At 42.8% G+C, this 1103962-nt stretch overlaps 9 protein-coding genes, 1 long non-coding RNA gene and 1 other non-coding gene across 32 annotated transcripts in view; 7 read left to right on the plus strand and 4 right to left on the minus strand.

Moving 5' to 3' along the window:
* Window positions 1-28908, plus strand: part of LOC141107766 (uncharacterized) — a 70115-nt gene extending 41207 nt beyond the window's left edge. The window contains exons 7-14 of the mRNA XM_073598705.1: window positions 15887-16003; window positions 19469-19543; window positions 19623-19710; window positions 19793-19869; window positions 19940-20102; window positions 21028-21136; window positions 21784-21910; window positions 27099-28908. Coding sequence (XP_073454806.1) covers window positions 15887-16003; window positions 19469-19543; window positions 19623-19710; window positions 19793-19869; window positions 19940-20102; window positions 21028-21136; window positions 21784-21910; window positions 27099-28030 — 1688 coding nt within the window. The 3' untranslated portion in view covers window positions 28031-28908. The remainder of the gene's footprint in view (window positions 1-15886; window positions 16004-19468; window positions 19544-19622; window positions 19711-19792; window positions 19870-19939; window positions 20103-21027; window positions 21137-21783; window positions 21911-27098) is intronic.
* Window positions 28909-34191: 5283 nt separating this feature from the next.
* Window positions 34192-336428, plus strand: RYR1 (ryanodine receptor 1). Of its 13 annotated transcripts, XM_073598712.1 has the most exons (109): window positions 34193-34413; window positions 100569-100688; window positions 104652-104756; window positions 110544-110564; window positions 114305-114379; window positions 115948-116026; window positions 119648-119760; window positions 120026-120125; window positions 121941-122037; window positions 122127-122201; window positions 123269-123425; window positions 128799-128963; window positions 129366-129487; window positions 129675-129861; window positions 130030-130165; window positions 133835-133930; window positions 135438-135556; window positions 137262-137395; window positions 138126-138367; window positions 139747-139939; window positions 140022-140238; window positions 140515-140619; window positions 145727-145830; window positions 146981-147064; window positions 152983-153142; window positions 159042-159189; window positions 164882-165090; window positions 165521-165695; window positions 167765-167973; window positions 169323-169681; window positions 170828-170957; window positions 172677-172837; window positions 178704-178869; window positions 182044-182130; window positions 182237-182463; window positions 183455-184319; window positions 186744-186944; window positions 187901-188009; window positions 189940-190089; window positions 197225-197498; window positions 198748-198862; window positions 199373-199505; window positions 199594-199688; window positions 202198-202333; window positions 202464-202650; window positions 204622-204733; window positions 205498-205618; window positions 205799-205968; window positions 209443-209663; window positions 220819-220909; window positions 221822-221962; window positions 226207-226370; window positions 227001-227079; window positions 227189-227278; window positions 227503-227646; window positions 227769-227849; window positions 231717-231792; window positions 232255-232378; window positions 232646-232761; window positions 239207-239274; window positions 239789-239910; window positions 240515-240564; window positions 240771-240831; window positions 246125-246363; window positions 246695-246776; window positions 246891-247021; window positions 247866-248186; window positions 248477-248717; window positions 252093-252180; window positions 253469-253561; window positions 255561-255575; window positions 264206-264376; window positions 266782-266841; window positions 275183-275317; window positions 276030-276142; window positions 277299-277395; window positions 278275-278381; window positions 278483-278534; window positions 279929-279994; window positions 288689-288788; window positions 288919-288998; window positions 290661-290737; window positions 291267-291340; window positions 293442-293459; window positions 295113-295193; window positions 296544-296632; window positions 296739-296867; window positions 297111-297215; window positions 299790-299819; window positions 303927-303956; window positions 304485-304566; window positions 306537-306672; window positions 306766-307477; window positions 309406-309876; window positions 310020-310111; window positions 311778-311964; window positions 312091-312177; window positions 319768-320001; window positions 320865-320995; window positions 325877-325919; window positions 326016-326146; window positions 330051-330111; window positions 330509-330655; window positions 330870-331004; window positions 331136-331292; window positions 332290-332354; window positions 334085-334185; window positions 334335-334386; window positions 334528-336428. In XM_073598712.1, the coding sequence occupies exons 1-109, from the start codon at window positions 34366-34368 to the stop codon at window positions 334621-334623; spliced, it is 15165 nt and encodes a 5054-aa protein (XP_073454813.1). In that variant the 5' UTR covers window positions 34193-34365; the 3' UTR covers window positions 334624-336428. The 13 variants fall into 13 exon arrangements, with proteins under 13 accessions (XP_073454815.1, XP_073454814.1, XP_073454821.1 ...); XM_073598714.1 differs by lacking the exon at window positions 293442-293459 and having other exon boundaries at window positions 34192-34413; XM_073598713.1 differs by lacking the exon at window positions 255561-255575 and having other exon boundaries at window positions 34192-34413.
* Window positions 333085-686219, minus strand: MAP4K1 (mitogen-activated protein kinase kinase kinase kinase 1). 5 transcript variants are annotated; one of them, XM_073598728.1, is made up of 32 exons: window positions 686092-686219; window positions 562954-563079; window positions 448414-448471; window positions 419243-419333; window positions 418322-418386; window positions 417953-418008; window positions 416641-416688; window positions 411266-411308; window positions 409113-409185; window positions 408599-408730; window positions 403957-404019; window positions 401819-401900; window positions 400518-400634; window positions 398953-399028; window positions 398820-398869; window positions 392143-392195; window positions 388758-388814; window positions 382119-382185; window positions 381869-382037; window positions 379948-380030; window positions 375385-375469; window positions 375228-375304; window positions 374937-374997; window positions 374751-374853; window positions 361571-361629; window positions 358505-358608; window positions 356184-356361; window positions 352379-352447; window positions 343244-343333; window positions 342022-342092; window positions 341010-341059; window positions 333085-340165 (listed from the first exon to the last, which is right to left on the minus strand). In XM_073598728.1, exons 2-32 carry the CDS (start codon window positions 563002-563004, stop codon window positions 340063-340065), a joined length of 2484 nt encoding a protein of 827 aa, XP_073454829.1. In that variant the 5' UTR covers window positions 563005-563079; window positions 686092-686219; the 3' UTR covers window positions 333085-340062. The 5 variants fall into 5 exon arrangements, with proteins under 5 accessions (XP_073454829.1, XP_073454828.1, XP_073454831.1 ...); XM_073598727.1 differs by having other exon boundaries at window positions 562921-563079; XM_073598730.1 differs by lacking the exon at window positions 686092-686219 and adding an exon at window positions 527398-527714 and having other exon boundaries at window positions 562921-563022.
* Window positions 653371-726378, plus strand: TSPAN15 (tetraspanin 15). The gene is made up of 8 exons (XM_073598732.1): window positions 653371-654194; window positions 694662-694847; window positions 701847-701921; window positions 704199-704294; window positions 705004-705120; window positions 709217-709267; window positions 711489-711605; window positions 719537-726378. Exons 1-8 carry the CDS (start codon window positions 654108-654110, stop codon window positions 719693-719695), a joined length of 888 nt encoding a protein of 295 aa, XP_073454833.1. The 5' UTR covers window positions 653371-654107; the 3' UTR covers window positions 719696-726378.
* Window positions 725132-734758, minus strand: LOC141107774 (uncharacterized). Of its 2 annotated transcripts, XR_012235963.1 has the most exons (3): window positions 734259-734758; window positions 727867-728072; window positions 725132-726750 (listed from the first exon to the last, which is right to left on the minus strand). It is a non-coding gene; the product is annotated as an uncharacterized lncRNA (long non-coding RNA). The 2 variants fall into 2 exon arrangements; XR_012235962.1 differs by lacking the exon at window positions 725132-726750 and having other exon boundaries at window positions 727630-728072.
* Window positions 734759-734813: 55 nt separating this feature from the next.
* EIF3K (eukaryotic translation initiation factor 3 subunit K) lies at window positions 734814-752870 on the plus strand. The gene is made up of 8 exons (XM_073598731.1): window positions 734814-734966; window positions 738245-738343; window positions 742135-742255; window positions 744032-744106; window positions 746622-746688; window positions 747669-747746; window positions 748886-749011; window positions 752761-752870. The coding sequence occupies exons 1-8, from the start codon at window positions 734818-734820 to the stop codon at window positions 752790-752792; spliced, it is 747 nt and encodes a 248-aa protein (XP_073454832.1). The 5' UTR covers window positions 734814-734817; the 3' UTR covers window positions 752793-752870.
* A 16470-nt stretch (window positions 752871-769340) lies between these two features.
* Window positions 769341-834818, plus strand: CLIP3 (CAP-Gly domain containing linker protein 3). Of its 4 annotated transcripts, XM_073598735.1 has the most exons (16): window positions 769341-769591; window positions 793367-793457; window positions 795127-795275; window positions 796122-796261; window positions 798902-798995; window positions 801040-801099; window positions 810810-810971; window positions 812566-812684; window positions 814965-815201; window positions 817398-817533; window positions 823236-823364; window positions 823489-823623; window positions 823733-823856; window positions 825921-825985; window positions 828805-828877; window positions 831075-834818. In XM_073598735.1, the coding sequence occupies exons 3-16, from the start codon at window positions 795140-795142 to the stop codon at window positions 831127-831129; spliced, it is 1665 nt and encodes a 554-aa protein (XP_073454836.1). In that variant the 5' UTR covers window positions 769341-769591; window positions 793367-793457; window positions 795127-795139; the 3' UTR covers window positions 831130-834818. The 4 variants fall into 4 exon arrangements, 3 of the variants coding, with proteins under 3 accessions (XP_073454836.1, XP_073454835.1, XP_073454837.1); XR_012235964.1 differs by lacking the exon at window positions 793367-793457 and having other exon boundaries at window positions 825921-825989; XM_073598734.1 differs by lacking the exon at window positions 793367-793457.
* Window positions 782952-783058, minus strand: LOC141109123 (U6 spliceosomal RNA). The gene has a single exon (XR_012236139.1). It is a non-coding gene; the product is annotated as a U6 spliceosomal RNA (small nuclear RNA).
* Window positions 834819-839671: 4853 nt separating the features above from the next.
* ALKBH6 (alkB homolog 6) lies at window positions 839672-868495 on the plus strand. The gene is made up of 7 exons (XM_073597914.1): window positions 839672-839738; window positions 851660-851716; window positions 855048-855116; window positions 856026-856086; window positions 859859-860010; window positions 862013-862129; window positions 868037-868495. The coding sequence occupies exons 1-7, from the start codon at window positions 839727-839729 to the stop codon at window positions 868301-868303; spliced, it is 735 nt and encodes a 244-aa protein (XP_073454015.1). The 5' UTR covers window positions 839672-839726; the 3' UTR covers window positions 868304-868495.
* Window positions 868496-880252: 11757 nt separating this feature from the next.
* Window positions 880253-979763, plus strand: LOC141107776 (uncharacterized). Of its 2 annotated transcripts, none has more exons than XM_073598738.1 (12): window positions 880253-880362; window positions 936435-937460; window positions 946626-946776; window positions 946876-947061; window positions 947157-947294; window positions 950575-950769; window positions 951695-951902; window positions 959394-959602; window positions 961226-961286; window positions 966757-966932; window positions 968906-968964; window positions 970113-979763. In XM_073598738.1, exons 2-12 carry the CDS (start codon window positions 936883-936885, stop codon window positions 970324-970326), a joined length of 2175 nt encoding a protein of 724 aa, XP_073454839.1. In that variant the 5' UTR covers window positions 880253-880362; window positions 936435-936882; the 3' UTR covers window positions 970327-979763. The 2 variants fall into 2 exon arrangements, with proteins under 2 accessions (XP_073454839.1, XP_073454838.1); XM_073598737.1 differs by lacking the exon at window positions 880253-880362 and adding an exon at window positions 927762-927866.
* A 17651-nt stretch (window positions 979764-997414) lies between these two features.
* Window positions 997415-1034037, minus strand: LOC141107777 (galectin-4-like). Its single transcript, XM_073598739.1, has 10 exons — window positions 1033885-1034037; window positions 1031825-1031913; window positions 1028866-1029073; window positions 1026907-1027026; window positions 1019866-1019901; window positions 1019738-1019776; window positions 1015001-1015027; window positions 1010621-1010709; window positions 1006401-1006566; window positions 997415-997696 (listed from the first exon to the last, which is right to left on the minus strand). The coding sequence occupies exons 1-10, from the start codon at window positions 1033927-1033929 to the stop codon at window positions 997550-997552; spliced, it is 966 nt and encodes a 321-aa protein (XP_073454840.1). The 5' UTR covers window positions 1033930-1034037; the 3' UTR covers window positions 997415-997549.
* Between the last annotated feature and the right edge of the window lie 69925 nt (window positions 1034038-1103962).

Here is a 1103962-nt window from a genome sequence, read left to right on the forward strand (position 1 = left end):
GAGAATGAAGGTAAACATAGAATTAAAAATGAAGATAAAAGTACCTATAGAAATAAATAAAAAAAAAATTACCTTCATACTCATTTCTATTTTTTATTATTTTAATTTTTCTATAGGTACTTTTATCTTTATTTTTAATTCTATGTTTACCTTCATTCTCATTTTATCCTTAACCCTACTCTGTGCCACTTTTTTACACCCTACGGGCCAAAGGGCTTGAGTAATCAGCGATGGTTGATGGGTATTTAGACCGTTTTACTGGGTAATATCTGGCTTTGCTCTCTTACTAAGTTTATCCTCTGGTGAGTGGGAGCACACAAGTCACCTGTCAAGATTCTGTTATATATTATATATTAATGGTACAAATTTATCTCACGCTACTATACTTACCCCGGTCTGTGTATTAACTGATTTTATTTAGGGTCTGGGCTACCAGGTAATTGGAGGTATGCCAGCTAATTGTTGAGCCAGGTTCAATAAGAAACTATTTGTATTTGCTGCCTTTTGGACTAGGCGATCTATTTTTTTTTTTTATTTCTATTATTCTATCTCTATAGGTACTTTTTTCCTTTATTCGTAACTCTATGTTTACCTTAACCCTACTCTGTGTCACTTTTTACATCTTACGGGCCAAAGGGCTTGAGTAATCAGTAATGGTTGATGGGCATTTAGACAGTTTTACAGGGTAATATCTGGCTTTGCTCTCTTACTAAGTTTATCCTTAAGATTTTATCCTTAGCCACTAGGGGGATTCTGGAGCAATTAGATTAGATAGTAATGGTACAAATGTATCTTATACTGCTATATTTACCCCGGTCTCTGTATTAACTGATTTGTGTTTATGAAGTTTATAGTGTTATTAAGGGAGAGCGGGTGTATTATCTACCTTCACCTGAAACCATATTTGGTCCCCCCCTAGATGGGCACCTATTTAACATCGTTATGCGATGTATGGGGTTCCTGGTTCCCAGTATTAGCTGGGCGGGTCGGTGTTAAGTGGGCGGGGTTACAAGCCGCTCTCCCTTATAAAATGCGTGACGTGTAGTGGTAAGATATTGCCGCTGAAGACGTCTATGACGAAACGTGTACGGCGTCGCTACGCACATCACGTGACTTCCAGGAAGCTGAGCGAGTGGGTGGAACGCAACCAGAGTGCATGCTGTCCACCTACAGCTCGGTTGCCTATGCATTATACTGGCAAGTGCAGCCCCTATGGGACTAGGCATTACGCTGCATGAACTGCATTTTATGTCTGTTTGCTTTTATACATTTTTTTAAAATAATCTTTTAATAAACGGAAGTTTAGGAGTTTTTTTCTTCTCCTGCCAGCGCACCGCTTCAGTGTGAAAGCCCTCAGGCTTTCACACTGAACAAACAGCAGCGGCTGTTTTGGGTCGGTTTGCAGGCGGTATTTTTAGCGCAATAACGCCTGCAAACCGCCCCAGTGTGAAGGGCTCTTACACACTCACCTTTATGGAAAGTGTTTTGTTATAATTTATTCCACAATAACACTGTCTTTTAATACTTAGCCACTATAGAGTGATTTGGTAGAGCACTATTTGACATATAGCTAGCGCCACTCGCCCCTTCACATCTTCTTTCTTTCTATATTCTGAAGCCCTCTTACGGGGGTTTTTTTGGGGAGGCTGCAACCTTCACACACGTCCTAAACGCAGACCTTCCTAATTAATTTATTTACTATAACAGTCTTTGCGTACCTAGACGATCTATTGCTAATAGACCAGTTGGTGGCTCGTTTGGATCAAAGACTGCGCCTTACAACCAGTTACCTGTAAAGTCTGGGTTGGATTCTCAACCTAGAGAAGTCTTCCTTAAAACAGCTAAAAAGGCTGGAGTACTTGGGTCTGATCATAGACATAGCCCAGAAAAAGGTGTTCTTGCCTCAGGCAAAGATCAACTCCATAAGAGAGCTAGTGTGGATGGTCAGGTCAAAAGGAGATCCCTCCATTCACCCTTGCTTGAGGTTAGGAAAGATGGTGGCTTCATTCGAAGCGGTTCCCTATGCCCAGTTCCATTCGAAACTGTTGCAAAACAGTATCCTGTCTGCTTGGAACAAAACGATTCAAGCTGTAGACTTGCGAATGCGTCTGTCCCCAAGGGTTTCCCAAAGCCTCAGTTGGTGGTTACTAACCCAGAATCTGCTGAAAGGAAGATACTTCAGACCAGTTATCTGGAAAGTGGTAACGACAGATTCCAGCCTTTTAGGCTGGGGAGCAGTACTAGAGAAGACAACTGTCCAGGGACAGTGGTCAAGAACCAAAAGAGCCTTGCCCATCAACATCCTAGAGATTCAGGCAGTGCGCCTGGCTCTGAAGGCCTGGACTTTCAGGTTACGGGATTGTCCTGTTAGGATCCAATCCACAATCTGACAATGCCACAGCTGTGGCTTATATCAATCACCAAGGGGGCACCAAGAGTCTCGCAGCGCAGACAGAGGTGAACCATATTCTAACTTGGGCAGAAAGAAATGTTCCGTGCCTATCGGCAGTCTTCATTCCGGAAGTAGAGAATTGGCAGGTGGACTACTTAAGTCGCCAGCAGTTATTCCCGGGGGATGGTCCCTTCACCCCAACATCTTTCGGACTGTTTGCCAAAAGTGGGGGACTCTGGATGTAGATCTTCTGGCATCCAGATCCAACATGAAGTTAATTAACTTTGTGTCCGGGATGAGGGATCCACTCGCATGCGGAACAGATGCGTTGGTGACCTCGTGGGATCAGTTTTCACTGATTTATGCATTCCCCCCTATTCAGTTGCTGCCACGACTTCTTTGCAGGATCAAGCTGGAAAGAAAGCCGGTAATTCTGGTAACCTCAGCGTGGCCCAGAAGGTCCTGGTATGCAGAGATCATAAAGATGGTGGTGGAGGATCCACGGTCCCTTCCACTACGGCTAGACCTACTTTCACAGGGGCAGATATTCCATCCTACCTTATGAACGCTAAATTTAATGGCTTGGATGTTGAAACCCACATTTTGAAAAAAAACGTGGGCTTTCCGGGTCAGTTATCTCTACCTTGATTTAATGCAAGGAAGCCAGCTTCCAGAACTATATATTACAGAGTCTGGAGGGATTGTTTCCTGGTGTGAATCCAAGGGTTGGCACCCTCTGAGGTATATCATAGGCAGAATTCTTGCCTTTCTACAATTAGGGGTAGAGATGATGTTGGCCTTGAGTACTATTAAGGGCCAAGTCTCAGTTTTATCAGTCTTTTTTTCAAAGACCGCTTGCTACACATTCCTTAGTCCGGGGTTTTATGCAAGGGGTGATGCGGCTTAATCCGCCAGTCAGCCCTCGTTTGAACCCTTGGGACTTGGGACTTTGTGACTTAAACTTAGTTTTGTCAGTGTTACAAAAACAAAAAAAGCCATTTGAACCGATACAGCACATTCCCTTAGTCCTACTGACAAGGAAGTTAGTATTTTTGGTTGCTATATCCTCAGCAAGGAGGGTTTCGGAATTGGCTGCTCTTTCTTGTAAAGTGCCATACTTGATTATTCATGAGGACAGAGTGGTGTTACGCCCTTGTCCAGATTTTTTGCCAAAAGTGGTCTCCGGTTTCCACCTGAATCAAGATATTGTCCTGCCATTGTTTTTTCCAAAACCACGTTCCAGGGAAGAGAAGTCACTACATTGTCTTGATGTGGTGAGAGCGGTCAAAGTCTATTTAAAGACGACTGCTCAGATTCGGAAGACTGATGTCTTATTTGTACTGCTAGAGGGACCTAAGAAAGGACAGGCAGCGTCGAAATCCACTGTCGCTAACTGGATTCGGCAGGTTATAATTCAGACTTATGATTTTAAGGGGTAAGATTCCACCTATTCAAGTCAAGGCGCACTCTACCAGGGCAGTTAGTGCTTCTTGGGCAGTGGGTCACCAGGCCTCCATGGCTCAAATCTGTAAGGACGCAACCTGGTTTTCAGTACATACATTCACCAAGTTTTATTAGGTGGATGTAAGAAGGCATGAGGATATCGCCTTTGGGCACAGTGTGCTGCAGGCAGAAGTATAGGTCCCCAAGTCTGGGGGTGCCCTACGAGTTGTGTCTCCCTCCCCTCAAATAGCATTACTATGGGACATCCCACATAGTGATTAATATGGTGCTCTGGGTCCCATGATGTACGATAAAGAAAATAGGATTTTTATAACAGCTTACCTGTAAAATTCTTTTCTTGGGAGTACATCATGGGACACAGAGGTCCCTCCCCTCTTTTGGGGTTTAGGTATATTGCTTTGCTACAAAAACTGAGGTACTCCTGGTAGGAGGGGTTATATAGGGAGTGAACTTCCTGTATTGGTTATACCAGTGTCCATCACCTGAAGGTGCCTATATACCCACATAGTGATTACTATGGTGCTCTGTGTCCCATGATGTACTCCAAGAAAAGGATTTTACAGGTAAGCTGTTATAAAAATCCTATTTTTTGCCACAAGAAACAAAGTACATGAGGGTCTGGGTATATTTGGGGATTTTGACAACGGCTCATTGAGAAGGGCAGCTCTGGGGTTCTTTACTATATTTGCATGTGTCACGGAATAGATCAGCGTATGAACTCTCACCCAGAACTGGCGAACCTTCACACAGGTCCACCAGGTACGAAACATCAAGCTGGGCTAACCACAGCCCCTGAAAACACAAGGAGGCCTGGATACCTGGGTCTGTTCTAATGCCAAGATAGAAGTTCATTAGCCTCATTCTTTTGCATTTTCTTCACAGAAAGAAAGCAAAAAGTACACAAAGGGAAAAGATACAAAGAACACTACAGGGTCTATGTATAAGGCAGGGAATGTGACTTTTACAAACATTCTCTGGTGGAGAACCATTCAGCTCCACATGTTTTCAATGGGAGTGACTGATTCTCCACCAGTGAATGTGTTTGTTTTTTTTTTTGAAAGTCACATTCTTCATTTATAAATAGACCCCTTTAAAGTGGAAAAAAAACCTAAGTCTAGTTATTAAAAAGATGTTCCCTCCCCCCTCCTACCTATCCTGCCTAATCTGTATAAAAAAAGATGTGTGCACTTGCCTATTTTTAATCTGCTCCAGTCCACTTATGTGATCCTGCAGCTCAGGCTCAGGAAGCGCTCGGCAATGACTGGAAAATCCAGGAGCCGAGATGACACCCATAGACTCCCATAGCCCAGCTCTCCCTCCTCTCCCCTGCAGCAGCCGCTCACAGACACAGGAGAATTTGAGCTGTGGGATCACGTGACCGGATTGGTTAAACCCACAACAGTAAAATCAGTCTGTATATGCAACCTAGCGCGCTTGTTATACTCACTGTGGAACTTAAGGGGTTAATCCTCTGCATTGTGTAGAAAAAAAAAGCTGTTTTATCCTGTATGCACAGATCCTCCCCTCCCTGCTATGTCTAGCTTGGGAAAGCCAGCTAACACACAGTCAATAGCCAACCTGCACATGCTAACTTGTGTCTTTTATGCTGGAGGTAACAGTTTCTTGTTCTCAGAGATAGCCAGGTCACATGATATCACACGTGTGGGCGTGTATACAGACTGCAGTGAGAAAATCTCCACCTCCCTGAACTCTCAGCAATGGAGAAACTGTGCAGTTTATCACTGACCGTGGTATACAGGTCATCCAAAAAGGTATATAGTGGCAATATTTTATTGTAAAAAGATGATTTATAAGCTGCGGGGGGGGGGGGGGGGGGTGAACTATTTTCAACTTACTGGGTTTAGTAACACTTGAATGAAACTGTTACCTAAATTTACCTCCAAGAAAAAAAAATTGGATGAATAAATTATTTTTTACCAAATGTTTCTCAAACAGCTTCAAAAGTAAAAAATGTATTTCTTCACTTTGGTGAGTCAATGATATGTAACAAGTGTTCTGGACAGGAGTTTTCATGATTGAAGTGTGAATTCTAATGTTTGATCCACTAAAAAAAAAAACAAAAAAAAAAAAAAAACAGATCCACTTTACCGTTTTGATTTTAGCAAGTCTTCTGGGTTGTATAAACAGTTTAAACAGGCATGGTCTATGCTGCACTGCATTTAGAAAATGTAATATATTTGTGTTATATTTACTATAATAAATTTTGTGTTGATGGAACAGAAGCCGATGTTCTTTCCCCTCCCAGATGCTGTATAGTGTTCCCTCCTGTGTCCTTTAATGGTGTTTTATCGTAGAGCTCAGCAGGAAAGGCCTATGGGAAAATAGAGAAGTGGGAATGCTGTCAATATTAACAGATAATGCTATGAAAGCTCAGAGCCTGCTTTCCATGTTCTCCAACTAGGAGAATATCTCTTGGAAAACTAATGCTGGCCATACACCTATTGAATGTCACCAGGAAATGGCCGAAATTCAAGCCGCAGTACTTTCCTCCCTTTTCAGAGAAGCGATTGTCCATTGTCACAGGGGACATCTTTGCAGGGCTTCATCCAGGTTTCGTATCGTTGGCCATCATTATTAGCTGGCTCAGGATGACTTAAAGCAGATCTTCACTGCATCTGAGCACCACAAACCAAAAAACACTATTTCATTCATTTTTATGTAGCACGACCCCCCTGAGAACTGCTTTCCAACCCACCTGACACTTTGCACCACCTTAAAATAATAACTCTGTGCAGTTATATTCTATTAACGTTTACTGGAACAATTCCAAGAGGGTATTGTTACACAGAGAAGGCAATAGATCTACTGAGCTTTGGGTAACAGTCCTAACTCAGCAGAGGAATTCCACTAAAATAATACAAGTCAAGATAATTTGTAGATAACAGTAGATTATATGTACAAACGAATACTACTTGAACCTGACCTGAAAGGATAAGCAAAGGTTAAGTATTTATACTGGCAAACTTCTAAAGGGGAAATATTGGAGAAGGGCATTGAGGCCACTAGGTGGGCCTCAGGGACTTTTAACGGTGCTTAAGTCAATGATATACCGAACGTATCATAAAATAATATTTTATTAGACACTCTCATTAAAAGGAAACAGACATTAATAAAAGACAATATACAGAACAGAAAAAAAGGGGAGGATAACCCTTTGATACAGAAGTTAATACCACTTTCTCAACATGTTTCGCTTTCATAAGCTTCTTCAGGAGATATATTTGTGATATTAGAGTCAACTATGGAAGAATAGAGAAAATATATCTGTAAACAATACATGTACATGTCTGCTTATACATCATACAATCATGATATCTAAATATGAGCAATGTACAAAAATGAATAAAATATATATATATAATAGATAGATCTACATATGTGTAAACATCATATATTCAAATGAAAATATACAATAGGAAAAAAAAAAAAACAAACAGCCACATTTCATGTGTATGATCATCATTAAGCTTGAAAGAGCTTACCTGTAGAGAGAAATATATAATTAAAAGGCAGACTTGTGTAATGGCAAATGCTTCCTCCTCAGCTCCCACCTCACTATAAATGCATGCAGAGAGGGATAAAATCCCTAAAGCATGAGAATTCTTCAAAGAGAGAAAAATTGAGAACGGTAAGTCTAAATGGATAAGATAAATTTAATTGAAGTGCACTTATCAGTAGCATTGTGTATGAAGATAAAAAAATCAAAAATCAATCGAAAAATACCTCTAATAGAATCAATCAAGGGTAACAAGAGGCTACATCCAAAAGATGGTAGATTGCAAAATTGCTGAAAAAATATAAAAGACGGTTCTTGTATTGCAGAGGAGTCGCAGTCAAAGAAGGGGGCAGTATACGTCCATACACAGCTGATGGATAAGCTGGACCTGGAGGTATTGCTGCAAACTCTCACAAAGAGCCTGAAGAATATAAACATAATAGGAGGATGTCTCTGAGTATCATCTATACTGGAATGCATAATTGTTACAAAAGGCAAACGAACATGGATGCAAGGACTTACTGTAATGATCAAGATCTCTATTCAACAAAATTGCCCGTCAGGAGGATCCCTCTGCCCCACGTATCAAGCAGGAAATGACAGAAGTTGGCGGGGAAACAAAAGCCCCGCTTTTAAACCTCTCCAGCGTGACGACGTCTGACTCATCGTCACGCTGCGGACCGAAAAAGACACCTGCGCATGCGCACGTATCCGATTTCCATTTACAGAGCAGCGTAAGTGACGTCGGGTACTACAAACGGACCCGCGGCCATCTTAGAAAATCCTATGCCCTGAATTTGATAATAAGAAGGCTCACAGGGCTCAAAAGGGAAAAAATTAAGTTGTGTTTGGTATATACACTGACGCAATCAAAGTCAATAGTCTCTGATGTGGCGTGGCTGTCACACGGCCCTGTTTGGGGATTTTATTGCCCTGATACTTTGCATTAAAGGAGCCCAAAGATACTCACAGAGATTATATAATATAATGAATGCCGTGTGTATGAATAAATCGAAAACAAAAAGAGCAGCACTCGGTGTCCAAAAAACGGGCAACGAAGCAATCAAAACATTGATTAGGAAATGATTGACTAAGTGCCCGGGGTGTCCATACATGCCAAAGAATATAGAGGAAAGGAGACCAAGGACGAAGCATAAGCTCATACCACATTCAATAACAGAAATTATGATAATCAAACAAATTAATCCATCAATCAATACATAAATAATTTGTAATTTATATGAGTGGAAAAAAAAAAAAAAAAACACGGAGGTTCTCCAAAAACAGGCCAAAACTTCGAAATAATAAATTTATCTTCCATCCCCCTTAGTGCTGATCAACTCTCTGTCTTGGAATTAGGATTGACCTTCTGTCCAACACAGAGAGTTGATCACTTTGAACTTATCAAAGATCTTAACTTATTTGCTCGCAAGTTAATGCTTCGCATCATTTTTGACAAATCTGTACAATCTAATATAACACCACCTCAACCCACAGTGGAAAACATCACACTGAATGAAATCAAAGCAATGGAAGAGCTCATGGAGCTCTGGGACGAGGGTCATATAGACGAGACTGACCTTTTGGAGGCCCAGACTCTTGATCAGGATGGTGTTCCTGGCCATGGGTCCAGTGCTTCCTATCCAGTTGTGCCTTTTACCCCTAAGGAGTACAAACCAAAATCTAAAACCTTCCCCACACCACAAGGCAATCCCAACGTGTGGGCATTTGTCCATCAGGTCACTGAGGACATTTGTAGGACTAAATGGAAGGGCATAAAACAATCAAATCTTACAAGCCAACAAAAACTGGCTTTAAAGTCACTACAGTTGGACTCCCGTCTGGTGGTTAAACCATCAGATAAAGGAGGCAATTTAGTAGTGATGACAACCGAACAATATGAATCTATGGTCTTGCGTCTCTTACAAAATCGAGACTGGTATAGGAAAGTCTCAGAGACACATGTTACCAACATGACCATAGGTTATAGAAAGTTGATTGGGACCGCATACAATAGGGCCCTAATCACAAAATCGACATGGGAGTTCCTCAATGTGCCCTGTCCTCGGATTCCCACACTGTATGCCCTCCCCAAGGTTCATAAGGATTTAAACAACCCCCCTGGCAGACCGATCGTGTCCGGAAACGGGTCCCTTACGGAAAATGCCAGTCAACTAATAGATGAATTTCTTAGACCACATGTGGAGGGTTTGACATCCCACTTACAAGACACCAGTGAACTTCTCAGAGTTTTGGATGGTCTGACTATCCCAAAGGGAGCATGGCTTGTGGCCTTGGATGTGGAGGCCCTCTACAACTCCATCCCCCATGATTTGGGGGTGGCAGTTGTAGAGGGCTTCATTTCTCGAGATGGGGATGTCCCTGATACCTACAGGAGCTTCATTTTGGACCTCCTGAGGTTTATCCTCATGAACAACATTTTTCTGTTTGCTCGCTACCACTACCTCCAGGTGCAGGGGGTCGCTATGGGGACCAGATGTGCCCCCACCTATGCGAACCTGTACCTGGGGGAGTGGGAGCAGAGTCTTTTCTTCAGGGAAGATTTGGAAAATTTGACGAAAAACATATCAATATGGAAACGATATATTGATGATGTTTTCCTAATTTGGACTGGAAGTAGAGAAGACCTCTCGTCCTTTTTTGAGGGCCTGAAAATTAATTCTTATAATTTAACCTTCACCATGGAAGCAAGCCAAACGACCTTAACTTTCCTGGATGTTACTCTTTTCATCAACCCAGATAGAACCATTGGAACCACTCTTTTTCGAAAAGCATCAGCAGGAAATTCACTCCTGCATGCTACCAGCTCCCACCCCCAACCACTCATAAATAATGTTCCCTATGGACAGTATCTAAGACTAAGGAGAAATTGCAGTGAGAATATTCATTTCGAATCCGAGGCCAGGGCACTGAGGGAACGTCTCAAGGCACGGGGCTACAGCAATAAATGTCTAAAAAGAGCCTATCTTAGAGCGAAAAGAAGCCAACGTAATCAACTAATCTATAGGCCCACAAAATCAAAATTGGTCCCTGGCCTTAGAATGATTACCACCTTCTCTGGACAACATCGGCAAATGCGGGAGCTGCTGCAAAAGCACTGGTATTTGCTGATGGGAGACCCTAGGGTGTCCAAACATCTCAAACACTACCCTGAGATTACTTTCCGTCGATCTCGATCAATTAAAGACCACATAGTCCATAGTCATCATGCCCCACCACCTATAACGCATACTAAAAATAAAGGCACCAGACCCTGCCACAAATGTGACTTTTGCAGATATATCTATGCATCTCGCAATATCACTCTTCCCAATGGTCAGTTATACAACCCCAAGTTCCTAGCTACATGCCAATCCATAGGCGTAGTTTATATAATGATATGTGAGTGCAATGCATATTATGTGGGGAAAACCAAACGCCCCTTTTTCCATCGGATTAGAGACCATGTCTCTTTAGTTTGTAAAAAAAAGATGGAGACCCCTATAAGTCGACATATGGGCCTCCATCACCAATTTGATGATCGGATGATGCACTTTTATGTCTTGGAACATGTCCCCCCAAATGAAAGAGGGGGGAATTATGATAAAATCTTGTTACAACGCGAAACCAAGTGGATTGTCACCCTCAATGCTTTGAAACATCCAGGCTTAAATGATACCTTGAGTTACAAACCTTTTTTATAATATCCCTTTTTTTTTTTTTTCCACTCATATAAATTACAAATTATTTATGTATTGATTGATGGATTAATTTGTTTGATTATCATAATTTCTGTTATTGAATGTGGTATGAGCTTATGCTTCGTCCTTGGTCTCCTTTCCTCTATATTCTTTGGCATGTACGGACACCCCGGGCACTTAGTCAATCATTTCCTAATCAATGTTTTGATTGCTTCGTTGCCCGTTTTTTGGACACCGAGTGCTGCTCTTTTTGTTTTCGATTTATTCATACACACGGCATTCATTATATTATATAATCTCTGTGAGTATCTTTGGGCTCCTTTAATGCAAAGTATCAGGGCAATAAAATCCCCAAACAGGGCCGTGTGACAGCCACGCCACATCAGAGACTATTGACTTTGATTGCGTCAGTGTATATACCAAACACAACTCAATTTTTTCCTTTTTGAGCCCTGTGAGCCTTCTTATTATCAAATTCAGGGCATAGGATTTTCTAAGATGGCCACGGGTCCGTTTGTAGTACCCGACGTCACTTACGCTGCTCTGTAAATGGAAATCGGATACGTGCGCATGCGCAGGTGTCTTTTTCGGTCCGCAGCGTGACGATGAGTCAGACGTCGTCACGCTGGAGAGGTTTAAAAGCGGGGCTTTTGTTTCCCCGCCAACTTCTGTCATTTCCTGCTTGATACGTGGGGCAGAGGGATCCTCCTGACGGGCAATTTTGTTGAATAGAGATCTTGATCATTACAGTAAGTCCTTGCATCCATGTTCGTTTGCCTTTTGTAACAATTATGCATTCCAGTATAGATGATACTCAGAGACATCCTCCTATTATGTTTATATTCTTCAGGCTCTTTGTGAGAGTTTGCAGCAATACCTCCAGGTCCAGCTTATCCATCAGCTGTGTATGGACGTATACTGCCCCCTTCTTTGACTGCGACTCCTCTGCAATACAAGAACCGTCTTTTATATTTTTTCAGCAATTTTGCAATCTACCATCTTTTGGATGTAGCCTCTTGTTACCCTTGATTGATTCTATTAGAGGTATTTTTCGATTGATTTTTGATTTTTTTATCTTCATACACAATGCTACTGATAAGTGCACTTCAATTAAATTTATCTTATCCATTTAGACTAACCGTTCTCAATTTTTCTCTCTTTGAAGAATTCTCATGCTTTAGGGATTTTATCCCTCTCTGCATGCATTTATAGTGAGGTGGGAGCTGAGGAGGAAGCATTTGCCATTACACAAGTCTGCCTTTTAATTATATATTTCTCTCTACAGGTAAGCTCTTTCAAGCTTAATGATGATCATACACATGAAATGTGGCTGTTTGTTTTTGTTTTTTTTTTTTTTTTTTCCTATTGTATATTTTCATTTGAATATATGATGTTTACACATATGTAGATCTATCTATTATATATATATATTTTGTTCATTTTTTTCATTTTTGTACATTGCTCATATTTAGATATCATGATTGTATGATGTATAAGCAGACATGTACATGTATTGTTTACAGATATATTTTCTCTATTCTTCCATAGTTGACTCTAATATCACAAATATATCTCCTGAAGAAGCTTATGAAAGCGAAACATGTTGAGAAAGTGGTATTAACTTCTGTATCAAAGGGTTATCCTCCCCTTTTTTTCTGTTCTGTATATTGTCTTTTATTAATGTCTGTTTCCTTTTAATGAGAGTGTCTAATAAAATATTATTTTATGATACGTTCGGTATATCATTGACTTAAGCACCGTTAAAAGTCCCTGAGGCCCACCTAGTGGCCTCAATGCCCTTCTCCAATATTTAAAGTTATTATTTGGGATGTGGTGCTTCTGAATCTTCCTCTCATTCCGAATTTTCTTATTCTAAAGGGGAAACCCAGGCCAGCCTATTAACCTTTAATCCTAATAAGAGACCAGGCTTAATAGTATTGGTATGAGGGCCCTTTAAGCAGTAATGACAGCAATACCCTATTGCAGGCCTCATGGTCTTCGGCATTCGGAGATCATTAACTATATCCAATAAGGTGCAGTAACAAGACAATGTGATTTCTTGAAATGGAAGAAGCTTAAGATGTCTATGTACAGTGTTCAAAAGTAGGTGCAGTAAAGTATTCCCAAGGTAAAGCTGTCTGTACACAGTGTCCCAGTGAAGTAATAAGGAAAGGTTTGCAAAGGTGGGCAATTGCCCTCTCACCAATGACCAGGCCGATTCAATGCCTTCTGGACAGCGGCTCCCGGAGTGAGGTGGTGCTGGATGGGTGTCTGACGAACAACAAGCATTGCTAGGCCCTTCTTATCTGGGTTGGAATGTTGTACCCCATGTGGTAGGCCGCGACCTCGCTCTCCATGCACGGAGAGGTCTGTCACACGTCAGGCCCAGGAGGAAGAGAGTGTTGGGTGGGTCTCTGGCTTCTTTTATAGCTCCTCTCAGCAATCTCCCTGATGGTAGCAAAGATCCCTGGGATATGTGGTCCAGGTGTATAGTCATGCGGAGCAATTGCCGTTCTGAGGAACTACTAACCCCACAATCCCTTTAGTTTGACTCACAAATATGATGTCAGTTAGTAATACTGGGCACTAGAGAGACATGTGATGCATAGAAATACCAGAGGATCACTCTACTTTGCAATTGTAGTCCACATTGCTACATTTAATATTAAAAGCATACACCCTCATCCATCCATGTCTCCATGGTTTATTTTGTTGATTAAATCATTTTGAAAAACACCCCCTTATTTCAGGCCATAGCCATCTTGAATAAGGGCAAACAAATCATGCAGCATTTACTTCCTGGAATCCATGTGTCCTTAGCTCGAGTATGCAGGTGTTCCATCAGATTAGGCGACCCGTCAGAATTGGTAATGGAAATGACGTTCCGTCACCGCCATCTTGCTACACCCCGCACTCCTCCACAGTAAGGATACAGTGAGAAGGGGACAAGGGGACATCTTGTTATACCCACCGCAGTTTTGCATTTCACAGTAATTCTTAACAGTAAACGGAGCTTATAAAGGATTTAGAAATCGAGGATTTAGAAATAAAGAATTTAGAAATCGAACGGACTGTTTAGATGTTGAATTTTAAAAGCAACGGCAAACCTGACGATCTCACAGGTTTGCTGATCTGACAGAACACCGCTGCCTTTATAATTAAACATGTAAACTGTCCGATATATTTGTAAATACTGTATTTCCCCATATATGCTCCGTTTACTGTTAAAAATAACTGTGAAATGCTAAACTCCGGTGGGTGTAACAAGATGTCCACTTGCCCCTTCATGGTGTATCCTTACTGTAGAGGAGTGCAGGGTGTAGCAAGATGGTGGTGACGGAATGTCGCCAATTCTGACGGGTCGCCATATCTGACGGAACACAGGCAGGGTGTGCTTTGCTTGGCTGAGAAAACCCCTCCCCCTCTTCCCCACCCTTCTGAAGATTCCTGGGATGTATAATATAATTTGCCTAGGCAAGAAACCAGAAAGTAACTGGAGAAATGTTAAAAAGAGTTTAAAACAAGTAAATATGATATACTTTCCTCTCTATTTACTAATGCTAGCAGCATAAGGATTAAAAATACTCAATGTTGATTGGGAGAGTGAAGTTCCTCCTTTAACTCCTTGCATGGGAGTTAATTCATTCCAGCATTAAGGAATGCTGAGATTGCACGGTAAGCTGTATAAACATGGCTCTCTAAAGATTGTGCAATCTTTAGAGACTTGCTAGCAGAAACGTTAATATGTTTTGCAATAAAAGCCTTCTGCTTTTAAAGTAAAAACTTCAGAATACTAAGGAGAACACCAGGGATAAAGAAAAACGGCCTTGCGTGGGGCTTTCCCTGTACTGCAAACGGTAAATGCTCATTGCTAGGGGGCTACAAAAGGCACTTTTACTTACCTGGTCCTCTGCTCCCACAGGCTCCTGTTGTGCTGTAAGACTGGTCCCCAAAGTCTCTTCTCACTTATGCTCCACTGTTTGCAAGTCCACTAACGTTGTCATCATCAAATCCAATGTAGAGCCTATAGCCCTGGATTGGATGAGGGGACACAGAGAGACAGTCCACTGCCAGAGCGTAGTGGAGTAGAAGAGAGCGCCAGCTGGCAGGGGAATGGATTGGGTAACCTAAATTGCTTTTCCTGGTTCCCTAGACCTAAGCAAGCACTTACCCGTCATAGTTTGGGTATAGCCCAGATGCAAGAAAGGATTTTTTATTTTCCTGAAGATGATCTTTAAAGTGGTTTCCTTTACATTCTCTGCATTAAGGTAAAAAAACCTCCAGTAGTTGTTCCTCCCATCCCGCTCCCCTCCCTAAATACTTACCGGAGTCCCAGATTGATTCAGCGCTGTGCCCACCTGCAACAGTGCTGGTCCTCTGTCTCCCCTCTCAGAGGCTCAGACAGCTGTGAAAGCCATTGCTCCTGCTGCTGTCGATCAAATGCTTTGAGGAGGGAGCAGGGGGTGGAGCTAAGCTGTACTGTGTATGTCAATAGATGCACACAGCCCAGCTTGGGAGCAAGCCCACAGAAGCAGGGGTGTACCGAGAAGAGGAGAAGCCAAGAGTGTCAGTGGGGGACACCAGGTTCGGGCCTTTTGCACATTGCACAGAGCAGGTAAGTAGAACATGTTTGTTATTTTAAAAACATATATTTGCCTTTACAATCACTTTAAGGTATTAGACAAAATGCAGTAACACTGGCACCAGTAATATGTTTCAATAATTTGCATATTGGCCTTTTCCATAAAGTTCAAAGCAGACTTAAATCTCCCTTTCATGATGGTTTCTTCATGGGTCTTTTTCTTTTGGCAGGGCAGGTTCCTTCATTTATCTTGGAGAAAACCTCTCTTCCCTCTGATGTGGGTGAAGAAGACTCAGTCAGCCAGAACCTCGAAGGTCTTCGCAGGAGACGCAGGCGCAGTATGAGCGGTATTGATGACCACAGTTTAAAGCGGTAGTAAACCACAGTTGACAAAAAATAAAAAAATCCCCAGAAAGGCAAAGCATAATGTCCTAGTATGCATTGCATACTAGGACATTATGAGAGGCTTTCTCCAAAACGAAGCCCTCCAGCTCTGCGCTGTCACTGCTGAGGGCTTCCATCTTCCCTCCGTCTTCCTTCTGGGTTCATGGCCTCCGGCCAAATGAGTGTCCAGGGGCGCAATGATATCACTCCTGTGCATGCGCACGGGAGCTGCCGTTTGCTGAGGCTCTGAAGGTCCGGCACTGTATGCTAGACCTTTAGGGCGAATGTGTCGGTAACGTCACCGTCAGGTTTAGGATATATTCACAGTACCTACAGGTAAGCCTTATTATAGGCTTACCTGTAGGTACAAGTGGTAGAACAGAGTTTACTACCACTTTAAATGTGTCTTCATTAGCTTTTCCATTAGAAAGTCATTCTGGTTTCAATCTGATGCAGTTTAAAAAAACTTTGAACCCCCAAAATGCATTGCAATTTTATGGTATTGGTGTCTGAATAAAATTAAATCCTAAACCAGTGTTTCTCAACTCCAGACCTCAAGGCGCCCCAACAGGTCATGTTTTCAGGATTTCCCTCAGATGAAAAGGCTGTGGTAATTACTAAGGCAGTGAAACTGATCAAATCACCTGTGCAAAATAATGGAAATCCTGAAAACATAAACCGGTTGGGGCGACTTGAGGACTGGAGTTGAGGAACACTGTCCTAAACGTATGTTCTGCTTTTGACGCTTTACTCCTTGCACCCCCAGTCCCTTCTTGAGCAAACAGCTGATCCTTCTGTTCTGGGAGAGCTGCCTAAGGATGACCATTCCCTTCACACTGCTGAGGCTTCATGTACACTGGGCATTTAGCCCATATGTGTCAAATCCCATGCTCACGAGGCACAGGTGCTGCATTCAGCCCCACTGCCAGCAGCCTGTCAAAATCTCACAGGCTAAGAAACTGCTCAGTTGAGTGTAGTGTGCTGCAGTCCCTGGCACGGGCTCACCATCGTTTGTGCGCAAGGAAAAGGAAGGCGTGGCTGCAAACTGACTCCGGACTTGACCCAAACCTTTTTCTCCAATCAAGTGCTTAATCATAACATACCTTATTATCATTAAACACTTGACTGTGTGAGATGTGTCAACAGCTCATTTGTCCTGTTACTGAATACTCTAACATTCGAGAAATTAAGAGTTTTGGATTACGTCCGGTGGCAGTGTGCGGCCATACCTAACTTTTTTCCTTAAAACCTCACCGGCTAAAATACACGGTGCACCTAATGGGACTGATTTTTAGAGCGGAATGCATTCAGGGACATATGCCTGGAACGTAGGAAATCTGGGCATGTGTCCCTAAACTCATAGGGCCCTTGTGATGGAACCGTCCTACACTCCGCTTGAGTGCTTCCATCAGTATACTGCTCTCCAGTCTGAACATGGAGATCAGATATTATAGCTGCTAATTGCAACCAAAAACTAGACGTGACTCGTTTGGCTGCAAAACTGGAACTTTTGTTGAACAAACTCACACAAAATATATACCCCACAGGAGGACACCCCCCCCCCCCCCTTCTGATCATATTACCCTAACAATACAAGCTGCACACAGGAATAAAATTAATGCAACCGACATATACTATAAACATTACGTTGATTAGCCACCTGGATGACTCGGAGGCCTCTTTCCAGGTCAGATGTTCTGGCATTGAGCTCACAAAGTACAATACACCTTAATAAAAGTATTAAAAAAATCCCTACAGTAGTTTGCTAGCTGACAATAGGTGTGTTAGTTAGCCCAATTAACACTACAAACCGTGATCTTATCCTACCTCACACTTGTAGACAACAGGACACCCAGGGCTTTCCAGATCTCATTAACCAGCTTTCTTTTCACATACATCTGTCCACTGTCCTAAGCTGGCAGAGACCATCATGGCCTCCCTAATAATGTCTTTTTGCATTACATAACAGGACATCCTCCTAAATGCTTGCAGCTCCCTCAAATGCCAGGGCCCATAGTCGGTAGGCAAGAGGCTAGCATTCAGTCCCCTCCAAAAGCCTCTGTCCCAGGTGAGTCTGACACAGCCCTAAGCATGAATACCACTGGGTACTGTGTCAAGCCACAACCAGATGCCGCTAAAATATATACAGTATTGGTGAAAATTTAGGTGAGACCCTGTCTTCAGCTATCTCTGTTATGCACACATTTGTCATATAATCTCTAACAAAAGTAACTTGCATGTCAGACTAGCGATCCTGCTCGCCAAACACAAATTATCCCTAAAAGACATTTCAACCCCATGTAAGACCTCATCTACAGAAGTACAGCTAATACTCATTCCAATCCTCAAGCCTGCCCTCCCTGGGTCATTTTATCTGTGCTGTTAAAAAGAATGGTGTTTGCAGTATCTGAAGGACATGTAGCTGTAGCAGGTCTTAACTATGGCTCCTGCTTGGGAATAGCGATTGCTTTGAATCTGCCTCAGCATATTTAAATGCATGAGCATTAAATATGCTTTACTCATATGTATAAGGCCTAAATGTCTACTTGAAGGGTGACAACTATGAACATGCTGTTGTAAAGCTTGTTTCTTGCAAGTTTCCATCTGCCTTGAGGTCACAGGAGCGGAGATGTGCCTGGAATTTTTTTTCAGTGTCGCATATCTGTCTTGGATGGATTAGCCTGTAGACAGGTGCAGTCTACTTTTTCCCCTGCAGCTATTCAGCAGTGGCACTGCAGCTGGAGAGGAAGTCAAAAGGAATATGGTTTGTCTATAGTTTCCTGGGTCACCGGAAAAGCGATCCAATTGGATGCTGTCACTCCATGTAACTCAAGCAGCCATCTTCGGTCAGGCAGAGCCTATTTAAGGCCCTGGCTCCCAGGCTTGGCGTGCATTTTACGAGTGGACAGAGTAGGGAAAGGAACCCCGTCTGTTAGGGACAGTACTAGCATTGGGGAAAGGTTCCTGATGAGGAGGGAAAGCATAGGGTCACATTTCTTCTGGACACCTTCCCGATTGGGCATGAGACAGGTCGCATTCTGTCCCCTCTCAACAGACATTGTCAATCCAGCTGGAATCTGCTTCTTTTACGTTGATGGAAACCGGGCTTGTTGTAAACTGTTACTGCATTACTTCAATACAAGTCTTCAGTTGCACCTGCCTGTTTGAGTTATTGCCTCCGTACCACCCCTACAAGCCATTTAAATGTCCTGACTTATTGGCTCCTGGACAAATAGCAAAAGGCCCCACTGTCCTTTGGAGTGACTTGGCTACCCAAGTAATATTTCTTTCCCTGCTCCCAAGTGTAATTCTGACCTCTGTTGAATACCTTGTTAATACCAGTATATTTTCTGCCACCTTTACTTGATCAAGTAGTAATTATTCAAAATGATGATAATTTTTAATTTGTTCTAAAAAATGTTTTTTAGGAATGGTCAATGACGCTTTAAACAAACTGAAGTCTGGTCTAGGTCCCTCAAGCTTTAGTACAGATCGAGCATCGGGTAAGAGAATGATTTGTAATTTTAACTGAGTCGTCTGGACCTCAAGATTTAGCTGCTGACCAGCGTCTGAATTTGTTAGATGAAATAGAATTGCCACAGAGGAGCAAAACCAAGCGGAAAGCATCTGAGGACTCTGGTTGTGGAGAACTTTGTACACCCAAGAAACGGTAACAGCAATTTTGCTGGTTTCTGTTCCATGTTGTTGAGGGTTTCACAAGCAGAGAAGCATGAACATGTTTATTGTTTTAGCAAATCAATAATTGCCGATGATCATCTAAACGATGAAGAAGTTAAAGAACCAAGCACATCCCAGTCTCCATTGCCAGGTAGTTAGCAGAAAGTTTAACGGTACTGGTCTCTAGCTGTCATTTTTAATTCTTGTGACTTGCTTTTCAGATGACGCAGGAGGTGGAGAAGAGGTGTTTTCTGACTTCTTGGTGAGTCCTCGTAACTTTTTGGAGCTCAATTCAGAATCCCCTGCTGTTCCATCAACTCCCGATTCCTCCTCTCGTGGACAGAAAGGCAGAAAAAAGCGAAGAAACAGCAAACGCATAAAAAGGTAATGCTAGATGGAGGTTTAAATCTCATGACTAGACTTTGCAGGATATTTTTGACCATGCTACTGTTATAAGTATTGGAAACGCATGATCTGTTGATTTTATGCTGCTGTGTTTACCTGTGGCAGTAATTACCTCTGCTTTTGTAAGAGATATATTTTAGTTCAGGACTCTTCTAGGTAAGTGTTTTCCTTACTATTCCCTACCAAGTCTTTTAAAGCATTAGTTATGGTGTGAATTAAGGGTACACAGTGAATATATTTTGCATTCAAACAGTCTATCCTGGAAATTCTTCTTATGCCTAAATCTCTTCCACTCTAAACCTACTGCAGCCTTGCCCACACATGCACACTGAGGCAAAAGGTAGGTTGCATAACCCAGAACCATGTGAAAAGAGGGTGCAGTCTCACTTAGAAAAACTTTTGAGAAGCCTGATGACTCTAGGTCAGTGGTCACCAACCTTTCGGACCTCATGGACCACTAAGATCACAATTTTGAATCCCGCAGACCACTAACATGAATTTTATATGCCTTATACACACAAAGCTACGGCTCCCTGCCCCCCTCCCCTGGATTACACTGCTGCCTTATACACACAATGCTCTGGCTCTCTGACCCCCCCGCCCCGCACTCTGCTTCCCACTGCTGCCTTACACAGATTCATCATTGCATCTCCCCTACTTATCCAGCCACATGCTCAAGCAATATGCTCCCTCCCACACTCTGTTATTAGTGCTGCCATTGAAGTCCCCCCTACTCTCTCCTGTACTCCCGGCGCATCCCTCTGAGTTCACAGGCGCTGGAACTATGGTGGAGGCATCAGGTATCAATGCGCCATGACAGTATTGACTGTCTTTACTAGAATACTCTTGCCTTTGCCCATTGCCTGCAGTTGCTCCTGTTTTCTCCATCCTTTTCTCACAATAGGCAGACAGGCCAGCTCTCAATTTCTCCTGCTCAACTGGACAGAAAGGAGAAGGTTCGCAATTCACTGAGACTCTTTTATCGGGCACGAGCAACCAAACCGCCACAGCCGGTGAGCTTATGCTATGATTTGTTTGGGACGGTTATTGTTTCCACTACCTTCTGTCAACTGTAATTAGAACTTTTCCTTTTTTGTTTGGTGTGTAAACTCATGCTAAAGACATAAGACAGTAGGTACAGGAGATTGTTATAGAAGGATACTCCGATTGTAATTTAGGTTAGATTATAGGAAAGGGATTCCATTTTAAAACCAGCTCTCCAATGAGGGTTGGCCATGAGCCGTCATCAATCTCAAATTCACTGATGTGCAGGAAGGAAAGAGCCAATGGGGGAGATTTACTAAACCTTGGGCATGCAGAATCTGATGCAGCTGTGCATAGTGACCAATCAGCTTCTAGGTTTTATTGTCAAAGTTTAATTGAACAAGCTGAAGTTAGAAGCTGATTGATGTAGCTGTGCATAGTAACCAGATTCTGTGTGCACCAGTTTTTGTAAATCTCCCACAATGTGTATTGAGGGGTCCAAAGAGTCCCCTACTTCAGGGCTTGGATGAAACCTCTTGCAGGATGGAAACAAACTGCACACGTTTGTGCATATTGGTCTTGAAGGAAGTTTCAGTAGCACATAATAAAATATCTTGATACAAATATATTCCTTACTTCATCATCAATGGCTTTTCCACTTCCATTTCTTATTCAGACTACAGAATGTAAAACCCTGGAGCAGACTGGGTGGAATTTGATGAAAAAGATGGTTGCAGACGCTTTGGATGGACCTTTCTTCAATGGGAGAGATTTTCGAGTGAGTCTGAAAACTTCAAGCAGTGGTAGGTTACCCAGAGTTTTCATTGAATAGTTTGAAAATGTAGGGATCCATAATTTTAACCTGTGGAAAACATTCCAATTTATTATTTACTAGCAATGTAACTGACCCAATTCTTTTTAATAACCGATGAACAATATAGGGGTTTACAGTTTATCACCATTTGTGGTTAAATCCCATCATGTCAATCACAGCTAGGGATGAGCTTCGAGTTCGAGTCGAACTCATGTTCGACTCGAACATTGGCTGTTCGCAAGTTCACCGAACAGCGAACAATTTGGGGTGTTCGCGGCAAATTCGAATGCTGCGGAACACCCTTTAAAAGTCTATGGGAGAAATCAAAAGTGCTAATTTTAAAGGCTAATATGCAAGTTATTGTCATAAAAAGTGTTTGGGGACCTGGGTCCTGCCCCAGGGGACATGGATCAATGCAAAAAAAAGTTTTAAAAACGGCCGTTTTTTCAGGAGCAGTGATTTTAATAATGCTTAAAGTCAATCAATAAAAGTGTAATATCCCTTTAAATTTCGTACCTGGGGGTGTCTATAGTGTGCCTGTAAAGGGGCGCATGTTTCCTGTGTTTAGAACAGTCTGACAGCAAAATGACATTTTGAAGGAAAAAACTCATTTAAAACTACTCGCGGCTATTGCATTGCCGACAATACACATAGAAGTTCATTGATAAAAACGGCATGGGAATTCCCCAAAGGGGAACCCCGAACCAAAATTAAAAAAAAAAAAATGACGTGGGAGTCCCCCTAAATTCCATACCAGGCCCTTCAGGTCTGGTATGGATATTAAGGGGAACCCCGGCCAAAATTTAAAAAAAAAATGACGTGGGGTTCCCCCTAAATTCCATACCAGACCCTTCAGGTCTGGTATGGATTTTAAGGGAAACCCCGCGCCAAAAAAAAAAAAAAAAAACGGCGTGGGGTCCCCCCAAAAATCCATACCAGACCCTTATCCGAGCACGCAACCTGGCAGGCCGCAGGAAAAGAGGGGGGGACGAGAGTGCGGCCCCCCCTCCCTCCTGAACCGTACCAGGCCACATGCCCTCAACATTGGGAGGGTGCTTTGGGGTAGCCCCCCAAAACACCTTGTCCCCATGTTGATGAGGACAAGGGCCTCATCCCCACAACCCTGGCCGGTGGTTGTGGGGGTCTGCGGGCGGAGGGCTTATCGGAATCTGGAAGCCCCCTCTAACAAGGTGACCCCCAGATCCCGGCCCCCCCCCCGTGTGAAATGGTAAGGGGGTACATAAGTACCCCTACCATTTCACGAAAAAAGTGTCAAAAATGTTAAAAATGACAAGAGACAGTTTTTGACAATTCCTTTATTTAAATGCTTCTTCTTTCTTCTATCTTCCTTCATCTTCTGGTTCTTCTGGTTCTTCCTCCGGCGTTCTCGTCCAGCATCTCCTCCGCGGCGTCTTCTATCTTCTTCTCCTCGGGCCGCTCCGCACCCATGGCATGGGGGGGGAGGCTCCCGCTCTTCTCTTCTTCTTTTCTTCTCTTCTTCTCTTCTTCTTTTCTTCTTTTCTTCTCCGGGCTGCTCCGCAATCCATGCTGGCATGGAGGGAGGCTCCCGCTGTGTGACGGCGCTCCTCGTCTGACAGTTCTTAAATAACGGGGGGGGGCGGGGCCACCCGGTGACCCCGCCCCCCTCTGACGCACGGTGACTTGACGGGACTTCCCTGTGACGTCACGGGGAATGCCACAGGGAAGTCCCGTCAAGTCACCGTGCGTCAGAGGGGGGCGGGGTCACCGGGTGGCCCCGCCCCCCCCCTTATTTAAGAACTGTCAGACGAGGAGCGCCGTCACACAGCGGGAGCCTCCCTCCATGCCAGCATGGATTGCGGAGCGGCCCGGAGAAGAAAATGAAGAAGAGAAGAAGAGAAGAAAAGAAGAAGAGAAGAGCGGGAGCCTCCCCCCCATGCCATGGGTGCGGAGCGGCCCGAGGAGAAGAAGACAGAAGACGCCGCGGAGGAGATGCTGGACGAGAACGCCGGAGGAAGAACCAGAAGAGCCAGAAGAACCAGAAGATGAAGGAAGATAGAAGAAAGAAGAAGCATTTAAATAAAGGAATTGTCAAAAACTGTCTCTTGTCATTTTTAACATTTTTGACACTTTCTTCGTGAAATGGTAGGGGTACTTATGTACCCCCTTACCATTTCACACAGGGGGGGGGGCCGGGATCTGGGGGTCACCTTGTTAAAGGGGGCTTCCAGATTCCGATAAGCCCCCCGCCCGCAGACCCCCACAACCACCGGCCAGGGTTGTGGGGATGAGGCCCTTGTCCTCATCAACATGGGGACAAGGTGTTTTGGGGGGCTACCCCAAAGCACCCTCCCAATGTTGAGGGCATGTGGCCTGGTACGGTTCAGGAGGGAGGGGGGGCCGCACTCTCGTCCCCCCCTCTTTTCCTGCGGCCTGCCAGGTTGCGTGCTCGGATAAGGGTCTGGTATGGATTTTTGGGGGGACCCCACGCCGTTTTTTTTTTTTTTTTTGGCGCGGGGTTCCCCTTAAAATCCATACCAGACCTGAAGGGTCTGGTATGGAATTTAGGGGGAACCCCACGTCATTTTTTTTTTTAATTTTGGCCGGGGTTCCCCTTAATATCCATACCAGACCTGAAGGGCCTGGTATGGAATTTAGGAGGACTCCCACGTCATTTTTTTTTTTTTTAATTTTGGTTCGGGGTTCCCCTTTGGGGAATTCCCATGCCGTTTTTATCAATGAACTTCTATGTGTATTGTCGGCAATGCAATAGCCGCGAGTAGTTTTAAATGAGTTTTTTTCCTTCAAAATGTCATTTTGCTGTCAGACTGTTCTAAACACAGGAAACATGCGCCCCTTTACAGGCATACTATAGACACCCCCCAGGTACGAAATTTAAAGGGATATTACACTTTTATTGTTTGACTTTAAGCATTATTAAAATCACTGCTCCTGAAAAAACGGCCGTTTTAAAATTTTTTTTTGCATTGATCCATGTCCCCTGGGGCAGGACCCAGGTCCCCAAACACTTTTTATGACAATAACTTTCATATAAGCCTTTAAAATTAGCACTTTTGATTATTCATGTTCGTGTCCCATAGACTTTAACGGTGTTCGCATGTTCGAACAAACTTTTTTCCTGTTCGCATGTTCTGGTGCGAACCGAACAGGGGGGTGTTCGGCTCATCCCTAATCACAGCAATCCCCCAGGCATGGTATAAATGAACCTGTGGCCAGGCTCTAAACAATTATGTATTTACATATTCTTAGTAAAAATTTAGTGAGCTTTAAAGCCCTCAGTAATATCAGAATCTGCAGGTACTGTGGAGTCATTCATCCTTTAACCACTAAAGTGCTCAATTCTGCCTGCTGCTGCCTCCCAGCAGTAATTCAGCAGCCTCTTAGCCTTCTATTCTCCAATGTAAACCTAGAAAAACTGCTGTGGGAAAGGGAAATCTGCTGAGAAAAGGACTTGAAAAGCTTCGGTGCTTCTGCTATAAACTGAGGATGAATGGATTAATTGCTCCTCCATGCTTACAGCTACTGAAGTTGTTAATGTAGTGCTACTCCCATAGGAGCCTCGGGAATTACTTGTCCAGGTCTTCCCAACTTCAGCCCCGCACCAAGGCACACAACAGGCTCATTCACTTCTTCTCCAAACACCAGACTAGGGTGTTAAAGTCCCTTTAACAAGTAAAGTATTTGGACAGAGCTCTTCAGGACACCAGCCAGTGTCCACCCACAGCAGACTATAACTAGGCACCAGAGGTGTAACTAGAGCACAAGGTCTCCAAGATCCAGCAATGTCTGTACTCCAAAGGCCCAAGGACAGATGGATGCCTCCTTCCAATCTTCCAAGCAATGCCGTCCAGTACAACCAGACAGATCTGTGGCAGACTTAGTCAGCTTAATCTAAGCACCTGGGTCACTGCATTCCTCCCTCAGGTTGCCCACCTGAGGCCTCCACATGGCAGCCTGTGCCTGAGAGGGCAGCGTGCCCCTTTCAAGCTGGACTCCTCCAATCTTGGACAAAACACAGAGCTCTGTGTGCTCTAAGAACAAATACAGTCTCCCAGCCCACCTTCACAGCCTGGCTCTCTGGGATAGGCCAAGGCTGTATCAATATTCATACTGCTATCTGCATACCTCCACATCTATCATCCAGAAACTTCTCAAGTTGCCTCAATACAGAGGGAGCTAGATCATAGATCATAGAACATTGATCAGGCCTAACTAAACAATTGCAGCTCACTACAGTATAGTAAGCCAAACTATGCTTTTACCTAGACCAACACTACAGCCACACTGCCTACAGTTTGGCAACTAAATTTACCTATCAAAAAAAACCCACCATCACTTGCCTAACTATCTTAGTACCTGCCTAGGACGGTGCTAAATCAAGAATATGTTAATACTTGAATGTCCGGTGCCTGGCCACAGATTCTCTTGAAAACCCATTATATACTAGATGATTTTCTCTTTCTTTATTCTCTTCTCTTCTCTTCTCTCCTCTCTCCTCTCTCCTCTCTCCTCTCTCCTCTCTCCTCTCTCCTCTCTCCTCTCTCCTCTTCTCTCTTCTCTCTTCTCTCTTCTCTCTCTTCTCTCTTCTCTCTTCTCTCCTCTCTCTTCTCTCCCTATTCCCTCCACCAGCTAAAGAAGAGTTTCGCCCCCCCCCCCCCACCAAAGGGTTAAGTCAGTAGCTGCTGGCTTTTAATATTATGTTCTTGAAAACCTCACAGCACCCTGCCTCAGTACTCTTCTCAACGGCCCTCAACTCTGATGCAAGCAGTGGGCTACTCTTGGGAGGAGTATTGCAGGTGTTAAAGTTCCTAAGTAGGCTGCATTTGCAAGCTGACCACCCTAGGTAATGCCCACATGTGATATGGAGACTACATGATTGAAAGATCTGGAATTCAATGAAAGGGGCAGGCCAAGCACAATAAGGCTGGGAAGGAAAGAGCTAGAGGATGAAGGGCATCCTACAGCAAGGAAATGAGACAGGCTCCATCTGATTTGCCAGGACTTCTGAAGCACGTTGTGAGAAGCTTTCAGCATGCAGAGTAAGCAGTTTTAGCACAAGAGAGGTACCTTTCAAGACTGAAGATAAGTCAGAAGTTTAACTTTGCCACTTTCTTTATGCAAATCAAAAACAAAATCTGGCTTCTGATACTTTTTTTTTTTTTCTCCCATTGTTGCAGTTGATACCCCAGGTAATGAGGGTTCTTCTCTTGAACCTCCAACATCTCCTTCACTGAGGTCCTCTCCTTCCTTAAAGTCGCTGGCCCTTGGCAATGAGTTGGATGCAACAAGTGCAGGGAAGAAACGCAGAACATTGCGTCGTTCACTAAGCATGCCAGAGAAGGTGGGTGAATGTGTTCAAACTGATGGACATCAAGAAACATTCCTTGAGAACGGTTTGACTATGAATAAGGAAAGCCGAAGCCAAGATGATGGGCTGAATTTCTCTGCAGGAAATGCATATATGCAGGTGTTTGACAGCGACCCTTTGAAAGACTGTTTGGACACAGGTGATCCTCAAGTCAACAGTCAGGTCTCTCTGGATGAATTGGGCTCTTGTCAGTCCGTTCCGACCTTCAGAAGGTCTAATGGTCACATGTCCCAGTACCGAAGTGTAAGAAAATTGGTCCTTAGCTTTCCTTGGACATCTAGCATTCCAGATCTGGATCCTCAGCAAAAAGACTGGGAAAAGCTGGCCACCCACACCATCAGGCGTAAAGGGGCAAGACGATTTGGGCGCTCAATGAGTCAGGAATGTGGCCTGAGGACAAATGGAGACCAGATTGGATTTAAAATATCAGACGATACTGGCAGTGGCAACTCAAAACTTCTAAATGCACGGAACCGAAAAGTCTTTGTTAGCCGTAAAAATATTACTCTGAGCAACTGGGGCCAGCGTAGCCTGGAGGCGAGGCGCCAAGTGTCCCTCGAGGATAACCCAAGCGATACCGAGAGGCAGTTCTCAGAGGCGCTTCTGAATCTAGATAATGAAACTTTCATTTTCAAGGACATGGTTGAGGAGGAAAGACAATATTACAGTTCTCCAAAATGTTCAATGATTGGTTCTAGACTGGAACCTATAAGTGACACCGCGGATCTACAAGGTCAATAAAAATAGTGGTTGGTATACTCTGAGGTCACTGGTTGGATATCTTGCCATGGATTCCCCGGCATGACTGAGTACATCACTACACTGCTGTCAGTATAGGTTCAATGGTAGCTTAACCAGGTGTACCATCCTTGTAACCAGGCTGGGCACTGCAAATACTTTTTAAACAATTTTCAGCTTTTAGCTTTAACTTATCACATTAGAAAGTTACAGAGTTCATATTTCATCTTTTCGGTGGTATTTCTAGGATATGTATGTATTGTGATTTTAAAAATCTAGTTGTCAATATAGATGGTAATGTGTTTTAAAAACAGTTTGTTCAGCGCAGCCAATAGGTTACTACACAGACGTTCCATTAAAGCTAAATCCCAGCAATGATGTTAATTTTGTACTTACATTGGCCCAACTTGGATCAATGCAATGATTTATATCTCATACCTGAGGATCTACCAGGGAAGCTGTAGCCGGTGCTACTACAATGATTGCTGGAATCCTACAGTCTTGTGTCACCATCCACAGATCGTCTTGTATGTTTTCCATTAAATACAAGACATTCTCTGATTGGACAAGGTGGAGAGGAGGGGCGGTGTCATCACATTCTCCACCTTGTCCAATCTGTCAATTGGGGCAGTGCCAAGCGAGCCACCCCCTATGGTCAGGAATAAGAGAGTAGATGGCTGCACACTCCGTGGGGATGTTGGTTTCTTTATTGGTGAATGTCAAATGGTGCAAAATAAAAACATCACAGCACAAAGGAGGCCAGATGTTGATGCGTTTCACACTTAGCGCTTATTCATAATTCATACTACTCCTTGGCCGTGATATATCGGCATTGTGCACACACACCTCGAGCTGTATTTACTCTTGTTGGACTACCCCCCGGGGTCAGCATGCGTGGGGGGGGGGGGGGGGGGGGCGCTCGGCACAGGACCTGGAAGATCATGGCTATCATGGCTGTAGTAGTGCCAACTACCTCAATGATTGTCTACTTTCCCAGCAACCCTTCAGGTATGAGCTTAGTTTTAAGCAATTAAAGTCAAGATTTATAATAATATTTAACAATTTAAAAAGGAAGTAGCGTGAGGCTCGCGCAATCTCACATTGCATTATACTAGCTAAAAGCTAACTGAAATTTTCAAAGACAAGTATCCTTTCATGCAACTGAAACAATTGGGTGTTAAATCGATACTATAGCACACAAAAAAAAATGTGATTTGTTGTAACCCATAACCAACTGAATACCCGCATTCCCTAGCATTCATTTTTGAAAGCTTGGTTGTGTTGATTACCAGAGTATTGAATTTTTATGCTAAACCCAAATAAGGTGCATTAATCACTCCGCTTTAAGGTCACGGGTGATGTTCTGCATTCCCAAATTGTGAGCAACCAGTTTTGCTTTGAATGTGTAAAGTTTTAAAGTTAGGGAGTTTATAAAGTGTGTATCGTTTTGTGTTGTTAAATCTGTTTTCACTTTGTTTTAAATGTCTATTTCATATTTGTGTTTTTAAATCTTATGTATTTTAAGTACTGTGCGGTTTTGCTAATACTTTCAATGTAATCAACGAACAATAAATATTTCCTTTTGTTCTTCCTTCTTCTCTTTTTTTTTTTCCCCTTACATCTGAATTAATTTTTATGACCCTCCCTTTATTTTTTTTATTTTTTTTATTTTTTTTTTTAGAAGTACCCTTTGAGATCTGAAAATCTAACCCCATCTCATTTTTTTTTCAGTTTAGGATACAGTGGGGAAGTGTTAGAGAAACCTTTCCCAACCTTTTCAACATGGAGGAATTCAAAATATCTTGGTGCTCCAGTGTGGTGGTCAGAGGGAAGCATGTTGGTGATCAGTGGGAAGAATGCCCCCATACATTGGTCATCAGTGGGAAGGCCCCTTACATTGGTGGAGAGTGGGAAGAATGATCCTCTTATTGGTGGTCATTGGGGAGACTACCCCTTATGTTGGTGGTCATTGGGGAGAATGCCCCTTACATTGATCATTGGGGAGAATGCCCTTTACATTGGTGGTCATTGGGGAGAATACCCTTTACATTGGTGGTCATTGGGGAGAATGCCCTTTTACATTGGTGGTCATTGGGGAGAATGCCTTTTACATTGGTGGTCATTGGGGAGAATTCCCTTTACATTGGTGGTCATTGGGGAGAATTCCCTTTACATTGGTGGTCCTTGGGGAGAATGCCCTTTACATTGGTGGTCCTTGGGGAGAATGCCCTTTACATTGGTGGTCCTTGGGGAGAATGCCCTTTACATTGGTGGTCATTGGGGAGAATGTCCTTTACATTGGGGGTTATTGGGGAGCATACACCTTACATTGGTGGAGAGTGGGGAGAATGCCCCTTACGTTGGTGGTCAGTGAGAAGAATGCCCCTTACGTTGGTGGTCAGTGGGAAGAATGCCCCTTAGGTTGGTGGTCAGTGGGAAGAATGCCCCTTAGGTTGGTGGTCAGTGGGAAGAATGCCCCTTAGGTTGGTGGTCAGTGTGGAAGAATGTCCCTTAGGTTGGTGGTCAGTGTGGAAGAATGTCCCTTAGGTTGGTGGTCAGTGTGGAAGAATGTCCCTTAGGTTGGTGGTCAGTGGGAAGAATGTCCCTTAGGTTGGTGGTCAGTGGGAAGAATGTCCCTTAGGTTGGTGGTCAGTGGGAAGAATGTCCCTTAGGTTGGTGGTCAGTGGGAAGAATGTCCCTTAGGTTGGTGGTCAGTGGGAAGAATGACCCTTAGGTTGGTGGTCAGTGGGAAGAATGCTCCTTAGGTTGGTGGTCAGTGGGAAGAATGCTCCTTAGGTTGGTGGTCAGTGGGAAGAATGCTCCTTAGGTTGGTGGTCAGTGGGAAGAATGCTCCTTAGGTTGGTGGTCAGTGGGAAGAATGCTCCTTAGGTTGGTGGTCAGTGGGAAGAATGTCCCCTTCATGATAGTTAAACATAATTAGTGATTAGTGTCATTGTTTTAATTTTTCAGCGGCAAAAATTGCTTATTTCTCCAAAGAACCCCTGGCAACTTCTGGAGGAACTCTACGGTTCCATGAAACCCTTGTATAAACGTTTAAGGCAGCCAGGAATCCAGCATTTTTAGGAGGAGGATCAGAAAAGGCAAGCCTGTATTTTTCCTCCTCCTTGTAACCTTTATGACTCTGACAAATGTTAGGTACAAGTAATTAATTGGAGACCTAGTGCCTGATGTATGTATATACTCTCATATGTTGGGTCAGAATGACAGCCAGGCAACTGGTATTTTCAGAAGCTGAGATCAGAAAAGGGCAGCCAACATTTTTCTCTTGGTACACGTTTCCCTTAGTAAGATGTAGAGCCTTGGTAAAGTGTACTAAACTACAGCAGCCGTTAAAATATTTTTTTTGTATATTTCTATGCTGGCAGAAGTGGTTAAAGCTGGCCATACACTGATCAAACTTTGGCTGGTTTAGCAGGAATCAGCTGAATTTCAATCAGCGGGTGGCCTGTCTAATTTGATACAAATATAATGGATTGTTAAAATTTGTCCTCATAATACATAGTTTTGCTAATATGATAAGATTGTATAGTGTATGGCCAACTTAAGGCTTGACCATACACTATACAACCTGATTGTACAATCTTCTTTAGATCTATCATCAATTTGTGTAGTGCAGGGGCCTGTCTTATTTAATACTCCTTACGTGGATTGTTTAGGCTCACCTATTGTATACTTGCCTTCTTCCCAGTGCTGTGGTGTCCTGGAGCTTCCGAGTATCGATCTCTGTCTGTTTTCATTGGCCGGGCTGAGATGACATCACTCTAGCACATGTGCAGAAGTTCATTCATCTCAGCACTGCCAAAATTGTACACTGAGCTGTGCGTGTGCAGTTTAACGTACAGTGCAGAAAGGCGGGTCAGAATACTATAATGCAGACCCTGTGCATTTCCTAAACGTGTGACAAAACACACAATTGTGCGTTTTTGCTAAGCTTTTTCTTACACTGATAATGGCACCCCAAGCGCGAAAAGCGAGCATTTGTTTTGCAGTGCAACAATGCGCTACAAATGGGCAAAAATGCCCCTATGCTCCACGACCGAAAAGTTTCTGGAACTACTTTGGGGCGTCTGTGGTGTCTAGGTGTGATGTGCAGTAATGCGTGAAAAACACGCAAAAAACACCAATTGGAATGCATTTTCTCGCTGTGCTCGAGTGTGAATGGGGCTGAAGAGACACAGTACGTGTCCGCATGGAAGAAAACCATCTGGCTTTCAAGAAAAAAACTCAAGACCTACCTTTTCTAGTGAAGCTTGACAACACAACGCATCAGCGCCTTGAGGCGATTCAGTTCGCATTTGCAGCGCTTTACAAATCATTCATTCATTCATTCTGCAATAAAAATCCTGCCTGTTTGCAAACTTTTTTTTTTTTTTGTATTCAAGTCCTATTTTAGCTTTGTCCTCATATTCCATTGTTTTAGTAATGCTGGATCTGGACATACACTATACAATCTGATTGTACAATCTCATTTTTATAGTTACCAAAATTGTGTGATAGGGTTTGTATCCAATTGGGCAGGCTCTTGTGAGAGGGTGCAGTGTGTGGTCACCTTTTTAAAAGGAGATTATTCAAGCCAATTGTACAGTGTGTGTGGTGCCATTCACACCTCAGCACTTTTGTAGCTCGAAGCTCCAAAACGGAAGAGGAGAAAAAAAATCACGCCTGAAGCTCCCAAAAGTTCTGGAGCTTTTTTTGTAGCTCGAATTTGGTAGATTGGTGCATCTGTAAAACGTTTTTTGTTCCAAAGAAATGCATTGAATTGCTTGGTTCAAGCGGTTTTAAGGGTTTTAGCTTGTTGTGTTGCATGTTTCTTTGCTCAAATGGAATATATAAATAAAAATAAATGAATCAATAATACATAAATACCTTTTTAATAATAAAAATAAAATAACGCTAATATTAACCCCCAACCACTAACCTTAATAATCCTAATATTATCCCCTAACCTGAATATTAACCACTAACCCTAATATTAACCCCAATAATTGTAATATTAACCCATAACCTTTATTTTAACCCATAATACCCCTAACCCTAATATTAACCCCTAACCCTAATAGTATCCCCTAACCTTATTATTAAACCCTAACCGCTAACCCTAATATTAACCCCTAACCCTAATGTTGACCCCTAATTACCCCTAACCTTGATATTAACCCCTAACCCTAATAATTGTAATATTAACCCATAACCTTAATATTAACCTATAATACCCCTAACCCTAATATTAACCCCTAACCCTAATAATTTAATATTAACTCATAACCTTAATATTAACCCATAATACCCCTAATATTAACTCCTAACCACTAACACTAATATTAACCAATAATCTTAAAAACCCTAATATTAACCGCTACCTTAATATTAACCCCTTACCCCTAACCCTAATATTATCCCCAAACCCTTGCCCCAATTACCCCTAACCTTGATATTAACCACTAACCCTGATCTTAATATTAACCCCCAACTCTATTAACCCCTAACCCTAATATTACCCACTAACCCTAATATTAATATTACCCCCTAACCTTAATATTAACCCCTAACCACTATCCTGAATAACCCTAAGCCTAATATTAACCCATAACAAAAATAAGTAAATAATAAACAATTAGCCCCTAACCATAACCTTTAACCCCAAACTCTAACACTTAACCCCTTACAAGAAAAATAAAATGATAAAAGTGAATTATGGGGCTGAAAATTATAGCAACAAATGATGAAATGGATTGTACAATCAGATTGTATAGTGGATGGTCAGCTTTCAAGGTCGTTGTGTAGAGTACCGTAACCCATTTGATTCGTTTTTAGCACTGAAATCTGATTGCTGACTGCTCTGCTTGGAATTCCTGCCTTTTTGCTGTATTTTAAACAAAGCCGACAGTTTTTTTTATTTCCATTTAACTTCTATTTCTCCCGCAGGACTTTTCCTAATGAATTCTTCCTCTCCCCATAAATTACCTATAATCATCTCTGCCACTTCGCAGATTTTAGCTTCTGTGTTTTGCACTTGCAGCTGTATTCCCCCCCCCCCTCCCTTTTTTTATTGCATCCCCCCCCCCCAGACAATTTGGCTGGTTCTAACCCAGCTCCCACCAATCACAGAGCAGAGGAGGGGTACACCAGGAGAGGCTGTCAGTATCTGCCTTGGTCTGTGCTTGTGCCATCTCTCCGCACAGAGAGAGGGGAGTACACACAACCTCTCTCTCTCCCCCTTCAAACCGCACGGATTACCGTTCGCTCAACGACCACCCGAGCCGGCCAACCTCGGGGACCATCCTGTAGCAGAGAAGGACGGTACCTAGAGCATCATCATGGCTGAAGGAGGAGAGGGCGAGGACGAAATCCAGTTCCTCAGGACGGTAAGTGCGATGAGACCCTCTCCCCCTTTTTTCTGTATTTCTGGAAATGTTTTTTTGGGGTGAAGAAACGACTTTATCCTTCTTTGGATGGCTTCCTAATTCCCGTAGGATCTTCTCCATGAAAGGGTTCCTTTTCTATGGTTTAAGTTGATATCTCCAGGATTGGAGAGGTTAACTCAGCGGAGGAAGACGATATGGCTTAGGCACCTGTTGGACGCCCATCACCGCTGTGACAGGCTGTAGAGGCATTGGGGGGGGGGGGGTGAGGGGTCTCCGGGGAATGTGTGACTGACAGGGACCGAAAGGGAAACATAGCTGGGGGGTGAGTCTCCTAAACTACTTTAAGGAACAGAGGTAGAAGGGGGGGGGGGGTGTCCATGTCGTGTAGCACTCACAGAGTTAAATATCACCGCATATCCAGCTGGCTCTGGCATCTCCCTGTAATGACACCTAAAAAAAAAAAACTAAAATAGATTGCTAGCTTTTGGTCCTATAACTTAATATTTAGTCATTATCCTTTTATTATAGATTGTCAGCTCTTTGGACATTGATCAGATCGTCTCATATATTTCATGCTGCCCATTGCCTCACTATGCCACTTTCTAAGTTTATTGGAATATCTTGCAAAAATCTAAAAGCATTCTTTTTTAAATTGTTTATTACATACAGATATTTTCATGTAAATTGAAAATAAAAACGATTACATTGTATGGAGATCAGACCACTTTTTTTTTTTTTTTTTTAAAGCATTTTTGCCCTAGAAAACAAACTAAGCTGACAGCAAAGAGTAAAAAAAAATATTATAATTTAGTCATAGATTGGATTTTTCTTTTCCTACCAGAATGCCATTTTTGTTCCTTCTTTTTTGAATGATTTTTTTTTTTTTTTTCTAATGAACAATTTTCATTACTTCTAATTATTATTATTATTATTTTTATCAATCTCAATGTTTAATTATTACTATTATTATTACTAGTATTGTTAATGAAAATACTTATAAAAATGTTGTTAATAATAATAATTTTGTTTAAAAAAAAAAAAAATGTATTCTAGCACCAACAGGTAATCAAATTGGTAACCATTATCTTTCCCCATGTGGTGCAACTTAAAAGTGGTATTAAACCCAAAAAACAGAAACGTAATATTTTGCAGCTTACAATTCTTAGATGTGATGGCCGTGTTTTAGTCTTAATAGTAGTTGAGGTTGAAAAAGACACAAGTCCATCAAGTCCAACCTAAGGCCCCTTTCACATGTGCGGACCGTTCAGATCCGCCTGTCAGTTTTTTCAGGCGGATCTGAACGGTCGCTCCATACATCTCCGATCCGCTCCGCAAAATCCAGACGGATGGAAGTCCTATCTTCTATCCGTCTATCGGATCAGATGAAAACAGACAGGCGGTCCGTAATCATCCGATCTCCCCCCCCCCCCCCATATAGGAGAATCGAGATCTGACCGGTCCGTCCTTGCACAGTGTCCAGAGACAGACTTGTCCTTCGGCGGTTCAACGCAGCGATCCCCCGCTGAGCAAGCAGATGGCTAAATACGGATCCGCAGGTCTGAAAGGGGCCTAAGTGTGTGATTATATGTCAGTATTACATTGTATATCCCTGTATGTTGCGGTCGTTCAGGTGCTTATCTAATAGTTTCTTGAAACTATTCATGCTCCTCGCTGAGACCACCGCCTGTGGAAGGGAATTCCACATCCTTGCCACTCTTACAGTAAAGAACCCTCTACGTAGTTTAAGATTAAACCTCTTTTCTTCTAATTGTAAAGAGTGGCCACGAGTCTTGTTAAACTCCCTTCCGCAAAAAAGTTTTATCCCTATTGTGGCGTCACCAGTATGGTGACCCCAAAGTCTTTCCTTTATTTTCACCTCCTTCCTAGTGAATGGTTGGCTGTGCAGTGGGGGGAGTGTCAGGACAAGTCTGATCATTGGAGGAGAGCAGGCTGAGTTCCCAGCATAGCTAGATTCTAGAACTTACCATGGTGTGTTCTCCTGCTCAGTGTGGTCAGTTTTTAATAGGAAAGCAAGGGGACTAGCAGGATCACCAGGGATTTCACTAATTTACTATCAGATATATCATTTCCTCAAAATCAGTCTATTAAAAACCGAACTTATCATTTTTCCTCCCCCATATGCCCCTTCCCCTGATCACTCTGTCAAAATTGATGGCACAACTATAAGCCCATCCCCACATGCCAAGGTTCTAGGTGTAGTCCTGGACTTTCCTTCAAGCACCACGTCCAATCACTGTCCAAATCCTGCCGCCTCAACCTCCGCAACATCTCCAAAATACGCCCCTTTCTAACCAATGACACAACAAAGCTCTTAATTCACTCGCTGTTCATCTCTCGCCTCGACTACTGCAAATGCCTTCTCATTGGTTTACCTCTACATAGTCTATCACCTCTTCAATCCATCATGAATGCTGCTGCCAGACTCATCCACCTTACCAATCGCTCTGTGTCCGCCACTCCTCTCTGTCAATCCCTCCACTGGCTTTCGGTCGGCCAAAGAATTAAATTCAAAATATTAACTACTTGCAAAGCCATCCACAATTTCGCCCCCAGCTACATCGCTAGCCTAGTCTCTAAATACCAACCTAATCGTTCTCTTCATTCCTCTCAAGACCTTCTTCTCTCTAGCTCCCTCGTCACCTCCTCCCATGCTCGCCTCCAGGACTTTTCCAGAGCCTCTCCAATCCTATGGAATGCCTTACCCCAATCTGTCCGCTTATCTCCTACTCTATTAGCTCTTAGACGATCACTGAAAACCCTTCTCTTCAGAGAAGCCTACCTTACCCACACCTAACAACTGTATTTTCATTTTGTCCATCAGCTCATCCCCCACAGTTATTAACTTTTTGTTTCCACTTGACCCTCCCTTCTAGATTGTAAGCTCTAATAAGCAGGGCCCTCTGATCCCTCCTGTACTGTGTTGTAACTGTACTGTCTGCCCTCATATTGTAAAGTGCTGCGCAAACTGTTGGCGCTATATAAATCCTGAATAATAATAATAATTTCACACAAAGGAAGCAATACAAAGAGAACAGGAGACTTTCCCATACAAGTAGATGGTGCAGCAGTGTTGGGGTAACAAACGGTTTAACACTGACGGGTGCTTACAATGGTCAGCTTTTATTTATGTACAATCTTTATTCCAAATGGAAACTGATGCTGTAATTACCTAAAATGTTAGCTGGTGTTCAGGTTTGTTAGTCAAGTCCATCTAAATCTGCTTGTACATCTAACACTTTCCTCTCCCCAGACTGACAATGCTGCTGTCCAAAAGTCTCTCCATTGCTTCTCCATCCAGCGTGGGGGAACCGTAAGACAGGAAGTGGTACTGGCCAGATCATCAGGTGGGGAAAAAAAAAGTAAAAAAAAAAAAAAAAAAAGCCTAAAATTAGAAAACATAATTGATTAAAAGCTGACCATTGTAAGCACCCCTGTCAATGGTAAATAGTTTGCCTTAACCCTCTAACTGCTACTTTTGCTGGACAGCTTGGTCTGTTAAGGAAAGTTGAAAAATAAGACTTGATGACCAGCCCATCAGGTGAAAACTGCCTGAAAAGAAAACTAATACAGCCAATAAATCTAATGATTGGTAAGCTGCAATATATAACATTTTGGTTTGGGGTTTATTATTGCTATAAATAGTACGGAGTAGGGTTCTTTAATGTGGTTGTGGAAATGGAGTGTGGGAGAGATTCTAAATAAATATTTTTTATTGCATTTTGCTTTTATATGTGTTGCATTCTTTAAAAAAAAAAGTCTCCTATATGGGTTTGTGCTTTATCTAATTTTATTGTATGATGTTGGGATTGTAGAATGATAATAGATCTCTTGAGTCAGGAATATAGGACAGACAAGTGCTTTAAGTACTGTCTATTTACATCAGTCCCTGCCCACAAGGAGCTTACAATCTAATGTCCCTAACTCGCCTTCATTCATACATATACTAGGGCCAATATACACAGGAGCCAATTAACTTACCAGCACATCTTTGGAGCGTCAGAAAATTAAAAAGATGTTCTTAAAATGACACAATTACTAGTAGTGTATGGCCAGTTTATGTGTGTTATTATATGTGGTGCTCAGCACAATGATCCTACTAACAAATGTCCAACTTTTAATGACTGTGTACATGACTTTTATTATACAGGGTGTCCCAAATGTCTCCATACATAGGGGAGATGGGAAATTGTAGCTAAATGTGCCTTTTATTTACTAAATATTAATTACAACATTTTACAAAATTATTTACAGAATATATTTTAAATAATAATTGAAAATATAAAATATAACATGATTTTGTTAAATTTTCCTATTTTAGATTATATTTTTAATTCTTTTTTTAAATGTAATATTTTGTAAAAGTTTATAATGAAAATATTTTGGGTACGTTTATCTACAGTTTCAAATTTTCCCTACATATGGCGACTTTTAGGACACCCTGTAAAACATGTAATATTGTGTGCGGCCTTTTGGAACTTTCTGGCAGGGTCGGGACAAGGGGTGGGTAGGGGAGGCGGCTGCCCTAGGCACAGTGGTTTACTGCATGGATGGGGGGCGCCAACAAGCTCATTCTGATCCACGTTTTGACAAGCAGATGACTGCTGGAGGTAGCATCCCCTAAGTTTGCACATAATTTAAGGGGGGCAGTTTGGCTTCCTTGCGCCGGGCGCTGGAAGATCTTGTCCCAGCACTGCTTTCTGAATAACAAATCCGATATCTATGTGTGTGGTTGGATGTCTTTGGGTGCGGTGTATATATAAGTGGTTTCCATGGTACATTCCAGAATCATCTGTAAATTAAATTACATTTATAACACCTTAGCAGCAGCCGTGCAATCAGAGCAGCTTGCTGGTGTGAATGCATCCTAAAGCCTAGTACACACAGATCAACTGTCAAGCGACATCGGCCGGTTCAATAAAAACCGTCCGGCATTCGGCCTGTGTACATGGCAGCCGGTCTGACAAAAGCCAGACGTCTGACCAGCTTCTGTTGGAGGAGCATGCTGAAAATGCAGCAGCCGACCGGCTCCCTATCGGCGTTCAGCCAATGGTTGAGAGCGCCGATCAGAGTGTTCTGGCGGGTGGGGCGGTTGGGGGCATCCCCCTGTCAGAACACAATAGAACAGTAGTGGAGATCTCTGTACTAACATCGGATTGTTAGTACAGTGGCTCCGACCTGTGCTGTCAGTTTTTTTTCCTTGAACGAAAAAAAAACTAGTAGTGTTTAAAGAATTTAAAAAAAAAAATAAAAAAAATAACAAACCTGTCATACTTGCCTCCTCTGTGCAGTTGGTTTTGCACAGAGCAGCCCAGATCCTCCTCTTTTCAGGTCCCTCTTTGCTGCTCCTGGTCCCTCCCTCCTATCGAGTGCTCCCACAGTCAGCAGCTTCCTATGGGGGCACTGGAGCCGAGTCACAGCTCCGTGTGTCCGTGTGTCCATTCAGATACGGAGCCCCGGCCTGCCCCCTCTCTCCCATGATGACTGGCTGATTGACTTTGACAGCTGTGGGAGCCAATGGCGCCGCTGCTGTGTCTCAGCCAATCAGGAGTCTCCCGGAGGGCTTAGAAATTCGTGGACACTGCTGGAGAGAGTACTTAGGGGGGTGCTGGGGAGGCTGCTACATACAAAAGGATTTTCATCTTGATGCATAGAATGCATTAAGATAATCCTTCTGATTTACAACTCCTTTTAAAGCCTGTTTCACATTTGTGTGACCTGGAAGTCGTGAGACTTTTCCCGCAATTTTTTTCCCACGATTTTGCCGTGACTTTTACACGACTTGAAGCAATGCCTGTGTAATCTTAAGGTCTATGGACCTCAAGACGCATCAAAGTCAGACCAAAGTAAAGCAGGGGCTACTTTGAAGTCGCACAGATATGAATGGTACTCATTGGAAATCATGGAGTTACGACTTGTCATGCGACTTTGCAGTCCCAAGTTGCACAAGTGTGAAAGAGGCCTAAAGCTGCATTGTTAATGGCACATCAAACCCATGAGGCTGAAAAAGGTGCCTGAGCTACCTTGCCATGCATAGGGCAGCCCACTAAAATGAATAGTCTGCCCTATGTGTGTAGTGTAACAGTGCGCAAAAAAGTGCATTAGTGTGATGCCCGATATTGCGCATTATAGTGTGAATGGGGCCCAAATGTTGCGTTTTAATATTTTGTTCACAAATCTACTTTAAAGAATTTACATGGGACTTTTTAAAAAAATTTGTATTAGTGATCAATAATGTTTGTATTATGTGATTAACATTTAAGGAAGGTGTAAAAATCTGTATTTGCCTGAGATGAGTGACTGATTTAACATAAAGAAGTCGTATCTTATGTACAGAGAGCGCCAAATTATTCTAAATGTGATATTATGGTCTATACAATGTACCTTCGTTATTAACATGTGACATTAAGGCCTCTTTCACGCATGGTGGGCTTCACTGGCAGTGCTGGGACAAGATCATCCAGTGCCCAGGTCAGAGATGCCAAATGGCGCCCCCCTCCCCTCATTATGTGCAAGCTTAGGAAGAGGATGACGAGGGAGAGCACAGCCCGCACCTCCTCTCAACTCCCCCTTTTTTTTTTTCCCTCTCCTCGCTGCTTCCAGTGCTGGGCTGACTGAAGTAGTGATGCCACTATCACTACTCCTGTTAGCCTTATAGTAGAAGGTACTTGCGGAGCCCCCATCGCTACAATACACACTGCGCCCAGGACAGCCGCCCCTTCTGCCCACCTCTTGCTCCGGCCCTGTTTGTGGGAGTCCACCTGCTCAGTCGGGAATCTGTCCGCTGATCCCCGCAAAGCAGGCGGATGACTGGTCCTGTGTCTGCTCCGCGTATGCAGAAGGGACATAGACGCAGCCCGCTCTCCTCTATGGGTGAATATGGGTGACTGCCTGTCCATTTACACCTGACTGCCATCTGATCTGATCCGCCAGATGGATGGGGAACAGATCCCGTCTATCTGTTTTTAGCGGATAGGATTGAATTGGATGTCAGCGGGTGTAAACGTACACATGTCTGTTTACACCCGCCGCTTCATAGAGGAGCCTGGAGGGTCCGATCGGGTCTGCCTGAAAAACTGATCAGATCGGTCTACTAGTGTGAAAGGGGCCTAAATCTTGCTGGCATGTCTTCTAAAATAGTTAAAGTGAATCTAAACCCCAAATCAATAATATATTGACGGTTACTAATCATTTGACATTGTGGCATCATTTGTTTTTCTTTTTTAGGCTTTTTTTCCTCTTCTTTTTTTTTTTTTTTTTTCACCTGGTGATCTGGCCAGTAATACACCTCCTGTCTTAGAGTGTCTCCACTCTGGATAGAGAAGCAATGGAGACACCTTTGGACAGCAGCGTTGTCAGTCTGGGGGGAAGAGAAGTGTTAGACCCCATACACACTGTACAACTTTTGTTGTCAGATTTCCTTTAGATTTACCAAAACCATGTAGTGCAAGAGCCTGTCTAATTGCATACAAATTAAAACTCTTATGCTCTGTACACACGATCGGACATTGATCGGACATTCCGACAACAAAATCCATGGATTTTTTCCGACGGATGTTGGCTCAAACTTGTCTTGCATACACACAGTCGCACAAAGTTGTCGGAAAATCTGATCGTTCTGAACGCGGTGACGTAAAACACGTACGTCGGGACTATAAACATGGCAGTAGCCAATAGCTTTCATTTCTTAATTTATTCTGAGCATGCATGGCACTTTGTGCGTCGGATTTGTGTACACACGATCGGAATTTCCGACAACGCATTTTGTTGTCGGAAAATTTTATATCCTGCTCTCAAACTTTGTGTTTCGGAAATTCCTATGGAAAATGAGTGATGGAGCCCACACACGATCGGAAATTCCGACAACAAGGTCCTATCACACATTTCCCATCGGAAAATCCGACCGTGTGTACAGGACATCAAGGTTTGATCTCATGTTATATGGCTTTGGTAAATCTGAAGGGAAAAATCTACAGAAAATTGTATAGTGTGTATCTAACTTTAGACTAGCAGATTTAGATGGACTTAACTAACAAAACAACAAACCGCACATCTGCGTCCATGGGCAGCAGAGGTTTTTGCTACCGAGAGCATGCTCGCTGCACAGTGACTGAGCTGTCAAAGACAGCTCACGGTCTCTAGTAATAAACAGGAGTCAGCAGGACTGACTCATATTCATGTGACCACTGTGACAGCCAATCAGTGTTCACATGATTAGGCCGATCCTTCTGCCCCCCTGGGTGTAATAACGAAGTTAAAGGGATGCTGGGACCGAGCAAGATGGGGTTAAAGGAAGTTGAAAAATAACAGACCTACTGGCCAGATCACCAGGTGGAAGGAAAGAAAAAAAAAAAAAAAAACGAATGCAGCCACTACATCTATGAATTTTTAAGCTGCAATATGTAACATTTTTTATTTTTGGGTTTAATACCTCTTTAAGCTCCTCACCCCAGATTCATCTTGAATAGCTTTGTCAGACAAAATTAAATAGTTTTCACCTCCCACATCCTGGAGAGAAATAAAAATAAGATTTTCTCACAGGATAAATTTTCTTCCAGCTGAAGCAATTAAAGAACACTGTGTTAAATGAGCATTCACCCTTCTCCAGGCCTTGTGAAATGACGATGATGGAACATCATTGTTAGAAATTCTGGAACTAAGCTGGAGGAAGTGGAAATGTATACTTTTTACTGAATGATGTATTATGTATCATACATAATTGCTGTGACTGGATGAGGACAACGTTGTAGACTTCTCTATAAAACATTGTATCTGTCTTCAGATAGCACGTTGTAGCACTGCAGTCCTAGGTCTCAGCCCCCGGTCACACCGGTGCGACTTGTCATGCGATTTGATGGTTTCAAAGTTGCACGCTATTGTCTGCGATGGAAGCGATGAAATCATCTCCTTTTGGAGTTGCACCTATTTTGAAAGTAGTTCTTACGCTATTTTTTTTTTGCAAGTTTAGGTAAGAAAGGAATGTACGGATTCCCCCATCCACACAATCGAGGCAGATAGAGGAATCCTTCCCACTGCTGGGACATTGTATTCTGACAGCAGGGAACTTTCCAACAAGCCCATTCAGTAGTTGGATCAACTTCTTTGGAGCGGGAGCGACCACATATGGATCAAAATTCAGCCAGATCTATCCATGGCCAGCTTTAAAGAGAAATTGTGAAAGCTGTGCCAAAAAAAAAAAAAAAAAAAGCAGTCAGAGGGCAAAGACCTAATTGCCAGGACTCCCTGCTGTTGATCTTTTTCTATTACTTACTTGGCATCACTAGCATAGCGCTGGAGGGGGAACGCAGCCAGGGCGCAACATTTAGAGGGGCACAGAAATTAGTCCAGCGCCGTCCCGAGTGTGCTGAGTCTGACGCCCTAGCCGACCACATGCTTACAGCAGAGCGGCCAGCCAATATCCCCATGCCATTATGTCGGGGTTATAGGCTGGCCGCTCTACTGTGACGGAATAGTAAGGGTTCCTCATTATTCACAGCCTTGGCTTCTGATTGGCTGCCTACAGCCTTTTATTATTGGTTGAATCTGAAACTAGGGTAGTCAAAGAGCTATCTCAGACTCCTCCTGTAATAAAAGGCTGCGGGCAGCCAATCAGAGCCCAAGGCTGTGAATAATGAGGAACCCTTAAAGTGGTGGTAAACCTTTATTTTCATTTAAAAAAAAAAATGAAAAAAACATGCCTATACTGTGGTGGTTTTACACAGAGCAGCCCTGATCCTCTTCTTCTGGGGTCCACCGCTGGTGCTCCAGGCCCCTCCTCTTCATCGGGTGTCCCCACGGAAAGCCACTTTACTTTAACTCTGGCTGTAATTTGGATGCAATTTACGCAAATCAGAGACTCCGGCTGTGAGAGGAACCCTTTGCGTTTTCATGACCACAGCATGTATGCAGCAGCAGAGCAGGCATAACAATCCCTGGGCCCCCATTTATAGGTAAGGACCACCTGTATAATATATATTCCTTCCTAAGTATATTCATGAAATAATAATAATAAATATATAGTTAGTCTTTTGGTTCTCTCACCATATTAATACAACTCCACACTGATTGTTTCGACACAACTGAACACGAGCCCAACTGGCCACCTTAAGATGGTACTATGTGCACTACTCTACTATTGGGCACTATATTGCTCCTACGATTTTACATGTAATTTCATATCATTCCATATGTCACCAAAATGTTTTTACATAATCTTATTTTTTGTAAAAAATCATATTTCTTGTTTCACTTGCAAAGTGTTCGTAAACCTGCTGAATATGTGGAGATGACTGTGTGATGCATTTTCACTCTTAATAAAGTGTACTAGTATTAGATGCATTTTACTTTAATTACATCGGTATTTTCTTAAAAAAACAATACATGTGTTTAGGGAATAAGGAGCTGAATATTGTACTAATGGAAGGGATTGCTCACAGCCAGTGGCGGCCACCCCCACTCTCCTACCACCCCTTCTATCACAATAGATATATTCATGCATTGCATGAATATATGGCCCCCGCTGATTGTGGAAAAAAAAAACAAAGAAAAAAAAAATGAAAGGTTTTCAATCGCTTTATAGATCTGTTGCAAGATACGTCATTTGTTTTCATATTGAATGGGATGCTTCAGGCAGTGCACAGCAACATGGCTCAATACATGAAGACACAAAACTTGTGGCGCAAAATGTTTTAGCGTGAACAGGCCTCTAAGTAAAAAGTGGAGCGTGGCCGTAGCACGTGCCATAATTCCCCCTTTTCCAGAGATGTGTGCTGTGCTCTCCCCTGGCACGCCACAGCCACCAGTGCCATCTTTATTGAAGCTGCTGGTGGCTTCCTTTTTCAGCCATGGGGCAGCCAGGGATAATACAACTATTGTGCATGCTCAATGAAGTTGCACCAACCTGGCACCATAGGCTTAATTGTTCTCCATTGAACAGAAACTAGGTCAGCAGCTACAATTACTGTAGCTGCTAACTTTTATTAAAAGGACACTTACCTGTCCAGGGATCCAGCGCTGTCCTTATCTGGGCTGGTTCTTCGCCAGTCTTCGGATCCCCAGCGCCACCATGCTCACTGTGGAAAACTGGTGTGACTCCTTGCGGCTTCACAGCAGGTTTCCCACAAAGCATACACGAGCCGCGCTGCAATGTGAATGGTCCCACAGCCTTCTTGGACCTGTGATGTGTCCCAATAGGCTGCAGTGGGCAAAACACTGCTTAGATCGCCTAGGTGATCTGGGCAAAAGTGGGAGCAGGTACCCACTCCCCATAAAAAAAAAGATCCAAAAGTTGAAGAGGGGGTTGAGGAGGAAGAAAAGCGGAACTTCCCTTTTTAGGGGTGAAGTCCCACTTTAAAGTGACCATAATCGATTATCCTTATTCTCCAAAAACAATCCATATGCATCCACTAAGTTATGGCCCTGTAATCTATATTTTGTGAATTGTTTCTTGTGTTTTTCTACCTACTTGTCACATTTTCCATTACCTACCAAACCTCCCCTTCTCTCCTTCACTTTTGTTTGTTCAGAATGAGTAGTGCACGTTAGTTTTGGTCTTCTGTACTGCTCTATGCACAACTACACATCTCTGTCCACCTGCTCTATGTGTGGTGTTTTGCAGTGATCTTTATTGTGAATGGCACCCCACTGCATTGTGCATTTTACAGTAAAGCTTATTGCACCACAACATATATACTGCTCTAGAGCAGATTCTTTTGGAAAGGTACTTGAAAATAAGCCACTTTAAATAAAAAAAAGTAATATCTGGGTAAGTGCATTTTTTTTCACATGTCTATAATGGAATGCCTTACCCCCTGGGATTTGAGAAATAGTACCAATCACGGGTCTATATTTTGGTTCAGCAATGGCAAAGTGTGAACTTTCATTTAAGGAGGCGGCTATGAAAAATGTCTTGTATCCAGAAGCAGTTTCTCCTTTTTAGAGAGGCTTGTTAGTATACAGTGGGGACAGAAAGTATTCAGACCCCCTTAAATTTTTCACTCTTTGTTATATTGCAGCCATTTGCTAAAATCATTTAAGTTCATTTTTTTTCTCATTAATGTACACACAGCACCCCATATTGACAGAAAAACACAGAATTGACATTTTTGCAGATTTATTAAAAAAGAAAAACTGAAATATCACATGGTCCTAAGTATTCAGACCCTTTGCCCAGTATTTAGTAGAAGGACCCTTTTGATCTAATACAGCCATGAGTCTTTTTGGGAAAGATGCAACAAGTTTTTCACACCTGAATTTGGGGATCCTCTGCCATTCCTCTTTGCAGATCCTCTCCAGTTCTGTCAGGTTGGATGGTAAACGTTGGTGGACAGCCATTTTTAGGTCTCTCCAGAGATGCTCAATTGGGTTTAAGTCAGGGCTCTGGCTGGGCCATTCAAGAACAGTCATGGAGTTGTGAAGCCACTCCTTCGTTATTTTAGCTGTGTGCTTAGGCTCATTGTCTTGTTGGAAGGTAAACCTTCGGCCCAGTCTGAGGTCCTGAGCACTGGAGAAGGTTTTCGTCCAGGATATCCCTGTACTTGGCCGCATTCATCTTTCCCTCGATTGCAACCAGTCGTCCTGTCCCTCCAGCTGAAAAACACCCCCACAGCATGATGCTGCCACTACCATGCTTCACTGTTGGGATTGTATTGGACAGGTAATAAGCAGTGCCTGGTTTTCTCCACACATACCGCTTAGAATTAAGGCCAAAAAGTTCTATCTTGGTCTCATTAGACCAAAGAATATTATTTCTCACCATCTTGGAGTCCTTCGGGTGTTTTTTTTAGCAAACTCCATGCAGGCTTTCATGTGCCTTGCACTGAGGAGAGGCTTCGGTTGGGCCACTCTGCCATAAACTGGTGGAGGGCTGCAGTGATGGTTGACTCTCTACAACTTACTCCCATCTCCCGACTGCATCTCTGCAGCTCAGCCACAGTGATCTTTGGGTTCTTCTTTACCTCTCTCACCAAGGCTCTTCTCCCCCGATAGCTCAGTTTGGCCGGACAGCCAGCTCTAGGAAGGGTTCTGGTCGTCCCAAACATCATCCATTTAAGGATTATGGAGGCCACTGTGCTTTTAGGAACCTTAAGTGCAGTAGAAAATTTTTTGTAACCTTGGCCAGATCTGTGCCTTGCCACAATTCTGTCTCTGAGCTCTTCAGGCAGTTCCTTTTGACCTCATGATTCTCATTTGCTCTGACATGCACTGTGAGCTGTAAGGTCTTATATAGACAGGTGTGTGGCTTTCCTAATCAAGTCCAATCAGTATAATCAAACACAGCTGGACTCAAATGAAGGTGTAGAACCATCTCAAGGATGATCAGAAGAAATGGACAGCACCTGAGTTAAATATATGAGTGTCACAGCAAAGGGTCTGAATACTTAGGACCATGTGATATTTCAGTTTTTCTTTTTTAATAAATCTGCAAAAATGTCAACAATTCTGTGTTTTTCTGTCAATATGGGGTGCTGTGTGTACATTAATGAGGAAAAAATGAACTTAAATGATTTTAGCAAATGGCTGCAATATAACAAAGAGTGAAAAATTTAAGGGGGTCTTAATAATTTCCGTCCCCACTGTATGTCACACCGAAATTTGGATTTAGGGTGAGACCATTTAAGAAGATAAATGATATCCAGCAAACCCAACTACTACTTTTGTTGATGTCTAACACCCTGATGCTTATTTATGTTATGCAGTGAGCAATGCCCAATATCTCCATGCTTGTAAAACAACCCTTTACTTTTACATCGCTTCACACGATTTAAAACTGCATGAATAAAAATAGATGAAGTGCTGCTTTATAGACTTGAAGTGGCCAGTCTAGTACTAAATGCAACTCTCCCTGGGTAGCAGTTCCAGTGTTAATACCTGACCCACATTACCTGTTTCGGAATCCAGCATTCTCTCATGATAAAGTGTCAGAATTATTCCTTCCATTCTCCCTGGATAGCCTGGAGCAATCTTTATTCTGCCCAGAAGGTCTGTCTTGCACTTGGCCCATTTTATTTGCATTTGTTCGAATCTTGGCCAGTTCAGCAGGGACCGACCGAGATTTGAACCATGTATGGGCAGGCTGAATGTACCCAAGATGATTGATCGATCAACTTGGGTACGACCAGCCTGCCGGATTTTACATGCGGTTATTGCTAGTGGCTTCTATAGTTCCATAGCTCCCAATTGTCCCTAATTTTGTGGCATTGTCCCTGATTTGGAACAAAGTCCCTCTTTCCTCCTAATTTGTCCCTCAATTTGGTCTGCTCTATAAAGTTGTGTATAAAATGCACTATTTATCTTTCAAAAAGTGTTAAACAGTGCTAAACCTTTCATCCGATTTAAAATTTTCTGGTAAATTTCAAAAGCCAGTATAAAGGAATAGTAGAGGTTAAAAAAAAAAGCACTTGTGGGTTTAACATTTTTTTGGTAGAACTCTTTTAAGGTGGGCGTGGCAGGGGGTGTGTCCTATGTTTGCATACTTTTGCTACTAGGTGTCCTTCATTCCTAGTGCAAAAAGTTAGGAGGTATGTAGTTCTCCCTGCATAGACGGCATCTCCACCCCCCCTATCCCCTGGTGGAAAACAATGGCTTTGTGTGAGGGATTCACCTGTCAACACTGTCTGTGTTTATGGGGGAATCTTGTAGTCCCAGGAAAAAAAATCGTTCTGTCATGGACCAGCCTTATTTGTGATTTCTCTCCACAGATGATGGAGAGTGTAGGCAGGTTTTTGGGGGCCTGTTCTGATGCCTGGAGGAGGATCTGTGACCTTAATGGGTTTTTGTTCCTCTACCTAAGAGAACTCCTGTTACAAGAGCCCCTACAAAGTGCTTGGTGGACAGCTTTGGTTGGTCCCTATGGATTAGGGTCCACCTGCCTTCATCAGTAGGTGGACTAGAGTGCCCTGCCCCTGTAGAGAAGCTTTCTGCCCTGGGGAGAACTAAGGCTATTGAGGACCTTTCTCTTCGGGGGAGAGTCAAACCAACATTGTGCACTTTACTGTGTGCTGTGATTTTTTTTTTTTTTTTTTTTTTTTTTTTTTCACACAAGGGTTTTTTTCTGGATGCGCACACTATGAAGCTGAAAAAAAGCAAAAACTTCCATTCTCTCATTCTGCTGTAGAAATGTAAAATAGTTAAAGGGTTTATATGGGCAACACGACATTTCCTGCAAACAACCTGTGATTGATGGGCCCTCCAACATGTGCTGCATCAGTATGTCTCTTCTCCCAGAGGGACCATCTTATGAAGGGACTGCCTTGGAGCCAAAGGGGTGTACCCCAAAGTTTAAACGTGTGTGTGTGTGTGTATATATATATATATATATATATATATATATATATATATATATATATATATATATGTATGTGTGTGTGTGTATATATATATATATATATATATATATATATATATATATATATATATATATATGCACTGGACATGAATGAACAAGAAGCACTCTGCTGAGTGGTTTCCTGTTCATTCGCAAACTGAAGCATAGAAAACGATTTGCTATGCTACAGTTATGAATGAACATAGTGAATGGGCCCCTTCCCCCTGCTCTCCATTATTAAACTTCCCTCCGCAACAGCCGGTGGAAGAGGAGAGGGTGGAAACCGGCAGCACTGCTGTGGGGGGTCCTGCACAGCAGGGGAAATCTGTGCCGTATGGTGTGATTAGGTTGTGCCCAGGCATACCCCAATGTGTATATTTTGTCATTTGTGAGATAATAAGAGGAAGAATCTGGTTGGTATGGTTAACTAAATAGATAGGTTTTTCTTTTAGATACTTTTAAAAGTGTCTACGTCAATATACTAAAGTTTCCTAGCAGGCATTCATGTTGTCCCTTTCCTAATTTATAGCTGGTCATAGTTGAAATAGTACATCAGGGATATGCAGCTAGCGGACCTCCAGCTGTTGCAGAACTACAAGTCCTATGAGGCATAGCAAGACTCTGACAGCCACAAGCATGACACCCAGAGGCAGAGGCATGATGGGACTTATAGTTTTGCAACAGCTGGAGGTCGATATGCACTAATTGCATATCGCTGTAGTACATCATACATCAACCAGAAAATGCAATAATTAATTTTTTTTTTACTAGATTGACAGTTTGATAAAAACCTTATTTATTGAAAAGGATCAATCAAATTCAACCAAACCGATATGCCTCTTTTGTGTCAAGTGAGTGTTTAACCACTTGCTTACTGGGCACCTAAACCCCCCTTCCTGCCCAGACCAATTTTCAGCTTTTAGCTCTGTCACTCTTTGAACGACAATTGTGCGGTCATACAACACTGTACCCAAATGGAATTTTTATCATTTTTTCCCCACAAATAGAGCTTTCTTTTGGTGGTATTTGATCCCCTCTGGGTTTTTTATTTTTTGTTAAACTAAAAAAGACCGAAATTAAAAAAAAAAAAAACGTTTTATATTTTGTTAATACATTTTTCAAACAGGTAATTTTTCTCCTTCATTGATGTACGCTGATGAGGCTGCATTAATGGGCATTGATAGGTGGTACTGAAGGGCACTAATAGGTGGCACTGGGTGTCAGTGATGGGCACTGATTGACACTGATAGGTGGCACTGATTGGCACCACTGGTGGGCATTGATAGGTGGCACTCATGAGCATTGATAGGTGGCACTGTGTGGGTACTGGCAGGTGGCACTGTGGGCACTGGAAGACGGTATTGGTGGGCACAGATGAGGCGGCTTTGCCTCTTCCTCTTCGGGACCGATATCCCTTGCACTGAAGCCGGTGATTGGCTGTCAGCGTGAGGAGAAGAAAAAAACAATTACTGATCCTCTGTTTACATCACGTGATCAGCTGTCATTGGCTGACAGCCAATCACGTGGTAAGGGGTCGGGATCGGCCCCTTACGCCGATCTGTGATCACTTGAGTCTCCTTGACTCGGTGATCACAGCGCGGGGCGCATGCAAAGAGGAGGACGTCATTCAGCTATAGCGCGGATCTGAAGGAGTTAAAATCATTGAATTTTAGACGTGTTCATTGTTCCATGCATGGCCAGCATTAAACCTTTCTATAATGAGTACACACAAGTAGATTCATCCCTGCCTATTGTATATGTTCTTGTTGTGCCCCAGGGTCTCGGAGTCAGGCCCAGGTCCAGGTATTAATGCCAGGCCCCTGTTTACAATCCATCATGCTGTCAGCAGAAAAGGAGACGTTTCACCTGGTCTATAAAAAGAACGAGTGAAGCCTAAGAGAAAAGGAGTGAAGATGTGGCCTAAATTATTTTCAGCGCATAGAAGAAACAAAAAAAAAGAGCTTCCCTAGGACCCACTGTAGATCTGCCTATAGCAGAGTTCAGCACAGGTGTCCGCTAAGCTACAGTAAATGAATGCTGTATATAAATTAAGATTTCCAACAATGATTAAAAACCCTGAAGCATCTTCAGTATCTTCGCATGTAGCTACAGTCTTACATATTAGAAAATTGTCTTATTTCTACCACTTGTGAATGTCGTATGAAGTTTGAATTAACAGGTTGCTTTTAATTGCAAGCAATATAAAAAAAATGCAGGGATACGTGAAAATCCAGAAACTTTTCCTGTAGCCATGTAAAACCTAGGTGCCAGATGCTTTGCTTTGTGCACTGGTCCAAATCATTTGGTGGAGGGGGGATTATGGTGTGGGGTTGTTTTTCAGGGGTTAGGCTTGGCCCCTTAGTTCCAGTGAAGAGAACTCTTAAGGTGTCAGCATACCAAGACATTTTGGGCAATTTCATGCTCCCAATTTTGTGGGAACAGTTTGGGGATGGCTCCTTTCTGCTCCAACATGACTGCACACCAGTGCACAAAGCAAGGTCCATAAAGACATGGATGAGTGAATTTGGGGTGGAGGAACTTGACTGGCCTGCACAGAGTCCTGACCTCAACCCGATAGAACACCTTTGGGATGAATTAGAGCAGAGAATGTGAGCCAAGCCTTCTTGTCCAACATCCGTGCCTGACTTCACAAATGCACTTCTGGAAGAGTGGTCAAACATTCCCATATACACACTTCTAAACCTTGTGGACAGCCTTCCCCGAAGCGTTGAAGTTGTTATAGCTGCAAAGGGTGGGCCAACTCAATATTGAACCCTACGGACTAACACTGGGATGCTATTAAAGTTCATGTGCTTATAAAGGCAGGTGTCCCAATATTTTTTTCAATATAGTAGTGTACTTGCACATTATAGCAATAACACCGTAGAAGCATTAAAGTTTGACTTTAAAGCAGGGATATGCAATTAGCGGACCTCCAGCTGTTGCAAAACTACAACTCCCATCATTCCTCTGCCCCTGGGTGTAATGCTTGTGGCTGTCAGAGTCTTGCTATGCCTCATGGGACTTGTAGTTCTGCAACAGCTGGAGGTCTGCTAATTGCTTATCCCTGCTTTAAAGTATAACTAAAGGCAAAACCTCTCTATTTGTCCCGCTTTACCATTATCATTAAAAGTAAAAGAAAATCCCAATTTTTGGGTTGTCCCCAGAAAAGTAAAAGAGGGGAAATCTTTCAATGGGGACACTGGTTCTATAACCCTCCCTTACTCTATCAAAAAAAAAGTTTTGCCTATTGTTCCACTTTAACAACTTTTGCGTTGTCTGTCACATAGGGAGGGCATTGTTTTTCAGTTGACTGACACCTAGACTTACATTGTAAACATTATTAATGACTGCAAATTACAATGTGCATCTAGAGAAGAAAATATAACTGCCACCAAATACATAAACAATTTCAAGCTATACTTAGAAACAAGATATTGAAAATATTACCATACATTGGTAAGATTTACTTTTTCATAACAACAAATAATACCAAACACAAATATTGGATATCAGTCCTGTTTGTTTTTATTTTTTACAAATTTTCTTATGAATCCTCAGGAACACCAAGTGAATATTACAAAATCAAATCCCTTTATTGATAAAATGGGGGAAAAAAAAACAAGTGAGGCCGGAACGCTAGTCATGTGAAAGTCTGAGATGCGGAAAGGTTACTATGGCAACGTCTTAGAACGTAACATGGTTCCTCGGCTGCGGAGAGTTTGAGACAGAACCGTTTTTTAGTGAATATTTGATTATCAGACGGGGGGGGGGGGGGTGAATCTCCTCCTGTCTGCACTCTAGTCATGGACCTTTTTCTGATGTGCACAGCACAATGACATTTGTTTTAATATTATTTTTAGATTTTATTATGTTAACATAAATATAGATATCTAAAAAAAAAATGTTTAATATATATTTTTTTTAATTTTATTTTATATACTCCTTCTCCTGCTTCCCTCTCCCAGGGTGGCCTTCACTGCACTCACTCCCCTAGGCCTAATGGACGCAAGGGAGGTGGAGTGGGATTCCTCCTATCCCCCCAAAGCACCTTCCAGGATATTCACTCCCCTCCCTCTTTCCCTCTCATCATTTGAAGCTCACTGTATACGTCTATTCTCTCCAACTTCCCTAAGAATTGCTGTGATCTACCGGCCCCCTGGACCATTATCGACTTTCCTTGATGAGTTTTCTGCCTGGCTACCCTACTTTCTCTCTTCGGAAATTCCCACAATCCTTCTCTGTAATTTCAGCATCCCTGCTAATACAAACACTCCTGCTACTTCTAAACTTCTTAGTCTAACCTCTTCATTTGACCTGAAGCAATGGGTACAGGCTTCTACTCTGATGGCAACACCCTTGACCTTGTATTCTCCTACCTATGCACTCCATGCAACTTCTCAAACAATCCTTTTCCTCTCTCCGACCATCACCTTATTAGTCTCTCTCTCTCCTCTCCTCTCCTCTCCTCTCCTCTCCTCTCCTCTCCTCTCCTCTCCTCTCCTCTCCTCTCCTCTCCTCTCCTCTCCTCTCCTCTCCTCTCCTCTCCTCTCCTCTCCTCTCCTCTCCTCTCCTCTCCTCTCCTCTCCTCTCCTCTCCTCTCCTCTCCTCTCCTCTCCTCTCCTCTCCTCTCCTCTCCTCTCCTCTCCTCTCCTCTCCTCTCCTCTCCTCTCCTCTCCTCTCCTCTCCTCTCCTCTCCTCTCCTCTCCTCTCCTCTTCTCTATTCTGCTACTGACCACCTCTATGACAAAATCTCTCCCCTGTCCTGCCCCAACCAAGCCACTTCCATCTACAATAAATACCTGTCCTCGACCCTGGACAAGCTCGCTCCCCTCACTACACGTAGAATCAGGCCTTGACCCCTACAACTCTGGCAAACAGATGATACTAAAATTCTCAAAAAACGTAGTCACGCTCTTGAGTGCCTGTGGCACAAGACTAAGTCTCTCAAAGACTTCAACCAATACAAATCTGCCCTCCAAAAATACTATTCTTTCCTCCACACTGCCAAGCAGACCTATTTTACAACTCTTAACACCTTCTCATCCAGTCCCCGTAAACTCTTCTCTACCTTCAACTCTCTACTTTGTCCTCCACCCACTGACTCACTCACTGCCCAGGAGATCGCTAATCACTTCAAAAACAAGATTGATACAATCCGTGATGAAATCTCCACTCTACAGGTATCTCCCCCAGTTAAGACCCCATGTCAACAGGTACAATTGACACTCCCCTTATTCAAATCTGCTACTACAGACGAAGTTGCTAAACTCCTTTCTAACGCCCACCTAACCACCTGCTCCTTGGACCCTATTCCCTCTCAAATACTACCCTCTCACTCTATCCTACACTCTCTAACCCACATCTTCAATCTCTCCCTCACCTCTGGCATTTTCCCCAATGCTCTAAAACATGCACTGGTCACCCCCATACTTAAAAAGCCGTCCTTGGACCCTACCAAGCTTAACAACCTACGCCCTATCTCCTTGCTCCCCTTTTCCTCTAAACTCCTTGAATGCCTGGTTTACAACCAACTGAGTGACCACCTGATTAAGAATAACCTTCTTGATCCCCTTCAATCTGGATTTCGCCCTCGAAACTCCACAGAAACTGCTCTTTTAAAACTCACAAATGACCTACTAACTGCAAAAACCAACGGACGCTATTCTGTACTCCTACTTCTGGACCTTTCAGCTGCCTTTGACACGGTTGACCACCCCCTCCTCCTCAAAAAACTTTACTCCCTTGGTCTCCGTGACTGTGCTCTTCAGTGGCTCTCATCCTACCTATCCCAATGCACCTTCAGTGTCACAATTCTACCAATTCTACTTCCTCCACTTCTCTTCCCTTCTCCATGGGGGTCCCCCAAGGTTCTGTTCTTGGACCTCTTATTTTCAATCTACACCTCTTTCCTGGGTCAGCTGATAGCCTCTCACGGCTTTCAATATAATTTCTATGCTGACGATACACAAATCTATCTCTCCACCCCTCAACTCAGTCCATCAGTCTCCTCACGCATCACTAACTTACTAACAGCCATATCTGTATGGATATCACACCACTTCCTCAAACTCAACTTTGTACAAAACCAAGCTTATAATATTTCCTTCCCCACGTGCCTCTTGCCCCTGACTTATCTGTCAAAAGCAATGGCACAACAATCCACCCGTCCCCATATGTCAGGGTACTAGGTGTTATCCTGGACTCTGAACTCTCCTTTCGGCCCCACATCCAATCACTTTCCAAAGCTTGCTGCCTCAACCTCTGCAACATCTCTAAACTGTGTCCCTTTCTAACCAATGAAACCACAAAGCTCCTGATTGACTCCCTGGTTATCTCTCACCTTGACTACTGCAACTCCCACCTCATTGGCTTACCTTTAAATAGACTTTCCCCCCTTCAGTCCATCATGAATGCTGCTGCCAGTCTCATCCACCTTACAAACCGCACAGTGTCTGCTACCCCTCTCTGCCAATCCCTCCATTGGCTGCCACTTGCCCAACGAATTAAATTCAAAATACTAACAATAATTTACAAAGCCACCCACAACTCTGCCCCCAGCTACATCACTAGCCTAGTCTCAAAATACCAACCTAATCGCCCTCTTCGTTCCTCCCAAGAACTCCTGCTCTCTAGCTCCCTCATCACCTCCTCCCATATCTCCAGGACTTCTCCCGAGCCTCGCCCATCCTCTGGAATTAGCCACCCCAATCTGTGAGACTGTCTCCAAATGTATCCACTTTTAGGCGATTCCTTCTCAGAGAAGCCTATCCTGCCTCCATCTAACAACTGCACTATTTTCTCCATTAGCTCATCCCCCACAGCTATTACCGTTTTGTATAATTTGACCCTCCCTCCTAGGTTGTAAGCTCTAACGAGCAGGACCCCCTGATTCCCCCCTGTATTGAATTGTATTGTAATTGTACTGTCTGCCCCAATGTAAAGTGCTGCGTAAACTGACAGCGCTATATAAATACTGTATAATAATGATGTTTGATAATTTTATTCTGCAAGGCATTGTCTACATTCCAGGGTTAGCGATGAAGCAGGTGTATACTTTTGTGGATGCAATAAGCCATTTTTAATTTATGATAATCTGATGTCCCATGCTTGTATAACAGGAAAAAATAAATATATATACTGACTATTATTTTGAAGTCCTACTTTATTATTCAAAGGTGAGGGAAGTGACGTAGCTGAACAAATGGTTAAATACATAATAGGGTTGCTACCCTTTGGTATATGAAAATGCACAAAGCAGGGTCGAGGTAGGAATTGGCAGGGTGCCAAGTGAAAAATATGGTTGGTCCAAGGTAGGTGTGGCTACCTACCTGATTTAACATTTAGTATATGAATTATGTGTAATGATGATAAAAAAGGATATTTTTTTCAATTGCAACTCGACTAAATTGAGTATTTTTTTACCTTGAGTTCAGTTTTACAGTGTTTGTACTGCTCCTGACAGTCTGCTATAGAGGAACCCCTCCCCCTGGAGTTTCTTTCTCTATCCTCATTTTAGACCTCCATAAAAAGATCATCATATTGGAATTTTAATAATAGACTTTAAATATGTTTGTCTACCTTGTAGAGTTATTGCTGACTCTTGAGTTTATTTCCCAAAACAAGTGTAAAGAGGAGGTACGGTCATATGTAGGCATGTTTTATAAAAAAAAAAAAATTACATAGTAATTCGCCTAATGAAAGTACATGTACATTATTTTTGTTCGAATAGGACAAAAAAAACTATTTCTTGTGCTGGTGGGATGTTTCTCATTGATTTAAAATGGAATTGCTGCGTTTGGCCCGCTAGATGGTGCTAAGTGTCCAAGAAATTTCCTTTTATTACCTAGCACCATCCAGTGGCCGAATGTGGTATTTTCTGTTTTAACTCAATTGAAAACATTCAACCAGCACAGAAAATAGCCTAATAACATTTGTGTTTTGCCACATTCGCACAGAACCAATGTACATGCACTTTCACTGGAGGAATTGCTATGCATATTTTTTTTTTTTTTTTTTTTATAAATGCAACCGATAGTAACTAGTTGCAGTTTATTTTAACCTGCACCATAAAGAACTTTTAGATACATTGGTTATCACTTTTCTTTTGTTATGTGTTTGTGTGCTGTACTACCCAATCATTTTATAGTATGCATGTTCATTGTTGGGCTGAAAGACTGCTCCCCAAAAAGCATGGCTGTGTTACCTCTTGAATAGAGGGCGATCGTGCTTTGCCAAGTCTAGGCTCATAAATCATCTTTGCTTCCTGTCATCCTGTCACACTATAAAATCATTTCACAAAAAAAATTCAATGAGCTCTTGGCAGGACTCTGATGACTTCCACATGAAGATGATGTAGAAGTCACGAGTTCTGTAATTGAAAGACACTGGCATAAAAGGCTTCTGTCTTTTTTTTTTTTTTTTTTTTTACACTGCCCTATCAGAAATGATGAAAAATATGATTGGAGGACTGGTAAATATGTTTTTATGAACAATACAATACAAAATTCAAGCCTGATGGGTAGCAGGTTTGAAATGTGGTTTAAAATCTATTTCCATTTAAATAAAAGCAGAAGTCTCCGCTGCAAATGTTTGCAAATATTTGCGTGGAAGCACCCCATTACACACAGGGTGCACTGCATGGACCACTCTAATCTATCGGAGGTACGCTAATCAACAGTATGAGAGTACAATTTATAGCAATGAATTAAATGACTGGCTTGTCTGCTAGGTACACTGTCTTGAAAGTATAGCAACACATATGAAATTCAGCCTTACAATGGGCACCTGAAGAGTTTCTTGTGTATCTAAAATACAACATAAAGAGGTAATGGCAAAGGAGAGAGCACATGAGTTGGGTTATTCCCAACAAACGAACAGCACAAAAATTCCTCCCCCTTTAACCTCCCTGGTGGTATGATTATTTCGGATTTTAGGTGCTGAAAGCGGTACAATTATTTTGCATGGAAATTTGGCGTTTTATATTGTAGGTCTGTAAATCTTAACAATAACACACTTAAATCTGTCCAAAACAGAGTCTAGTAGATATCCCGGGTATGATAAAGTTTGAAACACAAAAACATAAATTATAATATAATAAATAAAAATAAATAATTAAAAAAAATTTAAAAAAATAGTAATAAAATAAATTTCCCCACAATTCACTATCGCTCAATTCTGCAAGTGATTCTAATTTACTATCGCTGTTTTCTAGCTGGTCTAAAGCCACTTTTGACGTAAAGGGACACTTTTTGGTTGCTATGGACAATCTCCAGTTTCCAGGCAGAAAGAACAGTGTATATCATGTAAAACTGCATGCAGGGCATGATCCAGAGCACTGGGGACAAAAGGGATGTGAAATCATTTCATACAGTACTGTAATCTGTAAGATTACAGTACTGTATGTGTTATGATTGTGACATTTTTTTGAATTTGCCGCCAGGCTCCGCCCCCGTGCGTCGCGCCGCTCGCAGGGAACGGAGCCTGGCACGGAGAGGCTTCGGAGGAGGACGGAGCCCTCGGACACTGCGGGGGACATCGCAGGATCCCGGGGACAAGGTAAGTAACGCCGCCCCAGGATCCTGCAATGCGATCCCGAGTGTGGCTCGGGGTTACCGCTAATGGTACTGAATTTTAACCCCGAGCCACACTCGGGAAAACCGCCAGGGAGGCTACAAGAGAAGTATGGGAATGTTTTTTTTTTTTTTTGGAATCATACTTAGTTGGATGCTGCAGCTCTAACACTGAGAACCGAGCGATCTAACACTGCTGATCTCTCAGTTCTCACAGCTCCCTGAGCAGAGCACTGCTGACTGTCAGTCACAGCTCTCTGCTCTGCCCCCTCCCTCTGAGCTGTGGAGGGGCAGGAGCGTCCAGCTCGCTGAGAGGCTGAGCCGGGTGCTGGACCAGGCATGTGGGTGGCAGTGGCAGCCCGTCCATAGAGGGCGCATGGGCGCCGGCCCCCTGATCTACATACAGGGAGCCAGACCATGGATTTCAATGGGGGGGGGGTTATTTTTGGAGCACGTGATTAGAGCCAGAGGCTTTAATAGGCTGTGTTTTGAAGACTATTAAGCCTATTTTGTAAGATATTGAATTAATATTTGCTATTTTCACACTAATTCTCCTCCCCGCCAATCAGTTTCCCGATTTGCCAAAATGTCAGGCGATCTTTTTGGACGCCTAGCGCATAGGAGGAAAAGAGTGAAGACGCATGGCAGAAGCTGCTGGAGGAGCAGACACCGGGACCATTGCTCACACCTTGCCACCTAGATGGGTCCCGCCCGTCGTGCTGGAGGGGACACCGCAGCAGCTGCCTGCACCCCGCCACCTAGATGGGGTAAGGACTGACCAGACGGGGGGGGGGTTCGCTAGTGCCATGCCGCTGGCCACGCGCTGGGGGGGTGTTAGTGCCAAGCTGCCGGTCCTTTCATAACATGTTACACTATGAATATGGGTGTAACGTTATGAAAGGTGAACTTATTCTTTAGGGCTCGCTCATGTGTGTGGCAGTCTTTGCCACCCCTCTTTAAAAAAAAAAAAAAAAAAAAAAAGCGGTCTGCAGTGGATTGCTTTTCTGAGGAGTTTGACAGGCAATGTGGAGAGGATATATTGCCTGTTTTAACTCTCAAAATGCTCACCCACTGTCCCAAAAAATGTGTGCATTGCATATGGTTTCTGGGCGGTTGTGGCACAGGTCCATTCACTTAAGTGTATTGCATTTGGCGGTGGTAGTGCCCGCCAAATGCAACATGCCATTTTGTGTACAGCCCTGTTTAGCTGTATGCCCTTATTTTTATTCAGGTAGGTGGTCAGGGGGCAGTAAAACCACAACTCAACCATCTGATTTTACTGCCCTCTGGCTGCCCGTGTGAAAAGAGCTCCAATCAATGCTTATGATCAGACCCTGAACACAAACATTTGCTCTTGCTTTCAGTAGTGTGGAGAGGGGTCTTATTGCTGTATCCCTCTTGGGGTGGTTCTCCCCCACTTCCTGTTTTGGTCACCGACATAAGAAAATGAGGGACCACAGAGAACAATACAGTTCACCACTCTGTCCAAAATGTAAAAAACGTTTTTCCTTTAAAATGAAAAACATATTGCAATGCCACTTTTGACCTACAGGCGATGAGGGGAGCCACTAAACACAGCAATGCCCATACTTTAGTAAAAAGCATTTATATACTGTACTTTGCCAACGGTAAAACACAATAAATCTGTGTTATTGTTGGCAGACACTAGGAGATATATTTCTATAAAGAAAATAAAATTGTAGAGCTATTCATTCAGTGAAACTGCATGTACATTTGTTCTGTGGAAATGGGGGCAAAATAAAATGTTAGGCTCTTTTCTCTGCAGGTCAAAGGTTATTCATACAAAAGAAATTCAAAAGAACCAGGACACTACTGTATTATGGCCAATAGATGGAATTGATGATCATAGGAAATAAATACTTTATTACTAATATGATTGTCTGCTCCATCTAGTAACCATAATGTAGTATTTTTTTCAAATAACAGTTTTTTTTATTGGTCATAGCAACAGGTAAATGGACATGAATCAAGCACAGTAGTGTCAAAGCATTATTTTAATGAAAGAAATTCAAAGTGACACTAAACTTTTAAAAAGAAAAATAAATATAAATATATATATATATATATATATATATTAATATATGGTAAACGTTCCGCGCTACCCCCAACTGTGATAAACCAATGTGAAATTTAAATTAGTGAAAATCTATTTTAAAAGTGCATAAAAAACACACAAAATCGCAAATATATGAAACATAAATAATCCTAAGGGTCGGTTCACACTGAGGCAGCACGACTTACAGCGCGACTGCCTCAGGCGACTCAGCGGCGACTTGCAAAACGACTTCTGTATAGAAGTCAATGCAAGTCGCCCCCAAAGTTGTACAGGAACCTTTTTCTAAGTCGGAGCGATTAGAATGGTTCCATTGCAGAGAACGGAACGCTACTTGTCAGGCGAGGTTGCCTGACAAGTCGTCCCAGTGTGAACCGAGGCTAAGTGCTGCAACTAAAAAACCTTGAACATGAGGTTTTATACAGTATAAAGAAAAAAGTTCAGTGCGCTACTCACATATATACTGTATTGGCATATAACACGCACCTTTTCACCCTGAAAATCGGGTGCAAATACCGTGTGCGTGTTATGTGCTGATACTTCAATTTTAGCTGCCTCAGAAGGGACAGGGAGGATGGCGGGACGAGCGCCGTCAAGTTTACATACAGTGAGAATCTCCTGTTTACTTGGCGGCCTCTGTAATAGGAAGTCCCGTCTCCTGGGACACCATTGGACCACTGTTCTGTCTATCATAGGAGATTCTCACTGTATGTAATCTGTCGGCGCTCGTCTCACCCCCCTCCATGTCCCTTTAAGGCTGCAGATGGGCATCGATCAGGCTGCACTGATGGCAATAGTGAGGCTGCTGCATTGAGGCAATGGTGAGGCTGCAGATGGGCATTGATCAGGCTGCCTTGATGGCAATGGGGAGGCTGCAGATGGGCACTGACCCTTATTTTGCTTAAAATGAATGTGCGTGTTATACTCCAATAAATACGGTACATATTCGATTCAAGTATGCATTCTTAACTTAGAAAAGTCCCTTCTATTTTTCTCATCCTCCTCCAAATCTCCAAATTCCTTGTTTCTTCTGCAGATCTGACTTCCTGTTAGAGGGGGGGCTACATTTATTCTCCATGATCCCACTATAAGTAGGAGCGTAGCCACCCTCTCTTGCGAGGTGGAACAGGGATCGGATAGAGAAATGCACATGACAGCAACTAACATGCACTGCTCGCGGCAAACAAAAGGAGTTAAGGGGATAAAGGAGAGGTTGGGAAGCTCACAAAGGACATCAGTAAGAAGCAATTTCATGAAATATAGATTACAGAATCAGTAGTGGATATGTAAGAATCATTTTTGGCGAATAAGGATATATTGTAGATTAGTGTCATTTTAAGCTGAAGTTTATCAAAAAAAAAAAATTCCCTACAACTTTAGTCACATCACCTGTAACAAAGTATGTCCCAAGTTGTTCAGGCAGCTGGATCCCTGAAGAAATCTTCACTGTGGGGATGCCCCGTCCTCTTCCTGTCACCGACCTTCTGCAATGGTTAACAGCTACATGTGTTTAGGGAAACAGCAGTACAGATGATCCAATATGGACACGCCCCCTCCTTCCTCCTCCTCCTCCATTGAGAAAAGTTCTTTCATTGATTACAATGCTTGTAACACAATCTGTGAATGGGGAGAGAATCCTGTTACTGATCAGATCTCCCCTATTCACAGATTGTGTTACAAGCATTGTAATCGGTGAAATAACTTTTCTCAATTGAAGAGTAAGGAGGGGGCGTGTCTTCATCTGATCATCTGTACTGCTGTTCTGTCTAAAGTCCCAAAGCTGTTAGCCATTGCAGCGCTGGAATTTTAGAACAGTGAGAGGACAGGGAATCCCTGTAGTGCAGATTTTATTCAGGATCCAGCTGAAAGTGCACTTGCAGTTCACTTGGAAGTGCAGTCGTTGTAGATCTGAGGGAAAGATCTGAAATGAGGGGAAGCTCTGCTGATTTTATCATCCAATCACGTGCAAGCTAAAATGCTGTTTTTTATTTTCCTTGCATGTCCCCCTCGGATCTACAGCGACTGCACTTCCAAGTGCACTGCAAAGTGGATTTGCCTTTAGTAAATAACCCCCAATGCATCGAAACCCCAAATTCTTGAAAATAACGGGTGGACCAGGTTTAGTGTGAGAAGCTTATGTGCATGGTGATGACACCCACTCGGATCACATTTTTTCAGACAACCTTTGGCCATACATGTCCACTTATAAAGAGGAAGGGACTGGTTGATCAGATCACTCTTAACTTTTGTAGGTTCTGGATTTTCCAGCACAACAGCGGTGCCTTTTTTTGCATAGGATAAGGTTTAGTAGTGGTTTTTTTTTTTGGGCTGCTCCCATCTCTTCCCCTTGAGAAATCCCTCTAAAAATGTTAAAGGAGTGGAAATATTTGATAATTACAGTGGAACTTTGGATTATGAGCATAATCCGTTCCAGGAGAATGCTTGTAATCCAAAGCACTCACATATCAAAGCGAGTTTCCCCATAGAAATCAATGGAAACGAAGATAATTAGTTCCGCATTGACTTCTATTGCATGCAATACCGCATGTGACCAGAGGTGGGGGGGGTCGCCGGATAGCTTCGGAAATACTCGGGGACAGCTCGGCTGAACTCGGAAAGGCTCGGGAACGGAGTATTTTCGAGTGTTTCAGAGTATTTCTGAGTATTTCCGAACCGTTCCGAGTGCCACCTGCACTTTTGGCCAAATGTGGTACTGCACACCCCATTAGCTTGAATTCTGCTTGTTTTGCGAGACAACAATCCCAAAACGAGTCAGAATTAAAAAAAAAAAAGTTGCTCGTCTTTCAAAACGCTCATTAACCGCGTTACTCGTTAACCAAGGTTCCACTGTATAGCTTTTCAGAAATGTACTCTGTGACCTCAGTGCCTTCATCACAAAAAAAAAAAACTGCCTATGTATCCCTATAGAATTGTTGCCTCTGTAGCCACGTAACAGTGAGGTATCGCTCTGTTGTTGGCCCTAATACTGCTGATTCTCAATCGCTAGTAATAGGAGTAACGTTGTGCCTCATTTATAAAGGGAGCGATTCCATAGGCCCAAACTCAATGTCCTCATCAGGGCCGTCTTAACGCATGGGCACCCCTGGGAACTGCCCAAGGGCCCCAAGTGCTTGGGGTCCCGATGATAATCTTGCAGTAGGATCTGCCACTGTAGACTGTCTGGAGATGTAACAGCAGTGTCACTCACTACTCCTGTCGCCATCTCCCTGTTAGGGGCCCATGATGCTATTAAGATGACCCTGGTCCTCATGCACACAGAAGGTAAAAGGTTAAAAATATGCTGCATGTAAAATTCTGGCCATTTTACTCTGCCATTCAAGTACCCGCCTGTCATTGGCATGTACCTGCACGTGTGTGTGACATGTTTCCCAAATGCAAAACTTACGTGCTCCGGAAATACACTGTGTGGGTAAACACTAAGTAGAGAAAAATGCCCAGAATTTTACACCCACATACACTATATTACCTAAAGTATCGGGATGCTTGCTGCTATACGCACATGAACTTTAATGGCATCCAAGTCTTAGTCTGTAGGGTTTAATATTGAGTTGGCCCACACTCTCCAGCTATAACAGCTTCAACTCTTCTGGGAAGGCTGTCCACAAGGTTTAGGAGTGTGTCTATGGGAATGTTTGACCATTCTTCCAGGAGTCCATTTTTTAGGTCAGGCACTGATGTTGGATGAGAAGGCCTTGCAGTCTCCGCTCTAATTTACCCCAAAGGTGTTCTATCGGGTTGAGGTCAGGACTGTGTGCAGGCCAGTCAAATTCCTCCACCCCAAACTCGCTCATCCATGTCTTTATGGACCTTGCTTTGTGCACTGGTCCAAATCATTTGGTGGAGGGCGGATTATGGTATGGGGTTATTTGTTTTCAGTGGTTGGGCTTGGCCCCTTAGTTCCAGTGAAGGGAACTCTTAAGGCGTCAGGATACCAAGGACAATTCATGCTCCCAACTTTGTGGGAACAGTTTGGGGATGGCCCCTTCCAACATGACTGCACACCAGAACCACAAAGCAAGGTCCATAGAGACATGGATAAGTGAGTTTGGGGTGGAGGAACTTGGCTGACCTCAACCCGATAGAACACCTTTCAGATGAATAGAGCAGGGACTGTGATCCAGGTCTTCTCGTCCAACATCAGTGCCTGACATTGTGGACAGCCTTCCCAGAAAATCTGAAGCTGTTATAGCTGCAAAGGGTGGGCCAACTCAGTATTGATCCCTTCGGACTAAGACTTGTTATAGACCACCCAATGTTAATGAGGAGGTGGAGACTCAGCTCCTTGGACAGATGGAAAGGGCTGCAAGGGCTGGGACGGTGATATTAATGGGGGATTTTAACTACCCGGAAATTGACTGGAGTAATGGCACTGCTGGAACAGTTAAAGGGCAAACATTTATAAACCTATTACAGGACAATTTTATGGTCCAGTTTATTGAGGCCCCCAACTAGGAATGATGCTCTGTTGGACCTGGTATCTCAAACCATGCAAAGTTTATTACTAATGTTCATATAAAGCAACATCTTGGTAGCAGTGACCATAACATGATTTCATTTGATGTTAGCTGTAAGCAAAAAACACATATGGGAAAGATAAAAACACTTAACTTTAAGAGAGCAAATTTTCCAAGGATGAGGGCTGCTCTCCAAGACTTAGATTGGGAGGGAATATTGGCATCAATGGACACAGAACAGAAATGGGAATTCTTCAAAAAGACTGTGAACTCACTGCAAAGTATATTCCTTTGGGCAATAAGTTTAAAAGGCTAAAAATAAAACCTATGTGGCTCACGGCCAAAGTTCAAAGAGCTATAAACAATAAGAAAAGAGCTTTTAAAAAATATAAAAATGAAGGAACGCTATATTTTCGTGTAAATGTTAAAAAGAATATAACAGAATGTGTGTTAAAAAAAAAAAAAAAAAAAAAAAAAAAAATCAAGGATGCAAAAATTCAAAACGAACAACAGATTGCAAAAGATAGGACAAACCCTAAAAAAATTATTCAAATAAATTTATAGTAAAAAGGTTAGGTCTGAGCATGTAGGCCTTTTACAAAATAATCTAGAGTGGGTGACTGGGGACAAAGAGAAGGCAAATGTATTAAATCCATTCTTCAGTTTTGTGTATACCAGGGAGCATGGGGGGTGCTCATGTCCATAATGGGGGTGGTAGTGACACAGCCCCAAATGATCCACAGTGACTCAAAAGGGATATGGTCCAGAACTATTTAGACAGAGTAAAGCTGGATAAAGCACCTGGACCAGATGGCATCCACTCATGGATCCTAAAAGAATTGAGCTCTGTCATTTCAAAGCCATTGTATCTAGTTTTTAGGGACTCCTTAATGACGGGAATAGTACCACTGGATTGGCGTAGGGCCAATGTGGTGCCTATATTTAAAAAGGGAACAAAGTCTTTACCAATTAACTATAGACCTGTTATTTTAACTTCTATAGTTGGGAAGATACTGGAGAGTTCAATAAAAGACCACATAGACGAGTTCTTGCTGGAAAAAAATATTTTAAGCAACAGACCGTATGGATTCATGAAAGACAGAAGTTGTCAAACCTGATTTTCGTTTCAACCTGACTGTAAGACTGGGATGCAATTAAAGTTCATGTGCATGTATAAGCAGTCGTCCCAATACTTTTTACAATATAGTATATTTTTAGCCTCACTCTCCATGTGCTCGAGGCCAATCATTGAGTTCCCGAGTTACAAACTGCTAAAAAAAATTAGTCCGTTAGCTATTCCCTAGAAGGTTACTAAGAATTTCTTAATGAGAAACCACTTAAAAAAAGGCCATTGACATCAGTCTAAGAAATATGAAACAATAAGGTTAATTTATTAAAACTAGAGCAAAGAATAATGGAATTGCTTATAGCAGCCAATCAGAATTTGCCGGCCTGGTTTTTTGACATCTGAAGCAAAAGAGTAACTGATCCATACAGGAACAAGTTAATCTTGTTTCAGATCTACCGCAAAACCTTGCTTGTTCAGTTCAGCCAGAGAATGAAAGCTAAAACCTGATTGGTTGGCATGGGCAGGGGCTCTATTTTTTATTTTTTTGCTTTGCTTCATTTTTCATAAACCAATCTAGTGTTATGGATCGGGTAAATTAACACGGCTGATCTGTCTCAAGACACGTCAGTGGGTGTGATGTATGCGGGCTTGCAGTGCTGGCTGTGTGGCCATTTGCCTATGAAGTGTGTGTGTGGGGATTGCAGGAATGCTCGGTATTTGCTGAGTGCAGGTCACAGTAAAACCAGGAACAGGTGCAGACCTAAAATATCCCAGTGGCCTGTGGAGGGGGAGAGGGGTGCAGGGCCAGGGACGGGCACGGTCTACTATAATCGGAGCGAAAACAGGGATGTACATGCTATTTTATATTTTGTTTCTATCATTAATGATAAATACAGGAAATTCCTAAAAATAAGCTGGCCATAGATGGCTTAGTTTTCTTTCACTCAGCACATGGACTAAAAAAGACCAAATTAATTGATTCCCCCATCCACGCTATCTCCGACCACTCTCGGAATGTCCACTGCTGGCTATTGTATTCAGAAGGTGAGACACCTGTGGCTGCCTGAACACTATGACGCTGCCGAACTGTGATTGGATATGATAGGGTGCTGTCACTGTCCAGCCAACAACTTTCCATCTGGCTCAGTTGATTTTTAAAGTAGCACCACCCACTACTCACATTTCAGCTGATTCAAAAAATTTGAAATCCAAAATTTGATCCATCTATGGCCAGCCCTAATCCAAGAAATGCATGAACCCTATAAAATGTTGGTGATCTGACACCCTAGGGTAGGGCAGTGTTTGGTTTTTATATGTAGCAAGCTGTTAACTTCTTGAACCTTTATATACAGTGCATGTTTGGATCTTGTTGGTGGACATTGCCATAGACCTTCCTATGCTGTCGTTAGAGGCAGGTTATGCAGTTAGCTCATTTATGGTTAAATTGTATACCAAAATATTCATATCTGTAGGATCTCTTGTTAGCCTGTCACATATGCCTTTGGTGGAGACTACAGGCGATTAGGCTGACCCACATTGCTCTGCCCTTCTAGAGCAATAATTTACACCTGACAATGTAGGGAGTACACGTAGACAGGAATTGTCTGAAAGTGGCTACAAGAGATCAGCAGCATTGAGCTGCAACAAAGAATGAATAAAGGTAGAAACTGTATTTTAGTGAAAACCACCGTTGCAATTGTCTGATACACAGTGCATTAACAAACTAAATTCTATCTAAGTATGTTTTAGGTCTAATTTAAGATCCAATTGTAATAAATTAGTGTGAAGGCTTGGAGCAGCCTTTCTCATCCAGGGTTCCATAAAAACCATGTGGTTCCACCATATGTTGCTAAGGGTTGCTTCAGAAGAGAGCTCTGGTGGATTGATCTCCTGGCTACACTGATCACCAATATGAGGGGTGATGTCTATACTGTTTACCAATAAGAGGGGTCAGTTCTATACTGACCACCATTGTGTAGGGGGATTTTACAATGGTCACTGATGTATGGGGTCACTTTTACACTGACCAAAAAGTGTGAGGGGTATCTTCTACACTTATCACCAATGTAAGGGATTGCTTGTACACTGATCACAATGCATGGGTGTCACTTTTGCACTGACCAACAATGTGAGGGGTGTCTTCTATACTTCTCAAAAATATAAGTGACCACTTCTGCACTGTTCACCAATGTAAGAGTCCCTTCTACACTGATCACTAATGTAAGGGTCACTTCTTCACTGATCACCAATGTAAGGGTCACTTCTACACTGATCACCAATGTAAAGGCTCACTTCTACACTGATCACCAATGTAAGGGTCACTTCTACACTGATCACCAATGTAAAGGCTCACTTCTACACTGATCACCAATGTAAGGGTCACTTCTTCACTGATCACCAATGTAAGGGATCACCTCTGCTATGATCATCAATGTGAAAGGTCACTTTTACACTGATCACCAATGTAAGGCTCACTTCTACACTGATCACAATTGTAAAGGCTCACTTCTACACTGATCACCAATGTAAGGGTCACTTCTACACTGATCCCCGATATAAGGGATCACCTCCACTATGATCTTTAATGTGAAAGGTCACTTTTACACTGATCACCAACGTAAGGTGTCACTTTTTTTTTTTTTTTTTTTTTTATTGGGAAAAAAAACAACTTTATTGAGATGTAAACATGGTATACATAGGTACATTCAACATAAATGTATAGTATTGTACATAGCATATGTTTAATAAACTTATTTATACAATAACAATTTTATTGTTTTTATTTCCGCTCAATAGAGTGGATCAATTAGGTACATGTCTCGCCTTCCTCCATCCATCTATCCCACACTCTAGAGTATTTTTGCGTACATCCTCTATGGGTATAGATCATTTTCCTATATGAAAGGGTATCATTAATTTCCTTTTTCCAGATCTGAGGTGTAGGGGGCAACGTCTGCATCCAAGATCTGGCTATCACTTTTCGTGCTATGAATAAGGTTTCATACATGAATATGGCTTGGTAAGGGGTCACTTCTACACTGATCAGCAATGTAAAAGGTCACCTCTACCACAATGACCACTAATATAAGGGTCACTATAATTTTCACTGTCTGGCTCTCTTTTTGGACTAGAATATTCATTTTGTTTCATGATTATTAAAGGGTTAGTTGAACCCTTTTAAGTTGAATAATTCCCTTGCTATAGGTGTAGGCCATTTACGTACTGTACCTCATGATGCTTGGCATGAATACTTACAGGATGTTGGTAGGACATTGCTTAGTGAGGCCTATCATTACTGCTCACCTCCAGCATCACAGGAGTGACCCTTTTCTCTGATTCAAACCCCCTCACATGCTCTTGCTCTTTCTCTTCCCTGATTCAGTAACTTTGAGCTCCAGTGTTTGAGAGCTCCCTCCTGTGATGGTGGAGGTGAGCAGTAATGACTAGGCCTCACTTGGCAACATCCTAGCAATGTCCTGGAAGTATTCACATCAGGCTTAATGAATTATATAAAAGGCCTACACCTATAATCAACTTTGGTAAAAGCTGCGCAGTTTGTTTTTAACCTACAGATGCCTCTTATCTGCATAGGCAGGTTTTAGGTGAAGGTAAACCATACCTTTTAGGTAGACTCCATTCTTTATTCATCTATTTTAAAGTTTCTACAACCTGCTGTTCACATTAATGTTCCTTTTTAACTGTAAATCTAAAAATTTTAGTGTAGGTTCACTGAACCCAGAAAACTATTTCAAGGTATCCACCGTGGTAAAATGTTTGAGAGAGGCTGCTTTATAATATGGAATGATTAGAACCTGCTTATTTATTGCTATCTACATACCTATTAAGAGGATTTGCCCTCACTTGCTGTCCTGTACAGTATTGTCACTAGGACAGGAATTGTAGGGAAGTCTCCAGCAGGGACTCAGATGGTGGTTCTGTCCAAAACATTAAGAAAAATGTGTTTGCCTGATTCACACATCTAGGCTATAGTGGGGATGAACTATCCCAGATGGCTGTGTGGGGCTTTGGGTTGTTCATCCCGTCTATCTCTGCCCTTGGTTCTATCTGTATGCAATCTCTGGGAGCCCTGGTATGTGATGAGAAATTGACATGCTATATAGACTGACTTTGTATTTTTGATACGTATTTTTTCTAATTATGATTATATTTTTTCATATAGTTGAACTGTAGCACTTTAATACTTCCTGAAGAAGCCAATGTGGTGAAACATGTAGCAGACAAAAGTGCGCTTGGCACTCGGTAGAATATAAAAGCATATTGTTCAGATGTATACATGTTTATTACTTATTGTCTCTTGATTTTTATACTTGCCTTTTCTGGTGGCCCTAAATGGCACCTGTAAAATCCCATCCTATCTTTGTCAAAACTAGATTGTTAGAAAAAGTTGACTACTGATATGGGTAATGATTCACTTTGCATCAATATTTTACCAAAGAAGATTTTTTTTTTGGGGTGTATTTGGGGTAGTTTTGTTTGTTTCCTTTATGTTATATATATTTACTTTTTTTGTGCATCTGGCCAGTATTTCTGTAATGACACAATATTTTATTTAACCGCTTCTGGACCGTTATATACTGCAGTGTATATAGTATATGTAGTATATACTGTGTTATATACTACAGATATACTACGGCAGGATGGCCCTCCTGCGCCAAATCATATACCTGTATGGGTTTTCGTGCACGGGGCCTGGGGCGCGCCTCGCCGCTGACCAACTCCCGCTGTGATTGGACACAGCAGGACCCGCCGATTTTTCTGATGAGAGGCAGAATGGCGGTCTTCCTATGTAAACAAGGCAGACCGTGGTTCTGCCAGAGGGGGAAGATGGAGATCTTGTGTTTCTACTGAGCAGAAACACAGATCTCTGTCTTCCCCCAGAAAGCACACCCTAGGGACACACTTAACCCTTTGATCAACCCCTTTGCTGCCAGTGTCAGTACAGTAACAGAGTTTTTTTTTTTTTTTTTTTTTTAGCGCTGATCACTGTATTGGTGTCACTGGTTCCCAAAAAGGGTCAAAAGTGTCAGGTGTCCGATTTGTCTGCTGCAATGTTGCAGTCTCTCTAAAAATCGCTGATTGCTGCCATTACTAGTAAAAAAAAAAAAAAAAGTATAATATTATATATCTTATAGTTTGTAGACGCTATCATTTTTGCGCAAACCAATTAATATACGCTTATTGGGATTTTTTTTTACCACTCATATGTAGCAGAACTCATATTAGCCTAAATTGATGAATAAATTCGATTTTTTTTTTTTACATTTTTTTTATTGGGTATGTTTTATAGCATAAAGTAAAAAATATTGTTTTGTTTTCAAAATCTGTCAAAGTCTGTCTTTTTTTGTTTATAGCGCAAAAATTAAAAAATGGCTGAGGTGATTGAATACCACCAAAAAATAGCTCTATCTGTGGGGGAAAAAGGACATCAATTTTATTTGGATATAGCATTGCACGACTGTGCAATTGTCAGTTAAAGTAACGCAGTGCCATATCGCAAAAAATGGCCTGGTCATGAAGGAGGGTAAACCTTCCGGGGCTGAAGTGGACTTATTTTTTACTGTCTGTTTTTTTTTTTTTTTTACTTTATGTAAAAAATAATAATGAAGTTAACAAGGGGCTGTTTTTTTTAGCACAAGAACAGGTAACCTGGAGCCATTTAAAGCTGATTACACCTTTAAAAACCACCAAAGCCTTCTTAATTTGACATTATGTGCGCTTTCCTTCTGAGTTTCTATTCACAGACACAAGGCATAACATATGTTCCCATCAGTGTATTGTCAATAAGTAAGTTATGTAAGTTCACAAAGCTGCAGTAACAATGCTTCATCCCTGGGATGCTAGCAATTTTGGAGCTTTTCATCAGCTTTCAACTACATCAATTTTCCACCTGTATGTTTATTGCCCAGTTTTAACAAAAAAAAACTAGAGTTTCCATAGTATTTTTGATTATTTGGTTGCCCAGAACTGTAGAATGATTGAAACTGTGGGTGGCAGATTACTCAGATTAAGAGGTAAATGCAAAGCTCCAAAACTGGAAGAAAATTGCCAATATATATCCCTTGTAATCTTGGGTACAGGAAGGTGTATTGGGCAGAATGGCTCAGTATACACCAGTGTTCACTTCTCAGTCTTTGTTACTTCTCGCCTACCAACATTTTGCCTGTAATCTCTAGCCTTCCCCGGACACTGCCCATTTTTTTTTTCTTTTTATCTGCTAAATACTGACACCTAGTATATGGGGTTGTTGAATATCCCATTTTTAAGTCCTGGGCATTAATATGGGACTGGCCACTTTCTTCCAGCTATTAAAAGTCTCTACTCTTCTGGGAGGGCTTTTCTTAGTATTTAAGAGTACGTCTTCTAGGTGATTTTGCTACGTTTTGCATTTTACAGCGGCTGGCAGTCGAAACGTTCCTATCCTGAACACGATTCTTCCAAGTTCAGGAGAGAATGAGATTGAACCTCCCCTAACCGCAGCAGCTCCTAAACTCTGCTAAAAGCTTGTGTGTACATTGACACATTTGGAATTGAGTTTAGGAGCTTTGGCAAAAAAAAAAAAAACACCAAAAGCTCCTAAACTCAAGTTTAGGAGCTGCTAGTGTACATGAAGCCTTAAAGACAAACTTCATCAAAAGCTGGCCAGGATGCATCTATGACACAGTGGTGTTTCTGATCATATGAATGAGATTAGATAATGCAGACTTGGGCTAGATTTATATCTCTATACCAGAGAGATTTAATGGTCTGTATAGCTTTAAGCTGGCCATACTTGGATCGAATCAGTTCAGTTTTGTTTCGTTCAGCCGGCTGGCTGAACGAAAAAAACAAAGCAATGTATGGGCAGCTTTAGACTTATGACTGAGCATCAAATTATGTGCTCAAGGCTTTAGCCATAGTGAAGTCACTGAACATGAGAATGGAAGGGCTCACTCATGGTCAAATACAATAATACTTAGCAATCAAGCAAGAATAATCTTTCACTGATTTGGCTTTATTTAAAATTGCATTGTTTACACCCTTTTGCATATGATCCCTGCTATTTGCACCAGTACGTTTTAATTAAACCCTTTGGTTTCACCTGACACATCAATCTCCAATGCTTTGACAATAACTTCAGATATGGAAAAATGTGCCTTACCCATTTTCTTATACTCCTTATGCCTGATTTCTGGTCCCAATTCACTGGGGAAAGAAGCAATTGCATATATTGCCAAAGCAGAGAGAAAATACAAAGAATTTTGGATAGTTAGAAGATGAAGCTGGTACGGCAAACAGGCAGAAGGAACAAGGATGTAGCTTTAGCTCCAACTGTACTGATTTGGAGGGACTGTCTCTCTTTTGGAACAAAGTCCCTCTTTCCCCTTGTCCTCTTAAAATGTCCCTTTTTTTTATCCAATGTAGACCTCTAACTCTAAATCTTACTAAATCATACTAAATCTTTCATCCAACTTCTAATTTACTGTATTTCTTACTTTCAAAGGCCAGTATAAAAGAAAATGATTAAAAAAAAACACAAAAGCACTTGTGGGTTTAACCAATCATTTTTTTTGTGCATGCATTCTCCATATAACTGGGGTGTGATAGATGTAGCTAAATCTTTCTGGGTCCCAGCAAAAAATGTTGAACCTCCAAGCTTTGTTTCATTATTGCCTGCCTAATACATTTAAAAAAACAAAAAAAAAACAAAACAAAAAAAAATTGAGGCTTGTAATCAATAAATAACCCTAAGTGGTCCCTGGATTCAGGCAGTGGGGGGTGAGGAGAAGGTGTTTTGTTCTAGGTTAGGACTTTACCCTCACAAGGCCATAACTACATCCATTGGTGGAAGCAGAATTGTACTGAGCTAAAGTTCTAATCATTTAGCCTCCTCAATGTTTTCTGGTATTATTAGATTTAGAATGCACAGGACTTTGTTTCCGCTAGAAATGGTGGAACTCAGATCCACCACCTCTGGCTCAGGCCTTCTGCTCCCTTTTCACCACTATCACTTTCTAAACACAAAAGTCCGGCTAAATCAGTGACAGCTTATCTCCCAATAGCTCCCACAGATCTGATCTGAGCGGTTCCCACAGAGTGCAGGGTGGGAACAAGGCATATGAAGGTGCCCAGGGTGCAGTGCAGATTCCAAAACCTCTACTGTATGATCTCCCTGCTAGTGATAGAGGCAGAGCCACCTACAGTGTGTGGGGAGGTGCTAGAGCTGGCTGGGTGCTTGAACTTAATACAGCAACACAAGTAAGACATGGTGGAAGATGGTGGAGCTTCTAAGGAGGGAGGGGGAAGATGAGGGCAGTGGAAGGGGGGTTGCATGCAGAGACCGAGCTGAAGAGGGGTGAAAGTGAGATGTGGATAGGGGGTGCAGAGTTAAGCAGCTGTGGAAGAAGGCGAAGTGCACCCCTGAACTCTGCACTCTGTATGCAGAGCACCCCTTAACTCTGAACAATGTATGTAGCACACCCTTGAACTCTGCACTCTGTGTGTAAACCCCCTCCCCCAACTCAACACTCTGTACGCAATGCACTCCTTGTATTTAATGCAAATTTAAGACCCTTCTACTGTAAGTGAAATTTGATATGGTTTGGAGGGTGTGTGTGGGGGCGAGGGGGGTTTTGGAGGGTTGTGGTTCAGTTCCTGCACCTATTTTCTGAGCAAAAAAGCCCTGAAAATGCATATACATGTATTTTCCCAATTCCTAAATTCTTGAGCCTGATTGGTTGCTCCCTGTAGCATCAATGACAGCATTTGTAAATGTGTTGACTCACCGTATAGTGGAGTGCATGTGTTCATGTGATATGAGATTGACCATGTTATAGAAGTGTATAAATATAATCCTGCTTAGACAGCAGTACAGACCTGATTCATTTTGGAGAGTCATATGGGGAATCACTTTGTAAAACAGCATGCAGCAGCATATCTGCATTACTGTGACCAGTTTATTGTTTGGAATATGCTGTTATTGTAATATATTTATGGCTTTCCTATGTCATTTTTGTATAATGGGAAAATTAAGTGTTAAAATGAGTTTGCAAATGATATAGAGAACAAGCCTCCAAAGAGTGGAAGATGCAGACACCTAGAAGTGCTCAGATGCTAGGTATAAAGTGCAGGCCTAAAAAAACAAACATGAGGCGGGCGCCTCTATCTAGGTGTAGCGATTTATTAAAAAGAATAAAAGACAATAAAAATGCACTCGCTAGTTAAAAGTAGATCATGGCTTCTCATAAACCCATATAGACCTCCATAGGATCACCATGAGGTGGCAGAGCTCAGCAGGAAAGCATCTGGCTAAAGTAAAGTTCTTGGCGGAAGTACAGCTGTCATGCTTCAGCCTGGAACATAAGCAACAGTAGCTTTCAGAAGTAGCAAGATGGTTGTGGCTCCAAACCGCACCTCTCTTTGCTGGGTGATGGTGACAGGAAGTGGAGGGGTGTGGCTACATGTTTCAGGGCAGACAGGAACACCCATTTATTAAACCATAGGTTGGGTTCTAGACAGCGCATAGCTTGTTAATTTTCTTTGGTATCATAAAGTGTAGGCCTCTGTGCGCCCAAGTATTTCGGTATACAGCCCAGGCACCTAGAGGTGCCCAAATGCCAGATATACAGTAATGCCCCGTACACACGGTCGGATTTTCCGACGGAAAATGTGTGATAGGACCTTGTTGTCGGAAATTCCGACCATGTGTAGGCTCCATCACACATTTTCCATCGGATTTTCCGACACACAAAGTTTGAGAGCAGGCTATAAAATTTTCCGACAACAAAATCCGTTGTCGGAAATTCCGATCGTGTGTACACAAATCCGACGGACAAAATGCCACGCAATGCTCAGAATAAATAAAGAGATTAAAGCTATTGGCTACTGCCCCGTTTATAGTCCCGACGTACGTGTTTTACATCACCGCGTTCAGAATGATCGCATTTTCCGACAACTTTGTGTGACCGTGTGTATGCAAGACAAGTTTGAGCCAACATCCGTTGGAAAAAATCCTAGGATTTTGTTGTCGGAATGTCCAATCAATGTCCGACCGTGTGTACGGGGCATTAGGGTTGCAACCTCATCCCTTTAAACCTGAACACACATTAATTACACAGGTTCTATGGCTGATTAAGGTGGTACAGGCAGTCCCCGACTTACGAACGCCCGACTTACGAACGGCCTCAATGCCGGCTGCTTGTGCTCCACGCTGGTCCTGGATACCTCCGAGCAGCTATCTTGTCACATTCCACACTGCAGTACTTCATGTACTGTATGGCCAGAAGAGCCCCAGAAGAGCCCGGAACATCCCACATCTCTCCACAGGCAGAAGTAACACTTACAAGCATTGATCCGACTTACAAACAGATTTCACTTACGAACAAACCTACGGTACAGTCCTTAACGTGTTCGTAACTCGGGGACTTCCTGTAATTAAACTCACTTGGTGCCTTATCTGCATTAAATTAGCCTCAGAACCTGTGTAATTCATATGTGTTCGGGCTTAAAGGGATGAGGTGGCAACCATATATACAGTGCAGGCACCTAGAGGTGCCCAAGTACCGGGTTTTTCTCAACAAACCAAGCTCCAATCTCAGTAGTGTCAGCGCTTACCTACTTTCTACTGCTCCCGTTCATTTATATTGGTCAGTAAGGAAGCCCATCATAGTAATTTGCAAATAGGAAAGTTCAGGTGTGGAAAGTGGCAAGCACTGTCACTTCTCTAGGTACCTGCTAGTAGGTTTGTGCGTTTTTTTTTTTTTTTTTTTTTTCATGACAGTGTAACTTTTCAACCACTTAAAGGGGTTGTAAAGGTAAAATTATTTTTTTTTAAAAATAACAAACATGTTATACTTACCTTCACTGTGCAGCTCGTTCTGCACAGAGTGGCCCCGAACCTGGTCTTCTGGGGTCCCTCGGCGGCTGTTTCAGCTCCTCCCCGCAAGCATTCACCACCTTAATGCGAGCTCCCTCGCATGGTGGTGAGTGCTTGCAGGCGCGCTCCCGTGATACAGCCGGCGGCTATAGCCGCTCGCTGTATCACTCGGTCCCGCCCCCCGGCGCGCCGCGTCATCGGATGTGATTGACAGCAGCGCGAGCCAATGGCTGCGCTGCTTTCAATCCATCCACTGCAGCCAATCAGCGACCAGGCTGAGCTGCAGTGGAGATGACGAGAACGAGCAGCGAAGATTCGAGGCATCAGGTAAGTAAAACGGGGGGGGCTGGGGGCGGCGGTATTGTCAAAAGTTTTTTCACCTTAATGCATAGAATGCATTAAGGTGAAAAAATGTTTACCTTTACAACCCCTTTAAGCCCCAGACCATTTGGCTGCCCAAAGACCAGAGCACTTTTTGCGATTTTGCACTGTGTCGCTTTAACTGACAATTGCACGGTCGTGCGACGTAGCTCCCAAACAAAATTGACGTCCTTTTTTCCCCAAAAATAGAGCTTTCTTTTGGTGATATTTGATCACCTCTGTGGTTTTTATTTTTTGCGCTATAAACAAAAAATAGCGACAATTTTGAAAAAAATGCATTATTTTTTACTTTTTGCTATAATATCCCCAAAAAATATATAAAAAAACATTTTTTTTCCTCAGTTTAGGCAGATACGTATTCTTCTACATATTTTTGGTTAAAAAAATCGCAATAAGCGTTTATTGATTCATGTGCGCCAAAGTTATAGCGTCTACAAAATAGGGGATAGTTTTATGGCAATTTTATTAATCTTTTTTTTTTTACTAGTAATGGCGGCGATCAGCAATTTTTTTTTTTTTTTATTGTGACTGCAACATTATGGCGGACAGATCGGACACTTTTGGTGCGATTTTGGGACCATTCACATTTATACAGCGATCAGTGCAATTAAAAATGCATTGATTACTGTGTAAATGTGACTGGTAGTGAAGGGGTTAACCCCTAGGTGGCGCTGTAGGGGTTAAGTGTGTCCTAGGGAGTGATTCTAACTGGGGAGGGGGGGGGGACTATGTGTGACGCGACACTGATCACCGCTCCCAATTACAGGAAGCTGTGATCAGTGACAGTGTATTTAGGCAGAACAGGGAAATGCTTGTTTACATCAGCATTTCCCCGTTCTCCCTCTCCGTGAGATGATCGCGGGTATCCCCACGGACATCGAGTCCGTGGGACCCGCAATCACACTCACGCAAACCACTTCTTAAAGGGCAACATACAGGTACGTTAATTTGCCTGTACGCGCCCTTCTGCCGACGTATATCGGAGTGAGCCGGTTGGCAAGCGGTTAAAGCACAACTAAAACCTAGCATATAACAGAGCAAAGAACTAGTGACTAAGGTGGCACCAACGCGGCTATTTTTTATCAGCGAGTACTGATACTTTATGGTGCGATTTGTGTCAATACAAAATAAATGGGCACAAATCGCACTGCAAAGATTCGCATGCATTTTGAACAGGAATGTGGTGCGATTCCTGTCCAAATCGCATGCGTGTAGAAAGGGAAAAGCACCATCTAGTGGGCAATTTATGAAAAATGTTAGAACTCACATTAAGCACAGCTCAAGTGCAAAATCTGCATAGGTGTCCCGGTCCTGCGTATAATAGCAAAATACGGCCCATAGAGGTGCTCACAGGGCTGGAGGAGATGTAGCGGCGGTCCGCCCCCAAGCTGACATCACTTCCGCCCTATACCCGCGGGGACACCAAACTTCTCCAACAGCCCTGTGAGCACCTCCAGAGGCCATGATTTGCCAGCATAGGTGTCCGCGGGACCGGGTCACCTTTGCAGATCTTGCATTTGACTAGATATGTACTAAATGCGAGTTAAATTTTTTTTTCAATAAACTTTTCCCTTTCTACACGCACATGAGCAGTGGGGGAAATCGCATGCGATTTGGACAGGAATCACACCGCATTCCTGTTCAAATTGCATGTGATTCTTTACAGTGTGATTTGCACCTATTCATTTTGTATTGACACACATCTCACTGCAAAGTTTCGGTATCGGGAGCGTTTGCGCGAGTACTGATACTCGCACAAATGCTTGGTATCAGCATCGGTATCGGTGCATCCCTACTGGTGATCATTATTGCACTATGATCTCTGTAGAATCAGATGATATTTTCCTATTATTGATTTACCTGACCTTGTTCCATTCTGCTTCTATATGGAGGCAGCCATCCTGTTAGAGAAGCGAGGGCTTTGCTTCCTCATGTCAGAACTGCCCCTCTGATGATTGGTGATCTGATGACTGGTGTAGTAATGATCAAGAAGAAGAAGTGCAGAAGCATAGAATGTATGAAACAGAAGCAGGGAAATCCTTGCACTGCAGGCCCTCAGGTACAGCTTGCTTTTCAGCAAGAACAGTGAGCATCACAGTAGTGACCACAGCTGGTTTTCCGGCATGTCCATTTGTCAGAAGTTGGTTTTGAGACTTCTGTAGAACAGACGGGTCGAAAGTTTCAGCCAATTTTTGTCCCATGTGTACAAAGCTTAACATTGTTTGGAACAGATTTTTTTTTTCTAGGAAAGTCACATATTTCGGTATTTATCCCCTCAGGAAGACTGAACATTGTATGGAACAACTTACCACTGACACCTGGGCTGTTCCAAAACCTCCATTTAAACTACTCCGCCAAAAAATGGTCTACATTTTCCTGCTTCTAAAGATAACACTCTGCTACCACGTGTATTATAATTATCCTTTCTTCTAGGAATTCCATTGACACGCTCATGATTGAGTCTAGAACTTTATACATAATGGGAGCTCATATGGTTACATGGGATTTTATGCTTTTAAATTGAGTTAACGTTATTTAAATTGTGTCCACATCAGTACCAATCATCCTCCAATTGTCTTTTCTTCAGTGCAGAGTTCAAAATGAAACAATAATTCTGGTTGGTCGCTGTTTTTTCTTTTTTTTTCATGTTTTTTCATACATAGACACATAAAGAACCTTATGCAGGAGACCCTCCTCCCCATTCCATGGAGGTCTTAAGCTAATTCCAGAAAAAGCAGCTTCTGCATTATGGAGTGCTTATTTAAACCACATGTTTTAACCACTTAGGGACTGCCCTATAGCAGATATACTGCTACAGGACGGCCCTCCTGTGCAGAATCACTTATATATACTGTATATGATTCTGCACTTCCACCTAGGGGGCGCGCGGGCCACTTCTGCTGTGATTATTCACAGCAGAAGCTGATCTGCGGGTTCCGGGCAATGGATGTTCACTGGCACCCGCTGATCATCGGTCAGAGAGACAGAATGTAAACGAGGCAGAGCTCTCTTCTGACAGGAGGGGGAGTGTTGGCAAAGCAGGAAATAAAATCCATCACTTACCTTAATAAAAACACTAGGCACGTGGTTAACGATTTGATTGCCCTTGATATTTAACCCCTTCCCAGCCAGTGTTAGTACAGTGACAGTGCATATTTTTAGCACTGATCACTGCATTAGTGTGACTGGTTCCCACAAAGTGTCAGTTCATGTCCAATTGTAGGCCGCAATATCGCAGTCCCGCTATAAGTTGCTGACCGCAGCCATTATTAATATAAAACAGTAAATTAATAAAAATTAGTGTATATATATCATAGTTCGTAGATGCTATACCTTTTGCGCAAACCAATCAATATACGTTTATTGGGATTTTTTTTTACCAAAAACATGTAGCAGAATACATATTGGCTTAAATTAATGTAGAAATTAGGTTTTTTTCAATTTTTTTATCGGGTATGTTTTATAGCAGAAAGTAACAAATATTTGTGCTTTTTTTTTTTTTTTTTTTTTTTTAAATGTTCAGTCTTTTTTTGTTTATAGCGCAAGAAATAAAAAATATCTGCACAAGCTGTACACACTAGTGCCGGTGCATGGGCACTAATACATACCTGTGGGTGTACCATACTTGTGGGATATACAGGATCCATTTGCACGCTGTCTTAGAGGAGAGGGGACCAGCCAGTGGATTATTATTATGCCGGTTTGAACACTTATAATCTAGTGGTCCATACTTTAGGGTAAGAGGCAGAGGCGTAGCTTAAAGCTTGTGGGCTCCGATGCAAAAGTTGACCTGAGGCCCCCCCACTACCACCTGCCACCTCGCGCCAAGATACTCCAAGTGGCTAAACAGTTATTTCAGATCTTTTTTACATATTGAGGGGATAATTGAAAAGAATTGGAAAGGTATGTCAAAATGTGGACAGTTTCTCCAAAATCTTTTGAATACCCTAGTGCAGGGGTAGACAAATTTTTGAGAGGTGCAGTTCTACCTGAACATGAAAGAGATCAAAGATCATTGGGGTTCAGTGCCTTTTTTAAGACATTATCCAGCAAGCCCTAACTAAACAGTAAGGAAAACTTTAAAAAATATAAATGTGTCAGAAGAGCAGTGGGTGGTGTCAGTAGAGCAGTGGACGGTGTCAGTAGAGCAGTGGACGGTGTCAGAAGAGCAGTGGACGGTGTCAGTAGAGCAGTGGACGGTGTCAGTAGAGCAGTGGACGGTGTCAGTAGAGCAGTGGACGGTGTCAGTAGAGCAGTGGACGGTGTCAGTAGAGCAGTGGATGGTCGTGTCAGAAGAGCAGTGGATGGTGTCAGAAGAGCAGTGGAAGGTGTCAGAAGAGCAGTGGAAGGTGTCAGAAGAGCAGTGGAAAGTGTCAGTAGAGCAGTGGAAGGTGGCAGTAGAGCAGTGGATGGTGTCAGTCAGTAGAGCCGTGGATGGTGTCAGTCAGTAGAGCAGTGGATGGTCACAGTAGAGCAGTGGATGGTGGCAGTACAGCAGTGGAAGGTGGCAGTAGGGCAGTGGATAAAGAGAATACGATTACTTATGCGCTAACTAATATGACAAAAAACAGCCAATGGCAACACTATAATGTGTCCCCACACTTACTAAAAATAAAAAGTGTGGCGCTATCCCTAATTCAATAAAACAAAGTGTAAAAATACATAACACAAAAAGACCTATTGGGTACTAAATCAAAACCCCAGTGCTGCAAGAGGTTCAGATGAATGTACAAATAAGCAAATAATGTAAGGAACATCAATAACAGAGATCATTAATACTCTACTGGTTATTACAACTAAAAACACCAGTGCTGAACATAACTAAAAGTGTGCAAACAAAGTGGAATAAATAGATAAAAAGGAAAAATACCATATATACAGATCAAATTCATCAATGAAGTTCAATTGAATGTGCAAATAAATAAGACATAAAAATCAATAGTACCCTGTTGGATATTGCAACCAAAAGCACCAGTGCTGCAAATATTAAAAATTGTGCAAACAAAGCAAGATAATTCCACACGCAGATAAAGTTCATTAACGCGGTAGCAATATCCAAATGAGATGACCCTGCTGGGTATTGTAACCAAATGCACCAGTGCTGTAAGAAATCAAAATATGTGCAAATATGGAGAATAGGTAAACCAAATAAATTTCATAGGATAATAAAGTTCATCAATAAAGTGTCCTTTTTTGTGTTTCACATCCCACATCAATGTGTCCAAGTAAATAAATAAATCAAACACATCCCAGTGGTGATAGACGTGCATATATGAAGAAATCCTTAAGTGATGGTGTGATCACTCCGTGTGTGCTAACAGCTCACTTCACATCAAGACCCTTCCTTTTTTACAGCACTGGTGCTTTTGGTTGCAATATCCAGTAGGGTACTATTGATTTTTATGTTTTATATATTTATTTGTTATTTGGACATTCACTTGAACTTTATTGATGAATTTGATCTGTATATGGAATTTTTCCTTTTTTATCTATTTATTCCACTTTGTTTGCACCTTTTTAATTATGTACAACACTGGTGATTTTAGTTGTTGGCCTCATTCACACGAGGTGGATCCGCTGCCACGGAGTCCGCCAGCTCAGTGAGAGATCTCTCCGTTGATCTCCGCTGAGCCAGCAGATGACAGGTCCCTCTCTGCTCACTGAGCGGGGAGGGGCTTGTCGAGCACCACTGCTTCCTATGGAGAGATCGGACGAAAATGGACAGCATGTCCGTTTTCATCAGATCTCACCCGATTCGACAGAGACGGATGCGAACGTAGGTCCACCAAAGAAACTGACAGGCGAACCTGTACGGTCTATCCGTGTGAAAGGGGCTTAATATCCAGTAGGGTATTATTGATCTCTGTTATTGATGTTCCTTATGTTTATTTGCTTATTTGTACATTCATCTGAACCTCTTGTAGCACAGAATTAGGGAAAGCCACACAGTCACTACAAGTCCCAGCATGTCCAGGACTCACCCCTCCTCCATGTTGGTTTCCTGTCACTTCCTCACATATAGGATGTTCCCAGTACAGCGGGAGATGAGAGAAGTCTCAGTCCCACTCAATGTAGAAGCCCCCCCAGCCATGTCAGTGTCCTGGACTTTAGAATGCTCGAACTTCCTCCGGCATCTGACCTCTTGCTGAGCATGCTTGCAGTATCACCATCTCCTAATGGCTCCAGCTTAAAAGCTCATATCCTCAGCCGGGCCCTGCCATGAGTGAGGACAGGTGAAGGGGGGCGGGAGGCAATGAGAGATAAGTGTGCACGGACTTGTAGTGAGAGATATAAGGGGTGGAGGGGGCAGAACCAGCTCACAGAGCAGCAGGGACAGGGAGAACACTCACGCTGCTTGGAGGCGGCCGAGATGCGGCGTTCTGTGGAAGAAAATGGAGAGCTGATGTCCCGCCCATTCAACTCAGCGGCCCAGTTCCACCTGACCCCGGAGGGGAGTGGTCTGTCACATATTATTCCTCACATAAAGGTTTCTCAAGTAACCCCCCACACAGGCACAGCGGCATAAAACCTGATGTGACAGGGACCCAGCATGGGCCACCCTGAAGCAGGGGCCGGGTCACTGTGGCAACCCCTGTGATCCCTGACGCTACGCCCATGGTAAGAGGCCCGGTGTGTTGGTGCTTGGTGGAGGATTTACTACTATTCACCTGTGGTTTGTCTGGTCATACACCTTGGGTGACCCCTAAGATATATGGACTCTTTATGAACTTTATCTGCTGTTTACACACTAGTGTCTGAGGACACTTATGAACTTCTGTGTTTTATCTGTCTTTTAGCGCTGCATATTTTTTCTTTTTACAATTGATTTATGACCTGTCTAGTTATTGAGGAATGTTTTAAATGAACGTTTTCGCACCTGAAGCCCAACCTTAAAGTGCAAGTTCATCTTTATAATATTTTGTACAAAGAGTGACAAAATATGTATATGAGTGCTTGGAATTTAATCTGCTCAGCCAGTAAACTGTATGATTTAATGCTGAATTTTCCTGCTTTTATCTAGGGCTAATTTGGCATAACAGTCTACGCTACGACAGACAATAGGTGTTTCACCATTTCATGTGTTTACCAGACTATACTTATGGTGTAGTTATGGGAGCAAGTATCCCCATTGGAAGGTTTTGCCTTAATTCATGTTCTGGTGAAAACCCCAAATTTTGGATTTACCCCTATTTTAATTCCCAGTGACATTGGTGATCAGGACAGTTGGGAACAATGAATCCCCCTAACAAGAACACAGACATCAATATAAGTCTAACAGTGGTTCTAACTCAACCACTGGGAAAGCCGTCAGAGCCGACAGCCAATCGCAGGAGGAGGAGGCGGCATTCTCCAACACGCAGCCGCACATATACACACCCAGGCCCTGGGCAAAGAGTGTGCGGGAGGGACGGTTGCCCTAGGCACTGTGGTATCATAAAAGAAACCTGAAGGTTAACACTGCGCTAGAGAAAAATTTAATTGAGTTTTGAAAACATGAAGAAAAGTATAGAAAAGCTGCCAGCACCAATAAGTCCAATACTAAACTCAAATGAATTAAAATAAAATAAAAATGCAGCGCTAATGGAATGATATAAAAAATATAAATCCAAAAAGAGTGATGGTGAAAAAAATTTAAATAAATAAAAACTAAAGCAACTAGCACACCAAAAATGACTAAGGGTGATAGCCCAACTGATTCTAACACAACAGACACAGAAATGTTATGTTAAAAAATGAAGATGAGAGTAGTGGTTAAAAAAAATTCTCACATAGAAAACTAAGGCAGATATCACAAAAAATTCCTTAAATTGAATGTAAATTAAAAATAAGTAAAGTTATGAATAGTGAAAAAAATGACACAAACCAATCACTGAAAAAAAGAATAAACAAAAAAATCCCAATTACAAATAGTGCAAAAAATAGTTCCGATTTTGCAAAAGAAATTCCAACCAGCAAAAAAGTCCATATATAATGTGAAAGTGATGCTCCAAAAGGAAATGTAGTGAAAAGAAAGTCCAACATCCAAGATAGTTCACACCCAAGTGAGAATTGAGGCTCCTTACCAACTATAGATGACCACCGTAAAGGTAGTCTCACCAGGCACTTGGGAAATTCAGGTCTCCCACTAACCTATACCGACATCTGCAGTTGAAGCTGAGATCATGGTATTCAGAAAACAAAAACAAAGAATGCTCCCATAGTGTAATAGTTCATACAAGGTCATTTAATAAGCTGAATAAATTGCACTTTCATCCTTTGAAAGCGTAACAACAGTGGTGTATCAAAGATGGAGATCGCGGCGTCTCCACAAGCTTCCTCCCGCTTACTGTGTTGTCCCATCAATCTCTTAAGTAAAAACATAATGACGTCACTGTCACAGGCTCCACTGTGGTATCATGTGATGTGGGGGGGGGATTTGTATTGGAAGGGGGAATTTTTGGGGCGGCAGGGGGGTAAGTATTGTTTTAGGAGGGGAAGTTGAGGGGGAGCTAAGAGTAATGAATCAGGGGGATTTGTGTTGGGAAGGGGAAAGAAGATTTATGCTAGGAGGGGGGATTTGGGGGAAATTTGTGCAGGGAGGGGTATTTGAAGTAGGGGGCAAAAGATGTGTACTAGGAGGGACATTTTAGGGGTAGAGGATTTGTGCTAGGAGGGGTGAATATTTTTTTGGGGGGGTAAAGACTTGTGCTGAGGGAGGAGGTATTTCAGCAGGGGGTCAGATTTGTATTGGGAAGAGGGGGGATTTATGCTTAGGAGGTAAGCATGCAGATTTGTTTTTGTGAGGGGATGTTTGCTAACACATAATGCTCCTACATCTTTGGGGAGGGGGGGCGCAGTTTGGCATGTTTGCCCTGGGCTCTAGATGACCATGTCCCACAATTGTACACACCACTTGCATATGTGCCGCTGCGGGTGGGAAATGCCTCTGCTGTCTATTATTGGCTGTCGACTTTGACCGCTTCCCAGTGGGATAGCTCAAGTGAGTTCTAGTCCGAACCCACCCAAGTTTTTATTTTTTCCTTTTATTTCTATGTTAACTGCCTTGATTGACACTTTTTCTTATAGCTAAATAGCTGAAACTCGAAACACACACACACTCCACCCCTTCCCCAGCCTGTTCAACAGGGCCATATGGAAAGTCAATTAGTGAGAGAAGGTCACAAAAGGCTACTGCTGTGCTCTATCCTTAGAAACCCCAGAATAGTCTGCAAAACCAGTGTCATGGGTGTGCCTTGTTTAAAATATTATACAGTATGTAAATTTTTCCAGTGTAGGTTTGAATCTGATTTACTTCTACTGTATATGCCAGCAGACAGTTTATCCTTCAGGCAGTTTGATAAATTATGTTGTGTCTATGTGAATGTTTTTGTAAGCCAAAACCTGACAGCATTACTATCAGCAGACTTTAAATATGTTGGATGGACAAAGTAATGCACTGTTAGAACAGGATAAGTAATGACTTAAATGTGTCATGATTATCAGGAGAACTGGACTAGAATTCTATCACTACTGAGTGCTAACATAAGTGCTGACAGCTAATGCAGACATAACAATGAGTAGTGATATGCTTGTGAATGGTGATATGCCAGTATAATGTACGGGATTAGTTGTAATCCTCATTATACTCATGCTGCCACTGTAGCCTTTGTCCCTGCCTCAGCTCCCTTCTGGCCATTCTTGCTTTCTGCAGCAAATGATGACTTGAGATGCTTAAAGGGTAACTCCACTTTCGTGGGAAAAAAATTGCAAATAAAGAAAAAATAATAAAGTACATATAATTGTAACACTAATCATATTGTAATTAATTATTATTAAAAATTACCTTTTCTTTTCAATCTGCAGCCACTGTAATTTTCTGAGAATGCATTGCAATATGGCTACCTGGAGTTGTTCTGTACACAGAGTGTGTAAAGAACGCCCCCAAGAAACATAATTTCCTGATTGTGTGATTGGCTCATCAATTTTCCCAGAAGTCTGCCTAAGATACAAGTCAGATTTCAGGCTTCCATCTAAGGCCCCTTTCACATTTATACGACTTCAAAGTCGCGCGATTTTACCACGATTTCGCAGTGGCTATTTTGCCGTGATTTTACCGCGATTTTGGAGCAGTACTACTTTGTACGACTTTGCCACAACTTTGGAATTAACAAATGAAAACATACAGTAGTTGGTATGAATCATGAGGGGGAACTCCACGCCAAATTTTAACTAAAAAACGGGCGTAGGTTCCCCCCCAGGGGCATACCAGGCCCTTAGGTCTGGAATGGATCTTAAGGGGAACCCCCTACGCCGAAAAATCGTCGTGGGGTCCCCCCCAAAATCCATACCAAAACCTTATCAGAGCACGCAGCCCGGCCGGTCAGGAATGGGGGTGGGGACGAGAGAGCGCCCCCCCCCCCCCTCCTGGACCGTACCAGGCCACATGCCCTCAACATGGGGGGGTGGGTGCTTTGGGGCATGGGGGGGCGCCCTGCGGGCCCCCCCCACCCCAAAGCACATTGTCCCCATGTTGATGAGGACAAGGGCCTCTTCCCGACAACCCTGGCCGTTGGTTGTCGGGTCTGCGGGCGGCTTATCGGAATCCGGAAGCCCCCTTTAATAAAGGGGCCCCCAGATCCCGGCCCCCCACCCTTTGTGAATGAGTATGGGGTACATCGTAACCCCTACCCATTCACATAGGGAAAAAAGTGTCAATAAAAAAACACACTACACAGGTTTTTAAAGTAATTTATTAGACAGCTCCGGGGTCTTCTTCCGACCTCGGGGGTCTCTCCGGCATCTCCTCCCGGTGTCCTGATCTTCTGCCGGCTCCTCCGCTATCTTCTGCAGCTCTATTGCTAGCGGTGGCCCGGACTTCTGCCTTTGCGGGCGGGGGGCTTATCGGAATCCGGGAGCCCCCTTTAATAAGGGGGCTCCCGGTGGCCCGGACTTCTGCCTTCTTCTTTTCTTCCAATGTTGACACGACGCTCTCTCCAGCTGGAATGCTCCCTGAGCGCTCCGCAATGGACTTATATAGGCGGTGACCCCGCCCCCTTATGAGGTCACTGTCCCGGGGCATGCTGGGACTGTGCCGTCATAAGGGGGCGTGGTCAACATCACCCAGTGACCACGCCCGCTTATGACGGCACAGTCCCAGCATGCCCTGGGACAGTGGCCTCATAAGGGGGCGGGGTCATCGCCTATTTAAGTCCATTGCGGAGTGCTCAGAGAGCATTCCAGACGGAGAGAGCGTCGTGTCAACATTGGAAGGAAAGAAGGCGGCAGAAGGCAGAAGTCCGGGCCACCGCTAGCAATAGAGCTGCAGAAGATAGCGGAGGAGCCGGCAGAAGATCAGGACACCGGGAGGAGACGCCAGAGAGACCCCCGAAGTCGGAAGAAGACCCCGGAGCTGTCTAATAAATTACTTTAAAAACCTGTGTAGTGTGTTTTTTTTATTGACACTTTTTTCCCTATGTGAATGGGTAGGGGTACGATGTACCCCATACTCATTCACAAAGGGTGGGGGGCCGGATTTGGGGGCCCCTTTATTAAAGGGGGCTCCCGGATTCCGAAAAGCTGCCCGCAGACCCAACAACCAACGGCCAGGGTTGTCGGGAAGAGGCCCTTGTCATCATCAACATGGGGACAAGGTGCTTTGGGGTGGGGGGGCCCGTAGGGTGCCCCCCATGCCCCAAAGCGCTCACCCCCTCATGTTGAGAGCATGCGGCCTGGTACGGTCCAGGGGGGGGGGGGGCGCTCGTCCCCACCCCCATTCCTGATCGGCCGGGCTGCGTGCTCGGATAAGGGTCTGGTATGGATTTTGGGGGGGACCCCACGCCGATTTTTCAGCGTAGGGGGTTCCCCTTAAGATCCATACCAGACCTAAGGGCCTGGGTATGCCCCTGGGGGGGAACCCACGCCCGTTTTTTCATTTAAAACTTGGCGCGGCGTTCCCCTTCATGGTTCATACCAGACAGCTGTCAGCACTGCCTGTCGCTCATCGCGAAAGGAAAAAAATGTTTTCCTTTCCCGATCAGCGAGCCAGGCTTGTGCTTACAAAGTCGTACTGAAATCGTGTCTATATTATTCAGGCACGATTTGCATGCTACTTGAGGGTTTAACATTGAGGTCTATGGAGTACAACTCGCATAGAAGTTGGACCAAAGTAGTGCAGGGACTACTTTGAAGTCGGCACAACCTAAAGTCGTGCCAATATGAATGGTAGTCATTGAAAATCATGGAGAATGACTTGTCATACGATTTTGCAGTAATAAGTGTGAAAGGGGCCTAAAGGGATGCAGGCCCAGCAGATTTCCTCATTAGTCCCCTGTAGCTGCACACCTGACAGTTAATTATGAAACCACTCCCATTAGACCCGCTCAGTACAGAGGCACAGACAAACACACATGGATTTCTTCAGAATAACAAAAAGTAGGAATCTGCGACAAAGGGTGTTATAATCCTTGCAATGTACATAGATCACCCAGAGGGGAATGTTTTTTTTCTCAACAAAAGTGGAGTTACGCTTTAAGTAATAAGTTAAATTACTTTTTCATTTCAAAATAAATGGCAAAAGGGCCATGAAACGGATGATAAACCTGAAGTAAACTTTTGTATAGCTACCATGGACGCATAGATTTCAATCAGGTTTTTTTTTTGAAGCACGTGAATAGAGCCAGAGACTCTAATAGACTTCAAAAAAGGGTGGGCTCGGTGCAGAGAGCACTGCGTCCCGAACCCACCCAGTTGTGTAATGATTGGCTGAAAGGAGAGGCGTCCCTCCTAGGAGGAGGAGGGAGGAGACGCACAGTGGAGAAGCCGCCGCCCCTTTGCGCTGGACGAAAGCGCTGCCCGCGCCATAGATGCGGTAAGGTAAGTGTCGGGATCGTAACCGAATTCCCGGGGGGGGGGGGTGCAGATGACCCGACCAACCAGGGGGGCTGGTGTCTGTGGGGTTCACTGTGTGCCGCCCCCCCAAATTGGCATTGGTGGCTACTAATTTTCTTATACGCTGATCATTACTGAAAGCCAGGAAGACTTTCAAGGACAGGCTCCTCAAAATGTGTGCTATATATTGGAAATTTGGGGCATTTGTTAAATATAGAAACATAGAAAAGTTATGTCAGAAAAAGACAGAGTAGACCAAGTCTGCCCATTTTTTTTAAATGTATTTAATTTTTTTTTTGTCTGAGTATAGCTCTATGTTTGTCCCAAGCATGTTTAACCCTCCTGGCAGTATTCTCAAATGTGGCTCAGGGTTAAATTTCAGCACCATTAGCGGCAACCCCGAGCCAGGGAGGCTACAGGTATTTACTATTGACTGTCTTACTACCTCTGCTGGTAGTTTATTCCAAGCATTAACTACCCTTATGGTGACTGACTTCCACTGACTTCCAAAGTGCCAATGTTTCAAGTTTCTTCCCTTACTTCTTCTTCCTTTCCTTCTCTTTTCCTTTCTTCTCTCGTTTCATTTTCTCCTCTTTTTCTCCCCTATTTCTAATGGGGCGTACACACGGTCGGACTTTCTGGAAAGCTAGGCCAGACGTTCTTGCCGCCAGACTTCCGGCGGACTACCGCCGGACTTTCTGAACGGCCAGACTTGCCTACACACGGCCGGACTTTCCGGAATCCGGTCTTCCCGACGGACTTCCGCCGGACTTTCAGAATGAACGGACTTTCCCACACACGGACAAGTCTGTTCATTTTGAACGTGACTCGGGTACGACGGAACTAGAAAAGGAATTCAATCTCGCCGCTTTTTTTGGCGAGATTGAAACCTTGCGAGCCCCGTCGAAGGCATCCCAGGCCCTTAGGTCTGGTATGGAACTTTAAGGGGAACCCCCTACGCCGAAAAACCGGCGTGGGGTCCCCCCAAAATCCATACCAGACCCCGATCCGAGCACGCAGCCCGGCCGGTCAGGAAAGGGGTGAGGACGAGCGAGCGCCCCCCCCTCCCCTCCTGAACCATACCAGGCCACATGCCCTCAACATGGGGGGTGCTTTGGGGGAGGGGGCGCCTTGCGGTGCCCCCCCACCACAAAGCACCTTGTCCCCATGTTGATGAGGACAAGGGCCTCTTCCCGACAACCCTGGCCGTTGGTTGTCGGGGTCTGCGGGCGGGGGGCTTATCGGAATCCGGGAGCCCCCTATAATAAGAGGGCCCCCAGATCCCGGCCCCCCCACCCTATGTGAATGAGTATGGGGTACATGGTACCCCTACCCATTCACCTAGGGAAAAAGTGTAAATAATAAAACACAACACAGGTTTTTAAAATATTTTATTAAACAGCTCCGGGGGGGGGGATCTTGCTCCAGCTTCGGGGGGTCCCTCCGGTTCCTCTTCTCCCGGCGTCCGGTTGGTTCTTCGGCCGGCCCCTCCGCTGTCTTCAGGTAGCTCTATTGCCAGCGGAGGTCCGGGCTTCTGGGCTTCTGGGCTTCTCTTCCCCAGATGTTGACACGACGCTCTCTCCGGCTGGACTGGTCTCTGAGGGCTCCGTTGTGACTTATATAGGCAGAGACCCCGCCCCCATATGATGTCACAGTCCCTGGGCATGCTGGGACTGTGACGTTTTAGGGGCGTGGTCAACCACGGGGGCGTGCCCAGGGACTGTGACATCATATAGGGGCGGGGTCTCCGCCTATATAAGTCACAACGGAGCCCTCAGAGACCAGTCCAGCCGGAGAGAGCGTCGTGTCAACATCTGGGGAAGAGAAGCCCAGAAGCCCAGAAGCCCGGACCTCCGCTGGCAATAGAGCTACCTGAAGACAGCGGAGGGGCCGGCCGAAGAACTAACCGGACGCCGGGAGAAGAGGAACCGGAGGGACCCCCGAAGCCGGAGCAAGATCCCCCCCACGGAGCTGTTTAATAAAATATTTTAAAAACCTGTGTTGTGTTTTATTATTTACACTTTTTCCCTAGGTAAATGGGTAGGGGTACCATGTACCCCATACTCATTCACATAGGGTGGGGGGGCCGGGATCTGGGGGCCCTCTTATTATAGGGGGCTCCCGGATTCCGATAAGCCCCCCGCCCGCAGACCCCGACAACCAACGGCCAGGGTTGTCGGGAAGAGGCCCTTGTCCTCATCAACATGGGGACAAGGTGCTTTGTGGTGGGGGGGCACCGCAAGGCGCCCCCTCCCCCAAAGCACCCCCCATGTTGAGGGCATGCAGCCTGGTACGGTTCAGGAGGAGGGGGGTGCTCGCTCGTCCCCACCCCCTTTCCTGACCGGCCGGGCTGCGTGCTCGGATCGGGGTCTGGTATGGATTTTGGGGGGACCCCCACGCCGGTTTTTCGGTGTAGGGGGTTCCCCTTAAAGTTCCATACCAGACCTAAGGGCCTGGGATGCCCCCCGCGCTCGCCGCAATGGAAAAATTTGTTTTTCCTATTACAGCGAGCGCGAGATGCAGTAACCTGCTCCTCCGTCGTATCTGGTCCGTCGGACCAGCATACAGACGAACGGGCTTTCCGTCAGGAACTGAGTCCGGCGGAGTTACGACGTAAGATTTGAAGCAAGTTTCAAATCTAAAGTACGTCGGATTTCCGGACAAAACGGTCCGATGGAGACCACACACGGTCGGATTGTCCGCCGGATTTGGTCCGGCGGCGTCCGTCGGACTTTTGCATGTGAAAAGTCCGACCGTGTGTACGCCCCATTACCTCTTATTTAGGTCCTCATTTCTCTCCCCTCCCCCCTTTTCTTTCCTTTCCTCTCTTTTCCCTTTCCCTGTTGCTTTCCTTTCCTCTTTGCTTTCCTGTCCTTTCCCTTTACTTAATTAATCAAAAATGCAACAGCGCTAGTTTCTATACCAGGGGTAGGCAACCCCCGGCACTGGTGCCGCAAGCGTCACTCGAAGCCTCTTTTGCTGGCACTTGACTCCCTCCTCATCAGCAGAGCAGCGCAGGGAAGTGTCAGTGAGACACTAATGCATTCCAATTTCAGAATTCCCCACCCTGCACTGAGGGGAAGGCACTGTGCCCCCACACAAAGATGAGAAACATTGTTTGGTTCTCTAACTTTGCTGTAGCTGCGATCGTCAGCTTTTGTGATGGGAAAGAGAATGGGTGCAGTTCTGCGGGGGGGGGGGGGGGGGGGTGCAGTTCTGCGGGGGGGGGGGGGGGGTCCCTGTTTCCAAGAGGAGGAGGACTGTCATTGGCCACTGCTACAGCCAATCACAGTCCTGCTAGCTCACACCCAACTTTTCCTGTGGAGCAGAGTGCCGCACTTTTTCTCAGCTGCGGGGGCTCAACTTATGATCCTGCACACAGGCCCACTGCTTTCAGAAAATGCCCCTGACCTGAGCTCAACATTGCGCATCCATTCCAGATGCTTGTATGTGACATCACATACATCACATACATCACATACAGTGGCGGCTGGTACTCAAAATTATAAAAAAAAATAAAAATACTGAAACCCCTCCCCATCAATTGCAACCTCATTGTGCCCATTAAATGCAGCCACTGTGCCCATCAATTGCAGCCATTGTGTCCATCATATGCAGCCACGTGTGCCCATCATATGCAGCCACTTTTGCCCATCATATGCAGCCACTTGTGCCCATCAAATGCAGCCACTTGTGCCCATCATATGCAGCCATTGTGCTCATCAAACGCAGCCACCGTGCCCATCAAATGCAGCCACTTGTGCCCATCATATGCAGCCACTTGTGCCCATCAAATGCAGCCACTTATGCCCATCAAATGCAGCAACTTGTGCCCATCATATGCAGCCATTGTGCTCATCAAACGCAGCCACCGTGCCCATCAAATGCAGTCACTTGTGCCCGTCAAATGCAGCCACTTGTGCCGATCAATGCAGCCACTTGTGCCCGTCATATGCAGCCATTGTGCCCATAAAATGAAGCCACTTGTGTCCGTCAAATGCAGCCACTTGTGCCCGTCAAATGCAGCCACTTGTTCCCAGTATATGCAGCCACTTGTGCCCAGTATATGCAGCCACTTGTGCCCATCATATGCAGCCACTGTGCCCACCGACCCCCCCCCCCACTCGCAAGGCTTGTGGCTCTGGCAGCACCCCCAACCCCCCTGTGCGCGGCTCTGACAGACCCCCTGGCTGGCACTTGCCGCCAGGCAGCAGCTCCTCTTAGTGCACCAGAGTGGCAGCGACCCCTTCTCCAGCGTGTGTATCCTCCAATAGGGTGGCCTGGCGCTTTGGCCAATCAGGAAACAGGTCTGACGCCCTGCCTCCTGATTGGTGGGGAGGAAGGTTAGTGTGAAAATAGCGAAAATTAATTCGCTATCGTCACACAATTGGGCGGGATCAGGGCGCACTCTCTGCGCCCCGAGCCCACCCTATTTTGAAGCCTTTTAGAGCCTCTGGCTCTAATCAGGTGCTTCAAAAAGTACCACCCCCTCCATAGGAATCCATGAGTCCGGTGTCCTGAAAGGGGCCGGGCACATGGATGGGGGGGCTGACACCCGTGTGCTCACAATGCACGGGCCGCCACTGATTACATACATCACAGACATCACATACAAGCACGCGGCCTGGATGCGAGAGTTGGATCAGCAGGATGAGTGTGACAGGACAGGTAGATGTGTTACATCTCTGCTTTCTTTCACTATTCTGCATATCACGCATATCATAGATGAGAAGAGGGTACAGCGGTGAAGTAGATGAGTAGGGGGGTACAGCAGTGGGGAAAATGAGCAGAAGGGGTTCAGAGGTGGGACAGAAGAGCAGGAGGTACAGCGGTGGGGCAGATATGCAGGGAGGTACAGTGGTGGAAGAGATGAGAAGGGGCTTCAGCAGTGGGACAGAAGAACAGGGGGTACGGTGATGGGGCAGATGAGCAGGGGGTTCAGTGTTGGGGCAGATGAGAAGGGGGTTCAGTGATGGGACAGAAAACCAGGGGGGGTAGAGCAGTGGGGCAGATGTGAAAGGAGGTGTATTGGTGGGACAGATGAGCAGGGGGAACAGAGGTGAAGCAGAAGAGTAGGGGTTACAGAGGTGAGACAGATGTGCAGGAGGTACATTGGTGGGGCAGATGAGAAAGCGGGTTACAGTGGTGGGGCAGATGAGTTCAGTGTTAGGACAGATGAGAAGGTGATTCAGTAGTGAGACAGAAGAGCATGGATTTACGTCGGTGGAGCAGATGTGCAGGGAGGTACAGTGGTGGGACAGATGAGCAGCGGGGTTACAGTGGTGGGACAGAAGAGAAAGGTGGTACATCAGGGGGGCAGATGTGCAGGAGGTACAGAAGTGGGAGGGGTGAGAAGAAGGATTCAGCGGTGGGACAGAAAAGCAGAGGGTTACAGTGGTGAAACAGATTAGCAGGGGGGACAGTGATCGGAGGTGTGAAGGTGAATGAGTTGGGGCTGATCTAAAGCGTGAGAGTGCAGGATGGTAATTTCTCACTACTACTCAAGTAGTTTACAGCATTTACTTTTTTCGTGACAGAGTGTGAAGTTGACATTTTTTTGTAATAAAATTGGCACTCTCAATTTCTTTGAAAATATTTTTTGGCACACTTTACTCAAATGGTTGCCTACCCCTGTTCAATACTAATCCTACAATACTGTAGGATCCTACACTAATTTCTACAATACTGTGTTTTACTAAATGTAATACATCAATTCAAACAATAAATATAAATGTTACAAATATTGTGCCTTGCTAAAGTATTCACCCCCTTGGCTTTTTAGCTATTTTGTTACATTACAGCCTTTAGTTCGAAGTTTATTTAATCTGATTTATATGTGATGGATCAGAATACAATAGTCTAAGTTGGTGAAGTAAAATTAGAAAAATATATACATAAAACTATTTTTCAGAAATAAAAAACTGATAATTGGCATGTGCGTATGTATTCACCCCCTTTGTTATAAAGCCCATAAAAAGATCTGGTGCAACCAATTACCTTCAGAAGTCACATAATTAGTGAAATGATGTCCACCTATGTGCAATCTAAGTATCACATGATCTGTCATTACATATACACACCTTTTTGAAAGGCCCCAGAGGCTGCAACACCTAAGCAAGAGGCACCACTAACCAAATACTGCCACGAAGACCAAGGAACTCTCCAAACAAGTAAGGGACAATGTTGTTGAGAAGTACAAGTCAGGGTTAGGTTATAAAAAGAATATCCAAATCTTTGATGATCCCTAGGAGCACCATCAAATCTATCATAACCAAATGTAAAGAACATGGCACAACAGCAAACCTGCCAAGAGACGGCCGCACACCAAAACTCACGGACCGGGCAAGGAGGGCATTAATCAGAGAGGCAGCACAGAGACCTAAGGTAACCCTGGAGGAGCTGCAGAGTTCCACAGCAGAGACTGGAGTATCTGTACATAGGACAACAATAAGCCATACGCTCCATAGAGTTGGGCTTTATGGCAGAGTGGCCAGAAGAAAGCCATTACTTTCAGCAAAAAACAAAATGGCATGTTTTGAGTTTGCAAAAAGGCATGTGGGAGACTCCCAAAATGTATGGAGGAAGGTACTTTGGTCTGATGAGACTAAAATTGAACTTTTTGGCCATCAAAGAAAACGCTATGTCTGGCCCAAACCCAACACATCACATCACCCAAAGAACACCATCCCCACAGTGAAACATGGTGGTGGCAGCATCATGCTGTGGGGATGTTTTTCAGCAGTCGGGACTGGGAAACTGGTCAAAGTTGAGGGAAAGATGGATGGTGCTAAATACAGGGATATTCTTGAGCAAAACCTGTACCACTCTGTGTGTGATTTGAGGTTAGGACGGAGGTTCACCTTCCAGCAGGACAATGACCCCAAACACACTGCTAAAGCAACACTTGAGTGGTTTAAGGGGAAACATGTAAATGTGTTGGAATGGCCTAATCAAAGCCCAGACGTCAATCCAATAGAAAATCTGTGGTCAGACTTAAAGATTGCTGTTCACAAGCGCAAACCATCCAACTTGAAGGAGCTGGAGCAGTTTTGCAAGGAGGAATGGGAAAAAATCCCAGTGGTAAGATGTGGCAAGCTCATAGAGACTTATCTAAAGCGACTTGGAGCTGTGATAGCCGCAAAAGGTGGCTCTACAAAGTATTGACTTTAGGGGGGGTGAATAGGTATGCACATTGACCTTTTGTGTTATTTTGTCCTATTTGTTGTTTGCTTCACAATAAAAAAAACATCTTCAAAGTTGTGGGCATGTTCTGTAAATTAAATGATACAAATTCTCAAATAATCCATGTTAATTCCAGGTTGTGAGGCAACAAGACACGAAAAATGCCAAGGGGGGTGAATACTTTTGCAAGGCACTGTACTTATATTGTTAGTGTAACAAACTAAGTGCTAAGTGCAAATAAAGAACAAAGTGCTGAGTACAGATAAAAAAGTGGCGTGTTATCCATATTCATAAATAAAATATTTCCAAAGCTGTGTCCAAAAATCCTTTTTTTTTTCAAAAATCGAGTGTCCAAAAATTATTCCTTTATAAGGTGCCAAGTGCCGGACCACAGCTAATATCTTACATTAACTTTTTACTTCAGTGCACCACCAAAGTGATCACCGCCACCATTTGCTCCGAAAAACTCACCTACAACAACATTTCTGGTATCTTTAAAAACTAGCAATAAAGCGCATGGATTCAAAAATGGCTTCTCCTGCTTCTCTTCTCCTCTCGCAGCCGCATTTTTTAATAACCACGGGACCAGCCTCCAACATACCACTCATAGAGGAAGAACCAGCACAGTGTAAAACCGCCAATTTATTTATAAAACCAACATTACACCAAGCACAATTGCATGTAAAGTGTTCCAGCCGAACGGCTGCAGTCACTACTTATGATCTGGCACCATATGGAGGAATAATTATTGGGCACTTAATTTAAAAATATATACTTTTGGACACAGCTTTGTTATTATTTTATTTATTTATGAACTTGGATATCACATGTCACTTTGTTTTTCATCTGCACTTTGTTGGTTACACTGTAACAAAATATGTATTTGCAACCTATTTATTGTTTAAATTGATGTATTACATTGTGAAACACATAGTATTGTAGAAATTAGTGTAGTATCCTCTACTATAGTATTGTAGGATTAATATAGAAACCAGCGCTGTTCCATTTTTGATAAATTACTTTTTGGGTGAGTTTCTCACTTTAGGAATAGCTGCTGGACCTGTTTTTGGGATTCTATGGCACAGTTCATTTATTCTTCACTCTTTCTTTCCTTGGATCTTCATTTCCTTTCTTCTTTCCTTTCCTCTTCCCTTTCTCATCTTTTTTTTTTCTTACCTCTTCCTTTAATACCCCTTCCTCTCTATTCCTTTTATCTTTCTTTTCTCTAATTCCCTCTTCCCTTCTTTTCTCTTTCCTTACCTCTTCCTTTAGTTCTCCTTCCTTTTCATTGCTTTCGTTTTTAATTTCCTTCCCCCTTTCCCTTCCCTTCTCTTCCCTTACCCTTCCTTCCATTCAACCTTCCCCTTGCTTCCCTTCCCCTTTCTCACTGTATCCTTCCCTCTCTTTTTTTATCTTTCCCTTTCTTTTCTTTCTTCTTTCTTACTTTAACTCTCCCTTTCCTTTTATCTCCCCTTTGCCTTGATTTCTTTTAGTGTTTCCTTTTTTTCTGCCTTTCTTTTTGCTTCCCTTTCCTCTCCTCTTCCTTTCCCCTTCTATATTTTCTTTAAATTCCATTTCTTGTGAAATATGATTCAGTGAGAAATATAAGAGTTGCATTTGTAGACTGATTCTGAAGATGAGTGGTCCAGGGCTGTGTCCTTATTCTTTTTTCTTCATGATGACACACTGACATGGAACATGTATTTGCATATTGGCTATTTGGACCCCAGTATGCAAGGTCAGCTCCCACATTTCCCTCCTGAAAGATTACCTTTTATAAAGAGATGTAGAGTTGAAAATATACATTTACTAGCTTGTGGTGGGTAGTGTAAGACAATGTTTCTCAACTCCAGTCCTCAAGTACCCCCAACAGGTCATGTTTTCAGGATTTCCCTCAGATGAAACGGCCGTGGTAATTACTAAAACAGTAAAACTGATCAAATCAAGTGCAAAATAATGGAAAGCCTGAAAACATGACTTGTTGGGGGTACTTGAGGACAGGAGTTGAGAAACATTGGCATAAGGGACATGTGCATTGTGCAGTCTTCTTGAAACTCCTTAGGCAATAAAAGGTATTGCCAGAAAGCTACATCCTTATTTTCTGCTGATTTGTTAAAACTGTATAACACGCTACCAACTGCAACCAACAGTGTAGAAACTCAGTGATGAGCCTGGTGTAGGGGCACCACTCAAAGCACCATCTCTAGTCTGATGGTGGGCTTAGCTGTTTGTTTACAGTGGACCATTTATTGATAAAGGATGTCATCATGTTGCAAATTCAACTCCTTATATAATTTCTGTTTGTGTCTAATTTAATAGGAGGATGTGGTTGTCCTACAATGCAGTGCTACAATTCGAAAAGAAAACCTTAAGATGTGCATGGGAGTCGAAGGCTTCGGCAATCGCCTCTGCTACCTGGAATCAACGTCTAATGCTCAGGTAACATTAATATCCAATAACTACAATGGTTAAAGAAAACTTATTTAACTCTTGTTGCTGTCAATGCTGTTTTTATTGTTTTTCGTACACATGTTTAAAAAATACTTTTAGGCCTGAAAACTAAGTAAAACTCCCAACATATATTTTTGAACACAGATACTGTGAAGAATACAATAGTAGTTCCAAATTTTTATGTTGCATGATATTTGTGCAATGATTTATCAAGTGCAAATCTTCAGTAAAAAAATATTACACTAAAGTTTATTATAGGGCACAAAAATATAATATATTACCCAATTTTCTGGTAACATATAAAAGAGGATGTTGCACAGAGTAGATAGATACCCAGCATGTCAAGCTTAAAATTGTGCATGACTGTAAAACAATAACAAACTTTGGTAACCTATATTTTCCATAGGGGACAATTTAAAAATCCATAAAGGTCACTTTAAAGTTAACCAAGCACGGTGATATTTAACATGTAGTGGAAGCATGTAAGCCGCCCGACAAATGTGTTTTACATTTGTATGTATTTGGGGGCAGAGCAGGCTCCGATTTTTTTTTTTGGAGGAGGGTTTAAGTGCTTAGGTGTAACCTTATTTTATAGCACTTTGTTTTCCTCTTTTTTTATATCACATACTACACATATCACACTGGCATCCCAGTCTTAGTCCGTAGGGTTCAGTACTGAGTTGGCCCACCCTTTGCAGCTATAACAGCTTCAACTTTTCTGGGAAGGCTGTCCACAAGGTTTAGGAGTGTGTCTATGGGAATGTTTGCACTTCTTCCAAAAGCATGTTTGTGAGGTCAGGCACTGATGTGGACGAGAAGGCCTGGCTTGCAGTCTCCGCTCTAATATATCCCAAAGGTGTTCTATCAGGTTGAGGTCAGGACTCTGTGCAGGCCAGTCAAGTTCCTCCACCCAAAACTCGCTCATCCATGTCTTTATGGACCTTGCTTTGTGCACTGGTGCGCAGTCATGTTGGAACAGGAAGGGGCCATCCCCAAACTGTTCCCACAAAGTTGGGAACACGAAATTGTCCAAAATGTCTTGGTATGCTGACGCCTTAAGAGTTCCCTTCACTGAAACTGAGGGGCCAAGCCCAACCCCTGAAAAACAACCCCACACCATAATCCCCCCTCCACCAAATGACTTGAACCAGTGCACAAAGCAAGGTCCATAAAGACAGGGATAAGTGAGTTTAGGGTGGAGGAAATTGATTGGACTGCCCAGAGTCCTGACCTCAAGCCGATAGAACACCTTTGGGATGAATTAGAGTGGAGACCGCGAGCCGGGCCTTCTTGTCCAACATCAGTGCCTGACCTCACAAATGTGCTTGTTGGAGAATGGTCAAACATTCCCATAGACCCACTCCTAAACCTTGTGGACAGCCTTCCCAGAAGAGTTGAAGCTGTTATAGCTGCAAAGGGTGGGCCAACTCAATATTGAACCCTATGGACTAACACTGGGATGCCATTAAAGTTCATATGTGTGTAAAGCCCTCCCAATACTTTTGACAATATAGTGCAGGTGACAAAAAGTGTCCTATGTGATGTAATTTCTTTGTGACATGTTCTCTTTAATGAGACCTGATGTCTTCTCTACCCTCCATTAAAGCTAATAGAATGCAGATCACACTTCCTTGACCACAGCAGCCAGGGAAAATGATGCCTGGAACTGGAAGTGAAATTATACATGCCGCTTCTGGATTCTGTGCAGCTAATGGAGATCAGTGAATGGATGGTTTCCCTCACCTTCAGCTGGTGATGTCTGCCATGTGGGTGGGACAGCAGACAGGAGTGTGTAAAAAACCCCTGCTGGTACTTATGTAAGCCTTACGTTGATGGCAGCAAAAGGGTTAAAGTCCACTTTCAGGCAAAACTTATTTCTTTTTTATTTTCCAAGATTTTTATTAAGTTTTCAAGAATAAACATAGATGTTAACCATCTAATCTCAAAAGTACATTTAAGAGGATGTCTAATGGGGCTCATACCCCTGCATGAAAAGTCAGTACAGTAAGTGGATAAATCAATATACAAAAAACATAGTAACCTAATGAACAATATTGAACATCCCCCCCCACCACCACCACCACCACCACCATATGTTTTCATTATTAATACCATGGTTTATGTTAGATGTAGCATTGTCCAATCCGGGGTGTCTTCAATTGGATGAAATTTCTACAAGTTATCAGAATTAGCACAATAATTTTTTTTAACTTTAAGCTCTAATCAAATTAGTGAAATGGAGGAGGGGGATACCGTTGCCTATAATGAAACTGGAAGGGCTTAAGTAGCATTTGAATAGTGGTATGGGAACCTATAATATCTGATCTTATAATAAAGGAGATCTACAGATGGATACATTCATTTTAAACTGCTTACCCACTACCTTTAAAGTAAGCACTTTATCGAGGTGGTAGTGAGATAGTATAGACTTAAATGGTTTTGAGAACTAAGAGTGAAGAGAAATTAAATGAGAAGAGAAAAAAAAGAGGAAGAGCAGGGTAGGGACTGGGGTATAGATAAAAGGGTAGGAAGGGTAATAGGAACAGATAGAGGGAAGGCCATCTCCTCCTCTGTCGTTCGTACATTTCCATGCTAAGGTGTGCACAGGCCAGCTATGTGTTAAGCATAGACTGCTGTTTCCATATAGTGGTGCCAACAGGCCCAGATGGATCTATACTTGGTCTGCGTTTCCCTTGCCTGATGTGCAAGTTTCTCCATGCGTGCGATTCTATCTTCTTGTTTAAGCCAATCAGATATGGTTGGCAGGGACATGGAAAACCATTGTACCGGCACGCACATCTTCGCCGCATTAACTAGGTACATGGCCAGGGACCAGTGGTATACTTTGCGAGACAGAGTAGAGTAATGGAGAAGGAACTGGGCCGGGGTGAAATCTAGCGTATATATAGTGATACGGCAGATAAGTCTGTGGATTTCTTTCCAGTAAGGTTGGCTTTTAGGACAGGACCACCAGATGTGTAGGAAAGATCCTAAATCATTGTGACATCGCCAACACCTTAGAGAAATTGTGGGAGTGAATTGAAGTCTTGGGGGGGTTCTATATAAGCGTGAGTATAATTTGAATCCATTCTCCTGTACGGATACATTGACAGTACTCTTTTGGATATGTAGAAAGATTTGCTCCCATTCCTAAGTAGAGAGGTCTAGATCTAGGTCTTGTTCCCAGCGTTGACACGCTTTACTGGATTTTGGCTGATAGTCCGCAAAAGAGCATAGATATCTGATATGAGATGTCTTTGGGGTTCCTTCTGCGTGCAAATGGCTTCAAAAGGTGTAAGTCAGGGATCGTCAAGCTACGACCCTCCAGCTGTTGTGGAACTACACATCCCATGAGGCATTGTAAAACTCTGACATTCACAGACATGACTAGGCATGATGGGAATTGTAGTTGCTGAACAACTGGAGGGCCGTAGTTTGATGACCCCTGGTGTAAGTTGTCGTGACCACTCTGAGGGGAGAGAGGGGGGGCCTAAAAAGTGCCTTGGTTGCACATAGGACCAAAAGGGAAAAGAATGGCCTGTCGGCAAAACTTACTTCATATCAGAAACGGGGAAAAACTAAATCATGTTTTTGATTTGATCTGTGTTCCTTTTGGAGAGATTTACTTTTGTTTCTGTCACTGTGAGGACAAGAAGTGATTGGAAATCTCTCCCACAGGGAAACCAAAATTTTTTTTTTTTATCCAAAACAAAACAAAAAAAAATATTATCTGGAGCTAAGCTTTAAAAATTATAGTGAAATTCATGTTTTAATATATATCTAACTCTTGGCTATCTTCGCACGTTGTTGTAGATATGTTTGGGGGGGGGGGGGTTTCAGTCTTTTTGGTTGTTCTTTAATGTTTTCCTACCTTATTTCTTATTCTGTTTCTCCTTTCCACTGTCCGTTTCCTCTACATAACCACATGCCTATATTTATATCCTCTTCCAGAATGCACCTCCCGATCTTGCTATTTGCTGCTTTATTCTGGAGCAGTCTCTGTCAGTTCGAGCCCTGCAAGAAATGCTGGCAAATACAGTGGAGATGGGAAGTGAGGTATGGTTCATGAATTCCTTTGCCTGGCTTACAACTTGCATCGTGTTTGCCATCTGTTTGTTGGTTGTCATTCTTGCTTTGCTGTTGCATCATATCCTACATTTGCTCCACTGCTACCATCCCTTCAAGGAAACCTTCATGGAATTATGTTGTTCATTAAACTTATATTTTTGTATTACCAGGTTCTCTTATTACAGACATGAATTATCTTTCTTCTTTATCTTTTTATGTTTTTATGTTTTTTCTTTGTGTACTGTTTGTTCATTGCCAAGAAACTTTAGATTCTTGTAATTTTTAATCACAAATCTAGTCTGCTTGCCAAATCTCGTCAACTTTGCTTCTAAAAATGAACTAGTTTATAGATCTGATGCTACTGATGTCTACACGATGTTGTGTAAAATCTTCTGGGAAAAGTATTCTGGATTTCTGGGATCCCCCAATCCTGCAGACCAGGAATTCTCCAGCCAGTGCTGTGTCCATGCAGTGCAGAACATCGGGTTTTCTTCAAAGTGGTCGTAAACCTCTAAAATGAAGACGAACAAAGCATAGCCTCATATAATATGTACTTGCCTCAGTCCATAGCACCTAGTGTGGATCATGGTTGTTCTCTCTTTTCTCTGCAATCTGCATCTTTCCCTTCTGACAGCTTTTCCTGGCACCTGTCAAATCATGGTGACTCCCCCTCCCCTCTAACACACAGCAGGCGATTGCAATATTCAGATATAAATGTTTCCCAGTGAGGCTGTGTAGAATGTGATGTGTCTATTCCCTTCACTCAGGTGCCGATTACACTCAGCTCTCTGCTCTATGCAGTGTATGATGTCAGATCCCTGCCCCCTGCCATTTAGTAGCTGAGAAATACCATGTGCTTTGTATACTTTATATAGCTGTGGAGGAGAGAGGTCCATAAGAGGCGCAGGGGCCCCTAGTTTGCATAGTCACACACATAAAATTATTTATTTTTAAATAACTGATAATATAACTAACATTTTTAACACCTTAAAAAATGTTAGTCATATTAGCATTTATTTAAAAATCAATCGTGCTGTGTGTGTGGCTGTGCATTGTGTGGGGCGCCGGACTAATAGTTTTCTTTTAGGTCCGTCGTTTTTTACAAGCATGTGATTAGAGCCTGGGGCTCTAATTAGCTTGTCTTATGTTGTCCACGGGGCACAGAGCACTACGCCCCAAACCCTCCCACTTTGTGACTTTAGCAAATCAATATTCGCCATCGTTTTCCAGCTTCTCGTCCCAGCAGGACAGGAGGCTGAAAATTTGGAACCCGGAAAAGAAGACCGGGTTAGCACGGAAACTGCGGCCCCTGGTATCAGGGGAGCAGTGACCCTTGCAAGGCTCTGTTTGTGGGGTGAGTGCAGACCTTGAGGCGCCCCCCACCCCAACTTTTTTAACACCAGCCTCCACTATAAACAGGTACAACTTATGTGAGACAATTTGCTTCATCACTGTGTATCATCTGAGGCTAGTCACTTTAGTGGGCTTTATTATCACTGTAATGGTGACCCCACCAGCAGGTTATACTTACACTCCCTCAGCTGTCAGGAGTAGATGCCTCGTGCTTCCAGAGAGAATCTGAGAAATCCCTTGGCCTCTGTAAGCTCCAAATTGTGTCTTTGAGCCTACACAAAGCTAGCTTGCTTTACTCCAAATGTCCAAATAGAATGGCAAGGGAGGGAACGGAGGGTAAGCATAAGCAACTGTGAGTGCTATCATTAAAGCAAACCTGTTGTGTTGCTCTCCATGGACCACACTTTTATGTCCTTGCTCTGCTCACACTGCACTTTACAGGAAAAATTACATTCAAAAATGTTTTACATTTGAGAGAAGAATGTTGTACAGCAAAAAAATCACTGGCTAGAGTTTATCCTTCAGAAGAAATGCTTGGTAATTTTCTATGTATTTTCTTTATTTACTATGCTCAGGACAAAATAGTTAAAAGTTTAAATGTTTCTCTTTTTTAATTGGGTAAATATGAAATATTGATATATATTTTTTTCATATTTACTATTAACAGCCAGCACATTAAAAATTAGGCTCTTTTTTACACGTTCACCAGGATAACCTTAACTGCTTTACTGAAGCTAGCCTAGAGCTGAAAAGCTGACACCCAAATTAAACTCACGCATCAGAATGAGTCAGAGAAGTAACTCCTTTTCCTATCCTCCTCTCTCCCTGAAAATTGAAATATGAAATTTCAATGACGGAGAGACAACCACCAAGGCAGGAGATACAGATGCACTCTCTAGAAAACCCAGAATGCTCTGCAAATTCAGGAGTGGATCCTGTAGTAAAGCTGTTTTAACAAAATAATATTTTGTTTTTAAAAAGGTATAAGACATGGGTGTGAAAATGTAGTGACCGAAAGATATTCTTATTTCCCTTGAAAGAGACCAGTATAAGGAGGACAGATCTACTTATAACTAAACTTCTGCTAAGCAACCTTCGGAGGTCTCCCTTTCTCTGCTGCAGCGGCCGTCTCCATTGTTTACAGTCTGTCCAGCTATATGACATTCATTGTTCACAGGGCCGGTGTCCTTTAATTACTTGAGACTTTATGTTAAAAGCAGTGCCAGATTTAGACCTTGGGGGACCTGGGGCACTTCAAGTTCGGGGGCCCCTTAACATAGAAATTCAATTATATGACAAATAAAAAAGTGAACTGAAATGAATGATAAACTGTATTTGTTCTAAAAAAAAAATATGTTCGGTTCCGAAGAAGACCCTTGTCAATTTTTTTCTTAAATCTATTAATTGTTAGAATACACATTACACGGGTAATTGGAACTGGCAAGTCATACATCACGGTTATGCATCCCACTACAATATTTACAAAAAGTCTTTCTTCCTGCACTTAGCATCTGCAAAATCTTTAGCTTAAAGGAGTTTTAAAGGCAGAAGGTTTTTTATTTCAATGCATATGCATTAAAATTAAAAAAAACTTTTGTATGTAGCATCCTCCCCAGCACCCCCTAATTACTTACCTGAGCCCCATCTCTCTCCAGCAATGTCCATGAATGTCTAAGTCATCCAGGACACTCCTCCTGATTGGCTGAGACGCAGCAGTGGTGCCATTGGCTCCTGCAGCTGTCAATTAAAGTCAGTTAGCCCATCAGGGGAGAGGGGGGGTGGGGCCAGGTCAGGCTCCATGTACTAGACACACGGAGCTGTGACTCTGCTTGGGTGCCCCCATAGGAAGCTGCTTACTGTTGGGGCACTCGATTGGAGGGAAAGGCCAGGGCCAGCAAAGAGGGACCCGAGAAGAGAAGGATACAGTCTGCCCTGTGCAAAACCAACTGCACAGACAAGGTAAGTATAACATGTTTGTTATTTTAAAAAAACACAAAAAAAAAAAGCGAGCCTTTACAATCACTTTAAACCGGCCATAGATGGATTGAATCTCGGCGGGTTCAGCAGGGACCGGCTGAGATCCCATTGATCTATGGGCAGGCTAGTTATACCCAAGCTGACCTATTGATTAACTTGGGTACAACCAGCCTCTCAGATTTTTTAAATGCGATTATTGCTGGTGGCTTTAGCAGTAATCATTGTGTTCTGCCCATCAGAAAGGCTCCCCACTGGCAGAATACAATAGCGCAGGAAAGAAAATTGCATAATCTGTGGACTAGTACAAAATATGAAGTGCAGCACTAAATTAAACTGAAAATATAAATGACACAATGCCTACCAGCATGTGAAAAATAAAGTGCAATGATCAATATGCAATATCACTATAACTAATATGCAGCATTGAATAAGAGTGAAATTAATGAAATCAACATACAACTAACATAATACAATATAGCATATGACATACTGTAATGTGCAAACATGCAATAAACAAATGTGCAAATTGTGCAATATGGCATACCAAAGTGAACAAAAAAATACATTTTTCATATGTGACTAATATACAAATATAAAAATCTGATAAAAAAGAAAGAAAAGTTCTTGTGAACTAATGTTCAGTGAAGGAGATCCCACTAGTATTCAGTGGAGGAGAACCCACAAGAAGTGGACAGCGTTGGTCAGATGTTTGGCAGCGTGTCACTGTTACCCATCACCATAGTTTACCATCCGGTGTACATAGAGGCTTCTGGTGAGAGATGCTTGGACATCCTTCTAGCGAATCTTTGAATCCAAACAAGCGCTTTGTGACCCCCCCGAGTAAGGATGGTCGCTGGCTTTCTGGTAAGCCTTTTATCTTAACTATGGTGATGGGTGACACGCTGCCAAATATCTGACCAACGCTGTCTACTTCTTGTGAGTTCTCCTCCACTGAATACTAGTGGGATCTCCTTCACTGAACATTAGTTCATAAGAACTTTTCTTTCTTTTTTATCATATTTTTATATTTGTTTAGTCACATATAAAAAAAAAAAAATGTATTCACTTTGGTATGCCATATTGCACAATTTGCACATTTGTTTATTGCACGTTTGCACATTATACTATGTAATATGCTATATTGTATTATGTTAGTTGTACGTTGATTTTATTAATTTCACTATTATTCAATGTTGCATATTAGTTATAGTGATATTGCACATTGATCATTGCACATTGCACTTTATATTTTGTACTACTTCTTCGTGCCCAATATCTGGGTTATAGTGTTCAGCTGCTGATTCTTTAACCGAGCGCAGATATAATAATTTTTATACATATAATCTGTGGACTGCCTAACTCATCATATCATCTTGAGGACACTGCTCTCAACAGCCAGTAGGCACAGAGCACTTGGTCTTTCCTGTGTCATTGTGGTTCTCAGATAATTCTTTATCAGTGCTAATCCCTGAATGACCTTTCTCCTGAACATCTAGTGACCATCATGGCTACATTAGAGCTACATTACCACCTGGAAAGGTATCAACAATCCGTTCATCATGTAATAAAACTGTCTATTGAGATGGAGTGAAACATGACTTGAGCTTGGCAAAGACTGCAAACTGGACAATTACCTCAATGAACACAATGCTGAAGTTTTTAAAGGAAAATAAGTGTCATTTTTTTTAAAAAAGGAAGTCTGGGGCTTCCACTTGGAGGGAGGCCCAGGACTATTACCGCTTTACCCCCTTATAAATCTGGCACTGGTTAAGATTACATATCCTCAGTTCATGGCTCCCTTCAAGCCATTTATAGCTGAAGAGAATTTATTTTGACATACTGTAAACACCAGGGGAGGCCTCATCAGTGCTATGGAGGGAAGTAGGAAGCTGGGTGGACTAAAGTAATTTAGCTTATGGACAGCGGGCTTTAGCAAACGTTTATTAAATAAACCTTTTTGAACTCTGATATAATTAAACTGAGTTTGCCTCCGGCTTTTTGGGTTGCTGCTGCTCCTTGGAATGATTGTGCTGTGTATGGCACATACCTACATGTGTAGACAGCACCTAAGTATCAAAAACCTTGACCAAGCCTGATCAACTTGTCTTCGGCTATAGCAGCAATATGGCACAGGTCCATTAAGTCATATAGCCCTGCCTATCTTGCCTAGGAGAGCCATTACATCTGAACTCTAAGAGGTACCATTCACTTAATCATCATTTTGGTGGTTGGCTTACACTTGAGGTTTCTCCAGCAAGACACTAGAAAGTCTATGTATACATAGCCTGTCCTCATTTAACTTAATCAGTGCAGGATACAAAATGTCTTGTTGTCCAGATTGTCTCAGAATGTCAGATTCTATTAAGCTGTCTTGCTGAGCTGTTTGTGACCTAATATCTTCTGTGTTTTATTTTGGCTTTTTTTTTCTTTTGGTCTTCATGCTAGGCACCCAATTTGGATAAGTGGGTATGTTTTGTGGCCTTGCTCTGATCCCTCCTGTGACTTCCTGTTCCTTTTTTTTTTTTTTTTGTTTGCTGGTGGAACCTCATCACTCCATACCCAAGACAGGAACTTTCCAAGTTGTAAACTTTGTTCCTTTTTCTCCCTTTGCCTCCTGCCTCCTATGCCGCCCTATCTACTGCTGCCTAGTCTCAGTAATACATTATATCCAGTCTGCTAACTCTGGGGCTCACAATGACACTAAAATTCATGATGGAGCAAATCCTTAAGGGAGATTCAGTGACCAAGCTCCTCTTTTACACAGTGCTGAAATTCTTCTGCACTCGGATTTCAAATCAGCTGTCTTAAAATCACTCTAGAAATAGACTGGCCCCCATCGGGTGCTTCTTTTCTGAACTCAGATGTTCTTTTAATGTAAAGATTAAAGACCACTAGTTACACATAATGTTATTTATTAAGTATATAATGAAACATAAATCCACTTTTATTCATGCAGCAATAATTAGGCCAAAATATTCAGAGGGAAGTGTTGATCCTTTGGCTTTAGACTCGTAAAATGTTTTTATAGTTAAAGGATGCTATCACCCTACATGTTTAACTTCTATAATGCTGTTTCTGTGTATCATGAACCAAGGTTACAGGAAGCCTGTTTCACTTCAGTTGCTTGGCTGGAGCCTGATACATAAGCTGAAGAGTTGGAGGGGAAATTCACCTGAAGTCTAATATTTGTCAACTGCTTGATCTCAACTATCCAACTGTAGATGACCTATAACCTTTGATTGCTGCAACAATGACAATTCTTATTTCCATCCAGGTTACTTTTAATGGTAAGGTTTTAATTATTAGGGAGCTCAGTCTTAACTGTTAACAAAGATCAGTTTCTAATATTACCTATCTAAAGTAGGACCTTCCCTCGGTACCTACTTCCTTTACAAAATAAAACTTTCTCTTACTACTGAACTTTAAAGCTTCCTTAAAGTATAGGTAAAGTCAAACCTAGAGCAGCGTTGTGGATAGAATAGAGAAGGGTTAGAAACCTGTCAAGGCATGAGGCTGCAAGTGATGGAAAAGCCAAAGTTTTATGGTTGTCTGAAAACAAATGGTCGAGAACACATCTTTAGCTTGGGACATCTGTTCCAATGACAACTATCTAACTAAAGCTGGGTACACACGCATTGAAAATTGACAAGTTTAGCAGGGACCGGCCAAATTTGGATCTGTGTGTAGCCTTCCCAGTTCCACAGCAGTTGATCATTAGATTTAAAAAAAAACTGTCTGTACCCAGCTTTACTCTGTAGAGATTACCTCTTACTTTCTGTTGTGTCTCCAGCACAGGAACCAAAGGGAAATCTCCCAACTGTACACTTTGAGCCTACAGTGTCACATGTATCAATTGGTTTGAAAAAATTGGCACCAGTTTCAGCTGTAGTTTTTCAAGTCAAAAAAGGAATGTTTATTTTCTAGGTAATATATACAGTACAAGAATCTGTTTAAGACAGCAGCTGTTCAGACATTTGCAGACACAAAAATTATCCAATCCTCTTGTTTGTTAGCTGTATACAGATTTAGTGAGTGATGTGGTTCCAACAGTTGACCTTACCAACTCCATCTCCGCTGGTCTCATTGTTTTGCAGCCTGTGTGCCAAAGTCTTTACATTTGTCCTCTTCTGTTGACCTGACATCTTACAAAAACTAGGTGTTTTTTTTTCCTCCATTGACTCCTGTTTTATGATTCCTTCTCTTTCCTTCCTCCACTGCATGGTATAAACCAGACCTCCTTTCTAACAGGTGTTTACCAAGTTGCTGAAGACCTTGGAATCTCTAAATATGGACTCCAGCTTGCAGGGGGTTGGGGTGGGCAGGAAGTGCTATGCTGTGCTGAAGAATTAATAGCAATTTTCATTGTTCCAAGAAATTATTCAGAATTTGAATTTACATTGTAAACTTTACATCTAATTGGTAAAAAACTAATCAGGGTCAAAATTTTCAGATACAAAATCTGTTCTCATTGTTTAATGCAGCCAATCAGATTCTACCTTTTTTTGTGTTCTCAGCAGTGTGGAAGAATGGGTGCCTCTGGTTTGTGTTTGCATCAAAACAGTTTTTTTTCAGTCACTTTTAATCACGAGGCCCTCAATGTCTTCTGTCTTAGAGGAACAATGAGGACTGCTCCAGCTGTATGTCTGGTTTGGGGTGGCCAATATTGGCTCTGTTAAATCAAGTAATTCACTTTTGGCACGTTGGCAATGCAGGTCTTAAAGCGGACCTCTCTTTTGCCCTATATCCTATTTGTCTTGTCCTGTAAATGTTAACTCAAAGCTATGTTAACAATCTCGCTGGTAAGGAGATATAGAGTAGTAGAATGGCTAAGGCACATTTTCTGGAGAAAATGCAGCCTCAGACCCTCCAGTGTTGGTCATCTTATCAAGTCCCTAGGCATCTGGTTATGTGTTCAATGAGTAGACCACAGCTAAGAATGGTTGAATTTCCTGAAGCTTTTCAGATCAGCGCTGGAAGGAGCCTGGCACGTTCTTCTTTTCAGCAAAGGTACATGTTAAGTAAAGGTAAATAATGTTACTCATATGTGTGCCAGGCTGTCAGCGATGCTGTTAACATAGTTTTGCGTATAGGTGAGCATTAATAAAAGTTCTTCTCACCATTGAAGCACATGTTAATAAAAGCAGACATTTTCCTGAAACATCACTGTGTTACCTTGGGCTGAATTAAGTGAACAATTTTTGCTGCATCCAACCATTGGTGAGCGAGGAAGAGCACTGCAGAAAGTTGTTGGAAAATGGACAGAAGTCTTTTAGTTTGTTTCTATCTGTGATGCATCTGTCTATGATCAGCCTTAGGGCCTGACTTGATGGATTTTGTTTGCATCAGATGGATTTTGCATTGCCAATTCTTTTATAGGGATGCAAAACCTGCTTCTCAAACTTATGCCATCAACACCAGCCCAGAGCTCATCGGCACATGCCTTTAAAAGCTCACCTTACATATTCCAGTGTGATTGTACAGTCTCCCTTGGCTATACCAACAACTTCGTAGCACATTGGGCATTCATGATTGGACACAAAATTAAGCAGTTTCTTTAGATAAGCCCTTTCACTACACAGTTTTGGTAAATCCAATGTAGACTGAACAGGGTTGTATAATCACTTTGTGACGTGTACGGCCAGCCTTAGAGCAGACCTTCATTTGAACATCCTGCACTAATATTTTGAAGAGATATTGACTAATCTTAATTGATTTGCCCCTGAACCAGTTTGACTTTTTCACCCAAATTTGTTTTGATGCATGCTTAGAGAAATGCTCAAAAAGGAGAATAATCCCAAAGTAATGGTCACAGAAAATTTATTTTGCCACACTCTTTATGATTTTGTTTTTTGACCACCACCTTACTACCTGATTATTGCTAGAGATGCTTGGATTGGTCGCATGACTGACAAAATTTGGATATATGTGGCCAGTTTTCATATTAGTTGCAGTTGCACACTCTTGCATTTTGTGACTTGCAACCTACTTTGATTTGGTTTAAATTTTAGAAAGATTTTTTTATAAAGTCCAAAATAAACCTTAAGACTGTAGAGGTCTATCATATCTTTAATAAAGGAAATCTTCTAGAAAGTTGTCCAAAGCTCTTGGTTGCCAACGAGTACAGACACCCAGAGGGATGCAGGGAGGGGATGTCTATGAAATTCTATGTATTTATTGTTGTTTTCTCTTCCCCATTTGGCATGCAGTCTTCTCAAGGTGGGGGGCACCGAACTTTACTCTACGGTCATGCCATTCTTCTGAGGCACTGCCACAGTGATATGGTAAGTAGAATTATGCTTTGTAAAGATCCCTGGTAATACTGATTCAGGTAGTCAGTGTGTCAATTGGCACAGTATACACAGTGGTAAAATATATTTCATGAACCACTTATATGCCATAGCCGTATATAAATCTATCCACAAAATTCTAAAATATTGTATTACCGGACTTTACTGGCACAAAAAGGGAGTACATCATACAATAGATAAAAAATAGGTACATTTTATAGATTGTTGGTTAAAGCGGGGGTCCACCTATCTATTGTTTTTTTTTTTTGGAGTTCATTCACAAACTTTTCTTCTCATGATTATCTACTCACATGTTCTGTGTAATAAGTCCGCCTGTGTCCGATTTCGTTGTAAAAGAATAACTTATAAAATTCACCGAAGGCGGTTTCCATCTTCATTGTGGGCACTTGAAGCCCACAAGCATGTATTTCCTGGATGCGGTGAATGCTGTGCTCCCAGCATTCACCGAGATGTTGTGATGACGCTGTTGCACAATGCATGCTGGGAAGCCTGAGACTAGCTCCCAGGGGACTGTGGGAGGTCTGGGAGAGGCTAGAAACACGCCTACTCCCATGGGAGGAAAACCAGGAAGTGCAAAGAAGATTAGAAAAAAAAAGGTAATTACGGCGATTTAAATTTTTTTACACAGCATGTCAGCATCTAGGCAAGGAAGAGAATGCATAGAGATAATGTTCAAAATTTGGGTGGAACCCCGCTTTAAAAACACACAGAAGGGCCTACCATTTGACCCTAAAATCATGAAACAAAGTGTCAGTCTTCATTTTAAATAGCTGACTACATAACAGTGCTTAGCCATACTTAATAAAGAACACCGTTTTGTGAAGTACAGTAGACTGTTACATTCTGAAAATTCAGGCCATTGTAACACCCTTAGAAGTAGCAGAGCCTGCGTTGTTCAGAAAGGGTTGAAACATTGGTGAATGGGCAAGCCGGGCAATACCTAGGTAGATGTGAAATGTAGGCAAAAGGTTGAAGCGGGAGACCTAGGAACAACAGGAACTGGGGAACAGACCTGGGAAGTAATCAGAATAACTACTAGTAAATACAGGAATGGTTACTGCTCTTGTAGAAAAGCCAACATTTTCACCAGCTTTCTTGCTGGGGCCAAATGCAATTAAAAAAAATTAGGGCAGGGGCCCAGGGTAGAGAGAGACAGGTCACCAGGTAGAAAATTAGGAAAAAGCTAGAGACAGATGTAGACCAAGCTCATACAACGCATGGGTAGCAGTGTGCAGTTTGAGACACAGGTCACAAGATCAAATCATTTTAGCTTACAAGATAAATAAGGCCACTTAATTTATATAGTGCAAGTGGTCAACATTGTGGAAATAGCTATCATAACCTCTATTTAAGTGTTTCTAATGTATTAAGGCAACTATTTTCTGCCAAATAATATGTTTTACAGTTCTGTGCAAATATGAATTAATATTTGGAAATGTGGCATAAATGGCAGTAAACCGTTTAAAGATTTGATATTTTTAGGCATTTTTATTACCACAAATTGAAATTTATATACAGTGTTGTGCTCCTTCCATATCTAGTATCTGTGTTGCCTCACAACATCCCGGTCTTTGACTGATAAGTTGGCCTTTGATGTTGGCCTACAAGAGGATGCTTCAGGTAAGCTCCAATACCCACCACAAATATAGGATACTTCTTGAATGCTGCCATAATATTCAGTCTTTAAAGTCAATCTCCACTCTGGAATGGGCAGGTTCCAGATCTGCTCATTTACAAACAGAGGTACCAGGACAAGTGAATGTGCTTTGGACTACCCCTTGGTATGCTGATATCTTTCGTATGTCTGCAAATGGTACTGAGACGATGTTAGATTTCTGAGCATCATTAGTGTGACACATGGTGGTGTCACATCCCATCCACTACCACAAATGTGCCCATAGTCACTAGTCTGCTGCTGTAACCACTGTGTGCCAATGGTGCTCACAGACTCACCCTGCACAGAGATTTTTCAGTTTGCGGAACCACAATCTAAGTGCCAGCAGACTAATGGTGGCCATTCATGTTTCAATTTTCAATTTTTCGGCAGCACTAAGATACACTATATTGTCAAAAGTATTGGGACACCTGCCTTTACACGCACATGAACTTTAATGGCTTCCCAGTCTTAGTCCGTAGGGTTCAATAATGAGTTGGCCTGCCCTTTGCAGGTATAACAGCTTCAACTCTTCTGGGAAGGCTGTCCACAAGGTTTAGGAGTGTGTCTTAGGGAATGTTTTTGACCATTCTTCCAGAAGCACATTTGTTAGGTCAGGCACTGATATTGGTCCATAAAGACATGGATGAGCAAGTTTGGGGTGGAGGAACTTGTTTGGCCTGCACAAGTCCTGACCTCAACCTGATAAAATACCTTTGGGATGAATTAAAGCGGAGACTGCGAGCCAAGCAGAAGAGTTGAAGCTGTTATAGCTGCAAAGGGTGGGCCAACTCAATTTTGAATCCCACAGACTAAGACGCCATTAAAGTTCATGTGTGTGTAAAGGCAGGCGTCCCAATACTTTTGACAATATAGTATACTTTGTTCATGAATACAATCTTATTTTGATTGATCAGATTATGAGATTATATGGTGGAAACCGAAGTACGATAGAAAACGTATGCTCGTAAGTTACAATTTTTTCTATCACTTTTCTAATGATCAATCGAAATCCGCTTCCCTGTGTGTGGCATAGCAATCAAATTGGTTAACAATTATAGATTGATTATTCTGATAGTAAGAGCTTGGCTGAAATTTTTTTTTATAATTTATTGATGCGTGTATGACCATTGGACCAATCGACAATAGGACTTAAAGTGGAATTTAACCTATAAAAAAAGACAGAATGCTGACAAACAAGATTTTTTATGACAGAAGAGACCCCTTTGGTCTCTTCTCTCAAAACCCTTTTTTCCTGCCACTTTCTCCTTGAAGAAATATCAGGAGAAGACAACGCAGTGCTGGAAGAAATCACTTGCTAGGTAAGGCTGATATAATGTGCCAGTTAAAAAAAAAAAAATGTTGGCAGGGGTTAAATTCCATTTTAACCTCTTCGTGCCAGCCACATGCAAATATGCAGCCTCTCAGCGGGTGCGCCTTGGCACCAAGCAGCATTTGCATTAGTACAAATACAGCTGTCCTGAGAGCGCGCCCAATGCGTGCTCCCGACACAGTTACCCTCGGATAATGGGAAGCTTTTCAATCATGTAACTGCCGTGACAGCCAATCATGATGGTCACATGATCATAAACCCCCCGCCTTGCCTCCCCATATCCTAAACCCCTTAAAAGGCCAGGTGGCACCAGCTCCAGGAGGTTAGGTAACTCTGCAGTTATTCCCTCAGACACACAATCACTGCCACCATATATATAACATGTTTAGCAGAAACATAAACCATTCACCATGATCAGTGTTAGAAGACCGACAGTTAAGAAATGTCTGTAATGCTGTCACACAGACAGGAATGTTTCGGAAAATTACATGTGCTGTTCACAGGAATTCTTTTAATTCTGGTTTAGAGCATTAAAGATAAGCTTAACTCTTTTTTAAAGTATTGTTTTAATACAAGAAAAGAAAAATGATGTAGTAAAAAATAATACAACAGAAAAGAGACAAATATTACAACAGTAAAACAAAAGGGATTGAGACTAAAAAGTACTTAGCAAAGTCCTGGGTTTTTTGGGTTCCAGCAGAGTTTAGTCAACACGCATAGAATTGATCTGAGATTTCAGAGTCACTGGCCCTCAAGAAAAAATGACTCCTGGCAGAGTGTACTTCTTCATTATGGTAAAGGAGAGCAGTAAAGCTGCAGATACAACAGCTTTTTGTGGACCTTCTAGAGGGCGTCACTGAGCCCTCCTCACATCAAATCACAAGAACTAAGGGATGAGACACAGAAGTGCTGAAATGTTTTATTGTGCTTTATCAGCCACTCCTTTGTTGTTTCTTAATTTTACTATTATTCCTGAATCCTTATTCATAAATATTTGTTCTACCTATGTAAAGAAATAGAAAATGCTGTAATTGGGGTCCACTCATAATATGATCCCTCCCAGGCCCTACAGTGGTAAATGATGAGGCCTTTTATATACCAATGTGTTTTGTCTAGCACAGGTCATCTCAAACTGCTGCAAATACTCTAATGTACCTGTTAGTATAGGTCTAAACTTTAGCTCACATCTTTATGAATTTCTTTGGGGAATCAAATCTTCACTAAATAGAGTAACATCTGTATAAGTACATAGGAGACAGCACCTTCATGGATTAACACCTCTGCAATTTAAACAAAATAGCTAGTCCAGAATTTGGTGTTATGCTAAATTGGTGTAAACTAAACAAGTGTAACATTAGAATTTCCTGTAACCTTGCTTCAACTACCTATCAGCTTACAAATGGATTATAGTACACAGTCCTGAAGATCAGAGTTACTTCTCTTCTAAAAATTATGTTAAAATGATGTTAAAATGTGTGATGTCTTACATGCGCAGAGCCCAGTTGTCCCAGTTTTGGAAGCAAATTTCCCTATTCCACCTTCCTCCATTGATTCCCTTTTGGGGATAATGTAGATATATGTACGAAGTGCCAAAAGTTTGTTACACTTACATTTTCATCTGTAGGAAAGAGGAAGATAGCGGTGTGCTTAAATCTTTTGTAACCTTGCCCTGGGATATCTCCGGAGAGTCAGTTGGGTAGACTGGTGAAGAAGTAGCCAGGTGGGCTAGCATTTCCTGCAGTTGATAGAACTGGGATCAGTGTCTTCAAGGAAGTTGGAGGTTTTCCAGGATGCAGTTTACAATACCTTGTGCTACTTCCTAAAGGGACTGCTAGTTCATGGTCCGTAAGGGGCTTTTGCTTTTCCAAGACTGTTAGCTACCAAAAGTAGAATCAATCAGAGCTGTACAAACTAAGTAAGAGGAATCAGTTGGGCATCCCATAATTCCTATTTCCTATCCAAGTAATTACCCCCTAATAAACCATAAAACCAAATCTCAAAGACTGGTCCTTGTCTCTGGAAAAGTTGTGGAAGTTTTTAGTTGCCTAGCTGTGCAGCAGTGGGGAACCCTGTCATCTGCAACCCCTACTGGGGTAGTTCTACCCACACATTATGGGTGGTGCTATCACATGACCCTCCAAAGTAGAACTGGAGTGGGAAGATTCAGGCCAGCACATGAACACCTCCAATATCTTTGTCAGTGATTTTAAGTGAGTTCACGTAGTCTTTATCACTTTGTGTCTTTAATGAGCAGGAGAGGCCTGCTGGTGGACCATCCATCCTGCATCCAAACAGAGATCGGAAGGAGAGAAGGTGCGAATAGGTGATGATCTGATCCTGGTCAGTGTATCCTCAGAGAGATACCTGGTAAGTTCCCAGTGCTACTCCATTAACTACTTTTATGAGGTGTGTCACAATCTCTCTTCTCTTTCAATACATTTTTATTTAAACAGTATTTGTTGAATGTTTTTACCAACATGTTGGTACTTCATATGCAAGATATTTTGCAGAAGCTTTAAAAAGAATAAGCAATTAGAAAAACGTTTGGGATAGTAAAACTGTATACCAGCAGATATATATCAATACACAATTTCTCAATTTTTGAACTGCTGTTTATACTTGTCCCCTCTAGCACCTCTCCACTGCCAGTGGGGACCTTCAGGTTGATGCCTCATTCATGCAGACCCTCTGGAACATGAATCCAATTACCTCAGGCTGTGAAATTGCTGAAGGTAGGAAACTGCAACATTTGTTCCAAAAAAAAAAACACGAGTAACAGAAATTTTAAGAAAAAAAAAATCTTGTCCTCAAGGTCCAGTAATTCTAAGATCTTCCACAGGGTCCTGACAGACTCAATTCCTGGGTGGGCTTATATGCAAAAAAAATTTACCACAAGGCCATATGTTTTTACCCTATCATGGGGGTATTGCTTTTGGCCCAAAGGTTGAGTTTCTGCAGGTGCCAGTTTTAAAAATGCAGCCCTACTCCTGCTCACTGTTTCTCATTATTGGTCAGTAAAACCACTCATGATGTTTAAGAACCAAAGATGAGACAGGAAGTGCAGGAAAGGATGATCCAGCACTTGACTTTACTTTCTCAAGTTAGTGTTGCAGATCAGAACACCAGAACACTCAGGGTTCCTGGGTGGATGAAATCTGTAAAGGTAAGTTTCAGAACTGGAGGGAGTCTGGTTTGCTTTCTTCAGGTCACTTTGCCTAGTGAGAGGATTACTTTAGAGTTGTATATCTGCTGTTTTGGCCTCATGTATTTATATCCGTGATGACCGATAACTGCATTGTAGCTTAAATAAGGTTGGAGCTCCCAAACATTTAATACGGAATATTAAACTGTACACCCAGAAGTAACTTAATTGTAAATGTTGTCTAGTGGCATTTTTTTCCCCTAATGCAGATCTGCTCATCCATCCTAAAGTCCAACTCTTTTTTTTTTTGATAGAGCAGGGAAGAGATAGACTGCCTGGCTTTAATGGCAATTTCTTTTCCTATTAGGAGGATTTTCCCTCACTTTTTGTCAGAACAGTACAAACCAAAAACACTTTTTTTGTAAAGTGGAAATTTTTTTAGAACTTCTGACCTTTTTTTTTATTTCTGTCTGTGCCTTCCTGTCCTGATGTAAACCACACCCCAATTATTGTCTTATCATTACAGGAAGTTAGAAAAAAAATCTCACTATTGGGGAAACAGATATGAAAGTCTAGCAGGCAAAACCTACTAATAAAAATAAAATGTTTATTATTTAAAGTTGACCTTTACCAAAAACATACTCAGCTGGCACTGGCAGGAAAGCATACTTTACATTTTTCATGAAGGGTCTGCTTTAGCCTGTGTAGTTGAAGGTGCTTATTGTTTTTGATCCAAATAGCAGCCAGACATAATTTTTAACCCTTTGTTACTCTAGCCAAGTGGTTTCCAAACTGCGGTCTGGGGGCCGATGTGGCCCTTTGCTTGCTTTTATCTGGCCCTTGGGGCAATATTCACCGCACTGTTGCTGGGGCATTCCCCCCCCCCCACTGTTGCTGACACCTGCCATTGACACCGATAATGGGGCACTATTCCTTCCGTTGATACCAACGATGGGGCAGTATTCTTTCCACTGACACCAACAATGGGGCACTATTATTTCCACTGACACCAACAATGGGGCACTATTCCTTCCACTGACACCAATGATGGGGCATTATTTTTCCCACTGACACCATTGATATCAATGATGAGGCATTGTATACTCCCACTGACACCAGGACACTTTCTACTCCCATTGGCCACAGTCCCCCTCCCCCTTAAAGTTGTAAGGACAATAAACTGGCCCCTTGTTTAGATAGTTTGGAGACCCCTGTTTTAACCAAAACAAAAAAAACTGAGCTGGAGTTAGATTTAATGCTTCAAAAGTGTCCATGTGTGTGACTATTAGAACTATGATACAATAAACAGTACGTAGTTTTTCTTTCAATCACTTTGGAATTATATTTTTTGCAAGCATTTCTTAGTGGAGTTTTTCTCTTAAATAATATTGTTCTATTTCTACAGGATATGTAACTGGAGGAGATGTCCTCCGATTGTTCCATGGCCATATGGATGAATGTTTGACCATTTCCTCCACTGACCAAGGAGAGGAGCAACGAAGGTAAGTCACGCACTGCATGTGACAGGGAACAGATTTAATTTGGACTGTACCTAACCATCCTCTTCTTTGTCTGATTCTGCTGTCCTCAGGATTCCCCATTATGAGGGAGGGGCTGTTTGCTCTCATGCACGCTCATTGTGGAGGCTGGAACCCCTGAGAATTAGGTAATATTCATTTTCCTGAGAGTAAGCTCATTTTAACTTTAGTTGGTCAAGATTCTGAATAGTACGACAAAGAATCAGCTGCATGCAATTTTTCCTATTATGATATAAGACAATGGTTAGAAATATATTCACAGCTCGGTGTCTTGGGAGTGCTTGAGATTCAGTTTTCTGCAGGATATGTTTTGTTAAGTTACTTATAAAGAGCAGCTACTGTCACATACATGAACAAACTGTTTGAAAAGCTGAAATGCTTTTGTAATATTTGTTTCACCCTCAAAAAGATTTGTAAAGCAGTGCATAATCACTACTAATCCACTTGCTTGTGCTGTGCTATACGGTTGCACAGGATAAGGAGGTGACCACACTCATTATGCAACCTCTTTGCCATTGCACTACTGTTTTGGCCACTAAGTCACTGGTGATACCCAACCCTGAGACCTTTCTCACTGTAAGCCCACCTAAATACTTCATAAACCCTACAAATCGGATCTTACATTTAATTTATTTTATGCCAATTCCGTATCGATACCGATTCTGTAGCTCTATAATGCAAAAATTAATTTGATACATAATTGAATCCAAGTATTTTGTTCATAATTGAACTGTGCCTGTAATTATTTAACGGGTGAGTCTACCTAGAACTGATATTTTAGCTACAAGTGAAGTCTGGTGGGTTGAGTCAGCCTGTGCAACTTTATATGTTTTGGCAAATTCCAACAAGGAGATCTTCCCACCATAATTAAAGACTCTTTAATTTTTTGAAGAGTTTCCGACCATCTTGAAGTGTAGAGTGTTTCCACCCACCTTTGCATATCCCAGTTCATCCTGTTTCATTCCACATAATATTATAGTATATTCAAAATGCAAACAGGGGGGAATCCCTTATAATGGCCACAGTAGTTACTCCTATCTGGAAAATGGGTTGCAGAGAACTCATCGACAGAGTACTTGAGAGATATAGGAAGTTGTCACAAAGTTTAATTCTCCAGCATCTGCCAAAAACTAAAATATAAGTCTTGGGTCAAAGGAGCTTTTAATTACTGCATTGGTTTTGTTTTATTTTACAGCTGGAGTGGGAGCCACATGAGATGGGGAATGCCATTCCGTGCGCGTCATGTGACTACTGGCCGATATTTAGCTCGTGAGGAAGAGAGGGGCTTGGTGTTGGTTGATGCTGAGAAAGCCAACACAAAAGCCACCGCCTTCTGCTTCCGGATTTCCAAGGTACATGGCAGTTTTCAGCCAGTACACTATATGTTACTAGTATATATAGTAATTAAATACTACTGCATAGTGTGTAAGAACTCCACTATACTAGAATGTTGTACTAACTATGACATGTTAAAAACCCTTTTTCCTTTGCAATCACGATATCTGACTTGTAGTTTAAAATAGGGATCGACCAATATCGTTTTTTCAGTGCCGATACAATACCGATATTTCGGCCACCTCTCAGACCGATATTCTCTGCCGATATTCTGTACATTTAAAGGTTTTATTTTTACATTGTCCTTTTAAAAAATAATTTTTTTATCACTTTTTATCATTGCTGTCACATGGAATGCAAACATCCCTTGTGACAGTAAAAGGCAGTGACAGGTACTCTTTATGGAGGGATCGGTGGTCTATAAGACCTCAAACCCCTCCTCTGCACTCGAAAGTATTCAAAAGTCAGGATCAGCATTTTTGAATACTTTCTATTTTTTAAAACTAGTGCCTTTAAGATGCCAGTATTCCGGGAAGTGATGTCATGACATCGCTTCCAGGTTACTAGATCCAAGACCCGAACAAAGCATCGGCTTTGTTCGGGTCTTCGGCCAGCCAGCGGACATGCCGGCTGGATGCTTGGGCCTCCCGGTGGGACGAGAGAGCCAGGGCGAGCGGCAGGAGGGGAGGGAACGTCCCCTCCCGCTGCTTGTAATAACAGCTGAGCGGCTGCTGAGCCGCATCGGTTGTTATTACAATAAAGCTGACTGTCCTCTCTAAAGAATGGTATCGATGTAAACCCCCTTGAAGTAATATCGGGTACGTTTGTGACCGATACCGATACTTACAAAAAAGTGAATATCGGCCACTGATAATCGGCCGCACCGATAATCGGTCGATCCCTAGTTTAGAGCTTGAAAACTTAAAAAAAAAAAATAACATTTGTATGTGTCTAAATCCTTTTCTAGACTTGGCTGATTGACAGCACAACTTACAAAGCACTACTCGGTTATGACACACTGAGGTTGGAAATGACTTGTTGAGTCACTTTTTTTTAATACTTTCACGTTTTTCTAACCATTAATGTTATGGAGGGAGTTTTGGGGCTTTTTTTTCATATAAATGTGTGTTTTTCTTCTGAAATGTCTTTGGGCTTATGCTTGATTGATAATTTAGATGTGACTAGTGCTTGGTGGAGTGGTAATTTACCAAGATTTGGATATTCTCTCCTCTATTTCCATGATAAAATATATTGGCGTGGCGCTAGCAGTGCTATCCCTGGGACGGTGATAATAATGGGGGATTTTAACTACACGGAATTTGACTGGAGTAATGGTACTGCTGGAACAGTTAAAGGGCAAACATTTATAAACTTATTACAGGACAATTTTATGGTCCAGTTTATTGAGGCCCCCAACTAGGAATGATGCTCTGTTGGACCTGGTAATCTCAAACCATGCAGAGCTTATTACTAATGTTCATATAAAGGAACATCTGGGTAGCAGTGACCATAACATGATTTCATTTGATGTTAGCTGTAAGCAAAAAACACATACGGGAAAGATAAAAACACTTAACTCCAAGAGAGCAAATTTTCCAAAGATGAGGGCTGCTCTCCAGGACTTAGACTGGGAGGGAATATTGGCATCAATGGACAGAGAACAGAAATGGGAATTCTTCAAAAAGACTGTTTGTGAACTCACTGCAAAGTATATTCCCATGGGCAATAAGTTTAAAGACTAAAAATAAAACCTATGTGGCTCATGGTCAAAGTTAAAAAAGCTATAAACAATAAGAAAAGAGCTTTTAAAAAATATAAAAATGAAGGAACACTATAGTCGTTTAAATGTTACAAAGAATATAACAGAATGTGTAAAAAGGAAATCAAGGACGCAAAAATTCAAAACGAACGACAGATTGCAAAAGATAATAGGACAAACCCCAAAAAATTCTTCAAATATATTAATAGTAAAAAGGTCTGAGCATGTAGGCCCTTTACAAAATAATCTAGAGTGGGTGACTGGGGACAAAGAAAAGGGAAATTTATTAAATCCATTCTTCAGTTCTGTGTATACAAAGGAGCATGGGGGGAGCTCATGTCCAGAATGGGGGTGGTAGTGACACAGCCTCAAATGATCCACAATGGCTCAAAAGTGATATGGTCCAGAAATATTTAGACAGAAAAAAAGGTGAATAAAGCACCTGGACCAGATGGCATCCACCCATGGATCCTAAAAGAATTGACCTCTGTCATTTCAAAGCCATTGTATCTAATTTTTAGAGACTCACTAATGACAGGAATAGTACCACTGGATTAGCGTAGGGCCAATGTGGTGCCCATATTTAAAAAGGGAGCAAAGTCTTTACCAAGTAACTATAAACCTGTTAGTTCAACTTCTACAGTCGGGAAGATACTGGAGAGTTGAATAAAAGACCACATATATGAGTTCTTGCTGGAAAAAAATATTTTAAGCAACAGACAGCATGGATTCATAAAAGACAGAAGTCAAACAAATCTGATTTCTTTTTATGAGGAGGTAAGCAAAACCTTGGACAAAAGGGTGGCTGTGGATGTGGTATACTTGGATTTTGCAAAAGCGTTCGATACAGTTCCCCACACATGGCTAATGTGTAAGGTAAAGTTTACAGGTTTGGAAATATCAGTTTGTAAATGGATAGAAAACTGGCTAAAAGACCAAATTCAGAGAGTAGTGTTTAATAAATCTAAGGTTATAAGTGGTGTACCCCAAGGTTCAGTGTTGGGACCCATACTTTTTAATAACTTTATAAATGACATAGGGTCTGGGATTAAAAGTACCATTTCAGTCTTTGCAGATGACACCAAACTATGCAGTGGAATAACATCCTTACAGGATGTCTCCAATTTACAAGCTGACCTCAATGCATTGTCTAATTGGGCAACTATGTGGCAGATGAGGTTTAATGTTGATAAATGTAAAGTTATGCACTTGGGGGCTAAGAATATGCATGTATCAAACATAATAGGGGGACTACAACTGGGGGAGTCCATGGTCGAGAAGGATCTGGGGGTTTTGGTAGATCATAAGCTCAATAATAGCAGGCAATGACAAGCTGCAGTTTCCAAAGCGAGCAAAGTCCTTTCTTGTATTAAGAGAGGTATGGACTCCAGAGAGAGAGATATAATTTTGCCCCTGTACAAATCATTAGTAAGACCTCATCTGCAATATGCAGTTCAGTTTTGGGCACCAGTTCTCAAAAAGGATATCGGGGAACTAGAGAAAGTGCAGAGAAGGGCAACCCAACTGATAAGAGGAATGGAGGAGCTCAGCTATGAGGAAAGATTGGAGGAACTGAATTTATTACTTCTTGAGAAGAGGAGATTGGGGGGGGGGGGGGGGTAAGATCAACATGTGCAAATATATAAGGGGTCCATATAGTGAATGCTGTGTTAAATTATTCACTTTACGATCAACACGGAGGACAAGGGGCACTCTTTACGCCTAGAGGAAAAGAGATTTCATCTCCAAATATGGAAAGATTTCTTCACAGTAAGAGCTGTAAAAATGTGGTATAGACTCCCACCAGAGGTGGTTCTGGCCAGCTCAGTAGATTGCTTTAAGAAAGGCCTGGATTCTTTCCTAAATGTACATAATATAACTGGGTACTGACATTTATAGGTAAACTTGATCCAGGGAAAATCCGATTGCCTCTCTGGGATCAGGAAGGAATTTTTTCCCCCGCTGTAGCAAATTGGATCATGCCTTGCTGGGGCCTTCCTCTGGATCAACTGTGGGCATAGGATTGTGTATATGTGATTGTATGATAATATTTGTTATTTATTTATTTCTTTTTATGGTTGAACTAGATGTATTTTTTTTCAACCTGATTAACTATGTAACTATGTAAGTGCTGTAAGACCCCCCCCCCCCCCCTTAGTATCAAAAATTTCATATTACCCAATACTTTTTCGCATTCAATTATCCCTTTTACAAAGTTATCATGTAAAATCAAACTTAATAAAGTGAAGTATCTTACTATGAATACAATAAAGTGCTATATATATCCTGTGAAAAATTCTCTATGCAGATAAAAAGTGCTTGAATAAAGTGCAAGTCTATTTCTGCATCTTCTTTTGCTTTCTGTGATCACCTGTGCTCCCCTCCTGAACACCTCACTCAACGGAGCTCCTTGACCCTATATTAAAGTGGTTGTATACCCTTTTTAAAATTTCTACCTACAGGTAAGCCTATAATAAGGCTTACCTGTAGGTAAAATTAATATCTCCTAAACCTGTACGGTTTAGGAGATATTCACTTTGCATGCAGCCGCTGGCGTCAGCAGCACATGTGCTGTGAAGGCCCGGCTGAAGGTCCGGCAGACGTAATCGCGGCTCCGGCCACTCACAGCGCTAGAGCCGCGAACCCGGGAGAAATGCAGAGGGAACATGTCGGCTCCCTCGGCGTGGACTGGGATCAGATGCCGAGGCCTCGTTCTAAGGTGAGTATTTCATAATGTGCTAGTATGTGCTGCATACTAGCTCATTATCCCTTTGCCTTACAGTTTTTATTTGTTTAAAAAAAAAAAAAATTAATTTCTGTGCGGGTATACAACCGCTTTAATTGTAAGTGGGTCAGTATTTATTTTTACATTTATTTCAGGTACGTATGTAGCGCCATCCATTTACACAGCAGTTTACATATATTATACATTCACATCAGTCCCTGCCCTCAAAGTGCTTACAATCTATGGTCCCTAACTCGCATTCATACATACTAGGGCCAATTTAGAAAGGAGTCAAATAACCTACCAGCATGTCTTTGGATTGTGGGAGGAAACCCACTCAGGAACAGGGAGAACATGCAAACTCCAGGTAGGTAGTGCTGTGGTTGGGATTTGAACCGGCAACCCAAGCGCTGCTAGGCGGAAGTGCTAGCCACTTAGCCACTGGTACTTAAAGATGCATCCCTCCTCCAGCAGTACCTCCGGATTGGCTCAGCAGGACTTGTATTTCCACCTCTTCAAAAACTTTCCTAAATGCATGCATGTAAGAGAAGAAACCAGAAGGCAGCCTCCAATAGTGTAAACCTGTTTTTATTTGAGATTAAAAATAAATAAAATGCACTTCAATGTATTGCTGGTAACTCACAAGCTAAAACAAAGGTAAACACTTCCTGGAGCCCCCTCAGCTACAAAGGACCAGAAGTATGGTAGTGACACAATAAGCACTGCTATGTTTACGTGTGTTTTAGCTTGAGTTACAAGCAATACATTTATTTTAATTGTTTTTAATCTTATATCAAAATGCAGCAGACCACTTATGGGTGAACTTCCGAAATGTCAAAGGTTGCATTGTTATTTGAACAACGTCATTAGAACATGTTAACTCTTAAATCTTTTACACCATTGCAGGAAAAGTTGGATGTTGCCCCTAAGAGAGATATAGAAGGAATGGGACCAGCCGATATCAAATATGGCGAGTCAATGTGCTTTGTCCAACACGTGAATAGTGGTCTCTGGCTAACATATGCTGCTGCAGATTCCAAAGTTGCTCGACTGGGACCTTTAAAGCGCAAGGTGAGCATGAAATAACTGGATGCATTTGTCTCACCAGCTGTTTTAATAAGGGCTTATTAAAGGAAAACCTTTGCTGAAGGAAATATAGACAACTGTTAAGTTCCCTTCTGAAAATGCTAGCAATCTGGTTGTAGTGGTGATTCTTTTTTAATCACTTATCTAGGACAAGTATGTTGATCAGGCATTCTGAGTTGACTTAAGACATCATTGCTGCGTGTTTGTTTTAGATAGGTGGCTGAGAAAGTATTGAAATGAGCTAGCCAGACAACTAGCATTTCCAAAAGAAAAGGTCAGCAATGGCAGCCTCCATATTTCTTTCAGTACACATTTACTTTAAGTAGGTTGGCTTATGTAGCAGTGATTCTAAATATCTCCTTGTTAAGTTTATGTTAATTTTTTTAGGCCATTTTGCATCAAGAAGGTCATATGGATGACGCATTGTCTTTGTCTCGGTCCCAAAGAGAGGAGTCTCAGGCAGCCAGAATGATCTACAGTACAGCCGGTCTTTTCAACATATTCATTAAGTAAGTCTAATAGGGGTCAATCCAAGTGTTATCAATTTTGCATTGCTACTATGCTAAAGGAGAACCAAGGGAGGCATCAAGTATGGGAGGCATTAGAAAAGTGTTTTTGGTTATGGTCAGAATTCCCCAGGTTGGCTTAGTATACCAAGTCTTCTTACTTTATGGTGTTTCTTTGTTCATTATCCAGAGGTTTGGACAGCTTGAATGGGAAGAACAAGCCTTCAAAACCAATCTCGCTACCCTTAGACATGGTCGTTCTAACCCTGCAAGATTTAATTGGCTATTTCCAGCACCCAGAGGAGGAGCTTCAACATGAGGAAAAACAGACCAAGCTACGGTCTCTTAAAAATCGTCAGAACCTCTTCCAGGAAGAGGTGAGCATCTAGATTGTAATCAATTGTCAATCCATGTTAATTTATAATATTCTCTATTCATGTCAAAACCATACCTGACTTGGTCAATTTGTGATGTAATCTTTATTCGTATAACCTCTATCTGCTATTTTATATTTACCAAAAGTATTTTTCCTTATCCCTCTTCAGGGAATAATCTCTCAAGTCTTGGACTGTATAGACCGACTGAATGTCTATAGCACAGCTGCCCACTTTGCAGAGTTTGCTGGTGAAGAAGCAGCTGAGTCCTGGAAAGAGATTGTGAACTTGCTATATGAATTGCTTGGTATGTACCATTACCTCTAGATGGGAGATTTGCTTTACTATACAAATGCTTTCAGTAGGTCCTCTCCCATTCAGCACAAACTGTAATTTCCTGGCTTTTGAAGAACAAGTACACTTGGATTGCTAGGCTCTTAACAACCAGGGCACTTGTGTGTGCTTTGGGTATTGGACTTGCCATCTACTGCCTGTAGTGAAATGGAATTAAAGATGCTCATATCTAGGGGAGTATAGTTTAGGCACACGTGCAATTCAGCCTCTAGCTTCCAGCTGGAAATGTTTTATCCATCTGCACTTTATAGCTACAAGTTTATGGACACCTGACCGTTCACACCTATATGAGATTCTTGGATATCCCATTCCAAAACTATGGTTATTAGTTTAAAGTTAGCCTTCCCTCTCGGGGTCATAATTACCTCCACACTTCTGGGAAGGGTTTTCATAACATTTGGAAGTGTATCTGAAGGAATTTGTATATATTAAGCCAAAAGAGCATTTATAAGGTCAGGTACAGATTTTTAATGAAAAGACCTGGCTTGTAACCAGTGTTTCAATTCATCCCAAAGGTGTTTAATAGAATTAAAGTCAGGGCTCTGTGCAGGCCACTAAAGTTCCTCCTCACCTTACTTGTCATAACATATCTAATATAAATCCTGTATAATATCTATAAAGAGCTGGATTTGTGCACATTTACTAAAGCTCCTAATGACCAAATTTAAAGTTTTGATATAAAAAATGTTATTATAAAAAAAAAAAAAAAAATTCCACTGGTAGTATTAAAGTAGAATTAAACCCTCTTATCATTTTATAGCCAAGAAAATTGCCTTATTAGCCTCTGTTTGATCTCCAGTTACCATGGTACTGCACATGTGATCGGTGGTGACACCAGCTCTTTGATGGCTTGACAGGTTAGGTGGGGAGAACAATCAACTGCTTCAGTTAAGCCTAATACACATGGGCCGAATGTCAGGCGGCATCGGCTGGTTCAATAGAAACCGGCTGACATTCAGCCTGTGTGTACTGCAGCTGGTCCGACAGAAGCCGGCCATTCAGCTGGCTTCTGTCGATGCTGCATGACCGAAAAAAGTCTGTCGAACAGCTCCTGATCAGCGATCTCAGTCAATGGCTGAGAGCACTGACCGCAGTATTCTAGGGGGGGAACCGTTCCCCTGTCAGAACATAATAGCACAGCAGGGGAGATCGCTGTACTGACATTGCATAGTTAGTACAGTAGCTCCTCCTGAGCTGTCAGGTGTACTAGGCTTTATCATGTGTGGCATGTCCTGAATGTAAGTCTTTTGGGAAGCAGTTAAATCAATGAGTTTAGTTCTGCTGTAATAAATTATGTGCAACATCTATCAGTAACAACAAAGTTAAGGTTTACAGTTCTGTTTGGTCAGTATTGTTCTGTGTGTACTTCATTAAGAAAAATAAATAAATCAGGAATCACATTATGAGCAAGTTGAAAACCTCAACTATATAGTTTACTTAATATTTAAATGTTGGTTTGGTCTCGATCATGGAGCAATGATAAAAGCATTGATGAAATATAATTATGTAGCGCAGATCCATAAATGGCCTGGCTGTATGATCCCAGGTTCCATTCGCTGATAGGCACGCTGCAGCCAAGCACACGGTATTTCCCAATCAGTTAAAGGCAGAGAACAGACTGTGCATGTCTTTTTTTTTTTTTTTTGGTATGAACTTGGATAGTGTGAGGGTGAGCCTAGGGATACTCCAAAGGACAAACTAGTAGTAGAGGACACTAATACTTCAGGGTGAAGGCACCCCCTTTTGATGTGTAAACAAACGTGGAACTAAACAGGAACACCTTAACCGGAATACAGTCCTGAGGGTACTGGTAATAACGTAAATCTCCTAAAAGAGGCCAAAGGAAGTCTTTAAGTCCAGAAGGCTGGTACTCACTGTGTCCTGAATACTGTGTAGCCATCTGCAGTATCAGTCAGTTTCTGTACTCCAATTGCCTGTGTCTTGGTTCCTTAGGAAGCTTTCTGCAAATGATTCAGGAGAATAGAACAGAGGTTCCCCAACCAAACAGTAGCCAGCACCCCATAAAGATTCTTGCAGCTGCAGGTGGATTTACTAGGGATACCACAGCCCTCAAGCTTGGTCTTACTCCCCCAGGAACAAGAGACCTCAGTTCCGGGTTCCAGCCTATTTATACCCTCTCAGCCCCCTGCTTATCACTTACAACCCTGACCAGGGATTGGCTGGAAAAGCATCAATATGCAGGCAGGGATCTGTGTTCTTCCAACCCACTATTTCCCAGCTCCCTGGTAGGTGCGTACCTAGAGCATTTGGCAACCAGGGCGGATCCAATAACTGGCACCCCCTCTCACTGATCATGCCTGTACGCACTCAGCCCACCCATAAACCTGTACGCACTCAGTCCCCTCATACCTGTATGCACTCAGCGCACCCACATACCTGTATGCACTCAGCGCACCCACATACCTGTACGCACCCAGCCCACCCACACACCTGTACACACTCAGCCCACCCACACATCTGTACGCACTCAGCCCACCCACACACCTGGATGCACTCAGCCCCCTCATACCTGTATGCACTCAGCCCACCCACACACCTGTGTGCGCACTCAGCCCCCTCATACCTGGATGCACTCAGCCCCCCTCATACCTGTATGCACTCAGCACACCCACATACCTGTGTGCACACTCAGCCCCCTCATACCTGGATGCACTCAGCCCCCCTCATACCTGTACGCACTCAGCACACCCACATACCTGTGTGCACACTCAGCCCCCTCATACCTGTATGCACTCAGCACACCCACACACCTGTACGCACTCAGCCCACCCACACACCTGTGTGCACACTCAGCCCCCTCATACCTGTATGCACTCAGCCCCCCTCATACCTGTACGCACTCAGCACACCCACATACCTGTGTGCACACTCAGCCCCCTCATACCTGTATGCACTCAGCACACCCACACACCTGTACGCACTCAACCCCCTCATACCTGTATGCACTCAGCCCACCCATACACCTGTATGCACTCAGCCCATCCATAGCATTCTCGTATTCCCGTCTTCCATGTCCCATGTATTGGAAGTCATTTTTTAAATTATTGTGCTGAAGTTTATATGTATCCCTGAGACTTCAGCTTATGGTACAGTAACCAAAGCATACTTGTATTACTTTTATAGGTACAAGGAAGCCCAGGGTTTGTTTAACCATTGCCCTCAAGCCCTTCCCACTATCATGTTTGGCCACACCCCTTTTGCCACGGCGCGCTACGTCCCTCATTCTCAGGCTTAAAAGTTGGGAGGTATGGTAACCAAGCCCACAACAGTAGAGCACAGAGCAGACATAACCAAACAATTTTTGCTATTCCTGACTACAGGGAGGCTAAACACTAATTTTCACCACTAGTAGCTTAATGGGGTGCTACAGGTACAATAAATAATAGACCAATTATCACTCGCCAGAAGTCTGTTCCACATGTCTACTATCATACTGCTGCACTGCAAGGACATTTTGAGATGTTTTTCTCAACCTTTGCACACATTGCTTAGTCTTTGATCATAAAAAGGTGAGTTCACTACCAGTATGAGTAATTCATGTTCTGAACGTTTGTTCTAGATAAATATCTGTTTAAATTACATTGAGCGTTTTATCTTTCAGCGTCTCTAATAAGGGGTAATCGATCCAATTGCGCGTTGTTCTCCAACAACCTGGACTGGGTTGTAAGCAAACTGGATCGGCTGGAAGCTTCTTCAGGTGAGGGATAAGGACTTGCCATATAACATATTATTCCTCATGCAAAACAACTTTGTTTCTGGCCCTGTATCCAACATTCCACTTTGTTAGAGTAGAAATGCAGATGTGTAGTTGACTTTCTGGTTCCTATCAATAATAAAGTTTATATAACTCATTTATCAAGATATCTGGCAATAAGGTGTGTGTGTGGTATATAGTTTCCAATTGGATTTTAAGCTGGAGACTGAAAAGAAGAATCTATTGACTGCCTAAGGTCAATATGGATAGTTGAGCTGTCATACACACATAAATTAAGCCAAATGTGACACAAACTCAATGAGTTGAGAATATCCTGAATAATGTCTTGGAACATTTTAAAGCAGGGGTGCCCAACCCATGACCCGTGGAGCTCTTTGATGAGGCCCTCAACCTCAAACCAGAGAAGCACACTTCTATTTCATATGCGGGTTTGGTGCGCTTTCTGAAAGTGCACCAAAACTTTTGAATGCAGGAGTATTACAGAAACCTATGGCAAAGCACAGCTAACTCACAGGAAAGCCACAAGTGAACTGCGCTTCACCCGCAGTGCAGGTAAACCGCAGCGCATCAGTGTGAAAGCAGCCTTATAGGGGGCTCAGGACAGTAAGCGTTTGTTTTCATGTGTACTTTGGAAGGCGGTACAACCCCATAGTTGAAATGTGTTTTTACGACACATCCCCAACCACTGGCGTAGTGTCAGGGGTTGCAAATGTGACCCTGCCTCATGCTCCAGGGGAGCCATTCGGCCTCCCTGCCACATTCTGTTTTACGCTTGGACAGGAGGGGCTGTGGGGACGGAATATACAGGAACTTAACCTCTCCATTTTCTTCCTGCGACCACTAAAATCTGGCTTCTCCTCCTCTCCCTACCATCGGCATTCAGCGGTTGCAGGTGGAAAATGTTCATTATGCTATTCAAAATAAAAAATTCAAAACCAATTTAATCTATTGTGGCCACGACCAGTTACCAAATCACTTAAGTGGCCCTCATTCTTTATTGGGTTGAGCAACCCTGTTGTAAAGCATCCACAGCACCCAAGAAGGCCCCTCCTGGAATGTGAACCAGGGCATCATTTCTAAATGTGTTTCCTAGTTCTTTAAAGGGTTAATAACATAATCCTTTGACAAATTGAAATAGTTGCAGTATTAGTAATGGAGTATGTCCAGACAGAATACAATAGTTGGTCAAGTTCAGTTAAACTTCCACTTTGAGAGAACAATGAGGCAGAGGCATTGTGTAGCACTACTAATCGTAAAGTTGAGCTTGAATATGAAATTAATAATTATGGCTGCCACCATGTACACATAGTAGATGCATACCAACAAGTACAGCATTAAGTCTGCTTACTTTGACACACATATCTAGAAACATATTGAATACAGTTTCTTTTTAAGAATTTATTAAAATCCATTGGTGATGCAGAGTCATCCATTAGAATAATTGCACATGGAGTTTTTGTGTTTGATCCCAATCTTCTTTTTGTTGCAGGCATTTTGGAAGTTTTATACTGTGTATTGATTGAAAGTCCTGAAGTTCTGAATATTATAAAGAAAAATCACATCAAATCAATTATTTCTCTGCTCGATAAACATGGACGGAATCATAAGGTAACTCGGGGTTCAGTATAGTTGCCTACTTAGGGCCAATTTACCATTAGGCACAGTAGGTAACAGTAGTAATTGGCCACACATTTTTTTCCTATGATTAGTAAAAATACAGCCATCTCATATAACTTATTTGCATATTGTTACTATATACTAAGCTGGGTAAGGACTAGTAAAACCAGATAAACAAGGGGGTATTTTATTTGACCCATATAAATTTATGGGTCTACAGGCTCCACTGAGTGGAAGTCCAGTGCTGCACTTGCTCATTTAGTTTTCATTTATTAATTTCTGTATTGGTTTTGCTAAAAACAGCGCAAAGATCAACAAAATTTGGCGAGTCTGCTAAAAGGTTTTCAGTTATGTTTACCAAGAATTACGGCATGTTGCCATTAAAGGTTGTCGGCCTACAAATGTTGTGGGGCTATAGCCTCCACTGTTAGTATAAGATAGTAAAATAGTCTGTGCCAATGGTATTAAATTCCAATGAATAAATGAACAGCAGTCACTTATAACCGCTAGGGTACCACAAATCAAAATAAAATTTGTGGATGCTCTAAAAATGTTTCCAATAGGATGGGAAAGTGTAGAGTCATCTTAAAAAATTAAATGTGCATCATTATATATCCAGTATATACAAAAAAATTCTCAAATCCACATGATAAATATAAAGTGAAAAATCAATAAATAGATAGATGCATTCTATCAAAAATTATTCCTAAAATTATTACAAAATTAATGCAGAAAAGGTGTCCATAGTGTATTAAGTGAAATTCATATAGGAATACAAATAATCAAAAAGTCATCAAAACATTCATCACAAAATTCATGCAATAAAAGTGTGCATAATAAACTAAAATAAAAAAAGTCCACAATTCTCCAGTCCACCATAAAGTGCAATGTGTTGAATGCAAAACATTTTTCTTCTTCTTGAACTGTACTCCGGAGTCCCAGAGTTATAACTCTATATGTAAGTGGAAGGTGAATCCTGACAGTGGATGAGGGGACCCTACTTTTTTTGTGGTAGGGAACCCTCTTGCAGTAAGCGGATCTATTGTGATCCATTTTCCTGAACCTTTCAGCTTCATTCCAGCGCAACCAAGTTTTTTTGCTTTGCTTTTTGTTTCAATACAATTTGAACAGGGGGTTTCCCCTGCAGAAAGGCTGATTTGCCCTGTTTATATTCCTATACTGTATTTTTGTATTTTGCCAAACACTTTTAAATAATTATAAATAAACCCAAAAAAACACATCTTTAAATGTGCACAATTTGCACCCAGTGTCCACTGCCAAGGATTACTCACCCACATAAAATATAAAAGTCACCCTGACTGGTAATCACCATATACACATCCCAATCTCAAGCAGCTTTAAACACTGATGATAGTTTGTTCCCTCACTTGCTCATTTACTTTTCAATTATTAATTTCTTTGCTGGAGTTGTTTAAAACACAGTTCTGGTTAGTCTACTAAAAGGTGATTGTTTACCAAGAATGACTGCACATTGCCCTTTGTAAATGATGCTACATACCACCAGCTCCAGAGGCACATTAGTACAGCAACACAATCTGCACAAATGTTACACAGTCTTCCATGAAACTGCTACAAGCTAATAATACAAAGGTTGGTTGGGAGGGATGTAGCTGTTTGTTACTTTGTGCATCAACTAACACTTTTTTATTATTTTTTATTTTTTAATTTCCTTCAGGTTCTGGATGTCCTCTGTTCTCTCTGTGTATGTAATGGGGTAGCTGTAAGATCCAATCAGAATCTTATCACGGAGAACCTGCTACCAAGAAGAGATCTCCTTCTCCAGACCAGAATGGTCAACTATGTCACCAGGTGATTAGCTTTTTTTGGCTTTTAGAGGGATATAGACCTGCTGCTTTCGAAGTATTGTACTTACAACCTGTAATCATGCAAACTGTAAAAATTTTTTTACATTCTTCACTTACCAAAAATGACTTTTTAAGTGCACTCTCCATAAAAAGTACTGTGTATTGTATATTTTAGGAAAGCCTCCTATATCCCTGCGCAGACTTGTTTTGTTTCACCAAGGGATTGAGTGGAGTGGATGTTAATTAATATTTCAGTTTGTTACTAAGAATAACGGTTTGTTTTTCAAGCACTGTGTTCAAGTAGGATTAGCCTAATTTGTAATATTTTATACAGGATGTTTTTTAAATATGGCTGCTTTAATTGTTCATTAGTTATCACTGGTGGACGTAATTAAGTTTGCTTTGGGGAAAGGAGAGCACCATAAGTATGGAGTGGGGATATAACATAACATTATTTTAAAGCTTGTTTACTGCCCGTTAAAAATATTTAAATACAATAAAGTATGATACATTAAAGCATTATAGCCCATATTTGAGCCAAAATGTTCACTTTAAAGATTTAGCTCTTACAAACAACAATTTTGACTAGTGTAATGTTTTAGGAATTTTAAAATTTTACTCAAACAGGTGTGTAAACTAATGTGTTTCAGGTGTGTATGAAAGCTAGCATTAGAAAATAATATACTATATGCGTAGTATTTCCCTACTAATATTGCCCCTCCTTTTTATTTCAGCATGAGACCCAATATCTACTTTGGGACATGTGAAGGCTCCACTCAGTTCAAAAAGTGGTATTTTGAAGTTATTGTAGATCAGGTGGAACCCTTTGTAACTGCTGAGGCTACTCACCTTCGAGTTGGTTGGGCACTGACTGAGGGCTACAGCCCTTACCCTGGTGCAGGGGAAGGCTGGGGAGCCAATGGAGCCGGTGATGATTTGTACTCCTTCGCTTTTGATGGTCTTCATCTGTGGTCAGGTGAGTCCGAGATCACTGATCAGAAAATGGGACTGTGCTTTATAGATTTATGGTTGGATATTTTCTTAAGTCAAGATGCTGACACCTCTGTCTGCAATTATCTAATTGCTTGGAGTTCAACTTTAATTTATTCTTCAATTTCTACTGTGGTCCTAAAAGATAGTAAATATGGAACAACATTTTACTGTTCCCATTATAACTGTAATAAAAAAAAACAATAGATATGCCATAATAGTTGCCAACTGAGGAAAAAAAATCTGGAGAACAGTTTATAAATGGTATACTTTCCAAGCATGTAACTAGAATTTAAATTGAAGTGCCACATCACTGCTAAGAGGTCCAGATACAACTTTGATCCATTAAAAGTCATGAGTACAATCCAAAAAAAGTATCCAACATGTTTTGTGGGTCCAAGTGCCCCATCAGGGCTTGACTGGCAACAATGTGAAACAAGCCAGAAGTAAACTGGACCTACAATGGTATTTTTCCAGTGTAAACTGGAAAGCACAAGCACATGCCTTATCAGCAGCTTGTTTGGCAGCCACCATGGAATAAAGTTGTATCTGGACCTCTTAGCAGTGGTGCGATGTTTCAATTTCAATTCTTGTTACATTACACTAACGGAGCACCAATGAGACTGTGGGGATCCTCTGGAGTGTAGAAGCTGCCTTTCCAGGAAGCAGATCATTTACACCAACATCAATACCTTAGGATAACAAAACCAGTAAGATAAGCCTTTGGGTCCAGTGCGATCTTTCTTTTTACTGTCCTCTACTTTCCAAGCATAATTGGAAGCAATGTCTCAACATTCCATCTCCTTCCTGCAAAACACTGAGGTGCACTTTCTTTCACAGGAGGCAACCATTCCCTTCAGTGAGGAGTAAGCGGGCAAACAAATAGTAACAGTTTTTGCCATTACAGATGCTTTGTTTTAGGTTTCTTAGATGGAAGGGCTCAGGGTTCTCCTCTCAACAGGCCATATTGATGACTACTGGTATTTTTTATGTTTCTTCAGAACCTAGCTGGTGAACATCAAGAACAGCTTCTGTGGTATCCTCAGGTACTACAAGGTCCCAGTTAGACATTTGAGCTCTCAGGTCCTCTATGGCAAGTTGGTTATAGCCCAGCTCTAACTTAAACTTGATTTCAGTTTTGGAAGAGCAGGGAAGGGTTAGAACTGTTAACCCTTAATATGATCTATGTCCCCGTAGAACAAATTTCTGTTTTTTTTTTTTTACACCCATCACCATCATGGAAAGAAGTGATGGGAAATCTCCTGTATAGGGACCTGTAAATAGTTATCATTGTCCAATGACTGAAGCATCAATGTCCATGTATTGTTTATCCATCAATATTTTCTTGTATGTATTCCATAACAGGTCGGGTGTGCAGGGCTGTAGCCTCCCACAACCAACACTTGTTAACAGCTGATGATGTGGTCAGCTGCTGCCTGGATTTGACCGTACCAAGCATCTCATTTCGATTCAATGGGCATCCTGTACAGGGCATGTTTGAGAACTTTAACTTGGATGGGCTCTTCTTCCCAGTTTCAAGCTTCTCACCTGGAATTAAGTAAGGAGAAAAGCATTTTCTAACATTTTTAGCACATTATTGACTTTGCTGCCATTCTAAAGATTGTTTTTTTTGTCCTCAGAATTCGTTTCCTTCTGGGAGGTCGTCATGGTGAGTTTAAGTTCCTCCCACCTCCGGGTTACGCACCAGCCTATGAAGCACTACTGCCTCGGGATCGTATGAGGGTGGAGCCAATCAAAGAATACAAACATGATGTGGGAGATATTCGTAATCTCCTGGGGCCCACTAAATCCCTCTCCCACACCTCTTTTGTCCCCTGCCCTGTGGATACTGTGCAGGTAAGAGGGGAGAACCAAGGCAAAATATGTTATATGATAATGAAAAACATGTCTTTCAGTGATTTTTCCCAAACTGGATATCCTTTAAAACAAACTCATGTTTAGAAAGTTCTCGACACTCAAACATGGTGTCACCTGGATCAGTGTGATGACATCACCATTCTGTACCAATCATGACACCATTATTACAGAACTAAATCTTGCTGAGTCAAAACTGAACTCCTGTTTAAGAATTTTGGCATGGTTCTCACATACAATATTTATCTCCTTGTACAGATTGTCCTTCCTCCTCACTTAGAACGAATCCGTGAAAAGTTGGCGGAGAACATACATGAACTGTGGGCCCTTACTAGAATTGAACAAGGATGGACATATGGACCTGTATGTATGCCACAACACACTTATTTTTCTTTTGTTAGATTGTGACCCCTTAACCCCCCCCCCCCCCCAAAGCATTTGTAGAATGATGACAGTGAGTGTAAAAATGGTTGCATTCGTATACATGTCAACAATTTAAAGTGGTTGTGAACCTCTGAAATAAAAAATTTACAAAGCATATCGTATAGTGTGTACTTGCCTCTATCCAAAGCACCTAGTATGATTTATGTCTCCTTTCCCATTCCTCTGCTGTCTGCACCAGTTACTTCTGACTGTCTTTGCTGACACCAGACAATTCCATGAAATGCCCCTAATGTTTCCCTGTGAGACTGTGCAAAGGGTGGTGTGTCCATTCCCTCCACTCAGCTCTCACATTACACTCAGCTCTCTGCTCTATGCTGTGCGGTGTATGATATCAGATCCCCACCCCCTGCTTTCTGAAGCTCAGAAAAGCTGAGTAAATTCTGTGGACGAGAGAGGGCAGCAGATAAAAGGGTACAACTTATGAGAATTTCTTTCATCTCTGTGTATCACCTGAGGCCAGTCACTTTACTGGATATATGTAAGGGTTTACAACCACTTTAAGTCTACTACACAGAATCATTTTCTTTCAGTATGTACAGACCTTATGTTGGCCAGACATGCTTCAATTTTATTACCTAACCGATGTGTGATTCGATCAAAATTATCAAATTAGCATAAGTTCTCTTCCAATCAATTTAAACTCAATGTAGATTGAATTCAGTCAAACTTAGTCGGTTCACCAGGGTGGAAAACTATTGATCGTGTTGCATCACTCAGCAGCACTGAGATGCTTTGTTCAGGAATTTGATCATATTTTAATTGATTGAATTATTAGATTACATGGTAACAGAGATGTGACCAATAACTTATGATTGTACAAACCCAATTCCAAAAACGTTGGGACGCTGTGTAAAATCTACATAAAAACAGAATGGAATGACTTGTAAATCTCAAACTCAAATGTTTTTCACAATAGAAAGTTCTCAAATGTTAAAACTGAGAAAATGTACCATTTTAAGAAAAAAATAGGGTAATTTTGAATATGATGGCAGCAACATGTCTACAAAAACGTTGGGACAGGGCCATGCAGGGTCTAGCATTCCTTTTTCTTTTACCAACACTCTGTAAATGTCTGGGAACTGAGGAGACCAGGTTGCGGGAGGAATGTTGTCCCATTCTTGCCTGATATAGGATTCTAACTGCTTAACAGTCCTGGGTCTTTTTTGTTACATTTTTAGTTTCAAGATGTGCCAAATATTTTTTCAATTGGTGAAAGGTCTGGACTGCAGGCGGGCCATTTAAGCACCTGGATTCTTCCACATTGAATCCACACTGTTGTATGCTGTTATATGCAATATGCAGTTTAGCATTGTCCTGAAATATACAATGCCTTCTCTGAAAAAGACGATGTCTGGATGGGAGCATATTTTGCTCTAAAACCTGGATATATCTCAGCATTGATGGTGCCTTTCCAGTTGTGCAAGCTACCCATTCCATACTCTCTAATGTACCACTGTACCATCAGAAATGCAGGCTTTTGAACTGAGCACCGATAACAAGCGGGAAGGTCCCTCTCCTCTTTAGTCCGGAGGATGCGGCTCCCATGGTTGCTAAAAAGCATGTCAAATTTCAATTTATCTGACCACAAAACAGCTTTCCACTTTGCAACAGACCATTTTAAATGAGCTTTGACACAGAGAAGATGGTGGTGTTTCTGGATCATATTTAGATATGGTCTCTTCTTTGTATGATAGAGGTTTACCTTGCATTTTTGGATGGCACAGTGAACTGTTTTCACAGATAGTAATATTTGGAAGTATTCCTGAGCCCAGCAGTGATGTCAATCATAAAATTATGCCTGTTTTTATTGCAGTGCCGCCTGAGGGCCAGAGATCACTGACACCAATATTGCATTTCGGCCTTGTCCCTTACGCACAGAGATTTCTCCAAATTCTCTGAATCTTTTGATATTATGTACTGTAGTAGATGATATATTAAAATTTGTTGCCTTTTTATGTTGAGGAACATCATTCCAAAATTGTTAGACATGTTTTTATTAAAGAAAAGCAATCAAACATACACAGAATAACACAAAGCATGTTCCAGAGCATGAACATTACAATTACATATAAAAGAAGCTCACTGGCTCCAAGTATACATACCACATCCCTCACACGCTTGGTCTCCACATCGTATTCTACTCTTGAAACTAGCATTGGCACCATACATTAACGCCTTGAAGTAAAATGCAGTTCAGAATCAGTTCTACAGGAGCTAGTCCCGGGACATCTAACCACGGGGACCACAGTTTCTCAAATTTGCCCGTGCAACCTGTGAGTTGGAAAATGTATTACTCTAATCTTAACGTGTCACCCATTTGTGTAATCCACTCCTTCAGTGATGATGGTTCTGCATCCTTCCAATGCCTAAGTATAAACTTCCGGGCCTGGAATAAATCTCTACCAATAGCTTGTTTGGAAATGTCTTCAATAGGGATGTCATCCAGGATCCCCAAGAGACAGGGCTTAGGGTCAGTCGAAATGGTTACCCGGAACACTCATATATTGAGCACTCCAGACCAGTATAGGTGTAGTTTTGGGCATCTCCAGAGAAGGTATATTAGATCTCCATGATCTCTAGGGTATCTATCACACAACGGGTCTTCCCTTAGTCCCATTTTAAATAGCCTTACTGGTGTTAAATGAACCCTTTGCGTGATGTAAAGCTGAGTCATGCGTTGCGAGACACTAAGAGAGCATGCTGGCACCGCCTGCAAGACCTCCTCCCACTGTTCCTCAGCAAATCCACCCACATCACTTTCCCATCTATCAGCGGCCCTGGATGGAAATCCCTTCAAAAAAATAGTCAGAAACATATAATAGCACCTGGAAATTAACCCTTTAAAAAGTAGTTGAAAATTGGGGAAGGGGATAACTCCCATATATCTACGCCTGCTTGTGCCCTAACAGCATGTTCCAATTGCAAATAGTGGAACCACATGGATTGTGGAAGGCAAAATTTAGCCTGTAAATCTGAAAAGGGGCATAATGTTCTGTTTACAAAAATATGGGCCAGGCGTGTGACCCCATACAACTTTCATCTGGGCCCACTTTGTACTGATTGCAATTCAGCATATTATCCATTTTACTCATATTGGGCTACTGTATATCTAGTAAAACCACGTATTTCTTGCAACTGACGTGCCTTATTCCAGAACTTTTGCATAAGGAAGTGGGGAACAGTTTATTAGATTTAGCGAATATCAGCCCTTCTAGGCCCTCGGCCACATTGTCCACCCCTGTCACATAATGCAGAAGGGCCATCACAGAGTCTACTAGGTCCCCCCCCCCACCCTTGTCTTTAGGCTTCTGTAGCTGTTCTAGCCGGATTCTTGGGGGCCTAGCCTGCCAGAGGAAAGTATGAAAAATTGAATTAATTATACAAAACTGTTTGAGGGGATCTACCATTGGGGAATTGTGTAATATATACAGGCTCTGGGGCATGAAAATCATTTTGACAAGATTGACTTTTCCCACCAGTGACAGCCTAAGTTTGACCCATATCTTCATCTTAACTCGGATACGTCCCAATAATGGTGATGAATTTAGGGAAAGATAGTCTATAGGCCTGGGCGTTACATATACCCCTAAGTATTTAAACAAAGAAGCTATAGGTATATCTTGAAGGGTGGTTGCCTGAACCTCTGATATGGAATCCAGCAACATAATTGAAGATTTCCTCCAATTAACCACAAGGCCAGAGGATTTTCCAAAAACCTTAACTTCGCGTAGAGCACAATCATTTCTTGCATGTTAACGTATTTAAAACCGTAAATGGAGGCGTCAAATCGTGTCAGGGCGGCCAATGGTTCTATGGCGATTGCAAACAGGAGAGGGGACAACGGGTACCCCTATACAAAGAAAAGGACTCTGACAACCAACCCGCCTCTCTAATGGCTGCTTGGGGGGAGCTATAAAGCAACTGTACCCATCTCAGAAACGTGTCCCCAAATCCAAATTTTTGCATGGTAGCCCAGAGATACTGCCACTCAACACTATCAAATGCCTTGTGGGCATCAAGGGACAGCAGCGCCCTATCTCCAACGTTGTCCGCTCTGGCCTAGAGGTTAATAAACAACCAAAGCAAATTATGTGCAGTTTGATCAATCAGGCATAAAGCCTGATTGATCAAAGTGAATGATGGAGGAAATAACTTTGTTTAGTTAGAGCCAGTACTTTAGCTAGTATTTTTAGTTAGACGATTTTTAGATGCCACTTTTTACAGATTAGTGAACCTCTGCCCATCTTTACCTCTGAGACATTCTGACTCTCTCGGATGCTCTTTTTTATACCCAATCATTTATCAGTTACTGACCTGTTGCCAAGTAACCTAAATAGTTGAGAAATGTTCTTCCAGCTCTTCCTTGTTAGTACCACTTACTTTGCCAGCTTTTTGTTGCCCTGCCCCAACTTGTTTGAGATGTGTTGCTGCCATCAATTTCAAAATTATCTCCTTTTTTTCATAAATTGTAAATATTCTTTGTTTAAACAGTTGATATGTTTTCTATTGTGAATAAAATATGGGTTTGCGATTTGCAAATAATTGCATTGTTTTCATGTAGATTTTACACAGCGTCCCAACTTTTTTGGAAACAGGGTTGTATTTTCCAATTATTGAGCAAATTCCACTTCCTTGTGTGTGCCATATCAATCAAATGAGTTGTCAATTATAGATCAGTTATTCCTATTGAGAGAGATTGATTGGCAAATAAATCTGTCACTTATCGAAGCATATATAGCTCCCATTAAAATGACACAAGTTCTAAAAGGAGAAAATAAACAAAGAATAAATCTGCCTGATAATTTTATATGCTACGTGAATCTACACTTCTTCCCATATTCACCACTAGATGGAAGCTTAACTCCATAGCAAAATGACACTGTCTGGTAGGCCTCTAGCATAACCTGTGCCAGCAGACACTATTCATAATTGTATTAGATTAACAAAGTACATTAGATACAGTTTTGTCAATTCATCTCTGAAATCCGCTGGAAGGCCCACACACCTACACTTGTTTTTTCTACAGATTCGGGATGATAACAAGAGACTGCATCCATGTCTTCTCGATTTTCACAGTCTGCCAGAACCAGAGAGAAACTACAACCTGCTCATGTCTGGAGAGACCTTGAAGTATGTACATAGAATTTAGGAATAACAGCTGTGATTCAAAATAGACCTGTACCGAGGAAATATATATTCTTCAATTACTGATCTCCTATTTTGAAAAGGCGAGATCTCTGACTGTTGTGTTGACCCAATGCCCTTTATATTACCTAAAACATACATGCAGATTAAGACCTCAACATGCTTGCAAATCAGTGTTTCAGAAAGTGTTGAAGCCAGAGGCAGCCAGGCAACCAGCATTTTCAGAATTCATTAAACAAAATTGTTGGAACTTTATATGAGACAACGACTGCTACAGAGTTCATATGTCTCCATCCCTGAAAAAAGAGGGGAATGGGGGAATGGTGGGACTTTATATGAAGCACAACACCAGAACCAAATTAATCAATTAGTAGATACTATTTAAAGTGGTTGTACACCTTGTACAACCACTTTTACCTACAGGTAAGCCTACATTAAGGCTTAACTGTAGGTGCTTGAAATATCTCCTAAACCTCCACAATTTCGGAGATATTTATGAAAGACCCTAACGCCTATGACTACGGCGCATACGCGGATGTCATCAGCGCATGCGCACTCTAGAAGGGCACATCGTACCATTTCTAATAGGGGTCATGCCATGACTGGTGGCTCCTGCGTGCATGCGGGAGTGATGTCACAATGATGTTATTGAGATAATGGTCAGCAGACATTTACATTTAATCACCAGTCTAAGGCTGTCCATACATGGGTTGAACCATTAATATGCATGCTGATTATACCAAGTTGATCAATCAATCAACTTGAGTACAAGAAGCCTGCCGAATTCTCTTGCAATTATTGCTAGCAACTGCTATAGCCACCAGCGATAATCGCTGTCTTCTCCCGGCGGGGACGGCTTCCCCCACCTGTCCCCGCTGGGAGCAGACAATTACTCGGCAGGAGGAATTCCACTGTCAGCACTGTGTGTGTTGATGAGGAAATCATGCAAATATCTTTACTGCAATAAGTGGTTGCAAGAAAGAAATGCTCACCATGTATGGCCTGCCTAACCCTAGCCATACCCAACTTAAAGCCATCCTTTAATAATACAACATGTACGCCCTTATGATTTTATAAAGATTTAAAATTTGCTTTAATGCCCTTCCTACAATGCTGTCTTCTATCCTCTCTGCAGAACACTCTTAGCTCTGGGTTGTCATGTTGGAATGGCGGATGAAAAAGCAGAAGAAAACCTAAAAAAGATAAAACTTCCCAAAACGTAAGCCTCAGATAACTGCTCACTATAAGATCATAATGGACCTTTTGTATCTAAGCGCTGCTAATTGTAATTCAATTTCATTTGGTTTTCATACCTGCAATAAATATGTAATAACTGGATTTTTTTCTTCATGCTTACCTGTAAAATCAATTTCTTTGAGTACATCACGGGACACAGCGCAGCCATATACATTACTACCTGGGTTATGCGCCACCTATAGGTGAATGGACACTGGTAGAATAACCAAACTGGGAAGTGATTCCCTATATAACCCCTCACATACAGGAAGTACTCCAGTTTTGTAGCAAGCAATGAACTCCCTAAAAAAAAGAGGGGAGGGACCTCTGTGTCCTGTGATGTACGCAAAGAAATAGATTTTACAGGTAAGTATGAAGAAAAAATCTAATTTTCTTTCTTGTACATCACGGACACAGAGCAGCCATATACATTACTACCTGGGACTTCCCAGAGCAATAGCCTTGAGGGGAGGGAGACAAACTGTATGAAAACACCATCAGATTTATACAGCAGCCCGCAAGACACTGCAGCCAAAAGCCGACTCCTCTGCTGCCTTAACATCCACCTGATAAAATCTTATGAACGTATGTATCGAAGACCAAGTAGTGGCATTGCAAATCTGCACCACTGATGCCTGATGGCGAAAAGCCCAGGAGGTTCCAACACCCCTGGTAGAATGAGCTCTAACCCCAAAGGGAGGAGCTTTACCTTTCAGGCCATAGGCTTGAGTGATTGGCGAATCCAAAGTGAAATGGATGCCTTAGAAGCCGCTTGACCCCTCTTGGGGCCTTTCCGGCAAAACAAAAAATGCATCAGAACGTCTGATGCTTGCAGACCTTTCCAGGTAGACTCTGACCACCACATCCAAAAGGTGCAACTGCTTCTCTTATGGCGAGCCAGGCTGAGAGAAAAAAGAAGGTAGAATAATGTCATGATTTAAATTAAATTCAGAAACTACCTTAGGCAAAAAGGGCGGAACAGGATGTAGCACCACTTTATCATGGTGCAAAATCAAATACGGCTTTTTACTAGAAAGGGCCGCCAATTCGGAGACCCTTCTAGCCGAAGTAATTGCAAAAAGAAAAGCCAACTTCCGTCTCAAAATAACTAATGGAACTTCGTTGATTGGTTCAAAAGGCTGCACCTGTAGCACCGACAAAACCAAATTCAAATCCCAAGGGACAAGAGGTGATTTAACGGGAGGCAATAAGTGAGTCACTCCCTGAAGAAAAGTCCGGACCAGGGAATGTGAAGCCAAAGGCTTCTGGAAGTACATTGATAAGGCTGAAACCTGCCCTTTAATTGTTGTCAAGGCTAATCTTTTATCTAAGCCTGACGAAAGAAAAGAGAGAATTCTCTCTACCAAATATCTGCGAGGATGCCAACTTCTGGCCTCACACAACGCAATGTAAGCCTTCCAAACCCTGTGATAAACCTTCCTGGTGACCGCCTTTCTGGCATTTACCAATGTAGTTACCACTGCTTCTGAGACACCATGATCTCCTAGAACCCTGGCTTTAATAGCCACACCGTCAAATTCAGCGAGCATAAATTCAGGTGGAATATAGGAGCCTGTGACAGTAGATCGAGCCAGAGTGGAAGAGTCCAAGGCTTGCCTACTGCTAATTTCACTACCTCCGGATACCAGGCCCTCCTGGTCGAGGCCGGAGCTACCAGAATGACTAATGTCATCTCCTCTCGGATCCTGCGCATAGATGTGACAGAAGAGGAATTGGGGGGAATGCATAAATCAAAGAGAATTGAGTCCAGGGAACTACCAGAGCATCTCAATTGCAAGTGGATCTCTTGCTCTGGATACTAAATGCTGAATCTTGCAGTTGAACCTGGATGCAGGCAGGTTTACATCTGGTGTACCCCACCGCTGGCAAATCTGCATAAACACCTGTGGGTGCAGAGACCATTCTCCTGGATGTATCTGTTGACGGCTGAGATAGTCCGCTTTCCAGTTCCCTACCCCTGGAATGTGGACGGCAGACAGCACTGGCACATGCATTTCTGCCCAAGACAGTACATGATTGACCTCCATGTGAGCCAGAGGACTCCTGGTGCCGCCCTGGTGGTTGACATAGGCCACAGCCGTGGCATTGTCAGTTTGTATTCTTACCGGGTGACCTGGTAACCTTGCTGTCCAACAATTCAGCGTGAGGTGTATCGCCCGCAGCTCTAGAACATTGATGGGCAATCCTTGTTCCTTCAGAGTCCATTTCCCCTTGGCCTGTTGAACTTCCCTGACTGCGCCCCAGCCAGAAAGATGGCATCTATGGTCACTACTATCCACGATAGCAGAAGAAAAGACCTTCGTTGTACCAGATTCTGGTATATTAACCACCAGACGAGACTTCCTTGAGCCTTGGGGGTTATGACCATGCAGGAATCCAAAGCCTTCATTTTCCTGCTCCATGCAGACAGAATGTTCTGCTGCAATGCCCTGGAATGGAACTGGGCATACGGAATTGACTCGAATGAGGAAACCATCCTGCCCAGAAGACTCATGAAGAGTCGGGCGTCTCTTTCGGCTTACCTGCCGAATCTGATCCTGTAGGGCCTCGACCCTTTTTGGAGGCAAGAACACTCTTGTCTGGACTGTGTCCATGGTAAGGCCTAAGTATTCCAAACTTTAAACCAGTTTTAGGGTCGATTTCTCTGAATTTATAACCTATCCGAGATGTACCAGGAGTAGGACCGTAAAGGTCACGTTCCTTATCAAAACTTGCAGCGATTGATCCCTGAGTAGGAGATCATATAAGTTGCCTGCAATCAAAATTCCTCAAGATCTTAGAAGACCCAGTACGGGTGCTAGGATCTTTGTGAAGACCCGGGGTGCGGTTGCGAGCCCAAAAGGCAGAGCCACAAAGTGAAAGTGTTGTTCCTCTATGACAAAGCGCAAAAGCCTTTGATGATGTTAAAAAATTGGCATCCCTGATATCTATGGATGCCAGAAAATCTCCTTCTTGGAGAGAGGTCACGGCAGAGCGGATGGATTCCATTTGAAAGGGCCGCACTAAGAGATAACGGTTCAGTGCTCTTAGATCCAGAATTGGTCTTATGTCACCATTTGGCTTTGGAACTGTGAACAGATTCGAATAAAACCCTGTTCTCCTTTCGGGAACTGGGACCTCTATGATCATCCCCTGCGGCCTTAAACTGTCTAGTGCTTGGAGTAATAAGCCCTTTCTTGAAAGGTTCGTGGGAATGCTGGACCATACAAATCTTTGAGGATGGTAACAGTGTAATTACAGCCTGTACCCCTGAGACACTGTGGAGATGGCCCACCTGTCCTGAATTAGTGTTCCCCACAAACCTGCAAACTGCAGCAACCTTCCCCCCAACTGTAGGAGTGGAGGCATCCCTTCGCAAGGAAGGTTTGGTGTCAATATTAGTGGACCCATGGACCCTTTGGACCCATGGCCTCTTTTGGCCCTGGCCCTGCTGTTTACCTTTGGCAGCAGATCCCTGTTGCCGTCGGAACTGCCAAGGGCCTGAAAAACCTGAGGAATTAGTGCGTGGCACCTTTAAAGGGCCGTGTAGCTACCTTTTTCACAGGAAGGAGGGAACTATCCTCCAGATATCTTTTGGTTGTACTTATTAAGATCATCCCCAAACAAACGTTCTCCATGAAAAGGAAAACCAGCTAGCATCCTCTTACAAGGGAGCTCTGCTGACCAGCTTTTTAGCCGTAAAATTCTGGGCATATGCACAGACAAAAGAGCCATGCAGGAGATCTGCTGCATGGAGTCTTTAAGGGCATCTATAGCAAAGCAAAGAGCCTGAGGCAGATCTGCTCTATCCTGAACAGAGTCCTCCAGTCTATTGGGCCATCTAGCCTGGTTCTTCAAGGCATGACCAACCCCAATTGCTACTATTGTGGGGTGAATAGCGGAACCTGCCAGGGCAAAGGATGCCTTTTAACAAGGCTTCCAACTTCCTATCTGCAGGATCCTTAAAGACCTGTGTATTATCCACTGGACAAGTTAAGGTCTGGCTCAGGAAGGAAATCGCTGCATCCACAACTGGTACGCTCCACTTTTTGGTACAGCTTTCCTCCATAGGATATAACAGAGAGACACAAATATCCTGTCTGGGTGCTCCCAGTTGGAATATACCACCTGCTTCAAGAGTGGGTGAATAGGAAATACCTGTGTACCCTGCTGTGGTTCTAAGGTACCCAGGGAGGAACAAGGTGTTTCAGGGACCTCTACTGGAGGTAACTTAAAAGCTGTATGGACCATCTGTACAGAGAGTGGATGAGAAGCTTTTGTAATTTAGAGGCTGATATAATCTGAGCCTCTTCAGGTGCTGAATCACTTGAGGGAGATTCATCTGCTTGGATATCAATTGCCTGATCGACCATTACCTCTTCTACCTCGTCAACCCAGTCTTGCTCCAACATAGGAGGAATAGGGGAAGGGGACCTGTCACGCTTCCTGCCACTTTGTGTGACAGAAGCGATCATTCCAGCAATTTTGCCCTCTAAACCAGCCACAGCTGATGCCAGGTCCTCTTAATAATAAATACTTAGGTAGTAGTACTGGTAGTAGTCACAATGCCAGATAGACGCAGCGGCTCAGATTGCCTGGTGACATCCGGTCTTTCAGGAAAGGCTATTATAGCAGAGTTCCCTTTTAGCCTCTACAGGGGCCACTGATGGAACACATGTGCCCTTTTGCTGCAGCGCTCCCCCCCAGAACGCTTCTTTGGAAGACAAAGCTTGTTGAAGCAATGGTAACTGGCTTTGTGACAATACACAAATTCCTTAGTACCATAATTCCCCCTTGGAAGAATCTTATACAATAAACTGTTCTTCCAGCTACTGAAACATAATTAGGCTGTATCTGTCATCACCCAAAGGGACTCACATGTCACCCAGGACAGACTGCTCTGTGTCCCCTCTGCCGGCCAGCAACATCGTCGCGGGGGAAAATAGATAATAATTGGACCCTGGCTTTTCACAGGGCCACTTACCACCTCTAGTGGGCAAAAAAAGCATTGCAAGCAAAACGTGTTTTTTTTTTTTTTTTTTTTTTTTAAAAGCTTCCCACGGCTTGTGCAGCTCTGGGAAGAGATACACAGAGCAGCAAACCCATGCCCTCCAGTGGGCAAAACAAGCATAGCAAGGTAAATGTTTTTTTTTAAAAACATGGCAGCCTAAACATACATTGTTGCAGGGGAATATATAATAATTGGACCCTGGTTTTTCACAGGGCCACTTACCACTCCCGCCGCAGGTCAATAGCCTAAGCCAGAGGTCCAGCCTTCACCCATCGCGGCGGGTTCTGTCACCACGGACCTTCAAGGACTGGGTACCCTTTTAGCATGAGGGTCTACTCCCTTGGACCTGTACAGCACCCTGCAGGAATGCCTTAGCGCTGTGGTGTACAGGATTCCACTACGCAGGGTCCAGCACCCGAAGGTTGCATTACAGGCAAAACCTTGTTTTTTTAACCTTCTTTACGAGGCTCAGGTACCATTTATCTTAGCATAGTAGCTTTTTGAAATGGATCCGATCTAGAAACGCTGTCCCTCGATTCTTAAGAACCTGTGCGGGATTACAGCATGGAAGCTCACAGAGAGCTCAAAAGTGACCTTCCACCATTTTAGACACTGGCGAAAAAACTGGAGTACTTCCTGTTTGTGAGGGGTTATATAGGGGATCACTTCCTGTTTTTGGTTATCCTACCAGTGTCCATTCACCTATAGGTGGCGCATAAACCAGGTAGTAATGTATATGGCTGCTCTGTGTCCCGTGATGTACGAGAAAGAAAACGTTGCTTTATCTATCCCTTCAGACAATTTTAAAGCCAAAAGTTCAAAGTGATTATGTGTAGAGGGTTAGAATTGGTGACATGTAACCATTTATTTTTTTAAATTTCATTCCAAAGGTACATGATGTCCAATGGATATAAACCAGCTCCCCTTGATCTTTCCCATGTCAAACTGACACCAGCTCAGAACACATTGGTGGACAAACTGGCAGAGAATGGGCACAATGTGTGGGCAAGAGACCGAGTACAGCAAGGGTGGACATACAGTATAATACAGGTAAAGTGAATCTGTGGCAAGGCACATTCACATATGGACTTCCAAGTAATACATTTTGTTACCATGCAGTAAATGTGCATTAAAACAAGCCTAAAACAAACATTAATGCACAAACCGCTGGAAACCTGGGCTGCCGTTTGTGTACATTGTATATAGGTCAGCCCCGGAAGGATTTACCCTCTTAATGACCAGATCATTTTTTGCGAAACGGCCAGCGTCGTTTTAACTGACAATTGCACGGTCCTGCGTCATTGTACCCAAACAAACTTGATTTCTTTTTTTTCCCCACAAATAGAGCTGACTTTTGGTGTTATTTAATCACCTCTGCGGCTTTTAATTTTTGCTCTATAAACAAAAAAAGAGCCACAATTTTGAAAAAAAAACTATTTTTTTACTTTTTGGCATCATACATATCCAAAAAAAATTAATCTATATAAAACAACTAATTTATTCATCAGTTTAAGCCAATATATATTCTGCTACATATTTGTGGTAAAAAAAAAATCGCAATAAACTTATATTGATTTTTTGCGCAAAAGTTATAGCGTTTACAAAATAGGGGAAAGATTTAGGGGCTTTTTATTGTTTCTCTTGTTTTTACTAGTATTGGCGGTGATCTGCGATTTTTAGCGGGAAAGTTCAGCTGTCCCAAACAGGGAGCAGGCAGGCTTTTTATTGCAGAAGAGACATGTATTACATAGTAGGTGAGGTTGAAAAAAGACACAAGTCCATCAACTCCAACCTATGTGTGTGATCATATGTCAGAATTACATTGTATATCCCTGTATGTTGCGGTTGCAGGTGCTTATCTAATAGTTTTTTTAAACTATCGATGCTCCCCGCTGAGACCACCGCCTGTGGAAGGGAATTCCATATCCTTGCCGTTCTTACAGTAAAGAACCCTCTACGTAGCTTAAGGTTAAACCTCTTTTCTTCTAATTTTAATGAGTGGCCACGTGTCTTGTTAAACTCCCTTCCGCAAAAAAGTTTTATCCCTATTGTGGGGTCACCAATACGGTATTTATAAATTGAAATCATATCCCTTCTCAAGCGTCTTTTCTCCAGAGAGAATAAGTTCAGTGTTTGCAACCTTTCCTCATAACTAATATCCTCCAGACCCTATATTAGCTTTGTTGCCCTTCTTTGTACTCGCTCTATTTCCAGTACATCCTTCCTGAGGACTGGTGCGCAGAACTGCACAGCATACTCTAGGTGCGGACGGACCAGAGTCTTGTAGAGCGGGAGAATTATCGTTTTATCTCTGGAGTTGATCCCCTTTTTAATGCATGCCAATATTCTGTTTGCTATTTTAGCAGCAGCTTGGCATTGCATGCCATTGATAAGCCTATCATCTACTAGGACCCCCAGGTCCTTTTCCATCCTAGATTCCCCCAGAGGTTCTCCCCCCAGTGTATAGATTGCGTTCAAATTTTTGCCACCCAAATGCATTATTTTACATTTTTCTACATTGAACCTCATTTGCCATGTAGTTGCCCACCCCTTTAATTTGTTCAGATCTTTTTGCAAGGTTTCCACATCCTGTGGAGAAGTTATTGCCCTGCTTAGCTTAGTATCATCAGCAAATACAGAGATTGAACTGTTTACCCCATCCTCCAGGTCGTTTATGAATAAAATAAATAGGATTGGTCCCAGCACAGAACCCTGGGGAACCCTGGGGGACCCACCTCTGACCATTCCAAGTACTCCCCATTTATCACCACCCTCTGAACTCGCCCTTGTAGCCAGTTTTCAATCCATGTACTCACCCTATGGTCCATGCCAATGGACCTTACTTTGTACAGTAAACGTTTATGGGGAACTGTGTCAAATGCTTTTGCAAAATCCAGATACGCCACATCTACGGGCCTTCCTTTAACTAGATGGCAACTTACCTCCTCATAGAAGGTTATTAGATTGGTTTGGCAAGAACAGTTCTTCATGAATCCATACTGATTACTGCTAATGATACCGTTCTCGTTACTAAAATCTTGTATATAGTCCATTATCATCCCCTCCAAGAGCTTGCATACTATTGATGTTAGGCTAACTGGTCTGTAATTCCCAGGGATGTATTTTGGGCCCTTTTTTAAATATTGGTGCTACATTGGCTTTTCTCCAATCACCTAGTACCATTCCAGTCAGTAGACTGTCAGTAAAAATTAGGAACAATGGCCTGACAACTACTTGACTGAGTTCCCTATGTACCCTCGGATGCAAGCCATCTGGTCCCGGTGATTTATTAATGTTAAGTTTCCCAAGTCTAATTTTAATTCTGTCCTCTGTAACCATGGAGGTGCTTCCTGTGATGTGTCATAAGGATAAACACTGCAGTTTTGGTTACTGAAGCCCCCCCCGATTACCTTGTGAAGACTGAGGAGAAGAATAAATTCAATACCTTCGCCATCTCCCCATCCTTTGTAACCAGATGTTCTTCCTCATTCTTTATGGGGCCAATATGGCCTGTCCTCCCTGTTTTACTGTTAACATACATAAAGAATTCCTTGGGATTTTTTTTGCTCTCCTCCGCTATTTGTCTTTCGTGTTCTATCTTAGCCGCCCTAATTGCACCCTTACATTTCTTGTTGCATTCTTTATAAAGTCTGAATGCTGGTGATGATCCCTCAACCTTTTATCTTTTGAAGGCCTTCTCCTTTGCTTTTATATGCATTTTTACATTGGAGTTAAGCCATCCGGGACTTCTGTTCGCTCTTTTAAATTTATTACCCAATGGGATGCATTGGCTAATGTCCTTATTTAATATGCTCTTAAAGCTAACGCATTTCTCCTCCATGTTCTTTGTTCCTAAGATTTTATCCCAATCCATGCCTTCTAACAAGGTTCAAAGTTTAAGGAAGTTGGCTCTTTTGAAATTCAGTGTCTTTGCATTTCCCTCATGTTTCCTATTTGTGTGATTTATACTGAAGCCAATTGACCTGTGATCGCTGTTTCCTAAATTGCCCCGAATTTCCACATCTGTGATCAGGTCTGTATTTGTTGGTAATCAGTAGATCCAGTAACGCTTTATTTCTAGTTAGTGCGTCTACCATCTGAACCATGAAATTGTCCTGCAGGGCATTTAGGAACTGGCTAGCCTTAGCCAAATGTGTGGTTCCCTCCGCCCAGTCTATGTCTGGATAATTAAAATCCCCCATTTTGATAATCCCTTTATTTCTAGTTGGTGCATCTACCATTTGAACCAGGAAATTATCCTGCAAGACATTTAGGAACTGGGCTTCCTTGCTGCTAATCCAGCTTGTCATAGGAGATCCGTCTCCCCCTCCTTCCTCTGGGTAGGGGGCCTATAGCATACTCCCAGTAATATTTTCCCCTTAGCTTCATCCCTTTGGAGCTCTACCCATAAGGATTCCACCTCCTCCATAGCTCCTTTGGTGATGTCATCTCTCACATTCACTTGTACATTATTTTTGATATATAGGCATACCCCTCCCCCTTTTTACCCTCTCTATCTCCGCGATAAAGGGTATACCCTTGAATGAGAGCTGTTGAACCAGGTCTCTGAAATTCCCACAAAATCCAAATCCTCCTTGTACAACAGTATCTCTAGTTCACCCATCTTGTCCTCCAGGCTCCTGGCATTGGTGAACATGGCACATAGTTTAGACTGGTCGCATACTATCCTCTTATTGGATGTTCCGAGATTGCAACTAGGACTTGTTACTATACTTACCTTGGGTTTATGTGCTTTAGTCAACCTACCACTAATGCCCCCAATACTACCCTCTGGAATATGTTCCCCGCTGACTATCTCTACCTCTAGGCCCTCCCCCCATCGCCTAGTTTAAAAACCCCTCTAACTTTTTATGGCCATCTTAACTCCCAGCTGATCTGCACCCTCCTCATTTAGGTGCAGTCCGTCTCTTCTATAGTACTGGTGATCGACTTAGAAGTCAGCCCAGTCCTCCAGGAACCCAAACTCCTCCTTAATACACCAGCTCTTCAGTCACTTGTTTACTTCCCTAATCTTCCTCTGCCTTTCTGGTGTGGCACAATGTACCAGTAGTATTCCTGAGAATACTACCTTAGAGGTCCTTTTCCTCAATTTAGCTCCCAAGACCCAAAAAACATTCTTTAGGACACTCCATCTGCCTATGACTTTGTCATTGGTGTCGACATGCACAATGACAGCCGGGTCTTCCCCAGCCCCTCCCAGTAATCTATCCACCAGATCTGAGATGTGCCGAACCAGAGCGCCCAGTAGACAACATACAGTTCAGCGCTTCAGGTCTTTGTTACAGAGTGCCCTCTCTGTCCTTCTAAGAATTGAGTCCCCTACCACCAGAATCTGTTTTTCCTTTCCCTTCGCTTCCCCCCCACTCTCACTGGAGGAGTTCTTCCCCCGGCAGCTCCAGCAATGCTGATCCCTGACTGGTTTTACCAATGTCACTCAATGGAGCGTACTTATTAGGATGCTCCAGCCCTGGATCGGCTTCCCTGGCACTTCCCCCTCTACGCTTCCTGACTGTCACCCATCTTTCCTTGTGCCTGCACCTCTTTGTCTCCACCCGCCTCTGTGCTGGCCCCTGCCGGCACCTGCCGTGTATGCTCCTGGCCCTCCTTTAGTATGGAGGGACTTCTCAGTACTGACAATTGCTTCCCCAGATTCAGAACCTGTGCTTCCAGGGAAACAAAATTTTGCACAGCAGTATTTGCCCTTGATCGGATGATCAAGGAGCTCATACATGCCGCAAGATGTACACCAAGTCGCATCTCCACACCCACCGGGCATCGTACCTACTAATTTAATGAGGATTGGGGATTATACCCTGTCCAAATTACCTAACAACTAGCTTCCTGACACTAATACTCAACAAGACAATACACATTGTCTCTTCTGCAATAAAGATGCACTTACCTGCCTGCTGCTCACTGTCTTCTCCGGAAAGTAAACTGACACGCAGATCAGCTTACACTGCTGGCACTATCTCTGTGTGCCAGGATGACTGTCTGCTGTACATGCACAGGACTAACGTCATCCTGATGCCGGCAATGAAGATGGCACACAAGAGAAGATGCAGGTGCCGGCGATGGAAGCAAAAGTAAGTTTAGTTCCTCTGTAAGGATTGGCAAGCTGCAATATATTAATTTTTTGTCAATGGGTTTAGATATGCTTTAATTACAAAGCTAGCCTACTTGAGGAAACTTTGCAATGGTTATGCATGCACACCCCTAAACAAGACAGTAAGCATTTGTAAGAAGATGGTCCAATTCAGACATACAGCTGGTGGTCAGAATATTAAAGAATAATTGAGAGGGATCTCTAGATAAGCATTATTATTATTATTATTATACAGGATTTATATAACGCTAACAGTTTGCGCAGCTCTTTACAATGTAGAGAGGGGACAGTACAATTGCAATACAGTTCAATACAGAAGAAACAGGAGGGCCCTGCTTGTGGAGCTTACAATCTAAAGGGAGGAGAAGGTAGAACAAAAGGTGTTAGTGCAAGGGGTGATCTGATGGAGGTGGCTTGGGTACAGTTATTAGGTGGAGGTGGGGTAGGCCTCTCTGAATAAGTGAGTTTTCAGGGATCGCCTAAAGGTGGACAGAGTAGGGGCTGATCGGTTATACTGAGGCAGGGAGTTCTAGAGGATGGGAGAGAAGTCCTGGAGGCGAGCATGGGAGGAGATGACAAGGGAGCTAGAGAGCAGGAGGTTTTGGGAGGAGCAAAGAGGAGGATTTGGTCGATATCTGCAGATGAGGTTGGTGATGTAGCTGGAGGCCATGTTGTGGATGGCCTTGTATGTTGTGCTTAGTATTTTGAATTTTATACTGTGGGGTAGAGGAAGCCAGTGAAGGAATTGGCAGAGAGATGAGCATTGTTTGTTTAATTCTCTTGTATACCATTTCTGAGCTGTATGAATTTATTTTAATGCAGGACATAAAGAACAAGCGAAACCCGCGCCTTGTGCCATATGTTCTGCTGGATGAGAAGACCAAGAAAACCAACAGGGACAGCTTATGTGAAGCTGTGCGTACTCTCATGGGATATGGATACAACATTGAGCCGCCTGACCAAGAGAGCTGTAAGTACGAGGAGGTTCAATTTCACATAAAAAAACTATAAAACACATAGTTGTTAAAAAATGTTCTAAGATATCACAGGAAAACTTTGGTAAACTGAGACCCGCACAGCCATTGGTGACTCTAAGTGGGCCAAAATAGTATTTTTTTCTTTATATCTATTATATACATTGTACAAGGCAGTGCATACATGGCCATGTCAAAAAGTAAGATAGTAGCAGAGATTTGTAGCATCTGTTTATCTCTGATACCATTGCTGTTTTACATGACTACAGTTCTCTATGCACCTACAAACGTCTGGTGCATTTGGTCCCCTCCTGCTGCATTTAATAAGATAAGTAGCTGCTGAGCCTGGCAATTCTAGTTTCAAATGCTGCAAAAAGTCAATCATTCAGTGACTAAACTACAAATCACGGGAATTGTTGTCTCTCAGCCCTTTCACTAACTGCAATTCATTTTTTTTCCCTAGTAACAAAAGCACTAAAGAGAGCTTCTATAGCCTCTACAAATATCTGCTTCAGAATCCCATAAGCAACATGACCCTAAGCTGAAATGATGCAAAGGAGCTAAAAGCGGATTTGTACATGTTTTTTTTTTTTTTTTTTTCTTATCAGGAGTAAAAAAATAAATATTTTCAACTTTTTTTTTTTTTTGCCATGTAACTATGACACATTGCTTATGAATAATATACATTGTGACAATTGAACAACCCCTGTCAGTTGTGGATTGAGTGCATCTGCCGCTTAGGATTTTGCAGTTCATAAGGTAAATGGGTGGCAGTGAGAAGTTTGGAGCAGGATGCAGGGGGTTAAGCGCTGGCCACAACTTGTTCCCCACCTGGGGTATAATTTGTCTTTCCCTGGGTTAATCAGTTGTTGATGCAGAGAAAGGAGAAAAACTGGCTGTGAGTAAGGATGAACTCCGGCGTGTTCGCACACTCCACACGCAGAGCCCACCAGGAAGTCGGTACAGCGCTGCACTAATCACAGGCAGTGAGACATTTCCCGATCTCTAGAGCCACACATCGGGAAAATGTCTCACTGCCTGTGATTAGCGCAGCGCCGTGCCGACTTCCTGGCAGGCTCTGCACGTGGAGTGTGCGAACACCCCGGAGCTCATCCTTAGCTGTGAGGTATGTCTGCAGGACTGAAGCAGACCCAGTGAGGTCTATTTACTAGCCAAGACAACTGTTTGCTGGACTTTTGTTTTGGACTGTGTTTCTTACCCCTGTACCGGAATCTTTTTTTTTTTTTTTTTTTTGCTGTACACGCTGACCAATAAACACAGGCATGAATCCCTTAAATCTACAGTACATACGGCCATGGATTACTTCTCTGCGAGCTCTCCACTTGAAGCAGAACCCCACAATATTTAGCGCTACCCTGCAGGAGCTGCTGTTTTGAATCCTAGGTTCTTTGCCCTCTGTGTAGTAGCAGCCAGGCAAGCAGCATCATTCTCTCCTTTGGCTCAAATAAACAGTCTAGAGCAGGGGTATCAAACTTAATTTTATTTAGTTATGGGTGCCCTCAAAGGGTCGGATGCATCTGTAGGACCAGATGTCCAGAGCACCCCACTCCCCTTTCACATCAGATGGTCCCTTATCATCCCCTCCAAGAGCTTGCATACTATTGATGTTAGGCTAGCTGGTCTCTAATTCCCAGGGATGTATTTTGAGCCCTTTTTAAATATTGGTGCTACATTGGCTTTTCTCCAATCAGCTGGTACCATTCCAGTCAGCATACTGTCAGTAAAAATTAGCAACAATGGTCTGGCAATTACTTGATTGAGTTCCCTAAGTACCCTCGGGTGCAAGCCATCCGGTCCCGGAGATGTATTAATGTTAAGTTTCCCAAGTCTAATTTTAATTCTGTCCTCCGTTAACCATGGAGGTGCTTTCTGTGATGTGTCATGAGGATAAACACTGCAGTTTTGGTTACTGAAGCCCCACGATTGCCTCGCGAAGACTGAGGAGAAGAATAAATTCAATACGTTCGCCATCTCCCCATCTTTTGTAACCAGATGTCCTTCCTCATTCTTTATGGGGCCAATATGGTCTGTCCTCCATTTTTTACTGTTTGCATACTTAAAGAATTTTTTTTTTTTTGCTCTCCCCTCGCTATGTGTCTTTCGTGTTCCATCTTAGCCGTCCTAATTGCACCCTTACATTTCCTGTTGCATTCTTTATAAAGTCTGAATGCTGATGATGATCCCTCAACCTTGTATTTTTTGAAGGCCTTCTCCTTTGCTTTTATGTGCATTTTTACATTGGAGTTAAGCCATCCAGGACTTTTGTTCGCTCTTTTAAATGTATTATCCAATAGGATGCATTGGCTAATGGCCTTATTTAATATGCTCTTAAAGCAAACCCATCTCTCCTCCGTGTTCTTTGTTCCTAAGATTTTATCCTAATTTATGCCTTATAGCAAGGTTCATAGTTTAGGGAAGTTGGCTCTTTTGAAATTCAGTGTCTTTGTATTCCCCTTTATGTTTCCTATTTGTGTGATTTATACTGAAGCCAATTGACCTGTGATCGCTGTTTCCTAAGTTGCCCCGCATTTCACATCCGTGATCAGGTCTCTATTGTTGGTAATCAGTAGATCCAGTAACGCTTTATTTCTAGTTGGTGCGTCTACCATCTGAACCATGAAATTGACCTGCAAGACATTTGACCCATGAAATTGTCCTGAACTGGTGAGCCTTAGACGAATGCGTGGTTCCCTCCACCCAGTCTATGTCTGGATAATTAAAATCCCCCATTGTGATGACACTTCCCATCCTTGCTGCTAATCCAAATTGTGATAGGAGATCCGTAAGTGTGGCCCTTTATCCACAGTCAGGTGCACGTCCCTTTAATTCAAACTCCCACAATCCTCTGGATTCCCAGCATCCCCTGAGCTCTTGGACATGCCCAGAGGATATAAATTCCAGCTCCTCACTGTTTCCTGTGGTCAGAGAAACCCTGCCTGATGGGACAGCAGTGACTGGGAAAGTGATCTGTCACCAGGTGCTGGGTTCTTCCCCGTTAAGTCTGGTGTGCAGGCCACTAGCAGTGAGCACAAGAGCATGCAGCATCTATGTAAGCCCCAGTCACTGGAGAGGACTTTGCTACAGTCTGTTTGGAGAGGCTGCCCATGCAGTGGGGTGGCCCTATCTTCAGCCACCAGAGCCTCCTGACCAAAGACAATAGCAGCAGTGCCAGTGTGAAGCCTGTGCCAACCCGGATGCACTCAGCCATGAGCTTTCTAGGACCTTCCTTCATAAGGTGGACATATGAGAAATCTCTCTCTCTCTCTCTCTCTCTCTCTCTCTCTCTCTCTCTCTCTCTCTCTCTTTCTCTCCCTCTCCCTCTCCCGCTCTGTCTCTCTTTCCCTCTCTCTCTCCCTCTCTCTCTCCCTCTCTCCCTCTCTCTCTCTTCCCCTCTCTCCCTCTCTCCTCTCTCTCTCTCTCTCTCTCTCTCTCTCTCTCTCTCTCTCTCTCTCTCTCTCTCTCTCTCTCTCTCTCTTCCTTTCTCTCTTCCCTACTGTTCTATACTATACCCCCCTGCTCATATGATATCTCCTATGCAATGTTATGTTGACCTTCATTGTTTAGTAAAGCAGAATTTGCATATCGCCATTGGTCTGATCATTTGGCTGATACCACTACACAACATAAAGACATTCTTCACTTTTACAACTGCTTCTCAGAACAGTCCCTTAGGCGGCAGGACATGAAGTGGATAGCATTGGGACAACATAAACCATCTAGGCCAGGCAAGCGTTAACACTAGTGCCCCAGGGGCTAACAGCAGCTACAGTCACAAGGATCCCTCTTCCTCCTGTTTGTACTTGGTGTCCCTGGGCTTGGATGTCTCCCTCCAGACTCAGGCAGTCTCTTCAGTGAGCCTCAAGACTGAATCCTCTGTGAAACCCCTCTTAGCTCTTTATGAACTTGCAAAATCTTCAGCTGAACTGCCAGGAAGGGCTGGCAGCCTACTAGCTGGGAACCTCTCCTCCTGGGGTGGAAGAACACTGCTTTCTGAGGATCCAAACTATTTATGCACTCCCCAACTACTATCTGGGTACACCTCCCCAGGGATTGGCTGGAGCTACATATATATTCTGGAGGCCTATTTGACTTTCCCACCAGCTATATTCTGGAAATCTCCAAAAGACAGGGGGAAGCAATATAACTAAACTTGCAACCCAAAGCAATCAAATGCTACTCTGCTGCTTACAGGAAAGCCACATAACTAAATGTGCCTGTCTGAGAGAGCTACATCTATAATCAGTTGAAAAACGTACAAATTTAACAAAAGGAATGTGAATGTGATCCAAATTCATTATAGATTACATTATTTACATAGTTTACATGATTCATTTGGGATGGGGGAGCATCTTTTTTTACCAAACAAGTGGCAGATCGCAAATTTTACATAACAATATTTTTGGGCCAAAAAACAAAACAAAATTAGTTTTTATAAATGAATGAGTGTTCCTCCTAACATCAGGGTCCCCATTGACATCAGGGTCATCATTAGAGTCCCTTTTTAAATTGGGTCCCCGTCAGAGCTCCCCCCTACCTCAGGGTCCCCATTAGAGTGCTTCCTTCCATCATGGTCCCTTTACTAGAGACTCCCTTATTTTTGGGTCCCCATTAGAGTCCTCCCTACCACTGTAAGGTTTTACAGCATGACTAGCAGCACAGCAGGAGCTGGCAGGTGGAGCAGGTCTGGTAAGAGGAAGTTCTTTGCATTCCTAACAACCAACAGCAAGGATGATGACACATAAGCAAGGGGGGACCTGTGCTGGAGCATGTTGGGGTGGGGATGGAGCAGAATTCATAGGCGGCATCTGCTGACCTGAAACATCAATCTTGTCCACATTGAGTATATGCCTGTAGGCAGGTGCAGTCTGCTGTCTCCACTGCAGGTGGAGCTCAACCGAAGCGGCATTGCAAGGGAGGGGAAGTCATGAGGAACATGGTTCCTCTATGGTTTCCTGAGTCACTGGGGCAGCGATCCAATTGGATTTTGGCTGCCCATGTGACTCTGGTGGCCATCTTAGGAGTGGCAGAGTCTATTTAAGACCCTGGCCCCTGGGTTTGCCACACTCTATGGGAGTGTGTAGAGTATGGTAAGGTTACCCCGTCTGTTAGGGACAGTACTAGCGATAAGGAAAGGTTCCTGAGGAGGAGGGAATGCATAGAGTTGCATCTCTCTGGATACCTTCCTGTTTAGGCATGAGACGGCCAGGCTGCATTCTGTCCCCTCTCAACTGACACTGTTGGTTTGGCTGGAACCTACTTCTGCAGGTTATTGGAAACTCTGAGTGTAGCTGGCTGGGCAGCTGTCCCACTGGGTTATTGTTAACTGTTGCTGCTTTACTTTAATAAAAGTTTTCTATTTCAACTGGCTTTGTGAGTTATTTCTGCCGCACTATGCTGCACCCCATTTACATGCCACTGACCCTAGCTGCAGGCCAAGTGAGGCCCACAGGCCATAGTTTGAAGACTGCTGGTCTATATCAAGACATTTATTCTCTGTCATTCTCTACTGTAAGTTTGATTCTGATTTAGAAAATATGAATCATAAAATTCTGGCTATTAATCATATTTGTAAACATTTATTGGTTTAAAATTTGAGATTTAGAGTTAAGCATGATAGCAAGAATAACAGTGGTGTAAAACTCTAACCTGACCTCCTATCTTTCACAGCTGCCCAGGGAGGTATCACAAAGCCTCGTGCTGAGAGAATGCGCATATTCCGAGCCGAGAAGTCCTATGCAGTGAAGTCAGGGAAGTGGTACTTTGAGTTTGAAGCCGTCACCACAGGGGAGATGAGAGTTGGATGGGCTCGACCTGAAGTGCGACCAGACGTAGAGCTGGGAGCAGATGAACTGGCTTATGTGTTTAATGGCCATAGGGTGAGTATTGCCATAGTATGTGTATGACACACTTATTTAAACAACTAACAAACTTCAGGAAGGTTTGCTTGTCTATGAACATCGAGTTTCAAGCAGTGTAGAGACATGGGGGTTTATTTACTAAAGGCAAGTGCACTGCAAATGCACTTGGAAGTGCAGTCACTGTAAATCTGAAGGGGACATGCAAGGAAAATAAAAAAACAGCATTTTTGCTTGTACATGATTGGATGGTAAAATCAGCAGAGCTTCCCCTCATTTCAGATCCTCCCCTCATTTCAGATCTTCCCCTCATTTCAGATCTTCCCCTCAGATCTAAAGCGACTGCACTTCCAAGTGCACTTGTAGTGCAAAGTGAATTTGCCTTTAGTAAATCAACCCCATGGTCTTTTAAATCTACACACATATATTTATTGTTTCTGATTTTATACAGGGTCAACGCTGGCACATTGGTAGTGAACCATTTGGACGTAATTGGCAACCTGGAGATGTAGTTGGGTGTATGATCGACTTGACTGAAATGAACATCATGTTCACCCTGAATGGGGAGATGCTGATTGGTGATTCTGGTTCTGATGTTGCTTTTAAGGATATAGAAATTGGGGAAGGTGAGTTAAATCTTTCTGTGATGTTCTTGAATGTAGTTGGATCTCAATGCTTTTCATTTATAAACATGCGGGGAAACCATATTGTCATTTGTCAGACACATATTTGTGAAAAGACTACATAGGCTGCGGCAAAAAAGTTAAAGTTTAAGGATCCATTCACACCTTGGCGTTCCCTGTTGCGGCTGGAATCAACGCGAATCTGCCCGCGATTCAGAATCTGCGCAAGTTGTGGGACGCCCTTGCGATCCCCTCTATTTTGAATGGCACCAAATTGCGGTGAGATATTGTCACCCGACGAGTTGCAGTAAAAATACAGTAAAAACACGCAAACAGAATCGTGGGACGCCCGACACCAAAAAGAAGCACTTGTACTTCTTTTGGTCATCAGGCATCCTGCGATTCTGGGTGCGCATTTTTAATAGCGGGGATCGCATAGGGCCAGCAATTTGTGGCGTTTCCGAATCGCAGGCAATATCGTGGCGGTTCCGCCCGCAAAACGGAACGCCAAGGTGTGAATGGAGCCTAAAGGTTATGCTGCACCTTTATTAAAGCTGAAATACATTTTTAAAAACAACAACTATGAAAAATCTTCCAAATTATGTCATTTAGGAAAAGCGGCAAAATAGGACCCCTGTAGCCAGTAACAATAGAGCCCCCTCCAGCAACAATAGATCCCCCCCAACAATGGACCACCCAAAGCAAAATCCAACTGGCAGCAACAATAGACCCCCTGCCCCAACAGCAGATCCCCCCACAACCCCCAACATCAACAGACTCTCCAGCAACAATAGACCCCTCCCTCAACAGGAGATCTCTCCCAGAAATTACTGACCCCCCCAGCATCATAAGACCCACCCCCAGCAACAATAGGTATCCACCAGCAACAATAGAACCCCTGCAAAAATAGATCACCTCCATCTAGAATAGATCCCCCAGCAGCCAGCATCAATAGACCCTGCAGCACACCCCAGCACCCCTTGCCATTACATACAGTCAGTGCTGGAGGTGCTGGATCTGTCTACCCCCACGTTCTTGCTAAAAAAAAAGCCCTGCTGTCTAGTAAGCTAATGAGCTTTTTCATTTTCTAGTGAAAAGTCTCAGAGAATAATGACCATGAAAATCAACTTTTTATAATTTCTAGTTAGTGCAGCATTTCTCATTCTTTTTTGAGTTACATCACCCTTTAAAAGTACTCAGAATCTCAAGACACCCTAGCCTAAAAAGTAAAAAGAACATAAATGTTATTATCAGTGGGATACCCGAGCCTGGGATAATGCACGCAACTGCCTGGATGAAGTTAATTTCTCCTCAGAACCCCTCCTTTACATCAGAGGTGTTCCCTTTAGATCACAGGTGCCCCATAAATATAAAAGTGCCAGTTTACAGAATCCTCTCATCACATTAGAAAGCCCCCCCTTCTCATCAGCGTCCCCCTATACATCAGAGGCCTCCGCTAGACGTGAGAGCCCCCCATCTCAGAGTCTCCTTTTCCCATCAGAAGCCTTACAGCTCCAGTAGCTTTGCAGAAGATGGGAGATGAAGTAGATCTGGACTGAGGTGCTCTTCTGTCCTCTCCTGAATAATAGGGCAACCCTGCATGCCACCTGCCCTGGATCCAGCACCATGCATTGCCATGATGCGTGAGTGGGAAGTTGTCCTGGCCCTAGAACTTCATTGGTTGTTATAGTGCTGGCATCCAGCCTGCCAGCACCATTGCAACACATGCCTTGATCCAGGGTAAACTGTGTCCTGTGTTTTGAAGGCACCACAGTTGAGAAATGCTGTTTTAATGAATAAATCTTGTATTAGCAAGTGTTTTTATTCAGTAAAGACAGATTATTCACACACTAGTTGTGGTTGATTGGCCCTGATATTCTATAGGGACTATAAAAAAAATATATATTAATTTTGAAAATGCATTGTAAATTCCAGATGTAATTTGCACAGAAAAATGATTCATGTTTCAGTTTTCATATTTTTTCTTTGTGGGACCCTTAGTTGGAAACATGCACATTTGTGTTGTCTATACCAACAGAGCTCAGTCTGTCTTGGTCCATATTCCTTCACAGGGTTTATACCGGTTTGCAGTCTTGGAATGTCCCAAGTAGGGAGACTGAATCTTGGGCAAGATGTGGGCAGTCTGCGCTACTTTACTATCTGTGGCCTGCAAGAAGGGTTTGAGCCATTCGCTATCAACATGAAGAGAGAAATTACCACCTGGTTTAGCAAAAGCCTTCCTCAGTTTGCAAACGTGTCTGCAGATCATGGTCACATTGAGGTAGGAAAATGGTGTATGATTTTGTTAGTAAATATTTTTATTAAATGCTATTTCAATACCCAGCCCAAACAGTATGTTTAAATCACAATGGATATCCCTGGTAAACAGTAGGATTAGTCAATGTAGGTACCATAAGACCAAGTTGAAAAGTGCCAATGGGAAAATGTAGCTTGCAATCAGGTACATTTAGCCTGCTTTTGAGCTTAATTTTAGATGCTTCTGAATTTCATCTAAATGTCCTTGTGGTTGCATTGGACTTAAATTTGATCTCCTTATGACGGGTATTTGTCCTCCTTGTAAGCTGCTTTTACGTTTCCATTAACTTTTCATGTGAGATAGGCAGTTCAGAAGTGTACAAAAGCCAGTGTACTCAGACTCTCATTCTTTATTGTAGAAATGTTTAGACGTGTGATTAGTTTCATTTTGAATTAAAATTCTGACACATTTTCTTGTTATTCGGAAATTTGCATGTATCTGAATGCTAAATCACAATAGTAACCAATGTAAGTGAATCCTCCGAAATAACGAAGTGAAATTAGTCAGAAATCCCAAAATTCTAATTTGATTCAAATTTGATTTCGATCCAAATTTGGAAACTATTATGAAATGTAAAATATTGCAATTCATAGATGTGAAAAATTCGGCAGCCACATTTGAATTGAAAAAAATTAAAATTCTAATGCAGATTCGAATTTTACAAATTCAGTTAAATTTAATTCAATTCGGTTGAATTCGTAAAATTTGAATTCAATTAGAAAACGAAAAAAAACTAAATGAATTCCGAAAACGAACGTAATAAATTTAAACTAAACTAAATTTGTTAATTAACGAATTGAAATGAAATGCATTTTTTCGTTCTGCACATGTCTAGAAATTATAAAAACTTAGAGGAAACACCAAGTATTGGTTGCAGTGTTGATTGAGCTCAGACTAATCAACGAAAGTTCTACTAACACGGCAGTTTTAACTGTACCCAGGACAGTTAACCCCCCTTGGTTTGTTTGTGTAGTGCTCCAAACCATGCCCGAGAATGGTTAAGCCTATTGGGCCCAGGACAGCTTTGAAGAGGTGGTCTGGGGCACGCTTCACTTGTCCGGTACAGTTCACTTCAGTGTTATTGCCAACCGTGCCTGAGCACAAACTCTCCAGATCACTGTGGTCTGGCTGGCAGAAGAGTGGGGAGGGGGGAGTTTTGGTTCAACCATGCCCAGTGTAAGTACACCCCATCACTGGTCTCTCCATTAAGGACTGGGTGTGTTTATTTATTCATACAATAAGAGGAATTTAGAGCAGATAGTCCACTGGCATGAATACTGACTATATTTTTGTTTCAAAACCCATGTTTTCAGGTTTCAAGAATAGATGGAACAGTAGATAATCCTCCATGCCTCAAGGTGACACATAAGACTTTTGGATCTCAGAACAGCAACACTGACATGCTTTTCTTTAGGCTCAGCATGCCTGTGGAGTTCTATGAGACCTTCAAATGCACCCCAGGGGCTACACCTCTCACTCGTTCTTTTACCATAGTCGAAGAAGAAGTCCAAGATGTGGACATGGACTCTGAATTTGAAGTCCTAAAGAAATCTGCAGCCCGCAAGGAAATAGAAGCAACCAATGAGAAGGATTTAGCTAAGGAAACTCCCAAGGAACCACCAAAGCCAGAAAATGAGAAAGATACAACAACAGAAAAGACCAAAAAGAGAGGGTAAGAAATCGCAGAGTGGGAATGAGCTCCAGGTTCAGGCTAAACATGATTTCTATTTGAACTCAGCAGTTTGGTGAAGGGGTAACAAATGGGCAACAATTGGCCAGTTTGCCCACATTCTGAATGTAATATAATCATCATCGTATTTGGTCAACTGTTTGTAAACAAACCTGTTGGGAATCTGTAATTTAGTGGTGATAGTACTAACGCTGCACTACTGCCAGTATTGTTGCTGCGCTAGCACGGCAGTAGCGTTTCCACCACTAAAGGACTGATCCCTGACTGGTTTGTGTAAAAAAACAGTTGCCAGCTAGAAATCTGTAATTTAGCAGCAGGTGAAAATCATCAGTTGTGGAAGCTCATGGTTGCTGATGAATACACATCAGGGGATATTGTTTATAAAAAAACTTTTTGATGAGGTGGATGTTTTATAATTACATTTTCACTCTTTTTGAATGGGAAATAAGTGGAACTATGTACCCTATTAATTCCCCTGGGGAGGGACTGTGTCTGGGGGTCCCCTTATTCTAAATGGAGCTATCAGATTCCCTGTAAGATCCCTTATAAGGGACTCTCCCAATGTTCAAGGCATACGCAGCCTTTACAGCGAAGTGTATGGTTTTTGGGGGGTACTGCCCAGGCCAGGCCAGGAAAGAGGGGGAAGCGAGTGTAGCTATTGGAAAGGCACCTTGCAATGGGGTGCTAAATCTAAATGAACGCTGTAATCAAGCAGCATACGTTGTACTGCTGCGTAAATTCACCTGTAGGTTTAAGGCATCCCCAAATCATGTTCTTTAAAGAACTTGTTTATTTTTAATGTTGCTCTTTAAGCTGCATTAAAAAGACCCTCTCTTCTAAAGTATATATATATATATATATATATATATATATATATATATATATATATTCTTTTTATGTTTTTTTCATTTTTCCATGTCATTCATGGCAGTGTCCATTGAAAAAGGCCAGAAAGAATTAAGATTCAGCTCAAATATACTTCAGTGGGGTTTGTTCAGGGTCAGTGGACTTTTTGCTGGGTTCACCAAAACATATGTGAACCAAACTTTTCCTGCTCATTCCTAATGACCAGAAACTTTCTGTGCAAAGCTTCCTATCTCAAAGATCTTTCATTATTTTATTTTTCAGATTTCTTTTTAAACCCAAGAAACCAGCCTTCATCTCTACAACGCCTGTTGTGCCAACAATGCCACGTTTGATGAAAGAAGTAGTGCCAGATGACCGGGATGATCCTGAGATCATTAGGAACACCACAACAGTATGGAACCACATAATATTTCTATTTTTTATAGAACTTTACTAAAAGTGCATTTGTAGCCATGCACAAAAATTACAGGAAAATCAATCTTATGCATGACCGTTAGTGGTACAAGAATCTTAAAGTGGATGTAAACCTGGTGATCACACAGTATAAACTAAAGGCACAACACTAAGGTGTCCATAGTTAGAAACGTCATGCATGTGTCATTACCTTTAAAATGTTACTCCTTTCGGCTGTAGGAGCCCCGCAAAAGTCTAGATTCCGTGGGCAGGTCTCTTTGCAAGCACTCAGGGGGTGGAGTTGTGATGTCACATGACTCCCCCACCCACCTCTACACTCCCCCCTAGCCTGGCAGCGACCACCATCGATGTGCGCATGTCATCTACTTGGTGCCAGTGTTCTTTCAGAATCAGAGACACATCAGAATAGGTAATGGAACCGACATTCCCTCACAACATCCGCGATGGCCATCTTGCTACACCCCACACTCACCTGCAGTCATGCAGAGAAACTTTTTTTTTTTTCACAAATCTCTTTTTTTTTTTTTAGTTTAGCAAAAAATAAAAACCCAAGTGGTGATCAAATACTACCAAAAGAAAGCTCTATTTGTGGGAAGAAAGTACATAGTTGCATGACTGCGCAATTGTCACTACAAGTGTGACATCGCTGAAAGCTGAAAATTGCCCTGGGCAGGAAGGGGGGAATGTGCCCTGTATCAGAGTGGTTAAGCATCTTTTTTTTATTTCTTTTTTTTTTTTTTTTAAGAGGTATGTTTTCATAAATAGTGTCAGATAGACAATGTATATATGAAAAATAATTTGAAAATGTAATACATTTTTATCAGAAATTCTATCCAGTGATTGATGTTTCTTTGATTCCCTCAAAGGCTGCTATGCTGATACACATAGGACATCCATTTTATTGTAAAGTTATAGCAAATTGCCTAAATCTCACGCCTACACTTATGAGCTTGTTGGACATCCCATTCCCAAATTACCAACTATAAGCATTATTATGGAGGTGTTTAGACCTCCCACCCTCCACCCTTTGTTTGCAGCTAACTGCCTCTGCTTTTCTATAAAGGTTTCTGGAAAGGCTTTATACATCATTTTTGTAGTATGTTTGTGGAAATTTGGCTAAAAGAACATTTGAGCGATCAGAGTGAGAAGACACAGCTCACAGTCAGAGTTCCAACTCATCCCAAAGGTCTTCACTTGGGTTGAAGTCAAGCTCTTGTGCAGGCCACTCAAGTTCTTCCACATCAAACTGGTCAAACCATGTCTTTATGGAGCTGGCTTTGTGCACAGCGGCCACGTTAGACTGGATCAGAAAGGGGTCCTCCACCAAACTGTTGTCACAAGATTGGATGCACATAATAGTATAAAATATCTTTGAAGATTGTAGCGTTAACTGTGTCCTTTACTGGAAACACCTAAACATAATAATTTAGAGGAATGTCCCTACACTTTCAAGCAAATAGTGTAGGTGAGATGGTCAGGTGTCCTTAAATTTTTATCCATAAAGCATACCTCCTCATTTATAAATTGGGTTAAAAAATGCATCAGACAGAGAACTGATGATGTTGCTAGTTACTATGCAGAAATTACACACTTTGACAACATTTAAAGGTATCAGACTGCTTCTAGCCATTGTAGATTTTCCTACCGGTACAGGTCCGTGTCTAATCTTTTTTTGTATGTTCTGTTTTCTATTCAGTATTATTACTCAGTGAGGGTATTCGCTGGACAGGAGCCCACTGGAGTGTGGATTGGCTGGGTGACTCCTGACTACCATCTGTATGATATGAACTTTGACCTGAACAAAGTTCGCAATGCCACGATCACTATGGGTGATGATAAAGGAAACATCTTTAACAGGTGAGAGAACAAGATTGTGGTATTACAAGTAGAAAATAGCTGACCCTTTCAAATAAACACTATGTAGTGTATGGGTAAGGTAAAACTGGAACTTGTTGGTGGTGGAACGACTTGTGGAGAGTCCTAAATCTTCAAGCAGGTAAAGATTGGGTGGTGGGCTAGGTGTGGATAGAACTCCAGCCACCTACAGAAAAATGATCACTTTGTTAGTGCATGACATAAAACAAGGCCAACACATTTTGGGAGTTTACAGATTCCCCTTTATTTGGGCTTTGGTAGTTTTAGATCTGTCTGCCATGAGCACTGCTGATGGTGTCCCAATATGATAACAGTGTTCTGGAGTGTCTTCTGTGCATGCAGTTGTACATTGAAAAAAGAGTATGACCATTTGTTTGCAAATCATCTGACAATTACAAGATTATTTTTTTCTATTTAGAATGAGTAAGGTGAACTTCCCTTAAAGTGTTACTAAACCCACAACAGTAAAATCAGTCTGTATATGCAGCAAAGCATGCCTGTTGTACTCACTGTGGAACTTAAGGGATTAATCCTCTGCATTGTGTAAAAAGGCTGTTTTATCCTGTATGCACAGATCCTCCCCTCCCACACAATGTTTTTTACTTTTGCTATGATAAATATCCTACTTTTTTTTCAAAAAGACGAATTTTTTCCTCAATTTAGACTAATATGTATTCTTCTACATATTTTTGGTAAAAAAAAATTGCAATAAGCGTATATATCTTGCTGATATGGTACACAGATGATACGCCCCTTTCTGTGTGCCAAACACTGCGCTTATGGGGTGAGCCCCTCCCTCTGAGCAGCTGCTTAAAATCAAAAACTCATGTGATATAAAATAAATGATACACTATATAATCGCCCTCACCAATAGTGTGATCAAATAGCAGCGCTGAATACCTAAAACATACCCTAATTCAAAAAAATTTGTATATACAGTGATTGCTCAATGTGATAACTAAAAGTGATAATATTATGTGTCCATAATAAAGAACCAAACAGTGTTTCTAATGAACACTCCTCATGCAATTAATTGGTGTATAACAGCAAAAAATCAAAAAAATCAATAAAAAAGTCCAAACATAAATAGTGACATAGTAAAGTAGTAGTGACAATATCAAAATTATAATCTTCAATGATGATATCTTCCACCACACCGCTGTGAATGTGATTCCACTCCCCTTCAGCGAGCAAACTCACCAGCTTTTTTTGCCTTACACTCTCGTGTTTGGCTTGTAGGCTTTTCCCACACAGTGGGGGTAAAGTGATCACCTCCAATCAATATCCGTATGGTAAACCGCAGTATATAAGCAAATGCTCTCTCCACATGAAAGAAAGGAAAAGCGAACCAATAGTGCAGTAACGCAACACACTTTAATAAAAGTAACACTCTCCTTCACCATACAACTCACATTTTCCAATTTTCAATAACGCAAAACAGCACAGCAAAACTTGGTTATCACCAACAGCACTTCAAACGGTAACCTGGACGTATGGTGGTCACGGCGGACCCAGGTGCTCGGTGAACGTGAACACTCTCACCCGTTCCTTAGAGCCCTCCGTAGCCACTTCCCCGCTCACTCGTATGGCGCCGCCTGTCACAGCGTCCTACGTCAAGCTTCCTCGATTGCCGTATAGCCACGCCCCGACATGTTTCGTCACACCGGACTTATTCATGGGATCTTGCTGATATGGTACACAGATGATACGCCCCTTTCTGTGTGCCAAACACTGCGCTTATGGGGTGAGCCCCTCCCTCTGAGCAGCTGCTTAAAATCAAAAACTCATGTGATATAAAATAAATGATACACTATATAATCGCCCTCACCAATAGTGTGATCAAATAGCAGCGCTGAATACCTAAAACATACCCTAATTCAAAAAAATTGTATATACAGTGATTGCTCAATGTGATAACTAAAAGTGATAATATTATGTGTCCATAATAAAGAACCAAACAGTGTTTCTAATGAACACTCCTCATGCAATTAATTGGTGTATAACAGCAAAAAATCAAAAAAATCAATAAAAAAGTCCAAACATAAATAGTGACATAGTAAAGTAGTAGTGACAATATCAAAATTATAATCTTCAATGATGATATCTTCCACCACACCGCTGTGAATGTGATTCCACTCCCCTTCAGCGAGCAAACTCACCAGCTTTTTTTGCCTTACACTCTCGTGTTTGGCTTGTAGGCTTTTCCCACACAGTGGGGGTAAAGTGATCACCTCCAATCAATATCCGTATGGTAAACCGCAGTATATAAGCAAATGCTCTCTCCACATGAAAGAAAGGAAAAGCGAACCAATAGTGCAGTAACGCAACACACTTTAATAAAAGTAACACTCTCCTTCACCATACAACTCACATTTTCCAATTTTCAATAACGCAAAACAGCACAGCAAAACTTGGTTATCACCAACAGCACTTCAAACGGTAACCTGGACGTATGGTGGTCACGGCGGACCCAGGTGCTCGGTGAACGTGAACACTCTCACCCGTTCCTTAGAGCCCTCCGTAGCCACTTCCCCGCTCACTCGTATGGCGCCGCCTGTCACAGCGTCCTACGTCAAGCTTCCTCGATTGCCGTATAGCCACGCCCCTGAATAAGTCCGGTGTGACGAAACATGTCGGGGCGTGGCTATACGGCAATCGAGGAAGCTTGACGTAGGACGCTGTGACAGGCGGCGCCATACGAGTGAGCGGGGAAGTGGCTACGGAGGGCTCTAAGGAACGGGTGAGAGTGTTCACGTTCACCGAGCACCTGGGTCCGCCGTGACCACCATACGTCCAGGTTACCGTTTGAAGTGCTGTTGGTGATAACCAAGTTTTGCTGTGCTGTTTTGCGTTATTGAAAATTGGAAAATGTGAGTTGTATGGTGAAGGAGAGTGTTACTTTTATTAAAGTGTGTTGCGTTACTGCACTATTGGTTCGCTTTTCCTTTCTTTCATGTGGAGAGAGCATTTGCTTATATACTGCGGTTTACCATACGGATATTGATTGGAGGTGATCACTTTACCCCCACTGTGTGGGAAAAGCCTACAAGCCAAACACGAGAGTGTAAGGCAAAAAAAGCTGGTGAGTTTGCTCGCTGAAGGGGAGTGGAATCACATTCACAGCGGTGTGGTGGAAGATATCATCATTGAAGATTATAATTTTGATATTGTCACTACTACTTTACTATGTCACTATTTATGTTTGGACTTTTTTATTGATTTTTTTGATTTTTTGCTGTTATACACCAATTAATTGCATGAGGAGTGTTCATTAGAAACACTGTTTGGTTCTTTATTATGGACACATAATATTATCACTTTTAGTTATCACATTGAGCAATCACTGTATATACAATTTTTTTGAATTAGGGTATGTTTTAGGTATTCAGCGCTGCTATTTGATCACACTATTGGTGAGGGCGATTATATAGTGTATCATTTATTTTATATCAAATAAGCGTATATAGATTGGTTTGCACAAAAGTTATAGTGTGTACAAAATAGGGGATAGATTTATGGCATTTTTATTATTACATTTTTACTAGTAATGGCGGCGACTGCAATTTTTATCAGGACTGCAATATTGCGGCAGACAAATTGGACACTTTTGACACATTTTTGGGACCATTGACAATTATACAGCGATCAGTGCTTTAAAAATGCACTGATTACTGTATAAATGTCACTGGAAGGGTATGGGATAACACTAGGGCGATCAAAGTGTTAACTGTGTTCCCTAACTGTGTTCTAACTGTAGAGGGTATGGGGCTGTCTAGGAGGAGAAAGAGATCCATGTTAATACTTGATATGAACACACAATCTGTCTCTACTCCCCTGAAAGAACGGGGATTTGGGTGTTTACACACACAGATCCCGGTTCTTGCCCTGTCACGAGCGATCGCGGGTGCCCGGCAGACATCCCGCCTGCTGGGCACTCGCATCGGCTCCGGGCACATGCTGCGTGCGTGCCCCTAGTGGCCAAAGGGAAAAGCGACTTAAGGTAACGTCGATTTTGCCCAGCCGTGCCAACCTGCCGCAGTAAAACTGCAGCAGCTGGTCCAGAAGTGGTTAATGTAAAAAAAAGATTTATAAGCTGTGGGTATTGTGGGGGGGATGAACTATTTTCATATTAGTGGGTTTAGTAACACTTTAAGCCTAGTACAGCTTAGGTCGGAGCCGCTGTACTAACAATCTCCCATGCTGTTCTATTGTGTTTTGACTGGGGGACACTCCCCTCCCACCAGAATACTCGGTTAATGATCTTAGCCATTGGCTGAGAGCGCTGATTGGGAGACGGTCAGCAGACCTTTGTCAGTCATGGACCGGCCGCAGTACACACGGGCCGAATGTTGGCCAGTTTCTATTGAACTGGCCGATGCTGCCCGACATTCGGCCCATGTGTATGGGGCTTTGCACTGTGAACAGCTACCATAGTGGGATGGTTCTATTGCTTTCTATCTGTTGTTTTACTCTATACCTTCTGAGGTACAGTTATTCCAAAATTGTGTTGCTCAGCCTTTCAATGTATGGATTTAAAAAATATTTACAATTTTTTTATTTCATGCAAAATTGTCAAATGTTTTACCTAGTAAAGAATTTTGTTTTTCTCAGCATTAATTGCAGTAATTTTTATATGGTTTGGGGTGGAGAATTCAGCAACAACACTCAAGAGGCTCGTGTCTGAAAGGAAGACCTTGTTATTGGTTTATGACAATAAAACCTATGTTCCACTACTAAATATAGGAGAAGACTGCCAAAGCTGCTGACATTAATCACAATCCCATATTTGTAACTGAAAAAACCAAAGACAAATGTGCAGCGCTATACCAACCTTAAATACAACATAATCCAGATATAAAGTGCATGTGTGCAGTGAAAATAAAAATAACAATTATAAAGATCAATAAAATAAAATAATTTTACAAAGATGTATAAAGTTCCTTGAAATGGAGAACAGTGTCCATGCAAAAAATAGGTAAAAGGAGAAAACTTGATCCAAAAAAATGAAGTGTCCCACTTTTATGTATTCTACAGTAGTTCTTAAATTTAATCCACTCCTTAAGTGCTCAAATATAGTGCAGATATGGGTCACCACAGGTGCCCCCCCCCCCCCCCCCCAGGAGTAATCTCACCTGAAGCAGTGGACCACCACAACTAAGTGGGGTCTGTAAAAACTTTTTAGCCTCTCCAGGGCTACCATGACAACTCCAGATCTCCTCTCCACTCCTTACTCTTCGATGGCCCGTAGCAGCCAGATAATGGTTAGAGAAAAAACTGATAGTGCTTATATCGTTTAAAAAATTGTTTAATAAAAAAGATAAATGCAGGGTACTTTCATATCGCTGGTGCTTGCAGTGCACCAGTCTATTAACAGCTCAGACAAATCCGTAGTAGGAAAACCTTTCCCTCTCACACAAGCCTTGTAACCGCTCACAGGAAACAACCAGCTCCATGCTGGGTCCTGGCAACGTGATCGTCCGTGCCCCTCCCCTACGTGTGTTGACACAGGGTCATGTGTATTTTAGCAGACCTCTGTTGGTCATGGGACGGCCACAGTACACAGAATGTCGGACAGTTTCTATTGAACTGGCTGATGCTGCCCGACATTTGGCCCATGTGTATGGGGCTTTAGACTGTGAATAGCAGAGTACACCTACCATAGTGGAGAACAGTAGGATGGTGCTATTGATTTCTATCTGTTGTTTTACTCAATACATTCTGAGGCACAGTTAGTCCAAAATTGTGTTGCTCAGCCTTTCATTGTATGGATTTTAAAAATATTTTAAAAATTTTGTTTCGTGCTTAATTGTCAAATTTTTTACCTAGTAAATAATTTTGTTTTTCTCAGCATTAATCGCAGTAATTGTTATATGGTTTGGGGTGGAGAATTCAGCAACAACACTCAACAGGCTCGTGTCCGAAAGGAAGACCTTGTTGTTGGTTGCCTAATTGACCTGGCTACCGGACTCATGACATTTACAGCCAATGGGAAGGAGGTGAACACTTTCTTCCAGGTAGGTGTCATCCTGGAATTCAAGTTCTGCTAACCGTTTTTGCAGTACTTTTTTAGGGCAGACATCACCAGGAGTAGAGATCCAGGGAATATCTGATTGCCTCCTGGGGAATCTAGGAGAATTTTTTTTCTCCCACTAGAGCGAACTGAATCATGCTTTATTAGGGTTTTTTTGCCTTCCTCTGGATAAACTGTGGGTATAGGATTGCGTATATGGAGGTTTTTTATTGCTTGGAGTGGATGAACTTGTCTTTATTTCAACCTGACTAACTATGTAACTATGACATATTTAGACTTTCCTGTATAATTTTTGCTTTATATACTATTTGCAAATGCTGAAATCTTATAGTGCTTTAAATACTGTAAAAGCCTCTTAATTTATTCACCACTAGTCCAACTACATTCTGTCATGATAACTTAGATCATCAGTGGTTCTCAACCACCCAGCTGTGGCCTGCTGCTATTTTTTGTGTGTTTTTTTTTTTATTTTTCTTTATTTTGACTTGGTCCTAGGATGACAATGCTCACTAACCCATCTGGATCAAGACAACAGACGCAAGATAGGACTATGAAACCTCTCCTATTGTCTATAACAGGGGTCTTCAAACTACGGCCCTCCAGTTGTTCAGGAACTACAATTTCCATCATGCCTAGTCATGTCTGTCAATGTCAGAGCTTTACAATGCCTCATGGGACGTGTAGTCCTGCAACAGCTGGAGGGCCGTAGTTTGAGGATCTCTGCTCTATAACATAGAGGGGTTTGGTTCTGTAGTCAGGGCTGGTGCAAGGGTTTTTGACACCCTAGGCGAAACCTATTTTTGCTGCCCCCTGGCTCCACCCCCTTTGCCCAGCCCATGTATACCTCACCTTTTTAATGAAGTGCCCATCAAATGCAGCCCACCAGCGCCCATCAAATGCAGCCTCACCAGGGCCCATCAATGCAGCCTACCAGTGCCCATCGATGAATGTTTGCTTGCTTCCATTCATTTGGGAGTTGGGACACAGACACAGTCCTCCGCCGCCACTGCGCCTCTGACACTATGCGCAAATGGAGCGGCAGCTGCCTGCTGATGCTGAGACTTAGTTGCTTGCTGCAGAGAGAAGAGAGTAGGAACACCAGCGGCTGGGTGCCCTAGGCAGCAGTGCACCCTAGGCGGTTGCCTAGTTTGCCTGGTGGTAGCACCGGCCCTGTCTGTAGTTTTCAAAGCTACTTAAGAACAATGTAACATATAATAGCCAGCACAGGCAGAGAGAGCACAGGGAGATTTCTTGAAATATTAGCATTTTTTTTTTCATTTTTAAACAGATATAGCAAAATGCTTTCCCTACTATATTTAACAGAACAAAAGGGAACAAGTAAGAGAAGTTCAATGTTAAGGGTTTGGATATGCTTTAAAAATACATTTTTCTTCTGGTGCTCCAACCATGTGTTGATGGAGAACATTACCTTCTGTCTTCAGAAAATAGCTTTCCCACAGATATTCCTTATGATTAAAGAAACAAATGTCTTGACTATATTAGACCATTCAAGAATTGAGAGTTCACTGAATCCATCACAAATTTATTACAAGGAAGTACATGGAACAAATTGTCCCTTAGCCACAGAGTTTGGAATACTGATAAAGGGTACACCATACTTTAAACTGAATTCCTAACAGCTGAATATATACATGAAATACACATATGAAAGCGCTTTACCTGCCTGCAAACTGATTTTTTTTTTCTGGCCATTTTTTCTGAGATTTACACATCACTGCCAACACAGCACAGCTAGCTTTGGGAACTTTACTTTTCTATAGGGCACCTCAGTATTACATCTAAGTCGTGTCCTTTTCTAGCCTTTGACTGACCAGTAAAGGAGAAACAGCAGACCGATGAGCTCATCTCTCTGTCACTCTCCTCTCCCCTCCTGTCAGCATGTTCCTTGTTAGCACATGAGTGCTGCCGCACAACTGACTAGCTCCTTGAGCCTTCATGACTTCTCTTGTGCTTCCCCCTTGCTGGTTTGCCTTTCCACATACTATCACACTGTAGCACCCTCCAAGTGTAGGATGCTAGGTAAATTTAGTTTTTGCCTCCTTCTGTAATCAAGGGAGCAGTGATCGTCTGTCCTGGTCTTTTCAGGGTTTCACAGACTGGGAGTTTGATTGCTCCTTCCCTGCCTCCCAACTTTTGGAAGAAGCTTCCAGAGCTTAGGGAGGGAGATGCCAATAACCAGTCTGAATATTTATCGGGCACCAGCTAATCCCTGAGAGGAGTGTCCAGGAGGGGGCTGGAAAGGTGATAAATAGTCTGAAGCACTGGAGAGCTAAGTTCCAAAGCCTGAGGGGTTGCTGCCTTTAGGCAGCCCATGGACTGTGTAGCTGTTCTAGAGGCCTCATCTGTGTTAGGGCTGAGGGCCTGGATGGATCCTCTTACAATCTGAGTGCAGAACTTCACCACAAGGGATCTGGTCTGGAGAAGGTCTCATTGGCCCGTGTGCAGAGGAAGCAGGAAGGTGACAGTTGTCTTGTGAGTTGACTGGTTAGTAAAGAGCCTAAATTGATCCCTGCGACTGTGCAGTGTTCTGGAAATCGCATTGGGTACCAATAGTTGTGCAGAGGCGCAAGGTAGCCAGAAGCCAAAGAAACTTGCCTTGTGGCCCCAGTGGACTCAAAGTTAAATGATGATCCTCAGATGTGAGGGTTTAGACTGTCCAACATTCACCTTTACTTAAGGAGAAGATTGTCCTCTAATATGTGCTAATCGTTTTGGAGTATCCCAGGCCCCAACCTCTCTCCTGTTTAAATTTTTTTCAAGCAATAAATCTTAACAAGACATCCCCTAAACTGTGTTATTGGAGCCAGGGTGTATGGACTGGTGCTTGCAGGCACGACAGCCTCTGTACTTTTAGGGAAGAACCAGTTAATACTAGTGGCCCCTTCAGGGGTAGCGCTACAAAACATTTACTATTCTTCCCATACCTTTAGTATCTACTTTTCTTTTTTGTTTTAATCTTCATACATTTTGTTTCCTACATTTTGTGTAATGCTTGTGTTACAGCCCCTATATGCCCTTTCTTTGTACAACACTGTGGAAGAATTTGGTACTTAAACCAATAGTAATGACTTCTGTCAGAATTTTTAGTCTAAGCTCTTTAAGTCTGTTTCCATTTTCCCTCTTCCTATCCTGCCAGGTTGAGCCCAACACAAAACTCTTTCCAGCTGTCTTTGTTACTCCTTTGAGTCAAACCTTGTTCCAGTTTGAACTTGGAAAATTGAAGGTAGGAAAAAATAACATTTTTATAAATTTTCTGTAAACCAAGATATTTTGTATTCAATTTAATTTTATATCCTTAACCCAAAAACAATTATTTTGTCTGTTTGCAGAACATCATGCCTATCTCTGCTGCCATGTTTCGCAGTGAAAGTAAGAACCCAGTACCGCAGTGCCCACCTCGTCTGGATGTCCAGGTGCTGAAACCTGTGGTATGGAGCCGTATGCCAAATGATTTCTTAAAGGTGGAATCATCAAAGGTCAGCGACCGACATGGCTGGATGGTAGAGTGTACAGATCCATTGATGATGATGGCTCTTCATATACCTGAAGAGAATAGGTAACAACTCCGAATTGAACATACATTGCTGCAAATTTTAGATTTCTCTGCCCAGTAGTAACGGACCAGATTGCTGCTAAAACAAAATTGTTGAACCAACTTTGCATGTATCATTTATGTAACCATTTTGGAAGATGCTGTTTTGGAAGGCAGTCTGACGATTGACTGTTTTTGATTGTGACACAGAGCAAAACCTTTGCATTGCAGGATAACTGGTAAAAGTATGTCCACAGCAGAATTAACATTTTTGGGGATATATACTGCATATATAACCATTGAGCAGAAAGCACACAAATTTTGTGTGCAGTGGGTTGATGGTATTTAGGGGATACCAGTGCCAGATGGTGGAGGGTAGCAAAGAAAACAGGGAAATGTCAAAAAGGTGGCAAAGAGATGTGATTGAGAAGTAGGGAGTCACTGATAGTGAAGGTGTCATTGGTGCTAGAAATAATAGACAGGAAATCTGTTTGCTTGTTTTTATCCACTCTTCATACATTCCTTGTGGCCCTTCCCTATGATGAGTCTTATCTTGGCCAATAGGTATGCAGGGGGTGCAGAGAGGGTGGATAGTCTTAAACTCAACCAGAAAGTGTCAAAGCTTTGCTCAGTGAGAACAGGCCAGCATTTGCTCAGAGTGCAGTACTGAAAATCTACTGTAGGTACCTCTAGGTACCTGCACTTTCTGTCATTTTGACAAAAACAAAAAAGGCATAGTCACTTTAAGCTAGGTCTGGACTAGCAATCGCTGGTGTAGTTTTGTTAGTTGCTTGGCAGAACCCTGAAAGATGCGGATCCTCCGAGCGCTATATTTATGGACTGCTGTGAAGAGGAAAATTCTTAGCATTGGACAGCTGTTAAGGTTTAAGCTGCTGGAGCTTTGAACCCCCATTAAGCCTTAATTTTATTAGTCAAGTTGTAGTTCTTAAACCAACAGCAAAATAACCCCCCAAAAATGCTTAACTATTAAAGTAAATTGTTTTGTTTCTTGTAGGTGTATTGATATCCTGGAATTGTCAGAACGTTTGGATTTGCTAAAGTTTCACTATCACACCCTTAAACTGTACTGTTCAGTCTGTGCTTTAGGAAACAATCGTGTGGCTCACGCCCTGACCAGCCATGTTGATGAATCTCAGTTGCTTTATACTATTGAGAGTAATAACCTGTCAGGTCTTCTTCGGAGTGGCTTCTATGATCTTCTTATTAGCATCCACTTGGAGTCAGCCAAAAGAGGTCGTATGACCATGAACAGCGAGTTTATCGTTCCTATGACTGACCAGACAAAGAGTATCACATTGTTCCCCAATGAAAACAAAAAGCATGGACTTCCTGGTGTTGGCATGAGTACATGTCTTAGACCAGAGCTACATTTTTCCCATACTTGCTTTGTTAGCACTATCAGTGAACTTTACCAGCACAGTCCATACATCCCACTGGATATTCTCAAGACCAAGGCTATCAACATGTTGACAGAATCTGTCCAGGATGGTGGACAACACACCAGGGATCCCGTTGGAGGAAGTGTGGAATTCCAATTTGTACCAGTCCTAAAGCTCATTTCCACCCTTCTAATTATGGGTGTCTTTCAGGATGATGATGTACGACACATCTTAAAGATGATTGAACCAAATGTGTTTTCTGAGGAGGAGCCAGCAGAGGAAGGTGGAGAGGAGGGAGAAGAAAAGGAGGCTACAGAAAAAGGAGGTGAGGAGGGAGAAGTAGAGGGAGAAGGACAGGAGAAGACTGAAGACGGAGAAGAGAAAACAGTTGAAGATGGAGAGGCTGAAGCCAAAGAAGAGGAGGAGGCCCTGGAGGAAGGCTTACTGCAAATGAAGCTGCCTGAGTCTGTGAAGTTGCAGGTAGACCCTTTTTTAGTTTTATATACATTAATTTTTTGATTCATTAGCTGCTTTTGGGTATAAAGGCCAAAAGAAGCACTGTCCTGCCACTGTAGTGTTCCTCTAAATGCGAGATGTGTACAAGCTTTGGTGTATGTAGAAAATCTGCTACAGAAAAGGACACATCCTTTTAAATTCAATTCCCTTGATCTTTTTAGTGCTTGGCAGTAGAAATTGGATCTATTTATTGACAAAATGACGGTTGCCAGATGGCGCACATGCAGCTATACAATGAACTGCAAGTGTGTGTTTTTAAAGTCTCCAATGACCTGCCTGGCAAGGGCAATTTCTTTGATTCTATCTCAGAGTTGGCTCTGCATATCAGAAAGGAAAAGCATTGCATAGAAAAACAAAGTCAAGTAGAAATTGAACTGAGAGTTAGGAGGCAGAGTTGTGAGGTGCAAATAAACATTGGTTGGTACATTTAGCCCACAAACGCTCTCTTTGCATTGTGAATAAGTATAAGCAGGACTTTTAGGGAGCAGTGGTCATTATGACTGTACAAGGCTGAAACTAGGAGGGGGGGGAATGTGCCCCTGGTGAGAGGGGCGCTCCTAATCCGTGCGACCAGTGGGGAAAATTACTGGAACCTGTCTTCTGTGTGGCTCTCCCTGCAGCAGCTAAATGCTGGCATCTTCTCCTCCTTCCTTTCAGCTGCTGAAGGGCTGGTCTTTAAAATGCCAGCCATGACTGTAGAATGATGTGATTTCAAGCCTCACCTCCGTGGCGGATTAGGTGGGACGCTGCCTAAAAGGAAGAAAAGTGCACAGAAGCAAGCCTTATTAAATACTCACTTCTTGGCTCACTTTCCTGGTTGTGCCCCTCACCTAATCCGCTATTGAAGTGAGGCTTGAAATTGCCTCATTCAAACCTCACCTATGTGGAGATTGTGCAGGCCTTCACACTACAGTGAAACATGCAGCATTAAGGCCAAATGTCCGCTCCCATTCACTCACCTATAATGGGCGTTAATCAGCTATATTACCCCCCAAATAGAGAACTTCGCTTTCAGTTAGGGGCGCTGATCTGAGTCTTTGCCTCGGGTAAAAGAATGTCTAGCTTCACCACTGTGACTGTATATAAACCTAAGCAACAAAAGTTTGGAAAACACTGACCCACACAGGATCGGTTGCAATAAATTCCCCCACCAGCTGCACTGATCACCCACTCTATTCACATGTGATTTTTCCCCCCTGCTACTCGGGCCACCTGGCCGCATGGCTGCCATGCAATGTTCTCTTCCCAGCACTGCTGTCCTCATTCTGCTCCCTTCCTTTCCTTAATGAGCACAGTGAGTGATTGGTACCATAACTGATTACTGACTACTACGCTTCGGTTTGTGAATGAACAGGAAGTTTCAGAGTGCTTCCTGTTTAATGATCTCCAGTGCAGCTGAGGCTGCAGAGTAAGGGATTGGGGAAGTTGTGCCTAGTCCCTTTCTCTGTACCAAAAGTGAGACATCTGGGGTCTGTTTGGACCGTTGATATCTCACCAAAGACCCCCTCAACAGCATTTTGAATTTTTAATTTTTTTTTTACAAAATTGTAAAAAATAATTAAAAATGTAAAAAATACTAAATTAAAATAATTAAAAAAATTAATACGGGGAAAAGAGGGTCAGTGTATATGTGTAGAGAGAGTGGAACAGTGTGTACAGGGGGTGAATTTAATTTGGGTTAATTTTCCTGGTTGTGTTTATTTTTTTTCTAATCAGACTAAAAGGCCACGCCTAATACGTAGCATAATTTTGCTCCACAATTCCTGATCTCCCTTCTAGGGGCCCCGAGGCATTACTTTACTTAGGGGCCCATGATGCTATTAAGATTGCACTGATCGGAGATGAGGCTTGAAATCACTTAAATTTAATCTTCACCTACGTGGCAGATTAGAAACAGCCCAGCAGGAAAGGTTTTTAATATGCCTACCATGACTGTAGAATGAGAAGATTTCAAACCTCACCTCCGTGGCGGATTAGGTGAGGTGCTTCCTAAAAGGAAGAAGAGTGCACAGAAGCGAGCCTTATTAAAGACCCCCGTCTTGGCTCACTTTCCTGGTGGCACCCCTCTCCTAATCCGCTATGGAAGTGAGGCTTGAAATTGCCTCATTCAAACCTCACCTATGCGGTGATTGTGCAGGCCTTCACGCTACATATACAGTGAAACATGCAGCATTAAGGCCAAATGTCGGCCCCCATTCACTCACCTATAATGGGTGCCAATCAGCTATTAACCCCCAGGTAAAGAACATCCCTCTCGGGTGGGGGAGCTGATCTGAGTCTTTGCTTCGGGTAAAAGAATGTCTAGCTTCACCACTGTGACTGTATATAAATCTAAGCAACAAAACATTGGAAAACACTGCGTTAGTCAAATTTTCTCCATTTTTACAGATGTGTAACCTGCTGCAGTATTTCTGTGATCGGGAACTGCAGCATCGTGTTGAAGCCATCATTGCCTTCTCTGAGCGCCACATGGACAGCTTGCAAACCAATCAGAGGCATCGTTACAAAGAACTAATGCAAGCATTCACCATGTCTGCAGCAGAGACAGCACGGCGAACCAGAGAATTCCGTTCCCCTCCTCAAGAACAGGTGATTCCTAAAAGCTTTACCTCATTGATCTAATTGGAAACTCATATCTAAATATATAAATGTGCTCCTCCCAACACGTTTTGTCGAATGGTGATGTCATCAGAGGTTCAGGGGGGTCAAGACTCATATCTGCTTACAAAACGTCTCTCCTCCAGGGATGACATTGTTACCTTGAAAATTATAGATAGCTGCATGTTAAAATGCCAGGATCATTTTTAATAACATTAAATTTCAACCTGGATTCTGTAGCATATTTATATTATACAAATTTTATTAATAAAAGTGGAATTGTTCTTTAAATTACCTATTGGTATTTTTTGTTTCTTATGACTAGGATGGCAGTATTTTAAACATCAAGTTCATAGGGCCATTTATCTGCCATCCCCTATTATGAGAAAGCCTCACTTTTTGTTTCCCTTGCATTTGTTTGCATTAATATTTAATACTAAGGGTAATGGAGCAGAAGGATTTCCATTACATTACTGAAGCAGGAGTGTGTTTGGGATCACCCAGGAAGTGAGTTGGGGAAATTATACCTCTAGAGTCTGTAAAATGCACTATATTGTCAAAAGCATTGGGACACCTGCCTTTGCATGCACATGAATTTTAATGACAACTTGGAGGTGACCCAAGCGAAGAGCAAGACAGCTTTGTTAGTTGATGCTAGCCACTTTACCACAGGTAATTACATTGAAGCATTGACCTCAACAGGACATTTTGTATAGTTTTTATTCTGCATTTCAACAAAGTTCTAATAAGGAGAAAGAAACTCAGAAAGGACAGGCAGCATATGTTTATGTACTAGGGAATTTCACACCAGCTTTTACAATGTTGCCTGCCCTCTGTGCAGACACAGACTACAATGCAGCCTTTGGTTCTCCATATATACTACTACTTGACTCATTCCTAAGACATATTAGCCATGCCTTTCACATGTCATCTGTTGTTCTTTTCAGATTAATATGCTAGTGAATTTCAAAAATATTCCCGAGGAGGAATATCCTGTGCCAGAAGAAATCCGGGATGAGCTCATCGATTTTCACGCTGATCTACTGGCCCACTGTGGTAAGAGTCCTGAACTTATATTTCTCCTGTAACCCTTCAAAATGAATACAGAGGTTAACTGATGGTTTGGTCAAATAGCATGTGCCCATAGGCCCAGTTTATGGTAAACCATTTAAAGTTAGCTTTCAAAAATGCCTGGAGCCTTTCCAATCACATATTTATGTTGCATTTAATGTGTGTTTGGTGGTTTGTGTGTATATGTATTCAGAAATATGATCCTTTGCTCATTAATTTTGTGACTTATTTATAAGGTGTGGACACATTTTCTGTAGTCTTTTTCAAAGAGCACTTGAATCATTCAAGTGAGTCTTTGCCTAAGAGGACTTGATTTAAGCATTTCTGGTGCAAAATATATATGTTCAATGTAAAGCATAAGTTTTATATATAGTTTGAGTGTGACAGACCGCCTAGCACCCCACTTGGGTGCTCATGCCATGATACAGCTTTCTCCACTCTAAAACCAGGAACCAGATATTATAGCTGAATATTGGACCCAAGAACTAGATGACACTAGCTTAGGTGCAAACTGGGACTCACTTTAAAATCAAACAGAATATATACCACACACAATCAGTAAAGAGCTTGATCACTTTATCCTAAACCATGCAAACTGTAAACAGTAATATCATTAGCACTCTCTAAGGATCAGTCAACAGCTAACAGTGATCTAATGCACAGTAAGCTAATTAACAACTAGTCACCTAGACAAGCTTAGGTGACCCAGATCAGTACCCAACCAGACAGTTTGGTACCAGCCCCGCAGCTACAGAAAGTACATTATACATGCTGTTTAGCAGGTGTTTGTCTTTAACTGGTGTAATCTGTCCACTACAAAAGACAAAACTCATAGAAATGTTCCTGCAGTCTGAAAAAATTGAATTCATTTTTCTTCATAGATTTCTTGAGGAGGATTCTTGATAAATATTTCTGTCTCAATTGGAGAAGCTTCTCCAACACAGTCTACAGGAGGGCCACCATATTTCCTCTGACCATTAACCTGTACATGATTAATTTTACCTCTTTCCATCCACTCCAGATGGGAAGCCTTATTGTCTTTATTCAGGGAATTAATCCAAGCCTCGCTCTCAGCGTTCATCACATTGATATCCATCATTAGAGAACAATCTGCTCTCTCCATGGGATCAGGGGCTGAGCTAAGCTCTTTTCCATGCTCTGACTGGGAGAAGCAGACAGGTCTCCTCCCTGGGCCATAATCAAGGGGTAGAAGGAAAGCCCCTAGTCCCCTCCAAATGCCCCTGTCCCAGCTTGGTCTGTCACATTGAGAATGTAGTAGAGCTTAAGGGTGAAAGGGATAAGCACTTAGATGCTGTGATGCCATTTTGAGCATTGGACAGCTTCTGAAGTGTGATTTATTTTCTGCTGTATCCAGTATGTTTTGATTACAAAAAAATGTCATCAACTGAAATGCTTATACTGTGTAATTCTTATGCCCCGTACACACGGTCAGACATTGATCAGACATTCCGACAACAAAATCCTAGGATTTTTTCCGACGAATGTTGGCTCGGACTTGTCTTGCATACACACGGTCACACAAAGTTGTCGGAAAATCGTTCTGAACGTGGTGACGTAAAACATGGACGTCAGGACTATAAATGGGGCAGTAGCCAATAGCTTTCGTTTCCTAATTTATTCTGAGCATGCGTGACACTTTGTGTGTCGGATTTGTGTACACATGATCGGAATTTCTGACAACAGATTTTGTTGTCGGAAAATTTTATAGCAAGCTCTCAAACTTTGTGAGTCGGAAATTCCTATGGAAAATGTGTGATGGAGCCTACACACGGTCGGAATTTCTGACAACAAGGTCCTATCACACATTTTCCATTGGAAAATCCTATTGTGTGTACAGAGCATTATAGCGGTGTTAGGAGCTTTGGGGTTACTTTTTCAAACCTTCTTCCCTTAGGCGTCCATATGGAGGGACAAGAGGAGGAAGAACAGGAAGACACCAGCCTGGCTAGACGCCTACTCAGTTTAGTGGAGAAAATAAAGAATCTACGTGGCAAGAAGCAAGAACCAGAACCTGAGCCAGAAGAGGAGGAGGAACCTAAACCTAGTAAGTCTTTACAGTTGGTGCCTGGGCTATGGGGTTTTTACTGGCTTAACTTGTCTTGTTTGGTATAGCAGCCTACCTCTTGTAGTTAAAGTACATAAAGTAAGTATGTAATGTGTCTTCTGTAATAAACTTCCCATTTCCTTCATTGCACTCATTGACCATTTTTCTGTAAAGTATATAAACATTATGAATGAAATTAAGTTTGCTAAATCATTTTGTGACACAAATGTGGCCAGGTGCTTGGCTAAGAGTGAGAGAAACACTTACTGCAACTGCTCTCTGTAGCTGCTGCCATGTTGTGTTAAACCAAAATAAAACAGATATTTCAGCAGAAGGAGGGAGCTGCTGAGCATGAAATGTTCATTAGACTAAGGCAGCACTGCACTGTAAGAATTGTAGTCCTGAGGAGAGACTCTACTGTGTAATCAAAAGCTTTTGAACTACATTCCTTAAAGAGAAGGTTGCTGGGAGGAGGGGAAAGAGCTGCATTTTCTTAGGCGTAAAGGACACAGTTTTCCCTTGCCATGAGGGAGTCCGGAGAGTGCACATCACTGTCAAGTGTGAACCATCACTGCTGCGACCTGAGGGGATCCAGAGTGCTGAGTTCAGGGGTGCTGACAGACAAAATCACCTGGGTGCAGAGCAGAGAGTGGACTAATCACAGAGTGTGACCAGATAGTGAGCTGAAAATTACAAGGATTGGTGATCTGCTGCTGTGGGGATTTACTATCTGCTGCTAGAGAGACTTAGCCCTTTAGGAACTGACCACACAGACATCTAGTAGCCTTATTGCTGCCTGCAGGCTTGACTGGGACTATTCACATGTGCACCAATGGTACAACTGGGCCCCAACGCTAGCCAGTTGAAGAGTTAGAACTAAAGACTGCCCCTTTACAGCTGGTACTCAGAGAACTTTACCTATTGCTTGTGTTAAGTGGTACCTCTCGGGAAATTGCAGTGTGTCCTTGCCATTTTCCTAGAGTGAACTCTAAACTAGTTATATTTTTTGTTCCAAATAAGTTTTATTGAGACAAATACAAGTTAACAATGTATGGTTACTTTACAGTTACAGGGTCAAAAAGATGATGTGACATATTGAACATGTTATACAAAGTATAAGTGTACCCATGAATTAAAACATCAGACACAAGTGAACAAGAAAAAAAAAATGAAGGTAGTTGTATAGCTTTGATGTTGCTTATAGAAGTTAGTCATAGTAATGTAACTTGAGTGAGATATTAAGTCTGTTGTAGACAAGAGGTATGATACTTTTTTTTTTCTTTTCTGTCTTACTTCTGTGGGTAAGTTTATCTGATATAATTAATCCAGTATAGGATATGTCAATTAGGAGCTTCCGTGAGTAACACATACTTTGTGGAATTGATCTTATTAGGTCGTGCTTATCAATTGCCAAAGTGCAAGGTGGGGGGGGGGGGGTAAAAGAGGAGAGAGGAAAAAAGAAAAGAAAATGGGGGTGGGTAGAGGGGGGTCTAAGTTTAGATTAGGAATAATGAGTCAAGATAGAGAAATGGCGAGGTGCCTTAGTGAATTTACGTAATTTAATTTACGTTTAATATACCTTTGCATGCTAAAGGTAAGTCGAACAACTGGTCTTGTCCAAGGTCTGCTATGAACAGTTTATAATGAGTGAGTTTGAACCTGTCTTGAAGAGAGGCTGGTATTGTATTTAAGTCAATTTTAGTGTGAAGGAGCCCATCGTCTGTGAGTATTCATTGGAAGTCTGGAAGTGAATCCATGCAGCCAATGTGGTTGTGAATTTGTGGGGGGAGTCATGTGCTAGGGTAGACCAGCTATCCTGCCTAGATTGTGATGGAGTGTCGGAGTGTGTCAGCACAGAGAATCTGGCTGTGCTGAGTTAGGAGGTGGTAGGGTCGAAGAAAATGTTTTTCAGTATTGTGTGGTCTTGGGAGTTTTAGATGTCAAGGGTCAGTGATATTCGTTTGGCCCTAGTTGGTGTAGGGATAGACAAAGTGATGAGTGAGGGAGAGATTGAGGTTAGGGAAGAGCTCTTGTATTTGTGCGTCAAATGCACATTGTGAGAAAGTTAGGTTGAAAGTGATGGCGTTTGGTGGTAATAAGCGGATAGGAGGTAGGAGATACAGTATTTCCTTTGTAGTAGCCTGTTGCAAAAAAAATAAATAAATAAATAAAATGGTAAGGTGCCAAGACTGCTATAAAATGTATTTCAATGGAGATTGTGATTGCAAAGTGTAAGGTAGATTAGTATACTTTTTGTCTGGGAATTACCAGAAGGTGTTGTTTGATATCATGTAGTTTGCATTGATATCTTGATAGAAATGCTTGTGGTAATACCTTTTTCACCCCAGGTCTTATGGTGTCCACTTAGTAATAGAGGGGTAATACATTTTTCCCTCCTAACCTTGGGATGCTCACTGTGTATTAGAGAGGTATTGTATTTCTTGTAGTGTGGGTATAGATGGACTCTCAGTCTAATAGGACTTGAACAAGCATCTCATACTCACTGAGCATATAGGGCTTGTCTAGAAGTGACTGTGCAACAATACATATAAAGAACAATAAACAAGAACAAAAACTATGTAACTCTTTGGTTATACGTTTTGATATATACCTTTGACTCTCCCTTGCTTCCGTATATGTAATTTATTTTTCCCTCACATCCACATTACAAGACAAATATTCAGTGATATTTTTGAGCGTTTAGAATAGGCACATTATAAGTCACTTTGCCTGTATTGATTGGGCCTATGGTTAGGGTGCTAATGGCGTGGGATTCGGGTCCCAAGGCATATTCGGCTTATTTGTGATGCTGTGTTGGGTGCTAGGTGTATGTTTGATGGAGGGAAGAATTTTTAATAGCAAGGGAGAAGATCAGGTGAAACTTATATTTTGAACTTTTTATCTCAGATATAATCCCTCAGTCAGTGTCTATGCAATCGTTGTATAATAAACTATAAATTAGGTACATTGGAGAAGCAGGATATTCTAGGTATACACACTCGTTGGGATGGTCTGTTAAGCTTAAGGGAACTTAGCAAAATTCAAACTGTGCACTCTTACTCCGTAAACTTACCAGGTATTGTTACATTAGATAGCACTGGGAGTGTTAGACACTTACTAAAAGAAATTAATGTGGTATGTCTGACAGTATGGCATAAATTTAGGTTTTGGTTGTACCACAGATGCAGCACTGCCCATGTGATGTTCAGTGGGACAATCTTGTCCATTAGCACAGGTAGACTCCTATAGTCAGTAGTTGGGTGGTTTGACCCTGTTCCCTCTGAGTAATAAGGAGAACTAGGGCTGGGTTGTTCAGTGCAATTCTGGACAGGCCGCTGACACAGTTCCAGGCATAGGGTTGGGAGGCACAGTGGTGTAGTGGATAGCACTTTCGCCTAGCAGTAAGAAGGGTCGCTGGTTCGAATCCCAACCACGACACTACCTGCCTGGAGTTTGCATGTTCTCTCTGTGTCTGCGTGGGTTTCCCCCGGGTACTCCGGTTTCCTCCCACACTCCAAAGACATGCTGGTAGGCTAATTGGATCCTGTCTAAATTGTCCCTAGTATGTATGAATGTGAGTTAGGGACCTTAGATTGTAAGCTCCTTGAGAGTAGGGACTGATGTGAATGTACAATGTATATGTAAAGCGCTGCGTAAATTGACGGCGCTATATAGGTACCTGAAATAAATAAAAAATAAATAAATAGGGTTGTCATTGAAGCTGCATTATTTCAATAAGTGATGAGAGGGCTGAAGGTTCACACTTTGCTGTCCTCTGAGGCATGACACTGCCCTTATATAGCGAGGTATGAAAGTTTACATTCCTTCACTGAGGCAAATTGAGTATATTAAGCACATTTTTGAATCGCCCTTTATACAAGGATTTCGTCTTTTCAGAGATTGTGGGTCGAGGTGGAAAAAGCTGGATGGAAATTGGATGGTATCTAGTAGGTGTCAGAGATTGAGAGCAACTAAAACAGTGGCATTTTAGAGAGGAGCCTGAAAATGAGAAACTGTTTTACTCACGATGAATGTGTAGACGTGGTGGACTTGTAAGTCTTGTAAGACTTGTAAGTCAATCGTCAGTGAGACTTGAGGGAATAGTGAAGCAGATATTGGTGAGATTAATCTCTTCTAGCTTTCCTGTGTGCTGGTGATGCCGGGGCGCTGCCTCCGCCCGGGGAATGACAGCTTGCAGGTGGCGGAGAGGAGCTAGGAGATATGTGGTGTCTCCTTGTACCTGGTGTTGTCCCTGGAAAAGCAGGGAAACTGCTGGGAAATGTAGTTCATCCAGAAGGAAATCGATGAACTGTAACATACCTTGGACTCTAAGTGTTAGTTGGATTAGGCTATAATAGAAGAGTCAATTCTCACTGTGTATGTGAATAATGGACTAAACCATATGTCTTGACTGTTCCTAGTGTGGTCACCAGGTGGCGTGAGCGGTGCTGACCTGAGTAACTTTATTTACATTATGTGCTGATGTAAGTTTGTTGATCAATGGGAAGAAAGTGTTATTCTCTATGGAGGATAGGGCCTGCTTCCAAAAAAATTAAATAATGCAATATTCTATGTGTTTACACTGCTATGCTGTCTTCGGCTGAGGACAATCAAAACTTGTTTAATCGCATATGTATATACTGCCCCATGTTACCATAGGATAGGATGCATTTGCATTGCTGTTTGCTCTTTTTCAGGTGTTGCTGAGTTGGCGCGTCTTCCTTGGCTAAGGAGAGACAGGGATCTAACCGAACGACAACCCTAATCCTTTTTGTATCTTGTTATTACTGTATATTAATAATAATAAATATTTATTATTTATTAACTCCATACAGGTTAAGCTTTTATATTTAGTAGGAATTTTGTAAAATTTGCTGTGTTTTTATTTGCTAATAATGGTTTTAGTGTATTTTTTGCAAATATATTGGTTTGATAAACACTTGCGCAAATACTAAAAAAAGAAAAAATACTAAAAAAATCAGTAGCACCTTCTTTTTATACTGCTGATCATGTGCTTTCAGAAAATATATGGTTTGGGAAGTATTTCATAAATTCTGAAAGCTATAAGTGAAAAATAAAAAGCAAAGAAAAAATTGCAAAAATGGTCTGGCCACCTGAGTCTACAAAATGAAGCACAGAGCCTGGCAGCGAAAGTGTTAAAACTGTACATAACTATTTTTGATATTTCCTTGTCATGTGACTTTTTATCTCATGTGTCTTTCTACTGTTATACTGTTAACCCTTTCCCTGTTTCCCTACCTGTCCCAGTTTTTGCCAGGACATTTGCTCTCAGGCTTGAGGGCTGAAAAATTACTTTTTCTGCAAACTTCAAGACTTAGTTTTTTTGGACAGGGGGAGGATGTAGCACCCTGTACTTAGGCGGGGAGGATATAGCACCCTGTAGCTTAGACAGGGAGCTCCTCACAAATCTACTTGCCAGGAGTAGTTATCCTAGTTGATTGATAGAGAGCCAATGATTTCTTCCTAAGTTTGGCCTTGTTGCACTTTTCTCTTCTACCACTAGGTGGCCGGTTAATTGGTGGTAAGGATGAGCTACGGCATGTTCGCACTCTCCGCATGCTGAGCCCGCCAGGAAGTCGGCATGGGGCTGCGCTAATCAGAGGCAGTGAGACATTTCCCGATCTCTGTAGCCGCACATCGGGAAGATGTCTCACTGCCTGTGATTAGCGCAGCGCCGTGCCGACTTCCTGGCGGGCTCGGCACACGGAGTGTGCGAACACACCGGTGCTCATCCTTACTTGGTGGTACTAGATATGAGAAGGGCAACCCAAGATCAGGTTATGGGTATACGGGGTATCTCAGCCAATGGCAGGGCCCTCTGATTCCTCTTGTACCAAATTATAATGTAACTGTAATGTCTGCCCTCATGTTGTAAAGCGCTGCGCAAACTGTTGGCGCTATATAAAACCTGTATAATAATAATAATGGGCAGGGGTTTTCTTGAATCCCTTGGCCTGCTGGGAGCAACTATATATTTGGGTGGAGTCAGATGATCTAAGTTCAGTGCCACCTGGACAGCTGTCTGGGTGGACGTGTGTCGTATGCCCCAGGCTGCTAGGCCGGAGATTGGGCCAATCCCGAGGCACCTGACTGCCAGGCTGTGTGAGGGCCTATCCAGAAGTGAGAGGGTAGCGCAGGGTTGGGATTGCGGTTTGCAGTCCAACCAAAGTGATGGTTCTGTCGGCTGGAGAACCTGTCGTGGTCAGAGGTAGAAGGGAAGCTGTTGCCACTAAAGGGCCAGCCACCTTTACCAGGGACCACAGTGAATAACTAAAGCAAGTACCGGAGCAGTATTCTCACCAAACGGGCACGTTGGAGAATTGCGAAACTTCAGGCGGTGATCAAGTCAGGGACCCAACCAGCGGAGGTGATGCTTGCAGAGCAGCCTTGTGTGTCAAGACAAGGACTGAGCCCGTCAGCAGGGGTGAAGCTTGAGAAGTATCTGAAGTGCCAAGCTAGGGACCCAGCAGGGAAGCGTGGGTGATGCTTGAGGGAGACCTTGGAGGAGCTCAAGGGATTCAGAGCCAGTGAATCAGAGGGTCTAGTGAGAGACCGGGAGCTCAGTGTTGAAGAACTACAAGAGGCAGTTGTAGTGAAGCTGAAGGAACTGTTACATTTAGGTTAGGAACTGTTAAAGACTGTTGCCATAGGAGACAACATTCCTGCATGTGCAGATGTGGCACCTTGCTGGGGCCTTTCCCTGCACAGTTGTCCTCCTATTGAAGTCTCGGAGTCTGCCAATTAAATCTACAACTACTTAAGGGTGTCCTTGCCCTAACCCTCTTTCCCCCAAAAATACAAAAAGGACGGTTAAGAGAAATAAAACCTCTTTTACATCCAAGAAGTGTTTGATCCCAATGACTTTCACCATCTTTGCACCCACTATGCCTCACAACCCACTACATATTGAAGGATGTCAGCTATCTCTGGCTTGAAAAATTCTCATTAGACTGGACAAGGCCAGAGACCTTTGCTACAAAAGTGTCCTTGAAGTGTTAATATTTATGGATGGAAGATATTTACCTTCTAAAGTATACTGTGTTCTCTATATGTTAACACTGCTGTTTAAATAAACATCTTCATGGTGATGTATATTCTCTTCCTTTCCTCACAGCCACCTTGCAGGAGCTCATCTCTCACACTATGGTGCACTGGGCCCAGGAGTCTTTCATCCAGAACCCTGAGCTGGTCCGGGTGATGTTCAGTCTGCTGCACCGTCAGTATGATGGGCTAGGTGAACTTATCAGAGCGATGCCCAAAGCCTACACCATCAATGCTGTATCTGTGGAGGACACCATGAATCTTCTAGAGAGCCTTGGGCAGATTCGCTCACTGCTGATTGTGCAGATGGGTCCCGAGGAAGAGAACTTAATGATCCAGAGTATCGGGTCAGTACTGGTGCAAGTTTTATGCTGTGTTTGTATAAAAAAATAACTTGATTATAAAAGGGGTAATGCTTAACCACGCTTTGAAATAGTGATTCAATTTGCATTTCTAAAATTGTACTTATTTTTCTGGGGATGGCTTTATCATAAGGCAACATGTGCAATCACTGCTTACTTTGGTAACATTTTTTTTTTTCTCACCTAAGGTTGAGTAATACAAGAGTTGAGCTAAGCTTTCTATAGCATATAATATAGCAATTTGGTATTTTTTTCTGTTTTTTTTTTACAGATTTCTAAGTAATAGGGTACTCTTTTTCCGGACCTAATTTCTATTACTTAGGCCCCTTTCACACTGGGGCGGTGGGGGCGTCGGCGGTACAACAGCGCTATTTTTAGCGCTGCTGTACCGTCGTTCTTGTAGCTGTATTCGGCCGCTAGCGGTGCGGTTTTAACCCCCGCTGGCGGCCGAAAAAGGGTTAAAATCCCTCGTACAGCGCGGCTATAGCCGCGGTATTGCTGCGGTATAGCCGTGCTGTCCCATTGATTTCAATGGGCAGGAGCGGTTTAGGAGCGGTGAATACACCGCTCCTTAACCGCTCCAAAGAAGCAGTTTGCAGGACTTTTTTCACCGTCCTGCCAGCGCACCGCTTCAGTGTGAAAGCCCTCGGGCTTTCACACTGAACAAACAGCAGAGGCTCTTTAGGGGCGGTTTGCAGGCGGTATTTTTAGCGCAATACCACCTGCAAACCGCCTCAGTGTGAAAGGGGCCTAAAGCCTGTAGGCACCCAAATCAACAAAAATTACAATTTCATATTTTTTTTTATATTAAATTAAATGTCAAATATATCATATTATTTAGGATAACTGTATGGAGATGATAGAAAAATGTGCAGCTATGTATTCAGGAAAAAGTTGTCTTTGTGTTTGTAGTTGATGGGCATTGGCTTATTGTGCCTAATGGTAACTCCAGCCCTGACTATTGTAGCACTACATATAAAAAAGAAAGCTTCCAATAGTGCACTCAGATTCTAGCTTTGTTAGTATAATTAGCTCAACATGCTTATTGATAGAAGGGATGGAGCCTTTATGGAAGGGTTGTCGCCATCATATGTGCCTACAACTGTGCTTAGAGTGAAGATATTTACTTATGGCCTTGAAGTATCACTGTTTCCTGGTTCATTAATAGGTCTGTAACCTAGTTGTGTGTTTTAAGAAACCAGCTGACAATCTTCATTTTTTCCCCCTCATCTAGAAATATCATGAACAACAAGGTTTTCTACCAGCACCCCAACTTGATGCGAGCTCTAGGAATGCATGAGACTGTAATGGAAGTCATGGTGAACGTGCTCGGTGGAGGTGAATCCAAGGTAATTGTAGGGTCAGACTATAAAAATTGAGATGGCATTTGGTGTGCTTGGGTAACAGAAGCAACTAGGGCATAGTTAGAGGTGAAAGTTCAGTAAATCAAGAACATTCTGGAACAGCTGAGAAGTGCTAGTTTAAGTGGTTCTGCTATTGCTTATAGGTGTTCAAAAATGTTTGCCTTGTAAGTCATACCAGACCTGTCCAACTGGGAAAGGCCTTGGGCAGAACTGAAATCTGCTGCAGGGACTATACTTGCAAAATGGCATGCTTGGTTATGAAAGGATTCATTTAACAACAAAGTGCAGTTGACAGTTATGTGCTGAAGAGATACCCAATAAGTACTTAGTGTAGTAAATAAAGCTGCTCTGTGTTTGGGCTACAGCATATCAGTGGCTGTCGGTCACAACTATTTTTTAGCCTGCATTATTAAATGAAGCCCTAATTGTTTCATTCTTTATCAAGATCAAATTTCAGTAATTACTAACATCACGTGTTCCATCATTATATTTAAGGAAATCCGCTTCCCCAAAATGGTGACCAACTGCTGTAGATTCCTGTGCTACTTCTGTAGAATCAGCCGACAGAATCAAAGAGCCATGTTTGACCATCTTAGCTATTTGCTTGAAAACAGTGGTATTGGTTTGGGTAAGTTTATTTCAGTAACTGAATGTTTTCAGCACTAACATTTATTAGGTGAAGACCAGTGGCTTTCAATGTGTACTTGTTGTTGCAGGAATGAGAGGCTCTACTCCCCTTGATGTGGCTGCTGCTTCAGTGATTGACAACAATGAGCTGGCTCTAGCACTACAAGAGCAGGACCTGGAGAAGGTAATGTGGTTTCACAGCACATATGAAAATATGTCATCTTTTGTTGTTCATAGCAACCAACAATTTACCAGCTTTCATTCACTAACCTGCTGTAAATAGTAGCTGACTGAAAATGCATCAGTTCCTCTTTCCTTTGGGTCACAGACCTTCAGATGTCTTACTGATAAAATCAATGTTGATACACTTTTTTTCATCCCTAGACTCTGAACATACCAGGGATACGAGACCCATTACTATCTTTAGCTGATGTTACATTACAGTGCAGTGATTGGTTTAGTCTAGGGATGCACCAATATAATTTTTAATTTTTTTAAAATTTTTTTACACCGAGTACCGATACTTTTCTTTTAGTACTCGCCGATACCAATTACCGATACCTACCGCAACTGTTTTGTTTACACTTCAACTGTCAGCAATGGTACAAAGCATTGAAAAATTATTTACAAATGATATTAATTTTATTGTTTTTAAATTTTGTGCTTTTTCCAATGAAAAACATGTAAATTTATGTTAAAGGTGTAAAAATATTAACAAACAAAAAAAAGTTTTAATTATTAATAGTTTATAAAATAGAAGTGAACAAAAAAACAGCAGGGAAATAATTAAATGGAGGAGGAGAATAAAGAGTTAACCACTTGCCCACTACCTTCCACATATATACTGCGGCAAGGCGGCTCGGCTGCGCAAACTGACATATCTGTACATTGTTCTGTGCATGTGGTACTTCATGCAAGCGCCCGTCGCGCACCACGGGAGCTCGCCCGTGGGTCCGCCGGCCACCCACAATAGCAGTGAAGAGAGGCAGAATGGGGATCTGCCTGTGTAAACAAGGCGGATCCCCATTCTGACAGGGGAGGGGAGAGAGATCAGATATTCCTAGTGATCAGGAACAGTGATCTCTCTCTCTCTACTCCCAGTCCCCCTAACAGTTAGAAACACCTCCCTAGGGAACACTTAACACTTTGATTGCCCCCTAGTGTTAATCCCTTCCCTGCCAGTCCCATTTATACAGTGATCAGTGCATTTTTATAGCACTGATCACTGTATTGGTGTCACTGGTCACCAAAAAGTGTCACTTAGGGTCAGATTTGTCTGCCGCAATGTCGCAGTCCAACTAAAAATCACTGAACCATTACTTTTTTTAAAAAAATAAAAAGTCCCTAAATCTTTTCCCTATTTTGTAGACGCTATAACTTTTGGGCAAACCAATCAATATATGCTTATTTAAAAAAAAAAAAAAATTAACCAAAAATATGTAGCAGAATACATACTGGCCTAAACTGAGGAATAAATTCGTTTTTTTTTTTTTTAGTTTTTTGGATATGTATTATAGCAGAAAGTAAAAAATATTGGTTCTTTTTTTTTCAAAATTGTCAGTCTTTTTTTTGTTTATAGCGCAAAAAATAAAAACCATAGAGGTGATCAAATACCACCAAAAGTAAGCTCTATTTGTGGGGAAAAAAAAGGACATCAATTTTGTTTTTGTACATCGTCGAGCGACCACGCAATTGTCAGCTAAAGCGACGCAGTGCTGCATTGCAAAAAATGGCCTGGTCATTAAGGGGGTAAATCCTTCACAGGCTGAAGTGGTTAAGGCTTATTGGAGTTCATTAAGGGTTAATAAGTGGTTAAACAGAGGAACTTTAAAAAAAAAAAAATCATCTGCAGATTGAAGTTGATCACTTTGATCTGTAGATGAATAAACAGAAAGATACAAAAAGAAACAAGGTTTCTTTTTACCTTTCTGTGTCTGAGCAATGTTGTTAATAAACATTGCCCAGCTGATTTTTTATTTTTTTTTTCCACAAGCTCCAATTGCCTGGACTTTGTTTACACTTCAGCTGTCAACAGGGGAACCTCACTGATGGCTGAATGAGTCATCGATTGTTAAGGATGCGGCGGCTCTGCTCCTTAACAACCAATAATTTCTGCCTTTTTTTTTTTACATTGCAGCTGTCAGTGTGAGAATCTCGCTGAAAGAACCAAGCTTGAAAGTATCGGTTTCAGGTATCGAAGCATTTGCACGAGTACCGAAACATGTAAATGCTTAGTATTGTCACGGATACTGGTATCGGTGCAAACCTAGTTTAGTCCCTTTGCTTTGCTGGAATGTAGGAAAGGATGACATGATTCTTGGTGCCTTCAGTAATGGGGATCTGGAAGTAACCTGAGTATAGTGTGCCTGTTTGCCTATTACTATGGCAGCACATCCAGACAGGTTGTAGGAACATTAGGTGTGACAGACTCAACTGGTGTTTAGCATCTCCGAAAATCACTGTAAGTTGTGCAACGCTCTTCTACATCCAAATCTCTTGTACAAAAGCTGTATGTAGAAGGGGTGGCACTTGGATAGTCGAGGTGGACAGGGATTTATGGAGAAAGGCTCTTCCAAAAATACTCTAAACCCATTATAACTGAAAAGCAGTGTAATGCCTGCCTTCCCTACTCATGAACTGTATTCATCAGCACTATATCTGTTCTTTAAGGAACTTAAATTCCCTTTGTGTAGGTCGTGTCCTATCTGGCTGGATGTGGCTTGCAAAGTTGTCCCATGCTACTTGCCAAGGGATATCCAGACATTGGTTGGAACCCTGTTGGAGGAGAGAGGTATCTAGACTTTCTTCGTTTCGCTGTCTTTGTGAATGGTGAGTGTGAAAGGGAATCTTTCAGTGTCAAGTGTAGTGCCTAATCAAAATTAATTTTATTTCAAATGACAACATGAAAAGTGCTTGCAGTGCTCATTACGCGTGTGTCACTATTTGTGTTTGATCACAGGTGAGAGCGTAGAGGAGAATGCGAATGTGGTGGTGCGTCTTCTGATCCGACGTCCTGAGTGTTTTGGCCCTGCCCTGAGAGGTGAGGGTGGTAACGGTCTGTTGGGTGCCATTGAAGATGCTATCAAGATCTCTGAGGACCCTGCGAGGGATGGACCCACTGTCAAGAAGGACCGCCGCAGGGAACTGTGAGTGACTGTCATTTTTAAAATATGCAAAATATTCCCCTCTAGCTGCATTTATACTTGTCTCTGTTTACCGTCATAAAGTGAACATATATGCTGAATGTTTTAGGCATGCACATAAAACAGCTTATTGGCTTTTATATGAGTTACATATACATGATATACTTCCTGCTTCCTTTTAAAAGAATTATGTGCTTAGTAAAATACTTGGACTGCCCATACTGTGTTATTATTCCCTTACTGTATATAGAGTATCATAACTCCTAATTCTGTATTTTATTCTGTATACATCATTCTTAGTTGTTTTATTTGATTATTAAAACTAACAAATGATCTACTAACAGACAAAACCAATGGACACTATTCTGTACTCCTACTCCTAGACCTTTCTGCTGCCTTTGATATGGTTGACCACCCCCTCCTCTACAAAAAAAAACTCCACGCCTTTGGTCTCCGTGACTGTAGTCTTCAATGGTTCTCTTCCTACTTATCCAACCACACTTTTAGCGTTACTTACAATTCTACTTCCTCCTCTCCTCTTCCTTTCTCTGGTGGGGTTCCCCAAGGTTCTATTCTGGGACCTCTCCTATTTTCAATCTACACCACCTCCCTGGGTCAGCTAATAGCCTCCCATGGCTTCCAATACCCTCTTTACGCTGACGACACCCAAATCTATTTCTCTACCCCTCAGCTCACTCCCTCCGTCTCCTCGTGTATTAAGATATATTAGTCTGGATGTCACACCACTTCCTCAAACTCAATCTATGCAAAACTGAACTTATAATTTTTCCACCCCCACGTGCCCCCTCCTTTAATCTCTTTGTCAAAATCGATGGTGCAACTATAACCCTATCTCCGCATGCCAAGGTCCTAGGTGTAGTCCTGGACTCTGAACTCTCCTTTAAGCCTCACATACGATCACTGTCCAAATCTTGCCGCCTCAACCTCCACAAAATCTATAAAATACTTCCCTTTCTAACTACTGACACAACAAAGCTCCTAATTCACTCCCTGGTCATCTCTCTCCTCTCTCGACTCCTGCAACTCCCTTCTCGCTGGCTTATCTCTACATAGTCTATCCCCCCTTCTATCCCCCCTTCAATCCACCATTAATGCTGCTGCCAGACTCATCCACCTTACCAACCGCTCAGTATCTTCTACATCTCTCTGTCAATCCCTTTACTGGCTTCCTCTCACTCAAACAATTACATTCAAAATAATGATGACTACTTACAAAGCCATCCACAATTTAGCCCCCAGCTACATCACTAGCCTAGTCTCAAAATACCAACCTAATCATTCTCTTCGTTCCTCTCAAGACCTCCTGCTCTCTAGCTCCCTCATCACCTCCTCCCATGCTCGCCTCCAGGACTTTTCCAGAGCCTCTCCAATCCTATGGAACTCGTTACCCCAATCTGTACGATTATCTCCTACTCTATTAGCTTTTAGACAATCCCTGAATTACCTCCTCATCAAAGAAGCCTATCCTACCCACAACTGTTTGTCTATTTTCTCCATCAGCTCATCCCCCACAGTTATTACCTTTTTGTATCACTTGACCCTCCCTTCTAGATTGTAAGCTCTAACGAGCAGGGCCCTCTGAGTCCTCCTGTATTGAATTGTATTGTAACTGTACTGTCTGCCTTCATGTTGTAAAGCGCTGCTCAAACTGCTGGCACTATATAAATCCTATATAATAATAATAATAATTTCACATTTTATTTATAAAGTTACCAGCATTTTGTTGTCCTTGTTTTAATTCTTTCAGTCCTATTCAGTAAAGAGTTCTTACTGTAAAGTGCTAATTTTTTGGTACAGTAACCCATATTGACCAACCAGAATGCATCTTATTCTGGTCGCAGTTCAGTGCAGTGTTTTCTGCTGGTTAGATATGGATTACTACACTTGGGAATTAGAATTTAAGAACATTATTTTTACTGTATGTCTGTTAATCTCTTACATTTTATTTGCAAGGTATGGTGGTGAGGAACCACATGAAGAGAATCGGGTACACCTTGGTAATGCCATCATGTCTTTCTATGCGGCTCTCATTGACCTTCTGGGCCGTTGTGCTCCAGAGATGCATGTAAGTGAGAGGAGACCTTTTCCCTTTTATCCATCTCTTTACATTTTCTATTCCCAGTTTTTAAAAGGAGAAAATGAATATCCAGCAGGTCAATTTTATACACTTTAGTGATTTTATCTTGCCAGCTACTTTCTTCCCTTCTGTCTGTTCACCAAGACTGTGTGAGAGACAGACACTAATTTGACTGCTCAGCAAGAGGCAGCCAGTCCATGCTAGAGCTGTGGCGAACTGACTTAAATGGAAGGGTAGATTGTGTGTAATGGGACCAGGACTGGGCCCATATCAGTGGAGTATTTCAGCAGTGCAAGGGGGATTTTTAGAACAGGGACAGATCCACAAACCAGTGGATCTATAGTCATTATTTGAATTTAGGGCCACCACTTTAAGGCTTGATTATGTGTAGGAGTCCTCCCCACGTTCCGTTCTGAGTTATGTTTGCCATTTGATGATTGGTGCATAATAAGTTCAGCGGCTAAAGTTAATTTTACTCTATGGAAGAAGTGCTGGCAACATCTTGAACAAGATACTGTATAGGCTGAGTAGAAAAAAAAAACAAAAAACAGAATCTGTATCCACAAATCTTTAACATAGAGCAATTTATCTACTCTTTCCCTCACTTCTTTGAAATTACATTTTAGACAATGAGTTTAACCTGCTCTGTACCAGGTGGGCTACTGCACAATGCTTTTTATTAGCTTTTTAGCCATCAGAGTTTTTATCCAATTATTTTATCAAACTGTCCTTTATTCTATTGTCTTCTTCAGCTGATCCAAGCTGGCAAAGGAGAAGCTCTGAGGATAAGAGCAATCCTTCGATCTTTGGTGCCTATTGAGGATTTGGTGGGAGTTATTAGTCTTCCTCTTCAAATACCGGCATTTGGAAAGGGTAAGAGGAGCAGTCCCTGGAATTTCAGAACATTTTTCTTGTATCCTTAAAAAAAAATATGCATTAAAGTCTTGCATTGACAAGAGACTAAAGTTATTGAATCCATTAAAGACTGCAATGAGACTTGACATGTACATGTTGGCTTTTTTTTTTTGTTTTTGTTTTTTTTTTTTTATATAGATGGCAATACTATTGAGCCAAAAATGTCTGCTAGCTTTGTCCCAGACCACAAAGCTCCCATGGTGCTCTTCTTGGATCGTGTTTATGGTATTGACAATCAGGACTTCCTGCTGCAAGTTCTAGAAGTTGGGTTCTTGCCGGACATGCGGGCTGCAGCCTCTCTAGATACGGTGTGTTACTTTTCCGTCTTGGAGTAGTTATAGTCTAGATGCCCTTCATCTCTTTCTGTGACTGTTATGGATTTGACTTCTTTTTCTGGCTGAGTTTAGTGAAGTATTTGAGGAAAAGCTGTTTTTTTTTTTAAAACTCAGCTGTTGACAAAATCCTGTAGCATCTTCAGCGAAACAACAACCTTCTCTGTGTGGAAACACCTACTCCAGATGACTGAAAGAGTCATTGAGATGCAAAAAAACTTGAAACAGTATTCTATTGTGACTCCCTCTCCTTTTCTACAAAAAAATTGCAGGCACTCATATAGGGGCAGAAAGGAAGATTCCTTTGAGTAGGTCTATATGATTTATGTCATATACAGTAGACCTGACTCAAAGGAATTTTCATTTCAGCCCCTATATGGCATTATGCATAAAATAGGCTTATAATCTGCAACACCAACAAGAAAATACCATATACTAGAATCCTAGGATTTCTGGAACTTGGATAACGCTCTTCCTTCATCTCCTCATACTCTGATCTGGCAATTAATTGTTCTGGTTATTGGGTTTTCCAGAGGAGCTAATTAACATGAGCACCTACCAGTCCAAAATAATGTGTATGTATAACAGTGACCAAAGTCTTTTAAAAAAAAAATCACATACAAAGTGCTCAGTGCTCCAAGTAAACATGCCATGCAGTATGCCACACTCCCCTCTCGTATCCCCACTCACCAGAGAAAATGGACCCTCAGCTTTTCAGTCTGGGGGTCAAACACGCACGTGTTTGGTTTTGAAAATACCAGGCCTCTTTGGCTTCCATATTGAGGTCTCCAAAATCTACTCTTTAGGGCAGCTGGAATATCCATCAGGAAAATCTCTGAATAGAACGGGCATTGGAACAATAATGAGGCTCTTCTGGGTTCGCTGCGACTCGGCGTGCGTTCCAGATAGGGTGAAAGTGTGGTCTTTGGTTGCAAACCCGGAAATTACATCAACACATTTTGCCCCTCCCACAGGGCGTCATCAAGGACATGATTTCCAGTTTCACAATGCTCTGATTTATACATGAGGGCATACACCTCCCTCTCGTTTCAGCCAATAGGCTTAAATCACTTCTTATAGGTGTACTAACTTCAACTTCAGCTACTACAGCATAACTTCCTCCACCCAAATGGTATCACTTCCTGGATAAATTTTAAACAACATATCTATATCGCTTCTCTTATTACGTATACCATTCCATTGACAATCAATTAAAACACTATATTAATGCTTAAAATGATTCCAAAACATACATGCGAATACCACTTCCATATATGTGTGAATTTATTATGTATGTGTGAGTGTATAATTTATGAATGAAAATACAAATAAGGATGAAATTGAAATTTAAAAAAATACAAAAATAAACATTAGAAAATTAATAAAAATAAAGATAAATCTAAAATAAAAATAAATATGAATAAAAACAAAAAGCAAAAAAATAAAATAAAAAGAAAAGAAAAGAAAGAAAATAAAAACAAACTGAAATGAATATTAAAACATAAATGCATTTGAGTAGTTCTATGAGGTCTTAACCACTTAAGGACAGAGCCTCATTTTGAGATTTGATGTTTACAACTTAAAATCATTTTTTTTGCTAGAAAATTACTTAAAACCCCCAAACTATATATATATTTTTTCTAACACCCTAGAGAATAAAATGGTAGTCATTGCAATACTTTCTGTCACACCGTATTTGCGCAGCGGTCTTACAAGCGCACTTTTTTTGAAAAAAATCACTTTTTTTTTAAATTAAAAAATAAGACAACAGTAAAGTAAGCCCAATTTTTTTTTGATATTGTGAAAGATAATGTTACGCTGAGTAAATTTATACCCAACATGTCACGCTTTAAAATTGCGCCCGCTTGTGGAATGGCAACAAACTTTTACCCTTAAAAATCTCCATAGGTGATTTTTAAAAACATTTCTACAGGTTACCAGTTGAGTTACAGAGGATTAATGCTCTCGCTCTAATGATTGCCGCGATACCTCACATGTGTGGTGTGAACACCGTTTTCCTATGCAGGTGCTACGCAAGTATGCGTTTGCTTCTGTGCGTGAACTCGATGGAATGGGGCGCTTTAAATTTTTTTTTTCCTTCCTACTTATTTTACTTTTTATTTTGACACTGTCCTTTTTAAAAAAAAAAATTGGGTCATTCTTATTCCTATTACCAGGAATGTAAACATCCCTTGTAATAGAAAAAAAGGATGACAGGACCTCTTAAATATGAGATCTGGGGTCAAAAAGACAGATCATTTTTACAGCATAGCCATTCAAATATGTAGTGAATAGACAATGTGCACTGCCAAAAAAATTCATTTGTTTTTTTTTTTTTCGTTTTTCGGATCATTCGTTCTGATCGAAATTAGTTATTTCAAATAAATTAGTTAATTCGAAAATTCTGAAATCCGTTCTGAAATTCAGAATTCAAAAATCCAAAAATTCAAAAATGAGAAAGAGAAAATTTGAAAATCCGAAATAATAACTAACTAACAATAACTATTAAATTATAGGTATTGGAATTTCCTTTCAAATTTGGCTGTTAGTGAACGTAATGAATACGAATTATCTGAAATAATGAATGCCGCATCTAAACGAATGGGACGTAACAAACAAATAATAATAAATAATAATAATAAAAAGTTTTTTTATTACTATTAATTTGTTACCATCCATTCATTTAGATGTGGCATTCGTTATTTTGGATAATTCGTAACTTCGGATAAATTTGTAATTATTATGTTCACGAACAGCCAAATTTGAAAGGAAATTCCAATACCTATAATTTAATAGTTAGTAATAGTTGTTAGTTATTTCAGTTATTTGAATTTTCGGGTTTTCTAATTTTCGTTATTTTCGGATTTTCGTTCTTTTGAATTTTTGGATTTTTGAATTTCCGAATGTTCAAATCTTAGATTTTCAGAATTTTCTAATACTTCCGAATTAACGAATTTGTCAAATTTCGGCGAAAAACAAATTTGGAACGAAACAAATTGCACATGTCTAGTAATGAATTTGTAGCAGAATTTGGAATTTATCTCTAACAAACCTGATAGCAAAACAAGCTCTCACCCCTTGTAATCGCTAACAATTGCCAACGCAGTGCATTCTTGGTATCTAGTCCATTTTTGGTATCTAGTTAATCAAGTTAATGTGTAAACTTTTTTTAGTTTACACATTAATGCACAGTCCAGAGAAAAAAAGTTCTGGCTATTGAGCATTTTTAATGTCAAAGACTAGGAAAGAATATTTTTGTGTGTGATGCTGGCATTTCATGACTGAGAAATGATTTAAAGGAAAACTAGAGTAAAATGTACCAATATAATGGCATCCAGTCCATAATATGACTGACAGCCAGTGGTCAGAAATTGTATTGACTTTTTTTTTTTTTTGTCCTTTCATAATGTCCATCCTAATTTTTCTCGTCCTTTATTCATTAAACCTCAGGCTGCGTTTAGTACCACTGAAATGGCCCTGGCTATGAACCGATACCTTTGCTCTGCAGTCCTTCCACTGATCACCAAGTGTGCTCCTCTGTTTTCTGGTACCGAGCACCGTGCTATTATGGTGGACTCCATGTTGCATACCATTTACCGCCTGTCTCGTGGACGTTCTCTCACCAAAGCCCAGAGAGATGTCATTGAGGAATGTCTGATGGGACTCTGCAGGTAAGGCACCACATGTACATATATGCAGATATATATTTTTGGTCTGATAGCGCGAGGCGTCTGTAGAGTCGTCCAGCAGGCCACTCCAATCCTGGCAGCAGTAGCTGTCAGAGCAGATGGGAAGCTGCGACCTGGTGGTTGAGAAGCACTGGTAAAGATGCCAGTTAGGGTAAAAAATTCATACTTTAAGTTGTGAACTCACCAGCTGTTTTGTTAGAATTGTACTTCTAATGGACTTGCCGTTTATGTACCAATGTAGCCAATTTCTTTTTTTGACAGTATGTGTTGCTTGCCTGTCAGTATGTACCCTGTTTGTTTTGTCTTTGTTTTGTTGAAACTTCTTTAAAAAAAGAAAAAGGTAAGAAATGTATTATCATAGCTGCTTAAAGCTCATCAAAATGCCAAGAAGATACTTTTAAACGTGGAGGTCTGCCCACTGCTGTAAAAATTAAAAGCCAGCAGCTACACATACTGCAGCTGCTTGTTTTTAATATTGCGAGTAAGGGAACCCGTCAGTGTAGCCTGGTGCTTCACACCAGGAACCCTACTGCACATGCGCTCCACTCCTCTCCTCTCCTCTCTGCCGCTCCGCTCCTCTCCTCTCCGCTCCTCTCCTCTCTCCTAATGGCCCGGCGGCTGGGGAGGGAGGAGGAGGGAGCCCGAGAGGTGATGAAAATATCCGTGGCTGATGCTCCCGCAAGTGGGGACAACCTGTGAAAGACAGGTAATCCTGTCCCCCTCCCCCCAGAAAGGTGCCAAATATGGCACCGGAGGGGGGGAGGAATACAATCTTCTGCATAAGCTCATGGCAAAATAACTCATACTTTCTGGGCTGTGGGGGTAAAGGAGGTGAATGTAAAAGAGCACCCGATGTACAGTTAAATAAAAACGCTTTAAGAATACAGATGATAAAAAAGCCAACACGTTTCGGGGGACATAGAACTCCCCTTTCCTCAGGGCTGCTAATTGAATATAGTTGGAAAAGGATCCTGATGGGGTCTGTCTGAGACCTGAATATTGGTTTGGAGATTGTCCGACTGTCAGCTGGAGCTGGAGAGGCAGCATCTCCAAACAATGTCCGTACCGATGTTCAGGTCTCAGACAGGCCCATCAGGATCCTTTTCCAACTATATTCAATTTGCAGCCTTGAGGGAGGAGGGAGATCTATGTCCCCCCGAAATGCGTTGGCTTTATTCTATCATCTGTATTCTCAATAAAGTGTTTTTTATTCACATCAACTGTACATTGGGCGCTCTCTTGCATTCACCTCCTTTGATCACTACGGGAGTGACCACCAGGCTGCACCCTGAGGTAGCAGGCCAGGCCCACAACAGGGCTTACCATCTCCATAAAAAAACAAGCATTAATTCCTGGATGGAAACCTTGCCTATCTGCCCTTTTGACCTTTTACCCACAACCAGTGACCATAGACATGTGCACACTGAAATATTTAGTTTCGGAATTTCAATTTCGTCCGAAAAATACATTTATTTAGTTACTCCCATAATTCGTTTTTATTTATTTTGTTTCTTTAAAAAAATTTTTAAAAATCCGAAATAATTAAGGTTGAATCTGTCATAAAAGGCTTATGGTGTCTGTCGAATGTTCTAAGAAGATTCGACGGAGCAGCTAAACTGTACAACGCCACAATCGTACATTTCCGAGCGAATGTTCCACCTACAAGCTATAGTAGAATTCTAATGTTGTATGACACTAGTAATAATTATATTTATTAATTATTATTACTAGTCAAGTAGCATTAGAATTCTTCTATAGCCTATGGGCGGAGCATTAGACCATAAATGTCCGCTCGCGGCGACTGCTTTGTCGAATCTTCATGTCGAATCTTTTCTCTCTATGTCGAATAATCTTGGACTAATAGAGTTAGGTTAGGCACATTCGACCTTTTTTGCTATTGTCTCTATAATGTTGAATCTTTTCTCTTTATGTCGAATCTTTTCTCTCTATGTAGAATAATCTTGGACTAATAGAGTTAAGGTTAGGCACATTCGACCACAGGTTCGATGGACACAGACCACTATTGTCAGCGTCATGTCGAATCTCCTATCTATACCGAACTGTTGTCGCAACGAAAACGAAAATAAAGCATTTGTTTATGTAGGATATTTCGGATTCTGCACGTTCGTTATCGTTTGTTAAAACGATAACGAAAATACCCGAAATTCGGATGAAAATGCATTTGCACGAAAACGAATGCACATGTCTACCAATCACGTCAGTCCAGCGTGATCTCCACCCAAATGTGGGGGTAATGGGGATTTTTAATTACCAGAATCTTTAGTTTTCATTCTTGTAAACTTGAACACATTTTTCGTTTGAGTTTTTGAGTATCTGTTGTCATTGTGGAGTTCAAGCAGAGGAGGTATGGCACCCTTACAGCCTGCCACTTCCTCTATGACAAGGAGAGATTATAAATAAAAATAATGTAATCACAGATGGGTAAGGCTCAGTGCCAGGAAAAGGTCACCCAGCGCTCAGGACAAAGATGACAAATTGCATCCCTCCCCTAATTATTATTATTATTATTATTATACAATATTTATATAGCGCCAACAGTTTACGTAGCGCTTTACAACTTGAGGGTAGACAGTACAAATACAATACAATTTGATACAGTAGGAATCAGAGGGCCCTGCTCACTTAGAGCTTACAATCTAAGAGGGAAGGTTAAGAGATACAAGAGGTAATAGCTGTGGGTGATGTGCTGATTGAGAAGATAAATGTACAGTTGTTAGGTGGGGGCCAGATAGGCTTCTCTGAAGAGATGAGTTTTCAGGGATCGTCTGAAAGTGGATAAGGTAGGAGAAAATCGGACGGATTGGGGAAGAGCATTCCAGAGGATGGGGGAGGCTCTGGAGAAGTCCTGAAGGCGAGCATGGGATGAGGTGACAAGGGAGTTTGAGAGCAGGAGGTCTTGGGAGGAGCGAAGAGAACGATTAGGTTGGTATTTTGTGACTAGGTTAGAGATGTAGCTAGGGGCCAGGTTGTGGATGGCTTTGTAAGTTATAGTTAGTATCTTGAATTTAATTCGGTGACTGAGTGGCAGCCAATGGAGGGATTGGCAGAGGGGTGTAGCAGACGCTGAGCGGTTTGTGTGGTGGATGAGCCTGGCCGCAGCGTTCATGATGGACTGAAGTGGGGATAGCCTATTTAGAGGTAAACCAATGAGGAGGGAGTTGCAGTAGTCAAGGCGGGAGATGACCAGGGAGTGGATTAGAAGCTTTGTGGTGTCATTGGTTAGGAAGGGGCGTATCTTGGAGATGTTGCGAAGACAGAGGCGGCAAGCTTTGGATAGTGATAGAATGTGGGGTCGAAAGGTTAGTTCAGAGTCCAGGATTACACCTAGGACCTTGGCGTGGGGAGATGGGTTGATAGTTGAGCCGTTGATCTTGACAGGGAGATCAGGGGAAGTGGCACCTGAGGGAGGAAATATCATGAGCTCGGTTTTGGATAGGTTGAGTTTGAGAAAGTGATGTGACATCCAGGCTGATATGTCTGCTAATAAGTTGGTAATGCGTGAGGAGACAGATGGAGAGAGCTGGGGGGTGGAGAGATAGATTTGGGTGTCATCAGCGTAGAGATGATATTTAAAGCCGTGGGAGGCAATCAATTGACCCAGGGAGGTGGTGTAGATTGAGAAAAGGAGAGGTCCGAGAACAGAACCTTGGGGGACCCCGACGGAAAAAGGAAGAGGAGAAGAGGAAGTAGAGTTGTAAGTGACACTGAAGGAGCGGTGGGATAGGTAGGATGAGAACCAGCGAAGAGTACAGTCACGGAGACCAAAGGAGTGGAGTTTTTTGAGGAGGAGGGGGTGGTCCACTGTGTCAAAGGCAGCAGAGAGGTCCAGGAGAAGTAGTACAGAATAGTGTCCATTGGCTTTAGCCATTAGTAGGTCATTTGAGAGTTTAAGGAGAGCAGTTTCCGTGGAGTGTTGAGGGCGAAAACCGGACTGAAGGGGATCAAGAAGTTTATTCATGGTCAGATGGTCGCTTAATCGGTTGTAGACCAGTCTTTCAAGAAGTTTGGAGGAGAAGGAGAGTAAGGAGATGGGACGTAAGTTGTTGAGATTGGTGGGATCCAGTGAGGGCTTTTTTAGTATGGGGGTGACTAGCGCATGTTTTAGAGAGTTTGGGAAGATGCCACAAGAGAGGGAGAGGTTGAAAATGTGAGTTAGAGAGCGTAGAATCGAGTCAGAGGGTGAGCGTAGCATTTGCGAGGGAACAGGATCCAGGGGGCAAGTGGTTAGATGAGTGCTAGATAAAAGTTTAGCAACCTCAGTAGTAGTAGCAGGGTTGAAAGAGGGAAGTAATGATTGTATCTGTGGACATGGAGTGTTGCATGGGGGAGGTTTTTGCGCATTGGCGATCTCCTCATGAATTGTATCAATCTTAGTTTTGAAGTGATTGGCAATCTCCTGGGCAGTGAGTGAGTTGGTGGGTGGAGGCAGTGGAGGACAGAGTAGAGTGTTGAAGGTAGAGAAGAGTTGACGTGGACTGGATGAGAAGGTGTTAATGAGTGTGATAAAGTAGGTCTGTTTGGCAGTGTGAAGGCAGGAGTAGTATTTTAGGAGGGCAGATTTATATTGTGTGAAGTCTTCCTGGGTCTTAGTCTTATGCCACAGGCGCTCAAGAGCGCGGCTACGTTTTCTGAGACTTCTGGTGTCATCTGTTTGCCAGGGTTGTAGCAGTCGGGGCCTAATTCTGCGTGTAGTGAGGGGGGCCAGCTTGTCTAGGGAGGAAGACAGTGAGCTGTTGTAAGCGAAAGTAGCTAGGTTGGGACAGGACAGGGGGGAGATTTTGTCATAGAGGTGATCAGTAGCAGAGTAGAGAAGAGAAGGGTTGAGGTGGCGAAGGTTTCTGCGTGTAACTGTTAGGCGGTTGGAGGGAGAAGAGGTGGAAGACAAGGAGAGAGCAAAACTAATAAGGTGGTGATCAGAGAGTGGGAGTGGATTGTTGGAAAGGTTGCACGGAGTGCACAGATAGGAGAAGGCAAGGTCAAGGGTGTTGCCATTGGAGTGGGTAGGAGCCTGTATCCATTGCTTCAGGTCAAGCGATGAGGTTAGACTGAGAAGTTTAGAAGTAATAGTAGTGTTAGTGTTGACAGGGATGTTGAAGTCCCCAAGAATAATTGTGGGGATTTCAGAAGAGAGAAAGTAGGGTAGCCAGGCCGAGAAGTCATCAAGAAAGGCTGATACCGGTCCAGGGGGCCGGTAGATGACAGCAATTCTTAGAGAAATGGGAGAGAAAAGACGAATGCAGTGTGCCTCAAAAGAGGAGAGTATCAGAGAGGGAGGTGGGTGAAGAACCTGATAGGTGCTGCATGGAGCTAGAAGGATTCCCACTCCACCTCCCTTCCGTCCACTTGGTCTGGGGGAGTGAGTCCAGAGAAGGCCCCCATGGGAGAGGGAAGCAGGAGAAATAGTATCCGATTCATGAAGCCAGGTTTCAGTAATGGCAAGTAGGTTAAAGGAATTTGTGATGAAGAGGTCGTGGAGGGCGGTGAGTTTGTTGCAGACAGAACGTGCATTCCACAGGGCACAGGAAAAGGGGGGGCTGGTATTGGAAAGAGGAATAGAGACCAAGTTCTGTGGGTTGCGGCTCCTGCCAGAGGGTGTAGGGGGATGGGAGCAATGGGCAATGACAGATGATGGTGGCCCAGGGTTTGGGGATATGTCACCAGAGATTAGGAGAAGCAGGAGGGTGAGGGAGGTAATGTGGGACTGTGATTTATGTGAAGGGGCATGTTTCAGAGTACTGGAGGTTTTATCAGTGTATGGATGTAGAATGAGCGAGAGTTGGTAAGAGCAGTAGTAGGGGGAAGACAGAAGGCAGGGTGATATGTATAAGCAGGCGGGTGGAGAGGGGGGGTGAAGGTAAGAGAGTTTGAGGAGAGAGGTCAGGAGTGTCAGAAGTAGTGGTAGAGAGTGCATGTTACAGAGTGGAAGGAGAGCTTAAGAGAGAGACAGGGTCACCTGTAGTCTGTTAGCTGCTTTCCAGTGCAGATTGCTGTAATTGTTTGCTTCGTGCAATCGCTGAAGTGCAGAGAATGAAGTGCATATCACTTGTAGAAAGAATCACTTAGAGATAGAAGCCTTAAGGATAGAAGCCCCTGCAATGTGCACCCCCCAGCAATGTGCTGACCCCTTAAGGATGCTCAAATATATACTGTTATAGGGGTGGGGTTGAAGTTCGTTAATTAATCATGAGTGACTATAAGAGTGCCTGGCAATCAAAGTGAACTTTTTGCTTCAAAAGTCAGAATAGCAAGAGGCCAAGACAAGATCAACACATAAAACTTAGGTAAGACAGTCCAGAAAAACAAATAATGTCATGGTTGTTCGCACAGGGCAACAGATAGAGAAGGCCACATACCAGAGACACACACACACAGAGACAGCAGGCAGATTCCAATTTCAGTTAACGGTGGAAGATGTGGATGAGCTGACACATACCAGAGACACACACACACAGAGACAGCAGGCAGATTCCAATTTCAGTTAACGGTGGAAGATGTGGATAATTATATTCAAGCTTAGGGGATCCTACCCCCAGTAGTCATCCGCTTATTAAAATCACTGCACAGCTCCATATCTGTCAGTCAGGTTTTGTGTAGACCTGGAAGTGTGCAGTGATGTTGTGGGACCTTCCTGCTGTGTTCTCTGCCTCTGCTGGTCTCCTTGTTCCAGAACTAAAAATCAGAGCATGCATACCAGTCATAGTGAAACGGTGGGTTGTTTATATCTGATCATATAAACAAGTATTTAGGTATTTACTAGTTAATAAGTAGGAAAAATAGGGTGGAAAAAAACAGGTTTTGCATTTTTTTTTTACACTGGGAACATGCTTGTGTTTATGTCTTTTTACATTTTATAAGTTGCTATTTGGACTTTTTTTTCTTTTTGCTTAAAAATAGCTTAAATAATAAAATAGAACAAAAACATGAAACTATTTGTGAAGGCAGATTCACACCAGGTGTGGTAGGACTGTGTTGGCTGCTATTCCAGCCCAGTCCCACCATAAAATGCTTTGTCTCCTACCTGGCCTGTTCACTCCACTGTGTTGTGGTGGTTTGCGCTGAAAAAAGGACTGCATCCACAACTTTTTTCAGCAAAGGGCAGTGTGATGCAGTTCACACCACAGCCAATAGAACTTGCTGTCACTGTCTGATATTTCAATAAAATGTATAAAAAAAAAAAAGTTAAAATAACAGGAGTTACTGGTGCTCAGTCTGAGGCTGTAGAACTCGGTGTAAGTGGAGCTGGTATAAGTGGGAGTTAAAAAGCAGAGTTAGAGTGAACAAGTGTTGCTTTTTGTTTGCTGGGTTTGCTGGGTTGCATTTTTGGGGCTTTTCCTTTTAGTTTTTCATTTGCCTTTTTCTGTCACTTTTTAAATACCTTTTTTTTTCTTTTCTTTCTCTGGTTCCTTCAGTCTATCAATTAAGGGGGGTGGTTAATTGCTCACAGGTGCCTATTTAACTGGGTGTAGGACTCAGTCTGAGCGTGCTCAGTCTGAGGCTGTGGAACTCGGTGTAAGTGGAGCTGGTATAAGTGAGAGTTAAAAAGCAGAGTTAGAGTGAACAAGTGTTGCTTTTTGTTTGCTGGGTTGCATTTTTGGGGCTTTTCCTTTTAGTTTTTTTTTAGGAGGATTTGGATTTTGTGGGAATTTCAGAGACCTGGTTCAACAGCTCTCATGATTGGCTGGCAAACATTCAAGGATATACCCTCAAGGATAGAGAGGGTAAAAAAGGGGGAAGGGTATGCCTATATATCAAGAATAATGTACAAACGAATGTGAGAGATGACATCACTGAGGGAGCTAGAGAGGAGGTGGAATCCTTATGGGTAGAGCTCCAAAGGGATGAAGCTAAGGGGAAAATAATACTGGGAGTATGCTATAGGCCCCCTAACCTGAAGGAGGAAGTGGAGATGGATCTCCTATCACAAATTGGATTAGCAGCAAGGATGGGAAGTGTTATCATAATGGGGGATTTTAATTATCCAGACATAGACTGGGCGGAGGGAACCGCACATTCATTTAAGGCTCGCCAGTTCCTTAATGTCTTACAGGACAATTTTATGGGTCAGATGGTAGACGCACCAACTAGAAATAAAATATTACTGGATCTACTGGTTACCAACAATACAGACCTGATCACAGATGTGGAAATACGGGGCAATTTAGGTAACAGCGATCACAGGTCAATTAGTTTCAGTATAAATCACACAAATAGGAAACCTGAAGGGAACACAAAGACACTGAATTTCAAAAGAGCCAACTTCCCTAAACTACAAACCTTGCTAAAAGGCATAAATTGGGATAAAATATTAGGAACAAAGAATACGGAGGAGAGATGGGTTTGCTTTAAGAGCATATTAAATAAGGGCATTAGCCAATGTATCCCATTGGGTAATAAATTTAAAAGAGCGAACAAAAATCCCGGATGGCTTAACTCCAATGTAAAAATGCATATAAAAGCAAAGGAGAAGGCCTTCAAAAAATACAAGGTTGAGGGATCATCCTCAGCATTCAGACTTTATAAAGAATGCAATAAGAAATGTAAGGGTGCAATTAGGACGGCTAAGATAGAACATGAAAGACACATAGCGGAGGAGAGCAAAAAAAATCCCAAGAAATTCTTTAAGTATGTAAACAGTAAAAAAAGGAGGACAGACCATATTGGCCCCATAAAGAATGCGGAAGGACATCTGGTTACAAAGGATGGGGAGATGGCAAAGGTATTGAATTTATTCTTCTCCTCAGTCTTCACAAGTGAATCGGGGGGCTTCAGTAACCAAAACTGCAGTGTTTATCCTCATGACACAACACAGGAAGCACCTCCATGGTTAACAGAGGACGGAATTAAAATGAGACTTGAGAAACTTAACATTAATAAATCACCGGGACCAGATGGCTTGCATCCGAGGGTACTTAGGGAACTCAGTCAGGTGATTGCCAGACCGTTGTTCCTAATTTTTACAGACAGTCTATTGACTGGAATGGTACCAGCTGATTGGAGAAAAGCCAATGTAGCACCAATATTTAAAAAGGGTCCAAAAAACATCCCTGGGAATTATAGACCAGTTAGCCTAACATCAATAGTATGTAAACTCTTGGAGGGGATGATAAGGGACTATATACAAGATTTTAGTAATAAGAACGATATCATTAGCAGTAATCAGCATGGATTCATGAAGAATCGTTCTTGCCAAACCAATCTATTAACCTTCTATGAGGAGGTGAGTTGCCATCTAGATAAAGGAAGGCCCGTAGACGTGGTGTATCTGGATTTTGCAAAAGCATTTGACACAGTTCCCCATAAACGTTTACTGTACAAAGTAAGGTCCGTTGGCATGGATCATAGGGTGAGTACATGGATTGAAAACTGGCTACAAGGGCGTGTTCAGAGGGTGATGATAAATGGGGAGTACTCAGAATGGTCAGGGGTGGGTAGTGGGGTTCCCCAGGGTTCTGTGCTGGGACCAATCCTATTTAATTTGTTTATAAACGACCTGGAGGATGGGATAAACAGTTCAATCTCTGTATTTGCAGACGATACTAAGCTAAGCAGGGCAATAACTTCTCCGCAGGATGTGGAAACCTTGCAAAAAGACCTGAACAAATTAATGGGGTGGGCGACTACATGACAAATGAGGTTCAATGTAGAAAAATGTAAAATAATGCATTTGGGTGGCAAAAATATGAATGCAATCTATACACTGGGGGGAGAACCTCTGGGGGAATCTAGGATGGAAAAGGACCTGGGGGTCCTAGTAGATGATAGGCTCAGCAATGGCATGCAATGCCAAGCTGCTGCTAATAAAGCAAACAGAATATTGGCATGCATTAAAAGGGGATCAACTCCAGAGATAAAACGATAATTCTCCCGCTCTACAAAACTCTGGTCTGGCTGCACCTGGAGTATACTGTCCAGTTCTGGGCACCAGTCCTCAGGAGGGATGTACTGGAAATGGAGCGAGTACAAAGAAGGGCAACAAAGCTAATAAAGGGTCTGGAGGATCTTAGTTATGAGGAAAGGTTGCGAGCGCTGAACTTATTCTCTCTGGAGAAGAGACGCTTGAGAGGGGATATGATTTCAATTTACAAATACTGTACTGGTGACCCCACAATAGGGATAAAACTTTTTCGCAGAAGAGAGTTTAATAAGACTTGTGGCCACTCATTACAATTAGAAGAAAAGAGGTTTAACCTTAAACTACGTAGAGGGGTCTTTACTGTAAGAGCGGCAAGGATGTGGAATTCCCTTCCACAGGCGGTGGTCTCAGCGGGGAGCACTGATAGCTTCAAGAAACTATTAGATAATCACCTGAATGACCGCAACATACAGGGATATGTAATGTAATACTGACACATAATCACACACATAGGTTGGACTTGATGGACTTGTGTCTTTTTTCAACCTCACCTACTATGTAACTACTACTATGTAACTATGTAACTAGGAGAAAGATGCAGGTGTGGGGGAGTAAGCAAACCCCACACAGTCCTGATCTGACAACACTCATGTAAATAGAAGCCAGCAGCTGTGTGTACAGACCCACAGGAGTGCTGCACTGACGGGGGAGCTGGACGGAGAGAGACAACTCCGCCCTGCCTCCTCCTGGATCTCTCCTCTACTCATGCACACTTCAGTACTCAGCTGTGGCGGTTGTGTTGCCTCTCCCTGCCCTCCCTCCTTCCAGTGCAGCTTTTGTATTCTGTGAACACTGCTGCTGGCTTATGAATACAGGAACTCTGCACCGGTTGGAACGAGGAGCAGGAGAGCGAACACAGCCCGCAACTCCTCCTGGCTCTCCACTGTTCTCCTTGCCGCTCCCAGCGCTTGGCTGGCAGGAGTAGTGATGCTGCTGTCACTACTCTACTCATATCAGCCATGTAATCAGCATGGTGGTTCCCCATCCCTATACTATACCACTGCACCCGGGGCAGCCGTCCCTCCTGCCCACCCCATGTCCCAGCCCTGGTAAGGCTGCATTATTCTTACTGTCCAAGAGCGCAATGATACTTCTAAATTTACTTTTTAAAGTATGTTCATTTCTTTAATAGATTTTTTTTGTTCCATTGTCGGCAATTCTTTCCTAAATAAGAGTGTTGAAGTGTTGTATTTCTCTTTCTAGATTCCTCCGTCCTTCTATGTTGCAACACCTTTTAAGAAGGCTTGTCTTTGATGTGCCAATTCTAAATGAGTTCTCCAAAATGCCATTAAAGGTGAGATCTCTCTCAAAACATTTTACTGTTTTAGTTATTAAAAAAGTAATGTGGATAAATCATTAATTATGACCGTTATTATTTTTTGTATTGCTCTTTTCTGTCACATTTCCTTATAGCTCATAAGCGGCTTCTCCAGTCAAAAATAAAGCTCTGTTAATTCAGACCAGTGAGGGCAGTTAAATCAAAAATGTGTATATATACAGAAAGCATCCCTTACTTACTCTCAGTTCTGCTGGCAAACAGCAGGCCAGTCATCTGTCTCGAATGCCTACTTCATGACTTCGTTGTTGAGCCTTGAGTAGCTGAAGGCCATCTATATCCATTTGCCAACAAAACTTCTGGGAGTAATCTCCATCCACCACATGTGCTGGGCAGATGAGACGTCAGTGATGGAAACAAATGTGTGTCTAGTTTGCAACTCTTCCCTGACCGTATCTTCCCTGCAAAACCTGACATTTACGTCTCATTTTGAAAAATAGTAAAATTCTGTTTGTAATATGTCCAGAACAAAAGCAGGTAGGAAAACAAAATAAAATAAGCTAAAATATTGGATGTATATGTAGTAGACTTGATGAGTATTTTTAAAACAAACTGGATTTACATTTTTTAGCCTATGCTTATATATGCAACTCAAAAAAAGTATGTTTATCCGATCTCAAGACTAAATATATTTTTAACAGATTAATATATATTTTTGGAGGGTTTTATTTTGAGAAGGTGGGGCCAGCCCACTAACACTCTCAATCCAGTCCACCTTTCTGGAAAGCAACTGTGTTTCTAATTTAACACACAGGGTTTGAATGAAAGACTTGTCAACAAAGTCAGTCCTTTCAATTTTCCATTCAAAACTTGATTGATAGAACTGTATACCTGCTATGACTCACATGTAATTCTTTTTGATTTTTTCAGCTCCTCACTAATCACTATGAGCGTTGCTGGAAATATTATTGTCTTCCAACTGGTTGGGCCAACTATGGTGTATCATCAGAAGAAGAGCTTCATCTTACCCGGAAACTCTTCTGGGGTATATTTGAGTCTCTTGCTCACAAGGTAAAATGAAAATATTTGAAGTCTTCATTTATGTTTAACTGGTATATTCATAGCAGTTCTTTTGATGCTGTTACATAGTTACATAGTAGGTAAGGTTGAATAAACGGACGGCACAGTGGTGCAGTGGATAGCACTCTCGCCTAGCAGTAAGAAGGGTCGCTGGTTCGAATCCCGACCACGACACTACCTGCCTGGAGTTTGCATGTTCTCCCTGTGTCTACGTGGGTTTCCTCCGGGTACTCCGGTTTCCTCCCACACTCCAAAGACATGCTGGTAGGTTAATTGGATCCTATCTAAATTGGCCCTAGTATATGAATGTGAGTTAGGAACCTTAGATTGTAAGCTCCTTGAGGGTGTAGGGACTCATGTGAATGTATAATGTAGATGTAAAGCGCTGCGTAAATTGACGGCGCTATATAAGTACCTGAAATAAAAAAAAAATAAATAAATAAACACAATAGTCCATCCAGTTCAACCTGTGTAGGTGTACGTGTGTCAATGTCTATAATTTTCCATATCCCTGTATGTGAGATGCGCATCCAAGAGTCTCTTAAAAATATCCATACTCCCCACTGCCACCACCAATTGTGGAAGGGAGTTCCACATCCGTATTGCCCTGACAATGAAAACCCCCTGTGCAGTTTAAGGTTAAACCTCTTCTCCTCCAACCTCATTGTGTGGCCCGTGTCCTCTTACACTCCTTGAGACTGAATAGTTTTGTTCCTATGCTGGGATCACTATTGAGGTATTTGTAAATAGCTATCATATCTCCTCTCAAGCGTCATTTTTTAGAGCAAGAATAAATTTAGTGCTTGCAGGCGTTCCATGTATTTGAGGTCCTCCAGTCCCCTATTAGTTTCTTTGCCCTTCCTTGGACTCTCTCCAGTTCCAGCACATCCCTTCTGAGGACTGGTGACCAGAACTGGACAGAGTACTCCAGATATGATCTAACCAGAGTTTTATAAAGTGGTAGGATTATCATTTTATCTCTGGAGTATATCCCTTTTTTTATGCATGCTAATATTCTGCCGGCTTTGGTAGCAGCAGCTTGACATTGCATGCTATTGCTCAATCTGTCATCTACTAGGACCCCCAGATCTTTTTCTATCCTTGATTTCCCCAGAGCTTCTCCCACTAGTGAGTAGTTTGCATTTATGTTTTTTGCCCCCAAGTGCATTACTTTACATTTCTCCACATTAAACCTCATTTGCCATGTATTAGCCCACTCCATTTTTTTGTTCAGGTCCTTCTGTAAATTTTCTATATCCTGATGTGAAGTTATTGCCCTGCTTAATTTTGTGTCGTCCGCAAAAACTGAGATTGAGCTATTTATCCCATCCTCTATATCCTCTATGAAAAGATTGAATAGAATTGGTCCCAAGACAGAACCTTGGGGTACCCCACTTACCATTCCAGACCAGTCTGAGTACAGATTATTTATCACTCAGCACCCCGCATCACTCTCAGTACCCTTCAACACTCTCAGCACCCCGCGACACACTCAGCACTCTCAGACACTGTTCAGTGATTCAGCCATATAACCAATAATTCCTATCTTCCCCTCCAACATTAGCTTTTGCTTGTCCATGAGCTTCAGTCACTTCCACTCTACCAGCTCCCATCCTTCATCCACCACCAACCTCCATACTCTTCTTTCCACCATCAGCACCCAATCCCTAACCGGTGGCTTCACTATGTGCACGCTATATTAGAATATTGTTATAACCTAGCACAGGCCATCAGTTGTTGCTGTCACCAAATTGTTTTAAGACCAACACCTCTGTGGGTGTAAACAAACTTGTGGGATTGCCTCCTAAGTTGTCAATCGTAGATCTGTGGTTACTTCCTGTTGGGAGTAATCTGGACTAGCCCTGAGTGTTGTTCTCTCCTATGCTACCATCTCTGTATTTACCCCAGCTTTCTTTTGGATCAGCCGGCTCTCAGCCATTGACGGCTTCACTCCTCACAGCTCCTCCAGTTTCTCTCCCCTTAGTAGCTATACCTTTACAAACTTCTTCTCCGTGCAGGAACTAACTACAGCAGTAGTGGTGCAAGAAGGTTTAGGAGAAAAAGCAAGGTGGATATATATTGTGTAATACATTTAAAAAAATTTAGAGATAACCCCCGGAGGGGCTATTGGAAATATATTTGGTCCCCCTTATCTGTCCAGAGGCTGTCCACCTGGTTTTTAATAACCGACTAATTCAGGCTCAGTCTAGGGCCTTTTTTACCTTTTATTACAGATCTTAGGTAGGGAGGAGGGTTGAGGTTGCAGGATCCCCAAAGGCACTTTCTGATCTTGGAGGACAGCTTCCTGAAAAATCTTGTTCCAGCAGTATTAGGCCCTATAGTAGCAAGCAACCTCAAAATGATGCAGAAGAAATAGGGGACATCCAGTAAATCTGAGAACCTATGGCAGCAGTTACAGTCAGCCACAACTTCTGGCATCTCACCCTCAGGAAGTACTTCCACACCTACAGGCAGAAAGGGCCCCCACCTCTCCAGTCGAGCTTCAACAGGCAAGTTTTTCTTCAGCAAGTTGTCTTTCAGGCTTTCAGCCTATATCACATGCTGAGGCCTAGTAGTAGTAGGTTTCTGGAACATACACTTTCTTCCAGCAGCAGGCAGGAGCAATTAAAGGATAAGTTCACTTTTCTAAACATGTTACATGTTACACCCATATTTGGGGTGTAACATGTTAAGCATCTGCCTTCTCTCCTCCCCGTGACAGGGGGCCAGGAAAATTCTCCCTGCACCCACTGTCACAATTCAAAAAGAGCTCAGCTGTATGGGGCTCTGCCCACACGGCCCCGTCATTCATTTACAGATCCCTGTGAATCAATGAACTACAAGTACTGTCCTCCTTTGCGGCTGACGGCATGTAGATCTCAATGAACTACCAGGGTGCTGATGAGCACTCTTGGTTGTTCATTGAGCTTCCTGTCATTTAGTAACTGCCTGCCCGTATAGGAAGTACAGGTGGACAGCTACACAGACAGTCTGCAGGTGCCTGGTGCTACACTCATAATCTGCTGATCATGGGTGCAAGGCTTTACGTGCTCCTAAAAGAAAAAAATAATAAGTACATGCACATTTGTTTTACCTGCAAAAAAAAATTGCATTTATTTATTTATTTTTAAGTGAACTTATCCTTTAACCACCAGGCTTAGGGAAAGCCTGAACAGACCTGAGAAATGAATTGCAGCTCAGCTGGCAACAGCAGAGATATATACTAAATTAAAACATCCCAGTGGCGCCACATGAAAAAGAGGCTTTTTCAATACAGAGACACAGACAAATAAAAAACTGAGAGGTGTTCTAGACTTACCCTACTTTACTTAAAGAAAAGCATTTTTGTTTCAGTCTGTGTTTCTGTTGGTGATTTGCCCCCCCCCCCCCCCCCCCCATTTCCTGTATGGTAAAACATTGCCAACGAGACAGTAAGTGATGGAAAAATGTTATAAGTAAAATCATGACAAGGGTTCTAACCCTTCCTTTATCCAAAGCTAAGAAAAACAAGTTTTGGATGGCAATACACTTTACGCTAACTTTATTTCATGCAAAAACATCATCAGAACCTGTCCTAAAGGGTCAAAGCTCAACAGAGAAGCTTGAGTCCATTCATGAACGAACACACATTTGCAAGTACAAGTTCATTTTCACTTCTTTTCTTCTAGTCTAAAACTCTTTTTTTTTTTTTAAGGATATTTTTTTTTTTACAAAATGTACTAAACTATAGCAGGGGAGGTTACAGACATCAAGTATAAGGCAGTATATTTTTGTGCCACGGAATCGAGTGTCCCCGATATTCTAATATAGCACGGTTCTTCATTCCCTGTCACTGGCTCTGCCACAAAGTTGAAGACAGTTTAGAATGCAGTCTTAAGGACTTATCTACTCAAGATGACATAAAATCTATAACCTCTTCATTTGCAGACAAGCTCATAAAAAATTGTGAAAGTTGGCATTCCACGTTTTACTTTTGGAACTTGCAGATTCTCATGTGAGACCAGCTTTCTAGAGGTGACATTTATTCTTCAGTTATAATACTTTAAATCAGCCTTTCTCAACCTTTTTAACATGCAGGAACCGTTGAAATAACCCAAGTTAATTGGTTAGCCATTTTGAGTATTGTAGCTGTAATTGCATCTTTATGCTTTTTAATGTAATTATTTTTTTTTCTTAAATATAAAGACCAACATACCACTTTCTATTATTGTTACCCTTAAACAATCTTTTTGCAGAGATTTGATGCTGAGCTCTATAAGATCACCATGCCATGCTTGTGTGCCATCGCGGGGGCCATCCCACCTGACTATGTGGATGCCAGCTACTCCTCCAAGACTGACAAGAAGGCTTCTGTGGACGCTGAAGGCAATTTTGATCCCAAGCCAGTAGAAACACTAAAGTAAGATGGGCAAAAAAGTTGTTCTGAGTAGCAGAGGAGGAAGGGCTATTTAGGATACGGTTTTAGAAGATTCTATATAGTTATGATGAGGGATTGCCAAATTAGAAGTGGGTTTACACCCTGGTAAAAGATAGGTGTGGCATGGTAAAGGGTATTGTCTATTGTGACACACCTTCACATCTTTCAGCATCAGCTTCCTTTGCAGCTCTAGTCATTCAGTCACATGACATCATAGAGCCGCAAAGAAAGTCCATGCTAAAAGACTTCCTTTCCATGATGCTGTGATAGCGAGGCTTAACAGGTAGCTATATAACTTCCAGCACAATTCACTGAGTGGGTGGACCACTCTAAATTATGTCTGAATGATAAAGTAACTCCACTCAGAACTACTAACCCAACATTTCTTATTAGTACTGGCCCTGGGGTTGAATGCCCTTTTGCCCACCAACCTAGTCCTCCCCTGATACTCGATATGAGCATGCCCAATGATGCTATTGAATTCAGTGTGACAAATAATTGGGGCACCCTCTGTAGAAATGGTACACTGCTGGTTAATAATCACCTATCCAGTTTCTCTAATGTATCTCACTTGCTGTATTCAGTTATAACAATATCACTTATCTTTTACAGTGTTATCATTCCTGAAAAGTTGGATGGCTTCATCAACAAGTATGCAGAGTACACCCACGACAAATGGGCATTTGAAAAAGTAAGAAAATAGTTATTATTGCAAGGGGATCATGGTATTGTAAGATATGTGCCCTTATTAAAGCTCATTGCTACTAAGAAATCTGATTCCTTCCCTTTTACCTTGGTAGATACAGAATAATTGGTCCTATGGCGAAACAATTGACGAAGAGGCAAAAACTCATCCAATGCTACGGCCATACAAAACCTTCTCTGAAAAGGTAAGATCTATACAAAGTCCAATAAATTTATTAGGTGATGAGGGTCTTTCTAAAATAAATAAATAAATAAATAAAAAAAAAAAAAAAATATATATATATATATATATATATATATATATATATATATATATATATATATATATATATATATATATATTTAATGGTGGCATGTCATTTTTAACTGACTCATGATCTGACATTTGTGCCATGCTGTTTTCTTACAGGACAAGGAAATCTATCGCTGGCCAATCAAAGAGTCTCTGAAAGCTATGATTGCTTGGGAATGGTTGGTAGAGAAAGCCAGAGAAGGAGAGGAAGACAGAACTGAGAAGAAGACAAAAACTAGAAAAATCTCCCAGACAGCACAGGTTAGAACATATTTTGTAATCAAATATAATAATAATATTTTAATTCCCTTTCATTAACCACGTGTCTCCATCTTTTTTATATGTATTTGCTTTTAATTTTTCCATAATATTCATTATTTCAGCAAACCTATGATCCTATGGTGCAGACCTTTAGTCCAACCCCCATTGATTTGACTGGACTCACTCTGTCCCGAGAGCTGCAGGTAATGGCCTAATAGGCACATATTATATTATTTTCTTGTATTGATAAGAGTTTGTGATACACCTAGGTACATCTAAATGCAGATATTGTAAGAAGAATGAAACTGATGGTACAAGATACTTATAAGATGTAGAAGTGTGGTACATAGAAATCAGAAACGTTTATTGCTTCAGAAACGTTTGTCTTGCAGAAACAAATGCCAAGATTAAAAAAATGATTGATTAAAACAGTGATCTCCAAACTGTGACCCAGGGGCCAAATGCAGCCCTTTGCTTGCTTTTATCTGGCCCTTGAAGCACTTTTTTATTCACTGACGCCAATGAAGGGCACAATTTCTCCCAATGACACCAACAGTGGGGCACAGTTCCCACCAATGACATCAATGTTGGGGCACATTTCCTCCCAATGACAACTACAATGGGGCCCAATGACACCAATGATGGCGCAGAATTCCTCCCAATGACATAAACAACGGGGCCCAATGAGACCAATGATGGTGCATAATTCCTCCCAATGACATCAGTAATGGGGGTTTGTACACTCACACTGATGCTCTGACATTTTGTACTTCCGATGGCCACAGTCCTGCCCTCCTAAAGTCTTAAGGACAGTAAACTGGCCCTTTGTTTAGATAGTTTGGAGACCCCTGGATTAAAGCAATGAGCCATTGGAATTGTTTTACTAAAGGCAAGAAGGCTATTCCCTTTGCAGGGGAAGTTGCACTTTTCAGGGGAATTCTCCCCAGAGCTTACTGAATGAGATGAAGCTCTGCTGCCTTCCATCATCCAATCACAAGCAAAAATGTGGTCTCTTATTCCTTGCATGTGATTGGGCATTCTTTGCAAAGTGAAATGTTCCCACATTCACTAAGGTCTGAGGAACATTCACTTGCAAGGTGCAACATTCTCTGGCAAAGTAAAAGCCTAAGTGCCTTTAGTAAATTAACTCCATTGTTGAATCTTTTTTTTTTTAAATTCTTTTATTATGGCAAAGCATCTGTTACAGATCAGGTCATCTTTACATAGTAGTACCAAACTGAACAAAGGTACCAAATAGGAACTTTTCAACGGCAGACACCATGCAGCCTGGATGAGGGAGGATGAGTAGGATGAGGACGGCTTGGTCATGCACTCTACCAAGTCTTCCGCATGTTGCGGCTCAACACGGCCCGCTGCCAAGCATGTCCCACAGCCACATGCTGATGAGGATGCACCATCTCCACGACCAGCACTGTTGCCTCTAGACACAGAGCCTGCTTGCCCTCTTTTATTGGCTTGTGACTGTCTGCCTCTCCTTGTTGGCCTTCCAGACATACTAATGGCCTGCAGTGAGATGTAGCTGCACAAAGCTGGGATGTATATATATATACTGATACTGCAGCTAGCAGAATCAACTGCCTGTAATTGTCTTCAGGTAGCTTTAGGTGCACACTATGCAGAGGACACAGTACACTAACTGTAAATACTGCAGCTGCCTGTCTGTGGTACTAATAGGATCAGAAGAACACCACCAATTTTCTTCAGGTAGCTTTAGGTGCACACTGTGCAGAGTACACAGTACACTAACTGTAAATACTGCAGCTGCCTGCCTGTGGTATTAATAGTATCAGAACAACAGCACTTGTCTTCGGGTAGCTTTAGGTGCACACTGTGCAGAGGACACAGTACACTAACTTTAAATACTGCAGCTGCCTGCCTATGGTACTAATAGGCATACGAATAGAAGAACAGCCAAAAAAGTATTGCATGCTGCAAGCAGTTTTAAATTACTTTTATTCCTTTACAAATGTCATTTTGTGCAGGGACTGTTCTAAGCATGGGAAACATGGGCCACTTTACAGGCACACTATAGACACCCCCCCAGGTACAATATTTAAAGGAATATTTCACTTTTTTTTCACTTTAAGCATCATTAAAATCCCTGCTCCCGCAAAAATGGCCATTTTTAAAACTGGATTGTCGTCTTCACTTCCTGGATCATTGAGGTCTCGGAGATGCAGGACGGGAGCCGCCAATGGTAGTTGGAAAATCCTGCCAATCTGGGATGGGGACCTCCGGAGCCTCCAAGAAAGCAAAGATCTGTTAGCTGTTCAGGCCAACACAGAATGAAGGAGTCATTTCCATTTTGAACTGAGAGATGGAATAGGTGGCCCCAACGACACGTGGCCCCAGAGCGCCTGATGACTTCCAAAAATGGGCGGAGAGTCCCCCGCATCCGTAGGGTAAATCATAAGAGGTCAGGGAAGAGGTGGATGGAGACACCATCAAAGTCCACCGGGCCCTTGGCCCATGCGCAACGTAGTATTTCCTCTTTGATGTTATAAAAGTGGACCCTGGCAAGGACATCTCTGGGGAAGGAGGCACCCCCCCCCCCGCGGGGTCCCTATACTCTGTGCACCCGATCCAACTCCAATTCCTCTGTGGGTGACTTATCCAGCAGGAGGTTAAAAATGGCAGTTACTGTAGCTCTGAGATTCCCCCCAGTGGTGGCCTCTGGTATACCCCTTAGCCTATTATTGTTTTGCGATTGCAGATTTCAACATCATCAATCCACATATGTAACATGATCATGTGGCGTTGGTATTTTGTATGCGATTCCTCCAGGGCCGCCAATCTAATTTCCATTACATTTGAGGAGATCTCAACTGCTGAAATCCACGAGTCCACATTATCAATTTGCTACTTAAGATCATGTATCTCTCTAGAGAGCGTACTCACTATTGAGGCTGCCATCTCTGAAACTTCCTGCTTGTTGGGGAGAAGGGAGATGATGTTCTTCCATGCAGCTGCAGACGGCTGTTCCTGTGAGCTGGCAGTCAGCGAGGCTGAAGGAGAGTCTGCCCTGGGATCTCTGGAGATAGAATCCTGGAATCCAGATGGTCCAAAGGTTGCTGAGCCTCCGGAACCCGGAGCTGGCAGTATTTTACCTCCTCTCTTCTGCACGCTGAAGCCGGCATTAGTGTTGCACGGCAGCACCATCTTGGAATCCGAGGCCGGGACTGGAGTTGTGGAATACCGCAGGAAATATGCAGAAATATCTGGCCCTCTGTGTGGGGATGTGTCCCTGGAGCTTTATCAGTCGCTGACATGAGAAAAGCCTGAAATCGGTACACTGCAGAAGGCTCTCTATCCGATCACTGCACGGAGCTCCCTGTCTCACAACTTCACAGCGCCATGACCAAGCCATGCCCTCATTGTTGAATCTTTTATGTCTGACTTATATAGCATTAAAGTTGAGGAGTTGTCAGTGGGTTTTCTTGCTAATCTCAGAAGCCATTCCTTACAGAGCTGCTGACTTATGTGAGAGTCAGTGCCTTCATTACTGCTGGCCATGACATGCAAGCCTGGTGAAACAAGAAACTACTATTGCTAGTAGCTAGATAGTATTTAACCATTTTGAAATTACAGTAATGTGATTATTCATCTGGCCAACCCATTGCTTTGATGTATGAGCCAGTTAAAATGAGTCTGACTGGCCCATTGCTTTGAGGTATGACCCAGTTACGGAGCCATCTCTCCCTAAAAGTATCCTGGTGAGATCTCTTTGCAGAAGTTTTTGTAACTTCCAATCATAGAAAAGAATGACAGCAACAAACCAGCATGTGAAGCATAATCTTTTATTCTACTGAAATGGGGTACACACAGGACATTGCAAATTTCTGAGGCATTTCACGCTAAAGAATGGTGTCACTCTCTCAAAACTGAAGCAAAGCTGTGGAATTAATGCCAGAGTATGTGTTATCTGGTAGGGAGATTTTTCCTGTAGTGATAAAAGAAACCGTCACTTGTTCCAGTTTGCCGGTATCTGAGTGGAGATTTGCATCTTGGAATGATGTAAGCCATATTTTGCATTCTTTCTCTCACTACAGTCAATGGCTGAGCAGCTGGCTGAGAATTATCACAACACCTGGGGTCGTAAGAAGAAGGTGGAGCTTGAGACAAAAGGTAAGCACCAAACCCTTGTACTTATCACCCCTTCCTTTATCCCTGTGGACAGCAATATTGTAATATGTAATTGCCATGGGTATGATCTAATAGCCAACAAACACTTTTAACGTGAACAGTTCAATTCTGAATTTGTAGTAAAACAGTGACAATAAGGCAAAGCATTAAAATGCCTGTGTGTACCATTGAATGCTGTCTTGAACACCACGAGAACCCCAAAGCCCAGGGTCTCTGATATGCAGATATCCAATTGCCGTAACAAAGTTCAAGGCTGACCCACCCCCTACAGCCTTATTAATGTATTCAATAAGATGCTGGGTGCCAGCTCTGATTGGTTTTGTGCCTTGGTGATTTTGCATTTTTTGTTGCATGTTTATTACATCCAGTGCTTATTGTTTGTATTAGCAGTGTTAACAGTGTTCTGTATATAAATGTATCTTCTTTTATTATACATTATCACAGGAGGGGGAACTCACCCATTGCTGGTACCCTATGACACTCTGACTGCCAAAGAGAAGGCCCGTGACAGGGAAAAGGCACATGAACTGCTGAAGTTTCTTCAGCTCCAAGGTTATGCTGTAACAAGGTATGTAGCATGGACAAGTCATATGAAATATTTGTTAAGTAAAGAAAAATACAAAATTTAAAAGGTAAAGTGCCCAAAAGTGGCCTCTGAAAAATGGTAATCAGCAGATGATCCAAACATCCTGTTTCCAGTTTTTCAAGGGCCTTGTTGTAATCGCTTGTAGACTACAAAAAGTAATTTACCAATGTAATATAAGACCAAGATAATAGATGTTAAAGTGGAATCTTCAAAAAATATGTACTGACATCTCAATTCATTTTAATACAGGGGTTTGAAAGACATGGAGCTTGATACTTCATCTATTGAGAAGCGTTTCGCTTATGGATTCCTTCAGAAACTTCTGAAACTAATGGATTCAGCACAGGAGTTCATTGCTCATCTGGGTATGAGGAATTTTTTTCAGGGCCAAAGTATACAGCATATTACCAAACAAAATTCACAAGGAGGAATGTATGCAATAGGCATAATATTTCTCTTGCTTGTGGTGTCACAGATGTCTCCAGCTTGGCCATTCTTGCCTTTCTTTTGCCACCATTAGCAGATTACAGAAGAGAACTTTTAGTTTAAAATGGTCTGGTGCGCTATATTAAAATGAACCTTTAACTAAAGAATCAGATAATACAAGTATACCTTACCTAAAAACAAAAAAACTGTGCTTTGCTATTTTTGCTTTAACATCCCCTTTCCAGCAGAAATGTATTCACCTTTATATTGCTCCCCTGCCACTCTGTTTAATGCCAGGGGCTGAAGGAAGTACGGACAGTCCCTGTGTTACAAACAAGATAGGTTCTGTAGGTTTGTTCTTAAGATGAATTTGTATGTAAACTGGAACAGGTACATTTTTTAACCACTTCAGCCCCAGAAGGATTTAACCCGTTAAAGACCAGGCCATTTTTTGCCATACAGCACTGCGTCGATTTAACTGACAATTGCACGGTCGTGTGAAGCTGTACCCAAACAAACTTGATGTTCTTTTTTTCCCCACAAATAGAGCTTTCTTTTGGTGGTATTTTAGGGTTTTATTTTTTGTGCTAAAAAAAACAAAAAAACTGTCAATTTTGAAAAAAAACAAAACAATATTTTTTACTTTCTGCTATAATAGATATCCAAAAAATATATTAAAAAATACAAATATATTCATCTGTTTAGGCCAATATGTATTCTTCTACATATTTTTGGTAAACAAAAATCACAAACTTATATTGATTGGTTTGTGCAAAAGTTATAGCGTCTACAAAATAGGGGAAAGATTTAGGGACCTTTCATTTTTTTTTGCGGGACTGCGACATTTCAGCGGACAAATCTGACCTTTTGGGGACCAGGGACATTAATATGCTGCGTACACACGATCGTACATTCCGACAACTAAATCTATGGTTTTTTTCCTACGGATGTTGGCTCAAACTTGTCTTGCATACACACGGTCACACAAATCTTGTTGGAAATTCCGAACGTCAAGAACGCGGTGAGGTACAACACGTACGATGAGCCCAGAAAAATGAAGTTCAATAGCCAGTGTGGCTCTTCTGCTTGATTCCGAGCATGCGTGGCACTTTGTGCGTCGGAATTGTGTATACACGATCGGTATTTACGAGAACGGATTTAGTTGCCGGAAAATTTGAGATCCAGATCTCAAATTTTGTTTGTCGGAAATTCCGACGGAAAATGTTCGATGGAGCATACACACGGTCCGAATTTCCGGCAACAAGCTCCCATCGAACATTTCCCGTCGGAAAATCCGACCGTGTGTACGCGGCATTACAGTGATCAGTGCTAAAAAAAAATGCACTGATCAATGTATAAATGACACTGGCAGGGAAGGGATTAACACTAGGGGGCGATCAAGGGGTTAACTGTATTCCCTGTGTGTGTTCTAACTGTGTGGGGTTGGGCATGCTGGGACAACACAGTAATTGCTGTTCCTGATCACTGGGAAAAGCAGATCTGAGTTGTTCCCTGTCAGAATGGGTATCTGCCTTGTTTACAGATCCCCGTTCTGCCTCTCTGTACCAGAATCGCGGGTGGCCAGTGGACGTTGAGTCCACCGGACCCGCAGTAGTGCTCCCGCGCCCACAATACCACATGAACATGCCCACTATGCCACATGCACTGGAGCCGCCTTGCCGCAGTATATATGCTGAAGGCGGTCGGCAAGTGGTTAAGTGTAACTTCAGCCAAAAAATCTTTTTTATATTTTTTTGGATAGCATAGGGAAGGGTTAACACCCCTGTAGGGTTTGCTTTGCTGTCTGTGCCCCTGTTCAGAAGATTTCTGTTTCAATGGTTTTTATTAAATGTTTTAGTAACACAGTAGAGGATAGTTAGGTAGAGTTGCAAACAATCCTTGCTTGCTCCAAATGAGTCAGGTTAACAAATAAACAGACAGATGCGGGGCTTAACACCGAATGATGAAGACCCAGAATGCAGGTTAGTTCTAGTGTGTGTCTTCCCCAACAGATTTTAACCTGAATTTAAAGCAAGACATGAAAACCTGATCTTTCAGAAGATTTCACCTCACTTCCTGTTCCTGTGACAATTGGATTTTGAAAATTTGGGGTTGTTGTGGAAACAAGAATTGGTGATAAAACTTCAGTGGAGACACCTTTTCCCCATAATAACTCTGCTAGTGATTTTCCCTTCCTAGCAGCAGATTTCCTCTCACTTCCTGTTGTCTCCCTCTGTAAGTAGGAGTTGTATATAAGTCGGATGTTTCTAACTTGGGGACTGCCTGTACCCGAAAAGGAGGAGCATGTGAGTTTTCATGTGACAATAGTAAGCCAATCAGTCAAATTGCAGTTCGTAGTTCTTTGTAAACTGCAGCTCAGACAACTCATTGCTTACACAGAACTTTCCATAGCTGAACAGAGTTTTTTGGGGATTGAAGGGAAGGTATTAGTTTGTTTGTGGTGGTCTGTTTTAAAATCAACTTATTACTTTGCCCTATACAGTATCACTTTAGGTTAACTTTTAATGTACTTCTTAATACCATATACTTGAATCTGCTAATAGGCTAATATTTATTCATTTTATTGATCTGAGTTATCAACCAATTAAGGCTTTAACCTGTATGTATAGCCATTTTTTGCTTGTTTTGTATTGTGTATGGAGGAGTTAAATTCTGAGAATTAGTTTTTGGACGTGTTCCATTTCAAAAAAATTTGCTTCACTTCCTGTCCCAGAGATGAAATTAGAAGAAATCTTCAAAAGTTAGGGGATTATCCCCTTCCAGGCAGTTGTCCCCAGAACAGATGTCCCAATTGGAAGATTTCCCCTCTCTTTTTGTTCTGGGGACAATTTGACATTTTGGATTTCCCCTCACTTTCTGTTTTGGTGACCATGTTCATTATTACAAAAAAGGGGCGCGTTTCCCCAGTGGGGACACAGCATTACAAATGTAAGATGGTCTAACCCTTCCCAACTCTATCCAAAGCTAAGAAAACCATTTTGCCTGGAGATGTTTGTGGTTCATTGGAGGTTGTCTACATAGAGGTCAGACATGTCCTGAAAAATGTTGCTTTCCTCAATCAGAACTTGAACACTTTTTAACTAAGTTTCAGTTCTCATACCTTCCCCAAATATTTAAATATACGTATATTTTTTTATTTTGTTACTTGCATTTCTATATAAATCAGAAGATGACTGATTTCCTGTCCCCTCAACACCTCAAGGAAGCTGGTTAAATTAGGAGCCCAGACCAATCCATTAACTTTGCTATGCAAGGCACACTTCTGTGCTCTTCTGTGAAATGTTGTTGTTATTGAGCCACCAATTCAGGCCTAAATACATTTACAGTATTTTTTTTTTAAGTTAATGCTATTAGGTATAAAGAAACTTGATAGGAGAGCAATTGTCTATAAATACATTTGGTGGAATTCAATAAACACTACGGGCAGTTTTCTGGTGCTATGGTTCTTTAAAAGAGAAGTATGGGTTTTTAAAAAAATAAACATTTATACGCACCTAGGTGGATGCAGCATCGATCCGATGCTACATCCAGACATCCCGAGTCTCCTGCGAGGTGTGGGGGCAGCTCCTGGACACCCGCAAGTGCTGCCCAATATCCTGGCTGCGGGGCTGATCCTGGATGGTCCCCTGGAGGAGGAGGATACAGGGAACAGTAGGGGATGATCGATGCAGCAGGAGAGACAGCAATGAACACCAATCTCCCTGTATAGCTGACATCTGCTTCTCCTCCTCTCCCTCCCGCGGCTGTCGGCTAACAAGCTATACAGGGAGATCGGTGATCACTACTGTCCCTCCTGCTGCACCGATCATCCCTGACTGTTCCCTGTGTCCTCCTCCTCCTCCAGCCCCCCTCCGTGACCTTCTATACCCCCCAGTTCTTCTCCCCCCGTTCTTCTACGGCTCCCTTCTGTGTCCTTCAATCCCCCGCCCCCCTCCGTTCTTCTCCGGCTCCCTGTCCTCCTCCACCCTCCCTAGTCCCCCACAGCCGGCTTCCCTCCTCTCCTCTCTCCCGCCAGATGTGGGGATCTGTCAGGATGGAGAGCGGAGGGAGGGACTGGTCATTTACCAACCCCTTCCTTTTCTGAATTGGACACAGTGAGCGAGATCACTCCTGTGTCCTGTGAAAACTGAGCAGAGTGACCTGTGTGTTACTATGCTCAGTTTATGAATGGAGAGGATCTGCTGTCTCCTGTCCATTCGTCTTCAATGCTGAGAAAGGGACTGGGGAATCTGTGTCCTCAGCCTCTCTCTCTGTCTCTGCTCTTCCAGTGATCACTGGTGTGAGAGGTTTTGGAGGGAGTGGCTGGTTCAGTCTCCCAGCAGCTCAGCCAGCTGCCAGTCTAGGCATCTGGGCGCATCCGACTGAGTGATGGCTGAAGAGAAGTGCAGCCAAAATCGCTTTAGCTATAATTCTCCCTTAAAATGGTCTGTACCAAATTAAAAAATTCCTACCATCCATTTTGGTAACTTTGCCAACATGTGCGGCAGAATCAGGTAGTTCTTAAAGTATATGTGAACCTTCACCTTGTAAAACAACCATTCAGCTTAAAACATAAATGAAAGGTAAAACATTTTGTATATTCATATCAAAACAATTTTTAAAGCGGAGGTTCACTAAAAAAAAAAAATATTAAAAGCCAGCAGCTACAAATACTGCAGCTGCTGACTTTTAATACATGGACACTTACCTGTCCAGGGAGCCCACGGTGTCGGCAGCCGAAGCTGATCCGTCCTCGGTAAGGGACTAAGGAAGTGAAGCCGTGCGGCTTCACTTCCTGGTTCCCTACTGCACATGTGCGAGTCGCGCTGCGCGTCCTTTCTGGTCCCTGCTGTGTTCTGTGTCTCACAGAACACAGAGGTGGAGGAGAGCGTAGGCGCCAGAAGTGGCGTAGGTCACCGCAAGCTCCGCGGTGATCTATGCCAGGAAGTGGGCGCAAATAAATGTATTAGACAGGTATCTGCTCCCTCCTCCCCCCTGAGAGGTGCCAAATGTGACACCAGAGGGCGGGGGGGGACTCCAAAAAGTGGAAGTTCCATTTTTGGGTGGAACTCCACTTTAAATACCTTTTTGTTTTCCTGTTTTTTTAAGTGACCTCATACTGTCCTCAGCTGCATAAGGAGCTTAGAGAGCTGGAGGAGCAGAAACGGCAGCACATTGATCTTCCCAATGAATGGCTGTGCAGGAGGGGGGCATGTCGGCACAAGTCTGATCGTCGGAGGAGAGCAGCCTCAGTTTCCTAGCACAGCCAGAAAACTGACCATGCTGTGCTCTCATGCCTAGTTTAGTCAGTTATTAACAGGAAAGCAGGGGGACTTGCAGGAGCACCAGGTAGAGCACCAGGTATTTCACACAAGGAAAACAATACAAACAGAACAGAATACATTTTCATACAAGTATATACATGGTACAGAAAGCACATATCAGGATTTTGGAATGTTGGGTTAACATATTCTCTATTAGCATTACAAAATGGGGCTAATAATGCATCAACTTAAAAAAAAAAAAAAATATCTCCTGTTCATAGATAATGAAACTGTTGGTAATTAAGACTTATTCTAACTTGGCGTACAGAGACAGGCAACATGCCTATAGCTTTACACAGTGAGGCAGAGCGGCATATTTGCAGCTGCTACCCTCTGCCTGTCACTGGTTATTCAGGGCATCATCGGCTTCACAGCTGACAGTTTCCTAGCGGCCAGTCATTCTGCAGTAGGTAGAACTTGATGGGAAAGCTGAGACACTAGTTTCCCATCAGGTCTGCTCTTGCAATGTAATTGACAGCAGGCAGTGGGTGTAAGGCCGGCTGTCTATTAGCTGAGGATCTACCTAATGACTGTTGTTAATCACAAGGGGAGCAGATCTGATAGGAAACTAGTATCTCAGCTTCCCCATCAGGCTCTGCCCCCCCAATACAAAATTCCCCTCCGCTGTTCTGTCTATAAGGTGTAGCAGCACGGAGGAAGCACAGTTGCACTTAGGGTGGTGTGTCCATAATAGAAACTCTGGCTTCGGTGTGCCTGCCCCAGATTTATGTCATGCAAAAGGTACATGAGTCTGTCGCCCGAACCATCATGTGGAGGCACATGCGAGTTAGAAAAAGAGTTCTTTATGAGTTACCCTGATTAACTATTCTCTGTAAACCAGTGTTTCTGCAAATTCAGATGTGATAATCATTAGTAATTTATCAGTATACCAACATATTTCAACTGCTTTATCTTTTATGTTATTGATATTTATAACGGTTATAAGACTGTCCTTATTGTTATAGGTGTAATTTTAGCTATGATCTGTACTGCATCCATAGCTGGGATCCTCCATGTAAATTCAAAAACTCTAAACTCATGTACTCTTCTGTGTTTTTAGAGGCCGTTGTGAGCAGTGGAAGGGTAGAGAAGTCTCCACATGAAAGGGAAATCAAATTCTTTGCCAAGGTGAGATTGTGTCTTGCGTCCTGTAATTTTTCTGCTGCAAGAAGAGACAGGCTATGGTTTCTTACAAAGTAATTCTATTGCTATAATTGATTCTGGCAGACTCTGTATATTGATTAAAAAATTTGAATTCATTTGAAGCGCTAATATAAAGGGATACCACTGTTTATAATAGTGTCGCAGGATGTTCAATCAGCAAGGGTTACATTTTGGCTTTCCTTTGTATCAGCTGCTGGTTTTGGAGTTATGAGGATATGTTTTTTTTTCTCTTTTTGGTTGAACTTGGTGGACCTGTATCTATTGCAACCTGACCAATCTTGTACACTGCTATAGTATTATCTATACTGAAAATAAAATTTTTAAAAAGTTATTTTTTCCACGTGCTGATCTGTTGCACATCCTCCTTGTTCTTTACTTTTTAAATTAAAAATATGTTTCTCTTTTATTCCTCTGCTGTGAATATACGCCAAGTTTGTGATAGGGCCTACAACCAATGACACCTGTTTTCCTCCCATAGATCCTTCTTCCACTGATCAACCAGTACTTCACGAACCATTGTCTCTACTTCCTGTCCACACCAGCCAAAGTCCTGGGCAGCGGGGGTCATGCCTCTAATAAGGAGAAAGAGATGATTGCCAGGTCAGCATGGGGCAATATTACAAGTGTTATACACAACTGAGGTCATATTGGTGTATAAAATGAAAGATGCTTTGGGGTAGAAATGTAATCAATTTAGTATCTTATATAGCAATGACTAAATTTTAATAGCACTACATAAACAAAAAATAGAATAAAAGATTACATTAGGATGGATGAGCATGAGGCACCTGGATCATGAGTTTTCATGTGCTGTATTTAGGGTGTAGGTTAAGGGTTCAGTTCAGTAAAGACTTAGGGGTTAAATGTAAGGGTTTGAATGAAAATAATGCATCTATGCTGAAATGCTAGATGCTGAAATGTTTTAGACAGAATAAAAAATGTGATCTGTGTCCAATTGATGAATTTCCTTTTAAAGAGTCAGCAGTTGCATGGACAAACCAGAAAATAATAGGAATTAGCAAAGTTTTGTTATTTGATTTTGAATCACAGCAGCAAATATTAAATTGAGCTATGTGGAAGGGTCGGCTTGGCATGTCATTAGGATGCACATTTGCTGGAAGTTTCCTCTTGATTCACTAAAATTCTGTATTCTAATTCTCTTTCTCTCCATATCCTTTGTATCTGTCTTTCTTACTCTCCTCAGCCTGTTCTGTAAGATTGCTGCTCTTGTACGTCATCGCGTGTCCTTATTCGGTAAGGCGGTTTGTTGCTGTTCACACTTCTTTTTTTCTTTAACTTTTATGGCATTAACTGGTTGAAGCAGTAGACTTTCTTTGTGTTCTTTTCTCTGGAATGGTTATGTGAATTGTGGACTTTTTTGAAGAGGCTGGAAGGGTTAAGAAAGTTGATATCAAGATTTAGAATTTTGTTTAAAATTAACTTCTGCCATTTTTCCCCAGGAAATGATGCCCCTGCAGTGGTTAACTGTCTACATATCCTAGCTCGTTCTCTGGATGCCAGGTAAACACATACATATCACAGGCTTCATTTATAAAAAATGTTTCTGATGCTTATAGCAAGAAGACCACTGTCTTTTTCTCCCATGCCATTACATCAGAGGGCAGCAGTACTAAAAGCCCAGGCTGGGGTGATGACGCACCTCTAGGGAATGTGTCAATGACAGCCAGGGCTCATGGGAAGTGGACTGAACAGCACTGGCCATTATTTAACACAGAATAATAGTGCTTTCTGATGGAGACGAGACCCTTCTGTGGGTGGCAGTGCTGGATTGATGGTGAGTATTGCAGCATAAGCTGCTTTTTTTATTTTTACTCTCTCTGTGCTATTACATTTTTTTTACTGGAGTTCAGGCTTAATATCCTATAAAGGACAGCAGAACTTTAATTCACAGCTCTCTCTAAAAAAACTAGCTTCTTCTGACAAAAGCCTGGTGGTCCTCCACACCAACAATAACCCAAGTAAAACAAAAAAATGGCTTGGTTTTTGATCCACAAATAAATGGCAGCAATACTAACCGACATGACCCAGAAAGTTGAAAAGATATGGCCCGTGTGGATAGACTACTATTTTCCAGAAGACCTAGACAGGTCCCTACTGCCCACGTAGTGGGGGCCCTTATTAGATCTATCTGGGCCTGGGAACCCCCTAGAGAACTCATCTCCTGGCATCTCTACTCTTTCACTTTCAATTTCTCCTTTTTCTCTTTACTCCTTTCTTCTCCTTTTCTTTTGCCTTTCCAATGGTCTGTCTTCTAGTGCTATCCTGTGGTAGTCGCCTAAGTCTTCCAGTCCTGCCTCAATATATTCTTCTCCTGACACTATCATAAGAACCAGTGATATTCTAAACCATTGGAAAGGGACCCCCTTAGACGTACAGATGCTATAAGTAGTCATTAAGTCAGTAGGAGAAAAAGTGCCTTGTATGTTTTTACACCCCCCAGTTCGGTTCGCTCCACAACGCCGCAAACAGGCAAAAAGTTCTAGCGAAAATGCAAACCCCATTGAAGTATATGGGACCCGAACATGAAAAATCAAAAATTGCGCCCGTCCGACAGACTTTCGTCAGACTTTCGACGGACTTTTGGCAGACTTTCAACAGACTTTCTAACGACCGGACTTGCCTACACACGATCACACCAAAGTCTGACGGATTCGTACGTGATGACGTACACCGGATTAAAATAAGGAAGTTGATAGCCCGTAGCCAATAGCTGCCCTAGCGTGGGTTTTTGTCCGTCGGACTAGCATACAGACGAGCGTAGTTCTGGGTCCGGCGGAGTTACGACGTAAAGATTTGAAGCATGTTCCGAATCTAAAGTCCGTCAGATTTGCGACTGGAAAAGTCAGCTGAAGGTCCGGTGAAGCCCACACATGATCGGATTGTCCGCCGGATTTGGTCCGTCGGCGTCCGTCGGACAAGTCCGGTCGAAAAGTCCGACCGTGTGTACGCGGCATTATATGCAATTAGATGAAAATCACGCTTAGAACGATCCTTTTAATTAGTGGTGATCAATCCACTGATGACAGTCAACAGATCCTACGGGGAGGACGAGCAGATCGCTGGTCTGGTTAGGCTCTGAAGAAGAAGGTGCCAACCTTCGAAACGCGTCAGCCGGAGGCGATCTGCTCGTCCTCCCTGTAGGATCTGTTGACTGTCATCAGTGGATTGATCACCACTAATCAAAAGGATCGTTCTAAGCGTGATTTTCATCTACCTTTGTGAATAGTTTTTAATGTACATTTTAATAAACTTTTTTAAGGATAATGCACTAGGCTGGTGCGCCCTCTTTCTTTTGTTTTTCGTTGACTGCTAGGATATCCCTATCCTTGAGGGCAGCAAAGCCGAAAGCTATCGTTCATCCTGAACTTTGAACTGACGGGCCTACACATTTATGCGGAAGAGTTTTTGTTTTGTTGTATTAAACACACACATCCCTGTTCCTGTGAGGAGAGAAGAGACGGATTGTGTGTTCTTACTAGCTGGGAACAACAATCTGTCATCTCCTCTAGGCAGTCCCATCCCCCTACAGTTGGAACACGCACAAGGAAACACAGTTAACCCCTTGATCGCCACCTAGTGTTAATCCCTTCCCTGCCAGTGACATTTACACAGTAATCAGTGCATTTTTATAGCATTGATCGCTGTTTAAATGTCAGTGGTCCCAAAAATGTGTCAAAAGTGTCCGATCTGTTCGCCATAATGTCGCAGTCCTGATCACCGCCATTACCAGTAAAAAAAAAAATAATAAAAATGCCATAAATCTTTCCCCTATTTTGTAGATGCTATAACTTTTACGCAAACCAAACAATATATGCTTATTGTGATTTTTAGTACCAAAAATATGTAGAAGAATACATATTGGCCTAAACTGAGGAAAAAATTTGCTTTTTTTAAAAAAAAAAAAAATGGGGATATTTATTATAGCAAAAAGTACAAAATATTGTGTTTTTTTCAAAGGACGTCAATTTTGTTTGGGTACAGCGTCGCACGACCATGCAATTGTCAGTTAAAGCTGGTCATTGAGCAGCCAAATCTTCCGGGGTTGAAGCGATTAAAGTAAAACAATAAAAATGAAATATTCCTTTAAATATTGTGCCTGGGGGGTCCCCTTAGTCTGCCTGTAAAGTGACACATCTGTGCAATGTGTAGAACAGTGCCGCAGCAAAATGACATTTCTAAAGGAAAAAATGTAATTTAAACTTGCTTGCGGCTGTAATGTATTGCCGGCTCCCAGCCATGTAGATGAAAAATCAAGGAAAAAACAGCATAGGGTCCCCCCCCTTTCGGGTCTGGTATGGATATTAAGGGGAAGTCCAAAAATTAAAAATTGGCGTAAAGGCCCCCCAAAATCCATACCAGACCCTTATCCGAGCATGCAGCCTGGAGGTCAGAATGGGGGGGGGGGGCGAGCGGGTGCCCCCCCTTCTGAACCATACCAGGCCAGATGCCCTCAACATGGGGAGGGTACTTTGGGGTTCCCCCCTAAAGCACCTTGTCCCCATGTTGATGGGAACAAGAGCCTCTTCCCAACAACCCTGGCCATTGGTTGTTGGGGTCTGCGGACGGGGGCTTATTGGAATTTGGAAGCCCCCTTTACCAAGGGGGCCCCCAGATCCCGCCCCCCTATTTGAATGGGTATCTTGTACACCCTTACCCATTCACCAAAAAAAGTGTCAAAAAGTAAAAACCACAACAGACAGTTTTTGACAATTCCTTTATTAAAAAAGAAAAAAAAAGTGTCTTGCATTGTCCATCCATCTTCAATCACGCCAGCCGATGTACTGAAGAATAGAAAAAACGAAAAAAACTCCGCCTCCATTGGAGGCCTCCCGGCGACTGCTGTCTTCTCGCTTTGACAGCTCTTATATAGGCAAGGGCGGGACCACCCGCTGAAATAACTGGATGACCCCGCCCCTCTGATGTCAGAAGGGGCGGGATCACTCGGTTACCTCACCGTGTGGCCCCGTCCTTACCTGTCAATGCCAAGAGACAGCAGTCGCCGGGAGGCCATCAGGCGGTGCGATTGGAGATGGATGAACATCGTGGGACACTTTTACTTATTTTTTTCCTTTTTGGAAGGAAGAATTGTGAAAAACGGTCTGTTGTGGTTTTTAGTTTTTGACACTTTTTTTGGTGAATGGGTAGGGGTACAATGTACCCGATACCCATTCACATGGGGGGCCCTTTGTTAAAGGGGACTTCCAGATTCCCCGCCCGCAGACCCCAACAACCACCAGCCAGGGTTGTCGGTAAGAGGCTCTTATCCCCATCAACATGGAGTCAAGGTGCTTTGGGGGGGACCCCAAAGCACCCTCCCCATGTTGAGGGCAAGCAGACTGGTATGGTTCAGGAGGGAGGGGGTGCTCGCTCGTCCCCCCTTTTCTGGCCTGCCAGGCTGCTTGCTTGGAAAAGGGTCTGATATGGATTTTGGGGGGGGACCCCACGCTTTGTTTTTTTTTTTTTTTAATTTGGCGTGGAGTTCCCCTTAAAATCCATACTGGACCCCACGCCGTTTTTATTTTTAATTCTGTCATAGGGTTCCCTTTAACCTCAATACACTGTACTATATACTCTGCACTGCACTATATACCCTGAACTGTATTATATATACTATATGAACTGCACTATATACTCTGAACTGTATTATATATACTATACGGACTGCACTATATACTCTGCATTGTATTATATATACTATACGGACTGCACTATATAATCTGAACTGTATTATATATACTATATGAATTGCGCTATATACTCTGAACTGTATTATATGTACTATACGGACTGCACTATATACTCTGAACTAATACTGTATATTAAGGATGAGCTCCGGTGTGTTCGCACAGCCCATGTGCAGAGCCTGCCAGGAAGTCGGCGCTGCGCTAATCACAGGCAGTAAGACATTTCCCGATCTCTGCAGCCGCGCATCGGGACAATGTCTCATTGCCTGTGATTAGCACAGCACAGTGCTGACTTCCTGGCGGGCTGTGCACCTGGGCTGTGCGAACACGCCGGAGCTCATCCTTACTGTATATACTACACTAACTGCACTGTATACTCTGAACTGTATTTTATATATATATATATATATATATATATATATATATATATACTAACTGCACTATATACTCTGAACTGTATTACATATATACTACACTGACTGACTTCATACTACACTACACTACCTGCCTAATCTCCATTCATTCACTATATATGGCCGCCGTATAAGCAGCAGTCTTGTATAGTTTGGGGCGTGGACTTAGCCCCTTAGCCATAATTGGCCAAAGGCACTCTGCCTTTGACTAATCATGGCTCTCACAGCACATCGCTCTGTGATTGTCCAAAGCATGCAGGTCAGGTGCATGCTTTGGCCAATCAGCAGCCGTCAATGCACTGCGATCTCACAGTGCATTATGGGGCACTCCGCGGCGGGCGAACTTGCCGCGAGAGCCCCATATGTTCATTTGTTCTAAGAACAAACTAACACCCGATGTTCGAGTCGATCTTACATTCAACTCGAACATTGGGGCCATCCCTAGTTTTTACCTTGGTATCAATGCATTCCCCTAGCCAGCACTATTACTGTTCATCTTATCTGTGGGATTTTATACCATTTATACCTTTTCTCTGCAGGATTGTGCACTTATAACATTGTGAAACCTTGGTTTCCTGATGCCTTTATGTGCTCTTGACTTATCCTCTTCTATCATATCTTTATTACTTATTGACTTACCCTCTTCTATCAAAAACTTATTTCCCAGGCTATTGACACTTTCTTTCCTCCTGACAGGACAGTCATGAAGTCTGGCCCAGAGATAGTAAAGGCCGGTTTGCGTTCCTTCTTTGAGGGAGCATCTGAAGACATAGAAAAGATGGTTGAGAACCTAAAGCTGGGGAAAGTATCTCAATCTCGCACTCAGGTGAAGGGTGTAGCCCAGAATATCAATTACACCACCGTAGCCCTTTTACCAGTTCTTACATCACTCTTTGAGCACATTGCACAGCACCAGTTTGGAGACGATGTCATATGTAAGTTAATACTTTCCAAATATAAAGTTTATAATGAATTTATGCAGTATTGCATGTTTTTGATTAGTGAAAAAATTGACTCTCCAATCTCAGACATATATCTATAGGTGTAAAGGTAGTAAAAGCATGTACTTTGCCATCCCAATACATTCTTGTATTTTTTATGTACTTATGTGAGTACTTTGAACATGAGTGAAAATCACTTATTTAAATGTCAGTTCCCACATAGGCGCTGTATTGAATAGCATTACCATATCCCTTTTATGTTCTCTAGCTATAATGAGATATTGTCTAATTACTAATACATATTCTTTTATTTTTTTCATTTCAGTGGATGATGTACAGGTTTCCTGCTACAGAACACTGTGCAGTATCTACTCCCTGGGTACCACCAAGAACCCTTATGTTGAAAAGTAAGAACAAAAGTGTTTTATACCACTACTGGCTGCATATTGATTCACCCATGTATATGGATTGTCTTTGTAGAAAAAAAAAATCTTTACCGAACGCTTCTTGCTTATTTTTAGACAACGCCCAGCTTTGGGTGAATGTTTGGCAAGACTTGCTGCTGCCATGCCTGTGGCCTTCCTGGAACCCCACCTGAATGAATACAACATCTACTCTGTCTACACCACCAAGACTCCTCGTGAACGTGCCAGTGAGTATGAGGATATGGCAGTTATAAGATCCCATCCTAAATGGATATTTTAGTAAGGTGTGGATGCTGGTGGTTAAATCTCTCACCACCTCCTTTTATGGCGAATCTTGGAGACATAATTCTGGAGACTGCTCCTTCTAATTACCCCTCCCTTTTCTTTCCCTCCATCTTCCATTTCAATTTCTCAAAATACCATAATATTACTAAGGTTTCTTAATGTCCCTTAGGGAAACTAAAAAATAATATAATGTAATGGTTTTTTTGCCATAGTTTAAAATGTACTTGAACTTTAAGGCGGCTAAGGTAAATATTGTGCTGAAGTACAAACCTCTTTGTCATGGTTGGTTAGATATGTGTTTGTGTCCCAATTGATCCCTTTGACTATGTGGGACCCCTTGTATCCTTATCCCAGATTGTATACAGGGCCTTGACTTCTATACAAATTGAGATTAAACCACGCCCTAACCAGGGGCTATACCCTGCCCCTAATTACTCAACTGTTAAATGTCAAAGCCTCTACTGCTCACCAAGGGCCTGGCATTTGCGTAATAAATGTCAGATGGGGCTTATCTTCCAAGAGGTGCTCAGTCATGACATAACCCATTTTACAGGCCAGGTGAAGAATCCAGTAGTCACTATAGTAGAGTAAGGATCCATTTGAAGGATACTTGCAGTCACCACAATTATGCTTTTACTTCAGCGTTCGTTACCTTTTTGGCCAAGTCAGACTGATATTAACCAAATTTGTTTAGGGTGAAGTTTCCTATAATTCCATTGTTAATGAAAGCCAATATAGCTTGAACTGTACAATCAGTTGTGCCATTTAACATGCTTTCCCTTCTAGTTTTGGGTCTCCCCAACTCTGTAGAAGAAATGTGCCCAGATATCCCTGACCTGTACACCTTGACAAAAGAAATCAGCTTGCTAGCAGAGTCTGGTGCCCGTTACACAGAGATGCCACATGTCATCGAAGTAACTTTGCCCATGCTGTGCAATTATCTTCCTCGCTGGTGGGAACGAGGGCCAGAAAATATGCCAGATGAAACCACACCCTGCTGCACCACTGTTACTTCTGAACATCTGAATGCCCTCCTGGGTAACATCCTCCGTATCGTTGTCAACAATCTAGGCATAGATGAGGCCTCCTGGATGAAAAGACTTGCAGGTAATCCATAAGACTTTACAGATGCTTTAGAGAAACAAAATATGACCAAGTCATAACCAAGGGACTATGAATGAGGATTTTATATAAAATTGCCCATGCATGCACTATAGTCTAAAAATTTTGATCCAACTTACAATTTTAATATGTTAACTATATATCTAGTTTTGTGAGCCGTGAGCACAAGGGGACCTGTAAATTAAATGACAGGTAGAATAAAGATTCTTACTGGTTATAGATTAGAAGACGCAGGACTTTGTAAAGTTTTCCATATATTTTCTCTTCTCCATCAGTATTTGCACAGCCCATCGTTAGCAAGGCCAAGCCAGAGCTTCTTCGGACTCACTTTATTCCCACAATGGAGAAGCTGAAGAAACGGGCAGGGAAAGTAGTGGCTGAGGAAGAGCAACTGCGGCTGGAGGCGAAGAGCGAGTCTGAAGATTCAGAGTCTCTGATACGAGATGAGTTCTCTGTCCTCTGCAGAGACCTCTATGCCCTCTATCCTCTGCTGATCCGTTATGTAGACAATAACAGGTACAGTTATATAGGGGAAGCACAAAAATTTAGATGGGTGGAGGAATAGGATTTGAACTTGGTCTTTATAAAAAAAAAATCTATTTTTAGATTAATACATCATATGAAAATTACATAATCTATAATCATGCTTTGGAATTATTAGTTCCTTTCTAAAGATACCTAGACAAACTTTAATGTAAAAGGTGTGCCCAAAAAGCCAAGCAGAGAGCAAAGGACTAATCACAGCATTCCTATAGGCTGCCTGCAGCTATTTTTTTCCCCATTACTTATTACTATGCCTTGTTTCACACTGGGGTTAAGTTGTTAAAACAACCTGGAAGTTGATTGGTTTCTGTGCAGAACTACACTAGATTTTGCACTCTCCAGTTTTAGTAAATCAACCCCACTGTGTCTCTGTGTAGAGTCACTGGTGGTCTGATGACTGGTGGGGGAATATTCAAGAAGCAGCAGGAGAGATAGAGGAAGCACTGAGCCTTATTTAGTGAATAAGGCAGAACAAGGAGAGCTTTGCGCTGTATGTCCTCAGGTACAGCCCCCTGTGCAGCAAGTGACGACAGTGAGCATCACAGTAGATATATGACCAAATCTCACTCCATATCATACGAGATACTGGAGATATGCAGCTATTTGACTCAAGATGCAGGAGTGCATATATACAGAAAATGCACTACTATTCTTCAGGAGGAATTCAAGCCCAAAGCTACATTTCCCCAGCAGTGGCGGCTGGTAACCAATATAGCAAACTAACAGCATAACCCCCCCTCCCCGCACGGAAGATGGACGGTGGCGATCACCCCCCCCCCCTGGAGACGGATGGTGGTGATTCCCCGACACACACCCCCCACGCACCCACGGCACAAGAGACAGACGGATGACGGCAGCGGTTCGCCAAGTCCTAAATTTTCCTGGCCAACCGGGGCTTCCTGATTGGCCAGGAGGAGAATGAAGAAGATAATAGCGAAAATTTAATATTGTCACCCAAGTGCTCTGCACCTCGAGCCCATCCTTTTTTGAAGCCTATTGGAATCCATGCGTCTGGCGCCCGCATGTAGATTAGGGGGCCAGACGCATGGATGGGGGGGGGTGCCCCCTACGCCTTGCATTACAGCCCGCCACTGTTACCAGGTATTGTTTAGGCACAAATAACACTTAAATATATTCCTAAAAGTTAACAGCTTATAAAAGTTGCACTTTTTAAGTGCAGGTCTACTTTAAATAACTGAGTCTTGGTAAAACTCACAATATCTAATGTTTTATTTGTAGAAGCATTCCTTTTAAAGGGAATAGTTAACTGAAATTTTAAAAAGTGGCTTTGCCTAAAGTAAACATTGGACGAATGAGTTTTAGTTTATGAAAGGAGAAGAAACAACTAATGAGTTTGAAGCTGGGATGTGTAGTTTCACCACAGCTGGAGGGCCAAGGTTGCCTACCCCTGATTTATGCTATGGCATGCTATGGCCTGCCCTCAGAAAAAAGAGGGGTTGATTTACTAAATCGGCTATTCACTTTGTATGTTCACTTAGCTAGCAAATGACGTGTAGCTGTATTCACCTCGATCATCCATTTGTGAACCATTCATTTCTCCTGCACATAATTGGACATTCGAAGTGAACACAGCTTCATCCTTACATAGTTACATAGTTACATAGTAGGTGAGGTTGAAAAAAGACACACGTCCATCAAGTCCAACCTATGTGTGTGATTATATGTCAGTATTACATTACATATCCCTGTATGTTGCGGTCATTCAGGTGATTATCTAATAGTTTCTTGAAGCTATCAATGCTCCCCGCTGAGACCACCGCCTGTGGAAGGGAATTCCACATCCTTGCCGCTCTTACAGTAAAGAACCCTCCACGTAGTTTAAGGTTAAACCTCTTCTCTTCTAATTGTAATGAGTGGCCACGAGTCTTATTAAACTCTCTTCTGCGAAAAAGTTTTATCGCTATTGTAGGGTCACCAGTACGGTATTTGTAAATTGAAATCATATCCCCTCTCAAGCGTCTCTTCTCCAGAGAGAATAAGTTCAGCGCTCGCAACCTTTCCTCATCCTGTTTACCAAAATAGGTGAACATACATTTTACTTAGTGAGCAGTCTATTCTCTTTTACCAGATATACCCTGAAAGGTGAAAGCCGATTATGTTGTACAACAATGATACTTCTCTTTCCTCCAATTTTGATAGTGAACAAAACTAGCAACCCAGTTGCAGGACTCTTGCTGCAACATTCTGCAGGGAAGTTAACAGGTGACTGTATTTACCCTGTTGTTTTTATATTGAGACTATTAAAAAGCCAGTGTACTGAACCCTGTTTATATACTGTATATTTAATGTGGAACAGTAGGAAAAATTTTAGTAGTATTAAAATGTTTGTAAACCCTAACATTAAACTTCTCATTATCATATCAGAAAGCCATTGCTGTCTTGAGCACACTTTGTTATTTCAAGGAGTCTTCGTAGTTCTTATCCTGGACTACAGAATAAGCATGTTCTATGTTGTAGAGATGGAAGAATGGGAGGGTTTAAAGGATAATTTACTTTTAAAAAAAATTCAAATTTTTTTGCAGGTAAAAAAATATGCATTTACCATTTTTTTTTTTTGTAGAAGCCTGGAAAGCATTGCACCCACAACCGGCAAATCGCGGATGCCATGCAGGACTCGTACAGACTCTCAGTGTAAGCTGTCTGCCCATACATTGTACGGACAGGCAGTTTCACAACACAGGAAGACTCGATTAACTATTGAGCGCTCAACAGTGCCCTGGTAGTTCATTGAGAACTACATGCCGACAGCCGCAATGGCTGTTGGTACTTTTAGTTCATTGATTCACAGGCATCTGTGAATCAATGACGCAGCTGTGTGGCCGGAGTCCCGCACGGCTGTGCTCTTTTCAAATAGTGACAGCAGGTAGGGGGAGAAGATACCCAGCCTGCTTTCGCAGGGAGTGTGGGGATCAGGGAGCTGGTGCAGGATCGGGAACATGTTACACGTTCCAACCTAATAACAGGTGGAACATGTAATATGTTCCTGAAGGTAAACTTATACTTTAAGTACATTAGAAAAATACAACTTGGCAGGGCTGACACCCCTCATTATTTTGTACTTGCTTGATCGGCTTTTTATCGAGATCGGGGTTGCGCCATCATTTTACAATACGCCGGGCGGGAGGAGGTTAAAGGAATAAAACATGGGGAATAGTGCATGTTTTGCAGAGATGTGCTAAAACAAAAATACATACATACATATATACAAGTGTGTGTGTGTGTGGATATATATATATATATACATTTTACATATAATATTTATTTATTTTCGCCTGACGTACAGCATACTTTGAGCAGGTAGCCATTAAAAATGGTAAATTTTTGCAGGGCAAACTGGCTGACTGTGCCGAATTGCGATGCAGAGGAATTGTTCCGAATGGTTGGGGAGGTGTTCATCTTCTGGTCAAAATCCCATGTAAGTTATAAAGGCTCGTATATAGGGTCCTCTTCTACTAGGACTGGATAGCTGATAAAATTCTTTTACTCTGTCTACACCAGCTGTCTAGTATCATGCAGAGTGATGATTTGAATCTTGGAATACATTTCCAGCTGTTAAATATTTTTCTGTACATTTACAACTGAATCTTTGTAAACATTTGTAGGCAGATTCCAGAGAGCATGTTTTATGCCCTTACAGTCCATTTTTGCCCTTACAGTCAACTGTGTATAAATAACTTCCAATTTATAGCACAAATACAGATTAATATTGGGAGCTATCTGGTCAGCCTGCAATTGAGTGTGCAACTAATTGACCGTAAGCAATTTCAGTACAGGAGAGGAGCCTGTATAACTGTGCAAGACTGAAGGCAAGGTTGGGATTCAGCTTGAAATAAATGTGTAGACTTCTATATGGAAGATTGCTAACCAGCCTTGTGCTTTTACTTGGTTTAATTACTCTTGAAGTCCAAATTCTGAACTGAGAAGGCCCCAAATAATTAATAGTTGCCTTTTCAGTCTTTGAATTCATGCTATCGCACAATGTCTTCCAGCTACTAAGTAACCATAACAGTATCACAGAGCGCTGTAGTTTACATTCACTAAGTACAGGGTTCTCTTATGTAATATTATTGTACAAACTCCATATACACTGGTAGCCATGGGGGGGGGGGGGGGGGGGGGTCGTGGAGGCACAGTACACAGGGAGTTGAGCTTTGGTTTTACCGCCCACCTTAATCTAGCCAAACGCAACCTTTTCAAGTGAACATGTGAATCGGACAACACACTATTAAACCTTGCTGACCTCTACCTCTCCTAGTCATCCTTCGACAGAGAATGAGGGAACAGATAGAAATCTTTTATAGATATGCTTTATGATTATAAGCCCACTTATTGATATTTGTCTTTAAAAACCAAAGGTGTGCATCTCAAAGCTCATGCACATATGTGTGTGTGTGCATGTATATTTATACTGACGGTGTCAGTACAGCAGTGGACAGTGTCGGAAAGGCAGGAATTGGTGTCAGAAGGGCAGTGGATGGTGTCAGTAGTTTTTATTTTTTACAATTTTACTTTTTAATTAGTTTTATACACATTTTTTAGGAGCCCGGTTAGGGGGCTTTGGTGAAATATCAGGGGTTTAAACAGGGGGAATCTTTGCTACACAGGGTGATTTAGGGTGTGCCCCTATGTTAAAAACCATGTTCTCTGAAAAGCACACTGACCTCAGGGTAACTTTGTGATTTTTCTTTTTTGTTCTTCATCAGAACTTTAAGCGGGAGGAGCAGAACTTCGTGGTTCAAAATGAGATCAACAATATGTCTTTCCTTACTGCTGACAGTAAGAGCAAGATGTCCAAGGTTTGTATCTGTTCTTATCTGCTATCATGTTTCATACTCTTCTAATATATACAAATTCTAACACCCTTTGCTCTCTATTACTTCCTACCATTTTTATTATGTCTTCCTACTGCTTACTTTCACTTTATTTGCTACCACTGAAAACCTCTAATGTCCTAAAAGTTTATTATGTATTTTTCCACACCTTAATCTTAAAGTGGTTGTAAATCTCAGACATGAAATATGAACAAAGCATATCGTTCTAGTACACCAAGACATAAAAATGTGATGGGGGAGGAGAGCTCCAGTACCTGGCCTGTGATTGACAGCAACAGCTCGGCATTGATCCTATGTACTGTGAGGAGGGGAATGTGTCCTTTCCCTCTAATCAGGATTCAGAGCTCCCCTCACTGAAATCTGCACTGTGCGACTTCAGATCCTCGCCCCCCTGCAGCTGGAGCTGAGAAAAAAATCCTTTGATCTGTGTGTTTTCAGAACGATCTACAGAAGAAATGGCTGTAGATAAACAGGTACAACGTATGTAGGAGCATTTGTTTCAGCTCTGTGTACCACCTGATGCTAGTCACTTCACTTTGTGTATGCAAGGGGTTTTCAACCACTTTAAGTAAGAACCTTAATGTTTAAACAGATCTACTGTCGGAGACAAGGACAAGTAACACCAAATGATAAAAGTGACATCTTTGTGTCACGAATGCAAATAAAACCAGTGATTCATTTTTTTAGCTATGGCCATTAAAAGGTTAATTCACCAAAAACTCGAATTCCAGTTTTTGATAGAAGGTGGTCAGGTAATCCACCTGACTGTTTTTTTTTTAAATATCTCTCAGGGATTCTAATGGTGATATCTTTGTGTTTGAGTTCCTGGATTTGAAGACCTGCTGTGGCTTTGAGGGTTTCCTACTTTCATTTTTTGAGACTGGAGAATGCTACAGTAGGCAGGAACATCCAGAGTTCCAAGGGACAAAAAGGGAGTTATGAATTATGCCATAAAGATCTTACTGTTGGGGTAACTGGGACACATTAGAAGCTAGGGTCTGTCACAGCCACCAGGATCCACCAATACTAAAATAGATACTAAAATCTCCATCAAAGCCCCAACACCTAGACATATTAGACACCTGCTGAGAAAATGTGATGGCTGCTAGGCTTCCTATTGGCCCTTGCCAGTTGTAGCTGGTGACCTTGCTTGAGGTATAATTCTTGAGCAGCCTTTCTCAATCTTTTTACCCTGGAGGAACCCTTTCAATTGTTTTTAGGCCTTAGGGAATACCTGCTTAAGTTATATATAAACAACTCCCAAGAAAAGCAGTCACTTCCAGCGCTAAGAGGTCTTCTATGGTAAAAAGCAACAAGGACCTCAGTATTCCAGGACTAGGCAGATGCTGCCCTCCTCAGATAGGGTAATCTGATAGAATCTACAAAAACAAGACAAAATGGAAGGCACACACACCTAGCGCATTACCAAAAACATTTATTGGATCATAAAATCCGTAAAAAGTGGGTACTCACGAAGTAGCAACCCTCAATGAGCCATAAAATCACACAATGTTGAATAGTGCGGACCCTCTTCCTCAGAGCTAAGCTAACTTAAAGCTAACCCCTAGCAAGCTCTGAAAGTACCCTAGTTGAGAAAGGTTGTTCTGGAGATATTTTTAATTAACAGAAAATACTCTTCCCGAACTAGAGCAAAGGTACAGTATGTGGTTCAAAGTGTATCGCAGCATAGGCTAGTAGATGAAATAATCCAATTTTTTTTTCTATTAGCTGCAGAGAATATTCCAGTCATTTTTGTCTTTGTAGGACATGCTGTATCCTTGGTGTTACTAGCCCTTGGCACACTTTATCTTCTGACAAGATATGTGCCCAAGTATTACTCCTATATTGCTACTTTATTAAACTTGTGGATGATAAAAGTGTACCACTTGATGCAATATCCATTCTCAGATTCTAGTTACCACTATAACAAACTCTTGTGTTTCTCTTTTTGTTCCCGTGTTAGTCTGGAGACAGCCAGGTCAGCAGTCAACCTCTTCTCTTGTGGTGGGGCTGCTGTGTTGTTGCCCTCTGCCTGTGTGGATAGCATGGCTCCTTCTGTCTGTTTGTCCTCTGCTCACTTCATAAGGTGTTCTGGAATACTGTGCTATGCCAGTCACTGTTAGCATTAAGAACTATTCTATACAGCAAAGTCTCTGAATTTTCCAGTTGCAACCGGTCAGTTTCCAGATGCCAGGGTAACTGGAATTCTGATTGGTTGCTTTGGAGACACCCTTCAAATGCCCCTCTTCGGAACGTTTCACAAATGCCCCCGTTAACATTGGCTTGTATGCTCTTTACAGACTTAAAGTTTTATTATAAAATTTTAAAGACCTTATAACTGGAATTGTTAGATGAATGCTCTCTGTTGTCCATAGCACCTAATTTGTTTATTGTTCTAGGACAGATTAGATAGTAAAGGGAAGAAGCAGATTTGTTGCTGGGACAAACACACTTTGGGGTCTATTTATAAATAATTAGTTGGATGAATATCACAAGCACTCAACCAGCCATCACAAATTCTAACCATAATTTGCTTAATATGTTGATTTTCTATGATTTTCAGCTCCATCTAGTGGCCATAATGCAGTGATTTCCTGATTGGTATATTTTTGGAAAATAATGCATTGTGGCCACTAGATAGAGCTCTTGACCAGAAGAAATCAACATATTAAACAAAATATGGTCAGAATTCATGATGGTTGGGCAAAGCTTGTGACTATCGTTCAGCCATTTAAAAAAAAAAATTGTTAGACCTCTAACAGTCATAATGCTCTCTTGCTTTAATCAAGGCCTCATTTCTCTTTGCTGCCTGCAATTTCAGCTAAAATATCCACAACTCAAAATAGAAAAAAGCTTAGGGGAATTTAAGTCACAGCACTTCACTTTCTGTATATAAGCATCAAGATAACACACTTGGGCTTGTTTAATAATAGCGCAAACATAGGTTGTGTGCAGTAACCTCACGTAACTAATCAGTGGTGATTTTGTTGCAGTGTTTTTTTTTTAAGGCTACTTTATATGGCTACTGGCACACAACTGCCCTTTGCGCTATTAAAAAAAAAATATATAGTAATGGTTTACATTGTATGGAATTGACAGTTTATGCATTTTTAAAAGTCATGTATAGTGGACTATTCTTTTTCTCATCTCCCAGTTCACAAATACGTTCCACTTTTAATAATTAAATGACAGAATGGAGAAGTATGACAATTTTAAATAGCAAAGTAGTTCATTCTCTGAATGGCATTACTGGACATGATAGTTTATAAAAAAAGTGGCAGTCTAAATTTTTGTCTTTTAGTAGCCAACTATCACAGTCTATACAATCCTCTGTTTCCTTACTGTATTTTAAAAAGGTCAGACTTAAAATAGATGCTGATTAGATGTAAAATTGAACATAGCATTGATTCTTTTTACAGGTTTTGTCAGCGCTTGTTATAATGAAGAATAATTATTGTGACTTTGGAAAGTAGGATGCCAAGGGAAAGGAAAAAAAGTATTTTACTTTTATTAATTTAAAGTGCATCAATACCACATATCCTAATAGAGCAGAATAGGTGCCTTCTAGGCCCTTCTGCTTATGCAAACATCCAGATCCCCACTCTGCCTTCATCAGGGCTCTGTCAAGGATCTCATTTTGGGGTTTCCTATTTAAATGTACACTATATTACTAAAAGAATTTGGACGCCTGCCTTTACACGCACATAAACTTTTATGGCATCCCAGTCTTAGTCCGTAGGGTTCAATATTGAGTTGGCCAACCCTTTGCAACTATAACAGCTTCAAGTACAAACAAGGCCAAGGTTAAATCCAAGGGAAAAACCAATCTTAACTTACCACCAGCCCATTGAGAACCAAATAACCTGTCTAACAGTATGCGTTAAAAGCAGGGGTTTAGTCTGCACACATTTGCAAATGCATGCGTAAGCCACAGAGCCTCGTCAAGGCACCCTGGTATCTATGGATAACAGCTTTATCTCTTCGGGGAAGGCTGTCCACAAGGCTTAAGAGTGTGTCTATGGGAATGTTTGACCACTTTTCCAGAAGTGCATCTGTGAGGTCAGGCACTGATGTGGACAAGAAGGCCTGGCTCGCAGTCTCTGCTCTAATTCATCCCAAAGGTGTTCTATTGGGTTGAGGTCAGGACTCTGTGCAGGCCAGTCAAGTTCCTCCACCCCAAACTCGCTCATCCATGTCTTTATGGACCTTGCTTTGTACACTGGTCCAAATCATTTGGTGGAGGGGGAGGGATTATGGTGTAGGGTTGATTTTAGCGGTTGGGCTTGGCCCCTTAGTTCCAGTGAAGATAATTCTTAAGGTGTCAGCATACCAAGACATTTTGGACAATTTTATGCTTCCAACTTTGTAGGAACAGTTTTGGGATGGCCCCTTTCCAAAAGCAAAGCAAGTGCATAAAGACATGGATGAGTGAGTTTGGGATGGAGGAACTTGACTGGCTTGCACAGTCCTGACCTCAACCCCATAGAATACCTTTGGGATGAATTAGAGTGGAGACTGCGAGCCAGGCCTTCTCTTCCAACATCAGTGCCTGACCTCACAAATGCGCATCTGGAAGAATGGTCAAACATTCCCATAGACACACTACTATACCTTGTGGACAGCTTTCCCAGAAGAGTTGAAGCTGTTATAGCTGCAAAGGGTGGGCAACTCAATATTGAACCCTACAGACTAAGACTGGGATGTCATTAAAGTTCATGTGTGTAAAGGCAGGTCTCCCAATACTTTTGGTAATGTAGTGTATCTATTAAAGCCTAATTTCAACTTTTTATGTTACTTTAAATATCGCCACTCTGTTAGGGTATTTGTGATGCCACTTCAGTTTATACTGCGCTGACGGTGGCCATATTTCTTAGTAAGGTAAATAGTACATTTGGGCCGGCTGGGCCCAAACTATTTAAAGAAATGCGCTGTGCTGACAGAAATGGTACATGCACTTTTTTTGTGCATTGGGCAGTCCATTTAAATAGAACAGGTTGAATACTCTGGTTCAGCTCCCATTAGCTTCTGCACATTTCCCTTGTATGAGCTACTGTACGAACTTATGTACAACTTGTATGAGCTACCAGTTGGGGAAATGGTAATTGGTTTCAAATACAATATTTTGGAATTTACAAGTAATATACAATATTTCCGCAGCATAATTGGACATAAGAAATATAAATATTTTTGAGTCGGCTTCAAATCAGCCGTAAAATACAAGGGCTTATACAATCCATTAGTATCACAAATTGACCAGAGAAATATTGAGATATAATCATTTTTCCCAGGTTCCTCATATCTTTCCATTTTGGTTGGGAGTGGTAAAATTTAATGGGCTTTTAAATTAATAATTGTCAGGAAGCAATTTGTTTGTGTTGTTGTAGCAACCATTCAGATTCCAACTGTCAGGATAAACTACTAGCTGACTTTACTTGAGGTCCAGTACTTAAGGTTCAGTGTTCTTGGAGAAGTGAACGAGGCTCACATAGACAGAAGTTATTGCATGTTCTCTGCGGTCTTTTCAAAAACCGTAGCAGCTGAGTGTTTTCTGCCTGAGCAACACATGGCACGCACAATGTGTTGGCACAGAATGAGGGCACAGATGTGGGAAGAATGGGGAAGGAGGAGGGCTGCAGCCCTCGGAAATCTAGTGTTGGTGGTTTGGGGTGCTGAATTTCTTGTGCAGTTTTTATTGTCTGTCTCAGTCTGCATTACACCATCTGGCAAAGTCTACACAACAGATAGAACATCAGCCATAAAATGCAGGGAGACGTTTAAGCCGGCCATAGACGGATAGGAACCAGCTGCGATTCGAACCATGTATGGGCAGGCTGAATTTACCCAAGTAAGTTGATCGATCAACTTGGGTACAAACAGCCTCCTGGATTTTAAATGCGATTATCGCTAGAGGCTGTTATAGCCACTAGCAATAATCACTGTCCTCTCCCAGTGAGGACAGCTTCCCCAGTCCCAGCCCCCCCACCCCACCAGGAGAACACAAAGGCTCGGTGGGAGGGCTCGGTGGGAGGGCTTCCCCTGTCCCCCTTTCCCCTTTGGTTGCAGGAAAGAAATTTTCTCCATCTATGGCCGGCCTTAGGCTAGAGAAATTAGAATATACACTGAAGTAGTACATATATTAGTACATATATCTTACTCAAGATTATACCAGATATCCGGCTTTTTGGGGGTGTAAACTGTGAAGTTATCATCAGATCATCTATTGTCCTGTTCTGCCTCTGGAAGAATCAGATAACAGCATCTGTGGAGCATCCTCAAACGGAAGGTGGAGGAGAGTAAGGTCTCTAACATCCACCAGCTCTGTGATGTCGTCATTGAGGAGTGGAAGAGGACTCCAATGGCAACCTGTGATGCTCTGGTGAACTCCATGACCATGAGGGTTAAGGCAGTGCTGGAAAATTATGGTGGCCACACAAAATATTAACACTTTGGGCCCAATTTAGACATTTTCACGTAGTGGTGTACTCACTTTTGTTGTCATTAATGGCTGTGTGTTGAGTTATTTTGAGGGGACAGCAAATTTACACTGTTATTGCTGTACACTCACTACCTTACATTGTAGTAAAGTATCATTTTTCAGTGTTGTCATGTGAAAAGATGTAATAAAATATTTACAAAAATGTGAGGAGTGTACTCACTATTTGTGAGATACTGTGTGTATATATAGATCTGTATATAGCATATGCTGTATATACACTATATGTGTGTATATACTGTACAGTGGATAAAATAAGTATTGAACACGTGACCATGTCACCATTTTTCTAGGTAAATATATTTCCAAAGGTGACATTGACATGAAATTGTCACCACATGTTGGTAACAACCCATGCAATCCAGCAATCCATACAAAGAAACCAAAACAAATACATTCAGAAATTAAGTTATGTGTAATAAAATGGAATGATACAGGGGAAAGGTATTGAACACATGAAGAAAGGGAGGTGCAAAAAGGCATGGAAAGCCAAGACACCAACTGAAATCTATCAGTAATAAGAAAGCAATCCTGCCCCTTGTCAGTGCAAATTAATATCAGCTATATGTGTGTATGTATATGTGAAAGCGCTACTAATGATTGTAGACAAATGAGATATGAATGTTAACGCCTCCAATAAAATAGTTTAAGAAAAGTTTATTTAGGTTCATTGGCTCCTTAAAACCATAATATACAATCAGGGTTGGCAGGGGCTTAAAGACTCTTACATGGCCCAAAAGGAAAAAATGTATGCCGTCTGCTGAGTTTGGATTAATACATAGAGAAGTCAGCAAAACATGTCCTCACAGCTGAGAATCCCATAAACACAAAGAAGCCTTGAAACCCACACAATACCAAACTAACATGCAGACTTCAGGCAGGATTAGGGGTTTCACAATAAATTGTGTGTTATTGTTATGTTAGAACAAGCAGAGGAAGGTGCATAGGAGGCCCATCCTATGCCTCTAGTCTTGTACAAAATGACAGTGTGTGTGTTAACCCTGCCTATATCACCAAATCACTCCCTCCCTTTATGTATCCTCCTCTGTGTCTTTGATAAGTATTGTCATCTGTCTTCATGACATCAAACATCCTTGTTCATGTCATATTCAAGCTTTTCTATGTCTCCTTGCATTAACTTTGGAGTATTAGGTAGGTACTTCTCCACTAATCTGCTGGTTTGCCTATTTGTGTAACATGTAATTGTTGAGTTTATTTAGTGTGTAATAATCCTTAGCATGATGCCTTCAACATCTTCTTTTCATAACTCTTGATGTCAACTTTCACATGAAAGTGTACCCATGTCCTCTATTATACTGAAGACATCCGGGCTCATTTATAATCCTCACTGTTACTTCCTTCATCTTGGTGACTTCTTCATTTTCTTGACCTTCTCTCTTATCAGTCCCTTCTAATTTCAGTCACTTATCTTTAAAGGCCAGCTTCACCAAAAACTGATACTTCTGTTTTGGCAGAGTTATAAGCAAGTTAAATAATATGCCAGGCTTATGTGTCTAGAAGATAACCTTGTTGGATTTTCAGGCTTTGACCTGTTGTCGTAGTCAGTCTTAAGGGGGTTTGATACCTTCTCTATAAAATAGCTGTGTTAATTCAGAATCCAGGAACAAGAGTTTGTAATCATGGTAATGGCTTCAGCCTTGTGAAAGAGATGAGAACTATGGCATTGTGGTCTCTTCTGCAGAGTCCCTGAGGTATATCAGAAGCCAGTGGATGAGCCAACCATCCAGTATCAATTCAAGTCTTCAAATCAGTTTTCTCTGGACTTGGCCTATAATGTCCCCGAACTCCTGTGATCTTGTTTTCCTCCTTATATCATGCATTTTCTGACCTACTATACATATGTGCAGTTTCTTTGCTATTTCAGATTAATTCTTTACGTGCAAACTAAAACGTGCCATGTTATACTAATGTCAATATAGTTATGCTGTCACCTGTGTAACATCATCATCAACCACTGTTTAATGGTGTAGTGTTGAGGTTTTGATACCATCCCTAAAGCTCATCTTTAGTTTACCAATTAAGAGTAATGCAAGCATGTTCATTGAGGTTTAGTAACCAAACAAGTATATTCATTTAGATTCCTCCGAAGTTGTCCATTAGACTTTGCTGGAGGGACTTCACTGCAAACTGTGGGAACCTTCACTGCATTCTTTTGTGTTATACATTACACCTTTCTATATCTCTACACTAAGGGATTAATTTACTAAAACTGGAGAGTGCACAATCTGGTGCAGGTGTGCATGGTAGCCAATCGGCTTTTAACTTCAGCTTGTTCAGTTAAACGTTGACAAAAATGTCCTGATTGGTTTCTATGCAGAGCTGTACCAGCTTTTGCACTCACCAGTTTTAGTAACTCTACCCCTAAGAGTAATAAGTATAGGATAAACAGATGCTAGCTTTCCTAGTATTAAAACAATATAATAATTAGACATGTGCAATTCGTTTCGTTCCAAATTATTTTTTTCGACGAAATTTGATAAATTTGTTAATTCGGAAATATTAGAATTAATGAAAAGCCGTTTAACACATTTTTCCGAAGATTCGTAAATTTGAAAATTCGAAAATTTGAAAATTCGAAAATCCGAAAATAAGAATGAAAATCCGCCCGAAAATTCGAAAGTCCAAAATAATAACTAACTAATAATAACTATTACTAACTATTAAATTATAGGTATTGGAATTTCCTTTCAAATTTGGCTGTTAGTGAATGTAACGAATACAAATTTATCCGAAGTTACGAATTATCTGAAATAACGAATGCCACATCTAAACGAATGGTACGTAACGAATTAAAAATAATTATTAATAATAATAATAATAATAATAATAATAATAAGACCTTTTTATTACTATTATTTATTTGTTACGTTCCATTCATTTAAATGGGGCATTCGTTATTTCGGATAATTCATAACTTTGGATACATTTGTTACGTTCATAAACAGCCAGATTTGAAAGGAAATTCCAATACCTATAATTTAATAGTTATTATTAGTTATTTCAGATTTTCAAATTTACTAATTTTTAAATTTTCGAATACCACATGTAAACGAATTGAACATAACAAATTCAAATTTTTCCAAAGTTAATTTATTTGAAATAACGCATTTCAATCATAACGAATGACCCCAAAAACTAAAAAAAAAAAACAAATTGTTTGGCAATGCACATGTCTAATAATAATAGGATACAGTGCCCTATAATAACAAAAATAATGCTTGGCATATTGATATATTTAAAAATGTTTATAGAAAGTTTAGTTTGTAAAAACTCTAAATATACATCTGGTAAAACAAATATAATAACACTGGAGGAACTAATGTGAATTATGAACCAGGTGACCTAAACTCTAGGGTTTGGGTACAGAGAGCTCCAAGGAAAGATTTGGTGATACTCATAGATAACCTGATCTGACCAGTTGATCCAAGCTGAACTTTTCGGTGTTTGCATATTGTCCAGGGGAAATTGTGTTGTATGACTACATTGACTAACCTGTCATACAATGTCAGAGTGGTTATCTTCTGACTTTAGAGTTACACTAAAATACTTGATTATCATCAGATTATGGCTGACATTACATAATCTACCGCATAATCAGATCATGCATGGACACCATAAAGAGGCCTTCTTTTTATGGTCAATATCTCCCACATTGTAAATGAATGCAAGAAAGGTTAGTAACCAGTGATATCACAAATATTAAAAGGTAAAACTAGAAAAGATGTTGGACGAGCATATTTTACGTACAGGTCTGTGTTTTCTGTGTATTACAAAGGACCCCAGCACATAGGGGGGTCTCACTTGAGTGATGCTTTTTTGGGCTCTGATAGTGGCTGCAACTTTGCTCTTGGCAGACACTGTTTAGTTGGAGCAGCTGTGGATGTTTGCTGACCAGACTCTTGGCAAATTGTGGCTGATGCTGTGTGGAGGGAGAGCTCATGCCTGGTTTGGTTGTTGGCAGTCTGTTAAGATAATTGACCTGGCCTCGGGTCTGTCATTGGTTATTGCCATGTGACTGAACTGCATGTGCCATGTATGCTTAGAATTCTGATGTTTTCATGTTTAAATGGTCTACTTATTTTCCATTCCTGCAGTCTGGTGGCTCTGACCAAGAGCGCACGAAAAAGAAGCGCCGTGGAGATCGTTACTCTGTACAGACATCACTTATTGTGGCCACTCTGAAGAAGATGCTTCCGATTGGTCTCAACATGTGTTCTCCAACTGACCAGGAGCTTATTACATTGGCCAAGACACGCTATTCTCTGGTGAGTGTGGTGTATGTAGAAAAAGGGGGAGGTGAAAAATATAATTTTTAGGTATTCAAAGTACAGTGGGGACGGAAAGTATTCAGACCCCCTTAAATTTTTCACACTTTGTTATATTGCAGCCATTTGCTAAAATCATTTAAGCTCATTTTTTTTCCTCCTTAATGTACACACAGCACCCCATATTGACAGAACAAAGAATTGTTGACATTTTTGCAGTTTTATTAAAAAAGAAAAACTGAAATATCACATGGTCCTAAGTATTCGGACCCTTTGCTCAGTATTTAGTAGAAGCACCCTTTTGATCTAATACAGCCATGAGTCTTTTTGGGAAAGATGCAACAAGTTTTTCACACTTGGATTTGGGGATCCTCTGCCATTCCTCCTTGCAGATCCTCTCCAGTTCTGTCAGTTTGGATGGTAAACATTGGTGGACAGCCATTTTTAGGTCTCTGCAGAGATGCTCAATTGGGTTTAAGTCAGGGCTCTGGCTGGGCCATTCAAGAACAGTCACGGAGTTGTTGTGAAGCCACTCCTTCGTTATTTTAGCTCTGTGTGCTTGGGGTCATTGTCTTGTTGGAAGGTAAACCTTCGGCCCAGTCTGAGGTCCTGAGCACTCTGGAGAAGGTTTTCGTCCAGGATATCCCGGTACTTGGCCGCATTCATCTTTCCCTCGATTGCAACCAGTTGTCCTGTCCCTGCAGTTGAAAAACACCCCCACAGCATGATGCTGCCACCACCATGCTTCACTGTTGGGACTGTATTGGACAGGTGATGAGCAGTGCCTGGTTTTCTCCACACATACCGCTTAGAATTAAGGCCAAAAAGTTCTATCTTGGTCTCATCAGACCAAACAATCTTATTTCTCACCATCTTGGAGTCCTTCAGGTGCTTTTTAGCAAACTCCATGCGGGCTTTCATGTGTCTTGCACCGAGGAGAGGCTTCCGTCAGGCCACTCTGCCATAAAGCCCCGACTGGTGGAGGGCTGCAGTGATGGTTTACTTTCTACAACTTTCTCCCATCTCCATCTCTGGAGTTCAGCCACAGTAATCTTTGGGTTCTTCTTTACCTCTCTCACCAAAGCTCTTCTCCCCCATTAGCTCAGTTTGGCCAGATGGCCAGCTCTAGGAAGGATTCTGGTCATCCCAAACGTCTTCCATTTAAGGATTATGGAGGCCACTGTGCTCTTAGGAACCTTAAGTACAGCAGAAATTTTTTTGTAACCTTGGCCAGATCTGTGCCTTGCCACAATTCTATCTCTGAGCTCTTCAGGCAGTTCCTTTGACCTCATGATTCTCATTTGCTCTGACATGCACTGTGAGCTGTAAGGTCTTATATAGACAGGTGTGTGGCTTTCCTAATCAAGGCCAATCAGTATAATCAAACACAGCTGGACTCAAATGAAGGTGTAGAACCATCTCAAGGATGATCAGAAGAAATGGACAGCACCTGAGTTAAATATATGAGTGTCACAGCAAAAGGTCTAAATACTTAGGACCATGTGATATTTCAGTTTTTCTTTTTTAATAAATCTGCAAAAATGTCAACAATTCTGTGTTTTTCTGTCAATATGGGGTGCTGTGTGTACATTAATGAGGAAAAAAATTTACTTCAATGATTTTAACAAATGGCTGCAATATAACAAAGAGTGAAACATTTAAGGAGGTCTGAATACTTTCCGTCCCCGCTGTATGTATTTTAGCTAATGTTAATATTAGAAATTTATATACATACCCCAGAATTTCTAGATACAGCAAGCTTTGCAAATATTGTATGAGCTTCAAAGCAAGGAAAAAGCTAGGATCAAAATGCCTTGACTGGCTTTAGACTTTTTTCAAGAGTCTATCTTTTAAAGATGGCTTCTATAGATCTTTTTCATATTTAAAGCTCACTTGAAGTCGCAAAATAGGCAGTCAGACAGAGGATGTAAGACGGTCAAACAGTAAGGAAAGATAAATAAGAGGGTCACTTCCACTGGGCTTTATTCAGTTCCTGATCTGGGTTTTGGACACCTTTTAAAGATGAACTCCTGGTATGGATTTTTTTACATAGGCAACAAAGGCCAATGCTTGCATGGCATGGGCGCCATTCACAGAACACTTTTCATTACAAAGCGTTCTTGGATTAGACAATGTTCACCTCTTCCAATTAGAGAATACCTTTTATTCATTGGGAAAATGAAAAATGTTCTCTGAATGGTACCTGCACTGAACAGCAACCTCCTGTGTTCAATAAGCAGCAGGGAAGCTGGAGATCAGCTTTAAATCCCCGCCCCATGCCGTCTATCGCTCACCCAATAAAAGTTTAAAGAATAGTTATTATGCTTTTGTTCTCATATATGATACAATTTCTTGTGTCATATATGTATAATGTATCTTTTTTTTTTTTTTTTTTTTTTTTACAGAAAGACACAGATGAAGAAGTAAGAGAATTTCTAAATAACAATCTCCATCTTCAGGGAAAGGTTAGTACTTTCTGACATGCAGCCTGGATCTTTGTTTTGCAAAAACTTTTTTCACGTGTGATATCTGGAGACAAATTTCCATCACTGGAGCCAGTAGGCATACAACCTTTAGTGATACAAGCTTCTCGGCAGAACATTGAGACAATGGCGTTAATTTACTAAAAACAAATAGACTATGCACTCTGCAAGTACAGTTGTGCTAATTTTCCCCAGAGCTTTTTTTTTTTTTTTCTTGCATCTGATTGGATATACTTTACAAAGTAAAGCCTTGCCACATTTACATTTACTAAGTAAAATGAGTGGAACTGCACTTGCAAAGTGCTTAGTCTATTTGATAAATCCACTCCTATGTGCAATAAAAAGCTGATGACATGACTTTAAACCTGCTGATGGTGAGAAGAAAATGTGTGGTTGATAAATACAGGACTATTTTGTTTTTGTATAGGCCTAGCATGCCTGAAGATATATTCTGTGGTTGTCTGCTAAAAACTTGATGATTGAATTTGTGCTTGTGATTGTAGACACTATTGGTGAATCTAAATATGAAATGCCTTTTTTCTCGTAACTGCAATTACATCTGTAATAACGGTAATTACATCTGTAATAACAAAGATTGATGAAAAGTCTCACTAATTGTAGCTAGTTTAGTGTATTTGTGATTGCCCATTTTTATACCGTATAAACAAATTTAATACAATTGTTTAGCTCCAGCTATTTTGTTCTTGATGTCTCTATTAAAGGAAATGTTACATTAATAACTTCTTTTGAAATGATACATGTGTTGGAAGAACAACAGCAAAGTCGCGTATATAAAATGGAAAATGTTATACTTACCTGACGGTAATTTTCCTTTCCTGATGCATAAGCATGACAGCATACACGTATGGGTTAGGCTCCGCCCCTTGCCCAATCAGGATTGGTTATGTTATATTTAACCGAGCTTCTTTCTGAGATTTGTTTACAAGTTAAAAACGTTTTTTTTTGCTAGAAAATTATTTGGAACCCCCAAACATTATACATTTTTTTTTCTAACACCCTAGAGAATAATAATGGTGGTTGTTGCAATACTTTCTGTCACACTGTATTTGTGCAGCGGCCTTACAAGCGCACTTGTAGGTGACAAGCCTAAGGGATTAGTCCCTGTTCTAGACATCACTGATTCCATCTTAAAACACATTCCATTCGACTTAGAAGAGCTATTTGCAGTCAGTGGGTTAAGCCATAGGGCTTGACTAACCCCACAGAATAGTAGGAGTAACAGCCTGCTGCATCCATAGTGGTTGTACTGCCTCGCTGGTCACTCTAATTTCACTCATGGATCAAACGCCACAGAAAAATATTACTGGCCAAGTTTGCCTTCAACTCGTCTGCTGAGAACCAAAAAGCCTTGGCAGGCCACACCATACTCCCTAATGGTAGTGCAAACCTTCATTTCCAAATCCGTATTGCTGTTTCCATGCCTCTGCGAAGACTACTGCACCATCCGCTGGCAGACTGGCACTTCTGGCTAGTATAATGAAGATTACTTGGCTTGGCTAATTGCCTCTGCAGTAAAAGTTGAGCTTTACAGAGGGGATCTTGCATCCTCTACTAGCATGAAGACACATCTGGCCAATCTGATGAATGCTCCTTGACCTGCTGCTTTTGAGGCAGAGGTACCCTTTAAACAAACTCAGTTGTTTGATTAGCTTAGTACCTGAGCGTTAGCGACTAGAGATCCACCCAGTCAGTTTGCACTTGAGTCAACACACCTGACTTTGTGTTTACTGCTGCCTGATATGCAACTTGGCATAGCATTTTGGCGGGCACATCAGCTAACCACACTCCCCATACTGCCCAGGATGGTCCTTATTCTGATTTCCTTTAGTCTGCTCCTTCTGGCAGCACTTTGAATGTATAGCAGTTTTCTTTAGAGCCAAACAGGACCTGTCACTGTTGGAGAAACAAGTTGCCACTTTTCCTTTGGGGAGTGGTGCTGGTATTTATGGGCTGGAGAGTTTTACTTTCCATACTGCCCGTGCACTTTTTTATTTATATATATATTTTTATTTTATTTTAGGATAGCATACCTATCAGTGGCGCCCCCCCAGCAGTCACAAAAAAACCCCAAAAAACTATTTAAAAAAAGGGCCCTTAAAAAAAAAAAAAAAAAAATCGAAAAAAATGAAATTTCTTTTAAGGGCAGTGTGTTCGGGCGCTGGACACAGTGAACTATGGGAAGCGCCACGTCTATACAATCACGAGATTGCAGACGTGACGCTTCATTTGTGGGGGTTTTGAATGGGCTTGTGGCACAGTCCATTGCGCCGGAACAAATTCTGCCTGCCCGTAGTATCACTGCTGCCGGTGCTTTGTATCACTACGGTGGGCTACAAAAAGATTGCCGCCATGAGGACTAATCCCCTTGTGTTCAGTGGAGAGGGGAGGCTGATGGGGACACACATGTGAGGAGGACTCTGCTGGTGGGGACACTAATGTAAGGAGGGGCTCCGCTGATTGGGACACTGATGTAAGTTGGGGCTTCGCTGATGGGGACACTGATGTAAGGAGGGGCTCCGCTGATGGGGACACTGATGTAAGGAGGGGCTCTGCTGATGGGGACACAGATGTAAGGAGGACTCCGCTGATAGGGACACTGATGTAAGGAGGTGCTCTGCTGATGGGGACACAGATGTAAGGAAGGGCTCCGCTGATGGGGTCACAGATGTAAGGAGGGGCTCTGCTGATGGGGACACAGATGTAAGGAGGACTCCGCTCATGGGGACACAGATGTGAGGAGGACTCTGCTGATAGGGACACTGATGTAAGGAGGACTCCACTGATGGGGACACAGATGTAAGGAGGGGCTCCGCTGATAGGGACACAAATGTAAGGAGGGGCTCCGCTGATGGGGACACTGATGTAAGGAGGACTCCGCTGATGGGGTCAAAGATGTAAGGGGGGGCTCTGCTGATGGGGACACAGATGTAAGGAGGACTCCGCTGATGGGAACACAGATGTGAGGAGGATTCCGCTGATGGGGACATAGATGTGAGGAGAGACTCCACTGCTGGGGGAACCTGATGTGAGGAGGGACTCTGCTGGGGGCACCTGATGTAAGGAGGGACTCTGCTGGGGGCACCTGATGTAAAGATGGACTCCACTGGGGGGCACCTGATGTAAGGACGGACTCCGCTGGGGGCACCTGATGTAAGGACAGACTCAGCTGGGGGAAACTGATGGCATCTGGTGGCAGGTGACATGCTCAGGGCTCCCACTGATTCTGCATTATGGTGAGTTGAATGATTTCATTTTATATTACAATCTAATAATAGAAATAATGCGCTTCAATTATCCTCAAACCATAACAACCACTGAAGTGCTAACACCAGGTGTTTGGAGTATCTTTATCTGCTGATTGTTAAACTTTCTGGAATACACATATTTCTATTGTTGTGTAGGATCTGGGCCTGCTGTCCCTCCATCTCTCTCTCCCTCTCTCTCTCCCTCTCTCTCTCCCTCTCTCTCTCCCTCTCTCTTTCCCTCTCTCCCCTTCTCCCTCCCTCTCCCTCCAACCCTCTCCCTCCAACCCTCTCCCTCCATCCCACCATCCCTCCCACTCCCTCCATCCCTCCCTCCCTCTTCCTCCATCTTTCCCTCTCCCTCCCTTCATCCCTCCCTCCCTCTCCCTCCATCCCTCCCTCTCCCTCCCTTCATCCCTCCCTCCCCCTCCCTTCATCCCTCCCTCCCTCTCCCTCCATCCATCCCTCCCTCCCTCCCTCTCTCCTTCCATCCCTCCCTCCCTCTCTCCTTCCATCCCTCCCTCGCTCTCCCTCCATCCCTCCCTCGCTCTTCCTCCATCCCTCCCTCGCTCTTCCTCCATCCCTCCCTCGCTCTCCCTCCCTCTCCCTCCATCACTCGTTCATCTCAGACTCTAACCACACCCCCTTAGAGCAATGCCCCTTTAAGCCATGCCCACTATTTCATGAAACTACGCACATTTTTCGCTATGTCACGCCTACAAAGGAATCTCCCACCCCTAATTATAACAAGGGGTGTGGCTTATGAGAAGTGGGAGGGGTCAAACGGAAGGGTGGGGTCTGGCGCCCCCAATCCTAAAACTTCACCAGTCGCCACTGATACCTACCTGACCCTCACCCTATTAATTGTGGCTGGTCTCTGGGTAAGCTCATGGCTCAAGATATGAGCTGCAGGTTTGTGGTCATAATAAATACCTGGAAGTACTGGCTAGGACATAGCCTTAATACAATATCAATGACCACCCACACACCCATTTTCAGACATTGAAGCAGCAAATGGACCTATATGCTGTGAGCAAGGGTTAAACTCTTAGACAGTAGCAATTACAGATAGTAGTGTAATAAACCAATTACTTAAGGCACTGTAACTTAAGCAGAATACTGAATTTTACTCTGGCATTTAGACATAATAGGTTAATGCATATCATTAAACACATTGCACCCAAAAATGAACCTTAAACGCATAGCAGCAACACAATTCATAGCAGTATCATCCATACTGAAGCATCACTCTGTCATAAGCAGCGCAGTGAAGGTTTATTATACCTGGCAGGATCACCTACACTAGGCGACTGCCCTGTAAAGGTTAAAAACAGCAAATCCAAGCATTAGGCCAGGTTCACACTGGTACAGCACGACAGTCGTACCACTTTGGATCTGACTTTAAGTCCGACATGCTTCCGACTTCAATGAACAGGGATCCGACTTTGATCCCCGACAATACCAGGCACTGTGTCTGGTATGAATCTTTAGGGGGAACTCCACGCACAATCTAAAAAAAAAAAACAGCATAGGTTCCCTCTCCAAGAGCATACCAGGCCCTTCGGTCTGGTATGGATTTTCAGGGGAACCCCCACGCCAAAAAAATGGCGTTGGGGCCCCCCCAAAATCCATACCAAACCCTTATCTGAGCACACAGCTTGGCAGGTCAGGAAAGGGGGTGGGGGGAAAGGGCCCTTGTCCTCATCAACATGGGGACGAGGTGCTTTGGGTTGCTTTGGGGTGGGGGGGCACAGGGCCTCTGTCTGCTGTCTTCTGCCTCTGCTGGGTCTTCTCCGCTATCTATTCGCTCTTTTGCTGGGTCTTCTCAGCTGTCTTCTCCCTCTGTTCTTCTTCCGATGTTGACTTGAAGCTCTCTCCCACTCTAATGCTGGGTGTGCGGTGTGCCACTACTTATATTGGCATGGGGCAGGGTCAACGGACGCCCGCTCCCTTATGACGTCACCGCCCCATCATGTACAATGTACCCCATACTCATTCACATCGGGTGGGGTGCTGGGATCTGGGTCCCCCTTGTTAAAAGGGGCTTCCAGATTCAGGACTACAAAACTGAACATTCATACACCAATTTATTACTGTGGTTTTGTATATATGGTTTGATAGGCATCGTTTATGTTTATATGGGTTAGATGTGTAATTATTTGCTTTATATGGTCTGTCACTATGGAAATGACCATATGTTTTAGATGGGAGGATATTTTCTTTATATGATGTATCCCTATGGGAAGGCCAGATTTCTGATATTTTAACTGGTTCACAATTTTGTGGGAGTTTATGATTAGGGTGAATGCACTTTTCAGCTTTTTGATATAGCTTTACTTCACACACCCACAGTATATTTCTATAATCTTTAATAGACCTGCATACTTTGTATAGATCTATACACACCTTTTAGGTACAAGTACACTGGGGTTTATATATTTATCTTACCCATTATATTTATCAGAACTATACACATTGTGTCATATTAGGGTAGCGCCCCTATTCTTCTTTATATAATTAAAGTTTCTGCCATAACTGCCAGGAAAATTGTTCGGGATGCAAAGAAAACCCCACAAAAAACTTAAGGTGAAATACAGGACTCTCTCAAAACATGTGGTGCGGCTGCTTCAAGATGCACAATAAGGAGGCACTTGAAGAAAGATGGGCTGCATGGTCAAGTCGCCAGAAGAAAGTTATTTCTACACAAATGTCACAAAGTATCCTGCTTACAATATGCCAAACCGCACAGAGTGATGAGACCAAAATTGAGCTTTTTTGGCCACAACCATAAACGCAACATTTGGAGAGGAGTCAACAAGGCCTATGATGAAAGGTACACCATTCCTACTGTGAAACACAGAGGTTGGATCTCTGATGTTTTGGGGATGTGTGAGCTACAAAGGCACAGGAAATTTGGTCAAAATTGATGGCAAGATGAATGCAGTATGTTATAAAAAAATAATGGAGGAACATTTGCATTCATCAGCCAGGAAGCTGCGCATGGTACGTACTTGGACATTCCAACATGACAATGATCCAAAACACAAGGCCAAGTCGATCTGTCATTGACTATAGCAAAATAAAGTGAAGGTTTCCGGAGTGGCCATCTCAATCTCCTGACCTCAATATCATTGAGCCACTCTGGGGAGATCTCAAACGTGCAGTTCATGCAAGACAGCCCAAGAATTTACAGGAACTGGAGGCTTTGTGCAAAGAGGAATGGGCAGCTTTACCATCTGAGAAGATAAAGCCTCATCCACAAATACCATAAAAGACTTCAAGCTGTCATTGATGTTAAAGGGGGCAATACACGGTATTAAGAACTGGGGTATGTAAACTTTTGATCAGGGTCATTTGGGTAGTTTCTGTTGTCATGATGATTTAAAAAGAGTAAACACAGTTGATTGATAAATGGCCAAGAAATCATAAATTCTGCCACAGTATGTAAACTTATAAGCACAACTGTACATGCTTATCTATGTTGATGACATTATAACTTGTTTTGAACAAGAAGGGGATTACAATCAGATAGCTCACAAGCTGAAAGAAAAGTTTTAAATCAAAGAACTTGGGAAAATTAGCTACTATCTGGGAATCCAAATGGAGAGAGAAGAAGATGGAAGCTATCTTCTCAACCAATCTCAGAAATCTTGCAACAATTCCATATGCAAGATGCAAAGGAAGTGAAAACTCCTAGGGAACCAGGATATCAAAAGAGCAATGAAGCAGAAAACTTGCTACCCAACAATGACCTGTACAGCAGAGCAGTCAGTAAGCTGCTATATGTTGCCACTGTGACAAGACCGGGCATAGCTGGAGCAGTGGGCATACTATGCAGGAAAGTCTCAGCTCCCTGTTGGCGTGACTGGAATGCAGTGAAGAGAGTGAGGCAATACCTCAAAGGAACAATTCAGATAAAGTTACGGTTACCAGCAACATCGAATGCAAAACTCGTTGGATATGTGGATGCTGATTGGGCCGCGGACTGCACAGACTGCAAATCCACAAGTGGATTCATCTTCCAGTATGGGGAAGGAACCATAAGTTGGTCTAGTCTAAAACAAGCAACTGTTGCTCTATCTTCAACTAAAGCAGAGTACATTGCAGCAGCACACACATGTCAAGAAGTAATATGGATTCGTCAACTTTTTGTGGACATTGGGATAGACATGTCAAAACCAATTCCCATTTTTGAAGACAACCAGGGTTGTATAAAGCTTACGCAATCAGAAAGGGTCAATCCCAGGACCAAACACATCAACGTCAAGTATCACCTACTGAGGGACAATCAAGAGCAAGGTGTTATTGACATTCAATACTGCCCATCAGAGGAGATGACTGCTGATGCACTCACCAAATCTTTGTTGAAGGAACATCATAGTTATTTCCAGAAGAATATAATTTGACAAAGCACATGCTGTTGAGAAGGGGTGTTGGAAGAACAACAGCAAAGTCGCTTATAAAAACTGACAATATATATATATATGCATTATACCTTTCTAACCAGCAGGCGGCACTGCAGTGTTATAATGTGTATTCTCTGTGGTAATATAATAACAGGATGTATTGTCTGTATCTAAGTGTGTACTTGTTCCTGTTTATGATAAAGATATCCTCCATGAAAGTAAAGGTGTTCTGCTGCATGCAACAAGCTTCCAGCGCATAATAATTTCAATGCTCTGCTAATAACAAGTACCTAATAGTACCGGTGATAATTTTGACAGACTGGTGAAAGGGGGTATGATAACATATTAGGGAGTTAAGCAGTTTTACCCCACAATTACAGATAAATAGAGGAGTAAATAAGATGTAGAGATATTACTTATAGTAGTTAAATGATATTTTCCAGTTTTTGCACTATGAATAGGACAGGAGTAATCTGATTGTTTTGGGTGACATTTACCCTATATCTTGCCACCATAAAAAATGTTAGTTCTTAGGGAGGAACTGACTTCATGTACATTGATTTAAATATAAGGTGGATTCTTTACTATACAGAAAGGCCAGCACTCTTTTTTTTTTCTCTCTGTTTCATATGTTGCTTTGGTTTCTTGGACCAGGTGGAGAATTCCTCAATGCGTTGGCAGATGGCCCTGTATAATAGAATGTCAGGTAAAGCAGAAGACGCCAACAATCCTGAGAAGATTGTGAAACGTGTACAGGAGGTCTCCGCTGTCCTCTTTCATCTGGAGCTGGTGAGTCCTTATTCAAAACTGTAAATGTTCTGTTAAGATAATTTATTGAGATGATGGAACAAATCATGGAGTAAAAAAAAGAGCAGTAACCCATAGTAATCAATAACAATTTGGCTTATTGCATTCAGGCCAATGATTTATTACATGTGATTTGTCTGTGTATTGATGCACATTGCTCTTTGCCTTATTAAAGTTGTTTACAGTTACACGCCAAGTAAACCGGTAAATAAATAATATTACAGCGTGTGTGTGTGTGTGTATATATATATATATATATATATATGTATATATATCTTGTGCGCCAGACAATATAACCAGGTCCTGGTCTTTCCAGCAAACCACAATACATTCAAGCAATGCAACCAGGTCTAGGACTGCCCCGTCCTGTGAATGGCATGTTATAAGGTCATTTATGTGCTGTCCACTCCTGTAAGCATATTCCCTGTGTGAGACTGATGCTGCAGAAGAACCTAATTTTCTTAGTGCTGCTCCATCCTGACTCCTACCTTGCAAAGAATTACAGTAGGCTAATATCAAAAGAAATGCGGGGTACTACCAGCGTTTAATGTTTTTTTGTAATAAGCATATAACTGAATTAGATGGTCATTATATCTACCTGGAGCTCCAATGTAAGAAATCTATATAAGCGTTACTGTTTGCTAACATCCTCATCACAATCTATTTGCCTTCCATCTTGCTTTTTCGCCACCAGACTGAACACCCCTTCAAATCCAAGAAAGCCGTTTGGCATAAGCTTCTCTCCAAACAACGTCGGCGTGCCGTTGTGGCCTGTTTCCGGATGACACCACTGTACAACTTGCCCAGGTATGTACAGAACCATTGCATGCTGTGGCTTGTTGATTTTCAGAGTTAAGCCTAGTACACACTATCAGTTTTTTTTTCATTCAACCCAGCGGACCGAACGAAAAAAAAACCTCAAGAGCTCAGGAGGTGCTGTTGTACTAACTATGTGATGTTAGTACAGCGACATCCCCTGCTGAGCTATTGTATTCTGACTGGGGGTTGGCAGACCTTTTTCAGCCTTGCCCCTTCAACAGAAGCTGGCAAACAGGTGGCTTCAGTTGGACTGGCTGCTGTACACTCAGTTCAAATGCTTCCTGATATTCAGCCTGTGTGTACGGCCCTTTACCCCTAAGCAGGTGCCTATTAGCACCTGTGATAACCTATAAACATAGGAACAGCATGATATGGTGATATTAGGAAGTATTTCTGAGACCCAACTAAAACCATGTCCGCTAATCCATAGATGAATACAACAGAATCTCTCAACAAAATATAGGACAGTATACTGTACTATCTCTGTACACTGTCAAGGGTTTTTTGTATATCTTGTTGCATCGTTTTTTTTATTTAACCAGAAATAGGGCAAATAGAAGAAAGGCAGGTGTTCAAGGATAGCCTCTTGGTATATCTAATTCAACAAATAACATACATGATCTAAAAGATTTATCTTTTTATTGCAAACATTAAAAATTAAAGCACACACTAAGGAATCTAATTCCACCATGTAGCACCTAAAATCAATGAGGCAACGATCAGACAGGTAGAAGAATTCCCTACACATTTCGCATTCACAGGCGCTTCCTCAGGGCTTCAAAGTCGCCTCATCTGACAAGATGCCTAGTATCAACAATTAAAAAAGACATAATGAATCATTTCATCTTATATACATACATCATACAAATCAGTTTGTAACCCCCTGTCCCTATGAGATAAGGCAGACAAGCCAAGAAAAATAAAAAATAAAAATGTTTAAATAAATAACCTACCTATGGGGCTCGTTGTGTCAGTTAAGGCTATGAGGAGGCAGAATTTGGAACCAGGGACATAGGTGATGACCGATACAGATGAAATCGTTTTTTTATTTAGTTTATTACTGCACATATCCTACTCTTTTCTACCTTGTGTATGGAAGCTTTTTGTTTTACAAGAGTTAATAGGATTCTGGTTTTCCTTCTAGGCACCGTGCATGTAACATGTTTCTGGAAGGTTATAAACATAACTGGATTATGACTGAGGAGCATGCTTTTGAAGACCGGATGATTGATGATTTAGCGGTAAGTAACAAACACATTTGAGACAAGATTTCATTTGTATGCAAACCCTAACAATGAGCTTCTCTTATATATTCCCGTTTGGTTTGTTAAATATACCGTTAAAAGTGTTTTGTTATATCTCTTTGATAAGTGCAAAAAAAACCCTGTTCATCATGTTGGAAATTCAGAGCTGTCCTGTCTTGTGCACAAGTCCTATGTTATCTCAAGAAGTTTAATTAGCCCTCCCAGTGCGACCGATCGCATCAGTAGCATTAGGAAGAGTGGACGGAACAAAAGTTCCCCCCCCCTTCTGTGATGTCAGAAACGAAGCGACAAGGATTTTGTCACTTCTGGTTTTGGTTTGCTTGTTAGCCATTACCAGCTTGTAAAGCAGCCGATCATACCAATCTTGGTTTTATTGGTTGCTTTGGAGGGCAAATGAGAGATCTGGGGTCTAATAGTGCGACATTTTAAGCAAAATATGTTCAGAATTCGTAAGGGCTGGGCGAATGCTTGTGACATTGGTCCAACATTTAAAAAAAAAATAAATGGACCCCATAGACTTGCATTATTAGAAGGAGCATTAAAGTGCGACCATTGTATAGGAATGCAAAGCAGATAGCAAAACCTAAAGAGCAAATATGGCTGCCCTTATTTATAATTATTATTTATTTATCTATCACAGGTACTTATATACTGCAGCACCGTCAATTTACACAGTGCCTTTACATATATACTTATTTGGAATCTTTTGCACTTTTTATTTATTTATTTATTTATTTATTTATTTATTTATTTTTACTAAAGATAGCTTCTGTGAATGCATTTTTAATTTCCTTGATTTGCACAAAAAAAAAAAAAAAAAAACAACTTAAACTACTTGTACAATGAATTTCCTAGAAATCTGGTGAGACAGGAGAAGAAGAGGAGGAAGAAGAGGAGAAGAAACCAGACCCTCTACACCAACTCATCCTTCATTTCAGTAGAACAGCTCTGACAGAAAAAACGTGAGTGCACACAGACAGAATAAACGTCAACTCTGTGTGATTACATTTTTATATGAAATGTTCCTCATTCTGAACTCATTACAAAATGAATTTCTCTGCAGTAAACTGGAAGAAGATTACTTGTATATGGCATACGCAGATATCATGGCAAAAGTAAGTTGGAAAATGCAATGTGTGATATCAATGTATTCAAGTTTCATTCTATACATTTGTTATTATATGAATGATATATATATATATATATATATATATATATATATATATATATATATATATATATATATATATATATATATATATATATATATATGAATGATATATATATATATATATATATATATATATATATAATTTTAAGTGCCCTGTAATTGACCCCTATCTTTTTTGCTCTTAGTTGGCCATAGTTTTAATTTTGTGCCTTTTTAATATTTTAATACATGGCTTTCTCGTGAGTTTTTTGTGTTTTTTTTTTTTTTTTACTAAAGTTCATCTCTGTAAGCTTATTGCTGGTCCTGCGTGCCGTGTTTGCGGGGGCACAGCAACCTATTCATTTAAATGGGCTGCTCTACCTGCGGGACCCACAGGGATAAAGTCCCTGACCTTTTTTTTAAAAACGTAGCTGCAAAGAACCACATGGTGCATCATGCAGTTTCATGCACCCAAAAATGCACCATGTTTTTCAATGCTTGAAGGTGCCCTAAATTGTTACTAATCCCACTACAGTAAAATCAGTCTGTATATGCAGAAAAACACTCTTGTTTATACTCACTGTGGAATCTAAGGAGTTAATCCTCTGCATTGTGTAAAAAGGCTGTTTGATCCTGTCTTCTGTGATCCTCCCCTTCTTCCACTGACTCCAAAACACGTCCTGATAAGACAGTTAGTGGAGTCAGCCTGCACATGCTCACTTTGGTGTGTATTTCTAGAGAGTTGTTTTTTTTTTCTTGGGAGAGTGTATGTGATCAGCACCAGGCCAATCAGCACTGCCCAGACAGAGGATCAGGCATCCTGCATACTGATAGGACAGCCAGTGCAGTATGAAAACCCCTCCTACAAGCTTTACCCAGGCACTGATAAACGTCACAAGACTGCTATATATTGCTGATGAGAAAAGGTACTTAGAAGTTTATATTTACTAAAATAATTGCATTTCCATGTTCTGTGTACTGTTGGAGATCAGAGATAGTAAATGCAGGCTCCTGGGTTTAGTAACACTTTAACAATTATTGGCATCCCCGCTCATCAGCGTAGTTTGCCTGTGGGTCGGGAAACAAATGCAATTATGAATGGTTTCCCAACCCACGCCTAGGCTTTAAGCCTAACTACAGGTTTACTTTTACTTTAAATAGTTTGTTTGAGCCAAGCTGGCACAAGTACATTTTTTTCTTTACCAATGCATTCAGCCACTGTTAGTACTATATAAACTGTATGTACCACCAGCTGCATATGGTATAGAAGTATCAACTGTATTCAGCAGATGTTCAGGTTAAAGAGGTTAGTTTAGCATTGATTTAATAATCTAAATAGAAACACTTCTCTCTACACAGAGTTGCCATATGGAAGAAGAGGGAGAAGCTCCCGAAGGTGAAGAAGAAGATGAAATCCCATTTGAGGTATGTTGTACCTTTCATTATTCCTTTTGTCTGTAATCCTTGTGTAGCAATAACTCACGGTGGAGCTGCTGATTTAAAGCGGGCAGTTACCGCCACCTTTTTACCTGTAGTTTCACCAATATCAGACTTAGAGTCCACGTTGAGCTTATTATATGACAATGTAGGCACCAGTCACTTTAGTACATTTCCAATGCTTTAATGGGAGATAACTGAAAGAAGTAGCAGGAAAGAGGTAGAAGAAGAGTTGCAGGGAAGTTCAAATACCTTTTCTTGGTGTAGCACTAAGGAATTGAAATCTCAGGGATGAATGCATCTTCAGTTCAGGATTAAATCTTTGCCCGCCCGGATAGGTCTCTCTCACTAACCTAGCAGCCGGAGCGCAGCATGAACAGAAAGTCTCTGCCACAGACTTGGGTAGAACAAAACTGTACAATCCTCTGCCACAGGATGTAGTAGTTTTCGATGAACAGCAAACACAGTACCAGAACCTTTAAGCCGACCCGGCAGTACTTGTGCGGTAGATTAGATTAAGATGCGTCCTCCAATCGAGTCACCAGGCCCTTCTTAAGACCAGCCTTATGCATGGTCCCTTCCAAGATGGATCCTCCCCTGGATCTTCTCAATTGTCTGGCTTCTTCCCGCAGAACAGACAGCACAGGACCATCCCAACAGTAGTAGGCCCCAGACAGGCTTCTGGGCCTACTTGCGCGGCTGCAGAAACGCAACCCTCCAGCCCGGAGGGCCGCAAGGTAGACCCCCGGAGGGCCACGAGTTAGAACTCCCTAGTACATGGCGTCTGTCCCATAAATACCCTCTCCCAGAATGCACCACAGAGGACCACCTCTGCCGAGTTGCCTCCGGGAAAGAAGATCACTCATATACTTCAGCTTGTTGCTTTCCAAAACCAACCTACGGTGACAACAACACCCGCAGGCAGAATGTGGAACTACACGCAACACAGCCAAACTGGAATAGAAGCTAATTTAACAATAGATTGAATCTGAACTATGTACAGAACAGATGACCCACTAAATTTACATATAAGCGGTAGATTAAAAATCTACCAGCGCCACACTTGTATGTTCCTTCTATTCCATACAATCCTGCCATACTGAAAGTCACAAAAACTTTGTAGTGTACACTATGTGCGCAGCCTATTGCATTAGGGTGCGCACCCCAAAGCTCAAACACATATGCGTGTGCATGTGTATACAGTATATACTGCCGGTGTCAGTAGAGCAGTGGACGATGTCAGTGGGGCAGAGTTTGGTGTCAGTGGGGCAGTGGATGGTGTCAGTAGTTTTTATTTTTACTATTTTATTTTTTTATTTATTTTTTTTCACAATTTTTTATATTTTTTTATTATTATTTACAATTTTAGTTTTTTTAATTTGTTTTTTACAATTTTTTTAGGAGCCCCATTAGGGGGCTTTGGTGAAATATTGCAGGTCTAAACAGGGGGCATCTGCAGCACACAAAGTGATTAGGGTGTGCCCAGGCACACCTGGCACACCCTGTGCGCACACCTATGTATGTGCATCAGTCTTCACACTCGTTCTCTGCCCCATTTCTTTTTAACACTTTATGCAGTAGTATTAATGGGACAAGGCTTCCATGTTGGTACTCTTCACAGATTAATTGATGATGGTGAATTGGCCATTTAAAGCTGAACTCCAGGGATGATATATTTTGTATACATACATTGGACCAGCTTGGTGCATTGTAAGTATGCATATGTGATGATCGGCCTCCATGGAAGCTGTAAATCCTTGTTGTAGCCTGAGCCACTACAGTGATGGCTGTGATCTGTGATCAAGTGCTGTGCCAAACTGCTTCCCTTCTGCATAGTAACCACAGAGGGTTGACTGTTCAACACTGCCACTATTCAGAGAATGCATTTCAATGAATGCAAAGGGTTTTCTGATTGGACAAGGTGGAGATCGTGCCATCACCCATCCTCGACTTCACCTCATTCAATCAGAGAATGCTTTGCAATCATTGGGAAAAAAGTTGTTCTCTGAATGGTGCCCCCCCCCCCCAAACTGACAAACTGAGCAACTGATCCCCTGTGGTTACTATGCAGAAGAGCAGCCGCTCGGCACAGCACCCTAAAGATCAGGGCCATCACTGTAGTAGCTTGGTAAATTACAGTGATTTTCAGCTTCCACAGAGGTCGAGTATTACATATGCATAATGCATACTTACATTAGGCCAAGCTGGACGAATGTAAGTATGCAAAATGTCATCCCTGGGATCCAGCTTTAATTGAAAGTCTATCTGTCTATCTATTATAAATATATATAGTATCTCACAAAAGTGAGTACACCCCTTATATTTTTGTAAATATTTTATAATATCTTTTCATGTGACAACACTGAAGAAAAGACACTTTGCTATAATGTAAAGTAGTGAGTGTACAGCTTGTATAACAGTGTAAATTTGCTGTCCCCTCAAAATAACTAAACACACAGCCATTAATGTCTAAACCGCTGGCAACAAAAGTGAGTACACCCCTAAGTAAAAACATCCAAATTGGGCCCCAAGTGTCAATATTTAGTGTGGCCACCATTATTTTGCAGCACTGCCTTAACCCTCTTGGGCTTGGAGTTCACCAGAGCCTCACAGGTTGCCACTGGAGTCCTCTTCTATTCCTCCCTGACAACATCACAGAGCTGGTGGATGTTAGAGACCTTGCACCCCTCCACCTTCGGTTTGAGGATGCCCCACAGATGCTCAATAGGGTTTAGGTCTGGAGACATGCTTGGCCAGTCCATCACCTTTACCCTCGGCTTCTTTAGCAAGGCAGTGGTCATCTTGGAGATGTGTTTGGGGTTGGTATCATGTTGGAATACTGCCCCGCGGCCCATCTCCAAAGGGAGGGGATCATGCTCTGCTTCAGTATGTCACAGTACATATTGGCATTCATGGTTCCCTCAGTGAACTATAGCTCCCAAGTGCCGCCAGCACTCATGCAGCCACAGACCATGACACTGCCACCACCATGTTTGACTGTAGGCAAGTCACACTTGTCTTTATACTCCTCACCTGGTTGCCGCCACACATGCTTGACACCATTTTAACCAAATAAGTTTATCTTGGTCTCATCAGACCATGGGACATGGTTCCAGTAATCCATTTCCTTAGTCTGCTTGTCTTCAGCAAGCTGTTTGCAGGCTTTCTTGTGCATCATCTTTAGAAGAGGCTTCCTTCTGGGATGACAGCCATGCAGACCAATTTGATGCAGTGTGCGGCGTATGGTCTGAGCACTGACAGGCTGACCCCCACCCCTTCAACCTCTGCAGCAATGCTGGCAGCACTCATACATCTATTTCCCAAAGACAACCTCTGTATATGACGCTTAGCACGTGCATTCAGCTTCTTTGGTCGACCATGGAGAGGCCTGTTCTGAGTGGAACCTGTCCTGTTAAACCGCTGTATGGTCTTGGCCATTGTGCTGCAGCTCAGTTTCAGGGTGTTGGCAATCTTCTCATATCCTAGGCCATCTTTATGTAGAGCAACAATTCTTTTTTTCAGATCCTCAGAGTGTTCTTTGCCATGAGGTACCATGTTGAACTTCCAGTGATCAGTATAAGAGAGTGAGAGCGATAACACCAAATTTAACAACCTGCTCCGCATTCACACCTGAGACCTTGTAACACAAATGAGTCACATGACACCGTGGAGGGAAAATGGCTAATTGGGCCCAATTTGGACATGGGGTGTACTCACTTTTGTTGCCAGCAGTTTGTGGCTGTGTGTTGAGTTATTTTCAGGGGACAGCAAATTTACACTGTTATACAAGCTGTTTACATACCCTGGCAGAATTTATGATTTATTGCCCATTTTTCAGAGAATATGAATGATAACACAAACTTTTCTTTCACTCATGGTTAGTGTTTGGCTGAAGCCATTTATTATCAATCAACTGTGTTCACTCTTTTTAAATCATAATCACAACAGAAACTACCCAAATGACCCTGAGCTAAAGTTTACATACCCCAGTTCTTAATACCGTGTATTTACCCCTTTAACATCAATGACAGCTTGAAGTCTTTTGTGGTATTTGTGGATGAGGCTCTTTATCTTCTCGGATGGTAAAGCTGCCCATTCCTCTTGGCAAAAAGCCTCCAGTTCCTGTAAATTCTTGGGCTGTCTTGCATGAACTGCACATTTGAGATCTCCCCAGAGTGGCTCAATTACATTGAGGTCAGGAGACTGAGATGGCCCCTCCAGAACCTTCAGTTTATTTTGCTGTAGCCAATGACAGGTCGACTTGGCCTTGTGTTTTGGATTATTGTCATGTTGGAATGTCCAAGTACGTACCATGCGCAGCTTCCTGGCTGATAAATGCAAATGTTCCTCCATTATTTTTTTGATAACGAACTGCATTCTACTTGCCATCAAACTTGACCAAATTTCCTGAGCCTTTGTAGCTCACACATCCCCAAAACATCAGTGATCCACCTCCGTGTTTCACAGTAGGAATGGTGTACCTTTCATTATAGGCCTTGTTGACTTCTCTCCAAATGTAGTGTTTATGGTTGTGGCCAAAAGCTCAATTTTGGTCTCATCACTCCAAATGACTTTGTGCCAGAAGGTTTGAGGCTTGTCTCTGTGCTGTTTGGCGTATTGTAAGCGGGATACTTTGTGGCATTTGTGTAGAAAGAACTTTCTTCTGGCAACCCGACCATGCAGCCCATCGTTCTTCAAGTGCCTCCTTATTGTGCATCTTGAAACAGCCACACCACATGTTTCCAGAGAGTCCTCAGTTATTTGTGGGTTTTTCTTTGTATTCTGAACAATTTTCCTGGCAGTTGTGGCTAAAATTTTAGTTGGTCTACCTGACCGTGGTTTGATTTCAACAGAATCCTCATTTTCCACTTCTTGATTAGAGTTTGAACACTGCTGATTGGCATTCTCAATTCATTGAATATCTTTTTATATCCCTTTCCTGTTTTTTATACAGTTCAACTACCTTTTCCCACAGATCCTTTGACAATTCTTTTGTTTTCCTCATGACTCAGAATCCAGAAACATTAGTGCAGCACTGGATGAAAGATGCAAGGGTCTGTCAGGAGTCCAGAAACTCATTGACCTTTTATACACACACACTAATTACAAGCAAACAGATCACAGGTTAGGATGGTTACCTTTAATAGCCATTCAAACCCCTTTGTGTCAACTTGTGTGCATATTATCAGGCCAAAATCACCAGGGTATGTAAACTTTTGATCAGGGTCATTTGGGTAGTTTCTGCTGTCATTATGATTTAAAAAGAGTAAACACTCTTGGTGGGTAGTGGGGTCCCCCAGGGTTCTGTGCTGGGGCCAATCCTATTTAATTTGTTCATAAACGACCTGGAGGATGGGGTAAACAGTTCAATCTCTGTATTTGCGGACAATACTAAGCTAAGCAGGGCAATAACTTCTCTGCAGGATGTGGAAACCTTGCAAAAAGATCTGAACAAATTATTGGGGTAGGCAACTACATGCAAAATGAGGTTTACAGTAGAAAAATGTGAAATAATGCATTTGGGTGGCAAAAATATGAATGCAATCTATACACTGGGGGGAGAACCTCTGGGGGAATCTAGGATGGAAAAAGACCTGGGGGTCCTAGTAGATGATAGGCTCAGCAATGGCATGCAATGCCAAGCTGCTGCTAACAAAGCAAACAGAATATTGGCATGCATTAAAAAGGGGATCAACTCCAGAGATAAAACTATAATTCTCCCACTCTACAAGATTATGGTCCGACCGCACCTAGAGTATGCTGTCCAGTTCTGGGCACCAGTCCTCAGGAAGGATGTACTGGAAATGGAGCGAGTACAAAGAAGGGCAACAAAGCTAATAAAGGGTCTGGAGGATATTAGTTATGAGGAAAGATTGTGAGTGTCAGAAACCATGAATCAGACTGAGACAGAAGTACAGTTAAATCACACTAGTTTAATAATAATAAAAAAAAGGTAAACAGAGTAAACGTAGTCAAAACATAGCCAGAGTTCAGGAACCAGAACGGATAGTCAGACAAGCCAAAACATCAGGGAGCCAGAGATGAGCGTAGTAGAACAGCAAGCAGGATCTGGAGCCAGAAGGAATGTCAGCCAAGCAAGTCTTTAACAGGGACACAGGAGAGCGTCTCTAGAGATGTGACCAAGGCGAAGCCAGAGATCATCTGGGCTGGATGGCTTAAGTAGGCAGGACTGACGAGCAGGATATCATCAACAGGTGAGTCACTGTGGAGAGAAAGGAGCTGGCAATTAGCCGACAGCTGAGTGGCCAGCTTTGAGAAGGAAGGGCTGAGCCCAGCCCTGACAGCGAGCACTGATCTTATTCTCTCTGAAGAAGAGACGCTTGAGAGGGGATATGAGTTCAATTCACAAATACCTTACTGGTGACCCCACAATAAGGATAAAACTTTTTTGCGGAAGGGAGTTTAACAGGACACAAAGCCACCCATTAAAATTAGAGCAAAAGAGGTTTAACCTTAAACTACGTAGAGGGTTCTTTACTGTAAGAGCGGCAAGGATGTGGAATTCTCTTCCACAGGCAGTGGTATCAGTGGGGAGCATAGATAGTTTCAAAAAACTATTAGATAAGCACCTGAATAACAACATACAGGGATATACAATGTAATTCTGACATATAATCACACACATAGGTTAGACTTGATGGACTTGTGTCTTTTTTTAACCTCAGCTACTATATAACTATGTAACACAGTTGATTGATTATAAATGGCTTCAGCCAAACACTAACCACGAGTGAAAAATGTTTTTGTTATCATTCAGATTCTCTGAAAAATGGCCAAGAAATCATAAATTCTGCCAGAGTATGTAAACTTATGAGCACAACTGTACAAGCTGGGTAACAAAGTGTAATTTCTTCAGTGTTGTCACATGAAAAGGTATAATAAAATATTTACAAAAATGTGAGGGGTGTACCTACTTTTGTGAGATACTGACACTTACCCGTCCAGAGATCCAGCAATGTTCTCACCCAGGTCGATTCTTCAATCGGCTTTGGGTGCAGGAGCCGTCATCTCAAGTAAGGGAAACAGGCAGTGAAGCCCTGCAGCTTCACAGCCGGTTTCCCACTGCGGTTTCACTGCACTGCCCCTTGTGAATGGTTCCACAGTCTTCTGGGACTTATGATGTGTCCCAGAAGACTGGGAGGGGGGCCAAACTTCCAGCTCAGAATGCCACGGCGATCTGACCGGAAGTAGAAGTAGGTACCTGTCAAAACCAGATACCCCCCCCCCCCAAAAAGTGCCAAATATGGCAGTGGATGGGGGGAGGGATGCAGACAAGCTGAACTTCCCCTTTTGGGGGGAAAGATAATAGTACTCCCCCTGACAAATGCAAACACAGGCAAAAAAATCACTAACCTTGTGCAACAAACGAAAAGAAAATTGCACTGTGAAGCAGAACGGTATATCTGTCATTAGCCCGCACCGAGAGAGGGTGGTATGTGGATATGGCCCACTGTGACCAACAGGGTAAAATAAATAGCCAGAGAACTCTGAATCCTCTATGGACCTAGCTAGAAGTGTGAGGTGGTGGTCTCTGGTGTTTAGCAGTTTCTGTGGTCAAGTAGCACAGACTTCCAGATTATGTGCAGTAATCAGGCATCGGATTTTGGGGCATATCCTCCTTTTCTAAATACTAGAGTTATGGAAAGGTACACTTAAAATGATCACTTGAGCACCCATTCAAATCATCTGATCCACAGACCTGAGAGCTGGGCCAGAAAGTGATGTTGCCCCATTCCCAACGCCTACTACCTATACAATGAAGGGTTTTTGGCAATAGGGAAGCAGCTTAAAAAGATAACTGCCCACAACCGGGCAGTTTGAACTACAATTTGAATAATTGAACTGCGACAACTACCACTGTGGCATGCGGTCTAGTAATTAATGGAACACAAGAGTGGTGATCACCGCACTCCTATTCTATTCACTTTTCCTCCAGCTCTATTAACTAAAAGTCTATACCTTGGTACAGACAGGGACCTGGAGGAACAGTCTGCAGGAGCCTGTCATTTCGCCCATGATCCACTGAGAACAGTTACAACGCTTTTCAGGCTGATTTACAAATAAAATGAATACGTATTTATTTGCCTGCAAATATGTTTCTATTTATTTTTTGTAAAATGTGGACTTAGCCTTTAACACATTATTCAGGACTGTTAGCATACAAAAATATTTTTTCTATAAAGCAGGGTGAATTTTTAAGTTTCAAGTTGCCTTATTCTTCCATCCAAAATTCTAGAATATGGGAACTAACACTCTGCACTAATCGGAAGAGCAGATTTTTTTGAACAAGAAAGGCTACATAAATGACTCAAAAAGTAAAAAAATATCGGAGCTGCAAACCCATCAATATCTCCACTCCATAATCCACCGTTGATCCCTCGTATTACTTACTTCATCCTCTACTTGTTTTACCTGGTGGTGCTGTGCACATACATGAAGAGACAACTCTCTTACCATAGGGATGTTCCTAGTATTGTGGATGTTTCTATGGTCAGAATAATCAATACAGCACCAGAAAACAGATTGTTTTAAAAAGCAGTAGTTGAATTTTGTTGTCCAATGCCCAACACAGATTATCGCTAATCCCCAATTATACAAATACATACATTTTAAAGCAATTATTCTTCTTCTCTGTTAACCCTACAATGGTTGTCATTACAGGAGAAAGAAATGGAGAAACAGAAACTATTGTACCAGCAGTCTCGTCTCCATAACCGTGGTGCTGCTGAGATGGTCCTGCAGATGATCAGTGCGTGTAAAGGTGAGAGGTCAACTTATAGTATTAAATTAAAATTTAGCTGGCTATCTAGGCAATTGTTAATTTTTAAAATCCAGTAGATCTCCTGTATGGTGCTTTCTCATAAATGGTCCATTTTTCTTTGGTCTCTTAGGGGAACCTGGAGCCATGGTCTCCTCCACGCTTAAGCTAGGAATTTCCATTCTTAATGGAGGAAATGTTGAGGTCCAGCAGGTAAGAAAAAAAAAATCAGCCAATGATGATCTTCTAACAAATAAAGGAAACGCGTAAAAAGGAAATGTGGGAGCTGAAGTTGCTGATGCCTCCTTCTTAAAATACAAATTTCCTTGCCGTCTTGCTTATCCATTAGCTTAATTACTTTCCGAGACACTGATTTATTATAAATATTCAGATCAGGAATTCTAGCCTAATTCTCACATCTCTGATCTGCACGCTTGTTAAAGGCCATTGACAGGCTGGTAGAAATGGTCAGTTAGCAACTTCAGAAGGACTAGTGACATTTTGTGTATATTAACTTGTACAGATTTCCTTTAGAAAATGTGTTCCTGAGTAGGGATGAGCTCAGGCATGTTTGGATCTTAGCAATCTTGCCAAGAAGCTGTCACTGTACTAGGTCAATAATAAGTGGCCTCAGCATTCCCTATCACACAACCACACGTATACATGCCATTTGTATACATGTTGCTACGAGGTTGTGGAATTCCTTGATCGCTTATGATTGAGAGAGTACAGATGACCGCTTTGCAGTATTTCATATAACTGTTTTAGATTTTCTTTTGCATCCCGGTGTTGGCTCCTAAATACGTTTTGACATGGATAACTTTACTAATTTGATGAAAAAAGAGTGATTTTTTTCAGTCATATAGCTGGAGCTCTACTTAGGCCGACCATACAAGGAGCAAACTTTGCTTGATTCCCCCATCAACACATACTGTGTTGATGCAGAAAAACCCTCCCGAACTGTCTATTGCTTCCCTTATGCACACAGTTGAACAATTTGGAGCAGACACCCGCCACCCCCCATGCTGTGCTCACTATGTGTGGAGTATCAGTTAGGCCAGGGATCTCCAAACTACGGCCCCTCCAGCTGTTGCGGAACTACACATCCCATGAGGCATTGTAAAACTCTGACATTCACAGACATGACTAGGCATGATGGGAATTGTAGTTCCTGAACAACTGGAGGGCCGTAGTTTGGAGACCTCTGAGTTAGGCGGAGACATGAAAGGGAGCAACTAATGCTAGGCTTTCTCATTATAAAACCTAGGGTACTCTGCAGAGTCCTTTCTATAGCCTCATCCAAAGAGTGATCACTTCCTTTTAAGACTTCTTGCATAGGTATTTTGTTTTGTGACAAATTTCCTTTAAAGCTCTCTGGTTGTCTTGCTGACCCTCTGTGTAAAAAAGCACAGTTAAAATAAAAAAGGCAGAAAATTTTAAAAATACCATGTAATACCAATGAGACCAGGGTGAATGCCAGTGGAATTTTTTGTGGGATCTTGATGATGCTGTTGATCTCACATTTTGTGAGAAGATGGTGGTTGAGTGTCTTTTTTGTGAGATTTGTGACCTTCAGTTTTATCAGCATCTCAGAAGGACTTGTGATGTCATCAGTGCATACAAGAAGCCGCTGGAAGTAGCGGTGTAAGGTGAGCATATAATATCTGCCAGTTTTATTACAGTTTGGGGAGTGATATAAGAAACATCAATTTACCCTAGCCAGTAGCTAACAAGCCGATTCAGCTGTTTTTACTTCTACTACAACAACTACAACAACTTCAGAGGAAATTTCTCTATAAATGTGGCAACTTATTTTACGGACACTTTTATTAAAATGTTGTGCTCCCTCTAGCATTGGTACTTTTTTTTTTGCAGAAAATGCTGGATTATTTGAAAGACAAAAGGGAAGTTGGCTTTTTCCAGAGTGTTCAGGCCCTGATGCAGACTTGCAGGTATGTTCTAAAAACTTATCACCACAGTCAGTGAAGCAACATAAGTAATGCACAAATATGCAATACCCAATGGTACTCTTCAGCTGTGAGCGCTGAACAGAGATGTTAATAGGATAGCTAGCTGTTGCTTTAAAGAAAAGGTATGGTGTTATTACAGTGAACACATACTGTATTTTAAGGTGTAATTGTGGTGTTTACTGAGTGAGCAAAGTAAGTCTCTTTAAGAGGAAACTAAAATATTATTGATCAATTTTATTATATATATATTTTCCTGATTATACATATATAAACCTTTGTTTTATGTCTGTTTTTTTATTGTTTCTACAATCTTTGTTGTATAAATAATGTCAATAGATTAGCAGAGCACTATGGGTTAGCTAAAGAGACATCACTGCATTGCTTTTTTTTATGTTGTGTGGTGTTCCAAACTAGATGGTTCTTCATAACATACCATGGTTGATTTTGTGCACTGATACACTGTAAGGCTTACTCTTAGCCCTCTCTCTCATCTTCCCTGTGTATTTCACAGTGTCCTTGACCTGAACGCCTTTGAACGCCAGAATAAAGCAGAGGGACTTGGCATGGTGACAGAAGATGGTACAAGTGAGTAATGTGTGCCATGAATCTGACAATATGGATTCATTGGTACCAAAACCTAATCTTAAACTTTAAATCTCAACAGTAATTCCAGTTCCGGGATGGCTTCTACTTCTCATACCTGCAGCATGATTTATTTAATATTTAATGTATAATATTTTATTAATTTTGGGTGAATGCTGGAATTTTTAATCACCCATGCATTTCTTCTGTGTTTTATAAACAATGGGCAGGACTGTGTCCCCTGAAGCAACTTTTGAGCTGGTTTCCATTCCCACTCCTGGCTGTAGCGAGCAACAAGCTAAATCATGCTATACACAAGTAGAACATCCTTCAAAATTTTCTGTTTTAAGGACATTTGTTTAATATTTTAGTCATTAGTAGGGTCAAATCAACATTTGTTTTTAACTGCATTGACGAGAAAATTTGAAGGCACAGGATGGAAATTTTTCTTGAATGAAGGAATTTACAACAGTGTATGTGGTTTTCATTTGGGAAAGTCCATCCTTTCCAAAATTGAATGTTAAAACAATTTATAATTTAAAGTATGACATTCGTGAAGTCACCTGAGAATTTTCTTATGTATGAACGTATGAACAGTTTTTGAACACCTACTGGTGTATGGTCAGCTTAAAGAGGAGGTCCAGGCTCCTTCATAAGAAATTAAAAGTCAGCAGCTACAAACACTGTAGCTGCTGACTTTTAATATTAGGACACTTACCTGTCCAGGAATCCAGCGATGTCAGCACCCCAGCCAATTTTTCCATCAGCTCTCAGGTGCTGTCATTGCATCTTAGGGAAACTGGCATTGAAGCCTTGCAGCTTCACAGCCGGTTCCCTACTGCGCAAGTGCAAAGTGTGCGGTGCTTCTTCAATGGCCCGGTGGCGGGGCAGGGAGGATGGAGGGCCAAACTTTTCGATGATCTCGCCGCGGCAAGATCACCTGGAAGTGGAAGCTGATACCTGTCAAGACCCGGGGCCCACTCCCCCTGCCTTCTGAAAGGTGCCAAATGTGGCACTGAAGGGGGGGAGGAGGCATATAGATGGAGCTTCCCCTTTTGGGTGGAGCTACGCTTTAAGTGGGAAAAGCCAGAGAGGAAAATGGAGTTTATGAGAAATATATAGGAAGCCAGTGGGTAGTTCATACCTCCCAGGCCTACCCATAAATGAAATACCAATACTGTTAACATTTGACTGTTACTGGATTTCCTGACTTTGCAGTTTTATACTTGAGTGATCAGTTATCATGTTGTAGCCTATATTTACTGTAGAACCATGTAAATTATGTCAACAGGACACCAGCTATATTATCATGTAACTGAAAAATTCTTTAAGAGCTCTTTTACACTTATTCATTATTTTTTATGTGGCAAACCTCATGTTCCAGTTTAGTGTCAAAAAATAATGGCAAATGGGCCCATTCCCACCTAGGTGTGTGCATAACAATGCATTCTTCAACGCACACACAGAACAGTGTGAATCCACCCTAAATGTTTTAAACTGTATGCTTGGGTTCAGTTATGGTTAATTCTTATTTGTTTTACAGGCCGAAAGTTGACTTTGCTTCATAAATGTTCTAACTCAACTTTGTATTCTTTGTAATTTTTTAAGTTTTACTAAATAATGAAAATGTCTGTATTTGTTTTAAGATTTGTTGAGCAACTCTGTAAAGTACATGGAATTATAGTTCATTATATAAATTTTGTTAATTTTTTTTCCAGTAAGGTAATTTGCTTAGGTTACTGTTTTAATTCCAGTAGAAGCAATGTTTATAAGGTCATAAAGTTATATTTAATGTGCTGCTATTTGTAACTTGATCTTCATGTATATCTGACTTGCATTTTTCCCCAACCAACCCATCTCTTTCCTAATCCCATCACCTCTAAGCACTCAATCAATAATATGATCTGTATTACAGTTGTACTGTATCTTTCTCTTTCTTTTCTTTTTTGGGAAGTGGGTGGGGACTGTTCTATTCTTGGCGCCATCCAATTAATGTGTTTGATATAATGATATTCACATTTTCCTTCCTGTTCCCTGACATGTGGTTGTGCCCCCCTCCTTTTCCTGCCTGCCTCTTTCATTCCCTGACCTACTTGGTACCCAGTCATCAACCGTGAACAGGGTAAATGTTCATTTAAACCTCACTCCACCAGTGCTTTTACTAACAGATCACTCTCCTCCCTTCTCCTATCTTCCTTAGCTGGCCATGGCCACCCCAAACAAAGAGTATTTAGTCCTTGTATAGAGTATTTGGTGATTATATATCAAAACTCTGGAGTACGTAAGGAAAACAGATCCCCAGGAAAACAGTGTTATCACTTTATACACCACTCTTTTATATGGCAGTATTGTGGTCAGTCCCATACAATAAATATTAATGCATTGATCACTTGTATATCTATTTAAGGTACCACCTTAAATATAATAATCGGCCCTGTACAAATGCTGTCCAGGATCAGCAGGGGTAATGAAGCTGCTTTGCCTAAGAGTTCCAGTTTACATGTAATTACTGAGAATTAACCTGGAGTTTTTGTACTTGGTATGTTACTTCTTGATGTATATGCATTGTTGCATTCATATGTAGACGTAATTGAAGGATGTAGCCATGGCCAGCTCAGCGAATTCCATCACCACTAATTCACTTGCAATGTGCTCCTCCTACTTTCCCAACTAGTCATTGACCCCCATTCCTACCAAAGCCTCCGGTGTCAGTGAATTACGGTGACCTTACAGAAACCTGAACCTTCAGACTTCAGTCCATCTCTCTAGTGATAGTAAATGAACCAGTGGTGGTCATAGTGATTACTGTTCTGTGCAAAGTGTACATGAGGCTATTGGTTGTGGGTCTTAAAATGTATCTAAAGCCAACACTTTTTTGGATAGGGTAGTAAGAGCCTTTGTAAATAGAGTTGAAAGGTAAGGATTTACAACATTTTGAGATATCAACTAAACAGGAGGCAAGGGCAAATATTTTAATGAGGACACTTTTCTGAGGACAACTCTTTAGGAGGGAGCTTCCCTTGATTTGCAAAGATTTTCACCTCAGCCCTGTTGTTCTATAGGACAGAAAATGCAGAGAAATCTCCCTAAAGGGATACAGATGACAAAAAAAAAACAACTAGCAGGGGTTTTAACTATCTTCTGCCCAATCCAAAGTGGAAAAAAAAGATTTTGGCTTTAGATATCAGTATTTATATAGCCATTCAACTGATGTTCAGTCTAGAGATCCCTTTATGTCAAAGTCTAGCTGACTAGAAGATCAGTCTGTAAGGTTACCTTTCTCTTCACCACCTGCTGGCAACCTAACTACACAGGTTCTTCTGGTTTGTAGTGTGTTGAGTTTGGGAACAAACTAACTTTTCTCTGAGTGATTCTCACGAAGCTGGATTATAACCCACAAGCCTGCTGCTGTTTGTTCTTCTTTTGTCCTTTTGTTTCTTTTTTTAAATTCTGTATGTGGTTATCTTTGTATTTTCTCACTTTTTCTCTCTATCCTATCAATTTTAGTCTTTCGTCTTGCTTTTTTCTTCTGCTTCCATTCTTTTTCCTTCTTGTTCTTTTTTTCCTATTCATATCTCGTGACTTAGTGTCTCACCAGATCAGATGGTGTATTGTTCCCATTCTTTCCTTTCCTTTCTGTTTCTCCAACCAGTTTTATCACCACTTTCCAGATTTGCTTCTTATGTATTATATTCTGCTCCTGTCTTTACTGTTACCCTTCGTTATATGTGTCCTATCTCTAATTTTTACCATTTTCTATGATCAACAAATCTAGGGGAGAAAGTGATGGCGGATGACCAGTTCACTCAGGATCTTTTCCGCTTCCTTCAGCTGCTTTGTGAGGGACACAATAATGGTATGAAATAGAGGTTTATTCAGCCAAAAGACCAATAGAGGTTTATTCAGCCATTGTTTTGTTGGATCATTTTAAAACTCTTCAGGGTAGAACCAGAGAACTAAGACTACATTCTCAAGTCTACGTAAATAAAATCCTGATCTGCTACAATATACAGCAACAGTATAATTTAAAACACAGTCTTTGAGATCCAGTAAGGTGACCCTGTATAGAAAAAGGGCATCCTGGGAGCATTAGTCTGCAGCAAGCTGGAGGAACCATTTTCTCAGTCTACTCTCCCTCAGAAATCACTCACATGGACTGTAGTAAAACTGTTACATTTTAGATTGAGTTGCCAGGTAAAGCCAGGCTTCCCTCTGTGAGTTCTCATCTATGTGCCACCAATATGTTTCAGGAACATCTTTATTGCTACAGTAAAATAAACCAAACCACACTCACGCCTTGATTAAAACACATTTAGTAGAATAGAGGATAGTTACAAAGTTTGTGACATTTTGGCCGAAAACAAAAGCTCTCTCCATTTCTTGTCCTCAGTTTACAGGGGCAGGAAGTAAGGAAAAGTTTTCCCATAGAGGTCACAGACAGTACTACAAACTAGACTGAAGTATTCACCCCTCTGTCCCAAACCTGAACAAAACTTGCCTGGATTACATCATATTAAAAGGACTCTGCGCTCCCAGCTACTGCTCCCTGGTGCCACTCAAACTCCAGATGCAAGAAGCAAGCTGAGCCATTCACACGCTCTAACTGGAAGTAAAATAAAAGCCTGCCGTACACTGGATAGATCACAAGTGCCCACATTTATTGTAGAAACTGTCAACAAAAAAGGCAATGATAGTCCCCGCCTTAGGACAGGACCGTACAGGTCCGTGGACAGTTTCTGCAAAAAACATGTACCCTTTTGATCTATCCAGTGTGCGGCAACCTTTTCTTTTACTCAAAATATGCCTGGAGTTTGGCTTTATCCTACATATATAAAATGCCACTGTATCTTGAGATAGCATAACTAATATAGGCCATATGTAGATTGATATAAAGAAAGTTCTGCAACTAATAGTTTTGCATTAAGTGGCAGTGGGTAGGTGTGTAGTTCTGTACACAGCAGAACTCATGCAGGTCTGTGTAGGTGCATAGGGGTGATATTCTACATGAGGAGCATGGGTTAGTTCTAAAACTGTGGGACGGTTGCAAGGATGGTCCATTTACGTTACACAGGAGAAGTAGCGGTCAGAAGGACCCTGCTATGTCAGGTTGTGGGAAGCCCTGCAAAATCAAATGGTGGAACTGCTACATTATAGTTCTCATTGGTCAGTACCTTATGTTGCACATTCTTTTGCACATTCTTTTCAGATTTTCAGAACTACTTGCGTACACAGACAGGCAATACCACTACCATCAACATTATCATTTGTACAGTTGATTATCTGCTACGCCTCCAGGTAATTTCCAGCAGCCATATATACAATACTATTCATTAATATATACACTGTTCTGCATAAAGTTTACTCATCGCTTTTTTTTTTTTTATATTGTTCCCAACCTCAGGAATCCATCAGCGATTTTTACTGGTATTACTCTGGCAAGGACATCATTGATGAACAGGGCAAAAGAAACTTTTCCAAGGCCATGTCTGTAGCAAAGCAAGTTTTCAACAGTCTTACAGAATATATTCAGGTACCAGGAGTTAAAGGGTCTGCAACCTAACCTTGTACTCCTTACACTGAAGTGCACCACCAGCACCTTTGACCTGACACAACAATGACGCAACAATGCTCATAACTCCTTGCCAAGCATGAGCTTACCTGGGGAGCAGGTTAAATAAACTGGGCAAGCAGTGCTGGCTATAATGGTACTACAAATGTTCTTTTTTTTAAATGAAGTGCTATTTCAGTACACACTATGTTTTTCACCCCCTAGGGTCCCTGCACAGGCAACCAGCAAAGTCTGGCCCACAGCCGTCTATGGGATGCAGTAGTGGGTTTCCTGCATGTCTTTGCTCATATGATGATGAAACTAGCCCAGGTATGTGTTACTCCTTCTCTTTGTTACAGCCTTCTTTCACTGTTCCTCTACAGGGTAATCTGGACCTTTTCCTTCATCTTATAAAAACCCAGTTACATCAAAGAAATATGTGCACATAAAAAATACCTGTTCTGTTTTAGACTTCAAAAACTGATGTTTACTAATGGAAGACCTATCCACTTGGCACTCCTTGAGTGTAGCTTTATTTTTGCAAGCAATATATCATGATGTGAGTGAATGCTCCCTATTGTGGAGATGTGGTGAATGAGTCGTTATATTCATTGTAAGAGTGTTGTTATTTTCAATAAAATAATAGGTACCCCGTCCTACTAAACCTAGTTAACTAAACAATTTTATTAGGCATCACACACAGCACCTGGAGAAAAGGTAAAGTGTCTGTGCTGTCCTAAGTAACCATTCTGCATTTTATGTTCAATTTCTCCAAGAAAAATAAAAGCTGTAGTCTGATTGATATCTATGGGTGATATAGACACCTTTGTTGCAAGCATAGACCTTTGTTCTCTAAAGTTCCTATAATGGTTAAACTGTTTACCCTCACACTCAAGATCCCAATTATGGATTGTGTTGATTCATTCAAAGTTCACCCTTGGATGGAATAGGATTTAATATCAATTTATATAAAAGAAACATTTAGGTCAGGTTCTCTTATTTGTAAAAATAAATTCTGCTAGTTGGAAAAGACCCATCCATCTCATGATACAGAGATGTCCCTCTGTTGCATCTCCCCTCTCTCCAACTCTGCAAGGGGTACAGGGTTTCTAGTATTATGACCACGGAGCATGGGTAGCCTTGATCACCTCATTAAAAAGGGCTTCATGTTACTTAGAAGGAGGATACAAGAATTGGGGACACTTCTTTGTAGCAACAAAGGTGCATTTAATTTAAATGGTGGAAATTCCTTTTTAGTCCTTTTAAAGAGGAGTTCCAGCCTGGGGAAAAAAAATAAAAGTCAGCAGCTACAAATACTGAAGCTTCTGACTTTTAATACATGGACACTTACCTGTCCTGGGAGCCCATGATGTTGGCTTTTCGGATCAGCTGTTGGGTGCTGCCACATCCATTCATCATAGGGGAAACTGGCAGTGAAGCCTTTTGGCTTCACTGCCGTTTACCTACTGCGCATGCGCGAAGCGCGCTGCACTCTCTAACTGGCCCAGCGGCTGTGAAGCCAGTGGGGAAGGGTACCTGTCAAAAACAGGCACCCGTTCCCCCCTCCCCCTGAAAGGTGCCATATGTGGCACTAGAGGGGGTAGGAAGCAGATAAGCGGAAGTTCCACTTTTGGGTGGAACTCCGCTTTAACATTACAGCCAGTTCACCCTTTTACTAATTGACTTACATTGCTAAATGTTTTTTATATATGTAAATTATAGTGTTTTATGGTGCACATGCATTACATTATAATTGGATTTATACGTATGTATACTGTACATTATGGAATGTATGCTCTTCAGAAAGTTAAAGTGTATCGGTTCTAAACTTTTTTTTAGTGTTTTGGATAGAATAAAGAATGGTTTACTCTGTCAGATTTTTATTTTTTTTGCCTGTGTAATAGTACAAAGGAGGAATGGTGGGTTCATAGATAGAAAGTTTTGGTGGGGATGTGTCCTGGTATTGGTTTGTGGGTTAGTTGGCAGCTCGCCACCCATACGGTGGCCTTGCAGGTGGTCCTTGTAGAAATCTTCAAAGACAAATTTTAACCCAATAGCCAAGACAAATGATAACCCCTGCCAAACCACTGGCTCTTATGAGGCATAGAAATTTCCTGACACTAATAGCACTCAAAGCAGTCCGGACTTTAGAACTCCCACTTCTCAGCCCTGATAAAGGATGACTCTCTTAGCCCCCAAAATGTATCGGCTTTCCTTTGTTGACTACTATATCTAAGACCATTCCAAATTTTTGTTGTTGCCTGAATACCTATTTGGGTGATTTCCCTTCACTTTCCGTCATAGAGACACACCAGGAAGTGAGAGAATATTTCTCCAAAGTGAGCATAAATTCCTTCTTAGTCAGTTGATACCAGAACAAGTACGTACATAGGAAGATTTCTGCTCACCTCTTGTTCTAGTGTCAACTGTTAAATATTGAATTTCCCATTACTTACCGTCCCGCTGACAATGGTCATCAGGGCAAATAGAGAGGTTGACTCTTCAGCGGGAACACAGAGTCTTCAAACCTTCTCTACTTGATCCAAAACTTAAAAAAAAAAGAAGAAAAATACACTTTAATTCTTATTTATGTGTGTGAATAACATGTGAGTGCTTTACGTAGCTGCATGTTCAAGAAATGCAAGTGTTGCTCGTGAAGATAAGTTGATCTGATGATTGTGAGTGTCTCCTTATATTGCAGCATGGGATGGTCAGCCTTCAGAGAGTGCAAGCTTAGTTCTGTTATGTATGAAGACCTTTATTACAAATGTGTGTTGCCCATATCAGTAGGCACTCTCGAGTTACAGCTGAGGTTCATTTCCTTTGTAACTCAGTTGGGTAGCAGTGTAATAAAGTTTGGTGTGGAGTGATTCTGAATAATACTTTTATTCTAATACATAACAGATGCCCCAAAATGGAGGACTACGAAATGGCGTAAGAATATTTCTCTGTGGCACGGCTGCGTTTCCTTATAGTGTCTGAGCTAGACGTGCTCCCTTCCCGTCTTTGTGTCTGTCGCTCATTCTTCCTTTGTCTTTGTTCTCACAGACTGATTCACTCTGTCCTCCTTATGATTTCATCTAGTGCCTTCATATTCTATCTCTCCTCTTGTCAGAAAAGTGCTAGTTAAAGTGGCAATTTTCTGAACTGGGATATAGGCAGTGGGCCTTTCATAGCGAATATTGGATAACTGTGTCCATCCTGTGCTGGTACTCTCCATATAACTTCAAAGGGCAGTGATTAGCAAGGAACCACTTTGATAGCTGAGAAATGCATACCTAAGTATTTTGGCAGACATCCTAAACGTTTATAACTAAAAAAATGTATAACTAAAATTATAGTTATGGGCAGAGCATGGTGGACTTGGTTATCCCCTGGCTTCTTATACGCTATGGATTCTTCAACAGTGTGATCTTCCTGCCATACTTTCCAACTCTGTTCCTTAGTCGTTGTGGTTGCTCCTACTTACCTTGCCTGTTTTAGTGCCTTCAAGAAACCAATTACAAAAGTATGACTTTCCCTTATCCTACTGTCATGGGGAACAAACTTTTAATAGCAACTTTTTTATCACGGGTCTTCATTTAGCTTATCTTTAGTCTATGAAATGTACTCAAGTGCCATTAAAAAAAAATGTTGTTGAAGTTCAGCCTTGGTTTTCCTGGATGCCACCAGAAAAAGTAAACCCATTCAAAACCCAGGTAGCCTCAATTGGTTCAAAATATGCCCTTTGACTGCCAGATATAGAGACACTTTAGGAAAGTTCTTTGCATACTGGTTTAGGTTATATATTTCTTCAGAGACCCTGTCACCAATTTAAAAAATTACAGTTATAACCACAAAACAAACCAAGTCTTTTATATGCTTATGTTCAGCATTTCTCCTTTTCATAAACAAAATGTTTTATAGAACTTACAAAGTGTATCTAAAATCAGTAACAAATTGACTACTTTAGAACATTCAATTCCCTTGCATACACCTCTTCCACCTTGCACATCATAATCCTCTCCTCTTCTGTGATAATAATTAGAGTCTGTGATGACCCAGGATCTCGCTGGGGAAGAAGAATACTATAGTGTGTAACTTGAGTGACAGCTCCAAGTCTGCTAGGGCTGCTGATCTCACATCCAAAATGATGGTACCCAGCAGCTGTCCCAGGGCTTTTGCATGTCTACACAAAGGAGGCATTTACAGTTAATAACATGCCTAAAATATGTTTGTGCATATTGAATCTTATAGGAAAATGTTTGTTGAAATGGTCTGGTGACGGTGTCTCCTTGAGCTCCCCAAGGCCACAAAAGAGGAAAACTAAGAAGGATGATGCAAATATATGCATTTTCAGATATACACCACTTACAATGTAATACGTTATGATTATAGAGCATCCTAATTTTTTTTCCAATATAAAAAAAATCCCCATCGCAAAGTGGGTAGTTTGTAATTGGTTCAGGCCTTCTGATCAGCTACCTGTTGATGGCCTGTCGTTGTAGGACTTCTTCTACAGAGTGCTCTTTGTCCTTCATATCTCTGCCATCCTCTCTTTAACTTTAATCCTCTTATTTCTTTATTTTTCTCTTTCTTTTTCTCTCTCTCTCTCTCTCTCTGTCAATTTCCCTTATCATACCCATCTTTCCCCTTGTTTTGCCAGCAGCCGTGTGACAGTACGGAGTCGTTTGGGCATTGCCCGCTTTTTTTGGGGTGATCTCATTGCTTTCATTGTGAATTGGCTCTTTTTGACATTTGTCAGTCACAGGGGGGAGGAAGGAAGAGGAGAGACAAAGTAATCCTAGTCATGTCAGCAGTTTGGGTGAACCCAAGTCTTGGCACCTGCTCTGGTGTTTAGCACTGGGATGAGACTGTGGGGTGCAACCCAAATAATGCATGTCTTGAGCACCTATGTGTTAGAGCAGTGGTCTCCAAACTGTGGCCCGGGGGCCGGATGGGGCCCTTTGCTTGCTTTTATCCCGCTCTTGGGTCACTATTTTATTCACTGACACCAATAAAGGGCACAATTTCTCCCAATTACACCAACGGTGGGGCACAATTCCCACCAAAGACATCAATGATGGGGCACAGTTACTCCCAATGACACCAAAGATGGGGCACAATTCTTAACAATGACATCAACAATGGGGTCCAATGATACTAATGATATGGTACAATTCCTCCCAATGACACCAATGGTGGGGGATTGTTCACTCCCACTGATGCTCTGACATTTTTTACTTCTCATGGCCACAGTCCGGCCCTCCTAAAGGCTGAAGGACAGTAAACTTATCCTTTGTCTAGAAAGTTTGGAGACCCCTGTGCTAGGGTAGGTATAATGAACATAGGTAACCATTTAAGGCCTATACAGAACATATTGGCATCTCATGCAGCCAGGGAACAAGTGGATCCCAAGCTGGTTAGTCACTAGACACCACATCTCTCTCCCTCTTTCTCCTCCCCTCTCATGGTATCTGTCTGTCTGTTCCATGCAGCATCTTTTACTGTAGCACAATGTCTGGGGTGGAGAGGCAGGGAAAGAGAAGACACTTTAAACTGCCTTCCTCACCCCTCCGTGCTTAACCCCTTCATTGCTGGTGTGCCTTTCGTCTCTCGTACTCCTGCAGCTAAGACTTCCCAAAGGTAGGGAAAACCTTTCTTAACAGTTATAAATTAGCTGAGGAAGCTTCCTTTGACCAAGTCTTGATAAACCTTTATGAGAGAAGATTGTAGACTTTTTCAATTTAACGGGCATCTCATTGTCAGCATGAGATGATTGATAGGGACAGTTCCTGCTGATAGTAGTAGCTTTCCAGTAGACTACAATATGTAGCAAGTAGCTGTACTGGCATACAGTGCTGTAGAACTCTCTTAAATTGAAGAAGAGTGAGCAGTAGCCTTAGTATATCAGTTTAGACAGAAGGCTTCTGTAACTTTTTTTTTTTCTACCTTTATCGAGTTAGTAAGGTGCAGATATATGAAGGTAGTCACAGCAAAGAAAGCTCAGGTATTATGTATATGATATCAATGGATCATGTATAGGTATTTTCTAGTCTGGGAGATATCTTTAGCCAATTTTGGAAGAAACAGTTTAGTCTGAAGGTTTCAGAAAAACCAAAAGCAGTTGTGTTCACTACGAATTATCTTAGTAGTGTTTTGCATATTACTCTAAACATCAAAGTAATGTAATAGATAATGGGGTAATGTAAATCCGTGTAGTAAACCACAGCAACCAGGAAGCTTTTAGTTTTCTGTAGTTAGGTTGTCAGATGATTAAGTTTGATTGGTTGCTTTGGATTGTTGTACCTAATGTACTGTAAATCGTTTATTTTGCCCAATCAAGAAAAAGTAACACGTTCAACTAATAGCCCACCCCCTTTGTTAAAGATGCTTACCTTCTTTGTGGTCCCCACTCACCCCATTTGCCAGCCAAAAAGTTTTGAAATACCTGATATGTTCAGGTATGAGAATTTCTTCATTAACTCAAATAATACAGCCCCATTCACCTGATGGGCCAAGCACTGACAAATGCGGCAGTGAAAGGTCCATGGTTCTTTGTTAGCGCCAACACAGGCAGACAAGGAAGCTTACAAAAGGATGTTGTAATTAGGGCTTTAGCATGCAAGTAGGGTAATGGCAGAGTGTTGGGCAGGCAAGTATAACTACTAGACAGAGTGGACCATCAAGAGAACCTGTTGCTTTGTCCTAAATGGAAAAATTTATAGGTTAACTTTCAAAAAGATCAAAAATGTAAAAGAACAGCAATGTGCAATACTTCATGGCAACCAATCAACTTCTGGTATAGTGAAAAAATTATTGAAAGCTTAGGTGTTACTGCCAATGATAGGAGAATTTTAGCTATTTCAGTATTGCTTGAAGGAAATTAGAAATATCTCCAAGATGTTAAGAAAGTGAGACATAAACTAGTAAATTCCAACAAACCAAAACATTTGATCTTTTGGTTTCTTTCTTACTGGGAGGTGAGGAGCAATTTATACAAACACAGGGAGTAATAGCCATAGTGTTTGAAAAGTGTGTTTTTATTGCATTGCATACAAGGATCATTTCAAGAGTCGCTTCTATCCAGAGGTAAGATGGAGATCTATCATTGTACTGGTCATTTTTTTAAAATACTTTTCCAAACATTTGTATAATAAAATTGTGTTCTTGACAGCTATGATATACCCTTTTAATTGATTTTATTACATGAATGATATTTCCAAAACTGCACAATCATAGTCACTGCCACACCTTGTAGTCCTTGTCAGTTTAGTGCCCAAAGGGGCATTGCGATGATGACATTGGACATTTTCATCACTTTTTAACAGTGTCTGAAGACTTTGCTTTAGTCTCTATTGCCTCACAGCAACCAGTCATATTATGTTTTATATTCCTTCATACTACATATGCAAAATATGACTAAACACTTGCCTTACAAATATTTGAATGAAGCCCTTACCCCTCATACTTAATACAGCAAAATGTCTGCTTATATTGGATTTTACTAGAAGCCTTTTATCACTTCCAATCTTCCTCAGAGGCTGAGATGTAACACATAAGGATATTAGACTAGTATGTTGTGCTCAAGACTGTTGTGTTGCTGTGCCTTTTTTCCAGGACTCCAGTCAAATTGGGCTGCTGAAGGAATTGTTGGACCTGCAGAAGGACATGGTAGTCATGCTGCTCTCCCTTCTGGAAGGTGATTATGCTTCACTCTTATTAAACATTAATAGGCATGTGTTGTATACTGAACCCAGGTCTCTAACACTACCAGAGTCAAACACTAGAGGAAGAATGCTGATTAAATCCTCACAAGACATGTCTGTTTCATGTGCTCCAGTACCAGTTTTGAGGAAGGTGATTTCCTGATTGGATGTTACTGCCAGTATGGTTTAAAGCATTTGGTCATGTATAAAAGGTGATCTGGTACTTGGATACAATGATTGTTATGATGGTACATGATTAACCATGATTCAGAAAAACTGTTTTGAATAGGGCAGATTCATCAAAAAATGGCCACATAGGATCAATTCCAAACAGGTAATCATTGTAAATATCACATATTTAATATTTGTCTTCTGGAAGAGCAGCTGGAATGTGTTTGGAAGGTCTTATGAATTGTGTCAGAAACCTTCAGGGAATGCAGCTTCTTATAGCTTTAATTTTGTTAACAATATTTGTACAGGAGGTATTTTCTAACTGACCATCCTGCAGTAATCTTACACAACAGAATTTGACGAAGTGGTATTTTCATTAGACATTTGGTTGCAGAGATGTGAAAATTAGTTTAAGTCGAAAATGTGCATACACAGATCTGGGTTTGTTAACCCTTTCATACGTGCACATGGCTTTTAAATCTAGAATTTTTTTTTTGTCCAGACCTTGTAATTTAAAATACAAACAAAGCCTAATTGCACATACAACTTTTTGTTGGTTATTAAAGTAAGAACTTCTGTTGAGTTTTTATTGATGTCTGTGAATCTATATGGGAGAGTATTCCCCCCACTTTTTGTCCCTTGTGGCACTAAGACAAGAAGCAAGAGGAATCATGGTCTTGGGGCAGGAAGACACGGACAACAGATAACCTTAATTTAAATTGTAACATTTCGACAATCTGATAAAAAAATATGTTTGCTCTAGAGCTGGATACTGGCGATCAGGGCTTTTTTTCTCAGAAAATAGGTGCAGGAACTCAACCACGACCCCCCAAAACTCCCTTGACCCCCACACACACCCTCCAAACAGCATCAAATACTAGGTATGGTCATATTTCACTAACAGTGGGAGGGTTTTAAAGGGGCATTAAACACCAGGAGTGCATTATGTACAGAGTGCAGAGTTCATGGGTGCGCTATGTGCAGAGTTCGGGCGTGGGCTGCATACAGGGTGCAGAGTTCCGGGTTGCGCTACACACAGAGTGCAGAGTTAAGCCTTTTTCCACAGCTGTTTGCCTCTGCATCCCCCATCCACATCTCACTTTCACCCCACTTCCCAGCCGGCTTTAGGACCTCCCCGCACACTCTCACTTGAAGGGAGATCATCCAGTGGGGGTGTTGGCATCTGCACTGCACCCCAGGCACCCACATCTCCCTTGTCCCCATCCTGCACTTAGTAGGAGCTACTCAGGAGATTAGATCTTAGCTACTCGGGAGATTACCTGAGTAGCTCCTCAGCTACTCAGGAGATTAGATTAGATGGGAGCTGCTGAGAGACAAGCTGTCACTTGTAAACACAGAAGACTTCTGTGTTTACAAGTGATAGTGCTGAGCAGGGAGCAGAGGGCCTGAGCCAGAGGCGGTGGAACTGAGTTCCACCAAGTTCCAGCTGAAAAAAAGCCCTGCTGGCAATTAATTAGGTTGGGGGATACATGGAAGATCTCTACAATCTAGCATGCTGCTGGCTTAGGGAGTATTTCTGAGAATGAAAATAGTAATAGTGAAACATTTCCTCTAGAGATTGACAGCACTGGTAGTATATGTCAATGTGTTTTAATGCCACTTGACGATTTAGCACTAAAGGCTCCAGAAACAACATCCTTTGGTTAACATTTCTGGGCTAGCCATAGTTTATAGATGCTGTACAGGAAGAATATTATTGGTATCTTCAAACCTCTAATCAAATACACTGTAAAAAAGTATATATTTAACAATATGTTTCCATTTCATGTAGGTAATGTGGTCAATGGAACAATAGCTCGCCAGATGGTGGACATGCTTGTAGAGTCTTCAAGCAATGTAGAAATGATCCTTAAATTCTTCGATATGTTCCTCAAACTAAAGGATATAGTGGCCTCTGATGCTTTTAGGTAAAACTGGTGTTTTATTCTGCCATCCTCAAACTAATTGAAAGAAATTATAAGCGACATGCTGACATTTATAACGCACATTGTTTTTTGCAGAGACTATGTCACAGATCCTCGAGGTCTCATATCTAAAAAAGATTTCCAGAAAGCAATGGACAGTCAAAAGCAGTACACAACATCTGAGATCCAGTTCCTCCTGTCCTGCTCTGAAGCTGATGAGAATGAAATGATCAACTTCGAAGAGTTTGCCGACCGCTTCCAAGAGCCAGCTAAAGACATTGGTTTCAATGTGGCAGTTTTACTAACCAACTTATCGGAGCATGTCCCTCATGACACAAGACTACATAACTTCCTGGAGCTAGCAGATTGTATAATAAACTACTTCAAACCTTATCTAGGCAAAATTGAAATTATGGGAGCAGGCAAGAAGATAGAGAGAATATACTTTGAAATCAGCGAGGCCAATAAAACACAATGGGAGATGCCTCAGGTTAAAGAGTCTAAGCGTCAGTTCATCTTTGATGTGGTCAATGAAGGTGGTGAGTCTGAGAAGATGGAGCTCTTTGTTAACTTCTGCGAGGACACCATATTTGAGATGCAGATTGCCTCACAGATTTCTGAACCTGAAGAAGAAAAGGCAGAGGATGAAGATGAAGATGATGGAGGAGAAGGAGCTGGAGAAGGTGAGGAGGCTGAGAATGGGTCTGCTCCTCCAGAAGCTTCATCTGCTTTTGTAGAATTTATGAACAACGTGATCAATTTCTTCAAGATGTTTACCTACAAGAACCTCAGAAGACAGTATCGAAAGGTGATTAACATTTTACTGTAATTCCTGTTACTTGTAGTTTTCTTGTAAAAAAAAAAAAAAATTGTATAATGGCTAATGCGTTATTATTGATGTCTTGCTGACAATTAATGTGGTTATATAGAACCCAGCAGATGCACAAACTAGGGTTCCTATCCCATGTTTCCAGGAGCTCCAATCTATTTACAATACCAGATTTCATGTGGCGCTGAGACCACATTATATACCCACCATGAAATAAAAACACCCACCACAATAAAAACAGGCAATGTCCCATAGGAAGGTAGCCAGTGTCTTGGGGACAGTCACAGATATCTGTATCTTTAATATGTCACCTAATGTCTGCCACAAAACATTCAAAATAGATGTACTATGTGACAAGTCATTCATTCCATTTGTAGATGGGGTGCTATGTAGTAAAAGTCTGCACCTGATGATTCAGCACTTTAATATAGGGGAAGCAGTGTAATTTGACTCTGATTTCTGGTCACATGATGGCAATGAACCTTGCCCATAATGACCATGGTAGATGGCATTCCAGCTTGTTGAAGGAACAGGTCAATTTCTAGCAGGTAACATTTGTATCACAATTGACCCCTCTAGAAACACAGTGTATGGGGTCAGTATACTGCCAGAAGTCTGTACCTAGCTCCTAGCATCTGCATTGCACCTTTTAGAAGCAGTTTTAACATTTTACATTTTGTAGAATAAATTTAATTTATATGTTCATTTTTTGTGAAAGCAATTAGCATTCAGCAGTGTGGGCTATATAAGAGAATATATAATGAATGCTATAGAATTTTTACCTATAGAAGGTAGAATTTCCAGTTCCTATATTATGTATATACTGTGACTTGGAAACCCATTTTGACCTTGCCAAAAATATATGGGGAGCAGCAGGATGGTTTGGGATTGTTTAAATCTGTGAGTCTGTAAAGAGCCAATACATCTCTCTATTGTGCTGAGGTGGTTAGTTCTGATACGGTATTCCTGCCATAGTGCAGGGGCACAAACATGTAACAGAACATACTGCATATATGTGTTGTTAGAGGGGGCACTTTGTAGGTAAAGTGTAATTCATGAGATCTAACTTTTTTCTAACATCACTTATAGCACAGCATTTATCCACGGTTTTGAGAAATCAGTGGGAAAGCCTCTACTTATGCTATTTAAGAATATAATATAATCCTGTAGGTTTTTGCAATGTTGAAGGGCAAAAATTATGTGATTGTACTTCTAAAGGACAGTCTGAAAGTGAATTCAAATCCAAAGGTGAGGGAAAAAAGTATTTGAACCCCTGCTGATTTTGTACGTTTGCCCACTGACAAAAAAAGATCAGTCTATAATTTTAATGGTAGGTTTATTTTAACAGTGAGAGACACTATAAATAAAATTATAGACTAATCCCGCCTTTCTCAACGTGTTTACCCCAGAGGAACCCTTGAAATAATATTCGGGTCTCGGGGAACCCCCGGGGATTAGTCTACCAGGGGTTATTGGAAAAGCAGCCCTTACACAGTGGGAGAAATGCTCCACTTGCAGTGGTGATAAGAATGTCATCTTCACTGGCTCTGCCAATTGGTGTTGGACCTGGAACTATGAAGGTCCCGTCAGATGGGAGGTCATTTAGCCACAGCTCAAGGAACCCCTAGCCAACCAAGGAGGAACTCTAGGGTTCCAAGGAACCCTGGTTGAGAATGGCTGGACTAATCATTTCTTTGTCAGTGGGTAATCGTACAAAATCAGCAGGGGATCAAATACTTTTTTCTCTCACTGTAGAGTAGACCATAAAAGTAAAGTAAATCACAGAATCAGTGTTTAAAAACATAACCAAAAATATGTTAATTCACTGGAAATTTTGAATGGGGTAGTGCAAATTCAGTGATATGCTGTGTTTAAAAGTATGAACATGCATTCTTAATTTTCGACAGATCAAGAAGATGACAATAAAGGAAATGGTCATGGCTATTGCCTCCTTCCTCTGGACTCTCTTTATCGGAACCCTTCACTTCATCTACAGTGTCTGCAAAGGCATCTTCTTCTTGATATGGCACACATTGTTTGGAGGCAGCCTGGTAGAAGGAGCTCAGAAGTTAACTGTGACTGAACTCTTGGCTAGTATGCCAGATCCTACACAAGATGAAGTTCACGGAGATGGTCTTCCTGTGGTGGTCAGCGACGAATTACCTGAGGCTGGTGATGCGATGGACTTTACTGATGCAGGCAAAGAAGAAGTGCAAGAAGAAGGGGCAGAAATATTTGGGCTGGAACTAAAGAAAGATGGTGGACACTATAGACTCAGTGCTCCAGATGCCCCTGGCGGCCTGGGTGATATGGGAGAAACCACTCCAGTAGAACCACCAACCCCAGAGGGATCGCCCATCTTGAAGAGGAAATTTGGAGTAAGTACGCTGAAGGAAATCTGATAAGATTAATATTTACCTTCTATGTAAGCAATACATATATTTTTATGTAAGTAATATGACTTGGAAATGGGTAGATTGTGTAGTGATAAAAAGCTGGAAATGCTTGTGTTTTCCTTTAGGATGATGAAATCCAACATTTGGATGGTTCCGATCAGCCACAACCAGCAGCAGAAGAAGAGCCAGAACCAGAACCAGAACCAGAGAAAGCAGAGTGAGTAGGGATTTATGAGCTCTGGATCACACTAACCCATACCTCTTAAGGTCCTTCAATACTGGACTGGGGGACTGAACCATTCATATTAATAGACTCATCCATGTGCATCAATGCCCCAGTGATATAAGAATACACTAGTGACAGAAACAAGAAGAGTGATCAACCAAATAAACATCAACTCTAATTATTTTATAACTATTAGTGGAAAGGTGCATGTGGGTGAGGCAATTACACCAAGTGAACATTACAAATTGAGGGCATCAATTGCCTAGGAAAAGTGTGGATTTCTTGGGTGTTACTGTACCTTTTAAAAAAACAAAAACAAACCTACACTGACAGACAGATGGTGATTGCCCTTGGTGACCTCCTCCAAGTTAGAGTGGAATCCAAACTTCTTTTTTTTTATACCTGCTCGAGGTCAGTGACTTAGATAGTATTTAAACCCCTGGGTCCGTATGACAGCCAGGGAATTTGAATTTTCAAAGGAAAGGTTACTATTGGCAGCCTCTCTACTTCCAGAAAAACTTTTCCAGAAAAAAAGGTTTCTTAACCAGGGTGGGGCTACCTCCAAGATGAAGCTCCTTTCATTTGTTCATTGCTATTTATTTGTCTGGGTTTAGATGATTGGAATGATAGAGTGCTAGGGATTTTTTTAAATGTATTTTTTCATTACAATAAATGCACAACTAATTAGCATTCATCATTCTCTCCTCTGGTATAAGGCAAAAACTGTTTTATAATTTTGTGGCTGTGCAGGTGACTGGATAGATAGATCTAGAACCTAAACACCACACTGTGATATTAAAATCCAAATACAAGTTTATTGCAATGTTAAAGAGCCAGCACATTTCAGGGGCTAAGCCTTGCCCTATCCATCAAGACTTATGACAGAGGGATTAGTGTGTAAGTGGCCTTGAATGTGTCTTTGTTGTAGTATTTGTAACTTCAATTAGCGCAGAACTCATCAGCAGCAGGTTAAAGATTTGGTTTTTCAACATTGGAATAAGCCTTTTATCTGAGCTTGTCTTTAATATCAGTGTGTGGCACTTTGATTCTAGATCTACTTATTTCTGTGTAGAAGCTGTGCCAGCCCATCGTCCAAAAGCTCTACTCATGTACAAAAAAAAAAAAAAAAAAAATCTTTGTTTTCAGAGATCCATTGCCAAATCTTCCACCTAAGTAAGTAGGTGATTGGGTTCTCAGAGGAAGGACATATAAATAGGGCTCATGAGCCAGGAATGGTTTTGACAGTATTCTCTGTTTTAGCAAGAAAACTACAATTATTAAAACAGAAAATGATAAAAATCAAAACAAACTGAAGATGAACAGAAAAAAAAAAACTAAAGTTATAGCTATGTAACCGACATAATGATGATGTTGAAACTGTATTAAATCTTAAACATTTTGAAGTGAATTAAAATAAGAAGTAGCTGTTCTTGTGCAGATATATATAGGGACAGTATGAATTCTCAATACAAATTGGAAATGGCATATGAAGTACCTGTTCAAGTAAAAATATATTTTTTATTTCTTCTATCAATAACTGAATAGTATTAATTTTGCAGCTAATACAAACTTTACATTTTACTCGATCTTAATATATAATGCACTTCATTTGACCAAAGAAGACATTACCCTTGACATCACCCACTATTATTTTCAGTTTGGAGAATGGAGAAAAGGGTGAAACTGCTGTGGAAGAAGAAGCAACTCCTGCTCCTGAGGAACCCGAAGAACCACCAGTTAAGGCCCCCAAGAAAAAGACCCCTCAAAAGGAGAAGAAAGCAGAAGCTGGAGAGGGAGGTTTTGAATTCTGGAATGAGCTGGAGATCCAGAGGATAAAATTCTTGGTCAGTGTTTAAAACATCCAATAATGGATTCTTCATCACAAATCACTGACATTTGTCTTTCTGTTGACATTTTCAAGATTATCTATATTTTTATTATGGTTACCATTTACTTATGTTTCTGTGCAGAACTATCTCTCAAGGAATTTCTATAATCTGCGTTTCTTGGCACTATTCTTGGCTTTCGCTATCAACTTTATTTTGCTGTTCTACAAGGTGAGTTCTTCTAGAGGTGCCTCCTTCAAATGAGCCCTTAAGTCTTACTGGGCTAATTTCCTGTAAATAGTGGTGGTTGCAACTGAGCTGGATCTCTTTGGATTGGTAATGGTTACAGTAGTATCTGTTTTGCAAGGTTTTCTTGCAGTTCCATCCAGGCTAATCTCAAGGAAGCTCTGTCCTAATGCATCAAAATATAGGAGCACAAAATGTAACACATCTGAAGGCAGGATGTTTAAAGCAGTATTCAATTCAAAGCCAAAAGTGTGATATATTGCAGCTTAGAAAGTTCAAAAAACAATATATGTTGAAGTGTCTATCATAGAACATATACTTAAAACTTTTGCATGATAAAAAAGGGTAAGCTTCAAAAAAACATATATCCACATATATATGTCCACTAGTGAAATGTTGAAAATAAGTGAAAATCCATGTGCAAATGTCCCAACCCACCTTTAAGCTTCATGTACACATAGCCTACTTTGACCGACGGCCGTGGGAAAACGCAAAATGGCACCGCTATTGCAACACAATTTTGCTAAATCGCACTGTGATTGCAAAGCAATTTTACCACGTTTTGCGGCCGGCGGTCAAAACGTTTCTATTCTGAATGCGATTCTTCTGCATTCAGGAGAGGGCGGTTACGGGAGGTTGAAGCTCCCCTAACCGTAGCAGCTCCTAAACTCTGCTAAAAGCCTATGAATATATTGCCACACAGGCTTTTATGGAGTTGAGTTTAGGAGCTTTGGCAAGAAAATGCTAAGTTTAGGAGCTGTAGTGTACATGAAGCCTTAAATCAAGTATGCCAGTTCCCTTACCAAATGGTAATGATCTCAAAATTATAAGAGATCAACAGCTCAGAAACCATCCAGTCAGGGGCCACCAAACAAAATACTTCAGACTCCAGAGTCTCCAGGGTCCTCCACTGGTTATCCAAAGACCCTTTCTCAGAATAGGGATAAATGGAGAAAAGAACAAAGAACCATAGAGTAGTACTGTATTGCTTAAAACCACATAATTTATTAAAAGCAAATATACTCACAAATATAAAAGCAATCTTATAGGCAAACACACACCACATCAGAGAACATCAGCAGCTGTATAACATTATGACCACTGGCCTCACCCTAGGCCAGGGCTTTTTTTCTCAGAAAATAGGTGCAGGAACTCAACCATGACCCCCCAAAACCCCCTTGACCCCCACACACACCCTCCAAACAGCATCAAATACTAGGTATAGTCATATTTCACTAACAGTGGGAGGGTCTTAAAGTGGCATTAAACACCAGGAGTGCATTATGTACAGAGTGCAGAGTTCATGGGTGCGCTATGTGCAGAGTTTGGGCGTGGGCTGCATACAGGGTGCAGAGTTCAGGGTTGCGCTACACACAGAGTGCAGAGTTCAGCCTTTTTCCACAGCTGCATCCCCCATCCATATCTCACTTTCACCCCACTTCCCAGCTGGCTTTAGGACCTCCCTGCACACTCTCACTTGCAGGGAGATCATCCAGTGGGGGTGTTGGCATCTGCACTGCACCCCAGCCACCCACATCTCCCTTGTCCCCATCCTGCACACAGTAGGAGCTACTCAGGAGATTAGATCTTAGCTACTTAGGAGATTAGATTAGATGGGGGCTGCTGAGAGACAAGCTATCACTTGTAAACGCGGAAGACTTCTGTGTTTACAAGTGATAGTGCTGAGCAGGGAGCAGAGGGCCTGAGCCAGAGGTGGTGGAACTGAATTCCACCAAGTTCCAGCTGAAAAAAAGCCCTGCCCTAGGCACATTTAATCTGTACAGCGAAAGTCTTCAGGAAGTGTGTAAACCACACAAGTCTCTGTTTGCATCCCAGATATATATATATATATATATATATATATATATATATATATATATATATATATATATATATATATATATATATTATATTATATTATATTAATAACGGTGTAGTTGCCACTAGTAACAAACATCCACCAAATCACCCCACTGCGAGACTCCCATATATCACCTCAGAGACAATAAATAGTCATTTGCTTTGTTTTGTTTTTGTATATTGGGGGGTATAACTTGGTTGGGGAAAGGGGTATATGGGACGCCCATAGATTAGATCACTTTGCCATCATATTTAAAGACTTTATAAATTAGAACTTAGTTTTAGCCTGAAGGAATGATGCGCATGTGTAACAGCTACAGTCTCTTCCCTGCATCACCATGCAGACTATTGCTCCTCCACTGCGTAACCCCTGCAGATGATTGCTCCCAGAAATTCCTCATCAATAACTGTGTAATGAAAAGGACTTCACTCATGACCGTGTAAGGGTGAAGTTTCCAGAAATCCTCTCCTCCTGCACAAAACGTATACTGTAGCACATTAATTTGTTGTCACATCTACTTCTGTATGCAAAAGAACTCACTCTGAATAGTCTCTAATGCTGACACAGAGTTATTGATGCTGCTAGGCCAGAGGCCTGCAGTACCTCTCCCCGGAGGCCTAGTAGGTAATAACATTAGGGCCGTTTTTTCGATTGGGCACGCTGGGCAGTTGCCCGGGGGCCCTATTTGCCTGGAGGGCCCTACCTGGTCCCAGGGGCCAGGGCCGATCCTCAGCGCAGCATCGCTGCAATTTACCTCAGAAGACTGAGTGCGTGCGTCCGCATCATGCACTGCACTGGGCCACTGGTTGCTCACTTGCTAGAATCGCTGGCCTCCCGGCGTCTAGCTTGGCAACCAGTGACGTCAGTCAGTGAGTCAGAGGCTGCGGCCGCCCCAGCATTCAAAGCGCACCGTGGCCAGTGAACAAGCTCTGCCCACCTCTGCTGTTCCTCAGACAGCATTGCTCAGAGGGATCGGAGCGGCGGTGAGCAGTCTCACTCTCAGCGCTGCAGCGGAGCGAAACTTTCAGTTTCTGAAGAGATTCAGATTGATTGATTGATCTTGTGCCATCCGCCAATCTTCATCACATCTTGGCATTGAAAAGACGGCCTGGCCCCTGCCTCTATCTGGTATTTATATTCTGTATGATGGTGTATTGCAGAACAACACCCATGTAGATGGCATATAATGTATAGCACAGTCCCAACATACTGAGTAATGGGGGGTATTTTATAGTCATAATACACAATGCTCATGCTGATATGTCTGGAACAAATAATTAATGTCTATGTTACAGTATAGAAACATAATACATACATACTTGCCTCCGTACACTGCTCTGCAACCTGCTGACCTCCATATACCACCCTGCAACCTGCTGACCACCGGTACACTGCTCTGCAACCTGCAGACTCCCATATACCGCCCTGCAACCTGCTGACCTCCGGTACACTGCCCTGCAACCTGTTGGCCCCCATATACCGCCCTGCAACCTGCTGACCCCATATACCGCCCTGCAACCTGCTGACCTCCTGCTGACCTCTGTACACCGCCCTGTAACCTGCTGACCTCCGGTACACCGCCCTGCAACCTGCTGACCCCCATATACCGCCCTGCAACCTGTTGACCTCCGTACACTGTCCTGCAACCTGCTGACCTCCGTACACCGCCCTGCAACCTGCTGACCCCCGTATACCGCCCTGCAACCTGCTGACCCCCATATACCTCCCTGCAACCTGCTGACCCCCATATACCTCCCTGCAACCTGCTGACCCCCATATACCTCCCTGCAACCTGCTGACCTCTGGTACACCGCCCTGCAACCTGCTGACCCCCGTATACCGCCGTGCAACCTGCTGACCCCCATATACTTCCTTGCAACCTGCTGACTTCCAGTACACCGCCCTGCAACCTGCTGACCCCCATATACTGCCCTGCAACCTACTGACCTCCGTACACTGCCCTGCAACCTGCTGACCTCCTGCTGACCTCTGTACACTGCCCTGCAACCTGCTGACCTCCTGCTGACCTCTGTACACTGCCCTGCAACCTGCTGACCTCCGTACACTGCCCTGCAACCTGCTGACCTCCTGCTGACCTCTGTACACTGCCCTGCAACCTGCTGACCTCCGTACACTGCCCTGCAACCTGCTGACCTCCGAACACTGCCCTGCAACCTGCTGACCTCCGAACACTGCCCTGCAACCTGCTGACCTCTGTACACTGCCCTGCAACCTACTGACCTCCTGCTGACCTCTGTACATTGCCCTGCAACCTGCTGACCTGCGTGATTTTTATTCTCGTGCGTGATTGTGTAGACAGGGCCCCAGTGCACTGTATTGCCCGGGGGCCTATAATGCTCTTAAGATGTCCCTGCTGGGGGGTATTTTATAGTCATAATACACAATGCTCATGCTGATCTGTCAGGAACAAATAATGAATGTCTATGTTACAGTATAGAAACATAATACATACATACTTGCCTCCGTACACTGCTCTGCAACCTGCTGACCTCCATATACCGCCCTGCAACCTGCTGATCTCTGGTACACCGCCCTGCAACCTGCTGACCCCCATATACCGCCCTGCAACCTGCTGACCTCCGGTACACTGCTCTGCAACCTGCTGACCCCCATATACCGCCCTGCAACCTGCTGACCTCCGGTACACTGCTCTGCAACCTGCTGAACCCCATATACCGCCCTGCAACCTGCTGACCCCCATATACCGCCCTGCAACCTGCTGACCTCCAGTACACTGCCCTGCAACCTGCTGACCCCATATACCGCCCTGCAACCTGCTGACCTCCGGTACACTGCCCTGCAACCTGCTGACCCCATATAGCGCCCTGCAACCTGCTGACTTCCAGTACACCGCCCTGCAACCTGCTGACCCCCATATAACGCCTTGCAACCTGCTGACCCCCATATACCGCCCTGCAACCTGCTGACCTCTGTACACCGCCCTGCAACCTGCTGACCTCCGGTACACCGCCCTGCAACCTGCTGACCCCCATATACCACCCTGCAACCTGCTGACCTCCGTACACTGCCCTGCAACCTGCTGACCTCCGTACACCACCCTGCAACCTGATGACCTCCGTATACTGCCCTGCAACCTGCTGACCCCCATATACCTCCCTGCAACCTGCTGACCTCCTGCTGAACTCTGTATGCTGCCCTGCAACCTGCTGACCTCCGTACACTGCCCTGCAACCTGCTGACCTCCTGCTGAACTCTGTATGCTGCCCTGCAACCTGCTGACCTCCAGTACACTGCCCTGCAACCTGCTGACCCCCATATACCGCCCTGCAACCTGCTGACCTCCGTACACTGCCCTGCAACCTGCTGACCTCCTGCTGACCTCTGTACACTGCCCTGCAACCTGCTGACCTCCGGTACACCGCCCTGCAACCTGCTGACCCCCATATACCACCCTGCAACCTGCTGACCTCCAGTACACTGCTCTGCAACCTGCTGACCCCCATATATCGCCCTGCAACCTGCTGACCTCCAGTACACTACCCTGCAACCTGCTGACCCCATATACCGCCCTGCAACCTGCTGACCTCCGGTACACTGCCCTGCAACCTGCTGACCCCATATACCGCCCTGCAACCTGCTGACCTCCGGTACACCGCCCTGCAACCTGCTGACCCCTATATACCGCCTTGCAACCTGCTGACCCTCATATACCGCCCTGCAACCTGCTGACCTCCTGCTGACCTCTGTACACTGCCCTGCAACCTGCTGACCCCCATATACCGCCCTGCAACCTGCTGACCTCCGTACACTGCCCTGCAACCTGCTGACCTCTGTACACCGCCCTGCAACCTGCTGACCCCCATATACTGCCCTGCAACCTGCTGACCCCCATATACCTCCCTGCAACCTGCTGACCTCCTGCTGACCTCTGTATACCACCCTGCAACCTGCTGACCTCCGGTACACCGCCCTGCAACCTGCTGACCCCCATATACCGCCCTGCAACCTGCTGACCTCCGTACACTGCCCTGCAACCTGCTGACCTCTGTACACTGCCCTGCAACCTGCTGACCTCCGTACACTGCCCTGCAACCTGCTGACCTCCGTACACTGTCCTGCAACCTACTGACCTCCTGCTGACCTCTGTACACTGCCCTGCAACCTGTAATGCAACCTATAATGCTCTTAAGATGGCCCTGAATAACATGTGCTGAACAATGGACTACTGTTCCCAGCTAGCCCAGCTTGCAAATCCTGTGCCCTCGGGCCACATCGATTTGACACTATTGCCCACAGCCTCTCCTCTGATCCAGGACTCCTCATCAATGACCGTGTAATCATGAGGACTTCACCAATGACCATGTAAAGGTGAAGTTCCCTCACAGTCTTCCTTGCATGTCTCCACATCCAGCCCCCCACTGTGGTACACTCACCGACCTTTCTCTGCCCTGAGTCCATGATGGAGAACTTAACCGGACTGTACGTTCCGACAGCTTCACCTGCCCCTCTGCTCCAGGAGTTCCTCATCAGTGACCGTGTAATGATGAAGACTTCACCATTGACCGTCTAAAGGTGAAGTGCCCTTACAGTTCTCCCTGAGCCTCCTCCTGCGATCAGCACACCAACCCCCCCCCCCCATGGGGATGGCCTCCTGCTGCTGTCTAGTACTCCATTCTCTACTTATTTGGCAGGCCCGCCCCCTGCCAATTCCAGTTGGGGATTGGTCAGGGCTCCCACATGAGCTGCCTGCCACTCCAGTTCTAAGCCCTGCCCCTCTTCCAGAACATTCTCCCTGGAAGCAAGGGAGGTGCCTCAGCACTGAAGCACAGGTGGTCACACCCACTGCTATACTAACTACTCCCTGCCCCCAGATCAAAACAGACAGGCCTAGCTTGCAGCATAGGACTGCCTAACTTTACCTGTACTGACAGACTTCCTAGCAAAAATCCTATGCTAGCACCTACCTATGGTAGAGGGTGCTACATATTGATCATAGACTACATTACAATGTGTCACCATTGTTAGATTGATCTTTTTGCAAGCCATATATGAGATAAACGGCCAGTACACCCAAAATAGCAATTTCAGTTTTTGTGTAGCTTCAGAAAGTTTGGATCATAGTTTCTATCTCTTGGGGAATTTGAGGTGGGGGTGGGGCGGCTCACTCCTTACCATTTTCTTGTAGACTAAGGTTGTTAACAAAACCAAATATGTTACCCACAGTAACCAATCGATCTCATTTTTTATTTTCTGTCAAAACGCAACAGCAATCTGATTGTTCAAATAGGACAACTATGCTTTTGTTTCCTTTTTTCTGAAATTTGTTTTTTTTTAACTTCCCTACATGTCTTTGATTTCTATACATGAACTTGATAAAAGTATCTATTTTTAAGTTTTGCCAGCAATTTTAAAACCTAGACGGCAAATCAAATGATTTTTGTAAGCTTCACATTACATTAGGTCACCTGTAACATTGTAACCATTGTAAAATTGGACTTTAAAACCATGAGGTTGACCTGTCTTATAAATCGGCAGACAGCATTCACAACATCAAGTGTGTCAAAAATGACAACTGGTAATTAGTGCAATGCAATACTTCACCAGGTTGCAAGTTCTTTCTTCTTTCTACAAAAAGCATGGCTTTCCATATATGAATATTAACAAAGTAGTGTGTTCAGCCTGTGTTCTAAATGCAAGGAATATTGAACTGACATGACAAGTGATCTCCTTAGGTGTCTGATTCTCCCAAAGGCGAGGAAGATTTTGAGGGATCAGGGATGGAGGAGGAACTATCCATCCTGGATGAAGGAAGTGGTGCTGGTGGAGATGAAGAAGATGAAGATGATGGCATAGTGTATTTTTTCCTGGAGGAAAGCACAGGATACATGCAGCCGACACTATACTTCCTTTCCATTGTACACACTCTTATTTCCTTCTTATGTATCATTGGCTACAATTGTCTGAAGGTGAGGCTAAATATTACAAAGACCATATTCCTTATTTTATGAATTATCTGTACTGAGTTGTTAGCCTTTCTCATTCTTCTAATTCTTCTACGAAGTAAAACTGTAGACTGAAAACTGGGATATTGACACTGGTAGTATTACTTGTACTATTTAAAAAATACATTCTCAAGAGACAGACTATTCATTTGGACTGTACTATCAAGAACATAAAGTGGTTATTACAATAGCTCAATTGATTTATACACAGAGAAGTTGCTAAATTTGGCATAACATAATGTATTTGTTAGGGCTCATGTACATGTAATTCAAGCTTAGAAGCAAGTTTAATGCAGTATATTTAAGGTACTTCTGAGTTGCTTTGATTGGCCTTTGGGTTGCTTCATTCTGCTTCTAACTTGCTTAAAGCTGTTTCAGGCTGCTTTTGTATTCACATATACTTATATAGGGAAGTAAAACAGCTTCTATGCAAACAAAATTCCATCTACACAAGCCCTTGAGTAGTGTTCATTCTACTGTGTGATGTTGATGCAATGGCATCCCAATACAACGTATCTGTGTTGAAGCCTACTCTATTGCACCTACTGAACATTGCCATGCGTTGCATTCCTGAAAAAGGGTCAGGTGCACTTTCGGCCGTGCAGGGGTACGTTGGCAGCCCACTCAAACCCACTCCCTTAACACAACACAAAAAATAACACGTTACTGTACCGTGATGGTGTGACTGTGGCCATAGAGTAATTATACAAGTGCAATTCAACTACATTTCCTATTAGTGGAATTGTTGTTTCAGTTTTGCAGGATAATAACATGGAATGACTAGTTTCTTATTTTTAGGTTTTATGCATGTCTCCTCTGTTCGCTAGGTTCCTCTGGTTATCTTTAAACGGGAGAAGGAGTTGGCACGTAAGCTGGAGTTTGATGGCTTCTATATTACAGAACAGCCAGAGGATGATGACATTAAAGGACAATGGGATCGTCTGGTCTTGAACACACCGTGAGTGAAACCAATAAGTAGAATAGAAAATGAGTTACAATATCTGGGTGTATTAGTATCATGAAGAAAATCTGTCTCAGAGAGTATGTTTTGCCAAGTAACAACTAGGGATGGGCCGAATGGACCTCTGTTTGGTTCGCACCAGAACTTTCGAACACTGTGAAAGTTCAGAGCCGAATAACAAACACCATTAAAGTCAATGGGACCCGAACTTCAAAAATCAAAAGTGCCCATTTTGAAGGCTTATGTGCAAGTAATTGGGCATACAATGGTTATAGGGGTCTGGGTCCTACCCTGGGGGACATGTATCAATAAAAAAAAAAGTTTGTGAAAAAACTAAAGTGAAAGCATAAAAATGAAAAATTCCTTCCAATATAGTGCCTGGGGGGTCCTCTTAGTCAACCTGTAAAGTGACAGATCTGTACCATGTCTAGAATCTGCTGCAGCAATAATTGCATTTATAAAGCCAAAAAAAGACATTTTCCCTGCAAGCTGCTGTTATTTTGCTCAGCAACAGCTGGGGAGTCAGTGTGTATGATGAGGCCACAATGTAGTGCACTGGGAACAAGATAAGAGAGTTTTTTTGGATACATTCTGGTGTCACTTTGACTTTGTATAGAAGTAACGGGTGCAGAAAAATTGGTCTTTGGGTGTCGATGGTGCCTTCCCACCGTAACCCTATAGAGGTGCTTTTGATGAAGGCAAAAAAAAATTGCAATGATATGCATATGGTTGGTGTTTTTGCCACGTTTGATGTGCCTAAGACACAGTTTACAGATAGCAATAGTGTGATCTGCTGCAGATGTGCTGAAAAAGGCCCAGACAGCTGAGCTTTGGGGAGTGGAGATAACAGCTGCAGAATGGAATGGACTAGGGTGGCTGCTCTCTACTCTTTCTTGATGTCAGCCTCCTTGGGGTTGTGCCACCTCACCTTCAGTTTCCTCCTCTGCTCTATCTGGCACCCAAGTCGCAACAGTGACCTCATCATGATCATGTCCATCTCCTCCATCTTCATCATTAGCACTGGAGACAACTTGGCAATACGCTGCAGCTTGGGGAACATGAATGCCAATTTGTCTACCAGTGTTCTTCCCTCTCTCTTGGCTCATGTTCCTGTCATCCTCAACCTCAGAACCAACATCTGAATCCAGTAATGGCTGGGCATCATCAAGGAGCAATTGGCTGACGCTGTGGTCAAATAACTCAGCTGACTCCTCAATGGCTGATGTTGGGATTGTGGCAGGAATAGGTGTGGACAAGAAGGCAGGTTTATCCACTCTGGCAACTGCAGGGGACTGCACATTTGTCTGTGCTTGCGTAACAGAGGATGAGGAGGATGAGGAAGGTTTAGCAAGCCAGTCCACCACCTCTTCTGCATGCTGTGACTGGATAGCACAGGCAAACTCACTAAACAGAGGAAATGATGCCCTGCCTGAGGACTGACCACCACATCCACCTTTGCCTGTGGATACATTTGTTGCTGGCCCCCTTACAGTGCCAAGGGAACGTCTGCGCCTCCTTGTTGTCCTCCCAGACATTATTGGGAGGGAGGGACGGTGCTTATAAGCAGATCTAAAGAAGAAGTTGAAATCTGTACATAGATGTACTTTAATCAATGTAAAGAGGTGCTTGGTGCACTTTAATTTGAGTACTCACACTACACAGACACACTCCACGGATACACTATAATATACTGCAATATAATGCGCCAAACGTACAGTGACGCACAGAACTATATGGTGTTAAACTTGCAGTAACGCACACAAAAGTAAATGGCGTTAAACTGTCAGTAACGCACAAAACTATATGGCATTAAACTGGCAGTAACGCACAAAACTATATGGCATTAAACTGGCAGTAACGCACACAACTATATGGCATTAAACTGGCAGTAACGCGCACAGAACTATATGGCGTTAAACTGGCAGTAATGCACACAAAAGTAAATGGCGTTAAACTGTCAGTAACACACAAAACTATATGGCATTAAACTGGCAGTAACGCACAAAACTATATGGCATTAAACTGGCAGTAACGCACAAAACTATATGGCATTAAACTGGCAGTAATGCACAAAACTATATGGCATTAAACTGGCAGTAACGCACACAGAATTATATGGCGTTAAACTGGCAGTAACGCACACAGAAGTAAATGGCGTTAAACTGGCAGTAATGCACAAAACTATATGGCGTTAAACCGGCACTGGCAATAACGCACACAGAACTACATGGCATTAAACTGGCAAAAACGCACACAGAACTATATAGCGTTAAACTGGCAGTAACGCACACAAAACTATATGGCTTTAAACTGGCAGTAACGCACACAGAAGTAAATGGCGTTAAACTGGCACTGGCTACACTGACATTATGTGAACTGTCCCTACTCTAGGTATACATATACACTAATGTAAAGATTACTAACACGGTCTCACTACACTGAAACTATCTGAGCTGTCCCTACTCTATACTAATGTATGTATGAATGACAAGGTCTCACTACACTACAGTGAAACTATCTGAGCTGTCCCTACTCTAGCTGCACACTATGCAAAGCTGAATGATGGTCCTCCTCACTACACTCACACTATCCCTAGACTGACACTAAACTAATTCTACACGGACAATTGAAGCAAAATAACACAGTATAGCACACTAACTAATAGCACTGAACAGAGCCCTGTTCTATCTCTCTCCACGCAGAAATCACACTGAAAATGGCTGCCATTGAAAGAATACTTTTATACTGTAGGGTGGGAATGAGCCATGATTGGATAAAGTCATGATGACAGTGTCCAATCATGACTCAGACAGTGCTCTGTGCCCTGATTGGCGGAAGCTTTCACTGCTTCAGCCAATCAGGGCTTGCAATGCACTGTTCAGCGCCGCAATGCATTGTGGTCGGTTCGAGAGGGGGCAAATAAACGGTCGAACCGTTCGCCCATTCCTTGTAACAACTAACCAGCTGCAGATCTACAGAGTAAAATGACAGACAATGAATAGACAATGGTTTGTACAGGCTGTTCTGGATAGATATTTTTTAAAGCACAGTTCAGAAATAATAATCTCAGGATGCAAAGATCTGTATTTTTTGCTCCCTAAAATCATGGCAATGGTACCCATCTTATGGGTAACTAGAGGGGAAAATGGTTAGTTGAGGTCTTTCTTCTGTGCTCATCTCTCCTTCCCTGGGAAAATGACTGGACATTGAAGGATTAGCATATTGATGAGGTTATCCCTTTGTTCTCCTGTAAGCATATCCATAGCGTTAGTTGAGCAACAGAATAGAATGCACTTAACTGTTGGATGAAGCAGCAGAAATAGGTGTTCACATCAAAGAGACCACACTTTGCAACTTCTTCGCCCTTCTTCTCTCCTTCCCTTTCTGCCACCCAAATTTGTTTTCTAAAAAACATTTAGGCTAATACACAGATAATGTGTAATGTAGCTACAATATATAACATAACACATTGGGTTGTAAAATGGCACTGAAACCAATAAACCGAGACACCCAAAATTAAAAGAAGGGTCTGTTCCATTCTAGGTAGCCTGTTCTCCCTGTATTGGTGGGTCATTCACCATGATCCCTCCATCCCCTAATTTATACAATTCCCCAGGTGCACAGAGTTCACCGTTGTGCAAAGCCTTACAGAATATCATGGTTGCAGGTTAGGGCTCAATGATCTAATCAAATGCCTTAAGCCCATGAAACATGGGGCCCGGGGCCCAGGCCCCAGGGTGCATGACCTACTGAGGATGAGCTTGGCTTCCAGCACCAGAAGGATGACCACTTTTCTAAACCACCACCAGCTCCGTGGCCAATCAGGTTTACCATATTTCTTTTGCCGTGCACATTCTCGCCTTTGCTTTAGCAGTGCATTCACTTAAATATACAGTCAGTAAGGAGGCATTATAGTTGCTTTGAGAGCTTTTACTAAAGTATGAGGATAAATTGCAAATCAACAGTTTCACATTGTTCTATGTGGTTTGCAATACAGTCCAGTACACGTGGCAAGCATAATCACAAATTATAGTAGAATAGAGTCCAAGATGCATAATGAGGAACATTCACATCTTGGTCATAAAATAATCACACTAACTATACAGGAGGGCTTTCTGTGGTGCTCACCTATTGTCAGTGCAGAGTAAAAGGCATTCCTTCTCTGACCTGAGGCCTAGTGCATATCTTCTTGCAGAGGGGGACATGCTCCAGCTCTGTCCTCTCTTCATAGCCCCATGTGCTACTCACAGACCCAAACCCTAAACTGCTCTTCCTCCTGACTAATATAATGAGAGGGCTGGACTATGAGCGCCACATACGCCCAGAGGGGAGGTGACTATATCCTAAAGGAATTACAGGCATCTAGAGGTCCACATACCGTAAGTCAGGCATTCTCAACTAGGGTTTCTCCAGACGTTGCTAGGGAACTGTGGTAGAGCCAGCAGCATTAGAGCAATAATTTTTTTCACCTGTAAAGATGGCATTCTGAACACAACTGGAAGGGGAGAATTCTTCCCCACTGACCACCATTGTACGGGGCATTTTCCTAATGACCCCCATCAATTTATTTTAGCAGAGGTTCCCTGGGAACTGAAAGTTATTTTAGGTATTCCTTTGAGGCAAAAAGGTTGAAAAAGCATGCCTTGTGTGCTCTTCAGAGACTGGAGATTTTTTATTTTTTGTTGAAAATGGTTAGGCTTTACACAGAATGAAAACACCTGATAGGCAAGGGTCATGGAGGTTGAGGTCCCCTATTCAGAAAGTAAGATCATTTTTAAAAGGCTGATTTACTGTATGAAATAAGACTGATAAACTTAGAAGTGAGATGTACTGATTTATGAACTGACTACCTTGTTGTTTTTTTGTATGTTTTTGCAGCTCGTTTCCAGGAAACTACTGGGACAAATTTGTAAAGAGAAAGGTAAAGGCTTATGTTGCTATAAAAACAATAGCAAGATTCTCCCTTTTGCTTATAGTTTCACTGATTATATCCTATCTTCCCCTTCTCTACTTACAGGTGCTGGACAAATATGGAGACATTTATGGTCGGGAGAGGATTGCAGAACTGCTAGGAATGGATCTGGCCAGCTTAGAAATCACCTCTCAAAATGGAAAGAAACCAGAGCCCGATAAATCTATGTTGGCTTGGTGTGTTTACCTGTGAAACTATGCCTACAATATATTCAATCACTTCTTCCCTCTGTTTTTTATTCCAGCATAACTGATCGTTCGTTCTTACTAAACCCCCATGTTTGTAAGGTCTTCTTCCTAATCAAACTGCCCTTTCCATCACGTTTAGCCATTTTGATATTTGACTCAGTGGCGGAACTACCAGGGTCGCACTTGCAGGACTCTAAACTGGGAGCACCTCTCCCTCTCTCATACAGCCCAGAGCCTGCACTGACAATTCCCCTTCCCTCCTCCCTTGCATGGATTGGAGAGGAGAGAGCTGATCTGTTCCTTCTCCTCCCACCCTTCTCCTCCTGTGTGCATCATGGAAGTGTGAAGCTAAGCAGGTGAATTTCATCATTCAGCTGCTGGGCTTCACACTTCCCATGGTGCACACAACAGAGGGGAGGGGAGGGAGAGAAGGAGCAGATCGGCTCCCTCCTCTCCCATCCGTGCGAGGGAGGAGGCAAGGGGAACTGTCAGTGGAGGTTCTGGGCTGTATGAGAGACGCTCTCAGCTCAGAGTCCTGCTGGGGAGGCACAGATAGGCAGCACTGATGGGCACTATTGATGAGCGCTGATAGGTGGCATTGATGCGTACTGATAGGTGGTACTGATAGGCAGCACTGATAACTAGTGCCCTGGATATCAGTGTAAACAATCTACTGACAGTCTTGTCGGTTAACTGCTCTCCTTTCCTCACACAGACACAGCGTGTCTGATAACCGGAAAGTCTGTTATCATGTGATCAGCTGATCACATGGTAAAGAGCTGCTATGATTGGCCCTTTATTGTGATCTGTGATCAGCTGTGTCCAAAGGACACATCAGCCACAGAACTCACTGGATGCGCACCTCAGGGGGTACACGGGAGGAAGGGTTCTGGTAGGATGTCCATGCACGCCCTCCCAGAACTGGAAGCCTAGGGCTCGGATGGAAGCGGAGGAGGGGTGGGGGGTCATTCATGGTTTCTTGCACTAGGTTCCTGAAGGTTCTAGTTATGCCTCTGACTTGACTTGACATCTACTGCAGTCATTGTTTATCTCCTTCTGAAAAATTCTAGCCGTTATGCTAAACATTTGGCCTTAGGGCCTAATGGGTTTTTGACTATGTACAAAGTATGTACATCAGGCATTCTAACTTTCACTTGCTGCATGTTTGTTCCAGGTCAGTCAGGATGCTAGTGTTTTTAGGAAAATAACAATGGCACCATCACATATGTTTCTCCTAATAGATGTCTTTTAGAGGGACCCTATCATCAGACTGTTCAATTCAACAGCAATCTCCCCTTTAAATTCTTTGTGAATTTAATGTATTTCATGTATGTAATTTACCTGTAAAAGCCTCCCTTGTGTAGACATCCAAAAGCCTTAATACTGCTGCTGAGTTGCCACCATCTTGGATGTGATGTCAGCAGACTCAGAGCTGTCACTCAAGTTACAATCTATAGCATGGGTGCTCAACCTGTGGCCCTCCAGCTGTTGTGGAACTACATGTCCCATCATTCCTCTGCCTTTGGGAGTCATGCTTGTAACTGTTTAGCCTCACAATGTCTTATGGGACTTGCACCCATGCTCTATAGTATTCCTCTTTGCTGCTCCCACAGCAGCTACACAAAGGGTTATGTAGGAAGATAAGGGGAGAGGCTGACAAGCTGGGCCAGCACAGAGAGTAGGTAGGTGCTCCCAAGAAGAGGCGAGGTCTGTGACATGGAAGGAGAGAGGGGGCTGTGCAAAGGAATTAACTGTTTCTGGAGTGGTCACATTTTCTAGCAAGTTCAAAGGCACGTTGCAAGCGAATAAAATAATTTCTGAAACTGAAAACACTGCAAGTAACCATTTAAAATACTTTTTTTTATTTTTTTCTGTTTTATCTGCAATTTGTTAGAGAGGTGTTCCGACCCCACCACAAAAATTACTGTAGCTGCTGATTTTTAATATAGGACACTTACCTGTCCAGGGTTCCCGCAATGTTGGCACCCCAGCCAATTTTCGAATCAGCTGTCGGGTGCTGCCACTGAAATTGCTGTTATGGGAAACTGACAGTGGAGCCCTTTGGCTTCACAGCCGGTTCCCTACTGCACTTTCTAATTGGCCCAGCGGCGGCAGAAGGAGGAGGGGGGCCGAACTTCTGAGGGACGGCGCCGTCTCTGGAAGTGGAGAAGGGGACCTGTCAAAAACAGGTACCCATTCCCCCCACCTCCCCCCTGAAAGGTGGCAAATGCGGCACCAGAGATGGGGAGAAGACAGATAAGCAGAAGTTCCACTTTTGGGTGGAACTCTGCTTTAAGTTTTAACAAAGCATCAATCCACCCAAACACCCAAAACTCCTATCTGTGACATCTTGCATGTTGTATCACTCACTAGTTTCTTGTATCTGACTGGAACATGGACAGTGTAGCTCTCAGATATATAGAACAGACTTTCTGCCATCTCCGTTGGGTTGCTGACAGGGCTAGATTGTGGCTTAGGCAACATAGGCCTAGACCCATGGCAGTGCCCACACATCATCTACCCAACAGTCAGTGGTATATTTTCAGATTACACCCTCCCCCCCTTTTGCCAGTCAAAGGATTGCATCCAGGTCTCCATTGTTGCTGTCCCGGAACAGTTTGTGCATTTGTGGTCAGTAGATTGTCAGCCACAATGCTAGCGAGGAGGGGTAATCATTTTATAGGGCTTTTTCCCGCCTGATTCATTGAATAAACATTTTTTTTGCACCAAAAACAGACACATGCATTCTTTTTTGCCACACCATGCACCACAAAGCACAATGGTGCATTAGTATGGCTTGCTGTACGCTGCTGCACATGTGCATTTCCTTAGTGTATTTGAAGGCCATTGAAAATAAATGATATCTCATTGTGGTGACATATTTAACATGCACTGCAGTAACACATGTGCTTCACCACAATGCAACAATGAATGGGCCCTAAGTGTGATACTAGAGTCAGGCAATCAACTGGACTTGGAGGAAGAACAGTACAAGGCAGTAAACTAGGAAGGGATAAATCCAGTCGTAATGGCTGATGGTGTATTTCACTTTGATGATATCCATTTGAGCTCCAGAAGGTTTTACCCCCTTCATGGCCAGGCTATTCAGCACTGTGCTACTTTAACTGGTAATTGCGTGATCATGCAACACTGTACAAAATTTTATCTTTTTTTTCACACAAAATAGAGCTTTGTTTGGGTGGTATTTGATCACAACTGGGTTTTTTTTTTTTTGCTTTAAAATGTATCCAATAAAAAAATCTAATTTCTTTATAAATTTCGGCCAAAATGTATTCTGCTGCATGTCTTTGATAAAGATTAAATGTGTGCCTAACTATGTGTAAGGGATAAGAAACTGACAGGTCGTTCCCCCTCTTCCCCACCCCCTGTACAGAGCAGAGCTCTGTGTTGTTTACCAATACGGAACTCTGGGCTGTGATTTGTACACAGCCAATCAGCAGGTCTCGGCAGGTACAAATCATAGCGGGTGCCGGGCGGGGGGTGCGCATGCGTGTGCCCTAAACCTGGAAGTAGACAGCGAGGTACGAGTATGTCACTTTGCCTACACTGGTCGCTCGCCTGCAGTACATTGTGGATGGGCAGGAAGTGGTTAAAGATAAATTCCAGGTAATAAATATCACAGAAAACGCATTGTCTTTACATTGAGTATTTCTAACGTTAAGCTTTTTAGCATCAGTTATCTAAGTTGTGACATCTTTCCACTCATAATAAAATCCTCATCAATAAGCCAACACCCACATATGGTCATACCCTCATATTACATACTTTTCTACTTCATTTTTTTTTCTCTGTGGCTAAAATGTTTGTCTTCATTGCTTTGTTTACCAGCTCATTAGACATGTCTAAACTCATCTGTTATTCTCTCCTTCAGGATCACCTCAATTGATATTAAGTACCAGATCTGGAAATTTGGAGTGGTCTTCACTAATAATGTAAGTCATTATGTAGATGTAGACATTCACAGGTTTTGACATACCAGCGGTTGACAACTGTAATTCCTAGCATAGTTAACATACTATAAGTATAACTGAAATCTCAGCAACAATGAAAGTTTTGACAGTGGTGGACTGGATAGGCTGGCAGGCCAAGATCATTTTAAAAGAAAAGAAAAAAGGGTTAAAAAGTTTGACACAAATTAGAAAGCAATTTCTATGGTTGCCGTTCCAACAAATAACAAGTTTTATTACAAAAGACCTAAAAAAGATATGCACAAATACCATTGTTGGCCATAAATTGATATTTGTCTCATTCTATATGCTTTTGATATATAGAAATATATTAGACATACAGTTAATTGTATACTGACTTCCATGTTCTTTTTGCTTCCAGTCTTTCTTATATCTGGTGTGGTACTTGGTCATGTCCATGCTGGGTCACTACAACAACTTCTTCTTTGCTGCACACTTGCTGGATATTGCAATGGGTGTGAAGACCCTGCGAACAATCTTGTCCTCTGTCACACACAACGGTAAACAGGTATGGCAGCAACATAATCATTCATTCATACGGCTTTGTTATTCAAAACACACTAGTCAAAAGATATTCTGTTTTTAGAGAAAATCTTGCTATATAACTATGGGTCCTAATTACTTAGGATGGATTTAATGAAAATAAGCTCCTGTCCCCTTTATTATCTAAAATGTTCTGCACAATGGCTTTTAACCCCACTTCCTTCTCTCTGATCCTGCAGCTCATGATGACTGTTGGACTGCTAGCTGTGGTTGTATACCTTTACACAGTGGTTGCCTTCAACTTCTTCCGCAAATTTTACAACAAGAGCGAGGATGAAGATGAACCAGACATGAAGTGTGATGACATGATGACGGTGAGCACACCTTTCTAAATTGTCTTCCTAGTTTGGTTTGTGAGTGCAAACTGCTTTAGGACCAAAGTCATATTCACAGTATTATTATTACTTTTTTAAATTATTTCTTCTTTTTGGTGTCCTCTCCGTAGTGCTACCTTTTCCATATGTATGTTGGGGTGAGAGCTGGTGGTGGCATTGGAGATGAGATTGAAGACCCTGCAGGAGATGAATATGAATTGTACCGTGTTGTCTTTGACATCACATTCTTCTTCTTTGTCATTGTCATCCTGTTGGCCATCATTCAAGGTAAGTAATGGTCACCTCCCAGTAATTAACGTAATTGAATTTTTGAAAAGTAAAATTAAGGTATGCTCAAAACAAATAATGCTGCGTTAGTGATAATAAATTTAACCAACCACTTAGTGTATCAATTTTCATGTGCAAGTATGAGTGCCAACATAATAACATGTGAACATACAAATATATAATACATTCATGTGTATTTCTTCTTGTAAAAATATAAATCCTGTGCTTGAGTGCAATCAAATGTTTAATTAATAAAAATGTCATAAAGAAGTTGTAACTTGTTGAGTCTTCACAAATCCTCTAAATATTATATATTTGTATATTCATATGTTATTATGTTGGCACAGGAGAATTAATACACTAAGTGGTTGTTTACATTTATTATCACTAGCGCAGCATTATTTGTTTTGAATTTATTTGCACATTTATATTGGGATTGTGTTTTTTGCTGCTTGCATATATTAATCAGATTGTATTTTAGTTGCTCGCAAGACTACCTATTAGGCCTCATGCACACTGGACATTTTTGGACGTTTTTACAGCAGCTGTTATCCTATTTGTCCATGCACACAGCTATCAGCAGTTTTTGGCTGGGGTGTTTTTTGGCTTTAAAAACAAAAAACAAAACTAGTGGGTTCTGAAAGGATTTTTTCAGCTGAAAAAACGATCTAATTTCTAAAAACACGGATAAACGCTCAAAAACGTGGCTCACCAGCGTTTTTTAATGCTTTAGGTCCATTGAAAAAAAAAATGATTTTTTTTTTTTTTTTTAAACGCTATTGCAAAACCATTAAAAAACTCACTGCAAAGCTACTGGCGTTTTTATAATGTTATTTAAATGTTCAGTGTGCATGAGGCCTTATATTTAAAATTAAGGTATTACCTTACAAATGAACTGGCCTAAGTTTAGTATACATTGGAATAACTCACTACTCACAATATCTAAAATGACACGGAGAATAAAGGTTTATAATTAATCCATGAAATCCGCCTACAGGTTTGATCATTGATGCCTTTGGAGAGTTGAGAGACCAACAGGAGCAAGTAAAGGAAGATATGGAGGTAATTGGTTAATTCACAATCCCAGTCGCTTCATCTTCTACTTACCCATTACTTTTACATTCTGTTCTCACACAAGGCTTTTTCAAGTTGCGCCCCTAATCAGATTTGTAGCAAGTTTGTTTTAGGTACCACTCCCCTAGACCAGTGCTGGTTAGCTTTCTCGATTATTGGGGGCCACAAGTGCAGCCCCTTGACATCTACACAGAGCTGCACATAATATTAGTGTAATGCAAAAGAAAACTGTCATAGACTTTACACATGGAACAGGAGATTGTCAAAGACAAAAGGTAAGGCGCAAAAGATGGCAAGAAACTGCAATTATGCTACAGGGGTTGCTCAGATACTACAGACATGCTACATGAGATAGTTGAAGACTGCAGACATGCTACAGGAGAGGGTCAGAGGGACAGGTTTTAGGATTTATTAAAGACTGGGGACATGGTTCAGGAGACAGTCATATATTACAAGGGACTTCTGAAAACCACTGCTATTACTGCTTCTACATTTAGCACCCTTAAAAATGACTGGTGCTATATGTGAGATTCCTCTTAGCAAGATCTATTATAAAAGATCAAAGGTAGAACAAAAACATAAAGAGAATAGGAATGACCAGCACAGAATAACAGTATAATAAACCAAATAGTTTAATTACGAAATAGCCATTCTCAAACATATTTTTTGTTCAGTGATCTAAATAAGCACCTAGGTAAGGAAAACACAAACTACTGTCTCCAGGGGGCCACACAAGTCTAGGGCCATAGGTTGGGTATCGGAAACCCTAGACTCTGACATTAGCAGTCTACTATTGGTAAAAGCAACAATATTGTCTAGTTTTATAGGGATTGATTCTACAAGTAATGCGGACGGACTAGGTCAGGTGGACCAGACTCTGTCAGACAATTCGACTGCGTGTGGGCTCCAGCAGACTTTTTTTCCCCAAAAGTCCGACAGTCCTAGAAATAAAACATGTTTCAAATCTTTCCGACGGACTCGAGTCAGTTTGAAAAGTCCGCTCGTCTGTATGCTAGTCCAACGGACAAAAACCAACGCTAGGGCAGCTAATGGCAACTGGCTATGAACTTCCTTATTTTAGTCCGGTCGTACGTCATCACGTACGAATCCATCGGACTTTGGTTGATCGTGTGTAGGCAAGTCCGTTCATTCTAAAGTCCGTCGAAAAGTCCGCCGGACCTAGTCCGTCGAAAAGTCCGCCCGTGTGTACGCGGCATTAGAGCTGCCCTAAAATCTGGCCTAGCTTCCCATTCTAAAAGCCTTCTGTATTGTTCTTATTTTTGTTCTCTCTCTCCATCATCTATATTTATTCATGTTAGGAATTTGTGGGTTGATTTTCTGAACAGAATAACAAATACAGATGATAAAGCATTTAAGGTGGCAAAATAACTGAGTTCCCCATTGTTTGCAAATGATCTATGCACAATTATTTGTACCAGATTAAGTAATTGTCCAGCTATGGGAGGCAGGACAGACAGTATGTTTAATCTTATGGTTGAAAAATTAAAAGTAGGCCCATGTATGACTTTCCATTCCCTTTAACTTTCTTAGCTTTTTCTCTTTTCCTCTGCTCATCTCCATGCTTGCTCCTCTTCTATTATTTATCTTCAATGTTCTTCATCTGGCTTTTCTTCCGGTTATGTTATACATAATATTCTGCCTCATTCTCACAATATCACGTTTCATCTTCTCATTGCCTTCTTTGTTGTGTCCTACAGACCAAATGCTTCATCTGTGGCATCGGCAGTGATTACTTTGATACAACGCCGCATGGCTTTGAGACTCACACGTTGGAAGAACATAACTTGGCCAATTACATGTAAGTTTATTATATATATATATATATATATATATATATATATATATATATATATATATATATACATATATAACAATATATTATTTCTGTTGGTGAGATATCGAAAACAATGTTCAAGATGTTCTTGACTGGTCTATGCTCTCCTTCAGGTTCTTCCTAATGTATTTAATCAACAAGGACGACACAGAACATACTGGACAGGTAAGTGCATTCGCTCAGCTATTTACATCATGATTTTGATCATACTGGTATTCCAAAATTAAACGACATTGGACACTTCAAGCCATCAATCATTAGCTATGCCTCTAAGTACAATAACTGACCCTACTTCCTCTTTTGCAGGAGTCGTATGTCTGGAAGATGTACCAGGAGAGATGTTGGGACTTCTTCCCGGCTGGAGACTGTTTCCGGAAGACGTATGAGGATCAGCTTGGCTAATGACTAAGACTCACATATATTATATTTGGGTCTTTCAGACCTTTTAAGCTCAAGAGACATTGGCAACCATCTTCATTATATAGTAGGTTTCCATCTCTACTGATCCTTTTCAGTGATCCCGTGGAATATTAATACATCTTTATAGTCCAGATGCCCTTGAAGAGCATCAAACCGTAATTGCAGAGATACCTACCTGACTGCCACACCTTGATGGCCAAATTGCTACTGTAAAGCAATGCATTTTCAGAGACTTCAGATGAGTATTGCTTTTTACTCAGCGCTTTCTTTTGGAGCACTGATGTCCTTTGCTCCGCAGGAGCTTATTGCCTCACTGTCCTGTCACTGCCACCAAAAATAATAACAACCTATTGATATGCCAATGTGTTCACTGCCAAAAGAGACTTAACATAGAGACATTATTGTTCTCCTTTCTGCAGAGCATTGCATCTTTATCTTTGGTCAGCCGGGTAATAATGTCCCTTTTTTTGCCCCTAATGTTGCTGAGCATGTCTACACACAAAAAAACAACAACATTCAAGTTAAAAGTAAAGCAATAATATATGGTAACATGTTGCTGTACATTACAGATCTACAGCCTACAGAACCATTCTGATTCTTCAATAACTGTTTTAGTTATATGTTAAATATGCAAAATGTCTAAGCATATTAATTGCAAATACGCAGCTCACCATTCTTAGGAACCACCAGTAAAGACTATTTTTAAAAGGCTGCTTTTGGATTGGTGGGTATGTGTGAACACACTAGATCAGTTTATCTCAATATACACACAGCAAGCTAACATTGGCCCAAATTCAATGCAGTAAGCCGTGACTGGGTAGTCAATGTCATAGTACCCAAGATTTAATCTTTTGGCTCAGTATGGGAAGATTTTATAGTATTTAAGATGTTTTATATTTATTAAGAGCCTGTGCGCCATAAAAGTGGTTGTGATGCTGTTGGCATCACCAGCTAAGGCCGCAGTGAAATTCAATCGATCATCCGCCATGAACTCTAAACAGATAAAAGCATAAAGTTCTTTGGCTGCCTCTAGAACACATAGGGGTTTATTTACTAAAGCTGGAGATTGCAAAATTAGGCACGCTTCTGCATAGAAACCAATCGGCTTCCAGGTTTTATTGCCAAAGCTTAATTGAACACACTAAAGTTAGAAGCTGATTGGCTACCAGACACAGCTGCACCCGATTCTGAGTCCTCCAGTGTTAGTAAATCTACCCCATAGTCTTTAATGCTACTGGGGATGTGACTTGTGTACCGCAATACTAGTGCCTTATACCTCCCTGTGAGGGAGGCGTACCGCAGTGTCACAATGTGGGGTTATTTGTGAAATGTATACTTTGTTACTGCTGCTTGATTCATTAGTACACGTATGGGTTTAGTAAATAACAAAATGCAAAGACCAGTACTGTTTAGTGACCCGTGGCAGCCAATCAAAATTTAGCTTTAAGGAGCGTGTGCCTGTGATTGGTTACTGAAGGTTATTGCACACCATTGCTTCATTTGTTATGTTATTATCTAAGCCCATTAATGTCTGAATGTGTAGGTGAGGGGAGAAGGGGGTCACTTCCCCGACTGCCTCTTTTTCAGCACCTGGACAGGGTATCACTCCTCTCACCACCCTGACGTTTATTTCCTGTATTCTCTGGAGGATTATCTTTCACGTTTCTTAATACAGAGGCAATAGATATTATATGGGATGATACTGTTTTGAGGAAAGCTGAATTCTTACTTGTGCTACATTTTTGTCCTGTTTGTCTGTAATAAAATATTTATTGATGACGGTGTAAGGCTTGCAGATAATTGTCTCTGAACCTCGGTGTACTCTAAATCCATATGATTCTTCGTATAAGGTCAGACCTGTGTCATGAGAATGGAAGATCATGGTTTATTAGCAAGAATAAACCTGCTGCCAGAGCATCCAGTCAGCATCCACCTTCCGGTGAGCTTCTGACACTATCTTGTTTAGGCTGAATTCCAATACATCTACAGCCAGGGAAAGGGCCATGCGGCACCTCCTGAAGCTGAGGAGAGATAAGAGCTTCCATGGCTATTGCTTTACTCATACTCATAATAAACACTCCTTGATTTCCAGAAGTACCACATGGACCCTTTGTCTTTGGTGCATATGCACAGTGGGGAAAATAATTATTTGATCCCCTGCAGATTTTGTAAGTTTGCCCACTTACAAAGAAATGAAAGGTCTACAATTGTTATCATAGGTGTATTTTAAATGATAGAGACAGAATATCAACCAAAAATCCAGAAAAAAAACACATGATACAAATGTTATAAATCGAGTTGCAGTTCAGTGAGTAAAATAAGTATTTGATCCCCTACCAACCAACAATAATTCTGCCTCCCACAGATGGCTACAGTATGTGCTCATATGGTACACAGATTAGTCCTGTCAATTTAGGAAGGTGCTCCTAATGACAACTCCTTATGTGTATAAAAGACACCTGTCCACAGAACCTCTTTCTTCCATTCAAACCTCACTATCATGGGCAAGACCAAAGAACTGTCAAAGGATGTCGGGGACAAGATTGTAGACCTGCACGAGGCTGCAATGAGCTACAAGACCATCAGCAAGAAGCTTGGTGAGAAGGAGACAACTGTTGGAGCGATTATTCACAAATGGAAGATATACAACATAACAATCATTCGTCCTCGGTCTGGAGCTCCATGCAAGGTTTCGCCTCATGGTGTAAGGATGATCAAGAGAAAAGTGAGTGATCAGCCTAGAACTACACAGGAGGAGCTTGTGAATGATCTCAAGGCAGTTGGGAACACAGTCACCAAAAAAACATTGGCAACACAATACGCCGCCATAGATTAAAATCCTGCAGCGCCTGCAAGGTTCCCCTCCTCAAGAAGGCACATGTACAGGCTCGTCTGAGGTTTGCCAGTGAACATCTAAATGATTCAGAGAAGGATTAGGAAAAAGTGCAATGAGACCACAATTGAGCTCTTTGGCATTTAACTCAACTCGCTATGTTTGGAGGAAGAAAAATGCTGACTTTGACCCTAAAAACACCATCTCTACAGTCAAGCACAGAGGTGGAAACATTACGCTTTGGGGCTGTTTCTCTGTTAAAGGTACAGGCCAACTTTGCCTGATTGAGGGGCCAATGGACAAGGTCATCTATTGTAAAATTTTGGATGAGAACCTTCTTCCCTCAGCCAGAACACTGATTCTGGGTCATGGATGGGTCTACCAGCATGACAATGACCTAAAACATACCGCCAAGGCAACAAAGGTTTGGCTCAAGAAGAAGCACATCAAATTTATGGAGGGAGCTAAAACTTCGAGTTGTCAAGCGACAGCCAAGAAACTTTAAGGATTTAGAAAAGATCTGTAAAGAAGAGTGGACCAAAATCCCTCCTGAGATGTGTGCAAACCTGGTAACCAACTACAAGACACATCTTACCTCAGTACTTGGTGGAGAAACCCTTGTTGGCAAGCACAAAGTCACGTTTTGCTTAGGGATCAAATACTTACTTTACAGCAGTAAAATCTTGGCAGACAATACAAGCCTCTCTTTTTCGAAAATTAATCTGTGTACTCGTAGATGGAGGGATTTCCCCTCACTTGTACTGTACATACTGTATGACACCCATCAGAGAGGACGCAAAGAGATTTTCTCTGACTTGTCACCCATTAAAAATGGCGATTGTCAACTCATCTATTTTGCAAACAGGTCAAAAGTAGCAATCACACTTTCCCTTTCATCATTTTAGAGCAGTCACAATAAGTAGAATTGCAACTCAACTTATAACATTTGTATCATGTGTTTTTTTCTGGATTTTTGGTTGATATTTTGTCTCTATAATTTAAAATACACGTATGATAAAAATTATAGACCCTTTATTTCTTTGTAAGTGGGCAAACTTACAAAATCTGCAGGGGATCAAATAGTTATTTTCCCCACTTTGTGTTTTTAGAAATGGTTAAAGAAAAAAGTGTTTTCCAAATTTGTAGTAAATGGCCAACAGAGGATCAAATGTTGCAGGGCCCAGAAGTGTCATAGGTTCAACCACCTCATCACAAGTTTATATTTAGGCCTCATGAATACAGGGCATTAAAAGCACCACTTTTAGATGCGTTTAGCATTTTGTTTTCTGTCTCTAAACTCCCACCTATGTTAGCCTATGTGTTCATTCACACAGGTGTTTAGATGCAGAAAAAAACAGAGCCAGCTGTTTGAGGAGAGCGTTTCAGCATGAAAAAACATTGGACATTTCTAAATGTGCTTTAGTTCTACTAAATGTGTCTGTAAAATGCAGCCTTAGGCACGTTGGTAACACTTTTTCCTCCCCTGGAGCATAGGCGTCCAGTGGAGGAAAAAAATATCCTGTGTGCGTGGGGCTTAAATGGGAAAAACAGACTGCAGTAAGCCATAGCAGTTACCAAACTACTTATTGTGACTGCTCTAAAATGATGAAAGGGTGCCATACAGTACAGGAAGTGAGGGGAAATCTCTCCCCCCATGGGTACAGATTCATTTTCGAATAAGAAAGGCTTGTAATGTCTGCCAAGATTTTACTGCTATCTGTAACCTCATTAGGAAATTTTTCTCCTTAATTTCGGTCTAAGACAAAGCAGAAGGAAACCATGTCAACTTTGACAGACGTTTTTCCGGAGCAGGACTACAAATATCAAAAAAATCCAGACAGGAGTTCTAACCCTTCCCTTTCCAAAATTCCTTAAAGCCCAACCTTGCCTCGAACTCAGAGACCTAGCATCATTCATAACATCTATAATTTAATATACTTTGTTTAGGAAAAGGCAAGCATAATACTCACCATTAGCTCTTCCACTGAATCTAACTTTTGCTTTTTTTGTTGTTACAGGCACTGCTAAAACTTCTCATTCCAACATCTCAATGCGTGTTAGATCTCCCCATTGCTTGCTCTTGTTCCCCTCATTCCACTATCAGCTGAAGGTGCTGGAATGAGAACATCATAGCAGCACCCATAACTCTGCAAAAAAAAGTAAACCTTGCTTTTCCTAAGAAATAATAATGTATAGAAGTTACTAATGGTGACAGGGCCTCATAAAGCCTGGATGATCCACCGCCATTTACAAATGATACACAATAATTTTAGTTGTGCTCTGTACAGGACCCTTCACTTGTAAAAATCAGAACAACATTTTGGTAAAAGTGCATACAAGTTTTACTGCATAGACATTCAACCAGTGTCTCCCATAAAACTGTCCACCACAGTGCCAATGCATGAAGCTTATACTGTAAAGAAGGATATTGGTCAGTCCCATTGGGAAAGAGGTGAGCCTGTTCTAAGAAATTCCACGCATTGTCTCTTATTGGGGCCAACTGTACACAGGCCAGGCTGCTCCCCCACTGAAACAGCCAGAAGTGTCTGCCTGAAGGTTGGGTAGATTTGTTACCGGCTCATTACTTGTCACTGTCCAAATCCTGAGCATGTCTGGCCAGCACATTCATGGATATACAAGTTGGTTGTGTTGCTGTTACCGGACTGAGGAGCCTCCACAATGATCTTCCTACTGGAAGAGAGAAGTGAAGAGGATTTAGAACTACACACAAGACACATTTAGACATGGAGATGGAAAATGTCTTCCTAAGGACTAGTAGCCTGCCTGTCGTGCTAACCATCTTCCATTCATACTATGAGTCACTGACCTGCAATAAGTACGCAGACACGTTTAACTTCACTTAGACTTTGTTGACCTGCATAATGGTCAGCATGAAAGCTAGGCAACTTGTTTTTGGCAGCCCCTGTATATGTCTCAGGATAAGTTTTCTTTCATGGTCAGATGTACTTGTTTTCGCCTCTTAGACAAGAACAGTTTAAACATCGTGCCAGAAGGAGCCCAATATTTGTTACAAAAAATTGTTTAAATTTACTGTAGCTGAATATCAAGACAAGTATGAACAATCAGCAGCTAAGCAGACGAAACCATGCACAATACAGAAAAAGCACTTGGGCATTAAGCTTTGGCACATTTCTACTAGTTAAAGTTTTTTTCACCATAAACCAAAACTGTACCCTTAGTAATGACCTATCCTTCTAGTAATATCAGGATATCCTCATCTTCTACATATCCCTAATTTCTCTTGAAGCTGCAATAACATTTAATGCCAGTGTTGCTACAAGTAAGAATAGTGCATCTCATACAAATATAATGGTAATAAGGTGCGTTTATGGTTCAATGTGTAACCGGGAAACAGGTGTGACTATAGGTCTTGACGTTACTCACAAGACCTCTCCCATCTGAAGTAGGGGGTCAACATTAATGTTGCAGTGGAAAACCCTTTTGAGAAGATTGATTGAGTGGGTGTACAAGTGGTATGAAGATACAATTCCTATTGGTGGATAAGGCTGCTTACCTGTCTGAGGACAGCAGGCGTAAACTGCGGTCTGAGCATTCAACAATCACCTGAAAGCAAAAACAGATAATCAGCAATGTCTGCCTACAGGTATGTATACTACAGGATGGTCATTCCTATTCTAAACTCATTTTAAAAGCTGTAATATTTTTTTGCAGCGGAGTCGAGACAGTAAAGTGCTCATTTTTTCACAAAAAATGAAATGGTGAACTAACACCCTACGCCCTTCCTAACCCCCCGGTCCCCACTGCACTTACCTCCGTGGGTGATTTAGCTGCCACTGCCAACGCAAACGGTGTAGTTTTCTGGGGTTTTGAAAGAGCTCTTCTCTTTTCACCTTTCTTTCCTTAGGGCCTCCGGGATGGATCAGAGCGATTCCAGTTGGTCAAAGTGGTCACAGGTCAACAAGTGACCGATCAGAATCAACCTGATCCATTTCGGGAAGCCCTAAGGAAAGAAGAGCGGGGCTTTTAAATCCCCAGACCACAACACCAGCTGTGTGGACAGTGAAAGCTCATCACCCATGGAGGGAAGTGCAACGAGGACCAGGTTTTGGGGCAGGGAAGGTATAGGGTGAATTTACACTTTAAAGTTGTTTTGTTCTGGTTGATCCCGAAGCTAGATCTAGATAACCAATGGGATACCCAATTTTACTGCCTAAATGCTCAGAACTCAATCATGGTTGAACTATTTTGTCACCAGACCTGTCTCACAACAAAGTGCAAAAGTAATAAAAGTGTTTTTTATTAGCATTTTCAGAAGCATTTGATGCAATTAAATCAGGCTGATTTCAACAGGATAGCTCACGATTGGCTGTTAGGAACAAGCAGGGCACATTTACATTTTTCTTACAACATCAAAAAACAGTGCAGCCTCTTATTCTGTACCTTCTACAGTCATCATGTATATTCTTCTTGGTATTCTACTGAAGGTATGGGGTGACCATGATCATTTATTATTTTTGGTCTGATGCTGAACTATTATTTTTCACAAACATGCCATAACGTCTTACCTCTGCAGTTTGCAGCCTCAACACCTGGAAACCTTTGCTTCTCAAAACAAGGACATACTCCCCAGAAACCGCTACAATAAAGCAAGAACTAGTTTAAAAAAAACGCAAGTAGGTTCCAGTTGGTATAGTCAAATACAAGTAAAATCTGGAAAGTACAAGAACACATTGACTAACAGTTAAAATTAAGAACGCATTTAAGTGTAATTCCACTTTTGTTACAAAAAATATTAGGAATAGTTATAGTCAGGGTTTTGTTGGGGGGGGGATGCATCTCAATTACCTATTTATAACGCCTTCTGCCCACCCACCAAACCACATGCATAACCATAGCCTAAAGCCTAATACACACTAGTAGTTTTTTTTTTTTTTCGTTTAACCCAGCAGGGCCGAACGAAAGAAACTTGACATGCGATGTTGGTACAGTGATTTCCCTTGCTGTGCTATTGTGTTCTGACAGGGGGATGCCCCCCACGCCACTGCCTGAGAGCGCTGATCGGGAGCCGATTGGCAGACTTTTTTCAGTCATGCCCCATCGACAGAAGCAGGCCAAATGGCCGGCTTCTGATGGACCGGCTTCAGTACACATGAGCCAATTGTCGGCTGGTTTCTATTAAACTGGCCAATGCTGCCTGACATTCGGCCCATGTGTACTAGGGCTTAACTGTGTATGGCCAGCCTTACAGTTTGTTTTATTTAGATAACGGACCACAGCTTGAGTGAAAAAGCATACTGCATAGAAAGACTCATAGTCTCTGATGTAAAGCAGTGGAGGCGGTCATTCTTCAGAGATTCAACATGCCCCTTGCTGTGTCAGAGCTAGAGCTCTTCAACAAAGTTCATGCTCGCCGTTGGTTTTAAAGTTTTAGTTCTGACACAATAGGGAGTGTGAAATTTATGCAGAGAGACCACTGCTTCCACACAGAGAGGTCCTTCTCCAAAGCAGGCTCAGAGGGGACAGGATCTTCTATTCCAGAAGTGCCTGATTTGAAAAGAAAACTAACTGGGCTTTAAACTCTTTGTGCAATAAATGCCTCTAATTTGTATACAATACTCAGGAGACATCCAGGTTAAATTATAGCATGCAAGACATTTTAAGGTTTAAGAAAATCACAGCACTGTAGAGGAGAAGTTTATGAGTTATTTGTTTTCTTTTTAGCAAAAGCGTAGTTTACTGTTAAATTAAAGACACAGCTCAGGTTGTAGGAAAAGAACCCATGCTCACCTACTGAGTCCACTGGAAAAGTGAAAAATATATTCGGGACACAAGATGTGTGTAGAGGTTCTCCATGGTGATCCACCACGTTTAGTGTGTCTAGGGAAAAAAAAAGTCAACATTTGTAAGATGTGTGGATAGAGTAGAGAGTATAGGTTCATATACAATGTTAACCAAAGCAGCAACTAACAGCCTGTGTTTAAAGTTGTATTAAAGTCTGTTATTGTCAGGGCTGGGCTCAGCCCTTCCTTCTTTGAGCTGGTTGCTCAGCTGTTGGCTAATTGCCAGCTCCTATCTCTCCACAGTGACTCACCTGTTGATGATATCCTGCTCGTCAGTCCTGCCTACTTAAGCCGTCCAGCCCAGATGATCTCTGCCTTCGCATTGTCAACATCACAGAGACTCTCCTGCGTTCCTGTTAAAGACTTGCTTGGCTGGCTTTCCTTCTGGCTCCAGATCCTGCTTGCTGTTCCACTACGCTGATCTCTGGCTTCCTGACTTTCTGGCTTGTCTGACTATTCGTTCCAGTTACCGAACTGTGGCTATGTTTTGACTACGTTTGTTCTATTTACTTTTATTATTAAACAAGTGTGATTTAACTGTACTTCTGTCTCGGTCTGATTCATTGTTTCTGACAGTAGGCGAAGGCCATGAATTCAGAAGATGCAGTCAATCCACTTGTTGGTAATATTTTTTCCAGATTGGATGAGCAGGATAACCGCATGGATTAGTTTGCCATGGCGTTACAAATGCTCGCACGGCTCACCTGGAATCTTCCACTCTGGCTGCTCCGGTACAACCTGTGTTGCAAGCCGTCCCTGCTGCTGCTCCAGGCTCTGTGCAGGCCCCCGCCTCGAGTATCACCTCTATAAGAGGTATGTCTGGTTCCGCTCCGCTTCCCCAACGATTTGGGGGCGATCCAGTCCAATGCAGAGGGTTTCTCAACCAGTTGGAGATACTGCCTCAGGCGTTTCCCATGGACAGAAGCAAAGTAGGTTTCATGATATCTTTGCTTTCTGAGAGAGCCTTGGCCTGAGCAAACCCTCTATGGGAGACGCAAAAACCTGTTGTCTTGAGTTACCCTGAGTTTGTGGCTTCTTTTAAAAGGGTATTTGATGTTCCCGCACGCTCCACTTCTGCTGCCAAGTGCCTCATGTCCATCAGAGTACGAGAACTGTTGCCAATTACACCATTGAATTCCATACTCTGGCAGCAGAGGTTGCTTGGAACAACGAGGCCCTCGTGGCTGCTTTTTCTCATGGTCTCTGCCATACCATCAAGGCAGAGGCGTATCTAGTGCAAATGGCGCCTATGGCAAGCACTGAAACTGCGCCCCTGTCAAAACATTTGTGGCCTTACCAGCACTAAAAAATGCAGTAACAACAGCAGCCATAAATGTGGCCTTACCAGCACCCAAAAATGCAGTAACATCAGCACCCATAAATACAGTAACATCAGCACCTATAAATGCGGCCTTACCAGCACCCAAAAATGCAGTAACATCAGCACCCAAAAATGTGGCCTCACCAGCACCCAAAAATGCAGTAACATCAGCACCCATAAATGCAGTAACATCAGCACCCATAAATACAGTAACATCAGCACCCATAAATGCGGCCTCAACAGCACCCAAAAATGCAGTAACATCAGCACCCATAAATGCGGCCTTACCAGCACCAAAAAATGCACCCATAAATGCGGCCTCACCAGCACCCAAAAATGCTGTACCAGCGCCTCTGACACTGTACAGAGGTAGAGAGGGAGTAGGATCACCAGCGGCCGGGTGCCCTAGGCTGCCTAGTTTGCCTAGTGGTAGCGCCGGCCCTGTCTGCTTGACACATACGCAGAATAGCACATGATGACTTTAAGATCCCTTTCACACTGGAGGCGTTTTTCAGGCGCTACAGCGCTAAAATTAGCTCCAGCATAGCACCTGAAAAAAGCCTCAGCTTTAAACCAAGTGTGAAAGCCTGAATGCTTTCACACTGGGGAGCTGCGCTGGCAGGGCGTCACAAAAAGTCCTGCCAGCAGCTTCTTTGCAGTGGTGGTGGAGCGATGAATACACCACTCCTCCACCGCTCCTGCCCATTGAAAACAATGGGGCAGCGCTGCCATACCGCTGGCAAAGCACTGCTGCAATGGCATTTTGCGGGTGGATTTAACCCCTTTTTGGCCGCTAGCGGGAGGTTAAAACCGCCCCGCTAACGGCCAAATAGCACTGCTAAAATGACGGTAAAATGGCACTACAATAGCACTGCTTTACCGCTGAAGCGGGCAGCTCAGTGTGAAAGGGGTCGAAGTCATCATCATGTGCAATTGTGTGTGTATGCCAGGCACAAGCAGAAGCAAGTAGCCAATCAAATATAGTGCTCAATATGGATTAAATAAATATGCTTAGCCATTGAATAAAGTGTAATAAAGTGATTTGTGCAACAGCAGGTACTACTAACACAAATCACTTTTTTTACACTTTATGATATCTATGACTAAGTATATTTATTTAATCCAAATTGTTTGAGCACTATATTTGATTGCTTGCTTTGCAGTTGGCGCTGGTTATGCACATGATGATCAAGATCATGGTCACAAGTGCTGTACTAGTGCCTGCTGCTGCCTGGGGGGGGGGTTTCAATTGTTTTTCTTCTCTCTGACATCTCTCTCTTCTCCTGGTCTCCATCCTCCATGTTCCCCTTCAGAGTCCTCACCGTCACCGACCCACGTCACAGCACCAATCGTCAGCACGTCACACAGACCCGGGAGACCCCCAAGAAGAGAAGCTGAAGCAGCTGCACAGAGGAGGGTAGGTGGAGCATTAGGCTCCACCTCCGCCAGTTACTCAAGCGGTCACTCTGGCCAGACCAACTCATCGGCCGTCATGGGGGGCGCCTGTCGCTTCCCTCCTAACTTGCTAATGTGCTGTCTGGCGCCGTGCTCTAGCAGGCCGGTCGTGGCACCAGGGACTAGATTAGAGTGGGAGGTGGCTGCTAGAGGGTGGGTGGGAATTTATTTTTTGTGCGGAGGCGGCTTTTTTGCCCCCCCTATGGCGCCCATGGCACTTGCCATGGCTGCCATACCCTAGATACGCCTCTGCATCAAGGATAAGGTTGCAGCCTGAGATATACACACTGAGCTGGAGAAGTTGATCACGTTTGCCATCATTGACCCCAGGCTCAGAGAAAGACTCTCTTTTAAGGAGCACTTGCGGAAGCCTCCTTGTACATTTGTCTCTGAGCTTTGCAGTCCCACCCTTGCCTCCCTCACCTCCCATGCCTCCTGGTACCAAGTCGGGCAGTGAAGTGGAACCCATGCAGTTGGGCTTCACACGTCTCTGGGGATGAGAGAACCCTTAGCAGGAGGGAGAGATTGTGCCTTTATTGTGGCCAGGCAGGTCACTTTTTGAAATCTTGTCCTACCCATTGTCACGGACAGACCTTAGGTGGTGGTGTTTCATCCCCAGTTATCCAGAAGGATAAGCCCCTGGTTTTGGTTACCCTTTCATGGACTGAAAGGTTCTCCGTCAAGATACAGGCTCTATTCGGCTCTGGGGCTGCAAGCCTGTTCATTGATGCTGCCTTTGTATCGAAGCACTCAATTCCGCTGCAGCTACGTGACACTCCACTTGCCATTGAGGCTCCTGATGGGAGACCTCTACAGCCTGCCCATGTGACTCATGAGACTGTTCCATTGTCCATGGCTGTAGGGGCTCTTCACCATGAGCTAATCCAATTCCAAGTTATTTCATCACCTAAGTTTCCGCTGGTTATTCGATATCCTTGGTTACAGAGGCACAACCCCTCTTTTGATTGGCTCCATGCTGACATTCTCTCCTGGTCACCACAATGCAGTAAGATATGCTTCCAGAAGGTAGCCAAGGTCCTGTGCACCTCTTCACTCTCCTCCCTGCCGGAGGAGTACCGTGATTTTAGCGATGTCTTTGACAAAGGTCAAGCCGGTAGTTTGCCTCCACACCGGTCGTTTGATTACGCAATTGACCTTCAGCCTGGTGCCATACCCTCTCGTGGCCGGGTTTAACCTTTGTCGGTCTAGGAGGATAAGGCCATGGAGGAGTATGTTGCAGATGCATTTTCTCGAGGTTTCATCCGCAAATCCTCGTCTTCTGCTGGTGCTGGTTTCTTCTTTCTGAAGAAGATTGGTGAACTGAGACCTTGTATTGATTACAGGGGTCTCAATCGTTTCACGATTAAGAATGCCTATCCGATTCCGTTGATTACAGAGTTATTTGACCTTCTCAAGGGAGCAACGCTTTTCACGAAGCTTGATTTGAGAGGGGCATAAAATCTCGTAAGGATTAAGGAGGGTGACGAGTGTAAAACTGCTTTTAATACCAGAACAGGCCTATATGAGTACCTTGTAATGTCTTTTGGCCTTTGTAACGCTCCGGCAGTTTTCCAGGAATTTATTAATGTCCTCTGAGATTTGTTGCAGTTATGTGTGGTGGTTTATCTTGACGATATCCTCATATTTTCCAAGTCCCTGCAGAGCCACCACACAGATGTCTGTCGTGTGCTTCACAAACTAAGAGAGAACAATCTCTATTGTGAATTGGAGAAGTGCGAATTCCATTGTGAACAGGTTAAATTCCTGGGTTATGTCATTTCCACTGCTGGTTTTTCGAGGGACCCAGAGAAACTTTCAGCAGTCCTACAGTGGCCCCGAGAGGTGGGTTTATGTCCTCTGCAGCATTTTCTTGGCTTTGCCAACTATTATCGGCAGTTTATTCGTAACTTCTAGTCAAGCCCCTGACTGATATGACCAGAAAAGAAGGTAACGCACAGAGTTGGTTCCATTAAAGCCTTTGAGAGTCTGAAGGCTGCCTTTGTTTCTGCTCCTATGTTACCTTTTATCCTTGAAGTTGATGCTTCAGAGACTGGAGTTGGCGCCCTTCTGTCTCAACGTCCTACCTCTGAGTGCGCTATGCATCCTTGTGGCTACTTTTCCAAGAAATTGTCATCTGTGGAGTGCAATTACGAGATTGGTGACAGAGAGCTGTTAGCGATCATTTTAGCCCTGAAAGAATGGATACCTCGAAGGTACCACTGTGCTGGTTCTCATTCTTACTGACCATAAGAATCTCACATTCTTGTCTGAGTTTAAACGCCTCTCTCCCAGAAGGGCGCGATGGGCTCTTTTCTTGTAAAGTTTCAATTACATTGTCTATTTCTTACCCAATACTAAGAATGTAAGGGCTGACGCTTTGTCACGACAATTTTCCTCCACTTCCAAGATGGCGTCGGTTCCTGTGATTCCTCCTGATCGTATTCTGGCTAAGGTTCGCACCAGTCTCACTTCTCCTTTGGGTGACAAAATTCTTGCTGCTCAGGTCCATGCCCCTCCTGAGAAACCTTGTGATTGCTGCTTTGTCCCAGAGTCTCCGTACTGCCGTGCTCCAGACTTATCATTCTCCCAAGGCTGCTAGCCACCCTGAGAAGAATCAACTCTTTTGGGCCATTTTCCAACAACCCTGGTGGCCTAGTCTACATGCTGATGTAACCGCCTTCATAGCTGCCTGTTCCGTGTGTGCTCAGATTAAGACTCCACAACACCTTCCAGTGTGCCTCCTAGAACCCATCCCCAATTGTGAGAGGCCCTGGACCCACCTGTCTATGGATTTCATTGTGGAGTTACCCAACTCCCAGGGCAACACAGTTATACTTATGGAGGTTGACTGGTTCTCGAAAATGTCTCATTATATTCCACTTAAGAAGTTGCGCACTTCTAAGGAACTGGCTTCCATTTTTGCTCGGGAGATCTTTCGCTTACATGGGCTACCCAAGGTGATTGTCTCGGACAGGGGTAGTCAGTTTGTGTACCAGTTCTGGCGAGCCTTTTGTGCACAGTTGGGAATTCAGCTTGCTTTCTCCTCTGCATATCACCCACAGTCTAATGGGGCCGCAGAACTAGCCAATCATTTCTTGGAGCAATTCCGACGTTGCTATATTTCTGACTATCATAACAACTGGTCAGACCTTTTGCCGTGGGCAGAGTTTGCTCATAATACTGCCTTGAATTCTGCTTCCCGATTTGTCCCCGTTTATGGTGAACTATGGTTTCCAACCTTCCATGTTGCCTGACTCATTTGTTCCGCAGAGTATTCCTGCGTCAGAGGAGCATCTCCGTGGTCTTCGTTCCACTTGGGCACAAGTCAAGGAGGCTTTGCGACATTACTAATGATAGGTACAGGCTCCATGCTGACCGCAGACACCTGCCTGCGCCTTCCTACCAGGTTGGGGACAGGGTCTGGCTGTCATCTTGCAACCTCCGACTTCATGTTCCCTCTCTGAAGTTCGCGCCTCTGTTTATTGAGCCTTTCTGTATTCTTCACGGGATTAACCCAGTGGCTTATGCGTTCGACCTTCCTTCTAATATGTGTATCTCAAATGTATTTCATGTCTCCTTATTAAAACCTTTGGTCTGCAACCGCTTTACCACCTCGGTGCCACATCTTCACCCTGTACAGGTTGAGAACCAGGAGGAGTATGAAGTACAGTCCATTGTTGACTCCCATAGGTACCATACAGTACCTGGTGCATTGGAAAGGATACGGTCCGGAGGAACACTCTTGGGTCTCATCTTCAGACGTACATGCCCCTGTCCTCCTCCGTGATTTCCATAGATGTTTTCCCCTCAAGCTCCTCTGAGGGGGAGGGGGTACTGTCAGGGCTGGGCTCAGCCCTTCCTTCTCTGAGCTGGCTGCTCAGCTGTCGGCTGATTGCCAGCTCCTATCTCTCCACAGTGACTCATCTGTTGCTGATATCCAGCTCATCAGTCCTGCCTACTTGAGCCGTCCAGCCCAGATAATCTCTGCCTTTGCCTTGGTCAACATCACAGAGACTATCTCCTGCATCCCTGTTAAAGACTTGCTTGGCTGACATTCCTTCTGGCTCCAGATCCTGCTTGCTGTTCCGCTACGCTGATCTCTGGCTTCCTGGCTTGTCTGACTAACTGTTCCGGTTACCGAACTTTGGCTATGTTTTGACTACATTTGTTCTATTTACTTTTATTATTAAAAAAGTGTGATTTAACTGTACTTCTGTCTCTCTCTGATTCATGGTTTCTGACAGTTATTTTTACAAAAAAAAAAAAATGTTATACTTATCTGCCCTGTGTAATGGTTTTGCACAGAGCAATACCGATCCTCCTCTTCTCTGGTCCCCCCCGCTGGCGCTCCTGGTTCCTCCCCCTTGACCAGTGCCCCCAATTGCAAGCTGCAGCAGCAGGACTGAAACATTGTGGCGGACAAATCTGACAGGAAGTGACACTTTTTGGGGACCAGTGACACCAATACAGTGATCAGTGCTAAAAACAAAAAATGCACTGTCACTGTACTAATGACACTGGCAGGGAAGGGGTTAACATCAGGGGTGATCAAAGGGTTAACTGTGTTCCCTATGAGTGTTTTCTAACTGTGGGAGAGGTGCTAAACTGAAGAAAGACAGAGATCCGTGTTCCTGCTTAGCAGAAATGCAAGATCTCTGTCTTTCTTACTAGCAGAAAGGCAGTCTGCCTTGTTTACATAGACTACTGTTCTGCCTCTCTACGAACATCCGCTGGACCCGCTGATTGGCTCCTGCTGTGTCCAATCACAGCAGGAGCGGGCCTCCAGGGGCGCGCGCACCCAAGACCTCCAAGAAGGAATCACAGGAATGTGATTTTGCGCTCAAGGCCATCCTGCCGCAGTAAATGTATGTGGGGCGATCCTTAACCTCTTCCTGTCCGCGCTATAGCCGAATGACGGCAACAACGCGGACCTACATTGCTGGCCCCTTACCACATGAACAGCTGTCAGCTGATGTAAACAAAAGAAAAAAAAGATCAACCGGCTTCTGTTGATGGGACATCAGTCCCGAAGAGGAAGCGGCATAGCCGCCTCATCTGTGCCAACCAGTATCGCCTGCCAGTGCCCACAGTGCCACCTATCAATGCCCACCAGTGATGACAATCAGTGCCATCTAGCAGTGCTGCTTATCAGTTTCACCTACCAGTGCCCATTACTGCCACCCATCAGTGCCCCTATCAATACCCATTAGTGCCACCATTCCGTGCCACCAACTGTGTCACCTCTCAGTGCTCATCAGTGCCACATATTAGTGCCCATCAGTGCAGCCTCATCAGCGTACAGCAATGAAGGTGAAAAATTACCTGTTTATTACCTGTACCTGCAAAATTTTATAACAAAATATAAAACTGTTTTGTTTTCAAAATTTTCAGTCTTTTTTCATTTTTTTTTAACAAAAAATAAAAAACCCAGAGGTGATCAAATACCACCAAAAGAAAGCTCTATTTGTGGGGAAAAAATGATAAAAAAATTCATTTGGGTACAGTGTTACATGACCGCGCAATTGTCATTCAAAGCGTGACAGCGCTGAAAGCTGAAAATTGGTTTGGACAGGAGGGGGGTTTAAGTGCCCAGTAAGCAAGTGGTTAAACAAAGTTTAATTGGACTTTAATGTAAGCATAAAATAGTTAGCTGATCCCTACCTTATACACATTAATAGTGGTGCCATTCAGAGAACACTTTGCATCTTCGCAATTAATGCAAAGCGTTTTCTAATTGGACAAGATGGAGAGCTGGGGATCCCACATGTATGGCACATACTTACCCTACACTGGTCCAACTATGCAAAATATCCATACTTAAAGTGGTTGTAAACCCTTACATATACCCAGTGAAGTGACTGGCCTCGGGTGATACACAGAGATGAAACAAATCCTCCTACATAAGTTGTACCTGTTCATCTGCAGTCTTCTCTTCTCTACAGCCATTCAAAGTACTGAGTTAAAGAAAAAGGGGGTGTAGAGCTGGAGTTACACTCTGCAGAGCTCAGTGAGGAGAGCTTGGACAGCTGATTGGAGGGAAGGGACACATCCCCTTGCACACAGGAATAGACCCAAGACTATCAATCAGCTGGAGGTCTCTCCCGTCACCATTTTTCTCTTAGTGGCAGGAAAAAGTGTCAGAAATGAGTCATGATTATAGCAGACAAAAGTGACACATAGCTTAATAAAGACAAGTACACACTATAGAGGGATATGCTTTGTTCATATTTCATGTCTTACGTTTACAACCACTTTAAAATTCAGCTTTAAACATGATTGTAATGACTGAATATAAAATAGACTTACTGTTTGTGAGTACCAAGAATTGGTCACAGCCAATCTGAGCCACTTGTACTTGGCCTGAACATGAGCCCACTGATGAGAAAACACAAAATATTATGTGAATTAAAGCTGAACTCCAGCCTTCCCTTCAGTCTTAAAAGTAAGGTATGTAGGAAAATGTTAAGGTTTTATTTAAAAGACAGTTCAATGTGAAGCAAGATAAACTTGAAATTGTTCCTTAAAATTCTAAAGTCCCTAAAGTCGACTATAGACATTAGAGTTTGAGTGTGCTATCTTTTTTAGATCTGCTAACTACTACAAATTCAACTGATTGTTTAGGCATTTCCTCACATTACAAAGTTTTGGTCATTATACACAAATTGTGACCTGTATGACCAACTTAAAACTCCCCTTAAAGTTCTCAACTACCTTGCAATAAATGAGTATATGAAATGATGACATGAATGAAAGTATGAATGAAAAAATCCAGAACACAGTCTTGTGCAATGAGAATATAATCCATGTTAATTGAATGTATATGTTGCACAAGGAAAGTGCTCTACCATTTACATTTCAAGTATATATTTATACTGTCTTCACCATCTATGCCAACCTTTTTACCCAGAGGAACCCCTAAAACAATTTTCAGGTCCCAGGAAACACTTACTAAGACCAATTCATTGGAGGTCAATGGAAATATTTTCCTTACATTGGTGGTCAGTAGGAAGAATGCAATCCTTACAGACAGCTACAAATGATGGAACTATGCAGGCATGATCAAATGGGATATCAATTAACCCCAGCTCAAGGAACCTCAGGCAACCTCTTGAGGAGCAAAGGGGACAAGACTATAACCCAGTTATGTACATTTAGAAATCTCACCTCCTGTGAACTTTCAAAAGACAATCTCATTGCTCAGCCATAACAAGCCCAAAAGCTAACCCAGATTCTCCCAAATAATCAAGTTCACATGTCCACACATTATGGTTATTACCTCATAATTGAAGGGGTAAAAGAGCGAAGGGGACAAGACTATAACCACCAAGCCTGTAGCCTGAGTGTAGCCATATTTGAAAATGCCTGAACAAATGTATGCTAAATAGGTTAAAAAAAAGACACAAGTCCATCTAGTTCAACCATAAAAAAAAAAAAAAAAGTCATACAATGCCATATACAAAATCCCATACCCACAGTTGATCCAGAGGAAGGCGAAAAACCCCGGCAAAGCATGATCCGATTTGCTACAGCAGGGGAAAAAAATCCTTCCCGATACGCCGAAAGGCAATTGGATATTCCCTGGATCAACTTTACCTATAAATATTAGTACCCAAGACCCCGGCCCCTCACTCTCAGAAGCATTACGGATCCTAGACCGCTTTGTGGCCACCTTGGGTTTACATACTAATTGGGGAAAATCCCTCGTTCTACCAATCGATCAGGAGGCTAGGAGGATGGCTGATCCCAATTCCCCTTTGCAATGGGCAACGACTATTAAATATTTAGGGATTAATATTTCTTCCAACGCTAAGGATTTTAGACAACTTAAGTTGTCCTCAGCTCTTCAGTAGTGTAAACAGAGGTTGAAAGCCTGGTCACATCTCCCTTTATCTCTTATTGGGAGAATTAAGCTAATAAAAATGAAAATCCTCCCAGTCCTATTGTACAACCTTAGGCACTCCCCAGTCTGGCTACCAAAATCCTTTTTTAAACAACTAGATTCACTGATAGGCCCCTTCTTATGGCAATCCCGCCCAACTAAATTTAGTAGGAAGATTTTATGCAGACCTTGGACACAAGGGGGCTTGGCTTGCCCAGATTTTTTTAACTAATATTTGGCAGCCATGCTTACCCATGCTCATAACTTTTTTGTCTCTGATGACATAAATACCTCAGTAGTTCTGGAAGCTGCGCACTCAGGATCCTATGAGACTCTCCATAATCTCATTTACAGGGGTCTGAGAGTCTCTCACCCACCCCTTACTGCTGCTATGAGGGCAGTTATTAAGGCCTGGCATGTTGTCATTGTTGAACCAAATATAGTGCAGGGTAAAAGGTACCCATTCACGTCGCTTTGGATTAATCCTATGTTACCGGAATTCCATTCCTTACTGGACCCCGGTCTATGGGCTGCCAAAGGAGTTAGATACCTTGCAGACACCTGTGATCTGAGTGCACTATTTAAATCTGACAAGTTGAGGAACAAATTTACACTGCCTAATGCATTCTTTTTCTGATTCCTGCAACTCCGACACGCATATGCATCCCAATTTGAATCCTCTCCGTTTTGATTGGAGCAGGATGATTTGGGGGTTCTCCTTCGGGATGACACTTTAAAAAAACTACTATCTGTGATCTACAAGTCATTACTGCCTTCCGTTCATCAGGGTCTAGATGCCCTGCTTACTCTGTGGCGCTCGGAGGAGCAGGAATTGGATAATGAAGACTGGAGGGATCTCGGGGACAGCCCATTCCAAGCATTAATATTGACTAAAGACAGGTTGATCCAATTTAAAATAGTGCACAGAATTTATTTTACACCGCAAAGACTACATCATATCTACCCTAGTTCCTCTTCTTGCTGTTGGAGGTATTCTAGCGACCCTGCGGGATTTGCCCATATCTTTTGGGAGTGCCCTCAGATTAGTAGCTATTGGTGGCAGTTCATATATACTCTGACTACTATGCATGTCCCTGTAAATTTTGGAATTTGTCTCCTGGGGTTAGTTGACTCTTTGGCCCTTAATAGGGATATGCATACTTTATTGGGTCTCTTATTATTTTATGCCAGGAAGGCGATAGTGCTCAAGTGGAAATCAGCCACGGCCCCTACTTTGTCCTTCTGGAAGCGTCTAATCAATAGGGATGTACCCCTATACAAAGCTACCTATTTGTCTCGGGGTTGCCCTAAAAAATTTGAGAAGGCCTGGCACTTGTGGACAGACTCAGACTATACAGCTGACGATCAGGAGTCCATGGACTGAATCTATTCACCCCTGATATGGTTTAGCCTAAGATATATATGGTTTTATTCCTTTCCAGTGACTCACACTTCATTAGATCGGGTATAAGTCCAACTATGAGTAAATGTTCTCCTGATGTATTTGTCTGTTGGTTGAGAGGGAGCAGGAATCTCCTTGTAATTCATTAATCCTTGAAATAAATTATTAGAACGGCCGAGCGCAGTGTATGGAATGTTTTGTTCTTTGTATTTGATAAGTTGTATTATTTAGCAATTTGTGTTATCTGCATTTGTTAGCCGGGGATGCCCAAAGCCTATGTTCTGTACTTCTACATATCATCTTCAATAAAAATAAATTAAAAAAAAAAATATTAGTACCCAGTTATATTATGTAGATTTAGGAAAGAATCCAGGCTTTTATTAAAGCAATCTACTGAGCTTGACAGAACCATCTCTGGAGGGAATCTATTCCACATTTTCACAGCTCCTACTGTGAAGAAACCTTTCTGTATTTGGAGATGAAATCTCTTTTCCTCTAGGCGTAAAGAGTGCACGCTTGTCCTCTGTGTTGACCTTAAAGTGAATAACTCAACACCAAGTTCACTATATGGACCCCTTATGTATTTGTACATGTTGATCATATCCCCCCTTAATCTCCTCTTCTCAAGAGAGAATAAATTCAGTTCTTCTAATCTTTCCTCATGTATTGTATTTCTATGTATTGCCTCACATTCACCAACTAGCTTTAGATGGTCCTGACAGTTCTTCCTTCAGACCTTATATAATTAAGGACTATGGAATTGCTCTTAAAGTTTTTGCTAGGTCTTGGATGCATCAACCATCAAGAAAGCCCATATGCTCATATCATACCTTCTCCACTGTCTGTAAACCAGGAGCTCAGAGAGCTGAGGTTGATGGTCTGGAGCTGGATTCTGCCATTAGAGGATGATCCTTTGCGGACCCCAATGCAAACAAGAGGATATTGTTCTCCTGGCACCACCAGCATTTCAAATATTCTTAGGGGACAGGGCAGGGGAAAATCAAAATGCTGCAACAAGAGGAAAAAAAAAGTGAGGACAACAGGGTAAAAGGAAGTTCTGGAAAGTTAATAGAAGGAAGTGGTTAATGTGTTTGTATACCCAAAAGCAAAAAACACTTGTGCCATTGTGACACTGTGCCATTGAAACGGCTAGAGGTTTGCCAGCTGCTGTAAGTCAGTATACATTCCCCCCTAGAAGTTCCAGGAATCCTACTTGATTAGTTTTTAATTTTCGTTTGTTTTCTCTTATATAGTTTAATGATGGCATTTTGTTTGTGGTTTCTGCATTTATATTCTATTTCAGTGTTAGGCAAATGCAGAAGGTTTGGAGTTTAAGTGATACCATTTATTAGCTCATTTTAGAGGAACTTCACCCAAAAGGGGATGTTCCACTCTTCCTCCTCCTTTATATTTGGTACATTCTTGGGGGGAGCGGGTACCTGATTTTGACAGGTAGCTGCTCCCCCACTACTGGCTGGATCGCCGCAGTGATCTGAGCGGACGTTCACCCCCCTCCTTCCCCCTGCAGCCTTTTGGGACACATGACAGGTCCCAGAAGACTGCGGGACCAATAGAAAAGCGCAGGGTGGCTTGCGCAAGCACAGCTGGAAGGCGGCTGTGAAGCCACGAGGCTTCACTGCCGGGTTTCCCTTAGCCAAGATGCTGGTGCCTAGACCTGACGCCGATTAACCGGTTCAATACAGGGCAATTTCACCCCCTTCCTTCCCAGGCCAATTTTTAGTTTTCAGCGCTGTCGCACTTTAAACGTCAATTGCGCGGTCGTGCGATGTTGTACCCAAAAAAAATTGACGTCCTTTTTTCCCCACAAATAGAGCTTTCTTTTGGTGGTATTTGATCACCTCTGCGGTTTTTATTTTTTGCGCTATAAACAAAAGAAGAGTGACAATTTTGAAAAAAACACAATATTTTTTACTTTTTGCTATAATAAATATCCCAATTTTTTTTAAAAAAAACAAATTTTTTCCTCAGTTTCGGCCGATACGTATTCTTCTACATATTTTTGGTAAAAAAAAAATCGCAATAAGCGTATATTGATTGGTTTGCGCAAAAGTTATAGCGTCTACAAAATACTTTTTGATTTATGGTATTTTTAAAAAAAAAATATTTATTTATTTTTTTAGCGGCGATCGCAATTTTTTTTTCGTGACTGCGACATTATGGTGGACACATCGGACACTTTTGACACATTTTTGGGACCATTCACATTTATACAGCGATCAATGCTATAAAATTGCATTGATTACTGTGTAAATGTGACAGGCAGTGAAGGGGTTAACCACTAGGGGGCGGGGAGGGGTTAATATGTTTCCTAGGGAATGATTCTAACTGAAGGGGGAGGGGACGCTCAAGGGGAGGAGACCGATCAGTGTTCCTCCTTTCTGGGAACACAGATCGCTCTCCTCAGAGCTGACAGGCTGTGGATCTGTGTGTTTACACACACAGATCCACGGTCCGGCCTGGTTAACGGGCAATCGCGGGTGCCCGGGCACACGCACCGGGTCCCGAGCAGCGTGGCGGGCGCGCGCGCGCCCCCTAGACGGCCGGGAATCCCAGGACGTCATATGACGTCCACCCAGGATGGGAGATCCCATCCCAGGACGTCATATGACTATAGGCGGGTAGTGAAGTGGTTAAAGAATAAGGTCAGGGGAGGACAGTGCTGGATCCAGGGGCAGGTAAGTGTCCTTTTATTAAAGTCAGCAGTAAAAGTATTTGTAGCTGCTGACTTCTAATGTTTTAGGTGAGGCAGGAGCTCCTCTTTAAAGAGGAGGTTCAGTCGGGTATGTGAAAATTAAAAGTCAGCAGCTACAAAAACTGTAGCTGCTGACTTATAATAAACAGACATTCACCTGCCCGGGGATCTATCTCTGTGCTTACCCAAACTGGTTTCTTCACCGGTCTCCGGTCCCTGGGGCAGGCACCCTAACTGTGGGCAGCCAACTGTGAATCCTTGTGACCTCCCAGCCAGCTGCTCACTGTGCATGTGTAAGCCACGCTGCGCTGCGCTTTGTGAATGGTCCCGCAGTCTTCCGTGACCTGTGATGTGTCACAGAAGGCTGCGGGCAGGTGAACTTCTGCTCAGATTGCCTAGTGATACAGAAAACAGAAGAACCCAGGTGGATGCTCTTACCTTCATTAACATAAACTTTTCAAGTGGTTGATACCATTCCAACAAGAGTACACTGGTTTCCATCGCTACACACAAAAACCAACTATCACGCACACCATCATGAGCTAAGAACAAGAAGACAGAGAAAAGGGGTAAGTGAAATAGTGAACTAAAATGTTTGCAGTAGAAGACTAAGCGATGCAGAAGTAGATTAGGGACCAATTTGTGTGGGGGTTTTTTTAACATTTAACATTTAACATTTTTTTAAACATTTAAATGTTTTGATAACAAAAAGTAATTTTATTGCAAGACAATGTAACACCCTCTAGTTAGATAGGTGCTAGAGGATTTTTCTGATAGAGTAGGAAAAATGTAGGCAGGCCTAGCTGGTGGCAAGTCCTATTTGTTTTCATTCTGGGCTGGAAGTGGCTCAGGGCAGGGCTGGGTGGCTCACTGGTAGCATCACTGTCACTGCCCTCTTTTTTCTAGTAGGTGCTAGAAAGAGGAGGAAAGGAGAGTTGGAGCTGCCTGGGGTATCTTGAGGAGTGTTGACCAATCCCCAACTTGGATTAGCAGGGGGCAGGCCTCCTTAAATACCTAGGGTCAGCCCAGCTGGGGAGGAGTTGTCAGGTGGAAGAGCTGAAGTGAGAGGGTGTGGAGGCTATTGGGGCCCACAGGGATATCCCCAGTCTGGGGGGATGACCATAGGCCTGGGTTCAGGTGCATCCAGGAGAGATAAGATCCTGGAAGATAGGCACGTGAAAGAGCAAGGAGAGGACAGCGGGAGAGAACACTGCTAAGAGACTCCAGGGAGGACAACTGGTCGCAGCCTGGAGGGGTGGTGAGTGAAGCACAGTCAGGAGGACTGTCTGAGAGAACTGGGAGTTTTCAGTTTGAGATGGGTGCAGAACCAGAAGAGTGGACTGTGGGAAGGGCAGTGGAGAGAGCCAGGCTGGCTGGCAGGACCTGAAGAGAGCTGTCTTGGATTAGTAGCTAAGTAGAGGACAGCTAGCACCTGAACTTTTTCTACACCACAGGGGGGGCTCCTGCTCGCAAAAGGCAATTCACTGAGGCCTGGCTGAGTTAGTGTCAGGCCTAACCATGCAGTGTTAGCTAGTCGTCTGGAGGAGTAACAGTCTGCAGCAAGGGAAGTGCTGGAGGAGTAATGGTCTGCAACAAGAGAAGTGCTGGAGGAGTAATGGTCTGCAGCAAGTGAAGTGTTGGAGGAGTAAAGGAAAGAGGTCTTAAGCAAGAGTTGTCGGTTGGACAGAAGATTGCAGTGTTTATACAGGAGTGTATATAGTAGTCCCAAGCAAGTTGCATTAAATCTTTCTGGGCATCCCATCATTTCCTATTCCCATCCAAATTCAATCTCCTCAATAAAAACAAAACAAAAAAACAAAGCTTTTGGACTGTTCAATGTCTCTGAGTGACTGAGAGATGGATGCTGGGCTGGGCAGGATGACAGGTGAACCACTACATTCAGCAACGCCTATGGGCAATGACTATATCTCTCCATCTGTAAACCAAACTGACTGGTTGCATTCAATTTCTTGGTTTGATTTGTTATTTTCCTTTCTTGAAGCCAAGATAACCTGATGCTTGTATTGGGTAGGATTTTTTCCTTATTCATTTCTGTTATTGATCTAAGGTTAATCTTCATTTCTTGATATTACCAGATCTTGATTTCAGTAAGGCATTTGATACCATTCCACATAATGTTCTAATACAAAAGTTGTACAAGCTAGGACTTAATTCTTGGGTGGTTCAGGGAATATGCAGTTGGCTAAAGGATAGATACCAGAGTGTGTAAATTGTAAATGGGGTCCACTCAGAACAGGGACCAGTCACTAGTGTGTACCACGAGGTTCTGTACTAGGTCTTGTTCTATTTAATCTGTATGTACCCTGTTTCCCCGAAAATAAGACCTAACGTGATTGTCAGTGATGGCTGCAATATAAGCCTTACCCCCCAAATAAGCCCTACCCTGTTTCCCCGAAAATAAGCCCTACCCTGAAAATAAGACCTACAAGGACTTTAACTAGGGCTTATTTGGGGGGTAGGGCTTATATTGCAGCTATCACTGACAATCACGCTAGGTCTTATTTTCGGGGAAACAGGGTAAGTGATACAACTAAAGGTTTGTTGGGTAAGATATGTCTTTTTGCTGATGATATAAAGGTGGTAACTAGAGTTGAAATCCATGGAGGTGTCTGTAACATGCAACATGATTTGGCATTGCTGGAAGATTGGTCAAAGCAGTGGAAAATGATCTTTACTGAGACCTCATTTAGAACACGGTGTCCTGTATTCTGAGATAGAACGAGTCCAGAGACAGGTAACAAAAATGGTGTAGTGTAGTGGGTAGCACTTTCGTCTGGCAGAAAAATCCCAACCATGATACTACCTGCCTGGAATTGTGCCTGCGTGGGTTTCCTCTGGGTACTCTGGTTTCCTCCCACACTCTAAATAACATGCTGGTAGGTTAGGTTGATCCTGTCTAAATTGGCCATAGTAGGTGTATGTATGAATGTGAGTTAGGGACCTTAGATTGTAAGCTCCTTGAGGGCAGGGACTGATATGAATGTACAATATATATGTAAAGCACTGGGTAAATTGACAACGCTATATAAGTACCTGAAATAAAAAAAATAATATGTACAGTGGGGAGGAAAGAAGGGAAAGGGGAGACATGATTGAAACCTTTAAATACATCAAGGGGGTGAATAAGGTTTAAGAAGGCAGTATTTTCAGTATGAAACCAAAATCAAGAGCTAAACTAACTGGAGGAAAGTTCAAAACTAATTTTAGAAAGTATTATTTTACTGAAAGAGTAGTTGATACTTGGAATACATTTCCAGCAGAGGAAGTGAGACAGTCAACAGTAAATGGCTTCAAACAGGTTTGGGACAAAAATAGATCTATACACAGACAAAAAAGTTAAGGAAAAAAAAAAAAGAAACAAAATATAAAATAAATGGGCGCTTGATGGACTTCTCTGTCTTTTTCTGACATCACTTTTTTATGTTTCTAATGTCTGTAGATACCTTAAAACATTATCAAAGAAGGAAATAGGGGAAATCTTACCAACACAACATCTCTTGCACCCTTTAGTGTCTGGAATCTTGGTGGATGCAGATTTCTTTCTGGAGAAAGGAAAAAGGAAAACATCAATGATTGATCAGCCTCTTCCCATTTCCTGTTTACTTGCATTGTCCCTCTACTTTCTTTTTATAGAGCATTCAGTCTAAAGTTGTACTATCTAATAATACTGCTATACTTCTTACCATACCCTTCTACCGTGACAGTTCCTGGGAAGTAGTCTACATTCTGCCAATTTACTGATCAGTATGACTTTCTTATAATATGCGGGGGCAAGAGCACCAACAAAATGCAGGACAGCTCACTCACATTTACTTCCAGTGCCAGACATTCATGATCTGTGTTCTCTACCATACTGTAACACAACAGCAAATAATCACCATACCTAAAAGGATAACTCCACTTTTGTAGAGAAAAAATAGCAAATACAGTGGAACCTTGTTTTTTTTTTTTTTTAAACAATCTTTTTATCGAGTTTTTTCACAAGACGTACACAAACACAACAATGTATAAAACACTTCCCTGGTTGAGCAACATACCCGCCCCGAGACAGGCCACGCAGGGCCCAGCCAAAAAAAACCCTAAACATTCCAATTACCCCCCTCCCCCCCCCTTATCCCGACCAATAGCCACAATTCACATTCTCAACAATGTGCATCATCTATCCTTATGTGATTTTAACATATCCTCCTTAGGCCTTTATGTTCAATCCTCAATATTCAAATTATACAATATACCTCAGGGAGGGAACTAATTTATCTCAAAATTCTTTTGATTCTCATTCCTTAAAGACCCGACCAAAATCCAGTACTTGTTATTCTTTTTATTTAATTAACCCACTGTTGCTGATGAGTCAAGCTATGCTTGCCATACTTTATTAAACTTTTTTTTGCCAGCCTCTGACTCCATACGCAGCCTTATAAAGAGGTATCACAGAGGTGATCAATCCCTTCCAAAATGACAGTGTGGGTGCATTGGATTTTTTCCACTTCAGTAGGATAGCTTTTCTGCCATAAAATAATCCTATATTTAGCAATGTGAGGTGCGCCAAGGATGGTACCACTTCTTCTACCAGTCCTATAAGGCAGATCCTAGGAGTCACAGGAACCGGAATGCCCAACACCTCCGTCAAACAACCTGTGACCTCTATCCAAAAGTTTTGTATTTGCGAGCATTTCCAGAAAATGTGTTCTGCATCAGCTGGGGAATGAGTACACCTCCAGCATTGACTGCTGGTAGATGAAAATAAAGGGGATAGCCTAGCTGGGGTGAGATAAATGCGATGTATAAATTTTAACTGGATTAAACGGTCCCTGGCTGAGACCAAGTGTTTAAATGGGTGATCCCACATATCCTCCCAGTCCTCCCCTTGCATGTCCGGAATTTCCCTCACCCACCGTTCTTTACATCTAGATATTCCCTGTGGAGTTTTTTTAAATAGAGATTTGTATACTGTTGATAATGGTTTTGCTAGATCCTCATCCTTCAGAATTGTCTCAAGTGTTGAGGGAAGAAATTCCACTCTTTGGTTGCTGAACTGCATTCGAAAAGCGTGACGCAGCTGCAGGTATCGGAAAAAGGTGCAGTTTGGTAGATTATTTCTTGCCTTCAGCTGATCGAACGTGATAAGATCCCCCTCTCTGGTGATATCTTCCAACACCTTTACCCCCCTACCTGCATATACCAAGGGATCCGGGAGGGAGCAGAAATGTGACAGATTCGGGTTCATCTAGAGCGGGGCTGAGGGCGTGACACCAAAATAACTAGGTGATACTAGGGTAGTAGAAAGCGCCCAGGCCCTAATGGTAGCTTTCATCGAAACAGTTATGGGTAGGCTTGATCTCGGGCCCCTGTAGAGGGCCAGTCTTAGGCTCTCATAAGACTCCAAAAGTGCAGCCTCCAGAACTGTAGCAAAGTCCCCATTATCCTCCGTCAGCCATCTCCTGGGAAATACCATCTGTCCAGCCAGATAATACTTTTTCCAGTCTGGAAACGCCAAACCCCCCTGTCCCCATGGCTCTTGTAGAATTGTAATATTTATACGAGGTGATTGCGGGGACCATATAAATGATCCTATTATTCCATTAAGTGTGTCATAAAAAGTTTTAGGGATCCATATAGGAGAGTGATGCAGAAAATACAGTATTACAGATAAAAATTTCATTTTAATCAGACTAACCCTACCCAATAGTGAGAGAGGTAGTTTCTTCCAGACCTGAGTTTTTTGTTTCAGTCTAGTCACCAGTGGGAGAAGGTTTAATGTCATATAGTCATGAATATTGGCGGTTATTTTGACCCCAAGGTAAGTGAAAGAGGAGACTCATTGCAGTGGCAGAGCATCATCTCTCTGAGCCTGTGTTCTGGGACCCAATGGTAAAATAGACGACTTGCTCCAGTTCACACGTAGGCCCGAAAAGGAGGCAAACTTGTCTAGAATCCCGAGGGCAGCTCTAAGAGATGGCCCCGGATCCCTGAGGAACAAGAGCAGGTCGTCTGCATAAAGTGCTACACATCCTTTAATCGTCCCCACTTGTATCCCTCCCACCTCCTCAGACTGTCTCAATGCCCTAGCCATGGGCTCCATCATCAGGGCGAAAATAAAAGGGGACAGTGGACATCCCTGTCTGGTACCCCTATTAATTGTAAAAAAATCAGAGACCGTTAAGCCTAGCCGGATTGCCGTCTGAGGATCACTGTATAGCATCGTGATCCAGCGATGGAACCCAGGACCGAAACCCATTGCCTTCAGGACCTTATGCATGTACTGTCAATCTACAGAGTCAAAGGCTTTTTCGATGTTAATGGAGACAACAACCTTAGCTGGAGATCCAGAGGTGTCCAGTTGGAGATGTGTAAATAATCTCTTCAGATTCGTGTCTGTTGACATTCCAGGCATGAATCCCGTCTGGTCAATGTCTGCCACCATTGGGAGAACCTTAGCCACTCTCGATGCCAGCACCTTAGTAAGGATCTTCAGATCCATATTAAGTAATGCAATAGGGCGATAAGAGAAACACTTAATAGGATCCTTACCTGGCTTCAGGAGGAGCACCATACAGTGGCGTAGCGTGGGTTGTCAGCACCCGGGGCAAGGCAAGTAATTTGCGCCCCCCCCCCCCTAACCTGCGGACTTTTATCACTCCCCGAGTCCCTTCAAATACAATAGTACTGACCTACCTGATTCCTATACTAACCACTACACTAACCTACTTGATTTCAACACTGACCAACCTGATTCCTTTACTGACCATTACACACTATACTGTCCACTACACTAAGAACTACACTGACCACTATACTGTCCACTACACTACACTGACCACTATACTGTCCACTACACTGACCACTATACTGTCCACTACACTGACCACTATACTGACCACTATACTACACTGACCACTATACTATACACTCCACTACACTGTCCACTACACTATACTGACCACTACACTAACCACTATACTGTTCACTATACTGACCACTACACTATACTGTCCACTATACTGACCACTACACTGAGAACTACACTACACTGACCACTATACTGTCCACTACACTACACTGACCACTATACTACACTGTCCACTACACTACACTGACCACTACACTACACTAACCACTATACTGACCACTACATTATACAGACCACAATACTACACTGTCCACTACACTACACTGACCACTACACTATACTGACCACTACACTATACTGACCACAATACTACACTGTCCACTACACTACACTGACCACTACACTGTCCACTACACTACACTGACCACTACACTATACTGACCACAATACTACACTGACCACTACACTATACTGACCACTACACTGTCCACTATACTACACTGACCACTACACTACACTGTCCACTACACTATACAGACTACAATACTACACTGTCCACTACACTACACTGACCACTACACTACACTGACCACTACACTACACTGTCCACTACACTATACTGACCACAATACTACACTGTCCACTACACTATACTGACCACAATACTACACTGACCACTACACTACACTGTCCACTACACTATACAGACTACAATACTACACTGTCCACTATACTACACTGTCCACTACACTGTCCACTACACTACACTGACCACTACACTATACTGACCACTACACTACACTGTCCACTACACTATACTGACCACTACACTATACTGACCACTACACTACACTGTCCACTACACTATACTGACCACTACACTATACTGACCACTACACTACACTGTCCACTACACTATACTGACCACTATACTACACTGTACACTATACTGTCCTGCTTAGTCTTCCTATACTGACACTACATATACGGCGCCTGTCTCTTCTCTCGCTCCCCCCCCCCCGTGTTTATCCATTCCTCACCTTCGTGTCTTGTATCGGTCTGGAGGATAGGAGGAGGAGAAGACAGCTGCCCTGGCGGCTCACACTCTCCAGTGCTCGTCTCCCCCGCGCTCCGGCCAGCATGTTCATTGTTTCCCAGCGCACTGTGATTGGGCGTATGGGGGTCATGTGCGGAGGCGGGACTTCAGGAGCAACCGTGATCGCGGATAGGCCAGCCCCACGCCGCACATGACCCCCATACGCCCAATCACAGGGCGCCAAACACTGGACATGGCGGCGGAGGAGGCAGCCAGTAGTGACACTACTGGCACGAAATTGCGCCCCCCTAAATGTCGCGCCCGGGGCCACCGCACCCCCCCCCCACCCCCCACGCTACGCCACTGGCACCATATAAGCCTCCATCATTGAGGTCGGCAAGGATCCCTGCTCCCAGCAATGTGTGAAAAGTTTGTTTAATCTAGGGGCTAATTGGGACATGAAAGCCTTATAGAAGTCCGCAGGGAACCCGTCTGGGACAGGCGCCTTCTGGGGAGGGAAAGCAAGCATGGCTGCCTCTATTTCCAATACAGAGATAGGATCATCTAAGAATGCGGCATCTGAATCTGACAATTTTGGCATGGAGAGGTTTCGCAATAACTCATCCAATTCTAGAGGGTCACATGGAGGGATGGGTGAGTATAGTGATGAGTAAATCTAACAAATTCCTGCAAAATATCTACTGGACTAGTGAGCAAGGACCCTCCTCCACTTCTCAATGCAGGGATACTGACCGGCGTTTTATGTTCAGCAGCTAGGTTAGCTGGAAGCTTCCCATTCTTATCCCCTTCTGCGAAAATAGTCTCTGTCCTTTGTCTGACCTCAGTGTGAGCTAGGTTGGTAAAATGTAGAGCGACTAAGCATCTAGTTTCCAGTAGGGACACATAGCTGGCCTCTGTGGGGGAGTCTGCATGTGTTTTTGCATCCTCCCTCTCTTTGGCAAGAAGCAGTTCACCCTCCTGACTTCAATCTTTTTTTGCTGATTTTATAGCAGAGATGTATTCACCTCTTACCACCGCCTTAAAAGCATCCCACTCTAGTGGGGGGTCTGTTGAACCTTCATTTATCTCCCAGTATGTGTCTATGGATTTTTGAACCTGAGTATTTACCTGGTCCTCCAGTAACAAGCTCGGTGACAGTTTCCAACCCCCTTTTCTTCCCCCTAAGGGAAAGCCAAGGGTGAGCACAAGCGGGTTATGATCTGAAACCCCACCGGACAGGTATTCTGACTCGTATACATATTTTAGGAGGGAAGCATTGCCGAACGCCAAATCAATTCTGGCTGATGATTTGTGTGTGGAGGACAGGTGAGAATAAGATGTAGCGTCCGGATGCTTCCACCTCCACACTTCAGTCATATCCGCCATAGTTGCCCAGGAGCGAAGGTCCACCCATGCTGGTCTAGCAGCATTTGAGGAGTCGAGTACCGGGTCTAAAATGGCATTAAAATCTCCCATAATAAGCAATGGGAGATGCAGATAGGGAGTCAACGTTACCATTAAATCATAAATTAATTTGACCTGAAAAGGAGGTGGTAAGTATATGTTTACCAGCAGGATTTTATTATTGAATATTTCTAATAGAATTACCACATATCGTCCCCCCGGGTCAGTGATCACCTGGTGGATTGTACATGCAATTGCTTTGCTTATTAGAATAGAGACCCCACAAGCAAAGGTAGAGTACATGGAGTGGACTGCCCTCTGAATCCAGTGTTTGCGTAAAGATAGCATTTTACTGCCCTCCAAGTGGGTCTCCTGGAGGAGGACGATATGTGGTTTGACCTGCTTGAGGTATTGAAAAACCGCTGCTCTCTTAAATTTGTTGTTCTGGCCCCTGATTTTCCAGGACAGTAACTTAATTCTCCTATGCATTGTGGGAGTTAAAACAATCTAACAACCTTAAAATAGCTGTTGAGCAAGAGGAAATAGGCGCAGATGCCCAATATGAGGACAAATAAACTGATTGATATATGTGCACATCTAATATATGTCGCATGGCATTGGTCAAACAATCCCTCCACTGCTGTTATACCAGAAACTACTGAACCCTTGGAAAAAAAATCTCAACAGAACCAGAAAAATCAAAAAAATAAACACAAAAACAAAAATAAAAATTGTCCGGTATGCAGCTTGATTCCTGTAACCAACAAACTTGCAGGAGTTCAACCTTGTGAATCGGTAATTCGGCATCTTATGTATAAAGTTCCGTGACTTTCTCGGGAGACTCCACCAGTAGTCCGTGCAGGTACAGCTTCCAGCTGACCCCTCTTAGGAACCTGGGTGCATTTAACCTGCTTGATGTAGGAGAGTGGTAGGAAGTTCAAAAGGCTGTAAAGCACACCATTGAGCACAAACTTTGCACTATAACAGATGAGCTTCTTTGCTTATACATGCCCTCAGCTTTGAGAGATAGCTGCTGTCCCATTAGAGCAACAAATCAAATCAAAGGTGCCACATGACAATTGCCCCAATGAGACAGAAAAAACAGCATAAGGGTAATCTTCGGTGCAAAAAAGAAACCAGTAACCATCTAACAACACACGAAAGAAAAAGCCCAGTGAGAGATTTGCCATTATCTTGTGGTATAGCATGCTGTATTTCAGCTTCTTTTCTCTGAGTCTTCTTTTGACATCCAGAAATGAGCGACGCCTGCGCTGCATCTCCGCTGAGAAATCTGGGAATAGCATTATGCGTATGTTTTCATACTTTAGTTCCTTATGTTTTCTCGCCTCAGCCAGCAACATGTCTCTGTCCTTGTAATTGAGGAACCAGACTAGAAACGGTCGCGGCGAGGCTCCTGATGGCCTGGCACCTGTAGGGACTCTGTGTGCCCTCTCTGCCACATATGTGGGGGGGAGATCGCCCAAAGCCAGTAGTGATTTGAAAAACTGCTCAGCAAAATTCGATGGGTTAGACCCCTCCACCCCCTCAGGCAGCCCCACCACTCTTACACTGTTTCTGCGTTGGCGGTCCTCGGCGTCATCTGCTCTGTGTTGAAGCGATCGGACCATATCCCTCAGTTCAGTTATGTGTGAGCCCTGGGTGTGAGAAGCATCCACCTCTGAGATACGATCATCCGCAGCAGTTAGTCTGCCTCTGATCTTATCAAGATGCCGAATAAGGATACATTCTGATGCTAGGCAGTCTTTGCGGCCCACGAGCTCCGTCTTTGAGGCCGATATCACTTCCAGGATTGGGCCCGTTATGGCTTCCGTGTCTACCTCTATCTCTTGAGGCATAGTTTGGGGGCTCTCTGGTGCCTGAGGAGTTGTACTCGCCTGCTGTGCCATCCTCGTCGTCAGTGTCTTGGCGCGCTGTGAGGCAGAGACGGGAACCAAGATGGCGTGGGAGGAGCCAGCCGCCATGCTGTCTTGAGAACGGAGTTGTCTCTGACCTGATGGCGGCTGTGCATTCTGTTTACTTTACCTTTTTGCTACCAAGGAAGGCATCGTTGTGATCCCACTCAGCTCCATTATGTCAGGGGCACCCTTCCAGCAAGCAGTGGTCAGTTAGTCAGCTGCAAACAGGATCAATTAGCGGAGAAAAACCGGAGCTCCTAGAAGACACGTCCTGCCGCGATCACATCCGGCCACGCCCCCCCAGTGAAACCTTGGTTAATGAGTAACACGGTTAACGAGCGTTTTAAAAGATGAGCAACTTTTTAAAAAAAAATTCTGACTCGGTTGTCAGTTGTCTCGCAAAACGAGCAGAATTAAACCTAACGGGGTGTGCAGTACCGCATTTAGCCAGAGGTGTGGGGGCGCCTGAAACTCGGAAACACTCGGTTCCCGAGCCTGTCCGAGTATTTCTGAGGCTCTCTGGCGCGCCCCCCGGCCAAATGTGGTATTGCATGCAATAGAAGTCAATGCGGAACTAATTATCTTCGTTTCCATTGACTTCTGTGGGGAAACTCGATTTGATATGCACATGCTTTGGATTACAAGCATTCTCCTGGAACGGATCATGCTCGTAATCCAAGGTCCCACTGTAAATAGTATAGCATATACAATTGCTACACTTGCTACACAAGTCATATTGTAATTGAATGCAATTCAAAATTACCTTTACTTTTCAATCTGTAAAATGCAATGTGGCAACCTGGAGGCATTCTGTACACAGATCGTGTATGAAATGCCACCTAGAAATGTAATTTCCTGCTTGTGTGATTGGCTCACTGATTTTCCCAGAAGTCTGCTCTAAGATACAAGTAAGATTGTGGAAATCCCCTGCAACAAAAAATGTCATTTTTGGTGAGATACTCCCAAAGGAAAATCACTTATAAAGGGATGCAGACCCTGCCACTTTCCTCACTAGAACCCTGCAAGTGCAGCGGTTGGTTGATAATTGTAAAATCACTCCCATTAGATTCACGTTCCACATGGACACAGAGAAACAAACCGCTATTTCTTCAGAATAACAAAAGGTAGGAATCTGCAACAAAGTTTGTTAAAATCCCTGCATTATACATAGAACACACAGATAGGAATGTTTTTTCTCAACAAAAGTGGAGTTACTCTTTAACGTGGTTTAAACCCTTACGTATACCCACTGAAATGACTAGCCTTAGGCGATACACAGAGATTAAGCAAATCCTCCTACGTAAGTTGTACCTTTTTATCTGCAGCCCTCTCTCCTCTACAACCTTTTAAAGCACACATTTTATACAGCATTCCTGTGTAAAACGTGGGGGCTGGGATCTATTATAACACACTGCATAGCATAGTGCAAAGAGTTAGGTGTAATCTGAGACCTGAGTGGTGGGAAAGGACACACCCCTCTCTACACAGTTTCATATGGAAACATGCACAGCTGAGGGTGTCAATCACCTGCTGTGTGCTGGAGGTGGGGCAGGGCCATCTCCTGGGAATTGCTTGGTGTTAGCATAGATGAGACTGGTGCAGATAGCACAGAGCAGACAGAAATTGCACCAAGTGCTTTGGATCAAGGCAAGTCCTTGTTCATTTTGGAGATTTACAACCAATTTATGTTCAAAGGGCCATGGTAACAAATGAAGTTAAGGTGCACACAACTGGTTTGCCAGTCCTGAAACAAAGTTTCAGGACTGGCAAACCTGGCTGAAAAAGAAAAAGGGGAGCCAAAGCGCAAAATGTGACCATTTTTAACACAGTGCTCCAGTCCCTGCTGCAGAGAAACATCCCCCATAACAGCACATTACCCCCTCCATGCTTTACTGTAGGAATGTTATTATTTGGATGGTGACCTGTATTGGATTTACGCCAGACATATCGTTTGGTGTTGAGACTAAAATGTAATTATTTGGCCTCATGTCACCATAACGCCTTTTTCCATGTGGCCTCTGAATCTTCAAGGTGCGTTTAAGGTGATCAGATGAGACAAAAATTGAATTATTTGGCCTCAACACCAAACGATATGTCTGGCTGAAATCCAATACAGCTCACCAGCCTAATAACACCATTCATGCCAGTGGCAGCCTGTAATGCAGGGCGCAGCCCCCCTATCCATGCGTCTGGCCCCTACATACGGGGCTCCGTACACATGGATTCAAATTTTTTTTTTTTTTGTTTTTTTTTTTTTAAACAGCTCTAATATGCTTAGAAAAAGGGTATTACGATAGCGAATGAATGGCCGAAACGAGAAGCGCTCCTATTGGCCACCTAGGAGGAGGAGGGAGGAGATGCACAGCGGAAGCTGCCGTAATGCGGAGGAGTTGCAGGAGAAGCTGATGCCCGTTGCTCGGTGGAAGCGCTGCCTGATATATCGGGTAAGTGCGGGGCTGGTGACCAACTGGGGGGGGGGGGTAGGGTGATCCGACCAACCACTGAGCAGAGGGGGGGATGGCTGTGGGTGCATTATAATTATATATACCACCAGCCTCCACTGATTCCTACCGTAAAGCATGGAGGTGGTAATATCCTGTTATGGGGGTGTTTCTCTGCAGCAGTGACTGAAACACTTGTCAGGATAGAAGAAAAATGGATGTGGCAAAATACCATCAATTTTTTGAGGAAAATCTGCTACCCTCTGCACCTCTGCCAAAAAGTTGTCAATGGGAAAAAGGTTTACCTTCCAACACAGCAAAAATGGTTGAAGGAGAAAAAGGTGAATGTCCTTGCATGACCTGGTCAGAGCCCAGACTTAAAGCAGAACTCCGGGATTGGCAAAAAATCCCCCATTAGTACACCCCCTACACAAAACACTAAACAGTTATTACATTTGTGAAATTCCATACCATTGAAGAGAAAAGTCTAATTGAATTTTCAGGAAGTCAGCTCTCTAATTCAAAAAATACATCATGTATTCTACCAAGGAGGAGCTGTTAGAACAGGGATTGCATCATATCCTCTTCTCTCTCTCTCTCTACACTATAATCAAACTACACTTCCCATCATGCTTTGGGAATTGCAGTGAATGCGGGAGGGTACACTAGGCCTGTACATGTTAAATGTGAACAAGCCCACTTCAACATAAATCATGCCCCTCTTTCTACTCCTGTTGTAGCTTTGAGATCTTTCTAACAGCAACCAGTGCTTGTATGGTGTATATGAGAACATCCTTAGCGCAAAACACAGAAAGAAAAAGCCAGGACATGCTGCTTTACATCAGCATGTGGCACAATTAAATGTCGGCATGAGAAAAAACAAAAAAGTGCAGCACTAACTTACTAATCAAACAACACAATAATGGTGGAACCCTCTAATGTATGGAAATCTCAATAAACTTCAATATTACCACAATACCAGTCCCTCTGATATGTAATGTCACATAGAATACACATCAAACTGAAATAAGACATAAAAAATTACTGCAAACTTAGCAGGGATGGTGGAAACCCCTCCTACAGATATTTGGCCGTGGAAAGTGTCAGTAAAGCAGTGGACAGTGTCCACTGTTTATCAGTGCAGCCTATCAGTGCCCATATGTGTAGCCTCGTCAGTGCCTATCAGTGCCCATAAGTGCAGCCCCATCAGTGCAGCTTATCAGTGCCACCTCATTGCAGTTTATCAGTGCCCATCAGTGCAGAATGCAGTGGGAAATACAATCTTAGGGAACTGAGCCTCACCACAATCCAGCGGCATCCTAACGGAGACTGGCCGGCTATTCCTATCATTATACATGCTGATCACTCCGGGTGCCAGGCTTAGGCACCTTAAAATATGATTGTATCATATTTTTCTATCACATCTTTTTTAATAAAATACGGATTTACGCTATGGGAGCCTCCCTCTGTGATTTCTCTCTCCCTATCCATGAAGGACTATTCTAAGTATAGCTGACCTGGATCACATCATCTAGAGGTTAAATTATCCCCACAAAGCGCAAGTGACCATTCTAGCCATTTTCTTATACATTTTCATTTCACATGCTTGGTATTGATTTCCATGAGGAACATGGGATTACTTTGTGTTTACGCTGGCATGTGATCTGCATGCTGAGTCTCTTTATGAATATGCTATTATTTTTATTATTTTTATTTTTTGTATTTGTCCCATTCTTTCTGTACTTATCGTATGTTGCTTAAATAGGCACAACACTCAGTACAAACATAACCATAGGTAGAAATAATCTCCATCTAAAAGACCTGTCAAAACTATTATGCCGCGTACACATGACCGGACTTTCCGGCAGAAAAGGTCCGACGAAATCATTCCGTCGGACATTCCGATCATGTGTGGGCTTCATCGGACTTTTTCTTTCTAAAATTCTGACGGACCTAGAAATAGAACATGTTTCAAATCTTTCCGACGGAATCCGTTCCTATCGGGAAAAACGCTCGTCTGTATGCTATTCCGACGGACCAAAAATGACGCAAGGGCAGCTATTGGCTACTGGCTATTGAACTTCCTTTTTCTAGTCCCGTCGTACGTCATCACGTTCTAAACTATCGGACTTTGCTGTGATCGTGTGTAGGCAAGCCTGTTTCAGCAGGACTCCGTCTGAAAGACCGCCGGAGTCTGTTCTGACGGAAAGTCTGGTTGCGTGTATGTGGCATTACATGAAGCTGTAAAATGTGTAATATCAACCAGCCGAGTACAGGAACATAACCATTGGAAAACTCCTTGTATACGGTAGACAGAGGACTCAGTGAATACCTCTGGCATTTCAGGAAATGTTGGCAGTATCATCAGATTGGGTAGGTAATGCAACCAATTATCACAAAAAATGAATAGGAAAGGATATTGGGAACAAGAAAGTGAGGAGAAAAAAAAAAAGAGGGGGGGGGGGGTCAAGTAGTATCCATGGGAGGCTCCCGGAAACATCTAAAATCTCAGACCTTAACCGCAACAAAGGCACCAAACTCAGAGGGATATCGGAAATTAGACATGAGATTGTATGATTTAGACTTATCATCATCCCAGGCAATCATACTTTCCACACTGTCAATCCGAGCCATTTCACAAACGCATTCGGCAAAGGAGGGTGCCTCAGCCTACTGCCAATGCCTGGTGATTACAGAGTGGGCAACTGTAAAGAAATGCCAGATTAATCTCTTTTTTCCCTTATATATTATGACAGAGGTGAGTGGCATCATCACATTTGGTTGTTGGGTTTTTATTTTGGGGGCTGTCAGGCATCATGATAGATATGGATCTACTGTACATTGCAGGACTTTTTTTTGCTTATTTAATAAAGGACCTGTCAAAAGATGTGTTTTCCTTTATACATCACAAAATTATCTCCAAACCCTGTGTACACCGAACCCCAGTACGTTTGGTTTATCACTACTGTCCTTTTATAACTATGCAGCTCACCATACCCTCCTACCAAGACTGTACCTGGGCAGCAGTCTGTGTGTTGGAATGTGAGCCAAACGGGATTCTTTCCGTATCTGTTCATGAAGAGCCAGGAGACTGTGTGAGTATAGCTGGAGGGCTTTCCCTATGGACAGACAAATACACATTGAATACTACACCCCTTAGTCAATAAGTTTACTGTTTTGTCAGTAGACATCTCCATCTTACCAGTTATGGACATTAACACATTGTTGATGGAATAGACCCAAGTTGTCCAGCCTGAAGTCAGCTAGAGAAGATATAAGAAAAACAAAAAAATGTAACTTGGTCTTTGATAATTATATTTTAAGGAGTAAGAAAGCCATTGAGCATTGCGATCTACCTGAAATATTAGTTTTGGTTGGAGACAGGACTATATGTACAATATTGTGTCCTTATTTTGTCCCATGACATAATTAGGCATTAGGGAAAAAAAAAAAAAAAAATTGTACGGAGTAGAATAGCTGAATTCTCACTTACCAGGTCAAGGGAGGCCTGTGACTCTGAGAGGTTTAGCGTATAGATCCCCTGCTCAGCTCCCAGGATGACATGCATATCTATAGTGTACACAATAAGACTTATAGAGGGTGGAGGAAACATAAAAAGTGCTATAGAGAGAAAAGAACAAGCTACATACCTTTCGTTGTAGGATGTCTCCACGTGGTTGCTGAATGGATTTTCAGAGGACATCCATTAAATATCTTTTTCAGTTGGAACTCTCCCTGACATGAAAGATATAGGATTATAAAAGGGGAACTATACAATGCAAAGGCAGTCTTATATCTTCAGATGGCATGTAACTGAAAGGGGACATGCAACACGTTTCAAATTTTAGTGTATAGGGTAACTCCACTTTCATGGAAAAATGTATTAAATAAAAAAATATATAGCATATGCAGTTGCTACAAAAGCAACATTTGAATATAATGTTGATAAAATTACCTTTCCATTTCAGTCTGTAGCACAATAAATTTCTGTAACATTCAATACAATATGGAAATCTGAAGGTGTCCTGTACACTGTTGGTGTATAGAATGCCTCCAAAAATGTCATTTCCTGCTTGTGTGATTGGCTCAGTGATTTTTCAGAAGTCTGCACTAACATACAAATTTGATTTTAGGAACCCTCTGTGACAGACATTTTATTTTTGTTGAGATCTCCCCAAGGGTTAAAGGGATGCAGACACTGCAGCTTTTCACATTAGAACACAGAGAGTGCACCAGCTGATTATAATGAACCAGAATCAGTCTGCAAAGGACATGGTGAAACATGGTGAAACAAATGGCTATTTATTCACAGCAGAAGTAAGTAGAAATCTGCAACAAAATTTGTTAAAATCCTTGCAATATATATTGATCACACAAACGGGATTGTCTTTTCCTCAACAAAAGCAGGGTTACTCTTTGACAGAGTCTTAGACTTTGAATAAGAAGAGAGGGAGAAATCGTAAGACAGAAATTGATCGATGTGTTGCAGCGTATTGACACGTCAGATTCAGGGGTGTTAATATAAATATACCAATGATTAGAGGGAAAATGGCAATTATCGTTGAACATTAGGCAGACTATTGCCATAGCACAGAATAGGAGTAATCATGGCCCTCTAAGTGAATATAAAGTGAACCCATAAAAAAAAAAAAAAAGGATCCAAGCTTTCTTCCAGCACCCGAGCCCCAGACCTCAGGTCACCCCCCCCCCCAGACTAGGGGGCGCCCTGTGAGGGCCTCCAACAGCCTCCTCAGCACTCCATCTCCATCTTCCACCCGACTGCCCCTGCTGGCCTGACTCATTACTATTTATGAGGTAAGCTGCCCCCTGCAAGCCCATTTTGCTGGGGATTGGCCAGGATCCTCATAAATGTGCATTACAGCCCCTCCTAGCTTCCACCCACTACATCTAGAACCTTCTCCAAGGCACCAGAAGAGCTGTCAGATGACTCATCCAGCCTCCCTGAGTCACTCAACCCTAACCCAGATTCCACCCAGGTCTGGCTCTCAGCCATGCCAATTTACCTACTCTAACAACTAATTATGAACATCTAGCACACTAGCTAAAGGGTGTTAGACTTGCAAAAATAGAAACCAGTGCTAAGAAACCTGTCTAAGATTACCTCTTTTTTTAATGGCAGTTCCCCCAGATGTTATGGTAATCAAAAGGCTTCAATACTTTCTGACTGACTGACCCAGAGGAAGAATGGAGATCAGGAATTTTTATTCTACCTGATGCATACTTGCTCCAGGTCAGTGACTCAAAGTACTGAAGCCCAAGACAGCCATGCAACAAACATTCTCAAAGGGAAGTAAACCAAAAGGTAGCCTCCATAAGTCCCCCACTACAAGATTACTTTAAGCTTCAAATCAAGCAATTGGTGCCTTCTCACGTCATTCAACTGTGGAAAAGTCAGAGCCTTGATTGGTCACTGGACGATTAAATGTCAAGGGCAGAATGGAGCAATGGGTGGAGGAAGGAGTTAGTGCCATCAAAGACTGCCAAATCCAAATTTGGATCTTAGACCTAAAATCCAAGGAATGCCATCAGAAAATTAGGATCAAAGCAATTTCCTGCAGGAACTTTAAGGCTCCATGCACACTAGTGTTTTTTGTAAGCTCAAAAAACGCTAGAGAAAAGAGCTGATAATATCGTTTTTGTGCTGGCTTGTAGTGTTTTAGTACTTTTTAGAAGATTTTAGGAGCATTAGCCTTTTATTAGCATTTTTACAGTACACAAAGAAAAAAAAAACGAAAAAAAGCGGTTAGGAACGTTTTAGTAATTTCTGCAGGGAAAACGCTCCCAAAAACCCTAAAAAAAAAAAAAATTCTGCTCCTAAACGTTGAAACTGTTACATGGACGCATAGCATAACACTATCATCTTCTATGAGCTTAAAAAAATGCTAGTGTGCATGGAGCCTAAAGTGTACAAGGTGTGTCTAAAAAGTTCAGTAAATGGTCTAATACAGGGGTCTTCAAACTATGGCCCTCTAGTTGTTCAGGAACTACAATTCCCATCATGCCTAGTCATGTCTGTGAATGTCAGAGTTTTACAATGCCTCATGGGATGTGTAGTTCCGCAACAGCTGGAGGGCCGTAGTTTGAGGAAGAACATGGTGTGTCCCACTGTCCGCAAAGATTTGGGTAAGCGGAATATCTGTTTCCGGTTTGTGCCGCACAAGCTGACAGATGAACAGAAAGCAAAATGCTTGGGAACCTCTGGAGATTTCATTACCATGTGTGACCAGGATCCATCCTTTCTGCGAACAATCGTCAAAGAGGATAAGACCTGGTGCTACCAGTTGGATCCAGAATCTAAACAGCAATCGATGGAACGGCGCTCACTGTCTTCCCCTTCAACCCAAAAGGAGTCGCCTGCAAAGTCCAAAGCCAAGCCGTATAAAAGGCGCACATTTTGCGGCTGTGGCGGCAATCCAAGAATGTGTGACAGCGGTTCTGTGATGATTCCTAAAGAGGCCTTTGCTGCCATTTTCCAGAAGCTTTATGAACATTGTCAAAAGTGTGTTTTGAAGGATGGCGATTATTTTGAAGGCCAATACAGGTCATTTGTGTGTATCTTCTGTTTTCTGATACCACTTACCAAACTATTTAGACACATCTTGTATGTGAACTCCAACAAAAACTTCCCTTATTTGCTCCTTTTGATCTGTTAAACATACCACCGAACAGGGCGTTGCTACGCAGCTATCTACAGAGTCGGCTTATCCTCGTCTGTCCTTCCCGGGAACACCGCGGGAGCGGTAAGAGCTTAAAAGGGGAATGCGCGACTGACATAGTATTGATGTTACATGCCCTTATATTATGCAAACATTGTGAGTGTTTTTTTGTGAGATAATTTTAAATTAATAAATAATTGTTGTACTGGATTACGCTATGTGGAATTTTTTTATGTATTGCTTGCAATGAGCAAAATACAGATGAAAAGTGTCCAGTGAACAGCGATTATCCCTTTGATTGATAAGCGTGTTAATCAGCAGGGTGTGGTAAGTGGATTACCTACAGGGCTGTGGCACAAGTGGTGTGGTGATGGAGACTTGGGATCGCTGCTAATATTTTATTCCACAATCGTCTAGTTTATACTCACCTGCCTTTGCTTAATGGACTTTCACTGAGTGGATCACCATTTGATACTTTGTTTGGACTCTTAAGCAATTTCATTGATATTTTTAAATATTTGCTATTTTTGCACTAGCGCTGCTAATGTTTTAGAAATGTTTCTTTGACATATATTTCATGTATACCACCAAACATGTTTTGTTATATCTGTTTGAGAATTAAAAAAAGAAAAAAAAAACATACTGCCAGAAATCTTGTGAACTGAAAACTTCCTGTGTTATCTGCCCCACTCGTATCAGTTAGCATTGTTCCCAGTTCTCTCTGTGGAATACAGAGCACCTTCCACCCTAGGACAGAAAGTGTATTGCTGGTAGGATCACCAGGTGAAAAAAAAAAGCCTAAAAGAAAAGGTAAAGCCTAAAAAAAAAAAAAATTAGCAACCACATCCAAGGACTTGTTGTAGGCTACAATATTGTTTTTTTTTTTAAAGATACACTTTAAGTTACCTGTACCTCAGGGGTACTGGTTGCTTTTTAGACCATGGCAGGTTTACTTTAATGCACAATGTTTATTTAACTTGAGTGTATTTTTAGAGAAGTATACTTCTGACAGGATAGTGAGCTGCTCTACATGTGACTCAATGCTAATTTTAGGTGCTATGGCTCAATAAATCAATCTGAGATCTTACCCAGAAAACCAATGCCTTTGGCACTCAAGCACAACACATCCATCCACAGCATTCAAAACAGTCAGTCCACGTACAGCAGCTGGAGCTGTGTCAATGGAGTTGATTTTCTGCAGGCAAAAAGGCTGTATACTTTGCAAGGAAAGTTGCACTTTGCATGGGAAATTTCCCCAGTACTTAGTGAATGTGGTGAAATTTCACTTTGCAAAGAATACCCAATCACATGCAAGGAAAGAAAAACAAACAAACAGAAAACAGCATTTTTACTTGAACATGATTTGGTGATGGAAGTCAGCGGTGCTTCACCTCATTTGCTAAGCTCTGGAGAAAATTCCTATGCAAAATGCAACTTACCTTGAAAAGTGAACAGTCTTTTTGCCTTTAGTGAATCAACTCCAGTGTATTTGGCATGGCCTAGATACAGAGTTTTAATGCAACATTAAATGCGTACCTGTTTTGCTTGTGTTCTTCCTTGCTTTGGTGGTAGAGACGGGGGAGACAAAGACTGAAGGTCACGTATCAAGAGAGATGGTTCTAGAAGAAAATAGACATTGTTGGAGATATGTAGTCAGGTGCAGAACAAATGGCCATGACAGGAGGCAGCATTGACATGGAGGTCAGCAGAAGGAACTGGTGAGAGTTGCAGTGGACCCAGGAGGTCAACACTTCCGGAAGTGTGAGTTTCCCAGAAGACTTTGTGGGAATAATAATGTAAGGAACAGAGCAGAGTTCAGCAGCACACACAGTTGGAATCTTATGAATGTTCTCTTCTTTAAGGTAAATGCATATGGACACGAAAAAACTTGTGTTTTTATCAGGACAGCAAAAAATTAATGGGAGAAGAATTTTACATGTGTTTAAGCATACGGATATTTACATGTCTATACATATGAAAACACAAGATCTTTATGAACCTTACTTGTTTTTTTAGCAGAATCTGTCTGTCAGCAACATACTGTTTAAATACATCAGTAATTTATTATAAAATGTATTGTATTGTAAATGTAATGAGGAGGTAAGCAAAACCTTAGACAAAGGAGTGGCTTTGGACGTAGTATATTTGGATTTTGCCAAAGCATTTGACACAGTTCCCCACACACAGCTAATGTGTATGGTAAAGTCTACAGGCTCGGAAAAATCAGTTTGTAAATGGATAGAAAACTGGCTAAAAGACCGAATTCAGAGAATAATGGTTAATGATTGTTACTCTGAATGGTCTAAGGTTTTTAGTGGTGTAACCCAAAATTCAGTGTTGGGACCCTTACTTTTATATATATATATATATATATATATATATATATATATATATATATATACTGTATATGAATGATATAGGGTCTGGGATTAAAAGTACCATTTTAGTCTTTGCAGATGACACCAAGCTGTGCAATGGAAAAACGTTCTTACAGGCTGTCTCCAACGTACAAGCCAACCTCACTGTTTAATTGGGCAACTATGTGGCAAATGAGGTTTAATGTTGATAAATGTAAAGTTATGCACTTGGTGGCTAAGAACATACATGCATCATACATACTAGGGGGGAGTACAACTGGGGGAATCAATGGTGGAGAAGGATCTGGGTGTTTTGGTAGATCATAAGCTTAATAATAGCATGCAATGCCAAGCTGTAGTTTCCAAAGCAAGCAAAATCCTTTCTTATATTAGAAGAGGTATGGACTCCAGAGAGAGATCATCTGGAATATGCAGCTCAGTTTTGGGCACCAGTTCACAAAAAGGATATTGGGGAACTGGAGAAAGTGCAGAGAAGAGAAACCAAACTGATACGAGGCATGGAGGTGCTCAGCTAGGAGGAACGATTAAAGGAACTGAATTTATTCTCTCTATGAAGAGGAGATTATGGAGGATATGAGCAACGTGTATAAATATATAATGGTCTATATAGTGAACTTGGTGTAGAGTTATTAACTTTAGGGTCATCACAGAGGACCAGGGGGCACTCTTTACATCTGGAGGAAAACAAATGTGATCTCCAAATACGGACAGGCTTCTTCACAGTAAGAGTAAGAGCTCTGTAAGTCACAGTGATGGGATGACTATTGCACAACATAACTGAACCAGAACTTGCAGCAGACTTGCAGAATGTTTGTAAAGAAAGTTGATTTGGAGTTATGCAACACGGGCTTGCTGCAATTGTGCAACAAACTTGTGAAGCCTGGCAAGTCAAGCAATAGCTTAGCAAGTGATATTCAAACTTGCAGCTCAATTGCTTGCTATCTGAGTATAATACATTTTTGTTCTTGGGTTTAGATATTCTTTAAAGCATGTATGGTGTACCAGAACCATCTACCACATACTCCAATCCATTCCAGGTTGGCCTATCCAGCTGCTGCTCTATGCTTAGCACTACTCACCAGAGCTAGCTGTGGACAACTGTTTCCTTAAACTTTCCTGAAATGCTTGTGCTGCATTTCTGGGTGCACTGGGTGCACTGGGTCCACTGGAACATCGTACCAAAGTGCTAGGAGTGTGTAGGCGATCCTGATCCCGTTTTACATCAGCAGAGGAGGTGCGAAATCTGGGCTGCAGTATAGAGGAGACAGAGTAAATGAGAAAGGGGAACAGGTGTTGTATGTAGACTAAATTCACAGAGATGAGCGTTACCTTAGGGGGAAGCGGAGGGGGAGATTCATCAGCAGATATGTCATTATGGAGGTCCACACTGCCAGGTCTTGGGGAAAACAAAAATAAATTCGTTTAACACAGATTATTTTAAAAGGAAATACAAACCATACCTACTTATGAATACAATGGCACAGAAACAGGGGGAAGCACATACTTCTGAAATATTTAATGTACCAACAGGCATAAGATAAAGGTCACCCAAGCTGGTCACAGACCAAGTGATCTGAAAAGGTGAGCCATTTCAGACCAAGGCTCTCAGCAGCATCTATATTTATACTTCAAAAGCCTAACAAACACCACAACTTGCTCAAAGAAAACACTCATGCCACTTCTCTTATAAAATTGGATTAAAGTGGCTTGTTAAAATCTTGGCCACACGTCTAAATCCAAGCCTGGGTGCTTTGATTGTGAGAGATCAGGTGGGTGTAATTCCATGGAGACAGGCAGGGGATACACTGTATAAACCCTCTTGTTACACGTGCAAGTCGTGGAAAATTCTCTTCATGCTCCTATTTTTGTATTTCAAATAAGCATTTGGCTTCCTCTCATGGGACATCTTTTCTTAGTATTACAACAATGATTTGGCCAACATTTGTTGTCCTGGGTCAGATCCTTCTATTTTAATCCAACAGCACATTTACAATATGCAGACTGAACCACTTATAACCACATATGTTGAGGAACCAAACAGGGATGCCCACTGTCTCAGTTCTTGTTGGTTTTCGCTATTGAGCATCTTGCCTGTTTAATCAGACTCTTCCCCAATATTAGTGAATTGGAGTTGGCAAGTCATCACCAAAAACTCTGCTTATTTCCAATCATGTTGTGTCTTTCCAACCTAATGCAGTTTCTTTCAGTATTTGGGACATTACAGACTCTTGTCTATCTGGTAAAATCTAGGGTTTTTAAAGCCCAACTCTAGGAAACCAAAAAATCCCTTCATTGCAGTGGGGCTGCACTCTAATGCCACGTACACACAGTCGGATTTTCGATGGGAAATGTTCGATGGGAGCTTGTTGTCGGAAATTCTGACCGTGTGTAGGCTCCATCGGACATTTTTCGTCGGAATTTCCGACAAACAAAATTTGAGATCTGGATGTTAAATTTTCCGACAACAAAATCCGTTGTCAGAAATTCCGATCGTGTGTACACAATTCCGACGCACAAAATTCCACACATGCTCGGAATCAAGCAAAAGAGCCGCACTGGCTATTGAACTTAATTTTTCTTGGCTCGTCGTACGTGTTGTACGTCGCCGCGTTCTTGATGATTGGAATTTCCGACAAGATTTGTGTGACCGTGTGTATGCAAGACAAGTTTGAGCCAACATCTGAAGAAAAAAAAACATGGATTTTGTTGTCGGAATGTGCTATCATGTGTACATGGCATAATAGTTGAGGATAATTGGCCTGTTATAGACACATACAGCCTACCTACCTTCTGAAATCCTGGAATGAGTATAATGTTTCCTGCATGGACAGAAAGCAGGAGTGAAGATGTCACTACATTTTTACTACATTTTTTTATGCATGGGCCCAAACTGTGGCCAGTTCCACATTACTGTCTTCAAAAAGACACCCTGAGTGACGCAACCAGTGCTGTTATGTGCTAATCTTTTTGGAGGCCTGGGACTACCTCATATCTCAAAATATTACTACGCTGCAAAGATAGAACAAAGTCCACTCTGGCATGCCATCCATGATGTCCCACTTGCTGATTGCTTATCCAAGCTTACCTTGACAGCCCAATGACCAATAACAGTCTTCAGTGGCTACCACCCCAGTACGGCGCACTCTTTGAAATTGTGGAATTACATCAAATATTCTAGTGGTCTCATATCTCCCCATTCCCATTTATTGTCCATTGTAGGGAACTTCGTGATAATTCTTGAATTTATGAATCCTGCTGCCTTTTGCAATCTGATTAGTTGCAGCATAACAACAGTTTCTTGACTATCAAACTCCTCAAGTATGAAACCATTTCCAACTCTCTAAAAAGCCTCTCATCCAGACAGATTTTTTTTTTAATTTGCTATCTCTGGGTTAAACTCTATCTATGCCGTTTACCGTGTCACACGAAAGACCCAACCCAGAAAACATCACTGAAATCATGCTGTGCCCCTGATGTTTTTTGTTACTGCCAATGACTTGAGGTTGGCTTCTACCTCCAAATGTCCTAGCACAGTTTCAGCCCTGGTAACAAAATGATAAACTTCTTACAAGATGGAATTTGGTACAGATTAGGATCTCCAGAGTCTTACAGTTCTACACATCTACCAGTTTTACAGCTTGTCAAATGGCGAGCACTTTTGGCCAAATTTGGTGGGAATGTTCAATTGTGAGGTACTACTAGACATAGGAAAAATATAAAGGGTACATTAGACAAATTATAGTATTTATTTATAATAAATACACAATGTTACCCAATGAATAAAGTGCATAAAATATTGATAAATCTGAAATGTCCATAACAAACATTCGTGATCAAATCTTCTTGTATATGCTCCAACACCGTGTATTCTAAAGTGCAGTGTGCTTCAAAAATCTCACTTAAAAGGTGCTTCACCCGAAGTGATGATGAAATACGCTGACCAGATAGCCTCGGACACAAAGTGACCATAAAGCATGATCGTATAGAGAAATCCTCGATTCAGTGATATAGCCCCTTCAGGAATCTCATTCCAATCAATCATCCATGCGCAGGAGAGACTGGATCCCAATCCAATATGCAATTTCTAAACTTAAAATTCTTCACCTTATGTATCCTCTACTTCATTTATCCAACTTGCATCAAGTGATTCTGTGGAATTAGCTCTGCCACAAAGAGCCACAAAAGGTAGGAATAGTGTAATATTGCTTTATAATTGCTTAAATATAGAACTTACATAGTCCAGTATAGGTTCAGCAAAACGAATAAACAGCTCAAGGGAAAGCAGAAGCAGATAGCTATAGGATAGCTTTTTTTAGGATTTTTTTGTATTGAACAAAAAAAACAGAAAAGGTGATCCAATTTTTTAACATGTACTACAGACATTGCAGGCTGGCTGCTCCAATGAGAATAGCTGAATGGACAGGCTAGAAACCTGTTGCAATGGTTACTGTCACCTTCAAAAATCCACACCAGCAGTGTCTTTCTTCCAGTTATTTCCTGCTCCTCCCCTAACCCTGTTATTCACATAAAGATTAGTGCAGGGGTGTCAAACTCAATATCATCGCAGGCCACATTTTGGTTGCCTTCAAAGGGTCGGTTGTATCTGTAAGTATCTGTAAGACTATATAACTGTATCTACTCTTTATCATATTAAATAATGAGTGTAAATATATAAACTGGTGAACCGCGCCGTCTCTTTAAAAAATGTGTTAGCAGCTGACACAGCAAAGGATTGATTTGCAAAGTGGAAAAACTGTATATATGAGAAAGTGCAGCGCTGGTAAGATATCAGTAGAATAGACAGCAAACTAATATGTCTACATACTCAGTACAATGACCTCATATGCAAGTGAAAATAACAAAATGTAGTTCTATGTTCTATATAGAAAGGTTATAAAATCCCCATACACTCACATAGACCAAAAGTGAACAAATAAATGATTACAAATAATATTAATATTGTGAAACAAAAAGGGAATAAGTGCATTCAAGTGAACATCTAAGTCCATGAACAACTATATATGACGACATGGTGACTTGAAAAACTTGGTGCAGACACTTTGTCAGTAAATAATCCACCACCACTATAAGGCTTACCGGAAAAGTTGAACCCAAATAGGTGTACGCCTAATGAGTCCATAACTGCCTCTGCATTCGATTATTACTGGTTTTAGATGATAGAGACGAGCCTTTCCATTTCCACTAATTCACAATCTGCACCCCCTACATCTTCAATACTACAACACTCCAACACTTTCTGCGCCTCCTAGATCCCATATTACTCCACCCACCCCCATATCCCCAGTACCCTGACACTCTGCATCCCCTGCATCTCACACAACTCCACATTCTGCACCTCGTGCATCCCTCGTTACATCTCTTTACACAAGCTTCATCCCCTTTACTCCAAACCCTTCATCTCTCACTACTCTTTCTGTACCTCCGTCGCCCCTGATTCTGTATCCCCCATTATACTTTACCCTGCACCACCTGTAAACCCAACTACTGTTTCTGTACTGTTTCTGTAGAGGAGAGTTATGTCCTCCTTTCTGCTGCTGACTGTTGAGACAAGGTGGGGATGGGGGTGGAGGCGAGGGGGGGTGCTGTAGCTGCAGGAGAGGTGCAAGGGCCCCATTGAATGGCCTGGCAGGCCGGATTCGGCCCATGGGCCTTATGTTTGACACATGTAGATTAGTGTGTACAAATTTATGGATCACTCAGCAGTATTTAGAAGATACTTTTGCCAGTGATTAGACTGTGCCTGCATGTTCAGCACTATGTTAAAGTCTGATGCTTGCTCATGTGTCCAATATAAAAGGTTACATTACATTGTTAAAATGGAACTGAACTAAAAAAAAATTAAGATTTGTTATGTTATAGGAGACACTTGGAGAAATTAAGTAGAGCCAAGTAAAATGTACATTTTGTCTGGAATTCCTCCTGAAAAGTGGCAGCGTACTTCTTGGTATATGAGGTGCTGCTGCCTCTGACTGCTAGTCATGTGATGTGACTACTATGCTGCTCATTGTTCTCCTTGCTGGTGTAGTAGAATTTCATATTAACCAATATATTTTATGTTATTCATATTAATTTGCATATGTTTTATTGATAATATAATTATTATTCATATTATTATTGTTATTATTACATAGTAGTGGTCTTATCAAATATTATTATTCAATAGTAAATCAATAGTTATTAATCATTATTAATGTATACTATGTTATTCCATAAAAAAAGAGAAGGTCTTCATTTTTAAATGTTGAAATTTAGATGACCTCTCTGCTTCTTTCTGATATTTTTTATAAGATAGTCACAAAGTTTGCTGGGTGAAAGTTTATTAGGATACTTCATAGTTTTTAAATTCACTAATTAAAAAGAGAAACACTTTGACAGCAGTTGAACTGCAGCCTGATAAGATAATATTCCTTAAAGGTAATAACTAATCATTGTCAAGAATAAGTGATAAAAAACTTCTTATACTAATGATTTTAAAATAATTATGTGGAATATGGCAAAGTAAGGTACTTTAATTTAATTTGACAGGGTCAAAAGGTCTGCTTGTGCCCTCATTAAAACTGTTAAAATACATTGAATAAGAAGAACACTGATGTGTATGTATGTATTGATAATTAGACAATACTGAATAAAGTAGTTAGCTTTGTGCATGTATGTATATATCTATATATATATATATAATATATTGTATAGTGAAAAACAATAAGACATAACACATAAGGTGGGGTTATTGCAAGTTCATTCCCCAAAGACGTAAATCTGTTATCCTTGAGTTGGTAAAGTCTTATCAGGACAAGGAGGGTTTGATTTAACATGACTGGGTGCCATAGTGTCTCTATACAAGTATTTTAATGGGTAAAGCCATAGACAAAACAGTTATAAATAATTTTAATAAACATGTAGGAATTCTGGAAATGAATAAGTTTGTCTGGCTGTACGACAGGTGTCAGATTTTTTGGTTAGTTACATTGACGTAGATCTTAGCAACCAATCATGTTGTACCTAATATGCTTGCATTGTAAGAAACTGTATAAATTAGACCTGCACTCTGTAATACTTTGAACATAAACCTGTATGTTCCCAGCTGTTGTTAATAAACCTGCATCACTAATGTCCTGTCTGGTTCAATACATTACTATTCTACTTCACTGAAGGCTATGATATGAGGAAGAAAAGACTTCCTCAACTAAGATAGCCGCCTTCACACAGCGGCACAGTGCAGAACAAGACATGGCATGTAATGGGGAAAATATCAGCTGCAGGGGGACCATAGACAGTACTGGTCACTAGTTCTTTGCCCTCTTCCTGCCTTTTGGGGAACAGCTTCCAGTGTTCAGTTCCTCTAAGTGGCTGTAAACCCTTACAATCCACTTTTTGCTACAGGTAAGCCTATAATAAGGCTTACCTGTAGCTACCCCAGATATCTCCTAAACCTGCACGATTTAGGAGATATCCCCTGTATCTGCATGTGCATGCCGTTTGCTTCAATGAGTGTGCCGTTACCGCACGGAAGTGACGTCATCGCGGCTCTGGCCAATCACAGCGCCAGAGCCGCGATACCCAGAAGTAACTCCCGGGAGAAATGTGGCCTTCGATCTCAGGTGAGTATTACATAATGAGCTAGTATGCTGTGCATACTAGCTCATTATGCCTTTGTCTTGCAGGTGTTAGTTTTTGTTTTTTTTTTCAAAGTGGGTTTACAACCACTTTAAGTAACTGGAGAACTGGCAATATGTATAGCTATGCAGGTAAAAGCTTCAGTACATCAGTTGTTTGCTGGGTGGCACGTTAAGACAAACAGGGGGCTAATCCACACTCCTATATGGCAATTTAAAATGTCTTATTGCTAGCTAGAACGCCATAAAGATTCGTATTAGCAAGGACCTACTACAGCAGGGCATGGATCAGCTCTGACATCATACTCATTATTTGTTGCAGTCTCACACTTACATATCAACATCGTCATAGTCATCATCGTCGTCATCATCTTCATCATCAGAGCAGAAGCTGTAATATGAAAGTCAGTGTTAAATACCAGCCTTTAGTACATGCTAAATGAACATATTTGTGATATTTTAAAGGAATGTAATGCTGAGAGGAATAGGGGGACATATTTTCTGGGATACCTGATTATGAAGTCAGGAACCTTGATATGTTAGTCCCCACTGCTGGCAAGTAAATGTTTAGAATTAAATATATATTTTTTTCTAACAATTACAATACAGCCTAGAACACATGGTCCATGTGTGCATGCCAGTATGTTGAGGTGGAGAGGCGTGCTTACTCCCCGTGTGGGATAACACAAGTTATAGTCCTTATATCCATTCATACTACATATGTTTTTAGATACATAAACTTGTTGGCTCTGAGGGATCCCCTCCCCTTGGTATGTACTGTTTGGGGGAGCTTGGGTGCCCTGTTTCTAGTGTATTTGTACTGTGAAACCTGTTGAATGACACTCTTACCTAACCAATGATGCAGCTATTTGAGACTGCAAAAGATCGGTGCTTCTATAGTATACAATTAAAAGTGGCTAACCGACTTCCAACATTGAGCAATAAATTAGCGGAGGAGAGCAAAAAAAATCCCAAGAAATTCTTTAAGTATGTAAACAGTAAAAAAGGGAGGACAGACCATATTGGCCCCATAAAGAATGAGGAAGGACATCTGGTTACAAAGGATGGGGAGATGGCAAAGGTATTGAATTTATTCTTCTCCTCAGTCTTCACGAGGGAATCGGGGGCTTTAGTAACCAAAACTGCAGTGTTTATCCTCATGACACATCACAGGAAGCACCTCCATGGTTAACAGAGGACAGAATTAAAATTAGACTTAATAATAAATCACCGTGACCAGATGGCTTGCATCCAAGGGTACTTAGGGAACTCAGTCAAGTGATTGCCAGACCGTTGTTCCTAATTTTCACAGACAGTCTACTAACTGGAATTGGAGAAAAGCCAATGTAGCACCAATATTTAAAAAGGGCCCAAAATACATCCCTGGGAATTACAGACCAGTTAACCTAACATCAATAGTATGTAAACTCTTGGAGGGGATGAGTTGCCAGCTAGATTAAGGAAGGCCCGTAGACATGGTGTATCTGGGTTTTGCAAAAGCATTTGACACAGTTCCCCATAAACGTTTACTGTACAAAATATGGTCTGTTGCAATGGACCATAGGGTGAGTACATGGATTGAAAACTGGCTACAAGGGTGAGTTCAGAGGGTGGTGATAAATGGGGAGTACTCGGAATGGTCAGGGGTGGGTAGTGGGGTCCCCCAGGGTTCTGTGCTGGGACCAATCCTATTTAATTTGTTCATAAACGACCTGGAGGATGGGATATAAACAGTTCAATCTCTGAATTTGCAGACGATACTAAGCTAAGCAGGGCAAAAACTTCTCCGCAGGATGTGGAAACCTTGCAAAAAGATCTGAACAAATTAATGGGGTAGGCAACTACATGGAAAATGAGGTTCAATGTAGAAAAATGTAAAATAATGCATTTGGGTGGCAAAAATATGTATGCAATCTATACACTGGTGGGGAGAACCTCTGGGGGAATCTAGGATGGAAAAGGACCTGGAGGTCCTAGTAGATGATAGGCTCAGCAATGGCATGCAATGCCAAGGTGCTGCTAACAAAGCAAACAGAATATTGGCATGCATTAAAAAGGGGATCAACTCCAGGGATAAAATGATAATTCTCCCGCTCTACAAGACTCTGGTCCGGCCGCATCTAGAGTATGCTGTCTAGTTCTGGGCACCAGTCCTCAGGAAGGATGTACTGGAAATGGAGCGAGAACAAGGAAGGGCAACAAAGCTAATAAAGGGTCTGTAGGATCTTAGTTATGAGGAAAGGTTGCGAGCACTGAACTTATTCTCTCTGGAGAAGAGACGCTTGAGAGGGGATATGATTTCAATATACAATATACAAGGCTATACATGTGTGGATCTAGAGTTCCAATTCCTGTTTTCCCTACACGAGATGGAGCCAATATCTAATTTTGCACAGTTAAATGACCCAAGTTAGCATTACAAAAAAACCCCATTTTAAGATGCTAATGCCGGATCCACATTTAGGGTGTGGAAATGGTAACCCATGAAGCTGCATAGAGTGAAACCATGTGGGCATAAATATACTTGTGGTAGTTTTTCCCATTTCCTCCACCCAGTGTAGTTCACTGATTTTTTTAATTGCCAATTTTGTCATTTGCATCTAAGACCTTGGCTGGTAACATAACCAGGACAAAGTCAACTTCATTGTGATACGTGTGTAACAATGCCTTACAGTTAAGTCTTTTATGTATGATATATTTGTTCAGACAACAGTATGACATGATGAGACATTGTTATTTTCTGTACCTATACAATTGTAATCATATGTGTCTTTACTTGTATGTTACAATCACAATAAAATTAGTTTTATTACAAAAATGACTGACCAGTTGGGTATAATAGGGAAAACAAATTATGTGTAGGAAGGAAATAATTCAGAATTGAGCATCAAAATAAACGCACTTAAATATTTTTAAGATGTCTCTTTTATGAATTTACTGTATGTCAAATAAAAAATGTTTTAGATAAAAAAAAGTATACTTTGCAAACCCTAATTAAGTAGTGCCTCAAAAGTGCCAATGTCCATGCTGTCAATTACCATTTAATCTTAGTTAGGGATGTGGTTTGATGAGCATAAGATGGCTGGTCCAGCAGCACTGAATACTAATCATAAATACTTTCAACAGCAGTGACGGCTACATGCATTTACACACGTTGCATCGCATTGTTCTAAAAAAAGCAGGGCCTGTCCTACTTTTCTTTCAGCGCAGGGCAATGCCCATCAGAGCAAGGCACTGGTGTGACCTGCTCCTATGAAAATACATTGCTTTTACAATGTATATTATACACTGATCATTGCATGCCAGCACATTTGGTGTGAATGGACCCTAAAAGGTGTTAAAGTGCAAATTCACATAGGCCACATTCTGGTTGATTTTGCTACACTTACCAATGCATGAAGGAGAAAATATATGTTGTTTTCAATGAGTCATGTTCCTACCAATGCATTTTATTATAAAGTGAAAATGACCATCCGACAACCATAGAACTAGATTTTGGACATTTATGAGTACTCTGTGAGTACCCTCATTGCGATTTGTTACTGCTGAGAAGGTGATAGGTTTGGCTAGCCAAACTTTTGTTGACAATGTAATAGCTTTGCTGTACAAAGAAATACACACTCACCAAGAATACAAAAACATGTATGCTCTCTATATAGTTTTGACAGTATTTTTGGTCACCAGGAATTGAAAGAAAAAGTTGACCTTTCCTAACTTACCTTATGTATGGGGGTGGGCTTTGAGGTGCCTGAGGTCCCAATTCTGGGTCAGCCTTAAAGACAAAAGAGATAATGCTAAAGCAAATCAGAATGAACACTGCTCTGAACTATGATATCCAGGTAAGGAGTAGCTGGTAAAAACGGCACACCCAACTCCAGGTGCTCTAAAGCTCAGGATGTCCTTCCTTCATCCAAAACGAAAGCTTGAAGAAATCCAATGGAAAATCCGGCACTACTGGATTCATCTGTGATCTTTATTATATCATACCAAGTTTAAAAAGACAGGCTACGCATTTCAGCTGTGAACAAGGCTTGTGCCAAAACACGTCAGCCTGTCTTTTTAAACTTGGTATGATATAATAAAGATAACAGATGAATTATCCAGTAGTGCCGGCTTTTCCATGGGATTTCTCCATAAGGCTTAAGCAGCTGAAATAGTCACTGTTCCAGTAGAAGTAATCTCCTAATAAACTGCTGCTTGTTTTCCTATTTCAATCTATATTAACCACTTCACCTCCAGAAGATTTAACTCCCTTCCTTACCAGGCCATTTTTTTTGTGATACGGCACTGCATTACTTTAACTGACAATTGCACAGGCATGCAATGCTGTACCCAAACAAAATGTATGTCCTTTTTTTTCCCCACAAATAGATCTTTCTTTTGGTGGTATTTAATCACATATGCCTTTTTTATTTTTTGCGCTAGAAACAAAGAACAACAGACAATTTTGAAAAAATTATATTTTTTACTTTCGGCTATAAAACCTATCCAATAAAAAACGTAAAAAATCTAATTTCTCCATCAATATATCTACATAATCCTGCACAGCGTGGCCGCCCTGTAGCAGTAAATCTGCTATGGGGCCGTTGGGAAGTGGTTAAAGGAATGGAAAAACATTTTTCCTAATTTTAAATGGTCTGCCCACACGAAACCAGTGGACAATGGTGGGCTAGATCTCGTGTTGGGCTTCTTTATTTTTGGGGGAAAGATCTACCAATGTTAAAGAAATTTACACCACTCCTCTACCTTCTGACCAGTTTCACAACCATATGTCATTTTATTTCCCCAAGAATGGATTGAGCAGTGTGAGCACATGAAAGAGAATGTACTCCCGTTTACCACAAATAAAGAAGATATTCTGTATCCTGGTTTTGTTGCAATTTTTTCTTGTGAAATTGTAAAAAAGCTCTCAGATGGGGTTCCTAGGTCTGCAGATCCAGTGTTTAAAGTGCATGCTACTTTTTTTAAACATAGGAAGGATAAAATTTATTTTAGATAGCATGGGGAAGGGTTAGAATAGCTTTATTCTGGTATCACCAATGAAGAAGTTTCCCTCCTTCATGCTCTAGTGACACCCTGCCACACTGTGAAGCACAAGGTGTCACTGAAATAGGAAATTCGGGAGAAGTCATCCAAGGAGGGATATAGATGTAGCAGGGAGTTGGTTATCTTACCCGCAGTATCAGAAGACACTGTGCAACATTGTTGCAGTGAGACTGCTTCCCTCTAGTGCCAGCTAAGACTCTGTGTCATCACATCCTGCCAGCAGAGTGTTTACCACCAGGGAGAAAAGCATACAGGAAATTGTAGTCCCAGGACTCGAGTTTCACATTCAGATTGAACTGTATAGAACTACAAGAGCCAGAATGCTCTGGGGGAAAAAGAATCCAAAGACTCCATCTTGTTTGTCTGAGGGAATTCAGACTATACGAGGTAGAGGAAAAGATTAGACCTAGGGGAGAGGTGCTGCCTCCCAGGTCACTGCATGATTTCAGGCATCCACAGCCAGTCGGGACATCCAGCCTGAGAGAGAGGGATCCCAGGTGCGTAACCAAATCTACTTAAGGAATGTTGTCTCCTATGGTAACAGTCCTTCAACAGTTCCTAACTCAAACGTAACAGTTCTTTCAGCTCCACTACAACTGCTCCTGTAGTTCTTCAACACTGAGCTCCCGGTCTCTCACTAGACCCTCTGATTCACTAACTATGAATCCCTTGAGCACCTCCAAGGTTTGCAGTGGAATCCCCTCAAGCGTCACCCCTGCTTCTCTGCTGGGTCCCTAGCTTGGCACTCTGGATACTTCTCAAGCTTCACCCCTGCTAACCGGCTTGGTCCCTGGCATGACTAAAAAGGCTGCTCTGCAAGCGTCTCCTCCGCTGCTTGGGTCCCTGACTTGATCACAGCCTGCAGTTACCCGATTCTCCACCGTGCCCCTTCGGTGAGAATATGGTTCTGGTACTTGCTTCAGTTACTCACTGTGGTCCCTGGTAAAGGCGATTGGTCCCTTTGTGATGACAGCTTCCCTTCTACCTCTGACCACTGACAGGTTTTCCGGCCGGCAGAACCGTCACTTCTGGTTGGACTGCAAGCCGAAATCCCAACCCTGCATTGCTTTATCACTTCTGGATAGGCCCTCGCACAGCCTAGCAGCCAGATGCCCCCAGGATAGGCCCAATCTCCGACCTAGCAACCCGGGGCAGACGACACACATCCACCCAGACGGCAGTCAGGGTGGCACAGAACATAGATCACCTGACCTCACCTGAATATATAGGTTCTCCCAGCAGGCCAAGGGATTCAAGAAAACCCCTGCCCATTGGCTGAGATACCCCAAATACCCATAACCTGACCTTGGGTTCCCCTTCTCATATCTAGTACCACCAAGTACCACCTAGTGCTAGAAGAGAAAAGTGCAACAAGGCCAAACTTAGGGAGAAAATCAATAGATCTCTGTCAATCGACCAAGATAACTACTCTTGGCAAGTAAATTTGTGAGGCGCTCCCTGACTAAACTCCAGGGTGCTACATGTATAAAAAAAACAGAAAATGTTTTCACACCAGATGATAGGTGAATCTGCCTGAGTTTAATAAAGGCGGGACTGATGAGCAGATGATGATAACCAGGTGAGCCACTGAGGGATCAATGATTGCTGAAAATTATCCGGCAGCTGAGCAGCCTGAGCACAGAGAAGGAAGCTGCTAAGGTCTATGAAAAGCACGGAGGAGGACAGGAGCATGTATGTCCGAGGATGAGACCCCAGAACGTTCCTCCAGACCGTACCCTTTCCAATGAACAAGGTACTGTATGCACCCACAGAACCTGCGGGAGTCAATGATCGATTGTATCTCATACTCTTCATGGATCTCAAACTGAACTGGACGAGGACGTGGTACAGAGGTGGTGAAGCGGTTGCACGCTACAGGTTTTAATAAGCAAACATGGAATACATTTGAAATACGCATGTTAGAAGGAAGGTCTAATGCGTAAGCCACTAAGTTGATCCTACGGAGGATACAGAAAGGCCAAATATACCGCGGTGCCTATTTCAGTGAGGGAACATGGAGTCGGATGTTGCGAGATGACAGCCAGACCCTGTCCCCAACCTGGTAGGAAGACGCAGGTAGGTGTTGGCAGTCAGTATGGAGTCTGTACCTATGACTGGCACGTCGAAAGGACTCTTATACCTGCACCCAAGTGGAACGGAGTTCACAGAGATGCTCCTCTAACACAGGAATTATTTGAGGAACAAATGAGTCAGGCAACATGGATGGTTGGAAACAATAATTCGCCATAAACGGAGACAATCGGGAAGCGCCATTGACGGCACTATTGTGAGCAAACTCTGCCCAAGGTAAGAGGTCTGACCAGTTGTTATGTTTGTCAGAAATATAGCAATGTAGGAACTGCTCCAAGGCTTGCTTGGCTCGTTCTGCTGCCCCATTGGACTGCGGGTGAAACACAGAGGAAAGGGAAGCTGAATTCCCAACTGTGCACAAAAGCCTTGCCAAAACCTGGAGACAAACTGACTACCCCTGTCCGAGATGATAACCTTGGGTAGCTCATGTAACCAAAAGATCTCCCGAGCAAAAATGGATGCCAGTTTTTTAGATGTAGGCAACTTCTTAAGTGGAATACAATGGCACATCTTCGAGAACCAGTCAACCACCATAAGAATAACTGTGTTACCCTGGGAGTTGGGTAACTCCACAATAAAATCCATAGACAAGTGGGTTCAAGGCCTCTTTCCATTGGGTATGGGTTGTAGGAGGCCCACTGGAAGGTGTCATGATGTTTTACTCTGAGCACTGTCAAGATCCGAGAGGTTAACAGGCAACTGTTAGACAGTTTAGTCAACTTAAAAGGCTTTATTCAGCAAAAAGCAACATACAATTGACAGGCTTTATATTCCTAGGCAGTTCAAAAACACAAAAACTGTTCTTAGCAGTATAACACAGTCCTTTTAAATAATTCTTAGCATCCCAGCTATAGCATATCACATAGCAAAATTCCAGTTCAGGATAGCTCACCCAGCAGGTTCGAGACAGAGGCAACAGGTGTCCTTCCAGCATCAAGCTCTCTTTAGGCATCCAATCATAGGAGAGGACGGGAGGAGAGGACAGAGAAGAAGACATTGAGGTCATCGCTTGCCGCCCGCCGCCGTCACCCGCTGCCCCACCGAGACGGGGTAAGTGGCGGGCAGACGGCGGGCGGGGGGGCACAGCATTCGATGGCTGCGTTTGATGGCACAGTGGCTGCGTTTGATGGCACAGTGGCTGAGTTTGAGGGGCACAGTGAGGCTGCAATTGATGGGTTTTTTCAGAATTTTTCAGTTTGTTTGCGCATAAGTGTGTGATTTTATGTTAGTATTACATTGTTTATCCCTGTATGTTGTGGTCGTTCAGGTGCTTATCTAATAGTTTTTTTAAATTATCTATGAATGAAACTACTGTCTGTGGAAGAGAATTCCACATCCTTACCCCTCTTACAGTAAAGAACCCTGTACGCAGTTTAAGGTTAAACCGCTTTTCTTGTAATTTTAGTGAATGGCCACGTGTCTTATTAAATTCCCTTTCGCAGAAAAAAATTAACTTGATTGAAGTCCACCTGTGGTAAACTCAGTTGATTGAACATGATTTGGAAAGACACACATATGTCTATATAAGGTCCCACAGTTAACAGTACATGTCAGAGAACAAACCAAGCCATGAAGTAGGAGGAATTGCCTGTAGACCCCCCGAGACAGGATTGTATTGAGGCACAGATCTGGGGGAAGGGTACAGAAAAATTTCTGCAGCATTGAAGGTCCCAATGGGCACAGTGGCCTCCATCATCCGTAAAAGGAAGAAGTTTGGAACCACCAGGACTCTTCCTAGAGCGGGCCGCCCGGCCACACTGAGTGATCGGGGGAGAAGGGCCTTAGTCAGGGAGGTGACTAAGAACCCCTTGGTCACTCTGATGCTCCAGTGTTTCTCTGTGGAGTGAGGAGAACCTTTGAGAAGAACAACCATCTCTGCAGCACTCCACCAATTAGGCCTGTATGGTAGAGTGGCCAGATAGAAGCCACTCCTCAGTAAAAGGGCACATGACAGCCTGCCTGGAGTTTGCCAAAAGGCACCATTGAACTCTTTGGCCTGAATGGCAAGTGTCATGTCTGGAGGAAAGGAGGCACCGCTCATTACCTGGCCAATACCATCCCCACAGTGAAGCATGGTGGTGGCAGCATCATCCTCTGGGGATGTTTTTCAGCTGCAGGAACTGGGAGACTAGTCAGGATCGAGTTAAAGATGAATGTAGCAATGTATGAAGACATCCTTGATGAAAACGTGCTTCAGAGCGCTCTGGAGTTCAGACTGGGGCAAAGGTTCTTCTTCCAACAGGACAACGACCCCAAGCACACAGCCAAGATAACTGGAGTGGCTATGGGACAACTCTGAATGTCCTTGAGTGGCACAGCCACAGTCCAGACTTGAACCTGACTGAACATCTCTGGAGAGATCTGAAAATGGCTGTGCACCGACTCTCCCCATCCAACCTCATGGAGCTTGAGAGATCCTGCAAAGAAGAATAGAAGAGACTGCCCAAAAATAGGTTTGCCAAGCTTTATACTCAAAAAGACTTGAGGCTGTAATTGGTGTCAATGGTGCTTCAACAAAGTATTGAGCACAGGCTGTGACTACTTATGTACATATGATTTTTTTTTTTATAAATTTGCAAAGATTTCAAACAAACTTTTTCACGTTGTCATTATGGGGTATTGTTTGTAGAATTTTGAGGAACATAATGAATTTAATCCATTTTGAAATAAGGCTGTAACATAACAAAATGTGGAAAAAGTGAAGCGCTGTGAATACTTTCCGCATGCACTATATTTTGCCCCTAATGGTTTCTAATCTCAAAGTGTCTCTCCACTATTAAGTCCCACTAAAGGGCAAAACATGTCAGAAAACGACAGCCTGTGGAGTGTTTCTGGCAACGTGAGCTTAATAATGTTGTTACAGATTTGAGGAGTGCAGCTCAAATTTTTTTTTTCACTAACATTTGGGAGCTGCTGGGGCCAAGAGTGAGCTCCCACCCGCGGGCCGTGACTGACTTCACTAGGCTGCCTAGTGGGATGGTAGAGCAGTGTCAGAGGGGGAATTCTGTGCAAACATTGAATAGATGAGTGTTCCTTGTTTACAAAAGCCCAAGGGGACTTAAATTGCAACCTACTGTGTTCACCAGTATACAGTATGAGGATGCAAAGGTCAATTTTATGCCTCATAACTTCTTGAAATGCAGAACAATCATATCTAAACACTATGTAGTTGCATGAGACACAGCAAATATTATATTATCCAATTCTACAAAAACTCCCAGAAAATGTTAAAGAACTAGGGTTAGCATAGTTAAATTACCCTTGCTACTCTTGGTTCTTCCCTTTGTGTCTTGTTCTTTAGCTGGCGCACTAAAGGAGAAAAAAGGGTAAAAAAAAATCCACAGACAATACAAACACATCTCTCCTCCCCATCTGTGACCACTGCTACTCACACTGAATGTCTGAGGATGAACGGTTGGCTTTGGGGTGGCGTTTTTTGGAGAGGATGCGAGAGAATGCTGAAAAGAGCTGTGAGACATCAAATGTTTTGTTAATCATGTAGTTTTAAAAGTAATAAAATGAAGTGCTGATGATAATTCCATGACACACTAAACACTTCCCATTAATAAAAATTGAAGGGAATGTCTCTACTATTCGCTCTTACATGAGTAAATGGTCCACACAAAACAATAATTCAGTTTTTGTTAGTCGCTGAAGAATTAAAGCATGAACTAGCATCTCCTTGAGTGGTAAGGCCTTGAAATCAAACCAAATGCCTGAAAAATATACAAGAGTGAGCCTCTCTCATACTTGCTATAGCAAGTGGGAGGAACTGCAATCTCTGGCATAGATATTGTACCAAGGATATCCTAAAGTCAATAAAATAAGGGGCCAACATATGATTCAGCTTACCATTATTGGTAAAAAAGAATGAAATATTGATTTGGGATGGAGCGGAGTCGAATATAGCAAAGAGCTACTCAGTTGATAGAAAAAGATGAAACAAAACGCAAGACCATGGGTTTAGATATTAAGGAAATATAATTCTTTATTCATGAAAGCAATGTCTCTGGAAACCCCCAAAAAGTCTATATATACACTCACTTTCTGATTATCACTCAAGATAGTTGCCAATTGCTTTTGTCCTGCACAGCAATGCCTACTTCATGTGCAACTTAGTAAATGGCCTGGGAACTGTCAATGGGAAGTAATGTAGGTGTGTCTTACGTTCTGACTTTCAGAAAAAGTAGTAAATGCAAAGGCTTTTCATGGGGCTTCTTGAGCTCTCTCAGGATGGATGAAACTGAAGGTGTGGCTCTTTGTAGTGATTTAATTCCATTAAAAGTGTTGGTCTATGAAGTTGTGTTTCTGTTCAATTTCACTTTGGGATTATATTTAAAGTGGTTGCAAACCCCAGTCATGAAATTTGAACTAAGCACCTATATCAGTAGTGTTTACTTGTCTCTCTCAAAGCTCTAAGTGTCATTTCTCTCTGGTGCTTCGTTCCACAGTTATCAGCATCTGTGTGTTCCTTCGCTCCTCTGCCTATGTGGCGGGGGGGGTCTCTTTCCTCCAATCAGCTCTCACACAGTGTACAAGAGCTGTAACTGCAGCTCTCCACCTCCTCCCCTCTGTACCCCTCACAGATGCATAAGGATTCACAAATCATACATATCACAAATCTGCAGTTTTGAAGGGTTGTAGAGAAGAGATGACTGCAAATAAACAAGCAAAACATATGTAGAAGGATTGTTTCCATCTCTGTGTATTATCTGAGGTTGTTCACTTCCCTGGGTATATGCAAGGGTTTACAACCACTTTAAGCTGGGCATCTGTTACTGACTGTTTATATAGTACTGGGCTTGTTTGTCATTTAAAGAAGTTTGGATCTTGCTATGCAGTGAGTGGGGTGGACATAGCATATCTCTAGAGCAGGGGTCTCCAAACTTTTCAGTATACAAAAAATAGTTTTATAAATTAAATTAAATGATTAATTAATTCCATAATAAGACCTTACCTCTGTGTCTTCCTCTTCAGGATTTGAGTTTTCGCTGTGTTTTTCTGGGTTTCTTAACTTTTCCAGTAATTCTTGTGTTAGAAAAGGACAGAGCCCTGTCTGAGCAACAAATTGGTGCTGTGGAAAGTCAGAGGAAAGGTAAAAAAAGAAGACAGACAAAGAGCAATAGACAAAGGACAAGTCACGTGCAGGTCTATAAAGTAGAAATGTTTGCAGGGGGAAGGTAAACATATAGGTAATAAAGGGTTCATGTACCTTGCATGAAAAAAAAAATAAGTTGTCCAAAACATCACAGATTAGAAAAAAATTAAAGATTGGTATGGGCAAAAGGAACCTTTTTTTATTTGCCTCATTTATACTGGAGGCACAAAGAACTGTGTTGAAAAAAATAGCAACGGGGCCTCAGAATTCTCTTTGTTGACTATAGGAGTCAATCATTTTTTTTTCCTTCATTGTTCGGGGAGATTAGAAAATTAAATCAAGAAAATTTTAGGTTGATATGAGCAACAGGGGCAGTTTTTTTTCAGCCACTGCATCAACCTAAGCTTGCAGAAGCCATAAAATAATGTTTAGGAGAAAATCAGACCATTAGGATATATCTCCAAATTGTAAAACGGTACGTCAATGCCCCAACCAGTTTTTTCTTAAGAAGTACACAATGCTAGAATTCTTTTGTTTCATTCTTAATATGGCAGAAGTCTGAAGCAAAATTATCTATGGGAACCCTATGATCTGCAAGATTGGCAAACCTGGTTTCTCAGAGCTTTCAAATGTTTCATCAATACTCTGCAACATACCCAGATATACACATTAATTCAGATAATAAAGTATATGTTGCTTTTTTCTCTTCTAGATTTAATCTGTTGACAGTGATGTTGTCTTGGTGAATGATATATCTATTTTGGAACTTTGGATCTGGATACTTAATAACTGCTTTGATGCACTTCTGCATATTCTGATGGAAAAGAGGACACCTACTATGTTCTCTCTGTCATAACATTATTTATTTTCTGAATATTAATAAATGTCCTTTAAACGGAAAGAGTTCAGTACCTACTTAGATCCTAGAAATACATTTTGAAAAGACTTGAACTTGAAGATAAATAAACTAGTATATGTAAGTCATTCCCCATACTACTCACAAAGCTTCCCATATGTGAGTAAAATCCACAATAGTTTTTACCCCTTCCCTTTTTTTATTCTAAAATCAGGGCTATGCAGCAGGACACTTCGAAAGGAAGGATTGGAATGTTTTTCATCGCCATGGTCCTGTCTTGTATAGAGCATTCTAGAGGACTTACTGTCAGCATCTTGGAGGCACTTGGTCTCTTCTTGGGGTTTTTAGTCAATGCTGTTTTGATAAAGTTGTGGAAAGCTGGGGACCTAAAAGGATATAACCAGAGAGGAGAACACACAATAAAACCCAGGCCCATGGTCGTTTGACATAGCTGAATTATTTGGACACACAAGACACTGGATACTTTGAAGGTCTTTATTAAAGCAAAGCCCTAAGGAAAAATCGAAATAAATGTATGAAACATGGATTTGTTTTACTCACTAAAGGACTTGAATTTCTGTGCATTCAGTCCTGAGATTTGCACAGCTCTGCCAGAAGCACAGCCAGGTGGGTGACATGACTTACTCTGTTTCCAATTAGAAATAGAGTGGTGTCACCTTTGCACTCCAAGCCTGCTGATTGGACAATGCGGGAGCAGCAGAGTTTGATGAGGTTATCTACCTTCCCTCTCCTCTCTGAGAGTTGCTGAACAGGGTATTAAAGAGCCTTAAATCAAATTAAGGACTAGTTGCATTTAAAAAAATACAGTGAAAAAGGTATTAAACTTTCAGCAGCTGATTAAATCACTTAAATAGAGAAAATCTTGTGAGCCACGACGGTCCTGTGCCAAACGTGTGCTAATCTCCAGCTGCAAGCGTAAATCACGTTTCATATACAGTGCAAGTTATAATAATGAAAAATATGCGCTGCGCTAGAATGAACCCAGTACTTCTATGTACTAAAAGTGAAAATTAATCGAGAATATTCAAAACATATAAATAAAGACGATAGATATGATCCTATAAGTCTAACGTTAAAAGTGCAATGTGCATATAAATAAATAAATAATGATAATAATAAATATTAAAAACATCAATAATCCATATTGCAAACAGTGAAGTGCATAAACAAATGCAAAATGTGCTTAGTGCTCCGTAATAGACATCACAGATGCCCTAATACTTGATCACACAGTGATGAGTGAAACAGTCTCATATAACAATTCAAATCTGTGCATAAAAATAGTGTCCATATATGGTGTCATCCGTCATGCTCATACATCCTAGGTGCTGAAAACCATGCTCCGGTGCACTCCAGGGGCCCCCTTAGGCTAATATGCTCACCTCAGAGCGTGTGACCCTTTGGAGCCACCCCCGGGCTCAATGCTGATACCAGACGTAACTCTCCAATATGGATTAGGGATGTTTTTTATATTTATTATTATCATTATTTATTTATTTATATGCACATTGCACTTTTAATGTTAGACTTATAGGATCATATCTATCGTCTTTATTTATATGTTTTGAATATTCTTGATGAAATCACTTAAGCTGACTTATACACCAGTAGAATTTTACTAAAAACTGTTCATGTGAAGAAAATTCATTCGATTCTCTAGTAATCATTAGCGGAGTCAAATCAACAATCGTTTTCAACTGCAGTGGCGAGAAAATGTGAAGGGGCAGTAGGGAAAACTGATTTTCATTTGTATGTGGTTTTCATTGGGAAGTCCATTCATTCCAAAACTGAATGCAAAAAGCAAATGAAATCTTAAAGTACTTTCAAACGGCATTCATTAAGAGAATTTTTGTACAAATGTTTGTTTAAGTGTTCATCCAAAAACTACTAGTGTGTGTGTGGCCAACTTAAGTGAGTATGTAGTTTATCTTTTCATCCTTTCCTACATTTGAGTTGAAGCTGATACCATGATCGCTGTCCTGGGTTTCCTGTTTCAGGGTGGCTCCTTTGTCTTGCAGCATCCTATGGAGCCATTCTTGCACGCAGGGCAGGGACTAGAGTTGTGTCTTCCTACACTGTGTGCATCAATAGAAACAGAGCCCTGTAGCTTAGGATGGCAAGGCACTCCCCTGGACCTCCTTCTCTAAGCAAATAGACTGTCTGCTGACTGCACTGTCCACTGTTAACCCTTTCGAGTGATGACCAGAAATTCAGGGAAGCAGCACTTTTGAAAGGTGTACACTACAATTGCCAGGGTGGGATTTTTAACAAAAAGTTTACTAGAGAATATTGAGTTTATTATTCTAAATGCTATTAAAAAAAGCTGAGGGTTTATTACTACTTTGATGATTCATCAGTGAATACAGAGCTACATTTGTGTGGATATTTTATATCTGCCTGGAGTTCTGCTTTAGTGCTCACCATTTTGACTTGTCCTTCAGTTTAGGGGGTTGGTAGCCACTTTTAGACATCAGAAAGAGAACCCTGGATGAAGAGAGGAAGGCAGACATGAGAAACAGAGGCAGAGACCATCTTAGAAATTAATTGCAAAAGGGATGGAGACCATAAACACAATCAGGCTAAATGATAAAACTATAATATATGTTCTATGAGTGTGCATATTGAAAAGGCTGAAGGAGCAAAACGCGTGAACAGGAACAATCTCTGTTCTATATATGCCTAATCCTACTATCCACAAAACTTGCAGTAAGCATTCAAGTGAAAAAGGGAATTATCACAATAATTAAATAGAAAGGGGAACTGGTCATTTGTCTTACAATAGATCCATCTACATTTTGCTGCTACTTTAGAAATATGGATCGCTGTTGCGTTTCTGAAAAAATCTGGTGCTTGTTTCCTATCATTGTTTCCTATATTAATACAGTGATGGCAACATGTTCCATTCTGCACTTATGCAAGCACATACATTCACAATTTCTCTATAAAACCAGTTTGGTCAGATGCCTGTTAACCTGTCAGTGTTTTTGGATTGTGGGAGGAAACTGGAGAACCCAGATGAAAAAAAATACAAAAACAAAAAAGAGGAACATACAGTGTCCCCAGTGGGATTAGAACCTGGGATATTGCAAACAAAGCATGTTGTCCATTGGTTTAGTAGGATTCTTTATAAGTAGCCATTGTCAAATTTGTACATTCTGAGCAACATGCAAGAAATACCTGCAAGAAATGTATTTGTTAAGGCCTGTGCTTATTCTGGTGCAGGCCTTTGTTCACATCAGAAACATTTCTTCCCCATATGTCTACAAGAATACGAAAGCAGTTTAAGAACCACAGTCAATGGGCATCTGGGCTTGTGCCAGTGGCGTTAGTTGAACATAAGTTTTAGATACTTTTGATGTCATTCAAAATTCTTTTCAAATCGCAAAAGAAACAGTGCCAATCAAAGAGATTATATTTAGCTCAAGCTAAATAAAATAAAGTACGGTAGTTGTTCCAAAATGCAGCTATCTCACACTTCAGTGCTATAAAATATGACTCATATATACTGTATATAGCTGCACTAGGTTAAAAAACAGTGATTATATACCAAATATTAAACACTCAATAGTGCATCTATTTAACACAACTTTGCTCTCAATGCATATAAAAATAAAAGTGAAAAATAAATAAAAATAAAGCAAACAAAAACATATAAACAAAAGGTGTTCATAAAGTGTTTCATGCTTTATAAAGTGCTCCTTATATTCTTCTGTGTAAACAAACACCCAAGTGCCACCATCTTTGACACAGAACACTCATCGGTGGACCATGACCCTATTCACAATATGGGTCATATAGCGCTTTTCCCCTTTAACGGAAGAGGGTCCCGGATCAGCAGCTCAATCTTTACCTCCTACAGTCGCGACTCAAGAAAATAAACTTGCATGGTGTAAAATCCTCAATTTACTTAAAATGACATTCTAAAACTATAAAAACGCTCACTCACATTCACTGGTGCACAGCCTTGCACCAGGATAACAGCGCTTAACCACACATAGCCGTAACTCCGCTGGTCCAAAAAACAATCCACAGCACGAGTGATGCTTTTCTCACATAGATATCTCTCACCACAGTTTGCATCAGTAGGATAACATCTCTTCTTGTCCAGCCTGCCCCGACACGGCGTTTCGTTGTGCTGACGTCTTTAGGGGGCATAACAGAGTAGTGTAGGAAGGGAGTGGAGACTGTAGGAGGTAAAGATTGAGCTGCTGATCCGGGACCCCATTCCCTTAAAGGGGAAAAGTGCAATATAATCCATATTGTGAATAGGGTCATGGTCATCCAGTGAGTGTTCTGTGCCAAAGGTGGTGGCACTTGGGAGTTTGTTTGCACAGAACAATATAAGTAAGACTTTATGAAGCCTAAAATATGACATAATGTGATGAATACTTTAGGGACACTTTTTGTTTATTAGTTTTTTTGTTTGCTTTATTTTTGTCAATTTTATTTTTATATGCATTGAGAGCACAGTTGTGTTAAATAGATGCACTAATGAGTGTTTATTATTAGTGTTTATGAGTGTAATATTTGATATATAATCACTGTTTTTTTTTACTTAGCGCAGCTATATACAGTATACATATGATTCGATGACAGGTGCATTTAACCTGCAGTTGGCCCTTTTCTGATCTGCATGTGACCTGCTTCAAGTGGGTTTGGCATTCCTATCAACTTGCAACTCAAATGCACTTATCAGTGAATTCTTAATGAATTGAGAAGTGTCCCACCTATGGAATAGATTAAGCTGTAAATAACATAGTTCAGAAGTTTGAGACTTGGTTGGTCAGTTTCTAAATGAAACCTCTCTGTGTGTGCAATAGAGTTTGGTTGTTACTGCTCTGTATGTATGGGGATGTCTGTCATCCTTATAAACCAAGCATTTAAGTGGAACATTTTTCCAGTAGGGTAGAAAAAATAAAATAAAATCAGTAATGAAATAAGAGGGATCTGGTTATCTAAGGACTTGTCAGCTACAACATAGTACATTTTTTTGGGGGGGTTTAGATAAACGTTAAGAGTTTTTGTTTAACCACTTCAGCCCCAAAAGGATTTGCCCCCTTAATGACCAGGCCATTTTTTGCGATGCGGCACTGTGTCGCTTTAACTGACAATTGCCTGGTCGTGCGACACTGTACGCAAACAAAATTTATGTATTTTTTTCCCACAAATAGAGCTTTCTTTTGGTTGTATTTGATCAATTTGGTATTTGGTATAAACAAAAAAAGACCGACAATTTTGAAAAAAAAAACAACAATATGTTTTTCTGTTTCCTATAATAAATATCCCCCAAAAACTGTAAAAAAACAAATTTCTTCATCAGTTTAGGCAGATATGTATTATAAATATATCGACAGATCCGCGCTTACAGACTGGTTTACACCTGCAGCCCCCCTATATAGGAAGGGGACACCTAAGTGATCCCCCAAAAAACTGAAAGTCAAAGTATAGGGAGTGGCGCTGTGTTAGAACTAAGGATGTGGCTGTAAATTAAACAAGTGCTCAAGTGTATAATATAGTGGCTTTTTAGAAGTGAAGAATTTGTTATAATACGACACTCCCAAAAAAACAATGTATACCTATTTTAGTGAAAAATCCTTATTTAGTGATAAAAAGAATTTGCTACTGTAAGTGCAAACAATAACACCAATTTTAAATCATCACAATTATATAGCATATATAAATCTTCTAATTAATAATTATAAAGTGACAAGTGCCCAAAACTGTGATTATCAAACCATAGTGCATTGATGTGCGAGAACCATTTACAATAGTAAATCATTAATAATGTGTAAAAACCGCAACTTAGTATCAGAAAAAAATCCCATGTACTGTTTGTTGCAAAATGTTCATAAAAGTAATATAATGTGCCGTGCACCAAAACCCCGTAGAAATCATGCAGAAAGTTCTTCTTTAGTGGTAAAGAGTCGTGCTGTAATTACTGGCAGTCACCCCCCAATGTGGTTACACTCACCGGAGCACCTCACCCCTGCAGGAGTACGAGCGTGTAATGTTGATCCTATCTCCCCGGTTGTATGGGTGACAGTATTCTTCCACGCGTCCCAATCCTAAACGCAGCTACTTGCATACAAGGAGGTGGGGACTTCCTGTCCCTTGATGTAGTAAAGATCCCCACTGGATATCCACTTAGGTGTTAGAAAAATAAAAAAGGTTGTCCAGTCACAAAAGACTGATATCACACTGGCGAATATTATTATTTTATTCGCCAGTGTGATATCAGTCTTTTGTGACTGGACTGTTTTATATAAATAAAGGAATCCATTTTGAAACAGAATTACGCTATGTGGAAACCTTTTTTATTTTTCTAACACCTAAGTGGATATCCACTTAGATATGTATTCTACATATTTTTGGTAATAAAAAATTGCAATAAGCGTAAATTGATTAGTTTGCGCAAAAGTTATAGCGTCTACAAAATAGGGGATAGATTTACGCACTTTTATTATACTTTTCTTTTTTTTTTTAGAAATGGCGGTGATCAGCGATTTTTAGCAGGACTGCGACATTGTGGTGAACAGATCGGACACTTTTGACACTTTTTTGGGATCATTGACATTTATACAGCGATCAGAGCTAAAAATAGCCACTGATTACTGTATAAATGTCACTGGCAGGGAAGGGGTTAACACTAGGGGGTGATCAGGGGGTTAAGTGTTTCCTAGGAAGGTGTTTCTAACTGTGGGGGCAGTGTAATGACTGGGGGAGGAAACAGATTACTTCCTAATCACTAGGAACAGACAATCTGTCTATCCTCCCCTGACAGAATGGGGATCTGTCTGTTTACATTGACAGATCCCTGTTCTGTCTCTCTCAGGAGCGACCGCGGGTGGCCGGCAGACATCGCGGACACCGGCCATGTGCATCCGCTCCTGCGTCGCGCCGTAGGCGTACGCCCCCTAGTGGTCTTAAAGCACCTGACGTACCATGATGGCGATTCCCCCAGGAGAGCCAACCTGCCACAGTATAACTGTGGCGGCTGGTCTTTAAGTGGTTAATCGTATGATATTTCATTGTTATTTTTCTAGATGGTAGTTTGTATGTTTACCTTAAGGGGTGTACGTGAAACATAGGGGGCTGCAGTTCAGTGAGCTCAATTGCTGTAATTCCAAGAGACCAAACATCGCACAGCTCTGTGTATCCCCCCTTCAGCTCTACTGCAGCCACTTCTGGAGCCATCCTAAAAAATTGGAAAAAACATTTGAAGAAAAGGCACAATTAAAGGTAATTATACTCAAGTTAAAATAAATTCTGTCGTTTTTACCCTTTCAGTCTGAATAGTCATGAGCTATTTAGTTTTCCTTCCTACAGATTAGTCATAAGAAATTACGATTATGGTGCACTTACAAAGTAATTATCAAGAATGAATAGGGCCTTGTTCAACAGGCTTGTCTTGATATTCTGCTCTCAAAATTTCATAGGCACTCTATAGGCTGGCAAGCAGAACTGGGTTTAATTACTTTGGCAGTGCATAGAAAAATGTCCAAAGTGCAGGAATTTGTGGCAACCAATCAAATTTGCAGAACAATCTGTCTAGTTTTATTTCATTTTAAGTACATTACCAGTAAGGTGTTCCAATGAAGGAGTTTCTTCGGGCAAAGGTTGCTGTGAGCTGAGCTGAAATTCCAAAATCAGCTGCAAAAATAAGATATTACCAGTTAAACTGCAGGTGTGCCCACTGAAAGATTTGAAACAGGTGTCCCCATTGGAAGATTTCCCTCTGGCCTCCTGTTTCAGTGTGATCTTAAAATTTTGGATTTTCTATCACGTTGTTTCAGTGACAATAGTCTTCAAGACAAGCAAGGAGGGTAAATCTCCCCAGCAGGGACACAAACCGCAATAAAAACTGCCCGTGAGAAATGACCTGTAATAAAATCAGCTTCTGGACTTTAGAAACATGTCTAATGCTTTCCTCTTCAACCACCAGTATACAAAAGACATGTGCCAACCCTAGACCGGTATTCTTTGGAGTGACCTAAATTGAAAACCCATTTCTCTTTTTTGAATCAACACCTGTCCAGCACCCCACACGTCTTCTGTAATATAGCAAGAAGAACTTAAGGTTGGCAATACATGGAGTGAATTTCTTCCCGTGGTTGCAGGAAAGAAATTTGCTTGATTCCCCCATCAATATAAACAGTGTTGATGTGAGAATCCATCCTGCTGGGCCATTGTCTTCTCCTAGCGGGGGAAGGCGGGGGAAGCCCTTCCCTGCTAGAAGACAGTGATTAACACTAATGGCTATAACAGCCGCTTGCGATAATTATAAGCGAATCCGGCAGGGCAGCTGTACCCAAGTTGATCGATCGATTCAGCCTGCCCACTAATGGTTCGAATCTCAGCCGCTTCAGCAGGAAGATTCAATCTGTGTATGGCCAGTCTAAAGGAGAACTTATCTATATCTGAGCACCATAAACTGAAAATGCTATTTATTTAATGTTTAATATTCAAAGCAAACTCTATCCATCCATTCATGTCTCTATGCTTTATTTTGATGAGAAATTACAGAAAAACAACCCCCTAGCACAGGAGTCAGCAACCTTTTTCCACTTAAGGGCCAGATTCCATGTATGTGAATGCATGGAGGGTCGCATTCACCTGCTAATAAATGAAGTTGGGGGGGTGGGGGATACAGAGGTGGCTGTGGACGGGGGGGTACAAAGATGGCTGTGGACAGTGTGGACAGGGGGGGTACACAGAGGTGGCTGTAGACAGGGGGGTACACAGAGGTGGCTGTGGACAGGGGAGTACAGAGGTGGCGGTGGACAGGGGGGGTACAGAGGTGGCTGTGGACAGGGGGGGATACAAACATGGCTGTGGTTGGGGGGGTACACAGAGGTGGCTGTGATTGGGGGGGTACAGAAGTGGCTGTGGACAGGGGGGATACAAAGGTGGCTGTGGACAGGGCGGGATACAAAGGTGGCTGTGGACAGGGGGGGATACAGAGGTGGCTGTGGACAGGGGGGGATACAGAGGTGGCTGTAGACAGGGGGGATACAGAGGTGGCTATGGACAGAGGGGTACAGAGGTGGCTGTGGACGGGAGGGGTACAGAGGTGGCTGTGGGCAGGGGGGATACAGAGGTGGCTGTGGACAGGGGGGATACAGAGGTGGCTGTGGACAGGGGGGGATACAGAGGTGGCTGTGGACAGGGGGGGTACAGAGGTGGCTGTGGACAGGGGGGATACAGAGGTGGCTGTGGACAGGTGGATCCAGAGGTGGCTGTGGACAGGGGGGTACAGAGGTGGCCGTGGACAGGGAACTTCGGTTCCACTCAGCCTCCTCCTTGCCCCTCCTCTGACATATTTGTCACATTTTTCTTTTTTGGGGATGGAGGAGAGCAGGTAACTGGTTTTAACAAGTACACCCCCCCCCCCACACACACACACACACACTTCTGGTGACGGGGTCTGAAAACTGGTGAAAAACAGGCTTGGCTGAGGACAGCGCTAGATCCCTGGACAGGTGACGGTCAGTTTTTGTAGCTGCTAACTTTTAATTTTCATGCTAATGACTGAAGAAAAAAATTGTCTTTTTAATCTCTTTTAGACCTAATCAAGTGTGGTATAAACAGTAAATTGCATGACTATTTGATTGGTTTCTTTTTATTACACAAAATTTTTCTTCACTTGTTCTTTTTCGTATCAGAAATCTCAATGACTTTTCTGAAGAGCTGGTAAAACCTAAAAATCTGGCAATCAGCAAAATGCACTTACCTAGTTTAACATCTCCATTGTCATTTAGAAGAATATTGGCTCCCTAGAATAAGAGCAACAAAATCACTTAGTACTTTATTCCATGGCTGCTGATCTAAGACAAACCACACACAGGTACATTTAAAAGAGATCTAGCCACCACTGTAACTGAGGTTGAGAAACATTATTTTACCACTCACAGTGGCACTTCTAAACTACCCAACCCATGTGTAAAGGCAGCCTTAGCGGTATTATAATTTTATAACTTATACTATCCAAGTGAAAGATAGAACACCAACATGTCAGAAAAAAATAAAAACAATTCAAAAACAGAATCACAGAGTTGGAAAAAGGATTATGTCAGTATTTTGTTGGACCATTTTTTGCTTTAATTACAGCCTTTAGTCTGTTGGGATATGTCTCTACTAACTTTGCACGTCTAGACTTTGCAATATTTGCCCATTCTTATTTGCAGAACTGCTCAAGTTCAGTTAAATTTGATGGTGACCATTTGTGGACTGCAGTCTTCAATTAATTCCACTGATGTGGTTTAAGTTTGTGCTCTGACTGAGCCATGCAAGGACATTCACCCTTTTCTTCTTCAACCACTGTGTGGTTGTCTTTGCTGTGTGCTTTGGATCATTGTCCTGTTGGAAGGTAAACCTTCTTCCCATTGTCAACTTTCTGGCAGAGGGCAGCAGATTTTCCTCAAGAATTTGATGGTGTTTTGCCCCATTCCATTTTTTTCAATTTTTCCTTCTATCCGGACAAGTGCTTCAGTTCCTGCTGCAGAGAAACATCCCCATTACAGGATATTATCACCTCCATGCTTTACTGTAGGAATGGTGTTATTTGAATGTTGAGCTGTATTGGATTTCCGCCAGACATATTGTTTTGAGATGAGGCCAAATCATTCAATTTTGGTCTCATCTTACCACCTTAAACGCACCTTGAAGGTTCTAAGGCCACATGAAAAACCTTAGTTAGACTTACCACTAGCCGTATTTCTACGAGTCTTTCAGGACAGCACCTGGAGAGAGAGCGCAGATGCACCCACTTCTCAGGAAATACTACAGCCATTTCTTTAAAGCCTGGACACTTCCACCATGGCCTCAGTTGCTATGGAGCACCTCCAGCCATGCTGAAAATATATAGGCAGAACATAGCAATAACACCATATTAACATTCATAAACAAGGGAGGGTCATCCACGCTGTCCTGAAAGACTCATAGAAATACAGTTACTGGTAAGTCTAACTAAGGTTTTCTCACCTCGTCTTTCAGGACAGCACCTGGAGATAATAAGCGAGTACTTATTCTTAGGGTGGGACCACCGCCTGCAGGGCCTTCCTGCCAAACGATTGCTCTTCTGCCAAGAGCAGGTCCATTCTATAGTGACAAGTGAAGGTGGACAAACTCGTTCACGAAGCCACCTTGCAGATTTGCCCTGGTGAAGCCCCAGGATGTTGCTACAGCCAGAGGTGAATGGGCCACTACCCCTGCGAGAGGTTCGACTTCGGCAGCCCTATAAGCTTTGTGGATAGCCAATATGGCCCTTTAGCTGCTCTAACCAGTGTTCTAAATTTCTGGCAACTACTGTTGATGTAATTGCTGGTTTGAGATTAACTAGTGTAGAATCCCAAGCCTTTTTCAACAAGAAATCAGCTCTCTTGTCCATAGTGTCTTTCAATACCCCCATGTCCTCAAAAGCTAAATTGGTGTTCCGTGATACTTGCGAGAAAGCTGCGTCAAGCTTAGGCCTCTTATTCCAAACGCACTATCTTCATCAAAAGGAAAACGCCTTTTAAGTGACCTGAAAAAAAAAGGGGTCCCGCTCTGGGTCTTTCCACTCCCTTTTTATAGCCTCTGTCAACACTTTGTGTACCGGGAACACCCGATGTTTGACCTCATTCATACCCAGATACATTTTGTCGTGTATGGACAATTGGGTCTTATCCTTCTTGATGTTGAGGGTAGTATATATGGTTTTCAATAGGTCATCTACCTCTTCCAAGGACAACCTATAACAGGAGGAAGAAACCTCCTTTTCTTCGCCTTCCCCCTCGTCTGACCCTGAAGACATACTTCTCTCCTCCTCCTCCGACTCACTCACCACTCTGCGAGTAGCAGAGGAAGTGTGAGGGCTGGACAGTGAACCATCTGTTGACTGTGCCACCGAACGTTTATCCAGATAGGAGCAATAGGACTGGAAAGTGTCTTCCAGCTCCTTCCGGAACGACGTGAGCATCTCACTAGGTTGGCCAGAAGGCGCTTTAGTAGAAGTCTCCTCTCTGACCAAATCTGCTATGCAGGACCTGCACAAAGGTTTGGTCCAAGAATCCCTAAGGGAAGCCTTACATGAGGCACATCGTTTCTTGGGGGGGGGGGGGGGGGGGGAACGTGCTTTGTCTTTTCTTTAACTTTTGTCTGAAAAAACACTAAGCAGACAAAATATACCATAAATAAACCCTGCAGGTTGGATCTTCTCCCTAGCAGACCCATAAACAAAGTCAGTGATACAATATACCCCATAACATCACTGCTGTAAATCATACTTCCCCATAGACGTCACCTGAGGAGTGTGATGCAGGCTCTCCCCCCCCCCCCCATCAGGGGAGGAAGAGAGGGAAAAAACAAACATAGCCCTGCCTCTCCTACCTGGGTCTGGCTGGTGCTTGTGGCTCCTGCTCCCACCATTGCCGCTGGTTCCTCTGGCTCCATTTTTCCCAGGGTTCCAGCAGACTTCCAGCAGCTTTTATTTCAAATTTTCATGGTCCTTTGCTGCGAGGACCGGAAATTGCACCCGCCGAGGCCGCCTCCCCCTACTGCGTTCCAACGGCCGACCCCGGAAGCCTCTGCGCACCACCGGAAGTTCCGCCTTGTCTGGCAGTGACGTCACCCGCCACTATGGACCCGGAAGAGAGCGCAGGCCTGGAAGCCAGAGACACCGCACTGCCTAGTGCAGTCCCGGCACTCCGCCTGCGCCCCCCCCCCCCCCCCGGTCTAGAGAACCAGAGTCAAGAATAGGCATTTGTAAGAAATTATATGGGAAGTGTGTTCAATAGTTTACACATTGGAGCCTATTCCTTTTCTAGGCATTCCAATTACTAATTTATCTACTGCAAGCTAGTAAGTAAATGTACAGTTATCATTGGCTATAGAAGCCTTTGCCCCTGTTCTCCTTTGGAGGCCAAATATAAAGCATAGGTCAATGGGCCTCGTGTTTCCTTTCAGTTTGAGTACACAACTCCTCTTCTGTAGGTTGCAAGTTTGTAATGTGGATTGAAACAGTTTATAAATGATTCCAACAAGTTGTATATAGATATGTAGTCTGTCTCCGATTTCTGTTTGACTTCACTTGCTTTGGATTTTTGCTGTATATTGCTTGGACTGCATTTGTACAGTGCTTATCCTCATCATTGGCCTCTTACCTCTGCTTTCATCTGTCATTGTTCTGTTTACTCGTCTGGAATCTATACTCTGTTAATCTGCGCCTGGCCTTCAGACAGCTGATTCTGCGATTCTGCTATTTCTGCTGTTTAAACTGATTATCTCTCTAAGGCCATAAGCTGGCAATGCACTAGCATAATTTTGTTCAAATTAGTTTATTTTAAGAATATTTGTTCGATTTTCTAATCATTAGTGGAATCAAACATTTCGTTTTGAAAATTCAAAAGTGCAGGATGGAACATTTTTCTCTAACTAATTCATTTCTAACAGTTTATGTGTTTTTTTTGGTTTGATTAGAGTGTAAATAAAGGGACATTTTTTTTGATAGATTGGAGAGGGATTAGAAGGTTTTTCAGTTTTTATTGCCATCTGGGCCCCCGTTAGGGAGATTCATCCACTCTATTTGTCCTGTTTACTATTATCATTGAAAGTTAAAGGAAGAGAAAATCCCAAATTTTCGGTTGTCCCCTGAGAAGTAATAGAGGGGAAATCTTTCAATGGGGACACGAGTTCTGGTGGTCTAGGGGTCCCCAAGGGATCCCCTTAATTATCCAGGGATTTCCTCTCACTTCCTGGAAGCAAATTTTTCACGTACAAATGGCATTAGTTAAGCCATCAAATGTAGTGAGAATTTTTGTGCACATTTTCATACAAATGTTTGTATGAAAATCTACTAGTGTATGGGCAATCTTAACCACTTGCCGCCCGCCCACCATCAAATGACAGAGGGACGGTGCAGCTCTTGTTCTGGGAGGACGTCATATCATGGCGCCCCAGACTGGTCACCAACGCGCGGGGGCACGCAGTGCGGAGATTGTGGCCGAACCGTGTTGTTAGGACAATGCGCAACCCTGATCTCTGTAAAGAACCGCGGCTCTTTAACCATGTGATCAGCTGTGTCCAATCACAGCCGATCACATGAAAATATGGAAGTGCCATGAATCGTCTCTCCTCGCCTCACACTGAGAGTGTTTGGTGAGGAGTGCTGATCAGCGGCATCTCCTCGCAGGGGAGGCCAGGGCAGGTAATCAGGGCACTGATCACCAGTGCCCATCAGTGCCACCAATCAGTGCCCATCAGTGCCACCAGTGCCCATAAGTGATGCCAATCAGTGCCTCCCATCAGTACCTGCTCATTAGTGATGCCCATCAGTGCCTCCCATCAGCACCACCTATAAGTGCCACCTATTAGTGCCCATCAATCTGGCAAATTTGTGCCTCCTCATCAGTGCCACCTCATCAGTGCCCATAAGTGCCACATCATCAATGCAGCCTATCAGTGCCCATCAGTGCAGCCTTATCAGTGCACATCAGTGAAGGAGAAAAATTACTTATTTACAATTTACAAAATTTACTGACAGAAACTAAGAAAAAAAACGTTATTTTTTTTCAAATTTTTCTGTCTTTTTTCTTTTTTTTAGTAAAAAATAAAAATCTCAGCAGTGATTAATAACCACCAAAAGAAAACTCGTGTGGGGAAAAAGATAAAAAAATTAATTTGGGTACAATGCTGCATGACCGCCCAGTTGTCATTCAAATTGTGACAGCGCTGAAAGCTAAAAAATGGCCTGGGCAGGAAGAGGGTGAAAGTGTATTGAGGTGGTTAAGCTGGGTGCCAAAATGTGTCTAGTTGTGCAGGAACCAGACGAATTTTAGATATGTGTTTGCTGCTCTCTGTTCAACAGGTGTCGGTGGATGTGGGGATGCGTGAGGTCTTTTTCGTTCAACCCGCTGTTTGAACGAAAAGAAACAACCTCTACATGTATACCATGTTTTACACTAATTTGTATCTGTTTTGTTTGTTGTGAACTGTTGCCCCCATGATGGGAGTGCTTGGACTCTTTGTTCAGTTACATTCTACTGGACTGGCATATTTTCAGAATGATTGAGCAGTATGCCATGTTTACAGCCACCCCTATATCTGTCTTTTCTAGAGTACAGTGCTTACCTTAATATCTCTGTGTATCTTTCCTTGATTATGAAGATAAGCCAGACCCTGTTAGAGACAAATAATATGTAATATATTTCAATTTTTATACCTGAGAAGCAGACATTTTAAAGCCTTTCATGCTGGCAACCCATTCTATCTGGCCTGATATTTGCTGGTGCTCATAACAAGATACTGGCTGAAATCGGGCGTCATCTTTTGAACCAAGGTGTTTTAAGGGCCATTCCACTCAAAAATGTTTTGCTATGTTTGGAGTCAGATGGGTTGAGAATATTTTCTCTTCAACAATGAGGCCTCCCTCCCATAATTTGCTGCCATAGTTCTTGCCCAACTGGGAGTTTTGGGGGTGCCAGCCCACCTTTGTGTGTTCCAGCTCCTCCTGATACATTCTCCATAATTAGAAATGAAAAATCCAACAGAAAGAATGGGACCCCTTCATACTGTAAATAGCTAAAGCAGATTCAGGGACTCAATGTAACAAACCGTCAGGTGGGTTAACTCTCCAGCATCTGCCAAAAAAATGGAATCATCAGTTTTGAGTGTCCTAACCCTTTAAAATACTGTTTGTTTCGGGCTGGTGGTGATAACTCTAGGTTTCAATGACATGTCTTTTGAGAAGAGTTTGAAAAGTAGCCATTTGGTTGTAACAAAACAATAAACAATTCATGAGATACAATCATGAGGAATGATGATAAAATAAGACTTTCAGATGGTAAATTATATTTAGTGGAAAACCATCATGAAATAAATTATTAAAAGGCATTGAAAACCTCACCCATATTATTGAAATAAGCCTTATCAGTCTTATGCCCCGTACACATGGTCGGATTTTCCGATGGAAAATGTGTGATAGGACCTTGTTGTCGAAAATTCCGACCGTGTGTAGGCTCCATCACACATTTTCCATCGGATTTTCCGACACACAAAGTTTGAGAGCAGGCTATAAAATTTTCCGACAACAAAATCCGTTGTCGGAATTTCCGATCGTGTGTACACAAATCCGAAGCACAAAGTGCCACGCATGCTTAGAATAAATAAAGAGATGAAAGCTATTGGCTACTGCCCCATTTATAGTCCAGACGTACGTGTTTTACGTCACCGCGTTCAGAATGATCGTATTTTCCGACAACTTTGTGTGACCGTGTGTATGCAAGACAAGTTTGAGCCAACATCAGTCGGGAAAAAATCCTAGGATTTTGTTGTCGGAATGTCCGGTCAATGTCCGACCGTGTGTACGGGGCATTAGTCTCAGCTTCTATATTAGCAAAAGCTTAGAGTTCCATATGTGCACCCGTCTGTTTTACATGCTTACCTGGAGGGTCTCTCTACAAACATATGCCACCTGAAGCTCAGACAAGGCTCCTGTGACTGAGGGGGAAAAGAAAAAATGTATTGACATCAAAAGCACCTCTGATAATGACATTTATCACATAAGTAAGAATTCATTCTTAAAGGGAACCTTCCTGCCTGTCAGAGCCAAGATTTTCATCCAGCAAGTGGAGCCCCTGGCCAATGCTAGGAAGCTGCCCAAGTCTATTGCCAGGTGTGATGCTACACAGGTGTGTTCCTCAGATAGTTATGCTCTGGTAGGCAGAACAGTAACAGCCTCTGGCACTGTATTGGGATCTTGGCTATGACAAGTAACAGCCATGCTCAAAGGGTTGATATAAAGTTTCTTTACCTTGATATACGTCCTGAAGTGAACCGCCTCCACAGAACTCCATGCAAATCCACAGCTTACTACCTCTGAATTTAAAGCATAAAATAAAGTCAGTTATTGGACATTGTCAGCCAAACTGTTCCAAATGCCTTCTACAACCACCCGATATATGGAAACCAAATGTACATGTTGATGAAGTCCTGACAACTGAGGTTTTGGAGGGCGTTTGACCGTGCTTGCATGCCTAACTTCCCTACTATATATCTGAATACCATCTTACAGTCCCAACAAGACCATCCATTTGAGACACTTCTCTGAATTAAATGCCAATTCCATCTTTTTTTTTTCTTTTTCAGCTTTGGATAGTATGGAACAGTTACATTTTCCAAACAAAAATTACCGGGCGTGGGTATTACTGGGACACATTACCCATCAGGGAGATTTCACATTACTTCTTATCCTGATATATAATGAGGGCAAATCTCCCTAACAGAGACAGAGGCAGCAATAAAAAAAATAACAAAGGCTGTAACCCTTCCCTGCTCTATTAAAAATAAAACAAATCCCTCCTAGAGATGGGCTGATCTCCCATTAAAAAAAAAGGTTATACTTTGGCATTATCTGCAACCATGTAATGGAAAGGTCTAGCTACTGTAGTTGGATTATTTAGGTATGCCCTATACTACCTAGATTTTGCTAAGTCTAAAAAACTAAACAAAAATTTACAATCATGTTGTAATGTTGGTAAGTTGTAGACACATCCACCCAACACTGTCTGATCCAATCCCCATAATATTAATATTCAGTTAGCAGACCACTCTGTATGTTATGAGTAACAAGCACAAGCCTTTGATCTGGTCATATTACCCAGTAGAAAGATATCATGCACGCATAGTTGGTCTGATTAATTGGGAAACTGCCTTGTTATGATTTGGTCCTTACCTCATATAGCTTCCATAATATGCTACTATGTTTTTGTGAGCACAGCTCTTCAGCATTATAACTTCTTGTTGAATTACAGAGAAGTCTTCATCTATCAAGTAAACAGAGAGTTTATTCAGTTTGGACCAACGTTCATCATTTTAAACTGGCCATAAACCAGTAGAATTTAATGTGAATGTTTGTGCGGACATTTAAAAAAATCATTTGTCAAAGCATAGAATCTTATATATATATATCTAGATATATCTAGATATATCTAGATATATATATATCTATATATATGAAATGCCACGCTATCCTAATAATGTGAACAATGATTAAATAGCAATCAATAAATAAAGTGACAATAGTGCAAAACCTGAAAATCACAAATGCATAAACACATAAATCAAACTGACATGATTAAATTTTAAATTATAAAATACATTCATTTATAGTGAATCCTGAATGCATAAAAGGGACAGTTAGTGAAAATAAAGTGCTTCAGTGCATAAATGTGGTGCACTGACTGTGAACTCATAGGTCAGTGAAACATACCGTAATTAAATCATAAAGTCCATATTAAACATAAAATGTATTCTTGTTATTGTTATCCAAATGTCCTGAGGTGTCCACACAATGGTGCTCCCCCCACCCCCCAGGTAATAGCCGCCCACCTCTGAGCGCGTGACCTTAAATTTAAGTTCAGTTAAACCACGCATGTGAACCACCTCTGGGTTCTGTGATTGCTGTGGGATCCTGGGCTGCCCAATAGCGCTGTCTCCACATACAAATAGGGTAAGAAAAGGCTGGATAGTGTGATATCGTTTTTAAATATACAGATTTATTGATCTGACGTATTGTCCTCAGGGGGATTATGATTGGACGGTTGGCCTGTCTGTTAAATATGCTGCCAGTGGGCATTTTCTTGTGTCCTGAGGACACTCTATCGTCCATAGGCTTAATGTAGACTAATAGCAGTGTTCATGTCCACAGCTAGATAACTGTAATGTACATTTTGGTAGAAACATCAAACTCCAATACAGGAAGAAGGAAACAATTGGGTAATACAATTATGACCCTTTCTTCTGGTTAGGATGAGTCAAAGCTGTATACAGGAATACAGTGAATAATACAATATAAAAGAAATGACAACATGGAAAAAAAAAGGAAACAAACCAGAAAATTTCTGTAATCAGAGGTCCAAAAGAGAAAGCCTTCAGGGTGTCAAGTAAGTAGCAGGAGCGTAAAACTGTGCAAATCATTCAGTAATTAGGGACTGCAGGAAATGTGTGCAACTAAACCTCTGTTCTTAACGCATATTGTTAGACAGGTCAATTCCGTTGGTCCCTGGCTGGTTGGTAAGTTTGATCTTGGAAATCTCTTTATATTTGTGCAAATCATTGTCTTTCTGAGCAACTAAGTGCCACTATCAGGACTTTTGGATCAGATAGTAGAACATTCTAGACCCTAAGGCTCTGTTTCCACTAGTGCGACTTTTCATGCGACTTGGGACTGAAAAGTCGCATGACAAATTGTTTCCCATGATTTCCAATGAGTACCGTTCATATCTGTGCGACTTCAAGTCGCAGCGACTTCAAAGTAGTCCCTGCACTACTTTGGTCCCACTTTGATGCGACTTGAGGTCTATAGATACAGGCATTGCTTCAAATCGCGGTAAAAAGTCGCGGTAAAATCGCGGTAAAAAATCGCGGCAAAATCGCGCGACTTTGGGGACGCACTAGTGGAAACCTAGCCTAAATGTTATACAGGCCCCATTACTTTTTATGCAGAGAGACAGCAACTTTAGGATTAGGTAGCTCACAGGTGTCAAATAGTTCCACCCACTGTCCCCAGATCTTATCAAATTTATGGGGGCATCCCCTGGCTTCATAGATCAACTTATAGATAGATAGTACATAGTTAATCAGATTTTTCCACAGGTTAATGGAGACAATCTCCTAGTGAATGCCAGCTGAAAATTTCCTGACTGGTTCCTTTGATTTTTTTCAATCAAAGGATGTAGGGTGGGAGAGGGACAACAGAGCAACCCACAATGCAAATTTGGCGGGTTCATCAGAAACCAGATGACATTTGCACAGTATATGGCCAATTTAAGGTGCAAGTTCTGCTTCTATAAGGCCCCTTTCACACATGCGGATCGTTTGTCCATTTTTCATCCATCCCTTGATGGATGAAAAATCAACATCAATGCATCTCTATGGAAAAATGGATGTAACTGGCTGATCATCAACATCCGTTTTTTGAAACTGAGCAAAGCCCTATTTTTGTTCTGTAAAAAACGGATATAAGCGGACAAACGCTCTGTTTTTGCATTGGTAGTGGATGTAAAAACTAATGAGAAATTGACCAGAAACTGATGAGCAACTGATGAGAAACTGATAAAAAAACTGTTGTATACTGATGAAAAACTGATGTAAACTTCTTACATTTTTTTCTTTTCAAAAACATGACTGAACGGATGAAATGATTGGTCCGTGTATGTGAAAGGGGCCAAACAGATAACGTCGTTTGTACAATTTTTTTTTTTGTTAAACAAAGGTTTTTATTGAACAAAAGTGCATACATATAATGCAAGGTATACATATGTTTACATTTTCACATTGCAAGGTAGCAGTGCAGCATATAATTACATAAAAATGTTATAAATCCTTTTCTAATTGTTTTTATCATCAAGTTTGGCATAAATACATAAAACTATTTCCAGGGGTTAATGTAATTATGGTAAAAAATATACATCAGTTATGAGCAAGTTTCCAAGTCCTGTATCCAGCGATCCCATATCTTATTAAACTTGTCTGGACAACCTCTGTTAATATATAGGAACCTTTTGTAAGGGAGAGTTACATTTATGTCTGCCCTCCACTCCTTGATTTCCGGGGGTGTCGATCGCATCCATTTCCTAGCTCTAATTTTCCTACCCGAGAAGAGAGTTTCTTGGAGGAATATTTGTCGGGGGGGGGGGTCAGGGAATATCCCAAGCAAACACGGTTTCGGGTCTAGCGCTACGGGAGAGCCCATGTTGTCATGTAGAAAGTTTACAATTTGTTTCCAAAGGCCCTGAATTTGCGGACAGGACCAAATAAGGTGAAAAAATGTACCACTTGCGAAGCCACACATTGGGCATGTAGCAGGTTGGTTCTTCTTGTATCTAGCCACCCTAAGCGGGGTTAGGTATGCTCGGTGTAATATGTATATTTGGGAGAGCCTGTCCGAAAGTTTGGGCGATACTTCTTTACAGGTTTCCAGCGCCTTTTCCCATTCCTCATTTTCCATTGATCCCACATCCCCCTCCCAACGTGGTTTAAGACTGTACACAATTTTGGTGGATACCGGTGTGTTGAGCATGTTGTAAAAACATGATATTAATTTTTTGGGGTCTGTGTCTTTTATGATTCATGATTGCTATAATGGGGATAGGTGCGGGTTGTAGGGTAGATTGTAAAAACTGTGACTGAGTTGCATGTCTCAATTGGAGGAATCTGAAGAACATGCTGAAGTCTTTGAGGGTCCCATTTGATAATATATGGTGTAAATAGAATATGCCCTGTTTAATCCATCTTGGATCTTGAATGTGTTGAAACTCTTGTAGATCCTTGTTATGCCACAGGGGAGTATGATCATTGTGTGAAGGAATGTCTAGTTTGCTAGTGGCAAGTTCCCAAATGCGTCTGTAGTGATACAGTAGAGACTTTTTGTCCCCGCTTCCCTCTGAGGTCTTTGTGCCCATGGTGATAGCATAAATCGGATCCGTGGTTTGTTGTGCCCATTGTGGACATAATAGGAGTAGGAATCTTTCACTGTCTGTTTTGTCTATGTGGAAAAGCTGGGATCATTGGGATGCGATGTAGTAATGGTTGAAGTCCAGAAGTGCCGTGCCCCCCATGTCTGTCGGGTTTTTAAGAGCCTGCCATGTTAACTTGTGCCTATTGCTCCCCCAAACAAAGGGTTTAAGAAGGGCCTCGAGCGACTTGAAATATTTTAAGGGTACGTATGTCGGGGTGTGCCAAAGAATATAAAGTATTTTAGGGAGTAGTACCATCTTAATAAGATTAATACGGCCCCATATTCCTAGAGGTAGGCAGGCCCAGACTTAGATTTTGGCTTTAATGAGGGAGAATATTGGTTTAATGTTTAATGTTATGTAATCCGCTGGAGTTCTGGAGATATACACCCCTAGGTATTTAATCATGTCAACTCTTTGCAGTGGCATATTGGCTTGGAATTCTGTAGATAGAAAATTGTCAATATTTGGGGCAAGATTTGGGATTTCTCCCAATTTATCTTAAGACCGGAAAATTTCCCAAACTGTTCGATTATTTGAAGGGCATTATGAAGTGAGGGGCCAGGATCAGCTAGATATAATAATGTATCGTCAGCATACATGCTAATTTTTTCAGTAAGGGGTCGGAATTTTAGTCCTACAATCTCTGGGTTAGCCCGGACAGATACGGCAAGTGGTTCCACAGCCAAAGCGTAGAGTAGTGGGGAGAGTGGGCAGCCCTGCCTCGTGCCTCTACCGAGGTCAAACTTCTGAGACGGCCAACCATTCGCTACCACTTTAGCTGCAGGGTTTTGGTACAATAACTGAAAACGAGGCTTGGGGATCAAACACAGCGTGGCGTCCGGTGATGACGTCATCACCAGGCGCCACGCTGTGTTTGCTCCTCAAGCCTCGTTTTGGTCTTATACACGGCCGGCCGTGTTCTATCCCCGAGGCTTCACCATCCAGTGCAGAGCAGCAGCGCGGCTGACTGGTGGCTCTGGCGTCCCACCTCCCCCAGTTTGGAACCCTTATCTCTGCACTCTGGATACCATAGGCTCCTAGTATAGCAGGATTTGAATTAGACTGTCAGCTGTAGGAGAGTGCACCCTGCTGTACCATCCCATCCTTTCTCTTCTGGATTCGACATGGAAACAGCCCTGCAGGAACCGCTGTGACCTGTAGTCCCACCGCATCTCTTCAGCCCAGCTAATAGACCGGAATGCAACTCATCTAGCTTTAATGTGAGTGGATATTGTTGTTTCAATAAAATGTTTTTATGATACATACTCAGAGGCGCCCCTCTCCTTGTTGTTGCCAAAATGGGTTTAAGCGCCATGCCCGGGGTGGTTTATCAAGGGGGAAACTTAACGTGATCCAGTATGGGGCATGGTCTGAAAGCAGTCTGGGACCGAATGTGGTTTCTAAGAGACGTGAAGTGAGTCTTTGAGATATAAGAATAAAGTCAATACGTGACATGGTGTTGTGCGATGGTGAAAAACATGAGTAAGCTCGCGTGTGCGGAAATCTGTGTCTCCAGGTGTCTATTAGATGGAGAGGGGAAAGAAGTTTAGAAAACCTGGTGTCACTGGCATTGCCCGTGCTGGGTATTGAGGGTCTTAGTCTATCCAAGTCCTCATTAAGCATGGTATTGAAGTCACCCATCCACAGGGCCTGGGCTGTAGGATGACGAGCTATAAATGAAATACCTTCCAGAATGACGGGAGTGGAAAATGGAGGAGGGACATAAAAGGCCATAATTAGGAAAGATTCCCCATGTATTTTGGAGGATATAAATACGTATCGACCCTGTGGATCTGTTTGTAATTCACACAATTCAAAATGCACTGATTCTGCAATAAGTACGGACACCCCTCTGGAATGGGGTGTATGTACCGAGTGGAATGCCCAGCCTACCCATGGGCGTCAGAGTGCCATTTTGAGTCTACCTTCCACATGTGTTTCAACCAGTGCAACTACATCTGCTCTCTGTTTCCCAAGGAAAGTGAGGGTTGCCGTACGTTTAATCTTGTCGCGCAATCCCCTCACATTCCAAGTAAAAAACTTCAGTGACGCCATTGACATTGTTGTCCATATTCATATAACTTATACCTATTAAAATATCTATGTCCCTGAGAGCGGGTCGCAATAAACAATCTATTCACGGGAGTCGAGTGTGGTGTAAACCAGTAGATATCCAGAGAATACCTTTTTGACAGTAAACATACTAGCACTTTATGTATAAAGATTATAACATGCAGTTTTAAGTTTAACGGTTTAGTTTCCCCTCCCCCTCCCCCCTCCCCGCTCTGCACCTCACCCAACTGATGCGAGCATAGTCCCTTAACAAAACTTTTGTTGCAGTCCCAGAAAAAACGGCATTTTGAAAAGGGGAAAAAAAAGGTAGAGTAGGAGGAGCCGCTGCAATTTGGTAGTAAAACGGACTAAACATGAAGAAGAAATATCTGTCTTCTCAACCATTAAATCTCCAATGTTTGTCTGGTCAATGATGAGCTTGGTTTTGCAGTGATTCCAGCTGCTTAAGCCGCCTTCTCCAGAAGTGCATGGGGGCAAGCCACGCTGCACTTTACACGTTACCAGTAGGACTATAGCTGTCCAAGGCTCTAGTCCATTGCTGTAGCTTGAAAGGTTTAAGTATACCCCAGTAGGGGCATTAGAGGAGGGGATTTGCAGCATTCTATCTAAGTGTTATCCCATGGTTCTAGAATAAGTTGTGTCCCATTAGGAGAAAGCATCTATGACCAGATAGTCAGCCTCTGTGGCTTGTTCAGTCTAATCCACAACGGCAACAACTGGTGGATAATAAAGTACAGTGAAACAAAGTTCCAGGAGCTGGGCTGACCACAGAGCACTGCTGTATAGATTTTAGGACTTATTGTGTATAGTCTTGATAATATAACTCATACTCACAGATACTTTAGTCCACCTTGTCAGGGGTGTTCCGGCGTTCTATCCAGGCGATCAGTTCTGCAGGGTCTTCAAAAAAGGATGCACGACCATCGTGTTCTACTCTGAGTCTCGCTGGGAACAGCATGGCGTATATGAAATGCAGATTTCTAAGTCTGCGCTTGGCTTCCATGAAGGTTTGTCTGCGCCTTTGGACCTCCGCAGAAAAGTCCGGAAATATTGCGATTTTGACATTGCCAAAGGGGATATTACCCCTCTCCCTCGCCAGACGCAGGGCAGCGTCTCTATTTTTATAATTTAGCAGTTTTGCAATAAAGGTGCGTGGCGGGGCTCCCTGTGGCGGTGGTCTGGCAGGCATGAAGTGTGCTCTTTCTACCGCCAGCATGGGGGAGAAGGCCTCTCTGCCATATGTATTGATGAGCAGCTGCTCCAAGAATGTGGTAGGGTCTTTACCTTCCACCCCCTCTGGGAGACCGATGAGGCAGAGGTTATATCTCCTGATCCTATTCTCCATGTCGTCTTGCTTGGAGAATAATTGTTGGATTTGTTGTTTTATCTGCTCCACTCCAGTTTGTAGCGGAGGAATGGCATCTTCCACAGTGCTGATGCGGGTCTTCGTCTCCTTGACCCAGTCTCGGAGCTTATGTAAGTCCTGCTTGATCAAGGATATGTCCACTTTAACTTCTTCAATTTGGGAAGTGAGCGACGTGCGGCAAAAGGTGATTGCTTCAAGCAGCTTATCTGTATCTCCCGCTTTGCTTAACGGCGCCGCCATTTTCCTCCTGGTCTTCTTTCTCCTGTTGGCGGTATAGATCCAGTTTCGCTGCAGTGGATTTCTGCAATTTTTGTGGGGACATATTGTCCGAAGCCTGGCGTATCTGGAGGGGTAACTTGGGGTCAGTATCCTGCCCATGGGTTGTAGGATGCCGAGGATTGCAGGATCAACGGTCGGAGCTACTCAGAACACGTCTTACTCCATGTAGCGCCAGGCCACGCCCCCGTCTTTTGTACAATTTAAATGATTTTTTTTTACTTTGTAACTGAATCAGTAGACCAGTTGTAAAGGTTAAGTATCACCCCATCATACATGTAAGCTTTTATCTTGTGGGTCCCCAAGTAAAACATGGATTGCACTCTAACTGAGAAACAAACTTTCCATTTCGTTCCATTCACACTTGTACAACTCCAATGTCGAGCGTCTTTGGAGTGCAACTTCGGTGCAAATGTTGACACAACTTTGGATGGGTGCAACTTGGATGTGACTTGTCCCTTTGCAAAGTCGGATCCACTGTTGCACCACTGTTGCATGTAAAACATTCAGGTGTGACTTTCATGCAACTTTTGAGGGTTAACATTGAAGTCTATGGCCCTCAAGTTGCATGAAAGTCAAACCAAAGTAGTGCATGACCTACTTGTAAGTCCCTGCACCTTTAAGTCACACATATATGAACGGAGATCATTGCAAAACATGGGGTACAATGTTTAAAGCGACTTTGGTGTCAAATGGGGTTTTTATTGAAGCATTCAAAACATTTTTTCTACCCAACTATTCCTCCAGGACCCCATCTGTGGTAATCTGTCCGATGGTCCTATGATGCACAAGTTGAAAGGGAACTATATTGAGTTGCAGTTATTTTTCCATAAGTATGTTATTTTAACTTCACAGGTACAGTATTAAATCCAGAGGATATAAAATATATGACAATATGCATATATTAACTGGGTACAATATCTGGAACATGAGGTGACGTCTACACTCAGTAGCTTTATACTAAGTTGATAGAATTGGGGAATCAGCAGAGAAATTAATAGGGAGTAGAGACCTTGATAGGTAAAGATTTGATCTAAAAAAAAAAGTTTCTTGTATCTCAAATGACCTTCAATTCTGTACAACAATTACCTTTTGTGATGTATATAGAGGTCATTAGTTAGATAGCAATTGTGATTATTCTTCCTAGTCAAGAAAAGTCAGTGTTTTGAGTGAACGATTCTAGGTTTAGGAGCATACAAAAAGAGAATCATAAGAGTGGGGAAGGGAGTGACAGAGTGCTATCTGTACAGAATCGATAGGCACCAACACATGGATAGTAAGCGCAAAAAGGCTTGCACCAAGTGCATGGAAAAAAAGAGTTAAAAAAAAGGACGAGAGATAGGGTGGCATACAGAGGAGAAATATGAAACAGAAGAAAGTGGAAAGAGGTACTGTCCTTTCCCTATATCCAGTCCACTATGTCATGGGAATGGGAGCACCACTCTACAGGGAGTTATACAAAAGTATAGTCTATCTATAGAAGCAAAAATATCATGCTGCAATCATGTGGCCTGCAAGTGGCCTGCGAGTGCACGTAGGTCTGCGAGTGCACATAGGTCTGCGAGTGGCCTGCGAGTGCACGTAGGTCTGCGAGTGGCCTGCGAGTGCACGTAGGTCTGCGAGTGGCCTGCGAGTGCACGTAGGTCTGTGGGTGCACGTGGGTCTGCGACTGCTCTGCGAGTGCATGTAGGTCTGTGAGTACCTGTGTATTGTCTTGTTGTGTACCTGTGTATTGTCTTGAGTATTAGTGTCAGGAAGCTAGCTGTTAGGTAATTTGGACAGGGTATAATCCCCAATCCTCACTAAATTTAATAGGTACTATGCCAGGCGGGTGTGGAGAGGCAAATCTTTGTACATCTTGCTGCATGTATGCGTTCCTTGATCATCCAATCGAGGGCGAATACTGCTGTGCAAAATGTAAGCACATTGTTTCCCTGGAAGCCCAGGTTCTGAATCTGGGGAAACAACTGTCAGCACTGAGAAGTCCATCCATACTAAAGGACAGCCAGGAACGTACACGGCAGGTGCCGGCAGGGGCCAGAACAGAGGCGGGTGGAGACAAAGAGGTGCAGGCACTAGCAATGAGTAAATGGGTGACAGTCAGGAAGGGTAGAGGGGAAGTGCCAGGGAGGCCGATCCAGGACTGGAGCATCCCAATAAGTACGCTTCTTTGAGTGACATTGGTAAAACCAGTCAGGGACCATCACTGCTGGAGCTGAGGGACTCTCCTAGCTGCCGGGGGAAGAACTCCTCCAGTGAGAGTGGGGGGGGCAGCGAAGGGAAAGGAAAGACAGATTCTGGTGGTAGGGGACTCAATTCTTAGAAGAACAGAGAGGGCAATCTGTAACAAAGACCTGAAGTGCCGAACAGTATGTTGTCTACCGGGCGCTTGGGTTCGGCACATCACAGGTCTTGTGGACAGATTACTGGGAGGGGCTGGGGAAGACCCAGCTGTCATGGTGCACATTGGCACCAATGACAAAGTCAGAGGCAGATGGAGTGTCCTAAAGAACGATTTTAGGGACTTAGAAGCTAAATTGAGGAAAAGGACCTCCAAGGTAGTGAAAAGATCTGAACAAATTAATGGGGTGGGCAACTACATGGCAAATGAGGTTCAATGTAGAAAAATGTAAAATAATGCATTTGGATGGCAAAAATATGAATGCAATCTATACACTGGGGGGAGAACCTCTGGGGGAATCTAGGATGGAAAAGGACCTGGGGGTCCTAGTAGATGATAGGCTCAGTAATGGCATGCAATGCCAAGCTGCTGCTAACAAAGCAAACAGAATATTGGCATGCATTAAAAAGGGGATCAACTCTAGAGATAAAACGATAATTCTCCCACTCTACAAGACTCTGCTGTCCAGTTCTGGGCACCAGTCCTCAGGAAGGATGTACTGGAAATGGAGCGAGTACAAAGAAGGGCAACAAAGCTAATAAAGGGTCTGGAGGATATTAGTTATGAGGAAAGGTTGCGAGCACTGAACTTCTCTTCACTGGAGAAGAGACGCTTGAGAGGGGATATGATTTCAATATACAAATACCGTACTGGTGACCCTACAATAGAAATAAAACTTTTTCGCATAAGAGAGTTTAACAAGACTCGAGGCCACTCATTAAAATGAGAAGAAAAGAGGTTTAACCTTAAACTATGTAGAGGGTTCTTTACTGTAAGAGTGGCAAGGATGTGGAATTCCCTTCCACAGGCGGTGGTCTCAGCGGGGAGCATTGATAGCTTCAAGAAACTATTAGATAAGCACTTGAATGACCGCAACATACAGGGATATACAATGTAATACTGACACATAATCCCACATAGGTTGGACTTGATGGACTTGTGTCTTTTTTCAACCTCACCTACTATGAAACTATGTAACTATGTGCACCTCCAGAGACTTACAATATGACCATGTAGGCAATGAGGAAAGGTGGAGGAGATGCTGGGCTGGAGCACATGTAGAGACTTCTGATGCAAAGTGATGGACTTTGCTCCAAAAGTGTTGTAGCTCTGAGCAAGCTTACCAAATGTGGAACACCTTACATCCTTATCACATCTTTTTAACCGCTTCAGCCCCGGAAGATTTTACCCCCTTCCCGACCAGAGCACATTTTACAATTTGGCACTGCATCACTTTAACTGACAATTGCGCGGTCGTTCGACGTTGTACCCAAACGAAAATTGCGTCCTTTTTTCCCACAAATAGAGCTTTTGGTGGTATTTGATCACCTCTGCAGTTTTTATTTTTTTGTCCTATAAACAAAAAAAGAGCGACAATTTTGAAAAAAAAAACTATATTTTTTACTTTTTGCTATAATAAATATCCCCCAAAATATTTTTAAAAAACAAATTTCTTCATCAGTTTAAGCCAATGTATATTCTTCTACATATTTTTGGTAAAAAAAAAAAATCGCAATAAGCGTATTTTGATTGGTTTGTGCAACAATTATAGTGTCTGCAAACTGGGAAAGATTTATGGCATTTTTATTATTTTATTTTAATTACTAGTAATGGCGATGATCTGCGATTTTTAGCGGTACTGCGACATTGCGACGGACAGATCAGAGACTTTTGATACTTTTTTGGGACCATTGGCATTTATACAGCGATCAAACGCCGGCCACGTGCATCGCGCCCTCTGGTGGTCGAAAAAAGTGTAGGACGTACCCATACGGGATTTCACCCAAGAGAGCCATTGTGCTGCAGTATATCTGCATGACATGGTCGGCAAGTGGTTAAGATGAAATAGTTTTAAAGGAGAAGTAGGGCCAAAGCTCTTTTGGTTTTAATTCTCCTGTGGGTCACAGGAGTGCAGTTAGTTCAGTACTTCTGTAACTCAGATTCAGCCAACAGCAGGCTAAAGTCCTTTGTCCAATGACTTCACTCAGCCAGTCCAGACTCTAGAGGGATTAAATTCAGGATCCACCCAGATGCTTGTGTGGCAGATGGTTCAGCCTCTCAGTGAGCCGCTGAGAGCCTGAGCCAGCTGCTTCTGCGTGATGCTCCAGTTAGGGTTGGAGGGGCAGAGTAGAGAGTTGGTGAATGACAGTCACCGATCTCTGCTCACTGAAGACTGAGAACTGAGCAATCAGTGGTGTTTGATCGCTTAGTTCTCAGTCTTAGAGGTGGCGGGGACAGTTGCAGCATTGGACCAATGCTGCATCCACATAAGTGAGTATGCATGTTTGTTTTTCTTTTGTAAACCCACACTTAACATGGAGCCATACAAAAGAAAGGGAAGAGTGTCACTGCTTTACATATTCACATAGTTAATCTGGTTGAAAAATGACACAAGTCTATCCAGTTCAACCAACAGTGGAAAAAAACAGAAAAAAAAAACCACAAATGAAAAAAACCTCCATATACACTACTTATACCCACCAGAGGAAGACCAAAAACCAAAGCATGATCCAATTTTCTTCAGCAGGGGAAATAAAATCCTTCCTGATCCCCCAAGAAGCAATCAGATATTCCCTGGATCAACTCTACCTATAAATATTATTATTCAGTTATATTATGTGTTTCTGGGATAGGATCAAGGCCTTTTTAAAACAATCTACTGAGCTGGCCAGAACCAGCTCTTGAAGGAGTCTTTCCCACAAGTTTACAGCTCTTACTGTGAAGAAACCTTTCCTTATTTGTAGATGAAATCCCCCTTGTCCTCTGTGATGACCCTAAAGTGGATGTAAACCCAATTCATGAAATTTGAGCTGGGCACATATATCTGTAGTGTTTTCTTATCTAAGTCCAAGGCAAGTGTCCGTAGCTGTCTCTTGCTCAGTAGCTCTGTTATCAGCCTGATAACTTCCCACGCATTCTCCGAGATGGGAGATAGAAAAGTGTGTCCCGGGAGGTTGCTATAAATAAATTAGCAGTCAGCCTGCCATCTCAGAGCTTGTAAATTGGAGACATACTGTAAGGATGTTATTCCACTGCATAGCTTAGTGTCATCTGCAAAGACTGAAATGGTACTTTTAATCCCAGACCCTATATCATCTATGAAGGTATTAAACAGTAAGGGTCCCAGCACTGAACCTTGGGGTACACCACTGATAACCTTAGACCATTCAGAGAATGAATCATTTATCACTACTCTTTGAATTCTGCCTTTTAGCCAGTTTCCTATCCATATACTGATATTTCCAAGCCTGTAGACTTTACCTTACACATGAGCCGTGTGTGTGGAACTGTGTCAAACACTTTTGCAAAATCCAAGTATACGACGTCCACTCAGAAGGACAAAATGCCCATCTGTCTGTCAATCTGCTATAGGCTGGGTGGTAAGATGTCAAAGAGTCTCTAAAAATTATAAACAATCGTTTTGAAATGACAGAGCTCAATTCTTTTAGGACACCTTGGTGTATGCCATCTGCTCCAAGTGCAGTATTCACCATTATTCTGTCTGAATATGTCTGGACCATATCAATTTTGAGCCATAGTGGTTCATTTGGGGCTATGTCAATACCATCACCATTATGGACATAACCTCATTCACTTGTATATGTAAATTTTGGCTTGAGCTATTAGGCCCCTTTCACACGAGGCGGGCTCCGTTTTTACGGAGCCCGCCTCGGTCCGCCGGCTCAGCGGGAGATCTGTCCGTTGATCTCCGCTGAGCCGGCGGATGACAGGTCCCTCTCTGCTCACTGAGCGGGGAGGGGCTTGTCAGGCGCCGCTGCCGCCTATGGAGGGATCGGACGAAAACGGACAGTGTGTCCGTTTTCGTCAGATCTCACCCGATCCGATCCGCCAGCGACGGATCTGGACGTAGAGCCATACGTCTGCTTTTAGCGGATCGGACGGGGTCAGATGTCAGCGGACATGTCTCCGCTGACATCCGACGCTCCATAGGCTAACATGGATCGCCCGTTCAGGTCCGCCGTCAAAACTGACAGGCGGACCTGAACGGTCCGATCGTGTGAAAGGGGCCTTAAGCGTAGTGTATACATAGTAAAAACGTTTTTCTTATATTTGGGTAGAGTGGGGAAAGACGAGAGCTCCTGGTAAGTTAAAAAGAAAAAGGTTTGGTGTCACCCGCTAACCACCTCCATACCAATATATGCAACAAAAAACAGGAAATCTCCACGGGACTTTAATTGAGGTGAATGCGGTTAGCCAACAATTGACAGAGTAAATGCAGTTTTAAAATGTATTAAAATAGTCATGCAAACATAAACATGAATCATAGCCAAGCCATTGAAATGATACATACAGTAGGAAATATCATTACATGTATCATGGTATAAAATGTAAATTGCAGAGTACACAGGCATAAAAAGTATCCCAACGCATTTCGCAAGACCATGCTCGCTTCATCAGGGGTAGATGCGTGTGTAGTACATCTGTACGGGGTATAATGAACCAAATAAGTATCAACACAGACATGGTATCGTGACAATTAGTCAAGAGGGTCTAAAAACGCATGGCCCTATACTCACAAAACTACATACTCACTCCTGATGAAGCGAGCATATGTCTTGCGAAATGCGTTGGAATACTTTTTATGCCTGTGTACTCTGCAATTTACATTTTATACCATGATACGTGTAATGACATTTCCTACTGTATGTATCATTTCAGTGGCTTGGCTATGATTCTGTTTATGTTTGCATGACTATTTTAATAAATTTTGAGACTGCATTTACTCTGTCAATTGTTGGTTAACCGCATTCACCTCAAATAAATTCCCGGGGCGATTTCCTGTTAAGTTACAGTCTCTCTAGTTGTCTTTTTGGCCATTGTCACCAAACCAGAAAATAATATGAAATCCAAAATGTTAACGTTATGCCCAAAATCGGAGTAGAGGGTAAATCTACTGTCATGAGAGGGTTTACCCGTTGGTGGCGCTATCGGTCTTTTGGATCACAGTACCAGTGTCCACCAGCGGGTGTCTTCCAACACCTGGGACCTGTAGTAAGAGGTCTCTCCTGCTGGTGGCACTGTTGCATCCTTGGGCCGTAGTACCGGTGTCCACCAGCGGGTGCACTCCGGCAGTGTGGAGCAAACAGCACCCTCTGCGCTCAGCTGTAACATGAGGTCAATTACTACAGCCTTATAAATACCCAGCAAGCCCTCACAGGCTCGCCTTGGTATCTTTCTCCCTGCGCCCTGACCCTGCTGCCTGTATCCTGACCGTGAACCTGTTTCTGTACTGTTCTGATCCGATCCGATCCCTATCCCTAGCCCATCCTGTTCTTGTCCCTCCTGATTCCCTTGGATCCCTGCAGCCTATCCATTCATCTTCTCCCTGTCTTGCTGGTTTGCCATCCTTACCCATCTGCTGACCTCCCTGTGTATGACCTTGGCCTGGCTTTGTTTACGATTCCGGTATCTCCATTTACTTGTATATACTATTTGTTGTTTGTGGGTCTGTGGTTGGTTTTGCACTGTTTATATTTCTCTTACTTGTCACTTATTTATTAAACACCATTATTTTTTCACTTACATGCATTTCTGGTTTCCTCTGTGCAGTCCACACAGTCTGGTCTACTAAATTCCCTGACAGTATACCAAGGCCATCCCTGACCAGACGTGGCTGCATTGAGGAAACCATCCTGGTTTGTCGGGTCTGCTAATATGGATTCCAATGAGAATTTCCATTTCATGAGTTGGGACTAGAAGTGAACAAATATGTGGAGAGCAGGGGTCAAGCAGAGAAGAGGTCTACAGAATCTTTGCAACTTCATTGTAGAAAAGGCACAACATTATAAAACACATTTAAATAAAGCAGTTCATTTCTGCACCTGTACTTTTTTTAAAGAACATATTCTTTATAACACTCATTGCCTTCTATGGGTAAGAAATGTTGGTGTCAAGCTATGGACCATAAAACAGTGCTAAGGGGAATAATTCTTCTGTGGATACCATTGTCCAGAAGAGACAAGAAGCTTAGTGTAAAACAACCGAAGTATAGTCATATCATAAATATATTACATGATACATTAAGCATGTATAGCACCCCCCGCATCAGGGAGGGCTGACATTTCAACTCAGGGTGCTGGTTCCTAGGTAAGGTGGGTGTGGGCAGCTGCAGAAAAATGGACACCAGTCACTTTAAAGGCCCGTACACCTGATCAGATTTTCCGACAGGACTTTCTGCGAACAAATGTTGGCTAGTATGTCTTCAAATTTTCCGCCAACAAATGTGTGTTGTCGGATTTTCCAATCGTGTGTACAAAAGTCCAAACACGCATGCTCAGAAGCAGAAGCGGTCGGTCTTGTAAACTAGCGTTCATAATGGAGAATTAACATTCGTGACGTGGCAAATTATGAAATCTCTAAATGCAGTGCACATTCTCTTCTTCTTTAATGGGATAATAATTAAACCGCTTTGCTGATGATACTGATGGAGTTATTGCAAACAAATTTTCAAAGGCTTTTTTTTATTAGTGATATCAAGAATAATATTATTATTTACAGTATTTTTATTTTTTTGGGGCAAGTTACCAAAACACCATTTCCCCGTAGTTTTTAAGATCAAAGATACAACTTTGTTGGTGTCACTTGTTAATTTTACATTGTATTTTTTAAAATGTAACTGCCTACTCCCAAACTATCATTTGAAGTAAAACACAAGCCAAGTATTATTCTCCACAATTTTTTTTATTGTGCATTAAAAAAAGAAAACAAATAAAATTAGACATGCTATCTGCCAATAGAAATTAACCAAAAAGTGCATTCTATGCATCCAAAAATATAGAAAATATACAAAATCAAATAATTATTCAACCAAAAAAATAATGTGAAAGCAATAACTCCAAGGCCAATAATAAAAAACACATGTTATCTCCTCTGATTTTGCAACATGGCTGGTTGACGAACTGCCATTCAGAAACGAAAAGTGGGAACTGAAAAGTGCGAATAAACACTCACCAAACTTCTGCTAACACAAAATTAACAGAAGGAGCCCAAAGAGTGGCGTTTAAGAGCTGAAAAACCACGTAGTACGTCACTACGTTCGTAATTGTGGCCAACAATTGTGTGGCTCTGTGTATGCAAGACAAATTTGGGCCAACGCCCTTCGGACAAAATTCCACTCACAAAAAAGTGAGTTTATTGCTCACAACAACAAAATGTAGGGAGAGAGGGTTAGGGCACAGGACGTCCTAGGCAAACAGACCAGCAGACTCCAAAGAAAAAAAAAGTCAGGTAGACAGCAGTAGACAGCAATATAAGCGTCACATGATCTTTCATTACATATACACACCTGCAACACCTAAGCAAGAAGCACCACTAACCAAACACTGCCATGAAAACCAAGGAACTCTCCAAACAAGTAAGGGACAATGTTGTTGAGATGTAAAAATCAGGGTTATGTTATAAAAAAATATCCAAATCTTTGATGGTCCCTAGGAGCACCATCAAAGCTACCATAACAACGGAAAGAATATGGCACAACAACAAACCTGCCAAGAGACGGCCGCACTCCAAAACTCATGGACCGGGCCAGGAGGACATTAATCAGAGAGGCAGCACAGAGACCTAAGGTAACCCTGGAGGAGCTGCAGAGTTCCGCAGCAGAGACTGGAGTATCTGTACATAGGACGACAATAAGCCGTACACTCCATAGAGTTGGGCTTTATGGCAGAGTGGCCAGAAGAAAGCCATTACTTTCAGCAAAAGACAAAATGGCACATTTTGAGTTTGCGAAAAGGCATGTGGGAGACTCCCAAAATGTATGGAAGAAGGTGCTCTGGTCGGATGAGACTAAAATTTTACTTTTTGTCCATCAAAGAAAACGCTATGTCTGGTGCAAACCCAACACATCACATCACCCAAAGAACACCATCCACATGGTGGTGGCAGCATCATGCTGTGGGGATGTTTTTCAGCAGTTGGGACTGGGAAACTGGTCAGAGTTGAGGGAAAGATGGATGGTACTCAATACAGGGATATTCTTAAGCAAAACCTGTACCACTCTGTGTGTGATTTGAGGTGAGGATGGAGGTTCACCTTCCAGCAGGACAATGACCCCAAACACACTTCTAAAGCAACACATGAGTGATTTAAGGGGAAACATGTGAATGTGTTGGAATAGCCTAGTCAAAGCCCAGACCTCAATCCGATAGAAAATCTGTGGTCAGACTTAAAGATTGCTTTTCACAAGCACAAACCATTAAACTTGAAGGAGCTGGAGCAGTTTTGCAAAGAGGAATGGGCAAAAATCCCAGTGGTAAGATGTGGCAAGCTCATAGAGACTTATCCAAAGTGACTTGGAGTTGTGATAGCCGCAAAAGGTGGCTCTACAAAGTATTGACTTTAGGGGGGTGATTGATGCACATTGACTTTTTCTGTTATTTTGTCCTATTTGTTTGCTTCACAATAAAAAAAAAACTTATTCAAAGTTGTGGGCATGTTCTGTAAATTTAATGATGCAAATCCTCAAACAATCCATGTTAATTCCAGGTTGTGAGGCAACAAAACTTGAAAAAGGCCAAGGGGGTGAATACTTTTGCAAGGCACTGTTTGTGTGTATGTGTGTGCATGTACATGTATGTATGTAGGTGTGTGTGCATGTGTTTATATGTGTGTGCATATGTGCATTTATATATGTGTGTGCATATGTGCATTTATATATGTGTGTGTGTGTATATATACAGTATATGTGTGTGTATTATGTATTAAATCTCAGCTTCACCTTTCAAAAATAAAAAAGGTGCCTCTGGCTGCAATACAAACCTTCAATCTGGAGCAGCACCCCCACCTTCCCTAACTTGCAGTATCTCCTCTCTGCCAGATGTTGCCATTCTTTTAGGCTGAATGATAACTTACATCATTCAACCACTTTTTTAAATCCAGTATGTAAGCAGCATAAGATGAAGGACCTGTGACATCACCGGAGTAGGCAGAAATTTGCAGGAAGAAAAAAAAAGTATGTATAATGGGACATAAGAAAAAAATAAGGGGGTTATCAGGGAGAGAGGGTGGAGATTGGGGGGCAACAATACAAATATGTGATCGCTTAAAACCAAACTATAGTTTCTTTCACTTTTCTTTACCAATAAATGAAACATGAACATGTAGATCACAAGATTATGTAGGAGACAGAAAGATCCTATCTTTCTTCCACTGTGATGTATAAGCAGATATTTTCTCTGATAAATGGTGCTGTGGGGCCTATATCGCACATTGACAACTTGAGCTAAATGACACCATCCCCACATAACTTCTGCAGAGTTGTAGTCAATACGTGCGTAGGCTGGAAGCGTCTGCTAATATGGGACAGTCAGCTGTGTATAGCTAGGTGGAGATTGGAGAGCAAAACTTGATAAGGAAGTCATCTGAACCACAAAGAAGTCACGTTAGCATGTCTTACATTTGTATTAGCGCCACAAGATCACGTATCTGAGTAATTAACATGTGCCCTGCTGGAAAATGTTGTGTGCCATGTCTGTAGTTTCATTTGTGGGTCATGTCCTTAAAATATTTTTGTCTGCTTTTGGGCAAAAAACATACTAAGAACCACAGTTGGCATATGAAGAAATCACCAGTTGGGAGTTATCTTATGATGGTACTGTATACTAGCTTGTTTTCCACCATGGATTCTGCTAAAACCTTGCAGCCCAATCTTCATTCATAATCTTTCTGACAAAATATAAGGGTTCTACAATACACTAAGCACACTAGTTCAAGTTAAAAGACTTAACAATTCACTGTATTCCAAACCAACTGCCAACACACTGGAGTACTCCTCAGTCCAACACCACCTCTCTAAATGTGCATTGTCCCACTTTTTCAACCAATATGTTATATTTAGAGTGGTCCACAAAGTAGTTGTTTTCTAACTTCATAATTAATTTGCTTCAATTAATACAACCTTCAAGCAGTCTTTTACTCAGCAGTATGACTACATATAAACCTATCCCCCAACTTTATGAGATGGGAGGAGAGGGACATCTTTTTTTTGTTTCAGTGTTTTTATTAAAGAAACTGCATGTTACAAATAATAAAACATGGAACCAAGCGTCAATACATTCTCAAAATACATTGTGTGCAGAATCTTATAATAAGAGTGCCAGGTGGAATATAAACAAAAAGATAAGACCCAACTCAGAATGTAACATTCAAAAATCATCATCTATAATAGGTGGAGCTGTGGAACGCTTCAGGACTTAACATGCGGTATGTGGTCTTCCTAGAGGACCCATAGTGAGGTCATTCTGCAAGTCTCTTCGTGTGACCGGGTGTATTGCCCCATCCTCACGCACCCCTATCGGGAACTAACTGTACGTGGATGGGGGTGTCATTCGACTACATGTAAGTTGTGAACCTGCTGTTCTCATAGTTATATACCTTGCCATGCAAGGCATGTCATTTTTGGTGAGCAAGTTCCATTGCAGTTATTATGCGTTTTCCGTGTGATGTTTTTCATCTGAGATCTGTTTATGCAGGTAGCATATGTGTATATAGGTAAAGGAAGTGATGGGAAGAGAGGGGGAGGCAAGGAGGGGTAGGGGAATGGTCAGGCATGGTTTGATGGGTCATTTATTAGGTGTCAGTTATTGCCCCCCAGGCCAAGCTATGAGTGATCCAATAAGATGTTGCGATATTCAGTTGATTCCTTAAAATGGAGCCAGCCTGCCCATGTTCTGTGAAATTTAGCTGGGGTGTCTCTAGCTTGATGGATTAGATCTTCCATCTCAGCTATTTGAGAGGGACATCTTTTATCAAAAATAGGGATGAGCTAAAGTTTTGAACTTTTAGCCCAATCAACGGGAGCCAGTTGTCATATGCAGTAGCATTTTTTCTATTGCTACTGTGACAGACCTGGCCGGGAGAGAGACTTTTGGAGGGGACTGTATGCTAGCCTCTTGCCGATCGATCGTGGGCCCTTGCATTTGGGGGAACGGTGCTCTTTGTGAGCTGTATGCCTGGGGACCCGTGAGGTGGTATTACTGTGGATTCGAGTCCTGGTCCCCCAGGACACACAGACTCTGGGGACCCTGGATTTGCCATATTGGAATAGTGGCTGATTTATAATGCTGGGACAGATACTGTTAGGAGATGCTGATGTAAATTCCAGCACCTGTCTGTCTATTGTCTGCTAAAATGTGTATTGTAAATAAGTCTCTAGTATGGGATCTAAGAGTCATTAGATCCCCATTGTCGTTTGTGTTAATTAACTCTGCTATTGTGATAATGTTGATTGGATTTTCTGAACTACAAGACGGCCAGTCTGGCCTAAAGGTCATGTCTGAGTCATCTAGGCTGTCTAAAGGGATTAGTTAATTAGCTCATGTTAATTAGGTTAATTAGGTTACAGCTGTATTGTTAGAGTAATATGAGCAGGAGGTCTGCACCTCCTCTTTTATTGTATAAATAAGACTGTATTCCTGTCAATAAATAGATTCCTGGTTGAACTTACATACAGCCTGCCTGGTGTTTGTTCTGAGCTATCACAACTGGGTTAGAATGGCACATAGCTGAAGTTCTAATCCCAGAGCATTGGATGACCGAACCATCAGACGTTGCAATCTGATTCAATAGCTGCAGAGGAGTGTCGGGAGAGTGGAACCGAGCGAGCAAGGGGCTCGTTACAGCTACTATATAGGACAACTTTCACTGTCATCGGTTGTTATGGAATTAATTTGCTGGCTGGAAATCTCTGGCTATGTAAACAGCTAAGGATAGTGTCTGAAATTGTTGCCCAAATTTGGCCACATTTCACCACTTACATCACTGGTTATACCCCACCCCCTATGTTTACATTAGTGACGGAGACTGGAGTAGACATGTGCGGTCCGTTTTGTTCCGAATTAAATTCGGACAAATTTTTCTTTATTCTGAGATTCAGATATATTCGAATACTCGAATTACAGTATAAACAAAGTTTACTGAATGCTCTGAATAACAAAAATAAATTCGTCTGAATTTCCGAAATTCATATTGAAATTTGAATCAAATTTTACATCGAATTCCATTCAAATTCGAACTATTAGCATATTTCTGAAATCAAAGACTGTGTGTGTTATTAGAGCACAATTTTGAAATAATGCTGTTTTTGTTAAACAAAAAGGTGATTTAAAGAGTCATTGTAATAATTTGATGAAGATTTTTCTTTTGTTTGTTCATTTTGCCGCATTGGAATCGAAAAAAATATAACATTTTTGCTTCGACCGATTCAAAATTTATCGATGTGAACGTTCAGAATTGAAAAAAATCTGTAAATTCGAAGAAAATTTGAAAAGTTCTGTGTACGAATTTCAAATACAAATTGAACGAATCAACGGAATTTAACTAAACAAAATAATTAGATTCATGATTCTAAACAAAACAAAATTTTTCATCATGCACATGTCTAGACTAGACATGTGCGCCGTCAATAAATTTGTTTCGTTTCGTACAAAAATGAATTCTTATTTCGTAATTCGTATCCGAAATTCAATTTGAATTCGTACGAAATACGAATTTTCGTTAGATTCGTAAACTAAAATTACGAAAGTTCGTTATGATGAATTTATCATTATGAGGGGTTCCCACCATCCCTGCGCTGTGCTGTGCTGACTTCCTCTGATTGGTGAACAAAACACCAGTCACGTTTCTGTTGTAATGGAATTTGGATCCGAAATTCGTTAACGAAATTTCGTATAAAATTCGTAAGCATAGAAATTCCCATAGGGTTCCCACCATCCCTGTGCTGAGTTCCCAGGTCTGAGTGTACACCCGCTGTGCCCATTATGAGGGGTTCCCACCATACCTGTGCTGAGTTCCCAGGTCTGAGTGTACACCCGCTGTGCCCATTATGAGGGGTTCCCACCATCCCTGTGCTGTGCTGACTTCCTGGGGTTTTAACTTTTAGGTTCGTTAACTTTTCGTAACAATTACGAATTTTTGTTATGATGAATTTATCATTATGAGGGGCTCCCACCATCCCTGTGCTGTGGTGACTTCCTGGGTTTTTAACTTTTAGGTTCGTTAACTTTTGGTAACAATTACGAATGTTCGTTATGAATTTGGATCCGAAATTCGTAAATGAAATTTCGTACAGATCTCGTATGCATAAAAATTCGTATTTCGGATTCATACAAATTATGAATTTCCAGAAATTCGTACGAATTTTCGATTCGTACGAAACTAATCGCACATGTCTAGTCTAGACTGGAGCTGTCATTCACGGTGAGAGTAATGACAGGATTCGATGTGTTGGTCGATTGGTGTTTTTCTCTTTTGGCAAGTCGGTGGGCATCATTCATCCTGATTGGCGAGGACCTGCATTGTTGGATGACATGACTGACGAGGTATGTACAGCGTGGGACATTTTTGGGGTTCTATAGTTTGCCAAAAAGTGTAGTGTCTTTATTTACATGTTTTGTGAATGAGTACCCCTTATTCATTCATGGGGGCAGTGTCTGAGGGCCTTCTTATTTTTTGGTTTTGAAGTTTAATGCATATACTGCTGACAACTTTTTAATAAAAAACATTTAACTTTGTTCTGGTGGCGAGTTGAGCCTACAATGAAGTTGCATGGCATGTGCTGCAATATACAAAATGTTTTAGGATTTTCAGGAAAAAAGGATCAATTACTACTCTTGTGATGTTCAACATGGGGAAGCTATAGCATAAGGTGAGTGGGGACCTGGAGTTAGAGGACTGAGCAGCAAAGGATCAGCAAAGCTGGGGGACCAGGGCAGGAGAAACTAGCAGATGTCATACATGGTAAGCAGCGTGGGAGCAATATAGAATGAGCTGAGTGGGGACCAGATAGAGAGAAGGATTTGTAAATCAAAGGATTGAGTGGGAGATCAGCAGAGCTGGGGGTTACTACTGAGTTGGGCATCAGCAGAGCAGGGGTATTACTGAGCAGTGGATCTGCTGAATGAGGGTACTAATAAACTGAGGACTTGCAGAACAGGGGTGCCAATGAGCTGTGGTTCTACTGGGTCCCTTTAAAACAAATAGAAAATCAACACACACGGGCATTTGCCAAGCTCCATTAAGGCTTTCAAAAAAGCATCACTGAAGCATCAAATCATACTTCATATTCCCATCGCACACATTCCTGGATGAGCTCTCAAATATGGGTGCTGCAGCAACAACCAGCTGGATACTGGTTCAAGTCACAATGAAGATATTTGCCAACACACCATGGAACGACATAAATAGCGTCCAAACAGATAATTTATTGCATGATCACAACACAAGGAGAGTGCAACGTTTCGGAGTCATACAGGACCCCTTCGTCAGGCATGTGATGACTCTGAAACGTTGCACTCTCCTTGTGTTGTGATCATGCAATAAATTATCCGTTTGGACGCTATTTATGTCGTTTCATGGTGTGCTGGCAAATATCTTCATTCAAAAGCATCAAAAACACATCAAAAAAGCATGTTGAAGGAATAGTTGTTAGTCGAAGCAAGTGTAAACAAGCCGTAGGGCTACCTTCACACTTTTTTTCTGCATTGCGTTAAATGTAATGCAACGCATATTCTAATGTGCTTTTCATGTGATTTACGGTGTGACTATTGATGTGACTTTGATGCGACTTTAGAAGCTCCCAAGCTCACAGAACTGAATGACAAGGGAAATCACGCCACATTTCAACTTCAGTGCAATACCAGACCAGCAGACCTTCATGCTATCCCACAGTCACACCAGCATAGACAAGAAGCATTCCTTGTTGATTAGAAGGGCACCATTGAATACAATGTAATTCCCCCCGTCATGCGACCCTGCGAACCCAGGCCTGAGAACCTCCCATAGGTGTGTTGCACCTTTAATGTGCTTTTGATGCGTCTGATATGGTTTCCATTCATTTCAATGGAGGTATGCGTTTTTGGTGCTTTTTTTTTTTTTACTGGACCAAACATGCACCAAAAATGCAGCAAGTGGGATTTTTTAACCTCAATTGAAGCGCAATGATCCAGTGTAAAGAGCTACATAGGATTGAATTCAAATAGTTTTTATTGAATTATTACAAGGTCCAGGTAATAAACATACCTATTGCAATGTAATGATGAGCATAGGATAATAATATATCAGTACTAAATTGCCTTCAATAAAAAAAAAACACGTTATATCTCCAACTTGATCAAGATGGATAAATCATGTGACAAGACCTTAAATGTAGTCATTTAGAAGTTATAAGAACTATTTACCTTCCATTTGTTTTTCACTATATAGAGGGAGCTTATTTTGTCAATATTTAACATTAGTTTGTATCAAACACATATTTAACAATATAACTCAATTGAGATTAACCGAATATTAGAAAAGTTAAGGGTTGGTTGTGGGGGAAGAGGCCCTTGTGTTTATCAACATAGGAAGAAGGTGCTTTGCCAGGGTGGTCTCCCCTGGCAAGGTTCACCCCCATGTTGAGGGCATGAAGTTTGGTACGGTTCAGAGGGGGGGGGGGGGGGAGACACCCTCTTCCCCCTTTCTTTTCCTGACCAAAACTGCATGCATGCTTTTTTTGTTTTGTTTTTTTGCCAGGGTTTCCCCCTAAAATCCATAACAGGGGGTCTGGTATAGAATTTAGGGATAAACCCACACCTTTTTGTTTTTTTTCCTATTTTGTTGTTTTGTCCCTCTTGACATCTTTACTTGAACCTCTTCATGGATTGGGGCCTGGTATGTTTTCTTTTTAGGGGGAGACCCATGTTATTGTTTTTTTATATGGGGTCCCATCCATTAACATCTATACCAGACCACCATCTAGGATGAGGGTTTGGTATGGATTAAGGGAATCCCAAGTTGCTTTGTTTACAAACAGAAGGAAGTGGCCAGAGCTATCTGGCAATACAAGCAGCTTTTTTTTTCCTTTGTAAATATCAGTTTAGCTGTAGAGGTTTGTATACATCATACAGATGTACTACTTCACAGACAGGTTCAGGCCACACCCCAGCCATGCTATTTGAAAGAATTTCGCATTTTTAATGTTCCCCATTAAGCAATATTAAAATTTCTGCTCCATGTCACACATCATTTTTTAAAATACATTTTTGTTTTAGCACATGTTTCCCTGGGCAATGCTCAGCCCCCTGTGCCATTTCCTTGATAATCCTTTGAATATCAGCTTAGAAAATGGCTATTACCGTTTTTTTACATTTGGCCCCCCTTGACTCCAATGGGGTTTGGGACTTAGCACCTAAACTTCAATATAGTTTGCCAAATACTTCTCAAACCAAACCCAGGTACATTCGGCTCATCCCTAATCACAAAATAGCGAGGCAAAGAACATACCTTTCAGCAACTCACAATATACACTTCAGCTTCAATATTCACAAAATTAATTGTTGCTCCTAAGAACAGACATTCTTCAGACTTAAGCCTCAAACACACGACCGGATTGTTGGCCAAGAGTGTCAGACTTTTGTCCGAAGGGCGTATGCTGGGAACTTGTCTTGTATACTAACGGTACACAATTGTCGGCCAACAAACACGAATGTAGTGACGTACTACGTGGAATTTCAGCTCTTGAGCACCACCCTTTGGGCACCTTCTGCTAATGTCGTGGTTGGTGAGCATTGATTCCGAGCATGCGTGTTTGTACTTTGGACTTTTGTGTGACGGACTTGTGTACACACGATACGAAAATCTGACAACAGACCGTTGTCAGTCGAAAATTTACTAGTCTGCCATCCAACATTTGTTGGTGGAAAGTTGGAGAACAATTGTCTGAAGGAGCGTACTAACGAGCGTACTCCGATTGTGTGTACGAGGCTTTAGATTTAATTTCTTTATTAAAAGAGCAAAAGATTCAAAGACTAAAGAGCACCTTTGCTGAAGCTCCATTTGGATGAAAAGTTTAAAGAAATGTAAACACCTTTGGCTGTTAAATAGTGTATACATTTTAAGTCCTGTACATCAGAACTAAAAGAGTGACATTTGAGGAAGAAAAGGGGACAAAGGAAATGTCTGAGAACCCAAATGAGGGACCATTGAAAGCCACATGAAAATGAGATAAGGACCAAAAGAGGCAACTGTTCAGATATATTTTTATGATACAGTTGTGCCTGAGAAAATGCTTTCTACTTTTTTACTTATTATTTTTGAAAACACTTTAAACAATTTTCAGCTGGATTATGCATGCAATTTAGTATTCATAGAACCATGAGATACAAAGTTTTACGCAAGGTTGTTTTTCATGAAGCCAAGGAGCCTCTGTAAGAAAACGTGCCACCTACTGTAGGTTTCTTATGACCAGAATATGGTAAGAATCCAATTTATTTTTTTTATATTTCAGATTTTTTTGCACAGGCTATTGATTTTCCAGCTTTGTTGTGGGGGCCATCCATACAACAGTGCATTATATAAGACCTTAGGTATATGAGACTATAGGTATACAGTATGTAAGACTATAAGACTTTAGGTCTGCTTTAACTAAAGAGGTCCTAACCAGTGGTGGAAATCTAAATTAACCTGAAAACATAATATATGTTTTATATATAATATAATGTAATATTGTATAGTCACTGACCTAAATAATTTGTTGCCATTTACTTTATTATATTTTATAGTTAGAGCACAGTGCAATGGATGGATAGGTGAGTCCTGAGATGGATTTACACGAGGAAGGAGCTCTCAGTTACATAAGCTCACAGGTATGGTGGTGTTGACTACTAATCCAAAGCACAGTAAGGCCCTATTCTCACTTCATTTTTTTTTATATATTTAAGTGGGCAAAATTATGTTTATCTTTTAAATTTGATTAATAAAATTGTTGTACCTTATTAATATATTTTTGATGTGGGTTGTGCCTCAAAAATTCCACCCTTCTAGAGTTTTCCCAAGCCAAAAGTTTCTTGCTTCCCGTAGCGTAGATTTCCCAGTCCCATTTTTCCTTTACGTGTTTTTTTTTTTTTTCCAAGAAGCTCCACAAACTTTTTGCATGTAGAGCGAAACGTATTTTTCAGCACGTGCTTTGTAATGTTTGTAGCATGTTTGCAGCACAGCAAAACACACATTTTATAACCGCGTTTTGGGCGCCATTACCATTTAATGGCACTGCAAGCTAGATGCACATTTGCATCGCGTTTCCGAAACGTGGCAAAATGCACATTTCCTGTGTGTTCTGTCATGCGCTCAGGAAACGCAAAGGGTGTTAAACAATGGTATAAAGTCTGCAAAACCACAGACACAAAAAAGTGTTGTTGCAATCCTTAGAGCTGAACTATAATCAAAACGTGTTCTTAGAGTCAGAGAAAAAGTTTCAAAGGATAAGACTATATAAAAACTGCCAGTCATTTTTTACCTTAATGCATTCCCTGCATGTAGGTAGAAAATGTCCCAGTGTTTGTATGCCCCACCCCTCCTTACTTGTTCCATCTATAGCTGCTAGCGGCTCTCTCCTCTCTTCCTGCATTCACAGGACAGAGGAAGGAGACATTGGCTCCTGCTGCTGTCAATCAAACCCTGAGAGCTGAGAGTGGGGCCAAGCCATGTTGTGTGCGTCTATAGATGCATGTAGTACAGATCGGGAGCGAGCCCGCATGTGTACTCCCATAAGAAGCGGCTTCCTATGGTGGTGCGCAGAGAAGAGGAAGAGCATCGGCGGGGGACTCCAGAAGAGGGGGCAGGAGCAGAAGCAGGGCCGCTCAGTGAAATACCATTGCACACAGCAGGTATGTATAACATGTTTATTCATTTTTTTAATTTAAGTTTTACAGCCTACAAGCATGTCTTTTGAGTGTAGGAGGAAACCCTTGCAAATAGAGGAAGGAGATGCAAACTCCATGCATTGTCTAGGCTGGGACGCAAAGGGAGGACCCCAGTGCTGCAAGGCAGATGTGCTAATCACTAAAGCTGGCCATACATGATTCCGTTTTTTTAAACAAAAAAAATTAACTTATTCCCCCATCCACACATTGGAGGCGCATGAGGAGATCCTCCCTGCTGTATAATTGTATTCTGCCATCAGAATACACTGATCAGTGCTGCGGCCGATTGGCTGCATGGGCTGATTAAAAAAAGTATTCAAGGCTACCTTATAATGGGTCAAATAGTGCAGCAGTGATAATGGATCCAGTTTGGTGGAGCTACTCAGTAAAAGTTTCAACCAACAGTACTATATTAGATGAGTTACATTACTTCAGTATGTGCATATCCAGTACAGTTTTACCTTAAAGCCAAACCCCCATGGCTGGTTCTGTAGGTTTCAGATGATGTCATAGTAAAAAAAAGCATATTATGTGTATATTGTGTATTTTGCATATAATGAAGATCAGACTTACCAGATTCCTCCTTGACAATTTTCACAGCAGCCAGCTCCCCACTCACCTTGTTCCTTGCCTGCAGAAAAATGTATACATACATGATTATCATATAGTATAACCAAGAGTTGAAGTCTTAAAGGCTAAGTTCATGTTACATCCATATTTAGGGCGTAAGATGTTGCAAACCCCCCCCCCCCTCACCTTCTGAGGACCCCCCCACCCCCCCAGGGATTTGTGAACGAATAAACGACAAGTCCTGCCACTATGGCAGATGGCCTGTAGTTCTTAGTGTATTGAATGCATCGATTCTCCTTCCAGCTTTCTAAGTAACACTGCACATGCGATTTGCTGATCACGGTTGTAATGCTTTGCAGGCTCTATAGGAAAAAATATGTACATTTATTATTTTTTCCTTAATGGTAAAATCATCCTTTAATGCATACATCAAGGAAAAAAAAATATTAAATATAATTATATATATTTCTCTATGTTTTATCCCTTTAAAGACGTTGAAAGTACAAAAAAATACTTGTTGTTCTGCTAGAAATGCACTAAGCTCCTAAGTCCTTATAGTGGGTGCGGCATGATATGTAGGACATAACAAATCGCACAAGTGTGACTAGAGCCTGGGCTAAATGTTTCACTTCCCTTCTGAACACCCATTTACTGTGGCCATTTGCCGAACCTACAAACAAGCAAAAGTTGGTCCAAACATGGGTTTGGATGGAACCAAGAGCTCATCCTATTGCTAAGACATGGAGTTGATTTACTAAAACGCAGAAAGGCTGTTCACTTAGCAAAGTGAATTTTCTCTTAGCTTAGTAAATGAGGGTCTGCTGGGTTCTATCATTCAACCACGGGCAAGCAAAACTAAATTTCTTTTTGTTTTGTTTTTCCTTGCATGTGATTGGATATTCTTTGCTAAGTTAATCTTCACCACATTTAATTTGCAAATTTCCCTTGCAAAATTAACATGCTCTACGCCTTTTGTAAATGGGAAAGGAGAGAGAGATGAGGGCGCTCTGGTATAGGCTGGGTATCCGGTCCTTAGTAGCAGTGGAGAGATGGCACTGAAGGCAGCACTTTGTAGAGAAGAAACAGCTCTGAAGGGGTCTGATGAAGGAGCCGTGCATGCTCCGAAACGCATTACCACCCAACACCTTCACCTCGGCTGCGTGCGTTCCAGCTTGGTTCCAGAATCCAGGTCACCTCATTGTATCTTCACCTCCTCGCTAATCCACGTCACCAGGGACTCTGACAGCTGCAGGACGGCGTTCTCTCTCTCCCCCAGACAGACAAGGATTACAGCTTTTCGCATGAGGACAAATCATTATATGCCTATGACCTCTTAATATTCTATACTTTTTTTAATCCCATTGTGCCTGTAATAAATCTTTTAACCACTGCTCTTAGAGGTGCCTTTCTCTTTCCTTTTGTAAATGAGCACCGTAGTCTGTCACTAATTCATTTATTACAGGTACTCATATAGCACTGTCAATTTACTCAGCGCTTTATATATATTGTACATTAACATAAGTCCCTGCCCTCAAGGAGCTTACAATCTAACATCCCTAACTCACATTCATAAATACACATACTAGGGCCAATTAGACAGGAGCCAGGATGTCTTTGGAGTGTGGGAGGAAACCACAGTACCTGGAGGACAACTCTAGTACTGCCAGGCGGAAGGGCTAACCACAGTAGTGCTGCCCACCTACTACTTAAAACTCACCAGTAGGGATGAGCAAAGTGACTTTGGAAAACTTGGTATACTCCACAGTGCACAGAGAAATAAATATTATTATTACTCTCATTATACAGGATTATATAGCATCAAACGTTTGTGCATCACTTTACGAAATAAAGGGGGACAGAATAGTTACAGTATAAGGAGGGCCCTGCTCATGGGAGCTTACTATTATATTTGAAGACAGTATATGTATGTCATAGCATCTAACTTTCCCTGATTTTGAGGGACAATCCTGGATTTGTAACAAAGTCCCCCTGTCCCGCTTTCCTCCTTATTTGACCCTCATTTTGGTCTTATGCATATATCTGTATATAAAATGCACTATTTATCTATCAAAAAGTGTTTCCCAGTGCTAAACTTTTCATTCAGTTTCCAATTGGTTGCATTTGTAAATTTCAAAAACCAATATAAAAATTCAAGTCTATGGGAAGGGAAAAGCAACTGAAGAAGTCCAAATGCTGATCATCTGATCCACCAATGAATTTTAAATGATCTCAGAAGCTTCTCAAACTGATGTCAAAAGTACAATATATTTGCTGATCAAAGCCTGCCCACAATGACTTGATGTATTTTCAAGTTAATTGATGCATACTGACACTGCTAAATTTGGTCTGGTAATCCATGCATCAATGAACTCTAGCTATGAAAGGATTACACACCTTAAAGCGGAACTTTACTCTCTCAATCAACATTAATTATTTTTAAAATCTTATGCTGCTAGCCTTAGTAGATAGAATGGAAGGTTAATGTGCAGCTCAGCTTACAGCAGTCTGGCTAGTCCTGTGTGCCGGTATGACTAGCTCCTGAGCATGTGCAGGAGTGATGTCATCCCACACTGCCCAATCAAGATGACCAAAATCCAGCACATAGAAGAAAATGGAGGTGCCAACCAGAGAGCATTGGGAAGCTGAGTCTCCTCCCTTTAGTTCCTCTTAAATCACTGGAAATAAATGTATTAAGCAAAATAAGGGATTTGAACTGTGTATTTATCCGTTTGCCTAAATTTCAGCTTTTTGTGGTAGATTTAACATTTAATTACTAACCACAAAAGCACGCCAATCAACAATTAGTATTTTTGTCTGTTTTATTGTAGACAGCACATGGAAATGCCCTTTAGCTAGTCAGTTTAAATTGTTCTTATAAAAGTTCTTATATTTGAATAAGTTGTTATCAAGGTAAATTGCAGTAACACTTGCAGTATTACTTACTAGATTAGTATTTGTAGTAACACTGGTAGTAACACTAATAGTAACTAGTACTTAAATCTTACACTGCATAACATCAGGTAGTGCAAAGCCCCAGGCATTAATGGCACAATTTGCAGAATAAGGCATACAGTGAGGCACTATTCCATACTAAGCATAACGTGCACGCATATCTTAAGCAAAAAGAGACTGATCACCTTCAGGTCTGCTGTGGTCCACCAAAGGTGTGGGAAGACCAGGTGGCCTCCGTAATGGCTAATGCGTTTCAATGGCGGACCCTCTTCAGAGCCAAAACAACGATTCATTGTTTTGGCTCTGAAGAAGAGGGTTCGCGCCCTTGAAACGCGTCAACCATTACAGAGGTCGCCTGGTCTTTCCACACCTTTGGTGGACCACAGCAGACCTGAAGGTGATCGGACTTGTTTTGCCTAAGATATGCGTACACATGTTATGCTTAGTATGGAATAGTGCCTCAATGTATGCCTTATTCTGCAACTTGTGCCATTAATGCCTGGGGTTTTCACTACCTGATGTTATGCTGTGTAAGAATTGAGTACTAGTTACTAGAGTAGTACTTGTAGTAACACTAATAGTAAGTAATACTGCAAGTGTTACTGCAATTTACCTTGATAACAACTTATTCAAATTTAAGAACTTATAACACTATTTTGTCTCTATGTGAACGCTCCCTCTCCATTGGGTACCAGAAGTCTTGGCCCCACCCATAAGCTGTCTTTGTTTTCAATTTAAACTGACTAGCTAAAGGGAAATTCCATGTGCTGTCTACAATAAACAGACAAAAATACTTATTGTTGATTGGTGTGCTTTTGTGGTTAGTAATTAAATGTCAAATCTACCATAAAAAGCTGAAATCTAGGCAAACAGATAAATACACAGTTCAAATCCCTTATTTTGCACTGCCCCGCCTTTGATGGCTGAAAAATCCAATCAGACACCAAAGGAGTCTACAAAGGAACAATGTTCCTCTAAGCTATGGGTGCTCAACCTGTGTCCCTCCAGCTGTTGCGAGACTCCAAGTCCAATGAGGCATTGCAAGGCTGTCAGTTAAACAAGCATGACTCCCAGAGGCAGAGGTATGATGGGCCTTGTAGTTCTGCAACAGCTGGAGGTCCACAGGTTGAGCACCCATGCTCTAAGCCTCTGCTTCATCTTTACAATGGCACAGCACCGCTTACTGGATGGAGGACAATATGCACCTGCCTACAAGTAAAATACAATAGACGACATACCTTAATTATTAACAGTAAATGTTTCCCCAAATACATGTAAGTTCTTCAGCCCCAATAAGGACTTGTTCATGCATATGGTAAAAACAAGCGGTTTAGCTGTATTTTTATTGCCCCTGACTCCCCACTTCCAAAGGAACATGGTGGCCGCTTAGGTGCATACACACTGTTGCAGTTGCGATGCTTGGCATTGCAGTGTGGCAATTTTAACTCGGCAGAGTTTGCCTAACCATTTCACCTGCCAAACTCATCCACTGATCTCAAGGAGCACTCAGTGAACAAAATCACTAAACTAAAGACTTTTGCCTCCCTTCCTTACAAAGGTATGCCATGGCAGGTCAATTGGCAGCTCTCCATTGCCTACCACCTTACAAAATCTGTGTCAGGATACACATTATAAAGTAGATTAGAACAAAGCCATTTCATTCAAAGGATCACCTTCTTTGATCTATGAAGAACACCACACATACCAAACAAAGGTTTTTATGATAAAGGCTATGTTTTAAATGTCATCTCCAGAGTGATATTAGCACTGAAACAAACGAAACCGCCCCCACATGGTTAACAGTCTAGAATCTGCCCCCGGGGAAGCCCTTGTGTAGGCTGGAGTCTCCTGTGGGTTCTGAGAAAAATATTGCAGAACACTTGAGCACATTTTTGCAGAAGGCTAAACCAATCAAACAAGCCGCAAATATCAATGTAGAACATCTGCAAGCTGTATGATAGAGAAGTAAATTGCAACATCATAAGCATATTATACATATATAATATAATATAATACATATATATATAGACATATCATTGTTATGACATGTCATTAAAAAAGAAGTATGACCAAAGCTTTTTTTGCCATTGCAGGGCACGCCGGCCGGGAACTCCGTTGGTCGGGTCGCGGGTCCCGCGGACTCGATCGCCGGGGGGAAACCCGTGATCGCCTCATGGAGAGGACGAACGGGGAGATGCTAATGTAAACAGCATCTCCCCGTTCTGCCTAGTAACAGTGCCTCTGATCTCTGCTCCCTGTGATTGGGAGCAGAGATCAGTGACGTGTCACATGTAGCCACGCCCCCCCCCCCCCGCAGTTAGTAACACATCCCTAGGACATATTTATCCCCTCCCTAGCCCCCTAGTGGTTAACCCCTTCACTGCCAGTGTCATTTACACAGGAATCAGTGCATTTGTATAGCACTGATTGCTGTATAAATGACAATGGTCCCAAAAATGTGTCAAAAATGTCTGATGTGTCCGCCATAATGTTGCAGTCACAATAAAAATCGCTGATCGCCGCCATTACTAGTAAAAAAAAAAAATTAATAATAAAAATGCCATAAAACTATCCCCTATTTTGTAAACGCTATAACTTTTGCGCAAACCAATCAATAAATGCTTATTGCGATTTTTTTTTTTTTTACCAAAAATATGTAGAAGAATGCGTATCGATCTAAACTGAGGAAAAAAAAGTTTTTTTAAATATTTTTTGGGGGTATTTATTATAGCAAAAAGTAAAAAATAATGCGTTTTTTTTTTTAAATGTCGCTATTTTTTTGTTTATAGCGCAAAAAGTAAAAACCGCAGAGGTGATCAAATAGCACCAAAAGAAAGCTCTATTTGTAGGAAAAAAAGGATGTCAATTTTGTTTGGGAGCCAAGTCGCACGACCGCACAATTGTCGTCGCAGTGCCGAATAGCAAAAAACGCACTGGTCAGGAAGGGGGTAAATTCTTCCGGGGCTGAAGTGGTTAAGACCAATGTCACCTGCACCACAGCTTATAATATTAATGCCAATCTAAGTTATTAGCTGCTACCAAAAGTATATACGAAATCACATTTATCATATAGCTATTATATTTTTGCCAGCGCTACACACCTAAGCACCTTTTATTAATATTAAATTGCAAAATAAATTAACACAATGTGTTCAGATTATCAATAAAATTTAACAATTTCCTTGCAATAAAATACACAGTTCAAAAAAAAAAATGATTGTACTTAATGTTTTATAAATTAAGTGTCAATGTGCAAAAAACAAAGGTAAAGTCAAAGTTGGGGTTGGTTTACTAAATGCAAATAGACTGTGCACTTTACAAAGTGCAATTGCACTTTGCAAGTGCAGTTGCTCCAGAGCTTGGAAAATAAGGTATAACTTCACTTTGCTAAGAATACCCAATCAGGTGCAAGGAAAAGAAAACACAGAATTTTGCTTGCACATGATTGGATGATGGAAGTCAGCAGAGCTCTTGCTCATTTACTAAGCTGTGGAGCAACTGCACTTGTAGCGTGCAACTGTAGTCTATTTGGCTTTAGTAAATCAACTCCTTTGTGTCTTCAGTTTACCACGGTCTTCCAGATATTAAATATTGTGAAAATATAATCTGAAAGTGGCAAGATATAGTACCAATTTAATCATTTCAAAAGAAAGTTCTTTAAGCAATTATTAACTCCTCTTCACCACCAATATTAAAGTGCTCCACATAATAAAGTGCCAAGTGCTTCTTCCATAGGCTAGAATGGACCAAAAATTAAGGACTTTTTGCTTGAAGAGGAAGTAAACTTCCTCTGCAGACTTTATCCTATAGGTAAGCCTATAATAAGGCTTACCTATAGGTAGTGAAAAAATCTCCTAAACCTGTATAGTTTAGGAGATATTTCCAGTGCATGCAACCAGTGACATCACTGGCGCATGCTTTCTGAAGAAACAGTCCATGTGTGCTGTTCCTTCCGAGCGGGTGCCGTTAACAGCAGCTCCCACGTGTATGCGCGGGAGTGACGTCACCCTGGCTCCAGTCAATCACAGTGCCGGAGCCTTGAACCCAAAAGAAGCTCCGGGAAAGATGTCGGCCGTGACAGCGGCGTGCCGGGACTGCTGCAACAGCTTCGTTCTAAGGTAAGTATTTCATATTGAGCTAGAATGCAATGCATACTAGCTCATTATGCCTTTGTCTTGCAGGGTCTTTTTTTTTGTTTTTTGTTTTTTTGGCGGAGGTTTACAACCTCTTTAAACAAAAGTCCATAAGCACTTAGGTTATGATCTGTGGTTGGAGTTAATTATAAAAAGACAGAAGAGAAAATTAGATTTGATTGAAACTCGGATTAGTGGTTTAAAAGAGAAATTGGAACCGTTGAATTATATAACAGAATATAAAAAGAAAGCAGAAGAGGTTCGAGAGTTTCTGACTAAACTGGAAACACACTAAAAAAGAAACTTAAAGTATAACTAAAAGCAAAACTTTTTTTAAAATTTTGAATAGAGTGGGGAGGGATTAGAACACCTGTCAGTTTTTTTTTGCGGTCTCTGCCCCAGTTAAAGAGATTCATCCTCTCTATTTGTTCTGATTACCATTGTCATTGAAAGTAAAAAAAGTCCCAAATTTTGGGTTGTCCTTAGAAAAATAATAGAGGGAAAATCTTACCATGGGGACACTAGTTCTGATGACCTGGGGGTCCCCAAGAAAGTCCCTTAAATTCCAGGGATTTCCTCTCCCTTCCTGTTTGGCTATGGCACAGGAAGTGAAGAGAAATTTCTTCAATGGGACACAGATGGCAAAAAAAATTTTTGACAGGGGTTGTAACCCTTTTTTGCTCTATCCAAAATGAAAAAAAAAAAACGTTTTGCCTATAGTTCTACTTTAAGAAACATATTAGAGATGTTATGGATTATAAAGAAGGAAATGTTTAATAAATGGCAGGAAGATGGTAAAGGATGTGAATCCAACCAACCCTCTCCGTAGAAAAAGAGGAAATAAGCCATATAGTTTGAAACCAAGGGGTTTCTGCATCAGAAAGATGATAGAGGATGACAGAAAGTAGTGAAGGAAAGATGACAGGATAATAATTCTGCCACTCCTAATACAGTGAGATAAAAAAAAAAAAAAAAATGAGATAAGTGTGCTGGTAAATTTTTGTTTGTTTGTGATAATGGGGAAAAAAAGCCTAAAAAAGAAAACAAATGAAACCACCACATTTATGAATTAGTAAGCTGTAATATAATAAAAGTTTGTTTTAGGGCGTAATATCACTTTAGGTAACCTTGAGAAAAGTAAATGCCTTTACTTATCTTTGACACCATAGCTTGCAGACTCCTGGGGTTCATTTCCATCTGTCTTTGCTATTGAGTAAGCCAATTTCAGCCACTACTGGGAGGCAAGCTGATCCCCTATCCAAAGGCAGAGCCCCTTTCTTCTCTTCCAACAGCTCCCTCTCCACAACCAAGAAGATAGTGACTCAACTCAAGGCTTTAGGTTGGAGTGCATCAACCACACTGATCTTGTCCATTATCGTTTTCCCAGGTGGTATGTGTGGGCGAGGCTTAAAGTGCCTTAGTGGGACACTGTGGAACTGCACTCGCTAATGCCTAAATCTTCAGCAGGATCTGTAGTCATGTGAAATCAACATTAAGGCAGGATTCCATACTTAGAAGCGAGCAACAACTTGCACAGTTACTCTTTGTGATCTGAAAAGCCAAACTTCTTACACTGTTGATACTAAGTACTTCAGACACACTTCTGTTAGAGTACACCACCCCCTAGGTAGGCAGCATCTCCAAGCCGGTACCTCGGAGCATGTACTGGTCTTAACCAACTCAGCAGTCCCGTCACCTCACTTCCAGTGACAATGCCCTGAATGCAGCAACTGGACAGAGGAAACACATTTTGCTGTAACTTTATGCTTGTTCTCCTTCCGCGGCCTCACTTCATAACTCTCTTTATTCCCAGGCTGGGTCCCTAGGTACTCTGTGCCGCAGATCCTGTCCCAGTATGTGGAGAGCCGGTCACTGGTGAAGGGACCAAGCATGACACCTCTTCACTAGCAGAGTAACTATCACCTTTGCCATGTCACCCGTTTCCAGGCTGGTTGGCTGGCTTAGCAAGTGGCACCAATACAGTAGTCATTAGCAATGGCAAAATAGCTTCCTCTGGACAAAATTCTGCTGTACTGTATCTTCTCTAATGGGTTAAGTTTGGTCAATTCCTACTGAATGGGTGCAATTTAAGCTGCCTGTTGGTACCACCCTGCTCAACTAACTTTAATTGAAATTGAACCCAAACAGATACTGTCATGTATCAGGTGTGACCAGAGCTGCGTGGACAGCAATAGAGGAAACCAAATGCATGTAAAGTGAAAATATTGTGATTTATTAAGATGAGTGAAAAATATAAACACAACCACCTCCAATATAATACAGTGCACAACAAACCAACTCACAGACAGAGACCCACAAATAACAATAGTCACACAAGAATATATATATAAATGGGGAATACTGGAATCATAAATGTAGCCAGGCCCATAATCAGCAGATGGGGACAGGGAACAAACAGGACAGGGAGAAGATGGATGGATAGGGCTGCAGGGCAAGGGTAAAGGTAACAGGGTCACAGGAGGGACAGGTTCAGGTACGGGGCACAGGGTTCAGGGTTCAGGTACAGAGACAGGATCAGATTCAGAGCTCACAGGTTCAGGTCAGGGCGCAAGGAAGATACCAAGGCAACTATGTGTGTGTGTTGCCGGGTATTTATACACATCTCCTGCAATCAGGCTCAGGTGACGCCTGATCGCAGGAGATGATGTTGGCTCCACACTGCTGGGAACCACCCGCTGGTGGACGCCAGTACTGCGGCGCAAGGATCGGATAGTACCACCAGCAGGTGAAAGCTCCCCTGACAGTTCCAGGCTGCCAGGAGACACCCACTGGTGGACATCAGTACTGCAAGCCAGATGTACGACAGCGCCAGCAGCAGGTGGAACCTTTCCTGACAGATACAGTCACTCAGCCCATGGGGCTTAACAAGAGAAAATGTGTATGGCTAGCCCTATAATCCAACAGTCTTTTTTCCAGGGCAATTTGGAATCTGACTGATGCCCATTGGGGAGTTTTTAGTACTGAAAATGTTCACATGAGGCCAATGGTGTGGCTAGCATGAAGGTTCAGGAGGGCAGCATTATCAATATGAAGCAGAGATAGAGGGGGACATGACGTCAAGGCTCATGGTGTGGCTGGGCTTGGGACTAAATTCCTAAGGCTTATCGAAGAAGATACAGACAGTTCTAAATCATCTAAATGGACAGTGTTATCAGAAAATTCCAAAAGCTACCATTTTGGTCTTATTAGGTTGCATGGCAGACCTCCCAATTTGAGACTGAAAACCACTGGTCTACCAACTACCAGTTTTTCTTTTCATGTTAATGCCTCGCCCTCTCTGACATGGATGCACTTCTGTAACTCTGAATTCACTTCCCCAGCAGAATAACACCTGTTTATTCACACTCACTTGACCTTTCACATCACTTACTTCCAATATTGGCTGCCACCCTTACATACATGGCCCACCTTTGCTTTGTGTGGCATTTTACAGCTGTCGCTAGTAAAGAGATGGAAGATAGAGTGGTACATAGAGGAAAATTCCAATCACTGTTTGCAAGCTTTTTTTTTTTTTTAATAAATACATTGTAACAATATAAATGTTACAATGTATTTTTTATTTTTGTGCATTATTTTGTGTGCAAATCAAAGGAGCTTCCTTTAAACTGCACATAATAATGTCAGTTAAAGTGGTTCTAAGCAGCTTTCAGTGCTGTCACATTTTAAATGAAAATTGCACAGTCATGCAACACTGTACCCAAATAATTTTTTTTTGTATTTTTTCCCCACAAATAGAGCTTTCTTTTGGTAGTATTTGATCACCACCACTGGGGGTTTTATTTTCTGCACTACAAATAAAAAACTTTGTAAATAAGTAAGTTTTCTCCTTCACTGATGAGCACTGATGAGGCTGCACTGACAGGCACTTATGAGGCAGTACTGATTGGCACTGATGGGCACTGATGATGAGGCACTTATATGCAGCACTGATAGGTGGCACTAATAAGCAGCACTGGTGGGCACTAATAGGTGGCACTGATGGGCAGCACTGATAGATGGCACTGGCAGGCATCACTGATGGGCACAGAGTGCCATCCCTAATAGGCACTGATTGGCATCCCTGATGGTCTCAAGTGGGCATCCCTGGTGTTCTAACAGTGGGCATCCTTGATGGGTCTGCGCTGATAATCATTGCGCTAATTATAAGCGCAGACCCCCTCTGTCAGGAGAGCAGCCAATCGACTCTTCTCTACTCGCGCCTGTCAGCGTGAATAGAGGAAAAGCTGGTAAATGGCACTTCCTGGTTACCATGTAATGAACTATAAATGGACACAGCTGATCACATGGTAAAGAGCCTATGTCATAGGCTCTTTACCTAGATCGGAGATGCGGTGTGTCAGACTGAAACACCACACAACAGATCGCCTTGCTGCACGGCCCCGTGGGCACGCGCTAGTGGCTTATCCTGCTGGACGTCATATGACGTCCAGCAGGATAATACAACCACTTTCCCGCATCATTTATTTATATGGTGGGCAGGAAGTGATTTTTGCACATTTTTTTGTGTGCAGATCAAAGGAGCTTCCTTTGAGCTGAACATAATGTCAGTTAAAGTGGTTCTAAAAAGGTACAAGATTTTTTTTTACCTTAATGCATTCTCTGCATTAAGGTAAAAAACCTTCTGTGCCACCTGACCCCCCCCCCCACCTTATACTTACCTGAGCCTGATTTTGAACCAGTGCTGGGCCCAAGAGCAGTGGCTCCTTCCCTCCTCATTGGACATGGAGGCAGCAGCAGGAGTGGCTGTGAGGAGAGAGCAGGGGTGGGACTAAGCCAGCACGAGTGAAGGAGGGGGGGGGGGGGGGGGAGAGCAAGGAGCTTCAGCAGGGGATCTGATAAGAGGTGGATCAGGGCTTCTCTGTGCAAAACTATTACACAGAGCGGGTAAGTATGACATGATATATATATATATATATATAAGTTTACAATCACTATAAGCAACTTGGATTGGCAGGTATCAAAAAACTGTACTTATCTAACCTTATTAACCCTTCGGTAACCTTATCCAGATGTCATTTACTTACTCATCCCTTTCTACTGGATTAAGAAAAAAATTGGCATTTATATATATTTTTTTTACTCTTCCTGTAGCTGTGTGAATAAGACCGCAGGCAAGGGTCCATCCATATTGTTTAGCATGTATGGGGGATTGAAGTGATTTCACTTGCTCAGCCAATGGGGCTGAACAAGAGAAATCTAAATGTGTATGGCTAGCCTTACAATCCAACAGTCATTTCTTAGGGCAATTTAGAATCTGACTGATGTCTGTTGGGGGTATTTTCAGTATTGAAAATGTTTACATGAGACCAATGGTGTGGCTGTGATTGAGGTTCAGAGGGGCAGCATTTTTGATATGAAGCTAAGATCAAGAACACGAAGACATGACTTCAAACTAGAAGGAAGAAAGTTCAAAACCAATCGTAGAATGTATAATTTTACCAGAAGAGTAGTTGATGCTTGGAAAAGACTTCCAGCAGTGGGAGCAAGTAAGTCAACAGTAAGTGGATTCAAACATGCTTGGGACAAACATTGCCCTATACTCAGACAAAAAAAGTTAATAAATAAATATTGGGGCAGACTCAATGGACCACTTGTTTTTTTTTTTTTCTGCCACCAGCCTATGTTTCTATGTCTCTTTATTGGAGCTTTGGGCAGAGGAGAGGGTTGGAACTGACCAAAGCGGGTATAAGGTAAGTGATAGAGCTTGTGCTGTGCACCGTTAGACGTCATGAGTATTGAATCCTTGCAGTGCAAGGGCGAGTTATTTAAAATTCTTGGAGTTGGGCTTTAGTAAGTGGATTGGATAAGTTATGAAATGTCTTCAACATTACAGATCAAATGCAGTTGAATGTAACTACCTGCTATTATCCTTGCTCAAGGTTGAAGAATCAAGTGTTCAAGTCAGAAATCCCATGTAACTAACATTTTCTGAAGATGATCAGCAATAGCAGCCCCATATTTTCCTGCTTGTAGATACCTTTAAACACACCATTGAAACTTATGGTAGTACATCGTTTTTGGAGAGATGCTGAATTTTTAATTACTGGAGCAAGAAGGTTAGGCGTATTTCTAGCCAAATCTCTCTTTTTTATGGTTTTGGATACATCAGTAAAGGGCTATGAGTTGTCCCTAAAATAGGAGGTGAGAGGAAATCCCAAAAGGGACACAACTTGTTCCGGTGACAAGAGATTTTCCCAGTTTGAAGATATTTCCCCTCAGTTCCTGTTTCCATGGAACAGAAAGGGAGGGGAAATCTCCACAATGGGATCCATGAAGTAAAAAATATTAGGACAGGGGTTTTAAATATTACCTTACTTTATCCAAAACTAAAATAAAATGGTTTTCACTGTAGATACACATTATGATTTTAAAGTGGTAGTAAATTCCGCTTTGTCACTTTTCATAATTAAGCTTACCTGTAGGTAAAAGGAATCTCTCTTAAACGTGCACCATTTAGGAGATATTCGCATGTTTTACAACCGGTGACATCAGCGGCGCATGCACACTGCGCTCTGAATGGATGGCATACTTGAGTGTGCTGTGCACTAAGAGTGCTGTGACTATAGTATGCATGCGCGGGAGTGACGTCATCGCTGCTCGCCAATGCAAATGGCCGGAGCCCGCGAACCTGAAAGTAAGACCGGGTGAAGATTGTATCCCTGGCTGCAGCGAAACCACGCCCCCGGAAGGCTTCATTTTAAGTTAAGACTTTCATAATGCGCTAGCATATTATGACATTACCTTGCAGGGGAACCATATTTTTCTTTTTTTTGTAAGAGTTTAGTACTGCTTTAATGTAAGAGGAAACATCAACCTACTTCATTACAGTGTTAATTTAGTCGACTAAAACGACTAAAACATTTTAGTGGACTAAATGAATACTATTTTAGTCGACTAAAATACGACAAAAACTAAAACAATTGAGATGACTAACATACGACTAAAACTAAAAGCCATTTTAGTCAAAAGACTAAAATGAGACTAAAACTAAAATGCCATTTTAGTCAAACGACTAAAATAAAACTAAAATGCCATTTTAGTCCTAATGCCCTGTACACACTGTCGGATTTTCCGACGGAAAATGTGCGATCGGAGCGTGTTGTCGGAAATTCCGACCGTGTGTGGGCTCCATCGGACATTTTCCATTGGATTTTCCGACACACAAAGTTTGAGAGCAGGCTATAAAATTTTCCGACAAAATCCGTTGTCGGAAATTCTGATCGTGTGTACACAAATCCGACGTACAAAGTGCCACGCATGCTCAGAATAAATTAAGAGACGAAAGCTATTGGCTACTGATCCGTTTATAGTCCCGACGTGCGTGTTTTACGTCACCGCGTTCAGAACGATCGGATTTTCCGACAACTTTGTCCGACCGTGTGTATGCAAGACAAGTTTGAGCCAACATCCGTCGGAAAAAATCCTAGGATTTTGTTGTCGGAATGTCCGATCAATGTCCGACCGTGTGTACAGGGCATAAGACTAAAATTAACGCTGCTTCATTACCACCAAGATAATGAATTGGAAGGGACTTTGAAAACTATCAATGGCCTTTCTTTTTTTTTTTTTTTTTGTACTAGCTGTATTAGTGGGTTGCAAGGCCTTGGATAAGTGAACAAAGCTTACACGTGTACTTAATTCTTTAGTCTATATTGTATAACACACTATACAGTCTCATTACTATGTTGTGCCTAAAATTAAACAGTCTTGCATTTCTTCTGACACAGTGGGGTTGATTTATTAAAGGCAAAAATACTGTTCACTCTGCAGGGAAAGTTGCTCTTTGCAAGAAAAAAGGTGAAATTTCACTTTGCAAAAAATACCCAACCGCGTGTAAGGGGAAAAAAAAAAATTGCATCAAAACATGCTCTACTGTTAAAATTCAGCTTTTATTATAAAAACAGTTTCAACAAGTGAGATTTGAACTTAGTACCATGCATTTTAAATGTATATTGCAAAATACAGATGCAAAAACGTATTTCCATGTATTTCACAGTCAATTGCTATGTATTCCCCTCCATTCAACAGTGAAGCTCCAAGATGGGAATTAAGGCCCACTCCGGGGAAACAATGCAATAATCATGATGTGTTTCATGGGTATCCACTCCCACTTCCTCAGGTTTGGTGAAACTCAAATGAAAAAAAAGGGTAAGGGTAATGGAATCATGGGTCTGGGGACCACCATCCACAGCAAACCTCCCCCCAAGAGGAGGACAGGCAAGTCTATTCTATGTATAGAGGCCTGCTGGTAATTCCTTGTAAGGTTACAATATATTATAGGCAAGGTATCTTTTTAGTCCTGTCTCCTATTCCTGTTGCCCCAAAATGCCTTCCACATTAGTCCAGGGGGAGTAAAGGGGGAGGGGAGGGATAAAAGAAAGTTGAGAAGCAAAGAGGAGAGATGAGAGAAACAGAAGAGGAAAAAAAATCTCCACTTGTCCTCTACCTGTCCTGCGAATGGTTGCCCCAGCACAGAGGTCCATTGCCTAAAAAAAGTTTGCCTTGTATAGCTCTCATGGATTATTATTACTCAAAATATACAACCGTACTTTTTATTATTTACATACTCTACATTGATTATTACCTAATTCTCATACTCTGTTATATTATATCTGTGCGCAGGATGTTAGGTAAATTTAGTTTCCTGGTGCATCATGGCAGCATATATATGGGTTGTGACTCCGCCCCCACAACCTGATAGGACTGGTTAACTATAAATCAAAGACAGACCTGGCTCACAGCATTCTCCTTTTTTTTCCTCACCTGATCAGGACTGAAATCGTGAGGTATACCTTACCGTTTGTCGCCCCAGCCAGGTTCAGCCTCTCCTGGATGGAAGTCCTTCCTGTACAGTCTCTAAATGAGCTCTATGTTTGGAGCCCCATTCTGGTGGTCTGGGGGGCATATTTCAGCCTCTCCTGGGTGGAAGTCCTTCCTCTACAGTCTCTAAATAAGCTATATGGTTGGAGCCCCATTCTGGTGGTGCAGGCTTCTCAAAGAAAGCTTTAAACAAGCTTTGACGTAAGTGACAGCGTTTCCTTTTGCTTTCCATATGCTTTTTACTTCTTTTCTCTGTGTTATGGGCGTTTGCCATTCTGAAGATGGCTGCATCAGTGCAAGTATACTCTGAGCATGAGGGGCAGGAAGTGATGCGGCCTCAGTGTTTCCTGGCAAGAGCTTTTCCAGGATGGTGATCTGAACATGCTCAGGCACTGATATCATCACTAATGGCAAATGTGAGTTCTAAATGGTTTTATGGCATTTTTGGGCAACAAATGGTGGAGGTCTCTACTCATGCATGCTGGATGCTTATGTGGTTATTGTTTGCAGGTATGTTTTCCCTTTTTATGGCATTCACATGGGCTCTTCCTATCTCCTTCTTGGTGTTGCTCTAGGATCATTGTGCTCTTTAAAGCATTCACCTGGACTCTTCCTATCCCCTTTTCAATGCTTGCTCTGGGATCACTGTGTTGGGCTCAGTTTCCACTAGTGCGACTTGTCACTGCAAAGTCGCATAACAAGCCGTACCTCATGATTTCCAATGAGTACCGTTCATATCTGTATTCATAAACCTTAAGAATACACTGCATTGCTTCAAGTCGCATCAAATTTGCGGCAAAATCATGCGACTTTCAGGTCGCAATAGTGGAGACTTAGCATTATGCTGTTTTATCATTTCAGTCTGCTGCTTTGCTCTGTTTCTATGGGAAACGCTGTCCAGTCAGACCACCCATTGCCTTTAAGGTATAGGGATTAGGTAAGTAGTGAAGACTGAGAAAAAAGAGAGCCAATATCTATAGTCCTGTAAGGACTACAAGATGGAGGGAGCCTTCTGACGGTCAAGACAAGTCACCATCTAAGAACAGACATCCAGGCAATGTTGATTAAGCTCATCATCTCACCCCTCATTATCATTGCTCCCCGTTTACAAACATCACAAGTTACCAGCACTAATAGTCGCTGCATTTGTTGTGGAAAGTCATTGCCTGCCACGCTAGCATGTCAATTCTGCCTGGAACAAGCACTTTACAGCCCTGCAAGGACCTCAAGGTGAAGAGAGCTTGCTAAAAGCCAGAACAGTCACCGTTCAAGTGCAGACATACAGGCAACATTGATCAATGTCATCATCTCACCTCTCATTTTGTTTGCTCCCCGTTTACAAACACCACAGATTACCAGCCATAATGGTTGCTGCATTAGTGGTGGAAAGTCATTGCTTGACAAGCTACAGTGCATGAATTGCCTAGCACTTCCAACCAGAGCCAGTAGGTGGTGTCCAAATAGGAAAGCTTGCCATGAGAAGAAAGCGTTAAAGGGGCAACAAGCTTTAAAGATTGCCCAATAGAGACTTTTTTGCAAGGGCAGCTAAGGACGCAATTGCCTGGGCTGAAATGGAGGAAACTCTCCACAAGGTTAGAAAGTACTAATTTCCTTCACTGAATAACTGGAAGAGTTAAACCAGGAAGAACTGAAAGGGTCAGAGAAAAATGCCCTTATAAACAGCTGTCAAAACTGTATACCCTGAAAAATCTAGAGGTCAACCTGCTGCAGTCTCCTCTGATGATGGATGCATCATGAATGTAGCTGGCAAGACATGTCACATTCAAGGAGGCTCTAGTCCGAAAATTAGATCTAGATCTGAAGTGCTCCTACATTCTGTAGCATCTGCAGGTGCTGGCACACCAGCAATAACCAGCCCATGTGCTGAGTGAGTCTAACGGGAGTGGTTTCATAATTATCAACCAGCTGCTGCACCTTCAGGACTCTGAGAAAAGTGTCAGGGTCTGCATCCCTTTAGACGTGATTCCTTATTGGCAGTATTTTATCAAAAATGAAATTTTTATTGCAGTGGATGCCAAAAAATCTGACTTTTATCTTGGTACAGACTTCTGGGAAAATCAGTGAACCAGTCATCCAAGCAGGATGTCCATTTTGTTTGGGAGCCACGTTGCACGACTGCACAATTGTCAGTTAAAGCGACGCAGTGCCGAATCGCAAAAAGTGCTCTGGTCTTTGGCCAGCTAAATGGTCTGGGGCTTAAGTGGTTAAATAAGCCCGTCTGGAAGAAGTGAAGAGACAAGGTAGTAACAGCTTTTTGAAATTGCCGGAATACTCTGTGGTGGTGTCAGACGTCAATTGGTGTTTTTCAAGAGCGGTGTTCCCCAAGGTCATGGCAAGGTGTGCATTATGGCTGAAACCATGGTTGGTGAATCCCGCCAAAAAATAAAAAAAATGGTGCAAGACACCAGAACACAGATCCAATCTATTTGGGAGTAGACAGGATACAGCCATCTCAAGGGTGACCATTAGCAGGTCAGAGCGAATATCATCTGACAAAAAACAGAAAATTCAAAAGGTCCAGCATACAGGTGACGACTCCCAAGTAGATACCAGGAGGCAAAATCCTACTTACCGGGAAAAAGATTAGTAAACGAACTGGAGAAGTACCCAATCATTATTGAAGCCTTAAAGATCTAACGCTCCTGTCTTAGGAGAACAGCGGAAGTCCTTTTTAAGGGTGCACTAATCCAGGGCGTGCCTGTGCGAAACTTATGCACACACCTGGATGGAAAACCTTCAGGATCAGTGGACCATATCGGCTAAATTGGCGTGACATTGGTGGAAGTTTAAGGGAGGTCCGCCTTTCTGGTACAATAACTTTTATTGAAAAAGTATAACATCATGACAAACTCACCCATGCAGGGGCATAATTCAATGAGCATAACGATCATATAACATTGACAGGTGGGAAGTCCACCTTTCAATCTCTTCCAGTCAGCGAGGCTACCAGAGTTGATGGAAAAGTAAAAAACTCTGGTCCAGTTTGTAGCTGGATTAAAAAAAACAAAAAAAAAACGAGCAATCGCGAAGGTTCTAGTTACCCAGAGGAGATGAGGATTCGGTTCACCTCTGTTCCTAGCAAAAAAATAAATAAATAAATAAAAATAAAAACCAGGTAATCTGTGCCCAGTGCTAAAGTTTAAAAAAATAAATAAATTTGACAAGCAGCACAGGAAGTTAGAGTCGTGCAAGATGTAAAACTTCCACTCGATTATATTATTCATAAATCTGGAAGACTGGATTCTCCTGTAGGTTTATCAGACACCTACTTGTCTCAATTCATCCTCAATTCCTCTACCAGTTTGAGTCCCTCCCCTTCGGTCTGTACATTTCCCCCAGGGCATTCACAAAGGTCTTACTGTCTGCGATAGCGACGGGAAAAATTCAGTAGAACTTCCACAAGGGAATTTCCGTCCTCTGATAGAGAAAGCCAAAGGTGCTTTGGGAGTGAAGTCTCTTCCAGCAGAACAGTGCCGGAGTATCCTTGGTTCTTTGGAACTGACCAATTGTTTTCAGATGGAACATTATCACATCAGACCCCAGCTAGAAAGGTTGGGGGACGCATTTCAAAGAGCAGGCTGCTTAAGTTCATGGGATGTTACGCTTATGAGGAATAGTATTGAATTTTCTTGAACCGAGATGTGTTCAAAGCACTTCTGTCATTCACTCCTTTTAGCAAGAGGAGCAAAATTTGTACTGTGCCTAAACAGCAGTGGAAGGGTAGAATTCTTAGGCTGTCAGTGGAGCTGTATCAATAATTGCAAATATACCATTTTGTCTTAGGAGGGTCTAGTGTCTCTCTCTCCTACTCTTAAGCACTGAATCACTGCCGCTTCCAGTGATGACGGATTCACTCTCTCATGGACAGTTTGCCATCCAGCTCCAAGAGACTACTTTTGATGGCATGGAAGTTGAGAGGCAGTGGCTACCAAGTCCAGCATGCTCGGTGCAGGTAGTGCCTACCTTGTGTCAAACCAGAGAGGTCTTCATGAATAAGATTTACCAAAGAATATGGGAAAATGATGCAGATCTCACACAGCAAAAGCCTGGAGTCCTTTATCACCTAAACCAGCCAAGGTTCTACAGTTCTTACAACTGGGGCTGAACAGGGGCCTAGGTTCAAATATGTTTAAAGCTCAAAGTTCAGCCTTGTCTGCACTTGCAAGGGTTTAAGGAGTCCTTTTTCTTCTTGCGGTATTCTAGTCTGCATCTCCCCAAGGAAATACTTAATGTCTGGACTGTTAGTGGGTCCTGAGGACAGGAGTTGATAACCACTGCTCTGCATCAATTACAATTTGTATTATTATTTTATTTACGCTTCATGCAGATTTAACATTCATTTCTTGTAGGGTTCTTTGTATATAACATATGTACATAAGTATAATTAAATTTTATCTATACTAGGGTTGCACCGTTACCGATATTGGTGCAGATACTAGGCATTTGCACGAGTATCGGTACTCGTGCAAATGCTCCAATACCTGAAACCAATTTCAGGCTCGGTTCTTTCAGCTGTCTGTGGGATCCCCCCATGGACAACTGAAATGTAAAAAAAAATTAAAACAAGCTGGCAAATACCGGTTGTTAAGGAGTGAGGCTGCTGCATCCTTAACAACCGATGACTCATTCAGCTGTCAGTGGGGTTCCCCTTTGACAGTTGAAGTGTAAACAAAGTCCCAGCAACTGGAGCTGTCATAAAAAAAAAGTAGTCTGACAATGTTTATCAACAGCATTGACCAGCTGCTAAAACAGAAAGATAAAAAGAAACATTGTTTAATTTTATATCTTTCTTTTTTATTCTTTTTATTCATCTGCAGATGAAGTAAATTTAAAGCAACCTGACAAGTAAAAAAAAAGTTTTTTTTTTTTATTAAATGTTCTTTTGTTTAACCCCTTATTAACCTTTATTTACTCTAAGCCCTAATTAAGGCTGGCCATACATTCTACAATTTTCTTACAACTTTCTGTGCTATTTTCTTTAGATTTACCTTTAACTATGTAGTGCAAGGGTCTGCCTAGTTGAATACAATTGAAAGTGTTGTTTAGTTTTGGCCTCATATTATATGGTTTTTGGTAAATCTAAAAGAAAACTGTACAAGACAGTTGAACATGTATGGCCAGCCTAACTCCTTAACCACTTCAAAACAGGGCACTTTCACCCCCTTCCTGCCCAGGCCAATTTTCAGCGCTATCGCATTTCGAATGACAATTGCGCGGTCATGCAACACTGTACCCAAACTAAATTTTTATAAATTTTTTCCCACAAAAAGAGCTTTCTTTTGATGGTATTTGATCACCACTGGGTTTTTTATTTTTTGCTAGCTTTTTTGCTAAACAAATAAAAAAAGACTAAAAATTAAGAAAAGTTTTTCTTCATTTTGTAAATGAGCACCTTTTTTTCCTTTACCGATGATCACTGATGAGGCTGCACTGACGGGCACTGATGAGGTGGCACTAATATGCAGCACTGATAGGCACCGATAGGCAGTACTGATAAGCAGGACTGATGGGCACTGAGAGGTGGCACTGATTTGCAGCACTGATGGGCACTGATAGGTGGCACTGATGGGCATGGTTAGGTGGCACTAATAGGCCACACTGATGGGCACTTATAGGCTACACAGATAGAGGGCACTGATAGGCAGCACTGAGAGACATTACTAATGGGCACTGATTGGCATCCCTAATGGGCATGGGTTGGCATCCCTAGTGGGCTCTAGTGGGCATCCTTGATGGGTCTGCACTGATAATCAATGCCCTGATTATCAGCGTAGACCCCCCCTGTCAGGAGAGATGCTGACCGGCTCTCCTCTACTCGCGCCTTGTCAGTGCAAGTAGAGGAAAAGCTGATAAGTGGCACTTCCTGCTTACCATGTGATCAGCTGTGATTGAACACAGCTGATTACATGGTAAAGAGCCTATGGCATAGGCTCTTTATTTACCAGGATCGGGGATGTGGTGTGTCAGAGCGACACACCAACACTACCGATCGGCGCGCGCAAGGGGCTTATTCTGCTGGATGTCATATGATGCCCAGTCAGGATAACTTAACCACTTTGCGGCCATCATTCTGCTATATTGCAGGCAGGAAGTGGTTAATATCCTTCTTCATTTATATATTATTTTCCTGCTGATTTTTTTTCTCACTTTTAATTTTTAAACTAAACTATTAATAATTAAAACTTTTTTTTTGTTTGCTTTGATATTTTTACACCTTTAACCTCCTTGGCAGTAGTCCCAAGTGTGGCTCGGGGTTACATTTCAGTACCATTAGCGGTAACCCCGAGCCACAAAAGCCAGAAAGCGGTTACTTACCTTGTCCCTAGGATGCCGCGATGTACTCCAGCTGTGTCCTGTGGACAGATCCTCCTCCCGATGCTCTGTATTCCGGTGGTTCCGTTCCCTGCGAGTGTCGCGAAGCGTTGGGGGCGGAACCAAACGGCAATTTCAAAAAGTATAAAACACAACACATACAGTAATGTAATCCAAAAAGATTACAATGTATAGTGTATTAAATCATTTGACCTCAGTTTGTCTCCAGTGCTTTGTCCAGTGCCCTGCCTGCAGTTTTACTGTTGTTTCTGACATTCTTTCTGCCTGGAAACTTGAGAATGTCCATGGCATCCAAAAAGCGTGCCTCTACATCAAAAGCTGTTTATGACCAGCTTGAAAACAAGGATAGTGAATTAGAATCACTATCAGAAACCATGCACCAGACCGAGACCGATGTACAATAAAATCACACCTGTTTATTAATAAAAATAAAAAGGTAAATAGGAGTAAACGTAGTCAAAGCATAGCCAGAGTCCAGTAACCAGATCGGGCAGTCAACCAAGCCAGAGTTCAGTAACCAGATCAGGTAATCAGCCAGGCCAGAAGTCAGGGATCCAAGTAGAGGTACAGCAAGCAGGATAAGGAGCCAGAAGGGATGTCAGCAAAGTCAGTCTTTAAACAGGAACGCAGGAGATGGTTTCTTGTGATGTGACCAAGGCGCAGGCAACAACAGCTGGGTAACTGTGGAGAGAGATGGGAGCTGGCAATTAGCTGACAACTGAGCGGCCAGCTCAGAGAAGGAAGGGCTGAGCCCAGCCCTGACAGTACCCCCTCCTCAACGACCCCTCCCCCTCGGAGGACCACTAGGCTTGAGGGGAAAACGTTTATGGAAATCACGGAGGAGGACAGGGGCATGTACGTCCGAGGATGAGACCCAAGAGCGTTCCTCCGGACCGTACCCCCTCCAATGCACCAGTTACTGTATGCGCCCATGGAACCTACGGGAGTCAACAATGGATTGTACCTCATACTCCTCATGGTTCTCAACCTGTATAGGGTGAGGACGTGGCACCTAGGTGGTAAAGCGGTTGCAGACCAAAGGTTTCAATAAGGAGACATGAAACACATTTGAGATGCGCATACTAGGAGGAAGGTCCAACGCGTAAGCCACTGGGTTAATCCTGCGAAGGATACGGAAAGGCCCAATAAAACGAGGTGTGAACTTCAGTGAGGGAACACAGAGTCGGAGGTTGTGAGATGACAGCCAGACCCTGTCCCCAACCTGGTAGGAAGGCACAGGCAGGCGTCTGCGGTCAGCATGGAGTCTGTACCTATCATTAGCATGACGCAAAGCCTCCTGGACTTGTGCCCAAGTGGAACGAAGACCACGGAGATGCTCCTCTAGCGCAGGAATACTCTGCGGAACAAACAAGTCAGGCAACATGGAAGGTTGTAAACCATAATTCGCCATAAACTGAGACAATCAGGAAGCAGAATTCAAGGCACTGTTGTGAGCAAACTCTGCCCATGGTAATAGGTCTGACCAGTTGTTGTGATGTCAGAGATATAGCAAGGTAGGAATTGCTCCAAGGACTGATTGGCTCGTTCTGCGGCCCCATTAGACTGCGGGTGATACACAGAGGAGAAAGCAAGCTGAATTCCCAGCTGTGCACAAAAGGCTCGCCAGAACCGGGACAACTGACTACCCCTGTCCGAGACAATCACCTTGGGTAGCCCATGTAAGCGAAAGATCTCCCGAGCAAAAATGGAAGCTTGTTCCTTAGAAGTGGGCAACTTCTTAAGTGAAATACAATGACACATCTTTGAGAACAGATCAACCACCATAAGGATAACTGTGTTGCCTTGGGAGTTAGGCAACTCCACAATGAAATCCATAGACAGGTGGGTCCAGGGCCTCTCTCCATTGGGTATGGGTTGTAGGAGGCCCATTGAAAGGTGTCATGGAGTCTTACTCTGAGCACACACGGAACAGGCAGCTATGAAGGCAGTTACATCAGCGCGTAGACTAGGCCACCAGAATTGTTGGGAAATGGCCCAAACGAGTTGATTCATACCAGGGTGGCCAGCTGCCTTGGGAGAATGGTAAGTCTGGAGCACGGCAGTATGGAGACACTCTGGGACAAAGCAGCGATCACAAGGTTTCTCAGGAGGAGCATCGATCTGAGCAGCAAGAATTTTGCACCCAAAGGAGAAGTAAGACTGGTGCGAATCGTAGCCAGAATACGATCAGGAGGAATCATAGGAACCGGAACCGACTCCAACTTGGAAGTGGAGGAAAATTGTTGTGACAAGGCATCAGCCCTTACATTCTTAGTATCGGGTAGGAATGAGACAATGTTATTGAATCTTGACAAGAAAAGAGCCCATTGCTCCATTCTGGGAGAGAGTCGTTTAGCCTCAGGCAAGAATGTGAGATTCGTATGGTCAGTAAGAATGAGAACCAGCACAGTGGTACCTTCGAGGAGATGTCTCCATTCTTTCAGGGCTAAAATGAGTGCCAACAGCTCTCTGGTACCAATCTCGTAATTGCACTCGGCAGGTGGCAATGTCTTGGAAAAGTAGCCACAAGGATGCATAGCACTCTCAGAGGTAGGACGTTGAGACAGAAGGGCGCCAACACCTCAGAAGCATCAACCTCAAGGATAAAAGGTAATGTAGGATCAGCATGTGCCAACACAGGAGCAGAAACAAAGGCAGCCTTGAGACTTTCAAAGGCCTTAATGGACTCCGGAGACCAACTCTGTAGGTTACCATTCTTTCTGGTCATATCGGTCAGGGACTTGACCAGAGACGAGAAGTTAGGAATAAACTTCCGATAATAGTTGGGAAAACCCAGGAAATGCTGCAGAGGACGTAACCCCATGGGTTGAGGCCACTGTAGGACTGCCGAAAGTTTCACTGGGTCCATCGAAAAACCAGCACTGGAAATGACATAGCCCAGGAATTTAACCTGTTCCCGATGGAACTCACACTTCTCCAGTTTACAATAGAGATTGTTCTCTCTTAATTTCTGAAGCACACGACAGACATCTGTGTGGTGGCTCTCCAGGGACTTGGAAAATATGAGGATATCATCGAGATAAACCACCACACATAACTGCAACAAATCTTGGAGGACATTGTTAATAAATTCCTGGAAAACTGCCGGGGCGTTACAAAGGCCAAAAGGCATTACGAGATACTCATAATGGCCTGTTCTGGTATTAAACGCAGTTTTCCACTCGTCGCCCTCCTTAATCCTCACAAGATTGTAAGCCCCTCTCAGATCAAGCTTAGTGAAAACTGTTGCTCCCTTGAGGCGGTCAAATAACTCTGTAATCAACGGGATCGGGTAGGCATTCTTAACCGTGAAACAATTGAGAGCCCTATAATGAATAAAAGGCCTCAGTTCACCGCTCTTCTTCTTCACAAAGAAGAAACCAGCACCAGCAGGAGATGAGGATTTGCGGATGAAACCTCGAGAAAGTGCATCTGCAACATACTCCTCCATGGCTTTATCCTCCTAGACCAACAAAGGGTAAACCCGGCCATGAGGGGGAGTGGCACCAGGTTGAAGGTCAATTGCGCAATCATACGGCCAGTGTGGAGGCACACTATCGGCTTGACCTTTGTCAAAGACATCGCTAAAATCACGGTACTCCTCTGGCAGGGAGGAGAGTGAAGAGGTACACAGGACCTTGGCTATCTTCCGGAAGCATGTTTCACTGCATTGTGGTGACCAGGAGAGAACCTCAGCACGGAGCCAATCAAAAGAGGGGTTGTGCCTCTATAACCAGGGATAACCAGCGGAAACTTAAGAGAGGAAATCACTTCGAATTCGATTATATCATGGTGAAGAGCCCCTACGGCCATGGACAACGGAACCATCTCGTGAGTCACATGGGCAGGCTGTAGAGGTCTCCCGTGAAGAGCCTCAATGGCAAGTGGAGTGTCACGCAGCTGCAGTGGAATTGAGTGCTTTCATACAAAGGCAGCATCAATGAATTGGCCTGCAGCCCCAGAGTCGATTAGAGCCTGTATCTCGATAGACAGCTTAGCCCAAGAAAGGGTGACCGAAACCAGGGGCTTATCCGTCTGGATAACTGGGGATGACACAACGCCACCTAAGGTCTGTCCATGAATGGACCTCAAGGTTCGGGTGTTCCCAGGACGGGTAGGACAAGACTTCAAAAAGTGACCTGCCTGGTCACAATAAAGGCACAATCTCTCCCTCCTCCCAAAGGCTCTCTCATCCGCAGAGAGACGCGTGAAGCCCAAGTGCATGGGTTCATCTTCACTGACCGACTCGGTACCAGGAGGCATGGGAGGTGAGGGAGGCACAGGTGGGACTGCAAAGCTCGGAGGCAAATGTACAGGAGGCTTCCGCTTCCGCAAGCACTCCTTAAAAGAAAGTCTTTCTCTGAGTCTGGAGTCAATGAGAATGGCAAACGAGATCAAGCTCTCCAGCTCAGTGGGTATATCTCGGGCTGCTATCTCATCCTTGATGGAATCCGAGAAACCACAAGAAAAAGCAGCCACGAAGGCCTCATTGTTCCAAGCAACCTTTGCTACCAGAGTACGGAACTCTATGGCGTAGTCGGAAAGAGTTCTCGTACTCTGTTTGATGGACATGAGGCACTTGGCAGCAGAAGCGGAGCGTGCGGGAACGTCAAATACCATTTTAAAGGAGGCCACAAACTCAGAGTAACTCAAGACAACATGTTTTTTTTTTTGTTAATAAACACGTTTATTTGTAAAAAACATACATGTAAATAGCATACAAGCATATTATACTCTATACATATTTCCTGAGCGGTTATGTATTTTTTACATGCATGTACAGACTTTTTGTAAAATAAAATAAAGAAAACTAAGAATGAAAACTCTGGCACTTTTATAATGGCAATCAAAGCTCGCTGATAAGACACAATCTTTCCCTGACTTTCCTTCCCAGGGTATATTAACATAGCTGTACAGATCCCAGGGCAGCTCCCAGCACCGATCCTCTTATTATACATCTAACTATGCATCACATGTGTTGGTATTGTTAAGCCATTTATCCCATATCCTATTGTACTTAGCCGGACATCCCCTGTGTTTATATATAACCTTTTTGTAGGGTAGGGACAGGTTCACCATTTTAATCCATTCCTGAAAAGTAGGAGGGGAGGCCCTCATCCAGTGTTTTGCCACCAATTTTCTGGCGCAAAAAAGTGTTTCATATAGAAGAGTAGCAGTGAATTTGTCTATGGTAACATCTGGGAGCAGCCCTAGTACACATAACCTTGGATCCACCTGAACAGGGGAGCCCATTTCATCATGGAGGAATTTAATAATTTGATTCCAATAAGTTTGGATAACCGGGCAAACCCATATAAGGTGGAAGAAAGAGCTTGATGAGCTCGTGCATCTTGGACATTGAGTGTCTTGGGTTTGGGAGAATTTGGCTATTCTAGCTGGTGTGAGATAAGATTTGTGGATTATGTATAACTGCGTCATATGCTCTGGAAGCCTGGGGGAGGCCTTTTTAAAATTTTCTAGGACCTCGTCCCAATCATCATCCTCCACTGGGCCTATATCCTCTTCCCATCTAATTTTTGCTGTATCAATTATGCCCGCAACCGAGCGTGCCCGAAGGGCTGAGTACAAAGTTGATATCAATTTAGTTGGTTCTGCACCCGTTATAACATCCACCAGTGGCAACACTTGTGGATTTGGGTATCCGGTAGCAAATTGTGTTTGTAGGGCGTGTGTGAGTTGTCTATAGTTAAATAGCATATGTGGAGGCAATTGAAACTCAGCTCTCAAAGAGTTAAAGTCTCTTACTCCCGATGGGGTAATTACCTGGTGGAGGAAAATTATACCCTTCGTAGCCCATCTAACCGCCCCAGGAATCGAAAACAATTCTCTTAAATTGCGGGTTGTGCCACAAAGGAGTATGAGTGTGAAAAAAATCTGCACCGATCAATTTTAATGCTATCTCCCATACACGTTGATGTTGTTTCAGTAGGGGTCCAACTGCTCCCCTCCCACCTGATCTACCCCTGAACAAAACCTGCAAGGGGGTATGGGTATCCTTATTGGGTTTGTTGCAAACCAGAGTCTGGTACTTAGCACTGTCTGTGTTGTGAATGTAGTAAAAATGAGACAGTTGTGCGGCTATATAGTATGAGTGAAAGTCGGGTAGGGCTGTTCCTCCTGATGTGGTAGGGTTTTTAAGAGTGTTCCATGCCAATTTATGTCTACATGAGCCCCAGACAAATGAGTTGATGAGCTTGTCGATTGTTTTAAAGACTTTGAGGGGGATAAGTATTGGTGAATTCCAGAAAACATATAGAAATTTTGGCATTATGATCATTTTAATAAGGTTGATCCTACCCATGATCCCCAATGGGAGCCGTGCCCATACCTGCATGTGTGATTTAAGGTAGGAAAAGAGTCGTTCTATATTGTTGTCTAAAAATTCCATGGGGTCCCTAGTTATTTTAATTCCCAGGTATTGAATGCATGCCACCCTCTGCAGAGGAAGATTTGCTGATATTTTAGTGGGCGACGAAATATCAAGAGGGAGAATTTGTGACTTTGACCAGTTCATACGTAATCCCGAATGTTTTCCAAAGTTTTCAATTGTGTTGAGGGCAGCCTGTAGTGATGGTCCTGAATCCTCCAGATATAAGAGCATGTCGTCAGCGTATAAACTGACCTTTTCCGTCAAATTTTCCATTCTAAGGCCCTGTATCTCTGGATTGTTTCTAAGGGATATGGCGAGTGGCTCCACTGCCAAAGCATACAGGAGCGGGGAAACTGGGCAGCCCTGTCTAGTCCCTCTTTCAAGGGGAAATGGGTCCGACGTTCTCCCGTTCACCGACACTCTGGCCTCAGGTAGATAGTAAAGTAACTTAACCCACTTTATAAAATTGGGTCCAAACCCAAACCCCCTCAGACACTCCCAAAGGTATCCCCATTCCACAGAGTCGAACGCCTTGGCGGCGTCTAATGCCACCACTACCCTACCTCCAATTTCCTCATGCACCGCCGAGACGTTCATATATAAACAACGTAAATTCATAGCCGTGTTTTTCCCGGGCATGAATCCCGTCTGATCCGGGTGTATTAGGGATAAAATGATTTGGTTTAAGGGCATTGCCAATATTTTTGCCAAGATCTTAATGTCGGCCTGGAGTAATGAAATTGGGCGGTAAGATTCAGGATACAGGGGGTCCTTACCTGGTTTGGGAAGCACTATAATCACCGCTTGTCTAAGTGAGTGGGGAAGGGACTCAGATTCAAAAATGTGACTATATAACCTTAATAGTTCAGGCACCAGTACCTCTGAGTAGGCTGCATAGAAGTCTAGTGGCAGGCCATCCATCCCGGGGGCCTTAGCTGGGGCCAGGGATGCAACAGCAGCCATGATCTCGTCCACGGTAAGCGGGGCCTCAAGGGCCTCCAATTGTGATTCCGAGATTTGGGGAAAGGGAACATCCTGCAGAAATACCTTTGTTTCCTCTGCGGTGACCTGCACCTTAGATGAATACAGATCTGCAAAGTATGCCCTAAAAGTATCCGCCACCGCTTTGGGATCAGTGAACAATGCATCATCTGTGCCCCTTAGGGAGACAACCACAGGGGGCCTAGTATCCTGTTTAGCCAAATACGCCAATAGTTTACCCGCCCGTTCACCTTGTTCAAATACTTTTTGTTTTGTGAAAAATAGTTTTTGTTTGGCCCTTTCAAGGTGCAGTTGATCTAACATTCGGGTATACAGTTTAAGTGCTGAGGCTTTGTCTGGTGTGGGATCTGTGTTGAATTCGTTTGTAATCTCGTCTAGTTTCTCGGTCGCCTCGTGGAGTAGTGTGCTCGAGGTGGTTTTTAGTCTATTTATGCGAACTGTCAGTAGGGTCCTAACGTGCAGTTTGAATGATTCCCAGACCATGCCCACGGATGCGGTGTGATTGTTGGTGTTAAAGAAATGTTGCCATTCTCCCGGTATGTCTTCCTGATCCCCTAAAGCCGACAGCCAAAAGGGATGGAGGTGCCACAACCTAGGCCCCGTCGGCGGGGATAATGTCAAAGAGGCCCAACATGGGGCGTGATTGGAGAGGGATCTTGTGTGATAGCCTGAATCTGTTAGTAGAGGGAGTAGAGTGTCTGAGGTGAGTATCATGTCTATTCGTGACATGGAGGAGTGTGACGCAGAGAAGCAGGAAAATGCTCTATCACCCGGGTGCTGGTGTCTCCACATGTCTGTAAGAGAGAATTCTGTCAGTGTGCGTCCAAGTCTGGTAGTGCTAGAGGGCTGAGCGTCCCGGTTCACCTGTAACTTATCCGCGGATGGATCCAATACCATATTAAAATCCCCAAGCCAGATGGCTGGTAATAAGGGGTAACAAAAAATAAAAAAGGATCTGCTGTGCCAACCAAATAAACAACAAGCAGCCAACACCACCAATTAGACCAATTGTAAAGATTAATAGAAAAAAAGAAAAAAAGTGTAGCGCTGTGGTGTGCCGATCAGCAACCATATATCATATACCATTTAGCACACCTTTATGTATTTCAAATGTTAGGTCCTGTTAGACCTCACAAGACAAAAAGCAGTGGACCAATTAAAAGATCCAATGTTTTAAAGAAGACATTGTTGGCAATAAATCATGTGTAATAAACAATATGTAATAAACAATGTGAATTATGTGTATATCATAAAAATAGTAATAATCCAAAACCCTCAATCCAAATACAAACATGTATAACGTGAAATGGGTTAGGGATAAATGGCAAGTCCCTGGGGGATTAAACAGTTCATTAAATCAAGTAGAGAAATCAGGGAACATAGATGTGAGTCTCAAAATAACATCTATTCCTATCCCCAATGGATTCTTCCAATGCTCGACCAGGCAGAAAGATAATGTAAAATGCCCTTACCGGACGTGGTGGACTCACAGGCCGTTGGCGGTGAGTCATACGAGCTTTTCGTCGATGTCTTTTCAGACGAAACGCGTCGGATGTATGACGCTACCCTAACCATCTGTCTACTGCGCTAAATTTTATCTTTTTTCGTTTATATGAACTTTGTTTTTACTTGAATTTTTATTGGAACCTTTATACAATAAAATTCTTTGGTAATCCGGAATTTATGCTATGTGGAGCCTCTTTTTCTCCTGTTTCCTGCATCTCAATTACATGAGATCCAAGTGATCGCTGGAGGACGAATCCGGGTGACCGCCCAGGATTGGAGACCCTTCCAGGACTCGTTTGTCGTGGACCAAGAGCAGCTGTAACCTTACCGTACCTAACGGTGAAAGCTCGTATGACTCACCGCCAACGGCCTGTGAGTCCACCACATCCGGTAAGGGCATTTTACATTATCTTTCTGCCTGGTCGAGCATTGGAAGAATCCATTGGGGATAGGAATAGATGTTATTTTGAGACTCACATCTATGTTCCCTGATTTCTCTACTTGATTTAATGAACTGTTTAATCCCCCAGGGACTTGCCATTTATCCCTACCCCATTTCACGTTATACATGTTTGTATTTGGATTGAGGGTTTTGGATTATTACTATTTTTATGATATACACATAATTCACGTTGTTTATTACATATTGTTTATTACACATGATTTATTGCCAACAATGTCTTCTTTAAAACATTGGATCTTTTAATTGGTCCACTGCTTTTTGTCTTGTGAGGTCTAACAGGACCTAACATTTGAAATACATAAAGGTGTGCTAAATGGTATATGATATATGGTTGCTGATCGGCACACCACAGCGCTACTCTTTCTTTCTTTCTTTCTTTCTTTCTTTCTTTCTTTCTTTCTTTCTTTCTTTCTTTCTTTCTCTTTTTTTCTTTTTTTCTATTCTTCTTTTTTCTTTTTTTCTTTTTTTCTTTTTTTCTGGTAATAAGGGGTGTTGTGTCATGTATAGAAGTCCCTCATTAATCAAAGTAGAAGTGTACGGTGGGGGTATATAAAACGCCAATATGAGATATTGTGTACCTGATATGGTGCAGTGCAGGAAGATAAATCTGCCCTGAGGGTCAGTCTTTACTGATATACAGCTGAATGGGGTGGTCTTAGCTATTAGGATTGAGACCCCTCGTGAGTATGGGGTGTGGGTGGCATGATATGACCATCCTATCCACGGGCGTTTTAAGGCGCTCTGAAGATGTCCAGTGACTGCACCTAAATGAGGAGGGTGCAGATCTGCTGGGAATGAAGATGGCCAAAAAGTTAGAGGGGTTTTTAAACTAGGCGATGGGGGGGAGGGTCCAGAGACAGTGATAGCCAGCGCGGAAGATATTCCAGAGGGTAGTATTGGGGGCATTAGTGGTAGGTTAACCAAAGCACAAAAACACAAGGTGAGTATAGTAGCAAGTCCAAGTTGCAATCTTGAAACACCCAATACGAGGACAATATGCGACCGGTCTAAACTATGTGGCATGTTCACCAATGCCAGGAGCCTGGCGGACAAGATGGGTGAACTAGAGATACTGTTGTACAAGGAGGATTTGGATTTTGTGGGAATTTCAGAGACCTGGTTTAACAGCTCTCATGATTGGCTGGCAAACATTCAAGGGTATACCCTATACCGCAAGGATAGAGAGGGTAAAAAAGGGGGAGGGGTATGCCTATATATCAAGAATAATGTACAAGTGAATGTGAGAGATGACATCACTGAGGGGGCTAGGGAGGAGGTGGAATCTTTATGGGTAGAGCTCCAAAGGGATGAAGCTAAGGGGAAAATAATACTGGGAGTATGCTATAGGCCCCCTAACCTGAGGGAGGAAGTGGAGACGGATCTCCTATCACAAATTGGATTAGCAGCAAGGATGGGAAGTGTTATCATAATGGGGGATTTTAATTATCCAGACATAGACTGGGCGGAGGGAACCGCGCATTCATTTAAGGCTCGCCAGTTCCTTAGTGTCTTGCAGGACAATTTTATGGGTTAGATGGTAGACGCACCAACTAGAAATAAAACATTACTAGATCTACTGATTACCAACAATACAGACCTGATAACAGATGTGGAAATACGGGGCAATTTAGGTAACAGCGATCACAGGTCAATTAGTTTCAGTATAAATCACACAAATAGGAGACATGAGGGGAACACAAAGACACTGAATTTCAAAAGAGCCAACTTCCCTAAACTACAAACCTTGCTAAAAGGCATAAATTGGGATAAAATATTAGGAACAAAGAATACGGAGGAGAGATGGGTTTGCTTTAAGAGCATATTAAATAAGGGCATTAGCCAATGTATCCCATTGGGTAATAAATTTAAAAGAGCGAACAAACATCCTGGATGGCTTAACTCCAATGTAAAAATGCATATAAAAGCAAAGGAGAAGGCCTTCAAAAAATACAAGGTTGAGGGATCATCCACAGCATTCAGAATTTATAAAGAATGCAATAAGAAATGTAAGGGTGCAATTAGGATGGCTAAGATAGAACATGAAAGACATATAGCGGAGGAGAGCAAAAAAAATCCCAAGAAATTCTTTAAGTATGTAAACAGTAAAAAAGGGAGGACAGACCATATTGGCCCCATAAAGAATGAGGAAAGACATCTGGTTACAAAGGATGGGAAGATGGCAAAGGTATTGAATTTATTCTTCTCCTCAGTCTTCACGAGTGAATCGGGGGGCTTCAGTAACCAAAACTGCAGTGTTTATCCTCATGACACAACACAGGAAGCACCTACATGGTTAACAGAGGACGGAATTAAAATTAGACTTGAGAAACTTAACATTAATAAATCACCGGGACCAGATGGCTTGCATCCGAGGGTACTTAGGGAACTCAGTCAGGTGATTGCCAGACCGTTGTTCCTAATTTTTACAGACAGTCTATTGACTGGAATGGTACCAGCTGATTGGAGAAAAGCCAATGTAGCACCAATATTTAAAAAGGGCCCAAAAAACATCCCTGGGAATTACAGACCAGTTAGCCTAACATCAATAGTATGTAAACTCTTGGAGGGGATGATAAGGGACTATATACAAGATTTTAGTAATAAGAATGATATCATTAGCAGTAATCAGCATGGATTCATGAAGAATCGTTCTTGCCAAACCAATCTATTAACCTTCTTTGAGGAGGTGAGTTGCCATCTAGATAAAGGAAGGCCCGTAGACGTGGTGTATCTGGATTTTGCAAAAGCATTTGACACAGTTCCCCATAAACGTTTACTGTACAAAATAAGGTGCGTTGGCATGGACCATAGGGTGAGTACATGGATTGAAAACTGGCTACAAGGGCGTGTTCAGAGGGTGGTGATAAATGGGGAGTACTCAGAATGGTCAGGGGTGGGTAGTGGGGTTCCCCAGGGTTCTGTGCTGGGACCAATCCTATTTAATTTGTTCATAAACGACCTGGAGGATGGGATAAACAGTTCAATCTCTGTATTTGCAGACGATACTAAGCTAAGCAGGGCAATAACTTCTCCGCAGGATGTGGAAATCTTGCAAAAAGACCTGAACAAATTAATGGGGTGGGCGACTACATGGCAAATGAGGTTCAATGTAGAAAAATGTAAAATAATGCATATGGGTGGCAAAAATATGAATGCAATCTATACATTGGGGGAGAACCTCTGGGGGAATCTAGGATGGAAAAGGACCTGGGGGTCCTAGTGGATAATAGGCTCAGCAATGGCATGCAATGCCAAGCTGCTGCTAATAAAGCAAACAGAATATTGGCATGCATTAAAAGGGGGATCAACTGCAGAGATAAAACGATAATTCTCCCGCTCTACAAGACTCTGGTCCGCCCGCACCTGGAGTATGCTGTCCAGTTCTGGGCACCAGTCCTCAGGAGGGACGTGCTGGAAATGGAGCGAGTACAAAGAAGGGCAACAAAGCTAATAAAGGGTCTGGAGGATCTTAGTTATGAGGAAAGGTTGCGAGCACTGAACTTATTCTCTCTGGAGAAGAGACGCTTGAGAGGGGATATGATTTCAATTTACAAATACTGTACTGGTGACCCCACAATAGGGATAAAACTTTTTCGCAGAAGAGAGTTTAATAAGACTCGTGGCCACTCATTACAATTAGAAGAAAAGAGGTTTAACCTTAAACTACGTAGAGGGTTCTTTACTGTAAGAGCGGCAAGGATGTGGAATTCCCTTCCACAGGCGGTGGTCTCAGCGGGGAGCATTGATAGCTTCAAGAAACTATTAGATAATCACCTGAATGACCGCAATATACAGGGATATGTAATGTAATACTGACACATAATCACACACATAGGTTGGACTTGATGGACTTGTGTCTTTTTTCAACCTCACCTACTATGTAACTATGACATGCGTCTCAGTCAGGACCGTAATGGTGGCACGATATGATTTAAGGCAACCAAAAATCGCAGATCGTTTGATCCTATCTCTGATCCCTCTAACGTTCCAAGTTAGGAACTTTATGCTAGTCATGTTTAAGTTGTTTAAAATTCTTGAGACGCATGTCACTGAGGTGTGCCCGGGACACTGATGTCCACCACCCAGAGGTCCCCCATCCATACAACCGTATACTGTGTCTTATAGGGTATCTATCAGTACTTGCTGTTGTGCCATCTATCAATAACCATAAAAATAACATATAACATTTCCCCTCCCCCCTCCCTGCCCTCCACCTCCCGAACTTGGTTGGGGCATACATCCCTAAACCTGTGCGATTGTGCAAGAATATCCGTCCACTCATATAGACAAACATACCACGCACAATCTTAACCTTCGTCCACTGGGGGCACAACACCGCTTTAATTAACAGAACACGCGCCACCAGTGAGGGCGAACAAACGCTGGTGTAAAATTAGCAATGCAAGTGACAAACGGCATTACTTAGCAGTGGTCAGTATATAGATATTTCCAACCGACCACTCCGCCGTGATATATAGTAATCATACATGACATATCTATAAATTGGTAACTGAAAGAAAAAGGAAAATCAACAGCTCAAAATAACATATGTCCTCCCCTCCCATCCCTCCAAGAACTGTAAAGGGCCTTTCTAGCAAGGATGTTATCGTGTAAAAGTACAGTCTGCCAGTCAGGACCATGCACCGGGAAAGTAAAAAGTTTCGCTTGTGCACATCACAGACTTATAAAGTTGATGTGTTCTAGGCAAATCCTTTTGGACATGCAATCCCTGAGTTCCTCAGATGTGTGGAGTAAATCATCCCATACACATAATGGTCACATGTATAGCATAAAGGCCCTTTGTGAGTATAGTATGGACATCACTGTTCACGGGGAGAGAGAAGTAAATAAGGCAACTTACAAACGCCGGACCTGTATGGCCTAAAGACTAGCTGGCGGGGCGATTCCTTTCTGCTTCTCGCTGATCCAGCCAGGCCACTGCTTGAGTCGGGTCTTCAAAAAAATGTGCACGATCCTCTCCCACTACCCGAAGGCGGGCCGGGAAACAACATTGCATACTTCAGGTTGTGGGCCCTTAAGCGTCGTTTAATCTCTCCAAAGCGAGCCCGCTGTTTTTGAACTTCTGCTGAGAAATCCGGGAAGGCCATCACGTGACCCGATTGGAACGGTATATTCCCCTTGGTTCTTGCCAGGCGGAGAATGGCATCCCGGTCCCTGAAGTTCAGTAGCTTTGCTATAAATGTGGGCGGCGGTGCGCCTTCAGGGGGGCGGCGGGCAGGCATACGGTGGGCACGTTCCACGACAAATGTATTAGAAAAGGCCTCTCTGCCATATGCATTAATGAGGAGTTTTCCAAAAAGGTGGCTGGGTCAGGGCCCTCCGAGCCCTCCGGTAAACCAATGAACCGCATGTTAGATCTGCGGGCCCGATTCTCAAGCTCGTCATGTTTCTGAGCGAGTTGTTGAAGTTGACGCTGCATATCCTCCTGGCTGTGCTGTAGGGGTTGAATCATGTCCTCCGCGCGGCTTATCCTGGTCTCCGTTTCTGTGACCCGTTCCCGGATCTTAGTCATATCCTGGCGAATCAGTGAAGTGTCCACCTTTACTTCCTCTACTTTAGAGGTCAGTGTGGCTTGGCATAACGAGATCGCCTCCAGGACTCTATTAGTGTCTGCTGCCTCGTGTTCTGCTTGTTGTGCTGCAGGAGATGTTGCCGAAGCGCCATCTTGTCCCCCCAGGTCCCGGTCTAGGGAAGAGGATGCCGCATTGCTCCTCTTCGGTGGAGACATGCTAGACCAGGGGCGGCTGGAGTAGTTTACCTCGATGTGGGTCGGTTTGCCGGTAAGAGATGTGCAGGAGATCGCTAACAGGATATATCACTAGCGGAGCTCTGCTCAGACGCGTCCACTCACATTGCCGTTCAGGCCACGCCCCAAGACAACATGTTTTTGCATCCGCCATAGAGGGTTAGCCCAGGCCAAGGCTCTCTCAGAAAGCAAAGATATCACGAACCCTACTTTGCTTCTCTCCGCGGGAAACGCCTGGGGCAGCATCTCAAGTATATCTCAACTTGGTTGAGAAACCCTCTGCATTGAACTGGATCGCTCCCAAATCGCTGGGGAAGCAGGGCGGAACCAGACATACCTCTTATAGAGGTAATACTCAAGGCGGGTGCCTGCGCAGAGACTGGCACAGCAGAAGGAACAGCCTGCAACTGGTTGTACCGGAGCAGCCACAGTGGTAGATTCCAGGTGAGCCGTGTGACTCAGAAGCGTTTGTAACGCCATGGCAAACTGATCCATGCGGTGATCTTGCTCATCCAATCTGGAAAAAATATTTCCAACAAGTGGATTGACTGTATCTTCTGAATTCATGGCCTTCGCCTACTATCAGAAACCATGAACCAGACCGAGACAGAAGTACAGTAAAATCACACTTGTTTATTAAATATAAAAAGGTAAATAGGAGTAAGCGTAATCAAAGCATAGCCAGAGTCCAGTAACCGAATCGGGTAGTCAGCCAAGCCAAAGTTCAGTAACCAGATCGGGTAATCAGCCAAGCCAGAGCTCAGTAACCATATCGGTTAATCAACCAGGCCAGAAGTCAGGGATCCAAGTAGAGGAACAGCAAGCAGGATAAGGAGCCAGAAGGCATGTCAGCAAAGCCAGTCTTTAAACATGAACGCAGGAGATGGTTTCTTGTGATGTGACCAAGGCGAAGGCAGAGATCAAGTGCGCTGGATGGCTTTAAGTAGGAAGGACTGATGAGCAGAATCAACAACAGCTGGGTAACAGTGGAGAGAAATGGGAGCTGGCAATTAGCTGACAGCTGAGTGGCCAACTCAGAGAAGGAAGGGCTGAGCCCAGCCTTGACAATCACTTTCAGAATTGAGCGATAGTGATTTGTGGGGAAATTCGTCATCAGACATAGAAAGTGACGACAGCGGCGATTCTGGAACTGAGCTCAGTGATGTGCGGACTTGGTGCTCTATTGACTGCAGTACGGATCACGCTGTGCCCCCAAGATTCCCATTTACTGGAGCACCTGGTATGAAAGTGGACGTTGAAGATGACAACCCCTTGGCATAGCTACAACTATTTCTGACCGATGAGGTTATTGAAAAAATTGTTATGGAGACAAACAGGTACCAAGAGCAACAAGCTACTACTCATCGGAAGTTTTCAAGAAGTAGAAAGTGGGAACCAGTGACCAAAGATGACATTTGGAAATTTCTGGGCCTAATAATACTTCAGGGAGTTGTGGGGAAACCCCTGCAGAAGTGGTATTGGACAACTAACAAATTACTTGCCACTCTATTCTTTGGCACGGTCATGTCAGAGTACAGATTTTCCCTGATAATGAAATACTTACACTTCGAAAACAACTAAGAATTTGATGAAACTACTCATCCTGCACCAAAACTGAACAAAATTTGGGAAGCATCTCAAATGATTCTAAACTATTTCCAACGGAGCTATGTGCAAGAAAGAGACATTAGCACAGATGAAAGTCTAATGGCCTACAAGGGAAGACATAGCTGGATACAATACATGGCATCAAAGAGAACACGATTTGGTGTAAAATCCTTCATGCTATGTGAATCGTCAACTGGTTACATTTGGAATTCAGTCCTATACACTGGGAAAAGGAATACAATGCAACCCAAAATACAGCAACTACGGAATGGCAACATCTTCTGTTCTTTCACTGACTGAGCCATTGCTAAATCAGGGCTATTGCATAACAACCGACAACTTTTACCTGAACTTTCTGAGTTTCTTCTGTAGAACAAAACTGATGTCTTTCGAACCGCTAGGGCTAACGTCTGTCTCCTATTGTGCCCACACTGCCCAGTGACACTGATCTGCTCTCTTTTTGGTGGTGCGGTACAGCGTGGCTCTCTCTCTGGTGGTGCGGTACAGCGTGGTTTTCTCTGGTGGTGTGGTACAGTGTGGCTCTCTGGTGGTGTGGTACAGCGTGGCTGTCTCTCTGGTGGTGCGGGTACAGCGTGGCTCTCTCTCTGGTGGTGCGGGTACAGCGTGGCTCTCTGGTGGAGTAGGTACAGCGTGGCTCTCTCTCTGGTGGTGCGGGTACAGCGTGGCTCTCTCTCTGGTGGTGCAGGTACAGCGTGGCTCTCTCTCTGGTGGTGCGGTACAGCGTGGCTCTCTGGTGGTGCGGTACAGTGTGGCGATCTTTGGTGGTGCAGGTACAGCGTGGCCCTCTCTCTGGTGATGCTGGGGCTATTAGTTCCCCAGCACAGTCCTCAGGCACTTCTCAGCTTGTTTCTGGGTTTTCTCCCCCCCCAGCAGAGTGCATGCTGGGGAGTGTAGTCAGCTCCCCGCTGAAAACAATTGGGCCACCTATCTCTGGGACTACATTTCCCATGATGCCCCTCTAGTTCTCCGATTTGCCCTCTGTTGTGGCCAATGGTGAGGGAAGAACAATAGGCAGGAAGCTTTCTCCTCACATGTGCTGCTGACAAGAGAAGGGGAGGGGGGGGGAACGTCCTGACAGCAGCCCTCCCCCTTGCCCCACCGTGCGGACACATTGGCTGGAGGAGGAGCAGTCCCTGGAAGCAGAGAGCGGAACTGTCAGCGTGGCTCGGAGGCTGAGCTGTGTGTGAGAGAGACACACAGCTCAGCACATGCAGCCGAAAGTTCCGCCGGAGAAGACACAGGCACGGCCGCATAGCGGAAGCGGCGAGCGGTGGCCACGGCCCGTGTTAACCATGTTCAGACCACGGTCGCCGCTTACCTCCCGCTGTGCGGCCTGAACAGCCACATGCTACGGAGCGGGCAGCCCCGGCCCACCGGGCAAATGCCCGGTCTGCCCTATGGCCAGTCCAGGCCTGACTACATCCCACCAGCTGAGAAAAAGTCAGCACCTACAAGGATGTGCGTGGTTTGTTGCTCCAAGCGAGATAACAGTGGAAAGAAAATCCGAAAGGAAACCAGGTTCCATTGTCCTGATTGTGACGTTGTCCAGTCCCATGTTTCAAAATTTTTCATATCCGCAATGTTTACTAAACCTATATGCAGTGATTAGTATCATTGCACCTTTGCTTTGACAAATGTCAGTGTTTTTGATTGATTACATTATTAAATAAAATGTATTGAATAAAATGTATTATTATTATATTATTATTTGTTATTATTTATAGTTATTTATTATAATTTATGATTTTGTGTTTCAATTTTTATCATACTCGGGATGTCTACTAGACTCTTTTGGACAGATTTAAGGGAGTTATTCCTAAGAATTACAGGCCTACAATATAAAACGCCAAATTTCTATGCAAATCAATGTACCGCTTTTGCATTAAAAAATCAGACATAAGCATACCGCCAGGGAGGTTAACTTATATTTTGAATGCTTTGTACCATTGCTGACAGCTGAAGTGTAAACAAAACAGTTGCGGTAGGTATCAGTATTTGGTATCAGCGAGCACTAAAAAAAAAGTATCAGTACTCCTACTCACTGTAAAAAAATGTATATTAGGGCATTTCAAAATATGCCTCTGTAGATTACCTTTTTTTATGTCATTTTATGTTCTCTTTTTTCTCAGCCCTGATGAAGTGGGAGTTTTGGGCTCCCAGAACACATTGGATTTCTCTTCTGACCTCTTGTTACATACAATAAAGATTTACTGGACTTACAGCTTGTCTTCTAGCATTCTCCTTTCTATATGCCCTATTCCCCCTGCAGAGATATCATCCAGAGATATGCAGTTTTGGAAGCTATGCAAGGATCCTACATCATGGCATGCCATATGTACAGTATACAGTGACCGCCCGTCCATATGGGCCGCTGCCCCCCTAATCCGTGAGCCTGGCCCCTAACCTAAATGCAGGGCATCGGACACATGGATTCCAATGGGTTTTTTTTTTTTCAGAAGCACGTGATTAGAGCCAGAGGCTCTAATTGGCTTAAAAAAAGGGTGGACTCGGCGGGCAGAGCACTGCGCCCCGATCCCACCCAGAGTTGTGTGACAATAGCGAATTAATATTCGCTATTGTCTTCCTGATTCTTCTCCTGGTCAATCAGGAAGCCAGTCCTGAGACCCGATTGGCCAGGGAGTCTCAGTCAGGACACACTTCCTGTTCAGCCGGGAGGAGATGCAACGGCCCAGCTCTTCCTTCCCCCTGCCTCCTAAGGTCAGTCCGTCTAATGCCGGGGGGGTGGGTGCTTGCGGCAATCACCCCCTTCCCGTCCGCCAGTCGTCTGCCCCGGGGGGTGCTTGCGGCGACCACCTTCCCGTCCCTCTCTCCCGGGGGGGGGGGGTGTCTGGTGTTAGTTTGCCGCCCGCCTGAAATCATTAATATTACACATCATGATTTATTGCTATAACCAAAAAAAAAACCCTTCAAGTGAAGGAAAAAACTCCAAACCATGGGGAGTGTTGGAGATGATAATTGCCCTTTGAAACTCTAGGTTCGCTTGAAGTGAAATTAAAAATTGTGATAATTATAAGCATTATGGCTGCAAGTATCATTTCATACAGGTTGAATAATGACAAATAAAAGTAAAATTGCTTATGCCACAAACCAGTCAGAAAGCACAGCATAATGCACCACAATGAGGGGCTTAAATAATTGCCAGTTAGTAATAATCAATCTCTTATGATCAAACCTAGGTGCTTGATCAGATGACACAAGATGTATAAAAGTTTCATCACTTGTATTACCATCTAGCTCAATCAGATTGATAGTCATTTTAAACCTCCAAATACAGATCTTTCTTTCTTAGCAGATACATTTTTGGAGGTCTTAAAGGATTTATTCATCTGACTAGACTAGTTATTAAGTGTTGTCACTGTGATGCATCTTGTGTTATCTGATCAAGCACTCATATTTAATCATACTTGTCTGTGGTGCAAGCAAGCCATTTAAAGTGTGTTACCCCCAAAAAATGTTACTGCATATACCATATGTATTTGTGATTGCATGTGATATAACATCTCATCTCATAAAATTAGAATAGCATCAAAAAGTTCATTTATTTCAGTTAGGGTTGTCCCAATACCGATACTAGTATCGGTATCGGCACCGATACCGAGCATTTGCCCAAGTACTTGTACTCGGGCAAATGCTACCGATGCTTCCCCCGATACCTTGAGAGTCAGCAGTGATCGGCGCGTGGGGGAGTTACAAGCTGCTCCCCCCGCGGCTTTCAGCTGCTTTAGTGACATACAGCGGTGATCGGTGCTTGTAACTCCCCCACACGCGATCACTGCTGACTGTCACCGCATCCTCCATGCCCCCTCCGTTCCGCTGTCCCCCTTCGCTGTCCCCCTCCGTTGCGCTGTCCCCCTCCGTTCCTCTGTCCCTCTCTCTTCCTCTGTCCCTCTCTCTTCCTCTGTCCATCTCCGCTGTGCTGTCCCTCTCCGCTGTCCCCCTCCATTGTGCTGTCCCTCTCCGCTGTCCCCCTCCGTTGTGCTGTCTCTCTCTCTCCATGTCCTCCTTTGTGAATGGATAGAGTCAGCTGACTCTGTCCATTCACATAACTGAAACATTGTAATCTCCTGTGATTACGATGTCTCAGTTTATGAATGAAGAGGAGCAGCTGTCTTCTCTCCATTCATTCTCAGTGCAGCTGAGGCTGCAGAGAAAGGGACTGGGGAATCTATCCTCGGTCTCTTTCTCTGTCTCAAGGGGGAGATATCAGGGGTCTGTTAAGACCCCTGATATCTCACCAAAGCCCCCCAACAGGGCTGATTAAAAAAAAAAAAAAACACATATTGCAATAAATAATAAAAAAAATATTATTGTAAAAAATAATAATGTAACTAAAAAAAACATACAGACACCGTTCACCCCCCCCCCCCCCAAATAAAAAGAAAAAAAAGAAAGCATTGTTAAAAAAAAAAAACAAACAAAAAAAACACCACTGTCACGTGATATTAAAAAAAAAAGTATCGGTACTTGTACTCGGTCCTAAAAAAGTGATATCGGGACAACCCTAATTTCAGTAATTCAATCCAAAAAGTATAACTCCTATATTTTATATAGATGCGTTACGCACAGAGTGATATATTTCAAGCATTTCTTGCTTTTATTTGCTGATGATTATGGCTTATAGCTAGTGAAAACCCAAAATGTAGTATCTCAGAAAATTTTAATATTACATAAGATAAAATTTAAAAAAGGATTCTCAACCACTTCAGCCCCAATGGGATTTGCCTCTTTCCTGACCAGGACATTTTTTGCAATACAGCACTGCGTCGCTTTAATTGAAAATTGCACGGTCGTGCGACGTTGTATCCAAACAAAATTGATGTCCTTTTTTTCCCTACAAATAGAGCTTTCTTTTGGTGGTATTTGATCACCTCTGCGGTTTTTATTTGTTGCACTATAAACAAAAAAATAGCGACAATTTTGAAAAAAAAAACATATTTTATACATTTTGCTATAATAAATATCCAAAATGGTAAAAAAACAAAAAAAATGTTTTCCTCAGTTTAAGCCGATATGTATTCTTCTACATATTTTTGGTAAAAAAAAAAAAAAAAAATCTCAATAAGCGTATATTGATTGGTTTGCGCAAATGTTATAGCGTCTATAAAATAGGGGATAGATTTATGGCATTATTATTTTTTTTTTTTATCACTAGTAATGGTGGTGATCAGCGATTTTTATCGTGACTGCGACATTGCGGTCCACAGATCGGACACTTTTTACACTTTTTTGGGACCAGTGACATTTATACAGCTGTCAGAGCTAAAACATGGCCACTGATTACTGTATCATGTCAAAATACAGTGAAACCCTAGGCCTCCTTCCACTTTCTTAGCGCTATGAAAATATCAGGTTTCATAAAATATAGAACTTCCAAAGTTGCAAGAGTTGCGTATTAACACTACATACAACGTATATATCAGCTGGTGCTTAAAATGCAAATGCATAAAACCATCAGTAAAATTGCAATAAAAAAAAGGTACACAAGTCCAACTCAGTTTCCTGTAATCATTATAGCAGCGCTACTGTCATAAAATTATGATCAGCTTTCATGTGTTAGTGACACACAAGGAATATACAGTTGACGGATGGTGAGAGAAGTCCCAGAAAACCCAGATGGTAGTCCTGCTATGATAGAGAGATGTGCACCTCACACCAGAGTCCGTGCATCACACTCCCCTTCAGGGTTCACACTCACCAAAGAGATGAACACATCGGGCATTGATATGTTAACCACGGCTATCCTCAACGTCATGGAAGGTGTCACAGCATATCCTGGAATCCCCACCGGTTCTCGGACAGAAAGAAGGCTCATATCGAGCAATTCAAATTTTCTCTCTCAATTTATTTAATTTCCAAATGAATATATTCCATAAAAGGTCATCAGTCAAACAGTATTAAAACTATCTGGGCAAAAAACGAGCGTTCCAAATGACCCCTCCTCCCTATAGTGTGTGAGTCTCACCATCGCCTGGGTCATTTGTCACTAACACATGAAAGCTGATCATAATTTTATGACAGTATTACGACTGATTACTGTATGAATGTCATTGGCAGGGAAGGGGTTAACACTAGGGGGCGATTAAGAGGTTAACTGTGTTGCCTAGGTGTATTCTAACTGGGGGGGGGCTGGGACTGACTAGGGGAGGAGACCGATCTGTGTTCCTACTTAGTAGGAGCACATGACCCGTCTCCTCTCCCCTGAGAGAACCGGGTTTTGTGCGTCACAAGCGATCGCGGGTGCCTGGGGGTCATCGCACCCCCCAGACACGTGAATCGGCTCTGAAGCGTCTTAAAAAGCTAACGCGTCTTAAAAGAGCTGACGTACAGCTACGACGGCTCACCCAGGGGAGCCAACCTGGTTGGGAAGGGGTTAATACAGAAATGTTGGCTTACTGAAAAGTATGTTCATGTACAGTATAGTATGCACTCAATACTTGGTCGGGGCTCCTTTTGCATGAATTACTGCATCAATGCAGCGTGGCATGGAAGCGATCAGCCTGTGGCACTGCTGAGGTGTTATGAAAGCCCAGGTTGCTTTGATAGCTGCCTTCAGCACGTCTGCAGTGTTGGGTCTGGTATCTCCCATCTTGACAATACCCCACAGATCCTCTATGGGGTTTAGGTCAAGCGAGTTTGCTGGCCAATCAAGCACAGTGATACCATGATCATTAAACCAGGTACTGGTACTTTTGGCAGTGTGGGCAGGTTCAAAGTCCTGCTGGAAAATGAAACCAGCATCTCCATAAAGCTGGTCAGCAGAGGGAATTTCCTGGTAGAGAGCTATGCTGACTTTGGACTTGATAAAACACAGTGGACCAACACCAGCAGATGACATGGCTCCCCATAGATGGATCAAAATGTAAGTGCTTCCTGCTGAACTGGCACAGATTGTAATAAAAAAAAAAAAAGGATTTTTAATACAGAAATGTTGGCTTACTGAAAAGTATGTCCATATACAGTAAAAAAAAAAAGCCACAAAAGATGATCAGGCGCCTGCTGAAAAACTGTTTTTGTCAGCCCCATGGATCGCAGCAGCTGGGAAAATACTCCTGGGAGGAAGTAACATAAACAAGCAGCAAAGAAAGTTCCTAAAGCGCTAGAATCTGGAATAAATTGTCTCAAGCAAGGTATGGCATGTAATGGAACTGTATTCCACTGAAAGACACACCAATTCCATAAAAACAACCGTAACATTTACTGAAGGTAGAAAATGATGAGTGGCTTGGCCCAATTCAAGTGTCAGAGGTATGCAACAAACAGTAGCCACCGCTCCTGGTTTCATCAGTGTCAAGCTGGTTACATCAGCTTCCTCCCGGTCGCTGGGTGATCATTGTCCATTCCAACTGCCTTACAGTATCACCGAGGCTGTCATCTTCCAGACACATCCCAGACCCCTCCCAGTGGATTCAAGTAAGCAGTTAGCTACTGTTGGTTGCATACCTCTGACACTTGAATTGGGCCAAGCCACTCTTCATGTTCTACCTTCAATAAATGTTATGGTTGTTTTTATGGAATTGGTGTGTCTTTCAGTGGAATACAGTTACATTACATGCCATACCTTACCTGAGACAATTTATCCCGGATCCTAGCGCTTTAGGAACTTTCTTTGCTCCATGTACAGTATAGTATGCACTCAATACTTGGTCGGGGCTCCTTTTGCATGAATTACTGCATCAATGAAGTGTGGCATGGAGGTGATCAGCCTGTGGCACTACAGAGGTGGTATGGAAGCCCAGGTTGCTTTTATAGTGGCCTTCAGCTCGTCTGCATTGTTGGCTATAAGAGCCCCAGGGCCCAAATCAGGTCCGATGTCCATAAGGGAATGAGGCAGAGAATGACAGCCATAAGGAACAAAAGAATGTCTCTTACCACTGCCTAGAGATAAAGTCAAGAGAACCTGGGGTTCGCCCCAAAGACACCAGCTCTAAATGAATGCTTCTGATGGACTCTGTATTACACGCACTCTACCTTTGCAGGTATGCCAAGGGCAGCACACAGCTTGTAGTTAGAGTTAGGGAATTAGGGAAAAATTACGCCTTTCAATATTGGACTCTGTCATTGCCTTTTTGCCCTTTTATAAGTAAAAAATTTGAACCGTTGTCCCGAATGGTCTGAAGTTACTAAAAGGGGTGTAATGCAAGTGACTTGCAATGGGTCTTAAACACATTGGGGTATGAAGACATTGGTGTGGAGTGGAGTAGTGTGAAGACACAAGTGGTTACCTAGGGTAACAGAGGTTTAACAGTAGCCTGTCGTTATGCATGTGCCTGAGATAGGTGGGATAGCCTCTTGCAGGAGGGAGTTGTTGGCACTCTTTCCGTGAGCGGTCCATCTCCCATAGCAACAGGAGCAGACTCACGCCACAGAGGTTCCCCAGCCTGTGCCCAGGTACGAAAGAGTTAAGTGAAGTTGAGTGCACGCTTGGAGCCTGTGCTATGTACACAACGAAATTCCATACCATTACTGTGACTGATAAGCTGTATACAGGTGGATGTGGACAGGGCTCAGTGTGTCCATCCTAAATGCAAGTTATGGAGAAGCTGTACATTAACACGAGGACTCAAGAATTAACCATAGAACAGTTACAGTGCAAGTGTACATGGTGTAAGTTGATCTCTAAAAGCAGAGGCCCTGTCTTAGGGTTAAGTATTCCCTCACGGTAGCCTTGGCCTTGTCCCAAAGCATTGATGAAAACATCACACAGTAAAGGGTACCCCATGTGTAGTAAAAGTGACCCTGTACAAGGTGCCTATCATAGCCCAGAACAACCCACCCCGGGGTAGGCCTCTCATGTGATGGGAAAACAGATCAACTGCAACCTGCATAGGTGTGAACCTAGCCTTAGGGAGTATCTTACCAAAATAAAATTTCTTTTGCAGGGAATGCCTAATATCTGACTTGTATCTTAGTGCAGACTTCTTGGAAAATCTGTGAGCCAATCAAACAAGCAGGAAATTACATTTTTGGAAGCGTTCTGTATACCAACAGTTTATGTAACACCTCCAGGTTGCCATATGGCATTGAATTGTACAAAAAATTACCATGCTGCAAATTGGAATAGAAAGGTAATTTTTAATGACGTTAAAGCAGATCTTTACCCTGAAAAGAAAGTTCTCTTAGCTACACAAATATCGCTATTTTTTTTGTTTATTTTTTTAATAAAATGTTTCTGTCAAACCCTCAATGCACTTCACTTGCCTAGGCGAATGATGTGCTTGTGTTTCCTTTGTCTCCGGGAAAATGCACATAACATGCAATGTTGCCAACCTACCAGATTGAAAATTTACTGACACAACACCCTAAATTTACTGGCACAGCCACGTTTTTACTGGCATTTCCAAAAGTTACAAAATTATAGTTTTAAGTGCAAATTTCAGTATTTAAGCTACAAACAGGTACAATATGCAATTAGCAATGTGATTTAAGGTAGATATTAAGGCAAAAAACATTTCTTATTTTTGATATAGTAAAGTAGCTCAGGGATAGAACTTTGGAGGGCAAGAAATTAGAATGAGAGGCACACAAAAAAAAATTAATTCTCACAGTGACACTGACAGCAGTGTGCAGCAGCACAGATGATGACATCTCACCGACACGTCACCTCCTGAGTCACAGTGACAGTTTGTTTCCACGTCAGGTGGTCCCTTCAGTTCACTCCAGTCCAAACAACACTGACAGTCCCACTCCTGGCTTGCCTTGCTTTCGGCTCGCAAACCCGCACACTCGGCTCCCTTGCACCATGACATCACGTGACACGCTCACACTGTAGCCCACCCGAACACACTGTAGCAGGCACTTGGATTGAGCGTCACAGCCATATTTTTTACTGGCAACGTTTCCCTGTCACTAGCATTTATTAGCAGGAGAAAAGTGAAAGTTTTCTACTGACTGCCAGTAAAAATACTGACAGTTGGCAACGCTGATCAAATGTTCCAGGAGGCAAAGTCCTTCATTCAGAAAAGGATGAGGGGCAGGGGTCTACCAGTGTGTTATCAGGAGGCCCGCTGGCCAGTGGCGGCTGGTGCTCAATATTTTGGGGGGCGGGCGTCAAACAAACCTGCCCCCCCAATGGGAGACAAACGGGAGCGATCTGTGCCCCCCCTTGTGGGAGACAGACGACGGTGATCCGTGCTCCTCCCCCCAGCGGGAGACGGATGGTGGCGATCAGTGGCCTTACCTTGGGAGGCCGATGCTGCTTCTTGCTCCAGCTTGCCGAGGGAAGAGCTGGGGCTGTTGCTTCTTCTCCTCCTGGTTGAACAGGCTTTACCTCTCCTCCCAATAAAACAGGAAGTGGGACCTGAGACCCGATTGGCCAGGAGTCCTAAGACTCCCTGACCAATCGGGTCTCAGGACCCGCTTCCTAATTGGCTGGGGGGAGAAGCAGGAAGACATTAGTGAATATTAATTCACTAATGTCACACAAATGGGTGGACTCCCTGGGCCCCGAGCCCACCCAATTAGAGCCTCGGGCTCTAATCATGTGCTTCAAAAAAAAAATATTGAAACCCATGCATCCAGCGCCCTGCATGTAAATTAGGGGCCGGGCACATGGATTAGGGGGGCGGCGTCCCTGCGCCCCCCAATGGACGGGCTGCCGCTGGCTGAACCCAGAAGAGTGGGCAGCCTCCAGATAAGGTCACACAAAAGAAGATGGGGGTGCATGGCCAAGTGGAGGCACAGAAGAAGAAGATCTCAGCAGGACAACACTGGATCTGAGTGAGTGAGTATCTGAAATGTGGAGAACACAGCATCAGGTAAGTAGGGATTAAAAAAAAAGTGGGGGATGGTGAAGAGCAGCTTTAAATTACAATATGACTTGTGTAGAAAAAGTGGTGCACACATAATCTGGTGCAGCTGTGCATAGTAACCAATCAGCTTCTAGGTTTTAGCGCTCGTTCACATTGGAGCGATTTCTCATGCGATTTGACAGGTCAAATCGCATGACAAGTTGCAGCCTATTGCCAGCAATGGCACCGTTTCCAATTGGTGTGACGCCTACTTTTGCCGATTTCAGGTGCGATTTCAATAGACATCTGCGCATGAATCCGCACAGTTGTATTTCAAGTAGCACCTGAAATCGCGCTAACCTGCTACTTTGAAATCGTGCTACTTCAAGTGAAGTAGCACGATTTCAAAGTAGCATCAATGTGAACCAGGTCTTAGGTCCCTTGCAGACGAGGCGGACTCCGCCAAGCGGATCCACCTGCTCAGCGAGGGACCTGTCTGCTGATCCCCGCTGAGCAGGCGGATGACAGGTCCGTGTCCACTCCACTATGCAGAGCGGACACAGCCCACTCTTCTCTATAAGGTGGTCAGATGGAAACAGACCGCCTGTCCATTTCCATCTGACTGTCATCCGATCTGCTGGACAGATGGGGAAAGAATCCCCATCCATCTGTTTTCTTGCAGACCAGATTGGATGCCGGCTGGTGTCAGTGGACACGTCTGCTGACATCCGCTGCTCCATAGAGAGCTATGGATGGTCTGATCGGGTCTGTCTGCAAAAACTGACAGGAGGACCCGATCAGCTTGTCAGTGTGAAGGGGGACCTTATTGTCAAATCTTATTTGAACAAGCTGAAGTTAAAAGCGGATTGATTACTATGCACAGCTACACCAGATTCTGTGTCCACCAGTTTTATTAAATCTCCCCCAATGCTACCATTTATGTAGATCTGGAGATTTTGCATTGTTTTGCAAACAGATTACTGAAACAGAAACTGCAGGCCTGGACTTTAAGCCCTGTCCAGTGATATTTACTCTGAGAAAAAGTGTCAGAAGACACAAAACTTACGCACTGTTACAGGAAGCCAAAAAGGCTGCTGTATGCACCTGCGACATGCACAGCACAGGAAGCCACAAAACACAGCATGCATAATGGGGAGGGGAACCTTGTAGTTAGCAGGTGGCCCGAACATTAGAGCAGAACACTAATACACCCGTTCCCGCTAGATGACATCACTGTGGTCAGCCAGCCTGATCAAGTGTCCTTTGAGGCATATTAACCACTGCTTGTTGTAAACAAAACTAGAACTAGAATGTAAGACAGTTAAGAGTGGTAGGAGAGCAAAGACACAGATCCCAAATCACTTCTTCAGGGTCAGTCCCTATTGCAGAACCAGGACCCTCTGTTCCTCTTTTCATCACTATTTTTTGTAATATATATATATAAATCTTTATTTATTATACATGTTGTAGAATGGTTTATTCCATGATGTAGAGATCTATAGAGGATATTGAACTATTTATAGTGACACTGAACAATATCCTTATTCTCCAAAAATAATCCTTACACACCCATTACTTAAAGTGACACTAAACTCTGGTATAAAAAAAAATTCTATCCAAGTATGTATTCTTTAAGTGCAACTTCACCCTAAACAAGAAGCTCTGCTTTTAAGAATCCCCCACAACATAACTGGATGTTTATTTTTTGGGAGGGGAATGGATACCTAGTTTTGGCAGGTACCTGCTCCCACTTTCGCTGGAATAGCCTAGGCGATTCCACCAGAAATTCTTCCTCCCCCCACCACCCTCTTGGGTCAGAGGTCTCAGCAGGCTTGCAGGACCCTTCACAAAGCCCATGAAAGCAACTTGTGAAGCCTCAAGGAGTCACAGCCGGCTTCCCACACTAAACATGCCAGTGCCGGGTCCGCGAAGACTGGCAAAGAACCAGCCCGGGTAAGGATGGCGCCGGATCCCTGGACAGGAAAATGCCCTTTTAGTAAATAGCAGCTACAGTATTTGTGGCTACTAACTTTTACTTTCTTTTCTAGAGGCTGACATACCTCCCAACTTTTTGAGATGGGAATGAGGGACACCTATCAGCAAAAGTATGCAGGCATAGGACACATGCTTGCCACGCCCCTTTAAAGTAGAATTGTGCAAAAAAACAAGATTGGTTAAACCCACAAGTGCTTTTTACCACTACTATTCCTTTATATCGGCTTTTGGAATTTACAAATGTAGCAATTTAGAAATCAGATTTCTATATAAGATAAGGTTTAGCACTGGGAAACACTTTGATAGATAAAAAGTGCTATTTATATACAACTATATAGATCAGACCAAAATGAGGGACAAATGAGGAGGAATGAGGGACAGAGGGACATTGCTCCAAATCAGGGACAGTCCCTCAAATTCAGGGACAGTTGGGAGCTATGGGCTGAAGATCCTTTTTAACGCAAATGTTCCCTTCTATTGCTCTCAGCATCCTCCAAATCTTCAAATGCCCCTTTTTGTTGCTGTGATCCAACTTCCTGTTAGAGGGCACCTACATTTGTCCTCCATAGCTCCCCTCTCTTGCTCACTCTCAAAATAAACTATGGACTATGGGATTTGTAGTGTACATAGAGCAGTGCACATGACCGCAACTGCTTACTCCTAAAGGAAGTTAGGAGAACTTTGGGAGTTCATGGAGGACATTACAAGGAGGCAGAAAAGCACAGTAAGAAATTATATAATGAAATATATGTTACAGGGCTATTAAAGTGGATCTTTAGTCCTCCTCGTTCAGTGGCTCTGCACCCCCAGGTACCGTCAATACGATGTGTGCGCAGATGCGCCCACAGGCTCTGCCTGGCCTTAGAGGTCCAGGCAGAGCCTATCAGCGCATCATCTGCACAGGGCGCATGCGTAAAGACAGGTAAGGTTTCTAGATTCCCTATTAGTGGTCTTTGCACATATGCGAGTGTCCATTGCTAAGAGGGGAGAAAGGAGGCAGGGGAGGACAAATTCACAGTTAGGGTGAAGGTACACTTTAAGTAGTGGATGTGTATGGATTATTTTTTGCCAAATAAGGATATCATGTGGTCTCTTTAATGGCCTTGTAAAAATAATAAATTTAATTAAATCCTTTTTTATTGGAGTTTCTTTGCCTCCATGAAGTCCTGAACCTCACCTTTTCCATTAAATTCAGTTTGAAAGGAACAGCTCACTTAATTTGTGGTCTATATGCACTACAAATCCCATAGTCCATAGCTCATCTTGGGAGCGAGCAAGAGCGGATGGATACATTCCTACATACAGTGGGACTATAGAGAATGAATGTAGCTGCCCTCCAACAGAAAGTCAGATCACAGCAGCATAAAAAAGGAAAATGGTAAAAGGTAGAATAGATGTTTAAACAGAGTCACTTTAACTACTAAAAACAATGCTCTAAAGGTAATGCCACACCCCTAATTTATTGCACAATTGTAAATGCTAGTATTGGAAAAAAAAACCCTATGGATCGTGATTTGTATATTTTGTCTTATATTGACCATGATTGTAGATATCTGTCAAAGCACAAAAAGGGTCTGCCAACACAATTTTCCAATTCTGTGTAGCACACCCCCGTAGGGAATTTGGATCCCTCACTCCTGCACAACCAGGCACACCAAATGTTCACAAGCACCCCAGTGTCAGAGAACAGTCAGTGACTTTTCATTTTGTTATTTATTCAGGGTTGATAACTTGGATAGGGATGGGAGGTTATGGGATGCCTACTTAACTTCAGAAAAACTTTCAGCAAAACTTCAGGGACCTCTTCCTATATATAATCTATATACATTCTCCTTCACCTTCTTCCTGTACAGCACTTGCTTGCTCCAGTTGAATCACTTTTAGTTGATCTGACAGGCTCCCAGTCAGATTAGCAATGGCCCTTTACAGGCAGGAACCTGTAGCCCCTTTTTGTTTAGCACAGTGTAGTGAAACAGCTTGTAACTCTTCCTCTGTGGCCACTGATCCCAGCACCACCTCTTTAGGCACCGCAAACCCACCTGGTTGCAGCTGCCACTTTCACTAGCCCTCCGGGCTAACTTTCCACACCAGTCCTCCAGACTGATTCTTCACCAGCCCACCATGCTGACTCTCAGGAGATCTCTCAGGATGAAGACTTAAGCACACAGCTGTCTTCAGGAAGACTGGCTATATGTGGTAGTCTCCCCCCTTTTCAGTCCCCAACAGTGCCGATTGCTCACTCTGTCCTCGCTTGTTCCCGTGCCTCTAGGAAGGACTTCCACCTGTATGTTACGGCAGGATCCTTCCAGCACCCAAACCCCGGGCCGAAGCAGGACACCCCCACCCGGACTAGAGGGTTCGGCTCAAGGACCTACTGACAGACTCTTCAACACTGTATCTCCATCTTCCACCCGACTCCCTTGCTGGCATGGCCCATGTCTATTTATGGAGTGGTCTCAGCCCCCTGCCAGCCTACCTCTGAGGATTGGCTGAGGCTCCATAAATATTCAAGGCAGCTCCTCCTAATTGCCACCCACTAATTCTAGAAGATTCTCCAATCTTCTAGACCAGGGGTAGGCACCAGAGAGCTGCCAGGATGAGTCACCCAATCCTGAACTTCAGTAAACCCTGACCCAGATTCCATAGCTCAGACTTAGCCCTGAGCTAAACTATGTTTTACCTACTCTAACTTCTAGCACACACTAGAGGGTGCTACATCTGCATGGTCATAGGTGGGTCTGTATTTTGTATATGTCCCTTCCATACTGTCTCAGAAAATTGGGAGGTATGCAGCAAAAGCATTAATGTATAGGAGTGCATTAACTATGGTTAGTTTACATTAGGGATTGTTTACCTGTGCCTTTAACTGTTGTGAAACTACAACTCATAGCCTGCCATGACACAGGCATATTGCGTTTGTAATTGTGACCCTAGTCATCTATATAGTTATTTCGATTTTTTACTTGGTTTATTCTTTTATTAGTTGCAGGCAACTAAAAGATCAAGCTCTCGCATTATTGAAGTCGTGTGCTCTTTAGGCAGGCCTCACACATAAGCGTGGTGTTAAAACATTTTAATCGATGTACTATTGTTCACTGCCATTCCGTTTGAATGGAACCCCAACACACTAAACACAGATGAGTTGCAGTGCACCATGATACAGTGTAACACACTACTGTGCGTTGTGTTGTGCTACATTGGAAAAAAAAGGCTCCTGTGTAGATTTTAGGTATGCTGTGGTGCACTAGTCATTAAAACAAGGGGACAGTCTTAACATAATGCACAATAATGGCCCACACAGGTATAAACAAGGCCTTAACAGCTGAAGTTTAATATGCTTATATTTTGCACTCCCCAGTACCTCCTTTCCAAACCTCATTAACACACCAGTGATATTTTTAAATAAAACCGTTGCATTTTCATTACATGACTAATTTTGGACTCCTCATCACTGGGTTTCTGTGTTTCTCTATGCAATGCAGGCAGATTACAGCTAGTGGGAAGGGCTGGCAGGGTGCTGTACATTAGAGCTGTATGATTAATCATTAAAAAATCGTGATCTCGATTCAACCCCCCTCACGAATTTCCCGATTCATTCATGTAACAAGTGTAGAGAGTTCTCTGCTCACTCAGCTGTCAAAAGAAGAAAACCAGGCAGCCTGCCAAGTTTTTCATAACATTGTCAGCTAGTAGATAACTAGAAACATTCTAACATTTCATTCTTAGATCAAAGGAATTAACTTTGGTGTGTAAATGAGGAAAGTTTAACTACTTCAAGACTAAACCTTCTGGCACTTGCTTCTCACAAAGTTAAAATCTGTATTTTTTGCTTGAAAATTACTTGGAACCCCCAAACATTATATATATATTTTTAGCAGAGACCCTAGGGAATAAAATGACGATTGTTGCAATATTTTATGTCACAATGTATTTGCGCAGCGGTCTTTCGAACGCAATTTTTTGGGAAACAACACACTTCAATTAATTAAAAAAATAAACTAAACAGTAAAGTTAACCCAATTTTTTTGTAAAATGTGAAAGATGATGTTACATTGCGAGAATCGTGAGAGAATTGTGATCTTTATTCTAAGAAAAAAAATTGTGATTCTCATTTTAGCCAGAATCGTGCAGCTCTACTGTACACTGTACTCCTGAAAACAACAACCTACCTCAGTGCTTCTCTCAGGATGCCTCAGCCCTCATGCAAGCAGTTAGCTGGCTCCTGGGAGGTATAATGTAGCTATTAAAGTGGTTCTAAAGGCAGAAGGTGTTTTTTTACCTTAATGCATTATATGCATTAAAGGTAAAAAAATCTTCTGCATGCAGCTCACCCCCACCCTCCCCTTATACTTACCTGAGCCCGATATTGATCCAGCAATGTGCATGAAAGCAGAGGCTCTCTCGGCTCTCCCACTTCTAATTGGTTCAGAGACAGCAGTGGAAGACATTGGCTCCCACTGCTGTCAATCACAGCCAGTGAGGAGGGAGCCGGTGGTGGGGCCTTAGGGACACACAAAGCAGGCTCGAGTGCAAGCATGAATGGGAGCCCCTATAGCAAGCAGATTGCTATGGTGGGCACTTGGCGGGGGGGGTAGGAGCCAGAAGAGCTGGCAGGGGACCCAAGAACAGGAGGGTCAGGGCTGCTCTGTGCATAACCATTGGTAAGGTAAGTAAAACATGTTTGCTATTTTTTTTTAATTTAGCCTTTAGAATAACTTTAATGTGAATGTCAGTTTGCGACAGTGGGCTTTCCTAGGAAGGCTGCATTTGCATCCACAAGCTCACTACAAAGGTGACCCTTCACGACTGGAAAAAGTGAAATCCAATAAATGGAAAGGGTGGGCCAGTAAGGCTGAGAAGGAGAGGGCTACATGTTGCTGTCTTCCAGCCAGCAAAAGATGCAGACTCTGTCTGCTTGCTGCAGCTTCTAATGCACACTGTGACAAGCTCATAGTGTGCAGTTAAATCAGGGCAAGCTGTTTCAGTACAGGAGAAGCGCTTGTATATCTGTGCAAGACTGAAGGGAAGGTTGGAGTTCACTTGCCATAAAAGACATGGCAGTCAGCTGATGCAATATAATGTCCCTGTATAAAAAACCAACACTGTACATGTGCCAAAACAAGTAGTGCGGGTGTCTGTATTTTGTGTGAAGAATAGGAAGTAGCACCAGGAATAACACTTACTATACATGTGTTAACACAGATACTACAGTAAAAATGCAATCAATACAAGACTTTGAGTCAATGAGGCTGCATGCAGATAGCAGCAGCCACAAGCTGATACACTGCAATGACAGGCTGTCGGCGGCTTCAGCCATTCGTGTCTGTCCCTGCCACTGGGATTCACAGCATAGGAAAGTGCCTGTGCAAGTGGTGCCATAAAGGATTTTAACAGGATACTATGAACATATTCTATATTTAAAAAAAAAAAAAACAGGAGTAGAAAGAATTATTAAAGCAGAAGTACAGCCAAAATTAATTTGGCTGCACTTCTCCTGTGGATCACAGGAGTGCAGCTCATTTTGCACTCCTGTGACTCATATTCAGCAGACAGCAGGCTGAAGCCCGCTGTCTGCTGATGTCACAGAGCCAGTCCAGGCTCCAGGAAGGATTGTGACCACATAGTCGGGATCTGCCTACATGCCTGGACTGGCACCAGGCTCAGCCTCTCAGCGAGCCACTGAGAGCCTGAGCTGGCCGCTCCCGCCCCCTCTACGCTACAGCGCTCTAGTGAGTGAGGAGGGGGCAGAGCAGAGAGGCGGTGATTGACAGTCACCCGCTCTCTGCTCAGGAAGCTCTAAGAACTTAGAGATCAGTGTAGTGGAAAGCACTGTAGTAGAAAATTACAGGCATACCCCACTTTTAAGTACACAATGGGGTTTATTTACTAAAGCTGGAAAGTGCAAAATAAGGCTCACTTCTGTATAGAAACCAATGAGTTTACAGGTTGTATTACAAAAGCTTAATTGAACAAGCTGGGGTTAGAAGCTCATTGGTTTCTATACAGAAGTCAGCCTGATTTTGCACTTTCCAGCTTTAGTAAATAAACCCCATTGTGTACTTAAAAGTGGGGTATGCCTGTATATGATTTACAATATTAGAGAAGCAATGCTCTGCCTATGTGTACAAATAACATGCAATTACAAACATGAATTGTTTCCATGAAACTTCATAGAGCATCAACCATTTGGTCATCTAAATAAGAAAAAAAAGCAAATCAACAGAGTGCAAGCCCAAAGCACCCAGTCAAAAGTCGAGGCTTGCTACTTCTACTGTAAGGCTGGCCATAGATTATACAATTTTCCTTTAGCTTTACCAAAACCATATAATATGAGGTTAAATCTAAACACTTTCAGTTTTTATGTAATCAGGCAGGCACCTGCACTACATAGTTGAAGGTAAATCTAAAGGAAATTGAATAAGAAAAATGGTATAATGTATGGCCAGCCTAAATACCCTCACTGGTTGTTGTTTATAACATCCTCTGGCTGCAGATCAGTCTGCTTAGTACTCTTGAGTCCATTTAATGTTCTGCCATTTCACCTTGCCCTGATGAAGGGGGATAGTGTGAACCCGAAACTCATTGCTCTCCTTTGCCCTGCTTGTTGTAACAAGCTGAACAGTAAAGACTTTGGACTCCTAAGGATTTTTCATTTGGTGCTCTCCTTGTACTATTACACTTCGATTTTTCAACTTGGGTAAATGGCCTCTCCTGGGGGTCCCCGTCTTTGTGGCGAGCTGCCAAATACAGGCCAATTGGGCTCAAGTAATGACTTTGTTGGCATTTTGATGACCTGTTAAAATCTGCGTCTACTGCTACCTCTTAAAAGTCATCTTTAGACCATTTTCCACTGCTGGTGGACCATGGCATTGCTGTGCTAAAGTGTGTATAGACCAGAACAAGTAACTTCTCTTATTTACTTCCTTTTGGTCCGTTAAACACTTATACATCATCAAAGCTACATTTAGATGGGTGAGCAGAGGCACAGTGGGGTTGATTAAAACTGAAGAGTGCAAAATCTGGTGCAGCTGTGCATGGTAGCCAATCAGCTTCTAACTTCAGCTTGTTCCATTAAGCTATGACAAAAAAAACCTGCAAGCTGATTGGTTTCTATGCAGAGCTTTACCAGATTTTGCACTCTCCAGGTTTAGTAAATCAACCCCATAGTTTGCTGCATTCAGGAGGTAGCTAAACACAGACTCTGGACGCAGCAATACTGTGCTACGGCCACACGGGAAATGGCTTGTTTGCTGCGGCAAGTTTGTGTGTGGCCAAAAAGTCTGCAGAATTGCCAACTTTAGACATACACTGCCTGAGTCCAGGGCCAGCCGAAAGATCTATTCACAAGATGAAAAAATGGGGGTATACTAATACGCAAACCAAATATGTGAAAAAACGACGAGGAGCTGCCAACATGAAAAACTGTTCCCACACAGTGACAATATAAAATGAACACATGCAAACAACAGCAGGACCGGCCATTGTTCTGTACAAAGTACAAACCTGACAGCCGCTGCTTTTTGCAGACAGTGAGGTTGATTTACTAAAACTAGAGAGTGCAAAATCTGGTGCAGCTCTGCATAGAAACCAATCAGCTTCCATTTTTTTTTTTTCTTTTTTGTCAAAGGTTAATTGAAGAAGCTGAAGTTAGAAGCTGATTGGCTACCATGCACAACTGCACCAGATTTTGCACTCTCCAGTTTTAGTAAATCAACCCTACAGCGTGTGCAGGCGGTGTTTGGAGCTGCTAGTGAAAATCAGATGCTTCACCGGCGACCACCCGTGCGGCTGTGTGAATTTAGCCTTAAAGGGGTTGTAAACCTTTGCATCCTATGCATTAAGGTGAAAAAACACCTGGCAGTGACCAGCCCCCCAGTTTTACTTACCTGAGCCCCGTAATTCTGTTGGCGGTGACGTGCTCTCCCACTCTTCACGAGGTCCCAGCTCTTGATTGGATAGATTGATAGCAGCGCAGCCATTGGCTCCCGCTGCTGTCAATCAAATCCAATGACGCCAGCGCCGGGGGGCGGGGGAGGGGCCGAATCCGGCATTCGTGTCTATGGGCAGAAATGCTGGACTCAGGAGTGCTCTCACAAGGTAACCCTCTCGGGATAGTGCTTCTCCTAGGTTGTTATCTGATGTGGGGAGGAGCCGCCAGAGCCTCCGGGGGACCCCAGAAGACGAGGTTCGGGGCCACTCTGTGCAAAACGAGCTGCACAGTGGAGGTAAGTATAACATGTTTGTTATTTAATAAAAAAAAAAAAAAAGACCCCTTGCAATCACTTTACTCCCCCCTGACATGTCAAGTCGCATTCCAAATCACAGCCTATTGCCAGTAAAGACACTGTCCCAATCAGTGCAGTGAAAAAGTAGTTCCTGCACTGGGGACTTCGGGGGAGATTTCAATAGACATCTGTGCATGAACCCGCACAGATGTCTTTCAAATCGCCTCCGAACTCGCATTGAAATGTGGGTTTAAAATTTTGCGAGTTCTGCTGAACTTGCGCGATTTCAAACCCGCGTTCAGTGTGAATGAAGGCTTAAAGTGTTTTATTTCTGTTTGATAACTGCACAAAATGCCAGTTGATACTACCAAAAATTGTGTGCTCTAAGAACTTTACGTGCTCTCTGCCCCTGCTGTCCTATCATCAGTTAGCATTGTGTCCCAGGTCACTCTGTGGACTACAGAACACCTGCACCCGGAAGTACACATTTCCTGTCCTAGAGTGACAACAATGCTCCTCCAGCATAAAAAAGAAAAAAGAAAAAGAAAACAAATGCAGCCACCACCTCTAAGGATTTGTAAACTGCAATATATTACATTTTTGTTTTTAGATTTAGATACATTTTAAATAGCTCCTGCACCGTTTACCAAACAGACCGCCTCTATAAAAAAGGTACTGAGCAGTAGCAGTTAGGTATTACTTCTCTTTTAAAGAGAATGAACACGATTACCTTGTTTCTGTTAGAAAGCCCCTTCCAGTGTTTGACTCACCTTAAAGACTTCTCCATAGCTGCCGCTGCCCAGCCGGTTTATCAGCTCAAACACATCCTGAGGGTCTTGACTGGAAATAGTCAGCCTGCTCTGAGCATCCATCATGCACACTGAAAGCGTGCAAGTGACAGAAGCAGGCAGTGTGAAACTGCTCGTCTTTGCATGTTGATTGGCTGATAAGCCTGCAGTTTCCTGAATGTGCAGCCTTGTGTTACCATCAGTTCACTAGTCACATCCTCACACAAGTCCGCAGTTCACTGCTACACACAAGAACATTTATTGCAAAATGGAGAAAAAAGCAAAGATGCAAATTCCAAGCAGACAACACTACTAGTATTTTTTTTTTTTTTTATCTTCAATTTGCTTATTGAAATTTTCACAAAAATCTACAACTGTTAGATCTCACTTACATTTGCAGTAACCCCCTGAACAAAGGTGGATCCCTCTTCAGAAGGTGTTGTAGCTGTACCCCCATAGGGGCTGCTGAGTGTTGTGGCCCACCTGTCCCCCTGCCCAGCCCGGCATTCACTTCCAGACACTGACAATGAACAAGTCCATCAGCTTTGTTTTGTGTTTTTTTATTGAGGGATTAGAACTTGGATGAGGTTAGGGAATTTCTGGGATGCCCAGAAAGATTTGCAAAGTTTGGGACAAATTAGACACTCTCCTCTTCCTCCAGCACAACTCTTGCTGCAGACTATTCCTTCCTCTTCCTCCAGCACAACTCTTTAGGCACAGCTAGCACATGGTTAGGCCTGACACTGGCTTCAGCCAGGCCCCAGCAACAGCCCTTTGCAGGCAGGGACCGTGGGCCCCTCTAGTGTAGCAGAAAAAAAAGAAAGTCTTGGTGCTAGCTGCCCTAGGTGGACTACAGATCCTAGTCAGCAAGCTTCAGGTCCTACCAGCTCTCCTGGCTGCCTGTCTCCACTGCCCATGACATCACAGTCTTTCCCGCTGGCTCTACATCCATCTCAGACTGCACACTCCCAGTCCGCTCTGGCATGCCTCCCAGCTCTCCTGACTGTGCCTGCCACTAACCGACACTTGGTGGATCCCTCCTGGAGACTTTGCTTGGCAGTACCTTCCACTGTCCTCTCCTGCTCCTGGTCAGGACACCCCTGTGGTTTGTACGAGAGTCCCTTCCACTTCTAAGCTCCAGGCCCAAGGTCACCCTCCCCAGACTGGGGAGCTTTTTCAAAGGCCACGACAGCTAGTACTCCATCTCCCAGTTCTTCCACCCGACAACTCCTCCTAGGTAGGCTGACCCTAGGTAAATCAAGGAGGTCTGCCCCCTGCCAATCCTAGCTGGGAATTGGTCAGGGCTTCCTGAGACACCCCCGACAACCCCACCACTCATCCCCTCCTTCCTTCTAGAATCCTCTAGAAGCAGAGGGGAGGTAACCAAAAGATGATGCTGTCTGTGGGTCACCAGCCTACACTGAGCCATTCCCAGCCCACACAGATCAAAACAAAACACACTTACAGCTAGGCCTGATTAAATTTACCTGCACTTACAAAAATCCTACTTCTAGCACCTACCTAAAGTAGAGGGAGCTACAGTGATTTGACAGGCTTTGAGGAGGCTCAAATCCCTCACCACCAAACTGCAACCATATACACTGCACACAGTTGCAGGGCAGCCCCATTCACTTAAATGAGTTGTGTTCAGTAGGCTGTACTGCCCAGCAAGCATGACAGGGATGGTAATTTTTGTTGCGTCGCAACGCTTTACCACGTCATGTGTATATCCCCCTATGGCTGCCTCTGCAGCTTGGGAAGGGTGTTACGGTAAAAAATGTGTCTCAACCATCTGTTTTCACCACTCCCAACCACAAGTGTAAACTAGGCTTTACAATGGACAGTAGTAGGCAAAAAAGTCTCATAACTCTGTAACTCCGATTAGAAATATCATGCGATGAGTGTGGTATTGCCAAATGTTGCCAAATGTACTACTCAACCAATAAGGTTAGGCAAAGAAAAGAAGAAGAAAGTCTAGACACATTGGGGGAAATTTATGAAAATTTATGAAAACTGGTGCACACAGAATCTGGTGCAGCTGTGCATAGTAACCAACCAGCTTCTAGGTTTTAGGCCCTGTTCACACTGATCCAACACGAAAGTCGCACCACTTTCGATCCGACTTTCCCCCGCGACTTTGGTCCGACTTTAATGAACAGTATCCGATTTGGATCCGACTTTGAGATGAGTGCAACTTGTCCTTTCACCAATCAAAACAATTCCTTTGGTTCTAGTATGGATGAAACCTCACGCCAAATTCATAAAACAAAAACGGCATGGGGTCCCCCCCCCCAAATCCATACCAGGCCCTTTGGGTCTGGTATGGATCTTGAGGGGGAACCCCACACTAAAATATCAGACCCTTATCAGAGCATGCAATCTTGTCAGAAAGGGGGGGGATGAGCAAGCGCCCCCCTCCTGAACCATACCAGGCCACATCCCCTCAACATGGGGGGGGGGGGCGGGTGTTTTAGGGAGGGGAGGGCCTGCCCGCCCACCCCAAAGCACCTTGTCCCCATGTTTATTTATTTGAGGTGTCGCAAGGTACAGTTTTAAAGGTTATGACGTCATAGGCATATACAGTTTCCAGGAAAATTTCATCTAATAGGCATAAAGCACGGTGAACATGGTCAACTGACCAAAGGAGACAAAAGGACATTGTACAGGATTGTGACCTGGATTTTTGCATGAAGAGTAGTACCAGATTCCATTATCCACCAATATGAACCACTAGCTGTCAGAACAGAGCACCATAGCACAGAAATGAGGACCTCATGGTCAAGCTACAAGTAGATTTAGGCAGTTTTCCTGTAACTTCAAAGAGGTAATAGTGGGCCCTTGGCACAATGTAGAGTCAGATGATAGGACATATTCAGGGAGCTCTGGAGAACTGAACCCCCTCTCCCACTGAACCCCCTCCAGAGGTCAAGGCTGCCTAGTGTAGTCCCAACAGACCTGTTGTGAATGGACCCTAACAAAAGGATACATGTGTTTCAGATGGTGGTATTTTGGGGTTTTCACTTCTTTTGCCAGTTTATTGTTTTTTTAGTTTATTTTAGGGCCTTTCTGTAAGTTTGGAGTGCTCTCATAGTCAAGATAAATGTTAGACATGCACTGGTTGGGGCTATTATCCATGATTAAAATTGTCTCGCTGCTGGACATTTATATACCACAGTATCCGCTGCAGTATCTAAACTTAGCATTTTTTTCCCCGAGAAGTGGAGGTCTTAGAAATAGCAGGAGGCTGCATTTTAATGCAAGACCCACTTTAAGTATAAGAACTTTTATTTCAACATAAATTCCAATGAATTGTAAAAAGAGAGTATTAAAAGAAAAGTACAAAGGAACATCCCTGATCAATAAAAAGCCAATAAACTATCTACAAAAACGATTTTGTAATATGTGGGGTGTCAGCGACTTGGGTCTGGTTGAAAAATAGATCATCATCAAGCATGTCTTAATTTTATTAAGACTTTATTTTGTGTTTTTGGCATGGGGTGAATGGTTCCTTTTTCATTTGCATTCATTGTGTTGTGATTTTTTATATTATACTTCAGTAAAATGTATGCTAACAATAAGGCACGTATTTTGAATATATTTTAAGCTGGTGCATTGTTTTGCATGTCACTCTTTTGCATTCGGAGTTTATTTGTTCCCGTTTCTGTTCAGTATATCTGTTATACTTTAAAGCTGAAGTTTATTCTGCTTATATTTTGGCTTTCCTGGTTCCTCCTTTATACCCTTATCGACATGCTATTTAATTTTTAAATAAAAACCTTTCTGGTTTAATTACATACCTTATTATAGACACAGTGATGGCATCACCGGGTCTTTTTGATTCTCTATGTAATGCAGGCAGATCAGGGTGCTGTACCTTGCTGTAGCTTCCTGAAAACACTGCAGCACCCTGACTCAATACTCATTTCCAGAGTCCTCAGCCCTGATGCAAACAGTGGTCTCCCTCTGAGGAGTTATGCAAATTTCAAAATGCCTTGATGTGTAGATGTTAGTATTGAGGATTCAACATTCCTAGGCCTACTACAATAAATATTTTAAGCAACAGACGGCATGGAATCATGAAAGACAGGAGTTGTCAGACAAATCTGATTTCTTTTTATGAGGAGGTAAGTAAAACCTTGGACAGAGGGGTGGCTGTGGACGTGGTATACTTGGATTTTGCAAAAGCGTTTGACAAAGTTCCCCACACAGCTCATGTGTAAGGTAAAGTCTACAGGCCTGCTAAGATCAGTTTGTAAATGGATAGAAAACTGGCTAAAAAAACGAATTCAGAGAGTAGTAGTTAATGATTCTTACTCTGAATGGTCTAAGGTTATCAGTGGTGTACCCCAAGGATCAGTGTACTAGGGGGAGTACAACTGGGGGAATCAATGGTGGAGAAGGATCTGGGTGTTCTGGTAGATCATAAGCTCAATAATAACATGCAATGCCAAGTTTCAGTTTCCAAAGTGAGCAAAGTCCTGTCTTGTATTAAGAGAGGTATGGACTCCCGAGAGAGAGATATCATTTTGCCCCTGTACAAATCATTAGTAAGACCTCATCTGGAATATGCAGTTAAATTTTGGACACCAATTCACAAAAAGCATATTGGGAACTGGAGAAAGTACAGAGAAGGACAACCCATCTGATAAGAGGCATGGAGGAGCTCAGCTATGAGAAAATATTAGAGAAACTGAATTTATTCCCTCTAGAGAAGAGGAGATTAATGGGGGATATGATCAACATGGACAAATACATAAGTGGTCCATATAGTGAACTTGTTGAGTTATTCACTTTAAGGTCACCACAGAGGATAAGGGGCACTCTAAGTCTGGAGGAAAAGACTTATTCTCCAAATACGGAATGGTTTCTTTAACAGGACGAGCTGTGAAAATGTGAAATAGACTTCCTCAAGAGCTGGTTCTGGAGGCCTGGACTCTTTCCTAAACGTACATAATATAACTGGATACTAATATAGTAATATCTATAGGTAAAGTTGATCCAGGGAAAATCTGATTGGCTCTTGGAGGATCAGGAAGGATTTTTTCCCCTGCTGGAGAAAACTGGATCATGCTTTGCTGGGTTTTTTGCCTTCCTCTGGATTAACTGTGGGTATAGGATTGTGTATATAAGATTGTATGATTTATTTTCCCCTTTTATTGGTTGAACTAGATGGACTTACAGTATGTAACTATATGTAACTATGTAAGCTTGCGGTCTGCTGATCGGTCAATGAAGGAGCAGTCACACACTTAAGTCAACAACTCTGAGCCACTCTGCTCTCTTCTCCTGATAGCATGTCTCCTGCCAGCAAATGTGTATACAGCATTGGGTTACACTGACGTCACAGCCCACCCTCTCCACCTCAAACTTCAGAATGTCTTGCATTCATTCTGAAAATGCAAAGCATTCTCTGAGCGGTGCCTGTGCTGAGTGGCCGACCTCCTGTGTTCAGAATGCAGCAGGCAAGCTGCTCTGCATAGGAGTCAGAAGTAATAGGAGATCACTGGAGTAACAGTGTCTACTTCAATGATTTCCAGCTTCCAGGGGCATTGGCCAGGTATGGTATATGCATCGTTACATCTGACCATGCTAGACCAATGTAACTATATAAAAAGTAACCATACCTGGAACTTCACTCTCTCAATCAACATTGACTATTTAAATCCTCATGCTGTTAGCATTACTAAATAGGAAAGTTTATCACAAAGTTTACTTGTTTTAAACGTTTTTTTTTTACATTTCTTCAGCTGCTTCCTGGTTTCCAGGCCCATGCAAATGATCATACATCACTGCAGTCTTTAGGAGGGGTTTTCTCAGCTAAGCACATCCTCCTGCCTGTGTTTCGTCAGATTAGGCGACCCGTCAGATTTCGGAACTATAGTAAAATGCTAGCAATACATTTTTTACAATTCAAATCAAACTCATCCATCCATGTCCCCATGCTTTTTTTTGCTGAGAAATCACTTTTAAAAACACACCCTAGCATTTATAGCCATGGCCATCATGAGTAAGGGCAGATGATTAATGTAGCATTTACTTCCTGGAATCTGTCTGTCCTTGGTTTAGGTATGCAGGTGTTTCATCTGATTAGGCGACCCGTCAGATTTTGTAACGGAAGTAGGGTTGCCACCTTTTCTTCAAGTCAAACCCGAACACTTTAGCGGCACACAGCAATTTTTTTAATAGTAAAAACCATACATATATTTTGCAATTACAGTAAATAACATTTATAATCGTATGAAGTTAATCACAAGAGTCCCCCTTTACATCAGAGTCCACAGAGTTCCCCTTTTACATCTGAATCCACACAGTGAGTGGATTCCCACTGTACACTGTAAATCGGGACTCTGCAGACTCTGATGTAAGGGAGAACTCTGGGGACTCTAATATAAGGGATGTTCTGGGAACCCTTATTTAAGGGGGAACACTGAGAACTCTGATGTACAGAGAGGACTCTGATGTAAGGGGAAAACTGTGGCCTCTGGTGTAAAGGGGAACTGTGATATAAGGGGTGCTATGAGAACCCTGATTTACCTTAGTGTACTCACTCAGAGGCAGGAGAGAGAAGGGGGGGGGGGATTTCAGTCACAGACAGGGATGGATGGTGAGCTCACTCACCCCTTGGCAGTCAGCACCCATTATCCAGATAAATCTGAGGCTGCTGGACTTCAAAATTTAGGGCCCCCACTTTCCTTTTCTGAGGCACAGTGCTGGGGATTGGAGTGTGGGCAGACACAGAGGGGTAGGGGTGGGAGGAAGAGGTGCAGATCGAGCCCTCTCTCCTCTCCCATCTGTATGTGGGGGGGGGGGGGTTGTTTGTGCTGGCTTTGGGCAGTGTGAAAGAGTGTAACAGACACTCTCAGCTTAGACAACTGGAACCAGCAACCCTGCTGGGAGGCCATAGTCCAGACTAAATAATGTGTCTGGGTTTCAGGCAGTTTGAAACCCAGACGCATGATTTCAAACCTGAACTGTCCGGGTGCATCCCAGACGGATGACAACCCTAAATGGAAGGGACGTTCCGTCACGGCTATCTTGCTACACCAACGCACTCGTCCACAGTAAAGATACAGTGAGAAACCGGCAAGCGGATATCTTGTTACAGCCACCAGACTCATGTATTTCACACTTATTTTTACCAGTAAATGGAGCTTTTATAGTGAAATTCTGTATTTTGAAATCCGTCTGACTGTTTTGATGTTGAATTTTAAAAGCAGCGGTGCTCTGTCAGATTAGCAAACCTGTGAGATCAGCAGGCTCACCGCTGCTTTTAAAATCCAACATCTAAATTGTTAGACGGTTGGCTACTTTTTTTCCAATTATTTAACGAACGATTAAAGTTTCCTTGGACTCATTTGTGGTTTGATGCAATCTTTCCGTTTCTGGATTCTAGCTACCCTGGTCTGACAAGAGCAGCAATAAACACCTGACAGGGGCTCTAAGCCCTCACCACTCTATTAAAAACTAAAAAAGTTTTGGCTGTACATTAATTTTAAGATTTGTTTGAAAGATCTTGCATGTCTCCTTCTTTGCGGTTACCTGTCAGAAAACAATGCCGCACGTGTCAGAGGTACCAAGCATTTCCCACAGGCTTCCTCCCTGAGCTGATCTAGAAATTATCGGCTTAGTGTGGAATTTTTATAAGTTTATTCTTGGCTTTAAAAAAAAAAAAAACACAATCGTGTTCTGCTCAGAGAAAGCAGCCGCGGCTACAGCGTTGCTTTAAAAAAAAAAAAAGAAAAGAAAAAACACGTTGACAATACACTCCAGCCTATGAGAGCAGCCGTGATGTCACTGCATTTATAATTAGCTCAATGCAAAGGGATTATGCACACGTTTGACACAATGGGGGACCCTAGGCAAACAATTCATAAGTGGACCCCATCCCATTACATTGGGGGAAATTTATGAAAATTTATGAAAACTGGTGCACACAGAATCTGGTGCCGTTGTGCATAGTAACCAATCAGCTTCTAACTTCAGCTTGTCCAGTTAAACTTTGACAATAAAACCTAAAAGCTGATTGGTTACTATGCAGAGCTGCACCAGATTCTATGCGCACCAGTTTTAGTAAATCTCTCCCATAGTGTTTGTAACAGTCATCCACTTTAGCAGACTGGATATCTCGGGCACCAGATATACAGATTTTCATGTAGTAGTTGCTGTATTTACTTGTAATAGGGGGGATGGGGGGGGGGGCGATTTGTGCTGGAAAGGGTAATGGTTATTGGGGGGGATTTGGGAATTTGTGTTAGGAGGAGGGTGGTGGGATGTGTGCTAAGAGGGGGGACTGGGGATTCATGGTAGGAGGGGGGATTGGGAGGGATTCATGTTAGGGAGGAAGGATTTTGGCTGGAAAGGGTAACTTGGAGGGGGTTGTGCTAGCAGGAGTTATTGGGTGGAATTTGTCCTAGGAGGGGAGATTGAAGGGAGAGGATTTGAGGGGTGGGGGGGGGGGGGGAATTTGAGCTAATAGAGGGGACTGGAGGGGGGATTTGTTCTAGGATGGGAAATTTGAGAAGAAAGAGGAGGTGGGCTAGGAGGGGTGATTTTTTGGGTGACGGAGATTTGTGCTAGGAGGGGGGGAATAAGGTGGGATTTTAGCTGGGAGGCAGGATGGGGGGGGGTTGTGCTGGGAGGAGGAATTTTTTGTGCTCGGAGAGGAAATTTTTGCATTTTTGTTTGGGGAGAATTTGAAATTCCCAGATCAGAATAGTAGCAAGGCTGCAGTAGCCAGCTACACACTGTGCAGACTGAGGCTGTGTCTGTAAGGGGATCTGATCTCAGCTATGTTCTGTGTTGGGAGGAAGAGATCAGCTGAGTTCCCAGGCTGTGTACAGTGTGGGGATAGAAGGAGGAGCTCTGCTGAGTGCTCTACCACCAGTAACCCCATCCTCTTCTCTGCCAGCCCCTGCACTCTGCCCTATTGACCCCTGTCCTCTATTTTGCTGACCTCCGGTACACTGCCCTGCTGGCCCTAGTCCTTGACGCTGCTGACCACCTGTACACTTCCCTGCTGACCTCCCATCCTCTGCCCTGCTGATTCCTGTCCCCTGCCCCCTGTCCTACTGACCACCTGTACACTTCCCTGCTGACCTCCCATCCTCTGCCCTGCTGATTCCTGTCCCCTGTCCTACTGACCACCTGTACACGGCCCTGCTGACCCCCTGTACACTCCACTGCCCCCTGTCTGGTCTGCTGCCCTGCTAACCCCTGTACACTGCCTTTAGAACCCACTGTACTCTGCCCTGCTAACGACTGTACACTGCCTTTACAACCCACTGTACTCTGCCCTGCTAACCCCTGTACACTGCCTTTACAACCCACTGTACTCTGCCCTGCTAACCCCTGTACACCGCCTTTACAACCCACTGTACTCTGCCTTTACAACCCACTGTACTCTGCCCTGCTAATCCCTGTACACTGCCTTTACAACCCACTGTACTCTGCCCTGCTAACCCCTGTACACTGCCTTTACAACCCACTGTACTCTGCCCTGCTAACCCCTGTACACTGCCTTTACAACCCACTGTACTCTGCCTTTACAACCCACTGTACTCTGCCCTGCTAACCCCTGTACACTGCCTTTACAACCCACTGTACTCTGCCCTGCTAACCCCTGTACACTGCCTTTACAACCCACTGTACTCTGCCTTTACAACCCACTGTACTCTGCCCTGCTAATCCCTGTACACTGCCTTTACAACCCACTGTACTCTGCCCTGCTAATCCCTGTACACTGCCTTTACAACCCACTGTACTCTGCCCTGCTAACCCCTGTACACTGCCTTTACAACCCACTGTACTCTGCCCTGCTAACCCCTGTACACTGCCTTTACAACCCACTGTACTCTGCCCTGCTAACCCCTGTACACCGCCTTTACAACCCACTGTACTCTGCCTTTACAACCCACTGTACTCTGCCTTTACAACCCACTGTACTCTGCCCTGCTAATCCCTGTACACTGCCTTTACAACCCACTGTACTCTGCCCTGCTAACCCCTGTACACTGCCTTTACAACCCACTGTACTCTGCCCTGCTAACCCCTGTACACTGCCTTTACAACCCACTGTACTCTGCCCTGCTAACCCCTGTACACCGCCTTTACAACCCACTGTACTCTGCCTTTACAACCCACTGTACTCTGCCCTGCTAATCCCTGTACACTGCCTTTACAACCCACTGTACTGTGCCCTGCTAACCCCTGTACACTGCCTTTACAACCCACTGTACTCTGCCCTGCTAACCCCTGTACACTGCCGTACTGACTCCAATACACTGCCCTGCTGACCTTGCATCCTCTGCCCCCCTGGCATTTTTTACTGTACCCCCACATCAGACTCTAAATCTGGCCCTGGCTCCTGTCTACACAGCAAAAATCTATGAACTGCTAAAGCTACTTATAAATTAGTGAAGCTTTGCCAAAGACAGGAAGTCCCATCATTTAACTGTAACCTATTTTCCATGTAAACCAACAACAGCTAGATGATATAATGCTTCCCACATGTCTAGTGGGTGGGTTTTCTTCCTGAATCATTGCAATGAGGCTTCCTCTTTGTATCTCTAGTCAGATACAAGCCTCCATGGCTGGTTTGAATATTATTGGTGGGCAGGTAACACATATATAAAAGTCAGAATTTCTGCAAATGAGAGATAAGTAGGTATATCTAAAGTAGAACTATAGCCCAAACTTTTTTTCCCATTTTGGATAGAGTAAGGGCTTGTTCACACTTGACTAAATTTCTAATGCTTAAAAAATGCTCCTATAATGGTAGTATGGGCATTAGTATGGGCGTATACACGCTCCTTCGCCGCTCCAAAGATGCTGCTAGCAGGACTTTTTTTACCGTCCTGCCAGCGCATCGCTCCAGTGTGCCCTCGGGCTTTCACACTGGAGTGTGAGGAGCAGCTCTTTCAGGGCGCTTTGCAGGCGCTATTTTTAGCGTTGTATCGCATGCAAAGCTCCCCAGTGTGAAAGGGGTCTACTAAAAACTTGGCTGTGCCAGGAAATTTGGGGTGTCGTGCCAGTAAATTTCAATCTGGTAGGCTGGCAACACTGGTGAGTGCACCCCTCACATTTTCGTAAATATTTTATTATATCTTTTCATGTGACAACACTGAAGAAATGACACTTTGCTACAATGTAAAGTAGTGAGTGTACAGCCTATGGCCTATAGCCTAGGCCATCTTTATGTAGAGCAACAATTCTTTTTTTTCAGATCCTCAGAGAGTTCTTTGCCATGAGGTGCCATGTTGAACTTCCAGTGACCAGTATGAGAGAGTGAGAGCGATAACACCAAATTTAACACACCTGCTCCCCATTTACACCAAAGACCTTGTAACAGCCGGTTCACACTAGGACGACTTGTCAGGCGACTTAGCTGCCTGACAAGTAGCATCCCGTTCTGTACAATGGAACCATTCTAATTGGAGCGATGCAAGTCGCTCCGACTTAGAAAAAGGTTCCTGTACTACTTTGGGGGCGACTTGAGGCGACTTGCATTGACTTCTATATAGAAGTCATTTTGCAAGTCGCCGCTGCAGTCGTGTTCAAGTCGTCTGAGGCAGTCGTGCTGCAAGTCGTGCTGCCTCAGTGTGAACCGACTCTAACACTAACTAGTCACATGACACTGGGGAGGGAAAATGGCTAATTGGGCCCAATTTGGACATTTTCACTTAGGGGTGTACTCACTTTTGTTGCCAGCGGTTTAGACATTAATGGCTGTGTGTTGAGTTATTTTGAGGGGACGGCAAATTGTCACTGTTATACAAGCTGTACACTCACTACTTTACATTGTAGCAAAGTGTCATTTCTTCAGTGTTGTCACACAAAAAGATATAATAAAATATTTACAAAAATGAGAGGGGTGTACTCACTTTTGTGAGATACTGCATATATATATATATATATATATATATATATATATCTCACACACATACATACATACATATACAGTGGAATCTTGGATTACGAGCATAATCTGTTCCAGGAGAATGCCTGTAATCCAAAGCACTCGCATATCAAAGCGAGTTTCCCCACAGAAGTCAAAGGAATCGAAGATAATTAATTCCGCATTGACTTCTATTGGATGCAATACCGCATGTGGCCCGAGGTGAGGGGGCGCCGGAGAGCCTTGGAAACATTTAGGGAGAGCTCGGCTGTACTCGGAAACCCTCGAAAAGGCTCGGAAACACTCAGGAACTGAGTATTTTCGAGTTTTTCCAAGTATTTCCGAGTGCTTCCGAGTATTTCCAAATGGCTCCGAACCATTCCAAGTGTCACCTGCGCCCCCGCACCTCTGGCCAAATGCGGTACTGCACACCCCATTGGCTTGAATCCTGCTCGTTTTGCGAGACAACACTCGCAAACCGAGTCAGCATTTATAAAAATAAAAGTTGCTCATCTTTCAAAACGCTTGTTAACCGCGTTTCTCGTAAACCAAGGTTCCACTGTACAATATATATATATATATATATATATATATATATATATATATATATATATATATATATATATATATATATATATATATACACACACACACACACACACACACACATGATCCGATGCAGAGGTGCTGCCCTGTAGCTAATCTTAGAAAGAATTATTTTACCGAAGGGGTAGTTGATGCTTGGAATAGACTCCCAGTAGAGGAGAGTCAACAGTAAGTGGATTCAAATATGCTTGGTACAAACATAGATCTATACTCAGACTAAAAAAAGTTAACAAAAAAAAATATTGTATAAATGTTTATAAGAAGAAAAAAAAAAAAAAAACAAAACAAAACAAAACACACAGGGCAGACACAATGGATCACTTGTTCTTTTTTCTGCCATCACTCTTCTATGTTTCTACTGTACATTTACTGTATACAAAGGCAAGTTCCCCTTATTCAGTTTCTTTCACTTTTTACATGGTATGGTACGAGATCTCAAGACCTTTAGAAAAGGGCAACTGGCAATTTTTTTGCCATCGAAAAGCAGAACTGAAATTTTTTTTAAAGGGCATTTATTTTTACCAATAAGAGGAAATGAAGGTGAAGATTAGATTTCAAATTATGATTACAAACTAGGAAATTTAGTTAACATGGTATATTTTTGGTAAAATTCAATTATAGTAAACCCTGAAGTGAAATAGAATAAAAGTACAGTTGTAATGCGAGCACCATAAGTTGCCATATTATTAGCACCCCCTTCCAGAGAACCACCAGAACCCTTCAGACATGGGGAGAATAAGCACATGCGTTGTCTGAATGCCGGAGCCAGAGTGCCTGTTGCCAATTGTCATGCTATGTGGAGGCATTTATATACAAATACTGGCATTTAGAAAGCCAGTATTTGTATAGGAAATTCAGGGGCCCCCGCAGTTCTGTGTGGGGGAAGGGTCAAGTGAAAGAATAAAATGGCACATACAGTGCCTTCTGTGAAAATGCATCTTAAGGCCCTGTACTCATTAGTACAATTTCTATTGCATCTGCTGTTACACGGCACCACACAACATGACAGTGCAAATTACATTATTCTCTGTGGTTCATATCAATGCAACATCTGGTGCAGAACAATTTTTGAAAAGGTGCAGACACTTTTTTTGGTGCAGCATAGTGCATTTTTGGCCTTGCAGACTTCAATGGGAGCACATGAAAAATGAATGCACGTGTTTTTTTGGGTGTTTTTAGCAAGGTCCTACAAAAAAAAAAGGAAAGAAAAAAAAAAAAGGCACAAAGTATGAAAAAGCATCAAAAACGTGCGCACAGACACTAAAAAGAATGCACTGAAAAGAGCATGATTATGCTGCAGCATTAGTGTGAACTGCGGGGGCCCCTGAATTTCCTATACAAATACTGGCTTTTTAAATGTCACTGGTGCGCAGTCATGTTGGAACAGGAAGGGGCCATCCCCAAACTGTTCCCACAGAGTTGGGAGCATGAAATTGTCCAAAATGTTTTGGTATGCTGACGCTTTAAGAGTTCCTTTCACTGGAACTAAGGGGCCAAGCCCAACCCCTGAAAAACAACCCTGCACCATAATCCTCCCTCCACCAAGTGCACAAAGCAAGGTGCATAAAGTCATGGATGAGCGAGTTTGGGGTGGAGAAACTTGACTGGCCTGCACAGAGTCCTGACCTCAACCCGATAGAACACCTTTGGGATGAATTAGAGAGGAAACTGCGAGCCAGGCCTTCTCATCCAACATCAGTGCCTTGCCTCACAAATGCGCTTCTGGAAGAATGGTCAAACATTCCCATAGACACACACCTAAACCTTGTGGACAGACTTCACAGAAGAGTTGAAGCTGTTATAGCTGCAAAGGGTGGGCCAACTCAATATTGAACCCTACGGACTATGACTGAGATGCCATTAAATTTAATGTGTGTGTAAAGGCAGGCGTCCCAATACTTTTAACAACAGAGTGTATGTAGAGAAACAAAATCTACAATTGCACTCACAATTATAATCTTGCACCACGCTTGTCACATAATTCTGCTGACATAGGAGGATGGATGGCGCCGCTCCTTCGCTGAACCAGCTCCAGGCTCTGTTGGCGGCACTTGCAAACCCCAGGACTGGACACTGTCCCAGCTGACACACTGCTGGCTGGAATGAACAATGCATGTGTGGCTCAGGCAAAACTGGCATCAGGACTCATCAGGACTCTCTACCTCCGCTGGATATCCAAGAAACTGTTTGGATAGCAGCTGCCAGGACGATGTGTTTCGGAGGCATAGCCTCCTTTTTCCAAAAAAGTGTGGTCTACAGTGATTTTTTTTCCCCTCTGAGCTCTCTCTCTCTCCCCCGGACAAGTTCCTGCGAGGTCTTCATTTGCGCAAAAACTGGTGTATATTAAATGCTTGCTATCCAAGGGTGTTTTAAATCGCAACATTACAAAAAAAATTTTTTTTTTTTTTCAGTTTTTGATGGAGCAGATAAGAATTATAGATTCCGTAGAGTTTTTGTTTCTCTCAGACTTTTTGTTACTTCCTGTGCCTGTAACACTTGTACAAGTAATGGACAGTATAAGTGTCACCAGAACAGCAATACAAAAATGTATGTTTGTTTTTGTCCTCAGCCATTGGAGGGACGGACTCATTACTTCCAGTCCTGACAAGTAGTAAGGGGAAATTTCCCTAAAAGGGACACTGACCGCAATAAAAATCTGACAATGGGTCAAACCCCTCACAGACCTAACCAAAACAAACTTCTATATGGCACCTCTTCCTCTAGATGTCATCCACACAAGCATTGATTAAGTAATTCAGATCTGTGCTATAGCCGAATGACGGCTACAGCGTGGACCTGCTTTGCCAGGAGTACGTTATTGACGTCCTGCTGTGCCCTAGCGGCCTTCGCACCCCCTGCAGGACGTGCGCGGCGCGCCCTGATCAGCGGGTCTATGAGACTCGCTGGATCACAGATCGGAGTAAGGGGTCGATCCCAACCCCTTACCACGTGATCAGCTGTCAACCAATGACAGCTGATCATGTGATGTAAACAGAGCCGGTAATCGGCTATTTTTTCTCCTCACGCTGACAGAGCGAGAAGAAAAAAAAAAGGCGATCACCAGAGGCCGTGAGAGGGACATCAGTCCCGATCACGGAGAGCTGCTGCCAGCTCCTTAGTGCCTACCTGTGCCACCTGCCAGTGCAACCTAACAGTAGACAACAGTGCCGCCTACCAGTGCCACCCATCAGTGCCCACAGTGCCCACAGTGCCACCCATCAGTGCCCACAATCAGTGCCTCATCAACAGATCTGCACATCAGTGCCACCTATCAGTGTCCATCAGTGTCACCTACCAGTGCCCATCAGTGCCGCCCATCAGTGCCACCTATCAGTGCCCCCTATCAGTGCCACCCATCAGTGCAGCCTATCAGTGCCCACCAGTGCAGCCTATCAGTGCCCAACAGTACCGCCTATCAGTGCCCAACAGTGCCGCCTATCAGTGCCCAACAGTGCCGTCTCATCAGCGCATATTAAGGAGAAAAATTACCTGTTTTTTTTGTAATTTTATAACTATGAAACATGATTTTTTTTTTCAAAATTTTCCATCTTCTTTTGTTTGTTTAGCAAGAAATAAAAATCCCAGCTGTGATTAAATACCACCAAAAGAAAGCTCTATTTGTGTGAAAAACATGATAAAAATTTCATTTGGGTACAGTGTTGTATGGCCGCGCAATTGTCATTCAAAGTACGTCAGTGCTTTAAGCTGAAAATTGGTCTGGGCAGGAGGGGGGTTTAAGTGCCCAGTAAGCAAGTGGTTAATATCTTAGTTTTCTTCATTCTCAGCCTATAATAAGTAAAAAATAATACTCCCACAATACTATATAGCTTCTCTATGTTGAACTTTTAGCCAGGGCCATGTAAGTTAAGGGAAGAAACCAGAGGCGTAACTAGAAATTCAGGGCCCTGGTGCAAGAAACCATGAACCCTTCCCACTGATCCTGGGGCCCTTTACTCCCATCGTGGGACCCTTTATTACGGTCCCGCAGCGAGCCACCTTTTGCTGTCATGAGGTCCCCCCACAGCTGCGGAACGCCAGAGCACAGTCGCAAGTGCAACCTTTGCGACGCTGGTAGTTCTGCCATTGGTGTCAGTAGTTGGGGGGCTTTTGTGAAATATCAGGGGTCTAAACAGACCCCTGATTTCTCACTTTTAAGACAGAGAAAGGGACTGAGGACAAATTCATCAGTCCCTTTCTCTGCAGCCTCAGCTGCACAGAATGAATGAATAGGAATAGCTCTGTAGAGAGCCTTCTGTTTATTCATACACTGAAGCATAGTAAACACAGTATACTATGCATCATCGTTGAATTAAAAAAAAATAAAATAAAACAGAGTCAGTGATTGCTACCAATCACTGACTCCATTCATTAAGACAAGGAAAGGGCAGGTAAATGTATCATTTACCGGCCCCTTCCCCACTCTCCATCCTGACACATACCCCACAGTGGGAGGGGGAAAACCCAAGAGTGCTGCAGGGGGTGAGGGGGACCACACAGGGGCACACAGGGGCCCAGGGCAGCAGGACAGGGATAGGGAGGTGGCGGGAGCGGAAGGTAGAGGAACTGATGACTTCCATTTCCTTCCTGCAGCCGCTGAATGTCTGCAGAAGGGAGAGGAGAAGAAGTGGGCATTCAGCGGCAACATGGAAGGAACGGTTCCTATAAATGCCTGAAGCATGGGGCCGGGTCGCATTGGTAACCCCTGTATGTATGTCCCTAGGAGAAACGAATAAATAACAGTAAAAAAAAATGTGGCTTTGTGTAACAAAAAGACAGGCTTGACAGACCTGTCAGCTTGTTGACAGTTTTTGGGCATTTTGCCAAGGCACCCCTGAAGAACCCAGAAGGCACACCAGGGTGCTATGGCACACTCCCTCCTGCCCCCTACATCTTACTACTGGTTCCCCAATTTGATGGGTAGCTTCACTAACCAAGACCAATTTTCTATATTGAGGTTGAGATTTGGCAAATAGATCTTCCAGCCTCCTGGTACACTATGACTGATATCCTAAAGTGAAACTATATGTCCCAATCACTGCAGCCCACTGTTCCACAATCCCAGGTCCATTTTGGGCCAGGTGGCAGAGTCAGGTAGTGCGCATGTACGCCACGGCCCCATCCATTTCTATAAATATCCCATAGTAATGGTGGCCTTCAGCCATCTAATGGAGTACAGACCCTCCATGAGAATGATTAGGCATACACCGTAGGAAGAAGACCCAGCCAAGATGTTTTGCTTGCAAAGGCTGCATGGTGCTTGGCAGGACCACACAGTAAAATCTCAGGAACAGGGAAGAAGGTAAGCATTTCACCTTGGCACCTAAGCATTTCACCTTGGCTCCATTCTTGACATCTTATAGAGCAGCCTTTCCCAAGCAGGGTTCCTCTTGAGGTTGCTCGGGGTTCCTTGAGCAATGAGCAATTTATGCCTCTCAGATAAGTAACCACTGACACCAATGATCTCTTTAGCTATCTGTAAGAGGGGGATTCTTCCCAATGATCACAAGAGTAGAGAGTATTTTTCCCAGTGACCATCATACTAATGTACCATGAGCTGTAGATATAGTAATTATTAGCAGAACTTCCTGGAGACAAGAAATGTGTTCATGGGTTCCTCCATGTTTAAAAAAAGGTTAAACGGCAACTCCTTTTGTTTGTACAAGGATTTTAACAAACTTTGTTGCAGATTCCTACCTTTTGTTATTCTGAAGAAATCACTGTTTGTTCCTCTGTGCGGACTGGGTTTGATGGGAGTTGTTTCATAATTATCAACCAGCTGTGCACCTGCAGGGCTCTAATGAGGAAAGCTGCTGGGTCTGCATCCCTGTAGCCGTGATTTCCCATTGAAAGTATTTCACTAAAAATGAGATTTTTGTTGCAGGGAATGCTGAAAATCTGACTTGTATCTTGGTGCAGACTTCTGGGAAAATCAGCGAACCAATCACACAAGCAGGAAGTGATGTTTCTGGGGGGGCGTTCTGTACACATTGCATTTTCAGAAAATTACAGAGCTGTAGATTGAAAAGGAAAGGTCATTTTTAATAACATTGAATCACAATATGACTCATGTCGCAATTTTATACAGTATATTATTTTTTCTTTATTTGCCATTTTTGTTTCCCACGAAAGTGGAGTTACCTTTTAAGAAAGTCTATTAGAGATGTTGAGAGCCGACTGTACACAGTACACAGTACACAGCACTGTGCATGCTCTTCAGGCAGTGCACAAAAAATAAAAAAAAACACACTAGGAAGAGACATACAAAGTCCCCCTAGCATTTTTTAGGCTTTAGTTCTGCTCTAAATCCACAAAAGATGTACTTGAAGATAAACATTACAACAATAGTCACCCTTGAAAGCAGCCCTGGTAACAATAATTCCTGCTTTGAAATATTATATCATAAGGCTATGACAAAACAACAAGAATCTCCACTCCCATATACAGTAAGAGCATAGAGCCAGAACAGGACGATTAAATATAAAACAGGTATAGCACTATACATTTGTGGATCTCTAATATTTTTTTTTTCAGAGGCGCATTCATGTGACCTATCACAGGATGATCTAATGTAGGGCAGCCTTTCTTAACCACTTTACCCCTTCCTGACCAGGCAATTTTTTGAGATACGGCACTGCGTTACTTTAACTGACAACTGCGCTGTCGTGCAACGCTGTACATAAATAAAATGTATATCCTTTATCCCACAAATAGAACTTTCTTTTGGTGGTATTTAATCACCTCTGAGGTTATTTTTTGCGCCATAAACAAAAAAAAGACCGACAAATTTCGAAAAAAAAAAATATTGTTTTAATTTCTGCTAAAACATATCCAATGTAAAAAATTCAAACTTCTTCATAAATTTAGGTCAATATGTATTCTGCTACTTATTTTTGGTTAAAAAAATCCCTATAAACGTATATTGATTGGTTTGCGCAAAAGCCATTTAGTCTCCAAACTATGGGATATTTTTATTTATCTATCTATTTTTACTAGTAATGGCAGTGATCAGCGACTTATAGCAGGACTGCGATATTGCGACGGACAGTTGGACACTGATACTTTTGGGGGACCAATGACACTAACACAGTGATCAGTGCTAAAAATATACACTGTCACTGTACTAATGATACTGGCTGGGAAGGGGTTAAATATCAGGGGCGATCAAAGGGTTAAGTATGTGCCCAGCTAGTGTGTGTACTGTTTGGGAGGTGCTTTTACTAGGGGGGAGACATGGATCCTTGTCCCTGCTTTGCAGGAATTCAGGATCCATGTCTCCCCTACTGACAGATTGCCATTCTGCCTCTGTGCTGAATGATCGGCAGGTGCCGGCAGGCATTGAGTCCGTGGTAACCACAGATCAGGTCCCACTGTGTATAATTACAGCGGAAGTGGGTCGGCGGCAGCACGCGTGCGTGCCCCAGACCCAAAAGTGTTGGATCACATACTAGGTACTTGATCCGGGGCACGGCACCAGTAAAACCTTGCCGCTGTATAAGTTATATGGGCGACAAGTGGTTAACCAAGCTTCTGTGGCAGCCAGAGGTTGCTAGGGGTTCCCTGAGAAATTAGCAATTTCTGCCTCTCAGATAAGTAACCACTGACACCCGTGGTGGCTGGTAAGTTTTTCATTTGGGGGGGGCAAACAAGCACCTCCCTCCCGCCCCTCCAGGCAGCTGGTGGCGCAGCACTGACAGCACCCCCCTCCTGGGTGGACCACGGAGCGGCGCTGACACCACCCCCCCTCCCTCCGGGAGGCCAGCGGCGTGGCACTGACAAACCCCAACCCCCACCAAGGGGAGGCAGCAGTCAGGCACCTACCTGATCTAGGGCTGGCAGGCTGTGGTGTACTCTCCTCCTCTCCTGGGGTGCTGGTGTTCGCTCCTCCCGAGGCTTCCATCGCCGTGTGTCTCCTCTCTGTTCCTCCGTCCTAAACGCTAGGCATCTAATAGGATCGCCCGATGCTTTGTCCAATAGGGAAACAGGTCTCACGACCTGCCTCCTGAATGGCAGGGTGCCTAGTCCGGCATCCTGATATGTAGATCAGGGGGCTGGACGCATGGATGGGGGGGGCGGTGCCCGTGCGCCCTCTATGGACGGGCCGCCACTGATTGAAACAAATAGTCACCATATTTTATCCATCTGTAAGGGGGCAGACTTCCAACTGAAAATCAACCTTAACAGATGTAGCGCCCTCCTAAAACAGGTGCTAGTTTTGATAGGTAAATTTAGTTGCCACACTGTAGTTGGTGTGGCTGTGATTGTTTGTTAGGTAAAAGCATAGTTTGCTCACTGTACTCAGTGCAGCTGCATTCTGTTAGTCAGGTCTGCTTAGTGTGTTCAGCTGCTGCCAGTCTGATAGCTCCCTCTGCATCTAGAGAGCTTGAGAAGTTTCTGAAAAATAAGTGTTGAGCTATGTAGATTGGTAGCAGCATGAATATTGATACAGCCTTGACCTATCCCAGAGGTAGGCTCTGAAGGCATGCTGGCTGGGAAACTGTATATATTCTGTGAGCACAATGAGCTTGGGGTCTTTTCCTAGAGCGGATTAGTTCAGCCTGGAGGGCACACTGCCCTTCCAGGCAATGTTGCTATGTCTGCTGTCGTGAGGCCTCAGGTGGGCGACTAAGGATGAGTTCCGGCGTGTTTGTACACCCCACATGCAGAGCCTGTCAGGAAGTCGGGAGGTTAAAAAAAAATCCAAATCTTTGATGATCCCTAGAAGTACCAATCTATCATAACCAAATGGAAAGAACATGGCACAACAGCAAACTTGCCAAGAGATGGCAGCACACCAAAACTCACGGACAGGGCAAGGAGGGCATTAATCAGAGAGGCAGCACAGAGACCTAAGGTAACCCTGGAGGAGCTGCAGAGTTCCACAGCAGAGACTGGAGTATCTGTACATATATGTACATCTGTAAAGCTCCATAGAGTTGAGCTTTATGGCAGAGTGGCCAGAAGAAAGCCATTACTTTCAGCAAAAAACAAAATGGCACATTTTGAGTTTGTGAAAAGGCATGTGGGAGACTCCCAAAATGTATGAAGGAAGGTGCTCTGGTCTGATGAGACTAAAATTGAACTTTTTGGTCATCAAAGAAAATGCTATGTCTGGCGCAAACCCAACACATCACATCACCAAAAGAACACCATCCCCACAGTGAAACATGGTGGTGGCAGCATCATGCTGTGGGGATGTTTTTCAGCAGTCGGGACTGGGAAACTGGTCAGAGATGAGGGAAAGATGGATGGTGATAAATACAGGTATATTCTTGAGCAAAACCTGTACTGCTCTGTGTGTGATTTGAGGCTAGGACGGAGGTTCACCTTCCAGCTGGACAATAACCCCAAACACACTACTAAAGCAACACTTGAGTGGTTTAAGGGGAAACATGTAAATGTGTTGGAATGGCCTAGTCAAAGCCCAGACCTCAATCCAATAGAAAATCTGTGGTCAGACTTAAAGATTGCTGTTTACAAGTGCAAACCATCCAACTTGAAGGAGCTGGAGCAGTTTTGCAAGGAGGAATGGGCAAAAATCCCAGTGGTACGATGTGGCAAGCTCATAGAGACTTATCCAAAGCAACTTGGAGCTGTGATAGCCACAAAAGGTGGCTCTACACAGTATTGACTTTAGGGGGGTGAATAGTTATAGACTTTTTCTGTTATTTTGTCCTATTTGTTGTTTGCTTCACAATAAAAAAAAAAAAAAAACATCTTCAAAGTTGTGGGCATGTTCTGTAAATTAAATGATGCACGAAAAATGCCAAGAGGGGTGAATACCTTTGCAAGGCACTATATATTGGTGCCTTAAAAGTCCACCTAGGGGTATCTAGTTTGGTTTAAAGATTATCAGGATGTGGCACAATGAGAGGATGAAATCGCCGATATAAATTTTCATTCAAGTGAAGGAGGCCATGGTATGGCATTTAGGGTGTTAAAATAGTGTGAGAACCAGCTTCAAACAGTGGTATATTAAGGACACAGTCACTCAAATCTTCTTTTTAAAGGCTTTTCTTACCCACTTTTATTAAAACAAAGACATCACGTGGGCTTCCCTCACATGGATTTTTAAGCATTTCCCTTACCACAAAACAACTGTTCATCAGCAGTGGCATAAGTAGAATGTTCAGGGCCCCAGTGCAAGAAACCATAAAGGGCCCCCCTGACCCCCGGCCAGGGCCCTTCCCTTGGAGCCGGGTGGCGGAACACCAGGGCCCCGTCGCCCGTGCGACCTTTATGACCCTGGTAATTACACCACCACTGGTGTCAGTAGTTTATTATTTTTGTTATTTTATTACCATGTTTTTATATTTTTTTACAATATTATTTTTTTTATTATTTTTAATTAAATGTAATTTTTTCGAAGCCCCGTTGGGAGGCTTTGGTCAGATATCAGAGGTCTAAACAGACCTCTGATGTTTCACCTATGAGACAAAGAAAGGAGATCTAGGACACAGCCTTCAATCTTCTTCTCTGCAGCTTTAGCTGCACTGAATAGACAGAAATAGCTCTGTACAGAGCTCCCCGTTCATTCACAAACTGAAGTATAGTAAATACAGTTTACTATGCTTCAGTTGTGAATGGAAAGAGTCAATGATCAGTACAGATCACAGTCTCTACATTCAGAAATGGAAGGGGCTGGTTAATGACACATTTACCGACCCCTTTTCTGCTCTCCTTCCTGACAGACACGGGGACGAGAAGGGGAGCCGGGAAAGAGCACACAGGGGGCAGCAGAAAGAAGCTGGATAGGAGGAGCGGCAGAGGCCCCCCTGTATGCTTGGATAGGAGGGGTGACTGAATACAGAGCAGCAGAACAGGGACAGGGAGGTGGCGGAAGCGGAATGTAGAGGAACTGATGCCTTCCATTTCCTTCCTGCAGCCGCTGAATGCCTGCAGGAGGGAGAGGAGGAAAAGCAGGCATTCAGCGGCTGCAGGAAGAAAATGGAGCAATTGGTTCCTCTATATGAGGCCTCCTCTGCTGCTCCTCCTATTCAGGAATACAGGGGGGTGCACAGACCTGGGTCACAATTACGACCCCTGTAGGTACGCCTCTGTTTATCAGCCTCCTGGCTTACACTTGCAGCATTGCTGCTGTGGTCTCAAATCTAAGGCCCTTTTCTGTCTCCTCCAGAGGCTCTTTTCACACAAATGCCTATTTTTGTTTGGTTTTTATTTTTTACGTAGGTTAACTCGGTTTTCAGCAAATGTATAGCGGAATTAAGGGTGCAAACTACATCCTATGGACACTGCAAAAGATTTACAACACTGCTTGTAATAGCACATCTGTTATGTGGTGTTAGCAGAAAATACTCTCAAAACACAATACAAAATTGTATTTTTTTACAAAAACATGCTATTTTGGAGCTCAATAGTATTGAGCCAAAATGTAAATAAATGGAACAAAAAAGAAAAACCAAACATCCTTTCTCAGGAAAATAACAGGCCAATGTCTATTCAACCCCTGAGGAAAAGTCTTCCAACCCTACTACTCTCAAGTGTAGTTTCCTTTTCTGGGGGTGGCTTCCACTTGCAGGCCAGGAGGGACCTTAGTTTTATTTTAAATGTATGTAAAAGGAAAACTGTAATGCTTTTGGGTCAATTTTTAAAATCTGTAAATTTTAACCTCTATACACCGGTCTTTCGCATATTTGCGGCCTCTCAGCATGTGGTCTATAACACAGAGCGGCCGCATATACAATGCCTTGAAAAAGTATTCATACCCCATGAAATTTTCCACATTTTGTCATATTACAACCAAAAACGTGAATGTATTTTTTGGGGATTTTATGTGATAGACCAACACAAAGTGGCACATAATTGTGAAGTGGAAGGAAAATAATTAATGGTTTTCAAATGTTTTTACGTATAAAAATCTGAATAGTGTGGCGTGCATTTGTATTCAGCCCTATTTACTCTGATACCCATAACAAAAATCTGGTGGAAACAATTGCCTTCAGAAGTCACCTAATTAGTAAATAGAGTCCACCTATGTGTAACAAACAGCATTGTGAGGGCCAAGGACCACGCCAGACAGGTCAGGGATAAAGTTGTGGAGAAGTTTAAGGCAGGGTTAGGTCATAAAAAATATCCCAGGCTTTGTACATCTCATGGAGCACTGTTCAATCCATCATCCAAAAATTGAAAGAGTATGGCACAACTGCAAACCTACAAAGACATGGCCGTCCACTTAAACTGACAGGCCGGGCAAGGAGAGCATTCATCAGAGAAGCAGCCAAGAGGCCCATGGTAACTCTGGAGAAGCTGCAGAGATCCACAGCTCAGGTGGGAGAATCTGTCCACAGGACAACTATTATGCCGCGTACACATGAGCGGACATTACGGCGGACTTTGCCCGGCGGACTTTTCGATGTACTTTCCGACGGACTTTCTGAATGAACGGACTTGCCTACACACAATCCACCAAAGTCCGTCGAATTCGTACGTGATGACGTACGACCGGACTAAAACAAGGAAGTTCATAGCCAGTAGCCAATAGCTGCCCTAGCATGGCTTTTTGTCCGTCGAACTAGCATACAGACGGCGGACTTTTCGACCGGACTCGATTTCAACGGATACATTTTAAACAAGTTTCAAATCTAAGTCCGTCCAACTTTTGAGAAAACAAAGTCCGCTGGAGCCCACACACATCGAATTGTCCGACGAAATCCAGTCCGCCGGGCAAAGTCCGCCGTAATGTCCGCTCGTGTGTACGCGGCATTAGTCGTGCACTCCACAAATCTGGCCTCTATGGAAGAGTGGCAAGAAGAAAGCCATTGTTAAAAGGAAGCCATAAGAAGTCCTGTTTGCAGTTTGCGAGAAGCCATGTGGGGGAAACAGCAAACATGTGGAAGAAGGCGCTCTGGTCAGATGAGACCATAATTGAACTTTTTGGCCTAAAAGCAAAACGCTATGTGTGGTGGAAATCTAACACTGCACATCTGCCATCCCCACCATGAAACATGGTGGTGGCAGCATCATGTTGTGGGGATGCTTTTCTTCAGAAGGAACAGATAAGCTGGTCAGAGTTGATGGGAAGATGGATGGAGCCAAATACAGGGCAATCTTAGAAGAAAACCTGTTGGGAGTCTGCAAAAGACTTGAGACTGGGGCGGAGGTTCACCTTCCAGCAGGACAATGACCTTAACCACTTGCCATCCAGGCCTTTTCTGGCACTTCGCTCCTACATGTAAAAATCTACTTTTTTTTGCTAGAAAATTAATTAGAACCCCCAAACATTGGTGCAGGCATCATCCCGGTATAACCACTGAAATGGGAAGACGTCCATGTACGCCCTCCCCGCAGGAAGTGTTTAAACATACAGCCAGTGCTACAATGGAGTGGTTTAGGTCAAAGCATATTCAGGCTGGATTTCACACTATTGCGATTTGGATGCAGCTTTTCTCCGCATCCAATTTGCATGTCAGGAGATTGTGACCGGCTCTCTATGGAGCCAGTTCACAAATCTCCGGAGCGGCTCCGGTGCGAATTGCACAGGAGTCCTGTGCATCTTCTGGTCTGTTTCAGGTCCGAATTCAGCCAAAAATTTGGGCTGAAATAGGACCTGAAAACGGTGAACGGGACGCACTGCTGTGAGCCGCTCTGCACTGCAGTGTGAATCCAGCCTGTGTTAGAATGGCCCAGTCAAAGTCCAGACCTGAATACAGTTGAGAATCTGTGGCAAGACTTGAAAATTGCTGTTCACAGACGCTCTCCATCCAATCTGGCAGAGCTTGAGCTATTTCGCAAAAATTTCACTCTCTAGATGTGCAAAGCTGCTAGAGACATCCCCAAAAAGACTTGCAGCTGTAATTGCAGTGAAAGGTGGTTCTACAAAGTATTGACTTGGGGGGGCTGAATACAAATGCACCACACACTTTTCACATATTTATTTGTAAAAAATTTGGAAAAAACATTTATAATTTTACTTCCACTTCACAATTATGTGCCACTTTGTGTTGGTCTATCACATAAAATCCCAATAAAATACATTTATGTTTTTGGTTGTAACATGACAAAACGTGGAAAATCTTAAGGGGTATGAATACCTTTTTAAAGCACTGTATGTGGACCTGTATGTAAATATAGCGCGAGCTGTGTGCTCCTGGCACAGTTACCAGAAAGCTCCTGGTATCCACTTGCGATCGGAAGCTTTCCAATCTGTGACAGCCAATCATGGCATGTAGATATTCACCAGCAAACCAAGAATCATCAATTTCACCCAAACATTTTTTTATTTAAAGTGGATGTAAACCCGAAAAAAATTAATTAAGGCTTTCACCTTGTATAATATAGGATTTCATGTCATCTGTGCCCAGTCTTGCCATGAAGAGTTAATCCAGCTCTGAGCAGTCCTCATCTTTTTTCAGTGAGATAAAAATGGACAGACAGAGAAATAGGATTCATTTTCTCCCCCTTGCTGTGAGTGACAGATGATTTACATATCTCATGCAGGAGCCTGAGACAGACATACTGTGTACTTCAGATCCCCTCCTCCTTTCTTCTCCAACTCTCCCAGGATTGGCTGCTCCACACCTCAGCATGATGGGGCATGCTGAAGTCATGTGGTGACCTTTCTGGATTTTGACTGGATGTTAGTGATCATAGCAGAAGTTCAGTTTAAGAAATACAAAGGAGAAAATGTATGTTGATAAGGGAAGTGTAGAGGTGGGCGGGGAGTCTACTGACATCACGACTCCACCCACTGAGCTCCAGACAACAGACCCACCCACAGAATCTGCAGTTTTTCGGGTCTCATAACAGACAGAGGGGAGACATTTGACAGGTAAAGATACATGAAGGAGGCATGGGCAGGACTTACCAGGGCAGGACTTAGGGTGGTGGGGGCCCCTGGGCTTGAGTCACTTTTGGGCCCTACCCTTCTATACATATGCACAGCTCTATAAAACAGAAATAGAAAAGGACAAGGTGCGCCAGACTCAGTGCAGTATTAAAGAACTTCTGTTTAATTGGACAAGACAAAACAGCCAAATGGCTACTCACAAAAGTAGAACATATATAAGCGTATAAGTGGGGGATACTGTACTGGTATTCGTCCTGGGTCCAAGATTAATAAGAGCAATAACAATGGATAAAATGATAATTACTGTATTTATCGGCGTATAACACGCGCCGGTGTATAACACGCACCCCAAGTTTAGGAGGGAAGTTTAAGGAAAAAAAACTTACATTTAAATGCCCATCAATGCAGCCCTATCAGCATCCATCTGCAGCCTTGTCAGTGTCAGTGTAGTCTTGCCCCAGTGTCATTGCTGCCTTGTCATTGCAGCCTTTCAGTTTAAAAATGATACAGAGCCGGATGTCCTGTGTATCACGGCGGCTTTCGGCCGCTCTCAGCGGCTTTTGGTGGCTTTCGACTGCTCTTGGCGGCTTTCGAAACGGCCGGGGCCCATGGGATTGAGCCCAGTCAAGCCCAATGGTAAGTCCGGCCCTGATCCTTATAGATAACCACTATGGCAGTAGTTTAGAAAGGATGAGAGTGGGTTTACATCCACTTTAAGAAAGATCACATTACAAAACAGTTTAATGCAACATTTCGGAGCCATGCACAACCCCTTTCGTGGGGACATCCAATGTCTGACGAAGGACTGCTCTGAAACGTTGTACTACACTGTTTTGTGATGTGATCTTTCTTTAATAAAAAACGTTTGGACGAAACTGATGATCCTTGGTGTGCTGGTGAATATCTACATATAGTACAGGTTCCAGTATCCAGCTGGCAGTCGCTACAGCACCCAGTACCTTAAGAGCTTATTCCAGGAACGTGTGCGATGGTAATATGGACTGTAACCAATCACGGCAGTCATATGATCAGAAACCCTTCATGACACTCGAAGCCACTTAAAGGGCCAGGAGGAGCCGGCGTTAAGGGGTTAAACTGATGCTTTATATCTTCTTCTTTTTTTTTTTACTCTGTGTATAACATTTTTTATTTACAAAAAAAAAATATACAAAAAGGTGCACCTGTGATGCTGGTGTCACAGAACATTGTGGGTTTTCTAAACAAAGCACAGCAGAATCTGTTTGCTTTCAGCTTGTCTCTCTCTAATTCTAACTCCAAGGGCCCTATTGGAACAGAGCGGGTAGGGAGTGGGGAAGGAAGGGGGGGATAAGTCAAACATCCTTTCTAAGGAAAAACAACAAGCCAAGGTCTACTCATTCCCTGAGCAAGAGTTTGCTGACCCCGCTGTTCTCCAGTGTAGTTTCACTTTCTGGGGGTAGCTGCCACTTACCGGCCAGAGAGACCTCAGTGTGTTGTGTTCAGTACCCCTCATTAAAATGACTCTCCCTCACAACCACCACCCAATGGACCATTAACTAGTGGATGGAAAACATCTCCTAGGTCTGGTCGGCACAATTTTTGCAGCATCCATTAAAGAGCCTTCTCTGCTAAAAGCAGGCTATGGGCCTCCAAAATCTGCTCTTGGAGAACCATAGTGTAGCGCCCTGGGGTTTAGTCAGGGAGCTCCTTACAAAATTTACTTGCCAGGAGTAGTTACCCTGGTCAATTGCAGGGGATCCTTTGATTTCTCCCTATGTTTGGCCTGATTGCACTTTTCTCTTCTACCGCTAGGTGGCCGGGTACTTGGTGGTACTAGATACAAGAAGGGCAACCCAAGGTCAGGTTATGGGTATATGGGGTATCTCAGCCAATGGGCAGGGGTTTTCTTGAATCCCTTGGCCTGCTGGGAGAGCCTATATATTTGGGTGGAGTCAGGTGATCGGTGTTCTGTGCTACCTGGACGGCTGTCTGGGTGGGCGTGTGTCATACACCCCGGGCTGCTAGGCTGGAGATTGGGCCTATCCCGGGGGCATCTGGCTGCCAGGCTGTGTGAGGACCTATCCAGAAGTAAGAGGGCAGCGCAGGGTTGGGATTGCGGCTTGCAGTGCAACCAGAAGTGACGGTTCTGCCGGCCGGAGAACCTGTCATGGTCAGAGGTAGAAGGTAAGCTGTCGCCACTAAAGGGACCAATCACCTTTACCAGGGACCACAGTGAGTAACTGAAGCAAGTACTGGAGCAGCATTCTCACCGAGCGGGCACGGTGTAGAATCAGGAAACTTGAGGCGGTGATCAAGTCAGGGACCCAAGTAATGGAGGTGACGCTTGCAGAGCAGCCTTGTGAGTCAAGCCAGGGACCGAGCTGGTTAGCAGGGGTGAAGCTTGAGAAGTATCTGGAGTGCCAAGCTAGGAACCCAACAGGGAAGCATGGGTGACGCTTGAGGGAGATACCACCGCAAAGCTTTGAGGAGCTCCAGGGATTCGGAGTCAGTGAATCACAGGGTCCAGTGATAGACCAGGAGCTCAAGGGGCTGAAAAACTACAAGTAGAAGTTGTAGTGAAGCAAAGGGTACTGTAATGATTTGTGTTAGGAACTGTTAAAGACTGTTGCCATAGGAAACAGCATAGGAGACGTGCAGATGTGGCGCCTTGTTGGGGGCCTTTCCTTGTACGGCTGTCCTCCTATTGAAGTCTCAGAGTCTGCCAATTGAAATTGCAACTGATTAAGGGTGTCCTGGCCCTAACCCTCTTTCCCTCTCAAAATATAAAAAGGACTGTTAAGAGAAATAAAACCTCTTTTACATCCAAGAAGTGTCTGGTGCCCAATAACTTTATTAACCTTGCACCCACCATGCCTCACAACCCACCACATACAGAAGGATGTCAGCTATCTTTGGGACTGAAGGTTCTCAGACTGGAGGAGGCTAAAGACTTTGCTACAATAGCCTGCTATGAAAATCACTTCTCCGAAAATAGTTTTGTATCTGGAGCATCACTAGTTGGTGATATACCAAAAAAAAAAAAGTCCTTGATGTGCTTGCTGAACATGTCAGAAATGCATCACAATGTTTGTTAAACGCAAGGATACCATTGTCAATACCAAATGCATGTGTAAAGACAGTGCAATTAGGGCTGATTGACATGGGCAGCCAGGGGTAGCAAAAGCAGTAGGTTGAGCCGTGCGGTGCCAGTGGTTCAGGAAAATACTGCATTATGACTACTAGACGAGGCTGAGGATCATAAGAAATAAATGAATATATAATCTGAATAATCCACAATTATTGAGGCTCAGTGATATAAAATGACAGTCAGGCAAGCAGCATTTTCAGAAAGACAGGTCATCAACAGCAGGCTCAAAGTTTCCAGTTCTTTTTTTTTTTTTTTTTAATGGACTCACATAAGTGTGAATATTCACATACGTTCCAGTGCAGGAATGACGTAGCAACAGCTGCAGTTTGGGCTGAAACCAAATACATCAGCTCCCCTCTGAGGATTGCTGTCACCCGAATGCAGTCACTTGTGTAAATATTCATATGTATGGCTGAGAAATGAACTCATTTGATTTTTGTTTTCAAGTTTAAACCAAAAAAAGAAAGTGTTCAGTCTGATTTAAAATTTAGAATTATTTTTGTGGTAGGTTTATAGCACATATTATGATTCTGTTTTATCCACTTTTAGACCAAGCCTTTTCTGGCACTTTTTGTTTACAAGTTTAAATCAATCGTTTTTGCTAGAAAATTACTGTACTTATAATCCTCAAACATTATTTATGTATTTTTTTTTAGCAGAGACCCTAGGGAATAAAAATGTGATTGTTGACATTTTTTAAGTCACGAGGTATTTACGCAGCAGTATTTCAAACTCGAATTTTTGGGAAAAAAAACACTTTAACCACTTTCCGCTCGCCATATGCAGAAGGATGGCCGCAGAGTGGCTCTATTATTCTGACTGGGCGTCATATGACATCCAGCAGGATAAGCCGCGAGGGGGCACAGCACAGCGATCGGCAGTGCGCTGTGTGGCTGACACACCGCATCTCCGATTAGAGCCGTAACTAGAATCTTCAGGGCCCACGTGCAAGAAACCATGAAGGGTCCCCACCAGGGGCATTGCTAGGTCTACAAAAGATCTCGAGCTAGAGCCCATAGCAGTGTAGCAAGTAAAGAAAGTCATACGCTTGGGCGGGCATACACATGTATACAATATACATGTGTGTATATGTATTTATATATATGTAGCACCCTCTACCAATAGGTAGGTGCTAGTAAGATATTTTTACTAGGTTATCCAGCACAGGCAAATTTAGGCAGGCCTATGCTCGAAGCTAGGCCTGTCTGTTTTGATCTGGGGGCTGGGAGTGGTCAGAGTAGCAGTGGGTGTGACCACCTGCACTTCAGTTCTGAGGTGCCTCCCCTGAGGAGAATATTCTAGAAGAGGGGCTGGGCTTGGAACTGGAGTGGCAGGCAGCTTGTGTGTGAGCCCTGACCAATCCCCAATCGGTATTGGCAGTGGGGCGGGCCTCATATATAAGCTGAGGTGATATGCCACTGGGGGGGGGGAGGGGATCGCAGGAGGAGACTCAGGGAAAACTGTGAGAGAACATTGCCTCTACATGGTCATTGGCAATGTCTCTGCCACCACACGGTCAAAGTTCCTCATCAAGGACTCAGGGCTGTTGAAAGGTCAGTGCGTGTTACCATGGTGGAGGGCTGGAGGTGCCAAGAAGCCTGTGAGGGAACTCTGCTATCACACAGTCGTTAGCAGAGTCTTTATAAAACACACGATGGATGATGGGGAGTCCTGAATCAAGTCAATGTAGCCTACGGGCTCATGATTTGCAAGTTGGGCTGCTGGGAACAGTGGTCCATTTTCCTATAAGACACGCTTTTAACCCACTATGCCTCTGGGGAGAGGTTCTGCAGGCCTCAGGCCTAGTGGCAGCGAGCAACAAGAGCCAGTAAAGGGGCTTATGCAGAGTAGGCTCCTACTACCAAATAGAAGAGGATGTGTCATACTTCAGTTAGTAACTACAAGTTTTGTACAGGAGGAAACAAGTTTGGGCAGGAGGTGAGGGAGATCTAAGACCATCATTTGGACACGATCCCAAGTGATGTCTCCATCAAACACACAGTGATGGATGGAGAACTCTTAGAGGCAGTGATCTGGGGAGGTTGAGCTGCAGGAGGAGCAACAGTCTGCATGGAGATGCAAGAGGAGATTAGTACTAAATTCTTTATGCAGATTAAATCTTCTGGCTCTAACTTTATTCAGAATGTATTAAAAATCCTTAAATATGATGGCAAAGAGTTATCCTATGGGCATCCCATATTCCTATCCCTATCCAAGTTGTACCCCCCAATAAAACAAAAACAAAGCTCGCAAAAGACTGTTCATTGTCTCTGGAAGTGATGTATGAAGTCTGGCAGTGGGGTGATTTGGCGGATTGTTTGTTATTAGCTGTAACACCATGGATATATATAATCGTTACATATCTGAGTGCAGATCCCCCTTACATCAGAGCCCCCCTCATTGCATCAGGGTCCCCAGAGAGCCCCCTCCTTACATCAGGGTCCCCAGAGAGCCCCCTCCTTACATCAGGGTCCCCAGAGAGCCTCCCCTTACATCAGGGTCCCCAGAGAGCCCCCTCCTTACACCAGGGTCCCCAGAGAGCCCCCCCTTACATCAGGGTCCCAGAGAGCCCCCCCTTACATCAGTGTCCCCAGAGAGCCCCCCTTAAATCAGAGTTCCCAGCGAGCCCCCTTACATCAAGGTCCCCAGAGGGCCACCCCTTACATCAGGGTCCCAGAGAGCCCCCCCTTACATCAGGGTCCCAGGGAGCCCCCCTTACATCAGGGTCCTCAGAGAGCCCCCCCTTACATCAGGGACCCCAGAGAACCCACCTTTACATAAGGGTCTCCAGAGAGCCCCCCCTTACATCAGGGTCCCCAGAGAGCCCCACTTACATCAGGATCCCCAGAGGGCCCCCCTTACATTAGGGTCCCCAGACAGCCACCCCCCACTTCAAGAGGTTCCCTGTGTACCTGGCTGGTCTCCGCTGTCTGTGTACCTCCAACCCCCAGCACAGGTTGAGGTGGGAGGGGGCAATCGGAAGCTCTATGGTGCCTGTGGACCATGTGATCTCCCTGGGGCTTGTAGTTCTCCTCCCGAGTGTATACAGTGGAGAGGGGAGGGGCCTCTGACCCGGGCAGTTATCAGCACCATAGAGCTGCCGATCGCCGCCTCCCACTCCCCCACTGCATCCCAAACTGAAAGCCAGAGGTGCAGGGGGAGATGCCGGGTCTTGGGGCCCCCCTACAGCGACAGAATGGCAGGGCCCAGTAGCAAGTGTGACTGCTGCGACTCTGAAAGTTCCGCCACTGTCTCCGATCCTGGTAAAGAATCTATGACGTAGACTATTTATCATGTGATAAGCTCTGTCCAATCACAGCTGGTCACATCATAACCAGGAAGTGTCGTTTATCAGCTTTTCCTCTATTCATGCTGACAAGGCGCAAGTAGAGGAGAGATGATCAGCAGCCTTCTTGAAGAGGGGGGGTCTGCACTGATAATCAGCAAATTGATTGACAGTGCAGACCCATCAAGGATGCCCACTAGAGCCCACCAGAGATGAGCCCACCAGGGATTCCAATCAGTGCCTATTAACTGCTTCAGCCCCGGACCATTTGACTGGCCAAAGACCAGACCACTTTTTGCGATTCTGCACTGCGTCGCTTTAACTGACAATTGCGCGGTCCTGCGACGTGGCTCCCAAACAAAATCGACTTCCTTTTTTCCCCACAAATAGAGCTTTCTTTTGGTGGTATTTGATCACCTCTGCAGTTTTTATTTTTTGCACTATAAACAAAAAAAGAGCAACAATTTTGAAAAAAATGCATTATTTTTTACTTTTTGCTATAATAAATATCCCCAAAAAATATATAAAAACACATTTTTTTTCCTCAGTTTAGGCCGATATGTATTCTTCTACATATTTTTGGTAAAAAAAAAAAATCGCAATAAGTGTATATTGATTGGTTTGCACAAAAGTTATAGCGTCTACAAAATAGGGGATAGTTTTAATATTTTTTTTTTACTAGTAATGGCGGCAATCAGTAACTGCGACATTATGGCGGACACGTCGGACAATTTTGACACATTTTTGGGACCACTGGCATTAATACAGCGATCAGTGCGATGAAAAATGCATTGATTACTGTAAAAATGTCACTGGCAGTGAAGGGTTTAACACTAGGGGGCAGTGAAGGGGTTAATGTGTGTCCTAGTTTGTGTTCTAACTGAAGGGGGATGGGGACTGTGCAGGGAAACTTATGCCGCGTACACACGGGCGGACTTTTCGACCGGACTGGTCCGACAGACTTTCCAGCGGACTTTTGACGGACTTTTGACGGACTTCCGACGGACTTTCTAACGACCGGACTTGCCTACACACGATCACACCAAAGTCCGACGGATTCGTACGTGATGACGTACACCGGACTAAAATAAGGAAGTTGATAGCCAGTAGCCAATAGCTGCCCTAGCGTCGGTTTTTGTCCGTCGGACTAGCATACAGACTTCTGGGTCCGGCGGAGTTACGACGTAAAGATTTGAAGCCTGTTCCAAATCTAAAGTCTGTCAGATTTGCGACTGGAAAAGTCAGCTGAAGGTCCGGTGAAGCCCACACACGTTCGGATTGTCCGTCGGTGTCTGTCAGACAAGTCCGGTCGAAAAGTCTGACCGTGTGTACGCCCCATAACAGATCGTCTGTTCATACTCTGTATGAACAGAGGATCAGTCAGATCTCCCCTCCCCCTACACACACAGTTCCGGGTTCTCCGTGTTCCCCTAGTGATCGCGGGAGCCCGGCGGTGAACGAGACCGCCGGGCACTCGCATCGGCTCAGGGGGCGAGCGGGGGGGTGCGCGCCCCCTAGTGGCCACAGGGCGAAGCAGCGTTACATAACCTCGTTTCGCCCAGCCGTGCCATTCTGCCACAGTACAACTGCGGCGGCTGGTCGGCATGTGGTTAAGGATCGTGGAAGGCCCACAAACTACGGTACTTAAAAATCTCCATAGGCGACATTTTAAACGCCTTTACAGGTTACCTTTTTAGAGTTAGGCCCCTTTCACACATTCACGTTCATTTCAGTTCAGTCACGTCAAAACGGATGAAGTATTCATCAGTGCTCATCTGTTTTTTTTTTACATCCACTACCAATCCAAAAAGGGATGAAAAACTGACCCATTGTCAGTTTGCATCCGTTTTTCTTCTGATCTGTTTTTTTTAACGGAAGAAAAATAGAGCTTCAATCCGTTTAAAAAAACGGATGATGACGTATACGGATGTAAACTGATGTAAATGGATGATCATCCATTTACATCCGTTTTTCCATAAAGATGCACTAGAATGATTGCTCTCACTCTAACTATGGCGGCGATACCTCACAAGTGTAGGCAAGCATGGAGGGAGGGTGGCGCTTTCATTTTTTTTATTATTTATTTTATTTTTACACTGTCCTTTTATTTTATTTGATCACTTTTATTCCTATTACAAGGAATGTAAACATCCCTTGTAATAGAAATAAGGATGACAGGTCCTCTTTATGGAGAGATGGGGTAAAAAAAACTCTCCTCAACCCTTTAAAAACAAAAGATATTAAAAATTTTTTTTTTTTAAAAATGATCTTTTGCTTTAAAAAAAAAAAAAATTGTTTACTTCCACCCTGAACCAGAAGTGATGTCAAGACATTGCTCTAGTCCTCCAAGCGATCAATAGAAGCAATCAAAGTCGATCTAGTCAAAATTGTTTATTGCTAAAATTACTCTGAAATTCAAGACATTGGGTCTGGGTGTAGCAAGATGTCCGCTGCCGCCTTCTGACTGCAGGTGTTCTGTCAGATTAGCAAACCTGGTAGCGGTGGTAAGCATGCGCAGCAGACAGAACGTCACTTACATTCCCTCAGGGGCGTTGCTAGGTCTGAAAAAGATCTGGGGCTAGAGCCCATAGCAGCGGTCACCAAACGGGGGGGGGGGGGGATGGGTGCACGCCGATGGTAAGCAATTTTTTGCGGGCAAAAGAAGGCTGGTGTTGGGGCGTTTCAATCTTCATGGCACCATGGTTGATATGGTGTCAGGGTGATCAAAGTGCATTGTTTCTATTGTTATATTGTAATATATAATGAAGTGGTTCAACTCACCATAATGCAGAATCAGTGGGAGCCCTGGGCGTGTCACTTGCCACATCACCTGCCACCATTTGCAGATTGTCACTTGCCACCATTTGCAGATTGTCACTTGCCACCCATTGCAGATTGTCACTTGCCACCATTTGCAGATTGTCACTTGCCATGTCACCTGCCACCATTAGCAGATTGTCACTTGCCACCATTTGCAGATTGTCATTTGCTATGCCAGCCAGTGCCACCAAATGTGCATTCTCGCTGCATTGGTGGCAGGCTGGCAGCACTGGCCCATTTAGTGAGGGCAGGAGAGCGGAGATGCGGGGCGGGCAGTGAGAGATGATGTAATCTCTCTGCTCCCCACCACACCTCCGACATTGAAGAGGCCCATTTAGTGAGGGCAGAAGAGCGCTGATGTGTGGCAGGCAGTGAGAGATGACATCATCTCTCTGCTCCCCGCTGCACATCACTCCCACATTGAAGTCCCAGCTGTGAAAGCGGAAGATTGGTGACGGGCGGGCGGAGAGGGATGGTGTCATCTCTGCTTGTCCGCCTGCTCGTCTCCAGGGCTGGACTGAGACAAAAATTTGGCCCTGGACTTCATCCAGACCGGCCAACTTTGACAGGTCTCACCCATGCCGGATCTTCTGGTCCCCCTTGCTCCTGTGGTCCCCCTGTGCTTCTCTGGTCCCCCGCGTGCTGCTCTGGTCCCCCGCATGCTGCTCTGGTCCCCCGCATGCTGCGCTGGTCCCCCGCATGCTGCGCTGGTCCCCCTGTGCTCCTCTGGTCCCCCACGTGCTGTGCTGGTCCCCCTGTGCTCCTCTGGTCCCCCACGTGCTGTGCTGGTCCCCCTGTGCCCCTCTGGTCCCCCGCGTGCTCCTCTGGTCCCCCGCGTGCTGCGCTGGTCCCCCTGTGCTCCTCTGGTCCCCCGCGTGCTCCTCTGGTCCCCCGCGTACTCCTCTGGTCCCCCTGTGCTCCTCTGGTCCCCCGCGTGCTGCGCTGGTCCGCCTGTGCTCCTCTGGTACGCCTGTGCTCCTCTGGTATGCCTGTGCTCCTCTGGTCCGCCTGTGCTCCTCTGGTCCGCCTGTGCTCCTCTGGTCCCCCGCGTGCTGTGCTGGTCCCCCTGTGCTCCTCTGGTCCCCCACGTGCTCCTCTGGTCCCCCTGTGCTCCTCTGGTCCCCTGCGTGCTGCACTGGTTCGCCTGTGCTCCTCTGGTCTGCCTGTGCTCCTCTGGTCCCCCGCGTGCTGTGCTGGTCCCCCTGTGCTCCTCTGGTCTGCCTGTGCTCCTCTGGTCCGCCTGTGCTCCTCTGGTCCGCCTGTGCTCCTCTGGTCCCCCGCGTGCTCCTCTGGTCCGCCTGTGCTCCTCTGGTCCCCCTGTGCTCCTCTGGTCCCCCTGTGCTCCTCTGGTCCCCCGCGTGCTGCGCTGGTCCACCTGTGCTCCTCTGGTCCCCCGTGTGCTGTGTGCTGCGCTGGTCCCCTGCATGCTCCGCTGATCCCCCGAATGCTGTTTTGGTCCCACATGTGCTTTGCTGGTCCCCCCCCCCCCCCTGCTCTGGTCCCCGTGCTCCTCTATTCCCCCCCCCCCATGCTGCTCTATCCCCCCTCCCAGCGCTCACCTCCTCTCCCTGCTTAGTTATGCATACAGACATGAAATCCAGAAGTCATGCAGCCGCACACAGCTGTGACATGAACTTCCTCGGCACTTCACTTGTTCTTTCCTTCCCCCGCTCTCATCTAGATTCTCCGCGGCAGCAGACAGGATGAAGAGTGGGGGAAGGAAAGAACAAGTGAACAAGTGCCGAGGAAGTTCATGTCACAGCTGTGTGCGGCTGCATGACTTCTGGATTGTACGATGAGCTTATCAGTGTCCACTCCTAAGGATCATAAGGATCATGTCTGTATGCAGCCGCGCTGCATAAGCAGGGAGAAGAGGTGAGCGCTGCGGGGTTGGGGGGGGGGGAGGTGGCGGTCCGATGGCTCAGTGCCTGTACATGCCTGATCGTCCCTCCTCCACCTCCAATGCCGGCCGCCGCAGCTGCGACCCGCCGGCTCTTCTCTCCTCCACACCCGCTGAGACTCGGGGCTATGGGCTCCACATTCGGGGCTCCAGCCTTGATAGCCCCCCCCTGGTGACGCCTATGCATTCCCTAATCTGATGGGTTCACTATTCTGACAGAACACTGGATTTGGACATGAAGATGCCAATGGACAATCCACAGTCCATAGCAGGGGTAGACAACCTTAAAGAGGTGGAGACCTACCTGAACATGGGAGAAGTCAAAGATTACCGGGTACAGTGTCGCCTCCTCACACCTGATTTAATCCTCTAATTGCCGTACTACTGTGTCACAGTGCCTGCTGCACTTGTGAATGAGCCCTTAGTTGCATTCTGCAGAGGCACCTTAGGGCTCGTTCATACGTAAAGTTGGGGGTGGTAAAACCCTGCGGTTGAGTTGCGGCTTTATCGCCCCCAATCCCTACCCCCTTTAGCTGCTGAGGCAGCAGCCAAAAGGTGTACACATGCCGCAGCAGGAATTAAGCCCCCTGTTGCTTTCGGTGGGTGCTCCTGCCTGCCAATCACGACCCAGTCAAATAAATGGTGCCACTCTGCAAGCGCCCTGCAACTCCATGCTTCTGCGGGAGCCAAGGGGTTAAAGCAGGTGGTGAGAAAGCAACACAACACTGCTATTATGCCCAGTGTATTGCTTCACACTGAGTGGAAGATCTCTTCTTTCCTGCTTCTGGCACCACTCTGGAAACCGATAGCCGGGATAAGAGGTGGGGTGCACTCTGCATGGGAGAGGAGCCAGCACTACAGAGGAGGCATCGGCTTATGGGGCTCTTGCTCCCTATTACAGCTCCAATTTTACAAGTAGCATTCCACTCTGTTTGATGCTCTGGAATGGACGGTCAGCAAGCCCAAACCACGATCTACCAGTCACCTGTCCGCAATCTACTGGTTGCTGACCCCCTGTCTATAGCGCAAGGGAGCGCCATCTGCTGAGGATCAGGTAAATCAAAGTGTTTCTCCTCCCCCCTTTGACAAAATTAACAATTGACCCTTGCAGTGCAGGCACAGACCCACTGCAAGGAATAATTTAACATTTTCCTGGAGTTGGGCTTTAACCACTTGCCGCCCGCCCACCGTCAAATGACGGCAGGGCGGCACGGCTCTCGTTCTGGGTGTACGCCATATGATGGCCCTCCAGAACAACCGGGGGCGCGCAGATCGCCGCTGTACCGTGTTGCTAGGACATGGCGTGACCCCAATCTGTGTAAAGAGTCACGGCTCTTAAACCATGTGATCGGCTGTGTCCAATCACAGCCGGTCACATGTAAACATGGAGATGCCGGTAATCGGCGCTCCTCGCCTCACACTGACAGTATGTGAGGAGAGGAGAGCCGATCAGCGGCATCTCCTCACAGAGGACATCAAGGGATGTAATCAGGGCACTGATCATCAGTGCCGCCCACCTGTGCCGCCTATATGTGCCCACCAGTGCCGTCCATCAGTGCTGCCTATCGGTGCGCATCAGTGCCTTCTCATCAGCGCCTATCAGTGCTGCCTAGGGTGCCCAAGTGTCCTGGATTGCCCGTGACATACTCGCAATTAGCAGGTCTGTCACGGGTCCCGGGCACCTTCATTCCGGGACAATACATTGTGACTAGAGATCTATGTTCTTCCCAAGCATGTTTGAAGCTATTTACTGCTGACTGTCTCACTACCTCTGCTCTACAATATGTTTCCATTTCATATATAATGCATTTAAAAAACCGCTGCGCAAATATCGCTTGACATAAAAAAATTGCACCACCCACCATTTTATTCTCTAGGGCCTCTGCAAAAATTTAAAAAAACAATAATATTTGGGGTTCTAAGTAATTTTCTATCCAAAAAGTGTACCTTTTTTACATACTGTTATGTGAGAGGTGTCAGAATTGGCCTGGGTGCCAAGTGGTTTAGGCTATTTTGTGGGCAGAAATAAAATATAAATCATTGAATGACATGTATCACTATTGTACTGAGCAGGGATGAGCTTACCTTTGTCCTGAACCAGGTTCAGTATTGAACCCAGAAGTTGGCTGGGTAGGGCAGAGCAAGATTTCTACTGAAAGGAGAAGAATCAGCACAAGGGACATATCATACCAAACTGAAAGTTTAAGTCCCTCGTGCTGATTTTTCTGTTTGTAAATTCAGGTCAACCTAGGCTTTAAGGCCATCATGTGAGCACTCAGTCAAGGGCAAAAAAAATAATAATAAATAAATATATATACATGTACTGTGTGTGTGTATATATACAGTCCGGTCCATAAATATTGGGACATTGACACAATTCTAATCTTTTTGGCTCTATACACCACCAAAATGGATTTGCAATGAAACAAACAATATGTGCTTTAACTGCAGACTTTCAGCTTTAATTTGAGGGTATTTACATCCAAACCAGGTGAACGGTGTAGGAAATACAACAGTTTGTATATGTGCCTCCCACTTTTTAAGGGACCAAAAGTAATGGGACAATTGGCTGCTCAGCTGTTCCATGGCCAGGTGTGTGTTATTCCCTCATTATCCCATTTACAAGGAGCAGATAAAAGGTCCAGAGTTCATTTCAAGTGTGCTATTTGCATGGAATCTGTTGCTGTCACCTCTCAATATGAGATCCAAAGAGCTGTCACTATCAGTGAAGCAAGCCATCATTAGGCTGAAAAAAACAAAACAAACCCATCAGAGAGATAGCAAAAACATTAGTTGTGGCCAAATCAACTGTTTGGAACATCCTTAAAAAGAAAGAACGCACCGGTGAGCTCAGCAACACCAAAAGACCTGGAAGACCACGGAAAACAACTGTGGTGGATCATCAATTCTTTCCCTGGTGAAGAAAACACCCTTCACAACAGTTGGCCAGATCAAGAACACTCTCCAGGAGGTAGGTGTATGTGTGTCAAAGTCAACAATTATGAGAAGACTTCACCAGAGTGAATACAGAGGGTTCACCACAAGATGTAAACCATTGGTGAGCCTCAAAAACAGGAAGGCCAGATTAGAGTTTGCCAAACAACATCTAAAAAAGCCTTCACAGTTCTGGAACAAAATCCTATGGACAGATGAGACCAAGATCAACTTGTACCAGAGTGATGGGAAGAGAAGAGTATGGAGAAGGAAAGGAACTGCTCATGATCCAAAGCATACCACCTCATCAGTGAAGCATGGTGGTGGTAGTGTCATGGCGTGGGCATGTATGGCTGCCAATGGAACTGGTTCTCTTGTATTAACCAAAGCATACTGCGAAAGCAACGTAAGGGTTTTTTAAGAGAAAGAAGTGGAACGTTATGCAATGTCCAAGTCAATCACCTGACCTGAATCCGATTGAGCATGCATTTCACTTGCTGAAGACAAAACTGAAGGGAAAATGCCCCAAGAACAAGCAGGAACTGAAGACAGTTGCAGTAGAGGCCTGGAAGAGCATCACCAGAGATGAAACCCAGCATCTGGTGATGTCTATGCGTTCCAGACTTCTGGCTGTAATTGACTGCAAAGGATTTGCAACCAAGTATTAAAAAGTGAAAGTTTGATGGATGATTGTTAATCTGTTCCATTACTTTTGATCCTTTAAAAAGTGGGAGGCACATATACAAACTGTTGTAATTCCTACACCGTTGACCTGATTTGGATGTAAATACCCTTGAATTAAAGCTGAAAGTCTGCAGTTAAAGCACATCTTGTTTGTTTCATTTCAAATCATAGTGGTGGTGTATAGGGCCAAAAAGATTACAATTGTGTCGATGTCCCAATATTTATGGGCCTGACTGTATATATATATATATATATATATATATATATATATATATATATATATATATATACACAGTAATACCTCGGATTGCGAGTAACGCGGTTAAGGAGCGTTTCACAATACGAGCTGTTATTTTTTAAAAATCCTGAATCGGTTTGCGAGCCTTGTCTCGAAAAATGAGCCGGATTCAAGCCTCTGCAGTATGCAGTACCGCATTTGGCCAGAGGTGCGGGGGTGCCGGTGACTCTTGGAGCCGCTCAGATGCACTCAGAGCCACTCAGAAACACTCCATTCCCGAGTGTTTCCGGGTGCATCCGAGGGGCTCCGAGAGGTTTCTGAGTGTCTCCAGCACCCCCCCACCTCTGGACACATTCGGTACTGCATACAATAGAAGTCATTGTGGAACGAATTATCTGAGTTTCCATTGACCATGGGGAAACTTACTTTGATATACGAGTGCTTTGCTTTGGATTACAAGCATTCTTCTGGAACAAATTATGCTCGTAATCCAAGGTACCACTGTGTATGTATATATATACTAAATATAGCATATATTAAAAAATAATATAAAATAAAAAATAATATAAAAAATAAACAGGGTTTAGGTCTGAACACGGAAGTCAGCTGCCTTCCCTTACATCAGGGTCCCCATTAGATTGCCTTCTACAGCAGGGTCCCCATTAGATTGCCTTCTACATCAGGGTCCCCATTAGATTGCCTTCTACATCAGGGTCCCTATAAGCGCCCCCTTTACATCAGAATCCACAGCAGAGTCCCTCCCTTACTTTAGAGTTGTCAATACAGTCTCCGCCCCCTTTACATCAATGTCCCCATTAGAGTCACCCCTTATATCAAAGTGTCCATTAAAATCCAACCCTATCTCAGAGTCCCCCCTTACATAGGGGTCCCCTAATTACATCAAGGTCCCCATCATAGTCCCTCTTACATCAGAATCCTCCCCTTACATCAGCCCTCCCCTTTACATTAAGGCCCTGATTGGAGTCCCACCTTTACATTAGGGTCCCCAGCAGTGTCCCTCCTTACAGAGTCAGGGTGCAGGTTGGGGGAAGGATGAGGCAGAGGCAGCCATTGCTAACCTTGATTCTTAAAAGTGTTGCAGGCCGGGTGGGCCGTAGTTTGGAGACCCCTGCTCTAGAGTTCAACCTTAATAAAAAAAAAAAAATTTAATAGTGTGTCCCCCCTTTGCTGTATCAAGGGGCAGAACGTAGGTAGTTTTTGTAAATCTTATCACTTTATTGGTGCAATGAAACAGTGTTGTCCATCGTTCCCTTGGTATCATCTCTGTGGTTTAGAATTCCTAATAAAACACATTCTGGAATAATTTGAGCCTGATTATTATGCAAAAAGTGCCATTTTTTTACAGAATCCCCCCAACATTGGTCTTATATGGACAGGAAGTGATGGGAAATGTCTACAATAAGAACATGGTCAAAATCAAAAAACATTTTTTTATAAAAGTGGTGAGTTAGAATGATTGAAAATATATTTATTGCGTACATACATACTTGTTCTGGGTTAGTAATTTAGAGTAGAGAAGGAAGGGAACCCGCATGTTTTCATTTTTATTTTTTCAATTTATATATTCTAAATAGAGTTACCTGCAGTTTCCACCTTGGCCTCAAGGTGGCACTACATGATTCAAAAACACATGGTATGTGGGGGATGGTGGGGACTCAGTATAAAAGAGGGTGCAGCACATTACACATGGAGCTATGGGGGGGGGGGGGGGGCTGAGCGCTCAGATATTCATTTGAACCCTTTCACTGTTGGAGATTTTTGCTGATTTCTGCTCTCCCAGCCTTCCATAGTTTGTGAAATGATGAAGGCCCCAGTCACACCTCTGACATACACCTGGATGGCAAACACCCAACAAGCATAGCGCCCCCCATTGATTTCAGTGTGTTGCCCTATGCCCCACAAGCGTGACAAAGTAGCTCATGACGCATTCCGCTTTGTTTTATTTCCCACGCATTTTGCCACATTTGTTGTATTGGGCTCTGACGTTTGGGGGGACATTTACAATAAATGGCACTGTTCTGGGATTGCGTGGAAACATGCATTTCTGTGCGCATTACCGGAGCGCGCAGATGTGACCGGAGACTGATATGGTGAAAAGTTGTCACCGCGGCATGCCGTGTTCTGCCATATTTCCATTTTTTATTGGTGACCACCACACAAAAACGTTTTATTAGAAGCGGACAGACATGTGTAAAGTGCGCATGTTTTCTTTGGATGGAAATGTTGGAGGAAAGTTCTTTCTCTCCTTTACTCCTGAGTATGAATAGCTGTATAATGTGCTGTGAATGTGAGCAGACAGGGGATGTCTATGGCTCTGATCAATGAATACTGGACCTTCCTAAGATGAGTCCCCGCAAACCACAAACCTTCCCAAAGCTGCAGAAGATGGAAGGAAAATTTTCTTAGAGGGGGCTCCCCACAATTTATGGAGATAAAGGGTTTCGCTGTGTAATTGGTGTCTCCATAGAGGGCCGTACAAGCCCAGAGGACCCCCGCCACCAACAAACCTGTCCAGGGGATTGGCAGGAAACCTGCAGGTATCGGCAACGGATAAGAGGAGTCTGCAAAGCCAATCCAACAGGTAGGCCATGTGATAATGATCAGTCAGTACAGAAGACATTGCAGCTGTGCTCAGTCATCTATTTCCATCCTGTATATTGTACAGTCACAACAGTCCCTGCCCCCAAGGAGCTTACAATCTAATCTCCCTAACTCACATTCATACACATACTAGGGCCAATGTACCTCCCAGCATGTCTTTGTAGTGTGGGAGGAAACTGGAGTCCACGGAGGAAACCCACGCAGGAGCAGGGAGAGCATGCAAACTCCAGGCAGGTGGCGCTGTGGTTAGGAATTGAAGTAGCGACCCCGGTGCTGCCAGGCAGAAGAGCTAAACACTTAATTCCTCTAACTTGTGGTGGGACTGCAGCTTCTTGTTGTATGTTTCTGTACAATGTAACAGCTTCTATGCTGCACTGCATGTGGATTAAGCTGGACTCGTAGGAACATCTTAGTCTGCCAAAGACAAGCAGTTACTCATTGGGCCATTTAATATTTAAATGTCATTTTATTAAAAAGCCAAAAGAAAGAAATGAGAGTGAAAAGAGAATAGTTTGCATAGAGAGGGAAGATGGTGGGAGGAATGGCGGTGCTGGGGGAACTACTTGGAGGATATTAATGGTTAGAAATCTGCTGATGGAGCTGGTGCCGGTCTGGGCACTGGAATGTGGAAGCATATAGATTGTGGGAGGAGCTTCTAAAGGGGATTTATTAATAAAAGCATGTTGTACAATGACCTTGTCATTTCCTTTTTGGGTGATTGGTGGAAATCCATCGAGGGGGGGGAGAATATATCTGGATGAAGAAACGCTGATTTGGTGGTTTTTGGTGATAGAATAACGTGTGATTGGCCCAGGGGTCCTCAGGGTTCTGGGGGTAGGGGCATTAGCACCATCACTGGCGGGGGAGCACTTTTTATATTGAATTTTAAGGATCACTTTTTTAAAAGCACAGGGGATGGGATGACCTTTGATAAATACAATAACATGGAATTTTGTGGATGAACATTTTCAAGGACTGTATTTTTGTTTTTTTTTACGTTTATAACAAATCTGGATATTGATTTCATGATGTAATGCACGGTGTTACCAGCTAAAAGGTAAACAAGGTTGTTGTCATAGTAACCGATTGTTTACTTGTTTGCAAATCTGAGCTGTAAAACAGACAGCGGGAGGATGTGTTTTTTTTTTTTTTAGCTCAGGTGACAACAAGCTTGTTTACCTTTTAGCTGACAAACCTTTTTAGTTTGTAAACAAGTAAACAAACTGGTTGCTATGGCAACAGTGTTGTTTACCTTTCTAGCTAATCTCTCATGTAGAGGGCCCTTATGTTTTTTTGTTTTTCTATATCCAAACAACCTTGTTGCCACAGCATATGGTTTGTTTACACATGTGAGCTGTAAAATAGACAGTGGGAGGATGTTTTTTTTTTACAGCTCAGGTTTGTAAACAAAATGGTTGCTATGACAACAAGGTTGTTTACCTTTTTAGCTGACATTTCATATATAGGGCCCTATGTTCTCCAGAACAAGTATACATACATGTAACCAATAGCAACCAATCAGAGGTTGAGTGAAGAAATTAGAGTATTTGCTATGAGGGTAGTGGGGTGGGGGGCGTCTTGTACAGCCCCTGGATTGTTTATTATGGGAGAATACAGAGACTGGATCTACTCGTTGCCTGGCTGTCAGTCTGATCCATTGCTTTTTGTCTGTTCTCCATCACTGATTGGGAAGAAGTTCTAAATGAACATGCAGTGATGCAGAAAGCATGGAAGCCAGAGCCAGCCAGGAATATAGCATTTTTAGAAGGCGATCAGCAATGGCAGCCTACATATTTCTCTCAGTATGGGTTCCCTTGTAACCATTTGGGGGAATCCTAGTGGTCCCCAAAAACATTTATCCCTAGAAAGAGACTCTGTAATCCAAGATGGCCGCTGTGTGTAGAGTAGATGCTCCTTCACCCTTATTTATTGCTATGGGAGAAATTCTGCTCACTTCCTGCCTTTCTGACCCCAGAGAAAGTGAGGACTAAATCTCCACTATGGGGACCCCAGACAGTGATAAAGACTTGTCAGAGGGATCTAAACCATGAAACAAAAAGTTCCAGGGCGTCACCTCTATTGGTCCGGGAGATAACCTTTCAACCCAAGAAGCGATTGCTTCCCAGAATACCTTAATCTTAGGGCAAGACCACCACAGGTCGAGAAAGGTGCCTTTCTGTCCGCACCCTCTCCAGCATCTGGCGTCTGCCGTCAGGAACTTCTTTGCTATCTTAACTGGGGTCCAATACCACCTAGTAAAAAATGTATATGACATTTCTTGAATCTGTGAGCTTATAGACGTAGAGTGCGTCAAGTTAATGAATTTCTTCATTTGTGCTGTGGTAAGATTATGACCTCCTTCCCATCCTCTAATAAAGTATGGAACCGTTTGGTTTTGTGTCGCGAGAATCAATCTATACATCTGTGACATCAAGTGTCTTTCAAAGGGTATATTTACACACATGGATTCGAAAGCAGTAAGAGAACTCACTGGTTTCATCCCGGGTTTAAGTCCCTTGAAAAAAGCACCCAAATTGATGGTATCTCCACTCCTCCATAGGTATCCTCCCCATTTTCGATATCAGATCTCGCAGGGGGGTTAATGTTCCATGAGGGGCAAATTTTCCACATGTCATATCCCCATCCCTCCCCCAAGCTCCAAAAAATCCCACCTCCTCCCCTGGAGGAAACCATGGGTACCCCTCCAATGGGGTCAGAGGGGATATCCAAGGAGCATAGTCTCCTGATTGATTTAATTTATCCCAAATTAAGAGTGTGCTCTTTGTTAATGGTGACGTCCATTTTGAGAGACCCCTGTCTGTACCCGGAATCCATGGGATTCCGGCCAGCTTCCTGCCTACCATTATCTGCTCTAAGGGGACCCATATTTTCTTTGCGGAGTCGTGGCACCAGTTCAGGATCTGTTTCATGGAACTTCAATGTCTGTTAGAGCTTAAAAGAACAGTGTTATTCCACACTTGCTAAATGCTGCCAAATCATTAATACCTAGGCTATGGAAACAAACTAGAAGTCCAACCTTGGCGGACTGGAAGAAAAAGGTCAACTTAATAATGGAGGCCTGAAAGATGGGTGCATGCAGTGAAAGACAAGAAAGATAAAAACATTGAAACATGGGCAGGATGGGTGCGCTGCTTGAAAGAGATTAGATAGAGTAATGCTGTAAAGAGTAGTGTGGTCTCTGGGTTCGATCGTGGGTGTCCCGGGGGGGGGGGGGGGGGATAAATATAAATTTGCTGAAATTTTTTTTTTTTTCCTCTTCCTCTTCTTCCTTACTAGTTTTTTTCACTGTTTTTTTTTTATTTCTGAGTGGGGTTGAATACGGGGAAGGGATAAGGGGTGGGGAAATGGGAAGGGATAGAACACTTAGGTAGGAAGGGGGGCACAGAAGAGAAGGGATAGTCTGAATAGATATAGTAAAGAGAAGATGGTATATTTACTCCATGACCATGAAGGATGTATGGCTCATAGAAGCCTCATATAGTTTTCCTTTTTTTTGGGGGGATATTAAAGAGGGAGTCCACCTAACAAAAAAAAATTTAAAAGCCAGCAGCTACAAATACTGCAGCCGCTGACTTTTATTAAATGGCCATTTACCTGTCCCAGGGTCCAGCGATGTCGGCAGCCGACGCCGATCGACTCTCGGCAGCTGCCGCCGCCATCCTAGGTGAGGGAATCAGGAAGTGAAGCATTGCGCGAGTCGCGCTGCGCGTCGTAACTGGTCCCCACTATCTCCTGGGACCTGTGTGTTTCCCAGGAGACAGCGCGGAGGGACAGGAAGAGGCATAGATAGGTATCTGCACCCCCCTGAAAGATGCCAAATGTGACACCGGAGGGGGGGAGGGTTCCAAAAAGCGGAAGTTCCATTTTTGTGTGGAACTCCGCTTTAAGGTTGACGCTTAAAAGTGATTTGAATTGGCTTAGTAGCCTTCTAAACAAGAATTTTTTGTACAGACTGAGGTTTTTTTTTGTTTTTTGTTTTTTCTTCTCTCACAAGGACAGAATGTCTTTTAAATTTGGTGGATTTGGAAGGGAAGTGTGGAGCACAATGGAAACACTATATCTAGAGGAAGAGATGAGACAAGTGGGGGAGGGAGCACTATTGGTGTAGGGGTGGGAGAAATAAGGAAAGGGGAAGGGGGAAGGAAACGTTTAAATTTTATTGGGATTTTTTTTTTTTGTGTTTGAAAGGGGGAAGAATTGTTAAGAATTCTTAATTGTTAAGATAAAATGTATTTATTTGGATAAACTCGAGTATTGTAGATTTAAAGTATGAAGTAATGTATATAATGGAAAATAAATAAAAATTTGATAATAAAAAGAAAAGAGGGATCTAAACCACTCCCACTCTACTATTGTGACCAATCAGATTATGGGATTACACCATGAAAACAGAAATGCATTTATTATCGATTATGGGGGAGGGGTGACATGCCCCCTGCAGGATGGGAGGCAGGGCCTGTGATAAAGCTGTCTATATTAACATTTCATAAATCCACCATTCTAAAGGGCATACAAACCACTAACAACCTATTTCTCCTACTTATCCCTTTTTTGCTCTGTTAAAGCCTAAATCCGGGTTTTAGTGAAGTTTAACCACTTGACCACCGGAAGATTTACCCCCCTTCATGACCAGGCCATTTTTTGCTATATGGCACTGCATTACTTTAATCACTTCAGCCCGGGGAGAATTTACCCCCTTCCTCACCAGAGCACTTTTTGCGATTCGGCACTGCGTCGCTTTAACTGACAATTGCACGGTCCTCAGACGCTGCACCCAAACAAAATTGACGTCCTTTTTTTCCCACAAATAGAGCTTTCTTTTGGTGGTATTTGATCGCCTCTGCGGTTTTTATTATTTGCGCTATAAACAAAAAAAGAACGACAATTTTGAAAAAACACAATATTTTGTACTTTTTGCTGTAATAAATATCCTCATTTTTTATTAAAAAAAAAGCACATTTTTTTCTCAGTTTAGGTCGATATGTATTCTTCTACATATTTTTGGTAAAAAAAATCGCAATAAACATATATTGATTGGTTTGCGCAAAAGTTATAGCGTCTACAAAATAGAGGCTAGATTTATAGCATTTTTATTATTATTTTATTTTTTTACTAGTAATGGTGGCGATCTGCAATTTTTATCGTGACTGCGACATTATGGCAGACACATCGGACAATTTTGACACATTTTTGGGACCATTGGCATTAATACACCGATCAGTGCTATAAAAATGCATTGATTACTGTAAAAATGTCACTGGCAGTGAAGGGATTAACACTAGGGGGCGATCAAGGGGTTAACTGTGTTCCCTGGGAGATGATTCTAACTGAAGAGGGAGTGGACTGACTAGAGCAAGTGACAGATCGTGTTTCCTAGCTAATAGGAACACACGATCTGCCATTCCTCTCAGAACAAAACACAGATTTATGTGTTTACACACACACTTCCGTGTTTTGTCCCTTGTGCTCGCGATCGCTCGTGGCCGGCGGTCATCGCAACCATCGGCCACGAGCATCAGCACCCCCGCTGTGCAGCGGGCGCGTGTCTGCTATATCAATCCCGTGGGCCGACGTACAGCTATGACGGTTCGCAGGATCGTGCCGACCTGCGGCAGTATAATGACGGCGGCTGGTCAGAAAGTGGTTAACTGACAATTGCGCAGTCGTGCGACGATGTTCCCAAATAAAATTGATGTCCTTTTTTCCCAAAAATAGAGATTTCTTTTGATGGTATTTGATCACCTCTGCAGTTTTTATTTTTTGCACTATGAACAAACAAACAAAAAAAGACTGGTAATTTTGAAGAAAAAAACTATATTTTTTACTTTCTGCTATAAAACATCCAATAAAAAAAATGTAAAACATCAAATTTCTTCATCAATTTATTCCAATATGTATTCTGCTTCATGTCTTTGGTAAAAAATTAAAAAATAATCCCAATAAATGTACACTGATTGGTTTGCACAAAAGTTATAGATTATACAAGCTATGGGATATATTTATTTTTACAAGTAATGGCAGCGATCAGCGACTTGACTGCTATATTATGGCAGACAAATCAGACACTAACCAACACTTTTAACACTTTTTTGGGGACCAGTGACACTAATACAGTCATCAGTACTAAAAATATGCACTGTCACTGTACTAATGACACTGGCAGGGAAGGGGTTAACATCAGGGGCGATCAAAGGGTTAAATGTGTTCCTAGCCTGTGCTTTCTCACTGTGGGGGAGGTGCTTGGACTAGGGGAAGGCATTGATCTATTTTCCTGCTTTGCAGACACACAGGATCACTACCTTACCTTCTAACAGAACAGTGATCAGCTTTGTTTACATAGGGAGATCGCCGTTCTGCCTGTGTATTGTATAATCAGCAGGTGCCGGCAGACATCGAGTCTGCGGTACCTTCCAGGTTGCCGGCGGTGCGCGCAATCCCCAGACCCAGAAGTGTCAGATCATGTATTGGTATGAAATCTGGCACAAAGCGGCCGCCCTGCCGTACTTTATGTATGGTGGGCGGTCGGCAAGCGGTTAAATAGTCAGTTTGGACCAGCTTGCTATTTACTTACCTCTTCACTCCCTGCTTTACCCCCAAACCAGCACACCACAATGACACTCATTGCTCATAGTTGAGGGGCGGTTGCAAAGTGACCCCATTCACTTAAATGAAAGTGAAAGGGGGTATAATTCCTGCAAAGCAACATGTCAGTGACATGTGTATACCCCTGGCTATTGCCCCTGCAGCCAAAGGGGGTAGCAATAGGGGGGATGTTTTACTGCACCCCACCCACTAGTGTAAATGAGCCCTAACAGATGCAGTGTGCTGTACAGTATCTCACAAAAGTGAGTACACCCCTCACATTTTTGTAAATATTTTATTATATCTTTTCATGTGACAACACTGAAGAAATGACACTTTGCTACAATGTAAAGTAGTGAGTGTACAGCTTGTATAACGGTGTAAATTTGCTGTCCCCTCAAAATAACTCAACACACAGCCATTAATGTCTAAACCGCTGACAACAAAAGTGAGTACACCCCTAAGTGAAAATTTCAAATTGGGCCCAATTAGCCATTTTCCCTCCCCAATGTCATGTGACTAGTTAGTGTTACAAGGTCTCAGGTGTGAATGGGGAGCAGGTGTGTTGAATGTGGTGTTATGGCTCTCATACTGGTCACTGGAAGTTCAACATGGCACCTCATGACAAAGAACTCTCTGAGGATCTAAAAAAAAAGAAATGTTGCTCTACATAAAGATGGCCTAGGCTATAAGAAGATTGCCAAGACCCTGAAACTGAGCTGCAGCATGGTGGCCAAGACCATACAGCGGTTTAACAGGACAGGTTCCACTCAGAACCGGCCAAAGAAATTGAGTACACGTGCTCAGCGTCATATCCAAGGGTTGTCTTTGGGAAATAGACGTATAAGTGCTGCCAGCATTGCTGCAGAGGTTGAAGGGGTGGGGGGCTGGGGGGGTCAGCCTGTCAGTGCTCAGACCATACGCCACACACTGCATCAAATTGGCCTGCATGGCTGTCGTCCCAGAAGGAAGCCTCTTCTAAAAAGGAGCCTGCAAACAGTTTGCTGAAGACAAGCAGACTAAGGACATGGATTACTGGAACCATGTTTTGTGGTCTGATGAAACCAAGATAAACTTATTTGGTGTCAATTGTGTGTGGTAGCACCCAGGTGAGGAGTACAAAGACAAGTGTGTGTTGCCTACAGTCAAGCATGGTGGTGGGAGTGTCATGGTCTGGGGCTGCATGAGTGCTGCCAGCACTGGGGAGCTACAATTCATTGAGGGAACCATGAATGCCAACATGTACTGTGACATACTGAAGCCGAACATGATTCCCTACCTTTGGAGACTGGGCCGCAGGGCAGTATTCCAACATAACTACCCCAAACACACCTCCAAGAAGACCACTGCCTTGCTAAAGAAGCTGAGGGTAAAGGTGATGGACTGGTCAAGCATGTCTCCAGACTTAAACCCTATTGAGCATCTGTGGGGCATCTTCAAATGGAAGGTGGAGGAGCGCAAGGTCTCTAACATCCACCAGCTCTGTGATGTCGTCATGGAGGAGTGGAAGAGGACTCCAATAGTAACCTGTGAAGCTCTGGTGAACTCTATGGCCAAAAGGGTTAAGGCAGTGCTGGGAAATAATATTGACACTTTGGGCCCAATTTGGACATTTTCACTTAGGGGTGTACTCACTTTTGTTGCCAGCGGTTTAGACATTAATGGCTGTGTGTTGAGTTATTTTGATGGGACAGCAAATTTACACTGTTAAACAAGCTGTACACTCACTAATTACATTGTAGCAAAGTGTCATTTCTTCAGTGTTGTCACATGAAAAGATAGAATAAAATATTTACAAAAATGTGAGGGGTCTACTCAATTTTGTGAGATACTGTGCTGAGGTCTGCAGCAATAAAGGATTTTTGTATTTGAAACTTTATTGTAAATCTAGACAATTGAGGGGGTGTGTGGTGTCCTGCCATTCACTATACCCATTCAGTTCAGTTTTACCAGTGACACCGATAACACCAGAAGAAGGTTGAGGACCAGAGAAGGGTGAGGACCAGAGAAGGGTGAGGACCAGAGAAGAATGATAAGAACCAGAGAAAGGTGAGGAACAGAGAAGGACAGGGAACAGAGAAGAAGGGCGAGGATCAGAGAAGAAGGGCGAGGATCAGAGAAGAAGTGCAAGGACCAGAGAAGAAGGGCAGGGACCAGAGAAGAAGGGGCACAGATCAAAGGAGAAGGGTGTAGGACATACCATAGAAGGACACGGGATTATAGAAGGTCTCACCACTGAGCTGGGATGGCAGCTGCCACGCAGGCTGGAACTCCTGGACCACATACTGCCCCACACCACCAGTCTTCAGGAGGTCTCAGAAGGCCAGAGGGACGGTGAACTGCACAGACATGATGGAACCTGCAGTAGAATGGAAGGAAAATGTTACATTACTCTATGAAGACATTCTTCACTTCAACAGCGGAGTTCACCTTGACCTCCCTACACCCCAATGTACACTCCCCTTTCCTTCACTCATCCCTCCCCCCCTCACCCACTCCAGTGTGTAGCTGAAGGAAATACCTTCTCATTTAAAGGAATGGAGGAGTGTGTGACCTGGTCAGGTGACAGCACTGGGCCAATCAGCTCTGTCCTAATAGGATACCAGAGATGAGATTGTGGTGTCTCCCAGCACTGAGAAGAGCGGAGGAACCAACACTGGAGATACACCCCCCCCCCCCCCCCCCCGAGGAGGCAGAGGCAGGTGTGCTGTACAGGGATTGTCAGCATAGGAGCGGGTATAATAGAAAGCCCCCTCCCCCATAGTGTGACAACATTATAGATACAACCCCCAGACAGGAATAAGTCTGACCTTCTTCTATCGATGGGGTGGCAGGGCAACATGTGAGAGGAGAACATGACACCGTTCACGCCCTCATCCCAGCCAAGCGTGGTGCCCACTGTACCAATCCACAGCACCCCAAGGGCCCATCCCCCTCTTCCCAAACACCCTGAGGGACCACCCACCTCACCCCGAACACCCCGAGACACCTTGAATGTACGGGATCACAAGCGTGTCCCGTGTTTTCCAGCAATTCGGGAATCGCAGTAAATCCGCCCGTGATCCGGAAGGCCTAGGTGTGAGTACAGCCTAAGCATCTTCTATCAGTTGCTGGGTTCACCTTCTATAGATTCAGGGGGAACATTTTCTTCCTCAAACATACCACACATTCGCTTCATTCTTTATTCCACCGCTTATATATACTCAGCATTGACCTTGTATAGCGCTTTTCTCTCTGAGGACTCCAAGTATTGGAGATGGCGTTGGCCAGGAATTGAACCCGGGTCAGCTGATGGGAAGGCAGCTATGCTCACCACTGCACCACCAACGCAAGGCAGCATGTCTTTGTAGTGTGGGAGGAAACCCACGCAAGCACAGGGAGAACATGCAAACTCCATGCAGATAGTGTCCTGGTCAGAATTTTCCCCCCGGCAGAATTTAAAGCGGAACTAAACTCTGCTCTCATTTTCAGCCAAGGAAGCTGGCATCTTAGCTTCTGTTTGATCCGCAACAGCCATGGTGCTGCACATGTGATCAGTTATGACACCAGCCATTTGATGGTTTGACAGTTTGGTTGAGAGCACAAGCAACAGTGGCGGTGCGTCCATAAAGGGAGCAGGAGCGCCGCTCCCTCTCTCCTGCACCTGTCTATCACCAATAGATAGATTCATGCAGTGCATGAATCTATCTATTGCCACCGCTGCCACCCCCTATTTCAGTGTCCGGCCCCTTGTCGGGCGCCAGGCACCTGAATTACAGCGGCGGGGGTGTTTTTGGATAGGTGTCCTGATTAGAGCCATAGGCTTCCAAATTGGCGCAATGCTGTGCTTTCACTGTTTACACAGTGTTGTGTTAGGGAAGCGAATACATCGCTTCCCTAACACTGACCCGCCTCTCAGCCAATCAGGATGCTCGGGTCTGGTTACCCTGTCACCTGATTGGCTGAAGCGACAGGCGCTGTGATTGGATGCCTATCAGGCGTCCAATCATAGCAGAGGACGGGAGAAGACATGAGGACTCGGAGCGTGGAGGAAAGCGCGGAGACAGGTAAGTACCGGGCGGGGGGGGCACACTGGTGGCAATTGATGGGGCACACTGGTGGCAATTGATGGGGCACACTGGCGGCAATTGATGGGGCACACTGGCGGCAATTGATGGGGCACAATGTAATGGTAGGTATTCCCACGCTAATAGGAAGTATAATGAAAACAATCTTTAATGCAGCAGACACTGTGAGGGTCAAACACTACCCAGAGTAATGTATGTGTAAAAAATCAATAAACAGTGTTGTGCTCCAAAATAACTTTTAAAGTGCTAATAAGTGACACAATAATCATGTATCAAGTAAAAATACGATAGGTGAAATACATTAGTGCCTTGAGGTAATCATATGTGAAAATACGAAATGCATACAAAAGTAAAATTCAACAATGGTCCATGTAAATGAATAAAGTGCAAATGGTGCAAATCAATCAAAATCTGAAAGAAGTAAAAACTTCCAAAAGACAGAAAGTGCAGGTGCAGAGAAAAAGTGCTATATAACATCAACAGGTGGCGCTGTGACTTCACTGTTTGAAATGTTTGAAATGTTCGGTGTGTATAACACCCGTGGGTGTGCTACCTTCTTACCTTACTGCTGTAAGGTAATCAGCATATCAGAGTAAAGGGGTAGATGATCACTCAAAGGAGGGGGGTCCAATCCGCTTTCCTTCCAGGGGGGGTTCCGGTATATCTAGAGCCTGATAACTGCTTCCTCTGGGTTCCCTTTTCCCCTTGACTTAGTCAGCAACACAATCTGCTCAGGTGAGCAAGCTCGACATAAATGGGGGAAATTCCGCAAAAGCAGGGAACCTCTATAGTGTAGTATGTTAAAGCGTTTTATCTCATCCGAAGTCCCGTGACTGTGACGACACGCGTAGGATACTTGGACACCAGAAGTGACGTCCTGGCCGCAAACTCGCTGCTCGTTTTCATACTGTGCATGTTTACACTTTTTTAAATGTGAGTACCCTTATTGTCTTTGACTTTTTGCCACAAATAAAACGCTTTAACATACTACATATTAATTTTTACTTGATACATGATTATTGTGTCACTTATTAGCACTTTATAATTTATTTTGGAGCGCAACACCATTTATTGTTTTTCTTTTACACAATTAATGGGCACAGTGGCAGCAATTGATTGGCACACTGGCAGCATTTGGCACAGTGGTGGCAATTTATGGGCACAGTAGCTGCGTTTGATGGGCACAGTGACTGCGCTTGATGTTGTTTTTTTTTTTTTTGTTTGTTCTTGTTCAGTTTGTTTGCGCCCCCCAATAATTTTGAGCACCAGCCGCCACTGGCAAGCAAATGTGACAGTTGGCATTCCCGGCATGTCGGGAATGTAACCGTTTTTTTAAACTGTTAAATCAACAAGTTTAGTTCTTCTTTAACCACTTGCCATCCAAGGTATGTACATGGACATCCTTGGGTTTCAGTGGTTATACTGGGATGATATGCCTGCACCTACAGGCATCATCCCGGTATCCTTCTTTTCAGCCGCCGATTCTCTTTCATGCAGAAGTGATCAGAGTGGCTAATTAGACCCCCTTCCGCCACCACCTCTCCCGGGCTCTCCTATCCCATCGCGGTGCCCAGGAGCGATGCGGCGATGGCTGCCCTGTACAGAGAGAGAGAGAGGAACTGGCGTTGTTCCTCTCTCTCGGTAATCCCGGAAATTGAGAGCGACGAGTAGTTTGTCACTTCCGGACCCGCCTCTCTGTTTACCTGACCACTAGCGGCCAGGAAAGCAGCCAAACCCTAGATCTCTCCATAAAGAGGACCTGTCACCGCCCATACTGTCACAAGGGATGTTTTTCATCCCATGTGACAGCAATAAAGTTAGTGCAAAAAAAGGTGTAAAATAAAAAAAACGGGTGGTCTCACCGTGCTTACAGACAAATGCGAAAGCGTACGTTACTCCCGCACACATATGTAAATGGTGAACACACCACACATGTGAGGTATTTTCGCAAACGTCAGAGGAAAAGCAATAATTCTAGCACCAGACCTCCTGTGTAACTCTAAACTGGTAACCTGTAAAGACGTTTAAAGCATCGCCTATGGAGAATTTTATGGTGTGAACGAGCCCTTAATTGCTCATTGATCGAGTAACAGATTTTTGAGAAATTGTCAGATGGGTTAACTCTCCAGTGTCTAACAATAACCGAAACAGCAATTTTGCATGGAACCCCCCCACCACCACCACCACTTGACCTCCAGAAGATTTACCCCCCTCCATGACCAGGCCATTTTTTGCGATACGGCATTGCGTTACTTTAACTGACAATTGCGCGATCATGCGACAATGTATACAAATTTTATCCCCTTTTTTCTGACAAATAGAGCTTTCTTTTGGTGGTATTTGATCACCTCCTGCAGTTTTTTTATTTTTTGCGCTATAAAACAAAAAAAGACAGATCATTTTGGCAAAAAAAAAAATAGTTACTTTCGGCTATAAAACATATCCAATAAAAAATAAATTTAGGCCAATATGTATACTGCTACATATTTATGGTAAACAAAAATTCCGATAAGCATTAATTGATTGGTTTGCACAAAAGTTATAGCGTTTACAAGCTATGATATATATATATATATATATATATATATATATATATATATATATATATATATATATTCTTTTCTTCAGTAGTAATAGCGACTTATGCCGCGTACACACGACCGTTTTTTTCCATCAGAATAAACTCTGACCGTTTTTCTGACGGAGTTCCGCTGAAACGGACTTGCATACACGCGATCACACCAAAGTCCGAGAAAATGGAAGTTAAATAGCCAGTAGCCAATAGCTGCCCTTGCGTCGTTTTTGCTCAGTCGGAATAGCATACAGACGAACAGTTTTCCCAATAGGAATTGATTCCGTCGGAAAGATTTAAAACATGTTCTATTTCTAGGTCCATCAGAATTTTTTAAAGGAAAAGACCAATGAAGCCCACACACGATCGGGATATCCGATGAAATGATTCCGTCGGACCTTTTCTGCCGGAAAGTCCGGTCGTGTGTACGCAGCATTATAGCGGGAATGTGATATTGCGGCGGACAGTGTGACACTTTTTGGGGACCAGTGACACTGATATAGTAATCAGTGCTAAAAAATATGCACTGTCTCTGTACTAATTACACTGACTGGGAAGGGGTTAACATCAGGGGCGATCAAAGGGTTAAATGCGTGCCTAGCCAGTGTTTTACTAGGGGAAGAGATGGAATTTATTCCCTGTTTACATAGGCAGTTCACAGTTCTGCTTCTCTGCCTAACAATCGGTGGGTGCTGGCAGACATCGGGTACCGTGCACCCACCAATCGGCTTGTGTGTTATCGCAGTGGAAGGGAGCCACCGGCGGCTCGCATATGCGACCCCTATACGGAAGTGTCGGACCACATATATATATATATATATATATATATATATATATATATATATATATATATATATATATATATATATATATATATATATATATATATATATATATTACACATACATACATATTCTGACGACTTGTAGCAGTAAAACTGCTAGAGCGCTGTCTGAAAGCGGTTAAAAAATTAAGGCCTAATGTATTGTAAAGTTTAGAGCCTGTAGCACGTAATGATTTGATTACAGATTTGCATTTATCTGTCAGTACATAACTTGTACCTTTCAGGATAGGTGCTTACAGCGAGGGAAAAGAGTATTTGATCCCCTGCTGATTTTGTACATTTGCCCACTGACAAAGAAATGATCAGTCTATAATTTTAATGGTAGGTTTATTTTAACAGGGAGAGACAGAATAACAACAAAAATATCCAGAAAAATGCATTTTAAAAAAAGTTATAAATTGATTTGCATTTTATGGAGTGAAATAATTATTTTACACCTTCGTAAAACATGACTTAGTACCTTGTGGCAAAACCCTTGTTGGCAATCACAGAGATCAGACGTTTCTTGTAGTTGGCCACCAGGTTTGCACATATCTCAGGAGGGACTTTGTCCCACTCCTTTTTGCAGATCCTCTCCAAGCCATTAAGGATTTGAGGCTGACATTTGGTAACTTGAACCCTCAGCTCCCTCCACATATTTTCTATGGGATTAAGGTCTGGAGACTGGCTAGGCCACTTCAGGGCCTTAATGTGCTTATTCTTGAGCTACTCCAGGTTGCCTTGGCCATGTGTTTTGGGTTATTGTCATGCTGGAATACCCATCCATGACCCATTCAATGCCCTGGCTGAGAGAAGGAGGTTCTCACCCAAGATTTGAGGGTATATGGCCCCGTCCATAGTCTCTTTGATGCAGTGAAGTTGTCCTGTCCCTTTAGAGAAAAACACTCCCAAAGCATAATGTTTCCACCTCCATGTTTGACGGTGGGAATGGTATTCTTGGGGTCTTAGGCAGCATTCCTCCTCCTCCTCCAAACACGGCGAGTAGAGTGGATGCCAAAGAGCTCGATTTTTGGACTCATCTGACCCCAACACTTTCACCCAGTTCTCTGAATCATTCAGGTGTTCATTAGCAAACTTCAGACAGGCCTGTACATGTTCTTTCTTGAGTAGGGGGAACTTGCAGGCTCTGAAGGATTTCTGTCCTTCACTGCGTATTGTGTTACCAATTGTTTTCTTGGTGACTATGGTCCCAGCTGAGCAAAAGAGAAGCAGATTGGCGGGACTTTAAATGAAACATGCACTCCAGGAGATAACAACTTAAAACCATGAAAGTGGCTTACACTTCCATAAGAGAACAACATGATTGGCTCATATTAATACAAATTGTAGATAGCCAGATTCACTGAGGTGTATCTCCATGATAAGTAATTATAACCAGAATGTGTTGGTACAGTCCAGTTAGTAAAAATACAGTAATAGAATGATACTAATATAGTGTAGACACGGGGGCATCTATTGGCTCAACGCGTTTCGTGGCAATCGCCACTCTTCAGGAGCAGGTATGCAGTAGGTGTCTATAGATATTAAAAAGACATGTATATTAAAAGAACTTAAATGGTAGATCTATGTAGAGGGGGAGGAAGGACGAGAAAAAGGGGGGGGGTATAGGCCGATTCTCAAAACTACTTACGGGAGATCCTATGAGTTTGGGCATGGGCATGGAGGGCTGGGGGCCGACCGAAAAAACATCAGCTCCCGGGAGCTGAGGTGGACTGGCCCAGTACACAGCGGTGGAAATCCAGTAACAAATAAAAGTCCCCTGGGATGTATCATCGTAAGTGTCAAAATATATGTGGTCCACGTGGTAGTCATCTATAAAAAGAAGGGGTAAATGATATATATATAGATATATATATCTATATATATATATATAGATATATATATCTATATATATATATATATATATATATAGAACGTGGGAATATATATTGGGAAAGTGATGGGGCAGAGATGTGTGCAGGTGTCAGTGAAAAAGCAAAGACAAATTGGCAGAATAACACAGTACAAAAGTGGTAGAGGGAAACCATCCCACAGAGAAGGAAAAAAAAAAAAAAAAAAAAAAACATATGAATAATACCTAAAAGAGAAAATGTGAGCATGTAGATCTGAAGGTGCCTGGATACCGTGGGGATGACCACCGAGCGGGGACTAGCATTGGACTGGGGGGAGTATATATACTCCGGTGTGAAGGTGAGTGTCCACCAACGCCACGTAGGCAGCCAATGGGAGGTGACGGCACCAGCCAGCTGAGCAGCGTCAGCTGCCCACTGTCAGGCGGTAATCACCTTGGAAGCCAGATGGAATACACAGCGGCGGCGCGCAGACGTCATGGTGTATGACGCAAAGCGTGTCGGCGCTGGAGGCGTGACGTCGATGCGCAATTGGGTGTGCGCCCGATCCTCCATGTCACTCGAAAGAGGAGGGGGAAAGGGAGGACCCCAGGAGCGCATCGCAGCTCCCGGGAGCTGAGCAAGACGGCCAAAATGGCCAAACCAGCTCACCTCCCAGCCCAGTAACATACACATAGGGAGTGTGACAAAGAATACACTAAGTAGATAACAGTAATAGTCGGTAGAATAATATAGTGAACTTCCTCAAACTTATAATGGTACAAATTAAAAGTTGGCAGTATGAGAATAATTAATGCTTTAACATAAATAGACACCTAGATTAATGGATGGCAAAAGGAAGTACCAACAAATTAAAAAATAAAGAGGTAGGGGTGCATGTTTCCATCCCTTAATATGGATACATATTACAAAACAACAAAATGGGACTTTGCATGAGACGCCAGGTGGGTAGAACCAAGCGTCTCCATCCCCAATCATTTGAGCAAAAGAGAAGCAGATTGGCGGGACTTTAAATGAAACATGCACTCCAGGAGATAACAACTTAAAACCATGAATGTGGCAAGTAACCAATGTGACAGAACCAAAACACATTGTATGGAAGCATAACGTAACATCAATTAGCATTAAATGATTTATTGACATATAAATTGTAACCAAAGTAAAAATAATATTGACATGGTTCATAATAATAGTAAAAATCCTTATTCATAACGAGACAGGTCTTGAATTGTACATAAGGTATAGCAAAAATACAGTTAATGACATGGTTAGTTCATTTTGTACATATTGTAAACAGCAATTCCATAAAAGACAGGTCTCTAAAATAATTCATTATGAGCTGGGTAAGCGGGTAAAATCCAATTGATATGTAGAATAAACCAACACTGCAATATAAAATAAATAGGGGCAACCATTGGCTCACAGTTCCATAAGAGAACTACATGATTGGCTCATATTAATACAAATTGTAGATAGCCAGATTATGGTCCCAGCTGCCTTGAGATCATTGACAAGATTCTCCCGTGTAGTTCTGGGCTGATTCCTCACCGTTCTCATGATCATTGAAACTCCACAAGGTGAGATCATGCATGGAGCCCGAAGGAGATTGGAGCCTCAAGGGAGATTGACCGCTATTTTGTGTGAATAATTGCACCAACTGTTGTCATCCTCTCACCAAGCTGCTTGGCGATGGTAGCCTTGTGTAGGTCTACAATCTTGTCCCTGACATCATTGGACAGCTCTTTGGTCTTGGCCATCGTGGAGAGATTGGAATCTGATTGATTGCTTCTGTGGACAGGTGTCTTTTATACAGGTAACAAGCTGAGATTAAAGGGGGTGCGCCTAATCTCTGCTCCTTACCTGTAGAGAAGACACCAGGGAGCCAGAAATCTTGCTGATTTATAAGGGATCAAATACTTATTTCACTCATTAAAATGCAAATCAATTTATAACTTTTTTTAAAATGCATTTTTCTGGATATTTTGTTGGCATTCTGTCTCTCACTGTTAAAATAAACCTACCATTAAAATTATAGACTGATCATTTCTTTTTCAGTGGGCAAACGTACAAAATCAGCAGGGGAGCAAATTTTTTTTTCACTCGCTGTATACTGATTCCAATAAAACAAGTGAAAACAAAATAATATGTTTTTATTCTATTACAGGATTTATATAATGCCAGCAGTTTAAAAAAATAAAGGGAGATGGAACAGTTAGTCTCGGTTCACACCGAGATTTCACCGCATGATTTCTGTTGTGACAAGTGCGATTCTAATGTGAATGAATGCAATTTCTGAGGGGGTTTGGCATAGATGGAGATGAAATTTGCACCGAACCCGCACTAAACTACAGGCACAGGACCCTTTTTTTAACCAGATCAGAATCGTACTGCATAGATGTGAATGGCCTTCGTTGAAAACCGTGTTTTTAGATGATATGCAAATCCATGCCTTTCGAATCAATATACCGTATATACTCGAGTATAAGTCGTTCCGAGTATAAGTCGAGGCCCTAATTTACCAAAAAAAATGGGAAAAACTTAGTGACCCGAGTATAAGACGAGGGTGAGAAATGCACAGCTACTGTAAGTGGAAAAGAGGGTCAACAATGCCCATTTGCAGCCTCACTGTGCCCATTTGCAGCCATAGGTCCCCCGAACTTCAAACTCGGTAGTTAAGGGTTCCTAGATGCCCCCTAGCTGCAGCCAAAATTTGGGGTCTCAGTGGTGTGCAAACTCAGTGGAACTAGCACCATAAAATATCCAAAGCTGGGGTTTCTAGCACCAAGTGTCCCCGAGATACAGGGCCACAAAAATCTGTTCAGAAAATGTCAAGTACTTTTCTGCAGCAGAGAATGACATTTTCCGAACCGATTTTGGGGCCCCGTATCTCGGGGCCACTTAGTGCTAGGAACCCCAGCTTTGGATATGTTGTGGAACCAGTTCCACTGGGTTTGCACACCAACTTTGGGGTTCCTAGAACAAAGTGGCCCTGAGATACGGGCCCCAAAGTCGGTTCGGAAAATGAAATTTTTTGCTGCAGAAAAGTGCTTGACTCGAGTATAAGTCGAGGGGGGCACTTTCAGCACAAAAAAATGTGCTGAAAAACTCGACTTATACTCGAGTATATATGGTAATCCGCATAGAATTTGAGTGTGAATCGGGACTTTTATAAATACAATTCGATACAAGAGGATTAGGAGGGCTCTGCTTGTAGTGAAAGGGAAAGGTAGGTAGATAGGTTGATGGAGAAAGTAGAACATTTTTTTTTTTTTTTTTTTAGGCAGGATTGGCTTTCCTGAAAAAATGAGTTTTCTGGGATCGCCTAAAAGTGGAAAGAAGGATGGTGCCAGATAGATTGGGGTAAGGAGTTCCAGAGGATGGGAGAAGCTCTGGAGAAGTCCTGGATGTGTGCATGGGAGGACAAGGGAACTAGAGAGTAGGAGGTCTTAATATGGTGTGGAGGGGAGAGTTTGGATAGTATTTTGAGATGAGGTTGGTGATTGTAGCTAGGGGCTGAGTTGTGGATGGCTCTGTATGGTTTTTAGTATATTTAATTTTATACAGACGCAGATCGGTTAGTAAGGTGGTTGAATCTAGTAGCAGCATTAATGATAGACTAAAGAGGGGATAGCCTGTGTAGAGGTAGGCCAACTTGGAGGGAGTTGCAAATGTTGAGGGTTGGGAAATAACCAGGGAATGAATTATAGTTTTGTTATATCGTTGGTTATGGTGGGGCAAACTTTGGAAATGTTATGGCAGTAAATGCTCCAAGATTTTGGTCCCTTACTGGATGTGACACTGAAATGATGGGAGGGACTAATAGTTGCGCAATTGTAAAGTTGTACAGGGGAGATATTATGAGTTCCGTTTTTGACAGATCAAGTTTTAAGAAGTAGTATAACATCCATACTGATATGTTTATTAGCATTTTATGTGCCTGGAATTCTGTAGTCACAACTCCTTATCATGAGTACTATGTTTTATTGAGAGCTCAGCGACAGGGCTCGAGAGAGGAAGGTTCCTGCATCCCATCTCAGCCGCATGGCAAACTATGGGGGTCATTTTGTTTTCTTGAGGAAATGGCTTTATTCTGTTTGTTCTCCTAATCTTTAAATGGTAGTTTTATCTGTGTCTCTCTTGTGATCTCATTGCACAGGTCTAGCTGTCAGCCTTGGAATGAGTGTGGATGTTGGGTTTTTACAAGGGTAACAATCATTCAGGGCAAAGTTGGCGTTTCTTTAACCACTTCCCACGCGCCGTATTGTCTCTCAAGTTCTGGGACGATGTTATATGACGTCGCCCCACTCTCTCTGGGGCACGCGCCACAGCGATCAGTGGTGTGCTCTGTCCTGGGTCGATGTTATATGATGTCGCCCCACTCTCTCGGGGGGACGCGCCACAGCGATCAGTGGTGTGCTCTGTCCTGGGACGATGTTATATGATGTCGCCCCACTCTCTCGGTGGGGATACGGCACGGCGATTGGTGGTGTGCTCTGTCCTGGGACGATGTTATATGATGTCGCCCCACTCTCTCGGTGGGGATACGGCACGGCGATCGGTGGTGTGCTCTGTCCTGGGACGATGTTATATGATGTCGCCCCACTCTCTCGGTGGGGATACGGCACGGCGATCGGTGGTGTGCTCTGTCGGTGGGACGCGGCGCTTCACTGATCTCGGTAAAGAGCCCATGACAAGGCTCTTTACCCATGTGATCAGCTGTGTCCAATCACAGCTGATCATATGTAAATAAGGAAATGCTGGGTATCGGCATTCCTTTCCACACACTGACCGCGTGTGAGGAGAGGAGAGCCGATCAGCAGCATTTCCTCACAGGAGAGATCTGCACAGTTAATCTGTAATCTGTAGCCCAGCAGTGATGCCAATCAGTGTCTATCCCTGCCTCCCATCAGTGCCACCTATCAGTGCCCATCAGTACTCCATTTCAGTGCAGCCCCATCGGTGCACATCAGTGAAGGAGAATAATTACTTATTTACAACATTTTATAACAGAAACTAAGAAAAAATTGTCGGTCTTTTTTCTTTTTTGTTTTTTTCAGCAAAAAATAAAAAAATCCAGTGGTGATTAAATACCACCGAAAGAAAGCTCTATCTGTCTCAAAATAATGATAAAATTTGCTTTTGGTACAGCAATGCATGACCGCGCAATTGTCATTCAAATTGTGACAGTACTGAAAGGTGGAAATTGGTGGGTTCAAGAATAGGCTAAAAGTGGCCAGTAGGCAAGTGGTTAAAGTTTCCCCTACAATAAACTTATATTCTTCCATTTCCCTCTGCTCTGCTTCTTCATGTTATAAGTGTATACTGGCTTCATGTGTTGGACCTAGCTAGTCCAAGTAACTGCATCATGGAAGGTGGTCAGACCGCACCCCCCCCCCCCCATACTTGGAAGCGCTGAGTATTTTTACGGATTGGGGAAGCATGGCAAAGGTGAGTATAGTGGTTTTAAAGTGGTTATAAACCCTTGCATATACCCTGTAAAGTGACTGGCCTCAGGGAATACACAGAGATTAAACAAAGCCTCCTACATAAGCTGTACCTGTTTATCTACAGTCTTCTTTTTTCTACATCCCTTCAATGTCCATAATTTATAAAGCTTGTCTGAGCTGTCAGAAAACAGGGAGCAGAGAGCTGAAATAACACTCTGCAAAGCTCAGTGAGGTAAACTCTGAGAGCTGATAGGGCGGGAAGGGATACACTCTGCATCAAAAAGATGCTGGAGCTCCCATTCCTGTCACCTTTTTTCTGTTGGTATCGGGAAAACTTGTCAAAAGCGATCCATGCTGATGGCAGAGGAATGAAGCAGCAGACAGAAATTACACTCAGTGCTCTTAATTGTAAAGTACACACTATAGAGGGATATGCTTTGTGCACATTTCATGTCTGAGATTTATGACCATTTTAAGAAAACTATTGCTTTGCCCTGAAATTCAGCTATTCCGTGGTGAATGATTGCAAGAAAATTTGAACTACACATTTGAATGGAGACATTAATCAAGCATGCACCCCATGCAGTTGTTGAGCCCCAGAGATGCAGGCATTGGGCTCCGGTGATGCAGATGTTAGTGGGCAGATGCCTCACCACCCATTAAGTCATCCGCCTCTCTGTTGTCTGCCTTGGGTTATGTAGGATGTCTTGTAATTCAAATCACTGTACTTTATGCTCTGAAGCATAGAGAAAGCGTCATTGGTTCTTAAAATGATGATAAAGGTAATCATTTTTTTTTTTATTTATATAGCAAACCTGTTATATTTACCTGCTCTGTGCAGGGTCTCCTCCTCTTCTAGGGTCTCCTTCTGGCGCCCTGGCCCCTCCCTCTTGCCGAGTGCCCCCCCGCAGCAAGCAGCTTGCAATGGCAGCATCCGAGCAATTTCCTATTCACATACAGAGCCGTGGCTCGTCCCCGCCCCCTCGTTCTCCTCATTTACTGGCTGGCTGTGATTAACAGCAGCGGAAGCCAATGGCTCCCATTGCGGTTTCAGCCAATGAGGAGGGAGAGACATAGCAGAGCCGAGGCACGGCGCTGGAGGAAGATCGGGCTCAGTTAAGAGTTAGGGGGGTTGGGGTGGCTGCTGCACAGAGAAGTTTTTTTTTTAGCTTTATGTATAGAATGCCTGAAGGTATAAAACCTTGAGCCTTTAGAACCACTTTAAAGTAGTAAAGGCTGTTTGGTATTTTAAAGGGGAATGTCCACAGTCTATACTACTCCTTTTTTTTGCCTGTTACCATTGTAGTGTTAGTAGATTAGCTTGTTATAGAGGTAATTCTGACCAGTTCAGAGCTGTAGCTGCTATTCACACAGTAGGGTATTTGTTTCAAACCAATGACTCTACTGCTACCAGGTAGGGTGCTAACCACTAAGCCACTGTGCTGCCCAGTGGTTGCCCAGGTTGGATTACAAACTTACTGTGCCAGAGATATTATTGATGCCCTTTTGTGTCCTTTCTCTTTAGCCGGCACCGCAGTTCTGGAGACAAATTCATTGAAGACTGAGGGGAATACAGAGAAAATTGTGGACACACTGTGTAAAGTGTGAGGCGCTGCTCTGAAGATTGGTCAGATGCTTAGTATTCAAGGTAATTAAATAATAATTTGTAAACAGACTGTGCACTTTGCAAAGTGCATTTGCTCCAGAGCTTAGTAAAGGAGGGGAAGCTCTGCTGACTTCCATCATCCAATCATGTGCGAGCAAAAATGCAATTTTCTGTTTGTTTTCCTTGCACGTGATTGGGTATCCTTTGCAAAGTGAAGCTTTACCTCATTTACTAAGCTCTGGAACAACTGCACATGCAAAGTGCACAGTCTACTTGCCTTTAGTAAATCAACCCCTTTAAGTACACGGTTAACATAAAGGGGCTTCCAAGAATAGAGCATATGAAGGGGTAGGGGGCTCACAAGTGCCAAGGATGGAGAGAATCTTCTAAAGAGAAGAAATAATATTAACCACAAAGAGCTGTTGATGATAGTCGGGCAGTCGCTTTTGTCACCACAGAGTACAAACAGGTAGTGGAAATTATTAAGAGAAATCGATATATTTTGTATTCAGACAGGGAACTATTTGAGGTACTCCAGGGTGGTTGTAGATGTTCCAGCATTGGTGCTCCCACCCTGGGCACCTTACTCTCTCCCAGTTTTTTTTACATTAGTAAATAAGGCCCCGCCCACCTCGCTTACATATTTGGAATATTCCATGTAATGTGAACAGGGCCTTCTTTCATATTCATTGGACCCTGGGCATTGCCAGGAGAGATCCGGCAAGTTCCTAGGTATACAGATTCAGGTAGGACCACAGATGTGCTGCAAACTAGTGTGTAAATAGTTTTGCCTGGAGTTCAGCTTTAAGGAGACTAGGAATATACAAGGGGATGTGGCATTTATGACTAATTACAATATACATACATTATTAGGATATTGAGAAACCTTCCAGAAATATTGACCAATTCTCATTTGTCTTCTCATCTTCCAGAAAAGCCCAAAATAATATACAAAAGAGCACCAATTCTGAAGCATCACATTGATACAAAGTTAAGCAGGGCAATCACTTCTACGCAGAATGTGGAAACCTTACAAGAAGACCTAAATAAAATAATGGGGTGGGCGGGGGGAGCGTTGACGGTAAAGCGCCACTAGTTTTAGCTGCGCTTTTCAGGTGTTAAAAGTGTTAAAAGCGCCCGCAAAGCGCCGCTGCCGAATCACTGCCCATTGATTTCAATGAGCAGGATCGGTTTATAGACCGCTCCTTCAACGCCCTAAAGATGCTGCTTGCAGGACTTTTTTTAAGGTCCTGCAAGCGCACCGCTCCAGTGTGAAAGCACTCGGGCTCTCACCCTGGGGCTGCAGGGGAGGCATTTTTCAGGCGCTCTTTTTAGCCCTTTAGCGCCTGAAAAACGTCTCAGTGTGAAAGGGGTTAAACACAAGCACACTCGCACACCACAGGTTGAACTGGATGGACTGGTGTCTTTTTTCAGCATTACCAACTATGTAAATTGTAAAAAGTATTTCAGATCCCCAAATAGGAAGTACATCATTTTTATGGATAGGAAAGGATCTTCTGACAGTGGTAGATGTAGTGATGGGAGAAGTAATGAGAAAAGGAAAAGATATTCACATTTTATTTTTATTTGTGGATGACATGCTGGACTGCCCCTGGAGGACCCTTTAAATGACGAGTATGACATGTATGTACTCTTGAGCGGACTTGTACAGTGACTGTGGAACACATGATCCACTTCTTGGGGCTTTTGCTGTTTGGAATGATCCATGTTGCATATGTAGCGGGCACCTACTTTTAGGTAGGTGACCTTTTCTGGTAGTTTACTATGTCAGGTAGTTAGACAGGCTTGTTCTATTACAGCAGGCCTGTTTTTGTTCATTTCTCATTTGAGTGGCAAGTAGTTTGTATGCTGGTCTCGGCCAATCATTAATTTGCTTGGTAATGCCCGGGACTCTCATATAAAAGCGGGGTCACATGGCATTTCCGGGTCGAGTCCTGTTCGAGCGAGGAGAAGTGAGCCTGGTTTCCAGAGGGGAGAGCTCCCCCCTTTTGCGAGAAGGGTGAAGAACCGGTCTCCATGGGAGGAAGACACGACATCTTACAACATGTAATCGCTGGTGTCGTTGGCCACCCCTGCGGGGAGGGGAGCGGGCCATAAAGGAGGAAAAAGGAACGAAGAATCATTGCGGGTGAAGTACCAGCAAAGAGGAAGGAAACTGGGCGATCGATCGTTTATGAGTGGCACATGGACTATTGATCACGTGAGTGAAAGCCCAAGGGAAGGGTACTACCAGAGGCTAAGGGATGTTGGTACGCAAGTCAGTGAGACAGGCGGTGATGGCCTGTGATTTTGGGTTCAGCAATGCCCCGGGATTCCAATCAGTCGGGCGGGAGAAGTTATTCAGAGTGACTCTTTCTCGGCTCAACTTGGAAGTACCATGCAGATGGGAAGTAGTGGTAAAAAGGTAGCGGTGAAGCTGCAAGCACAGCATAGAGATACAGACTGTTCTTGAAAAGTCATACAGATGAAGAAGTTATTCAGAGTGACTCTTTAATAATTATTCTCTATCAAATCTACTTCCATCTTCCCTGATTGAAGAAATCACACAAAGTGATTTCCCAACTATCCGCAAATGATTCTAGTTTTCCCGTAAGAGACAGTGAAAAGATGATAATGTAACAAAAGAGCATCTCAAAAGAAGTTCTTCTCCCATCCCAGTTCACGTTAATTAATAAAGCAAGAGAAAAAGCATTAAGGACTGTGTTTTATGAATCTATGGGCTGCGAGGGTTGGGTGGTAAACGTGAATTACGGATATAACAATTATTTAACCGCTCCTTCGGGGGTAAGCGCTTCACATATATGGACTTTATTTAGCTCATACTGTAATATTCCACTTCACCAGGCGGAATGTCCTCACTTTCCACTAAATACATTCTTGTGGGACATCCTTTGTGGTTAACTTGATAACCTTCGGAAGACTATCTTACAGGCATCTGTGGTTGGATTCGTCTGCCGTATATATATAACGTTACTTGAATTCATCTACAGTAGTGAAGATAACTTGGTGGACAGATCTGATTTTACCAGCTGACTAAAGGACCGTACACACAGTCAGAAAATCGTACAAAAAAATACCGTTTCCAAAGCGATCGTACGATTATCTGATCGTTGGTACACAACTTTCGTCCGAAATTATCCGAAGGGACAAACACGAAAAATTTTCTTGTACAATACCAGATCATACGATTTTCATTTAACCAGTACAACTTTTGTCTGGAAAACACAATACAAACACAATATAATATATTAAATCACTTTTAAATTTTTAAAAATAAAAGTCCAAATGCAGCGCTAAAATAAAATAAATGTCCAAATAATGATAATAGTCCATAGAACTCAATCAGCAATAAAAGATGATGTGAAACCTCCACCAAGCTTCAGTGTGTAAAAGGAAAGCACACCACACCCACGTGCTATCAGTCTGCTTACCAGAAAGATATAAAAAATAGGCGATGTACTCATATATTGCAGAGAGTCAGCAGCAAATCCAAATGGCACACTCCATCATGGGCAGGCACAGCATGGAAACAATCAGGTCACCACATATCAGAAAGCTCAGGACTCGTATTAACGATGGACAGGTTGGTGCAGTCATCAGCAGGAACAAACCAGCAAACAGAAAGCAACAAATAGTGAAGCCCGTAAGGTAAAACAGTAGTAGTTTATTGTAGTCTACTTACAGGTATGAAGTAAAAATCATCACAGAAAACAGGAACAATCCGCGGTTCTCAGCGTACTTGCATTGACCAGCCTGACATGTTTCATCCTATGTGGATATCATCAGAGGCGTGGCCAATGATGCAAGCACGCTCAAATATATAGTGCACTTCTTAAGTCATGCTGACCCCTGATAGGACAGCATGACACATACAACAGCTGTTTTTAATAGCACATTCCGGCAGCACCTGCGCACTACGGCCGTGCTGTCTTTAAACTAGGAAGTGCCAGGACAGTCACGATCGGCAGCACCTGCGCACTATGGCCGTGCTGTCTTTAAACTAGGAAGTGCCAGGACAGTCACGATCGGCTGCACATGCGCAGTACGGCCGTGCGTTCCAGCGTGGCAGGAAAACAAAACCAGCCAGCCGCACATGCGCAGTACGGCCGCGTGTCCCAGCGCAACAGGAAGACAAAACCAGCCAGCACATCCATTCATTATAAAGGATGGGAAGACCTGATTAATGCCGTCCTTGCTGGTTGGTATGAACGACTCGACCGCGCATGCGCGGTACGATCTTACTAACCAGGAGTTATTTCATGCATGGAACAATAGAACCAGGGGGAAAAAAAAAAAAGGAAGGGGAAGGAGAAAATAAAACATGAACCATATATGTGAAATTAAGCTGTGCAAGGCAAAAAACAACAGCCTAAACCAGCCCAAATGTGTTCTCCCCATGATGGGCGGAACAAAGTCACCGCCAGCCAAAAGGGGAAAAAACAATAAGGGACTGCACATGTGCCGTAACAGCATCCGGAAGGTGAGTGACACCCGAACCGGAAATAGCTATCAAGGCACATACGTGTAACACATCAGCAGCTACATAACTATAAAATGATTAATCAAATGTTATTATACATCAACAATATAAAAACCTTCATAGACCAATACAAAATATAAAATTTAAAAAGAATATATCGGATATTACAGAGAAAAAAGGAGGAAGTTCTCAGTCTAATATAGCGATAATATAAACCCTGAAAAATATGTGCATATAACCAGGGTGAAATAATGAATAAAAATAATAATAAAATGAATGAAAAATAATAAAAAATAATAAAAAATATAAAAAATAATAGCAATATAAATATGGACACTGCCCCCAAGTGTCAAAACATATACATGTATAAACAAAAATACATGTACTAAAAAAAAGTATATATTAGCTATTATTAATAAAACAATTTACATCCCAGTCGACGTTCATGCCGAAAGGGGTATAGCATTTTAAATCGTATATCCAGCGGGTCTCTAATTTGGAAATTTCCCGTTTGGACGAACTCCCACGCCAGTGAGGGTTAAACCTATCGATGGCCACAAAGGTCGTTCCCATAGGGTTCTTATTGTGGTATTCCAAGTAGTGCCGGGAGACAGTGTGTTTCGGGAATCCCTTCTTAATATTGGCGATGTGCTCATTTACCCTAACATGCATAGCCCGTGTTGTACGGCCCACATATTGTATACCGCAGGGGCAAATCAATAAGTATACCACGTTAAGCGAGGTGCAAGTAATGAAGGTGTTAACATCAAAGACTCTACCCGTGGCATGAGATTTAAACTGGCATATTTTCCTGCTCTTGTTCTTATTGATAGCACAAACGTTACAACAGCGGCAAGGATGATAGCCTTTAGATTTTTGAAAAAAGGACACTCTATTAGGGGCGTCTAAAATGTTGGGTGCTACTTGGAGTTTAAGAGGGGGAACACCTTTAAATATGACTTGTGGCCGATCAGGAAGTACCGGACCCAACACCTTATCATTTTTGAGGACTCCCCAATGTTTAGTTAGAATCTTTTTAATCTCAGAGTGTTGCTGAGAATAGGTCGTGACCATTGAAAAATTATAATCAATCTCACTTGACGAGGATTTTTCTTTGATCTGTAAGATCGAAGCTCGATCTGTAGCGCCCACCTCATTGATAACTGTACTCAACTCATCAGGTGAATACCCCTTTTCAATGAACCTTTCTTTCAAAGTGGCAGCCTGTATAAAAAAGTCTTCTTTAAGGGTACAGTTCCGCCGTATACGGAGGAATTGACTCCTAGGTACCGATTTGAGCCACGAAGGGTGATGACAGCTACCCTGCCCAATATATCCGTTCCTATCGGTACTCTTAAAAAAGGTAGACATATTAAATGCACCATCTTTGACTTGTATAGTTAGGTCCAAGAAATTAATTCTGCTGGTGCTGCTCTCAAACTGTAAAACAATACCCAATGGATTATCATTGAGTTGATGCATGAAGGTAGTAAGCGACGTCATGTCGCCATCCCACAGGAGGAGGATGTCGTCTATATATCTCCCCCAGAAGATCAATTCCGATCGTCTGTTGGAATAGACGACATCCTCCTCCCATTTAGCCATGAACAGATTGGCCATGCTTGGTGCAAATTTTGCACCCATGGCAACACCTCTGTTCTGGAGGTAGTGAACTCCTCCAAACCAGAAATAGTTATGAGTCATGGCGTATCTCAGTAAATCCAGGATAAAATCCCGTTGGGCAGGGATCAATTCAGCATCTCTATTCAAAAACTGTTCCACCGCTTCTAGCCCGTCTAGATGGGAGATAATGGTGTAGAGGGATGCCACATCAGCAGTGGCCATGATGTATCCCTCTTTCCATTCTAAATTTTCAAAAGTGCGAACTACTTGTGCAGAATCTTTAATGTAGGAAGGGGTGCCAGATACAAGAGGTTGTAGAAAACCATCGATATATTTACCGATTCTGGAGGTAATAGAGTCCAACCCGCTTATGATGGGCCTTCCCGGAGGGTTAACCAGACATTTATGTACCTTCGGCAAAAAATATATAATTGGTTTCCTAGGCGCCAGTGGGATCAAAAAATCTTTTTCCTTCTTGTTAAGCAGTTTGTTACGGAAACCTACTTCAATAAGCCCAGTGAGTTCCTTTTTGTATTTAAAGATGGGATCATGGCTTAATGGTATGTAAGTATCAGTGTCGGACAAGATTCTATTCATTTCTGAAACATATGAACTCTTGTCCATCACCACTATTCCTCCCCCTTTATCCGCGGGCCGGATAATAATATCACTCCTCTGTTTCAAGGATTCTAACCCTTCATGGAACCTCGTATCTTTATAATACTTCCTTATCTTTAACTTATCAAGATCTTTTAAAACTAGTTCCTTAAATACGGATATAGAGGGTGGCATAAACCCTGGCGGGTTGAAAAGAGAGGCATTCCTAAGGTCGGAGTGTCTTACTCCATCAGTCTCTATAAGAGAGGTGGTGGTAGCTTGAGACAAAAAATATCTTTTAATATTGACCTTTCTGATGTATTTTTGTACATCCATAAAGGCTCCAAATTTGCTCAGGGGTTTATCCGGGGCAAACTTGAGTCCATGGTCAAGGACAAATTTCTCGTTGTCTGTGAGTGTGCTACTACTGAGATTAAAAATCCCAGCATCTCTTACACTCTTCGCCTTTTTCGATCGGTTCCTCCTCCCCCCTCTGGTCCCTCTCTTGGTTCTCCCCCCCTCTTGTTTTTCTGTGGGGCCTTGGGAAAAAAAGAGGAAGCGGAGGTAGATGGGCCAGAGTGGTGCGGAGGGCCTTGATTATAGTACTGGGATCTTCTCGGGGGATAGAATCCAGGACTGTCCCAACCTGATCGTCCATACTCCTGATAAGCATTACCTGGAGTAGAGAGAGATGGATGTTGGACAATATATCTATCATCGTAGCCACGATCATTATACTCTCTATAACCATCATGGTGTTCTTCAAGGGGTGCATAGCGATTATACACAGGGATGTCCTCCGGTTGTGCATAAGATGGGTGGTCATATTGTGCATAATCACTATTATTCTGTTTTTTATGGGGTGCCCCCTTATATTGAGGGTTCCTGGAAGGAGGGGGTTTTTTATTGTTTACAACCCTCCTCCAACCTCCTTTGGGAGTATGGGCATTATTGGTTTCTCTATTATTGCCCTGAATGGTAGGTGGGACCGAGGACTTTATTCTTGTGGCTGGCCCGGGGGGAGGCACCGTTCCTCCTTCAACGGGAGTCGCCCACCTGACCTGCCATTTGAACACCTGGTTAGATTTATAGTCCTCCATGTCCCTCATATATTTTTTCTTCTTTTTAACTTTCTGGTCTAAGTCCTCTTTCTCAAGGGTTTTTCTAAGGTTGTCAGATTTGTTCTTATATTCTTCTGACTCTCTATATAGTGTTAGTTTTTCTTTAACTTCTGATATTTCCTCATCAAGTTTATTTAGTTTGCGCCTTTTTCTGGCAATCAAAAATCGCAGCAAATCAAGACCTACATCATTGAAGTATTTATACCAACCTGGGAGGTCAATTTCGTCTTCCTGAGGAGTGATCTCAAATCTTAGGCTCCTCGGTACCATGTTATCATCTAGATACTTCTCTAACAGAGCAATATCCCAATGTCCATGGACTTCAGCAACCATTAGATTTTTTAATCGCACGAAAAGACCTCCCATATCTAGGTTCTGCTGAACCTCCACACTACTGAAAGCATCTTTAAGGTTCAAAGATCGTGATTTGCGAAAATCAAAAACATCCATAATAGTGCAAAAAGTGAATAATAAAAAAAAATGAATAAAAAGTAAATAAACGAATAAAGAGTAAGCAGCTGATATTAGGCAAATCAAATAATACACAGTGAAAAAACAAGTAAATATCTGCGCTAACTGAAAAGAACACAAAAAGCAGCTAGCATAGTTTGAAGATTGCATCAAACATAAGTATAAAAGTCCAAATGCAGCGCTAAAATAAAATAAATGTCCAAATAATGATAATAGTCCATAGAACTCAATCAGCAATAAAAGATGATGTGAAACCTCCACCAAGCTTCAGTGTGTAAAAGGAAAGCACACCACACCCACGTGCTATCAGTCTGCTTACCAGAAAGATATAAAAAATAGGCGATGTACTCATATATTGCAGAGAGTCAGCAGCAAATCCAAATGGCACACTCCATCATGGGCAGGCACAGCATGGAAACAATCAGGTCACCACATATCAGAAAGCTCAGGACTCGTATTAACGATGGACAGGTTGGTGCAGTCATCAGCAGGAACAAACCAGCAAACAGAAAGCAACAAATAGTGAAGCCCGTAAGGTAAAACAGTAGTAGTTTATTGTAGTCTACTTACAGGTATGAAGTAAAAATCATCACAGAAAACAGGAACAATCCGCGGTTCTCAGCGTACTTGCATTGACCAGCCTGACATGTTTCATCCTATGTGGATATCATCAGAGGCGTGGCCAATGATGCAAGCACGCTCAAATATATAGTGCACTTCTTAGACTGAGAACTTCCTCCTTTTTTCTCTGTAATATCCGATATATTCTTTTTAAATTTTATATTTTGTATTGGTCTATGAAGGTTTTTATATTGTTGATGTATAATAACATTTGATTAATCATTTTATAGTTATGTAGCTGCTGATGTGTTACACGTATGTGCCTTGATAGCTATTTCCGGTTCGGGTGTCACTCACCTTCCGGATGCTGTTACGGCACATGTGCAGTCCCTTATTGTTTTTTCCCCTTTTGGCTGGCGGTGACTTTGTTCCGCCCATCATGGGGAGAACACATTTGGGCTGGTTTAGGCTGTTGTTTTTTGCCTTGCACAGCTTAATTTCACATATATGGTTCATGTTTTATTTTCTCCTTCCCCTTCCTTTTTTTTTTTTTCCCCCTGGTTCTATTGTTCCATGCATGAAATAACTCCTGGTTAGTAAGATCGTACCGCGCATGCGCGGTCGAGTCGTTCATACCAACCAGCAAGGACGGCATTAATCAGGTCTTCCCATCCTTTATAATGAATGGATGTGCTGGCTGGTTTTGTCTTCCTGTTGCGCTGGGACACGCGGCCGTACTGCGCATGTGCGGCTGGCTGGTTTTGTTTTCCTGCCACGCTGGAACGCACGGCCGTACTGCGCATGTGCAGCCGATCGTGACTGTCCTGGCACTTCCTAGTTTAAAGACAGCACGGCCATAGTGCGCAGGTGCTGCCGATCGTGACTGTCCTGGCACTTCCTAGTTTAAAGACAGCACGGCCGTAGTGCGCAGGTGCTGCCGGAATGTGCTATTAAAAACAGCTGTTGTATGTGTCATGCTGTCCTATCAGGGGTCAGCATGACTTAAGAAGTGCACTATATATTTGAGCGTGCTTGCATCATTGGCCACGCCTCTGATGATATCCACATAGGATGAAACATGTCAGGCTGGTCAATGCAAGTACGCTGAGAACCGCGGATTGTTCCTGTTTTCTGTGATGATTTTTACTTCATACCTGTAAGTAGACTACAATAAACTACTACTGTTTTACCTTACGGGCTTCACTATTTGTTGCTTTCTGTTTGCTGGTTTGTTCCTGCTGATGACTGCACCAACCTGTCCATCGTTAATACGAGTCCTGAGCTTTCTGATATGTGGTGACCTGATTGTTTCCATGCTGTGCCTGCCCATGATGGAGTGTGCCATTTGGATTTGCTGCTGACTCTCTGCAATATATGAGTACATCGCCTATTTTTTATATCTTTCTGGTAAGCAGACTGATAGCACGTGGGTGTGGTGTGCTTTCCTTTTACACACTGAAGCTTGGTGGAGGTTTCACATCATCTTTTATTGCTGATTGAGTTCTATGGACTATTATCATTATTTGGACATTTATTTTATTTTAGCGCTGCATTTGGACTTTTATACTTATGTTTGATGCAATCTTCAAACTATGCTAGCTGCTTTTTGTGTTCTTTTCAGTTAGCGCAGATATTTACTTGTTTTTTCACTGTGTATTATTTGATTTGCCTAATATCAGCTGCTTACTCTTTATTCGTTTATTTACTTTTTATTCATTTTTTTTTATTATTCACTTTTTGCACTATTATGGATGTTTTTGATTTTCGCAAATCACGATCTTTGAACCTTAAAGATGCTTTCAGTAGTGTGGAGGTTCAGCAGAACCTAGATATGGGAGGTCTTTTCGTGCGATTAAAAAATCTAATGGTTGCTGAAGTCCATGGACATTGGGATATTGCTCTGTTAGAGAAGTATCTAGATGATAACATGGTACCGAGGAGCCTAAGATTTGAGATCACTCCTCAGGAAGACGAAATTGACCTCCCAGGTTGGTATAAATACTTCAATGATGTAGGTCTTGATTTGCTGCGATTTTTGATTGCCAGAAAAAGGCGCAAACTAAATAAACTTGATGAGGAAATATCAGAAGTTAAAGAAAAACTAACACTATATAGAGAGTCAGAAGAATATAAGAACAAATCTGACAACCTTAGAAAAACCCTTGAGAAAGAGGACTTAGACCAGAAAGTTAAAAAGAAGAAAAAATATATGAGGGACATGGAGGACTATAAATCTAACCAGGTGTTCAAATGGCAGGTCAGGTGGGCGACTCCCGTTGAAGGAGGAACGGTGCCTCCCCCCGGGCCAGCCACAAGAATAAAGTCCTCGGTCCCACCTACCATTCAGGGCAATAATAGAGAAACCAATAATGCCCATACTCCCAAAGGAGGTTGGAGGAGGGTTGTAAACAATAAAAAACCCCCTCCTTCCAGGAACCCTCAATATAAGGGGGCACCCCATAAAAAACAGAATAATAGTGATTATGCACAATATGACCACCCATCTTATGCACAACCGGAGGACATCCCTGTGTATAATCGCTATGCACCCCTTGAAGAACACCATGATGGTTATAGAGAGTATAATGATCGTGGCTACGATGATAGATATATTGTCCAACATCCATCTCTCTCTACTCCAGGTAATGCTTATCAGGAGTATGGACGATCAGGTTGGGACAGTCCTGGATTCTATCCCCCGAGAAGATCCCAGTACTATAATCAAGGCCCTCCGCACCACTCTGGCCCATCTACCTCCGCTTCCTCTTTTTTTCCCAAGGCCCCACAGAAAAACAAGAGGGGGGGAGAACCAAGAGAGGGACCAGAGGGGGGAGGAGGAACCGATCGAAAAAGGCGAAGAGTGTAAGAGATGCTGGGATTTTTAATCTCAGTAGTAGCACACTCACAGACAACGAGAAATTTGTCCTTGACCATGGACTCAAGTTTGCCCCGGATAAACCCCTGAGCAAATTTGGAGCCTTTATGGATGTACAAAAATACATCAGAAAGGTCAATATTAAAAGATATTTTTTGTCTCAAGCTACCACCACCTCTCTTATAGAGACTGATGGAGTAAGACACTCCGACCTTAGGAATGCCTCTCTTTTCAACCCGCCAGGGTTTATGCCACCCTCTATATCCGTATTTAAGGAACTAGTTTTAAAAGATCTTGATAAGTTAAAGATAAGGAAGTATTATAAAGATACGAGGTTCCATGAAGGGTTAGAATCCTTGAAACAGAGGAGTGATATTATTATCCGGCCCGCGGATAAAGGGGGAGGAATAGTGGTGATGGACAAGAGTTCATATGTTTCAGAAATGAATAGAATCTTGTCCGACACTGATACTTACATACCATTAAGCCATGATCCCATCTTTAAATACAAAAAGGAACTCACTGGGCTTATTGAAGTAGGTTTCCGTAACAAACTGCTTAACAAGAAGGAAAAAGATTTTTTGATCCCACTGGCGCCTAGGAAACCAATTATATATTTTTTGCCGAAGGTACATAAATGTCTGGTTAACCCTCCGGGAAGGCCCATCATAAGCGGGTTGGACTCTATTACCTCCAGAATCGGTAAATATATCGATGGTTTTCTACAACCTCTTGTATCTGGCACCCCTTCCTACATTAAAGATTCTGCACAAGTAGTTCGCACTTTTGAAAATTTAGAATGGAAAGAGGGATACATCATGGCCACTGCTGATGTGGCATCCCTCTACACCATTATCTCCCATCTAGACGGGCTAGAAGCGGTGGAACAGTTTTTGAATAGAGATGCTGAATTGATCCCTGCCCAACGGGATTTTATCCTGGATTTACTGAGATACGCCATGACTCATAACTATTTCTGGTTTGGAGGAGTTCACTACCTCCAGAACAGAGGTGTTGCCATGGGTGCAAAATTTGCACCAAGCATGGCCAATCTGTTCATGGCTAAATGGGAGGAGGATGTCGTCTATTCCAACAGACGATCGGAATTGATCTTCTGGGGGAGATATATAGACGACATCCTCCTCCTGTGGGATGGCGACATGACGTCGCTTACTACCTTCATGCATCAACTCAATGATAATCCATTGGGTATTGTTTTACAGTTTGAGAGCAGCACCAGCAGAATTAATTTCTTGGACCTAACTATACAAGTCAAAGATGGTGCATTTAATATGTCTACCTTTTTTAAGAGTACCGATAGGAACGGATATATTGGGCAGGGTAGCTGTCATCACCCTTCGTGGCTCAAATCGGTACCTAGGAGTCAATTCCTCCGTATACGGCGGAACTGTACCCTTAAAGAAGACTTTTTTATACAGGCTGCCACTTTGAAAGAAAGGTTCATTGAAAAGGGGTATTCACCTGATGAGTTGAGTACAGTTATCAATGAGGTGGGCGCTACAGATCGAGCTTCGATCTTACAGATCAAAGAAAAATCCTCGTCAAGTGAGATTGATTATAATTTTTCAATGGTCACGACCTATTCTCAGCAACACTCTGAGATTAAAAAGATTCTAACTAAACATTGGGGAGTCCTCAAAAATGATAAGGTGTTGGGTCCGGTACTTCCTGATCGGCCACAAGTCATATTTAAAGGTGTTCCCCCTCTTAAACTCCAAGTAGCACCCAACATTTTAGACGCCCCTAATAGAGTGTCCTTTTTTCAAAAATCTAAAGGCTATCATCCTTGCCGCTGTTGTAACGTTTGTGCTATCAATAAGAACAAGAGCAGGAAAATATGCCAGTTTAAATCTCATGCCACGGGTAGAGTCTTTGATGTTAACACCTTCATTACTTGCACCTCGCTTAACGTGGTATACTTATTGATTTGCCCCTGCGGTATACAATATGTGGGCCGTACAACACGGGCTATGCATGTTAGGGTAAATGAGCACATCGCCAATATTAAGAAGGGATTCCCGAAACACACTGTCTCCCGGCACTACTTGGAATACCACAATAAGAACCCTATGGGAACGACCTTTGTGGCCATCGATAGGTTTAACCCTCACTGGCGTGGGAGTTCGTCCAAACGGGAAATTTCCAAATTAGAGACCCGCTGGATATACGATTTAAAATGCTATACCCCTTTCGGCATGAACGTCGACTGGGATGTAAATTGTTTTATTAATAATAGCTAATATATACTTTTTTTTAGTACATGTATTTTTGTTTATACATGTATATGTTTTGACACTTGGGGGCAGTGTCCATATTTATATTGCTATTATTTTTTATATTTTTTATTATTTTTTATTATTTTTCATTCATTTTATTATTATTTTTATTCATTATTTCACCCTGGTTATATGCACATATTTTTCAGGGTTTATATTATCGCTATATTAGACTGAGAACTTCCTCCTTTTTTCTCTGTAATATCCGATATATTCTTTTTAAATTTTATATTTTGTATTGGTCTATGAAGGTTTTTATATTGTTGATGTATAATAACATTTGATTAATCATTTTATAGTTATGTAGCTGCTGATGTGTTACACGTATGTGCCTTGATAGCTATTTCCGGTTCGGGTGTCACTCACCTTCCGGATGCTGTTACGGCACATGTGCAGTCCCTTATTGTTTTTTCCCCTTTTGGCTGGCGGTGACTTTGTTCCGCCCATCATGGGGAGAACACATTTGGGCTGGTTTAGGCTGTTGTTTTTTGCCTTGCACAGCTTAATTTCACATATATGGTTCATGTTTTATTTTCTCCTTCCCCTTCCTTTTTTTTTTTTCCCCCTGGTTCTATTGTTCCATGCATGAAATAACTCCTGGTTAGTAAGATCGTACCGCGCATGCGCGGTCGAGTCGTTCATACCAACCAGCAAGGACGGCATTAATCAGGTCTTCCCATCCTTTATAATGAATGGATGTGCTGGCTGGTTTTGTCTTCCTGTTGCGCTGGGACACGCGGCCGTACTGCGCATGTGCGGCTGGCTGGTTTTGTTTTCCTGCCACGCTGGAACGCACGGCCGTACTGCGCATGTGCAGCCGATCGTGACTGTCCTGGCACTTCCTAGTTTAAAGACAGCACGGCCATAGTGCGCAGGTGCTGCCGATCGTGACTGTCCTGGCACTTCCTAGTTTAAAGACAGCACGGCCGTAGTGCGCAGGTGCTGCCGGAATGTGCTATTAAAAACAGCTGTTGTATGTGTCATGCTGTCCTATCAGGGGTCAGCATGACTTAAGAAGTGCACTATATATTTGAGCGTGCTTGCATCATTGGCCACGACTCTGATGATATCCACATAGGATGAAACATGTCAGGCTGGTCAATGCAAGTACGCTGAGAACCGCGGATTGTTCCTGTTTTCTGTGATGATTTTTACTTCATACCTGTAAGTAGACTACAATAAACTACTACTGTTTTACCTTACGGGCTTCACTATTTGTTGCTTTCTGTTTGCTGGTTTGTTCCTGCTGATGACTGCACCAACCTGTCCATCGTTAATACGAGTCCTGAGCTTTCTGATATGTGGTGACCTGATTGTTTCCATGCTGTGCCTGCCCATGATGGAGTGTGCCATTTGGATTTGCTGCTGACTCTCTGCAATATATGAGTACATCGCCTATTTTTTATATCTTTCTGGTAAGCAGACTGATAGCACGTGGGTTTGGTGTGCTTTCCTTTTACACACTGAAGCTTGGTGGAGGTTTCACATCATCTTTTATTGCTGATTGAGTTCTATGGACTATTATCATTATTTGGACATTTATTTTATTTTAGCGCTGCATTTGGACTTTTATACTTATGTTTGATGCAATCTTCAAACTATGCTAGCTGCTTTTTGTGTTCTTTTCAGTTAGCGCAGATATTTACTTGTTTTTTCACTTTTAAATTTTTATTCTGTCGTTCGAGAATTTTCGAACTTTAGTAACCTCTTCATTTTCGATATGGAGGCTAACAAGAAAAAAAACAGACGATCATTCGTCCGATAATCTCATCGTGTGTGCCAGATTTAAGGGTTTGTGTCTATAGCATCCCCCCACCCAATACCCACGGGCATTTGAGGGACCCATAGTGCCTGGGTGGGCTGACATTTACCCCAGGACTGAGTCCAAAGCTAAAAGGGATTGGGAAACATTGAGCGTCAGTTACTTTGAGTGTGTTTTCAAGGATTTTATTACTTAGTCTTAGTCTTAGCACACAAGGAGAGAGGAATAAGAGCTGTAGGTACCCAAATGCAACACTTAATGTCTCCCAGGAGAGTCACCTGGCCCCTGCGGATATCCAACTCCAGGTTATTATTGTGTCCGCTAACACCAATGTTGGGGGTTTATATTGGGTCCACTGACACCAATGTCGGGGGTTATTATTGGGTCCACTAACACCTGTGTTGGGGGTTAGTATTGCGTTCACTGACATCAATGTTGTGGGTTAATACTGCGCCCACTGACACCAATGTTGGTGGTTATTATTGTGTCATCAAGCACTGACACCAATGTTGGGGGGTATTATTGGGTCCACTGACACCAATGTTGGGGGTTATTCTTGGGTCCACTGACACCAATGTTGGGGGTTATTCTTGGGTCCACTGACACCAATGTTGGGGGTTCATTTTGCGTCCGCTGACACCAATGTTGTAGGTTAATATTGTCTCCACTGACACCAATGTTAGGGATTAATGTGTCCACATCAATGTTGGGTGTTAATATTGCATTCAGTGACACCAATGTAAGGGGGCTTTTTTTCCATTCACTGACACAAAAGTCGAGGTTATAATTGCACTCACTGGCACAAATGTTGGGCCTTATTATTACCACTAACACGAATGTCTCCTGCAGGTATACATCTCCAGGTTATTATTGTGTCCACGGACACCAATGCTGAGAGTTATTACTGTGTCCACTGACACCAATGTTAGGGGTTAATATTGCATCCACTAACACTAACATTGGGGGTTAATTTTGTGCCCACTGACGGCAATGTTGGGGATTAATATTGTGTCAACTGGCACCAGTGCTGAGAATTATTGACTGTCGGTTGGTGCTGATTTCCTGGACGAGACCAGAGCAGAGGCAATGTTATGGTTATATAGGAAAATGGTATGTATGGTCATTTTTGGAGGGTCACTCCACCCAAAACATTCAGTAATAGATGGAGGAGCCTTAATTCCCCATGATTAATTTCCGGGGGGCAGAATGAAACGCATTGGAGGGGCATGGCTTGGTTGGAGCCCGGGCTGAGGCTTGCATATGCGTCCTCACGGGTTTTGCTGTGGTGTGCGACTTATAGGACTTTCTTTCCCTCCTGGATGTTTTGAGCTGAGACAAGCTCTGTCCTTGTCAGAACTCCTAGTGGTTTGTCATGCAAGAGGACCTGGTGGAACCTTGAGCGGCGCCTGTTATTTTTGTTGTATGTCACATAGATGGAGGGGCGTTATACTACCTAACTGTATCTCATATGTTGTGATGAGATGTCTGGAACTGAGATCCCAGATCTTCACATTTACTCCAACCATTACATGGAGGGATGACTCTCCCAGATGAGCGATTCATCGGATGGTGCATGCAACAGGAGAAATGGGAGCACCTCATTGTGAGCAGGAATATAGCAAGAAACTATTGTAAGGTGATGATAATACAGGAGACATAAGAAGCCATGGCCAACTAAGACCAGCAGACTCCACTTTTAACTTAAATATCACTTTTGGATGGACTGGCCCTTTAATGGTACAGGTTATACAAAGGACATGGCGGAGGGAGTGTGTGTAAAACCTCCAGTGCTGCCGACATATGGAATACAGTAATGGGTTAAAGGATATGCACCATCTTAGGACTGGTAAACTGTAATATATTACATTTTTACTGCCGCCTTCTTCAGGTGCGCATACTCTCCTTCCTTTCACTTTCCTGACACTCCATTAACCACTTCAGCCCTGGAAGGATTTACCCCCTTCCTGACAAGAGCACTTTTTACAATTTGGCACTGCGTCGCTTTAACTGCTAATTGCGCGGTCATGCAATGCTGTACCCAAACGAAATTTGCGTAATTTTTTTCCCACAAATAGAGCTTTCTTTTGATGGTATTTGATCACCTCTGCGGTTTTTATTTTTTGCGCTATAAACGGAAAAAGACCGAAAATTTTGAAAAAAAATTATATTTTTTACTTTTTGTAATAAAAAAAATCCAATAAACTAAATTTTAGTCATACATTTAGGCCAAAATGGATTCGGCCACATGTCTTTGGTAAAAAAAATGTCAATAAGCGTATATTTATTGGTTTGCGCAAAATTTATAGCGTCTACAAACTAGGGTACATTTTCTGGAATTTACAAAGCTTTTAGTTTATGACTGCCTATGTCATTTCTTGAGGTGCTAAAATGGCAGGGCAGTACAAAACCCCCCCCCCCAAATGACCCCATTTTGGAAAGTAGACACCCCAAGGAAATTGCTGAGAGGCATGTTGAGCCCATTGAATATTATTATTTTTTGTCCCAAGTGATTGAATAATGACAAAAGAAAATAAAAAATTACAAAAAGTTGTCACTAAATGATATATTGCTCACACAGGCCATGGGCATATGTGGAATTGCACCCAAAAATATCACAGTTTTGAAGGCCATAAAATGCCCAGATGGCACAAACCCCCCCCCAAATGACCTTATTTTGGAAAGTAGACACCCCAAGCTATTTGCTGAGAGGCATGTTGAGTCCATGGAATATTTTATATTTTGACACAAGTTGCGGGAAAGTGACAATTTTTTTTTTGCACAAAGTTGTCACTAAATGATATATTGCTCACATAGGCCATGGGCTATGTGGAATTGCACCCCAAAATACATTTAGCTGCTTCTCCTGAGTATGGGGATACCACATGTGTGGGACTTTTTGGGAGCATAGCCGCGTACGAGGCCCCGGAAACCAGTCACCGCCTTCAGGATTTCTAAGGGTGTAAATTTTTGATTTCACTCTTCACTACCTATCACAGTTTCGGAGGCCATGGAATGCCCAGGTGGCACAAACCCCCCCAAATTACCCCATTTTGGAAAGTAGACACCCCAAGCTATTTGCTGAGAGGCACGGTGAGTATTTTGCAGCTCTCATTTGTTTTTGAAATTTTCAAAACTTTGTGACAAAAAGTGAGGTCTGCAAAATACTCACTATACCTCTCAGCAAATAGCTTGGGGTGTCTACTTTCTAAAATAGGGTCATTTGGGGGGTTTTGTGCCACCTGGGCATTCCATGGCCTCTGAAACTGTGATAGGCAGTGAAGAGTGAAATCAAAAATTTACGCTCTTAGAAAGCCTGAAGGTGGTGCGTGGTTTTCGGGGTCCCGTACGCGGCTAGGCTCCCAAAAAGTCTCACACATGTGGTATCCCCGTACTCAGGAGAAGCAACTGAATGTATTTTGGGGTGTAATTTCACATATTCCCATGGCATGTTTGAGCAATATATCATTTAGTGACAACTTTGTGCAAAAAAAAAAAAAAAAAAAAAATTTGTCTCTTTCCCGCAACTTGTATCACAATATAAAATATTCCATGGACTCGACATGCCTCTCAGCAAATAGCTTGGGGTGTCTACTTTCCAAAATGGGGTCATTTGGGGGGGTTTTGAACTGTCCTGGCATTTTATGCACAACATTTAGAAGCTTATGTCACACATCACCCACTCTTCTAACCACTTGAAGACAAAGCCCTTTCTGACACTTTTTGTTTACATGAAAAAATTATTTTTTTTTTGCAAGAAAATTACTTTGAACCCCCAAACATTATATATTTTTTTAAAGCAAATGCCCTACAGATTAAAATGGTGGGTGTTTCATTTTTTTTTTCACACAGTATTTGCGCAGCGATTTTTCAAACGCATTTTTTGGGGAAAAAACACACTTTTTTAAATTTTAATGCACTAAAACACACTATATTGCCCAAATGTTTGATGAAATAAAAAAGATGATCTTAGGCCGAGTACATGGATACCAAACATGACATGCTTTAAAATTGCGCACAAACGTGCAGTGGCAACAAAATAAATACATTTTTAAAAGCCTTTAAAAGCCTTTACAGGTTACCACTTTAGATTTACAGAGGAGGTCTACTGCTAAAATGACTGCCCTCGATCTGACCTTCGTGGTGATACCTCACATGCATGGTGCAATTGCTGTTTACATTTGACGCCAGACCGACGCTTGCATTCGCCTTAGCGCGAGAGCAGGGGGGACAGGGGTGCTTTTTTTTTTTTTTTTTTTTTTTTTGCTTTTTTATCTTATTTTTAAACTGTTCCTTTCATTTTTTTTTTTTTTTTTTAATCATTTTTATTTGTTATCTCAGGGAATGTAAATATCCCCTATGATAGCAATAGGAAGTGACAGGTACTCTTTTTTGAAAAAATTGGGGTCTGTTAGAACCTAGATCTCTCCTCTGCCCTCAAAGCATCTGACCACACCAAGATCGGTGTGATAAAATGCTTTCCCAATTTCCCAATGGTGCTGTTTACATCCGGGGAAATCTAAGTCATGAAATGCTTGTAGCTTCCGGTTTCTTAGGCCATAGAGATGTTTGGAGCCATTCTGGTCTCTGATCAGCTCTATGGTCAGCTGGCTGAATCACCGGCTGCATTCTCAGGTTCCCTGTTGAGACAGGAGAGCCAGAGAAAAACACGGAATACGGTGGGGGGGGGGGGGCATTCCCTCCCACTGCTTCTGGTATAACCACTCAAAGTCGTGAATGGCGTACCTGAAGACAAAAAGATGGTTAACAATAAAACACAGTAAACGGTAAAGTCTAAAAAACGGCATACCTGAAAAGCAAACATGATAAAACATAATAACAATAAAACATTGCAGAATAGAATACAGTAAAAAAGAGCAGAACAATAGAGAGAGAGAGAACAATAAAACGACAACTATTTTTTTTTATTTTATACATTTTCTTTTTAATTTTTTTTTACACTTTTTTTTGTAACTAACTTTTATAACTGTAACCGGTTCCAGGTTCGGGTCTCTCAAAATGCGATGGCATCTTGGGAGACCCTGTGAAAGTGTGCCTAGTCTGTGCAATGCTGTACCCTACGCTAATACTCAACTAGTGAATGGTAGCGTTCAAAACATTCACCAATGCAAAGACCAGGATTGTCAGGACAGGAGGGACAATAATAGCGGGTGTCACGCCTATATCCGCGTTTGCTGCAGACACATCTTTTTGGGGGGGGTTCGTTGGGTAGGGGTACTCGGGAGAACATAAAGAAAATGCCTCTCATGCAGCCGACTGCATTTGGTTGGGGATGTGAATGGGGGAATTACGGGCGCTGCAGAAGTGGTGGGTTCCCAATTAGGATTGGCGAATGCAGCAGGAAGGGCATTATGGGCACGACGGGCCTGTGTTCGTCTTATTGGTGGCAGCGGGACACTACTTGTGCTTGCCACCTCACCAGCTTGAACTGCACTTATGGGACTCGCCACATCACCAAGTGTTACTGCAGTGCTGGTTTGACTACAACCGGGGTGTACTAGGCCGCTGGTGCTTGCCACTTCACCAAAAAGGCTACCAAAAAAACTGTTAGCGATCGCAGAGATCAGGCCTGACTCTGCGAACGCTGCAGTTATGTGTATAGTGTTTTCTAAGTGACAGTGATCGATCGATACTGCACTTGGGTGGGCTGGGCTGGGCCGGGCGGAGGGGCAAAACGCAGGTGCTAGCAGGTATCTGGGCTGATCCCGCTAACACTGCGTTTTTGGGAACCCTAAACTGCTGGGGACGCTAGTATAGATCTGATCGGATCAGATATTGATCCGTTCAGATACCATACCACTAAGGGAGGTGTACGGTGCGTGCGTGGGTGTTAGCGGTACTGGCGCTAACCTGACGCTGCCTGGGGCTGGTGCTTGCCAGTTCACCAAAACGCTACCAAAAAAACTGTTAGCGATCGCAGGGATCAGGCCTGACTTTGCGAACGTTGCAGTTATGTGTTTAGTGTTTTGTAAGTGACAGTGATTGATCGATACTGCACTTGGGTGGGCTGGGCCGGGCGGAGGGGCAAAACGCAGGTGCTAGCAGGTATCTGGGCTGATTCCGCTAACACTGCGTTTTTGGGAACCCTAAACTGCTGGGGACACTAGTATAGATCTGATCGGATCAGATATTGATTCGTTCAGATACTATACCACTAAGGGAGGCGTATGCTGCGTGCGTGGATGTTAGCGGTACTGGCGCTAACCTGACGCTGCCTGGGGTAACGCATATCACCGCCGGGCGATCAGGGGGCTAAACCTTTATTAGGTAATAAACGGCGGGTGCCCTGACACTATAAAAAATAAATGAACTAACCAGCGTCACTCATAACGGTTATACGGTGATCAGTGGTGAAAGGGTTAACTAGGGGGCAATCAAGGGGTTAAAACATTTATTAAGTAGTATATGGCGGTCCCTGACGCTATAAAACGCTGACGGCGAACCTATATATTTACCTCCCTAACAGGCCCGGACTGGGACAAAAAATAGGCCCGGGCATTTTAGACTGAGCAGCCAATTTTTCCATGGACCTGGGGGGGGGGGGGGGTGTATCGGTCCTCCACGCTGTAATGTGCAATAACACTGATATAAATATAAAGGGGACTGCACTGTAATGGTTACCCCCCTTACATCAGAGTCCGCACAGAGGTCCCTTACATCAGATTCCACACTGAGCTCCCTTACATCAGAGTCCGCACTGAGCCCCCTTACATCAGAGTCCGCACTGAGCCCCCTTACATCAGAGTCCGCACTGAGCCCCCTTACATCAGAGTCCGCACTGAGCCCCTTTACATCAGATTCCGCACTGAGCCCCCTTACATCAGATTCCACACTGAGCCCCCTTACATCAGAGTCCGCACTGAGCCCCCTTACATCAGAGTCCGCACTGAGCCCCCTTACATCAGAGTCCGCACTGAGCCCCCTTACATCAGAGTCCGCACTGAGCCCCCTTACATCAGAGTCCGCACTGAGCCCCCTTACATCAGAGTCCGCACTGAGCCCCCTTACATCAGAGTCCGCACTCAGCCCCTTTACATCAGAGTCCGCACTCAGCCCCTTTACATCAGAGTCCGCACTCAGCCCCTTTACATCAGAGTCCGCACTCAGCCCCTTTACATCAGAGTCCGCACTCAGCCCCCTTACATCAGAGTCCGCACTGAGCCCCCTTACATCAGAGTCCGCACTGAGCCCCCTTACATCAGAGTCCGCACTGAGCCCCCTTACATCAGAGTCCGCACTGAGCCCCCTTACATCAGAGTCCGCACTGAGCCCCTTTACATCAGAGTCCACACTGAGCCCCCTTACATCAGAGTCCGCAATGAGCCCTCTTACATCAGAGTCCGCACTGAGCCCCATTACATCAGAGTCCGCACTCAGCCACTTTACATCAGAGTCCGCACTGAGCCCCCTTACATCAGAGTCCGCACTGAGCCCCATTACATCAGAGTCCGCACTCAGCCCCTTTACATCAGAGTCCGCACTGAGCCCCATTACATCAGATTCCACACTGAGCCCCCTTACATCAGATTCCACACTGAGCCCCCTTACATCAGATTCCACACTGAGCCCCATTACATCAGAGTCCGCACTGAGCCCCCTTACATCAGATTCCACACTGAGCCCCCTTACATCAGAGTCCGCACTGAGCCCCTTTACATCAGAGTCCACACTGAGCCCCCTTACATCAGAGTCCACACTGAGCCCCTTTACATCAGAGTCCGCACTGAGCCCCCTTACATCAGAGTCCACACTGAGCCCCCTTACATCAGAGTCCGCACTGAGCCCCCACTTACTGTAAGGGGGAGCTCTGTGGACTCTAATGTAAAGGGGAACACTGATTTAAGGGGGTCTCTGCTCACCAAAGTCCCCCTCTTGTATCAGAGTCCACAGAACACCCCTTAAATTAGTTTTCTATACACATTGGAAGGCTGGAGAGAGGGTGAGCTTACTCACCCCAGGATGAGGCTCAGGAGCGGGCTGCCTGCAGCTTTTAAATCTTTTCTTCCTTCACCCCATAGATGTGTGGGCGGGGCAGACGCAGGGGGTGTGGGCGGGGCAGACACAGGGGGTGTGGGCGGGGCAGACACAGGGGGTATGGGCGGGGCAGACACAGGGGGTATGGGCGGGGCAGACACAGGGGTATGGGCGGAGCAGATAGAGTAGAGGGGCCGGAAGAGGAGGAGCAGTGGAACTGTCAGCGTTGGCTGAGCTGTGTGTGAGAGAGACACACAGCTCAGCCGCTCAGCCAATCAGCCGCTATCGTAGTTGCGCCGGAGCCCAGAGATGACACAGGCACGGCCGCATAGCGGTGGGTGAGCGGCGGCCGTGGCCTGTGTTAACCCTGTCCAGGCCGCGGGCGCCGCTTACCTCCCGCTGTGCGGCCTGATCATCAACAGGCTATGGAGCTGGAGGTCCCAGCCCACCGGGCAAATGCCCGGTCTGCCCTATGGCCAGTCCGGGCCTGCTCCCTAACTAGCATCACCAGCGACACTAATACAGCGATCAGAAAAATGATTGCTTAGCGACAGTAGGGGGGGTTAGGGGGGTACCCTAGACCTAAAGGGGGCTAACACTAACTGCCCTACCACACTAACTGTCACAAACTGACACCAATGCAGTAATCAGTAAAAAAAAAAAAAAATGCTTGGTGTCAGTGTGACGGGGGGGGGGGGGGGGGGGTGATTGGGGGTAAACGGGGTGTAATGTGTGCCTGGCATGTTCTACTGTGTGTGTGTTGTGCACTCACATTGCAGTCTTTTCTCCTCGGCGCCGGTGTCTTGCCGAGAAAGTTCCCTCGGCGGATAAGGTCCCCCCTGTACTGCGCAAGCGCTGCACTTGCGCAGTACGAATGACTAGGAGCCGCCGAAAATAGCCGAAGATGAAAATCTTCAATCAGCTGTACACGGCGCCTGCTCCCTGGGTCCAGGCTGAAGCTCCACCATCCAAGTGGACCTACAGGGGGAATAAAAAAGTGCCGAGCGATGCGAGGCCGTGCCCGAAGCGTGGCGAGCGGCCCTTTTTACAGACGGCGTGTACAGCTGATTTCTTCTCTATTTTGCTTCGGCTATTTCTGCCGGCTCCTACTGCGCAGGCGCTGCGCCTGCGCAGTAGAGGGGGGTCCTTATCCGCCGAGAGGAACTTTCTCCGCAGAACACCGGAACGGAAAATACAGAGCCGAGGAGAGATGACATCATTTCCTCTGCCTCTGTGTACTATACAGAGGCAGGGGAATGATCCCATTGGCTGGGAGCGATCGCGAGGGGGGGGGCCACGAATGGATGGGCCTCCCCCTCACCTCCGATCGCCGAGGGAAAACCGCCGACCGCCTCGGGCACCGGGGGGGACCCCCCGCCCGCGGGAGGCAGATCACGTACAGGTACGTGATTCTGCCTGCCCGTGCCATTCTGCTGACGTATATCAGTGTGAGGCGGTCGGCAAGTGGTTAAAACCCAAATGAACATTTCATTTAAATCAGCTAAATCCTGTATGTTCCAGGTGCATCATGGCAAAAAGGAATTCAGTGTATTGCAGTTGGAAAAACAGCCACAGCCTGCCAACAGCTGCAAAGTGGGGCCCTTGCTTTCCATGTGGAAGCAATTATATCTCTGCAGAGGTCCAACATGCCCCTGCTGAGTCTGAGATATAGCACTGCAATCAATACAGCTCAAGCTCCCTGCTTTTGGAGAGCTCTAGCTCTGGCCCTTCAGGGAGCAAGCTGGACCTCTGTAGAGAGACTGCTGCTACCCCATGTAGAGCAAGGTAGCACAGGCTTTTCTAGTCAGGCTGCTGTTTAATCACTTCAATACAGGGCACATTCACCCCCTTCCTGCCCAGTCCATTTTTCAGCTGTCAGCGCTGTCGCACCTTGAATAACAATTGCGCGGTCATGCAACACTGTGCCCAAATAATTTTTCATTTTCTTCACACAAATAGAGCTTTCTTTTGGTCATATTTAATCACTTCCCGCCCGGCCTATAGCAGAATGACAGCTGGGCGGTGGTTCCGTTATCCTAAATGGGCGTCATATGACGTCTAGCAGGATAACATGCCCGTGGGGGCGCGCAGCGCGGCGATCGGAGGTGCTGTGTGTCAGTCTGACACACTGCATCTTCAATTGTGGTATGGAGCCTCTGACCAAGGCTCCATACACGTGATCAGCTGTGAACGGCATTCCTCGGTTCACTCTGACAGGAAGAGCCGAATGGCGGCTCTCCCTGTCAGAGGGGGGATCTGTGCTGATAATCAGCACATTGATTATCAGCACAGTCCCCATCAGATGTGCCGATCATCTGCCAATCAGTGCCCCATCAATAACAGTTGTCAGTGCCAATGAAAGTGCCAATCACTGCCCAGCTGTAACACCTGTCAGTACCTCATCAGTGCTGCCCATCAGTGCTGCCTGTCAGTGCCCATCACAGCCACCTATCAGTGCCCATCAATTGTACATATATCAGTACCTCCTCATCAGTGGCTATTTGTGCCACCTTATCAGTGCTGCCTCCATCAGTTTCATGTCAGAGAAGGAGAAAACAAAATTTTATAATTGAAACAAAGAAAACTTTTTTTTTTTTCTTTAGATCTCAGTCTTTTTTAATTTGTTTAGTAAAAAATAAAAACCCCAGTGGTGATCAAATACCACCAAAAGAAAGCTCTATTTATGGGAAGAAAATGATAAAAACTTAGTTTGGGTGCAGTGTTGCATGACCGTGAAATTGTCATTCAAAGGGCAACATCGCTGAAAGCTGAAAATTGTCCTGGGCAGAAAGGGTCGAAAGTGCCCAGTACTGAAGTAGTTATTCACGGCTGGGTTTTTTTTTTTTTACTAAAAAAAAAAAAAATTAAAAATACTGCGTTTCCCCCGAAAGTAAGCCTGGGTCTTATATTAATTTTGGCAACAAAAGACACAGTAGGGCTTATTTTTGGGGTAGGTCTTACCATGTAATGTGCTGTCTTCCCTACCCTCTCTCTCCCTGCCTGATAGGAATCCCTGAACTGAGTTAAAATGCTTGTAAAATCCTATAATCCACTCTATTACAGTAGTATATAATGTACAATGTGTGTGTTTCTGTAATATAATTGAGCCAAATATCTTTGTTATAGCGCTTGAGCTCTGTTCCCCGCAATTATATTACAGAAACACACACATTGTACATTATATACTACTGCAATAGAGTGGGTTGTAGGATTTTACAAGCATTTTTAACTAGGGCTTATTTTTGGGGTAGGGCTTATATTGCAGCCGTCCTGGAAAATAACGCTAGGTCTTATTTTCGGGGAAACACGGTACTGAAAATTTTGGCAGGAAAAAAATGTTTTTCTTAGTTTCTGTAAGTAGATTTTGTAAATAACTATTTTTTCTCCTTCACTGATGTGGCTGCACTGATGGGCACTGATAAGCTGCACTGATGAGGCTGTACTAATGGGCTGCACTGATGAGGAGGCACGAATATGCCGCACTGATGGGCACTGATAGGCGGCAATGATGAGCACTGATAGGCGGCAATGATGAGCACTGATAGGCGTCAGTGGGGAACACTGATAGGCGGCATGGATAGAAGACACTGATAGGTGTCAGTGGTGGACACTGATGGGCGGCATGGATAGGCAGCACTGATGGGAGGCAGTGATGGGCAGCACTGATGAGCAGGTACTGAAAGGCATCACTTATGGGCACTGCTAGGGCTTTCCTGTAAATGGGGCTCTACCTGCCCTGGTCTCTTCTGCGAGGGGATACCGCTGATCGGCACTCCTCACCACACACTCTGTCAGTGTGAGGCGAGGAGAGCTTATTAACGGCACTTCCGCATTTATATGTGACCCGCTGTGATTGGACACAGCCAGTCACATGGTTAAAGAGCTGTGTCATCGAATCTTTACAGAGATTGGGGATTATGCCTCTGGTTTGTACTGAGCTGATTGAAAATAAAAGTTTGGTTTGGCTTTAGGTCAGGGATTAAAGTGAGTCTGTGGTGTGCCTAAAGAGAGCAGTTACATTTGTCAGAAGTTAACAGATTTACTCAGTCGTGTTGTAGTGATCGATCGCTAAACGGAAACCACACAAGAATAGTATGTAATGCTACAGCTGTCCATTTTGTTGTGTTCAGAACAGACAAAAAAAAATCTGACCAGCACAATGTCTGTGTGTTGATGTGCATTGTGGTGCACAGCATTGCATACAGTACAGTGCATCCGGAAAGTATTGACAGCACTTCACTTGTTCCACATTTTTTTTTTTTAACAGAAAATTTTTATTTAACAAATCAGCATTACAATACAAGAATTTATGTTACAGCCTTGTTCCTAAATGGATTATATTCATTATTTTCCTCAAAATTCTACAAACAATACCCCATAATGACGACATGAAAGAAGTTTGAAATCTTTGCAAATTGCAAAAAAAAAAGAAAACGAAAAAAAATCCCATGTACATAAGTATTCACAGTCTTTGTCATGACACTCAAAATTGAGCTCAGATGCATCCTGTTTCTACTGATCATCCTCGAGATGTTTCTACAGCTTGATTGGAGTCCACCTGTGGTAAATTCAGTTTAAACATGTATTGTTTGTAGAATTTTGAGAAAAATAATGAATTTAATCCATTTTGGAATAGGGCTGTAACATAACAAAATGTGAAAAAAGTGAAGCGCTGTGAATACTTTCCAGATGCACTGTACAGTGCCTTGAAAAAGTATTCATACTCCTTGAAACTTTCCACATTTTGTTATGTTAAAACCAAAAATGTAAATGTATTTTTTTGGCATTTTATGTGATAGACCAACACAAAGTGGCACATACATAATTGTGAAGTAGAAGGAAAATGATAAATGGTTTTCAACATTTTTCACAAATAAATATGTAAAAAGTGTGGCGTGTATTTGTATTCAGCCCCCTTTACTCTGATACCCCTAACTAAAATCTAGTTAAGCCAATTGTTTTCAGAAGTCACCTAATTAGTTAATAGAGTCCACCCATGTGTCATTTAATCTCAGTATAAATACAACTGTTCTGTGAAGCCCTCAGATGTTTGTTGGAGAACCTTAGTGAAGAAACAGCATCATGAAGGCCAAGGAACACACCAGACAGGTTAGGGATAAAGTTGTGGTGAAGTTTAAAGCAGGGTTAGGTAATAAAAAAAATCCCAAGCTTTGAACATCTCATGGAGCGCGGTTCAATCCATCATCCGAAAATAGAAAGATTATGGCACAACTGCAAACCTACCAAGACATGACCGTTCATCTAAACTGACAGGCCGGGCAAGAGTCTGCAAAAGATTTGAGACTGGGGCAGAGGTTCACCTTCCAGCAGGACAACGACGCTAAACATACAGCCAGAGCTACAATGGAATGGTTTAGATCAAAGCATATTCATGTGTTAGAATGGCCCAGTCAAAGTCTAGACCTAAATCCAATTGAGAATCTGTGGCAAGACTTAAAAATTGCTGTTCAGACACTCTCCATCCAATTTGACAGAGCTTGAGCCGTTTTGCAAAGAAGAATGGACAAAAATGTCACTCTCTAAGGCCCGGTTCACACTGATGCGCTGTGATTTTGTTCCGTTTTTTGTCCTTTGTGAGGTGCGAATTTACCGCGATTTTACCGCAAATTTCAGGAGTTGGACATAGCTGCGATTTATATTCTAGCCAATGGAATCATAATGTAAAAAAAAAAAAAAAAAAAAAGGTGTTAACTTCCTGTGTACTTCCTGGTTTTTGTGAAGAGTAGTGTGGTGGAATTCACACATATGTGAACCATCAATGCGATTCAAGAACGATTTACATTGATGTCTATGGAGACTAAATTCACAACGCAACGCAGTAAACTCACCCAAGACCCTTTTTTTAATCGCATCGCATTCGTAGAGGAATCGCAACGCATGTATGTGAACGACCGTCATTGAAAACAATGACTTTAGGGATGACATGTGAATTTAAAGTGTTTTTGACGCATCAAATTCGTCATGAACTCGCATCAGTGTGAACCGGGCCTAAATGTGCAAAGCTGGTAGAGACATCCCCAAAAAGAATTGCAGCGAAAGGTGGTTCTACAATGTATTGATCCAGGGGGGCTGAATACAAATGCACTCCACACTTTTCACATATTTATTTGTAAAAAAAATTGAAATCCATCTATCATTTTCCTTCCACTTCACAATTATGTGACACTTTGTGTTGTTCTATCACATGCAATCCCAATAAAATAAATTTACAATTTTGGTTGTAACATGACAAAATATGGAAAATTTCAAGGGGTATACTTTTTCAAGGCACTGTATATGTGTTGGAAGTGCGCTGGGTCAATGTGCTAAGGTACTATTGACCATGAATGGCACTGCAACACACTAAGCATGTAACATGTGATATCATATTGCAATAACGCTCAAAAGTGTGATTCAGTGCTTGAATATGGCAGTTCACAGAACAATACAATACACAGAATTCACAGGAACACTTACCAGCCAGTCAGCAAAATAAAAAAAAGTTTAGTGTTTGAACAGTTTGTGTTTGGTTTATGTTGGATACATTTGCAAATATATGTGAAGCCGCACTGCCACGTCAAGGCTCCTCTGCAAAGTACGGTCCCTAACTCTACTCTAACATTGTTTCCAAATGGAGACATACATAGCAATAAATTAATTGAGCGTCTAAACTAGTTCAATGAATTCTTAAACAAAACAGAGGTATTAGTTGCATATATTTGCAGTCATATGTGAAATCACCTTCCAGGTGTGGTCTGGACATGGCCGGATAGAGACATGTGTCTGCTGAGCTCCTGACCGTCTCCTATCCACCCAGGCTTTTTCAGCTAGATATTGCAAACTATGTACTCCTCGAAGAAGATGGCGAAAAAGGAACAATATACGTGCAAAACCTCCACCTCCAGTTCATTCAGCGAGCGAAATTCAGCGTTTATTTAAACTCTCTCACAGCTGAACTCACCGGAGCTCAAGATGGCGGACGCACCTGGGGGAGATAATGCTTGGTCGGATAGCCAAGATATACTCCAACCCAACTGCCGAAGTGAAAGCCAACGGAGTTCTGTTTGACACCTTTCCAATGCAGAATGGAACGAGGTAGGGATGTCCTCTATCCCCTCTCCTATTTGCCCTTTCCTTAGAACCATTTTTATCCACTATTAGATCAAACCCAGAAATACAGGGCTTAACAGTCGGTAACGCCCAACATAAAATCTCTGCCTATGCTGACGACCTGCTCTTTTCATTAACAAATCCAGTGGTATCACTGCCAAACCCCCTTAGAGAATTTAATATCTATGGAGCAGATTTTTCCAAATCTGAAGCCATGGGAATAGCATTACCACTGCATACTCTCCCAACTATACAATCTAACTTGCTTTTCAAATAGACGACGTCCACATTGAAATACTAGGCACATACATACAGTCTGACCTCTCACATATATATGAAAACAACTACCCACCATTACTGGCTAAGACCTGGGGGTTATTAGACAAATAGCACAAAGGCCTGCACTCATGGTTTAGGAGGTGTAACCTATTAAAAATTAGCATTTTTACCAAATCATGTATACCTTTTCCAAGCCCTACCTGTTAGGACACCTCCCTCTTATTTTAAACAGGTCCAAGCTCTGTTCACACACTTTGTCTGGGCGTATAAAAAAAAACACACACCCCGCACTCAATTATTCCCCCCGAAACAATTTGGTGGCCTAGCACTATCTGATATTCACAAATATTACCAAGCAATTCACCTTGGCAGGGTCATAGATTGGAGACGTCACTTCGAGTCAAAACTCTGGGTACAAAGTTAAACTATTATTCCCCTGAAAAGTGCACTATGGTGCTGCGACTCCCTACCACAAGAACTAAAGTCTCATCCACTGATAGGGAACATGTTGCGACAATGTTCTCAGGCCCACTTTACTAGCTTCTCTAATGACAAAAGAGTCGCCACTGACCCCGTTCCTAGGGCACCCCCACTTTTCCTTGGGTCTATCACCCACAGAATTCAAAACGTTACGAAACGGCAACTGTGAACACGCCTCCAGGTTTGTGATTGGGGAAGGTGGCCCACCATTCCGGAGTTAATGGACTCCGCAGGCCCCTTTCAACTCACGTTCTGGAATGCAGCGCAAATACACCACTTCCTCCAGTCTATCCCCAACCCCCAGAACTTCACCCGTCAACTGACCACTTTTGAGGAATATTGCTCTGGTAATGACCCACTACCTCAAGTCCTCTCCAAAACATATGCACTCCTGAACACCCCTTCGGAACAACCACAACTATCTTGCCTAGCAAAATGGGAAACAGATTTCCACCGTATTTCACTGCATCACAAAAACAAAATCTGATAAGATTCTCCCTCAAATCATCACTGTGCACTAAAATTCAGGAAACCAATTTTAAAATACTAACAAGATGGTATCTAACGCCCAGTTGATTACATACTATCTTCCCCGACACACCAGATCATTGCTGGCGATGCCAGAAGTAGGGACAATCTTGCACATTTTCTGGGCCTGCCCTAAGCTGACAGATTTCTCCCCAAAATTTACAGACTTTAAGATTCCTAATGACCCGGCATTCTTTCTGCTACATATATCAACTATCCCTATTAGAATATATAAAAAGTCCATACTACGCCACTTGCTAAACGCTGCTAAATCCTGCATCCCTTTGCTCTGGAACCCACAATATCCGCAGACCACTGCGACTGGGCTGAAGAAAGTTGAAGATATAAAAAAGATGGAGGATCGAATTCTGACAGCACAAAACAGACGCGAGGCCTACACGAAAACCTGGAGCCTCTGGAATATGTTCGTACTTTCAGATGAGGGGAAAGCCCTCTTTGGGACATGAGCCTCCAAACAACCCCAAGTAACTAAATGACCCTACTGGCCTAAGCCATAGCTGTACCTAACCACCATCCCCCTACCCCGCTCTTCTCACTTTCCCCTAGCTACCCCTACTCTATCTTCCTTCTTAATTTCTAAGTATTTGTTATTATTTAAAGGAAAAATGGAAAACAAGACCTCATCTGTTTGAATGTTGTTGCTGAAATACTTTGGGCCTTGCCCTTTCTTAAAATTTAATAAAAATTATATTTGCAAAAAAAAAAGAAACCTTCTATTTTAGCAAAAAAAAAGTTCCAAAACATGCCTGAAAAAACTACTGGCCTTCTCTTAACCACTTCAGCCCCGGAAGGATTTACCCCCTTCCTGACCAGAGCACTTTTTACAATTTGGCACTGCGTCGCTTTAACTGCTAATTGCGTGGTCATGCAATGCTGTACCCAAACGAAATTTGCGTCCTTTTCTTCCCACAAATAGAGCTTTCTTTTTATGGTATTTGATCACCTCTGCGGTTTTTATTTTTTGCGCTATAAACGGAAAAAGACCGAAAATTTTAAAAGAAAATGATATTTTCTACTTTTTGTTATAAAAAAATCCAATAAACTCAATTTTAGTCATACATTTAGGCCAAAATGTATTCGGCCACATGTCTTTGGTAAAAAAATGCCAATAAGCGTATATTTATTGGTTTGCGCAAAAGTTATAGCGTCTACAAACTAGGGTACATTTTCTGGAATTTACACAGCTTTTAGTTTATGACTGCCTATGTCATTTCTTGAGGTGCTAAAATGGCAGGGCAGTACAAAACCCCCCCCAAATGACCCCATTTTGGAAAGTAGACACCCCAAGGAAATTGCTGAGAGGCATGTTGAGCCCATTGAATATTCATTTTTTTTGTCCCAAGTGATTGAATAATGACAAGAAAAAAAAAAATTACAAAAAGTTGTCACTAAATGATACATTGCTCACACAGGCCATGGGCATATGTGGAATTGCACCCCAAAATACATTTAGCTGCTTCTCCTGAGTATGGGGATACCACATGTGTGGGACTTTTTGGGAGCCTAGCTGCGTACGGGGCCCGAAAACCAATCACCGCCTTCAGGATTTCTAATGCCCCGTACACACATTCGGATTTTCCGATGGACAATGTCCGATCGGAGCGTGTTGTCGGAAATTCCGACCGTGTGTGGGCGCCATCGGACATTTTCCATCGGATTTTCCGACACACAAAGTTGGACAGCAGGAGATAAAATTTTCCGACAACAAAATCCGATCGCGTCAATTCCGACCGTGTGTGGCCTGTTCCGACGCACAAAGTGCCACGCATGCTCAGAAGAAATTCCGACACGGGACAGCTCATTCTGGTAAACTTAGCGTTCGCAATGGATACAGCACTTTAGTCACGCTGCAATGTAAAAAATGGTTTAATACAGCGCACTCTCTTCTTCTTTATAATGTGACAAGAATTAAGTAGTTTTGCTGCTCATATTCACACACACTTCTCACAAAGTTTTATTTGTGTTTTTTTAGTGGGATTCCCTCAATATATTGTTATTAGTTGTCACATCTGACAGTTTTATATTTTTTATGTTTTTTTTATTTTGGATTTTAAGCCTTTTTTTTTCTTTAATGTTTGGATTTATTCCAAGGCTGATCTTTGTTCAATGTTATTTTTATTTTTACTCCAGAATATTTTTGTGTGTGTTTTGTGTGTCAAGTTACCCCAACACCATTGATATCTTTTATTATTTAATCTCCATGAGATTGTTTGTTGTTGGTGTCCCTTGTTCATTTCACATTGTATATTAGAAATGTACCTGAATCCTCACAAACAAACCATCATTTTTGAAGTAAAACACATAGGAGAGTATAATTCAAAACAAAAATCCTTTATTAAGGGCTCAGAACCAAACAAAGAGGAAGGCAACACTGGATCAACAGGAGAAATTAGTGAAGCCTGGGACCCCCACGGCAGACATCAATTCTTAAACCTCAAAATTGGTGGCCTGAGGAGTCCATATGTAAGGGAGGGCAGTCTGGTCCGGGATTCACAGAGATCCGGATAGCAGCAGATGACATCAGTGTCCCCAGGCTGTGGTACCACAAGAGGCTGCATCTTTTGGCCGACCAGACTGGATCCAGGGTCCTCACTGTCTGGTCTTCCTTTCACACTTCCTTCCGGGCTGTGGCTGTGCAGTTGGAGATGTGGCAGGAGGAGGAGTAGGACCTGGAGGAGGAGTAGGACCTGCAGGAGGAGGAGGAGGACCATCGCGAAGGTGTGTTTGAGGTGTAATTTGGCCCCTCATACCTTTCGCCAGAGCCTCTGATATGAGGGCCTCACACATGGCTTTTTGGCCCTCCTCCATCCTCTGCATTTTATATGCTATGAATGCAGCAAAGTTCTCCTGCCTGGTGTGTGGTGCTCCCAGGACCTCTGTAGCCCTACAAAAAAATCTGATAGCCGCCTCCTCTAGGGTACTCCTCCTACTGCCACTTTCTCTTTCCAGGGGGGATGGAGGGACCTGCAGATCAGCCAGCCGGCTCGGCCCGGCCACCTCCTGGCTGAGACTTCCCTGTGTATGAAAAAGGACATGGTTTTAGTTTTTGCATCATCAATCACAATCCTAAATTAGTACTCCCAACTAACATCTAGTTCACATCATTGATTGGACAAGCAGAAATATTTAGAGGAATGCTATACCTGGCTCAATCTGGGCTCCTCCACATGTGGCCTGGAAGGCCCAGGTTGGGCGTCAGAAGCCTCAGCCGGGGGGGAAGGAAGCGTGGAAGGAAGACTGGAGAGGGATGACCTGGGTTCAGTCTGGCCTGCCAGAAAGTGCAGCCTGTCGTAGTACAACATCCTGGGGACATAGATGTCACCTGCTGCTCCGGATCTCTGCGAATCCAGGACTTTATTGCGCTCCCTCAGATATGTGCTCCTCAGGCCACCAATTAATATCTTTAAATAAGTGATGTCTGCCGTGGGGATCACCTGCTTCACAATTTCACACAATTGCTCCAGTGCTGCCTTCCTCTTTGTTTGGTTCTTGTAATGGGGGTGTTTAATCTCCCACAGACAGGGCAGCTCCCTTAGCATCTCTATGAAGACTGAAATGAAGTCCTGATCTTTCAGCACCATATCCATGTTCACTGCAAGACACAACACAAGACAAAGCCTAATGTCACACCAAACTCTCCTAATCTTGTTACAATATAGGCCTCAATCTATAGAAGCAGTATAGGCCCAAGTTTGTCTCTTACCTTCGTTCTTACGATCGCCGCGTTCAATGCTCCTTCCTCCGCTCACAGATCAAACGTAATACGCACGCGTGTTACGCTTTATATACACTGCGCATGCGTGTAACTCCGCCCGCCCCTGACGTTCTTTCTAGTGTATTCCCCGCCCCTTTTCGTTCGGCGCAGTGGGGGAAGAGCATGATGGCGGACATACAGCAGGTGCGGGCTAATTGTAGCAACGAGGAGGAGGAGGAGGAAAGGGCGGATCCAGGCACTCCCCGATCCAGAAGGAGACGTTTTAAGGCCACAAATATGTCGTTTGGGGAGATGTTGGAGATGGTCGACATCATGAGGAAGTCCGACTATGACGGAAAATATGGGCCTTACCCCAACCCCAATATCCGAAAGGCCAAAATCATGGCGAAAGTGGTCAGGAGTCTAGAGCGGAATTTCGGGGTACGAAGGTCTAAAGATCAGCTCAGGAAGCGGTGGTCGGACCTGAAGTTGAGAGAGCCAGAGCAGTACCGAAAGATCCGGAGAGTGCTGCAAAAAAGTAAGTAGTTGTGCTGTGTTCCTATTCTTTCTGTCTTTATTACGTTCGTTCTGCTCCATATGCTTTGATTAGTTGTAACGTTTCCAAAGGTCAACTTTAATGTTCATGGGCACATTATTCGTTCGTATCAAACATTTTTCTTTCGGCCTCTAGAACACCATTGTTTAGGCCATCTGCATTTTCACACATTTTTGGGGGCCTACTTGGATGCCAAATATTTGTTTGTGTAGATGGGTTTGTTACTAGAATGAAATGCAAACTAGATTGTGTGTAAGGAGAGGACACTGAGCAGCTGTTTTCACATCTGGACACTGGAGCACTAGTGTGGGACACAAGAACACCATTTTTATTAGGGGGGCACACAGGTGCTCCAGTGTATACTATAGGGGGGTCTCCATCTGTGAAGCTTGTACCAAACAGGTAAAGTATTGCAGCTTGACAAAGGGCAATAAAAAATATACATCTTGGAACTCGGCTAAAATAGACAATTGTACCCCACTTCCGAGCAATGTTTCCTATTTCTATAGTTCTGCCATCAAATATCTGTTTGCTAAGTATACCATTTTTGTTTTACATAGGGGAGAAAAGACTCGGACACCCCTCATCCCAGGAGACCAGAGACCCCCCACCTCTGGAAGAAGGGGAAATACCAAACCAAGAAGAAGAGCAGGAGGAAGAAGAAGACGTGGTGGAGATTGGCACCACAACAGGTGAGTGTCTGCGACCACAGACTCAGGTAAAAGAGATGGCTGGTGGCAGATTTGTGAGACCTTTTTTTTTGTTCTTTATCTCTTTTTAGGTGATCGTGATGTGAGGGATCCAGAACGCTTTACATCTGAAAGTGCCCAGATACTGATCGGGGAGATCATGGGGTGTAATCTCCAATTGCAAAACATACATCAACAAATCAGTGATGTTATTAAAAAAAATAATAACATCATTGATGTTTTGGGGCGAATTTAAACCCCACAAAATCACCTGTTTTATCGTACCAAACTTTTTTCGATGTTTAGAAAAGCCAAATTTGGAGGATGCACACAGTGTGCCAACATGTGCTATCTGCCATCACGGGAGATCAATGGACGCGTTTTGGGGGGGCAACCCCTTCCTCAATTATAAAGTAGCGTTGAGGAAGGGCTTGCTCCCCCCAAACACGTCCCTTGATCCCCCATGATGGCAGATAGCACATGTGGACATTTGTAAATTGGTGTGCATCTTCCAAATTTGGCTTTTCCAGGGGTGATTTCCCCCCATCTGAACGCTATATCAAACCCAGTTCCTAAATACTGATGTCTGATATAGCCTTCAGGTTTTACCTAATGTGAACTTTGTAAGTTCAAGTTTTTTGGCTTTCTTGTTGGTTTTACACAGGCCTGTTTTATCTGAAATGGATATTTTGATTTTTCATAATGCTACTGCAAACATTGTTATACAACAAACATGTTGGTTTGTTTTAAAAACCTTTGGTAAATGCGCATGTGATTGTGCAGGTATAAAAAAGTGCCTTACTCAAGAATGTGTGGATTATTGTCTCAACACTACAACACTTTCGGGGTGATGTAATTGTTGTTTTATGCACAAATGGGGATTATTTCCTAAGGGCAAATCCTCTTTGCACTACAAGTGCAGGTTCAGTGCAGTTGCAAGTGCACTTGTAGTGAAATGTGTTTTTGCATTTAGGAAGTACCAGCCAACACTGTTTTTTTATAAGGTTACCCAATCACGACATTTTCTGCACTCAACACATTTCTGTCAGGGTCAGCTAAAACAAACACAAGCAGTAAATGGCCACCAAGAATTTCTTTTGGTTGTTTTTTATTTGAAAAAGGTGTCACATATTGTCTGGCATATTGATAGCCCCCCTACCCGCAAAGAACTCCAGGTATCGTAACCGGACATCACGGGCATTCAGGGAGGGCAAGCCAGGACGGCCGCTTTCAAGTGCCGTCATTGTTGATGTATTTGGGATTCCGGCCTCAGGCCCAACTGAGCCAGCATAGTTGGCTGAATGTTTTCGTAGAAAATTATGGAGAACACAGCAGGCAAGTATTATATGGTTCAGTTTATACTCCGCCATATGGATGGGTGTCATAAATAATCGGAACCGGCTGGCCAGGATTCCAAATGTGTTCTCCACCACTCTTTGGGCTCTGGCCAGCCGGTAATTAAAAACCCTCTGTTCCGGGGTGAGGGTCCTCATCGGGAATGGCCGCATCAGGTGGTCCCCCAGCGCAAATGCTTCATCAGCAACGAACACAAATGGGAGACCTTCAACATTGTCCTCTGGAGGTGGCAAGTCCAAGCTGCCATTCTGGAGACGCCTGTAGAACTCCGTCTGGACGATCACTCCACCATCGGACATGCGGCCATTCTTCCCCACGTCCACATACAAGAAGTCGTAATTAACCGACACCACCGCCAACATCACTATACTATTAAACCCCTTGTAATTATAATAGTACGACCCCGAGTTGGGTGGTGGGACGATGTGGACGTGTTTCCCATCAATTGCCCCTCCGCAGTTAGGAAAGTCCCACCGCTGGGCAAAGTGGGAGGCCACAGTCTGCCATTCCTGTGGCGTGGAAGGAAACTGTTGAGGAAAAAACAATAAACATTACTATTTTTTCACAGAAACCTGGCAAGCAGATTAGACACAAACATTATGGGTCAACCTCCAGATAGCATTTATTAAGGGGAATTTAACAACAACAAAGTATAAGGTACACCTATCATATTCCCCCCCCCCTCTCATGGGCCATTTCTAACATTATAGGGGGGGAACTCTTGGACAGGTAACCCTCTTCACTTCATTGAGAGATGAATGCCTAAATACAGGGTATTACTTGGAACAGCCCCTCCTTAGTTACACTATTGGCAGACCACTGGACAGGTAAGAAGTGTCATAATACAAAGATATAAATACACACTGTACACATTTGAGCACATTTGGACATTCTGCTATTACCTATCAAGATCATAATAGGATACAAGAACTTTAAACAGTACCATTGGAAAGTATACAGGCAGGCCCTTGCACTACATGCTTTGGGGAATTCATCCATAAATCTGAGCACAAAATAGATGGGTATAGTGTGTATGGGTTTGGCAAAGTCAGCAGATAGATGATTGAGGATAGAGAATTGGGATCAGCTGACTTAGCAGTTGGGGGGAGGGAGGGTTACCAAAAATTTGGGGACACCACAAAAAAAAGCCTCTGGCCCTCTGCCTGAATTTAAATCAAAAATAACATTTCCAAACATTTTAGGGGGTGTTTGGGGTAAAGCACTACTATGGAGCTGATAAAATACATTGTTAAGTGACTACATGAGGTGAATATAGGCCAGGAGACACCATGCTGGGGAGGTTATTGAAGGGCAAATATGTATGAAGGACCTAAAATAATAATTACATAAAAATCCAGCATGCATGAGGACAAAGGGGACATTCACAGCATAATACAATCATGGTAATTAGGGAATGAGGAAAGAAATACAATATATTATCAAACATTCAATACAATAAAATGTGATATAAAAGGATAAAAATCTTACCTTCATATACTCCTTCTGTAGGACCTGGATGATGGCAGAACAGGTCTCTGGGATAATGATCCCCAGAGCCTGGGGGGAGATGCCTGTCGAGAACTTGAGGTCCTGCAGGCTTCTCCCTGTGGCCAAATACCGCAAGGTAGCGACCAACCTCTGCTCCGGAGTGATGGCTTGCCTCATGCAGGTATCCTGCCTGCTGATATAGGGGGTCAGCGAAGCCAACAAACGGTGAAGCAACCAATTCTTGGTCCATGAACTCCTCCCCACCCTGTTCATGGACTGGACTTGTGTCAAGGTCAGGACCCCAACACCAAGCCCCCGCACAGCACGAACTCTACGAGGAGTACGCATACGCAACATGGCTAGAAAACGGTCGGCTGCTCAGAACGAAGTAACAGAACGCACTGAAGAACAGCAAGGCCTGTGAAGAGCGACCTGAAAAACAGCAACGAGCGGACAAGATCGCACAGAAAACTCCAATACGAACTGACTGCACGCACTGAAGAGCAGATACAAACCCACAAGCACAAACTGAACGGCAGAAAACGATCTGAAAGCCACGAGTCTGAAAAAGCGCGAATCGTCTCTCACCAAACTTTTACTAACACGAAATTAGCAAAAGGAGCCCAAAGGGTGCCGCGCTTGGTTCTGAACTGGCCTTTTCTAGTCTCGTCGTACGTGCTTGACGTCACCGCGTTCTTGGCGATCGGAAATTCCGACAACTTTGTGCGACCGTGTGTAGGCAAAACAAGTTTGAGCCAACATCCGTCGGAAAAAATCCGAGGATTTTGTTGTCGGAATGTCCGAACAAAGTCCGACCGTGTGTACGGGGCATAAGGGTGTAAATTTTTGATTTCACTCTTCACTGCCTATCACAGTTTCGGAGGCCATGGAATGCCCAGGTGGCACAAACCCCCCCCCCAAATGACCCCATTTTGGAAAGTAGACACCCCAAGCTATTTGCTGAGAGGCATGGTGAGTATTTTGCAGCTCTCATTTGTTTTTGAAAATGAAGAAAGACAAGAAAAAACATTTTTTTTTCTTTTTTCAATTTTCAAAACTTTGTGACAAAAAGTGAGGTCTGCAAAATACTCACTATACCTCTCAGCAAATAGCTTGGGGTGTCTACTTTCCAAAATAGGGTCTTTGGGGGGGTTTTGTGCCACCTGGGCATTCCATGGCCTCTGAAACTGTGATAGGCAGTGAAGAGTGAAATCGAAAATTTACGCCCTTAGAAAGCCTGAAGGCGGTGCTTGGTTTTCGGGGTCCCGTACGCGGCTAGGCTCCCAAAAAGTCTCACACATGTGGTATCCCCGTACTCAGGAGAAGCTCTTCTGGGGCGCACTCTGGTGGAGTGGCCTCTTCTGGGGCGCACTCTGGTGGAGTGGCCTCTTCTGGGGCGCACTCTGGTAGAGTGGCCTCTTCTGGGGCGCACTCTGGTAGAGTGGCCTCTTCTGGGGCGCACTCTGGTAGAGTGGCCTCTTCTGGGGCGCACTCTGGTAGAGTGGCCTCTTCTGGGGCGCACTCTGGTAGAGTGGCCTCTTCTGGGGCGCACTCTGGTAGAGTGGCCTCTTCTGGGGCGCACTCTGGTAGAGTGGCCTCTTCTGGGGCGCACTCTGGTAGAGTGGCCTCTTCTGGGGCGCACTCTGGTAGAGTGGCCTCTTCTGGGGCGCACTCTGGTAGAGTGGCCTCATCTGGGGCGCACTCTGGTGGAGTGGCCTCACCTGGGATGCAGTATGGTAGAGTGGCTTCGCCTGGGGCGCACTCTGGTGGAGTCGGCATCCAACCTCCCCTCACAGCCGGTCCAACACATGCCTGCAGGAAAGAAAAAGTCTACCGGCCTCCAACCTCCTCTCACAGCCGGTCCAACACACGTCTGTAGAAAAAAAAAAGTCTTCCGGCCTCCAACCTCCCCTCACAGCTGGTCCAACACATGTCTGCAGGAAAGAAAAAATCTACTGGCTTCCAACCTCCCTTCATAGCCGCTCCAACTCGTACTGTCTTTTATTTTTTTCTATCTTGTTTGTTTTTCTGGTTCTTTTTCTTTTCTCCATGATCATCAAAGGTTCTTCTGCAGGGGGGGGGTGATGACAATTTTGGTCTTTGAATTCTATTCTTTTTTTCTTTCTTATCTTTTTTACTTTCTGGAGGAATCATGAAGCGAACACGACGTTTTACTTTTTTTATGTAGAAGTGGGGTCGCCTTGGTCGATTATCATCTTCATGCCCTGGTGGAAGCGTAAAGCGAACATGACGTTTAGGTTTCTCTATGCCTGGGGCGCACTCTGGTGGAGTGGCCTCGCCTGGGGCGCACTCTGGTGGAGTGGCCTCGCCTGGGGCGCACTCTGCTGGAGTGGCCTCGCCTGGGGCGCACTCTGCTGGAGTGGCCTCGCCTGGGGCGCACTCTGCTGGAGTGGCCTCGCCTGGGGCGCACTCTGCTGGAGTGGCCTCGCCTGGGGCGCACTCTGCTGGAGTGGCCTCGCCTGGGGCGCACTCCGCTGGAGTGGCCTCGCCTGGGGCGCACTCCGGCGGAGTGGCCTCGCCTGGGGAGCACTCCGGCGGAGTGGCCTCGCCTGGGGAGCACTCCGGCGGAGTGGCCTCGCCTGGGGAGCACTCCGGCGGAGTGGCCTCGCCTGGGGAGCACTCCGGCGGAGTGGCCTCGCCTGGGGCGCACTTTGGTGGAGTGGCCTCGCCTGGGGCACACTCTGGTGGAGTGGCCTCACCTGGGGCGCACTCTGGTGGAGTGGCCTCGCCTGGGGCGCACTCAAACTGTCTTTTATTTTTTCTATTTTTGTTTCTTTTTCTGGTTCTTTTTCCTTTGTCCGGTTCTGTGATGATCAAGGGTTCTTCTGGAGGAGTATCCTTGTGGAAGTCGAACTCTGGTGGAGTGGCCTCGCCTGGGGCGCACTCTGGTGGAGTGGCCTCGCCTGGGGCGCACTCTGGTGTAGTGGCCTCGCCTGGGGCGCACTCTGGTGGAGTGGCCTCCTCTGGGGCGCACTCTGGGGGAGTGACCTCCTCTGGGGCCCACTCTGGGGGAGTGACCTCCTCTGGGGCGCACTCTGGTGGAGTGACCTCCTCTGGGGCGCACTCTGGTGGAGTGACCTCCTCTGGGGCGCTCTCTGGTGGAGTGACCTCTTCTGGGGCGCTCTCTGGTGGAGTGACCGCTTCTGGGGCGCTCTCTGGGGGAGTCGCTTCGCCTGCGGAGCACTCTGGTGGAGTGGCCTCGCCCGGGGCGCACTCTGGTGGAGTGGCCTCGCCCGGGGCGCACTCTGGTGGAGTGGCCTCGCCCGGGGCGCACTCTGGTGGAGTGGCCTCATCTGGGGCGCACTCTGGTGGAGTGGCCTCGCCTGGGGCGCACTCTGGTGGAGTGGCCTCGCCTGGGGCGCACTCTGGTGGAGTCTGAATGTGATGGACGACAGGTATGCCACGTGAGCCTTGTCTGCAGTTAATACCGCGTACATCTTCAATAAAAAAAAGAGATGAATTAGATTTAGCACCTTCACCTACATATATTTTTTTCTTTTGTACAACATCAAATTATAGAGAGAAAAGTTCAAAACTCTTGTGCCAGGGACAATGAATAAACTCGACATGACAGGGACACAAGGAGGACTATTGTTGGCCTTCATATAAAGATGCTGGTTGTCTACCACTCATCCCGATCCACTGGCTGGCAATAATCGCATTAAACATCCAATGGTAATCAGCCTGCCCATACATGTTTAGAATGTCGGCTGGTCCCTGCTGAACTGGCCAAAATTCTAACTGTATATCGCTGGCTTTTTGAGCACAGACACTTTTTAATTACAGCACTTAGGTTAATGGGATCAGCATTCGCAGAGTCAGGCCTGATCCCTGCGATCGCCAACAGTTTTTTTGGTAGAGTTTGTTACATTTGCTGACAGTGTAGGAGCTTTTTTACCTGTGAGTATCACTACTGTACCAGTAAATTTAGAGCCCAAAATGACAAATCGAAGGTACAGTAGCGAAGAGGCCTACACGTTTCTGAGCTTGACAGATAGTGAAGAGGAAGTCACTCATCTGTCAGATTCAGGCTCAGAATACGATCCTGTAGACAGCAGCGGCTTCATGACAGATAGCTCTGACAACGGACTTGTGGTCCCTGTCAAGGTCAGGCGTACCAGACCCCGATCTTCTTCTGCTGTTGAGGTGCAAGAATGGCAGGGCTCTTGTATGGAGCAGAGAAGTAGTAGCGCCACTATTCCTTCTGGTGACCTGGCAAGCACCAGCGACCTAGTACACCCTGGTTGTACATCCAGGACTGCAGTAACACGTGGTGACGTGGCGAGCTTGCAGTTCAAGCTGGCGAGGTGACAAGCACAAGTAGTGTCCTGCTGCCACCAAGAAGAAGACAAAGACAGGCCCGTCGTGTCCATAGTGTCCTTCCTGCAGATAGAATTTCAAACAACAACATGATTACTAATATATATACATATGTATGTCGCCTATATCTAAAGCAATCGCATTTCAGCTAGAAAAAATAACGTATGCGACTTACATTGTGCCATGTAGCTATGAAAGGTGCTTTCCCAGTGCTGGCAGGGGCCCTAATCACCAATTGTCTGTACCGCTCAAATATCCTCTACGGGGTGGCCTGGTATATTTTTAAAAAGAACCAATATTTGGCAGCCAAAAAGGATAAGAGGCTGAAAAACATAAGCAATAAAGGAAGTATTGAGTAAAAAAATTCCAAAAAATCAAAAAATTATAGTGATGGTGGTTCTTGGGGGGCTAAATTTCCCAGAACCACCAGAAAAGAGGAGAGAATTCAATATCTTAAGCTGGTCATATGAGGTGTATGGGAGAAATTCCAGATTGTCAATAACAGAGAGCTCAGGTCCTAGAGTACCTCTCTGTGGAAAAGCCAGTTGTAGAATGCTGCCTATGGCCGTCCCTGGCGTCCTAACATAGGGGGTGTGGGCGTGGTTGTGTAGTGGGCGTAACATCGATCTAAGTATAGTCTCCCATTCATTGGTGGTGCAGTGAGAGAGGCGCGGCCTCAATTGGCCGCCGTCATTGTTAAGAAACATCCTTTTTTGGTATCTTAGAGGGGAGCATCACATGGCTCCCTGTTGTCTGGGCGACGGACGCCTACCCCCCTCCCTCTCTCTCTCCTCCACGGCTGCGACGTGAAGATGTAATCCTTCCACTTCTCCCATGGAGTGTGGGCGCGGCCTGAGGCGGGGAGAGAGGTGCGTCGGATCACCGAGGCAACATCTCATGTGGGGAATGTTTGGCATACGTGACGTCGGAGTCACGTGGCTCCGACGTCCATTCACTGAAAAGGAACAGCGCTGTTGGTTCGTTTATCTGTGACGCACAGGGCGTCAGAGCACAGTGGCCCCGCTGCCTGTCTGTAAGACAACTAGAGATATAAACACCGCTGATATGTGCAATGTTGTAAGGATCACTGTGAAGATAGCATTTCTGTATTCCTTAGTAAGGTGAATCAAAAGAAAAAGGGAAAGGAGAGTATATAAAATGCTCTTTTAATTGCATTTATTCTGGGGAGTCATGAATTGTATTTCAAATAAAATGGGAACTTAGATACATTATAATTTATTTATTAAACTTTGCCCAGACCCCTATAAGGCGGCTTAACTGGCATTCGACCCGAATGACAGAAAACCGATATTAGGGCTTATAACCACCGGCACAGTGGGAGACCCCCCTGACACCACATTGAAATTGGCGTCTTCGGGGTATTTGGGCCATGATCAATCGTCATGGCCCCCCCTGTGCCGGGTAGGGATAAAGAGAGCGGGAAAACAGTGGTAGCCCAGACCCAATATTTCAGGACTGAGAAGCAAAATCATAGAACGTGGCTACATGTAAGGATGCTTCTATAATGATAACAGCGATCAAAATAACAATAATACTATACATAATAAATGTACAATTTAAATTGAAAATTTTTATAATGAGATACAAAAAATGGGTAAAATTAAAATAAGAAAAACTCTTCTATGTTTTTTAACTGGGTAGGGTGTAGAATTAAAATCCTGGCAATTTAGAACATATGACAGTTGGCTAGGAGATCCCATCTAAAGACCATTAGCCTATTATGTTGTTAATGGGACCCTTTTTATCTCAATATATGGGTAACCCAGAGGCTTTGGATAAAAATAATAATCATTACAGAAAATAGCCCCCATTACAGAAGGACAAAAGAGCAAAAGAAGGTATAATGGATTATTTATTAGTCCGTTTTCCCTGAGCTAAAGCCCTCCAAGAAAGGTCTAAAACTTTCAGGTTCATTCAAACCTGGGGGGGTGGTGGCCCTAAGGTACCTTATCCAGCACATTTCCCGCTGGAGGAGGACCTTGTTCCAGTCACCCCCCCTGGTTGGCAGATGAATCCTATCAAGAACTGTGAAATTCACAGAGGGTAGTCGATAATTGTGATATCTGGCAACATGCCTTCCCAAGGGTAAGTATAGATTGCCGATACGCATACTCTGCATATGCTTATCGCCGTTTTCCAAATTCTTGTCTAGTTTTACCTACGTAGAAGGCACCACACTGGCACTGCATGAGGTAAACCACACCCTGCGTTCTGCAGTTAGAAAAATGGTGCAGAGAAAAGCTCTCCCCATTGGGCAGTGCCAGTGTGGTCCTCCTACCAATAACTTTACATTGGACACAGGATCCACATGGGTAGGTGCCCCATGTTTTACAGGGATCCTTTCTTGCCGTGCCCTTGTATTCACTTTCAATAAGTGCATTTCCTATTGAGCCGGATTTTCTGTAGGTGATTTGGGGTTTGGGACCAATTAGTCCTTTCAAAGTTGGATCATCTGTAAGAATAGACCAATACTTGGAGATTATTTTATTGATTTTAAGATGCTCATTGGAGTATCTTACGATGATCCTTGTGGAAGTATCCTCTTTAGTGGATTTTTTTGAGAAAATCAAATCCCTGTTGGTTAGTTTAACTCGGTTGAACGCCTTCTTCAAAGATGATTTAGTGTAGCCTCTGTTCATAAGCCTGATGGTAAGTTTATCCGCTTCATATTGAAAGTCTTCATCATTGCTGCAGTTTCTTTTAAGGCGAAGAAACTGGCTATATGGGATAGATCTTTTCAGGGGTTCCGGGTGGAAACTGTCTGCGTGCTATAGAAAGGAGACTGCGGGCAACACTTTGTTGCACGCAGACAGTTTCCACCCGGAACCCGTGAAAAGATCTATCCCATATAGCCAGTTTCTTCGCCTTAAAAGAAACTGCAGCAATGATGAAGACTTTCAATATGAAGCGGATAAACTTACCATCAGGCTTATGAACAGAGGCTACACTAAATCATCTTTGAAGAAGGCGTTCAACCGAGTTAAACTAACCAACAGAAGGAATTTGATTTTCTCAAAAAAATCCACTAAAGAGGATACTTCCACAAGGATCATCGTAAGATACTCCAATGAGCATCTTAAAATCAATAAAATAATCTCCAAGTATTGGTCTATTCTTACAGATGATCCAACTTTGAAAGGACTAATTGGTCCCAAACCCCAAATCACCTACAGAAAATCCGGCTCAATAGGAAATGCACTTATTCAAAGTGAATACAAGGGTACGGCAAGAAAGGATCCCTGTAAAACATGGGGCACCTACCCATGTGGATCCTGTGCCCAATGTAAAGTTATTGGTAGGAGGACCACACTGGCACTGCCCAATGGGGAGAGTTTTTCCCTGCACCATTTTGCTAACTGCAGAACGCAGGGTGTGGTTTACCTCATGCAGTGCCAGTGTGGTGCCTTCTACGTAGGTAAAACTAGACAAGAATTTGGAAAACGGGTCGATAAGCATATGCAGAGTATGCGTATCGACAATCTATACTTACCCTTGGGAAGGCATGTTGCCAGATATCACAATTATCGACTACCCTCTGTGAACTTCACAGTTGTTGATAGGATTCATCTGCCAATCAGGGGGGGTTACTGGAACAAGGTCCTCCTCCAGCGGGAAATGCGCTGGATAAGGTACCTTAGGGCCACCACCCCCCCAAGTTTGAATGAAACCGAAAGTTTTAGACCTTTCTTGGAGGGCTTTAGCTCGGGGAAAACTGACTAATAAATAATCCATTATACCTTCTTTTGCTCTTCTGTAATGGGGGCTATTTTCTGTAATGATTATTATTTTTATCCAAAGCCTCTGGGTTACCCATATATTGAGATAAAAAGGGTCCCATTAACAACATAATAGGCTAATGGTCTTTAGATGGGATCTCCTAGCCAACTGTCATATGTTCTAAATTGCCAGGATTTTAATTCTACACCCTACCCAGTTAAAAAACATAGAAGAGTTTTTCTTATTTTAATTTTACCCATTTTTTGTATCTCATTATAATAATTTTCAATTTAAATTGTACATTATGTATAGTATTATTGTTATTTTGATCGCTGTTATCATTATAGAAGCATCCTTACATGTAGCCACGTTCTATGATTTTGCTTCTCAGTCCTGAAATATTGGGTCTGGGCTACCACTGTTTTCCCGCTCTCTTTATCCCTACCCGGCACAGGGGGGGCCATGACGATTGATCATGGCCCAAATACCCCGAAGACGCCAATTTCAATGTGGTGTCAGGGGGGTCCCCCACTGTGCTGGTGGTTATAAGCCCTAATATCGGTTTTCTGTCATTCGGGTCGAATGCCAGTTAAGCCACCTTATAGGGGTCTGGGCAAAGTTTAATAAATAAATTATAATGTATCTAAGTTCCCATTCTATTTGAAATACAATTCATGACTCCCCAGATTGAATGCAATTAAAAGAGCCCTTCTGAATATATACTCTCCTTTCCCTTTTCTTTTGATTCACCTTACTAAGGAATACAGAAATGCTATCTTCACAGTGATCCTCACAACATTGCACATATCAGCGGTGTTTATATCTCTAGATGTCTTACAGACAGGCAGCGGGGTCACTGTGCTCTGACGCCCTGTGCGTCACAAACTAACCAACAGCCCTGTATAGATCACACAGCGCCCTTCCTTTTCAGTGAATGGACGTCGGAGCCACGTGACTCCGACGTCACATATGCCAAACATTCCCCACATGAGATGTTGCCTCGGTGATCCGACGCACCTCTCTCCCTGCCTCAGGCCGCGCCCACACTCCATGGGAGAAGTGGAAGGATTACAGCTTCACGTCGCGGCTGGGGAGGAGAGAGAGAGGGAGGGGGGTAGGCGTCCGTCGCCCAGACAACAGGGAGCCATGTGACGCTCCCCTCTAAGATACCAAAAAAGGATGTTTCTTAACAATGACGGCGGCCAATTGAGGCCGCGCCTCTCTCACTGCACCACCAATGAATGGGAGACTATACTTAGATCGATGTTACGCCCACTACACAACCACGCCCACACCCCCTATATTAGGACGCCAGGGATGGCCATAGGCAGCATTCTACAACTGGCTTTTCCACAGAGAGGTACTCTAGGACCTGAGCTCTCTGTTATTGACGATCTGGAATTTCTCCCATACACCTCATACGACCAGCTTAAGGTATTGAATTCTCTCCTCTTTTCTGGTGGTTCTGAGAAATTTAGCCCCCCAAGAACCACCATCACTATCATTTTTGATTTTTTGGAATTTTTTTATTCAATACTTCCTTTATTGCTTATGTTTTTCAGCCTCTTATCCTTTTTGGCTGCCAAATATTGGTTCTTTTTAAAAATATACCAGGCCGCCCCGTAGAGGATATTTGAGCGGTACAGACAATTGGTGATTAGGGCCCCTGCCAGCACTGGGAAAGCACCTTTCATAGCTACATGGCACAATGTAAGTCGCATACGTTATTTTTTCTAGCTGAAATGCGATTGCTTTAGATATAGGCGACATACATATGTATATATATTAGTAATCATGTTGTTGTTTGAAATTCTAGAATGTGATGCAGTCCTTCCCTGAGGAAGACTTTATTTTGACAATAAAAGTTGAAACGCGTTGGAAATCTGCTATCAGGACGCCATCGCATCAATTTTGGTGGTGCTTGTACTTAGCAGTAGGACGCATCATTTGTCTCCATGTATCTGATGTCTTTTATAACTATTTTGTACTCCTAAAACAAATATATATATTGATTTGTACGTTCACTTGTATTCTATTCGTTTTTTGTATCAATAAAATTCTTTTTATTAAATAATTTTGTAATTATTACATTGCCCTTAAAATCCCAGTTTGAGGTATATATTTGGTCTTTAAAATTGCGATTTTTTTTTTTTACCAAAATATGTAGAAGAATACGTATCGGCCTAAACTGAGGAAAAAATTAGTTTAAAAAAAAAAATTGGATATTTATTATAGCAAAAAGTAAAACATATTGTGTTTTTTTCAAACTTGTCACTCTTCTTTTGTTTATAGCGCAAAAAATAAAAACTGCAGAGGTGATCAAATACCACTAAAAGAAAGCTCGATTTGTGGGAAAAAAATAATAAAAATTTCATTTGGGTACAGTGTTGCATGACCGCGCAATTGTCATTCAAAGTGTGAGAGCGCTGAAAGCTGAAAAATGGCTTGGGCAGGAAGGGGGTGAAAGTGCACTGTATTGAGATGGTTAAATTCCAGGAAGAGATCGTCAGAGCCCTTCTGTTTCCAGACAGTGCTCCACCTCACCTTCCCAATCCAAATGCAGTAAGCCTACTGCATGAGAGGCCTTTTCCATATGTCCTCCCCAGTTCCCCTACCCAAGGAGCCCCCCAAAGAAAATGTTGTGTCTGTAGAAAGCGCGGATATAGGCGTGGCACCTGCTATTTTTGTCCCTCCTGTGCTGACAATCCTGGCATTGGTGAATGTTTTGAACGCTACCATACACTAGTGGAGTTTTAGCGTAGGGTACAGCATTGCACAGACTAGGCACACTTTCACAGGGTCTCCCAAGATGCCATCGCATTTTGAGACACAAACCTGGAACCGAACCGTTACAGTTACAGTTACAAATAAAAGTGTAAAAAAAAAAAAAATACAAAAAAAAATAGTTGTCGTTTTATTGTTCTCCCTCTCTCTCTATTGTTCTGCTCTTTTTTTACTGTATTCTATTCTGCAATGCTTTATTATTATGTTTTATCATGTTTGCTTTTCAGGTATGTCATTTTTTTATACTTTACTGTTTACTGTGTTTTCTTGTTAACCATTTTTTTATTTTCAGGTACGCCATTCAGCTGCAGCACGGATTTATTTATCTTAATAGCAATAGCGTTTGCTCCCACGATACATAAAGCCGGGACTCCAGCGCTGTCGGAGGTGATTTCACCACCACAGTTAAAAAAAAGAGCATATATGCCAAAGCATGGGGGCAGCAGGGGTGGAGGAGTGATTTGCTCCTAACTTTTGGGGCTGATGCCCCCATGCTTTGGCATATATATATTTTAGGCACAGGATGCGTTTAAAAATGTTTTATTTTTTACTATGTTTTTTTTTTGTATTTGCTTTGCAGGCATTGTAAGTCTTACTGTTATACTGTAATGTTACTTTGTTTTATTGTTAACCATCATTTGCTTAGCAGGTACGCCATTCGGCTGCAGAGTGGATTTATTTATCTTGACAGCAACAGCGTTTGCTCCCACGATACATAAAGCCGTGACTCCAGCGCTGTATGAGGTGATTTCACCACCACAGTTAAAAACAAAACGGTGCATGTATGCCCATCATTAGAAGTGGGTGGATGAAGGGAGGTATTCTAATGGTGGGCATACCCACCGATCAATCTCTTTTTTTCATTCAGTCCACAGGCTGCATGAAAAAAAAGATTACAATATATGCCCAACAAGGACCAGCAACTTACTGGTATGTTGCTGGACTTTGAGTGGTTATATCAGAATGATGCCTGCGGGTTTGTGTATCATCTTGGTATCATTCTTTTCAGCCAGCGGTCGGCTTTCATGTAAAAGAAATCCTAGTGGCTAATTAGCCTCTAGACTGTTTTTACAAGCAGTGGGAGGGAATCCCTCCCCCCCACTGTCTTCCATGGTTTTCTCTGGCTCTCCTGTCCCAACAGGGAACCTGAGAATGCAGCCAGTGGTTCCACCAGCTGACCATAGAGCTGATCAGAGACCAGAATGGCTCCAATCATCTCTATAGCCTAAGAAAATGGAAGCTACAAGCATTTCATGACTTAGATTTCGCCGGATATAAACAGCGCCATTGGGAAAGCATTTCATCACACCGATCTTGGTGTGGTCAGATGCTTTGAGGGCAGAGGAGAGATCTAGGGTCTAATAGACCCCTATTTTTTTTAAAAAGTGTACCTGTCACTACCCATTGCTATCATAGAGGATATTTTCATTCCCTGAGATAACAATAAAAATGATTAAAAAAAATATATAAATGAAAGGAACAGTTTAAAAATAAAATAAAAAAGCAAAATAAATAATAAAAAAACAAAAGCACCCCTGTCCCCCCCTGCTCTCGTGCAAAGGCAAAGGCAAGCATCGGTCTGGCGTCATATGTAAACAAAAATTGCACCATGCATGTGAGGTATCACCACGAAGGTCAGATCGAGGGCAGTAATTTTAGCAGTAGCCCTCCTTCGTAAATCTAAAGTGGTAATCTGTAAAGGCGTTTAAAGGCTTTTAAAAATCTATGTAGTTTGTCGCCGCTGCGCGTTTGTGCGCAATTTTAAAGCATGTCGTGTTTGGTATCCATGTACTCTGCCTAAGATCATCTTTTTTATTTCATCAAACATTTGGGCAATATGGTGTGTTTTAGTGCATTAAAATTTTTTTAAAAAGTGTGTTTTTTCCCAAAAAAATGCGTTTGAAAAATCGCTGCACAAATACTGTGTGAAAAAAAAATGAAACACCCACCATTTTAATCTGCAGGGCATTTGCTTTAAAAAAAATATATAATGTTTGGGGGTTCAAAGTGATTTTCTTGCAGAAAAAAAAAGTATTTTTTCATGTAAACAAAAAGTGTCAGAAAGGGCTTTGTCTTCAAGTGGCTAGAAGAGTGGGTGATGTGTGACATAAGCTTCTAAATGTTGTGCATAAAATGCAAGGACAGTTCAACCCCCCCGCCCAAATGACCCCATTTTGGAGAGTAGACACCCCTAGCTATTTGCTGAGAGGCATGTCGAGTCAATGGAATATTTTAGATTTTGACACAAGTTGAGGAAAATAGACAATTTTTTTTTTTTTTGCACAAAGTTTTCACTAAATGATATATTGCTCAAACATGCTATGGGCATATGTGAAATTACGCCCCAAAATACATTCTGTTGCTTCTCCTGAGTATGGGGATACCACATGTGTGACACTTTTTGGGAGCCTAGCCGCGTACGGGACCCCGAAAACCAAGCACTGCCCTTCAGGCTTTCTAAGAGTGTACATTTTTTATTTCACTCCTCACTGCCTATCACAGTTTTGGATGCCATGGAATGCCCAGATGGCACAACCCCCCCCCCCCCCCAAATGACCCCATTTTGGAAAGTAGATATCCCAAGCTATTTGCTGAGAGGTATGGAGAGTATTTTGCAGATCTCGCTTTTTGTCACAAAGTTTTGAAAATTGAAAAAAGAAAAAAAAATACATTTTTCTTTTCTTTATTTTCAAAAACAAATAATAGCTGCAAAATACTCACAATGCCTCTCAGCAAATAGCTTGGTGTGTCTACTTTCCAAAATGGGGTAATTTGGGGGGGTTTGTGCCATCTTGGCATTTTATGGCCTTCAAAACTGTGATAGGTAGTGAGGAGTGAAATAAAAAATCTACGCCCTTAGAAATCCTGAAGGCGGTGATTGATTTTCGGGGCCCAGTACGCGGCTAGGCTCCCAAAAAGTCCCACACATGTGGTATCCCCGTACTCAGGAGAAGCAGCAGAATTTATTTTGTGGTGCAATTCCACATATAACCATGGCATGTGTGAGCAATATATCATTTAGTGACAACTTTTTGTAAAAAAAATTTTTTGTCATTATTCAATCACTTGGGACAAAAAAATAAAATATTCAATGGGCTCAAAATGCCTCTTAGCAATTTCCTTAGGGTATAAGCATAGGGCAGGTGAAGATGTGGGGGCAGTTTCTGAGGCTGACCGATACACATAACCATCTAAGCTGATTGAATGGACTATCTCGGTACTCATACAATAACGAAATTATTAAGATAAAATTAAATTTTATTCCATATCAACATACAAAAAATATACATAGATATACTGTATATACACACCACATATAACTAACTATTGGCGGCTTCCCCCGTTCAGTTTCTGTTAGGGTGGGGTATAGAGTATTCCTCTACCGGTTTTGCGGTGTGAACCGCTTAGTCGGGAGGATGAAAGGTCTATAATAAAAATAATGCATTAAGAATACAGTGGTGACAAAGCATAATATATATTACAATTAGTATTAATGTAGGAAGGCCTGCTTACCCAAATGGACCAAAACGGCGAGCGACAAGATCTCACAACTTACCCCCATGGCGGACAAGGGGTATTAACGAGTGACCATCTTGATCAAGAAGTAATGATGATGCAGTCAATGTTCATGTTAAACCAGTTGAATATAAAGAATGGTAGGGGGAAGTGGTAAAAGAACCAAAATAGTGCCCATATGTGATGGAAAAGGGAAGAGGGGGTATCAACAGGGATAGAGGAGGAAAAGGGGAGGGAGAGGGGAAATGAAGAACAAAGAAACACCACACGGAGGGGGAAAAAGGGAGAGAAAAGAAAGGGGGGAGGGGGGGAGAACAGGGGTGAGGGTGGGATGAATGAAGGGGGGAGAGAGGGGGGCGGAGGGAAAGAGGGGGGAGGAAAGGGGGGGAAGGGGGATAAGGGAGGGAGGGCGAGAAGGGGGGGTGTTAAGGGAAGAACCGGGGGGCCAAAGAGAGTTGGTGGGACCATGGGGGGTAGGGAAAGGACAAGAGGAATGAGGTCCTTTCCCTACCTCCCATGGTCCCACCAACTCTCTGTGAAGGGGGGAGGGGGTACTGGGGGAGGGAGGGCGAGAAGGGGGGGAAAGGGGGTTAAGGGAAGAACCAAGGGGGCAAAGAGAGTTGGTGGGACCATGGAGGGTAGGAAAAGGACCAGAGGAACGAGGTCTCTCCCTTGTCCCCCTTCTCCCCCTCCCCCCCTCTTTCCCTGTGCCCCCCCTTTTCTTCCCCCCCTCTCTCCTCCCCTTCATTCATCCCTCCCTCACCCCTGTTCTTTCTCCCCCCCCCTTTCTTTTCTCTCCCTCTTTCCCCCTCCGTGTGGTGTTTCTTTTCTCTTCATTTCCCCTCTCCCTCCCCTATCCCTGTTCATACCCCCTCTTCCCTTTTCCATCACATATGGGCACTATTTCGGTTCTTTTACCACTTCCCCCTACCATTCTTTATATTAAACTGGTTTAACATAAACATTGATTCTATCATCATTACTTCTTAATAAAAATGGTCACTCATTAATCCCCCTTGTCCGCCATGGGGGTAAGTTGTGGGATCTTGTCGCTCGCCGTTTTGGTCCATTTGGTTGAGCAGGCCTTCCTACATTAATACTAATTGTAATATATATTATGCTTTGTCACCACTGTATTCTTAATGCATTATTTTTTATTAGAGACCTTTCACTCTCCTGAGAAGGCGGTTCACACCGTGGTAGAGGAATACTCTATACCCCACCCTAACAGAAACTGGAATAAAAATTTAATTTGATCTTAATAATTTCGTTACTGTATGAGTACCGAGATAGTCCATTCAATCACCTTAGATGGTTGTGTATTGGTCAGCCTCAGCAACTGCCCCCACATCTCCACCTGCCCTATGCTTATATGCCAACTTGGATGATGGTACGATTATACTATATACTATCGAATATTATGTGAGGCTATACTCAAAATCTGTTTGAATTTCCTTAGGGTGTCTACTTTCCAAAATGGGGTCATTTGGGGGGGGGGGGGGGGGGGGGGGGTTGTACTACCCTGCCATTTTAGCACCTCAAGAAATGAGATAGGCAGTCATAAACTAAAAGCTGCGTAAATTCCAGAAAATGTACCCTAGTTTGTAGAAGCTATAACTTTTGCGCAAACCAATAAATATACGCTTATTGACATTTTTTTTTACCAAAGACATGTGGCTGAATACATTTTGGCCTAAATGTATGACTAAAATTGAGTTTATTGGATTTTCATTATAACAAAAAGTAGAAAATATTTTTTTTCAAAATTTTCGGTCTTTTTCTGTTTATATCGCAAAAAATAAAAATCGAAGAGGCAATCAAATACCATCAAAAGAAAGCTCTATTTGTGGGAAAAAAAGGACGCAAATTTCGTTTGGGTACAAAATTGCATGAACGCGCAATTACCAGTTAAAGCAGCACAGTGCCAAATTGTAAAAAGTCCTCTGGTCTTTGGCCAGTCAAATGGTCCGGGGCTAAAGTGGTTAAAGAAACATTTTTTTTTTTGTTTTTTTCAAACGACTTTTTTTTTTATTGCATTTTAGTCTAAATATGAGATCTGAGGTCTTTTTGACCCCTGATCTCATATTTAAGAGGTCCTGTCATGCTTTTTTTTCTATTACAAGGGATGTTTACATTCCTTTGTAATAGGAATAAAAGTGATACAATTTTTATTTTAAAAGAACAGTAAAAAAATAAAAGCTAAAATAAAGAAGAAAAAAAACGTGCCCCATCCCGCCGAGTTCGTGTGCAGAAGCAACCGCATACGTGAGCAGCGCCCACATATCAAAACGGTGTTCACACACATGTGAGTTATCCCCTCGATCGTTAGAGCGAGAGCAATAATTCTAGCCTTAGACCTCCACTGTAACTCAACAAGGACCAGCAACGTACTGGTATGTTGCTGGACTTTGAGTGGTTATACTAGAATGATGCCTGCGGGTTTAGGTATCATCTTGGTATCATTCTTTTCAGCCAGCGGTCGGCTTTCATGTAAAAGCAATCCTAGTGGCTAATTAGCCTCTAGACTGTTTTTACAAGCAGTGGGAGGTAATCCCTCCCCCCCACTGTCTTCCATGGTTTTCTCTGGCTCTCCTGTCCCAACAGGGAACCCGAGAATGCAGCCAGTAGTTCCACCAGCTGACCATAGAGTTGATCAGAGACCAGAACGGCTCCAATTATCTCTATGGCCTAAGAAACCGGAAGCTATGAGCATTTCATGACTTAGATTTCGCCGGATATAAACAGCGCCATTGGGAAATTGGGAAAGCATTTCATCACACCGATCTTGGTGTGGTCAGATGCTTTGAGGGCAGAGAAGAGATCTAGGGTCTAATAGACCCCTATTTTTTTAAAAAAGAGTACCTGTCACTACCCATTGCTATCATAGGGGATATTTACATTCCCTGGGATAACAATAAAAATTATTTAAAAAAAAATATAAATGAAAGGAACAGTTTAAAAATAAAATAAAAAAGCAAAATAAATAATTAAAAAAAAAACAAAAGCACTCGTCTCCCCCTGCTCTCGTGCAAAGGCGAACGCAAGCATCGGTCTGGAGTCATATGTTAACAAAAATTGCACCATGCATGTGAGGTATCACCACGAAGGTCAGATCGAGGGCGGTAATTTTAGCAGTAGACCTCCTCCGTAAATCTAAAGTGGTAACCTGTAAAGGCGTTTAAAGGCTTTTAAAAATGTATGTAGTTTGTCGCCGCTGCAGGTTTGTGCGCAATTTTAAAGCATGTCGTGTTTGGTATCCATGTACTCTGCCGAAGATCTTTTTTTTTATTTCATCAAACATTTGGGCAATATGGTGTGTTTTAGTGCATTAAAATTTAAAAAAGTGTGTTTTTTCCAAAAAAATGCGTTTGAAAAATCGCTGCGCAAATACTGTGTGAAAAAAAAATGAAACACCCACCATTTTAATCTGTAGGTCCTTTCCTTTAAAAAAAATATATTGGGGGTTCAAAGTAATTTTCTTGCAAAAAAAAAAATAATTTTTTTCATGTAAACAAAAAGTGTCAGAAAGGGCTTTGTCTTCAAGTGGTTAGAAGAGTGGGTGATGTGTGACATAAGCTTCTAAATGTTGTGCATAAAATGCAAGGACAGTTCAACCCCCCCCCAAATGACCCCATTATGGAAAGTAGACACCCCTAGCTATTTGCTGAGAGGCATGTCGAGTCCATGGAATATTTTAGATTTTGACACAAGTTGAGGAAAAAAGACAATTTTTTTTTTTTGCACAAAGTTTTCACTAAATGATATATTGCTCAAACATGCTATGGGCATATGTGAAATTACACCCCAAAATACATTCTGTTGCTTCTCCTGAGTACGGGGATACCACATGTGTGACACTTTTTGGGAGCCTAGCCGCGTACGGGACCCCGAAAACCAAGCACCGCCTTCAGGCTTTCTAAGGGTGTACATTTTTTATTTCACTCCTCACTGCCTATCACAGTTTTGGAGGCCATGGAATGCCCAGATGGCACAAACCCCCCCCCCCCCCAAATGACCCCATTTTGGAAAGTAGATATCCCAAGCTATTTGCTGAGAGGTATGGAGAGTATTTTGCAGATCTCGCTTTTTGTCACAAAGTTTTGAAAATTGAAAAAAGAAAAAAAAATACATTTTTCTTTTCTTTATTTTCAAAAACAAATAATAGCTGCAAAATACTCACAATGCCTCTCAGCAAATAGCTTGGTGTGTCTACTTTCCAAAATGGGGTAATTTGGGGGGGTTTGTGCCATCTTGGCATTTTATGGCCTTCAAAACTGTGATAGGTAGTGAGGAGTGAAATAAAAAATCTACGCCCTTAGAAATCCTGAAGGTGGTGATTGATTTTCGGGGCCCCGTACGCGGCTAGGCTCCCAAAAAGTCCCACACATGTGGTATCCCCCTACTCAGGAGAAGCAGCAGAATTTATTTTGTGGTGCAATTCCACATATAACCATGGCATGTGTGAGCAATATATCATTTAGTGACAACTTTTTGTAAAAAATTTTTTTTGTCATTATTCAATCACTTGGGACAAAAAAATAAAATATTAAATGGGCTCAAAATGCCTCTTAGCAATTTCCTTAGGGTATAAGCATAGGGCAGGTGAAGATGTGGGGGCAGTTTCTGAGGCTGACCGATACACATAACCATCTAAGCTGATTGAATGGACTATCTCGGTACTCATACAATAACGAAATTATTAAGATAAAATTAAATTTTTATTCCATATCAACATACAAAAAATATACATAGATATACTGTATATATACACACCACATATAACTAACTATTGGCGGCTTCCCCCGTTTAGTTTCTGTTAGGGTGGGGTATAGAGTATTTCTCTATCGGTTTTGCGGTGTGAACCGCTTCTCGGGAGGATGAAAGGTCTATAATAAAAATAATGCATTAAGAATACAGTGACAAAGCATAATATATATTACAATTAGTATTAATGTAGGAAGGCCTGCTTACCCAAATGGACCAAAACGGTGAGCGACAAGATCTCACAACTTACCCCCATGGCGGACAAGGGGTATTAATGAGTGACCATCTTGATCAAGAAGTAATGATGATGCAATCAATGTTCATGTTAAACCAGTTGAATATAAAGAATGGTAGGGGGAAGTGGTAAAAGAACCAAAATAGTGCCCATATGTGATGGAAAAGGGAAGAGGGGGTATCAACAGGGATAGAGGAGGAAAAGGGGAGGGAGAGGGGAAATGAAGAACAAAGAAACACCACACGGAGGGGGAAAGAGGGAGAGAAAAGGAAGGGGGGAAGGGGGGGGGGGGGAAGAACAGGGGTGAGGGTGGGATGAATGAAGGGGGGAGAGAGGGGGGCGGGGGGAAAGAGGGGGAGGAAAGGGGGGGGAAGGGGGATAAGGGAGGGAGGGCGAGAAGGGGGGGGGTGTTAAGGGAAGAACCGGGGGGCCAAAGAGAGTTGGTGGGACCATGGGGGGTAGCGAAAGGACTAGAGGAATGAGGTCCTTTCCCTACCTCCCATGGTCCCACCAACTCTCTGTGAAGGGGGGGAGGGGGTACTGGGGGAGGGAGGGCGAGAAGGGGGGGGGGGAGGGGGTTAAGGGAAGAACCGAGGGGGCAAAGAGAGTTGGTGGGACCATGGGGGGTAGGAAAAGGACCAGAGGAACGAGGTCTCTCCCTTGTCCCCCTTCCCCCCCTCCCCCCTCTTTTCCCCTGCCCCCCCTTTTCTTCCCCCCCTCTCTCCCCCCCTTCATTCATCCCTCCCTCACCCCTGTTCTTTCTCCCCCCCCCCCCTTTTCTTTTCTCTCCCTCTTTCCCCCTCCGTGTGGTGTTTCTTTTCTCTTCATTTCCCCTCTCCCTCCCCTATCCCTGTTCATACCCCCTCTTCCCTTTTCCATCACATATGGGCACTATTTCGGTTCTTTTACCACTTCCCCCTACCATTCTTTATATTAAACTGGTTTAACATAAACATTGATTCTATCATCATTACTTCTTAATAAAGATGGTCACTCATTAATCCCCCTTGTCCGCCATGGGGGTAAGTTGTGGGATCTTGTCGCTCGCCGTTTTGGTCCATTTGGTTGAGCAGGCCTTCCTACATTAATACTAATTGTAATATATATTATGCTTTGTCACCACTGTATTCTTAATGCATTATTTTTTATTAGAGACCTTTCACTCTCCTGAGGAAGCGGTTCACACCGTGAAACCGGTAGAGGAATACTCTATACCCCACCCTAACAGAAACTGGAATAAAAATTTAATTTGATCTTAATAATTTCGTTACTGTATGAGTACCGAGATAGTCCATTCAATCACCTTAGATGGTTGTGTATTGGTCAGCCACAGCAACTGCCCCCACATCTCCACCTGCCCTATGCTTATATGCCAACTTGGATGATGGTACGATTATACTATATACTATCGAATATTATGTGAGGCTATACTCAAAATCTGTTTGAATTTCCTTAGGGTGTCTACTTTCCAAAATGGGGTCATTTGGGAGGGGGGGGGGGGTTGTACTACCCTGCCATTTTAGCACCTCAAGAAATGAGATAGGCAGTCATAAACTAAAAGCTGCGTAAATTCCAGAAAATGTACCCTAGTTTGTAGAAGCTATAACTTTTGCGCAAACCAATAAATATACGCTTATTGACATTTTTTTTTACCAAAGACATGTGGCTGAATACATTTTGGCCTAAATGTATGACTAAAATTGAGTTTATTGGATTTTCATTATAACAAAAAGTAGAAAATATTTTTTTTCAAAATTTTCGGTCTTTTTCTGTTTATATCGCAAAAAATAAAAAATCGCAGAGGCAATCAAATACCATCAAAAGAAAGCTCTATTTGTGGGAAAAAAAGGACGCAAATTTCGTTTGGGTACAAAATTGCATGAACGCGCAATTACCAGTTAAAGCAGCACAGTGCCAAATTGTAAAAAGTCCTCTGGTCTTTGGCCAGCCAAATGGTCCGGGGCTGAAGTGGTTAAAGAAACATTTTTTTTTGTTTTTTTCAAACGACTTTTTTTTTTTATTGCATTTTAGTCTAAATATGAGATCTGAGGTCTTTTTGACCCCTGATCTCATATTTAAGAGGTCCTGTCATGCTTTTTTTTTTCTATTAAAAGGGATGTTTACATTCCTTTGTAATAGGAATAAAAGTGATAGAATTTTTATTTTAAAAGAACAGTAAAAAAATAAAAGCTAAAATAAAGAAGAAAAAAAACGTGCCCCATCCCGCCGAGTTCGTGTGCAGAAGCAACCGCATACTTGAGCAGCGCCCACATATCAAAACGGTGTTCACACACATGTGAGGTATCCCCTCGATCGTTAGAGCGAGAGCAATAATTCCAGCCTTAGACCTCCACTGTAACTCAACAAGGACCAGCAACGTACTGGTATGTTGCTGGACTTTGAGTGGTTATACCAGAATGATGCCTGCGGGTTTAGGTATCATCTTGGTATCATTCTTTTCAGCCAGCGGTCGGCTTTCATGTAAAAGCAATCCTAGTGGCTAATTAGCCTCTAGACTGTTTTTACAAGCAGTGGGAGGTAATCCCTCCCCCCCACTGTCTTCCATGGTTTTCTCTGGCTCTCCTGTCCCAACAGGGAACCCGAGAATGCAGCCAGTAGTTCCACCAGCTGACCATAGAGTTGATCAGAGACCAGAACGGCTCCAATTATCTCTATGGCCTAAGAAACCGGAAGCTATGAGCATTTCATGACTTAGATTTCGCCGGATATAAACAGCGCCATTGGGAAATTGGGAAAGCATTTCATCACACCGATCTTGGTGTGGTCAGATGCTTTGAGGGCAGAGAAGAGATCTAGGGTCTAATAGACCCCTATTTTAAAAAAAAAAAAAGAGTACCTGTCACTACCCATTGCTATCATAGGGGATATTTACATTCCCTGAGATAACAATAAAAATTATTTAAAAAAAAATATAAATGAAAGGAACAGTTTAAAAATAAAATAAAAAAGCAAAATAAATAATTAAAAAAAAACAAAAGCACCCGTCTCCCCATGCTCTCGTGCAAAGGCGAACGCAAGCATCGGTCTGGAGTCATATGTTAACAAAAATTGCACCATGCATGTGAGGTATCACCACGAAGGTCAGATCGAGGGTGGTAATTTTAGCAGTAGACCTCCTCCGTAAATCTAAAGTGGTAACCTGTAAAGGCGTTTAAAGGCTTTTAAAAATGTATGTTGTTTGTCGCCGCTGCACGTTTGTGCGCAATTTTAAAGCATGTCGTGTTTGGTATCCATGTTCTCTGCCGAAGATCATCTTTTTTATTCCATCAAACATTTGGGCAATATGGTGTGTTTTAGTGCATTAAAATTTAAAAAAGTGTGTTTTTTCCAAAAAAAAAATGCGTTTGAAAAATCGCTGCGCAAATACTGTGTGAAAAAAAATGAAACACCCACCATTTTATTCTGTAGGTCCTTTCCTTTAAAAAAAAATATATTGGGGGTTCAAAGTAATTTTCTTGCAAAAAAAAAAAAAAAAAAATTTTCATGTAAACAAAAAGTGTCAGAAAGGGCTTTGTCTTCAAGTGGTTAGAAGAGTGGGTGATGTGTGACATAAGCTTCTAAATGTTGTGCATAAAATGCAAAGACAGTTCAACCCCCCCCAAATGACCCCATTATGGAAAGTAGACACCCCTAGCTATTTGCTGAGAGGCATGTCGAGTCCATGGAATATTTTAGATTTTGACACAAGTTGAGGGAAAAAGACAATTTTTTTTTTTTTTGCACAAAGTTGCCACTAAATGATATATTGCTCACACATGCTATGGGCATATGTGAAATTACACCCCAAAATACATTCTGTTGTTTCTCCTGAGTACGGGGATACCACATGTGTGAGACTTTTGGGGAGCCTAGCTGCGTACGGGACCCCGAAAACCAAGCACTGCCCTTCAGGCATTCTAAGGGTGTAAATTTTTCATTTCACTCCTCACTGCCTATTACAGCTTCGGAGGCCATGGAATGCCCAGGTGGCACAACCTCCCCCCACCCCCCACCCAAATGACCCCATTTTGGAAAGTAGACACCCCAAGCTATTTGCTGGGAGGTATGGTGAGTATTTTGCAGATCTCGCTTTTTTGTCACAAAGTTTTGAAAATTTAAAAAAAAAAAAAAAAATACATTTTTCTTTTCTTTCTTCATTTTCAAAAACAAATGAGAGCTGCAAAATACTCACCATGCCTCTCAGCAAATAGCTTGGGGCGTCTACTTTCCAAAATGGGGTAATTTGGGGGGGTTTGTGGCCTTCATTAATCCCCCTTGTCCGCTGTGGGGGTAAGTTGTGGGATCTTGTCGCTCGCCGTTTTGGTCCATTTGGGTGAGCAGGCCTTCCTACATTAATACTAATTGTAATATATATTATGCTTTGTCACCACTGTATTCTTAATGTATTATTTTTATTATAGACCTTTCATCCTCCTGAGGAAGCGGTTCACACCGCAAAACCGGTAGAGGAATACTCTATACCCCACCCTAACAGAAACTAAATGGGGGAACCCACCAATAGTTAGTTAGTTATATGTGGTTATATGTGGTGTATATACAGTGGGGACTGACTGCAAAAATGTCAACAATTCTGTGTTTTTCTGTCAATATGGGGTGCTGTGTGTACATTAATGAGGAAAAAAAATGAACTTAAAAGATTTTAGCAAATGGCTGCAATATAACAAAGAGTGAAAAATGTAAGGGGGTCTGAATACATTCCATCCCCACTGTATATCTATGTATATTTTTTAACACATTTTTTTGTATGTTCATATGGAATAAAAATTGAATTTTATCTTAACCACTTGCTTACTGGGCACTTAAACCCCCCTCCTGTCCAGACCAATTTTCAGCTTTTAGCGCTGTCGCACTTTGGATGACAATTGCGCGGTCATACAACACTGTACCCAAATGAAATTTTTATCATTTTTTTCCTACAAATAGAGCTTTCTTTTGATGGTATTTGATCACCTCTGCGGTTTTTAGTTTTTGTTAAAAAAAATTAAAAAGACAGAATTTAAAAAAAAAAAAAAAAATTTTTTTAATATTTTGTTATAAAATTTTGCAAACAGGTAATTTTTCTCCTTCGTTGATGTACGCTGATGAGGCGGCACTGATGGGCACTGATGTGTGGCGGTGATGGGCACTGATGTGTGGTGGTGATGGGCACCGATGTGTGGCGGTGATGGGCACTGATGGGTGGCGGTGATGGGCACTGATTGATGGCAGCACTGCTAGGTGGCACTGATTGGCACCACTGGAGGGCATTGATAGGTGGCACTTGTGGGCATTGATAGGTGGCACTTGTGGGCATTGACAGGTGGCACTTGTGGGCATTGACAGGTGGCACTTGTGGGCACTGACAGGTGGCACTTGTGGGCACTGACAGGTGGCAATAATAGATGGCACCTGTTGGCACAGATGAGGCATATGTTCCTCCTTTCTCTTCGGGACCGATGTCCCTTTGACATAAGCCGGTGATCGGCTTGTTTTTCCTCCTCACGCTGTCAGCGTGAGGAGAAAACGAAACCAATCACCAAGGTTTTGTTTATATCATGTGATCAGCTGTCATTGGCTGACAGCTGATCACATGGTAAGGGGCCGGGACCGGCCCCTTACTCGGATCTGTGATCATCCGAGTCTCCGTGACTTGGTGACTCGGTGATCACAGCGCGCACACCGCGCGCCCTGCAGGGTGCGCGCGGTGCGTGTGCACAGGGGAGGACGTCCCATGACGGCCTCCCGGAAATTGAGGTCCGCGCTGTAGCCGTCATTCGGCTATGGCCCGGACCCCAAGTGGTTAATAAATTCGTTATTGTATGAGTACCGAGATAGTCCATTCAATCACCTTAGATGGTTATGTGTATTGGTCAGCCTCAGCAACTGCCCCCACATCTCCATCTGCCCTATGCTTATATGCCAACTTGGATGATGGTACGTTTATACTATATACTCAAAATCTGTTTGAATTTTCTTAGGGTGTCTACTTTCCAAAATGGGGTAATTTGGGGGGCGGTTTGTACTGCCCTGCCATTTTAGCACCTCAAGAAATCATCATAAACTAAAAGCTGTGTAAATTCCAGAAAATGTACCCTAGCTTGTACACGCTATAACTTTTGCGCAAACCAATAAATATACGCTTATTGACATTTTTTTTACCAAAGACATGTGGCCGAATACATTTTGGCCTAAATGTATGACTAAAATTGGGTTTATTGGATTTTTTTTATAACAAAAAGTAGAAAATATAATTTTTTTTCAAAATTTTCGTTTTTTTTTCCGTTTATAGCGCAAAAAACAGAGGTGATCAAATACCATCAAAAGAAAGCTCAATTTGTGGGAAGAAAAGGACGCAAATTTTGTTTGGGTACAGCATTGCATGACCGTGCAATTAGCAGTTAAAGCGATGCAGTGCCAAATTGTAAAAAGTGCTCTGGTCAGGAAGGGGATAAATCCTTCCGGGACTGAAGTGGTTAATATGCATATTTTGTTTTTGTTTTTTTTCCTAGCAGTGGTGCTCTCTCATTTTTGGCTCACGGGACATTAATGAGAGCCCTTGGCTCCTGCTGCTGTCAGTCAAATCCAGTGAGGAGAGAGCGGAGGGTGAGGTAGAGCTGCACTGTGTGCTTCTATGTATGCACATAGCCCAGCTCAGGCGTGTGCCCTCATTGCAAGTGGCTTGCTATGAGATCACATACAGGAGAAGAGAAGAGGAGAGCGCCAGTGGGGGACCCCAGAAGAGGAAGGAAAGCACCACCACAATGTGCAATAGCAGAAGCAGATAAGTATTAAACTTTTTTAATTTTACAATAACTTCAGCACAAGTGTGATTGGCCCTTGGGTTTACATACAGTAGAAGGAATCTACAGAGCCTACATTTGACTGCAGTGGTGGCAGCCCTGCGTGAAAACTTGGAGATCAGCCCAGTTGCCAAATTTTAGCACTTCTGTCTTGCAGCACAAGGGTACTTGATCTGAATTCTGACCAGGATACTTTTTTCATGGAGTTTGCATAGTTCTCACTGTGCTTGCATGGGTTTCCTCCCACTCTCCAAAGAAATGCTGGTAGGTTAATGGTCTCCTGTCTAAATTGGACCTAGTATGTGTATGAATGCATGGAAGATAAGGACCTTAGATTGTAAGCTCCTTGAGAGCAGGGACTGATGCGAATATACAATATATTTAAAGGTGCTATATAAATTGTTGGAGCATTATAAATACCTGTAATTAACCACTTTAGGTCCACCTTATAGCAGAATAAATATATATATATATATACACACACACACACGACCTGACACTTCCGGGTAGGGAGGGCGTATGCGCATTGCCAGCGGCTTGATTCTGCTGTGATTACACACAGCGGAAGCCAATCTGCAGATGCAAAGAACGCGATGTACTCGGGTACCCGCCGATCGTCAGTCAGAGAGGTAGAACTGCAATCTACTTATGTAAACAAGGCAGGTCGCCGTTCTGACCAGAGGGAAGGGGTGGAGTTTGTTTTCCCATCTCTTCCCCCAGTAACTGTAACACAGTATTGTAAAACACTGGCTAGGCACACAGTTAACCCTTTGATCGCCCCCAATGTTATCCCTTCCCAGCCAGTGTCAGTACAGTGACAGCGCATATTTTTAGCACTGATCACTGTATTAGCATACCTCCCAACATTTTGAGATGGGAATGAGGGACACCTACTGTCAAGCGTATGCAGGCATAGGACACGTCCCCTGTCACACCCCCTTAAAAGGAGAATTAACCCAAAAAAGGTTAATTAAATCCACAAGGACTTTTTTTTACCACTACTATTCCTTTTACATTGGCTTTTAAAATTTACAAATGCAGCAATTTAGAAATTGGATGAAAGGTTTAGAGGGACAGAGGGACATTGCACCAAACCCCTGATCTCATATTTAAGAGGTCCTGTCATGCTTTTTTTTTCTATTACAAGTGATGTTTACATTCCTTGTAATAGGAATAAAAGTGACACATTTTTTTTTTTTTTTTTTTAAAGAACAGTGTAAAAATTAAAAATAAAAGCTAAAAAAAAACAAAAAAAAAACGCCCTGTCCCGAGGTCATGTGCAGAAGCAACTGCATATGTGAGCAGCGTCCACATATGAAAACGGTGTTCACACACATGTGAGGTATCGCCGCGATTGTTAGAGCGAGAGCAATAATTCTAGCCCTAGACCTCCTCTGTAACTTAAAACATGTAACCTGTAGAATTTTTAAAACATTGCCTATGGAAATATTTAAGGGTAAAAATTTGTTGCCGTTCTATGAGCGTGACATGTATCAATTTACTTGGCATAACATTTTTCACAATATAAAAAAAAAATTGGGCTAACTTTACTATTGTCTTATTTTTTAATTAAAAAAACTGTATTTTTTCCCCCAAAAAAGTGCGCTTGTAAGACCGCTGCGCAAATACGGTGTGATAAAAAGTATTGCAACGACCGCCATTTTATTCTCTAGGGTGTTATAAAAAAAAAATATATGTATATATATATATAGATATATCTATATATAAATCTAGAGAGATATATATATATATATATATATATATATATATCTCTATCTATCTATATATCTCTCTCTCTATATAGATAGAGATATATCTATATATATATCTATATATATATATATATATATATATATATATATATATATATATATATATATATATATATATATATATATATAGATATAGGTCTATCTATCTATCTATGAGACGGGAGCCTGAAGTATGTGTCGGGGGAGGGAGCTATAAATAGATTAGTGGGGAGGGGCTGTGTGCCTTTTCTCCAATCAGCTGTCTTGCATTCTCTCACAGTGTATAGCAAATATCCACACCCAGTGCTGAATTGAGGGAGTAAAAATTCTAACAGGACGTGCACTTTTCTAAACAGTATATAGAGCTGAAGACAGCAGATATACATGTAAGGTGATTGAGAATGGAGACCAGTTCCCTATTGCTGGTCACCTATAGATGGATAAATATGGACTATCTAGGTAATGAGTTTGATCCATGAGTGTAGGTGACTTATCCAGAGTACATTTTGTATCTATCACTATCCATATTACTTACCAATCTCGGTGTCTGTATATCGGTTATGTCGATTGGTTTTACAGCACGAACCGAAAAATCCAACAACGGCTCTGAAACAGCGGCGCACAAATGCCTGGGTCCTCTTCATTTTGATTGAGGTATCTGCAGGCTGGTCACTGATACCTCCTATCATAGTAGCTGCCCTTCCTTTTCTGGGCTTCTCTTTGGTGTTCAGAGAAAAAAGCTGATTACATTTAAATCGGTTCATTATTAAGAATAAACACGCTTCAAATGTACAATAGAAATCGCAATGAAACTGAATTGAATTAAATCAAATCCAATAAAATCGCAAGCAAAATTTCAGGAGAGCTGAAAAACACGTCTTCACTGATCAGTGACGACTAAGCTTCTGCTGCCAGCCTTCCCTGTGCTGGTATATAGTAGCTGAGCTGATGACATCATAGGCAAAAATAACTGACGAGTTTTCTTAAAGGAGCCACGTCCTTATTAAGCGTTCTTGCATAGCAAGACCAGTTACTGTTATCTCACATATATATTATTATTCTTATTATAGCCAAATTTACCACCCTCCCACAGTTTTTACACTACATAGACAAGTAATATACCAAAACGTGCGGATTGTTCCCGAATGGTGTACTTTTACTTTGTGGAACGTTTCGCCAAATGGTTCACGAAATATCGTCGTTTTTGCGGCGAAATTGATCCCATAGGAATGAATGGGGAAACTAGAGTGGGAGGTGACAAAAGCTGAAAAATCAGAACATGATTTCTAAACTGCCGCCACTCCCTCATTTTCAAGCCCACCTACACAAATCTTATATCAAAACGTTCAGCTATCCCTGCTGCCACTAAACATGTCCACGGCTAAGCCATAATCCTGATAGTTTTTACAATATGACCATTTGTTTGCAACTCACACCGTCCATTGACATTCATTGAAACTCCACTCTAGCCACTTCAAATTTGAAGGGCAATATCTAAACTGCGACTGTGCCTTCAATATTAATATTTCAGAGACATACTATACATCAAAATCTAGGTCTGGGTCTTGTGATTCTCACAATATAAAGATCTTCCCTGTAGGATTTATAGTTTTTAAAATACGACCGTTTGAAGTACTGCATAGTTACTTCAGCTATCATGATCCTGTGTACAGTGTTTTGAGCAGTGGTTATGAAGTATAAACAGGGCATGAGCGTTGCTAGGAAACAGTGAATGTAAACACAAGATGCTGAGAGCATGCATGGAATACAGAAAGAGATACAGTCTGGCTTCAGATGCCCACACATGAGATGGCCGCGGCCTGCTGGGACTTACAAAAGTAAGAAATCAATGGTGCAAAAATACAAAACAGACCTTAGTTTCCAGCATACCTTTACTAGAATACATTAAGCATGAGGATTATAGGGGTATTTTTATCTAAAAAGTAAAATTTTGGCCGGAACACCGCTTTAACCGCTTCAGCCCCGGAAGATTTTACCCCTTCCTGACCAGGGCGTTTTTTGCGATTCGGCACTGCGTCGGACGTGCGAGGTGGCTCCCAAACAAAATTGACGTCCTTTTTTTCCCACAAATAGAGCTTTCTTTTGGTGGTATTTGATCGCCTCTGCGATTTTTATTTTTTGCGTTATAAACAAAATAAGAGCGACAATTTAAAAAAAAAACGTATTATTTTTTACATTTTGCTATAATAAATATCCCCCAAAAATATATAAAAAAACATTTTTTTTCCTCAGTTTAGGCAGATCGTATTCTTCTACATATTTTTGGTAAAAAAAAAAAGAAAATCGCAATAAGCGTTTATTGATTGGTTTGCGCAAAAGTTATAGCGTTTACTAAATAGGGGATAGTTTTATGGCATTTTTATTAATAATTTTTTTTTTACTAGTAATGGCGGTGATCAGCGATTTTTATTGTGACTGCGACGTTATCGCGGACATGTCGGACATTTTTGACACATTTTTGGGACCATTTAGAAAGGTTGGGGACCGCTATTCTAAAGTGACATCACTTCCTCCTAGCATTCTATGATAGAGATAGCCACGCAGGAGGGAAAAGAGTGACAGATTACATAGTCGACGAGGGTTTTGAAAACATTTTTTTGGGGGGGGGGGGGGGGTGGGGTGTCCCTGAATGGCAGTTTGGAAATGTGGTCACCCTAGTGCTGCCTCATCAGCGCCCATCAGTGAAGGAGAAAAATTATTTATTTACAAAATTTACTGACAAACTAAGAAAAACTTCTTTTTTGAAAATTTGGGGTGTTTTTTTTTTAGAAAAAAAAAAAAAAAAAAACTCAGGAGTGATTAAATGCCACCAAAAGAAAGCTCTATTTGTGTAAATAAAATGATACAAAATTTCACATGGTTACAGTGTAGCATGATCGCGCAATTGTCAAAGTGTGACAGCGCTGAAAGCTGAAAAATGGCTTGGGCAGGAAGGAGGTGCAAGTGCCCTGTATTGAGGTGGTTAAAGAGGGTATTGCATATTTGTGCATGAATATGCTTATTTTGTTTTTGTTTTTTTTCCTAGCAGTGGTGCTCTCTCTTTTCGGGCTCACGGGACATTAATGAGAGCAACGGGAGCCCTTGGCTCCTGCTGCTGTCAGTCAAATCCAGTGAGGAGAGAGCGGAGGGTGAGGTAGAGCTGCAATTGCGTGCTTCTATGAATGCACATAGCCCAGCTCAGATGTGCGCCTGCATGTGTGCCCTCATTGCAAGTGGCTTGCTATGAGATCACATGCAGAAGAAGAGGAGAGCGCCAGTGGGGGACCTTTCCCAGAAGAGGAGGTAAAGCACCACCACAATGTGCAATAGCAGAGCAGAGAAGTATAAACTTTTTTTTTTTTAATTTTAGGAAAAATAAAGTTGACTTTACAATAACTTTTGTGTGATTGGCCCTTAGGTTTACATACAGTAGAAGGAATCTAAAGAGCCTACATTTGATTGCAGTGGTGGCAGCCCTGCATGAAAACTTTGAGGTCAGCCCAGTTGCCCAAGTTTAAACACTCTGTCTTGCAGCACAAGGGTACTTGATCTGAATTCTGACCAGGACACTATCTGCATGGAGTTTGCATCGTTCTCCCTGTGCTTGCATGGGTTTCCTCCCACTCTCCAAAGACATGCTGGTAGGTTAATGGTCTCCTGTCTAAATTGGACCTAGTATGTGTATGAATCAGGGCCGGCCCCTACCATGGGACCCGATGGAGCGATGGCTCCATGCGGCACTTTCATGGGGGCGGCAAATTGCCCCCGCCAGCCAGTGCTGCCACAATGTCATCTGTCCGGTTTTGACCCATCTAGAGGGGCTGTGCGCATGATCCTGTACCCACCGCTATCGTTGTCACACAGTAGTGCGCTCTGAGCCAGTGGGTGCCCTGTGATTGGCCGGATGTCACCCCCTTCCTATGTGTCACCCCCTTCCTATGTGTCACCCCTCTTCCTATGTGTCACCCATCTTCCTATGTGTCACCCCCCTCCGCTGTGTTACCCCCCTCCTCTAATCGATGGGGGGACCGATAAAAGAGAAGAAGAGTCTGTGGGGAGGGAGGTGGATGGTGTCAGTAGGGCAGTGGATGGTACCAGTAGTTACCAGGTCCTCTTTATACTCCTATATACATGTATAGAGACATGGCAGGTCCTCTTTATATTCCTTTACATGTATAGAGTCATGACAGGTCCCCTTTATACTTATATATACACGTATAGTGCCATGACAGGTCCTCTTTATACTCCTATACATGTATGGTGCCATGACAGGTCCTCTTTATACTTATATATATATATATATATACACGTATAGTGCCATGACAGGTCCTCTTTATACTCCTATATACATGTATAGTGCCATAACAGGTCCACTTTAGTTATGATATAAAATAATAGATGTGGGGGCACTTTGGTGGGTGTGATTTTTTTTTCTTGGTACCAGGCAGCACAATGTCTTGGGCCGGCACTGGTATGAATGCATGGAAGACAAGGACCTTAGATTGTAAGCTCCACGAGAGGAGCGGGGACTGATGCGAATATACAATATATTTAAGGTGCTATATACATTTTTGGAGCATTATAAATACCTGTAATTAACCACTTTAGGTCCACCTTATAGTATATATATATATATATATATATATATACACACACACACACACATACATATACACACACGCACGACCTGACACTTCCGGGTAGGGAGGGCGCATGCGCATTTCTAGTACTAATCACTGTATTAGCATACCTCCCAACATTTTGAGATGGGAATAAGAGACACCTACTGTCAAAACGTATACAGGCATAGGACACACCCCTGCCACACCCCCTTAAAAGAAGAAATAACCCAAAAAAAAAGGTTAATTAAATCCACAAGGACTTTTCTTTACCACTACTATTCCTTTTATATTGGCTTTTAAAATGTACAAATGCAGCAATTTAGAAATTGGATGAAAGGTTCAGCACTGGGAAACACTTTTTGAAAGATAAATAGTGCATTTTATATACAACTATATAGATCAGACCAAAACGAGGGACAAATGAGGGGGAAAGAGGGACAGAGGGACATTGCTCCAAATCAGGGCCAGTCCCTCGAAATCAGGGACAGTTGGGAGTTATGTATTAGTGTCACTGGTCCCCAAAAGGTGTCAGAATGCCTGCCGCAATATCGCAGTCCTGCTATAAGTCGCTGATTGCCGCCATTACTAGTAAAAAAATAAAAATAAAAATATACCATAGTTTGTAGACGCACAAACCAATCAATATACACTTTTTGGGAATTTTTATACCAAAAATATGTAGCAGAATACCTAGGCATAAATTTATGAAGAAATTCGATTTTTTTTCAATTTTCTATTGGATATGCTTTCACACGGGACGGATCCGTGTTGATCCGCCCCGTGAACATCCGCTGCTCAGCGGGGATTGCTCCGTTTTCCCCAGCTGAGCCAGCGGACGACAGATCTCCGCTCTCCCCTATGGGGGATCGGAGGAACACGGACCGTCTGTCCGTGTTCATCCGATCCGCTCTGCAGACGGATAAAAAAAATAGGATTTTCTTCCGTCTGCAGAATCGGACAAGAGCAGAGCTGGATGACATCGGGTGTTAGTGGATGTACATCCCATAGGGATGCATGTATGTCCGCATTTCATCCGAAAACGGATGGATGAAATACGGACATACGGTCCGCATGTGTGAAAGGGGCCTTATAGCAGAAAGTAAAAAAATATATATATATTCTCTCTTTTTTTTTTTTTTTAAATTGTTGGTCTTTTTTTGTTTAGAGCCCTTGCACACTGGGGCGGCGTCGGCGGTAAAACGCCGCTATTATTAGCGGCGTTTTACCGTTGGTATGCGGCCGCTAGCGGGGCGGTTTTACCCCCTGCTAGCGGCCGAGAAAGGGTTAAATACCACCGCAAAGCGCCTCTGCAGAGGCGCTTTGCCGGCGGTATAGCCGCGCCGTCCCATTGATTTCAATGGGCAGGAGCGGTAAAGGAGCGGTATACACACCGCTCCTTCACCGCTCCGAAGATGCTGCTAGCAGGACTTTTTTTACTGTCCTGCCAGCGCATCGCTCCAGTGTGCAAGCCCTCGGGGCTTGCACACTGGAATGAATGTAGCGGCACTTTCGGGGCGGTTTGCAGGCGCTATTATTAGCGAAATAGCGCCTGCAAACCGCCCCAGTGTGCAAGGGCTCTTATAGTGCAAAAAAAAAATGCAGAGGTGATCAAAGACCACCAAAAGAAAGCCCTATTTGTGTGTGTGTGGGGGGACATCAATTTTATTTGGGTACAGCATTGCATGGCCATGCAATTGTCTTTTTCCTGTTAGCTACATTTAATACAATGTCCGCCGCAGTATCACAGTCCTGCTATAAGTTGCTGATTGCCTCCATTACTAGTAAAAAAAGAAAAAATAAAATATCACAAAATATCCCATAGTTGGAAGGAGCTATAACTTTTGCACAAACCAATCAATATAAACTTATTGGGTGTTTTTTTTTTTTTTTACCAAAAAAATGTAGCAGAATACATATTGGCCTAAATTGATGAAGAAATTTGATTTTTTTTTTCAATTTTTTATTGGATATGTTTTATAGCAGAAAGTTTAAAAAAAAAAAAAAAAAATTATATATATATATATATATATATATATATATATATATATATATATATATATATATATATATATATATATATATATATATATATATATATATATATATATTTTTTTTTTTCCCAAAATTGTCAGTCTTTTTTTGTTTATAGTGCAAAAAAAAATGCAGGTGGTGATCAAAGACCACTAAAAGAAAGCTCTATTTGTGGAAAAAAAAAAAAAAAAAAAGGACATACAATTTTATTGGGGTACAGCATTGCATAACTGCGCAATTAGTGCCACATTGCGAAAAATGGCCTGGTCATAAAGGGTGGGGGTTGGGGGGGTAGGTAAGTCTTTCGAAATGGTTAATAAAAAAAAAAAATTACAGCACCAAAAGCAAATAACTTGGCAACCAAGAAGAGCGGATTGGCTTCCGGTGTGCTTGCAGAATGGAAAACAGAGTCCTGCAAGCAGCATCTTTGGGGCGGTGCGGGAGTGGTGTATATACCGCTCCCAAAATGCCCTGCTCATTGAAATGAATGGGCAGCGCTGCCAAAGCGCTTACAAAGTGTTTCGGCAGCACCGCAACGCGGGCGTTTTTAACCCTTTCTTCGGCCGCTAGCAGGGGGTTAAAAGGGCCCCGCTAGCGGCCAAAAAACGGCGCTAAAAGTAGCAGCCCCACTGTTGAAGTACCCTAAGGCTTAACGTACACAGGACGTTTTACAACCTCTCCTGAACGATTTAACTTGACAGATAGTAACCGACGTTTAAAAACTTCAGTTTTGCCGCATTTACATGCCTCGTTTTTTTTTTTTTCCCCCCAAATAGTCAAAAATGTAAAAACGCCTGTAAACGAAACGCGGCTAAGTGCGAGTTACCGCGTTTACAAGCTGTTACAGGAGTTTCAAATGCCTCTGAACATCCGCTCTGAGCTCATTTTTTGGCTTTCCAAAAAATGGTTCTAAACTCAACTGCCTAGAAATGACTATAAATGACCCTGTGTACATGTACTGATAAGATAACAGAGGAGAGTTCAGGGGCAGCTGAAAAAAAAAACACCCAACTGCTCCTAAACGTCCGTCTACCAGCAGCCATGAAGACTTAATATCAATCAATTTTTACCATCCTAGCAAGTATCTGGCTATGCTCTGACTCCTTATGCCGTGTACACACAGGCGGACTTTCCGACCGGATTGGTCCGAGGGAACGAATCCGTTGGACAACTCGATCGTGTGTGGGCTTCATCGGACTTTCAGCTGACTTTTCCTGTCGAAAATCAGACGGACTTTAGATTTAGAACATGTTTCAAATCTTTCCGATGGACTCAAGTCCGATCGAAAAATCTGTTCGTCTGTATGCAAAAAACGACGCAAGGGCAGCTATTGGCTACTGGCTATGAATTTCCTTATTCTAGTCCCTTCGTACGTCATCACGTTCAAACGACCGGACTTTCAAACGGACTTTAGTCCGTTCGTGTGTGCGCAAGTCCGGTCGTTCGCAAGTCCGTCGGACGTTTGATGCTCAAAAGTCCGCCCGTGTGTACACGGCATTAGGTGTACGTATTATCAAACGATCCAATCATAGACGCTTCAACCATCTTTTGTAGCAAAGATTTTACCTAAAACTGGAGATCTGAAAGGGTTAAAAAGAAAATCAGGAGTATGTAATGGACATTAAAGGATCAGCGCGTAGGGCGTATTCCCTGAAAGCGCTGAGGACACCGCCAGCCCTGCCTGTCTCCTCAGTTGACATACTCTGGATGGTGATGCACAGGCTGTGTGGTCATCCGATGTCACACTGGGAGGAGGCTCAGCAACAAGCCGATATGACGCTGCCAACCCCCTCCAGGGGAAGACCCTCTGCCATCCTAGAGGAGGACAACCCCATGCAGCTGGCTCTACACTAGACACCAGCAGCCATCACACCCTGCTCCGCTCTCCCGGATTATCCAGCTTCCTGTTTCCTACTGTGACTCAGCTGTGCACCTGACATACACAACAAACAACACCCTACTAACTCCACTACACCATCTGAGAGCATAGACAGCCAGACAGGGCTCAGCACAGCCACATAAACACCCCCCCTCCTCTACTAGGCACTCCCATCCTCCCCTACAGCCTTTCATACACTCCCTCTGTCACTTGCAACCAAGTTCCCCTCCAGCACACATCAGGCAGCCAAATGTATGGGAATTGTAGTGCGGAGAACCATGAGAAGTGACAATCCGGGACACTGGAGGACAGGCTCTTCTCTACACACTGAACATTGCTGCAGGGGAGAATTACTGTAAGGAGGAGGAGGAGGAAAGGAAAAGCTGGTTCTTACCTGTACATGCTGGAAGAGATAATACAGGTCCGACCACTGATGACTGATGACTGATGGACTGAGCCTCACCTGGGCTGAGTTTTCATTCATCGCCCTCACCTGAGCCGCAAACACTCACCTGAGCCGCAAACACTCACCTGAACTCATGGCTACCGGAGAGGTTCGCTACTGTTCCAGGTTCCCTTACCTGTGCCTGAAGTTTACCCTCATCGCATACAGCACCATTTTCTGGGTGAGTCTTGGGGACACTATGGGTGGCGTATTGTTAAAAAAAAATTAAAGTAAAATCATATAAATAATAATAATGTGTAAATGTACTCAATATAAAAAATTATATCATATGTTGGAGGTTTGCGACGTTCATGTATCTAATGTGTTTTGGTGGTTGTACATCTGTACAAGCTGCAACTTAATCCTTTCATGCCTAAGCCTATTTCTGACATTAGTTGCTTACAAGTTAAAATCCATATTTTGTTTTTTTCTAGAAAATTACTTAGAACCCCCCCCAACATATTATAACATGTCATGCTTTGTAATTGCGCACACTTGTGGTATGGCGACAAATTACTGTACCAAAAAAAAAAAAAAATCTCCTCCATAGGCGACGCTTTAAAAAAATTTAACGGTTACCAGGTTAGATTTAAAGAGGAGGTCTTTTGCTAGAATTATTGCTCTCGCTCTGACAATCGCAGCGATCTCTCACATGTGTGATTTGAACGCTGTTTACATATGCGGGTGCAACTTACGCATGCGTTTTCTTTGCTGTGCAAGCACGCGGAGAGGGAAGGCTTTAAAAATATATAGATATTTTTTTTTGTTAATTATTTTATATTATTTTTTTATAGTAGCTTTTTTTTTTTATTTATTTTTTTTTTTTTTACATTGTCCCACTTTTATTGCTTACACAAGGAATGTAAACATCCCGTGTGAGAGTAATAGGTGGTGACAGGTACTCTTTATGGAGGGATCGGGGTCTAAGAGCCCTTTCACACTGGGACGGGGGCGGCGTCGGCGGTAAAACGCCGCTATTATTAGCGGCGTTTTACCGTCGGTATACGCCCGCTAGCGGGGCGGTTTTACCCCCGCTAGCGGCCGAGAAAGGGTTAAATACCACCGCAAAGCGCCTCTGCAGAGGCGCTTTGCCGGCGGTATAGCCGCGCCATCCCATTGATTTCAATGGGCAGGAGCGGTAAAGGAGCGGTATACACACCGCTCCTTCACCGCTCCGAAGATGCTGCCGGCAGGACCTTTTTTACCGTCCTGCCAGAGCATCGCTCCAGTGTGAAAGCCCTCGGGGCTTTCACACTGGAATGAAAGTAGCAGCACTTTCGGGTCGGTTTGCAGGCGCTATTATTAGCGCAATAGCGCCTGCAAACCGCCCCAGTGTTAAAGGGCTCTTAAAGATCTCCAAGCTTTGACAATAAAGCTCCATTCACACTTGTGCGACTCCAAGGTCATGCGATTACCATTGCGACTTTGCACAACTGGCTCATTGATAACATTTAAAATGTGACTTTTGAGAGTTTACATTGCAGTCTATGGCACTCAAGTTGCATCAAAGTAGTGCAGGAAGTTTCTGCGACTTTAAATCGCATTAATCATAAATCATGGTTTTAACGGCTTCCATTGAAATACATGGGCTGCGACTTTGTCCAAAGTCGCATGACAAGTCGAACAAGCGTGAATGGAGCCTAAGGCCTGGTTCACACCTATGCAGGGTTCAGTTTCCATATTCCAGGTGCATTTTGCATTTTTCAATGCACGCTTTTGGTCCATTGAAGTCTATGGAACCGAAAACCAGAAAAAAAAAAAAACCCTGGACCTTTCCATAAAATGCACAGATGTGAACTACATCCATAGGAAACCATGTTAAATGGACTGTAGTGTGTTTCTGCAAAACTGAAAACGCACTAAAAATGTATAGGTATGAACCAGGCCTGAAGCTCTGGTTCACATTAGTGCGATATGTGAACCTGTGCGAATCCAGAGTGGGTTCCTGCATCGCACCCGACTCGCAGGCAGTTCACACTGCCATATGCGAACCACTGGGAATGTCAATACAAAGTTAATGACACCCCCCAGGTCGGTTCAAGCATGGATCGCCTAGGTGTGAGGACCAAAAAAAGGGTCCTGCACGATCTTGGTCTGAATGCGATGCAAATTCAGCCATACAGAGATTGTATGGCTGAATTTGCTTCGCACAGACATCGCATGTGATTTGCACAGTAGTGCGAATCACATGCAATATCGTACAGCGCACCAATGTGAACCGGGGCTAAAACCTAGAAGCTGATTGGTTACTATCCACAGCTGCACCAAATTCTGTGTGCACCAGCTGCCCCTTGAGTATGAGATATGCATACTTCCCATGTGCCAAGCTGGACTAATGTAAGTATGGAATAAAGATCATACCTGGAGTTCAGCTGTACGCTGCGTTGACAGCCCATTCTATATGGATCTGCTGCCGAAAACTGAACTTCAGGGAAAATTGAAAAACGAGCTTTGCAGTGGGACATCCCCTACAATGAAAGGGTTAAACACTAATTTATGTCTGGGGTCGTTTTAAAGAGTAACTTTACTTTTGTTGAGAAAAAAAGCATTCCCCTCTGGGTGATCTATGTACATTGCAAGGATTATGACAAACTGTGTTTCAGATTCCTATTTATTAGAAATAGCTGTTTGTCTGTGTCCACGTGCACCTGTATGGGAGTGATTTTGTAACTATCAATCAGCTGCTGCACCTGCAGGGCTTGAATCCCTTTAGTCCCCTTTCACACTTGTGCGACTTGTCCTGCGGCTTGGGACTGCAAAGTCGCATGACAAGTCGTACCCCACAATTTCCAATGAGTACCCTTCATATCTGTGCATGTCTGACTTTGATGAGACTTGAGGTCTATAGACCTCAAGATTGCACAGGCATTGCTTCAAGTCGCGTAAAAATCGCGTGACTTTCAGCAGGTCGCACAAGTGTGAAATGTTTTAAAGGGGTCTTAGCTGTGATCTCCTTTGGGAATAATATACGATATATATATATATCGTATTTATCGGCGTATAACACGCACCCCAAGTTTAGGAGGGAATTTTAAGGAAAAAAAACTTTTTAGGAGGGAAGTTTAAGGAAAAAAAACTTACATTAAAATGCCCATCAATGCAGCGTTATCTGTCCATCTGCAGCCTTGTCAGTGCAGCCTTGCCCCAGTGCAGCTTTATTAGTGCAGGTTTGCCCCATGTACAGGTGCAGCCATGTCAGTGCAGCTTTGTGCACTCGGTGTAGATTTAAATATGGAGCTGAGACTGCAGGGAGCCGAGATACACATACCCGAGTGTTCTCGGCTTTTTTCGGCGCCGCCGTCACGCCCAGTCCCGCCCCTGGACCTGTGTTATGTCCATCATAGGGCGGGACTGGGCGTGACGGCGGTGCCGAAAAAAGCCGAGAACACTCGGGTATGTGTATCTCGGCTCCCTGCAGTCTCAGCTCCATATTTAAATCTACCCACGGCTGTGTATGTCGGCGGCGACCGCGGCAATTGCCGCGATCGCTCCGATGACACAGAAATCAGCGGGGATCGGCCTATAACACGCACCCACGATATATAATATTTTTTGTTGCAGGGGTTTCCCAAAATTGAATTTGTATCCTGCAGACTTCTGGGAAAATCAGTGAGCCAATCACATAAGCAGGAAATGACATGCCTGGTGGGGCGCTCTGTACTGCATCTGTGTATAGAATACCTCCAGGTAGCCATATTGCATTTTACAGAAAATTACAGAGCTGCAGATTGAAAATGAAAAGTAATTTGTAACAACATTCAATTACAAGTTGACTTGTGTCGCAGTTGTATATGCTATATATATATTTTTTTTTCTCCCCCCCCCCCCCAAAAGTGGAGTTACTGTTTAAAGAGGAGTTCCACCCAGGGGGGCCGTCAAAAAAAAAAAAAAAAAAAAAAATTAAAAGTCAGCAGCTACAAATACTGCAGCTGCTGACATTTAATTGGGCACTTACCTGTCCCTGGGTCCAGCGATGCGGGGGATTGAAGCCCCGCTCATCTCCCCCCCTCCGCTCGTCGGCGCCGGCATTTCAACTGTGGGCGCCGGGCTGTGGCTTCACAGCCTGGCACCCACTGCGCATGCGCGAGCGGCGCCGCGCGCCGTGATTGGCCGCTCAATCACCTGGGACCTGTAATGGGTCCCAGATGATTGACAGGAGGGAGGGAGCAGAGCGGAGCCCTTCCTGTGCCTGGGGGGGGGAAGTGATGTCACCAGCCAAGGCAAAGGAACAGGCAGTCTACGAGGGACCACCTAGCAACAGGCATTTAGAGGTAAGTGAAAAAAAAAAATATCCAAATTTTTTTTGTTTTTTTTTTGTTTTTAGAATTTTTCCAGGTATTTTTGTTTTTTGGGTAGAACCCCACTTTAAATTAGAAATGAGCTTGGGCGTTCTCTGAACTCCTGCTTTTTTTTGTACTCCCAATGGGCTGCGGCCGGGTCATTCACCGCAGTTCACACAAGTTGTTGGGGGGGGGAGGGGAATGACTCAGTCCGGAGCTCACTGGAGTACAAAAAATTGGGAATTTGAGTTCAAAAGGATGCCTGAGCTCATCTCTACTTTGAAAGCAGTTTTTACTTTCCTATTCCCCAATGACACTTGGCGATTTAAGAATCGCGGGCAGATCCGGTGCAGTCCTTCCCTCAATTCCAAACTGCTGCAAAATGTGCAATGCATTTGTATAGCGGGCCATTCATTCTAAAAAAAAACGAAAAAAGACCCACTTTGCGGTGCTTTCAAATCGCTTTTAAGGCGCTTTCATTTCCATGGATGGGGGTGTTTTTGAGGCACTATTTAGAGTGCTCCAAACATGCCCCAAAGATGCTGCTTGCAGGACTTTTTCTACCAAGTGTGAAAGCACCCATTCAAATGAATGGGAGGCAGTTTTCAGGTGCTATTTTTACCGCTAAAGTGCCTGAAAACCGCCTCAGTGTGAAAGGGGTCTAAGAGCTGGTTGCTGGAGAAGCGAAGGGATGAGGTAAGTAAAACTGCATTTAGTCATCGTTCACATCGGAGCTACTTGTCATGCGATTTGACAGATCAAATCGCATGACAAGTCGCATCCTATTGCTGGCAATAGCACTATTCAAATCGGTGCAATGCTGACTATGTGGTGCCGCATCAATTTGAAAAAGTAGTACATGCACTACTTTTGCTGATTTCGGGTGCAACTCAAATAGACATCTGTGCATGAAGCCGCACAGATGTCTTCAAAGTCGCACCCAAAGTCACACTGACATGCAGCTTTGAAATCTTTTTTTTTTTTTTTCCTTCTTAAGACTACATTCATGTGAATGGGCAGACATGGATAGTTTTCTGCATCCAGAGGTGGCTACACGCTGCCCCTGGATGTAGCACCACTTTGTGCTATGGCTTCAGACAAACTATCCAATTAGCTGTGCCAGTTTGTCTACAGCCAAAACTCAGCAGAACAGATGACCCTGGATGCACATTGGCTGCATCGAGGGCCAATCAGACGTTCTATTCACATGTAACCACTCAAATGAGTACAGATTTGACTTTTTTTTTTCCTGCATATTTATTTATTTATTTATTTTTTGCTTTCTGCTATAAAACCTATCCAATAAAATTTTTCAGAAAAACACATTTCTTAATAAATTTAGGCCAATGTGTATTCTGCTACATATTTTTGATTTAAAAAATTGTATATTGATTGGTTTACACGAACGTTATAGCTCGAATGTTTATTTATTTTTCTATACTAGTAATGGCAGAGATCAGCGGCTTATAGTGGGACTGTGATATTAATGCAGACAGTCTGACACCAACTGACACTTTTTGGGTACCAGTGACACCATACCTCCCAACTTTTTGAGATGGGAACAAGGGACACCTATTAGCAAAAGTATGTAGGCATCGGACACCCCGACACCCCCCACCCCCCATGGCACCCTAAAAGAGAATTCTATACAAAAAAAAAGTTAAAGTGGGGTTCCCATTAAAAAAAAAAAAAAAAATTAAAAGTCAGCAGCTACAAATACTGCAGCTGCTGACTTTTAATTGGACACTTACCTGTCCCAGCGATGCGGGGGATCGAAGCCCCGCTCGTCGTCGCCCCCCTCCGCGGCGCCGGCATTCAAACTGTGGGCACCCACTGCGCATGCGCGAGCCGCACCGCGCGCTGTCACTGGCCCGCAATCATCTGGGACCGGTCACGTGTCCCAGATGATTGACAAGAGGGAGGGGAGAGAGGCGATCTCCCTTCCTGCGCCGAGTGAAGTGATGTCACCAGCACAGGCACCAAAAAAGGAAGACTGCGAGGGACCCCCTAGAAACAGGCATTTAGAGGTGAGTAAAAAAAGAAAAAAATTTTCTCCAAATGTTTTTTTTTTTTTTTTTTTTTTTTAAACACATTACTAATTTTTTTTTTTTTGGGGGGGGGGGGGGTTGGAACTCCTTTAAATCCACAAGTGCTTTTTTTTTTTTTTTTTTTTTACCACTACTATTCCTTTATACTGGCTTTTGAAATTTACAGATGCAGAAATTTAGAATTTGTATGAAAGATTTAGCACTATTTGAAAGATTAGTGCATTTTATATATAACTATATAGATCAGACCAAAATGAGGGACAAATGAGGAGGAAAGAGGGGCAGAGGGACTTTGTTACAAATCAGGGACAGTTGGGAGCTATGGTGACACTAATAATGATCAGTGCTAAAAATGTGCACTGTCACTGTACTAATGACACTGGCTGGGAAGGGGTTAAACATCCAGGGTGGTGAAAGGGTTAACTGTGTGCCTAACAGTACTTAGTGTGAGGTGCTTTTACCAAGGCATGTGCTGGTTTTTATTCCCGCAGCACATCCCTGCACACAGGGTGGATGCACGTGTCACCTGGATGGGATCTTTAAAGCAGTAGTAAACCGCATTCCAGGAAAAAAAAAAAATCAGGCCCCGAGGCAATTTAAGTCATAATGTGCTAGTATGCGTCGCATACTTGCACGTTATAACAGACTTGCCTGAAAATGAAGCCCTCCAGCGGCGTGCTGTCACCACTGAAGGTGTTTCCACCTTCACCCGGTCTTCTTTCCTCGTTCGCTGGCTTTGGCTATCTAATTGTTCAAGCCGGCAATGATGTCACTCCCGCGCGCTGTTGACAGCATGGGTATGCCGTTCCTTCAGAGCGCATGCGCCGGTGACGTCACCAGCTGCATCTAAAGTAAATGCCTCCTAAACTGTGAATGTTTGGGAGATATAGGTAGGCTTACCTATATGTAAAAAAACATACATGGGGAGTTTACCCCCCACTTTAACAGGTTGAATAAAAGTATTAAGATCACGGCAAATTGGTGGAGGACTTTTATGGACACTTATAATATACGGATGAAACAATTTGTGTTTTTTTTTTTTTTTTTTTTTTTTTTTTGATTTTGGATCATTGTGCTAGATGTAAAGTATTTGTATTTAGAGGTGTGGGGGGGAAAACACTGGGGGATGTTTTTAGCAGGAATTCGATTTTTTTATGTATTGTAAAATATTATATAACTGCACTGATTGATTGTTTTTTCACATTTAATGTTTGTTATTTTATTTAAAAAAAAAACAAACAAACAAAGCTTTACAATCACTTTAATTTTCCTCTTGTGCAGCTCAAAAGTAGCTCTGCTATATTCCTTTTTAAATCTACCTAGAGTTCAGTTTTAAAATAAGTTGCCACTTGTGTAGGCTGCTTCATGGTCATAAACATGTATGTTTTTGTTTGAACTTAGTCTACATATTTATGGGATATTTGACCAGAAGACGAGCCTTGGGAAGTTGGATGGATTCTGCTTGTCTGTCGTCAACCCTTATGGGTGTTTTGGACACATTGACATCCATTCCATCCATCCCACTACCATGGCCAAGTTGCAATTCTTCGTGGAAACTTGGATTTTTATTTTTTTTCTGTGTCTCCAAGTTTGAAATGAGTACCAACGTTGCATTAGCCACTTCGCTGAGTGTAATGAGGTGTTAGTCCCCTTTAGGGGTTCTCTCAACTATTAATTTTTTTTTTTTTTTGTCCGTTTTAGGCTGGCTGCACATGCCCACTTGTTGGGATTATAATTTAAGGGTGGGGTCACTTAAGGGAGCTGGAGATGGGAAGTGCTTGCATCGGTGGCGGCAACATATAAGGAGGAGAGGCGTAACCTTTTCCCCTGAGCGGGCACCACCTAAAGCTGGCCATACACCATACAATTTTCTTATTCAATTTTCTTTAGATTTGCCTTCAACTATGTAGTGCAAGGGCCTGGCTGATTGCATACAAATTGAAAGTGTTTAGGTTTGACCTCATATTATATGGTTTTGGTAAATCTAAAGGAAAGTTGTACAAGAAAATTGTATAATGTATGGCCAGCCTTAGAATGGGACCGATAGTTCCACCTAAGACAGAGGTGGAAAGTACCTTATTCTGGGACAATGACGAGTACCTGCCCAATGGGGAGTAGTTTAAGGCATATTAACTGTCCATTTCTTTGGAAATTGTATTTTTTTTCTACCTTCAATCAAATGTCTTACTATCACCAATTATTTGGACACATTTTAATCTTTTCTGCAAGTAAAATGCAAAAGATAAGATGATCTGGTTAGACATTCTATAATTGTACTTTGAGCTGGGATGCAGAGTGATTCAGTATTAAGGGTGTGTGCACCATTGCGAAGTCTACTGCTGGCATCTGTCCCATGATCTTCTGTGAGAAAGTTAGTGGATGGGGATTCCACTCCTGGGGTGGTCAATGGGAAGAGTCGGGGACTGTAATTTGGACACCATGGGCACTACTTCATCTCTGTAAGGGCCATTGGTCCATTATGGTTTTTAAAAATGTATATCAATGAAAATTGAAACGTGTTAGAAGTTATGTGAATATATATGGTACTGGTAAGGCTCTGTTCACACCTGGGCGTTTTTCTGCTGTAAGCTTCAGCTCTAAAAAAACGCTCAACAAGACAAATCCCATTCATTTCAATGGCCCCTGTTCACATCTGAAAATTCTGTCGCCTGAAGCAAAACGCCCGTCACTCAAAAAAGGTTGGCCCATACATATTCTAATGCTGGCCATACACTATATGAAAAATTGGCTGAAAAAACGTTCATATAGACACTTTGTTAGTTTTTCGGCAAGTTAATGGGCACAAATTGATAATCGTTTGTGACATTTTTGTGGAAAAAAAACGAACGGCAAGTTTGGAAAATTCCTGCCAAACGAACGATGAATTGCAAGGTTTTGTTTCCCATCCGAACTGTCTGCACTAGGTATATGTAAAAAAACGAACAAAAAATTATTTATGTCCACTGAACGATTTATCGGTCATTACATGATGGCACGATCGTTTGCGGTCACGGTCGAACGTTAGTTTTTCAAAAATGTGTTCGGCTGATTTTTTTTTTTTTTTTTGTATAGTGTATGGCCAGCATAAGTCTCTGTAAGTGTATGAGGGAGCCGTGTGATATACCCTATGGCCTGTGCAGGGTTGTTCTGAGGGAAGGCAATCCCCAGGACCAGTATATGGCTATTTATACGTGAAGAAGTGAGTTAGTGGTTGTAAACCCTTACATATATCCAGTGAAGTGACTGGCCTCAGGTGATACACAGAGATGAAACAAATCCTCCTACATAAGTTGTACCTATTTATTTACAGCCGTCTTTCCCCTACATCCATTCAAAGTGCAGAATTTACACAGGATATCTCAGATCTGAAAAGCAGGGGGCGGAGAGCTGAGGTTACATCAGGAGAGCTTCAGAGTTGATCGGAGAAAAGCAACTCACACCCCTGCACACAGGAACAGAGCTGAGGATGTCAATCAGCTGAAGCTCCCTCCCCTGTCACCATTTTTCTCTTGGTGTCAGGAAGTCTTGTCAGAAGTGACTCATGCTTATAGCCAGGCCAGGACTGGAACAAAAAATAGGCCTGGGTATTTTAGACTGAGCAGCCCAGGGGGGTGTGTGTGTGTGTGGGGGGGGGGGGGGGGGGTTTGTGGGAGCAGTTGATAATGGGATTTTGGGGTTCCAGGATGTGTGGATTCAATTACAGATCCTTTTCTAGCTTTATCTGATAGATCGGGGCCAACTTAGATCAGAGCTGCCATACGATGCTGTTTTATGTCATACTTTAACCCATATTTTGATTGTGGCGTCCTGAAAATAGTATGAAGCAGCACAAGATGAGGGTTGCTCTAATCCAGGGGCAACCTTTTGGGCATAGTGTGCTGAAAAATGTTTTCAAAGAAATTGAGAGTGCCGGATACATTTAAAAAAAAAAAACAAAAAAAAAAAACTGTCAACTTCACACGAAAAGCAATCCTTATAAAGTAAATGCTGTAAACCGCTTAAATAATAGTAAGAAATGAACTGACCTTCACACCTCAGATCAGCCCGATTCCTGCACCTTCACACCTCAGATCTCCCCGATTCCTGCACCTTCACACCTCAGATCTCCCCAATTCCTGCACCTTCACACCTCAGATCAGCCCTGATTCCTGCACCTTCACACCTCAGATCTCCCCGATTCCTGCACCTTCACACCTCAGATCAGCCCGATTCCTGCACCTTCACACCTCAGATCAGCCCTGATTCCTGCACCTTCACACCTCAGATCAGCCCTGATTCCTGCACCTTCACACCTCAGATCAGCCCGATTCCTGCACCTTCACACCTCAGATCAGCCCGATTCCTGCACCTTCACACCTCAGATCAGCCCGATTCCTGCACCTTCACACCTCAGATCTCCCCGATTCCTGCACCTTCACACCTCAGATCTCCCCGATTCCTGCACCTTCACACCTCAGATCTCCCCGATTCCTGCACCTGCACACCTCAGATCTCCCCGATTCCTGCACCTTCACACCTCAGATCTCCCCGATTCCTGCACCTTCACACCTCAGATCTCCCCGATTCCTGCACCTTCACACCTCAGATCTCCCCGATTCCTGCACCTGCACACCTCAGATCTCCCCGATTCCTGCACCTGCACACCTCAGATCTCCCCGATTCCTGCACCTTCACACCTCAGATCTCCCCGATTCCTGCACCTTCACACCTCAGATCTCCCCGATTCCTGCACCTTCACACCTCAGATCTCCCCGATTCCTGCACCTTCACACCTCAGATCAGCCCTGATTCCTGCACCTTCACACCTCAGATCTCCCCGATTCCTGCACCTTCACACCTCAGATCTCCCCGATTCCTGCACCTGCACACCTCAGATCTCCCCGATTCCTGCACCTTCACACCTCAGATCTCCCCGATTCCTGCACTTTCAGGACACACAAAAGGCAACCACTCGCAGGTGTCAAAAACAGCAGTAGGAATCATCCATTTGCATTGTGCCTAAACATGTGTGTGAACATAGCCTTAGAACAGGGGTTGGGAGCTACTACTTTAGAAAACAAGCTACCAAACCCTGTTATAAAGTGCAGTTCCCTTTTAAAACTCCTTTGTAACTGGCTCTGCGAGTAATGCTTAGTAGCTGGCTTTGTGAATACTGAAAAGCCAGTTATAAAGCATTATGCCTCGTACACACCGCTAAACTGACAGCTCAGGTCAGAGCCATTGTACTAACAATCCAATGTTAGTACAGCAATCTCCCTGCTGAGGTATTGTGTTCTGACAGGGGGACGGCCCCCCCACCAGAACACTCTGGTCAGCGCTCTCAGTCATTGGCTAAGAGCGCTGATCAGGAGCCAGTCGGCAGACCTTTTGTGGTCATGAGCCTTCAACAGAAGTTGGGCTGAATGGCTGCTGTACACACAAGCCGAATGTCGGCTGACATTTGGCCTGTGTGGACTAGGCTTTAATCACAAAGCCAGTTATTAAGCAATATTTCTTTATAATTGGCTTTGTGATGTTTTATAACTGGCTCTGTGAGTAATGCTTTACAACTGGCTTTGTTAGTACTGTACAGCACTAACAAAGCCAGTTGTAAAGCATTACTCACAGAGCCAGTTATAAAACATTACAAAGCCAGTTATAAAAGAGTATTGCTTTACAACTGGCTTTTTCAGTATTACTTTTAGGAGTGCTTCCAAAGCCTGTTAAATATTTCATCCATAGTCACCTTTTTCTGGGTAGAATGGTCTCCCTTTCAGCTTGAGCCTGGCACATGGCTGCTGAGGGAGAGGAGTGCCCAGAGACAGCAGGTGGGTGCACACTGATTAATCAGACTGCAGCTACCGAGGAAAATAAATAAATCATAATTACCATTTGAGCCCTTGTACACTGGGGCGGTTTGCAGGCGCTATTGCGCTAATAATAGCGCCTGCAAACCGCCCCGAAAGTGCCGCTGCTGTCATCCCAGTGTGCAAGCCCCGAGGGCTTGCACACTGGAGCGATGCGCTGGCAGGACGGTAAAAAAAGTCCTGCCAGCAGCATCTTCGGAGCGGTGTGTATACCGCTCCCTTACCGCTCCTGCCCATTGAAATCAATGGGACGGCACGGCTATACCGCCGGCAATGCGCCTCTGCAGAGGCGCTTTGCGGTGGTATTTAACCCTTTCTCGGCCGCTAGCGGGGGGTAAAACCGCCCCGCTAGCGGCCGCATACCGACGGTAAAACGCCGCTAATAATAGCGGCGTTTTACCGCCGACGCCGCCCCCCGCCCCAGTGTGCAAGGGCTCTTAGCAAAAGAAACATTTTCTGGCCTGGAGTATCTGATCATGAGCATCAGATCCGACCCCTAAACTGGCGGGAAAGGAGGCAAGGTTTGCGGCCGCATACAGTTGTGCATAATGTGCTATATTGTGGTGGCACACAAAGCCTCAGCTTCTCTGTTCCTCTTCCATTCCTGGCGTCCTGGTTGCTAGGTGGCCAGATACTGCGCATGCGTGAACATGGACTTTCAGCGGCGGCCTAGGTTGCCATGGAATGGCTTGGTGGGAGGGGAACGAAGAGACTCTTTCTGCTCCTCCCACCACCACCCTGCATATGTAAAGCATCCGCAGCCAACCCTGCACGACAGAACCCGCAGCCGGCCCTGTCACAGCATGTCATAGCCAGCTCTTCATAAGACGTGCGGCCCCAGCCCATCGGGCAAACGCCCGGTGTGCCCTATTGCCAGTCCGGGCCTGCTTATAGCTGAGGAAGATAGCAGAGGACAGAGATTACACTTAGGGCTCTGGATTGAGACAAGTACACACTATAGAGGGATATTCTTTTTTGATATTTCATGTCTGAGGTTTACAACCACTTTAAGTAGAAAAGTGGTTGTTAATTGGCTCTGGGCCACCCACAACTAGACACCGATGGCCATCAATGGTGGGAATTCCAGTCACAAGGGGGACTAGGCCTTGCCCTCTAATTACAAAGACCTGCTATAGGAGACTGCAGCTAGGATTTTTAGACCCCCACATACAGTGTGGGGGGGGGGGGGGGGTGGTATTTGATCCCCTGATGATTTTGTACAGTTTCCCTCTGACAAAGAAATGATCAGTCTAGAATTTTAATGGTAGGTTTATTTTAACAGTGAGAGACAGAACAACAACAAAATATCCAGAAAAACGCATTTCCAAAAAGTTGCATTTTAATGAGTGCAATAAGTATTTGATCCCCTATCAATCGGCAAGATTTCTGTCTCCCAGGAGTTTTCTCTACAGGTAACGAGCTGAGATTAGGAGCACTCTTGGCCCCGTTCACAGTGTGATTTGACAGGTCAAATCGCATGTCAAATTGGGGCCTATTGCCGGCAATAGGAGCGGTCCAATCAGTGCAACTTCCACTTTGTGGCGCTGCACTGATTTCCAAAAGTAGTCCCTGCATTACTTTTGGTGACTTTGGCGATTTCAATAGACATCTGCATAAACCTGCACAGATGTCTTTCAAGTCGCCCTCGAAGTCAGACAGAAATGTGGCTTTGAAATCATGTGAGTTCACATGAACTTGCACGATTTTAAAGCAGTGTTCAGTGTGAACGATAGCTTAAAGAGAGTGCTCCTAATCTCAGCTTGTTACCTGTATAAAAGACATCTGTCCACAGAAGCAATCAATCAATCAGATTCCAATCTCTCCACCATGGCCAAGACCAAAGAGCTGTCCAAGGATGTCGGGGACAAGATTGTAGACCTAAACAAGGCTGGATTGGGCTACAAGACCAAGACCAACGCCAAGCAGCTTGGCAAGAGGGTGACAACAGTTGGTGTGATTTAGTCGCAAATGGAAGAAACACAAAATAACTGTCAATCTCCCTTGGCCTGGGGCTCAATGCAAGATTTCATCTCGTGGAGTTTCAGTGATCATGAGAACGGTGAGGAATCGGCCCAGAACTACACGGGAGAATCTTGTCTATGATCTCAAGGTAGCTGGGACCATAGTCGCCAAGAAAACAATTGGTAACGCACTACACCATGAAGGACTGAAATCCCGCAGCACCCGCAAGGTCCCTCTGCTCAAGAAAGCACATGTACAGCCCCGTCTGAAGTTTGCTAATGAACATCTGAATGATTCAGAGGAGAACTGGGTGAAAGTGTTGTCAGATGAGACCAAAATCAAGCTCTTTGGCATCAACTCAACTCGCTGTGTTTGGAGGAGGAAGAATGCTGCCTATGACCCCAAGAACACCATCCCCACCATCAAACATGGAGGTGGAAACATTATGCTTTGGGGATATTTTTCTGCTAAGGGGACAGGACAATTTCACTGCATCAAAGACGATGGATGGGGCCATGTGCCATCAAATCTTGGGTGAGAACCTCCTTCCCTCAGCCAAGGCATTGAAAATGGATCGTGAATGGGTCTTCCAGCATGACAATGACCCAAAACACAAGGCAACAAGAGTGGCTCAAGAAGAAGCACATTAAGGTCCTGGAGTGGCTTAGCCAGTGTCCAGACCTTAATCCCATAGAAAATATGTGGAAGGAGCTGTAGGTTCGAGTTAGCAAACACAAAACCTGAATGGACTTGGAGAGGATCTGCAAAGAGGAGTGGGACAAAATACAAATAGTACTAAGTCATGTTTTGCGAAAGGGGTCAAATATTTACTTCACTCATTAAAATGCAAATGAATAACTTTTTTGAAATGTGTTTTTCTAGATATTTTTGTTATTCTGTCTCTCCCTGTTAAAATAAACCTACCATTAAAATTATAGACTGATCATTTCTTTGTCAGTGGGCGAACGTTCACAATCAGCAGGGGATCAAATACTTTTTCCCCTCACTGTACATACTAGGGCTAATTCAGACAGGAAACGCTGACCTACCAGCATGTCTTTGCAATGTAGAATGACACTGGAGTATACAAAGGAAACCCACCCAAACATGTCCAGAATATTAATATTTTTATACCATGATTATAGAGTTGTAGGGTATTTAGGAATTTTGGTTAATGCACATTCCTGGCGATATTATGGCTGCTCACTATGACTACACGGCTATAGGATTTGTACGTATTTGTTACATAAAGGCAAGACCTGCACTGGAAAAATTGATAAAACCAGACAGACCAGTTTATGAGGTCCTCTAACCTGTTTGCATTTGAAAGCAAACCATACCTTTTTACAACACCTTTAAGTAAGCTTGCTTACTTTAAAATATTTAATAGCCATATAATACAGGGCTGCTTCTGCTGAAACCCCTTTTCTATTATCTACTACTATTTTTTTCCTGTCTGTCTTTTTAATTTTCTTGCTGTGCTGTAGACCATTTCTGTGTGACCCCGTTTATCAGTGTGGGCAAGGTGTGTCCTGTTATCAAAGGACGTTTGACACACACAACACACCTAGGAGAAAATACAACAGCAAGATTAGCTTGTGAGAAAAGTACACAGCTTTAACCACTTCAGCCCCGGAAGGATTTACCCCCTTCCTGACCAGAGCACTTTTTACAAATTGGCACTGCGTCGCTTTAACTGCTAATTGCGCGGTCATGCAATGCTGTAACCAAACAAAATTTGCGTCCTTTTCTTCCCACAAATAGAGCTTTCTTTTGATGGTATTTGATCACCTCTGCCGTTTTTATTTTTTGCGCTATACACGGAAAAAGACCGAAAATTTTGAAAAAAAATGATATTTTCTACTTTTTGTTCTAAAAAAAATCCAATAAACTCAATTTTAGTCATACATTTAGGCCAAAATGTATTTGGCCACATGTCTTTGGTAAAAAAAATGTCAATAAGTGTATATTTATTGGTTTGCGCAAAAGTTATAGCGCCTACAATCTAGGGTACATTTTCTGGAATTTACACAGCCTTTAATTTATGACTGCCTATGTCGTTTCTTGAGGTGCTAAAATGGCAGGGCAGTACAAAACCCCCACAAATGACCCCATTTTGGAAAGTAGACACCCCAAGGAAATTGCTGAGAGGCATGTTGAGCCCATTGAATATTCATTTTTTTTGTCCCAAGTGATTGAATAATGACAAAAAAAAAAAAAAAAAATTACAAAAAGTTGTCACTAAATGATATATTGCTCACACAGGCCATGGGCATATGTGGAATTGCACCCCAAAATACATTTAGCTGCTTCTCCTGAGTATGGGGATACCACATGTGTGGGACTTTTTGGGAGCCTAGCCGCATACGGGGCCCCGAAAACCAATCACTGCCTTCAGGATTTCTAAGGGCGTACATTTTTGATTTTACTCCTCACTACCTATCACAGTTTTGAAGGCCATAAAATGCCCAGATGGCACAAACCCCCCCCAAATGACCCCATTTTGGAAAGTAGACACCCCAAGCTATTTGCTGAGAGGCATGTTGAGTCCATGGAATATTTTATATTTTGACACAAGTTGCGGGAATGTGACAATTTTTTTTTTTTTTTTTTTTTTTTTTGCACAAAGTTGTCACTAAATGATATATTGCTCACACAGGTCATGGGCATATGTGGAATTGCACCCCAAAATACATTCTGCTGCTTCTCCTGAGTATGGGGATACCACATGTGTGGGACTTTTTAGGAGCCTAGCCGCGTACAGGACCCCGAAAACCAATCACCGCCTTCAGGATTTCTAAGGGTGTACATTTTTGATTTCACTCTTCACTGCCTATCACAGTTTCGGAGGTCATGGAATGCCCAGGTGGCACAAACCCCCCCCAAATGACCCCATTTTGGAAAGTAGACACCCCAAGCTATTTGCTGAGAGGCATGGTGAGTATTTTGCAGCTCTCATTTGTTTTTGAAAATGAAGAAAGACAAAAAAAAAAATTTTTTTTTTCTTTTTTTAATTTTCAAAACTTTGTGACAAAAAGTGAGGTCTGCAAAATACTCACTATACCTCTCATCAAATAGCTTGGGGTGTCTACTTTCCAAAATGGGGTCATTTGGGGGGGGTTTGTGCCACCTGGGCATTCCATGGCCTCCGAGACTGTGATAGGCAGTGAAGAGTGAAATCAAAAATTTACGCCCTTAGAAAGCCTGAAGGCGGTGCTTGGTTTTCGGGGTCCCATACGCGGCTAGGCTCCCAAAAAGTCCCACACATGTGGTATCCCCGTACTCAGGAGAAGCAACAGAATGTATTTTGGGGTGTAATTTCACATATTCCCATGGCATGTTTGAGCAATATATCATTTAGTGACAACTTTGTGCAAAAAAAAAAAAAAAAAAAAAAAATTTGTCTCTTTCCCGCAACTTGTGTCACAATATAAAATATTCCATGGACTCGACATGCCTCTCAGCAAATAGCTTGGGGTGTCTACTTTCCAAAATGGGGTCATTTGGGGGGGGGTTTGAACTGTCCTGGCATTTTATGCACAACATTTAGAAGCTTATGTCACACATCACCCACTCTTCTAACCACTTGAAGACAAAGCCCTTTCTGACACTTTTTGATTACATGAAAAAATTATTTTTTTTTGCAAGAAAATTACTTTGAACCCCCACACATTATATATTTTTTTAAAGCAAATGCCCTACAGATTAAAATGGTGGGTGTTTAATTTTTTTTTTTCACACAGTATTTGCGCAGCGATTTTTCAAACGCATTTTTTGGGGAAAAAACACACTTTTTTACATTTTAATGCACTAAAACACACTATATTGCCCAAATGTTTGATGAAATAAAAAAGATGATCTTAGGCCGAGTACATGGATACCAAACATGACATGCTTTACAATTGCGCACAAACGTGCAGTGGCAACAAAATAAATACATTTTTAAAAGCCTTTAAAAGCCTTTACAGGTTACCACTTTAGATTTACAGAGGAGGTCTACTGCTAAAATTACTGCCCTCGATCTGACCGTCGCGGTGATACCTCACATGCATGGTGCAATTGCTGTTTACATTTGACGCCAGACCGACGCTTGCGTTCGCCTTAGCGCGAGAGCAGGGGGGACAGGGGTGCTTTTTTTTTTTTTTTTTTTTTTTTTTATTATTTTTTTGCTTTTTTATCTTATTTTAAAACTGTTTCTTTCATTTTTTTTTTTTTTTAATCATTTTTACTGTTATCTCAGGGAATGTAAATATCCCCTATGATAGCAATAGGTAGTGACAGGTACTCTTTTTTGAAAAAATTGGGGTCTATTAGACCCTAGATTTCTCCTCTGCCCTCAAAGCATCTGACCACACCAAGATCGGTGTGATAAAATGCTTCCCCAATTTCCCAATGGCGCTATTTACATCCGGCGAAATCTAAGTCATAAAATGCTCGTAGCTTCCGGTTTCTTAGGCCATAGAGATGTTTGGAGCCACTCTCGTCTCTGATCAGCTCTATGGTCAGCTGGCTGAATCACCGGCTGCATTCTCAGGTTCCCTGTTGAGACAGGAGAGCCAGAGAAAAACACGGAAGACGATGGGGGGGGGGGGGGGGGCATTCTCTCTGCTTGTAAAAGCAGTCTAGAGGCTAATTAGCCGCTAGGATTGCTTTTACATGAAAGCCGACCGCTGGCTGAAAAGAATGATACCAAGATGATACCTAAACCTGCAAGCATCATTCTGGTATAACCACTCAAAGTCGTGAATGCTGTACCTGAAGACAAAAATATGGCTAACAATAAAGCACAGTAAACGGTAAAGTATAAAAAATTGCATACCTGAAAAGCAAACATGATAAAACATAATAACAATAAAACATTGCAGAATAGAATACAGTAAAAAAGAGCAGAACAATAGAGAGAATAGAGAGAGAGAGAATAGAGAGAGAACAATAAAACGACAACTATTATTTTTTATTTTATATTTTTGTTTGTGTTTTTTTTTTTTACACTTTTTTTGTAACTGTACCTTTTGTAACTGTAACCGGTTCCAGGTTCGGGTCTCTCAAAATGCGATGGCATCTTGGGAGACCCTGTGAAAGTGTGTCCTAGTCTGTGCAATGCTGTACCCTACGCTAATACTCAGCTAGTGAATGGTAGCGTTCAAAACATTCACCAATGCAAAGACCAGGATTGTCAGGACAGGAGGGACAATAATAGCGGGTGTCACGCCTATATCCGCGCTTACTGCAGACACGACATCTTTTTTGGGGGGTTCGCTGGGTAGGGGTACTCGGGAGGACATAAAAATGCCTCTCATGCAGCCGACTGCATTTCGTTGGGGGATGTGAATGGGGGAAGTATGGGCGCTGCAGAAGTGGTGGGTTCCCAATTAGGATTGGCGAATGCAGCAGGAAGGGCACTATGGGCACGACGGGCCTGTGTTTGTCTTCTTGGTGGCAGCGGGACACTACTTGTGCTTGCCACCTCACCAGCTTGAACTGCACTTATGGGACTCGCCACGTCACCAAGTGTTACTGCAGTGCTGGTTTGACTACGACCGGGGTGTACTAGGCCGCTGGCGCTTGCCAGTTCACCAAAACGCTACCAAAAAAACTGTTAACGATCGCAGGGATCAGGCCTGACTCTGCGAACGCTGCAGTTATGCGTTTAGTGTTTTGTAAGTGACAGTGATCGATCGATACTGCACTTGGGTGGGCTGGGCGGAGGGACAAAACGCAGGTGCTAGCAGGTATCTGGGCTGATCCCACTAACACTGCGTTTTTGGGAACCCTAAACTGCTGGGGATGCTAGTATAGATCTGATCGGATCAGATATTGATCAGTTCAGATACTATACCACTAAGGGAGGTGTATGCTGCGTGCGTGGGTGTTAGCGCTACTGGCACTAACCTGACGCTGCCTGGGGCTGGTGCTTGCCAGTTCACCAAAACGCTACCAAAAAAACTGTTAGCAATCACAGGGATCAGGCCTGACTCTGCGAACGCTGCAGTTATGCGTTTAGTGTTTTTTTAAGTGACAGTGATCGATCGATACTGCACTTGGGTGGGCTGGGCTGGGCCAGGCGGAGGGGCAAAACGCAGGTGCTAGCAGGTATCTGGGCTGATCCCGCTAACACTGCGTTTTTGGGAATCCTAAACTGCTGGGGACGCTAGTATAGATCTGATCGGATCAGATATTGATGCGTTCAGATACTATACCAGTAAGGGAGGTGTACGGTGCGTGGGTGTTAGCGCTACTGGCACTAACCTGACGCTGCCTGGGGCTGGTGCTTGCCATTTCACCAAAACGCTACCAAAAAAACTGTTAGCGATCGCAGGGATCAGGCCTGACTCTGCGAACGCTGCAGTTATGCGTTTAGTGTTTTGTAAGTGACCGTGATCGATCGATACTGCACTTGGGTGGGCTGGGCCGAGCCGGGCGGAGGGGCAAAACGCAGGTGCTAGCAGGTATCTGGGCTGATCCCGCTAACACTGTGTTTTTGGGAACCCTAAACTGCTGGGGACGCTAGTATAGATCTGATCGGATCAGATATTGATCCGTACAGATACTATACCACTAAGGGAGGCGTATGCTGCGTGCGTGGGTGTTAGCAGTACTGGCGCTAATCTGACGCTGCCTGGGGCGACGCATATCACCGCCGGGCGATCAGGGGGCTAAATCTTTATTCGGTAATAAACGGCGGGTGCCCTGACACTATAAAAAATAAACAAACTAACCAGCGTCACCCGTAACGGTTATACAGTGATCAGTGGTGAAAGGGTTAACTAGGGGGCAATCAAGGGGTTAAAACATTTATTAGGTAGTATATGGGGGTCCCTGTCGCTATAAAACGCTGACGGCGAACCTAAATATTTACCTCACTAACTAGCGTCACCAGCGACACTAATACAGCGATCAGAAAAATGATCGCTTAGCGACACTGGTGACAGGGGGTGATCAAGGGGTTAAAACTTTATTAGGGGGGGTTAGGGGGGTACCCTAGACCTACAGGGGGCCTAACACTCACTGCCCTGACACTAACTGTCACAAACTGACACCAATACAGTAATCAGAAAAAAAAAAAAAAAAAAAAAAAAAAAACCTGCTGGTGTCAGTTTGTGACAGGGGGGGGGGGTGATTGGGGGGGGATCGGGGGGCGATCGGGGGGGGGATCGGGGTGATTTGTGTGCCTGGCATGTTCTACTGTGTGTGTAGTGTTGGTGCACTCACATTTCAGTCTTCTCTCCTCGGCCCGGAACGGAAAATACCGAGCCGAGGAGAGATGACATCATTTCCTCTGCCTCTGTGTACACTACAGAGGCAGGGAAATGATCCCATTGGCTGGGAGCGATCGCGAGGGGGGGGCCACGAATGGATGGCCTCCCCCTCACCTCCGATCGCCGGGGGACATTTGCCGACCGCCGCAGGCACCGGGGGGGGGGTCCGATCGGACCCCCCACCCGCGGGCAGGCAAGGACGTACATGTAAGTCCTTTTGCCTGCCCGTGCCATTCTGCCGACGTATATAGTCGTGCGGCGGTCGGCAAGTGGTTAAATATACACACACATATGGTATTCAAAGCTGAACGCAAGGCAGGTATAAAAGGCTTAGTTTAATGCAGGTCCCTTTTTTTATTTTTATTTTATTATTATTTATTTATTTCTCATCTGGAAGATTTACCCCCCTACTAAAGCATTTAATGTGAAAATGGCTTAATGTAGCTTAACGTGTAATAAAGTGCCTAAACCTCAATCAATTGCCCTGACACTTTGCACAGCCTAAGTTTTCAACTTCCCAAACCTATCCTAGAAGAGTCATGGATTTTGGTCTCCCACAAAGAAAATGAGTGAGTTAAGCTTGTTTTTTTTGAGCTTAATGGGACTTAACTTACAATAAAGTGCCTAAACCTTAATCAATTGCCTTGAAACTTTGCACAACCCAAGCTTTCAGCTTCCTAAAAACCCATCCTAGGTGTTTCATGGAATTTTGTTTTCCACAAAACAAGTGAGTGACATTAAAGCGGGGGTCCACCTATCTATCGTTTTTTTTTTTTTTGGAGTTCATTCACAAACTTTTCTTCTCATGATTATCTACTCACATGTTCTGTGTAATAAGTCCGCCTGTGTCCGATTTCGTTGTAAAGAATAACTTATAAAATTCACTGAAGGCGGTTTCCATCTTCATTGTGGGCATTTGAAGCCCACAAGCATGTATTTCCTGGATGCAGTGAATGCTGTGCTCCCAGCATTCACCGAGATGTTGTGATGACGCTGTTGCACAATGCATGCTGGGAAGCCTGAGACTAGCTCCCAGGGGACTGTGGGAGGTCTGGGAGAGGCTAGAAACACGCCTACTCCCATGGGAGGAAAACCAGGAAGTGCTAAGAAGATTAGAAAAAGGTAATTACGGCGATTTAAATTTTTTTACACAGCATGTCAGCATCTAGGCAAGGAAGAGAATGCATAGAGATAATGTTCAAAATTTGGGTGGAACCCCGCTTTAAGCTTGTGTAGCCCCTACCACCTTTTGTGTAGTGGCCATAGTGTGGGACAGCCAATGGGGGAATATTATGCGTGTGTGTGTGGCTCATCAGCCAATCACTAGGGGTTTCTTGGCCAGTGGTGCATGCTGGGGAAGTGCATATATATTGGGAGAATTGCCATGTGCTCAGTCTTCGTACAGCCTACATCCAGGCTTGTCCTGGAGATGGGAATGCTCAAGTGTGGGAAAGGTTTGACTAGGCCTCAAGCCTAGAAGAGGCCTCACACGCTGATTGATGAAGAGAACCAGAGATGCTGGATGGCTACTGGAGGTACCTGTTACTGGAAAGGACCTAAGGAGCAAGTCTGGTGTCCCTCCTACTGAAGATCTTATGACTATCCTTATTCGGCTGTTGCTCTAATACCCAGTGCCAGCCTGTGCTCCTATTGATTCTGCACTGTGGAATACTGAAAGGGACTGGTGAGTCTGGAGTTCTGTTCTAATCAATTTTGCCATGGATGTTCTCAGCCCTATACCTTCTCTGTCAGTTATTGAGTTGTCCGGTAAGTTCACCTTACAGATTTTCTGTTCTTAAAGGACATTTCTTCAGTGTTGTCACATGAAAAGATATATAATAAAATATTTACAAAAATGTGAGGGTGTACTCACTTTTGTAAGATACTGTACCACCTCTGTGCAGTGGTTTTTCACGGAGCAGCCCTGATCCTTCTTTTCTCAGTTCCCTCCCTGGCCGCTCCCTCCTGCCAAATGCCCCCACAGCAAGCAGCTTGCTATGGGGCAGCTCCGTGTGTCCTTTCAGACACGGAGCCATGGTTCGGCCCCGCCCCCTCTCTCTCCTGATTGGCTACCTGACTTTGACAGCAGCGGGCGTCAATGGCGTCACTGCTGTCTCTCAGCCAATCATGAGGGAGGATCCCAGACAGCCAAGGCACTCATGCACATCGCTGGATAGAGTGGGGGCTCAGATAAGAATTGGGGGAGCTGAGGGAAGTTGCTGCACACAGGTTTTTTATCTTAATGCATAGAATGCACCTTCTGCCTTTACAATCACTTTTAACCACATTAAGCTCCCCAAAAAGCAAGCTTAAAGGGATTGTAAAGTCAAAAGGTTTATTTATCTTAATGCATTCAAAAAGACCTCAGATCTCATATTTACACTAAAATGCAATAAATAAATAAAAATTTTCCTTTTAAGAGCATTGGGCGGAAGTGACGTTTTGACGTGGTATCATGATATGGAGTCGTGTGGGGGCCATCTTTCCCCTTCACACGTCTCCATGTCAGGCTAGGGAGAGGATCCGATCGCCTCTGCCGCTACCAACGGCTCCTGTAAGCGGTGGAGGGCACCTGTGAGCGGCGGGGGGGGCCCCTCTCCCGCCGCCGATAAAAGCGATCTTGCGGCGAGTCCGCCGCAGAGACCACTTTTATCTTGACGCGGACTGCTCGCTCTTGAAGAGGATACCGGGGTTATGGTAGCTAGCTGCAGGCTATTATTTTTACAATTTTATCAGCCAGATCTGTAAAGAAAGCCAGGCCCAGGCAGTGAGCCCCCACTTCCAAATTGGCATGTTCGCCCTGGGCTCTGAATGACCTTGTCCCAGGACTGCATATGTAACAGGGCGGAAGGGGAACCAGGCTGAAGGGGTTAACTATATTAAGTGGTGTGGTCAGTACTGACTCTCACCTGATTGGTCAAGTAGATGAGTATAATTTTTTATATATATATAAAATAAAATTATATATATATAATTTTATTTTATGTGGTACTGTTATGCCGTGTACACACGGGCGGACCTTTCAACCGAACTCGTCCGTCGGACAATCCAAATGTGTGTGGGCTTCATCGGACTTCCGACGGACCTTTTCGGTCGAAAATCAGACGGACTTTAGATTTGAAACATCACATACAAATCCGTCGGACTTTGGTGTGATCGTGTGTAGCCAAGTCCGTTCGTTCGAAAGTCTGTCGAAAGTCAGTCGGAAAGACCGTCGGACCTTTTGATGCCGAAAAGTCCGCCCGTGTGTACACGGCATTATACTTCTTTTGTTCTTTAGCGGTTTTGGGTCCTTGACAGGGGTCTAAACCTGGTGTTATTGGTAAAATGGTGGGGACCTATCTTGCCTATGGCATCCTCCTAGTTGGTACGGTTCAACGCATAGTGACCGGATAATGGTAAGACCGGTGGGTGTCTGAGGTCAGCTGGGTTAGTCCCTAAAGCAGTGTTTGGTGGCTGGTGTCATAACTTGGATAACTGGTGGCACAGACAAAGTTTTAGTTTCTCTTAGAGGTTATAGGGAGGTGTAGTTGTGTGCAGTTTTGGGTAAGAGGTTAGTATGGAGGTGAGCTCTGATCTACCCTGGTCATACAGCCGTGAGAGCGGGACAGCCTTAGACTGTCTATAAGTGAAGGGGGGATATCTAGACTTCCTAAAGGGTAACTTCACTTTTGTGGGGTGGGAAAAAAATGGCAACTGAAGAAAAAAATAGCGTATACAATTGCAACACAAGTCATATTGTAATTTTATTAAAAATGACCTTTTCTTTTCAATCTGTAGCGCTGCAATTTTTTTCAAAATGCAATATGGCTACCTGGAGGTATTCTGTACACAACGCCCCTTGAAAATGTAATTTTTTCCATGTGTGATTGGCTTACTGATTTTCCCAGAAGTCTACACTAAGATACAAATTAGATTTTAGGCATCCCCTGCAATAAAAATGTCATTTTTGGTTTGATGCTCCCAAAAGGAAATTACGTCTAAAGGGATGCAGACCTTGCCACTTTCCTCAGAGCCCTGCAGGTGCAGCAACTGATTGAACATTACAAACCACTCCCATGCAGATTCACTTTTCACATGGACACGGGCAAACTGCTATTTCTTCAGAATAACAAAAGGCAGGAATTATTTCTCAACAAAAGTGGAGTTACTTTTTAAGTATGCTGGTTGGCTGGCTAATAAGCTGATCCCATGGTAAGTGTTAAGTCACCAACTCAGAATAGGACTGCAAATCAAGACTTCTGACTTCACTCTTATTTTCCTGGTTTTGCAAACCTGTTTCAAGTCAGTGACTCAAAAGGTGTTGAAACCAAATACAGCTAGTAAGTCACTCCTGTCAGTACAAGTTCCTTAACCTCCCTGGCGGTATGATTCTTTCTGATTTTAGGTGCTGAAAGTGGTACAATTATTTTGCATGGAAATTTGGCGTTTTATATTGTAGGCCTGTAATTCTTAACAATAACACACTTAAATCTGTCCAAACAAGAGTCTAGTAGATATCCCGGGTATGATAAAGTTTGAAACACAAAAACATAAATTATAATATAATAAAAAAATAATAATAATTAAAAAAAATAAAAATAAATAGTAATAAAATAAATTTCCACACGATTCACTATCGCTCAATTCTGCAAGTGTTCTAATTTACTATCGCTGTTTTCTAGCTGGTCTAAAGCCATTTTTGACGTAAAGGGACACTTTTTGGTTGCTATGGACAATCTCCAGTTTCCAGGCAGAAAGAACAGTATATGCAATATAAAATTGCATGCAGGGCATGGGCCAGAGCACTGGGGACAAATGGGATGTGAAATGATTTCATACAGTACTGTAATCTGTAAGATTACAGTACTGTATGTGTTATGCTTTTTACATTTTTTTGAATTTGCCGCCAGGCTCCGCCCCCGTGCGTCGCGACGCTCGCAGGGAACAGAGCCTGGCACAGAGAGGCTTCGGAACAGGACACAGCCCGCGGACACTGCGGGGGACATCGCAGGATCCCGGGGACAAGGTAAGTAAGGAGGCACCAGGATCCTGCGATGCAATCCCGAGTGTGGCTCGGGGTTACCGCTAATAGTCCTGAATTTTAACCCCGAGCCACACTCGGGAAAACCGCCAGGGAGGCTACAGTGTAACGCAAGGCAGGGGCAGCTCCAGCCCAAATTTTTTTGGGGGTGCTGTGCAGGTGCTGGAAGAAAACGAGGGTGCTGATGTGGCATGCGCTGCAACATTTGCATGTGTGGGCGTGACCAAAGGGTGGGTGTGGCTAAAATGTGTGTGATCAAATGTGAGGGATTCTTCCCGATCTATAGCTTGTAGTGTGCCACCTTTCCCTCTTTGTATAGGCTAAAAAGAGCCTGGAGGTACACTGAAGAGATTATGAAGTAAAATAAGTTCCATTTGAGGCCAACAATTATAGCCCCCAGCATATGTCAGGGCCAGCAGTAACCTCAAGTCAGTGGGGTAGTTAAAGTGGTGTTCCATCCAAAAAAAAAAAAAATACATAAATGTGCATAAAAAAAAATTAAAAAAAACATTTGGAAATTTTTTTTTTTACTCACCTCTAAATGTCTGTTGCTAGGGGGTCCCACGTAGTCTGCCTCCTTCAGTGCCTGGGCTGGTGACATCACTTCCCCTCGGCACAGGAAGGGCTCAGCTCTGCTCCTTCCCTCTTGTCAATCATCTGGGACTCATTACAGGTCCCAGGTGACTGATCGGCCAATTGCCGCTCACGCATGCGCAGTGGGTGCCCGGCTGTGAAGCCACAGCCCGGTGCCCGCAGTTGCAATGCTGGCGCCGCCGAATGGAGGGGGAGACGAGCGGGGCTTCGATCCCCCGCATTGCTGGACCCTGGGACAGGTAAGTGTCCAATTAAAAGTCAGCAGCTGCAGTATTTGTAGCTGCTGACTTTTAATTTTTTTTTTTTTTGTTTTAATGGGAACTCCTCTTTAAGTATAAAAAGTCAACAGCCACAAAGAAGCCAGAGAACCATCTAAAAACTCAGTCACACATTGAAAACAGGCCATGCAGTCAGGCACATTGTCCCATACCCCAAAAAAACCCAAAATGTGCTAAAGCTAATCATCACCACAATGTACGCCACAATAATTCAAAGAAAGCAGTAAAAGCATAAAAAATATCAATTAATAATATATAAATTAAATATCTGATTAAAAATGTAATCTGTGCATACATCTAAAGTGCAACACAAGTGACCCCTATTAGAATTTCACATCAACAAAGTTCAGTAGAATTGTCTGCAAGCAGAGTGAATCCTTTGCAAGCTATTACCAGCTACTTCCGTGCACCATCACCCACTGGATGAGAGTTCAGCCTGCTCACTAGAGGTTAAGGCCTTAGATAGCAGGCCCAACAATGCATGGTCATGTCCCACGGGCAATCCGCGTACCACCAACCGGACCTCAGATAGTTCATCTTCCTCCAGCATTACCCGCATCAGGGATTGTTCCCACAATAACTCACAGCAGCCAGGCCAGCAATTGTACACATACAAATACAAGAGCTGCCAAACAATTTCTAATACTGTTCAGCCAGCCTTATGATCCTCCCTGCCAGAGAGCAAAATCGGGTTGTGACCTCACTGATCTCCACTGCAGTTGAAGAAAACCTACCACCTCCTCCTCCTCAAATGTAAATGAGCCATTACATTGATTGGTGGCATATATATTTATCAGGTTAGAATTTTTTTTTTTTTTTTATGGTAACATGATGGAGAGTGTTCAGAGGGGAAGGTCACTTTTCTTATAATGAGATATACTGTGACACCACACCAGCAATGTTGGGGCTCATTTGCACTAGCGGTTAGGCAATTGAATCAGCCTTTTCACAACCTGTCAAACCTGCTTAGATCACTTTTTAGAGGAACAGTGGTGCCTGTTCCACCTGTAAAACAGCCCTTAGCTGCATTTGACGGTGGTACGTGAGACTGGGTTGGGAAAACCCTGTGGTTTAGTCACACTTTTACCTTCCCAAAAGTGGAACACATGCCATGTTGTGCCAATATAGCTGATAATGTGCATCTGTATGGGCTCAATAGCATCTTTATGCTATTGTGCCTATATAGCTGCTATATTGCCCACATAGCTTTTACTGTGCCCTATTATGCCCGCTGACCTTAACTTCTTGCAGAACTTCCAGCTGCTGTGGATCCCGCTACCAAGAATGAGAGGCGGACTGCTATTGGTATCACTCCACCCGACATTGCAGCCTGAACTATGGACAAGGCATTGGCTCATAAGGCAGGCTTGATGCCCCCGCGGCCGCCTGCTCCCTCCTGCCCTGCTTTTCTGTGGCTGGCCGCCGCCTTCATCCACAATCTATGCCAGAAAGTCGGTAAGCCCAGGACCAATCTACCAGTCACCTGGATGCGATCGACTGGTAGATTGTGGTCCATGGGTTGCCAACCTGGGATGATTTCTTCTGGGAGAAAGGAATACTTGGTGTCTGTGTTCCCTCTGACACTGCCCCTGAGCATTTTGTAACAGCCTCCCGATGTGTAAATATACACAACATACAGTATATAGGGAATGCTTTGCTCTGTTTCCTTCACTGCCTACACTAAACCAAGGAGCTGTGACTGTCTAGGCCAGTGATGGTGAACCTTGGCACCCCAGATGTTTTGGTACTACATTTCCCATGATGCTCATGCACTCTGCAGTGTAGTGGAGCATCGTGGGAAATGTAGTTCCAAAACATCTGGGGTGCCAAGGTTCACCATCACTGGTCTAGGCTATTGCAGAATTTGATCTCCCCTCCCTGAAGCAATGTACAGAAAAAAAAGACTTACATGGGTGTTTAAGAGCTGAGGGGTCATTTTGGCTTCTTCTTGCTCTGGCATTGAAAATCATTTTTGGAGTGTGCTGCGAGCATAGGTGTATGAAAAACACATGGAGTGTGCAGCGAGAATAGGAGGTGTATGTGAAATGCATGGAGTGTGCAGCAAGCATAGGAGGTGTGTGGGGAATGCATGGAGTGTGCATCGAGCATAGGGGGTGTATGGGGATGCATGGAGTGCGCCACGTTAAGAGTGCACAGCTGAGGGGTGCGCTATTTACATACATTTACAAAGTGCAAGATTCAGGCTTGTGCTACACACAAAGTGCAGGGTTATGGTGTGCGCAACACACACACACACTGCCGGGTTCAGGAGTGAGCTACGCACACAATGCAGGGTTCAGGAGTGCGCTACGCACACAATGCAGGGTTCAGGAGTGCGCTACGCACACAATGCAGGGTTCAGGAGTGCGCTACGCACACAATGCAGGGTTCAGGAGTGAGCTACGCACACAATGCAGGGTTCAGGAGTGAGCTACGCACACAATGCAGGGTTCAGGAGTGAGCTACGCACACAATGCAGGGTTCAGGAGTGAGCTACGCACACAATGCAGGGTTCAGGAGTGAGCTACGCACACAATGCAGGGTTCAGGAGTGAGCTACGCACACAATGCAGGGTTCAGGAGTGAGCTACGCACACAATGCAGGGTTCAGGAGTGAGCTACGCACACAATGCAGGGTTCAGGAGTGAGCTACGCACACAATGCAGGGTTCAGGAGTGAGCTACGCACACAATGCAGGGTTCAGGAGTGAGCTACGCACACAATGCAGGGTTCAGGAGTGAGCTACGCACACAATGCAGGGTTCAGGAGTGAGCTACGCACACAATGCAGAGATCAGGAGTGCCTTACATACACAATGCAGAGATCAGGAGTGCACTATGCACATGATGCAGAGATCAGGCGTGTCTTACATACATGATGCAGAGATCAGGAGTGCACTACGCACACAATGCAGGGATTGGGCATGCGCTACGCACACAATGCGGGGATCGCGCATGCGCTACGCACACAATGCGGGGGATCGGGCATGCGCTACGCACACAATGCGGGGATCGGGCGTGCGCTACGCACACAATGCGGGGATCGGGAGTGCGCTATGTACACAATGCGGGGATCGGGAGTGCGCTATGTACACAATGCGGGGATCGGGAATGCGCTACGGACACAATGCGGGGATCGGGAGTGCGCTACGGACACAATGCGGGGATCAAGAGTGCACAGATGAGTGAGTGCACAGATGAGTGAGTGCACAGATGAGTGAGTGCACAGATGAGTGAGTGCACAGATGAGTGAGTGCACAGATGAGTGAGTGAATGGATAGATGAGTGAATGGATAGATGAGTGGATGGATAGATAGATGAATAAATGAATGGATAGACGAATGAATGGATAGACGGATGAGTGGATAGACGGATGAGTGGATGAATGAATGGATAGACGGATGAATGGATAGACGGAGGAGTGAGTGGATGAATGGATAGATGAGTGAATGTATGAATGGATAGATGGGTGAGTGAGTGTATGAATGGATAGATGGGTGAGTGAGTGAATGAATGGATAGATGGGTGAGTGAGTGAATGAATGGATAGATGGGTGAGTGAGTGAATGAATGGATAGATGGGTGAGTGAGTGAATGAATGGATAGATGGGTGAGTGAGTGAATGAATGGATAGATGGGTGAGTGAGTGAATGAATGGATAGATGGGTGAGTGAGTGAATGAATGGATAGATGGATGAGTGAGTGAATGAATGGATAGATGGATGAGTGAGTGAATGGATAGATAGATGAGTGAGTGAATGAATGGATAGATGAGTGAATGGAAAGATGGGTGAGTGAGTGAATGGATGGATAGATGAGTGAGTGGATAGATGAGTGAGTGAATGAATGGATGGATGAGTGAATGAATGGATAGATGAGTGAATGGAAAGATGGGTGAGTAAGTGAATGGATAGATGAATGAATGGATGGATGGATAGATGAGTGAATGGATAGATGGGTGAGTGAGTGAATGAATGTGTGGATGGATAGATGAGTGAATGGATGGATAGATGAGTGAGTGAATGAATGGATAGATGAGTGAATGGAAAGATGGGTGAGTGAGTGGATGGATAGATGGATGGATGGATAGATGAGTGGATGGATGGATGGATGGATGGATGGATGAGTGGATGGATGGATGGATGAGTGGATGGATGGATGGATGAGTGGATGGATGGATGGATAGATGAGTGGATGGATGGATGGATGGATAGATGAGTGGATGGATGGATGGATAGATGAGTGGATGGATGGATAGGTGAGTGAGTGAATGGATAGATGAGTGAATGGATGGATGGATGGATAGATGAGTGAATGGATGGATGGATGGATAGATGAGTGAATGGATGGATGGATGGATAGATGAGTGAATGAATGGATGGATGGATAGATGAGTGAATGGATGGATGGATGGATAGATGAGTAAATGGATGGATGGATGAATGAGTAAGTGAATGAATGGATAGATAGATGAGTGAATGAATGGATAGATGAGTGAATGGATAGATGAGTAAATGGATGGATGGATGGATGAATGAGTGAGTGAGTGAATGAATGGATAGATGAGTGAATGGATAGATGGATGGATAGATGGATAACTCAGAAATCCTGCATTTTCTACTTGTCAGTCTCTATAAGAACCATATGACTTGTGCTAGCAGAGAGGAATGCAGGTGTCAGAATACAGGATGGGTAGATAAACCATCTTGCTCTCCTCTGCTAACCTTCCCACACTGTAGAAACCAGCTTGTTCTCTCCATGCTGGCAGCAGTGCAGACAAACACAACTCACTGTTTCTCAGTGCTGGGCTGAGGAATGTGTCCCCCATAGCAGGCTGTGTCCTCTCCTCTCCTCTCCTCTCCTCTCCTCTCCCTTCTTTCTCTCCAGCTCCTGAATCTCCTCTTCTCAGAAATCATGGGAGGGGGGGGGGGGGGTACAGTCTTTACCATTGGCTGAGGAGGCAGTAGAGAGGTGGATATCCATCCACCTCTAAAATTAGTCTGTGCTGGGTCTAGCTAAAGATTATCGGCTTCTGCGGCTGCAGTTGTTGTATCCTTCCACAACAAAAAAAAGAGTCCCCAGCTTCCAGGCAGCAATAGAGAACATGCAGTGATACAGGCAAGGAAAAAACAAACAAAAAACACTAACATCTGCAAATACTACCATGTGGATTTTGGGGGTGCTTAAATAATTTTTAGGGAGGCTTGAGCACCCCCCAAGCACCCACCTAGCGCCGCCCCTGACGCAAGGTGCTTGAAATGTCCACAACCGGTGCCATCCTTACCACCTTGATTAAAAAAAAATAAACTTGGTTTGGAGGTCCTACTGAATTTTCTTCTTGTAGTACCAGAAGGATTGCACAGCACTACACATGCAGCCGTTGAGGCCGTACTGGTTGATTTGCTCAGGCTGGGCTTACACTGGTGTGATCCCAGATATCGCATGTGATTCGCACCACATGCCTGTGCACATCACATGCGATGTCTGTGAAATCTCATTCAGACCAAAACGGTGCAGGACCCCTTCTTCCTTTTTTTTTTTTTTTGTCCTCACTGGAATCAGATCTCATGGGTGTTCAGACCCATGCAATCCGATTCCACAGTTTGCACTGCGCTCTGCGAACCAATTTGAGGGTGTCTTAACTTTAGGCTGGGTTCATACTGGTGCGATGCGGGAACCACCGTGATTCCTGTGCGGGTGTCCGCATTGCATCTGAATTGCAGGCGGTTGACACTGCTCTCTGCTCTCTGCTGCAGGTGTCCAATATAAAGTTAATGACACCCCCAAATTGGTTCGCACATCTTAGTGCGACCTGTGGAATCAAGTCTCATGGTTCTGAACACCCATGCGATCCTATTCCAGTGCGGACAAAAAAATTCTGCGATTTTTAGCCATACAAACTGGCTGAATTCACACTGCACAGACATCGCGGTGCAAATCGCATGTGAGGTCTGGGATCGCACCAGTGTGAACCCAGCCTTATATTGACGCGAGCAGTGTGAACTGCCTGCGATTCAGATGTGTTGCAGGAACCTGCGCAGTTATCGCTGTGGTTCCCGCATCGCACCAGTGTGTACCCAGCCTAAAACTGGAGAGTGCAAAATCTGGTGCAGCTCTGCACAGAAACCAATCGGCTTCCAGGTTTTATTGTCAAAGCTTAAAGAGGAAGTAAACTTCCATCTTTAAATTTTACCTATAGGTAAGCCTATAATAAGGATTACCCATAGGTAGCTTAAATATCTCCTAAACCTGCACCATTTAGGAGATATTTACTATACATGCAATGCAGCCAGTGAAATCACTGGCGCATGCGCTCTAAAGGAACGGCGCCCTGTGCCATGACCGGCGGCTCCTGCACTGGAGTGACGTCCATTGCAGCTCAGGCTCACTGTGTATTGATGTTTGGTTGTGGTATGATCCTTGGCAGTACATGTCTAAGGTTCCAACGCCGGTCCGAGGGATACGATCCATGTGTGTTTTACCTTACATCTTCGGGTTCGGTATCATCCAGGGAATACAGCCTCGTGGAAGCCACTCCACCAACATTGCCCTCCTGGGCCACCTACAGTCCAGCACCACCCAAGCCTGTCTGACTCCACCTGGCGTACGCCTTGTTGAGTCCACCTAGTTCGGTAAGCCTTTTCACTTTCAGTGGTGGTGTGTGGGCCCCCTCTCCAGATGGTTTACACCCTTGATGAGATCTGTTCCAGAGGATTTTAAGAAAATAATTTTTCTCTCAAGGATGGTTTTCCTTTTGATACATGCATTCTGAACTGTCAGTCCATAGACTCTGTATCTGACTCTTCTTCAAAGCGCTACACTTATTTTGTTTTTTGACGTCATTGCAGCTCTGGCCCGTCACAGAGCCCGAGTCTGCGAACCCGGAAGCAAGACGAGTGAAGATGGAAGCGGTCTCCAGCGATGACATCACATCACTGGAAGGCTTCGTTTTGAGGCAAGTTTCACATAATGTGCTAGTATGCGATGCATACTAGCACATTATGCCTTTGCCTCGAAGTTAAGAAAAAGTTTACAACTGCTTTAATTGAACAAGCTGAAGTTAGAAGCTGGCTACTATGCACAGCTGCACCAGATTTTACACTTTGGGCCTGGTTCACACCTATGCAGGTTGCAGTTTGCATATTCCAGGTGCATTTTGCGTTTTTTCAATACATGTTTTTTTGATCCATTGAAGTCTATGGAACCAAAAATCTGAAAAAAGTCCCTGGCTCTTTTTCAATAAAATGCACAGATGTGAATGTGACCCACAACCATGTTAAATGGACTGTAATGTGTTTCTCCAAAACTGAAAACGCACGAAAAAATGCATTGGTGTGAACCAGGCCTAAATCAACCCTGTGCCCTGATTTTAGGCCGGCCATACACGGGTCGAATTTCAAAAGATTTTTCTTTCAAAAATCTTATCTAATGCCGCGTACACACGATCGAAATTTCGGCCCGCAAAAGACCGATGAGAACTTTTGGTCAGAAAATGCGACCGTGTGTATGCTCCATCGGACTTTTGCTGGTCAAATTCCAGCCAGCAAAAGATTGAGAGCATGCTCTCAATTTTTCGGTTGGAAAAAGTTTCTATCCGAAAATGCGATCGTCTGTAGCAATCCCGATGCGCAAAATTCCTACGCATGCTCGGAAACAATTCGACGCATGCTCGGAAGCATTGAACTTCATTTTCTCGGCTCGTTGTAGTGTTGTCTGTCACTGCGTTCTTGACGGTCGTAATTTCAGCAAACTTTTTATGTGTGACCGTGTGTATGCAAGGCAAACTTGAACGGAATTCCGTCGGAAAAGCCATCATATCTTTTTCCGACGAGAAGTCCGATCGTGTGTACGCGGCATAAGAATTTTCGTTCGAATTTCGCACCATTAGTGAGCTGCAGCAACAGCTGATTTTCGGGCAGCAATCAAATTTGAGTAATCGGACATGTTGGAAATTTTTTGAAAAAGCAAACGATTTTCTAATCAATGATGGGAGAATCATGCGAGAAATATACTCTAAAAAGAAATGCACGTGTGCAAGAAAAGAAAATTCCCAGGACAGAAAAGATTCCCAGCCACAAATTCTTTTCTGTAGCAACAGGAGGTGAAATTGAAGGCTTGGTTGGTCGAATTTCGAAATCAATGGTGGCACCATCGGATCACCAAATGCACAAAATTTCTGATTTTCAAAAGAGCCTAACTCTACAGGTCTGTGAATCTGCAGGAAGACCATCCTGCAAGTTCAGCTGCATAGTAGTAACCAGTTATCATTTTAATTCTGGCCACTAAGGCATACATCTATTTGATTATATATTTTTATATATATGTAGCACTGGTAGATTTTTAATCTACCGCCTCTGTTCCAGCTTGGCTGAGTTGCGTGTAGTTCCACTCTGTGCCGGTGGGTGTCGTTGTCACCATGGGCTGGTGTTGGAAAGGCAACGTGTTGAAGCGTATGAGTGCTCCTCTGTCCCGGAGACAACTCGGTGGAGGAGGTCCTCCAAGTTGCATTCTGGGAGAGGGTATTTATGGGACAGACGCCATGTTTAGGGGTTCGTTTTCAGCCACCTGCTGGCCCTCCTGGCCGACAGGTATGCGTTAAGAGTACCTTGTGGTCCTCCATTCCGGAGGCCCACGTCGCTGAGGCGTGTGGGTGGGCCCAGAAGCCTGTCTGGGTTCTACCACAGCAGCAGAGGAATGGTCCTGAGCTGTCTATCCAGAGTGAAGAAGCTGGACAACCGAGGAGATCCCAGGGGAGGACCCGTCATGGAAGGATCATGCAGAGTGCTGGTCTGGAGAGGGGCCTGGTGACTCAGTTGGAGGACGTATCCTGAAGTAATCTTACTGCATACCCTGTTTCCCCGAAAATAAGACCTAGTGTGATCGCTGGTAATGGCTGCAATATAAGCCTAAGCCCTACCCTGTTTCCCCGAAAATAAGCCCTACCCTGAAAATAAGACCTACAAGCACTTTAACTAGGGCTTATTTGTTGAGTAGGGCTTATATTGCAGCCATCACCGACAATCACGCTAGGTCTTATTTTCGGGGTAACAGTACTGTCGGGTTGGCTTAAAGGTTCAAGTACTGTGTCTGACATTCATCTCAAACCAATACATCCTGTGGCAGAGGATTGTACGGGTTTCATTCCAAACAAGTCTGTGGCAGAGACTTTTGTTCGTGCTACGTACTGGCTGCTAGGCAAGTGAGAGATGTCTATCCAGGCGGGCAAAGATTAAATACCATATATAAAATTTTTTTTTTTTTTTTTTCATTCAACCAGTGGGTTGAACAAACAATCCAAGGTAGGGTGAATATTTATATGTGAAATAAGTCGCTTTAACTGAACTTGGTCTTTGGCGAATACTCCATATTGGTTGGTGGTTTGTGAGTGGAGATGGATCCATGACCTGCGCCTGCTTTCGAGGTTGAAAGTATAGATCTTAGTGTGAGCTTTTAGCATAATATTGTTTCTATGATTTAGGTCTTTGAAATGTTTTATAATAAGTGTTTTGTGTGTAGGAAGTAACTGCGTCCATTTCTTGTGTTTGGGGTTTCACATTCCTAGTGTATGAGTCAATACATACATTAATGTCATGTGTTGCAAGGCATATGCTGCACAGAAAACATCTTGTGGTATGTGTTTAGGCATGACACAACAATCCCAATCCCCCTCTCGTTTGTATACAGCTTTCTACTGATAATAGATGAAAGAAGAGTATAATTGTGGTGTTGGGGGGGGGGGGAGTTCATGTCAAGCATAGGCTTGTAAATGTCTCTACAACATTCTTTCACACAGTCGCTAAAATATGCGAGCATCTTGTTCATAGATGTTACCCTTTTTTTTTTTTTTTTTTTTTTTTTTAATTCTTCTTTTTTTTTTTTTTTTTCTCTTTTAAAAAAAAAAAATCTCCCAGTTTCTCGGTTTTATAAATAGATAGAAAAAAAATCTATATTTTTTACCATTGCTTTTAAGGGATCTAGCTTTCCTGGAGTATCCTATTTGGAGAGTGCAGAATGTTATCATTTTCTTTTTATAATTATCTCTTTTTTTATACTTCTCTTTGTACTACCAATCCGGAAATCTCCATCATTAAGGTAGCATTGCCAACACACTTCCACCCTTTGTACTCTGCTGCCGACTCCGATTATAGGAAAATCCCCACAGCAATTAAAATTGACCTAGCATCAAATATATTTTATTTTTATGTTAAAGCAGTTGTAACCCAAAAAAAAAAAAAAAAAATCCTGTTCCTTTTAACCACTTGCCTACTGGGCACTTTTACCCCCTTCCTGCCCAGGTCAATTTTCAGCTTTCAGCGCTCTCACACTTTGAATGACAGTTGCACAGTTATACAACACTGTACCAAAACTACATTTTTTTTTTTTGAGACAGATTTCTTCTGGTGGTATTTAATCACCACTGTGTTTTATTTATTTATTTATTTTTTTTGCTAAACACATGAAAAAAGACAGAGAATGTTGAGAAAAAATGTTTTTCTTTTAGTTTCGGTGGAAATTTTCGAAATAATTTTCTCTTCTTCACTGATGAGGCTGCACTATGAGGCTGCACTGAGGAGGCTGCACTAATAAGGAGGCATTGATGGGCACTGATGAGGCACTAATAGGTGGCACTGATGCGCAGCACTTGTGGGCACTGTTGGGGCTGCACTCATAATCAGGACACTAATGATCAGTGCCCTGATTATCAGTGTAGATGTCCCCTGTGTGGATTTGGCAGTTATCTGCTCTTTTCTCCTGTCAGCCTGCGATAAGGACTGACGATAACCGGCAAATACTATTTACACTGATCAGCTGTGATTGGACACAGCTGGTCACATGGTAAAGAGCCTCTGTGATTGGCTCTTTACACCATTTACAGATCCCTGCCAATGCACGCCGCAGGGGCTCGTGGGAAGCGTGGTCACAGAAGGATGTCCATAGACATCATCCTGGCAATATGAGCCTGTGCTGTAGCCATCTTTCGGCTATAGCACAGGCGAGAAGATGTTAAAGCATGAATAACAGCATAGTGCTGTTGCAGTCCCTTTCTATGTTCTAAAAGACCTGCTTGATCCTGACTATTCCTATGTCCCCCCTTAGTGTACTGACCACTGTAATCAAGGCTGATACCGTGGACAGTTTACATGCCTCAATCATTCCAGTCTGCCTCTCCCCCTCCCTTCCTGCCTGTCAGCTCAGTCTGTTTGTGAGAGCTGATCTGCTCCCCGCCCCTCCCCTCTCCTCCTGCCATTATGTGACCTCCTTCTGCTGGCTGGCCGAGGACAGAGGGGAATCTCAGCCCCTCCCGTTGCTCTCCTTAGAGTGAGGAAGGAAAGCGGAGAGGGATCACGTGACCGTAGAGCAGCGGTGTGAGAAAAGCTATTTTAGGAGTATAATTGAAAAAAAAAAAACCACAGTACTTTAGATCTTCATAATAGAGAGGGGATACAAGTAATGGGGATATGTGACTTAACCACTTTGATTTATGGCCAGCTGCAAGTAATCAGAATGTGGCCAGTTCAACAGGAACCAGAATAATTTTGATCTGTCTATGACTGTTCACAGAGATCACAATACTCTGCTTTAAATATTATCTGCTTTCCTCAAACGAGGAAAGGAACTGCCTTTGTTATTATTGAGGGCCATCATCTACTTCCTAGACTGTGAGATGCTGGCTCAGATAACTCAATCATGGAAATCCTGGTGCTTGCGCATTTGATGGGTGTGTTCAAAAATGTTGACTCAGAACAACCCCTACTGCAGGCCCTGACCTTACTGCAAGGTTACAATATACAGTCTGATCTCTAAAGGGTAGAAGATTGTGGAAATGCCTCTTCTTACCTGCAGCAGACTGGTGTCCTCCTCCTAGGCCTAGGCAGTGTCACTAGACTGGAGCCCTGGGACTGCTTTTTATTAATGACAGGAGCATCTTTAAAGCTAAACTCCAAGTATGATCTTTATTATCCAGCTTTGACCAAAGTAAGTATGCATATCTTAATCTTGAGGGGACTGCTTGGGATGCTATAAATCACTGTGTTAGTCAGCACAACTACAGTGTTAGCCAAGATCTTCTGGATCCTGTGCTGAGCAGCTTCCCCTCCGTCCGCTCACTGACCACAGGGGAGCGCTCGCTCAGCACTGCTGCCATTTATAGAATGCCTTATGTGTGTTTTTTTTTTTCTTTTTCTTTTTTTTTCCCCATGAATACAAGCCGTCCTTTGATGAGATGATTGTGACAGCACCACCCCTTCTCTCTGTCTTGTCCAATAAGAGAACGGGCTATTCGAGATAAGGGATATACACAATTACACTGGACCAATGTAGGTCTGCAATAGAGTTCAGATTTAAAAAAAAGAAAGACTGCTGCTGTAGATTGTGGCATATCAGGAATTTGTTGGCACTTGTAAAGTTACTAAAAGCTTCACCTTATTTCATAAATAATAAAAGCAGCAAAGTGGAGAGATGCATGACCACAATTTTCTGTTCTCTGGATCTTCAACATTCCTAGAGTTCCTCTTTGGTTGGTGTCTGCCGTGTCAATGACATAGACCACAATGATAACTTGACCAAGACTGCAACTCAGTTACTCTTCTCTCTAGTGCTGGTCACATGGCCAAAAGTTTAGACCTTTGATCACGTTATCTCTGATGAAGGGTAAAAAAAGAAACATCCCCTTTAATCCAGATCTTGTGATTTAAATATCTAAGCTTTTGGTTGTGTGACAGCACTGGAGAAGCTACCAAGATATGCTCCATTTAGCTGCCAGGAGTGTGTAAAGGAAACGTGGTGTAAGCTTCTAGTACAGTGATGGCGAACCTTGGCACCCCAGATGTTTTGGAACTACATTTCCCATGATGCTCATGCACTCTGCAGTGTAGTGGAACATCATGGGAAATGTAGTTCCAAAACATCTGGGGTGCCAAGGTTCGCAATCACTGTCCTAGTAGCTCTAGTTGTAGCTTACACAGGGCTAAAGACTCTCTTCTTTCCCCCGTGTGATACCACTGGACCAATCGCAAAGCACCAGTGCCATCACACAGGAGAGTAGGGTCCATTCTCCACCCCACATATCTGGATGTACCAGTATTTTTTTTTTTTTTTTTTATTCTAGGGACTGAACAACGCAGAGGGGTAGTAATGGAATGTTGGTATATGTGTTGCTGGAGAGGGTGCCATTAAATTTAATCCTGATGCTTGGCTCAATGAGCCATTGTGTTGCTAAAACATCCATCAGAAATAATCGCTGGAATTTGGTATGAGTGACAAATCCAATATATGTAAAAATTAATTTAGAAGGCACCACTTACAGTATATAAATGCACAAATGCCTTTCCTAGCTGACGCTGTGTCTTGTTCCTCCTCAGCTGATCGGTGCTATGGTCCTGGCTATCGGGATATATGCTGAAGTGGAGCGGCAGAAGTACAAAACGCTCCATGGTGCTTTCTTGGCTCCAGCTATCATTCTCATCCTCCTGGGATTGGTCATGTTTGTGGTGTCCTTCATTGGAGTCCTGGCTTCTCTGCGGGACAACCTGTGCCTTCTTCAGGTGGTGAGTATCTCTCTCTTTTACGTTCTGACTCAGTCATGACTCCCAAACTCTGACTCTCTGCTTTTATTCATGGCAGCTTCTAATTAGGTGTATTAAAGAGGAACTGAACTCTGGAAGCTGTGCCCAAAATCAGGCAGGCAGACAGCAAAGGACTAGTTACCAGTATTACCTGTGGTCTCCCTGCAGCTGATCGCTTCCCCAATAATGATTCACCATGCCCTGTTCTGCACTGTGCCTCTATTTAGGGGTAGCCATGTTGGTAGAGGCAGAACTATGCTTCCTCATGTCAGAGCCAACAGCAAGGAGAACAGTGAGCAGCACCGTAGTGACCTCGCCAAATCTCCTGAGAGTAGAAATCAGTGGGAGCAGGGCCTTGGATCTCACATAGCAGGCCGTTATGAGGACATGGGCACAAAAGTGTCTACCCTTCTATACCTGGTAGTGCACAGGTTTTTTTTTTTTTGTTTTTTTAGGAGATACTCAAGGCAAAAAGTTAAAATTTTCAGGGCACTGCTTGGGCACACTTAACGTTTTTAGATGTTCCCTATAACATGGGAAAACCCTTTTTTAATTTCAGTTTAACATTAAAAAAAAACACTTTTGATTTAAAACATACAGAATATATAATTGCTACATAAGCCATTTTGTAATTAAATTTTTGCTTTAAAAAATTACCTTTCCATTTAATCTGTAAGCACTGTTGCTTTTCTGAAACTGACAAGTGTTGCTTTCTTCTTCAAATATGGACCTAGGCGTTCTGTATGTGCTTGATAAGCCCAGAAATCAAATTTCCCATTTTGTGCGATTGGCTCCTTGGTTTTCTCATAAGTCTGCATTAAAATAAGCATCGGATTTTAGACTCTCCCTGCAATAGAAGTTGAATTTTTTATGAGATACTCCCTTGGGCTTGGTTCACATGGGCTTCAGCTTGTATAAGAGCAGCGTAAACTGCAAGCTTCATGAAGACATCAGCAAGCTTCAAGCAGATTTCTTAAAGCCTTTAACACTTTCACAGCTACCAATGTATGTCATACTTCGGCAGCAAAATGGGCTTTTACACAGGCTCCTGCAGCAGGCAGCAATGCTTGCAAATCTGAGAAGCCAACTGTTTTCCGTTTACTGCGGTCTGGCGGATATATGATTCCTGGGCTCCGCAATCCCACCTGTGGGCCTGGGGCCCACCTGTTGGGTGTTTGGTAGAAAAGACGGAGATCAGTGACCATCTGAAGTGGAGGAGCTGGCCCAGCTCCTCCCTCTCCTCTCCTTACCTACCTATGTTTTATGTAGGTTCAGGGGGAAAAGCAAAGGGGAATACTGTAGGGCAGCCTTTCTCAACCTTTTTACCCTAGAGGACACCTTGAAATTATTTTTAGGTCTCTCAGAACCCCTGCTAAAATCAATTGTGGGTGAGTGGAAAAAATTCCCCTTTATATATTGGTTGCCAGTGGAAAGATGACTTACCCTTACAATGGTGGTCAGAATTCCACCCTTACAGGTGGCCTTGGTGTCCTGTAGCTCGCTCTGCAAAGTGGTGTTGACTCCAGAACTATCCATGCTCCATCAAATTGGAAGTAGATTAGCCAAAGCTTAAGGGTCCCCTAGCAACTTCTGGAGGAACCTTTTAGAGTTCCATGGAATTCTGGTTGAGAATGGCTGCTATAGAGTGTCGCTTGAGTAACAGCTCTGAGTCTGCTGGAGCTGCTGACATCACATCCAAGATCACGGCACCCAGCACTCTTTACAAGAACATGCATAAAATGTTAAATACAAATATAACCTTATGGGAAGATTTTTGTTAAAATACCTTGCTAGAGTCGGGCCTAAAATGATCAGTTGGCAGTTTTCTTCTTGGCCCACTACACTATTAAATAGTGACAGGTGCTGAAAACCCAAAATCTGAAACTGCTGTTCTGGTCTTTGATAGGACCAAATGCTGGAGCAATTTTTAAATGATCCCTGCAGAAAGGGCTTAGCCAGTTGACGATTAGCAGAGCTGGTGTGAACTTGGATTCCCCTCCAGCAGAGATCACGTGATCAATACTTCAGCAGGAGTCTGGATTAGTATTTCTGCAGGAAAAGCAAGTTCTATTGTTGTATTAGGTTAAAGGGGATAGATTGCTAATATCTCAACTTCACATGACACTAAACACTGGTTTACCAAAAAAAAACAAAAAAATTAATTACAAGTATGTATTCTTAAAAGAGAAGTATGGGGTTCTTAATCACTTGCCTACTAGGCACTTTTACCCCCTTCCTGCCCAGGCCAATTATCAGTTTTCAGAGCTGTCATGTAACACTGTACCTAAGTGAAATTTTTATCTTTTTTTTTTTTTCACACAAATGGAGCTTTCTTTTGGTGGTATTTAATCACCACTGGGTTTTTTATTGTTTGCTAAACAAATGAAAAAAGACAGAAATTTTGAAAAAAAAAATAACATTTTTCATAGTTTGTTATAAAATTGTGCAAACAGGTAATTTTTTTTTCTGCTGCACCGATATGTGCTGATGAGGCGGCACTGATTTGCAGCACTGGTGGGCACTGTTGGGACTGCACTGATAATCAGGACACTCTTAGATAAAATAGCTGTCCAAAATACCAAGCCTTTGACTCTGGACTATGGGACGTGTAGTGCGCATAGAGCAGTGCACATGACCACAACTAACGTGCAGCAAATGAAAGTAAGGTGGGAAAAAGTGAAGTTCGGGAGCTCATGGGGAACATTACAAGAAGGTGGGAAAAGCATTAAGATTTTCATGAAAAAATAGATTACAGGGCCATTCTGTATCATTATGAGGGAGGGATTTTGTTTAGCGTCACTTTAATATGCCAATTGCTAGTATAATCAAATCGCAATGAAGTAGTAAGAAAGTACCCCTTGCTTTCTATGAATTATCATAACTGCTGTTGCTGATCTTTGTCATGTGACCAAGGCAGCCTTGGTCTTTCGGTATTGGGAGAATTGCGGAACTTACATGTCAATAAAGACTGCAGAGAGTCCGACAGACACATGATTGGATAGAAGATTGTGGTCCCTTTTAGATTTACCAGAGAAGTTTGGGATTGCAAAAAAACAATTCTACTCACCTAGCTGGATGCATCATCTGTCCCCTGCCATCTCTGCAGTGAGAACTGAGCAATCAAACACCGCTGATTGCTCAGTTCTTCCCTCCACTCTAAGCAGAGAGCAGGGACTGTCATTCTCGGGCTCTCTGCTCTGACCCTCCAATGCTCACTGGAGCGCTGGGCTGTGGAAGTAATGGGGGGGCTGTCTCAGACTCTCGGCAGATCACTGAGAGGCTAAGCCAGGTGCTGGTCCGGCTATTTGGGTGGATCCATATGGTTAGGATCCTTCCTGAGCCTGGACAGGCTGAGTGACATCAGTCAACAGGAGGCTTTAGCCCACTGTTGAGCTGAAAACTGGTCACAGGAGTGCAGAAGTGACAGCACTCCTGTGATCCATAGGAGAAGTATGGCCAAAAAAGCTTTGTCCATACTTCTCCTTCACCTTTTGTTCACTCCCCCCCCTTATTTTTTTTCCTGAATTCCTGCTCCTCTATGTACCAATATAGCATTAATGTACTTCTTTTGCAAAAATAAAACGGCTTTCCATTTATTCTGCACACGCTTACCTCACTCTTCCAATGATAGTTTAACCACTTGCAGACCAGAAGATTTTCCCCCTTAATGACTAGGCCATTTTTTTGCGATACGGCACTGCGTCACTTTAACTGACAACTGTGCGGTCGTGCGACATTGTACCCAAACAAAATTTGATGTCCTTTTTTTCCCACAAATAGAGCTTTCTTTTGGTGGTATTTGATCACCTCTGCGTTTTTTTTTTTTTTTTGGTTTTTTTTTGGTTTTTTTGCGCTATAAACAGAGTGACAATTTTGAAAAAAAATATTTTTTACTTTTTGCTATAATAAATATCCCCCCCCCCCCAAAAAAAAGTAAAAAAAAAAAAACAAATTTCTTCATCAGTTTAGGCCAATATGCATTCTTCTACATATCCGTGGTAAAAAAAAAATCACAATAAGTGTATGTTGATTGGTTTGCGCAAAAGTTATAGTGTCTACAAAAATGGGGTATATATTTATGGCATTTTTATTTTTACAAGTAATGGCGGTGATCTGCAACATGTTTTTTTTTTCTTTAGCGGGACTGCGTCATCGCGGCAGGCAGATCAATCTCTCGCTAACTCCCCTGCCAAAGTGGGGATTTGTCTGTTTTTTACATTGACAGATCCCCATTCTGGCTCTCGTTTTCGCGATAGTGAATAGTCGGTGCCCACGGGACTATCCCGCAACTGCCATGTATGTCCCAGGTCCTGGGCACCTTCAATCCAGGACAATACAGTGTCCCGGAATGAAATAGAGGACACAGCCAGTGCAGCCATCCTACATTTCCTGGACTGGTTGCTAGGGCCGGTCCCGCCTGGCGTCTAGTAACCAGTGATGTCACAGACAATCAGAGTCAGACAGGCCGGGAGCGAAGCCCGCGCTTAGTGCTGCACAACTCTTGGCACCCCCCGGCCCCATCCCTCCTCCAGCGCCCAGCGGAATTTAGCAGGGGCTGGTCTGGTTTGACCTTCACTCTCCAGTGTCGGCCCGCCCGCTGTCAGCAAGGAATGGATGTGCCCGACTGCTGCTACTGCTTAAGTGGCAGGCGGAGGGTCCGGTGATGACACAAGAAGGCAGACGTGGCTGAAGCTGTCAGGCTGACTGAAGAGGAGCATGCAGTGTCCAGACTCCAGTGCTGGATCCTCTCCTCCCCCTCTTCCCCCCCTCCTCTTCACCACAAAGACCGAGGACATGTGCTGCAGGAAGTGAGTGACACCTACTACAAAGAACTGCAGTAATTCAGGTACATGGGGACATACACCACAGGCTGGACCGGGCTTATGTCGGGGCTGTGACAGGGAGAAGGCAAGCAGAACTGGAATAGGGTGGACATGAGGTGGGTGCTCTGCTTCTCCTAACATTGACCTGGCATGGATTAATGGCCATCACTCCTCAGGACTCTCTGCAGGGGGTACTCTGGAGGTACTGTGTGCCTCCAGAGTGCCCCCTTACTTCCTCCCCTTACTTTCTCCAGAGTGCCCCTTTACTCTCTCCAGAGTGCCCCTTAGTACCTGCCCCTTAGTACGACCAGCCGCCGTATAACATTATACGGCGGCTGTTTGGCAAGTGGTTAAAAACATTACTCTAATACTTCTGCCTTACTTTCTGGGCAGACTTTAGGTCATGACACAGGAAGGAGTTGACCAGCTAAAAGTAGATGATGCAGGGTGTGTGCCAATGAGGTCATCTGGTCAACTCCTTCCTGTGTCATGACCTGAAGTAAGGCAGAAGTAATGGAGCAGTGTTTTTAACCACTTAAGGACCGAGCCTCTTTTTGAGATTTGTTGTTTTTACAAGTTAAAAACATGTTTTTGTTTCTAGAAAATTTACTTAGAACCCCCAAACATTATACATTTTTTTTTCTAACAATCTAGAGAATAAAATGGTGGTCGTTGCAATACTTTCTGTCGCACCGTATTTGCGCAGCGGTCTTAAAAGCGCACTTTTTTTGGAAAAAATACACTTTTTTTGGATTAAAAAATAAGACAACAGTAACGTTAGCCCATTTTTTTTATATAATGAAAGATAATGTTGAGTAAATTGATACCCAACATGTCACTCTTTAAAAACGGCGACAAACTTTTACCCTTAAAAATCTGCATAGGCGACATTTAAAAAATTCTACAGGTTGCATGTTTTGAGCTAGAGGAGGTCTAGGGCTAGAATCATTGCTCTTGCTCTACCAATCGCAGCGATGTCTCACATGTGTGGTTTGAACACCGTTTTCATATGCGGGCGCTACTCACGTGTGCGTTCGCTTCTGCGCGCGAGCTCGGCGGGACGAGACGCGTTTAAAAAATATATATATTTTTTTCTTATTTATTTTACCTTTTTGTTTTTACACTGTTCTTTTAAAAACAAAAAATTCTGTCACTTTTATTCTTATTACAAGGAATGTAAACATCTCTTGTAATAGAAAAAAAGCATGGCAGGACCTCTTAAATATGAGATCTGGGGTCCAAAAGATGCAATAAAGGGCCTTTTTTTTTTTTTTTTTTTTTTTTTTAAAGAGCTATGTGCGGAAGCTTCTGCCCTGCAATGGTATGGAGACGGGTGGGGGCAATCTTCCCCTCACTCGTCTCCATGCCAAGGAAGGAGCAAGATCCGATCACCTCCGCCACTGCTGACGGCTCCGGTAAGCGGCAGAGGGCACTGCAGAGCGGTGGGGGGGGCCCCTCTCCTGCCACCGATTAAAAGTGATTTTGTGGCGAATCCGCCGCAGGGACCACTTTTATCTGAAACTGGACCACAGGTCGAAGAAGAGGATACCGGGGTTATGGCAGCTAGCTGCTGCCATAACAATGATATTCCTCTTCAAAGTTAGGACGTATATCGGCGTGCGGCGGTCCGTAAGTGGTTAAACAGCCTTGAGGACAGTGAGGTAAGCGTGTGTAGAATAAATGGAAAGCTGTTTTATTTTTGCAAAATACATTAATGCTATATTGATACATAGGGGAGCTAGAATTTAGAAAAAAAAGTGAACAAAGGTGAACTTGGCCTTTTAAGTCAGTGACCTAAATCTGTTCAATATATTTACTTGTAAATTTGTGCCATCTATAATCTAAAAGTGGCTAACGAGTTTTACCAGGACGGAGACTCGTGATGTAACACTTTTTTATCCTATATTTCCGGTCATTGTAGAATAACAGGGTTGCTGTTTGTACTGACCGGAATACCCCTTCGCACTGACACAGGCTTTGACTTGTCTAATGTCTTCACCAGAAAAAAACAGTAACTGTCACCACGCCAAATCAGTCCCTAAGACAATAGGGGTTTTCCGTACCTTCAACAAAAATGGAAAGCCCCATCTGTTATACTATCTTTAAAAAAATAAACAACTTTTTATATATTTTTTCTTCTTCTTCTTTCTGTCTGCAGTTCATGTACACATTAGGGGTCTGCCTTCTCCTGGAACTCACTGGTGGGATCGTCGCCCTGCTATTCAGAAACCAGGTAAGACATTGTTTAATGATGTTTATTCTGCTTATATTTTGCCTTCCCTTGCCTCCCCAAAACCACATCAATATGCTAATTGTGGTGTGTGTGTGTTTTATTTATTTACCGACAGACCAGGGGGTGGTTGTTTGACGCCCCCCCTAAAAAAAAAAAAAAAAAAAAAAAAAAAAAAAAACAGCCGTCGCTGCTAGCTTCCCTGACCCAAGACGAGTAGCTGCCCTGCTGGTTACTGAACACAGGAGGCTGGTGCCATTCAGAGAACACTTTGCATTTTCTCAGTAAATGCAAAGCATTCTCTGCTTGGATGAGATGGGACAGTGACTTTACAATCTACATCTTGTCCAATTAGAGAACGCTTTCAGTTCATTGAACATGCAATGCATCCTCTAAATGTCACCCATGTCAAGTGAGCAACTTCCTGTGTTCAGAATGCAGCAGGGCAGCCACTTGGCATAGGACCCAGAAATTAGCAGTGATTTACTATGGTGATTTCCAGCTTTCACAGGGATTGGCCAGGTATGGCACGTGCATACTTACACTGGCCTGAGCTAAAGTAATGTGACTATGCAAAAATATCAATAACTGAATTGTAGCTTTAACAACTTGATGACCACCCACCGCAGATCTATTGCAGCAGGGTGGCCGCTCTGACGCTTCCGGTACTGGGGCATTCGCACACGCTGCCGGAGACCCGCCCCCCGCTGTGATTATACACAACAGGAGCCCACTGCGGACTCTGTCCGCTGGTACCCACCGTTTATACTGGACACAGGCAGAACAACAATCTGCCAGTAAACAATGTTTTGATGTTGAATTTTAAAAGCAGCGGCAAGTAGGGGTGCAACGGATCGTCACGGTTCAGCCTGTTCGGATCGGCACACATGCGCTCCGCGGAGCGCGCTGCTGCTTTGGCCTTAGGAAAGGCCGCGGCTTCGGCCTAGCTCCAGAGCGGTACACTCGGCCGCAAAAAATGGCCGCACCCTGCTGGAGTCCTTTCACAGAGCAGTGTGTGACCTCTAGTGTCTGCTGGAGGACTTCCTGTGTGTCCCTATGCAGTGTATTATGGCGTTTGGTCCTACGCAAAATGGCCGCCAGCCAGAGCCTCAGCTAAATTTCATTGTCCTGTAGTGTCTGGGGGATGAGACAGGAAGAAGCCTTGTATTGAGAGGTGAGGAGGATACATGGAGGGAATTATGAATAATACAGATGATAGGGTGATCAATAATGTGAGAGGAAGGAGGGGAGGGCAAAGATTTATATCTCATAACAGAGAAGTCACAGCAGACTCCGATTTTATCTCTAATTCTTCTATAGAGCCGACATATACCATAGTGCTGTACACTGAGCTCATCACATCCGTCTCTGTACAGAGGAGCTTACACTCTAATGTCCCCTCCCCCCACAGTCACATCAGTCTCTGTACAGAGGAGCTTACACTCCCCTCCCCGCAAAAATGGCTCCTGTGTACAGAGACTGATGTGGCTGTGGGAGGAGGGGACATTAGAGTGTAAGCTCCTCTGTACAGAGACTGATGTGACTGTGGGGGAGATGACGTGGATATTACAGTGGGGGAGATTTTTTTTGTTGATCCGAAAATGATCTTAACCGTGACTCCTGATCCGAGGAACGATCCGAACCATGAGTTTTTTGATCCGTTGCACCCCTAGCGGCAAGCCTGCTGATCTCACACGTTTTGCTAATGTGAAAGAACACCGCTGCTTTTGAAATTCAACATCAAAACTGTGTCACTGACGTCTAAATGCTGTATTTCACTATATAAGCTCAGTTTAGTGGTAAAAAGACGTCAAGACTTCGGTGAGTGTAAAAAAAAATGTCCGCTTGGCCACTTCAGACTGTAGGCTTAGTGTGGGCGACTGCGGGGTGTACCAAGATGGCCGCGACGTAACGTCACTTCCATTAAGGAATCTGACGGATCGTCTAATCTGACCAAACACAAGCTCTGTGAAATGTGTGACACAGCAGTACCAAATTACAAGTAAATGTGTGTGGATCATCACTAACTAAGTTTACAGACTTCAAGACTGTCTAGAATAATAGGTGTAGGCTAAAAATAATGTAAATAGGATGTTGAAAGATATATGATTTTACATTTTGATCATCTATATAATTTTGAAGGTGTTCACTGACTGACTTGCTGCTCATTTTACAAACTAGTTTGTTGCTCTGTGGTGCAGTTCCTGTCTCCCATAAAAGCATTACCTTATGCCTTTCCCATCTTATAACTATGGAATATGTGACCTGTTCCTTCCCCAGACCATGGATATCCTGAACCGCAACATTCGCCGCGGAATACGGAATTACTACGACGACCTTGACTTCAAAAATATCATGGACTTTGTACAGAAACAGGTGAGAATTGGCACGCTCTGTGCCACTGATGGAGAAATTTCAGATGACACGCTAACTTCATTAACAATCCATTAGGAAAGCTGCTGCACTGTTGGGCAGAAAAGCTAATATTCTACTTGGATTCCATCATACTGGGACCCAGTACTGTCGATCATTTTCCTGAATCCCAACTGTAAAGCCTGCCATAGATGGATCTCTCGACTTCTGTACAACCAGCCTGGTGTGTGTGTATCTGTTTTTTGTTTTTTTCTCAATCAGTGCGGCTATCAACTCCTCAGGAGGAACACTGAGATGGTTGATATTTCCTTTACAAATAAAGCTTGGTGAACAAAAAAAAAAGTATTGCAGCACATGTTAAAATGCAACGCAGCATGCCAACTGGCATGCTGCGTTGCGTTTTAACATGCGCTGCAATACTTTTTTTTTTTTTTTTTTTAGTTCACTAAGCTCAATGCACACATTGTGGTGTGAATGGACCCGAAGTCATCTGAAATTCATTGAGTGAGTGGTCCTGTTGACACCACCTGGCACTCAGCCAATCGGCGCCTGCATGCAATCAGATGCAATTCCTGTATGATATTTGTAGGTGCCGGCACTGCAGATTCGTTCACCCGTGCCGTTTAGTGCAGATGGGAAATTCAGTGTGGTGTGGATTTATTTTTTTTTTATTTTTTCTAATCTGTACTGACCTTGAAATATTTATCTCCAGTTCAAGTGTTGTGGAGGAGAGGAATACATGGACTGGGAGAAGAACGAGTACCACTCTTGTACAGCTCCAGGGCCTCTTGCCTGTGGTGTCCCCTACACATGTTGCATCTCTAATAAGGTAAGGAAACAACCAAGTACGGTGGGGAAAATAATAGTTTGCAGATTTTATATGTTTGCCCACTTGCAAAGAAATGAAGGCTCTATAATTTTTATCATAGGTGCGTTTTAAATGATAGAGACAGAATATGAGCAAAATAAGTATTTGATCCCCTACAAACCAACAATAATTCTGGCTCACACAGACTGGCTCATGTGGTACACCGATTAGTCCTGTCAATTTAAAGCGGAGTTCCACTCAAAAGTGGAACCTCCGCTTATCTGCTTTCCCACCCCCCACCCCCCATTTGGCACCTTTCAGGGGGGGAACGTGTACCTGTTTTTGACCGGTACCCTTCCCCACTTCTGGGAGATGGCGCAGCGGAAGTTTGGCCTCCCTCCTTCCTCCGCCGCCGGACCAGTTAGCGGAGCACACTTCGTGCATGCGCAGTAGGGAACCGGCTATGAAGCCGAAAGACTTCCCTACCAGTTTCCTTTAGTGGAGATGGAGGCGGCAGCACCTGACAGCCGATCCGAAAATCAGCTGTGGTGCCGATATCGAGGGCTCCCTGGACAGGCAAGTGTCTATATATTAAAAGTCAGCAGCTACAGTAGGAGTAGGACTTTAAGGTGCTCCTAACAACAACTCGTTCTGTGTATCACAAAATCTTTCTTCCATTCAAACCTCACCATCATGGGCAAGACCAAAGAGCTATCAAAGGATATTGGGGACAAGATTGTAGACCTGCACAAGGCTGGAATGAGCTACAAGACCATCAGTAAGATTCTTGGTGAGAAGGAGACAACTGTTGGAGCGATTATTCGCAAATGGAAGAAATACAAAATAACTATCAATCAGCCTCAGTCTGGAGCTCCATGCAAGATTTCACCTCATGGTGTAAGGATGATCATGACAAAAGTGAGGGATCAGCCCAGAACTACATGGGAGGGGCTTGTGAATGATCTCCAGGCAGTTTGGACCACAGTCACCAAACAAGCCACATGTGCCTTCTTGAGCCCTCCTCAAAAAGGTACATGTACAGGCCTGCCTGAAGTTTGCCAATAAATTTCTAAATGATTCTGAGAAGGATTGGGAGAAAGTGCTGTAGTCAGATGCTATGGTCAGATCGATGCAGGCCCCCCCACCCCAAAGCACCTTGTCCCCATGTTGATGAGGACAAGGGCCTCTTCCCGACAACCCTGGCCGTTGGTTTCGGGGTTTGCGGGCGGGGGCTTATCGGAATCCGGGAGCCCCCTTTAATAAGGGGGGCCCCCAGTTTCCGGCCCCCCACCCTATGTGAATGAGTATGGGGTACATTGTACCCCTACCCATTCACCTAGGGAAAAAAGTGTCAATAAAAAACACAGTACACAGGTTTTTAAAGTAATTTATTAGGCAGCTCCGGGGTCTTCTTCCGACTTTGGTGGTCCTTTCTGACTTCGGTGGTCTCTCAGGCGTCTTCTCTTGGTGTCCGCATCTTCTGCTGGCTCCACCGCTATCTTCTGCCGCTCTTTTGCCAGCGATGGCCCGGACTTCTGGATCGTCTTCTTCCCTCCTCTCTTCCAGAGATGTTGACACGACGCTCCCTCCAGCTGGAATGCTCTCGTGGTCATGTCATCCTATGACCACGCCCCCTTATGACCTCACAGTCCCAGCATGCCCCGGGACTGTGATGTCATAGGGGGCGGGGTCACCGCCTATATAAGTCCGTTGCGGAGTGCTCCGAGAGCATTCCAGCTGGAGAGAACGTTGTGTCAACATCTCTGGAAGAGAAGAGCGGCAGAAGATAGCGGTGGAGCCGGCAGAAGATGCAGACACCGAGAGAAGACGCCGGAGAGACCCCCGAAGTCGGAAGAGGACCCCCGAAGTCGGAAGAAGACCCTGGAGCTGCCTAATAAATTTAAAAACCTGTGTATTGTGTTTTTTATTGACACTTTTTTCCCTAGGTGAATGGGTTGGGGTACGATGTACCCCATACTCATTCACATAGGGTGGGGAGCCGGGATCTGGGGGCCCCCTTATTAAAGGGGGCTCCCGGATTCCGATAAGCCCCCTGCCCACAGACCCCGACAACCAACGGCCAGGGTTGTCGGGAAGAGGCCCTTGTCCTCATCAACATGGGGACAAGGTGCTTTGGGGTGGGGGGGGCCGCAGGGTGCCCCCCTCCCCCAAAGCACCCACACCCCCATGTTGAGGGCATGCGGCCTGGTACGGCTGGGGGGGGGGGCTTTTGGGGGGACCCCCACGCCATTATTTTGGCATAGGGGGTTCCCCTTAAAATCCATACCAGATCTAAGGGCCTGGTATGCCCCTGGAGGGGAAACCCATGCCGGTTTTTTATTTAAAATTTGGCGTGGAGTTCCCCCTCAAGATTCATACCAAACACAGTGCCTGGTATTGGCAGGGATCCAAGTCAGATCTCCGCACCAGTGTGAACCCGGCTCGCAAGGTGTCAATCTCGCCAATAAAAATGGCGAGATTGACACAATATCAGACAACAATAAAGAAGTTGACCAAAGGGTGGTGGTAAAGAGCAGAAAAACCACGTGATTTGGTGAAAGTTGGCTGGAAAAGTCCTGTCTGTATGCAAGACAAACTTTTGGCCAACGCCCTTTGTACAAAAATCCAAGGGAAAGTTTGTACAAAGTCCTATCGTGTGTATGGGGCTTAAGAACACCATCTCTACAGGCAAGCATGGAGGTGGAAACTTTATGCTTTGGGGATGTTTCTCTGCTAAAGGTACAGGCTGACTTTGCTGCATTGAGGGGCCAATTGACAGGACCATGTATTGTAAAATCTTGAATGAGACCTTCCCTCAGCCAGAACACTGAAGATGGGTCATGGATGGGACAATGACCCAAAACATACCACCAAGGCAAAAAAGGAGTGGCTCAAGAAGAAGCACATTAAGGTCATAAAGTGGCCTAGCCAGAAGAAAATTTATGGAAATTTATGAAGCAACAGCCAAGAAGCCTTAAGGATTTAGAGTAGATCTGTAAAGAAGAGTGGACCAAAATCCCTCCTGAGATGTATGCAAACCTGGTCACCAACTACAGGAAATCTCTTGCCTCTGTGCTTGCCAGCATGGGTTTCTCCTCCAAGTACCAAGTCTTGTGTTGCTTGGGGATTAAATGCTTATTTTACTCACTGAACTGCCACTCAATTTATAACATTTGTATCCTGTTTTTTCTGGATTTTTGGTTTCCCAATGGATTCCCTTAATTTGCAGGGATTTCGATCTCACTTCCTATTTGGCTGTGGGACAAGAAGTGAATGGAATTCTCCGCAATGTGACACAGTTATTGAAAAAAATCTGACAGGGGTTATAACCCTCCCTTACTCTATCCAAAATGAAAATTAAGAGTTTTGCCTATAGTCCTACTTTATATACAAAAAAAAAAAATGTAAACTGTTGGGCAAAAAAAGGGATGTAAGTTTCTCGGACTCCCAACTTTCAGCTGCCTACTGAAGTTGCCGGTGACACCTATGGGAGTGCTTAAAATCCAGTGAGGATGTTCTCATGAACTGTGCTAAAAACACTCATCGAATCCAAAGCAGGTCCACTTCACTACACACACAAGCTGCGTCTCTATGGCCACCCTCACCCCCCTCAGATTCAATTTCAAAGAAGTTCATGAAAAAAGTTTTAGATGTCTGTCATAGGATTTTCTTTCCTATTGCTGAAGACCAGCTTATCTGTAGCATTCTCAAAAGTAGCCACACAGAGACAAATGCAGGAAAAGTCTTAAAGTGGCCATACACTGTGCGAATTTCAGCTGGTTCCGGATGAACCAGCCAAAATGTGCTTTGTGGGTGGGCTGTTGGCCCCCTCCCACCTAAGTTTATTCAATTGAAAAATTGAAGGAGCTCAGCAGAAATTTGTCAGCCGAACAGCAGCTGCATCAAATGAGATGCAGCCACTGTTTGGTATTCTGACAGCTGTGGTTGCTCTCAGAATATAATACCCCAGCAGGGGCTGTATAGTGTGGATAAATGGAATCTGTCAGTGTATGTCATCCTTGGGTCTTAGACGTGTAATTTGGTTATCTTCTGCAGCCATCTTGAATAGTATGAGCAGTGCTTAGTTTTAATTTTTTTTTTTTTTTCTTTTTTGCAGACAACAACTGTGATGAACACACTGTGTGGATACCAAGCCATGAAGTATAATGTACATATTTAACCACAAATTTCACTTTGTCCTTTTGTTCATCGTCCATCATATTGCATTTTTTCTTGTCCATATTTTTTTTTTCTTCCTTATTTTCCTTTATTTTTTTATTACTTTTTTTTTTTCACTTTTTCAGCTTGTACTTTTAATTGTTTCTATTATTTCCATCTGTTTTCTTCTAATTTCCCACTTTATAGTGCCATCTCTCTTTCTCTTCCTTGTCTTCAAGTAAGCTTACCATTTGCATTACAATCAGACCATATGATCTTTGTACAATTAATAATGTAAAATGGGGACTAAAACTATTCCATCAATCTGTATCCAATCAGGCAGGCTCCTGCATCCCATAGTTGTTGGTAGATTGTACGGTCAGAGTGTAACACGTGTGTTGAACTTTAGACATTTAGGGCCCTTTTACAATGATGTGTTTTTGCTGCGCTTTTACTTTGCTAAAAGCTCACGAAAGACTCAATAAAAATATTTTCCCTTTTTAAATCTTGTGGAACTCTTCACACCAATGCACTGTGGGTGCGGTGCGTTTTTGAAAAGTCCAACATGCTGCATCTTTGGAGTGCTTTTAAAAAGCATACCAAAAATGCATCGCCCCATTCAAAATAATAAAATGCGTCAAACGTAACCCAGTTGTATTTTTGTTGCGCATTTTGAGGTATATGTCGGTGTTTCCCATGTGCATGCTGGTCAGGCAACCAGAAAATTTTCTCTGAAATGCTCTGCTTGTCTGGCTCTGTCTCCATCTCTGCCCCATCTTCACCGCTGACTGAGGCTCTTGGTTGCTAGAGCTGCCTAGCGTCCAGCAACCAGTGACGTCACGGCCACGACTCCCCGCCCTGCAGAGGGAGCCCAAGGCGGCCCCAGCATTCAAAGTGGAGGAGAATTTTACTGCCGCCTCCTCCGCGCTAAGTGCTCTCTATGGTCCACCCACCACCTCTATGATCTTCTGCAGGTGTGTGTCGTCATGTGCAGTCTGCAGAGCCAGAGACCCATACAAAGAGGAGGGGTTCATGCTGGGACTTGTAGTCCTTCACTTTTGGGGGATGTGGCCCCCCAAAAGCGAAGGACTGCAGATCCCAGCATGAGCCCCTCAGAGCTGAGGATGTGACACCCCGCCCCCCTCAACTAGTGAAGGAGTTCAGGTCCCTGGCATGAACCCATGAGATCTAAGGGGTTACATTCTTAGATCTCCGGGGTTCATGCTGGGGCTTGTAGTCCTTCAGTTTTGGAGGGAGTCACATCCTTAGATCTAAGGGGCTCATGCTGATGTGACCCCCCAAAAAGTGAAGGACTACAGCTAGGTCCCAGCATGAATCCCTCAGAGCTGAGGACATGACATCCCCCCAGTGAAGGACTACAAGTCCAAGCATTAACTCCTAAGTTCTAAGAATGTAACCCCTTAAATTTTAGGGCCCAGGGTTCATTTATGCTTGGACCCCATGCAGCCCCCACCACCAGAGACCCTGCATAGCGGCCACCACCAGAGACCGCACATAGCCACTTGAGCGTTCACACAGCCCACCAGAAATTTCACACATTTAAGTTAGAAGTGTTTATAGCTTTATCTATTCGTCTCTGAAGAAAAGGGAGGGCCCCCATTACAGATGAAGTAGCGGTTCTTAAACATGAAGGGGCGGTGCAAATTTTTCAAGGGGGGGGGGGTGGCGCCGAATTTAGTCTTGCTTAGGGCAGCAAAATACACCACTGCATGTACAATGATCAGTGTCCTGATTATCAGTGCGGTCCCAACATTGCCCACCAGTGCTGCCAATCTGTGCCCATCAGTGCAGCCTCATCAGCGCACATCAGTGAAAGAGAAAAATTACCTGTTTGCAAAATTTTATAAAAACTATGAAAGTTTTTTTTATTTATTTTTTTTTTTCAGTTCTTATTTGTTTATTTAGCAAAAAAAAAATAGTGATGATTAAACACCACCAAAAAGTTCTATTTCTGTGAAAAAAAAAAAATGATAAACATTGTTTGGATACAGTGTTGTATGACCGCGCAATTGTCCTTCAAAGTGCAACAGCGCTGAAAATTGGCCTGGGCAGGAAGGGGGTAAAAGTGCCCAGTAGGCAAATTTGTAAGGGAGAATTGTATTGGATGATGTGGGCATCACAGGCAGTTCTTTCAAAAGCTTTAGTCAATGAACTCCTTTCTTCCTACATTGCTGATATGGTCTTTTTTTTTTTTTTCTTCCCATCTTCAGAGACAGGAAGCAGAGAGGTTCATCTATCCCAGGGGCTGTACAAATGCAGTCATTATGTGGTTTTTGGACAATTACACTATTATGGCTGGGGCACTTCTAGGAATTCTTCTTCCACAGGTAAGTCTGCATAGTCACCACATTCAACATGTGTGTAATAATTCAGAGGTACAGAGTAACGATTTACAAGCATTGGGGTGAAAGACATGTTGTGACAATTATTCAGAATAGAGAGGCCGTCTTTCTGGGGTGCTTGAGAAAATGAAAGGTAACATCTCTTTCCTGCATGACACACCTGTATTTTTTTTGTCAGTGTGTTTTTAAAGTGTATATCAAGGCAAATTAAAGTACAAAAAGTACTATGAGTGTCCCTGCACTGTGGTGTGCTTAAATTTAATTTAAACTAAATTAAGTTTTGACTGCTTCAAGAAAAAGGTGTGTACTCCTTTAAGAATTAGTATGGGAAGTTCCTGCGCTGTCTGTACTCAGTAAATTATATAGAATCATTAAAATGTAGTCTACAATATCTACCATATAATCAAAAATATCTTCTTTAACAAATGACAAAGCATAATAATAATGCTCCGTACACACGATCGGACTTTCCGACAGCCGTGGAATTTTGTTCGAAGGTTGTTGGCTCCAACTTGCATACACACGGTCACACAAATGTTGGCCAACAATTACGAACGTAGTGACGTACAGCGAGCCAATAAAAAGGAAGTTCAATAGTCAGGCGCCACCCTTTGGGCTCCTGCTAATGTTGTGTTTGGTGAGCATTGATTCCGAGCATGTGTGTTTGTACTTTGGGCTTTTGTCCAACAGACTTGTGTACACACGATCGGAAAGTCCGACAACATACATTTGTTGGCGGAAAATTTGAGAACCTGCTGGCCAACATTTGTTGGCGGAAAGTCTGACAACAAATGTCCGATGGAGCGTACACACGGTCAGACTTTCCGCCAACAGCCTGACATCCAACATTTGTTGTCGGAAAATCCGAACGTGTGTACGGGGCATATTGATTTATATATTGCTGTGATTCTTCAATATCGTGATCATTCCTCTGATGACGCTCTCCGGGGTGGAGTAAAATCTGTTGGGTACGGAGACTTCCGGTGATGCCATTTCTTGGATTTTGGAACGCAAACCGCAAATTGCGTGGCATTTTATATGCTTGTCATGAAAGACTAACATGTGAGTGGATATTATTTTATTAAAAAAATCTTTTTTAAAAGATATCAGGCCAAGTATGTTCTATTTCTTATCCTATGAATACATTTAACTATTGGGGACGCGTGGAAGAGGATAAAGACAAATCTTTGAAAGATATATTTCACCAGTACAGGCGATCTTTACATGGATAGCTGGTGAGTGAGGGCACAGGAGGAAGGGGAGCACAGCACTTTCATCACCTTTGCCATTTCTGCACGGATTGCAATTTGTTTAACTTTTTTGCACGGATGGCACTTTAAGGAATCATTGTGATATTGAAGAATCACAGCACTATATAAACTCTTATTGTTATACTTTGTCATTTGTTATAGGAGATGTTGTTGATTATATGGTAGATATTGTAGACTATAATATATATATATATATATATATATATATATATATATATATATATATATATATATATATATATATATATATATATATATATAATTTTTTTTTTTTTCCATCATTTTTATTGTTTTCTAGATAATTTGTACAAACGAGAGGTTCTCATACAGAATGTGTCATATAATGCTTATATTGGAAGAATGGTAAATACAGTATGTGCGGTTCATCTGATAATAATTTGTTAAAATGGTCCAACTGTTCATCCATGCTTAACCCCCCTGGTGATAATCCCGAGTGTGGCTCGGGGTTAAATTTCAGTACCATTAGCGGTAACCCTGAGCCAAACTCGGGATTGCATTGCAGAATCCTGGTCCAGGTTACTTACCTTGTCACCAGGATCCTGGGATGTACCCCCCCCCCCCCTCCCCCGCCCTGTGTCCTCCACCCGATGCCTCTGTGTGCCGGGCTTTGTTCCCTGCGAGCGCATGGGATCGATGCCCGGCGGCAAATTCAAAAAGTACATAAAACATAACACATACAGTACACTGTAATCTTACAGAATACATTACTGTACCAAATCATTTCACATCCTTTTTGTCCCTAATGCTTTGTCCAGTGCCCTGCATGCACTTTTATATTATATATACTGTTCTTTCTGTCTGTAAACTTGAGATTGTCAATGGCATCCAAAAAGTGTCCCTTTACATCAAAAGTGGTTTTAGACCAGCTAGAAAACAGCGATAGTAAATTAGAACACTTGCAGAATTGAGCGATAGTGAATCATGAGGAAATTCATTTTATTATCATTATTATTATATTATTATTTTTTATAATTATAGTTATTTATTATATTATAATTTTATGATTTCGTGTTTCAAACTTTATCATACCTGGGATGTCTACTAAACTCTTGTTTTGGACAGATTTAAGTGTGTTATTACTAATAATTACAGGCCTACAATATAAAACGCCAAATTTTGAGAAGCAAAAATCATACCGCCAGGGTGGTTAACAATTACTATTACGTTTTTAGACAGTTTTTTTTTAAATGATTTTTAATTCTATATAATTTACTGAACACAGACCGTGCAGGGACTACCCATACTAAAGTACAAAAAGTACCTGTTGGTCTGCCAGAAACGCTCTAAGTTCTTAGGTCCTGTTGTGGGCTGAGAACATGCAGCATTTTTGTAGACTGAGTGGTATCAGCCCTGCCCAGTTGTCGTTTGCTAAATTACTCAACCACTCCTATTCTCAGATCTTCACTACATAAAGGATCATTTATTCTGTAGTCCAAGATAAGCAGGCTTTTTGAGATAACAGGGTGAAGTGTGTTAGGACTACAGCAACAGCCCCGTTTCATAACGTAGGGTAGAGATGTTACTGGACAGGGCTGATGACATTAGTAGGGATAATGGAGTGCACAGGATAGCTCTGAATTTCTGACGAGAGGTGCACGTGTGTGTGTGTGTGTGTGTGTGTGTGTGTGTGTGTGCGCACATCTTTTATAAAACCGATTTAACAAAACACTTTTAATTGTATATTTGATACACCAAAAGGGAGGCAGTAAGAAACATTCATTGTTGGTGTTTAAATACACTTTAAGGCCCCTTTCACACTGTCTGAGCGTCTGTTCAGGTCCGCTGACAGAACTGACAGGCGGACCTGAAGGGGCGCTCCATGCTAGTCTATGGAGCGACGGATGTCACCGGTGACATGTCCGCTGACATCCGACCCGATCCGCCAGGGACGGATGTGAACGTAGGGGCATCCGTCTGATTTTAGCGGATCGGGTGACATGCTGTCCGTTTTCGTCCGATCTCTCCATAGTAACCAGCGGCGCTCGACAAGCCCCTCCCCGCTCAGTGAGCAGAGAGGGACCTGCCATACGCCGGCTCAGCGGAGATCAATGGAGAGGCAGCAGATCCGCCTAGTGAGAATGAACCCTAACTATTTTGGTACAAAGACCAATTTTTTTCTTTGTGGCAACATTTTAACTTTTTTTTTTTTTTTTTTTCAGTGACCAAGCAGCATGGTTTCTAGTCATTTGATCACATGAGTTTGTTTACAAACACTCATTGGCTTCAGCTTTTACTATCCATTGCACACTCTGTGCCTCTTCGCTGTGCAGTAGAGTGAAGATTGATCAAAAACTGTTCATTGTAAAATATCAAAAATATGCACCATTTTGTCCAATTGTCATCTTTACTGAAAAAAAAAAACAGCTTTATTAACCACCTAAATATCAGATACTTTCAACCCCTTCCTGCCCAGTCCAATTTTCAGATTTCAGCTTTGTGACACTTTGACAATTATTCAGTCATGCAACACTATACACAAATTATTTTTTTAATTATTTTTTTAATTATTTTTTGAGACACAGCTTTCTTTTGGTAGTATTTAATTACCACTGGGTTTTTTATTTTTTGCTAAATAAATTAAAAAAAGACTGGACATTTTGAAAGGAAAAAACCTTTTTCTTGGTTTCTGTTATAAAATTTAGCAAATAAGTACCATATTTATCGGTGTATAACACTCACTTTTTTCCCCTTAAAATCAGGGGAAAATCGTGGGCATTTTATACACCGATCCCTGCTTTCTCTGAGGGAAGAGGAGTGAGCGTCACTGAATTACACAGAGCCGCGATCTCCTGTGTATCTGGCGCTCCGTCACTCATAGCCACGCCTCCTGGCCCCGCATTGGGCCACTGTTCTGTCTATCATATGAGCAGGGCCAGGAGGCGTGGCTGTGAGTGACGGAGCGCCGGGTACACAGAGATCGCGTCTCTGTGTAATTCAGCGGCACTCGTTCCTCCTCTTCCCTCGGAGACAGCAGGGATAATCCAACACTGGCGAGGCTGCAATGATGGGAAAGGTGAGGCTGCAGATGGGCACTGAACAGGCTGCATTGCTGGTCAATTTTAATGGCTGCAGATGGGTACTGAGCAGGGTGCATTGATGGGCAATTTAATGGCTGCAGATGGGCACTGAGCAGGGTGCATTGATGAGCTGTGACCCTAATTTTGCTTCAAAATTCTTTATTTAAAATGTACGCTCTTTTCCTTAACCACTACACATCCGCGCTATGGCCAAATGACGGCCACAGCGCGGACCTGCATTCCCGGGTTGGGCAGGGCACGCGCTGTGATCACTGAGTCACTGAGACTCGGCTGATCACCGATCTGAGTAAGGGGCCTGTCCCAGCCCCTTACCATGTGATAAGCTGTCAGCCAATGACAGCTGATCACATGATGTAAACAAAAGATCGGTAATCGTTTTTTTTTTTTTTTTACTCACGCTGACAGCGCGAATAGAAAAAAAAGCCGATCACCGGCTTGGATGTCAGGGACATCGGTCCCCAAGTGGAAGAGGCACATCTGCCTCATCAGTGCCACCTAACAGTGCCCACAGTGCCACCTATCAGTGCCACCTATCAATGCCCACAAGTGCCACCTATCAATGCCCACCTGTAGTGCCTGGCAGTGCTGCCCATCACTGCCACCCATCAGTGCCCATCACTGCCACCCATCAGTGCCCATCACTGCCACCCATCAGTGCCCATCACTGCCGCCTCATCAGCGTACATCAATGAAGGAGAAAAATGACCCGTTTTAAATTTTTTATAACAAAATATAAAAAAATAATTTTTTTTTTTTTTTTAAATTCAGTAAAAACCGCAGAGGTGATCAAATACCACCAAAAGAAAGCTCTATTTGTGGTGAAAAAATGATAAAAATTTCATTTGGGTACAGTGTTGTATGACCGCGCAATTGTCATTTAAAGTGCGTCAGCGCTGAAAGCTGAAAATTGGTCTGGATAGGAGGGGGGTTTAAGTGCCCTGTAAGCAAGTGGTTAAACTTCCCTCCTAAAATTGGGGTACGTGTTATACACCTGTGTGTGTTACACACCGATAAACACGGTAATATTTCTTCTTCACTGATGTGTGCTGATGAGGCTGCACTGATCAGAACACTGTATCTCTGTGCAAGACTGTACTCACTTTGCCCCTCACAGATCCAAGTCTCCTTCCCTCAGACAGTCTCTGTGTGAGGAAAGGAGAGCCGATACCCAGCAAAGGAAATGAGTCTGTTTACACTGCGACAGCTGTGATTGGATACAGCTAATCACATGGTAAAGGGCCTCTGTGATTTGGCCCTTTTACCCCAATTTGTGATCTGCTGTGTCCAAGGCACACAGCGGTCACAGCCCCCCCGCCTTCCGCAGATGCACGCACGTGGGAGGATGTCCTACAAGAACTTGGGTGATGGTTTTACATGAATAAAAGCTGATCATTTTAAGCACCCCTGCCAGTGTTAAATTGTCTGTCTCTTCTCTGTAACTGCAAGTGGTGGTGGGCTGTTGCCATAATGTACAAGTTTTCATAACATACTTGCACATTTTGAGACTCTTAACTCACATAGTTCCCTTATCTAGTGCTGGCCGGTCCAGGCTCCAGTTGCTGCTCTGTCACCACCATCTACTCCTCCATTGCTTCTAGGTCCCATGATGCTACTCTTTGGCCTTTGGGTGAACACTGATAATGCATTTACATGGGTGATGCATTGTATTTGGTACCCCATTGATGTGTATGGTGCATATATACAGTGCCTTGAAAAAGTGTTCATACCCCTTGAAATTTTCCACATTTTGTCATGTTACAACCAAAAACGTAAATGTATTTTATTGGGATTTTATGTGATAGACCAACACAAAGTGGCACATAATTGTGAAGTGGAAGGAAAATGATAAAAGGTTTTATCATTTTTTTTTTTTTACAAATATGTGAAAAGTGTGGCGTGCATTTGTATTCATCCCCCCTGAATCGATACTTTTATAGAACCACCTTTCGCTGCAGTTACAGCTTGCACGTCTTTTTGGGTATGTCTCTACCAGCTTTGCACATCTAGAGTGACATTTTTGCCCATTCTTCTTTGTAAAATAGCTCAAACTCTGTCAGATTGGATGGAGAGCGTCTGTGAACAGTAATTTCAAGTCTTGCCACAGATTCTGGCTTTAGGTCTGGACTTTGACTGGACCATTCTAACACATGAATATGCTTTAATCAAAACCATTCCATTGTAGCTCTGGTTGTATATTTAGGGTCGTTGTCCTGCTGGAAGGTGAACCTCCACCCCAGTCTCAAGTCTTTTGCAGACTCTAACAGGTTTTCTTCTAAGATTGCCCTGTATTTGACTCCATCCATCTTCCCATCAACTCTGTGCAGCTTCCCTGTCCCTGCTCAAGAAAAGCTTCCCCACAACATGCTGCCACCACCATGTTTCACAGCAGGGATGGTGTTTTCAGGGTGATGTGCAGTGTTAGTTTTCCACCACACATAGCGTTTTGCTTTTAGAACAAAAAGTAAAATTTTGGTCTCTTCTGACCAGAGCGCCTTCTTCCACATGTTTGCTGTGTCCCCCACATGGCTTCTCGCAAACTGCAAACGGGACTTCTTATGGCTTTCTTTCAACAATGGCTTTCTTCTTGCCACTCATCCATAAAGGCCGGATTTGTGGAGTGCACGACTAATAGTTGTTCTGTGGACAGATTCTCCCACCTGAGCTGTGGATCTTTGCAGCTCCTGGGCCTCTTGGCTGCTTCTCTGATTAATCCTCTCCTTTCCCGGCCTGTCAGTTTAGGTGGACGGCCATGTCTTAGTAGGTTTGCAGCTGTGCCATACTCTTTCCTGTTTCTGATGATGGATTCAACAGTGCTCTGTGAGATGTTCAAAGCTTGGGAAATATTTTTTATAACCTAACCCTGCTTTAAACTTCTCCACAACTTTATCCCTGACCTGTCTGGTGTGTTCCTTGGCCTTCACGGTGCTGTTTGTTCACTAAGGTTCTCTAACTAACCTCTGAGGGCTTCACAGAACAGCTGTATTTATACTGAAATTATACTATTTACTAATTAGGTGACTTCTGAAGGCAATTGGTTCAACTAGATTTTAGTTGGGGGTATCCGAGTGAAGGGGGCTGAATACAAATGCACGCCACACTTTTCAGATATTTATTTATAAATAATTTTGAAAGCCATTTATCATTTTCCTTTCACTTCACAATTCTGTTCCACTTTTGTGTCGGTCTATCACCTAAAAGCTCAGTAAAATACATTTACGTTTTTGGTTGTAACATGACAAAATGTGGAAAATTTTAAAGGGTAGGAATACTTTTTCAAGGCACTGTATAACTGGGTAATAATGTGGATGCTAATTGTGTCTGCTTTAACCTAACCTGAGCTTGCTCCCCATAAAGCATTTTTATATATAAATAGGATGATTTTCTTTTTAATTGAATACGTAGTTGGGTTTTTAAACATTGTCTTGTAGTTCCGCTCTAGAGAAGGCTATTGTCTTCCCTAAAAGATGCCCCAGTGTTGGTCAACAACCTCACCTGCTGGTGCGATCCACTCAGACATCTGTAAATAACTGTGAACAGTTTGTGCTCTTATCCACACTTATTGCTTTGTTCTCTTCCTTTTTGGCAGTTCCTTGGAGTCCTTCTATGCCTCCTCTACATCAGCCGTGTAGAAGATGTCATCAGTGAATGGAACAGTTCAGCTGATGTCCTTCTGGATAGGCCCGAGATTGAGTTTGCCTCTAAAGGCTGTTGCAGGTGTTATCCAGGAAAAGAGTCTGATGTCTGAGTCTGACTGTATGCATCCACCCACTAACAACCACTAAATATTAACTCTTAACTTTGTCAACTACAAGACGATTAAGTTGAATTTATGATTGGTTCATGAACTGTAAAAATATACATTTCTGTCAGGCTCAGGAGGTCCGAGGTGACAGCCAGAGAACTGTTTGGTGCCTGGTTACTGCTATAGTGGATTGTCACTGTATTGGTTCTCCAGTAAATATCTGTAGCTGAAATGATAGACTTATTTTTGTATTCTGTAAATGCACTCCAAAGAGATTTCTACTCATTTCTACAGGGAATAGATACATAAAAGGTCTTGGCAACGTCTAGGCAACAGTCCAAAATAATCCGGTGGTAATGTCAACATCTACTCTTTACTCTTTACTTTTTGATTTTGACATCCTGACGTATTACCCAGAGACTTTTAGAAGAGGAGAAAATATTGATCTCTGAATAAAACCGGACATGTTGCAGACTTCAAGCAAAGTTCAAAGGGCACTGACAAAACAGAGATTTACTTCATTACTGTATAATAAAACCAAGCACTTAGGACTTGGAATAAGAAGTCATGCATACCTCCTAAAGGTAGAAGAAAATAATATCAGACAAATGTAATTCTAATACCAGCCTGGTTAATTTTAGGTTTTTGCATTTCAGGGGTCAATAATCAAAGTTGTACTATGGTAATGCAGAAGTCTTGGTGGTGTTTCTACACTATATTACCAAAATATGTCATCAGCTGATCACATCTATACGAGCGTAATTCTATATTCATGGGCATTAATATGGAGTTGCCCCCCTTTGGACTATAACAGCCTCCACTTTTAGATGACTTCCAAAATCTTGTGGAAAGCCTTCTAAGGGGATTTGTGCCCATTCAGCCAAAACAGCATTTGTGAGGTCAAGCACTGATGTTAAACCTAAAAGACCTGGCTTTTACGTAGTCAACGTTCCAATTCATCCCAAGTAGAGATGAGCTCAAGCCTCTGTGTAAACCACTTGGATTTCTCCACACTGAACCATTGATTCCAGTATTTATGGAGTTGGTTTGTGCACAGGAGCATGGTCATGCTGGGCCTACTCCAAGCTGTTGCCACAAGATTGGAAATGCATAATTGTCTAAAATGTCTTTGTATGCTCTAGCATTTACAGTACCTTTCACTGGAAATAATTTGAAGGGGGGGGGTCCACATAGCTTTGCCCATATAGCTAGGTGTTCTGGTCTGAGGTCCACAAGCTTTTGGCTACATGGTGTGTGTTTTTTATGGGGGGAAATTTTCATATCACTGTTGTAGATTGAGAAGGTGCATATTTTTAGATGACCAGTCCACCTAAAACGCATGTTTTTTTTTCTAGAAGCTGGTATCTTGCATCTCTCGGTGACTGTGGTAGACTTAGTTTCCAGCTCTGAACATCGACCCCAGCCGTTACAAGGAGTCTTTGTCCTCGTTTTGAGCTTTAATTTTAACTCTCTAGAACTCCAAAAAAGAGGTTGGTACTGCAAGCATTCCAAGATGTGCAGGAACAGATCTAGGGAACATGGAGGGGAGATATGAGGCCAGAGGGTGACTCATTCTATCAGGCTTCACTCAAAAGTCTTAAGCAGGCTATAGATCAGTGTTTCTCAACTCCAGTCCTCAAGGTGCCCCAACAGGTCATGTTTTCAGGATTTCCCTCAGATGAAACGGCTGTGGTAATTACTAAGGCAGTGAAACTGATCAAATCACCTGTGCAAAATAATGGGGAGCCTGAAAACATGACCTGTTGGGGTGCCTTGAGGACTGGAATTAAGAAACACTGCTATAGATGATACAATGTTCTTTCCTTCCACAACGGGGGAGGGGAGGGAAGAAAATTGGTTGATTTCCCCCATAAACACAATCGGTCCCGCAGTGCTATTGTATTTTGCCAGTGGGGGTCGTGGAGAGCCTTCCTAGGCAGCAGGATACAATTACTGCTAGCGGCTATAGCTGCTGGCAGTAATCGTATGTAAAAAAAAAAAAGGGGATACAACGGGCTTGTTATATCAGTCGATCGATTAATCAATTTAGGTCCAACCAGCCTGCCCAAACATGGATCGAAATTTAGCCGGTTCAGCAGAATTTCGATCCATTTATGGCCGGCTTTACTGCATTATAGCGCACATTGACCCTTTTTAAGGCTTCATGTACACTACAGCTCCTAAACTTGATTTTAGGAGCTTTTAGTTTTTTGGGTTTTTTTGCCAAAGCTCCTAAACTTAACTCCATAAAAGCCTATGTGTCCATGTACACATAGGCTTTTAGGATTGTTTAGGAGCTGCTGCGGTTAGGAGAGGTTCAACCTCCCTCTCTTGAATGCAGAAGAATCACGTACAGGATAGGAACGTTTTGACTGCCGGCCGCAAAAAGCGATTTTGCGGCGCTTTGCGTTTTCCTGTGGCCAGCGGTCATAATAGGCTATGTGTACATGAAGCCTTACATTCACTCAGCATTCACTGCATTTTAAATAAGCCTCATGCATGTTACCAAAAAAATCATTTAGAAGTTTCCCTCATCAGCCAATTGGCTCCTTTCTTGAAAGGGAAATTAAGATTTTGGATCCTATTGACTGCAGATGGAGTTCATCCAGAAATGTTCTTACTTGAGGCTTCATAAAGAAATATAAAAATAAATGTACAATGGTCTTCTCCTTTACATTTACAGGCATGATTATGGTATGAGAATTCTGACATGTTAATCCTTGAACTATAGAAACATGAATTTTAATATAAAGAAACTTATATTTTTCCCCTCAAGGAGTGATCTAAACAGACCCAACACTAAGCATTCAAGTACCTCAGATTTATATTTATAAGTAAATGTCTTGTTGCTAGAATAACTAATCTATACTCAGGTGTATTGTGCCAATAAGTCTTTAAAAATCATGTCATCGCTCAGTAAAGACGGCCATTTTGTGTCTGGATGATCATCGGTTTGGAGACAACCAATAGGCTGCTTTCTCATGAGTGTTTGATTATCCAAATAAATAGCTGAGAAAGGGAGTAACTGATTCCCAGTAAAATAATTGATGTTTTTTTAGCAGACTGGTTTTTGCCAGAATATCGCTATGAAGACGATGGGTTTTCTTAATAACTTGAAGAGGGGGTGCAATTTTCTGTTTACTTTTGTATCTGTTTTACCTACACGGAACAAAAATAGCCACCTGAAATAAACTTCAATATATTTTAAATGTGTTCCCATTCACACAGCATATTTAATAATTAACCAAATGTTACCTTTTTTGTTGATTCTTTGGAGACGGTTCATACATAGGACCCTATAGGCAGTTTCAATTGTTTTAAATAGTCTGCAGTGTTGGATGAGGGGGGGGCATCAATGTACATACATTGTACCTCCTAAGCCTTGAGATCTTTAACCCTTTGTTAGAGCATCTAATTTACAACTAATACTGAAATCTGCCAGCACAGTTCAGTAAGCTATGGTAAACGGCTTTCCCTTCTTTGTTATGTGAAAGAGAGGGCTGGGAAGTTAACAACATTTTCAGCAAGTAAAAAGGTCAGCAGCATTTTTTTTTAATAATACAGCCGCTGCTGTGTCTCCAGTGTGCAAGCAGGACGGGGAAAAAAAGTCCTGCTAGCAGCATCTTCTGAGCGTTGAAGGAGTGATGTATACATCGCTCCTGCCCATTGACATCAATGGGACAGCGCGGCTATACCGCCGGCAAAGCGCCTTTGCAGGGGTTTTTAACCCTTTCTCGTCAGCTAGCAGGGGGTAAAACCGCCCCGCTAGTGGCCGAATACCGCCGCTAAAACGACGGTAAAGAATCGCTAATAATAGCTGCGCTTTACCGCCGACGCACCTCCCGCCCCAGTGTGAAAGGGGCCTTACATGTGGTGGCTGCATTTCGTTTTCTTATGTTAGGCTTTCTCTCCCCCCCCCCCCCCCCTTTTTTTTTAACCTGGTGATCTAGGCAGTAACACACCTCCTGTATTGGAGTGTATACACCCTGGATGAAGGAGCACAAGGGCACCTCTGGGCAGCAGCATTGTAAGTTTGAAGGGAGGGAGTGTTGGATGTATCAGCAGATTTCGATATACCAACAAATTAAAGCCAAACTCCCAGCTTACACTTTATAAGCAGTTACAGCAAATGGTTTTATTCTTTTCAGATGAAAGTTTTACAGAAATAAAAGCTGATCATTGTAAACACCCCTGCCAGTATTAAATGGTTTGTCGTATCCATGTAACTGATGCATCTGGAGGAGAACTTGTTATTTTGAAAAACAGACTTACTGGCCAGATTACCCAATAGAAAAAAAGTCTAAAAAAAAAATATATTGCAGCCATAACATCGAAGAATTGGTAAGCTAAAATAAATGTTTGATTTTGGGTTTAATATAACTTTAAGTTATGCTATCTAGATGGGAACATGTAGCTAAAATAAATTGGGTGTTATCACAACTTGGCTGCAAAAGTGGAAATAACACTTTAATCTGTGAATAAGCATGAAGGGGAGATATTAGTGCCTTGTATGTTTGCATAATCTTTTTTTTTTTTTTTTTTTTCAGTTTCCCCAAAAAAAAAGGAATAACTTTATCATATTGCCTTTTTATCTCTTGAAAGTTTTTACCATTTAAAAGAATGAAAGGTAAAACTTGACTGGTTATGAAAGGGAAACACAAGATTTACCCCCTACCCCCATTCCTACCACTAATAGACAAAGCCCACAAGTTTCTGTGAACCAGTTCAGCTACCTCTAGTTCAAACTGCAGCCTTTCAACTGTTGCCAAACTACAAGTCCCATGAGGCATTGCAAGGCTGACAGGTACAAGCATGACTCCCAAAGGCATGATGGGCTTGTAGTTCTGCAACAGCTGGAGGGCCACAGTTTGACACTCCTGCTCAAGACCAACCATTCTCAACTAGAGTTCCTTCAGAAGTTGCTAGAAGGTCCCTTAAGCTGTGGCTGATTGACCTTCCATCCGATGGTGCCTGCATCATTCTCTGTCCTATGCCAATTGGCAGAGCCAGCAGCATGACACCATACTTTTTTTTTTTTTAGATGTCTGGGTAGCATTCTGAACATTTCTGCAAGGGGACATTCATCCCACTGGCCACCAATGCAAGGGGGTATTCTCTCCTGAAAATTTTTTTCAAGGGTTCCTCTGGGGTAAAAAGATTGAGAGAGAGGTTGTCCTGGACAAACAGAACAACAGAAGTGTCCATTTTGTAAATTGTATCTAAATCCACGTCCTAAAACTTGATATGTAGGGCCTAGTTATAAGGGACTTGCTGTTTTAAGGCTCTTTAAGAATCTCTAGCGATCAGTGATTCATTAAGTGCTTGCCTTAAAGTCCTGTAGGAAGGCCCAGGCCATCTAAAAATGTCACTTGTATGAATAGGCCTAAAGGACTGGACTTCATAAATTGCAGATTAAAGTAATAAATACATAAATAATACAAATTCATTAATTTCCCCATTTATACAACATTGGCCTACAGTGCTTCTGCAAAAGAAGACTTGTGCTTGCCTCTCTACGGGGCAGTGGGTCCTTGCTTTGGTCTGTTGATTAGCTACAGCCACTGGCAAAATCTTCCATATACAACACTCCTAGGTGTGTTGGATGCCTACGTCTTCCGCTGTGCACTGTGGTGTCTCCTAACAACCCCTACTTCATTACAGGACAGGATGGTGACCTAGTGGTCAGCGAGAGGATTGATAGTGCACGGCAGAGGACCAAGGCAGCGGACACATCTGGAAGTGTGTCTGACATGAAATTTCAGTCAGAGGCTGTAGTTAGGTCACCTAACAAAGTACTTAAATGATTTCCTTCAAGCAATGGAGTTGCACAGGCTTTTAATGCAGAAGCATCTGTGTTACTCTAGGTAGCACTCTGCATAGCCGAAAATGCTCTAGTGTTTTGGGGGACCCATTGGTGGAAGCAGTGGAAGTTAGTTGGCTGACCTGGTCTTCCATGGATGCAGCATTTGGGTCTGTGGCAATGAAAAGCCAAGCCTACTGGCTTTTTACATATACCTTTTTACATCCTGTGTAGGGTGACCAGTTGGGAACCCATGCTGTGACCAGTTGGGAACCCTTGCTGAGAGCTCTCATTCAAGTTTTTTTCTGAACCAGGACTCAACGAAAGAGACAAACCATTCTTTTAACTTGCTGTCCCCAAAGCGGCTTACAATCTAATGTCCCTTCAGACACAATAGGGTTCGTTTTCAGTGGACACCAATTAACCTACCACTACAGGATTGACACAGACTAGAAGTATTATTTGGTATCTTCTATATGACGGTATTATTTTGCACCAATAAGAAATACTGGAATTTTACTTACATTTTCTGTAGTCACGTTTACACATCGGAAAAGCAATAGACGAATGCACAGCATAACTGTTATCTGTGTGTGAGAACCTTACGTTACCTCTAAAGGATTATAACCGGGAGTGTACTGCACGCTCCTTGAGAATATTTATTGTAGTACGGGGAGGAGGATGCTGTACATTGCTTTACATCCAAGCTCACCTTCATCTGTACTTGCACTAAAATAGGCCAATTTGCCTTTAACTGGAAGTTTTTTATTTTACTTTTTTTTTGTAATCTTGTTTGGTTTAATGAGCTTTAACAGAGTTGTATGTGTTTTGTAAGCAGAATTGTTTGAATTGTGATTCGTATTAATAAAAATTGATATATCTGTTATTGTTTTGAAGCCTTTTTTTTATTTTGTTTTTATAGTTTTGTGAGTAAGTAAGAGATAAAACTCATGTTAAAAAATGAATGGAGCGGCGCTAAATAAAACAATAATGACCAAATAAATCAGCAAAAAAAACTATAGCATATAGTAAAGTGAAAAGATACAAACATAAAGTAATATGTCAAGGAAAATATCCACAATAAATGGTGTTGCAAGAGTCCCGTACAAACAAGTGAAAAAAAACAATATTTTTTAAAGTTCATTGGTGAAATCTATAATGATGCTTTCCAAAAACTATACAGGTGAGGTATGAGCAATCACATATTCCAGTGCTCAATCCAAGACAAACTCCACCACCATGTGCACTGGCCGCTCACCTTCAATCAAAAGATAACATGCATCAACTGCAAACTCTATCTCTGTATAGTAGATGTGATTCAATAGTTGGTAGCAATTAATCGGCTCACACGGAGGAGCCGATTGATGTCACGGCCGAGACCGGAAGTTCTGACTTTATAGCGCTCTGTCTGCGTGTTACCCCACGGTCCCAGCTGCTATACTTATAGCTGTTATTTTACCTGTAAGTCAACCTTTGTTTCTTGATAAATTTACTGTTAATACTACACCATGAAGAAAGGATACAGACAGCAATAAAATGTGTTAAAAGTGAAGTCCAACTTTGTGACCACATTGTATTATACACCAATATTTAGGCCTCACTTACGCAGGCGTACAACAGTGTATGCCTGCGTGGGGGCCATGTTTGCCTGCACAGAGATGCAAAGGTGTCCCGTGCATCCCCATGCAGGCAGCCCTATTCATGTCAATTGGGACGTAGTGGCTGTGCCGGCATAGATACAGCCGCTGCTCCCAATTTCAAATCTGTGCACAGTTCTGAGCGCAGACCACGTCAGCTGTGTCCATGCAGCTGCTGTGGCCCAAATGACATGAATGGAACAGCCTGCACCAGGATGCACTGAACACCCGTGCATCCCTAAGTGCATAGCTCCCAACAGTCCCTGATTTCGAGGGACTGTCCCTGATTTGGAGCAATGTCCCTCTTTCCACCTCATTTGTCCCTCTTTTTTTTGTCTGATCTATATAGTTGTATATAAAATACACTTTTTATCTTTCAAAAAGTGTTTTCCAGTGCTAACTCTTTCATCCAAATTCTAAATTGCTGCATTTGTAAATTGTAAAAGCCAATATAAAGGAATAGTAGTGTTAAAAAAAAAAAAAAAAAAAAAAAAAAGCACTTGTGGATTTAGTTAACTTTATTTTTTTGGTTAATTCGCCGTTAAGGGGGTGTGTTCTATGCTTACATACATTTGCTAGTAGGTGTCCCCCATTCCCATCTCAAAATGTTGGGAGGTATGCCTGAGTGGGCAAACACAGCGCTTGCATGAGTGTACACTGTAGCGAGTCTCTGTGCATGAGACTTTAGAGTGCTACATGAAACATGGTCAAAGTCCTCAGCCCCCACTCTCACTTACTGAATTTGGAGGTTAATCTCCTTGCAGGCTCCTGTTGTTTTTGAATTTGGTGCGGCTGTGCATGGCTCCATCTTTACAGCTGCATCATCCATTCACAAAGATCTGTCAATTAAAAAAAAAAATAAAATGACAAGGCCCATCTTCCACTATGGCAGAGGCTGATAGTTTGGTAGCACAAGTGGGGTGATGTCCTCGCACTTGTAGCCCTGTAAAAAAAAAAAAAAAATGAGAATTAGATATGGACTTTATAGGTGCCTCAAGGATGATAATAAATTTAAAATGGAACTAATTTATTGATTTGAAAATTGTAGACAAAATAAAATTAAAACAATAGATGTTCTGTCATAACTTTGGAAGGGAGGGCTCCCTGTATAGATGGTGTACATAGTTGACTTTATAACACAGATACCAATATTATACTGGATTTGGGAGGTCCACCATCCTTCCTTTTGCCTCTGCATGTTTTGTGGTCATTTAGTGATGTTATCCCAGGAGGGTCGGTGATTTAATGTACTGAAGCCAACAGGTAAGAAAATCAGCCAGGCATCTAGCTATTTCTGAAGATCAGTAATGGCATCCCTAATACTTTGCTCTTGATAGATTTGCTTTATTGAGGTGATGCACTGGCTTGAATACCTCTGTGTGTTGTAGGAGGGTCCCGTCCGTACCCAGGCCCAAGGCCAACCCCCCCCCCAGACTGGGGAGCTCCCTCCAAGGCCACCAACAGCCTAGCACTCCATCTCCCACTTCCACCCAAACAACTCCTCCCCCAGTTGGGCTGACCCCAGGTATTTAAAAGAAGTATGGGATTTTTTTTTATCCCATATTCATACTTACCTAGGTGGAGGCAGCATCGGACCAATGCTGCATCTGTCCCCTGCCGCCTCTTCACTGAGAACTGAGCCACCGAACATTGCCGATGGCTCAGTTCTTTCACCTTCCCGAGCGGAGAGCTGCTGCCTGTCAATCAGCAGCTCTCCTGCTCTACTCCACGCTCATCGGAGCACTGGTCTGTGGAGGGGCGAGGAGCGGCTGTCTCAGTGGCTTGCTGAGAGGCTGAGACAGCCATCAGTCCAGGCACCTGGAGGATCCAGACTTCCGAAGTAGGGATGGCGCGGTGCCTGGACTGATCTGTGTGACGTCAGCAGAGAGCGGACTTCAGACCGCTCTCTGCTGAAAATGGGTCACAGGAGTGCAAAACGAATTGCACTCCTGTGACCCATAGCAGAAGCCCAGCAGAATGAGCCCAGGCTGGTCTTCTTTAAAGAGGCCTGCCCTCTGCCAACCCAGATTGGGGATTGGTCAGGGCTGCATACCCCAGGCAGCTCCACCTCCCCTCTCCCTCCAGAAAACACCAGAATGTTCTGGAAAGAAGTAGGAGGTCTTGGTGATGCTACCCGTGAGTCACCCAGCACTACCCTGAGCCACTCCTAGCCCAGATAAAAACAAACGGGCCTGCCTAAATTTACCTACTCTGCCAACAACCTATATACATACTCTAGCAACCTAGAGCGTGCTACACTCACACCCCCCCCCCCCCAAAATCCAGCTAGTCCCTTAGCTAAGAATATTTAGAAGAAAATGGCTCCTGGGCAAGGGCATCCATAAAATACAGTTTTGGGAGGGGGGAAGGGAACAAACTGGGACAGGGCTATTCACAAATATGTACAAAAATGTAGGGATATACATATTTTTTTCCAGTATTTACAACATATACAGTACATTATTCACCTAACTAAAGGTCCCTGTAGCTAAAAACAGTATGACATAGCAGTTTAAGCCAGAGCATCTCTCCCTGCCGATCTTGACTCCAGCCGGAGATGGATGGATGGCCGTTCCATCCAAAGGGATCCTGTAAAGACAAGAAACTCAGCAACATCCTGTCCTTACAAAGATCTACACGCCTATACCACTTTCTGCTAGTATGGGGTTAGTATCCCACTGTTAGAAAGAAATTGGCAAAAAGAAACATCAAGCACATCTGTATCAGGTTCTGTCAGGGGATTACAATCCTGCTGACAGAAAGCAAAAGAATGAAAAGTGATCGGTTCTCTTTTAGAGTGCCTGGTGGGAGGGGCCCCTCCCCAAACTATCAGGCTCCTGTAAGATAGAGAATCAGACCTCAGCCAACGTTCTCTGATTGGGAAGTCCATCCTTCAAGCACAATCCGGGGTGGCAGGCCGGCCTGATCCTAAAGTCAGGGAGAAGCACATTCTGCAGCTCTCCAGCAGTATCAGGAAACATGAATCAGACAGAGACAGAAGTATAGTTAAATCACACTTGTTTAATAATAAAAAGGTAGGCGTGGTCAAAACAAGCCAGAGTTCAGTAACCGGATCGGGTAGTCAGCCAAGCCAATGTCAGAGAGCCAGATGTTAACATAGTACAGCAGGCAGGATCAGGAGCCAGAAGGTACGTGAGCTGAGCAAGTCTTTAACAGGAACGCAGGAGAAAGTCTCTGTGATTTTTACAAAGGCAAAGGCAGAGATCAAGTGAGCTGGACGGCTTTAAGTAGGCTGGACTGATGAGCAGAATCAGCAACAGCTGGGAAACTGTTGAGAGAGATGGGAGCTGGCAATTAGCCGACAGCTGAGCGGCCAGCTCAGAGAAGGAAGGGCTGAGCCCAGCCATGACAAGCAGTCAATGTGGCTACTTCTATGGTGGCTGTAAATCTCATCAGTCCTCTTCATGCATAGAAGTGCAGGTCGGGCAGTCTCCTCCTACCGCCCCCTTCCTCCCTGATGGAAACAGAGTGACTCCTCGTAGGCTGTCGTGCCTTCACAACCCTCACTCTGTCTCTGTATATAGCTCTCCCTAGCCTCCATTCCTTCCGCATGTCCTCAAAGCGAGCCCAGGTCTCCTCACATTCTGGCACCCGCAAAGGCTTGGGGATGTGTAGGTTCTCCCACACTAGGTCATCCTCCCACTCTTCCCTAGGGTTCTCCCCAATGTCCATAGTGTCAGGAGCGACATAAGGGTAATCCAGACCCCACTCCAGAGCAACTCTGCGCTGAACTTCCCGCTGGAATTGAGAAAACCTGGGCAGTTCTCTGGGCTTTCCCGGCAGGACACAAGCTTCAGGGGACCTCTTAACCCATTGCCTGTATCTAGCTGCTCTGCTCTGGGTGGTGGACAGTCTGTTATAGAAGATAGTGAGGGTTCCTGCAGCTTCTTCGGCTCCCATAGCTGGCACATCTCCTCCCTCGGACTGACCCTCCAGGACCTAGGAACCTCCTGTCTCCCATTCCTCCTCCGATCTGCTGTTGTGGGATGACCACTCTGCTAACTCCTCCAGGGACCTAAACTCAGCTTGCAGTCTGGGGGAACCCCAATCTATGGCCCTGCCCTCGCATCCCCCTCCTGGCTCACCTGAAGGCACACTCTCCTCCAGCACCGACTCCTTCCAGATAGGGATAGCAATGGACATTCTAATACAAAATCGATTACAGCGCACACATACAAAAATTACGTTTAAATTTGTTTGTTTGTAGCAATGGACATTCAACGCATGCCGTGAATGTAACTGCTTTTTGAAACCGTTAAATTGATGGGCTTAAAGTGGTGTTCCGGCCAAAATTATACTTTTTAAATAAAAATACCCCTATAATACACAAGCTTAATGTATTCTAGTAAAGTTAGTCTGTAAACTAAGGTCTGTTTTGTTAGTTTATAGCAGTAGTTTGTTATTTTATAAAATTACAGCAGGCCATGGCCATCTTAAGTGTGGGCATCTGAAGCCAGACTGTATTTCTTCCTGGATCTCATCCTTGCAGATCTCGCACATGCTCAGTGCAGCACAAGCAGTGTAATAGGTTTCAGGTCAGGTATCCATAGCAACGGCAGTTTCAGAGGAAGTTGCCGCCCCTTCCCAGAAGGCATTGCAAACAGGAAATGATGCGATGGGCCGTGGCCAGGGAGGAGGAAGTGAAAAATGAATACAGCAGATATACAGTAGGTGCTGAGAAAAAAAATATCCAATTTGTTTACAGTGCACAGTTTAGTGAAGGATGCTGAAGAGTTGTAAAAGTGGGTGGAACTCCACTTTAATTATTGTTTTAATGAACAACTTAAAGTGGTTGTAAAATCTCACATATACCCAGTGAACTGACTGGCCTCAGGTGATACACAAAGATGAAATAAATCCTTCTATATAAGTTGTACCTATTTATCTACAGCTTTCCTTACTTTACACCCATTCAAAGTGCAAAAGTTACACAGGATCTCTCAATTCTGAAAAGCAGGGAGTGGGGAGCTGAAGTCACATCAGTGAGTAGAGCTCTGAGAGCTGATTGAGGGAAGGGGCACCCCACCCCTTTACACAGCACACAGGAACAGAGCTGAGGCTGTCAATTGGCTGATGCTTCCTCCCCGTCACCATTTTTCTCTTGGTGTCAGGAAACCTTGTTAGAAGTGACTTAAGCTGATAACAGAGGCACGAGACAGCGGACAGAAATGACACTTAGTGCTCTAGATTGAGACAAGTACACACTATAGAGGGATATGATTTGCTCATATTTCATGTCTGAGGTTTACAACCACTTTAATGCAATTGTGTTATCTACACCACAGCAGACCATCCTGTTGTAAATAAGCTCTTAGTAATTAAATCCCTGTGTGTTATAGCTTGCTACTTGCTAGTCACCCTAAAGTTAGTAGCCTAGCTTTAACCACTTGTCACCAAATCACGTACCTGGTACATCATTTGACTTCAAGTGGTTGTACGGGGTGGCATCCCCCGGTACCATTTTTTTAGAGCTGATGGTCGGCTCTCTTGTAATAACAACCAGAGCAGCTAAGTAGCTGCTCAATTGCTATTACAAGCAGTGGGAGGGGACTTCCCCCTCTCCTGCGGCTCTCTTGGGTCTCCCGTCCCACCGGGAGACCGATCTTCTAGCCAGCACATCTGCCAGCTAGTTGGAGACCCATACAAAGCTGAGATCAGCACATCTGCCAGCTAGTTGGAGACCCATACAAAGCTGAGATCAGCTTTGATTGGGTCTCCCCTATGATAACCCAGAAGCAATGAGATGACATCACTTTCAGTTTCCCCTGATATCAACTGCGCCAAATTTAAAAAATCAAAAGTATTCAAAAACTCTGATTTTGGTGTTTAGAATGCTTTAAAATGCAGAAGAGGGATTTGGGATCACTCCATAAAGAGTACCTGTCTGTCACAAGGATGTTTACATTCCTTATGACAGCAAAAAAAAGTGATCAAAAAAGAAATAAAATTAAAGCAACAGTGTAAAAAAACAATTTTAAAAACTTAATATTTAAAAAAAAGTGCCCCTCCCCCCATGCTAGCGCACAAAGGTGAACGCACATTTTCGGTCCCGCACACAAGCAAACAGCAATCATTCCACACACGTAAAGTATTGCTACGAATATCAAATCATGGGCAGTAATTCTAGCACCAGACCTCCTCTGTACATCTAAAGTGATGACCTGTGTAAAGGCTTTTAAAGTGTCGTCTATGGATAGTAAAATTTACATAGTTTGTCGACGTTGCAGAATTTTAAAGCGTGACATGTTTGGTATCTATTTATTCACGGTAACATTATTTTTTATATTTCACCAAAAAATCGGGTTAGTTATTGGGTATTTTTGCATTAAAATTTTTAAAAAAAGGGTATTTTCCCTAAAAATTGTGTTTGAAAAAGCTGAGCAAATACCATGTGAAATAAAAAATAGCAAAACCCACCATTTTATTCTCTCTAGGGCCTCTGCTTTAAAAAATATATATAATATTTGGGGGATCAAAGTAATTTTCTAGCTAAAAAAAAGCAACAACTTATTTTTATATGTAAACAAAAAGTGCCAGAAAAGGCCTGGTCTTCAAGTGGTTATTGTGGTTGCTATGGGCAACATCAATTGTTACTCTTATTTTTATACTTTTTTTTAATAGTTGAAACCCAAAATATGGTCTACAGTAGAAGCTTATTGACGTCTTTAGCCAGGTGTTTCGTCAGATTTGGTGACCCGTCAGATTTTGTAACCGAAGTGACGTTCCATCTCCGCCATCTTGCTACACCCCACACTCGTCCACAGTAAGGATACACCGAGAAGGGGGCAAGCGGACATCTTGTTACACCCACCGGAGTTTTGCATTTAACACTAATTTTTAACAGTAAACTGAGCATATATGGGGAAATACAGTATTTAGAAATCAATCAGCATAGCTCCCAACTGTCCCTGATTTGGAGCAATGTCCCTCTGTCCTCCTCATTTGTCCCTCATTTTGGTGTGATCTATATAGATGTATATAAAATGCACGTTTTATCTATCAAAAAGTGATTCCCAGTGCTAAACCTTTCATCTGATTTCTAAATTGCTGCATTTGTGAATTCCAAAAGCCAATATAAAGGAATAGTGGTGGTAAAAAAAGCACTTACCCATCTTGTTTTTTTGTACAATTCTCCTTTAAGGGGGCGTGACAGGGGGTGTGTCCTATGCCTACATATTTTTGCTGATAGGTGTCCCTCATTCCCATCTCAAAAAGTTGGGCGGTATGAATAAGACTGTTTACATGTAGAATTATAAAAGCAGCGGTGTTCTGTCAGATTAGCCAACCTGTGATATCTAAACAGTCCGTCGGATTTCTAAATACTGTAATTAACGTTATTAGCTCCGTTTACTGTTAAAAATAACGGTGAAACTCCGGTGGGTGTAACAAGATGTCCGCTTGCCCCCTTCTCAGTATATCCTTACTGTGGAGTGCGGGGTGTGGCAAGATGACGGCAACACAACGTCACTTCCGTTACAAATTCTGACGGGTCGCCAAATCTGATGAAACATCGGCTTCTCACTGGCTCTCTGATGAAAATTAAGTCTCTAAAGCCAGGAAGAACTGCCATCTTTGCACTGTGTAAAGCTAATCCCGTCGCCATCTTTGTGCTCTCATACTCACCCTCAGGGAGCGTGATGGCGTCAGGCGCAGCACGTAAACCATGTATGGGCGGAAGAGGCGCCAGCTACTGGCGCGGCGACAGGAAGTGTGTACCCGGTTCCTCTTCCGGTCTCTTTCTCCCATCTTCAGGCAACATGGCTTCGTTTGAACAGATGAGAGCGAATGTGGGGAAACTAATGCGGGGTATAGACAGGTAAGTGTAGGGGTCCGTGGGCGGCCATTCTCTATAGCAGCACGGTGTGTACAGGGCTACCTTTCTATTACATACAGGGACTGAGGACAGCCAGTGTGATCAATGAGCTGTACATTGAATTACACTCTTCCCAAGGAAGAAATCGAGTTGCTGATATAAGTATTGGTCACCCCACCCCCCCTCCTGTGAGATCTGTTGGCATCAGATTATGAAACAAAGGCTGGCATTGGGTGACGTTTAGTTTGCTATCATAAATAATTGCCTTTATAAGTGTTTCCCACCTTTTTCTGTCTTTTGTTGCTTCTCTGCTGGTCTCCTGCAGTCTGTTTTCAGCCCCCTCCGGTCTGCTGGCACCCCAGCCATGGCTGCATGGAATTTTTCCCGGCAGGTTTCCCAAAGCTGACGGCAGCAGATTATGCCTGCAAAATATGTGTTCAAACGATCGCTTGTAGTCTCCATCAGAAGTCCCTCTGGAGTGACAACACAGGAGCTCAGTTGGGAGACAAGGACAGAGTGTTGTCACCCCCTTAAAGCATAAGTCCACCTTTTTAAAGACAAATAGTTGCATATTTTTGCAGATAACAAAAAAAGTGCTTTTTTTTTTTTTTTTTTTTTTTTTTTTTTTTTTTGAGGCTGCAAAGCATTGCACACATGATCAGCAGATCACAGGTGGGAGCTTATGAAGAATCTGAGGATAGCTGACTGCTCATACCCCCCATACGGGCAAACAGTTACTGGTGGACAGGAAGATCGATGAACTATGAGAGTCTCCCCAGAGCCCCATGCAGTTCATTGAGCACTACAAACCATCTGCTGCAGTGACAGACTGTAGTTGTAGTTCATTTACAGATCGCTGTGAGTGAATGATGTGGCCGTGTGGGGTTCGGCTCAATGTATTTCTTGGGGTTCACTTCTTTAGGTGCTGTAGAGGGAAATCCATCTATTAATTGCAATTTTAAATGGATTGTAAAGTCTGTACTTTTTTTTTTTTTTTCTATAAAAATAACAAACCTGCTCCGTTGCAGTTGATTTGCACAGAGCTGCCCCGATCCTCCTCTTCTCTGGTCCCTCTTCGGCGCTCCTGGCCACTCCCTCCTGTTCAGTGCCCGCACAGTTAGACCCCTTTCACACTGAAAGGCGACTTTCAGGCATTTTAGTGCAAAAAATAGTTCCTGAAAAGCGCCTCTCAAGCCTCCCCAGTATAAAAACCAGAGTGCTATCACACTAGGGCGGTGTGCTTGCAGGACACTGAAAAAAGTCCTGCAAGCAGCATCTTTGGGGTGGTTTGGGAGCGGGTATACACCTCTCCCAAAACGCCCTGCTCATTGAAATGAATAGGCAGCGCTGCCTTAGCGGTGCAACATGGGTGCTTTTAACCCTTTGTTCGGCAGGTAGCAGGGGATAAAAGCCCCCTCTAGTGGCCAAAAAGCGCCACTAAAACTAGCGGCATGGCCCCAGTGTGAAAGGGGTCTTAGAGTGTTTTTTTTTTTTTATAGTTTGTAACATTTGTCTCAGAAAATGCACAGCTTTATTAATACTGATTAGTGTGTCTGTATAAGGTACCCTTGGGAATCTTTAATCCTTTTTCATTTGCTATGGGGGCAGCCGAGCCTCAGCTCAATTTGTCCATTCAGATACGGTTCAGCCCTGCCCCCTCTCTCTCCTCATTGGCTAACTGACTGTGATTGACAGCAGTGGGAGCCAGTGGTGCCACTGCTGTGTCTCAGCCAATCAGGAGGGAGAATCCCGGAGGCCGAAGCACTCGTGGACATCGCTGGATAAAAATGGGGCTCAGGTAAGTATTAGGGGGGTGCTACAAACACAAGAATTTTTATCTTAATGCATAGAATTAAGATAAAAAAAAACCTTCTGCCTTTACAACCACTTTAATTGTGTTATGTTCCATTACATCTACCATAAGACTAAGTTTAGACGGACAGCAACCCTTGTCGCCCCTCTAAGAATAGCAATCCACTACTCTGTAAATGCCACACCACTGTGCTGCAACCCAAAGCAATTGCCCAAAGTTGCGCCACAGCCCTTTTTGACTTAAATCACATTTGGTGGCAGTACTGCCTGCAGAATGCCATATAGGGGATCACTTTTACCATGGCTGCAAAGCACTGTGGCATTGGTACAATCCTGGTCAACTGCCTTTGCAGCTTAAGGGGGAAATATAAACGTGGCTCAAAACACTTTTTTTTTTGCCCCCTGACTGCAAGTGTAGCTCTAACGTGGATAGATTAGTGTAGTATGAACATTTTGGGGGAAATTTACTAAAACTGGTGCTCACAGAATCTGGTACAGCGGTGCATAGTAACCAATCAGCTTCCAGTTTTTTTGTCAAAGCTTAAGCCCCAGTTCATACTATGTGGTGTGAGGAGCCGTATGTGATTTTTAACAGTAATCGCACCACATTGCTGTTCAAATCACATACAAATCTTCAGCAGTGGCACCGAATTCGCACCAAAAACGTGCAGGACCCTTTTTTTTGTCCACGCCAGAATCGGAATCGCAAGGGTGTATACACCCATGTGATCCGATTCAGCAAATCACACTGCGTTTTGCAAACCGATTTCAGGGTGTCATTAACTTAACATCTACACACCCACATCAATCCGCATGAACGTGCTGCGATTTGCATGCGGTGCGGAATCCACAACGCACAAGTGTGAACCGGGGCTGATTGAACAAACTGAAATTAGAAGCTGATTGGTTACAATTCAGAGTTGCACCAGATTCTGTGTGCACCAGTTTTAGTAAATCCCCCCCCCCCCCCCTTATGTAGTTACAATATGAATACAGACCAGCCATATTAAAATATTCATTGCCTGATAATGTGTAAATGGGAACTTTGCAACCCAGGGTTGATTGTGAGACCTACAGAGACACACCCCTTTCTCAAATTGTCTGAAAGGGTAAGTATTGAATTCCCAATGTTGTGTTAATTCCAAAATACGTTATTCCGATATCTACTCCTTCACCAAGTTGTATCAAGAAAGTTGGCCCTGTTCTTGTCAGGGCTATAAAAACGATTGGGTTGTTGGGGGATTATTGCAGCAATTAAGTTTGATTTCTCCTGTGTTGCAGCTCATTCAAACTTATTAAGATATGTTGTGATGTGTGTGTTACACAACATGGGCTGATGTGAATGGGCTCTAAGACAGTTGGCATATATGTATGTAAACATGCATTTAGCTTTTTGCCTGACATTCTGCTGATATTAAATAGCCGGTGGGCCTCCTTAATAAATTTTATTGGGTGTCTTTCTTCTACAGGTACAATCCAGAAAATTTGGCTACTCTAGAACGCTATGTAGAGACCCAGGCTAAGGAGAATGCGTATGACCTGGAAGCCAACCTAGCTGTGCTAAAACTGTATGTATTCTCATAATGCCAAAAACTCTATTAATTGCATGTTTGAGTTTTTGTTGGAAGTGCTCTGTCTTTTGACTTGTGTTGCCACATTCAGGAAGCTGTAAAGACAAGAAAAAAATTGCTAGTCAATCTTTAGCAGGTCTTTCAGGGTTGAGTTGTATTATTTAAAGCATACGTTCACTTTTCCAAAAAAAAGTAATAAATGCACATTTTTTTTTTTTTTTGAACTACCTAGAGCAGTGATGGCGAACCTTGGCACCCCAGATGTTTTGGAACTACATTTCCCATGATGCTCATGCACTCTGCAGTGTAGTTGAGCATCATGGGAAATAAAGTTCCAAAACATCTGGGGTTCCAAGGTTCGCCATCACTGACCTAGAGCGATCAACAGCAGCCGGTGGTTCATTGAGAACTACAATCTGCCAGCCACAAAAGTTCTTGGGACTGCAGTTTTTACAGACCACTTTAAATGACGTGAACAGAGCCATTTTTTTTTTTTTTAAAGCTTTGCGACAGCGAGCAGGGGGAGAAGATCCCCCGCTCGCTGTCAAATCAGGGGGTGCGGGGGCCAGTGCATTTGTTACATGTTACACTCTGACTATGGGTGTAACGTGTTACAAAATATGAACTTATCCTTTAATCTCCTGCAACAGAATGAATTAGACGGGCTTCACAGCAGTGTATCCCTGTAATGCGCAACATTTTTTTTGGAGCAATGCTTTGCAGTGTAGTTCCTTTAAAAAAAAAAAAAGTGCCAGGACCAGTTTTTCACTGCAAAGAATCAGAAAGGTATGAAGGCACCCCTAATGTTTTGACATTAACCTCAGCTGTAGCATGCTGAAATAAATGTGGTATAAGTTAGGTAACTGCTAACAAACAATTCAGTTGCTTAAAAAAGAAACAAAACTCTAGAAGCTGTGCCAAAAAAAAAGCCACGATATACCAGTATTGCCTGTGGCCTGTCTCCAGCTGATCTTTCCTTTTGTCCTGCACTGTTTTGGTGTGGAGGCTGCTATGCCTCCAGCAAGAAGAACAGTGGGCAGCACAGAAGTCACATCACCAAATCTCACTTCAGATCTGCTAAGATGAGCAGCCAGAGGCAGCAGTGCCTGAGATTTCACATTATAGCTATAAAGCTACAAGGCTGCAACACCCTCATAGAGGAAGAAGTGCTCTGCTATTTTCCAGCATTCATGCCAGACAACAGGTTACATTTGTTAGCCCCTTTGTAATAGCAATAAAGTTAAATGAAAAAAGTGTTTTAAAAAAATTAAATTCTAATAAAACAAAAATAAAGACAAATTTAAAAGCACCTCTGTACACATCCCAGTGCAAACATGCAGTGTAAGGTGTGTATGCAAGCGTAAATTGCGCCACACATGAAGTATTGCTGCAAACGTTGGAGTGAGCAATAATGCTTGAAGAAAATGAGATCTACTGATAAGTTTGTGTTATCTTCTATGCACAACTAAAGATAATTTATTGATCCTGCCAGAAATTGAGATTTCAATATAGAAGCAACTTATTACAGTTTACTATCTCAGAATGGTTCTAAGATTACAACCCTGAAGCATACATACTGTATAAAGTTTATTTTTGTAGCTCAAATATTGACTTCTCCCATAATTTGTGAGGAAGGTCTGGTGTCTGTGTTTGCCATAACAGCTGGATACATTTCATAAGTCATTTTCATAGTGCTGGTTACAAAGGATCTCATTGGCTGCTGCAGGCAACACTCCTATCTTCCTGTACTCTAGTTAAGACCCCTTTCACACTGGGGCCGCGTTCAAGGTAAAACGCCGCTAGTTTTAGTGGCGCTTTACAGCTGTTTTGGAGGCGCTTTTCGGCCGCTAGTGGAGTGCTTTTAACCCCAAACAAGGGGTTAAAAAGGCCTGTATTTCGCCGTTTCCTATGCGCTGCCCATTCATTCCAATAGACAGGGCGTTTTGGGAGTGCTAAATACAGCGCTCCCAACCCGCCCCAAAGATGCTGCTTGCAGGACTGTTCGGAACGTCCCGCAAGTGCACCGCCCCAGTGTGAAAAGTCACACTTGAGGCAGTTTTAAGGCACTTAGCAGAGGCTATTTCCAGTGCTAATGCGACTGAAAACCGCCCCAGTGTGAAAGGTCTCAGGCTGGGTTTACACTATTGCGAATTGGATGCAGGTTCCTCGCATTCAATTCACAAAAGCAGGAGATTCTGACCGGCTCTCTATGGAGCCAGTTCACATATCTCCATTGTGGCTCCAGTGAGAATTTGCACAGGGATCCTGTGCGTCTTTTTTTGATCTGTTTCAGGTTCGAAGTCAGCCAAAAATTCGGGCTGAAACGGTGAATGGGGATGCACGGACCCCTGCTGTGAGCTGCATGTGACAGAGACAGGTTACTTCTGGATGGGAGAATAAGGAAAGGAGGAATAGGGGTGTGGTATTGTGTGAAGAGAAGTGAAGGTGTGCACCATGAAAAGTGTTCTCTCTGAGATCAAGCTCCATCTCCCCACTGCAAGCTGTCAGATGAGATTATAGGGGCTGTAGCTAAAGCTGGCTAATGTTAATAAACATTACCATTCAGCTGACAAGAGTCTGACGAAACAGTTCAACATTTTAAGTTAAAGGTCACCATACATATTTCAGTCTGACCGTACAATCTTTGTACATCCAACCTTATGTAACATAAGGACCTGACTAATTTATTTGATCAATATGTATCCAGGCAGGCCCTTTCCATAGTTTAGGAAGTTGTTCAATCAGATTGTAATGTGTGGTGAGTTACAATCTGATTGTAAATCTAAAGTCACAATAAAACTAAACTAAAGTCACTAAACGAAACTAAAGTCACAATACTCACTTACCTTCTCTCCAACGGTCTGATATCCATGAGAGGCTCTTGCCTACACTGGCATGTTGTCCCTGGCCTCTTCTGTGTTCCAGTCTTTGTCATTAATGGCCTGCACAGGATGACATAAATCCAGTACAGGAATCGGTCATTCCCGCACACCGGGACTGTGCCAGTGATGTAACCTGAGCTGTGCATGCCGCAGAAGTGACATATCCTGGCTTTGTAAAGTTACCTTTAGTTCTGCTTTAAATGTAAATGTGCCCTGTGAGTAGATTTTACAGGATTTTGGATAAAATGCACTTGTTCCTTATGCATATAAAAAATATATATACGTAACACACACACATGCTGTTACCTTACAGCTGTAAGGTAAGAGGCCACCTTACATCATAGTGTGTCGCACAGGAGATGAAACCTCACTTGGCACATTGCGTTTTTTTGCACAGAAGAGCATAAGTCACCGTATATATTATACTGTGGAGAGACTCCAGCATTTGGTTTCACTATCCCTCCATATACATTTTCAAGACTACTATTCAAAATTGTTTATGTGAATTGCATCTTGTGCACATTGTCACTTTTAGCACTCAGCACTTTACAAATTATTTGCCTTCAAAATGTTTGAATTATGTAGCACATAGTCACTTTTCTATTTACTCATTTATTTTATTGATTATATCATATATAATCGTGTAGCCTTACCTATTATTTATTATTATTATTATTATTATTATTATTATTATTATTATCCTTATCCTATCAATTGATTATTTACTAGTTAGCCCATATATATAACAGCGCAGCACTACTTATTGTATATCTGTTCCTTTTTGTGGTTATGGATTAATCCTCCCAGTGCTTTGCAGCAGTTGGTCATTCTGTCGAGTAGCGCAGGAATACGTATTGTGTTTTTTGTACTTTGGATAAGAGCTCTGAGTGTTTCTCTCTCTTGCAGCTATCAGTTCAATCCAGCTTTCTTCCAGACGACAGTCACCGCACAGATCCTCCTCAAAGCTCTGACCAACCTTCCACACACAGACTTCACGCTCTGCAAGTGTATGATCGACCAGGCTCATGTATCCTTCTAGTCTGACCGCATGAGAAATGCAAAACAAAATCATGAATCCATAAATGTCTTTTGAGTTTTGAGTTGGTAACTATGGGGCCTTGGGGGTCTGGAAGAAGAAACTCCTCTAAGATTCCCAGTGGTTCATAGCAAACCATGAGATTCTACAATGCTGCGTTGGAAAGATAAAAGTGTTGATCTTATTGGTCACTGTATGAAAACACTCTGAGGCACACCAAAACTTTTTTTTTTTTTTGTAGGTTTTACATGGAATGGGAAAAAATTGACAACCTTTGTCAGGTTATTGTGTTATCCTTTTTTCTTTTTATACAGACTTCCCTTATTTTCATATCCTATTTCCAACTGTCCCTGGGCAGGGAGTGAGATTAAACCTACCCAGAATCCTGACAGTTTCTAACCTTTCCCACGCTACTAAATATATCATGTAAAGTTCTGGCAATCAAACCAATGCAGGGAAATTAAGTACAATCTGCACATGGTGAAATCTGAAGTTATTTTTCAGCTCTTCAACCTGTGCAGTCATGTGTTAAACCTAAAACTGAAAAAAAAAAAAAAATAGCATTCAGGAAAGCTTTGTATTGCTGAAGGGACATGGCTTGTCTTTTCTGCAATAAATGTTTTACCCTTCTGCTTACAAACCTCTTTTACAGTGTGCACTCTTGGCCTGGTATATGCCAGGATGAATTGATGCGCAGGAGTTGCGGCATTCTGGGCTAGCCAGTCAAGATGGCCTAATATGGCGAACCCGGAAGAAGAGCAGGAGAAGAGGTTGGCACCAGCGAGTGAGCTCACAGACATCGCATTGCTGGAGCGCAGATGTTTTTTTTTTTTTTACAAGAGAAAAAAATTTAATTCAATTTTTACAGTACAAGCGATGTGTATATACACAGTTGTTTACAGAGATGTTATTGCATGAATGGAGTGGAGATGTTTAGTTCTACTTCAGAGTGTCCCTTGCCAATCCTTAAAGCAAGGCTTCAGCCTTTTTGCATACTTTCCCTAATATTAATATTAATATATTAATCTCCCTCACCTTTCACATAGTCACAAGGGAGGGCCCCTCCCTTCCAGGTTCTTTATAGCTAGGTGAGGACGATGTACTCCGGCAGGCTCCTGGTATACTTGCGTATCCTGCGCGTATGCGTCATGGCACGTCATCAGGGCACCATCTGTCTTACTGGTTCTAATAGCCAACCCCCCCGATGACGTGCCTGCAAGATCCAGGAAGAGACTACAGACTCCTGATCATGTCAGAGATGAAGATGGTGGTTTGGAACCTGGTGGGCTGTAGCAGGGCAGTGGATTACTACAGAATGCTGCTGGATTTGCCAAGTGTGTTAATTGAGAATTACATCAAAAACCAGGTGAAAGGGAGTGAAGTTCCACTTTATGGTATCATTTATCAGTACCTGTGCACTATATAAAAATGTACTTTACATTTGGAAGGCGGATCAGCGAATATGGAGGGGGGGGGGGTGGTTAATTATTTCAGCCAATTGGAAAACAAAGAATGTCATTGTATTGGGCTGACTAGATGTACACCGGAATTGCAGTAATGGTAAAGGTAGCTGCTATATAGGGATTGTTAGAGAGCTGTGACGAGAGAGGGAGCAATGAAAAAACGTAGCCACTTCCCTGCACAGGTACTGTTAGATGAGATTGCAAATATAATGGCAAAAGTCACTTTAAATTGTGACAATCATTAGAACTGGGTGGATTTTTTTTCTTTTTTTTTTTTAAATCTCCTTAACTTGTCAACATCCAGCAAGAAGAACGTCCAATCAGACAGATCCTGTATTTGGGAGACCTCCTGGAAACTTGTCACTTTCAGTCTTTTTGGGTAAGTGTTCTTTCCATATAAAATTCGGGATTGCCAGATTTGGTTTAGATTGTAAGCTCCACAAGCAGAGCTTCTCTATTGAACTGTGTTGTAATTGTACTGTTTCACTTTGTATGGTAAAGTACTGAGCAAACTGTTGGCACTATATAACTCCTGTATAATAATAATTTAATTTGTATGGAAGTTAGTGCGAACAACTGGAAGGGCGCGTCAGGTTTGTAAGGTTACCTTTTCTGTTTCCTTTTCCTAACAGCAGAAGTGTGTAGAACTTTATAGCATATCACAGAAAACATTCTAATTGGTAGCTATGGAGTAACAGACAGTGTGTTTTTTTTTTTTTTTTTTTTTTGTTTGTTTTTTTGTTTTTATCTTGCACACCTTGAAATATGAGGATGTGATATGGGCAGTTTTGATATCCAGTAAAAGAAAATAGATGTACTGTATGCTTTTTTTTTTTCTTTTTTTTTTTTTTTAAATCTGGTCATGGCAATGTGGGCTGATATTTACAGACATATTCAGTAAAGTATTACAATATATTAATAAGTGTAATAATCTCCCATACTGCATCAAACCTATTCCCAATTATGTTATCAGCAGCCCACTCACACTGTCGTGTTTCACACCACTGTTGAATTTTAAGTCCCGGTTTACACTGATAAGGTGTGAGAAACGCAGTGATTCCTGTGCGTTTCCCTCACCAAATAGCAATCGCACTGTGTTCATGTTGTCTGCTGTGGGTGTCAATTAAAAGTTAACACCGCAAAAGCAGTGCATTTGCCTGAACCAGATCACATGGGTGTAACCGCACATGCTATCCGGTTCTAATACGAACAAAAAAAGCTGCCTGCACCTTTTTCATGTGGTAGTGGTGCGATTTCAGCCATTTAAAATAAATGGCTGAAATCGTACCACACAGAATCGCATGTAATTTGCACAGGAATGTGGTGTGATCCCTGTGCGAAACGCATGCAGTGTGAACCAGGGCTAAATAAAGTGTAGCGCTGATGGATGAATATAATCACTTACCAACGTGCCAGTCTTTTATATAATAACCATATACAATTGCCATCATCTACACCATATTTGTCAATGGTATTGGGACACATGCCTTTACACGCACATAAACTTTAATGGCAGTCCCAGTCTGTGGGGTTCAATATTGAGCTGGCCCACCCTTTGCAGCTATAACAGCTTCAACTCTTCTTGGAAGGCTGTCCACAAGGTTTAGGAGTGTGTTTATGGGAATGTTTGACCATTCTTCCAGAAGCGCATTTGTGAGGTCAGGCACTGACTGATGTTGGACGAGAAGGCCTGGCTCGCAGTCTCCGCTCAAACTCATCCCAAAGGTGTTCTATCAGGTTGGGGTTAGGACTCTGTGCAGGCCATCAAGTTTCTCCACCCCAAACTCGCTTATCCATGTCTTTATGGAAAGGGTGGGCCAACTCAATATTGAATCCTACAGCAACCAATCAGATTTTAGTTTCTTTTAATCAAGTCAAGTGAAATTCTGGTTGCAGTTTAGAGGCTTTGGTGTCTCATTGTAAATAGGTGTTTTTAAACTTTCCTAGCATAAATTCTTGTCATGATAGTGTAAGGTTTAGTTTTAGGTATCAAATTCAGGCTAAAGGCTATGTGTATGGGGTATGAGATAAGCTTAGGGGATACATTAAAGTTAAATGAAACCTGTGCTCAAAGATGCATACAAGCTGTTATTGCTGGCAGGAAAATGATAGTTGGGTTGGAAAATTAGTTACCTGGCTGTCTCTTTCTTTAATCACTGACATGGAACAAGCATGCTGCAAGTGACTCAGAGAATGCTGCAGCCAGCATTTTTTGGAAGAGGTCTGGAGTTACTATATACATTTTTTGTTTTCTGTTTCTTTTCCTTCTCAGGAGTGATTTTGAAAGAAGCATTACCACAATTTACAAATGTTTGTTGACTCCCTCCATTGAACCAAGTGCTTGGTCCTGTTCAGATCCGTAGCTTCATTTTGCATAATAGTACATACTTTTTTTTCTGTTTGTTCTGTGCTATAGCTCCACCCCAGGCTGAAGCCCAATTTATTCCCTCCCTGTGTGGTGTGAAGTGCCTCCAAGTAAATAGTGCAGCAATGCTCTTTTGTCTCACAGAATGGCCACATTGTACAGAGGTTCCCTAATGCTATGCAGACAGAGACCACTGATACTTAAAATTTAGGAAGTGAACCCCTGAAGGAGGTTACCAGTGTATTTAAATGTAGGGATGGGCTCAGACGTGTTTGGATCGTAGTCCCAACCTACCTGAGCAATCCTGCCTGGAAGCCCTCACTGCGCGCCGCCAATCATAGGCAGTGAGGCATTTCTTGGCCCGCAAAATACACGATGCATATGATTGGTAGTGTGCAGTGACTGCTTCCTGGTGGGATTGCTCAGTTGGGACTACGAACCAAACACGCCTGAGCCCATCCCTTTTTGAATGTTCTCTGCACATTTTATTTAATTAATTTTGACTAAATGGTGCATTTTGTCTCCCCAGCAAGCGTTGGATGAGAATCTTGATCTCCTTGATGGTATTGCTGGCTTTGAGGATTCTGTGAGAAAATGTAAGTAAACCATATGGAGTATACAGTATATGGTATATGCATTGGTATTCGCTTTAGCACAACATCTGCGGTGCTCAGATGCTACAGTTCCAAAATTCCTCTTCCTCTTCCTCCAAAAAAAGACAGGAGCTGCCACTTCTTACAGGTGGTGGCTTCAGGGTTGTCATCTTGACCACTATCTGGTGAGTTGCTGTCCATAGAGTGGTTGTAAACCACAGTGTGCTTTTTTTTTTTTTTTTTTTTTTTTTTTTTTGCAATGTAAACCCATAATGTGCTAGTATGCATCGCATACCTGAAAACTAAGCCTTCCAGGGATGCACGGTCATCGCTGGAGGCCACTTTCTTCACCCGTCTTCCTTCTGAGTCCGCGGACTCCGGCTGTTTGACTGGCCAGAGCTACGATGTCACTGCTGCGCATGCGCGGGGGAGCCGCCTTTTACGGCACAGGATTCTGAAGGAACGGCCTACTTGTACATTCACACCAGTCTCTGCCCTCAAGGAGCTTAAAATGTGAGGTCCCTAACTCGCATTCATACATACACATTCTAAGTCCAATTTAGGCAGGAGCCATTTAACCTATCAGCATGTCTTTGGAGTGCGAGAGAAAATCAAACCCACGTGGGTGCACGGTAGTGCCGTGGTTGGGATTCAGTCCAACAACCCTAGTGCTGCTAGGCTGAATAAGTTCAAACTTTTCACAATTTACTAGCTGCATGCTTTGTCCAGGTCACCAACTCACTAGATAGTACAGCCAGAGTTATAACAAAGGCCTCAGGACCTTTTATCTTTAAAAACTGCTCAGCTGCAGAACCACATTTTTTATCCTAACCTTTTCCTTTTATGCATGGGACCCATGAATTGGGACCCTAAGTTGTAGGGGTTCAGGAAGAATGACTGAGCATGCTGGGCAGTGAATCTGTCAGCTGGGTTATAGGTTGTCCTGTTATCCTAATGATTTTCTTCTTCTGTATTTGTTGTAGTCATCTGCCATGTTGTGGGGATCACATACCAGCACATAGACCGGTGGCTTTTGGCTGAGATGCTTGGAGATCTGTCAGGTATGTTATTCAAATCTTATATCAAATATATATGTGTTCGTAAACCTGAGTTGTCAAAGTAAAGCAGAAATAATGCATGAATGTTCCAAGTCTGAAGCTTCCTGCGTGTCCTCCAGCCTTCTTGGAGGACTAAAGTCGACCACAGATGGTTGCAAGAAATTTGACCACGGGTTGCAAGAAAGAAAATCATTTAATTTTCCCCATCAACAGTCATTGTTGATGGGGGTATCCATCCCGCGGAGCTATTGCGTTCTCCTGGTGGGGGAGAGGGGTTACGGGGAGCCATCCCTGCTGGGGAAAACACAGTGATTATTGCTAGTGGCTATAGCCATGGCATTAATCGCATGAAAAATTCGACAGGCTAGTTGTACCCAAGTTGATCGATTGAACCTGCCAAGATTCATACCATCTATGGCCGGCTTAAAGCGGGGGTCCACCTATCTATCGGTTTTTTTTTTTTTTGTTTTTTTTGGAGTTCATTCACAAACTTTTCTTCTCATGATTATCTACTCACATGTTCTGTGTAATAAGTCCGCCTGTGTCCGATTTTGTTGTAAAGAATAACTTATAAATTTCACTGAAGGCGGTTTCCATCTTCACTGTGGGCATTTGAAGCCCACAAGCATGTATTTCCTGGATGCAGTGAATGCTGTGCTCCCAGCATTCACCGAGATGTTGTGATGACGCTGTTGCACAATGCATGCTGGGAAGCCTGAGACTAGCTCCCAGGGAACTGTGGGAGGTCTGGGAGAGGCTAGAAACACGCCTACTCCCATGGGAGGAAAACCCAGGAAGTGCTAAGAAGATTAGAAAAAAAAGGTAATTACGGAGATTTAAATTTTTTTACACAGCATGTCAGCATCTAGGCAAGGAAGAGAATGCATAGAGATAATGTTCAAAATTTGGGTGGAACCCCGCTTTAAGGATAAGTATTCTAACAGTGATGAGGCATCCTGTTTGCAGCCTAAACAAGTTTTGTCCTAAGTGCCTGAAGAATGTTAAGATGACAACACTGTACATTGTAATAATCTGATTAGTTTACTGGCATGAAATTTTTTTTTCCCCGAGACCACGTAGTGGACAAAAAGGCGTTTTCTCTGTGGAAATCTGCTTTAATTCCTGTGTCTTCTTTTTGTCAGAGCCCCAGCTTAGAGTATGGATGAGCAAATACGGCTGGACAGAAGCAGAAAATGGCAAGATCTTCATCTGTAACCAGGAGGAGAACATCAAACCCAAAAACATTGTGGAAAAGATTGACTTTGATAGTAGGTTTGCCTGATGTTATACTGCACCTTACCCAACACTCTCTAGAACAGTGGTTCTCAACCCCCCCCCAGTGCCCTGACCCCTCGATAAAAGTTGTGGGGACCCCTAACAGTAAAATTATTTTCGTAGCATGGGTTGTCAGCACCCAAGGCAAGACAAGTAATTTTCGCCCCTAGCCCACGGACATTTAGCGCTCCCTAAGTCCCTTCCACTTGTACAGTATTAAAACCCCTTATGGTATGTTTTAGGATGTACCACTCTTTGTTCTCCTTTCTTTGCCCTTTATCTCTCTTGTGTGGTTTTTTTTTTTTTTTTTTTTTTTTTTTTTTTTTTTTTTTCCCCATCACGCTCTCTAGCCGTCTTTGTTCTCTTTTTTTTTTTTTTCCCTTTTTCTTTGTTCCCCCCCTTCCCTCTCCCTTTCATGTATTCTTTATTTTTATTCCTTCTCTTACTCCTTGGTGGGTGGAATGGGATGAGTGGCAGGGAATTAGGATGAGTGGCAGTGCTGGGGGGAGTTGTGATCAGCCAGCTTAGGTGCTCTTGATCAAGGTCATCTGCTGATGTGAAAACTGTAGTGGGGACTTTTAATGGCAACTATAATCACAGGTACTGTTACTCACTGTCTCCGACTTTGTAATGTCTCGTAGCAGTAACACCTATGCCGAAATCAGGAGATAGGGTCTCCTCCAGCCTCTCCCGCTTCACATTGCTCACCAGACAGCTGACCTCTAGTCTCTGCCCCCCAGCCATGCCGTGAACTGAATGGGCAGCTGCGAAGAGGCCGAGCGGGTGGCCACAGGCTCCAGGGACAGCCCTACTTGGTGGCTGCAAAAAGGCTGGGAGAGCAGCGCGGGCTTCAGAAACAGCCAAGGATTCAGTGACCCCTGGCAAATCATCATTTGACCCCCAGGTTGAGAATCACTGCTCTAGAGTGAGAACATACAGAGGCTTCAGCATGTAAGGAAGGCATGTACAAAGGTTTTCCTTTGTCCCTGTTTGGAGGAGAACTATATAAAGGAAAAGTACAGCCAAAGCCAGCGGCGACCTGTCCAAACGGGGCACAGGTGTGCCGCCCCCATAATCCATGCGCCTGGCCCCTAATTTATATGCAGGGTGCTGGACGCATGGATTCCAATGGGGTTTTTTTTTTTTTTTGAAGCACGTGATTAGAGTCTGAGGCTCTAATTTGCTTCACTAAAGCAAGTGGGTAAAACCTTGTGAGCTGCCAAACTACTCCCCTAAAGTGAAAATCTAAAATAAAAATAAAAGTAAAAAAGTAAATAAAAAAATAAATATAAATAAAACTCAAACAGCTGCCAGCACTTCCCACACTTCCCCCAAATGTGACAATGCAAACTGATATATCAAATGTGCAGAGCTTAAATAGCTATATAACTAATATACATGTGTAACACAAATACAACAAATAACCAGAAAATATATCCTGTGATGCAAGGGTAATTTAATAAATGTCCAAAAAATAATAGAAAGTGCTCATGCTCCGTGTATTGCACAAAAAGCCTTACTAATGTAGTATCCTGTGATACAAAGGTAAAGTGTCCAAAAAAATATATAAAGTGCACGTGCTTCGTGTATTCCACAAGAAATCCTTTAATGATGATATTTCAAAAATCCATTATGAAAACATAAAACATGATGATGGTGATGATATCTTCATGCAGTGTCCTCACTCCCTCCACCAGATGTACCTTCACCTTTGAAGGCTTCATATAAAAGACTGTGATAAATATTATCAGCTTGAAAAGATCCTCCTGTGTTTCCCCTTTCCTGTGGTGGCTAATTTTGGCTTAAATGCTGATAAAAGGATCACTCCTTCCTCCTGATTTAAAGTGCAGGTCAAAAGCCACTGCTTCCTCCTGGCTATCAGCAGTCTCCTCATATATAACACATGTGGAAAACAATAGAAGCTTGCAATAGTGTAATAACGTTTAAAACTGGTTTATTGAAACTTAAAATCCACATAAATTTACACTCACATTTTGCATAATAAAAACACGCCTTGGTATGCTTATAGGCAAAGGGGTGATAACATCACCTGGAGACCGAATCTGCAGCCCCAGATTCCGGCGTTCACCCCATCCTAAACCTGTGCTGCAAGAGACTCCTTGCTTACTTCCTCGTCAACCGATCAAGCTCCTCCTACCGGTTTTGTCACAATCTCGTGACTTCCTCTGGGAAGTTGTGTTACAATAGCAAATTAATATTCGCTATTGTCTTCCTGTATTCTGGCTCAGGAAGCAGGTCCTGAAACCCGATTGGGCATGAGGCGAAGCAATCCTATTGGCTACCGAGGAGGGAGCAGACGCAGGGGGGAAGTCTGCTGCCCGGAGGAAGCCCGCGACCTAGATTAGTTAAGTGCAGACCAGCCACCACTTTGGCCCTAGTTCTCCTCTAGATTACAGGAGTGCACTTCTGTGCCCCGTTTTCAGCTGACAGCTAAAGTCTGCTGTCAGCAGATGTCAATCAGCTGGTTCAGGCTCTGGATCTATCCTGAGTTTGATGGAATCCACCCAGATGTCTGGCAGCTGGCTCAGCCACTCCACCCTCTTCACAGTCCAGCGCTCCAGTGAGCACTGGAGGAGCAGAGCAGAGAGCTGGAGACTGACAGACTCACTGAAGACCTAGAACTGATTAGCAGTCTTTGATTGCACAGTTCTCCGTCTTAGAGGTGGCGGGGGACAGATGCAGCATCAGGCCAATGCTGCATCCACCTAGGTGAATATAATTGTGTTATTAAATTCTCGCAGTTTTCTTTTAAGGTAGTGGAGATACATTCATATACTGCTAAGATTAGGGCCAGGATTGGTCAAAATGCATCAGTGTGGATTATGATGGTTTTATACCCGTTGTGGTAATAAAGGAAGAACTAATTCTCTACTATGCAAGCAGAGATTATGCTTAATCTCAAATTGGGCAGAAGTTGAAATCTCATTTACAACTTGGGCCTATGGTCCAAGGGTCTTGACAGGGATAAATTTGAAGGCTAACACGGGTGTCTTTTATCTGCACTTCAGCACTGTTAATGCTGTAAATCAGGTCAACTTTAGTATTAAAGCATTTCTAAAGGCAAAAAAATATAATTAATATGTTATACTCCCTGCTCTGTGAAATGTTATTGCACAGAGCAGCCCTGAACCTCCTCTTCTGGGGTCTCCCACCAGCAAACTTGGCTGCTCCTTTTCTGTTTGCCCCCCATAGTAAGTGGCTTGCTATGGTGACAGACATGGGGGGCTCGCTCCTGAGCCAAGCTGTGTGTTAGATTGGCAGGAGCCAATTGCTCTCACTGATCTCAAAGTAGTGTAGTGAGAGCAGGGAGACAGGAAAGATAACTGTCAGCCAAGCACAGCACTGGATTGATTTAGGAGGTAAGTGTTTGGTGTGTGGGGGGAGAAGGTGGGTCACAGCAAGTGGCAAAACGTTTTTTACCTTAATACAAGGAATTAATATAAAAAACTTTTTATATTTATAACCACTTTAACCTAAAGAACAGTCTAAGGCCTCATTCATGTTTACTTCTTGCTGCTTACCACAAGAGATAAAAGGGAAACGACTAGAGGAATAAGTGTGGAAAGGATTGTTAATGTTGAATTTTACTGTATGGCCTCAGGATATGTTAATGCAAATACATAAATAAACGGCCAGTTGTATTAAGTGTGTTTGACCACATTTTGCTTGTTCAAAATCTTCATTTACTAAAGGCATGTTTTTGTTTTTTTTCTCCTTGCAGGTGTATCTGGAATCATGGCATCCTCTCAGTGATAATCTTTCCTAAGAAAATGCAACTTATTTTATGTACAGAGTATGTGCCACATCAAATAATAAAATGTTGAATTGGTCCTTTCTTGTCTAATGCTTTCCCAACTTTATTGATATCCTAGAACATGGACGCTCAACCTGTGGCCCTCCAGCTGTTGCAGAACTACAAGTCCCATGAAGCATTGCAAGGCTGACAGTTACAAGCATGACTCCCAAAGGACAGGAGCATGTAGTTTCACAACAGCTGGAGGGCCACAGGTTGGGCACCCATGTCCTAGAACGTTTGATGGTAAAATGTCCATATAATATTATAATTTGAATGTTGGAACTATATCCAACACAAGTCAAGGTTGAATGATGCGCATGGTTTACAATAAAGTACCAAAAGCAAATTGCACATCTGCCTACCTTCCACCTTAGTACTTGTGACGTATTTATTTCAAAGTAAAGTAAACAAAGATCTAACTCATTATGCAAGTAGGGATTATGCTAAAAAGTGCAACTTTACCAATAACCACGTGATAAAAAAATGTTCTTTAGCAAAGAATATTCCTCATTAATAATTATGCTACCAAAATTAGTGTGTAAATCGCCTCCAGCATTGCTCCTGTTTCTTCTTGCTGGAGGCTGCCATTTTTCTGAAGCCCAGAGTCCCTGAACAGAAAAGAAGTAAATCGTAAAACAGAACTAAACAGAGTTTAACAGTTTCAAAAAAAGTTACATTGCTGGGAATGCTAACTCACATTTGCTTGTTTCCTAAACCAAACTGTCCAGCCATCAAATGTCTGGTGTCATAACTGATCACATGTGCCTCACCATGGCCGTTGCAGATCAAACAGAAGCTGTAAAGGGATAAGGAGGGTTTAACTTCCCTTTTAAAGTGGTTGTTACCTTACAAAACCCTTTCACTGGCAGCCCCTCTTCTTTATCTGGCGATAACTCACAGTATAAGTGTTTGTTTAAATCTATGCCTAGAAATACCTTTTTTTTTTTTTTTTTTTTTTTTTTTTTTTTTTTTTCAGGTATCTTCAGGCCGGTCACGTGACTTCTGGCCACTCCCCTACTACGATCCAGGGCTACAGCGGGAGGGGCCCAGATCTCCCTCTAATGTTAGCCGGAGGTCACTTGACCGTCATGCTGGCTGCTCAGCCCCTGCCACTGTAGCCCTGGATCGTAGTAGGAGAGCGGCTGGGAGTCATGTGACCGGCCTGAAGATACCTGGGGAAAAAAGGTATTTAGAGGCAAAGATTTAAACAAACACTTATACTGTGAGTTATCACCAGATAAAGGAGAGGGGCTGCCAGTGGCATTTTGTAAAGTTTTATATACTACAAATAGCAGCAGGGGGCGGAGACTATTAACACAGACACAGGAGCTGACAGGTGGGGGGGGGGGGGGGAGGATGACAGGGCAGGGCTGCGGATAATGGAGGCACGTAAACTGACCAAGGTGTCAGGGCTCAGCAGCCTTGATAAACCGTGGTCAATTTACAGGGGGGAGGGCAGGATCACCAGGTTTTTGGCAGATTAGACAGCACAAGCACTGTGTTGTTTAATCTGCTATAAGGGAACAGGAGATCCTTCCTTCCTTCCTTCCTTCCTTCCTTCCTTCCTTCCTTCCTTCCTTCCTTCCTTCCTTCCTTCCTTCCTTCCTTCCTTCCTTCCAAACACTTTAAAGCTGTCAGCGGATCGGCCTCTACAAACTCAACAGAAAATGGAAAGCAACTGAGTAGCATGTGCTGAGCAGCATGAGACAGAGTATTACTGGTCATTAAGCAGTATAGGCTATACACGCAAAGGGGGCCAGCCTGAAGTGATCTAGCAGGACTTAATTTTCTGACTAAAGTTCCACTTTAAACAAGTTACAGACAGAGCATTTGATGAAATATGCCTATGCAAAGGTTTTTCTAAAAATAAATCCGCTTGTTGAAATGATCTGTAGGTCTAGTGGCCGGCACTTCTGCCTAGCAGCACTAGGGTTGATGGTTCGAATCCCAACCTTGGCACAACCTACCCAGAGTTTGAATGTGTCCCCTGTGCCTGCGCGGGTTTCCTCCGGGTACTCCGGTTTCTTCCCACACTCCAAGGACATGCTGGAAGTTTAATTGGCCCTAGTATGTATATGTATGAACGTGAGATAGGGATCTTAGATTAAGCTCCTTGAGGGCAGGGACTGATGTGAATGTGCAATATATATGTAAAGAGATGTGTAAATTGACAGCACTTTAGAAGTACTTATAATAGGCAGCTGAATCTGTTTTTAAATCTTGTCTTTTTCCAGTAAAAAGTTTTAGCTGAGTTCTGAAACAACCCATCATATTAAAGGACCAGTGGAAGGAGGCAGGATGTGAAGGGGCCAAGCTTTTGCTTTTTACAGAAAGTAGAAATTAGCATTTGTATATTCTACCCATTTCTGTGGGTTTCATCACTGACAGGGCTTCCATCTTCACCTGGTCTTCCTTCCAGGTTCTTGGGCTCTAGCAGTTTGGCCGAACTGCGATGATGTCACAACCGCAGTACACAAGCATTGGTGACGTGATCATCTGAAAAAATTGTAAATGTCTCCTAAACGGTGCAGGTTTAGGAGATATTCATTATACCTATAGGTACAAGTAACCAAGCGGTGTGTACTACTGCTTTAATGGAAGTGCAGACTGTCACTTGAAAAAGGTGCAAGCAGGTTTTCAGCAAGGCATACTGGCAGCTTGTTTAAAGTGACAGTACGTCCAGATCGGTGTTTAACCTCCCTATACTTGGGCCTCTTATACAAAGTAAAATCTATGTGGACAAGATCTGGTTAGGCCTTCTGATGTGAGTCAATCACAGCATGCCTTTAGGGATGGCTTGCATTTTAGATTGGTTTACCATCTGTGCATGTTTAAATCTTGCTAAATTGTGTAGACTAGAGTAATGTAGGCAATGCATGGCAAAAACCTTTAGTAAATGCCATTAACTGCACCTGTGCTGAGGGTAAAAGCTTGTTAATTTTTAATCGGTTCAATTTGTGTTGCTAACATACTGTACCCCTACAGGCACACATGTTGACCATTGAACGATGATAAAGAAGAAAAAAATATTTTATTACCTTTTGAAATGTGTAAAACCATGCAGCATTCTTAAGTTTACAATTTTGTTTGTTTAAAATTTAGTGGTTGAAAACATGACGTGGAATTTATTTATTTACACCAAGTTTTTGAAAAAAAGCAGGGCTTTGCTTCAGCGGGGGAACGCACCTCCAGGGCTGTATATGTAATGGCAAGGGGTTCGCTTATGTGTCTATTGATGCTCACTGCTGGGGGACCTATCCTAGCTGTAGGAGATCTATTTTTGCAGGGGGGTCTATTGATGCTGGTGGGGAATCTATTGCTTGGGGTGGGTCTTATATTGCTGGAGGGGGGTTTGTTGTTGCTGGGAGAGATCTACTGTTTAGGGAGGGGTCTATTTTTGCTGGCTGTGGGGAGATCTGTTGTTGCTGCCAGGAGTCTATTGGTGCTGGGGGTCCACTGCTGTAAGGGGATCTATTGTTACTGGCTGCAGGTGGCAGAGAAAAGGGGTGAATCCGGAAAGGGGGGTTCCTGCACCTATTCTCTGAGGGGAAAAAAAAACCCTGAATAAAAGCCATCATATACACAATTGTTTTAAATGACCCTCAAATATAAAATACAGGAGCAAGACATCTGTGACTTTCACTGTTTAAAACCGCTTACCTCTTTATATGTATTGATGTGTGGTAAACACATGGGAGTGAATGGGCTCTAACAACCTCCAAGGCGATTTTAATTCCTTCATCCACTTGCTGAAATTAGCCAAGATCTACAGAAGAGGTTTTTAGTAGCTCAATTGTGCTACCAGTATTGGAAATGTATTGCTAGTAGTAATCTGCACACTATCATGCAGTAAATCTTTTGTAGTAGCCAATTGCACATTCTGGGGCATTCATATAGTATGTCTACGACACTGGTATTTTGTTGCATTTCCACATGACAAATGTCAGTGCTTCCCCAAAATTTAACCACCTGTTGGAAACGAGTATATAAATTCAGGGCAAGAACTGCCAATTGTCTTGCAGAGGTGCACAGAGGTCGGAGTGTCCATACGCACACTCCAAACTCTGTGCAGCTGAGCTCCCTTCCCATTGCTGCAGCTGTCACGCAGATAGCACAGCGGTCCAGCAGTTTTGTAGCTGGGTGGGTGGAGCCCGATGGGCATTAATAGACACTAGTTCCCCATCAGGTCCACTCCCTATGGATTTTATAGCTAATAGAGGGACTAATGTTGGCTATGGAATCAGCACACTGTTTGCTGTCAATCAGAAGGAAAGATTAAATGTGATGGGGCGCTAGTCCCTTAACTTCCAATCAGGCTCCGCCCACTGTCTGCACCTGTGAAGCTGACCGCGTTCTCGACAGCCAGTGATGGGAATGGTGGAGCTAGCAGTGGCAAACATGCCACCCTGTTACAAAAAATACAGAAACGGGCATTTTGCCTGTTTCTGTACACCAACTTAGAGTTGAGCTTAAAGGAGAAGTCAGGCCAAAGCTCTTTTGTGTTCTTAGTTCTGCACTCCTGTGACCCGTATTCAGCCGACATCAGGATAAAGTTGGGGGATGTCACTCAGCCAGTCCCGACTCTGTCTGTATCCACCCAAATGTCTGAGCAGCAGCTGGCTTTCAGGTCACTGCTGCAAGCCTGAGCCAGCAGCTCCTGTCCTCTGTACAGCCTGGCGCTTCAGTGAGGGCTAGAAGGTCAGAGCACAGAACTGTGACTGACAGTCATCGCTCTGAGCTCAGTGAAGACCAAGAACTGTGCGATCAGCTGTCTTTGATTGCTCTGTTTTCAGTCTTAGAAGCGGCTGGGTGTCGGACCAATGCTGCAGCCACCTAGGTAAGTATGTGTTTTGTTTTTTTAAATCCCACACTTTTCATTCAGTTACCTCCACCTTTGTTACCTATGAACTCGAGGTAATTCTTTTTGGATTTAGTGCAGTCATGGCACCAATTTCTAAAAGTTGCACTGTTAACACCTGCCTGAATTTGTTGCACGTTTCGGTAAAGCTACAAAAACTGATGGAAGGGCTTTTTAAAGGGCACTACCGCCAGAAAAGTGGTGCAATAGTTAGGGACTGTAGGTTTGTTCTTAAGTTGAATCTGTAAGTCGGAACAGGTACATTTTTTAAGTGTAGCTCCAGCCAAAAAAACGAATTTTAAGCTTTTTGGATAGCATAGGGAAGGGTTAACACCCCTGTAACATTTGTTTTGCTGTCTGTGCCCCTGTTCAGAAGATTTCACCTCACTTTCTGTCCCAATGACAAATTGGATTTTGAAAATTTTGGGTTGTTGTGGAAACAAGGATTGGTGATTAAGCATCAGTGGAGGTACCTTTTCCCCATAATAGCTCTTACAGGAGTGAATTTCCCTTCCTAGGGGTAGATTTCCTCTTACTTCCTGTTGTCTCCCTCCGTTTGTAAGTAGGAGTCATTTGTAAGTCGGATGTTTGTAACTAGGGGACCCCCTGTATACAGTGCCTTGAAAAAGTATTCATACCCCTTATAATTTTCTACATTTAGTCATGTTACAACCAAAAACGTAAATGTATTTTATGTGATAGAGCAACACAAAGTTACACATAATTGTGACATGGAAGGGAAATGATAAATGATTTAAACTTATTTATTTGTAAAAAAAAAAAAAAAAAAATGTGAAAAGTGTGGCATTCATTTGTATGTAGCCCTCCTGAGTCAATACTTTGTAGAACCACCTTTCGCTGCAATTACAGCTGCAAGTCTTTTTGGGGATGTCTCTACCAGCTTTGCACATCTAGAGTGACATTTTTTGCCCATTATTTTTTGCAAAATAGCTCAAGCTCTGTCAGATTGGATGGAGAGCGTCTGTGAACAGCAATTTTCAAGTCTTGCCACAGATTTTCAATTTAATTTAGGTCTGGACTTTGACTGGGCCATTCTAACACATGAATATGCTTTAATCTAAACCATTCCATTGTAGCTCTGGCTGTATGTTGTCCTGCTGGAAGGTGAACCTCCGCCCCAGTCTCAAGTCTTTTGCAGACTCTAACAGGTTTTCTTCTAAGATTGCCCTGTATTTGGCTCCATCCATCTTCCCATCAGCTCTGACCAGCGTCCCTGTACCTGCTGAAAAAAAGCATCCCCACAACATGATGATCCCACCATCATGTTTCACAGTGGGGATGGTGTGTTCAGGGTGAGTTTTCTGCCACACATTGCATTTTGCTTTTAGGCCAAAAAGTTAAATTTTGGTCTCATCTGACTAGAGCACCTTCTTCCACATTTGCTGTGTCCCCCACATAGCTTCTTGCAAACGGGACTTCTTATGTTTTTTTTTCAATAATGGCTTTCTTCTTGTCACTCTTTCATAAAGGTCAGATTTGTGAAGTGCACGACTAATAGTTGTCCTGTGGACAGATTCTCCCACCTGAGCTGTGGATCTCTGCAGCTCCTCCAGAGTTACTATGGGCCTCTTGGCTGCTTCTCTGATTAATGCTCTCCTTGCCCGGCCTGTCAATTTAGGTGGACGGCCATGTCTTGGTAGGTTTGCAGTTGGGCCATACGCTTTCCATTTTCAGATGGATTGAACAGTGCTCCGTGAGATGTTCAAAGCTTGGGATATTTTTTTTATAACCTAACCCTGCTTTAAACTACTCCACAACTTTATCCCTGACCTGTCTGTTTTGTTCCTTTGGCCTTCGTTAGCCAACCTGTCTGCAACAAAAGATCACAGCACCACTTGGAACATCGCAGTGCATAAAAAATTCTGATACAACGTTTGACTGCTGAGTTTGCGTTTTTCTATGGGGAGGATCACTCACTGGTGTCAGAGATTTTCTAGCATCCTTACAAGATTGGCTCAAAAGTAAGGATTACAGCAGGAGTTTCTTGAATCTGTAACATCATAAAATTCAGAGTGTGTATTAGGAATACTGAAGTGATAGCAAAGCTACAATGAAAGTACAACATTTGCTGGGCTTAGTTCAGACCACATGTGTGTAAAGACGTAATAAAAACTGGGTTCTCTATTACTGGTTTATATAGCATGATAAATCTGTGGTCTGTCAGTCCAATGACGAGTGTTATTAAGGCTGTTTTCTTTTTACGAATGGATTATAGCCGTACATGTTATTCAGGAGACTCCCCCATCCACACTAAACAGCATACATGGAAGAATTTTCCCTGTTAGCTTTGTATTCTGACAGCCACTACACTTGCAGCTGTCAGAATACTTGAATAATGACTGCATCTAATTGGCTGCAATCCCTTCTCGGCTGAGAATTTTTAGCCAGCGACTTTGATTTTAAAGGCTATGTTCACCTTTGGAACATGTTCCAGCTGCTGCCCCCCCATTACAGCTCCCTGTGACAGCAGGCAGGGGATCTTCACCACTCCAGCTGCTATCACAATTTAAAAACAGCGCACCTAGGCAGGGCTCTGCCCAAACTGCCACATCATTCAGTTTCCTGTGAATAAATGCCTACAAGTACCACCAGCCATTGCGGCAGAGGGTTCTCCATAAACTTTGAGGGTGCTGGTGAGCACTCTCATAGTTCATTGTTTCTTTCTGCAATTCAGTATCTGCCTGCCTGGATTGGAGGTGTGAGCAGACAGTGTACTGAAAATCTGCAGGATCCAGGCATTGCACCTACGATCTGCTGATTGCGGGATTGATGCTTTATAGACTCTAGCGTAAAAAAATAATAAATGCAAGTTTTTTTTTTTTAACCTGCAAAAAGATGTTCATTTATAATTTTTTTTAAAAGGGTGAACTTTGCCTTTAAAGAGGAATTAAACCCTGATGGGTTTTACTTCCTCTTTTTTCCCCTGCAAAGTAAAAGCATAATGGGCTAGTATGAATGGTATACTAGCCCATTATGTGGCACTTACCTGCAAACGAAGCCCGCGATGTCCCTGCTGGTGGCCACATCCATCTTCGCCCCTCTTCCTTCCGGGGCCGCGGACTCTGGCTTTGTGGACATGGTCAGAGCCATGTGACGCATGCAGTGGTGAGGTCCGTTTCTTCACAGCGCATGTGCCGATGACATCATTGGTACACTACAAGGTAAATATCTCTTAAACGGTGCACATTTAGGAGATCTTTCCACTACCTATAGGTAAGCCTTATTCTAGGCTTACCTATAGGTAAAAGTGACAATTGGGGGTTTACAACCTCTTTAGGATCAAAGTTTATCTAGTCAGGTAGTGCCAATTGGGTCAAATCAAGCATGGCTCACATTTTGTCAGAACTGGAGCTGTGTATTGCTGGCATAAAAGTGTAACCCAGATGTGGCGGGAGGGCCCGTGGAACTCAGAATCCCTTAGAAAGTAGGGGATGTCCTTGTTTCAGCTCCCCATATACCTCTTATGTCTAAGTCACCCTGTGCTATCCTGGCACAGGGTGAGTGAGAAAAAATATCTTGGACTACTTAAAATGGGACCGTAATATTTGTCCACAATATCTCCCAGGATGTATGTAGAGACTATTATTGGTTTGTTTGATTCTGAACTCAACCTGTTAATTGAGTGAGCTGATCACATTAGCCTCCAGGACTGGCTAGGAGACGAACTGTTGATGACTAGGCTGAGGGGGGGGGGGGGGGGGAGATTGTTGTTTGTATTGTTAATTGTAATTAGCTCCTGCTTCTGTGTTTATGCTACTGTGTGAAGCTTGGTGCCCACAAGTCTGTGTCCTACAGGTCATGTCTCTGAGTCATCTGGTCTGGGTAAATTTTTTAGTAAATTAGCTCATGTTAATTAGGTTAGCTTTGAGTCATCCTGCTGTATAAATTTGTGTGAGATCTCAAATAGTTAGTCCTGATGTACTCCAAGACTGGTGTTGTCTAGTTCTTGGGGGTTCCTATAGCCAGATCCATTGGACTCGTGTTCCAGAACTTAGGAAGTGGTATACTGACGGAAGCACTCAAGCGGAGTGTGGGACGTTCCGTGACACCATATGTTAAAATATTTACCTTCAGCCCCCTGTGGAGATCGGTAACATGTGGCTCTACCTGACCTGTCCAGCCTTTGCACAAAAAAGTCTTGGCCACTTACAGCTTATGCACACCGATCACTTTGCATTCAATAACTGGGGCCATACTTATGGCCATTCCACCCATAGGAATAACTAAGGCCCGGGACCAGGATGTCTCCGGTGCAAAAACTGCACAGCACTGGGTAAATATCTCCATCTCTTCAGCCCCTTCCTAACCGGATCAATTTTCAGCTTTTGGTGTTCTCACATTTTGAATGACAATTACTCAGTCATGCAACACTGTACCTATATGAAATTTGTGTCCTTTTTTCACACAAATAGAGCTTTCTTTTGGTGGTATTTAATCACCTCTGGGTTTTTTATTTTTTGTGCTATAAAAGAAAAAAGACCAAAAATTCTGTAAAAAAAAAAAAATGCATTTTTCTTAGTTTCCGTTATAAAAATTTTGCTAATTAGTCATTTTTCTTCATAAATTTTGGCCAAAATTTATACTGCTACATTTCTTTGGTAAAAATAACCCAAATTGGTGTATATTATTTGGTCTGTGTGAAAGTTATAGAGTCCACAAGCTATGGTGCCAATCTGTGAAAATTGACCACACCTGATGTCCTGACTGCCTGATCTCATTTCTTGAGACCCTAACAAATCAGGAAAGTACAAATACCCCCCAAATGACCCCTTTTTGGAAAGTAGACATTCCAAGGTATTTAGTAAGAGGCATGGTGAGTTTTTTGAAGTTGTAATTTTTTCCCACAATTCTTTGCAAAATCAAGGGTTTTTTTTCACAAAATTGTTATTAGCAGGTTATTTCTCACACACAGCATGTGCATAGCACATATTACACCCCAAAACACATTCTGCTACTCCCCCTGAGTACGACGATACCACATGTGTGAGACTTTTACACATTGTGACCACATACAGAGGTGCAAAATGCAGGGAGCACTGTCAGGCGTTCTTGGAGCATAACTTATACATATAATTTCTTGACTACCTCTTACATTTTGAAGGCCCTGGAGCACCAGGACAATGGAAACGCCCCAAAAATGACCCAATTTTGGAAAGAAAACACCCCAACGTATAATCTATGAGGCATATCGAGTCTTTTGAACATGTCATTTTTTTCCTACAAGTTTCTGAAAAATGTGTAAAGAAAATGAAAACACATTTTTTTTTTTTTTTTTACACAAAGTTGTCCATTTATACAATATTTCTAACACATAGCATTTACATACCAAAAATTACACCCCAAAATATATTCTCCTACTCCTCCCGAGTACAGCGATACCACATGTGTGAGACTTTTACACAGCCTGGCCACATAGAGAGGCCCAACATGCAGGGAGCACCATCAGGCGTTCTAGGGGCATAAATGTCAAATCTAATTTGACTACCTATTACACTTTTGTGAGGCACTCTAGTGGCATGGATGCGAACTGATGTGCATGGATGAGCATGAATGGGGATGGATGAGCCGTGGATGGGGATGGCTGAGTATGGATGGGATGACTGAGTATGGCTGAATACGGATGGGATGGCTGAGTACGGCTGGGTATTGCTGAGTATGGATGGGGGTGGATGGGATGGCTGAGCATGGATGAGTATTGCTGAGTATGGATGGATGGCTGAGCATGGATGAGTATTGCTGAGTATGGATGGATGAGCATGGATGGCTGGCTGAGTATGGAAGGATGGTTGAGTATTGCTGAGTATGGATGGATGGCTGAGCATGGATGAGTATTGCTGAGTATGGATGGATGAGTATTGCTGAGTATGGATGGCTGAGCATGAATGGATGGATGAGTATTGCTGAGTATGGATGGCTGGCTGAGCATGGATGGATGGCTGAGTATGCAAAGATTTTGAGTATGGCCTCATGTAGTCAAAGATACCAAGTCTTAAAAACGTACCATCATCCAAATTAATATACAGAAACAAAGGAGAGTGGGAACAAGGGGACAGTGGCTGATGTTGGCCCCGTAACATTCCCACCCTAAAAGTGGCTGGACTATATCGGTACAGATAGACAACAATAAACAAATTATATAAAAGGGTTTATTACAAAAAAGAAGTATACATAGTATACTTATTAAAATGCAAAACAGAGGCTCAGGATTCCCCAAGGGATATCTGTTGTTGCAAGGTATAGAATGGTCCTCCTGAGGAAGCTGTAAAACCGCGAAACTAGTCGAGAACCAGACCCCTTGTTCCCACTCTCCTTTGTGGCTGAGTATGGATTGATGGATGGCTGGCTGAGCATGGATGGATGGCTGGCTGAATGGCTGGAGTGGGCACAGATCAGTGTTGTGGGCACTACACATCCAGCCCACAGCGCTGCAGCAACATCTGATCTCTCCCCCCTCTCTGTACCGATCTGTACAGAGAGGGGAGAGAGGAACCGGACGTGATGCTGGTTTGTTTACAAGGGATCGCTCTGTAATTTGACGGAGCGATCACGTGGTAAACGGCCGCTGTCAGCAGCCATTTACCGTGATGCGCCGGGTCCTCCGGACCCATCGGTCACGGGTGTTCCCGGGTGCGCGTCCCAGGGGGTGCGCGGGAGCAAGATTCTGGGAGGACGTCAATGTATGCCCTCCCAGAGTTATCGAGCCGTGCTGTAGCCGTCATTCGGCTATAGCGCCGTCATTAAGTAGTTAAAGTATATGTTAACCCATACCATGTAAAACAGGCATGTCCAAAGTCCGGCCCATGGGCCAATTGCGGCCTGTGTTCCGGTTTCATACGGCCCCACTGGTAATTTGGATATATATATCTTTTGTGGCCCCAAAAGGTATTTATCATTCCTCGGAGGGGACGGGGAGGGGGGCGGGATGAGTGCCGTCAGATTACATACAGGAGAATGTCCTGTTTACTCGGCGGCCTCTGTAATAGGAGGTCCCGTCTCCTGGGCTGGCATTGGGTGACTGTTCTGCCTATCATAGGAGGTGGGACTTAGTATTAAAGAGGCTGCCGAGTAAACAGGCGATTCTCCTGTATGTAATCTGTTGGCGCTCGTCTCGCCCCCTCCCTGTCCCCTCCGAGGCAGCAGATGGGCATGGATCAGGCTGCACTGATGGCAATGGTGAGGCTGCATTCATGGCAATGGTGAGGCTGCATTCATGGCAATGGTGAGGCTGCATTCATGGCTGCATTCATGACTTGTAAGGCTGCATTCATGGCAATGGTGAGGCTGCATTCATGGCACTTGTAAGGCTGCATTCATGGCAATGGTGAGGCTGCATTCATGGCACTTGTAAGGCTGCATTCATGGCAATTGTGAGACTGCATTCATGGCACTTGTGAGGCTGTATTCATGGCAATGGTGAGGCTGCATTCATGGCAATGGTGAGGCTGCATTCATGACTTGTAAGGCTGCATTCATGGCACTTGTAAGGCTGCATTCATGGCAATGGTGAGGCTGCATTCATGGCACTTGTAAGGCTGCATTCATGGCACTTGTAAGGCTGCATTCATGGCAATTGTGAGACTGTATTCATGGCACTTGTGAGGCTGTATTCATGGCAATGGTGAGGCTGCAGATGGGCACTGATTAGGCTGCATTGATGGGCACTGACCCTTATTTTGCTTCACAGTTCTTTATTATTTATTCATTTATTTATTTATTATTATTTAAATGTAAGTTTTTTACTGAAACTTCCCTCTTAAAGTGAAGGTGCGTGTTATATGCCGATAAAAGCGGTATATACATATAATACGCCTGAGCTCATCCTTAGACTCTTCACCACACATAGCGACAGAGGCAAGAGAATTCTTGTTGGGGAGTGTATTAGTTAAAATGCATTTCATTTTAATGGTTCAAAGAATGTCAGGCAAAATGGTCGGCCCTCATGCATGTTCACATCATCAAATCTGGCCCTCTTTGAAAAAAGTTTGGACACCCCGATGTAAAACATCCCATGCCGATTAAAATACAAACAAAAGGCAAAATATTTGTGTGCATATATAAAAATATATATACTTTTTCTTCTAAGTGATCACATAATCCCTGTTCTGAGCTGCATAAGGGGAAAAAGTTGGGGTGGAGATTGCAGGCGAGCATGTCAACAGAAGGCTGATAAACGGCAGTACAATGATCTTTTCAGTGATTGTTGGGTGGGGGGGTTCGGGGACTGTCAGCACAAGTCTTGGCCATTGGAGGACAGGCAGGCTGTGCTCCCAACACAGCCGGAAAACTGACCATGCTAGGATGGATGCGCTCTCATGCCTAGCGTAGTCAGTTTGAAATAGGAAAGCGGGGTTACTGGCAGGATCACCAGGTATTTCACATAAAGGAAAAAATACAAAGAAAACAGGATACTCTAAACACCAGTACATGGTACAACATACACAACTCAGGAATATGCAATGTTGGGGTACCATACACTTGAAGGTGCCCACATAAAAAAAAAATCCACATGCCAAACAGTCTTCCCAACTAGCAAGTGCCATACAAGCATGCATGTTGGGCTACTGAGTTTGGTAATGCCAAGTGGACTAGAATAGTGTTCAGTAGGCATCCCTGGCACTGGGTTTTGCAAGGGAAGACAATAGCGATCGACCCGAGAAAATCCATCATTACTAATCAGTTCTATCCCCAAGAAAGCTTGGTCAGTGGGAAGTTGGCCAATGGCCATGGTCAGCATTACAGACATATAAATGTTCCCCTTTATGCTATTAATGGTTACTTTGGTTTGTAGGAATCAAAGTATGTATATTTTCCTTGTTTATGCTCTTTTCATGCAGATCTGTTTTGTTGACCTTATCCTTATGTCGGCACGTTGCCATTTCTTTCCTCATTGTATTGCTTATTGTCTCACTCACTCCAGCTTATTAAAAAAGACAGCGCTTAGTGCAATGATGGTAAGAAAAGCACTTTAGCTTATGGCAGCCATACTTCACCTTCGAACAGTGAGGACAATGCAAAACCAGTACTAATTGACTGCTATGTGTTACTGCATTTTACAAATTTACAAATTGCTCTTTACCTTCTTAAAGTGACACTAAACTCTGTTTTAAAATAAGATCTTTTCAAATACTGTATGTATTCTTAAAAAAAAAAAAAAATGCTCTTATTCTTCTCCAAATCTCGAAATTCCTTTAATGGCATCCCAGTCTTAGTCCATAGGGCTCAATATTGAGTTGGCCCACTGCTGGTGCTCAATTTTTTTGGGTGGGTGTCAGTGAGGGGGCCAGGTTTGTTTGCCACATCCCCCCCCCCCCCCCCCAAACAATTGAGCACCAGCTACCACTGGTGGGTCAACTCAACCCCCCCCCCTCAGTCGCTCAATCGATCGCCCGCCAGCCCCGCACTTACCCCATCCAGTTGACGGCTTCGGCGGCTTCCCCTCCCCCTGCCTCCCCTCCCGAGTCTCAGCGGTTGCTTCTCCTCCTAGCCAATCGGGTCTTAGGATTCCCGGCCAATCAGTTCTCAGGACCCTTTCCTGATTGGCTGGGAGGAGAAGCAGGCAGACATTAGCGAATGTTATTATTACCCCTATTGAAATCCATGCGCCCGGTGCTCTGCATGGAAATTAGGTTCCTGGGTGCATGGATTAGGGGGGTGGCGTCCCTGCACCGCATACGAGTGGCCGCCACTGTGGCCCACCCTTTGCAGCAATAACAGCTTCAACTCTTTTGGGAAGGCTGTCCACAAGGTTTGGGAGTGTGTCTATGGGAATGTTTGACCATTCTTCCAGAAGCGCATTTGTGAGGTCAGGCACAGATGTTGGACGAGAAGGTCTGGCTCGCAGTGTCCATTCTAATTTATCCCAAAGGTGTTCTATTGGGTTGAGGTCAGGACTCTGCTAGGGCCAGTCAAGTTCTTCCACCCAAAACTCACTCATTCATGTCTTTATGGACCTTGCTTTGTGCACTGGTCCAAATCATTTGGTGGAGGAGGGATTATGGTATGGGGTTGTTTTTCAGGGGTTGAGCTTGGCCCTTTAGTTCCAGTGAAGGGAACTCTTAAGGTGTCAGCATACCAAGACATTTTGGACAATTTCATGCTCCCAACTTTGTGGGAACAGTTTGGGGATGGCCCCTTCCTGCTCCAACATAACTGCACACCAGTGCACAAAGCACGGTCCATAAAGACATAGATGAGCGAGTTTAGGGTGAAGGAACTTGACTGGCCTGCACAGAGTCCTGTCCTCAACCAGATAGAGCACTTTTGGGATGAATTAGAGTGGAGACTGCAAGCCAGGCTTTCTCTTCCAACATCAGTGCCTGACCTCACAAATGCGCTTCTGGAAGAATGGTCAAACATTCCCATATACATGTCCTAAACCTTGTGGACAGCCTTCCCAGAAGAGTTGAAGCTGCACTCCTCTCCCACAGTCAGTTCACACTGCCTTGTGTGAATATCTGCAAAGTTAATAACACCCCCAGTTTAGTTCACAGATCACAGTGCGAACTGTGAACTTGCATAGGGATTGGATCTCATAGGTGAGAACATCCATGCAATCCGATTCTAGTGCGGGGAAAAACAAGTCCCTGCACTATTTTCTGTGCGAATCCAATGCGAGTTCAGCCATCCAACCATAGGTGTGCACAGCCTATTGCATTATAGTGTGCACCCCAAATGTATTAAAACATGGGTGGTGATAGCAGGGCAGAGGTTGGTGTTAGTAGAGCAGTGGACAGTGTCAGAGCAGTGGACTTATCAGTAGGGCAGTGAACAGTGTCAGTAGTTTTTTAGTACTTTATTATTTTATTATTTTTTTAAATATTTTTTTAGGAGCCCCGTTGGAGGGCTTTGGTGAAATATCAGCAGGGGAGTCTGCATGGCATGGGGTGATTAGGGTGTGCCCAGGCACACCCCCTGCGCACGCCTATGCATACAACTGTATGGCTGAACTCGCATTGCTCAGAGATCACATGTTATCGGCACTTGCAGTGCGGATGCGAATCACATGCGATCTCCGAGATCACGCTAGTGTGAACCCAGGCTTAGTGTATATGCGGTGCAAATTTGATCTGGTTCAAAAAAGGGTCCTGTGCGAGTTTAGTGTGGTGCGGATTCCAGCTCCATAGAATTCTATGGGACCAGATTGAAATTGCAATCCAGTGTTTATAATTTTCTATTTTTTTTTTTTTTTTTTGCCTACATTTTATAGAAAATAAAAATCGCAGATGTGACCAATCCCTTCACAAATTCACATTGAAATCACAAAAGGGAAACAGAAATCGCGATGCAAGTTTGAACTGTGTACCGCTTTAAATTCGCACGGCATAAGTGTGAACCGGGGATAAGAAACAATTTAATGAAAAATAGATTACGGGGCCATCAAGTAGTGGATGTGTATGGTTTATTTTTTGGAGAATAAGGATATTGCTTATTGTCACTTCAGTTAAAATTGGTTTCTCTACAAATGTCGCATTGCCATCCTTATGTATGTCTTTGTTTTTACAATAGTCTTTTGCTGTCTGGTTATACTTCCACGTAGGTCTCTTGCTGTCTCATGACACCCTCACAATGTATTTTTGTCTCTCTAGATCCTCCACCCCTCCTCTGGTGTCTGCTCTCCCTGCCTCCTCTGCTGTGACTCTCCCCTCCTCCCATCTCTCCTCCCTCTCATTATCCGCACAGTTCCCCAGCATCCCAGTGACGCAGGAATGAAAGAAACAACACCAGGATAACAGGACCAGCATCAGGACCATCATCCAACTGATAGCAGGACACAGCATCAGGACCATCATCCACCTGATCAGGAGGAGAGGAGGACCAGGGCTCAGCATCAGGTGAATCAGGACCAAGGACAGCAGCCTGTGATAGAGCAAGGCCTGGGTAAGTCTGCCTCCATACCTCCCGGAGGAGAGGATGGTATCCAGAAGATGTATAGGGCATAGAACCAATATATTAATCACATCTAGACCAACAAATACATAACCTGAGAGAACGTAGCCAATATGTATCAAAGTATATAAAATATGTAACATGCCATTAAAAAAATACAAATAGCTGCATGTTAGATGAAGAAGAAAAGGCCTAGTAGTGATTAATAGTAGTAATAGAGAAGAAGGTAAAATGAATGGGATACTGATAGGTAGGTGTACAGTGCAAAGAGAGCAGCACAGTGATAAGTGGGTAGGTGCACAACGGTATATATACAGTCTCAGTATACCAAAATAACTATTAAATATTGTAAATATTGTAAAAAAACATAACAAAATAAAAAGTGACAAGGCATACACACAGAGGGTGAGGCATAGACGGGTAGGAAAGAATGGAGAGAGGCATGGTATCAATGGGATAAGGAAGGTATACAGACAGATCGATGTGTAAGTATGTAGAGAACTAGGTATACAGAGAGGCAGATACAGATTTGTATTTAGAGAGAAATAAATAGAAAGATACTTGGATATGTATGTAGGGAGATAAGTACTCGCATGCATCTAACAAGGTAGGTATTTAAAAGAATACATGGATAGGTATGTAATAAGGTAGGTACATGGGGGTATATACAAAAAGGTATACAGTAAGATAGGTAAATGGACAGATATACAAACAGATACAAAGGGAGTTAGGTATATAGAAGGGTACAAGACAATGTATATAGAGTGGTAGGTATCCAGGATGATAGGCAGACAGGATACCTAGATAGTGTACAAAAGCATTCATAGACAGGAGGAGCGAAAAAGGTATAGGGAAGAATACACAGATAAGTATATAGGGAGGTAAGTATACAGAGACATATACAAATAGTTATGTAGGGTAGTTGGTAAAAAGAGGAAATTAGGAGCAGCTATGTAGAAATCTAGGTACCTGAAGGGATGTACAGATAGATATAGAGGGATCAATCGACAGGTATAGTAAGGTAGGAATGCAAAGGGATATGGCGAGAGGTAGGTAGACGGGTATATACAGATAGATATGTAGAGATGGAGGTATTGAGGGAGAGGGAACAATGGATAGGTATGGTAAGGTGGTTATATACAGATAGATATGTAGAGAAATAGGAGTGCAGGGTATATACAAATAGATAAGTAGAAAGGTAGGTATACGGGGTATATATACAGATAGATATGTAGAGAGGTAGGTATACAGGGTATGTGCAGATAGATATGCAGATTAGTAGATGTAGAGGGGTAGATATAGAGGGATCAATGGATAGATATAGTAATGTAGACATAGAGAGGGATATACAGAGAGGTAGGTATGGAGGGTATATACAGACAGATATGTATAGAAGTCGGTATACAGGGTATATACAGATACATATGTAGAAAGTTAGGCATAAAAGGTCTATACAGATAGAAAGGTAGGTATACAGATAGGTAAAGAGGTAGGTATACAGGGTATATACAGATAGAAAGCTAGGTATACAGGGTATGAGCAGATAGATATGAAGAGTAGTAGGTATAGAGGGGTAGATATAGAGGGATCAATGGACAGGTATAGTAAGTTAGAAATACAGACGGATATAGAGAGAGGTAGGTATAGAGGGTATATACAGACAGATATGTAAAGAGGTAGGTATGCAGATAGGTAAAGAGGTAGGTATACAGGATATATACAGAAAGATGAGTAGATAGGATTAAAGTGAGATAGGTAGAGAAAGTCATAAAATATGTATATAGAGAGGTGAGAACAGAGGGATATAAAGAGAGGTGAATATACAGGGCTTTGCATGTAGAGAGGGTAGCTATGCAGAAGAATAAACAGAGAGCTGTGTAGGGAGGTAGGTATACAAAAGCATATACACATATGAATGTTTAAAAAGGAAGTACAGAGATTAATATAGAGAGAGGGATGTAGAGGTATGGTTATATAAAAGGATACATAGAAAGGTGGTTATATAGAAGGTAGGATAGCTATAATTCAAACACTTCTAGATATAGAAAGGTGGACTGCAGTGAGTTTATATACAGCAGCAGGTATGAATATAGAAATGTGAATATTTCAGTGCTCTGAACAGTTGTCATGTAGGAGAGATGAAGATACAGAGGGAATATAGGAGAGAAAAGATCCATCTGTATACAGTATGTACGTAGATGAACACCGGTCAATGAAGGTGTAATATACTGGAGTGATTAACTGACTCCTCAAGACTCCATGATTAACATTATTACCATCCTCTATAATGACTTCCATCTTCCAGGCCTCATCCAGAATCCTCCCATTCCCCACCTCCATCCCCTTCTCTAATTCTCACATCTTCAGCTCTGTTCTGTCTTCTTATCCTTTTTTGCCTTAATCTTTTTTTTTTATCTCTGTCCTGTACACCAGTTTTCTTTCTGTCAATCTGTCTCTTGTGTCCTGTGCATGACTCTTCATTCCCTCCTGTCCTGTGTGCCTTTCCCCCCTTCTCTCTCTCTCTCCTCCTTTCTCCCTATCATTCTCTCCACCTCTCTCCCACTATCCAGTGCCTCCACTCCCTCTCTCTCTCTCGGTCCTCCTTTTTCACTCTCTCTCTATCTTTCTCTCTCTTCTTACCATATGGTGTCCCTGTGCCTCCTGTCTTTCTTTCTCCCTCTCTCCTTTCTTCCTGTTATAATATCTCTCTATGCCTTCTCTCCTCCTTTCCCCCCTTCCCTTTTCTTATACTGTACTGTCTCATTGCCCAATCTCCTCCTTTTTTGTTTCTCTTCTTACTATACTGTGTCTCTGCCTTCTCTCTTCCTTTCTCCCCCTTTCTCTCTTTTTACTTACACCGTATCTCTGTGACTTCTCTTTTCTCTCTTTCTCTTTCTTCTTTATCTTTCTTTCTTTCTTTCTTTCTTTCTTTCTTTCTTTCTTTCTTTCTTTCTTTCTTTCTTTCTTTCTTTCTTTCTTTCTTTCTTTCTTTCTTTCTTTCTTTCTTTCTTTCTTTCTCTACACTTTGTCTTTTCTCCTTACGCCCCCTCTCTCTTACTATGCTGTGTCTGTGCCATCTCTCCTTATCTCTCCCTTTTATGTTTTTACTATACTGCATTTCTGCCCCTGTGTCCTTCTTTTCCTCTGCCTCTGTCCCTTTCCTTCCTTCCTTCCTTCCTTCCTTCCTTCCTTCCTTCCTTCCTTCCTTCCTTCCTTCCTTCCTTCCTTCCTTTCCTTTCCTTTCCCTTCTTTCCTCCCTCCTCTTTCTTTCCTTCCTTCCTTCCTTCCTTCCTTCCTTCCTTCCTTCCTTCCTTCCTTCCTTCCTTTTTCTTTTACTCTCTCTCTTCTTTCTATACTGTGTCTCTGCCTGTTCTCCTCCTTTCTCATTATCTCCCTTCCCTCTATATTGGTCCCTTCTTTTAATTCTATACTGTATCTCTGTGTCTCCTCTCCACCTTTCTCCCTCTCTCACTTCTTTGACTATATTGTGTCCCGGTGCCTTCTCTCCTCCTTTCTCTCGCTCTCCCTTCTTTCTTCCATGCTGTGCCCCCCCATACACACGCACACTTCGTTTTATACTGTCTGCCCGCTCTCATTCTTTCTTCTTCTCTCTCTTCCCCCTATACTTTTTCTCTGCCCCCCCCCCCCCTCCTTCTTTCTCCCTCTTTCCCTCCCCACCCATACTATGTCCTTTTTCCCTTTGTTCCTTTCCTTTCCCTCTTTCCTTCCTTCCCCTCTCTCTATTTTCAGTACAGTGTCTCTGCTGCCCCCCCCCTTCTCCCTCTTTTCCTCCCCTTACTATCATGTCCCTCTCCTTGTCCTGCTTTCACCCTTTATTATATGTGTCCTTCTTTTCCTCTGCCTCTGTCCCTTTCCTTCCCTCTGTCCCCTTCCTTCCTTCCTTCCTTCCTTCCTTCCTTCCTTCCTTCCTTCCTTCCTTCCTTCCTTCCTTCCTTCCTTCCTTCCTTCCTTCCTTCCTTCCTTATTCCTTCCTTCCTTCTTTCCTTCTTTCCTTTCCTTTCCTTTCCTTTCTCCCTCCTCTTTCCTTCCTTCCTTCCTTTCTTCCTTCCTTCCTTCCCTTCCCTTCCCTTCCCTTCCCTTTCATTTCCTTTCCCTTCCTTCCTCCCTCCTCTTTCCTTTCCTTTCCTTTCCTTTCCTTTCCTTTCCTTTCCTTTTCCTTTCCTTTCCTTTCCTTTCCTTTCCTTTCCTTTCCTTTCCTTTCCTTTCCTTTCCTTTCCTTTTCTTCCTTCCTTCCTTCCTTCCTTCCTTCCTTCCTTCCTTCCTTCCTTCCTTCCTTCCTTCCTTCCTTCCTTCCTTCCTTTCCTTCCTTTCCTTCCTTTCCTTCCTTCCTTTCCTTCCTTTCCTTCCTTCCCAATATCTATCCCTATCCTCTCTCTGTTCTCTGCCCCTTCACTCTGATGTATAATTTGGTCTGTTCCAAAATACATGTTACTCTGTTATCAGATACCAGTGACAGGTTCCCTTCTGTAATGTGACTGTATATAGATCATGTCACTCAGATATTTTCATTTCTCCCTTTTTCTATTCCATTGCTCATCTTGTTTTTAACCCCTTATTTTCACCCTTAGGTATCCTCTCTTATCTTACTTTTCTATTTTTTCCACGTTATTTAATGCCCTGGCTCTATGTTTTTCTTTTTCCAACAAGAGAAAGAGTCCCCATTTCTCGTACACCCCACACACATCTCCCTGCATCTAAATCTCCTCTTTTCTCTGCCCCCTGTTTGTCCTGTGCTGCCCCGCTAGCCCTGGCTCTATGCCTGGGGACATTTCCAGACATCACCATCCATGGAATAATCTAGCAGCCTGAGAAGAGTCGGTGACGGGCCCTGGATGGTAGCCTGGCTCTGTCCCACCTCTCTGACTGTGGAGAGAAGCTTTGTCTGTCTCCTACAATCACCATCTTGTGTTCACATTGATTGCATTGCAAGCTGCAGAGTTCTGTGTGCTGGCTGCAGACTGAATGTGGGTGAATGGCCATCACATCGGGATTATTCCATGGTGGGGAATGTCAGTGAAAGACAAGGGGCTTTGTATTGTGGGAAATAATCTTCTCAGTATTGTCACTATGAGAAACACAGTCCCTTTTCTTTTATGTTCATAGGATACTGGTAACCGCAACAATATAACGCCTCTAAAGGGTCTTATAGTACTGAATCTGGACTGGGATTTAAATACTTATCCTCAATGTGTCCAATTCTATTCATACTGGTCTGTACAGAGAGGTCCTATTCTAATTATACTGGTCTGTATAGAGAGGTCTTATTCTAATTCTACTGGTCTGTATAGAGAGGTCCTATTCTAATTCTACTGGTCTGTATAGAGAGGTCCTATTCTAATTCTACTGGTCTGTATAGAGAGGTCCTATTCTAATTCTACTGGTCTGTATAGAGAGGTCTTATTCTAATTCTACTGGTCTGTATAGAGAGGTCCTATTCTAATTCTACTGGTCTGTATAGAGAGGTCCTATTCTAATTCTACTGGTCTGTACAGAGAGGTCCTATTCTAATTCTACTGGTCTGTATAGAGAGGTCCTATTCTAATTCTACTGGTCTGTATAGAGAGGTCCTATTCTAATTCTACTGGTCTGTACAGAGAGGTCCTATTCTAATTCTACTGGTCTGTATAGAGAGGTCCTATTCTAATTATACTGATCTGTATAGAGAGGTCCTATTCTAATTCTACTGGTCTGTATAGAGAGGTCCTATTCTCATTCTTCTCATTCTACTGGTCTGTATAGAGAGGTCCTATTCTAATTATACTGATCTGTATAGAGAGGTCCTATTCTAATTCTACTGGTCTGTATAGAGAGGTCCTATTCTCATTCTTCTCATTCTACTGGTCTGTATAGAGAGGTCCTATTCTAATTTTACTGGTCTGTATAGAGAGGTCCTATTCTAATCATACTGGTCTGTATAGAGAGGTTCTATTCTAATTCTACTGGTCTGTATAGAGATTTCCTATTCTAATCGTAGTGGTCTGTACAGAGATGTTCTATTCTAATTCTACTGGTCCATACAGAGATTTCCTATTCTAATCATACTGGTCTGTACAGAGAGGTCCTATTCTAATTCTACTGGTCCATACAAAGATTTCCTATTCTAATTCTACTGGTCCATACAGAGAGGTCCTATTCTAACCATACTGGTCCATACAGAGAGGTCATATTCTAATCATACTGGTCCATACAGAGAGGTCCTATTCTAATCATACTGGTCTGTACAGAGATGTCCTATATAATTCTACTGGCCTGTACAGAGATGTCCTATTCTAATTATACTGGTCCATACAGAGATTTCCTATTCTAATCATACTGGTCTGTACTGAGAGGTCCTATTCTAATAATCATACTGGTCTGTACAGAGAGGTCCTACTGTATTCTAATTCTACTGGTCTGTACAGAGATGTCCTATTCTAATCATACTGGTCCATACAGAGATTTCCTATTCTAATCATACTGGTCCATACAGAGAGGTCCTATTCTGATCATACTGGTCTGTATAGAGAGGTCTTATTCTAATTATACTGGTCTGTACAGAGAGGTCCTATTCTAATCATACTGGTCTGTATAGAGAGGTCCTATTCTAATTATACTGGCCTGTGCAGAGAGGTCTTTTCTAATCATACTGGTCTGTGTAGAGATGTCCAACTCTAATTATTCTGGTCCATACAGAGATTCTACAAATGACCAAACGTTTGGCCAGTGACACTCATAGGAAGGGAGAATCATCCCTGAACTAATCTGCTAATTTATAGAAATGTTTAATCAACCAGGGTAGAAGAGTTTTTTTTATGCTATGCTAATTAAAAATCACTTTATTAGGTACACCTCATTAGTCCGGGTTGGACCCCCTTTTGCCTTCAGAACTGCCTTAAATCTTTGTGGTATAGATTCAACTAGGTGTTGGAAACATTCCTCAGAGATTTTGCTCCATATTGACATGAAAGCATCACGCAGTTGCTGCAGATTCTTATTCCACCACATCCCAAAGGTGCTCTATTGGATGAGATCTGGTGACTGTGGAGGACATTGGAGTACAGTGACCTCATTGTCATGTTCAAGAAACCAGTGGTGAGATGATTTGATCTTTGTGACATGGTGCATTATCCTGCTAGGAGGAGCCATCAGAAGATGAGTACACTGTAGTCATAAAGGGATGGACATGATCAGCAACAATACTTGGGTAGGCCGTGGCGTTTAAACAATGCTTAATTGGTATTAAGGGGCTTAAAGTGTGCCGAGAAAATATCCCCCACACCATTACACCACCAGCCTGAACTGTTGATACAAGACAGGATGGATCCATACTTTCATGTTGTTTGCACCAAATTCTGACCAGACCATCTGAATGTTGCGGCTGAAATTGAGACTCATCAGACCAGGCAATGTTTTTCCATATTTCTTTTGTCCAATTTTGGTGAGCCTGTGTAAGTTGCAGCCTCTGTTTCCTATTCTTAGCTGACAGGAGTGGCACCGGTGTGGTCTTCTGCTGCTGTAGCCTATCTGCTTCAAGGTTCTATGTGTTGTGCATTCAAAGATGATATTCGGCACACCTTGGTTGTAACATGGTTATTTGAGTTACTGTTGCCTTTCTATCTTCTTGAACCAGTTTGCCCATTTTCCTCTGACCTCTAACATCAACAAAAGGCATTTTCCATCCACACAATTGCCACTCACTGGATATTTTCTCTTTTTCGGACCATTCTCTATAACCCCTAGAGATTGTTGTGTGTGAAAATCCCAGTAGATCAGGAATTTTTGAAATACTCAGAGCAGCCGTCTGGCACCAACAACAATGCCACGTTCAAAGTCACTTAAATCCCCTTTTCTTCCCCATTCCGATGCTTGAGTTGAACTTCAGCAAGTCATCTTCACCACATCTAGATGCCTCAATGCACTGAGTTGCTGCCATGTGATTGGCTGATTAGCAATTTGTGTTACCAAACATCTGAACAGGTGTACCTAATAAAGTGACCGGTGAGTGTATTCCAATTATACTGGTCCTATTCTAATTATACTGGTCTGTACAGAGATTATACAAATGACCAAAAGTTAGACACTTAGGGAGAAAAGTCTTAGTCTTAATTGGATGCATAATGGTTTACATTTTCTTTAATACAGTATGTTCATGACAAAAAAATACAGTTATAAAATATATCATTTTGTAAGGTAAAATATTGAATATTATATGCAGACAGCAGATGGCGTTCTCAGATCTTTAGAATCATTTAAGGGCTCTCTATAGCTTCTCTGCTTAAAAACAACAATTGTTGCCAGGGCTCAGTAGCTCAAGCGGACATTTTACACACACTTGATTGGGTCAGAGTAACAATTCCTCCACCTGACAGCTCCCCCTTCCCCATTGGTGCTTTTAGAGTGTTTTCTAGTAAACGTTCAACTAGTGTCGCAGTGCACCCCATTTTAAAGATTTATTTAAAGTGATTCTTAATGCTGTCATAAAAAAAACATGTTACACTTACCTGCTCTGTGCAATGGTTTTGCACACAGACATGCACAAAGCAGCTGAATAACACTTGTGTGTATATACTGAACAATGTAAAAGGGGAGAATGGCAACCATCAATTTAAAACTATCATGGGAAATGCACATTTAGGGATGTGGGGTAGGGGTAGTATACAGAGCGCCAAATACAAATCTCCCTACTCAAACCTACTAGCCAGTTAAGAGGACCTGTCAAATTTGGTTTTAATTTTAAAACAAAGGCAGTGCTGTCAGTGAATACATTTGCAATTATTTATGTTGGGTCAAGGTCCCACTGGGAAAGATATATCATTAAATAAATTAAAGGCAACTTTAAATTACAGATCAGTAGGGCTTTTTTTCGCAAAGAATAGGTGCAGGAACTCCCCCTTTCTGAGTTACCCCTTTTCTCTGCCCCCTACCCACCTCTGAGGACCGTTCCTTGGTTCCACCCCCTGCCCCCCTCCCATTACTTTATAGAGAATACAGAACCAAGTATCATTTTATGGTGCCAATTTGTATGGAACTTGTTAAAGGTAACAAGGAAAGCAGTAAAATAGATCCCCCGCAGCCAGTAACAATAGAACCTTAAGCAACAATATATCCTCCCCAACAACAATGGACCACCCGCAGCAAAATATCCCCCAGCAACATTAGACCTCTGGCAGCAACAACAGATCTCCCTACAGCCAGCAACAATAGGCCGTTCCCTTAACCGTAGATCTCTCCCAGAAACAACTGACCCCCTAGTAACATAAGACCCACCCTCAGCAACAATAGGTCCCCCACCAGTAACAATTGACTTTTCCAGCAACAATAGACACCCTGTGCATAAATAGATCCCCTCCAGCTACAATAGATTCCCTTGCAACCGGCACCAGTAGACCCTTGAGCACACCCCAGCACCCCTTGCATGCATTCAGTGCTGGAGGTGCAGGAACTGCGATCCCCCCGCGTTCCTGCTGAAAAAAAAGCCCTGCAGGTCAGAATAAATATGGAACTGGTAGCCATACACCTCAAGGATCCGCAGAAAGCCTAATATTGTAATAATGTTTGTTTGTACTGGGATTGTGTGACTGGTCTGCAGCTTGCTTTATTTTCATTATACTGGTCTGTACCAGTATAATGACTGATCCACAGAGTGCCTTATTATAATGATACTACTCTGTTCTGGGATTGTGTAACTGATCCATAGAGTGCCTTATATTTTGATGTGTTTGTGAACAGAATTTTTATCAATCTTAGATGCCCAGACCAAGGTTAGCAGCATCACCATGCGTCTGTAAACTTCACAATAACTCCATGACTCATTTTTCTGTTTGACATTTGATTCTCAGGCTGACAACTAAGAACACACACAGTTCTGCTTTCCAAATTCTCTGCTGCAAAGTTACTTAAAGTTCCCATGGCAAGGGGCAGTTTTCTTATGGAGGCATATTGCATTTACAAAGGGGTTAATAATACCGGCGGTCTCAACTGAAATGGTTCTTCCGATTCATAGAGTGCCTTATGGTTATAATACTGGTCTGTATTGGGATAGTGTAACTGATCCATAGAGTGCCTTATGGTAATAATACTGGTCTGTACTGGGATAGTTTTACTAATTCATAGAGTGCATTATGGTAATGATACTGGTCTGTACTGGGATGGTTTTACTGATTCATAGAGTGCCTTATGGTTATAATACTGGTCTGTATTGGGATAGTGTAACTGATCCATAGAGTGCCTTATGGTAATAATACTGGTCTGTACTGGGATAGTTTTACTAATTCATAGAGTGCCTTATGATAATGATACTGGTCTGTACTGGGATGGTTTTACTGATTCATAGAGTGCCTTATGGTAATACTGGTCTGTACTGGGATGGTTTTATTGATTTATAGAGTGCCTTATTGTGTAATAATACTGGTCTGTACTGGGATGGTTTTACTAATTCATGGAGTACCTTATTGAAATGATAATGATCTGTACTGGGATGGTGCTTCTGATCCATAGAGTGCCTTATTGTGTAATAACACCGGTCTCTGCTGAAATGGTGCTTCTGATCCATAGAGTACCTTATTGAAATGATACTGGTCTGTACTGGGATTGTGTGACTGATCGACACAGTGCCTTATTATAATAATACTGGACTGTATTAGAATGGTGTGACTGATCCATAGAGTGCCTTATTATGTAATATTGCCGGTCTCTGCTGAAATGGTGCTTCTAATCCATAGAGTGCCTTATTGAAATGATACTGGTCTGTACTGGGATTGTGTGACTGATCCACAGAGTGCCTTATTACAATAATACTGGCCTGTACTGGGATGGTATGACTGATCCATAGAGTGCCTTATTGTGTAATAATACTAGTCTGTACTGGGATGTTTTAACTGATTCATAGAGTGCCTTATTGAAATGATACTGGTCCCTATTGGGATTGTTGTGACTGATCCACAGAGTGCCTTATTACATTGATACTGGTCATTGGTGTGCGCAGTCTATTGCATTAGGGTGTGCACCCCAGAGCACAAACACACATGCGTGTATATGAGCAGAGCAGTGGATGGTATCAGTAGAACAAAGATTGGTGTCAGTAGGGCAGGTGTCAGTAGTTTTATTAATTTTTACAATATTATCTTTTATTAATTTCTTTTTAGGAGCCCTGTTATGGGGCTTTGGTGAAATATCAAGGGTCTAAACAGACCCCTGATGTCTCACTTTTGAGACAGAGAAGGAAATTGAGGACAGAGATTCCCCAGTCCCTTTCTCTGCAGCCTGCAGTAAACATAGTTTACTATGCTTCAGTTAAGAATGAAGACCAGAGCGATCGGTACAGATTACTCACTGTGATCATTCAGAAAAGGAAGGCCGGTTAATGACATTTTTAACAGCCTCTTCCAAGCTCCTGAGAGGAGAGGAGGGAAGCTGGCAGCACTGCATGGGGGGAGGGGAGCAGGGGGAATCAGCACCACACGGGGTAATTAGGGTGTGCTCAGGCACAACCGGCACACTCTGTGCGCACGCCTATGATACTTGTCTGTATTGGGATGGTGTGACTGATTGTAATAATACTGGTCTCTACTCGGATGATGTGCCTGATCCATAGAGTGCTTTATTGTAATAAAATGGGTCTATACTGGTATTGTGTGACTGATCCACAGATTGTCTTATTGTAATAATACTAATCTATACAGGGATGGTGTGACTGATCCACAAAGTGCCGTACTGTAGTAATACTGGTCTGTACTGTGATTTTGTGACTAATCCACAGAGTGCCATTTGGTAATAATACTGGTCTGTACTGGGTTTGTGTGAGTGATCCACAGAGTGCCTTACTGTGATAACTGGTCTGTATTGGGATTGTGACTGATCCACAGAGTGCCTTTTTGCAATGATACTGGTTTGTACTGGGATGGTGTGTCTGATCCATAGAAGGCCTTATTGTAATAATACTGGTCTGTACTGGGATAGCGTGACTGATTCATAGAGTACCTTATTGTAATGATAATGGGAAATACTGAGATGGTGTGACTGATCCATAGAGTGCCTTATTGTAATGATACTGGTCTGTACTGGGATGGTGTGTCTGATCGATAGAATGCCTTATTGTAATAATAATGGACTGTACTGGGATGGTGTGAGTGATTCATAGAGTACCTTATTGTAATGATAATGGGAAATACTGAGATGGTGTGACTGATCCATAGAGTACCTTATTGTAATGATAATGGTATGTAATGGGATGGTGTGTCTGATCCATAGAGTGCCGTATTATAATACTGGTCTCTACTGGGATGGTGTGTCATATCCATAGAGTGCCTTATGGTAATAATACTGGACTGTACTGGGATGGTGTAACTGATCCACGGGATCCCTTACTATAGTAATACTTACCTGTACTGGGGTTGTGTGAATGAACCAGATAACTGGTCTGTCTTGGCATTGTGACTAATCCACAGAGTGCCTTACTGTAACAAAACTGGTCTGTACTGGGATAGTGTGACTGATCCACAGAGTATCTTATAGTAATAACACTGGTCTGTACTGGGATAGTGTGACTGATACACAGAATACCTTATAGTAATAACACTGGTCTGTACTGGGATAGTGTGACTGATTAACAGAAAACCTTACTGTAATTCTACTGGTCTGTACTGGGATTGTGTGAATTATTGTAATAATAATAGTCTGTATTGGAATTGTGTGACTGATCCACTGAGTGCCTTATGGTAATAATACTGGTCTGTACTGTGATTGTGTCATTGGAATATTTTGTGTTGCATAAAAAGCAATGTATCCATATGCAGACTAATTTATTATGAAAGTACCAAGCTTAGTAATCTATAGCAGCCAATCATATATGAGGTTATTGTAGTCAAATTACAAAAAAGACAGATGTTGATTGGTTCCTACACTTTTTATACATTTTCATTTCATTTTGCGCCATTATATATAATAAGTCTGAAAGTGTCCTACCATTTTCAGAAAGGAATTGGCAGCACAAGGAGACAATACAATTATATTATTACGGGACCTTCATCAAGGCCTTATGTACTCAGCAAGAACTTAGACCCCATGCACACTATTAGATTTTCTGCAGATTTTTCATCTTCAGATTTACCAAAAACATATAATATGAGGTCAAATCTTAAGCGTTTCAATTTGTATGCAATCAGGCAGGCCCTTGCACTACATGGTTTTGATAAATCTGAAGACAAAAATCTGCAGGAAATCTATTAGTGGGCATTGGTCTTAGGACTGTGCGTTGGTGTTACACATTATTGATGGTACTGCCAGGAACATTCACAGCCATGACCACTCTAAGGATATTGGTGCTGTCCTATTTTGCAACCGTATTTTTTTTTTTAATATGGAACTCTTCACAAATTTGCGTATCATCCTTGCGCAGGGGCCATGATAATCTTCTCTGTATCGTTCCAATTTTAGTATATGTGCTGCCGAAGCAAGCACTTTTTGCGACCGTATTTAATGTAAAGACACAACTGCCAGTTCAGTAACCTGACAACTGAATTACAACCCAAATAGTGGCTTACTTCAGAAGAACTGGTCCGTACTGAGATTGTGTTACTAATCCCAATTATATTATATAACTGGTGCTTACTGGATGAATATGAACCATGAAATTTTATATCAGGACTGAATAAACTGTGGAGTGCTGTTAAGACGTTGGCCTTTACTAAGGTTTTATGACTGAAGCACAAATTCCATTTTTGCAAGGGTCTGTGTCATTTGGGCTTTGGGCTGGTGTCAAAGGCACCACTTTGAGAAGCTTCTCAGATCATTTAGAATTCATTGACAGTTGTATTTAACCTGCACTTAACCTTGTTCTAACCCGCAGTTGACATGCTGCAAGTGGGTTTTGTAATCCTATAGCCCTTGTATGGCAATGCAAATCTAGCTGAAGCAAACAAAAGCCCAAGTTAACACAGGCAGTAATGATACTGCTCTTCAATTACATTGTTTGACCTATCTGGTCTGTAATGGGATTGTATAAATAGACCACAAAGGGATTTTATAACACCGATTTGTACATAAGTTATATGATTTTATGTTCTTAAAATGTGCTAAAGAAATTACATTCCAAAGATGAATGAATCTGAAAAAGTCCATAGTAGAAAAGATAAGCTGGACACTATTGGTTTGGCCGCTGTAACGTCATCAAAATGAGTCTCTTACTGAAGTTTTATGTATCTCTTTCCGACATTACCCATCTCCATTCCCTCTGCCTTCTTTCATTAAATCAAATCAATGCCCTTTTTACCAAGTTTATATAGGCTCACAAACGACTCAGGCTTTCCGGAGGTTGCTGGAGATGCCGTAAGGAACAGGGAACCTTACTTCACATTTTCTGGTCTTGTCCGAAACTTAAATAGTATTAGTCGGAGGTGCAGAGGATCTCTCAACAATTCACGACTTCCAATACCGGAGGATCTTGTCTTCTTCCTGCTCTACTGCTCACAAATTCTACTTCAAACATACAAGAAATCAGTACTCCGTCACTTGATTAATGCCACCAAAGCTTGTATTACCCTGTGTTGGAAAGACCCTAACCCTCCTTCCATTGCTATGTGGCTTATTAAGGTTAGAAGTATCAATGTCATGGAAGACCTAGTGCTTAACACCCAAAACAGGAGCAGACAATATACTAAAACATGGTCATATTGGGACATGTTTGTATGTTCAGAGGAGGGGAAGCCTCCTGGAGAGCTGCTCTGGGGATTGAGGTCCTCCTGCTCTTCTTACTAATGCACACATTTCCCCCTTTCTTTTTTTTTTTTTTTTTGCTTCGTTTTGGCGTCCATAGGCATCCTTTAGCTTCTCTGTTCTTGTTCCTTTTCCTCTAAAATACTGAAGTGTCAGCCCAAGCAAACTTTGGCATATTGTTTACAGTTACCTCCTCGTTTCTGGAAGTGAGAACTTATCGTGGGTTTTAGTGATGTCAAAATATCTTGTATTTCTTTATCTCGCTATATACTACCATGCTACTTTGAATCGCCTTTGTCTTATGTGAGATTTTGCGCCTATTCTGTTTTACATTCTGTTGTGCTCTGATGGATGCTTTATTCTTTTATATAAGGAATTAAAAAAAAAAAAAAAAAAAAAAGAAAGAAAAGATAAGCCAGAAACCCAATACCTTCTTCTTTCAAATAATTTTATTTAGCACAACAGCAATGAAGATCCAGCATAATGCTGGATTGTTCATTGCTGTTGTGCTAAATAAATTCCTTTGAAAGCAGAAGCTGTTGGGTTGTCGGCTTATCTTTTCTACTATGAAAGATGGTTACTGATGGAAACCACTCAAAGGGGTGTGCCACATCCCAATGGTAACATAGAAAAAGAGAAACCCCCTAGGGGGGTGGGACTTTAAAGGCACTACCACATAATCAAAAAGTTGAAAAATAGAAAATATTTATTAAAGTAACATGAATAAAATAATACACCTATATAATACATAACCATGGATGCAAAAATTGTACAAAATTGATGCAAAGAGAAATGATACAGCTTCCTTAACCCAACGTTTCAGAGATGAATTTTCTCCTTCATCAGGGAATTTCACAGGGAGTACAATATCTATAGAATTTCAATGCAAAGCAGTCAGCCAAACAAACCTAACAAACATTGCTTGAATAATCATACAGAATAATATAGGCATAGCTCTACTTACAACATAATCACTTTGCAAGTACATTGAGGCATCCACAAAATTTAAAAAGAGAAAAGACACCGTGGCATAGAGTCTCCCGCAGATCCCATCCATTGAACTGCTGGTCAGTCTTGCTTATCAAAACAGGTATCCCCGGATCACACCCAACAGGTCAGCTGAAGTCTGGAAACTCAGACAGCAGAACTGGCATATGCACTGAGGCCCAATGGTTTAGGGAATCTGGAGCGAAGATAAACATATAAAGCATAAGAATTATCAATGTGTAGAAAAGGGATGGGAGGGAAAAGGAAATTAACCAATTTCCCCTACATGGTTGAACCCAAACCTTGTAATAAAGCATACCTAGATACAACGGTGACGTCACTCACAGGCAGATGGACAGAAAACGTAAAGGACGATCCAAGGGCCTGTGGACCCACACAATGGTTTGTTTGGCTGACTGTTTTGCATTTAAATTCCATAGATATTGTACTCCCTGTGAAAACACCCTGATGAAGGAGACAACAATTCATCTCTGAAACATTGGGTTAAGGAAGTTGTATCATTTCTCTTTGCATCAATTGTGTACATTTTTTTGCATCCATGGTTATGTATTATATAGGTGTATTATTTTATTCATGTTAGTTTTATTAAATATTTTCTATTTTTCTACTTTTTGATTATGTGGTAGTGCCTTTAATGTCCCACCCATAGGGGGTTTCTGTTTTTCTATATCTTTTCTACTATGGACTTTCAGTGAATGACACGGCCAGTGCACCAACTCTGCTCACACAACCTCAGATATAGTGGTAGAGCTTGGTTGAGTCTTTTAATGTTCCCACAATCTGAAAAAGATTCAAAATATTTTCTAGATTGCATGATTAAACCACAGCATGCCTTACTACAATGACACTGACTTCTATACGGTTGAACTGAAGAGTTCCTCGTATGGAAACCCATCTACAGTACATTGAGGTTGTGTGACTAATCCACAGAGTGCTTTATTGTAATTATACTAATATTCACTGGGGTTGTGCCCCATAGGGTGTCTTAATGTATTTATAATAATACTGGACTATGCAACAATTGTGCAACTGATCCACAGAGCACCTTATCGTAAGAATACTGGTCTGTACTGGGATTGTTTGATTGATCTGAAAAATGCCTTATTGTAATAATAGCAGTTTGCACTGGGATGGTGTGACTGATTTATTAATACCGGGTTGTACTTGGATTGTGTGACCGATCGACAGAGTACCTAATTGTAATAATACTAGTCTGTGCTGAGATTGTTTGACTGATACAGAGAGTGCCATATGGTAATTACGCTGTCCTGGGCTAGGATTGTGTGACTGATTCTCAGAGTGCCTTTTGGGAATATTACTGGTATGTACTGGGATTGTTTGACTGATCCACAGAATGCCTTCCAGTGATTACACTGGTCTGTTCTGGGATTGTATGACTAATCCAGAGGGTGCCCTATAGTAATGATACTGGTCTATACTGAGATTGTATGACTGATCCAAACAGTGCCTTATGATAATAATACTGGTCTGGGCTGGTATTGTGTGACTGATCCACAGAGTGCCTTTTGATAATAATACTGGTATGTACTGGGATTGTTTGACTGATCCACAGAGTGCCTTACAGTGATTATGTTGGTCTGTACTGGGATTGTGTAACCGATCCACAGAGTGCCTTATAGTAATGATACTGGTCTATACTGGGATTGTATGACTGATCCAAACAGCGCCTTATGATAATAATACTGGTCTGGGCTGGTATTTTGTGACTGATCCACAGAGTGCCTTTTGTTAATAATACTGGCACACCTCTCAACTTTTTGAGATAGGAATGAGGGACACCTATCAGCAAAAGTATGCAGGCATAGGACACACCCCTTGCCACGCCCCCTTAAAGGAGAATTGTACAAAAAACAAGATTGGCTGAACCTACAAGTGCTTTTTTTACCACTATTATTGCTTTATATTGGCTTTTGGAATTTATAAATGCAGCAATTTAGAAATCAGATGAAAGGTTTAGCACTGGGAAACACTTTTTGATAGATAAAAAGTGCATTTTATATACAACTATATAGATCAGACCAAAATGAGGGACAAATGTGGAGGAACGAGGGACAGAGGGACATTGTTCCAAATCAGGGACAGTCCCTCGAAATCAGGGACAGTTGGGAGCTATGATACTGGTATGTACTGGGATTGTTTGACTAATCCACAGAGTGCCTTACAGTGATTATACTGGTCTGTACTGGAATTGTATGACTGATCCACAGAGTGCCTTACGGTGATTATACTGGTTTGTACTGGGATTATATGACTAATCCATAGAGTGCCTTATAGTAATTATACTGGTCTATACTGGGATTGTATGACTGATCCAAATAGTGCCTTATGAAAATGATACTGGCCTGGGCTGGTATTGTGTGACTGATCCACAGAGTGCCTTACTGCAATAATACGGGGGTGTGCTGGGATTGTTTGATTGAGAGAGTGCCTAATATTGTAATATTACTGGTTTGTATTGGGATTGTGTGACTGAACTACAGAGTGCCTTATGGTAATAATACTGGTCTGTACAGGGATGGTGGTCTGTGCTGGGATTGTATGACTGATCCACAAAGTGCCTTATGGTAATAATACTGGCATAGGCGTGCGCACAGGGCGTCCTGGGCAGGGCCAGTACAGGGCAGGGGCGGAAGGGGCACGTGCCCTGGGCGGTACCATTTGCAATAGGGGGGGGGGGCATAGCCTGCAGGCGAAGTTCTGCCACGGCCGCCACCCGCCACCACCAGTGTATAAGTGAAAGTGACCTATGTTTCATAATGTCAGCGCCCAGCGGCACTGTATAATTGCACTCTGCCTCCTGCATGATCCCTAAGTTCCGGACCACAGCACAACTTCTCTGTGTCACAGACAGTTTACTCCCCTACGGAGGAGTCCCATAGTCCCTGTCAGCACCGTGACGTTACTCACGGCCAGAGGCGAGGGAGGACGCAGAGGAGTGCAGGGAGCTATGTCGGAGTCGGCGCGCTGTTACCTCGAGGAGCCGAGAAGCTGCTGCCTGGCTGTCTCTACTAGTGTAGCTGCTGCTGGATTCTGTAGCTGGATTCTGGAGACTGGAAGGAAGCTAAGGTAGAAGATTTAGATTGCAGTGTGTGTCAGTGTTCTGACTGAACTTGTGTAAAAGTACTAAAAAAAAGATTAATAAATGGCTGGATTGGGGGAGGGGAGGAATCTAAGGCGAGGTTAACCACTTAACAACCGGCCCATAGCCCACAACACTGTGCAAAACCCCACAATATTGTGCAATACTCTGCAATACCCCACAATACTCTGCAATACCCCACAATACTGTGTAATACTCTGCAATACTCTGCAATACCCCACAATACTGCGCAATACTCTGCAATAACCTGCAATACCCTGAAATACTCCGCAATACCCTGAAATACTCCGCATTACCCTGAAATACTCTGCAATACCCTGCAATACTGTGCAATACCCTGCAATACCCCACAATACTGTGCAATATTCTGCAATACCCTGAAATACTCTGCAATACTCTGCAATACCCCACAACACTGTGCAAAACTCTGCAATACCCCGCAATACCCCACAATACTGTGCAATACTCCGCAATACTCTGCAATACCCCACAGCACTGTGCAAAACTCTGCAATACCCCGCAATACTCTGCAATACCCCACAATACTGTGCAATACTCTGCAATACCTTTCAATACTCTGCAATACCACACAATACCCTGCAATACTCTGCAATACTCGGTGATAGCCAGCCATACCCAGTCATACTCGGCGATGCCATGCTCAGCGATACCCTGCCATACTCTGCAATACCCCGTCATACTCTGCAATACCCTGCCATACTCTGCAATACCCCCCCATACCCTGCCATACCCAGCCATACTTTGCAATACTCGGTGATACCCAGCCATACTCAGCCATACCCAGCCATGCTCTCTTTCGTTCTCTTTCTTTCTTTCTTTCCTCTCCTTCCATCTTCTCTTTCTTTCTTTCCATTCTTTTTGTCTGGCTTTCTTTCTTTCTCTTTCCTTCCTTCTTTCTCCATCCCTCTTTCTTTCTTTCTTTCTTTCTTTCTTTCTTTCTTTCTTTCTTTCTTTCTTTCTTTCTTTCTTTCTTTCTTTCTTTCTTTCTTTCTTTCTTTCTTTCTTCTCTTTCTGCCTGGTTTTCTCCACACATACCGCTTAGAATTAAAGGCCAAAAAGTTCTATCTTGGTCTCATCAGACCAGAGAATCTTATTTCTCACCATCTTGGAGCCCTTCAGGTGTTTTTTAGCAAACTCCATGCGGCTTTCATGTGTCTTGCACTGAGGAGAGGCTTCCGTCGGGCCACTCTGCCATAAAGCCCCAACTGGTGGAGGGCTGCAGTGATGGTTGACTTTCTACAACATTCTCCCATCTCCCGACTGCATCTCTGGAGCTCAGCCACAGTGATCTTTGGGTTCTTCTTTACCTCTCTCACCAAGGCTCTTCTCCCCCGTTAGCTCAGTTTGGCCGGACGGCCAGCTCTAGGAAGGGTTCTGGTCGTCCCAAACGTCTTCCATTTAAGGATTATGGAGGCCACTGTGCTCTTAGGAACCTTAAGTGCAGTAGAATTTTTTTTTGTAACCTTGGCCAGATCTGTGCCTTGCCACAATTCTGTCTCTGAGCTCTTCAGGCAGTTCCTTTGACCTCATAATTCTCATTTGCTCTGACATGCACTGTGAGCTGTAAGGTCTTATATAGACAGGTGTGTGGCTTTCCTAATCAAGTCCAATCAGTATAATCAAACACAGCTGGACTCAAATGAAGGTGTAGAACATCTCAAGGATGATCAGAAGAAATGGACAGCACCTGAGTTAAATATATGAGTGTCACAGCAAAGGGTCTGAATACTTAGGAACATGTGATATTTCAGTTTTTCTTTTTTAATAAATCTGCAAAAATTTCAACATTTCTGTGTTTTTCTGTCAATATGGGGTGCTGTGTGTACATTAATGAGGAAAAAAATGAACTTAAATGATTTTAGCAAATGGCTGCAATATAACAAAGAGTGAAAAATTAAGGGGGTCTGAATACTTTCCATCCCCACTGTACTTGACATTTTTGCAACTGTCTTCAGCAAGTTTACAGAAATGTTCATTTATTGCCTTGATTTCTATTTTGCACTTTTTTAAATGAATATTTTGTACTAAGGGGTTCTTTTTGGCTGAAGGCCCTGTATGTTGTTTAAAATATGTCTGTTTGTTGTTTTTTTTTTTGTGCACTTTTCATATTTATATGAATATTTTGCATTCGGGCACTGACTACCTTTAGGAAAGATTACAGTTGAATGTTATATGTTTCAGTGAGAAATAGTGTAATCCCTTGATTTTGCACTTTTATATATTAGTATTTTGTATTAAGAGTTCTTTTTTGCTGAAGGCCATGTATGTTGGTTGAGAAGTTTGTGAATTTTTTTTGATTTTTGCACTTTTCCTATTTATGTGAATATTTGGTATTGGGGCACTACCTCACACAAAATAATGCAAAACTGAAAACTTTAGTATGTTCACATGGTCCTTGACAGAAAAAACAGTTAACCAGGCCTTTCTACAAGCACATTTGTTGCATTATTATTTCAAAGTGCCTCCAATAAAAATACATATTAAAATGTGTGAGTGAACTCTGTTTCTATCGCATTAAACATAATTGAACTTGTATTTTTTTAAGTATATTGTTTTGTTTGTTTTGAAACGACATTGATTCTTTATTAAAAACGGGGGGGGGGGGGGCGCAGTTTGCCATCTTCGCCCTGGGCACCAAATGGCCTTGTCCCAGCACTGGTCCCGGGCATACCCTAATCACCCCGTGCGGTGCCAATTCCCCCTACTTCCAATCTCCCCCCTGCAGTGCTGCCAGATTCCCTCCTCTCCTCTCAGGAGCAGGGTAGGGGCTAGTAAATATTTCATTTATCGGCCTTCCTTTTCTGAATTAATACACTGAGTGATCTGTACCGATCGCTCTTGTCTTCATTCTTAACTCAAGCATAGTAAACTGTGTTTACTGCAGGCTGTCCTCAGTTTCTTTCTGTGTCTCAAAAGTGAGACATCAGGGGTCTGTTTAGACCCTTGATATTTCACCAAAGCCACACGGAGCTCCTAAAAAAATTGTAAAAAATTAATAAAGGATAATATTGTAAAAAATAATTTAAAAATAAAAAACTACTAACACCATCCACTGCCCTATTGACACCAATCTTTGCTCTACTAACACCGTCTACTTCTCTGCTGATATACACGCATGTGTCTTTCTCCTCTGGGGTGCACACTCTAACGCAATGGGCTGCGCACACCAATGAATACTGATCTGTACTGGAATTGTGTGACTGAACCACAGAATACCTTATAGTAATGATAATGGTCTGTACTGGGATTGCATGACTGACTAAAAGAATGCTTTATAGTATTGATACTGGTCTATACTGGGATTGTATGACTGATTCAGACAGTGCCTTATGATCATTATATTGGTCTGTATTGGAATTGTGTGACTTGCCTATATTTTTATTTATTTATTACAGGTATTTATATAGCACCAACAATTTACACAACACTTTTTTTCAGAAAAATGTTTATTGCCAGAATACAAAAAAAAACTAAGAATACATTCATCATTTGTCATACATCAAGGACAAACTATATATTCACACACAAGTGTTAAAGACAGTAGCATGAATGCATTCAGTACAGTTCTGAGAATCGTATCCAATGTCCAAACAATAAAGCTTATTATCCAACAAAATTTTGGGGGGGGGGGTTTAACATACACAAGTGAACACCCTACCACGCAACAATGAGTGTTGATTACTGAATCATGACCAGATACAGAAAAGATAAAGAAGTATCCCTTCCTCCCCTTTTGCACTACTCCTAGGAACTGTCCACCCAACTAGGTTTCAGTATAAGTCAGGGTGTCTACCCCACCAGCCTTCAGCCCCAACCAAACATAGGAGCACCATCCTCCTCCAGAATACCGTCCAGAGTTGCAGGAAAGTCTTCCCAACTAAACCAAATTTTGGTGAACTTTTTTTGACAACACGAGCCTCATGTGTCATCCTATAAAGGGGGGAGGGGGGGATATCTGCGTTGATCATCGCTTTACATGCCTCGATAGTAAGAGGTTCCGTATATATCCATCTCCTAGCAATCAATTTGCTCACATAAACTAAAAGAGTCCTAATACATTTCTTTGTGGCATTATTCATCTCCAGTGATGATTAGGGGCATAGGTGCGCCGCCCCCCTTAATCCCACTCGGCCCCTAATCTACATGCAGGGCACCGGACGCATGGATTTCAATGTTTTTTTGTTTTTTTTAAGCACATGATTAGAGCTTGAGGCTCTAATTGGCTTTAAAAAAGTGTGGGCTCGGGGCGTAGAGTGCTGCGCCCTGAGCCCACCCAGTTGTGTGACTTTAGCAAATTAATATTCGCTAATGTCTTCCTGCTTCTCCTCCCGGCCAATCAGGATTGGCCAGGGAGTCTTAGGACTCCTGGCCAATCGGGTCTCAGGACCCACTTCCTGTTCCGCCGGGATGAAAAGCAACGCCTGTTCAGCCGGGAGGAGGAGCAACGGCCCTGGCTCCTCCCTTGGCAAGCTGGAGCGAGGAGCAGAAGGTGGAGGGGCAACAACAGCCTCTTCAATTTTCCAGGAGACCTACCCCAGATCCAGCACCACCTCGTCATCGTCCTCCTAAGCTAAGGCCACTGATTGTTGCCTTCCCTTCCATCTCCCACACGGGGGGGGGGGGGGGGGGGCGCGGTAGTGTGAGTGAGGGGGCCAGGTTTGTTTGCCACCCCCCCCCCCCAAAAAAAATGTTGAGCACCAGCTGCCACTTTTAATCCCCTTGTTTTCAATGATCCCTGAAGGACATAGAAAAGTATTGCATATGTTGGGAAAGCCAAAGTTATTCACCATAAACTCAGTCACCTGTGACCAGAGTGGGCTAACTTTGGAAGGGTCCCACTCTATATGCAAAAAGGTCCCTTCAGACAGCAAACACTTGTGACATACAGTGTTCTCTCTTTTCAGCATTGTAATCAGCCACTGAGGAGTATAATAAGTTTGGTGCAAATATCGTAGTTGATGTCAGTGGATGCAATAACTGTACATAGGTAAACAGGTACGTAAAATTTCCAGCCACATATCCTCTGACAAATCTGGTACAAACCCCAGCCACCTGCCACGAGCACAAAGCACGTTTCATATTGTACATTCACATCAGGTCCTGCCATCAAGGAGCTTACAATCTAAGGTCCCGGTCTAACAAGCTCGCATTCATGCACACACATACTAAGGACAGTTTAGGCAGGAGCCAATTAACCCATCTGCATGTCTTTGGAGAGTGTGAAGAAACCAAAGTAACCCCCCCCCCCCCCCCCAAAAAAAAAGCACATGCAAACTCCATGCAGATGAATGGGGACCCCAATGCTGCAATAATACTAATCTGTCCTGTGATTGTGATATTGGAATGACACTGGTCTGTGCTGGCAATGTGTTATTGCAGTGTTTCTCAACTCCAGTCCTCAAGGCGCCCCAACAGGTCATGTTTTCAGGCTCTCCATTATTTTGCACAGGTGGTTTGATCAGTTTCACTGCCTTAGTAATTACCACAGATGTTTCATCTGAGGAAAATCCTGAAAACATGACCTGTTGGGGCGCCTTGAGGACTGGAGTTGAGAAACACTGTGTTATTGGAATGATACTGGGTCTTTACTAGGTTTTATATAACTTATCCACAAAGTACCCAGATAGCCAAGGATAAATTGTAATGCCCCGTACACACGGTCGGACATTGATCGGACATTCCGACAACAAAATGCTAGGATTTTTTCCGACGGATGTTGGCTCAAACTTGTCTTGCATACACACGGTCACACAAAGTTGTCGGAAAATCCAATCGTTCTGAACGCGGTGATGTAAAACACGTAAGTCGGGACTATAAACGGGGCAGTAGCCAATAGCTTTCATCTCTTTATTTATTCTGAGCATGCGTGGCACTTTGTGCGTCGGATTTGTGTACACACGATCGGAAATTCCGACAACGGATTTTGTTGTCGGAAAATTTTATAGCCTGCTCTCAAACTTTGTGTGTCGGAAAATCCGATGGAAAATGTGTGATGGAGCCTACACACGGTTGGAATTTCCGACAACAAGGTCCTATCACACATTTTCCATTGGAAAATCCGACCGTGTGTACGGGGCATAAGTCTGTTAACTTGCTGCACATTTTCACTTGCAAGTTGTACACTTGCAGAGCACTTGAAGCACAAGTTCTAGTTGACACTTTTCCAATTTGTAGCAAATTTGCGTGGCAAGTCTCTAGCAAGAGCAAAGTTGCAGTGGTGAGTCTACCACCAGAGCTCTGCAGGTCTACAACATAAAAATTCAGCCACAGTGACCCCTGTGGTGGGATGACTTGCAGTAGACTTGCAGAATGTTTGCAAAGAAAGTTGATCTGGAGTTATGCAATGCGGACTTGCTGCAATTGTGCAACAAACTTGTGAAGCCTGGCAAGTCTAGCAATAGCTTAGCAAGTCATTTTTAAACTTACCACACAATTGCTTGCTATCTGAGTACATAGGTATGTGTAAGAATGCTGGCCTGTACTAGAAATGTGCTGCTGTGATAATACTGGTCTGTGTGGGTATGGGTGGACTTGTCTACATACTGTAGAGCCTTGTTGTAATACTGCTAGTCTTTACTGCCATTGTTTGACTGCACCATGGAGCATCTGACAGTAAATTGCAGATCTAATGTTGGTATTTATCATTTAATTTCTACAACATCAGTGAACAGAGAACCATGACTAGAGAAGATCCTCTAGACTGCGCCCCGGAGGAGAACCAACATCCCCTGGATTTCCAGAGCCCCATCGTAGAGAAGAGGAAACGACCCGTGGTTCACCCTTCTGCCCCGGCCCCTCTTCCAAAGGATTATGGTAATCAACTGAGTTTTTTTTGTTGTATCTATCTCTCCAAGTGCAGCGTTTCTCAACCCTTTCCGATTTGTGGCACCCTTTACAATTATGCAATATCTCAAGGCATCCGTTCTAAAATGTAAAAAAATATTACTTATAAGTAGGACACCTGAGCCTGGGACAATGCACACAACCACCTTGATGAAGTTCACAGAGGTCCCCCTATCACATCAAAGTTCCCCCTTCACGTCAGAGGCCCCCATCACACCAGAGGTCCCCCCTTCATGTCAGAATCCCCCCATCACATCAAAATATCCCCTATACACTAGAGGCCCCCATCATCCTAGAGTCCCTCCATCACATCAGAGTTCCTCCTATACATGAGAGCCATTCATCACATCAGAGTACCCTCATGACAGAGTGCTCCATCACCACAAAGTCCCCCTAATCACAAAGCCCTCTCATCCATTTCAGATCCAGGGCAAAATGGGTCTTGTGCTGGCACCACGCCAGGGAAACTGAGATCGCACCCCAGGGTGCAGGAGAACCCTGGTTGAGAAACACTGTCCTAGTTTATGCCAGCTCTTTAATTAGATAGAAAATCCTGTAAAGTACAAGAGTGTAAAGATCCAAAATATCTGCAGATGGAATAGTTCTTGTGCACAATAACCGATTTCCCCTTCATGTTTTTGGTGCAATATGTGAGAATGAAAGGCAAAATTTAATTGGTTGCTGTGACCAATCTTTTCTATTTCAGACACATTAGGTAATGGAGCCAACAGCAATGACTGCATCTGTCAAAAAGTCATTTTTCTTTCTTGTAGAACCAAATTCCATGAATTACCTTTTCTTTTACTTACATTACAGCATTCACGTTCTTTGACCCCAACGACCCTGCATGCCAGGAAATCTTGTTTGACCCTCAAACGACCATTCCAGAACTGTTTGCTATTATCCGGCAATGGGTCCCACAAGTCCAGCACAAGATCGATGTGATCGGCAGCGAGGTAACTTCCTTTGTTAAGAACTGGGGTTCTAGCCCCAATGTTATTAATATTGGAGGACTCAGATATGAAATATATACAGCATATCACAGCAGTTAATTGTCACATCAATGGAATAGTTTGCTATGGGTTACTTTGTTGTTTATTTAGTATACTCTTCCTATCCACCATTCCCTTCCTTCTGGGAAATACGTGTTGTGTATCTTCCTTTGTTCTGTTTATTTTAATATATTGGATCCCAGACGCAGAGTTTAGGTCTTAGGCCTCGTTCACACTAATGCGATTTCTCCTGTGTCTGCCTTCGCGCTGCAATGCACAGCAATGCAAATCCCATTATTCTCTACTGTGCCCTTTCGCATCAATGCAACATGGTGAAGTGTGACTTTTGAAAAGGTGCAGGTGCTTCTTTTGGTGCAGTATAGTGCATTTGTGGCCCCATAGATTTCAACAGGAGCACACAGAAAGTGCACGAAAAAAAAACGCATGAAGTATGAAAACGCATATGCATTACTAGTGTTAACCTAGACTTTTAAGGCTCACTGAGTAGACACGGCTTTCTCTTTTAATATGTCTGGACATTTAGTTAAATTGTAAATGGTATGAATACCGCGCTCCAATTAGCAAACCAAAAAATAAATAAAATAAAATATAAACAAAAAAGTGAAGCAGCAGCTAACATATGAAATACCATTTAGTTAAAGTGATTGTAAACGATCACCTTGTAAAACAACCTATTCAGTTTAAAGTAGAAATGAAAGGCAAAACATTTTTGTATAGATATACAAATTTCCCTTTTTTTTAAGTGATCACATTCCCTCTGTTCGCAGCTGCATAAGAGCTGGGGGGAGGAGAAGCAGCAGCACACTGAGCTTCCCAGTGAATGGCTGTGCAATGGGGGGGGGGGGGGGGGGCGTGTCAGGACAAGTGTGATCACTGGAGGAGAGCAGCATAGCTAGTGAACTGACAACACTGTGTTCTCCTGCTTAGTGTGGTCAGTTTATAATAGGAAAACAGAGAGACTGTCAGGAACACCAGGGATTTTACATATAGGAAGCAATACAAAGAGAAGCTGATACTTTCTCATACAAGTACATGAAACAGCAGGCAGATATCAGGAATATGATGTGTTGGGGTAACAGACGCTTTAAGCTCAATAAAAGGTGTATCCTTTATGACCAAAATTATTATGTAATCTAAGTAGACTGTATGGTTGCTTAAACCCCTCAAAAATTTTAAAATGTAATAAATTGCAGTGTACTAGTCCTTAGCTGCCTGTCAAATTTCCTGTCCTCTCCATTGCATCCGTGGGAGCAATCATAGTTGTCACATAAGCTGGACCATAAAGATATTATTTTCTATTTGGAAAATTGTCTGGATTGCTATTAAAGAGGAATTCCAGTTATGGATATTTTATACAGCTTGGACCAATGTAACTATGTACAGTGTATATATATATATATATATATATATATATATATATATATATATATATATATATATGCCATACCTGACCAATGTCCCTGGAAGCTGGAAATCACTGATATAGACACTACTCCAGTGATCTCCACTAGCTTCCGGGTCCTGTGCTGAATTCTGAAAACAGGAGGTTGGCCGCTTGTCACGGGCGCCATTTAGGGAATGCTTTCCATTTTCTTTTAATAAAATGCATCTGATTGGACCAATGTAACTATGTATAAAGTATTCATACCTGGATTTCCTTTTTAACCTCTTCCTGCCGACTGCACACATACACTATATTACCTACAGTGCCTTGAAAAAGTATTCATACCCCTTGAAATTTTCCACATTTTGTCATGTTACAAATAAAAACGTGAATGTATTTTATTGGGATATTATGTGATAGACCAACACAAAGTGGCACATAATTGTGAAGTGGAAAGAAAATGATAAATGGTTTTCAATTTTTTTTACAAATAAATATGTGAAAAGTGTGGAGTGCATTTGTATTCAGCCCCCCTGAGTCAATACTTTGTAGAACCACCTTTTGCTGCAATTACAGCTGCAAGTCTTTTTGTATATGTCCCTACCAGCTTTGCACATTAGAGAGTGAAATTTTTGCCCATTCTTCTTGGAAAAAAATCTCAAGCTCTGTCAGATTGGATGGAGAGCGGACAGCAATTTACAAGTCTTGCCACAGATTCTCAATTTGATTCAGGTCTGGACTTTGACTGGGCCATTCTAACACATGAATATGCTTTCATCTAAACCATTCCACTGTAGCTCTGGCTGTATGTTTAGGGTCGTTGTCCTGCTGGAAGGTGAACCTCCACCCCAGTCTCAAGACTTTTGCAGACCCCCGATATGCCATATATATAGGTACATGCAAGATAAATTAAGTCACATGCTTACTACTGCGCCAGGTGTATCAACTCAATGCACAATCTCCTGGTGCAATATGTATTGTTGATGGGCCGTTGTGTGGCCATTGGTTAGCGAAGGCTGTATACTACAGTCAGATGGATCAAAATTTATACTGAAAAAATATGACCATAATATTATTTGTTATTCTGAAATTTTATTGCTTTTGACATCAAATGTAAATTAAGATTCCTTTAGAGTAAGAATTGCTTGTTGTGCAATGTTTATGAATTAGATGAATATTCACAGTCATTTTCCTGACAGATTTTGAAGAGGGGATGTCATGTGAATGACAGGGATGGACTAACAGACATGACACTGTTACACTACGCATGTAAAGCTGGAGCCCATGGAGTGGGTAATGTATCAACTCTTTTATGTATAGTATTATGTTTTCCACTTTTAGCACCATTATGAAAATATTATAAATTAAATATATAGAATAAATATTTTTATACAGCATATAACTTTTCAGGAATACAGCTTCATCTAAATAAAAGGTATACACTTGCTGGGCCTTTGAGCGCAGCTTTTAAAGAAGAATAAAAAAGGGTAAAAAATTATATTTACAAACCTGCTCCAGTTTGGTAGACATCGGAGTTATAGTACATGGCCATTTTAGATATAAATAGTATTTAAAGGACAATTAACCCAAAACTGATGCAGTTTGAATAACTGAGCTCTGTTTTATATATAAGAAGGCCAGTATGGTGATCTAAATGTATGGGAGGAGTCCAGGGGATATTTAAGCAGACCACTTACCTGTGGTCCTTGTCGGTTCTGGTGAGCGATAATACACGTCACTAGGCCGACTCTCCCCAGCTCACTCCGTGTTCGTGAGTCCATGCATTAGGTTCCAGTTGCGGCTTTTCCGTTCGTGGTCTTCGTCAGCGGGTTTCGCTCGCTGTTTACAGGTAGGATTCGAACCATTTCCTATCATACGCAATGTTTCGATTCATTAGGTTTCCTATCCCACATCCCTTTCATAGTTAGTTGCCTCCAGTTGTTGTCGGTCGTGTCCCGACATCATTCAGCACAGGCACAGTAGATTCATAGGTTCCCTCTGCCTTGTTTGTCATCCCTTTACAAACATACGATTTGTTCGTAGATCCAAGCTCCCGAGCCGCTGTCAGTTGTTGTCCAGCTTGGCACAGGCTTCGCTGGTTGTAGGATTCACAGTCCATGGGGTTGCAGCCTCATCCCTTGGAGCTGAGCATTTATTGATTGCATGGGTTCTGTGGCTGATTGGGGTGATAATTAGACCCACCTGGTGCCTTGTCTGCACTTCATTTAAGCCTCGGGGGTTGGGTGGTTGGTACGGTTCGGTTGTGAAGGGGGGGTGGCACTCTAACAATCTACGACATCCCTATTCGAATCCCAGTCACATCAGCGTACCACATACTAAATCGCTCGTAGTTTCATTAAAATGCTCCGAGTCATTGCCAGTCGTTATCTGACATCACTCCGCTCAGGCATCACTGGTTTGTAAACTGTCGCTTTTATTCGTCACTTTCGTTACCCCCACAGCTGCACACAGGCTCCCTGCAAGGGCCACTAAATTATAAACACCACATTCGGCTTAGTCGTAATTCTCGAGGTATCCAACAGGTCGCCTCATACACTCTACAACAGCTGATTCAAATCCAGTCACGCCGGCGGCACAACGATTCGTATCCTCAGCACCACACATCACGTTTCATCTATCACGCAGCTTATTGCAGTTCGGTCTCTATCGTGAGACATCTGCCATAAGCTACCAGTCGTTACTCAGACCAAGTCTATTCATACGCTCGTACGTACTCATAACTCAGCTGATACTCTGCTTCATAAACTCTAACAGGTCATTCAAACACTCCACAGCCTGATTCAAATCTAGTCGCGTCGGCGGCACAACAATTCATATCGGATCCATTTCACTAATTTTACAGTCCGATTCTAATCTAGTTGCGTCAGCGGCACAACGATTCATATCGGATCCATTTCATACACTCTCCATCACGGTTTACAATCGTTCATGGTTTTAGTTCATTCCTACATACTCAGTTTTCTGCTATTCTATTATTTGCCTTCCTAAAAAGGCTGCTTTCTTGCAATCATTGCAAGCATGTCTCCAGTGGCACATCGGCCACACATCATTTCTAGTGGCATACAACCACTCATTGTCTCTAGTGGCATAAATAGAGCCACTCACCGTTTTCTTTCTGTCATTTCTCCTTTAGGTCAGTCGAGTTCAGGTTCCATCCTGCATCAGGTTGGACGTCATTTTCTCAGAGAAAAAAAAACACACACACAGGGATCGCATCTTCACCAGGGGGCCAGTCACATATCTAGGGGTGGGGGAAGATCACTAAACAGGTAAAAAACAAAAAACAAACTGGACTTCTATGTCACCCTTACTACAGGTTCCCGGTCGATTGAGTTCTTGACCTCAACTAGGACTTGGCATCTAGGGCGTCAGTCAGGTGTGTAGTACACGAGCTCCACTCTCACATAACCCTGCAGCACCCTTTCACTAAACGTTCACTTCACATACACAATTTGGGCTGCTCATTGGGCGTTAGTTACTGTGACATGTTTCTTTGTAATACACTCTGTTTCGAAGGGCGGTCCTTCACCTACGCAGACAAGGTCACCAAATGTTAAGTTTGCTGACAGTGCAAGTGTTGGCAGGCCGCGTACACATCACCAACTACAGAACGCAACATTCCTACTTAGGCCATACCAGACTTCAGGTTCTTGCCCCAGTATGCCCCGGGGCTCTGGTTTCACAGGTTTGTGCTCAAACGCACTCTTTTGAGTTTTTTTACATTTCCACTCAACAGCGTTCAACGCTTGTCCAGCATCACTCGGCACAGGCTTCTCTGGCTGTAGGATTCACAGTCCATGGGGTTGAAGCCTCATCCCTTGGAGCTGAGCGTATATTGATTGCACGAGTTCTGTGGCTGATTGAGGTGGTAATTAGACCCACCTGGTGCCTTGTCTGCACTTCATTTAAGCCTCCGGGGTTGGGTGGTTGGTACAGGTTCACTAGTGGAGGGGGGTGGCACTCTAACGATCTACGACAGCCTGATTCGAATCCCAGTCGCATCAGCGTACCATGTATGAAATCACTTGTAGTTTCGTTAAAATCCGCTGAGTCGTTACCAGTCGTTATCTGACATTGCTCCGCTCAGGCATCACTGATTTGTAAACTGTCGCTTTTATTCATTACGTTCGTTACCCCCACAGCTGCACACACACTCCCCGCAAGGGCCACCAAACTATAAACACCACATTCGGCTTAGTCATAAGCCTCGCAGTATCCAACAGGTCGCCTCATACACTCTACAACAGCCAATTCTAATCCAGTCGCACCGGCGGCACAAGGATTCGTATCCTCAGCACCACACATCACATTTCATCTATCACGCAGCTTATTGCAGTTCAGTCTCTATCGTCAGACATCTGCCATAAGCTACCAGTCGTTACTCAGACCAAGTCCATTCACACGCTCGTACATACTCATAACTCAGCCGATACGCTGCTTCATATACTCTGACAGGTCATTCATACACTACACAGCCCGATTCGAATCTAGCTGTTTCGGTGGCACAACGATTCGTATCGCATCCATTTAATTCATTTCACAGTCCGATTCGAATCTAGTCGCATCGGCGGCACAACGATTCATATCGGATCCATTTTACTCATTTCACAGTCCGATTCAAATCTAGTTGCGTCGGCGGGACAATGATTTGTATCGCATCCATTTCATACACTCTCCATCACGATTTACAATCGTTCATGGTTTTAGTTCATTTCTACATACTCATTTTTCTGCTATTCTATTATTTGCCTTCCTAATAAGGCCGCTTTCTTGCAATCATTGCAAGCATGTCTCTAGTGGCACATCGGCCACGCATCATTTCTAAGGGCACACAACCACTCATCATCTCCAGTGGCATAAATCTAGCCACTCACCGTTTTCTATCTGTCATTTCTCCTTTAGGTCAGTCGAGTTCAGGTTCCATCCTGCACCAGGTTGGATGTTATTTTCTCAGAGAAAAAACACACACACACAGGGATCACATCTTCACCAGGGGGCCAGTCGCATATCTAGGGGTGGGGGCAGCCCACTAAACAGGTGAAAAACAAAAAACAAACTGGACTTCTATGTCACCCTTACTACAGGTTCCCGGTCGATTGAGTTCTTGAAATCAACTAGGACTTCGCATCTAGGGCGTCAGTCAGGTGTGTAGTACACGGGCTCCACTCTCACATAACCTTGCAGCACACTTTCACTAAACATTCACTTCACATACACGATTTGGGCTGATCATTGGGCATTAGTTACTGTCACATGTTTCTTTGCAATACACTCTGTTTTGAAGGGTGGTCCTTCACCTACGCAGACAAGGTCACCAAACGTTGAGTTTGCTGACAGTGCAAGCGTTGGCAGGCCGAGCACACATCACCAACTACAGAACAACATTCCTACTTAGGCCATACCAGACTTCAGCTTCTTCCCCAGTACGCCCCGGGGCTCTGGTTTCACAGGTTTGTGCTTAGCACAGATGGGCACCTGAGCTAACAGTTACCTGGCCAGTCACCTCCTGGCTCACGTCGGTTGCCACGCACTCTTTTGAGTTTTCTAAATTTACACTCAACAGTGTTCAACGCTTGTCCAACATCACTCGACACAGGCTTCGCTGGTTGTAGGATTCACAGTCCATGGGGTTGCAGCCTCATCCCTTGGAGCTGAGCATGTATTGATTGCACAGGTTCTGTGGCTGATTGAGGTGGTAATTAGACCCACCTGGTGCCTTATCTGCACTTCAATTAAGCCTCGGGGGTTGGGTGGTTGGTACGGGTTCAGTTGTGGAGGGGGGTGGCACTCTAACGATCAACGTCAGCTTGATTCGAATTCCAATCGCATCAGCGTACCACATACAAAATCACTCGTAGTTTCATTAAAATCCTCTGAGTCATTGCCAGTCATTATCTGACATCACTCATCTCAGGCATCACTGATTTGTAAACTGTCATTTTTATTCGTTATGTTTGTTACCGCCACAGCTGCACACAGGCTCCCTGCAAGGGCCACCAAACTATAAACACCACATTTGGCTTAGTCATAAGCCTTGCAGTATCCAACAGGTCGCCTCATACACTCTACAACAGCCAACTTGAATCCAATCACGCCGGCGGCCCAACGATTCGTATCCTCAGCACCACACATCACGTTTCATCTATCACGCAGCTTACGGGCAGTTTGGTCTCTGTCGTGAGACATCTGCCATGAGCTACCAGTCCTTACTCAGACCAAGTCCATTCATACGCTCGTACATACTCATAACTCAGCCGATACTCTGCTTCATATATACTATGACAGGTCATTCATACACTCCCCAGCCTTATTCGAATCTAGTTGTGTCGGCGCAACAACGATTCAAATCGGATCCATTTCACAGTCCGATTCAAATCTAGTCACGTCGGCGGCACATCGATTCGTATCGGATCCATTTCATACACTCTCAATCACGGTTTACATTCGTTCATGGTTTTAGTTCATTCCTACATACTCAGTTTTCTGCTATTCTATTATTCGCTTTCCTAATAAGGCTACTTTCTTGCAATCATTGCAAGCATGTCTCCAGTGGCACATTGGCCACACATCATTTCTGGTGGCACATCGGCCACTCATCATCTCCAGTGGCATAAATCGAGCCACTCAACGCTTGTCCAACATCACTCGACACAGGCTTCGCTGGTTGTAGGATTCACAGTCCATGGGGTTGCAGCCTCATCCCTTGGAGCTGAGCATGTATTGATTGCACGGGTTCTGTGGCTGATTGAGGTGGTAATTAGACCCGCCTGGTGCCTTGTCTGCACTTCAATTAAACCTCAGGGGTTGGGTGGTTGGTACGGACTTAGTTGTGGAGGGGGGGTGGCACTCTAACGATCTACAACAGCTTGATTCGAATTGCAGTCGCACACTCAACATCGTTCAACGCTTCAGAACGCAAATCGGCTTTTAACTGTCATTCCTTTTCCTGTCCTTTTCCTTCTTGTCTATTTTTCTGTATACAACTCCGCTCACTATCCTACCACTACGACTCCTCTTAACACATGCACCCCCCTCCCCCTCTCCTTGTCTTATAGTTGGAGCCATGCCGCAGGCCGGCAACGAATACCTCACCTCTGCAGGTTTAGAGCGCGGCAGAATTCAGTTCCTCAGGGGATGGACCGTCCCCAAACCCGCAGCGTAGGGGGCATTCCCTACCCCGCCACAGCCAGAGAAGCCCAGCTCTTCAGGCTGCTCTTCTCACCACCAGTGGTAACTCAGCCCGGCACTCAGCAGACATCCCTGCAGTCGAACCCAGTCGCACCGGTGGTACAACGATGTGCATCTTCGGCACCACACGTCACGGTTCTATCTGTCACGCAGCTTACTACAGTTCAGTCTCTATCGTGAGGCAGCTGCCATAAGCTACTGATTGTTACTCAGACCAATCCTTTCGTACCTACTCATAACTTAGCCGATACTCTGCTTCACATACTCTGACAGCTCATTTCACACACCCTACTGCCTGATTCAGATCTAGTCACGCCGGCGACACATCGATCTGAATCGAGTCCATTCATACACTCTACAGCCCGATTCGAGTCCAGTCACATCAGCGGCACAACGATCCGAATCTGACACGACACGATTCCATTTGTCATACAGCTTCCTGCAACCCGGTCTCCATCGTAAGTCACCTGCCATAAGCTACCAGTCGTTACTCAGTCCGTCCATTCGTACGTTCGTACATACAATCTTAGACAATACACAACTTAATTTCAACTATGGGACTTGCAACTTAGCAAATACCGGCTGCTTAGTAAAAGGAAAAAATCTGGACAGCCGCACTCCAATATATAATACCTTTTATTGTAAAGATTTCTCAAAGTTCATATAAAACAACAGGGGTACAGGCAAGGGATACTGACGCGTTTCACACCCTCATCGGTGCTTATTCATAGCTATAAGACCATACATATTGATTGCAAATATATGCTGGTACAACATAGATCACATGATCAATTTCGTTGTCTTTAATCGCAAACAAATGTGGTCGAAAAGAAGCACACATTGCCAAGGAAAAACACAGAGATGGACCACATAAATGTGGTGATAGAAGTACTCATAACTTGAATGTGCATTATGACAAAGTAAATTGACTTTAAAACAGTCGAATAAACATTATATCAAAATAAACTGACTCCTAAAAACATCTTCGTGTATATTCCATGGAAAATGTATGTGTACATGAAACAGCAAAAAACTTTTTTCTAAAAACATATAAATGTGAACACGATAACAGAGTAACCTTTAATAATGAAAAATATCTAGAATTACCAAAGCAAGTAAAAAACCCACAATATCTGTGTGCACATACATATATCGCCAACGGGAAAAATACTATATCCAATAGAAGCAAACTAAATATACCAGTTAAAAAACTAGAAAGGGAGATCAAAACAATAAAATATCTGTAAAATATCTATTTATAATTAATCTCTTTCTAAATTAGAAGAAATTCTTAATAATTATTAAACCTTGGTCACAGCTGACGAAGGGTTAAAGCCACACCTTCACAACACTACCCAGCTAATCACTGATCAGTCATTGTCCCGCAACACACTGAAGGCTTATCATACTGCTTGGAATGCCTACTGCAGGTTTCTAGCTTCATGCCCCGGAGCAACAACAGGAGACATTAAAGCGGACTTCTTGCCACCTAGGCGACTCCTCCTCTCCCCCTTGGCAGACCCTCCCTTCCTGCAATCTTCTGGGACATGTCACAGGTTACAGAAGATTGCCTGGCCATTGACAGAGCACAGCACGGCTCGCCCATGTGCAGTGCGCGCCCTGCTGTGAAGCCGCAAACTGTCACAGCCAGGCGCCTAAATTTACAATGTCGGTGCTGCGAAGAGGAGGGAGAGAGAACGGAGGCTTCAGGCGGCCGCATCGCTGGACCGTGGGACAGGTGAACTCCGCATTAAGCACGTCCTAGCCTTCATATTGTATTGCCACACGCAGCTGGCTCTACCTCATAACACCATCAGGCTATACTTAGCCGGCGTCCAGCATTTCTTGTCCTTACAGGACCCCGGAAAGCCATCCTTATTCGCAGCCCATACAGTCGAATCCATTGTATGCAGCATCCACAAGCATCAGCCCGTAGCCAACTGCAAACGCTTACCCATCACAAGTGCCATCTTCAGGGGCATGTCGACCATCCTGTCATATTCCCCGTTTGGGTTTCTACCCAGGCTGATCATCCAGGGTCATCTACCTGACCTTCTATGACTTTTACGGCCTTTAGTGGCCCCGGCGGCAGATACTGTGCAGACACCACCTGGCTCACTTTCAAGATCATTTCGTGCTACATCTCGTAATATCCAAAACCCAACAATCCAGGCCCGGGGTCGACGTCAAGCTTCCAGACCAACAACGTCTGGTGCCCAGTAGCGATACTCGACTGGTTACTGTCTCACCTACTCACCCAGTCAAACTCCAGCCCGTGGCTACCTTTTCTGACCAGCCCCTGGAGTGGCAGCCAGTTCATCAGGCAGGTTAGGATCCTCCTGGTTAACCTAGGCCTTGACCCCCGGCCGGTATTTCGGAAACTCCTTTCTGCACGGGGTACCAGACCATGTCATTAAGAAGTTGGAGTAAGAGAGAGTCCAGTATCCCAAAAGTTTTTAATACATAGGTGGATTAAGTTACACTTACAAGAGAAATAATTAAAATAAGCTCATCTGTCAGTGGATCTCCGGGGCTGTACTTAAGGCGGCTGTCATAGAGCTTGTCATCGATGTAGTTGATGATGTCCAGCCGCTCTGGGTAGGAAGCAGTGAGGCGATATCTGGAGCCTCAAGGGGATACGAAGTCGCACTCTGGCTGCATGGAGCGTCCCGTGGCTATGACCCCACAAGCGGGGACAGAAGATAGGTGGCAAGTAGGAGTGCCAGATATCTCCTGTCCCCACTTGTGACGTCATAGCCGTGGGACACTGAATGCAGCCAGAGTGCGACTGCCTATCCCCTTGAGGCTCTAGACATTGCCTCCCTGCTTCCTACACAGAGCGGTCGGACATTATCAACTACATCGATGACAAGCTCCATGACAGCCGCCTGGAGTACAGCCCCGGAGATCCACTGACAGATGAGCTTATTTTAATTATTTCTCCTGTAAATGTTCTTAATCCACCTATGTATTAAATACTTTTGGGATACTGCACTTAGATCGGGGCGTCCTTCTCTCTCTCTCTTTGATCATACAGAGCCATCACAACTCTGAGGACAGCAGCCACAGGTGATCCCTCTACACCATCCCAGTATACATTTAATTTATCACAGCACTGTGCTACCCAGGGACTGCCTCCCATCCCATTGTGTCTTTCAAAGAGACATTGGGGTTCTTTTAAGCTGGCTGGACTGTTTATTGAATATTACACCTATGCGCCAGTTTCTTCTTCCTCATTAAGAAGTTGGGCAGGTGGAAATCTGCCTGCTTTGCTCGATACATTCCGAGCCCTCAGGTAGAAATGTCACAAGCCTTCACCAAGCTTGCTCAAAAAAATGTCAAAGGACCAATAAAGAGTTACTTCCCTATTTGAGTATTTTTGCCTCCCTTTTTGGTATACTGACCAGCAGACCAGGGAACACCTCAGGTCTATGTTATGTTGTAAGACTTGTGGCGTGTTTATTTGGTTCATATCTGTCTTGGTTTAAGGAATTCAGCCATAAATAAGAAGGCCAGTATGGTGGCCTGGATTTATGGGAGGAGTCCGGGGGAGGGGATATTTAAGCAGACCACTCACCTGTGGTCCTTGTCGGTTCTGGTGAGCGATACCCTCCCTCCCATTTCCCTTTTTCCGGGCACTTCTCAGCACATTTCTCTCCACAATCATCCATTACTTATCTTGGGTATGCCCCCTTTTTTGACATACCGGCCAGCAGACCAGGGCACACCTCAATCTATGTTATGTTGTAAGTCTTGTGGCGTGTTTATGTCTCAGTTGAAGAGCTTCAACCATAAATGCATATATATATATATATATATATATATATATATATATATATATATATATATATATACCTATATACCCACCAGCTGAAGACATTATAGAAATGTCTCTTTCATTTATTAATTTATTGGAAGCTTTGAACTGTGATGGCAAGATTTTGCTGCAGTAGTCCCAAGTTAAACCACTCATAGAATCTTATTGGACTTTACTTGCACAAAAAAGAACACCCATTATGTAGACAAAAGACATTTTATTGCAAAATAAATTGCTAAAATCACATATGGACTCATTATAGGTCATAAAAACAAGGGGTTGATTTACTAAAGGCAACTAGACTGGGCACTTTGCTCCAGAGCTTAGTAAATGAGGTAAAGCTTCACTTTGCAAAGAATACCCATTCATATGCAAGGCAAAAGAAAAAAAAACAACATTTTTGCTTTCACATGATTGGATGATGGAAGTCAGCAGATCGCCCCCTCATTTACTAAGCTCTGAAGCAACTGCTCTTGCACAGTCAATTTGCCTTTAGTAAGTCAACCCTAATGCCTATATATGTCACTGACAAAAATTATGCATACCGAGAAACACATTGACCCATGAGGACCTGCCTCCACAAACAAACAAATCAATGGGGTTATGAGCAATAGCAAATTTATATGAGATAAAAATGTGAAAAAAATGTAATTTCGCAGGGGTTACGCTGCAGCTGGTAATAATACATTATTTTTCTCAGTGGCATGTATATGCATTATTTTTATGAGCTATGCTGGGTCTACTGTATATGTGATTTTAGCAATTATTTTGTAATAAAATTATTTTTTTTATCTAAATAATGCATGTTCCCTTTTGTTTTAGTAAAGTCAGATAAGCCTCTATGAATGGTATGGTATGGTGTACATTTATGAATGTAGCACATGAGTGGCCCCATTGGTTTATGTAGGAGTCCCATGTTGGAGAAATTCTCCGTTGATTAAAATCTGCCTTTAACTGTCATGTCAGTTTTGTGGGGATAAGTAGTGTGCCCTAAATTGTAACTCCACTTTTCTAAAGAAAAAGACAATCCTCTCTGGGTGATCAATGTACATCGCCGGAATTTTAACAAACTTTGTTGCAGATTTCTACTTGTTTCTGAAAAAGCTGTTTGTTTCACCATGTTCTGTTTAGACTAACTCTAAATGGGAGGGACTGTTTTTTTTTTATTCAGCTGGTGCACTCTCAGAGCCGGTTCACACGGGGGCGACTTGTCAGGCGACCTAGCCGCCTGACAAGTCGCCTCCCGTTCTGTACAATGGAACCGTTCTAATCGGAGCGACGCAAGTCGCTCCGACTTAGAAGAAAGGTTCCTGTACTACTTTGGGGGCGACTTGCATAGACTTCTATACAGAAGTCGTCTTGCAAGTCGCCACGGCAGTCGTGTGCAGGTCGCCTCGGTGAGGCGACCTGCAAGTCGTGCCGCTTCTAATGTGAACCGGCGCTAAGTGTTCTGATGAGAAAGGTTGCAGGGTCTGCATCCCTATAGAAGCAAATCAACCCTTAGAGAATATTTAACCAAAAATCTAATTTCTGTTGCAGTGGATGGCTAAAATATGACTCGTATCATAGTGATTAGTGAGCTAATCACACAAGCAGGAATTTCAATTTTTTGAGGCATTCTGTACACCAATAATGTACAGAATGCATACAGGTTGCCATATTGGATTGAATTTTACAAAAAATTAGACTGAAATGGAAAGGTAATTTTTAAAAACATTTAATTATAATACAGGCCATGTAGTAATTGTACATGCTATATTATTATTTTATTTGCTAGAATTATTTTTCAAACACCCTTTTGATTTTTCATATGTTTTAGCTATTACTGTTTTATATTACCATGGAAAAAAAAATCTTCTCTGCCCAGGATTCTTTTGCATGTAGATAGTTCCTGGAAATGTATGTATTTAGTAAAGGATGGCAATAAAGTGATTTAATTAAAGGAAAACTTTAAACTATAAACTTTTGAGATCATTTGATGACTGATATAAAATGTATAAAGGTTTAAGGGACAATAAAGGCCTTTGTTAAATATCACATTTTTATATCTACTGATTTCATCATAACTTTGACATTCACAGGAGACCCAACAGCTGCTGTTCGACTAACCAATCAGCTTCTTCAGTTGGGGGCTGACGTAACTCTGCGTAGCCGATGGACTAACATGAATGCCCTACACTATGCTGCCTACTTCGATGTCCCAGAACTTCTACGCATCCTCCTGAAAGCATCAAAACCTAAAGGTGAGGGAATAGAGTTAGGTGGGGTGTCTGATTAGTGGTACAGATGTGGGAATATGGCTCTCCAAGAAAATGTGTTAAAGTATAGGTAGGAGTATTGCATTCACCACTTCAATACAGGGCATTTTCACCCTCTTCCTGTCCAGGCCAATTTTCAGTTTTCAGCGCTGTTACATTTTGAATGACAATTGTGCGGTCATGCAACACTGTACCCAAATTTATTTTTATCATTTTTACCCCACAAATAGAGCTTTTTTTTGGTGGTATTTGATCACCTTTGTGGTTTTTATTTCTTGCGCTATAAACAAAAGAAGAGTGACAATTTTGAAAAAAACACAATATTTTTTACTATAATAAATATCCCAATTTAAAAAAAAAAATTTTCCTCAGTTTAGGCCGATATGTATTCTTCTACATATTTTTGGTAAAAAAAAATCGCAATAAGCGTTTCTTGATTGGTTTGCGCAAAAGTTATAGCATCTACAAAATAGGGGATAGATTTATGGCATTTTTATTATTATTTATTTTTTTACTAGTAATGGCGGCGATCTGCGATCTTTATCGTGACTGTGACATTGCGGCGGACACTTTTGACACTATTTTGGGACCAGTGACATTTATACAGCGATCAGTGCTATAAAAATGCATTGATTACTGTATAAATGTCACTGGAAGGGAGGGGGTTAACACTAGGGGGCGATCAAGGGGTTAAATGTGTTACCTAGGGAGTGATTCTAACTGTAGGGGGAGGGGACTCACAAGGGGAGGAGACCGATCAGTGTTCCTCTGTACTGGGACTCACTTTTGTTGCCAGAAGTTTAGACATTAATGGCTGTGTGTTAAGTTATTTTGAAGGGACAGCAAATTTACACTGTTATACAAGCTGTACACTCACTACTTTACATGGTATTAAAGTGTAATTTCTTCAGTGTTGTCACATGAAAAGATAATAAAATATTTACAAAAATGTGAGGGGTGTACTCACTGTTGTGAGATACTGTGTGTATATGTATATATAGATCTCTCTCTCTCTCTCTCTCTCTCTCTCTCTCTCTCTCTCTCTCTCTCTCTCTCTCTCTCTCTCTCTCTCTCTCTCTCTCTCTCTCTCTCTCTCTCTCTCTCTCTCTCTCTCTCTCTCTCTCTCTCTCTCTCTCTCTCTCTCTCTCTCTCTCTCTCTCTCTCTCTCTCTCTCTCTCTCTCTCTCTCTCTCTCTCTCTCTCTCTCTCTCTCTCTCTCTCTCTCTCCAGTAGTTTCTATCAGTGTAGCTGAAATAGCTGAATATTTGAAATACAGACTACAATGCCATCTGCTGGCTTTGTGTAAGACTGCAGAATTTTACCATGCAATATTTTTTATTTGCCTGGCTAAAAAAATAATATATTTTTTTTTAGTCCTAACCATAATAAATAAGGAAAAAAAGTATGCATAAAACCACTACACTATACATTTTTTTGAAAATGCTGGGACTGTGTACTTTTTGCATTAGAAAATGTGAAATGTCATGAAAATGATACCTTTTGTATTTAATGAACAGGTGTTTATATTTAAATACCGAATCTAACTCAAATGTATTTAATCTTTTCTCTCTATCTCTTAGTGCTAAATTCCACCTGCAGTGATTTTAACCATGGTACCGCTTTGCACATCGCCGCCTCTAATCTTTGCCTGGGAGCTGTCAAGTGTCTGCTGGAACATGGCGGCAACCCATCTGTCAGGGTGAGAAACATCCTCTAATATATATCTTCCATATATCTGTCACATGGCATTGTAGTCCAAAGAAACCTCATTAAATAACATTGCAAGCCACAATGTTCAAGATAATACTAAAACTATCAATTTTCAGTATTCATTATTTTCATTATTTTTGTGTCATCAAAGCAATGAAGTGTTATTTATAATTTTTTGCTTTGGGTTGCTGCCCTCTGTACATTGCCTGAGCCTTATCAAGGCTATTAAATCTTATTTTATTGTTGTATGTTTTATATTAGTTTTGCTATTTGGAAAATTGGCTTGTTTGTAAAGCGTATCTAAACCTCAAAATATAAATGTAATATATTGCAACCTACCCGTCCTTGGAAGAGGTGCCTGCATTCATTTGCTTTTTCCAGGCCTTTTTTCTTCATTTCACTTTTTAATCTCATAACTAATACCACTTCCCATTCCTTCATGTCTATGCTCACTTCTCCAATGTATCCATGGAGGCAGCCCTGGTTGTTACAGAGGCTGGACTTCAAACATGTCTGTCTTTGTTCATCTACATTACATGGTGGATTGATGGGACTATTAATTTACAAAAGAGAGGTAACATTGTTTTAGCTGTCCTTTTAACTCCCAGAAAGTGACAAGGAAACTACATTTCTGGCAAGATCAACAGTTGTGTCTTGTACTTGCATAAATATTCTTGGCCTGAAAAAAGGAAACTAATGCAGTCATTTACATCTAAGGACTGACAACCTGCAATATATTGCATTTTAGTTTCTGGGTTTAGATACACTTTGAAAACCAAAAAAGCAGTGCTAATATTATAAGTGCAAATGTGCCAAAAGGCAGTTTAAAATAAATAACCACATATAAAGTGCAGATGTGCAACTAATAGTGCATATAATGTATATTGGGCCCATGCACACATAGACCCCAAAAGTTCACAAAAAACAAAATTCATCAACTTCAAAGTGCAAAAACAGTCCATTTAGGTGCAGATGAATCCTTTCATAATAAGTTCAAAAGCCACATTCCCTCAAAAGGTGCAGTAAGTGCTTATGGAAAAAAAGTGGAATCCACCACCAGATAGCAGTAGTTGGCGCCTCTTACCAGAAAGGTTGGGCCACAAATTATAATGGTAAAACTCGCAAATGGTACATTTCAAGGACTGGCATCCAGAGGAAAGATGATTGCCACTTAGCAGCATGTTGTAATATAACACCGAAAGGGTAAATATATAAACTTCCATAGAGAAGCACATTTTATATACTCTCACCATTTATTCCAAAGTTCACGGTACTCCAAGACAGTAGCAATCCGATACAACAGGGATAAAACAGCAGGTTGATAGCTCACATAAGAAAAATGCTGTTAGCAATCCGCAGATTGTCCGTGATGATGTCGTAGACAGACCATGCCCTACGTGTTTCGTCAGCAATTACATCTTCGGGGGACAGGCTGTACACTGAAGACATCATTGCTGATATATACTTATCATACTTATCACACACAAAAAATGTATTTATCTCAACACACTCCATTAACGTAATGCTTAAAATATACCTAAAAGCAAAACGTAGCTTGGATTAGATAAAGTAGTGATGGGTTAGAACCTCTGTCAAGTTATCTTGTCTGTCTTTAGGGAGATTCTCTCTCTCTAACTGTCCTGATCACCAGTGTCACTGGAAATGAAAGTAGGGATAAACCCAAAATTGCGAGTGCCACAGGACTAGAGGGGAAGTCTTCCAATGGGCACACTTGTTTCCGGGACACCTGTCTAGAACGGGATAACCTCACATTGGAAAGAAATTGTCTCACTTACTGTTAAGTGAAACAGGAAAAGAAATCTCCCTAATTACTGACAGTGGTTTTAATTCTCCCTAACTCTATCCAAAATTTAAAAAATAGGCTTTAGATATACTTTAAGGGAAACCTGAGAAAGGAAATTAAAATTAAGCTTATGACTAAAATTGCTTACCTTCAATAAAAACAAAATGGCCCAACGGTATCAGCAGCTGAAATTATATGAAAAGCTTAGCTTTTCCTGGTAAAGTCAAGCTTGACTCCACCCCCTCCCAAGGCTTCCAATGAATCAGTGAGGCTACCAGTCATGTTTACAACCCATCATGGAGGCTCAGGAGGTAGGAAAGGGTAAAACCAAGCACAACATTTACAGGAAAATCCAAGATGTTTACACTATAGGGAATTGGCTTGAACAATATGACATGAAAAAAAATCATATCAGTAATTGATAGTTTATAGAAATATGACATTTCTCTCCCTTACCCTATACAGAACAGCAAGGGCCAAGTCCCAGGAGATGTGGTTCCCGACCCCATGGATATGGGCCTTGATAAAGCCGAATCTGCCATGATTGCCAAGGAGCTAAAGCAGCTGCTTTTGGACGCAGTGCCCTTAACTTGTAATCTTCCCAAGGTTACGCTACCCAACTATGACAACATCCCCGGGAACCTGATGCTGGCATCTATAGGACTGAAGCTGGGGGACAGAGTACTGATTGATGCAGAGAAGGTAACAGCTAAAATTTTTATTCAATAATGAGAATGGAACGGGATAGTTTTATGAGTTGTTAAGATAGTAGAGTATATTAGATACATAGTATTTGTATTGGTAAGTAGATTTCAAGTATCATTCCAAGAAACTGCTGGTTGGTTGAACTACGCACTGGAATATCATATCTTTTAGAAGGTCCATGAGATCTTCCCACTTAGGATCTTTGCTTGGCACCATGTAATAGCCGCATCAAGCGGGTGGAGCTGGAAACTCAGATTTACATTTCAACATAACTAGTGTCTAATTATTTGTTATTGATCTCTGCAGATTAAAGTCAAAATTAACAATGTAGCAAATAAATACATAAAAAAATATCAACCTGACCTTTGTTTTTTTAGCCTTGCATCACCTAAGTGCAGAAGTGTACTGGGAACTCCTAATCCCAACATTCATAATTCCAAACATGGAAGTTCCTCTGCTAATTATATACTATATATACTTGATCATTTATAAAGGAATTCATGCTGTTGTGCCAAACACATTGCAAACTACAGAAAGTCTTCCTTGCCTAAAGAAGAATGCAGAGAACAAGAAAAGCTGTAGTACTGCCTATTGATGTCTATCTATAGGACATTGATATTTGACAAGTTGACTTGAAATTAGTGGGTTTCCTGATTTTAGCAGTTGTAATATTTAATTGTTAGCATTGCCAGTTTGTGATATGATTTTTTTTGTAATCTAAAGTCTGCATTCACATTTAAGTTGAGTGTCTTTGGTCATTTTTACAGGCTTTTTTTTGGGTTTGTACAGGTGTTTTGAAAGTTTTTTTTTTTTTCTACATTTTTATTTAGCCAATGGAATGCTAGTTCTACTGGAGAGAAAATGCGCACTCCTGCTTTTTTGTAATTTTTTTACAAATGTTTTTCACGCACTCTAATTGAAGTCTACTGGGGCCAAAAATACTTGAAGCTTATAGCTCACAAAAAGCTCATGTAGTTTTTTTGAACTGCAAGCTTCAAGCAACATTATGCTCAGAAAACAAAAATTGAAAACTATAGGAATTTTGATGTTGAGCGTTTTGGAGCCTCAAGTCTTTGGAGCTTCAACTAGAAAACGCTCGGGTGTGTATGGAGCCAAAGTGCCTTGTTACATGGTGTGCCCTCTTATTCTAGAAATATGAATAGTAAAATTGTGTTCAACATTTTTCGTTTTAACAGCATTAATGGGTTCAAATTGAAGTTCATTTTCAACTGCAGTGATGAGAAAATTTGAAGGAGCAGAATGAAAAATTTCTCTTGAATGAACGAATTTCCAACAATGTATGTCGTTTTCGTTCAGGAAAATCCATTCACTCCAAATTTAAATGTTAAAAGTAAAAAAAAGATTTAAAGTACTTTTGAATGACATTCATCAAGTCATCAAATGTATTGAGAATTTTTGTACAAATGTTTGTTTGAACATTTGTTAGAAAATCTACTAGTGTAAGATCAGCTTAACAATATGGCATATCAATCTACCAACTGTGGGTTCAGTGATTTCACTTTTCTGCTAAAAACTTTTTTCCAAGGTGGAGATAAACTCCAAAACAGAATTTAGGATTCTAGACAATAATTGTATATTTATAGTGTAATAAAATACAAATATATAGTAGGGACAGACGCACTGGAAAAGTCAGTTTGGCTAGGAAAGAGTGCCATATGTACCTTTGAAACCTTGGTAGTCAAGTGCAATGAGGCCACTGCTGTGATTGTTCTTGATAGATTAAATATCTTCCATTACACCTCTCAATCCTGAAACTCTTGTGGAAGTCTGAGCATAATGGTCTACAGAGAGACACTGTGTGGGAGCAGCTTTATAAGTAAAAACTACTCTTTTTTGGGATATGGAAACAAGTTCAATTTGCCTAAAAAGAAAGTACATTTTAAGTATAGTTAGAGCTGGATTTATTTTTATCTGTTATGTTTTATTGCTGTGGAAAAGCTCCGTTATCAAATGCTGGAACTGCCGATTGTGCTTTTTTGAAGCTGGAAAAGGCTGGTTGTAGCCATTTTAAAACTTACTTGCTAAGCAGACTCTCCCTACCTGTACAAAACAAACCCACTTGAGGATGTCTACCCCAAGAGACAACAAAAACAAGGAGATTACAGTGTTATTAATAGGCATGATAATAAGCATATTGTTTATACTGTCTTTCTTCATGCCACTTTTTTGCAGGCTGCCACATTGCGCTTTTGTGGCACCACCGAGTTTGCCAGTGGTCAGTGGGTGGGAGTCGAGCTGGACGAGCCAGAGGGAAAGAATGATGGCAGTGTGGGAGGCATTCGCTATTTTATTTGTCCCCCCAAACATGGTGAGTGGTCCTTAATTTTTTTTATTATATATTCCTTTGTCCCTTTGCATTAATATATCAAGATGTCTTTGGATTTTTAAAAAACCTAACTCCAGACTAAAAACATTTCTTAGTTTTGGTTGTACTCTTATGAAATAATCTTTTATAATATTATCACTGTTTTTACTGAAAGCTACTTAAAAAATATTCAATATGTTTTAGTATTTAAAAAAAAAAACAGAAAAAAACAATATCACAGGTAAAAAGTAAATTATACTTTTCTCTAAATTTACATTTTCCTAATGCACTTGTCTACTCACGCTTGTTTGCTGTCAGTGTTCATCCTGTAGGTGTCACTGTTCTCAAGGTAGATTACTTCAACCGGTAAAACAGATCTAATGTGTACGCATTCTTTCTAACCACAAAACACTTTGTCCATATGGTCAGCCCATTTGTTCTGTAAATTATTTTATATAGAGTTATAATATCCAAGCCTTATAGAGTAATTCAAACCCCAAATTTTACAATATATGTAATATGCAACCCCAATTTCACAAACATGGAGGCACTGTGTAAAATCTACCTAAAAAGGAAATTCAATGATTTTACAAAATAGAAAACATATCAAATGTTTAAATTGAGGAAATGTACCATTGTAAGAGAAAAAAAGGGTAATTATGAAATTGATGGCAGCAAAACATCTAAAAAAAAAAAAAAGTTGAGACGGGGCAACAAAAAGATGGCAAAGTAAGTGCTACTAACAAGGAAGAGCTGGGAGAACATTTTGCAATTAATTAGGTTAAAGTGGTTCTAAAAGCTGAAGGGTTTTTTTTTTACTTAATGCATTCTATGGAACACAGCTAGTGCTGTAAATGTGGTCTGAGCTGCTCATGCCCTTCTGTTATAAAAAAAAAAAACCCCATCTGTCAGCGGTTTTCAAAAATGTAAGTTTAATAGTTTAATGCCTTTTTAAAGCTGAACTTCAGAGAAAGTAAAAACCCTCCCTTACAGTGCCCCCCCCCCCGTTCTGCAAGGGTTGAATGCTCGTTAAGGTCTAGGAGATGGGAAGTCTTAATTGATCCTTCACTCCTGCAGATGCCCTTCCCCTCATATGCCCCGGTGGTCAGATGCCCCCTGACATCATCAAGACCAATGCAAGCCCCTGGCCCTGCACTGGACATGGGGACATCAGGGGAACAGTCCTCTGCCAGATCATAGAAGAGTGTCATCTATTGGGGGAATGGGGGGTTGGGTTAGTAAAACTGCTTTTCCTGACCCCTAGACCTAAATGGGCATTCAACCCTTGTAGTACGGGAGCAGCCCGACTGCAAGGGAAGGATTTTACTTTTCCAGAAGTTAGAATTTAAAGATACAAGTTTTCTAAAACGGTTAGATTCCATCCTCAAGCATTATACAATTCTGTGGAAGGAACCTAGCCGGCTCCAGATGATTGCGTCTTTAATAGGTTAAAGGTGAATTCTGGGAAGTAAAAACCTTTACCCTTGTAGTGGGCCCCTCTCCACACTGAAAGGGTTATCTGTTTTGCTTAAGGGTTGATGAATAGGGTGATATACCTTCCTTATATCTCACTCCCCTGAAAGCAGGCACTCTCTGCCTTCCAGAGGTATGTGCTAGCCCTTGGTGACATCCCATACAATGCAGGGCTGCTGGTGCCGCACTGTACGGGATGACATCAGGGAGCTGTTACTGGTTGGGCAGTGAAGAGGGGTGGTTTTGGGAGACCAGTCTTACAGAAAGGAGAAAGCTGGCTGGATTGAGCAATATTGTATTATTTATTCCAGATATTTGTATAGTGCTGATAATTGATACAGCACTTTCCATATTGTACATTCACATCTGTCCTCGCCCTCAAGAAGTTTACAATCTAATGTCTCTAATGCCGTGTACACAAGGGTGGACTTTTCAACCGGACTTGTCCGATGGAAACGAATCCGTCGGACAATCTGGCCGTGTGTGGGCTTCATCGGACCTTTAGCGATCTTTTTCTGTCGAAAATCAGACGGACTCCAGATTTGGAACATGTTTCAAATCTTTCCGCCGGACCCAGTTCCTATCGAGGATTACAAACAAGTTAGGGTCTGTAGGTTTGTTCTTAAGTTGAATCTGTTTGTAAGTCGGAACAGGTACATTTAGTAAGTGTAGCTTTTTGGATGGCATAGGGAAGGGCTACCACTTCTGTAACATTTGTTTTGCTGTCTGTGCCCCTGTTGAGAAGATTTATTCTAACTTTCTGTCCCATTGACAATTGGATTTTGAAAATTTTGGTTTGTTGTGGAAACAAGCCTTGGTGATAAAGCATCAGTGGAGACACCTTTTTTCCCATAATAACTCTTACAGGAGTGAATTTTCCTTCCTAGGGGTAGATTTCCTCTCACTTCCTGTTGTCTCCCTCCGTTTGTAAGTAGGAGTTGTTTGTAAGTCAGATGTTTGTAAGTAGGGGACCCCCTGTATTTGTTTTTAATGGGGTCAGATAATGATATGGTACTCATTATTTGTATATTTATAAGCGTTTTGTCATTTTGTAATAAATTAACCCTGTGTTTCTTAATTGGATATGGTATTCTAGCAGTTTTTTGTGTTTAATTTTAGTCTACAGTCTTTCTGCTGCTGTGACTTTTTAGCATGCATTTTCCTTTTTTATCTTTGATTGTTGTTTGACATTCATGACATCTAGTTTGCCTGGAGGGTGGTGATGCTGTATTATATTGTTATGAAGGTTTTGAATATGTTAGAATCAACAATAAAGCTATTGTCCTAGTTTATGCTTCTACGAGTGTTGATGATGCAAAAGCTGCTCTGAAGGATTCATGATCACATTTCACAGTAACATATAAATCTTGTACAAAACTCTGCTGGAATGAATACAGTTTAGAACAGTCCATGAAACCGTATATAAAGCCATACCTCCCAACATTTTGAGATGGGAATGAGGGACACCTACTAGCAAACGTATATAGGCATAGGACACGCCCCCTGCCACACCCTCTTAAAGGAGAATTAACCAAAACAAAAGGTTAATTAAATCCACAAGGGCTTTTTTTTTACCACTATTCCTTTATACTGGCTTTTAAAATTTACAAATGCAGCAATTTAGAATTTGGATGGAAGGTTTAGCACTGGGAAACACTTTTTGAAAGACAAAAAGTCTATTTTATATACAACTATATGGATCAGACCAAAATGAGGGACAAATGAAGAGGAAAGAGGGACATTGCTCCAAATCAGGGACAGTCCCTCGAAATCAGTGACAGTTGGGAGCTATGTATAAAGCCAGGATAGGATAAGGACTTATGTTAGTTTTGTTCATGCTGTCTGTGTCCCCAATGGGGAGAGGCATACACTTACCGGCCACTTTATTAGGTATACCTTGCTAGTACCGCGTTGGACCCCCTTTTGCCTTTAGAACTGCCTTCATTCTTCATGGAATAGATTCAACTAGGTGTTGGAAACATTTCTTAGAGATTTTGGTCAATATTGACATGATATCATCACGCAGTTGCTGCAGATGTGTCGGCTGCACATCCATAATGCGAATCTCCCTTTCCACCACATCCCAAAGGTGCTCTATTAGATTGAGATCTGGTGAGTGTGGAGGACATTGGAGTACAGTGATCTCATTGTCATGTTCAAGAAACCAGTGGTGAGATGATTTGAGCTTTGTGACATGGTGCATTATCCTGCTGGAAGGAGCCATCAGAAGATGGGTACACTGTAGTCATAAAGAGATGGACATGGTCAGCAACAATACTTTAAATGATGCTCAGTTGGTACTAAGGGGCCCAAATTGTACCAAGAAAATATCCCCCACACCATTACACCACCAGCCTGAACTGTTGATACAAGACAGGATGGATCCATACTTTCATGTTGTTTACACCAAATTCTGGCCCTACCATCTGATTGTCTTAGCTGAAATCAAGACTCATCAGATCAGGCAACGTTTTTCCAATCTTCTATTGTCAAATTTCGGTGAGCCTGTGTTGTGCGTTCAGAGATGGTATTCTGCATACCTTGGTTGTAACGTGTGGTTATTTGAGTTACTGTTGCCTTCCTATCATCTCAAACCAGTCTGCCCATTCTCCTCTGACATCAATAAGGCATTTTCATCCACACAACTGCCGCTCACTGGATATTTTCTCTTTTTTGGACCGGCTTACCCCCCACCCCCGTAGAATACAATGGCTCGGCAGGAGGGATTCCCCCATCAACACATACAGTGTTGATGGGGGAATCAAGTGAATTTCAGGAAAGAAATTCGCACCGTAGTCTACAACTGTCTGGGCTCCTACTTCACTGAAGACAACTTTCTTGACCACTTAGTATGGCTGTCGCTGTTTTGACTGGTTCATTAGTAACCAGCCCAAAATTCAATCAGTGTAAGGCCAGCTTAAGCCCCGTACACACGGGCAGAATGTTGGGAGACATTTGCCAGTACAAAAAATACCAGCCGACATATTGCCCGTGTGTACGTCGGTCTGTCAGACATGCATGCTGGAAAACCAGCAGCTGACCAACTCCAGATTAGTGCTTCCAGCCAATGGTAGAGACCGCTGACCGGAATGTTCTGGCGGGGGGCCGTCCGCCTGTCAGAACACAACAGCTTAGCCGGGGAGATTGCTGAACTAACCTTGCATGGTTAGTACAGTGGCTTCCGACTGGAGCTGTCAGGTTTTTTTTTCGTGTAATCCAGCGGAGTTGCACAAAAAAAAACTGTAGTGTGTACCAGGCTTTAAAGTGGTATAAAACACTGGCATATAGAGGATGGGGAGAAGGAGTGGCTTGCCACAATAGGCAATGTTAGGAAATGGACACACCAGGAGTGCGTCACAAACAAACGAAAGATTTCTCAGCACACTTATAAGCCAGCCTGCAAAACAACCAAACTGACCCTGTCTAACAGTTTACGTTAAAAACAAAGAGATTTGTTTGCACACATTTGCAAACACTGTATATGCACAAACCGCAGTGCCCACGCCAAGGGACTTCTGTATATACTGCGGTCCTAACTCTAAATTTCCAGTTTCGCAGTATATACAGAGGTCCCTTGGTGTGGGCACTGCAGCTTGTGTATATATTTTAAAATGCGTGCAAACAAAACCCTCTGTTTTTAACATAAACTGTTAGAAATGGTCGATTTGGTTGTTTTGCAGGCTAGCTGGTAAGTGTACTGGGAAATGTTTTGTTTGTTTGTGAAGTGCATTGCCCTTCCATGTGCACCTTGCTGCAAAGGCCAGTTATAGGTTGGGGTGGTTGCCACTTTTTGTACACACTGGAATGCAAACGCAAGAGTAACACAGTGGGACACTGTTGAAGAAGGAGGCACTAAGGCGCCAGCGTTGAGGGGACAATATGAATCAGGTCACAGGAGGAAGCAAAAGGCATTACATAAGGTAAGTGTTTTCACCAGCATTAGGGTAAAAAAAGCAAGCTTGTTTCGTTGATGAATTTAGTTACGACCAAGAAAATTTGTATTGTTTGGTCCCTTCTGTATTGAACTGTACTGTAATTGTGCTGTCCCCCCTCTACATTGTAAAGCGCTGCGTAAACTGTTGTGCTATATAAATCATGTATAATAATAATAATATTTAACGTAATTGCAGATTTAGATAACCCGTTTTTCTTTATTGGTTGGCAAAAGACTATTTTTTGTTTTCGGGTTCCTGTATCCATATCTACTTATAAAAACACATTTTTCTTTCTAGGGATATTTTCTTCTGTGTCTAAGATCAGTAAAGCCCCTGAACAACCTCCATCTTCTGTCACTTCCACACCAAAGACCCCTCGTATGGACTTTTCCAGGGTCACAGGCAAGGGAAGAAAGGAGAAAAAATGTATGTAGACTTTTCATGGAAGCCTACACAGCACAAGCCTAGTTTAGATACAATAATATTGTGGTGGTTATAGTAAACTAGAGTTTAACGGTTCCCTGGTTGTGTTTCCTGTGGTCTCTCGCAGCAACGCAAAAGAAGTCCATCAGTGTGGGAAGTCTAGACAAAGAGGGACTGAACATCGACTTGGGGGACCAAGTTCTTGTGGCTGGACAGAAACAGGGAGTGGTGCGCTTCTACGGAAAGACAGATTTTGCTCCAGGTAACATGATGGGAAGAATAAATGGGCTACAGCTATAGTATTTGGTACAAACAGTATATACTGTATCTTACTGAGAAAAAACACAATAATATTCTTATATCTACCACAGGATACTGGTTTGGAATTGAGCTGGAAAAGTCTACAGGGAAACATGATGGCTCAGTATTTGGTGTTCGGTATTTTACCTGTTCCCCAAAACACGGAGTCTTTGCTCCACCATCTAGAGTTCAGAGGTAAGATTTGAATGCAGATTTTGGCATAGTGATAATCTATTGTGTAGTGTAACAGCAAACATTTTGTCTAACTTTCGGGAATCCTACTCTCAAGTATATAATCACTTAAGGGCTATCACTTTGGCTACATAAGAGGGTAGCAGTGCAACTTACTGAACACACAAGATATCATCAGATACGGACTTCTGAAGATCACCGTGTATCCAGGCTAGGAAGTGAAGGGAAATCCATCCCCCCTTTGGGATATAGTGACAAAAAATTTGACAAAGGATTTCTCTATCAAAAAAAGGTTATGCTTTAGAAACACTTTAAAGGGATGTACAGGGTTTTATATCTATTATCTTATGTGTTTTTATGAATTATATAGAGTTTAGGCAACTAAACGTAAAATAACTCTAGGCTCCTTTTCACCCATTACACCAGGCTAGCCTTAGCGGCCTTCTTGAAAATAACCTGTTGATTACAGAACTATATAGCTCAAGCTCCAATTTACACAAACACCTTAAAGTGGTTGTAAAGGCACAAGGTTTTTTACCTTCATGCATTCTATGCATGAAAGTAAAAAACCTTCTGTGTGCAGAAGCCCCCCTAATCCTTACCTGTGCCCACTCTCGATCCAGCAATGTCCACAAGAGCTTTGCTTCTGATTGGCTTTTGGCAGCAGGAGCCACTGGCTCTTGCTGCTGTCAATCACATCCAGTGGGCCAATCAGGAAAAGATGGGCGGGGCTGAGCCGCGGCGCAGTGTGTGAAAGGACACACAGAGCCGTGGCCTGGGAGCATGCCTTCTTGGGCACCCGCCAGGAGGGAGGAGCCAGGAGCACCAACATGGAACCTGAGAAGAGGAAAATCTGGGCTGCTCTGTGCAAAACCACTGCATAGAGCAGGCAAGTATAACATGTTTGTTATTGAAAGAAGAAAAAAAAGGCTTTAATATAGCTTTAATGATCCAAGGAGGGTCTCATGCCCTCTCCATCCTAGTCTGCTCTTTTCAGACTCAGACAGAGCATATAGGAGGGAATAATAATAAAACTAGTGCAGACAGAATCTGCAGCAGCTATGCATAGTAACCAATCAGTTTCTAATTTAAGTTTGTTCAGTTAAGCTTTGAAAATAAAAGACAGAAGCTAATCAGTTACCATGTATGACTGCTTCAGATTATGTCTGCTCTAGTCATAGCAAATTTCCCTCTTAGAGTTTCAGTTGTAGAGAGACAGTCTGAAACAAACAGCTTCTGCTGTATTATTTAAACAGTAACTCCACTTTTGTTGAGAAAAAAAAAACATTCCCCTCCTAGGTCTATGTACATTGCAGGGATTTTAACAAATGTTATTGCAGATTCCTACCCTTTGTTATTCTGAAGAAATAGCTGATGGTTTGTCTGTGACCGTGTGTAGAGTGAATCTGTATGGGAATGGTCTTATAATTATCAGTCAGCTGCTGCACCTGCAAGGCTCTAATAAGGAAATCGGCAAGGTCTGCATCCCTTTAGACATGATTTCCTTTTGGGAGTATCTTACCAAAAATTATATTTTTGTTGCAGGGTATGCTGAAAATCAGATTTGCATCTTAGTGCAGACTTCTGGAAAAATCAGTAAGCCAATCACACAAGCAGGAAATTACATTTCTGGGGGGAGTTCTGTACACCATCTGTGTACAGAACACCTCCAGGTAGCCATATTGCATTTTACAGAAAATGACAGAGCTGCAGATTGAAAGGGAAAGGTCATTTTTAAAACATTCAATCACAATATGACTTGTGTCGCAATTGTATACGCTATATTATTTTTCTTTTAATTTGCTATTTTTTCACCACGAAGCTACCCATTAATAAACATGAAAGTTTCATACATACATTACCCAAATGAGGACCCATAAAGTACTGTTCATTCTGGATGTCTGCATTCAGAAGGGTTGCTCAAAATACTTTTACATTGTCTGTGCTGTTAAACAAATGCCGTTTGCTATGAAACTGTTGTTGCACTTTAACTAAGAACTGCATTCAGTGTAGATTAATAGTTTGGTGAGAACATCACTCATTTTGTACATCCCTATTCCATTCCAGAATCGGTGGCCCAAAAGATCCACAAGCAGACAATAATGGAGTGAAAAAAGTGCATCAAGTAACTAGTAGGTATACAGTTTTTGAGTCATTAGCAGTCCTGTTTGTTAAAATGTGAAAAAGTATGAAAGGAGACAGCAGAGGGCCTTTTCTGAAAACCTCCACGCAATGCATTGAAATGGCTCAATGCAAATAAACACACCAAAAATGTAGTTTAAAAGGCCTACATGGACAAGAAGCTATTAAATGAAGGCATGCCAAGCAAAGCAACAGGCTCAACTGCTGTCCTTGAAGGAGTACACAGGGAACAGGCAGCGCTGGGTGTCTAAACAGCCAGTCACTAATGCTGTTGGGGAAGAAGGATAGGGAGTCGCATGCTCCCCATACGCAGAAATACAGGTATTTTGTGTAATTCCTGGTGGTAAAATGGAGCCATGGGAAGGGAAGGTAAGTGTGTGCTGCAGATGAGGAAGGCAGTCAAGCGAGGTGCAGATGGCAGGACAGAGAGGGGAGGGCATTGAATCAAGTAGGTGAAAAAGTAAGCCATCTTTTATAAAAAGGAGCACTACATGTTAATGTAATGAGGATTTGATAATGCATAGGGAGTTTTGTGGCAAAAATCAGTAAATATGAACTAACCCTTTAAAGTGAACCTGTGCCCAGATTATGCACACTAAATTATTTACATATTCTGATCCAGCAGTAAAAGGACTTAAAAACAAGTCCTCATTCACCTCTGTAGCTGTAGGCATTGTGAAGAAATTCATTTTCAAATTTCACAGCAAAGGCACAGAAATCTTAACTCTTTTTTAGGGCAGCAGATTCATAAGTCTGTCGGCCTTCTAATGTATGTCACGGTTCCGTGTACATTGATCCAGCACCGGGTTTTACCCCCTGTCCGAGCTGCTTGAGTTCCTAACAATCCGCCCTTAACATAGGTATTATTAAGCTTTTGCACCTGTGGGTTACTGTTCAAGCAACGTGTCTCCACGCTGAAGCCGGACCTCCCTGTTCTTCTGGGGTTTACTGTTCCTTCAGTACACTTGTATTCTGTGTGTTTGTTCGGTCTTGTAGTTCCTTTGGTTTCTGTTCGTGTATCCCTTCGGTTTCTGTTGCTGTGGGTGCTCTCCACAGAATTGTTTCTTGCCGTTTGGTTTTGCCTCTCATTCCTGCTTGCTATGTCCTTCTCTTTCTGCGCTATTGCCCAACTTCCCATGCTCTCCTGTGTCTCACGCTTGTTCCCTGCATCCTCCCCCTAATGTCTCTTCTTGTTAGCTGCCGTAGACTTTCCTTTGGTCCTTGTATCCTGTGTGTACCCTGAGCCCATTCTGTGTGCTATCTGCTGGTACTGTGCCCACACGGGTGTGTTAGAGAACCACAACCTGGGGGCTGCCTTGCAACGCAACATTCACACCTCCAGTGCCTCTGGTGAAGACCAGGCGGCTCCTTAGATCCTGAGACTCTGACACCCCCCATCTGCGTGCGGTCACACTGCTCCTGCACCTTCCAGGATCCATACCCTGGCACACCCGTTTAGACGTCCCTACTGCTTCACTAGATCCAGTTTGAGTTTAAAGGTCCCAGGTATTCCAGTCTTCAGATCTAAGCAATTTAAACACAGAACTGATGTTCTTAATCTGTTACAGAAAGACTGGGCTTTATAGTTTCTGTTATGGTCTTTAAGAAATGAATTACTTCACAGTAGACACAGCTAGAGAGGTCAGTGATTGCTTGATTTTAACCCCTTTTACGTCTTGTTAAGAATTTGCAAAAAGTTTAATGTCCATAGTCTGGGCAAAAGTGTACTTTAAAGTTAGGCATGGGTTTTTGAGTTAGGATTATGATAAATCATTTCGTTTTAGATTTAGTCTGCAGATTATCCTCTTACCCTCTGCAAAAAAGGGGAAGTAAAAGCCTATGCATTTTATTTTATCCACATGCATGTGAGTTCTATTGAAGAGGAACTCCAGTTGACCTCCTCATTGTTATTTTGGCCCAGCTTACCTGATGGTGATATCTGCACATTTCAGATACTCCCCTATCCAGTGGATCCAGCGTTGACCTGCTGACATCCTCTCATGCCTGGCCACAGTTCTGTCCCGTGCCGCCATGTTCTCTGACATCATCGAGAGGCCCGCCAGCTCTTTTTGGTTCAGCGGGGGACTTTCAATGACGTGCTAATAGGCCCACCCCCTCCTCCTGTTCTTGAATGAAAGGGTGTGCCTCCTGGGATATGTGACATACACATCCCGGGAGGCACAGCAGGCAGTGTGCGCGTCATTCGCCTAAGACAAGTGACATGCATGGGGAGGCGGGCGGACTTTAAATAAAAAAAAAAAAAAGAAGTAAACAAAAGAAAAAAAAAAAGCAATGCCCTATTCCTGCAGAGGAAGGGAGGAGGGGTGGAGAGGCGGGATCGTCCTCAGGAGGGTGAAGGTCCGCTTTAAAGTCTAGGCGTTCAGTTTGGCTAATCCCACCCTTCAAACATCACGTGGCCAAAAGCCTATAGTTTTGGTTATGTGATTAACACTTGATGGAGCATGCAGCAGGTTTTCTCCAGAAAAGGTAATTATTTTAGCTTGTTTATAACTTTTAATTAGTCATTACAACAATTCTGCTGATATACAGTAGTTATACAATTCATATCTTAGCATAGGCCAACTGTAAAGCAGGTAAAAAAAATATTATTTAATATTAATTGATGGGGGCACCCACGATTTTACACATTGTTGTCTGCTTTACTAATACAGTTGTGTGTTAAGGCAAGTATTATATTAATATAATACATGTAAATCAATTTTATTGTATGACCATATGTACATAATTATCTGTGTTCTTGCATAGTATGTTCTATATTACAACAAGAAATATTTGTGGTTACATGCAGTGTCACAGCCAAAGCGTAACTTCACCACAGTGCGGACACCGAAAGAGATTGCATCAGAAAATTCTCTCTCCAGGTATTACTGCTTAATGTGGGCTTAATATGGGCTCAAATACTATATGGATAGATATGCAATCCATAAAAGGAACTGTGTATAAATCCACTGAGACTGGGATAATCTAATAGACTCCAATATAGGTGTTATCCTAATTTAGCCTGGGTACAAATGATGATAACAACATATATCTGCATAGTAAAGTGTTACTAAACCCAGGACCCTGCATTCACTATATCTGGTCTCCCACAGTACACAGAACATGGAGATGAAATTATTTTAGTAAATATAAACAGCTAAATACCTTTTCTCATCAGCAGTATATAGCAGCCTTGTGACTTCTATTAGTGTCTGGCCGAGCACTGGTAAAGCTTGTAGGAGGAGTTTTCATTCTCCTTCGACTGCCCTATGAGGCTGCATGATCCCTGACCCCTAGGTGTTTGAAAAATAAGTCAGCAGCTACATATACTGTAGATGCTGCCTTTTAGAAAACATATATTTACCAGCCCAAGAAGTCCAGCACCATCTTTCCTGTAGCCAATGCGCCCCAAAGATCTTCAGAATGCCCATACTGCCATCTTGTATTTGGGAGCCAGATGTGACTTCTTGATGACTTACAGCTAGCCTACTACCGAGCATGTTCATTATGGTAGCATGCAGTAAGATTGGTCCTGCAACCTCCTAGGATGTGTGAGGTTTATCGCATGAGAAAAATTTTGAATCCAAGGACAGGAGGTTTTATTACAAGCACCACCTCCCCATAAAGAGAATAGAAGAATGGAAAGTGAAAGTGAGAATGGGAGTTTCGAGGTGCAAAAAATAATTAATTAGGAACCAATTATAATTTCATATTTTTATTTAACAAACATGGTTAAAAAACAATTAAAACCAACACATAAGATCATACGGTCATGGTACAAAAGTTTGTTGCCTCTCTGCGCATTTCGCCATAATCATGGCTTCTTCCGGAGCTTTTGTAAGACCCTATTATTACTGACATATAATCACACACATAGGTTGAACTTGATGGTTCCTACTTAATAATTTTTTGCACCTCAAAACTCTAATTTTCACTTTCTATCTTTCTATTTTAGTTTATCGCATGAGGCTACGGGCAAGGGTGGTCCGAGGTGATGTCAGTCTCGCCTAGGTGAAGACTGAGGAAGTGGGAGTAGGTACCATCAAAAAGGTGCTTACGCCTCCCACCCCCTAAAAAATGTGATCTATTTTACAGGCTGGGAGGAGGAAGATATTGAGTGGGACTTTAATTTTCATGTAAAGGTCTGCTTTAAAAGAGGTATGGAAATATATATTTTTTGGAATCATACTTATCTAGGCGGATGCAACATCGCTCCAATACTGCATCTGTCCCCCCTGGCTCTAAGACTGAGAACTGAGTGATCAAATACTGACGATAGCTTAGTTTTTAGAGCTCCCTGAGCAGAGAGCTGGTGACTGTCAGTCACCACTGTCTGCCCTGCCCCCCCCATGCTCACTGGAGCGCTGGGCTGTGGAGGGGGTGGGAGTGGCCGGCTCAGGCTCTCAGCAGCTTACTGAGAGCCTGAGCCAAGTGCTGGTCCAGGCATGTGGGTGGATCCCAACCATATGGTCACGATCTTTCCAGAGCCTGGACCGGCTCTGTGACGTCAGCTGTCAGTGGGCTTCAGCCCGCTGTCTGCTGAAAATGGGTCACAGGATTGCAGAACAAACTGCACTCTTGTGATCCACAGGAGAAGTACAGCCAAACGAGATTTGGCTGTACTTCTCCTTTAAGTAATATGCAAATTTTGACCTCTGCTAGAAAAGTCAACTTTTGTTACACCCTTTGTACCTCCAAAGTTTCCCTATTGGTCCTGCAGTAGAATAGGTGGTCTCACTGACCAACCAGGAGCTTAGTGAGGGAGGGGGGAATAGTTTAAGTATATGTTTGTATGTATGTAATTTGTTTGGCAGACGTACAGGTATACTGAAGGAAGAACTGACATTATCTGTTGTGTTTATCTGTACAGAAATGTATCAGATTCTTTCATTCACTCTCCTATACTGCAGTGGGAAGAGGAAAGGAAAATGTGGCTGTTATAGGCAACATACTAGGACAATTCTCTCCATACACACATAGATAAACAATGCCCACTAAGTCCTATCTCCTCTTTTGACCTCTCCTGTTAGTTCATTCTCTCTTTGCCCTGTGTTAACTGTCCTTTCTTTTCTCTGCCAGGTTGCTGTTCTGCTGCTGGTTTCCATGGCTGCTGCGTGCCGAGATGCAATCCTAACCTTGTTTCCTGCTAGCCCAGCATCCTGTCACCTGGAGCCACAGACTGCCGCCTCCCTCTGTCTGTGTCTGCATCCCCTGACTCCCCAGTGCCTTGTCTAATGTTCCTCTGACTAAGGGGCCCCTCTGTGTGTCACTGTCCCATTCAGTGCAGAATAAATCGAGGAGTGGGGGCCAGGTCATTCTGCTAAAGGTTCACTTGCTTCCGTCTTCTACAGAACCTTCTACCGAAAGGCCAATCGGCAGGAACCTCCAGCACGGCCTGAGCTTGTCCCAGGTTGCCCTTTATTCTCTGTTTCTAGGGATGACAAAACAGACACACTGGGTTACTGCTGACTTAAAGACCTTTAGCTATCTAGGCAAAAAGCAAAGTGCAATAATCCAGAACAACCAATCACCAATGTCCTGAGTACTCTAAAGTGCAGAATGCGAAAATCTGATTGGTTGCTGCAGGGTGCTGCACATCATTGCTCTTTGTGGTATTATTATTTTTAAAATTACCCAAAATACTCTACAATAACATATGCATCCTTAACCCCAATCACCACATACACCAGCCACTGATTGGTATTACCAACTCATAATCAATCACCAAACTAGAGCCCAATCAATAACATAAGTGCATCATATCCTAAACCAACATTGCTTTATATATACACACATATATATATATATATATATATATATATATATATATAGCCTGCTGCATAAAGTACAAGTTCATGGCCCTAGTCTTCAACACAGATGGCAAATAATACATAAAAGATCATTTAAGAGCATGTTGGGCAAAAGACATCCGTACGTCTTTTTTTTTTGTTTTTGTTCCAAAAGGCGTAGATATGTCTGTACTAGTTTATGAAATTTAATATGCAGCTTTGCAAATCTGACTACCGTCATGGAAATAATCAACCACATGAATGGTGCATTGGTAGGACTATTATGTAAGGACAAGCTAGAAATTATTGGCCTTGCTCGTATTTGTGGATATCCCTGTGTAGAAAGCAACACAGCCTATCCCTAGACTGTGATGTGTCTAATACCTGTATGTGGCCCACTGTTTCTATCATCCCAGCAGGTCATATCTCTCATGTCAGGTCTTTCTCATCCCATGCCTATTCTGTGATGTCTCTATCATCTACCATTTTATGCTTGACCTATGATTTCTCTATCAGCCTGCATTAAGTTAGTGCTGTCTATGTTATCCTCTCTTGAGCTTCATCATTCTGTCCCTGGTTTTGTTTGTATTATCTTGTTCCTTGGCCTGTGTTGTCTCTAGCATTCTAAAGCACTATTCTCCACACACACGTTCCTGTAGAGATGGCTATGTATGTAAGTGGGTGCTGCAGCGACCACCGGCTGGAACTGTAAATAATCAGAGCAAGAAAACATCATCAGCACTCCATGGATTTCCAGAATGGGTCCAAAACTTTATTTAGCAATCACACTGTTACAGCAGAAGCAACATTTTGGAGCCTCGCAGGACTCCTTCATCAGGCATGTGACTAATGCCTAATGAAGTGGTCCCGCAAGAAACATTGCTTCTGCTGTAACAATGGATCCATTGTGAGCTGGTGACGTCTCCAGCATTCTGTCTCTGGTCCTTGACATCTCTTTCACCGGTCTGCTGTCCTCATCATCTGAACTTTGGTCCTGTTCCTCTTTCCTCCTGTCATCCTTCATCTTAGCCTTGGTATCAGATGTCTTTATCAGCTTCTCTTTGGTTGGTCCTGTCTTTCATTCTCTTGCTAGTCTGTGATTTCTCTATAATCCTGTTTTTGATCTGTTACATGCATCACCTATCCTTGGTCCGTGTTGTCTCTTGCATCTTGTCCCAGGCCTATGATGTCTCTATCATTGCTTTGGGTCTATTGTCTCCATTGCATTTGATCTGTTGTAGCCATCATCTTGTCCTTGGTCTGTTGCCTTTTTCATTCCGTCCCTAGTGCCTCTTTTGTTTACCCCCTTATATCTGTGGTGTCATTTATTTTGGTTTCATCAGATAGCTCTATAACACTGGTCTATGACATCTCCATTATCTTATCCTTGATGATATATTATCATCTTTTCTTTGGACTCTGATATCTTCATCATCCTGTCTTTTGGTTGGTTGGTTGGTTTGTTGTCTCCAGGATCTTTTACATAGTCTGTGATGTCACTATAACCTTGTCTTTGGTCTGTTGTCTCTGTCTTCCTGTTTCTTTTCTTCAATGTCTCTATCATCTTGTCCTATGATGTCTGTATCATTACTTCTTGTAGGAATTGTCTCCATCCGCCTGTCTCTAGTCTATGTTTCTAACACTTTGCCACTGTTTTGTAATATCTGCCATCCCATCTCTAGTCTTGAGCTGGCCATGCACCAGTAGAATTTCATTTCAAATTTTCATTTTCAGAAAGTTTGTTCAATTCTATAATGGTTAGTGGGGTCAAATCGACAATCATTTTTAGCTGTAGTGATGAGTAAATTTGAAGGAACGGGATGAAACATTTTTCTCAAACAGACAAAATTCTGTTCATATGTTTTGCATTTGGAAAAGGTCATTTGTATTGTAATGCACATATGTTGGACGCAAAAGAAACCTGTTTAATGCATATGGAATTCCATTCAAGTAGCAGGACTGGATGAAATTTTAAGGGCTTTTGAATAAAATTACTTGACTTAATTGCAAGATCAAATGCTCTGAGGGACAATTTTTCAGAATTTTAATATGAACGTTTAAACAAAATTCTACTGGTGTATGGCCAGCCTTTGGCCATTATGTCAATCTGTTTGATCCGTGGTCTCCATTATTCTCCCTCTGTGATGACCATCATCCTCTCTGCACTTCTTGAGAGAACTTAAGAACTCTTACTGTTGCTCACAGCAGCCATATTCCTCCCTTTCATTCTACAAAACTGCACTGGAAACACGAAAAGGGAGAAACTTCTTGACTGCTATGGGCTACAAGAACAGTTATTTCTATTTTATACCCATGATATCCCGTCTCCTTAACATTTATAAACTACTCATCCTTCCACTCTTCAGTCCAGCAGCAATAACCCTGCCACCCCCTGTGTCCTGAATCCTCTGACAAAACTGCTCTGTGGCCACTTAAAGAGACCCTGTCTATCCTACAATGGATAAACCGATCACTGCATGCAGCCCCCTCCTCTGTACATAGCATGGGGTACTCTGTGTGCTGTGAGTAATGACTGTCTGTACATTGTGCTAAGTATTAGCTAGCACACCCCCATGTGTGGGGTTCATTCAGAATGTAGGGAGGACCATACACAGTCTAAAGAGTCTACACAGCATCTATATAGACACACATCATAGTCCCATATGAAATATAAGGACTGACGTGGAATACACAGTATATAGAAAGTAGCAATGATCTGTATATTTATATATATTGATACAGTGACTACCTGTATACAGATAAGCGGTCGGGTATATCATGTGGAGATGAATATGAGACTTTTATGAGGATGGGATTTATTATATGACCCCCGGGGGGGGGGGGGGGGGGGGAGGGAAAGTCACTAAATATGTCATTTAGCGGACCCCACATATTTCCCTTGGAACGTGTTTTGGGGCCCCTTTGTGTAACCCTGCGTAAAATCTTGTGATCTGCCTGTAACTTGTGGTCTTACTAACCCTGTATACGGGACAAATGGATGTACGTCAGATAATAAAATGATTTATCTACTCAACTCTGTGGCTGATTTTCTTCTTTTATCTAATCATCGGAAGTGTAAACCTTAACAATACATTTCTCTTATTTGCTCCATTTTAGACCATTTAATATATCATTGGAAGCATCTGATGTATCTGTTTTATAATGGAAAAAAATACCTGTGAATTTTGTCAGACGATCAGAGCTGTCCTGTGTTCTTTTCACACTTCCTATGTTATCTCAAACAGCCCTTCTAGTTTATATCATGGACTACAGAATGATTAGCCTTTATGTTGTAGAGATCTGACAGTTGCAGTGGTTAAGTAGTTTAGCAAAAAAAAAAAAACACTGAACAGGGCTGACACCACCCTGTCCACAATATGTTGTGTGTTGTCAGCCCACAACAGGACTTAAAGACTAAGTTCACCTTTTTGGAAAAAACTAATAAATGCATATATTTGTGCAGGAAAAAAGAATGTGCATTTATTATTTTTTCCCGCAGGAGCCTGCAAAGCACTGAACCCTTGATCAGTGGATCAGGGGTGCAATGGCAGGATCCTGCCAGTGCCAGGATAAGATCATCCATTGCTCAGGGCAGAGATGCCAAACTGCACCCCCTTTCATTATGTGCAAGCTGGGGGAATCTAGGATGGAAAAGGACCTGGGGGTCCTAGTAGATGATGGGCTCAGCAATGGCATGCAATGCCAAGCTGCTGCTAACAAAGCAAATCAGAATATTGGCATGCATTAAAAGGGGGATCAACTCCAGAGATAAAACGATAATTCTCCCTCTCTGCAAGACTCTGGTCCGGCCGCACCTAGAGTATGCTGTCCAGTTCTGGGCACCAGTCCTCAGGAAGGACGTACTGGAAATGGAGCGAGTACAAAGAAGGGCAACTAAGCTAATAAAGGGTCTGGAGGATATTAGTTATGAGGAAAGGTTGTGAGCACTGAACTTATTCTCTCTGGAGAAGAGACGCTTGAGAGGGGATATGATTTCAATATACAAATACCGTACTGGTGACCCCACAATAGGGATAAAACTTTTTTGCGGAAGGGAGTCTAACAAGACTCGTGGCCACTCATTAAATTTAGAAGAAAAGAGGTTTAACCTTAAACTATGTAGAGGGTTCTTTACTGTAAGAGTGGCAAGGATGTGGAATTCCCTTCCACAGGCAGTGGTCTCAGCGGGGGGCATCGATAGTTTCAAGAAACTATTAGATAAGCACCTGATCGACCGCAACATACAGGGATATACAATGTAATACTGACATATAATCACACACATGGGTTGGACTTGATGGAATTGTGCCTTTTTTCGACATCACCTACTATGTAACTATGTAACTAAGCTTATGAGGAAGAGGGGGAGAGAGAGAGCACAGCCCGCACCTCCTCCCAGCTCTTTTTCCTGTCCTTGCTGCTTCCAGTGCTGGACTGACAGAAGGAGTCAGTCAGTAGATGCCACTGTCACTACTCCTGTCAGCCTTATAGTAGAAAGAACTTGTGGTGTCCCCATCCCTACAATACACACTGCGCCCAGGGCAGCCACCCCTTCTGCCCACCCCTTGTCCCGACCCTGGATCCTGCAGACAAGCACTGAAGCTTTCAGCCCGTACCTCCGATACAGGCTCACTGTTTATAAGCTGCAGGGCTTGTGAATGAATTACGAGAGCTCATCAGAGCCCTCACGGTCCATTGAGAACTACAAGTTGTCAGCCGCAATGGATGATGGTACTTGTAGTTCTCTCATTCACAGATCGCTGTGAATGAATGATGCAGTCGTGTGAGCGGCCACAAAACTGGGGCACCACAGAAGATCCGTTGCAGGGGACAGGTCTGGAGAATGTTACATGTTACATACGAATTATCTATGTAATGTGTAACATGCTCTGAAAGGTGAACCTATCCTTTAAGCTGGATTTTTTTCATTCACCCCCTAAAAAAAAATCTAACTGGCCATGTGCTTGCTCTCTTGCCTCAGGCTGAGGCCTGTGGTGGTGCTGCTGGATGGAGCTCTGCTGTTAGGCTCAATAGACTGGTTTGGGGCCTAACGTGCTGAAGTCATACCGAAGCTGCCCTGCCTGGTTTGGAGGAAGCTGTGCCAAGGAGGAGGCCCCCTTGCTGGAGAGAGCCAGGAGGAAGGCTGGTCACTCAGAAGGGCCTGGTGACTCACTTGGAGGACCTGCTGAAATTTGGGAATGTGCTTACAGCGTTGCCAGGTCAGCTTAAAGGTTCTGACAATTTGAAGCTGGACATTGATCTGGATAAGGAGAGTTTGTAATTGATATGCTACGGTATCTGGGACCCCTAACCCTCACCTCCTTAACCGTTCTGCAATAAAACTTTAAAGTGACCGGCACCCAATTTTCCTTCTCCGTCCCCCATTTTAGCCAAAAACTCAGCCCTGGGGTGAAATGCTAGTCTGCCCTGTTTCTGGAGGTACTATCCTGCCTTTGGGGTGTCAAAGGGGTGCTACAAGTGATTAAATCAGCTGCCGAAAGTGCTTGAAAAACTCAACTTTAGTGTAACCTGCATCAGCCAGGGTCCCAGTCCTCCGATCTTCAGCACTGGAATGTATCACTTCTAGCAGAGCCTATCTTCCAGTCTGATAATATGGGTGCTGGTCCTGCACTGAAACAAGAGGTGGGGGGCAATAATTAGTTCAGCTTTAAAGTGGTTGTAAACCTATTTTTTTCTAAAATATAAAACACGATATACTTACCTGCTCTTTACAATGGTTTTGCACAGAGCAAGCCAGAACCTCCTCTTCTGGGGGCCCCCCTGTCGGCGCTCTCCACTCCTCTTCTCTGAGTGCCCTCTTAGCAAGCCACTTGCTATGGCGGCACTCATAGACACACATAGCGCAGCTCGATTTCACCCACCACTCCCACCTGACAGGATTTAAATTCACAGCAACAGGAACCAATGGCTCCCATTGCTATCAGCAAAGCCTGTGAGGCCAGGAAGAGAGGAGAAGAGCTGCTGCAGATGGGACAGCGCTATATAGAGAGAAGAGTCAGATAGGTGTTTAGCAAGGGAGGCTAGGGGGGACTGCTATTTGAGGCCGGGTTCACACCTATGTGAATTGGATTTGGGTTTAACCGCATCCAGTTCGCATAGCAGGAGATTGTGACCGGTTCTCTATGGAGCCAATTCACACATCTCCGCAGCAGCTCCACTGCGCATTGTACAGGAGCCCTGTGCATCTTTTGGTCCATTTCAGGTCCGCATTCCGACCAAAATTGGGGCTGAAATCGGACGTGAAACTGTGAATGAAGACGCACCAGACTCCTGCTGTGAGCCGCTGAAGGAAAGAAAGAGAAAGAAGGATGGAGGGAAGGACAGAGAGAAAGAAAGAAAAAGAGGGATGGAGGTAGAAAGGGAAGGAAGGAAGGAAGGAAGGAAGGAAGATATTTTATGGGGGATCGGACCTCCTGGGACACGGTCAGACCAGGGTTCTATGTCCTAGGTTGGGGGCTCCTCCTGAATACCTCCATCATTTTGAGATGGGCATGAGGGACACCTACTAACAAACATATGGAGGCATAGGACACACCCCCTGCCACACCCCCTTAAAGGAGAATTAACCAAAAAACAAAAGGTTAATTAAAGCGGTGTTCCAGGAAAAAAAAAAAAAAAAAAAGATAAAAGCCAGCAGCTACACATACTGCAGCTGCTGGCTTTTAACATTAGGACACTTACCTGTCCTGGAGTCCAACGATGTCAGCACCGCAGCTGATGTTTCCATCAGCTGTCGGGTGCTACCACCGCCTTTGCGGGTAAGGGTACCTTATGGCTTCACGCCGGGAACTCTACTGCGCATGCACGAGGTCCCGCTCCTCTCTCCTACTGGCCCGGCCACAGGGAGAGGGAGCCCTGCGGTGATGTCACGTGGCCGCCTCCCAGAAGCGGGAACAGGATACCTGTCTATCCTGTCCCCCCTCCCCCCCGAAAGGTGCCAATTGTGGCACCGGAGGGGGAGAGGAGACAAATGAGCGGAAGTTCCACTTTTGGGTGGAACTCCACTTTAAATCCTTTAAGGGCTTTTTTTTTTTTACCACTACTATTCCTTTATATTGGCTTTTAAAATGTATAAATGCAGCAATTTAAAATTTGAATGAAAGGTTTAGCACTGGGAAACACTTTTTGAAAGATAAAAAGTGCATTTTATATACAACTATATAGATCAGAACAAAATGAGGGACAAATGAGGAGGAAAGAGGGACAGAGGGACATTGCTCCAAATCAGGGACAGTTGGAAGCTATGCTCCTGTGTTTCTATGGTCAGTCTGGTTTTCTGTAGCGCCAACATTATTACCTACAACAGCAGTAGGCAATGTCAGTGCTCTGCAGCTGTGGTGATACTACAAATCCCATCATGCCTCTGCTTTTGGGAAACACGCCTGTGGCTCTTGGAGTCTTGCAATGCCTCATGGGACTTGTAGTTCCACAGCAGCTACAGTGAAGCTGCCTACCGCTGACCTACAATGCACCAGACAGGGCAGCAAAGGGGAACAGAGCAGCCCTCTCCCTATTCTCCATCCCTCAGAAGTTCCTACAAAGCACAGCTCATTGCATTCTCTAACCTTTCCTCTTATAGATACCTATTGTGTGTTCTCAGGTGTAACACGGCAATAAAACAATTCATCCAACAAAGAGAGTCAGGAGATAACACACAATGGACGGAACTAAAGGCAAATGCGTCGAGGCGTGTGAGATGCAAATCTGCTGCCAGGTCTGACCAACAACACCCCCTCCCCCCACTGAGGAGTATGGACTGCTCCACGTACAGCACGTGCACCTGGCCACACAGGGAGCGTCACACTAAGCCCTGCCCCCTGGGGACGGCCCAGGATTCCTCTTAAGCTCTGATTGGTCCAGCTGCCTGAAACTCAGCCAGCCCTCTCAAACCCGGAAGCGGTAGTCCATTTGCAGGCTGGGGATGCTGGGAGAGGTAATTGGCTGCATGTGGAGCTGTGTGTGCAGGGATAGGCTGGTGGTGGATGGAGAGGTGCAGGTTTAGGCTGGATTCACATCTAGACATTTGTTAGTGCTATTTGCAGTACAGAACGTGTCCCATAGAAAACCATGTCAAATGGGCTGTAGTGCAAATCTGCAAAATGTACTAAAAATGTTTAGGTGTGAATCCAGCCTTAGGAAGAAATGTGTGTCTTCCATGATTTCCAGGATAGTCACAGGTTTTCATTGCTTGCTCCAGGAAATGTCCTCTTTTTGGCTATCCCTCCCCCACTCTTCATATTGAGTTTATTTACCAATAGGGGACGAGGCTGTTTGCTTAGCAAAGTGAGTGTTTGTTTCAGTTTAGTAAATAAGAGGAAGTTTTGATTACTTCTATGTGCAAGCAAAAACCCCTTTATTTCCCTCCACACATGATTTGGGTATTCAGAGTGAACACAGTGTCATCTTTGCCAGCTGAACAGTCCCTCCTCCTGTAGTAAACCAGCCTTAACCTCTTGGCGCCAGCCGCACGCAAACATGCGGCCTCTCGGTGGGTGGGCCTTGGCGCCAAACGCCCACATATTTGCGTGCATTAGTGCAAATACAGCTGTGCTGAGAGTGCAAGCCCAGCATGCTCCTTGCACAGTTATCAGCGGCTAGTGGAAAGATCCTGATTGCTGATTTTTGATCATGTGACAGTCAATCACCACAGTCACATGATCACAAAACCCCGCCTCCCAGCATCCTAAACCCCTTAAAGGGCAGGGAGGTGCAGGCTCCGAGGGGTTAAAATAGAACTATAGGCAGAACTTTTTCTATTTTTAAAAGAGTAAGGGAGCATTATAACCTCTGTTTTTGTTTTTTCCCTGTGTCCCACTGGGGAGATCTACCTTCACTTCCTGTCCCTTATCCAAAACAGGAAGTGAGAAGAAATTGCTGCAAATTAAGGGAAACTCATGCCCACCCCCAGGTCACCAGAATTAGTGTCCCCATTGGAAGGTTTTCTATTACTTTTCAGGAGACAACCCAAATTTTGTGTTTTACTTTCCATTTTGTGATAATGATAAATGGAACAAATAGAGCAGGTATATGCAATTAGCGGACCTCCAGCTGTTGCAGAACTACAAGTCCCATGAGGCATAGCAAGACTCTGACAGCCACAAGCATGACACCCAGAGGCATGATGGGACTTGTAGTTTTGCAACAGCTGAAGGTCCGCTAATTGCATATCCCTGAAATAGAGTGAATCTTCCGAACCGGAACACAGACCGCAATTAAATCCTAACGGGTTCTAATACCTCTCCATTCTATCCAAAACGAACAAAAAAGTTTTGCCTTTAGTTATAACTTAAATGAGAACTTTCAAAAAAAAAATTCAAAATGTTATTTAAAGCAGATCTAAACCCTTCTCTCCTTTTCAGCCAAGGATGCTGCCATCTTTTCCTCTGATCTGCAACTGCCATGGTGCTGCACATGTGATCAGTTATGACACCAGCCAGTGGATGGTTTGACAGTTTGGTTGAAAGAACAAGCAAATGTGACAGTTGCATTCCAGGAATGTAACTGTCTTATGAAACCGTTAAATCCATGGGTTCAGTTCTGCGTTAAATCCCCGGAAAGTGATTATAGCGCTTGGTCCTGTTCTGATTGGTGGCCCTGTTTTCTCCTAAACGCACCTCTATGTGCTGGCTGTAGCTTTACCCCCTTTTGAAGCCCAAAGTAAGGGCTTTCCTGTGGGTGGAGATACACAAAAAAAAAAAAAAAAAAAAAAACCTGAACCACTGCATTCAATTTAGTGGGACTGCTGAACGTAACAGAAGGGACTAATTTTTGCCACAATGTGAAGTAGACTGTCTGACCATGCTGCCTAGCAATCAAGGGACAGATCTGAACAGGATTAGATGCTATATGCACTTGGTCATCTGGGGCAATTACAAAAAAAATAATAAATAAAAATTAAAATGAAACTTTGTTAAAATGGTAGGAAGCTGAAAAACAAAAATGTAATCTAGTGCAGCCTACCAACCCTTAAAGTGCAAGTACACTGGACCCCATCCCTCCCCAGTCCCACTGTACTGGAGTCCCACGATCCCCCGCTGTCAGACACCAGGGCCCTGCTTCACCGGTCCAGGGATTTGAAATCCAGTGGCTTAATCTTCTATCCGTACCTCTCAGTGTGTACATATAGGAGGCATTCTAATTGGTCAGCACCATCACGTGGACAGTGCTGACCAATCAGAATCCATCTAGCACGTCCTGTCAGCGTTGGAGGAGAGGAGAGAAAGCTACGGGGGTTTCAAACCCCTGCACCGGTGAAGCGGCATCCTGGTGCCTGACAGCGGGGGATCACGGGACTCTGATACAGCGGGACCGGAATAGGTCCAGTGTAAGTTCACGATACAGATTGTCTGCAAAGGTGAGCTTCCCCTTTAAATGTGGTGGCTGCATTAGTTTTCATTTTTAGGGTTTTTATCCTCCCTCATTTTGACCTGGTGATCTGGCCAGTAAGGATGAGCTCAGGAGTGTTTGCAACCCGCACATGCAGAGCCCGCCAGGAAGTCGGCACTGCACAGCACTAATCGCAAACAGTGAGACATTTTCCTGGTCCGCGGCTGCAGAGATCGAGAGATGTCTCATTGCTTGTGATTAGTGCTGTGCAGTGCCGACTTCCTGGCGGCTCTGCACGTGCGGGTTGTGAACACGCCGGAGCTCATCCTTACTGGCCAGTAACACACTTCCTGTCTGAGGGTGTCTCCACTCTGAATGGAGGAGTAGAAGAGCCACCCTTGGACAGCAGCATTGTCAGTCTGTAGAGAGGGGAGTGTTAGATGGACTTGACTAACATTAAAGTCAAACTCCAGCCAGCACTTTTTATGCAGTTACAGCAACAGTTTTTCTTTGGGGATAAAGGTGTAACATACATAGATGAGTAACTGTTGTGAGCACCCCTGTCAGTGGTAAAGTGGAACTAAACCCTCCTATCCTTTACAGCCAAGGAAGCTGCCATCTTAACCTTTGTTTGATCTGCATTTGCCATGGTACTGCACATATGATCAGTTATGATACCAGCAGTTTGGTGACTTGACAGTTAGGCTGAAAGCACAAGCAACAGTGAGTTACATTCAAGGCATGCCGTGAAGGGAAACTGTTTTGAGAAACCGATAAATTAATGGGTTTAGTTCCGCTTTAAATGGTTTGTTCCAACCATCTAACTGCCACTTTTCTTAAAGTGGAACTAGTCAGGATTACTCATCTCTATTCCAACAGTCTGACACCCATGAGGTTCCTCACCTGCTACTTCCAGGTGCTGATCTTCAGCCATCTTAATTGGCTGGTGCAGGATGACTTCACTCTGGCACATGTGCAGGAGTGTTCTTATGTGACCAGGGGGCTATAAAAGGGTTTAAGGTGTCCCCTTGGAGGTGTTTCTAATGGGGGGGTTGGGACTGACTGGAGGAGGAGAGAGATCGCTGTTCCCAATCACTAGGAACAGCAGATCTCCCCTGTCATTCTGGCTCTCTTTCCCATGATCATGGGTGGTTGGCGGACATCGCGGCCACCGGCCAAGCGCATTGGGTCCCCCTTTTTTAAGGCATACCAATATTTTGTTTGCTTTGTTAGCAGCAGCTTGGCATTGCATCATCTACTAGGACCCCCCAGGTCCTTTTCCATCCTTGATTCCCCCAGTGGTTCTCCCCCTAGTGTATAGATTGCATTCATATTTTTGCCACCCAAATGCATTATTTTAGATTTTTCTACATTAAACCTCATTTGCCATGTAGTTACCCACCCCATTAATTTGTTCAGATCTTTTTGCAAGGTTTCCACATCCTGCGGAGAAGTTATTGCCCTGCTTAGCTTAGTATCGTCCGCAAGAACTGTTTACCCCATCCTCCAGGTCGTTTATGAACAAATTAAATAGGATTGGTCCCAGCACAGAACCCTGGGGGACCCCACTACCCACCCCTGACCATTCTGAGTACTCCCCATTTATCACCACCCTCTGAACTCGCCCTTGTAGCCAGGTTTCAATCCATGTACTCAACCTATGGTCCATGCCAACGGATCTTATTTTGTACAGTGAACGTTTATGGGGAACTGTGTCAAATGCTTTTGCAAAATCCAGATCCACCACGTCTACGGACCTTCCTTTATCTAGATGGCAACTCACCTCCTCATAGAAGGTTAATAGATTGGTTTGGCAAGAACGATTCTTCATCAATCCATGCTGATTACTGCTAATGATGCCGTTTTCATTACTAAAATCTTGTATATAGTGCCTTATCATCCCCTCCAAGAGCTTGCATACTATTGATGTTATACTAACTGGTCTGTAATTCCCAGGGGTGTATTTTGGGCCCTTTTTAAATATTGGTGCTACATTGGCTTTTCTCCAATCCGCTGGTACCATTCCAGTCAGTAGACTGTCAGTAAAAATTAGGAACAATGATCTGGCAATTACTTGACTGAGTTCCCGAAGTACCCTCGGTTGCAAGCCATCTGGTCCCGGTGATTTAATAATGTTAGGTTTCCCAAGTGTTATTCTGTCCTCTGTTAGCCATGAGGGTGCTTCCTGTGATGTGTCAAACACTACAGTTTTGGTTACTGAAGCCCCCCCGATTCCCTCGTGAAGACTGAGGAGAATAAATTCAATACCTTCGCCATCTCTCCATCCTTTGTAACCAGATGTCCTTCCTCATTCTTTATGGGGCCAATATGGTCTGTCCTCCTTTTTTACTGTTTACATACTTAAAGAATTTCTTGGGATTTTTTTTTTTTACTCTCCTCCGCTATGTGTCTTTTGTGTTCTATCTTAGTTGCCCTAATTGCACCCTTACATTTCTTGTTGCATTCTTTATAAAGTCTGAATGCTGATGATGATCCCTCAACCTAGTATTTTTTGAAGGCCTTCTCTTTTGCTTTTATATGCATTTTTACATTGGAGTTAAGCCATCCAGGACTTTTGTTCGCTCTTTTTAAATTATTAGCCAATGGGATGCACTGGCTAATGCCCTTATTTAACATGTTCTTAAAGCGAACCCATCTCTCCTCCGTGTTCTTTGTTCCTAAGATTTTATCCCAATTTATGCCTTATAGCAAGGTTCGTAGTTTAGGGAAATTGGCTCTTTTGAAATTCAGTGTCTTTGCATTTCCCTTATGTTTCCTATTTGTGTGATTTATACTGAAGCCAATTGACCTGTGATCGCTGTTTCCTAAATTGCCCCGTATTTCCATATCCGTGATCAGGTCTGCATTGTTGGTAATCTGTAGATCTAGTAACGCTTTATTTCTAGTTGGTGCGTCTACCATCTGACCCATGAAATTGTCCTGCAAAACATTTAGGAACTGGCGAGCCTTAGATGAATGCGTGGTTCCCTCCGCCCAGTCTATGTCTGGATAATTAAAATCCTCCATTGTGATAACACTTCCCATCCTTGCTGCTAATGACATCGGCTGGTTGGCAAGTAATTAAACACGGCCTGCACTCTGTGTGTTAGCGGCGGCTGTTAGATTTGTAGTTTTTATTGCACACAAACCGGTCAGTTTGTATGCTGCCAGAGCACAGAGAGTAGATGCATCCAGAATTTAGTCACCTCTGAACACAGTAGACTATCCGCGCCTGGCCACTCATGTGAATGTAGCTCTAGAGCAGATATCTCCAAACTTTTTAACCACTTCCGGACCACCGCACGCTGATATATGTCCTCACTTTAAAGAGGAATATATATGGCAGCAACTAGCTGCCATAACCCCGGTATCCTCTTCTTCAGCGGGCGGTCCGGTTTCTGATAATAGTGGTCTCTGCGGCGGGTTTGCCGCAAGATCCATTTTATCGGCGGCGGGAGAGGGCCCTCCGCCTCTTACTGGAGCCCTCGGTATGGGCATAGGCGATCGGATGCTTCTCCTTCCTGGGTATGGAGACGAGTGAGGGGAAGATGGCCCCCACGCGTCTCCATACCATTGCAGGGCGGAAGCGACATCAAAACGTCACTTCTGCCCATAGCTCTTAAAGGGCCGTTTTTTTGACCCCAGATCTCATTTTTGTTCCTTGTTATAGGAATAAAAGTGACGCTTTTTTTTTTCAAAGAACAGTGTAAAAATAAAAGGTAAAAAAAAAAATGTAAACGCGCCCCGTCCCAACGAGCTTGCGTGCAGAAGCGATTGCATACGTGAGTAGTGCCCGCATATGAAAACCTTGTGTTCAAACCACACACAAGAGGTATTGCTGCAATCGGGAGAGCGAGAGCAATAATTCTAGCCCTAGACCTCCTCTGTAACTCAAAATATGCAACCTGTAGAATTTTTTATGGAGATTTTTAAGGGTAAAAGTTTGTCACCATTCCACAAGCGGGCGCAATTTTGAAGTGTGACATGTTGGGTATTAATTTACTCGGCGTAACATTATCTTTCACAAGATAAAAAAAAAATGGGCTAACTGTACTTATGTCTTTTTTTTTTAATTCAAAAAATTTTATTTTTTCCAAAAAAAGTGCACTTGTAAGACTGCTGCACAAACACGGTGTGACAGAAAGTATTGCAACAACATTTTATTCTCTAGGGTGTTAAAAAAAAATGTATAATGTTTGGGGGTTCTAAATCATTTTCTAGCCAAAAAAAAAACAGTTTTTAACTTGTAAACAACAAATCTCAGAAAGAGGCACGGTCCTGAAGTGGTTAAACAAAGGGCCTGTTTACTGTCTTCCGGGCTTTGGGTGGGCTTAACTGTGGGCAGGAGGAGTAGAAAATGTCCCAGTGGGAAGAGGAATAGTGCCCGTATGTTGTTGTCAGGGGGGCGTAATAGTGCCCCGTTGTTGGTGTCAGGGGGAGTAATGGTGCCCTGTCGTTGGTATCAGTTAAGGTAATAGTGCCCCGTCGTTGGTGTCGGGGAGGAATAGTGCCCTGCTGTTGGTGTTAGTCAAAGGAATAGTGCCCCGCTGTAGGGGTCAGTCAAAGGAATAGTGCCCCGCTGTAGGGGTCAGTCAAAGGAATAGTGCCCCGCTGTAGGGGTCAGTCAAAGGAATGGTGACCCGCTGTAGGTGTCAGTCAAACGAATAGTGCCCCGTCGTTGGTGTCGGAGAGGAATAGTGCCCCGCTGTATGTGTCAGTCAAAGGAATAGTGCCCTGTTGTTGGTGCCAGTCAGATAAATAGTGCCTAGTTGGTGTTAGTGGGGGCAATAGTGCCCCATCTTTGGTGTCAGGGGGAGGAATAGTGCCCTATCATTTATATCAGTAGGAAGAATTATGCCCCATCATTGGTGTCAGTGGAAGGGATGGCACCTTATCATTGGCACCAGTGCAAGGGCAGCAGTTTTGAGACCACTTCTTTAGAGGAAAGGTCTTGAAGCCCGCTGGGATGTGTGATATTATTTCAGGGGGCTGCATCATCCTCACCGAGGTGTGGGAGCGAGTACTTGGTGAAAAAGGTACTTGCTACCCCCAAAAATTAGCAGATAATAGGGAGGGGGTAGAATGAGAATTGGTATGTGTTAATCATAAGTGAAGCTCTGCTTTATCGGGTGGATGTTATGCTGGACATATGCCCAGCAATCATAACAATAGAACATAAATATGATTGTTTCTAATATGCTTTGCTCAAAAACAATTATTTATCCCGCGAAAGATTGGATTTGCCAGGAACAATCAATCACTCCTATTCAGGACACGTGATAATTTATTGATTGAAAAAAAACATTTATTGTGATTTATGGACAATCCAATTCTTTCATCCAAGAGAGTGCAATGTCGAGTGATGAGATTATTTAATGTGTGTATGGTCAGCATTGGATTCAATCACTTTCAAGTGAATATTTCTTGATAACCAGTGATTATAAATGTAAAGTAGTATAACTTTTAAAGCGAGTAGTCAGGATCTAGTATAATGGGAATGTCCTGCGCTCCGTGGTGGAGAGACACAGCTGTGATTCAAAAACTCAGCAGCAGGAAGTCACAGGGGAGCACCCCGACTCATTCCCAGTGCTTCCATTGCTGACCTGGCTCTGAACATGCTGGTTGCCTGGCTGTGAACACTGTCTAGATTTTATACTTTGTAGTGTGCTGACCAAGAATAAGTGTGCAGGTTAGGAAAGTCAGAGCATACTTGTCAAGTGTCAGCGATGCAAAGTACTGAACCGGGAGAGTCAGCGTGACAGACAGGCAACTAGCATTATAGGACGGAGAGGTCGGCCTCCATGTTATACACTTGACACGTTTCATTAAGGCTGCATTCACACCTGAGCATTTTCAGCTCATAAAACGCTTGTAAAACGCCTGAAATACACCCAACAAGCATAATCCCATTCATTTCAATGGCACCTGTTCACGTCTGAGGGTTTTGTCACCTGAAGCAAAACGCCCTAAGCTCAAAAAAGAACATGAACTTCTTTGGGGCAGATTACAGAGTTTTTCTGCCTTTTACATTGGTGACCTGAACAAAAACATGGCAAAAAAGCGGTAAAATCTCAGCAAAAACATAGTTTAAAAACGCGTGACTTTGAAACGCTCAGGTGTGAATGCAGCCCTAACATAAATGATGATGTCTCCTTCCAAGAAGGTTGCTGTCATGCTCCCCCTCTTGATCCAGTACAGTACTTTAACCTTTACCCTGAAATATAATTACAGTTCAACATCATTTTTGTTTTTTACTGGTGACGTTTATTTCCACTTCCTCATTTCTCACCTAGAGAAGTACATAGTTTGATATTTTAATCAATGAAGCCCTGTATCTAAATCGGTCACAATTTACTACATCTATGGCTGCCTTAAAGGAGATTGTATAGTCTATGGCTCCCATAAGGAGACTGTACAGTCTATGGCCCCCCGTAAGGAGACTGTACAGTCTATGGCCCCCTGTAAGGAGACTGTACAGTCTATGGCTCCCATAAGGAGATTGTATAGTCTATGGCTCCCATAAGGAGATTGTACAGTCTATGGCCCCCATAAGGAGATTGTACAGTCTATGGCCTCCCATAAAGAGACTGTACAGTCTATGGCCTCCCATAAAGAGACTGTACAGTCTATGGCCTCCCATAAAGAGACTGTACAGTCTATGGCCTCCCATAAAGAGACTGTATAGTCTATGGCCTCCCATAAAGAGACTGTATAGTCTATGGCCTCCCATAAAGAGACTGTATAGTCTATGGCCTCCCGTAAAGAGACTGTATAGTCTATGGCCTCCCGTAAAGAGACTGTATAGTCTATGGCCTCCCGTAAAGAGACTGTATAGTCTATGGCCTCCCGTAAAGAGACTGTATAGTCTATGGCCTCCCGTAAGGAGACTGTATAGTCTATGGCCTCCCGTAAGGAGACTGTATAGTCTATGGCCTCCCGTAAGGAGACTGTATAGTCTATGGCCTCCCGTAAGGAGACTGTATAGTCTATGGCCTCCCGTAAGGAGACTGTATAGTCTATGGCCTCCCGTAAGGAGACTGTATAGTCTATGGCCTCCCGTAAGGAGACTGTACAGTCTATGGCTCCCATAAAGAGATTGTACAGTCTATGGCCCCCCCGTAAGGAGACTGTACAGTCTATGGCCCCCCCGTAAGGAGACTGTACAGTCTAGTGCTCCCATAAAGAGATTGTACAATCTATAGCCGCCATAAAGAGATTGTAAGTCTATGGCCGCCATAAGGAGATTGTACAGGCTATGGCCACCTTAAAGTGATTGTAAACGTAAATTAAAAAAACAAACATGTGTATACTTACCTGCTCTGTGCAATGGAATTGCACAGAGTGGCCGCTAACCTCCTCTTTTGGAGTAGCCCCGGTAGCCCTCCTGGCCCCTCCCCTGTGTCCAGTGCCCCCATAGTGGCACTCGTGCGTACTTGCACCCGAGCCCCACTGATGCGTCCATTGACACAGACAGTGGGACTCGGCCCCGCTCCCTCCTCACTGGCTTTGATTGACAGCACTAGGAGCTAATGGCTCCCCACGCCCCAGCAAAGTCAGTGAGACCTGGAAGTGAGGGGAAAGAAGAGCTGCAGACGTACGTGGTGCTGGATCGAATGAGGGCTCAGGTAAGTGAGGAGGGATGCTGACAACCAAACATTTTTTACCTTAATGCAAGGACCACCTTAAACTACTTTAAATAACAAATATGTCATACTTACCTCCTCTGTGCAGTTGGCTTTGCACAGAGTGGTCCCGATCCTCCTCTTCTGGGGTCCCTCATCGGCATTAGTAGCTCTTGCTCTTCTTGAGTGCCCCGTTAGAGAAGCTCTCTCCTTCAGGACAGCCGTGCGGGCGTGCTTCCTAGTCCTGCTTCTGCGTCTATTGACACAGAAAGCAGGACTCGGCCCCGCCCCCGGGTGCCCACGCCATTGGATTTGATTGACAGCAGCGGGAGCCAGTGGCTGCGCTGCTATCAGTCTATCCAATCAGGACATGAGACACCAGCCGGAGCTGGTGTGCTGGTCCCCGGGGAGAAAAAGACCGGGTTCACGTGGGTAAAACAGGGGCACTGGGGGGCTGCAGCATGACAGGTTTTTCACCTTAATGTATAAAATGCATTAAGGTAAAAAACCATGGGGGTTTACAACCTCTTTAAGGCTCGGTTCACACTACTGCGACCTGAAAGTTGCAGATTTGCTGGCGACTTGAGTACTACTTTGATGTGACTTTAGAAGTGACTTTCAGGAATGCCTGGGTTATCTGCCTGTAATGTCGGATTCATATCATATATAGATGAAGAGGCAACTTCCATTAAAGTCTATGGGAACAAGTTTGATAGAAGTCGCCTTGAACTAGTACAGAAACCTGTTCTAAAGTCAGAGAAACTTCAGAAGTGCTAATTATGACAGTTCTCGTTGATTAACATGGGATTTCACATGTCATGCGACTTGGGGTCTCACAAGTTGGGTCACAAGTCACGGCAGTGTGAACTGAGCTTTAAGGAGATTGTACAGTCTATGCCCACCTTAATAACTTCCCAACCGCACTATAGCCGAATGACGGCTACAGCATGGTCATCCCATTCTTTGAGGGCGTCATATGATGTCCTCCCATGATCGCGCCTGCTGCGGCACATTCTGTGATCACTGTGTTAGAACATAGCTGATTAGAGATCAGGGTAAAGGGCCAATCAAAGTGGCCCTTTACCACGTGATTAGCTGTGTCCAATCACAGCTGATCATGATGTAAACACAAGCCGGTTATCGGCATTCCTTTCCTCATGCTGACAGCGTGAAGAGAGACGATAACCGGCTTGTGTGAAAGGAACATCTACACTGATAATCAGGGCACTGATTATCCATGCAGTCCCATCAGTGCCGCCTCATTAGTGTCACCCATCAGTGCTGCCTCCTCATCGGTGGAAAAAAAATGACCTGTTTGCAAAATTCTATAAAAAACTATGAAACTTTTTTTTTTTTTTTGGTCTTTTTTCATTTATTTTGCAAAAAAAAATGAAAAACCCAGCAATGATTAAATACCACCAAAAGAAAGCTCTATTTGTGTGAAAAAGATGATAAAAAATTCTTATGGGTACAGTGTTGAATGACCGCGCAATTGTCGTTCAATGTGTAACATCGCTGAAAATTGGTCTGGGCAGGAAAGGGGATAAAAGTGGCCAGTTGACAAGTGGTTAAAGGAGACTGCACAGTCTATGGGTTGTACAGTCAGATTGTAACATTTGTGGTGAGCTCAATGGTCACCATACTTGTTGCAATCCAACTATACAATCTTTGAACAATCAATTTCAGATTTTCCAAAACTATGTAATATGAGCACCTACCTTATCTATCCAATCAAACTGTATGTAATCAGGCAGCCCCTTGCATTGCACAGTGTCTGGTAGATCTAAAGGAGATTGTACGGTCAGATTGTAACATGTGTGGTGAGCTTTAGATTGTAAACTGTTCATTTTGAGCTTTAGCTTGGAAATCTCAATTCTATTCTTTTCCATGATCTGAACTCTTTTAGGAGAAGATGCAATCCACTCTCACAGCAGCCGATCTGGAGACGCACCTCATAAACCAGGTAGACCTAAATTTAGTGTGTGCCAGTAGTTTTGACGTTTGTTACATTGTGGGTGTCTGAGGTGTGATATACTGATAAGTATTTATTGTTTTAATGGGCACTGGGTCTGCAAGGAGGAAAGTGGCAAAAGAAAAATGTATAACGTGCAGGATTTAGCGTATCCAACCTCAAAAATAAAAATGTAATCTATTGCAGCTTACCAGTCTTTAGATGTGATGGAGGCATTCGTTATTTTTCGGGATTTTCCCTTTATTTTGACTAGGTAATCCTACAAATAGCACACCTTCTGTTCTAGGACAGTGTTTCTCAACTCCAGTCCTCCATGCGCCCCAACAGGTCATGTTTTCAGGCTTTCCATTATTTTGCACAGGTGATTTTGATCAGTTTCACTGCCTTAGGCTGGCCATACTTGGTCGAATTTCGAAAGAATGTTATTTTGAAAATCAGAAAATTTGTTCGTTTTGTGATCCGATGGTGCCACCATTGATTTCGAAATTCGGCCAGCCAAGCCTTCAATTTCACCTCACGTTGCTACAGAAAATAATTTTCGTGGCTGGGAATCTTTTCTTTCCGGGAATTTTCTTTTCTTGCACATGCGCATTTCTTTTTTGATTACATTTCTCGAACGATTCTCCCATCATTGATTAGAAAATCGTTTGTTTTTCAAAAAATTTCCAACATGTCCGATTACTCAAATTTGATTGCCGCACGAAAATCGGCTGTTGCTGCAGCCCACTAATGGTGCGAAATACGAACAAAAATTCTAAGATAAGATTTTCGAAAGAAAATTCTTTCGACATTCGGCCCGTGTATGGCCAGCCTTAGTAATCATCTGAGGAAAATCCTGAAAACATGACCTGTTGAGGCGTCTTGAGGATTGGAGTTGAGAAACATTGTTCTAGGGTGACAGCGCTCACTCGCTGTACTGTATCTAGGGGAGGAACAGCATTGTCATCCTGGGACAGGAAGGTTGTGAGGACTATAGAAGACCTCTTCTCCAATACATAGGGGGGGAGTGTTCTCCAGTCCACATAAGAGAACTGGGAAGGCTAAAAACATTTTGTCTGAAATTTTGAGTTTTGGTGCACGGGAAGTTACAAGGACCATGAATTTCTGTATTGAACCCGTGTTTTTCTGTACTTGCAGAATATGTAATTGGCTTTAAAAAAAACTTGCAGCCACCACATCTAAGGACTAGGAAGCTGCAATATAGTACATTTCTGTTCTTGAGTTTAGATACACTTTAATTTTATCTACCGTATATACTCAAGTATAAGTCGACCCGAATATAAGCCGAGGCACCTAATTTTACCACAAAAAAACGGGAAAACTTATTGACTTGAGTATAAGCTTAGGGTGAGAATGCAGCAGCTACTGTAAGTGGAAAAGAGGGTCAACAATGCCCATTTTCCGCCTCACTGTGCCCATTGCATGCCTCACTTTGCCCATTGCATGCCTCACTATGCCCATTGCAAGCCTCACTGTGCCCATGTACCTTATAGAGAAGAGATTGTGAAAAGGGGAAGCTTTAGGGAAGTGTGTCTGTAGTAAGGGCACCTTGACAACTAGGTAATCCCAGGAGCCTGAAAATGTAATAAAAGCCTTCAAAAACTTTTTTTTTTTTTTTTCATTATCCACTTTTTTCTTAACAATTGTCACTGGACTGGTCCAACCCCCAAAAGCTCCTTCTGCCATGTCAGTATTGATGCATAGGGAAGGAAAGCCATATTACCCTGTACATTGCCCCCTTCGATTCACAGCAGGGCTGTGTGTATAGGAAGTCTGCGCCGTCCCGCCTTCTCCTCGTCCATCTGTGACGAGGAGGAGGCGGAGCTTTGTTACAGTGGCTGTGTGTATAGGAAGTCTGTGCTGCCCACACCGTCCCGTCTCCTCCTCATCCGTCCGTGACGAGTAGGAGGCGGAGCTTTGTTACAGTGGACAGCGCAGACTTCCTATACACACGGCCACTGTAACAAAGCTCCTCCTCACAGACAGCGAGCGGGCCCGAGATTCCCAGCTGATGTCAGCCAGGTCTGGAGGAGGAGAGAGCCGACGGGTCACGTGATCGCAGGGAGCCACTCTGAAATTCGGTAAAGGAGGCATTTTTTTAAATAAAACACACAGAGCCGCTGTCCTTCAGGAAGAAGGAGGATTGTGTAAGATGTTAAGTGTTATGAGAACAGCAGGAGTTGCGGGGGCGGGCCCTGTTACAGGATCCGACAGGCAAGGAGGGAGGGGGGAGAGAGCACAGAGGAGAGAGGGGATGACGAAGGCACATAAACTGACCATGGTGTCAGGGCTCAGCAGCTATGATGCACCGTGGTCAGGGCAGAAACTGGCAGGATCAGCCAGGTATTTCAGATGATACAGGGGGCCAAATGACACAGCAAAAGCACTGTGCTGTATAAAATGCTTTAAAGGAGCAGGATTCTTTGTTAGCCCCCAAAAAAACGCTTTTAATTTACTTAGTTATAAAGCCAACAGAGCTGTGATGGGCACTCATCAAGAGCTCTCATCTATGCTTGTCCTTTCCACTCAGCTTCTCTATTCATAAAAGCTGTACTATAGCATCTCTAAATGAATATGGATCTATGAATGGAAGATTGGCAGATAAATAAATGGTTCGCCCCCTCTATTCATAGACCCTGTTTCATTCATAGAAGCGATAGTATAGCTTCTGTGAATGGAGGAGCTGGGTGGAAAGGGTGGGCATAGATGAGAATTCTTGAGGGCCTGTCACAGTTCCCTTTGCACTCCATTAACCCCCACTGTATTGGAATTGTTAGAGGAGAATTTCTACGTAAGGATGAGACAGCATCACAAGGGACAGTAAACAGTAATAACCTGGAAGGATATCCATTTTTAAACCATTCTTGCCCTATTTCATTCAGAACTAGAGACGAAAAATGTTTTGGTGTCAAACAGGAGCTCTTCCACATCTGTTTCTGACAGTCAACACAATAATTGTATGGTCTGGATCCATAGTGAGGTGACTGCATGCATCTTCAAGGCCGTGACCCTGCTGTAGACTTACTCAATGAATGGGTAGATTAAGGAGCTTTTTTCAAATCGGCCAATGAGAGCTTCTTTGCCTGCCCATTTTATTGCATTATATTAAGAGTGACTGTAGCTTAGAGCTGAAGAAAAGATAGCCAGAAATTGGCAATATACAGTTTTAGTTCTTTCACATGTGGATGACTGTTAGAGCCCTTAGGCTCCATTGGTGTTTTTAGCTTAGGTTATGCGTTTTAATCCTTGAAAGTGCTGTGAGACCTTTTTTGTGATAGAATGATAATCAGCTCTTTGATTTAGTGTACCTCTCTTCTATCAGGTTCCTCAGGCAGCATATTACATCCCCGACTACATAACTGAAGCTGAAGAGGAATATTTACTTCGTCAGGTATGAGGTACTCCAAAGGAAGTTCTGCTCAGATTTATGGTAGAGTCCATCCAAAATAGCTAATTGGCCAAAAGCTGGATGAGGGTGATGACTTAAAGCCACCTTAAGAGGGAGTGTCTTTTTTTTGTAATGAAAGGAAATTCTTTGTGATTATTAAAATAGAAGTTCAGCTTTAAAGCTAACTCTAACTCTAAATCTATTTGCAGCAACATTCTAAGACTAACCTATCTAGCCCTGTAAAAAAGAAATCGCTATACATACCTTTTCTGAAGCCGCTCCGGTGGCTTCTGTGTGTAGGTGGGTGCAGAAGAGGCAGCTGACAACGGATGTCCCATAGTAACTAAACGGGTGACGTCACTTCCCAGGCATTTCACAGCCGTTGTCGGCTGTGTCTTCTACACAGGATCCGCTGCTGGAGACCAGACCGGATCAGCTTCAAAAATGGTATGTATAGCGATTTCTTCTTTACAGGGTTAGATAGGTTTTTGTTAGAATGTTGTAGCAAGTAGATTTAGAGTTTTAGTTTTAGGCTGAACTACTTTAAAGTAAGAAAAAAAGTAAGAATGAATGCAGTCCTTTCTCCTCCAGCCATCTGCAGCTCCCCATTGGTCCATCACTGTGATGGGTAGCCTCAGTGGTCAGAAGCTTGGTGCTGTAGGTGAGAGGGAGTGGCCACTGGAAGCCAATATTTACATAAATTGATCCTCCATGTCTCCAAGGCACTCTAGTACACACGTACAGGTCTAGGTAAGCACCTGTGTGTGGCTGATATTGAAAGAAACATATATGGCAACCTACGTTTTTGAGTACAGATGCACTTGAATGATGAAATGTATTGTACTTTTAGATGTACTTTAAGTAACTTCTTAACCATTATTTCTCCTCACTTTACTCATGTTATCTTCCCAGGTCTACAATGCACCAAAGCCAAAATGGACACAGTTGTCAGGGAGGAAATTGCAGAACTGGGGTGAGTAATATTACTGGATAGGTCCCAGCATTTGTACTACCTTTTTTTTTTTTTATATATATTTCAATATCAACTTTAATAGGTGATGGAAAGACTCTATACACTTCAGGAGGCTTTTGGGCAACTAGTGAAATCAGTCAATAGGTCCTACTGAATCTATTGCAGGTAAATTTCACACAGCTCCTTACATGTGAAAATGATCTTGCCAATCAGGTTTAGACTCCCAAAGAATGATTTAATGTGATTGGTGTGTATGAGAAAGCTCTTGGTGATGACAGCTTTATCCTGTGGGCTCTTTGCATGTACAAGGTAGTAAGAAGCCCTCATTTCTGTATTTCTGCACTTGTACTAAGGACAGAGACGGCCATTGCTGACTCCTACTGAAAAATACTATTTACCGTTCTGACAGGGGGCAACACTGAGATCTGCTGTTTCTAGTGATTAGGAACAGCGATCTGTGTTTTTCCCAGTGAGACCATCCGCCAAACAGTTACAACACAGCCGGGGAACCCCTTGATCCCCCTAGTGTTAACTCCTTCCCTGCCAGTGTCATTTATACATTGATCAGTGGATTTTTTTTAGCACTGATCACTGTAATAATGTCACTGGTCCCCAAAAAGTGTCACTTAGGGTCAGATTTGTCTGCCACAATGTCGCAGTCCTGCAAAAAATCGCTAATCATAGCCGTTACTAGTAAAAAAAAAAAAATAAAAGCCAATAATCTATCCCCTTTTTTGTAGATGCTATAACTTTTGTGCAAACCAGTCTATATATGCTTATTGCGATTTTTTTTTTTTTTTTTTTTTTTTTACCAAAAATATAATATGTAGAAGAATACATATTGGCCTGAATTGATGAAGACATTTTGTTTTTTTATATATTTTTTTGGATATGTATTACAGCAGGAAGTAAAAAATATAGTTTTTTTTTTTTTTTTAAACACAAAAAACCGCAGAGGTGATCAAATACCACCAAAAGAAAGCTCTATTTGTGGGGGGTAAAAAAGACAACAATTTTATTTGGATACAATGTCGCACGAATGCGCAATTGTCAATTAAAGCAACGCAGTGCCGTATCGCAAAAAATGGCCTGGTCATTAAGGGGATAAATCCTTTCGGGGCTGAAATGGTTAAACTAATACTTTGTTGAAGCACCTTTTGATTTTATTACAGCACTCAGACTTTTCGGGTATGAGTCTATCAGCATGGCACATCTTGCCTTGGCAATATTTGCCCACTCTTCTTTGCAAAAACACTCCAAATCTGTCATGTTGTGAGGACATCTTCTGTGCACAGCCCTCTTCAGATCACCCCACAGATTTTCAATGGGATTCAGGTCTGGGCTCTGGCTGGGCCATTCGAAAACTTTAATCTTCTTCTGGTGAAGCCATTTCTTTGTTGATCTGGATGTATGCTTTGGGTCGTTGTCATGCTGAAAGATGAAGTTCCTCTTCATGTTCAGCTTTCTAGCAGAAGTCTGAAGGTATTGTGCCAATATTGACTGGTATATGGAACTGTTTGTAATTCCCTCTACCTTGACTAAGGCCCTGTTCCAGCTGAAGAAAAACAGCCCCAAAGCATGATGCTGCCACCACCATGCTTCACGGTGGGTATGGTGTTCTTTTGGTGATGTGTAGTGTTGTTTTCGTGCCATACATATATTTTGGATAGATGAATGCAGTATGTTGTCAAAAAATACTGGAGGAACATTTGCATTCATCAGTCAGGAAGCTGCACATGGGACGTACTTGGACATTCCAACATGACAATGATCCAAAACACAAGGCCAAGTTGACCTGTCATTGGCTACAGCAGAATAAAGTGAAGGTTCTGGAGTGGCCATCTCAGTCTCCTGACCTCAATATGATTGAGCCACTCTGGGGAGATCTCAAACGTGCAGTTCATGCAAGACAGCCCAAGAATTTACAGGAACTGGAGGCTTTTTGCCAAGAAGAATGGGCATCTTTACCGTCTGAGGAGATAAAGAGCCTCATCCACAAATACCGCAAAAGACTTCAAGCTGTCATTGATGTTAAAGGGGGCAATAAATGGTATTAAGAACTGGGGTATGTAAACTTTTGATCAGGGTGATTTGGGTAGTTTCTGTTGCCATTATGATTTAAAAAGAGTAAACACAGTTGATTGATAATAAATGGCTTCAGCCAAACACTAACCATAAGTGAAAGAATTTTTTTTATCATTCATATTCTCTGAAAAATGACAAAGAAATCATAAATTCTGGCAGGGTATGTAAACTTATGTGCACAACTATGTATGTGTATATGTTTATGTTTAATTTTTTTTTTTTTTGGGGTTAGACCATCTTTTTTTTTCAAGTAAGTAACATATCAGAAAATGCTGCCCCTTAATTCCCTTTCTTAGCTGCTATTCTGACGGTTGGGATGACCACTTGTACACTGGTAATATCACTGCTAGTGAATAGCTAAATAATAATGCTGAATAATGTCACTTTCTTTAGTGAATAAAAAATCTGTATGTTTATACAGCGCACCATATGGTGGTGGTCTTTTTTTTTTTTTTTGTAGAGTGGTCTTTTTTTTTTGTAGTTTTTGTAGAGGACATGTTTTGGCTTTAGTGAGGTCTTCTGAAATAATTGTGGGAAGAAATGATTCACATGACATTGGGCCTAGTAGACTTGCGTGTGACAACTTGATGTGAATACCTCATAATAATAGAAATACATTAATAACGCTTGGGGTGTTATGTTGCTGGCAAGAATTTAAACAAGAAACAGAATATCTAAAAGAAGCCGTGTCGAGACATAGCCTGTAACACTACGCGTGTAGTCTGCACGTGGGATTGGAGATACTGGAGTGTTTGATGAACATCCCCAAAAAAAACCCCAAAGTCTAGCATACAAACCTCATGCAGGAAGTTTTCCCTGTTGTATACAGGATATGTGACACCAGTTCTGGGATGTCCCTGTACTCCCTACTAAGCCACAATACTGTTTTTTTGCTGGTGGGCACCAATTGGATTTGAGGAGCTGTCAGTTCTCTGACTGTACATGTGATGGTTGTCTCTAGCATATGTAAGAGGCACATCTATTTTGACTGTGTTTATTGCACATTGCTTTTTTAGCCTTATTAAAGTGGTGTTCCGGCCGAAATTATACTTTTTAAATAAAAATACCCCTATAATACACAAGCTTAATGTATTCTAGTAAAGTTAGTCTGTAAACTAAGGTCTGTTTTGTTAGTTTATAGCAGCAGTTTGTTATTTCATAAACTTATAGCAGGCCGTGGCCATCTTAAGTGTGGGCATCTGAAGCCATACTGCATTTCTTCCTGGATCTCATCCTTGCAGATCTCGCACATGCTCAGTGCAGCACAAGCAGTGTAATAGGTTTCAGGTCAGGTTTCCATAGCAACGGCAGTTTCAGAGGAAGTTGCCGCCCCTTCCCAGAAGGCATTGCAAACAGGAAATGATGCGATGGGCCGCGGCCAGGGAGGAGGAAGTGAAAAATGAATACAGCAGATATACAGTAAGTGCTGAGAATTCAAATAAAAAAATATCCAATTCGTTTACAGTGCACAGTTTAGTGAGGGATGCTGAAGAGTTGTAAAAGTGGGTGGAACTCCACTTTAAGCAATCTCCTAGGCCTGAGCCAGTTGACCATTAGGTTTGAATGTGTAAAGTTGCTGTAGCAAACACAGAACCTTTTTTTTTTTTTTTTTTTTTTTTTTTTTTTTTTTTTATATAGGGGGGCTCTTGTCCATTCCATTATGTAAGATTTTATCTTTCTCCTGCAGGAGGTCTCCCACATCCCAGAGGCATGGTGGCAGAGAAATTGCCCCCCTGGTTGCAGACATACACCAACAAAATCTCTTCACTGGGTGTGTTTGGAGGGAACTGTGCCAATCACGTCTTGGTAAACGAATACAAGCCTGGAGAAGGGATAATGGTGAGGGCATAATAAATCTATGTAGACTGAGAGCAGAGTGTAGTAATCATGCTAGACTTGTTCAGGAGACTTTAATCTGTTTTGTTTCCTTGTTTAGTGAACTTTACACATCATTAGTGATTATTGCAATGTACAGTATTTCTTAACCCCTTCCCGCCCACCCCGGAGTCCCTTTAATAGGGTCTGTATGCCCAGGGGGGCAGGAAGAATCAGCAATCATGTGACCACTGTGATTGGCTGCCACAGTGGTCACATGATTGGGAGCCTGTCCTGCTGACTACCAATTGTTAGTGGGGACCAAGAGCTGTCTTTGACAGCTTGGTCTCTGTGCCTGGAATGTGCAGTGAGCGCACTCTTAACACAGAAACATTGGCTATCCAGTGAAACACATGTGCAGCTTGTAGGAGTTAAAACCCACCCTTTTGCCATCACACATACGTGTTACATGGCCCGCAAAAACAGGTTAAGAATATTAGTAAAGAGGTTTTCCACTTGCATCTGGAAAGAGCAAAATATGTTTGCATTCTCCACTACTGTTCAATATGGGTCTTGGCAGTGCTATCTCCACCAATCAGCTGCTTGAAAGGCCCTCCTGCTACTGTGCCTAATGTTAGCCTGCACTTTTCACTTACTAGGCAAAGTAACAGGTTTGCTTAACTGGAAGCTTTCAGAAGTTACTTTCCTCAGTCTTTTGCTGCCATGCAAGTTTTGATTATCTGTTTTAATTAGCTTGGTCCTGATGTGTGACTCCTTACCTGAAAGTAACAGGTGTTTCTTTGGGGATCTGCTTTAAATGGGATCAGTGGGGCAGCATGGGGAAAGTCAGTACTGACTGCTTAAGGATAAGGTCACCTCTTAAGAAAATATAATAAATGCACAAATTTTTGCAGCAAAAAATATGCATTTATATATTTTTTTTTTCCTGCAGGAGCCAGGAAAGCATTGCCCTGTGATCAGTGGATCAGGGATACAATGTCAGGCTTCTGCAGAAAAGCAATGCAGCTTTCAGCCTGTGCCTCCAATATGGGTTGACTGTTTACAAGCTGCATGAGTTGCAAATGAACTATGAGAGAGCTCCTCGGCGCCCTCGAAGTCCATTCAGAACTACAAGCTGTCAGCCGCGGTGGCTGGCAGTAGTTGTAGTCTATCTATTTACAGGTAACACCGAATAAATGGTGCAGCCATGTGGGCGGAGCCCCACACACCCGGCCTTTTTTTTTTTTTTTTTTATTGTGACAGTTGTTGCGGGGAGAAGATCCCCTGTCTGCTTTCACACTGCAGCGGGCGGTGGCTGCTGCAGGAGCTGGAACATGTTTCATGTTCCACCCTGAATGCGTAGCATGTTATCGAAAGGTGAACTTCGCTTTTAAAGTCCCTTCTGTAGAGAAAACCTAATAATTTGCTTAGCTTGGAGAAAATACAGGTTCATTTTAAAAATGTTTGCCTTTTTCTACTGCAAAAAGCATTTGCTTTCAATGAGTTGCCAAGGCCTGGCTGATGTGTTCCAGAAAGCCTAAGCTGCTTTTAGCCTGGGAGTTGCTGGGAAATAGCTGTTTTTCACAGAAGCAACAGTACAGAGGGCATTCATTCAAATTTTTTTTCTGATACAAGCGGTTTAGTAGGTCTGTGGCGCTGTGGCTTCGAGCCATATATCCTGGAGTGTCCTGGTCATGTGCTGTGGAACCACAGCAGCTGGGATGGGGTGATGACATCAGCAAAGTCTTCAGTGGAAGTGAATGATGGCTCTGGTGATGTTGCCACCCAGCATGCACAGCTTCTGTGGTTCACTAGCCTTAATATGGTTAGCTTCACGTCACCTGACCCAGGAGTAGAGATGGTTTTCCAGGCTGCTTGCCTAACGCCTAGGTAATCTATTAAAGCCAATAAACTATGACAGATTATGTATAATCTAATATTTAGTGTGTACGTAGGCTTCATAACACCATGACCCCCCCCCCCCTTGTTCTATGCAGTTACTTACAGCACAATATTTGTCTTTCAGCCTCATGAGGATGGTCCCCTCTACTATCCCACAGTCACAACCATCAGCTTAGGGTCCCACACAGTTCTGGACTTCTATGTGCCTCCGGAAAGGGAATGTCCCCAAGAGGACGACCAGGTAAGGGTTGAAGAAGGTTTCTTCATTTTGTAGGTTACCCTGGCTCAAATTGGTACACAAAAAAAAAAAATCATGCATTACCCAAGGTGTTATTTTCATATATTATTTTATCTTGGGGTTGAATCATGTCTTTTAGCCCTAAAAAATTAAAGTGGACTAAAAGTTAATAAAGTTTTTGTATCATTTCCTGCCTGTGTGCCCACTTCAAGATACAGACAGCAAAAAAAATTCAGAATTTCACAACTTTACAGTTTCACGACCCTCACGCTTTATTTTAAAGAGACCCTGTCTCAAACCTAAAAAATACAGGTAAAAGTACAGAAAAATAAACTATTTTACTGCTTACTTGCAGTGTTTTTTCCTTTTCTTAATTCATTTTCTTATTCACTAGCACAGTGCCTTGAAAAAGTATTCATACCCTTTGACATTTTCCACATTTTGGCATGTTACAACCAAAAACGTAAATGTTTTTTATTGGGATTTTATGTGACCAACACAGTGGCACATAATTGTGAAGTGGAAGGAAAATGATAAATGTTTTTCAAAATTTTTTACAAATATGTGAAAAGTGTGGCATGCATTTGTATTCAGCCCCTCTGCTCCGATACCCCTAACTAAAATGTAGTGGAACCAATTGCCTTCAGGAGTCACCTAACTAGTAAATAGAGTCCACCTGTGAGTAATTTAATCTCAGTATAAATACAGCTGTTCTGTGAAGCTTTCAGAGGTTTGTTAGATAACCTTAGTGAACAAACAGCATCATGAAGGCCAAGGAACACACCAGACAGGTCAGGGATAAAGTTGTGGAGAAGTTTTAAAGCAGGGTTAGGTTATAAAAAAAATATCCCAAGCTTTGAACATCTCACAGAGCACTGTTCAATCCACCATCCGAAAATGGAAAGAGTATGGCACAACTGCAAACCTACCAAGACATAGCAGTCCACCTAAACTGACAGGCCGGGCAAGGAGAGCATTCATTAGAAAAGCAGCCAAGAGGCCCATGGTAACTCTGGAGGAGCTACAGAGATCCACAGCTCAGGTGGGAGAATCTGTCCACAGGACAACTATTAGTCGTGCACTCCACAAATCTGGCCTTTATAGAAGAGTGGCAAGAAGAAAGCCATTGTTGAAAGCAAGCCATAAAAAGTGCAGTTTGCGAGAAGCCATGTGGGGGACACAGCAAACATGTGGAAGAAGGTGCTCTGATCAGATGAGACCAGATGATGTTTTTCTTCAGCAGGGACAGGGAAGCTGGTCAGAGTTGATGTGAAGATGGATGGAGCCAAATACAGGGCAATCTTAGAAGAAAACCTGTTAGAGTCTGCAAAAGACTTGAGACTGGGGCGGAGGTTTACTTTCCAGCAGGACAACATACAGCCAGAGCTACAATGGAATAGTTTAGATCAAAGCATATTCATGTGTTAGAATGGCCCAGTCAAAGTCCAGACCTAAATCCAATTGAGAATCTGTGGCAAGACTTGAAAATTGCTGTTCACAGACGCTCTCCATCCAATCTGACAGAGCTTGAGCTATTTTGCAAACAAGAACGGACAAAAATGTCACTCTCTAGATGTGCAAAGCTGGTAGATACATCCCCAAAAAGACTTGCAGCTGTAATTGCAGCGAAGTATAGACTCAGGGGGGCTGAATACAAATGCACGCCACACTTTTCACATATTTATTTGTAAAATAATTTTGAAAAACATTTATAATTTTCCTTCTACTTCACAATTATGTGCCACTTTGTGTTGGTCCATCACATAAAATCCCAATAAAAAAAATTACGTTTTTGGTTGTATCATGATAAAATGTGGAAAATTTTAAAGAGGTATGAATACATTTTTTCAAGGCACTGTATGTTCGTTTGAACTCTAGAAATTTGACTACACCAGGAAAGTCAGTTTCCGAACACATCCCTCTCCCTCCTTGCACATCATAGCCCTCTCCTTTTTTGAGGGCGTCTAACTACTGTAGAGGCCCAGCTCCCCTTCTATGCCCTCCTTCACCTCCCTAAATAAATTTGATCTTGTTGTCAAGGAGGTGAGAAGGAGAATACTATATAGAGTGTCACCTGAATGCTGGGACTGCTGACATCACATTCAAATGGCACTGCCAAGAAGCCATCTCAGGGTTTTTGGATGTCCACACAAGGAAGGCTTTTAAAAGGAAATGAAAACGCCAAAAATACATTAGTGTTACTAAACCCAGAACCTGCATTCACTATATATATCTGGTCTCCCACAGTACTCAGAACATGGAAATGCAATTATTTTAGTAAATATAAACAGCTAAATACCTTTTCTCATCAGCAGTATATAGCAGTCTTGTGACTTCTATCAGTGTCTAAAAAAGCTTGTAGGAGGAGTCTTCATTCTCCGCTGATCCTGTCTGGACAGCGCTGATTGGCCCTGTGCTGATCACATGCACTCTCTCAAGAGAGAAAAAAAAAAAAAAAAACTCTCTAGCAATACACACCAAACTGAGCATTTGCAGCCTGACTCCTAATGCTCTGTTCTATCGAGAGATGGGTGGGAGTTAGTTAAAGAAGAGGAGGATCACACAGCCTTTATATACAATGCAGAAGATTAACCCCTTAGGTTCCACAGTGATTATAACAAGCATGCTTTACTACATATACAGACTAATTTTATTGTTGTGGGTTTAGTAACACTTTAAGTGTACTTATCTTATGGGAAGGGAATATTTTTGTTGAAATAAATGGTCTGGCAACAGGGTCTCTTTAAAGAAAATCTAGTTTTGTTGCAGCCACTGTCCTCACTGGAGATCTTTCCCATGAATTCCTGTTCCCTGAAATCTGTCACAAGGATTGCAAGTCAGGGGGAAATTTTCCCAGTGAATAGATGGACAGAAAAATTAACCCAGAAATAAACAGAGGTTCTAACCCCTTCCCACTGTGTCCACAAATTGAAAAAAAAAATGTTGTTGGTGTTTGAAATGACACTCCTGCTTATAGATATTTTTCTTTCCCCACCACTTTGTTGGCCCTACTATGTGTACAGTATGTGAAATAGGGGCCTTAAAGTGATTGTGAACCCTCACCTTGTAAAACAACCCGTTCAGTTTAACCGCTTCATTCCCGGAAGATTTTACCCCCTTCCTGACCAGAGCACTTTTTGCGATTCGGCACTACGTCGCTTTAACTGACAATTGCGCAGTCGTGCGATGTGGCACCCAAACAAAATTGACGTCCTTTTTTTCCCACAAATAGAGCTTTCTTTTGGTGGTATTTGATCACCTCTGCGGTTTTTATTTTTTGCGCTATAAACAAAAAAAGAGCGACAATTTTGAAAAAAATCTCATTATTTTTTACTTTTTGCTATAATAAATATCCCCCAAAAATGTATAAAAAAAACACATTTTTTCCTCAGTTTAGGCCAATATGTATTCTTCTACATATTTTTTGGTAAAAAAAATTGCAATAAGTGTGTATTGATTGGTTTGCGCAAAAGGTATAGGGGATAGTTTTATGGCATTTTTATTATTATTTTTTTTACTAGTGATGGCGGCCATCTGCGATTTTTATCGGGACTGCGACATTATGGCGGACACATCGAACACTTTTGACACATTTTTGGGACCATTGGCATTCATACAGCGATCAGTGCTATAAAAATGCATTGATTACTGTAAAAATGTCACTGGCAGGGAAGGGGATAACACTAGGGGGCGATCAAGGGGTTAATTGTGTTCCCTAGTTTGTGTTCTAACTGAAGGGGGGAGGGGACTGTGTAGGGGAGATGACAGATCGCTGTTCATACTCTGTATAAACAGACAATCAGTCTTTTCTCCCCTCAGAGAACCGGAAACTGTGTGTTTACACACACAGATCCTGGTTCTTGGTGTGCCACGAGCGATCGCGGGAGCCCGGCAGTGATTGTGACCGCCGGGCACTCGCATCGCCTCTGTGGGCGAGCAGCGGGCGCGCGCCCCTAGTGGCCTCATGGAGAAGCGACGTTACATAACGTTGTTTCGCCCAGCCGCGCCGTTCTGCCGCAGTAAAACTGCGGCGGCTGGTCGGCAAGTGGTTAAAATAGAAATAAAAGGCAACACATTTTGTATATAGATATAAAAAATAAAGCTAAAAAAAATATTTGTAATCACACATACCTTCTGTTCTTGGTTGCATTAGAGCTGGGGGGAGCGGGAAAACAGCACACTGAACTACCCAGTGAATGGCTCTGCGGGGGGGGGGGGGGGGTCAGAACAAGTCTGATCATTGGAGGAGAGCAGGCTGAGCTGAGTTTCCAGCACTGCTAGTGAAATGACCACGCTGTGCTCGCCTGCTTAGTGTGGTCAGTTTTTAATCGGAAAGCAGAGGGACTGTCGGGAACACCAGGTATTTCACACAAAGGAAGCCATACAAAGGGAACTGGATACTTTCTCATACAAGTACATGGTACAGCAGGCACATATCAGGAATATGAAATGTTTGGTTTACTTTTTAAATTGTAAGCTCCTCGAGGGCAGGGACTGATGAGACTGTCTTGTGTGTTATAACCATCTGTATTTCCATCGCACACGTTCCTGGAAAAGGCTCCAGGATACGGGAGGCTGTAGACTGGATCAAGCATGACAGTGTAGATATTTGCCAGCACACCACGGATCTTCAAATTGAGTCCAAACTAATTTCTATGACATATGATCACATCACAAACAAGAGTGCAAAGTTTCAGAGTCACACAGGACCCCTTTGTCAGGCATGTGACTCACATTACATGCCCGATGATGGGGTTCTGCATGACTCCAAAACGTTGCACTCTCTTGTTTGTGATGTGATCATATGTCATAGAAATTAGTTTGGACTCAATTTGAAGATCCGTGGTGTGCTGGCAAATATCCACCCTGTGGGGGATATTTACTAAAACTGGAGATTGCAAAATCTGGTGCAGCTCTGAATATAAACCAATCGGCTTCCAGATTTTATTGTCAAAGCTTATTTGAAGAAGCTGAAGTTAGAAGCTGATTGGATACCATGCACAACTGCACCAGATTTTGCACTCTCCAGTTTAAGTAAATCATCCCCACTGTATACTGTATGTGAAGCACTGCGTGAATTGTCAGGACTACATAAATACCTGTAATAATAAATAAACTACCTTTAGCAGCCACTAAGATTCTTTGGGGTTGATTTAGTAATACTGGAAAGTGCAAAATCCGCTTCCAGATTTTATTGTCAAAGCTTAAAGTGATACTAAAGTCTCAATTTTTGGGGTTAAAAATAACAAACCAGTCATACTTACCTGCCCTGTGTAATGGTTTTGCACAGAGCAGCCCAGATCCTCCTCTTCTCGGGTCCCTCTTCGGTACTCCTGGCTCCTCTCTCCTGTTGAGTGCCCCCACAGCAAGCAGCTTGCAGTGGGGGCACCTGAGCCAAGCTGCAGCTCCGTTTTGTCCATTCAGACATGACTTTGACAGCAGCAGGAGCCAATGGTGCTGCGCTGCTGTCTCAGCCAATGAGGAGGGGAGTCCTGGACAGCCTAATCTCTTGTGCAGCATCACTGGATTGCAATGGGGCTCGGGTAAGTATTGGGGGGGTTGCTGCATACAGAATGCTTTTAAAACCTTCTGCTTTTACAACCCCTTTAATTGAAAAAGCTGAAATTAGAAGCTGATTGGCTGCCATGCACAACTGCACCAGATTTTGCACTCTCCAGTTTTAGTAAATCACCCCCCAAGTGTCATGTTTTAACCTGCACTGTTTTAATAAAAGGTGAAAGGTAATTGATTGCTTTATGCAAGTCAGGAGTGTTTTTGGATTCTTTAGCACTGCAGTTTTATGAAAAGACGTTCATTTATAGTTTACTGGTATTATTGACAGCCAAGAACTAGTAACCTATAAGCCGATCACTATGTTGGAGTACCTGTAGGTCTCTTTTTGTCTTCCAGGTTCCTAAAACAGAAGAACAGAGACATGTCCTGTCCCTCTTGTTGGAGCCCAGAAGTCTTTTTGTTCTTCGTGAGGACTTGTATAAAAATTACCTCCATGGAATTCTCCCTCATACCCACGACACACTAAGCCACAAAGTGGCCAATCTGGAAATGTGTGGGGCACAGAGTGACGAGACACTGGCCAGAAGGACACGAGTGTCACTGACTATCCGATATGTCCCCAAAGTACTGAAAACCGCACTCTTCCTGGGGAAAGGGAAATAAGAAAAGGTGCCGGAGTATGTGGAGATGTTCAGCATTAAAACTCAGGCTGGAAGTTGACAGCTGGTCCTGGATGGTGGCTGGGCAGAAGCCTTCCTATATGAGCAGAGATCAACTGAATCCCTTCACACAGGAAATGCAAGAGGCAAGCCACAAGACAAAGCCTATTTATTAACAAGGTGAGTAGTGCACTTACAGGAAATAACATAAAAACAGGCTCATCTATATATAGAGGTGTCTGCAGGTGTAGATCGGCATCCAAAACGAGCGTCCACGGATCTGGCAGATGTCTGGGGGAGCCGCAATCCATCCTGTGGCCACCAGGAAGTCGGTTTTGTCCGCTGTGGAGTGCAGAGAGATGACGTCACCAGGAAGCAGAGAGACACCAGGGAAGGAATGACTGGATGAAAGAGGCTACGTGCTCAGAGCATCAGCTTCTTCTGAGGCCTGTAGAAGGTGCTGATGCTCCGAGCGCATAGCTTCTTTCATCCAGTCGTTCCTCCCGTGGTGTCTCTCTGCTTGCTGGTGACGTCATCTCGCTGCACTCCACGGTGGACAAAACCGACTTCCTGGTGGCCACAGGACGATTTGCGGCTCCCCCAGACATCTGCCAGATCCACGGACGCTCGTTTTGGGTGCCAATCTACACCTGCAGACACCTCTATATACAGATGAGCCTGTTTTTATGTTATTTCCTGTAAGTGGATTACTTACCTTGTTAGTAAATTGTATCTAATACACTCAGGTTGGCTCTTCCTGTGTCTCTTCCCCCTCCTCTAAATCTGCTTACAGAGCTGGCTTTTCTCTGAGAACAGCTGCCTCCTGTCACCTCGCCCTAAGAACTGTTGCTGTATGGACTATTGATCTGTTATTGCTCTCATATTGCCTGTTTTATATTACTTCACGTACACAAATATTTGCGCTTACAGTTTCTTCCTCTTAACAAGACAAAGCCTGATGGTAGTACTATACTCCGGGCATATTTGTTTGAATTTCTCTGGAAGCCAACATCTAATCAGTGCGATTTTGTACACGTATGCATCTGCCAATCGAGATAATTTTCTGTTTGCTTTGAATGCTGCTTGTTTCCTTATATGAGGTTACATCTTAGCGTGTGTCACCTTGCTGCTGTCCCCACTGGGGAGATTCAGTCTTTTGTGATTGATCTGGTGACCATTTTCCATCTCCTCCTCTGGCGATGCTGGGAGGTGATCCTTACCATGGCACGGAGGGTCACTCCGAAGATGACATGAGCTGCATTCTGTGCTGCAGTACTCTGAGCCCAGGCTGTGTGATGATGCCCCGTTGCCAGGGGGCAGGTCCATGACAGCCTGGACTCAGCCAGTGGGTTTAATGACAATGCCTGGCGAAGGACATCTAGTGGCTGAAAAGAAGTACTGCAGGGGAGAGTTAAATATTGGAGCAAAGTCGGCCTTTTAACCACTTACCGAACGCAGATATACGTCCTCACTTTGAGGATGGATATTGTTGTTATGGCAGCAGCTAGCTGCCATAACCCCAGTATCCCCGTGTTCAGCTGGCGATCGGCTACAAGATAAAAGTGGTCTCTGCGGCGGATTCGCCGCAAGATCACTTTTATCGGTGGCGGGAGAGGCCCCCCCCCTCCTGCCATGCTCCGGTGCCCTCCGCCGCTTACCGGAGCCGTTGGCAGCGGCGGAGGCGATCCGGTCCTTCTCAGGGCTGTGTATGGAGACGAGTGAGGGGAAGATGGCCCCCACCTGTCTCCATCACACTGCAGGGCGGAAGCAACGTCAAAACATCACTTCTGCCCATAGCTCTTAAAGGACCTTTTTTTTTTTTTTTTTTTTTTTTTTTTTTTTTTTTAAATCCTTTTTTTACATGACAATTTTTTTTTTTTTTTGCATTGCATTCTAGTGTAAATATGAGATCTGAGGTCTTTTTGACCCCAGATCTCATATTTAAGAGGTCCTGTCATACTTTTTTTCTATTATGTTTACATTCTTTGTAATAGGAATAAAAGTGACCAAAACAGTTTTCTTTTTAAAAACTGTGTAAAAATAAAAGGTAAAATACATTTTTTAAACGCGCCCCGTCCCGACGAGCTCGCGTGCAGAAGCGAACGCATACGTGAGTAGCACCCGCATATGAAAACGGTGTTCAAACCACACATGTGAGGTATCGCCACGATCGTTAGAGTGAGAGCAATAATTCTAGCACTAGACCTGCTCTGTAACACACAACATGCAACCTTTTTTAAACGTCGCCTATGGAGATTTTTAAGGGTAAAAGTTTGTCACCATTCCACGAGCAGGCGCAATTTTGAAGCGTGACATGTTGGGTATCAATTTACTCGGAATAACATTATCTTTCACAATATATAAAAAAAAAATTGGGCTAACTTTACTGTTGTCTTATTTTTTCATTCAAAAAAGTGTGTTTTTTCCAAGACCTCTGCGCAAATACGGTGTGACAGAAAGTATTGCAACGACGGCTATTTTATTCTCTAGGGTGTTCGAAAAAAAAATAATGTTTAACATGTATAATATTTGGGGGTTCTAAGTAATTTTCTAGCAAATAAAAAACAGTTTTTAACTTGTAAACAACTCATCTAAAAAAGAGGTCCTTAAGGGCCGATTCACACTGCTGCGCTGTGAATTTGTTCCGGTTTTTTTTTGTCCTGTTTGAGGTGCGAATTTACCACAAATTTACCGCGATTTTACCACAAATTTCAGGAGTTGGACATAGCTGTGATTGATGTTCTAGCCAATGGAATCATAAAGTAAAAAAAAAAAAAAGGTGTTAACTTCCTGTGTACTTCCTGGTTTTTGTGGAGAGTAGTGTGGTGGAATTCGCACATATATGTGAACCATCAATGCGATTCAAGAACGATCGGAGACTAAATTCACAACGCAACGCTGTAAACTCGCCCAAGACCCTTTTTTTTTTATCGCAACGCATGTATGTGAATGACCGTTATTGAAAACAATGACTTTATGGATAACATGCGAATTTAGAATGTTTTTGACGCATCACATTCGTTATTAACTCGCAGCAGTGTGAACCGCCACTAAGAGCCCTTGCACACTGGGGCGGGGGGGCGGCGTTGGCGGTAAAACGCCGCTATTATTAGCGGCGTTTTACCGTCGGTATGCGGCCGCTAGCGGGGCGGTTTTACCCCCCGCTAGCGGCCGACAAAGGGTTAAATACCACCGCAAAGCGCCTCTGCAGAGGCGCATTGCCGGCGGTATAGCCGCGCCGTCCCATTGATTTCAATGGGCAGGAGCGGTAAAGGAGCGGTATACACACCGCTCCTTCACCGCTCCGAAGATGCTGCTGGCAGGACTTTTTTTACCGTCCTGCCAGCGCATCGCTCCAGTGTGCAAGCCCTCGGGGCTTTCACACTGGGATGACAGCAGTGGCACTTTCGGGGCGGTTTGCAGGCGCTATTATTAGCGCAATAGCGCCTGCAAACCGCCCCAGTGTGCAAGGGCTCTTAGTGGTTAAACTTTTTTTTTTTTTTTTAACCTGTGCTCTAAATTTTTTATTTTTTTTCATTGTTTTTCTAAAACTGGGGAGTGACAGCAAAGCATATGATGCTTCCAGAAGGTGTCCGTAATGGCAACCCATATGTTTATTTTTTTTAAAGGTTTCCTTTATAAAAATCTACTGACCATCTTGTTGTTATGCATGCAATGATTGTTAGATTTATTTGTGTTTGTACAAGAAAAGAAAGGAGCAGGCAATAGCTTACCAAGAATGCATGCTGTTATGATTTTGTATTTGTGTTCCGTTCACAATGTTCTTCCTTATTTAGGATCATTTTACAAACCTGATTTTTTTGAATACCATTCTTTATCTATTGTTTGCCACAAATAATATTTCTTTGTGAGTCATGGCAATATGAGACATTTACAGATATGACCTTAAAGCTGAATTTACACCGACTTGTGATAAAATTCAGGGAAAATGAATGTACATTTCCATCCATTTTATGCTAGCTGTATTGTGTGTTGACCTGCGTTGATGTGCGTTATGATGTGCGTTGATGCACGATTTAGCACATGTTAAAATGCACCGCATTTTGCAGGTTTTCTTTTGACATCACATCCTGTATGTCACAAAATAAATCACAAAGCAAACTTTTTTCTGTGCAGGCCAGTGACGTTCCTTCACCTCAAACTTGCTCATCCATGTCTTTATGGACCTTGCTTTGTGCACTGGTGCGCAGTTATGTTGGAACAGGAAGGGGCCATCCCCAAAATGTTCCCACAAAACTGGGAGCATGAAATTGTCCAAAATGTCTTGATATGCTGTCGCCTTTAGGCTCCTTTCACACTTGTACGAGTTGAAAGTCGCACAATTAGGCCGCGACTTGAAGCAATGCCTGTGTAATCTTGAGGTCTATGGACGCATCAAAGTCAGACCAAAGTAGCACAGAGACTACTTTGAAGTCACTGCAACTTGAAGACGCACAGATATGAATGGTGCTCATTGGAAATCATGGGGTACGACTTGTCATGCGACTTTGCAGTCCCAAGTCGTAGGACAAATCGCACAAGTGTGAAAGGGGCCTTAGAATTTCCTTCACTGGAACTAAGGGACCAAGCCCAACCCCTGAAAAACAACCCCACACCATAATCCCCCCTCCACCAGATGATTTGGACCAGTGTACAAAGCAAGGATGTGTTTATATGTATATAAAATCCTTTCTTTTTTTGTGTGTGTAACTATGAACCACTTGTATATACAAAACATTTTATTGTCACGCATACTGTATGAGCTAACGCATATGGTTAAACTTAACCCCAACATAGATTTGTGCTCATAAGTTTACATACCCTGGCAGAATTTATGATTTCTTCGCCATTTTTCAGAGAATATGAATGATAACACAAAAACTTTTCTTTCACTCATGGTTAGTGTTTGGCTGAAGCCATTTATTATCAATCAACTGTGTTTACTCTTTTTAAAACATAATGACAACAGAAACTACCCAAATGACACTGATCAAAAGTTTACATACCCCAGTTCTTAATACCGTTTATTGCCCCCTTTAACATCAATGACAGCTTGAAGTTTTTTGTGGTATTTGTGGATGAGGCTCTTTATCTTCTCAGAGGGTAAAGCTGCCCATTCCTCTTGGCAAAAATCCTCCAGTTCCTGTAAATTCTTGGGCTGTCTTGCATGAACGGCACGTCTGAGATCTCCCCAGAGTGGCTCAATGATATTGAGGTCAGGAGACTGAGATGGACACTCCAGAACCTTCACTTTATTCTGCTGTAGCCAATGACAGGTCGACTTGGCCTTGTGTTTTGGATCATTGTCATGGTGAAATGTCCAAGTACGTCCCATGTGCAGCTTCCTGGCTGATGGATGCAAATGTTCCTCCAGTATTTTTTGATAACATACTGCATTCATCTTGCCATCAATTTTGACCAAATTTCCTGTGCCTTTGTAGCTCACACATCCCCAAAACATCAGCGATTCACCTCCATGATTCACAGGAATGGTGTACGTTCCTCATAGGCCTTGTTGACTCCTCTCCAAATGTAACATTTATGGTTGTGGCCAAAAAGCTCAATTTTGGTCTCATCACTCCAAATGACTTTGTGCCGGAAGATTTGAGGCTTGTCTCTGTGCTGTTTGGTGTATTGTAAGTGGGATACTTTGTGGCATTTGCGTAGGTGAAGACGGAAGCCCTGTCAGCGGTGACAGCGCACCACTGGAGGGAATTGTTTTATGGTTAGTCTTTCATAATGTGCTGGTATGCAATGCATACCAGCACATTATGACATTGAAGTGATACTAAAGTTTTTTTGGGTTTTTTTTTGGTTTTTCTTTTGGTAAAAGCAACAAACCTGTTATATTTAGCTGCTCTGTTGCAGTGGTTTTGCACAGAGCAGCCCAGATCCTCCTCTTCTAGGGTCCCCCGTTGGCACTCCTGGCCCCTCCTTCCTGCTGAGTGTCCCCACAGCAAGCAGCTTGCTATGAGGGCAGCCAAGCCGCTGCTCTGTGTGTTCATTCAGACACGGAGCCAAGGCTTGGCTCCCACCCCAGTTCTCTTCATTGGCTCACTGACTTTGATGGACAGCAACGGGAGCCAATGTCCCAGCCACTCAGGAGGAAGATTCCCGGATAGCCATATCTCTTGAGCAACATCGCTGGATCAGTAGGGGAGCTGAGGAGGAGCTGCACACAGAAGGATTTATTTTATTGCATAGAATGCATTAAGATAAAACATACGTTTCTGCCTTTAGAGCCACTTTAACTTACAGGGAGAAGATTACTTTTTCTTTTTTTGCAGTTTACTGCCACTTTATTGTTAGATGGTGCTATGGACACTGCAGATGTACTCTCCAGTACCTGCCAAATGAGTGTCCTTAAGGTATCAGTGCCTCATGCTATGTACATCCTTTAGGACAGTGGTCATCAACCCTGTCCTCAGGGCTCACTAACAGGCCAGGTTTTATCTATTACCTTGGGGAGATGCAGACTAGAATACTGGAATCACTGGGCAGCAAATGATATCACCTGTGATGTATTTCAGTTATCTTGTAAACCTGGCCTGTTAGTGGGCCCTGAGGACAGGGTTGATGACCACTGCTTGAGGACAGAGCACTCATATTAGATAATACCTGCCAAAAAGGTGTCCCACACAGGGACCAGGAACTTGGCAGGCCCACCATAGGGGGTATCTGCCAGTGCGTGTTCCGTTATACTCCTGATGTATGTATACCTTTAGAACAAGAGGTCGTAGAACTAATACTATCATACCAACTGTGGACGCTGGCAGTCATGCATTGATCCTGATACCAGTGTCAATAACTATGTAGATAAAGACAATAATAGATGCTTGGGTCCTACTACCAGGAAGGCTCCTTCACACAGACCTGACGCCACTCATGACCTGGTCTTTAAGCTCTACATAAGACTGAGTCCAAAACTGAACTGAATAAATCCAAAAAGGAACTTAGATGTAGCAAAACGTAAAGATCCCGGTCTGATGATCCAGTGTCATAGGCCCCTTTCACACATGCGGACCGTATGTCCGTATTTCATCCATCCGTTTTCGGATGAAATACGGACATACATGCATCCCTATGGGATAGCGGGTGTCAGCGGATGTACATCCGCTGACACCCGATGTTGTCCGGCTCCGCTCTCGTCCGATTCTGCGGACGGAAGAAAATCCTATTTTTCTATCCGTCTGCAGAGCGGATCGGATGAACACGGACAGACGGTCCGTGTTCCTCCGATCCCCCATAGGGGAGAGCGGAGATCTGACAGGGCGGTCCCTGCACAGTGTGCGGGTCCCGCCCTGTCATCTGCCTGCTCAGCTGGGGAAAGCGGAGTGATCCCCGCTGAGCAGCGGATAAACACGGGGCGGATCAACACGGATCCATCCCGTGTGAAAGGGGCCATAACAGATCCCAAGTCTTTTTAAGCACTGTAGGGTGGGAGAGGTTGGTCTGAGGTGTAAATGTCTTTTGCTGGTGCTAGGGTACATGGGGACCTTTTCCTTATAAGTCAATACCAGTAATATATGTTGGACTTGTGAACCTCAGTTGAGTTACTTCACTATTCAGATATTGCTATATAATGACTAACTGCACAATCTGCTGCCAGCACCAGTTACTTTTGTTGCTTTGGGATGTCATTGGACCAAATGCTAAGGGCCACAGAGGAGGCTGGTGCTAAAAGACAATGGGTTTTATTTACTAAAGGCAAGTCCACTTTGTACTACAAGTGCACTTGGAAGTGCAGTCGCTGTAAATCTGAGGGGCACATGCAAGGAAAATAAAAACAGCATTTTAGCTTGCTTGATTTGATTGGATGATAAAATCAGCAGAGCTCATTTCAGATCTTCCCCTCAGATCTACAGTGACTGCACTTCCAAGTGCACTTTCAGTGCAAAGTGGTTTTACCTTTAGTAAATAACCCCCAGTGCTCTTTAGAACAACCACTTTTCACACTGCGACTTCAAGCCACACATTGCATGGCACACAGATTTCTGTCCCTTTCATAACGTGGCTAGTTCCCAGTCCTTCCCTGGATGGTGCTGCTGTTGACTGCCACAACTGTTCATCACAGATGAAGCATTCTGGTGTGATATTACAATGAGGGGCAGACACAAGTCTGGGGTCAGCTAGATAGTGGAGGGGAATTTGCAATCACCCAACACTTTTGCTATTGCAAAAGAGGCGGTGGGGAGATCATGTGACAATGGGTTCAGGTAAGTTTTTCTATAAGGGCTTTAAGAACAAAAAGAAAAAACAGACACCCAGTGAATGAGCACAGGCTGCTTGGGAATAAGATGTTTTTGTTTTTTTTTTTGTTTTGTTTTTTAAACTAGGATGTGTTTGAAGGCCTGCTTTAAATGGGCATACTGTAAATAAAATAAATAACAAAGCCACCTCAGCTAATGCAGAATATAATGTTTGCTTTACTAGGGGATGATTCTTGCTGCAGCCATTATAGGTTCCTCCACTGTCTGGCATTCCTACTTTAATATGTACAAAGCCGTACCTGAAGTGTCCGGTATTGCATGTGAGGCAAGAGGAGTGGCGTGAGGTTGGCAAGAAGAGCGTCTTCAGAGGACTGGTCATCACAACTGGAGGAGGGGAGGAAAATTGGGGGGGGGGGGGCTGTTGATTAAAGTTTTAGTTTAGCTAGCTCCACCCAAAAGGGGAAGCTCTGCTTGTCTGCCTCCTGCTCCCCTCCACTGCCACATTTGTCACCTTTTGGAAGGGTGGGGAGAGCGGGTATCTGGTTTTGACAGGTACTTGCTTCCACTTCCAGCTGAATTTGAAGTTTGGCCCCCCTCCTCCTTCCTCCACAGCCGGCCTATTCACAGAATGTAGGGAACTGGCTGTGAAGCCGCAAGGCTTTGCTACTGGTTTCCCATAGTGGAGATGGCGGCAGCAGCACCCGACAGCCAATTAAAAAATCAGCTCGGATGAAGATACAGCTGGATCCTTGGACAGGTAAGTGTCCTAATATTAAAGCGGGAGTCCACCTAAAAAAAAATATTAAAAGCCAGAAGCTACAAATACTGCAGCTGCTGACTTTTAATAAATGGACACTTACCTGTCCCAGGGTCCAGCGATGTCGAAGCCGATCAATCGCTCGGGTCTCGGCAGCTGCTGCCGCCATCCTCGGTCAGGGAATCAGGAAGTGAAGCGTTGCGGCTTCACTTCCCGGTTCCCTACTGCGCATGCGCGAGTCACGCTGCGCATCTTAACTGGTCCCCGCTATCTCCTGGGACCTGTGTGTTTCCCAGGAGACAGCGGGGGGGGGGGGGGGGGTGACGCCCGCGGGAGTCTATTCCCGGAAGTGGGTGCAAATACCTGTAATAGACAGGTATCTGCACCCCCCCCCCTCCCCTGAAAGGTGCCAATTGTGGCACCGGAGGGGGGGATGAGTTGGATGAGCAGAAGTTCCACTTTTGGGTGGAACTCCGCTTTAAGTCAGCAGCTACAGTATTCTCAACTGCTGACTTTAAATTGTTTTCTGCAGGAGCCTGGAGCTTCTCTTTAGGTATGTCTTCATTGTGCAGCAGCTGGGTCTTGTAAAAATCTTTTGTGTAAGGATAGCTTCTTCGTGCTGCTGAACTTCTGGTGCTTTGATGGTTAGGGTTTCGAGGTACAGACTTTCAGTTAGAGAGCTGGAGGACAACCATTTGCACCATGTTACTCAAAATATGGTTGTAACGTAGTGCAAAAGGTGGAGTTAGCCTTTAAATTATGTCATAGAATAATTTATTTATGCCCAGAGTAAAGCTTGGCACAGATGGATCAAATTCAGCTGGTTCAGTAAGGACTCTCGGTGGTCTTCTGCTCCTCGGGAGCCACGGGTGGCGCATACGTAGAAGTGAATGGCTGTACATGATTTGGTCAATTTAAATGCTGATGCATCTGTGTTTACCCATGTATGGTGTACTTCCTGAACATGAAACCTTTGTAAACGTGCATTGGCATTTGTACAAATACCAGCTTGTATAGCCATTCTTTTCTATATCTGGCTGTATGTGCCACCTATGGATCCTCAGGCGTAGAAAACTGCTAGGAGTTTTACATTAGAGCTTTCTTTTGCTTGCAAACCTCCATTGTCTTTTACCCTTAAAGCGGAACTAAACCTTCCTATCCTGTTCAGCCAAGAAGGCTGCACATGTGATCAGCCATTTGATGGTTTGACAGTTTGGTCGAGAGCACAAGCAAATTTGACAGCAATCCCGCCAGGCCGGGAATATAAAGTTTTTTTTAAACTGTTAAATGAATGCATTTAGTTCCGCTTTAAAGTATGACTAAAGCCCCCTGTTAGGCCCCGTACACATGGGGCGGGCTTCGCTGGGAATCGGTCTGCTGATCCCTGCTGAGCAGGCGGATGGCTGGTCTGTGTTGGCTCCGCTTATGGGCGGTTGGATGTAAATGGACCCCCTGTCCATTTACACCCAACTGCCATCCAATCCATCAGATAGATGGGGAACAAACGTCGGCAGGTGTCAATGGAAAATCCATTGACACCTGACGCCCCATAGAGGTAACTGGAGGGTCCGATCGGGTCCACTTGCAAAACTGGTGGACTGATCCTTTTTTTTGCACGGTGGAGACACACAGTGGAATTGATTTACTAATCACAAATCCACTGTGCACTACAAGTGCACTCGCTGTAGATCTGAGGGGAAGATCTGAAATAAAGGGAAGCTCTGCTAATTTTATCATGCAAACATGTGCAAGCAAAAATGCTGTTTTTTATTTTCCTTGCATGTCCCCCACAGATCTACAGCGACTGCACTTCTAAGTGCATTTGTAGTGCACAGTGGATTTGCCTTTAGTAGATCAACCCCAATGTCTCTTCTGTAATACCTACCTGCCTGCCCTCAGCGGTTTCCAGCATGTAAAGCTCACTTTGCTGAGATGTCTGGTTCCTGCACATGAGTGATGTCATCCTGCCCTGGCCAATGAAGACAGCCAAAGACCAGCACACAGAAGAAGATGCTGGCCCCTGCAAGGAACGGGGATGGTTGGAGCAAAGGTCAGTATTGATCCCTTTAGTTCCACTATAAGAATTTGTTCCAAACCCAGTAACTGTCAATTTTATATAGACTGCATGTAAAGGTGGAGAAAATATAAATAAAATGTGAAATAAGAAAAATTCATATGCTGAATACTAGTACTGCAGATATTAAAGTAGCTGTAAACCCACAATTAAAAAAAAAAAAAACCTGCAAGACAAAGGCATAATGAGCTAGCACGCATAGCATACTAGCTCGTTATGAAATACTCACCTTAGATCGTCCCTGTACACCGCTCCGGCCGGCGACATCGCTCCCAGAGTTTCTTCCGGGTATCGCAGGCTCCGGCGTGGTGATTGGCCAGAGCCGCGATGATGTCACTCCCGTGCATGTGCAGGGAAGCTGCTGGTAACGGCACACTAGCTGAAGCAACGGCATGGACGTGCCATTGCTTTAGTGCACATGTGCCAATGATGTTGGCACATGCCGTGCAGGTTTAGGAGATATCTGAGTATCTACAGTTAAGCCTTATTATAGGCTTACCTGTAGTAAAAAGTGGTCTGTAAGGGTTTACAACCACTGTAATCCCGTACAGTTACCAGAATTCAATATTTACAGTTACAGTGCAATCTCTAGTAAACCCATCATCCATAGAGACACATGTAAAAATGCATGCTGATACAACAAATATCATCCCACTGTAGAAAAAACACGTGAATGTGTTAAAAAAAGAAAACACAACACAGCCTGTCAAAAATTGTATATTGACGCACATTAAACCCAGAAGTGTGAATAGGCTCTGATACAGCAGTCTGTACCAGCCCTTGGCACACCCGTCCACACCTGCAGGGGTTAAGTTCTGTGTTTGCATGAGCTGCGGTCTGGATGCGTGTGAGAGACTGGATTCTCCTCTTACCTGGGGACAGGTAACCTGAGTGTGTGCCTCCCCTGTAGGTGTGCCCTCACCTGTTCCTCCCCATGATGAGATTGCCCCGGTATTGTCAGAAAAACAATACTCTGGAAGCATCTAATGCTGAGGATTCCCCACAGGACTCTGGGCTATAAGGTAGGGTTATACGAGACGCTGCCAACCTGCTGTTACACCTATCGGATGGAAAGCGGTGCACCTCACCTCAGTGTAATATAGACAGGTTCCTTTATACATCCCTGCTGAGGTCTGAAAGAACAGGGATTGATTCTATACAGCAGATCCAGCATAGAGAGAGGCAGTGATATGACTTTATATATCATTACTAAAAGACCTTGTCTATTTTCCCAAACCAGTCTTCAGGACCTCTAAACTGTAGTTTTTTCCTTTTGGAATCACTGTGAAAGTTATCTGTGTTTGATGTGTGCTTCATTTGAACTATGAATAAGTGGGCTGTGCAGGTGCACTGAAGTTTGGAAAACATGGCCTGTTGTTGGTGTAGGAACAGAGGTAGCAGAGGTGCAGGTTGGACCCTTCTAAAAGCCTGTAGAGCATCCAAATGTCTTCTCACTTGTGGTGTAGAGTTATGAGATTTCTGCTATGCATGGTCACTGCAAGCCCATGGGTCATGCTACCTATCTAGATATATTCAATTGTCCTCTTGCTGGTGGTATAGTGTTATATAATTACTGACTGCTATGGATGGTCACTGCAAACCCATGGATCATGCTACCCACTAAGACATATTCAAATGCCCTCCTGCTGGTGGTATAGTGGTTTAACATTACTGCTATGCATGGTCAACGCAGGTGCATGGGTCATGCTACCTATCTAGATATATTAAGTTGTCCTCTTGCTGGTGGTATAGTGTTATATAATTACTGACTGCTATAGATGGTCACTGCAAACCCATGGGTCATGCTACCCACTAAGACATATTCAAATGCCCTCCTGCTGGTGGTATAGGGGTTTAACATTACTGCTATGCATGGTCAAGGCAGGTGCATGGGTCATGCTACCTGGCTAGACATATTCAATTGTCCTCTTGCTGGTGGTATCATTACTGCTTTCTATGGATGGTTACTGTCAACCCCACCATAGGTCATGCTACACACCTGGACATATTCAAATGCTCTCTTGCTGTTTGTAAAATGTTTTAACATTACTGCTATGCATGGTCATTGCAGGTGCATGGGTCATGCTACCTACTGTATCTAGACATATTCAATTGTCCTCTTGCTGGTGGTATAGTGTTATATAATTACTGACTGCTGTGGATGGTCACTGCAAACCCATGGGTCATACTACCCACCTAGACATATTCAAATGCCCTCCTGCTGGTGGTATAGTAGCTTAACATTACTGCTATGCATGGTCAATGCAGGTGCATGGGTCACGCTACCTGTCTAGGCATATTCAGTTGTCCTCTTCCTGACGGTAGAGTGTTATATCATGACTGCTATGGATGGTCACTGCAAACCTATGGGTTATGCTACACACCTAGACGTATTCAAATGCCCTCTTGCTGGTGGCATAGTGTTAAAAAATTACTACTGCATTGTCACTGCAAGATATATTCAAATGCATTCCTTCTGGTTGTATATGTATATGTTTTAACATTACTGCTGTGCATGGTCTCTACGCAGTTCCAAGGGTCTATCTAGGAATATTCCATTGTCCTCTTTCTGACGGCATAGTGTTATATCATTACCGACTACTATGGATGGTCACTACAAACACATGGGTCATGCTACCCACCTAGACATATTCAAATATCCCCTTGCTCGTAGTATAATGTTATATTATTACTTTTATGCATGGTCACTGCAAGCTCATGAGTCATGGTAACTTCCTATACGCTTACCCTTTTCATCACCATCTAGTGAGCAAGGTTAAATTATAACTAAAGGCAAAACTGTTTTTCTTTAGTTTTGGTTAGAGTGGAGAAGGATTAGAACCCTTGTTGGTTTCTTATTGCTGTCTGTGCCCCCGTTAAGGAGATTTACACTCTCTATTGGTCCTGCTTACCATTATCATTGAAAGTGAAAGTAAAAGAAAATCCCAAATTTTGGGTTGTCCCCAGAAAAGTAATGGAGGGGAAATCTTCCAATGGGGACACTATTTCTGGTGACCTGGGGGTTCCCAAGGAATCCCCTTGATTTGCAGGGATTTGCTCTGACTTCCTGTTTTGGCTATGGGACAGGAAATGAGAAGAAATCTCTGCAATTGGACACAGATGGCGAAAAAAAAAATCGGACGAGTTATAACCTTTCCTCATTCTATTCAAAATGAAAGAAAAAAAGTGCTGCCCATAGTTCTACTTTTAAGTTTAAATTACTTTTCCTTAAGGAGATGTATTGTTTTAGGTAGAATGGTTTATAAGAGTTGGGGGGGGGGGGGGGGGTAGACGTGTGGGCTTGTAAATACATGATGGCAGCCTTATTGTATTCATTAGATATACAGTCTGTTGTTTACTACTTCATGCCGAACAGTGATTGCACTTCCCTGCTCTCCTGTCTCTCAATGCAAGTCTATCGGTCTACTAAGGCTGGCCATACATGGAGCAAATTGCTTTCCTGAAAGTAAAATAAATTTGCTTAATTCCCCCATCAACATAGACAGCGTTGATGCAGGAATCCCTCCTGCCGGGCCATTGTCTTCTTGTGGGGGAAGCCGTCCCCACCAGGAGAAGACAGTGATTACTGCTAGCAGCTCTAGCAGTTGGTAGCGATAATCACAGGTAAAACCCGGTATGCAGGTGGTACCCAGGTTGATTGAACGATCAACTTTGTACATTCAGCCTGCCCATACACAGTTTGAAGAGTGATTAAAGTGGATCTCCAGCCAAAATTTTAGAGTAGGGAAGGATTGGGAACTCATTTATTTTTACTTTTTTTTTAAATTTGATTTTTCTTTGCTTTCTGTTTAAGTAACAGAGAAACTGTGAGGATAGTGTCAGTTGTCACTGGGACAGGAAATGAGGGAAATCTCCCAAAGGGGGATGCAAAAAAAAACAAACAAACTTGGTTTTGGTATGCATTCTTCTCTAAAAACAATACACTTCCTGTGAGGCACTATCAACTTGGCTAATTGACTTTTGTTTCAATAGTCATCGAACAGAGATGCTAAACACCTTCCCTGATATAGATACTACCATTAGAATGGGAGTCTTCAAATCGGTATCTGAAACATAGTCACAGAAATATGGGACATCAAGCATGTAAAGACAACTGTTGTTCAATGCTATAATAATTACTCCAAGGGTATGAATGGGTTGAACACGTAGTATTTTCTGATGATTTACACTAGTCAGGTGCCAACAAGGAACTGCATGCTCCCCAAGCATGTAAACATTACAATGTAGATAAGTATTTGTACATAGCACTTGGATGAAATACACTAATACAGAGTCTGCATAAGAGTTTGGGAATGAGATCTGAGCCTTGTAGTTTTATGAACCAAGCAGCTCCTCTTTACCTGCATTGGAATGATTTGTTATGTTGAGGGATTGTGGTATTCTACAAGCTCATTCACACAAGCACCCATACTGATCACATGGCTACTGGTAGTAGGGTTGCCACCTTTTCTTCCAGCCAAACCCGAACACTGTAGTGGCCTGGGACACCTTTGGGTGCCCCCAAGGAGAGTAGTAATGTGGTGCGCATAGCGTGATGCCGAACCTACCCCCAGACGGCAGCAGGTTTGTGTGTGACTATCTTGGTTACTTGGGGAGCCACATCCCCGGCCTGAATAATGTGTCTGGGTTTCAGGCCACCTAAAACCTGGACACATGATTCAAAACCTGTCTGGATGAATCCTGGACAGGTGGCAACCCTAGCTGGGAGTAAACCGTGCCAATTTCAGTGCATTGTTCTGTTTCCTTTTTTCCTTTTGTTAGAATTTTATTGAAAAGTCACAAATGACATTTCATAAGGTTCTTTTGGCGTCAGCACAGTGTGAGGCAGTGGATTGCGCCACACTATGGTGCACTGGAAAAAAGTACTTCATGCAGTAGTGTGAACTGACCTGTCACAGTACCAGGCTCTTTGCCTTGTCTTCTTGGGAAATTTGGCCAGGACACCTAAGCGCTCATTGATACTTGTGTTTTCTGAAGAGTGAACTGCGGTGGATCACTTTTCAGAAAGCGCTTGACAGGTGGTGAGGAGGCATTATGATGGTTCCTTTCTGGCTGTTTTAACCCCTGAAAACAGCACCACTAAATTGCCACTGGTTGAGTGGGTTTAGTGGTGCCCGCTGAACACAACAAGGGGGATCATTTTTGCCACGCTGTGATTCAAAACATGTGCACAGCCCCCTTCTGCTGCCTTTGCAGCTTAACCACTTCAGCCCCGGAAGATTTGGCTGCTCAATGACCAGGCCATTTTTTGCGATACGGCACTGCGTTGCTTTAACTGACAATTGCGCGGTCGTGCGACACTGTACCCAAACAGAATTGATGTCCTTTTTTCCCACAAATAGAGCTTTCTTTTGGTGGTATTTGATCCCCTCTGCGGTTTTTATTTTTTCCGCTATAAATTATTCTCTAGTTGAGCAAAGAGGGGATCTTCAGCCACTACTCCTAGGAGTGCTACCCAAGGAGGATCATTCCCTCTACACCATTTAAGACCTGACTAAAGCCCCATACACACGGGCCAAGCTGTACTAACTTTGGATAGTTAGTAAAGCGGCTCCGACCGGATCTGACATTTTTCTCTTTTCGTTTTAACCCGCTGGATTGAACCAAAAAAAACCTCAGTGTGTTCCAGGCTTAACCACTTCAGCCTCGTAAGAATTTACCCACTTCCTGACCAGGCCATTTTTTACGATACGTCACTGCTTCGCTTTAATTGACAATTGCGCGGTCGTGCGAAGCTGTACTCAAACAAAATTGACGTCCTTTTTATCCCACAAATAGAGCTTTCTTTTGGTGGTATTTGATCGCCTCTGCGGTTTTTATTTTTTGCGCTATAAACATTGCTATAATAAATATCCCACATTTTTTTTATCAAAAAAAATGATTTTCTTCCTCAGTTTAGGCCAATATGTATTCTTCTACATATTATTGGTAAAAAAAAACGCAATAAGCGTATATAGATTGGTTTGCGCAAAAGTCTACAAAATAAGGGATAGATTATGGCATTTTTATTAATATTTTTTTTTTTTTTTTTTTTACTAGTAACAGCGGTGATAAGCGATTTTTATCGGACTGCGATATTGTGGCGGACAGATCGGACACTTTTCGCACAATTTTTGGTACCAGTGACAATTATACAACGATCAGTGCTATAAAAATGCACTGATTACTGTATAAATGTCACTGGCAGGGAAGGGGTTAACACTAGGGGGCGATCAAGGGGTTAACTGTGTTCCCTAGGTGTGTTCTAACTGTAGGCGGGATGGGACTTTCTAGGAGGAGAGGGAGAGATCGGTGTTCATACTTAGTATGAACACACGATCTGTCTCTACTCCCCTGATCCCCCACTCCCCTGTTTACACACACAGATCCTGGTTCTCGCTCTGTCACGAGTGATCGCGGGAGCCCGGTGGTCATCGCGCCCGCTGGGCACTCGCATCGGTTCCAGGCACACACTGTGGGCGCGCGCGCCACTCTAGTGGCCAAAAGGTGAAGCGACGTAAAGTAACGTTGTTTCGCCCAGCCGTGCCATTCTGCTGCAGTAAAACCGCGGCGGCTGGTCAGCAAGTGGTTAAACTCTACTTTCGTAGGGAAAAAAATAGCAAATAAAAAATATATAAAGCATATAAAATTCCTACATGTCATATGGTTATTGAATGTTATTAAAAATGACCTTTCCTTTTCAAACTGCAGTGCAATATTCTTTAAAAAGCAATGCAAAAAAATATTTTCTGTAAAAAGCAATCTAATATGGCTACCTGGAGGTGTCCTTTACACAGAATGTGTACAGAACTCCCCCCAGAAATGTCATTTCCTGCTTGTGTGATTGGCTCACTGATTTTCCCAGAAGTCTGCGCTAAGATACAAGTCAGATTTTTGCCATCCTCTGCAACTAAAATGTCATTTTTGGTGAGATGCTCTAATAGGAAATCATCTCTAAAGGGATTCACACCCTGTCACTTTCCTCATTTCGCACATGGACACAGACAAGCAAACAGCCATTTCTTCAGAATAGGGCACCAAACTTGAGCGTATTGGATTCCATAATCGCAACAAAAATTACAATGCGCTTGCGGTGCTATTATTTCTTAATGGCACCCCAAACACGGTGCGATTTTGCCGGGATTGTCGTGTGACAAAACGCATGAAAATCACAGCAAAACACGCAACACCAAACACGCCACACTCAGTGCCAAAATTTGGTACATGAGCTTTTTTGCCACATATTTGGAGCAGAGGGCAGCCCATTCAAAAATGAATGCTGCCACTCCTAAAACGCACCACAGAAAAAGATAGGGAGTCTGCAACAAAGTTTGTTTAAATCTTTGCAGTTAAAAACATGGATCAACCGGTCAAGTGTAAACAAGGCCTCAGGCCAGATTACAATCTGACTGTACAATCAACTTTCAGCTTACCAAAACTATGTAATGGTAATATTAGAATTTACCTAATATATCCAGTTAATTTCTATCCAGTCAGACAGGCTCCTGATTTTTGTGTGTACTGTATATCTAAATAAGATTGTACAATCAGATTGTAATGTATGTAGGGAGCTTTAATCTTCTGATTGTATGCTCATTATGGATTTTAACAAATGATACACAATGAAAATCTTGGCTTTTTATTGTTTGCGAGGTGCTGATCACTTGTTTGGGCCTAAATTACTAAGCTGGATACATGCTATACAATTTTCTGTAGATTTTTTTCCTTCAGATTTACCAAAACCGTATAATATGAGGTTAAACCTTAAGACGCTTTTCAGGCTCTTTCACGCTAAAAAAAGCACCTGAAAAGCTCACGAAAACCTATTATCATTAAAATCAATGAATGCTTTCGCACTGGGGCAGTGGCAGGGCGGCGAAAAAACGTCCCTCTCCATTGAAATGAATGGAAAGCTCTTCAAAAAGCGCTCAGTGTTTTACTGGCAGTTTAGAAGCGCCTCATTGTGAAAGGGGCCTAATGCCCTGTACACACAATCGGTCTTTCTGACAACAAATGTTGAATGTGAGCTTGTTGTCAGAAAGTCCGACCGCATGTATGCTCCATAGAACATTTGCTGTTCGACTTTCCGCCAACATATGTTTGAGAGCAGGTTCTCAAATTTTGTTGTCGGAAATTCCGATCGTGTGTACACAATTCCGACGCACAAAGTCCCACGCATGCTCGGAATCAAGCAGAAGAGCCGCACTGGCTATTGAACTTCATTTTTCTCGGCTCGTCCTACGTGTTGTACGCCACCGGGTTCTTGACGTTCGGAATTTCCGACAACATTTGGGTGACCGTGTTTGAGCCAACATCCATCGGAAAAAAATCCACGGTTTTATTGTTGGAATGTCCGATCGTGTGTACGGGGCATAAGAGTTTCAATTTGTATGCAATCAGGCAGGCCCTTACACTACATGGTTTTGGTAAATCTAGAGGAAATTAGACAACAAAAGTTGTATAGTGTGTATGGTGGTCTAAGGAAAGGAGAGTCTGTGTTCATCACAATCGTCCAATCTTCATAAAGCAGATCTGTTTTTATGATTCATTCAGATTGGCGCTGACACCCATCCTGTGTTCACGCTCCCATTGTTATTGCGCCTGCGTGCACCCTGGGCTGTGTGCAGGCAGCCTATAGAGGTGAATGCAGACGAAGCGGCTACACAGACGCATGTCAAAATTTGACATGTGAGCAGGAACAGGTGCACACATCCGAATGCAGACAGTGGGGTAGATTTACTTAAGACTCGTATACACTACTATTTTTTTTTGTTTGAACCCAGCAGGTTCAACGAAAAAAAACTGACAGCTCAGGTCAGAGCCGCTGTACTAACGCTCTGATGTTAGTACAGCAATCTCCCCTGATGTGCTATTGTGTTCTGACAGAGGGATGGCCCCCCACCAGAACACTCCAATCAGCGCTCTCAGCTAATGGCTGAGAGCGCTGAACGGGAGGCGGTCGGCAGACCTCTTTCGGTCATGACCCTTCAGCTTCTGTGGGACCAGCTGCAGTACACATGGGCTGAATGCCCCCCGACATTTGCCCTGTGTGTACTAGGCTTAAAACTGGAAAGTGAAAAATCTGGTGCAGCTCTAGTGACACTAGTGATTCGTCAGAACAGATATTTTTAGCATTTCCATTAAATCCATTGAGTTTTTTGTATTTTCATTATTTATTCAGAGGAGGTTTAGTCATGTGTTGACACCATAGGTATTTAGACCTTATTTGACTTTCCCCTTTCCCAATATGGAGATTTTGGGTCTACCCACCCGAGGTTCAAACCGAGGCATGGTTCAAATTGTGTGTATATAAGCGGTGGGTCAACACGCCGCCCATGCCCCAGGATGACATTATATTGTGACGAAACGCATCGGGAGGAGGGACGTGCTGACGTCATCCGTGTTGCCGCGAACCCGCAGGGATGGGCGAGTTGTTTTAGCCAGCCGGCTTCATTCTATATGCTGTTTTTAAAGCTCCTTGAGTAAGTGCATTACTTTTATTAAATAAATTGATCCTCTGGTTTTGCGCTATGGCGAGTCTGTATCTCTCCTTGGGTCTTATTGAGTTCCGTCTCTGATCGAGTTGGAGTTCCCTGGCATCCGCTTCCAAGTCCAACAGCATTTGTTCGGCTCCATCGTAGGTGTTCTGGATGATAGTTGCTGTCTGAATTCAACCGGTGAATAAAGGCCCAGGCTGGGTTATTACCCGCATGCGCTATCCAGCTTCCTATCTGGTAAGCCTAAAATCTATGTGTTTGTGAGTCACTGTCACACGGAGAGGACTCTGAGAAGCGATCCATTTACTTTGAAGAGTGATTCACCCAACTTCATTTTGCACTCTTAATTGTGTACTGCCGTTTGTTAGGACTCTGAAAAGTGATTCACACGCTTTAAAGAGCCTTTCACCCATTCACAATATTAATTTTTAATTCGGCCATTGTGGTCCTCTGAAGTTGATTAAGCTGTACACACGGGCAGAATATTGGGCGGCATCGGCCTGTTCAATAGAAGCTGGCCGACATTCAGCCCGTGTGTACTACAGCCGGTCCGACAGAAGCCGGCATGACGGAAAAAGGTCTGCCAATCGGCATCCGATCAGTACTCTGTCAATGGCTGAGAGCACTGACCGGAGTGTTCTGGTGGGGAGGCCACCCCCCGTCAGAATATAATAGCTCAGCGGGGAGATTGCTGTACTAACATTGCATATTTAGTACAGCAGCTCATCCCAAGCTCTTCAGTTTTATTGGGTTTTTTTTCAGCCCACTGAGTTGAACGGTAAAAAAAAACGAATCGTGTGTACCACGCTTTAGTATGGCAGTTTGCTGTGCCCACAGTTTTTCCATTGTGCGGCTAATTATATCTATTGTAAAGTTCGTGGTTGTATAATATCACGGCGTGTTTATTTGTATTTACACCATCTCTATGGTAATCTGTCTTTTTACTGCTAATTACAGTACAGGAAGTGCTGCTGGTTCATCCAGAGCAGTGATAAAGGCAATTATAATGGATCTTTGTGTAGATCCTGCAACACTCATCTCCCATCTACAGCAGCTGACCTGCAATGCAAATATTTACCAAGGCTTTCTGCTTTGATATCAAACAGTGATAGGAACCCCGGCTGGGCTGTGTTTACCTAACCGAGACATTATACATGCCATGAACATTGTATAAGCATTGCCTTAAAGCGGAGTTCTGCTTAAAAAAAATAAAAATTAAAAGTCAGCAGCTACAAATACTGCAGCTGCTGACTTTTAATAATCGGACACTTACCTGTCCCAGGGTCCAGCGATACGGGGGAACGAAGCCCCGCTCATCTCCCCCCTCCTCTCTGCGGCGTCGGCATTGTAACTGTGGGCACCGGGCTGTGGCTTCACAGCCGGGCACCCACTGCGCATGAGCAAGCCACGCCGTGCGCCATCACTGGCCGGGCAATCATCTGGGACCTGTGACGTGTCCCAGATGATTGCCGAGAGGGAGGGGGCAGAGGTGATCTCCCTTCCGGTAGCCGGGAGGAAGTGGGAGCTGGGACCCTCTAAAAAGAGGGTACCCGCTCCCCCCCCCCCCCAAAGAAAATGACATGCCAAATGTGGCATGTCAGGGGGTCACCTCCCTTAAAGCGGAAGTTCCATTTTTGGGTGGAACTCCGCTTTAAGTAGGGTACACACTATAAGAAAATCGCAGAGAAACGATCATTTGATTTTCATATAGTGTGTACACAACTTTCGACATCTGATTCAGACTTTCCAAACTAAAATTTCAAAGGACAAACGCCAATTTTTTTTTCGTACATGAACAGAACTAACGATTTTAGTTTAATGTGTACTCTTTTCGTACGAGAAACATTGGATACGAAAGACTGCGTATGATCAGAAACAATAACCGACAAAAAAGTATTTCTTGTATGAGAATTTTCGGACATTAGTTCCATCCTCAGTTTTGATCTGCTGTGAAATTTCAAGGAAAACCGGACAACTTTCTTATAGTGTGTACTCACCTGGCTGTAAATCTGGCCATAGGTGGACCTTCTGTCTTTGATCAGCCAGCACGTTCAAGGTGGATGAAGAAATCTTTCCCGCCGATACGCTACTATGCTGTACCTTTTTTTTTTTTTTTTTAAATTACACCGCTGGCGCCATGTTGCATTTATGTGAATGGGCACCATAGAGAATAATGTGATTTCCATTGTTTTGCATTGCAGAGAGATGGCAGACGGAAGAGAAATCGCACTAGTGTGAACAGGGTCTAGAGGTACAGGGCATGTGGTTATAATATTGACCTACCGGATTGCTAAGCTTGTATGGATATAATCATAACACGGGTGTGACTGTATTTATATGTATATAAAAGCGTATTAGCATAACCCAGTTATGATAATGAATAATAAACCATTATTTAAAGCTTAGTGTTTATTTGTACTAATGCTTTGAAATGCAGTTTGTAAACTCTTATGCCAAAGTAAAAAAAATAAAAAAATAAAAAGAGAGAGAGACAAGTGGAATTGGCAGTCGGCTTAGAACCAAGCCCTAGCTTTGAGCGCTATTTTTGGTGATAAAGGTTGTTAAAGTTAAAGGTGATTCTACAGCTTAAAGGGACAGTAAATATATACAGCTGTTAATATTGCTGACGTTTTTTTATTGCACATTAAGTTTAATCAGTAAAACTGAGTGTGTATGCAACTATAGTAAATGAAAGGAACCAATCAACATTTAATCTCTGAATCATACTTTTGTAAATGGAAATCTGGTTGGTTGCTAGGGGGTTTGCCCTGTCCAATGACTCTTTCTCAATATTATTACTATTATAAATTCATTTTGATCAGATGGTTGAATGGTCAAATAAACTAGCAACATTTATTCTTTTTTTGTGTTATATTTTATATCAAAGGTGTAAAACTTAATTGCAAGCCACATCAGCAGTATGGTTACCCTCAAAATGACGGTTGTATCTGGGATGCGTTATGTACAGAGTGCAAGGTTCAGGAGTGCCTTACGTACAGAGTGCAAGGTTCAGGAGTGCCTTACGTACAGAGTGCAGGGTGCAGGAGTGTGTTATGTACAGAGTGCAGGGTGCAGGATTAAGCTATGTGCAGAGTTCAGAAGTGTGTTATGTACAGAGTGCAGATTTCAGGATCACGCTACGCACAGAGTTCAGGGTTCAGGTGCGTTATGTAGAGAGTGCAGGATTCAGGAAAAAGTGTTATGTACAGAGTGCAGCGTTCAGGGTTACGCTACGTGCAGAGTGCAGAGTCCAGGAGTGTGTTATGTACATAGTGTAGAGTTCAGGATCACGCTACGTACAGAGTGCAGGGTTCAGGAGTGTGTTATGTACATAGTGTAGATTTCAGGATCATGCTATGTACAAAGTGCAGGGTTCAGGTGTGTTATGTACAGAGTGCAGAGTTCAGGAGTGTGTTATGTACATAGTTTAGAGTTCAGGATCACGCTACGTACAGAGTTCAGGAGTTTATGTACAGAGTGCAGGGTTCAGGATTATGCTAAGTGCAGAGTTCAGAAGTGTTATGTACAGAGTGCAGAGATCAAGAGTGTGTTATGTACAGAGTGCAGAGTTCAGAAGTGTGTTATGTACAGAGTGCAGAGTTCAGGAGTGTGCTATGTACAGATTTCAGGATTACACTACGTGCAGAGTGCGGAGTTCAGGCTTACACTATGTATAGAGTGCAGAGTTCTGGAGTGTGTTATGTCAGAGTGCAGGGTTCAAGAGTGCATTACATTTAAAGTGCAGAGTTTGCTCTGTGTACATAGTTAAGGGGTGTACTGTGTACAGAGTGCAGACTTCAGGGGTGTGATTAAGCCCCAGGAGTGGGGCAAAACATGTCAGGGGGCATGTCACAAGGAGCGGCATTGACTAAGGCTTTCACATGTATACATACATACTAGGATCGGCTATGGCGAGCGGCGGTTGTTCATTACTCACTGGATGAGTTTTTTCTTATGCTGGCATTCCTACTATTTTGAGTGCCAATGGGGCTCTACACTTCAGTCCGGAGCAGCAACACCAAGTACTTATGGCCTTATCAGGGGTGTGTTATGTACAGAATGCAGGGTTTAGAGGTGTGCTACATACAGAGTGCAGCATTCAAGGTGGATCAACCAGGAGTGGTGTTTTCATCCCTGTGGCAGATCTAAGCGTTTAGGCTGTAGAAGAGTTAGGTGTAACATGCAGTAATGTTATGAGATGCTAAAAGGCTGAGAGAACAAGCTAGAGATGGAAAACTGGAGGGTGAGCAAAAATAGTAACATCATCAGATCCTGCCAAGGGTTAGCATGTGCAAAATAAAAATGGTAACACTAGGTGACCTCTATAACATTTACCCTACCACATGCCAACCTCCCAGAATAATAATGCATTCGTTGATATATCATTAAATGCATTTTTTAATGCAAGCAGTGTAAGTACTTGAATTTGGCTTGGTATCAGTCGCTTGCAGTCTACTGTATAGTCTTTACAGCACAGGTCACAGAGAGGGAGGGAGAGACCCCCTCAGGTGTGCTGCAGTGCAAGGACCATGCTGAGGTACGGAGACAGATGAGAGGGAGCTCATCCGTGTGCTGCTTCTCCTTTCACTATCCAGTCACAGGGATAGGGAATAAAATCTGTAAGTGAAAGCGGAACAGCAGCAGGGAAAGATCAGGGTCTCGCCACTCCAGTCAGGATTGTGCTGTTTGGCAGAGCTGTGTAAATCTCAAGACTGGATGAACAGAATTACAAATCTTTGGCAGCTATCGTATATGAGTTTCATTTGTGTATTTAACTGTTTGCCTTGGGTTCAGCTTTAATATAGTGTATTTGTGTTTTTCTTTTCTTTCTTTTGTGTGCTTGATTATTTGTATATTGTTGCCTTCATTTTTTATTATTTTTTTTGCTGTCTTATTTTTTCTGTAACAAAATGTAAAGTATTGAGGTCGGGAGGCAGTTTTATTTTATTTTTCTTTTAGTTGAAAAGGACTGAATTTCAGTTATGGCTACTTTTGCATAGTTACATTGGACCAATGTAACTGTGCATGTACCATAGCTGGTTGATCTCTGTGTGGGAGCTGGAAATCACTGTAATAGGCAACACTACTCCAGTGATCCCCACTAGCTTCTAAGTTCCGTGCTGCTCTGCTGCTTAGTGATCACAGGAGGTTGATCACTTGGGACTGGCTCTATTTAGAGAAAACTTCACATTTTATCAATAAATGCAAAGCGTTCTGTGATTGGACAAGGTGGGGCAGTGATATCACAGTCTTCACCTCTTCCAGTCAGAGATCACTTTGCATTCATGGAGAAAATGCAGTGTTTTCTGTATGGTAATGGTAATGATTAAGCACAAGTTGTATGTGTGAAATGCGTCTATGTGACTGAATTCTGGTGTCCCTGGTTTCATCACTATTATTTTCAATAAAGGCACTTTGGCTGCATATCCAAAGGTTCCATTCTTCTTTTTCTAAGCATCCTACAAAGGGCGGTCCGGGACTAGCACTCCTACCTGGTTCCACTTGGGTCATTGTATACACCTGGAGCCACGGATCCTTTCTTCCTTGGTTCTCCGTATGGTACCCATGCCAAGCAAGCAACCTACTGTGCCAAATGGCTTCCCTGCTACATTGTGAACAAAGGACCCTGAAAGACCGTGACAATCACTGCAGTAGCGTTGCTTACTACAGTGAATTCCAGCTCCCACAGGGATCAACCAGCTATGGCAGTGGTCATCAACCCTGTCCTCAGGGCCCACTAACAGGCCAGGTTTTATGTATTACCTTGGGGAGATGCAGACTAGAATACTGCAATCACTGAGCAGCAAATGATATCACCTGTGATGTATTTCAGTTATCTTGCAAACCTGGCCTGTTAGTGGGCCCTGAGGACAGGGTTGATGACCACTGAGCTATGGCACATGCCTTGGTCAAAGCTGTAACAATTTAACTTTGCAAAAACAAGAAGCTCCAACATTTTTTACCATTCCTATTGACTGCAATGCATTTCACTGAAATTTTTCCAAAATTTGGGTGAAACTAAAATTTTTCAGCTTTGCTCGTTTCAACTTGTCACATCCAACTGACAACCAAACCTCATAGTGATGCCATGGTAACATTCCAGTAGCATAAGGCATACACAGTAGAACCTTAGGCTCTATGCACACTGGGCTTAAAAAAAAACACCAGTTCCCTTAGCAGGAAAAAAAAATTGCTCTTATAGAGCATTTTTGTACACATGTTTAGGAGTGTCCAGCATTTTATTCTGCCAGAAAACTCCAATCAAAAACGTGTTTTTTTTTTTTTTTTTTTTTCGTTTTTTTCCTGCCTCTAAATGCTGTGCTTAAAATATGCCTCTAAACATCCTAGTGTGCATGGATACATAGGAAAACATTGAGCTGCTTCTAAAGGCAAAACATAAAACTAAAGCAGCGATTTTTAAGCCAGTGTGCATGGAGCCTTAAAGGGGTTGTAAACCTTTGAGGTTTTTCACCTTAATGCATTCTTGCGGTAAAAAACCTCCAGTAATGCTGCAGAGCCCCCCTTTTACTTACCTGTACCCCCTCTATCTCATCCCGGAAACGAGCACACCAGCAAAAGCCGGTGTCTCTGGTCCTGATTGGATGGATTGGTAGCAGCGCAGCCATTGGCTCCCGCTGCTGTCAATCAAATCCAATGACGCGGGCATCGGGGGGGGGGGGGGGCAGGGTCGAGTCATACATTTGGCTTCCATGGATGCCGAATGAATGACTCGGGAGCGCGCCCACAATGTAACCACCCGGGGAGAGCGCTTTTCCCAGGGGGTTATCTAATGTGGGGAGGAGCCGCGACAGCCGCCAGGGGGACCCCAGAAGAGGATGTTCGGGGGCCACTCTGTGCAAAACGAGCTGCATAGTGGAGGTAAGTATGATATGTTTGTTATTAAAAAAAACAAAAAAAAAACAAAGCTTTAGTGTCACTTTAAATATTCCAACATTTCTTCAGTGGAAGAACACTGGACAGTGTCTACTTTCTCCACTCTCCTCCTTCATAGGGTTCTGTTCATTTCTAAGTCACATGAATGCTTTAAATGTTTTCTGGGCCTTTAAATACTTTAATTGAGGCGAAAACCTCAGCTGTTGACCTTCTTTTCTGCTTAATATCCTGAAAGGAAAAGGTTAGTTCAGTTTGTCACAATGTGAAACTAGCCTGTGGCTTTCTGTAAGACTGGTTAGATGAAGTGTTTGTAAGAAATATTTCTGTTCTGCATAGACATTATATACACCCATTGTTTTGTTTGGAGAAGGTTTAAAGAGGAAGTAAACCCTGATGGGCTTTACTTCCTCTTTGTTTCCCTGCAAAGGAAAAGCATTATGGGCTACTAGGCATTGCCTAGTAGCCCATTATGTGTCACTTACCTGAAACCGAAGCCTGCGACATCCCCGATTTCCTCACTGGCAGGAAGTGTCCATTCTTCACCCCTCTTCCTTCCAGGGTCGCAAACTCTGACTCTGTGACTGGGTGGAGTCGCATGTGCGCGGGAGCCGCCAGTCACGGCATGACCCCAGCTTGAAACGGCACAGTGTGCCCTTTCAAGAGTGCGCAAACGCCGAATACATTGGCGCATGCGCAGAAGACGGCATCGTTCGGGGACATAGTAAATATCTCCTAAACCATGTAGGTTTGGGAGATATTTCAAGCACCTACAGGTAAGCCTTAATTTAGGCTTACCTGTACGTAAAAGTGGTCTGTAAGGGTTTACAATCACTTTCATTTAGCTGTATCTGTAACTTGAAATTTCATTAGATTTAAAACCCCTACACCCTCTAACCTATCACTTTTCTATAAAATCAAAGTAAAGAAAAACTTTATGTATCCCCAAGCAACAATAGTCGCTGAAACTTTGTTAATTTTGTAACTTATTATGTATATACATATGTACCCCATTTTATCAGTATATATGTCCCATATTCCTTTTCCCCGCCTTCCCCCAGTACCATTTATGTAACATTATTGGCATATATATTTTTGTTAATTTTGCACGTATACATGACCTACTTAGTCTTTTGAGGTTTTATGTTGCTGTTATTTCAAAAATCTGGTTTTCATATCAGATGAATAACCACTCTCCTCTTTGTTTGTTTTCAGCGACTATTGTCGCTTGGGCATATATAAAGGGTAACTTTCCAGAGGGCCATGCCGGGGCATCCTCTGTGAGGGACCATTTCCCCTTTCTGGGGCCTGCTGTATTTGTGGACGGTGTTTTTCATCCTGCTGAACCGAGGGTTGAACGGGTCAACAGCCACAGCATGTTTAAAATATTATTTGGATGCAAGATATTTCAAACAGTTATACAGTTTGCACGGTCAGTGTGTTTACAAACTAAAAAAGAACGAGGAACCCCCCTAACGGGGCTTTAAAGCAGCCAGTAATGACATTTAACAAATTACAAAAAAGTGAGTAATTAATAATTTTATTGATACAAAAAGTATGATAATACTGACATTGAGGGTCAGGACATGAACTGGAGTACAAAAGCAATGACTTTAAAAACAGTACCAATGGCAAAGGGCAATATGCAATACCGATGGCAAAGGGCAATATGCAATAGGTTACACCATGAGCGACAGTAATACAAAGTTCTTGTGTGTAGGATTCTGACGCGTTTCGACCCCAATGGGTCTTCTTCAGAGGATAAATATGTAAAAACTGTAAGGATGTAAACATGTGTTAAATTACATCAAAATCAAAAGAGAAAAGAAATATGTGGACGAATCCATGTATTGCGTCTTTACCGGTCACGATGTATTAGATGGTAGGTGGCCATGATATGAAGAAGTTTCCCTCTTATTAATGCATCCCCAATTTCCCAGCGGTTATGCCAGTCAGCAGAGGAGCAGGTATCACACACACATGCCTTACAAGGAATCACACACTGAATATCCCCGAAAAATGAGGAACAGCAGATGAGAGGGGTGTGCACTGCACCTGTGATGAAATAACAATGTATACTAAATAAAAATTCTAGGAATAATCTCTGAGGAAAGGGAAGAATATATCTCTGTATTTGTATTTAAATTGGTATGTTCTAGGTGATAGATGAGTGACTAGGTGTTTAGCGAGCATAGCGTGGGAAAGAGTCCATGCAAGAAAACCTGAAAGGAAACATGAGGGGGCGTGAAAAGGAATGAGAGGGAAGGAGGTCAAAGGAAAGGTACGGGGAAGGAAAAAGGGGGGGGGGGGGGGGATAGAGGGGGAAAGGGAGAGAAGGGGAAGGGGGAAAGGAAAACAGGGAAGGGAAAAAAGGGGGAGGGCTGAAGGGGGGGGGGGGGAGAGAAGGTGGAGGATGGGTGTGAAAAGACAAGGAAGATTGGATAGAAAAGAAAATTGTACTCCAGTTCATGTCCTGACCCTCAATGTCAGTATTATTATACTTTTTGTATCAATAAAATTATTAATTACTCACTTTTTAGTAATTTGTTAAACGTCATTACTGGCTGCTTTAAAGCCCCGTTAGGGGGATTCCTTGTTCTTTTTTTCTACTACTTGGGGTGCGCGGCCTACTTGTCCGTACTCCTATGAGTGTCCCTTTCTTTTTTGTGTGTTTACAAACTATGATACTGAATAAGAAATGGTGTGATAATATGTATGTTTATTATTAACTTGCATTATGTCCACTGTATACTTATCCATATTTTTTATTAATTGCAGACGTTTATACGTCCTGCCGTAACCGCATACACCCCTGAAGAAGAGAGAGCAACCATTTTAATCTTGAAACGCGTCGGGTACTTCTGTTGTATCCACTTGTATTTCAACAGACTAATTGTGGCTACTGATTGTGATACCAAACTGTGTTGTGTATATACTAGCATCCATTTTTTCTATATTTTGTATAATCATGTGTCCATTCTTTTAACTTATACTATACTTTTTAATACTCGCCTAATATCTGCTATCTGTCCTGACTTAAAGTACCATTAAGAGGAAACTTTCTTTCAAATTTCTAAAGAATTATTAAAGCATCTTGGGCTCCTTAGCCTTTTGGCTTGGCATTCCTCGTGTATTTTTATGCTTTGCGTTATCTCAGGAATTCAGGAATGCCCACACTGAGTAATCCATTCTTTACCAAAGATATATCTCCAGGGGGTCTCTTCGTTGACTTTATATTGCCTACAGTAAGCAATTGTTTCCCAATCTAACTGTAATTGACTTGAAAGTGCAATCACACCTCCCAACCTTCTGAGATAAGAAAGAGGGACACCTTTAGTGAAACACATATAAAGAAGAAAGAAACACCCTTGTCATGCCCCCCAGTTATGTGCACCATATAACACACTTATTTGTTTAACCCATGAGCGCTTTTCACCACTTCTTTGCTTTTATATTGGCTGTTCAAAATATAATATGCAATAACTTAAAGGCTGGATAAAGATTTTAGGGAAGATACTATTGGGAATTACTGTAAATTGGATGTATATATTTATGGTGGAGTAACAGTTAGACAAAACAAGCAGTTGGCCCGTGTTGTGCAGGAAAACTTTTTAAATTTCAAAATCAAATGTTAAAAGCAAACAAAATTTTGAAGTACTTTTGAAAGATGTTAATCGATTTATCGACTGTACTGGCAACCTACCTCATAAAAAAATTGTTGCCAAGAAAAACGCTCACAAGTGTATCAAGCATGGTGTCCACAGAGCTGGCCAATAGAATTGCTGAGAGTCCGAGAATACTGAAAGGATAAATACATACAAAGCTGAGTTCCTTATGACAATTGTGGACTAATAGCATGTTACCTATTAGTTACCTATGTTACCTATTAGTGGACAATCATTTAAACTGACCCAATTATACAGTAAGTCACTGCACAGATCGCCAAGGATTGACTCCTTGTAAAGATAATTGCCAGTTTCCAAATCCTTGTAAACCTGACCACATGAAAGGCGAAAGTCGTATTTCCTCCATACGCACATAAAGAAAGGAATGCATAGCTAGGGCTGCCTAGCCTATTAAACACCACTCCCAAAGACATCTAGTAAACACATCATTAGATTATATTACCAGCAAAATCTGAGCAGAGTTCATTGTGAAATGGAAATTTATTGAATAAAACGTCCCCAATGAGAGAGGATAACTGTTATTAGTGATATAATCTTTCCCTGTTACCAATTCATCAGAATACCATTACTATCACATACCTCCCAACTGTCCCTGATTTCGAAGGACTGTCCCTGATTTGGAACAAAGTCCCTCTGTCCCTCATTCCTCCTCATTTCTCCCTCATTTTGGTCTGATCTGTATAGTTGTATATAAAATGCACTATTTATCTTTTCAAAAAGTGTTTCCCAGTGCTAAACTTTTCATACAATTTCTAAATTGCTGCATTTGTAAATTTTAAAAGCCAATATAAAGGCATAGTGATATAATATAAATACAGCGCTCACAAACAAACCCATAATAAGTGATAATAAGTGATAACAAAAACATAAAGTCCATATGAAACTGTGTAAAAATGCAGGGAATGCTTCACATCTGTTGTGCAGAAAGTGCAAAGTAAATGTTGCAGAAAAATTTTCAGGTGTACCAAGACCCCCACATGTGTCCCCACTCACCAAATCACAATTAAACCTAGCTTTGCAGTCTTGGAATTAATATAGGCTTATAGTGATATCCAGAGGATGTTGCAGGATGGGAGGTTCACTGATGAGATGATAAACGATCCTTCAACGTTAATACTCAGCCATACAAAAACAGGTACCCAAAAAGGAAGAAAAAAGGGGGGACCAATATTGAAGTATGCTTAGATTAAAAATGTATTGCGCATAAAAGGTTATACTTACAAAAGTAAGTTAAAATCAGGCATTGAAATGAACAGAGGATGCAGCAAACACCGTTACTAGTGTTCCCACGATACAGGAAATTACATCAGTACCGGAAGTGCATCGCGTCAATGCATTTCGCCCTCCCACAGGGTGAAATGCATTGATGCCCTTACGCCCTGACACCCTGTGGGAGGAAATTTGTGTTAAATTTGGTTTTATCGCTCTCACTTTCTCATATTGGTCACTGGAAGTTCAACATGGCATCTCATGGCAAAGAACTCTCTGGGGATCTGAAAATATTTTTTTTTTGCTATACATAAAGATGGCCTCCTAGGCTATAAGAAGATTGCCAAGATCCTGAAACTGAGCTGCAGCACCGTGGCCAAGACCATACAGTGGTTTAACAGGACAGGTTCCACTCAGAACAGGCCTCGCCATGGTCAACCAAAGAAGCTGAGCGCACATGCTCCGCGTTGTATCCAGAGGTTGTCTTTGGGAAATAGACGTATGAGTGCTGCCAGCATTGCTGCAAAGGTTGAAGGGGTGGAGGGTCAGCCTGTCAGTGCTCGGACCATACACCGCACACTGCATCAAATTGTCTGTCATGGCTGTCGTCCCAGAAGGAAGCCTCTTCTAAAGATGTTGCACAAGAAAGCCCAAAAGAACGGTTTGCTGAAGACAAGCAGACTAAGGACATGAATTACTGGAACCATATCCTGTGGTCTGATGAGACCAAGATAAACATATTTGGTTCAGATGGTGTCAAGCGTGTGTGACGGAACCCAGGTAAAGAGTAAAAAGACAAGTGTGTCTTGCCTACAGTCAATCATGGTGGTGGGAGTGTCATGGTCTGGGGCTGCATGAGTGCTTCCGGCACTGGGGAGCTACAGTTCATTGAGGGAACCATGAATGCCAACATGTACTGTGACATACTGAAGCAGAGCATGATCCCCTCTCTTTGGGATCATAGGAAATTCCTGCAAACTAAGGGAATTCCTTGGGGACCCCCAGGTCACCAGAACTAATGTCCCCTTTGGAAGATTTCCCCTCTATTACTTTTCTTGGGACAACCCAAAATTTGAGATTTTCTTTTACTTTCACTTTCTTGGATAACAGTAAACAAGACAAATATGAGAGTGTGAACCTTCCTAACGGGGGCACAGACAACAATGAAAACTGGTAGGGGTTCTAATCCCTCTTCACCCCATCCAAAACCAAACAATTGCCTTTAATCATACTTTAATTTCATTGGCCAGAATATTCATTTACTCTGGCTATTGGGATGAATGAATGGTTAAGCGCTAAGCGCACCTAGTGCTAAAGCATGTTTACATGTGTGTAGGCTTGTCAGGCTTTTTCTGCGGCAACGTGCTGTCCCGGGGGGGGGGTTCTGCTTCTAAACGCCCCTACTTGTAAATGCCTGTAGATGCCTATGTGTGCGTGGATACAAAGCTAACATTATAGGCTGTAAAAGCAGCATTTTTAATGTGGTTGTAATCCCTTTACAACCACTTTTGACTACAGGCAAGCCTACAATTAGGCTTACCTGTAGCTACACTGGATATCTCCTAAACCTGCACGGTTTTGGAGATATCTTTGTATTTGCATGTGCCGATGCCTACGGCACATGCGCACTTAAGCAAACCGAAGCAACGGAACGTACGTGCCGTTGCTTCAGTTGTACTGTGCCGTTACCAGTGGCTCCCGCGTGCATGGGCGGAGTGACGTCATCGCGGTTCCGGCCAATCACAGCGCCGGAGCCACGATACCCGAAAGTAACCCCCCGGAGAGATGTCGGCCGGTGAATGAGGACCACTGTGGGGGTATTGATCTCAGGTAAGTAATTTATAATGAGCTAGTATGCTATGCATACTAGCTCATTATGCCTTTGTCTTGCAGGTTTTTTTTTTTTTAAAGGGTTTACAACCACTTTAATGCTTTGTGTGCATGAGCCCTAAAATTTCCCAGCAGTTCCTTGAGTATGTTGTTCTGGGGCCCCCTTCCACCTGACAACCTGAGAGTGAAAAATCTAAAGCCGTGTACACACGAGCGGAATGTCCGACAGAAAAAGTACAACAGAAGCTTTTCATCGTCTGTTCCGATCGCGTGTATACCTCATCGGACTTTTCTTTTCGAAAATTCTGACAGACCTAGAAATAGAACATGTTCTAAATATTTCTGACAGACCCAATTCCTATCGGGAAAACAGCTCGTCTGTATGCTGTTCCAACGGTCCAAATACGACGCTTGCTCTGAAGCAAGTATGAGACGGAAGCTATTGGCTACTCGCTATTGAACTTCCTTTTTCTGGTCCCGTCGTAAGTGCTGTACGTCACCGCGGTCTGGACGGTCTGGACTTTGGTTTGACCGCGTGTAGGCAAGACCGCTTGAATGGAGTTCCGTCGGAGAAACCTTCGGAGTTTATTCCGACGGCAAAACCGGTTGTGTGTACGCGGCATAAGGAGCCATTCAGAAAACTGCTGGCTAACAGCAGCTGCATCCAATCAGATGAAGCTGTCAGAATAGAGTGGCCTATCAGAGGGATTTGTCCATCCATGCTGTGTGTGTGTGTGTATATATATATATATATATATATATATATATATATATATATATATATATATATATATATATATATATATATATATATATATAGCATGGATGGTGGGACCTGTTTTGTTTCTTTCATTCAGCCTGCAGCCTTAGGGGTTGGTTTACTAAAGGCAAATAGACTGCACTTTTGCAAAGTGCAGTTGCATCCTGCAAAAGTAGTTGCTCCAAAACTTCGTAAATAAGGTAAAACTTCGCTTTGCAAAGAATTCCCAAATATGTGCAAGGAAAATTAAAAAAAAAACATTTTTGCTTGCACATGATTGGATGGTAGAAGTCAGCAAACCTTCTGCTTTTTTACTTTAGCTCTGGAGCAACTGCTCTTTGCAAAGTGCACAGTCTATTTGCCATCAGTAAATCAACACCTTAGTGTCTGTTCTTATTCCCTATATATGAACTTTGCACTGTATCACTTCTCAGTCCTTGATATGGGCAGTCTAACCAATACTCACATACAAAGTGCATGAGAGGGCGGAACCAAGCATGACTTTGAGAACTGAAGTCGCTGTTATCAATGCTTATATCTAACCTTGCTGGCACAATTTACCTTCTAATTACTTGCTTATGACTTACAATTAGGCACAGCAGGCTTGCAACAGGGCGTAGAAATGCTTATGAAAATGGCATGTTCAAAGTCCTAGCTGTTTAATGAATACTCCCCTGGATGTATTGATCTTGTCATTTACTACAACACACATGCTAAGATAGAACACAATGTGCTTAGTGAGGTTCCATCACATTGGAAAACCGCAGTACTGTGGGAAGAGACAACCAATGGTTCTGATGCAATTCTTGGCAGTAAAAGTGTCTACATTGATAGACATTTCTCAAGGGAAACAAATACAAAAGTGCTGCCTGAAGCACTTTATCTAAAATCTGAACTTCAGCCAGCTATAACAAACACAGCTTAATACAGTTATGTCCTCATTGAAGTATATGTAAACCCTGCCAATCAACGTCTCCCTTGTGCTCCGCTAAATATAACATTGAAAGCATTATGTTATATCTGGTGTAAAAGTGCAAAAAAGAACCTGTTGATCCTTCCAAAAATCTTGTTTGCTGACAACTTCTTATACTATCTGCTGCTGCTGTTTGTTATTTCTATGTATTGACCACTGCTCTCTCTGTAAACTACAAAACATCTCCCCCTGCGATGTGGGGAAAGAAGAGCAGAAAGGGGGGGGGGGGGGTTCTGTAGTCCCACTTCCTGTCCCCGGGTGATAACGCTGCTCCTCCTGAAGGAATAAAGCCTGATGCACATGGACATTTACATGCTCCTGGATCTTGAAGTGTAAAATATCTGGTGCTTTCCTTTTTTAATTTTTGCTGTAATGCGTTCTGGTGCGTATTTTCCCCTCTCTTGTTTTTTCCAAGGTTTCCCAGGTTTTTTTTTTTTTTAGCTGTAATTCATTGCAGTGTGTTTTTTCCTCTCGTTTTTTTCTTTTTTTCCCCCAAGGTTTCCCAGGGTTCTTTCTGTTTTGTTTTTTTGTTAATTGCATTCCAGTGCGTTTTTCCCCTCATGCTTTTTCCTTTTTTCCAAGGTTTCGCAGGTTTTGTTTTTTTTGCTTTTGCTATAATGTGTTCCTGTGCATTTTTTTCCCCCTCTTGTTTCTTCTTTTTTTCCAAGGTTTCCAAAGGTATTTTTTTTTTTTAGCTAAATTGCGTTCCGGTGCATTTTTTTTCCCTCATGTTTTTTCTTTTTTCCCACAGTGCTCTGGTGAGTTTTTGAATGCATTTTTTTAATGTGTTTTACTGCGGTCCAGTACAGTTCTGTACATAAAAAATGCTGCATCTTCTACTTTTTTTTCTGGAACTGAAACGCACTGGAACTGACTGCACTGCTGTGAACTATGCCATTGGAACCTATGTAATCTACTTTCCTTGTGTTTTTGATGCATAAAAAAATGCTCTTGACTGCATCTAGTGTGAACTGACCCTAAAGAAAACCCAGCAGACATGGTAAGCTGGAATAGAAAATAAAATGCAAGGGAGAAGTGAAGTTCCTCTTTAAGAGCCAGATGCAGTCCAGTGCATTTTTTTTTCTGCATTAAAAATGCATGGACAGTAGATCATATGGGTTCCAATGCAATGGTTTACACCAGTGCAGTCAGCTTCAGTGTGTTCCAGTGCAGAATAAAAAAGTAGAACATGCTGCATTTTTTCTGCACAGAACTGTACTGGAATGTGTCAAAATGCATCGGATTGCATCACATGAAAAAAAAAAAGACAGGAAACCTTGAGAAAAAAAAAACAAGGAAAACACACACTGGAATGCATTGAAAGCGCAATTAAAAATGTGCATGCAGAAAGGCATTGGCAGTGAGTTTTTGTGGTGTGAACTGTAAGCAAAAACGCATCCAGAATGCATCAGGGGTACATTTTTGTAGTGTAAACCGTCTCTTAATCTTCCATCTTTAGTATACCCTTTGGTGTCAAACATTTACCTGTTGATCCTGCCAGTCTTCCTGTTGTGGCCTCCTTTCCTGTGCTGGTCTGGAAACGCTACAGTCCCGCTGCTGAATTTGCAGTGTTGCTGACCCTTGAATCTATGTCTTCCCATTCACCTAAATAGTAACGTCATCATGTTGCCATGTCCAATTGTTGTCCAAGTGTTGTCAATTTCTGCCTTTCTATTGTAATGTCATCACGTTGCTACAGTATCTTAGAAAAGTGAGTACACCCCTCACATTTTTATAAATATTTTATTATATCTTTTCATGTGACAACACTGAAGAAATGACACTTTACTACAACGTAAAGTAGTGAGTGTACAGCTTGTATAACAGTGTACAGTTGCTGTCCCCTCAAAATAACTCAACACACAGCCATTAATGTCTAAACTGCTGGCAACAAAAGTGAGTACACTCCTAAGTTAAAATGTCCAAATTACTGTATCTCTCGATCACTCTCTCATACTGGTCACTGGAAGTTCAACATGGCACCTCATGGCAAAGAACTCTCTGAGGATCTGAAAAAAAGAGTTGTTGCTCTAGATGACGATGGCCTAGGCTATAAGAAGTTTGCCAAGACCCTAAAACTGAGCTGCAGCACGGTGACCAAGACCATACAGCAGTTTAACAGGACAGGTTCCACTAAGAACAGGCCTCGCCATGGTCGACCAAAGAAGTTGAGTGCACATGCTCAGCCTCATATCCAGAGATTGTTTTTTGTCGAAATAGACGTATGAGTGCTGCCAGCATTGCTGCAGAGGTTGAAGGGGGTCAGCGCTCAGATCATACGCCGCACACTGTATCAAATTGGTCTGCATGGCTGTCGTCCCAGAAGGAAGCCCCTTCTAAAGATGATGCACAAGAAAGCCCTCAAACAGTTTGCTGAAGACAAGCAAACTTAGGAACCATGCCCTGTGGTCTGATGTGACCAAGATAAACTTATTTGGTACAGATGGTGTCAAGCGTGTGTGGCGGCAAACAGGAGAGGAGTACAAAGACAAGTGTGTCTTGCCTACAGTCAAGCATGGTGGTGGGAGTGTCATGGTCTGGGGCTGCCGGCACTGGAGAGCTACAGTTCATTGAGGGAACCATGAATGCCAACATGTACTGTGACATACTGAAGCAAAGCATGACCCCTCCCTTTAGAGACTGGGCCGCAGGGCAGTATTCCAACATGATAATGACCCCAAACACACCTCCAAGACGACCACTGCCTTTCTAAAAAAAGTGGAGGGTAAAGGACTGGCCAAGCATATCTCCAGACCTAAACCCTATTGAGCATCTGTGGGGCATCCTCAAACGGAAGGTGGAGGAGCACAAGGTCTCTAACATCCACCAGCTCCGTGATATCATCATGGAGGAGTGGAAGAGGACTCCAGTGGCAACCTGTGAAGCTCTGGTGAACTCCACGCCCAAGAGGGTTAAGACAGTGCTGAAAAAAAATGGTGGCCACATACACAATATTGACACTTAGGGGTGTACTCACTTTTGTTGCCAGAGGTTTAGACATTAATGGCTGTGTGTTGAGTTAATTCGAGGGGACAACAAATTTACACTGTTATACAAGCTGTACACGCACTAGATTACATTGTAGCAAAGTATCATTTCTTCAGTATTGTCACATGAAAAAGATATAATAAAACATTTACAAAAATGTGAGGGGTGTACTCACTTTTGTGAGATACTGTACATGCATTAAAGTACAAGCAGTGTTGATCTCTATGTTCTTATTCATCTAAATAGTGATGTCATCATGTTGTCACGCCTATTACCATAGTATTGTTGCCAGCCATAGCCGCTCCTTCTCTCCTCCCAAGATTTCAATCGCCCACCCATTTCCTAGCTAGTAAAGCTGTCCATACATAAATCAGTTTTTTTTTTTTTTTTTTTTATCATTTAGCAGGCTTATAAAAAAAAAATGGAATAGATTACCCCATCCACGCAAGCAAAGTGGATGGGAAAATGGGAAAATCCTCCCCTCTGCGCTATTATATTCTGAGAGCGGGGAGTCCTCCACTGTCGGAATACACTGATCAGCACTGCAGCTGATTGGCTGCATTCGCTGATTGATCAAAAATATACAAACATCATTTGATTGACTCCTCTTGAACAGAAACCACCATAGATGAAATTTATCCTGGCTGAACTGGCCACATTTTGATCTTTCTATGGCCAGCTTTACAAGCTCTTATAATTGATTGCAGTCATGTGATGAAAATATGCTTATTAAAAAAAGATATTAACAAGCAATGGGGCACAATCTCTTTATATGTTTGCTGGTGGCTGGCCTTATACTTAACAATCTTGTCTCCGTTTCTGAAGCTGTAAATGAGGCTAATATGCAAATTAGCCAATATTAAGCCAGACACCCAAAACAAATTGATGCCTGGACCCATCCCCTGATTTTAGAACATCTGTGGTCAGTGAGGGACGTTGTTTTATGGCCAGGACCGGGACAAGGGGTGGGCGGGAGGGAGGGCTGCCCTGCATGACATTTAGTCCTGTCTGACCACATAGCTAGGCTTCCACAGCATGTAGAAAGATGGAACAAAGCACTACATCTAATGTGTCCCCTGGGGACAGGACACTGTCACTTTTTAAAGTAGAACCAAAGGTGAAGGCTTTTTCTTATTTTGTGAAAATTATAAGCCTATGTTTTTGTTTGTTTGTTTGTTTTTTTTGGGGGGGGGGGGTGTCCCATTGTGTAGATTTCTCTTCACTTCCTTTCCCATAGCCAATAGGAAGTAGGAGAAAGTCCATAGGAATTGCTGGTTGTCCCGGATAACCAGAACTACTGTCCCCCATTGGGAGATTTCACCTCTATTCTTATTCTGGTGATCGCCCAAATTTGGGGTTTTTTCTTCACTTTCGGTGATAACGATAAACGGGACAAAAAGAGAGGGTGAACCTCCCTAATGGGGGCACAGACAGCAATAAAAAACTGGCATTGGTTCTAACCACGCTGTCCAAAAAACCCGAGAAGCTTGCCTTCAGTCACTTTAACTAAATATTACACCCCCCCCCACACACACACACTTTCGGACATTTTTAATATTTTTTGGAGGGGGGAGCAGGTCTCTGATTTTGATAGGTGCCTGTAGCCTGGGTCACTTTTCAGAGATGCAGCAAGGGTTTCTGCAAAAGCAGCACAATACACTGGAGAGACTTTACATGCCATAGTCCTTAGTTCATGGCTATATTCCTATAAAGCTGGGGTCCATGAAGAATGAATGTAACCACCATCTTAATAGGAAGTCCGATCACAGCAGCAAAAAAAAAAGAAATTTGGAGGAGGCCGAGAGCATTAGAAGGAACGTTTTGAGTTAAAGTGGTAGAAAACTCACTTTTATGACTCGTACCTACAGGAAAGGCTATAATAAGGCTTACCTGTAGGTACAAAGAATATCTCTTATCTCCTAGTTATGTCACCAGCGCATGCACTCCGAAGGTCCGGCGTACCGTACCAGAACGTCAGAGCTCGTGGGCTTCCGTGCGCTTACGCGGGAGTGACGTCACCCGAAGGGCCTGGTATGGATTTTGGGGGGGACCCCATGCCATTTTTTTTTTTTTAATTCTGTCATAGGGTTCCCCTTAACCACTTCAATACACTATTATATACTCTGCACTGCGTTATTTACACTATATACTCTGCATTGTATTATATATGCTACACTGACTGTACTATACACTCTGATTATATACACTACACTGACTGCACTTTATTATATATTCTACACTGACTGTACTGTATACGCTACACTGTATGATTATATACACTACACTGACTGTACTGTATACTCTACACTGTATGATTATATACACTACACTGACTGCACTTTATTATATATTCTACACTGACTGTACTGTATACTCTACACTGTATGATTATATACACTACACTGACTGCACTGTACTATATACTCTACACCAGTGGTCATCAACCCTGTCCTCAGGGCCCACTAACAGGCCAGGGTTTGCAAGATAACTGAAATACATCACAGGTGATATCATTTGCTGCTCAGTGATTGCAGAATTCTAGTCTGCATCTCCCCAAGGTAATACATAAAACCTGGCCTGTTAGTGGGCCCTGAGGACAAGGTTGATGACCACCGGTCTAGGCAGTATGATTATACACACTACACTGACTGCACACTCAGTCCACTAACTAACCTGCCTAATCTCTCTCCATTCATAAACACTATACACGACCACTGTGTAAGCAGCCTTATATAGTGTGGGCGTGGACTTAGCCCCTGAGCCATGATTGGCCAAAGGCACCCTGCTTTTGGCAAATTATGGCTCTCACAGCAAATCATGCTGTGATTGGCCAAATCATACAGGTCAGGTGCATGCTTTGGCCAATCAGCAGCCTTCAATGCACTGTGATATCACAGTGCATTATAGGGCGCATTGCGGTGGGTGAACTTCCCGCGAGCACCCCATGCGTTCATTTGTTCTATGAACAAATGAACATCGGGTCCATCTCTAATTATGACATTGCCTTGCAGGGGTTTTTTTGTTTGTTTTTTTTTTTTTTTTTTTAATCTGCGGTTTATTACTGCTTTAAGAATCCATACTTGAATAGATTTTTTTTTCTTTATACCAAAGTTTAGTGTCGCTTTAAAATAATGAGTCTGGCCATTCAGAACATTTTACACTGTGTTCGGGAAAGCAGTTCTGATCTAGAGCTGGAAGCTAAGTGTAGGGTGGGTTACCTCCTCCCCTATTGTCTGTATCATTAGACTAGTTATTATTGGTAATAGGAATGACAGGTAATTATTTGTGGTTTGTACATAAGATCTGAGTCATGCAGGTTTTTCTTTTACATAACAAGCTCACTGTGTTGTGCCTTCAGTCCCAGAGGCTCATTCCTGGTAATATAATTGTCACATGGCAGCATGTCCCCGCTGGCCCTCGAACAGGAGAGCTGCAAGCTGTGGCAACTCCTATAACTGTGTACAAGGTCTCCTGTACTGCTGCCATTCCACGTGACCAGCCCCCCCCCCCCCCACCCCAAAAAAAGAAGAAAAAACATATATCTGAATGATAAGAAAGAACACTCTTAAAGAGTATGTAAACAATAATGACCTGCTCTTAAGTGCTTCCTGTGGGTCAGTTAGGTATACCATTAAAAGCATTCTCTTGCCAGAAATCTATTGAGCTGATAACATAGTTACATAGTAGGTGAGGTTGAAAAAAGACACAATTCCATCAAGTCCAACCTATGTGTGTGATTATATGTCAGTATTACATTGTATATCCCTGTATGTTGAGGTAGTTCAGGTGCTTATCTAATCGTTTCTATCAATGAGACTAGTTTCTACTGCTGAGACCACCGCCTGTGGAAGGGAATTCCACATCCTAACCACTCTTACAGTAAAGAACCCTCTACGCAGTTTAAGATTAAACCTCTTTTCTTCTAATTGTAATGATTGACCATGTGTCTTGTTAAACTCCCTTCCGCGGAAAAGTTTATCCCTATTGTGAGATCACCAGTACGGTATTTGTATATTGAAATCATATCCCCTCTCAAGCGTCTCTTCTCCAGAGAGAATAAGTTCAGTGCTCGTAACCTTTCTTCATAACTAATATCCTCCAGTCCCTTTATTAGATTTGTTGCCCTTCTTTGTACTCGCTGCATTTCCAGTAATTCTTCCTGAGGACTGGTGCCCAAAACCGGACAGCATACTCCAGGTGCGGCCGGACCAGAGTCTTGTAGAGTGGAAGAATTATCATTTTATCTCTGGAGTTGATCCCCTTTTTAATGCATGCCAATATTCTGTTTGCTTTGTTAGCAGCAGCTTGGCATTGCATTCCATTGCTGAGCCTATCATCTACTAGGACCCCCAGGTCCTTTTCCATCCTTGATTCCCCCAGAGGTTCTCTCCCCAACACTTGATAAAGAAGTGCATGCGCCTTACGGACTTCGTGCATGCTCTGAAACGCGTTGTGTTTCCCCCTGACCTTGCTGACATCGCTGCTCCCTGAGTGGATCGTCACCATCTCCTATGGAAGACACAGCCGGCTCCTTGCGGCTTCCACAGCCCAGATTTGGCATCGCTCGGGACACGCTCCAGACATCAGCCATACCTCACCATTTATGAGCACATCTGTACTTACCCACATGTAAGTGGTGAAAACTTTTATTATGTTACATTAAAACATTGCACTCAGAGGCGCTTTTTCTGTCTTTTCTTTCCATGTTGATTCTGAGTTGGCTTCACTCCCGAGAAGAGCAGCCCTTTGTGCCTGTTTTGCTATAGACTCCACCATCATGAACCAGTTCCCAAGATCTACTATTTATTGCCCCTCAGAATTGATTGCACTCTTGATTTATACCTGTGGACTTTTTACTATTGATTTTTTCTAGCCTTGTTTTTACTACTGGATTTATTACTAGTTCTTATTTCACTGTTTGTGAGCCACTATGCTGGTACCCTGAGCACTATCATCTGCTGTTGTTTTTTAATGTGTACAGTAGGCTCAACATATAGATATATCGGTGTATCGACGCGTTTCGCCCAATACGGGGCTTCCTCAGGATCCACTTGAATGTCAATTCAATCACAAAATGCAGCTGATAAAAAACAATGTATGTTATTACAAACCATGACAATCATGTAAATACTACATACAAAAAACCCCCACCAAGAATATATATAAATTGGCTCATCCCAAACATCCGTAACCCAGTTAAGAAAATTGGGAAAAGGGCACAGAAACAAATAAAAAAAAAATGCCTCTGGTGCATTTTTTCAAGTTCCCAGTCCTCTGTGGACCACAAAACACCTCCCCTCGTGTTCTTAATATGAGGAGAGGGGTAGGTGTCCTGTAGTCCTATCACACTCCTTAAAGGGTAACTTCAGTTTTATGGGGAGAAAAAAATAATACAGCACATATAATTGCGACACTAATCATATTGTGATTGAATTTTTTTTTAAATGACCTTTCCTTTTCAATCTTTTCAATCTGCAGCCACTGTAATTTTCCCGGAATGCATTCCAATATGGTTACCTGGAGTTGAGAATGTGTACTGACCACTCCCCAGAAACATCATTTCCTGCTTGTGTGATTGGCTCACCAATTTTCCCAGAAGTCTGCCTAAGATACAAGTCAGATTTCAGGCATCCCCTGCAACAAAAATGTAATTTTTGGAGAGATACTCCTAATAGGAGCACGTTTAAAGGGATGCAGGCCCAGCAGATTTCCTCATTAGTGCTCTGCAGCTGCACACCTGACAGTTAATTATGAAACGACTCCCATTAGACCCACTCAGTACTGAGGCACAGACAAACGCGCGTTGGATTACTTCAGGATGACAAAAGGTAGGAATCTGCAAAAAAAGGTTGTTATAATCCTTGCAATGTACATCGATCACCCAGATGGGAATGTTTTTTTCTCAACAAAAGTGAAGTTACGCTTTAATGATGTAATAGTTTTGTGTACCCGTGTACAGAGAACAGAGGGATATAGGAACTTACGGACATCCACAACAGAGGAATTTTGGCACCTACGGACATCCGCAGCAAACAAGGAATGGGCCGAACAGGAACCCTGGCAGAGGGTCAGATCAAACCCTAAGAGATATAGAAAGAGGTTACAGGCAAGAGGAAAACGAGGAGGAAAGAAGAAGAAAAAGGAGAAGAGAATATTAGGAGAAGGAATTTTTAATTTGAGTGATGCTGTTTTTACTGATGAAGAACTGAGAGTTTTAGATTTAGGATTAAAATTTGCACCAGACAAGAATATTGATAAGTTTGAGGTTTTTGTTGATTTGCAGAAATTCATACGTAAATTAAGAATAAAGAAACACTACGCCTTAAACAAAGATGAGAAACCAGCAGAAGAACCTTCTTGTTTCACACACACTAGTCTTAGAAACAATTCGGTTTTCAATCCGAAAGTTCCGGGCGACCAGTGTATGAACGCCTTTAAGAAGATGGTGGAGAGTGACCTTGCGAAACTCGAAAGTAAGATTCCTAACAATAGGAGTGTATGGAAAGTCATTAAAGAAATCGGAAAAAGAAAAGACGTAGTTATACGCCCCGCAGATAAAGGGGGCGGGCTGGTTATATTAAGGAAAGAAGACTATGAGGAGGAAATGAGGAACCTCCTTAGAGTAGAAAATACTTATAAGAAACTTAAAGGAAACCCCAAACAACTTTATAGCAAGAAACTGAAAGCTCTCGTCAAAAAAGGGAAAGACAAAGGAATTCTAAATAAAAAGGAAGCCAAATACTTAATTTGCGAGTCCACCAAAACACCAGTTATATATTATTTACCAAAAATACACAAACGATTGGAGAAACCCCCGGGACGACCGATTATAAGTGGGATTAATTCCCTGTTCTCTAGACTGGGAGAATACATCGATTGCTTTCTAAAACCAATGGTAACTAAAGGAAGATCATACCTAAAGGATAGTACGCAATTGATCAACGAAATAAAAAATATTACTGGTGTTGAAGATTGTCTCCTCGCGACGATAGACGTGAACTCCTTATATACCAGCATTATACAAAAATATGGCTTAAAAGGAGTAGAGAAAGCACTTTACAAAGACGCCAATCTTAAACAAGAACAAATTAATTTTATTTTAGAAGCTTTAAAACTAGCAATGGAAAGTAATTATTTTTGGTACCAGAAGGACTACTATGTGCAAACCAAAGGCGTCGCCATGGGAGCCAGATATGCCCCAAGCGTGGCTAATTTATTTATGGACATGTGGGAGGAAGAAAATATATATAGAAGTCCACGCCCGGAGATTGAATTTTACCGTCGTTATATCGATGACGTGATTATAGTGTGGAGAGGCACGGCAGAGTCATTTCAGGATTTTCTAGGAGCAATGAATCAAAATAAATACGGCATCTCTTTCAGTGGGACATGCGATCCTCAAGAAATAGATTACCTAGATGTACAGATTTTCAAAGAGAACAACGAATTACACACTAGAACCTTTTTTAAGGCCACGGATCGCAATGGCTACATCCCAACATCTAGTTGCCATCATCCTAAGTGGAAGCAGAATATTCCGAAAGGCCAACTAATGAGGTTGCGAAGAAATTGCCATAGGATAGATGATTATTACACTCAAGCCGACACTTTGATTAAAAAATTCATTGATAAAGGATATCACAAAGAAACCCTAATGAGATATAAGATGGAAATAGGGAGCTTAGATCGTGATCTCCTACTGAGAAAGAAGGAGAAAATTGACAACCACTGCAAGATGGATATGGCTTTTATTACTGGTTTTAATAATCAATATCGGTCAATTGAACACATTTTTAGAAAATACTGGCCTATTTTAAAATCTGATAGAACTTTGGTGAAGATACTCCCCAAAAAACCTAGATTTATCTACAAGAAGGCCCCCAATTTGAGGAACCAGTTGGTGCATAACGTGATCGACCCACCAAAACCGGTCAAGTTGTTCCCTGAATTAAAAGGTTTTTTCAGATGCCAAAAGTGTTTACCCTGCCGTGTAAGTAAGAGACAACCAAGGAAAAGATTACTCTTTAAGTCAAGAACAGGGAAAGAGTACCAAATCAGGGAATTGATTACCTGTGAAAGTACTCACGTCACATATGTGATCGAATGTCCCTGTCGGCTTCAGTATGTGGGAAGAACTACTAGGCCCCTCCGCGTTAGGATTAGAGAGCACATTAATAATATTAAAAAAGGCTTTCCAAAGCATAACCTCTCTAGGCATTTTGATGAGGTCCACAATAGAAACCCTACAGGATTAATCTTTTATGGCATAGACCTGATCAAAGATCACTGGAGAGGCGGTAACAAAAGAATAAAAGTGTCCCAGAATGAAACTAAGTGGATATATCGCCTAGGGAGCCTTGTTCCCAGAGGGTTAAATGTGGACATTGATTTGAATTGTTTTTTATCTAATTTTTAAATTGTGGATTTTACATATGCCCCTAACCCACTTCCATAATTGGTTCTGAAGTGCTCCTTACTTAATTCTATATAGGTGGAATCTATACGTTTCCCTACCCCATTTCCTTATTTTCCGAAGATTTCAAGATTTTTATATGATATATATATGATTCATCACTATTTTTAGTACATTCTTACATATTTATTGGCAAACTAAAACATTCTCTCCTTCTCTTGGTTGGTATACTAACATATTTATTGGTAAACTAACACATTCTCTCCTGCCTCTGGTTTATAATAGTACTGATTATATAACATACTCCTCTTTGCACATCTTTTTACAAGAGTTTTTTAATGCATTGCCTTTCTTATGTGTACAGTATCAATATTCCATATATATTAATTTTTAATTTTTATATACATATTTTTTAGATATATACTTTTAATTTATTAAAGAATTCTGTAAAAGACTTTTTTCTGCTTAAATACCTCTCGAGGTAATTATAATTTATACAATATTATTATTTTTTCCTTTTTTGGTTTTTTAAGTTTAGGCTATTTGATTGTCATTTAATATGTATTTCTAATATGTACTTTTACCAGATAGTATCTGGTTTGCAAATTACATTTCTCCACGGCCGCTATTCCATATAAACTATACGAACTATAAACATCCCACTAGATGGCGCTCAAGGAGACTCTATCCAGTATCTCCCTCGGTCTAATGATACCGAGTGTGTACAGCATTTTGCCTTTGTCTCCATAATTGAGCGAATTTTTTCGATTGGACCTACAGGATGCTCATCATTTAGCATCTGGTGCGGGATTGGCCGCGGCATGTACTGCACCCAGATATAAGACGTTGAGAGGACCAAGATGGCAGCGCCTCCGATGACGTCCGTGTGACGAAACGCGTAAGGCGGGACTATCTTGGCACGCACAACGTCACTTCCTGTTACTGTGGTTTTCGATAGCCGACCGGTGGAACGCAAGCGGCAGCTGTGCACTACGCTGCGTCCCGGAACGGCTAGGGGGGGTAGAGAGCTTGCATGCTCCCTCCTCTCCTTTTATACTTGTTTATTTCCTTGGATTCATTATGCTCCTTTTGGATTGTTTAAACATCTACAATTAAAAGATACTTTATGGAGTTACGCTATGTGGAGCAATTCTTTTATTACATATAATACTCTGGAGCGGATGTCCGGCCGGAAATAGGATCACAACAGGGGATTGTCATCTTCCCCCTTCTCCTTCACGAGTGGCTGATCCGGGGTGAGGGGATACCAACACATAAAGATCTGATTGGCACCGGGATTTGATCGGCATCTGGCGTACAAACATCCTATGCTTATACCCCTGTAGGGGTACAGCGTTCCGGTGAGTGGGATCACATCAGGGGGAGTTTGTTTTAAATATTTGGAGGAAATTCGGTGGAAGACATCACATGAACCCTTTGGTCACTTTCACATGAGACTCTATACTGTTATCAATTAGTTTACTATCTCTATATATACATATTAATTATTTACCAGTTTGGGTCCTAATATCTGCACATTTTAAGTATATTTATATGTCATTTTTTCCACGTATCTACTTTTCTGCATTCCTAGCACTTTATTACAGAGGACTGTGGATATCCTCTACTTTACACATTTTTATATATATATATTTGTGTATAACCTCACATTTGTGTATGTGTCATATATGAATCTGTTTACACATATTGCTTTGCATTTTCTGTTTTTCACTATAGAGGATTGTGGACACCCTTTATTCTAATTTAACATCTGCAGTTTACTTCTATCATCCAGCAGCGGCTGGAATATTGTCATTTGTACTGCACCTGACACTTTTGCACTTATATCTTTTTACACCATATTATTAGTGGTCATTAATACTAATAATTTTTATATGAGATCACAGCTGTTTGTATATTTATTGTCACCCACTGATTTATTTATCAACTAGCACTTTTATATCACTATTTATTAATTTTTATTTTCCCACTTATACGTGGGATAAAACAGGGGTGCATTTTGAGGGTACCACTTATTGGTGTCCGCTATAGCATGTCATATTGGTACATCTATCACCACCATTAAATAAACATCATATACCAATACATCCTTTATGCACAGCGCCATTCCCTATTTTGTTATACTTATACGCTTTAATGATGTGTTACCCTGCGCCAACGGATATGATTGAGTAATCAAAAATACAAATAAAACAGCTGCTGCAGTTTAGAAAAACTCGCTCAACATACATATTTAACAGAGGCAGTTAATTGTATAAATAAACTGCGCTGTTGAGCCAAGTGGTAATATACACTCACCGGTCTTTTTATTAGGTACACCTGTTCAATTGCTTGGTAACACAAATTGCTAATCAGCCAATCACATTACAGCAACTCAATGCATTTAGACATCTAGATGTGTTTAAGATGACTTGCTGAAGTTCAAACTGAGCATCAGAATGGGGAAGAAGGGGATTTAAGTGACTTTGAACCTGGCATGGTTGTTGATGCCAGACGGGCTGGTCTGAGTATTTCAAAAACTGCTGATCTACTGGGATTTTCATGCACAACCATCTCTAGGGAGAATGGTCCGAAAAAGAGAAAATGTTCAGTGAGCGGCAGTTGTGTGGATGAAAATGCCTTGTTGATGTCAGAGGAGAATGGGCAGACTGGTTCGAGATTATAGAAAGGCAACAGTAACTCAAATAACCACTCGTTACAAGCAAGGTATGCAGAATACCATCTTTGAATGCACAACACATCAAACCTTGAAGCAGATGGGCTACAGCAGCAGAAGACCACACCGGGTGCCACTCCTGTCATCTAAGAACAGGAAACTGAGGCTACAATTTGCACAAGCTTACCAAAACTGGACAATAGAAGATTGGAAAAACTTTGCCTGGTCTGATGAGTCTCGATTTTTTCAGCTGCGACATTCATATTGTAGGGTCAGAATTTGGCATAAACAACATGAAAGTATGGATCCATCCTGTCTTGTATCAACGGTTCAGGCTGGTGGTGTAATGATGTGGGGATATTTTCTTGGCACACTTTGGGCCCTCTTAGTACCAGTTGAGCATTTTTTAAACGCCACGCCCCGAGTATTGTTGCTGACCATGTCTATCCCGTTATGACTACAGTGTACTCATCTTCTGATGGCTCCTTCCAGCAGGATAATGCACCATTTCACAAAGCTCAATTCATCTCACCACTGGTTTCTTGAACATGACAATGAGGTCACTGTACTCCAATGGCCTCCACAGTCAGAGTACCTTTGGGATGTGATGGAACGGAAGATTCACATCATGGGTACTTGTGTATTGTGTACTGTATACTTGAGTATTGCGAGTGCACGTAGGTCTGCGACTGTTCTGCGATTGCACGTAGGTCTGTGAGTACCTGTGTATTGTCTTGTTGTGTACCTGTGTATTGTCTTGAGTATTAGTGCCAGGAAGCTAGCTGTTAGGTAATTTGGACAGGGTATAATCCCCAATCTTCACTAAATTTAATAGGTACGATGCCCGGCGGGTGTGGAGAGGCGACTCTTTGTACATCTTGCCGCATGTATGCATTCCTTGATCATCCGATCGAGGGCGAATACTACTGTGCAAAATGTAAGCACATTGTTTCCCTGGAAGCCCAGGTTCTGAATCTGGGGAAGCAACTGTCAGTACTGAGAAGTCCATCCATACTAAAGGAGAGCCAGGAACGTACACGGCAGGTGCCGGCAGGGGTCAGCACAGAGGCGGGTGGAGACAAAGAGGTGCAGGCACTAGCAAAGAGTAGATAGTCAGGAGGGGTAGAGGGGTAAGTGCCAGGGAGGCCAAACCAGGACTAGAGCATCCCAATAAGTACGCTCCATTGAGTGACATTGGTGACACCAGTCAGGGACCATCACTGCTGGAGCTGAGGGACTCTCCTAGCTGCCGGGGGAAGAACTCCTCCAGTGAGAGTGGGGGGGCAGCAAAGGGAAAGGAAAGACAGATTCTGGTGGTAGGGGACTCAATTCTTAGAAGGACAGAGAGGGCAATCTGTAACCAAGACCTGAAGCGCCTAACAGTATGTTGTCTACCGGGCGCTCGGGTTCGGCACATCACAGATCTTGTGGACAGATTACTGGGAGGGGCTGGGGAAGACCCGGCTGTCATGGTGCACGTTGGCACCAATGACAAAGTCAGAGGCAGATGGAGTGTCCTAAAGAACAATTTTAGGGACTTAGGAGCTAAATTGAGGAAAAGGACCTCCAAGGTAATATTCTCAGGAATACTACCGGTACATCGAGCCACACCAGAAAGGCAGAGGGAGATTAGGGAAGTAAACAAGTGGCTGAAGAGCTGGTGTAGTAAGGGGGGGTTTGGGTTTCTGGAGGACTGGGCCGACTTCTCAGTCGGTAACCGGTACTATAGAAGGGACAGACTGCACCTAAATGAGGAGGGTGCAGATCTGCTGGGAATGAAGATGGCCAAAAAGTTAGAGGGGTTTTTAAACTAGGCGATGGGGGGGAGGGTCCAGAGGCAGAGATAGCCAGTGCGAAAGATATTCCAGAGGGTAGTATTGCGGGCATTAGTGGTAGGTTAACCAAAGCACAAAAACACAAGGTGAGTATAGTAGCAAGTCCTAGTTGCAATCTTGAAACGCCCAATACGAGGACAATATGCGACCGGTCTAAACTATGTGGCATGTTCACCAATGCCAGGAGCATGGCGGACAAGATGGGTGAACTAGAGATACTGTTGTACGAGGAGGATTTGGATTTTGTGGGAATTTCAGAGACTTGGTTCAACAGCTCTCATGATTGGCTGGCAAACATTCAAGGGTATACCCTATACCGCAAGGATAGAGAGGGTAAAAAAGGGGGAGGGGTATGCCTATATATCAAGAATAATGTACAAGTGAATGTGAGAGATGACATCACTGAGGGAGCTAGAGAGGAGGTGGAATCCTTATGGGTAGAGCTCCAAAGGGATGAAGCTAAGGGGAAAATAATACTGGGAGTATGCTATAGGCCCCCTAACCTGAGGGAGGAAGTAGAGACAGATCTCCTAACACAATTTGGATTAGCAGCAAGGATGGGAAGTGTTACCATAATGGGGGATTTTAATTATCCAGACATAGACTGGGCGGAGGGAACCGCGCATTCATTTAAGGCTCACCAGTTCCTTAATGTCTTGCAGGACAATTTTATGGGTCAGATGGTAGACGCACCAACTAGAAATAAAACATTACTGGATCTACTGATTACCAACAATACAGACCTGATTACGGATGTGGAAATACGGGGCAATTTAGGTAACAGCGATCACAGGTCAATTAGTTTCAGTATAAATCACACAAATAGGAAACATAAAGGGAATACAAAGACACTGAATTTCAAAAGAGCCAACTTCCCTAAACTACAAACCTTGCTAAAAGGCATAAATTGGGATAAAATATTAGGAACAAAGAATACGGAGGAGAGATGGGTTTGCTTTAAGAGCATATTAAATAAGGACATTAGCCAATGTATCCCATTGGGTAATAAATTTAAAAGAGCAAACAAAAGTCCTGGATGGCTTAACTCCAATGTAAAAATGCATATAAAAGCAAAGGAGAAGGCTTTCAAAAAATACAAGGTTGAGGGATCATCCTCAGCATTAGGACTTTATAAAGAATGCAACAAGAAATGTAAGGGTGCAATTAGGACGGCTAAGATAGAACATGAAAGACACATAGCGGAGGAGAGCAAAAAAATCCCAAGAAATTCTTTAAGTATGTAAACAGTAAAAAAGGGAGGACAGACCATATTGGCCCCATAAAGAATGAGGAAGGACATCTGGTTACAAAGGATGGGGAGATGGTGAAGGTATTGAATTTATTCTTCTCCTCAGTCTTCATGAGTGAATCGTAGGGCTTCAGTAACCAAAACTGCAGTGTTTATCCTCATGACATATCACAGGAAGCACCTCCATGGTTAACAGAGGACAGAATTAAAATTAGACTTGAGAAATTTAACATTAATAAATCACCGGGACCAGATGGCTTGCATCCGAGTGTACTTAGGGAACTCAGTCAAGTGATTGCCAGACCGTTGTTCCTAATTTTTACAGACAGTCTACTGACTGGAATGGTACCAGCTGATTGGAGAAAAGCCAATGTAGCACCAATATTTAAAAAGGGCCCAAAATACATCCCTGGGAATTACAGACCAGTTAGTCTAACATCAATAGTATGTAAACTCTTGGAGGGGATGATAAGGGACTATATACAAGATTTTAGTAATAAGAACGATATCATTAGCAGTAATCAGCATGGATTCATGAAGAATCGTTCTTGCCAAACCAATCTATTAACCTTCTATGAGGAGGTGAGTTGCCATCTAGATAAAGGAAGGCCCGTAGACGTGGTGTATCTGGATTTTACAAAAGCATTTGACACAGTTCCCCATAAAAGTTTACTGTACAAAATAAGGTCTGTTGGCATGGACCATAGGGTGAGTACATGGATTGAAAACTGGCTACAAGGGCGAGTTCAGTGGGTGGCGATAAATGGGGAGTACTCGGAATGGTCAGGGGTGGGTAGTGGGGTTCCCCAGGGTTCTGTGCTGGGACCAATCCTATTTCATTTGTTTATAAACGACCTGGAGGATGGGATAAACAGTTCAATCTCTGTATTTGCAGACGATACTAAGCTAAGTAGGGCAATAACTTCTCCGCAGGACGTGGAAACCTTGCAAAAAGACCTGAACAAATTAATGGGGTGGGCAACTACATGGCAAATGAGGTTCAATGTAGAAAAATTTAAAATAATGCATTTGGGTGGCAAAAATATGAATGCAATCTATACACTGGGGGGAGAACCTCTGCGGGAATCTAGGATGGAAAAGGACCTGGGGGTCCTAGTAGATGATAGGCTCAGCAATGGCATGAAATGCCAAGCTGCTGCTAACAAAGCAAACAGAATATTGGCATGCATTAAAAAGGGGATCAACTCCAGAGATAAAACTATAATTCTCCCACTCTACAAGACTCTGGTCCGGCCGCACCTGGAGTATGCTGTCCAGTTCTGGGCACCAGTCCTCAGGAAGGATGTACTGGAAATGGAGCGAGTACAAAGAAGGGCAACAAAGCTAATAAAGGGTCTGGAAGATCTTAGTTATGAGGAAAGGTTGCGAGCACTGAACTTATTCTCTCTGGAGAAGAGACGCTTGAGAGGGGATATGATTTCAATATACAAATACCATACTGGTGACCCCACAATAGGGATAAAACTTTTTCGCAGAAGGCTCGTGGCCACTCATTAAAATTAGAAGAAAAGAGGTTTAACCTTAAACTACGTAGAGGGTTCTTTACTGTAAGAGCGGCAAGGATGTGGAATTCCCTTCCGCAGGCGGTGGTCTCAGCGGGGAGCATTGATAGCTTCAAGAAACTATTAGATAAGCACCTGAATGACCACAACATACAGGGGTATATAATGTAATACTGACACATAATCACACACATAGGTTGGACTTGATGGACTTGTGTCTTTTTTCAACCTCACCTACTATGTAACTATGTAACTATGGATGTGCAGTCGACAAATCTGCAGTAACTGTGTGATGCTATCATGTCAATATGGACCAAAATCTCTGAGGAATGTTTCAAACACCTTGTTGAATCTATGTCATGAAGAATTAAGGTAGTTCTGAAGGCAAAAGGGGACCCAACCCGGTACTAGCAAGGTGTACCTAATAAAGTGGCCGGTGAGTGTATGTGACACAGTGATTAGTCACTACTGTTTTTGCATAGTACCAAAACCATACATAAAATAACCTTATTGAAATCAATAACATTGAATTGTGAAATCAAATAGACCAATGAGACCCACAGTGCTGCTTATGCACAGAAAAATACATGCTCAGCTTGAATCCCGATGTGCTCAAGGTGGCCCCACATAGACTTTCACTCACCACAATGTTATGACCTTTTATTACTAGGTAGGTCAAAATGCACCTTTGGGTCAAGCCCTGCTAGGTTTGCATAAACCACACAGCCTCGTTATCAGGGATCCAAGTCTTCATAGTGCCATGCATTGCCGTTCAAAAGATATAATACCATGGAGAGACTTTCATTGCGCAGAGCAGCTGACTTTAATAAAATACAATCAACATACAGTATACAGCACTCGCATTTGTGCCTTTAAAACCAGTGCTAGGTGTATTTAGCGCTGCTGATAGAAGATGGCTGACGCGCTCCGCAAACTAGATGCGGTGTGCATTCCAAGGGCAGGATGTGATGTCACGATAAGTGACGTGACTGGAAATGCCCTGTGTTGACGCGTTTCGTCCTGAATGAACATTTTCAGGGAGCTGGACAAATAACTGTCGCACTCCTTGTCTTATGTGACAGCTCTACTCTTCCATTAATACAATGCATTGAGTGAGAATTGTCATCCTAAGACAGGAAGGGTGTTATTGGAAGAATTACCAGGTCAAAAATAAAGGCAAAAAAAAAAAGGACCACATCTTACGTCTGATAAGCTGCAAGATATTACATTTTTTTTTCTTGACTTTAGATGCTTTAATAATGAAATCTTGTTTTTTTTACATGGAAGGTGGTAAAGGGTCTTACCTTTTTTTAGTGAAGGTCTCAATCCTGTTGTTACAATCTTCATAATTTGTTTTGGATCTGGGGAAGTGAGCCCCTGCAGCATATAGTGGGTGTGGCTTACTGTTAGGGGGGGCATTGGTAGATGGGCATTTGGTGGTCCATTCTAAATCTGTATAGAAAAGTAGACCCAGGTCTAGAAAATGTTCATTATAAAAATGCTGATTCAATTTTTCAGTAACGGGATAGCCTACTGGGCCATAATACCATCAGTGTCTATCCCAGTCCTAAAAGAAAAGAAAATCAAGAAAATTGCATAGCAGTTCATCCACTGAAAGTGCATTTACATTTGTTCTGTGAGACTGGAGAAAATAAATGTATGGTATTAAGCTGATTGTTGTGTAGGACGAATGTTTTTTATTGGTTTAAAACAGAAAATATTGCATTTAGGCACTAGGTGGCACTAAATATCATAGGAAATTTTGCTATGTTATGTAACTCCATCTAGTGGCCAAATGCGGTATTTTCCATCTTTTAAGTCAATGAAAAACATTTGTCCAGGACAGCAAAATGCTAAATAACATACATTTTCTTTTTTTGCCATATTTGTACAGAATGAATGTACTTTTTCACTGGATGAATTGCTATGCAAGTTTTTTTTTTTAATAAAAACATCCTCTAATTTCCAGGTGTGGGTGCAAGGGTATCCAAAAACATAACCCCTATGCTAGGATTATCCCTTTTACACAGAACATCTTGCTTCGCTGGTCCTGTCCTGGCGACTATAGTCAATAAATAAGTTCACTGGAGATGACTGTATTGCTCTTTCATAATGTAGTGTGTGTGTGTTAGGGACCTTAGATTGTAAGCCCCTTAAGGACAAGGACTGATGTGAATGTACATTATATATGTAAAGCGCTGCATAAATTGACATCGCTATATGGGTACCTGTAATAAATAAATAAATAAATACCATGCAAGAAAAGCTGTCCCCTTGCCTCTGTGCCTATAGGCATCCGCCTCTTGTGGCTAATGGTCGATTTTGTCCCAGATGAAATGTTATTTCCTTGGATCATTTTGAATTTTTGGATGTCTGTTTTGATCATGATGGACATATACCTTTTTCTTTGTTCAAACTATGACCCAAACTCTCTGTCATGTCGAACTACTTTGGATTTATAGCGGCCTACAAAAATGAACACACGTAATAGTTGTTGCTCTAGGCCTCATTCACATTTGCAGCTGAAGGGGGGTAAAAATAGGTGGTTTTACCACTCCCCCGACCGCTCACTTAAGATACAGCCGCGTCAGCAATGCTTCACTTCACACCCATGGCAAAAATAATACATTGTATTCAGTGTTGCCAACCATTGGCAGCCAATAAAAAATGGGCACTTTTCTCCTGCCAGTAAATGCCAGTAAGAGGAAAAGGTTGCCAGTAAACAATATGGCGGTGACGCTCGACTCGGAAATGTGCATGTGCAGCTTGGGGGGGGGGGGGGGGGCGGTTCTGGTGGAGGCAGTGTCTGATCATGTCGTGTGATGGCAAGGTGCAAGGGAGTGGAGCACCCGGAGCAGAGTGTGCAGGTCTGCAGGACGGGATTAACCGCTTGCCGGCCGCCTCACACAGATACACTGCGGCAGAAGGGCTCATACAGGCAGAATCACGTGCCTGTACGTTCCCCTTTAAGAGGCGGGCAGCGAGCGCACACGCGGCAAGCTCCGTGAGTTGGGTCGTGGTTCCCGTGGACTCGATTGCTGCGGGGATACCCGCGATCGCCCCACGGGGAGGAAGAACGGGCGATGCTAATGTAAACAAGCATCTCCCCGTTCTGCCTAGTGACAAGTGTCACTGATCTCTGCTCCCTGTCATCGGAGCAGAGATCAGTGACGTGTCACACACAGCCATGCCCCTCACAGTTAGAATCACTCCCTAGGACACACTTAACCCCTACACTGCCACCTAGTGGTTAACCCCTTCACTGCCAGTGTCATTTACACAGGAATCAGTGCATTTGTATAGCACTGATTGCTGTATAAATGACAGTGGTCCCAAAAATGTTTAAAAAATGTCCGATGTGTCCGCCATAATGTCGCAGTCACAATAAAAATCGCTGATCGCCGCCATTTAAAAAAAAAGAAAAAAACTATTAATAAAAATGCCATAAAACTATCCCCTATTTTGCAAACGCTATAACTTTTGTGCAAACCGATCAATAATCGCTTATTGCGATTTTTTTTTTTTTTTTTTTACCAAAAATATGTAGAAGAATACGTATCGGCCTAAATTGAGGAAAAAAATAGGTTTTTTTATATATTTTTGGGGGATATTTATTAGAGCAAAAAGTAAAAAATAATGCGTTTTTTTCAAAATTGTCTCTCTTTTTTGTTTATAGCGCAAAAAAAAAAAAAAAGCGCAGGGGTGATCAAATACCACCCAAAGAAAGCTCTATTTATGGGGAAAAAAGGATGTGAGTTTCGTTTGGAAGCCACGTCGCACGACCGCGCAATTGTCAGTTAAAGCGACGCAGTGCAGAATCTCAAAAAGTGCTCTGGTCAGGAAGGGGGTAAATTCTTCCAGGGCTGAAGTGGTTAAGGCGAGCCAGGAGCGGGACTGTCAGTGCTGTTTGGACTGGAGGGGACTGAAGGGACCATCTGGCATGGAGAGAGACTGTCACTGTGACTCAGGAGGGGACGTGTCATGACGGTGATCTGTGCTGCTGCACACTGCTGTCGGTGTCACTGTGAGAGTCAATTTCATGTGTGCATCACCCATTCTAATTTCCTGCCCCTGAGTCCTGTCCCTGAGCTACTTGCTTACTATATCGAAAATAAAATTAGAAATATGCTTTTTGCCTTAATATCTACCTTAGATCACATTGCTAATTGCATATTGTACTTATTTGTAGCCTAAATACTGGAATTTGTACTTAAAACTGTAATTTTGGAACTGCCAGTAAAAACGTGGCTGTGTCAGTAAATGTTGGGTGTCATGTCAGTAAATTTCCATCTGGTAGGTTGGCAACACTGACCGTATTGTATCTGGCGGGCAGTACTGCTGCCACGCGTGACCAATTCAAGTTAATAAGGCCATGCTGTAACCTCATGGTTGCAGCTCGGTAGTGCAGGCTTTTCATTGGTAAAAATAGGCAGTGAAGAGGCATCATATCACCTTCCAATTGCTTTGAAACTGCCCTCTGAAAAGCGATCCATTGTGGATTGCCTTTCAGAGGGGTTGCTGAAAATGTGAATGAGCCCTTTTGGTATACTTGAAAGTCATAAAACAAATAGTCATTGAGAAACTAAATGTGCTGGAAATGCCAGAGCCTCCCTATATTTTTCCATCATAGCTTGCAGCCTATGTGACCTTTCCATGGACTCATGCCTGGGAGTCTAATCAATACTCTTCGCGCTGCCTTAAAGAAAAAGACTGTATTAGCGGATGAGTGTACACCCTCCCTTCCCTAGCAGTGCTGTACACTATTGATCAATGAGTGATCCCGCAGGCCCGGGCAGCAGTATTGTAAGATTGGACGGTGATGTTGTTTGTTTTGGCGTGGTGTCAGGGAGACGTTACTCTGGACTTTGTACAGTTTATAACTGAAACCTCACAACACACCACAGCTTTGTCCACGTGGGAATCGCTGAGCTGCTTCATGAACGGCTTGCACCACCTTGTTGTCTCAGCACCCCAACACGGCGGAGCAGGTTTCAGGTAGGGGATCATGTTAAACTTTGTTGAGAGAGCCCTCAGCGCTTAGATCATATCTGCTAAACAAGCATTAGAGCTATACTCCAGGCAAACAGCTAAATACACAGATGAAATACATATATGGGAGCTGTTATACATGCCAAAGGGTTTGTATTTCTGACCACCCTGCCCTGAGATTTGTACAGCTCTGCCACCCAGCACAGCCCTGTCTGGCAGGACAGGAGACTTCATTTTTCTTTGCTGCAGTAGCATTCGTAGTGTGCTTTGCACTGCAGCACAATTGATTGTTTCCTTGTGCTGCTCCCCAGCATATGCTGTGCTGTACAAGGATGACAAGAGGCCGATACCAGGTCAGGCAGTGGCGGCATACTAAGGGGGGTGTGGTCCCCACCAGGTGCCGACACTCTGGGGATGCTGGGGCCAACTGATATTTCTTTTTCTTGTGTTGCATGGCACCATGCCACACCACACCATGCAACAAAAAAAAAAATATCGGACAGCCGTAGCAACCCTAGAGAGTCAGCGCCCTTGCCCCTGCTTCAGTCATATGACAGAGCCGAGGGGAGGGCTTCCCCCCACTCTGAACTGCCACTGCATTTGGTCATCTGGTCTGGTGAGTGTGTTTAGAGAGGGGGGAGATCTGTATTGAGGAGTCTATACCTGGGGAGGGGGGAGCAGTGTTTGTACTGAAGGGAAGGGGTGCCTGTACTGGGGGGTTTATACTGGGAGGAGGGGTTGTCTGTACTGAGATGTTATTACATGGGGGAGAAATTTGTCTAAACCGAGAGATCTGTGCTAGGGGGCGCCATCTGTACTGAGGAGTCTGTGCTAAGGATGTGGGGGGGTCTGTACTGATGATTTTGTGCTGCTGGGAGCTCTGTACAGGTGGAGGGGGTCTGTACTGAGGAGTTGGGCTGGGAGAGGGGATTTAGGGATGTTAGGTGATATCTGTAGTGTGAGGGATATAACTTTGCACGGGGAAGAGGGGAGAATTTTTGGTTGTACTTTGTAAAGTGGCCTATGCATTATACACTCCTGACCCCTGCACTAGACACTTCGAACTAGTCAAAACTAGAGCAGTTACATTTCCCACTCCTGACTACTACACTTTGCATGCTGAGCAGTATATAACATACTCCTGACCAATGCATTCTACACTCTATTAACAAAAGTATTGGGACGCCTGCCTTTACATGGACTTTAATGGCATCCTAGTCTTGGGGTTCAATATTGAGTTGGCCCACCCTTTGCAGCTATAGCAGCTTCAACTCTTCTGGAAAGGCTGTCCACAAGGTTTAGGAGTGTGTCTATCGGAATGTTGGACCATTCTTCCAGAAGCGCATTTGTGAGGTCAGACACTGATGTGGACTAGAAGGCCTGACTCGCAGTCTCCACTCTAATTCATCCCAAAGGTGTTCTATGGGGTTGAGGGCAGGCCAGTCAAGTTTCTCCACCCCAAACTCACCCATCCATGTCTTTATGGACCTTGCTTTGTGCACTGGTCCAATCATTTGGTGGAGGGGGGGATTATGGTGTGGGGTTGGTTTTCAGGGGTTGGGCTTGGCCCCTTAGTTCCAGTGAAGGGAACTCTCAAAGGGTCAGCATACCAAGACATTTGACTGCGTACCAGTACATAAAGCAAGGTCCATAAAGACCTGGATTAGCGAGTTTGGGGTGGAGGTACTTGACTGTAAGATTGTTTACAGTTTAAAGTACATTCACTGATACATAAGCATAAGGCCCCTTTCACACGGAGCGGATCTGCTCAGCGGGAGATCGCTCCATTGATCTCCGCTCAGCGGGAGATGACAGGTCCGTCTCTGCTCACTGAGTAGGGAGGGACCTGTCAGAGCCCCGCTGATTTCTTTCGGGAGATCGGACGACCGTTTCCATCAGATCCCATCCGATCCGCCAGACGGATGGTGAATGTATCGCCATATGTCTGTCTTGAGCGGATCGGATGGCAGACAGGTGTCAGCGGACACATCTCTGCTGACATCCACCTGCCCATAGAAGTCAATGGGTGGCCCGCTCGGATCCACTTGAAAAACGGACAGGCGGATCTGAGCAGGCTTATCGTGTGAAAGGGGCCTAAGAGTTTGCACAAAGGGCAACCAGGGGCCCAATGCATTGGAAACACAGCTTTTCACATCTCCCACACCAGATTCTTATTCATTGCTCTCTTGAATAGAGAAGTTGGCTAAAGCAAGTCAATCACTGGTAGTACAAAGTTTCTAAGGAAAGATCTCACCAATACATTCAATAATACCAACAGAGTGACTTGACGAATCTTGTTAGAAAGTAAGTAAGAATTTCAAAATGTTGTTCGCTTATAACATTCGATTTCTGGATGAATGGAATTTCCCAAAGGAAAACCACATTCACTGTTTGTTAATTTGAAAAAAAAAAAAGTTAATTTGACCTCACTAACAGTCAGAAAATCCAATGAATGTTTCGAAAATGAATATTTTTTTAGCGAAATTCTACTAGTGTAAGACCTGTTTAAGAGAGAGATTCAAAACAACTGATTCCCCAATTTGAAAGCCTGTTTGGTGTGATACACTCTAGACACTATTGTTTCTGTTGATGTGCAGCGCAAACTTTAATGGAAATATATCACTTGTGGATCACTTTCACCTAGCAAATACATTTCAGCGTACTTTTGGCAACATTTTCCTTGTCAATATATTACAGCATACCTTTGTTACAGATGACTGAAGTTATTAGCAACACCAGTACTGCTAAGATAACAACATTTTTGCAATAGCAATCTTTTGATAATACTATCAATTATAGGATTATGGTTGAGTTGGAGGTTAAGGGTTAAGACTAGTACACACAATGAGAAAATTGGATGAAAAATGCCGCTTTCTTTATCATCCGATAATCTAATCATTAGTACACAGCTTTCGAGAGCTGATCACGTTGGTTCATGTGAAAATATCCAAAGGAACAAGAAGGAAAAATGTTCTCATGCGATAATAGAACAAACGATTTTCGTGTAATTAGTATGGTATTTGTCCGAAAAAAAAAAATGTGTGACCACACATGCTCGGAAATTAAAGAATACATTACAATGCAATACAATACATCACATCATTTCCAAAGTTGTTTTCTGTCGCACAAGAATTTTCATAACTTTAGTAACCTGTTGGTTTTGAATATGAGACTAGCATGCAACCCCCCCCCCCCCCCAAAAAAAAAAAACGGATGATCATCGGTATTCTTATCGTGTGTACTAGGCTTTGAGTTTGGGATTAGCTTGAAAATTAGGGTGCTGTGGGTGGTCCCAGCTACTTTCAAGTAGAGTAAATAATCAGATGGGCGGTTACCATACCAGTTCCAATCACTAGTCTGCCCACCTACTAAGGCATCAGTGGTCTCTTTATGTCCACTGCCTACCACAACTCTCTCCTTTCACCTCAACGTATTAGCTTCATCCTGTTAGGGCAGTTTTATTACCAATGATCAAAAAAGTAAGGTAGACCGGATGCTCTTTGTCATTTCTCCATAATATGAAGGCTGGACTGCCAATTTGGTGACACATTCTAGTGACCTTGTGTTTATCTGCTGTTATGAACTCCTGTGACGAGTCTATCTTGTACTGCCAGGACTGCAATTGTTGACCTGCTAAGGAGAAATACTGTTGGTGAACGGAACATGTTTCCTGTTTGCAAAGGTTATTCCTTGGTTATGGCTTCATTCAGTTATGAACTTTAAGTAATTATTGGAGTGTGAATACTTTATTTTCAGGGATGGCCAACTGATCGACAACCTTTGAAGAGGGAGAGGTTGTTGTAAACCGAACCTTAATTGTATATAGCGTATGTGATGTATCCAGAATATACTTTACATAATTATATTTACACAACCAGCGGCCGCTTTATTAGTCATACCATTCTAGTACAGGGCAGGGCTCTTTAAAAAAAAGCCTGAATGTTTTGTGACATGGATTCAACATGGCGATGTAACCCTTTCTTGTAGACTTTGCTCCATGCTAACCTGATAGCTCCAAGCAGTTTCTGTAGATTTCTGTCTACACGTTCATACTGTTGCATCTTGTCCCATAAGGATTGTGTTGTATATGCCAAACTTTGGCCCCACCACTGGTATGCTGCATCAGAAAAGAATATCAGTCATACCGGGCAAACTTTTTAGTCTTTAAATACCTAGATTTTGTGGACTGTAATGGAACCTGGTATGGTTTTGTATTGCAGCACGTCCTTCTTTAGGGATCAAATGTTTTGTGTGTTCAGAGCTGCCCTTTTGTATATCACTGTTGTAATAAGTTGTTATATAAAGGGTTGTGGACCACCATTTACTTTAACAAGGTGTTTTCTACAAAATTGCTGCTCACTGGATGCTTTTTTTCTTTGCTTTTTATGCCAACCTCTATGAGACTGCAGTGTGTGAAAGACCTAGGAGGTCAGCAATTTCTGAGCTGATGAAACCACCACATCTGGCACCAACAATCATTCCACAGTCAAAGTTGCCCAATCTTCCCCATTCTAATGTTCTGTTAAACAGCAAGCAAAACACTTGACCATTTGTGAATGCTTAATGTGTAGAAGTCCCGTCGTCAAGTGCAATTATTAGAGTTTTTCATATTTGCTAGGAGTTTAGTTATAAAAGAGAACCAGAGGTAAAACACAAAATGACGTAACGAATATGTACGTTGAAAAAGCTGTGTATATATATATATATCTCTGGCTGCTTTTAGCACATGACATGTAGCTCACAATGTAAAATAAATATGCTCCGGGGACAGACAACTGTGGTAGTTTTTGTCCTGGTTGGAGTTTCCATTTAATATTTAACTTAATTGCTGAATAGTTAACCATATGGGGTGTATATAACAGGTCCACTTTAAATTGGTGAAGGTAGCAGTGGAATACCACAATAGAACAGAATATGTCGAATGTGTATGTGTGTAATATAGTAATATATATATATATATATATATATATATATATATATATATATATATATATATATATATATATATATATATATAAAGAAAATGTAACTATGTAAGAGGGATTGCTGCACAAAAATGTTTTAATGAAAAAATATTTAAAACATCCAAGGTATACAGGCAGTCATAGTTAACGGCTTCGGGCTAGTACAGATCACACCCTTCTTCAAAACTTCATGCCTATAAATGACCACATACACAGTACAATTTATATAGAAAAAAACAGCTGCATTTCATTAGGTAATCAACCAGCCTGTCTGGAATCAATTAATCACTGGATCACAGTTAGCCGAAACGTTATAGTAAAGTACAAAATCTAAGATTAATTGATTCCAGACAGGCTGGTTGATTACCTAATAGAATGCAGCTGATTTTTTCTATATAAATTGTACCGTGTATGTGGTCATTTATAGGCATGAAGTTTTGAAGAAGGGCGTGATCTGTACTAGCCCGAAACCGTTAACTATGACTGCCTGTATACCTTGGATGTTTTAAATATTTTTTCATTAAAATGTTTTTGTGCACCAATCCCTCTTGACTTTTTCTTATAATATAAGCCCTTGCTTGATTGCCAAGGCTTGATTGCTTGCACTTGTTACAACAACCGATGTGCACCTCACCTACTGAATAAGGATGGGCTCAGGCGTGTTTGCACACTCCATGTGCAGAGCCCGCCAGGAAGTCGGCACGGCGCTGCGCTAATCACAGGCAATGAGACATTTTCCCGATGTGCGGCTGCAGAGATTAGGGAATGTCTCACTGCCTGTGATTAGCGCAGCGCCCTGCCGACTTCCTGGCGGGTTTTGCACATGGAGTGTGCGAACACGCCCGAGCCAATCCTTTTGTACTACTGAACTTTCTCTCTCTCTCTCTCTCTCTCTCTCTCTCTAATATATATATATATATATATATATATATATATATATATATATATATATATATATATATATATATATATATATATATAGCACATTGACAAATGATCTTTGTACTGTGCCTTCCTTTAATTGCAGTAGAGAAAATAAGAATCATACAACCTGTTCTGAGTGTTTCTCAGAACTACAGAGCTCTACAGAGCTTTGGGAAAATAACCATAAAATACCTTTTATATCTTTATAGTGTGTCTGAAATGAGAGCTAAATGTATGCTTGCTGGGAACAGATTCAAACTTTCTGTTTTTTTCAGTTTGGGGTTAAAGTGATTGTTAATGATCACCTTGTAAAACAGCCCATTCAGTTTAAAAATGAAACAAAAGGCAAACATGTGTGTGTATATATGTATATGTACCTTCCCCCCCCCCCTTTTTTTATAAGTGATCACATTGTCTTTGCTCCCTCTGTTCTCAGCTGCATAAGAGCTGGGGGAGGAGAAACAGCAGCACACTGAGCTTCTCAGTGAATGGCTGTGCAGGAGGGTAGGCGTGTCAGGACAAGTCTGCTCATTGGAGAACAGGCTGAGTTCCCAGCACAGCTAGAGAACTGGCCAGGTGTGTTTTCCTGCTTAGGGTGGTATGTTTTTAATAGGAAAGCAGAGGGACTGGCAGGAACACCAGGGATTTCACACAAAGGAAGCAATACATGGTACATCAGGCACATATAAGGAATATGAAATGTTGAGGTAACAAACACTTTAAAGCTGAACTCCAGACAAACAGCTAAATACACAGATGAACACATACTGCATATGGGAGCTGTGTTACCTGCCAAAGGATTCATATTTCTGTCCATCCAGTTCTGGGAACCACTTTTTCTGTTAGTGTTGTAAAAAAGCTTTAGCCTTCCTTCTCCCCTTCCTTTTCCCCCTTTTTTCTTTTTCTTTCTCCTGTTTTTCCAACCCCTTTCTTTCCCTCCCTTTTCCTTTTCCCCTTTTCTTCAGATAAATCACACTTATCCTTCATGCAGATGAGCTTGCTTCTAGAGTTTCTGTAACCATCATGTCAGCTGCCTCTGCAAAACATAGATATTTCCTTTATTCTTTGCCAGACACTAACAACATTGTGTGACCACAAGGACCAGAGGCTCACTAGACATTGGAGTCACTAGATATATCCAAGACATCCATACTAACAAAATGCCTCCAATTTACTACTTCTACAGGTCTTTCTGACCTCTGTAGTTGTTTTTGTAGAAAAAAAAAATTGTGCTTGCTCTCTAAAACTCCTGAAGAAGTGGACCCATCCGCGAAACATGTCGAGAAGAATCTGGATATATGTAAAATATCAGCCTTTTGTCATCACCATACTATTGTTCAGTTAATAGGTAGCATCTGGGTGCCCTTTTTGGCACAGTTTGTCTTTTTAGATGTGTTTTTTTTTTTAATTGTAAAAAATATTGACCAGCTCACACTGATTCCAGGTTTTACGGATACTTTCATATCTCCATGAAATGACACATCTCATTTACTTGGTGTGCCATAAATTGTATCAAAGTGGCTTGTTGTACAACTCAAAGTCTAGATGGAAAATCAAGTAGAAAATACTCATAGATAGCATGAATGGTGTAACATGGTAAGTGTAAGCTAATTGTATCATACACCACACTGGGGGTGAAGCCAATATGGCTGTAACATCATCAGAAAGATAAGCATTCAAAGTAATTTGCCCAGTTCCACTGGAGTTCCACTGCTTGTATGGAATATTGGAAAAAGTGCATACATTCATTTTTTTTTTTTTTCATTTAACGAGTAGATTGAACAAAAAAAAAAAAAAAAATCCAATTCCCCCATCCACCCACCCAATGTGGATAGGGGAATCAGTCCAGCTTTGCTATTATGCTCTGACCGTGGGGAGACTTCCCCACCATCACAACACATTGATCAGTATTGCCAGCTTTAGCCGGTGGAACTAATCGTTAAGAAAAAACCCAACAGGCTAGTTGTACAGAAGTTGATCGGTAGATTGACTTCTGTACAACCAGTCTGCCCATACATGGATCAAAATGTATCTGGTCCCTGCTGAACTGGCCAAAATTTGATCCATGAATTGCTGCCTATTACAGTTCATTTCTCCAATTTGCAACAAAGGTCCTGCCAACTTTAACATGTACGGCATATAATATACTGTATAATATGTACTGCATGTATTTATTTAATTTGCCTTGACATATACTTTCACTTCTATACACACATGATAAACCCTAGCTTAATCCCACAAGTCCCAATTGCAGATGGTTTTGCTAGTCTGGACTCTGGCCGCACACTCTGCATCCCTGTGTTCTCTCCTGAATGTTTGTTTTTTCAGCAGGAGCAATGAGGAATGGTGAGACCTTTAGCTCATGCAGCCCCTCAGATGGTTCCACCACCTGAGATGAAATTCCCACCTTGCATTATAATATGGCTATCACTATCTGCAGAGATTAAAAGCATGCCAGAAAATGTTATGCCTGATTCCACAGTGTTTTGTCACACCCATTTGATCCCTTAAGTCAGCAACATACAGGATGTTCTTTATTGCCTCCTGGGAGTTTTCACTCCTTCCATGTAACATTATAAAAGGTATAATAACAACCCGTATCTGTTTGTTTCAGCATAATAATTGAAATGCAGTGTTGTTACATTTCTGTCTTATTAATATTGATATTTACCCTTATCTCTTTTAGGGGCACCAATTGCCTTGGAGTTTGAAGATGAAGAGGATAATATCTTCATGACTTGTTCTCCTTTGCACAGTCCCGACTGCTTCTTGTGGCACTAGCATTTTCTTCATGACCATTCCTTTCATTCCCTTCATGATGTTTTCCAAGCTGACTACTTACTGCTCTGCATTATCCCTGAAGTGTTCCTCTATATCTCAAACTGCTCGTTTCTTTATTTAATTAGGAAATATTTTTTTCATTGGTCGATCTGACAGATAATCTTCAATCCTATAGAATGCTGACTTGACTATTCTGAGCTGTGTGTTTGAGGCTCTTCACTTGTCTTAACACCTAGTAAAGTAAAGTGAAGTGATATTCTGCATATCATTAGTTGAGATTCCCTTCTTCTCTATATGTGCATTTGCACCTTCCAGGCATCTCCTACCTTGACTGTCGGGGCATATGTGACTATATGGCCCAAAATAACATTGTTTATAGCTCCAATGTTGCCTATTCATGTATCAGTGCTTCCAGCACTTGCAGTACACCAGCTGGGGAAATTGACCATGCATCATATATGTTTGTAACGGAAAACATGGGCACTTCTCCTATTCCAAACAATCCTAGCTATTCTCCATCTAGAATGTCTCCATCCTTTTTCTCACCTTCTGAATGTTTGAAAACTTCTTTTGAGACTTCCTTTGATTCCCCAAATTATGTCACTCCTCCTAGCAATCATATCTTTCCTACTGAAATTAGTTCTACTGCAGATTCTACAATCATGCAAATTTGTGGTGATCTCACTCATAGTTACTTCACTCCAGCCTCCCATCTGAACATTCCTTTTCAAGAGCCGTTTGAACCAGACATTGTTTCTTCCTGTTCTGACATATCCGACACCATTAGCAACAGACATGATTTGTCTTCTTCTTGGACCAAACTCCAAAACTGTCCTCTTGTTTGTAATTGCTCCCCAAAAAAGTCTGACAACCGAATGGGGATGGACGGTAAATGTGAAATATGCAGTGGATCAGTGGAAAACAAGGTCCGGTGAGTAGTACAACATACTTCCCTCTCTCTGACTAAAAATAAACCATACACATACAACAAAAATTGGAAACCTGCATAGTAATAGTCACATTCAACTGAACTTTGATTTTAAGATGTTTTCTAGTTTTTCTAAGCAACTTCTTCAGTTCTAATTAGTGTAAGGAATTTACCCCAGTGCTATCTGTGTGCATATAGTTTCTGGGATATATTTCTGACACCTAGAACTGAAGAAGTGGCTTTGATAAGCCGGAAAAAATTTCAAAAATATCGGAGCAAAGCCAGTTAAATGGCCTGGATAAATGAGAACCTTCACAGACAGAAGAGCTGCATAGGTTTCATGTACATACCTGGAACCGACCCAATGACTTTTAAAAATGCTACTCAACACTCAACCCAAAAAACAAAAAATCTAAAAGTAAATACTAATTAAAGATTGTTTACTAAACTTGCTACTAGTATAAGTCCTATCCTACTTTCTGCACAAAGATCTTTTTCTAACTGTTCGATGTGTCTGAATTGGGACCAGTGAAAAAAACGAACCTGGCCTTGTTCAGACAACCCAGCTGCTCAGGCAACAATGGTAAGCCAAATTTTCTATCCATCATTATTATAGATTTGTTAGGTGGTAAAAGTGGAGGCCAAAGAGTCAGATTTGGTACAACAATTTCTATGAAAATTGCACAGATTTTATTAGGTGATTATGATGACATTTTGTCCAATTAACAATATTGGAAACTTAATGTGGATTTATCTTATCCCTATTGGTGGCAGTGAGTTTGTATTTGAATCGTTCCAAAATACAAATACGTCCTAATAATCCAGGCTTGAAATCTATAAAATGAATACATTCCTTTCTTCTGGTTATTATATGTTTCATTTTACCATCTCACGTCTTTCTCTTCCAATGTCCTTACACATCTTATTTGCTAAAAAACACAATTCTTCTAGAAAATGTATATGCAGCATGGGTCCAGTTCTACCAACAGGTTGTTCCATGCCAACCCATACATGTTTTTTGTCACCAATTAATTTCAAACAACCATAATTCTATTTACAGACCAAAGGCTTGACCAGGTCTCAAAGACCCCCCAGCCCAAATTTTCCCCCCTTTTCCCTATCCTTACTATACTTTCCTTTTTATGATGATTGGCCCTTGCTCCAGTTAATCTCCTTTTTCGCCTCTACTCTTTTTCCTCTCTTTTACATTATGTATTTAGTAGTAATGCAAGCTGACTGCATGCTATCCTCCCACTCTGTAATCACTGATCACAGTGCATTCCTTGAAAGGAGATCTTTCCTGGAAAAATTGCACCCCACCCACCCCTCAAATGCAAGAAACGTTGCTGTATCTGAGGCATATTGTGCTATACTATAGGACTTAATTGACTATCACATCATAACTAGGGATGAGCCGAACACCCCCCGGTTCGGTTCGCACCAGAACCCGCGAACGGACCGAAAGTTCGCACGAACGTTAGAACCCTATTGACGTCTATGGGACTCGAACGTTCGAAATCAAAAGTGCTCATTTTAAAGGCTAATTTGCATGGTATTGTCCTAAAAAGGGTTTGGGGACCCGGGTCCTACCCCAGGGGACATGTATCAATGCAAAAAAAACTTTTAAAAACGGCCGTTTTTTCGGGAGCAGTGATTTTAATGATGCTTAAAGTAAAAAAAAAAAAAGTGAAATATTCCTTTAAATATCGTACCTGGGGGGTGTCTATAGTATGCCTGTAAAGTGACGCGTGTTTCCCATGTTTAGAACAGTCCCTGCACCAAATGTCATTTTTAAAGGAAAAAATCTCATTTAAAACTGCTTGCGGGTTTAATGTCATGTCGGGTCATGGCAATATGGATGAAAATCAGTGAGACAAACGGCATGGGTACCCCCCAGTCCATTACCAGGCCCTTTGGGTCTTGTATGGATATTAAGGGGAACCCCGCACCCAAATTAAAATAAGAAAAGGTGTGGGGCCACCAGGCCCTATATACTCTGAACAGCAGTATACAGGCGGTGCAAACAAGACAGGGACTGTAGGTTTGTTGTTAAGTAGAATCTGTTTGTAATTTTGAACATTTTTAACATGTTTAGCTCCAGCCAAAAAATCTTTTCTAAGCTTTTTGGAAAACATAGGGAAGGGTTATCACCCCTGTGACATTTGTTTTGCTGTCTTTCCTCCTCTTCAGAAGATTTCACCTCACTTTTTTGTCCCAATGAAAAATGTTTTTTGAAAATTTGGGTTTTTTTGTGGAACAAGGATTGGAAAGCATCAGTGGAAAGGAGAAATTGTTTTCCCATATTAACTCTTACAGGAGAGAATTTCCCTTCCTAGGGGTAGATTTCATCTCACTTCCTGTTGTCTCCTTCCGTTTGCAAGTAGGAGTCGTTTGTAAGTTAGATGTTTGAAAGTAGGGTCCTGCCCTATATACTCAGCAGAAATTTGGGCCTTAGGTGTTGCTGTGGCCACAACACTGTAAGCCCTCACAGGGCCCTGCTGTGAAATATTAGATCAAGAATTGTAATTACATGCCCCTGTTGAACAGGAGCTGAAAAATTAGGCCTTAGGCACTGGTGCTGGTGCCACAACACTGCAACCCCTCACAGACACTCTAGTTGGAACGCAGGAACGAGCCCTGCTGCAAAGTATTGCTTCAAAAATTGTAATTACACGCCCCTGTTAGACAGGGGCAGAAAAATTGGGCCTTAGGCACTGGTGCTGGTGCCACAACACTGCAACCCCTCACAGACACTCTAGTTGGAACGCAGGAACGAGCCCTGCTGCAAAGTATTGCATCAAAAATTGTAATTACACGCCCCTGTTAGACAGGGGCAGAAAAATTGGGCCTTAGGCACTGGTGCTGGTGCCACAACACTGCAACCCCTCACAGACACTCTAGTTGGAATGCAGGAACGAGCCCTGCTGCAAAGTATTACATCAAAAATTGTAATTACACGCCCCTGTTAAACAGGGGCTGAAAAATTGTGCCTTAGGCACTGGTGGTGGCGCCCAGAACCAAAAATGTTCTTACAAGCTATCAGCGTGATGATTGAGGAGGAAGAGGATAATTACTCAGGGATAGTCACTCAGCATCAGCATAGGCAGTCTTTGAAGGGATCTGAGATTTCAAAAAAAATTATTCGGTTACATCAGCATCAGGTGCTTGGTAGCTGGTGGTGATCCAAGACTCATTCATTTTTATGAAGGTCAGCCGATCGACCGAGTCGGTGGACAGACGCACCCTGTGATCGGTTACCACGCCTCCAGCAGCACTGAATGTGCGTTCCGAAAGAACGCTGGATGCAGGACAGGCCAGTAGCTCAATTGCATACTGTGCAAGCTCTGGCCAGTGATCCATCCTCAAGACCCAGTAACCCAGAGGATTTTCGGTGGGAAAGGTGTCCAAGTCTGATCTTGCCCCTAGGTATTCCTGCACCATGTAAAACAGACGCTGGCGATGGTTGCTGGAACCGATCATACCTTGGGGCTGCGGACCAAAAAATTGTCTGAACGCATCGGTCAGACGGCCACCTTCTCCACCGCTCCTTCTTTGACTGACCGAAGCCTCAGCAACACGTTGTCCAGAAACAGGAGTTTGTAACCTCCCAGTCTCTGGGAACGCGTTGCACAGACCTTTCTGCAAGGCCTCCCGAAGATGTTTCATCCTCTGCTCCCTCTGCGATGGCAAGATAAGGTCCGCAACCTTACCCTTGTAACGTGGATCAAGGAGGGTTGCCAGCCAGTATTGGTCCTTCTCCTTGATACCACGAATACGAGGATCCTTACGCAGGCTTTGCAGGATCAGGGAGGCCATGCAGCGTAGGTTTGCTGAGGCATTCGGTCCGGAGTCCTCTGGGTCACTAAGAACGACATGGTCCGCAGCCACCTCCTCCCAGCCACGTACAAGTCCATGTGTTTCTTGGGACTGATCCCTTAAAGACTGCTGCTGATGCTGAGTGCCAGGCTCCACCTCCATACTGACACAATCTTCCTCCTCCTCCTCTTCCTCCTCGTCCTCTTCCTGTGTGATCGGCGGGCACGCAGGAACACTGTCTGGATAAAGGGGGCCTTGAGAGCTAAGGAAGTCCTCCTCTTCCTGCCTCTGTTCTGCCTCAAGTGCCCTGTCCATTATTCCACGCAGCGTGTGCTCCAACAGGTGGACAAGGGGGACAGTGTCACTGATGCATGCACTGTCACTGCTCACCATCCTCGTGGCCTCCTCGAATGGTGACAGGACAGTGCATGCATCCCTGATCATGGCCCACTGGCGTGGGGAAAAAAAACCAAGCTCCCCTGACCCTGTCCTGGTGCCATAGTCGCACAGGTGCTCATTGATGGCCCTCTGCTGCGTGTGCAGCCGCTGCAGCATGGCCAACGTTGAGTTCCACCTGGTGGGCATGTCACAGATTAGGCGGTTCTTGGGCAGGTTAAACTCCTTTTGGAGGTCCGTCAGCCGAGCACTGGCATTATATGACCGGCGGAAATGCACACAGACTTTCCTGGCCTGCCTCAGGACATCCTGTAAGCCCGGGTACCTGCCCAAGAACCGCTGCACCACCAAGTTAAGGACGTGAGCCAAACAGGGCACATGGGTCATTTGTCCCTGTCGGAGGGCAGAGAGGAGGTTGGTGCCATTGTCGCAAACCACCATTCCTGCCTTAAGTTGGCGTGGCGTCAACCACCTCTGAACCTGCCCCTGCAGAGCTGACAGAACCTCTGCCCCAGTGTGGCTCCTGTCCCCCAAGCACACCAGCTCAAGCACCGCATGGCATCTTTTGGCCTGCGTACTTGCGTAGCCCCTTGAACGCCTACGGAGCACCGCTGGTTCCGAGGAAGAGGCCATGGAGGAAGAAGAAGAGGAGGGGGTGGAGGAGAGAGGTGTGTCACAATCAGCATTTTGGAGGCGTGGTGGCGGAACAACCTCCAACACTACTGCACCTTGTCCTGCATCCTTCCCAGCTGCCAGCAGAGTCACCCAATGCGCCGTGAAACTTAGGTAACGTCCCTGTCCATGCCTGCTGGACCATGAGTCAGCGGTAATATGCACCTTACCGCTGACCGCCCTGTCCAGCGAGGCATGGACATTACCTTCCACATGCCGGTAGAGAGCCGGAATCGCCTTCCGTGAGAAAAAGTGGCGTTTGGGTACCTGCCACTGAGGAACCGCACATTCCACAAACTCACGGAAGGGGGCAGAGTCTACCAACTGAAAAGGCAGCAGTTGAAGTGCTAGCAATTTTGCCAAGCTAGCATTCAACCGCTGGGCATGTGGATGGCTGGGAGCAAACTTCTTTCGGCGGTGCAGCAGCTGGGGCAGGGAAATTTGCCTGGTACAATCTGACGTCGGTGTACCAAAAGCAGATTGCCCACAAGTACTTGGCTGTGACACACCTAATTCTACACTTTCATTCCTCTCACTGCAGGTCTCAGAGAGGACTGAAGGTCTAGTGGGGTTGGAAATCTCAGCTGATGAGGAGCAAGGAGAGATCCTCTTTGTTCTTTGGTGTGGGTCTTTTAGATACGCTTGCCAACGAACTGCATGGCAGGTCAACATATGTCTGGTCAAGCATGTGGTACCCAAGCGGGAGATGTTTTGGCCACGCGAGATACGCTTGAGACATATGTTGCAAATAGCAGCGGTGCGATCTGATGCAATCGTCTCAAAAAAGGCCCACACCAAAGAACTTTTTGAATAACGCGCAGAGACTGCAGCGCCCTGCACATGTGGAGCTTTGGGGTGTGATGCAGTCAATGTGCTGCCCTTAGGCTGGCCCCTGGAGGGCATCCTGCCTCGTTGGTGATGTGCCGCCGCCTCCTCCTCCTCCTCCTCCTCCTCCTCTCTCCTATCAGGCACCCACGTTGAGTCAGTGACCTCATCATCCCCTCCCTCCTCATCACTGGAGCAAACCTGGCAGTATGCTGCAGCAGGGGGAGCATGACTGCCAGATTGCTGTCCTTCTTGGGCACCCCCTCTGTCCGTGCTCATGTTACTGCCTTCATCAAGCTCAGTATCGTCATCAGAGCCTTCCAAACGCTGGGCATCCTCCTGGAGCATGTACCCAACACTGTGGTCAAACAGTTCGAGGGAATCCTCATAAGGACATGGTGGAGCTAGGGAAGGAGTCACTGATGACATTGAGCTGAGGGAAGAGGCCGCTGCTTTGCCAGACAAAGCACCCTGGGCATGGGTGAGAGAGGATGAGGAGGATGAGGACGGCTTGGTCATCCACTCGACCAAGTCTTCCGCATGTTGCGGCTCAACACGGCCAGCTGCCGAAAAAAAGGCCAAGCGTGTCCCATGGCCACGTGCTGATGAGGATGCACCGTCTCCACGACCAGCACTAGACACAGAGCCTGCTTGCCCTCTCTTATTGGCTTGTGACTGTCTGCCTCTCCTTCTTGGCCTTCCAGACATACTAATGGCCTGTAGCTGCACTAAGCTGGGATAGAACACCTGTAATTTTCTTCAGGTAGCTTTATATACTGTAACCAGACAAGCCTGCCTGTCAGTAGGAAGATAACAGGAACGGATCTAGCTGTACACTGTGAGCAGGACGCACTGTACTAAATGTAAATAGTCTAGCTGCCTGACCGTGGTACTAATAGGATCAAATAGAACACCTGTAATTTTCTTCAGGTAGCTTTATATACTGTAACCAGACAAGCCTGCCTGTCAGTAGGAAGATAACAGGAACGGATCTAGCTGAACACTGTGAGCAGGACGCACTGCACTAAATGTAAATAGTCTAGAAGATAACAGGAACGGATCTAGCTGAACACTGTGAGCAGGACGCACTGCACTAAATGTAAATAGTCTAGAAGATAACAGGAACGGATCTAGCTGAACACTGTGAGCAGGACGCACTGCACTAAATGTAAATAGTCTAGAAGATAACAGGAACGGATCTAGCTGAACACTGTGAGCAGGACGCACTGCACTAAATGTAAATAGCAGGAACGGATCTAGCTGAACACTGTGAGCAGGACGCACTGCACTAAATGTAAATAGTCTAGAAGATAACAGGAACGGATCTAGCTGAACACTGTGAGCAGGACGCACTGCACTAAATGTAAATAGCAGGAACGGCTCTAGCTGAACACTGTGAGCAGGACGCACTGCACTAAATGTAAATAGCAGGAACGGATCTAGCTGGACACTGTGAGCAGGACGCACTGCACTAAATGTAAATAACAGGAACGGATCTAGCTGAACACTGTGAGCAGGACGCACTGCACTAAATGTAAATAGTCTAGAAGATAACAGGAACGGATCTAGCTGAACACTGTGAGCAGGACGCACTGCACTAAATGTAAATAGCAGGAACGGATCTAGCTGAACACTGTGAGCAGGACGCACTGCACTAAATGTAAATAGCAGGAACGGATCTAGCTGAACACTGTGAGCAGGACGCACTGCACTAAATGTAAATAGCAGGAACGGATCTAGCTGAACACTGTGAGCAGGACGCACTGCACTAAATGTAAATAACAGGAACGGATCTAGCTGAACACTGTGAGCAGGACGCACTGCACTAAATGTAAATAGCAGGAACGGATCTAGCTGAACACTGTGAGCAGGACGCACTGCACTAAATGTAAATAGCAGGAACGGATCTAGCTGAACACTGTGAGCAGGACGCACTGCACTAAATGTAAATAACAGGAACGGATCTAGCTGAACACTGTGAGCAGGACGCACTGCACTAAATGTAAATAGCAGGAACGGATCTAGCTGAACACTGTGAGCAGGACGCACTGCACTAAATGTAAATTGCAGGAACGGATCTAGCTGAACACTGTGAGCAGGACGCACTGCACTAAATGTAAATAGTCTAGAAGATAACAGGAACGGATCTAGCTGAACACTGTGAGCAGGACGCACTGCACTAAATGTAAATAGCAGGAATGGATCTAGCTGAACACTGTGAGCAGGACGCACTGCATTAAATGTAAATAGTCTAGATAGAAGATAACAGGAACGGATCTAGCTAAACTGAATACAGTGTATATATATATATGCAACACCTGGGATGCATATATATACACAATACACTGTAAGTGCAGCTAACTGACTGACTGTTCTGCCTAATCTATCTAACTCAAATCAAATGACACTGTCTCTCTCTCTCTCTCTATCTCTCAGCACACCGGAACACACACTACACAGGGCCGCCGTGCAGGCGGCCTTATATAGTGTGGGGTGTGTACTAAATCCCCTGAGCCATAATTGGCCAAAGCCACCCTGGCTTTGGCCAATTACAGCTCTCTCTACTGACGGCGCTGTGATTGGCCAAGCATGCGGGTCATAGTGCATGCTTGGCCAATCATCAGCCAGCAATGCACTGCGATGCCGCAGTGAATTATGGGCCGTGACGCGCCACACGAATTTAGCGCGAACGGCCCATATCGTTCGCAATTCGGCGAACGGGCGAACAGCCGATGTTCGAGTCGAACATGGGTTCGACTCGAACACGAAGCTCATCCCTAATCATAACATTGTATTTCTCCAAATGTAAAGTTTTGGTATAATTTGCCATAAAATACCTTTTTCCTGTTCTTATCTAACTTGAATTTTTTTTTTGGAGAACCCTAATAAAAATCTTTGTGACAAAAACAACAATAATTCTTGACTTAGAGCTTCAGCTAAAACTTTTTTCCTAATTTAAAAAAAAGGTCTGTTGGAAATGTATATAGCTTTCTATAACCTAAATGGGTATAGCCATTCTTTTTGTATTGGTGACCATTTTCAGCACAACAGGAAGAAAAAAATCTAAAATTTTAGATTTGTCACAAAGACAGGAGTTTTTGTGACAAAAATGCCACAAAAGGGGCATTGGTTTTACTACTATCAAAGTTCAGGTTATTTCTCATTTCTGGGACAAGAAGTGAGGAGAAATCACCCCAGCAGGTACATTTGGAACAATGCAAACCCGACAGTGGTTCTAATTCTCCCCCACTCTATTGGTGTCCAATAAATCGCTAAATTTGCGTAACATACGACAAGCCTATTACCTTTTATAAGTGGACCACTGATTTTAAAAATGGGAATTCTGCCCCCTATTGCCTATTGGAGCCTAGCCAGCCTCCTTATTATAATTAATAACTGAATTTTTCCCAAGCTGATATTGTTCACATATTCCTCACTACAAATTGCTTTTCCCTGCAGTATGCAGCAGGACAGACAACTGTGTGAACAATTCCTGGACTCCCTCTCACGAATGGAGGATTGGCTGAAGATCACACAGACAGTGGCCTCTCTTCAGAATCCTTCTCGAACCCTTCACAATGATGCCAAATTGGCTTTAAGAAAATATGAGGTAAAAAATATTCCTTAGTCAACAAAAACAATTTTCTGGTCATCATTTCATTTCTTATATTTATTTTACTATTCTTTACATTCTGCTTGTTATTCTCAGGATCTCCTCAAGGAAATTCGAGATAAATTGCTAGACCTGGAAACACTGAACAGGAAGTATTGGAGAATCACACAGATTTCTACCAAGATGTTGCTTCCAACTACACTTCGAAGTAGAATGCAGGAGGTCAACCACTTCTGGGACTGTTTGCAGAAAGAGGCAGAGACCATTTATCAGACTTTGAAGGTATCTCATCAGCTTTGTTATGTGCTGAAGCTGAGATATATTTCATAAAATATGTATTTGAAGCAAGTTAAGGATGATATGTCATCTTCTTACAGTCCAAGGTTCAGCAAAGAGAGGAATTTGATACAGATCAGGATGATCTGAAGCTGAGTCTGACTGAGATGGACATGGAACTTTCTAGTGTAGAGTATATCTACCATGGTAACTCAACTGAGAAAATCCAACAACTCAAGGTACAGCAATGGTAAAAATCTAAATAAAATCAAAAGATCCTCTTCTCCTTCCCAAAAACTGTTAAAAAGTGCTTTACAGTCATATGTTTAAGGTGTACCAATGACTCATTGTAGAGCCTTATAGAGACTCTGTCACCAGGCCATTTATTTAAAAAAAAATCTTCCCAAAAGAGAATATGTGAATTTAACATGTTTTATGCATGCTATTCACATGTGAAAGCCTCTCTCGTGCAGACATCCAAAAGCCCTAAGACTGCCGCCAGGCACTGCCACCTTGGACTCTGGAGCTTTTACCCTATAGTAGTATTATTCCCCTAAATCCTCCCTGGCAGCTACATAAATCATTTATGGATCAGAAAATCACTCAAGCTAACAACTAAAATACTTTATTTGGGTATGTTTAGTGCAGTAGAATTTACTATTGTTTTTTTTAAGAGAACCACTTAGATATGGGCATTTGTAAGAATTTGAATCTCCATTGGTTAAAGTAGCCCAGTCCTGCCTTAGTAGGCTGGCTATAGATGGTTCAAATCCTGCTGAACCATCCAAGATTCAAACCTCGTATGGGCAGGCTGATTGATCAACTTGGGTGCAAACAGCCTGCCCAGATTTTGCACATGATTATCCTGCCGCCAGGAGAACACAATGGCTTATTGGGAGGGAATCAACACTGTTGATGGGGGGATCGAGAGAATTTCTTTCCTGCAACCCGTAGTTGCAGGAAAAAAATGAACTATGTGTATGACCTGCATTAGTGAAGGGTGTGTGTGTTGCTATTCACTTTCACACTTCTTCTCTCTCTCACAAATTGGAGCTTAATGCCATGTTTTAAGGCCTCCACACAGGCTGACCTGTCTCTTGCCTGAGTTTAGGGCTGATAAATGAAATATTTTCAGGCTTCTTGAGAAAGATAAAACTGTCATTTAACATAGCTCAGCAGTGAGCTCAGGCATAGTACAGCTTCTATAGTTTGACTTGAGAGCTGACCATTTTGTTTTGAGAGGGAGAGAATACAAGTAAATCACATGAGAGGTAAGACTGTGCTATTATTACAATTACAGATTAAAGAGTTAGATTATAATATATCTTTATTAGTGACTTGCTCTCATTAAGTGGTAGACGTAATCAGATTAATGTGTTCTGGCTTCCTTATAAACAGTACCTCATTTTGGTTCCCTTTTTTTGGGGCATTTTACATTATGGTTTCCATATATTTATGCTGAACACTGTAATAGCACAGTGAATGACTCAGATTGTAGAGGGCCCCTGTGTAGAAAGATTAAGCCCAAACATGTGCATATACCCTCTTCCTAGCATGGAAGTGTATGTCCTCCTGAAGCTCAGTTGTTATCTACATTGTTGCTGAAATCTCTACTTGGGCACCTTTACTCCCTGTGTCCTAACAATTACTGCCACATTAATGCCAACTCTTTGTTCACTGACATCACCAGCACTGTCGCAAGGTGTGGAATTTCAACTTACAACATTATCTCCACGCTACAGCATTGGGTGTTGAGTATCTAGTGAAGTAAAAGCCTCATGTAGGTTTCCTTTGTGCTGTTACCCATTAGGCCTACTCTACATTCCTTATTGATGGTTCTGATCCAGTGGGCCCTCCTACCCTTTAGGCTATTGTGCAGAAGGATTCTTAATTTGAATTTTAGAAAATGTATGATCCTTTTACCTATGTGACCCATTTTTGTCTGTAGTTAATGTAGGTGGAAACCCTAATGAACTAGGCATTTAGCCTGCATGCTTCCCAGTCCCTGCATTTTAGTGCACTCAAGAGGCACAGGTGCAGCGTTCAGGCCCACAGCCTGCAACCAGTTAAAGTCTAGGACAGGCTGAAATATGGTGTGGTTAGATGTGGCTGAACAATGTACCAACATCAAAAAGAACTTGCCCCATCCAGCAATAGCATATTTCAACCTACCATACACTTTAACAAGCTACAGGCAGCAGGGCTGGATGCTGCACCTGTGCCTCCCAGGGTGCACTCAGATGCTGGGAGTGGATGCCCATGGGCTAAATACTTAGTGTGCAAGGGGCACGTGACTGGATGACATTTCATTTTCTAAAGCACTGTGTATCATAGACCATTGCCTAACGTTTTCACCTTTTTTCATCCTCTTTTGTTTGTTTCTTAGTGCTGCTGTTCCCTTCTGGCCTTTTTCAGCCAATTTCTACCTACATGCACTCATGGTTGCATTGGCTGCTCATCACTGCTTTGAATTGGTTTTTTAATAGTGACAATAGGGGACATGTTTGTGGAATGTGTGTCATTGCAACCACTTTTAGCTTAGCTTCTACCAGGTGCTTGTAACAGGGTGGCAGTGCAAGAGCACAGTGGAAAAGGTTGTCACCCCATAACAGGAAGTGTCTGAACAAGGACCTTTATTACAGTATCACCAGGTATTCTTTTAAAAGCTGCCGATTTAACGTGTCACTAAAAGCAAAACGTTTTTATTTATTTTTTTATTTTGGATAGAGTAATGGTCAGTTATAAACCCTGTCAGTTTTTTGTAATCTGTGTCCTATTGGGGAGATTTTCCCTTCACTTCCCTTTGCATAGCTAAAACAGGAAGTGAGAGGAAATCCCTCCAAAGTGAGGGAATGTCACCAGGATCACCTTATTACGTCCTTATTAGAAGATCTCACTTGTATTCTTGTTTTGATGTCAACCCAATATTTGCCATTTTCTTTTACCTTCACTTTCGATTACAACGGTAAACAGGACAAATAGAAGGGGGGGAATTTCTCTAATAGAGGCACAGACAGCAAAAAAAAAACCTGAAAGAGTGCTAATCTCTCTCCATGCTATCAAAAAAAAAAGTTTAGTTTAGTGACATTTTAAATATGTTGAAAGCAACTTTTGAAATAACATTAACATGTTAAAGCTTATGTGAGATGTTGGAGATTGGATTTAGAGCTACTTCAAAAAAGTTGCATCTGGGTTCACACTATTGCGAATTGGATGCAGGTTTCCCCGCATCTAATTTGCATGACACGAAAGTGTGACCGTCTCTCAATGGAGCCAGTTCACACATCTCCGGGGCGGCTACGGAGCGCACTGCAGAAGAGTCCCGTGCATCTTCTGCTCCATTTCAGGTCTGAAGTCAACCAAAAATTTAGGACCTAATTCGGACCTGAAATGGAGAACAGGGATGCACTGGACCCCCTGCTGTGAGCCGCACTGTACACAGTGTGAACCCAGCCTTAATTATAGATCTTTTTGGTGAAAATATTACATGTTACATGACGTTGACTATTTTTGTATCAGGCCTTCCAGGAAGATGTGTGGAATAACATGAAGCGTGTAGAGGTTCTCTTAGAGCGTGGAGATCAGCTCATGTATGAAACTGATCCGCAAGATGCGATGGCCTTAGAGGAGGAGATGACGGAGCTGGGCTCCTACTGCCAGGAGATATTCATCCGTCTCTCTCGACTGCAGAAACGGCTTGTAAGCACCAAGCTGGTATGTATACTGTATATGCTTACACTTTTATAGTGGGAGGAACCAGACTGACAGTTCAGACATTATAAGAATGTGGACCACTTAAAGCCCATAGATCTATTGCACAGCTCGCACCTAAAATGACTGGCTGAAGTAAGTTGGATAGTGCAATTAACATTGTATGTCCACAAGTACCATAATGATAACAATAAAGTGGTTGGACTAATGGCATAACCTTGCAGGTAATATCATTTCTAACTTTCTAATTTTGGTGCTTGTTGCTCAGTCATGATGATTTTACCAGGTCATCTTGGGAGTGCAGCAACTCTAACAGATAAATGGACCCCATGCACACTTTTTTTTTTTTTAACAAACTGGTTATGAGTGAAGTACACCATTACTGTACACACTGAACAAAAATCAGACATTATGTTAACTCATGGTAAAAATGTTCTAGCTTGCCCCTTCGTTTTTTTTTTTTTTCATTTGAAGACTTGGAATCGGCTGTTGAAAGCACTATACTAACAAACAGATAATCGACTGATCGTTCCTCTTAGGGAAATTTTCTTCCAATTTTCTTTTCATGTGTATTGATCTAAAAGACAGACAAGCCAACAAACAAAGAGTTGTTCAGGAGTAGAAGTTTCTCTTTTTTTAAATCACACTAATGTTATGTAACTAATTTACAGGAGACAAAGTTATTTAAGATATGTTTAGTTTCAGTCTGTCACTGTCGAAGTTGCCATAGGTCAGTTGTTTCTGTGTATCTTCTTCAAATGCGTTAATTGGCCTTACTTTTTTAATACATTTGTGTAAGTCATATTACATTTTTTTTCATGCTACTACATGTTTTTACCTACTGAAATAATTATAGAAATCTTACATCCTTTCATACCAATTAACCATTGATCACATAACAATGATCATTTTCACATTTTCCTTGAAGGTCTTTGAAGATGACGTTCTCGACAGTGGCTTTGAACATGTATCATCTGGGTCATCTGATGTGTTCTTGGACCTTGACTTTGAAGATGAGGCAGTTCATTGTCCACCTATTCTTCCCCCTGCCAAAGCACGCTTTGCTATTGATCTAGAATGGGACCCAACAGGGGATGTTGGTAGCTCAGGGTCTCTTGATGGAATCTCAAAATCTAGTAAGTGATTATTCATTTGCCTGGCATTTTATCTTCTTTAAATACATTGTGTATACATTTATAATAGGGTTATTCCACCCCAGACTGATCTTTCAGTTTTAGAAGACACCGTTTGGTTGAATTATCCACTAGCTTTGGAATATAGATTTTCCTGCCAGAATTAAACGTTCTGACCCATCACACCACCCATTGTCCTTTTTCTGCAGTATTCCCTATAAGGTAAAATGAAAATCTAATATTGAGTGTAAGAACTTTTAGAAAGGACAATGGGAAACGGAGTTGGGAACTTAGGTGTATAGATCTTAAGCTGACTATAGATGGTTTGCAACAGATTCCTCCATCCATACAAGTGAGGTTGATGGAGGAATACCTCCCTAGCAAGACATTGTATTCTGACTGCAGGATTCTCTATTGTCAGAATTCATTGATCAGCAGCAAGGCTCCATTCACACCATGGCATTCCGGATCGCGGGCAGGCTTTACTGTTGAAGTCCATGGCAGAGATAAAAACTAGGGATGAGCAGCAAATTTCAGCAAACTTGACTTCAGCAAAATAACTGATTTCATCTTTGATAAAAATGTATTTGAAATTGGCCTCTAACTCAGAATAAGCCATGTGATTCCTTTTTTCTTATGATAGTGTTAGTTGATAGGGTTATTTATTTTAGTTATTCTAAGCAAATGGTGCATGCAAAAACCTAAAAAAAAACCCCAAAAAACAAAAAGAAAAACAAGTGGAAACATATTTAAACATTATATACCTTTTATCGTGTGTTTTTTGGTATTTCCGTTTTTTTTTTTGTTTTTTTTTAAATAGTGGGGGAAAAGTAAAAAAGTAGCAAAGAATTTAAAGAGACAGAACACAAGACTGTATTTGTATTTTTTCTATGAAATTTAAGCAAAGAGCTTACCTCAGCCAGGTGAATATCAGAAATTCCAAGATCTTCTCAAGCTCCTTGTTTTGGATTTTTAGGGTCACCTGCAAATACCCTCCTTGCTGGCTCACCAACTATTCTGGTCATTTTATAGCTAGGCCACTCCTAACCTCATATTGATTAGTGGTTCCAAATTAATAATAACTACTGCAGTAGGGAACAGACACAAAAGTAACACTCAGGATCTTTCCTAATAACTGTTCTGTTCAAATTGTTTACACACATGATTACGTAGATATCACATTATTATTGCAATTGTACTTTTATGGTAAAAAGGGGCTTAAAATAGGCAGGCTAATTTCTAAGCAGGACTTGAAGAATGCAAACATGTAATCAAAACATCTTATTAGTGCCGTGTGCAATACATAGGCAAAGCATAAAAAGTAGAACACAGTTTTATACAGAATGTACAATTTCTTTTACAGTAAAAACACCCAAAAACAATAAAATACACAAAAAGGAAAAACATGTATTGTTTCCCTTATTGTTTCTGTAGCATATATGTTAAAAACACCCAATAACAAATACATTTACAGAAAGGAAAAAACAAATGTTGTTGTGTATTATCATTTTACAATTTGTTGTTGATATTTTTACATATTTTTTCTTAGCGTGAAAAATATATCAAACTATAAAATACACACAGCAAAAAAAGACTCACTTTAAAGTTCATTGCATCATTAAAACCCACCTTAAACTACTGTAATTTTACCACTATAAATCCAATGCATGTTAATAAAATGGTGAATTTTCATTGAAATAATGGAAATATCTGCAAAATCTGTCATTTTTGCTCATCCCTAATAAGAAACCTGTTTTAGTAAACTCCCTATCTAGCCAAACCTAAAGCCGGCCATACATGGATCGAAATTCTGCTCGTGCAGCAAGGACTAGCCGAATTCCAATCCATGTTTGGGCTAACTGATTGTACACAACTTTGTCTATCAATCAACCCGTGTACAAGCAGCCTGTCGGGCCTTTCCCACATGATCAGTGACCCTGGCTATAGCTGACAACACTGATCATTGTATTCTGATGGCGGGAAAGGCTCTGCAGTGGCAAACAGCTCAGTCGGAGTTAGACTTCGAATGTGTGGATGGGAGAATCGGCTCATATTTATTTTTTTATGTTCAACCCGCGTGATATGGCCAGCCTAAAGCTGGCCAATTAATCTTAAAAAGTCCACATGTGGCGCTAAAATAATTGTTGAACAGTCTATTAGGTGAAAGGAAGAGATGAAGTCCCCGAACCTGCTTAAGTGTGACATTTAATTTAAAGCATACCACACCACAGTGCCAAATAAATCTCCTTACCAGAAAGGGAATATATAAGAGCATTTAACAGGATCTATCAGCAACTCCAACATCCAAGGCTCAATGGATAGATGTGTGCTGTGGCAGCATCGCAGGACAGAATGACATCAATCACCTCTTCCAAAACAAATTCAGCTAGTACATCCGATATCCAAATGGGCTCATAACATTCCCCCAATCATGAAACTGGTATTACCAGCAAATGAAAAAAGCACCACATAGTGAAGCCTGTTGGAGAATATCAGACAATTTATTAAAGGTTGTACTTACAGAAAGGTAGATAAAAACGATCATTTGTTAATATCAAGTAACGCCGTGGCTCAGAGCGTACTTGTGTCTCGTAGGGTCTGCCTAACGTGCTTCATCCAATTAGAGGCATGGCCTTCTGACACAAGCACGCCTGTTTACGTTAATTCCGGATATCGCGTCAACCGGAAATAGACGCTTGAAGCGCACAACGTTTCCATCATTGCGTCTCACAGGCCAGAAATAGGAGTCAAAACACATCCAGAGCGTAGATAGCAAACAGTAAAATTCATATCTAGAGCGTGGATAGCAAAGGACCAATTAGATCCGTGGATACCACCAAAAATGGCCATACGAATTTTACATATCCAAAAGATATTATTACAAGATGTATAAATATGAAAAGTTGAATAGTTATATAAATCTGTATATATATATATGTATACTATTAACTAAAAAAATAATACCATATATATAATTTGAAATCAAATCTAAAGGAGAACATCCAACATACAAAAACCCCCCTATCTAGTGGGTGCATTGTATATTTACAGATCTGTTTCAAACTATTAAAAGCATAATTAAGTACTTGAGGTCCGGAAGGATTTACCCCCTTAATGACCAGGCCATTTTTTGCGATATGGCACTGTGTCGCTTTAACTGACAATTGCGCAGTCGTGCAACCTTGTACCCGAACAAAATTGATGTCCTTTTTTCCCCACAAATAGAGCTTTCTTTTGGTGGTATTTGATCACCTCTGCGGTTTTTATTTTTTGCACTATAAACAAAAAAACGATCGCCAATTTTGATAAACAATTTTTTTTTTTTTTTTTGCTATAATAAATATCCCCCCCAAAAAATTCTCCCTTAGTTTAGGCCAATATGTATTCTCCTACATATTTTTGGTAACAAGAACAGCAATAAGCCTATATTGATTGGTTTGCGCAAAAGTTATAGTGTCTACAAGATAGTGAATAGATTTGTGGCATTTTTTTTTTTTTACTAGTAATGGCGGTGATCAACGATTTTTAGCGGGACTGCGGCATTGCAGCAGACAGATTGGACACTTTTGACACTTTTTTGGGACCAGTGACATTTATACAGCGGTCAGTACTATAAAAATGCACCAATTACTGTATAAATGACACTGGCAGGGAAGGGGTTAACAGGTTAACACTAGTGGTGATCAAGGGGTTAAATGTGTTCCCTGGGAGGTGTTTCTAACTGTGGGGGGAGTGTACTGACTGGAGGAGGAGAGAGATCGCTGTTCCTGATCACTAGGAACAGACAATCTCTCTACTCCCCTGTCAGAACGGGGATCTGTTTGTTTAAATTGACAGATCCTCGTTCTGGCCCTCTCTGGAGTCATCGCGGGTAGCCGGCGGACATTGCGGCCGCTGGTCACGAGCTTCAGCTTAGCGCCGCGGGCGTCGACTGTACCACATGAATCGATGTACAGCTATGGCGATTGCTATGGCGATTCACGCAATAGAGCCAACCTGCCACAGTATAATGACGGCGGCTGGTCGGCAAGTGGTTAAACAAGAATAAAACAGAATATAAATTTTTAAAATGGTGTAAAATGTTAAACAACAAAATTAGCAATTGTTAATAAAACAATTCATGTCCCAATCTACCTTTAAACCAAAAGGAACATAACATTTTCAATCATAAATCCAGCGTGCCTCCATTCGCGAAATCTCTCGTCTAACAAAACTTCCCCTCCAATGTGGGGTAAATCTGTCAATAGCAATGAAGGTAGTCCCCGCTGGATTTTTGTTGTAACAATCCAAATAATCCTTGACCCTAACATTCATGGCTCTAATGGTGCGGCTGACATATTGTAGGCCGCAAGGACAAATTAACAAAACACTACGCTTTGAGACATGCACATTATAAAGGTATTGATGTCATAAATCCTAAGCTCTAAATTGGCAAATCTTTCTGTCGTGAATTTTATTTAAACTACATTTGGCACATTTACGGCATGGGAAATAGCCTTTTAATCTTTGGAATAAGGAAACTCTATTAGGGGCATCCAAGATGTTTGGTGCAACATAAATCTTCAGGGGTGGCACTCCCCTGAAACTGACCTGTGGGTGATTGGGAAGGATTGGACCCAAAAATCTATAATTTTTCAATACCCCCCAATGTTTGGACATGGTTTTTTAATATCATAATATTGGTGGGAGTAGGTGGTGACAAAAGAAAAAATATGATTTTTTTTTACTGTTTTAGGCTTCCCTGTACCATACAAAATGACAGCCCTATCCATATTTCCCACTTCTAATCTGATCACATCCAGTTCTTCAGTTCTGTACCCCTTATCTACAAATCTTGATCTAAGAATAGTAGCTTGTTCCAAAAATTCAACTTTATTGGTACAATTCCGCCATCAAACTGATGAATTAGCTGGTAGGGACTGATTTTAATCACGTGGGTTGATGACAACTCCCCTGTCCTATATAGCCATTCCGATCAGTATTTTTTAAGTACGTGGAAGTAACTAGAGAGCCCTCTCTGATCTCAATACTAAGATCTAGAAAATGGATTTTAGTTTGGCTAACCTCCTATTGCAAGGAGATACCCAAAGAGTTGGCATTAAGCTGCTCCATGAACATCTCCAATGAGCTCATGTCACCATCCCATAAGAGGAGGACGTCATCTATGTACAGTACCTCCCCCAGAGGACCAATTCTGGCCTCCTGTTGGTATAGATGACATCCTCCCACTTAGCCATAAACAGATGTAGCACCGTGGTGTTTAGACTGGGTTGCTAACAAATTTAGTTTGCCCGTTGGTAATTGTCCTGGTTAATTGTTATTTAGAGAGGAATCAGATCAACTGATTCCTCTCTAATTCTGGAATTTCTGCACCTTTCTCTTTTGTCACTAGGTGGCACTGTGGCTGGTGACATTAGAGTGACAGGGGCTTAGCAAGGTCAGTTAATAAATGGATGGGGTGTCTCCGCCAATTGGCAGGGGTTTCTTTAGTCCCTTGGCCTGCTGGGAGAGCCTTTTTATTTGAGTGGAGTCAGGTGATCGGGGTTCTGTGCCACCTGGACGGCTGTCTGGGTGGACATGTGTTGTGTTGTCCGGGGCTGCTAGGCTGGAAGCCTGAGGCCTATCCCGGGGACACCTGGCTGCTAGGCTGCCTGAGGCCTATACAGGCGTGGGAGAAGCAGCATAGGGTTGGGACTATAGGATTGGAGTCCGACCAAGTAATGGAGGTTCCGCCAAATGGGGAACCAGTTGTGGTCAGAGGTAGAAGGGAAGCTGTTGCCACTAAGGGACCATCCATCTTACTACCGGAGACTACTGTGAGTAAGCTTGAGCAAGTACCAGAGCAGTCTTCTCACCAGCCGTGGAAAAGCTTCAGCGAGTGCCAAGCCAGGGACCCAGCAGGATAGCGGGGGTGACGCTTGTGGAGTATACAGAGGAAAAGCTGGGGAAGAGCTCAGGGGATCCAGTGACGACTGGGATCAGGAAGTCTAGTGAGAGACTGGGAGCTCAGTGAGTGAAGATCTACAGTGGGATACTGTGAGATAAAGTAAGTAAAGGACTGTTCTGTGTTACCAAGAGTTATGTACAACTACCTTTAGTGACTGTTGCAAGATTAGTTGCCATAAGAGACAGAGGTCCTACCTATACAGAAGTGTTATCCGGCTGGAGGCCTTCCACTGTATAGCTGTCTACCTATAGAAGTCTCGGACTCTGCCAATTATTATTGCATCTACTCAAGGGTGTCCTGGCCCTAACCCTCTCTCCCACAGCTCTGTTAGGAGACAATAAATCTCTTGTTTGCATTCAAAAAGTGACTGGCACCCATCATTTCTTCTTGCATCACACCCGCCATGCCTGGTAACCCACTCTACAATTGAAGGATATCAGCTTTCCCTTACTCTGGAGGTCACCATTAGGCCTCTAGGGGTCGGGCCATTTGTACATAGGTTTGCCATGCTTGGGGCGAACTTAGTGCCCATTGCGACTCCCCTATTTTGTAAATAGAAGGAGCCACCAAACATAATTATGAGACATGGCAAACTTGAGTAGGATCAACAAAAAAAATCTCTCTGGGTGGACAGAAGTTTGTTATCCCTTTTCAGGAACATATCTACTGCCTCAAATCCATCCTGATGTGATATAATAGTGTAGAGAGAGGCAACATCAACCGTAGCCATAATGTAGCTATCTTTCCACTCCATCCCACTCAGTAGTTGAATCGCTTGAGCAGAGTCCCTTAAAAATGACGGAGTCTGTGAGACTAGGGGCTGTAGAAAACCGTCAATATACTTCCCAATTCCTGAAGTGACAGAGTCCAAACCACTAACTATGGGCCTCCACGGTGGATTAGCTGGATTTTTATGGACTTTGGAAAGGCAATAAATAACCGGTACTCTGTGTGCCATTGGTATCAAAAAGGCCTTCCCTTTTTAGGTAAGTATGTTATCCCTAAAATTTGAATCTATAATTTTAGCAAGTTCCTTTTTGTATTTGGTGGTGAGATCGTTGTGTAGAGGTATGTAGGTATCGACATCAGAAAGAATTCTGTTCATTTCATCCACATAAGCCATTTTATCTAACACAGCAATCCCACCACCTTTATCAGCAGGATGGACATTAATGTCCTCTCTGCTTTTCAAAGATTCCTACCCCTCGCTAAACCTTCGGTTATTCCTATCCTTTTTAATCTTTAATTTCTCAATGTCTTGCACCACCAAGTCTTTAAATACCGAGATAGATGAATGAATATTCACTGGTGGGTTGAAGAGACTTCATCTCTTCCTTTCACCTAATAGACTGTTCAACAATTATTTAAGTGCTGCATGTGGACTTTTTATGCTTTTTTATTTGTGAATCAGCAAATTATGCTGGCTGCTTCTTTTAACTCTATTTTAGTGTGTCATTTTCAGGTAGCGCAGATATTCTACATATGTTTATTGGTCAATTAATCTGTCTATGGTGGCTAACATATATTTTTATTCTTAACTCCGACAGCCCCACGTAAATTACCACGGAGGCCTAAATGCTCTGAGAGTAGCATCAGTACTGACTCTGGGGTCACTAATTCCAAACACAGGAGCCAAGAGGACCTGTTGCCAATGGAAGAAGATTTACCTGCCTTCATTGTTCCCGGAGGCACTATTATCTCAGAGGGATTTGGAAGACCTAAGATTGACATCCAAGTTCAAACAATAGATAACCGAGTAAATACCGATTATTTTCTCTTTATGCCCTTTCCTTATCTTATTTGACAACTTCTTATCTGTACCTCAGTTTCTGTTGTTTTTTCTACATCCTTATCTCTGCACTTATTACCTAGCTTGCTCTTTGCACTGGCTGTAATCTTGGCCTAGAACTGCCAAACTTCTCTTTGAATTATTCCTTGAGTGACCAAATTAGCAGAAGCGACACTTAGGAAATGTAGTAAAAACTTTAAAAATGTACATTACTGCCAGATGTAATAAAAAGAAAAACTCACATGGAGTCACTCCCATAAATAGTTTTAATAAAGATAAGCAATTAAAATTAAAGTAGAAAGAAAGGCAGTACAATCACCCACCTTTCCACCTTTTAAAAGTTGCCTCCACGCTTCTCTTATATTTCCTGCATACAGTTAATAATAAATTATTTTTTTAATGTGGCCATACACTAGTAGAATTGTGTTTACATTTTTTTGTTTTAAGAATGTTTGTTCAATTTTCTCAAGGCTCGTTTTCGACTGGAAAACTCAAAAGAGCAGGATGGAAAAATGACCTTGAATGAACAAATTTCCTTTTCATTTTTAATTTTCATTTTGATTAAAATTTTCTTTGGGAAATTATATTCATTCAAAAATGACATTCATCCCCATGCAGAGGCAGAGCTTACTTGTTCGGTGCTTCCTCCTCCTTGCGCCACCCACACTTCTTTCCCACCAGCCTCTTGGGCCGGCCTCTGGATGACGTCATGCCGCCCGGGACATCAAGGGGAGGAGCGCGCTCAGCCTCAGCGCACTAGTACAGAGACTATGCAGCGCAGCGTTCTCTGCAAGGCAATGTATGTAGCGCCCACTGCCGCGGGCCGACTCAGTTTCTTGGGCCTATAATTTAGCTGTCTGGCGAGACTGCAAGGCAATGTAGCGGCTGGCGGCCGACTGGTACTTGTGTGTAGAATCTATAATTCGGCCCTGGGAAGAAGAGCTAACTACGAGCGCCCCCTTCACATGGCGCCCATGGCACTTGCCATATGTGTCATACCCTGGATACGCCACTGGACACGACTCTATTACATAATGGTTACAATAGGTTAGTTGTTTACAACAAGGAAAGGAAATCACAGTTTTAATACAGAGATAGACATATGTTTAAAGCAGAACTAAACCCAAGAACAAAACTTTAATATATTGCAATTTACAAAGACATGGTGGCTGAATTAGATTTCTTTTCGCAGAGAACATTTTCAGCAAGTGCAAAAAACATCTGTTGATCTTGCCACAAGAACAATTTAGTACTCTCTATGATATTTTTATTTTATTTTAACTAACATCCACATTTTCAGAATCTTGTTAGAAATAGTGTCACATCATGTGAGTAGAAAAGACAAAAAGACAGCAAAAACAATCTTTTTTCAGTTTCACATATTGAGCACACATGTAGCTTGCCTACTGCAACCCTCAAATGTTTTACTTTTTATGCCATATGGCACACCTCACTGTGTATCCTTTCTGTTCTACAGACTGCCTATGTACCTGTCATTGTGAGCCTTTGTCCTTATACTTTATGCATATTTGTTTGTACTGTATTTCTATAGTCTCCTAAATATATATTATGGTATCTTAACCTTTGTAGGTTCTGTGCAATGATCTGCCAAGTTTGGAATCAGGACAGTTAGAAGTTGCCTCCTATTGTGGTAAGAGTCACGAAAAACCCATCATATTAGCATTAAACAGATTATAAAATGCACGACAGTAGTTAATCTGCATGGTTTAAAGTAAATCTGACATAAATCTGGCCTACAAACACTGAGAACCTGCTGAAAAATGCATAAATGAAGTATGATCTAGAAATATAGGGAGCTGAATTATAAATATATCAACAGATCCGCGCTTTCAGACTATTTTACACCTGCAGCCCCCCTATGTAAGAAGGGGACACCTAAGTGATCCCCAAAAAACTAAAAATCAAAGTATAGGGAGTGGCGCTGTGTTAGAACAAAGGGTGTGGCTGTAAAATTAACAAGTGCTCTAGTGTGTGATATAATCGCTTCTTAGAAGTGAAGAAATATGTTATAATATGAAACTCCCAAAAATCAATGTATCCATATATATGTAATTAGTGAAAAATCCTTATTTAGTGATAAAGGGAATTTTCAACTATGTGTGCAAGCAGTAACACAAATTTTAAATCATCACCATTATATAACATATATAAACATTTATAACATATATAAAACATTTAAAAATAGTAAATCATTAATAATGTGTAAAATCCGCAACTATGTATCGAACAAAATCCCATATACTGTTTGTTGCAACAAACAGTATATGGGATTTTGTTCGATACATAGTTGCGGATTTTACACATTATTAATGATTTACTATTTTTAAATGTTTTTTGCACATTAATGCACAATGGTTTGATAAACCACAGTTTTTATACACAGCACCACTTGGCACTTGTCACTTTATATTTACTAATTAGTAGATTTATATATGTTATATAATGGTGATGATTTAAAATTTGTGTTACTGCTTGCACACATAGTTGAAAATTCCCTTTATCACTAAATAAGGATTTTTCATTAATTACATATATATGGATACATTGATTTTTGGGAGTTTCATATTATAACATATTTCTTCACTTCTAAGAAGCGATTATATCACACACTAGAGCACTTGTTAATTTTACAGCCACACCCTTTGTTCTAACACAGCGCCACTCCCTATAGGGAGCTGAAGTTTATGTACAAATCTCAACTTTTATGGTAAAAGACGAGTTTGGCTCTGCCCCCTAAGCTACCTATTGTTTTTAGATGGTCATGGCTAAGAAAGAGTCTCAGTTGGTGGTAGAGGGTAAGCATCATTTGTACAGGAAAATATATTTTATGGTATCCTCAGTATTGGGTAAGCCTGGTTGGTGGCAGCTTCAACGGTCTAAACATTGGATGCTCGCCCCAGCATCTCTCTCTCATAGCAGCGAATGAGCTCAATGATGCTCTGAGAAAGGGATATCCAGAGAGCGCACTGCATATGCGTGGAGGTTTGAACGAGGAGGACTTTCACTTCTGGTATGCTGGGGGCGAACGCCTAACAGTTAAAGCGCCCTAGCAACAGGACAGGGCACAGCTTCCTGTAGAAATTTGTCATCCATGCTTCAGGGGGGACCCAAATTGCCTACAGGTATGGAAATTCAACTTATACTTCAAAGCTGCAAAGGGTTTTTGAAACCCCTTTGGGACCCTTGACTGCATAATGTATTTAATGGAAAAGGGGAACAAACCTTTTAAAGCTTTTGTTTTGTTTTTTTTCTTTCTTTTTTTTTTTTATTTGGTATGTGGCACCCGACACATTGATGTGTATACCATTATCTGCAGGCAGCTTCTTCTAATAAAAAAAAACTCCCTTCAGTGCCTCCTTCACAGCCTCCAGATACTGCCATGAGCGGCTGCCTTTTGATGCTATGAAGGTTAACAGAAGCTTCTGCTACTCACCAAAGTTGCACTGTTGCCTGCCCTCTCCACCTTTCACAGCACTTATCTTACTACTATCACACAATGCATCACAATATGTTGAAGGGCAGGGGAGATGCTATCATTTAGTTCCTCTCCATTCACAGATTATAATGCATTGTGAGATTTGATGAATGGCAGGGAGGACAGGCGAGCAGTGCAACTTTTTTGAGCAACAGCGGCTTCTGTTAAAGGAGCAGTGTGGGAAACCAAAAACATTAATACCTTCTCACCTCTATGACTGCAGCTGTCCCTTGCCGTCTCAAAGAACTGAGTACTCACATGACCACTGATGGCTCAGTTCTCGGTCTTCACCAATTAGAGAACGGTGACTGTCAGTCACCGGCTCTCTGCTCTGCCCCTCCAGTGCTCACTAGAGCACCGGGCTGAGGGAGGGAGCGGGAGAAGCTAGCTTGGGCTCTCAGCGGCATGCTGTGTTTGATGCTGTATTCCAAAGAATTATATATACTAAACTTCAGGTTTAAAGTCTCTATTTTTCATGTATATATTACATTATCAGATTGGTCCAGTGGCTCTTTTTAGTATTGTTGATTTACTATATCTGTTATTGCATTCGGAGGAGGACATATTATCTGCCTGGGAGTTGGAAAGCCTCCCGATTCTGCAGAACCAGCCAAAGATTTACAGTAAGCCGGAATTCTGGATAAGAATTCAGTGGTGTCACATATGATGATTTAGCAGATTCACCTTCCTGCGGGGATCTTGGCTGAGTCGTCTTGACTCCTACAGTAGACTGAGTTTCCTTTCCTACAGTAGAATCTGGGAAATCGTTTTTATGTGAATCAATTACATTAATTAACCGGCACTATGTGCTTTGTGTTCTTGTCCTGCTGTGCCAAAGGGACGCCATTACTTTGGGCTGAACTTTATGGAATTTAAAAGAAAACTGCCAAACTAAACAGGAGACTTTGCATGTCTCGTCTGCTGAAATAAAAATGCCCCTTCCCTCTCCCTCCTAGTAATTTTTAAAATTGCACTTGGCCTGTGATGCATGCGATGTGGTGCAGTGTGGTCCCTGGGTGTTAGAAGCCTTCCTTAACCACTTAAGCCCTGGACCATTTGGCTGGCGAAAGACCAGAGCGTTTTTTCCGATTTGGCACTGCATCGCTTTACCTGACAATTGCGCGGTCGTATTATTGTGACTGCGACATTATGGCGGACAGATTGGACACTTTTGGCACTATTTTGGGACAGGGCATCTATCAAGCTTCAACAGAGCATTACGGAAGCATCACCGACGCTTCATTGAAGCATCACCGACGCTTCATTGAAGCATCACCGACGCTTCATCGGAGCACCACTGAAGCATCAAAAACACATCATAAAAGCATGTTGAAGTGGTAGGCACTTTAATGTGTGTTGAAGCCAAAGCAAATGTAAATGAGCCCTTATTTTTGTGGGAAAGCTCTGCAAATCAAGTATATAGGTTTTAGGGCTCGTTTACACTTGCTTCAACTTCAACACACATCCACTTGCTTACTGGGCACTTAAACCTCCCGCCTGTCTAGGCCAATTTTCAGCTTTCAGCGCTGTCACACTTTGAATGACAATTGCGCGGTCATACAACACTGTACCCAAATGAAAGTTTTATCATTTTTTTTCACACTACTTTTGGTAGTATTTAATCACCACTGGGGTTTTTATTTTTTGCTAAACAAACAAAAAAGACAGAAAATTTAGAAAAAAAAACAAAAAAAACATGTTTCATAATTTTGCAAACAGGTAATTTTTCTCCTTCAATGATGTGCGCTGATGAGGCTGCACTATAGGCACAGATAAGGCAGCACTGATGTGCACTGATAAGACGCCACTGATTAGGCGGCAGTGATGGGCTCTGATGGATGGCACTGATGGATGGCACTGATGGGTGGCACTGATGGGCACTGATAGGTGGAACTGATGGGGACTGGTAGGTGGCACTGATGGGCACTGGTAGGTGGCATTGATAGGCATCACTGGTGATGAAGCACTGATTGGTGACATTTATAGGTGGCACTGATAGGTGGCACTGTGGGCACTGATAGGTGGCACTGGTAGGCGGCACTGGTTGTGCACTGGTAGGTGGCACTGGCAACGCAAAGCGGTAGGCGCTTTAATGTGTGATTAAAAAGCCCTAAAAGCATCAGTCCACTTAAAACTGATACTTTAGGTTTGGTTGATAAAGGGGTAAACTATCTGTCAATTTCTTATATATCTCTCAGGCTGAGACCTCTGTTTGCACAGATGTTGTAGCCATGATTATATTCCACTCTCTCTGTTGTACTGTTTTAAAATATATTTTCTAGTATGTAGATTGCAACATAAGGAACATGCAAAGGTGGGCAGGAGCAGAGTCAGAAATTATCGCAGAGATATCTTGGGAATGGCATGGTTCACACTCCTGCGACTTTGGATCTGACTTGTGAGACCCAGGTCGCAGGAGATGTGAAATGGCATGCTTCTCTATGAGAGCCGTTCCAGTTACTACTACTGAACTCGCTGCGACTTCAGAAAGGTTCCTGCACTACTTTGAGGTGACTTGGATGCTACTTCTGCCCATGGACTGTAACAGAAGTCACATCCAAGCCGGATCCTCATAGAGTATAAATACACCAAAAGCTCACCACAAAAGTTACAATCTGATTGTACAATCTCCTTTAGATTTTCCAGCAACTATGTGGTACAAGGGAATACTATACTCTATACTGGAAATTAATTGATGGATAGGTTAGGTAGGCCTTCATATTCCAAAGTTTTGGTAATTCTAAAATTGATTGTATGGTCAGTTGGAATGCGCATGGTGACCCTGAAAACCCCATGGCTCACTCAGCCACTAGGTTCCACCTTTAACTAAAATGTATCTTTTGGATAGACTGGTCCTTTACTTTAAGGTTTTGTGGTTTGTGCTGTGAGGGCCTGGTTATTGGCACCGAACACTGAATTGTGGGAGACAGGGGAGAAAGTCGCATGACAAAAGAATCCAAATGTGTTGGGTGTTTCCCAGGGCTCCGGCATTGTATCACACAGCGGAGGTCTGTTTGCGTGTTAACAATAATAATAATAACAATGTATATTCATAATATGTGTACCCGTTTGAGTCTGCAGGTGAAGCTCAAGTTTCCTTTTCTCATGCTTAGCTATATATCCGTGTTAGCTTTGCCGTGGCTGATTTTGTTATCATAGCTGATGCTGTTTTCAGAGGAGCGACTCCTTTCTCGACAGACAACTGAGTCTAAATGAGTCAGATGAGGCCTCAAAGCTAGCAGTGTCTGCTGTGCTGTCTCTTTAGCTAATTCATAGTGCTCTGGGAATCCCTTGTCCTGTATTAAATATTTATTTTTAACTAAATTGTATAAATCCAATATTGAAGCAGACATGTACATAAGAAAGCTTCCACAATATGAAGTATATTTATAAATGTATCACGCAGGATTCACACAAATTTCACTCAAGATACTTACATTTTTCTAATTGAAATCCATCAATTCCTTTCAATGTTTTTTTTTTTTTTAATAGGAGTGACCTTTTATCTGTGTACAGAAATAGATGAGGCCATGTCTCCATAATTAATCAAAGAAGAATTTTATAATGTGACCTCTCAAATTCACCATAATAAATGTATAATCTGTTCTAATTTTTCTCCCTGTAGACACACCAGATTCAGGACACAGGACAGATAATCTCCTGCATGCATCAAGATATGACTGCACTCTGTCTAATCAGGGAGCACAAATTGCCTCTAATATCCAGGTGACCGACCACCACATACAACACAACATCCCTGGGCAGAGGAGAAGACAGGGGAGGAAAAAGAAGGAGACAAAGGTAGGTGGAAATTAATAATTAATTATAGGTTACATAGGCAGTGTTATTGAATATGCAAATTCCAATACTTTTTTACAGCATTGCAAGCAGTTCTGCCCTTCTGGTCTCCAAAACCTTGCTGTTGGCCAGCATTGCTGCCCTTTGTAGTTATGGAATAATAGATTCAAATGAACAAAAACTATTATACACACCTTTCTTCATATCCCTCTAATGCCCCGTACACACGATCGGAAATGCCGCCAGCAAAAGTCCGATGTGAGCTTTTGGTCGGAAAATGCGACCGTGTGTATGCTCCATTGGACTTTTGCTGGCGGAATTCCAGCCAGCAAAAGATGGAGAGTAGGTTCTCTATTTTTTCGGTCGGAAAAAGTTCCTATCCAAAAAAGCGATCGTCTGTATGCAATTCGGACACGCAAAAAATCACGCATGCTCAGAAACAATTCGACGCATGCTCGGAAACATTGAACTTCATTTTCTCGGCTCGTCGTAGTGTTTTACGTCACTGCGTTCTTGACGGTCGAATTTTCAGAAAACTTTTGTGTGACCGTGTGTATGCAAGACAAGCTTGAGCAGAATTGTAAAGAAGGAGATCAACCAGCGCAACAACAATTTCTAATAATAGCAGCTGAAATACTGGGGGTCAAAATATCAAATCCTGATTATGACAATATAAAAAGGCAGTACAGCGCTAACAAATAAAAACTAACAAAAACAATCACAATAAAAATTGGCACCAAAAACAAATGAAAAAATGGAAACAGTCCTTAGAATCCTTCATAAAGCAAGATGATTGCAAGAGCACTAGCAGATACCCAGTGATAAGTGTGAAGAGTTGAACATGTACGGTGACTTCTGTGACACCCTCCACCAACAAGCGAAATGGCCCCTCACCTCATGCGGTGGACCCCTGAGTCAATCAGTCAGGTCAAAACAGCATTCCCATATGGGTAATTAGGTCAGCAAGCTCACTCAGCATGTACAGTGGAATGACGGTGTAAGTAGCTAGACATGGATTCCTCATCGACTCCGAAATAGGTACATGGAATAAAAGTAACAGTATCTAGTGCTCTCTGATTTATAGGTCAAAATGTTATTTAATAAAAGATAAATAAAACTCACAAAGCTCGCACTGTACCCCAGTGCTAGGATGAATGGAAATTGAAGGCGAAGTGTATCTGCGAGGACCATAACAACCACCTGGCAACTTCCTGATTATCAGCATTCCGTTTCCTGGTGGTTGTTATGGTGATAGGTACACATTCATCCCCATAGGCTAGATGGATCAGCTGACCAGATCTATAAAGCGGGTGACGAAGGTCATACCGTCACCGCTGATGAAGTCCGTCCCCCTTTTGGGACGTAACACGTACGGATATCACTCACCCTACATGTTCAACTCTTCACTCTTATCACTGGATATCAGCTAGTGCTCTTCCAATCATCTTGCTTTATGAAGGATTCTAAGGACTGTTTCCATTTTTTCCATTTTTTCATTTGTTTTTGGTGGCAATTTTTATTGTGATCGTTTTTGTTAGTTTTTTTTTTGTTAGCGCTGTACTGCCAGTTTATATAAGCTTGAGCGGAATCCCGTCGGAAAAGCCATCATATCTTTTTCCGACCAAAATCCAGATCGTGTGTACGGGGCATAATAGATTCTCAGATAGCAGTAAAACCAAAGAGGAGCAACAATCCTTCCCCACTCTATCCAAATCATAAAAAAAAGCTTTGGGTGGACACACATTTAAGTGGCATTGTCTGCAGAAGCTGAAATATATAGCTGTACGTGTGTAGGTAAATTGTATACATAGTCTGCAGAGAGCATGCTGCAAACTGTGATCAGTGTGATTAGCAATGGTGATACATTATGATCTAAAGACGGTGATAAAATTTACTTGGCATAGATTTCAGGTACTGCTGGCCAGTTTGCCCATTGTAGATTTTTTTTTTTCTAATTGCTATTCTGTTTGTCTCAGGAGGTTAAAAGGAAGCATCAGCCTGGAAGACAAGATGTGTCAATTCTCATGGATGTTAGGTGAGAAGACCCTTCATTCTAGTTTAATGGCTCATGATGTCATTTTGGTGTGACATGTTTCTGGAGACAACAAAGCCTAAATACCAGTTGAACTCTCAATTTAAATTAGCAGCTTTCCAAGAGCATCAAATCAAAGGGTGTTTTTTTAATATCTTCTAGTTTGTTTTATTTCTAGTTTTATTTCTAAAACAGTCACAGCCTGAAAAGCTGCCATAGCCACAGAATTGAAAAGTTTGTCCTCTGCCCGTTTTTGTAGAGTGGGTTCCTTGCTCGCCTAGGGGAAGCAATGATCTCTCTGCAGAAGTCCAACACAGTTCCTGCCTCTGCTGAGTCAGTAGGTTCACAGGGGCCACCCCAGTTTTATTGTCTGTATTGTCATGGACCACCCAATCAGTCACTAGATGCCTACATGTGCATCATCCCTTGTGAAGTGACAGATGGGCATCCAGCCTTTTCCAGCTGCCCTGTGTTCTAATTTACTGCAAGAGCATTAGAGGGTTAGTACAGCTTTTCATAAAAAATGAAAAAGGTGAACTAAAATCGTACACCCTCCCCACCTCCCTGGTCCCTGGGTACTGAGCTGTCAGTACACAATCTGCCAGTGCAGCAGTCTGGAGACTTGAAATCCCCGCTCTGCTACCTTTCTCTTCTGCAGCACTTCCAGAATGGATCAGAGTGATGCTAGAGCCGGCATTGGCCATTCAGAATCCCTCTGATCCATCCTGGAAGTGCTGCACAGAGAAGATGGGGAGGAGTGGGCAAATCCCCAGACCGCTGCACTGGCTGCATGGGCACTGACAGCTCGTCACCCGCAAAGGTAAGTTCAGAGGGCACCAGGGGGGTAGGGGAGGTGTACGGTGTTCACCTTTTCTGGGGGGTTTTCCTGAAAAGGGTGAACTTACACTTTAAGATTTTTCCTGAGCCACCTGGACACTGGCTCCTTCCTAGGGTGCTTTGTGGATGACCCACATCTTATTCTCACAAGTCAGCACTGCTTTATTTTAGATAAAGACTTCATTATAACTATGCTCCTAACCATTCCTCTTTACTGATCCTTATTAGAAATGAAGACAAGCTGATAATAGCAGGGGTTGCAGTAGTATACATGTATCTTTAACCAAACTCTGGGTCTCTTCTTGTCTTCTCAGTGATGACACAACCAATTTGAAGTCTTACAAATCCTCCTATGGATGTTCAGGTTTTCTCTGGCTTTCAATCAAATGTTTGACCCTTTTGTCCATTGTGTTCCTCCTCCTGTGTGGATCACTATTCATCTTTCATTTAAGCCATACAAAATGTCCTTCACAGCGACTTTCCTGGACATTGATGCTCTCCTATGTTAATGGACCTCCACCCACATAACCAGACATGGAGTGATATGCAAAGACTTTTAGGAGAGACATTTTGGACTTATGAAATATGCTATATGCTGGACAAGAGACACAGGAAACTGTACCCACACTTCAACCATCTATGTTCCAGTGGGCATGGTCAGAAACTGACAATGGTATTGATGCAACAGTGAACGCACCCAAGAGAGAAAGACTTCAATGTATATATTGTACATTGGCATCAAGTAAGAAAATGTATATAATTTAAGCAGAAAAAGCTAGTCGGTTTATGAAAGAATGTATTAATTATGCTTAGATTTTTTAATGTATATGTCAAAGATAATCAATGAGGTAAAAGTAAGTGAGTGTGACTTTATGAGTGAGTCTTGCTTTACACCGTGGACTATTGACCTGCAATGCAATTGATTTGAGTACTGATTATGACAGTTGCACAGTGCATGTAATACAGCACCACCATCCTCATACCTCCTAACTGTCCCTGATTTCGAGGGACTGTCCCTGATTTGGAGCAATGTCCCTCTGTCCCTCTTTCCCCCTCATTTGTCCCTCATTTTGGTCTTATATTTGTATATAAAATGCACTTTTTATCTTTCAAAAAGTGTTTCCCAGTGCTAAACCTTTCATCCAATTTCTAAATTGCTGCATTTGTACATTTTAAAAGCCAATATAAAGAAATAGTAGTGGTAAAAAAAGCACTTGTAGATTTCATTAACCTTTTTTGGGGGGTTATTTCTCCTTTAAAGGGGTGTGGCAGGGGGTGTGTCCTATGCCTACATACATTTGCTAGTAGGTGTCCCTCATTCCCATCTCAAAATGTTGGGAGGTATGCATCCTTAATATGGTGAGTTGGGAGTGACTGCATATTACAGATGCTGTTAGCTAGAGAGAAAAACTGCAATTGGTCAGGTAAATCACTAAAGTTTTTTTTTATAATCTTATGTCAGGAAGCTGTAGGAACCAATCCGGGATTTACTTGCTCTACCCTAAAAGCGATGCATTGTGAATTGATTGGGGGCCTAAGCTTGCACAAGCCCTGTTATAAAGAACAAGCTGGGGACTTTAAAGCGGAGTTCCACCCTAAAAAAAATGTTTTACATTAAAAAACTCCTTTTAACCTAGAAAAAATAATTTGGAGGAAATTTTTTTTTTTTTATACTTACCAGAAAGGGCCTGTTGCTATGTAGTCCTGGTAATCTGCCACTTCCTGGTCCGCGGAGCTCCTCCAGATTTCCTCCCTCGCCTCTGCTCCTGGAAAATGATGACACATCATTTCCCAGGAGTCTGTGGGCAGTACTGTGCTCAACGCTACGGATGCCGTTGAACCGCGCATTCGCAAGATCGAGAGGTGCATGCTGGTTACCCAGCATGCACCTCTCCCAAGGTATTCCAGGAAGCAATCTAGATTGGGCTTCACATGCCCACATTAAGGATGGAAACTGCCACCAACGGGGGCAAAAAAGATACAAGTAAGATAATTATATTATTTAAAAAGGATCTTGCTCATTGTATTGTGTTTTTGAAATGTAATTGCAATAATGCTAGGATGCAAAAAAAAAAAAAAAAAAAATTTTTTTCACCGGAAATCTCCGCTTTAAGTTTGTTTTTACCTTATGCTTGAGCTTGACCTCGTGCCATGGTGCCAACTTGCCATTACCTATTAGGAACTTAAAGTGTTGCTACAATTTGTTGTGCCTAACAGTATAGCTGCCTGTTTTGCCTAAGGCTCGGTTCACACTAGGGGCGGCACGACTTGTAGGTTGCCTCACCGAGGCGACCTGCACACGACTGCCACGACGACTTGCAAAACGACTTCTGTATAGAAGTCTATGCAAGTCGCCCCCAAAGTAGTACAGGAACCTTTTTCTAAGTCGGAGCGACTTGCGTTGCTCCGATTAGAACGGTTCCAATGGACTGAACGGGACGCTACTTGTCAGGCGACTAGGTCGCCTGACATGTCGTCCTAGTGTGAACCGAGCCTAAGATTCCCAGCATTTGTCTATGATTCCCTATTGGCACCAGTAGACCCAATAGTATATGCCATAGCACTTAAAACGCACCTGTATTTAAGCTAAAACAGTGGGGTGTGAGAGAACTGTGGAGTTAGGCACAGCATTTGAATCTTTCAGTAATGGAGGTTTTTAGTATATTTCGGTAGTACACATTTAGGGCCTGTGTTTGCAGCCTTCAATGGGCAAATGCAACCTGCGTCTGACATCATTCATTGCAGGTACAGCGGACCTGCATTTGACCTGCTTCACAGTGCTTTAGCATTCTTGTAGCCTTGTATGGGGAGAGAAGCAGTTCTGAAGACAACAAAGACCTGTCAACACTGGCCCTTAAGTCATTTACCAGTCTTATTTTTTTTTTTAGACAGTTACCATAACAAAGCCATAAGGATAGGGAATTTTAGGTTTGACCTAAATGCAAAAGTAATGACCTTAAAAATGCAGACCTTAATAGGTGCTTGTATATAATCCTTGTTATCTGTAAAGCCTGGTACACACCACTAGTTAGTTTTTTTTGTTCAACCCAAAAAAACAGACAGCTCTGGTCGGAGCGGCTGTACTAACAGTCCGATGTTAGTACATTGATCTTCCCCACTGAGCTGTTGTGTTCTGACAAGGGGATAGCCCTCCCACCAGAACACTTTGATCAGCATTCTTAGCCATTGGTTGAGAGCGCTGATCGAGGACCGGTTGGCTGCTGGTCTTCCAGCATGCCCGTCCGACAAAAGCCATCCAAGTGGCCAGCTTATGTCAGACGGGCTGCCGTACATGAGCCAAATGTCGGCCTGTTTTTGTGGAATCGGCTGATGTCGCCTGACATTCTGCCTGTGTGTACTAGGCTTAAAACTATAGCTGTGTCACCAAACTTGCCCTTTCTTAATGCTTTTCACAATTATAGCTCCAGCTCCAGGCTTTGCCCATCCCTGTATTCTGCAAGTGACCCTCCAATGGCTGCATATTATTTTGGACACTAGAGCTCTGAGTAATAGCTGGGGACAGTGTAATGCATAAACCTGAGTTTAGTGATCCCTAAGGGGGTAATTTAGTAAAACTGGAGTGCAAAATCTGGTGCAGCCATCAGAATCCGTAGGTAGCCAATCAACTTCTACCCTCAGCTCGTTCAATTTACTATGTGACCTTCGGAAAATTTACCTGCTTTTGACCAGGCCATTTTTTTTGCGATACGGCACTGCGTTACTTTAACCTGCAATTGCGTGGTTGTGCGACTGTACCCAAATAAAATTGGTGAGCTTTTTTTCCCCACAAATAGAGCTTTCTTGGTATTTGATCACCTCTGCGCTTTTTATTTTTTGTGCTATAAACAAAAAAAGAGCGACAATTTTGAAAAAAAGAAAAAAACAATATTTTTTACTTTCTGCTATAAATTCTATCCAATAAAAAAAATTGAAAAAAAATATCAAATTTGCTAAAAAAATTTAGGCCAATTTGTATTCTACAAATTTTGGTTAAACAAATCCCAATAAGTGTATATTGATTGGTTTGCGCAAAAGTTATAGCATCTACAAACTATGGGATAGTTTTATTTTTTTACTAGTAACGGCGGCGATCAGCGACTTTTAGCGGGACTGCGATATTGTGTTGGACATTTGGACACTAACTGACACTTTTTGGGGACCAGTGACACTAATACAGTGATAAAAAATATGCACTGTCACTGTACTAATTATACTGGCTGGGAAGGGGTTTACATCAGGGGCGATCAAAGGGTTAACTGTCTGCCTAGCCAGTATTTTACTATACTGTGTGAGGTGCTTTTACCAGTGGAAGAGATTAAATGTATTGCCTGCTTTGTAGGGACACAAATTCCATCCCTTTCCTCCTGTCAGAACAATGATCTGTCTTGTTTACATAGGCAGACCGCTATTCTGCCTCTCTGCCTAACGATCGGCGGGTGCCGACGGACATCGGGTACTGTGTATCCGCCGATCGGCTTCTGCTGTATGTAATCCTACCCGGAAGAGTCAGGTGCTGCCCTGTACCAGTAAAACTGCTATAGGGTGTACCTTAATTGGTTAAGCTTTAACATTAAAAAAAATGGAAGCTGTCTGGTTTCTATGCAGAGCTGCACCAGATTTTGCACTCTCCACTTTAGTAAATCAACCCCTAAGTGCTTAGAAACTGTTTTGCATACAACAAAAGGTATGTGTAGGTTTGTTAGTGCCTAATTTGTGGTGCTTATATAGTATTTGTGACAGATTCATTTTAGTTAATATAGGTGGGTAGCGCTTAAAGTGCACATGAACTCTAACAATAAAGATTTGCTATGTTATAGTGTACAAATAAAAATATTTAACCACTTGCTTACTGGGCACTTAAACCCCCCTCCTGTCCAGACCAATGTTCAGCTTTTAGCGCTGTCGCACTTTGAATGACAATTGCGCGGTCATACAACACTGTGCCCAAATGAAATTTTTATCATTTTTTTCCCACAAATAGAGCTTTCTTTTGGTGGTATTTGATCACCTCTGTGGTTTTTATGTTTTGTTAAAAAAAATTGAAAAAGACCGAAAAAAAAAAAAAATTATATTTTTTTATATTTTGTTATAAAATTTTGCAAACAGGTAATTTTTCTCCTTCATTGATGTTTGCTGATGAGGCGGCACTGATGGGTGGCAGTGATGGGCACTGATGGGTGGCAATAATGGGCACTGCTTAAACTGATGGCAGCACTGCTAGGTGGCACTGATTGGCACCACTGGTGGGCATTGATAGGTGGCACTTGTGAGCATTGATAGGTGGCACTGCTGGGCACTGGCAGGTGGCAATGGCAGATGGCACTGGCAGGCACAGATGAGGCATATGTGCCTCCTTCCTCTTCGGGACCGATGTCCCTTTAACATAAGCCGGTGATCGCTGTCAGCGTGAGAAGAAAAAAAAAAAAAGATTACAGAGCTTTTGTTTACATCATGTGATCAGCTGTCATTGGCTGACAGCTGCTCACATGCTAAGGGGCCGGGATCGCCCCCTTACTCGGATCTGTGATCATCTGAGTCTCCATGACTCGGTGATCACAGCGCACGCACCGCGCGCCCTGCGCGCCCTGCAGGGTGCGCGCGGGGCACATGCACAGGGGAGGACATCCTATGACGGCCTCCCGGAAATTGAGGTCCGCCCTGTGGCCGACATTCGGCTATAGCCCGGACCTCAAGTGGTTAATGTAACCAAGCAGTACCCAAAAAATTTCAAATTTTTTCTTACATTCCTTTAATAATGGGAAAGAGAAAAAATAGCACTTTACATGCTCCTCCTAGCTGTATATCTGCAGTGTAAAATCTAGGGCACTGCTGCCTCTGACCACTAGTCCCAGAGATTTAGCCTAGGTTCACATTGGAGCGATTTGTCATGCGATTTGAGAGATCAAATTGCATAACAAGTCGCAGCCTATTGGAGGCAATGGCACTGTTCCAATCAGTGCGACACCGATTTTGCGGCGCTGCACAGATTTGCAATAGTAGCTTCTGTAGTATTTTTGCCGATTTCACGTGTGACTTCAATAGACATCTGTGCATGAAGCCACACAGATGTCTATCAAGTAGCACCTGAAATCGCGCTGACCTTGCTACTTTTAAATCGCGCTACTTCAAGTGCAGTAGTGTGATTTCAAAGTAGCATCAATGTGAACCAGGGCATGAGATTTGATGATATCACTCCTGTTCAGGACTCACTGTTCTCCTTGCTAGAGTGGAATCTACTGTGTAAGGATCGCCCGACATCTGCTTCCTTCATTCTGTTGATATGTGCTTTCTGAACCTCTCCTCTTGCTGCTTTATTATTCTTCCATTGGTAATAAAATCACCAGTCATGGGGGCGGGTAACTTTAACATGAGGTATCAAAGTCCTAAATCTACCAAGATGGTTACCTTCACACAGGAACACAGGCATGGTAAGTCAGCCTGTGGGAAAAGCTTAGCTGCAGGAAGACCACAGGCAATACTGGTGATTAGTCCTTCGCCCTCTGCCTGCCTTTTCCAGTTTCCAAAGTTCAGGTCCCCTTCAATCAGAATCTGAGATGGAGCCTAACATCACCATTGCAAAGTATCATAAAACCTTCATTACTAAAAACAAGAGCAGTGCCTACCTCATTTAGCCACCAGTTTATGGCATATTTCTTCTGACACTAGAGGTCATTTTTAAAAACAGCTGAGTACCCCTAGTAGATGCACTACAACCAACAGATAAGTCAAGATGATCATCCAGGGAAGGAAGTCTCCTCTATCACCCTGACAACCCACTGAGGCTTCCTTGTACCCTTGATGGGTCTCCTTGTCCATTTGGGTCCCTTTGCAGTAATATTGGCAAAATATTGACCTCTGTTTGAAGACAACTCTGGTGCTAGAGAAGGGCCAGGGAATTGCTGGACCTTGGAACCCAAGGCAGTTGACCCAGGTCTTCTACTTAGTGCCCCAGGTCTCCTTTGGGATATGAAGATGATACATTACCAATTCATTTTTGTTCCGTTAAAAGGATTATATTAGTCTTAGATTTGATCCAGAGTGGTCATCATGGTATTCTTTCTACCAGCCACTCAACATTTTAATCTGTGTGCTCAGAGGTGTTCCTGGTCTATTAGGACCTTTGAAATGCTCCTGACCAGGACATCTCTGATACTAGTTGAGCTTAACTTTATGCACACAATATCTCTTTGCACTAGGTTGTTAAATAAAACATGATACATGAGTGAGCATGTGAGTAAATAGTTGCACATAATATTGAATAAAGTGTATTTATTAGATCATCAGAAGATATGTTGTAAGTTTTGTACTGCAATTCTTTAAATGTATCAAAAGTCTAATAAAGAAAGACAAGTCCAAGTTGTTTTTTTTTTTTTTAAATTAGGTTTTTACTTATACACAGTGCCCTTTGCTTCCTTTACTAAAGAATACATTGTCAGTGATCTTGTTTTATCTACCCAAGTTCACATCTCCATGTTGTTGTTACTTAAAGTTATTGTAAAGTCTCGTTTTTTTTTTCTTTTAAACAACAAACATGTTATACTTACCTGCTCTGTGCAGTTGGTTTTGCACAGAGCCGTCCAGATCCTCCTCTTTTTGAGTCCCTCTTCAGCGCTCCTGGGTTCCCCCCCACCTTCAGATTGAGTGCCCCCACAGCTTGCTATGGGGGCACCCAAGCCGAGTCACAGCTCCCTGTGTCCATTCAGACATGGAGCCCCGATCCCTCTCTCCCCTGATTGGCTAATTGACTTTGATTGACAGCTGCAGGAGCCAATGGCGCTGCTGCTGTGTCTCAGCCAATCAGGAGGAGAGTCCCGGATGGCTAAGACACTCGTTGACATCGCTGGAGAGAGATGGGGCTCAAGTAAGTAATTAGGGGGTGCTGGGGCAGCTGCTACACACAGAAGTTTTTTTTATCTTAATGCATAGAATGGATAGGATTGGGATTCTGCACTACTGGGTCTGGAGCGCATGCGTGCCACCGGCGACCTGTTCCTGGTGTGATTATACACAGCAGGAGCTGATCTGCAGGTACCACAGACTCGATGTCCACCGGCACCCGCTGATCATTAGGCAGAGAGCCAGAATGGCGATCTGACCATGTAAACAAGGCGGATTGCCGTTCTGTCAGTAGGGAAGTCATTGATCCTGTGTTCCTGAAAAGCAGGGACATGGATCAATGCCTTCTGCTAGTAAAAGCACCTCCCCCATGGTACACGAACACTGGCTAGGCACACAGTTAACCTTTTGATTGCCCCTGATGTTAACCCCTTCCCAGCTAGTGTCATTAGTACAGTGACAGTGCATAATTACTAGTATCACTGGTCCCCAAAAAGTGTCAGTGTCTGATTTGTCCACCGCAATATTGCAGTGCCGCTGTTCACCGCCATTACTAGCAAAAAAATAAAATTCCATAAATCAATCCCATAGTTGTACACGCTATAACTTTTGCGCAAACCAATCAATATACACTTATTGGGATTTTTTTTTACCAAAAATATGTAGCAGAATACATATTGGCCTAAACTGATGAAGAAATTCGATTTTTTTTTTTTACATTTTTTTTTTATTGGATAGTTTTTATAGCCACGCAATTTTCAGTGAAAGTAAAGCAGGGCCGTAATGCAAAAAAATGCCTAATCATTAAGGGGGGTAAATCTTCCAGAGGTTAGGGATCATGCTGTAGTAGTCTGTCTCAGTATCTCCAGAACATGAGTAGGTTAGGATGCAATTATCCTTGCAACATACATGTTTGGTATGGAGCAGATTGCACTGTATGCTCAAACAAGAATGGAGTTTCCATTTATCCCTTTTTCTAGTAATGTCCTTAACAGCTAACTGAATTTGGCTTTGTGTTGTTTGATGAATCGCCTAACCAAAATTTTGGGATGATTGAAATCTCCTAATATCTGAATTCAGAAGACTTTGTTTTGTGAGTACTGGGACTAGTAGTAAGGTAAACCATAGATGATGTGATTTTCCTGCAAACACAGTCAGTACTGATGGGGGAATCCCTCGCCCAGTGCTATTTTGTGCTGCCGGTGGGGAGCCTTCCCTGTCGGCAGAACACAGTAATCACTGCTGGTGGCTATAGCCACCAGCAGTAATCACATGCAAAAAAATTTAACAGGCTGGTTGCACTGAAGTTGATTGATGGATCGACTTCGATACCAGCAGCCTGCCCATAGATGAATCAAATTATGCCCAAGATTCGATCAATCTATGGCTGGCTAAACACTGCAAATTATTACTGAATGCATAGTTCATTCAGGACACAGTAATAGGCTTGTTTGATGGCCTGCCTCCTTTTCTGTCATTACTTACCCTTCTCGCTCTCCCTCCCACTCTGATTGTCCACTGGATCTCTATGAAATACTGAGCACTTCCGAGCAGGAATGAAACAAGAGTGGGGGGGGGGCAGCTTCCCCTGGGTGCAGTGTTTTCATGGGGGGGGGGGGGTTGCGCTCCTCACATCACATGCTTGCCCTACCTTACATTTTGCCTCTGGCTGATCTGGTGGTATTTACCATCAGCGCAAGGAGACTGGCTTGAATGAGAACACACAGCAGGAAGCTCCCACCATGTCACTGTGCACTTCCAGGTCCGTCATGAAACCTACTTTGTGAATCCAGTTCTGTGCAGTGATGCTAGGACAAGCACAGTAGTAGCTGGGAGTGGGATTCCAGCTGCAGAAGGGCACTGACTCTGACTGATGTAATAAACTGAGAGGGAGGGGGGCGCAGTTTGGCATTTTCCCCCTGGGCAATATATGACCATGTCCTGGCACTGCCACTGAGCATGGCATGAAAGTGCATCTCTTCCTCCCATCATGAGGCACTGGGTGCCTAAATAGCCAATTATGAGGCCCAAAAGCTCTTAAATAAGGGCAGGAGAAGGGCTTTTTCTTGGGATAAGTGAAGGAAAGTGCCAGGAGTGGGGGCAGGCATGCCATCAAGTGAACCAAATACTTTTCTCTGACTAAACAAAGTGTAAGCTGACTTTAACCACTTCAGCCCCGGACCATTTGGCCACTTTTTGCGATTCGGCACTGCGTCACGTGACAACTACGCAGTCGTGCGACGTGACTCCCAAACAAAATTGATGTCCTTTTTTCCCCACAAATAGAGCTTTCTTTTGGTGGTATTTGATCACCTCTGTGGTTTTTATTTTTTGCGCTATAAACAAAAAAATAGGGACAATTTTGAAAAAAACGCATTATTTTTTACTTTTTGCTATAATAAATATCACCAAAAAAAATATACAAAAAAACATTTTTTTTCCCTCCGTTTATGGCCGATATGTATTCTTCTACATATCGCAATGGTTTTTCAGTCCTTTAGCGCCACCCTTTGGGCTCCTTCTGCTAATTTCGTGTTAGTAAAAGTTTGGTGAGTGTTGATTTGCGCTTTTCTTTTCGCGTTTATCATTTAGCACTTTTCAGTTCATTTCTGAACAGCCATTCGTCAACCAGACATGTTGTGGAATCGGAGGAGATAATGTGTTATTTATTATTGGCCTCGGATTTATTGCTTTGACATTATTTTTTTGGTTGAATAATGATTTGATTTGGTATATTTTCTATATTTTTGGATGCATAGAATGTACTTTTTGGTTAAGTTCTATTGGCAGATAGCATGTCTAATTTTATTTTTTTAATGCACAATAAAAAAATAGTGGAGAATAATAATACTTGGCTATGTGTTTTACTTCAAATTACAGTTTGGGAGTAGGCAGTTACATTTTAAAAAATACAATGTAAAATTAACAAGGGACACCAACATAGTTGTATCTTTGATCTTAAAAACTACGGGATAATGGTGTTGTGGTAAATAAAAAAAACAAAAAGCATAATAATATCATTCTTGATATCACTAGAAAAAAAAAAGCCTTTGAAAATTTGTGTGCAATAACTCCATCAGTATCACCAGCAAAGCAGCTTCATTATTATCCCATTAAAGAAGAAGAGAATTGTGCGCTGCATTTGGAGATTTCATAATTTGCCACGTCAGGAATGTTAATTCTCCATTACGAACGCTAGTTTACAAGACCGACCGCTTCTGCTTCCGAGCATGCGTGTTTATACTTTGGACTTTTGTCCGACGGACTTGTGTACACACGATCAAAAAATCCGACAACACACATTGGTTGGTGAAAAATTTGAAGACATGCTGGCCAACATTTGTTGGTGGAAAGACTGACAAACAATTGTTCGATGGACCATACACACAGACGGATTTTCCGCCAACAGCCTGACATCGAACATTTCCCGTCTGAAAATCCGATCGTGTGTACAGGGCTTTAAGGTTTGACCCCCATATCATATTGTTTTGGTAAATCTGAAGTCAAAAATCTGCAGAAAATCTAATAGTGCGTATGGGGTCTTAAGGCCCTTATACACGGTCAGAAAATCTGAAGATACATTTCGTACGATGAACGATCTGCCAATTTTCTGATCGTTAGTATGCTGCTTTTAACAGACAAAAACTGGATGTGCAGGCTTGAAAATTTCTGTCTGATGTGACCACAATGTCCGATTTTCCTTTCATTAGTACGGATTTCTGACAAGAAAAAAAAATCTGAAGAGCAAGACTAGGCATGCTCAGAAATTAAAGAACACATAGCAAAAAAATCAACACATTACGTCACTTCTGACGTTGAATTCTGTCGTCAGAAAATTTTCTGATGGTGAGTACCCTCTTCACATTCGATTTGAGACTGGCATCAAACAAAAAACTCCTAATATCAGTAATATAGTAATCAAATTCGTCCAATAATCTGACCGTGTGTACAAGGCTTTAGTTTCAATGCTTTGCAATTTGATATTAAAACTAACAATATTCTGTCATGGGTGAACAAGTTCTGTGGCCCGAGAACAAAGTCTGAAGATTAGTTTACGTGTTCATTTACAAAGAAGACTTGCAATCAAATGTAACCTTTGTACCATACAGTGATATATGTTTATATCTTAGGCTGACTGATATCACATTGTCAGCAGTGAACACTGGGCTGTACATACATTGGATATAGACATTCTTTAAGCCTGATTTTCATGTTTGTGGCTGATAAAATGTTATATACTGCCCCCCAATGGCCATTTATAGGTAGTACATCTTATTTTTTTTCTAGGCACCAACATACACTAGATCACCAAAAGTATTGGGACGCCTGCCTTTACACGCATATGAACTTTAATGGCATCCCAGTCTTAGTCCATAGGGTTCAATATTGATTCAACCCTTCTGGGAAGGCTGTCCACAAGATTTAGGAGTGTGTCTGTGGGAATGTTTGACCATTCTTCCAGAAGCGCATTTGTGAGGTCAGACATTGATGTTGGACAAGAAGGCTGTCTTTGCCCTTATATATCCCAAAGGTGTTCTATCGTGTTGAGGTCACAACTCTGTGTCTATGGGTATGTTTGACCATGCCTTCAGAAGTGCATTTGTGAGGTCAGGCAGTGATGTTGGAGGAGAAGGCCTGGCTCACAGTCTCCACTATAATTCATCCCAAAGGTGTTCTATTGGGTTGAGGTCAGGACTCTGTGCAGGCCAGTCAAGTTCCTCCACCCTAAACTTGCTCATCCATGTCTTTATGGACCTTGCTTTGTGCACTGGTGCACAGCCATGTTGGAACAGGAAGGGGCCATCCCCAAACTGTTCCCACAAAGTTGGGAACATGAAATTGTCCAAAATGTCTTGGTATGCTGACGTCTTAAGAGTTCCCTTTACTGGAACTATAGGGACCAAGCCCAACCCCTGAAAAACAACCCCACACCATAATCCCCCTTCCGCCAGATGATTTGGACCAGTGTACAAAGCAAGGTCCATAAAGACATGGGTGAGCGAGTTTGGGGTGGAGGAACTTGATTGGCCTGTACAGAGTCCTGACCTCAACCCGATAGAACACCTTTGGGATGAATTAGAGTGGAGACCGTGAGCCAGGCCTTTTCTTCCAACATCACTGCCTGACCTCACAAATGCACTTCTGGAACAATGATCAAACATTCCCATAGACACACTCTTAAACCTTGTGGACAGCCTTCCCAGAAGAGTTGAAGCTGTTATAGCTGCAAAGTGTGGGCCAACTCAATATTCAACCCTACGGACTAAAGCCTGGTACACATGATCAGATTGTTGGCCAACAGAGCGTCAGACTTTCATCCGAAGGGCATGTGCCGGGAACTTGTCTTGCATACAAACGGTACACAATTGTCGGCCAACAAACACGAACGTAGTGACGTACTATGTGGAATTTCAGCTCTTGAGCGCCACTCTTTGGGCACTTTCTGCTAATGTCGTGTTTGGTGAGCATTGATTCCAAGCATGCGTGTTTGTACTTTGGACTTTTTTTGTGACGGACTTGTGTACACACAATGCGAAAATGTGACAACAGGCCGTTGTCCGCCGAAAATTTACTAGCCTGCCATCCAACATTTGTTGGACAACAATTGTCAGAAGGAGCGTACTAACGGTCAGATTTTAGGCAAACAGTCTGTCATCACACAACTCCCTGCCGAAAATCCGATCGTGTGTACGAGGCTTAAGACTGGGATGCCATGAAAGTTCATGTCTGTGTAAAGGCAGGCGTCCCAATACTTTTGGTAATATAGTGTAAATTGGACATACACATTTTTGTAAGTTTGTGCATGGTAAAATGTCATGTACTACCCCTAAATGGCCATTGGAAAGCAGTATATCTTAATGAATTTCTTTTCAAGCACCAATTTATGGCGAATGGATGACAGATCTGTGCAGGTATAAGATACTGTTCCTTACTTGTCCACTACCATATTGGGGAGAACACAGGACAAATATGTGAATGTACAGCTATCCTGTTATATAATTCAATGTTCATTATATAATATAAGTAATTTTGTATTTCAATTCCCGTTGAGCTACTGTATATACAGCTAATTTGCAGATTTTGTTTAAATATTTCTTATAAGTCTTTCTGTTTAATGAATGCATACACTTTGCTACCTAACATTAAAGAGTAGACCAAGCACTATAAAACAACCTAAATCACTACTAAACTGTACAGTTCTAATTACCTCAAAAAATGAATTGGAAAAGAAACCACTTGGAAATTTAAATGATGTTTTCATCTTGGCTAGGCTTTAAATTGTGTAACAAAGAGGGTGGGCTAGTAAGATCTACAGACTTATTGTGGTTGGTTTACTAAAGGCAAATAGGCTGTTCTTGGCAAGGGAAGTTACGCTTTGCAAAGGAATTTGCTCTAGAGCTTAGCAAATGTGGTAAAGTTTGACTTTGCAAAGAATACCCAATCACTTGCAAAAAATCCCTAAAAAACTGCATTTTTTGCTTGCACGTGACTGGATGATGGAAGTCAGCAGATCTTCCCCCTTATTCACTATGGTCTGGGGCAAATTCCCTTGCAAAGTGTAACTTTCATTGCAAAGTGAACAGCCTATTTGCCTTTAGTAAATCAACCCCATAGTGTCCTGACCCAACCATGTTCTGAACTGAACATGGCGATGAATTTATCTTGGCAAACCATCAACACTAGATTTGTCATTTTTTATTTATATATTTATGTGTTGTATGGCAACCAGAAAAGCACGATTTAAAAAAAAATCGTGCTTCAGAATTTTTAAAATTTAAATGGTGTTCCAATCAATACCAAAGTACCAAAAAGATGGTGTTTTATGTAGGTAAAAAAAAAAAAAAATGTCACTAAACTTGTATGATGTCATGTTGTATGCAACTAATATTTTTTTTTCTGGCTGTGAGCTATATTACAATTTACACATTACCTCCCCCCAGCTGAAGTTTATAATTGCCAATAGGGTAGAGATCACTGCTTAATAAAAACTATTAAAAAAAACCCACAGAATGGGACAGTTTTTCTGGGAAGTCTTTTTTTTTTTGCTGAAGGGAAACATTGAGAATTTATGGGGCATTTTTCCCCTTTTAAATGGTATGCTCAAAAGCAAAATGAGTCATGGGTAAAGATGGGACATGGCAGTGGTAAGTAGATCTGGGAGAAGAGAGGGACACACAAGTGAAATGCATTGATAATCTACACATGATTAGATTAAATTTGATACTCCTGTTTGTGTTTCCTTGGATTGATCCCTGGACACTGAATAAGTAGGTGATGGCCAGCTGTTGGCTTTCCACCCCTATCCTTGCTTGGAGTGTTCCACATGGGTAGCACTGGTTTAGGCCTGGTTCACACCTATGCATTTCTTTTTCCTACATCATGGGACACAGAGTCTGGCTAATATTCTTTACCTGCTGGGTTATACTCCATCATTAGGTGAATGGACACTGGTAGACCAAAGGTCTTCAGACAGGATGCTGGATGACGCTTCCTCGTTGCCCCGATCTAATGTCTCAAGGTCCTATATTCCACCCCAATTTACAGTCTCTAAATTTGATGGCATGGCTATTGAAGCCAGGGTGTTAAAGGACCGTGGCATCTCAGGACCAATGGTGTCTACTCTAGTGAATGCTAAAAAAGCTGTCACTAGAAAGATTTATCATAAGGTCTGGAAGACTTATATTGCTTGGTGTAAAGCCAGAAAATGTCATCCTCGGAAATAGGTGATTGGGAGAATTCTCTCTTTTCTACAGTCAGCTGTGGAAATCAAATTGGCTTTGAGTACAATCAGAGCAGTGGCATAGCGTGGGGGGGTGCGGAGGGGGCTGTGGCCCCGGGTGCAAAATTTAGGGGGGCGCAGCATCCGGTGCGATTGTCACTCCGTCCTAATGTGTATGAACCGTGTCACTCGCTGCGCTCCAGGCGCCATGTTCCGTCTCAGGAATGGGCAGCGGCTGTCCAGTGATTGGACGAACGGGGTCATGTGCGGTGGAAGGGGCTGGGTTGCTCTGAGAGTCCCACCTCTGCCTCGCTGTGTGAGCCCCTGCCATCATCTTCTCCTCCTCCGCGCCGGACTGAATCTACCCTTTCCCCATTGTGGCAACCAGTCTGGGACTGGCGCAGAGGCGCCTGCTCTATTCCACAGGCACAGGTAATGAAATGACATCGCCGGGGATCTTCCAAATGAACTGTGGCATGTGACGCGATCGATGTACAGTACAGTCACACAGTGTACACTAGTCACTACACACATACACAGAGCATCACCATCTCCCCCACTAATCTCCAATGTCCTCAAATGTCCCTCCTGTCTCCCCACTGTCCCTCCTGTCCTGCCAATTATCCCCGATGTCCCTCCTGTCTCCCCACTGTCCCTCCAATTATCCCCAATGTCCCTCCTATCTCCTCACTGTCCCTCCTGTCCCCCCAATTATCCCCAATGTCCCTCCTGTCTCCTCACTGTCCCTCCTGCCCCCCCCAATTATCCCCAATGTCCCTCCTGCCCCCCAAATTATCCCCAATTTCCCTCCTGTCTCCCCCAATGTCCCTCCTGTCCCCCCAATTATCCCCAATGTCCCTCCTGTCTCCCCACTGCCCCCCCCAATTATCCCCAATGTCCCTCCTGTCTCCCCACTGTCCCTCCTGTCCCCCCAATTATCCCCAATGTCCCTCCTGTCTCCCCACTTTCCCTCCTGTCCCCCCAATTCTCCCCAATGTCCCTCCTGTCCTCTTGTCTCCCCAATGTCCCTCCTGTCCCCCAATTATCCCCAATATCCCTCCTGTCTCCCAACTGTCCCCCCAATTAACCCCAATGTCCATCCTGTCTCCCCACTGTCACTCCTGTCCCCCCAATTCTTCCCAATGTCCTTCCTGTTTCCTCAATGTCCCTTCTGTCCCCCCACTTATCCCCAATGTCCCTCCTGGACCCCCAATGTTCCTCCTGTCCTCCCACTTATCCTCAATGTCCCTTCCGTCCTCCCAATGTTCCTCTTGTCCTCCCACTTATCCTCAAAGTTCCTCCTGTCCCCCCAACTTATCCCCATTATCCTACTTATCCTAAATGTCCTCCCTCTCCCCCCACTTATCCCAAATGTCCTCCCTCCCCTTCCACTTATCTCCAATGCCCCTCCTCTACTCTCAATTATCCCAAATGTTCCTCCTCCTCCCCCCCCCCACTTATCTCCAAAGTCCCTTCTGTCCCGCCACTTATCCCAAATGTCGCTCCCTCTACTCCCACTTATCCAAATGTTTCTCCTATCCTCCCATGTATCCCTAATATTCCCCACTTATCCCAAGGTGTGCCCCTCACCCCCCACTTATCTCAAACATCCCCCACTCCCCCTATTTAGCACCAATGCCCCCCTCCCCCCACTTAGCACCAATGTTGCAACTCTCCCCCAAGTTAGAAATTAGCACATTGCCACCCCCCCTCCCCCCATTTAGCACCAATGCCCCATTAAGTTGGCACCAATATTATCGCCTATACCCCCTCTGCACTAATGGCCCCTCTCCCCACCTAACATTGCACTTCTACTGTAAGTTGTAGATGCTCTTCTGTAGCAGCCCCTCTCTCTGATACTTTGTAGGTGGGGAAGAGAGGATTTGGGGGTGAGAGGAGAGCTCTTACTGGAAGGGGGGTTGTAAACTGTCCTGTGAGACATGCATTTCTGAGCCCAGCAAACTGTACATAGCACACTCATGAACTCTGCAGTGCACTCTCTATACAGTGCACTTCTGAACTCTGCTCACTCTGCATAGCACACTCCTGAACTCTGTGCACTCTTGATCTCCTCACTCTGTATATAGTGCACTCCTGAACCCTGCACTCTGTACCTAGCACTCTCCACATAGTAGAATATTAATCTTTTCTCTTTGTATATAGCACACTCCTAATCTTTGCACTCTGTACGTAGCGCACTTCTGAAGTCTGCACAGTGTACGCAGTGCACTCCTGAACTCTGTTTGCAGTTCACTCTGAAGTCTGTACCTAGCACTCTCCTAAACTTTACATTCTGTACGTAGGGTACTCCTGATTTTTGCACCCGGTGCATAGCATAATCTTCATCTTTGCACTTTGCATATAGCACACTCCTGATACTTACACTCTATATGCAGAACACTCATAAACTCTGTATGTACTGCACTCCTGAATGCTGCACTCTGTGCAGAATGCACCACTAGTATTTAACAATGCCCCATTAAGACTGCCCACTGTTAGGCGATGGTGGTGTGGTTAAGGTCCTGCACTTCTTCTCTGAGAAAAAACACCCTGCCTATAGTATGTCTGCAGTCTCTGACCATCTCCTGTAGTATGTCTAGCACTAATTAATATGCACAACCCTTATGCCTGGGTTATTATTGGCTGCCTGCTCTGCTGTATATAGGTGTTCCTTGTTATTTGCAACCTAAGCCTCTGATTAGCTGCCGGCGGCCTTTTATTATTCGTTGATACTGAGAAGATATCTCTTGACTACTGCAATCAAATAGATATATCAGCTCTAACCAATAATAAAAGGCTGCAGGCAGCCAATCAGAGGCTCAGGCAGTGAGTGGAAGAACCTGGGCCCCCATTCTTGGGTGCTAAAAGTCCACAGGTTAGGGGGCGTAAATTACTTGCATTAGACTTGCTGTCACACAAGCTAGCCTTCCTGATGGCTATCACCTGGGCTAGAAGGGTGTCGGAGTTAGCGGCCCTTTCATGCAGGGAACCATACTTGATCCTTCACCATGACAGAGTCGTGTTACGACCTGTTCCATCCTTTTTGCCAAAGGTGGTATCGGCCTTTTCATTTAAATCAGGACATTATTTGCCTTCTTTTTTCTCTCAGCCTCGTTCAGCGGAAGAGAGACGACTGCATTCTTGTCCGGGCAGTCAAGGTTCATTTGTCTAGATCTGCGGAGATCTGAGGATCAGACTCTTTTTTGTTTTACCAAAAGGACCCAAGAAGGGGTAGGCAGCTTACAAAGCTTCCATTGCCAATTGGGTCAGTCAATTGGTCATTCAGGCCTACGGTCTGAAACATAAAGCTCCTCCCTTTAGGGTGAGAGCTCATTCTACTAGGGGTGTAGGAACCTCCTGGGCTTTTCACATCAGGTATCTGTGGCTCAGATTTGTAAGGCTGCTACCTGGTCTTCAGTGCATACATTCACAAAATTTTATCAAGTGGATGTTCGAGCAGCCAAGGATTCGGCTTTCGGGCAGCAGTGTCGTGTGGGCTGCCGTATAAGGTCTGATGGCTATTGTTTGGCAGGGTGTCTCCCTCCCCTCAAGGGCTATTGCTGTGGGACGTCCCAGCAGGTAATGAATATTAGCCTGACTCTGTGTCCCATGATGTATGAAAAAAAAAAATAGGATTTTTACGTCATACTTACCTGTAAAATCCTTTTATTTGAGTACATCCTTTTTTGAGGATTTAGTGCTTGCTACAAAACTAAAATACTTCCTGTATGGGATTATATAGGGGATCATTTCCTGTCTAAAGACCTTTGGTATACCAGCAGGTAATGAATATTAGCCTGACTCTGTGTCCCATGATGTACTCAAAGAAAAAGATTTTATAGGTACGTATGACGTAAAAATCCTATTTTTTGTGAATTTCAGTTTTGCAGACACACACTACAGTCTATCTTAAAATGGTTTCCTATGGGTCACGTTCAGATCTGTGCATTTTATGGAAAGGGCCAGGGACCAGTGGGATGTGTGTTTGGTTCCATAGACTTCAATGGATCAAACACATGTATTGAAAAATGCAAAATGCATCAGGAATATGCATCAACTGCAAACTGCATAGGTGTGAACCAGGCCTCTTTTTTTTAAATGCTAATTGCCTGGCTATTATGTTGATCCAGTGACTTTCATAACTTTTGAGTCACTGATTCAGAAGAGTTATACAGATCAGGAGTTGTGGTTTCAGTCTGATTTGCTAATATGCCTTCTGGGTCAGTGACTCAGACTTTAAAACCAGACACAGCCAGGCAACTAGTATTTGAGGAAGAAAATCTGCAGTAGCATCTTCCATTTTCCTCTTTATACAGGTTTCTTTTAGGAAGTCTCTACATGAAAGATGCACACAGCCTTCCTATGGAGGGAGCTACAATACAGAAAGTGGGATCCAAAACTCTCATCATCTGCCAGTCTAATAGACCTTCTGCTGCATAGTCCTATGATCAATCAAAGTTCATCACCAGCAAGAAAATGGAAAGATATAAAATCCTCAAAGCCTTGTGGAAATGTGTATTACATGTAAAACAGTTGTGACTATAACTGCATTAAATGACTATGCATGACCCAGTGTAGAAAGAAGTCCAAGGGAAACATTGACTGACTTTTAGGACCATTTCAACAGGGGTCTGGAAACACATGCAAAATAACAGGAGAGAAGGTAAAGTACAAAAACTCTTCTGAACAATTAATAGCTGTAGTCCTTGAACCTGTCATCCTGATTCATAAAAATGATGATAAACCGGGTCCCAGACTGTCCTTTATTCCCCAACAGACAGACCGGTTCCTATGACAGCTAAGAAATTCATTTTTAAAGTATGCTTGGAGAATGGGGCTTTTGGAAAAGTCCAATTGGCAACAGATCATGTGGTGGCCACAAAAATATCAAAAAGACACTGGCAGTATATAAACAGTTTGCGAATGAGCACTGGGTCCTACAACTGTCATGTAAATGCCCTTTCTTCATTCATTACTATGGGACATTCCAGACACACAGCTACTTATTTACTGTCATGGAGCTGGCCAGAAGTGGGACCCTGTTCAGCTGGTTTGTGAGAATAGATTCCTGGAGACTTATGTCGCATACACACACGGTCGGACTTTTCGACCGGACTGGTCCGATGGACCAAGTCCGGTGGACAATTCGACCGTGTGTGGGCTTCATCGGACCTGCAGCAGACTTACGGTCGAAAATCTGATGGACTTTAGATTTGGAACATGCTTCAAATCTTTCCGACGGACTCGAGTCCAGTCGAAAAATCCGCTCGTCTGTATGCTAGTCCGATGGACAAAAACCAACGCTAGGGCAGCTATTGGCTACTGGCTATCAACTTCCTTATTTTAGTCCGGTCGTACGTCATCACGTACAAATCCCTTGGACTTTGGTGTGATCGTGTGTAGGCAAGTCCGGTCGTAAGAAAGTCAGTCGAAAGTCCGCCAAAATTCGGTCGAAAGTCTGTTGGACGGGCTGTCGGACTTTTGTAGCTGAAAAGTCCGACCGTGTGTACGCGGCATTAGATGGGAAGACATATCACTGTGGAAATAGTCTGTGGTATCCAGTTCTTGCATGGAAAATAGATCATCCACAGAGACCTGAAGCTTGAGAATGTTTTATTGAACAATGATGGCCATGTGAAAATCACAGATGTTGGCCATGATAGGTAAAATGTTTTTGGAAATGCAAAAAAAAAAAAATATGGAAAAACTGGGACAACTGGTACATTGGGATGTGACCCCTGAGGTCCTAAAAGGTTTGCCCTGCAACAAGAGCGCTGGGTGTGTGTGAGTGTGATGTTGCATGAGTTGCTCACCAGACCAGGGGTAAGGTCTGGTTGCTCACCCTTTGGGGCCCCACATCCAATCACTGTCCAAAGCTTGCTGCTGGTCTGTCAGATTAGGCGACCCGTCAGATTTCCTAACGAAAGTGACATTCCGTCACGACCATCTTGGTACACCCTGTGACACTGTTTTGATGTTGAATTTTTAAAAAAAAGCAGTGTCAAGCCTGCTGATCTCACACATTTGCTAATGTGATAGAACACCGCTGCTTTTAAAATTCAACATCAAAACAGTGTAACACAGGGGCGTAACTACCACCATAGCGACCCATGCGGGCACTATGGGGCCCGCAGCCAAGTGGGGCCCAGTGAGGATGAGAGCACCGCCGGCACAGTCTCCCAGCCAGGGAAAGAGAGAGGAGAGGAAGAGGCAAGCTGTGACCTCTGCCCAATGCAGCGTGACCTGTGCCCAATACAGCGTTGCCTGTGCCCAATACAGCGTCACCTGTGCAGAGGAAGAGGCAAGCCACCCGGATCAGCAGAGAGCTGAATTACCCAATGTAATAGCTTTCATTAGAACTTCCAGTGTTCCCGGGGCTCACGTCATATAGTTCCACCTCTTGGCCCGGCGCCTTTAATAGACAGAACGCCAATCCAATGCGGGACGTGTGATGTAATCAAAGGCGTCAGGCCAAGAGGTGGGGCTATGTGACGATGAATCCCGGGAAGACAGGAAATTCAAATGAAAGCTGTTACAGCGGGCAATCCCGCTCTCTGCTGATCCGGGTGGCTTGCTTCTTCCTCTGCACAGGTGAGGCTGTATGGGGCACAGGCAGACCAGGCTCTATTGGGCACAGGTAACGCTGTATTGGGCACAGGTCACGCTGCATGGGGCACAGGTCACGCTGCATGGGGCACAGGTCACGCTGCATGGGGCACAGGTCACGCTGCATGGGGCACAGGTCACGCTATATGTGGCACAGGTCACGCTGCATTGACACTAGGGCAGCTGTGGGGGGGAGCTGTTTGCAGGGGGGCCCCATACAACATTTTGCTATGGGGCCCTGCTAGTTCTAGTTACGCCCCTGGTGTAACAGACTTCTAAATACCGTATTTCACGATATAAGCTCAGTTTAGTGGTAAAAAATAAGTGTGATATGCAAGACTTTGGTGAGTGTAAAAAAGATGTCCAGTTGGCGACTTCAGACTGTAGGCTTACTGTGGCTGAGTGTGGGGTATACCAAGATGGCTGTGACGGAACGTCCCTTCGGTTACAAGTTTTGACTGGTCACCTAATCTGATGGAACACCGCTTCAACCTCTCCAAGATACACCCCTTTCTATCTGAAGACACCAAAAAGCATCTAATCCACTCCCTGGTCAACTCCCTCCTCATTGGCTTACCTTTAAAAAGGCTATCACACCTTCAATCCATCATGAAGGCTGCTGCCAGGTTCATCCACCTTACAAACCGCTCTGCGTCTGCTACCGCTGTCTGCCAATCCCTCTACTGACTTCCGCTCACCCAACAAATAAATTCAAGATACTAACAATAACTTACAAAGCCATCCACAACTTGGCCCCCAGATTTATCACTAAAGTAGTCTCAAAATACCAACCTAATCATTCTCTTCGTTCCTCCCAAGACCTCCTGATTTCTAACTCCCTTGTCACCTCATCCCATGCTTGCCTCCAGGACTCCTCCAGAGCCTCTCCCATCCCCTGGAACTCTCTACCCCTATCTGTCTAATAATAATGATAATTAGGTTCCTTACCACTGAGCCATAATACAAGGCCCTTGACCAAAAAGAAGTCAATCTTTTGAAGGAGCTGTTGCACAAACACCCGTTTGAGCTATTGAGGTCCATGGAGACTTAAGGAGTTACCCATATTTTGAACTCATTCAGTGGAGGGAACTGGAGGCTGGTTTGTGAATTTCTACAGCAGGTACGGCCAGGTGTTCATGATCAACTGGGCCAGTTCTGCCTGTACAAAACAACAACAGGTTGACAGCTCTGAGCGATTACCTCGGAACAACGTAGCTAGCTGGTGAAGGATGCTGAAATAGTGACTTTGGCCAATGACCTCATCAGTTGATAAGGAGGATGTCAGTATAGTATGCTTGTTTGACCCTCCGCTGCCTCTCTCCATAAGTTTTGGTGTCACATTAGTTGAGTGATGGAAAAAAACTGAGGAAGAAGAGAAACATTGGACTACTAGTCAGTAACAACTTGCACCTCTAATGTTGGGTATCCTACATGTGTGGATGTTGCTGCATTATGTAAAACTTCTAGAATAGTTTTTACAATTTAGGATGGGTTGCCCTAAGACTCTTTTTAAAGGGTGCCTCGAGACTGTCCATAATTTGGGAGGGTGTCTTGACTGAAAAAAGGTGGAGAAACATTGGTCTAGGCAAGGAGTGGGGTCCCACAGAGGGCAGCCAATAGCGTGTTAACCAGTCTAGAATCAGATCGATGCAGTTTCTTTATTCTGAAGTGATCTCTTTTTTAGCACCCTTTGAGCAAAATGCAGAATAACGATTTTCAAGTTAAAAATAAAGCTTCTTATGGGAAATATAATGGGAGAATGGAATTTGGATACAGATGTTCCATTAACCACTTCCCGACCAGCCACTGCAGTTATACTGTGGCAGGTTGGCTCTCCTGTGCGAATTGCATCATTGTACGTCAGGCACGTACACGGCGATCTGTGGGGGTGCGCACACGCATGCCCATTCGCTAGCGGGGGGAGCCAATCAGCGGGTTCGGCAGACTCGATGTCTGCAAGCCACACGTGATCACCCCACAGAGAGGCAGAACGGGGATCTGCCAGTGTAAACAAACAGATCCCCATTCTATCAGGGGAGTAGAGAGTGACCGTCTGTTCCTAGTGATCAGGAACAGCGATCTCTCTGTACTCCCTGTCCTCTCCCACCACAGTTAGAAACACCTCCCTAGGGAACATTTAACCCTTTGATTGCCCCTGGTATTAACCCCTTCCCTGCCAGTGTCATTTATACAGTTATCAGTGCATTTTTATAGCTGATCGCTGTATAAATGTCACTGGTCCCAAAAAGTGTCAAAAGTGTCCGATCTGCCTGTCGCAATCCTGCTAAAAATCGCAGATCACTGCCATTACTAGTAAAAAAAAATATAATAAAAATGGCTCAAATCTATCCCCTATTTTGTAGACGCGATAACGTTTGCGCAAACCAAGCAATATATGCTAATTGGGATTTTTTTTTTACCAAAAATATGTAGAAGAATACATATGGGCCTAAACTGAGGAAGAAATTACTTTTTTTACATTTATTTTTTGGGATATTCTTTATAGCAAAAAGTAAAAACTCTACTTTTGTTGAAAAAAAAAACAATCCCCTCTGGGTGATCAATGTTTATTGCAAGCAAATTAACAAACGTTGTGGCAAAGGCCTACCTGTTTCTGTTCTTAAGAAAAAGCTGTATGGGATATATTAAAGCGGAGCTCCACCCAAAAGTGGAACTTCCGCTTTAGGTACTCCTAGCCCCCTGACATGCCACAATTGGCATGTCTTTTTTTTGGGGGGAGGGGGCTGGGTACCTGGTTTGGAGTGGGACTCCTCCTTCCATCTTCTAGCCGCCTAGGCGACTCCTAGTCGGCCCCGCCCTCCCGGCAATGTTCTGGGACACATCACAGGTCCCAGAACGTTGCCCGGCCATTGACGGAGCCCTGCGCCCACACTCACAATGTCGACACCGCGAAGAGGAGGGGGAGAGAGCGGAGGCTTCAGGCGGCCACATCGCTGGAACGTGGGACAGGTGAATGTCTGTTTATTAAAAGTCAGCAGCTATACATTTTGTAGCTGCTGACTTTTAATAAACTCAAAAACCAGTGGAACTCCGCTTTAAGCTGATGCACCTGCAGTGTTCTAATGAGGAAAGCTGCAGTGTCTGCATCCCTTTAGAAGTAATAAATCATTTGCAAGTATCATACCAAAAATGTAATTCTTACTGCAGAGGATGTCGCCTAAAATCTGATTTGCTTAAAAAGAAGTGGTTATTAATGACAAAACCCTTTTTCCACATTTTAAATAAGGAAATAAACTTTTACCAGAAAATATATATATAAACTTAGCTTTAATAGTGGCTGTTACCCCAAATATTGGAGAACAGACATGATACCCACACTCAAATATTGGAAAAAGCATATGTCTGATTACGTTTAATAAAAATGATACTATTTTTTAAATGTAGCACCCTCCTAGGTAGGTGCTAGAAGAGAGTATAGTTTTGGGTCTTCTTGCTTACCAGGAAGATTGTTAGGCAAATTTAAAGTGCTCTCTGCCTACCAGGGAGCAGGATCTATTGGTTAGGTCTGCTCATGGTGCACATGTGCAGCTCAGCTTGTCTGAATGTTTCACACTTGTCCAATAGGGAGGCATAATGGACAGTGGGAGGAAACCTGACAAGTGAGGGCACAGGCATTGTTACAGCCCTGGCTATTGGCAGAGGAAAGTGCCTCATTGCATGCTGGGTGACTGTATAAATGCCTAGGGCACATATGCTCTGGGTCTTTCAGCTGGAGAGCGAGATCCCGGAGGGAGGGGGTGGCTGCCCCTCCTCTGTAGAAGTCGTCATGCGGCCTTAGGTAGTCGACCTGAGGGCCGGAAAGTCAGAGAGGAGCTGAACCCAGATGTCCTGCAAAACTGACTGGAAGGGAGACACCAGGAGGGATCTGATTCTGCCTACTGTGAATACAGATCTGTGTCATGGGGCCTGTCCTGTTAGGGCCATCTCTTCAGCTAGAAGAGTCAGTGGATGAGTGTCAGTAAAGGGAATGCTAGAGAGTGTCCTGAAGATAAAGTAGTTGCATCAAGTCTGCTGCTAGAGAAAGCAAGAAGACTTAATTCTTCCATACAAGTGGCAGTATGGTAAAAGTAGTACGTCTGCTTCCACAAGTAATACAGTGAGGCCAAGTGAGAGTTGTCCTCCTCTACTGTAAATAGTTCAGTTGGAGTATCTCACTATTCCCTTCTCCCATCCAAGTTCCACAATAAATAATAAAAAAAAACAAAAACAAATACCCTGGACATTTTATTGAGTAACGAGCAAACGGAAGTAAGGAAGGGTATGTGAAAACCCCCCAGCAACTATCTGAAGGTAATCAGAGGGAGACCTTAGAAGTCAACACACAGCAAGCCCCATGGGGACAGTGCTACAAAAAGAAGAATACTATTTCACAAAATCTTCATCTTGAGCATGTCATCCAGTTCTGGTCACTAGTCCTCAGGAAGAATATGCTCGAACTGGAGAGTGTCCAGAGAAGGACAACAAAGCTAATAAGGGGGCATTAAACTTAAAACGTATTCTCCCTGGAGAAGAAACGTCTACGAGGAGATATGACAGCGATACACTAATATCTAATGATATTAGTGGTGATTCTAGCATAGGTAGAAAACTATTACTACTTTTTTTTTTACCCTCCTTAAAAGTTTGCTCTCATATATTATTGATTGTAACAAAATAGTTTTTATGTTTCAGTAGTAATAATTGGTATTCTCATAGGAGATTACAATCATCTTATTATGCCTTTCCCTATTTCTTTCCTGCAACATGTAATTGACAGTTTCTAAGGCAAGCCATAGATGGTGCAAATTTCTTTCCTGCAACTACGGCAACTAAGGAAAGAATTTCGCACAATTCCCCCATCATACAGACCCTGCATAAATGTTTGTATATAAATTATTTTAACCTTTTATAAAAAAAATTTACAGAAAAAATACTTTGTAGATCCCACTTACATTACCCATGGGAGAGATGACTAGGGTAGAACTATAGGCAAAACTTGTTTCATTTAGGATAGTGTAAAGGAGGGTTATAACGCCTGTCAGATTTTTTATTTTTTGCCATCTGTGCCACATTGGGAAGATTTCCCTTCACTTCCTGTCCCCTAGCCAAAACAGGAAGTGAGAGGAAATCCCTGAAAATTAGGGGAATCCTTACCATATCACCAGAACTAGTGTCGGAAGATTTCCCCTCTATTACTTTTCTGATGACAACCTAAAATGTGGGATTTTCATTTACTTTGACTTTCAATGATAATGGTAAATAGGACAAATAGAGAGGGTGAATCTCCCTAACGGGGGACAGAGACAGCAATAAAAACTGACAGGGGGTCTAATCCCTCTCCATGCCATCCAACACAAAAAAAAAGTTTTGCTTTTAGTTATAATTGTTTAACCTGTCAGCCTGTCACAGCTCCTTTAACATTTACCTTGTGAGCAATATAAATAAAACCCACAGTTTATTTGAGAAATTTATTTTTATTGGCTCCAGATAACATTTGACCTGTGTTTCTACGTAACAAGAATATATCATTTAGAAATTAACCAGACTTTGTGTTTTGCTGCATACCGCACTATGAAGTGGGTACGTGCTTTAAATCTGTACAAGTGACAAGACGATATTTCCTCCAATTTCTAGGGTATCAATCATCTGCATGTTGGGGAAGCGGTGGGCGTATTCACAGAACTGCTGTCCATTCACATATACCTTATAGCGTCCATTTCCTGTACGGATGGAAATCTGGGAGAAGAGAACATAATACGTGTCAATGGAGGTGCGAGTAGTTTTATAAGCCGCTGTCCAAAGCTGACAATATACAGTGCCTTGCAAAAGTATTCACACCCTTTGGCTTTTTACCTATTTTGTTATATTACCTATTAGCCTTTAGTTCAATGTTTTTTTTATCTGAATTATATGTGAAGTATCAGAACACAATAGTCTAAGTTGGTGAAGTAAAATTTGAAAAAAATATATACATAAAACCTATTTTTCAGAAATAAAAAACTCATAATTGGCATGTGCGTATGTATTCACCCCCTTTGTTATGAAGCCCATAAAAAGCTCTGGTGCAACCAATTACCTTCAGAAGTCACATAATTAGTGAAATGATGTCCACCTGTGTGCAATCTAAGTGTCACATGATCTATCATCACATATACACACCTTTTTGAAAGGCCCCAGAGGCTGCAACACCTAAGCAAGAGGCACCACTAACCAAACGCTGCCATGAAGACCAAGGAACTCTCCAAACAAGTAAGGGACAATGTTGTTGAGAAGTACAAGTCAGGGTTAGGTTATAAAAAAATATCCAAATCTTTGCTGATCCCTAGGGGCACCATCAAATCTATCATAACCAAATGGAAAGAACATGGCACAACAGCAAACCTGCCAAGAGACGGCCGCACACCAAAACTCATGGACCGGGCAAGGAGGGCATTAATCAAAGAGGCAGCACAGAGACCTAAGGTAACCCTGGAGGAGCTGCAGAGTTCCACATCAGAGACTGGAGTATCTGTACATAGGACAACAATAAGCCAGACGCTCAATAGAGTTGGGCTTTATGGCAGTGGCCAGAAGAAAGCCATTACTTTCAGCAAAAAACAAATTGGCATGTTTTGAGTTTGCGAAAAGGCATGTGGGAGACTCCCAAAATGTATGGAGGAAAGTGCTCTGGTCTGATGAGACTAAAATTGAACTTTTTAGCCATCAAAGAAAACTCTTTGTCTGGCGCAAACCCAACACATGATGACCCAAAGAACACCATCCCCGCAGTGAAACATGGTGGTGGCAGCATCATGCTGTGGGGATGTTTTTCAGCAGTCGGGACTGGGAAACTGGTCAAAGTTGAGGGAAAGATGGATGGTGCTAAATACAGGGATATTCTTGAGCAAAACCTGTACCACTCTGTGTGTGATTTGATTCACCTTCCAGCAGGACAATGACCCCAAACACACTGCTAAAGCAACACATGAGTGGTTTAAAGGGGTTGTTAACCTTCAGTTTTTTTTCACCTTAATGCTACCTATGCATTAAGGTGAAAAAACATCTGATAGTTACAGGCCCCCCAGCCCCCCGGTTTACTTACCTGAGCACTCGAAAGTCCCGTGTCGAGAACGCGCTGGCTTCTCGGCTCTTCTCGGCCCGGTCTTCTTGGCTCTTCATTGGATAGATTGATAACAGCGCAGCCATTGGCTCGCGCTGCTGTCAATCAAATCCAAATGACTCGGCCGACGGTGGGTGGGACCGAGACATACACTCTGTGTCTATGGATGCAGAGTGTATGAGACGGGAGCAGCCCCCAAGGTAACCCCCTCGGGAGAGAGCTTCCCGAGGGGGTTATCTATTTTCGAGGAGGAGCCGAGAGAGCCACCGTGGGACCCCAGAACAGGAGGATCGGGGCCACTCTATGCAAAACGAGCTGCACAGTGGAGGTAAGTATGACATGTTTATTATTTTTAAAAAATGAAAAATGAACCTTTACAACCCCTTTAAGGGGAAACATGTAAATGTGTTGGAATGGCCTAGTCAAAGCCCAGACCTCAATCCAATAGAAAATCTGTGGTCAGACTTAAAGATTGCTGTTCACAAGCGCAAACCATCCAACTTGAAGGAGCTGAAGCAGTTTTGCAAGGAGGAATGGGCAAAAATCCCAGTGGTAAGATGTGGCAAGCTCATAGAGACTTATCCAAAGCGACTTGGAGCTGTGATAGCTGCAAAAGGTGGCTCTACAAAGTATTGACTTTAGGGGGGTGAATAGTTATGCACATTGACCTTTTCTGTTATTTTGTCCTATTTGTTGTTTGCTTCACAATAAAAAAAAAAAAAAATCTTCAAAGTAGTGGGCATGTTCTATAAATTAAATGATGCAAATCCTCAAACAATCCATGTTAATTCCAGGTTGTGAGGCAACAAAACACGAAAAATGCCAAGGGGGGTGAATACTTTTGCAAGGCACTGTACACTATAGTTATCTATTTCTTTTTTGCACACTTTTCCCATTCTTTTAATTTCAGTCAACTTAGTCACTTATACATTTTAGGTTTTTGTTTTCCTGGGATCCCTTGTATGTCTCGGCCCCCAAGTCTGGCCCTCTATTAGCTCCCGAACGGAGTTTACTCTGAGAAACATATTCCATCTGGCTGTAAACCTTGACATACTTTCACCATCAATGATGTGTCTTTTTAGTGCATCTTTGTGAACCTGTATGGATAAACTTCCACTGCTTTGGAGGGCTTCGTTTACATATAGCGACATTTTCTTTATAGACTGCTGATTGTTTCTATTCATGACATGGTCTTTCCACAGATATACACAAATCAAATTTGCCGGCTCCTGATGAAGTGGGCACTGCTCTACGAAACGCATAGAGACCACAGTCCAAACATGCAATAATTCAAGTGCTTTTGTAATTGTGTATATACACCATATTGTCAAAAGTATTGGGAAGCCTGCCTTTACACGCACATGGACTTTAATGGCATCCCAGTCTTAGTCTGTAGGGTTCAATATTGAGTTGGCCCACCCTTTGCAGCTATAACAGCTTCAACTCTTCTGGGAAGACTTTCCACAAGGTTTAGAAGTGTGTCTATGGGAATGTTTGACCATTCTTCCAGAAGCACATTGGTGAGGTCAGGCATTGTTATTGGACAAGAAAGCCTGGCTCTAATTCATCCCAAAGGTGTTCTATTGGGTTGAGGTCAGGACTCTGTGCAGGCCAGTCAAGTTCCTCCACCCCAAACTCGCTCACCCATGTCTTTATGGACCTTGCTTTGTGCACTGGTGCGCAGTTATGTTGGAACAGGAAGGGGCCACCCTCAAAATGTTCCCACAAAGTTGGGAGCATGAAATTGTCCAAAATGTCTTGGTATTCTGATGTCAGAGTTCCCTTCACTGGAACTAAGGGTCCAAGCCCAACCCCTGAAAAACAACCCCACACCATAATGCCCCCTCCACCAAATGATTTGGAGGGGTGGCCCAATACTTTTGGCAATATACTGTGGATGAGCAAGTTTGGGGTGAAGTGGAGACTGAGAGCCTTCTCGTCCAACATCGATGCCTGATCTCACAAATGCTCTTCTGGAAGAATGGTCAAACATTCCCATAGACACACTCCTAAACCTTGTGGAAAGTCTTCCCAGAAGAGTTGAAGCTGTTATACAGTTGCAATAAAAGGTATGTGAACCCTTTTGGATTGATATGGATTTCTGCACAGATTGGTCATAAAATGTGATCTGATCTCCATCTAAGTCACAACAATACACAATCACAGTCTGCTTAAACTAATAACACACAAAGAATTAAATGCTACCATGTTTTTATTGAACACACCATGTAAACATTCACAGTGCAATGGTGGAAAAAGTATGTGAACCCTTGGATTTAATAACTGGTTGAACCTCCTTTGGCAGCAATAACTTCAACCAAACGTTTCCTGTAGTTGCAGATCAGACGTGCACAACGGTCAGGAGTAATTCTTGACCATTCCTCTTTACAGAACTGTTTCAGTTCAGCAATATTCTTGGGATGTCTGGTGTGAATTGCTTTCTTGAGGTCATGCCACAGCATCTCAATCGGGTTGAGGTCAGGACTCTGAGTGGGCCGCTCCAGAAGGCGTATTTTATTCTGTTTAAGCCATTCTGTTGTTGATTTGCTTCTATGCTTTGGGTTGTTGTCGTATTGCAACACCCATCTTTTGTTGAGCTTCAGCAGGTTAACAGATGGCCTTAAGTTCTCCTGCAAAATGTCTTGATAAACTTGGGAGTTCATTTTTCCTTCGATGATAGCAATCCGTCCAGGCCCTGACGCAGCAAAGCAAACCATGATGCCCCCCAGCACCATTCTTCACAGTTGGGATGAGGTTTTGATGTTGGTGTGCTGTGCCTCTTTTTCTCCACACATAGTGTTGTGTGTTTCTTCCAAACCAATCCAACTTTGGTTTCATCTGTCCACAGAATATTTTGCCAGTACTGCTGTGGAACATCCTGGTGCTCTTGTGCAAACTGTAAACGTGCAGCAATGGTTTTTTTTTTGGACAGCAGTGGCTTCCTCTGTGGTATCCTCCCATGAAATCCATTCTTGTTTAGTGTTTTACATATCGTAGATTCGCTAACAGGGATGTTAGCATATGCCAGAGACTTTTGTAAGTCTTTAACCACTTCCCGACCGGCGCACGCCGATGTACGTCGGCAGAATGGCACGGCTGGGCAAATGGGCGTACCTGTAAGTCCCATTGAATTTACCGCCGTGCCATTGCGTACACGCCGGCCAGGAGCTCCGTGAGTCGGGTCGCGGGTCCTGCGGACTCGATAGCCGCGGGGATACTCGCGATTGCCTCACGGAGAGGACGAACGGGGAGATGCTGATGTAAACAAGTATCTCCCCGTTCTGCCTAGTGACAGTGTCACTGATCTCTGTTCCCTACAGTTAGAAAACACTCCCTAGTACTGACTTAACCCCTCCCCGCCCCCTAGTGGTTAACCCCTTCACTGCCAGTGTCATTTACACAGGAATCAGTGCATTTTTATAGCACTGATTGCTGTATAAATGACAATGGTCCCAAATATGTGTCAAAAATGTCCGATGTGTCCACCATAATGTCGCAGTCACAATAAAAATCGCTGATCGCCGCCATTACTAGTAAAAAAAAAAATTATTAATAAAAATGCCATAAAACTATCCCCTATTTTGTAGACGCTATAACTTTTGCGCAAACCAATCAATAAACGCTTATTGTGATTTTTTTTTTACCAAAAATATGTAGAAGAATACGTATCGGCCTAAACTGAGGAAAAAAAATGTTTTTTTAATTATTTTTGGGGGATAGTTATTATAGCAAAAAGTAAAAAATAATGCGTTTTTTTCAAAATTGTCGCTATTTTTTTGTTTATAGCGCAAAAAATAAAAACTGCAGAGGTGATCAAATACCACCAAAAGAAAGCTCTCTTTGTGGGAAAAAAAGGACATCAATTTTGTTTGGGAGCCACGTCGCATGACCGCGCAATTGTCAGTTAAAGCGACGCAGTGCCGAATCGCAAAAAGTGCTCTGGTCAGGAAGGGGGTAAATTCTTCTGGGGCTGAAGTGGTTAACTGACACTCTAGGATTCTTCTTCACCTCATTGATCAGTCTGCACTGTGCTCTTGCAGTCATCTTTACAGGACGCCCACTCCTAGGGAGAGTAGCAGCAGTGCTGAATTCTCTCCATTTATAGACAATTTGTCTTACCATGGACTGGTGAACAGCAAGACTTTTGGAGATACTTTTATAACCCTTTCCAGCTTTATGCAAGTCAACAATTCTTAATTGTAGGTCTTTCTGAGAGCTCTTTTGTGCGAGGCATCATTCACATCAGGCAATGCTTCTTGTGAAACGAAAACTCAGAACTGGTGTATGTTTTTTATAGGGCAGGGCAGCTGTAACCAACACCTCCAATCCCATCTCATTGATTGGACTCCAGTTGGCTGACACCTCACTCCAATTAGCTCTTGGAGATCTCATTAGTCTAGGGGTTCACATACTTTTTTCACCTGCACTGTGAATGTTTACATGGTGTGTTCAATAAAAACACAATAACATTTAATTCTTTGTGTGTTATTAGTTTAAGCAGACTGTGATTGTCTATTGTTGTGACTTAGATGAAGATCAGATCACATTTTATGACCAATTTGTGCAGAAATCCATATCATTCCAAAAGGGTTCACATACTTTTTATTGCAACTGTAGCTGCAAAGGGTGGACCAACTCACTATTGAACCCTACGGACTAATTCCCCGTACACACGGTCGGACTTTGTTCGGACATTCCGACAACAAAATCCTAGGATTTTTTCCGACAGATGTTGGCTCAAACTTGTCTTGTATACACACGGTCACACAAAGTTGTCGGAAAATCCGATCGTTCTGAACGCGGTGACGTAAAACACGTACGTCAGGACTATAAACGGGGCAGTGGCCAATAGCTTTCATCTCTTTTTTTATTCTGAGCATGCGTGGCACTTTGTCCATCGGATTTGTGTACACACGATCGGAATTTCCGACAACGGATTTTGTTGTCGGAAAATTTTATCTCCTGCTCTCCAACTTTGTGTGTCGGAAAATCCGATGGAAAATGTCCGATGGAGCCCACACACGATCGGAATTTCCGACAACACGCTCCGATCGGACATTTTCCATCGGAAAATCCGACCGTGTGTACGGGGCATAAGACTGAGATGCCATTAAGGTTCATGTGTGTAAAGGCAGGCGTCCCAATACTTTTGACAATATAGTGTATGTCATTCCATGAAAATACATGTACATTGTGTCTTTGTATTTTGACATACACTTTTCCAATATCTGATTTTAACGCTAACGTAATAAATTTTGTATTTTTTATATATTGGTATCAATCTTTATTTGGCACAACTCACAGAAGTCCCATGGACAACATTTCTTATTTTGGTATCTATATACAATACATCCAAATCATACAATCTCCTGCAGATCTACCAACATGTATGTAGTACAAGGACTGCCTTGTGACGAAAATGTAAGCGTAGGATAGTTTTGCCTTAATAAGATGTGGTGTGATCTGTAGAAGTAGTGTAATTGTAGATGTAGTTTAATTCTAGATTATTAAAAATATAGTATTCTATGTCAGTCATGCACATATGTTCTTTCATTAGCATTTGAAAAGGACAGAGCCAGTTTTTTAGGATCGAAGTGACACCTAGATGCCAATAAAAGTTCCCATTAGAGTAAACAGATTGCCACCATCCTGAGGCTCAAAGAAAACTACTAGTCATCTTGGCTACACGGATCTGCAGGGGGTATTCGCAAGGCCCCAGCCAGTCTGCAAGCTTTGATTAATATCAAGAGATATAAGGAACCTATTTTATCTCCCATAAAAGCTAAAATATTAACGTCAGAGAGATGAAAATAATTCCTTTTGATCGTACACCTGATGGGTTACGTGTACATGTAACTCTGTATGTTTAGCAGGTGTGGAATCCTAGAGAACCACACAAAACTGTTATATGGCGCCTGATTGCGGCAGGCAGTCAGTGATTGGTACTGTTGCGATCGGACTGATGCGCTGGTATCGGAAATCCTATCCAAGACCCAGCAATCCACGCCGTTCTGGGCCAATCTGACTCTGGTCATTTCAGAACACCAACGTTCTGTGGGCTGAGACAGGAACACCCCCCAGGGTTAATTGGCCAAGGGCTAAAGTCCAGCCCACATCCATATTTCTATAAATTGGGTAGCCTGAGATATGGACATGGTTCTTCCATGAAGCCAGTTCGAAACTGGGGAGTTCCTACATGTTCCAGTATGCTTCTATGAAAGGATAGACTTCGGTAAAGTTTATTTCTGTTTTTATCCCTCTTTATTTTCATAGCAAATTGCCAATTTGTGTGTCTTTCTGCATTTTTGTATCTTTTTTGGTAAATCTTTTTTCTTTGTATATCTTATATGCACTGCCCACTTTCGGGATATTAAATGATAAAATTAATAAGTGACTTCCGTGTACTAAGCTAGGACTCATATCTCTGGAGAGGTTGTTGTATTTTAGTGCCTGAGTACTCGGGCTAAGTTATGTACCAATCGGTATGCAATTTCACTGCATGTTGGCAGATTGCATGCAGATTGTGAGCTAACAGATCTTCCAGACAGAGATCTGTGTGTGTGTGGTGGCTCGGCAGACCAGTCTGCGGACAAACTGTTGGGTGGTGGCAGGCTATCATTTATTGTGTGTCCGGTGTGTGGATGTGGGGACAGTGGGAAGAGTAATTAACACCAGGGTTCAAGCTTGCAGGATAGCTGGAGGAACCCTAGAAGTGTGTAGTAATTGCTAGACTGTTCCTCAACCCTTAGAGTGCACCAGATTGTATGTAAGATTCTAATCTGCCTGTGTGTGGTCAGCTAACTGGATTGGAGTGGAGTCTCCCTCTAGTGGTCGCCGAGGGCGTGCGTAATTCGTGACATGCCTGATTACATACAAAAAGATTGATTAGGCATGCTATTTTCAGAAGCTCATAACAACCAATAAGAATACATTTTTCACTGGTCTGACTTTTGTACACTAAAGTCCATTTCTGTTTTTTTGAGGTTGCTACTGAATGAAGTCCATAGAGATTTCAAAATTAAGTCATAGCTGAGCAGTTATGCACCAGTTCAGTAAGACAGTGCAAAGAGCAGCAAAGCTACGAAAAGTACCAAAATCTGTACCAGCCAATCAGATTTCCACAGTCCGCTAACAGATTACTTCCAGTTGCTTTGGGTTGTTGAACTTTGAATATCTACATTGCCACTGCCTTGTTTAAATAAACCTGCCAGCTCTGGGCAAATTAAAGGGGTGGGGGGCCGTTATTGGCATAGTAGCTGTGTGGACAATATAGACATTTCCATTGGGCTGGGCTTATTTATTTTTTTAGGGATGTTCCTTGTCAAGCTTAGAAATACTTACATCAAAATACTGTCCGACTTGGAAGGGATTAAATGGAGCGCTCCTTTCCTCAGGACCCCATCCTCCGCCCAGAAAACTGTTCCTCACCACTGCGTTTTCGTTCAGGCGGACGTTGAAATGCAGAGCAATGTCATTAGTTCTCGATGACTTAAAGTTAATGTGGAATCTGAAAAAAAGATTTATTGGAGTTGGTTAGTCTATCATGAAGAAATGAGTTAGGAAATCATTGGATTGTCTCCGTCCAGGAGGTACTACAACAGTGAACTGGCAACATACTATTAAAGAGGTTTCCTCGCTTGCAGAGGAGCTGACCTGTGACCCACAGTACCCATAGACATGAGATGGATTTAGGCTTGCCACCTTTTCTTCAAGCCAAACCCAAACATTTTAGCAGCCTGGGACACCTTTGGGTGCTCCAAGGAGAGTAGTAATGTGGTGCGCATAGCGTGCCGCAGCAAACAGTTATTGTGGCCAAATTGCTATTGCTGGCATTATCACCCTGCATCCCAGTGATGCTGAACCTGCCCCCAGACAGCCACCCGCAGCTCTTGGATGGAAACAGATTTGTGTGCGACTATCTTGGTTACTTGGGGAGCCACAGTCCGGCCTGAATAATGTGTCTGGGTTTCAGTCCGCCTGAAACCCGGACACATGATTCAAAACCCGAACTGCGTGAATCCTGGACAGGTGGTAACCCTAGATGGATGTGAGATCCAACGTTCCATAGACATGCACATTCATGTGAGCATACAGAACATATTTATGCCCTTTAAGGAAACCTTGCCATGGATTAATCTACTATTCACCTAAGGTTCTTGACTGCTCAGGATTAAACTAGAGACAAAGATAGGCTTCCTGTTTTGACAATTGCATTCTAGTTGGGCAATTATCATTTTATGTCTAAGGGCACTTTTGCAGCTCCCAGTTCTTTAACTTCCACATGAAAGCCTATGTGACATCTGAGCCACGGAGTCGGAGAACAGCCATGGCAACACAATGAATGTCAGTAGAGCAATTGCTATGCTCACAGAACTGAATAGTTATCTATGGCAGCATCTTCCATAACACACAGCCATTCTGAACATAGCAAATTTCAGATAAGGGTTCAGGTTTTTGCACATCCCGTGGTTCCCACCACCAACAAATCATGCTAATGAGCTGAGGGCATGGAGACCATTTGTTGTGCAGAGCTTTATATCACTAGAACTTTCAAGAGTAAGGGAAAAATAACATTTCTTTCTTGAATAGCTGCCACAATCTGATTTTTGTACAAGCCATCACTGCCGCATTCACAGTGGAGCCAATTAAAATCAGATAGGAGATTCCATTACCAGCTCGCTACAGACCACCACAGTGTATTTTTGGGTCATACCACTGCTTTATAAATTGACCCCAGCATGAAAGCATCTCGTGGTCAGACTGTTGGTAGTTGTGTGGTGTGCAATCTGGGAACTACATAGGGTGGTTTTAAGATCCTGGAAACACACAATTGCCTGTATTCTTACAGGCCTGGATTCAGGAGATTCATAAAATTAGGATAGTTACAGCAAAGGGGATTTACAAAGCAGTTAGCTGAATAAGATGATTGCCAAAATAGGGGCCATTGTACAAGTAGGTTGTATTCTGTAAATAATTTTAAAGTGGTACTAAACCCAGGACCCTGCATTCACTATGACTGGTCTCCCACAGTACACAGAACACGGAAATGCAATTATTTTAGTGAATATAAACGGCTAAATACCTTTTCTAATCAGCAGCTAGAGCAGTCTTGTGACTTCTATCAGTGTCTGGTTAAAGCTTGTGGAGGAGTTTTCATTCTACTTTGACTTTCCTGTGAGGCTGCAGGACCCCTGACCCTCCCGCTGGACAGTGCCCTGTGCTAATCACATGCACCCTCCCAAGAACAATAAATTCTCTAGCAATACACACAAAACTCAGCATGTGCCTCTAATGCAGTGGTTCTCAACTCCAGTCCTTGGGACCCACCAACAGGCCAGATTTTAAGTATTGCCTTGGGGAGATGCAGACTAGAATACTGCAATCACTGAGCAGCAAATTATATCACCTGTGTATTTGTGGGCGGCACAGTGGTGCAGTGGATAGCACTTTCACCTAGCAGTAAGAAGGGTCACTGGTTCGAATCCCACCCACGACACTACCTGCCTGGAGTTTGCATGTTCTCCCTGTGCCTGCGTGGGTTTCCTCCGGGTACTCCGGTTTCCTCCCACACTCCAAAGACATGCTGGTAGGTTAATTGGATCCTGTCTAAATTGTCCCTAGTATGAATGTGAGTTAGGGACCGTAGATTGTAAGCTCCTTGAGGGTAGGGACTGATGTGAATGTACAATGTATATGTAAAGCGCTGCGTAAATTGACGGCGCTATATAAGTACCTGAAATAAATAAAATAAATAAAATAAATGTATTTCAGTTATCTTGCAAACCTGGCCTGTTGGTGGGTCCTGAGTTGAGAACCACTGCTCTAATGCCCTGTACACACGGTCGGATTTTCCGTCGGAAAAAGTGCGATCGGATTGTGTTGTCGGCAATTCTGACCGTGTGTGGGCTCCATCGGACTTTTTCCGTCAGAATTTCCGACACACAAAGTTTGAGAGCAGGATATAAAATTTTCCGACAACAAAATCCAATCGTTTAAATTCCAATCGTGTGTACACAAATCCGACGCACAAAGTGCCATGCATGCTCAGAATAATTGAAGAGACTAAAGCTATTGGCTACTGCCCCATTTATAGTCCCGACTTACATGTTTTACGTCACCGCGTTCAGAACGATCGGATTTTCCGACAACTTTGTGCGACCATGTGTATCCAAGACAAGTTTGGCCCAAAATCCGAAGGAAAAAATCAGACGGATTTTGCCGTTGGAATGTCCGATCGTGTGTACAGGGCATTAGGCTCTGTTCTATCAGCAGATGGTTTGGGGACAATGCAAATAGGGGAGGATCAGAGAAGACAGGATCAAACAGCCTTTTTTACACAATGCAGAGGATTAACCCCTTAGGTTCCACAGTGAGTATAACAAGCATGCTTATACTGCATATGCAGACTGATTTTACTGTTGTGGGTTTAGTAACACTTTAAATATAATATTTTTATGTTTTATTTTAGAGTTCCTCTAATTACACAATACAAGTAGAGGGTGATCAAGATAGTTAATATGATATATTAGAGGTGATAAAGATGGTTAATATACCACAGGATCTACAAAGCGACTCCAAAAGGAAGAATAGAGGTACAACTCGGGGGGTTCTAGTCTCCTGCCCCATAACATTTCGGGATTTAAGTCAACATTCCTCTTTTGCTTTTATTTAATTGGGAAAATATGTTTGAACATCAACCAAGCAATATGCTTATCTCCTATTTCATTCTACTCATATGGTAACTCCAATGTAACAACAATAAGCTGGAATTTTTTTCTCTCTTTCCCCTGCAGGGAAAAGTTTCAGAAAAAAGCTACTGTGAGTTTTTTTTGTTAAAGTAGAACTATAGGCAAAACTTTTTTTTTTCATTTTGGATAGAGTAAGGGAGGGTTATAACCCCTGTAAGGTTTATTTTTGCCATCTTTGTCCCATTGGAGAGATTTACTTTCACTTCCTGTCTCATTGCCAAACAGGAAGTGAGAGTAAATCCCTGCAAATTAAGGGAATCTCTTGGGGACCCTCAGGTCACTATAACTAGTGTCCCCATTGGAAGATTTCTCCTCTATTAATTTTCTGGGGACAACCCAACATTTGGGATTTTCTTTTACTTTCACTTTCAAAGATAATGGTAAACGCGACAACTAGAGAGAGTGAATCTCTCCACAGACAGCAATAAAAACTGACAATGGCTCTAATCCCTCTCCACTCTATCCACAACTAAAAAAAAGTTTTGCATACTTTAAGATTTGCAGACTCTTAAATGTAGAAAAGAGATTATCTTAATATTCAATTAGAAGGGGGGTCTCCTTGTATGTACAATATGATCTGAAGTTTGAGTGTACAGAGCTATATATTCCAAATAATTTCAAATTGCAAAAAAATATAACTACTTGTCTTATTCACTTTTCATATATAAAATACATTTCTTGTCTAATTGTATCTGCGTCCCAGGTAGCTGCCAACCTTGCTAACACTACAGTATCCTTATACAGAGGAAAGGACACACAAGCCTATTGTGATACCATAGTCCTCTGTGTATAGTGTTGTTGGGTTTCACTTACTTCTGCCCTCCTTGGGGTATAAATCCTTTCACTATAAAGGTCCTTTTGGGTGACACTCCTCCAGGTATGTTTGTATAATAAGGAACTGGCTGTGATGTAGAGGATAAAGAAAGTTTAATGAGTATAACGGTAAAAAACAAGCCATTTATATGAGAGCAATGATGATGTGCACAGACCAGTAACCTATTATTAATCAGATTTTTTTGGGGGTGATTGTTGATTCAGTGCTATGTGGGAAGGCACTGTGCACATTATTATTACTCTTTGAACCACTTTGAATACTTTTGTGAGACAGACACATTAGATCAAGCTTTCTCAACCAGGGTTGCTAGGGGTTCCTTGAGCAGTGACAGATTTATCTCCCACCCACAATGACCCCTAATGTAGGGTGGTAAATGCTCTAGGTATGTCAAATTCCTCAATATTTTATTTAAAACTTTCTACAACTTACCTGTAAGCAGGGGTTAATACCCATTTTAGTATGGTCTCGCTCCCTGTGTGTAGTTGCGGGTGGAGTCGGAATCCCTTTATAATCTGGTGTGAGTAGGGTCCTGGGTTGGTGGAGTATGGGAACAGGTTACCCCTGATGCAGGCTATGTGAGTTTGTGTCTTGTAGAGTAGAGAGCCTTCCAGGAACAAGCCCAGGAAGAAGGGCTCTAGATGAGTATCAACTGCAAAAAGACTCACAGTGGAGAAAGCAAGAAGATGGCTGGATTTTCTGAGTTCAAGCTTTTTGCGTAATGATGAGTAATAGAGCTACACTGAAATGTGAAGATGGAGAGAGCCTTTTGATTTGTCATTGCACATTAAAATCTCTAAAAAGTCTCCTTGTGTGGACATTCCTTTATTCCTGATGGTGAAGCTCAGGCCAGGAGAAAGTGAGTACAACATAGAGAAGAGTTTCTCCCTTTACAGGTGTGGGTGTACGCTAGCCTGAGAAGAAGAGGGGAGGTGCCCCTGATCTGCTCGGTGGGAGCTGGTGGCACATTGGGGCTGCCAACATACTGATAGTGCTAATGTATCGGAAGCTGTAGATATAAGAATTTATAACGGGGGCTCCCGACACCTTAAAATTATTTCAAGGGTTCCTCCAGGGTAAACAGGTAGAGAAAAGCTGCATTAGATGGTGAACTGTTCATGGCCAACAAAGCAACCAGAATTTACCAAAGCAGCCCATGGTGGAAAAGCATGTCACAATAACAGGGGATTAGGGTACACAGTGCTGAACAAATAGCCATACAATTAAATCTATGGTTATCCTCCACTAGGATAGTCATGAATGTATCTATTACCACTCACACTTACTGCACTGAAGTGTTGAAAGGATGTCTGTTATGTGGTGTCATTAGTTAGGACTTGCTCACACAACTGCCTGTAGCCCTGTCTCTCTGACATCGTGTTTTTTGTTAAAAAAAAATAAAAGACATACAAGCCAGAGAAGAGTAGGACAGAATAGAGAAATCTTATAGTATACAAAAAGGATCTAAACTTTTCCCTGCGGAGGCTGCCATAATAGTATATCAGATTTTTTTTACTGAATCTACAGTTCTCTATAGTAATCTATTTTTTAATGAACCCATCTCTGGCTTCTTCCCAGCTAATAAAATAACAAAGCAGGAGAAGCCTTAGGTATGCCATAGATGGTGCGAATCTCTTTCCTGCAACCTGTTTGTAGGAAAGAAATTTGCACTATTCCCCCATCAACAGACAGTGTTGACAGGGGAATCCCTCCTGCCAAGCAATTGTCTGCTTCCAGCGGGGGAAACTTGCGGCATTGCAAGTAAGGGAAACTTCACAGCCAGTTTCCTACTGCGCATGTGCGAGTCGTGCTGCGCTTTCTGAATGGTCCCGTTGTCTTCTGGGACACACAGGTCCCAGAAGGCAGTGGGGGGAAGGAGGAGGGCCAGATTCAACCGTGATAGTGACGTACCTCGCCACAGCGACATAGGATGGAAGTCCTGAAGAAAATATACAAAAGAGGTACCAAAAAGGAAAAAAAAAAAATCTGAAAAAGAGGTGGGGTGGGGTGTTTAATTGTTTGAGACAGAGTTCTCTTTTTGCCTGGACCTCCGCTTTAAACATCTCTTATTTATCAGAGTTAAGCTAACCAAGCACAGCTCGAATTTAGTCAGATCCCTGCTAAACTGGATTCAATTTGATCCGTGAGTGGCCCTGTTGGCACCATCTGGGTTGACTAAAGTTGAATTTAAAAATCAACTGAGCCAGGTGAAAAATTATCAGCTGACCAGTGACTGCACACTATCAGATGCAGTCTATTTAGACAGCTATGGGTGCTGAGGAACAAAAGCAATCCAAAGATGTATGGCTAGCCTTGAGCTAGCCATACACAATACATTTTTGTTCAGCCAGGTGGTTGAACGAAAAAAACCTTTACTGATTCCCCCATTCACACATTTGAGGTGGATGGGGAAATCCACCTATACAATCCACTATTGTATTCTGCGCTTTTATCAGACAGGGCGGTTGAACAGAAGTCAATCGATAGATCAACTTCTGTCCAACCACAGTGGCTACACATGGCTCAAAATTCAGCCAGTCCCTGCTCAACCAGGCAAATTTCCATCCATGTATAGCCAGTTTTAGACTCCTATTTTGAATTTTTTTTTCTTTATATATATTCTCCTTAGAGAAGAGGCAATTAAGCAGGGATATGATCACCTTGTATAATTATATCAATTGACCATATAGAAAACTGCAAAGTGGTTTACTTTAAGGTCATTGCTAATGACAAAGGGGCACTCTAAAGGAGGTTCAGCCTCTACATATGAAAGTACTGTTTTGCAAGAAGAACTGGGAAATGTGACACAATCTTCCCTAGGAGTGCTTCAAAAAGGAATGGATATGTTTCTAAATGCACATAATATCACTGACTACACCACATATATTATTTAAAAGATGTAGATTGTTGATCTAGAGCAGTGGTTCTTAACCTTACTAGTGCCGTGACCCCTGGATAAAATTTCCTTAGTTGTGGGGACCCCCAACAGTAAAATAATTTTCGTAGTGTGGGTGTGTCAGCACCCAAGGCAAGATAAGTAATTTGCGCCCCTAACCCACAGAGATTTAGCGCTCCGTGATTCCCTTCCACTCGTACAGTATTAAAACCCCATTTTAGGATGTACCACTCTCTCTCTTTGTTCTCCTTTCTTTCCCTTTTATCTCTCACTATCCTAATTCCCCCCCCCCCATCTCTCTCTAGCCGTCTTTCTTGCTCTTTCTCTTATTCTTTCTCTCCCTTTTTCTTTGTTCCTCCCCCTCTTTTCCGCTCCTTTCCATGCATTCTCTATTTTTATTCCTTCTCTTACTCCTTGGTGGGGGGAGTTGGGATGAGTGGCAGTGCTGGTGGGGAGTTGGGATGAGTGGCAGTGCTTGTGGGGAGTTGGGATGAGTGGCAGTGCTGGTGGGGAGTTGGGATGAGTGGCAGTGCTGGTGGGGAGTTGGGATGAGTGGCAGTGCTGGTGGGGAGTTGGGATGAGTGGCAATGCTGGTGGGGAGTTGGGATGAGTGGCAATGCTGGTGGGGAGTTGGGATGAGTGGCAGTGCTGGTGGGGAGTTGGGATGAGTGGCAGTGCTGGTGGGGAGTTGGGATGAGTGGCAGTGCTGGTGGGGAGTTGGGATGAGTGGCAGTGCTGGTGGGGAGTTGGGATGAGTGGCAATGCTGGTGGGGAGTTGGGATGAGTGGCAGTGCTGGTGGGGAGTTGGGATGAGTGGCAATGCTCGGGGGAGTTATGATCATCCAACTTAGGTGCTCTTGATCAAGGTCATCTGCTGATCTGAGAACTGTAGAGGGGACTTTTAAATGGCAACTATAATCACAGGCAGTGTTACTCACTGTGTCTCCGACTTTGTGGTGTCTCGCAGCAGTGACACCTATGCCGAAATCAGGAGATAGGGTCTCCAGCCCCTCCCACTTCACATTCTTCACCAGTCAGCTGACTTCTAGTCTCTGACCCCCAGCCATGCCGTGAACTGAATGGGCAGCTGTGAAGAGGCTGGGTGGGCGACCACGGGCTCCAGGAACAGCCCAGCTGGGCGGCCGCGAAAAGTCTGGGAGAGCGGTGTGGGCTTCAGGAACAGCCCAGGATTCGGTGACCCCTGGCAAATCATCATTCGACCCCCGAGGGAGTCCCGACCCCCAGGTTGAGAACCACTGATCTAGAGTATCTGATTGCCTTGGGGAATATAAAGGGTTTTTTTTTTTCCTTGGTAAATTTCTGAGCGTGCAGATTTTACATAAAATGTCGTAGTAAATTTCAGATCAGCTTGTGTTGGAACCCCTGATTTCCCTTCCAAGCATCTTCCCCTGGATAGACTCACAGACAGGAGGAAAGACATACACACATATAGTTGTGCACTGACCGGGTTATAAACGGGTGTTCCCATTACCTGCCGAAATAGGGAGAAAGATGTAGGTTAGAACGATAGATCTTATGCAATAACAGAGTGATAGGATGTATTCATGTAGTACTGCATTTTGTAAACATATACCTGTAAGCAGGTGCTGACAGAGTCCCTGTGAGTATTTCAACCCTGCCTGCACTGCATGTTATTTATGTTGGAAGTGCTAGTTAGCTGCTGCCTGGCAGGGAGGAAAAGGGTTAACTTGTTTCCTGGATCTCTGTTTTTGTTTTTTGGCAGGGTTACTGCTGGGCTCTGCTCCTCTCTGTACATATAAATTCAGGAGAGAGTTTTGCCCAGAGGAGTCCAGCTACATGGGAGAAGACAGGCTGTCAGCTGCAACCTGATCCTTTAGCACACCATCCGCCCGGATGGGCTCTGCTCGTCCCTGCATTCAGCTACCTTGTCCTGTCTATCCTCACCTGCCTCAGGAGCCTGCCAACATGTATGAGACTGCTGAGACCTGTAGTCCCACAATACACAGCCTGCTGCATGGAAAGGAAAGACACAGCCAGCCAGAAAGGGGTGAGAGAGAGCTGTCCTGATTCCAGCAAAGCGGCTACAATCCTGTGTCCTGGAGTCTTCCACATGTAGAGGGATTGCTGGGATTTGCAGTCCTTCTGTAGACATCAGCATGGATTCTGCCTGTAAAGGTATGCTCTGGCAGAACACAGCCTGAGTTATGGATGTAAGGAAAAGACTGCACTTAAAGCGGTTGATAACCGCGGATGTTGTGAAAGAAAAAAAAAGAAACAAACAAACACCTGCAAGGCAATGGCATAGTGTGCTAGTATGCATTGCATACTAGCACATTATGAAATACTCACCTTAGAACGAAGCTCTCTAGTGCTGTACTGTCACAGCTGAGGGGGCTGACATGTTCCCCCTGTCTTTCTTCCGGGCTCGTGCCACCCCCCCCCCCCCCCCCCCATTGGCCAGAGCCGCAATTTTGTCACTTCCGCGCATGTGTTTGAGAGCTCTCAGTTCCGGCATGAAGCTCTAAACTTCCGGCAAGGTATGCCTGACCTTCAGAGCGCATGCGTATTATAGGCTTACCTGTAAGTAAAAATGACCAAGCGGGGTTTACTACCACTTTAATGTTGAACTGTTAACTTGTGTTTATCATGCTGCACTATTCCAGTAAAGCTTTTGAAACGTTTCCATGCGTGGTTTGAAGTTAATTAGATGGGTGCATGGTGGGAATGGCGTATGGAAGAACAGGGCCTGTAATGCACACACACGGTGTGAAGTGGTGACATGCTGTTGCCAAGGTCAACAAGCACAAGAGAAGCATCTATTGCTCATCTATTACTCCCGGTGTCAATTTATCTCTAAGCGATGGTGCCTTTCTATAGATACATTGTGGCTTTTCAGGGAGTGCTGGACCCAGAACCCTATCCTGCTTCAATATCAGCCAATGTTTCTGAACTCAATATTCCAAACTCTTGTTTGGAATATTGGAAACCAATGCATTCCTATCCACTATTTCCATCTCCCTGTCTAACAACAGATCTGTTTTAGACAGGGAGATGGAAATAGTGAGAAAAATGGATAGGAATGCATTGGTTTCCAATATTCCAAACAAGAGTGTGAATGCTTCCACTAATATAAGGATGATTTTAGATTTTAATGTCCAGCTCAACAAATTTGAAAAAATTATTCAGAAACAATGGCTGATAGGAAGGGATAGGGTTTTGGGTCCAGCACTCCCTAAAAGGCCACAATTTATCTATAGACAGGCACCATTGCTTAGAGATAAATTGGCACCGGGAGTAATAGATCCTCCAATTCAAGTTGAGAATAGCCTTTTCTCTTTTCTGATCGGCTTCTATGAGTGCGGTCGATGCCCTGCCTGTAGGCAAGCTAGAGGCAACATTAGGAAAGGAAGGAATTTGTGGCACCTGTCACCAATAAAACCGACAAAATTAAAGAATTGATTACATGTTCTACCACTAGGGTTGTATACATGTTGGAATGCGGGTGTGACTTTCAATACGTAGGAAGGACCTCCAGACCATTACATGTAAGAATTGATGAACATGTTAACAATATCAAAAAAGGACTCATAACCCACAATGTTTCCAAACATTTTAGACAACCGTGACCCTATCCATCTCAAATTTTGGGGGGTTGAGAGAGTTAAAAAACATTGGAGGGGGGGAATTTCATCCGACAACTCAGTCATCGCGAATCATACTCTGTGTATGAAACAAAGGTAGCCGTGCCTACAGGTTTAAATGTCTAATTTGACCTGAATTGTTTTATCTCAGACCGCTAATGTTTAATTATTTTAAATATAATAATTAAAGATAATATTTTTCTTAAAATTTTTCTTTGTATTAATGTATCTATATGGACTGTTTTTAGCATATGATCTATGTAGAGTGGAGGGTGGTTGCTCTGACGTTTTGTCTTATGCAATATTGATTTTTATTATGGTTGTGTCAGTGGTGAGTATATTAGTACTCACTTTTTATCACAATATATTTGGCACTTTTAGTCGAGACAAGGGATCTCTTATACTAATAACGTGCTGTTTATATGTAGTCTTCAGTTAAATATACTCCTCTGTTAACTGCATCTGCTGCATGCCCTTCAATAAAAACTGAAATTAAAAAAAAAAAAAAAAAAAGAATATACTCCTCTGTAGCATTATTCTTAACATGGGAGGATGTATGTCTGCCTGCTGGTAGCCTTTGCCTCGGATGCCCCTTCTTTAAAAACCAAGGTTTGCGCAGACCAGTACTAATCAAAACAAGCGATACTTCGCATCTGTGTTCCTATGGTTACTAACACTGGGAGGAGGAGCACTGCATATGTTCGCTAATGAGGTGGTGTTTAAAAAGGGCTGATGTGTGAGCCTCCTTATATCGCTGAGGAAGTCCCGCCCACTGGGACGAAACACGTGCGGGAGGACCTGATCACGTCAACTGCAGCCACCTTCCACTCACTGTCTCACTGAGACATGTTATTGCAATGCATCTATGCCTAGCACTGGGCTAAAAGTGCTTTACTTGTGAGTAAACTTTTATATATAATAAAATGCACTGAAATATACAAAGAGCACTATCCATGTTTTATTGATCTTACATGATGCAACGAGTTTTTTCGATCCCCCACTGATTGTGAGATCTGGCTGGTGATTTGGAGCGGTGGCATTCTGGTAGCTGTGGAATCCCTGCAGAGGCACTAATCATCTCTTAACCCGTTAGGGGAAGGCTTGTTTGACCTGTCTGTTGGTTCAGAGGGTCCATTCAGTGAGGTGAGCGGCTTATATTGCCTGTGGTGGAGGTCTTATCACGGATATGCACAGCTGAGAACCCTTTCTAAACACAGTAATCACAGCTGAGGATTTTTTCCTCTACACCCTGTTCCTGTTTTTTCATTTCTACATGGACTTTTCTCTCAGAGTTTGGACTATTGTCTTTTAAGGCTGCATTTTATTAAATATATATATATATATATATATACACATATATATATATATGAATTTTAGTATTGACTGTTATTAGCACTGCACTATTTTATTTGTAATTTTTAATCCAGGATTTGTATATATTGGTCTTGAGTGTTACAGCTGCTTTTTAGGTCAGGTTATATGTTTGCGCAAATTGATTTTCTGGTTTTATTTATGTAGCAGAATAAATTTTGGCTTAAATTTATGACAAAATTAGATTTTATTGGATTTCTTTTAAAATAGAATGTAGGAAATGTTGTTTTTTTTCTAAATTTCCGCTCTTTTTTTCGTTTATATTGCAAAAAATAAATGGAGTCGTGAATAAATACCACCAAAAGAAAACTCTATTTGTGTGAACAAAATGATAAAAATTTCATTTGGGTACAGTATTATATGACTGCGCAATTGTCATTGAAAGTGCGGGAGTGCTGAAAATTGGCCTGGGAAGAAAACGGGTGAAAGTGCCGAGGATTGAAGTGGTTAATCACGGTGCGTTTTGCATTTTTACATGCATTTTGTGTGAACTCCTTCATTATTTTTTTCATTCAGCCCACTGGGGCTACCTTTGTAAACTACCTTTGTGTATCAGGATTAAGGGGTTACTTTGGATGAAAATCCAAGTAAAGCAGAAGATGCATTCCAGACCAACAGCTGAGAGTCCAGATGCATTTATTTATTAGTAAAAGATGTGACAAACCAATACTCTTCAAGGGCTCTGAGGGTCCTCCTTCATGATGGCCTCAGACTCAAAAGGGTGAAAACTTTTTAAATTAATTAAAGCCCAACTCTGGGAAACTTAAAAATTAGCACTTACACTGCAATGGTTAAGTGCGTGTTTAGGTCTAGAGGATATAGAAAAGAAAAACTACTTATCCAATACTCTTTTCCGCCGTGGCGAGTCTTCTCCCCCCATGCTTCAGCAGTCTAAGGTCCTGACATCATCAAGATCAATACAGGGTCAATAGCCCTACATTAGATGTGATGATGCTGAGGGACATTCCACTGCTGGAACGAGGGGGAGTGCCATCTGCTGGGGGAGCAGAGGATCAGGTAAATTAAAGTACAAAATCTCTCCCCAAGAATAAACAAACCATTAACTCTTGCAGTGGGGTTTAATAATGCAAAAAAAAAAAAAGCCTGCAAGTTAGAAAGCAGGCTCCAACAGCTATTTTTGGTGTAGTGTAATTGCCAAGCAAAATATATTACTAGGTACATGAAGAGACAATAGAAGAAATACTCACAGGTAGGGTCATAGATGGGTAAGCTGGCAGTGTCATCGCCTTGAATTAAGAAAGAAAGGGACATGAATTATTATGTTGATACTAGTTACAGCTTTCATCTGTAAGGTCTAGATATGTATGGTACTTACCCCTCCTTGTGGGTAAGCAGGACCACCCATAAGAGCCTGAAATAAGCATATACAAGATCATTTGCATTATGTTTCTGCACTTAAAAGAGATGTATCTGTTGTTTTTTTTTTTTTTTACAGAATCATACTTACCTAGGTGGATGCAGCAACGGGTCTGATGCTGCATCGGTTCCCCGGCGCCTGGATCACTATGGAGGTGACAGGATTGGCGGGCTCAGGCTCTCATCAGCTCGCTGAGAGTCTGAGCCGGCTGATGGTCCAGGCATGTGGGCGGATCCCGACCATATGGTTGCGATCTTGCTCGAACCTGAACCTCAACCGTCTCTGTGTCGTCAGCGGGCTCCAGCCCGCTCTCTGCTTAAAACGGGTCATAGGAATGCAGAACCAACTATGGCTGCACTTCTCCTTTAATGTAATTCCTAAACAGATTTGCAGAACATTATAATGTGGATGTTAGACAGAATTAACTGTTGCCAACTTTTTTTCTTACGCTACAGATCTGTTTTTGTTTTTACCAAAAGCAATTATAATTTTACTTCCTCTTCTATTTAAAGCCCAACTGAAATTTCAGTTTTAAAATAGCTAAATATGTTCCAGGAGCACCAAAAAAAAAGGTGCTCCAAGCCTGTCCCCTGCCAGCATGCTGCAGAGTAGGACCCTTGCTTTGTGTGTGGATACAAGGGTACACTGCATGCTCCTTGTAGAATCAGACCTATTAAAAAAGTGACAGTGTCTGTGTAATGCTGGATCACTCCTGAGGGAACTTGACAGACTCCTTGCCAGTTCAGTAGTGGCCCATTACAGGCAGGACCTCACAGTCCCTTAACAGTAGCACATGTGGAGTGACGCAGTGTGTAACCTTCCCTTCTGCTTCCTTTGTGGCTACTGATCCCAGCACCACCTCTTCAGGAAAATGCCAGCCCAACTGGCTGCAGCCGCCTCTTTCACCAGCCTTCCTGGCTGCCTCTACACCAGCCCGCCCGACTGACTCTTCAACAGCCCGCCCGACTGACTCTTCACCAGCCCGCCCGACTGACTCTTCACCAGCCCGCCCGACTGACTCTTCACCAGCCCGCCCAGCTAACTCGCAGGAGATTTCTCAGGGGAAAAGTAGAAGACTTAAGCCCACTGCTGTCTTCAAGGGAGACTACATGGCTACATGTGGCAGTCTCCTCCTTTTGTTAGTCCCCACCAGTGTTGAATTACTCACTCAGTCCTCTCCTTGCTCCAGTGCCTTCAGGAAAGCTTCCTCCCTTGTGTCTTTGGCAGGATTCTTCCAGCACCGGAGCCCTGGCCAAAGACAGGGAACCCCCCCCCAGACTAGGGGTACCCCTCAGGGTCACCAACAGCCCCCTTTAATACCATATCTCCATCTTCCACCCGACTGCCCTGCTGGTATGGCCCATTTCTATTTATGGGGTAGTCCCAGCCCCCTGCCAGCCCACTTCTGAGGATTGTCTGAGGCCCCACAAATATTCATGGCAGCCCCTCCTAGCCCTCACCCTCTAGTTCTAGAAGGTTCTCCAACCTTCCAGGCACCGGGGGGAGGCACCAGAGAGCTGCGAAGATGAGTCATTGAGCCCTGGCCTCTACTAACCCTAACCCAATTTAGTGACTCAGATTATTCCTGGCCAGAATATATTTAATTTACTCTACCAATACTGGTAGCACACACTAGAGGGTGCTACATAAAATTATATAATATGTCTAGATCCCTGGTCCACAGTGCTGCTCTGTGTCTGGCTGCAGAGACCAAGCTACTATCAGTGCTGTTGCCCTGCACTTCCTCTTCTCCTCTCAAGCTATTAAGGACAGGCACAGCTGGGAGCAAAGAGAGACAGAGTACTGGCCAGCTGCAGGACTGTATGCAGCCACAGAGAGAGCTGGAGGAAAGTCCCACCCACCACCCGGGATAGCAGAAAGATAGAGCAACTATGACTTGTGGGAGTTGGCGTTTCCAAATCAGACCGAGCCTGTTTTTTTAGATTGGAGGAGGGACTACATATCTCAGCATTATCAGAGCTCTGTGGAGAGGAAAAAGAAGGTCTGTTCCTGAGCTAAAGGTAGATGTGGTGAGGACATTATGAGAGACAGATTGTGCTGCAGACTGTTAGCAGGACATTTTTCCACAGCATCAGGGATGCAGCGAGGTGGAGTAGCAGACATCTCTTGGAACATGAGAATGCCACTGTCGCGGACTGGTGCTGCTGCCTGATTATTGGGGGAGAACACCGCTGACTTTGCTGAAAAGGGAGATGAGCTGTCACCCCAGGAGTTAGTGAGAGGTCACTGGCCAAACCCTTCTGCACCCTATTAAATAGGAATAGTACTGTTTTCTTGGGACACAGTGCAGGCGCCTATACCTGGGTTAGGAGGGACTTATCTTGCGCGTTCCAATGCCAGATCTGGGCCCCAATATGCTGGTCAGCAGGGAAAGGGTTTAATACAGACTCAAATGCCAGATCTGGGCCCCAATATGCTAGTCAGCAGGGAAAGGGTTTAATACAGACTGTTACTGTAACATTGGCCTTAAGCAGAACCATCTCCAGTATAGGGCTTAGGGGGTCATCCTCCGGACTATTGGCTCACTATCACCAGTATATCCTACTTGCTACTGTATATATCTCTCTCTTGATCTCTATACACATACACACACTGTATATTTGTCTACCAACTGTATATCCTATTTGCCATTGTTTTATATATTTGTTTGAGGGGTTGTTGCCATTTCCATTTCTCTGGTTGATATGTGTGTGTGTGTATATATATATTTGTTAAGAGTTTGTCCATTAACCAGATTTCTTTCACATGTACATCTAAAAACACACAAAAGACAATTTCCTTCCATCTCCAGTTGAGCATAAAGCAGACTTAAACTCCACTATCTTTGCCCGGGGTTTATGCCACCATTTGCAAGTATGCACAGCATATTTACACATTATGATAGGCTTTCCTCTCAGAGATCTTGCTTATAGCACTATGAGTGCCACTCCATCCTCGCTACTGAACAACAGCATTTTCGACCATCTCAATTTGCTAGTGTACAACATACACTATACAGTAGTACCTTGGATTAGGAACATAATTAGTTCCAGAAGAATGTTTGTAATCCAAAGCACTCATATATGAAAGCGAGTTTCCCCATAGGAAATAATGGAAACTTAGATAATCCATTCCACAGCCACTGCATGTCTAATGCAGTACTGCATGTGGCTAGATGTGTGGGGGCGCCAGAGACATTCGGAAACACTCGGAGACGCTCGGAGACCACTCGGAGAAGCTCGAAGGTGCTCTGAGACACTTGGGAACGGAGTGTCTCCGAGCGTCTGAGCGTCTGAGCGTCACCGGCACCCTGCACCTCTGGCCAAATGCGGTACTGCACACCCCAGCAGCTTAAATCCTGCTTGTCTTGCGAGACAATGCTCGCAAAGCGAGTCAGAATTTTTTTAAAAAATAGCTTGTATTGCGAAACGCTCAGAAAACGCATTACTCGCAATCTGAGGTTCCATTGTATTGTCAAAAGCATTGGGCCTCCTGCCTTTACACGCACATGAACTTTAATGGCATCCCAGTCTTAGTCTGTAGGGTTCAATATTGAGTTGGCCCACCCTTTGCAGCTATAACAGCTTCAACTCTTCTGGGAAGGTTGTCCACAAGGTTTAGGAGTGTGTCTATGGGAATGTTTGACCATTCTTTCAGAAGCATATAGGGGGTGGTGAGGATAGGGGGGGGCGCCCGGGTGCCCCTGTCTCTGACCACACCCCTTTAAGCCACACCCAATATTTAGCGCAATTTAAACCACACCCACTTTTCACCGTGGTGTGCATTGCGTGCAACATTTTTTTTTGTTCATGCCTAGGGCCCATGTTAATCTTGCACATTGGCCCACTGATTTCATGATACGTCCCTGCTTAAGGTGTCAGCATACCAAGACATTTTGGACAATTTCATGATCCCAAATTTGTGGGAACACATTGGGGATGGCCCCTTCCTGTTCCAACATGGCTGTGCACCAGTGCACAAAGCAAGGTCCATAAAGACATGGATGAGCAAGTTTAGGGTGGAGGAACTTGACTGGCCTGCACAGAGTCCTGACCTCAACCCAATAGAACGCCTTTGGGATGAATTTGAGTGGAGACTGGAGCCAGGCCTTCTTGTCAAATATCAGTGCCTGACCTCACAAATGCGCTTCTGGAAGAATGGTCAAACATTCCCATAGACACACTTCTAAACTCTGTGGACAGCCTTCCCAGAAGAGTTGAAGAGGTTATAGCTACAAAGGGTTTTTTTTTTTCTTTTTTTTTTTAAGATTTTAATGTAAAGAATTTTTATTTTAGTCCACGTTTCACTGGTAAAACAATATAACCATCAGTGCAGTTACTGCTAGCAGCCTACTTAAAATATTGCAAAGCAGACACTCTTTTATACGTTTTGTATGACTTTCCTTCAAACAACAAGCAGAAAACTCAGATAGACATGTGCGATTTGTTTCATTCGGATTATATTTTTGGATGCAAATTTGATTTTCGGAGGTATGGAGGTAAGTTATAATGAGAATAACAAATGCATTTGTTTCATTCAGATGAGGTCACATGATGTGCTAGTAGATCAGGCCCATGGGGAAATTAATTCAATTCAGGTTCAGTTAATGAATGGATCTGAAATTTGTTAATTCTTGTTGTATATTCTCTTTTTATTGGTATAGATTATTCAGGTTAAACAGCTTTGTTAATTATTACATTTTTACAAAAGTTGGTATCTCCATCTTACATTTTCAATACATAGCTACAAAGGGTTGACCGACTCAATATTGAACCCTACGGACTAAGACTGGGATGCCATTAAAGTTCATGTGCGTGTAAAGACAGGTGTCCCAATGCTTTTGGTAATATAGTGCATCTCCTTCGCTTTCAACTTTTCAAAAAATGGTCCATGGGGACTCTCAGAGGTCCACATTTATCTCCAATCCCTAACCATTATGTTCCTCCTCTAGTCATCTTTTATCCTTACCAGCTTATGTCACCCTCCACCTGTTTTCCCTTTTAACGATTAACAAATCAGCAAGCTACGGATTACACACTCAATTTAAAAAAAAAATCTGAAGCTGCAAAGTCTGACCTACCATGAGCGCAGTGGCAGTAATTGCTCATGGGCCCATAAAGCTTGATATAGCCACCCTCCCCTACATTTACAATAGTAAATCAGGAACGTCTATAACTCCCATTTATTAGAGATGGCTCTCAGAAGTGTCGGGGGTGTAGGATAAAAGTAAGATTGCAGCTTGACCTCGAAACCAACATAATCTCCAGTGGGTTGAAAGTAAGATATGAAGTATCTCCTAATAAAAACATCTACATCCAAAAAAACACAGCGATAAAATTTGGTGTTCCAGAAGCACGTTATACTTAGCGACCTTTCAGCCAAGACCATTGTCCTGTCCCCTTTATTGGCCTGCTCCATTATCACTAGCTTCAATCTCCAGCATGTTTCTTCCATATCCATTCATGAATCACCACCAGCATTTGACTTCACTTCCACCCATATCCTGTCTAGATAAGAACATTGTCTATACATTCATTACCTCCCTCCTTCAGTAATCATCATGAGTAATGGTCATCTATTTATACGCTGAATCACCTGTTTGTTCCTTTTTGCTTGACTAGGTCTCCATAAAAGAGGACATTGTATTTTGAGAATAAAAAAGCATGATCGGCCGCATATTCTTTCCATTGTGTGTATAGGTCAGTACAGCAAAAGCAAGGAAGATTCCTAGTCATTACATGACCAGCAGTAACAGAACTCAGAGCTGCCACAACTTATCAGCAAGGTCATATATACCAGGGTGAAATCAGCAGCATGTAATGGGCAGAGCACGGCTCTACACTGTCAAATTTAAAGTGGATCGAAGCTCCAATCAATATTAACTTTTTTAATCCTTATGTGGCTAGCCTAAGTAAATAGATTGTAAAGTATATTATATGTACTTGTTTTAAACTTTTTTCTTGCATTCCTTCAGTTCCTTCCTGATTTTTGGCCTAGGCCAAAATGAGGTCATACATCCCAGGAGTCTTAAAGTGGAATTGCAGTCTATATCTAACTAAGCTTAAAACAGCTCCCACCCCTCCTCTAACTTATTCTAACCACCCTGTAGAAGGAAGATGCTTACACTTACCTATTCTCAGGGCACTCTGGTCCGGTCACGTGATCAGCTCCCAGTGATGACTTCAGGGGAGAGGAGAGACAGCCAACAACACATGCCCCATAGGATGCCTATAGGGGACATCACTGCCCAGGCATTCCATCCATTGTCAGCGATCTCTCTGAAGCCGGCCGCTAGGGAGATCACATGAGAAGTGGGTGGGAGCAGTTTTTGAATTAGTTAGATATAGATTAGAATTCCATTTTAATGGGCACTTCTTTTTTCTTTCATCTGGATGAGAGGAGGAGGGGCTTTCTCATTTAAGTACACCCTCCTGCCTGCATGTCTGAGCTCAGGGCAGATAGAGTCCAGGAAGTAAATGCTACCTAAATCATCTGCCCATACTTAAGATGTCCATAGTTAGAAATGCTAGCAGGGTGTTTTTCAAAGTAATTTATTAACAAAACAAATGGAGACATGAATGGATGGGTGAGTTTGTCTTGAACATGAAAGAAAAATTAAACAGCGTTTTTGGTGCTCAGAAACAATTAGGTTCTGCTTTAACAAAAGTAATGTCTATAGCGCACAAAATTAAAATCGCAGAGGTGGTCAAATACCACCAAAAGTAAGCTCTATTTGTGGGGAAAAAAAGGACAATTTTTATTTGGATACAGTGACGCTGGACTGCGCAATTGTCAGTAACGTAGTGCCGTATCACAAAAAAATGGCCTGGTCGTGAAGAGGGTAAACCTTCCGGACCTGAAGTGGTTAAACTGTTAAAATAAAAATTTTAAAGGAAGACCTATTTTATGAGCTATCATCCCTTCTCAACTATCTTACTAATATGTCCATTCTTCTACTTGCTTCATGGTATTGTAGCTGCTCAAAGTATCACTACTTACCCCACCTCCAACGGTGGTGATGGACTGGATCTTTACATCTCCAGTCACATGTACACATTCTACCCGTTCCATAGGTATCCTGTGTCGGTATTCATAGAATGGAATTCCGTTCACATTAACCTGCACACACGGAAAAAGAGACAATTACCATGAAAGAATGCATTACCATTGTAAGTTGTATACCAGCCTGACAATTATGCTCACGTTCAGAAAATTGTCACTGATTGTATTACTCATGGTATAGGTCTTAATTTCATCTACTTTTTTCAGGAATCGCTATTCACAAAATTCTAAATTTAAACCTAAGTCAGTGGCTAGTAGACAGGGGCCGATCCTGGGCGGGTGCCCAGGGTGCACTGCGTCCAAGCGCTGCAAGCTGCTGCAAGGAGGGGGGGCGCCGAAGCTGTGGCAGTCACTTACTGTGCCCGATTCCCTAGACTCTCTTATTGCACCATCCACTGGCCTCTCTGCTGCCTGCTACACTGCTTGCTAGACTCGCCTGCCATCTAACAAACAGTGACGTCATGAGGCAGAGTTGAGGCACCAGCATTCAGAGAGGAGGAGGAACTGCTTTCTCCTTCGCGCCTGGTCAAATTTGGCTCCACCCACCTCTTCCAGGCAGTGCGGCTGAGGGAATGAAGGGAGCACGCTGGAAGAGCTGAGTGTGAGTTGTCCACCTGCATCAGCACCTGCCTGAGGTGAGGCAGCCTGTGTCCATGTTCTGGAGCTCATCTAACAGCACTACTTGTATAATTGTGGTGAAGGTGTTAAATTAATTATTTCATGATAGATACAAACAGGTCCCAGAAGACAGCAGGGACGAATGCGCAGCGCGACTCGCGCATGCGCAGTAGGGAACCAGGCTGTGAAGCCGCAAGGCTTCACTTCCTGATACCCCTGCTAAAGGTCGGCTTCAGGTGAGGACATCGCGAGCGCCCTGGACAGGTGTGTCCTTATTTTGTAGCTGCTGACTTTTCAAATTATTTTTTTCAGGTGGAACACCGCGTTATGGAAATTGTAAATTCTGTATAAAATTGTATTCTATTTTGTATGCTTTGCCTATGTATTGCACACTGCACTTATTGTGCACATGGGACTAATAATGTTTTCATTACATGTTTGCATTCTTTTGAGTCCTGATTAGAATTAGCCGCCTATGTTACGCCTCTTGTTACCAAACAAGTACAATTGTACTATTAATGTTATATCTATGAAATCGTGTGTATCTTTTGTGTCTGTTCCCTACTGCAGTAGTTATTAATTTGGAACCATTAAGCAATATGAGGAGAGGAGTTGCCTATATATAAAATTTCCAGAACAGTACCAATGGTATGACTCGAAATTGCCCCTTTCTTAAGACCCCTTACCTTATGTCTATGTGCAATCTTACTAATAAAGGTAAAATCAATTCTTTAAAGTGTGCTGTGTAAAGTGACTTCATGGTGTTAGTGCAGGTACATAGCTCCCAACTGTTTTTAAAAGTATTATCTTGCACTGATTTATATTGTAACCAAGTTATTTGAAAATTTTGAAGGGTTTATCTACTAAGGGATTTGGGGTTATTCACTTAGCAAGGTGAAGCAGTGTTAACTTCTATCATCTAGTCATTTGCTAGCATAAAATCCTGGTTTTGAATCCCTTTTTATTTTTGTAATTGGGCATTTGTAAGTAATTTGGATATTTAGAACAGAACATGGGACAAAATCCTCCAGAGGGGACACAGGAGAAAAAAAACAAAAAACTTTTTCTACATTGGAAAAGAGTTAACATTTTGGTTAGTTTTACATTTTTTTTAATTATTTATCCTCACTTCCTGTTCCAAAAACAGAACACAGATAGCATTTTGACACACAGAAGCCCCTCCCCAATCCACCCAAAATAATAATAAAAAGGTTGTAGTTGGACTTTAGGCACATATTAACTTGATGCAGTAGAGGAAGGTTATACTGATTTCCTTACCTGGTAGCTGACAGGGGTGACCAAAATGGCCATCTCAAAAGGATTCCCTCTGCTCAAAGGGATGCCTTCGTTCTTTCTCTCCTCACCCCCCCAGGAACCGGACTGGAAGGTGTTAAAGACGACTGTGTCCCTCCCTTCGAAGCGGGGATTAAAATGCATGGCAATGTCTGTGCCGTCATACTGCCCACAACCCATATTAACGGCAAAACTATAGAGAGAGAAAGAAAGCAAAAGAGAGAATAATCCATAGGTTTCAACACTACAAACATCCAGATGCCACTGGTTCAAAACCATTCAGTAAGAAAGGCAAGTATGGAAAGGACTGTGTTACAATGTAGTGAGGTAGACAGAATGATTAATAACTGGCTACATTCACAGTATGGAAAGGTCAGCCACACTCAGACTGCAAATGTCTGACATGTATGTGTACCCTTCTAACTGCCATTCCACAGTAGCTGGAGAATGTACGTTAGCAAACAAAAATGTAACATTATCCTCCATTAACTGCTACATTTGGTGTTACATAAAGGGGAATATACAGGATAGAAATATGGGTGATGCCAATGTTTTCCTTTTAAGACCCAGGCCAAGGTTGCAGCCAATTACATCTAGACTCCAGATCGGCATGCTTAATTTAGGAAAGCGAATAAGTAAGGTGAAGACCCAGGATAAGGATGCCTGTCCTGGTGCTACATTTAACGGTCTTTCAAGGGTCTAAAAAAAAATATATTAAAGAGTAACTCCACTTTTGTTGAAAAAAAAAACATTCCCCTCTGGGTGATCAATGCACATTGCAAGGGTCTTACCCAACTTTGATGCAGATTCCTACCTTTTTGTTATTCTAAAGGAATAGCTGTTTGTCTGTGTCCATGTTCTGAGTGAATCTGTATGGGAGTTGTTTTATAATTATTAATCAGCTGTTGCACCTGCAGGGCTCTAATGAGGAAAGCTGCTGGGTCTGCATCCCTTTAGATGTGACTTTCCTTTGAGACTCTTTACATCACAGGGTCACGTGATTTACTCAGGGGGATTCCTGAGGAAGTCATGTGACCCTGTGATGTAATGCATAGGGGAGGGGCATATGTTCAGACGAGATGCTGAGATTACCTTCGGAGCAGCACGACATTGGTGTAGTGTCGTGGATTTTACAACTTTCATATGCTGTACATAGCTGGTGCACTGAAGCACTTGGCAAATGTGAGTGTATTATTATCTTTTTAAATAAACAATATTGATTTTAAAAGAATATAAGCACCATTTCCTTTCTTTTTACATATATCGAGCAATAGTGGAGGAAAAACTTACAGGACGCAAAGGAGGAAAGCACATTTACCTAGTCCAAGGTGACTAAAAGGCTGTTTTTGACCGAACTTAAGTGTTAGGTCACACATCATGCATGAGGTGAGCGCATATCTAACGGGGGAGCACCGTGGTGAATTAATATAAGCACTTTTTAGGGCTTGCGAAGATTCAGCAAATCGCACTATTACAGTGTTTTTCACTTGATTGCACTGAAGCACTGCATTTGAGAAATGTTGTTTTACCCACTGATTATTATTGATTTTTGTGATTTACACATTAAGAGAGATGTGATAATCTGATTCATGTTGTTGAATATTTCACGGTTATACTAGCGCAGGAATTTATTTAGATTCCACTTGTGCACATTTGTTATTGAGTGTGTTCCTTGCTGCCTGCTTTTGATATTTTTTAGTTGCTCGCAAGATTACATTTGAATATAAAGTATAAAGTAATAACAGTGGTAAAAAAAAGCACTTGTGGGTTTAACTAATCATTTTTTTTTTTGTATAATTCTGCTTTAAGGGGGTGTGGCAGGGGTGTGTCCTATGCGTACATACTTTTGCTAATAGGTGTCCCCCATTCCCAGCTCAAAAAATTGGGAGGTATGTGACTGTACACTCAAATAAGCAACAACGTTAAAGCTAGTGCCCTCAGACATCAGCACTAAGTAACAGAATTAGACCACACCCATCCTTTTGTACAATTACAGTCTGTATGAGGACATATGCTGAGGGCTGTGGCTGTTATTCAGCTATGTCCGCACAGAGTACCGCAGCATAGTGTGAGTGTAGGAAGCGGCTTTTTCACAGAAAGACACCGATTATTTTAGGCAAAAATTTGTCACAAATCATAATCTCAAATCAAAGCTGTTAATAAAGTATTGCATATTTCCTCTAATACCTTAACATTGGCATATAACTTTTTGAAACCTATGTTAGGTATCACAACTGACATTTCTTTACCATGGGCAGCCAACAACATTTCATTTAAATTATGTGTTCATTAAAAATAATTCAAATGTATTTTCAAAAAAAAAAAAAAAAAAAAAGGGAGAAAAAAAAAAAAGCAATTGTACTTTAAATTTTCTTGATATTAGCCCTCTTTAATCCTCTGCAAAGCAGGAAACATGCCAAAAGAGGGACAGGCAGCACTGTGAACCAGTTAGGGCTCTAAAGCTTTTCATAGCATTAGCAGTCTAACACAGGGAACATACCACACGAGGAGAAGGCAATGACCTCAATGTTTTACTGCACATCTGCATTGTGCAATAACAGGCACTTGGAGGTAAAAGGGGCAGGCTATGCTTTGTGGCAAGAGTATATATAAATATATATACTGTACTGTACTGGGAATTTAACCAACTAATGGTGAGGATAGGGGCAGTGCTAAGGGTAAGTTTAGATACTGGGGATGCGGATAGGTTAGAGGGTAACGCATTTATGATTTTAAAAGACAGGGCCTGATTTTAGAAACTGATACTTAATTTAAAAAATATAGAAATATATGAACAGATCTTATTGAACTAAACTTAATATCAGAAACCAAATACATGCCCATTGCCCAGAAGCTTTACATTCCTTATTCTTCACCCTGCGTTTACACTGCATAGAAGAACAACATGATGCAATTCTGCATTTTTGTCAAACCCCCTGCTTACGATTTTGAGTGTTTGGAAACCTTGCCAGTAATGTAGATGGCCATCCCAGGGCGTACTCCGCCATAAATGGGACTTCGGCAGGGGATAGCCTGGAAGAAAACAGAAAAAAAATCAGAAGTTAGTTAACCTGTTTGATGGCCACATGAATAAAATATCACCTACATCTGCATCATAATCAGAAGGAAGCAAATTTACCCACACAAATATGAACTTGTAGTAATGGTCAGTGTTGATGAGAGACACAAGCTTCTATATATTGAAGCCTACCAGTCCTTAAATAAAGCACTTTAAAGCACTTGCATTAGTTCTGTTTCTAATTCTAATTCTAATTCCTTTATTTTCACATAGTAATTCTGCAAAAAACACACTTCCTGCCCCTGGGTGGCTACATTCACTCCTTTACTGCAGCTATGGAGGGAGCCATGGTTGTCACAAAGGCAGACCTTCAAACATGTCTGCCTTTGTTCATCTGAATTACATGAGGGGAAGGATTAGTGGTTTGCAGAAGAAATAGAACATTGTTTATGCTTGCAGGTCAATTCACACAAGATATGTCACCCCCTTTTTGGCAAGATAGACAGGTATTTTCTGTACTTTGTAAAAATGTTCTTAGTCTTGAAAAAAGAAAATTAATGCAACCACCACATCTAATGAGTGGTAAGCTGCAATATATTACATTTCTGTTCTGAGTTTAATGCTTTAAACATTTACACTTCTCTATAATAGCCAAAGGCTAAGCAGTTGGCATGTAATTACTCAAAGAAATGTTGATCTTTGTCAAATGCATCCACATGCATCCAAATAAGAATTGCTAAATGATCAGCATCTGTAAAGGCTTTGTGTAGTTTTTAAAGCAAAAAGGTGGTCTGCTTTTGCTGACTTCTTTCTAAAAATCCTAGTGGGCTGACTAACCCCCTGGTTATAGCACTTTCTGAGTCACTAACCCTCAAATAATATGCACTTATCTATATACTAATTCTGGGTTTGTGTCTCAGAGTATTGAAGCCAAAGGGTCAGCATGACAGCCAAGCAACTAGCATTTTCTGAATCAGAAGTTAGCAATAGCAGCCTGCATTTTTCTTTTAACAAAGGTTCCCTATAACCTGATTCTGATAATTCTAACTTTTTTGTGATAATACAGTCACCTACAAAAATCCAGATTTGCCCCAATGCACAGAAGTCAGAAAGAAATGCAATGTATGATTCTGGGAAGAGCAGAAAGCATAGAAAATGAGCAAATCAGACTGTGAGCCCTATTTAATATAATAATTTAAAGATCACTCTAGCCATCACAAAGATCCACCGAATATCCAATTAAAGTATTGTGTAATTAGGCTATTGAAAGGTATCTGCTTGTTTCTAGTGCTAGTTTATTATATTCAACTGGACTTTTTCTGTAACGTTAAAGACATTTGGTAGCTTGTCCAAGCCACATCTTCAGTTCCAATTCATTCATTGAATTTCGAAGACATTTCATAGGTTGTCCATGCCACATCTTAAGTTCCAATTCATTCATGGAGTGTTAAAAACATTTCGTAGCTTGTCCAAGTCACATCTTCAGTTCCAATTCATTTGTTGAATTTTGAAGACGATCCATAGCTTTTCCAAGCCACGTCTTCAGTTCCAATTCCTTAGTTGAATGTTAAAGTTGATTCATAGCTTGTTCAAGTTACTTCTTCAGTAATACTTTATTAGAACTATAGAAGTGGTTTGGAAAAGCTACGATACGTCTTCAATATTGTAGAACAAGTCTAGTTGAATTTGACAGCCTACTTCTAGATACATCATGACATGGATAAAGGAGAACCTTCACAGACGGGTCTGGTTGTTGTATTTGTTTACAGCAGTATGCACTTTACCTTATTAAAAAGGGCCTGCTGAATGATTTAGGAAGGCCAGCCAGTCAGTCACAAAGTGCAGTAACCCACCATCTTCCACTGTACTGACCACTCTAAGTGCGTAAAACATGAAATCTGGTTGGTTAATGAACTACTGAATAAGTACAAGATGCAACCAGCCTGCTGTGCCCTGTAGACAAAAAGGTTGAAGTTGGCACTTACTGGATTATACACTGGATAGTATCCCTGAGCTGGAACAAACGCCATGGCTGGTCAGTTGGTATCGTCCACCTGGTAAACTCACCTGTGAAACAGAGAATGGCTCATACAGAGGAATGGATTATATATGCATACGTAGTGTGGGAGTGTCAGATGACTTGAGTTATTATTGCAACCTTTGTCCTTCAAACTCCTTCCTCCAGCAATCAGCAGAACCTCAAACATAAACTTCAGAATAACTACTGTATAGTGGGGAGGAGTCAACTACTCTTATCAGAACCTCACAGATAAGACAGAGATAGGAAAAGCTTGCAAAAGTAGAAGCTAACCTGAGACCTCTCAATGAAACATATGACAGTTATATATACAAGGCTGCTTTATAGTTTATCATTTACTATTACTGTATATGGTTGTCTAAAACAAATACGCACCTGTGTATATCAAGGTTCCCACATTGCAATTGTGGCTAGTTGGGGATAGGTCACATGTGCATTGGTCAACTTATCGCTTCCTCATACCCAGTGAGAAAAGAGTGTATATTATAATGATGCGTAGCGGTACCCCTGTAGGGGCTGCTGAAATGTTGGATTGTCTGTCACCCTGCCCCGCCCGGCATTCACCTCTCAGACACTCAAAGAAATAGAACAGTCCATATGCTTTGTTTTGTTTTGTTTTTTGTTTTATTGAGGGGATTGAACTTGGATTGGGTAAGGGAAATATGGGATGCCCAGTAGAATTGGTAGCACTTGCTTGGGATAACTATATACAGTCCAGTATATACACTCCATTTCTCCTCCTGCACATCACTTCCTCTCTAATCTTCAGGTCTTTCTCCTACAGCACATCGCTTCCTCTCTAATCTTCAGGTCTTTCTGCTCCAGCACAACGCTTCCTCTCTAATCTTCAGGCACAGCTAGTACAAAGTGGTTAGGCCTGACACTGGCTCAGCCAGGCCTTTAGTAATTGCTCTTTGCAGGCAGGGACTATGGGCCCCTATAGTGTAGCAAAATATAAAGTCTCTGGTGCTAGCTGTCCTACACGCGGCTACTGAGCCTAGTAAGACATCTTCAGGCCCTGCCAGCCCTCCTGGCTGCAGCTGCCTCTCTCCACTGCCCTTTTCACCACAGTCCACTCTTCTGGTTCTGCACCCATCACAGACTGCATGCTCCCAGTCCTCTTAGGCGTGCCTCCCCAGTCGAACTCTCCGCCATCTTGCTCATCTGCTTCGTGGGGTGTCTGCTAGCAGGGAACGCTGGATCTCCTCTATGGCGAGGCACCACCCCCTCGTATCCAGACAGATTGACATCTGCAAAACTGATGGGCAGGCCCCTCCTTGATCATGCTGCTGTAACCCCTTGTTAGATGAACTGAAGTTGGCAGGCATGCTGTGACTAGCCAGACTTGTCCAGGCATGTTGCTCAGCACCGACTGTGCCCAAACAACTGAAAGCAGATGACCGCTGACTCCTCCGGTGGTTGCCTGTAGCAACAATAAAGTTTGTAACCCCTGTCTCACTGACAGGAACACTGTTAGCACAGTCCCGATCACCCCAAGCAATAGTAGACAGTTCCAGGCACACTTTACTGTAACAAGCAGGAATTTTAAGCAAAAGTTCAGAATGTTCAGCATTAGCAGAATGCTGGACATATTTGTAATCCAGGTAGGGATGTCCAGTAGTAGCAGAATGCTGGACGTATTTGTAATCCATGGGTGCGGTTACCCGGCGTGGTTGCCAAGGGTGACAGCACATGGTACAAAGTTGCTGAATTGTAGGATCAGCGCAAGTGTCCGTCCCAGCCGCGGTTGGGGCAACTGGGCAGGCAGCAATAATGATTAGATTTGAAAGCAACTCCTGCTGGTTGCTAAAAACACTGGCACTTGTTACTGTGGCATTAAATAGCAGGCTGAGCACATTAGTCCTCCCCCAAGTGTTATTCCTTAACAGTGGCAGAACAAAGCACAGTTCCCCAGCTCGATCAACTTCGGCTGCTAGGGGCATTGGCTGGCAGGTAAGCTGTGAACAGACATCCTGGACAATGCCCCCAAATGTAGCAGTACCCCCATAGGGGCTGCTGAAATGTTGGATAGTCTGTCACATTGCCCAGCCCGGCATTCACCTCTCAGACACTCAGAGACATAGAACATTCCATATGCTTTGTTTCTTTTTAAAATAAGTAAGTGACTCCCGCGCTGTCAAATTGAGAACTAAGGATACACTGCAGCAAAACCTGGTAGACTGATCCTTGACTGAAAAAATAAGTGAATGAATAAATGATGGTGTTGCGCTGTGTGAACGCTGAAAAATAAAAATGTGTGCAATTAAAAACTGTCTAATTATTGAAGTGCCACGTGGGGAATACCACAAACAAACTTGCTAGGAATAAATGGGTAACCAATAGTAATTATGAGTGGTGGCTAATTATAAAACATATAGTATACATCAAACAAATAGATATGGAACAAGTGACATGAGTCCAATGTGCACAACTGAATATAAAATATAAAAGTGCAATCCAAGCAAAATGATGATAATCCAACAATTAGAAGATGTGATTCAAGAAATTTACTGTGATAGTCTAAAAAGTTTTTCACAGATAGTAAACCCCTCCACCGTGAAGCAACAAAAGCCGGTGCCTAGCCAATCCTCTGTGATGGCACCTATGTGTGTGCAAGCCTCTCACCTTACTGCCGTAAGGTTTACAGCATGACTCAATCACAGGCAGCGGTCTTCAGATGATCCCTCTTGATTTATAAATAAACCTTCCTTCACTAGTAGTCTCGGTATGCGGGGTTTAAGCATAAGAGAGAGAGATGCCCATAGCGTAATCCCATTTAGGAGGAATTATTGTGACAAACAAAATAGATACACTCACTTTTTAAAATATGACAAACGAGAACAATCCGTGAGCGCCAAGCTTGTATACTTCCATCCAATCCTGGTAATGCCTATTGCTCAAATCCCTTTGCTAGTAATCTCGATATGTGGGGTTTAAGCATAGGAAAGAAAGATTCCCATAGCGTAATCCCATTTGGGAGGATTTATTATTAAAAAAAAAATAAATACACTCTTTTAAAAAAAATTACAAACAGCAACAATCCACGAGCGCCGAGCTCGTACACTTCCATCCAATCCTGGTAATGCCTATTGCTCCAATCCCGACACGTATCGTCACATCACGTGACTTCATCAGGGGAAGACAATAGGCTGTATTTTTTGTCCTTAAATAGTGTGTTAAATTTGGATAGACGGTGGCAAGTTTTCGCGTAGTCCGCCATTGAAATACATAGTGTCGGCCATTTTGCCTTAGTCTCCCATAGGATAACATTATGGCGGCCATTTTCTGTTGGTTTCTGCATATGTTAATACTGTAGTGGCTGAAACACAGCTGATCTCAGTGTAAACTCATACCAGACGACCAATGGTGAAGTGACACGGAGGCCAGCAATGGTCTGGGCACGTATGTGATGATTAAAAAAAACAAATTACAAACCCCCCAGAAAAACGGGGGTAAAAAATATACATATAAATGTCTAAAATGGACATCGGGGAATGTAATATAGGAACGCACTAAAATGATCTAAGACAGGACACTTAAAATAAAAATAAAAATATATAATTAGGTAAATAAAAATGCATATAAAATGGAACTAAAAAATGACGGAAATAAGAGGAGCCCCAGGGATACCAGGAGTGACGCAAGAAACAATAGTACAATAACTAAAAATGCCAATAGCAGACTAAGTCAGAGACAATATACAATTCCTATCACATAAGATAAGGGAATGAAAAGTCTGCAGATGGATAATCCAGGGATGTGTAAGGTAGTGGGAGAGGAATGTCACTACAAAAGTTGAACAACTAGAAATCACTGATAAAACAATTAAATTCAAATTCAGTGTTGAGTCCACTGGGTCCAAAAGTATCCATTAAAAAGATCCATTTAGATTTGAGTTGACTAAGGGTTCTCACCTTGTGACCTACTCGCCAAGGTCATGTGTAGGGTATAATCCCCCAAAATTTTAAATGGGTGGGATTTTTATTGTGACATTTAGCAAAATGTCTAGATACTGTGTTTGTCATAACCATTTAGTATATTCTGTACGTGTTCTTTTAAACAAATTCTCAACAGTCTTTTAGTGCGGCCAATATACTGTAGACCGCAGCTATATTCTAAAGCGTACACTGCTCCTTCAGTATTGCACCCAATAAATTCCTTTATGTCATAAGTCGTGCCATTACTAGTGGATTGAAACTGTAGTTTCTTTTCATTAGGACGTTTGGTTCGGGTGCATGCAAAACACCTTTCTTGTTCATACAACACAGGACACAGAGCCTTTGATAATTACTTAGTGGGTTAGATAGTCACCATCAGGTGATTGGACACTGGTAGCCCAAATTACAAGATGAGTTCCTCCCCTATATAATAACCCCTCCCACATGGAGAGTACCTCAGTTTTTTCGCCAGTGTCTAAGGTGGATGGTCATGTTAAAGATGTGCTAAGAAGAAAGCTCTGTTTGATGGTCTCTGCGGGGGCCTAGGAGCTATACAACCGGATCCATGCTTCGGGCCAATACGCCTAAGATGGATGGCACCCGGGCCTGGTGAAAGAAAAAAACAAGGTTTTGCCTGTAATGTCTCTCTTTGAGGACTGGGCTCGGGGATCCAGAGCTTTGGTGCACAAAAATTAAGTTGCACAAAAAGATTTTCTGGCAGAGTCTTCTACAGATCTAGGGAAGAGGATCCTGTGAGTAGGAACCCAGAACCCTGAAGGTTGGCAACGTACCCGCCGTGATGGGTGAAGGTTGGATCTGTCTGTTATCAGCAGTTTCCGGCGGCGGGGATAAGGTAAGTGAAGACAATCCTAACTATACACCTTATAGATTATCTTCTTTTCTTGAGTAGTTTGCATGTCTTACCTGGTTTCTGCCATTAGAGGGAGTAGGAGACAAACCTGGTGTATACTTACCTGCCATCCAGGATACACGCTCAGTGAAGCTGGTCTGAGAAGCCGCTCACCTCCTCCGCTGCAGGCTCTGCTACATAAGATGAAAGGGGGACCCCACGCAGTCCGGGGGTCCCCCGTAGTCCTCAGGTGCTCTCCTTTCTCCCCCCCGGCCACCACCATGACGGTCCTACATGTGGGTGCGCTTTTACAGCCGTTTCGGCGGGGAAGGAGGGGGCGTGGTTGCGGCGCATGTGCATGGCGCACCAGTGCGCAGGCACAAGGCGGCTATGTTTTAAAGTCCAGAACACAGGAGCCCCTGTAAGCAAAGGGGAAACACAGAGCTGTGGGTAGTAAGCACCTCAGTGGACTCAGATTCAGCCATACCTAAGACACCTGCTCGGCATCAGGTTGTGCAAACTGAGCTAATGTTAATATTGTAAGACTAAGGCACAACAGTGATTGCATTTGTTCTAGTACCTCTGCTTTGGCAGCTTAGGACTATGTCTCTCCGTAAGAGGGCTTCAGGGGCAGGTAAAAGAGGCACTAAGAAATCACCGCCTAGATCTAGGGGTTCTGGGCATGCCTGCAGGACACCACCCCCCCATGAAAGACCGGAGGCAGCCTCACAGGATGAGTCTGTGCCCCTGTCAGGCTTTGCAGCCTCTCCCAATGTTGTAGCACCTATGTATGTCACTGAAGACACTATGAAGGCTGCAATGGATGGTTTACAAGGAAGGCTTACTATTTTTATCACAGCTTCCTTGAAAAGTAGCAGAAAAAGGGGTAGATCCCCTTCCTCTGCTCTGGGTTCCCTATCGGATGAGCATTCTGATAATGATGAAGTATCCCTATCCGGGGATGGGGATCAGGAGCAGTCGGACGATTCAGGGAAAGAGGAGAAGCTCTCTTCTGCCTCTCAGGCCCTCAAAGTGCAGGTGCAATATTATACTGAGTTGGTGCGTACCACATACAAATTGCCCTCTGCTGAGGCTGCCATATCCTCTGTTTCCACCTTGCGATCCCGGAAATCCCCACAGGCTGCGTATACCTTCCCAATTCATCCCTTGCTGGAGAAATTGTTGTATGAGGACTGGGTTCACCCAGATAAAGTAATTTCTCCCCCTAAGAGGTTTTCCATGCTTTATCCAGTAGAGGAAAAGTTCACCAAGAAATGGGGGGTGCCAGCAATTGATGCGGCTATTTCCTGTGTGAATAAAAGCCTGACCTGTCCCGTTGACAATTTATTATTATTATACAGGATTTATATAGCGCCAACAGTTTACATAGCGCTTTACAACTTGAGGGTAGACAGTACCAATACAATACAATTTAATACAGTAGGAATCAGAGGGCCCTGCTCCTTAGAGCTTACAATCTAAGAGGGAAGGTCAAGAGATACAAGAGATAACTGTGGGCGATCTGCTGATTGAGAAGATAAATGTACAATTGTTAGGTGGGGGCCAGATAGGCTTCTCTGAAGAGATGAGTTTTTAGGGATCGGGATCGTCTGAAAGTGGATAAAGTAGGAGAAAATCGCACAGATTGGGGTAGAGCATTCCAGAGGATAGGAGAGGCTCTGGAGAAGTCCTGAAGACGAGCATGGGCTGAGGTGACAAGGGAGTTTGAAAGCAGGAGGTCTTGACAGGAGCGAAGAGAATGATTAGGTTGGTATTTTGAGACTAGGTTAGAGATGTAGTTAGGGGCCAGGTTGTGGATGGCTTTGTAAGTTCTAGTTAGTATCTTGAATTTAATTCGGTGACTGAGTGGCAGCCAATGGAGAGATTGGCAGAGGGGTATAGCAGACGCTGAGCGGTTTGTGGGGTGGATGAGCCTGGCAGCAGCGTTCATGATGGACTGAAGTGGGGATAGCCTATTTAGAGGTAAGCCACTGAGGAGGGAGTTGCAGTAGTCGAGGCGGGAGATGACCAGGGAGTTAATTAGAAGCTTTGTGGTGACATTGGTTAGGAAGGGGCGTATCTTGGAGATGTTGCGGAGGTTGAGGAGGTAAATTTTGGATAGCGATAGGATATGGGGCCGAAAGGTTAGTTCAGAGTCCAGGATTACACCTAGGACCTTGGCGTGGGGGGACAAGTTGATAGTTGAGCCATTGATATTGGCAGAGAAATCAGGGGAAGCGGCACCTGAGGGAGGAAATATCATGAGCTTGGTTTTGGATAGGTTGAGTTTGAGGAAGTGATGTGACATCCAGGCTGATATGTCTGCTAGTAAGTTGGTAATGCGTGAGGAGACAGATGGAGAGAGCTGGGGGGTGGAGAGATAGATTTGGGTGTCATCAGCGTAGAGATGATATTTAAAGCCGTTGGAGGCAATCAACTGACCCAGGGAGGTGGTGTAGATTGAGAAAAGGAGAGGTCCAAGAACAGAACCTTGGGGGACCCCAACGGAGAAAGGAAGAGGAGAGGAGGAAGTAGAGTTGTAAGTGACACTGAAGGAGCTGTGGGATAGGTAGGATGAGAATCAGCAAAGAGTACAGTCACGGAGATCAAAGGAGTGGAGTCTATTGAGGAGGAGGGCGTGGTCCACTGTGTCAAAGGCAGCAGAGAGATCCAGGAGAAGTAGTACAGAATAGTGTCCACTGGTTTTAGCCGTTAGTAGGTCATTTGAGAGTTTAAGGAGAGCAGTTTCCGTGGAGTGTTGAGGGCGAAATCCGGACTGAAGGGGATCAAGAAGTTTATTCATGGTCAGATGGTCGCTTAGTCGGTTGTAGACCAGTCTTTCAAGAAGTTTGGAGGAGAAGGCAAGTAAGGAGATGGGATGTAGGTTCTTAAGGTTGGTGGGGTCCAGTGAGGGCTTTTTAAGTATGGGGGTGACTAGCGCATGTTTTAGAGAGTTTGGGAAGATGCCAAAAGAGAGGGAGAGGTTGAAAATGTGAGTTAGAGAGTGTAGAATTGAGTCAGAGGGTGAGCGTAGCATTCGCGAGGGATCAGAATCCAGGGGGCAGGTGGTTAGATGAGTGTTATATAAAAGTTTAGCAACCTCATTAATAGTAGCAGGGTTGAATGAGGAAAGTAATGGTTGTATCTGTGGACATGGGGTGTTGCATGGAGGAGGGTTTTTGTGCTTTGGAGATCTCCTCATGAATTGTATTAATCTTAGTTTTGAAGTGATTGGCGATCTCCTGGGCAGTGAATTAGTTGGTGGGTGGAGGCAGTGGAGGACAGAGTAGAGTGTTGAAGGTAGAGAAGAGTTGAAGTGGACTGGATAAGAAGGTGTTAATGAGTGTGATAAAGTAGGTCTGTTTGGCAGTGTGAATGCAGGAATAGTATTTTAGGAGGGCAGATTTATATTGTGTGAAGTCTTCCTGAAACTTAGTCTTATGCCACAGACGCTCAAGAGCGCGGTTACATTTTCTGAGGTGTTGCTCAGGGGTTCAAAAATCCAACTGATAAAAAGCTGGAAACTTTGTTTAAAGCCTCTTTCTCTGTGGCTGGCGCTGTGGTCCAACCTGCAGTAGCAGCAATTGGCATGTGCCAGTTCATCAAGGAACAGATGAAGCAGGTGCTTAGCCTTCTTTCCACCGAGGAGGTTGAGGTTTATGAAGACCTTCCCAAGGCCTTGTGTTTTGCAGTTGATGCCATTATGGATTCTGTTCAGCAAGCATCCCGCCTTACTCTCCTGCTGGTACACATGCACAGGTCCCTTTGGCTTAAGCATTGGGCAGCTGAGGCTTCATGCAAAAGATATTTGACTGGGTTCCCATTTTATGGGGAATGCCTGTTTGGGGATGATCTGGACAAATATATCTAGAAGATTACCGGGGGCAAGACCACGTTGTTACCGGTCAAGAAAAAGAATAAATGTCCCTCATTTAGACGTTCTCTTTCGCCAGCTCCTGGAACATCGACCTCCAGGTAGTGGCGACGCCCTCCCCAGTCCAATACTAGGGGAAAAGTCCAAGGCCAAGCCCAAGGGCAAAAGGAGGATTCGGGTCCAAGATCTGGTAAGCTGAACCCCAAAGAGAATGAAGAGGCGCCCCCCCTCGGCCGAGTGGGGGGAAGGCTGCTGCAGTTTGCAGGTGCCTAGCTAGAAGAGATTCAGGACAAATGGGTACAAAATAGAAGAGGTTTCCCCGGGGTAGGGTTTTTAGGCAGCACAGTAACGAATTGAGTCAGTGGTGTAGAAAAAATTGAACATATTTATTTGTACACAAGTGACATAACATGGAAGTTAAAACAATGAGCTCCAGTGGCAAGTATTTTAAAATTAATTCAGCTAAACATACATTTGCAGACATAAATTCATAACAACAAATGTTGATATCATGAATTTTGAAGCTGACGCGTTTCAACCCATACACTAGGGGTCTTCTTCAGAGGGTCAGTCTGCTGGAAAATACATACAAAATAGGCATACATATAAGAATCCCATTATATATAGTAAAATTGCAATTAACATACAATACACGGATACAATATATTTACCCAACAATGTATGTCCAGCCAGAATAGATAGAAGCCTCCCACATAGAGATCCCTTAAAACAGTTATCTTTTTCTCCTCCCCAAAAGGAAATCCCAGGCACCTCTACCGCCGCAGCAACCAAGGCCGTGGCAGCAAACCAATGATGTAACTTACGAGAGGTCACACTTTCAGTCACCGCCCACCAGGCCAAGAAACCGGCCGAAAAGCGAACCACACCTGTGATGACATTAAAGAGTCAAACTGAATAAACGCCCATTGTGTGTAGAACAGGTTAATAAAAATGAATAAGTGGACAAATCGGCCACTAGGGGACAAAAGTCTCCAAATGTGTCATATATGTAAGTAAAAAAGATTTCAAAGCTGTATTTATATATCAAATTGTAAAGACCGATTAATTAGAATGATATATAGAGAATAAAGGTAGTATTGCAACCCCACTTGGTTAATACCATGTGTAGAAAGTAATGATGACATAATGGAAAGTCTGGACGGGGGGGGGGGGGGAGGGGGAAAGGGCAATAGAGTGCAGGAATGTAGGAGAATGTAAGTGATGGGTGTGGGATGGGTATAGTGGAAGTGAAACACATCAAGCAGTGAATATGAGTTAAGTGAGAAAAGTGAAGGCATGCGTGAGAGGATGTGTGGGGATGACCCCAGGTGAACAAAAGAGGTTAAAAAGTGCCAAAAATAGATAAAAAAGTAAGAAAAAAACATGGATCCAAACATTACCTTAGAGGGTATTAAATAGCACATGTGACTGCACCGTATTGCCCCATATGAATAGACCGTAACTTGTAACCCAACCCGGGATTGGTTGCAAGCTATATCAGACTCAGCGGATCAGTGTCCAATCCGAGTCGACCAGTCTAAGATTCAGTGGATATAAGAAAAATAATAAGGATATCACTGTAGGTAAATAAATAAAAATCAATGTAAAAGTAATTGGTTTTAACTTAAGCCATGGCTATGCTGGGCACAAACGGTGCAAGGACATATCACTAAAAATTATACTTACAGTGTACAGAGTGCATGTGCTTCTAGTCCACCAACCAGGAAGAAACTGAAAGTGTGTGGTTGCTGCTACCGTATATGTATCACTTGCTGGGGGCGTGTATGCCTCGTCTTGATCCACCACAGGTGTGCGTTAACAGCCAATTATGCCATAGCAGGCGGCATGGCCGCCATCCTAACGCCCAAGTGTGAGCTCCCCGGTGTTCGGGAAAAGCCAAATGGCTCCGACATGACGTCACTCTCGTCGTAATACCGTGACGCACCCCCGTCACATCGCACACACGGGGCCCCGCGCATGCGCCGTGACAAGGAGCATCCGAGAGTGTTCTGGAATGCCGCCGGCAAGGAGGAGGAATTCCCAACATGGCGCCCGGTACCAGCCCAGGCGCCCAATGGGGAAGAAGGGGGGAGGAGCCGCCTAAGGATTGCCAGCCCCCCCCCCTTGCCGGGAAGCCACACCAAAGGTCAACCCCCCGACCCAGAAACGGCAGCGGCCAAGGTGCCGGAACCCTGGTGGGGAAGAGGAAAACAACAGAACGGGACACAGAGCAAAATAGTTATTTATGTGAAACTTAAACATGTTAACAAGGCAAGTATGCGAGGAGGAGGGGGACAACAATAATGTCCAATACGAATAGTTATTATCCCCCAAATCCTCACAATTCCTTACACATACATAATAAACCTTTACAATTCAAAGGTGATGCCACTAGCCACTAGGCATCACATGTACCATGTATATATGAGACATCAGCAAAACATAGGAGACTCAATCACATACACTGGTAACTCTGCATGATCAAAGTCAACTAAAAATTAAAATAATATGAAACAAAATACATTAAATCAGGAGAGGGAGAAAAAAGAGAGGGGAAGGGAAGAAGAATAGGGGAAGAAGACATGGTCAAGAGATCTTATTGGTTTTATTCACTTTTCGACCAATCTAGAAGAGGATAATGTTACTGAGTTTTCCCCGAGGCAAAGCCCTTTAGAAATGGGGCGAATGAAATAGCCTCATTTAATCCTGGGAACGAGGTGGAATTTAATTTAAATATCCACCTTTGTTCATGCTGCAACAAGGTTTTGTTCCAAATTGGAACAAATCGAAAAGTGAATAAAACCAATAAGATCTCTTGACCATGTCTTCTTCCCCTATTCTTCTTTCCTTCCCCTCTCTTTTTTCTCCCTCCCCTGATTTAATGTATTTTGTTTCATATTATTTTAATTTTTAGTTGACTTTGATCATGCAGAGTTACCAGTGTATTTGATTGAGTCTATGTTTTGCTGATGTCTCATATATACATGGTACATGTGATGCCTAGTGGCTAGTGGCATCACCTTTGAATTGTAAAGGTTTATTATGTATGTGTAAGGAATTGTGAGGATTTGGGGGATAATACCTATTCGTATTGGACATTATTGTTGTCCTCCTCCTCCTCGCATACTTGCCTTGTTAACATGTTTAAGTTTCACATAAATAACTATTTTGCTCTGTGTCCCCTTTCTGTTGTTTTCCTCTTCCCCACCAGGGTTCCGGCTCCTTGGCCGCTGCCGTTTCCGGGTCAGGGGTTGACCTTTGGTGTGGCTTCCCGGCAAGGGGGGGAGGGGCCGGCAATCCTTAGGCGGCTCCTCCCCCCTTCTTCCCCATTGGACGCCCGGGCTGGTACCAGGCGCCATGTTGGGAATTCCTCCTCCTTGCCGGTGTTCTGCCAAGAACTGTCCTCCTATCATATAGTGTCCGCCCCGTACTGCGCAGGCGCAGCGCCTGCGCAGTACGGAGGAGAAGGAGATGCCGAAAATGCCCGAAGTTGATCAGCTGACCATCAGCTGTACACGGCGCTCGGGCACTTGTTAGTGATGGCTTTGCAAGAGGGCCCCTTGCGGGCTCGCTTCGCTCGCCACGCTTCGGGCACGGCCTCGCTGCGCTCGGCAACTATTTATTCTTACTCTATGTCCACTTGGATAGTAGGGAATGAACCTGGACACAGGGTAAGAATAAAAGCGCAGGCGCCGTGTACAGCTGACGATCAGCTGTTGAACTTCGGAGACTTTCGGCGTCTCGTTTGTCCTCCGTACTGCGCCTGCGCAGTACAGGGCGGACACTTTTGGATAGGGGACTATATTCGACAAGACACCGGCGGCATTCTGGAACACTCTCGGATGCTCCTTGTCACTGCGCATGCACGGGCCCCGTGCGTGCGACTTGACGGGGGTGTGTCACGGTATTACGACAGGAGTGACGTCATGTTGGAGCAGTTTGGCTTTTCCCGAACGCTGGGGAGCTCACACTCGGCCGTTTGGATGGCGGCCATGCCGCCTGCTGTGGCATAATTGGCTGTTAACGCACACCTGTGGTGGATCAAGACGAGGCATACACGCCCCCAGCAAGTGATACATATACGGGTAGCAGCAACCACACACTTTCAGTTCCTTCCTGGTTGGTGGACTAGAAGCACATGCACTCTGTACACTGTAAGTATAATTTTTAGTGATATGTCCTTGCACCGTTTTTGCCCAGCATAGCCATGGCTTAAGTTGAAACCAATTACTTTTACAATGATTTTTATTTATTTACCTACAGTGATATCCTTATTATTTTTCTTATATCCACTGTATCTTAGACTGGTCGACTCGGATTGGACACTGATCCGCTGAGTCTGATATAGCTTGCGACCAATCCCGGGTTGGGTTACAAGTTACGGTCTATTCATATGGGGCAATACGGTGCAGTCACATGTGCTATTTGATACCCTCTAAGTTAATGTTTGGATCCACGGTTTTTTCTTACTTTTTTATCTATTTTTGGCACTTTTTAACCTCTTTTGTTCACCTGGGGTCATCCCCACACATCCTCTCACGCATGCCTTCACTTTTCTCACTTAACTCATATTCACTGCTTGATGTATTTCACTTCCACTATACCCATCCCACATCCATCACTTCCATCCTCCTACATTCCTGCACTCTCTTGCCCTTTCCCCCTCCCCCCCCCCCCCATCCAGACTTTCCATTATGTCATCATTACTTTCTACACATGGTATTAACCAAGTGGGGTTGCAATACCTCCTTTATTCTCTATATATCATTCTAATTAATCGTTCTTTACAATTTGATATATAAATACAGCTTTGAAATCTTTTTTACTTACATATATGACACATTTGGAGACTTTTGTCCCCTAGTGGCCAATTTGTCCACTTATTCATTTTTATTAACCTGTTCTACACACAATGGGCGTTTATTTAGTTTGACTCTTTAACTTCATCACAGGTGTGGTTCGCTTTTCGGCCGGTTTCTTGGCCTGGTGGGCGGTGCCTGAAAGTGTGTCCTCTCGTAAGTTACATAATTGGTTTGCTGCCCCGGCCTTGGTTGCTGCGGCGGTAGAGGTGCCTGGGATTTCCTTTTGGGGAGGAGAAAAAGATAACTGTTTTAAGGGATCTCCATGTGGGAGGCTTCTATCTTTTCTGGCTGGACATATATTGTTGGGTAACTATATTGTATCCGTGTATTGTATGTTAATTGCAATTTTACTATATATAATGGGATTCTTATATGTATGCCTATTTTGTATGTATTTTCCAGCAGACTGACCCTCTGAAGAAGACCCCTAGTGTATGGGTTGAAACGCGTCAGCTTCAAAATTCATGATATCAACATTTGTTGTTATGAATTTATGTCTGCAAATGTATGTTTAGCTGAATTAATTTTAAAATACTTCCCACTGGAGCTCATTGTTTTAACTTCCATGTTATGTCACTTGTGTACAAATAAATATGTTCAATTTTTTCTACACCACTGACTCAATTCGTTACTGTGCTGCCTAAAAACCCTACCCCGGGGAAACCTCTTCTTTTTTGTTCCTATCTTACAAGGGTGAGCAGCAATTTTTCTTCTCCTCTAGTGTCCCCTCCTTGCAAAATCAGGACAAATGGGTAACCTCCATGGGGTCTCTGGGCTACAAGCTGGAGTTCCGGGACCTTCCGCCATCTCGTTTCCTAAGGTCAAAGGTCTCCAAGGTTCCATAAAAAAGGAGGCCCCTGTTTCTAGCCTTAGAAAGTCTGCTATCCCAAGGGGTAATTATAGAAGTAGCCTTAGAAGAGCAAGGCTCGGGGTTCTACTCAAACCTCTTTTGGTGGCATTTGATGACCTCTGTGGTTTTTATTTTTTGGGCTATAAATAAAAACAAACTGATAATTAAAAAAAATGTATTTTATATATATATATATATATATATATATATATATATATATATATATATATATTACTTTGTGCTATAAAACATATTCAAAAAAATGTAAAAAAATCAAATTTCTTCATCAGTTTAGGCCAATATGTATTCTGCTACATACAGGCCTTTTTTTCAGCTGGAACTTGATGGAACTCAGTTCCACCACCTGTGGCTCAGACCCTCTGCTCCCTGCTCAGCACTATCACTTGTAAACACAGAAGTCCGACTTCTGTGTGTACAAATGACAGCTTGTCTTCAGCAGCTCCCACAAATCTGGTCTCCTGAGTGGCTCCCACTGAGCGCAGAATGGGGAAAAGGGAGATGTGGGTGCCTGGGGTGCAGTGCAGATGCGGACACCCCCACTGGATAATCTCCCTGCATGTGATAGAGGCGGAGCCATTTACAGTGTGCGGGGAGGTCCAAGAGCTGGCTGGAAAGAGGGGGGAAAGTGAGATGTGGATGGGGGATGCAGAGGTAAACAGCTGTGTAAGAAGGCTGAACTCTGCACTCTGTAGTGCACACCTGAATGCTGCACTCTGTATGCAGCGCACCCCTGAACTCTGCATTCTATACATAATACACTCCCCTTTAAGACCCTCCCACTGTTAGTGAAATGTGACCACAACCAGTATTTGATGCTGTTTGAGGGGTGTGTGGGGGTCAAGGAGGTTTTGAGTGGTCATAGTTGAGTTCCTGCACCTATTTTCTGTGAAAAAAAGCCCTGGCCACATAATTTTGGTAAAAAAAATCACAATAAGGATATTGATTGGTTTGCGCAAACGTTAGAGCGTCTACAAACTATGGGATATTTTTATGGCATTTTTATTTATTTGTTTAATAGTAATGGCATTGATCAGCAACTTCTAGTGGGACTGCGATATTGCGGCGGACAGTCGGGACATTAACTGACACTTTTGACACTTTTTGGGGACCAGTGACGCCAATACAGTAATCAGTGCTAAAAAATATGCACGGTCACTGTACTAATGACACTGGCTGGGAAGGAGTTTAACATTAGGGGCAATCAAAGGATTAAATGTGTTCTTAGCCTGTGCTTTACTAAACTGTGGGAGGTGCTTGTACTATGGGAAGGCAGAGATCCGTGTTCCTGCTTATCAGGAACACAGGATCAATGTCTTCCCCGCTGACGGAACGGCAATCTGCTGTTCTCCCTGTGAAATGAATAATGGGCGGGTGCTAACGGACATAAGAGTCCGCGGCGGTACCGCCGATTGGCTCCTGCTGTGAATAATCAACCCTGAATTGCAGGATGACATACTAGGTACGTGATCCAGCGCAGTTGACCCGCCTTGCTGCTGTATATACAGTATCTCACAAAAGTGAGTACACCTCTCACCTTTTTGTAAATATTTTATTCTATCTTTTCATGTGACAACACTGAAAAAATGACACATTGCTACAATGTAAAGTAGTGAGTGTACAGCTTGTATAACAGTGTAAATTTGCTGTCCGCTCAAAATAACTCAACACACAGCCATTAATGTCTAAACCGCTGGCAACAAAAGTGGGTACACCCCTAAGTGAAAATGCCCAAATTGGGCCCAATTAGCCATTTCCCTCCCCGTTGTCATGTGACTCGTTAGTGTTACAAAGTCTTAGGTGTGAATGGCGAGCAGGTGTGCTAAATTTGGTGTTATTGCTCTCACTCTCTCATACTGGTCATGGAAGTTCAACATGGCATCTCATGGCAAAGAACTCTGAGGATCTTAAAAAAATAATTGTTGCTCTACATAAAGATGGCCTAAGCTATAAGAAGATTGCCAAGACCAATGAAACTGAGCTGCAGCACGGTGGCCAAGACCATACAGCGGTTTAACAGGACAGGTTCCATTCAGAACAGGCCTCGCCATGGTCGACCAAAGAAGTTGAGTGAACATGCTCAGCGCCATATCCAGAGGTTGTCTTTGGGAAATAGACGTATGAGTGCTGCCAGCATTGCTGCAGAGGTTGAAGGGGTGCGGGGTCAACCTGTCAGCCCTTAGACCATACACCGCACACTGCATCAAATTGGTCTGCATGGCTGTCTGCAAGCAAAGGACATGGATTACTGGAACCATGTCCTGTGGTCAGATGGACCAAGATAAACATATTTGTTTCAGATGGTGTCAAGCGTGTGTGGTGGCAACCAAGTGAGGAGGACAAAGACAAGTTTGTCTTGCCTACAGTCAAGCATGGTGGTGGGAGTGTCATGGTCTCGGGCTGCATGAGTGCTGCTGGCACTGGGGAGCTACAGGGCAGTATTCCAACATGATAAAGACCCCAAACACAACTCCAAGACAGCCACTGCCTTGCTAAAGAAGCTAAGGGTAAAGGTGTGTTGTGAAAATTTTTATTAATGCATGTTGTCAGATGTCCCCCAGTGTCAATTTTGCTGTAATACACTCATGCAAGCGTATTCGCACATACAGACGTTGGTGGAAGACCATTGGCTGCGGAAACCTTCCCGTGGACACGTCAGATCCGTTTGCTCTTTTAGTGATGTTTGTGTATAACTCACCGGGAGACTGGCCACCTCATGGCGACTGCATTAATGCTCCAAGCAGATCTGCGTACATGGGAACCATAGCATAACCATACAGAATTATGGCCCACTGAGCCATGATAGAGTACGGCTCGCGTCATTGGTAGCAGTGGGAATGTGCACACAATCGTGATCAGAATCTTGTAAGTAGTGTTCAAAATTTTGAGACACTGTGTCTCACAAGACGCTTGCCTCATGGCTCTGCACAAGACCGTCTGCACACGTTACTACTGGAATTCTATTTGAATATATACAGTGGGGCAAAAAAGTATTTAGTCAGCCACCAATTGTGCAAGTTCTCCCACTTAAAAAGATGAGAGAGGCCTGTAATTGTCATCATAGGTATACCTCAACTATGAGAGACAAAATGTGGAAACAAATCTAGACAATCACATTGTATGATTTTTGAAAGAATTTATTTGCAAATTATGGTGGAAAATAAGTATTTGGTCAATATCAAAAGTTCATCTCAATACTTCGTTATATATCCTTTGTTGGCAATGACAGAGGTCAAACATTTTCTGTAAGTCTTCACAAGGTTGTCACACTGTTGCTGGTATGTTGGCCCATTCATCCATGCAGATCTCCTCTAAAGCAGTGATGTTTTGGGGCTGTCGCTGGGCAATACAGACTTATAACCCTCCAAAGGTTTTCTATGGGGTTGAGATCTGGAGACTGGCTAGGCCACTCCAGGACCTTGAAATGCTTCTTGCGAAGCCACTCCTTCGTTGCCCGGGCGGTGTGTTTGGGATCATTGTCATGCTGAAAGACCCAGCCACGTTTCATCTTCAATGTCCTTACTGATGAGAGGAGGTTTGCACTCAAAATCTCACGATACATGGCCCCATTCATTCTTTCATTCTTTGCAGAGAAACAGCCCCAAAGCATGATGTTGCCACCCCCATGCTTCACAGTAGGTATGGTGTTCTTTGGTTGCATTCTCTCTCCTCCAAACACGATGAGTTGTGTTTCTTCCAAACAGTTCTACTTTGGTTTCATCTGACCATATGACATTCTCCCAATCCTCTTCTGGATCATCCAAATGCTCTCTAGCAAACCTCAGATGGGACCGGACATGTACTGGCTTAAGCAGGGGGACACGTCTGGCACTGCAGGATCTGAGTCCCTGGCGGTGTAGTGTGTTACTGATGGTAGCCTTTGTTACGTTGGTCCCAGCTCTCTGCAGGCCATTCACTAGGTCCCCTTGCGTGGTTCTGGGATTTTTGCTCACCGTTCTTGTGATCATTTTGACCCCACGGGTGAGATCTTGTGTGGAGCCCCAGATCGAGGGAGATTATTAGTGGTCTTGTATGTCTTACATTTTCTAATTATTGCTCCCACGGTTGATTTATTCACACCAAGCTGCTTGCCTATTGCAGATTCAGTCTTCCCAGCCTGGTGCAGGTCTACAATTTTGTTTCTGGTGTCCTTCGACAGCTCTTTGGTCTTCACCATAGTGGAGTTTGGAGTGTGACTGTTTGAGGTTGTGGACAGGTGTCTTTTATACTGATAACAAGTTCAAACAGGTGCCAAGAAGATACAGGTCTGTGAGAGCCAGAAATCTTGCTTGTTTGTAGGTGACCAAATACTTATTTTCCACCATAATTTACAAATAAATTCTTTCAAAAATCAGACAATGTGATTGTCTGGATGTTTCCACATTTTGTCTCTCGTAGTTGAGGTATACCTATGATGACAATTACAGGCCTCTTTCATCTCTTTAAGTGGGAGAACTTGCACAATTGGTGGCTGACTAAATACTTTTTTGCCCCACTGTTCTTTTGAAAGAATACAAGTGTCTGATTGGTTGTTTCTGAAGCCACCACCTTTGTTATTCATGTGCACAGTATAAATAAAAGCAGTAGAGCATTCTGTGGCAGGGAATTTGCTAAGCGCAACGTGATACCAGCATCTGTCTGTGTTACTTGGAGATAAACAAGCGCGCTTTCCCAGCATTATACAAGAAAGCTATGATTGTGCTTATTAGCGCAATGAATTATTTGCTTATAGGAGAAGCTTTATTTAATCCACAACAGGTGATGGACTGGCCATACCAGACCTAAACCCTATTGAGCGGGGAGGGAAAATGGCTAATTGGGCACAATTTGGACATTTTCACTTAGGGGTGTACTCACCTTTGTTGCCAGTGGTTTAGACATTAATGACTGTGTGTCGAGTTATTTTGAGGGGACAGCAAATTTACACTGCTATAAAAGCTGTACACTCACTACTTTACATTGTAGCAAAGTGTCATTTCTTTAGTGTTGTCACATGAAAAGATATAATAAAATATTTACAAAAATGTGAGGGGTGTACTCACTTTTGTGAGATACTGTATACAGTGTACGGTCGGCAAGCGGTTAATCACACTTTCACATAAAAAATGTTTATCACAAGTTTAACTTCCATAGTTGCAAAAAAATAAGCATTAGTGCAACTTTCTCATTGATGACTGATTTTGAAAACAGTTTGAGCTTATCTTTTACGCATATAACATGGATACAACTACAGGTCATGGGGACCATAGCAAAATTCTGATGGGGTACCCCCTAGGCGACTTTTCTCTGCAGCACCTGTCCGTGTCAAAAATGTTAAGCCTAGTACATACCACTAGTTTTTTTTCCGCTCAACCCAAAAAAACGTATAGCTCAGATTGAATTGTTAGTACAGCAGGTCCAATGTTAGTACAGCGATCTCCCCTGCTAAGCTGACAGGGGGACGCCCCCCAGCACCACCACCACCAGAACACGCCGGTCAGAGTGCTCAGCCATTGTCTAGGACAAGAAATACAGCTCCAAACGGCCAGTGTGAGCAACGAATCCTCTCAATCCAATGGTAACACCCAATAAGAGATAAAAACGCCAATAATAAAGTGTAAAACCTTTTCCAACAGGCAGGGGCGTTGCTACGTCTGCAAAAGATCTGGGGCTAGAGCCCAAAACAGCTGTCACCAACCTTTTTGCAGGCTGGGCGGGGACGCGCTTCAATCATCATGGCACCATGGTTGTTATGGTGTCAGGGTGATTTAAGTGCATTATTTCTATTGTTACATTGTAATATTAAATGACTCAAAGCTGGGCGGTGGGTAGAGGCAGAGCCATGGCGGCAGCCGCCGCTGACACCGGCAATGATAAGGTTACAATTTGGAGATCATGGCAGGCCCGCTGCTAACAAAACTACAGTTAAAGTTACTTCTTAGCCAGCAAAAAACTTTCACAAACGAAAAAGGAGAAAAAAATTGAAATAAAAAGTACTGTATTTATTGGCGTATAACGCTCACTTTTTCACCATGAAAATCAGGTGCAAATAGCGTGTGCGTGTTATATGCCAGTACTTCAATTTTAGCTGCCTCGAAGGGGACAGGGAGGGGGTGGGACGAACGCCGTCAGGTTACATACAGTGAGAATCCTCTGTTTACTTGGCGGCCTCTGTAATAAGAAGTCCCATCTCCTGGGCCGCCATTGGACTACTGTTCGGTCTATCATAGAAGATTCTCACTGTATGTAATCTGTCGGCGCTCGTCCCGCCCCCCTTCCTGTCCCCTCTAGGCTGCAGATGGGCATCGATCAGTCTGCACTGATGGCATTGCCGAGGCTGCTGCATTGAAGGTAATGGTGAGGCTGCTGCATTGATGGCAATGGTGAGGCTGCTGCATTGATGGCAATGGTGAGGCTGCTGCATTGATGGCAATGGTGAGGCTGCTGCATTGATGGCAATGGTGAGGCTGCTGCATTGATGGAAATGGTGAGGTTGCTGCATTGATGGCACTTGTGAGGCTCCAGATGGGCATTGATGGCAATGGTGAGGCTGCAGATGGGCATTGATGGCAATGGTGAGGCTGCAGATGGGCACTGACCCTTATTTTGCTTCAAAGTTCCTTATTTAAAATTTAAGTTTTTTCCTGAAACTTCCCTCTTAAAATGAATGTGCGTGTTATACGCCTGTGCATGTTATACGCCGATAAATACGGGTATTTAAAAAATATTTTATTTATTGTAAAAAAAAACAAAAAAAATGCATACAATAAATCAATTAAATTGAATTGATGACAATTAATTAGATAAATAAGTAATTAAATAAATAAAATTAAATCAGATTGACTTAAATTAAATCAATCTAAATTGAAAGTCCATGAATAACACCACTGAAATGTTACAGTTCGCAAACTCATGTGTAAAAAAGGCATTTGTCACTGCAAGAAGTCAACCCAGTGTGTCCCAGAGATTCCACATCATATTCCGAGCTTTTACAGGAACTGCAAGCAGAAAGAGCAAGGTAGCCAAAGTTCAAATAAAAAAAATAAATAAATAAATTTAAAAAAAAAAATTTTTTTTATTTATATATATATATATATATATATATATATATATATATATATAAAAAAGAGAATTCACTTTATTAAAAACAATGATAGATAGTCCAATATCATATTTAGGTTGCTCTTATGTGTGTGTAGAACTTCGGATCCCCAGATGGATGGCTCAGCAGGTCTCCTGGCCACTGAGACAGAGAGCCACACTGCACACACCAGGGATGCCAGGGGAATCTGAATGTGTGTGAGATACCTGTTAGCAGTCGCCAGGTTAGTGGCAGGAGCCACTATATTCCGCTTATCCACGAAGGGCTCCACTGAAGAATGGACTGAAGAAACCATCAGGGGAGGATCACAAGCAGCCGTCACAGGACTCAGGGGTTGCCAGGAGACTGGTTATGCGAGGAAAGCTCCGCTAATGGATAGACCAGATGGGACATTTCGAAGAGGGGCAGGAGAGCGGTGATGCGGGGGGGTGGGCAGAGAGAGATGATGTCATCTCTGCTCATCCGCCTGCTCGCTTCTCTCATCGGCTTGCCTGGCTCTCTCATGCAGTCCGCCCGCCACACGCGCGGCCAGGCTTCAGAGAGGCCACGGTCCGCTGGTTAGGCCAGGGACCCCTGGGACAAGAGACTCGGGGCTATAGCCCCAATAGCCACCCCTTAACAATGCCTCTGCCAACAGGTCTTATTAAAAGGTAACACACTTACAAGTATGCAGGTAAAAGACAGAACTTGCCGGACATAAAAACTTCCATGAACAGATCCTCAGGTCGCGATGACAGGAAGTCACACCCTTGGCTGGCTTCGTCACTATAAGGACTTCTTCTGGGGCATAGGCATCCTTCCCCGTCATTGCTATTTGTATTATCCATCTAAAACCAAGCCTCATTACCATCCTCTGCTTTGCGCGGTTCATCCTACATAGCCAAGCCTCGTTCTGGTCGCAGGAGCCCTGTGCGGTTCAGCACATAAAGCAAAGCCTCGATCTGCTCATACAACAACCAGACATGAGACCACGTCCCGCTCCACTCCAACACACGGGAAACGTTGCAATCGCGGCTCCAATTTAACAAAAGCAGCCACATCCTGTGGTTAAAAAGGGGAATTATCACCAACAAAGACAGAGGATGTAATAGGACTTACATACAACACTAGTTAAATAGATAAATAAGGCAAATTCAGCATATAACATGTTAAATACCGTATATTAAAAATTAAATGGGCATAAATAAACTTTTAAAATAAAAAACTTTTGAAATAAAAGTAATAAAAAAAATAATTAATAAATAAAAAAAAAACCATAATAAACTACATTTAAGAATTATTCAGAAAACAATTTACATCCCAATCCACATTCAATCCTTGTGGGATGTAACTTTTAAGAAGAAAAATCCATTTAGTTTCAATTTTAGACAGGTCTCTCACTTGGAGGCTACCGCTCCAATGTTATGTGAAGCTGTGTATACCCATGAAGAGTGTTCCAACTGGATCCCTACCATGAATTAAACCATAGTGCATGGATACACTATGGTTTTTGTATCCTTTCTGGATGTTGGCTATGTGTTTATTGAGTCTTATGTTCAGTGCCCGGGTGGTACGACCCACACACTGCAATCCACATGGGCACTGAAGCAAATAGCCCACATGGGTAGTTATGCATGTGATAAGAGATTTGACCATATACTGTATTTCTTAGAGGTAACTTTAGAAGAAAACTCTATCATTTTCCTATTTTTACATTGGTTAAGACAACAAACCTGGCAGTGTCCACACCTAAAGTATCCAGTGAGACTATGAAAGAGGTGGTGAGATCTTGAAGGGGGATCCAAAATATTGTGTGCTATTTTGTCTTTTAAGGACGGGGCACCTCTATAAACAACTTGGGGTTTTGGTCGTAAAACTGGGCCCAAAACTCAGTTGTTTTGAAGAATATGCAAATGTTTATATAAAATGCGTTTGATGGTTAAAAATTGGTTGAATATCCACTTTCACACCTGGATTCGTTGGTCCTGTCTATAAGCAATGAGTCTCTATCAATGTTTCTAACTTGGTTTTTGGTAGTTTCCAAAGAAACAGAGTCATAATCTCTTTCTAAAAATCTTTGTGTCAAAATTCCTGCCTGATGTTCAAAATCCTTAAGGGAAGTACAAATCTTTGTGTCAAAATTCCTGCCTGATGTTCAAAATCCTTAAAGGAAGTACAGTTGCGTTTGATACGAAGGTACTGTCCCTTAGGAACCCCTTCGAGCCATGGCCTGTGGTGGCAACTGTCCCTCAATATATACGCATTACGATCCGTAGATTTGAAAAAAGTAGAGATGGTCAGCCGACCCTCCTCCACCTTAATCGTGAGATCAAAAAACGGATCTCTTTCTGACTCATCTCATAGATAAGTTTAATGCCTCTATTGTTCTGATTAAGAGTACTCAAAAATTCAACAAGTGAGGAGGAGTCCCTTCCAAAGGAGGATAATATCATCTATATACCTTGCCCACAGGGCCAAATTGGTCTCTTGTTGGGCATAGATGACATCCTCCTCCCACTTGGCCATAAATAAATTAGCCACACTCGGGGCATGCTTGGCCCCCATTGCAACACCCCTATTTTGGAGGAAGCACTCACCCCCAAACTAAAAATTATGGCATGCTGCAAAATTTAAGAATATCTAAAATGAACTCCTTTTGAATGGAGACCAATTCAGAATCTTTGTCCAAAAAATATGACACTGCGGCTATACCTAAATTGTGGGGAATTATAGTGTATAGTGAAGCGACATTCGCTGTCACCATCCTTCCTGAAAAGGGCTATCCTCGATAAGATTGATAACTGCTCTGGTGTCCTTAAGGGGGGCAAATTGGATCTTTATGAACTTTAGATAAGATTTTTTTTCTTATATTTATTTTTTGTTTTTTTAGCGCAACACATTTATTTATCTATATTCTGTTTTGTGATAATATCTCACTAGAGTGGTGCAGCTGCAGTTTTCGATCATAATTTATCACAAGAGCATTATCTTTCTTGATTTTCACTCTTTGATATTACATTTACTGCAGCTGTGCATTCATATATTATGGATGTGTTTGACTACAGAACTTCACGGAAAGTCAACATAGAAGGGATTTTTGTCATTTCTAAAGGAGATGACAGTGATTTGGGGGGTCTTTTCACGAGGTTGAAAAATCTAACAATTTCTGAAATTCATGCACAATGGGATATTGCATTTTTTTAACAATATCTTGTAGATAAAATGGTTTCCAGAAACCTCCAAATATTTTAATGAGGCAGTCCTGGGCTTTTTTAAAAGATAGGAAAATGCAGAAATTATCCAGTTTATCCAGATACTCAGATCAAAGAAATTAAAGAGAAATGACTTCCTTTTAAAGATAGTGAGGAGTATAAGGAACGCTCTACCATTTTAAAGTAAACCCTTGGAAAGGAAGAAAACAAGCAAAAAATTAAAGGGATGATGATTTTGGATATACCCAACATCAGGATGGAACCCAGTATGGGCCTAATGGTGGACCCCGTAAACAACAAAGAGGCTATAAACCGTCCGGTCCAACCAATGATCAGCATTACCACAGAGGCCCTGGTCCCCAATATGGGAACCCACATCATTTCAGCACCAATAATTTCCAACATAGAGGTTCTGGGGTGCACAATAATGGGAATCATCCTCATCCCAACCCATCAGGAAGACCCATTAATCACCCCTATACACAAGGTAATGGCCCCAGATTTCCAGATATACCAGGACCACGAACTGGACAGTAACATTATGGGGGTTTTCCCCAGCAGGGACAAGACTTCAGAGGAATGGGAGGCCAAAGAGAGGGACTAGAGGGGGGAGGAGAGTACAAGCGAAAAATAAAAAAGGGAGTAACTGGTAAGGGTATCTTTAATCTAAGTTTCCAGACCTTGACTAATGATGAGAAAGCCATTTTGGATAAAGGTTTGAAATTTGCTCCACCTAAGGGTCTGGATAAGTTCCAGACTTTTATGGATATTCATAAATATATTAGGAAAGTGAACATCAAGAGATACTTTTTTTATCTAATTCAATTAAAGAAGGAAGATTGATATCATCGGATATCCAAACTTCTCATCTGTCTAATGCTTCCTTTTTCCACCCTCCAGGTGGGATGGCATCTTCAGTGAGAGTCTTTAGAGATGTTGTGCTTCGAGACCTGGATAGGGTCCAAGTGAAACATATCAAAATGCAGGCTAACCTTGATCAGGGATTACAACAATTGTGTGAACGCAAGGATTTTGTCGTTAGACCTATGGACAAAGAAGGGGGAATTGTTGTGCTGGATAAAAGTGCTTAACAGAAATGAGAAAAATCTTAAGTGATCAGGACACCTATGTGCCTCTGAGAAGGGGACCCTGGGGGTTCGTACAAAAATTACCTAAATAAATTGGTTTCTAGAGCTCACACCCAGGAGGGGGGGATTGCCCTCCCCCACCCGGAGCGTTACTACCTTGCATCACAACTACAGCATTTAATGGGCTGTGGAATCCCAGAGGGGGGCACTCCGAATGGCAGGCTAATTTTGTTAAACGCTCGGCATAACACGCTTATTGAGGCGTTAGAGGCAGATATGTTTCACCATGAATCCCCGATAACCAGGTTGCTAATTAAGTTGTGGAAAACTGTTAAGAAAATAACGGGGCATGAGGGGTTTACGGATTATACTCCTATTTGGAACAACCGGAATCTACAGGAAATTCTAAAAATAGGAAAGAGTAGGGTGTGGGAGGTTGGTGGTATTAACAAGCTAAGACAGCTCTACTCAGGAAATACCCTTAAAAAATTCCCCGAGCTGATTAGGGAATTTAAGATCCCTCAGAGCTCCTTGTTCCTTTACCGGCAGATAGAACATGCTCTTAGGGCCCAATTTGGTGATCAGTCCCCTAGATGGGCTGAAATGCCCGTTGCTCGTCAATTATTACAAGTGGGACCCACCAGGGGGGCTGATAGCTAAAATTTACGACCAACTAAGTAATATAGAGAATAGATGGGAAACACTTCAGAAGGTAAGAGTTAAATGGGAGGAGGAACTAGGGGCAATCCCTGAGGAACAATGGAGGAGAATTTTAGAGATGGCACCTCTGGTGTCAGTAACCCCTTCGCAGAAGATATCGCACTTGATGCTGCTTAATAGGGCCTATTATACTCCAAGACGGCTCTTTAGGTTCGGTGGAAGGCCTAATGATAACTGCCCTAGGTGTCAGGAGTCTGGGAACCTCATCCACTTACTCTGGAGATGTCCCAAGCTGTATCGATACTGGGAGGGAGTGACTAGTAGTCTGGGTGAAGCCTATCAAACGCCAGTAAAGAGGGAGGCGGTGGAATGTATTCTGGGATATAGAAGGATGGAGGGGGAGAGGATGCATATCACTTTGGCAATCCTGAGAGGCCTATTCCAGGCTCGAAAAATGATAACGCTAAGGTGGCAATCAAAAGAGCCCCCGACAGTGAATGACTGGATAGATACACTTGGTGCCTCTATTGGTAGGGAGAGATTGGAATATATAAAAAGGGGGAATCTCCAGGAATTTGACAAAATATGGAAGCCATGGATGGATAAGGCGGCCTGCTTAAGGGGAAAGTTTGGAGTATAAGGGATTAGGCTAAAAGCTAAGTTATTCATGAACTAGTGAAATATAGAACTAGTGAACCACATAAAGTAATTTAGTGTTATTAGTGCTTTGATTTAAGTAGGCAACAATAGTAAACATTAAAACTCTGTGTTTGGGGTGATTTTGCATAGAAGGGGTACAGGGGTGGAGGAGGGCGGGAGAAGGGGAGCGGGAAGGGGTGGGGGGTTCTCACAAACACGTAACAATTCACAAGTGGTCTTAATAGGGGGCTATGGGTGTGGGGACCCCAATAGCCTAGCACCATACACGAGGTCCTCCTAGATTCCATCGACGGGCGGTACTTTTTATACTCGTTGCAACCTGGCCTGTTCCGTGTTGTGCAGTGAGTATAGATCCCACTCAGGGTACCCTCGGGAGGGGAGAAATAAGATTTACACAACTCGTTTTTCTTTTAAATAGCTGAGAATAAGCGGACTAAGAAATCCTTCAACAGGGTATTTAATAAAGCGGTAAATAATTGTTCGTTATATCTCTGTCAAAAGTATGAAGTGAAAGAAGGAAAAAATAAATGAACAAATAAATAAACAAAGAAAGAAATCCACAATGATGTGAATCTAAGTTGGCGACATTACATGAATGTTACGCTGATTAAGGCCAGCTGGCAATGCTCGCTGATGTGGAAAAAAAAAAAAAAGAGCTCACACCCAGGGCATTGTAAGTAAAAAAAAAAAAAAGTATTTTTTTTTCTTGTTCCTGCTGTTCCGAGGATACCAATTATGTATTACTTACCTAAAGTTCATAAGGATCTAATTTGCCCCCCTGGACGTCCCATCATCAGTGGCATTGATTCTGTGATGTCCCGGGTGGGCAAATATATTGATACCTATCTTCAACCACAAGTTAAGAAAAAACCCTCATACATTAAGGACACCAGAGCAGTTATCAATCTTATCAAGGATAGTTCTTTTTAAGAAGGATGGTGGATGGTGATAGCGGATGTCACTTCACTATACACTAATTCCCCACGATTTGGGTATAGCCGTAGTGTCCTATTTTTTGGACAAAGATTCTGAATTGGTCTCCATTCAGAAGGAGTTAATTTTAGATCTTCTTAAATTTGCAGCATCCCATAATTATTTTTGTTTTTCAGGTGAGTTCTTACTCCAGAATAGGGGTGTTGCAATAGGGGCCAAGCATACCCCAAGTGTGGCTAATTTATTTATGGCCAAGTGGGAGGAGGATGTCATCTATGCCCAACAGGAGACCAATTTGGCCCTGTGGGCAAGGTATATAAGAGGACATCCTCCTCCTATGGAAGGGAGACTCCTCCCTTGTTGAATTTTTGAGTACTCTTAATCAGAACAATAGATACATTAAACTTATCTATGAGATGATGAGTCAGAAAAAAGATACATTTTTTAGATCTTACGATTAAAGTGGAAGAGGGTCGGCTGATCACCTCTACTTTTTTCAAATCTATGGATTGTAATGTGTATATATCGAGGGACAGTTGCCACCACAGGCTCAAAGGAATTCCTAACGGACAATACCTTCGTATCAAACACAACTGTACTTCCCTTAATGATTTTGAACATCAGGCAGGAATTTTGGCACAAAGATTTTTAGAAAAAGATTACGACCCCGTTTCTTTGGAAACTACCTTAAACCAAGTTAGAAACATTGATAGAGACTCATTGCTTATAGACAGGACCAATGAACCCAGGGGTGACCAATTTCTTTTTAATCACCTTCCTTTTTTTTAACAAATCATATGCTGAATTTGCCTTATTTATCTATTTAACTAGTGCTGTATGCAAGTCCGATTCCATCCTTTGTCTTTGTTGTTGGTGATAATTCCCCTTTTTAACCACAGGATGTGGCTGCTTTTGTTAAATTGGAGCCGCGATTCCAACATTTCCTGTGTGTTAGATCACATGACCTCATGTCCTCCCGGGTTGAATCTCGAATGGGGATATGTAACTAGAGTGGGGTGGGACGTGGTCTCGTGTCTGGTTGTTGTAGGATATCAGATCGAGGCTTGGATTTATGTGCTGAACTGCACAGAGCTCCTGAGACCAGAACGAGGCTTGGCTATGTGGGGTCAAGCTCTTTGATAAGAGCACACCTTTATCATTGGTGGTGGTTTGAGCACAGGGTGGAAACAGTTGGTGACACAACAGTCAAGAATTTGTTCACACTTATGTGATGTTGGTGACTCTTGGACATGATAAATACACACACTATATTACCAAAAGTATTGGGAAGCCTGCCTTTACACCCACATAAATTTTAATGGCATCCCAGTTTTACTCCGTAGGGTTCAATATAGAGTTGGTCCACCCTTTGCAGCTATAATAGCTTCAACTTTTCTGGGAAGTCTGTCCACAAGGAGTGTGTCTACAGGAGTGGTTGACCATTCTTCCAGAAGCACATTTGTGAGGTCAGGCACTGATGTTGGACAAGAAAGCCTGGCTCGCAGTGTCCGCTCTAATTCATCCCAAAGGTGTTGGGTTGAGGTCAGGACTCTGTGCAGGCCAGTCAAGTTCCTCCACCCCAAACTTGCTCATCCATGTCTTTATGGACCTTGCTTTGTGCACTGGTCCAAATCATTTGGTGGAGGGGGGGATTATGGTGTGGGGTTGATTTTCAGGGGTTGGGCTTGGCCCCTTAGTTCCAGTGAAGTCAACTCTTAAGGCATCAGCATACCAAGACATTTTGGACAATTTCATGATCCCAACTTTGTGGGAACAGTTTGGGGATGGCCCCTACCTGCTCCAACATGACTGCACACCAGTGCACAAAGCAAGGTCCATAAAGACGTGGATGAGCGAGTTTGGGGTGGAGGAACCTGACTGGCCTGCACAGATGAAACACTGTTAAGTCCTACAGAACCTATTCAGAAAATGCTCCCATCATCAAATTATACGTGTATGAGATTTAAAGGCTAAATTTACAATTTCCAGAAAACAGCCCATGATCTCTAAAAAACAAAAATGTTATGATAACTTTTCACCAATGCACAGCTCAAGGATATTGTCATATCCATCTAACGTTTTTTGCTTTCACACCCTGCACATCTATTTTTGGTGTCCTTTTAATACTTACCTGCTACTTTAGTATCTCTTCTTCCCACATCATATCCCCCTGGGTTTTAATGGCATCCTTCTCTAGTCCTCTCATACAACATTACATACAATTGTACATACAAAAGTCTAATACAATAGAAAAAATATATTGGGGTACAAGGGGTTGTGCTACAGTAGCTGCTTGTAGTGGTGGTGGAGCAAAGGGCTATACTTCCACCTGAGGGAATACAGTAGCACACATGTGCCTTCTTAAAGTTTAAAAAAAAACTTAGTACTTTATCCTTAAAAAACTGACTCTCTTTCTACCAAGTTTTAGCTATTTCTCAGGTGCCACTGCTTGTTTGGGCATGGCCGTAGTCTAAGAGAAATTTGTCCCAGAACTTTGGGTTCAGGCTACCTTCTGGTGTTAATGGGTGTATATGGTGCTGTGTCCATTGTGCTAATTCCCTTTAGGACACTATATATGCAGAACTGTGGAGATTCTCCATGTACTGAGTTACAGTCAAAGTGGCTACCCCGGGAAGTCTCTGACCTCTTTAGGATCCCTGATCCTTCTTGAAGAATACACCTAAACAGTTCCTCATATTGTGCAGCTACTCCTAGAGTCCCAGACTCTTAGGCTTGGTACACACTAATACAACCCCTGGCAAAAAGTATGGCATCACTACTCTTTGAAAATGTTCATTCCATTGTTTAATTGTGTAGAAAAAAAACTAATCACAGACATGCCTCTAAATGCCTTTTAATTTAACATTCCAACCTTCTGGCATTAAGAAACAGTTAAAAAAAATAAAAATAAAAAAGAAAGAAAACTGTAGTCAGTTGCAACTGTTTTTGCAGATTAAGCAGAGGAAAAAAAATATGGAACCACTCAATTCTGAGGAAATCGAATCACCATGTACTTTGGAGTTCTAAAACAAACATCTGCATCAGATTACATCCTGAAAAATGCTGTCATCATCACCAAACATCCTTTCAATTTATGGAATAAGAAAGCTGTCCAAAATCTCAATATAAACTTGTGCATTTATTGAAGATTTAATGACTGTCATCTCCCCCGTACCTTTACCTGACATGCAACCCCATATCATCAATTATTGTGGAAATTTGCATGTTTTCTTCAGACAGTCGTCTTCATACATTTCATTGGAACGGCACCAAACAAAAGTTCCAGCATCATCACCCTGCCCAATGCAGATTGGTGATTCATCATTCATCACTTTCATCCACTCGTCCAAAGTCCATGATTTTCTTTAGCCCATTTTAACCTTGCTTTTTTCTGTTTAGGTATTAATGAGAATGTTAATGACCTACCACAATCTCTCCACTCATAAGGGCACCATGCATTCACAATACATTCAACAATACATATGAACAAAACACAGACAATCCCAAAAAACAAGTAGGTTCAACAGTGGAGCACGTATTATCCCTCAGCTTAACTCAGACTCATAAGAAAGGCAGAATTTTACATAAGTGAGAAAAGGTTGCTTACCTACTGGTAGTTTTTATTCTGCATTCCTAAAAAGTCCCTGAACGTGTTCAGATGCTCAGGAAAATCCTTTGTCCACTCCTGCCAGGCTTGCCACGCTGTTGTAGAAGTTTTAAAGTCCTGTTGTTCTTAGGGAAAGAAGCCCCTGAATACAATTGGATGAGAAATATTTTACCAACATCAACTATCAGTGAATAAAATATTTCTGGTTTGATAACAAGTGTGGCTGGTGTTTTATACATTCTTTATCAATAGATCACCCATTAAACAATAACAGATAAGGACATCAAAGTATCTACAGTAGTACTTGCCTGGTAAACCACATTCGGTTTTGATTACTGTATTTCTTAAATAAAAGTCATACAGTAATCAAAGTAGTGTTTGCAGAAGACCCCATGCAGACAATAGGACAATTGTAAAGTATTAGCTAGATCAACAGTCCCCAACCAAAACCACTCCTTGAACCGAGGGGGGGGTGTGAAGCTGGAGTGGTGTGTGTGCTGCCTGTCCCCCTGCGGGAGGAACTGGGGTGGTGTGTGTGTACTGCCTGTCACTTCCCTTTTGTGAGTGCCACCTGTCACCTCACGAGGGGAGCTTGGGTTGTGTGTGTACTGCCTGTCGCCTCCCTTGTGTGAATGCCGCCTGTTACTGGGGGGGTGATGGTGTTGGTGCAGACTGTCACCTCCTGGTGGCGTGCACCTCTCTTGTATGTGCACCGCCCCTGTCACACTCGCAACCTGTCACCTCTGGGGGGTGGGGGCATGTGCAGCCTGTCACCTCCGGGCCGGCATGGCTTCTTCTCCCTTTTCCTTTCCATAAAGTGACCACAGAGAGGGTAGGGAGTATTGGTGCTGGGAGAAAGGGAGTGGGCGCCCTCTGGTGGTGGTGGGGGATTTGTGGCAGTGCAGGTTATGCTGGCTCACTTTCCTGCTGCCTACGCACCGCCACACAGCCTAGCCCCCAACAAGCCACAGAGCGGCGCTGGACCGCGCCCTCGGGTTTTGGGACCCCTAAGTTATATGTGTATGTACTGTAAGTTATTGGCATATATTAGCAATTGTTCCTATTATGTTAAAGAAAACATTAGATAAAAAATTGATATAAGTATGGCCTTGCTTCCAGACAAGAGCACATAGGGACACTTTTCGGAACAATAGCTTGTCCTTGTCATCTGTCTAAACATTTATACCAAGGAACAAGATTGATACTTAATTTCAGAAATATAATTTCCTAGTAAAATGTCAAAATTATACTTCTACTGTATTACACTTTTTACCTCTGTTTCACAAAGCGCTGTAAAGACACTCTTGTTCCTTTCTCAATAAAAATTAATCAAATTTTTTTTTTATAAAATGGTTTACTCCCTTCTCTACAAAAAGGTAAGTCACTGCCCCCACCTATTACTGGCAGCAAGGAGCATTGGAGGGCAACATATGTTAGAAAAAGGCCAAGGAAAATTCCAAGCACACTTACCGACCAACCTGCGGACAACCAAATCAACCTGTTTAACAGTATGTGTTAAAAACAGGGGTTTAGTCTGCACACATTTACTCCCTTCTGTCACTGGGCCTGAAAGTGAAGGACAATCCTAAATTTTGAGTCATCACCAGACACAGTATGGGTTCATTCTAAATCGATCAATATTGTTTTTTCGGTGCCAATACGATACCGATATTTTGGCCACCTCTCAGGACAATAGCCAATAATATGTGCCGATATTCTGTACGTTTAAAAAAAAAAAAAAAAATTTTACACTGTCCTTTTACCTTTTTTTTTTTTTTTTTTTTATTGTTATTGCTGTCACAAGGAATGTAAACATCCCTATTGACAGTAATAGGCAGTGACGGGTACTCTTTATGAAGTGATCGGGGGTCTATGAGACCCCAAACCCCTCCTCTGCACTTGAAAGTATTCAAAACGTCAAGATCGGCGGTTTTGAATACTTTTTTATTATTTAAAACTGGCGCCTATAAGATGCCAGTATTCCGGGAAGTGATGTCATGACATCGCTTCCGGGTTACTAGATCCGAAACTTCCGCTTCGTTCAGGTCCTCGGCCAGCCGGCTGGTTGCTCTGGCCTCCTGGTGGGACAGGAGAGCTCAGATGAGCGGCGGGAGTCCTCTCTTGCTGCTTGTAATAACAGCCGAGCTGCTGCTATGCTGCATCGGTTGTTATTAGAATAAAGCTGATTGTCTGCTCTAAAGAACGGTACCAGTGTGAAGCATGCAGCTGCATGCATTAACCTGGTAAAACCCCTTGAAGCAATATCGGTTATAATGGGTACGTTTATGACCGATACCACTACTTAAAAAAAAAAAGTCAATATCGGCAGCACCGCTAATCGGTCGATCCCTAGTTTATTCTCATCAACTGCAGTGAGACTGTGTTGGGTAGTTATTTTCCAGCACAGTCCCTCTGCAAGACAAGGCAAAATGTCTTGTCGCCTGTGCACCCAGTTCACACCACTATGTTGCAGTTGTGTGTGAGTGATGTGTGCTGAACAACAGTATGACAGGTTGTACTTTTTTTTAGCACCGTGTAGTGCCATCCAATGCATTGCCTCTCAACGCACTGTGGTGTGGCTGGTGTTAATGGACCCTAAGCACAGGTTCACACTGAACTGCGGGAATGAAGCCGTGTGAGTTCAGCTTTTCAGTAAGCCAACATTTCTGTATTTAAAATCCTTTTTTTTTTTTAATTGGTCTTATGCAATATTCTAATTTTTTGAGATGCAGAATTTGGGGTTTTGACTAGCTGTAAGCCATAATCATCAAAATTAAAAGAAAGAAATAGATCACTCTGTGTGTAATGACTCTATATAATATAGGAGTTTCACTTTTTGAATTAGGTTACTGAAATAAATTAACTTTTTGATGATATTCACATTTTTTGAGATGCACCTGTATGTTAAGCCCCTATTCTGTATACTCATTCTGAGCGGAGAGCCCCTCTGTGCAGAAAGCACACAGCACCAACATTCCAGCGCTAAAAAAAAAAAATTGTAATAATTTTGTTTTATTTGGCCACCTCCCTTTATAACCCACAAGTATTTGGACACAATTTAATCTTATTAGAGTATTTCATATGAAGCCATTACTATGGCTAATTCTATGTAGGATAAAAGTGGTCCTGTAGGCAGATTCACCAAAGGATCACTTTTAGAAGCAGCGGGCTTTCCTAACGGCTCGGTAGCGCAATCCAATGCGGTAGTTAGTTGGGCATGGAGAAAAGTGAGGCCAAGATGGCCGCCACTCGTCTCTATGCTCTCTGACGTCACTTCTGGTTCCCAGGTCATAGTACATATTTTTTTAAATTTTTTAAAGCAGAAGTTTAAAAAAAAATGTTTGTTTTCTTTTGTTTTTAAAAGGTAAATGAGAGATCTGTCATCCTTATTTCTATTACAAGGGATGTTTACATAATAAAAATAAAAAAGTGATGAAAAAATTAAATAAAAGAAAATGAAAAAAAAAAATAAAGGCACAGTGTGAAAAAAAAAAAAAAAGTAAAATAAAAATAAAAATTTAAAGAGCCCCATCCCTCCATGTTCGCACGCAAAAGCGAATGCATAAGCAAGTCACGCAAGCATATGTAAACAGTGTTCAAACCGCGATCGTTAGAGCAATAATTCTAGCACAGGAACTCCTCTAACTCTAAACAAGTAACCTGTAAAAAATTTGAAAGTGCCGCCTATAGAGGTTTTTAAGTACCGTAGTTTGTCGCCATTCCGCAAGCATGTGCAATTTTAAAGCATTTTAAAGCATGACATGTTACATATTTATTTACTCTGTGTAACATCATCTTTCATATAATATAAAAAAATTGGGGTAAATATTGTTTTTTTTTTATTTATTTTTATTCATTAAAGTGTATTTTTTCCCAAAAAACTGTGTTTGAAAGACCACTGAGCAAATACTGTTCGACATAAAATATTGCAACGATCACTATTTTGTTCTCTAGGGTCTCTGCTAAAAAAAAATATATATTTTATATATATATATATATATATATATATATATATATATATATATATATATATATATATAATGTTTGGGGGTTTTAAGTAATTTTCTAGCAAAAAATACTAAATTAAAGTTTTAAACAAAAAGTTCCAGAAAAGGCCTGGTCTTCTAGTGCTAGTGCACCGGTCCCCAACCTTTTTGGCACCAGTGACCAGGGTCATGGAAGAAAAGTTTGCCAAGGGGCGGGGGGGTGTTTAGGGACTACGGACGTAGGTGATTTGTTGAGGCAATGGCAGGTGTTAGCGCCTCAATCATCAGCACACTATGGTTGATATGGTGTTAGGATGATTGAAGTGCATTATTTATATTATTACATTGTACTATAATATGAAATAGCTCAACTCACAATGCAGAATCAGTAGGAGCCCTGAGCGTGTCACTTGCCACCGTTGCCTGTCGCCAGATGCAGCTTGTCACTTGGCAACCGTCGCCTGATGCAGCGTGTCACTTGGCACCTGTCGCCTGTCACCAGATGCAACGTGTCACTTGGCAACCGTCGCCTGATGCGGCGTGTCACTTGGCACCTGTTGACTGTCACCAGATGCAGCGTGTCACTTGGCACCCATCACCTGATGCAGCGTGTCACTTGGCACCCATCACCTGATGCAGCGTGTCACTTGGCACCCGTCGCCTGTCACCAGATGCAGCGCGTCACTTGGCAACCGTCGCCTGATGCAGCGTGTCACTTGGCACACCTCGCCTGTCACCAGATGCAACGCGTTTCTTGCCACCTGTCGCCTGTCACCAGATCCAGCGTGTCTCTTGCACCTGTCGCCTGCCACCAGATGCAGCTTCCCAGTATCATGCCACCAGATGTAGAATGTCACTGCAGCCTGCCACCAAAAATACGAATTTAAGTCCAATTTTTAAGTTTTTTAATTCTGCAGTGAAAAAAGAACTTACTCACACCCTCTTCTTGCAACCTCTCCCCAGTGCTATGACGTCTGACAGAGTGGGGAAACCGGCACATTTTTAAAAATTTATTTCAGGTACTTATATAGCGCCGTCAATTTTATGCAGCGCTTTACATATACATTGTACATTCACATCAGTCCCTACCCTCAAAGAGCTTACAATCTAAGGTCCCTAACTCACATTCATGCATACTAGAGACAATTTAGACAGGATCCAATTAACCTACCAGCATGTCTTTGGAGCATGGGAGGAAACCAGAGTACCCGGAGGAAACCCACGCAGGCACAGGAAAAACATGCAAACTCCAGGCAGGTAGTGTCGTGGTTGGGATTCGAACCAGTGACCCTTCTTATTGCTAGGCGAAAGTGCTACCCACTACACCACTGTGCCGCCCACTATGCGCAGTTGCTACTGTGTTCCGTCTTATCCTAGAGTGAGAGGGTGGAAAAGCAGTGATGCAGGGCAGGAGGTGAGAGATAATCATCTCTCTGCTGGACCACTGCACCGCGATCAGTGCAGCCTTTGCAGCATGGCTGCAAGTAGAGCATGAACTGGCAGCGGTCTGTGGCTCAGGGGTTGGGGACCCCCGTTCTAGTGGTTACAGATTCCTTATTTGTGAACTAGTGGTAATAGTTTTTTAATCTGTTTGAATCACAAGAGATTCTAAAAGTGGCAGCAGTAAGGCCCCTTTCACATAAGAGGTCTGATCAGGTCTGGCTATATGTTTTTCAGCCAGACGTGATAGAACCCTCCATTTCCCTCTATGGGTAGTCAGAAACCTGGCTACGTCCAATCTGATTCAGCTAAAACAAACGGACACAGGATCCATTCCCCTCCATCTTGCTGGATCAGATCGGAGGGCATTTCGGTGTAAACTGACAGCTGGTCCGTTTACATCTGACTACCCGCAGAGCGGGCCTTGTCCATGTCTGCTCTGCATAAGTGGAGAGAGAGAACATGGACCTGTCATCCAGCCGTTCTGCTCAGCGGAGGTTCTGCAGACAGATCCCTTGCAGAGAAAAACCGGATCTGGCCCTTGTGAAAGGGGCCTAAGAACTATCTGAATCTGGTGCATGTATTGGTACTGGTACAACTGGCGCAAAGCTTTCATAAATTAGGCGCAGGCCATGTTAAAGAGTCCATACTGAGAAAAGTGTTGTTATTGTTTTATAGTATTCCCCTCTGTGTACATAATGACATCTAGTCCAAACTCCGAGTTAGATAAAGAGAAATGCAGACTAAACACCTGGCAGAACAGTAAAAATTGCTTGTGAGATATGACACTAATCTTACTTCCAAGATAAAAATGATAAGCATAGACAGCCGTACCTGCCTGCTTCACTCTCTGATCCTTGACTGTGAAGGGTAAAAAAAAAAAAAAAAAGTAGATTTTATGGAGTGCTGTTTTATTGGGTGATAACAGTCATATGACAATGCACCAACCAACCAACCTGCAGTCCAGTTTTATCAGTCTGAAGATTGGCAGAAAGAATACTGTGATCATATCAAAGATCCAGTTGTGTGCAAGAAAAATTTTTTATTTTTTCTGCCTTCCAGCCCATTACCTTTGACCATAGCCATTAGTAGCAACATTGTCAGAGCATATACACAGCATACTACAGTATATGGCCAAACGTTTGATTTGAAAAATTACTCCCAAGGACGTATAGGCAGCTAGAAAAAAATGTAACTGAATAGAATATATCAAAAAAAGTTCTTTATTACGTACAAATATATGAAAAAAAAACACATGAATTAAAAACTGCATGAGCTCTGGTATGCATGGTATCCAAACATGAGATGTCAATATTGCAAATAGCAAAAAAGAGTTTAACACTAAATGCTATTGCTCACAGAGGCTCAGAGCTCTTCTGTGAGCAATAGCATTTCCTGTTAAGAATCTCTTTTTTGCTATTTGCAATATTGACATCTCATGTTTGGATACCATGCATACCAGACTCATGCAGTTTTTAATTCATGTGTCTTTTTTGTATATTTGTACGTAATAAAGAACTTTTTTTTATTTAATCTATTCAGTCCAATTTTTTCTAGCTGCCTATAGGCCCTTGGGAGCAATTTTTAAAATTAATCATATTTTGGGCTAGCAGCACTTTCTTTCCACCCAGGTGGGTGGGTTTCACTTGATGGCCAAACATTTGTGGACACTCGACCATCACATCCATATGAGATTGTTAGGCATCTCATTCAAAAACCAGATGAGTAAATTTAAGCTCAAAGCTATAAAAAGCTCCAATGAAAAATATTCTATACTACTGTGTGCTTCCAACCTTACTGAAACAGTTTACGGAAGGCCCTTTAGGGCTCATACACACAGATTTCATCACTTCCTGTAGGTCATCTCCCAGAAGCCTTCACTTCCTTGTTGCATCACAGAAGAGAGTGTGATAGGGTGTGTTCGCCACTCTGAACCACACAAATCTGATTGTACAATCTCCTTGAGATCTCCCATCAGCTTTGTAGTACAAGGGTCTGCCTGATTGGATACACATTGAATGGATTGTTCATGTGGGTCCACCTATTCCATAGTTCTGGTAAATGAGATTGTACAATCAGATTACATAGTGCATGGCCATCTTTATACAAGTACATAGGAGGGAGTGGACAGAGACACTCAGTTGTCAGGCCTCGGTCACATTGCCACGTAGCGAAAACTCAAATTCCTGCATGCATTTTTTGGGTGTTTTGGAACGTTTTCACTCATCACGCATAGGGCAGCTATTTACATAAATGGGCTGCCCTATGCATGACAATCCCCCCAGAACCTTTTTTTGAAAGGGGCATGGTGTGTTACCACAGTTTTTGGTGCATTTGCTGCACTTGGGGAGCCTTTACCATCTAGGAGTGCCTTACAAAAGTATTCACGCCTTTGGCTTTGTACCTATTTTGTTACATTACAGCCTTTAGTTCAATGTTTTTTTTAATCTGAATTATATGTGATGGATCAGAACACAATAGTCTAAGTTGGTGAAGTAAAATTAGAAAAATATATACATAAAACTATTTTTCAGAAATAAAAAACTGATAATTGGCATGTGCGTATGTATACACCACACCCCCTTTGTTATGAAACCCATAAAAAGCTCTGGTGCAATCAATTACATTTAGAAGTCACATAATTAGTGAAATGATGTTCACCTGTGTGCAATCTAAGTGTCACATGATCTGTCATTACATATACACACACACACACAACTTTTTGAAAGGCCCCAGAGGCTGCAACACCTAAGCAAGAGGCACCACTAACCAAACACTGCCAAGAAGACCAAGGAACTCTCCAAACAAGTAAGGGACAATGCTGTTGAGAAGTACAAGTCAGGTTTAGGTCATAAAAAAATATCCAAATCTTTGATGATCCCTAGGAGCACCATCAAAGCTATCATAACCAAATAGAAAGAACATGGCACAACAGCAAACCTGCCAAGAGACAGCCGCACATCAAAACTCACGGACCGGGCAAGGAGGGCATTAATCAGAGAGGCAGCACAGAGACCTAAAGTAACCCTGGAGGAGCTGCAGAGTTCCACAGCAGAGACTGGAGTATCTGTACATAGGACGACAATAAGCCGTACGCTCCAGAGTAGAGTTGGGCTTTATGGCAGAGTGGCCAGAAGAAAGCCCTTACTTTCAGCGAAAAACAAAATGGCACGTTTTGAGTTTGCTAAAAGTCATGTGGGAGACTCCCAAAATGAATGGAGGAAAGTGCTCTGGTCTGATGAGACTAAAATTGAACTTTTGGCCATCAAAGAAAACGCTATGTCTGGCGCAAACCCAACACATCACATCACCCAAAGAACGCCATCCCCACAGTGAAACATGGTGGTGGCAGCATCATGCTGTGGGGATGTTTTTCAGCAGTCGGGACTGGGAAACTGGTCAGAGTTGAGGGAAAGATGGATGGTGCTAAATACAGGGATATTCTTGAGCAAAACCTGTACCACTCTGTGTGATTTGAGGCTAGGACGGAGGTTCACCTTCCCGCAGGACAATGACCCCCAAACACACTGCTAAAGCAACACTTGAGTGGTTTAAGGGGAAACATGTAAATGTGTTGGAATGGCCTAGTCACAGCTCAGACCTCAATCCAAAAGAAAATCTGTTCAGACTTAAAGATTGCTGTTCACAAGCGCAAACCATCCAACTTGAAGGAGCTGGAGCAGTTTTGCAAAGAGGAATGGGCACAAATCACAGTGGTAAGATGTGGCTAGCTCATAGAGACTTATCCAATGCAACTTGGAGCTGTGATAGCCGCAAAAGGTGGCTCTACAAAGTATTGACTTTGGGGGGGGGGGGGGTGAATAGTTATGCACATTGACTTTTTCTGTTATTTTGTCCTATTTGTTGTTTGCTTCACAATAAAAAAAAATTTAAAAAAATCTTCAAAGTTGTGGGCATATTCTGTAAATTAAATGATGCAAATCCTCAAACAATCCATGCTAATTCCAGGTTATGAGGCAACAAAACACGAAAAATGGCAATGGGGGGTGAATTTGCAAGGCACTGTAATGACAACATAAACACATTTCTGAAATACATGGCAAAGTGCTTTTTTTTTTTTGGTTTGCCATGCATTTGGAAACACACAGATGTGAATGGAGCCTCATTGTTCTTGCGTAAACCACCAATTTCACTTTCAGGCCCCATTCACACTTAGGAGTAGTGGGAATGCATATTTTTTGCTTGTTTTTCCAGTGATACACATAGGTCAGCCCATTGATTTCAAAGCGGATCTACACATGGAAAATTAGCTCATAGGACATTTAGGCGTGGTGCGAGTTTTCTGCTTGTGTCACCTGTTTTTTCATGTGGCAAACTGTGTGTTTGCTTCTGTGTTTGATGTGCTGTTAACAATTAATGGCACGAAAAGCGCAATTTTAGGTGTATAAATGTGGCCATACACTATACAATCTGATTGTACAAACTTCGTTAGAATTACGAAAACGATATAATAGGAGGACACCATACCTCCCAACTTTTTGATATGGGAATGAGGGACACCTATCAGCAAAAGTATGCAGGCACACCCCTTGCCATCCCCCTTAAAGGAGAATGGTAAAAAAAACCATAAGTGCTTTTTTACCACTGCTATTCCTTTATATTGGCTTTTGGAATTTAGAAATGCAGCAATTTAGAAATCAGATGAAAGGTTTAGCACTGGAAAACATCCTTTTTGATAGATAAAAAGTGCATTTTATACACATCTATATAGATCAGACCAAAATGAGGGAGAGAGGTACATTGCTCCAAATCAGGGACAGTTCCTTGAAATCAGGGACAGTTGGGAACTATGGGACACACCATCTATTCAACCACCCTGTATCCAATCAAGTAGGCCCTTGCACTAAATCAGGGGTGTCCTGTGGGCTGCATGTGGCCCCAGGGAGTTTGGCATGTGGCCTGAGCCCATCTGGAGAGACACTGGTGAAGCCAGGCAAATGCCCACGTGGAGAGATGCCAGGGATGCTGTGCAAACATAGTTGATGGGTGAAGGGTGTGTGCTAATGAGGTCAACTGGTAAACTCCTTTGTGTGTCTTACTGGTTTCTCCATCCTAAATCTACAAGAAGCTTTCCAAGAAATACAGCAGGGGCTAAGGTAAGGCCTTGTTCTCAAAATCAAAGAAAGCTTTTATTTTTCTGCAACTGAGGTACATTAATGGTATATTGGTATATAGCTGGATTTTAGAAAAAAAAGTGAACTTGGCCTTTAAGTAAATCTCACTGTATCCTTTTTTTCGAAGCCTTCAGGTGAGCTCCAGGCCATTGCGAAAATATGCATAGGGTATGCATTTTTCGCACCACACTGTTTGGCACCCAGGGACTCCATTGCAGTGTGAACAAGGCCCATAGAAAACAATTGGCGTTTAATACAATGCGGGCAAACACCAGTCACCACATCTTACCTGAATGAACCCTAAGACTGGCCATACATTATACAATTGTCTTGTACAACTTTCCTTTAGATTCACCAAAACCATATAATAGGAGGTCAAACCTAAACACTTTGAATGTGTATGCAATTACGCAGGCGCTTGTACTACGTAGTTGAAGGTAAATCTAAAGGAAATTAAATAAGAAAATTGTATAATGCACGGCCAGCCTAAGGCTCCATTCACCTTTGTGTGACTCCAAACTTTGATGCAACTTTAAAGAAAACCAGATACTCCTGCGCTCAAGAGATCGCCGTGCGGTTGATTGGAAAGAAATCGTCTTCACTAATCAAGCCACCAAATCAGCTGTGCTGCCACTCGCAGCAGGTCAGGGGGAACCCAGAAGAAACTCTAAAAGAGAAAAAGGAACAGAAGGTTCACCAGCCTTGTGCATTATCTTCGCAACACTTTAATATATTAAAGAAAAAAATGCACACTCACAAACGAGTAATAAAATCAAGCATTTTGTGTAAAGTCCATTATTTGCATCATTCAGCAAGATCTGCTGGCCAGTAACAATGGTGGGATGTATAGTACAGAAAGAAATCTGACGCATTTCGAGGGTGTCCCCTCTTCTTCATAGTCAAGTTTGGTATGCAGGTAGATGGTCTTTATAGGATGACTGAGATCAAAGGATTAGCTCATGTGATTGAGGACCCTCCCTCATATGGGAGGGCTAATGCAGTTAATTGAATACAAACATACAGTATCTCACAAAAGTGAGTACACCCCTCACATTTTTGTAAATATTTTATTATAACTTTTCATGTGACAACACTGAAGAAATTACACTTTGCTACAATGTAAAGTAGTGAGTGTACAGCTTGCATAACAGTGTAAATTTTCCTGCCCCCTCAAAATAATTCAAAACACAGCCATTAATGTCTACACCGCTGGCAACAAAAGTAAGTACACCCCTAAGTGAAAATGTCCAAATTGGGCCCAAAGTGTCAATATTTTGTGTGGCCACCATTATTTTCCAGCACTGCCTTAACCCTCTTGGGCATGGAGTTCACCAGAGCTTCACAGGTTGCCACTGGAGTCCTCTTCCACTCCTCCATGACGACATCACGGAGCTGGTGGATGTTAGAGACCTTGCGCTCCTCCACCCTCCGTTTGAGGATGCCCCACAGATGCTCAATAGGGTTTAGGTCTGGAGACATGCTTGGCCAGTCCATCACCTTCACCCTCAGCTTCTTTAGCAAGGCAGTGGTTGTCTTGGAGGTGTGTTTGGGGTCGTTATTATATTGGAAACTGCCCTGCGGCCAAGTCTCCGAAGGGAGGGGATCATGCTCTGCTTCTGTATGTCACAATACATGTTGGCATTCATGGTTCCCTCAATGAACTGTAGCTCCCCAGTGCCGGCAGCACTCATGCAGCCCCAGACCATGACACTCCCACCACTATGCTTAACTGTAGGCAAGACACACTTGTCTTTGTACTCCTCACCTGGTTGCCGCCACACACACTTAACACCATCTGAACCAAATAAGTTTATCTTGGACTTATCAGACCACAGGACATGGTTCCAGTAATCCATGTCTTTAGTCTGCTTGTCTTCAGCAAACTGTTTGCGGGCTTTCTTGTGCATCATCTTTAGAAGAGGCTTCCTTCTGGGACCAAATTTAACACACCTGCTCCCCATTCACACCTGAGACCTTGTAACACCAACGAGTCACATGACACCGGGGAGGGAAAATGGCTAATTGAGCCCAATTTGGACATTTTCACTTAGGGGTGTACTCACTTTTGTTGCTAGTAGTTTAGACATTAATGGCTGTGTGTTGAGAAATTTTGAGGGGACAGCAAATTTACACTGTTATACAATCTGTACACTCACTAATTTACATTGTAGCAAAGTGTCATTTCTTCAGTGTTGTCACATGAAAAGTTATAAAATATTTACAAAAATGGGAGGGGTGTGCTCACTTTTGTGAGATACTGTACATCGTTCCCCATTAGGGACAGATATCACCAGCCACAATATGCAACTTTCATGTGACTTTTGAGAGTTTACATTGCAGTCTACGGCACTCAGGTCGCATCAAAGTAGTTCAGTAACCAACTTTAAGTTGCATAGATTTGAACAGCTTCCATTGAAATACATGGGCTGCAATTCATACGACTTTATGTGTCCAAAGTCAAATGACAGGTCGCACAAATGTGAATGGAGCCTAAAGGAGGTTGTAATGTGTGGCCAGCTTAAAGTGGTCGTAAAGGCAGAAGGTTTTTTATCATAATGCATTCTAATGAGGAGAGAGATGCTCCGTGTCTGAATGGACAGAGGAAACTGCGGCTCTGCTCGTGTGCCCCCATAGCAAGCTGCTTGGAGGGAGGGGCCAGAAGCGCCGAAGAAGGACTTGAGAAGTGGAGGATCTGGGCTGCTCTGTGCAAAACCACTGCACAGAGGAGGTAAGTATAACATGTTTGTTATTCTTAACCACTTAACCACTTCCGGACCGACGCACTCCGATGTACGTCCTTACGTTGGGGATGCATATCGTTGTTATGGCAGCAGCTAGCTGCCATAACCCCGGTATCCCCGTGTTTGGCCGGCGGTCCGGTACAAGTTAAAAGTGGTCTCTGCAGCGGATTCTCCACGAGTTCACTTTCATCTATGGCGGGAGAGGCCCCCCCCTCCCGCCGCGATCCGGTGCCCTCCGCCGCTTACCGGAGCCATCGGAGGCGATCGCATCTGTCCCCTGGGCTGACATGGAGACGAGTGAGGGGAAGGTGGCCCCCACCCGTCTCCATGACACTGCAGGGTGGAAGCGACGTAAAAACGTCGCTTCCGCCCATAGCTCTTAAAGGGCCAATTTATTTTTTAAATTTTTTCAAATGACAATTTTTTTTTTATTTTAATTGCAGTTTAGTGTAAATATGAGATCTGAGGTCTTTTTGACCCCCCAGATCTCATATTTAAGAGATTCTGTCATGCTTTAATTCTATTACAAGGAATGTTTACATTCCTTGTAATAGGAATAAAAGTGACAGATTTTTTTTTAAACAGTGTAAAAATAAAAAAGTAAAAGGTAAAATAAATAAGAAAAAAAAATTTTAAACGCGCCCCTTCCCGCCGAGCTCGCGTGCAGAAGTGAACGCATACGTGAGTAGCGCCCGCATATGAAAACGGAGTTCAAACCACACATGTGAGATATCGACGCAATCGCTAGAGCAAGAGCAATAATTCTAGCCCTAGATCTCCTCTGTAACGCAAAACATGCAACCGGTAGAATTTTTTAAATGTCGCCTATGGAGATTTTTAAGGGTAAAAGTTTGTCGCCATTCCACGACCGGGCGCAATTTTGAAGCGTAACATGTTGGGTATCAATTTACGTGGCGTAACATTATCTTTCTCAATATAAAAAAAATGGGGCTAACTTTACTGTTGTCTTATTTTTTAATTCAAAAAAGTGTATTAAAAAAAAAAAGTAAAAAAGTGCGCTTGTAAGACTGCTGTGCAAATACGGTGTGACAAAGTATTGCAATGACTGCCATTTTATTTTCTAAGATGTTAGAAAAAAAAAAATGTATAATGTTTGGGGGTTCTAAGAAATTTTCTAGCAAAAAAAACTGTTTTTAACTTGTAAACACCACATCTAAAAAAGAGGCCCGGTCTTAAAGTGATTAAGGACCGGAAGGATTTACCCCCTTAATGACCAGGCCGTTTTTTGCGATTCGGCACTGCGTCGCTTTAACTGACAATTGCGCGGTCGTGCAATGCTGTACCCAAACAAAATCTATGTCTTTTTTTTCCCCACAAATAGAGCTTTCTTTTGGTGGTACAAAAACAACAAAAAAAAGTGACAATTTTGCAAAAACAACTTTGATTGGTTTGCGCAAAAGGTATAGTGTCTACAAAATAGGGGATAGATTTATGGCATTTTTATTATTATTTTTTTTTACTAGTAATGGTGGTGATCAGCAATTTTTAGCGGGACTGTGGCGGACAGATCAGACACTTTTTTGGGACCACTGAGATTTATACAGCGATCAGTGCTATAAAAATGCACTGATTACTGTATAAGGGAAGGGGTTAATACTAGTGGTGATCAATGGTTTAAATGTGTTCCCTGGGAGGTGTTTTCTAACTGTAGGGGGAGTGTAGTGACTGGAGAAGGATCACTGTTCCTGATCACTAGGAACAGACAATCTCACTCTACTCCCCTGTCAGAATGGGGATCTCTGTGTTTACATTGACAGATCCCCGTTCTGGCTCTCTGTGGAGCGATCGCAGGTAGCCGGCGTACTTTGCGGCCGCCGGTCAGGTGCATCAGCTGCGCGCCCACTGTATCTATGTCCAAAGTAGAGACGTAGGGCACGGGATCGCTAATAAAAAAAAAAAAATTTAAAGTTTTAAAAACAAAATCTGTCACTTTTATTCCTATTACAAGGAATGTAAACATCCCTTGTAATAGAAAAAAAGCATGACAGGACCTCTTAAATATGAGATCTGGGGGGTCAAAAAGACCTCAGATCTCATATTTACACTAAACTGCAATAAAAATAAAAAAAATAAATTGGCCCTTTAAGAGCTATGGGCAGAAGTGACGTTATGTTGTCGCTTCCGCCCTGCAGTGTCATGGAGATGGGTGGGGGGCATCTTCCCCTCACTCGTCTCCATGTCAGCCCAGGGGACAGACGCGATCACCTCCGATGGCTCCGGTAAGCGGCGTAGGGCACCGGATCGCTGAGGGAGGGGGGCCTCTCCCGCCATAGATAAAAGTGATCTCGCGGTGAATCTGCCGCAGAGACCATTTTTATCTTGTACCGGACCGCCGGCCGAACACGGGGATACCGGGGTTATGTCAGCTAGCTGCTGCCATAACAACGATATCCGTCCCCAAAGTAGGGATGTACATCGGCATGTGGCGGTCCGGATGCCCCTGTATCCTAATTGGACTTCTACAGGATGACCCTGTAGAAATCCAATTAGGACGAAACGCGCTGGGCAAGGCTCATCGTTCCCTACATTGCTTTTATCTCCATGTGATCTCTTTTAATCATTGTATATTGGTTGCTTCCAATAAATCTACCCTTTTTGATCTGCACCATCGGAGCACTCCATTCTTTTCTTCCCCGTTTTTTTGGTTGGATGAGAGATTTGGATGTCCCTATTGGATGTGTCGTTTCCTCGGTTCGGTGGACACCATTGCAGCTGTTCCAGCCAAGAGTAGATGTCTTCTGAGATCCGGTGCCCCTACCTTCATCTGGGAGAGCCATCCATCTGGATTTCTAAGCTTGTCTGATTCTGTGTCACCGGCATCCGAATCCATCTGCTCCGGTAAGAGTGTTTAACCTCCTTCACTTCAGGATTCACTAGTAGATGAATTACACGTCGGAAGACCCTTTTGCTTTTATTGGATTCTTCACTCATTTCACTGCTGGACTTTATTATATTCATATGTTGTTTCACATTTATATTACATTGGGCTAACATCCACTTATCATTGAACTTTATTAGTTTTCCTTGTCAAAAGAAGTTTATTGAGTATACAATGTTATAAAGATACATAAAGTAAGTTTACAAGGATCTATAAAGTAAGCTCATTGTTTTACAGTAGGGTTTATATAGGTAAATATCATGAAATTTCAAATATTAAACATTGGGTTCACGTAAACCTAAATTAAAGATATATATCATTTCCTTAGTTACTTTTGTAGGTATTTAAATGATTTATACCTACTATACATATTGTTTACAAGTAGAGTGTATATAGGTCAAATAAATTCTGATAATGAGCTTTAATCGTAAGATGGAGAAAAGGAAAGAGAAAGAAGAAAAAGGGTTGAAAGGTAGAGGTATGGTCCACAAGGTTGTCCCGCTCGTCAGTTTATTATTCTTTTTAGTTCTCTTTGAAGCCTTAGAATGGGTGTCTCTGTAAGTCATTTAATCTGTTACCATGGCAACAGGACAGAGTCATTGAAGTTTGACAGGAACTGTTGTTTTATCCAAGGATGCCAAAGTTTTTCAAATTTTGGAATTTGATTTTGATCGATGGCTACCATCTTAGCATGGGACATTGTATTATTCATTCTGTGAATTGTTTCTGCTGGTACCAATGTAGGAGATTTCCATGCCTTGGCCACTGTTTGTTTTGCAGCCGTTATTAGTTGGATCATAAGTTTGAATTGAGAGAGTGTTAACCATTCCGGTTTTAGATTAAGTAAAGTTAAATATGGATCTGGTTGTATTATTTTTTAAAATATTTTAGATGCAATCACGAAGACTTCCTTCCAGAAGGTTTGGATTACTGGGCACGTCCACCATATGTGTAAATATGTGCCTATTTCTGGGCATCCTCGAAAACAAAGAGCTGAGGTATTAGATGAATATTTTGCCACTCTAGCGGGTACAAGGTACCAGCGAGTTAGGACTTTATAATTTGTCTCCAGTGCTAAGATGTTGGGTGAAGATGACTTAGATGTGAGCCATATGTTAGACCAGTCCGTGTCTTCTAAAGTTCGTCCCAGGTCCTCCTCCCACCTCTGAACGTAAGAGGGTCTATTAAGATTTGGTACTCCATATAATTGATTATAAAGTGATGAAATTGTACCTTTAGCAAATGGATCTTTTGTACAGATTGATTCAAAAATGGATAATTGGGATAATGGTGTATCCCCCTTTAGGAATGGTGTATAGAAATTTTTGATTTGGAGATATCTAAATATCTCAGAGTTTGGTACATCATATTTTTCTCTAAGCGATGGGAATGAAAGGAATGATTTAGATACTATGAAGTCATTTAGTGTCTGAATGCCTGATGTTGTCCAAGCTTTAAAAGAATTTGGGTAGATCCATGCCGGATAAAAGGCCGGATTTCTGATAAAAGAAAGGAGAGGATTGTGTGGAGATTGTAACTGATATTTGGTTTTTAGTTTATCCCAGAGAGATAAGAAGTGTTTAGTTATGGGATTATGAATTTTAAAGCGGTCTTTAGGATCAAGCCATAATAAATTTGATATTAATAGAGGGTCATTTTCTGAAGCCTCTATAAATACCCATAATGGGATTTCCTGTTTTGCATGGTATTTGGACAGACTGGCCAAATGTGCCGCTCTGTAGTAGTTAGTAAAATTAGGGTATCCCAGGCCTCCTTTATTTTTGGGAAGATGTAGTGTGTGTATAGGTATACGTGGTTTAGAAGAGCCCCATATAAACGAAGTTGCTCTTTTTTGTACTATTCTCAAAAAATAGGAAGGAATTGGAATAGGGAGGACTCTGAATAGATAAAGCAATTTGGGTAGAATAGTCATTTTGATTGCATTAATCTTCCCCATCCAGGATAAAGGAAGTTGCGACCATTGTTTTATTAGATTTGTGATCTGTCTTAATACAGGAGGATAATTGGTTGAGAATAAGTCAGAATGAGAGGCTGTTAAATGAATTCCAAGATATGGGATTGATTTTTCTGCCCATGTGAATGGGAGTGCAGCCCTAGCCGGGATCAATTCCATGTTTGTGAGTGAAATATTAAGCACTAGGCATTTCTTAGGATTAATCATAAGGCCGGATAGGGCTGCAAATCCATCAAGAGCTGGTATTAAGTTAGGACCAGAGACCTGTGGTGATGATAGAAAAAGTAATATATCGTCTGCAAATATACATAATTTGTGTGTAATACCTCCTACTTCAATGCCAGTTATAGTTTGGTTTGTTCTGATATATTGGGCCATGGGTTCAAGTATAAGGGCAAATAATAAGGGAGATAATGGGCAACCCTGTCGGGTACCTCTTTCGATATTAAAGGCTTCAGATTTGTATCCAGCATATTTTATATAGGCTTTGGGTTTATTATATAATGCTTTGATCCATGTTAAAAAGTGGGGTCCAAAACCCCATTTTTGTAATGAATATTGCATATATTGCCAGGATACTGTGTCAAATGCCCTCTTAATATCGAGAGATAGAAAACATAAAGGGATTTTCCGTTTTTTAGCAATATGTGCCAATAACACTGCCCTGCGTATATTATCGCCTGCCTGTCTATTTGGCATGAAGCCTACTTGATCTCTATGTATTAATTTTCCTATAATGCTATTGAGGCGTTTTGCTATTATTTTTGCTAATAATTTAATATCGAGGTTTAACAGAGAGATAGGCCGATAATTCACACAGGAAGTATCATCAGAAAGGGGTTTTGGGATCATACAAACAATTGCCATTAGTGTTTCTTGCCGAAAAGAATGTCCATCTAGAAGTTTGTTAAAAGTTTCAGTGAGAATGGGAGAGAGTATTTCTGAGAATGTTTTATAGTATAAAGCCGAGTAGCCGTCTGGGCCTGGTCTTTTGTTAAGTTTTAGGTGTTTTATGGCGTTAGCAACTTCATCTATAGTTATAGGCTCATCCAAACTGCTTTTTTGATTCTGAGATAACTCAGGTAAGGTTATTTTTGAGAAGAAGGATTCAGCCTCTGTAGGATTAAATTCATTGTTTGTCTTGTATAAAGTTGCGAGATGTGAGTGAAATTTATGGACTATTTTAACTGGATTACAAGTGTAAACATTTTTTGATAATTTCAAACGTATTGGTTTGAAAGATTTGTTAGTTGAATTTAATGCCCGAGCCAAATATGTACCTGGTTTGTTTGTATTCATGTAGAAATTGTGTTTGGAGCGTTTGAGGGATTTATCAACTGACTCAGTGAGAAATAGATCGTATTCCAATCTAGATTTTTCCAGATGAGATTTTGTACTCTGAGATGGATTATCTTGAAATGATATGTAGGCTGCATTAAAATTGAGTTCTAGTTTTTTTGCTAGATTTTTGCGTTCCCGTTTAAATAGTGCCATTTGTCTTTGTATTGTACCACGCAAGACAGGCTTATGAGCTTCCCACAGTGTTATTGGGGAGATGTCTGTTGTATTATTAATTGATATGTATTCCTTTAAAGCTTGTTCAATGGCCATCTGATGTAGTGGGTGTTTGAGCATTATGTCCGGTAAGTACCACGTTGGGTCATGCGCTTTTGGTATAGCTGAGGCTAAAGTAGTGTATACTGCATTATGGTCAGACCACGGAATCGGAATTATATCTGATGCAATAATTTCTGGTATCATTCCTGTTGTTAGAAAAATATGATCTATTTTGGTGAAGGTTTGATGAGGGTGCGAGAAATAAGTGAATTTCTTTTTCATTGGGTTACTTTCTCTCCATGAATCTACCAGATTGTATTTGGAAAGAAGTTGAGAAAAAGGTAATCTAGAGGTTATTTTGGATGGTGTAAAAGGTGATTTATCTAGAAATGGGAGGAGGACCTGGTTTCGAATCCCCACACATTATCACTGTTCCTATTTTGTGTGTATTAATCACTTGTAATATATGTGAGAGGAATGGTGTAGGTTGTTTGTTAGGAGCGTAGTAGGAAATCACCGTGATTGCTGTATCCATTATATAACCCATGAGTATCAGGTATCTACCTTCTGGGTCTTTAATTTCTGATGATAAGGTGAATGGTGTGGATCGGTGAAATGCAATTAGAGTTCCCCTTTGCTTGGTACAGGCAGAAGCCGTGTAAATTTGTTGATAAAAAGGAGAAATATATTTTGGAGTAGAATCTTTGGTGAAGTGTGTTTCTTGGAGGCATACTATGTGAGCCTTCTTGTTATGGAAAGTACGGAAGGCTTTGGTCCTTTTTTGAGGGACATTTATTCCCTGAACATTCAGGGAAAGTATATTCAGTGGTGCCATGGCAATAGATCAAATAGTTTTGACTTACTTTTTGTTATGCAGAGCTGACTGCGCAGATCAACCTGTGTGGACTGAAGAGATGAATAGATAGAAAAGAAACCAGTGAATTCTGGAGTAAAGAGTAAACAAAAAACATATGAGATTAGATGATACATTGTATAAATTATTTTTTGCAAGTAATAACAATTTACCCGTGAAAGAGAATAAATATCTCTCTCAGGGGAATAAGTGCCTTCGTCACACTCCCACATAATATGGTTGGGAGAATGAGGAGGGCTAATGGGGGTACACGGATCTTCCGCTTACAGGAGAGAAGTGCTATGTCAAAAGACATCAAAATGATGTTTCATTAGTTGGAGTGCAGAATATAGTTTTTGTTGAAATTATTTATTCCAGGGTGGTTGTATATGGTTAGTCGTGCCCTAGGCTAAATAATTCAGTTAGAAAGGTACTGTTAATAACTTTGGTATTGATGAAGATAGTTTGAATTATTTTGGGATTTTAACCCTTTTTAGAGTAAACAATTACATATTTTATTCATATGTAACTGTTTAGATATGTTAACTCATAAAATTGAGGTTGTATTGCTTCAGATTAGAATAAACAAAAACATAATTCTAGGAACTAGTTAGGTAATAATATATTTATTTTAAGAAAAGAAAGAAAGAAAAAAAAAAGCTTCCATTACTTCTGGATTTTTGAACATATTTGTCCTAAAAAGTAATAAATCTATTGTTATTACCTGATAATATATAACTGAACAAGAATTTCCTTATTTCACTTATATATTCTAAGGCTATATGAACCAGAAGTAATAAGAAATATAACTGGAATGTAACATGATCCCACACAGTGTGTGACTATCAGAATGCAGTTACATTCAGTTATAAATATAGGTTTTTTTATAGAGAACCATCTCTTAGTATAATAAATGAAGAGATATCAGGAATTAGGATGTCAGTCCATTGAATCTTCTTGGTCCATGGATGATGTGGCATAACGGCCTCTTTTGTGAGAATGATGATTCCCATTTTGTTCTGGAATTTTCTGGGTGCTGCCTGAAGGTGAAGATGACGCCACTCTTCTGCGTGTGGGAGTGTTGCTGCTTGTGGGTTCTGTCAGATTTAATTTTAAAAGGGTTTGTTGTAGTTCATCTGCTGATCTGCTTCTGTAAATTGTACCTTGGTAGTTAAATCTGACTGAAAAGGGGAAGCCCCATTGATACATAATGTTGTGGCGTTGCAGTTCCATTAGTTGGGGTTTCATGGATCGTCTTTTAGTAATAGTAAGTTGGGATAGGTCAGCAAAAATTTGATAATTGTGTCCTTGAAAATTAAGTTCCTTTTTTTCTCTTGTAGCAATTAGTATTTGTTCTTTCGTTCTGTAATAATGAAATTTTGTGATTATATCACGTGGGGGTCCATCTTTCTTTTTGGCTGTGAGGGCTCTGTGTACTCTGTCCAGTTCTAAACGTTCAATAGGGATATCTGGCTTTAGTTCTTGTAATAGTAGATTGCAGGTCTGCCACAGTTTCAGGTATTCCCCTTATGCGCAAGTTTGAACGTCTGGCTCTATTTTCGTAATCTTCGAGCTTAGTTTGAAGTATTAAATTCTCTTTTTTTAATTGTTCCAATTCGGTTATATTTTCTTGAGTTGTAATTTCAATTTCATCCATTTTTATTTCTAAGGCTGCGGTGCGGTTTCCCAGCTCTCTTATTTCTTTGGTTAGGCTGTTTGTTATTTGGTCTGAGGTTTGTTTTAAAGCCTTATGAAGCATCTTTTCAAATTGTAATAATATTACTGGGGATACTGAGGAGGCTTGTGGAGAAGTTTGTGAGAGGATTTGTTCTGTATCTGACTCAAATGGAGAGTCTTGCTGTGACATTTTCTGTCTGTGAGAGCGCCCTGATGCTGTATCTTGTGAGGTGACTGGAGCTGCTTTAGTTGCAGTGAGTGCCTGTGAGCTCTTTGTGAGGTGATTTTTATTTCTGCCACGGTTTCCTCCCAGTACCATATTTCCTGCCCAAACTTTCAGTTTGTTCCCTGGGGCAAAAAAGTTCAAATGGATACCTTTTGAGCCTGCAGGCTCCGCTTTGTCCTTCTCTTCTCTCCTCAGCGGTGTGGAGCTCTAACAATGCATGTCTGCTCCGCTAGGCTCCGCCTCCTGCCCCCCCAACTTTATTAGTTTTCACATATGTGTTCTTGTTATATTTTGTTTTAGCTCTACATTTCTTATATTATCTTATTTGAATATTTGTCACATTCTTGTGTAGCAGCTTGGTGTTTTTCCACTGGGTTAGCGCAGTTATATTATTACTCTCACATGAAGGTAAATAGCCTTCTCGGTGCAGCAGCCCCCGCTAATACTTACTGAGCCCGATCTTCCTCCAGCGCTGTGCACGAGAACCTCTGCTCTCCCTGGGAATTTCCTTCCTCATTGTCTGAGACAGAAGCAGGAGCCATTGGCTCCCACTACTGTCAATCACAGCCAGTGAGCCAATGAGCAAAAGGAGGGGCAGGGCTGAGCTGCGTCTCTGTGTGAATAGACATGCAGAGCAGTGGTTTGGGAATGAGCCTGCCTGGGTGCCCCCATAGCAAGCTGCTTGCTGTGGAGGCACTTGGCAGGAGGGAAGGGCCAGGAGCGCCAGTGGGGGACCCTAGAAGAAGAGGATCGGGGCTGCTCTGTGCAAAACCATAGCAGAGCAGGTAAGTATAACATGGTAACAAGGTAAAAAAAAATCCAAAGCTTTGATATCACTTTAAATCTCAGTTCTGATAAATGACCTGCTCTCTTTGTTGACTACCGGATGACAGAGTCATTAATTACACTTTGGAATTGACTTAAAGATTTCCTAATGTGGCTGCACAATGAGCACGTCATCTCAAACAGTAAGATGTATGGTGTGTGATGGATGGAGACAAAAGAGATAAGGAGCAGTTCCCTTTGACCGCAGAGTAATTAAATCTACTTAGGTGTGTTCCATAAGGCAGGGCTGTTATATAAGTTATTATTAACCAGTCTTATCAGCAGGGAGAGGCCAGAAAATCCCAGCAATAAATGGACCCAGCAGTGAGCTACAGCAGACAAAAATTAATGAATGACATTTACGGTGCGACAACAGAAATTTACCACACCGTACCATCTTCATAGTGAATGTGATGACTACACGCAAGCTGTCACCTTCCAGTGGAGTTTGCTATTTGCCATGTCACACTTGAGATCCTGTCACTGGTGACAACTGAAGAAAAAAAAAAAATGTGCAACCAGCGCATTTAATAAAGGAGCTTTTGGGTAGAGAAAAAAAAAAAAACGCACGATGCACGCAAATGTGTCTTAAAACTAATGCCGCGTACACACGGTCGGACTTTCCGATGGGAAATGTTGGATGCGAGCTCGTTGTCGGAAAGTCTGACCGTGTGTCGGCTCCATCGAACATTTGCTGTCGGAATTTCCAGCCTCAAATCTTTCATAGCAGGTTCTTAAATTCCGATTGTGTGTACACAAGTCTGTCGCACAAAAGTTCACGCATGCTCTGAATCAAGCAGAAGGAGCTCCACTATTGAACTTCCTTTTTCTCGGCTCGTCGTACGTGTTGTACGTCACCACGTTCTCACGTTCGAAATTTTGGGCAAACATTTGTGTGACCGTGTGTATACAAGACAAGTTTGAGCCAACATCCTTCGGAAAAAATCTATGGTTTTGTTGGCGGAAAGTCCGATCGTGTGTACGGGGCATTACACTGAACGTGGAAGTTCAGGCAAAACCTAAAACGAACACTGAGGAGTTGAAAAGCACCTGTAAACTGCCTCTTCTGCAGCCCCAGTGTGAAAGCCCGCGTGCTTTCACACTTGGGCGGTGCGCTTGCAGGATGGGAGAAAAAAAAGTCCTGCAAGCAGCATCTTTGGGGAAGTGGGGGAGCGGTGTATACATCACTCCTCCACCACCCCTGCCCATTGAAATGAATGGGCACCACTGCTGAAGCGCCTACAAAGCGATTTGGCAGCGGCACTTTTAACCCTTTCCCCAGCCACTAGCAGGGGTTAAAAGCGCCCCGCTAGCAGGCGAATAGCGCCTGCAAAAGCGGTGAGGAGGCCTTATAATGCTATGATTTAATGCTGCACTATCGCCCAGCAATTGTCTGCATTGCACATGGTTGTGGCTTAGCCTCATTAAAGTCAATGGGTGAGTTTGACGGGCAGTACCACCTGTAAAACTCTGCACCCCAAGTGGCATCTGTACAGCCCTGTCCAGCTTTACTGGACCAGTTGGGGTGAGTAGTTGGGGAGCGGCAAAACTGTGGTTCAGCCGACTATTTTTATATCAACCCACTGGCTGCCTGTAGACATGTGCACAATGAAAAAATGTGTTTCGTTATTTACATAAAATTTACTTTGTTTTTGGAATTCATTTAGATTATTCGTATTCAAATCAATTAAAATTTTTCAAATTCCATTCAAAATCAAATTTATTCTATTAGAATTTTGGAAGATGGTTATATTTTTTCTATTCCATTGCTTTTTCTATTCAATTTTTTTTTCTATTCTGTTCTTTTTTATTCTATTCAAATTTATTCTATTCAAAATTCGAATTTATTCTATTCAAACTTCGAAAAACTGTTATTTTATTCCATTCTTTTCTATTATTTTATTTTCTATTCTATCGAATTTATTTTATTTGAAATTTAAATTTCAGAAGATGGTTATTCTATTTTTTATTCTATTCTATTCCTTTATTTTCTATTCTGTTTTATTTTATTCTGTTATTCTATTTTCTATTCTATTATTATAAAGGTTTTTTTATAGCGCCAACAGTTTGTGCAGCGCTTTACAACATGAGGGCAGACAGTACAATTACAATACAATTCAATACAGGAGGAATCAGAGGGCCCTGCTCGTTAGAGCTAACAATCTAGAAGGGAGGGTCAAGTGATACAAAAGGTAATAACTGTGGGGGATGAACTGATGGAGAAAATGAAAATACAGTTGTTAGGTGTGGGTAAGGTAGGCTTCTCTGAAGAGGAGGGTTTTCAGGGATCGTCTAAAAGCTAATAGAGTAGGAGATAATCGGACAGGTTGGGGTGAGGAGTTCCATAGGATTGGAGAGGCTCTGGAAAAGTCCTGGAGGCGAGCATGGGAGGAGGTGACGAGGGAGCTAGAGAGCCGGTGGTCTTGAGAGGAATAGAAAGAACGATTAGGTTGGTATTTTGAGACTAGGCTAGTGATGTAGCTGGGGGCTAAATTGTGTATGGCTTTGTAAGTTGTTAGTAGAGGAGGTATTGACAGAAAGGAGTCTATTCTTTTATTTTCTATTATATTCGATTCTATTCCTTTATTTTCTATTCTATTTTATTCTCTTTTGAAATTCAAAAATTCTTTTTGAAAAGCATACGTATTCCCTAAGGAATTCCCTGAAAAGGTTTGATGTTATCTGGCCTAGATGGCTTCAATCTATGACTTAGGTATCATGCCAACCAATGTGTACTGTGTACTTTGTAACGCTGGATATTGTTATTCCTTTTTTTTTGTGTGTCATATATACTCCAAGTGAGGGGGGGTTGGTGGGGCTTGTTGAAGGGAAGAGGTTTATTTTTTTTTCTCTGGGGGGTTTTGGTTTGGTGCGATTTCTATTTTTGTGGTTTTGTCTGTATTGTGTCACTGTTGTTTTCATATTAAACAATAAAAAGGATTTGATTAAAAAAATAAACTATTTGATTAAAAAACATATTCAAATTCAATTCGAAAACTATTTGAATTCAATTTGAAAAATAATCGAATTCAAATTTCGACCGAAATTTTAATTCATTATTTCGGATATGTTTAAATTTGTTACTATTGTAATTCGGAAAGTCAGACACATTCAACTTTCCGAAAAACTTGTCTAAATTTCAATACGGAATGAAACGAACAGCACTAGCTGCCTGTCTGAAAGAGCATCATCATGATCCGTGAATGGGGGAGAGAATCATGTGGCTGATCAGACTCCTCTCCATTCACAGTAACAGGCAGCATAATCATTGAAAGAATTTCTCTCGCAGACCCTTACATTATATAGTTGTTAAATCTAAAAGTGCTTGTGCAATCATATTGTATAGTGTGTGATCAGCTTTAGATTATAAAGGATTACTTATCAACTAAAGGGGGTTGTCACAAAAAGTTTGAAAGAAAGCGGTCAGGGCGGTTAAACACACATTGAGTGGCTCCCAGAGCTGTTGATCCGTGATCGATTACAATGTTAATGTTTTACTTATACTTTGTTAATTCTCCTTACTACTGTAAAGTATATTCGGGAGGACACTATTGCCAAGGTGAGAGAAGTGTCTGGTAATGTTGTACAATGTTCTAAATAGCACGTTGAGGTTCAGAATTACATTTTTCTTTACTTACTGGAAATACTGTGCAGTCAGTAGAGCTTTTAGCAGTGGTGGCCGGTGGAAATTTTTTTTGGTGGGGGGTGGCAAACAGTATGCCACCCCCCCCCGGGTCGGTAGCTTTTACCTCATCATTGCCGGCTTCCCCTGCTCGGTGGCCTCCCGTTCTCCTGCTGTTCTCCTGCGGCCTCCTGTTCTCTGGGCCATCACAGTAGCTTCCATTTCCTCCCTCTTCCTCGGCGGCCAAAGGAGAGTCTTCTCTTTTCGGCCAATCTGAAAACGGGTCTCACACCTGCTTCTGATTCCCAGGTTTGAGGATCAGTGTTTCAACAGCGAATATTCATTCGCTGTTATAACACACCTGGGTGGGATCGGAGCGCATCCTCTGCTACCTGAGCCCACCGTATTTTGAAGCCTATTAGAGCCTCTGGCTCTAATTAGGTGCTTAAAAAAAAAAAAAACCCTGCAGCTCCAATTTATGCACGCGGTGCCCTGAAAGGGGCTGGACACATGAATAGGGGGTGGCCGAGGATAGATTCATGCTATACATGAATCTATCCATTGCATATAGAGGGATGGAGTGGAGAGAGGGGGGCGGCGCCCAGGCGCCCCTAATGGACTGGCTGTCACTGGCTTTTAGGTGCCTAACGGGTCAAAGAGTTGAAACTCAGGTACCACACTGAACAGTTCATCATAATCAACATTACTATCAATAGTGGAATATTTCCTGTCCCCCTTCTTCTTAGGAATTTGTATCTTCTTGATAAACATATGTGTCTGTGCTTGTCAAAAAGCATAGAATAAAAACTGCCTGATTATAGCAGAAATAGACTGTATCTGAGCCCCACAAACTGAAAACGCTATTTAAAGCAGAGTTCCGCCTTCCCCTCAAAAAATTAAAAGTCCGCAGCTACACATACTGCAGGTGCTGACTTTTAATATTAGCACACTTACCTGTCCTAGAGTCTAGCGATGTCAGCAGCGCAGCCGATTTTTCCATCGGCGGTCGGGTGCTCCCGCCACCATTGCCGATAAGGGAACCCGGCCGTAAAGCCTTTCAGCTGCACAGCTGGGTCCCTACTGCGCATGCATGAAGTGCGGCTGTGCTCTCCTACTGGCCCGACAGTAGGGAGAGGAGGAGGAGGGAGCCGGACTTCTGACATACCTCGCCACGGCGAGGTCCGATGGAAGTGGGGACAGGATACCTATCGAATACAGGTACCCAAATGTGGCACCAGAGGGGGGGGGGGGGGGGGGAGATGCCTCCTCCCACCTGATTACTGGATCATCAGTGAGGTTCCAGTTCCTTTTCCTTTCCTATGGGAGCTGGCCAATACTCCCCTTGTGCTTTCCTCCACTGAAAGCACACCCCCACCCCCTACTTGGATGAGGCAATATCCAAAGGTAAATTTGTTCAGAACTCTTACCCACTAGACCGCACAGAATACTTTATTCAATGCAGGACCACAGAGGTTTGATGAGAGCCCTTCTGACAGGACACCTTCTCCCTCCCACCTAACCACCTTGAATGCCGAATCCCATGGCTGTTGCTGCACCCAGTGCGGAATCACACAGATCTGAAGGGAGAACCTGTCCTGACAGTCTACTTCCCTTTTCTTAAACTGGACTTTTATGGCACAGTTTGTTACAGCACGGATTTAAGATCACACACAGGGAAACCACGCTGTCTTTCTTGCCAGATTTTCAGCAGCATACACACCACAAACACTATGATATAACAGATGAACAATGTATCTACTATCACCCCAAGTTGCTCACATTCATTGCTTGGACACATCAGCAAGGTTATGCAATTTTATGCATCCCCCCTCTAGCTTTTTGTGCTCTGGGGGTATGGTTTTCTCCCTTTGTCTAAGCACAATTATTGCTAATAGCACCCAAGAAATTGCCCCCAATGCCAACGTCAATATTTCAAATACAAACTGAGAAGTTGCACAAAGATTACCAGTATCATTCATTTAGGCAAAGTCTTACTTAACTCTATAAGACCCTGTTAGTAAAACCCACTCATACAGGGTAGCCGTTAATACCTTTCAATTAGTATGCATGAGCATCAACAATTAGTATAGTTCTATGACACATAGACAATACACTTTCATTCAGAAGGCATACAGATCATAGTAAAAAAAAAAAAAAACGCAATGGGCGGGGTCCTGATGACCAGTATCGTTAGTCAAATCAGGTAACAGGTTACCGGCTCACCTAATAAGGTGGTGTTCCTTGTCAGAACAGGAGAAGTAGTCAAAATAAAAGGAGATTGGGGATAGGACCCAAGGTGTCCTTACCTTCAGTGAAGGAAAAGGAACAAACTGCGGTTTAACCTGATAACTTTATTAGAACAATTAGTAGAAAAACATTTTAATCATTGAAAGGAAAGCATAAACAATAGGAGATTGCATAAGGTAAAAACTGACAACGTTGTCACTTAAAAACGCATGCCCATGAGCTCAGCCATATCCAAGTCATCCACACGTGTCAATCATCTCAAGTCATTAAGTGTGACTTAATATATAATGCTTACATATGTTTAGGCGAGGTGAGTTCCGGGAAACCTTGGTAGCACAAGTCGGTACCCGTATTGTGCTTAACCATGGACCTCCAGACTCCCTATATGCCTATAGAGTTGCTGCATTGAGTCTTTACAATGTTAAAGAAAGCATTAGTTATCTCAGACAAATAAATGCAATTCTGGCTAGAAAGTATTCCTGATAGTTAGTGAACAGGACAGGTTTGATTTCTGGATGTAGCACTATCAATCATAGAGATAATATATATATAATAAAAAAAAAAAAAAAAAAATGCAGCACGCTGTGATGCAGGCATGCGACTTGAGTCCAGGAGAAACAATAGATCCACAACAAGCTTGTTAGTCATTCAGCACCATGTTTCCATGAAACATTAAAGATAGCACCGCATATGGATTGGATCGGAAAATATAGTCAGCTGAGTCAAAATACAGAGCCTCCAAAGAGAGAAAAAAAAAAAAAAAAAAATTAAATTCTCTTTCCCTTTCCTTCTTCCCTTTCTATTCTTTAAATGTTCAGGCTGTGATTGCTTGCTGGATATACCAGTTGAAAAGAGACTCACTGTTTAGATGATATTAGATTGGTGCTCAAATAGCAGCGACAAGGTGGTGAATCCAGAGTCCTTTGCAGGGGTCCACAGGTGTGCAGGATGCAAATCTCTGTATTCCTAGTCCTGGTGACACGCACAGGATGTTATCCACTCAAAACCAGCATGGGGCCGCCTGGCCATTTACTTCCAGTTTTCAGTTGTTTGTGGACCATCTGTCCACGAAAACATTTCGTAAAGCAACAGCAGCAAACACCCTTCTTGAGGCAACCAGCCATCATCCCAAGTCCCTGGTCAGAGGTATACCAACAGGGCAATTTCTGAGAATTAGACGCAACTGCTCACTGGATCAAGACTATCAGGCTGAATCAAAGCAACTCTATAAAAGATTTAGAGAAAGGGGTTACCCGCATAGATCTTTAAAGAACTCAAGAAAACGAGCATCTGCAATTGACCGGAAAGAACTGCTAATACCAAAGAATGACCAAGATGCCAACAAGAGCCTTTCTGATCAAGTGAAAATCATCACCACGTTTGGTACACAGTGGGAAGATGTGCGAACGATCTTGACTAAACATTGGCACGTACTGACTCGAGCTCCCCAGATGGCTTCTATAGTTGGCCCTAAACCCTTCATGGTAGCAAGAAGAGCCAAAAATCTGACTGATGAACTCGTCAGATCTGAATATACCAGACCCAATCCACGCAATTGGCTCACGGACCTGCCTCCATTGCGAGGGATGTATGCTTGTGGAAAATGCCATATTTGCAGATTTGTAGATAGATCTGACTCATTTACAGATGCAACAGGAAGAAAGGTGTATCAAATTAAACATTTCATTAACTGCAATACTACACGAGTACTGTATATGCTGGAATGTTCCTGTCATAAATTGTATATAGGCAAAACAAAGCGCCCTTTAAAGGTCCGTATAGGGGAACACCTCTCAAGCATTCGATCCCCAGATGATGATACCCCCATAGGAGAACACTTTTCAAAATATCATAATAGGGAAACAAACGGACTCAAAATTAAGGGGTTCTATGCTCTAAAACTTCCAGTAAGAAGAGGTGACTTCGACCTGATACTACTTCAAAAAGAAAAGGAGTGGATTTTTCGGCTGGGGACGCTCGCGCCAAATGGATTAAACACTGAGCTGAATTTACAGGTATTCCTGACTCCATAAGTTGATCTCCACTGAATTGATCGATTGTCAAAATATCATAATAAGCCTCAGTCTGTATAAATGTATCTATCTGTATTTAGCTTTACATTCATATCTTAATATAACTACTATTGAATTTAATAGATGTGATTAAAAGCATAAAATGTCAACTTGTGAATGGCGATTTTACCTTTTACATCAATGATTATACTATGAACTGCAATAGTCATATACTGCCACAAGATGGCAGCTGTGTAAAAACACTTTCTCCTTACAGCAGTCTGAATTCCCCTATGGGGTTAACATGACCATGTCTAGGCAGGAAGTGATGTAACAGGAAGTAATTCACTGAGTGTCACTCTGCCTATAAAAGGATTCTGTTCATGCAAACACTTCACCCTGAAGAAACCCACGTCACAAGTGGGTGAAACATGTCGGTGTGTGTGCCTACGCATGCCCTCTACTGATAGCCAACTTGGGCTTTTCATCACTCCTTAGCCCTCATCCTATCTCCGCAAACTGGAAATCCACAAACAACTGAAAACTGGAAGTAAATGGCCGGGCGGCCCCATGCTGGTTTTGAGTGGATAACATCCTGTGCGTGTCACCAGGACTAGGAATACAGAGATTTGCATCCTGCACACCTGTGGACCCCTGCAAAGGACTCTGGATTCACCACCTTGTCGCTGCTATTTGAGCACCAATCTAATATCATCTAAACAGTGAGTCTCTTTTCAACTGGTATATCCAGCAAGCAATCACAGCCTGAACATTTAAAGAATAGAAAGGGAAGAAGGAAAGGGAAAGAGAATTTAATTTTTTTTTTTTTTTTTTTTTCTCTCTTTGGAGGCTCTGTATTTTGACTCAGCTGACTATATTTTCCGATCCAATCCATATGCGGTGCTATCTTTAATGTTTCATGGAAACATGGTGCTGAATGACTAACAAGCTTGTTGTGGATCTATTGTTTCTCCTGGACTCAAGTCGCATGCCTGCATCACAGCGTGCTGCATTTTTTTTTTTTTTTTTTATTATATATATATTATCTCTATGATTGATAGTGCTACATCCAGAAATCAAACCTGTCCTGTTCACTAACTATCAGGAATACTTTCTAGCCAGAATTGCATTTATTTGTCTGAGATAACTAATGCTTTCTTTAACATTGTAAAGACTCAATGCAGCAACTCTATAGGCATATAGGGAGTCTGGAGGTCCATGGTTAAGCACAATACGGGTACCGACTTGTGCTACCAAGGTTTCCCGGAACTCACCTCGCCTAAACATATGTAAGCATTATATATTAAGTCACACTTAATGACTTGAGATGATTGACACGTGTGGATGACTTGGATATGGCTGAGCTCATGGGCATGCGTTTTTAAGTGACAACGTTGTCAGTTTTTACCTTATGCAATCTCCTATTGTTTATGCTTTCCTTTCAATGATTAAAATGTTTTTCTACTAATTGTTCTAATAAAGTTATCAGGTTAAACCGCAGTTTGTTCCTTTTCCTTCACTGAAGGTAAGGACACCTTGGGTCCTATCCCCAATCTCCTTTTATTTTGATTCATTCAGAAGGCACCTGTGAGGTCATAGGCATCAAAGCAGCGCATACATGTATGGCCTCACCTTAGGCTATGAACCCAGGCCTTCCAGCTTTTGACGTCTAGGCAACCCTCTCATTCACACCCAAAAAAAAAACAATTTAGTACTCTGCGTTAGTTAAAAGACAACAGTTTCACTTTTTTACATATAACAGACAATAACGTACACTCTTCACACTTGCTCGGAAAGGGGTTCTCCTCACCTTGAGACCCCAACTTTCCCACACTCACACTTTCACACACCTCTGTTGGACTGGCCAGGCATTAAGCCAACGCAGCCTTATTCTTTTTGACCCCCGAAGGACAGGCAGCCAGCAGCCCTAATGGCTATGGCTTAGGAACCCACTCATACAGGTTAGTAGACAAACAGAACATAAAGTATCACCCCTCTTGCCCAGGTTCTTTGATTGCGTGTTGACACAATCTGTATTCTCCCTGGCCGCACAAGGACAATTAGACATACAGGGAGATAATTGAATCACCCTTGGGCCCTTGTCTTATTACAATTATACGTCAGGTGTTCACTTTAGCAATCCGATTCTTCTACGGCACCATTGATTGTAAAGGGAAAAATACCTGAAAGCAAGACTGGCTCCAAATTAAATATTATAATATATATATATATATAAATATTAGAGGGAACAAAGCACTATACAGAAGGTGTGTACGTGTCTATATTAGCAATGCCCCAATGAGCCTGGCAGACATCTCTTCTGTTATACCCCTTCTATGGTCAGCACACCCAGCTTATCTGGTTATCTGTTTCTCCCATCCTCTGCCAGTACGCACGACCATGAATTGACATATCGACATACGACTGCTTTCAGCGTGATTGCCATCTAAAACAGCTTACAACACATATAGTTATGTAACTTGCTAGCAACACACATTCTTGTTACAAAAGATGTTTGTCATTTTGCAGTGCTGACAGAGGAATACAGAATATACTTAATTTATTAACACAGCAATATATATAGTGATTCAGCATTGATCATAAATTATCCCTATACAACAGAAAATCTGTAAGGTGAACTTACACTGGACTGCCTCTCCATACCCCTACGTCCTGCTGTACCTGAGGCTGGAGATCACCTGCTAGGAGACATTGGTTCGCCGCTTCACCTGTCCGGGCATTTGAAAGCCCCATGGCTTAATCTCCTAAATATACTTTGTAAAGGCACATACAGGAGGCATTCTAATTGGGCCGCACTGTCCATGTTCAATCAGAAACCGCCTAACCCGTCCTGTCAGCGGGGGAGAAGGAGAGAGAAAGCTGCAGGGATTTCAAATCCTCTGACTGGTGAAGCAGCGACCCAAGGTCTCCTAGCGGGTGATCGCCAGCCTCAGGTACAGCGGGACGGGGGGAATGGGGAGGGGGTCCAGTGTAGGTACACCTTACAGATTTTCTGTAAAAGGTGAACTTGCACTTTAATCTTTTTTGGAATAAGGCCGTAACATAACAAAATGTGGAAAAAGTGAAGCGCTGTGAATACTTTCTGTACTGTACTGTATGTATGAATGCAGTGTTATGAAAGTCTTGACCTTTATGACTTGCAATATAAAGCTTATGAACTGACTTATATAACTATTTGAGTTAGTGCAATATTTATAACCAGTACATTTCTGTGAGTGGCGGCAACCAGGTGAGGAGTACAAAGACAAGGGTGTCTTGCCTACAGTCAAGCATGGTGGTGGGAGTGTCATGGTCTGGGGCTGCATGAGTGCTGCCGGCACTGGGGAACTACAGTTCATTGAGGGAACCATGAATGCCAACATGTACTGTGACATACTGAAGCAGAGCATGATCCCCCCTCTACGGAGACTGGGCTGCAGGGCAGTATTCCAACATGATAACGACCCCAAACACACCTCCAAGACGACCACTGCCATGCTAAAGAACCTAAGGGTAAAGGTGATGGACTGGCCAAGCATGTCTCCAGACCTAAACCCTATTGAGCATCTGTGGGGCATCTTCAAACGAAAGGTGGAGAAGCGCAAGGTCTCCAATATCCACCAGCTCTGCAATGTCATCATGGAGGAGTGGGAGAGGACTCCAGTGGCAACCTGTGAAGATCTGGGGAACTCCATGCCCAAGAGAGTTAAGGCAGTGCTGGAAAATAATGGTGGCCGCACAAAGTATTGACACTTTGGGCCCAATTAAAACATTTTCACTTAGGGGTGTACTCACTTTTGTTGCCAGCGGTTTAGACATTAATGGCTGAGTGTTGAGTTATTTTGAGGGGACAGCAAATTTACACTGTTATACAAGCTGTACACTCACTAATTTACATTGTAGCAAAGTGTAATTTTCTTCAGTGTTGTCACATGAAAAGATATAATAAAATATTTACAAAAATGTGAGGGGTGTACTCACTTTTGTGATACTCTATATTATACCTTCCTATCTATTTACTAATGCGAACACTAGCAGCATAAGGATTAAAAATAGTTAATGCCGATCTCGAGAGCTTAAATCTGCTTTAAAAAAAATAAAATTAGATTACTGGGAATGTTTGAAGTCAACCCGTGCGTGCCAATGAAACGCAGAACAGATTTATTGTAATTCAGGCCCTTGGAGCTGCTTTTACCTATCCTTCATTCACACATTCCAACTCCATTCACGGTCAAGAGTGAAGAGAAATATCTTGTATTTTTGAATATAGGGGTGCATGTAACTCACTCCCCTTTGTCAAACACAATAGCACTGGTGTTGGTTACCGGCTGATCAGACACACAGCACTTTTACATGGACTCAAGGTTCCCTGTGTAAGCTTTAATGTAGGATCAGCTTTGATCTTACACAGAGGATCCTCTCATCGCTCCTGACAGCAAATGCAGTGGTGAGGGTGTGAAGGGAAGGTATGTAATAAAGTGCTGCGGGCGTTGGTTTAAAAACAAATCTTATAGTGGTATTACCAAATCGCACAACCATTGTATGCAAAATTGTTATTCTATTTCTTCTGTACTGATTATTTATCGATGTTAAACCTTTGATAATCAACATTTTGTACTGTACCGTATTTCTCCCTGTTTTATACCTAATAAAAAAAGTTTGTAAACAAAAAAAAAAAAAAAACAAACCTCCCTACTTTACAGTGCACAGATAAAACACAGGTTCATTTAAGGTGTTACAGCTATAGGTCAGCTAAATCACCCTTGTCTAGAATCCCTAAAAGTACCAAGGTATTGCCACGGTACTATGAAATACTGAGCTATGACCAACAGCTTTGGTATTAAAATTAAACCCATCAAGGTGTCTACACTCATGTCCTTCTCCTAAAAATGCTAGTTGCTTGGTCACTGGAATCAATCTTTTTTGAGTCACTTACCTGGGACAGTCAAAGATCCACACCCTAATTATTGTTCTATTTTACTACCTTAAAGTACTGAAGTCAGTGGATCAGTATTCCAGCCAAACCAACTTATATTTTGAGCAGGAGAGGTCAGCCTTGGCTTCTTCTATTTTCTTCCATGACTTTCAATATAAAGCGCTAACCCTGCAAACATTCATACTCAAGAAAGGAGCTAGCTATACTAATACATGGCATTGATGCACAAAGGTTAAGCTTGATTCAATAAATTATAAGTTTTGTTATTTGCCAAAAAAACATTATTTTCAGCAAAGAGAGCTGAAAATAATGGTCACTTGGCTGGAAATAATGATTGTCATGGCAATCAAGAAGCTCAGTAATTTTATCCTATACATCAACCTTTCTCAACCAGTTTACCCCAGAGGGATCCATGAAATTATTTTCAGGTCTAGTTGACCCCCTCCCCTAAAACCACTTAATTGAAGGTCGGTGGGGAAAATGCCCCTTACACTGGTGGTCAGAGGGAAGAATAACCCCCTTACACTGGTAGTCAGTGAGAAGAATGCTCTTTACATTGATGGTCAGTAGGAAGAATGCTTCTTACATTGATGGCCAGTGGTAACAATGCCGCTAAGATTGGTGGCCAGCGGGAAGGTGGCCAGTGAGAAAAATGCCCCTTACACTGGTGGGCACTGGTCAGAAGAAAGAATGACCCCCTTACATTGGTGGTCAGTGGGAAGAAATATTGCTCTGTGTGGCATCTTTTACATTCTACTTTCTGCCTCACCATTCAGAATAACCTTGTTAACCCAAAAAATACATTTAACTAATTTACTCTACAGATATACCTGCTTGGGTTCCAACTTACAGTTTAGGGAAGTATCCATTACACTATGGTTAACATTCTACACGGTAAAGTAGAATGTAGTAGAACTGTAATTTACACTTCTTAAATGAGTTTTATAGATTCAATAAGATAACACTGGGTAAATTATACACTATATTGTCAAAAGTATTGGGACCCTGCCTTTACATGCACATGAACTTTAATGGCATCCCAGTTTTAGTCCGTAGGGTTCAATATTGAGTTGGCCCACCCTTTGAAGCTATAAAACCTTCAAGGTGTTCTATCGGGTTAAGGTCAGGACTTTGTGCAGGCCAGCCAAATTCCTCCACCCCAAACTTGCCCAACCATGTCTTTATGGACCTTGCTTTATGCACTGGTGCGCAGACATGTTGGAACAGGAAAGGGCCATCCCCAAACTGTTTCCACAAAGTTGGGAGCATGAAATTTCCAAAATGTCTTAGTATGCTGATGCCAAGTCCAACCCCTGAAAAACAACACCACACCATAACCCCCCTCCACCAAATGATGTGGACCAGTACACAAAGTCCATAAAGACATGGATGAGCGAGTTTGGGATGGAGGAATTTGACTGGCCTGCACAAAGTCCTGACCTCAACCGATAGAACACCTCTGGGATGAGTTAGAGTGGAGACTGCTAGCCAGGCCTTCTCGTCCAACATCAGTGCCTGACCTCCCAAATGCACTTCTGGAAGAATGGTCAAACAATCCCATAGACACACTCGAAAACCTTGTGGGCAGCCTTCCCAGAAGAGTTGAAGCTGTTATAGCTGCAAAGCGTGGGCCAACACAATATTGAACCCTACGGGATAAGACTGGGATGCGATTAAAGTTCATGTGCCCCAATACTTTTGACAATATAGTAATATATATATATATATATATTTTTTTACATGTTCAAAGTATTTTTATATAGTTTTCCTTGTGTCGCAAAGAATTTATTGAGTTTTGCAAGCAACTTACATGGGCATAAAAACAGATAAGGCCTCTAATCTGGAAAATTCACAAAAGTTTTTAAATATATATCTCTCTCCTTGACAAAGGACATTTAGTTCCTCATTGACAGTGCCAACAAATGTCACTGTATAAATTGTAGAAGGAAGTTTGCAAGCATATAACTTATTAGGGTGAGGTTGACAAGGTGGTGAAAGAAGGAAACAAGAGTAAGAAAAAGGAGGAGGAAAATGGTGAACAAAAGAGAAGAAAATCTGTGGCAGTGGATAGAGAAGGGAAGGAGAAAGGGGGTAGGCGAGGGAGATCCCGTGAGGCCCAAACAATAACAGTGCCGTCTAGCTCCATGTGGTCAATCACAGCGAAAGGAGGGAACAATCCAAATGTGGCTGAGCATTATAGTCCAACCATGGACCCCAAACCTTCAACTATTTTGTATGGGTATTGGGGATTATGGAGGTTAGCTTCACAAGTATTATTGTCC

This window comes from Aquarana catesbeiana, linkage group LG09 (assembly GCF_042186555.1).
Source record: "Aquarana catesbeiana isolate 2022-GZ linkage group LG09, ASM4218655v1, whole genome shotgun sequence".
NCBI lineage: Eukaryota > Metazoa > Chordata > Amphibia > Anura > Ranidae > Aquarana > Aquarana catesbeiana.

Bases quoted from the DNA above. Each gene is read 5' to 3' on its own strand.
- TSPAN15 (XM_073598732.1), top strand. From the start codon at position 654,108: ATGGCTACCGGAGAGGTTCGCTACTGTTCCAGGTTCCCTTACCTGTGC. The intron at 694,848-701,846 runs GTGAGTATCTCT...TTCTGTCTGCAG, and splicing joins ACCTGTGCCTTCTTCAGGTG to TTCATGTACACATTAGGGGT. The intron at 704,295-705,003 runs GTGAGAATTGGC...ATTTATCTCCAG, and splicing joins TGGACTTTGTACAGAAACAG to TTCAAGTGTTGTGGAGGAGA.
- LOC141107776 (XM_073598738.1), top strand. From the start codon at position 936,883: ATGGCCCAAAATAACATTGTTTATAGCTCCAATGTTGCCTATTCATGT. The intron at 946,777-946,875 runs GTAAAAAATATT...TGTTATTCTCAG, and splicing joins TGGCTTTAAGAAAATATGAG to GATCTCCTCAAGGAAATTCG. The intron at 966,933-968,905 runs GTAGGTGGAAAT...TGTTTGTCTCAG, and splicing joins GGAAAAAGAAGGAGACAAAG to GAGGTTAAAAGGAAGCATCA.
- MAP4K1 (XM_073598726.1), bottom strand. From the start codon at position 509,291: ATGATGGATGCTCAGAGCAGGCTGACTATTTCCAGTCAAGACCCTCAG. The intron at 382,038-382,118 runs GTAACGCTCATC...TCTATACTGCAG, and splicing joins CCCCTCCGCTTCCCCCTAAG to CCCAGATTTCGCACCTCCTC. The intron at 374,854-374,936 runs GTAAGATGGAGA...GTCTGTCCATAG, and splicing joins TGTGTTAATGTCCATAACTG to GGAAAGCCCTCCAGCTATAC.
- ALKBH6 (XM_073597914.1), top strand. The intron at 855,117-856,025 runs GTATGAGGTACT...TTATCTTCCCAG, and splicing joins AGGAATATTTACTTCGTCAG to GTCTACAATGCACCAAAGCC. The intron at 860,011-862,012 runs GTGAGGGCATAA...TTTGTCTTTCAG, and splicing joins AGCCTGGAGAAGGGATAATG to CCTCATGAGGATGGTCCCCT.
- RYR1 (XM_073598712.1), top strand. From the start codon at position 34,366: ATGGCTGAAGGAGGAGAGGGCGAGGACGAAATCCAGTTCCTCAGGACG. The intron at 129,488-129,674 runs GTAAGTCTAATA...TTCATTATCCAG, and splicing joins CTTTTCAACATATTCATTAA to AGGTTTGGACAGCTTGAATG. The intron at 320,002-320,864 runs GTGAGGCTAAAT...TCTGTTCGCTAG, and splicing joins TTGGCTACAATTGTCTGAAG to GTTCCTCTGGTTATCTTTAA.
- LOC141107777 (XM_073598739.1), bottom strand. From the start codon at position 1,033,929: ATGGCGTTTGTTCCAGCTCAGGGATACTATCCAGTGTATAATCCA. The intron at 1,029,074-1,031,824 runs GTAAGCAGGGGG...CTCTCTCTATAG, and splicing joins GTTTCCAAACACTCAAAATC to TTTTGCCGTTAATATGGGTT. The intron at 1,006,567-1,010,620 runs GTAAGTGAAACC...TCTTTTTTTCAG, and splicing joins ATACCCCAAGGAGGGCAGAA to ATTCCACATTAACTTTAAGT.
- EIF3K (XM_073598731.1), top strand. From the start codon at position 734,818: ATGGGCGGAAGAGGCGCCAGCTACTGGCGCGGCGACAGGAAGTGTGTA. The intron at 738,344-742,134 runs GTATGTATTCTC...TCTCTCTTGCAG, and splicing joins AACCTAGCTGTGCTAAAACT to CTATCAGTTCAATCCAGCTT. The intron at 749,012-752,760 runs GTAGGTTTGCCT...TTCTCCTTGCAG, and splicing joins GGAAAAGATTGACTTTGATA to GTGTATCTGGAATCATGGCA.
- CLIP3 (XM_073598735.1), top strand. From the start codon at position 795,140: ATGACTAGAGAAGATCCTCTAGACTGCGCCCCGGAGGAGAACCAACAT. The intron at 817,534-823,235 runs GTGAGTGGTCCT...TTTTCTTTCTAG, and splicing joins TATTTGTCCCCCCAAACATG to GGATATTTTCTTCTGTGTCT. The intron at 823,624-823,732 runs GTAACATGATGG...TATCTACCACAG, and splicing joins AAAGACAGATTTTGCTCCAG to GATACTGGTTTGGAATTGAG.